The sequence below is a fragment of the Periplaneta americana genome, chromosome 10, assembly GCF_040183065.1.
Source record: "Periplaneta americana isolate PAMFEO1 chromosome 10, P.americana_PAMFEO1_priV1, whole genome shotgun sequence".
Classification (NCBI taxonomy): domain Eukaryota; kingdom Metazoa; phylum Arthropoda; class Insecta; order Blattodea; family Blattidae; genus Periplaneta; species Periplaneta americana.
This window is the reverse complement of record NC_091126.1, coordinates 90793650-91903877: the sequence shown is the minus strand read 5'-3', so window position 1 is coordinate 91903877 and position 1110228 is coordinate 90793650. Positions and strand designations below refer to the sequence as shown.

Genomic DNA, 1110228 nt, shown 5'->3' with positions numbered 1-1110228 from the left:
TTAGAGTTAGAGTTAGAGTTAGAGTTAGAGTTAGAGTTAGAGTTAGAGTTAGAGTTAGAGTTAGAGTTAGAGTTAGAGTTAGAGTTAGAGTTAGAGTTAGAGTTAGAGTTAGAGTTAGAGTTAGAGTTAGAGTTAGAGTTAGAGTTAGAGTTAGAGTTAGAGTTAGAGTTAGAGTTAGAGTTAGAGTTAGAGTTAGAGTTAGAGTTAGAGTTAGAGTTAGAGTTAGAGTTAGAGTTAGAGTTAGAGTTAGAGTTAGAGTTAGAGTTAGAGTTAGAGTTAGAGTTAGAGTTAGTTTTCCATGTTAAATTTTGAGACAATCTATAATTTTGTGTTGGTTCGGTTCGTTTCAGTTCGTTGCATGGCGTCAGCTATAACAGTTATCAGCCCTTGGTACAACAGTAGATTTTGGGTACTATACTTTCCCGTTTTACAGTAAAATTTCACAGTATTGGTATTATTGAGTTAACACAATATTTCTCTCTCTCTCACTCATTAACTTTTGGTTCTGTTGGGGCCCCGATATACAATCTTTTCTCCTCATGCATACCGCATATACACACACACACATATTTCACTGTAATTTTATTCTTAAGATATGTGTTTCCGTATGGAGGGGTGTTGTTTTTTTTCCCCCTGATAAGCCTCGCGAGGGGGGAGAGCACTCGGCGGAGAACTTGCGTTTGCCACTGGTGCCGCAGTTCCTCCCACTTGCAGGGACATAATGGATGGCCGGGTTGCTGGCGCGGGACCTCGCACCAGGTTCCGCACCCAGAACATTTGCAATAATCGCCGTTGGGGCTGCCCTGACCTCCGCAATGCCTTGTAGGGCGTCCCACGGAGCGGGACCACTGGGCATCACGAAGTGTGGATCATTTCAGGAGCATCTAAAAGAAACGAACCACATCAACATCAGTACTTTTCGTGAGGAGGCGAGGATCCCTTGTGCGCTTGCACTTCCATGCTCTTTTGCTGTTCTGCTGACACATGTGGTTAGGTTCCATCTTGAACGCTGATAGCGTTCCAGCTGGGACGTGACGTCACCTGTCCATCGTGGCTCCTGTTGCTTACACTGCGGTACACGTTATGCCACCGGAGGATGTCTTGCATTTTCGAAGCCTAGAGCACATACAGTACATAAGTTCAAGTACCACAATGATTAAATTAAGATGCTTGTTTACGCACTCACGAAAGAGGTTTGGTTATGACATGTCTAACTTCAATTTTCACATCAACTGTGCTTTCCTTTTAAATCATCACTTGGGATACATTTGAATTTGACTATTTACATATATGTGTTAGGCAGAGTAACCTTCAAAACTGCACTAATTGCTATTATATCTCTGTGTCAAATTAACCCTAAGCTTAAGAACATATCTTATCTCATTGTTTAAAAAGTTTCAAAATCTATATACATGTTACATAGCAGTTAACTCGAGCAACATAATTATTTATGATATAGTTATTTCAAGTTACAACAGTAGAAATAAATTTTACAAGTGCCATTTTCAGCTTTGGCATCTTCAGGCGAGCTTCATGCTGTACTTAATATTATACAATATACTTAGAGTTTTTCCTGGAATGAGCGATATCACATCGAAGATCGCTCAGATCCGATGACACAGGCTTCCTCAATTTTCTCTGGCTAGACAGTGCGGCAATGAACCTCCACGTTCCTTAAAAGCCAGTAAGTAAGTAAGACAGTGCGGCTGAGTAGCTGAAAACATCGTTACATGTGGGGAACAGTGAGTGTAAATCTCTTTCCCATTATATTTCATTAGATCACTTCCTTACGACAACAATCACACAATCTGCTATTAAATAGGTTAATAAATGTTTCTATTTCGCAATCCATAGTGAGGTGAAGTTGGTTGGGCTCTCTGTTCGACTGTTTCATTACTCACACTGGGAGCATTAACTAAATTTGGGTCGAACTCGTGGTCTGGTTCAGTAGAACTCTGTGCCTGGGGAGGATCACGTAATCTTGCTTTCCACGAGGCAACAGGAATTTCGTCCTCGGACTCAAAGTCTTCATCCCTCCCTACTCTATCTTTTAACTCGTTCATTGGCATCTCATCTTCCGACACAGGCTGGCTGTGAAAATTATTGCTATGTTTGGCTCAACATTCATATTTGTGAGCAACTGTTTTCTATAATCAACTTTAATAAAGGCAGACATCGAACATCTGTAACTGATGTTTCATTACGATCAGTAGGCTACTGTTCCTTTCAGCTGCCAACAGCATAAAATCTCGTTTTGATGTACTGATAAATAGAAATATAACGAAATGATAGTAGCTATAGAAGTAGCTATAGAATTTCTATTATTTCTGTAAAATAAATATTTCTTTATTAATTAATAATAGTTCAAGATAGTTTTGCAAACACTGAACGGGAATTCATTTCGTAAACACTCGTACTAGTATTTCCTTTTGTGTATATTTTGTATGAGATCACCCCTTCTTCCAGTCCACCCTTATACAGAGCGCAGTTAATATCTGCATTCCGCTCATGAGCTGTGAGCCGGCTCGGAGAGCGCAAACCTTGTGCAGGCCTGATTTATCCCAATCTCTTTGGTCTTTACGCACAAAGTGAGACATCATTGCCGTGAATGTTTGATGGATATGTTCAACTAATCCATTCGCCATGGGATGATATGGACTTGTCTGTATTTTCTTTATGCGTAGCAATTTGCAAACTTTCTTGAACAATGTGAACACAAAATTTCTGCCTTGGTCAGTTAATACTTGTTTAGGGATTCCATGACGAGCAATTATTTTCGTGACGAATTCCCTAGCTACAGTTTCTGCAGATTGGTCGGGTATTGGAATGCTTCACTCCATTTCGTGAAAGCATCCATGAAAGTCAATAAATAGACGTTTCCAGAAGTGGTTTTTGGAAATGGATCAAGGATATCCATGCTAACTAATTCAAAGGGTTTCACCACTTCACTGAACTCCTGAAGAGGGGCTACAGGATGTTTTCCTGTTTTTCTTTCGCAACATGACATACAATTCGCAACATAATTTTCCACGTCTGATCTCATACCTGGCCAATAGAAACGTCGACTTAATAAGTCATAGGTCCGCCTTTGACCTTGGTGTGCACCAATTGGTGAATCATGGTATGTCTTTAGTATAGTCGATCTCAATGGCTTTGTGCTGTTGTTTTGCACATTAATATTCGAAATAAATAAATAAATTATTATTATTATTATTATTATTATTATTATTATTATTATTATTATTATTATTATTATTATTAACTATCTAGTAAATATTTTAACTGTACCACTATTTTTTTTCTAAATGTCAGGATACTGATTACACTTTCTTTAATAATGCTATTAATGGTGTCATTGATTGTGATTATTTTATACATAACACCTATCTTAGAATTCCCGTGAAAGGTTTTCGTGGTCAAAGAATTTTCTTCACTAAATTATTTAAATCCCTTTCTCCAGTAGCCAGGTGTATTAAAAGTGCTAATTTGCAAGAGCTGATTTGATTTTACTTATGCATGACATATCCTTACTTGTTATTAATATTTTTTATTATTTGTTAGATATTGCCATTTATTTTGTTGCATTTGGCGAATGATTAATGTTGACTATTATATGATTGTATTTCATCTCACTGCCATTTTCTGTAATTCATTCTCATAATCATTTGTTCTGTTTTGTTTTGTTACAAATCCACATTTCTTTTTTAATTAAAATTAACTATGTACTATATACAATCGATGATCAGCTCGCCAGTTATAAAGCTTATGTGTAAATACATTATAAGAAAATTTGTACAAGTGTTGCAATATTACGTGCTATGTTTATATTTCATAAATGTACAATAGTTCACAGTTCATAGTTATTTAGCAATACACTATTGTAATAAATAGAGTCAAATGAAATTATACCTTACAAATGCAGAATTTAAAATATGCATTACAAATCCACAATTTAAATTGTACCTTACAAATTCACAATTTAAAATATTATACATTACAAATCCACAAATTTAAGTAACATTTTCTACTCTATACAATGCATGATAAGCTAGCCAATTATAAAGCTTATGCTTAAATACATTACAAGACAACATTGTACGAGTGTTTTAATATTATATGCTATTTTTACATTACATACATGTTCACAGATCATACTTCACAGTCATTTAACAATACGCTATTGTAATAGATGGAGTCTTATTTGAATTGTACATCACAGATCCACAATTTAAAATTTTATAATTGTATGCTTATTTGGATTCATGTTTACAATGTGTTGTACTTATTTGTATTCATGTTTACAATGTGTTAAAGTCTATTGATTGTATGAATGTTTTGAATTGTTTGTAGTGTTTCGAAATGAGTTGGTCTTGAGTAACTGGCCACTTTCCATGATTCATGGCTATTTGTTGTTTAAAGATGTCCCTCTGATGCTGAAGTTTTCTACATCTGTATATTAGATGAACTACAGTTTGGGCCTCTTGAAGACAGGAACATGTGGCATCATTTATTATCCTAAATCTCTGGAGATAGGATTTTAGTATGCTGTGTCCAGTTACCACAGCTGCAATTGAAGGCATCATTATCCTATTCTGTCTTAATCTCTGTTGAACCGATGGGAAGAAGGTCCTGCAGACAGCCCCTTTGGTCGCACTAGTCCATTCCTCCTGCCATTTTGCTAGTCCCTCTTCTTTGATCCTTCCAATAATAGCAGTTTTAGGTTTTTTAGTGTATATTAATTCTCTATATTCTTCTGCTGCTGCTTCCTAGGCTAGCTTATCTGCCATCTCGTTCCCAGGAATTCCCACATGGGCTTTAATCCATCCAAAATGAATTCGCCAATGGAGATCCCCGAGTTTCTTAACTTGGTTTCTGATTAGAACTATTATATAGTTATGGTTACAGCTGTTCCTGAGTAGAGCTATAGTGATTTGGCTAGCCATGAAAACTGCCACTGTTCTTTCCTCTAGTAAGATATTTAGTCCATTTAGTTCTTCTATAGCTTTTAAGATGGCCACCTGTTCCGCCTGATTATTTGAAGTCACTGTGAAGTCTGTTCTTCATGGTAAGAATTAATGTACCCTGTTTGTAAAATGCGGCTGCTGCTCCCACTTTCTCTTGGATTTTGCTGCCATCTGTGTATATTTCCGCAGCATATGTGAAAGAATTCTTTACTTCACCTATTGTTATCCTGTCAGCTGGATGTAGCCAGTATCTTACTTGTAGTGGTCTATCATAATCTTTGGGGTCTTCATTGCTTTCATGCATTGCTAACCGGTCGAGGTGGGTTCCTCCAAGTGGTGACCGGGGGGTGCAATGGTGGCTCTCGTGCTCTTCTTTTCGGCCATTTTTCGTCCCATCACCATCCACTCCTCTTTGTTCTCTCTTCTTTTTCGTCACTATTTCTCTCTGCCGGCCGCCATTGCATGCGGAACGCCCACCACATCATCACAGCCATTTTCACCTCTCCATCCCCGCTGTTTTTGTTCTTGCCATGTCTGCCACCATGACGGGATTTGTTAACAATGCCTGATGAGGCTTTATTCTTCTTCCCCTTCTAATTCTTATATCTATTATTAGGTTAAGTTTCTTAGGTTTATAACTCCCGTCTCACCAGCGGGGATCTTTCCTATCTCCGTGGTCCTGTCCCACGGTTTCGAGCGCGACTTCCAACTTGTGTGGCCCGACAGGGCGCCCAGCAACGAAGCAATAGTGGACCATTCATACTGCCCCTATATGCAAGTCTAGGTGCGGAGCCCGGACCAGTAGTCATGTACACTCACGTAGAACCCCAATGGGGGTCCGGAGCGACTTAAACGTCCCGGTGACCGACTCTGCTCGCCGGGGCGGATATATCGCTCCGACGTGTTACCGCTGACGTATGGGTGTCGCAGTGTAATCAACCACAAGTCCCCTGAAGCTGCGTGCGGTCTCGGATTGCTCCGGCTTTGGGAGGGTCGGTCGGAGTTAGCCGCAGTAGTCTGGCACTTGTATTCGGTGTAGAGTGGGGAGCCACGGGCGGTTATTCCCGTGGTAGGGGTATAAAACTGCGACACGCCTCTGGTGTAAGACTTGCCATTAGGTGTGTAATGACCAGTTTGAAGGGTAACTTGCGTGAAGTGGGTTGCTTGGGATCGGGCTGTGGGGGGTCCCCACGGCCGGCACAGACCGCGAAGAATTTTTAGGTGTCTTTTTCTTTCGCCCCCCCCCCCGGTGGCAGGCTGACGCCGACAGTTCCGTAGGGGGGGCCAGTTCAAAATGGCCTCTTCGCGCTCCTCTTCTCCTCCCTCAGAAAAAAATAATAAAAAACAGAAGACAGGAATTGATACGACTGGTGGTCAAATTTTGACGAAAATTGCTATGGACTTGGACCCTGAGAAAGTAACTGTCAAAGTGCCGCCTCCGAAGTTTATCAGTATCACCTTGGACGGAACAGAAAAGACAATGAAAAACATTAGTCCATTTTACGTGAGACGCGCACTCGACGGACTCGTTGGGAAGGTCAAAAATGCAACTCGCCTACGCAACGGTAGTCTCCTCGTCGAGACGGTATCTCCAAAACAGAGTGAGACGCTGTTGAAAACGAAGTTGCTAGGGTCTTACCCTATTAAAGTCGAACGGCACTCCTCGCTAAACACCACGCGGGGAGTAGTGCATACGGATTCTCTGGACTATGTCTGATGAAGAGATCCAACTAGAACTGGCGGAACAGTCTGTGTCCAAGGCTTACCGTTTATTACGTAAGCGGGACGGACAGACTGTTCCGCTGAGCACTGTCTTTTTGACCTTCGAAAAGCCTGTCCTACCAGAGTACATCCTTGTCGGGTACGAGCGTGTCCCAGTTCGTGCGTATGTGCCGAACCCAATGCGGTGCTTTAGGTGCCAACGGTTCGGACATACGCAAAAACGTTGCACAAACAACATCGTATGTGCAAGGTGCGGCGGTTCTGACCATGGGGAATCCCCGTGTGCCAGCGCCGAGCACTGTGTGAATTGTGCTGGGGACCACGCCTCCAATTCTAAAAATTGCCCGAAGTATATGGTAGAGAAGGATATCCAAGAACTGAGAGTCCGAGAAAATATTACGTTTTTCGAGGCGCGTAAGCGTATTTTAGATCAACAGAAAAAGGCGACGGAAAAGTCCTTTGCAGCAGTTTTGCAAAAGGCAACACAAGCAATAGATGTATTTACGCAAACGCCACCTCTTGTTAGTATACCTGGGAAGCGTATTGAAAGCGCAACCCAGACGTATGTAGACGTTGCCACTCAGACTGCTGAGTCAGACGACTCGTGTGGCCTTGACATAAGACCTTATATTCCAAAAAAGATTATTACCGTGGCGACAGAGAAAGACTCTACGCCTGATAGATCGCCGCGACGTCGCGCTCCCTGTTCTGGTGACGGGTCGAGATCACGGTCTCGATCAAGATCGCGATCGGGCGTGCGGCGATCTGCGAGCGAATCCCCACGGTCGAAGGCCAAGCAGTCTCAGTCAACGGCACGAAATCCTAGAAAAGATAAGAAGAGAAAATCACCCGTCAAGCCACCATGATAATTTAAATCCACATAATGACTGATATCGTACAATGGAATGCGAACGGTGTACACAGCAGATATGCAGAACTACAGCAATTGATCTATCGTGAGAACCCTGCTATTTTATGTCTACAGGAGACACACCTCCGACCTGAACATTCCCTGAAAATCTCGGGATACAATGTTTACCGGTATGACCATCTTGCCGGTATTCGTGCTAACGGAGGTTGTGCCCTCCTTCTCCGCCAGAATATCTTTTCCTCTGTTCTAAACATTAACAGTCCTCATCAATGCATAGCTGCCAGAGTAACCTTACCTACCATACAGTTTTCAATAGTCTCCGTTTATATGCCCCCAGATACACCCTTTACAGTACTTCAAATTCAACATATTTTTTCACAGGTACCTGCACCATATCTCTTGGTGGGGGATTTCAATGCATCCCACCACTCTTGGGGCTCAAATTCCGATGACGACAGAGGAAATAAAATAGCAGAGGTATGTACCCGTCTAAATCTTGTTACCCTGAATTCAGGGGAAGCAACACACCTTTCCTTGGCTTATGGTACATACTCCATGATAGATATCTCCATTTGTAGCCCAGTTTTGTCCACGCATTTCGAATGGTCTGTGATTCACGACCTACATGGTAGTGACCACTACCCCATCCGAATGCGTATGTCCGCTTTACGTCCTGCGGAATCTCGATCTCCAAACTGGGTTATTAAAAAGGCGGACTGGGTCGGATTTTCGGAGTCCATATCATTCGAAGATAACGGACATGAAAGTGTGGACTCCGTAGTAGACCATTTCTCAAATATGGTTATCAAGTCAGCGGAATTATCTATCCCCCGGTCGTCCTGCAGGCCAAAACGCTTCTCTGTCCCCTGGTGGTCGGATGCCTGCAGAGATGCAATCCGAGACCGCCGATGTGCCTTACGCCAATTTGAGCGCCATCCGACCCAAGAAAATTTTGTCCAGTTTAAACGTCTTCGAGCAAGAGCTCGTCGCACTGTATGCGATGCTAAGAAGACGTCCTGGACAAACTACGTCAATTCAATGAAAAGGAATGTCCCATCTAACATCGTATGGGACAAAGTCCGTCGAATAATGGGGAAACGTAGTTCTGTAATTCCGGGAATAATAAGCAATGGATTAACGACCACCAGTCTAATAGAAATTGCAGAAATATTCGCTACCTCGTTCGCACAGATTAGCAGCTCAAATAATTATGACCCGGAATTTCTGAAAATCAAAGATGCTGCGGAAAAACGAAACCTCAATTTTATATCAGATAACACAGAGTACTACAATACACCGTTCACATCCGAGGAGCTGGAGGCGGCACTAGGCACATCCCCTGACATCTCCCCTGGTCCTGATAACATCCATAACCAAATGCTTCGCCATCTTCCGCCTGCTGGAAAATCCTTTCTTCTGGCAATGTATAACAGAATCTGGACTGAGGGAGTGTTCCCATCTGCTTGGCGTTCCGCCATTGTAATCCCCGTTCAGAAACCAGGAAAGGATCCTTCTTTGTCTGGAAGCTACAGACCAATTTCTCTCACCAGCTGCGTATGCAAGGTTATGGAAAGAATGATAAGCAAACGCCTGATGTGGGTACTCGAATCGGAAAACCGATTATCTAACATCCAATGTGGTTTTCGTAAGCACAGATCCGCCGTAGACCATCTTGTTCGGCTAGAGACCGCCATTAGAGATGCTTTCCTCAAGAAGGAACATCTTGTGGCGGTCTTCTTTGATCTAGAAAAGGCTTACGATACCACATGGCGGTATGCCATTCTGCAAACTCTGCATGACTGGGGACTTCGTGGTAGTCTACCAACGTTTATTGCGAAGTTCATGGCAGAGCGGTATTTCCGAGTTCGAGTAGGCACCACACTTTCTAACAAACACCTCCAAGAAAACGGCGTTCTGCAGGGTTCTGTATTAAGCATTCTTCTTTTCTGCATTGCGATCAATGGAATTGCCCACTGTGTGGGTAACCGAGTATCTTCTCTGTTGTACGTTGATGACTTCAGTTTATATTACAGCTCCCGATATCTTCCGTCCATCGGTCGACAATTGCAGCTGGTCATCAACGTACTATCAGAATGGGCTGTTCGCAATGGCTTTAAATTCTCCACTCAGAAGACGCAGTGTGTCCACTTTTACAACCAACGTGGACTACATCCACATCCCGAATTGCGTCTGAATGGAGTGGAATTGCAATATACAGACACTGCGAGATTCTTGGGCCTTATCTTTGATTATAAGTTAACGTGGGAGGCGCATATACGTGATTTGAGAAGGCGTTGCGAGAAATCCTTAAACATCTTACGTCTTTTGTCAGGGGTCCGATGGGGTGCAGACCGTACAGTGCTTTTACGCCTTTACCGAGCTCTTATTCGATCAAAGCTGGATTATGGGTGTTTTATTTATGGCTCAGCAAATAACTCTAAATTACGTCTTTTAGATACTGTACATCACCATGGGATACGACTCGCTACAGGGGCCTTCCGAACCAGTCAGATAGCGAGCCTGTATTGTGAAGCAGGAGAACCATCACTGTATCGGCGACGTCATATTTTGTTGTGCTCATATGCTGTTAAGCTCCGCTCGCAGCCTGAGCACAACTCTTACGACTCTTTCCATCATTCGTCTCTTTACGGCCGATAGAGTGAAAATCCACGGAGAACTCGTCCAGCAGGTGTGCGGTTTTGTGAACTGCTCTCTGAGCTGGATATACATCTACCATCAGTCCGCACACTGGAGTATACCACCACTCCACCGTGGATTATGCGACGTCCCATGTTTGATATAAGTCTGAGCCGCTGTTTTAAGAATTTGTTTATAGACTTCGTTTTAGTGAACTTTTATCCCGATATCCAAATTATTCATTAATTTTTACTGACGGATCCCGGATAAATGATTGTGTTGGTTGTTCCTTCGTTACAAATGGAGAGATATTTAAATACAGACTAAGCCAATATTCTAGTGTTTTTACTGCTGAACTCTATGCTTTATACAGAGTTTTATTGTTTTTAATTAGGCAACCTCGGGGCAGATTCCTTATCTGTTCCGACTCTTTAAGTGCCATCCAGTCCTTGCAGTCTTTTAATTGTGATGATCCGCTTGTCTTAAGAACTCAGCAGCTGTTCCATACTCTCCTTTGCTCTGATTATGAGATTGGGGTAGTGTGGATTCCTGGCCATGTAGGGATTGCAGGAAATGAGGCCGCGGATGCTGCAGCCAGGGCTGGCACACTGGATGGCTCTCTAGTATATTGGCGCGAGAGGTGGCAGGACATTCGAAACTACTTGAAATATAAAATATGGTGGCAATGAGAAGGAGAATGGTCTGCACAAGAGGGAAACAGATTACGAAATATAAAGAATACTGTTCGAGTTTGGGATTCGTCTACAAGAGCGTCGCGACACGAGGAGGTTTTACTCACCCGGTTGAGGATTGGCCATTGTCATCTGACACACGGCCATCTCCTATTTGGCGAACCTCAGCCGGAGTGCGATATGTGCCATGTTCCACTTACGGTGGAACACTTTTTATTGCGTTGCAGGAAATATGACCATGCACGGAGGCAGTATGGAATTCGGCCGACATTACGTGACGCTCTTGGAAATGATTTTAATTGTGCAAATGCAGTTCTGAGATTTTTATCAAATACAGGTTTGGATAAGGTGATTTAGTTTTTTATTGATCCGTTTTACTCATCCTCCGGACCCTTTACATCTGGAGGTTACATTTGTTGTTTTATATTTGATTTTACATTGTTGACATTTCGGACTTTGTACATCCGAATATTTTATAAAATTTTATGGTTTTAAAATATGATTGACAAGTTATCCTCGGTGGCCTTAGTTTTATTGTTTTATTTGTTCGTCTTGAATACCACCTAGTGTGGTAGAATTGCTCACTTTTATGATTCTGTAGAAATCACCTTATGTATACTGCATTTGTGTGCCTCGTTTTATCGTGACAACGCTTTTTAGTTCTTTTAGCACTCTGATTATTATATTATTTATGTATTTGTTACATTAAGAATTTTAGATAAGGGCGCAAATAGCCATAGTAGCTGACGCGCCCTTCTTAAACCCTACTACTACTACTACTGCTGCTGCTGCTGCTGCTGCTGCTACTGCATTGCTAAATAGATTTTCACAGATTCTGCTATGCTTATACCTATAGGTCTAACTGTGGCAATGACATAAGATGCTTCAAAAGACAGTGTTCTATGAGCTTTGGCTATTTTGATATGTATTATTCTGTGTACTCTTTGTAGTTTATTTAGACTCTTCTGTTTTTGCAGAGCTTCACTCCAAACTGAGCACCCATATGTCAACATCGGTATTATTGGTCCTTTATAGATAATTTGCAAAGCACAATGTCCTAAACCCCATTGCAGTTTTGCTGTTCTACTCAGCATATTTACGACCTGAGTTATTTTTTCTGTTATTTTATCAATATGTTTTCCAAAGTTGAATTTTGTGTCGAAATAAATTCCAAAATACTTTAAAATTCTGTAACTTGTTCAAGTGTCTTGTGATTTAGATATATTCTAGTCTTCTCAGAGTGATCTTTCCTCTTTTTTGATATTACTAAGACTTTCGACTTGCTATCGTTGAATTCAACTTCGTTTTGATGAGCCCAATTTTGAATTTTGTAAATATTTGAATTAGCATAATTTTCAGATTCTATGCATGTAGCTCCTTTGGTCAAGATTACAAGATCATCTGAAAATGCGACGATGTGGGAATGTTTTGATAAGTTTAGGGTAAACAAGGAATTGTACATTATGTTCCAAAAACCTGGCCCACAGCAAGATCCCTGTGGGCACCTCTTGTTTACTTGCTTTACAACTTTGTATTTGTCTGCAATGTGGCATATCTGTCACTGAAATAACTTTGTGTCAGGTTATATAGATTTTTAGGACATTTCAGTTCTTTCAGATTTTTTAGAATACTTGGCCACCAGGCTGCATCAAATGCACCTCTTACATCTAGACTGACCATAGTTACACAGTTCTTTTCTCTTATACTTTGTAAAACAAACTTTTTAACATCCATAGCATCATCTACTGTTCCTTTTTGTGGAGTAAATCCATATTGATTAGGATTCATCAAGGAATGTGAATAAATTTTATGTAGTATTCTATCAATTAAAAAGCTTTTCGAGTACTTTCCCTGCTACATTAATTAGGCTTATAGATCTATACTTAGAAACTTCTCTGCTTTGATCTTTACCTGGTTTGGTTATAGGTATTAGTAGAGATTTTTTCCAGATCTTTGGAAAGTATCCCTTCACTAAGCATTCGTTATAAGTGTTTGTTATAAAGGAAGGAAAAAATTCGAAGACCCGCAAAAGAATCTAGCTGCTAATCCCGTCCTCGCCAGGGGCTTTCTTTGGATTAAAGTTTTTGATGATAGTAAATATCTCCTCTCCAGTAAAGATTCTGTCGTCATTCTCTTCAGAAGGTTCTACAGTTTGTCTCCTTATTTCTCTTTGATGATCGCTGTCACTATTTTTGCTGTCATCAGGAACAAAATAGTCCAACATATGAGCCCCTTAGATCCAAAGTGGTGTAAGTCACACTTACATAGAGATATGAGGGCTTAAAGTTTAACAGCTGTAATCAATTCATTTTGTACAAGAATTTTTTATTCTTAAATAAACTTGTTGAAAAAGGGCTAACTTAAATTTCTATTTAGTTCCAGGGAAAAAAATAACATTTTCAGATAGTAAATTTTTTTTTTTTTCACAGCCATGTGAATTACACCACCTTTCCTGAAATGGTTTAAGGGTAGTATGTTTTAGCAAAGAACGAATAGAAAGAAAACTTTTAATACAGAAAAGTCAATTTTTATTTTTTACAAGAATTATAGCAATAGTTTACTAATGTCTAAGAATGGCTAATCTTTGATCAACAAATTTTCACAATAAACAGTCCTAAAGGTTGACATCAGGGGTTATCGGGATCCATTTTGCCATCTTCCAGCGGGCCAATATCTCTGATGTTGGATGACGTTTGAAGACTGAAAAAATCCATGGCTTACAGGAGGGATGAAGGGGAGTAGATCAAGCATGTCTTTTTTCTTTGCCGGTGTCACTGGCCGGGGTCCAGCGTAAAGGCGATCAAGAATGATATTAGACAGGTTCACTACTCTACGGCCACGTCTCGCTGTTGGTGTTATGTCCAACTTAGAAATAGGCATGTCATCCATCAGAGTTTCTTTATAGAAAATGGTGAAAGGGTCAGCTTTTGTGTATCTTAACCATTGAATCTTAAGCCAGTTCACAGGATTTTTTTCTTCATTAGTTTTTCTTCTAGTGATTTGTTTTTCCAGGTTTTTCTGTTGACAAGAAGTCTTCTGTTATTAATGACAAATGGAAAGGATTTTTCTTCCTAGATTCAAGAATTATTTTTTGCCGGTCTTCGGGGCCATAAATAATATTATGTTTCCCTTTGCTATAATTTTCAATGCTAGCAAAATCGGTGTCATTTGGCAGGTATGAGTGCCCACTCATCATAAATTTTTGGTCAATAACAGTGACCCTGCCAGCGGCTTCTGTCTGCAAAAACCTTAATAAAAGTAGGGCCATCTTAATATTTCTATTTTGGCCTGAGCATGTGTCACTATACATGACCACATGTTCTGCTGTCTGTGCTCTGCATGTAATGTGTTTTATAACACATGCTCCAATTTCTTGAGCACCTCGTGAGCCTTCAATTTCGTTCCAGACATACATGAATCCTTGCTGTGTAGAGAGCTCATGGCAACCAAGGTTGTATAAGTAGTAATTACGTTTATAATATGCTACTTGGCAGGTCAGTTTTGGAAATGGTAGTGACTTCTCAAGGTCAAATGAAAAAGCATAGTAAGTCTTATCTGCTTTAGCTTTTTCTGTGTCATTTTTCATTGAATCCCTAGCTTTTTCTGCTTTTTTGAGATGTATATTATGTTGAACTTCAAGGGCTTTTTTTTCTTCTTCATCAGCGATAACACTCATTTCCATTTTGTACATGTCACATTTGACGCATGTATCTTTGTGTGGAGCCTTAAAGTGCAAATTAAATTCAGAATTAAATGTCTTTCGGTAAATGTTTTCCTTAACAGGAATTTTACCTAGATCTGCACAAAAATCTGTGCACAAATTGTACATTAAACGAATATTTAGATGTTCATCCAAATATTTTCTATTAGGATTATGAGCCCTCGTGTAGTGGGACTCATAGGCTGGGAAACTGGTAATGTGCTGCCGCACCAAATCCAAGTCCTCTGGAGCAGTTTTGTTTGTAGGTATACGTTTACCCCTTTTGTCAGTACCAGGTGATTGACCAGTTTTTACTACCTTGAGAGCTCTGGTAACTCTACCATCAGAAACTTCGTACGTTTCAAGGAAATATTTTTTGCATACTTGTATGTTTGTCCCATTAGTGAGAATCAGATTAAAACAATTTGTACTAGTTTTTGGAGGTCTAATGCCATTGCCTCTAGGGCGATGACGCTCTGGTTCTTTTTGTTGTATTAAGCCACACAAAAATGCATTTTGTGCTGAAAATGATCCAATTTTCCAAAAGTTTTCAAAAGCATTTTGGCGGCACTCTACAGGGACCTTTTCAAGACACTTTTTATTGCAGTTGCAGTCCTTGTTTTGAAAAGATTTAGCTGGAATTTGCCTACCTTTTGCAGTCTTGTACGATTCACCTGTATTCCTTTTTCGTTTTCTCTCCTCTTTTTTGCTAAGATGCTTTTTTCTCTTGCGAGTCCTGATTTTTGCTGGACTTCCAACCTCTTCCACCCTTGTTTCATCTTTTCCTTTATCCGCTCCAAGTTCCCCAGCATCAGCTCTAAGTTCCCCTTCATCTGCTGAATCTACTTCTTCTTGATAATCATCTGAAACGAAACAGGATCATTAGGCTATCAAAAATAAAATAAACATAGGTGTACTCATACCAAGAAAGTGTGCAGTAATGTAAAAGTTACAAAAAAAGTCATAGTTTGAAGAATTAGAATTTACTTATTTAATAAACATGACTGAAAAGTCAATGTGATTCAGCAATATTAAAATATCAATTAGGCCTACTTTACAGGAAATTAATACCTAGCCTCAATACAAAGTTCAATTCTTTCTCTAACTTAACCTCAAAGTAGATTCTTATAAAACTTACTATGTTTGTTGCAATTTAAGTTTATCCTTCAAACCAACACTATATTATATTAATTCTTACGAACATCAGTAAAATATTCTAACATTGCAGAAACTGTTTTTCAAAACATCAGTGTAATAGATATAGGTTAGACTACTTACCTGATTCTTCTAATTCAGATGGAACATAATCATCACTTGAGGCATTATAGCTCAAAATGCTAGGCTCACAGCAACTGTCTTCTTCAACTTCAGACTCCATTTTATAATTTACAGCAACCAAACTGATAAAAACTTATTCAGATAGTATAACCTCACAACAACAACCTGTTGCTAATAAGTTACAGCTGATCAGTTTACTGGCAAAGTGGTGTAAGTCCACAGCTGTTTTGATTCAGTAACTGGAAAACAACAGCGATTAAGGGAAACCTGGTGTAAGTCCCAGTTACACCACTTTGGCTTGGAACAGAATAATGATTCTCTTGAGTGCTTAAACTTGTGCTGCACTCTATGAGAACTTACAAGTAAGCTAGGATTTGCTCCACTATTCCAGAAAATAGATTTTAATATGAAGAATCCATTTCTGGACTTAACTCAAAAATAAAAAAAAAATGGACTTACACCACTTTGGATCTAAGGGGCTCATATATCCTAGTGTGCTTTCCATGTCTTCAGTATATGTGCCATTGGTTTTTTGTATTGTTGAGAGTATGCATTGAGTTCGTATTTTTCCAGCTGATATTTTATATGCTGGGTTCCACGGATTTGAACTTGTTGTAGAGCAGAATTGTTTCCATGACTTTGTTTTCTCGTGTTGTATATGTGATTGATATCGTCGTTTCTCTTCTATATACTGTGTTTTCCTTTGAAGTCTTAAATTTTCGTCATTTTGCGTTCTCTGATAGCGTCTTCTCATAGAATTTACTTTTTTGCGGTGTACTGTTAGATGGTCATTCCACCATGGCACGGACCTGCCTATTTTTTTTTTTTCCTCCTAAAGAGGGGCAGATATGGCGTGGTTCACCGTATCTGCACTATCTGCAAGGCGGATGTCTTACTTTCAGCCTACGTCGAAGTTGGTCCGACAACTTTTCTTTGCACTTTATGGCAAAATACACTCTTGCATCTACATCAAGTGCGGATGCAATCATGTGTTTGCATCTGTGCTTAGATGGAAATGCACATAGGACTAAGTGGTCAGCGTAATCACTATGGGCCCTATTCATAGACATTCTTAGAGCGGGCTAAATTGCTACTTCCGGTGGATGGTCAGCGAACTAACGTTTTTCGTATTCATAAACCAGTGTTAGCGATAGTACGCGTGCTAAGCAGGGTTTGGCCGGCTAAATTTTAACCTCCGCCAGTAGGGTAGTTTAAAGGTAGGCTAAAGGCCCATTCACAATGAAAATTAAACATAACCATAACATAAACACAGAAGTTTGCGCCCAGGGTACCAAATGAGATCATTCACAATGATTCACATAAACATTGACATAAACATTACCGTAAGACGTTAACATGAAAGTTTGCAAACTCCAAACTTTCATGCTTATGCTTACGTGATTTGCAAACAGAACACAATCGTGGAGCGTTGAAGTATACGACAGAATATGAGGAAATGGCTTCGTTGTTATGTTTCCATGGTTACCAAGTATGTTTGCTGTTATGTTTATGTTCCCATCGTGAATGATGGTATGACTTCTTGATTTTACCGTAACGTTTATATTCTTAAGTTAACGCTTATAAGGCCACCAGCGTGGCTCAGTCGGTTAAGGCGCTTGCCTGCCGGTCTGAAGTTGCGTTCGGGCGTGGGTTCGATCCCCGCTTGGGCTGATTACCTGGTTGGGTTTTTCCGAGGTTTTCCCCATCCGTAATGTGAATGCAAAGTAATCTATGGCGAATCCTCGGCCTCATCTCGCCAAATATCATCTCACTATCACCAATCTCATTGACGCTGAATAACCTAGTAGTTGATACAGCGTCGTTAAATAACCAACTAAAATAAAAAATAACGCTTATATTATGTTTAATTTTCATTGTGGATGAGCCTTAAGACTGCAACATGGCTCGCTATGAAGTTTATAACGTGGCTTTTCTTCGTCGAATTCGTGAAATGAGACGAAGGAGGAAAATATACCTCACAAAATTGATGTATTTACAACGTCTCACGATGTTAATTTTAGAAACTTACCTGATTCACTACGGAAAATGCGAGATTGATAGTGTTGCTGCTTCCTAACCTATATGAAAACGATGTTTACAGTTAACAATTTCAATTGAGACGCAATTTCTAATTGCAATCCGTTATTACGCTAGATGTAGTGATAAAAAATTTAATATCGGAAGGTTTTTCTCAATATTTCCCTCATTACGCATTTTTTTAGCGTACTGTTTTGTCTGAGTTTTGTAATTGTTCTGATATAATTGGGCCTACATATTATGTCATAGTGAAAATTTAATATCGGAAGGTTCTCCTCAATATTTTCCTTTTATTAAGCATTTTTTTAGCCTACTGTTTTCTCTGAGTTTTGTAATTGTTCTGATATAATTAGGCCTATACATTATGTCGTGATGAAAATTTAATATCGGAAGGTTCTCCTCAAAATTTTGCTTTTACTAAGCTTTTTTTTTAGCCTACTGTTTCTCTGAGTTTTATAATTCTTGTGATATAATTAGGCCTATACATTATATCGTGACGAAAATATCAGAAGGTTCTCCTCAATATTTTCCTTTTATTAAGTATTTTAAAAATTGTTTTGCAATTGTTCTGATATAATTTAGGCCTATGAATTATGTCATGATGAAAATGTAATATCAGAAAGTTCTCCTAAATATTTTTCTCTTATTAAGTACATATTATTAGCGTACTGATTTTTCTAAATTCTACAATTTTTCTGATTTAATTAGGCCAATACATTTTGTTTTGGTGAAAAGTTAATATCGGAAAGTTTTCTTCAATATTTTCCTCTTATTAAGCATTTTTTAGTGTACTGATTTTTCTAAGTTTTATAATTGTTCTGGTATAATTAGGCCTATGCATTTTACTGAAAATATTTTTACCTTATCGATTTCTCTAAATTTTATAATAGACTCATCATTTAAAACTTTGCTCTTAATAAGCAATTTTTTTTACACTTGCTTTTGTTACATTCTATAACTTTACTGGTATTATCACTCACCACTTCTGATCAGCTGAAGAACTCACTAAATAGTCACCATTTACACAACACATATTTTATGTATTACACAATCGCATGAAAACTGTACATGTGTAATTAAGAACTGAACACGATTTAAAAATACATTTGATCTGGAAATTAACTACACGGGGCAGTTTTCTCAGATAACAATAAACCATATTGAATATAATGTAGAACTTTGCATTTCCAATGGGTATGAATGACTGACTGAGCTACGAATGCTTTATCAAAAAAAAAAAAAAAAAAAACTAAATCAGAGCAGAGCCCAGAGACATGATGAAGACATAGAATCATGAACCACACAACATATTGCTTTCTTCAAACAACAATAACTAAGTATTTTAAAAGGACAGGTTTACATCAGCCCCATGTGGTCGCTAGTTTTACATTCTTGGTTTGAAGAAAATTTGAAAAGAACTAATCATTTACTATATATAAATTTATATTTTTTTAGATTATTGGCATACATACCCATAAAATGCTGGGAGAGAACTTTCACAAGTATACATCAACAGAAAGGGATAGTGTTCTTTAAATATTTGGGTATTGTAAATGAAATTATAACTCATATATGGATGTAGGTTAAAACTTTGCTTAATAATTTTATTCTCATTTTGTAATATACAACACAACATCATTATTTCAAAGTACAATGTACATTCAGAGGATAAAGAGAGAAAAGTCGAACAAACTACATCAGTACATGAATGAGCAAACATCATTACAAAAGGAACGAAATCGTATGAATATATATACATTAACAATATTAAGGGAATAAGTATAGGTCCTGATATTCCTCCTCGTTCCTATGTTAATACATATCATACCACATTCATCTCTGGTTATAAGTGATGCAAATTACCAAAATGTAGTTGAGTGTCATGCAAAAGGAAGGGTTACTAGTAAAATTATCACAAGAAATGAATAAAACGTTAGAAGATTTTATCCCTGTGTTGTAAAGAAAATTTAATGACTCAAAACCCAGTGAAATCCTGCTACCAGATATTTACCCTAAGACACAACCCACCACAAATCCAAATACCATTATATAAAACACCTATCAACCAACCAACCAACGAGCCAAAATACTTAGGAATTTATCTTGGTCAGAAATTAACTTACAAAACTCATGTAAACAAAACCTGAGCATCAGCACAAAACAGATTAATGTTCATGCAAAGACTTGTTTCTACAGATCAACACTAAATACAACATACAAATAAATCTTATGTGAAACCAATTCTACATTATGCTCTGAAATTTTAATTACAGCACCACAAAATTATATAAATAATTTATAAAAAGTCAAAAACCAAGATCTAAGAATAATCACATGGGTATGTTAAAACTTTTCCAAGATAAGAATGCAAACTCTTACAAACAATAGGCCAATACAATGTGATATTAAAAACAAAGGAGAATAACATTGCATAAAAAATTATTGGAACAGTTACTTAAACTAAAACTGCAATCTAAAGAATCAGGAAGGATATATAACATACAGAAAGTTTCCTAAAACTTAAAGAAAAATATAGTCTACCACAGTTGGCAGAAAAGCTTGTATCCCCCCCATATTCACTGGAATCTGATCATTGAAACTATTCTCTATTTAATCTAATAGAAGAAATTAGTGATAAAATTCAAGTCAAGAAGTAATGAAAAAAATTGCTGTAAAAAAAATTTAAAAAAATCTACACATGGTACTCAGAACAGAATTGGCTTCAGTTTATACAGAAGGGTCGTTAGTGAAAATAATCTGTAAACTCTTCTTTCATATTTCTCTTGGAAAGCTAATCATACACAATGATGCTGATTTACAGGCAATACTTACATCTCTATAACAATTACTTTTCCATATATGTTCTATTCACAGACTGTATCTCTGCTATAGTTGCTCTAACACACAATCAGTCATTCCAAGACAAGAGAATAATAGAAATCTAATACCACTTCAGAATATTAAAGAATCTGAACAAAAATGTTGCTTTAGAATGAATTCCAGCATACTTTGCTGTGATCTACAGGATAAGGAGAAAGTTGATATTTTGACAAAAAAAGGAAAGCTAATCCAACAACAGTCATCCACAGTGACCTAGGGGTAAAGCGCTTTCCTCTAGACACAAGGGTTACGGGTACAAGCCCGGCTGGGGTCGATGGCTTTTTCAGGATGCAAAAATCCGGAGTGCAAGTCCTCCAGGAGAGACTTTAAGACATGTGTCCCATATAGGAGTTTTCCAGCACATTAAAGACTCTCAAGCCTAAATTAAAGACTCAGAACTAAATTTCTCTTCTAGTAATGTCTTAACCCAGATAAGACTGACGTCCTATATATAGGATCCAAACGTTTTATTTTTTTAACATTGCTGTGTAAGATTTTCATAGTCCACAATCATGATACCATAATCCTTATGTGTTATAAATTGTCTCCAATTTTTTTTTTCTTATATTTAGTCTGTCATAGTCATTGTTATTAACATATTTGTGTGAAACGTCCGGTGTCCTATATATAGGACGTCAGTCTTATCTGGGTTAATTGCATAGTTACAGGCATTTGAGGCACTTGTTCCTCTACTCCTGCCAGCAAATAAGTGTAACTAAATTCCTTTAGGTAGGTACTTAAACCTAGAGAACTACAGGTTCGGTGAATGATGAATCCAGCAAAAAAAAAAAAATAAATAAATAAATAAGTAGCCTGTCTTACAAATCAGCAAAACTCTTAACCGACATTAAAATAATAAAAATTAACACACACATATCTACAGAATTCACTAAACAACAATGTAAAAATAAAAAGTTGAAAACACTACTAGAGCCCAACATACAGTAATACTAATAGTCCTCAATCTGATGCAGTTGCCTCACTCAGCTTAGAAACTGGCCACACCTGTCCAGCTGCATATCTCCATCAATAAACTTGTTACACTCATCACACTGTAGCATGCAACAACACAAATATAATAATGAACAAGGAATACTTACTACTCTACACCAAACTCCAGAAAATGATTGGGACAGAAGAATTCCAAGTTCTTATATACTGCTGGGAAGCTCGCAAGGAAATGAAGTAGACAAGAATCTCAGAACATTTCACTACTATTGCTACCATTACCATCACCACCATTACCACTACTACTACATTTCTAGTTTTTTTCATTTGCCCCAAATAATTTTTAACTTTGCCTTTAATAATATTCTATTTCTAATAACCATTTTGTTTTCTGTAATTGATGGAACTCCTAATCACGTTTCATTTTTGGGCTTCGTGCTTAGAAGGAACACCTCTCCTTCATACTCTGTCATTCTCGATGACCTTGTAGCAGAATCCTATGGAAAGACAAAAAGAAAATGTTAATCCTTTGCATACTATTGTACACGAAAGACACTACTTCTTATCAAACTGTGAATTATTTTTAATTGCCTAAGTTTGAAAGTTTATCACATTGTTTGAAATTATCCATTGATCCAAACATGCAAAAAATTTAATTTTTTAAGTTACATTATGTGGACTGTCTGCAAAATGTACTATGGTTCAAATGTATCCCACTTGATATTCCAGAACTGAAAAGACTACAGTGGACTACAGTGAACTTTATGTTGTCAGTAAACAGCTGGATATATTAAGAAGATTGATTGATAATATAATAATCATAAATAGGCCTAGCAATATTCTTACATATGAATGAGATCTTAAACTTACCTGTTATTGATTACCGTACTGTAGAGACTGTTAACGCCCATTCACCTGGGAGTGTAGAGGCAGGATTTATTGTAGACATACGTGGGATTGATGATGATGGTGCAATACTGACATCCTGAAATAAACATGTATCAATATTAAATGAAAACGTAAACATAACACTTATTGCATTATATAGACCCTACATCAGATTGCAGCTTTGAGATGTGGAACAAGTAAATTAAACAGATAGCCAAAATATGTTAATTAATACACAGTAAGTATTTAAAACATAAACTGTATATCATTTTGTAGAAATGAAGATAAAGAAATTTTGTTAATTCTGTTCTGAACTTTTCCTCTTGATCCATCTTTAAGATAATTAGACAATGCATCGAAGGCTGTGATACATAACTGGTGAACTTTTTATAACAGTTGAGACTAAGAGAGGTTAAATGGAAATCTAATTTGTGTCTTGTATTATATTATGTACACAGTAGAGACCAGAAAATCACACAAGACTCACACCCGTACCCAGTTGCCATCAGGCTTGGGTTCCGGTGACGCTACAAAGCAAGTTAACTTTTAGCCTGAACCCATTGAGCCCAGGTTTTATAGGTTCAGTCCAGGCGAGACCCAAGAAAGCCTGCCTGTTTGCTCGTATTATAAGGTAGAGTGACTTGCATTCACGGAAGCCAGTCTGCGCTGGTTAAGATGAAACAGTACTAGTTTGAAATCTAAGTTCATTGGCTATTTAGTCACTTCAAAAAACCTTTATCTTATGGTCCAAAACGGTAGATATTTCTTGATTAAAGAAACACAGTTTTACGATTTATTGCACTACAGAATTCATAAAGTAATAAGACAATATTATACATTTCATATTCCTGCAAAGTGCATCTGACTCAACAAAATAGTAACATTTGGTAACTTGTGACTGGTTGAGAAGGGAAGGGAAGAGAGGAGAGGAGAGGAGTGGAAAGGAGGGGAGAGGAAAATATTTCATTTTAACTTTTTCCTTTCAACAATTAAAAACCTCATGTATACCTGTAAAATGTATAAAAGTTTTTCGTTCTACAGAATATTGATTTGCTATTTAACTTCTGAGGGACACATTTCTTTTTATTTATGAAGCTGAAAGTTTGAATGGTTTGAATTAAATTTATATTACTGCGATGAAAGGGAAAGTAAAAGTAATTTATAATAACTGTTGGCATTTAATGGATATGATGTTGACGAGAGGAGAGGAGAGGAGAGACGAGAGAGAAATATGTTGAAAAGATATTGGTAACAATTATTATGAATATCAACAACTATTATAGAAAAATATTTCATTTTAACTTTTTCCTTATCAACAATTAAAAGCTTCATGAATACCTGTAAACTGTATAAAAGTTTTTCGTTCTTCAGAATATTGATTTGCTATTTAAATTCTGAGGGACAGATTTCTTTTTATTTATGAAGCTGAAAGTTTGAATGGTTTGCATTTAATTTATATTACTACGATGAAAAGGAAAGTGCAAGTAATTTATAATAACTGTTGGCATTTAATGAATATTATGTTGACGAGATACAGTTTTCTTTGTCTTTATTAACGATACGTTTCAGAAGACAACAAATTAAGTTTTCAGTAGTTTATCTATATCTATAGGCTTCTTGTCAGGTTTGAATGACTTGGTTCATATTTATCATGCATCTGAAAGCAGCAGTCTGCTGCAGGTCGGCGGAACCCAACAAGCCTTTCGGGTCACTCTTAGGACTGTTTGGGAGTCACGTGCAACCACACTGCCTGCCTGCTTGAGAGGGAAGGTTGCAGGCGGGCGAACGATACGAAGCGTAAGCCCACTCACGGATGTAAACAGTCATGGGCAAGCCTGATCGACAGTTTGCCGGCCTCTAGTACACAGTGTATTTAATAAATCATATTATATTATTGATGTTTTGATTTCTGACATGAAACATCATGTAGGCTACTCAAAGAAAGATGAAAGAGTAATGGAACAGAGAAAAATTCTCTCCGGCGCCGGGATTTGAACCTGGGTTTTCAGCTTTACGTGCTGATGCTTTATCCACTAAGCCACACCAGATACCACCCCGGTGTCGGACAGAATCGTCTCAGTTTAAGTTCCAACTCTTGGGTTCCCTGAGATGATTCTGTCTGACGCCGGGGTGGGTATCCAGCGTGGCTTAGTGGATAAAGCATCAGCACGTAGAGCTGAAAACCCGGGTTCAAATCCCGGCGCCGGAGAGAATTTTTCTCCGTTCCATTACTCTTTCATCGTATGATGATGCAGAATATCTGCATGGAAATATCTTATGTACACTTAGTGGCAAAAAGAATGGGCCGGCCGACAATTTCTAAGTTCCAGAGACATACATTGCGCATGCTCGTCTTGTCAACGCCATAGTTCACTAGGTAACACATAATTAAACCATTTAAATTTGCTGTATTTTGTTTAAGAGGCTAAAATATGTAATAAAATAATGGCGGGTTGATTCTAGATACATCAGGGCCCTTGAAGAGTGAAATAATAATAAAATTGATGAATACAAAATCGACCGGAGCGAATATGAACAGGAAAACCATGTATTATGCCGAACTGATATAAACAGTTGCAGTAGCGTAAGTTGTTACGGCATTGGTATATTGAACACGTTAGTACTAGTAGCTCAAGGTTCGAATCTCCCCTAATTTTCTTTTTCTTTTTTTTTTTTTTTTTTTTTTTTTTTTTTTTTACAAATTTGCCATCATGTGTGTCTTGCAAAGCTATAATTATGTGGCGATATATCTTAGAATATGCCCAAACTCTAATAAATAATAAACCTCCCTCTCTCTTTCAAGCAATACTGCTTTCTGTTAATATAACGTTCTGTCTAGTCATTACGCTTGAAGATGGCACAGAAACAATAACTCATTGCCCTGGTTCCGACAGGACTTCGATTGAAGAAATGTCATTTTCTCCGACCAGGTAATTGTCTCCAGTAACATTCTGTGTATGCTACTCTGCGACAGGACTTTGATTGGAGAAATGTCATTTTCTCCAACGAGGTAATTGTCTCCAATAGCAATGATAGTACTGCCCTAGTTTATTGTATGAATGACCACCGATAAGCTTCGCGTGAGGGTCGCGTGTTGGGGGTGGATGTCATACGATGGGGCAGGACTTCTGGAACGCATCCACGGTCTGTTTACGGCATAAGTCTGCGAACACATTTTGGCAAATGTAATGATCCCTTCCGCCCGAAAATGATATCCAGAAGGAACACTTTTCTTCCAGCAGGATAATCATCCGATAGACTACACACCGCCAACCGGATTCAAAGATGGTTTACGAGGAGGCGTGATGTCGACCCAGTCGACTGGCCTCCAAATTCACCAGATATGAATCCGTTTCAAAATTTGTGGGCTGCAGTCAAAGGGATCCTACGCTCTAATTGGGCAGAACAACCACCCGTTCTGACACCTGAGGAATTGTGGGACAGAGTTCTAGATGCAAGGGAGAAGATGGCCAAGAATTTAGACCTGTTTCATAATCTTGTGGACTCCATGCCGCGCATAATGAGGGCAGATGTTGACGCAGGTGGTTTGTGGACGAGATGCTAGTCCCCACCACAGCCTTGTTTTGTTAATATATTAACAAATTGTTTGTTTTTGTTAATTTAATTATTTATTTGTGTTTGATATGCGTCGGTTTTTTTTAGGATGTGAAACAAGTATTTTTGTTTACACAGGCCAGGTCTCGCCTATTAATAGCCCACAGATGATGGGCAATAATATTTTTACAAGGCAGGCATAACGAAGTTTGTTAACAAATGTCATTTCACATTTAAACTAATAAATTAAGTAAAAGTTAAAATAAAAAAAAAATAATTTTACCGTACCAGGAGGCGAACTCACAACCTCTGGCACGGATGTCAGACTTCTTACCACTGGGCCACACACTGCTCATAAGGTTTATTACATTATAGACGGATGACTTTCAATGAAGAGACATCACAGCAATGCCATGCACTGGGTTACGTTTACACGAATGAACCGCGCGATAGAACTTAGCATTTCTATCGACCAAGAGTCGGCCCATTCTTTTTGCCGCTAAGTGTACAGTTGTCAAAAAAAAAAAAATGGCCGCACTCGTGAACAGCGAAAATTTTCTAAGTCCACTTCGGGTCACGGCGATGTTACATGTTGCATGTCCTTGCAGATGCAGTTCAGGAACTATGGAATTATTTCATATCTGCGTCTCGTAGACCCGAGCCCCTACAGCCCAGGCTGCGCAGAAGTTTAGAGTCGGGACAAATTGAAGCTTGCGCCCGCCGCCATGTTTGGGGAGAGCGCCGGCTAGCAGACATCCACATATGCAATGTTTGAGGTTTAAAATAATATGTTTTTTTTATATTTTATAAACCAATCGGAGTAACTAAATGAAACAAAATCCTGTGAGATTTAATGCGACTACGTTGTGGACATAATTCAAGTTACCGTTAGTATGACGTGAAACGAAAGATGACGGAAACAATTTGATAATTATCAAAGACGTTGTAGTTATTTGACATCATTTTAGAGCGAATAAAGAATACAAATGCATATTGTAAGCCAGTTCAGGTGAAAATAAAGTTATGTATTAGTAGTCTATTACCTGTTATTCGTAAAACACTGCCAGCTATGTGTTGTACATTACATAAAACAATATATATATATATATCCTACCATGTACATATGTTTCCTTTGATGTAGAGGAGAAACGAACAATTTGATCTGCTTTCATATTGTATAGTATAATACATCTGTAAAATAAAAACATGTACACTAATGTTCTAGTTTTAAGATATAAATACCATTCATTAGCATATTATCATAGTAATATAAAATAAACTTTAAATGCAGGAATTACTCCGTCAAATATAGGTACTTGAACACTTATATGCTATATGAATTTTAGGCCTAGTGTACAGAATAAGAGCTTACCTATTGATTCTTAATTAATAAGATGGACTTCCTTAAATTTCTTACAAATTTATGTAAATTCATGTTAGAACTCTTAGGTGTATGGTGACATCTGATCTTTATGTATATATGGTCATTATGGTCAATTTAACACGTCTAAAAATATTAATATCTCTGCTTCCATACCTGTAAAAAAATATGTAAGCCTATTGTTTTATTTTGAAAATATTGGCGTAAGTACCATTCATTAGCTTATTATCATAGCAGTAATAGGACTATAAAATATACTTTACAGGCATTAATTACTCTGTCAAACAAATTTTGAATTAGTAATTAGTAGCACTAAGTTATAAGTTTAAACAAGTTTATCAGCGATATTTTGAAAACCTAATATTCAGAACAACGCTTTTTTGTGTTAGATATTCGTCTTCGTCTGTAGCTATTATCTCGGTACATGTCCAACTAGGCTAAGGAAGCAAGAAATAAATTGTACGGTAATTATATTACTGTACTTACTTGTGCAGAGAAATTCTAGATCCTTTCTTGTACGTGTATGTACAATTAAACGCTGCACACGAATTCACCATAGTGAACGGCACACTCAAATTTACTAGTTAGGCGTAGAACTCATGAAACAATAACAAACCTACACGTTAGCAACGTGTATCTCTAACTTGTAGGAACACATTCACACTTCGAACATATTACGCATTTTTAAAATACACTAATTGTTAGAAACGACTATTAATGTACTCCATCACTGACTAAAAAACTGAACCTCCTATTAACTTTAACTTTAATGCACTATAAAAGAAATTAACACACTATTAAAAGTAAACACAAATGAACACGTGAATCTCCATGTGTTGATAAAGTGCTTCCAGATCCTTCCATGTACGTATACGTACAATTAAACGTTGTACACGATTTCACCATAAAGAATGGCACTAGTTACCCAATTAAATTCAATTAATAACATCTACACGTTAGGAACGTGCATCTCTAAGTTGTAGGAACGCATTCACACTTCGAAGATATTACGCATTTTTAAAATACACTAATTTTATTATTAGAAATGACTATTAATGCACTCCATCAATGGCTAAAAACTAAACTTGCTGTTAACTTTAACTTTAATGCACTATTAAAAGTAGACAACACAAATCAACACACTATTGAAAGTAAACAACACAAATGAACACGCGAATCTCCATGTGTTGATGCTTGATAAAGTGCTTCTGCTCCCAAGACATGGCGTCGCGCGAACCTGCGCGAGAGGTTTCAAATTTGTACACGACATCAGCGCCAATTGTGTGTCTAGATATATAACTACAACGTCTTTGCGTAGACCAGCGGTAGAGTGCTCGCTTATGATTGAAAGATTGGGAGTTCGGGTCTTGTTCAAGTTTTCATTTTATTTTTTTAATCGTTCTTTAGCGATATAAATAATATTTAAATTATAATTTGTGTTCTGTTACCGTTCTTTCGCGTTATAAATAATATTCAAGTTACCATTAATATTCTGTTATCGTTCTTTCGCGATATAAATACTCTGAATTTATATAAGAAATTATTATAGTATAAATAACCATTTTTCTTTGTAAAATAGGTAATTTTATTTAAATAATTAATTATATATTATATAATACCTTATATTAATTAAATAAACCGATATTTATAATTTATATTATGTTATCGTTCTTTAGTGATCCTGTATAAACAATATTGAAGTTATTTATATTCTGTTATCTTTCTTTAGCGACATAAATAACATAAATTTAATATTAGATTTGGAACAATAGTTGCATAATACTGGTGTTAGTTTTTTCTTTTTACATTATTACATTATATTATCTTCAAACACAATAAAATGAAAAGGAGTGACGAGGAATTGAACCTGAGACGTTTACATCAAAATTCCGACGTTCTTCCGACTGAACTACGAGGGCACAAATAAAGAAACATTTGCGGAAAAATTGGCCCAGTTCCCCTCCAAGATTTTCGGATGATTTGTAGAAGTTCGTCCAGGATGCGGGGGACAAAGGCTAATTGGGATTTCTCGGTATCTGATCGGGTCAAAAATCCTGATAGAACTAATATTTAACCCTTGCGGTGAATTTCGGTGAAGTCCGGAGGGCCCAATTAGTCAAATCCACTCTCTTCACCGCCACGCTTGGGCCCCCTAGAATTTATTAAGATTCGAAAGAGAGAGTGGTGTGCGGAAAGCAACGGGAAGTTAACGCATTTATCCTTCCCAAGAAAAACTGCAAACATGAGCAAAGGAAGCTTTTAACAGAAAAAGAAGCATCTTCTGCGACCTCTGGAAGAAGAACTAAGGAACAGACTAGTGAAGTGTTTTGTGTGGCACTGTATGGGGAAAAAACATGGCCATTACGATGAAATGAAGAGAAACATATAGAAGCATTTGAAATGTGGATGTGGAGAAAAATGGAACGTGTGAAGTGAACAGACAGAATAAGAAATGAAGTTGTGTTGGAAAAAGTGGATGAAGAAAGTATGATGGCGAAACTGATTAGAAAGAGAAAAAGGAATTGGTTGGGTCACTGATTGAGAAGAAACTGCCTACTGTCCACACCTGTGGAGTAACGGTCAGCGCGTCTGGCTGCGAAACCAGGTGGCCCGGGTTCGAATCCCTGTCGGGGCAAGTTACCTGGTTGAGGTTTTTTCCGTGGTTTTCCCTCAACCCAATACGAGCAAATGCTGGGTAACTTTCGGTGCTGGACCCTGGACTCATTTCACCGGCATTATCACCTTCATTTCATTCAGACGCTAAATAACCTAGATGTTGATACAGCGTCGTAAAATAACCCAATTTAAAAAAACTGCCTACTGAGGGATGCACTGGAAGGAATGGTGAACGGGAGAAAAGTTCGAGGCAGAAGAATATATCAATTAATAGACGACATTAAGATATGTGGATCATGTGCGGAGACTAAGAGGAAGGCAGGAGATAGGAAAGATTGGAGAATGCTTTGTTTGCAGTGAAAGACCTGCCCATGGGCAGAACGCTTATGTATGTCCAGGATGCTTGGAATATCGTTGCTGAGAATAGTAGTTAGCCTATTTGAAAAGACTCTAGTAACTTTCGGTGCTGGACTCCGGACTCATTTCACCGGCATTATTATCTTCACCTCATTCAGACCCTAAATAACCAAGATGTTGATAAAGGTCGTAAAATAATCAAATGCAAGATGTGAGCGAGATGTGGGAAAGATAGATTAAATATATTGAATCGTAGTTTTTTGTTTTGTTTTTTGAACGATTAATTGTTTGAATATTCTAAGGCAGACGCCAGTAAGTTTCTTTTGTATATGCCACGAAAGATATTTTTGTTGCGAATAAAATCTTCTTTTCTTTCCATTTGCAGCCATAATGTCATAATAAGTAATGATAAAGGCATGGCATAATACATTCGTGAACCTGATGTTAATTACTAAAATAATCATAAAAGGGAAAGGAGCAATTATGTATATTTTGTATCTCTCTCTTAAAAAAAAAAACAAAAAAAAACATAAAGAGCACGAGGTTGTATTCGAACGCAGGACCTCACGCATAAGCGGCCAGAACGCTACCATTACGCTATCAAGTAACACAAATAATACTTTAATTATAACTATAGATATCAGGCAACGTGAGACAACAACATGTAACATCGCCTGTCTCCGAACTGTAGCGAAGATACCCGAAGAGAACTTTGCTTCTGGAGAGCGGCCACTTTTTCTTTCGACAACTGTACTTCGGTACATTAAAATAATATATATATATATATATATATATATATATATATATATATATATATATATATATGTTATGCGTAAATCACTTCGTGATTTGAGACGGTGCTTATTCCGTCGGATCCCGGCCAACTAGTCACTCATAACGAGTGCACCTCAGCACATGTGTGGACTTCAGTCCTATGTTCATAGACATCTATGACGTAGTGCAGAGGGCGGCCACTAGAGGGAACCCAAGAGTTGGAACTTAAACTGAGACGATTCTGTCCGACGCCGGGGTGGGTATCCGGTGTGGCTTAGTGGATAAAGCATCAGCACGTAGAGCTGACGAGCAAATGCTGGGTAACTTTCGGTGCTGGACCCCGGATTCATTTCACCGGCATTATCACCTTCATTTCATTCAGACGCTAAATAACCTAGATGTTGATACAGCGTCGTAAAATAACCCAGTAAAGTAAAAAAAAAATAAAAACGTAGAGCTGAAAACCCGGGTTCAAATTCCGGCACCGGAGAGAATTTTTCTCGTTACATTACTCTTTCATCGTATGATGACGCAGAATATCTACATGGAAATATCATATGTACTTCGGTACATTAAAATAATATATATTTACCATGAAGTAATATCTTATAAAAACATGCCATAAGAACCAAAAACACATACCACGTATGTTAACATTCCATGTCGTTTCGTAGGCCTACGTCATCAATTTCGGGAGCAGGGTATCCTCCACCAGTTGTTTTTAGTTATTTCTTCAACTAAAAATAAATAAATATATACTGAATTAGAATAATTCATTCTTTGAAATCCAATATTTCATAATATTTACGTCTAGGCCTAACCTAAAAATATTATGTATAATATTATAACATTTGTACTTACATTTTGGACATTTTTTCTTGTGTAGTCGAATTATCCGCACGCTTCCATGTATATTTCTTGCTTTTATTAACAAAGAAGAAAAAACAAATAGTTTATTGTAGTTTAATATTGCCAATAACCTCACAAATAAACAGAAACGATCCAAAATCACTTGCGTCTGAGCATGACAAATGCCAGTCTGCACATGCGCATTTTCAGCATCGTGTAACATTTTCCAAATGTAATACGCCGGCTAACGTAGCCACTGATTAATCGGTGTCTCTGAATCCCTTAAAAGTAATCTGACAATAACCGGGGCTAGTTTAGAACGCTCGTAGCATGGGCTAGCGTGATGTCTATGAATAGGGCCCTATAAGTTGGTAACATTGCTATTGATGGGATGTGCCTATCTATCAATGATGCTTTTCTTGTGATTAAGACTAATCCTTGGTCAAGGCATTCGTGAATTTCATTCTTAGATGTTATCTTTAGTTCTCCAGTTGTGAATGCCATCATTGGGAGTTCATCTATTAGTTGTTTCGTTCCAAGATGGTCAGGAACGTATAAGATCAAGCCACTGTGATGGCGTGTCTTTACTTCCTCCTGTGTTTTCACCTCAAATTCTACGACTCCTCGAGTTTTTCTACCGTAGTAGATACTCTGATCTGAGTCATAGGCTAGGGGTGAAGGTATAATCTTGCAGTGTGTTGGTTCGCTCACGTTATAACGTGTTCCTTGAAGATATTGCTGGCTTATATCTTTAGTGCTAAGCTAATCAACTCTTCTCCTGGTTGTCTTTTTCTGCTGAAGAAATGCAACAAGACGAGGCGTCAGGAACATCTTTGCCTCCCCTTTCTTCGCGTTACCGTCATCATGCTGAACCTCAAGCTCACGCTGAACTGCGCGTCTGCGCTTCCTAGCTCGGCGGGCGAGTTTCGCTGGTGCGGCGGGGATTTCTTCCCTGGCTTCAACTCCACCACTGTCTGTGGGAGTAGCCGGTACTCCATGCCCCCTTCCAGAATCTATGAGCTCTGGGTTTTCTGCAGATGCTGTTGGGATGTGTGCCTTCAGTCTAAGCATTTCTAAAAGCTCCTGTTCTTGCGGGAGCTGTGTACATGCCATACCTTGTGAATATTTCAAGGGATTGGACGAAATGCATTGTGCCAATTTCAAATGTGGCTTTATTGCTTGCTTGGCAGTGTTCAATGCCTTCTCTTCGTCACTATCCCAAGCAATCTCGGGTTCGACACTCCACGTTACAGACGCTGCCTGATTGGGATGGGAGCAGTCGTTCTCTGGCTTAGGCGGGTGTGTTAGTCTGTGCGCACTCATGTTTATCTTCACCTAGGAGAAGCTCTCACGGGCTACCGACTGGGCTGTTATTCTTGCCTCTGGTGTGTACTCATCTTTGAGTACATCACGAATAGCAGATATTGACAAATCCTTCAGATTGTCAACAGCTTCTTCCGCTTGCGCGTATAACTCCCTGGAGCGTTGCACTATCTTCTCTAACATCTTTGTTATTCTGTCTTGCCCTCTACCGAACATAATTTCTTCCATCTCTGGCATGTCCATTGTCTCTATTATTATTATTATTATTATTATTATTATTATTATTATTATTATTATTATTGGAAGGAAGCATCTATTATTTCCATATTTAAGAGTGGTAATAAAACTATTTTAAGTAATTATAGACCTATTTCCATACTTAATAACTTCTCAAATTAAAAAAAAAATCATAAACATATTTCTTTTCACGTGAAAAACAAAATCAATTCGGCCCAACATGGTTTTACAAAAGGAAAATCTACGACTACTAATTTAGTATCTTATCTCAATTACGTTATGCCTATAGTTGAAACTCAAGGTCAAATTGATTCCATTTATTTTGACTTCAGCAAAGCATTTGATGTTGTTCCCCATAATATGTTACTGAGTAAATTAAATTCTTCTGGTCTTACCAATAATTACCTGGGCTGGTTTGAAAATTATTTAAAAGATAGAAAATCCTGTGTTAGACTTGGAAATTCTTATTCTGATCCTTATATTACTTTATGCGGAGTTCCACAGGGTTCCACTTTGGGGCCTCTACTATTTTTATTATTTATAGATGACATCTGTAAAAAATGAGTTCTAACTGCCTTTTATTTGCCGATGACCTTAAAATATTTCGCAAAATAAATAGTCTGGCAGACTGTATAACTTTTCAAAATTATATAAATGCTATTGAGCTATGGTCTGCTGATAATGGAATGAAAATTAATGAATCGAAAACTTTTGTTATTTCCTTCGCTAGAAAAATTTATACCTATAAGCCTAAATCTCTCTCTCCAGTTGTCAGATGCATGAAAACTGCCAATTTACATTATATTAATTCAGATCCGTTTAATGTATAGTTTGTTGTTTGGCTATTCTTATATTAAGCATATTCATTTTAACTTCATTCGTTTGTGTTATTTTTAGCATTTCTGTATCGTGTATTTTTGTAATTATCTTTTCATTTTGTCATTATTGTTTATTTGTATTTGTCTCTAATTTTAATAATTATTTGTATGCACTGTTTTTGTTATGTATTCATTTTGTCATTATTGTTTATTTGCATTTGTCTGTAATTTTAATAATTATTTGTATGCACTGTTTGGTTATTCCTTGTACATTGTAAATCTTGTGCTAACTCTTATGTTGTGCTGAACTGTTATTGGCCCCAGGCTGTTTACAGCACAATAAATATTAGTAAATAAATAAATAATAATAATAATAATTGTTATAATAATAATAATAATAATAATAATAATAATTATTATTATTATTATTATTATTATTATTATTATTATTATTATTATTATTATTATTATTATTATTTGGGAGTCTCTGATGAAATGCTAGACTCATGAAATAATGAATTATATAATGACTTAAAGCTAATCTCACTTGTTACTAATGCAAAATTACGCTTAAGTCATAATGTAAATACTGAATACTTCTTATAATGCTTTACAAAATTGTGACAAAAAAATTGTATGGGGATATAGTGTAAGTCCCACTTGAAAATGTAATGTCAGTCACATTAATTATTTCAGTGGCAGTATAAATAGTGGTAGTACTTTTATTTCGCCTGGCAGAGTTAAGGCCATAAGGCTTTCTCTTTCACTCAACCAGGTTTCAATAATATACATGGAATAAAAAAATTATGTGATAGATTACAAAACAACATAAAATAAGATAATTAGAAATTACATAAAATATAGTAGAAAATTACAAATAGTCAAGATCAGTTACATAATATAAGGACAATATAAAATACATTAAAGTAGAAAATTACATATAATCAAAATCAGTTACATAACATAAGGGAAAAAAATATATTTACGTATATATATACATATATACATACACACAATTTATAAGACATAAACTGCTCGAGATAAATTCGACGATTAATTCACTTGCGATATAGTATACAGTTAATTTACTAATAGGAAAATACATATGGGTAAATGGTCTGTTTGAGGAATTAGAAATTGTGTTATTTGAATGGGTATTATGGAAGACTGAAAATACATTTTTTAAATTTTAGGTATAGAATTTCGTGGAGGAATTCGGCGGAGAAACATTACTTTTTTCGACTGAGGAGTTCATATGTTGTAAGTTGTGCCACTACTGTGAGTCGCAGTGCCACTGAACAGTGAGTTAATTCTAGAAGTGTCCGTGTGAACTTTGAATAGTGCATGCTAGCGAAGTGTGAAAACATGAATAAAGTGCATTACCTATTAAAAAATCGTTTTCTTCATTAAAATTAGAAGATAACTTGAAGTTAAACGAAGTGTTACGAAGTTACTGTCACGAGTATAATGCTTCTCGTCAGAGCCCGACGAGCCTGGCCAGCCTGCCCGACGGAAGCGACAGTTGCCATGAATCAAGTCATAGAGGGACCTGCCCCAGTAGTGACACATATATTGAAAACAGTTTTCGAGAAAAATTTAGGATATACTTAACTATCTCAGATATGAGATTAGCTAGCAACTGCGGAAAATTGAAAAGGAAACAGTGACAGTGAAAACATTCAGTATTTTAAGTTTGTTCTCGTCACTTCATGTGACGTGGAAATAAGTTTTTCTCGTTTCAAATCATGTTTAACTAACAGGCAAAAAAAGTTATAGGTTCGGAAATCTTCGAATGTACGTAGTCATAAACTGTAATAAACTGTACAGAGCAGAACAATAAATTTGATATATTGCTCATGTTTATATATATATATATATATATATATATATATATATATATATATATATATATATATATATATATATTACGTGTTTCAACCTACCATAATATTATCAATTTGTTGTTACAGCCAGAAACCACTTTTCTAGCAGATCTGACAGCACCTCTGTGCTGGAAGCGGGAGTTTGTTGACATTGAAGTCCTGTTGCTTAGCCACGTGCAAAGACAAGTCCCCAAGTTCCGAGCTTTGGTCATACCTCTCCACGAATGCTTTTGATCCCCTCAATGTTCCGCGCTCCATAATCGCTTAAGTTGTCTAGTATACAACGACAGTGGCGACATCACCGCTCAGCGGTCATGTAACATGGGACGTGTATACGAGGGATGACATTCTTCTAAAGGTAAAATATTTATATTAATTTAGCAGTTATTGATGTTAATATTTATCCACCTAAACTAATATCACTCTTAACAACTGGAGCCAAGGTATATGTAGGGTGATTCACGATTAATTGCTCCCGCTTTAAGAATAAGTTCTATAGGCAATTTTGACATATGAACATGTGTCCGATTATCATTAATTTGAAAGTTATTTGTAAAAATACAAACATACTGTGAATCAGGCTCTGGAAATGCTTGCATCATAATACAAACATTGGCAAGTAAACTAAATGGAGAGTTGCACTGTGTCGTGAAGTACGGGGAGGAAGGGGAAGATAGGTCTGCTCGTATTGTGGACGCTGCTGCGCTCATCAGGGACAGTTGTGCCGAGGTACGGGAGCGCCATTCACATCCGTGCGGCTAAGTGCATTGAAGTGGAAGGAGGGATATTTGAAAATCTGCTTACAAACTGAGATATGTTTATTTTATGATTAATACAGTATTTTGAATTAATATTTCTGTGTATTTTAAGTGAATCATTCTTATTTCTACTCAAAACCATTGATACTTTCGTAGGATTCAACCAGCTATATCACATTAATGGTTGATAATCGGACCCATGTTCATGTGACATTTTATGCTCAAAATTATCTATAGAACTGATTCCTAAAGCGCGGGTTATTAGCCGTGAATCACCCTGTAGAAAATTTAATATCTCAGAAGTAAATCAGAATTGCGCTTCTTGACACAACTCTCCGGTTATTATCAACACCATTTCCGCTATTCGTGTAACTGCCATTCGAACATATAACTGTAACGCAGTTTGAAGGCAAAAGTACGTCGCAGCAAGAACACCGGAACATCTTAGATCAGCTGACATGTTTGATATCTTTCAGAAGTAAAAACTTAAGAATGAATCCATACATTACGAGCCTTTATTAATATAATTTTATATCAACCACTTTTCTAAAACGAAATTAGTTTTACAAATACAGTAAATAAACTGTCACATAGTAGATATTCTCCAGTACAAAAGAGGTTCCTAGCTTCAACTTTAGAGTCGGAGAGAACCTTGTTTGAGAATTTACGCTCAGTTTCTTATGTTTATGTGAATCACTAAAGTAAGATCTTAAAGGTTTAGAATGACAAAGAACTGATTACACACATTTAACACTTTTATCACTTAAGATTTGGTAAATTTGTTATAGAAAGAAATTTTCCTGTGTTAATTTTTGAAATTATGCTGGTGATTCATTTTCGGCTTGATTTTGGCTATCTTCATGTTACTAATTCGCTCAGAGTTGCATTACAAACCACTAATATTCTTTGATCATTTATGTCGGAATTTAATGCTGAATTTCGAAGAAAAATTGACAGTGGATTCATAAGAATGCTCTCGGTTGTGTGTTATTGTGATATATTATATTTAGATTTTTAAGAAATTGGTTGTCACTGTATTTATAAGAATTGTGAATATGATTGACAGTGAAATGTCATGTGAGTGAGAGTGAAATGTCATACAACCAATGATTCTGTAATAGCGTTATGTATTAGCCTTCTTATTTGCATGAACGGTAAGCGTGGTGACACCAACCCTTCAGATAGGCCTATCGAATCCAAAGGAAGAAAATGATTCAGATCTTCTGGAGGAACAAAACCAGTTATTCTATAAACCGCTGGAATTTTCTGTCGCTTCAGAGACGTACCGCATGCAAAACACACTTAAATTCACTTACATTTCCATTTAGTTATTCAGCTTATAAATCAATAATATGTAGCCTACTCATTTTGTATTGGTTGTAAATCTTGCTTTACCACAGTCTGTCGTCCACAGCTGTGGAGTAATGGTTAGCATGTCTGACCGTGAAATGAACGGACCTGGGTTCAAATCCTGCTTGAGGCAAGTTACCTGGTTGAGGTTTTCTCGAGGTTTTCCCTCAAACAATCGAAGCGAATTATTGGGTAAATTTCGGCGTTGGATCTCGGATTCATCTCGACATCGTAATAAAATTGTACTTCCCTTCTTTCATCATCTCCGTTTCTTTCCTAGGTTTCGGGCTTGTTCCGATGTGGAGTCGGCTGCGGACCACCACCGAAGTTGAACCGTTGTTGATGGTAGCGCTATGCACCGTGGGCTCTCTTTTTTTTTAGTTGGTTATTCAACGACGCTGTATCAATTACGAGATTATTTAGCGTCGATGAGATTGGTGATAGCGAGATGGTATTTGGCGAGATGGGGCCTAGAATTCGCTATAGATTACCTGGTATTCACCTTACCGTTGGGGAAAACCTCGGAAAAAACCCAACCAGGTAATCATCCCAAGCGGGGATCGGACCCGCGCCCGAGCGCAACTTCAGACCGGCAGGCAAGCGCCTTAACTGACTGAGCTACGCCGGTGGCTCCGTGGGCTCTCTGCTGGGGTTATAATAACTCATGGGACCGGGGTTGAGGGATAATGAAGGCTGTAGGGGAGTTCGGAGGCGGCACACATAGAAATTTGCAGCGCGGGGGCCTTAGGGCATGTAGGCTATACCATTCCATCTCGGATAGTACAATGGGCCCATCCGACCGGCCTGCGTGCGAGGAAGTTCCAGTCCTTGCCCGCTCGTGAAGGAGACAAATAGAATACCTCAGTCTATCACAGCCGTGGCGAAAATGTGACTCGCGAGCACATTGTGGCTTGCAATGATAGCTATGCATTTCTCTTGCTACCTACCTGCTTAAACCCCCACCCTCTCATTCACTGGAGTCAAAATCCGTTCCATTTTTATTTGTCTCTGACCTGCGAGTGGCGTATCGTCGCAATGTCTTTCTCAAAACCATGTATAGTTGTCAAAAAAAAAGTGGCCGCACTCGTGAACAGCAAATATTTTCGAAGTCCACTTCGGGTCGCGGCGATGTTACACGATGCATGTGCTTGTACAAGTAGTTCCGGAACTATGAAAGTGTTCCATATCTGCGCCTCATAGACCAGCGGTAGAGTGCTTGTTTAATGATTCAAAGGTTGTGGGTTCGGGCCTTCTTGAAGTTTTCATTTTATTTTTTAATCGTTCTTTAGCGATGTAAATGATTTTCAAATTATCATTTATATCCAGTTATCGTTCTTTATGGATATCACGTTATTTATATTTTGTTATCGTTCTTTAGAGATATGAATAAAATTCAAGTCATCATTTGTATTCTGTTATCGTTTTATAACGATATAATTATTATTATTGTATCTCCAATGGGGGTTAGCCCTATTTTACATATATATGTTAGGGCTATAGTTTTATACACAAAAAAGATAAGCATAAAGAGGAATGGAAAAGAAAATTAAATTAGCTTACGCGATGTAAACAAAACATAAACAATCCGTAAATTAGGCATTGCGATTGCAAAACAAATATCAGTTATCAATTTGAAACATACAAAAACATTAACAACACACATACGTAACACTTCTATAACACAAATATGCAGCTTTCCGTACCATACATAATAAATTAATACACAATAGGCACACAAACACAATCAAACTATAATTACGACATTGCGACGACATCAAGCATCCCATAACTGACTCACATACATAACAAATCAAGCATCCGTTGCAACACATACACTTCAACATAGTAACCACACTTTTAAAAGTTACAAATTTGGCTCCAAGTAGAATAAATAGGACACTGTTACTAATTACTATTCTTCTACAATTTCTTAAATAGCCTACATCTGTAATAAATGTGTGAAATTCCGATATGAATAATATTCACGTTTTTTATATTATTATCGTTCTTTAGCGATATAAATAATATTCAAGTTATCATTTATATTCTGTTTTCCTTCATTAGCATTATAAAATAATATTCAAGTTATTTATATTGTTATTGTTCTTTCGCAATATAAATAATCTGTATTTTATGCAAGTAATTATTATAACACAAATAACCATCTTTCTTTGTAAAATAGGTTATTTTATTTAGATAATTAAATACGTATTATATTATATCTTATATTAATTAAACAAACCAATATTTATCATTTATATTGTGTTATCGTTCTTTAGTGATACTGTATAAATAATATTCAAGTTATCGTTCTTTAGCGATATAAGTAACATAAATTTAATATTAGGTTTGGAAAAATCCAGTTGCATAATACTGGTATTAGTTTTTCTTTTTGTATTATTACATTATACTATCTTGAACCACAATAAAATGAAAAGGAGTAACGAGGAATTGAATCTGAGACGTTGACATCTAAAGTCCGACGTTCGTCCGCTGAGCTACGAGAGCACAAGTGTGGAAACATTTTCGGAAAAATTGGCCCAATCACACTCTAAGATTTTCTGATGATTCGTAGAAGCTAGTCCAGGATGCGGGGGGGCAAAGGCTAATTGAGATTTCCCGGTCTCTGATCGGGTCAAACATCCTGATAGAATTAATATTTAACCCTTTCCGTGACTTTTGGTGAAGTCCGGAGGGCGCAATTAGTCAAATCCACTCTCCTCATCTCCACTCGTGGGCCTCCTGGAATTTAATAAGATGCGAAAGAGATAGTGGTGTGCGGAAAACAACGGGATGTTACCGCATTTAGGCCTATCCTTCTCAAGAAAAACTGCAAACGTGGACAAAGGAAGCTTTTAATAGAAAAAGGTGCATCTTCTGCGGACCTCTGGAAAAAGAACTAAGGAAGAGACTAGTGAAGTGCTTTGTGTGGAGTGTGGCATTGTATGGGGAAGGAACATGGACATTACGACGAAATGAAGAGAAACGAATTGAAGCATTTGAAATGTGGATGTGGAGAAGAACGGTGCGTGTGAAGTGGACAGACAGAATAAGAAATAAAATTGTGTTTGAAAAAGTGAGTGAAGAAAGAATGATGCTGAAACTGATTAGAAAGAGAAAAAGGAATTGGTTGGGTCTCTGGTTGAAAAGAATAATAGACGACATTAGGATATGTGGATCATATGCGGAGACTAAGAGGAAGGCAGAAAATAGGAAAGATTGGAGATTGCTGGGTTTGCAATGAAAGACCTGCCCATGGACAGAACACTTATGTATGTATGTTCAGAATGCCTGGAATATCGTGTCTAAGAACAGGCGCTATTTGCAAAGACTAGTCGATTGCATGCCCACTCGACTGCAAGATGGTCGAGATAAGAGGAAGATAGACTAAATATTGAATTGTGGCTTTTTGTTTTGTTTTTTGAATGCTTAATTGTTTGAATGTTTTAAGGCCGACGCCAGTAATTTTTTTTTTGTTTATGCCAAGAAAGATATTTTTATTGAGAATAAAATCTTTTTTCTTTCCATTTACAGCCACAATATCATAATGATAAAGTCATGGCATAATATATTAATGAACCTGATGTTAATTACTAAAATAATCGTAAAAGAGAAAGGAGCCATTATGTATAGTTTGTCTCTCTCAAGAACAGAACAAAAAAGAACATAAAAAGCACGAGGTTGTAGTCGAACGCAGGACCTCATGAATAAGAGGCCTGAACGCTACCATTACGCTATCGAATAACACACAGAATACTTCAATTATAACTGTAGATATCAGGCAACGTGACCCAACAACATGTAACATCGCCTGTCTCCGAATTGTAGCGAAGATACCCGATGGGAACTTTGTTTCAGGAGAGCGGCCACTTTTTGTTTTGACAGCTGTACCTCTACAAAAACGAAAGTTTCAAGTAGGATGGGAGGACGCATTTTTTTCGCTGCCAATATGTTGAGAATATTAAATGTATGATTTGTTCACAAGTATTACGAGGAAAGCGGCTGTATAACAGAGAATGCATTATACTATATGTCACTCATGAAACATTAAAAGTAGCAATTCAAATACATTAGGTTGCCAGCATTTCAGTAAACAGTTATTGCCAGCACCCGACAGTCTCTGCGGACAATGACAAGTTTAACAATCTTAGAACCTCCATCTTGACGCCGGCACAGACAACAACTGACATTCTGAAAGCAGACTTGGTCAATAGCAAAGAGTTTGTAATACTTACTAGAGACACATACCCGTGAGTGGCAGGCAAAAAAAAATGTCACAAATTGAATCGGCTAGCATCCGCCATTAAAGGGAGTGTTTGCGGAGCAAATTCGAAAACAGTACCACAATACATTGATGTAGCCTGGTGATAGACACTGTTTTAAACATCTTTTACAAAGGATGAGTCGTGATGAAATAAACATGAATGGCAGAGGAGCGCTATATTTATTAAAGTATTATAATGGTTCATCTTTGGCGATATTCTAAAAAATAAATTAAATCACCCATATACACTTGGGATAAGTATGTGAAATAGTGAATAATGGCAATGTCAGCATTAATTTTCAGTATTACTAGTATTGTTTTAAGGACATAATAATGGATATTTACTGTAATATTTCAAGTGATCTATATTTCAGTCCTTTCATGCAAAGGAAGAGGAAGGTATATGGTGCTTAGAAAATATTTAGTGGTGAAATATGAGATCATAAAAATTCTGGAAACAGATTTAAAATATAATGAGAATAAATTTTATCATAAAACAATCTATTCATTGTGTAGTTGATGACCACCAAGTTAGAGGTCAGTACAGACTTTTTAATACAATTAGTAGCGATAATAGTAGGCCTAGGAGTAGTGGTAATAGTAGGCCTAGTAGTAGTGATAATAGTAGGCCTAGTAGTAGTGGTAATAATAGACCTAGTAGTACCGGTAGTGGTAGTAGTAGGCCTAGTTTTTGTGGTAATTGTAGGCCTAGTAGTAGTGGTAATAATAGGCCTAGTAGTAGTGGTAATAGTAGGCCTAGTACTAGTGGTAATAGTAGGCCTAGTAGTAGTGGTAATAATAGGCCTAGGAGTGGTGGTAATAGTAGGCCTAGTAGTAGTGGTAATAGTAGGCCTAGTAGTAATGGTAATAGTAGGTGCAGTAGTAGTAGGTCTAGTTTTTGTGGTAATAGTAGGTCTAGTTTTTGTGGCAATAGTAGGCCTAGTAGTAATGGCAATAGTAGACCTAGTAGTGGTAATAGTAGACCTAGTAGTAGTGGTAATAGTAGACCTAGTAGTAGTGGTAATAGTAGGCCTAGTATTAGTGGTAATAGTAGGCCTAGTGTTTGTGGTAATGGTAGGCCTAGTAGTAGTGGTAATAATAGGCCTAGTTTTGGTGGTATTAGTAGGCCTAGTAGTAGTGAGACCTAGTTAGTAGTAGTGGTAATAATAGACCTAGTAGTAGTGGTAATAGTAGGCCTAGTAGTAGTAGTCATAGTAGACCTAGTAGTAGTGGTAATAATAGGCGTAACTAGGGCATCAGCTATATTTTCACTAATTTCTTTGCATTTAATACAATCAAAAACTAGAAGTACATACTGTACAATACGGAAATTACATGATTAATTCATTTATTGTGAAACAAAACAGTTTTAGACAGATATAGTCTGAGGATTTTCTTATGCACTCTGCTATTATAATCCACTGTAATATGATGGCACCTAACCGTTACATACATTGTTGAAACCAACCTTGTAAACCTGATTAATTTGTTTCTGGAAAAACTTTATCCAAGAAATATTCCGACATTATGTAAACACGTTCAAAGGAGGAACTGCATTTGGAACATTCTTTCAAATATTAAGATATGCATGCTTTCCTGAGCATCCTACAATAGTAGCTATGTTCGAACAATTATTTGCGGCGCAGTATTTCACCATTTTCTTATTATTTCCCTTCAAGTGTACTTATATTTATTCGTACTCCTCAATAAGCATGAACTGCTCGCACTCCCGGCGAAGCATCAACTCCCTTTAATGGCGGCCGAACAGCGGTTCAATTTTGTACGCGAAACTAGCGCCGTTGGTGTCTCTAGTTATATATTACAAACTCTTTGGTCAATAGTAATCCTTTCGCGCTGCAGGTAGCCCATTTAAATGCCCAAAGCTTAATACCACTCTATCACGAAATGCTTTCCATCTTCGCTCCCTTGAACATCCACGCTATCCTCATTTCTGAAACGTGGTTAAAGCCTTCCCTCTCCTCCTCTCTAGTGGATTTACCTGGCTTTGTCGAAATGACAGAGTTGACAGAATTGGAAAAAGGGGAGGTGGTTGTGCTGTCTACGTGCTTTCAGACCTACAACCAAGAATTTTGCGCCAGTCACACAACCAATACGCAGCTCGTCCCGAATTTACGTTTATAGAAATTTGCGCTTCCTGAGTTTGAAACCGCATTATTGGACTTATCACCACATTATGAACACGTTCTAATCTTGGGAGATTTCAATACCAACTTGCTAGCCACCGAGTCGCCCGCCACTCGAGAAATTCTGACAATGTTCGAGTCATATAATATGACCATTTTACCACTTTTGCCCACTCATCACACTGCAACATCCGAGACGTTACTAGACCTGATTATTACTAAGAACACGGACAGGGTACTGTCATACGCACAATTACCTGCACCAGGCATATCAGTTCATGACATCATTTACCTAATATATTCACTACAATGCCCTAAAATGAAGCCAACTACAATAACATTCCGCGACTTGAAACGCATTGACGAGACTAGTTTCTATGAGGATGCTGTGCAATTGCTCTGGCACACGATCTGGACTGCACGCTCAGTGGATGACAAAGTGGACATTCTTAACAGACTTATTGTGTCACTGTACGACAAACACGCTCCACGGACAGTGGCGGCTCGTGAACTTGTGGATTGGGAGAGCTGCAGTAGATTTCGGTACATACAAATTTCACTCTTTGATACCATTACTAATAAGTATACGACAAAAATAAATGCACTACATATCGAAAAACCAAATGTTTCTGACTTAGTTGGGAGATGTCTGAGGGAACATTTGCTAATCCCTAAGAAAAACAACTACCATTGATTTCAGTCTGAATTTCAGATCGGCAGACACTCAACTTACAATCTACCAGTTCATTCTGAATTGTCTTAGAATAACCTTAAACAGTGGCATGTTCCAAATGATTTTTGAGAGGCTCGTTTAGATTACTTACGAACTGTAGCAACCCACGAAACACATCAGGGTTCTTCGAATCGTTTTTTCATCATGTCCCCTAAGGGGAAGTTATATTGGCCACAAAATTTGATACAATCAATATTTTTTAAAAATAATTTCACGATTTTTTCTCACTTCTTGATTATGTTTGAGAATGTTTGTTCTATTCGTTTCACTTAATTGCACAGCAGTATGAGTTGCGTAACATAGCCAATGAAACAACATTTTTCAGGTGAGACTGCGAAGATTCGAGCATTTTGCTTTTTAGTGGCAAATGTCCTAAATCTGTCACACCACTCCTAGTCCATGCAGCATCACCACCGAAGAGGAGGCAAGGAAAACAAAATACAGAATTTTTTTTGTTCACATCCACGTAACCACAAATGCTTCGCGTAAATTTCATTGTTATACTTCCATACATATATGCACTATTTCGGTTGGATGAAGCTTAAGTAAGATTTAAGTCGGGTAACGGACGACCCTTTAATTTAATTTCATTACATCAATATTCTCCGCAAGGGAAAGTTGAAAAAAATAAAATTAATATTCTGTAATTCACACACACTCATGCTTGCAAATTTGCACTGGTTAAGTTACGGTATTAAGACGTCACACCAAAGCAACACTCAGATATACTGATGGTCAACAATTTTCTAAAACTGGAAAAGAAGTTTCTTTCGTATTTTACGTGCTATATCAAAAGGATTCTACTCGTGCAAACATTTTGAGTTAAGGCAAATATTAGGCTCTGCTGGAGGCTGGATATATACGTAATAATAAGGCAAAAGAGAATATTAATTTCGTTATATTAACTCGATAAGATTCTACAACAGTAAGTAGCCTATGTGAAGAGAAAATACAAATTTTGTCATTAAGTTTCAAGGGAATAGAGTATCCATTTGACGCAGCATTACAATAGTGGTGTGGGAGGAGAGGAAAGATCCCTTGTGGCATGGCTCTGCAAGCCACTGCAGCGAGATATGGGTTTTAAACAGCGGCAGTTTCCCTCTGCTTCCCTTCACCTCTCTACCCCCCTGACCATGCAAGACACTCTCTATGAGCTGACCACCCCGCAGATCCCAGGACGACTTTGAATGCAGTGTCAATTCCAATACAGTCGACGCGCAAAAAGATTGTGCGTAAGATAATAGTACATATTCCCGGCCAGATGAAATATAAAGCAATTTACCAATAAAAGCTGTAACAATTTTTCTAAAAATTAAAATAAATATTTTTATTTTCCTGTCAAAGCAGGGAGTGCTGCAGCTCCGCAGCTTTTATGGACGAGCCGCCCCTGTCCACGGAAAACTAAACGTGTTAAAAGGTACCCGGCACCATGGATGACAACTAACATAAAAGACCTAATGACCGACAGGGATGCCGCTTACAGAAAATATAGACGGGATAAAACTGATGACAACCTGCGAAACTACAAACGACTAAGAAATATGACGAATCAAGAAATACGAAATACCAAACTGAAATATATGCACGGACTAATTGAGTTAAATGTAAACACTAGGGACATGTGGAAAAATATTAACTCAATGGGATTTGGAAATACAAAAGGACAGACACAACAAATCAGCATCTCATTAGAACGCTTTAATGAACACTTCACTACTCCGCCAACTAACAGTACTGACCATACCACACAGCGACAGACAATGGCAGAACCTCAGGTAGTTGACCCACTGAGAGACAGATTTTACTTTTCATACGTTACAACTATTGACGTGAGGAAAGCTCTTAAACGCAACAAATCCAAAGCGACAGGTTCTGACGACATTAGTATCGCAATGATAAACAAATTTATTGACGTAATCTTACCAACACTGACACACATTTCCAACGCTTCGCTGACGACAGCCATTTTTCCTAAAGCTTGTAAAAATGCCTTTGTGCGCCCTATACCCAAAGTTAAAACGCCGACTACCCCCAACGACTATCGACCTATTAGTATTCTACCTACCTTATCGAAGGCGTTAGAGAGGATAGTACACAGATAACTCATTGACTACCTAAACAGCTATGAAGTCTTGGACACACATCAGTCAGGTTTCAGGACTCGACACAGTACAGCGACTGCATTGTTGGAAGTAACGGAAGACATCCGAGAAGCTATGGACGAACGTAAAATTACAATACTGACACTACTAGACTTCAGTAAAGCATTTGACATTGTAAATATCGACTTACTGACGAGAAAATTACGATCACTCCAACTATCAGAAAGCACAGTTTCTTGGTTCTCCTCTTATCTCAGCGAACGTCAGCAGTGTGTTTGCATTGGAAGTCGAACTTCCTCATGGCGTATCGTTGATTCTGGAATCTCACAGGGATCTGTTCTATCACCATTACTATTCACTATTTACGTAAATGACATCCCCTCGACTCTATAACACTGTAAGCATCACCTATACGCAGACGATTTACAAATCTATATCCATACAACCCCTGACTCACTGGATGACGCAATACAATATCTTAACGAGGACCTTGGATCTATATCTGCATGGGCCAGAAAGTTTGGTTTGACTCTCAATGCAAGAAAATCACAAGCAATCCTAGTGGGACATCAACGTCTAGTATGCAATATTACTCCGCTCTTCCAGTCAAGTCAAACGACACAATAATCCCTTTTGCTTCCTATGCTAAAAACCTTGGAGTTTAATTTGATACACATTTGAACTGGAATAACCAAGTAACCCATATTACCAAAAAAAGTGGTTTCCATACTACATTCCTGAAACAGAATTCGAAAATTCCTTCCGCTATCACTCAAGAAAATACTAGTGGAAACACTAGTAATGCCCCCACTTCGATTATTGTGATTTTCTACTGGCTGATCTCAATATCAACCAGTCGCAAAAATTACAACGTGTTCTTATTCTTGTGTTCGCTTCGTCTGCGATGTCCGTCGCGCTGACCACATTACCCCATCCTTCCAAACTCTAAACTGGCTACGGCTTAACGAACGTAGAAATTTTCATTCTCTTGTTCTCCTTTTCCAAGTCCTTCACACTTCTACACCTACCTACCTTGCCTCCCGTTTCAATTACCTGTTATCATATCATAATCTCTTCACACGCAAAATAGCCGCATACTAGCCATACCAACACATAAGACATCATCGTATTCATCATCATACATAATCTCGCTCTCACGCTTTGGAATACCCTACCCAGTGACATCAGAGACTGTCGGAATTTAGTAGCGTTCAAAAGCAAACTTATTAAGCATTTTCTTACTGCGTAGAGTAGGTTTAATTTTTACTTAATCAATAAAAGAAATTCTTCTCTCTTCTTAATTTTTACAATAAACTGTCTAGCATTTATTAATCAGCTAATCTTTTAGGACTTTGATTTTTATTGTATTTGTAAATTTAATATTAATTGTAATTGTATTCTTAATATTATAGTTGTAATCCCCTGGTAGAGAGGAAGAGAAGACCTGATGACCTTATCTATACTAGGTTAAATAAATAAATAAATAAATAAATAAATAAATAAATAAATAAATAAATAAATAAAGGTGAAGTATTATTATTATTATTATTATTATTATTGTTATTATTATTATTATTATTATTATTATCTCGGTACGTCGAACTTTTTTCAGCTTTTTTCACAGATTTACAATGTGATGTTAAATGAAAACTAGATGTAAGGAGTTGACAATAAATAAATAAATAAATAAATAAATAAATAAATAAATAAATAAATAAATAAATAAATAAATAAATAAATAAATAAATAAATAAATAAATAAATAAATAAATAAAAAATGTGCAGTATTATTATTATTATTATTATTATTATTATTATTATTATTATTATTATCTCTGTACGTCGAACTTTCTTCAGCTTTTTCACAGATTTGCAATGTGATGTTAAATGAAAACTAGATGTAAGGAGTTGACAAATGTTGAACTTTTCAAATCTTTACCAAAAAATAAATATCCGAAGTTTCGTTCTTTCGCTTGCTCTGTTTTTTTTTTTAATTTGGACCGGCCAGAGGCCGTTTTCGAAAGTTATCTGTTTGTTTACCTTTGTTTCCACTTATACTAATACAATCACAACACCCATGCCCGAGGCGGGACTCGAACCCACAACCCTTCGGACCAAGCGATAGGGACATGCCGTGCCCCTACCGCTTGAGCCATCCGGGCCGGCCTCTGTTGAAGCCATGTTCGCTACAACTTACGTTTGTGAAAAATTATTTTCAACACTGAAAATAGTCAAAACCAAATTTAGATCACGACTGACACACAAATATCTTCGTGATCAACTACGACTGGCAGTAAGTGACATAATTCCTGATTTTGAAACTCTGTCTCAGAGACATTCTGAAGACAGTTAATTTTAGGTTGTGATAAAGTGTTCTATGTTTTCTTATTCATTTATTTTTTTCGTTACACGTATTGAACATAAGTTTGTAACCTTATACTGTATAAAATTAAATTTAAGTGCTTGATGTAATGAAAATGAAAATCCGTTAATAAGTCAGACGGTTGCTTCACTTCCCTTTCGGGTGTCCGCCTCCCTCCATAGGTGCTACGTACGTTGCAGGTTACACAGTGGCTCTGCGCACGATCACATTTTCGCCACGGCTGGTCTATCACATTGCGAGCAACCCCAAATTTATTTTGTTTATCGTTCACCCATATTAAAATAACTAAAGCTTTCTTTATAACATGGTTTCGTTTTTACAGCGTAGTGTTAAAACGTTCAATTTTTCTGTTGAGTTGTACTTGCGTTTGTATCAAAGGTCTGTAAAATTCGGTTTTTTCTGCGTTGTCTGTATTCACGCAGATGTTTTTTCAATTGGTTTATTTTACGACGCTTTATCAACTGCGATGATTATCTAGCGTCTGAGCGAAATGAAGGTGATAATGCCAACGAAATGAGTCCAGGGTCCAGTGTCGAAAGTTACCCAGCATTTGCCCTTAGTAAGTTGAGGGAAAACCCCGGATAAACTTCAACAAGATAACTTGTCCTAACGAGAACTTGAATCCAGAACCGTTTGTTTCACGATCAGACATGCTAACCATTACTTCATAGCGGTGGACACGCAAATGTAACGATGCTCTTTTACGAACCCTTATATTTGCCTGCTTACTTAGATCGTTGATAATATACACTCATAATCCTTACTCGACTTCTTGTTAGCTTCCATATTGCAAGTGACTGTCAATCGTCATCAATTTACATACATTATGTGTTAGTCCATTTTATATATTATTTCGTTTTATTAATACACTAGCCGTACCCGTGCGCCCCGCTGCACCCGTTAGAAATAAATATAAAGGAATTACATAATTAAAATAGGACATTTGATCCAGGGAACATTCGTGTTTGATAGAAGGATAAATCGTTTAATAAGTTACTTAATTTAAATTGCATCCAAATAATTAAAATGCGATCATTTTGGTCCAGAGACCGCTCATTGGTGCAATGACAATTCCTTTAACATGTTTCTAATTTTTATTACATGCAACCATAGTTTAATGAACATTGCTATCATTTAGATTTAATGTGTATACTTTATTTTACTTGTTATAGGTTTCCATTGAATTATGGTAATAACTTAATTTTAACCCTTGTTTTTTACGTATTCAGTAAATGGCGTTTGGCCCACTATGGTTCTGAACCCTTCAAATAACTTAAATTAATTTATATAATATTACATTACATATATTATATTATATTATATTATATTATATTATATTATATTATATTATATTATATTATATTATATTATATTATATTATATTATATTATATTATATTATATCATAATATATTATATTATATTATATTATATTATATTATATTATATTATATTATATTATATTATATTATATTATATTATATTATATCAGAAGTTACTGTAATAACACTATAGCATTATGTCCATCTAGAGAAACTACACTTTCCAATGGTGAAATAATAATTAATTATACAAATCTGTTAATTTAGCTTCCGATATTACTTTATACAAACACAGAAACATTCTCTGTAGGCTATCTTTCATAGCTTTCGATTGTTTCTGTCCAAGGCCCCTTATAGACGAAGTCATTTGTTTTTTATTTCATTATACGGTATTAGATGGCAGTTATTTTAATTTTAAAACTCATTTATCTCATTAAATATCAGTCCTATCAAAATTTTTCAAGGAATAAAACTTATCGCAAATTATTTTTAAAGAAACTTTTGTTATGCAATATTTTTCACAAACATCAATAATAAGCGAGATATTTCGATTTATTTAATTCAGGCCTCCTTATAACCCCCCTTTTAAATAATGTATTTTGAATGCCATATAGCCTAAAATCTAAGTTACAACGAACATAATTTATATTCCAATTTTCATCGAAATCCGTTCATCCATTATCGCGTGAAAAGGTAACAAACATACAAACAGACAGACAGACATAGAAACAAAAATTTCAAAAAAGCGATTTTCTGTTTCAGGGTGGTTAATTATAAATGTTAGGACCAATTATTTTTGGAAAATCGAAAATTACCAGAAAAATTTCGGCTACAGATTTATTATTAGTATAGATAAGAAGCACACTAAGATCCTCTGATTGAGATCCTGGCTGATATGTACAATAGTGGCAAAAAAACCGGACCGACCCTTGTAGCTGATTTCAGAGCCTTGTTCACTCCAGAGCACGATAGACTGGTAACTATGACTTTCGTGGTTCGAATCCTGCCTGGGAAGAAAACTTCTTTTTTGTTCCTTATTCACATTTTTTCCCAATACTTTTCGATTGCTGGTAAAATTCATGTTCTGGGAATAATAAGTTAATTAAATAGTAAAATATCGCTGCAATCGAAAACTATTTGGAATAAATTTGAATATGGAACAAAAAAAGTTTACTTCCCAAGCAGGATTCGAACCACGAACGTCTTAGTTAGCAGTCTATCTTGCTCTGGAGTGAAGAAGGCTCTGAAATCAGCTACAAGGGTCGGTCCGGTTTTTTTGCCACTGCTGTACATCTATTATCAGACAGTACGTCTCACTTGACGATATGTGTCAGAGAAAGAACAATTGTTTGTATGCATCTGAAGTCTGACTAGTTTAATATGTACAGTAGCTAGTCGGCGATGTATGCAATGGAGGGGGAAGGAAATTGGCCACCCTGTCCCATTATCTCGTGGCCTAGTTCCCTCATAAGTGGTGCCTTCCTGGTAACACTTATGAGGTTCAGACCTGTCTTCAGACAGTTGTCTAAACAACAAGCACATTAAAGGGGTCATTCTGTTTACTTTCATACTCTCCTTGCCAAAGTGGACTCATCCAATTGTTACAGATTGACTTAACTCGTTGCCGTTGCTAAGCAATAGCCCTGATCATAAATATAACAGATTGGTCAGCCTAATGCACTTCCAAGACAACAACTTTGATCAATTTCACTATGCTGCCATCTAGAGACTGGAGAAGAAGTCTCATTATAACCCTGATGGAATTGTATGGAGTAATAGCTTGCAGCATTACTTCCATCTATCGGACGTTACCAAAAAAAATCATTTTCGACAGTGGCTATCATAGTGTTGTTTTGTTTTATATGTTGTCATTTCATAACATGGGAATGACCAATCTGATATGTATGTGATCAGGAGCAATAGTATGACGTAACTCGTTTACGTTTTTAACCAATAATGTGAATATCTCGCCGTTGCTAAGTAAGTGACGTCAGAATAGTGCGACGTAACTCGTTATTGTTCTTAAGCAATAGTTTAACGTAATCCATCGCCATTCCTAAGCAAGAGATATCAGATATTGAAAGTTCCGTAACGTTTTTTTTTATTTCACTCTAAATCATAAATATTTCACGTTAAAAACACAGAAAAATTGTATTAGAAATGACTGTAATATACGTACCGCTATTTGTTGTAAATTTGTGCAAGATTAATTAAATTCATCTACTTAAACCGTAGCTACAATAGGCGCTATATAAATGACGTCAAATTTTTACGTTTATTTTTAAAACATGCCTTTTTAAATATTCAGAAAACAAGCGTTCAATTTATTTCAATGCGATAAAAGATTTCATTTACAGTATGCAACACGTATAATGAGAAAATTTGTGTCGCCTTCGTGAAATTCATTCTTTATAATACTGCCATTAATGTTACGTGAAGTATCATATTTTCACAGTCTAGTATATACAGTCACGAAGCTCAATACGTAGGTAATATGCATCCATAGTTGCTAACCACTAGGATCGCTACTATCGCCTCATTACAGACAATGCGAAATAGTACCGGCACAGCCTATTGTTCCTAGTACCCTCAACAACTCAAGCTTCGTGACTGTATGTACTAAACTGTGATATTATGGTATTCCAATCCAAACACTATTTCAAGGTATCCCGTTAAAACATGACGCATGGGAGCATGGAGTTAAGTGTCATGCTTCCATGTCCTCAGCACTAGAATAAGGTGGTGTGTTCGGCAAACCTTTACTCCTGAGAAATACCTGGTCCTAAATTTGACAGAGGCTGAGTGCACTCCAGGACCGTTCTGGAATCTTTGACAACGAGAAAATATTCGCCATCGCCCGGGATATTCCAGTGCGTAACCAGTTGCTCTTAGCTGACCTGCTCGAATGTCTGTAAGCACTCTTTTATTTTACGAAATGTAATTGAAATTTGACCTAGTAGAGAAATCCACATCCTGAATAGTATTGTAATTCTCTGGTGGGTCATCCGGATGAATTTCTCTTAACAATAACACGCGATATACGATGTCACAAAATTAAAAATTGTGTGGTTTATTAATAGACTATTCCATATTGATATTGCATTGCGTGCTAATGTTATGTTTGTATTCTAATCTTGACAGTAAAATAGGATGCGAAGCAACACTGCACTGTGAACAGCGATAAGAGAGGAAGTGACTGTTGGTTTGTGAAGGTCACGAACCTTTGCGGCAACATTCCACTTTTAATTCAGTAACACATATCCAATATTTTGTGAATAACACCTAAGAAGCGTGTCGACACGAAACGTAAGCAAATATAGGCTAGTCATATTTTCTTTCACTCTGTCACAGTTGTGAAAAAAGCCGGGAACTTAAATATATCTCACGTGAAAGAATTTACGATGTTAAGATTTTGTAGTTCTTTAAGTGGAGAGGAATATTTAACATTACATAATTCAATATAGCCTAAATGCATGCGAAACCAATCACTGTATACACTAACAAGGGAATCGTCCCAACTGGGGCGCAGCTATTTGAATAAAAAAGATTATGCAAGCTAATTTTTGTATGATAAACACTGTGGTAACAGTCGCTTATGTCGCTTTTTGTTATTAACGAATTATAAAAACTTTACAAGGACATAGATATGCCACTCATGCGCTAAATGCAAGCAAAACAACAAGCAGCAAGTTCTAAATCTACAGACTACTGGTAATCTTCATCCTTATTTCATTTAGTACCTTACAAATGTAACATATTAAGAGTAATTAGATGTTATTTTATATAATTTTATTTATGCATTTAAATTTATTATGTATCGAATCCGCTCCTGAGCGCGGAGACACTCTCTTTCAGGGGAGTGTTATAATTTTGTTAATTTACAATTTACTAATCAGCAATGTATGCAACGAAGGCATAAAAGGAACTACCCCATTATCTCCTGGCTTAGTTACCTCATGAGTGATGCCTTATTGGTATAACTTCTGAGGTTTAACCCTGTCTTTGAACAGTTGACTAAACAACAATTTACCTGAATATTGCAAACATACCACCTTACCATAATGCATGAGTCAGCTCTAATGGAGCTCATGCAATGCAATGCATTTTGAAACGTTGTTTTCCATAGTAACCCGGCTGTGATTTGCTGGAAGTGACAGAGTCATGTTTGATTGTATTCAATTTGTGGACATAGATATTTTTGAAAAACAACTCAATTTTTACATTGCGCTATACACGGTTCATACATTTTTTAAATCGGTATGAGTGTACTGAAATGTGCAGGTGATCATTCTAATGGGAAAACAGAGTTACATTCAATTTGTTTGTTTTGTGGACAAAGTACTTTTTTGTAAGTTTGCTTCTCATATACAGTACTTTTATCGATGCATTGAAGGACATCCAGTCAGTATCTTGTGATTCATCGAGAATCAAGGGTAAAGACAAAAAAAAAAAAAGCAATCGAAGAGAAGGAAGGATTTTTAAGAGAAAAAATGGCACAGTGGATCAAGATATAGTAAGATTTTAATGTGTTAAATCAGTTTCAAGTTTATTACTGATCATAAAATAATGTGAGAGCTTTAACAGTTTCCTACACAGTCTTAAAGTGAAGTGACAAAATGTTTTAACACAGAGTTTACACAATAAATTGTGTCAATTTTAACTACACCAACACCAACAAACTACTAGTTCTAATAGTTGGTTGCTAGTTCTAAGTCTGGAAAAGGTGAAGGGTAAGATTTTGTCGTAACGGAATTTAGCCGGGACTGAGTTTACATATACATATTTCTTGTATGAGACTCAGTTTACCTACACACCTTTTTGACAGGGACTGAGTTTACCGCATTTTTCATGGTAGGGCCTGAACATACCAACCCCGTTTTGGATTACAATTTGATCAACCAGTTTTGCTCCATATGCTTCCATGAAGTTAAAACAGAAAGCAAGAATCCGAATTTTGACCAGTGGAGGTGTTGTTGCATGTCAACATTTTTAAATTTAAACTTAAACATGAATTATTGAAAAAAAAAGTCAAAATATTCTTTTCTTACTCTAGCTTAGAACTAAGTGGAATTTATCCTTAACATCCGTGCTGTACTGTGAAAACCCGCAGAGATGATTTCTCAGTGCGTTGCGTCTCTTTTCGCTTCTAACCAATTTGGCATCTTTAAGACCACTTTTTCCAGAGTGTGACGTGCTGTAATTTTGCAAGCTCGTCGCTCCTCTGAACAATCACTTTAGTATCTAGAAATGAATAAACTTCTAATTCAGTCAACGAAATAGGTACCTGGCCATTTATGTCAGTCCTGTTTATTTTACAGGTTCGCTCGGGTTAAATTTCATTGTTTATAATTGAAGAGATTATTCTGTCAAAAACTGCAATGAAAATCCGAATGCTTTAGGGTAATTCGTTCTCGAGCAATCCTCTCATGAAGTTTCGTTTCACAGTGACAATGATGTCAGCTGAGCCCCATATGTGCAGTTGTATATATATATATATATATATATATATATATATATATATATATATATATTGCAGTACTGCTCGCTTATTTCCTTTATCATGCTATGTTTGTATCCACTGTTGCAATACTTATGATAATTAGTAATGTTTTCTTTGTACTAATCGTCCTGAACATTATGAGAAGAGTAATATCAGTTTTCATATAAATTTCCGAATAGAGAAACATCTCCAGAACTGTATGATACATGGCTGAAAAGGACTAATCGCAAAGATTATTCCAGGCAAATATGCAGATGCATGCTCTGTTCATTTCACTGGAGACGACTGTGAGCAATCCTGCCTCTTAAAATCCAGTTTGATTCAAACTAAATAACGGAGAATTAAAAAAAAAAAAGTAATCCCTTCTCTACATTTAGGGGACAGAGACAATTATTACATTCGTAATTAAAAGAAAAAAAGAAGACAGTACCATATAAGAAAGAAAATAACACTTGAACCAATATTGGAATGGCAAGCAAGTATGAAACTTTCGTAAAAGACATTCAGCCAATTGAATACCAGAAAGAAGAATCAAACAACGAAGAAACACAACTTTACACAAATTTGTCAGGAATTGGTGTGCAGCGGGTAAGGGGACTTGTAAAGTGTGTCCAAAAACTTAGTTTACAACGGTTCAGGGGTGATCGAGGAGGTAAAGACAAACATATTTTTTATGTGACAGAAACCTCTCAAACTTGTAATTTTGGCGTTACGAGTTAATAAGTGATGTGAAGAGACTGTGTTCAGACTGTTATCTGAATTCAGTGATGTGAAAAATTGTTGTTCAGAGATGTCGTCCAAACTGCCATCCATTTAACCAAATGTACAATTGATTTCTATGCACTACGGACTGTCTGATAGGCTACGCTAAAAATGTTAGGATTTTGTTGAATAATCGCTGCAGTTTCAACGTGAACAAACAGCTCTTCTGTCTTATTTGTCGGGGTCTCGTAAACCAGAAATTCCATATCCCACACAAAGAAATCCATATGGGTTAGGTCGGGCGATCAAGGTGGCCATGATACTGATAGCAGAAATGAAAGTTACCTTTCTTAACAATCCACTCACTGCATTTGCAACACGATTCGCCTTACGTATTGCAGGCAAAACAGTCAAAACAGAACTGACTGGTAAGTGGTTTGACGGAAATCAAATGACCTATCCGTTTAGGATATCCTAGGACACCTACTGGAAAAATGGTGCATTTGAAAGATTTTTGTCACATACAAATATGTTTATTTTTACCTCCTCTATTATCCCTGAAATGTTTTAAACGAAATTTTTTGACGCCCTGTATAGAAATTTTCAAATTGAAAGTGACAACTATAATGAAACAGCAACAATCCAGGATAAATCATTCACACTATTGGACAGTAATAGTGGTGAAACCGAAGAAAAAATGGGAAGTGATGTGTGTCGAACGTGAGGGAGTGAAACATAAAGTGATTTTTTTATGTGGGAATATCTCGGGTCCATTTTTGTTTTTTTTTTTTGTGAATTGTAGTAAACTGGTTACCACTGTAAAACCTTCAAGCAGGGGACCAAGTTTACGTATTGAAACTGAGTGTGCATGTCACAGAAATTGTGCAGTGTTCACAGAAAAACTTAGGCCTAAGTAGACAGTTTTAAATGTGCTTGAAATTAGCTTCACCATACATGTAAATGATATGGGATTTCACTTTCAAAATGTTTTTATGAGATAATAAATTTGACAACCCTGGAAGACGACACGCATTACAGATTATATAAACATTTGTCAGTCCTGGAATTAAGAGAGTGTGGGTACAAAGTGGACCAACAGCATTTGACGGAGCTTCTGTCGTGAGTGGCATAAAGAGTGGTGTTAAATGACAATTTAGAACGCACTATCTCCTTGCTCATTATGTCTATTGTTATGCGCATCAGTTGGAATGGAATGGAATTTTCGGGAGGGGACACTATGCCCAAGTACTGCTAACTTTTAGGTCTATCGCGTTAACCCTCAAGCTAGGAACATTCCCTAACCCACACCGGCTGACTACACTAAGGTTCGCTGTGTACTCAGTTCCCTAGGCCAGCATCCTCTGTACGTCGCGTCGCCAGCCGGCGTTCGGGGAATGCTATGGAATGTTGACAGAATGCTGCAGACGCCTAATATGGTGAAACGAAAGAACGCCGAGGAAAAATCCAACTATGACTCGTCCGCCACAAGTATCACTATGGATTTTTCAATGAAAAATTCCAGGCCTGACCAGGACTCGAACCCGGATCGCCAGCGTGACAGGCTGAAGGTCTGACCAGTCAGCCATCGCAGTGGACTGCGCATCAATTGAATATATTAATGGAACGATCTGCTTCCCAAAATCTGAACGCCTAGGTAGCTTTATGTAGTTTTTCCAGATTTACAGCTTTCTCTTGAGATCCCCGTAACGACTAGTTACATTAGAAGCAGCAGTAGCTAGAAGAATACCTAGTGTATCAAGGCCAAGGTTGAACTTCAAGAGTATTGAACTGTAAAGAATATTTTTATAAAAGAGACTCTAATTGATTCAAAGATTTCGGAGAATATTGGTTCAAACAGCAGTCCAAGTTCTGATAATAAATGAGTATTTATTTTCCAGTGCTGTGTGTTTCTAACCTTGTGCTGAAGTAAACCTCCATGTTTCGGAATATCCTATTGTTTCCCGTTGACACAATCTTGTAACTAAAATGCTTCATATACTTGTAAACAAAAATTTGTCGATTACTTTAGAGTTAAAATTATGCTAGCGATAAGCCATTTCTCAATTGAGAGAATTCCCAGAGAATTGAAACGATCCTGTGTTATTATGTTGCGTAAGAATGTCTTAATTCTCTTCAAACAAAAAATCGCTCTGGTTCTGCGGTTGACATAGGTGTGGGGATCAGAAGACGGAGAAGTGTGGTAATTTGACTGAAAATTCTTCTCAAATTGTTATTTACAATCGACTGCAGAAATAGACTGGCATCGCCACCGCCTGGGAATCTGAAGGCTCATACAGAACATCGTGCCAATATCTGCTTTCAGTCGAATGCATTGCAAGTGCATTGAAGTCAACCTTATCTAATTGTGTTCTGAGTAAATATTTTCACGCTTGAATATAGAAAAGTAGTTGCCAATCGAATGCACGCCCGAGGGAAACTCGAGAACAGCAGGTAAATGAGCCAGACGATGCAAATTCTGCACCAGAAACGCTCGACTGGTTAATCCCACAGGCAAATTCCGCATCAGAAGTTTTCTCTAATTATTTTGCCACAGGAAAATTCCGCACCAGTGTTTGCAACCACACCCATAATATAAGATCCGAACAACAAAAAACTACTATAATATGTATCACGTTGTACCGACATATTATATTATATTAATATACAGGGTGATTTACGAGGAAAGGTAAAAAATTTACGATGTGAATTCTGAAGTCATTCTGAGTCAAAACGTTCATATAAATATGGGTCCGTTTTCGAACGGTTACAAAGATATGGCTCTTTGATTTCACAAAAACTTCTGGGATTCCATTGTACTAACTCGCATTTAGAGACAGATAACGGACAATTTTAAAGTTTATATTCACGTATGCATACATACCTAATATTCTAGACGTCGGGGTCAATGTTTTCGCACATTTTCAAAGGTACCTCCTTCTGCTTCAATGCACTATTGCGCTCGGGCTTGAATCGCGCTCATCGCTCGAGAGAGTTGCTCGTGGCTGTTCTTTATGCGGCGTGCAACATCCAAAATACGGTCGATTAGGGCCTCTTTCGTTTCCACCTTCCTTTGGTATACCAAGTCTTTCATCCAACCCCATAGACAGTAAATACTCTTGCATATGGTACTCTTCTGTTGGGAAAGCGTCGTTCATATTCAGCGACGGCACGCAAGGGACTTCCATCGCACAAACCATAGACATACACAATATTGGCGTATTCTGCAATCGAAAATTAATAATCTTGAAAAACACAACTTAACACTTCCGCTAACTGTACCTGTACAACTACTGTACTGTAGGTAGCTGACTGAACTGCTGTGAACTGATAAGTGATAGTGTATTTGTGTCATGAGCGGGTTCTGTGTCATTACATCAGACAAGGGCAGGCGATTGAACATTTGTAATGCCCCACCACCCGGTTTGTGAGGTGAATGAACTTACCTTATCCACATCGCTCACACTGCAGATTCCAATGTTACGTCATTCATTGCGATCCGTGACCTTGTCTCACATCTCACGTCAGCAGCATTTGGTAACGTCTGATTCACATTGAGGCGAGACGTTTTACCAAAAAAAAAAATGCATCTAGCTCCGCCATCTTTCGAAAACGGACTTATGTTCATATGAACTTTTTCACTCAAAATGGCCTAAGATATCGTATCCTAAACTTTTACCTTTCCTCGTGAATCACCCTGTATTTCCCAGCATTACTTTCACGTCTCGACTCCTTCCTATATGACAATAGCTTGGATTTTCAAGAGCTGGACCCGTATCGGGTCCTTAAGGCTGGTTCACAATTAACCGGGAAAGAAAACGAAAACGAGAACGGAAATAATGTTAAAATAAATGTATTTAAATGTCTGCATTCACAATAGTTAATTGTGAATGCTCACATTTAAATACATTTATTTTAACAATATTTCCGTTCTCGTTTTCGTTGTCGTTTCCGTTCCCGGTTTATTGTGAACCAGCCTTTACATTTAGGCATATTTTCCCCTATTGTACGCCCTATGTATGCGATGATTGTCCAAGTCCAACAGTGGCCTGGGTGGCATCCGTGAATCCGACGCTAGCAGATGGGCCAACCTGCCACAGCCCCAGATAGACGAGTAACCCGATAAGCCCTAGGGGCCCGGAGCTCCAAATCTTTTTCTAAGTCAGTATCGTAAAACCGATTCGCACAGGTGGACCATTTTGTCAGCTCCCATCCGCACACTAGTAGCCCTTCCTATATCACCATCGAAAATATGTACTATCCCCAAGACTTCACCCTAGCCTATTTTTACTATTGCAGATGACATAAAATAATGGGAAATCAGTGGAATGATAGAGGAAAACGGGAGTACCCCGAGAAGAATTCTTTGAAACGTCTGTTTTGTTCACCACAAATTCTATCGCGATATAACCTGGGATCAAATCTGTATCTGTTATGAGCGCGTTAATACTTGAACCACAAACATCTGTATGCAGTTTGGAAATCAGTTTCATTAGCTTTTTATTAAAATTGTACCTGAGAGACGATTATCTATTACAGGCCTAGACAACTATGACTATGTGCTGCGAGTACAAGGCTCGTAAGTCTTCTGAGTGCATGTGTAGCTGGTTGCAGTACGATATGGGGAATTCAGTGTAAAGACATTGCATGTATTCAGTCATAAGTAGACAGTGGATGCGGGATGATTTATCGTTGAATGTAGGTGCACATTTACTATATGTTACAACTTTTTCATCCAGACCATTGGCTGAACAGGTTTTAAAAGTAAATAGACGACGTCAACATGCTACTGTATCTCCGTACAGTCAAAATGAAAAGAAAAATGACGTACTGTAGCACATACCTCGTCATCATTGATCGAATTACTAGCGTTGCAGTAAGCGATGATATAGTCTCGTAAGTTGTCAAAGCTGAATCGTCTTCGTCTATCCTGCAGGATAACACAACTGCACACATTGCGTTGCAATGTTACTATGAACGGACCGGGGTCCCTTCGTTCTGTACGCTGCTGTACACGCCAGGTACACAAAAGACGGACGACATGCCATGTGCCATATACAGTACTCTGATAGGAAACAACTTCACTTTTCCTTAAGTCATCCCGCATACACTGTCTAGTCATAAGCTTCGAAAGTAAACATAAATGTTACATTTTATTTAACGACGCTCGCAACTGCCGAGGTTATATCAGCGTCGCCGGTGTGCCAGAATTTTGTCCCGCAAGAGTTATTTTACATGCCAGTAAATCTACTGACATGAGCCTGTCGCATTTAAACACACTTAAATGCCATCGACCTGACGCGGGATCGAAACCGCAACCTCGGGCATAGAAAACCAGCGCTATACCAACTGTGGCAACCAGGCCGACTCGAAAGTAAAAATATCTTTGTGATGGCTTCTAACCAATCGGTGCCTAGTTTCTTGTCAGTATGGGAGAACGTTTTCCTTTTTGTATCGTGTGGCGAAGAGGCGAAAATGTTTAGTTTGTGGCAAGGGAATGCACCGAGTTAAAATGTTTAATCTACAATGACACTATTCTTCGTGCCACGCAAATATCAAGGAGATGAACGTGATGAGACGATAAAACAGTTAAAGGACTGGTGATCATAAAAATTAGCGAATATTCTGTTCGTTTGAGCTTCAAAATTACGGTACTCTATGTATAGCGAAAAATCTAAGGTCATTTACTGATGGAGATTTTGCTAAAGCTGTTACTGTGATGGCTGCAGAGAAAAATGCTCAAATCTGCTAAAAAGTTTTGAAAATGTACGCTTGCAATAATGAGAATTAAAAAAATCCAGACAATCATAGTAATAAAGTTCATTTGATGTATTAATGTATATACAGTACCCATATATACATGCTTGGATTTAGTTTAATAAAAGTGTCCTTCAGTTCCTTTTTAAAAAGGTCATTAATATAATATAATCCTAATTATTAGTTATCCTTTACACAACTTCAAACAGTTTTGTTACAATTAGTTTTATTTGTGCTCTGTCTGGATTAACTTGAGTACACGTTTTACAGTTCTAGTTATGATTTTAATATTCTGGATAACATTAATGCAAGTCGTAATCTCACTTATTATATTTGTGCTTCTTTAGATCCGTGACCTTTTCTTTACCGCTCCTTCAATCACCCCTACATTGCTTCATGATCTTGTCAACCCTCCCTCGACCACCATCCCTAAAATGCTCTTATCTCGTTCATAAAGCGTACCATGAAAAGTGCAAGGTATTGCAACAAGACAGAGTATTCAGCGGTTTTCATCTACATTAACAAAAGAAAAAAGTAGAAATTAAGGGTTCAGAACCTTAGTGCGCCAAACGCCATTTAGTAAAACCGTAGAAAACATGGGTTAAAATGAAGTTAGCACCATAATTTAATGGAAACATATAGCAAGTAATATAAAGTATACACATTCAAACTAAATTATATGTCAATCTTCATTAAACTATGGTATTCACTTAATTTTAACCCTTGCATTCTCCGTTTTTAATAAATGGCGTTTGGCCCACTATGGCTCTGAACCCTTCAAATCTAAAATGTAGTACAGTCTTTAGTTTTATTCAGCTTTCATTTCATCCCTAACTTATCAACCAATTGGTTTCATACATGTAAATAGTAGTATTAGGCATTCCCATTACTTTAAGTTTAATTTGATCAATATAAGAAACAATTATTATCATGAAAAAGGAGTCATCGTCGCAAGCTTCCGCTGTGCCCGCGGCAGCGAAACACGAGCGCAGCGGGCTTCAGAGCTGCCTGAGATGACGTCACAGGGCATCGAGTTGACGACCACTAATCTATTACATTGTTTCGGTCTGTTTCATGTGCCTAAAATGTTACATAAAGAAAATGTCCTTCAATCCGAATGCAATCTTTAAATCAACAAGAAGAAATTTATAGATCAGCGTTTTTCGACATGTGGCACACTAAATGTGTAATTTAAAATCCCACTGCACACTCAGTTAATCTAAACCTGTGGTTTCTAACTAGGGGGAAATTTTTAGGGCCATATTCATAGACATTCTTAGCACGGGCTTTCGGTGGATGATCAGCGAACTAAAGTTTTTCGTATTCATAAACCAGTGTCAGCGATATGATATGATATGAATCCTGTTTAGCACGCTCCTAGCGCGGGCTAACGAAATGTCTATGCATAGCACCCTTAGAGTTGAAGGAGGAATGTGTTTGCTGAATGTTGACCTGTGCCGTGTTCGCTCAATGTTGACTCTTGTAGACTCACTTTTTTATCATTATTTTCACTTTTATTTTTCAAATTTTGCTACTACAACCTTTAATATTTTCATTTTGTCGCGGGACACCGGTTGAAAATGTCTGATATACTGTATATCAACAGACTCCCTTCAACTACATAATATGTAATGAAATGGAGCAAACATTAATTTTTCGTTATATACTGTATCAACATAGTGTACGCGTGTTTTCACAGTTGTTTTGAAATATTAATTATGGCGATGATGTAGTTTATGTTTTAAATTCTCTAAAAGTATGTCGGAGCTATCTGCGAAAATGAGAGAGGATTTTGAATTTTATTGTGAGTTGAATTTACGTTAAAATCCAACTTGTGAAAAACATAACCTGTTAGATTTGAAAGCAAGCTTCCACGCACAATTGCTAGTTGAAGTAAAGGCAATACCATAGAATTTGACGCCAATAGGACTTCAACCACTGCCATATGACTTCATTTCAGAACGTGATTTCTACATTCGTAAAAAAGATGAACATGTAATATTTTTCCGGGTCCGGGTGAATTGCCACAAAACCCGAACAGGTAAAGATAGTTATAAGATCGAGATATGTTAATTGCCACAAAAGTACCTGCGGTAAATTTTGTGGTTGGTATCTGTGTCGATCAAGTTGCTTATGTTTCGTATCAGTGTCTGTTCTACCCTGCTTAGTGATGGCAGTGCATTTGGCAAACAGTGAAAAAAGTAAACAACTTTTAGTGATCAATAATTTTAAATTTTATGTTCGTTATAATGTATATCTCAAAGTAACAAATATACATGGTGGTGTGTCCAAAGAAGCTGCAGAGCGAAGGGTTAATTGAAGATATATGTGACATGGGTAAGTGTGACTTTACTCATAATCATGCGAGCATAGCCGAGGTAAAATTAACTGGACAAGAAATAAGCAATAATTGCAAAAGAAAAGCCGTACAAAACTTATCTGAAAACCCTTCAGAAATCATTCGTGTTGAATTGGCAACTCATGAGAGTGAACGTGAGTTGACAACTGCGGATCTTGAACTTATAAGGCGAAAAAATTTTGCCAGATCAGCTGTACATCCCGCATTGGCTGAAACAAGACGAGAGGTCCAAGAAGTGCTGGAATCAATGACCATAGAGATAAATAGAGGCGAAGATTTTATTCTTGAAAACGACGTAGAAAGTGAGTTAGTGATTCTTTCGCGTACCACAAATGTATCAGCTCTGAAAAATGCAGAAACTGTCTACATCAGCCGTGGCGAAAATGTGACTCGCCAGCACATTGTGGCTCGCAATGATAGCTATGCATTTCTCTTTCTTTCTACCTCCCCCAAACCCCCACTCTCTCACTCACTGGATTCAAACTCCGTTCCATTTGTATTTGTCTCTGACCTGCGAGTGGCGTCTTGTCGCAATGTCTCTCTCGAAACCATGTACCTCTACAAAAACGAAAGTTTCAAGTAGGATGGGAGGATGCATTTTTCTTTTTGCTGACAATATGCTGAGAATATTAAATGTATGATTTGTTCACAAGTATTATGAGGAAACGGTTGTATAACATAAAACGGCATTATACTACATGCTACTTATGAAACATTAAAAGGTTAAGTATTATTATTATTATTATTATTATTATCCTATTATCTCTGTACGTAGATCCTTTTTCAGCGGATGTACGAATAATGCGGTTAGTTCTTCAATTTAAACTCACAGATTTACAATGTGATGTTAAATGAAAGTTAGATGTAAGGACTTGACAAATGTCGAACTTTTCAAATCTTTACCAAAAAATAAATATCCTAAGCTTCGTTCTTTCGCTTGCTCTGTTGAATCCATGTTCGCTACAACTTAGGTTTGTGAAAAATTATTTTCAACAATTAAAATAGTAAAAACCAAATTTAGATCACGACTGACAGACAAATATCTTCGTGATCAACTACGACTGGCAGTAAGTGACATAATTCCTGATTTTGAAACTCTGTCGCAGAGACGTTCTGAAGACAGTTAATTTTAGGTTGTGATAAAATGTTCTATGTTTTCTTATTCATTTATTTTTCGTTACACGTATTGAACATTAGTTTGTAACATTATACTGTATAAAATTATATTTAAGTGCTTGACGTAAGGAAAATGAAGATGCGTTAATAAGTCAGACAGTTGCTTCACTTCTCCTTCGGGTGTCCGCCTCCCTCCATAGGTTGTTTGTATGCACGTTGCAGGTTACACAGTGGCTCGGCGCACGATCACATTTTCGCCACGGCTGGTCTACATGGATGGGACATTTCAATATTGTATCCGTCACTTTTATGAATTGTATTCCGTGCATGGCCTGTTAAATATCTACATACCTTTGTTATTCGTGCTTTTGCCAAATAAGGCACTTTGAACTTATACTAGGCTGTTAGGCGGTTTGAAAACTCTTGAAATTTCCCCTCTTAAATTTGTCATTGACTTTGAAATTTCCACAAAGAAAGCCATCGAAACAGTGTTTCCAGATAGTAAAACTGAAGTTGTATATTTTATTTGGGGCATCATAACTCCCATATATTTAAATTTATAGAAGTTCTTTCTAAAGACATTGCAGACCAACACTTACGTAAAAATGATTACATCCAGGAAAAAAACTCACTTGTTGAAAAAACACGTTTTCTTAGATAAGGTCATGCAAGAATATTCCTTTGGACAAATCACGCGATTTGAATTTATTTTTAACATTAATTCGTGACAGTAAGTCGTAATTTAAGTTTTTTTTCAATTGTATCTAACTTCTTTACCTTTTGACGAAGATAACAACATTGTGTGGTGAAGGTGATTTCTGTTTGTTGTTGGTGCATGTGGAGAGCTCTTCTTCCGTTTCCGCGAGCCTCCCCATAACACATTACCACAGTCTACTATATACAGTCACGAAGCTTGGGTTTTGAGGGTGTTAGAAACAATAGACTCTGACAGTACTATTTTGCATTGCCTGTAATGAGGCGATATTAGCGATCCTAGTGGTGAGCAACTACCTAATATTTGCATATTTACTATGTATTGAGCTTCGCGACTGTATATACTAGACTGTGACATTACCATGTCGGCTAACTCAGGAAAAGTGTAGACATCCATTCTCAATTGATGATTAGACTGAACTGAAAGGAAAAGGTATTGAACATTAAACGTAAACAAACAACAACAACCCTTCTCGTCTCTTACAAACATCTCAACAAACAAACAGGGGTGCACACATTCGCATACATTGACATACGCCCGCGCAAAAACATTTTCAACGGTAACTTCGAAACGACGCGTCAAAAGACAATTATTGTTAGATCTATCACCCCTCAGAGTTTGTTCCAGAGGTTTTGAATCACCCTGTATATTGCGAGGTTTCGAATCACCCTGTATATTGCATCTCCATTATGAAATGTCGAGAGACGCTGTTGATCATAATTAAAGGATTTGTTCAGATTCCAACAGATATTTTTTTAGGACGATAATGGAGTAATTGGATAACGATAGTGACTGAGAAAACCGAAGGGCCTGGTGTAAGTGATTTCACAATACTTTTCATTTCGCCTAATCTTTCAGGTTGTTTAAATGTCCCACTCACATTTCTGTCAGAGAAATGAGACGGGGTCCTTTCCTGAAGGTAAGGCGTCTGATGTGTCTTATGGACAAATTAATTCTATCGTCTCGGTACTGTGCATGTGCTTTGCATTTTCATAGTCTATAACAGGCAGGGGCGATTTCTCAGGGCATGCTATGCTTGCTGCGCAAGCCCAATATTTTCGTAGAATGTGTATTTCTCAAAATGGGATTACGTACATTAAAATTTCTTTTGATTTTTATAATAATGTCTAGGCATAATACCATCCGCAGGTTGCACACCGCAAGATCGCAACGCTTGCTCGTATCTCGGAGCTACAGGAAAGACGTAGAAACAGCGAGAATATGATGCTCGCGCAAGTGCCTTCCTCCTAGAACGTCCCAGTTGCACATGCTTCTGTTATATGCTGTATGAAGCTCTGGTCCGAGAGCTACACCAAACAACTATTTAACGTTACACAGATAGCAGCAGTGTTGCCAATTCAGCGGTTTTCCCGCTAGATCTAGCGTTTTTCGGCGTTAGTTTAGCGGGTAAAATTTATGAAACTTGTATTGCTGATCTAGGGAATTAGCGGTTATTTTTAGCACTCACAGCGGCAAAATAATATAATTTGACATTGACAATATAGCAATTTAGCGGTTTCTGCAAGGCTTCACAGCGGATGTTTAAGAATCGAGTTGGCAACACTGATTGGCAGCAGTTTTTACCAGTGAATGTGCTGTGATTTGCGAGTGTAATGTAATTTTATTAGCGGAATGCATATGTTAGCTGCTGCATGTATTATTAGTTCTTAAACGTTAATTTGAAGTGTTGCAATGAGTTCGGAAATGTGTGTTATTGAAACTTTATTATCAAATCCATTTTCCCGGAGGACTATTCAAGAGAAGACCGACATTATAAAGAACGGCAGACCATGTCCAGGGCTTCCAGGTTTAAAAAGACAGCATAAGGAGGAAAATAGAGAATATGTGCGCTCGTTCAGTATATCTCAATACAACAATACGCATTGGTTGGCAGGGTTGAAAAAACTGAATAAACTGTTTTGTTGGCCGTGTTTGTTATTTTCTACAGATAACGGTGTATGGTGTAAAAGTGGCTTTGACAATTTAAATACTTTAACATTGTCTATTACAAGACACGAAAAGTCTGCAAACCAGATGAATTATATCCTCCCATCTTCCCCCATCAATAAAAGAGCAAGCCTAACTTTCGTGACCAGCATTCGCCCCTGATAACAGGGATGTCGAACAGCGCTCTCAAGCTGTGAAACAATTAGTACCGTTTCCTACTGAGCTGGAACGACAGTCAGTGAGTGAGGTCAGTCCACCCTCGCTGTAGCAGTGTTCTGTATGCGGTATGTGTATCAAACTCTGGCGGCTGGTATGAATATAGAACGACGTTTCAATAGTGAGTGGATAGATAAGTATTTATTTATCTGAAAGGACGGAAAGGCACATTGTTCTATATGTAGAATGGAACTTGGATATATAAGCTATCATAATATTAAAAAACATTTTAATTCAACACATGCTGAAGCTTATGGACCAGAAAAATTGTTCGGTTCCGATCGTGAAAAGGCTGTAGAGGAATTAAAATGAAGATTGAATTTAGAAAACCTTCCATCATCATCCGCTGTTAGTAGAACAAACTTTGTTCATGCTAGTTACAAAATGTTTGAAAAAAAAATGCAACGGTTTCGAAGCCATTTACTGACAGAGAATTTGTGAAAGATTGTATCGTAGCTGTTGCGAAAGAGGGATGTCCGGAATACGTTAATGCTTTTAAATGTGCAAATAATATTGTTGCAGAGCGCATATTAGGAATAGGAGATAACGTGGAGGGATAATTGATAGCAAGAATGAAAACTTTTACTTGTTGCTCAGTAGCTCTTCATGAAAGTACCGACCTGAAAGATATGGTGCAGCTAGCTATATTCATAAGGGATGTCGATTCAGATTTAAATGTTCATGAAGATCTTGTAGCTGTCTTTTCACTAAAGGATCGAACTCGAGGAGACGATATTTTTTGATCTGTAAAAGGAACTATGACCAAATTTCAACTTCCATGGGAAAACTTTCGTGTATAGCAACAGATGGAGCACCTTCTATGACCGGAGGTGAATCAGAATTTTTGTTAAGAATACGAAAATTCTTAACTCAAAAGGGGCTCGATGTTATAAGGTTGAGATAACAATTTCATTGCCTTATTCATCGTGAAAATTTGTATGCACAGTTTATCACTTTGAACAATGCTATTCGTTCACATGCTTTACGTCATCGAAGTTCCAACAATTTCTTGAGGATATAAGTTCTGATTATTCGGATGAATCCTACCGCTGCCAAGTCAGATCGCTTAGTCGTAATAATTGCTGGAAAGGTTCTTCCACCTTTGCAATGAAATGGAGATATTCCTAGAAACTCAAAATTTGCCACATCCAGAACTAACAAGTGAGAAATGGATTCGTCATTTGACAATTTTGACGAATTTGACTTCGTATTTCAATTTCCTGAATATACACTTACAAGGTAAGGACAGACTCATCATAATTAACATGATACATGACCTGAAGTTTTTCATGGGCAAGCTTAAAATGTGTATTAACCAAATTTATAAGGAGGAATTGCATCATTTTACATGTTTACAAAAAAATGTTATTTTCGTCGCTAACGAACAACATTCATGGAATGACCCAGTAAATAAAACGCTATTATTATTATTATTATTATTATTATTATTATTATTATGATCATCATCATCATCATCATCATCATGCATCCTCATGTAGGCCTACATTCTTTGTTTATCAGAATTTATCAAGTGCAAATCTAAAATGAGCTCCTAATAAATTGGTAAGATGTATAAAAGTTACCTAAGTACCAGCCGTCGCAGTAGTGGTTTCGCTTTTGTTTACTATCATTCGCTCGGTCTGTCTGCTACCTGTGTTGAACCGTTGCACGGTAAGGGAGGAATGGAGGCTCTGCTGTTCACAGCTCGAGAGCGCTGTTCGACATCCCTGGTCTATAAGACTATTTCTTTGTGTGTGATTCAGTGTAACGTGTCTACTAGGAAAAAACACTTATGTACCGTTCGCTAATGGTTGGAAACTAAATCCATTGCACCAAACTTTAAAGAGCTGATCCGTAAATCATAATCACCAAATGCTCGCTATCAGTAAGTAGTGAATAACCTTTAAGGGTGCTATGAATAGACATTTCGCTAGCCCGCGCTACGAGCGTGCTAAACTAGCCCAGGCTATTTATTGATTACTTGTACATGATTCATATCATATCACATCGCTAGCACTGGTTTATGAATACGAAAAACGTTAGTTCGCTGATCATCTACCGGAAGCCCGCGCTAAGAATGTCTATGAATATGGCCCTAATAGTTTTACAAAAATGGTGTATACGAAATTAACTTAATTTCTCCATCGACTCCGCTTTCGAGATGGTAGACATAAAACTATCACAATACCCATGGTAAAAGTTCTTGCCTTATTCGATTTGATGCCTTATATCTAGAGTCCTGTGTTTGGTTACTTTGAATACAAGTTAGGTGTGCGTCGATCACACGTTCGGTAGAGAGAGCAAGTTGCAAGTCAATAGTTCACTCTACATCTCTTCCCGCACGCTCCGATACTGTGTGTTTGCATCTATTCGTGTACCTGTGTGTATAAGTCTGTGAACAACAGGAATAGTACTTATGTACAAAATACCACTTGGATTGAATAACAATAATAACGTATTATTTATTTAAAGGCAGCTCATAAGCAGAGATAGGAAGTTCGTACCAGAGCAGTACATTTCGGTTGAGTACAGCGAGTATAGATGTTGTATTGTTAATTTATATTCATATTTTTGGTTATTATTGTATTATTTACGTAATGTGAATATTATGCATGATTCCAAAAAAATTAAACTCATCTCTTATTAAATAATTATGCAAACAGAAGTGTGTAAAACGTTTATTTTTTCTCTCGATTATTCTACGTTAAATGTTGACGTCTCCTGTTGCTATGCATTCGGTTGCGTTACAGTCCAAGTTCAACATCGGAATTACGATACGAACTTCCTAGCTGTCATTACAATAGAAACGAAAAATTCTCTTAAACATTTATGGGTTTAATATTATGTCACATACGAGGTACACTATCATATTCACAAAGTAGTTCACCTGATGACCGTACGATAGAGGCCTACTGTAACATATTTCAGATATGCTCCAGTCTTGTGACCTAGAATGAATATTTTAAGAGTACAAATATTGTTTTTTTCTGAACCTAAAAGGAGTATTTCTTTTGATAAAATGAAAATGTTAATTATTGTTATTTGTTATACAGAGAGTTAAAAAAGTATCCAATATTTTAGGAGGTGATAGTATGCATCAAACAAGAAAAAAGTGTGTAATACACATCGGTCCTACAACACATACTTTCTGAGATCTGAACAGTTTGTTCATAGGAGATGCTCAATGTGACATCCATTTATGGCAATACATTTTTCTATCCTACAATACAGCATGCTACCAGATAACCATATCATAATTGTCACCTCTGGCATGGAATACTGAAAAGAAAAATTTGGTTTCGGATATGAGCTGGGTTCAGCAGAGATGGTGTTGTGAATTTTTGTAATCAGCATGTGTGGGCTGATGAAAATTCCCATGCACTTGAGTAAACAAGGCATCAGCACCGATTCTCAATCAACGTATGGGCAGGCGTTCTTGGCGATAGATTAAGGGCCATACGTGCTACCACAGAGATTAACTGGGGCTCGTTATCGGGAGTTTCTAATTAATGTATTGCCTATCTTGCTGGAGTATGTGTCATGTCAGCAAAGACTACAGATGAGGTTCATGCATGATGGCACACCAGCACACTTTTTCCGCAATGAGCGTGAAAACCTAATGCTGGATTTATTGGGGAGGCCCCACACCTTGGTCTGCTCGTTCCTCAAATCTAAATCCCCTAGACTTTTGGTTATCAAGAACAACCAGGTCAATTTCAAAGATTGCGTGATTTCTTACTTCGAAGGGCAGAGAAATGCATTGCCATGAATGGACTCACATTGAGCACTTCCTATGAACAAGTGTTCAGACCTCAGAAAGTATGTGTTGTAGGACCCATGTTTATTAGACATTTTTTTCTTGTTTCGATGCATATTAGTACCTCCTAAAATATTGGATACTTTTCCTTAACACCCTGTATAATGATGCTAGAATCCTATTTGTATACTTTGTACCAGAGTCGTGCATAAAGGCCCAGCCCACGATCTGCTTTATCACTGCAGCCCAATGGCACTAAACAGTGTCGCACGGAACTAGCCCGTGACGTCACCCTGCATCACCGCACGGGTAGCGGCGGACTGCTTGTGGAGCGGTTTAGTGCGGTGGACTTGTTTGTATCAAAGCATGAACCCAAGTTTCCGTTTCTATCAGTTACTTATGAATTGAGTTGGCGCGGGTTTGTGCTTGTGTGTACGGTTCGATCAACGATCAGCTACTGTTTCAAGCGTTTTCGTTTTTGATATGTTTTTCAAGATGAGTCCAAATAATGGTGCATCGCAAAGAAAATACGGTTTCTCTGAGACTGCTATTACACTATCAAAATTCTTTGACAAAGAATATTATGATAAAATATTTCATCAAAGATCTTTGATAAAAGATAGGATTTGGGGTATATTACACCACATAAAAGCTTTTAAAATATTTTAAAAGATTTTATCAAAGATAATCTAAAATTAGGAACAAGTCTCTCCTAACACTTGTTCCAAAACAATGAACATGTGTTCCGTGGATTTGTTAATACTGATATTTACGCGTTAAGTTTATGATTTGTTTATACTAATATTTACGCGTTAAGTTTACAACGCCATGAATAAAGAAGAGTATTATGCTTGTTTAGCTAAAATTAGTTCAATTATTACAATATGCATGTTACTGAGAAAGAAACGCCTTTGGGTTAAACTCCTGATCACAATACAAATATGTGGTCAGGGGTTAAACCGTGGATTGCAAAACGTGATAAGAGAGGTATACACCAGAACTTACTGAAAGAGCTACAATGAGAGGACTTGAAAAGTTATACAAATTATTATAAAATATTACTTACAAATGGCTTTTAAGGAACCCGCAGGTTCGTTACCGCCCTACATAACCCCGTCATCGGTCCCTATCCTGTGCAAGATTAATCCAGTCTCTATCATATCCCACCTCCCTCAAATTAATTTTAATATTATCCTCCCATCTACGTCTCGGCCTTCCCATTGGTCTTTTTCCCTCCGGCCTCCCAACTAACACTCTATATGCATTTCTGGATTCGGCCATATAATATTAATACTATATTATAAACATTATTTATTTACATTTCATTTCCTTCATACTCCGAAATCAGAACTTTTGTGGTAGCAACAGTCCAGTTATATTTGCGTTCTGCCATATTTATTTCACGGTATAGAAATCTTTCATCAAAGATAACAAGCTGAACTTACATTTTATAAAAGATCTTTTATGAAAGAAACGTTTATAAAAGAAAACCCATTACACTGTCATATATTGTATAATATGTATTTTATAAAACATCTTTGTCAAAGAAATTTGATAGTGTAATAGCAGCCGGAAGACCTTCATCCCAGATACCGGCCTTGAAAGCATACATGCTAAAATGCCCACACCTGTGGAGTAACGGTCAGCGCGTCTGGCTGCGAAACTAGGTGGCCCGAGTTCGATTCCCGGTCGGGGCAAGTTACCTGGTAGAGGTTTTTTTCCGGGGTTTTCCCTCAATCCAATATGAGCAAATGCTGGGTAACTTTTCGGTGTTGGACCCCGGACTCATTTCACCGGCATTATCACCTTCATCTCATTCAGACGCTAAATAACCTTAGAAGTTGATAAAGCGTCGTAAAATAACCTACTAAAATAAAAATACATGCTAAAATACAGTCCCTCTAGAGAAAAAGTAGTAAACGAGGAAATTGCTGCTAGAGAGTTTAAAACAACAGAGTCGGATAGAAATTAAAGAAGTACCATAGAGACAGTTTTTAAATCTGTGTTCAACAGCAGTGGAAAATAATTTAATTTTGTAATGTGTCCGGTATGCAAGTAACTGTCTGCTCATTCCACACGCCAAGCGAAAGCACAACCGATGTGTGCAAGCAGGAAAGCAGTAGAATGCGATCAACTGGTGCAGCGCTGCGGGCTTGGCTTGGAAGCCCAGTACGCTGGGCTAGGAAGCGGCCGCGTCAAACAGTCTTGGGTGGGCTGGGCTGCGGATGCATTAGGACTCGCAGTGCTGAGCTGTGGGCTAGTCTGCACGACTCTGCTTTGTACGTTATTTTTATATGCATGAGTAAATGAATTTGGATTGTGAGTTATGAAGTTTATGTTTACAAATTATTGTTTTGTATATTATTTTCTTTTTCTAAGGCTGTGGACGATTGGAGTATAAGTTTACTTACCACCCGGCTGTACAGTTGAAAAAAGAAAAACTGGTCGCTCTCCAGAAACAAAGCTCCCTTCGGGTATCTTCGCTACAATTCGGAGACAGGCGATGTTACATATTGTTGTACCACGTTGCCCAATATCTACAGTTATAATTAAAGTATATCGTGTGTTACTTGATGGTGTAATGGTAGCGTTCCGGCTTGGTATTCGTGAGGTCCTGCGTTCGAATACAACCTAGTGCTTTTTATATTGCTTTTGTTTTGTTTTTAAGCGAGAGAGACAAAATATACATAATTGCTCCTTTCTCTTTTATGATTATTTTAGTAATTAACATCAGGTTTATGAATGTATTATACCATGACTTTATCATTATTTATTATGACATAATGGCTGCAAATGGAAAGAAGAAAATATTTTATTCTCAACAAGAATATCTTTCGTGGCATAAACAAAACAAACTTACTGGCGTCTGCCTTAGAACATTCAAACAATTTTAAGCGTTCAAAAAACAAAAAACAAAACGCCACGATTCAATATTTAGTCTATCTTCCTTACATCTCGATCACATCTTGCAGTCGAGTGGGCATGGAATCGATTAGAATCTTTTCAAATAGCGACTGTTCTCAGCCACGACATTCAAAACATCCTGGACATACATAAGTGTTGTCTACGCCTGTGGAGTAACGGTTAGCACGTCTAGCCGCGAAACCAGGTGGCCCGGGTTCGATTCCCGGTCGGGACAAGTTACCTAGTTGAGGCTTTTTCCCGGGGGTTTCCCTCAACCCAATATGAGTAAATGCTGGGTAACTTACGGTGTTGGACCCCGGACTCATTTCACCGGCATTATCACCTTCATATCACTCAGACGCTAAGTAACCAAAGCTGTTGATAAAGCGTCGTAAAATAACCTACTAAAATAAAATAAATACATAAGTGTTCTGCCCATGGGCAGGTCTTTCATTGCAAACCCGGCATTCTCCAATATTTCCTACTTTCTGCCTTCCTGTTAGTCTCACGCACATGATCCACATATCTTAATGTCGTCTATTATTTGATATCTTCTTCTGCCCCGAACTTTTCTCCTGTTCACAATTCCTTCCAGTGCATCCTTCAGTAGGCAGTTTCTTCTCAACCGGTGACCCAACCAATTCCTTTTTCTCTTTCTAATCAATTTCAGCATCATTCTTTCTTCATCCACTTTTTGCAAGACAACTTCGTTTCTTATTCTGTCTGTCCACTTCACACGCTCAGTTCTTCTCCATATCCACATTTCAAATGCGTCTATTCGTTTCTCTTCATTTCGTCGTAATGACCATGTTTCTTCCCTATACAGAGCCACTCTCTACACAAAGCACTTCATTAGTCTCTTGCTTAGGTTCTTTACAGAGGTCCTCAGGAAACCTTTCTTTTTATATTAAAAGCTTCCTTTGCTTATGTTTGTAGTTTTTCTTGGAAAGGATAAATGCGGTAACTTCCCGTTGCTTTCCGCTCACCACTGTCTCTTTCGCAATTTAATAGATCCCAGGGGGCCCAAGCGTGGAGGTGAAGAGAGTGGATTTGACTAATTGAGCCCTCCGGACTTCACCGAAATTCACCGCGAGGGTTAAATATCAGTTCTATCAAGATTTTTGATCCGATCAGAAATCCCAATTAGCCTTTGCCCCCCGCATCCTGAACAAACTTCTACAAATCATCAGAAAATCTTAGAGGGGGATTGGGCCAATTTTTCCGCAAGTGTTTCTAAATTTGTGCCCTCGTAGTTCAGTCGGAAGAACGTCGGAACTTAGATGTCAACGTCTGAGGTTCAATTCTTCGTCACTCCTTTTCAGTTTGTTGTGTTCCAAGATAGTATAATGTAATAATATAAAAATAAAAGCAAACACTAGTATTATGCAACTGTATTTTTCCAAACCTAGTATTAAATTTGTTATTTATGTCGCTAAAGAACGATAACAGAATATAAATTATAACTTGAATATTATTTATATCGCTAAAGAAAGATACCAGAATATAAATAACTTGAATATTATTTATACAGGATCACTAAAGAACCATAACGGAATATAAATGATAAATATCGGTTTGATTAATTAATGTAAGGTATTATATAATACATAATTAATTATTTAAATAAAATAACCTATTTTACAAAGAACAATGGTTATTTATATTGCAATAATTACTGATATAAAATACAGAGTATTTATATCGCGAAAGAACAGTAACAGAATATAAGTAATTGAATATTATTTATAACGCTAAAGAATGATAACAGTATATAAATGATAACTTGAATATAATTTATATCGCTAAAGAACGATAACAGAATGTAAATGATAACTTTTCATTATTTATATTGTTAAAGAACGATAACAGAATACAAATGATAAATTGAATATTATTTATATTGCTAAAGAACGATAACAGAATATAAATGATAACTTGAATATTATTTATGTATCGCTAAAGAACGATAACATAATATAAATTATAATTTTAATGTTATTCATATCACTATAGAACGATAACAGAATATAAACGATAACTTGAATATAATTTATATCGCTAAAGAACGATAACGTAATACAAATGATGACTTGAATATTATTTATATCGCTAAAGAACTATAAAAGATTATAAAAAATTATAACTTGAATATTATTTATATTGCTAAAAGAAAGATAAAATATAAATAACTTGAATATTATTTATATCGATAAAGAACTATAAAAGAATATAAATGACAACGTAAATATTATTTATAACGTTGAAGAACGATAACAGAATATAAATTATAATTTGAATATTATTTATATCGCTAAAGAACGATTAAAAACTAAAATGATATCTTAAGCAAGATGCGAACTCATAACCTTCGAAACATTAAGCGAGCACTCTACCGCTGGTCTATGAAACATAAGTACAGAATAGTTCTATACTTTTAGAACTGCTTCTACAAGCATATGCATCGTGTAACATCGCCGTGACCCGAAGTGGACTTCGAAAATATTCGCTATTCACGAGTGCGGGCACTTTTTTTTTGACAACTGTACATGTTAGTCGTTCTGGTTCACTCGCATTGAGAGACGCTCTATTACTTTTCATTCGGTAGAGATATAGTCCAAGCTCACACAACTTAACAGTTTTGGTACCAACTTCCTAGTTTTATTTATAAGCAATAAAAGATAATTTTTTACTACGGTTAGACAAAACGAAACTTTTTCAGGAGCCACCATATTTATTTATTTATTTTTTTTTTCACATATGCATTGGAGTTACGTGAAGAGGATCTGATTCTTTATGAAGATTGCTCCATAAGAGGGATCAAATAAGATGAAACTATAAGATATTTGGGTGTATCATTCAATGAGGAAATAACATTTGATCGGGAGGGATTTATGTTAAGTCTGAAAAGTGATTTGGAAAATTTAGTATCCACCTCCATGCTCCGTCCAGATCAAAAGCTCAACATTGTTAACCAGTATATATGGCCTAAATTGATCTACCCATTACAAATGTCTCCTATCCATCAGTTACCAGGAACATCCTTAGAAGATATTGATAAGTTAATCCGTAGTTCTGTTAAACAAATGCTTATGTTGCCATCTGATTCACCTACTAGTATGTTATATGCAAGCAAAAACTACAGAGGTTTGGGACTAGTCAGAGCATCATGGGAAGCGTTCTTGCAACACTGCAACATCTGCATCAATTTAATATTAAATGAAAATCCTTATGTAAATAGTATGCGACCTTTGATGTCTGAACTTAATTCTTCCTGTCAACATCTAAGTCTCCCTTGTCCAGTTGAACTTCGTAAATCTGTGACTAGGAAATTAAGAGAGGAATTAAGAAATGCAGAATTCGAATAATGGAAAGTAATGCCTAGAAGAGGCAGAGGTGTAGAATTGTACAGCCAAGTACCTAAAGCCAACGCCTGGATTTTTAATAAGTCTGGACTATCTACATCTGAATGGGTAACCTGCCTCAAAATGAGTGCCAATTTAGCAGCAGTTAGAGTAGTACCTGGTGGTCGCACTTTGGACGGATCCCGGTGCAGACATGGCTGCCCGGAGACTGAAACCCTTGCCCACGTCCAAGGTCAGTGTAACAGAGGTTTACTTCTCCGAAATGCCAGACACCATCATGTTCGATCCTTAATTGCAACTGCTTTAAGAAAAAAGTCTTGCACAGCAGAAGAGGAAGTTTTTTGTCTTGCTACTAATGGGTCCTCTAGACGTATTGACATCATAGCGTATTCCCAGACTACCAAGAAAGGATATGTAATTGATCCTACCATAAGGATTGAAACGGGGAGTAGCCAGCCGGAGGATGTCAATCAAGAAAAGATCAACATTTATCTGCCAACAGTTGATTACTTCAAAGCAAAATACCAGCTTGAAGACATTGAGGTGATTGGTCTTCTTATTGGAGCTCGTGGTGTGATTCCCAAGTTCTTTGAACGCTTCAGGAAGACTTTTGAACTACCACAGACACTTACCGCTGACATCATAACTTCAGTTTTGAAACGCTCTTGCCAAATTCTGAGTCATCATATTCACTCTGTTTAATTTTTTTTATTCACTTTCTATTCATATATGTTTATTTTAATTTTCTTTCTACAAAATTTATCTAAACATGTAATATTGCAAAATTCATGTAGGAGAGTATACTGAGTCCTTCTAGGCTACCTCCAATGGGACGCAGTTATTACCTTACCTAAAGATACATACTGAAATATATTAAACAATATTAAACTTATATGCGATGCAAACACACTCCCTCAGAGACGCTCTGTGCTCTCCACTGAAGCTATGTAGTGACAATATCTTGAGATGCGTAGCAAATATAACAGTATTAATCTAAGAACCTCATTCGAATTTCTTCCTACAACCGCTTTTGTTAACATTATGTATTAGTGGTAGTGACGAAAAAGAAATCAGTCTTTAAAAAAATTGAACTCGATAAACAATTCAGGCACCACATAAAAATTTTTAGTCGTCATGGCTACATGCTGCTCGGAATTTGTCTACCCCTGAATTTTACAATAGGTAAAACGCATCTAGATACTTTAGATCTGATTGAAGGTTGGGGGGAAGAAAATGTCAGCACAAACTTAAAATGAAACAAATTATGAATGCGTGCTTTATGGGTCTTTACACATTACAACCAATGACTGTAAATATTTTAAGTATTTCCAATGAAAAATTTCTTTCTCTTTCTGATAAAATACATGTTCTTCTTTGTTAACGAAGTGCTGGCTATAAAATACTTTTATAAGAGCACTGATCTCCAAGCGCAGCTTTGTTTTGTTCTCTCACGTTCACTGAACAACAAACCGTAACTGTGGAGAAGGGTCGGGTGCCGGCGTTCTATACTCCATACATACCTACTCTGTTACTCGTCGCTTGGAGGCCTTAGGTAACCAACTCTATAACTGACTTGAGTTCTATTGATACAAGGTTGCCATTGAGTTTTCATGATATTCAGTATTACACTGCGGAAATTAAGTTGCAATATAACATTGCTACGATCTATTTCAAATTTGAACAATATTGTAGTAAATGTAAAATAAGTTACTAATTAATTCATTCATTGTTTTCTGCCCAAGAGCAGGTCTTTCACTGCAAACCCAGCATTTTCCAATCTTTCATATTTTCTGCCTTCCTCTTAGTCTCCGCGTATGCTCCATATACCCTAATGTCGTCTATTATCTGATATCTTATTCTGCCCCGAACCTTTCTCCCGTTCACCATTTCTTCCAATGCATCCTTCAGTAAGCAATCTCTTCTCAGCCATTGACCCAACCAATTCCTTTTTCTCTTCCTGATCAGTTTCATCATCATTCTTTCTTCACTCACTTTTTTCCAAAATAGCTTCATTTCTTATTTTGTCTGTCCACTTCACACCCTCCATTTTTCTCCATATCCACACTTTAAATGCTTCTAGTCATTTCCCTTCACTTCGTCGTAATGACCATGTTTCTGCCTCATACAGTGCCACAATCCATACAAAACACTTCATTAGTCTCTTCTTAGTTCTTTTCCGCAGAAAATGCTCCTTTTTCTATTTAAAGCATCTTTTGTCATTGCTATCCTCCTTTTGACTTCCTGGCAGCAGCTCATATTACTGCTTATAGTTACTAAAACAACGTAAAAAGGAAGTGTGTTTCGTGAGTCGTAATGGTTATTTGTCAATGACAGCCACCTCATAAAACAGATCCGATATTCACAATGACTACACAACCACCCTCACTGTTGCGGAGAATATGTCTTTCCATGTATTGTCAAGTGTTACTGAGTTTACTGCGACTTTGCAATTTTTTCTACAAAGTCTATTTCCCGCTAAAAATGTAAATAATGCAAATTGGCAAAGGGAATATCTGTTACTTACATCTTTCTATTACGTGAAGTGACTGCCATTGAACATCCAATCTGTATAATGGAAAAACTTTCGTTGGAGAGATTTTCTCTTTGCACTAATGCTTTTGTCTGCTTTCATTGTACTATTTGTCACTCTAGTAAATAACTACATCCGTTTAGAGAGAAATGGAGTTCACTTCATTGTATCATATTCTCAGGACAATAACACTACGGCGTTTCTAGGTATAACACATCAGAACAGATAATAATAAGAGTATTTTGAGTTCGTGCCATAACGTTCAGTTAGTCACGATGTTTTGAAGAAATAGAATAAAAGGAATAGATATAGGAAAAATTTCAGAATAAATATTATAAGAGAAACAGGAGAAAACAAAAGAATATTAGCATTTTAATACAGAAAAAGGAAATTCAAATTCTAAAAGTTATACTGAAGTTAAAAAGGAAATAATAGATAAAAAGCGGAATGTTATAATAAAGGAATACGGAAAGTGACAGAAGAATAGAATAATCAAATATGAAGGCAGAAAGGGGAAGAGAAAGAAGAGGAAGAAGATGCCTTTGTTGATGATAATGATGTTAAAAGACTGCATGTTGCATGATCATGTACTAAATTGGTGACTGGAAAACTGATTTGATTATTATACTTTGCACCCGATTTCAAAATGATAACACGTTTCTATAATTTATTATTATTCATTAAGCAGAAATTAATATGGTACACGTCATTTTGTAGTGAAACTCTCAACGTGTCAAATTTTAAGTTTCGGAAAATGTTATTTCTGTTGCCATTTGAAACATTTTTAAAGAATAGCAACTCCACAACATAAGTCGTTTTGCGTTCTGCAGCTTGCGAAAACAAATTCAGTAACAGTGGTACAAAAGTTGTTTCATAGACATTTCTGTATTGACCATCTACCACATCGTTGGGTTAGATAGACATGTTACCTTCGTTGATCCAGCCTACCACCCTTGGCCCTCCAAGTCACTAGACTTGACAACATGTGACTTCTTTGGATAAGTGAAGGATGGAATATATATTCCACTTTTACTCCAAGAACTTGAAGAAATAAAATATCGGATCATTGCTGCGATTGCACCCATAAACAGAGATATGTTGGAGTGTGGCAAATATTTAACTATCGTGTTGATGTACGTCGTGTAATAAGTGGTTCTTACATCAAGTACCTATAGCATGCCAATGAAACTTTGAGAGTTCCTTAAACAAATTTTATGCAACAAGTTATTTTATAATTAATATTTACTTAATCATGTTGAGGTGTTACCACAATTTTGAAACATTATTTTCTAATAAAACGTAACGAAGGGATGGAAATTAAGGAAAACGAAAAAAAAAAAAAACATAGTAGGAAAAAATTAAAAAAAAGAAAGAAATTACTGAGTAAAACAATAGAAAAGAACGGAGTAAAATAAGAAAAAGAATTTAAGAAGGGAATTAAAGATTAAGGTGCACATGAAGCAGAAAATGAAGTAGAAGCGAAAGCAGAAAATCACGAAGAAGATAAAAAATTACAAGATAACTTAATCAGAATACTATATTCCATAACATTATCCAATACACTACTCCACCGATATAGGAGAAAGCTTATGTTTACCTAATTAGATAGGGCCTATAACATGCGGAGCAAGTCCCCTGCAATTGGCAAGCATCATGTTTAGGTAGAGCTTGAAAGTCAGGGATATTATGGACAGTAAAAAATCGATCAAAAGGGAATGGCTGTTTAAGAATAGTTCTTAATTTATTATAAACGTCAAATTACAATGCTAACATAAATTAATTTTATTTCATAGAGTGTAACTATAAGATATAATAAATAAATAAATAAATAAATAAATAAATAAATAAATAAATAAATAGGCCTAAGTACGTAAGGAAATATAAGTATATGAGTTAATAAATAAATAAATAAATAAATAAATAAATAAATAAATAAATAAATAAATAAATAAATAAATAAATAATTAATTAACTGAATATTATCTTAAACTCTCCAGCAATATCCCTAATATTTATGTCGTTTTCAAGGAATTGAATAATATTTGCTTTGTCAGAAATACTCAGATGTGAACGTGTTTGTAACATGATTGCGGGAGCTTGGATTCTCGTCACAAGACACCAAGTTGTACTGTTTTGCTGCTTTCTTCCAACTCAAACGTATTGTACTAAATGGCTGAGCAGTGTATCATCGTTTTTAAAACCATAATTAACAAGAAAATATTAATTTCGTTGTTTTATTAGAACAAAGGAGGACTCGACTAATGTGAAAATATGGTGTTATTTATATTGCAAATTTTTTATTTTATCAAAGCGAAAAAATGAATTGGCGATTTCTGAAGAATTCACCTTTAAAAATGTTACCATGAGGCAAGCCACGGCTTAAGTAAATCAGAGCTGGAAGAACGCTAGAGCGAGAAGGATTCGGCGACCCGTCTCTTGATGCTGCGGCTGGTGGTTATTGATTGAATAGTGAGGGGATATATTTCTTCTACTCAGATGGCATTCGGTGGTCGGTCTCTCAGATCTGACGCAGTTCTGCCGCCCTCGTTGACTTCAGTTACAAGGCTGTGAGAGTTAATGAGTTCCGACAACGAGCTCCATGTTTTACGTCGTGCCTGTTTAGCAACGCTTTCCAACTGTTCATAATATTTCGGTTTCCCATTTTCTCATTTTTGCACTAGTTCTGAACATTTACATGTAATTTCACAGAAATACTCGGCATCTATTTTTCATATAGGGTCAAGTAGGGCTAATATAATACAGTAAAAAAAAAGTCGGGCTAGTCTGATACAGACTTCAAAATGTACCAAAATCTAAGTTTAAAAATGTTTTAAAACTGTGATTATGGAAGTATATTATATTCTCTTTAAAGAGCAATATTGAACGAAGTTAAAAAGTCATTGCTAGCCTCATAAACACATTAAAAGAAGACAGTTTTGTATGATAAAAAACTTGGAAGTGATGCTCGGTTACATTTGTTATTGCTCTTGAATTAATAGAGATAGAATAATTTTTAAATTTTCCATTTACTCAGAATAGTGTAGTTTAATTTTTTTCTAAAGAGAAACTCTGAATGTTGATAAATCTAGCAGTGAATATTGAGTCGGGTTATTGTGATACGATAGAAGGGCTATTATAATATTATGTCTACTATGAAACAAATTGACGAAGTTGATCTATTTTCTAACTTAAAATAATGTATTACCTCTTGAAGAATATTTCATAATATCTCAGCTCTTGAGGGATGTTTCAATTGATATATTGGCACCTATAGTGCTGCATAAGTTAAAAAATTGCACATACAGTATAAACTTATTTTTACATATTTATCTAATATTTTAGCTTAATAGTCATCCTTTCTTATTGATAAAATATAACGTAACTTCGAAAAATACATTCATCATATAGAAAAATATATTTTAAGAGTATTTTAGCAATGCAAAGTGTGTAATAATTTTTTCAATATATTTCGTTAGGAATATGTGTTATATGACTTTCTTGTGTTAAATTCTATCGTACCTTGTTTACATGTTTCGACCTATTATGGGTCATCCTCAGAACTGGTCGTTGTTGGTCTTGGCGCATCTTGTTTTGTTTCCTGTGAGGGTGTGTTTGTGTGTGTAATGTGGAGTCAAAGAGTGTGTGTGTTCTGAAATTGAGTTGTGTGTTGAGAATTTCATTGGGGTTTGTTTTTGTGTGTCTGTATACTTCATATTGTTCTAGTGTGTTTAGTTTCTGGCTTTTTGGTTGGATGTGTAGTATTTCCATGTCTGTGTTGGTGTCTCTGTAGGTGTCGTTAGGTCGAAACATGTAAACCAGGTACGATAGAATTTAACACAAGAAAGTCATATAACACATATTCCGAAGTGATACAGTGTTAAAAGTTGTGTAATCAAGATGTATATATTTCCTTACACATAAAAACTATTGGGACACACAGCCATTTTATAGCATTGGCAGTAAGGTGTTAAAGTTACTTTATATTGTGTAAATTTTGTGGGTAAAAGAGGTAATTACAAAACTTGCTATATCTCAGTCAGTTTTGTTGTGTTTTCAACCAAACTTTTATAGGTGATATATTAAGCATTTGTATCACAATAGCCTTACTTCATTGCTCTGTGTAATATGGCCAGGTTTATAACACTGTAACAGAATAGCTCTATAGGTGTGTCAGAATAGACCACACAGAAGGCTATATACACTGGTTTCGTTTTAATTTTTATATATTATTACAAGTAAAACATAAATTTAACTTCAAAACCTTCATGTATGTCTGAAGCAGGACATGACTCAATTTTTCAAATTTATATATGCTTTGGTAGAAAAATTACAGCAAAAGATTGATTTTTTGTATCACAATAGCTCTGCTTGACACTACGTCTGTAACTATCGATAAAAATTTTGTCTCTAACTATCGATAAACATTATTCAGCAACGAAACATAACGCTGACAGTAGTCAAATATTAGATAGATATTAGCAGAGGAAGCTGAAATGTTTATGTATACCTGCTCATCATCTACCCTGTTCACAATAAATCGTGAAGAATTTGTTGGGAAGCGAATTAATTTATGTTCCTTGCTAAAAATATATTAAGAGAGATTATGATTCACTTAATATAGGTGTTCCAACTGTCATATGTTTGCCATATGTAACGAATAAAAAAATCACAACAGAATATATTTAAGTTCACTCCAGGATAGTGAAAGTAGGGATTTATTATTATTATTATTATTATTATTATTATTATTATTATTATTATTATTATTGAATTTCTTAATGTAACGCAAGTCGATAATCGCAAAATTAATACGTCACGAAGATGAAGCATAATTTATGAATATACTGTATGTTATAACAAATAATTCAGTTTCTCTACCATGTTGCTGATGATATTACTGTTTTTAATTTTGTCTTTTGGACTACATAATTTGAAATATATACAGAAATAAAATAATTTACTCTACATAAGGAAGATGATACAATTTTGTTTATGGATTTCAACTCAAAGACATTCTTCATAATCCAAAAATTTAACAAATTTGACTGCAATTGAAGACTACAGGAGAAAAACCTGATAAGTTACGTTTTACTGTTTTTACAAGAGAGGAAGCTGGAAGTTGTAAGACCCATTATATTCTATTGTCTTTGAGTTAGTCCACACCTGTGGAGTAACGGTTAGAGAGTCTGGCCGCGAAACCAGGTGGCCCAGGTTCGATTCCCGGTCGGGGCAAGTTACCTGGTTTAGGTTTTTTCGGGGTTTTCCCTCAACCCATTACGAGCAAATGCTGGGTAACTATCGGTGCTGGACCCCGGACTCATTTCACTGGCATTATCACCTTCATCTCATTCAGACGCTAAATCTGCAGTGCTCGGGAAAAGTGACACAAGTCAGTTTCCAAAAACCTTTTTTGATAATTTATTGACAACTTACGGAACATCTGCTCGCTTAGAAAAAATACATAAGTATTTCTCCCATTACAATAATTCATACAGAAAAAAGTCAAATCGACATAAACCAGAGTAAGTTGTCAATAAATTATCAAAAAAGGTTTGTGGAAACTGACTTATGTCACTTTTCCCAACCACTGCAGAATTAACCTAAGATGTTGATAAAGCGTCGTAAAATAACCTACTAAAAACGTCTTTGGGTCATCATTCTTCAAGGGCCACTGACGTGGCTCAGTCGGTTAAGACGTTTGTCTGCCGGTCTGAAGTTGCGCTCGGGCGCGGGTTCGATTCCCGCTTGGGATGATTACCTGGTTGGGATTTTTCCGAAGTTTTCCCCAACCGTAAGGTGAATGCCAGGTAATCTATGGCGAATCCTCGGTCTCATCTCGCCAAATACCATCTCGCTATCACCAATCTCATCGACGCTAAATAACCTCGTAATTGATACAACGTCGTTAAATAACCAACTTAAAAATCATTCTTCAAATATCTTTGGACCAATGAGGTTGTTATTCTGTACAGTTAAACTACACATATCTACACTACCTGAGCTATTACATGACATTTAAAACAGAAAATCGATAGTTTTGGACTTATCACGTTTTTTTTCTCCCGTGCTCTTTATTTATAAAGTGCACAGCTTATGTGGACTTCTATGTGAAGGCATTCAGAAATAACACATTTATTAATATTAAAACTAGAGATGCACAAAAAGTTGCAGACCATTTGATGTAATTTTTCAGCGTTGTAATGACTAATTTAGGACTATGTTAAGGTGTGAGACATAAATTTTAGGTGCGTAGTTTTTTCTTTACCTACTGCTACACAGAACGTAAAACAAACTGTTTTTAAATTTGCATATGTTATTATGACCACACTTCTCCAAACAAGTTACATTAGTAAGCTGAAATTTTGTGCAGACTTTCAGAACTCAAGTACCGTGCGTTAAGGTATACATCGACTCTAGAAATGTCAGATTTCTTCAAAATTCTGGTAAATAATGTTTTCGCCTCATCTGGAAACTCATTTCTTCTATTATTGTGATGTACCGAAGTGCAGTATGTATGATATATCCATGCAGGAATTCTGCATTACCTTATGGTGAAGGATGGGTGGAGCGGAGAAAAATTGTCTCCGGCACCGGGACTCGAACCCGGGTTTTCAGCTCTACGTGCTGACGCTTTATCCACTAAGCCACACCGGATTCCAGTTCCGATGCCGGATTGAATCGTTTGAGTTTGTTCCACCTCTTAGTTTCCCTTTAGTCGCTAACCCTCATGCACTGTGTCACCGATGTCAATCCGGTATCGGAACTGGAATCCGGTGTGGCTTAGTGGATAAAGCGCCAGCACGTAAAGCTGAAAAGCCGGGTTCGAAACCCGGTGCCGGAGAGAATTTTTCTCCGCTCCACCCATCCTTCATCTTTTCTTCTAGTTTTCAAAATATATAACTTGTACCCATTATCTCAATAATTTCACAATTATTTGCGCATTTATAATATAAGCGCACTATACTTTCTATGTCTTACGCCATCTACATTGTCTGTTTTCTCGTATTTCACATTTTCAGAAATGTATTATTCTTCGGACGGACAAAAAGAGGAATTCCAATTGGGCAAAAACTTCATTGAGGTACCAAATTAAAGCTTAAACATGCGGCTATGTTGTAAACGAAAATTATTATTTTCAATCTATTATAATAATTTAAATAATAATTTTTCCCAAAAATTAACAAATATACATATATGTTTTTCTAAAGTGCTTACATAATGTGACATATGTGTTGAATGGTTCAAGATAAGAAATAACTTTATGCTACGTTTACACGGCGACAGTTTAGAGAAGAGAGCTAGAGATTATAGCTGAGTATCACCGTGTAAACGGTTGTGAGAGCAGGTATATCGTTGACTCTAATATCTAAATAGAGAGTCTAAATAGAGCGGCCTTGAAAACTGCTCTCGCCGTGTAAACACCCTGAACAGAGAACTCGCATATACTGTCAGCTCTCATTATAGCTACTCTAAATTAGTCAGCTAAGTTGAACTTTTTCATTAACTCTCGCGACTGTTGCGTACGAGATTATACAAGCCTGCGCATAACTCTTGAAATACAGGTCTAAAGTAATAATCATGCTACGTTTGATCGGCGACAGTTCAGAGCGAAGTTCTGAAGAATCATGAGAGCTCTCTAACGGAGTGTTTACACGGTGACAGAATATAGCTTCTCTAAACCCATTAGCGAGCTCTCATGAGATTTATATAATTCTAAACTCTAAGTTACTCTCCGGACCGTTTACATGGTGCAGACAGTTTAGAGTGAGAGAAAGTGATGAGAGAGAGAGAGAGCATTTAGAGAAGAATAGGCTGGTCAATGCGTTTTTATGACATCATCGCCCATCTAACTTCTGAGCAGTGTGTCAGCAGTTGTGTAACCTGACCGCTCATAGCACTTGCGTTACTAATATTGTTGGGTGAATCATTATTTATTTATTCGTATAGAATACTATAATTACACGAAGGACGAAGTTGATAGTCTTGATCAAAAATGTGCAAATTATAGCTCAAGTTGGCACACATGTAATTTACATTCTATGAATCAGAGATGAATGAAAATAGTACCAATGGTATGAGAAACTCAAAAAGGTTAGTTGCGTTAACATTGTTTCCCTACTTGATAACACGCCTCATAATAGTGCATATAAACAAATTTGTTCATTGTTGAGGTGAAATGGCTACTATAGTCGACAGAAGAGCTTAATTTTCATGTGAACCAGTCGGTTATTAATGTGCAAAAGCATTACCGAACAAAGTTTGGTGCAGATCCACCCAGTGAGCCTAAAATCCGCAAATGGTACACAGATTTAAAGGCACGATTCTTCGCAAGCGGTTGCGACTCCATCCATACCTACTACAGTTGCTGCAAGCCCTAATACCAGAGGACAAAGTGCTACGAAGAAATTTGTGCACAAGTATGTAGACTTTAATTGAAAACGATGATGAATTTATTCGTTCCGTGGTGTTTTCTGACGACGTCACTTTCCAACTTTCTGGTAAGGTGAACAGACATAACCTCAGAATCTGAAGATCGGAAAATCCGCGTACCTACGTGGAACTTGATTATAGGCTTGATGTGTGCCGTGTTACTAAGGGGAGGGGACACATTGAACATCTTTAAGTCAAGAAACTAAACGTTTGGAGTTTCTCTTTCCATTGGTACTATTTTCATGCACCTCAGATTCATAGCACGTAAATTACATGTGTTCGAAACCGGAAAGGTCTTTTGTAGGAACTCTGTATAAAGACAATTTTCAGGCTTCCTGATGAAAGAAAGGCAACGGATGCAGCTGAAGAAGTGGTTCTTGAGAAGAAGAAAAAGAAGAAGATGTGCTTTGTGCCCCCCAAAATTAAAGAGGAAAAAAAATATTCTTGCTACAAGGGCCGAAGTCCAATTTACCTCCAATGTTTAAAAAAAAGTGTGCAGAATTTGCGATGAAAATGACTGATTGCGTTTAAGCTCCTCATAAGAGACCGAGTGTTCAAAGAAAAAAAGTAATTTTTCACATTACATTATTCATCTTCTTTCATTATAATATTGTGTTTATAATGGTTCTACTAATACAGTGTAATAGTTGTGCCTATTTCGTTTTGTTAAATTATAACTATATTCTTGTTAACAGATACCGCTACAGACCCCACTGTACCAGTTATGTGATTTGTTTGTAATGTACTAGGTGAGCGTTACTTACTTACTTACTTACTTACTGGCTTTTAAGGAACCCGGAGGTTCATTGCCGCCCTCACATAAGCCCGCCATTGGTCCCTATCCTGAGCAAGATTAATCCAGTCTCTACCATCATATCCTACCTCCCTCAAATCCATTTTAATATTATCTTCCCATCTACGTCTCGGCCTCCCCAAAGGTCTTTTTCCCTCCGGCCCCCCAACTAACACTCTATATGCATTTCTGGATTCGCCCATACGTGCTACATGTCCTGCCCATCTCAAACGTCTGGATTTTATTGTCCTAATTATGTCAGGTGAAATATACAATGCGTGCAGCTCTGTGTTGTGTAACTTTCTCCATTATCCTGTAACTTCATCCCTCTTAGCCCCAAATATTTTCCTAAGAACCTTATTCTCAAACACCCTTAATCTCTGTCCCTCTTTCAAAGTGAGAGTCCAAGTTTCACAACCATACATAACAACCGGTAATATAACTGTTTTATAAATTCTAACTTTCAGATTTTTTGACAGAAGACTAGATGACAAAAGCTTCCCAACCGAATAATAACAGGCATTTCCCATATTTATTCTTCGTTTAATTTCCTCCCGAGTGTCATTTATGTTTGTTACTGTTGCTCCAAGATATTTGAATTTTTCCACCTCTTGGAAGGGTAAATCTCCAATTTTATAGTTCCATTTCGTACTATATTCTGGTCACGAGACATAATCATATACTTAGTCTTTTCGGGATTTAATTCCAACCCTATCGCTTTACTTGCTTCAACTAGAATTTCCGCGTTTCCCTAATCGTTTGTGGATTTTTCTCCTAACATATTCACGTCATCCTCATAGACAAGAAGCTGATGTAACCCATTCAACTCCAAACCCTGTCTATTATCCTGAACTTTCCTAATGGCATATTCTAGAGCGAAGTTAATAAGTAAAGGTGATAGTGCATCTCCCTGCTTTAGCCCGCAGTGAATTGGAAAAGCATCAGATAGAAAGTGGCCTATACGGACTCTGCTGTAAGTTTCACTAAGACACATTTTAATTAATCGAACTAGTTTCTTTGGAATACCAAATTCAATAAGAATATTATATAAACTTCTCTCTTAACTGAGTCATACGCCTTTTTGAAATCTATGAATAACTGATGTACTGTACCCTTATACTCCCATTTTTCTCCAATATCTGTCGAATACAAAAAATCTGATCAATAGTCGATCTATTACGCCTAAAACCACACTGATGATCCCCAATAATTTCATCTACATATGGAGTTAATCTTCTCAAAAGGATATTCGACAAAATTTTGTACGACGTCAACAAAAGTGATATTCCTCGAAAGTTACTACAGTTAGTCTTGTCCCCCTTCTTAAAAATAGGTACGATTATGGACTACTAGGTGAGCGTTATTATTATTAATATGATGCATTATCAATAGTATTAAAGGAATATAGAAAATATTCCACATCAAGTGAATGGTGATAATTGCACAGTAATAATAATAATAATAATAATAATAATAATAATAATAATAATAGTAATAATAATAATAATAAAATAGTGATGATAATAATAATAATAATAATAATAATAATAATAATATTATTATTATTATTATTATTATTATTATTATTATTATTATTATTATTATTATTACAGTTGGCACTTACTGGAGGTAATGGAGCTTTCGCTGTACCTCCTCCAGGAAATAAATAAGCAAGAATAAAACCCACAAAATAATTAACAACTAAAACAATGGACCTTGCTAAAATTACGGCCAAATTACAATAAATTAACAAACCTAAAAGCCAAATTCAGACGCCTCAACAGTCTCAACTATTTTTGACATTGCCTGATTTCTCAAGGTCCTTATTCTTGTTAAACACATTCCACAAACAACTTTCCAATTCATATGCTTCGATCAATCTTAGTGTGTTCGACACTCCATTGTTTTTGGCCGTCATTTATACTGCTTATGTCGCGAGAGTTTATGAAAAAGTTCAACTGAGTTGAATAATTTAGAGTAGCTATAATGAGAGTTGAGAGCATATGCGAGTTCTTTATCCAGGGTGTTTACACGGCGAGAGCAGTTTTCAAGGTCGCTCTATTTAGTCTCTCTAATATCTAATTAGAGTCGAGATACCTACTCTCAAAACCGTTTACACGGTGATATACGTAGCTCGAACGGAACCTGGTGAAGCTTGACCTTGATGGAGAAACCAGTTCTACGGGCGGTTAAGAGTGGAGGGGGTAACGCTTGTTCAGTCTCCCTTGCATCTCGTCACATAACATCGGTCGGTAGTCGATCCAACACCACAATACTGTTCTCTCCCTCCAAGTTTCACCAGGTTCCGCACGAGCTATACTCAGCTATAATCTCTACCCTCTCTTCTCTAAACTCTCGCCGTGTAAATGTAGAGACGCAATTCCGCCGTTCAGAGCGCTGTTCGGTTCTAGATATTTGTAGCAGAACACTTATTGACATTGGCATTTGGGGCATTTAAAGGACTCATCGTTGCGTATTAAATGCTTCGTAGAATATTTTATGGTCAATAGACGTAAGTTTAAAACTTCTACGTATCTTTTTTATTTTATTTTATTGGGTTATTTTACGACGCTGTATCAACATCTAGGTTATTTAGCGTCTGAATGATATGAAGGTGATAATGCCGGTGAAATAAGTTCGGGGTCCAGCACCGAAAGTTACCCAGCTTCTACGTATCAATTATATTAAAATAAATGGTTGTCATTTTTGGTATGAAAAGATATTACATATTAAAAAAACTCAAGCACTACCTTCCTGTTGTTCAATTCATACACCATACCTTTTCGAACATAATGACAGAAACTTAATATATTTTACATGAGCAATGTAGTCTACCATTTTCATATGTTTATTTATTATTATTATTATTATTATTATTATTATTAATTTATTCTGTTAAGAACAATAAAATAATGTGTTTAGGGTATAAACCTGTTGCTAGGAAGCGTAATGTGACCAACAGCCTTACCTTTATACTAATGACAATCCTCATATTTGTGTTTTTTTTTGCCAATTATAGGTCATATATGTAAGCTCCATGCGTGTTCCGGCGAGATAGCAGAGAATTTTACCCACGTAGATCTATTTCTCCTCTGCCTTCTTCAATTCAGAAAAATTGCACACTACAGCGGCCGAAAAACGTTGTGTTTCTGTCATAGTTGTAAACGTACTGACCAGCCTGTTCTTTTCTATATACTCGTAACACTTTCCCACACTCTAAACTGTCTGCACCATGTAAACGGTCCGGAGAGTAACATTAGAGTTTAGAGTTATATAAATATCATGAGAGCTCGCTAATGGGTTTAGAGAAGCTATATTCTGTCACAGTGTAAACACTCCATTAGAGAGCTCTCCTGATACTTTAGATCTTCTCTCGCTCTAAACTGTCGCCGTGTAAACCTAGCATTAGGATATAACATTTTACATATATAGATCATTTTGGCGAAAGAAGTTTTACCCTATGTCAGTTTGTAATGAAGTTAAGTTGATCAGAATTGTATTAATTTTTTAAACAAAAAAACTCTTTGGGCCTCCAAATTCGATTTTCAAGTTTGAATTATATAAATTGCTTAGTTTACTACCAAGAATCATGTCACCGAAGTTTGAAAGACACTGTAGAAAAATGTGGACCTTTATCCTAAGAGTTGATGTAGGCCTATACCTTAAAAATAGATTATGTTATTCATGTAAGCAGTTCAAGTATTTTTACACAAATTGAAATTAATTTTAATTAAAGGAATATATTATAATGAAATAAGGTATTACTTTCTCAACATGACTAATCACAGAATCGTTATTATTAGAGCCGTATTTTTATGGAGATAATTTTTGTAAGATTTCGCGAGTTAGTTTTTAAATTTCCTTTTTTATTTTTTTTTTTTCGAATAAAGAGTGAAACGTTCGCGATAATGTCGCAATAAAATAAATAGGCTACTATAACTGTCTACGGATATTTTATTTAGTTGCAGGACGTTACGGATGTTATGATGTAGTGATATAATTAACACATTTATTATTTTAATTTACTGTTAACACCAAATCAATGAAATGGACAAACTGCAACATAAAATTTACATTTTCGGGTTCCGTTGCAAATATCTTGTCTGTAGCAATATCATAATCACTTAAATAAGACCATGTCCACGCCATTCCATGCACTTCATTTTTTTTCGCCTCATTTTCACATCATAACTTCACTTTGTAAATTAACTGTTAAATGTACCATGTAGTGCAGGACGAAAATGGTTTCCAAAATTCCTTGATCGCGTCACTTATTTACTTATGGTTTTTAAGGAACCCGCAGGTTCATTGCCGCCCTCACATAAGCCCGCCATCGATCCCTATCCTGTGCAATATTAATCCAGTTTCTATCATCATATCCCACCTCCCTGAAATGCATTTTAATATTATCCTCCCATCTACGTCTCGGCCTCCCCAAGGGTATTTTTCCCCTTCGGCTTCCCAACTAACACTCTATGTGCATTTCTGGATTCGCCCATACGTGCTACATGTCCTGCCCATCTCAAACGTCTGGATTTAACTTTCCTAATTATGTCAGGTGAAGAATACTATGCGTGCAGTTCTGCGTTGTGTAACTTTCTTCATTCTCCTATAACTTTATCCCTCTTAGGCTGCTATTACACTATCAAAGTTCTTTGACAAAGATCTTTTATAAAACATATGACAGTGTAATGGGTTTTCTTTTATAAAAGTTTCTTTGATGAAAGATCTTTTATAAACCGTAAGTGCATCTTGTCATCTTTGATAAAAGATTTCTATACCTTAAAACAAATGTGGCGGAACGCAAATATAACTGGACTGTTGCTACCACAAAAATTCTGATATCGGAACGTGAAGGAAATTAAATGTTGTAAATAAATAATTTGCATAATACAGTACGTTCGTAGCTCGGACGGACCTTTCCGCGGCGGCCTTGGACTGGGTAAATATTGGCGCGCCTGCCGCCAGAGTTACACGTAAACGACCGGCAAGTCATGGGTACGGAACTCTACTAACATTAGGCTTACCTGCATCACAACAGATGTTGAAAGTGATGACCTTCAACTCGAACACATTCCCTATATCTCCGAAAACAATTCTGGTTCACTCGAAAAAGTTCAAGTCGACTGATTGCCTGTATTTCTCTCGTGATGTCCTTCAATTCTTGTAACGTGTGCGGATTTGATGCGTACACTTTATTCTTTAACGTTCCCCATAAATAAAAATTGCATGGAGATAGGTCAGGGGAACGAGGTGGCCACAGTCCTCAACTAATTATTCTGTCACCAAACACACTTCGCAATTCATGCATAGAATTCGCAGCAGTGTGCGCTGTAGCTGAATCCTGCTGAAACCAGCCACTCAATCGTTCATTTCTTGTTAGTTGCGGAAAAAATATTTAAAATTTAAGTTACACAAACGTGTGAATCAACTGTTGTGTCGAAAAATATGGGACGATAATTCTACTCGCACTCAGTGCACACAAAAACCTCAACCTTTGCAGCGTGGTGAGGAACTTCATGAATAATATGGGGATTTTCGGTAGCCCAGTATCTATTGTTCTGAGTGGAAACGTGACCGTGAAGATGAAACCACGCTTCATCAGTGAAGAACGTTAAAGGTGGGTCCACGTCGCCACTATGAACGGACTGCAAAAACCAGTTGCAATAATTAACTCTACTTACAGGATCTTGTGGTTGTAAAGCATGAACTACAGTTACCCTGTACGGCTTAAGTTTCAGAAGTTTCGTTGCCACAAAAGCTGACGTCTTGGAAATGTTAACCTCTTGTGCTAAACGTCGCAGTGATTTGCGGAGTGAGTGCTTTAACCTGGCCCCTACGTCATTAAGCTTCTCTTCTCTCAGTACACGGCGTTGTTGAACACGTTTCTTGTAAAAAAAAAATCCTGTACGTCTGACTTTATTGATAAGGTCATGAGTAGTTAACCTGCTAGGAATTCGAACACCTGCAAACCTATGTTCAAATTCACTTCGACATCTTGAGAAGAGTATTTCATATACGCAACATAGAGAAAAATACGTTGTTCTAAAGTTTACTCAACCATTATTAATATACACTTTATCACCACGAGACAACACAATTTTACTCACAACACGCGCACAGACGTCTTTCCCTCACGACAGATCCAACTCGACTGACTGGCGCGTCAGCGGTAGCTTCAGCGCTACTCTGGCGGCAGGCGCGCCAATCTTCACCCAGTCCAAGGCCGCCGCGGAACGGTCCGTCCGAGCTACGAACGTACTGTAGAATATTAATGTTATATGATAATAATATTTTGTAATAATTTGTATAACATTTCAAGTCCTCGCATTGTAGCTCTATCAATAAGGTCTGATGGATACCGCTCTTATCACGTTTTGCAATCCACGGTTTAACCCACAGGCGTTTCTTTTTCTGTTTCTTTTTTTCAGTAAGATGCTTATGCAATAATTGAACTAATATTTGTATGTAATTTTTCACCCTGCAAATGGGTAAATATCCGGTGGCAGTGGTAACTAATTACACTCAATGACAATTAATAATAATAATAATAATAATAATAATAATAATAATAATAATAATACTTACTTACAGTACTTACTTACTGGCTTTTAAGGAACCCGGAGGTTAAATTGCCGCCCTCACGTAAGCCTGCCATTGGTCCCTATCCTGAGCAAGATTAATCCAGTCTCTACCATGATATCCTACCTCCCTCAAATCCATTTTAATATTATCTTCCCATCTACGTCTCGGCCTCCCCAAAGGTCTTTTTCCCTCCGGCCCCCCAACTAACACTCTATATGCATTTCTGGATTCGCCCATATGTGCTACATGTCCTGGCCATCTCAAACGTCTGGATTTTATGTTCCTAATTGTCAGGTGAAGAATACATTGCGTGCAGCTCTGCGTTGTGTAACTTTCTCCATTATCCTGTAACTTCATCCCTCGTAACCCCAAATATTTTCCTAAGAACCTTATTCTCAAACACCCTTAATCTCTGTTCCTCTCTCAAAGTGAGAGTCCAAGTTTCACAACCATACATAACAACCGGTAATATAACTGTTTTATAAATTCTAACTTTCAGATTTTTTGACAGAAGACTAGATGACAAAAGCTTCCCAACCGAATAATAACACGCATTTCCCATATTTATTCTGCGTTTAATTTCCTCCCGAGTGGCATTTATATTTGTTACTGTTGCTCCAAGATATTTGAATTTTTCCACCTCTTCGAAAGAAAAATGTCCAATGTTTATAGTTCCATTTCGTAGTATATTCTGGTCACGAGACATAATCATATACTTAGTCTTTTCGGGATTTACTTCCAACCCTATCGCTTTTCTTGCTTCAACTAGAATTTCCGCGTTTTCCCTAATCGTTTGTGGATTTTCTCCTAACATATTCACGTCATCCGCATAGACAAGAAGCTGATGTAACCCATTCAACTCCAAACCCTGTCTATTATCCTGAACTTTCCTAATGGCATATTCTAGAGCGAAGTTAAAAAGTAAAGGTGATAGTGCATCTCCCTGCTTTAGCCCGCAGTGAATTGGAAAAGCATCAGATAGATAGTGGCCTATACGGACTCTGCTGTAAGTTTCACTAAGACACATTTTAATTAATCGAACTAGTTTCTTGGGAATTCCAAATTCAATAAGAATGTTATATGATACTTCTCTCTTAACCGAGCCATACGCCTTTTTGAAATCTATGAATAACTGATGTGCTGTACTCTTGTACTCCCATTTTTTCTCCAATATATTTCGAATACAAAAAATCTGATCAATAGTCGATCACCGTAAAAAAAAGCTTGTTACGAAACCTAACAATAATAATAATAATAATAATAACAACAACAATAACAAGGAGCATCCTAAATCAAATGAAGCACGATCACTTAAAATAATATTTATAGTAAGTCCAAATTGTATGTTAACCTTAAGTTCAAACTTAAACCCACGAATAGACCTACATAAGATATTTTCATACATGCAGAAGTACCTTTCAGGACTACACTCATTTAACTCTCAACTCACTCACTGCACTGGAACTACGATACATTTCACTGACACTATCCTGGTTTCACTAACACTTCAAAAACATTTCACTGTTCAAATACTTTGCACTACGACTATAAACTTAAAACTTCAATGACACAACACACTTCATCACTGATACAACACTTCAAATAACAAAACATCAATTACACCCTTATTATTCCGTAGAGTCGTACTTACTATATTAACCTCAAAATCGCTAGACTAGATTCTATTACAAGCTATTTTAGCACGTTCACTATAACTCACACCCTTTCACTGTAAGTCAATGTCGTTTCTCTGCCAATATAACTCTCGGAATTTGCTTTGACGCTCACAGCGCTTTACTACAACACACTGCATACCAGTATAAATCACTGAAGATTCACAGTGTTTTTTACTCACTATACTTGTAGAACAATAAAATAGTGTGCATACTATACTACCGTCGATTATTAAAGTACTTAAGCCTATTTCTAAATACATTTTTGGTTATTGGTAAAGTCTTTAGTAAGTCTGCAGCTAGAGTATTCCGGTCCCTGATAGTGCGATTGAGAAAAGAAAACTTTCCAGTGTCCGTCCTCTCTCTTTTTTCCCTCAATTTATGTGAGTGGTCGTTCCTTGAAGAATAATTTGGAGACTGCAACCTATTTTTAATTTCTCTCCAGGCAGGCTCACCTCTGTATGTTTTGAACATTGCGCATAATCAAATTCGCGTTCTTGTGTACTTGGGTGTGTCCCATTGTGATGTTGAATTATTACGACAATGCTTGAGAGCCCGTTTTTCTTAATCTTTCCCAATGTCTTAATATGTTCTAATCTGTAAGGATGCCAACATGCAGCACCGTATTCCATTGCTGGACGAACTAGTGGCTTATATACAATCTCTTTGGATTTATCAGAGCCTTTTCTTAGTACCTCATCACAAAATGTAACGCTCTCCATGCTTTTCCCGCTGTGTCAGTAACGTGTTCCCCCAGCCGAGATCGCTGCTAAGAGTTATTCCAAGGTATTTGCATTTGTTAACTCTTTAGAGAATTTATTTTCATTTTGTTGGCCATTGTCCAATCGTTTATTCTGTTGAAGTTATTCTGAAGAAGAGTAGTATTTTTATTTTGGTAGTTTATTTTACGACGCTGTATCAACATCTTATGTTATTTAACGTCTGAATGAGATGAAGGTCATAATGCCGGTGAAATAAGTCAGGGGTTCAACACCGAAAGTTACCCAGCATTTGCTCATATTGGGTTGAGGGAAAATCCCGGAAGAAACGTCAACCATGTAACTTGCCCCGGCCGGGAATCGAACCCGGGCCACCTGGTTTCGCGGCTAAACACGCTAACCGTTACTCCACAGGTGTGGACGAAGAGTAGTATCTTTATTACTTTTTATTTCCTTGTATACGATACAGTCATCCGAGAATAAGCGAAACCTGGACAAGTTGTTAACTGGCAGATCATTTACAAAAGCCAGGAATGGAAGGGGCCCCAAGACACTTCCATGTGGGACTCCGGAAGTAATTTCTATTGGGATCGATAATTCCTCCCCACCCGTACTCTCTGAGTGCGACAAGTTAAAAATTCCTTGATGCACTGGAGTACTCTGAAGTCGACCCCCGTTGATTGTAGTTTAACCAAAAATATGTCGTGTGGGACTACATCGAATGCTGCTCGTGAAAAATCAATAATCACTGCATCTACTTGACTATTTGAATCTATTCCGTCTGCTAAATCCTGACATAGTTACTAATTGACTCTCACATGAGTAGCCTCTCCCCCTGAAATCCATGCTGACAATTATGTAACCACTTTGAATCATACCGCCTTAGATATGCTGAAATCAAGTGTTCCATCTGTTTGCAAACCATAGAGGTGAGGCTGACTGCTCTGTAACTTTTTGTCTCTGAGCGAGACCCTGACTTATAAATTGGCACCACTATTGCATCTTTCCAATCTCGCCAGTCAATACCATTGTTTATTGATATTTCAAATATACGCACTTGATAGGAAATCATGGCTTCCCCTCCCAATTTTAACATGTCTCGGGCAATACCATCAGGTCCTACTGATTTATTGTAGCTAAACAAACCTTACACTGTTTTTCATTCATGGTGTTATTAACTTACGCGTAAATATTAGTATCAACAAATCATAAAATTAATGCGTAAATATTAGTATCAACAAATCATATACTTAACGCGTTAATATTAGTATCAAAAATCCTTGGAACACGTGTTAGCTGTTGTGGAACAAGTGTTAGGTGAGCTTTTGTTCATAATTTCAGGATATCTTTGATAAAATATTTCATAAAAGATTTTATGTAGTGTAATATACCCCAAATCCTAACTTTTTATCAAAGATCTTTCATAAAATATTTTATCATATTCTTTGTCAAAGAACTTTGATAGTATAATAGTAGTCATCGCCCCAAATATTTTCCTAAGAACCTTATTCCCAAACACCCTTAATCTCTGTTTCTGTCTCAAAGTGAGAGTCCAAGTTTCACATCCATACAGAGCAACCGGTAATATAACTGTTTTATAAACTTGACTGTAGACTAGTGATGACAAAAGCTTCTCAACCGAATAGTAACATGCATTTCGAATATTTATTCTGTGAGTATCCCGAGTATCATTTATATTTGTTACTGTTGCTCCAAGATATTTGAATTTTTCCAAATATATATGTTACCGTTAAATTCCTTCTTTTGTGCCAACATATGAGAAGTTGTTTGACAAATACTCATTGTCTGAAGTACCGTTAAAATTCCTCTTTTATATTCATAGAGGCCGAAAGCAATATTCCCAAGATGTGGTCAAGGTATTAACTGACAGGCAAAAGTACTTTTAGCCAGTCTGAACGTATCGATGGCCCAGAACCAGACTGTTCCAAGTCCATTTTACTATTTTTCCTTCCAGGAGAGCTATTTTAAGATCCTGGAATTCAAAGTTTCATGAAACAATTTGGAATAGCTTCATAGCAACCTTATGGAGAGGAATATTTACAATTTTGTTCGATTCATATATGCAGACAAGAACTGGAACACAATGAAACACAGATTTCTTTCTTATAAAAAGTTGGACTTAGAACAGTCTGGTTCTCAGCCATCGGTATATAAATACGAGAAAGTCAAAAGTTTTTAGTATGTACCAAGTATTTCCACGAAGAATTAGATATCATTTGCTTTAAAAATTTAACAAAGTGCACTATTTTAGTATTTATCGTGCAAATTAAGATTTCCGTAAGAAAACGTAAAATTCGTGAAAATTAAAGTGAAAAAAATATTGTCTTAGATGAAGTACATTTAAAAATAAATATGTTCATATCGCTAATAATAATAATAATAATAATAATAATAATAATAATAATAATAATAATAATAATGAGTCCACACCTGTGGAGTAGCACGTCTGGCCGCGAAATCAGTTGGCCCGCGTTCGATTCCCGGTCGGAGCAAGTTACCTAGTTGAGGTTCTTTCCAGGTTTTTCCCTCAATCCAATATGAGCAAATGCTGGGTAACTTTCGGTGTTGGACCCCGGACTTATTTCACAGGCATTATCACTTTCATCTCATTCAGACGCTAAATAACCTAAGATGTTGATAATGCGTTGTAAAATAACCTACTAAAATAATGATGATGATGATGATAATAATAACAATAATAATAATAATCCTTGGCCCTTTAAGGGCCCAGAGCGACCAGCCGGCTGCTGGCCTCACGTCCACATCTCGAAGCATAGTGAACGATCATCCAACAAGAATGCAGGTATCATGTGTTTAGCACGATGATCCCCCAAGCCGTTACAGCTGGTTTTTGTAAGCGGATTTTGCTACCAATCGTAGCTCCCAAGTGGATCACGAGCTGGGTGAGAGCCGGTCTCATATACTGGCCGAAATTTCATGAGAAAATTTTTCCCCCATGAGGACTCGAACCCGAGCGCATATTAGAAAAAAGGCTTTGACTATTAATAATGTAGTTTAAAGATTACTTTATTAAGAAGAACCAGTAAAAGTAAATCCACTAACATAATTTAGTTTTGTTATATTATAACATGCGATAAATTACGAACATTCATTCTATCTGAAATTAGACTGTTGGAGTTAAAATATACGAAACGATAAATGTCTCAATCATAAACATTTCACTGTAAAATAATACAGCATAATACTGGGCTATTGGCAGACATGAAATTACGATACATGGTATATGTGTCAAATTAAATTATGGTACAGTTGGCACAATTGAGGCTGACAGCAGATAAGCACTATCTACAATGCTTTTGCTGCACGTTCCTCTTGTAATGATACTGCACAGTGGGGCTAGTATTGAGGTGAGTGACCACTATCCTACCTATCGTAAGCTTACATCAGCTCTGAACAATAAGTAGCTTAGAGCAGAATATGAGAACTACGTGCATAAAGAGTGAACCGTAACTCATGTCATTAATTTCAGAGGTTTAATCTTTGAGATATCTCAAACAAAGAATTTTAATATAGTTTTACTGTTTTGCCTGCAATTCCAGAAAAAAAATGTTTTAAATGAAACATTTAGTAACGTATTTTAGGAAAGCTATTGATTTAATTTCCGATATTCTCAGTCAATTCAAGATAGCGGTGAATTCTGATCTGATAATAAATGATTGAACGAATTTTTATTTTGTCCTTTAAATTTCCAGAAATTTGAACCGAACAAATGTAAATTTTCGCTCCTCAAAGCATTTTAAATTGTACGAAACCGTGATAACCAGAGGTACAGTATATTTAAGGCCTGGAGGGCCCGGGCACTTTGATGATTTTCATATTATCGTAAAATATTGCGTGTATAAAAAGTCATATTTTATTCATATTCAAACAATTTCATAATGAGGCCTACTCCGCAGAGCGAAAAACCTATACAGGGTGATTCACGAGGATTTACCGTCCCTTACGGAACTTATTTCCGAAGACATTGAGCAAAAAATGTCATAAAATATTTGTCCTAATCTTAATATTTTCAGTGTTACACTAATTTGAAATTGTATTCTTGAGTTTTAAGGGTAAAAGAATATTGCAGATAAAGAATGAACTATTCAGGAGTATCATTTCTTTAATTAGTATTCTGAAGCTAAAAATGTGTCGTGAATTCCATTGTTACTTTGTACAGAATTTATTTTCGATTTATTAACTACAAAATTACATTTTCTTACGCTTTTATCACAACAATTATTACAAATCACGACACTCTTGTCAATTCTTTAAGACTGTACATTAGGATGCGTAATTAAACTGTAAAGAATCAAGTTCCTAAAGTCATATGATTTGTAACAATTTTTTGATAAGTGCGTAGGAATGATGTCATTTTTAGTTAAAATTGAAAAATAAAAATCTGTACAAAGCAACTGACAATATATTTTTTAGCTTCAAAACACTAGCCAACTGACTAGCCTAGTTTGACAAGTTCAAAACGGCCATTAAAATAAGCCTACAGTTTAGGAAAGTAATCTAAACTTTTCTTTTTTTGCTTCAGAGCTGAGATTCTTTTTTTTTTTTTTTTTTTTTTTGCCGTTAAATCTCGCAAACAGCGCTAGCGAAACTTCTACATGACGCGCGCGTAAATTCAAATTTGCCGACTGGAATGCTTTCGGTTAACCGATGTTTCGGTTGATCGGTATTCGGATAATCGATGCTCTACTGTACTTAAATACAGTATAGACAGACGTCTTCGTATGTTTTGTAGTCTGTGGACCGCTCTTTTGTCTTTATTGGTGTTATTATGCTTGGTAGTTTCCACCGCTGTGGAGTAACGGTTAGCATATCTGACCGTGGAATGAGAGAGCCAAGGTTAAATACTCGTTGGGGAAATTTACCTAAACGAGGTGTTTTCCGAGGTTTTCCTTCAAACAATTGATGCAGAATTGCTGGGTAACATTCGGCGTTGGACCTCGGATTCATTTCGCCATCATAATTACACTTCATCTCGTTCATCATCATCTTTTCTTTCCAAGATTTCGGGCTTGCTCCGATATAGATTCGGCTGCGGGCCGCCACTGAACTTGGACTCCGTGAATATGTGGTCATTCGTAGTTGGTGGTAGTGCACCGAGGGCTCTCCACTGGACTCGTGATAAGTCGTGGAACCGGGGATGAGGGACCGCGGCGAGACCCATGCGGAAAGTTAAGGGATCTTGTAGGCTGTAGGGGAGTTCGGTGGCGGCGCGCAGAGAGATTTGTGTATGTGTGTATGTATGTATTTATTCACACTGCAGTGGGTATATACCCGGTGGCAGTGGTAACTAATTACACTCAATAATGACAATAATAAACTTATTAATTAAAATACAATTAATAATAATACTAATAATTAATACTAACAATAATTAATAATAATAATAATAATAATAATAATAATAACCACAACAACAGGGAATATACTAAATTAAATGAAATGATCACTTAAAATAACATTTGAAATAAATCTAATTTGTATCTTAAAACTAAGATCGAACTAAAACCCACGAGTATGATATGTTCATATTTGCACAAGTACCTTTCAAATTACACTCATTTCGCTGTCAACTCACTCACTGCACTGGAACTACGACACATTTCACTGATTCTATCCTGATTTCACTAACACTTCAAAAACCATTTCACTGTTCAAATACTATGCACTGCCACTATAAACTATAAAGCTTCACTGACAGGAACACGTTTCAATTACACAGCACACTTCACTGACACGACATACTTCTTCACTGATACAACACACTTCACTGACACAATATAATTCTTCACTGATACAACACTTCAATAACAACATATCATTTACAACCTTTAAATACTGTGTAGCACGGGGAGCCTTAGGACATGCCCACCATTCCATCCCGAGTAGTAAAATTGGTCCATCCGAGCAGCTTGCGTGCGAGGACACCCCAGTGCGTGTCGTCACCTGAAGGGAGACTAGGTAGATGGTTGGTGGCAGTCGCCTTCCTGTGTCCGTGGTGAGCTTTTTGAGGTTATGTATATATTATATTGAACACAGCCTCAAGTAATCACAAGGTCCGCACATTGGCAGTATCTTCCCGCTTAAAATTATCATGGGGATTAAAAAAAACATCAATTCCTTCCACGGACCAGAAGAAATTACCTGCAGCACACTAAAACTTTCATATAATACTGAAGTGTCTTGCCGAATTTTATACACCATCACTCACACTAGAACATAGACGAAAGACCTGGAAAAAATGTCGAATTTTCCTATTTTCCAAATCGGATACAGATGCATGCTACCCAAAAATCTACCTACAGATTAGTTTAACCACTACTTTAGCCAAATTAATGGCGAAAGTGTCTAGACTGTGGGCCTACTCCTTACGGATACTCAAGCGAAATCTGATTTTAGCCACTCAGGCTGGATTCCGACCGATACAGATGCTCACCCCCATTGAAGATGCTCATACACATAGATACTACCAAATTCTGATCCCCCTAGATCAGACGTGCTCACAGTGGGCAGGAATCGGGCGTGCCCTGGGCGAGGGAGACATTTACTGGGCAGGCGAGGAGTTCAGAAGCGGCCACACAGTCGCTAATCTTCTAGTGTACGTGTTCTTAACCTGGGGTCCATGGACACACTGGAGGTCATTGGATGGGCTTCAGGTGGTCCGTGAAAGTCACATATAAAATTAGCATGTATATTCAGTGTATAATTTCAACGTAAAAAGCAGAAGCGTATGTAAAATTGTTTCTCACTTTTTTACAATTTTATAGCTTTGACCAGATTTTCGAAGGGGTCCATGACTAAAAAAAGATTAAGAACCTCTGTTCTAGTGGGATTGATAATATTATTTTAACATTTTATTTCAATGTTTTGTTTTTTTTATTAGAAAATTGTGTTTATAATATACTGTATTTACATTATCTAAGAAACAAAATGTTTTGCTTTATACATTTTATTTCATGTATTTGACAATAATATTTCATCATTTCAATTTGTCTTTTCAAATTACAGAGTTGTTTTTACAATATATTTACATTATCTGCACAACGAAATGATATTATGATTTTGCTTTATGTATTTCCTTAGCTTATATGTTTTGTTTTGTGTTTTGCAGCACGCAGGGATATGTCTGAAACAATGATTTACTTTCCTAAAACAACTTCCCTCATTCACGACGGTTTGCTTTAAGTTTTCTATTAGATGCATACGCTCATCTCAAACATACTGTCCACACCTGTGGACAACGGTCAGCGCGTCTGGCTGCGAAACCAGGTGGCCCGGATTCAATCCCGGTCGGGACAAGTTACCTGGTTGGGTTTTTTTTCGGGGTTTTCCCTCAACCCAAAACGAGCAAATGCTGGACCCCGGACTCATTTCACCGGCATTATCACCTTCATATCATTCAGACGCTAAATAACCTAGATGTTGATACAGCGTCGTAAAATAACCCAATAAAATAAAAAAATCAAACATACTGTTATATATTTCAGCATGCCTGGTGTAGTCTGGCTCAACGTTATGTTTTTTTTTTTACTACAACAGAGTGTCCACATATTAAGCATTTGCCACGTTCGCCAGTTTGAACAGAAAGAAATCGTTCCTCTCATTGGGAATCTTGAATCACTTTAATTGCAGTGCCGGTACTTGTTCTGTTCTCTTTGCAAAGAATTCTCTTATTGTAAAATAAAATGCTCCAATCTCCATTAATTTCATACCTAGATAATTATTCTACGTTTAATTCGTACTTCAGTAACTAATGCATTCTTTGTTCTTAAATTTTACAATAATTGTCCTGTCTTTATTAGTCAGGTAATGTTTTAGTAGGCCTACTTCGATTTTATTGTAACTGTAAAATTAATAATAATAATTGTAATTTTAATTTTAATTGTATTCTTGATATTGTAGTTGTAGACAAAAAAAAGAACAAATAGGCCCTAGAACTTAACAGGTGTATAAAAACTATCATGCAACAGTTACAATGACTTCTACATTGGACAGACTGGAAGATCATTTCAAACACGTTACAAGGAAAATAGCACAGCCATAACCAAACCACATAATAATTCGACCTACGCAGAACACATCACAAACTCCAACTATAACTACAGCAACATAAACACTGGTATGAAAATACTACACATCGAGCCAAAAACTAGAAAATTGAACAAAAACACACCCACAACACATCCTGAACACTCAACTGAATTTAAAAACACACAACCTTTTCGACATAATTATGAACACACCCCACTACAACAAGAAACCAGGAGTTAGCGCTGGAACTCACTAGGATTCTGAGGACGACGCAAATCACGTCGAAATTAGTCAATCAGGTAACATATCACCAAAATATATAATATTAACACAGTGATTTAGTTATAACTTGTTCATTAACGTTCATTTGTGATTATACTGTATAAGTGTTAAAAAGCGCGTATCCAAGATTTAAAAATATGAAGAACTGCCAGAACTATTTTAGATTAGTTGTCAGTATTTGAAATGGCTACATGTCGAAAGCACATAAATTTGTGATTGTGTTTCATGGAATTCTTCGTGAACTTGCAAATTTTGTATCTTATAAATTCGAGTGAATATTTACAAACTATAATTTGAGAACTGCGTCGAGGATCCCGCCTCCTCTGTCCTGCATCTGTTTATGCATTCCATCATTATCAGACCGTTACTGCGTGGCTAGCCCGGAAATGCCCCTGCTGTCGCATTGCAGCCGGAACGCGGGCCGAGCTACTGTAGAGTATACGCCATCTCATTCTTTACGTAATTTCTGCCTCAAACTGTGTATTGTTATTGATTTCATTTTCGGGACGGTTATTTTTAAATTTCGTTTTCACTTAGGTCTTACGAATACTGAATTTACATTATCTTTGTTCATGAAAGAACTTCATGATACTGTTCATTGAATTACAAAATTGTGTTAGTAAGGAGAGAATGTGATATTTAAAATTTATCTCTGTGTCATCCGGTTAATTTTGTATATGTGCTGCGTAGTGAGAGTTGACTACTATTTAGTAGCACGTCCATTTGGGTAGAAATTGTGAGAAAATCAATTTGTGGTGTTGAAAATCCATTACATTTTACCACTACGTAGAAGTTGGCACTAAGTTGCCCCCGTGGAAATTTCAAAGGTTACTTTCTGTTATAATATTTAGTTCCTATTAAGCTGTATATTGTCCAGAGACAGTGATATAAAACAGCTAGGTCTATAATGGAACAGCACTGGAATAAGAGTGAGATGAGTATAGAACTATTAGGAGAAAACTTATCTAACATTAATATTTCAATTTTCTGTACGTGATCGGAATCTCTGTTTTCAAGGAATGAAGTTAGATATTGTATAGAATTATTGAAAAACACTGTTGAAACAGTGGATCAGTGTAATAATGATTAGGTCGCCGAGAAGAAGATAGCTTTTGATAGATTTTTGATAAGAAAGAACAGTTTCAAGACAAGATGATAGTAATGGAGTGTAAGATAAAAAGAATTAATTCCATTGTTAGGCCATGAACCTATTGCGAGTATATTAAATAAGTAGTCGTGGACAGCTTGGGGGTTGGCGAAGGGCTAACGACCCATCACCGTAAAAAAAAAACAGCTTGTTACGAATCCATACAATAAGCCTCGGAATGGGACTGATTCTCTGGTACGTCCACAGTTGGGAGAACGGAGGGAAAAAAGACCTTTGAGGAGGCCGAAACGTAGATGGGAGGATAATACAGTATTAAAATGGATTTGAGGGAGGTGGGATATGATGATAGAGAGTGGATTAATCTTGCATATGATAGGGACCGATGGCGGGCTTATGTAAGGGCGGCAATGAACCTGCGGGTTCCTTAAAAGCCATTTGTAAGTAAGTTAGGCCATGAATTTAGTCATTTTGGCAATAGATTTTGCACTAAAAATTGTATACTTTTCCATGTAGCAGTAGTATAGAAGTACAGTATATTGTATATTCAGGTACATGTAGCCTGTATTACACACCGAAGTTTACGCTTATGGAATTGTAGAATTCCTTGTTTTAAATACACCTTGTCCGGTAAAAAGTGTCTTAATTTATTACACGAAGACCACGAATAGTATAACTCTCCTAAGCATGTCATATGAGGGGGTGAGAAGCAAAGGGGTACAAGTGATATTTCTAAGAACATGAGTTAAGTGCATCCAGGTCAAGTTAAAGCATTAAACATTTTAGTGGCAAAGGGATACATCTGTTAACCACAACAAACACTGAAATTTAAATAAAAAATTTCACGGAATTTACAAAATCTTTAGCACTTTCAACCACATTTTCTCACATATAACTTAACCCTTTGATGCACGCATTTGGGAGGGAAATAAAAAATTGTGTTTGCAATGAAATTAATCTTTTATTTGTCTAAGAGAAGTACCTCAAATTTTAAAAATTTGAAAAACTTCAATTTTTGACACAGAAAATGGGTGGTTTCATGGTAAAACCACTATGCCAGGGATGTCGAACAGCGCTCTCAAGCTGTGAAACAATTAGTACCGTTTCCTACTGAGCTGGAACGACAGTCAGTGAGTGAGGTCAGTCCACCCTCGCTGTAGCAGTGTTCTGTATGCGGTATGTGTATCAAACTCTGGCGGCTGGTATGAATATAGAACGACGTTTCAATAGTGAGTGGATAGATAAGTATTTATTTATCTGAAAGGACGGAAAGGCACATTGTTCTATATGTAGAATGGAACTTGGATATATAAGCCATCATAATATTAAAATACATTTTAATTCAACACATGCTGAAGCTTATGGACCAGAAAAATTATCCGGTTCCGTTCGTGAAAAGGCTGTAGAGGAATTAAAATGAAGATTGAATTTAGAAAACCTTCCATCATCATCCGGTGTTAGTAGAACAAACTTTGTTCGTGCTAGTTACAAAATGTTTGAAAAAAAAATGCAACGGTTTCGAAGCCATTTACTGACAGAGAATTTGTGAAAGACTGTATCGTAGCTGTTGCGAAAGAGGGATGTCCGAAATACGTTAATGCTTTTAAATATGCAAGTAATATTGTTGCAGAGCGCATATTAGGAATAGGAGATAACGTGGAGAGATAATTGATAGCAAGAATGAAAAATTTACTTGTTGCTCAGTAGCTCTTCATGAAAGTACCGACCTGAAAGATACGGTGCAACTATTCATAAGGGGTGTCGATTCAGATTTAAATGTTCATGAAGATCTTGTAGATGTCGTTTCACTAAAGGATCGAACTCGAGGAGACGATATTTTTTGATCTGTAAAAGGAACTATGACCAAATTTCAACTTCCATGGGAAAACTTTCGTGTATAGCAACAGATGGAGCACCTTCTATGACCGGAGGTGACTCAGAATTTTTGTTAAGAATACGAAAATTCTTAACTCAAAAGGGGCTCGATGTTATAAGGTTGAGATAACAATTTCATTGCCTTATTCATCGTGAAAAATTTGTATGCACGGTTTGTCACTTTGAACAATGCTATTCGTTCACATGCTTTACGTCATCGAAGTTCCAACAATTTCTTGAGGATATAAGTTCTGATTATTCGGATGTATCCTACCACTGCCAAGTCAGATCGCTTAGTCGTAATATTTGCTGGAAAGGTTCTTCCACCTTTGCAATGAAATGGAGATATTCCTAGAAACTCAAAATTTGCCAAATCCAGAACTAAAAAGTGAGAAATGGATTCGTCATTTGACAATTTTGACGAATTTGACTTCGTATTTCAATTTCCTGAATATAAATTTACAAGGACAGACTCATCATAATTAACATGATACATGACCTGAAGTTTTTCATGGGCAAGCTTAAAATGTGTATTAACCAAATTTATAAGGAGGAATTGCATCATTTTACATGTTTACAAAAAATGTTATTTACGTCGCTAACGAACAACATTCATGGAATGACCCAGTAAATAAAACGCTATTATTATTATTATTATTATTATTATTATTATTATTATTATTATTATTATTATTATTAATATTATTATTAATATTATTATTATTATCATCATCATCATCATCATCATCATCATGCATCCTTATGTAGGCCTACATTCTTTGTTTATCAGAGTTTATCAAGTGCAAATCTAAAATGAGCTCCTAATAAATTGGTAAGATGTATAAAAGTTACCTAAGTACCAGCCGTCGCAGTAGTGGTTTCGCTTTTGTTTACTATCATTCGCTCGGTCTGTCTGCTACCTGTGTTGAACCGTTGCACGGTAAGGGAGGAATGGAGGCTCTGCAGTTCACAGCTCGAGAGCGCTGTTCGACATCCCTGCACTATGCAATTCTGCAGAACACAATGCCTTCAGACTTATTGTGAATGATACAAAAGGAAACAAGTAAAGCAAAGTGCCACTTCACAAGTGTTGCAGGCCCATTTACTCCCGTGTGGTTGAACTTTAGTGCTACAATAAGCACCTCATCTTGAAGATCAACACACAGGCGTATGTGCCACCTTGTCGAATCTTTTCTCATATGGGACCGTTGGCTTGAAGTGGTGCACAGATTTTAGTACTGTCTTTCTCCCTCTAGGTTTTGGAATATTAGCTGCGACCAAACCATAAACAACTGCCAACCTGAAATTCTTCAGTCATTTCTCCACCTTCATCTCTCAATGAATATACCAAGAAGGCATTAGTCACACTGACATCAACAAAATACCAAAAAATACGGTACCACTATCTTCTGCATTTTCTATCAATCTCGTACAAGTACTTCAACATATCAGCTTTGTCAACCTAACCCAATGTTTACTGTAGTCCTTCACGAGTTGTGGACTAGCAATTTCAGTGGTTGTTCCATTCTTCTCTTTCCTTGAAACAGTGGCGACAATAGATGGATCGTGGTAATTAGAATGGAAAAGAATGGATCTTCTATCCTTCCACTTGAGCCAGGACACTCCAGTACAGAGGCCTCCAAAAAGCGTATAGTCATTCGTGCTCTCGATACTGCCCGCCGAACACAGTGTGATGTAAGGCTAGAGGAGGGGGAGAGACTCGTACCTCAACAGATGGGAGCGGTCAGTGGGGGATTGCGGCAACGATCTGCTTATGTTTACAAATAACAACATCGAAAGGATAAGAAATATCATACGTCTATATATTATTTTGACATATTATGAAGCTTATACTTTTGACTGGGAAATATTCGTGAGCGAATGCAAACATGGAGAATAGAATAATTCATTTCGCATAAGCTGCACTTTCCAAACATCTAGCATTGCCACAAACCATGTAACACGATTGTACATGTCGATTATATTCTGATTGTGTCCTTGCAGATGACAATTCAAATTGTTGAAATTTTCCGAAATACCAACAAGGAATGTTAAATCAGTAACAAACAGTTCATCTTCCAGCTCCTGAATGTTCTTCCCTTGTAAATTAAAGGGAACAATTAGTTTCAATTAACAATGTAGATATACTGAAACAATATATACAATAAAGCATATGCATAAAAATCTTACCTAATCTTCATATTCCTCTCTTAGGCCTAATCGCTCTAACAGCTTACGAAATTTGCGATATTTTAGGAAGGAACCATTAATTGTGTTGACCGATCGTACGACGACATCGATCATCTATTTCATATTTACAACTTTACTCCACAGTGCTTCCTGGTGAATTAAACAATGCAAATATGTTACATTTACAGGTACTCCCTTATCATTCAACCATTTGTTTAGCCTACCCACCAATCCTGACCGTTTACCAGTCATGCCTGGAGCCCCATCTGTTGCTATTGACACAAGCCGTTGCAAATTCAACCTTTCTGTTCTATGGTGTCTTTCAGTACCTGAAAAGCATCTTCTCCAGTTTTATTTTCCTCCAGAGTAATTACATCTAGAAGATATTCAGACAAAGTAAAATGTTCATTAATTCCTCGGATGAAATTGGCTAGGTGAGCTTTGTCATTTCTATATGTGCTTTGGTCCAATGCAAGTGAGTAAGCTACAAACTAGTTAATTGTTGTTTCGACTTCAGATTCAATTACATTTGCAATCTTGAAAATCCTTCTCTGAACTGTGTTTGGAGACAATTTAATTTTCTTAACTTGTGACTTTGTTCTGGACACAGTATTTTAGTAACGTCCTGTATGCACGATTTTACAAATGCTCATTCTGTAAAGGGCTTCATTGATTTTTCAATATTCCAAGTTAGAACATAGCTAGCAAGAAGTTTTTTTGTTTAAGACTGAGGATACGTGTATGATTTGTGTTTGTATTTTCTTGTTTCAAATTTATCAAAATATTTGTATTTTACCTAAAATACAACGAGAAACTATAAGTATATCATGTGAAACTGAGTGTAAACGTATTGTAATATACTGATTATTATGTATAACCAACAGTTATACAGACGTCCCAAAATAAATTATTTTTACAGTCCAGCATACCTGTTATTTTATTGTATGATATTCTTTGTGAAGAGTCGAGTAGTGTCGTCGCATGTTCAATTTTAACACGCCCTTAAGAATTTTCGAACAAATTAAACATTTCATATTCTCCCCACTAACACGCATACATACATACATACATACATACATACATACATACATACATACATACATACATATATATATATATATTTCTCTTCCCTTTCATCCATGAATGTACTACGGTCATGATTAGAAGACATTGTGAAAAGGTCGAACACTCCGACCGACACAATGATAATGGCAGTCCGCCACTGCTCTTCGTTTGCGCATAAACATTGAGTACAGTATAGGTGGGGATGTTTGAGGCGGAGCGGGCTCACCACATACTGACTTCGGTTCCGTTCAGGGGCTTACTCACGAGTACGCTTTTGGAGACGTCTGACTATGATCATCTATCATAACTTCACTACATCACTTTCGAAGATTTACTTCTTTACAATAAGCTTCAATCGATAACTATATTTATTATCTAGCCACTTTTTAATTTCCCAACTTTTTTTTAACTTCCTACCTGATCTCTATATCTATGATCCCCTAAACACATTTTCATCACACTAAAACACGAATTACGACATTAAATTACCAAACTTCCTGTTGTAATTTCATTCAGACCTTTTATTTATTTTTTACCGCTCATGCACCAACTTCTAAAATTATAACTTTTTTGGCCCTTAAATGTACCCGTCAACGATAAAATACTGCCTTGTGGTGACGCAATCACTATCTCTTCGCCCATCATACTTTTCTCATCCTGACGTCTTCTCTGAACACTAACCGCACCTTCTCTTGATCTCCCGTAAAGCACACCTGATTCCGCTTCTTGTCTTCTTCTTCTCCTCGCTGACTCACGTAGGGGAACTAGGCCTAAAATGGCATACCTTAAGGAAATCTTGAAAAAAAAATATGTATTCTTAACAAATTTGTTTTGGTCAATTATATATAACTGATACTACAACATTAACACATATATTAAGATCAACAGAAAGTGGAAAATACTGACAATCTTTAACTGAAAGGTATGTTTGAAAATAGACAAACTATGTCGTTTTAGCCAAGTTACTAGGATAAAATGACACACCTAAGTTAATTTTTACATAGTTCAAAAAAAATTTTGTTCTCGTAGATACACTTGCACATTCATTGTGTGCCCATGAGAAACATTTCTTGCACTGTAGCCATGTTTCTTCTGGTTTATGTTGGCTGTAAAATTCATTGCAGTACAGACAAGTTGCATCGTTCTCAACATCACCATCGAAATCACTCTCTTCATCTTGGTCCCCATTGCTTAGATCAAACTGAAGCTGTGTTCTTCCTCTGTTTGCTGAACGCCTTTCTTCTACCGCTCTTCTTTCAGCTTCCTTTAATTTTAATTGGTTAATAAAAGAGTTGCTCGATTTGGGACCCTTCACGTGTTCTGTTTCTTCTCGCCACAGATCTAGTGCCAGAGGGAATCGGGGAGATCTCTTGTTGTGTCACATGAGGTGAAGGCCTCGTTTGTGACGCTTCCGCAGCTGGTGCAGTTAGTGGTGATGACTCTATCATATGTTCTTTTGCATTTCTTGTTGTTGAACTGCTCTTCTGTGTTGCACTCTTTGGCCCGTCTGTAGGGACTGCATTCGTTAGAGGTCTGTCTGTGGGCGCTGCAGGACTAAATAAGTGATCAGGAAATATATCCGAATTGAGTGGACAAATTCCTGTTGAAGAAAATCCACCCAATGCATTGGTGATGGTTGCAGATTTTCCAAAGACTTCAGAAAACAAGTCCGCAATTTGAAACTGTGTAATGACCCATCCAGGATTGTTCCTCAGTCACTTTGTAACGGCCTGATCATATGTTTTCAAAGGCCCGAAGAAGGAGACATCAAGTGGCTGGAGTCGGTGGGTGCAGTGACGAGGGAAGGCTAACATGACGTGTAATCACTGTTTCCAACTTCTGTGCACTATAGAGCTGTAAATCCAAACTCATCTTACAATGTTTTCCACAAAGGCGCTTTTTGGTGAAGTAGGTGCAAGTAAACTTCAGACTCGCCAAGCCTAGCTCATTCATAAGAAGATAAATCAGAGTAACAAAATTCAGTGCATATAAATATTGAAAATATATTTATTTTAGAAACTTTAGGGTTTTATATATTTTAAAGAAATCCCCATCTCACCTATTTTTAAATCCGTTAGCTTTACGAAAAATTCAATCGAGCAATGAAAGAGATGCTACTATATATATCATAATTTCAGAGAAGTAATCACTAATCAGCCATTGTAAACAAATTTGACACCAATTTTTCAAATCGTTATCTCCCATAATATATGGCTTCTCATTTCCAGTCAGAAACATGCACTTGGGTAAAATGACATAATATGTAATTTTAGCCAAGTAGGTGGTATGTCATTTTACCCGAAATGAAGAAGAATAAGAAGTAGTGTTAGTACGACCTAACCTCTTCATGAATTTGGATATTGTAATGCTTTTTATAGAGGGAAATATTCATGTTTTCAGTCATGAACATTATTTCACTAATATCTGAAGCTTAAAAGGACAAAAAATACATAACATACCTCAACAATATTATATCGTCTTGCACTTTTTTTTTCCTTTAGTTGCACCTGCTTCACCAAAAAGCGCCTTCGCTTGCTAAAACTTGGATGTAACCACTGTGTCCAGCTTCTGTGCACTATAGAGCTGTAAATTCAAACTCAGCTTACAGTGTTTTCACAAAACACATAGTATGTCATTTTACTCAAGTATGTCATTTTAGGCCTAACTCCCCTATGCTAGACCATATGTTACTGCGATTTCCTACTCGGTCTACACTTCCACTTGGCTCAGCAGATTCCTGACTGGGTCCTGCTCGGTCGTCACGTTCGTCCATCAACTGTCTAGTCTCCGATGTTTGCTTTAATTCCGTCCATACTTCATTCTGCTGACTCGATCGTTCCTCGCCATCACGAACCAACTTATCTAAAATCTCTTCCGATTGTTCGGTATTCACTCTAGTAGGGGACGAAATATGTATTGAACTATTTTTTTTCTGGTTGGGAACTTTCTATTCTCGGATGCCTGGGATTTCTGTGATTTGAAGTTCCTCTGACAATATTCTAAGTCATATAGTTTTCCATTAAACTTTATTTTATCCTTAACTAATATCGCAAACTGACCTCTCGATCTCGCCTCTTTCATAAATGGTAGTAACATCTTTCTCTTGCTCCTTGTTTCCACACTGTAGTCCTGCTCAATTTTTAAGTTCGTGCCTTTCATCATATTCAAGTGATCCAAGATAAATAATTTAGTGCACATACTTGTAAATTTCACTATTATGGGACGATTCTTCCCTCTTCCAATTCTGAAGGCTTCTTGAATCTGATCATTGTTTAGGTTCAGGCCAAAAATTTCATTACACAGATGAGTTACTAAATTATATGTTTCTAGTCCATTTTCACGCCGTTCTTCATCCATTCCAAAAATAATTAAGTTTTTCTTCCTCAACTGAAATTCGAAATGTTTGATCTTGTTCTGCAGTTGGTCGTTTTCTTGTTGCAGTTTCTTTATGCTCTCAGTATTGTTCACAATTTCGTCCTTCAGTCTGGATATTGTACTGATCAGTTCATTGAAGTTTTGTTTGTTTTCCTCCATCATTGTCTTGAATCCCTCCTTCATCTCTTCACATATTGATAATAAAAGTGAAGTATCTTCTCCATTTGTCGGCCCAGGGTTTAACTCAACACCACCAGTTATCAGTAATATTGTCAATACTATTCCTATTGCTCGAAGTAGTTGATCGTATCCCCAGGGGTTCTGCCTTCCACACACTTCAACAATTTTTATCCTGAATCTTCCTATTCTTGCACGATATACACATAACTCAACTCCCATCTTGCTTACTCAATTCACTTGCGCAGTAATTAAAAAACTTAGTGTTCACTGTTGGTCATTGATTAGTAATACACACTATTTTCCACTATATTGTGTTCCACTTCAGGTGAATGTACTCATACCCGGAGCTATAACCTCACATTGCTGTGTCAGCGTTTGGCTCTGCGGAGCTCAGTTAAAACATGACTGTCTACGCTCGCTGTTGATTGATGACTCCTTTCTAAATAAGGAATGACTGAGTTAGAGGATAATGCTTTTATGTAAACATTTGGAATAAAAATAAATTAAATTTTATAATGCACTCTGGTACGTACAGAATACTGTGCAATGTTATTGAATACTTCATACAGTAAAATGATATGTTCCCTTTTGTAACAAACTTCATTGTCGTATATTTTATATATATATATATATATATATATATATATATATATATATATATATTCCTTTCTAATATCATTTTAAGGGAAGATGGTTGTTATGGTGTATGAAAAATTGAAAAAGAAAATGCTGAAATCAGATTTCGATAGATTTGATCTTAATGATCACAGCATTTCGAATTTGTGTACACTCATATTTTCTGGCGCCTTGTCAGCCCACGTGAATTGCGTGGATATAAAGGGAAAAATTGGGACGGTGTCGGGTGTAGTTCCTGGGTAGCTCAATCGGTAGAGCATTCGTCCGCTAAGCGACGGGTCCCGGGATCGATACCCTGCCCCGAAACAATGTTTCCCTTGAAATTATTAAATTCTGCTTCACAAGGAGCTTTACCTGAAAGCCAGATTTGCAGAGACTGCTTATGTTGTGGTAGTTTGATTCACACTGCTGAAAAATAATGAAAACTAGCTTTCGCGCTAATATAAAAGCAAAATTTTCTATTGTTGGCTTCTCATAACACTGAATGCTCTATAGAAAGCTTCGTAATATTATCACAGAACAGAGTACTTAGATGTCTCGACCAATTTCATTATTGATACTCTATGACGAAGAGACATAAGCGACTTGCGAGTCAGATACTAGGTCTTTTCATCTGATCACGCATGATTGAGCGTTTGCGAAGAAAACACGATGTTTGCTGCAAAGTAACCATTAGAGATGGATGCACGCCAGTTCTTCGGAATGTACAATACTATAATGGCAAAAAAGCCGGACCGACCCTTGTAGCTGATTTCAGAGCCTTGTTCACTCCAGAGTACGATAGACTGGTAGCTAAGACTTTCGTGGTTCGAATTCTGCCTGGGAAGGAAACTTTTTTTTTCCTTCCCAATACTTCTCGATTGCAGCGATATTTTACTACTTAATTAACTTATTATTCCCAGAACATGAATTTTACCAACAATCGTGATCTGGAGTGAACAAGGCTCTGAAATTAGCTACAAGGGTCGGTCCGGTTTTTTTGCCACTACTGTACATGAGGTCTATGAAAGTGTGCAGGCGAAGTATCTCATTTTTTCGATTTTGGCGCTTACGCCACTTCGTCAGATGAACGACGATATGTCCATGGTTCCTGAAAGAGCAGTTGTAATGTTTTCAAATGTGTGATGATCTGGAAAACAAAGGGTTTTCAATGATAAACTTTGTGAAGTCCAGGTGGAATCTATATAATAGCATATTAGGTTTAGACAAGCTACAATGCTGAAGTTTCCATATCATTGTAGTAGTCATACTTTCGAGAGATGCTGACCTGACTTCGGTTTCTTACTGCTTTACATCACAATATTTTCTGACATTCGGTGGATTTTTTTCATACCGGAAATATTGTAGGCAGGGCGTAATAGTTGGATGTACTGCCAGAAGACCAAACGTTCTACCGTACATAGTGATTCTAAATTATTTTGTGGTTATTATATTTGCAAAATATCCCTGCAATTCTTATTGATGTCTAGAATATTCTGAAAACCAAGCATTAATAAATAAACTTTGGTGAGGGCTAGACCCTACTACTGGACAGTAACATGTTTTGTTTGCACCCGTAAATTCTAGGTATTTTTTCGTTACTGAATATGTTTCAATCAGTATTTAAATCAAATAAATGTATACAGGGTGATTCACGAGGATTTACCGTCCTTTACGGAGCTTATTTCCGAAGACATTCTGAGGAAAAAATATCATATAAACATGGATCCTATTCTCAATATTTACAAAGTTACGTTTCGTTATTGGAACGCATTGCTGTGAACGCTACGAAGCAACTAAGGAGTTCACAGTATATTTTTAGCTTCATAATACTTGCCAATTGAAGAAATGATACTTATGATTGGCCCATTCTCTATTTGTATTATTCTTTTACCTTCAAACTAAAGTAAAAAACATATTTTACAAACAATTTTAAATTAGCGTGACTCTGAAAATATTGAAAATAGGAACTATGTTCATATGAAATTTTTTGCTCAAAATGTCTTCAGAAATAAGCTCCGTTAAGGATGGTAAATCCTCGTGAATCACACTGTATATAGAGTACGTGACTGTTTTTCATTCACCTATACGAATCCAGTTGTGTAGACCAATTTACCGACAGAGTCGTTGCCCAGAGTGCCTCGTACTGATCTACGCTAGACCCGCGATAAGATGAAATTATGATGGATGTTTGTTGGGATGCCACAGGGGAACCGGAGCTTCCGGAGAAAACTCTTGTGTTTTTTTAAGTTGGTTATTTAACGACGCTGTATCAACTAATAGGTTATTTAGCGTCGATGAGATTGGTGATAGCGAGATGATATTTGGCGAGATGAGGCCGAGGATTCGCCAGAGATTACCTTGCATTCACATTACGGTTGGGGAAAACCTCGGAAAACCCCAACCAGGTAATCAACCCAAGCGGGGATCGAACCCGCGCCCGAACGCAACTTCAGACCGACTGAGCCACGCCGGTGGCTAAACTCTTGTGTTACCTGGTCCACGGGCTTCTCCAACACAAGTCATAAATCGGGCTACACCGGGGATCGAACTTAGTACACAGGATTATGAGTCCAGCGCTCCAGCCATTGGATAGTGGTGGCGGTTGGGTACATTCATTTTGCACTTGTCTCATCAACTTCAGTTTTATGTACTTTTCGCTTGATCCATGTGCTGGATCATGCCAGAAAATATTATGTCCATCCGTAATACTTCCGTTTCATGTAATTTGTATTAAGTTATTAACATTTGATATGTTCCCTTCGTTGTAGTACCTCCAAACACATTATCATTTCCTAGACGCCACCTGTGAAGAACCAACTACCGGCATATAAGGATAATTTTACAAACCGCACTATTTTATTCACTATTGATAATATTCAGAGGACGTTTATTTGTAGAAAACAAATCCAGAAAAACATAAACAGAAAATGCTAAATCACAAAAAGAAAAGAACACAAATAAAATTTAAGATGATTAATATTATTTATTTTCTTCTACATTGTATTTATATTATTTAATTCTACAAATTATTTCTCATATATTCCAATAATTAAAACCTTAACTTACTTACAAATAGCTTTTAAGGAACCCGGAGGTTCATTGCCGCCCTCACATAAGCCCGCCATCGGTCCCTATCCTGAACAAGATTAATCCAGTCTCTACCATCATATCCCACCTCCCTCAAATCCATTTTAATATTATACTCCATTCTACGTTTAGGCCTCCCAAAAGGTCTTATTCCCTCCGGCCTCCCAGCTAACACTCTATATGCATTTCTGGATTCGCCCATACGTGCTACATGCTCTGCCCATCTCAAACGTCTGGATTTAATATTCCTAATTTTGTCAGGTGAAGTACGCAAAGCGTGCAGTTCTACGTTGTGTAACATTCTCCATTCTCCTGTAACTTCATCCCACTTGGTCCAAAATATTTTCCTAAGCACCTTATTCTCGAACACCCTTAGCCTCTGTTCTTTTGTGAAAGTGATCGTCCAAGTTTCACAGCCGTACATAACAACCGGTAATATAACTAGTTTCATTTTGGAGATGCCGATAAGCTTAATGTTTTACAATGTCAATTTTTTTTTTTTTCCACCTTTGCTTATCTTAATGTATTTGGATTTATATTAACGTTTTCGATACTCAGTGTGTATCATCTTCAGATATGTATGTCAATATGTGTAATATAACTGTTTTATTAATTCTAACTTTCAGTTTTTTTTAGAGCAGACTAGACGACAAAAGCTTGTCGACCGAATGATAACAGACATTTCCCATATTTATTCTGGTCGACCTGGTTGGTGAGTTGCTATAGCGCTGCCCTTCTTTGCCCAAGGTTGCGGGTTCGATCCCGGGCCAGGTCGATGGCATTTAAGTGTGCTTAAATACGACAGGCTCATGTCAGTAGATTTACTGGCATGTAAAAAAACTCCTGCAGGACAAAATTCCGGCACATCCGGCGGCGCTGATATAACCTCTGCAGTTGCGAGCGTCGTTAAATAAAACATGACATTTAACATTTATTTATTCTGCACTTAATTTCCTCCCGAGTGTCATTTGTATTTGTTACTGTTGCTCCAAGATATATGAACTTTTCCAACTTTTCAAAGGATAAATTTCCAATTTTTATATTTCCATTTCGTACTATGTTCGCGGAGGTATTCGTCACGAGTCATAATCATGTACGTTACCTTTTCGGAATTAACTTCCAAACCTATCTCTTTACTTGCTACAAATAGAAAAAAAAATATTATAAAAATTATAAATTGAAAAACATAAGTAACCTATTTTCTACAGTAATATTTCAACACAACTAAATAGTCAACCAGCAGAGTGATGAATCAGCAGGCTACTAAAGAAACGTCTGGCTGACTGGCTTATTAGCTTTTCGAGGGCAGTGCCCGGGATGGGTCTATGCACTTAGGCTTACATTGGCCCGTTGTGCGCTCTATACGGTATGTTTCAAAAGTGATGATCAATAATTTAGGTCTACAGATGAAAGATACAAACAAACCCTAGCAAAAAAAGATTCAATGCAAATTGATACGCAAATTAACTGTTGTCGAAATAATGCATATTTTCTGCTGAGGTTCCTCGCTGACTGAGGATACGTGCAGACATCCCTAACTGGATTCTATCTCGAGAAGGTGCTGAAAGTGATGTCCATGCAACTGAACGCAACGTTGTGCTCTTCTTTGTAGTGAACTGTGAATCCTCTCGGGCAATCCTCGATCATTCCTTATTTTCTGACAGGCACGTTCAATCCGAAACCGCAATTCCTGAAGTATGTTGACCTCTGAAGTTTAAACCACATATTTTACATGATTCCAAACACATAAATATAATCGGATTTAAATCCGGTGACTAGTGGGTCACGGTACAGGCCATCCTCTGCCTAACGGAATATCACATGAACGGTTAATTTTCTGACCAATGTTTATTGGAGCTTTTTTTGCTTCTTTCAAATTGTACTTTCATTTGTAAATGATTGATCATCACTTTTGAAACACTCTGTATATACGACGCTTGTTCCAGTCCGACAGATGGTCCGGGTGGCATTCCTGAATCCGATGCTGACAGGTGGGACGCCATGGCTCAACACTGACAGTCAGATCCCGAGCTCATATATGTATGTAAAAAAATATGGTTTATTTAATGACGCTTACAACTGCCGAGGTTATATCAGCGTCGCCGGTGTGTCGGAATTTTGTCCCGCATGAGTTCTTTTACATGCCAATAAATCACCGGACATGAGCCTATCGCATTTAAGCATACTTAAATGTCATCGATCTGGACCGGGATCGAACCCACATCCTCGGGCTCAGAAGGCGAGCGCTATACCGACAGCGCTACCCAGCCTGACTGTACGACTGTATGTATGTATGTATGTATGTATGTATGTATGTATGTATGTATGTATGTATGTATGTATGTATGTATATACAGATACGAAATTAAAATTTGGAGCGAGTCTTGATGGGAGTCCACCTGTATGTAGGCAACAATTTTGCACGACTCTCCACAAGTAGAATATATACAGGGGTTCTTGTTTACTGCGCATGCGCAGCAAGTGAAACTTCTACAATAAGGGCGCTCCAAATTTTATTTCCGTATTTGCATGTGTGTATTATGTGTGTATGATAACTGATAAACCCAGAATCTGGAGTCCTTATACCTTACAGCCTATATAGATATAGAAAACACACATTAACCTAACACTTCACCGCAGCGTATTTATAACTATTGCACATGATAAATGAAAAATGAGGGGGGAAGTCGAGAAGTGTTGGTGAAATGAATGCGGGTATCTGGGTATCCCGAGAAAAACCTTCTGCATCGTTTGCATTATCCACTAAATTTTCATTAAACCGAGGTCGATTAAATGGAGGAGCCACAGACGTGGCTGAAGAAAGGCAACTGAAGTTAATGCAAAAGCGATTCATGTAAGAGTCTCTGTTCCCGTTCGTACTATGTTATCTTTTATATTTAAAGCTGTTAATTTTACATTTCTTGCATAAATTATTTTGTGAGGAATAATTTTTGCTTCTGTAACTTTGTACTCTAAAACTTCCCCAACCCCTCCCTCTCTCTCTCTCTCTCTCTCTCTCTCTCTCTCTATATATATATATATATATATATATATATATATATATATCAATCCTAACAAAACGCAACAATCATTATTCTGAACTAAAGGTTTTAGAACAGCGGTCGTCAGCACTCGCTGAAATGTGCAAAAGCTAAACGGACCGTCCCGTGTGCCCCGTCGTAAAGCAGGAAGAGGTAGAGAGCATACCCGCTAGCAGCTACAAGTGCACCATAGTGCAGTGAGTTCTCCGCGGGTAACAGACGCTAGCCCCAGGATGCTCTGTGCTGATGACCGCTGTTTTAGAAATATGATCAATACAATTTCCATCGGAGTGATTTATAATTGAATCGGTCGGAGCTGAAACGCATTAAGTCAAAATTGAATATTTTTTTATTTAGCATCATGAACTATTTAAGCAAAAGCTATCGATCGACACAAGAAAGAATTAAATCAGCCTTGTTGCTACTGGTAACGTGAACGGACGAGGAAAGCATTAAGTCATAGACTTCTTCCTCTCAGCGTCGCGCCGTACCATGCGAGGTTGACCAAGCAGCCGAGCTGTTGCTTTCCGATTCCCGCCAATCCCGCGGGCTTGTGATATCAATGTTTCAGAGTAATACGAATGATAATTGGTTCTATGTTTTTTACTCTACTTCACTCTACTTCGCTTGTATTTTGTTGTCTCATAAGATATGTTGCAATTTATTGCATTCTGTTAATTTAATTTTGAAATGGCCAGCAACAAAAACTAAAGGGGAATCCTTGTAAGTTCAGCTGCCGTTGTGGCTTTGTATGTTTTACCTTACTGTACTCTACTTAGCTTGTGTTTTGCTATATCATAAGAGAAGTTGTAATTTATAACAATCTTTTTATTGACTATCCGTTGTATTTATGTTACAGGTATAACTACAATATCAAGTAATATTTTAATATGTAAAACATTTTTGAAATGTAAGTAGCAGCCATGGAGTTAAAGCATTAAGTCAATTTTCCTAAATAATTTTTGAAATGTAAATAGCAACCACGGACCTAAAATGCATTAAGTCAACTTTTATAATTAATGTTTTTAATGTGTATGAAGCATTGAATTTGTTTGTATATTGTGGCACACATTGGCTAGGGAATAATTTTACTGCTAATTATAAACATTCAATAAATGTACTTGGTTTTCTTTACGATATAATGTTATTTCCTTCTCCTCAAAAGTTGCAAAAGCTGACTGAATGCCTTTCAGCTCCGACCGATTCAATTTTAGGGAAATAATAATAAAGAATCTCTAGAGAGTGTTAGACGTAAGTAATTATTTTGGGACTATTTTTAGTGCTTCAGATAAACTCAAGTTACATTTGTAATTAAAATTCTGACTTTTAAACGACTACTCTGATAAAATGAGTCTTAAATATTGACAGATTATAAAGAACTCAGTTTTGACGTTGCTTCGTGACGATCAAGGTGAGATACAGTAGGCCTACTATCATTTGTTCGCTTTCAAAGTGGTACCACAGTCTACTATACACAGTCACGAAGCTTGAGTTTTGAGGGTGCTAGAAACAATAGACTGTGACGGTACTATTTTGCATTGCCTGTAATGAGGCGATATTAGCGATCCTAGTGGTGAGCAACTACCTAATGTTTGCATATTTACTACGTATTGAGCTTCGCGACTGTATATACTAGACTGTGGCGGTACTCTGTGTTTGTATGTCCCCATTTCGCGCTGAATCACGTCTAAGAATCTCTTTTTTCATCTTGGTATCCGAAAATAATTTAGATGTAAATGGAAATGCTACATTGGAATTCAATTTATACAAAGCTTCGTCAGTACAATTAACAAGTGTTGCACAGAATTCCTCAATATTGTTGTGACTGAATAAATTTTACACGTTACAGCTCAAATATTTCCTAAATAATTATTAGGCTACTTTATCATATTTAGATTGTAGTTTCTGTGCATCCTTTGTTATTTATAGCGCAGCAACAGGAACAAGTGATCATTCTCAGTGGTCTAGTGGTTACCATACTATCTCTAGGATTCAAGGTTCGCGTGTTCAAAGCCTGCCGAGTGCGATAGATTTTAATGACGATAAAATTCTAAATTTTATATAGGGTGACCAGATTCACATCGATAGAAAACAGGACACAAAGCTTCAGAAAGGAGGACTTTGTTCGAAAAAAAGAGGACAGAAAATATGTACAGTTGTCAAAAGAAAAATTGGCCGCTCTCTTGAAGCAAGTTCCTTTCGGGTATCTTCGCTACAATTCGGAGACAGGTGATATTACATGTTGTTGGACCACGTTGCCTGATATCTACAGTTATAATTAAAGTATTCTGAGTGTTACTTGATAGCGTAATGATAGCCCTCCGGCCTCTTATTCGTGAGGTCCTGCGTTCGAATACAACCTCGAAATTTTTATGTTCTTTTTTGTTTTGTTTTTAAGAGAGAGAGACAAAATATACATAATTGATACTTTCTCTTTTACGATTATTTTAGTAATTAATATCAGGTTCATGAATGTATTATGCCATGTCTTTATCATTATGACATGGTGGCTGCAAATGGAAAGAAAAAAGATTTTATTCTCAACAAAAACATATTTCGTGGGATAAGCAAAACAAACTTACTGTCGTCTGCCTTAGAACATTGAAACAAGCGTTCAAAAAAAAAAAACACCCACGACTCAATATTTAGTCTATCTTCCCCTTACCTCGATCACATCTCGCAGTCGAGTGGGCATGGAATCGACTAGTCTTTGCAAATAGCGACTGTTCTTAGACACGACATTCCAGGCATTCTGAACATACATACATAAGTGTTCTGCCCATGGACAGATATTTCATTGCAAACCCAGCATTCTCTAATCTTTCCTATTTTCTGCCTTCCTCTTAGTCTCCGCATATGATCCACATATCCTAATGTCGTCTGTTATTCTTCTCAACCAGATACCCAACCAATTCCTTTTTCTCTTTCTAATCAATTTTAGCATCATTCTTTCTTCACCCACTTTTTCCACACAACTTAATTTCTTATTCTGTCTGTCCACATCACACGCTCCGTTCTTCTTCGCATCCACATTTCAAACGCTTCTATTCGTTTCTCTTCATTTCGTCGTAATGTCCATGTTTCTTCCTCATACAATGCCACACTCAACAAAAAGCACTTCACTAGTCTCTTCCTTAGTTCTTTTTTCAGAGGTCCGCTGAAGACGCACCTTTTTCTATTAAAAGCTTCCTTTGCTCATGTTTGCAGTTTTTCTTGGGAAGGATAATTGCGGTAACTTCCCGTTGCTTTCCGCACACCACTGCCTCTTTCGCAACTTATTAGATCCCAGGGGGCCCAAAAGTAGAGATGAGGAGAGTGGATTTGACTAATTAGGCCCTCCGGACTTCACCGAAATTCACCGCAAGGGTTAAATATTAGTTCTATCAAGATGTTTGACCCGATCAGAGACCGGGAAATCCCAATTAAGCTTTGCCCCCCGCATCCTGGACTAGCTTCTACAAATCATCAGAAAATCTTGGAGGGGGATTGTGCCAATTTTTCCGCAAATGTTTCCACACTTGTGCCCTCGTAGCTCAGCGGAAGAACGTCGGAATTTAGATGTCAACGTCTCAGGTTCAATTCCTTGTCACTTCTTTTCATTTTATTGTGGTTCAAGATAGTATAATGTAATAATATAAAAAGAAAAACTAACACCAGTATTATGTAAGTTGCTCCAAACCTAATATTAAATTTATATTATTTATATCGCTAAAGAACGATAACTGAATATAAATTATATATTGAATATTATTTATACAGTATCACTAAATAACGATAACAGAATATAAATGATAAATATCGGTTTGTTTAATTAACATAAGATATTATATAATATATATTTAATTATTTAAATAAAATAACCTATTTTACAAAGAAAAATGGTTATTTGTATTATAATAATTACTTACATAAAATACAGATTATTTATATCGCGAAAGAACAATAACAATATAAATAACTTGAATATTATTTATAACGATAAAGAACGAAAACAGAATATAAATGATAACTTGAGTATTATTTATATCGATAAAGAATGATAAGAGAACATAAAAAACGTGAATATTGTTCATATCGTTAAAGAACGATAACAGAATACAAATGATAACTTGAATATTATTTATATCTCTAAAGAACGATAACAGAATACAAAAAATTATAACTTGAATATTACTCATATGGCTAAAAGGACGATAACAAAATATAAGTAACTTGATATCGATAAAGAACTATAACAGAATATAAATGATAATTTGAATATTATTTATATCGCTAAAGAACGATTAAAAATAAAATGAAAACTTGAAGGCCCGAACCCACAACCTTCGAATCATTAAGCAAGCACTCTACCGCTGGTCTACGGGACGCAAATATGGAATACTTCCATAGTTCCGAAACTGCTTCTACAAGCACATGCATCGTGTAACATCGCCGTGACCCGAAGTGTACGTAGAAAATATCCGCTGTTCACGAGTGCGGCCACTTTTTTTGGCAACTGTACATAGATTTAGGCTTAGGCCTATATTATAGGCCTATTATAAATTACGTCAGTATCTATTTTCTTACAAAATATTTACAGTATAGATTTAGGCTTATATCATACTTAAATGTATGTTACTATTACGAAAATAATTATGATAAAACTTAATAATATGGCTTTTACAGTTAGCTACATATGAAAGCCTATTGAACTATAATCATTATTAAAGAGGACAGAAAATATCTACCCTATTTATATTTGGGCTTAGGCCTACGGTATATTATACTTAAAATTATGTCAATATGTATTTTGTTACAGTAACTTGTGATGACACTTAGTAATATAAAATGATTTTACAGTTAATTACATAGGCCTATGAAAGCCAAGGGAATTATAATTATTATCAAAATACATAAAAGACCTCACAAAATGCGAATTTAATATTACTTTGTATGCAAAGAGAGTTATGATCGTTGGTAAAGAGTATATTCTGTCGATGCTGCTGCCACATACAGGAAAATTACTTGAAAAGGCGTTAAATCAGATAATTTCAAAATATCAGACATGTATGTATAAAAGTTACGAAAAGGAGGACATTTCTTGATTTTTTTTAATCCGCCCAGACCCCGGACAAAGGCCTAAAAAGGAGGACATGTCCGAACAAAAGAGGACGTCTGGTCACCTTTATATATTATGTGTGTATCTTCGCTCTCGATGACTTAGTGGTTACCATGATAGCGGTTGGATCCGATGTTTAAGGGTTCAATCCGATCGAGGACGGTAGGCTTAACCTTAACATGGCTTTTTCTGAGTGGGAAGTGAAGCTCTGAGTCCCGTATTTTATATTTACGGCCTGTAAAAGTAATGCCACAGAGATAGGGCGTCAGACAAAATTTTCTCGCTCACGTTGAATTTCGATACTGAATAGTCTTTGCAGTTAGGAGCGTCTTTAAGCAAAATATTACTAAAACTAAAACACTGCATAATCCATTGTGTCGACGAAACAACGAACGAAGTCCACCGTCATGGCCTAATTGTTTTCAATAGCTATGGAAGCCTTTAATTTCAAGTAATACAAATACTTCAGTGAAATCTTGATGAACGGCTCTCGCTGTTAATAATTCTCTCTGCTCCACAATGACGTCCACAAGATAATGGAAATACAATAATCTAGATTTCAAGTGGAAGTTTGCATACATTCTCGTTTTGGAGGATTAAATCTCTCTCACCCTCAACGCAAAGTGAACCCTTGAATGAGCCCAGACGTTGGCTCCTTTCCAATGTCTGGCGGACTACATGTACATCCAGGGGTTGCTGCATAAAAACAGAACTCGGAATGGGTCTACCCATCTGCCTAACATAGGAGATAACTTTAGCAGGAATAATATCCCGTCGTTTGATCCATGTGATTTGTTCTCGGAATCCATTAATGTCTCAGTTTATATTCTCTTTATATTCTTTTGCTTCATCGTAGAATAATATTAGTGACATAGAAGATAGTCTGTCGATGTAAATATTATATTTCCAGTGTCTTGCAAATATGGAATAATTGTATTTCTCAGTGAAAGTGCTCACAATATATACCAACCGTTCAGCATGAGTTTTGGTGATTAACAAACCAAATAGTATTTTTTATAAAGTACCATCTACTGATTATGAAACTGTCTAGTTTCTACCCATCACCTCAGAATAATTCAGAAATGTTGATTTCGTTTTTTCGCATAAAGGGAACAGTGTAGATTAGACTTGTAATATATTTTGAAAAACACTGAAATGCAGAAGGCTCCATTTCTTCATTTTTATTATATTTTAGTTTCATGTGAGAGAAAAACAACTTTTTAAATTGTTTCATTGACCGCTTGCTTCATACCTGGGCGTTAAGCACTTAATCCTATTTACCTTTGTAGGGAAAAGGATAGAAGAGAGAAAGATTACCTCACTTTATTCATATCAGATTTCGCGATAAAAACTTTTTACTGCCAATTTATTACCTCTGTCTACAACAGTTCACTTCCCCACTCTGGTGAACAATATCTAACCCTGGCCCAAGTATAGGGTGACCAGACGTCCTTTTTGTCCGGACATGTCCTACTTTTTAGGACTTTGTCCCGGGTTCGAGCGGATTTTAAAAACAATGAAGAAATGTCCTTCTTTTCGTAACTTGTATGTATGCCTGATATTTTGGAATTATCTGATTTAAAGCCGTTTTCAACTAATTTGCCTGTAGGTGGCAGAGGCATAGACGGAATATATTCTTTGCCAACAATCGTAACTCTCTTTGCTCCTCCAGTTATGGTCATTGCTCACAAGTAGCTTGTAAATCGAGAGATCGTGGTGTTAATGTTAATCTAAATAGCTATTTTCTGCCCTCTTTAATAATTATAGTTCCTTGACTTTCATATGTAGGTAAATGTAAAGTCATTATTATGAAGTTTTATCATAATTATTTTTAATGAAATTGATAAATTAATATACTTTTAAGTATGGTATAAGAAGAGCCATCTTCAGTTACAAGCCGGAGCATGGTTAGGTTTGGCAACGCTGAGTGGAGGCGGTCGGAGGTGAAATAAAGGCATGACGTTTGTCGTTTTAGTGCTTTGATTTCGTTGTCACATGTACATTTTCGACATTAATTGATACAAAATTAAGTGCATATGATCAAGATTCAGTCTATTGATGTACGTAATTTATTACGGAATTCGAAATTGTATTTTATTTGAGTTTCAGAATACTTGCATACAGCCACTTATAACTTAAAAAAAAAATAGAAGCATACGTGTTTTGTATTGATGGTACAAGGGAAAATAAATACTTAAAGAAATGTTACTTGTACCAAAAATAAATAAAATAACGACGTATTTTCGCAATACCCTATTCCAATCAAATAACCATTATGTAGCTAGTAAATAGACAACGTTTTGCCGCTTTATGTTGTTTCACCTCTGACGTGAAAAGTCTAGGATATCATATACATTTTAATTTCATGTGATTATCTGTCGTGCTTTTCTATAAATATTTCAGATACCCAGGAAGCCAGTTTTAGTTTGAACCTCGTCAGTCACCGTAACAATACTGTTATCCTAAATTATTTGTTACACATTTTTTAAAATATGATTTTAAAAAGGTCAATATTAGGTTCCCTACTTTTTCTAGTGTTTATAAATTATCTTGCCCCCCTAATAAAAGATGTAGGTCATCCCATATTATTTGCATATGACAGAAGTATAGTAATTACAGCCAATAACTCCAACACATTCCAATCTTCAACAGAGGAAATTCTGTTCAAAATATGTGACTGATTCTCAGTCAATAAATTAGTATTAAATTGTAACAAAACTAACATAATTCAATTTAAATCCTGTCCAAATTCAACGTAGCAAATTTCTAGCGCAATAATGAATGATAGAGCCCTATTAGAAACAACAACAACCAAATTTCTTGGCTTAAACATCGATAATGTGTTAAATTGGAAAAATCATATTAAAGAAATTACCCCCAAACTAAATTCAGCTTGTTTTGCTATTAGATCTATGCAAAAGATAGTAAATATCAATACCTTAAAAACAATATACTTTGCATACTTCCACTCGGTAATGAGTTTTGGAATAATATTCTGGGGAAATTCCACAGATAGTAACAATATATTTCTGAATTTAAATACTATTATAGTCACAATCATGCCATGGTATGAAAGAAAAATTTCACAACCTCGAGCGGGAATAGAACCTGCGACCTTCCAGGGAGTCGCAGGTTCGATTCCCGCTCGAGGTTGTGAAATTTTTCTTTCATACCATGGCATGATTGTGACTATAATAGTATTTAAATTCATTAATATGTCACATCAACGGACGTGTATACGTCACCAAACATCGTAAGATGAAGATAATATATTTCTATTACAAAAAAAGAGTCATTAGAATAATAGTAGGTGCCAAATCTAGGGAATCGTGTAGGACTATTTTCAAAAAACTGCAAATAATGCCCATGGCTTGTCAGTATATCTTTTCATTAATAATCTTCCTTTTATGTAATCGTGAAAACTTTGTAACTAATGCAACAGTTCATAGCATAAATACACGTCAAAGAAATGACTTTCATACTCCATCGGCAAGTCTATCGTGCTATCAAAAAGGAGTGCGTTATACGGCAGTAAACATTTTTAATAACCTCCCTATCGATATAAAAAATGAAACTTAAAACATAAAGTTATTTAGGGCCAAATTAAAGAAGTACCTAATTTCTCACTCCTTCTATTCTGTAGGTGAATTCATGACATTCAATAACACTTCATGCAATTGATACTAAAACTTTGTGTTGTACTAGTAGACTATGTTGTAAATCTCGTCTGTATATATTTCATCTAGACTGTGACTATAAATTAAGATTTTATAATAATATTAAGTTTTTTGACTTGTTCCATATTCTAGCTGTAAGCATGTATGAATACCATGGAATGTTAATAAATACAATACAATACCTTCAATATAATAAGTAACAAAACACATCATTATCTATTAAGTATGTGCCAATTAGCGTAAATTTCAGTGGACTTCAAATCCTGTAAATACGAAGTGAAAAGAAACATGTTTATAACTAATTTATTACAAAAGAAATAATATTAATAAATAAACCTTGAAAACCAACAAAGTGAGTGTATGCATCTACAAATTATAGGTAGTTCTGATGTATAGCAGGCATTCCGAATCTTCAACAAAACTGCAACATTTATGGGATCATAAAACAGCTGTTTACAATGAACTTGAAAATCAACGGCGTAACTTTATTGTTAGAGCAGGCGAGACCCAACAATTTGGCTAGAATTCTGATACACCACAAACCACAAGTAAGACTATAAAAATGTAGTTTATACAGTATTTTTATTTAGGAGAATTGTCAATCACTTTGTCATTAATAACAATCATAAAAATTGCCAAAGACTGCAGCCATGTTTTCATTTATTGTCTTGTTTTTATCGCCAATACGCACTTAGTTCACAATACATCAACAATTAACGTTTGGTACGACCGCGAACATAATTCCATCGACACACACTTGTATTGTAACATTAATTTACACTGAAAATCGGCATTAGCACCAACACATGTTCTGGATAGTAGGCCTCCGTTTGACAGTTAATTACAGTGTTGCCGACGTATGGCTCCGGCTTGTAACTGAAGAAGGCTCTGGTATAAGTCTAAATCTTTACTGTACATATTTTGTAATAAAATATATATTGACGTAAATTAAATTATAATATTGGCATAAACCTAGCATACATATTTTCTGTCTTTATTTTTTCGAAAAATATTCTCCTTTTTGAAGCTTTATGTCCTCTTTTTAATCGATGTGAATCTCTTCACCCTACTCAAGTACAGGGACATCATTTTATTTTTACTAACACTTTTAATATTAACCTGGCTATACCTTTAGAGAACCGGAAACACCGTTCGCTACCTCCTTTCACTACTGGAGTTCGATGATACTGGCGTAAAACACAAACAAATCACTTTATTAGGTATAGGAGGGAAGAAAAGTAGTTCATCCATTTACGTAAACTAGGAAATATCGCGATTTTGAGTTCGATAATTTTCATTACGTTTTTGTTTAATCAAAATGCAGTACTGTATTAAGAATAAGTGTTTTTACTCACGAACTGAGTTATCCATGCGAACGTATTCATTATGCAGTGTATATTATAATGTCTACAGCACATTAGCGTACAATATAGAGAATGAAGTTAAATTGAAAAATAATCATAATATGGATATTTAAACACATTTTTGAAAATGGCGGCCGTTCATTTCTATACAGGCTTCAGTTCTTTTGTGCATATTATTGCACTATAGACTATTGCATCTAATTCCAATTACCAGTTTCGTCCTTCGTACTAGTAACTCATGTTGAAATAATTCTGTACCTACTCTATAAAAGAGTACCTTACGTACTGTAAATTCAATCTTCAATTCTGCCCGACCCGCACAGATAAAATTACTCAGACATGCTATCTACTGTCCGTCCAAGTGGTTATGCCGCAGGATCGTAGAAAGGGGGGAAATCACGTGACAGTTAATTACTTAACGAGGCCCTTTTATTTAAGTTATTTTAAACAGTTGTATAATATTACGTAAACGTCCAATTCCTAACAGAAATTAATGTTTTCAGAAAAGAGCTAAGACAGCCCAGCTTTTACAGAGGAGCGAGCAGAAGCAGGTGGGGGAAATCGGGTTGCGACGTAGGTAAACGGACAGTACCTGTGCGAAAATATGATTCAATATTGAAAGCTCTTTCGTCACTGGAAAATGTGAACATATTTCTGGAACGTACTATACTCACTAACTCAGTGCTGTTTACTATATGCGGCCTTGGTTCTGTCTGGACGACAGTTGGAACTTCATTAGTAGAAGGGGTGGGAGTGAAGTACATTCAAAAACTCAGGTACAATAAAAATTGAAGTAAAAATAAAATGATGTCCCTGTACTTAGCTACATTGTATCGCTGACACTTGTCAGTTACATTTTAAGTTAGTACTATTCGCTTGCATCTATACAGGAGAACCGTAAGTAATGTCATTATTTATGGTGGATGATTCCTTAAGTAAAGGGCAACCAAAAAAAAGTCAAATACCATTTTGCTGTGTTTTAAATAGTTTTCCAGAAAAATGTGCATTTTAAAATACATGAATTACGAGATAGTGCAACGCTGTGTAATCAGTAGGAAGTACACATAAGTCTCTCTTGCTCTGAACAACCCCTTCTCCTGGCTTGTTACGAACATGGAGGTTGAAGGCCATTGCCAAGTACATTGCTTTTAAACTTGTAAGAAAGATATAGATGATAGAGTTTAACTTTTGTGTTATACTGTGATAGAGAACGGAAAATGAACGCTGCTCACTTCACGTTAAACGAAATTTAAAAGTATTGGAAATATACTTTACAACCTAATTTTAATTAAATATTCAGAGAACACAGACAATAAGATACGCTTATTTCAAAATAAATTTAAAATATTAAGAATTATTTCTACACTCCTATTTCAATTGACTATTCTGCAGAAGTAAAACTATAATGATGCTTAGCTCAAGTTATAAAAACAAGATTTTAAAACATTTAAAACTCTACAGGCAAAAATAAAAATACGATATATGTTAAACGAACAAAATTATAAATAATATTTTTAAACTCTTTCGATTTAATTTTAATTAAATATTCGATGAACATAGGCAATACGAAAAACCTATTTTTTCGTTACACAAATCGACTTAATTATTAAAAAACTCTATTTGTCGTACTGCCAGCATTTTGTTCAGGCAATTACAAATAGTTCCCTCTCACCTTAATTTCAAAGAGGTAACCGGTAAACGTACATACAAGAAATCAAATTTCCCGAGACGTTTTTAAAATCAATCGTGTGTGTTATGTTTACATTTCTCGTTTTCTAAACCGTCGTCGTCTCGAACATGCCAACTGTTCAGGGTACTTGGCCTACGACAACGTATATCTGCCTATCTGTAGGCAATAATAACCTTTACATCATTGCCACACTGCACTGCGTTTTAAAATTCCTTTGCAGAAGGAAAACTTTTATTTGTTCGGATCAAATTTCTGCACATTTAAAGGAAAAAATTAAAATTACTGTAATCATTTATTATCATAATACACTGCTCTCTTAAATTGACTGATAATATTGGGATTTAATTCAATAACTTTCACAAAATAAGCTATGAAATAATTCATATAAAATATATATTTTTTTCTCGAAAAGGAAGCAAACAAGAGCAAAATTATATTAAACTTTTTGTTTGGAATATCTCAAAGAATGGCCCCTTGAAATTAATGATATTACTTACGGTTCACTCTGTGTAATGAAGATTAGTTTTGTTATAAAGTAGCGTGCAAATTAATTCGAACATTACAATTTTCAGCGTTTTCTTTGATTGTTGGTCTACCAGCTGCACATTACTATTTAATTGAGTTCTGTAATATACCAGACTTTCACTGTTGAAGGTCTGAGGTTTATGTATGTTTTCGATGTGTTAATTAGTTCTCATTTTTAATGTAGTTGTGTTGAAGTTTTATTACTGCATTGCTGTGTTCGTTCTGACGTTTTCAGAAACGGATATAACTCTACAAAAACGCTCTAAAATTGTAACATTACCAGAGCACACAACTTTATAACAAAAGAGATCTTCATTATAGAGATGCAAGCAAAGATGGAAGCAAATAGCTCTAACTTAAAATGTAACTGACAAGTGTCAGCGATACAATGTAGGCTACTTGGACCAAGGTTAGATAGGTATTGTTCACTAGAATGGGGAAGTGAATCTCATTTATGCAGGAATATGCAGCTGGTAGACCGACAATCAAAGAAAACGCTGAAAGTTATCATGTTCGAATTAATTTTCATGCTAATTTATAACAAAACAAATCTTCATTATATATCCGTAGTTGCAAAAAAGTATTGTAACATTAGCAGAGCATACTTCCATAATACAAAGACAAATTGCTGCAGAATGTGGTGTCGGCTTAGGTACAATTAATTCCATCCCGAAACGATACCAAGAGACTGAATCCATCACGCCCCAAAAAAAGGAAAATGTGGCGGGAAAAGGAAGATTCAGTACAAGATGACCGTTTAATTGTTAGGAAATGTAGAGTAAGTCCTAGATTATTTGCTGTAGTCTTAACCCGCAAGTTAATAGCTACAACTGGGATAAACTTTCACGTTACAACAGTGCGTCGTAGACGTTTGGAAGTTGGGCGAAAGGCTCGTACGTCATTAAAGAACTGCTAACCCCTGATATGTGCAAATCAAACGCTTATATTGACAAAATTACATAGACACTGGACATAGAATGACTAGAAGAAGTTATTTTCTTATTCGATTAATTTTATTTCGAGGTTCATGGCCACCGTGTTACTTATGTCCGTAAAGGATCCGAAAGATTTCATCACTTCATCTTCAATAAGCACTGAAACACCCCCCAAAAGTAATTTTCTGGGGTTGTTTTACACACGAAGGGCCTGGATCATAAATTCCTACCAAGGGAATGTTGAATTGTGACAAGTATATTCGCATATTGGAAGCTAGAGTCTTACCGCAGCTGCATTTCTGGATGGCAGTAGTGTGTTTCAATAAGACCTGGCAACATGTGATACATTGTACATCTCGAAAGACTACTAAGTTCTTCAGCCAGAATATTATTCAAATACTCCCCTGGCCAGGCAACTCACACGATATCAACACGATTGAGAACTTGTGATCAATTTGCAAAAGGATCACGGCAAAACTATATTGTTCTGCAAAAGATAAAGTGGTTTGTTCGCTCATTCAAGTTTGGTTTCGCGATGAGGAAATTAAGATTTGTGGAAATTTAGTGGAATTCATGTCAGATCGTGATAATGATGTAATAGCAAACAAGGGAGGCTACATAAATTGCTGAGGTACATTGAACATCCATTTTACCCTTACTTGTAGTTTAATGTCCTCATTATGGCTTGTACAGATTAATTTACAGCTATTGTATATGTGGTTACTATACAGAGGCAAAGCAAAAGCGGAAAATAAGCCTTCTTGTAATACATTCATATTTTGCGTAGTAAGCTTACTTCGGTATTATAGGTTCAAGACAATCCTTGAAGTCCATATAAGATACATAGAAATTGTGTAGAAAAATTAACGATTTGGAAGATTGGGGAAAAAAAGGCTTTTGCAATCGCCGTAAAGTGGAGATAACCAAGAAATCATGGAGAGAACTGTTACTTTTATACAGTTAACGGAACTGCAGAAAGTTGGTTATTGAAAATCATAAATGGAAAGTTTTGAGGATTTTAAAGTTATTATTTATTTACTGGGTCAACGAAGTGGGTTTTTACAAATGTCCTTGGTTTTTTGTCTATGAAGAGAAAATTAGAGCTACTTATATCTTCGCATTGGGTGAATAAGGAATAGCGAGGAGAAGTAACATTTACTTCAGGTGTGAAAAACGTGATTGAACAAACACCAATGACTCCAACTTAAATTAAGCAATTTGTGAGTTCTGAACAAAAAGAATGTATATTTGAGATAGCTTTGTGATACATTTGCTTTACTCAACTATGAACAAGTGAAAACTGGTATTTTTGTAGGTCCTCAAATAAGTATATTGATGCTACATAATGAGTTTGGAAACGTTATGATTATGAATCATTTAGAGAAAAAATTGTGAAAGTTTCAAAATGGTAGTAACTACCTCTTCGGCAATTATAAGAACCTCAAATGTAAAGAAATGATCGAAATTACGATCGACAGTTTCAGAATCCTAAGTCGCAATGTGAGTGTAAAATTCATTTTCTGCATTCCCATCTGGCTTCTTTTCCTGAAGACTTAGACTACTTTTAGTGAGAAACATAATAAAATGTTTGATCATACATAAAACAAATGGAAACTAGATACTAGGGAAAGTGGAGTGTGAATTACGATAGCCGATAATTGTTGGATACTTAAGAGAGACAGTGCTTCAGAAACTACTACTACTAGAAAGTCGAGAAAATGGAAATTTCAAACAGACTGAGCTGCGCACATGGGCAAGCTAAGGCTAATTAAGTGTAAATATTGTGCTACTAGCTTCATTGCTCATTTCTGCGGTTTTAGTTTTATCACTCACAGTCAGTCTGATAAATACTGGGTGGAAGTGAAGTAATCCTACAGATTGAAATGGACGATAGGGTATACTTAAAGGAGTACAACACTTATATTACGCTTTGTGATTGAATGTACGGTTAATTATAAAATTGAGTTTGAAGTTTCAGCAGTCTGGCAACATCGCTGCTAACACAGTCCTCCTTTTCGTGATACAGATGTAAGAGATCAACGAAATCACGTCTGTCTCGCTACGCGAACCTCCCTATCTGATTACAACGCTGCAATGTGGTTGCATCGTTCAGTGTTTTTTTTATTAAATTTACACGAAACCGTCCACGCTATTGAAATACGCCAGAGGGATAAATGATTCTTTATTAGATTTTATATATGGAACACTAGCTTACACATAGGCATAAGTATAATAAACATGTTTATCCCCTATGTAATAACTTTCTAAACTTATTCTGAACCGTCGTTAGGGTCCGACAGCTCTGATCTCGCGCGGGAGTGAATTCCAAAGTCGAGAGAGTGCAACACTAAAGATGAAGAAAATGCAGAAGTTCTACACTGATGCACTGTGCATTTGTTTGTAAGGCAGTGAAGCGGAAAGGACATAGAAGGGGGCTACAATGTTCGGTTCCACTTCCCCGTTGTGGTCAGGGCTGAGTTAGAATATAACAATTTTTACAATAGGATCTCAAGATCTAGGACAGGCCTGGACGTAAATAACTCGATTGAGTCACTGCAGATCACCCCTTAATTTCGCACTCCATCTTCCCCGGCTGAGACAGTAATGTTTCGGTTCGGTACGAGCAAACAGAAAAGTCAGTGACGAATTGTATCAGTGGACATCAAACTTTTACAAACTTTCAGCTCTCGCTGGTCGCTTAAATTTCACCACTGATGCACAGAGCCTTACTCTTTGTTTGTTTACAAGGCAGTATAAGCGAAAAAGACATGGGCGGGGATTTCACCGACCCTTTCACTTCCCCTCTTATGCCCAGGGCTTGTCTAGGAAGTAATTCTGGGCCAGTAAATGTAAGCCTGTGAATTTCAGGATGAACAACATACCAATGAAGTAGTAGTAACTTTTTCAAAAGTTTGAGTACGCAAAGTTTACATGAACATGACAATTAATTTTGTATTACACGAAAAGTTTTTAAAAGTGACTATTAGTGCAGGCGTTGCATCATCAAATACCACTAAATACCACTGGCATAAATACCTGAACCTCACAGGCCTGCTTAAAGTACTGATAGTCAAATTTTTATGAACTTACTTTGTGTTGTTAACATAGAACAAAAGTCTCGGTTAACACAAATATCTTACATCGAAGAGTACCTGAATCATTATATCTAATAATTTTGTAATGATTGTGAGCTGGTATATTATTTTCTTTATTAATTTATTGAAATGAAGTATTTTACATATTTTCACATATTGTAGAATTAATAGGGGATCTGTTAGAAAGAACAATGAATATGCATCAAGCTACTGTGCATGAAGACATTCCTAGGTCTATATACAAATAGTTTTTACTGTAGGTATTAAAATGATATTTATTGCGAACATCATCAGTATTCGTTATGGTTGGTGTTCTTTCACATTCCTGTATTTAGGTCACACCATAACTGTATTTTCCTACCATTTTATTGCTATTCAGAAGGTATGTGAAACTAATATTTCCCTAGTACTTATCTTACATTATATACTTACTTTATATTCATATATGAGGACCTCGTCGTCTTCATTGAATAATCAATGACTATATGTAGTCTTACATTCCTTTCATTACTCGCTATTAATGCAGTAATCTTAATGTTCGCGCTTTCTAAATATCACCTACAATACTGTCTAGCCACTGGTGTAGCTCGGTCGGCTAAGGCGCCTTGTCTGCCGATCCCAAGTTGCTCTCGCATGCGGGTTTGGTTCCACGCTTGGGCTGATTACCTGGTTGTGGGTTTTTCCGACGTTTTCCCCAACCGTAAGGCAAATGTCGGATAATCTATGGCGAATCCTCGGCCTCATGTTGCCAAATGCCATCTCACTATCACCAATCTCATCGACGCTAAATAACCTAGTAGTTGATACAGTGTTGTTAAATAACCAACTAAAATACTGTATACTTTATTCTGTCCTCCTTTAATTACACTGATAAACATTGCCGTATCACCTAAATCTTTTGCAAAACACCCTCATTTTATAGTTTCCGGTCTCCTCATCCGGCTTAATGATTGGTTTCAAAGAAATAGATAAGAAGCTTATACCGATCTTGCATGTTTATGAATGGCACTTGAAGGGAATATCTGGCATTGGATTAATGCCCTCTTTCTCTGTTAAAATTGTTTTGTGAATTGCCTTCTTAGCAATGCGCTAACTTTCTTTCTGATCGCTTCGCGAGTAGCCGTATTTTATGTTTGTGTATGTTCGTGAAATTGTGAATCTAAGTGTGTATTGTGAAGTGAAGTGTAAGTTATATTTTAACAAAACGATAACAGCATTCATCATAATTGTTTTTTAATTATAATAGTGTAACTCAGTTATTGAATTTGTCATGTTACGCAAATGTGCGAATAAACCGAACTTGTTTTGTTATGTTTGCGGTGAATTTACTCCGAACTCACAGAGAAATACTGTCACTCCTATAGTGAAAAAAAGCATACGAGTTGTATTTCGGAAATAAAGTAGACAAGGGAAAGTGATGAGCAGCGGGTAAAATGTGTTGTAATTGTTCGCGAACTTTACGTGGTTGGCTTAATGACACTCATAAATCAATGCCCTTCGTGAACCCTGTAATATGGATAGAACACAAAGGTCATACTACGGATTGTTATTTCTGTTTAACGAATATAGTGAGATATAGTTTTAAATCGAAACATTCTATAGTTTATTTCAATGTTCCTTCAGCCAAAAAATCTATGAGTCACGAGTTAATACTAATTCCTAAGCCTCCTGAAGAATGGACAGTAGATGAAACAGAACAGACCAATCTCTATCATTCCAGTGCAATCTAAGATATTTGAATATGTAATTTTCAATCAAATTTATGACTACTTTGAAAATTCAAATCTCTTTAGTACTAACCAATTTGGCTTTAGAGAAAGGAAATCGACAAAAAGTTATGCAATTGAGCTTTTAATAACTGAAATTTTAAGAAATTTTGAAAATAAGTCACAAGTTAATGCTGTATTTCGTGATCTCTCCAAAGCGTTCGATTGCGTTGATCATAAGTTAATTTTATCAAAATTAGAATTTTATTGTATTCGAGGGAGTACATTAATATTTTTAGAACCTATCTTCATGGCAGAAGGCAATTAGTCTCAATAGGTGAAAATTGGTCAAGTCTCACTAGTACACATTATGGTGTTCCACAAGGCTCAATAATTGTTCCACTACTACTCTTAATAGAATTCATTAAACCTATAACAATTATGTATGCTGATGACAATACATTCTTATGTTCTAGCTCTGCTCTGAATGAATTATGTACCCTAACCAACAATATTCTATCACAGATGGCTTTATGGTTTGAATCTAATGGTGTTTTGCTTAATCAGGAAGAGACTATCAACATAACTTTTAGCCTAAATCATCTAATAAAAAAGGACAACATACAAAACTATACCAAATTTCTGGGACTTTTAATAGACTCCAGTTTAACATGGGAAAACCATATCGAATATATATGCACAAAGTCATCAAAAGTTAGATATTTATTAAAGAAATTAGTGACTTGCGTTTCTCAAAATTATTTAAGATATGTCTACTTTTCGTTCTTTTAGTCGATAATCCGGTTTGCCTTAATTTTCTGGGGAAATGGTAGCAAAATTTGAAGTGTCTTGATTTTGCAAAAGAAAGCTTTTAGAATTATATGTCAATCAAACTATCGTGAACATAGTCGACAACTTTTCAAACAATCACAGATATTAACAATCATAATATAGACAATTACTCATTAGTAGCCAATATACATGATCATGAAATTAGAAATAGTGAACAAATTAATATTCAATACTGTAAATTATGTGCATCAGATACGTGTGCAACATCCGACGATATGATCACATATCACCGTCCTTCGCAAGTCTCTCGTGGCTCCGACTTAAAGAACGCAGAACTTTACACTCTTTGTCTTTACTCTTTCGAATTCTGCACACCTCAACACCAAATTACCTTTCGTCTCGTTTCTCTTATCTATACTCTAACCACGACGTAAATACCAGATCACTTATCTGTGGCACGCTAAATATACCTCTTCATAGAACATCTTGTTATTCCTCATCTTTTACAATATCCACCTCGCGTCAATGGAATTCCTTGTCACAAAGTATTAGGGGCTGCAAGACAACAAACACCTTTAAGAACAGCTTAAAAGATAACCTTATTAGCATTTCACTCCAATCATACTGATTTAAAATATTACTGACTACACTGTTGCTTTTTTTCTTTAGACATCATCCTGATTGTGCTGCATTTTCAAAATTGTCTCATAATAATCTCTTTCTATTATCTAATATAATTTGAAATATATTAACATTCTATGTATTTTAGTTTAATTCTGCTACCCAGTTTATTTCAGTGTTTAATTAATAGTTCATAGCATTTTGTTGTTTAATTCGTAAATAACCCTTGTATACATGTAACTCTCATCTAAATCAATTTGTTGAATTCTTTGTAAGTTCATGCATATGTATATACACTTTTTGCTGGTTGTGTGGAAGAGAAGGCCTTACGGCCTTAACTCTGCCAGCTAAAATAAATCATTATTATTATTATTATTATTATTATTAAATTACATAAAACTAGTACAAACGTTTCTGTCATGGGGATGAAATTATATAATAAGCTTCCCAATCAATATTAGGAGTTACCAACAAATAGTTTCAAAACTAGATTTTATAATTGGATTCTAATTAATCCTTTCTACTATGTAGATGAGTTTTTTAACAAATTCATATGACATTGTTTTTTTAATAAATAAAGTTATTTGCATTTAGTTACAAATAATACATTAAGAGTGAATTGTTTTCATTAATTTTTAGAGTTTGAAAATATTTTATGTTTTCATTCTAATTAAACATTACTGTTTTCAATTATATGTGTATTTTCAAATGTATGTTTTTTCCCCTTCTATATTTGTGACGAAGCCTATCACTGTATGTTCAATGGCTTAACAAATTGAATTGAATTGAATATGTAGGTTGATTGGCCTACATATAGGGGTAGATGGATGGATCGTTAAGAATGGATGAGTGGATGCATGGACAGATAAATGAATGTAATAGATGGTTGGGAATATGTGGTTAATTAAATATTGGTAGATGAGTAGATATATAGATACAGTACGTATGGGTAGGTAAGGATGAAACGATGAATTTCACATGCATGGATGGATACGACTGAAAGCGTATGGGATTTACACGTAATTATTGGAACAACATTTTTAATAACATGTTTACTACGACACTTAACATTACATTTCTCATCAAACCACCATTTCGAATTTGAAGCAGCAGCCATGCTAGTAGTTAACTATAACATTTGGGTTGCATTAAAAAAGTATTGATTATTCAATCTATCTTAAATAAGAAGCGGGTGAATGGAAATATAAGTATAGAATAATTTAGTACGTTTTCATGGAGTGTTCAAATCAATTTGAATACGCTTATCGTATTGAATACTATCCCCCCGAACCGATTCCTGTTTTCGACACGTATAAAAACGATTTGAACGCGGAAGCTGAAATTTCGAAAGATTTATGTTTGTTAACATGTTATCGATATGTTAGTATGTTGGTCAACCTGTGGGTCTTGGCTATAAACAACGTTGCATTTTCTAAATGAGGAGCATGATAGCTTAACATTCTGTCGGATATTGTAGACTGGTAATAATATATTTTAGGAAAACAGAAAGAATTTTGTGTTATAACACGACTTTTCAACATACAAAATTGCACTCACTCTTGATTAAACAGAAGACAGATGAAACAAATGACTATCGTTCATGCGCTTAGCTCATTGAAATCGTTTTGAATGCGATACGCGTTTTCATGCAACTCAATCCGTTATGATTATGATCTGATACTACTTTTTAGATACATATGTCGACACTGAGACAATCAGATCATTTTGAATCCTCGGTTTCATGAAGATTTCAGTACAGTAAACATATTCAAATCTATTTGAATACATACTCCTCCAAAACTTAGTAAATAAATAGGTGTGTATGGATTAATGATTGAATGGATGGATAAATGCATTCAATGTCGCGCCTATGGCTACAATGCCAGCACGCTGGCTTTCCATCCAGGCGACCCGGGTTCGATCCACGGCCAGGTCGTGATGGAATTTATGGTGGAAAGCAGACGTTGCTGAGGGTTTTTTTTCGGGCTACTCTCGTTTTCCTTTATCATTCCACCAACTCTCTCCACCTCTCCCTCATTTGAGTATCATCCGTAATAGTAAAAACAGGCTGGGTTGAGGTTTTGGGGGTAGTACGGGTTTTCGATGCTGTTATAGAAAGGGCTTGGAGCTCCGGGCCCTTGGGACTCATCAGGCTACTCGTATGTGCACGAGACCTGGCTCTAACAGGCGCTTAGGCAGGGTGGCCCACCTGTCAAAGTCGGCTAAACAGGGAGGCTCCCGGCTCCTGAGGCTTATCAGACCAGCGTATAGGGAATTACAAGTATGGACACTTCGCATCGGTACCTTTGATGTAACAGGATTGATTTTAATGACCTTCAAACCATCTTGAGCGTAGATTCTGCTTTTTTCCCAGTGTTCGCGCTGACATCACACCAGTTAGCAGTCGACACAGCGGAATATAACAGACATACAATTAATACACCTAGGTGCATTATGTACTCAAATAAAATAAATTGGACCGATGAAATAATAAATCCGTCATTATCTGTAATGTCTAGAATATAGAGTTTCTTTATAATGAGAGTTGAGACGTTGACCCCATCAACAATTGCAATATGTGATGATTTTATAGCGCTGAAAATGGAAAAACAAAACTCCTATGAGAAGTAGAACCATATGCCTATTTATTGTATACAAATATTAAACGAATTTGATACATAATTTTATAATGTATTATATTATTTATAATACAATTTATTATATATACAGGGTGTTTCAAAAATACGGGGCATAATTTCAGTTATGTATTTCCCACATGTAGACAATAAAAATAGTTAATTAAAACATGTGTCCGGAAATGCTTCATTTCAGAGTTATGGCCTTCACAACATTGCAATTCACCGGAACGTTTTTCTTTCCGCAGGTCTTTGCCGTCAAAGAGACATTAAGAGGGCACTCTGACAGTTCATTCCGAGGCGAAGGTTACATTCAGTGTTGTGTAGGCGTTAGACTGTGCGACATGTATTCAAATCAAGAGCTGGCAGAGATACACTTCATGTACGGTAAGGCGGACGGCAATGCTGCGCTGGCTCGTCGTTTGTACCAGGAGAGGTACCCACAGGGACAATGTCCAGATCGGAAGACATTTGTACGTTTCCATTACCGTCTGTGCGAGTATGGAAAATTTAACTCTCCTGGTTTGGGAAGGGGAAGACCAAGATCTACAACTCCAGAAGTACAGAAGTACACTTGATCTGAACCCTCTCGATTTCTACTTGTGGGGCCATTTAAAATCGTTGGTTTATTCGTCTCCGGTGCCTGATTTGGAATCCCTTCGGAATCGAATTGTGGCATGTTCTGAGGACATACGCAATACTCCTGGAGTTTGGGATCGTGTTCGCAGGTCAATGAGACATCGATGTGAGGTCTGTATTCAAGCAGAAGGTGGACATTTTGAACATCTTCTGTAATGACAACGACCTGCGGAAAGAAAAACGTTCCGGTGAATTTCAATGTTGTGAAGGCCATAACTCGGAAATGAAGCATTTCCGGACACATGTTGTAATGAACTATTTTGATTGTCTACATGTGGGAAATACATACCTGAAATTATGCCCCGTATTTTTTAAACACCCTGTATAAAACAAAATTATTATTACACCTAGTTTATCACTGAGAAATAAGGAGAAGCTGTTAATTTGAATTTATTTGAAGCAAAGCGTTACTGGGTTATGCAATAAGATAGGCGATGTTTGGATCCTCTGTCTCAACTCTTATATTCAATAATTGAATAGTGTAATGTAGCACACGCTAAGATAATTATTATTATCTTAGCGTGTGCTACATTACACTAACCTCTAGCCCTTGAAAGTGGAACTAAACGCCGGCACACAGAGAAACAAAACAGGTAAAAGTGTTCAGTGTTCTATATAATCTCTATTTGCTGATCAGACTACTTGACTGAGAAGCGGGACCTGAGTGTATCAGAAGCTGAGGCAGGATAGTCCACTTGTCAGCATCGGATTCACGAATGCCACACAGGCTACCTGTCGGACTTGGACAAACATGCATATAAGGACGCACAATGGGCCAAACTATGCCTTAGTGTACGGACCCATCTCGGGTCCAGCCCACGTAAACGCTAAGCCAAGCCAAATGCATTCAATGCATTGGTATTGATGGGTGGATGGATGTACAATTGGATGGGTGATTGGATGCAGGACGTATTGGTATGTACAGATGCGAATAGGTGGGTAGGTATGAATGAATGATTTTAAGGTATGGATGGGTGGATGGATTTATATGGATGCCTGGTTAAAATGGGTAAATTGTTGACTAATTACAGGTGGATGGATGAATTGATAGATGGGCAGAAGGAGAGACGCAGATGATATATACAAATGAGAAACATTACTGGATAGATCTGTGGATGGAGCTGGGTGAATACGTTGAATGGTGTGGTTGTATAGATAGATAGATAGATAGGTGGGTTGGCCGATGTGCAAGTGGACGAATAAATTAATAGTTGGGTGAATGGATGTATAAATAGAGGAGTGAATTAGCATAAATATTTGGTTAGTAGGTAGGTTAGTGAGTGAATAGATGTATTGATGATGTTGAGGATTGATGTATGGCTGGGTATGTGTTAGGTTTAGACGTGTACAGTAGTGGCAAAAAAAACGGACCGACCCTTGTAGCTGTTTTCAGAGCCTTCTTCACTCCAGAGCACGATAGACTGGCAACTAAGACTTTCGTGGTTCGAATCCTGCCTGGGAAGGAAACTTTTTTTTGTTCCTTATTCAAATTTATTCCCAGTACTTTTCGATTGCTGGTAAAATTCATGTTCTGGGATTAATAAGTTAATTAAGTAGTAAAATATCGCTGCAATCGGAAAGTATTGGGAATAAATTTGAATAAGGAACAAAAAAAAGTTTCCTTCCCAGGCAGGATTTGAACCATGAAAGTCTTAGTTACCAGTCTATCGTGCTCTGGAGTGAACAAGGCTCTGAAATCAGCTACAATTGTCGGTCCGGTTTTTTGCCACTACTGTACATACATAGGTAAATAGTTGAATAAATTAATGAATATGTGCATTATTTTGACAATTGGAGAAAACATTCCGCATATTCCTAGCATAGACTATTCTCTGAATAAGGAAGTTGGCCAGGGACGTTGAAAGTCGGAATTCCGATAATGAATCTAACTTGTAACTCTCCGAAACTTTCTGAAACTTATAGCGTGACTGGAATTCCCCTAATATTCCACTGTCATGTCAGAATGCTCATCAGTTTTTTTTTTTTCTCACATATTAGCGTAAATACTGACAAAGCACCTTCACATATAATCTGGAGTTCGATCAAGAAATGACGACAAGACCATGTGGAAGAGGATTATTGAGTAGGCTATACAATTTGGTTACGGTGAAAACTGAAGCAATTGGAGCTCGATTCGTCGCATAACCTGTGACTTTCACGGTGGCAGTAGCGGCTGTGAATAGTTTTGTCCAAGTTCTCGCATTCGGCACAAGCGATATTCAGTGTTGGGTAGACGTCTGAGTGACTTGTTTTAAGTTTTGTGTTTCCAGTGAAGTGGAGTTTTATTTGGCGAGTCTCTGGCTCAATTGCTAGCGCGCTAGCCTTGCATTCAGGATGCCCGGGTTTGATCCCCAGAGAATTCGTGATGAAATTTGTAGTGTACAAAGTAGAGGTTGCAGAGGGTTTTCTCTGAGGTACTCCCGTTTCTTTCTACCTTTCCATCAACACTACGTTCCCCTTATTCATTGCCGTGTGCAATATTTAAAAATAGGCAGGGATATGTGATATTGGGGGTAGTACGGGTTTCCGACGCTGATATAGTAAGGGCTATGGGGCTTATCAGGTACTCTTCCGAAGACGAGACCTGGCTCTACCATGGCTGAGACAGGAAGGCCCATCTGTCAGTGTCAGATTCACTAATGCCATCCAGGACACCTGTCGCATTTAGACATCGATCACATATGTAGAGAGCACAATAGACCAAAGCCAGCCTAAGTGCACTGGCCTTCTCGGGCCTGGCCCGCGGAAAGTCAAGTTAGCAGTTTTATTTTTTTATGTTACTTTACATTTTGAACAAACATCCAATATGGCTGTATTGTACCACATTAGTTTTTAGGTTTTCACGGTGAGTGTGTTCAGAAATAGAAATTTTTGGGTATTTTACTGTGCTGGAGTATCCAAAAATTTATTTCAGGTCTACTTATGTCTCCCCTGATATTTACGATTCAGTGTTAGTAAATTTTTATGTGAATGGTGAATTTGCAAAACGATTTAAGTGCCTAGAAGTAGTTTTGAGAACATTAAAGAAAACTGTTTTTAGCCTCGCTGGATCATAAATTGTTACAATATAATTTTTTATATTTAAGAGATATGTAAGCGAAATAGTTTTATTATAAAAATTCATACTTTTGTGTTCTTCTTCACGTCGTAAAAAATTTAATTATCTTCTGGACTTAAGTTGTTGTGTAAAATAACTTCAATCCTGCATCATAATTATTAGGTTACTGACACATAAACATGTTTAACTAAATGTATTTATACCAAAAGCATAAAATAACCTTATTGAAATTGTTGAACAACATTATTTTGAACAATTTGTTAATCATAAGAGCACAGACAACTGTTAGGAATGTTATAACGAGACAACAGCTTAGTTTCATCTTTCAATTCTTAGTTGTCTCCCATGCTATAATGTTTTCGTAAAATGTATGCACATCTTCATCACGAATGTACTTAAGCATTTTACGAATATCTTGAATTTTGGTGTCATTGATCGGGGATAAACCATTGTGTTGGAAAGTGTGGAGAGAGAATGATGCTGAAAATGATCAAGAAGTAGAAAGGGAATTGGTTGTGTCACTGGCTGAATAGAACTGCCTACTGAAGAATGCACTGGAAGGAATGGTAAACGTGAGATAAGTTCGGGAAAAATTACCAATGACAACAGACAAAAAACAATTTGTCAGCTGAGTGTATGATTAAAATTGCATATTATGTAAGTTTCTTCAGCACTTGAGAGAAAAAACAACTTAAGTCCAGGATTAAAGTCGTTTTACCCCTTAACCAAATATTCTGCTGCTAATAAAAACTATACAAAAGTCTTGGATTAAAGTCATTCTGATACTAAACGATCCTCCTTGCACACAGTAACATAATCATGCTCTCAACTCAAAACTCCCAAAATTTGGACTTAAGTCGTTTTGCAAATTCACTAGTCATGTATTCACCTTAGCATTAATTAATAAATCCTCTAGTTTGAAAAGGCGCAAGAAACATTTATAAGTCATGCAGGCGAAAGAATTAAAAATGCATATTTTTTCCACGTGGTCACACTTTATAACGAACTTTTACTGAGAGCAGTTATGTGTGTACAAATGATTTATAATTTGACAAAGGGACAAAATATCTTACAAACTCTGGAAATTTTGTTAATCTCACAGTTTATGTACTATTTCTCGGAAGTTGGCAGTTCGAATATAATCCGTGGCGCCACAGCCCTCGAAGGGCCCATACCGACCAGCTGGCTGCTAGCCTCACGTTCACATGCCAAAGCAGAGCTGAACAATCATCCAACCAGAATGGAGATATCGTGTGGTCAGGACGATGATCCCGCAGCCGTAGCTAGCTTTCGCAACCGGATTTCGCTACCTATCGTACCTCCTCAAGTGCATCATGATACTAGGTGGGCACCGGTCCCATACACTGGCTGAAATATCATGAAAGAATTTCTTCCTCCATGAGGACTCAAACCAGAGCGCATTCCGTAACGCGAGTCTTAGGCAGGATGCCTTATGCCACTGCGCGGGACGAAGGTTGGAATATATTTCATAGATATGAGTTTTTAGGCATTCATGGTGACTATGATTAGAATTTATTAGGGAAATATACAATAATTGAAATTTCTTATCAACATATATTATGTCCCGATAAAAAAACACATTTCCAATTCGTAATGATACTAGTTACGTTCTTATGTTTCCAAATTACATGTTATAAAGCAACTTTGTGTCCAAACTCCGCCAGAGCAGAGTGGATCGAAATAGGATTGATCAGAGCTCGTCTATTTTACTTGAGTGTGTTAAATGTTCAACTATTATATTTAAAAAATCAAGTAAATACTGCATGTGTAAGTTATCCTCAAACCATGAAAGCGATAAATTGAGTTACGGTGAGAGTGATATTCAGTTACGCATGGGCCACACGGTCCCGGGCCCAGGACGGCAAATTCGTGGGACTGGCAAAATTTTAAGAAAAAAAATTGAGCTGAAAATAAATTTTCGATCTTTTCCTACTTCGCAGATGCCTACTTTAAGTAGTAGCATGTGTTAAATTGTTATTAAATGCCGCATTTTCTACAGCTTGACTACTGAATGTTTAAAATTTTCATAAGTTAGTTCGTGAGGGGGCGCAGAATTTTTTGGACTCATGGGCACAGCCCTACCTAAATAAGAGGACTGTGATATTACTAAATATGAGCAGCTAGAACGTCTTTTACTCATTCAAATTAAGAAAGAATTTGCTAGAACTGTCTGCCTTCTTGTTCTAAGTATTTTGGCACTTTCTTAAGAAATGATGCATCACTTGATGCAGTTTTTTTTTTTAAGAATTTCATTGGATGTTACCTTTCAGTTTCTCCAGGTTGTGTGGATTACTTTACACACTTTATCTTTTAAAATACCCTAGAGATGAAAGTCACAGGGGGGGTTAGGTCGAAGATCGAGGGATTCACATGTTCCTACTGATATTTATATACTCGAATAATATGTGAAATTGATAAATAGATCGGCTGTATGTGCTGTCACAGAATCCTGTTAGAAAATGGTGAAAGTACGCCTCCTTTCTGTTAACACAAAAAATGGACGCAAAATATATTTTTTTTTTCACATACCTCTCGACGTTAACAGCTTCTTAAAATAATAGGTCTTCTTATCCTCTCACCACTCATAACACATTGCACTCCTACCTTCACATCATGGAAGGGCTGTTCATGAGTGAAACTAGGATTTTCAGAACTTTATTACATGCTGTTTTGGGTCTTTACGTACACATGTTGATGAAACGAATCTCGTCCAAAAACAGTGGGTTAGGGTCAATTTCACCGCCATGAACTCCATTTAAAAGCCGCTCATAAAATCCACGCCTGTTTTTAGGATAATCGGGTTGTAGTTCTTGCACCAATATAGGCCTACATTTGTATGATTATAACTTTTTTTAAGGGATTCGTACAGAACTGTAAGACACTCCAACTTCCTGTGAAAGGCGATGAAAAGAATTTTAGGGGAATTTTCCAAGCGGTGCCCGTTGTAATCTAAGTTTTTGTCGGGGAAGAAACTACGCAATTCTTGTCGTTTGTTATCTATAAATAACACTTCATGTCTCACGAATTTATTGACCGGTCATGGATCATTGACTGATTTGGAACATTAACAAGGGTGGTGTTTCATGATTCGTCTTCGAGCTTTACTTCGAATTTTTTACATAAGGCCTATATTACATTTATTGTACATAAAACCTCTCTCTGCAATGCTGTACCTGTGTTCTGTTTTAAGCTGAAATCATGATCAATTATCACTAACACACTAGAGTACAACTATTTTCTAATTTCACTTTATGTTCCATTCAGTCACAAGTGAGTCGTGCGTGACCTTCGGCGAGACTGCGAGTGTTTCCCGCAATGTACACTCCGCAATCGCTTGCAACTAATATTGGTACTACTTTTCGGTAGGTAGATAATTCACTCACTCAGTATTTGAGTACATGTGGAATATACCCATTCAAGCTATTTTGGACTTTGTATTGGACTAATTTCTTATGCGATACATAGTTTTAGAATTGAGTTTTGTAATAATGTCAAGGGAACTGGTGCTACTAAAATATTTCATGCCTTATTGACAAAATTATATGATGAAACATTGAATCTTGTGTAACTAATAACTTTTAATTACATTTCGTGGGAATTGAAAGTTGTTAGATTAACAGATTTCAACGTTTCATCATATTCGATGTAAGTGTTAAAAGTGTGCATCAAGTGTGAATTATAGTTCAATTTAACGCATCAGAAGTGAAGTGCACCGCTTCCTTCTCTGTTTCCGCAAGCTCTTGTACGACGTACCTGGTGTCTTCGCATTTTGACTTCCTCTACTTGCGCTCATTGAAATTTGAATACCCAAGAATTAACCGAAAAGTTAAAAACATTATTAACACTAGATTTATGCAAAATAGTTGTAAAATATAGTAAGATTTTAAATATGCTCAGTAAGATTAATTTAATATATTACAGATTTACATCAATTCTCAATGATTCTGTGCTTTGAAATGTTTGCGAAACTCGATCAATATAATTTCAAATCTTGTCCTCAGTAAGAAATACATGAATTTCAATCGAAGACCTTTCAAAATTGGAGTTTTGGAACTTCGGTAAAGGGGTCAATGCGACCGACGCTGTGAACGTACTCGCCATCGGTGCTGTTCGCGGGATCCTTGAATTTGGCATGTTTCGTGCTAGAAACGACGACGCTCGGCGTCGATCCGACTTTTCGCTCTTAGAGCCCCATTGATTGCGGCGTGGCGCTGGGGTGGAGAGGGGGACACTGCGGGAGTTGGTTGCTCAGCGCTCAGTGCTCAGTGCTCCGAGTGCCGTCGTTGCGTTCGTTCGGTGAGTTAAACATGGTCCTGGCCCAGCATCGGCTGTGACTCTAGTCTCCTTCCTTCCTTCTCTCCTCCCTACTTCCTTCCTTCACCCTCGTTTGTCAGTCGACCCATTTCGTCTTCTACAGCACCATCATCAATCGCTCTTCTGGTTCTCGTTGCTGGCCCATAGTTCCAGCAAGGTAGGCTACCTGCATTATTCTATCTTTTGCATCTTATGACGATGGAGACAACAGCCGCATTCTCCATGTGCCTGTTCGGGTCGTGCAGAGATTTCCGCGTTGTCTTCATCGTCAGATTACGTCAATTATCTGGTATGTAATCATTAGAATTGCATCTTATAGTCGCCCAAGTCTTCGGACTAATCTATGTTCGCGAAAATATTTAGATTCGACAGTCTGTTCCTGGGGTCTCTTGTAAACAATCGTAATTCTCATTCATTTCTTCAGAGCTCTGAGAATCGATTGACATTTACAGAACATGCCTCCTGTAGTAAATGACCACCTCTTGCGTATATCGGATTAGGCTCTATAGAACATGAAACGGTTTCTAATTTAAAGTTGTTTGTTCTGAAAATCTGTTTACAATTGTTATAATCTTATCTTTACTGGTAGTCGTGTAAGAAGTGCACAGTAGTGGGTGGCGTAACATGGCGTTGAAGTGAAACCCTTTAACAGTGAATGGAAAGCCATTTTATGCAAGTCACAATTCTTGATTAGTTAGTTAGTAATTACTGTTTTGAATGCAAGTTTTTACGTACATCACTCTACACGTAAGAAGTGAGTACACAATATAGAACGTCGAAAAGTAATCTGGATTAAATTTGTGTGCTTATTATGTTTCTGAACCGTTAAATTTAACCACCATAATACTCCTTCGAGTAAAGTAGGTTTCTCGTTTACATATCCCGTGTCATAAATTTCTACAAAATGTCATGCATCATTTGGAGAAGATTATTATATTTACTAGTGATTAAATTACAGACTTGACACTGTCACAAAGACAAAGAATATAAGGAAATATTGCTTTCCGTGAATCTTATCTTTTAGCTCATGGAAGCAAATTTCAGAATGTAACACTTCAATTTAAAGAAAATTGATGTTTATAACACTACTATATTTGAGTTCAATCCAGAGTTGCCAAACGGTTATTGCAAAGTTCACTACGTTATTGATTCTTGACTGTTTAAAATTGCAGCTATTCAATCAATACAAGCATTCCTAGTGTTCCATATAGACGCAACGTAGAAATCGAAATATTCCACCTCGTGTATGACAGTGTGCACTGCACAATGAATCATTGACAGGCTTACTATACAGATTCCTCTACTACTCACGCATCTCATTTCACTGCCCAGAATTCCAATTACAGGAAGTTCTTTGCATTCTATCGGACCCTCTTGCATAAGCCTACATTACTTAAGTACAATCTCATTAGTTAATGGAATCAGCCTTTGACACCGAAGTTTGATGTAGTATTAGTCTCAAAGCTCTTTGTTTGGCGTAAATATATATGTAGACTCTTTTTGGACTTACACTTGATGAAAATGCAGTGAAACGAGATGGGTAGGCACAACGCCGGGCTTCTCAGTTATTAGAACAGAACATTGACAATTAAAACACATCCATGAAACAAGTAGAATTGAGTGTTGAGTCTGTAGTTTATACGTAAGATCAAACCGGATATTAAGCCGCTGAGTGGATTATGGTTGACTCATTTCATGACATGATTTATATTTGAGTGCTATCAGAAACATACGAGTGCTTTAAACCAAGAACGCTTTTGACTTCTACATAACTTAATAATAAAACATTAACCAGTACTCTTTAAACTGGGTGAGAAATTCAACAGAAGCTTTATTTTTTACATTAGAACTCTTTTATTTGTTAATTACCACATCGAAGAACTTACACATTTCGAAGTTTCATTTTTCAGTGAAGATAATAAAAAGGATGGTATAAAATTTTAATTTCGACTTATATTCAAAATAATACGCAATTAAATAATGAAAAAAACTTTGTAGTATAAAACGTATAGCGTTAACGTCAAAGAATAGAAACAAATTTCATTCAGTATGTTTACTAAGATAAAAATATTTTCTTCTTTTTCAGAAATGTTAAAACCCATAATGGCTTATTGGAAATAAGAAGAACTTTGAAATATTATTTGCAATTCTTTGGTTCGCAAATGTGATTTGGTAAATGTGAACTGTGGGTAAAAGAAGGAAAGTTCATCATTGGTTTTTGAAATAACTATTTGCACGTCTGTTACCAAATATGTTGAACGAGGATGGTACCAACTAACTAGAAGTATATGAAAATAGAAGCGAATAGAATGTCACCGAAATAAAGAAATAAAACGGAGTGACATTCCGTAAAGATAATTGCCAATTGCAGAATACAGGCATTTTTTAGAAGGTATCTGCATTTTTTCAATTATATCGCTGATAGGAAGAAAATAAAAAAGTCGAATGCATATAAAAACATCTTAATAGATATCGACACACTCCAAGAGAAAGCGCGGAGTGCTGCGAAAATATTCCAGGGGTGTCAAAATGTAAACCATTTTTATAACAGCGCAGATTCGTGTAGAATTACACTAAATGAAAATTTCAAAACAATTGATGCTTTATTTTTTCCTAATACTGTCAGTAATTTTCCTTACTACTCTCTGGCTTCCATCTTCTGCTTGGGAACCTTGTTGTAGCTTAATGAGTCGTCTGATGACTTCCTACCAAAGGGGCCAGAGTTGAATCCCAAATGGATTCTCTGACATTATCTCATTAGTAGTGGATAAAACTTCCATTATCGCCACGTCATCTGATGTTCACCTTTGAATATATATGTTGAAATTTGAAAAGTATGCGAAACAAACAATTGCAGTTATACTCTAGAGTAAACGCTAATTCGTATGTACATAATATGATTACAACTGCCTAAAAGTTCTGCTCTGATTACCATCATCCCAAAATAATTATTCATTTAGAACCTTTTTAGAAATATATAATTTCGAATGACTAGAATATTTTGTGTCATTTTAAGAATAAGTTGATGACTTGTCGGCACAAGAAGCTATACTCACTATGTGGTGAAGAAAGTACGTGAGGCTATGGTTTTAACTTGAAGGAGGCCACCGGTGTAGCTCAGTCGGATGAGGCGTTTTCCTGCTGATTCGGAGTTGCGCTCGGGCGGGGGTTCGATTACCGCTTGGGCTGATTGGTTGATTTTTTCCGACGTTTTCTCCAATCTATGGCGAATCCTTGATCTAGTCTCGCCAAATACCATCTCACTATCACCAATCCCATCGACGCTAAATAACTTGGTAGTTGACACAATGTCGTTAAATAACGAACTAAAAGAACTTTAAGGAACGAAGGGTGAACAACATTTCTACACATAAAAGGCTTGCCTTCTGGTGAAGTGGAAAGTGATTCAATCCCATCAGACTAAGAATTTTTGCGAGTAAAGCAAATAAAGTTTATGGCAGAGTTCTTAGAGTACTTCGATCTATACTGCCACCATAATGCGGTCATTAATCTACCGCCTTTAAAGCTCATGTCTTATATCATTCAAGTAATTTCATTAGATTGACAAATAAATACTGAACTTTCACTCGGAAATTAGGACAGGTCTCACTTCGTAGAAAATTTATAATCTGTAATGAAACTTACTTGTAACTGTTTAAGAAATTCAGAGAGAACATTCATTTTATACAAAAATAGTGAATTAACTGAAGGGTTGATAGGAAAATTCAAATTTTGAGCATAGTACAGTTCTCTTCATTACATTTCAAGCGGTATCTATTGACATAAGAAGTTTCTACAAAAACCCGATTTGTGCCGTTGAAATGAGTGTTTGAAAATGTAGGGTTTCTGCAAAAAGTGGATTAGTCCAACGTCTTTCTAGCAAAAGACGGACAAGTCACAAACTTATCCGGTTCTTGATGACATTAGTGATGTCTTCTTTTCTTTCATCGCCATAATAGCTGTTATTGTCGGTGTTATTGGTTAAATATTTCGTTTTACAAATGAATGATCATCAAAATGAACCCGATTCAAATATGCAATGGCAAAAGAAGATGAAGAGAAGAGAAAATAAGGAAGACAAAATAAGAAATGCCAAAGTTAAAGGTAAAGAACATATAAATCATGTTGGGAAACTGATTCCAAGACGTGTGAAAACAGCTATAATTATAATATATTTTTTATTGAGCATAGTTTGTGTTGTTGTTAGAATAATTATTTTTCGGTACTTGATATACCTGACATGTCAAGAATTCAAACACTGAAGGACACAGACTTAGAAAGAGAAGAATATAAACATTGATAACAATATTGTTTTTCTTGTTCAGGGAATCATTCCAACATTGTTTTTTAATTTAATAAAACACTTATAAGTTATTTATGTGTATGTTGATACAATTTACAATATGAACATGATTTCATATACTTTTCTCATTTAATAGCTGTAAATGTAATTTTTTTTGTAAAAGGTTGTCCAATGGTTTTTTCCTCAAGAAACCATATAAAAGAGAATAGTGAAACTTTTTACCAAAATTGGTAGATATGAGATGCCTATATAAAATATGACAGATTATTATATTATATGAGAAACGTGAGGGACAGTTTTTTTAATTTTTCTGAAAAATTAATGTTTTGGACTTGTCCGATTTTTGCTATCAACCCTTCAATTATTTCTAAGGTGATATACCTGATGGACGAGACGAAACGCCACCGCTTAACCGAAAGTCTAGCGGCCCCCGCATGCTATAGGAGTGGTCTTCCTACCGTCAAAACGAGATAGTAATGTGCGGTACGATAAAACATAAAAAGCTTACCGCCAAAGCGATAGTAACATGCGGCACGATAAAAACATGAAAACTTACCTCATTCTTGTAAATGCTGGAAATGGTGGCCTTCTGCATTCAAACAAGCTTCACATCTTTTGAGCACATTTCCTGACACTTTTTGAAGTTCATTTTCACTAATGTTCCGCACTTCTTGTTGAATATTTTCCTTACGTTCATTCAAGGTGCGAAGGTTGTTTCTGTATGTTACACTTTTTAATGTCCCCCACAAATAAAAATCACAAAAATTTAGATCGGGGGACCTGGGGGACCACAAACCACAACTCACAATGCGATCGCCGAAAATATTAGAGATTGCTTGCATTGAAATATGTGCAGTATGCGCCGTCGTATTGTCCTGAACAAAGTATGCGTATTCTTTTTCCTCTGTGAGCTCGGCGAAGAAAGGCTGCAGAATCAGTTGCACATAACGTTCAGAATTTATAGTGTCCTCCTTCCACACACCTACTTTTCATCACGTAGCGGCAATTCTAAGCTGTTATGGGGATTTTCAGCGCTCCAACATCTATTGTTCTGACTATTTACATAACCACTGAGGCGGAACCATGCCTCAACACTGAACAAAACCAACGCGGAGTCTACTAAGCCATCATGTACTGATTGAAGATACCAATTACAAAAATGAATCCTACCTGCGTCGTCAGGGGCCAAAAGCTGTGCACCACACGGGTTTTGTATGCTTTAACTTTAAGGGCCATATTCATAGACATTCTTAGCGCAGGCTTCCGGTGGATGATCAGCGAACTAACGTTTTTCGTATTCATAAACCAGTGTTAGCGATATGATATATATGATATGATATGATATGATATGATATGATATGATATGATATGATATATATGATATGATATGATATGATATGATATGATATGATATGATATGATATGATATGATATGATATGATATGATATGATATGATATATGATATATGATATATGATATATGATATATGATATATGATATATGATATATGATATATGATATGATATGATATGATATGATATGATATGATATGATATGATATGATATGATATATAATATGATATGATATGATATATGATATGATATGATATGATATGATATGATATGATATGATATGATATGATATGATATGATATATGATATGATATGAATCCTGTACAAGTAACCAGTCGGTAGCCGGGGCTAGTTTAGCACGCTCGTAGCGCGGGCTAGCGAAATGTCTATGCATAGCACCCTAATAGTTTAGTGGCGAGTTGAACAGATGTTTCAGACACCCCTACTTGTTGTGCTAAACGGCGCAAAGAATTTGCAAGGGCTTTGCTCTAACTGAAAACCTATTTCGTCCAATTTCTCCTCTATTAATAGACGTTTATTTACACGAGGCTTCTTATTTTGTACAGATGCTGTCTCTTTGAACTTCTTTACTAGTCAGTATAATGTTTTATCCGGCACAGGGGAATAGGAAAATTGACGATGGAACTCACGGCGACAACTTCTCCACGAATACTTTTTGCGAAACTATTACAAATAAAAGTGCGTTGTTCTGTACTGTACCTCATGACACAACTTACACACTCGGCACTCAGCATAAAACTAGAAACTGCTTTCTGCAGTATTTTGTTGCTCAGGATCTGGTAGTCCGAGAATATTCTCTCGATTATTGCACACGTCTGAGTAAATTGGCGGACTCATTATTACTGCGCACAAGAATGGTAAAAAAAAATGATGAATTATTGCTACATTTCTGTTAATCATTCAGTTGGACCTTGCGAACTAATCCATCTACAGTAGTCCGAGAATAACAGGGCCATCAACCCGGGAGCAGGTAGTGGCACTCCGGTGAATAGTTTTCTGCAGCTTTTGTGGCGTTTCATCCCGTCCACCCGGTAGAACTACTCATTATTTATTTAAAAATTATGAAGCCTGTGTGCGAAATAATAAAATTAACTTAAGTTGAGATAAGACAATCAAATTTAAGGAAGTGTATTTTTTCTTAAGTGAATATAAATTTTAAACGCAATGCATATTTGGCAAGATATATATCATGGTTTACTGAAGTGGAGCCTGAGGTGTGAAGTCTCATCTGATGGCATTAGAATATGTTGTAGTATTTTATTCATATATTGCATGTATTTAACTTCAATAATTTAAAATAATAAATATAAAAATAATGTTACGTGATGTTGAAACATTGAAACTAGTGATAGCGTTAACAATTCGTATAGACTCTGTTGGGACCTCAAAGCCTTACTTTGATCACTAAGGAAATATGATATTTTACCTTTCGTATTTTTCATTTTCTCTTAAGAAAACGACAATTTAATTGTTTTAAAATAAGCACCAAAGTAAGCAAATATGTAATGTGTATGATGACTATTGTGTTGTTGTTGATATATGAATCATATAAAAGTTTGATATTCTCCTCGTGTGTAATATACAAAGAATTTAACTTTGCTGAGGTTTAATGAAAATATATTGAATGAAAAAAAAAAGTAACTGCCTTTATGTGTATGTGGACATCTGTTTTTCTTGCCTAATTACTTCACGAAAACATAGTATTTAACTTGCTTTAATCATATTGTTTCCTTTGAAATTTCAAAATCTTTACTGTAACGACACTGTTGACAATTGAGGGCTTTGCCGGAAGAAAGGCGGATAGACCTATACACCCTTCTTTGGGAAAACAGTTAAAAATGTAGTGAATAATTATAGTAGCGAAATTTTGTTTTGATTGTACTGTACATACCTACAGGACAGGGTTGCGTGCGTGTATAACATTTTATTCAGGTGCGTTTTAAAATCTTAGATTGCATGTATCTCAATTCGCCATATTGACGTATACGCCCTTTTTCCGGCAAACCCTTCAATGGACCACTGCAGCACTACGAGTACTAAATTGTTATTTATTAATGAAGGACTCTAATTCATTTTCCTGGAGTAAACAAAAATGTAGAATTTCATGCTCGTAACGCGGCGATCCGTGCACGAACAGTAATAGCTCGAATTTCCACATCGGAAACTACATTTAAGATTTTACAGTCCACGAGGAATATCCTTATTGGGTGAAGACAATGTGGGGGGTAGGCTTTTCAGAATTAATAGCTTCTCAATTCACTATCATCAGTAACACGGAGTAGATAAGCAAAGTCGTATTGTCATTCTTATGTCCCCACGGATGATTCCTACATAAATTCGACTCAGTTTATATTACTGTTACTTATATTAAACTTTGTTAAACATCTGTGTAAATTTTTATTGATTTTGTCCCTCAAATCTCACTTTGAATCATTTTTTTCTCAGCTCCCACAACCCTGCAGGAGCAATAGATCATGGGTCCTGCAGTGAGGTAAAGTGACTGGTCCTCTCTTATCAGTGACATTCTGCTCTGGACCAGTCATAAGGAGCAATATAGATTCCATATGTTGCAAGATAGCATAGCCTATCTACATCAGCGCAATTTACGCTGAGGGATTATGATTCCTCAAAGCACTGATCCAATTCTGAGAAGTAGATATATATCATGCCTCAGTAATTAAATATCAATTCACTCACTTAACAAAGAGAATTCGTTCATTTTTTCGTTTCATCCCGTCGTGACAAAATTAAATACACGGATATGTTTGCTACACTTTCATTTCAAAGGAATTAAATTGAATCACTAAATACGAAAAGGGAATAAGTCACCTTCAGTTAGTTTTGAGAAAAACACAAATAACTTCTGCACATAACGAAATATAAACAAATTGCATTGAAAGTCTCTATGAACCAATCATGACTATACAAGATATTTATGTAAAAAACATATGTATTTCTCCATTTATCCTGCCCTATAGAAACCATTTTTATGTGAGGAATTTCGTATCTAACGAAATATATTGTAAAAAATATCAAACAAAATGTATCGTTATCTCTATTGTTGAAATAAAAACCTTTATTATATGCCAATTTAGGAACAATAGTAGAGTGTAGTACACAGAAACACTGAAAGTTGTCAGTTATTACATAAACCAAAAAAGTGTGGAATTTTCCCCTTTCATATCTAACGAAATGTACTCTAAAAATATTAAATAAAATGTATCATTATCTCTATTATTGAAATCAAAAGCTTTGTTGTAGCCAGTTTGAGCAATAGTAGCGTGTAGTACATAGAAACATTGAAAACTGTTGGTTATTACATAAACCCGTCCACACCTGTGGAATAACGGTTAGCACGTCTGCCCGCGAAACCAGGTGGCCCGGGTTCGATTCCCGGTTGGGGCAAGTTACCTGGTTGAGGTTTTTCCGGGGTTTTCCCTCAACCCAATATGAGCAAATGCTAGGTAACTATCGGTGCTGGACCCCGGACTCATTTCACCGGCATTATCACCTTCATCTCATTCAGACGCTAAATAACCTAGGTTGTTGATAAAGCGTCGTAAAATAACCAAATAAAAATTACATAAACCCCTGACTTTAGCCATTTTTATTAGATTTTGCTTGTAGTGATTACAAGACATTTCTTGCGTTTTGCAGGACTTGAAGAAGCACTCCTTTCATCGTTTGACGCCATTTTGCTCATGTTATATGTTTTCCCTCTAGATGACAGGAACAACAAACTTGAATAATTTCGAGGGAAAAATTGTTCCGGGGCCGGGCATCGAACCCGGGAACTTTGGTTAAACGTACCAACGCTCTACCAACTGAGCTACCCTCTAACAGACACCGATCCAATTGTTCCCTCTATATCCACAGACCTCAAAGTGGGCTGACAACAGTCAAGCAACCAACATTGAGTGCACACTCACTCTGTGTGACTGAAGTTGTGGTTTTCTGTTAACGAACAGTGACGTGTATTATGCAAATCAAGCTTTCAGGTATAACTCCCTGTAAAGTTGATTTCAATAATTTCCAGGAAAAAATAGTTCTGGAGCCGGGCATCGAACCTGGGACCTTTGGTTTAACGTACCAACGTGGTAGAGCGTTGGTACGTTAAACCAAAGGTCCCGGGTTCGATGCCCGGCTCCAGAACTATTTTTTCCTGGAAATTATTGAAATCAACTTCACAGGGAGTTATACCTGAAAGCTTGATTTGTAACAAACTTGAACTTCTTATGAGAAGGGAACAGGTCATGGACTAATCTCTTTTCAAAGTAAACATGAAAACTAAAGTGTTCAAATTTAGACTGAGAAAACGCGGAACCTGTTCTTTTTTCATGTACAGTAGAATGAAAGAGCATAACTAACTTATTTTTGCCAAAACTGGGACTTATTTCCTTTTCATATTTAGTGATCCAATTGTCGATGAAATTTATTTAAAACGGAAATATACTAGACGGTGTATTTAATATTCCTTTCTTCTAGCAAGTAATGCATACACGTCAGATCTCGAAAAACTTTAAGAATCTCGATATTAACTTAATGTTTTGGTTACTCAGTATATAAGAACATACAACTGTATTTATTGAGACGTCGAAGTTATTACGCTCGCGATTCGCAAGCAAGCGGAGGATGATTTTGTAGTCAGCAGTCGTGTTCTGTACGAAAACTTCTTTTTTTTTCTCTGAGGAGACCAAATTAAATCATCTTAAGAAAAGCGCGAGGTTCTTTCGACTCAGGCAGAAGGAGTGAGATTTGTAGTGGCTCAGATCTAGATTTTTCCAAGTATTTTGCTTTTCTCTGCCATTATTTAATTTTTTCTCTGTATCTTCCTATCTAATACTTTCAGAATAATGTGAAGTTGAAATAGATGTTCTAGAATTGCATTGAAAAAACCTTCAATGATAGTACCCTCAGTCGAGGTTGAAATTCCGTAACTCGCTGACAAGAAGCCAGCGAAAGAGCAATTTTAACGACGTGAAATGTGACGTCTGAATGCTGAATCAGTTATTCATATTTTATTACATTTGATAGAAAGTACAATTGTAAGAGTTTTCTTAGTAACTGTTCGTCTTATGTGTTAATGTAAATATAAATTTGTACATAATCATATTATTGGAATTTTCTTTGCAACACTGAATTGGCTTATTTTCCTCTGTCTGAAGATGTAACGAAACGGTGAGAATTAATTATTCCTAATATTTAGATTCAGTTCATGGTAGACGTTCAATATTTACAATTCATATCAATTTATTCATTTGTCATTACATCGCAATGTTATCTTGACAATTACCTACAGTGGAAACTGTACAAGAAGTTTACGTTTCCTTATTTTGTTTACCGTTGTACGATCCTATAAACAGACAGTCCTATGGTGCTGCAAAAATCCATTCAAAATTTTCGCAGAAATACCCAATTTCGGCATTCATGACGCCGAGAAAATCGTAGTCAATATGTCGTTTCTCTGTCTGACTATTTCTCCTGAATTATTATTCTGTTCATATTCAACATTTATGAATGTATATATTTGTCTTTAAGCAATATACCTTTTGGTGAGGCGGCACTTCACATTATTAGCATACAGTGTCGTCTCCCCGTTTTGCAACGCCTCTCGTACAAGTAATTTAGGTCATTAAGTATTAATTTATTATTTCAATTCTTCCAATAGTCTTTTCTTGTGTCATCAATTCTTCCACACTTCACTCATCACTCATTATTATACCAGAAATACTATGCTTCTAATTCTTTACCCCCCCCTTCCTCTATGACCCATTTCCTCTCACTTCAAATCTCTGTTTGCACTTTTCACTGCTAACTTTTCTACATTGCTACTTTATTTAGGTCTTAGTTTTCTTTTCTCACGATTTATTTCCCCTCCACACCATTTGCTAAAGTCATACTGCTTTTTCACCATGTTTTTCCTCTTTCTTCATCACTGCTCCCTGAACTATCGCCTACTTCCATTACTCTACTTCTCGTCAGCCTCGATTTAGATCTTAGTTCTTTCACCCGCTTCGGAATTGCTCCCATCTGATGTCCACTACTTCTATTCGCTTGCACTGAGGTCATGTTCTGCTGTGCTTGCTGAATACCAGTTCGCGTCACTTCTGTTTCTTCTTCAGATGATGTCACTGCCTACTTTCCTGAAATTTTCGCTGAGTTTAACACGTTTGAATTTGTCTCGCTGCTTTCGCGTACACTCACAATACTCGTGTCACTAACCTCGCCTTTAGATACGATATTCTTGATTTTTTCTTTCAAAATTTTTTTCTTCCTTTCTTTTCTTCTGAGTTTACAATCGGGTCCTTTAACGTTACTAGACACTCCTCTACACTGAAGCCAAATTGTTTATCTTAATTTTGTCCTTGGTAAGTTTCGCGAATACTCAACATTTATGAGTTAATTGCTCGGGATTCATTAACATGAAATTCAATAGCAATAGTTCCAGATTAATTGGTTTATATATGAAATCCAAACACAGAATGAAGCTTTATTAGAATTCGGGTCAAAAGGTTATTTAAATTGTATTACGTTCTTAAGATGAAGTAACAAATAAAGCGCAGAATATATTATGTCGAGATGCCCGTGTGCGAGAAATTATTATTTATGAAATTATATATAATTTTCGTTGAGAATTCCTTAATATATGAAAGCTTTCACGCCATACCAATCCAGGCAGTGAAAGTTTTTTATTGCATGTGTACCTGGTTACGTCTGAATTAACTACTGAAGCAAGATCTAATATAATTTGTCAGTTACTTAACTTTTAATGTAGATTTCCTCAACCAGAAATAAAATTTGATATTAAAATGATTACAGCAAATTTCACCAGAATTGAATATGTGTCCACTTAAACCGTTTTTCTATATTCCATGCTCTGTCTTACCTCCAATTTTACGCTGTTTTGCAAGCCGCTGCCGTTTAGGATAGAGAATTTCATCTCACGACCACGAGAAAATCACATTGCTTGTCTGCCTTGCCCTAGAATCACAGGACAAACTTAAGTCATAGAACAAAGACTAACAGTAAGTTCCATCTCCGCCCACGCCGGGAATCGAATCTCGGACCTCTGGGTTGGAGATCACGTTATCACAAACCCACAGCGAGTCAAATGTCTCATTTCACGGCTATAATGAATATCTTTAATATGCAGTACAAAAAAAATGAAATTTGAACCTTTCATTCGAATGCACATTAAATGCTTCCATTTATGTGTCTGAAATAATAGCTGAAAGTAAGTTGTAAACAGTTATATAAAGTTCGAGGCATGAAAAATGAACTGAATTGTAGTTGAACGCGTAAAACGTAAACTAGAAAAACATGTACCAACTCCATAACAGTTACTTTGTTTGGTATTTTATTTTCAATAGAAGGAAGGATAATAACAATAACTAAGGTCATGGTTAGTCAAGGTTTGAAAATAATAGTTTAGTTCGAAATTATTTCTGTTTATTTCGTTTTACTAATTCCGAGCTTAGTAAAATACCACATCCAGATTATCACTGTAGAGACCTCCTGCCGTTACAGTGATCCTGGAAAATGGTGTACTGTTATGTAATTTTTTCATTGCCTTCCTTGGGTAAGTAAGATGATAATGATTAATACAGCTATGGTAGAAAGTCAGTAGGAGAAACGTGGGTACCCCTCGAAAACCTGCAACCAAACATCGTCTTTGTTCATCTCAAAAGTGCACTCAATCCCGGACTTCAGCGTAGAAGGCCGACGCTCTAACATTTTGCTAATCGCCGTTGATTTTATGAAACCTATGTGACAGCACACAATATAATTTTTCAGTAGGAAGAAAAAATTATTTTCTGTACTGTCACATAGGAAGTTTAATAAAATCAATGATGTAATGGTGCGCGCAACGTGAACACTGGTCTTCTGTAATCATAAATTCATTAGATTTTATTTCAACAGAAATATACATTGATTTTATGAAATCTCCTATATGACAGTACAGAAAATAATTTTTCAGGACGAAGAAACAATTATTTTCTGTACTGTCATATGGAAGTTTAATAAAGTCAACGATGTAATGATGCTCCGAACGTGAACACTACTAGTCTTTTTTAATCATAAATTCACTAATTTTATATCAACAGAAATGTAAATTGAAAAACACTATATTTCCTGCCCTCAGATTCTCTACATAATCTCCGAACAGATGCCTCTACTTTTAACGACTTATATTCCAGGATTTAAACCCTCAAAGCAAAAGACTTCTGCTTCACATACACGTCAGAAACGAGTGAAGACACTGATTTAAAGTAAATGGCTATGAATCAAAGATGCATAAATATTCTACTTTTTTCGCTTTTTTTTATTTTATGAGATTCGTTTTTTTCACTTGTAAGTTAATAAGAATAAAACTGTCCTTTGACTACATTATTTTAATTGTCTGGAGAGATTTGAAAGATGAATGTGATTTCAGAATGCTTGTGATGTGCAGTGGCGCAAGTAGAACTGTATGTAAAAGGGACTATTTGATATATACATTAATATGTAGTAGTTTTGCTTTCTCATTATGGAAGTGTAAAGACAAATGACAAAGTATTGTGATACAGCAAAGGATATTTTCCGATTTTTTTTAAGAAATACACTTTTCAAGCATGCATGATACTGCTAGGAATGAGGTCATTGTTGGCATCTTGTTTTTGTGCAGCGATTTATCCTAATTTGTTGGACCTATTTTGTTTTCATTACCTAAGAGGCAACTCAGTCCGAAATGGTATACTACAATATTAATTTTTACTAAAAATAAATGCATATTAAATTTTTAATTAAAAACATTATGAAGTATGCGAAAGTGCCTCTAAAAATTTTCAGTTTTCTCCTTACACAAACAGAGTAATAAATAAAATTATATGGACGCTATGTATCATATTTTTTATTAGAGAAATTAATTTTTATGTTCATAATTACCTTGAATCCAAAACTCCTCTAACTTAAGTAAAACAAAATATAGCTCAAAATATCTGTAAAATAAATTATCAATTTAGGTAAGTTATATTTTCTGTCAGAATTAGACCATTGAGATGTTGCACATGTAAAAGAAATATAAAAAATATATAACACATGATAAAAAGTAAAGGGATAATTTAATTCACACATATATAGGCTTGTAGTTCATCAGTTGAGCAGAGAGAACGGATAAGTATAAATTTTGGTAATTTTGTTGTAAACATTTTCTCTCGGCCTTTCAAAACTTGAAGATAACTAGGCAGTGCACTGAAGATTGTAATATATGAATGTGAACTTATCTTTTGTAACAATTGAGAGTAACAGAGCTCGACGCTAAATAACCTCGTAGTTGATACAGCGTCGTTAAATAACAGACTAAAAATTGTGACTAACAGAGGGTAGATAGAGATCTGATCTGTGTCTTGTATTAAAATTGTGAATTTTTCTGATTAGTACTAAAAGTGCCTTAATTCTTAATTTTAAACATTAACGAGGAAAGAATGTACTAAAAAGGTAAGGTCAAGATTTCTATATTTTGAAAAAAAATTATTACACAATGTTCTTGACTGCACGTCTCACATTATTCCTAAGGACTTCTTTGGAAAACAAAAATATGTTTAGTTCGAGTTCTAAAATATTAATCAATATTTGATTGTAGAGAGAAAGTATGCAAAGAATGTCATTGTAAGTAGACCTAGTATCTTTATATCGTGAACAGAGGACAAGTATTCTAATGCATAAGAAGTGTTCGTTTTCTATTTGATTTGAGTCCACACCTGTGGAGTAAAAGTCAGCGCGTCTGGCCGCGAAACCAGGTGGCCCGGGTTCGAATCTCGGTCGGGGCAAGTTACCTGGTTGGCGTTTTTTCCGGGGTTTTCCCCTCAACCCAATACGAGCAAATGTTGGGTAACTTTCGGTGCTGGTCCCCGGACTCATTTCACCGGCATTATCACCTTCATTTCATTCAGACGCTAAATAACCTAGATGTTGATACAGCGTCGTAAAATAACCCAATAAAATAAAATAAAAAGTTTTCTATTTGAAGTGAGTGTCTAATTTCAAACAAAGAAACTGTATCCTTGTAGGTTCTTAGAGATCAATTCCATTTAATCTAACATGTAGGAAAACTGGGCATTATTATGTGTATTATACTCGTATTTGATTATACTTGTTCTACCAGCGTTGAATGCTGGTTTATTTGCAAAAAACCAAACATTCATTAGCTTTAACACGGCGTTAAAAATGTATATAGAGTACCGGTACCATATTATTACTTTTTTGTTACAATCACACTTGTAACTTGTATCATTTGCAAATAAGATTATCTGAAATTAATTATTTATGATTGAAGCTAAATTATTAATACAATCTTAAAAAATAAGTGTCCTATGATTTATCCCTGGGGTCCACGCCTGTGGAGTAACGGTCTGCGCGTCTGGCTGCGAAACCAGGTGGCCCGGGTTCGAATCCCGGTTGGGACAAGTTACCTGGTTGAGGTTTTTTCCGGGGTTTTCCCTCAACCCAATACGAGCAAATGCTGGGTAACTTTCGGTGCTGGACCCCGGACTCATTTCACCGGCATTATCACCTTCATTTCATTCAGATGCTAAATAACCTAGATGTTGATACAGCGTCGGAAAATAACCCAATAAAATAAAATAAAAATTATCCCTGGGAAACTCAATGGTTAATTTCCTAACTTTCGACTGAATAACTCTGGGACTATTTGATATATTTATTTCTAGATTTAGTTTTCTGTTTTATACGTGAGATGCAAACTAACCTAAGGTCTCATCTTCAATATCATAATATTTTAATTTCCATATCAATATTATGATGTGTACAGTCAAATGATTTGGTAAAATTACAAAATATTTCTTTAACGTATATTTTATAACTTAAGGTTTCAGCATTTCATTCGCCAAACTAACAGCTGCATTCTCTGTTGCTTTTTATTATCTGAATCTTTTTTATTTTAGTAGGTTATTTTACGACGCTTTATCAACATTTTAGGTTATTTAGCGTCTGAATGAGATGAAGGTGATAATGCCGGTGAAATGAGTCCGGAGTCCGATAGTTACCCAGCATTTGCTCATATAGGGTTGGGGGAAAATCCCGGAAAAAACCTCAACCAGGTAACTTGTCCCAATCGGGAATCGAATCCGGGCCACCTGGTTTCGCGGCCAGACGCGCTAACCGTTACTTCACAAGTGTGGACTCTCTGAATCAAAACTGCCCCAAGATTTGTATATTGTTGGATTTCAAGTAATGTTATACCTTAGTACGTAACTCTCTGCAAGACTTAAAAATATTGTTGATAATGGTAAGGGTCTGTAATAATTAGGAGTAATATACTTATCAAGGCAAACAGACATCGGTTGAGACTGTATTTTCTACAATAGCGGAGTACGGACTCTGAATGCAAAATGAAAAAGAAAACTCTTAGCATTAGAGATGAACTATTAAAGAAGCGAAGGGTTATCAAAACTGCTAAGAAACATGGAATGAAGAAATAAGGAGACTGATAAAAGCAGAGGACAATGTTGTAGACAGAATTGAAAAAAGGAAATTACATTGGTTTGGACACCTTATGAGAATGATGAAGAGCGCAGTGGGCGACCGTCCCTCATCAATCATGATCGTGTTGAGCTGGTGCGGCAGTGCATCATGGAGAACCGTCGCTTCACGATTACGGAGCTGAGCAGCTATTTTCCGCAGATATCGCGATCCTTGTTGCATGAGATTGTCACTAAGCACCTGCTGTTCAAAAAAGTGTGTGCCAGGTGGGTGCCGAAAAACCTGACAAAATGCAACGTTTAGGAGCAGCATTGACATTTCTGCAACGGTATCACGATGACGGCGACAAGTTCCTCGACAGGATCGTCACGGGCGATGAGACTTGGATTTCGCACTTCACCCGGAAACCAAGCAGCAGTCAATGCATTGGCGGCATAGTGGATCTCCGGTCAGGACGAAATTCAAACAGATGCTGTCGGTACGGAAAGTGATGTGCACGGTGTTCTGGGACAGGAAGGGCATTCTGCTCATTGACTTCCTTCCAAGAGGTGAAACAGTGAACGCTGACCGTTACTGTGAAACACTGCGAAAATTGCGACGTGCCATTCAAAATAAGAGGCGTGGAATGCTTACTGCAGGTGTTGTGCTCCTCCATGACAATGCTCGTCCACATACGGCTCGGCGCACAGCAGCTGTTTTGAAGGAATTTGGCTGGGAGTTGTTTCATCACCCACCCTACAGTCCTGATCTTGCTCCTAGCGATTTTCACGTTTTCTTGCACCTCAAGAAATTCCTGTCCTCCGGTGAGCGTTTTGGCAACGACGAATAGCTGAAGACGTCTATCACACGCTGGTTCCATTCACAGGCGGCAGAGTTCTACGACAGAGGGATACAAAAGTTGATCCCACGATACGACAAGTGTCTCAATTCTGATGTTGGCTATGTTGAAAAATAGCTGAAACATTGCTGTACCTGTTGCCAATAAATCTTTTCTTGAAAGTGTGCGTTCTTTTAAAAAAAATAGGGAAACTTACTTTCTGGATGCGCCTCGTACTATTACCACCAGATTTATCCCCATTTTTATATTGATTTTGAGTATCTATTTCTGGGGAAATACCATATTGCACTCACACATTACATCAATAGCTTAAGTGAAGAAAATGATTTTAGAAAGGCCTTCAGATCTTTATTTGGCATTCCATCACACCTAGAGAAATTTTTTTATTTTTAGATGTTTTATCGCATAATTTCGTGTTTCCGTGGTAGGAAAGAATTTGAGACCTGAAAATTCAGCATCAAATGTTTCTGTCAAGTAACAAAATTTAAACATATGCACAGTCGTATATATTTTTGTTGAAGTGATATATAAAAGTACTGAAAACAACCTTAAATAGAAATTCGAGGCTCTATTTTATGATAATAATTTTAATAAAAGGAAAGTTTTCATTCTTTAGATATCATCAACCGATTTCATTTTTAATAATACCAGAATTTCTCTTTGTTTTATTATCTGAATGTTGTATTTTCCTACAAAGATGCATCCTTTTCGCCTCTTATTGTTAACATTTTGCTATACATTTATAGTACTTTAAAGTATGTGGATCTTTGCTATTCTCAATAAAGTTAAATTTCTATTTGTAAACATGCAACTGGTTGCAGACTGGAAAGTTCCGCGTTTAATCCCGGGTGGTTGTCGGAACTTTCTTGTTACCAAAACTTTCAAAACGGCATCGCAGCCTACTCAGTCTCTTGTTAAATTTAGTACCGTGCTTGGTTTTTTCCCAGGAAGTAAAATGCGGTCAAAGCGTTATGCCGTAACCACCACCACCTCATTCTAGTGCCAACATCATGAAAACTCTACTTTCTTGAGCACTATGCTGGGTAACTTTCGATGCTGGATTCCGGACTCATTTCACCGGCATTATCACCTTCATCTCATTTAGACGCTAAATAACCTGAGATATTGATACAGCGTCGTAAAATAACCTACTGAATATGAGCACCGTGCACCTCGTGGCATGTAAGAATTACATTATTTGCAATACATAATATTTTAATTCACTGAATTATTCACAAGTTTTGTGCTTTTGAATTTGTTACACTTTGACTGTAAAACATCCACTGAAATAATTTTTGAACGCAGTTAAAAGTCATGAAATATTCTATTAATATCATTGGAACTATACACATTTTCCCAATATTAATTTTGTTGACAGAAATTTAAATGACAGATAGAAGTAACATTCATAAACTATTATCAGATTTTACATTGATTTCTTGGAATACATTTTTCAGTGACATTGTATACAGTTAGGATTTGTGTTATCATGATCATGTTGAAAGTTCTGTCGAATAGGATTTCAATCTAGTTTTATCTATAAAAGTATTAGAAAAAACTTCCAGCTTTTATTCTGATTGCAAAACTTGTTCTATGACATTAACCTCCTGAGTCCTGAGACATTTGTTATTTTATTTTTAAAGTTCAATATAATTTCTACACTACAAAAAAGTCGCTGAAATGAAGAATAACGCTGAAAACATTCTGCAGGTTATAGTTACGGCACAAATTCATGTACATTATACTAGACTTCGGGGGTCTGCAGGTACGCATTATATTAAATCATGCATGAAGCATAGCATACTCAGGACTCAGGATGTTATGGTTATAAGTTTCAGGAAGTGAGTTTAGTTTACTTTTATAAAAACATACTGAGAGATATGCTATGTTTATGTCACAGCAAATTCCACATATTGTTTGTAAAGTACTTTTAATTATCCCCCTTGCCCTCCTATTAAATAGTACACCCTCATTGTAATGTTATTGTAATCATTTTAATGTTACGTAATTATTGTAATGTTATTATTGTATATTATATCACTGCCACCGGGTGTATATCCAATTATAGTGTTAATAAATACATACAACCATACTCTTTATCTTTCGAGTCATAATGACCCGATGTGCGGGGATCTAGAAAATGATATTAAGTAAACATTGTACATGAAATTAAACATCTGTTTGACACAAAATGGAACATTGTTATGTGGTGTAACATTATTATTGATCAAAATGCAAGCAAATATTACAACCAAATAATAGTGAATGTTTTTCTGAAAGCAAAGTATTGATAATACGTTATTTTTTACAATTTGGGCAGTAATAAAAACAGGAGCTTTACAAACATGTTTATTACAATTTGAACACATGATACGTATTTTATTGCCACAACTTGAAGGGCAAAATTTGCATCTTGCACGTTTGCAGGTTTGGTTGCAGCCACTAGACCGTGGTACAGATCGATCCCCTATTTGTATGCTGCTCACAATAGCAATTGACTGTTCATTTCTTGGCAACCCTTGTCTACCTTCTATGTACGGAGTATAAAGAAATCTTCCATGTTCCTAGAGGAATGTTCTTCTTTTAGGAAGAAGTTTTATTTTTCACTCTGGATTGATTTTTTTCCAAAGTACAAAAGCATTTTAGGTAGTAGTGTCAAGGATATTGTAAAAGACAATTACCGGCCAAAGATTAGTTTTACTCTTGCAGGTGTATGTGACAATAAACTGTTCGAGCCTGCCAACTGCCCCTTTTGTCACATTGTAGTGCACTATCATTTGTGTTTTTATCTTATCTCTGACTTGTTTCCTCATCCCTGTGCATTGTGCTCATCTGAACGACACACTTATTGTTCTTTGGAATGTATTTCTTTTTATTTTAGTAGTTTATTTTACGACGCTTTATCAATATCTTAGGTTATTTAGCGTGTTAATAAGATGAACGTGATAATGCCGGTGAAATGAGTCCGGAGGCCAGCACCGAAAGTTACCCAGCATTTGCTCCTATTGAGTTGAGGGAAAACCCCGGAAATACTTCAACCAGGTAACTTGCCCCGACCGGGAATCGAACCCGGGCCACCTGTTACTAACCATTACTCCAGAGGTGTGGGTCTTTGGAATGTAAGATACTACTATCGTATCTTTCGTAAAATAAAATTTTGAGCTGTCTTGTTTTTACTCACCGCACAGTTTGCAATTTTCCCAATCTACGTGGACAAAAATCAAATTTCGACTGTTTAGTTACGCATAGGTAAATATGAATTCGTTTTCTTTAACTTTTGAAGATTATTGTGAGTAATAGCTTTTACTGATTTACCAGCTGCAAACTATATTTAGAAGTGTATAAACTTTGAGTTCTTCCTAACACTTCTCTCTCCGGTTCAGTCGTAGAGAGAGAGGCTTAATTTGTGGGTGAAAAAGAGCGAATTGTTAGTGATTTATTGTGTTCTGAAACATGGAATTTGTTCATATAGGTACGTTCTTACTAATGTACAGTTACCCTTAAAAGGAATGAGACGACTCTTGGTCGTCGGAAGTTAAAGTTCTACAGCGCGGTTCACTCGATATCGACGTAACGATACATAACATGAGAAATACAGCAAGAATTGTTACGAGGACCACAACAAGGACAAGGACCAAAATAAGAATCACGAAGAAGACAGCCATTTAAGGTCACGATTTCACAACATAGCTAGGGTCACAAGCTATCATTGCTTCTCTGTACCGAATGGCAAATGCCTACTATGGGATCTACATTCTAGACTGCTGTTGTCACTGTCTTGTCTCGGTAGCTCATATCGTAGCGTATCGGTTCCACTGCTTAACCGAAACGTCTCGTGTTCGATCCCAGGTGAAACTATTTTTTATTGAGGTGTAATTAATTTCTTCAGAGTTCCTAGACTATCTAATTTGTCGAAAAATATGAATAATTTATGCCCAGTTTCTGGGTCTTACAAGTGGGCTGAACCTAGTTAAAAAAATAAATCTTACTTGAAAGTTAAGAGTATTTTTCCTCAAACAAAAATCACAAGAAACAAAAAGAGACCTGTCAACTTAAAATCTTGTCCACATGCCATCAGCTTCTATTACAGCTCTAAGTCGGTCCGGCATGGATGTCATGAGATTGTGGAATAAATTCTAATCCCCGGCGAGATCTTCCCAGGTTTCAACAACTTGATCCCACAATTCGTCTCGATTTCGAGGGCGTCGGTGGGCATAGGTGGCTATCGTTCTCTTTTTCAATTCCGCCCATAAATTTTTGATGACATTCAAATCAGGTGACTTCGGAGACCAATTAATGATTTCGATCTCGGGTCTACTTTGAAACCATCTTTGAATGCTTGCAGCATAGTGCACGGGATGGTTATCCTGTTGAAACAGCAATGTTCCTTCGGGAAAACGTTCTAGGGGCGGAAGGAAGGAATATATTTTCCAGAATGTGCTCGTAAGTTCCCGTATTAAACCGGCCATCGATGAGTTCTATAACGCCAGGTCCATCGTAAGACATCCACCCCAACACGATATCACAATCTACTATATACAGTCACGAAGCTTGAGTTTTGAGGTTGCTAGAAACAATAGATTGTGACGGTAATATTTTGCATTGCCCGTAATGAGGCGATATTAGCGATCCTAGTGGTGAGCAACAATCTAATGTTTGCATATTTACTACGTATTGAGCTTCGCGACTGTATATACTAGACTGTGACAATATGCTAAGGCGCCCCGATCTTTCACGTCGGTGCACATAGCGCTGATCATGTGGGAGACCATCCTCACGATAGACACGGACAGGACTTTCGTAGTCACTCGAGATGGTTGTTTCGTCGGAAAAAATTACATTTCTCCAATCGAAATCCACTGGATTGGTAACGAAGGCAAGACGGTAGACAGCTTGTGCTTCCCCCAATATTTCCATTTGCGCAGCCCTCCGGCTCCTAATACCGCGGTTCCTCAACTTGCTGATCACAGTCTGTGAAGAACCGGGAAAGTTAGATGCTGCTCTTATTTCGTTAGCAGTCCGAAAGGGGTCCTGTCGAACTTCCTCGAATAAGAGAGCATCCTATTCCAATGAAGAAATCCGGGGACGCTTAGGAATAGGGCGATTTTCGACCTCCCCTGAATTTTGGTAACGATGAACCCACCTCTCGGCTGTACTTCCAGAAACACCGACCAAACGGCCAGCAGATCTAGCCCCATATTCAGCCTCAACTAGAGCTATAACTCGCTGTCTCACGTCACGTCGGTTCGCCATTACGATGAGAAATGAGGGATTACGATAATACTTTAGTGTAGAGAATGACTATTTAACGTGATATAGAATTATTGAAATAAGGGTCATCTTGCACAGTAAGAGTTAATAAATCAACCCTAAATTAAATATTTAAATAACAGGATATAACAGGAAGTCCAATTGTTGCGAAACTAATCAAATTAAATCTAATTATATTAAGTAAACAAATCCCAAGTTATGACACCACATTGCTACAGCTAAATTGTAGGTTATTAACATAAGCATTGAATAGGTCCGTGCTTATGCGTTGGACGACAAAACCAAACATCGAAAAGTTTGAATCTTGCCGAGGAATGTAACTTCTTGCTTTTTATAATGTAAATCAGACTTATAACTACAATTATTCATATTTCTTAATATTTATTAATATTTATAGCCAACATTGAATTTGTAAAGAAAAGACTTTAGAAATCTCATATGGAATTTGTGATCTGTAGTGATATAGACATAGATTATCTCTCGGAATTTTTCCGCAAAAGTAAATTAAATTCACTCCTTGAAATTGGAAATCTTAGTCGTAGACTCATTTCCCCACCAGCATACAAGCTGAAGTAGCACAGCCATTGATAAAAGTTTTGTACACTGAATTAGACTGAATTCCTATTCGGCAGTACCTATAATCAATGGCTTGTATGAACATGATAAACAAATCCTGTTATAATGTTACTGAACAATTTCAAAATATTAATTTAAAAACTAAAAAAGGGTCGTAAATGCTGTATCTAGTGATCATTTGCATTTATGTCTACAAAATGAATCTTGGAAAAACGTATATGTTACTGGTACTACTGATATTAAGAGTAAATGTATTGTATTTTTCACTTCATTTCAGAATCACTTCAGTGGATGTTCTCCACTCAATGTTGTGAAAAAATTCAAAAGTAAAATCATGTAGATAATGCAGGGACTTACAAATCTCATGTATTAAAAAGAAGAATCTATATGTAATGAGCTGCAATGTAACTATCCTCATATTCTTAAATACTACAAGAAGTACAGTGTAATTTATCAAAATTTATGAAAGAGGGAAATAGAACACATTTGAATAGAAAAGCACAAAATCCAAATAATGCAATTAAAGCTATTCGGGATATTATTAAAGTTAAACTTGTAGATATCCTAAGAAAGAAAATATTTTTTTCATTAAAATTAGTGATTATAAAGTAGAGGATCCCAAATCTATTGCAAATTCTTTTAACGTCTTATAGTATATAGTACAGAAATATTATTGAAACTTAAACATTCAAGATTTTGCAAAAGATACTGCAATTAGTTACTTAACACATGCATTTAATAGTTAGTATTAATATATGTAATTAATCAATAACTGCAACAGTGCTTATACATTCAATCATAACATGAATTAAATTGAATGCACATTAAATTAAACACGTACGTAAAATAGTTAAAATCAACTGAAGGGGTGAGAATGAAATAATCCAAAGTCACACTTTTAACAAAAATTGTTTTGTGCAAGTGCATTTATTACACATATGGGAAAGCTTCTAATAAAATATTGTAATAATTACTCAACAAATGACATGGCCTAAGGACTCTAAACCTTTGTAATCGTTTGTCTGTGTGGCTTAGGAATATATTTTTAACTTCATTTTAATTGTTAGTTTTTAATATATATATATATATATATATATATATATATATATATATATATATATATATATGCATTTACATTGTATGTGTGTGTATAAATGCCTTCATTAGATTAACGTTTATAATATTATAACTTGTAATTTTGTAATTTCTGTGATCATTAACACTTAATCTGAGGACTTTGTAAAACTCTATTTCAACGTTATTTAGAAAAAAAATCGTTGATATAGACTAAGAATCGAACTCGCTGTCTTCTACGCAACACGCAGAGATCTTAGCGTCTGAGCTATTGCAACGACACGAAAGTTTTACTTTCTGTGCGGAGTGTCGATCTAGTCATGAAGGTCCATTGTCGATTTAACTACACGATTTACGTATATATTTATCTCTTATTTACGTAATATTATCATATTTTTTGCAGTTTTTGAAGTTAATTCCGGAACGATGCTAGTAACAAACCAAATAGCTTGAATCTAAGTAACTCAATATTCGTTATCTTGTGTATCAGTGCTCTGGTCTCTGATCATGCGCAGTGTTTTACATCTGAGACAGGAATATTCAATCGTCTCATTCCTTTTCAGGGAAACTGTACGTAACTTCAATTACAAGTTTATAAAGTATTTTCCTTCTTATAGTAGGGTTTAACTATTGCAATTGAAAAAATTATGTTTTTAAAGTTCTCGAAATATAATGTGAATTTTAGTGTAGCCGGTCACGTCTGGTTACAGCAATTCTTCTACCATTTAATACAGCACCATTTAGAGTGTTTAATCCATGTTTTAAAGTTTGTGCGTTCTTGCCCATTTATCAGTATTTTTTTTTTTTCAGTGGTGGATCATACGATAACTTTTCCATGTTTGGCTTAACAGCAGAAAATAATCATTGACATAGGAAGTTTCAATCACTTTGAGAGTGTTTTAGGCCTACAAAATAATTATTCACATCATATGGAATATAAGTTCAAAAATACATTGGACACCTTTTTATTTAACCTTAATAAACTCAAAGTGAATCAGAACGCAAAACACTAGGTGGACAGAATTAATAACTTCTCTGCAATCTAACGCATTGTTATGAAAGTTTGTAAATGCCATACAAGTGGCACATATGATTTTTGTACAAACTCTGATTTCGTTTGCACAAGAAAAACTACCCCTTTATAGCGGGTGCATTTAGACGGAATTAATAACTTCTCTCGTATCTAAAAAATTGTTATGAAGCATTGTACGGAAGTTACAGGTAGCATATAATTTTTATGCACGAACTATATTTACGGTTCCATAAGTGCAACTACTCCTTCTAGGGATATATTTAAACAAAATTAATAAATTCTCTCCTATGTAACATATTTTTATGAAACTTTATACAGAAGTTTCAGGTGGAATATATTTTTTTGCCTACAAATTCTGATTATGTTTTATAAGAGGAACTACCTTTTGATAGTGGTGCATTTAGACAAAATTAACAACTTCTCTCCTACATAATGTATTTTTATGCAACTTTGTACAACTACTAGACCTACATTTTTATGCAACTTCGTAAAACTACTGGGCCTACAGCTAGCATACAGATGTAATCAGAATTTGTACACAAAAAGTAACTTATATGCTACCTGTAACTCCTGTACAAAGTTTCACAAAATCTGTTATGTAGGAGAGAAGTTAATTTTGCGTAAATGCACCGCCTGTGAAGGGGTACTTACTCTTTTGGAACCATAAATATAGTTTGTACACAAAAACTATATCCTACCTGTAACTTCCGTACATTTTCATAAACATCTGTTAGATAGGAGAGAAGTTACTATTTTTGTCTAAAACCACCCCCGTATAAAGGGGTAGTTCCTCTTACACAATCGTAATTAGAGTTTGTACACAAAGAATATGTGCTATCTATAAGATGTGTAGAAAGTTTCATAACAATCCGTCGGAATGCAGAGAAGTTACGAATTTTGTCCAGCTAGATTTGCGTTATTGCACACTGTGCACCGTCCCCAACGTTGTAACATTACTTTTGAGAAGTGCTTGATCGAACATATACGATGTGAAAAAGTTGTTCGCACGTCAGATCCATGACAACCAGCAGACCTTGATTTTTCCCATGTGCTGCGCCAGTTGGTTTTCCTTTGTAAACTTGTGTTTTCAAAACATAAGAACTAACACTATCGCACATTGTCTATATCTTTATCCCATACTTGGCGAACTTACTCAGAATATATTATTTGAATGAACAACGTCCTCGAAAATCCACCAGTTGCTCACCAACAGTTACAATTGAGCCAGGATTGTATAATTTTGGAAATATTTTCACCTACTGTTTCCATAAATCGCTTATAGGTGCCAATTTGTCATTTTTCTCTTCTCGCCCGTCGATCAGACTTATCGTCAAAACGTAACACTCGTGAGATGCAGAAGAACCCTTTAGTGACATTGTAGCAAGAAAAACGAATCTATCTGTTTCTGGATCCAATTTGTCAGCGTATACTCTTTGACCCTCAATATTGGTCATTTTCAACACAATACTGCAAAGGGTATTGTTTATAATTATACGAAAATATGATTTTATATCGTTTACTTTGGAGGCAGCATATCTGGTTGGATCAGAAGTTAGATTACGTTTGCACTGGAGCTCTTCCGCGTTGTGGAAATGGTACTGAACTCCAACTGATGTTCTTATATTTCGACTGAACTAGTTCAGCAGTTGCATATTGTCATTTAAGTATAACTTCGTTGTCTGAATTATCTTCTTCGATTCTGACGTCGGATGAATGCTGTCATCACTTGTGTGATTTTCTTCTTCCGAAATATCTTCACCGCTGTCATATGTATTAGATTCTGTTTCCAATTCACTTTCAGATAGATATCGTTGTGCCATTATAGTCACACGTCACAATTACCACGATAACTAAACTGTCGACTTCACGGAACACGCTCTTTACAATTCGCTATTTACTTTATATCTTCAACACTCAATAGCAACACATCGCAGTTACTAAATTGGCGCCTTCACCGAACAGTCACTGAAGCGTAACTAGCTTCTTACAATTCGTTATTTGTATCTTCAACAAATAAGCAAGTAGCGAAGTGCATTGATGCGTAAGCAAGCAGCGGCGTGCATTGTTGCGTATACTGACATGCGCTAGGATTTCGTTACATGATATGTGAAAATTAAGGAAAGAAATATAGAAATGGAGATGTATAAGCAACCGGGTCATTATGACTTTCGGAACGTAAGTGTAACAATTTCAAACATTAAAAAGAATAATAAACATTTTTTTTTTAATTTTTAAGTTTTATGAGAAGTGCAGTATGTATAAAAGCAAAGTAATGAGATTTTGAACACCTAAATTAAATATAAAATATTTATGGAAATACAAATTTATTATTGGGTCATATTTACCAGAAGATATCAGCAGGTTCATCAATCTTGGTAGAGTATGGTAGCCTATAATGTTTTAAAATCATCTACTGACGCTCTATAAGCATGCAAAGTAGTAACATTCGACACACGATCTCAGTTTTGAATACCACAGATTTCAATATCCTATTCACTATAAAACTCAAACATATCAATTTTACCAAATAACAGATCATCCCCTACAAAATATCATCCTCTTTTCGAAATTCATGCCTACAGAAATTAGAACCTAATAGTTAGCCCATTGTTTCATATGATATTGTGTATACATAATTATTATGTCCTTGAGATGCTAAAGCAGTGATAAATTCATTATTTTTTGTTTTAATTCCTTATTTTTATTAATTTAAACTAAATTACCCTGTTTAGAGTATTCGGGTTTTTAAACAACATAATATTAATCATTTAGTTGAAATTTGTTTTGAACATCTCACTGGTGGAAAGTTAAACCTCAAGGAAGAGAAGCCCTACCACTTAAGACTGCAATATTACATTTCCACATCCGATGCGATGAGTAACAAGAAGTGAAAGCTCCTCCTTGCCTCTATCATTCAGATGCAATGTATGTGATGTACATTTGGCCAAAATGGAAGTGGCCGGCGTCTGAGAGACTAAGTTCGAATCGGGTATTTCCATGAGCGCTCGGAACAGCCAGGCTTTGTTAAAAAATTGCGTATATTTTTCTAGTAGTTAAAATGGAGAACACAACTATTAATCACAAAAATCTTCCGAGAAAATAATTCATATACCAGATTTAAAACAGACAGATCGTTCAGAGTGTTTAAACAGTGAAATTGTAACACAAACACTATATACTGTATAAGAGATTCTCAAGTGGCGTACGACCATTGCTCGTTACAATGCCATTCTGACTGCAGTAAAAGTCTTAGCGTAGTTTGTAGAGCGTTAGCTAAGATTTCGTGAGGTGCAAGTTATTAAACTTTTTTTGTTCCCTTTTAAATGCATCAATAAAAATATAACAGGTTTTCATCATTCTTTTATCCTTAGAATTCTTTTCGCTTTATTATTTTTTTTCGTGTTAATAGAAACTTTTGATGCTACATGGAAATAACACTAAAGACGACAATTAGGGGCTTTCATATTAAAGTGCCTTGCACTCTATTGCCTAAGGAACACTCAGTAAATATGTTGACGGTTACATAATTGGCAATAATTAATTTGCAAGTTGTGCTACAGGGAATATGATTACTATACTAAATTAAATCCGTGATCATCAGGGCCTAAACTTAGTAATTGTAAACAAGAAGAAAAACCATAATTCTGATGACAAACTATATCCTGATTTCCTGGAATTATAACCACAAATTTTCACCAATTTTGTAATTATCTGTAAGTAACATGAATTAATATAAGCAAAATTATTTGATTATATTACACTAAAAGGAGTTGTAAAAAATAAAAGAAAGGACAACACAAAAAATTCACTATGGAGATTCGAACTCGAAGTGTCTGCATAGAAGTTAAGTAGCTTAACCACTACTTCACGCCAAGCATAGTGTGGAGGTTAATTATTGTATTAATTCCTGTTGCTTTACAGTCTATTGCCTAAGGAACATTCAGTAAATATGTTGACGGTTTAATAATTGTAAATAATTAATTTGAAAGTTGTGCTACAGGGAATATGATTATTATACTAATCTAAATCCGTGATCATCAGGGCCTGAACGTAGTAATTGTAAACAAGAAGAAAAACCATAATTGTGGTGACAAAATATATCCTGATTTCCTGGAATTATAACCACAAATTTTCACCAATTTTGTAATTATCTGTAAGTAACATGAATTAACATAAGCAAAATTATTTGACTATATTACACTAACAGGAGTTGTAAAAAATAAAAGATAGGACAGAACAAAAAATCTTCTACGGAGATTCGAAGCATGCTGTGGAGGTAGCCCAAATCAGCGCCTTGTGTTATGTAGTTAACTAAAGCGGCGCACGGAGGTTTACGGTAGTGAACTGCGCGCTCACCCGAAGGGACTTAGAAAATTTTCACTGTTCAAGAGAACGGCCACTTTCATTTTGACAAAGTGTACAGCTGTCAAAAAAAAAAAAAAAAAGTGGCCGCACTCGTGAACAGCGAATATTTTCAAAGTCCACTTCGGGTCGCGGCGATGTTACACGATGCATGTGCTTGTACAAGCAGTTCCGGAACTATGGAAGTGTTCTATATCTGCTCCTCGCAGACCAGCGGTAGAGTGCTTGTTTAATGATTCAAAGGTTGTGGGTTCGCGCCTTCTTTAAGTTTTCATTTTATTTTTTAATCGTTCTTTAGCGATGTAAATGATATTCAAATTATCATTTATATCCAGTTATCGTTCTTGATGGATATCACGTTATTTATATTTTGTTATCGTTCTTTAGGGATATGAATAAAATTCAAGTCATCATTTGTATTCTGTTATCGTTTTATAACGATATGAATAATAATAATAATAATAATTATTATTATTATTATTATTATTATTATTATTATTATTATTATTATTATTATTGTATCTCCAGTGGGGGTTAGCCCTATTTTACATATGTATGTTAGGGCTATAGTTTTATACACAAAACAGATAAGCATAAAAAGAAATGGAAAAGAAAATTAAATTAGCTTACGCGATGTAAACAAAACATAAACAATCCGTAAATTAGGCATTGCGATTGCAAAACAAATATCAGTTATCAATTTGAAACATACAAAAACATTAACAACACACATACGTAACATTTCTATAACAAAAATATGCAGCTTTCCGTACCATACATCATAAATTAATACACAATAGGCACACAAACACAATCAAACTATAATTACGACATTGCGACGACATCAAGCATCCCATAACTGACTCACATACATAACAAATCAAGCATCCGTTGCAACACATACACTTCAACATAGTAACCACACTTTTAAAAGTTACAAATTTGGCTCCAAGAAGAATAAATAGGACACTGTTACTAATTACTATTCTTCTACAATTTCTTAAATACATCTGTAATAAATCTGTGAAATTCCGATATGAATAATATTCACGTTTTTTATATTGTTATCGTTCTTTAGCGATATAAATAATATTCAAGTTATTTACCCTATATTCTGTTTTCCTTCATTAGCATTATAAAATAATATTCAAGTTATTTATATTGTTATTGTTCTTTCGCAATATAAATAATCTGTATTTTATGTAGGTAATTATTATAACACAAATAAACATCTTTCTTTGTAAAATAGGTTACTTTATTTAGATAATTAAACACGTATTATATAATATCTTATATTAATTAAACAAATCGATATTTATCATTTATATTGTGTTATCGTTCTTTAGTGATACTGTATAAATAATATTCAAGTTATTTATATTGTAATCGTTTTTTAGCGATATAAATAACATAAATTTAATATTAGGTTTGCAAAAATCCAGTTGCATAATACTGGTATTAGTTTTTCTTTTTGTATTATTACATTATACTATCTTGAACCACAATAAAATGAAAAGGAGTAACGAGGAATTGAACCTGAGACGTTGACATCTAAAGTACGACGTTCGTCCACTGAGCTACGAGGGCAAAAGTGTGGAAACATTTTCGGAAAAATTGGCCCAATCACACTCTAAGATTTTCTGATGATTCGTAGAAGCTAGTCCAGGATGCGGGGGGCAAAGGCTAATTGAGATTTCCCGATCTCTGATAGGGTCAAACATCCTGATAGAATTAATATTTAACCCTTGCCGTGACTTTCGGTGAAGTCCGGAGGGCCCAATTAGTTAAATCCACTCTCCTCATCTCCACGCTTGGGCCCCCTGGAATTTAATAAGATGCGAAAGAGATAGTGGTGTGCGGAAAGCAACGGGATGTTACCGCATTTAGGCCTATCCTTCCCAAGAAAAACTGCAAACATGAACAAAGGAAGCTTTAAATAGAAGAAGAAGCATCTTCTGCGGACCTCTGGAAAAAGAACTAAGGAAGAGACTAGTGAAGTGCTTTGTGTGGAGTGTGGCATTGTATGGGGAAGGAACATGGACATTACGACGAAATGAAGAGAAACGAATTGAAGCATTTGAAATGTGGATGTGGAGAAGAACGGTGCGTGTGAAGTGGACAGATAGAATAAGAAATAAAATTGTGTTTGAAAAAGTGAGTGAAGAAAGAATGATGCTGAAACTGATTAGAAAGAGAAAAAGTGACTGGTTGGGTCTCTGGTTGAAAAGAATAATAGACGACATTAGGATATGTGGATCATATGCGGAGACTAAGAGGAAGGCAGAAAATAGGAAAGATTGGAGATTGCTGGGTTTGCAATGAAAGACCTGCCCATGGACAGAACACTTATGTATGTATGTTCAGAATGCCTGGAATATCGTGTCTAAAAACAGTCGCTATTTGCATAGACTAGTCAATTCCATGCCCACTCGACTGCAAGGTGATCGAGATAAGAGGAAGATAGACTAAATATTGAATTATGGCTTTTTGTTTTGTTTTTTGAACGCTTAATTGTTTGAATGTTTTAAGGCCGACGCCAGTAAATTTGTTTTGTTTATGCCACGAAAGATATTTTTATTGAGAATAAAATCTTTTTTCTTTCCATTTGCAGCCACGATATCATAATGATAAAGTCATGGCATAATGTATTAATGAACCTGATGTTAATTACTAAAATAATCGTAAAAGAAAAAGGAGCCATTATGTATAGTTTGTCTCTCTCAAAAACAGAACAAAAAAGAACATAAAAAGCACGTGGTTGTAGTCGAACGCAGGACCTCATGAATAAGAGGCCTGAACGCTACCATTATGCTATCGATAACACACAGAATACTTCAATTATAACTGTAGATATCAGGCAACGTGGTCCAACAACATGTAACATCGCCTGTCTCCGAATTGTAGCGAAGATACCCGAAGGGAACTTTGTTCCAGGAGAGCGGCCACTTTTTCTTTTGACAGCTGTACATACATTCACAGCTTCTTAAGGTCTGGTATCTATCAAATCAATGTATGATGCCCCAAGTCTTATCAGAACCCTCTCAAGTCGTCACACACTCTGGTGAAGATGGGGCTTGTCGTGCCTACTGATAAGATTCAGGAATCCCACATTGGTATGGTTGCTATTTTTAATTATGTTGTCGATGTATATACGTTGCAATAATAATAAATTTAGATTATGTAAATTCTCGACATTATTTCTGAGGACGCAATTGACTTTAATACACTAGATAACTCGAAGTCATCATTCAGTTATATAAAATAAGAAATGCAGAAAGAGTCGATCTTTCGGCCGTTTTGTGGAAGTCATGTTTGGAACTACATACAGGATATTTCATGAGGATTTACCATCACTTATGGAGCTTATTTCCGAAGACATTCTGAGCAAAAAATGTCATATAAACATGTGTCCTAATCTCAATATTTTCAGAGTTGCACAAATTTGAAGTTGTTAATAAAATACCTTTTTTTCATTAGTTTTAAGAGTAAAAGAATATTAAGCCTACAAATAGAGAATGAACTATTCAAAAAGTATAATTCCTTTAATTGGGTGTGTTCGGAAGCTAAAAATATGTTGTTAATTGCTTTGTACAGATTTGGTTTTTCAATTCTTAACTAAAAATTACATTATTTTTACGCATTTATCACAACAATTGTTACAAATCATACAACTTTATGAACTTGATTCTTTACAGTGCAATTTTGCATCCTAATATACAGTCTTGAAGCATTTACAAAAGTGGCGTGTAAAAATAACTATAATGAATCGTCCACTTTTAGAATTTGGTTCAGTCCACATCTCAAATATGTAGGTACTCCCTCACTATTAAAATTACTGCTCTATTTAATAGCTTTCAATAGGCTAATTTCATTCCTTTGTCCACTCAATTTCAGTTATAGAATTGTGATTCTATCCGGTTGATCACGTATATTTTTTATCACGTACACATTTTTTACAGTACCACTTAACTTTCACATTACCAAGATCAGGGTCTACAAGTGCACACGCTTTCAATAAAAGCAGAATTTACAGTTATTATAAATCAGCCCTTGAGACACAAGCCTTCTACAAGGAAATTTAAAGCACGTCTAACCGTTATGGAAACAGAACAAAATGGAGACTTCCTTCTAAAATTTGTGTGCAGAACTTTATATCCAATTGAAAACATAAAACTGTTGGAATTAATTTACAAAATCGATATAACCTGGCCTTTTTGGATATAGAGCAAATAAACTGAGGTTTAAATGGTATGGAAAGAAATTTTTGGATTTAAGGGAGCGGACAGAAAGAGTACATAATACTTTGGCTTTCTTATTTCTTTGTTGTGGTCGTTCCAGAGAATCAGTCCCATTTCATGCAATTCTGAAAATGTAGCCAGAATAATAATTTAAAACCATGGGACTAGAAGAGAAACTATTTTTAACACGGAAATACCTGGTTTTCACAGTCAGCTGTGAACATTATTTTGTATTCGAAAGGGACTTTCCACGAATTATTTTCACTCAAATGATTTTCTTTACAATTTTTTAAATTTGATTATTTAACAACGCTGATCAACTACTAAATTATTTAGAGCCGATAGAATGACGAAATTATATTAACCCTCCTGCTACCAAGGCTTTTTGCAATTTACTACTACTAAGAGGGGTAATAAAATTACCCCCATCAAAATCATAGTACCAATCTTTGTTAAACATTTGAAATATTAACAATACATATATTATTGTCTATGGACATATATAAAATATAAAAATACAAAATAATTGTCCGCTTTTTAAAAATATAGGTTGATTCAAAAGTCCCGTTCCATTTTTTTAAAAACGTGCACCAAAATTAATGACCTTCAGATATGTTATTGGTAACACTATGAGAAAACAGAGAAAACATACCAGTAAAGTTAAACTTGCCTACCTTCCATTTCAAGGCAAACTCCTCAACGCTATATAAATTTTACAGGGTGGATAACAAAGCTATAAGCAATGAAAGTCACAGTATTATAAAAGAAATTATAAATGATTTCGGTTATCTTATTTGCTGAAATTTAAATATTCAAATAAAATATATACAGCCATGAACATGTCGAAGGCATTTGTTTATAATAAAATAAAATTCTTAAAAAAATAATTAAAAATTCTAAAGCTAAATAAATAAAATGTAAATGCAAGAAAATAAATTTTAGTTTTTTTGCTGAAATTAAAATATATGAACACCGGCTATACTACAAAAAATATCTCGGAAAAAGACTTACTAATAATTATTTCTAACAAAATCACTTTCAGAATAACTGTAACATACAGAAAAAAAAATGCAAGCAAACGTCATCACACTCATGACAATATGAATAATGATATAACAGAAAATAAAATAATTTGGAAGCAGACAAGCTCAAAAATGTAGAAAATTAACATACAAATTGAATTTCATATCCTGGAATTTTCATGACACAGACTACCAAGGGTGATAACAAGATCACCCCACTTAAATAAAGCGAATTACTTATTAAATTAATTAATTATTTGTCATTCTTATTTCATAATGTTACTAGACATATGACGGACAAGTACATTGAATTTCAAAAATAAATATGGGGAGAAATGAAAATAACACTGATAAATCATCAGAGGGGTAATTCTATTACCCCCGTTGGTAGTAGGAGGGTTAACGGTATCTTTTTTGTTTATTCGTATATCTATTTTGTATGACAGTTTAAGAAGATAAATTGAAAGGGGCAATTTCATCTCTGGCATGATAAAGAACTCAAATGTTTCGAAATGTTGCACCGTACGTGTCATCTTCATGGCATGATTGCTGTTATTTCCTCATTATGTGTGGGAAAATTATTGTGATGTTGAAATTTCAAAATTTTCGCGAAAATATCTGTGTTAGCTATTCTTGATATCGGAAAGTAATTTTGGGCATACTATGCCTATACCTCTCTCTCTCTCTCTCTCTCTCTCTCTCTCTCTCTCTGTCTGTTCGCATACAACGGTTTTCCCTAAACTTTTGGTGGAATGTTTTCATATTCATTATCTACGAGCGAATGTATCCGATAACGATGCACTGAATCGTTGTAATCTTAGTAAAAATAAAATTAATGTGTTTTATTTGAAATGAGAAATGCAAAGGGCTCTCCACTTAAAGACTGAGCACACGATTTTCAGAGTGATTTCATGTACCGGTATTACATAAAATAAAATTAAAAAATGAAATTAGAAGTTACTGTCGACGAAAGGGGTTTCTATGTCGAAATTAATTGTATGTATTTCTCGTTACTAATTTTGTCAAAGTTCAGCTTCTCGGTCGAGAATCATGCAGTAGAGGGTAGTGTAGGAGACCGCCTAATTGTTCAAGGATTACACTGGTCAACATCTCATTTGGTACGGATTAGTGAACAGCTAAAACAAGGTATAATATATTTTGACACTCGTTTGAATTTAAAATTGTGATTTTGGTAGACTTAAATATAGTATTAGTCATAGTTTGCTCCGGGATTTCGTGATACCACTGCACATCAACAATTAAGAATATTGATTGACAGTATAAAGATAAAAGTTCAGAATTTTGTAAATTACTTCACAGATGCTCAATATGGCCGCCTGTCACGATACGTCAGATGTCTATCCTGTAATCTAATGCAGTCCATACACTTTGCAGCATTGCCATTTCCCACCTTTGCGATAAATGTGGTAATGCGGTCTCGCAGTTCCTTTAAGTTTCGGAGCAAGGGCGGCACTTAAACTGTGTCTTCAACACATCTCTACGGGAAAAAGTCTAAGGGAGTTAAGTCCGGTGATCGAGAAGGCCAGGCGAAAATTGGTCGATCGTTGTTAGATGAACGTCCAGTCCACCTGGTTGATTTTATTGGGCTACGTTGAAAGGCGTGTTATACTCGAGACTTTCATTTGGACGTGGTCGTCCAAGACATTTAAGCATGCACAGACACTCTGTGTTCTCGAATTTTGGTACCACTGGCGTATTATTTTGTCTGCAGGCGCATTCTTGAGAAATCTATCACGAAAATGTCGCTACACCGTGATAATGGAGTAAGCCTTGTCAGCTTCTGTTCAAATTCTGACTGTAGCACTAACTTTAATTTGTTTTGCGTTCAAAGCCGCACGAACACAATGTTGTATTAGAGTATCAGAGTATGGGGCAACAGTACTTGAAACATCATCCTTTAAACAACGCATATTGCATTGTTGTATCCATTAACATTACATTGTTACATGTGACCAAATCCCGGAGTAAGTTTTGACTAACATTGTATAAAAGTAATAAAAAATGATAGATTTTTGTATAAAGTTGTGTAGTTAATTGCATGTATTTCTTTCTAAGCTCTACATTGTATAACTGAAGTCAAATATAGTACAGTATTTTTGGAACTATGAACAATGACACTCGTGTGAAATTTTGGAAACAAAAACCACTCTACTTACTTGGTTCATGTTAAATTATTTCATTCGAATATGTCTTTTGAATAACAGTTCTAGAAAATGAACTGTAAATATTAATATCATTAGTGGAGACAGGATTTTCATGCACCTTCAAAGTGCATGCATTCATGCACTATCAAATGACAAAATATGCACAGTGAAGGAAAAAACTCTAAAAATGTGCACTATGAAAATTGTAACTTACATTTTATTATCAAATGACACAACGCACTACTAAGAGTTTTACGAATTTTCAGCAGTAAAGTTCATTAAAATGTTTTTGTGCATATAAAATTATCTTTCTACGTCACAAGAAGTGACGAATGCAAATTTTAGTGATGCAATTTGAGACAACGTGAGGCTAAATTATGTGTCTCCAACATTTTCACCACAAATTGATATATTGACTTATTTGTCAAACATCATCTATAATGTCATGGTGTACCTTCACTTTTCTGTATTTAGGTAATATCATAACTCATCATTACATTATTTGCCATTTCATTAGGCCTACTTTTTCTCCTCATCAGCTACTTTTCTCTCCTTTGATTCTATTGTTAAAATCATGACTTTCTCTACCCAACAGATCAAACACCACTTTTGTTCTTAGATATCAACTCAGTTCACAACACAACACACTATATTAAAACTATGCCCTTAATTTTTTTAGTAGGTTATTTTACGACGCTTTATCAACATCTTAGGTTATTTAGCGTCTGAATGAGATGAAGGTGATAATGCCTGTGAAATGAGTCCGAGGTCCAGCACCGAAAGTTACCCAGCATTTGATCATATTGGGTTGAGAGAAAACCCCGGAAAAACCCTCAACCAGGTAACTTGCCCCGACCGGGAATCGAACCCGGGCCACCTGGTTTCGCGGTCAGACACGCTGACCGTTACTCCACAGATGTGGACTGCCCTTAATTCTTTACTATATTAACACTATTGTCTTTCTCTTTACTACAATAACACTATTCTCCTTTTAATGTACTACATTAACACTATTTCATTTTTCCCTTTCTATATTAACACTATTCCCTTTTGCTCTTAGCTCTTTCTATATTAACACTATTCCCTTTTGCTCGTTACTATATTAATACTATTCTCCTTTATTATTTACTATATTGACACTATTCCCTTTTGCTCTTTACTATATTAACACTATTCCCTTTGTCTCTTTCTATATTAACACTATTTTCGTTTTTTATATACTATATTAACACTATTCCGTTTTGCTCTTTCTATATAACACTATTCCCTTTTGCTCTTTACTATATTAACACTATTCTTCTTTATTATTTACTACATTAACACTATTCACTTTTGCTCTTTACTATATTAACACTGTTCCCTTTTGCACTTTCTATATTAACACTATTCCATTTTGCTCTTTACTATATTATCATTATTCCCTTTTGCTCTTTACTATATTAACACTGTTCCCTTTTGCACTTTCTATATTAACACTATTCCATTTTGCTCTTTACTATATTATCATTATTCCCTTTTGCTCTTTACTATATTAACACTCTTCCCTTTTGCACTTTCTATATTAACACTATTCCATTTTGCTCTTTACTATATTATCATTATTCCCTTTTGCTCTTTACTATATTAACACTGTTCCCTTTTGCATTTTCTATATTAACACTATTCCATTTTGATCTTTACTATATTATCATTATTCCCTTTTGCTCTTTACTATATTAACACTGTTCCCTTTTGCACTTTATATATTAACACTATTCCATTTTGCTCTTTACTGTATTATCATTATTCCCTTTTGCTCTTTACTATATTAACACTGTTCCCTTTTGCACTTTCTGTATTAACACTATTCCATTTTGCTCTTTACTATATTATCATTATTCCCTTTTGCTCTTTACTATATTAACACTGTTCCCTTTTGCACTTTCTATATTAACACTATTCCATTTTGCTCTTTACTATATTATCATTATTCCCTTTTGCTCTTTACTATATTAACACTATTCTTCTTTATTATTTACTATATTAACACTATTCACTTTTGCTCTTTACTATATTAACGCTTCCCTTTTGCACTTTCTATATTAACACTTTTCCATTTTGCTCTTTACTATATTATCATTATTCCCTTTTGCTCTTTACTATATTAACACTGTTCCCTTTTGCACGTGCTATATTAACACTATTTCATTTTGCTCTTTACTATATTAACACTGTTCCCTTTTGCTCTTTACTATATTAATACTATTCTCCTTTTTATGTACTATGTTACTACTATTCCATTGTTCTCTTTACTATATTAACACTTCACCACAAATTAGATTTTATTTCTTTCTTACTGAAACAATAGGTTCACAGTCGCAATTTCCATTAATGACTTCGTCCAGTTTGCCTTAGCTGACATACCAACATCCATATAGGCGGGTCCAAAAACGTTTGAACGTCTTAAATAATTCAAAGGAAAGCGATGAGTGGCAGAGACAGATTCTCCAAATTATAAACAAACATTCTGATGGGGGCAGATAAAAATGTTATTTTTTTTCTCCCACTACGTTAATAATGTCAAAAAGAGTGTTTATATGAATTTTGACCACTCGACCGCAATGACGAGGCCGTCCAGAAAGTGATTTTCTCTGGAGCCGTTTAAAGAAAGAAAGCGCAACTGTATGGAAAGATTTATTGAAACAGATACAGCAATTGTTGCGCTATTTGTTAATATATCCTCCACTGGAATTGAGACTTTTTTCATACCATGGGATCAATTTTTGTATCTTTGTGTCGTAGAAGTCAGCCAGTGATCGGAACCAGAGTTTGACAGCCGTCTGCACTTCTCTGTCGATTCTATGATATATGACAAATGTCTCAATTCCGGTGGGACATGTATGTTGAAAAATAGTTCAACAATTTCTGTGCGTGGTCCAATAAATTTTTCCAACTTGTGTTTTCTTTCTGTTAACGGCCCCTGGGGAACTTACTTTTTACGGCCCTCGTAATTGCGGTCGAGTGGTCCAAATTTGTATAAGCACTTCTTTTGACATTATTAACATGGTGAAAGAGAAAAATTTAACTTTTTTGCTTGTTAGTTATTGCGATAGGCAATTTTGAAAATTTTGTCCACTTTACAAGGTCTCTTCTGAAACATACAATCCGAGGCATTGAAATACTTTACACTTCACAATTCACCACAGGGCACAAATATAGCAATTCACAAAGGAACTATGCATGCACTAAAAATCTACTACATGTCTAAATTAAAGGGATATTGAGAGCTCAGAAATACTTAACTCTAAATAGTAGCGACTATAAAATGCATTATTATGTGATTTAACCTAAAATACGCAGTAAACTATGAGAATAGAGGTAATATGCAAGATAAACCTCTAAATATGTTTCATTAAACCTACAATCCTAAAAAAAAAAAAAAAAAAAAAAAAATATGCATGAATTCATCTCTGAAAAGACCAAAACATACAAATTTACACAGAAAAAGTATAGTTATTTTGACTCACTAAGCCATGAAACTGTTATTTACAAAGTTTGAAAGGTGTAGCAAGCGTCTATAAAAACATACATTGAATGGAAATCCTGTCTTTATTCATTAGCAACTTTTTAAGTAAAGGGAACTCAATTCTTGCGAAATGCGTCAAACTTGCAATGAGAAATTGTGTCTTCGTGATACTCATGTTTATGTTTGTAAAATGGAGCAATTACTGATTGTAAACGTCCATCTGTGCATGTATTCAATGACAGCACGGCAACACTGGATGTATAAAATTTTAGAGATTGATTTTATGCGCGGGAGCGTGTCATGGTTCAGTACATGACGTACTTTTTTTTTTTTAAGAGTGCGTGATTTAACGCGCAAATGAACAGCGTCATGAAATCAATATGTGTATGCTATTCACATTTTTGGATACCGTATCGATTAAATTTCATTTGTTTATTTAGTGCTGTTAAAGTTATAACTATATTTTTTGTTAATTTATTTTTTGTTTTCATTACACATGTACAGTTGTACATATATAAATGTTTATTTGCAAGCAACCCCATAAATAAATATCATGTACATTCATGTATATACATTAATATCATGTATTCATGTTTATCTAGACATTTTCTTCTCTTTCGAAATTGCGCAGTAGCGCAGTGTGCGTTTTAATTCCGTTGAAATATTGTTTATGTCACGTGTTTAATTTCATGAGTTGTGCAGACTTCCAATAGAGTCCCGCATGTCTGCGCGTCTGAATCTGATTTTTCTAGAGACAGGGACAGGGGATGAGGCGAATGTGCAATGTAAAATAATCCTCTTAACTCGGCGCCGTCAGGACGCGTAGCTGAAGATTTCAATGTGATTCGATGCGGAGAGTATCTTTGTGATTCAAAACAAAATAGCAACTTCGTATAATTTTGCCATCAGACACCTTTTCATTGGTGAAGGAATTCAAACACATACTTCGAGAAAAGAATCATAATCACTAGCTAAGAAGTGATACCAGCGAATAGGGATTACAAAGAATGGACACTGAGCGAATTTTCCTGTGTTTTGTTTCCCTGTGCGCCGGCGTTTAGTTCCACTTTCAAGCGCTACAGGTTAGTGTAATCGAGCACACGCTAAGATAATAATTGAGTATAGAGTACAGAGTTGAGACACAGGATCAAAACATCTCCTTCCTTATTGCATAATCCAGTAACGCTTCGCTTCAAATAAATTCAAGTTAACAGCTTCTCCTTATTTCTCAGTGACAAACTAGTTGTAATAATAATTTTTTATATTTTATATATAATATATTATGTTATAAAATAATATAATACATTATAAAATTATGTACCAAATTCGTTTAATATGTGTATACAATATAATATAGGTATATGGTTTTACTTTACATAGGTAGGAGTTGTGTTTTCCATTTTCAGCGCTATCAAATCATTACATATTTTAATTGTTGTTGGGGTCAACGTCTCAACTCTCATTATAAAGGAACTCTAGAGTCTACACATTACAGTTAATGACGGATTTATTATTTCATCGGTCCAATTTATTTTATTTGAGTACATAATGTACCTAGATGTATTAATTTTATGTGTTATATTTCCGCTGTGTCGACTGCTAGCTGGTGTGATGTCAATGCCAACTCCTGGGAGAAAGCAGAATCTCACGCTCAAACTGGTTTGAAGGTCATTGAAATCAGTCCTGCTACATCAAAGGTACCGATGCGAAGTGTCCATACTGTATAATTATCTATACGCTGGTGATACCTTATATCTGCCAAAAAAAGACCATTTACTTCAATTACATTATTATTTAGATTAACTACATTAGTATTATTATAACCCGAATCACGCAAATTAAGTTGGTAGCATTGATACGCACATTATTATTATGTTCACAAATTTGGAAAGTTAACTAATATTTTGTCCTCTAGTAGATCATCTTGCAAAGGAGAAGGATGTGTAAAATGTTTGTCTATTTTCGGAAAGTTAATTTTAAATCAATTTTCTTATTCACCTGCAAATGCGCACATACTAATACCACTTCTTAGCCATTGATATGCTCTGATTGGTCTAATAATTGCTTGTCCTAGCTGCTCTGCTTCAACTCTTATCTTTGTAATACTAAAACAGAATTACGAAAATGGCAAGAATATTACTCAATGGATAATTTTTATCTAGTTAACCCTCGCAACTTAGCTGCTTTAGAATTGCAAGTTACTTATGTGGGGTCGTCTTTGAACCGAAGAATATTTCTTGTTAATAATTAGGATATTTTATAGCTTACTGCATTTTTGTATAGAGTGCAAGCAAATTGATGTTCTTATTGCACCTGGATTTACTCACTATGTTTAAACAATTAATTAATTTAATTAGTTTAATTGCAGACTATTTTGTATCTGTGTTTTATTTTTTCAATTATCTGAGAACACATTCACTTTCCTTGAAACAAAGCACAAAAAGGAAATTGTTTTAACATCAAGCGTTAATTATAATGTTTAAACAACTAATTAACTAATTTAGTCTCATCACCTGCTGCAGTACAAAGAAAAAGAAGCTAATTTTAAAAATATAAATAATTACTCTTGAACCTACAACATTTTACCTATAGTCTACATGGCAGTTTATGCTGTATTTGTTTAATTTGTTCACTTTTGAAAGTAAGCCTACATGTTTACTTTGCTTACAACAAAACACTATCACTGCAAAATAATTCTAACTAGAAAATAAATACGTGTTCTATACCCGGGGCTATCAACGAACCCGAGCAATAAACATGAAAAAAATCAATATATGATATTAAATAATTTTAATTGTAAAGGAAACTAAAATAACCAAGGATAGGATTTCTAGATTACTGGAACATTTCGGTGTATATGGATGTAGATATTAACAATAAAAGATGGTGTGGGGTCAGAAAAGACCCCAGGTGAGTGTCGAAGGTTTAGAAACGTAATATAAATATTTACACTTCTGTTCTATTGTAATAGAACTGTCACAAGTGCTATCATTGTTAATAATTATGCAACTGGTACTTATTACGGTTACCTACTATTGTACAGTACTCATAACTGCTGTTACTCCTACTACTGCAGATGTTCTACTGCAGCTTCTTCTGCAGCCACTACTAATACTGAAACTACTACTAATATTACTGCGATTATTGTCATTACTACTGATGTTAACCATTACTGTTGTTCCTAATGCTAGAGGAAATACTAATACTACTTACTATTGTTAATCATTTATTTGGTTATTTAACGATGCTGTATCAACTACGAGGTTATTTAGCGTCGATGGGATTGGTGATAGCGAGATGATATTTGGCGAAATGAGGCCGAGGATTCGCCATAGATTACCTGAAATTTGCCTTGTGGTTGGGGAAAACCTCGGAAAAAACCCAACCAGGTAATCAGCCCAAGTGGGAATCGAACTCGCGCCCGAGCGCAACTCCGGATCGGCAGGCAAGCGCCTTAACCGATCGAGCTACGCCGGTGGCCTACTATTGTTAATGTAATTATAAGAGTTGTTACAATTACTTATATTACAGAAGCAACAACTATTACTGTAATAATGCTGTTACTGCCATAAATACTGAAGTTACTATTACTGTTCCTACTATTGCTATATGAGCTATCATTACTATTATCACTGCTACTACCCCAATACTACAGTTACTACTGCTCCTATTTTCAATTTCGATATTATTAATACTGCTGTTACTGCCATTACTACTGTTGTTACTCAATTAATACAGTTGATACTGCTACTATTATGAATACCGATATTATTAATACTCATATTATTGGTTTACTACTGTTTTTACACCGTTAATACTGTTTCCCTGCGGTTATAAATATTGATACTATTACTATTGCTACAACGACTTGCTACTGCTGCTATTACGAACTACTGAAAAATATTCGCGCTGATACAGGTACTACATTATTAGAGTTGCTACTGCTGCTACTATAAATACCAGTTACTATTGCTGTTACATTGACTTGCTACTGTTACTAGTACTATTGTTTGTTGCTTTGTTATTGAAGTACGATGTATCAACTACTATGTTATTTAGAGTCCATGGGGTTGGTAATAGCGAGATAGTATTTGGCGAGATGAGGCCGAGAATTCGCCATAGTTTACCTGCCGTTCGTCATATGGTTGGGGAAAACCTCGGAAAAACCCAATCAGGTAACCAGCACAAGGGGAATCGAACCCAAGATCGAGCGCAAATCCGGATCCGCAGGCAAGCGCCTCATCCGACACAGCTACGACTGTGGCTAGTACTATTGTTAACCCATTACCACTGCTACTATTTTGAATATTGACATTATTACTACTCATATTACTGCTATTACTATAGCTGTTACCACATTATCAATGTTGCTACTGCCACTATTATGAATAACGGCGTCATTACTACTGGATTCATATTATTGCCATTAGTACTGCTGATAAGCATACTTACTACATTTGCTATTGCTATTATTATGAATACCGACATTATTACTACTCCTATTACTACTATTAGTACTGCTGTTACCACTTTATTAATGTTGCCACTTCTACTATTATGAATAACGACATTATTACTACCCATATTGCTGCAATTAGTACTGCTGATAGGACTACACTTAGTACAGTTGCTACTGCTACTGTTATGAATACCGACATTATTACTACTGATATTACTGTTATTAGCACTACTGTTACCACATTACTAATATTGCTACTGCTACTATTATGAATATAGACATTTTTATTTCTCACATTATTGCTAAGAGTACTGCTGTTACCAAATTACATTGTTACTACTGCTACTATTATGAATTACATTATTACTACGAGTACTCATATTACTGCTATTAGTACTGCTGTTACAATATTATTAATGTTGCTACTGCCATTATTATGATTGCCGACATTATTACTACTCATATTATTGATATTAGTACTGTTGTTACCACATTACTAATTTTTCTACTGCTACTATTATAAATACAAATATTACTACTCAAATTACTGTTATTAGTAATATTGATATATCTAATCCTTACTACATTTTCTACTGCTACTATTTTGAATACCGACACTATTACTACTTATATTACTGCTATTAGTACTGTTGTTACCACATAACTAATATTTATACTGCTACTATTATGAATAACGACATTATTGCTACTCATATTACTGCTATTACCACATTACTAATATCGCTACTGCTATTACTATGAATACAGACATTAATACTAATCACATTACTGCTATTAGCACTTCTATTACCATATTATTAATGTTGCTACTGCTACTCTTATGAATACCGACATTATTTCCACTCATATTTCTGCTATTTCAACTGCTGTTACTACATTACTAATGTTGCTATCGCTACTATTATGAATACCGACACTATTACTACTAATTACTGCTGTTAATACTGTTGTTACCACATTACTAATATTTATACTGCTACTATTATGAATGACGACAATATTATTTTGCTATTACCACATTACTAATATCGCTACTACTACTATTATGAACACAGACATTATTACTACTCACATTACTGCTATTAGTACTTCTGTTACCAGATTACCAATGTTGCTACTGCTACTGTTTTGAATACCGATATTATTTCCCCGCATTACTGCTATTGCAACTGCTGTTGCTACATTACTAATGTTGCTACTGCTAATATTATAAATATCGACATTATTACTACTCATATACTACCCTGCTCTTAGTACTGCTGTTACCACGTTACTAATATTGCTACTGCTACTATTATGAATAACATTACTACTCATTTCTGCTATTAGTACTGCTGATAGGCCTAATCTTTACTTCATTTGCTACTGCTAGTGTTATTAATTCCAACATTATTACTACTCATATTATTGCTTTTAGTACTGCTGTTACCACATCACTAATATTGATACTGCCATTATTATGAATAATGATATTATTACTCAAATTACTGATATTACTGCTGCTGTTACTACGTTACTGTAGTTGGTACTGCTACTGTTATGAATAAAGACCTCATTATTACTCATATTACTCCTATTCGTGTTGCTGTTACTACGTTACTGAAATTGGTACTGCTACTATTATGAATAAAGACATCATTATTACTCATTTTACTGGTGTTAGTGCTGTTTTTACCACGTTACTAATGTTGGTACTTCTACTTTATGAATAACGATATTATTACTACTCATATTACTACTATTAGTACTGCTGATACGCCTACACCTTACTATAATTCCTACATCTTCTATTATGAATGTCGACTTTATTACTGCTCATATTACTGCTATTAGTACTGCTCATTCTCTTTTATTACAGTTTCTATTAGTTCTATTATGCATACCAACATTATTGCTACTTATATTACCGCTGTTACTCCTTTACTACTGTTGCTACTGCTGCTATTGTAAATACTGATACTATTATTACTGCTGTTACACTGATTTTCTACTGGTGCTTTAGAAGGAATTATTACTAGTCTCATTGGTATTATTCCTCCACTACTGTTTCTAGTGCTCCTTAAGTAACTACTAGTACTATTACTACTTCCGTTACTCCATTACTGTTGTTGCTACTGTTGCTGATGGATGGATGAATGGATACGTACATGCATGGATAGATAGATACATGGATGGAAGGATACATAAACGGTGGGATGGATAAATGTGCGGTTGGGACGAGGGCGTGTAGTTAAAAACGTATGCTGATGAGTACATGTTTCGCCTACTTTTGACACATCGGTGAACTTTCTAGCAATATACCCAATCCCGTGACATTCAATGAAAAAACCTATTACGAGATTATGCTTATTACGGATTTAGACAATTTTACCCTATATACACGAACAAACGAATGGTTAGATGGATGTAGAGACAACGGTTGGGTAGACATATTTATATAGGACGGACAGACGGACCTGTACGCAGATAGATATGCTGAAAAACGGATAGTTAGATAGTTAGATTGATATAAACGGACAAACGATGAGGTATATGTATATGTATACATATATGTACATGTATATGTATGTAATGTATGTATATATGTAGGCCTATGTATGTATGTATGTATGTATGTATGTATGTATGCATGTATGGGCTATTCCATATGAAATCGATCAGTAAAAAACCTCGCATTTTTTTAATACTCTAATTTTTTCCCTATTTATACAAGTTGCTGAGGACAGTGCATTTTCAAAAATATACTATCGAAAGTCAAACGGTTTTCGTACTACTGAACAACAAATTTAGCGAATTTTATAAAAACAAGCCTCTTTCAGCGCTTAGACCTCTGGAATCATTTACTGCAGAAAATTGAACGGGAGCTCATTTTGAAGCTGACATTTGGTAGGTTATGTTAAGAAGTAATCCTTATTTTTATTGTATACAGAGAGACAGCTAATCTGATTTTACTTACTTTTAGGCTTTTTGCCCATTTGTAAAAATGTAAAAAAAAATTGAGAAAAAACCTTACATTGTTAAGAGGGATTCGGCATTGTTTGCTTAGTGACTCGGCAATAAGTTTCGAGGGAATTAAATAAATTATTTTCACACGCCTAGACTTGAACGGTGCAGTACCGGACGCACTGGCCGAGAGATGAAGATAAGCGAGCGTTGGGCGTCATTTTACTCCTATGTTTATGAAAACCTGTGATAAAGCTAGCCCAGCTATGCGCTACTAAACGAAACATCACGTGTTTGTCTCATGGCCTTGCTTGTCTCGGCTAGCTCCCGCCTCACTGTCAGCTGGTTACTTCACGCACGTACTATTTATTTTCTTTATTTGATATTTTCAGTACTGTCTTATCAACGGTGCACCAGTAAAAAATATGTGTTTATTTGTACTTTCAATGTGGAATCTAACCATATATTTTAAAAATATTTTTTCGTGGTCAAAGGCGGCTTAACGACGAAAAATCTAAATTTCTCCATTTCCATTAAAGTAAGAAAAACTGTTTACATGTCAATATAAGCTTTAATTTCTCAGCATCAAAAAAATCATGATTTTTATCATTGGGTGCAAAGGTTTCGGAGCAACAGCAGTTTAAAATTGCTAATTTGATGAAAATACGATAAATTTAAATATTTTTAATTTAAACACTATGAAGTTCTGATGCCTCAAACTTTGCACAAGCATTATATCACAGTTGTCAACGGACAGAAAAAGTTTCATTGTATTTAAAAATTGCAAGGTCAATTTTCTCTATATTTCGGTCGATTTGAGATGGAATAGCCCGTATGTATGTATGTATGTATGTATGTATGTATGTATGTATGTATGTATGTATGTATGTATGAGGCGCATCCAGAAAGTAAGTTTCCCTATTTTTAAAAAAAAAAGAACACACACTTTCAGGAAAACATTTATTGGCAACAGGTACAGCAATGTTTCAGCTATTTTTCAACATAGCCACCATCAGAATTGAGACACTTGTCGTATCGTGGGATCAACTTTTGTATCCCTCTGTCGTAGAACTCTGCCGCCTGTGAATGGAACCAGCGTGTGACAGACGTCTTCAGCTATTCGTCGTTGCCAAAACGCTCACCGGAGGACAGGAATTTCTTGAGGTACAAGAAAACGTGAAAATCCCTGGGAGCAAGATCAGGACTGTAGGGTGGATGATCAAACAACTCCCAGCCAAATTCCGTCAAAACAGCTGCTGTGCGCCGAGCCGTATGTGAACGAGCATTGTCATGGAGGAGCACAACACCTGCAGTAAGCATTCCACGCCTCTTGTTTTGAATGGCACGTCGCAATTTTCGCAATGTTTCACAGTAACGGTCAGCGTTCACTGTTTCACCTCTTGGAAGGAAGTCAATGAGCAGAATGCCCTTCCTGTCACAGAACACCGTGCATATCACTTTCCGTACCGTCAGCGTCTGTTTGAATTTCGTCCTGACCGGAGATCCACTATGCCGCCAATGCATTGACTGCTGCTTGGTTTCCGGGGTGAAGTGCGAAATCCAAGTCTCATCGCCCGTGACGATCCTGTCGAGGAACTTGTCGCTGTCATCGTGATACCGTTGCAGAAATGTCAGTGCTGCTCCTAAACGTTGCATTTTGTCAGGTTTTTCGGCACCCACCTGGCACACACTTTTTTGAACAGCAGGTGCTTAGTGACAATCTCATGCAACAAGGATCGCGATATCTGCGGAAAATGGCTGCTCAGCTCCGTAATCGTGAAGCGACGGTTCTCCATGATGCACTGCCGCACCAGCTCAACACGATCATGATTGATGAGGGACGGTCGCCCTCTGCGCTCATCATGGACACTTTGACGACCTTCGGAAAACTGCCTACACCAGCGACGCACCATCTGCTTACTCATGATGTTCGGCCCATAGACCTGACAAAGCTGCCGATGAATTTCAGTTGGCGCAATGCTTTGTGAATTAAAGAACTTTATCACCGACCGAACCTCGCAGGCGGCGGGAGAAGGAATAATAGCTTCCACTTCGGACCACTGCTGCCACGCTACTGGCACCAGGCGGGACCTGTACGGCTGGCATATGATTCATACGTCATAGTTCTGTTACGCATGCGCAATTGACACGGCTAATTACGTTTACTTTCAAGGGGAAAAAAATCGGGAAACTTACTTTCTGGATGCGCCTCGTAGTATCAGGGATTTTACAGCTTTCGACAGTTTCCCTTTCCTGATCCCCAACTCTCTCGATCTATGTAATCTTCCTCTTTCAGTACTTCGGCAAAAATTACTTCACTGATGCCCTCGTACTACGATCTCTGTCTGTCATGTACTCTTCTTCCAGCTGGCGACCATTGAAACATTCTTTAAGTCATATCGTTGTTGATCCATTCTCATAAGTTGTCCAAACCAATTTAATTTCCTTCTTTCAATTCTGTCTACAACATTGTCCTCTGCTTTTATCAGTCACCAGATAGTATACCTGTCGCACACTGACATGTCCAGCGCAGCAGCAGTAATGCGTGGTGTCATTCGTCCTTATAAACAGTGCTGCAGCAGTGTCATGTTCTCAATAATAAGTGAAAGAGGATGTAAGTTATTGGTTCCCAACGGTTTTAAATTTCGATATAGGTGATTGACTGAGAAGGAAAACAGTGTAAGTTTACAGTAAAGAACTATATTGCACGTATATTTACTGACGAGCGTGATGAATTTTTAGAATCTGTAGGGGAGCATAATCACGACAATAGTGAACATTTGCCAAGACAAGTTTTATCGAAGAGTGTTAAACATAAGGCCATGGATGATATCTCTGCTAGACCTTCAAAGCTGGTGAGAAATGAAATGTTTAATATTCTTAATGAAATTTGTAGTAAACTGACAAAAGACAATGTCGTTTGCGCACGAAAGCAGTCGGTAGAACTAGGAGAAGTGTCCTTCCTCCGTTACTTAAAACCGGAGATGAAATACATGCCGCGATCAATGAAATTTCTATTGGCACAAATAAATCCGGACAGTTTTTACTGGCGAACGATTGCACAAATAATGTTATGATATTTGGCTGTAAAACAAATCTAAGATGTTTAGTGCAAAGCAAAAGTATTTTTTATAGATGGGACATTTCAACTTTGTACCAGGAATTTCTTACAACTATTCACAATTTACGGGATTGAGAATGGTAACTACACACCGTTGATATTTTGTTTGTTGCCCGACAAAAAACAAATAACTTACGAGATTCCTTTGCGTCATGTAATTTGTGTGTCCTAGCTGGCGAAATATTAAGTCCTGAAAAATTGGTGGTTGATTTTGAAATAGCCGTGCACAATGCAGTGAAAGGAATTTGGAAAGACGCGACCATCGTTGCGTGCAGGTTCCATTTAACCCAAGCTTGGTGGAAGCACATACAGTATGTCGAATTAGCTTCGTATTACAAGGATGAAGATTCAGAATGAGGAAAATGGCTGCATTTATGTCTCGGATTGTGTTTGTTGCCTCCCAGCGAGGTACAAGATGCATTTGCAGAAGTCTTGATGTCAGAGTTACCAGAAGCGGATAATCCATTCGCCGATTATTTAATGGAGAATTATATCGACTCCGAAGGGCGTTTTCCACCGGCCATGTGGGCAACACAGGACTTATCTTCAGATCGAACAACAAACGCATGCACAGCTTTCCGCAGTATGTTAGATAAGCAGTTAGCAGTTTAAAAATTCACATCTAAATATTTTTGCCTTTTATTGACGTTTTAAAAAGTATCCAAAGAGAGCTGTATATATATATATATATATATATATATATATATATATATATATATATATATATATATATATATATCAACAGCAACAGTAGGCAACAAAGACGATCAGAAAATGGTAAACGCCTCAAAAGACAGAAATTTCTTATTAAAATTGTCCAACTCTATCAACTGGGTCAAATAACTCGCTATAATTTTCTTAAGCGGTCTACTTACCACTACAGTAAACAATGACAATGGAATCAAACATCTCAATGACGTAAAATTGTTTGTAATTTTATTTACTTTAAAATAATACATAAACAATTTTTAACGTCCGAAGTAGTATAAAAGCATATTAGCTGTATTTTCTGATATTATTTCACTAGTCCTAAGCCTAGAAATCTGAAAGTGTGAAGGGAAATTGCATTGCGTTACTCCAGTGGACTTGAGTACAAAAGCTCTACGTTTGCACTATGTTCAGAATTACCACAGGTACACTAAACGTCCAAAAATATCTGACACTACTAATCGATAGTGATCGATAATTTGTATAAGTGTGGATTCTTTTGTTATTACTTCATTAATAGAAGGCGAAGATAATAGTCACTGCTGCCAATTGTAGATAAATACAGAATAAAATTTTTCATCCAACACTGAGTTTGGCTGGAAAGCAATGAAATTATGTTTTATTTTTGTTAACAGCCCCCTGGCGAATTTATATTTTTTACGGCCCTCGTAATTGCGGTCGAGTGGCCAAAATTTTTATAAGCACTTCTTTTGACATTATTAACATGTGAAAGAAAATCATTTAACTTTTTTTATCTGCCCCCATCAAAAAGTTTGCTTGTCAGTTCTATCCCGTCTTCAGAATCTAAGAGTATTTCTCAGTTATTCATTTATTGTTAAAGGGTTTTCATGCTGTTATGTTCTGGAAATTTCAATTCATTTTTGTGATATTTTGTTACACATTATTCGTACGTAAGTGTTCAAATTATTGCTTTATTTAATTACTGCAATTGAGGTTTAGTTTGTAATCTATATCCTGCATGGGTTTAATCAATTTTAGTTCAGAGGGTTTACAGTGTTTAATTTGAGACTCCATTAAGTTTCTTATTTCAGATGAATTAGTAATATTTTGATTTATAAGATTTTTAATATAGTGCCTTTCCTCATATTTTTCAAAACAGCTTGTTTCATAGTGCTTGTAAATTAGACTATGTATAATCCTGCTGCCTTCTTTCAGATGTTTAGCCCTATTAAAGCAGTTTTGATTTTTGAAGTCTTTTAAATGTGAAATCGATTAAATATTTATAAAATTTTCATGTTACATGGTATGAACATATTAAAAAAAAACTTGGGCATCCCGTAATAAGTATCAGACCACTTAAGAACATAGTACCGGTATTCAAATGTTTATAATATGTAACAAAAAAGGCTTATTCAATTTAATTTCGGTCCAATTATTTTGAGATAAATGCTTCTAAGCTATTTGTAAATACTCACATTGTCAGTATTGTTGAATTTTAAGTCTCTCTTCCGACCTTTCTCATCGGGGTTTCCTGCATTGTTTCCAATAAATGAAATATAATGTAAATAGATCTATATGGTATTATTTTATGACGTCAGCCACATACATTTAACTTAAGTGATAGTGAACACATTTACCTAAAATAAACGTGTAACAAAAGATTCATATTTATAATTTTATGGTTTAATTCTTCAAAGTAAAATGTATATAAACATTTTAAATCTGAAATATATGAAGGCATTTCCAAAGTAGTGCACCACATTTTTAACACTATCAGTTTTTAATTCATAGCTTTGCGACTTAAATATTGTGTAGGTACATCCTTCATAGTTCTTTACCAATTTATTTCATCCTCTTTCCGCGACGCAACTGCAGTACTAGTTGAAAATAGCTGCTGCACTTAACGTCTGTCAGAAGCAACGTGCTCTAATTTGAACAGCTTGTGTGCGAGAATGAGACAGAAGAAAATATCCACAAGAGGTTACAGCAAGTGTGTGGAGAAGAGGAGCACAGTTATTCTTTGGACACAAAGAATGTTAAGGAGAAATAGATATTCTTATATTTGCGACTCATCTCGCAGTGACAGGCACGACCCGTGCAAACTGAGGCATTACTGAACGATTTAACAGGGTCTTAGCAGATAAGCTCGTCACTGTAGAGCATGGGTGTCCAAACCCTTATAGAATCAGGAGACATTGCACGTCAAGGATGCTCTGGTAAGGTCAATAACTTTCCATATAAAATAGGAAAAATTACCTTAAAGAATATGCGCTGGGGGTTGCTTACGCCAGGGATTACCTCGTACGAGTTACAATTGGACATCTATGCTATATCTGTTATTCTAAGTATCAGAGGAGTAAGTGTGCGACTTATATTGGAACAATTGATATATTCCAGGGTCCGTGTAAGATGGGCTCCGAAGAAGCTAACGGACGCACACGAAGAATGTCGCAAAATCATATACGCGGAACTTCTCGCACTATACGAGAATGCAGGCGAAGAATTCATTTAAGAAATTGTGACAGGAGACGAAACGTTGATTATCTCGAGCCGAAAGCCAAGAGACAGTCAGTGGAGTGGTAAAACATGGGGTTTCGGAGGAAGGAAACGTTCTAATTTGCACCTTCAGCAGGGAAGGTCATGGCAACCATTTTTGGTACTTGGAAAAACATTTGCTAGTGGACATAGTGCCAAAAGGTGGAACTATAAATTCTGAATTGTACGTGAACACACTGCAGGAACCTCATTGTTTTTTGTTGTTGTTCACTTTAACACTTATATTAAAACTATAAAACACTAATGTTCTTAAATGAAACGCTAAAAGTTAAGAGCAGCACCCCCCCCCCACAGACGAAAGCAATCGCCGGAATTCAAGACCAGCTGGAGCCGCAGTAGTTCGAAGGACACTGATGATGAAACCACACGGTTGCTGAAACGGGCTCGTCTGTCATTAAGGTATATTAGCTTTTTTAAATTTTTAAACACTTCTAACGTTTTAATTTAAGAAAATTAGTGTTGTATGGAAGAAACCTCGTTCTAGACTACGAAATCGGCGGATGGCAGACGTTCTTCTGTTTTAAGAGAATACCAGGCCCCACGTCAGTCAGCGCACCGGAAAGGAAGTTTCAACATTGGGATGGAAAGTTCTCCAATTATCCTCCGTACAGTCATGATTTGGCTCTGTCATATTACGACTTCTTTGGGAAGCCGAAAAATTTATTTTGGGGCAGGAAATTTGAGGGCGTTGATTCGCTTGTTGAAGCTCTAAAGAAGTTCCTGAGCTGTGCCGGTGATGACTTTTACCGAGCAGGCGTACATAATTTTGTTCATAGTTTGTGTACAGTTATTTTAAGAGACAAATTATGTAAAGAAATTGCAGCTTCTTCATAAAATGTCTACCTACACACTAGGGGTGTAGCAAAGCTGTGGATTAAATATTGTGTTAAAATGTGATGCATTACTTTCAAAGTGACCCTCATATTTATGATTTTTAAACGGTGTAAAATTGAGGTAAATTCGTTTGATAAATGGAGATGTAGTCATTACTCAAAATACTGTGTGCAGGCCACACTTTCCAAGAAAATTGGCGAAGATGTTATTCGAGGTGTTAATCTGTTTTTCGGGATCTTGCGTGGTGACCAATTTCAACCTGTCTACTTTCCTTCCTTCAGAATTAAATTATTTCCAGCCATTTGAAGGCACAAAATTGCCCACAAAGAAATTCATAACATATGAGAAAATATAGACATATAATTTCATTTTACTTTCTCGTTAGAAAAAGATTGATTTCGAGATTTTCGCGGAAGGATACATTTTCATTGCCGCTTGCGCCGAAAAATGTTTGGTGACGCCATCTATCTATTTTTGTCTGTCTGTCTGTCCGTCCGTCCTTCCTCTTCGTACTTCTTAATTGTGACGCTGCTTTTCTTCATATTTATTATTATTTATTGGTCAGTGTATCCAAGACTAATGCACATAAAATGCAGTAGACTTTATAAAATTTAAAATAAAAACACAAAATGACGGTAAACTACAAATCGATTCTAACGATTCATTTCAGTTTTATTTTTTGCATAAGATGAAGAGATTAATGAAATGAGCTATCCGTTTTGTCACCAGACTACAATGCTTCTGAGAAATAACAAGTCCCAATAGCCTCCAAAAAGAAGACTGGTACCAACTACCCTTTGTGAAAAGCACCGAATTGTTGTACGTTTAACATTCCCTATCATAAACACATTTGTTGTTTGTGAACGAAGCAACTTTATATAACTTATTTAACGATTTTAAATGTTGAATTTTTTAAATAAATTTATAACGATATTATAATAAATGCAATTTTTAAATATATTTTTTATATATAAATCGTGAAACGTTAATTCCGTTTGTCCATATAAGCGTGCATTTATATACTAAATCAAATGTCTTAATTTTCGGATTATAAAGAATTTTTTTTGTCTATAAGCAACAGAGCGAAAGTTATTCCTTTTATTTTGGTGCGTATAAAATTATCCATAACTGTTACAGTGCGTACGTAGACCAGAAATCGTAATATTACCCGCAACGCGATGAAAGAAGTGTATTGATTCGAAGTGTGTAATGAGAAAGTATACGTGTCAACTATGAATTATATTACTTCAAACTGTGTTCTGAAATAAATAATGGCACAGCTATGTTCTGAAACATTAAATTTGAAATAACCAGATAAAGGTAAGGTTCAAATTATACTTGGATATAATACTTCAACAATAATAAATAAAATCAAGGTTCTTGCTAGAGAATAGAATATACAGAGTGAACAGAAAGTAATGTCATTAATTTCAGGGGGTTATTCTTTGAGATATTTCAAATAAAAAAGTTAAATACAAGTTTGCTTGTTCCTGTTTCCTTCTCGAGATAAAAATTGTTTTATATGAAACATTTCAGCGCGTGTTTTGGGAAAGCCATTGATTTAATTCCCAATATGCTCAGTGAATTTAAGAGAGCAGTGTATTATCATAAGTCATAATAAATGATTGAAAGAATTTGTTTTGTCCTTTACATTTTCAGAAATTTGATCAGAACAAATGTAACTTTTCGTTTTGCAAAAGGAATTTTACAATGTTACATTTGTTCAGATCAAATTTCTGCACATTTAAAGTACAACACTAAAATTCTTTCAATAATTTATCATAATCAGGCCTAGGGAGTTCAGCAGTTTAAAGACAGGTTAATTATACACAAAATATATATTGATTGTTGTGTTTGTAAAGAAACTTCCTCCGCCTAGTCCCGAAAGACTGCCCATGCGACTTCATACTACATAGTGATCGGTTGTCTGATAGTTGATAGCTACCATTCCAAGAGTACAGACGAGTACAAGTCTACTGTGCCAAAATTACTATGCCGAAAGTTTCACTGAAAAAAGAAGATAAATTAAAGAAACTTGTGGAAGTATGCGGAAGTAAGTACTTTTGTACAGATAACATTAATATCAAATGTAACGTGTGCCACATTGTAATAAGGGGCGAGAGCCCCAAATACATAGAACAACATATGAAAACTCAGAGACATGAAGCTCATTTACAATTATTCGTACGTAACGAGAAGGAAGCAAATGCGCCTTCTGTTTCAAATTCTGATAGAGACAATGATTTTTTCCGGGATTTGTGTGAAATGATGATGAGCGCCAACATTCCTTTTAACAAGTTGGAAAATCCCCACTTCAAGAATTTTATAGAGAAGTATACGGGTAGAATTGCCCCAACTGAAACAACTCTACGTGAAGGATATTTAATGTCATGTTACGAAAATGTTCTGCATAGCATTCGAGAAGAAATATCTGATAACATTTGGGTTTCTGTAGATGAAACCAGTGACAGCATGTATAGGAGTGTAGCAAATGTTGTTGGAATACTCAATCCAGAAAGTCCGGGGAAAATATTTTTATTAACTTCAGAGTTACACGAAAGAGTGAACAACAAAATCGTTTCAAGTTTATTTGAAAAATCAATGTTTCTTTTATGGCCCGAAGGCATCAAACGTGGAAATGTTCTCCTCCTCGTTACCGATGGCGCGCCTTATATGATAAAAGCAGCTAAGGAAATTCGTATCCTATACTGACCCATGTGACTTGTTTGGCTCATTGCTTGCAATAGAGTTGCAGAAAAAATTCTATCCTGTTTCAGTAATGTGGATCGTTTTATTTCTTATATGAAGAAAATATTTTTGAAATCACCCTCTAGAACAAGAATCTTTAAAGAAATGGCGCCAGAAATTCCTTTACTGCCTAAGCCAGGGATGAGACGATATTAGCTCCCAATCATGGTAGAAGAGCTCGACCTTGATCATGAGCGCATAGCGCATCCACTACGTAGCGTCGTAACGTAGACAACAGGGATGTACATGCATATACACAACATCGAATAAAGGCAGCAATTATTACAATAACTTGCGTTACTAAATTTCTGGCTATATAATAGAGCTAATTACTAAGTTATTTAATATACATTTACATATATAAACAAATCGCAAGGGGAAGGGTTTTTTTAGGAACAAAAAGAGAAATAGGAAAAGTTAATTGTATGTAAAACATTTTATTGTTAAAAGCAATTATTTATTATGTAAATACTTCACTTCGTTGGTTAGGAGAAACTAATAGGGTCTACCTGCTCGACGTGTGTGATCTCTAAGTACTTTTGAGTATTTGTTGAAAAAATAATAATGGCAATATTGGTTGAAATAGAGTATATTGATTGTGTGATTGTGAAAATGTAGTCCTTACTCTCCAATCGTGATTATGTAATGAGTTTTCTTAGAGTGATTTGTAATACGAAACACGAGAAAAATAAAACAAATTGATTAAATTAAGATATTGAGAGCCATTGTAATTTTTGGGGTCAATCATTTAAGGGGATATGTATGACTTTTAAAACTTTAAGTCCACATCTGTGAAGTAACGGTCAGCGCGTCTGGCCGCGAAACCAGGTGGCCTGGGTTCGAATTCCGGTCGGGACAAGTTACCTGGTTGAGGTTTTTTCCGGGGCTTTCCCTCAACCCAATACAAGCAAATGCTGGATAACTTTCGGTGCTGGATCCCGGACTCATTTCACCGGCATTATCACCTTCACTTCATTCAGACGCTAAATAACCTAGATGTTGATCAGCGTCGTAAAATAACCCAATAAAATAAAATAAAAAATTAAAACTTCCACAATTTCGGCCAAAATTTGTGAAATTTAAACTACATAAACAGATCTATAATAATATCATCTGTACAAAATTTGGTGCAATTAGGTCTAATAGTTTTGAAATTATATCTTTAAGTATATTTTATATTGACGTTACTAAAAAGCGTCTTGCATCAAAGTTTTCAAAATGTTTGTTTCATATTTGCTCAAAATCCTGAAAATAGTTATTGGAATAAAAGTGAATTAGCATTTTGAGCTTAGTAATAGTATAAGTTAAAGTGCAATCAAAGATAAAATATTATTTCTAAATTAAAGAAACACGTAGTTTAATAAAAGTAAATATCCAGAAACAAGCAACAAATAAAACATCAACAATACATTTAAAATAAAGAAATAAAAGGAATCTAGATACAATCTACTGACCCAAATGTGAATTAATTTACCTTCGATGTCAATTCCGAAATGAATTTATTGCTCTCTTCTCCTGAATAATGCCTATATATTTTTTTCATGTTGCGTCTCATAATGCCGTTTTATGTTGCTTTTTTTTGCAAATTATATTTTTTTTTACACAACAAACGCTGGACTTCATCACCATGTTCGAAGCATAAATATTGTATTTTCCACTCTTCCTTGAAAGCTTTAAGCGCTTCCGTTCCGTCATGATGCGCTGTGTTCTAAGATCTGTACATCCTTTAGCAATGTTTACAGGTAAAAGAGCTCCGCGCGCGCAGCGGGCATAAAAGAGCTTTCGCTCGCAATTATTAGTCACCATCGCAAGACTGGCCTAAGCCTACTGTAACTAGATGGGGAAATTAGTTGGACGCTGCCGTTTACTATGGGGAAATACTACAATCGCATAGTTGAAATATTAAATGTAGGCCTACTCGATGACGAAGACAGCGCTGCAATCAGAGAAGCCAAATGTCTCGTCTCGAACTAGCTATTAATAGATTTGAAGTTCATTGCAAATAAGTTTCAAGACCTTTCCAAAACCATTACCGTGCTACAGTTAAATATGGAAATGATTGAGGCCATCAGACTCATTGAGGGATTATCTACTGCAAACAATCAAAGTGAAGATAAAAACTTGTGTGAATGCAACAAAAGTTTAAAAACATTCTCAAGAAAAACGTTGGATTTTCCAAACTTTGAGAAATTCGAAATAAAATAACAAATCCAATAGACAAAACTTTGAACAGTATTGACAGTGATTATGATAGTGTTGCATGGTTTAAGTTTGCCCCACCACATCACGTGACGTTGAAAGAACCTTTTCTCAGTTAAAAAATTGTTTGTCAGAAAATAGAAGAAGCTTTTCATTTGATAATTTAAGAATGTTTGTTGTGGCTCATTGCAACAAGTCATGTGATTCGTGTTTGTAAACAAAATAGTACGAGGAATAACTAATTTCTAACATATGAATGTGTAAACTTTGTTTTTGCAATTAATGTTATATTTCTGTACTATTTTGCAGTTCACTGTATCAAACGTAACGTAATCCTTTTGTTATTACGCTAAAGTTTGGGCGAGGAGTTATTTTTGTCGTAGTCTGTAATAACAGACTCGCGTACGTATCGAATGCTCACTGTGTGTAATGAGCGTCAGGGTTCAATAAACCTCCTTTCATACTTAACCTGTAAGCATTATTTACCTATTGAAGTCCCGGTCTTTGATCATAATACATTGCTCTCTTAAGCTCACGAAGCATATTCAGAATAAATTCAATTGCTTTCCCAAAACAGGCTCTGACATCATGAAAGATGAGTGGAACAGAGAAAAATTTTTTCCGACAACCCACCGGCGTGGCTCAGTCGATTAAGGCGCTTGCCTGCCGGTCTGAAGTAGTTGCGTTCGGGCGCGGGTTCGATCCCCTCTTGGGCTGATTATCTGGTTGGCTTTTTTCCGAGGTTTTCCCCAACTGTAATGTGAATTCAAGGTACAGTAATCTATGGCGAATCCTCGGCCTCGTCTCTCCAAATATCATCTCGCTATCACCAATCTCATCGACGCTAAATAACCTAGTAGTTGATACAGCGTCGTTAAATAACGAACTAAAATTTTTCCGGCACCGAGATTTGAACCCGGGTTTTCAGTTCTACGTGTCGATGCTCTATCCACTAAGCCACACCGCATTCCCATCCCGATGTCGGATCGAATCCTCTCAGTTTATGTTCCACCTCATGGGTTCCCTCTAGTTGCCTGCCTTCATGCACTGCGTCATAGATGTATGACAGTGGCACAATGTCCACACATGTGCAGATGTGCACTCATTATGAGTGACTAGGTGGCCGGGATCCGACGGAGTAAGCGCCGTCTAAAATCATTAAATGATTATTTTTTGTATATCATAATATTACGATGTACCGAAGTAGCCTACATATGATATTTCCGTGCAGAAATTCTTTGCCATCATATGATGAAAGATGAGTGGATCAGAGAAAAATTCTTCCCGGCACCGGGATTTGAATAATCACTTAGAGATTTAAGACGGCGCTTACTCTGTCGTTTCCCGGCCACCTAGTCACTCATAACGAGTGCACCTCTGCACATGTGTGAACATTGTGCCACTGTCATACATCTATGACGCAGTGCATGAGGGCAGGCCACTAGAGGGAACCCATGAGCTGGAAATTAAACTGAGAGGATTCGATCCGACATTAGGGTTGGGGATCCGGTGTGGCTTAGTTGATAGAGCGTCAGCACGTAGAGCTGAAAACACGGGTTCAAATCCCGATGCCGGAAAGAATTTTTCTCTGTTTCACTCATCTTTCATCATATGATGACGCAGAATTTCTGCACGGAAATATCATATGTACTTCGGTACAATCATCCTAATAACACGCTCTGAAATGTTTCAAATAAAGCAATTTCTATCCATCTTGAATCTTGCGTACACTACTTCTAACACTTAAATGATATAAATGATTGATTAAATGGCAAACTTACTAGTGTTAATTATATAAGCACGTGTGGCTTACAGCTGTTTCGGTAGTAGGCTCTGATGATGGTGTACAGTATACACCGAAACAGCTGTAAGCCACACATGCTTATACAGGGTGTTTCCGAGGCGGTGTTACAAACTTTCAGGGATGATGGCGAAGGGCACATGTATCAATTTGAGATAAGGAACCATGGCCCGGAAATGACTGAGTCGAAAGTTATAAGCAAAAATATTTGTGTGGAAATGGAATTGTAATTTGGAACCACGTGCCCTCCTTCCCTTAACCTTTTGAACAGTAGTGGAAAGATGGTATGGGCCGGATGTCTCCTACGTGGGTACTTGTCCGATACAATTTGTGAGCTTGTCTACTATTCCCATTGGCTCATCCGTATTCGAAAATCAGGTCTGCTTATTCCGCTCTCGTGTACTCCTCCATTTCACTAGGACTGATCAACTGGACACACATACACTGCTGCCTACAGACGTACATATCAGGACCGACCATGTCCGTTACACATCACAGGAGTCGTCAACTCAGTGCACAATGGTGCAGGGAGAGTTTGCTCGCTGCTCAGTTCTATCCCTTATGCCCACGTGCATCAACGTCGATTAGTGTAACCACTAGTTAAAATTGTCACCTAACCCCTGGTTAAGCATTTTTATGGTGGATCGACTTCGGTTACGACTTAAATAGAAGGTTAACCACAGTAATCTCTAACCGGCCATATTCGAGCGGTTAAAGGAGATAACCAGAGATTAGTAGAGGAAGTAAAGCAAAATGGCGGCCAGAGCCACAGATGTTTATTTCGAAGACGATTATTATTGTACAGTACTTGAATTACTTGGATAGGCCTAGAGCGTGAGTGTGAAGTTTCTATAGTGGAAAGAGAGAATTCTTACGAGACAGAAAATTTCAGGAGGATGTCGTTTAACAAAATCTACAAATGGCTCACTTGAAATAACACAAAAACAATCATATTTCTTCTATTGATCGGTTGCTTATGTTACGATTCTATGTAACTTATTTTCTATATTTTAAGAGGGAATACTTGAAAATCTCTTTCTCTATGTCACTGGCTAAACAAAGAGAAGTTATGGATGGATCTTAGGATAATGAACAGTAACCTGGTGGAAATGAGGTCCTGGATCGTACACACATTCCTACTAATCTTCTCCATCCTTTTCCTTCATGGATATTCCTTCATTTTTATGTAATATATTTAAATATAGTAAGTAAGTCTATCGATACTTTAACCTCATATTGGAATATAATCGTTTTTGGATTCAATTTTCTATTTTGTACGATTTTAACCTAACAGCACTGAAAAACAAAGAAATGCAACTCGCAAATATAACATCGCCCAAAGGCAAACAAATGCAACGCGAAAATGTAGGACATGTTCATTTCGATGTAGAACGGAGTGAGCGCAGTCGTTTTTAGACGTTGACTATTATCTTTGCAGCGGTATGGATGCTTTCCTTTTGTCATTTTGTAGAAACAGTGTATCATCATAGACTTTACTCTGGTTAAATGAGGTGTCAGTTAACCAATGTTAAGTAATCGGTGATTATGAATGATGCACAGAAATTACATTTTAACCACCGTTACTGTTTAACCGTCGTTTCGTAATCTATGATTACTGCGTTTTTAACCGATGTTGATGCACTTCGCCATTAGACATCAACTGTGCAGCAGGAGGTGGGGGGAAGGAATCAAGTGATGGCAGTGGTGTCCGTTCACTTGTTCAACCCTTTTAATTAGTCTTTAATAATTATAATAAACGCGGAAGAAGTATGTACTTAATTTATTTTAAGAGGAACTATGTAATAAGTAAACCACTTTCCAGTTTAAAACAAGAAACAATATGTATTTTGCCGTTATGTATTGTATCGGTTTTGAAAGTAAATAGTTTTTTTTTATATTAAAGTAATTGAGAACTTACTGACCCATAGGCCTAATGCATTTTCACTGTTACGAAATATTAAACAAATCGAATCCATTAGTAATATTTAAATCATGTCATCCTATTCCTTTGTTCAAGTGTCGTCAATAAAATAAAATTAATTATCCATTTTTTATCTGACACTATATATCACAAAACCAATTATTTGTTATTATGTATAACATATGAAACATGTTATCGTTTCTATTACAAGGCTAAAGTAGGCTTAAATTATTTTATTACAATGTAAATAAGAAATTATAAAATTTATTTTCGCTGTTCGTTAGCATTGGTTTTCCTGGATTTTTAAATCACTTTTAGTGTAAGACAACAAGCAAGTTGTACTTTTTCGTTATGTATTGCAGCGGTTTTGAAAACAAATAGTTCTTTTTTCATATTAAAGTAATTGAGAACTTACACACCAATAATGCATTTTCACTGTTACAAAATATTAAAGAAATCGAACCCATTACTAATATTTAAATCCTGTTATCCTATTCGTTTGTTTAAGTGTTGTCCATAAAATAAAATTAATTATCCATTTTTTATCTGACACTATATATCACAAAACCGATTATTTGTTATTTTATATAACATATGAAACATATTGTCGTTTCTGTTACAAGACTGAAGTAGGCCTAAATTATTTTATTACAATGTAAATAACAAATGATAAAATTTATTTTCGCCGATCGTTAGCATTGGTTTTCCTGGATTTTTTTTTTCGTTTTTCCCTCACTATCGGGTTTATGTTAGGTGTCAATGCTCGTGTAGAACATAATCGAAGAAGGCATTGTAAATTATGGTCAGAAAGTTGGCTTCTGTGGTGGGATGCGTTGGCTTGGCTCGACACACTGCACACTACTACCTCCTCAGTCAGTGTCTCGGCGCTCCGAACTAGTATGCAGGCCAGTTGACGATGGCTGCATACGGTATCTGCATTGCTTTAGTGTAGTTTCCTGTCCCCATCCCTCAGACAGCGCACTGAATGAAATATTGTAAGTATACAACGTAAACAACGTCAGATGAATACAGTATGTGTAAGATGTACAGATAAATACACATAAATAAGGTGTACAGAGGAATAAAATTATTTCATTTCCACACAAATATTTTTGCTTGTATCTTTCGACTCAGTCATTTCCGGACCAGGATTCCTTATCTCAAATTGATACATGTGGCCTTCGCCATCATTCCTGAAAGTTTGTAACACCACCTCGGAAACACCCTGTACAATTAACACTAGTAAGTTTGCCGTTTAATCAATTGTTTATACAATTTTTATCTCGAAAAGGAAGCAAAAACCAACAAATTTGTATTTAATTTTCTTGTTTGAAATACGTCAAAGAATAAATTAATGACATTACTTGCGGTTCACTCTGTACAATACGAAATCAGTTGTAAAGGAAATAACAAAATAAACAAATTGAAGACTCTAAGTGCCAAAAATAAAATTAAGTATTACAGAAAAACGTTATTAGCAGAATAAAGGCACTTACATGGTTTCTTACCTCACTGATATTGGAGCAGGTATTTACTTTTAACTTGAAAACTCACAATATTAAACACTTTCGTTATTCACATTACACTTAATACACTCTATGAATAACATGCTTACACCAGCTCTATAGTTCAACTGTCTGTAAAGAAATCTATTAGTCCTCATAGTTGGCTGTAACTTCAGACTCCATTTGGTGAACACACATTTCCAAATAAAACTTTCTGCGCTTATCTTCAGGCAAAAAAAGAGACCATGCTATCAAGTTCTTATTCTTTTCTTCATTTTGTCTTTTTTCACCCTTATTCTTGACACAGACAAGCGTTCATTCACGTTGTTTCAGAACTAAACAAAGCAGAGGTATCGTCGGTAATGGCAGCGGCACATTCATGGTTCTTCACTTTATTCGACGTGGTACATACACAAGCAGGTCCACTCCTGTGGAGTAACTATTAGCGCGTCTGGCAGCGAAATCAGGTGGCCCACGATTCCCGTTCGGGGCAAGTTACCTGTTTGAGTTTTTTCCATGGTTTTACTTCAACCAAATATGAGCAAATGCTGGGTAACTATCGGTGCTGGACCCCGGACTCATTTCATCGGAATTATCACCTTCATTTCATTCAGACGCTTAATAACCTAAGATGTTGATAAAGCGTCGTAAAATAACCTACTAAAAAACCTACACAAGCAGCGCATCCTGTCCACGTCTATATAAACTGAAATTATAATCTAAGGCACATTCACTGTTTACAATTTTGCTCAGCTTGGAACATACATTCAGTCGTACTATTTTTTTCCTTTTTTTGGCACTTTCATAGTTCACCATTTGAAGCCTTTAATTATAAAAATGAAAACAATTGGATCTGTGAAAATTTCGCAATGAAAACTGAAATAATAATAATAATAATAATAATAATAATAATAATAATAATAATAATATATATATTTACTATTTGGACATTGCAATTAACGACACTACTGACATAAATGTCACACTTGCCCCTGACGTTCAGATTACAGTTCTCTTAACATGATGGAAAATGGGGAAATTGTAATACGTACCTAGAAACGCGTTTGTTGTACAAAATGCAATTATTTTTCATATTCAATGCATTCTCTTTCGTCCAAGTAGTATTAGAAATTTATGACATTACTATTATTATATTAACTAATTTTATCAGTGCAAACAGTAGTCCTAATTTTTTTGCCAGATTTGCAAGTACACGTGAAATGCAATCCTTTGATAAAGTACAAAATTCAAAGTTTTGTATTAACTTTCCTAGTAACAGGTCTTGCAGCAGTTCATATAGGGTTGCCAGATTTTAAAAATATCAGAGAGACAGTTTTGCTGCAGTTGTTACACAAGCGACTTAATGTACGAGTATTAATACCATAAAGCAGCAGCGACAAAGACAAACTCGTATTGTAAATAGAGCAGTCTGCACAACAGCAACTAAGGTAAGGGAAGAGGCTAAGCTCTCTGAGAGCGGTTGTTTCCCGGCCCTGCCATAGAAGCATAGACATTAATTATCCTACACTATATTAAAGAATTACTTTTCAACATTTTAATGAATATTTTATCATTACATTTGTTACCATTTATAATACTGTGTCATTTAATGCGACAATGAAATATGAAAAAAAAAACACAAAAAATAAATTTTGTTAAGTAACACTTAGATTAACATATACGTATCAAGCCACCGGCGTGGCTCAGTCGGTTAAGGCGCTTGCCTGCCGGTCTGAAGTTGCGCTCGGGCGCGGGTTCGATCCCCGCTTGGGCTGATTACCTGGTTGGGTTTTTTCCGAGGTTTTCCCCAACCGTAAGTTGATTGCCAGATAATCTATGGCGAATACTCGCCTTATCTCATCAAATACCATCTCGCTATCACCAATTTCATCGACGCTAAATAACCTAGTAGTTGATACAGCGTCGTTAAATAACCAACTTATATATATATATATATATATATATATATATATATATATCAAAATACAAACTTGAAGTGGTAGGAGAATGTTTTCTTAAATTTACGTACGTAGTGAATAAGTTCCGCGGCGTGCGCGAATTTCAATTCCGCTTAGAATTGGGAAATACATTATAAAGCGGGAAGGGTATGAGCGGGACACGAAGCAATTTCCAGAACATTGGGAATGTCTCGCTATATCGGGATATTTGGTAACCCTATGTTCATATCAAAATATAGGGCATTTCAAAAGTCAGTTCAAATATTAAACCGCTATAAATATTATAATATTTGAGATAGGTAAAAAAACAAAAACTTCACAGAGTTGGCAAACAACGGGGTTTACAAAACATTGGGAAGATGTCCGCCGTTCTCTTGTTCAACGTATAGCATACGTTGGAATATTGGAAATTTCTTGCTAGATGGCATCTTTCAATTGCAGTAGGGTTGTTGGATGTGTCAGGAAAACTCGTTCTTTGAGGTAACTCCACAACCTAAGGTCCACCGGATTGAAATCTGGAGATCGCGGAGGCTATATTTTTGGTAAGTGCTTACTGATGACTTTGGTCGGAAAACGAACCCCAATTACGCGTGTTAACTCTACCATTAATTTTAATAGGTTATTTTACGACACTTCATCAACATCTTAAGTTATTTAGCGTCTGAATGAGATGAAGCTGATAATTCCGGTGAAATGAGTCCGGGGTCCAACACCGAAAATTACTTAGTATTTGCTCATATTGGTTTGAGGGGAAAACCCCGGAAAAAACCTCAACCAGGTAACTTGCTCCGACCGGGAATCGAACCCGGGAAATGAACCCGGGCCACCTAGTTTTCCTACCAGATGCGCTAACCGTTACTCTACAGGTGTGGACATTAATTGAATAAGACAGACTGTTACAGTAAACTGGCAGCGCTGCTACAGCATGTTACAGAATTTCGTCATCCCTAGACTGAGGAATCACGATATGGAAGACATAATCTTCATGCAAGATGTCGCTCCACTCCAAATCTTTATCCCTGAAAAACAATTAATTATGCAGATGTTTGGCGATCGTGTAATCAGTAGGCACTTTCCAACTATGTGGCCTCCGCGATCCCCAGATTTCAATCCGGCCGACTTTTGGTTGTGGGGTAACCTTAAAGGAGCAGTCCGCGATAAAATTAAGTTGGCTTTAATCAAACACGTTTTTCAATCTAAGTAGAATGTAATTTACCGCATGTCAATGCGAGGCATGGTTCTTGAGTTACTGACTCCGCACAAATACTTATGACTTCACAGCCACTGAACTGGTGTGATTGCGTAGTAGGCCGAGAACATCGGCGAGTGGAGCGCAGCGCTTTGTATTAAAATAAATAATATTCTCTCGCCGTAGTAAACGTGAACAGAATTTCGGACTTAGTTATGATTGTGTGAAGTCATGTTTTGCTTTTCATTTAATCATAAAACCAGCACATACCAATGTTGTGGTTTTATGTAGACGTATTTTCTTTTATATAAACGATTTTGAACTACAGTAGACTAAACAGAAGAAATTGTATCATAATACAGTTTAAAATGCCGTGGTGTTGTGATTTTTCGTGTTCAGAGTGAACAACAAAAACAGACCATGAAGAAGGGGTATCATTTCATGTATTTCCGAACAGAGAAAAGTTACTGCAAAGATTTAAAACATAGGTGAAGAAAATCAACATAAAAGGTTTTACACTATCGAAAACTACTGTTGTGTGTTCCAGTCATTTCCGTGAAACTGATTTTGAAGAATCGTCTTTACTAAAAAGATGTTTAATGAAAGACAATAGAACTCCTATGAAAATTAAGAAAACTTCTGTCCCTTTCCTATTTTTTAAAGTAGAATCTCCCCAAGACAGTTGTGATCTACGCGCTCCTCTGCTTATAAATGAAAGAAGGTCGTCGAAGAAGCAATAGAAAGTTGCAGTGATGCACCTATAGCTGAAAATATTGACGTGTGTGTAGTTCTCGATAAGGCTGAAAATTCACAGGAACCTAATGTAAACAAAGTTGTGTAGTGTGAGATAGGGTGCGAGACGCTAAGAAATGTGTGTGGTGAATCAGATGTGGGGGAGCAGAAACTGACTTAGAGACATATTTTCAAATAGAAGAAGAAACTTCAAATTCTAATTCATCAGGTTCCGAGGACGCTGCACATGAAACAAAGTACAGTGAATGTAAAAAGTATTCGCACGACGATATTTTTACTACAAATTGAGACCTAAATTAAGTAATATTAACCCTTGGAATGAAATAAACTGTTCACATATAATAATAATAATGCATAACATAGCAAATACACATAATACATATTCATAATTTTGCGTGTAGGTTCTGTCATAGTTCAATAAATTGAATGCCTAACAAAATTACAGCGTAAAAAGTATTCGCACACTCAACTCTGTTGACGAATAAAAGCACTTATGCGGAACGCAGTAGGCACATGGTACTAAGAAAACGCTCCTAATTCATGTTCCAAGTCAGTTTGATTCTAGAATCACAAGTAGTATATAGCTATCACGTCAAATGGGACTAAGAGGGAAAGAAACTACTGAGAAAGAAAGGGCTATATCATTCATCTACATAATCAATGTAAAACACTGAGTGAAACATCAACGATTGTGAATAGAAGTAAGTCAACCATCAAGGGAATCACAGACAGATATGGTAAAGAAATTCGAACGAAAATTTAAGGAAAAGTGGCTGGCAGAGAAAAATAAACGAATACAGTGGTAGAACAATCATACGAAAAATTAAAGAAAATCCACATATTAGTGCCGCAGAGCTTCAATGTGATCTCGGTATAAGTGTATGTAACAGTACAATCCGAAATTACCTAAGGAGCAGAGAGTACCATGGTAGAATCGCCATAGGAAATACTACATCAGTAAAGTTAATAAGAGTAAAAGATTAGACTTCGCTAAAATAAATCTTAACCGGTCCCAAGAATTTTGGAACAGAACGCTTTTCACTGATGAAAGTAAGTTCAATATATTTCAGTCTGATGGGAGAAGTTTTGTGTGGAGAAAAAAAATGCTGAACTAGAAAAGAAAAATCTTCGTCCCACAGTGAAACAAGTTGGGGGTGCATGAGTTCAAGAGGAGTGTGTTTGTTGGCTTTTATAGAGGGCAATATGGATCGCCAACGTTACATTGATATTCTGAAGGGTCATGTAGTGCCTAGTGCCCAAAAATTGGGCATCGGGGGCAATTTCATATTTATGCAAGACAACTACCCCAGACATACGGCCCACAATACTCGATTGTGGATTCTCTATAACATCCCTTCGAACCTTAAGAAACCTCCCCAGTCACCAGACATCAACCCAATCGAGACTTTTGGGATTATTTAGAAATAAGACTTAGAACCAGGCATATTACCACAAAGAGTCTCTAAAGACTGCAATCATAGAAGAGTGGAACATCATTCCAGCAAGTATTACTTCAAATTTAGTAAATTCTATCCCCAGAAGGTTAGAGGCTATTGTAAAATGCAAGGGCTACTTTACAAAGTATTGAAATTGAAAAGGAACTCTCTAAAGTGTGACCAGTATGCGAATACTTTTTGTTCGTATTTTTGTTTGGTATCATTGTGTTTTAATCAAACATAATTTTTTATTTTGAGAATTGTGCAATTAATTTTGTGTTTATATGTACATAAATAACAAAGAATGTATATACTTGTACGTAACTTGTGTTCATGTTTAAAAAGTTGGGAGTATAGGATTTGAAGCACATTTTGTTATTGCTATATATTTTTATTACCCACCGTGCGAATACTTTTTACACTCACTGTAAATGGGGAGTCAAAAAGTGTTTTTTTTATTCTGGTCAGCGTTACAAATTTTGTTTTTCTTCTGTAATATTTGTCATTCCTCTTTTACAAATATTTGGTGGAAACAATAGGACCATTCCTGAAAATTAATGCAGTGTGCCAGAATGCCCGTAATTGGGAGTGGAAGTCCAAACAGAGGTGAAGCATAGCAGTGAGTTCTGCGTTATACTTGTGCGATATAAGATACAAATTGTTTGAAAAATGTTCAAAAACTTTACAACTATGTTTCATCGGCAAGACAACATTTTATAAAATAATTTCAAAATTAGTAGAACCAACAGTCAGATGTACTTATTTTCAGATTCATGAACAACTTATCAATTCCCTAAAAGATAAAAAAGGTGTCAATCGCGGTGATGGCCAATTTGACTCACCTAGTTACAGTGCAAAATATGTGACTTACAGTGTAATGGACCTCGATTCAGATAAGATTATAGACTTCGTAGTTCTGCAAAAAAGGTATAATTGTGGGCGAAACAGCATGCGAAAAATTTCTAGATCGCCTAAAAGAAAAAATGAACATTACCCTCTTTCTATCGGACCGCCATAGAGGAATTAGGAAATTGATAAGGACAAAATATGAATGGATGGGCTATCAATTTGACATTTGGCACATGGAAAAAAGCTTAAAGCCGCCGCACAAATGTGGAAAGAGAGCATCATTAATCATCTATGTGGTCTTGTGCTACATGTGAAGGTGATTCTGACGACTTAGAAGACAGATTCTTTTCTGTATTAAATCATGTTTGTAATATACATGAATGGGGAGAAACAGAGACATAATGAAAAATGTGCACACATTCACCCATACAATGGTGAGAGGGAATGGGTCGAACCTGGATCCAGCGATTACAATGCTCTGAAAAAGGTTGTATGTAACCCTGCCCTTTTAAAAGACCTAAATCAGACTAATCAATTTTGTCACACCAGCAAATTTGAATCATACCATAACGAGAGATTGCTTTACACTCCTAAGAGAAAACACTTTCCATATGGTGGAATGGTAACAAGAACTATGATTGCGATAATGGACCATAATTACAACGTGAAAGAGAGATGTAACTGGCTCCAGACTCCAGTACTCTAAAGTCAATAAACGATGGGTAGAAGACAAAACATACAGCTGGAAGAAAAATGCGTGAAGAGAAGATACTATGCAGAAAAATGTCTTGGAAGTAGTTCTGGTTATCAACTGCCCCAATTCGATGATCCACATGTTTTAGAGGTTCCCCCAAACATATCTTCGTGCCTAAACCATGTGACTCAATAACTATGACGCAATAGAATAATATAAACCATGTACTAATTTATTGTTGACGTGAGATAAACACGTATTTGCAGTCCATTCATAACTAATATTTCACGTCTCACATATATTCACTCACTTAGTGAAGGCGTTGACTTAGGTTATAATGGATCGACATATTAAACCTTATCAGTTTGAGCCCTTACCAGACCCAAGTTGTTCTAATCACTATGAGTACGAATTCAAAATGGGTAAGTTATTATTAAATTATTATTATTACAGTATGCATGTGATAGGTCCTAAGTGTGTTAATAATAACTGACAGTAACGTATGAATATATATTTACTCGTTCTACGCTGTATGTCAAACGGAACTACAACTCAGTCTTATGAAGCGATCAGTGGTTATGACGTCAGAGCTTGCAGTAAGACCTTTAATATTTTGCAAACCAAAAGGCGTAGAGCAATGCGACAAACGCCGTTAATCCAAGGATTACTTTGGTAAACATCCTATAATATAATCGAAATATGGAATTTTATCGCGGACGGCTCCTTTAAAGAACGAGTTTTCCTGACACATCCAACAACCTTACTGCAGCTGAAAGATGCCATTTCGCAAGAAATTACCAATATTCCAAGACATTATCTGCAAAATGCTGTACATGGTGTCGCAGACAGAATGTTGTACGTTAAACAAGAGAACGACGGACATCTTCCCAGTGTTTTGTAAACCTCGTTGTTTACCCAACACTGTGTTTTTCCCCTTATCTCAAATATTATATTATTTTTAGCGGTTTAATATTTGAACTGACTTTTGAAATACCCTATATATTTCACCAGAGATAAAAATTATCTCTCCCAGTATAAAGTAATATTTTGCTTCTGGCTTCACACTAACCTCAGCGTACACTTTCCCTGCTTGACCTCGTATCATCGTATTTTCCACTTGTATTTAAATAGCGTGTTCTAATAAATGGAGAAGAATAATTTTGCACACCATGTGAATTGACATTTACAACAAGAAACCGTAACTTTAGTAGCCTTCAAGTTGTCGCTGGTTTACGAACTGGCAGCACGTCATTAACCCGAGGTTCAATGTCATACTCTGCGTGACATTTGAGATTTTCCCGTTACTCTTCGCCGAATGATCAACTCATCTTAATGAGATTTCATTATTTTATCAATGTCACTTTATTTGCCAGAAAGTGTACCAACAAATTAAGAGTTATTGTGAGTGTATTTTATTTATTACTCTTTCGCGTTTTATGAAAGAATGGATAGGGTATGTATTAAATGCTGTCATATTACTTTCTCTGATGATAAGGAATTCGTGTGCCTGTCATAGACCAACATAACCGAGCATGCATCGCGAATTACATAGGCTTCTTGCAATATGATGATAACTATAATGAGACAGAAAGAACGGTACTCGGGGAAAGATTTGACGCAAAACTCTCAAACACGTTCACCGGAAATCTAATCAGTGTTCTAGGCATAGGAAAGCGTCTTTCTAGTGATGTGAATACTTACTTACAAATGGATTTTAAGGAACCCGGAGCTTCATTGCCGACCTCACATAAGCCTGTCATCGGTCCCTATCCTGTGCAAGATTAATCTAGTCTCTATCGTCATATCCCACTTCCCTCAAATCCATTTTAATATTATCCTCCCGTCTACGTCTCGGCCTCCCCAAAGGTCTTTTCCCCTCCGGCCTCCCATCTAACAGTCTATATGCATTTCTGGATTCGCCCATACGTGCTACATACCCTGCCCATCTGAAACGTCTGGATTTAATGTTCCTAATTATGTCAAGTGAAGAATGCAATGCCTGCAGTTCTGCGTTGTGTAACTTCCTCCATTCCCCTGTAAGTAATGTGAATAGAATGATAAATTGATGATTACATATTAACAAACGAAAAATATGTGTGAGTAATTTATTTTTCCAAATGCCTTTATATACAGCGTGGAAGTGAAAGGGACGATAAGGTATACTTAAATGAAAAAAAAAACTGTATTACATTTTGTGATTAAATGCAAGGTTAATTACGAAATTAAGTTGGAAGTTTCAGCAGTCCTGCAACATCGTCGCTAACACACCTTTCTCTCTTCATGTCAGAGGTCAACGAGCTCAGGCTAAATGCCTTAAAGACGTTGTAGTTATATATCGAACTGCCTCCACCAGCTCCTTTGGCTACAGCGTTGCAATCACATCGCGTTGTTCAGTGCCTTCAAATTAAGTGATTTGTAAATTAAATTCACACGAAAACCGTCCACACTCTTGAAATATAACAGAGGGATATATTATTCTTTATTCAATTTTCTATCGATATGAATAAAAATGACGATCCTACTCGCAATGGTTACCGAACAAGAAGGTGTTAAACATTTGGGACAGAAAATTTTTTTTCTTAGAAAACTATGAAATTCCCATCAATATGGTATTATACTTTTTTTGTTAGATACAACATGAGCTATTTGCTGTAGGGTTATTTTACTTCCACCATATACAGATATATAGTGTGGAAGTGAAATAAACACACACGAAAGACTTTACCTTTGTTATTATTACTTCTCTTTTAAATTAATTTATTAGTAAATGTGTAAAATTCTTGAAATAGATTTGCGGTCATGTTTTCACCTCTAAAAAGTTATGAGAATTAATTTATACCACGAACATATTAATATATTGTATGCAGTGGAATCTCTTTATTCGAAATTCTAAGGGGAACTTGAAAATATTGAAATATAAAAAATTCGAATTAACCAGCAAATTATTATTGTTTTGGAAACTCATATCAATAGAAGAATTATATAGGATCGTTTAGGGACATCTCGACACGCTAAGGAAAAATGTTAATTTTGGGACCAATTAATGCAAATTTTATTCTAATTTTTTCCCCTAATATGTATGGACATATTTTCCGTACAATTCATATACCTGGTGCCAATGTGATCATTTCATATCACTGTACTTAAAAAAGTACAAACTGATGCCGAAGTGTCGACTTCTCCCACAATGGGGGAGATTTCGACATGGTATAACATAGGAAATACTTTAAAACTCGACATTTATTTCATAACACTCTTACTCGTGTTGGTCACATGTGAAATTTTCTTCGGTGCAATTTTCCAAACATACCTCGTGAAACCATTATTTTGTTGGGAATCTCCAACACAGTTTTCAGACGTTATTACGTCCGATTCTTGCAGTTTTATTACTCTTTTGAACCAGTTGGAAGTGTTAGCAGAGGAACTGGTGACAGTTCTTCAAAGGAAGTATCTGTAGGTGAAGAATTAGGCAATCCTAAATGTCATTGTGCAGATGGTGTCTGTGGTGTTCTTGGGGAGTGGTAATGTCTTCCTCATCGCGAATTTCACATCAATTTTCGGCTGGAACCAGATCGTACTCAAACATGTTAACCTGCAGTTCGTCAGGATGTCAGTTTTCTTACGCCATTAATTGTTAGTCCATGTAGACTTTAGAATCAAGGCGAAGAATATGCCGAACTAATGGATCTTCCATGTTTGTATCGATAGTTGTGCCTTTTCTTATTTGTCCGATATAACTGAAGATTAAAACATAATTAATTTTAACTAAGATTGATTCAATGGAAGATGAGTAGTTTCGTACATGCAGACATATACACAGAGTGGCACTGAAAAGCTCTACGAAGGATTGCGAACTCTAGTAAGAACAAACACAGAAACATTTTGATGGAGAGAGCCCTCAGGTCAACTAAGGACCCCAAGTAAAATCAGGAAGAACTTGACAAACTTCGAAATCTTCTCAAAACAGTGTTGAAATCTCCCCGAGTTACACAATCAAAACATGATGGTACACCCAAAACAAATATATCTGTTTGAGGGTAATCACTTAGGCGACTTTAATAATCTCTAAAATGCATTTACAATAATTTGTACATATACTAATATCACGCACAATCTAAAATCAATAACCGGTGCATTAAAATTACAGTCTTTCATTCCGTAGTAAAAAACTGAGGATTTAGTAAAACAATTTTTTTTTTTCGAGAAAGAAGGTAGGCGAATGAAAATTTAAAGTGTAATGTGAATGAAAATAAACGTTTAAAAAGCATAATGTACAAATACTTGAAGATATCATAATAAGTAAATTAGCAGTGTATCCTCGAGTGACTTGATCCGTGCTGGGTGTAATGTTGCAATGTTCACTCGATCATCCAGCGCCGATATATCTCCCAGCGCGCTTCAACGCTTCCCGTCCACTGCTGCTGCACCGACCGCTACACATTATTTCGTAAGTAATTAAATTTCCATTAAACTTTTGGAGATCCCATTGCGATTTTTTCTGAAATTTTAAGAATACTTCAGTGCACATAGTAGACATTTTTTAGATTATTATTACGGCTATTTCACATTGATATCTAACTTTTAAGAATTGGTCGACCTGGTTGGCGAGTTGGTATAGCGCTGGCCTTCTATGTCCAAGGTTGCGGGTTCGTTCCCGGGCCAGGTGGATGGCATTTAAGTGTGCTTAAATGCGACAGGCTCATGTCAGTAGATTTACTGGCATGTAAAAGAACTCCTGCGGGACAAAATTCCGGCACATCCGGCGACGCTGATATAACCTCTGCAGTTGCGAGCGTCGTTAAATAAAACATAACATTAACATTTTAAGAATTGAATGATAAAAAAAATATTTGTAATAATTATATTAAAATTAGTTAGTAAATATTTAACGAAAGACAGTACAGTACTTTAAGCTTTTAAATGCATTTTTCAAAACAATTTTAACATCAATATCGTCGCATTGTGCGACTTTTTAACGAATTTTAATATCCAATATTTTCAAAACATGTGGACTTAGGGGGAAATAAAATACACTTGTTGGTTTATTAGGCCCATAGAGTTGGTAAAAAAATATAAACGCAATCAGAAATGTGAAGGTCAAAATTTGTATACTGTTGTGCGATTTGACGTGGAATGACTCCATTGTGAATGCAAAGAAACCAGTAGTGCAGTAACTTCTCTACACACGATAATTAAGATTTCCACAAATTTGATCTCTTCCAAGTTATTGACTGGATAAGGTGGACAAGGACACATACATTTGCAAACAATAACATTGAACATACTGTCCATTGCGGTCAGTCCGTGGATAATGGTATGAAATCTGTTAAATCTGTGTTGTTTGGGTAAAGGAAGATAAGTAATAAAAATGAGTTTGGAGATAAATGAAAATTAAACTTAGAACCCTAATTACAAATAATTTGTACTCAAATAAAACACATCAACTGCTAGTATTCTTTTGAATATTGCGCACTCACTTGTATAATTTAATTTGTGTGTTCATCTGGGGAACAAAATTCCATCTGCACAAAGAATGACTTATCCCCCTTTACTCAAACACCAAATAAATAATAGCAACGACCATTATCTGTGCCACTAACTGTAGAACGCTATGAAGTTTAAGAACAGAATTTCAATTTTTGGAATCACCAATTGCTGAGGTTGCTACCCTCCGGGCTTTCTCTAAATCTCCAAATTGAACATTATTTTCGTTGAAAACAATGAAGTTCTGGCTTCGAATTATCCAAATATAAGCTTAGAAAATGCAAATTAAATATAACATAGGTTAAAATAAGTATTTAAAGGGGAACGCATGTTTTCATTTTTAACAGCCGTCCCTATGATCGTGTCTCCGAGTATTTCTTACAATTTATTATATTGGCTTCGTTTGAGAGAGAGACGCTCAGTCCATTCACTCTGTTTGATGTTCCTCGGTTGACACTTCCAGTATCCCCCCCGCAATCGTGATACACGTTCGCAACATAAATAACCTTCTACTATCAATACCATATCATTAAACATCTCTTTACTCTGCTTCCTACACAATATACACAGCTCGTTCCTGGAATTTCTTGTCACAGGAAATGAGGTGTAGTCGGAGTCTAAAGGCCTCTAAAGCCTAAGTCAACTCTGCTCGTAAATACCTTTATTGAAGAGAACTAGACTCTTGCAGAAATTTGCAAACAATAATTTGTTTCACATGACCAAGTTCTTCATAATAATAATGATAATAATAATAATAATAATAATAATTATTATTATTATTATTATTATTATTATTATTATTATTATTATTATTATGAAGATGATGAAGAAGAAGAAGAAGAAGAACTTGGTCATGTGAAACAAATTATTGTTTGCAAATTTCTGCAAGAGTCTAGTTCTCTTCAATAAAGGTATTTACGAGCAGAGTTGACTTATTATTATATTCCAGTTAACCATAATATATATTGTATGTCTTCACTACGCAGTCTCTTATGCCCTGTAACTCGCTTATATTCTTGTATTCGTAAATGTAACTGTATATTTTATTTCAAGTTATTCCGTTATCATCCAAATTATTTATATTCTCATTATGCTTCGTATGCGTCTATTATTGGTATAAACGTTGAATTTATCTCTAGCAATTTCCATGTCTTATAAGGACTGAAAAAATTATTGGTTATAGGCTACGCTGCATCATATGTAGAACTCTGTGCTTACAAAATGCTTCTGTGCACACTAGTCTGGTTACGGTAGCGGCTGTTTGTAGACTGTTCCGTATGAATGAATTCGTAATAGAATTTACATTTACAGAATTAAACGTGTTTCAAATTGATTAACTCTGAACAAATATATTAAATTTACAAAAATTATTATTATTATTATTATTATTATTATTATTGTTGTTGTTGTTGTTGTTGTTGTTGTTATTATTATTGTCAATTAAGTTAAACACATTTTCCCCGTGTTCTGAATTCAGTCGTCTTATTAATTATCTGTTCTTTGTTGGATTTTTGTTTCGGCATTCTGATAAAACCTCATGTCACTTACGCAGGTATACTATTGAGGAGTGTCGAATGTTAATTCCATTTGCTCCTTACTATATGTTTTTTTATTTTACTGCAAATTTTCATTATGTGAAATATTGTCTATAGTAATGTCACGAGAGGTGTGAGATTTCCCGATAAATCCACGAACGAAGCGAGTGGATTTATCTGTGAAATCTCAGACCTCTCGTGACATGTATTAGGACTATTTCGTGAATAAAATAAAAATTTAAATAATATATCCCTAAAATTCACTCACAAAGTGTTAATAATTGTACATTTGCAAATACTTAACCTATTCAGACATATTTGCTCCTTACAGATAATAGAGACACCATACAACGAGACGCATTTCATAAACAATGTAAATTAAGAAAAAAAAAAATACTACCCTGATACCAATACCTTTCTCTTGCCCTTCTTATAAGTCTTATATAATATCTTCCTTCTTTTATCTTATGTAACTGAACTTGATTGCCGGTATATGCAATTGTCAATTTCATATAATCTCTTAAGTTTCTACTTTTGTGTTGTTTTGTTCTATTTATGTATTTCATGTAGGCCTATATGATTCAAACCTAGTTGAGTGGAAGAGAAGGCCTTATGACTTTAACTCTGCCAGGCAAACTACTACTACTACTACTACTACTACTACTACTACTACTACTACTACTACTACTACTACTACTATTACTACTACTACTACCACTAACGCTACCGCTACTACACTACTGTCTGTAAAAAGTGCAACACCATGGAGGAATGTAGACAGGCATGTGAAAATTATACTAAATATAACGCAGGTTATGACAAGCAAGTGATTAGGATTTCAAAATTATTTTGCATCCCTGAATCCAGCAGTGCCCTCTGAACTGTCGTGGTAGGCACATAAATAGAGGGCTATTGTGGAGCCAGACGAGCAGTGCATTAGAGTCAACAGGCAGTAAACCTTTCTCTAAGAGTCACTATGCCTCGTCGTTCCAAAAGATCGGAGTATAAACGAACAAGAGAGTTTGAACGGGGATGAATGATTGGCCTGCGTGAAGTTGGATTTTCGTATCGCGATACTGCTGCTCGTGTGGGACATTATGCCACTACTTTGATGCGAGTGTGGAAACAGTGGACCGAAGAGAATCACATCGAAAGTCCGGCAGTGGATCACAATCTGTGACGACACCAAGGTATGACAGACATCTCGTCCACATGGTAGTGACGGATCGTTCAGCTTCATCACAAGGTTAGAACAATGGTGAAGCACTGTAGGTGTAGCATTGTCTGCTTCTACTGTTCAACGATGTATGCTTCGCAGAGTGCTGGTTGCACTCACTCCTTTGCGGCGAATTACCTTGACCCTAGATCATCGACGTCTCAGGCCACAATGGGCTCGTGAACATACACAGTGGCGTACAGATTGGCAACACTTGGTGTTTTTGGACGGATGCATTTCAACTTGGACTACAATGATGTTCATATATGCATTAGGCGATATTGTGGTCAGTGGTATCATCTAGACTACAATGTCCAGCGTCATACTGGCCGAACGCCAGACGTGATGGTGTGGGGCGGCATTGGGTATCATTCACGACCTCGGCTGCTACGTACTGAGGGTAGACTCAACAGCAACCGATACATCGAGGACGTTGTGGAAGCAGAAGTTATATCCTTCCTTCAGCGCACTCCTGACACTATATTCCAGCAATATAATGCCCGACCACATGTTGCCAGGAAAGTTCAAGCTCTCTTCAACGCACAGCACATTCACCTTGTTCTTCAATGGCCTGCCCGTTCGCCAGACATGTCGCCTATTGAACATGTATGGAATATGGTTGATCGACAAGTAGTCCGTCAACAATCTCCAGCAGCCAGCTCAATGGACTGTGGGCACGTATACAAGCAGCCTGGCAGGCAATTCCCCAGGAAGGGATCCAAAGCCTCTTTAATTCAATGCCACGACGTATAGCAGCTTTTATTGCAGTTCGTGGAAGTTTTACAAAAAACTGAAGCACTCATGTGCATCCATGTGTATTGGTCTGAAACGTTAATCATGTGTGTACATCAATACTAGTAATATGTAAACTAAATTTGATTCGTTCTCACGATTCCTTCATGCTGTTGCAATTTTCACAGACAATAGTGTACATATTTATTCGAATTATCCAATACCGAATTAACCAATCCCTACTATATTTCATTGAATGTATATTTCGCATACCTACGTTAAAATATTTGACTTGAATGGAATGGGTAGAAATTTCCATTATGAAGTACGGTAGTATCACACAGTGTAAACATATAATCCCAAATACAGTAATTTATCATGAAGCCCTCATCGTTTATTAATTGTATGCTCGGCAGAAATTTTAGTCAGATATTCAGAATAATACATTTAACAACCGTTCTCTGATTTCCACAGCCGTGAACAAGAAATTTGATGTGAAAATATAGTGTGTGTTCATCTGCTTTCATTGAAAATTTTTGTCATACTATTAGGGTACAAGTGACTTTGCTCTAATTAAATCTGCTTGAAAGGTTTTCACTAAGGGGTGGAACTCTTATCCCCGAAAATTCCTGTGAAATTTGTGTTAAACCTGCCAAATAGAGGGCAGATTTATAGACACGGGTTCTCTGGGTCCTCTTGCTTTTTCATTACACATTGCTTCATTGTCACTATTTTATCGCACCTTTATCTACGAATAACATCAGTTATTTGACAGTGACATTAGGTAAAGAAGTGTAATTCAAGAGCTTTGTTTGAACGCGAAGGGCCGCTCATTTGATTTGTTTGCCAAAACAAGTGACAGTAAAAGCATAATTACTAAGCAGTCTACTAATCAAGTCAAGGAGACTGAAGAATGCTTCTCGCACACTTATCTCCGTCCACTGACTTCATGCAGACAATTGTTGACTCGTACTGAGACACTTCAAGTCCGTAATGCACTTTCATAGAAAAGTACTGTGTGTCATTCACTGCGGAATGACATTAGCTCACTCTCTCCATGCTCACTACATGATAAAGAATTCTCCTTGTTACGAAATTTCGAAGGTGGTAATTCCCTATTTATGATTAATTCTGTAGAAATTATTCAAAGAGTATAATCATTATGACTCCCGATAAAAATTACTTGTTAACTCAAAATATTATGTAAAATTCTGTCTCACGTCTGACCGTGAAACGAGCGGGCCCGGGTGCATATTCTGGTTGGGACAAGTTACCTGCTTGGGGTTTGTTTTGGAGTTTTCCCTCAACCAACTGAAGTAGAGCAACTTTCGGCGTTAGAATTCGGTCTCATTTCGCCGTCATTAATTCACATATCATCATCATCATCATCCATACCATAACCCGGGTTGAGTTCACGGTGCGGCGTGCTGTACTTGTACAAGAATGCGTCTGTTCGGCTACCCAATCACTAACAGAATAGAATTGAGAAGCACAATGAGCTTCAGGCTGCTGTGTAAGCCTTCGGGTCCCTCCTCCGTACAAAAGAGAAAAAAAATCTGTTCCATAGTTTTTTCATCTAGTAAAATTCTCGTATCATGTTACAGCGATTGAACTCCAGCTCTTTTATTGAGAAACTCTATATTAAGTGTTGGTAAAATAATAATAATAATAATAATAATAATAATAGTAACTTTCCTACTCATCCCACAGCTAGCAAACCATATGTTGCGCGAAGCGACTGCGTGTACGTGATAGAGTAATGTACAGGCATGGCGCGTGCGCTAATGGAACTTCCCGAGTGCTCTCAGTAGCTTCGTTGCATGGGTTGAAGATGGACGCTTCTATTCCAGCTCCCGCCGCGTGTGAAGTGCGATCAGTGATAAAGTTTTTTAATGCACAGAGCATAGCGCCGATTGAAATTTATCGTCAGCTATGCCAGGTCTATGGGTCTAACATCATGAGCAAGCAGATGGTGCGTTGCTCCACAAGGTCGTCCGTGATGATGGTTGGCCTCCCACTGCGCTCCTCGTCATGCACATTTTGGCGTCCTGCTGAAAATTGTCTACAGCAGCAACGCACCATCTGCTTGCCCATAGACTTGGCACAGCTGACGATAAATTTCAATCGGCGCTAAGCCCTGTGCATTCAAAAACTTCATCACTGATCGCACGTCACACGCGGCGGGAACTGGAATAGGATCGTCCATCTTCTACCAATGCAACGAAGCTAATGAGAGCACTAGGGAAGTTCGGCTAGCGCATGCGCTATCACGTACACGCAGTCACTTCCCGCAACATATGGTGTGCTAGCTGTGGGACGAGTGGGAAAGTTACTTTATGGACGCTGCCTCGTATTAAATTATGTTCTATTTAAGGACGATCGCAACTGCAGAGTTTACATCAGCGTCGCTTGGTAAATGATGTGCATTTTAGTGAGAATGAAGTTTCCAGTCCTCTAAACAAGTGCCTAGACTAGCTTCTGTCATACGTATGTGTCTTCTTTCGGTCCACCCCTGTTGAACGAGTGGTAGACTGTATAGCTACAAATGCAGCGAAAAGGGATGCAGACTTGGATCAGTGGCCGGCATTCCTTGACTAGCGAGTCAACTCCTTAGTATACAAGCAGGACAGGGCGAAGGGCTAAGACATGATCTCTCTCCCCTTGTTCATTTAACGATAAGCAGTTTGGGTATCCTTCCTCTTTGCTGTGTATTGCGGGCTGAATTTTATGTGATACAATCTTTGCAGACCAGTGACTTACATAAATATATCTATGATGGACTTCCAATAGCAAATTATCACGAGATTCAAAGAAGTTCTGGGGATGTTTGTTTCTTAGTAACTCGACTTTCACTGTTATTTTCATCAACTGTTGCTCCATTATCACAATTCAGAATTTTCACTCCAGTTAACTGTTATAGTCGGCCTGGGTAGTGCAGTCGATATAGCGCTGGCTTTCTATGCTCGTGATTGCGTGTTCGATACTGGCCCAGGTCGATGGTATTTAAGTGTGCTTAAATGCCACAGACAAAATTCAGGCACACCGGCGACGCTGTTATAACCTCGGCCGTTCCGAGCGTCAAACCATAATTTTAACTTTTATAATTTAACTATTATTAGTAAAAACCTCATTTCTGGCCGAGTTTGTATCATGGTGACGGAATTTATTACTTATTTCCTTACCATAGAACTCTGTGTATATTCGTCAGCGTATGTTTGTTATGTGTTAGTAGATCTGTCCTTGTGTTCTTTGTTCACTTTAAATCCTAGACAATCTGCGGGAATCACATCTGGTCCCTTTGTTGAGGAGTAATCGGTGAGCTATCACTGTGTCGTCAGTAAATGATTTCTCTCTGTTTAAGGATGGTTTCGAAAAATAATCTTTCTCTCATCCCTTATCGGCAATCTGTCCGAGACATTCTGCTATCTCCAGTTCGCAACTTCACCCTTGGGACTCGCCGCGCATGAGCGGAGTTCTGACCTGGATATGCCTCACATAATGTTTTGTTCGTACCGTAACCCGTAGTGATGCAGTAGTGCGGACTAATACCATCGGATGGAGAAATAAAAATCACAGTGTACAGTATGTGTGTTACATGATCTGTCCTCTGCTGTAGCACATTGAATGTGTCTCTTGTTACATACCCGGGGGGTTCGATTCAAGATGGCTGGAATGTGAATTTATCTTTCGCATATCGGAATATTATTTTATTCCTTGTAGCTAGTTTTCTTGAGAGTGTCGCCCCCTGTGGTCTAGAGCAGTGGTTCCCAAAGTGGGGATCATATAAAGAGCTGAGGAGGAATCGCGAGATGATTTACAAAATAAAACGAGGAACGTCTTATTAACATAGACAATATTTATTTTGTACTTGGGAACATAAACATATACAACGTTGAATATAAAAATGAAAAAGTTTCAGTAATTATAAAGTAATAAATAATATAATTAATGCGACAAATGTGCCTGTTTTCCAAAAAGTAGCTTCTCAAATCTGAACTTTGTAAAAAAGAAAAAAAAACGCACGCACACATAAATATATACATACACACATTCTCTCTCTCTCTCTCTCTCTCTCTCTCTGAGATTTTTAATTTCAAGGGGATTTCATGCTTCTGTTTTGATGGTAGTCAGAGACGAGAAACTTAATTGTTATAAATAGGAGATTGCAAATGCTGTAAAAATTTGAGAGCTTCTTTTGCAAGCTCGAGGTGTTCTCGCATTTTTTTGATCCAAAACTGGATTATACCCTGCGAAAAAATGTATAGTCTCGAAATTTCATCAGTAGATATATATTTCATTGAGTCTTTTCTCGTATTTGTTGTTTTTTTTAATTTCAGCCAGTTGAATGCAACTATCTAAAACGGATTCAGTATCCTTCTGTTACTGTCATAATTGTTTTGAGTTCGAAAAATACTGTATCAGCAAAGAATGCCTGTCTAAGAAACAAAAGAGATTTGGAAAATGGGTTTGCATTGTGACTAGTTTCAGAAAATGGGGCCTAAAGTTTGATTTTTTCATTTTTTTGTTCTCTGTGGTATCAAAAAGAGGATGAAATACTGAGCATTAAAAATTCATGGTCCTAGGTGCTATAGTTTTTAATATATTACTTATTGAATGTTGATATTACATTATGTAATTTTCGAGAAAAATGCAATTAAAGTTTTCACTTGTTTTCTTAGTAACTATAAGAAAGATTTAGGTATTTAAGAAGCACTATGTAAAACTATGTCCTAGTTTAGTATGTAAAAAAACCTACAGGTAGGGCAAGACGTCAGAACATAGCAATGCAGTTTTTACACCGCAAATTCGTTATTTTGTTCTTCTGTAAAATTTCCTTTCATGATTTTAGGTCCCTTTTCGCGCAACGGGTCACATATTCCGATTTCTTGTCTTGCAGGTCTGACTGTGTCAACTGGTTTTGAGTAACATTATTGCTCTTTCCGATTTTAGAGGGATTTGTATTTTTCGAATGGAGTTAAGTACCGGTACGGTAGTGGGGAACGCAAACAAAATTCTCGCTCAAAAGTGGGTCGCGCCTTCATAAAGTTTGGGAACCACTGGTCTAAAGGTTACCATGCTAGCCGTTAGGTCCGAGGTTCGTGGATTGAAATCCGATCGTGGCGATGTATTTTAAAAAATGATACATTTCTTAGCGTGGCTTCCTCCGGGAGGGCGGTAAAGCTGGGAGGCAGATGCGGCACTTGAAAGAACCTTCTCTCTCATAAGTACTGCATAAAAATTAATTGAATGCCGCCCACTTTGAATTTCGACGGTGAATAATCTGTGCATTTGAAAGAGACATTTAATAAAATGCGGTATCCGCCAAAAAATATGGCACTGAAAAGTTTGCTCTATATTGCGCATGTCTGCCTAGAAATCAGGTATATATTTGTTTGCCAGAATCTATAGACATACAGTATATTGTAGATTCTGTGCTTGGCTTAGTGCTGCAATTATGGTTCTCACAACATAGGAAAAAGCTTTTGTTGAGTATTATTTCCGTTCATATGGACTTGAACGTGCAATGACCCAAGTTTGAACCACGTTTCTGAGGGCTTTCGTGAAATACTGTATTTCACAAGACGCCACCGAGTAACATGGTTATGTTACGGGTACGGGGAATGCAATTTTTGATTTTGAGTGTAAATTATTTACTTTTTATTTTTGCAATTTATTATTTAATTTTTCCTCTTCGAAATGATGTATCACATATGATTATTAAATTGTATAAATTTTAATTTTTAGATTTTCTGAGGAGGGTTATATAAGTTTTAAATTTAACGCATATTTAAAAAGATACTGATTTTGAGCTGAAAATTATATATTTCTTTATATTTCCAATTTATTCTTTGATTTTCCCTATTTTAAAAAATTATATTATTATACTAAAGTAATATACAGGTTATTATTTCTTTTTTTTTTTCTGAGGAGGGGGCGTAGTATATATGCACATATGTTTTATTTTAATTATCATTTTCTACAAATTTAGTTTCTTTCAACACAAAGAAACATTTTCTCAGCTTATACTCAATCTAGAAAGCTAAAATTTTAACAAATGCTTTATTTGGATATTTCACATGTACTGAAAAAATGTTTTTGAAATTTGTTACATTTTTCAGATGTTAGTGGCATTATACACTGAATATCGTTGGAGAAAATACGAATGGGAAAAAATTATTTCTCAGTAAGGAAATAAAAACCTACTGTTTCAGCATGAAGTCAAGTTATCCTGTGTGTTCATGAGCTATAAAAATTCAGTTCAACAACTTCAGCTGTTTTCGAGAGAAAGTTTCTTATGTAAGACATAATTTAACATGGGAGATAGGCAATTCCGTATCCCATCAAAATTTGTTGACAAGCTTCGCAGCAGAAGTGCCTTGGTTTTTCTGAACCGACGCATGGGAGTTGCGAAATCCGAGGCCCACACCGCACAAATCCGGACTACACAAGAGATAGTAAGTGGTTTCTCTAACTGCTCTAACTCGCTATCTCTCGTGTAGTCCGGATTTGTGCGATGCGGGCTTCGCATCTCCAACTCGCATGCGTCGATTCAGAAAAACCAAGGCTTTACTCAATGAAAGTGTTGCAAATATAGAACAGTGGCGTTGACAAACAATGAGGAATATGAATAACTCTTATCACAGGTGTTACGGTCTCCAAAAAGACGTCTCTGGCGAACGCTTCGCTCCAGGAACACTTTGGACAACGCATAATTTGTCATTTTATTTTTCCATTGCATTAACCTACCCTTAACGCCACTCGATGCCTACGTAGAAGTACGTTAAAAGAGTTCATCTTTATGGAAAACCTACGAACAATAATTTTGTTGTGAATTACGGGAAATGATAGTGTTTTTCTTTCACCAACTGCAGCAATCTCAACTTGCAAGCATGTTTGAGCATCTACATGACCGTTACGGATGTTGTGTACATAATAATGAGCATTTTGAACATATGTTTTATAATAGAAGCGTTACTGAACATGGAATTTTGTTGTAAAATAAGTTTATGTTCAAGTTAATAATTCATTATTGCGCTATACTTCACTGCATTTTACAGAGTATTAGTTATTTAAAAGCACAACATCCATTTTCAGTAGTGTTTGTTGACGCGCATATTGTAGTACAGCTACTACTGATACTATTTCTTGAAACGGGACATTGTCTCAGGCTATTGAAGTAATTTGAGAAAATTATTTTCTTAGCTTCTCGTATTAATGTATGTATGTATGTATGTATGTATGTATGTATGTATGTATGTATGTATGTATGTATGTATGTATGTATGTATGTATGTATATGCTTGAGGAAACCTGCCCCGAAACTACTTTGATCTCAACCAATCTGTCAGTTCGTTCCGAGGATCGAACTCTGACCCCTATGGCGAGAAGTCATGAGTTAACTAAGCAGGTTGAAGTATCGTAAGTAGAATAAAATGATATTTCGTTGATATATAAAGTAAACTTTGTAATCATAGAGCTAATATATTTTATGTAATAAACATTATGTCTTCCTTATCATTCATTCAACTAAATTGGATAATAACCACGGTTCGGAGAAGGTTAACTTAGGATACATACAAGTTGGAGCAACGATAAACTGTAAAAGAAACAGCGATGCTACATCAGAGAGAATTGAAGCATGCATTGTCATTGAGGTGTGCATATTGGAGTAACGATAAAAGCGAAGATGCACGATAGACGCGACGAAAAAGAAAAATTCCATTTCTTCGCTCTTGTCGTTCATATGATCTCTGGTTAAGATAATATTAATCTGTATAATGACCGGTGGTTATCAATATAACCGAATATTAAACGATTCATTATTATTTCGGCATATTAAATTAATTATCATGGATAGTGACAAAATGATCAATTGTGTATTTATTCCTGATAGGTTATGTGATCACAAGAATCAATCACATCACAAAGAATTTATACTAACTTTGGGATGAAAAATGGGTTCAATTTTGTAAGTATTTAAGTTATATTAACCTTGAACCTAACAGCTGATATTTTCTATATATCTCCTTTCATTAAGTGATGTATAGAATATCTTCTACTGATAAATCAAAATGTTCGCTTCCTGCCTCCTCATTGCTCCGATATAAACACTTGATTCTTTGATAGTACCAAAGCGTTGCTAGGTCGTTTCTTTCATCGTTTATCGTTGCTCCAACGTGTACGCAGCCTTAGGTAGCAACGAGGATTATGTAATTGCGCCGGTCCCTCACGGAATCGATTGGCAAAGCTAATTTCTGTCTGCAATGATGCGGACCTTGCTTTCATGCAGAATCCTTATTTGCATTATCGACTGAACCTTCTTCTCTCCTCTTTCCACTTATTTTCGACTTCTTTCTATAAATGCTGCATATCGTGTTAATACTTTACATAGTAAAATTTTCTCTGAAAAGAGTTCTGACATGCAATACACTTTCCTACACAAACACAATTTCTCTCCCCTGTAACTTCTACAATAAAATCCTAGCTACTTTCGTCCGCCAATATTCCTTATTTGAGGAAAAAGCAAAGAATAGGCTAATCCGATTTAAAGAAAGTTGCCATAATGTGCTAATTTTACCTATAGCGGATTCATTTGAAATGTTATCGCATGCTCATTCGGTCCTCAAATTTTGTTAATATTATTGTATCCCCTTTTTATATTGATCGTATTATTTTATTTCTATTTCTATTGTAATTTTATTCTGTAGTCTGATGTATTATTCTGTATTATATGTTCTGTTCTGAAGTATTATATAAATGTATATATAAATAAAGATAAATAAACAAATAAATAAATTATGTTTAAGGCTAAAAAAACTCATCACAAAACGAAACCATGCAATGTTTTGTGCGAATTTACTATGAAGTTATTCAGGAATTGCTAAATACTAATCTTATAGTCGAGTAGTTTTCATGAAAGTGTTGTAGAAAGAAATAAAAACTCTTTTCAGTGCATAAGAGCAATAATTGTGCTTTCGTCAAAATGTCAGCAGTGTTGTGCCTATCTACACTTTATGAAGTGAGGAAACTGAAAGGAATATTTGAAGGGTTCAGAGCCATACTGGGCCAAGCGCCATTTATTAAAAACGAAGAATGCAAGGGTTAAAGTTAAGTTAATACTATAGTTTAATGAAGATTGACATATCATTTAGTTTGAATGTGTATACTTTATATTACTTGCTATATGTTTCCATTGAATTATGGTAATAACTTCATTTTAACCCCTGTTTCTTACTGTTTTAGTAAATGGCGCTTGGCCCACTGTGGTTCTGAAACCTTCATTTCAAATGTAATGAGAACGCAGACTTCAGTGAATACAGATGCAATTACAAATTTTATGGAAATATTACTGCATCATACTTTAATGCATGTTGAAAAACATTCCGGCTATATTAGATCTGTTCAATTCTTATAGTAAAGAAAAGATATAATTTTTATACTTTGGATTGATTAAAAATTTAAGCACTGAAACGTCATCAGTCGCCGGCATAGCGCAGTCGGTTGAGGAGCTTGCTTGCCGATCCGGAGTTGCTCTTGAGCGTGGGTTCGATTCCCGCTTGGGCTGATTACCTGGTTGGGTTTTTTCCGAAGTTTTTCTCAACTGTGAGGCGAATATTAGGTAATCTATGGCGAATCCTAGGTCTTATCTCGCCAAATACTATATCGCTATCACCAATCCCATCGACGCCAAATAATCGAGTATTTGATACAGCATCGTTAAATAACCAACTACAAAAAGAATCATCATATTAAATTTTATTGAACAAAAAGCGCAGAAAACTGTAATAATAATAATAATAATAATAATAATAATAATAATAATAATAATAATAATAATAATAATAATCAGTCAAAGACGTTTTTGTCACATTTGCAAATTTTAAATTTACATGCGTAGTTCCTAGTTAGCAGTGAAATCTTGTACGATGAACCATACCACACCAGAATGTGCCGAACGGAGTTGCATTTCTAGTCACGACACTAGACTACATCAACTCATTGCTTGCAAATTAATCAAACTGCTATTCCAGAAATGAATACTGAATTGAAAAAACGTCATTTTGTTGTTTCCCGCGATCAACCATTTTGAGGGCAATAATTCAATTCGAATTCAGGTTTGAATGATGTAATTTCGGATATAATGCAGACCATCCCGAAAGTAGTCTTCGGGTTTGTGTTAAAGAATTCTGAAGAAGTCGGAGACAAGTATGTACATCTTGTAGAGCGAATTCTTTTTTTAAAACTATCTTTAGGTTTTTTACGTTCGTACAGGCCAGTTACTTTATGGTGACAGCTCTGGCCTGGCGACGCAATGGTTTGGGCGAGTTCACTGTTTGTTCGAAGGGGTGCTCATATTAGTCTTCCCCTGGATGCCTTAGCAGTCACATTTTGGGAACGTTAGTGTGGGCGTACAGTCGCGCTAAGGACGTACTACACCACCACTGTCTTGTGTATTGCAATTTAGTGTGTTTGTTACGTACAGTTACCCTTAAAAAGAATGAGACAATTCTTGGTCGTCGGAAGTTAAAGTTCTACAGCGCGGTTCACTCGATATCGACGTAACGATAAGTACCATGAAAAGTAGAACAAGAATTGTTACAAGGACCACAAGGACAAGGACCAGAATAAGGATCACGAAGAAGACAGCCATTTAAGGCCACGATTTCACAACTTAGCTCGGGTAACAAAATATCATTGCTTCTCTGTACCGAATGGCAAATGCCTGCTATCGGATCCACATTCTGGACTGCTGCTGTCACTGTCTTGTCTCGGTAGCTCATCTAGTAGCGTGTCGGTTCCACTGCTTACCCGAAACGTCTCGTGTTCGATAACAGGTGAAACTTTTTTTTATTGAGTTGTAATTAATTTGTTCAGAGTTCCTCTACTATCTAATTTGTTGAAAAATATGGAATAATTTATGTCCAATTTTTGGGTCTTACAAGTGAGCTGAACCTCGTCAAAAAAAAATATCTTACTTGGAAGTTAAAAGTATTCTTCCTCAAACAAAAATCATAAAAAAAACTAAAAGAGACCTGTTAATTTAAAATCTTGTCCACATAACATCAGCTTCTATTACAGCTCTAAGTCAATCCGGCATGAATGTCACGAGATTGTGGAATAAGTTCTGATCTCCGGCGAGATCTTCCCAGGTGTCAACAACTTGATCCCACAATTCGTCTCGATTTCGAGGGCGTCGGAGGGCATAGGTGGCTATCCTTCTCTTTTTCAATTCCGCCCATAAATTTTCGATGACATTCAAATCAGGTGACTTCGGAGGCCAATTAATGATTTCGATCTCGGGTCTCCTTTGAAACCACCTTTGAATGCTTGCGGCATAATGCACGGGATGGTTACCCTGCTGGAACAGCAATGTTCCTTCGGAAAAACGTTCTCGGACGGAAGGAAGGAAAATATTTTCCAGAATGCGCTCGTAAGTCCCCGCATTAAACCGGCCATCGATGCGTTCTATTACGCCAGGTCCAACGTAAGACATCCACCCCCAACACGATATGCTAAAGCGCCCCGATCTTTCACGTCGGTGCACATAGCGCTGATCATGTCGGAGACCATCCTCACCATAGACACGGACAGGACCTTCGTAATCACTCGAGATGGTTGTTTCTTCGGAGAAAATTACATTTCTCCAATCGAAATCCACTCGATTGGTAGCGAAGGCAAGACGGTTGACAGCTTGTGCTTCCCCCAATATTTCCATTTGCGCAGCCCTCCGGCTCCTAATACCGCCGTTCCTCAACCTGCTGATCACAGTCTGTGAAGAACCGGGAAAGTTAGATACTGCTCTTATTTCGTTAGGAGTCAGAAAGGGGTCCAGTCAAACTATCTCGAATAAGAGAGCATCCTCTTCCAATGAAGAAATCCGCGGACGCCCAGGAATAGGGCGATTTTCGAACTCCCCTAAATTTTGGTAACAATGAACCCCCTCGCGGCTGTACTTCCAGGAACACCGACCAAACGGCCAGCAGATCTAGCCGCATATCCAGCCTCAACTAGAACTGTAACTCGCTGTCTCATGTCACGTCGGTTCGTCATTAAGATGAGAAATGAGGGATGACGATAATACTTTAGTGTAGACATGACTATTTAACGTGATATAGAATTATTGAAATACGGGGCATCTTGCACAGTAAGAGTTAATAAATCAACCCTAAATTAAATATTTAAATAACAGGATATAACAGGAAGTCCAATTGTTGCCAAACTAATCAAATTAAATCTAATTACATTAAGTAAACAAATCCCAAGTTATGACACCACATTGCTACAGCTAAATTGTAGGTTATTAACATAAGCATTGAATAGGTCCGTGCTTATGCGTTGGACGACAAAACCAAACATCGAAATTTCGAATCTTGCCGAGGAATATAACTTCTTGCTTTTTATAATGTAAATCAGACTTCTAGCTACATTCATATTTCTTACATTATTTATTAATATTTATAGCCAACATTTAATTTGTAAAGAAAAGACTTTAGAAATCTCATATGGAATTTGTGATCTGTAGTGACATAAACATAGATTATCTCTCGGAACTTTTCCGTAAAAGTAAATTAAATTCACTCCTTGAAACTGGAAACATTAGTCATAGAGTCATTTTCCCACCTGCATACAAGCTGAAGTAGCACAGCCATTGATAAAAGTTTTGTACACAGAATTAGACTGACAGAACCTATTCGACAGAACCTATAATCAATGGCTTGTCTGAACATGATAAACAAATCCTAAGTGTTTCCAATGTCTCTGAACAATTTCAAAATATTAATTTAAAAACTAAAAAAGGGTCGTAAATGCTGTAGCCTATCTAGTGATTATTTACATTTATGTCTACAAAATGAATCTTGGAAAAACGTATATGTTACTGGTACTACTGATATTAAGAGTAAATGTATTGTATTTTTCACTTGATTTCAGAATCACTTCAGTGCATGTTCTCCACTCAATGTTGTAAAAAAATTCAAACGTAAAAACATGTAGATAATGCAGGGACTTAAAAATCTCATGTATTAAAAAGAAGAATCTATATGTAATGAGTTGCAATGTAATGATCCTCATGTTCTTAAATACTACAAGAAGAACAGTGCAATTTATCAAAAATTATGAAAGAGGGAAATAGAATACATTTGAATAGAAAAGTACAAAATTCAGATAATGCAATTAAAGCTATTCGGAATGTTATTAAAGTTAAACTTGTAGATATCCTAAGAAAGAAAATATTTTTTCATTAAAACCAGTGATTATAAAGTAGAGGATCCCAAATCTATTGCAAATTCTTTTAACGTCTTATAGTATATAGTAAAGAAATATTATTGACAAATTAAACATTCAAGATTTTGCAAAAGATACTGCAATTGGTAACTTAACAGATGTATTTAATAATTAGTATTAATATATGTGATTAGTCAATAACTGCAAAAGTGCTTTTTTATTCAATCATAACATGAATTAAATTGAATGCACATTAAATTAAACACTATTGCAAACACGTAGATAAGATAGTTCAAATCAACTGAAGGGGTGAGAATGAAATAATCCAAAGCCACACTTTTAACAAAAATTGTTTTTGTGCGAGTGCATTTCTTACACATGTGGAAAAGCTACTAATAAAATATTGTAATAATTACTTAACAAATGTCATAGCCTAAGGACTCTAAACCTTTATAAAAGTGTGTCTGTGTGGCTTAGGAATATTTTTTAATTTAATTTTAATTCTTAGTTTTTAATATATATGCATTTACATTGTATGTGTGTATGTATAAATGCATTCATTAGATTAACGTTTATAATATTATAACTTGTAATTTTGCATTGTCTGTGATCATTAACACTTAATCTGAGAACTTTTTAAAACTCTATTTCAACGTTATTTAGCTATTTCAAAGTTATTTAGACAAAAAAAGAATCGTTGTGTAGACGAGAAATCGAACTCGCACTCTTCTACACAACACGCAGAAGTCTTACCGTCTGAGCTATTGAAACGACACGAAAACTTTCCTTTCTGTGCGGAGTGTCGATCTAGTCATGAAGGTCCATTGTCGATTTAACTACACGATTTATATATATATATATATATATATATATATATATATATATATATATTTATCTTTTATTTACGTAATATTATCATATTTTTTGCAGTTTTTGAAGTGAATTTCGGAACGATGCTAGTAACAAACCAAATAGCCTGAATTTAAGTAACTCAATATTCGTTATCTTGTGTATCAGTGCTCTGGTCTCTGATCATGCGCAGTGTCTTACATCTGAGACTTAGGAATATTCAATCGTCTCATCCTTTTCTAGGGAAACTGTACATTTCATTTAGTTTCTTAAATAGTTGTAGTGCTTCTGTTTTGTATTGTTTAGTATGTAGTATTTATTGTCCAGATTCACTGCTATTTTCTGTTTGTGAAAATACTGCCTGTTAGAAGCAAACTGAAAGGTCGGGTATTGCATTCGCAGTCGCGAGAAGTCGTGAGCAACGTGTAGCAATTTATGAAGATACCGTCGGAAGAAAAAACATAACAAATGTTGGAAAGCTTGTAGCAGAGTTTACCGCTATGTCTGAGAGCTGTGTTAGCCAAATAATAAGGGAGACTAAAGACATTGATAATCGGCGCCGAAATCAACTGTGGACAACTTTAATGAAGCTGTGATAAGACGAACCAAAGCACGAGTTCTATATTTCACAGAAATAGCGGCCCACACTTAAAAAAAATATATATTATTGAAATTGAAAGACTATCGACTTTCAGGGAGATATCTCGACTTTAAGGAAAGTTATTTTCAAATTAGGATTTCATTGGAAAAAAAAAACACAAAATAATCGCCAAATTGTGATGGAGCATCACAGCATTAGGGCCAAAAGTTTGCAGTACTTGAGGAAAATAAAGAAGTACAGAGAAGAAGGCCGCCCCATCATTCACATGGATGATGATGATGATGATGATGATGATGATGATGATGGGAAAGGTAACAGTGAAGCACTGATGAACATTACCGGTATTTCCGCATGACTATATTTCATTGTTAATTAGTGATTAACTATTAAATATAATGATTCGATAGCTTCTCATTGTATTTCCACATTAGTGTTTATTAGTGACTATTATTCCGAAATGCTGCTCATTATATTTCCACATTACTTTACTTCTTTAGTGTTTATTATTGTTCCGAACTCCTGCTCATTGTATTTCCATTAGTTTACTACTTTAGTGTTTATTAGTGACTATTGTTCCGAACTGCTGCACATTGTATTTCCACATTAGTTTACTTCTTTAGTCTTTATTATTGTTCCGAACTCCTGCTCATTGTATTTCCATTAGTTTACTACTTTAGTGTTTATTAGTGACTATTATTCCGAAATGCTGCTCATTATATTTCCACATTACTTTACTTCTTTAGTGTTTATTATTGTTCCGAACTCCTGCTCATTGTATTTCCATTAGTTTACTACTTTAGTGTTTATTAGTGACTATTGTTCCGAACTGCTGCACATTGTATTTCCACATTAGTTTACTTCTTTAGTCTTTATTATTGTTCCGAACTCCTGCTCATTGTATTTCCATTAGTTTACTACTTTAGTGTTTATTAGTGACTATTGTTCCGAACTGCTGTTCATTGTATTTCCACATTAGTTTACTTCTTTAGTCTTTATTATTGTTCCGAACTCCTGCTCATTGTATTTCCATTAGTTTACTACTTTAGTGTTTATTAGTGACTATTGTTCCGAACTGCTGTTCATTGTATTTCCACATTACTTTACTTCTTTAGTGTTTATTATTGTTCCGAACTCCTGCTCATTGTATTTCCATTAGTTTACTACTTTAGTGTTTATTAGTGACTATTGTTCCGAACTGCTGCACATTGTATTTCCACATTAGTTTACTTCTTTAGTCTTTATTATTGTTCCGAACTCCTGCTCATTGTATTTCCATTAGTTTACTACTTTAGTGTTTATTAGTGACTATTGTTCCGAACTGCTGTTCATTGTATTTCCACATTAGTTTACTTCTTTAGTCTTTATTATTGTTCCGAACTCCTGCTCATTGTATTTCCATTAGTTTACTACTTTAGTGTTTATTAGTGACTATTGTTCCGAACTGCTGCACATTGTATTTCCACATTAGTTTACTTCTTTAGTCTTTATTATTGTTCCGAACTCCTGCTCATTGTATTTCCATTAGTTTACTACTTTAGTGTTTATTAGTGACTATTGTTCCGAACTGCTGTTCATTGTATTTCCACATTAGTTTACTTCTTTAGTCTTTATTATTGTTCCGAACTCCTGCTCATTGTATTTCCATTAGTTTACTACTTTAGTGTTTATTAGTGACTATTGTTCCGAACTGCTGTTCATTGTATTTCCACATTAGTTTACTTCTTTAGTCTTTATTATTGTTCCGAACTCCTGCTCATTGTATTTCCATTAGTTTACTACTTTAGTGTTTATTAGTGACTATTGTTCCGAACTCCTGCTCATTGTATTTCCATTAGTTTACTACTTTAGTGTTTATTAGTGACTATTGTTCTGAACTGCTGCCCATTGTATTTCCACATTAGTTTACTTCTTTAGTGTTTATTATTATTCCGAACTCCTGCTCATTGTATTTCCATCACTTTACTACTTTAGTGTTTATTAGTGACTATTGTTCCGAACTGCTTCTCATTGTATTTCCATGTTAGTTTACTTGTTTAGTGTTTAATAATGACTATTGTTCCGGAGTATGAAGTGAACACAGTGACAGGAGCTCAAAATTATGCAGACGCCGCAACATGCGACTTCATTTCTAATATGACTGTATTTCCCTCCCTCCATTCATAAGACGCTCCCTCCGTCTCGGATCGGTCTCCCTCCCACAGTCGAACCTTCTCCTCTCTCGCGTCGACGAGCTGTCACCATAAAGTAACTGGGCTGTACTTTAGTCGTTACGGTATTAGTCTCATTACATTTGAAATATCTTCACAGTATAATGAGCTACTTTGTGCATACAAGAAGTTGAAAACGCTTAACGTTGTTTCAAAAGGAAAATAGAGTTAAATAAGTGTGCAAGGTAATCATTTCTTCTGGAAATTCAGAATTTAAAATGTTCATTCTGTTTAGCTGTAATTAAAATTTCCAAAACTAATTAGGCATCTCCTACAAGTATACGAACAATCAACAATTAATGAAGGAAATAATAAAGGAAAGGGTATTTATAACATACAGAAATAACTTTCTGTTAACATTTGGTGAAAATGATACTCACAAAGGCAAAAATGGATTTGTTTTGGCTCGCCGGTTTAACTTGATCAGTATAGCGACTGGATTTTAGATCTAAAAAACGTGACAAATGCACAGCAGTTCTGGTGCCTATTAAATTCGATACAATTATGCACCAAGTACTGCAGATTATAGCCCTGCGGGTAAATTCGTTCGGATTGTAATTACTACAGACTTATTTCTAGTGAAGCTCCATTCTATTAGTTCATTTTCAGAGGGGCACGTGCTGGGAACTGTCCTCGCACGTAGGCCGCTTGGATGGACCCATTGTACTACCCGGAATGGAATGATGTGCACGCCCTACGTCCCTCACGCTAGAGATTCCTCTGCTACCCGATCCCATATTCTCCTACAGCCTGCAGAATCCCTTTTACCTTTTCACATAGGGATCACTGTCTCTGAAACACGGTCCCAGGAGCTACCATGAACCTCAGGGAAGAGTACACTGTACTGGGTGTTCATTTCAAAGTGTGTCATGACGTCACTGTTGTTGGGTCACCGATTTGAAGCGAGTTTCAGCTTATATGTTAGAGAAGTTGCCTATTATTTAAGGCGTTCTTCAATCTGAACTTGAGAACGTGTACGGTATAACTTGAACGTCGTAGCAACAGATGGCGGTCTGTACGGTCTGTGTGCTACCATAACCTCTTTCGAACTGTTTTTTGCGCCGGCAAGTCGTACGCAGGGTATTTGTTATCATCGGTTGCGTACGGTAACATTCCACAACACAAATCAAATGCTCCGTGTCCATGTTGACCGTCGAAGTTAATGTCAACAAATACGTAAGTAATCGTCATAACCCTCTCCCCATATCCCGACAGTACGTATTTCCAAACAGTTCACATTCCTGCCACTACCGGCGTTACCGTACGTATCGGTACGTACTCTTCAGAATGAACGCCGTACTTACTAGGCAACTTCTCTGCCTCATAGGTTATATACCTCTGCGGAAGTGTAGGAAGATTGAATTCTCTAGGCTCATCGGCTAGCCACATGACGGCATACAGCGAGCCATGACACACTTTGAACTGAACATCCAGTATATAGTTAACACAATCTAGTATATACAGTCACGAAGTTCAAATGTAGGGAATATGCATCCATAGATAGTTGCTAATCACTAGGATCGCTACTATCACCTCATCACAGACAATGCGAAATAGTACCGGCACAGTCTATTGTTCCTAGTACCCTCAACAACTCAAGCTTTGTGATTGTATATAATAGACTGTGGTACTACCACCAGCAAATAATGACCACGTAGAATGCGGTCCAATTTCGATGGCGGCTAGCAGCCGTCTCTACATAGCAAGTTCGAAATATAGGAAAGAAACAAAGATGATGAAAGAGAGTAAGTGTAATTATAGCGAAATGAGTCCGAGGTCTAACGCCGAAAGTTACTCAGCAATTCTGCTTCATTTTGTTAAGGAAAAAACTCGGTAACTTGTCCCAACCAGGATTTGAGCATAAGCCCGTTTGTTTCACTGTCAGATATGCTAGCCGTTATTCCACAGCGGTGAATTAGTGAAGCTTTGCTATTCTCCAGTCTGCACGCTGTTGACATTGAAAAGACAATTTTATACCTTAAATTTCTTCATTAAGCGACAGTTTGAAATGCTGAAATACTTAGTGTTTGTTGAATGACATGACATTGAGAACAGGGTATGGATAATCTATGTACAGTACTCAGACAAAAAATAAGGTTAAGTTCTGGACCATAAATGTGACACGGAACGTGGAATGAATTCCGCCTCCGATGTTAGCATTAAACTGTCGACCGATATACAAATGGCGCAACCTGCAGTGAAACTTTGTACTTGGAAGTACTTTTGTGACCTAACACTTTGTCAGCAATGACATTAGTTGCTTAGAAGGAAGCTCAATGAGATTGACTATGTACTGTACGCTTACAAATGACTTGGCAGACTTGGTATCTTATTGCAGAGCATGTTCTCAAGTTACTCGTGTGATTTACTGATTTACTGCCCACTTTGCCGAGGACTTCCGCCTTTAGAATTGCATCCTTTCAGACGAGGGCTGTTTTCTATCAAATTAACTTCCGCAAGGGAACGTTACTGCCACTTTCTTCTCTGCTGTTGTGAATATGGTGACACATAAGTCACAAGATCAAAAATAAATTTACGGTGCATCGTACCGCTTGCAGACGTTTTGGAGAGATGAGTACTAAGAGTAACATTCCTTAAGCTTACTACAGTATGTCAAAGCAAGCTCATTTTTCTGACCTTGACGACGTGCGCGGGCATCAAGCGCTAGGTATGGAAGGAGGAAGGATTATGTATATGAAGAACCAGCCTGATGGATTAAGAAAACAGTGATGTACAAACTTCAAATGGAACGTGAAATGTTGTGTCGTTATTTTTATATGGCTTCTTTCTGTTTGATATTATCTATATTATCTGTAAAACAACAGTACTAACATCAATTTCTTAATATTGCAGTTGAGTTTTAAAAGTTAATAACATAATGAAGAGTTAAGAAGGAATATTCACATTAATTCCATAGTAGTACAGCTACCTAAACTGTACTAGGTGAATGAAACACATCATTCATAAAGAAAGCGATACCCCAAAGAAAGAGATTGACTATGACATGATAAATTGGAATTGATATTGATGGTATCTTTAGCCTTATAAATGTAATCAATAAACAAATCACAACAATATTATAGTGCAAAGCAAAGTTACCTAGGTGCTGTAACTAACTGTACTGTAATTAATATTACATAACAAAACTCTTATCGCATTATGCTTTTAAGGTGATACCGGTGCGCAACTTCTATCATCAGAATATTAAATTATTTTCTCGAAATCTGCTGAAGCTATAGAGCTGACGTTTTTACAACACTTGGGCACATATCTTTTGTTAATGATGTAATAGTTGTTGCTGTGTTAATCTTATTCATTTCCTTACAAACAATTTCCATGCGGATATTTTCAAAATGTTCAATATACTATCATCAGTAATACATATTTACGATATATTACATTTACTGAAAACAGTGTTTCAATACCTGTAAAGTTACTAAACAAGGATATCTGAAAATTTCACTTTTCTGTAAAAAAGAAGTTGAGAAAATATGCCTTTTGAATAGAAGAGCAAACTTGTGAAAAAATGAACATTAAAATCAAAACTTACATTCTTATAATGCACTTATACTTCTCAGAAAAAATCTAAAAATTAACGTGGATTCAGTTTTTAATAAGTTCTTGTCCCTTTAACCATTGGATCAGTCCTGGCCATTCCTGTATATACTGTAGCTCGACCAAGCGACGTATACTACTTCTCTCGTCTGTCTCTTTCCTTTCCGCTGTAAAGCGCTTAGGATCTCCTGAGCTCTGAAGCGCGCGCTTGCGCCTATGGGCATCAGTTGACATGACTGGCTTACTAGCTTAAAACTATCAATACTCAAAACTAAATAATCTGAACTAGACAAACAGAAAAACGTTCTAACATTTGCATCAAAATTGTTTTGCTTATTATATGCCTACATTTTACAGTATGTGTATATGTATATGTATATGCATATATATATATATGAAACTTATGAACTAAGTCGCGTGAAAAGCATTACAGTAATCAAAAGTTAAATTACGGTATATCTTACGACATAATATTTGTGATGAATATGTGGTTGTGGGTAGGTAATCTCCAAGTACTTTGTTATCCTCGCGGTTTTTAATCCAGTATTCTTCCACACTGCCATAGCACCACAGTTTCGTTTCTCCCAGTAGTCTCTACGGTTTACAAGAAACAATAAATAATTTTAACTACAATCTTGTTACAAAATATATCATTCCTACCAATGGTAGGAATGATATATTTTGTTCATATCAAAGAATTAAATTTCAGGCTTTTTAAGCCTGCAATCTGGTTTTATGGCGGAAAGTTGTAGTCTCATTTCTACTGTAGTTCTGCATTTTGTCTTTTCGGTATTTCGTTTTAGTGAACACATACGCAGAGAATCCAGTGATGAAAGTGATAAGTATTATGGGTATTTTCCGTTTTAAATGTTAGTCAAACATATTGTTATTACGCATATTATTGGATTATTATTATTATTATTATTATTATTATTATTATTATTATTATTATTATTATTATTATTATTATTATTATTATTATTATTATTATTATTATTATCGGTGGTTTCATGATATTATTGATTCATATTTTCGTAATATTTATATATTTTTATAGCAACCACTAAGTATAAAATAGCCACCGGAGCAGCCCAGTTGGCTAAGATGCTTGCCTATCGATCCAGAGTTGCGCTCGGGCACGGGTTCGATTCCCGCTTGGGCTGATTACCTAGTTGGATTTCTTCCCGAGGTTTTCCGCAACCTTAAGGCGAATGTCATGTAATGTTTGGCGAATCCCTGACCTCATCTCGCCAAATACCATTTCCCTATCATCAATCCCATCGTTGCAAAATAACGTAGTAGTTGATATAATGTTGTTAAATAACCAAGTAAAAAAGTATGGAATAAAATTTAAAATCATATAGGGCTCACGGAACCCCGGAACATACTTTGAGAAATGCTGCTCTATGGAAATTCAGCAGTTGTCCAGACTGAACGAAGAGTGGCCTAGTGTGTACATACATTTTAGGAAATCGCCATCATAGATAATAGCGATAGTGGTAACCACGATTAGAGTATCCAGTATTATAAAGAGCAAAAACACCTGCACTGACATAGGATAATGTTTTCAGCACATGTAATATGCTGCCGTGCCGGTCGGAGCAGACCTAAGAGGCGTGGTTATAAGCACTAGGGAGCTCTCTGTTCAGGACGTGAGACACGGGCAGTATAGCATGTATATGATATATACTATCGATATCCTTCCTTCCTTCCTATACACGTTTACCATATACATTTTTCTCCTACATAACAGCGCGAAATATTAACTGAATGAAAAGTAAAATTAGTTATAATGAAAACCAAAGTCTCTAAAGGGCTGCACGTCCACGCACGGCTGGTCCATTTAAATTCGTCCTGAGGGGTTTTAAATTGTCATGGAGCCAAAATAAGCATAGATTTAGAAAACGGAAACATTTTACTTTTTAGATTTAAGGACCAAGTTTTCATTTTTTTAATGTTGTTTTTATTATTTTCACCAATCCATAGCCTTAAATGTTGACTTCTCGTGCTACTATGCATTCGGTTTCGTTGCAGTCCAAGATACGAACTATACGAACTTTCTAGCGTCATTGCAATATAATTTAAAATTTTCTTAAAAACAATAATGGATTTAATATTATGTGCCACATACGAGATATACTATTAGATTCACAAAGTTGTTGTTCACCTGATGATAGTAACAAATACTGTATCATATTTCAAATTTGCTCCGGTAATGTCTTGTGACGTAGAACGAACATTTTCAGAGTACAAATATTGTTTTTATTTTTTCCTGAACATAAAAGGAGTATTTCCTTTCGATAAAATGAAAATGTTCATTGTTATTTATTATATAATGATGCTAGTATCATAATTGTATACTTTGTATACTATTTTTATATGTGTGGGTAAATTATTTTAGTTTGGGAGTTACGAACTTTGTAATTACAAATTATTGCTTTTTTATATTATTCGTTTATTATTTTCTTGTTTTAAGGCTGTGGACTATTGAAGTACAAGTTTGGTTACCACCCGGCTGTACGTGTTTGTCGTTCTGTTTCACTGGTATTGAGAGATGCGCTACTGTATTACTTTTCATTCGGTAGAGATATAGTCGAAGCTCACTCAACTTAACAGTTTTGGTACCAACTTTCTAGCTCTAATCATGACCATAAAAGTAGAATTCTGACACTTTATCTGTGGACTCCAATGTCGTTAGAACGGTAGGGGATGTCTCACTACAGGTCAAAATAAAAATACCAATTCAAGTGTGCAAGCTTAGCATTGAGAATTTAATTATTTGAAGAGGAAAGTAGGATGTACAACTTATTCTTAGAATTCTTGCTTTACTCTTAGATTGGCGGGAAAGTAGCTCGGTTGTTATAGTAGCTGGCTGAGTTCTAACAGGTCCTGGGTTCGATCCCGGGTGGTGACGGGATTTTCTCGTCACCAAACTACCAGAACGTTCCCGAGGTTCACTCAGTCTCCTATAAAAATATTCAGTACTGGGTTCTTCCCCGAGGTAAACAGGCAACCGAAGCGTAGTGCCGACCACAACAACTCACTCTAGTGCTCAGGTCAAAGAATGTATGAAGCTTTACCTCCATGCTACCTATATATACCTATGGGAGTAACTTTAACTTTATCTTTACTCTTATTTTAATGTAGGCCTACTCAGTATCTGACACTTTAAAGGACTGACAATGTTCTTATTAATTTGTAACGACTGATGTTTCTGGAAATTCAATATACGATGTAAAAGTGCAGTTCTACCCATGTGCAGAGTCCTTTATACTTTTTCTTCTTCGCACAACAACGGTTTCGGAACGCACAGATGGTGTTACAGCTCTAGTTGGGCACTGTTGGATTGAGGTGAGTGGCGCACGTGCTTGGAGCTCACATTAGGATGCACTCATAGAGAGAAAACATTGTCTGCGTCGACCAGCAAGATCTAAAGCATTTTATTGTTTGTAAAAGTAGGTAAACTTGCCAGCTACTTCCAAGAATCTCTCAGGTCGTGTTATGAATTTGTATTTATTAACAGTTTCATTGTAAAAGTAACAAAGAAAATAATTAGCGTTTTCCAAATAAGTAGTAGCCTAGTGGATACCATAATTTATTTAATGAACTGAAAGTGGACGAAGTATATAAAGAGCGTTTTTTCTTCAAAAGTCGATAAACGCCTTGAAATAAATTAGTCGGAAAATGTTTTTTTTTTTGTTTGATCAAATACTATTAACCCACATATTTTATTCTTTTGCTATCATATTGTATATTCAGATACTAATGCTACTACGTAATGAATATTTTAAAATTTAGATTTATAAATAGAAAAGTGGGAGTACGAAATTTACTGTCTTTTTTTTTTTTTTTAATTCGCTAAACGCCAATGCATTCAAAATGACAAGTTTGTTCTGTATTCTTAAATCGCTCTTTGCTCATATTTTATTCTTAGTTTGTATTTAACTTATTTCAGTATATTCTAACCTATGTTTAATTACTGTATTTTGTTTGTCTTTACATAACAGTTTAACCCACGAAAGACTAGCGTCTAAATTTTCATACGAAAAATGTGTAATATTTAATTGGTATTTTCGCGCCGCATTTTTTATTTTTTTAACTTACGGATGTTGATTTGGTATGTTTAACCATTCCACCATTGGATTATAGTAGTGTCTTCCGCGTGAGTTTGTGCAAAATGGCTGCCAAAGCCTATAAACAAGATGATGTCGCAGAAAAATTACCAATATCGTGCTGTCGGTAAGTTTATTGTTTAGTTTTCCTTTTACACATTTGTTGAAGTTTTATTGATTGTTTATTCATAAAGCGTATTGATGTAGCTACATCTGTACAACAATGACTTTTATATTTATGCTAATTTTAATCTTCAAAACAGAATGTGAATGTGAGTGTCGAAAAATTCATACGTTAGGCTTTCGTAGTATCAAGTAATGAATATTCCTTCCAGGACACGCAATCTTACTGTTGAAGAAATTCTAACAACTTTAGAAGAAAAAGACGATGAAATTCAGAAGGCAGAGACTATTGACTTGGTTATTCTTCCTCCTGACAATGAAAATGACACGGACATAGATGAAATTCCTGAAGAAGATCTAGAAGTGAATGTAAACGATCCCCATTTTCTTGGACCTGGTGTCTTGGGTCGTGGCGCAGAAGTTCGGATCGTTACTCATGAAAAGGAAAAAGTTAGTTTGGAACTTAATTCTTCGTCCACTGCTGCACCACTAGAAAAGACAGCCATTGCAACACCTGAAGCCCCATCAGCAAGTGCAACAAAAAGAAAATCTTCTGATGGTGTTGCTTATTCGAAGAAAGAAAAGATAGTTATGGAGAAGCATTGGGATAGTATAACTTTAAAACCAGAGACAGGCGAAGACACCAAATTCAAAATAAAATATTCAAGTGATAATCCCCCGTAAATTCTTGAAACCATTGTTGGGAATGGCATGCAGCCTTTGCAAGTCTTTCAGCTTTTCTGGAAACCAGAGTTCATAAGTCATATCTGCAAAGAAAGCAAAAAATTTGCACAGTACAAATATGGAGACAACAGTTACACTGTTGATATTGACGAAATGTATAAGATGCTAGGCATTTTATTGCTCTCAGGATATGCTAAAGTGCCAAACAGAAAAATGTATTGGGAAACACAGAGTGACGTCAAAAATGCTGCTGTATCTAATTGCATATCAAGAGACAGATTTTTGTCTATATTGAAGTACATGAATTTCGGTGATAATTGTGAAAATGCAAATGCTGGGAGTATCCACAAAATACAGCCTTTACTTAGGTACATCAGTAAGGAGTGTGAGGAATGTGCTAAACCCCTGCCTTTTGTTTATTCCTTCGATGAGGCCATGGAACCATATTACGGACGACACCATCTAAAACAGTTTATCAGAGGAAAACCTATTAGATTTGGGTTCAAGTTCTGGTGTCTGAATAAACCCAATGGATACTGTGTTCGTTTCAAACTGTACGAAGGCCGCGAAGAAAGAGATCCAGGCATGACTCTGGGTAGTTCTACTACGAAACAAATGATCGAAGGATTTGTGCCACCTCGAAGTCAAGTATTTATTGACAATTATTTCAATTCGATTCCACTACTGGAAAACATGACTAGGAAAGAAATCAATGTGACTGGTACAATAAGAGCAGATAGGATTCAAAAAGCACCGCTAAAGGATTTGAAGAAATCTGCCAGGGGTTCCTTTCATTCTATACGAGATCCAGCCAGCAACATTACTCTCCTGCGTTGGAATGACAACAGTCAAGTAACCATGGCTACCAATAGAACTGACAGTCTTGTTACAGGACTCACCACGTGTTCAAAATATAGTGCATCTTCCAAAAACAGAATAAACATGCCTCAGCCGAGTTTGGTAAACGAGTACAACACAGGTATGGGAGGCGTGGACTTATTTGACCAATTCAGGGGTGCCTACCGTATTGGTATCCGGTCTAAAAAATGTTATTGGCCTGTTGTGCGATTCTGTCTTAACGCTGCTGTAGTAAATGGATGGCTTTTGTACAGGCATGTGGAGCGCGGGATACCTTTACTTGAATTTTTGAGAAGAATAACTATACCCTTGCTTGCAGCACCAACAGTATCACGACCCAGAATTGTGAATCCTCAGCGTAGTTCTGGTGTCCTCTCTGAAGTACGCTTTGATGGTAAAGAACACTGGCCAGGTAAAAGTCCTACTCAAAGAAGATGTGCACGCTGCCACAAAGCTGTAACACATATTTGCACAAAATGCAACGTTGCCTTACACATTGAATGCTTCATGCTCTACCACACTAAGTCATGAGTATGTTGACTCTCATGTATTTACTCTAGAGAATGTGAGTTTAGTTGTAGCATTTTTCTAGAAAGTGTGTGATATGAAAATATATTGAATAATTATTATTTTCTAATATTATAAATATAATTACAGTTATTTTTAATGACATGTAGATTACAGTACGTTACACCAAAAATATAGATTTTGTATTGTCGTTGATACATAACTTACGTATGTCAGTAAATGTAGTAAAAAAGTTTCAATAAAATCAAAGTTACTTGTATAATGTTATGTCAAATTTAGTAAAATATGGAAAAAGGTAGATTGATATGCATCAACTGATTGCAAATTACGAAAAACTGTTAAATTGACACATTTTTGTGCGTTTAATAAAATGGCAAAATATAATTTCTACTTCAAAGTCTCTCAATGTATCTTCAAGAACCTAGCGTATGAAAATTTAGACGTCTCTGAAAGTATTCCTCAGAGCCTAGCGTATGAAAATTTAGACGCCATTAAAAAATGACTTAGGACATAAATTATCAAATTTTTAGTACATAAGTGTGTTAATTATATAAACAGGATAAACATAAATCAGATTTATTAATTTTTTATTATAAATTACATATGCAGTCTCTGAGGGGACAAAGTACTTACAAAGTAAAAAAGAAACACACAATAACATTACAGTTTATATGGAAACACAAACTCTATTCACATAGCAATAATAGTAATTGAATCACTTATATAAAAAGGAATAAAATATAATTTTGCTAAAATAACGTGAAGTATAATATTTCTTTCCTGAAGTGTCCACACGTAAATTTTTGTCCAAAATATTAAGCTTCTCCAAGTAATTGTGAGAACCAAATCAAACATTCATAGCGTGAAATAAGGAAAATTGTTATGGATTTTCTCAGTACACAGGTGTCTGGACATTCCGTCTTTTCGAATCAGACATTCATTTTAATATGAATCTCTAATAATATCTTTCTAAATTCTTTAGTTCATCTTGGCATTTCAAAATACTTCATGAGGTTCAAGACCCCCTCCTTCCCCTTAGTGACCATAATCTTCTTTGGCAAAGTAGCTGTGTTAATTATTTCCTAGACCAGACCTGCAGAACTGTAGCTCCTGAGAGCGACTTCTTTCCTCCCCTTTCTTACCCCACCCACCTTCTCTACCTGTGCGATCATGGCGTTCTAGTTATGCTCGGCTGCATCAACATTCATTCTCGCGGCAGAAGTCGATCATCCCCAATAGAAGTGGAGTGAGGCTGACGTCATATTTCCCCTACTTGCGAGTTCTGCAGGCCTGTCCTAGATACAGATCTAATTTTAATATCTCAACTTCAACGTGATCTCCATTGTAGGCGTCCGCAACTGACAGCAGTAGGCCTGTATTTTTGTTTGATTTCTTTGTCATCACTCGTTAATTTGTAACTTTAGAGAGCATGAAAAGTAATAATACCAATAAATTTATCTTTAAAATATTAGTACTATTTTCATTTCTACGCATTGTTTTAATATTTTAATATCTTGGCCAGTAGAGTATATTAGTTTCATTATTACAATTGAAAAATTGGTTTCATTTTTGTAGTACAAATCGTGCCACTTCAGTTTCATTGTAGTCTCCGACCACGAGGATGTTTACCAGATTGCTGCGCTATAAATAGCTAGTAACTTATTCTTCTACAAATATACAAGGTGGAAGCGATATACAGTAACCCTCCGCATTGGAAAGGTCTGGGATTTTTCATTGAAAAGTCCGTAGTGACACTTGTGGCGGACAAGGTCGCAGTTGGGGTTTTTCTCGGGGTTCTCCCGTTTTTCCACATATTAGGCATTTACATCATTCCGTCACCATTTCTCCATTTCGTTATCATTCCGTAGCATTCCCCGATCGCCGGCTGGCGACGCACGGAGGGTGCTGGCCTGCTCGAAATCTGGGTATACAGAGAACCTTAGTGTGGTCAGCCGGTGTGGGTTTGGGAATGCACCACTAGAAGGTTAGAGCAATAGAACTTAACAGGTCGCAGTGCTGGGCCATAGTGTCCCCTCCGTAAATTCCATTTAATTCCATTCCAATCCTCCGCATTGAAAGGAGGAATATATTAGATGAAAATAAACAAAAATCTATTATACCTTTTGAGATTAAGTATATGGTTAATTAAATAATTGCATCGAAAGTTTAAGCACGCTGGCAACATCGCAATGCCCAAGATTCCGCACGGAGGCATTGAACTCATCCAACGTGAGATGTAAACAAAAAGATACGTATTGCAAAATGAAGCGACTGCTTTGGCCCGGGTTTTTCTCGACCAAATTGAAAATATCCTCTTTCCTGTCAACAATTTTGTCAGTCGTTATCGACCCCGTGTGCGAAATGTTGGAATTACGCTGCCCGTGTCACGGATCAGCTGGCAGACATCTATGATTACCATATTGAAAATTCCTTGAAAAAGGGATTCAAAACGATCTGAGTCTCAAGGTCGATACACCTAGAAATTGGGATCGTATCGACTGGATCGTATTCAAAGTTCCATGAAAACGCGTATCGTATTCAAAACGATCTCAATATGCTTTGCGCGTGACCGATCGTCATTTGTTTGATGTGTTGCGAGCTCAATTACGTTTGTTGAAAAGGCATGTTGTAACACAAAATATTTTGTATTTGTTGAAAGCCATTATTACCATTCTTCGTTAACAGCCAGAATATTAAGTTGTCATGCGCCTTGTTAAGAAAACTCATTAGGGCCATATTCATAGACATTCTTAGCGCGGGCTTCCGGTGGATGATCAGCGAACTAACGTTTTTCGTATTCATAAACCAGTGTTAGCAATAAGATATGATATGAATCCTATACAAGTAACCAGTCGATAGTCGGGGCTAGTTTAACACGCTCGAAGCGCAGGCTAGCGAAGTGTCTATGAATAGCACCCCCAATGTGTATAGCGTTAGGGTAGTCAGCTATGCCACAGCAAAAAATTTAATTGTGAAAAGTACATTTCCCATAAGGATATACATAAATATACTTGGACGTCTCCAGATGGATAGACACACAACCAGATAGATCACATTTTGATAGATAAACAAAGACATACTAGTATAGTAGACATTCCAAACTTCAGGGGGGTAGACTGTAATTCTGATCATTATTTGGTAATTGGACAATTAAGAAAAAGACTATCAGTAGCCAAGCGAGTAGAGCAACAAGATAATATTAAGAGTTTCAATATTCCGAAATTAAAGGACGAGGAAACTAAGCAACATTATCAGGTCGAAATTTCAAATAGGTTTGCCGCTTTAGGAAGTTCCGACGAGATTGAGGAAGAATTAGACGTTAATGGTGTGTGGGAAAATATCAGAGATAATATCAAAATTTGCTGCCGAGCAGAGCATAGGTTATTATGAAACTAAGAAAAAGAAACGGTGGTTTGATGAAGATTGTTGTACGGTAGTAGAAAGAAGGAAACAGGCAAAACAGAAATTCCTACAGGATTCAGTTAAGGCGAATAAAGGTATTTATTTCAATGAAAAACGGGAAACAAGTCGTACACTTAGCAATGGAAAGGGAGATTACTTGAAGGAAAAACTGAATGAGATAGAAACAAATAGTAAGAATAGACACATTGGAGATTTGTGAAAGAGAATAAAGGAATTTAAGAATGGATATCAGGCAAGGGTAAATGTGGTCAAGGATGAGAAGACTGAGACTCTCAGACTCTCATTCAATCCTGAACACATGGAAAAATGTAGATAGGCCAAATAGAAATGTTCGGGATGAAATTCAAATACAAATTGCTGATCCATTTATACCCGAACCCACACTTTCTAAAGACGAAGTTACGGTAGAAAACCTGAAAAATTATAAGTCTCCAGATATCGAACAAATTCCAGCAGAATTAATACAATAGGGTGGGAGCACACTTTCTAGCGAAATTTATAAGCTTGTACTTACTATTTGCGAAAAGGAAAGAGTCCATAATTTTACCTATTTTTAAAAATGGGAACAAGACTAACTTAATAACTTTCAAGGAATATCAATTTTGTTGACGTCGTTTGTCCAATATCCTTTTGAGAAGAATTAATTCCATATGTAGGTGAAATTATTGGCGATCATCTTTGTGGTTCTAACCTCCTGAGACCTACTGTATCATATGTGATACAATAGGTTTCTATTTTTTCACGCGCTGTATTCGTAAGAGAGTGCACGAACGCCTACTGTATCTTATTCTATACACTTCGCGCTATACGACAATCATTTGTTTTTACTTCTGACTGTACACACTAGATGGCAGACACACTTGTAACTTCATCGAAATGGAGGAAGCAGCTGTGATTCCTAAGAAATCAGGTTAGTAATATTTTATATTCGTTATTTTAAACTGAATTATGCTAAAGATGTTAACTATATGCAGAAACCATATGCATTTTGAGATATTGATTCTGTAAAATGCAGTTGCATACAAGTATGCATTTATTCGATGTATTAGATATGCTACATTGGGTCATTACCCATTCTTTCCATACCGATACCGTGAATGTACAATATAAAAACGTTCCTTTGGTAAATTATATTTATCATCTGTTTAAATTAATTCTGATACATTCTATTTATGCCATCCTTCTTTCTGGCTATGTGGATAGCGATGTGGGCTTCTCAACCCAACTGTCCATGGTTCGATTCCCAGTGTGGGCAATGAAAGACTTAATCTTCCATTAACAGGACTCTGTGTTCTGTGATTCCTTTATTTTCATACTGTGGAAGCGATGTGTCACTACTGCCTAGTATACCTAGGGCGGGTCGTGGTTCACATCCCTACGGCCTTGCCTAAGGAACGTACCTGCTTTTGGGCAGAGTACCTGATTCTATATATATTCAACGTGAAATATTACTAACGGTACTTAACTTTAAAATATGCATATAATAAACGATATGTAAACCAGAATAGACCTATCTTAAATAGCTTTTGTTTCTATTTTTTTAGAGCTGTCTAATAATGAAATTAGAGAACTTCTGTACAAAATTGACCCCAACAATTCTGATGTTGAAGTTGAAAATGACGACAATGAGGCAGATATTAGGGCTCCAGAACCTAATGAATTGCTGGATGATTTGCATGAAGATGAAGACAATGATGTGCCAGAAGGTGAAATTACTCCAATTACACCTGGACAAGCCGGAAGTAGCAGAGATCCATCCCAACGTTGGCGCCATAAAAATGAGAGTTGTGAAACTTGAATTTTAATTGTTATGAGTGACTTCTGAATAACTACGCCAAGTCTAAGATTATATGCGACTGAAATCTTTGGAATAGGTTCTTGTTCCATCAGTAGTAGTTTGTTGGCTCCTACTGATCTATCTTGATTTAGAGGTTCTGTAGGCCTACATGTTTTTGGTCTAGTGAAACCTTCTTTTATGATCTAAACAATTTAGTAAACATTGTCTTATTAAATATAATTTGGTTTTAGGTTTCCTGTGTTACCAGAAATGGACCAAATCTGTAGTACTGGTTTATCTGCCGGATCTTCCGAAATTCCAGAAGTGAAGACACCATTTTCTTACTTTGAACGTTATTTAAAGGATGACTTTTTTGAGGACATGGCTGAGTTTTCAAACAGAAAATATGTTTTACTAAAGGGTAGATCCTTGAACACTAATGGACCGGAATAAGGAAGTATTGGGGTGCTAGCATTGCTGCAGCTCTGGTTGGATTCCCTAAAATCCGTATGTGCTCTGATCGTAGGACTAGGTTCCCCTTGATTGCAGATAATATTTCGAGAGATAGATTTTACACATTAAGGAATAGTCTCACAATTGTTGATGACAATGCAGTCAGTGACCTCAAAAAGGAAGACAGGTTTTGGAAAGTGAGGCCTATGTTGGAGAGGGTAAGAAATGCTTGCCTTGAAAATCCTCGACCAAAAGAGATTTCAATAGACGAACAAATGATACCATTCCATGGTCAAGTTCGAATGAAGCAGTTTGTAAGGGGTAAGCCTCAGCCTGTAGGATTGAAAAATTTCGTTATGACAACAAGTGGGCTTCCCTTAGATTTTTTAATGTATGAAGGGAAAGGCAAGGAGATTATGTCAGGAAAGGCTCCAGTACCTGAGAAACCAGATGTAGGAGGAAGAGTCGTCCTAAAATTGTGTGATTCTTTATCAGCAGGTTCTTCTATCTTCATAGATAGATACTTCACTTCAGTGCCCGTCCTTGAAACTCTCATATCACATAGGAATATTTTTTGCACTGGGACAATCATGTCAAACCGAATCCCAAGGTCTGTCGAACTGAAAAGAGATAATGAAATGAAACGGGAAGGAAGAGGCTGCCATGATCAAGTTGTGAGGCTGGATGATAAAATGTCAATCATTAAGTAGTATGACAACAGACCAATTTATCAAGGCTCAACAATCTGCGGTGTTTCACCCATTGAAGAATGCAGGCGATGGTCTAAGGAAGACAGTGCTTACATCCAAGTTCCACGCCCATATATCGTAAAAATGTACAACACAAATATGAGTGGTGTAGATCTTTGGATCGAATCTTGAGCAAGTATGCAATGAGGAACAGAACAAAAAAATGGACTGTGAGAGTATTGCACCACTTTTTTTATTTTGCTGTAGCTGCTGCATGGATTGAGTACAGATATGCTGCTCAATTAAACAAATGGCCAAGCAAAGACATATTGTCCTACTTTCTGTTCAAGATGGACATTGCAGAGAATTTGATTTATTATCAAAGGGAAAGAGAGGTTCAACAGGAACATGAGGAAGAAAGCGATGATGCTGAAGAAGAAGATGATGATGTAGAACAAGCTGGTTCCAAAAGGAAGCGAAGAGCTACTCAATCTCTACCACCTAAAGCAGCAAGAATTCAAAATGCAATTCACATGCCTGAGATGATGCACAATCAACAGAAGAGTAGATCAAGATGTAGATTTCCAGGGTGCTCATCTGTGACATATATCAGATGTACACAATGCAAAGTATTTCTTTGCTTCACTACAGAAATAAACTGTTTCCGTAATTTTCATATGAAGTAACAAAACTTTAAATCCCTCCAATTTACAACTTTGTTTTTCACACCTACTGTGTTTGTATTTTAGAAAAAGAAATTTGGCTCATGTTTATAAACAGTGTTAATTATATATCATTTAATATTATAAGATGGTGTATACACTTATTTACAGTAAATATTGCATAATGTACTCCATTTATATTCAATAAAATATTATATCCTCTTATTTCAAGTTCTGTATGGTTTGTCTTCCCACACCCAATGTATCACATATGACACATTCTTTCGCGCAAAACTGCGTAAAGGAAAAAAAAATAGTTGTTAACGAAACAATTTTCTTCGTGCCTTTAATATCAATAACATTTATATTTCACGAATATGCATAAAAAATCTCAGTCTCAGTCTCAGGGCTCAGGAGGTTAAGGATAATAGATCGACTATTGACTAATTTTTTTTATTCGACAGATTATTGGAGAAAAAAGCGAGTATAAGGGTACAGTGCATCAGTTTATTCACAGATTTCACAAAGGCATATGACTCGGTTAAGAGAGAAGTTTTATATAATATTCATATTGAATTTGGTGTTCCTAGGAAACTAGTTCGATTAATTAAAATGTGTCTCGGTGAAAAGTAAAGCGGAGTCCGTATAGGCCAGTTTCTGTCGGATTCTTTTCCAATTCACGGCGGGCTAAACCAAGGACATGCAATATCATCTTTACTTTTTAACTTTGCCCTAGAATATGCCATTAGGAAAGTTCAGGATAACAGAGAGGGTTTAGTATTAAACGGATTACAACGCGGATGACGTGATTATGTTAGGAGAAAATCCACAAACTATTAGGGAAAACACGGGAATTTTACTTGAAGCAAGTAAAGAGATAGGTTTGAAAGTAAATCCCGAAAAGACAAAGTATATCATTATGTCTCGTGACCAGAATATTGTATGAAATGGAAATATAACAATTGGAAGTTTATCCTTTGAAGAGGTGAAAAATTCAAATACCTTGGGGCAACAGTAAAAAATATAAATGACACTCGGGAGGTAATTGATATGATATGATATATATTTGTCATTAAGCACTTTCTTCCGGTGAAATGGCACTTCACATATTTGTATACAGTGCCATCCACCTTATTACATAGCAAATTTATGCAAGTCATAACTTATTAATAAGTATTTAATGAATTTCAATCTTAAGGCATATAATCTTTTTACTATTCGCCTTTATTCCTTCATTACTGCTACCTGAATCCGTTCCATTTTGCTTCACTTGCCTTGTCGTTGTTTTCCCCTGACTCTGCAACTCACGTACTCGCCTTGGAATCGCCTCAAAATGCTGATTGCAGGAATTTTGACGCGTTTGTAGATTTCTGCTACGTGTTGATATTTCCTCCTCAGATGACGTCATAGGCTTTACTCGATCGCTTGAAGTTTCTCCTTTCCGCATTCCATATCTGTCTGATGAACTCCGTGTCTTGCTTGCCTTGCTATTTTCATGAATGTTGTCCGAGCTGATATCATTTCCAATGCTCCTCGACACTAATCCCCTAATTTTCTCCTTCAGGACTCTCCTATTCCTCTCCATTTCTTCCGAACCTATTACCGGCTCCTTGATGCTTTCGAGACATTCTTCAACACTAAAGATCAAATTGTTAATCTTTAATTTATCACCACACAGTCTTGCAAATTGACCACTTTTCCTAACTTCTTTGAGGAAAGGGACCAAAACTCGTCTTCTGCTCCATACTTCATAACTCCAATCATTGTCCATTCTGATGAAAGTGTTCCCTAGCAACCTTCTGTTTCTCACTCGGGAGGTAATTAGACCCAGAATAAATGAAGGGTTCAGAACCATAGTGGGCCAAGCGCCATTTACTAAAACCGTAGAAAACAAGGGTTAAAATTAAGTTATTACCATAATTCAATGGAAACCTGTAGCAAGTAATAGAAAGTATACATATTAAAACTAAATTATATATAAATCTTCATTAAATTATGGTATTGACTTAACATTAACCCTTGCTTTCTTCTTTCTTAATAAGTGGCGCTTGGCCCACTATGGCTCTGAACCCTTCAAATATGGGAAATGCGTGTTATTATTCAGTCGAGAAGCTTTTATCATCCAGTCTGCTCTCAAAAAATCTGAAAGTTGGAATTTACAAAACAATTGTATTACAGGTTCTTTTGTATAGTTGTGAAACTTGGACTCTCACTTTGAGAGAGGAACAGAGGTTAAGGTTGCTTCAGAATAAGGTGCTTAGGAAAATATTTGGGGATAAGAGGAATGCAGTTATAGGAGAATGGAGAAAATTACACAACGCAGAACTGCATGCATTTTATTCTTCACCTGGCATAATTAGGGACATAAAGTCCAGACGCTTTAGATGGCAGGGCATGTAGCTCATATGGGTGAATCTAGAAATGCATATAAAATGTTAGTTGGGAAGCCGGAGGAAATAAGACCTTTGGGTAGGGGGAATTGGGTTATTTTACGACGCTGTATCAACATCTAGGTTATTTAGCGTCTGAATGAAATGAAGGTGATAATGCCGGTGAAATGAGTCCGGGGTCCAGCACCGAAAGTTACTCGTATTGGGTTGAGGGAAAACCCAGGAAAAAACCTCAACCAGGTATCTTGCCCCGACCAGGATTTGAACCCGGGCCACCTGGTTTTGCGGCCAGACGCGCTGACCGTTACTCCACAGGTGTGGACAAGACCTTTGGGGAGGCCGAGACGTAGATGGAAGAATAATATAAAAATGGGTTTAAGGGAGGTGGGATATGATGGATTAATCTTGCTCAGGATAGGGATCGGTGGCGGGCTTGTGTGAGGGCGGCAATGAACCTGCGGATTCCTTAAAAGCCGTAAGTAAGCAAGCTAAGACCTACAGAGAAACCAACATGCTAACATGTCGATGACAACATAACTACCTTCGAAACTTCAGCTTCCGTAGTCGTTAACCCCCGTATTCCGATTGTTTTCAGTACGTATTGAAAATTGCATGAAAACAGGGATCGGGGACATCGTATTCAATATGACAATTGTATTCACATCGATCTGAATGCTCCATGTAAGCGTAGTAATTTTAACTAGCATTTCCATAAACACTAGCTTTACTATCTACACTATTTTAATTAGCACTTTCACAAACACTGACTTTACTCTTTACAATATCTTAATTGGCATTTTCACAAAATATTACCTTTCTATTTACAATATTTTGACACGTATGTTTGGTATTTTCAACTAACACTTTCAAAATCACTGAATTTACTATCTACAATATTTGATATCCTGCCGGAAACCAAGCGTACAACCGCACTGGGACAAGTCGACCTTGACTACCAACTCATATAGAGCGAGAACAGCTGAACAGTGTTACCTCGTTTAGTTTTGTTATTCAGACAAGAAATTTGCAATATTTAATTTACACGAAAACCGTCCATTCTATCGAAATACGACACATGAAAAAATATTCTTTATTACATCCTCTATTGGTATTGAGAGAAATCAAGATCCTAAGCATTGTAATTATCAACGACGACGACGTTAAAGTTTTAAGGAAAACATTAATTGCGTTACGAAAGGAAGGCGACTATAATATATTCATACCTACCTACTGACCAATGCGTATATGCAAGACATACCAAAAGTCTGAACTAACCAAACCTAACCTGTCACTGATACTCGATGTTACGAAAACTCGCTTTCAATGTACTGCTTAGGGCAGAAAAACTTGCCGATTCAACAAATTCTATCTTCTAATCAGCATACTTCGGCTAGACAAGTATAATCGTGCTCTCAAAGTGTCAAAACAACTTCAGTGCAGGTTGAACGGACTCTGTCCTAGCTGTAGTGTCTGTATGCGATTCTTGCAGGACACAAGTTCCCTCGCGTCTGCAGTAAGTGACGGCTCGTTTTAAGTGAAAAACAATATAATCCCCTGATCATTTCCCTTTAGTGATGAGTCGAAAGAGAAAGTTTTTTTTATTAAGAAGGGAAGTAAAGCTTGTGTTATGTTCTATTACACTTTCTTACGGCTACCATTTTACGTTACAAAATAAACACAGTGAAGGTTTTAGTAAAGAAATACTGTCTAGATCTACTTTAAAACAGCTAAAGGTAAAAATGGGATATCAACATATTGAGACTGATATCAAATATCGTTAGCACGTTGTGCGTGAGAGTTACAGAATTGCACGACATATGATCGACTAGCTAAGAGCATTTATGGATAAATTTGAAATGTGGCAGTATCATGTAGAACAGAGACAACTTCACTTTCTTTGACTATAAACTATCTTGAAGAGTGATAAGAAAATCTTCTTATCAAATATAAGTTTCTACTTCAAGATTTACACCAGAATTCACTGGTAAGTTTGGAGAAACAGTGACAATTAACAAGGAATCGAGATTTTTCTGAAATCCTTTTGGCTTACAGCCGATAGAAGATCCTGGAAGTCTATAGCTTGAATTGATAAATCTACAGAACAGCACGCTACTCAGATTCCAATGAAATCAGGAATCTAACTGTTCGTAATGGTGCCTAAGTCAGAATTTCCAAATATATTCTTTGCTTCCATATATACTGTATGTGCTTGAGGCAGAGTTTAATACAAGAAAGAAGTGTAAAAGCTCTCAATGTGCAGAAAGAGCTCAGAAGTAAGTTTATTTCATTTGTCGTGACATGTAAAAAAGTACTTCCTTAAATTTCTGATTGTTTGCGAATACAGACTATTACCTTTCTGAGAACAGAGGAATACTCTTTAATGTATAAAGACTTGTAAATTCTTGCGTTCTATGTTTCACATAAGACATATAATAAGAAATATTAACAAATAGTGTAATAATAAGTATTGCAGCTATATTTGTTGTATCTTGAAAAAGTTGTATTCAGTTTGTGTTTCTTTATTTCAAGGAGTGCAGTTCGGTGGCTCCTTTGAACAACCATTTACAGATTTATGACTTCCTACACAAACAACTCTGACAATTCCATCCTGTCCCCTAGTTCCAACATTGCACAGTTGTCACAATCCTGATGACCTTCGAAATTATGCAGTGAAACTGACGGAATTCTTGGAATTCGGAAAAGATGCGGCAACTCTGCCTCCACGTGGATTTGACGGGCACCTGTCAATTCTTCTGAACGAGGGTTGTGATTGGTTACTAACAAGAAAGACAAGATTTCCGTCACAGTAAGGAAGACATTTATTTATGACAACCAATTAGTAGGGGGCAGTAGGTCTGTCGGCAAAGTCCTTTCTATGAAACAGCACTCCATTAAAAAATAGAGTATACTAAACTAATAATTTACAGAGCTAGGAAATAATATAATTTGTTTTGATATTTGGTTAGGTACAGTCTGTGTGAAATTACTATAATTACCGTGCGTCATTCTCAAATTCAAATAATGGAGTAGGTATCACGACCACCTGCATGAGCCGCCAAAGCACACCGTGGCAGAGATGGATGGATAGATAGATAGATAGATAGATAGATAGATAGATAGATAGATAGATAGATAGATAGATAGATAGATAGATAGATAGATAGATAGATAGATAGATAGATAGATAGATAGATGGATGGATGGATGGATGGATGGATGGATGGATGGATGGATGGATGGATGGATGGATGGATGGATGGATGGATGGATGGATGGATGGGTGGATGGGTGGATGGGTGGATGGGTGGATAGGTAGATAGATAGATAGATAGATAGATAGATAGATAGATAGATAGATAGATAGATAGATAGATAGATAGATAGATAGATAGATAGATAGATGGGCGGGCGGGCGGGCGGGCGGGCGGGCGGGCGGGCGGGCGGACGGACGGACGGACGGACGGACGGACGGACGGACGGACGGACGGACGGACGGACGGACGGACGGACGGACGGACGGACGGACGGACGGACGGACGGACGGACGGACGGACGGACGGACGGACGGACGGACGGACGGACGGACGGACGGACGGACGGACGGACGGACAGACAGACAGACAGACAGACAGATGGGTGGATGGGTAGATAGGTAGATTGATTGATTGATTGACACATAGATTTATTCGTTCCATAGTATTCTTACATTTGCTTTATAGCATAGTCACAGCCGCGGCGAAAATGCGACTCACGAGCACATTGTGGCTCGCAGTGATACCTGTGCATTTGTATCTCCCACAACCCCCACCCTCTCACTTACTGGAGTCAAACTCCGTTCCATTTGTATTTGCCTCTGATCTGCGAGTGGCGTATCGTCGCAATGTCTCTCTCCAATACATGTACTGTACATCTACAAAAATGAAAGTTTCAAGTAAGATAGGAGGACGCATTTTTTTGCTGCCAATTTGGTGAGAATATTAAATGTATGATTTGTTCACAAGTATTATGAGGAAACGGTTGTATAACATAAAACGGCATTATACTACATACATGTCACCCACATTATGAAACATTGAAAGGTTATTATTGTTATTATTATTATTATTATTATTATTATTATTATTATTATCATTATCATTATCATCATCATCATCATCATCTCTGTACGTCGAACCTTTTTCAGTAGATATACGAATGATGCGGTTAGATCTTCAATTTGAACTCATAGATTTACAATGTGATGTTGCAATGAAAGCCAGATGTAAGGACTTGACAGATGTTGAACTTTTCAAATCTTTGTCAAAAAATAAGTATCCGAAGCTTCGTTCTTTCCCTTGCTCTGTTGAAGCCATGTTCGCTACAACTTACGTTTGTGAAAAATTATTTTCAATAATGAAAATAGTTAAAACCAAATGTAGATCACGACTGACAGACAAACACTTTCGTGATCATCTACGTCTGGCAGTAAATGACATATTTCCTGATTTTGAAACTCTGTCGCAGAGACATTCTGAAGACGGTTAATTTCAGGTCGTGATAATGTGGCCTATGTTTTCTTGTACATTTCTCTTTTCGTTGTACGTACGAAACATTAGTTTGTAGCCTTGTACTATATAAAATTATATTTAAATGCTGGACGTAAGGAAAATGAAAATCCGTTACTGAGACAGACAGTTGCTTCATTTCCCCTTCGGGTGTCCGCCTCCCTCCACAGGTGCTATGCACGTTGCAGGTTACACAGTGGCTCGGCGCACGAACTCTTCTTCGCCACGGCTGGCATAGAATGAAGAACATGTCCAATTCTTACGTTTAAATATAAATGCAATACATATAAAATGCAAATATGAAATATGTACAGAATTAATACCTTAATAACAATAATATTTTATAAAATGTAATATGTTTACCATTTAATAGTATTAAAATATTTACACAGTACTGTGAAATGTCAAGAATTCATCTACAGAATAGAAAGTGTGAGATATTAAGTAACTTTTTAGTTTTTCCTTAAATAATGCAGGGTTTTGACTATGATTCTTAATGTCTTCAGGAAGACTATTGAACATTTTTACCGCCATGTAACGTACTCCCCTTTGATAGCATGATAAATTTGATGATGGCGTATGAAAATCATTCTTTCTGCGGGTATTTATACTATATATGGCTGAGTTAGTTGGAAAATTTTCTTTATTACATAAGAGGAAATATATTATAGAGTATATGTATTGATTTGTTAAGGTTAGAATCTCTAATTTTTTTTTTTAATCTACATGATTCTCTAGCCTTTGTTCCAACTATTTTTGTAATGGCTCTTTTTTGTAATAAGAATATATTTTTACTATCTGCGGAATTTCCCCAAAATATTATTCCGTAGGACATAATGGAATGAAAATAGGCAAAATATATTGTCTTTAAGATACTGCTGTTTAGGAATTGTTGTAACGACCTAATTTCGAAGCATGCTGAGCTAAGTTTGGGGATTATTTCTTTGATATGATTTTTCCAATTTATTGTATTATTAAAATGCAAACCAAGAAATTTGTTTGTTGATGTTTCTAGTAGAGGTATATTGTTGATAGTTGTGTCCAATGTTTCAGAGATTAAATTTGAAGTGGTTTTAAATTGAATTATGTTAGTTTTATTAATGTTTAATGCTAGTTTATTGCTTGTAAACCAGTCATAAATTTTAAGGAGAATTATTTCTGTTTTATATTTGAATGTGGCAAAATTCTTGTCTGTAATTATGATACTTGTGTCATCTGCAAATAGTATAGGATAACCTATTCCTTTTATTATGGGGCCAAGGTCATTTATAAAAATTAGAAAAAGAAGAGGCCCTAATATAGATCCTTGTGAGACCCCTGTATGAACGTTTTCCCACGTTGAAGTAGATTTAAAGGAGTTATTAAATGCGTTGATTTCAACTTTTTGTTTTCCGTTTAGGAGATATGACTCAAACCACTGGTATGCTATGTCTTTAATACCATAGTATTCTAATTTTTGTAGTAGAATTTTATGGTTAATACAATCAAAAGCTTTGGAGAGATCACAGAATATCCCTCCTACTTGTAATTTTTTATTAATAGCTTCCAGAATTTTATCAGTTAAATTAAACGTCGCTTGCTCAGTTGATTTATTCTTTCTGAATCCAAATTGTTCCGGAATGAGAATGTTGTATCTATCAAGATGATGATATACTCTCTTATATATAACTTTTTCGAAGACCTTTGAGAAGACTGGTAGAAGGGATATGGGCCTGTAGTTTTCGGGCGAGGTTCTGTCCCCTTTCTTGAATAAAGGAATAACAACTGAATATTTCAGTCGCTCTGGAAATACATCATTAAACATTGAAAAGTTACATAAATAAGACAGGGGCTTGGCTGTTATTTGTGAACTGGCTTTTAATATTTTACTAGTAATTTCATCATATCCCGAGGAATTTTTAGACTTTAATTACTTTAGAATTGTAATTATTTCTCGTGGATTTGTTGGAAAAATTTGAATATTTGGGAAAGTTACAGGAATAGATATTTTCAAACAATCGATGGCAATATTATTATTATTATTCTGTGGGATGTTTAGGTTATCAGTTATTGAGAGAAAATGCTTGTTGAATATGTTCGCAACTTCTGTTGTATCTGATGTTTTTCTATTATCTGTTACAAGAGTGTAACCTTGTTCCTTACTTCTAAACTTTCCGCTTTCTTTTTTTATTATGTTCCAAGTTTTTTTGATTTTATTATTCGAGTTTAGAATAATTCCGTTATAGTAAAGTTCTTTGGCTTTTAAGATTACTTTGTGTAATATTTTAGAGTACTTTTTAAAGTGAGCTATTAATTTGGGGTCATTACTATTTCTACTTTGAATATAGAGAGACCTCTTAGTTTTGCATGAGATTTTTATGCCTTGTGTAATCCAATTGTTTTTAGATGTTTGAGAATTTTTGTACTTTACAGGAAAACTGGATTCAAAGATATTTAAGAATGTATTATGAAACACATTGAATTTACTATTCATATCACCATTATCATATACTGATTCCCATGTTTCATTTTTTAGTTTAGCTTCGAAGTCCTTTGAAGATTCTTCATTTATGATCCTTAACCTAAATTTATTCGGGTGTTTTGATGCAGGAATGCTATCGTTTATGCTTATTAGTTGAGCATCATGGTCTGAAAGAACTGTCCGGTAACTATCTAATCTATCTTCCCTTATAAATATATTATCAATTGCAGAAATCGATCCTTTTTGTATTCTAGTTGGAAAGTTGACCGCATGCATTAAATTGAAGGTTGCTAATAATGTGTTAAATTCTTCTTTTGTAGTATTCTCAGTGAGATAGTCAATATTTAAGTCTCCGAAAAACATGTATTCGTGATTTTTCATGTATGTGTTGTAATGTATTTTCTAGTAGATGAAGAAAATGTTTGAAATCTCCAGAGGGCGACCTGTATAAACCTATAACTATAATATTACCAGATTTTAATTCTAATTCTACCGCACACTGCTCTAAATCTTTTTCTCTGCTAAATTTTGAAAGGCTGATATTTTTAAAATGTATATCGTTTCGAACAAATATGCACACACCTCCTTTCTGTAGATTCTGTCTACAATAGCTATCTCCTAGTTTGTATCCTTCCAGTGAAAGTGCCGATAATTCCTGTTGTTTCATATGGTGTTCAGTGACGCATATTATATATGGGTTTATTTGTTCTATTTCTAAGAATGTTAATAACTCTGGTGACTTGTTTCTAAGGCTTTGTATGTTTTGATGAAATAAACTGAACTGATTTCCGGTGTCTTTTGTTTCTGAATTTGAATTAACCCTGCAAAATTTATGTTTTACATTTACTTCACAGTTCTGATTACCTGTAGGCCTACTTTCTTTTTCTAATTTATATTTTACCCTAAAAAAGGAGATGCCCTATGATGAACAGCAGGAATTATATTGGTAATCACTGGAATCCTACCCTTTATTCTATTAGCGATCACTGCTTTTGCAGCGAAAGTATAAACAACTTGTAACTGCTGCGACTGGCTCCGTCTGTCTTTCTCTCTTCAAGGTTTCTTAGCACTTTGTGAGCAAGAGTTGTCCAGCCTTGGTTATAGTCAACTTTAACCCGTAAGGCAGCCGTGGCGAAAATGTGATCGTGCGCCGAGCTACTGTGTAACCTGCAACGTGCATAGCACCTATGGAGGGAGGCGGACACCCGAAGGGGAAGTGAAGCAACTGTCTGACTTATTGACGGATTTTCATTTTCCTTACGTCAAGCACTTAAATATAATTTTATACAGTTTAAGGTTACAAACTTATGTTTAGTACGTGTAACGAATAAAGCAATGAATAAGAAAACAGATCACATTATCACAACCTAAAATTAACTGTCTTCAGAATGTCTCTGCGATAGAGTTTCAAAATTAGGGATTATGTCACTTACTGCCAGTCGTAGTTGATCAAGAAAGTATTTGTCTATCAGTCGTAATCTAAATTTGGTTTTTACTATTTTCATAGTTGAAAATAATGTTTCGCAAACGTAACTTGTAGCGAACATGGCTTCAACAGAGCAAGCGAAAGAACGAAGCTTCGGATATTTATTTTTTTGGCAAAGATTTGAAAAGTTCAACATTTGTCAAGTCCTTACATCTAGCTTTCATTTAACATCACATTGTAAATCCGTGAGTTTAAATTGAAGAGCTAACCGCATTATTCGTACATCTGCTGAAAAAGGATCAACATACAGAGATGATGATGATGATGATGATGATAATAGTTAACCTTTTAATGTTTCAAGAGTAACATGTAGTATAATGCCGCTTTATGTTATACAACCGTTTTCCTCGTAATACTTGTGAACAAATCATACATTTAATATTCTCCTAATATTGGCAGCAAAACAATGCGTCCTCCCATCCTACTTGAAACTTTCGTTTTTGCAGAGGTACATGGTTTCGAGAGAGACATTGCGACGTTACGCCACTCGCAGGTGAGAGACAAATACAAATGGAGCGGAGTTTGACTCCAGTGAGTGAGAGGGTGGGGGTTGTGGGAGGTAGGAAGCAAGAGAAATGCACCAGCTATCATTGCGAGACACAATGTGCTCGTGAGTCACATTTTCGCCACGGCTGCTCTAAGAGAAAATCATCAGAAATTTGTTCTGACGCTAGTACAACAGTCTCGTTTGATTCTTCATTATCGTGATCAACGTCATGTACTTTAACCCATGTAAGTGGAAAAACATTATTCATAGCGATCTCTTGAAGAGTTGCATACCACTGTTGTACAATTTCTGAGGTAGTTTTCTTTTTACTCAGCCAACAACATACAGTAGTCCTTCTGTCGCTAAGTACCAGTAGATTGGTTACCGAGGATTACAGTTTCAGAGCATTATTCTAAACACTACTACTTGAAAGACATTTGTGGTATACTTAGGTATAACAACATAACGGTATTTGTTGCATTATTGTACAAGCAATTTTCGTCATATAAAATATAAACTAGTATTTAGTATTAGTATTTATTTATTTAACCTGGTAGAGATAAGGCCGTCAGGCCTTCTCTGCCCCTCTACCAGGAGATTCCAACTACAATATCAACAATAAAATTACAATTAAGTTAGTATTAAATTTACAATTACAATTACAAATAATATTACAATTAGTATTAAATTTACAATTACAATAAAATCAAAGTACGAAAAGATTACCTGAATAATTAAAGCTAGATAATTTATCATAGAGAAACAAAGAATATTTTATATTTACTGAATTACAAATTAAATCTAGAATAACAAAATTGTATAGTGATGAAATTACTGAATATTGAAATATTTTGTGATAGATTAAAGAAACTATTTACAAGTAATCAATTACTGACCAAGAGCCTAGTAAGTTTTCGTTTGAATTCAATTTTATTTCGACAGTCCCTGATGCTAGCAGGTAGCGAATTCCAGAGTCTTGGCAGGGCTATTGTGAAAGAAGATGAGTATGAGGAGGTGCGATGGGATGGTATTGTTAGTATTGTTTCATGACGAGAGCGTGTGTTCAGATTATGGTGGGAAGAAAGGTAAGTGAAGCGAGACGACAGGTACGAAGGAATAGAAGAGTTCAAGATTTCGAAGAGAAAGAGAAGTGAATGTAAATTTCTTTTCTTATCTAGTTTAAGCCAACCTATTGCTTCCAGGGATGGGGTAATATGATCATATTTACGAACATTGCTTACAAAACGTACACACAAATTATGAGCACGTTGAAGTTTCATTTTGTTGTCGCTGGAGAGGTCAGTCAGTAAAATGTCCGCATAGTCAAAATAGGGAAATGCAAGTGTCTGCACACTACTTGGATATCACGTGTAAGTTTCCATTGTTACTTATTTTTATTTCCATTTTAACGAACAGTTTTCTTGTTGCATAATTTTACATTAATAATAGCCCAGTACAAGGTTGTAACCAGCAAATACGAAATTCTTCAAAAATGGGGGAAAACACATTGTACTCTACATACTTTAGTTTGTACAGCAAGGTTGGCAATCAGACATTTGTGCTGATCTTAATACGAGTACGAGCATTACACACAGCGCATCATTAACAACTATTTATTATTCACGAAAAAGTCAACTTATGACAAATGAGGGATATTTTTCAGGAATTCACTTCGGAATATACAGGGTGTTTCAAAAATACGGGGCATAATTTCAGGTATGTATTTCCCACATGTAGACAATCAAAATAGTTCATTACAACATGTGTCCGGAAATGCTTTATTTCCGAATTATGGCCTTCACAACATTTCAAGTCACCGGAACGTTTTTCTTTCCGCAGGTCGTTGCCGTCAAAGGAGACATTAAGAGGGCACTCTGACAGTTCATTCCGAAGCGAAGGTTACATTCAGTGTTGTGTAGTTCGTTAGACTGTGCGATATGTATTCAAATCAAGAGCTGGCAGAGATACACTTCATGTACGGTAAGGCGGACAGCAATGCTGCGCTGGCTCGTCGTTTGTACCAGGAGAGGTACCCACAGGGACAATGTCCAGATCGGAAGACATTTGTACGTTTCCATTACCGTCTGTGCGAGTATGGAAAATTTAACTCTCCTGGTCTGGGAAGGGGACCACCAAGATCTACAAATCCAGAAGTACAGGAGGAGATTCTGGAGGCTGTGAACATGACTCCTTCTATCAGCACACGAAGGGTAGCGTTGCAAGTCAATGTTCCTCATACGACTGTCTGGAGACTGTTGAAGAAGTATCAATTGTATCCTTATCATTTGCAACGTGTACAGGCCCTGTGGATTACCCTGCACGAGTTAGGTTCTGTCAGTCGTTCTTGCAGCAGTATGGTGTAAATCCAAACTTTCCTGCCTTAGTATTATTTACAGATGAAGCACAGTTCACACGAGATGGCATAACAAATTTCCACAATCAGCATGTATGGGCGTATGAAAACCCACGTGCAACTGTTCCATCTCATCACCAGGTGCGGTTCTCCCTCGACATGTGGGCCGTATCATTGGTGATCGATTAGTTGGACCCCATGTACTTGTAAACAGACTTACGGAGCAGGCGTACACAAACTTCCTGGAAAACACCATACCTCATGTTTTAGAAGACACTCCACTGATCAATCGTCAACACATTCACTTCTTGCATGATGGTGCTCCTGCACACTTCAGTCGTACGGCTCGCCGGTACTTGGATCGAAGGTTTCCTGATCGATGGATAACTTGGGTAGAGGTGGCCCAGTTGCTTGGCCTCCACGCTCACCTGATCTGAACCCTCCCGATTTCTACTTGTGGGGCCATTTAAAATCATTGGTTTATTCGTCTCCGGTGCCTGATTTGGAATCCCTTCGGAATCGAATTGTGGCAATACTGGAGTTTGGGATCGTGTTCGCAGGTCAATGAGACATCGATGTGAGGTCTGTATTCAAGCAGGAGGTGGACATTTTGAACATGTTCTGTAATGACAACGACCTACGGAAAGAAAAACGTTCCGGTGAATTTCAATGTTGTGAAGGCCATAACTCGGAAATGAAGCATTTCCGGACACATGTTGTAATGAACTATTTTGATTGTCTACACGTGGGAAATACATACCTGAAATTATGCCCCGTATTTTTTAAACACCCTGTATGTTTCAAATCCTATCACTGGTAAACATTTTATATGTTAATTTATTGTCTCGCATTGCAATCCGCCTGATTCTATTGCCTTTCCATTTATTAATAATAGTTTTATTCATGCAAGGTGAATCGTTACGAGTAAATAGACGGCATACTGTACAGGCACAAAACTGCTATTTATGCACTAAATGAACTACAGTGTTTTCTGTATTTATTCTGAAGCAGCATTTTAGAGGAAAGTTTCAAGTATTTACGAGTATAAATGTTACATTTAAATTCTTCTGTAATCCTAAGAGACTTCAACTTTGAAGTAGTTGAGAACTTTACACCTCATATAAATTGCCCACAGTAGTTCAGCGACAACCGTGCTTGCCTATAAATCCAAGTTTCGGGATTGGAAACTATACGATGGCGCTGTCATTTTAAGAGCGATAAAACCCTTAGCGTGGTTTCATTCAGAATTAAGGAACATCGGGAGACTCACAGCTAAGTTTACGGAACCTGTTCCTAAATGAGAAGGTTTCAGTCACAATTTATACAGGGTGTAAGGGGTATAAGTGCCGTCCTTTTCACAGTCGTCGGGGACGGTCTACAGGATCAAAAAATGTCCATACAATATAGGATTAAAACTTGGTACCTTTCCCAGAAAAAGAATATTTCTTCTCTTATTTTATTCGCGTTATACTGTTTATATCATTAGTAAATTTACGAAAACAATTACATCAGTAGGTATATCTAGCAAAGAGTTAATATTAGTTTGAATACATATTTGTGTTTTCTATTACGTTTCCGTGAAATTAAATAAAATTGCAGTGTTAATATTCCGGCGTGAAAGACGTGGCAACGTGTTCAGCAGGCAGTACTCTGCACAGATGTATGTACATGTCAACTGACAAACAAGCGTTCTGTTGGGGGCAGATAAAAAAGTTATTTTTTTTTCCACCATGTTAATAATGTCAAAAGAAGTGCTCATACAAATTTCGGCCACTCGGCCGCAATTATGAGGCCGTCCAGAAAGTGATTTTCCCTGGAGCCGTTTATAGAAAACAGCACAATTGCATGGAAATATTTATTGAAATAGATACAGCAATTGTTGCGTTATTTGTCAACATATCCCCCACTGAAATTGAGACATTTGTCATACAATGGGATCAATTTTTGTGTCGTAGAAGTCAGCTGCCTCAGATCGGAACCAGCGTTTGACTGCGTCTGCACCTCTCTCTGTCGATCCCATGATCTGAGAAGTGTCTCAATTCCGATGGAAAATATGTTAAAAAATAGCGCAACAATTTCTGTGTCCGTTACAATAAATTTGTCCAATTAAATTGTGTTTTTTTTCTGTTAGCGGCCCTCGTAATTGCGGTCGAGTGGCCAAAACTTGTATAAGCACTTCTTTTGACATTATTAACATGGTGAAAGAAAAAAAAATAACTTTTTTATCTGCCTCCATTAGAATGTTTGCTAGTGAGTTCAAGCTCCCTGTCCATAGGTGTACTGCCGAGCGGATGAGAGTTCGGTACCAGATATTCGATAAACAACTTACAATGTCATTCACAGTTTAGGCATATCATGTTATTAATTTATGGAGAAAGTCGTCGTAATTAAAGTGAGGCAAGAAGATGTGCCATGTTTTCCGCAATGAAGGTTACCTAATTGGCGAATCTTTGTAGCGGTTTGTCAACGATTATTAGAAATAGGAGTCTCTTACCTCTTTTCGAAAATCACACAATCAAAAAAGTTCTTTAAAAATGGTACTGCTTTATGGAAGCGGGAGAGATTAAAATATTGCATTTAAAATAAAGTTCGTGTGATTTTGTGCAGTAAACCATTATTGTTTATTTTTTAGATGTACAATAAAAAAATGGACCATTGTGGTTAAATAAAACGGAAATTTACCATAAAGTACTATTAATGAGATTGAAAGTTGTTATTTGCTGTTCATTTTATGTAAACAACGGTCCGCCCCTGCATTAAAACAGAGCATCTGTTCTGCACCGATAGATCTGCATCCACTTCAGCTGTACTGTGTACCTGTAAACTCCCTCCTCCCCATCCAGCAACGTTGTCAAACTCCTAATATTTTAAATTTAAATAATTAATTAAATATTGCAATTAGAAAAAATTGTGAGGACATTTTTTCTTCCTTATGACATGAATAATCATCAGTTAAAATAATGGCACTTATACCTCTTACAACCTGTATAAACGAAGTTTGGAAATAGTGCAGTGGGCACATGTGACTAGCCGAAATGTGCGTTTGTTTGTTCTAACCTACACCAACCATCCATTTATACCAAATATTCACTGCCAGACATATGTTTAAGTGTACTGTGTGTGTGTGTGCTGTAATTCGGTACGTAATTCTTTTATAGGACTTTTTTGACTGGTCGTACTTCACAATTTTAAGAAAGGCCTAGTAAATAAGAAAATTACACTACAGGGGAAAGTTAGGTATAGCAGCTTCGAAACGTGTTGTTACGATGATAACAATTAGAACTAAGTGCACGATGTTGCCAACATATGAACACGACGTTTAGCTGTAGCGTCGTCAACCAGGATACATTTTTTTCTCTCTCCTTCCGTTTTTCTTAACATTTCTGAGAGATAGCGTCACTGTTAGCGACAAGGTTTGGTAATGTTTGGTGAGATATACAGAGTGATTCACGAGGATTTAGCGGCACTCACGGAGCTTATTTCCGAAGACATTCTGAGAAAAATAGTCATATAAACATGTGTCCTAATCTCAATATTTTCAGAGTTACAGTAATTTGAAGTTTTAAGTAAAATACCTTTTTTTCATTAGTTTTAAAGGTAAAAGAATATTACAAATAGAGAACGCACTACTTAGAAGTATCACTTCTTTAATAGGCTAGTGTCCTGAAGCTAAAAATGTGGTGTTAGTTGCTTTGTACAGATTTTGTTTTTCAATTTTTAACTAAAAATGTTATTATTCTTACGTACTTATAACAAAAATTGTTAATCACACGACTTTAGGAACTTGATTTGTTACAGTTTAATTATACATCCTAATGTACAGTAGTGGCAAAAAAAAAACCGGACCGATGGAATAATCAAAGTCCCCGAAATGAGCCACTGCGCATGCCACGCCCGCATTCACAAGATAGCGAGTAATCTATTGAAATTGTAGTTTCGACTGCTGACGTAGCCCATTTCGAAAGCCATTATAAAATAAACTGGTAAAATTCATGTTCTGGGAATAATAAGTTAATTAAATAGTAAAAATATCGCTGCAATCAAAAAGTATTGGGAATAAATTTGAATAAGAAACAAATAAAAGTTTCCTTCCCAGGCAGGATTCGAACCACAAAGTCTTAGTTACCAGTCTATCGTGCTCTGGAGTGAACAAGGCTTTGAAATCAGCTACAAGGGTCGGTCCGGTTTTTTTGCCACTACTGTACAGTCTTGAATAATTTACAAGAGTGCCGTGATTTGTAACAATTGTTGTGATAAACACGTAAGGGAAATGTAATTTTGTACGTAAAAATAAAAAGAAAAAAATTCTGTACGAAGCAACTATGAAATTCACAACACATTTTTAGCTTCAGATTACTAGCTAATTAAAGGAATGATACTCCTGAATAATTCATTCTTTATTTGTAATATTCTTTCACTCTTAAAACTAAAGAAAGGATAAATATTGGTATTTTACAAACAACTTCAAATTAATGTAACTCTGAAAATATTGAGATTAGGACACAGGTTTATATGACATTTTTTGCTCAGAATATCTTCGTAAGTGGCGGTAAATCCTTGTGAATCACCGTGTATTAGTGTCAATTAGACGTGCTGTTACAGATGTGTCATTATATCTCTGCCGGTCAGTGATCGTTAAGTTTCAAGTGGCGTCAGCGTATTAAAAATAATTGTAACCTATCTCCTTTCCTCCCCGCCGCAAATACGACGTTGCACAGAGGGAGGGAAAATATATTATCTGTAGTGATAAGGTCAGATAGGGTTTGATGAGGAGATAGATTAGTGACAAGTAGGCCCACTGTCACTGAAAAGGTTAGGCAGGGTTTGGTGAGGCAATATATTAGTGGCAATTGTTTCGCGCAAAAAGGGCACAAGTGAATATTAGGTCCGTGAACTCTTTGATATAATATTTTTGTTTCCCAAATCAGTCCATTTCAACGATATTTTCTGGACCTCAATATTTCTCCTACATTTCGCTGTGATAACGTTATGATATATTAAAAAAACGTGCGTTTTCTTTTAGTACACTGAGCCGATACGAAATTATATCGTTTTCCGAGGACTTCAGCAAACATGACGCGGTAGAAAGCTATTTTTCTGGGATTCATTTTCCTAAAAACATGTAATTACGCCTTTTATAACATGTTCACGTTATTACTTAATAGGAATTGATTTTAAATTATTCTAATACTTTTTTAAAACATTAATAAGAATACTGCATGAAAATAGTGAAACTGTAGATTATACAGAGACATCACTTTATTTTTACCAACATTTTTAATATTAACCTGGCTATACTCGGAAACACTGTTGCCCCCTTCCATTACAGGAGTTTGGTGTTACTAGTGCAATATGTAAACAAATCATTTTACTGGGTATAGGAGGAGAGAAAAGTAGTGTATCCATTTATGTTGTAGGGAAATACGATATTACGATTTTCAGTTTGATCATCACTTTTACGGAATTTATCAAAATACAGTAGAGTAGTAACATTTTTTTTTTCAAAAACAACTTTTCAGGCGGCTATGTTCGTTATGTAATGTTTACTTTATTTAGCATATTAATTATTGGTGTTAATATACCATAATAATAATAATAATAATAATAATAATAATAATAATAATAATAATAATAATAATAATAATGGCTTTATTTAACCTGGCAGAGTTAAGGCCTTAAGGCCTTCTCTTACACTCAACCAGAATTAAAACTTGCTTACACAGTTGATCATAAAACTTGATCAGAATTAAGTAATTACATACTGATTACATAACGAGATCAAAAGAGGTAGTTACATAAAATTTACCTCATAAAATAAAAATAAACATAGTGAAATACGTATTAATTTGTTAGAATCAAATGCGAATCACATAAAAACAGAAGCCGATAATTCAATAAAAAAAGAAAAATGTATACAGTAAAAATAAAAATAAACACATTAGAGAGTGCATTTAAATTGAGGGGCTCATAAGTAAAGGGCTGTAAGTGCACTTAAGTTACTTTTGAGAAAATGGGGTTTAAATATTTAAGCTTTCGTAAAATCGGTGAAATTTTTATTTAAATTTTAATGTGTGATGCGATTAAAATATCCCTTTGCCACTAAAATTTTAGATACTTTTTCTTACATTGGATGCACTTAACTCATGTTATTACAAATGTCACTAGCATTCCTGCTTCTAGCCACCTCAATTCAAAAAAAGCTAATCTGAATTTTTAAACAAGTTGCTGAAAATGGCTGCCGTTCATTACAATGCAGGCTTCAATTCAGTACGCATATTATTAAAAACATTTTGAAGCATATTCTATGAAATTGAATTTATCGTTTCTTGAATATAATTTTTTAGTACGATATTATTACTACAGGTTCTTTCTTTTATAGAAAACGCAATCATATTTATGAAACACACTATACACTGCAGTGTTTACTTCACTGCTTGAAGACTTCGAATGCAACAGCGGCCGTAAGTTTGTATGTCTGACGGGAGCAAGGACATTAGTGAAGGGGGTGGGAGTGAAGTACATTCAGAAATGCAGGTACAATAAAAATGCAAGTAAAAATAAAATGATGTCCCTGTATATTTCACAGCCTTTCTTATTATCCATGGGCGCTGTCATTGTTACAATCGATATATACGACCAGTTATGTTGATATTGTATTAACAAATATGTATCAGTTTTATTATAGATAGAAGTATAAATATAAATATAATTTATTGAAGACATACACGAACAAGCTGAATGATGTAACGATAACAGAGCAATAATAGAGTATATATGCAAATTCCTCGTAACACGATAATATTTCAAATCCATACAGACTTCGACTCGCATTTCGTCTGCAGCTCAGTGTACAGTAGTGGCAAAAAAAACCGGACCGACCCTTGTAGCTGATTTCAGAGTCACAGATTCAAATTTTGCTAGTCACAAAACACATCCATCTTGTATAATTAATTGTAACAAAGAAATTTATTGCATTTGTTCGAGTCTTACCATCTTTTGTTTCCTTCAATGCCTCAAACTTACAGACGAAAAAGCTTTGAGAGTTTTATTTTCATCTGGCATCAATATTACATTTCTACCTCTATTCGGCAAAGATAACTGCGTATTTTTACATTAAATAGCAGTACATACCTCTGGCTTCACTATCCATATTGAAATTACCACAGTTTGGCACAATACACAGCACAGGATTCTTTTGTATCAGCTACAAGGCTCGGTCCGGTCTTTTTACCACTACTGTACATTAAAAAATCCTCCGTTATACTCTGCAAATCTTGTACTTGACTGGTTCAATGAATTTTAAAGAACATAGTCAATAATTTTACTAGCAACATTTCGGTACTCATTTGTTTGACATGGCTTGGTACGGTCAGGTGATTAGTGGCAAGCGTAGTTGCCACTGCTATAGAAGTCCGCATTATCCGCTTGTTTTGTTCTTTTTTTACTTGTTTATTTAACGACGCTGTTTCAACTATGAGGTTATTTAGCGTCGATGAGATTGGTGATATCGAAATAATTTTTGGGCGAGATGAGACCGAGGATTCGTAATAGATCACTTCACATTTTCCTTACGGTTGGGAAAAACCTCGGAAAAATCCCAATCAGGCAATCAGCCCAAACGGAAATCGAACCCGCGCCCGAACGCAATCCCGGATCGGTAGGCACGCGCCTTTGCCGACTGAGCTACACTGGTGGCTATCCACGGTAACGCGTTTGCCTGCTGATCCGGAGTTGCGCTCGGCCGTGACTTGGGCTGATTCTTTGGTTGGGTTCTTTCCGCGGTTTTTACCAACCATCAGGCGAATTTCAGGTAATATATGGCGAATCCTTGGCCTTTTCTCACTATTAACAATTTCATCGACGCTAAATAACCCAGTAGTTTATACATCTTCTTTAAATAACGAAGTAAAAAAATAGTACTTCCTGAATTCGGAGAGGAGTCATAGCTAATAAACTTTGGTCTTTCTTTCGTTACAATGAATCCAGTAATTGTGTGCTGAAAATGTTTAAAGGAAATGTTTGCAAATGAAATACTGTATGTACGTTTTTAATCACCAAGAAAATCAGTCTATCTTTTTCGCTTTTAAGCGTTTGTTCATACGTTGCATTGTAGGGAGAGAATTAAATGTCTAAAAATATATTTCCTGCAGGGACTTAATATTCTAGCAGTAATAAATAATCCTCTTCTCTCTGCACGTAAGCAGCTTAATGAACGGTAATAACTGTCTAACACTTAATATGATGTCATTCATATGCTAAGTAACTTATAAAACCTCAGCATCAAAAAGCAGCAGTGGTAATAATAATAATAATAATAATAATAATAATAATAATAATAATAATAATAAATTTAGTCCTTCACATGCTATGAAAGGGCAGAGGCAGCACGGAGGTAGAGTTGCATGCTTCCATGAACTCGGCACTAGAATACTGTACCAAAAATTAAATTATGGTTTATTTAACGACGCTCGCAACAGGAGAGGTTATATCAGCGTCGCAGGTGCGCCGAAATTTTGTCCCGCAGAAGTTCTTTCACATGACAGTGAATCTGTTGCCATGAGCATGTCACATTTAAACACACTTACATGCCATCGATCTGGGATCAAACCCGCAACCTCGAGCATAAAAGGCCAGCGCTATACCAAGTACGCTACCGACGCCGACTACCGTACCAATGTAGAATAAGATGATGTGGTAGGCACCACGCTCCAACGGTATTTTTACCCAGGGAAAGACACGGTACTGCATTGGAATGGAGACTGTGGACCTCGGGGCCGTTGTGGAAGTTTGGCAACGAGAAAAATTCGGCTACCAAACTGGATCGAGCCCGGAACCTCAAGTTCATAAGCAGTTACTCTAATACTACTACTACTACTACTACTATCAATAATGCTAGTTATAATAATAATAATAATAATCATAATAATAATAATAATAATAACAACAATAAAATATTATCTAGTGAAATTTATAAGTTTGTACTTGCTATATAAAAAAAACAAATTGTACCAGAACAATGGAAGGAGTCCAGAATCGTACCTATCTTCAAGAAGAGAGAAAAGACTAACTGTAGTAACTTTCAAGGAATATCATTATTATTGACGTACAAAATGTTTGTCCAATATTCTTTTGAGATGATTATCTTATGTAGATGAAATTATTAGGAATCAGGCGAAATACAATGCGATCAGTTTGGCTTTCCGCCGGAGTGTTTTACCTATTGGCGAGGCGACGCTCGTTTACCGGCTAGCCAGTTAGCCGGGTCTCTGTGATTAGAAGGAGAGTAAAACAATAAAACAAATTTATGTCGCTCGTTAGCCGGTTAGCCAGTTAGCCGGGTCTCGGTGATTAGAGGAAGGGTAAAACAATAAAACAAACCTGCCATGCAACAATACACAAAGACATTTACGCCGTTCTTTAGTGGGTTAGCCAGTTAGCCGTATCTCGGTGTTTAGCGAGAGGGTAAAAAAATAAAACAAACCAATCATACAACAATACATAAACAAATTTACGTCGCTTGTTAGCCGGTTAGCCAGTTAGCGGGTCTCGGTGATTAGCGGGAGGGTAAAACAATAAAACAAGCCAACCATATTACAATACACAAATAAATTTACGCCGCTGGTTAGCCGGTTAGCCAGTTAGCCGTGTATCGGTGATTGGCGACAGGGTAAAACTATAAAACAAACCAACGATACAACAATACACAAACAAATTTAAGAGGCTCATTACTTAACAAATTATCAAATGAGTTGTTGAAACTGTCCGCCTTCATTCTCCACACATTTTTGGCATCTCTCTAGGAAATTATTCGTCACTCGCTGTAGTTCATTTTGAGAAATCCGGACAATTTCCTGACGAATATTATCTTTGAGTTCTTGTATGGTGTGCAGGTTCGTCTTGTACACGGCATTTGGAATGTACCCCAGAGATAATAATCGCAGGATGTTATATCGGGGGACCGATGGGGCCACAAATCCCTGCTAATAACTCTTTCTTGTGAAAGCACATTGTGAATTTCTCTCATGGAAATATTAGCAGTGTGAGCAGTGGCAGAGTCCTGTTGAAAAAATGCATGATCTCGCTCCCTGTCAGTTAATTCTCTGAAAAAAAAAAATGGTCCTATGATTCTTTCACCACTGATGGCGCACCATACACTGATTTTGTCATCATGGAGGGGCACTTCATGTACGAAGTCAGGTTTATCAGTACTCCAGTAACGATTGTTTTATAGGTCTATTCATACATAACCATGCCGATGGAACCAGGCGTCGTCCGAGAAGAATATTAAATGTGGGTCTATTTGCCCATTGTACACATTTTCCAGAATCTACTCACAAAATGTGCCCCTACGTATGGGGCCATCTGGCTGAAGACCGTGTGTCACAGTTATTGTATAAGGCTTGAAGTGCAATAATTTAGTAACCTTTTGCACAGATCCATATGAAAGTCCCAGTTGTGCAAGAAGACTGAGATTTTCTAGGAGAATTTTCTAAATGATTACGAATGTCATGTAATCTTTCTTCGGTGAGAACCCTGCGCTGCTTTTTTGGTTTCTTAGGCTGGACACTTCCAGTTTCCTGAAATTTATGGTAAAGATTATGTACTGTTTTATTATCTGGAGCGTCTACGATCTGGGAGACTTTCTTGAAACCGTCTTCGAACTTCACGAGCTGACTGAATTAACACATATGACGCTGTGCCGTTGTAAACTCACGAGGCATAATGCACTTTATGCCATCCTAGCATTATAAACAATTTGTTACTACATCGAATATCTTTCATAATTGAATTATTATGGCACACGTGCCGGTAATAATGACGTATTCGCTATATGACGTAATACAGGAACGCTTGGATCGGGATGCATGCATCTCGTCTGAATACTGTATCTTCTAAGCGCCGTGTAACAAGAAATGAAATGCAGGACACAAGGTAACGTATCATTTATTTCCAATCTATGACTTTTGTAATATCACATAAAACAGTTTTGTGGTTCAGAGAAACAATATTAACAAAATAAAGGAACATTTTTTTTGTAACATAACCTGCAAGGTCATCCATTTCTCTTCACTAAATGTCAGTGCCAGGCGCAACTAATCGATACGAACATATGAAAACAATTTGTCACCTATAAATCCCGAATTTCTTTCATAGTTTATTTCCTACAATTTATAATGCTAAGATGTCATAAAGTGTTGTATTCAAACTCGTGGACATTCTCATTATGACACTCGTGAAAATTGCCACACTCACTATCGTTCGTGCGAGAAATATTCACTCATACCATAATCATCAAGGTTATCCAATTGTTGCATAAATAACTATTATGTATACTGTCGAATTAAGAAACGAACAACACAACACACACTCGGGAACAGCTGCGCTACGACTTGCACCCTTGCTACTCCCTCCAGTGCGCGGCAAACAAATGGGCTCATAGGAAAACCCTGCGCCGCGATGGAATTGATCGCACTGTAGATGGACTATTGTTCAAATTTTTTTGTGTTCGACAGGTATTGCAGGAAGAATGGGAATATAAGAGCACAGTACATCAGTTATTCATAGATTTCAGAAAGGCATATGACTCGGTTAAGAGAGACGTTTTAGATAATATTCTTATTGTATTTGGTATTTCCAAGAAGCTAGTTCGATCAATTAAAATGTGTTTCAGTGAAACATACAGCAAAGTCCGCATAGGCCAGTTCTGTCTGACGCTTTTCCAATTCACTGCGGGCTAAAGCAAGGAGATGCAAATTTTGCTCTAGATTATGCCATTAGAAAAGTCCAGGAAAACAGAGGGGGTTTGAAATTGAACGGCTTACATAAGCTGCTTATTTATGCGGATGATATTAATATGTTAGAAGAAAATCTACGGGTATTTTACTTGAAACAAATAAAGAGATATGTTTGAAAGTAAATCCCGAAAAAACTAAGTTTATGATTTATATCTCGTGAGCAGAGCATAGTACGAAATAGAAATATAGAAATTGGAAATGCATCTTTTGAAGAGGTGGAAAAATTCAAATACTTTGGAGCAATAGTAATAAATATAAATGGCACTTGGGAGGAAATTAAACGCAGAATAAATAGGGAAGTGCCTGTCATTATTCTGTTGAGAAGTTCTTGTTATCCAGTCTGCTTAAAAAATTAATGTTAGAATTTATAAAACAAGTATATTATCACTTGTTCTATATGATCGTGTACTCTCACTTTCAGAGAGGAATAGAGGTTATGGTTGTTCGAGAATAAGTTGCTTAGGGATATATTTGGGGCTAAGAGGAATGAGAGAGAATGGTGAAAGTTACACAACGTAGGACTGCATGCTTTGTATTCTACACCTAACATAATTAGGAACATTAAATCGAAACGTTTGAGATGGGCAGGAAATGTAGCACATATAGGTGAATCCAGAAATGCGTACAGAATGTTAGTTGGAAGACCTGAAGGAAAAAGACCTTTGTGGAGACCGAGACGTAGATGAGAGAATAATATTAAAATGGATTTGAGGGAGGTGGGATATGATGCTAAGGACTGTATTAACTTTGCTTAGAATGGGGTTTATATTATTGGGGCGGGAGTGAATCTGCGGGTTCCTTAAAAGCCATTTTTAAATAAGTAAATATGTAACTGGGATGACTATCGACGAAAATTTTGACTTAGGTTATCGAAATTAGCAGAAACAATAAATGTTGAATTATAATTTTTGCAGAAATATTATTCGTCTTACAAGGTAAATATTCACGGTTATCCAGCATAATAAGAAGTGTCCTTAGAATGAGAGAGAAGCCATTGATGAATTATTCACTTTAGTTTTTCCAATTCCTGGTGATGTGTACAAAGTGGAAGTAGGTGTTTTAATTTTAGGAGCATTTTCTTTAACGTATAGGTAACAAGAAGGATTTGGCCTAAAGAAAATTATTTGTTTAATATGTTCGTCTTATTTGACAGGATTAAGGAATTTAGTTTATGGACACGTTTTCACAAGGGAATATGTAAGAGAAGTGCAATGCGGACAAATGAATTCCTTTATAATTTTCCCACAAATCACTCCATTTTAATATAATTTTGTTTTATGGTAAGTGATTAATAATAATAATAATAATAATAATAATAATAATGTTTTATTTTCGCTGGCAGAGTTAAGGCCATGAGGCCTTCTCTTCCACTCAACCAGCCTTAATCAATACAATACATAAATTTAAATTACAAATATTTACTCTACACTTAAAAGGTTCTCCAGCAATATTCTTCACTACACATTTATTTAAATTTAGATAAATCTATAAGGTAAAGTAGTAACTTAATTTATGAGCTAATTTAATTCAATGAATTATAATTAATTTAATATAATTTAATAATAAATGTACGTAGGGTGACTGGACCCCGGGTTAATCTGACAACTACGTAAATGTTTCTTGGCTAGTAGATCAGTTCAGTTGTAGGCAGGCAATAACGAAGTCAGTAATGCCAATGTTTTCTAAGAACACATTATGTCTCAATGAAGGACAATGTTATAGTTTTCGACGTGAATTTGGACACGCGTATTATTTGTGGATAATGAAGACAGAATTCCCATGAAATAATAAGGATCTATAGGGACCGATTTCTTACCAAAATGCTCTTTAATCTAAAAAGTTTGTTGCTGCGTAAACGTGAGCCTTAGAAAATTAAAATTATGGTTTATTTAACGACGCTCGCAACTGCCGAGGTTATATCAGCGTAGCCAGTGTGCCGGAATTTTATCTGGCAGAAGTTCTTTTACATACCAGTAAATCTACTGACATAAGCCTGTCGCATTTAAGCGAATCGAGCCCGTAACCTCGAGCACAGAAGGCCAGCGCTATACCGACTACGCTACCCAAGCCGACGAGTCTTAGAATCAAAGAGTTTTTTATAGTACTGTATCACAATGTGTCCCTATTCATAAATGAACTTTCGTAATATACGTACCTGATACGTTAACTCATGTTACCTGCACTCATATTTGGGAATGTAAAATATTTACTCTATTAAATCATAACTGCTCGAGAGAGCAGAAATATCATGAGATGATTTAACGATGTACTAGGTGACCATTTTGTATATGGAACGTAAACAGCAGCGCTGCGATCTTATGTTGTGACCCCGTGAGAAAGAGAAAGACGTAGTCTGTGACTGGAATAAGAGGGCGATCGTACTGCACAGGGGACGTAACATCTGCGCGCTGTGTATTAATACAAGCAACTGTCGTTCTACAGACAGAATGGTCGGGTAATACAAACAAACGGTTGTAGGCTACATGCCTGTCCCTCATTGCTGTAAACAAACCACTGATGCCTTGCAAGATTTGCAAATCCATTCGTTAGAACAACTTAAATTATTGCAGTATCCCTTATAGAAGGGAAAATGTTTATTTGGAATTTTTATTAGTTTTATTTTACCAATTATTACCAGTTGAAATTAATACACTTAACACTTACATGTCCACACCTGTGGAGTAACGGTCAGCGCGTCTGGCCGCGAAACCAGGTGGCCCGGGTTCGAATCCCGGTCGGGGCAAGATACTTGGTTGAGGTTTTTTCCGAGGTTTTCCCTCAACCCAATAGGAGCAAATGCTGGGTAACTTTCAGTGCTGGACCCCGGACTCATTTCACCGGCATTATCACCTTCATATCATTCAGACGCTAAATAACCTAGATGTTGATACAGCATTGTAAAATAACACAATAATAAACAACACTTACATTTCTTCCACTCTGTAAGGAATTCGCGATGTTCAGAAGATTGGCAGTACGTTCATTTCAGATGAACAAGTAAGAGGGGGCGAAAATCCAATTGACTGAAAGAAGTTGAAATTCCACGGCATACTTCTTATGAATAAGAATAACTATGGCAAATAGTTGAATTCAATTTAATTGTATAATATTATTTTAGTATGAGTTATAAATTAATTCGTCCAATAAAAATGTTGGACATTGTGTAAAAATATTTACTGACAAGGTGCCAAATTCTCTGAAATGTTCATGAGAAGAAATAAAATGGATTATGAATAACTTGAATTTTGTAGTTAAATTTTTTTCCATTGGGTAACATTTATCTATGAGTTCTATTAGTGGCATAATACTTTTCACATAATGTATTCACGAAAACATTTATATTTGTATTTATATTTATTCTGTCTTTATATTTAGCGGGCGTGAGCGTGCATACATGCGAGCGTGTGTGCGTGCATACATAAATGCGTGCATGCATGTATGCGTGTATGAGTACATTCGTGCATGCATACATAACTACATGTGTGCGTGCATGCATACATACATACATGCGTACATATATGGTACATGCGTATCTACATACCTTCGGATATTCTTACATTTGTACATACATGCGTTATACGCATGCGTACTTAAACTCGTACGTATGCAGGTCTGACTTACATCTTAATTTCTTCGAAGTATTTATTCTTTATTCACTGAAGTTTTATCGAACACTCCTTTTTGATGTTGGATTTATGATGGAACTATTTTTCAAGCTCGATAAATGATTTACATATTTTGGGTTCTACGCATTTAGAAAACAATCTACAAAGCCGAGACGTGCGTAATAAGTTACGCAAAGAAACCGTACTGTCGCAGCTGATCACTCGTGAGCTCTTCTTTTTCTGCCTCACCGTTTTATTTCTTATGCACATTTTCCTGCATGGTGTCTGTAAAGTGGCTTTTCTCAAGAATGAATTGAGTTAATTTTCACAACATTTTCTTAGATTTTCAACGATCAGAATATATTATTCTCCGCCATAGAAATATGTGGTGAAATGAATAGCATTACCATATATATTTCTATCTAGAAGAATAATGAATTCTGTCAGTTGAAATTAGAGTTTCATATCTGCAAATATGTGCAAATCAACGTGTTTACTGCCTCTTGGGATATGTTTTACAAATACTGTTGCAATTCTCAATGAAAAATATGTTTACATTAGTGGTATTGTAGGACGCATTATTTGTCTGTCACGTTATAATGAGCAGTGAAGATCGACTCTGTCATTACGTGCAAAAGCATACTCTTACAGCATTTATTATTTACCTTGTTGCTTTTGAGGCAAAGGCAAACAAATTCCCTTTCTATTACAATCTGTGTATTTCTATTTTCATCGGACCGCTGGGACATCAATGACCTCACTGTGCATCGGAAAAGTAACAGAACAGTGGCGGCTGTGAGAGAAGGTGGGCTTACATGAAACATTTTCACATGAAATTTACATTAGAAAAATTTTAACTTATTTTTTAATTAATCCTATATGATGAACATTAGCAGCTATTAAATTTTGTGGAAAATATTTGAATTATTTATTTCCTAATTTATTCAATATTAATATTAAGAAATTGGTTTGGCTTTGTCGGGCACAATATAGTGGATTTTAAGTGAATATAGTGGATTTTAATTGAATACGTCCGGCTTAAATGCACATATATAGACTAGATCTTTGGTTTGGCACCAGAATCCGTGCGCTAGTAATGTGTGTCGCGAGGTATACTGTCCGGAAATTTTCGCCCGCAAAAAATGGCCGCTAGTCGCCGCTAAGCCATTTCCAATGAAATGCGTTGCTTGTATTTCCCCTGGAATTTTGGGTGAGTATGGGCCGACAGCTCAAATTTTGAATTCATCTTCTATTAATTTTTTTGTGAACAACATATGTTTTACAAAGTTCACTTGTTATGTCTTAAATGGATATAGACATGATCTTCGCTCAAAATTACCGCCAGTCGCCGGGGCTCCCACCCGGGCCTCGCGCATGCGCTGTGTCAACTCAAGGTCATGCTCGTGTCGTAGTCATATACCCGATTGAACGAGAGCACATTTATTTCAAGCGTGTTATTTATCACGAAGTTATAGTGTCGGAATTGATCACCCTGGGAAAATTACGTCGACTTAAATGTTACGTAGAATTTTCCGTCCTGGAGCCCCATATTTAACCCTAATTTTAAAGACATTCACGTCAAAAATTATTACAATCGTTAGATCGTATAAAATTTCACTCACTAATCAAACATTTTAAAATGAAATATCCGTAACTAAACCCAATATCAACTGATACGTCCCTCGTTCTGTTATCACTTTCACTGTAAAGTTTTGGAAGCCATTATTTAACAGTTCTAATTTCGTAAGTGGTGCTGATGAAATAAACGAGCAGAATAACACACAGCACAACAGAATGCAAACCGTCTGCCAGTTCCTGCCCTTTGCGAGAACAAATCACATTCATACGAAACAATGGAACCCATGTACAAGCGCTGGAACATTAATGATTTCATCAATGAAATTCCGAACATTCTGATGCCATCTGATTGCTCAGCGCTGAGAATCGGATAAGAGTCATCATGAGTTATTCATTATAGTATTAACCTTAAATTTCATCACGATTTTGTTGATAAAACTAAACTTCAAATGCACTCAAATTAAGATTAAGAATCACTGATTGGATTATGAAAGTATGTCCATTCACCTATGTTTTGAGAAAACTAAGAAAAACTTATTAGCATTTACAATATTGGATAATTTTAAGGGAAAAATTGTTCCGGGGCCGGGTATCGATCCCGGGACCCTTCGCTTAGTGCACGAATGCTCTACCGACTGAGCTTCCCCAGGAACTATACACGACACCGTCACAATTCTTCCCTTTATATCCACACAACTCAAATGGGCTGATAATACGCCAGAAACCCTACTTTGTGGATAGCGAAGAGTCCCGGGATCGATACCAGACCCAGGAACAATTTTTCCCTTAAAATTATTCAAGCCTGCTTCAGAGGGAGCTTCTACCTGAAAGTCAGATTTGCGTACTTACAATATTGTTCCTACAGTTTTGTGATACATTACAAACTTTGGAACTAAGTTACCTGTACTGTATGAGGAGTTGTTTCAGCGCATTCAATAAATATTTTTGAATCCATCCTCTTTTGAAGTTGGTGAACATTTTTTCTTTTTTCAAGAAATTATCAATTCTCATGAGTTTTTGCAAAGAAACTCGTATAAACACAGGTTTAATCTGCTATTTATTGTTAATTAAATTTCTATCGTTAACACAATATGAAAAATATTTAATTTCAGTCAAATATCTTAAGAATTTAATAAATTGTAATGTTGATTTATAAAAATAATTTTAATCAACAATTTAGCTACTAATCTTCTTCACTAGATTGGGCAGTATTTCTTGTGGGCCATTAATATTATAAAACTCCTAATACTGTGATGGAATATATTTAATTATTTTGTTAACGTCTTGCAGCTTCTTGGGATGTATAGGAACTTTGGATTCGTATGCCAATTTCTAGAGCAAATGGTGTTTCTATTCTCTTAATGTGTCTGTATGTCTTGCAAGCCAATCCATTCCGAAGAAACGACATAGCTTGAGGTTTCCTGTTTATAAGTCAAATGCCTACAGTTAGCAAGTGAAAACTTTTCCTTCATGCGACTATTTAGTGCAATTTGGTCTTCATCTTTAAAATTTTCAAAACACTTTCTGAAACAACTGCAATAAAATAAACATCAAACTGCAGTATATATTATATGTTCACAGAATTATTTAGTAGTAGAAATACATCCAAATAAGACAAAAAACGTAACGGATCTTACCTGCATGATGGGCTAGGCCGTTTTGCTAACACAACTCCTCCTTTTGAAGTTACAGTACGTATTCTTTTTCTAAAGATCTAGCTAGCTCTCTTACGTTCTTTCTTTTACATATTCATCAATATTTCTTACTTCCTTTCTTATCCGGTGTATTTGTTCATTATCTGAATTAATTTCTCTCATGTTGCTATGGATGATTTTTCAGATAACTTACAACCACACTGAAAGCAATGAGACAATTTTAAATTTATATGGTAATGAGGAATATTGTTGTAAGAGTATTTTTAGCAAATTTAAACGAGAGACAGACTTCCTACCTGATATCTGGTGGTGATGCTTACAATAGTGATTTGAAAAAAGAAGAAATTCCTGACATTCTTCCTTATTCCAATATTTGAAAACTTTAACGGGCTGTTACTTCATTGTTATTGCTGTTAGATTCTTCCTTTTTCCACTAATCGATGGGTGGATGGCTCAAGAAAGAAATGCATATCTCAGCTTATTTTTTTTTTAAGAAAAAAATGGACTTTCTTCCTTATTCCAATCATTGATTTCGCCTTGTCGTCCGAACTAATATTTTTATAGCGGGTATTGAATTAAATTTCGTTCAAGTGTTACCTTCTACGAAGAACACGTCACGGTTAATTGTGGACTATTTGTTGCAAAGCGTTAACCTTTGTGCACCGTGGAAGGTGGACTGCAGATCACCGTTATGATGATTATGATTATTAATTGAAAAGTGGTGGAATGCCGATAGGGAAAATTTAATTTCCACGCGAAAATCTACCACCCGACATAGTTCTTGTTCACAAATTCCACTTGCATTCACCGGAATTCGAATGGAACTTAGCAGCATAGAAAACCGCTTTCCGTGCGAAACAACACAAAAATAATACATTATAATTTTATCGGTAGATTGCCTTCTTGACGAGATTGAAGTATGGCGATAACTGGATTTCTCTTTACGTACATTCAATAGATGCGGCAGTTGGAATATTTTAATATAAAATAAATATCATTGAGGTTTCTTCCGTGGCGGTTACGAAACTTCTGCACGTGCTGCAACTGGAGAAAACTGTTCAGGCCCGGATGCAAGTGCAGAGGTCGCACTTTTATTAGGAAAGAAGGTTAACAGCCAACTCAAAGCACGAGATTTACTTCTCGTAACTAATGTTGCCTATCTTATTTTTACAAATGTAAACGACATAAATTTATCTTCTAAATTAACGGTAACAATTCCCTCGTTAAAACATGGTAGTCGTCAAGATAGGTGTCATTGCACGAGAGTATATATAGATGTACAAGGCGCTCTTTTGAACAACGCACCTTACTGAGCACGAGATTAATGCATGTGCGTCATAGAAGTTAAATAGAATTACTGTCCATCTAAATGCAACGGCTCTGAATGTTTAATGGTTTACACGTCAGAGAATGTGCTCTTTAATGTAGGTGCTAATGTATTTACTGCGTCTCTTTACAACAGGCTTATAGTCAGTACTCATAAAGTAAATAATGTTAGAATCAGCGTGCTAGGATATTTAAAGAAATTCTCAGTAAAAGCTCACTCAGTGAAAGGCGCAGTAATGATACGTATGAAACTCAGAATCTCTGTCATAATAATCCTCTTATTGTACACAAATGACTGTATGAATTAATAATACTATGCCTCTATTGAAAATCCGAACAAAATAATCACTGTGCGGAAAAAGGAAAGATCACTTCGTTCCTGGAAACATGAAAGGTATTTCAACATAATATCGCTATAATTATTTTCTAATGAATTAGTTATTTCTTTTGTGCGGTATTTCTGAGTATTAGAGACCCTTTGAAATGTCGTTGTGTTCGTTGTTTATGATGTTATTTTTATGTAAAGTTATTCATGGATATAGTATAAGCGCTACGAAAATAACTTGAATTTTTCTGCACAAGCGATACAACAAATAACTCGGAATTCTGCACATTGGAAGGACTGCAATTCAGAAAAGGCGAAAATTGTGATGACCAGAGACTGGAGCTTTGGCAGAATGCCTTTTTAAATGTGTTTAATCTATCTTCATTTTGAAAGTAAATCTTTACGAATTATACCTTTGTGATTGAAACGTCACAGTTTTATGTTGCCCTTTTCTGCATTTTTTAATATAAATGCCTAATTTAGAAAATAAATGCTTTTTTGCCTTTATTTGATTATTTATCTATTATTTATTAATTTATTATTAAAAATTGCCTACAGGTATAGTTTAATTTATTTCTATAGCCGCTACAATGAAAGTGACTTCACCCAATGTATATTATTGTCTTTCAGTCAGTTCATATTCTCTTTGCAACAATGAGTGCTGCCGTGCAAAAATGTATAACAGTAAGCGTTTTAATATCGCTTGTGTTTATTTGACACGGCAACAATGAGTGCGAGTCTGTTATTTTTCTTTCAGTTTTCGTTGCGACATTGTTGTAACTAGCTAAATATTTCATATCACAACATGTCAGTACAACCAAACACAAAAATGCACTTTCCAAGGCTACTGGGAAGAAGATTTCTTTGCTTCCAACAGTGATTGCAACATCGAGTCGAAAATCTCAATTTGCATTCGACTTATGTAAAGCTTTTCTTGCTGTCGAAATCCCTTTGTGGAAAGTGCAAGGTCGTGGATCTAATGCAAGGTTTTTGTAATTGCCTTTTATTGCGTATTTTAGCTATTTATAATGCCTTTTTGCCTGGCTATTTTAGCTATTTATGATGCCTTTTTGCCTGCCTATATTAATGATTCATAATGCCTAAACTTCCGGTCTCTGATGATGACAGTTCTTGTACAGTCTTACGTGTTTCAATGGACCTCCTGAGCAGAACACCACTGATATTATAAAGTTACATCAATTCATGTATTTTATTTATTTATAATAATGTAAAAAAGAGAAATGTCTATTTTTTCACACTATGGAAGACTTGAAATAAATAAGGATCTAGGTGTCATTTTTAAAATTTCGGGGAAAATGAGTCATAATATACGTTGAAGCTATTGGCAGTTGACACAAATTCCGTCATCTATGAACGCCTAATAATACGATAAAGGAACGAGTCTGAGTGTGGATAATTGATTCGTATTCATGTTATAGTGCCAAGTATATACAGTAAATTGTTATTCCAGTAAAAACATAAATTTTACAAATATGGCACTTAGACATTTATTTACTTCAAGTTTTCAGTTTACTTTAATATTTATTTGAATGTAATTAATTGTGAAGTGTGACACTTGTGAGTTCATTGCAAAAAGAAATTGATCTTAGAGAAAATCATTGATTTAATTTTTTTCTGCCAGTGGAAGTGAACATATTTTAACCGTCTCAAAGGTGATATAACTTAGAAATTAGATTAAAGAAAATGTAATCAATAACCAATAACAATTGTATTAAAGTTTTCGTTATCCACATTTCAATTGTTTCTAGTCGTTTCTGTTCACTTCGTCGTAATATATATGTTTCTGCCCCATACAATTGGGTGATATACATAAGTAAGAGAAATGTCTCTCTTCTCCCGATTCTGGAGAAACTTCTCACATTCACATACATAAAGCTTGCTCACTCTGTGAGCAAAAACTTGCCGCAGAGCAATTACTCTGACTTTGGTATACATAAACAAGAGCAAGAAGAGAAACTTCTAGCAATTTGTGGAGTAACCTAAATAGGTGACTCGAGTTTAGTTGAGTAAAGTGTTGTAAGTGCGACGGACGAGTATAATGCGTTTGATGAACCGACAATTGTTTATAAACCTCGCAGAGATTTTTCATCAGTTGATTATAATGACCTTCACAGATTTCAGAAGGAAAATGTCACTTGGGTAGAGCAATATTTTCTAGGGGAATCTAACTAAACTTGGAGCTTTACTTGGTGAAAAAAAAAAATGAACAGACTTTCTTAAGTTACGTCGGTGATCCTGATTTCCAGACCGAAGTGGCAGAATATATCTGCGTGACTCAAGCCACTCTGTCATCTACCGCCGATTAGCATGTCTGACCGTGAAACGAGCGGGACCAGGTTCAAATCCTGGTTGGGACAAATTACCATATTGAGGTTTCTCCCGAGGTTATTCCTAAGCCACCAGAATTGCTGGGCAACTATCAGATTTGGGTCTCGGACTCATTTCGCCATCTTAATTAGACTTCGCCTCATTGATCATCATTATCTCATCTTTCCCATATTTTGTAATTGCCCCGATGTACAGTAGGCTGCGGGCCATACCATTTCATTTCGGGTAGTACGATGAGTCCACACAAGCAGCCTATGTACGAATTGCATAGTCTATTATTCCTCCAAAAAAGACGGTGTTTCTTGCTTTGGGATCTCTCTTCCAGGACGTTTCCTCTTGATGTCATACACTTCTACAACCCCATGAAGGTACAAATCTTGTTCATTTTTGCTTTCAAATGACACGGTTTTGTTAAAAATATCTATTCTATCTGGTACAGGTATTTTCATAGAACACTGTTGCTTGCACCTTAAAGATAACAAAACCGACAATATTAATGTCTATGCCATGTTCCTGACAATAACCCTATTTAATTTCACATAAATGCTTCTCGCTGACTGGACTAACAACAATTTCATTGTGACAATGTAACATATATTCCAATCAAAAATTCATTCCGATAACATAAAATAAGCAATTATATTTTACTTACATGCCGGGACCTTCTTGCTTCCCTGCAGCTATATTCTTCCCTCTGTGATTAATATGTGGGAGACTCTTCTCTTTGCATTGTTTTATCCTCTCTTCTATATACATCTTTGTTAATGACACCTTTTTGCGTATTTTTACTTTTACAGAACTCTTGGAACTACACTCACTGTCCAACAACTTGTTAAAGAAGTGCATGGTAGCAAATGTATCATGGGTACATCATGGCGTTAAGCATTGAAACCACGTGAGTTCGGTACTGATGTGGTTTTGAAAGGAACTCAATATTTTAAGATTTTATAGGCTGCTTAGTAATGATCGGACTCCTGTTGTTTCGACTGGAAATGATGCGTCTACCCTTAGTGCCTGCTGTAGAACCAATAACTCATTTTCGTAAAAATGTGGACTCATATGGTTTTACAAATGACCGATTCAAATGGAAGCCACTCTGTCTCGTAGAATTTACAAAGCAATGAATGCAATAATAAAGAAGTCTATATGTGGTACAAATTTCCTTCAACTTTCAGCACAACTGAAGCTGCTAAAGCTGAATAGCAGGAACGGTACAGGTCTCTTGATTGCACACATGTGTTGATTAAAAAATTAACAAGCATTTACGAAGACAACTATATTAAAAGAAATGGAGCGTGAAGAATAATGTGCATTCTACACGTAATTCTAAAGAAGAGTTCACATGTGTAGATGTGAGGTATCCTGGATGCGTACATGTTTCACGAATATGGAGGAATTATGTTCACGGAGTAATGAGTAAAATTAGGGTGAATGCACTACTTTTTGATCATATTGAATACTGAATTGCTCCTAGGCTCGTGACACCATACCAAAATGTTGTAACTCAAGAACAGAGATCGTACAATAAGTGCATAACTGAAGAACGAATTGTTATAGAAAGATGTTTTGGCTAGGTAAAGTAACGCTTTCATGTTTACAAAATAAAATAAGAATGTATGGAGAAACGGTGCTTTGAACTATCTTGTGTTGTTTTATTCTACATAATATGGCTCAACATCTTCTTGAGGATGCTTATGCTATCTCACAAAATGAGGAAGAAGAGAGCTCTCAAGAAAATGAAATTGCACGTATTAGAGATATAGGATGGCAAGAACAGATTAAATTACTCGAAAAAACATGGCTTTCAAAATTAAATGAAGAGACCACTGCAAGAATGATGGATGTCACTTTCTTGTCGAAAATGAACCAAGACTGTCAATGCATAGCTTAAGACATATAGAATGTACATAGAGAGTTATATGACATTAACACTGATAGTCATTGTCCAGTAATGATCGGAAAATCACAGTTAAGCTTTGAGCGCTAAGCATTTCAAACTTTCAATTGCTTCTCCTGCAAAATGTATTCCAAATGACATCCATCCTTCTTGCAGTGGACTCTTCAAATAGTAACTCATATTTATAACTAGGTCAAAGTACCCAATATAGTCCCTCTCTTTATAAGAATTGTTCTGTAAAGATATCCACCGACCTATACCAAATTTTTGACACCCTTCAAAATACTGACATTCTTTAATATTTAATATAATAATATTAGTATTATTGTTATTAATACACGGATTTAGATATTAAATTTCATGGTACTTGCATTTAAAATGTTTGTTCAAATTGTAATTTTTAAATTTTGTAATTCATCTATAAAACACATTCCAAAATAACGATATATAGAATCAATTTCAATGTAGTTTATATTTTCCTATCCTATTTCTTAAAATATGAAAAACATTACACTACACAACACTAGAATAGACTACAGCATACTATAACATTTGCCTCAAATATAATAAAAAATTATATATAGCATATTTTTCCAACAATAATATTTCTTAACTTCAATAATAAATATTTACAAATATTGCATATAATTTTTTTTATTGGTAAGTTTAATAACCTTACTTCTCAGCGTGGTTACTATGGAGTTTTCTCACCCATTAGGTCAAGCAGGATCTTCTCCCAATATTTCAGGACTATCCATTTATTTCCGATCATCTTCAATCTCTCTTCCTCCCTCCCTCCCTTCCTACTTGCCTCTCTCTCTCTTTGTTTGTTTGTTTGTTTGTTTGTCTTTTTTGTTTAAATCGACTTTTCGTATTGGTTCATTTTGTTATCTGTGCCTCTTTGCAGTCAGAACCAAATTTGTTTTGTACATACTGTACTTAATTGTATATATTTGAACTATTGCGTTTATTACTGTGATATTTTTGTTTCGTGTCCGGTAAATTAGATTTTCGAAAAAATATCGGGTACTGTTTTATGATTTCCACGAACCCTGCTTATTCTCTCATGTTGAATTGAAATATGACGATTGCATTATGGCCCTCAAATTTAACTCTTTACCTCATCATCATCACCAGAAATTTGTTTAGCCTGGAGTAGACTTTTGTTTATACAGCTGCAAGAGATAACGAATGAAAGCGGAGTAAATTCTGAGAGCCGAGAGCAACGTCGATTCGGCCGCATGCGTGTTTTATGTATTTATTTTTTTTATTTTATTAGGTTATTTTACGACGCTTTATCAACATCTAAGGTTATTTAGCGTCTGAATGAGATGAAGGTGATAATGCCGGTGAAATGAGTCCGGGGTCCAACACCGAAAGTTACCCAGCATTTGCTCATATTGGGTTGAGGTAAAACCCCGGAAAAAACCTCAACCAGGTAACTTGCCCCGACCGGGAATCGAACCCGGGCACCTGGTTTCGCGGCCAGACGCGCTGACCGTTACTCCACAGGTGTGGACTGTTTTATGTATATGAAACAGAGAATTTATTTTATTAGGTTATTTTAAGACGCTTTATCAACATCTTAGGTTATTTAGCATCTGAATGAGTTGAAGGTGATAATGCCGGTGAAATGAGTCCGGGGTCCCACACCGAAAGTTACCCAGCATTTGCTCATATTGGGTTGAGGGAAAGCCCTGGAAAAAAGCTCAACCATGTAACTTGCCCCGATCGGGAATCGACGCGCTAGCCGTTACTCCACAGGTTTGGACGAAACAGAGAAAATTCTCTTACGTCACGTCATGTATTGCTCAAGAGAGACTTCTCCCGAGAATTTTATCTTTTTATGTATATCACCTAATGTCACACTCCATACGAAACACTTCACTAATCTCTTCCTTAGTCCTTTTTCCAGAAGCCCGCAGAAAATGCATTTTTTCCTATTAAACGGTTCCTTTGCCATTGGTGTCCTCAGCAGCTCATGTTACTACTTATAGTACACCCAAAGTATTTCAAGTAATAATTGCTGGCCGCTTGAAAATACTCTTATACATGGCATGCCAACATTTGTAAGAACAGAGGATAGGGCCTATTTGAAATTTTACGAATACGTTTTCCTATTACCCAAACAAAGGAATAATTTCGTTCATTGATGGCATAGCAAATGTAAATTCATGATGAATTAAGAAAGAAAATCATTACTAGGCCACATTTCCTAGCTACCCTTTTCTAACTGGAATAGCCTATGGATTCTCTTAATAATTTGTATACTACTTTAAACAATTATTATTCGAGATATTTTTTAATGTCAACAGTTTTATTAAAATTCTGAAATTTGAAAATAAAATTACAGATTTTCTCAGTATTATGATGTACTTTTCTATTAAAAATAACACACTAGACTTCCGTATTTTAATAATATTGTAACTAATTTTAGGAGAATGAGTTTCTTTAACTAGTACGCACTTATGAAAACTGACTATTACTTCTTTGTTTAGATGTTTCTTTTGTTTTTTAACGTTAATTTGAGAGTCCGTTTTTCTTTTCAGTTTTGACGTACTGCAGCATTAAAGACCTGCACTTAAATTTACTTTTAAAGTGTCAGATTGCTTATGTCGTCTCATTGGGAACTTTGAACTTCAAAATAAATTTTACATGGAAGCTTTAAGAGGAGGATCCTTTAAAAGAATTATTATCCATATACTTAAATTTATATTAACATTTAATACTGTTTTGTAATTTATACGAATGGAAATATTAAAAAAGTTTCGACTGTACGCTTCTCCAAAAATGTGGAAAATATAGTAATTTTGATTCATGAAATCGTATATCATTGTTTTTTTGGAGAGCGAACGTTTCTCTCATGCTAATTATATTTTAGTGCGTTAGTAAGAGTTCATTCGCGTGACAAATATAATATTTTTCGTGTCAAATGAAAGCTAAGAGGAAAATATTTTTAGGTTATCAAGGCGTATAATAATAAGGAAATTTGAACTTTGTCTTGAGATATTTTATTCTGAACGTTTCGAAACTGCTTACAACACATTATCGGGACATATTAACCAAGTGAGAAGCGTTGCCTTCTAATTATTAAATCCGTAATCTCTGATTAAACCAAACAAGATTAACAGTCATTCGGTCAAGCAGGGATAACGAACCCAACAGAAAAGAGGACCGTTCATGTTCATGTCTTGTGTCATACAACGATGGACTTAATTTTAAATGTTGAAATAGGTGATGAAAATGTTTATATTCTAAAATAAAAACTACCATAAGCAAATTAAGAAAAAAAACCTATGCCTAATCATGTCGCGATAATCTTTAACGCTGGTAGAATCAGTGGACGTTAAAATTAAAGTAAGAACGGACACTGGTATGCGGAAAACTACAAACATTGGTCACATATCTCATGTGATACAATACTGATGTATTGTATCTACTATGTAGAAATCAGTGCAACGTGCTCAGTACCTACATACCATTTCAAATCTAACAGTCGCTATCGCTCAAAATACATAGCGCGATGTATAGAATATGAATTATTTCTGAAATACAGTAATTCAAGTCATTCTCTCTCAGATATGAAAGTTCTGAAAATGTAGTTACATCCTTATATAATTCTAAGTAACAGGCACTGAGCCTAAAGAATAAATGAGCAATGATAAACATTTGATTGTTTGAAATTAGCACCGACACAATTACTCGTAGAATAATTATTATTATAATGTAGAAACACTTACATGTTCCACTTTGACCCTATGTAGGCCTATAAGTCTTTCATTATCTCGTGAAACCAAATGCTTGTGTGTGCCGTAACATAATAAAAACCTTATGGTGGGGGTAAGCGAGCTCGATAGCTAAAAGTAAGAGCGTAGGAAGGGAGGGAAGCTTGTCAGTTCACTTTCTTTTTCCCCTCCTGACGCGTAGAAAAGTTTCATGAGATAACGAATGGCCTATAGCTAAATTCAGGATCTAACGATAAGCTTTCTGGGTACTAATCGCGTTAAACTTCTTCGGTTTCTGAACAAAAATAAAGAACATTTCAATTATAGATCATTCCCTTGCTGTTTTTAATGCTTCAATTGTGATATAATGTAATCTTTCTAATTTATAGGCCAGCAATGCGGAACATGTACTCACACTGAGTACGTTCCCCTCTTTTTCTCCCTCACCCCAGTCCAATGCCAGTGCCGAGCACGTAGTCTTGATCCCTCTCTGCTGTGATCACTGGCGTTGACCCATTACCCTTTACTACTACCGAGTAAATAAAGAAGATGGCTTCGAAACGAAGGTTTAATTTCTACGATGAATGGGAGGAAAACTATTTTTTCTCCCTTCAAGATGGAAAAGCGGAATGTTTGCTTAGGATCAAAAGTAAGAAACTACCGTCATATTCAATGCTAAGAACTCCCCACTGCAATATTGACATTGAGTCAATATTCCTCGCCGCTATTTCATAAACAAACAAACGGTGCTAAACTTCTGAAGGGGTTGAAATGGACTTTTTACCCATGATGCTCAGTTCCCCATCGCTGTTATAGGCAATACTAAGCGGTTCCATTCTAAGAAAATTTGGTTTTGATATGTCACAAACACTGCAGCCTTAAGTCAGTAATTGTGAAATGTACATAACAATTTTGTGTTCGTTATAAAGAGATGAACTGACATTGTTAGGGTCTGTATCCCAGCAGACGGAAGAGGCATAAAAAATAGCACAGCACCGTATAAAATGCATTCATCTTCTAGAAATCTCTTTCAAAGAATCTAGTCTTTTGTCCGGTTGTTCCACAGCTAGTCTCCAATTTCCTCCCCATTATTATTATTATTATTATTATTATTATTATTATTATTATTATTATTATTATTATTATTATTATTGCCTATTATAATTCCGTTGTCTGTGAACAAAGTATGCAATTTAAATTGTCTGTTAATTTATGTTTTATAGTTTAAAACGCAGTATTACTTTTCATTGAGTACGTGGAGTATTTCAGAACAACAGAAGTAATTGTTCATCAAGAGAATATTCTGATGATAACGATTAGTATTTTGGGAAAGCAATACTTGTTCATTTATTGCGACTTAAATCCCATATTTCAATTCCAAGATAGATATTTGAGTCCATTTGTTTTGCAAGGACATCGGTCACTAATTTGTATCATATGGATATTAAGAAAATTAATAAAAATAAATCATTAATGCATTACAAATTCTCCTCAAAATATCACGAACTCTATTAAGAAACAGAAAAATACCTTTGTTTTCCTAAAATTTACGTCAGTTGTCAGTTTAAGAGAAAATTCATTCATGAACTTATTGGCAAATAAATCTTTAAATTAAGGCTTGGGTTTTCTCTCATGAGGCACTTAGAAGAATGTCACATTTTCTGAATGGATATTAGAATTAGTTTTCTTTTTTAATTGTTGTACTTAGGTGCAAGAAACTAAAAACCATAGTAATGACCACAGTATTCGGACTGACTGAAATTTTATTGTAATATTATCTAGTTTCTTTTTTAAGTTTCCAAAAACTTGCTACAAGATAACTTGGTATGTAGAATCAAGGACCCGGGTTCGATCCCTGGCGCCGGAGCGAATTTTTCTCCTCTAATAACCATTGTCACCATAATTCTGTAGGACCAAAACATTAATCTTTACGTAGATTCTTCGCCCAACAGTGCATATACTGTGGAATCCCGGCCACCAAGTCACTCAATTGAGTGCACTCCTTGTATAATGGCAGTTGGTTTAATATGTCAACATGTATTTCGAACATGGAGTAAGGGAGAAATAATAGAGGAGAGGGATTTGATTCAGTGCTGTGGATTGAACTTTGGCATAGCTCAGTGGTAAAAATGCTTGGTACGTAGAACCAAGGAGCCGGGTTCGATCCCCGGTGCCGGAGCATATTTTTCTGCTCTAATAACCATTGTCAAAATAAAGAAACGAATCACTAAAGGAAAATAATTACATAAAGCGAAACAGAGTTCAGAGTAATTAACACAGATTAGCCGAAAGTTTTTCACGAATGGCAAATTTTATGTGGAGTTGCAAGAAAAATATGACATAACTCCGCATTGAATTTATCTATTATCATAAAACAAGTCCTGGGTCTATTGTTTGTGTATATTGTCGTAATAAATGCGCAAAATACAAAATAAATTAGTATAGTAATTAATACATTTACAAAATTAACAAAACAAGTCCCACATTGCGATGCATCTATCTGCCCCGTCAACATCCAGGCATTCCGTACCACCGTTTATTTTACCTGGGCCCTCCCCGCCCTAACCCACAGGCAGTAGTGTACCGCAACGGGCCTCATTGGCCTCTACGGACGAGTCCCCGGCCATGGAACAAGATGTCATCCTGGTGTAGAGACTAACTTACCTCGAACCGATTTCAAGTGTCTTATACAGGGTGGAAGTGAAATAGCCTTGCAGATTTTCAGAACGAATAGCTCATATTGTATGTAACAAAACACTATAATATCATGTTGCTGGAAAGTTCAAAGTTTTTTTTCTTAATTTAATATATTTAACAACCTCTTATTCGGTAACTATTGCGAGTAGGATCGTGATTTTTGTCCATATCGATAGGAAATCTGATAGAGAATAAATTTATCCTTCCGGCGTATTTAAATAGCGTGAACGGTTTTCGTCTAAATTTATTTTTTTTTTAACTCTGATTTCAAGCAACTGCACGATTCGAACTGGTGGCAACGTCGAAGCAGTGAGCAGCTCACCTACCGAGGCACACACAGTCCGTTGATCTCTTACATCTGTATTTTTTTATTGGGTTATTTTACGACGCTTTATCAACATCTAGGTTATTTAGCGTCTGAATGATATGAAGGTGATAATGCCGGTGAAATGAGTCCGGGGTCCAGCACCGAAAGTTGCCCAGCATATGCTCCTATTGGGTTGAGGGAAAACCCCGGAAAAACCTCAACCAGGTAACTTGTCCCGACCGGGATTCGAACCCGGGCCACCTGGTTTCGCAGCCAGAAGCGCTGACCGTTACTCCACAGGTGTGGACTTACATCTGTATCACGAGTAGAGTATGTTAACAGCAATGTTGCCGGACTGCTGAAACTTCGAACTTAATTATTATCTAATTAACCCTGCATTTAATGACAAAACGTAATATAGGTTTTCTATCCATTTATGTGTACTCTATCGTTCCTTTCAATCTGCAAGGTTATTTCACTTCCATCCCGTATATAGGCCTAGGACGGTAGGCTAATCTGAAGCCGCATCGTGGCCCAAGTGCTATAGGCATCCAACAAGGAAAACGCAGTGCCCAGAAACCAGCGGGAGTGACTGTCTCGCGCAGATGACGTATTCTCCCGTTCCCAACATGCTCTCACGCCTACTGCAGGGGAGTACGAGGTGTATAGCATGCACTCCGCGAGGAATCCGAGCTGAGTTTTGCTTGTAGGATACCTAAGGTGCTCTTGTCTTCCAGTCAGATCGTGATGGAATTTTTGGTAGACAAATGAGACGCTGTAGAGACTTTTACTTGGGGTAGTCGTGTTTATTTTTTCATTCCACCAATACCTTCCACTTCCTCTCTTTCATCTATCATCTCCAATAGTAAAGTTAGGCTGTGGCGAAGTCTTGGGCATAGTACGGATTTCCGATGTTTATATCAGAAGCACTTGGGACTCCAGGTCCCTGGGGCTTATCAGGCTACGTCTGTGTAAGATACCTGGTTCTATCAGGGCAGACGTGCTCAAAACGATAAGCTGGGGAAATTAAAAAAAATGCATTCTCCATCACACAGGTTACGTGCGTGAGTTATGTTCCTCATCCTCATCAGAGGATGGACCTCGCATTCCTAGTCCTCTAGGAATCCCAGTCGACTCAGCGTCGCCATTAGGGGGTACAAAGTACCAATTCTAACATTGGCAAACCCAGTGTGTTTACCCTCTAATGACGATCAATAGGGTCCGGACTTTGTCAGGCCGCCTAACGGCTTGACCTTTGTAGTCACTAATGACTTTGGACTTTGATAAGGAATTTTTGGTAGGCTTGACCTTTGTAGTCACTAATGACGTTGGACTTTGATAAGGAATTTTTGGTTATGTAAAGCTATATAAGCGGTCTCGAGCTCTGCAGAAAGGTAATCTTCATCTTTTGTACATCTAAATAGAATAATGTAAGCTGAGACGAGACCATCTTTGGTGAAAAGAAAATACTTCGAAACATCTACGCTTGTGTTCTTCATTGAATAGAGTCAAAGAACTTAACTGGGAGCTCAGCCGGGATAGGCAAGTCGTCCTTCGTGAATAATCAGTGACAGACTCGATTTCTTCACCAATTAGGAAGTCTTAAGTCGTCCAACGATTAAACATCAGGACACAGAGTGGTTGGTGACCAGCGACAACTTTTTCACCATTAAGAAGCCTTCGCTGCCCACCGAATCGCCAGCTGCCTATCAACTCTATTCAGCGGGACCTCAACGCACAACTGAGCACCACGAACCAGAGGATGCTGCTGCTGCTGATCATCTTTTCTAACCTGTGAATGTAAACAAAAAGTACACTTCATCTATCAGTGAGAAGTGATATACTTTTGTGGTTGTTCAGTGCCAAGTGTAGCCTTCGAAGGTTTGCTTATTTTCACCTTCTTACACTCTTGTAAACCCAAGTTCAAGATAATTTGGTTAATTTCATTATTCAAGGTTTCTGTCTATCTTCTATTTCTTATTTTAAATCTTGTTAGCTATACATTAAATTTTAGATTATCACTTTCCCAGGCAGAACTATTTTCATTTCTTTTGCCGTAGATATTCAACAATGTCTGAAACAGAATTGCTTTCTAAGTTTGAGTATGCCCATATTCAGCTCTTGCCTGAATTTGATGGCACCCCCTCTTGCAGTTTAGATTACTTTATCGCACGATGTGAGTCCTTTCTAACTAATTTTAAGAGGGATGCAGCAGTTCCTAATGCAAATTTGATTAACGATTTTTTATTCAACGTAGTGAAATCTAAGTTGAAAGAGGAAGCCCGTAGCATCTTAGACATAGAGGCGAATGCCAGCTACGATAGTTTTAAAGAAAAACTAGTTAGGAAATACGGCGATGTTAAAGATGAAAGAATTTTGCTGAAAGACATTGCCAATTGTTACCAAAACCATGGTGAATCTTATACTGAATACTATGAACGTCTAAACTCCCTTGTACTACGGTACAAAAGCCTTTGCAAGATAAATTATAGGGAGCAAGTTTTAGATTTAAAATTGAGAGAGAGAGAGAGAGAGAGAGAGAGAGAGAGAGAGAGAGAGAGAGAGAGAGAGAGAGAGAGAGAGAGAGAAGAGCTCAGTCTGCACACATTTAGAGCAGGTATCTTTGAACCGTATCGTGTATTCTTGCGTTATGCACAGATTGGTGAGCTGGGTCAGGCACTTAGGATCTGCCGTTCTTACGACAGTGACAGGGCTTATGAAGATTATATGGACCAATTAAGGAGAACGCATAAACAGCCACGCCCAACCGTAAACAATGGTATTAGGCTCCCTCCCTTCTAACGGATCCAGAAATCCAACTTCCAACCCTCTTGTTTTTTCTAACGTTCCACAACCCTTAACTTACTACCGACCTGCTACGAACCAACCACCCATACACAGAACAATGGCTCAACTCCCATTCAGCAATCAGGCTCGAACCACTCAACCACAAAATTCCTCTGTGTCTCCATACCACAACCTGGCCAGGAATACCCAGCACGGTGCAATTCCACGGAATGCTCCCACGCATCCGAATTTCGGTCCGCCGGAACAAAAAACTCCAGCGCTATCAAGACGTTCCTATCCTAACCCTGGAAATATAGGAAGACGCTGCTCTCAGACTCACCCCAGCTTTCCGAAAGCAGTGTCGGGCGTTTCAACGATAAGAGGCAATTTGAATTCCCATTTCGAAACAGAGGAAAACCTTCACCACGATTCAGAACAAACTTACCTAATCGAGGAAGTCTGCGACTCAAGGGCTTACTTCTTGGAACAACCCGAGGGCAACGATGACGAGAACAACCATTGGGATTTTTCAATTGGCCCCGTCATCACCAGCGAAGACCTGAATAGCATTTACAATGCCCCGCAATTACCCTTCATCACTCTGTTTGGCTTAAAAATCCTTATAGACAGCGGCGCCTGTAACTCCATGATGAATCCTGGAATAGCGTACTCTCTTTTTGCCGACTATATGTTTAAAGAACCCTTTTGTATTCAATCGGTTCACGCGCAAACGATAGGAAGTGACAATGTGCAATTCCCCATCTTTGCAGAATATAATTTGGATTGTCCAGTAGATTTCAGAGTAATGCAATGGCACAAATATTTCGATGCGTTAATTGGTACTGCCGATTTCATAAAGTTAGGAGCTAGGATCGACTATGGAAAAAGTGTAATTACCTTGGGGAACAAAGAAATACCATTTTTTCTTCACTCCCCTCACAAACAAAGAGATTTCCAAAGTTCGCAAGATCTGGAATTTATCTCCATCCCAGTTAATATCAAACAAGAGGATGTGTATGTCCCTCAGTTTGAACATGAAGGTTTATATTTTACGGATTCGATTTTACATGCTGAAAATTATCAGGTACTCTACCCCACCGAGACTGCATTGGAATTAGATTTTGAGAAGCCAATATTGGTAGAGCCTCTCGAGAACATGACCATTAATAACCTAGAAATAAACTCTCTCACAGACTCGGGTATAAAAGAATACCTCCAGACTCAATACCTGAATGATCTAGAGGAGGAAAAACTTTCCAAAGTTTGTTCCCAGTATTCTGACGTGTTCTATTACCCAGGTTGCGACCTGTCATTTTCTGACACAGTAAAACATTACATCAGAATTACTGACGAAGAACCTGTATACCGCAAAAACTATAGGTATCCACCCCAACTGAAGGACATAATAAGTAAGGAAGTAGAGAAACTTCTAGATCAGGGCATAATAACTCACAGCGAGTCACCGTATTGTAATCCGGTTTGGATAGTCCCAAAGAAGCCAGACCCTTCGGGCGAAAATCGTTGGAGGTTAGTAATTGACTTCAGACAATTAAATCAGAAAACCATAGAAGACAAATACCCTATTCCGAAGATCGAAGAGTTCGGCTTCGACATTCAATATGTAACCGGAAAAACGAACTATGTGGCTGACGCCTTATCCCGCATAGAAGTAAATGCGAATGATGATTCAGACTCCATCAGACCTTCCGTCGGGGATGACGAATACTTACAGGAAGTGGACGATCAAACCATTCATTCCAGTCAGGAAAACCCTATTTTTACTTTGAAGACCTCAGAAAGAAATTTGAACCAGAACAGCAACCAGATAATTGTCAAATATGGAAACTCATGCAAGTTACTTGAGAAAAAATTGTTTAAGAAGAATGTGAGGCATGTGATGATAGTCACTAAGGACAATTTAGCCCAAGATTTACAAACCCTCTTACTTAGGATAATTGTCCCATCAAATAAGTACGCGGTGTATTTTGACGATTGGACCATAGAGATTCCTTTCATTAGATGTTGCCAGAAACTATTTACCTCGGCGCTTGTGATGATTCGATCTACGAAATTTCTGGAGGACATAGAAAATCTCGAGAAGCAAAGACAGTTAATTTCACAATACCATGCTATTAACCATAATGGAATTGTAGAGACCATAGAACACCTGCACACGAAGTATTACTGGCCCCATTTGAGAGAGCAAGTCAGGAGTATTATAAATCAGTTGGCTTGATTTAGTCTTATAGATTTTACTTCTGTTCCAAATAATTGAATTCCAGAGAAACAAATACGAAAGACATCCCAACCAGGTAGAAAGTCAAGGTCCAATTAATGCACCTCACCCCTTTGCTCAAATACACATAGATACCTTTCATTTTGAGCAAACCCGTCTGCTAACAATCTGTGACGTATTCTCAAAATATGGACAGGCTTATATTTTACCTAACGGTGCGGCATTAACCGTATTAAACCAACTTCAGCTGTACTTTTCTCATCATGGTCTGCCCGAGAAAATCACCCATGATAAGGGCGGAGAATTCGACAATAATATAATTAAAGACTACTGTAAAGGGCTGAACATTGAATATCATGCCACTACGCCATTGAATTCTTCCTCGAATTCTCCGGTCGAAAGGTTCAATTCTACGTTGCTCGAGAAGTTACGTATATTACGTGACTCAGACAAGTTTACTCCCTTGGCGCAGCTAATTACGACAGTTATCATAAACTACAACTCTTCAATCCATTCTGCAACGAAAAAACCGCCCTTCAATGTACTCTATGACGCGTTGGACCACATCTTCACTCCTTCCATTCCAATCCACGAATATATCCAGAGACAAAGCGATCAGTTTCGCATATTACGAGAAAAACACCCCGAAACCAACACCTCTACCTTTAACCACCCTTATAAAGTTGGCAAGACTGTCACAAACCCTCTCACTAGGAACAAAAAGTCAAAAAACTTGTATAATGAGGGAACGGTTACCAAGATAGAAGGTAACAAAATCCACTGTAAAATGAAAAACGGAAGAATACACATAAGAAATTTTAGAGACGTAAAACCTAAGAGGAAAATATCTTCTCTTTCAGGATCCTCTCAGGACGAGGCTCAATCAACGTCCAAAGAATAGAAACGCGAGGGTTTTATGCTGACTCTCTGGGACCAGCCGTTATAATCAATAACTACCACAAGCTTTTGTTTCACCTTAACCTTACCAGTTTAAGTCACTCATTCGATAATATTCAGAGTACCACTGCTTCCCTCCTTAGGCAATCCAACAATACGTTTCCGTATCTGTTCCACGAGTTGACGGATGCTTTACAGAATACGAAGGAACACCTATATAAATTATTGCCCTCTAAAATAGAAATAAAAGAGGATCAGTTAACGGCTTGGGAAGTGTAATCAAATTTATCTCAGGCAATTTAGATCAGGATGATTTGGATACTATACAAAAACAACTAGACTCTTTAAAAAGGAGTCGTACTGAGGAAATAAGACATGTTAATAAGCTAATATCCTTCAGTAATTCCATCGTCCAGAAATTCTATGATGAAATAAACCGAGTAAATTTGAACATTGGTATAGTAAAAATTATGTTAGAAAAAGAAGGGTTTGAAATAAGCATATTGGAACACCTGCAATACGTGTCGATGTGTTTAAAGAAACTATACAAGGTGATACAGACAATAGAAACACTATCAGTTTCTCATTCGATGATGCAACCAATGTGGACTTATTTTCTCCATCTGATTTGGAAAATATTGTGAATCTCCTACGCTCCATCTACCCTGAGAAATCAATAATACATACAGACCCCTATCATCTATATGAAAACCTTAAATTTAGTAAAACTCAGGTAGCCATAGTGGAGAATGAGTTAGTGGTAATCCTATCAATACCTATAACAAATAATAACATTTACCAACTATACACAATATATCCTGTTCCCACAACCGACAACGTTATACTTGTCCCTTCCGAACGTTACTACCTACAAGGTTCCATTCCCGTATGGTCCAGTGTATCTTGTGCCAAAGGCATCCAATACTATATATGTATTGATCATAGCACGCACGCAACCACCTGCAATCTAACTAAGTCCAGTGGATGTGACTTCGCATCCGTCAAAAATAACGCACGGATATTTCAACTACTAAACAACAAACACATCCTTTTCTTCAGCACTAACACAGAGATGTTAGTACAAACGTGCCCAGGGGCACAGAACATCCTGCAGATCTCAGGACCACATATTGTATACATTAATGAGACCTGTCCTATCACAACCATGGTTATTACCTTGGAGCCAAAACCGACTAACCTTGTCCATAAAATCCCTCTCTTCCATCTAAGTTTCGAACCTTACATAACTCATCAAGTGAAATTCCATAATTCTCATGTGGATGTAAATAAACTGAAATGGGACTTACAACCCATTGTTCCCAATAAAACCATCCTTAAAGACTTTAACCCTATCAATATTATTATTATAAGTGTAATATTAATCATAATATTAATGTACAGGAAACAATTGTATTTACTATATTTGTTTTCCAAGCATAAATTTTTTAAGCCAAGCGGCTCGACGTGTCCTGAGGACAGCAATGCTCAGCTCAGGGGGAAGGAGTTATGTTCCTCATCCTCATCAGAGGATGGACCTCGCATTCCTAGTCCTCTAGGAATCCCAGTCGACTCAGCGTCGCCATTAGGGGGTACAAAGTACCAATTCTAACATTGGCAAACCCAGTGTGTTTACCCTCTAATGACGATCAATAGGGTCCGGACTTTGTCAGGCCGCCTAACGGCTTGACCTTTGTAGTCACTAATGACTTTGGACTTTGATAAGGAATTTTTGGTAGGCTTGACCTTTGTAGTCACTAATGACTTTGGACTTTGATAAGGAATGTTTGGTTATGTAAAGCTATATAAGCGGTCTCGAGCTCGGCAGAAAGGTAATCTTCATCTTTTGTACATCTAAATAGAATAATGTAAGCTGAGACGAGACCATCTTTGGTGAAAAGAAAATACTTCGAAACATCTACGCTTGTGTTCTTCATTGAATAGAGTCAAAGAACTTAACTCGTGTAGAGTCGGAGGCGATTTCAAGAAAGAACTGAAGCAGCGGCGGATTATAGTGTTTTGCTGATGAGAGTTTATGTATCTAGTTACTAAGATGGCCATAAGTGGAACAAAGTTATACTATGAAACATATCATTGCATTAGTGTTAAGATATATTAAAAAAGGTAGGCCTATTGCTTGTTCGAAAATCGTGAATTGAGTTACAAACCTTTATGAAATCCATAACCATATGACATATATACTTTTAAAGCACTATTTACAAAAACAAAAACTATTCATTTTTGCATTCAAACATTTTAAATACCTGCATGAAAATAATACAGGCCAACTTTATTCTTCAATACAAACCCACTAAATAGTTAACCTAAACAAAAGAAACAAATTAATAATTAGATTTATGAACCGTTCACTAACTTGTAAACTCATTAACATAATTAATAATTATAACCATGTGATAAGTTAGTTTCTGAAAGTGAACATGTTTGAGGGCCCAAAATTTCGTTTTTATTTTCAGTTTATTCTTTTTAATTTTTACTGTCATTTTGTTTCTTTTTCATTGTCGTGTTTTCTTCTTCACTTTCTTTCGCGCAGCTTCTGTGACTAGAAATTATGGATTCAAAATCAGGTGTTTTGTCGGTTACAGCAATACGCAGTTATGCAGGAAATAATTTGGAGCTTAACTTCTAATTGTGAATATATAAAATGATCGGCCATGTAATGTCGCTCTTATATACATTCCACGTATAATTTTAGAACAAATGAGGAATTGAATGTTGCCCTCGTGCTAGCGACAAAAGAACGTTTCTCCTCACTCAGAAATAAATTTCCTTTTTCTGGACACCGCACAGTGTGCAATTTTCCCGATCTAGGTGGACAAAAATCAAATTTCGACTTGTTTATTTATGCATAGGTGGATTTGAATTCATGTCCTTTAATTTCTGAAGAATGTTGTAATAGCTTTTACTGATTTATCAGCGGAAAACTAAGTATATTTAGAAGGGTACAGGTAGCATACAGATGTAATCAGAATTTGTACACAAAAAACATATGTTGCCTGTAACTCTTGTACAATGTTTCATAAAATCTGTTATGTAGGGGGGAAGTTACTCTTGTGTAAATGCACCCCCTGTAAAGTGGTACTTCCTCTTTTGGAACTGTAAATATAGTTCATACACAAATAAATATATCCTACCTGTAACTTCCGTAAAGTTGTTCATAAAATCTATTAGATAGGAGCGAAGTTACTATTTTTGTCTAAAACCATCCCGTATAAGGGGGTAGTTCCTCTTATACAATCGTAGTCAGAGTTTGCACACAAAGAATATGTGCTATCTCTAAGGTCTGTACAAAGTTTCAAAACAATCCGTTGGAATGCAGAGAAGTATGAATTTTGTCCAGCTAGATTTGCGTTATTGCATACTGTGCTCCGGTCAAGAAGAACACGCCATCGACACAGATATTGCTAACAACAATAAGGTAAATGGCACCACTGTCTCGAGTAGCCTGCCCGTACGTACTATTTCAGTATTACGCAGTATAACTCTTTCTCCTCTTTCCAGGGGTTTGAATTAAAACTCTACTTTTGAACGCGTCTGCATCAGGGGCTGAGACAATATGGTTCACCGGTCAGTGTTGAAATAAAAAAAATGTCACCTAGGCCACCTTTCGAACTCGGACAATAATCTTATATACAGTGCGTATAATGTGCCAAAGCATGCTTAGATATGAGGACCCGTTCAACTCACGAAAAGCTAAGCCAATCATTTAATGCAAATAGAGTTAATGAATGAAAGTCATTTTCTAAATGCGTTTCTTGGACCTTCCTGCAATGACAAGTAGATGAAATATATGGTGTATGGAACTGCAAGAGTTTCCCAACATTTCAAATACTGTATTTGTATTCATTTTTGTATAAATTGATGCTAATATTTATTCTAGAAAACTATGTAACTGTATTTATGTAATTCATTTCATCATACTGGTCTTCCAGGAAGTTAAGAGTTACAGTATATAGATGTGACTGTTACTATGTGACAATATTTTTATTACGGAGGAGGCCCGAGGACTTAGACCAGAACCTGAGGCTTATTGTACCTCCTTTGACAGGGATGATTGTTTTAAGTCTGTGGGAACGCATTTCTACTGGGTGTTCAGTTCAAAGTGTGTCATGGCTCGCTGTATGCCGTCATGTGGCTAGCCGATGAGCCTAGAGAATTCAATCTTCCTACACTTCTGCAGAGGTATATAACCTATGAGGCAGAGAAGTTGCCTAGTAAGTACGGCGTTCATTCTGAAGAGTACGTACCGATACGTACGGTAACGCCGGTAGTGGCAGGAATGTGAACTGTTTGGAAATACGTACTGTCGGGATATGGGGAGAGGGTTATGACGATTACTTACGTATTTGTTGACATTAACTTCGACGGTCAACATGGACACGGAGCATTTGATTTGTGTTGTGGAATGTTACCGTACGCAACCGATGATAACAAATACCCTGCGTACGACTTGCCGGCGCAAAAAACAGTTCGAAAGAGGTTATGGTAGCACACAGACCGTACAGACCGCCATCTGTTGCTACGACGTTCAAGTTATACCGTACACGTTCTCAAGTTCAGATTGAAGAACGCCTTAAATAATAGGCAACTTCTCTAACATATAAGCTGAAACTCGCTTCAAATCGGTGACCCAACAACAGTGACGTCATGACACACTTTGAAATGAACATCCAGTATAAGTATCGTGATTCTCCTCTTTGGTGCTATCTATCAATGATGCACACCACTCATTTCCGTTAAGATGTCCCTCCGTCCCTCTGGTTCTTTTGAAGCTTCCTCAGATCGATGTCATCTGCATGCAAGTCACGATACTACATCCTGCTTCATCCTATATTCACCTGAAAACAGCGTTCCTGTGGGTAACGTGATACACTATTTGGTGCCCGAATTAGACCGCTACGAGTTTTCCTCAGTCTCCTGGGATTACTGCAGCTTCCTCAGATCGATGCCATGGTACTATATCCTGTTGCATCCTCTGTTGACCTGAAAATGTTGCAAGATGATAGAATACATATGTAGTTGAAATTAATGAAGGGGAAATTAGGTCCATTGCCGAAAGTTACTCAGCAATATTCCTTGAGTTTGTTGAGTGGGAAGAAGTGACTGTTGGTGTATTTGTATTAATTTCATCTATTGAAAGTCGTAAAGATGGCACTGCAATAAATAGGGTACTGCTGGGGCAATAGTTCGTATTTGTTCAGTTATTTGAATTTGTAGTAGGAATCGATTTATGTATTTACTGAAAATGTTTGCAATTATTATATGAGGCGCTCAGCGCACAAATTTCCGAACTCACAAAGTTATATTTTCCACCTTACCTCTTTGTAACAGTGCGCGGAATGCGATACGCAAACGAAACTTGTGCTAAAATCTCATGGAAAAACTGGGAATGATGATTAGGCCGATTTGCACTTTGAGGAGAATATGAGGATCGCTTTAAAGCAATAAGCTCAATATGCAAATTTTGTGGGTTGGGGTATTTGTGTGCTAAGCGCCTCGTATATGATATAATTATTATAATTCTAATAGTAGTAAGAGTATGATCATAATTTATTAACTCGTTAACTCGTGTTGTCATTTTTAATTTATATATATATATATATATATATATAATTACTTTAAAATTTCATTGGAAGAACTCCAAACAGGTAACTTGTCCCAATCAGGATTTGAACCCAAGTCAGCTCATTTCACAGTCAGACATTCTAACCGTTACTCCAGAGTGGTGAACTTCTATTTAATATTAAAATTTACTAAGCTTAGAAAAAGATTCCTACTCAATTTATGATAGCACGACGTTTCTTTTAATCTTATTTTTAAACTAGCCGTACCTGCGCGCTTCGCTGTACTTGTTATAAATAAATATTTCAATTGTGTAATTACTTCATAATTTAATCTGTTATTGCATGACGTTATGACTGAAATACCCATGTTGTTAATTGATTTTATTGTAACATTCGGCAATAACTGGCCGAGTATATAAGATCTCGCGCCCAGAGGGGTGGAGTTTGGGGTTTGAGATGGCCTACAAACCACAAGTCATGCTAAAGATGTTGATTTGATAATTATTCAATATGAAGTATTGTGCACTCTTTAGAACTGTTACCTCCTATACATTACCCTAGCTCACCCAAATACGTAATTAAGCAATAGGTACTATTATGTTACATAATAATTAATACTTAATATATGCCTCGTGTATATTTATAAAATTATTCCATCTCTGACTTTCATTCTTTCATAAAAAACGCAACGCAAATGACACATCAAATTTCAGTACGGTGCCTCCAAATAGCATTAAATTTAACATCAGTACATATAGCTAATTATTAGTTTCAACAATATAAAGTTTTCTGTGTGTAAGGTTCTGTTTAGTCCTACCTTATATGCATTTGTCCTCAGTCCTAGATTCACTCATGAGCTTCTGTAATTACATAGAGCCTACGTCCATCTAAAGGAGCTACACTTTCCAATGATGAAAGAATTATTTAAATATATTAAATAGTTTCCTGAGATTGCCTCATACAAACACACATTCTCTCTTTATAACATAATAATATTTAGTATATTATAAACACATCATATCATCCGTATATTAATCGGATTGTTGTCCAAGGACTCCAAGGCCGCGTAATAAATAAATCCTTAGTAATTTGCTTTATCTTTACTACTCGTATTTTAATCTGCCTGGCCGTGATATAAAAAGCATTGTTATTTTAAAACAGGAATTTATCTCGCATTTATGGTAATGCAGAATTCCTGCCCGGAAATATTACGTACTTAGGTACATCATAGTAATATTAGTCATATCAAAATTTTGAGTAGAATGAAACTTATCGGAAATCGATTTTAAAGAAACTTTTGTTATGTAATATTTTTCATAAAAATCAATAATAAGCGAGATATTTCGATTTATTTCATTAAGGCCCCCTTATAACCCCACCTTTAAATACATTATTTTGAATGCCATATAGCCTATAATCTAATTTATATTCCAATTTTCATATAAATCGGTTTACCCATTATCGCGTGAAAAGGTAACAAACAAACAGACAGACAGACATACAAACAAAAATTTCAAAAAATCGATTCTTGGTTTCAGGACGATTAATTATACATGTTGAAACCATTTATTTTTGGAAAATCGAAAATTACCAGAAAAATGTCGGTTACAGATTTATTATTAGTACAGATTAATTTAACACTCGCAGTAATAAAAGACTTGTCTTAAATTGCTTGTAGCTGCAATGTTGTCACGACTTGCTCTAGTGAATTGAATATTCTCTACTGAATATCAGATACCACAGAGGAGTGCGTGTAATCTGTTATACAAATTTTCCGGGAATTTCATTTTATTGCACGTTATCAGAATCTTTGTACAATTCTGTAGGGTAGTGTATGAAATAATTTACCAATTTAGTGCTTTCGTATGTTACCATTCAGAAAATAAAAAGGAATTGTTTTATGAAGGCAGTAGAAGCATTGTCAGGAAATGATGGAAAGAACGGAATTTAATGAAGAGTAACTGAAATCCTTGTGTGCAAGCTTATTAAAAAACACCCAGTGGAAATTTGCAGAATTATACGAAGGTTCTTTAAAAATTAAAGTTCCCTACGATGTATAGTAGTGGCAAAAAAAAACCGGACCGACCCTTGTAGCTGATTTCAGAGCCTTGTTCACTCCAGAGCACGATAGACTGGTAACTAAGACTTTCGTGGTTCGAATCCTGCCTGGGAAGGAAACTTTTTGTTCCTTATTCAAATGTATTCCCAATACTTTTCCATTGCTGGTAAAATTCATGTTTTGGGAATAATAAGTTAATTAAGTAGTAAAATATCGCTGCAATTGAAAAGTATTGGAAATAAATTTGAATAAAGAACAAAAAAAAAAGTTTCCTCCCCAAGCAGGATTCGAACCACGAAAGACTTAGCTACCAGTCTATCGTGCTCTGGAGTTAATAAGGCTCTGAAATCAGCTAGAATGGTCGGTCCGGTTTTTTTTTGCCACTACTGTACATACTTAGAGGATGTGAATTGTTATGTGCGTTGAAATGTATTGTAGACTAAGAGTATGAATACATTATTTCCTGGAATAAGCGGTTGTCTATCCGACATCTGGTTTAAGAAAGACGCAACTTAAAACGAGGTCCGGTATATGAATTTGCAGTGTGAATAATGTTCCATGCAGGACACTTTTCTCTCACCGAAATTCGCAGAAAATTGATGAAGCTGTATCCTAATGAAAGGACAGTAATTATGCAACGCGTGAGACAATGGAAGGAAGAACTAACTTTTTTGTTGAGCATCGCAGCGGTAGAGCTGTCACTGCCACAATTGCCGAGAACCAAGCAAGAACTGGACGCTTGACTATTTATGACAAAATGACGAACAACGAGATAGAATGCAACATACAGAGTGGAAGTGAAATAATCTTGCAGATTGAAAGTGACGATGGGGTACACGTAAATGAATAGGAAACCTATATTATGTTTTGTTATTAAATGTACGGTTAATTACGAAATTAAGTTTGAAGTTTCAGCAGTCTGGCAACGTATTCGGTAATACGCTCTACTCGAGTAGAGATGTAAGAGGTCAACGAACTCGATGAGCCTCCGTACGTAAGTTGCTGTCTCCGAGACGTTACCACAAGCTCACTTCGTGCAATGCCTTGAATTTAGAGGGGTTTTCATTAAATTTACATGAAAACCGTGCACGCTATTGAAATACGCCAGAGGGATAAATTGTTTTTTTTTTATCGATATGGATAAAAATCATGATTCTACTCGCAATAACTACAGAGTAAGAATTGTCAAACATTTTTCTGAAAAATCTATGAACTTTCCACCAATGTGATGATAGAGTTTCTTGCTACATGCAACATGAGCTCATCGCTCTGAAAATCTGCAAGGCTATTTCACTTCTACCCTGTTTTTAAGAATTTCATCAAGAATCATGAATTACTACTGCATTGATGAGGAACTTCTTTGCAACAGTGTATGCATGGTGGATACCAAATGTTACACGCATGAGCATAAACGGATTTGTTTAGTATATCTTCTTGACGTAGGAAATAACGATTTTATGAACGCCATCGAAACCATCAATGAGAGATGGAGTGCACAATTACATGACTGAAACCAAATTTTCATCACTGGAATGGAAACATTCGAAGTTGCTACGAATAAGTTCAAAGAGCCATTTTTTGCCGACAAATTTCAGACCACTGTGCTTTTGATGCACAAGACCAGTGACGGGGAACTGAGCATCATGGGTAAAAAGTCCAATTCAACCCCTTCCAAGGTTAGCACCGTGTTTTTATGAAGTAGCGGCGAGGAACATCGACTCAACGTCAATATTGCAGTGGCGTGTACTTAGCATTGAATATGACGGAAATTTCTTACGTTTGATCCTAAGTAAACATTCCGCTTTTTCATCTTGAAGGGAAAAAAATAATTTTCTTCCCATTCATCGCAAAAATTAAACCTTCGTTTCGAAGCCTCTTCTTTATTTACTCGATAAGTAAACGCAAGGTTCATAGAGAGTAATGGGTCAACGCCAGTGATCACAGCAGAGGGATCAAGACCACGTTCTCGGCATTGGCATGGGACTGGGATGAAGGAGAAAAAGAGGGGAACGTACTCAGTCAGTACATGTTCCGCATTCTTGCATCCTTGAGTTCTTGAAGATTGGAACAATAATAACAGCAAACAATTGTTGAGAAACGTTTCTACAGTTGAGGAAAAAGGTCTGCTATTGTCTCTAGATGTGTGCATTTTCTTCACACACCATACATTCAGCGCAAGGAACGTTTACAATATATTTCACATACAGTCCAGATCTTACCCTCTTCGTTTCCCATGTGCTTGGACAACTAAGAAACGCTTTCGAGAACGACGGTTTACAATTGATATGGAGGAATAGAATGCTGTTACAATGTGTTGATAATACGAAAGTTCAGCTTTATGTACATTTCATGGAAAGGATGAATTTAGCTCTTTTACACGACTATTTATTTACATATTAGACAAAAAATATATATTAAACTATATGAAAATTACTATTGTTTAGTTAACTGTCCAAAGACAGGTCTGAACCTCGCAAGTGATACCAACATGGCACCACTTAAGAGGCCACTAGGTCAGGAAATAATGAGGTAGGGTGGCCAGTTTCTTTCCTCCTCCTCTACATACATCACCAATTAACTACATATTACATTAAGCAGACTTCAGATACATACAAAAAATTGTTCTTCCTCTGACACATATCGCCAAGTAAGATGTACTGCCTGATAATTGACGTACGTATCAGCCGGAGAGGGAGTAAAGACTGATATGGGTTTCTCGGTCTCTGATCGGGTCAAAAACCCTGATAGAACTTATATTTAACCCTTGCGATGACTTCCAGTGAAGTCCGGAGGGCCCGATTAGTCAAATCCACTCTCCTCACCTCCACGCTGGGGTCCCCTGGGATCTTTCAAGATGCGAAAGAGAGAGTGGTATGCGGAAAGCAACGGGAAGTTAACGCATTTATCCTTCCCAAGAAAAACTGCAAACATGAAGCTATGCTGAAAAGAGTGGGTGAAGAAAGAATGATGCTGAAACTGATCAGAAAGAGAAAAAGGAGATGTACAGTGTTTGGTGTGGGTCATCGTGAAGAAAGTCACGCCTTTGGAGAGAGTAGCAGACCTTTTCCTTGTAATTTCATTTTCTTACTTACAAATGGTTTTTAAGGAACCCGCAGGTTCATTGCCGCCCTCACATAAGCCCGCCATCGGTCCCTATCCTGTGCAAGATTAATCCAGTCTCTATCATCATATCTCACCGCCCTCAAATCGATTTTAATATTATCCTCCCATCTACATCTCAGCCTCCCCAAAGGTATTTTTCCCTCCGGTCTCCAACTAACACTCTATATGCATTTCTGAATTTGCTCATACGTGCTACATGCCCTGCCCATCTCAAACGTCTGGATTTAATGTTCCTAATTATGTCAGGTGAAGAATACAATGCGTGCAGTTCTGTGTTGTGTAACTTTCTCCATTCTCCTGTAACTTCATCCCCCTTAGCCCCAAATATTTTCCTAAGAACCTTATTCTCAAACACTATTAATCTCTGTTCCTCTCTCAAAATGAGAGTCCAAGTTTCACAACCATACAGAACAACTGGTAATATAACTGTTTTATAAATTTTAACTTTCAGATTTTTTGACAGCAGACTTGATGACAAAAGCTTCTCAACCGAATAATAACAGGCATTTCCCATATTTATTCTGCGTTTAATTTCCTTTCGAGTGTCATTTATATTTGTTACTGTTGCTCCAAAATATTTTAATTTTTCCACCTCTTCGAAGAATAAATCTTCAATTTTTATGTTTCCATTTTGTACAATATTCTGGTCACTAGACAAACATATACTTTGTCTTTTGTAATTTTATTGCTTTCATTAAATATTAAAAGGTTTAGCAGTAGCTGTCTGCTGTTATTATTGTTTCACGCTCCAAAAACTAAAAAATAAATAAATAAATAAATAAATAAATAAATAAATAAATAAATAAATAAATAATAAATAAGCACAGTGGCTACATCTTTGCCAGCCAAGGGAACTGCTTTGAACTTACTTGCGGCGATTTTCAGTCTTCCCATTCCAGTGATGGCCATTCGATTTCAGATATGGATTATTGTAGACATCTCATGGTTTCCTAAAAATCGTTACTTTTCACGCTAAACTGATAAATAAGCTGAAAAAGCTCTTTTATTTTGTTTATCGGTATTATATTTCAGTAGTCACTGTGCACAGTGTATCCTGTAATGATTTTCTAATCTCTATTAGAATCCATGTCTTCGGACGAAATGTCTAATTACGTGAATTTGTCTCCTTCATGTCAGCCATTCCTTGTGTCAACGGCACTTGTGGCAGTGATCGCTTTGCCTTTGTGATGCTCAACACAAACTTCTGTAATTCCTTCAAATAACTTTCTGGATCTTTCTCTCTGTATTACGCATTTACTCTCTTTTGTCATAAACATCTATTCTTGTATATTATTGCTCGTGCTCAATAACGTGACATCAGTAGGATCAATAAATTTATACAGACTAAGTAGGATGGAGCTTAACTAATAGCGAAGAGTGATCTGGGCAGTGCTGCCTTCTGTATGAGTTCAAGATTGGCTTTTCCGGATTAACTCTAAGAGTAAGAGCTAACAAGTAGGATGATATCCAGTACACTTTCAGAAATGAAAATTTCTTTCAAGTAAATTGCAAGCAGTAATACGTCAGTATTTTAATAATGAAGTTTATTCAAAATTTAATTCATAATGTTGAAATTTGACATTTTTTCTGGACAAGGAGAACATGTAGAATAACATCATTCTATAGAATCACTATTATAATCATTTGAAATAAAATATTTGAGTCGATTATTGTAGAAAAGACTGAAGTCCAGAAAACCTACTGTTGAGGAAACTGAAAAAAAAAGTGTTTAGCATTTTATGGGTCACATTAAAATAACTTAGTTGTTATTTCTTTAAAAGTAGGCTATACTTAAATGCTAAGTGATTAAATATTAAATAAATCAAAGTTCACTTGTAGTTTGTGTGTCATTAATTTTAAAACTGTTTCTGCAATCTATAAACACTAATGGACTTACTAATAAACCGTGTATAGTTTTTATACGAGACTTACGCAGCGTTGAGACAGAAAATGTTACTAATAAACCATGCATAACCGATGGATGTATAAACAATCTGTAACTATATAATGGGAATTGCTTTGCAGTAGTTATATATACGAAACCCCTTGTTTAAGCGTTGTATATAGAGAAAAAATGGCTGCCCCTCTAACAGCTGTTCGTATCGACTGTCATTTTATGATGATGGATGCCTTGTAACCACAGAAGAACACACCAAAGAGCACAGAATAAGTAGAATATTATTGCTGTAACTTGTTCTCTTTGACCAGAATGTAGTGTGGTAATTGATCAGAGCCAGTTGTACTATCGATTCTTAACACGGCACACTAGAGCGCTCTGCCGGATGCAATAGAGAACTTCAGATATTCTATTACCTTTCGTAATGAAGTAATGACGAAACTATGACGTAGCTGTATAACAGTTATACCGTTATACACGACGTATGTAGTGATTGTTAGTAACGAATTTACACACGACTTATAAACGAGCTACTCATTGTATAAGTATAAGAGAGTTAAACGTCTGTATATAGAGTTTTTATTAGTAAGACCGTAACAGTTTTAACTGGTTAGTTAATTATGTTAGTAAAAGTACAAGAAATATGGAATAACAAGTACAGGGACATCATTTTATTTTTACTTCAATTTTTATTGTACCTGCGTTTCTAAATGTACTTGACTCCCATCCCTTTCACTAATGTCATTGCTAACGTCAGTCACACAAACTTACGGCAGCTGTTGCTAGCAGTGAAATAAACAGTACAGAGTACAGTGCGTTTCAGAAATATGTTTCATTTTCTATAGAAGAAAAAGCTTATATTATTGAAGTTTATTTTCACACAGGTATGGTGTGTAGCATAACTGAATTTATCTGTGTGGACTGAGCACAAGTGAAGGTCAGAGTTACCGAAAGTACGGTACCCTATAATATGGTACGGTACTTAACAGCATTATTTAAACAAGAGTTTGGTTTTACTGTTTGTAGGTATGAAGGACGATGATGGAAACTGGAATTACAATATAACCGAATGTGAACAGTTTTTTTTTTTTTTACAATTTCCTGATTATATCATTACGGAATATTTTCGTAGAAATGTCATTAATCTGGTAGATATATTTAGAGCAACAGAGTGTACAGAAAGGAAGAAAAGTGTAAGATGGCCAACAAAGGCAGAAGATGCTGTAGAGTGTAGAAGATGCTAGAGAAAGGATGCAGCGAGGTCCTAATAAGTCGGTCAAGAAGTTAGCTGTAGAAATTGGGGTTTCTTACGGAAGTGCTCACAAAATTCTCAGGAATAAATTAGGTTAGTACTATGCTGAAAAAAAAAAGTTATGTTTTATTTAACGACGCTCGCAACTGCAGAGGTTATATCAGCGTCGCCGGATGTGCCGGAATTTTGTCCCGCAGGAGTTCTTTTACATGCCAGTAAATCTACTGACATGAGCCTGTCGCATTTAAGCACACTTAAATGCCATCGACCTGGCCCGGGATCGAACCCGCAACCTTGGGCGTAGAAGGCCAACTATGCTGAATAATGTAGACATTACATAATGTGTATAACCGCCTGAAGAGTTGAGTTTGTGAAAAAAAAAAATGCTACTATTCTACTGTTTTTTTTTATAAAATACTGTAAAAGTAACGACCAAACTGAAAATCGTAATACTGTATTTCCCTGTAACACAAATGGATATACTACTTTTCTCTCCTCCTATAGCTAGTAAAATGATTTGTTTACATATTGCACTAGCAACTCCAAACTCCTGTAATGGAAGGGGGGTAACAGTGTTTCCGAGTATAGCCAGGTTAATGTTAAAAATGTTGGTAAAAATAAAGTGATGTCCCTGTATATTCAAGTACGTTCTTTAACATGAAATCTATTATTTTAACATAGTTTTTAAAACATTTTTAGGCCACCGGGGTGGCTCAGTCGGTTAAGGCGCTTGCCTGCCGGTCTGAAGTTGCGTTCGGGCGCGGGTTCGATCCCCACTTGGGCTGATTACCTGATTGGGTTTTTTTCGAGGTTTTCCCCAATCGTAATGTGAATGCAAGGTATTCTATGGCGAATCCTCGGCCAAATATCATCTCGCTATCACCAATTTCATCGACGCTAAATAACCTAGTAGTTGATAGAGCGTCGTTAAATAACCAACTAAAATAAAATAATAGTACATTATGCAACGAGCCTACAATGATAGTAATTAAGACGCAAGTATTGATGTTTATGAAACGAGCGCAAGCGAGTTTCATAATATTCATACGAGCGTCTTGATTACCATTATAGGCAAGTTTCATACGACTTCTTATGCTCGACCATATTTCTAATTTGAAATTATTCAGATGTATACATTTGAATTGTATCTGACAAGATCGGAAGTGACCTTGTTCTAGGTCGTGAATTGTGAGATGTGCGCAGACGCGAAAGTATTGATTTTTTTCGAGGAACAATAATGTCATTGACCTTGATGTAATCCCGTTAAACTTGATATAGGCCTAACCTTGATTATTGAATTCGACATTGAAAAACGAGATGACAAATTGAATTTATTTGAATATTATTTACAATTAACGCTAATTATTATAGTAACAGAACATAACCTTCTGCGACAGTGTTGGATTTCCAGCCTCCGTGACTTTTCGCTAATTCTCTTTCGATTGCATATCCGAGAATATTCGATACTTGCGGTTTTATAACGGTACAAAGCAGACTTGTCATTGGCTGAACACCTGTAAGCTGATTTGTCATTGGCTGAACATCTGTACTTTAATGAGTAGGTGTACTTTAATGACGTGCATTAAAGGACTGCTACCAGGTGTATAATTACTACATTTCGGCATGGTCGAGCATAAACATTTTTAAAACAATTCAATCAACAATTACATGACTCATCAACGGTCTTAGCAGGCACTGCTTTACCTGCATAGTTCGTATATTATCTTTTTTATTTCATATTCAGATGCATTATAGATGCCTCTTTTACGATTTTTCACTTCTGCCACTTCGTTACTATCACTACTAAATGCCATGTTTGCACTTGTAGGCTGCACTGATCGGCTACTGAAATAGAAGGAAAGTTAAATTACAAAAATATCAACAATGAAACAGAATATTAATTCCAAGAAAATGATTCTTTGTTCTTAATATTACACTGTATGTATTCATGTTTGCTAACCTCTGCTTGCAGAAAAGTACCCCAGTCCTGGACTGCAGATCTTTCTGCGCTCAATGGGAAAAAGAGAGTAGAATTTCACACATTAGAAATGCTGGACTCAGTTTACTCTCTGTGCTCATCGATGGGTCTATTTCAGGGCTTATGAAACTGGTCTTAACTTGGTTTCATAAAAAAGTGGACTTACGCCCTTTCTACAATAATCGATTCATTTATTTTAAAATTATATTAAGTCCAAATTCTTGAAATTGAGACTTATTAAAAACTAGTGAATGTGCCCTGAAACGGCTATATCGCGAGAATGTTATTACTCCTCTAATTACCTACTAACTGAAGATTATTTCAATTCATTTCTTCTCGTCACGAAGCTGACATGACACGAAGCTGACATAAGTAGATATATAAATGATTTTAACTACATATTACAATCTGTAAATAAATTCACTAGTTATGTAGACGTTTATTTCTAGGAAAAGAAATTTTGAGGATATTTGCACTTGATTAATACGTCTTCAATGAAAAATCAATCCTGAACGTAAGCGTTTAAAAATTGAGGCAGCAGAAGACGTTAACATTGCTACCTTTAAGTGGTTTAATGTCTCTAGTATACCAGCGGAGTATCTGATTGTGCTTGAAGCAATAAGAAATACATTTGTTGTTGAAAAACTCAAAACCAGAAGGGAGTGCAATTACTGATTTCTTAAACATGTCTGAATATTAAAGTGAATTTTTATGTGAAGTAAGATAGTCAAATAGTGAGTACGGTAAATGTTATTTTATAGTGAGTAATGTTTTATAATTATTCCTGTTATATTCTCTTTCAGAACATGAATATGGGTACAATTTCATAATCACTCAATGAAAAAGTAACCCTGACATAACAATACAATTTTCCTAGTCCCCAGAAAATTGTTGTATCTAGCTTCGACTGTAGTAGCATCAACAGCAGCAGCAGCAGTTCGACGTAACCAGTTGCAGAGATAATGCAGTCAAAATCTAATGTTGTCCAGAAATGGCTCATAAATTTACTTTTAATTCTTTGTTCCCTTCATCTCTATTGTTATTTTCCTACTCATTCTTCCCTTCGCCTTTTATTTCTCTCGTATTTCATTTTTCAACCATCCTTTTTTCAAGCAACTCTTTAAGCCTTTCTTTTCTTGATATTTCTCTCTTTTTCACTCTTCTTTTTCTTACTTCAACTCCTTTTATTTCTCCATTTTTATCTTCAGCACTAAATTTCTTAACTCATCCTTCCTGTCACTACCACTTATTGCACGGAATTTTTATTTTCTTTTAAGTCTACTTTCATATTTATTGTATTTTTTGCTTCCTTCAGTCTCCAGTTTCGTTTCTTCTTGATCACTTTCTTTCCTTCTTTCTTGCGTTTTCGTATTTCTCGATTTTTCTATATCTTTCAATCACCTTATACTCTTGATGACTCTGTTTCTTGTCTCATTCTTTGTTTCTCCCTAAACGCATTTCTCCTTACATATTTTTCTCCTTGCTTTATTTCTTCTGTCGTGCTTTCTTTCTCCCTTCACTTTCCTCTTAGCTTGTAGGCTGTCAGATACAGTGTTCCAAATTTTTTAAGTAGGAGGTAGTCAAGACGTATTAATCAAGTGCAAATATCCTCAACATTTCTTTTCCTAGAAATAAACGTCTACATAACTAGTGAATTTATTTACAGATTGTAATATGTAGTTAAAATCATTTATATATCTACTTATGTCAGCTTCGTGACGAGAAGAAATGAATTGAAATAATCTTCAGTTAGTAGGTAATAAGAGGAGTAATAACTGTCCTCAATTTCCCTGCGTTTCTTTATGAATGTCGCGATTATTGACTGCGCAAACCCACATCTTTTAGCCTTTCCATTGTACTTCAATCGTCATTTGCAGCTAATTTATTCTCCATGCTGATTTGTTTTCCTGTTACAACTGCCATCAGCAAGTAACACTCGAACGTGAAAGGTGCCAGGCGGTCAAAAAGACAGTGACAGGAAACATAAAGGCAAATACTGTTATACTTCGCACGAAAACGACCTTCCCTCATCCCCTTCACCAGTAATAACTGCAGGCACGCGCAAGGGATAAACTCTTAGCCGAGTTGCCAATTCTTGAAGTCATTGTGATTTGCGAACGTTTTTGAAACTGTGTTCCGTGAAACCGCGATTTTCAGCGAGACTATATTATCTTTGTAAATATACCTTAATTTATGATTACTAAAACAAAATTGGTATAAAAATGAACACTTTATATTTATATTTTCATCAACATGTTTTGCCTAAATAAACAAAGAAATGCAGAATTATATAATAAGTGTTAAATTCTCATGTTATTGGAGTTCCAGAATTTTATACTTAATTAAGGATGTAAAATTTTCGGAAACTGTGATCATTGAATAGCAATTTACAGTACAAGAGAGTAAAATTAGATTTTACCCGCTTCGCCTTGGATGATAATTTCCACGAGAGCATAAAATCTATTTACTCTAGTGTGCCATACAATATTTTATTCATTACTGGTATGTAAATTTAATTTTAATTTTAAATTGTAGGTCTTTTCTTTGTAATATGTTGTTGGCGAAGAAGTTCATATATATTCATTTTATTATTGCTATATGTTGGTTGTTTTGTAGAGTGTGATTTAAAAACATTTAATTCACTGCTGTAAGTTAGAAAACTTTTAAGCACTGTTGTGAATAATGTCATTATTTAGGTTGCTAGGGACAGTGAAATAAAGACCAGTTTAGATACCAGTCATGGATAAATGTATTCCTTTTACATAATTTTTTCATAACACGAAACTCATATTAAAGCACAAAAGAATTTTGTTTCTCTGCCAGTTTAGTTGCTGATTCGATGCACATTTTCTGTAGGCCTAAGTAACGTTATAAGATACGAAATATGATTTAATTAATTAAGGGGGCATATACACTTCTTATACCTTAAAATTCTGTTATGTAAAATGGAGGCCTAATATAAAATTTAAATTTCATTCAGGTAAAAGAACCTGTATTAGTTTTTTTAGTTACTTAACGACACTGTACCAATTACTAGGTTATTTAGTGTCAATGGGATTGGCGATAGCAAAATAGTATTTGGCGAGATGAGGCCGAGGATTCGATATAGATTACCTGACATTCGCCTTACTGTTAGGAAAAACCTCGGAAAAATCCCAATCAGATAAATCAGCCAAAGCGGTAACTGAACCCACGCCCGAGTGCAACTTCGGATCGGCAGTCAACTCAGCCAACTGAGCTACGCCAGTGGCTCTGTATTAGTTCTGAAGTTATGATTTTTAATGTAAAGTGCGGCATTGGTTACAATAGCTGTTAAGTGGAAAACGGCATGAGCTTTTTTTTTCTTCGCAAACCACTTTCTTTAAAATCCCTTTTCCTGGTAATTCCGAAAGTGCTGGATAGAAGCGAATGAAATTTTTTCTGCATTCTTAAACATAATGTACAAATCAGGCCAGAATATTTCCGCAAGTTTATTTGCTCTGTTCACATGCTGTTCGACGAAGTAAATAACGCATAAAATCATTTATCTTACCGAATTCTGTTTTAGTTTGTTTTCTCTTTAGTTGGTGAACCGTAATTCTTAATGTCTATGCCCCATATATATATTTTTTTTACCAACTCCGCCGGTTGCGTCCGATGTCAAGTGATTAAGATTTGTACTTATCAAACTGTCTCAACTTTCGATTACTCTATGGATAGAATTTCTAACGTTAGACACAATTTTAACACTTTGTTTTCTTAGCTACGCTCCTCTGCAAATAAGATATTCTGTTTTCTTCGACGGTGTTATGTGTTCTTGTCGTGATGGTCCTGAATCTTCAGGAGAATCAGGAGGCCTGACTGCGGATCATCTGCTCATTAATCATGGCCGGAATAAATTAGACATATTGAAGCGAACAACAGTATAAAACAACACGTCGACAAATGTATAAAAATACACAGAACGGGTGAAAGGTGAAAGCCATCAGGTAGAGGCAATGACCACTAGATTTGGCAATGCTGGGATCTATTGTATCTCTGCCACTCGGCTAGGGGTTGAGTAGAGGATGAGGGTTTATGAGGGATTACCAATTCCAAGAAGAGAGGCCGTCATGTTTTCGAGGCAAGTATAAGGGTCATACGTCCTTGAAGCAGGTAGAGTTCTAATGTAACAACACACTTCTTGCACAGAATGCCAAGATTGGTTAGCAAAAGTATGAAAGAGGGTAGACGAATGAACATCTTGAAGAGGGCGATGGCAAGCTGAAAGCGAAATACTGAACATGAAAACCAAGTAAATTAAATATTATTTTCAAGTTTATCATTGAATTATTTTATTATTAATTGTAATTATTGTGTTAAATTATATTGTGTATTCATATTGTATTGTGTATATAATTGTATTGTGTATTGTAATTTTATTGTGTATTGTTTATATTGTGTATACCACTGCCACCGGGTACTTGCCCACTTGCAGTGTAAATAAATACATACATAAGTACATACATTGAATTGGGGTTTCTCCAATATTTGACCATCGCTGTAATGATGGATGTATCATATCGAAAATATATTAAATACGCCGGAACCGATGAAATACATCATTACAACAGGGTTTATCATTATATCGGTTTTCGTTTTACGGATGCTACCACTATTACTACTATTACTACTGCTACTACAGATTTGTCGTTGGTTTGCTTTACACTACTACGGCTATCTCTGATTGAAGTTCTGCCTGATATGTATATCAATTATCAAGCAGTACATCTCACGTGACGATGTGTGTCAGAGGAAGAACAATTGTTTCTATGCATCTGATGTCTGATTAGTGGAATATGTAGCTAATCGGCGATGTATGCATTGGAGGGGGAAAGGAACTGGCCACCCTACCCCATTATCTCCTGGCCTAGGTGCCTCACGAGTAATGTCTTGTTGGTGTTAATTATGAGGTGCAAACCTGTCTTCGGACAGTTGACTAAACAGCAGTACTACGGCATGTCGATCGGCCGGCGCTAGTCTGCCGTCTGCAGCCCACTCTGCCCGCAATTCTCCTTCACGTTGGTCACGCGCAAGCGTTTTGTATAATCGTGAGATTGTTGCGAGTGTAGTTTCGTGCGAGATACCGCATAGATTGGCTCGCTGTTTGTCCCGAGAAGAAAGAGTGTTTGTGTGCAAGACATACTATAATTATGAATCGGTTTGCCGTGTCTGTACGGACTTCATTGCAAAATTTCCGAATACTTGACCGCCAATGAGGCAGGCAGTACATAAGTTTGTGAATAAACTTGGGAGCATGGAGCCGATGTTAAAAGAAAAAACACCCTAGAATCAAACTAGTTTTAACAGAGGCGAGATTAGACGACACTGGCGCTATTCTCGAATATTCGCCGCAAAAATTGATAAAAAACTCTGAAAACTGATTTGCATCAACTGCAAGAAACGCAAAATGTTTATTACATCTTAAGCCTTCTTATCATTATAACTCAGTGCATGCTCTGGAAGGTGATTCACGTTTGCGGTGAATTACTGCAATTGGTTTCAGGAGTTGAAAGATAACATTAAGTTACAAATTTCAAGAATTTCAGTGGAAGAACTGGGGAGAGTGAACGAGAGCATATTTAGGCGAGACTCCACTTGCGTGGGACAAGAGGGTCGATACAGGCCGTAACCGCACTCCTCTCCGAGGATCTGTACGCAGGTACTTCGGTAAACCTAACCGGTAACAACTCTATTAGTATTGGATGGAAGTCGTGAGTCAATTACAGCAATGTGTGAATAGTTAAGTAGGCTATTCCTACGCTGCTTTGATTTCAGTAGACATCTTGGTTGCAAGGTGTTTACAGCAGTTCAATAATTATCAGCATATGAAAGTGCAGTCTATACTGAAAGTTACATCCTGTGGATATAGCCCTTTTCTCTGAATTTATCAATGTCTCTCCAAGATAAATGTAATGAAAATCAAGATATGTAAAAACAGTCACTTTCTCTAGTGTTTACCTTGGCGGCCTTTGAATTATAATCTCGAGAGACCAAATTCGATCGAAAGCAAAGAATTTTCAGGTGCGAAAAAGTTCTTATGTCTTTCTCAAGGAGAGACATAAATTTGGGATTTTTATGTCGTAGATTTATGACGTGTAAAAGAACTATGTCTCTTCAGAGGGCTGCAGGCAAATTTTGTTGCCCATTTCTTGCTTACGTTAAATATCAAATCTAAAAAATAACGTCTGGAGTTGAAAGAATTATTTAAGTACTACTACTGCTACTAATACTGACAATAATGCATTTCATACAGTAAGCAAACTTCACTTCGGGTATAAATATGTAATCATTTAATTTCCATGTTAGACTATCACAATATTGCACACAGTTATTTCCGAATTAAATATAGTCTTACATAATTATATAAACAACTTATGTTTCTGTAATATATATTTTTTGTAGTTCGTTGTTTAACGACGCTGTATCAACTACGAGGTTATTTAGCGTCGATGAGATTGGTGATAGCGAGATGATATTTGGCGAGATGAAGCCAAGAATTCGCCATAGATTAGCTGGCATTCACATTACGGTTGGGGAAAACTCGGAAAAAACCCAACCAGGTAATCAGCCCAAACGGGGATCGAACCCGCGCCCGAGCGCAACTTCAGACTGGCAGGTAAGCGCCTTAACAGACTGAGCCACGCCGGTGGCTTTCTGTAATTATATATTTTTCATTCTGCTTTTCTCATTCTCGTGAGAGGGATCGGTTTAAAATAAGATTTGGTTCTGCCTATTTAACGTTCAATCAACAGCGCAAATGATAAAGCGCAAAAGGCTAAATGATAGCATGTGAAATTGATCGGTCAATCATCCGTGATAATGCTGATGAAGCCACTCCGATGAAACTCTGGACCCCATAATTATATTAGAGCCACGACTCCGCCTCACCACAGATGCGACATCGGAATTAGAGAGTGAGAAGAGTTAAACTACTTAAATTTCTAGAGGTGATTTTTAGACTGAAGTGAAAAGAAGGGGAATTCTAATAATAATTGTAGTTGATTTCCTGGCAATGATTTAATATAAAGAGTTCCCATCATTAGTGTAACTAGTTTTGTATTTTTATTGTTGGGAATGTGATAATAATGTAGCCCAGTAAAAAATCATATTATGAAAGAACTTTTAATAAAAATATCTGATTCAAGCATTTCAATATAATTGTATACTTACACGTTCGTATATTAGTAGTGTTTACTTTCTGAGATACTTGCATGTTGTATTTTTCATTTGTTATTATTATTATTATTATTATTATTATTATTATTATTATTATTATTATTATTGACAGACGCATCTTTACCTCAGTTGGCAGAACACTGGTTTAAGATAACTGTGGATCCGAGTTCGAATCCTGGTGATTGTGGAGTCGTACTAGTGATGGACAAAGCCAAGAGTCCTAATGGATTTTTTCGGAGTTCTTCCGTTTCCCTTAATCTTTGCACCATCACCATCCGTTTCGATATTCGTTATCTTCATTACAAAAGCACTAACCGAAACTGTGTCGGCGTGATATAACAGAGCTCGGGCACGGGACCCCTCTTCAGTATTGTTACGTGAACACGTACCGATCTTCTCTGTTGAAAGAGTGGGCTGGTGAGGGAAAGAAGCCGTTCCACGGTGGTTGACGCATGGCCTTGAATGCGTTGTGGACGAAAAAGCGTTCTCTCCGTAAGATTTTCACGTGCTGCCGCCGCGAAATGACTAGATCATGCTTGAATTACGGTGGATCGGCTTGTAGTTGCTTACGCGCACCTTAGACCTGGCATGTTGCTGCAAAATGTGGAAACACTGCCGAGCGGAAAATGAGTACACAGTAAATACAGTCTCGTCCACCCCTGTGGTCTCGTGGTAGCGTCTTCGCTCCCGAACCCAGCGGGCCGGGGTTCGATTCTCCGTTTAGGACAAGTTGCCTGACTGAGGTTCTTTCGGGGATTTTCCCTCACCACTATGGATGAATATCAGGTAACTTTATCAGGCGCTTGGAACCCCATTCATTCTCGCCACTTTCTTTCCTCCTTTATCATTATTTCATCTTCATTCCTGGTTGTCCCACTTGGTTTTTAGATCGCGCCTGCGGCAGTCCTCCGAAGCTGCTGACTCTCTTGGCCGAACTCCATGGATATGTCAAGAAGTGGTAGTTGGTGGCCAGCAGCGGAATCCACTCTCCTCCCGACGGGAGAGGAAATTTAGACCATAGACCATTGAGGAGACGGTAGATGGCGCTTAGAACTCAGACCGTTGAGGGGGAAAAACGTGGGGGGACTGTTGGCGTAGAATGGTACACGGGTTTAGAAGGATAGCGGGAACTGGTCGTCAGGGTGATAGCGGTTAGATCGGTGCGGTGTTGGAGGGGTCGGTGGGCATGCAACTCATCCCATGGTGCGCACAATAGATCTCAGGTCGCGGTGCATGGGATGTTCCCCTCCCGCCCTCATAGAGAGAGAGAGAGAGGGGGGAAAAAAACGCAATCACAATATATGTACCATAGCCTGATCGAATCATAATGTTTCCGTCGAGCACGAAGACTCATATACAGTTTGTCCTATAAATCAGCGGTTTAATTTCAACAATATGTCCCTCATAAGTAAATAATGAAAATAGTTAATATGTACAGTTACCCTGAAAAAGAATGAGACGATTCTTGGTCGTCGGAAGTTAAAGTTCTACAGCGCGGTTCAATCGATATCGACGTAACGATATATAACATGAGAAATAGTAAAATAATTATTACAAGGACCACAACAAGGACAAGGACCAGAATAAGGATCACGAAGAAGACTGCCATTTAAGGCCAGGATTTCACAACATAGCTCGAGTCACAAAATATCATTGCTTCACTGTACCGAATGGCAAATGCCTGCTAAGGGATCTACATTCTGGACTGCTGCTGTCACTGTCTTGTCTCGGTAGCTCATATAGTAGCGTGTCGGTTCCACTGTATAACCGAAACGTCTCATGTTCGATCCTGGGTAAAACTTTCTTTTTATTGCGGTGTAATTAATTTGTTCAGAGTTCCTCGACTGTCTAATTTGTCGAAAAATATGGAATAATTTATGCCCAATTTCTGGGTTTTACAAGTGGGCTGAACCTCGTAAAAAAAATAAATCTTACTTGGAAGTTAAAAGTAATCTTCCTCAAACAAAAATCGTAAGAAACAAAAAGAGACCTGTTAACTTAAAATCTTGTCCACATGTCATCAGCTTCTATTACAGATCTAAGTCGATCCGGCATGGATGTCACGAGATTGTGGAAGAAGTTCTGATCCCCGGCGAAATCTTCCCAGGTGTCAAAAACTTGATCCCACAATTCGTCTCGATTTCGAGGGCGTCGGTGGGCATAGGTGGCTATCCTTCTCTGTTTCAATTCCGCCCATAAATTATCGATGACATTCAAATCAGGTGACTTCGGAGGCCAATTAATGATTTCGATCTCGGGTCTCCTTTGAAACCGTCCTTGAATGCTTGCAGCATAGTCCACGGGATGGTTACCCTGCTGGAACAGCAATGTTCCTTCGTGAAACGTTCTCGGGCGGAGGGAAGGAATATATTTTCCAGAATGTGCTCGTAAGTTCCCGCATTAAACCGGCCATCGATGCGTTCTATAACGCCAGGTCCATCGTAAGACATCCACCCCCAACACGATATGCTAAAGCGCCCCGATCTTTCACGTCGGTGCACTTAGCGCTGGTCATGTCGGAGACCATCCTCACGATAGACACGGACAGGACCTTCGTATTCACTCGAGATGGTTGTTTCGTCGGAGAAAATCACATTTCTCCAATCGAAATCCACTCGATTGGTAGCGAAGGCAAGACGGTCGACAGCTTGTGCTTCCCCCAATATTTCCATTTGCGCAGCCCTCCGGCTCCTAATACCGCGGTTCCTCAACCTGCTGATCACAGTCTGTGAAGAGCCGGGAAAGTTAGATGCTGCTCTTATTTCGTTAGCAGTCAGAAAGGGGTCCTGTCGAACTGTCTCGAATAAGAGAGCATCCTCTTCCAATGAAGAAATCCGCGGACGCCCAGGAATAGGGCGATTTTCGACCTCCCCTAAATTTTGGTAACGATGAACCCAACTCGCGGCTGTACTTCCAGGAACACCGACCAAACGGCCAGCAGATCTAGCCCCATATCCAACCTCGACTAGCGCTATAACTCGCTGTCTCATGTCACGTCGGTTCGCCATTACGATGAGAAATGAGGGATGACGATAATACTTTATTGTAGACAATGACTATTTAACGTGATATAGAATTATAGAAATAACAAGCAACTTGCATAGTAAGAGTTAATAAATCAACCCTAAATTAAATATCTAAATAACAGGATATAACAGGAAGTCCAATTGTTGCGAAGCTAATTAAATTAAATCTAATTACAGTAAGTAAACAAACCCCAAGTTATGACACCACATTGCTACAGCTAAATTGTAGGTTATTAACATAAGCATTGAATAAGTCCGTGGTTGTGCGTTGGACGACAAAACCATCATCGAAATTTCGAATCTTGCGGAAGAATGTAACTTCTTGGTTTTTATAATGTAAATCAGACTTCTAACTACAATCATTCATATTTCTTACATTATTTATTAATATTTATAACCAACATTGAATTTGTAAAGAAAAGACTTTAGAAATCTCATATGGAATTTGTGATCTGTAGTGACATAAACATAGATTATCTCTCGGAACATTTCCTTAAAAGTAAATTAAATTCACTCCTTGAAACTGGAAACCTTAGTCGCAGAGTCATTTTTCCACAGCATACAAGCTGAAGTAGCACAGCCATTGATAAATATTTTGTACACAGAATTAGACTGAATTCCTATTCGACAGAACCTATAATCAATGGCTTGTCTGAACATGATAAACAAATCCTAAGTGTTTCCAATATCATTGAACAATTTCAAAATATTAATTTAAAAACTAAGAGAGGATCGTAATGCTGTATCTAGTGATTATTTACATTTATGTCTACAAAATGAACCTTGGAAAAACGTATATGATACTGGTACTGCTGATATTAAGAGTAAATGTATTGAATTTTTCACTTAATTTCATAATCACTTCAGTGGATGTTCTCCACTCAATGTTGTGAACAAATTCAAAAGTAAAAACATGTAGATAACGCAGGGACTTCAAAATCTCATGTATTAAAAAGAAGAATCTATATGTAATGAGTTGCAATGTAATGATCCTCATGTTCTTAAATACATGCAAGAATAACAGTGTAATTTATAAAAAATTATGAAAGAGGGAAATAGAATATATTTGAATAGAAAAGTACAAAATTCAGATAATGCAATTAAACCTATTCGGAATATTATTAAATTTAAACTTGTAGATATCCTAAGAAAGAAAATATTTTTTCGTTAAAACCAGTGATTATAAAGTAGAGGATCCCAAATCTATTCAAATTCTTTTAACGTATTATAGTATATAGTACAGAAATATTATTGACAACTTAAACATTCAAGATTTTGCAAAAGATACTGCAATTGATAACTTAACAGATGCATTTAATAATTATTATTAATATATGTAATTAGTCAATAACTGCAACAGTGCTTATACATTCAATCATAACATGAATAAAATTGAATGCACATTAAATTAAACACTATTGCAAACACGTAGACAAAATAGTTAAAATTAACTGAAGGGGTGAGAATGAAATAATCCAAAGCCATACTTTTAACAAAAATTGTTTTTTCGAGTGCATTTCGTACACATATGGGAAAGCTATTAATAAAATATTGTAATAATTACTCAACAAATGTCATAGCCTAAGGACTCTAAACCTTTGTAAAAGTTTGTCTATTATTATATATATTTTTTTAATTTCATTTTAATTGTTAGTTTTTAATATATATGCATTTACATTGTATATGTGTGTATAAATGCATTCATTAGATTAACGTTTATAATATTATAACTTGTAATTTTGTATTGTTTGCGATCATTAACACTTAATCTCAGGACTTTGTAAAACTCTATTTCAACGTTACTTAGCTATTTCAACGTTATTTAGAAAAAAAAATCGTTGTGTAGACTAAGAATCGAACTCGCACTCTTCTACACAATACGCAGAAGTTTTACCGTCTGAGCTATTGAAACGACATGAAAGCTTTCTTTTCTGTGCAGAGTGTTATTTAGTCACGAAGGTCCATTGTCGATTTAACTACACGATTTATGTATATATTTATCTTTTATTTACGTAATATTATCATATTTTTTGCAGTTTTTGAAGTGAATTTCGGAACGATGGAAGTAACAAACTAAATAGCCTGAATTTAAGTAACTCAATATTCGTTATCTCGTGTATCAGTGCTCTGGTCTCCGATCATGCGCAGTGTCTTACATCTGAGACTTGGGAATATTCAATCGCCTCATCCTTTTCCAGGGAAACTGCACATAGATCCGGGAATGAAATACGTTCCATGACCGGATAATAGACTGTAATTAAATTATGACCACTGAATTTCCCTGATCTTTACCTTTAGATGTGAGATTTTATGGATGGAATTATCTTTAGAATAAGGTGTAAGAAACAGTCTTTCGAAAAACATAGCACAGGAAAACAATAGCATATCCTGAAAACATTCAGACTAATTACAAGTAGACCTATTGTTTAACACAGTCTGGTACGTTTCTAGTTATTGGTACGTTTTGATTGGTCCCTAACGGTCACTGGATATATAGAACGCTTCCGGACACCAGGAGGGCACCTCTTACGCAGCCCCCATCCAGCGTCATCATTCCACAGATACTAAAGAGGGAGACAGCAAATGACCCCCGTTAAAATTCGACACCAATCGTCCCTCTCCTAGAGATGTCACGCAAAGCAAAGGGATGTAATTGCACTTTAGTTACTCTCGAGAAAATGTGATTAAAAGTTACTAAGCTTTCGTAAATTCCGTGAAGTTTTAATTTTTAAATATTAATATGTGATCTGGTTAAAATATATAGGGTATTTCAAAAGTCAGTTCATATATTAAACCGCTATAAATATTATAATATTTGAGATAGAGAAAAAACAAAAAATCACAGTGTTGGGCAAACAACGGGTGTTTACAAAACATTATTCTCTTGTTCAACGTACAGCATTATCTGCGACACCGTGCACAGCATTTTGCAGATAATGACTTGGAATATTGGCAATTTCTTGCGAGATGGCATGTTTCAGTTACAGTAGGGTTGAGTCAGGAAAACTCGTTCTTTAAAGTAACTCCACAACCATAAGTCGGCCGGATTGAAATCTGGAGATCACGGAGGTCACATTTTTGGAAAGTGCCTACTGATGACACCATCGCCAAACATCTGCGTAATTAATTGTTTTGCAGGGATAAAGCTGTGGGGTGGAACGCCATCTTGCAAGAAGATTATGTATTCCATATCGTGATTCCTCAGACTAAGGATAACGAATTTCAGTAACATATTATAGTAGCGCTCCCCGTTTGCTGTAACAGCCTGTCTTATTCCATTATTGTCCATGCCTGTGGAGTACGGGTAGCGGGTCTGGTCGGGAAACCAGGTGGCCCGGGTTCGATTCCCGGTCGAGCCAAGTTACCTGGTTAAGGTTTTTCCGGAGTTTTCCCTCAATCCAATATGAGCAAATGCTGGGTAACTTTCGGTGCTGGACCCCGGAAACATTTCAGCGGCATTACCACCTTCATCTCATTCAGACGCTAAATAACCTAAGATGTCGATAAAGCATTGTAAAATAACCTACTAAATTTAATGGAGTTAACACGTGTAATTGAGGTTCGTTTTCCGACCAAAGTCATTAGTAGGCACTTTCCAATAATGTGGCCTCAGCGATCTCCAGATTTCAATCCGGCCGACTTTTGGTTGTGGGGTTACCTTAAAGAACGAGTTTTGTTGACACATACACCAACCCTAATGCAACTGAAAGATGCCATCTCGCAAGAAATTGCCAATATTCCATGATATTATCTGCAAAATGCTGTGCATGGTGTCGCAAACAGCAAGCTGTACGTTGTACTAGAGAACGGCGGACATCTTCCCAATGTTTTGTAAACCCCGTTGTTTACCCAACACTGTGATGTTCTTGTTTTTTCCCCTATCTGAAATATTATAATATTTATAGCGGTTTAATGTTTGAACTGACTTTTGAAATACCTATACATCTCTTTACCATTGAAATTTTAAATGATTTAGTTTACCTTGGATGCACTTAAATGACTCTCTTTTAGAAATGTCACTTACACCCCTTTGCTTCTAACAGCCTTGATTGAGTTTTAAGAGAAAATGCGCCATAATCATCCGTGTGTAGAGCCTCATTCCTTAGGTGAGAAATATATAGCCGATTTATCTAAGTCTAGGCCAGAATTCGAACTGTTGACTAGGACACATTTCTGAACGCTGTCAACCTCTGAGCTGTTCTGTATCTCTGTCTGTGTAATATTTTGGCTTCAGATAATTAACTTGAAAGCCGAGCAAGCCGACCAATGACCTAGTTCCACGCCAGCCTGTCTCGTGTTCCGAACTCCAAGAGAAGTTACCTAGACAATGGGTTGAATTCCGTTCACTGAAAATGAATTGACACTGATAAACCCTATCTGAATAGTGACGCGGTAGCGAGAGTTTGACACGGATATTAATGCGGTGACGTGACGTTCTGTACTCCAAGACGAGTGTCACACTCAACCCAACAGGCAGTTAATATTCTCAGAATTCTGCAGACAAACGCGACGCGAACGGTGGCTGCTTACTATAGTGAGGGTCACATAAGAACAGTTCGTAAACGGCAATATCGCCGTCTTGTCAGTGTTGCCAACTGTTACCAGATATCACACCATCCTATGTACTAAATGACTTATTTACTTACCGTACTTTATGTTGGAAGGTTAATCTAAATAATTCAATAATTTGTAACATATTTTCGTAGGCAAACTATACGGGAAAGGGATCAACATGTCAAGTATTTTGTCTGGCAATACGAAATCCATTGGTTTGACTAAACAACTGACTCACGAGACCTAACCTAAAAATGTGTTTTGTTTGACCACATGAAATTATTAGTACTAACTCGGAAAACTTACCTGACTATAGTCTTGAATTATAACCACAACGTAACACACAAAATAACTATTATGTATTAGTATTAATACTGATATTAATTAATTATTAGTATGTTCAAATTTCACTAGCTTCCAGTAACCGGCTCAGAAATTTAGTACAATATTTGTCTCAGCTGCCAACATACCACTTACAAAATCACTACCATTTGTAGTATTTGTCAGTATCGAAATTCGAAACGAAGTTGGCAAAAGACAATTCAACCTGCAAACTAGAAAATCACCACAATCCACTAGCATATGTAGTAATAGGGGGGGGGGGGAATGGTTAAGTTTACCCTTAGGGTATGAAGTAAGCTTACCCGGATTATAATGGAGGGATTGTATTGGTACATTGAAGACGTACCGCGAAAACACCTTACGATCATCCTCATAAAATACTAATCTTACAGTTTCAGATTCCACGCGAGTTTTGCTAGAAAAGTCAGCTGCTGTTTGTTTTATACTTGTAGAACTCTTCTTAATCTTGCACTGTAAGACGCAGTCATTAAAGCTTATCCTCATTGCTACACTATCTCAACGTCGTTCAATTTATTCATTATGAAATTAGAAGCACAATAATTTTATTGGAAAAAGTTTTAATATATCAGATATTATTTCTGTATTTAATGAACTGCTTTCTATTAGTAACCACTAAATGATCATTTTACTATGAAAAGACAGATGGTTACATGTAGGACATTTTCGTTTTCAGCCATAAATTGTGGATACTTAGGCTACTTGCATTTCCAGGACCGATATTACTATGAGTCATCCAACCATTACGATCAACACAAATAACGTCACATGTAACTTTAGGCCTAATGTAATTGCTAATGCTGTAACCATACTTTTTAAAAATGTGACGTGGGTGCTTTTCTAAAAGATTTTTCCAATTGAATCTTCGTCCCTATTTTTTTTCACGAATGTTAAAATCTATTTGTTAATATACAGGGCTTTCATTACAAACGTTTCTAGTCTAAATAACTATTTATTCAAATTGAATTCAATTTAAACAAAAAAACACCTCAATTTAGATATTGAGGGGGAAGTCTGAAATTAGGCTTAATTGCATTTCAGATTTCACCCCCATCCATAGCCACCCAATTTAGAAATTTCAAATGTCACCACTATATTTTTATACTTAAATATGAAAGAGCATTCAATTGTTTATACACCTCATTCATTTATTTCGAATCTTTTGTTTTATATCATTGCCTGGCAACCGCCATTGTTGTTACTGTTGAATAGAGCTGAAGCGACAAGTATCATTCAACATTACTTGTAATAGTTGTGTTCGTGTATTAAATTATTGTAAAATGGTTTTCTTCAATGAAAACCGGTCCAACAATATCATCCCCAAAAATTCCAGCCCACACATTGATCTTCTGAGGAAACTAGGTATTATATTCACGAAACATACGAGGATTTTCAATGTCCCAGTTCCTAAATTGCGTTTGTTAACAAACCCATTTAAAAAAAAGTCGCTTCGTCACTAAAGCAAATATTTTTGTCAAATTTGGATCATCTTCAATTCTCTGAGACATCTGTTCACAAAATTCTACTCTTCTATGAAAATCGTCTTCGCTGAGCTGTTGGTGACTTCCTATTTTGTAGAGGAAAAATGTGTTCATTTTCAGCCCTTTACGTATGGAACCAACCGAAATGTTTTTTACAGCAGCTACTTTTGGAATGGAGGTGGTGGGTTCATCAACAAAATTAATGACCTAGGATTTCAATCTGCAAAATTTAATTGAGTTTTATAGGTTGGCCATTTCTTTTATTGCACACACAACCAGTTTCTTCAAATTTCCATGCTAGATCTTTGACATATCGCTGACTTAAGTTTTTTTTTCAGGATGCCTCTCGTTGAACGCTGTAGCAGTTCTACCAGCACAACGATGTTCAGCTCCTTAAATAAATATGATTTCTGTTCTCTCTTGAAAGGGTATACTCCTTTTTAAAATAATTTAATATACGAACACAACTATTACAAGAAATGTTCAATGGTATTTGTAGCTTCAGTTCTAATCAACAGGAACAACAATCGAACTTTGCCAGGCAACGATATAAAACAAAAGATGTGAAATAAATAACTAAGGTGTATAAACAATTGAATGACCTTTCATATTTAAGTATAAAAAATATAGGGGTGATATTTGAAATTTCTAAAGGGGGTGGTGGGTGAAATCTAAAATGCAATTAAGGCTAGTTTCAGATTTCACCCTCAATATCTAAATTGAGGTGTTTTTTGTTTAAATTTAATTCAATTTAAATAATTAGTTATTTAGACTGGAATGTTTTGAAATGGTAGCTCTGTATAATCTAACAGCATACATTATTTCGCTACCAATTTTATTGTCCCTTTACTCTTAAATCATCTGACAACTTCAAACAGAGAACACCGGAATTAATCTCCTACAAGATTGTTGCTTTTACGTTGAATAAATAACCGTCGGTCCTCTAAAAACTGGCGCATAGGAAAACATTCAGAGATATAGAGTACTGTACCATATTGTAAGCACCAATAAAACATAGTAGTAGTAGTAGTAGTAGTAGTAGTAGTAGTAGTAGTAATAATAATAATAATAATAATAATAATAATAATAATAATAATAATGAAACAATACAATCAGAAACATCACCATCACTACTACATACATTGTTTGTATCATTTACAGTTACTGTATATTCACAGTGTCCAAATATGGAAATTTTGTCAAGTAGTGAATAAGAAAACTATTCAATAATTTTGATTTTGTTTTTGTAGCGCTTTTGTAAAATAAGGCAAAATGTTTCAAGAACAGAAAAAAAGCCAATTTTGCTCTGCCTTATTAACTCACACTGGCTTACGATGAGTGCGGGCCTGGAATCAGTACCGGTTCTCTGTTCATTTTTAATGCAGGAGTTGTTATGTTTTGAGAAATATATTTTTTTCCAGAAATTAAAGTAATTAGTTTTTTATAAATAATATTCCACATTTATAGCCACTAGTGAAATCGTTACCATCAATTCCTTCATATACGGCATTTCTCAGTTATTGACGCCCATTCACGCAAGCCAGCTATAAACGATCCATGTCTGATCTCTTGTTGATGACTAGTCTATTTTTGAGGGACGAGGGAAGTGGTAGGCGTTGCCATGCAACTGGTAGCATAGACAGAGTATTCATTTCATGTCGACAACGAGCTTGAAGTAGGAATATAATTACATTTAGCTCGTTGCGTGTCAACTAGCTTGCAGTGTTGTCAACCATAGCGGAATTCTGCTGTGCGTAGTGAAATTGGAATCTATCGGCGAAAGAGCAAAGAAGTATTAAAATATAGCGAATTTCGTATAATTTTTTATGCATTTTTGTTGTCCTTTAGAAAAACATGACATTATCAACTATTACTCAACGCATTTCTAACTGGTGGATCAAGGTCAAGCAATGGACTGCATTTGTCACATGTGCTCACCCTAAATTTTGGACCATTCTCCTCAACTAAAGTCAGCTGGGACAGCCGGGATTAGAAGTCTTGCCACCATAATTGAAGCATGGCCTTTTCATCTCTCGCACGTTACGTGGGCGGTAGCACGTGAAAGTCTTACGAATAGACGCATTTTCGCCTACAACGCATCCAAGGTCATGCTTCAACCACCGTGAAATAGGTTCTACCATTCTTCAGTTCACAATTCAGTTCAGTGTTTCGTGCGAGGTTTGTACGTTTCTACGTGACTTTTATCCGCCAGTTCGAAATGCAATGATTATAATTGAAATTTCTCATTGTTGCGGAATGCAAATATAGATGATGAAAATTGGTCAACGTCAACAGTACGCTTTATGAAAGTATTGCGGCCACATTTTCATAGTACACATGCGGCATCTCAGTTTGCATGATTGACTTAAAAACAGACATCTATTTCGTTTTAAATATTTACTCTACGTAGTCACATCTTGTCTTCCTCTCTTTCTAATAAAATAATAGTTGTAAATTTTAGTATTACATTATTAATAATTGTAAGAAGTATCGGCAATATCAAATCACTGAAATCCACTCAACGTGAAGTTCAAAACCTGTCATTAATATAACAAACCTCTAATTAGTTGGGCCGAGATTCTTATTGCCTAAATTACTACATGGCGTCTGTTTCAAAGATTCAGACATTCGGTATGCTTTGAACAATTAAAAAATAAAATTATACTATACAAAACAATTTTCTGAAACAAAAATACTCAAATAATGACAGTTGAGGGAGGAGGGAAAATTTAAAATAGCAAAAAATGTTCCACATAACGTTTGTGGGAAAATTTTCTCAGAATTCTTTGTTTCTTCATCTTTTAACATTCCGTCTTACCTTCATTTAGCATGTCATTCATTTCGTAATATTATTCAGCCTTCTAGTTCCGAAACGATGTTCAGAAAAGTAATGTCTTTATTTTGTTTTAACACAGTGGTTACTTACGTTAACCTCTTCCCTTACTATATATTTTACCAGTTTTTTAAAAAAGTGTCATATTTTTTTATTTTCGTATAGAGGTCATTTAATATTGCAGAATCACTGTACATCACTAATTTTCTTACATACCTAAAAAATCACTATGAAATAGACATACATCCATACCTGAATTATTATCCCGAGTTATCTCGTGCACCTTGATTCTAGCTCTGGTAGTTGTTCCACTTTGATTTTCTCCTGAACTAATTACCAACTTATGTTTTTTATGGATTAATTTATGAGGTATAATACCAGTCCTGTTATCAAGGTGTTAAATGTTGCTTGTCGTGTGATAGACTCGAAAGCAGGGTATTACGCACAGTGGCATATTGCATTCCGGACAGTAGTATCTGCTCTTGTGTCGAATTTGATTGTATTTTGAGTCTCTCGCAATACCACACATGAAACACTGTCTGGTTGGTTGTTCTTCTTCAGAGTTCGTGGAATAACTTCTGGAGAATGTCTACCTGTAAGCCAAAGTGGGTTGGGCGATTTTCCTGGCCATCCTGCCTTGAGTGATAGGACATTCGGGGTGTATTTTTCGAAAATCTTACGAATTACTACCATTCGATAGTCCAAAGGTGTCTTCCTGCCTTCAGATATCGTACACAAAACGTAGGAATTCCACAGGGCCAACTCGAGAAGATGAAAGAAAATCTTGTTCTATAATATCGCTTTCCACTATTTCGCGGGACAGGATAAGCTGCCAAGTGCTGGTCTACCTTGTCGACTCCTCCCATTGAGTTGTTATAGTTGACCACCATTTTCGGCTTCGAATCATCCTTGATGACGACCATCTCAGCACTGTGCATTGTGCTAAGAAGCACCATATCTTTTTTATCCTTCAACCTGAGGGTAATGTTCTTACCCCTCTGGAAGGGAAGGCCGCAGTTTCACCCTTCTTCAGCTTTGTTCTCTTCATTCCTGGTGACATCTCTTTCCTACTCATTCTCACAGCCCCGTAAGTGTCTGTAGTGTGTGAAATGCATGTTGGATAACTGGAGTGACGTGTAAAATTGTCAGTTGTAAGACAATAGTTCCGGCCAAGTAAAGACTTTATGAGTGTCATGACTACTTGGCTAGACATTGGAAAATCCTTGCAGTCGTTGTCAAGAACAGTTCCTTTTCCAGTGTAAATTATACTTGACTAAATGTACCCGGTCTTAGATTCACAGAGCATATATGTCATCACTAACCTGGCTCGTTTTAGTGATATTTTTTAATTTTATTTTAGTAGGTTATTTTACGACGCTTTATCAACAGCTTAGGTTATTTAGCGTCTGAATGAGATGAAGGTGATAATGCTGGTGAAATGAGTCCGGGGTCCAGCACCGAAAGTTACCCAGCATTTGCTCATATTGGGTTGAGGGAAAACTTTTAGTGATATACAGGGTGTTTCAAAAATACAGGGCATAATTTCAGGTATGTATTTCCCACATGTAGACAATCAAAATAGTTCATTACAACATGTGTCCGGAAATGCTTCATTTCCGAGTTGTGGCCTTCACAACATTGAAATTCACCGGAACGTTTTTCTTTCCGCAGGTCGTTGTCATTACAGAACATGTTCAAAATGTCCACCTCCTGCTTGAATACAGACCTCACATCGATGTCTCATTGACCTGCGAACACGATTCCAAACTCCAGGAGTATTGCGTATGTCCTCAGAACATGCCACAATTCGATTCCGAAGGGATTCCAAATCAGGCACCGGAGACGAATAAACCAATGATTTTAAATGTCCCCACAAGTAAAAATCGAGAGGGTTCAGATCAGGTGAGCGTGGAGGCCAAGCAATTGGGCCACCTCTACCTATCCATCGATCAGGAAACCTTCGATCCAAGTACCGGCGAGCCGTACGACTGAAGTGTGCAGGAGCGCCATCATGCAAGAAGTGAATGTGTTGACGATTGATCAGCGGAGTGTCTTCTAAAACATGAGGTATGGTGTTTTCCAGGAAGTTTGTGTACGCCTGCCCCGTAAGTCTGTTTACAAGTACATGGGGTCCAACTAATCGATCACCAATGATACTGGCCCACATGTCGAGGGAGAACCGCACATGGTGATGAGATGGAACAGTTGCACGTGGGTTTTCATACGCCCATACATGCAGATTGTGGAAATTTGTTATGCCATCTCGTGTGAACTGTGCTTCATCTGTAAATAATACTAAGGCAGGAAAGTTCGGATTTACAGCACACTGCTGCAAGAACCACTGACAGTACCTAACTCGTGCAGGGTAATCTGCTGGTGACAGGGCCTGTACAAGTTGCAATTGATACTCTTTCAACAGTCTCCAGACAGTCGTATGAGGAACATTGACTTGCAACGCTACCCTTCGTGTGCTGATAGAAGGAGTCATGTTCACAGCCTCCAAAATCTCCTCCTGTACTTCTGGAGTTGTAGATCTTGGTCGTCCCCTTCCCAAACCAGGAGAGTTAAATTTTCCATACTCGCACAGACGGTAATGGAGACGTACAAATGTATTCCGATCTGGACATTGTCGCTGTGGGTACCTCTTCTGGTACAAACGACGAGCCAGCGCAGCATTGCCGTCCGCCTTACCGTGCATGAAGTGTAACTCTGCCAGCTCTTGATTTGAATACATGTCGCACAGTCTAACGCCTACACAACACTGAATGTAATCTTCACCTCGGAATGAACTGTCAGAGTGCCCTCTTAATGTGTCCTTTGACGGCAACGACCTGCGGAAAAAAAAAACGTTCCGGTGAATTTCAATGTTGTGAAGGCCATAACTCGGAAATGAAGCATTTCCGGACACATGTTGTAATGAACTATTTTGATTGTCTACATGTGGGAAATACATACCTGAAATTATGTCCCGTATTTTTTAAACACCCTGTATACTGTACACACCCTAGTTGCCCCTTATAAATCAACAGGCTCTCTTCGATGGTGACACCTCTGTTGGGAGTGTATTTGTTTTCAAGATTCCGAAAAATAGACCAGACTTCATTCAATTTAAAATTTGGGTGGATTTCTGGGTCGTAGTCCTCATTGTTGGCGAAGTGCAGGAATTTTTGAATTCAACAAATATCCTATATGAGAGCGTTTTGGGAAGAATGGTGTAGCAGTCATTGAATATTTGTACCAGTACATCTGTTCTTCAGGTTTGTGAATAATGTTTTGCAGTATCACTATGCCAAAAAGTACCGGTACACGTATTTCAGAGTCTGTAGTAGGCCGCCACGAATTATTTTCAGCATTCTGTGAACAATTATTGGCATGCCGAATCGTCTCCTCGAATATAATGTTGATGACGTTATTATCAAAGAATAATTTAAATATTGAGAATTATCGTTATCAGAAACAATGTTAAAATTTCAGGGAATGGGGACGTCGGAGGTGCAGAAGAAATGGTGCCAGATGTCTTCTATTCAAACCACTGTCGAAAAGACACGACATCAACTGATCTGAATTTGTTTTTTGGTCTATAACTTCGTCTTCTGATACCGATGTTTCATTTGCTAATCTTCTACAGGAATGTATTCCTGATAAAACGTTTCGGAATCACTAACTTGATTCACCTTTAAACAAAACAGCACAAAAAACACTAAACACAAACAGAAACCGCCAAAACTAACTAGCATCTACTCACTACTGTGTGTGAATGCTATATGAGCATAGAATTCCATTCGCAAGGAAGAAGTACAAAAAAAAACACCAGATATAACAATATCACTAACTTCTGTAGCCATCTAGTGAGGAAACGGTTAATAGAAGGATGGAAACGTATATTTTCGAGATATATTCCTTAGCAGCGAAAATGGGACTCAAACGAGTTAACTACGGTTAATAAATTTTGACACAAGTTAGCAACCCGAGTTAACTCGGGTTAATCAGGGAAGTGGTTAAAGCAAATCAAATGAATTTTTTCGAGAATTTCTCGTATTGTGTAGAATAAATCTGTAAAATGGATAGCGAAATTAATATAACTTAGACTAAAACATTTTCTAAGAGAAATTAATTTTTACTCAAAGACTTATTTCCGCTTTTCCTTGAAAAATTGCATAAGGCAGCAGCGCAAATGTCTCTTGTAACTCCCAGAATCCAAAAATGCAAAGGCTACAAATCTCGAAGAATTTTCCCCGAATTAAAAATTCCGAAGAATACAAAGCCCAGAAAACATCATGAACTAACAATTCATTCTGTAGCTAGGCTACGAAGGTTGAACGTGAGGCTGAAGCAGATACCTGCACAACGGCCCAGCCCATGAGCTGCTTCCGCGCTGTACTGAACTGGGCTTCACAGTCTCGCACGGACCAAGGCCATGACGTCACGCACTCGCCGGCCCGGGCTGCTTGCGAAGCGGTTTTGTGCGGTGGGCTGCTAACAAGGCATCGAGCCCAATTCTCCTCTACTGTTGGGTACTTAATAATTGAGTTTGCGCTGGCTTGTACTTGCGAGTGCGTTTTGATCAACAATCAGCAAATGTTTCAAACGTTTTTGTTTTAGTTTTTGATTTCTGTTTTTCAAGATGAGTCCAAATAATGGTGCATCGCAAAGAAAATACAGTCCTTGTGATGAATGTTTTCCGGGCTGAGATGCCGTGGTATACTCTTAGAATGGTAGACCACGGCATCTCAGTCCAGAAAACCTTCATCACAGACACCGGCCGTGAAAGCACACATTCTAAAATACAGTCTCTCTCTAGAGAAAAAATTGTGAGGAATGCTAGAGAGTTTAAAACAGAGTCGGATGGAAATAAAAAAGTAACATTGGGACAGTTTTTAAATCTGTGTTCGACAGTAGTGTAAATTAATTTAATTTTGTATGTTGTCTGGTATGCGGGGAACTGTATGTTCATGCCACACGCGAAGCGAAAGCACAACCAATGCGCACAAGTGGAAAAGCAGTAGAATGCAACCAACTGGTGGGTTTATGTCAATGCAGTGCTGAGCAGTGCGGTAGGCTACGGTGCGCTACGAAGCTCAGTGCGACGGGCTAGGAAGCGGCCGCGTCAGGCAATGTTGGTCTTGAGTGGGCTGGGGTGCTGACGCGTGCGGGCCGACAGTGCTGAGCTGTGGGCTACCGTGCATTACTCTGGTCTGAAAACGTTGATGAGACCAACTAGGAAATTCTCAACCATTATCCTATCTGTAACAAGTTTCTGAATGTTACACATGGACTTCTCAAGGGGAACATTTATTGTTGTATAACTCCAGCGAAAGTGAATCGGTTTTTTTTTAGAAAAACTTAAATCACGAAATAAAATTTTTGGGAAAACACAAAAAAGAACTGTTTGAAAGAAATGCATGAGTTAATAATTAGAATATTTAAAATGGGAATTGTTGGTAGAAACATAACGAATATTCCTGTATGCAAAAGAATATTTCTAAATAGAATATGACTCAATTTTTGTGTTTGAAAATGTTTGACTTACCGGGTTTCTCAAAATCTAGTAAATATTTAACAAAATGATCTCTTTATTTCATAAAATAATTGAAAATTTGGATAAAAAATAATACGAATCTTATTGTTAAAATCAGAATTTAGAAGCTGGCTTCATAATTTTTGCTTAATGTGAACATATTTTACTCTGACCTGTATGAAATGTCACTAAATATATAAATAATAAAGTTCTGCATGAAGTAATGTAATACAATAATACATTACACAAACGACAACAACATTATTCTAACATATCCAAAATTCAGAGACAAAATAATTAATTAACCAAACACAACCGCTTAGGCTACAGTTTTGTTCATTCTATGTCAGCTTTATCACTGATTTATGGGCCTTCTCCACGAAACCTAATTTTCGAGCGCACGCCACAACAGAGATACCATTTGACTTGTGGTATTTTTCTACAAAATGGTATATCTATCCGTATAGAATAGGAATTGGCAATAAACTCAATTTTGTTAAAATTTGACTTACGAGGTTTCTAAAAATACCTATTCAAATGTAGAGCCAGAACCTCTTGTGATTCTGTTTACCATGTTTGAAAATTTAGATTGGTAATGAAAGGTCGCGCTTGGTATCTCGAAGATACAGTCAAAGCTTGTTCCACTTTATTCACTGTCATTAGTATAGCGCGAAAACAGAATCCGAATATGGAGGACGAATTAGTCGCCGTGTCAGTCGTGTACGCACTTCTTCCAAGCAAAAACCAAACTGTGTATGCAATTGTCTTGTAATAAATTTTTAACTCTACCAGAAGATTGAGGAGAGTTGTCGTGTATCGCGAAATAGTTATGTGCACCTTTGAAATGGCGATCATATATAGTGCTACAGAGACGTTTCCCAACAAAGACGTTGTAGTTATATATCTAGACACACAATTGGCGCTGATGTCGTGTACAAATTTGAAACCTCTCGCGCAGGTTCGCGCGACGCCATGTCCTGGGAGCAGAAGCACTTTATCAAGCATCAACACATGGAGATTCGCGTGTTCATTTGTGTTGTTTACTTTCAATAGTGTGTTGATTTGTGTTGTCTACTTTTAATAGTGCATTAAAGTTAAAGTTAACAGCAAGTTTAGTTTTTAGCCATTGATGGAGTGCATTAATAGTCATTTCTAATAATAAAATTAGTGTATTTTAAAAATGCGTAATATCTTCGAAGTGTGAATGCGTTCCTACAACTTAGAGATGCACGTTCCTAACGTGTAGATGTTATTAATTGAATTTAATTGGGTAACTAGTGCCATTCTTTATGGTGAATTCGTGTACAACGTTTAATTGTACGTATACGTACATGGAAGGATCTGGAAGCACTTTATCAACACATGGAGATTCACGTGTTCATTTGTGTTTACTTTTAATAGTGTGTTAATTTTTTATAGTTAATAGGAGGTTCAGTTTTTTAGTCAGTGATGGAGTACATTAATAGTCGTTTCTAACAATTAGTGTATTTTAAAAATGCGTAATATGTTCGAAGTGTGAATGTGTTCCTACAAGTTAGAGATACACGTTGCTAACGTCTAAGTTTGTTATTGTTTCATGAGTTCTACGCCTAAGTAGTAAATTTGAGTGTGCCGTTCACTATGGTGAATTCGTGTGCAGCGTTTAATTGTACATACACGTACAAGAAAGGATCTAGAATTTCTCTGCACAAGTAAGTACAGTAATATAATTACCGTACAATTTATTTCTTGCTTGCTTAGCCTAGTTGGACATGTACCGAGATAATAGCTACAGACGAAGACGAATATCTAACACAAAAAAGCGTTGTTCTGAATATTAGGTTTTCAAAATATCGCTGATAAACTTGTTTAAACTTATAACTTAGTGCTACTAATTACTAATTCAAAATTTGTTTGACAGAGTAATTAATGCCTGTAAAGTATATTTTATAGTCCTATTACTGCTATGATAATAAGCTAATGAATGGTACTTACGCCAATATTTTCAAAATAAAACAATAGGCTTACATATTTTTTTACAGGTATGGAAGCAGAGATATTAATATTTTTAGACGTGTTAAATTGACCATAATGACCATATATACATAAAGATCAGATGTCACCACACACCTAAGAGTTCTAACATGAATTTACATAAATTTGTAAGAAATTTAAGGAAGTCCATCTTATTAATTAAGAATCAATAGGTAAGCTCTTATTCTGTACACTAGGCCTAAAATTCATATAGCCTATAAGTGTTCAAGTACCTATATTTGACGGAGTAATTCCTGCATTTAAAGTTTATTTTATATTACTATGATAATATGCTAATGAATGGTATTTATATCTTAAAACTAGAACATTAGTGTACATGTTTTTATTTTACAGATGTATTGTACTATACAATACGAAAGCAGATCAAATTGTTCGTTTCTCCTCTACATCAAAGGAAACATATGTACATAGTAGGATATATATATATATATATTGTTTTATGTAATGTACAACACATAGCTGGCAGTGTTTTACGAATAACAGGTAATAGACTACTAATACATAACTTTATTTTCACCTGAACTGGCTTACAATATGCATTTGTATTCTTTATTCGCTCTAAAATGATGTCAAATAACTACAACGTCTTTGATAATTATCAAATTGTTTCCGTCATCTTTCGTTTCACGTCATACTAACGGTAACTTGAATTATGTCCACAACGTAGTCGCATTAAATCTCAACAGGATTTTGTTTCATTTAGTTACTCCGATTGGTTTATAAAATATAAAAAAAAACATATTATTTTAAACCTTAAACATTGCATATGTGGATGTCTGCTAGCCGGCGCTCTCCCCAAACATGGCGGCGGGCGCAAGCTTCAATTTGTCCCGACTCTAAACTTCTGCGCAGCCTGGGCTGTAGGGGCTCGTTTCCCAACAGCCGAATATCCTGCTGATTTTTTCACTTGACCAAAGCGTGTACAGACGTGTACAGTCAGAGGGCCTGCAGGAGGCATACAATGATAAAGTGGCTCGAGAAGTAATGGTACACATTGGCATTTGTTTCTTGCGATCATGTTAGAGAAATTTATGAGGATCATCGAGAGGTAGCACCAGACAATGTGTTAACCATTTTACACTGCGTCGACCTGAATTATGTTACAGGTCAGTGGGAAAGTAGTAGGAGCAGGGCCGTATTTAGACGTTATGTCGTCCGGTGAAATTTATATTTTGCCGCCCATTTCTATGCAAACAATCAACAGGGTTATTACTTCGAAAATTCTAGCATTCATAAATCATGTGTATTTCTACTCAGTTTCAAATAGAGGGGTTCTGTTCTTTGACAGTTATACAGCATAATTGAAAAAAGTTTTTAAAAATATTTAAATGGCTATTCACTAAGTTTTAAAATAATAGTTATCTAATATATTTCATAAATTAATTTGACGTATCTTTTATTACTTTGTACTTATCAGAGGAAGTAAAATGTCACTATCATTTACCAGTGAAGAATTATTGTCCGTGCTATCTACTACATCTGTATGATTTGATTCAACAATAAGGATATTCAGTATTCCGAAATTGAAAGATGAGGTAAAAGCATTATGAGGTCGAAATTTCAAATAAGTTTGCCACTTTAGGAAGTTCCGGCGTGGTTGAGGATGAATTAGATATTAATAGGGTGTAGGAAAATATCAGAGATAATATAAAAACTGCAGCAGAGCATATGCTATTACGAAACTAACAAAAAGAAACCGTGGTTTGATGAAGATTGTTGCATGGTACTAGAAAGAAGGAAATAGGCAAAATTGAAATTCTTACAGGATCCATTTTAGGCGAATGAAGATAATTATTTCAATGAAAGAAGGAAAGCAAGTAGTACACTTGGTAACAAAAGGAGAGATTACTTGAAAGAAAAACTGAATGAGGTAGAAACAAATATTAAGAATAAAAACATTAGAGATTTATATAAAGGCATAAAGGAATTTAAGAAAAAATATCACGCAAGGGTAAACGTGATCAAAGATGAGAATGGTGACTTGCTTGCAGATTCTCATTCCATCTTGAACAGATGGAATAACTATTTTGAGCAACTAATAGAACTACATAGACCAAATAGAAACGATCGGGACGAAATTCAAATACAAGCTCCTGAGCTATATTTTGTACCCGAACCCACACTTTCTGAAGTCTAAATTGCGAAAGAAAAGCTGAAAAAGTTCAAGTCTCCAGGTATCGATCAAATTCCAACAGAATGAATACAAGAGGGTGGAAGCGCATTATCTAGTGAAATTTATAAGCTTGTACTTGCAATTTGGGAAAAGGAAATTGTACCAGAACAATGGAAGGAGTCCATAATTGTACTTAGTTTTAAGAAGAGGAAGAGACTACTAACTGTAATAACGTTCGAGGAATATCACTTTTATTGACATCATACAAAATTTTGTTCAATATTCTTTTGAGAAGATTGTCTCCTTACGTAGATTAAATTATTGGAGATCATCAATGTGGTTTTAGGCGTAATAGATTGACTACTGATCCGATTTTTGTATTCGACAAGTATTGGAGAAAAAAATGAGAGTATAAGAGGGCAGTGTATATCAGTTATTCGTAGAGTTCAAAAAGGCATATGACTCGGTTAACTCTCGCAACATATCTGGGGTTTTTTCTGACCTCATACTTTATATATGCGCATGTAAGTTGGCAGAATTTAGTTCTATTCATTCAGTATTTTAGATAATATGCTTCTGTTGCACTCCCTAAGTTAGTTTCTATATGTATTTGTTTTTTTTTTCCATATTTATTTGTAATTGAATTTCGAATATTTAAACTTGGGATCACAAAAGACCCCGAACTAGATTGTGCGCTACTTCCCATTTTATTTCGTTTTGTTCATCTGAAGTTATTTAATTTAAATGCTGTTACGACTTTGTACCAGCTCCAGGTGTTGCTAAATATGCAGCTAGTATGTAGTCACTCACTGACCAGATCATTTATCGTTTCTAATGATTTTTAAAATGTCTGGAGAAGTATCACATTTCTTAACATCATCTGTTAAAGTTAACTTATATACTATTCATTTTTAAATAACTTGGGATTGTGTTTTATTAGTAAAGTTTCCCTTAATTGAGCAAGTTTGAGTTCTCCAAGTAGAGTAAAAAAGTCTGTTGGGATTTTGGCTCAGTTTATTAATATTTGTGGACTGTGATTTTTTGTTCTAGAGAACCATATTATCTGCAAATGATGAGATTATCATAAGATCTATTTCTTTAGTTAGACCATCGACATTAATATTGGAAAATGTATTCCTGAAAACAACAATGTGGGAAGCCCAGATGAATCTATCTCTATTTACATATTTGTGACAATGAATCAAATAATCAAGTCACAGGCCCAGTGTAACACTTTATCATGGACACCCTAAGTTTGCAATTTCTTAAGTGATTTATATCTACAGAGCCATATGATCCTTGAAAATAAATTAAAATTGTTAAGGTGTTTTGTTTTCTGTTTAAAATATCTTTAATATCTTGACTAAAATTTAAAATCTGTCCATTTGTTGAATGCAATTCTCTAAAGTCAACTCAATAAGATGAAAGTTAGTTACTAGATTCCAGGAACCAATTCAATCTATGAAATCATCTCTTCCATAATTTTGGCTATCATACTAGTAAGTGGTATCTGTCGATAACTGGAAAAGATATTAGTTGAATAATTGCTTTTCAAAATTGATGTTATGATAGATTTTCTCCAGACAGATATTGTATTTCAGATGAGATTACAAGATAAAGGTAGTGAGTTTGCTTGTTTGCCAACATGTTTAAGAAAATCAGCATGTGTATTGTCTGGACTTGGAGATGTTTTGGGTCTTATGTTATTAAATTAATAGTAATATTCAGTTCTTGATTAAATATTGTTATATAAAGTAGATTGTAGATTTAATATTTCTTTCAGTTTTTCCTTAATAGTCTGACGTACACAGATAAAATTAACACCCACACCACCAACTAATCTAATAGAAATTAAAATATAATTAAATGTAGAAAAAGTAATTAAAATTATAAATACACGTAATAAACCATAACCCCCTAATTTCAACAATATACTATTTTATTCCAATTTACAGCTTGTAGATAATTATTAATTATAGTTATTACTTATTATCATAATATTTATTGAACTTATTGGCTATTTCACTTCGTTTGAAAGATGTTATTGTGTACAAAAAGCATTTTTTGATGATCGTTTCATGCTGTATGTTGTGTATAAATCTATGATTTCTGGCCATCTGTTCTGTGTAATCCATCTTTTGTATAGAATTAATAAAATACTCTTTTGGTACTAATTGTTTTATTAATTGAGTATTTAATTTTCACCAGCTCACATTTCTTGAATCATTTGTTTTTCCTTATTTAAATTTAGGACACAAGAGCCAAAAAGAGACTTCACAGTTATGTATCATACATTTTTTCAATGACAGACGTGGAGTTGCAGAAATAATAAGTGTAAGTGTAACATTATTAAGCAATTTACAAACAAATGAAATCTTTAAAAAGGTATCTAGAAGTGAAATTACTTATGGCTTTTAAGGACCAAAATTATTTTTGTAAGTTGATTTATTATTATTATTTCAGTTTTAGCCTAGTTGTATTATCCATTTCCTTACTAATTTCAAAAGATAATCAGAAGTTCATTCGAATTCCAACCAAAAGTCAATTGGTTATTAATTTATCTACCTTTAGGAAGTACAGTATATGTACGCTGGAATCTTTGAAGTGAAGTGACAATAATTTAATTGGTCTTGGAACAGATTTGATTCTTGAATATTATATACTATACTTTGTTGTATATTTAGGTATAGTAACCTATTAATGCTAATACTAATAATAATGTAAAGGAATAAAAGAATAGAACATAGCAATACATTTCTCATTATTATTATTATTACTATTATTATTCTCATTATTATTGGAACTATTTAGAATAACCTTCCAACATTAAGGTAAAGTACGGTGAGTAAAGAAGTCATTCAGTACATAGGATCGTGATTTTATTACATGTGGTGATATCTGGTAACAGTTGGCAACACTGACAAGGCGGAAATATTTGCTGTTTGGGAACTGAACTTACGTGATCCTCACTATACTTAAGTCCACTTTTGTAACGAACGCTGCTTCAATTATGTTTTGTATTTGATACAGTTTCAGTCATAACGAATACCTGATTGTAGTAAGTTGTGTTCTGTGCTACACAATACATTGTACGGTACTATGGTTATATATCTACTAATGTTCATAAAATCGAAAGCATACGCTTTGAAAAGGGTTACAGTGAGCAGCAAGCCTTGCATAATATTGATAATTACTTTGATGTCGGTAGTGATGAAAGCGATAGCTATTTTAATGAATGCTATATGTTTATTGTTGCTTTGAGAATGAGAACGACACCGCGCGCTGTTTCACAGGTGTGTGTCTATATATATATATATATATATATATATATATATATATATATATATATATAATGGAAAGAATTAAATGATAATATCTTTCTGGTAATAAGCATATTAATGTCAAAATCTGGCAAGAAATTTTTGATTGGAAAAGGGTTTTCGGGAAAGGCAATTCAGGAAATCGGGTTAGGTGAAATGTCTGTTCCGATGAGTGGCTTCGGGTGTATGTCCTGCAATCCGGCGAGTCAGGTAGCCCGGGCACCCCATTGTTTGATTCGACCCTTCTGTAAAAATATATTTTATGCATAAATAAACCACTGAAGCAAAGTATAGAATAGGCCCTAATTTTATATCCAAGCACTTTCAAATGCCTATTTTCATAAACATTAAATAACATTATTAATTAGCACTATATGCATATAGTGTTTTAATATAAATTTGAGAAGTTTTAATGACGTATCCCTGTACATTTTTACTCAAACCGTATAATGTATAAATAAAATCAAATATCTCATTTTGAAATTACAATGAATGTCCTTCCTCTACACTGTATAAAACGAAATTTCACTGTCTTATCTTGGTGTATATTAAATTATATTTTTTTCTGTAACTTTCGAATAACACGAGTAGTTCAGGGGAATACATAAAATATTTGCCATTCGCAATATGAATTATAAACTGATTTTTCAAAACTACGTAAAATGTATGCGTATCTTCCTACCACCCATTTTTAGATATGAGTAACTATGCCACAGGTGATCAAAACTCGAACGGCAGTGATTACACGCGAGAGACAGTCTAAGAAGTAAGGAGACGGGGGAGAGGTACATGGCATGAAAACTACAACTAGTGGTGGTTCGTGCACTAACATTGAGTTCTTCATCAATCCCGCGAATAAAAATCGCAAACTTTGCTGTATCAGTAATGTTATTACTGTCATCAAGAACCAATTTAAAATATGTACAAATTTTCTTGCTTTTTTTAAATGTTCCTCATGAACACAATCAGAAAATTCCCGAATTCTCTTCTAGGTATTTAGTCGAGAAATGCGCAGTTTTTCAAAATTAATTAACATCTTTCATTGGACAAATTATTTCAACCACCTTCATCATTAAGCTTTTATAAAACTCTCCTTCGTTGGAAGGCATAAGAGAACGAGCTATTTCGTTCGCCACTAGATAGCTGGCTTCCTTTCATTTATTTATGTCATCTTTCTCTTGATGACGATGATTTATGGCTGATTTCAGTTCTTGGAGTTTAATAGCTCGTTCCATTACTACACTAGCACGTAATATTCAATCAGTTTCTCTATATTATTATTAGACTATTATTATTATTATTATTATTATTATTACTCCTACTGCTACTGATAAATATATCAGTATTATTATTATTATTATTATTATTATTATTATTATTATTATTATTATTATTACTCAATCAATAACTAGTAAATACCCGATAATAGTCATCAAAAGATTAAAAAAGAAATTAAAATGGAGATACAGCGTAGTAATTATTTTATCATTCAAGGGAGGATGGTGTAGGCTTATATATTGAGGCATATATATAAGAATTATGGTAACACTTCCTGATAAATAATAATAATAATAATTATAATAATAATACTACCTGCTATGCCTGTGTATTCAGCCTAATGCCCTGTAATGTCGCTTCTATATACTACTACTAATTGAACTGTTGAGCAAAGCAACATATTACATTTTCTCTGACAGAACAGGGAAAAAATTCCTCTTCCCATTCTGTACGAAACTTTCTGTTCCTGCTTGTAGAGACAGAGGGTTTGTAGAGCGACATAGCGACATGTCGCTCTACAAACCTTACCTTCAGTATGTGAGCGAGACAGAGAGCAATGTACTGGAAACTCTTACCAGTATGAATGTCTTTGATTACACGATGTAATCATGATACCCAGTTTGGTCACCGCTGAACTATGCACATAATCATACTGATAGAAATTAAGTTTTAAATTACGTGAAATGACAGTCAGGTAATAAGTGTTAGGAGCTGCTTTTGGAATGTAGACCTATATAATTTGCAAATTCTCTGACCCAATAGATTATGGTGATAAATTGCGATTTGTTTAATGGGATGCTTCCTTTGCAATCAGTCCTGTAAATCGTATTCGTGTAATAATCATTTTTACATTACAGAAACTCTTGCGTTGCGACGATTGCCGCAACATTGCAGAGATTTTTTTTCATGTTCAGAGATTTGAAATGAATGGTCATCGGCCCACTTGAGATATATTCGGAATGTAATGCTTATGCATGTCGTTCTATGTGGTGCTATAATCATAAAAAGATATATGAGAGCAACCAAAAAAGACTGTTATTTCGTCATAAACTGTAACTTTGCAGGCAATGTGACGTGGTACGAAAGGTCAGTGTGATGCTAAAATGCGTACTTGGTGATCTGAAAACATAGAATCGCACATGGAAGAATCGAAGCAGGTCACGTGTACGTAACTGAGCTTACAAAGGTAGGGCGCGACATGGGAAAGCGATGTTTTAATAAGGGCCCATGCAAAGGTGTAAGGTTTGAAGTGCAGTCTGCCACCGGCGTATCTAGGTCGGCTGAAGCACTTGCCTGCCGACCCGAAGTTGCGCTCGAGCGCTGGTTCGATTACCGCAGTGTGCGATTTTCCCAATCTAGGTGGACAAAAATCAAATTTCGACTTGTTTACTTAGACATAGATGAATATTAATTCATGTTTTTAATATTTGTAGAATGTTATGAGGAATGGCTTCTACTCTTTTATCAGCGGCAAGTTAGTTTTAGAAGGATATGACCGTTGAGTTGTTTCTAACATTTCTCGCTTCTGTTCCGTCGTAGTCAGAGAGGCTTACTATGTGGGTGAAAACAGCCAAGTGTTAGTGATTTATCGTGTTGTGAGACCAGGAATCTGTTCAGATAGGTACGTTCTTACTAATGTACCTTCAATTTTTTGTTCGTACAATACGGTTTAAATATTACAATGGAAAAAATATATATATTTTTTAAAGTCCTTCAAATATGATGTAAGTTTTAGTGTAGCCGGTCACGTCCGGTTACAACAATTCTTTTACCATTTAAAACAGAATAATTTAGAGTGTTGAATCCTTGTTTTAAAGTTTGCGCGTTCTTCTGCATTTATGAGTAATTATTTTTTCTTTTCTCAGTGGTGGGGCATACGGTAATGAAGCGGCAACTGCCCCATGTTTGGCTTAACAGCAGAAAAGAATCGTGGAATAAGGAAGTTTCTAATCACTATGAAAGTGTTTTAGGCATGCAAAATTATTCCCTTAACATCGAATATCAGGGTAAAAATATATTGGACACATTTTTATCTAACTTTAACAAACATACCGTGGATCAGAAAGCAAATCTAGTAGCAAGACAAAATTAATAACTTCTCTGCATTCTAACGGATTGTTATGAAACTTCGTGCAGCCCTTACAGGCGACACATATTGTTTGTGTACAAACTCTAATTACGTTTGCACAAGACCTCCTTTATAGTGGGTGCATTTAGACAAAATTAATAACTTCTCTCCTGTCTAACAAATTTTTCTTAAACATTGTACGAAAGTTAGAGGTAGAATATATTTTTGCCTACAAGGTCTGATAATGTTTCTATGAGAGAAACTGTCCATTTAGGAGTGGTGCATTTAGAAAAAATTAATAACTCCTCTTCTATATAACATGTTTTTATGAAACTTTGCACATACAACAATTAGTCTACAGGTAGCATACAGATGTAACCAGAGTTTATACACAAAACATATATGCTACTGGAATTCCTGTACAAAGTCTCATAAAAATCTCTTATGTAGGAGAGAAGTTAATTTTGTGTAAATGTACCCCTTATAAATGGGTAGTTCCTCTTATGGAACCGTAAATATAGTTTGTACACAAAAATATAATATGCTACCTATAACTTTCGTATAATTTTTAATAAAAATCTGTTACATAGGAGAGAAGTTATTAATTTTGTCTAACATTACCCCTTATAAAGGAGTAGTTCCTGTTACACAAACGCAATCAGAGTTTGTACATAAAAAATATGTGCTACCTATAAGGTCTGTACAAAGTTTCATAATAATCCGTTAAAATGCAGAGTTGTTAATTTTGTCCAGCTAGATTTACGTTTTTGCACACTGTATACCGGTTGGACTAATTACTTGGTTGGTTTTACTTCCGAGGTTTTCACCAACCGTAAGACGAATGTCGGGTAATATATGGCGACTCCTCAGCCCCATCTCACTATCACCAATCTCACCGACGCTAAATAACCGAATAGTTGATACAGCGTCGTTAAATAACCAATTAAAAAAATAGTAATACATCTAAGTCGTACTTACAAGTATAAACTATTAATTTCTTTAAGAAATATATGTTTTAAACTTTGCCATACATCTCTTCAATTCATCAACCCAATATCTAACAAATGTTGTTAGAAATTACGGAACAAAAAATAAGAAAAAGAACTTGACAGGTATAATAAAAGTATTCTTCTGGTCATTGAGTGTCATGACTGTAGTCCATTCGGAGTTTAGAAAATGCCATTGGGTACAGACATCCTCTCTCTTTGTAATATAAATAAATAAATAAATAATAAGTTATTTAGTTTATTATAACGTGTATAAAGTATCGCAGTAAATCTGTTCCATTTATACGGTTATTAAAAATGCAACATCATATATATATATATATATATATATATATATATATATATATATAAAGCGTTTTTATTTGAAGTAATGGTTAGATTTATTTCTGTTATATTATACACGCTAGAAATTTAGAAATTACCTAAGTAACTTATTAATGAAATTTTAAGTTATTTAAATTAAATAAATAACGTCTTCGCTGTGTTAACATTTTGAATTATGATTTTATTTTATCTGATGGACTAGTTTCGATGTTATTTCCATCATCTTATGAATTCTAGTGAGTTCCAGCGCTATCTTCTGGTTTCCTGTTATGGTGGAGTGTGTTAATGATTATACCGAAAAGAGTGTGTACTTTGAAATTCAATTGAGTGTTGAGGATGTGTTTTTGTGTGGTTATAAATTTCGTATTATTCTAGAGTAGTGGTTCTCAAACTTTCTAAGTCCGGGACCTACCTTGAAGTATATTAAATTTCACGCGACCCATAAGTTAAATTAGTACACTTTAATCACTGATAAAAAAAAGTAAATATTATATGATTGTATGATAAGAAATATCTATATTAGTATAATTCAGCAAATGTTGAAATGTTGTTAAAATATTTTGTACTCACCGAACAAATGTGATGGATGGGCCTGTCATGTCTGCATAAGCTGGTGTATGTTGGGTTCAAGTGCAGTTAACTTGAGTCGTAAATCAGAGCGTGCATCAAGTCTATTTCTGTACTTGCTTTTCACTTGAACTGAAGAGGAAAATCCCTTTTCACAAAGATGTGATATTGCGAACGGCATGAGCAACTTTAATGCCCCATTCGAAAATTCAGGATATTCACACCTTAATGATATCCAAAAAGTTGTTATATCTGAGTATAAAAATTTAGTTTTAATGTCAGAATCACAGCTAATATCACACAACTGTTCTCTTAGTTTGACTGACAAGTTTGATCTTTCGAAATATAGGAATGGGTCTCGAATCCAATTGAATTCACTGTAATTTTTTGTAAAATAACTTTCAATCTAATTATTGAAAGCAGGGAGATGGGATACTACAGAATCACAAATATCAGAAGGTAAGGAGAAATTATTCTTACTTAGAAAATAATGTAAGGTTGGAAAGCCAGAAAAATTATTAGTACTCTAACCACACATTGAGTCCGCCGTTGCGGCTGAGGGGTTAGCGAGTCTAACTCTGAACCCAGCGGTTCCGTGTTCGATTCCCGGTCAGGACAAGTAGCCTGTGTGAGGTTTTTTTTGGGGGTTTCCCTCACTCCTATGAATGAATATAAGGTAACTTTACAAGGCGATTGGAACCCCACTCATCTTCGCCACTTCCTTTCCTCCCCCATCATCCTTTCCTCATAATCCCGATTCTGGTTCTTCAGATCAATCTACCGGCGGCCTCCCGAAGTTGCTGACTCTCTCGACCGGCCTCCGTGGATTGTAGTTCAGCGATGTTGGATGGCTTCTGCAATGGCACCCGAGGCGGACCTACTCGGGGGAGGAGTTTCGCCTCGGACCGACAAGGGGGGCCTTGAGGAAATTTGCCGAACCAGGAATAGTATATGGATTCTGTTGGCTGTAGGGACCGGTCGTTAAGGGAGTCATGTAGTTAGGGCGGTGCGCGTAGGGGATTTGTGGCATGCAACTCATTATATATCAAGGCTTAGCGCAGTGTTGGGCCATCCGTGCCCCTCTCAGTTACATTCCATTCCATTCCAACCATAGATTGATCTTTTTCTGGAATGATTTGACTTTATCATAAGCTTTGATCACAGTTATGGTTGTGGGGACTTGATGGGACAAATTGGGTTAATTTAGTTTGAAAAAAATGTCTGCCATATAAGCCAATGTGGCCAGAATGCTGTTATCTAAAACAAAGCAAATTACTCATTCTTATAATCATTCAAAAATAATAAAACTTCTTCCCTAAGCTCGAAAAGTCTTACAAGGACTCTACCCCTTGAAAGCCAACGCGCTTTTGTGTGAAGCAGAAGGTGCTTATGTTCACTACCAATTTCGTCGCAAAGCACAGAAAAAGTCTCGCATTCAATCGGGGAGTTTTATGAAGTTTATCACTTTAACTGCAGCGTCGAAAACTGTTTTCATATCATTCGACATGCGTCCGTGTGATTAAAGCAGTGCCAGTGTACCCAAATCATATCTGGTGCCACTTTACGAACACGCGCAAAAACACCACTGTGCAGTCCACACATCTCCCGACGCCAATCGGAAATTAGCCCAACACATTTTTTCCAGTCAGTGCTGTGCTTAATCACACATGAATTAAGAATTTCGAAAATACATTCTGCTGTTTTATGTGTGGGTAAATTTCCACAGAAAATAAAATCTTCATTGACGGTGTCCTGATACTCATAGCCTACCTAATGAAACAAATGAGATGAGATGAAGTTAACTATGTCCGTTGTTTTAGAAATTTGTAATTTTAATTCTCATAATCAATCGATATTCTACGTCACTAACCATTTCATTGATACGGCGATGCACTGTATCGATAGACGTGGGAATTAAATCTAACTGCTTTGCTTACTTTTCAACGAACATAACTTTAACAATATCTTTAACAACAAAAGGAATCAGTTCTCTAACTATAGAATGAGGTTTTCCAGCTTTAGCAATACGCAACTAATCAAATATGATAATTGCAAAGCCTTTGAATTCAGTGCCCCTACTTTAGATACAACAGATTTTTCCCCTTTAAATTATTACATTAATGCGCGAGCGAAATATTCTTCAGTTTTATTTTTAACATCAGAACGTTTTGTTTCCAAGTGCTTTCGTAATTTATTTGGTTTCATGAAAGTATTTTAGAGAACTTCGTAACATAATACACACTGTGGTTTGAGTTCCTCTTTATCACCACACCACGTAAATCCCGGCTCCAAATAGTACAAGTCATCGGTGGCTAAGGATGAAAGCTTCGTATTTCACGAAAATCAGACTTTAGAGGAGGAACAAAAAACTTTCTGCAGACTTCATTTTTATATTTTTAAACCCACTTAAACAAAGTTAACTTTAAAATCTCTGTCTGATTTCGGTGTATATAGCAGTTTGTCTATAGGTTACCCTACTGTACTTCTTTATTTAGATTTTAACGTTTTCAAATTGAAGCAGATATGTAAATATTTATTATTAATTTTCTTTCATAAGGACAAGGAAAATTTCAACATATATTGGCATAATAACAATACGAGAAAAAACATATTATTTAATTTTACAGAATCCAAAAACTCAACGGCTGCTGGTATGAAACATGGATTCAATTATGGCTATGGCTATACAACAAATTAATTCCTCAGTACCTTGTTTTAGCTAACATGGGTATGATTAAATTTAAACTGAATATTAACGAAATTATTAAGGGATCTTAACATGGGGTTAGATAAATAATTGCTAATATTAGTCTTATATTGGTCATAAACGTCTTCAATTCTGATTCTTCTTTATCATATAGACTCTTGTTTTGTAATCTGTGCTATTTTATTGCTTGTATTATTTATTTTGATTTCTTTTTCTTTCTGCTTATCTGCAGTTTTGAACTTCCGATCACGAGCGTTTGCTCATACGCGGTGAATTCTTTAATTTATATTTCTGTTTTACTTAAATATTTGACATGTTTATTCTTGTTTTATGTATAGGGTATTTCAAAAGTCAGTTCAAATATTAAACCGCTATAAATATTATAATATTTGAGATAGGGGGAAAAAAAAAAACAAAAACATCAGTGTTGCGCAAACAACGGGGTTTACAAACCATTGGGAAGATGTCAGCCGTTCTTTTGTTCAACGTGCAGCATTCTGTTTGCGACACCATGCACAGCATTTTCCAAATAATGTCTTGGAATATTGGCAATTTCTTGCGAGATGGCATCTTTCAGTTGCAGTAAGGTTGTTGGATGTGTCAGAAAAACTCGTTCTTCAAGGTTACCCCACAACCAAATGTCGGTTGGATTGAAATCTGGAGATCGTGGAGGACACATTGTTGGAAAGTGTCTACTGTTGACTTTGTTCGGAAAACGAATCTCAATTACGCGTGTTAACACCATCATTACTTTTTAGTAGAGTATTTTACGACGCTTTATCAATATCTTAGGTTATTTAGCGTCTGAATGAGATGAAGGTGATAATGCCGGTGAAATGAGTCCGGGGCCAAGCACCGAAAATTACCCAGCATTTGCGTATATTGGGTTGAGGGGAAAACCCCGGAAGAAACTTCAAGCAGGTAGCTTTCTCCGACCGGGAATCGAACCCGGGCCAACTGGTTTCCCAGCCATACGCGCTAACCATTTCTCCTCATGTGTGGACAATAATGGAATAAGACATAATGTTACAGTAAACGGGGAGGGCTACTACAGTATATTACAGAACTTCGTCATCCTTAGACTGAGGAATCACGATATGGAAAACATCTTCATGCAAGATGACGCTCCACCCCACATCTTTATTTCTACAAAACAATTAAATACGCAGATATTTGGCGATCGTGTTATCAGTAGGCACTTTTCAACAATGTGGCCTCCGCGATCTCCAGATTTCAATCCGGCCACCTTTTGGTTGTGGGGTAACTTTAAAGAACTATTTTTTTCTTACACATCCAACAACCCTGCAGCTGAAAGATGCCATCTCGCAATAAATAGCAATATTCCAAAACATTATCTGCAAAATGCTGTGCATGGTGTCGCAGACAGAATGCTGTACGTTGAACAAGAGAACGGTGGACATCTTCCCATTGTTTTGTAAACTCCGTTGTTTGCCTAACACTGTTTTTGTTTTTTCCCTATCTCAAATATCATAATATTTATAGCGGTTTAATGTTTAAACTGACTTTTGAAATAGCCTATATACTTAAAGTTTTTAAATGTATCTTTTTTCTATTACATTTATGTATTTTTGTGGCTTTCCTGATTGTAATAATTGAAGAGTCCACTTCAAGAGTGATGGATGTCATTTGGAATACATTTTTCAGGAGAAGCAATTCCAAGTTTGAAATGCTTAGCGCTCAAAGCTTAACTGTGATTTTCCGATCATTACTGGACAATGACTATCAGTGTTAATGCATAGCTAAAGACATATAGCATGTACATTCTATATGTCTTTAGCTATGCATTGACAGTCTTGTTTCATTTTCGACAAGAAAGTGACATCCATCATTCTTGCAGTGGACTCTTTAATTGTAATTGTAATAAAACAATTATAACTTACGAGATTTTCATACTTTGCCCTGGTGACCTACAAGTTTTTCGTTCTTATATTCGTTTTGACTAGCACTTGTTTATCTTCATATTCAAGGTTTTCACATTATTTTTAAATTTAACACTTTTACTTTTGAGTATTTTAATGCGGATGAACTACATTGAAAACAAAACTATTAATCAGTTGAATATTATAAAATAATGTAAATGCGAAGAAAATAAGTATAAATTAGTCAATATTATTGGTACTATTTGTAGAGAAACATGAAATATGATGCAAAAGAGTAATATTTAAAACAAAATAAAGTTCCAAACTAAACTTTCACTACAGAAAACAAATAAAAAATGCAGAAAGTTCAGATTCAGGAGAAAGTTAATACATACTAGACGTAATACAAAACATAAATGAAACATACATATCAGTTTCAAACAAAACTTTTACTATACTTTACTTGTAACCTATTCAAAAGAGATATCAATGGAATGCATAGTTTTACATTTTACATACTCTATCCTTGACATCATTTAGTTTCATGTGATAAAAATTTTACTAGTACGACGAGATTAATCAGCTTCTATCCTTCTTTGGCTTACATTGAATGAATGAATTTAGCCATTATGTGCCGTGAAAGGCAAAGGCCTCCTATAAAAGGGGTGGCTCGTTCTTACTCGCTTGGTGAGCCATTCCAGGCGAGATTTCACTTTGTCGGTCTGTATACCTTTAAAACTAATGTATACTATCTAGCACTAGTCGTCATTGTAACCTATTAACACTATACGCTAGTAACTATTTCTAGTTCGTATTAATCCTAGTTTTTTCCACTGAGATCTGTCCCTTGCTTTTCTTGCCCATCGTTTGCCTGTCGTCTTCACAAACATATCCGCCTATTTGAGTCGTGGTCTTCTCTGGTTCCTTCTTCCGATGTATGGGTCCCACATGATGGTCGCGTACGTCCATCTTGAGTGCTCCATTCTCGTCACGTGGCCCCCCTCCCACTACCACTACGTCATCACGACACGTTCTGCTGCATCGGATGTGTTGGCCAGTTTTTGTAGATTGTAGTTAGGGAGCTTACATTACTTCAACTAAAACGATACTGTATTAGTAACTTCCTTTCACTCGCTTCATTTTCCAAAAGCTAGCAAAGTCCAAGCCATGTTTGAATTACGAGGTTATTACATAAAAGAAAACAATACTGAAACCTACATACAAGGTTTTCATCTTATTATCTGATTTTTATAAACGAATTACCCTGACAAATTAAACAAAAAACATAATTTTATTAGTCGAGCTGGTGGGCGAATTGGTATAGCGCTGGCCTTCTATGCCCAAGGTTGCGGGTTCGATCCCGGGCCAGGTCGATGGCATTTAAGTGTGCTTAAATGCGACAGGCTCATGTCAGTAGATTTATTGGCATGTAAAAGAACTCCTGCGGGACAAAATTCCGGCGACGCTGATATAACCTCTGCAGTTGCGAGCGTCGTTGATTAAAACATAACATTTATAACATGATTTTATTCCTCAAACTAGGTCAACACTTACCGGTAGGCCTACTTCAGGAGTTCTCAAACATTTTGAGACCGCCACTCTTCATATGTCGGATTTTCCGTGCGACATTCTTGTACCAAAAATTCTTTTTTAAGAAAATAGTCATTTAGTCTACCTTATAAGCTTGTACTTACTTACAAATGGCTTTTAAGAAACCCGAAGGTTCATTGCCGCCCTCACATAAGCCCGCCATCGGTCCCTATCCTGTGCAAGATTAATCCAATCTCTATCATCATACCCCACCTCCCTCAAATCCATTTTAATATTATCCTCCCATCTACGTCTCCTCCTCCCTAAAGGTCTTTTTCCCTCCGGTCTCCCAACTAACACTCTATATGCATTTCTGGATTCGCCCATAAGTGTTACATGCCCTGCCCATCTCAAACGTCTGGATTTTAAGTTCCTAATTATATCAGGTGAAGAATACAATGCGTGCAGTTCTGTGTTGTGTAACTTTCTCCATTCTCCTGCAACTTCATCCCGCTTAGCCCCAAATATTTTCCTAAGCACCTTATTCTCAAACATCCTTAACCTATGTTCCTCTCTCAGAGTGAGAGTCCAAGTTTCACAACCATACAGAAGAACCGGTAATATAACTGTTTTATAAATTTTAACTTTCAGATTTTTGGACAGCAGACTGGATGATAAGAGTTTCTCAACCGAATAATAAAACGCACTTCCCATATCTATTCTGCGTTTAATTTCCACCCGAGTGTCATTTATATTTGTTACTGTTGCTCCAAGATATTTGAATTTTTCCACCTCTTCGAAGGATAAATCTCCAATTTTTATATTTCCATTTCGTGCAATATTCCCGTCACGAGACATAATCATATACTTTGTCTTTTCGGGATTTACTTCCAAACCGATCGCTTTACTTGCTTCAAGTAAAATTTCCGTGTTTTCCCTAACCGTTTGTGTATTTTCTCCTAACATATTCACGTCATCTGCATAGACAAGAAGCTGATGTAACCCGTTCAATTCCAAACCCTGCCTGTTATCCTGAACTTTCCTAATGGCATATTCTAGAGCGAAGTTAAAAAGTAAAGGCGATAGTGCATCTCCCTGCTTTAGACCGCAGTGAATTGGAAAAGGATCAGATAGAAACTGACCTATACGGACTCTGCTGTATGTTTCACTGAGACACATTTTAATTAATCGAACTAGTTTCTTGGGAATACCAAATTCAATAAGAATATCATACAATACTTCCCTCTTAACCGAGTCATATGCCTTTTTGAAATCTATGAATAACTGAAGTACTGTACCCTTATACTCCCATTTTTTCTTCATTATCTGTCGAATACAAAAAATCTGATCAATAGTCGATCTATTACGCCGAAAACCGCACTGATGATCCCCAATAATTTCATCTACGTACGGAGTTAATCTTCTCAAAAGAATATTGGACATAATTTTGTACAACGTCAACAAAAGTGATATTCCTCGAAAGTTACCACAGTTGGTTTTGTCCCCCTTTTTAAAAATAGGTACAATTATGGACTCTTTCCATTGTTCTGGTACAATTTCCTTTTCCCAAATAGCAAGTACAAGTTTATAAATTTCGCTATATAATGCACTTCCACCCTCTTGTATTAATTCTGCTGGAATTTGATCGCTACCTGGAGACTTGTACTTTATCAGATTTTCTGTCGCAATTTCGACTTCTAAAAGCGTGGGTTCGGGTATAAATGGCTCAGCAGTTTGTATTTCAATTTCGTCCCGATCATTTATATTTGGCCTATGTACATTTAGTAGTTGCGCAAAATAGTTTTTCCATCTGTTTAGGATTGATGGAGAGTCTGCAAGCAAGTCACCATTCTCATCCTTGATCACGTTTACCCTTGGCTGATATCCGTTCTCAAATTCCTTTATACCCGTATATAAATCTCGAATGTTTTTGTTCTTACTATTTGTTTCTACCTCATTCAGTTTTTCCTTCAAGTAATCTCTCTTTTTATTCTTAAGTGTACGACTTGCTTCCCGTCTTTCATTGAAATAATTATCTCTCTTCTCAACTGGATCCTGTAAGAATTTCAATTTTGCCTGTTTCCTTCTTTCTACTACCATGCAACAATCTTCATCAAACCACGGTTTCTTTTTCTTAGTTTCATAATAACCTATGCTCTGCTCAGCTGCAATTTTGATACTATCTCTGATATTTTCCCACACGCTATTAACATCTAATTCTTTCTCAACTTCGCCGGAACTTTCTAAAGTGGCAAACCTATTCGAAATTTCGACCTGATAATTTTGCTTAGCTTCCTCGTCCTTTAGTTTCAAAATATTGAATTTAGTAATATTAACTTGTTGCTCTACTCGCTTGGCTACTGATAATCTTTCTCTTAATTCTCCATCACCAAATAATGGTCAGAATTACAGTCTGCACCACTGAAAGTTCGAATATCTACTAAACTAGTATGTCTCCGTTTATCTATCAAGATGTGATCTATTTGGTTGTGTGTCAATCCATCTGGAGAAGTCCAAGTATATTTATGTATATCCTTATGGGGGAATGTTGTACTTTTGACAATTAAATTTTTTGATGTGGCAAAGTTCACTAATCTAACTCCATTGTCACTACTAATTGCGTGTAGGCTCTCTTTTCCAATAGTTGGTCTAAAAATATCCTCCCGTCCTACTTTAGCGTTGAAATCCCCCAATAAAATTTTCATGTGCTATCTAGGGAACTGATCAAAAGTATGTTCCAATTCCTCATAAAAGCAGTCCTTTATATGGTCGTCTTTCTCTTCTGTAGGGGCGTGAGCATTTATAACTATGATGTCGCACCATCTACCCTTAAGTACTAAATATGATAACCTGTCACTGATAAATTCGACCTTTTTTACTGCTGATTTTATTCTTTTATGAAGAAAGAATCCTGTTCCTAATTGGTGATTATTGTTTCCTGCCCCATAATACAACAAGTAATCTCCTATTTGTGATATGCCATTCCCATCAAACCTAACCTCTTGTACTCCCACAAAGTCTATTCTATATCTAGCTAGTTCTTTTGCTACTAATGTTACCCCTTCTGTTCTATAAAGACTAGTTACGTTCCAAGTGCCAAATCTCAAAACCTTATTCCTTTGCTGTGGTCGTGCCAGAGAATCAGTCCTATTCCGAGGCTTATTGTAGGGATTCGTAACAAGCTGTTTTTTACGGTGATGGGTTGTTAGTCCTTCGCCCAACCCCCAAGCTGGAGGACCACCCCTTATCGGCTGTCCACGACTGCTTATTCAATATATTCGCAGCTACCCTCCATATCTGGAGGCCGTCTCCTCTATCCGCAACCTGAGGACGCGCCAACCTTATAAGCTTGTAAAAATATAAAATTGGAATAAAAGAAATATATCTACACGTAGTGAAAATTTGCATATCATGTTTTACTATATAAATTATTTTAGTTTTGTCTTACAGTGCGACGCCCCAAACATAGACCGACGACGCACAATTTGAAAACAACTAACTTACTTGAAATTACATCCAGTTACAATATCTTCTTTGTAAATTAGAAATTGTTAGCAAAAATTCCAGTTGAAATAGCTTTCACGTACGTGGTTTTCACATTGAGCATGGCAACACCACAACATACGAAATTTGATATTTTGCTAGTAAAGTGCAGCACATTAAGGGGTTAGGTACAGCTTACAGCAATACAATTTTGGAAATATTCAACATATTTCTCTCCATTACTGTATATTGTACAATAATGAAAATTAGTATGTGTAAAACACTGTCTTTCTGCTATATGAAAAAAATTCACTATTTAAGAAAGTTATTTTTTTTTCAAAATTCAGTTCACTGTGCAATGATAAAGCTTTTCCCAAATAACTAAAAAATTATCCAACATTCTGTGACGAAATTTTTTGTGTGTATTAATGCATATCATATCTATAATAGGATGCAAGATCACTTATCTGTCTTTGCTAGATTGTCTGATAAGAAATAAATTCGTTTTACAAAATAGTCAAATAACAGTATTTTCGTCTAACACAAAATAAAAAAAAAATATTATTTATTAAGGAATGTAGTTGAAAGAGTATGATATTGTAAACATGAGTTTCAGCAATAAAATAAAAGAGAGAGAACATGAAAAAGTTAACAAGTTTATGAGTTATGAGGGAAACCTTCATCACTGCACAGTGAACTGCACATTTTGAATTTTGGGGGAATATAATATATATATATATACATATTAAATCGTAAAAATATTTTTTCATGGGACAGTGCTTCACACATACCAATTTCCATTATTGTACAAGATACAATAATGGAGGAAAAAAATGTTGAATATTTCCAAAATTTTTACTGCTGTAAGCTGTACCTAACCCCTAAAAGAAACAGTTGTTTTCAGATTTTTACGGACGAGTTACAAGATTATCTTCCAACAATTTAGCAAAAAAAAAAAAAAAAAAAAAAAAAAAAAAAAAAAAAAAAAAAAAAAAAAAAAAACTTTTTCGAAAAGAATTGAGATACGAAGTTTTCATTCTTAGTCTACGTCATACGTATTTACACTGATATTGCTTCTTTTTTTCGCTTCAATCGCCGAACTAGTCGCACTTACGTCAGAGCTCGAAGCAAGAACACTTGATTCAATATCGCTTCCGTGATTGTTAGTTTCATTCGAGTGTACTGTCCTTTTTAATGTTCCCGATTTTAACTACGCATCCATCGTTGGGTATTGAGATGGAAACACGCTCACTAAACGATGAAAGAGTAATGGAACGGAGAAAAATTCTCTCCGGCACCGGGATTTGAACCCGGGTTTTCAGCTCTAAGTGCTGATGCTTTATCCACTAAGGTCCACACCAGTGGGGTAACGGTCAGCGCGTCTGGCCGCGAAACCAGGTGGCCCGGGTTCGAATCCCGGTCGGGGCAAGTTACCTGGTTGAGGTTTTTTCCGGGGTTTTTCCTCAACCCAATATGAGCAAATGCTGGGTAACTTTCGGTGCTGGACCCCGGACTCATTTCACCGGCATTATCACCTTCATTTCATTCAGACGCTAAATAACCTAGATGTTGATACAGCGTCGTAAAATAACCCAATGAAATAAAAAAATGTACCCACTAAGCCGCACCGGATACCCATCCCGGTGTCGGACAGAATCGTCTCAGTTTAAGTTCCAACTCTTGGGTTCCCTCTAGTGCCCGCCCTCTGCACTACGTCATAGATGTCTATGAACGTAGGACCGAAGTCCACACATGTGCTGAGGTGCACTCGTTATGAGTGACTAGTTGGCCGGGATCCGACGGAATAAGCGCCGTCTTAAATCAAGAAGTGATTTACGCATATCATATATATTATTTTAATGTACCGAAGTACATACTGTCTTCCTCCGACGAGTTTAGTGCTGGGACATGAGGTATTCTTGCCATCGGTGCGGGGGGATTGCAGGTAGATTCTTTTGTTGCTACAGCTAAGCCGAGCCGAGCGGAGTGGGAAGTATTAATCGTGCAAAAATATGCAGTCTTCAGTTTGTAGTAGTGTGTGAATATTTCATATACATATTGTTTACCTAGGCCTATGTGATTTTGTTATAAATATATTAAATATATTGTTGCAATTTTTGCACAAACATCTCCCTGATGTTAGCTATGTTAATATTATATGAATTACTCATATTAAATATTTCACCGTTACAAGTCATTTTTAAGGAAACATTCTGTGGAAAATGGGTCAACGAGACGAGTAGATATTTTAGCGTACAATGCTGACACTAAACAGGGCATCATTGTGGACCCCACGATACGTTTTGAAGTAGAATGTCATCAGTCAGCCGTGGTCTACCTTGAGAAGAAGTCGATCTATGAGCCTACAGTCAACTATTTCAAGCTGAAATATGCCTTAATTCACGTTGAGGTATTCGGCTTGCTCATAGGTGCTCGAGGAACTATACCAGCTTTTTTCGAAGAATTTCGACGGCAGTTTGCTCTGCCAACATCTCTGAGGGATGACATTGTGATAATTGTGTAAAAAAATTCTGCCAAATCCTAATTAATCACATGGTGCCACATTAATAGCAATTGCAATTTTTCACGCCCTTTTCTTTGTTTCCCTTTTTTAAAACTTAATATCTATGTTTACATATGTATAATAATTGTTTTGAGGATATGCTGAGTCCTTAAGTGCTACCCTCAATGGGGGGCAGTTTAATATTATTATTACTTTTTTAAATTGATTACTTTACAAATTTAATTCAATTCTACTAATCACTAAATTTTATAGTATGATTCTTCTTTTCATTTATATTATTGTAGCTTTATTATGATTTTTATGTTTATTTATTTTATTGTATTTGTATTTCTGATGGTGTGATGGTCTTAACTTCACCAGAATAAATAAATAATAGACTAAATAAATAAATAAATAAATAGATAAATAAATAAATAAATAAATAAATAAATAAATAAATAAATAAATAAATAAATAAATAAATAAATAAATAAATAAAATGTTCTACAATACGTTCCTTCTCTGAACACGTAAGTACGAAAGGTTGTATCTCTATCTCGTCAAAAAAATACCTTAGAAAACTAATAGGCATACTACTCTCTTAAATTGGGCGAATGTTTTCAGTATGATTGTACTTCCTTCCAGACTGGCGATGTCACTGTTCCCTCCCACTCCAGTACCGCGCTAGACTAGTCGGAACCGCATTCCTCTCAGCCCTAAACTCCTCAGAGGATGAGAGTACGATATTTCCATGCAGATATTCTGCGTCATCATACGATGAAAGAGTAATGGAACGGAGAAAAATTCTCTCCGGCACCGGGATTTGAACCCGGTTTTCAGCTCTACGTGCTGATGCTTTATCCACTAAGCCACACCGGATACCCATCCCGGCGTCGGACAGAATCGTCTCAGTTTAAGTGCCAACTCTTGGGTTCCCTCTAGTGGCCGCCCTCTGCACTACGTCATAGATGTCTATGAACGTAGGACCGAAGTCCACACATGTGCTGAGGTCCACTCGTTATGATTGACTAGTTGGCCGGGATCCGACGGAATAAGCGCCGTCTTAAATCACGAAGTGATTTACACATATCATATATATTATTTTAATGTAACGAAGTACATATGACATCCCTGCCATCTAGTCACTCATAACGAGTGCACCTCAGCACATGTGTGGACTTCGGTCCTACGTTCATAGACATCTATGAAATAGTGCAGATGGCGGCCACTAGAGGGAACCCAAGAGTTGGAACTTAAACTGAGACGATTCTGTCCGACACCGGGATGGGTATCCGGTGTGGCTTAGTGGATAAAGCATCAGCACGTAGAGCTGAAAACCCGGGTTCAAATCCCGGTGCCGGAGAGAATTTTTCTCCGTTCCATTACTCTTTCATCGTATGATGACGCAGAATATCTGCATGGAAATATCGTATGTACTTCGGTACATCAAAATAATATATATGATATGCGTAAATCTCTTCGTGATTTAAGACGGCGCTTATTCCGTCGGATCCCGGCCAAATAGTCACTCAAAACGAGTGCACCTCAGCACATGTGTGGACTTCGGTCCTACGTTCATAGACATCTATGACGTAGTGCAGAGGGCGGCCACTGGAGGCAACCCAAGAGTTGGAACTTAAACTGAGACGATTCTGTCCGACACCGGGATAGGTATTCGGTGCGGCTTAGTGGATAAAGCATCAGCACGTAGAGCTGAAAACCCGGGTTCAAATCCCGGTGCCGGAGAGAATTTTTCTCCGTTCCATTACTCTTTCATCGTATGATGACGCAGAATATCTGCATGGAAATATCATATGTACTTCGGTACATTAAAATAATATATACGCTCACTAAATCTTCAACGAAGGCTGATCGAAACTGAGTGTGAATAATAGCAAAATTATTATTATTAACGGTCGGAAACAGAGGAGACTGGCTCGAAGGCATTATTTTGATATCTGTCCTGGCAAAAATCACTTATTCACAAGTCTGATTGTCGGCAAAACATGACTCCATCACCACATGTCAACTTCTTTGCGATAGCGTCAAAGGCTGCCGCTTATCAGCCATCATAGCGGTTTTGTTTTGTTGCGAAAACTAATTTTATAAAAAGTCACAAGCCCAAGAAGAAAGACAAACAGGGGACTACTGAGGAAAATTTTAATTTTATTAGAATTAACTTTTTATTCACCATTATTAAATTTAAATTTCAAGCTGATTAAATTTGATTCTTGAATTTTGTCAATTAGAATTACATAATACAAATACACTGCTAGAGGAAGCCCAAGAAAAGCCTGTCGCGGAAAGCTGCGCAGACTTTCGGCAACATTCGGGTGGAATCGGCTCCACTACGTTCGGTTCGCTGCCGACAGTTCTATGTGAACCGACTGCTGGCTGGGCTCAGGATTGTGATAAGTGATAACATTTCGAGTGAGTTTTATGAAGTTCTCACAGCGCGTATAACGTATTGTAACGTAAATCTCGCCGCAGAGTAACCAATAACATAACGTTGTTGGAAATGAAGATGTACGTTGTTTTACGTATGAGAACACAAAATGTAAGAACAAAAAATTGTAAATATATAGAGTGTGGAAGTGAAATAAACCTTGCAGATTGAAAGGGACGATAGGGTACACATAAATGGATAGAAAACCTATATTACGTTCGTGATTAAATGCACTCTTAGTTAGAAAATTAAATTTGAAGTTTCAACAGTCCGGCAACATCGCCGTTAACACTCTACTCACGGTACACATGTAAGAGGTCAAGGAACTCGGTGTGTCTCGGTAGATGAGCTGGTCTCTGCTGAGGCGTTTCCACTTGGTCGCTTTGTGCAATGGCTTGAATTTAGAGATTTTTTAAGTTATATTTACACGAAAACCGTGCACACTATTGAAAACGCCTGAGGAATTATTCTTTATTAGATTACCTATCGATATGGACAAAAATCACGATACTACTCGCAATAGTCACCGAATAAGAGATTGTTAAACATTTTGGGGGACATTTTTTTAGACTATGAACTTTCCACCAATATGATATTACAGTTTTTTTTTTACATACAACATGAGCTATTCGCTCTGGAAATCAGCAAGGCTATTTCACTTCTACCGTGTAGGCCTATATGTGATCGTATAATAATTATTGATAAGTGGCATTGTAATAAAACACTAATTTATACTTTACTGTGTAATTTTATTGAGATATTCCGATTACCAGGGTAATATGACCGGGTTATTTTAATCTGTCATATGAAATCATTCTTGTCCTTTGACATCGATATTGTCCATCGACATAATGTTATGCAACTAATAGCAGTTTAGTGCTGAAATTCTCTAATGTGGTATAATGATGGGACATACATTTAATGTAATGTCTAACTACAAATTACAGCCATGGAAATGTATGAAGATAAATAGAGTAACAACATTGAGGTCTCACATCGAACTGTGGTTTCTAGTCAGGAATTACATTAAGTGTACGTCATTTAATATACAGTGCGTTCGTAGCTCGTCCGGACCGTTCCGCGGCGGCCTTGGACTGGGTGAAGATTGGCGCGCCTGCCGCCAGAGTAGCGCTGTAGCTACCGCTGACGCGCCAGTCAGTCGAGTTGGATCTGTCGTGAGGGAAAGACGTCTGTGCGCGTGTTGTGAGTAAAATTGTGTTGTCTCGTGGTGATAAAGTCTCTATTAATAATGGCTGAGTACGCTTTAGAACAACGTATTTTTTCTCTGTGATGCGTATGTGAAATACTCTTCTCAAGATGTCGAAGTGAATTTGAACATAGGTTTGCAGGTGTTCGAATTCCTAGCAGGTTAACTATTCATGACCTTGTCAATAAAGTCAGACGTACAGGATCTTTTTTGAACAAGAAACGTGTTCAACAACGCCGTGTACTGAGAGAAGAGAAGCTTGATGAAGTAGGGGCCCGGTTAGAGCACTCACCCCGCAAATCACTGCGACGTTTAGCACAAGAGGTTAACATTTCCAAGACTTCAGCTTTTGTGGCAACGAAACTTCTGGAACTTAAGCCGTACAGGGTCACTGTAGTTCATGCTTTACAACCACAAGATCCTGTAAGTAGGGTTAATTAATGCAATTGGTCCTTGGAGTCCGTTTATAATGGCGACGTGGACCCACTTTTAACGTTCTTCATTGATGAAGCGTGGTTTCATCTTCACGGTCACGTTTCCACTCAGAACAATAGATACTGGGCTACCGAAAATCCCCATATTACTCATGAAGTTCCTCACCACGCTGCAAAGGTTGGGGTTTGGTGTGCAGTGAGTGCGAGTAGAATTATCGGTCCCATATTTTTCGACACAACAGTTGATTCACATGTTTATGTAACTTCAATTTTAAATAATTTTTCCGCAACTAACAAGAAATGAACGATTGAATGGCTGGTTTCAGCAGGACTCAGCTACAGCGCACACCGCTGCGAATTCTATACATGAATTGCGAAGTGTGTTTGGTGGCAGAATAATTAGTCGAGAATTGTAGCCACCTCGTTCCCCTGACGTATCTCCATGCGATTTTTATTTGTGGGGAACGTTAAAGAATAAAGTGTACGCAGCAAATCCGCACACGTTACAAGAATTGAAGAACAACATTACGAGAGTATCGTATCAAACTGAGTACCCAGTCGATCCCGGAGGTTAAAGGCAATAGCAGTGGTATGAATATCCCTTATGTTTCGTCTTTCATGAATTTATACATATTATAAATCAATTCTCTAGTTTGACTGCGTATTGTTTCAGCACTTCCTAATTTTTAACGAAATGGGAGTATTGTTAAGTACACAGAATATACATAATTCGAAGGCTTCAGTTAGCCAACAAACATACTTTCAACTACGTAAAATACATAAAGATATTAATAGACAAGCTGGCTGCTATCGGCTCTTCACAGTTCGCTGCATGATCCGTGCACTTCAAGACCGCGCTTTCGAATGCGCCCTGTAATCAGAATTAGGTGATTCACAACAGCCGCGTAACGAGCATGGCTGCATGAGGAACGAATATCGTTCTCTGCGCATCAGTGAAATTGGGAAGCATATTATGCGTTACCTCTACCAATCTCAATTAAATTAAAAGAGCGAATGTATTCATATCTCCTTTTGTTGCAGGTGTGCTGTATTAGTTTTGTTTTCAGTCTCGCGTTCACTGAAAGACAAGATTACTACTTCTATGTTCACTGCAATCTGAGAAGTTAAATTTGATATTGATAATGATAACCTTTAAAAAATGTTTTTAAAAAGATTTGTAGGCTTGACGGGTTATTCCGTGACCCCTGAGTGGGTCACGGCCCATAGTTTGAGAAACGCTGTTTTAGAGTATCGAGTTTCTGGTTTTTTTGTTGCATGTGTAGTATTTTCATGCCAGTGTCTATGTTGCTGTAATTATGGTTGGATTTGTGATGTGTTCTGCATAGGTTGAATTGTGTGGTTTGGTAATAACTGTGATACTCGTATGTTCCTTGTAACGTGTTTCAAAAGATCTTTCGGTCTGCCCAGTGTAAAAATCATTGCAACTATTGCGTGGTAGTTTGTATACACCTCTTTGGTTGTATTTGTTTCTGGTCTTGTTTGTATGTTGAGATGTTTCTGTAGCATATTCTGTATGCAACGTAGTCAATCAGTCAAAATAACACCATAATTTAAAGTGTTTACACAATGAAGTCATTATTTATTTAATTTATATAACTTAATAGCTCATCAGTGGTTATATAAGTGTTAAAATGTTGTATTCAAGAATGAAGTAAATAATTTATTTTAGTTTCATTACAAAGAGGGGGAATATCCTCTAAGAAGACGCCTATATACCCAATGGTCTTTTCTAAACTCCGACCGCTCTTTATTTTAGTTATGTTACAAGGAGGGGGGATGTCCGCTAAGAAGACGCCCAGAACCCAATAGTATTTTCCTAACTTCGAACGCTCTATAGCAGGGATGCAGAACTCCGCTCCAATTGAAGCACGCGTCATAACTCGGAACACGTAACTCATCCATTCCCTTCAACTCTCGCGTCAGTGTACGGTAGGCGGAGAGGAGAAGAGAGAAAAGTCTGTATACCTAACGTCACACAAACGTCATTGGAAGCTCCGGCCTTGTGGATGGGGTAACGAACTTTTTCCCCATGTTTCCACCCCTCTCTTCCCCAGTTCTGCAACCCTACTCTATAGGTTTCAGTTGTAGCTTGTACGTTAATAGCGTGCTTACTTGTTAGACGAGTTCGTAATGCCGTAGACTAGTGAAACTGATGTCCTGTGTCCAAATTTCTTTACGTTTTTATTTCAACTTTCATTTACTAGCCATATCGCTGCGTTATACAGTACACTGAGATGCAAAAAAAAAAAAAAAGTGGAACGCTTTGATAAAATATAATTTTCCAATCAAAACATTACAATTTTATAAGTTATCTTAAATGTACACATGTTTACACAATTAGGAGATACTGTTTAATATAATAGAAGATTTCCATCACCCCTCACGTCTATAAAGAATTCTTAACACTGCGTTAGTTGTATTGCTGTAATTTTTTGAACAGAGAAATAAAATTTTACAGCTAGGGAATTCCAGTATTTTGAATGTGTAATGTTTCTATGATTTCCATGGTTGCCATGTTTTATTTATTGTGTGACATGTAATCTGCCACAATTTCAAGATGTCTTTAATTACGGGAAACTCAGTAAGATCGGGAGCTTTAATTGACGATGGCCGAAGTTACAGATATGTCGCAAATAGTCTTGGAGCTTCAATAGTAAGCATTCACAGAGCTGTTGGGCGATTTCAGGACAACACGTTCTCTCGGAGACCAGGTTCTGATCGAACGAGAGATACAACCGCAAAGGATGACACATTCATGACATTACAAGTATTGAGGGACCGGCATACAACTGCAGTTCAGGTTCAAAAGCGCCTTTGTCAATTCCATCAGGTGAATATGAGCGTGTGGACAATCTGAAGACATCTACAGAAATCAAAATTCAAATGCAAGAGACCAGCTACATATCAGCTGTTGACATGTCAACATCGTATCGCCCAACTTTACTTTGCTCGTCAACATATTAATTGGACTGAAGAACAGTGGATGAAGTTCTCTTTACAGAAGAGTCCAGGTTCTCTTTGCGGACTCCTGATGTAAGATAAAGAGTGAGAGAGCGCTACTACTCTTGTACGTTCTACAAAAGAACACCATTCGGAGGAGGGTTGATAATGGTATGGGGTGGAATAACCAGAGAGGCAAGAACAGAGCTGGTCCCAATTGCGAATGGAGCTCTTAATGTTGACCGCTATGTGAAGGAGGTACTAATGGAACGTGTTGTTCCATTTGGTTATGGAGTCGAAGAAAACTTCAGCCTAAAGCTCGACAGTGCTTGTCCGCATGTAGCGGGATGCGTTTCAATTTATGGACACTGTGGGTGTTCAACGCATGGTCTGATCAGCTTGTAGCCCTGATCTCAATCCCACTGAACACCTGTGGGAAACCTTGAGGAAAAAATTTCGAGCTCGAGCTCTTCTGCCAGAGACTCTGCGAAAGCCTCAAAGAGCCCTTCACGAATGGTGAGAATTTGACCAACAGGTGATCGAAAACCTCATTCAGATATACCGAGAAGGATGCAGGCAGTAATTGTCGCCAGAGGAGGCAATACACGGTACTAGGCAGTAATTGACGCTAGAGGAGGAAATACACAGTACTAAATGCTGTATTGTTCCACACAGTTCACAGTTCATGTTTCTGTTGTTGCAATGGTAGTACCAAAGTTTTATTTTCCCCATTTTGGAGATTTTAACAGGTCTGAAAACTTTTCAATAGTAATTGAGATTGTAAAGAGTGTAAAATAATTGATTATTGTAATATAAAATAATTTACTAAGATTCTAATTAAAATTGATAAAAAATAATTCAGCATTCCACTTTTTTTGCACCTCAGTGTATTTGAGTTCCCTTGTTGACTTAAATGCACTGAAACGTATTCTTCATGTGCACCGAATTATCAGTCTCATATAAATGTGTAATGTATGTGTAAAGCAACAATAAAAAGAAGGTGTAAAGTATGGAAAATAATGAACGTAATGATACTAATCCGCGACGACGTCATTAAATTGGTCTCACCCATTGTTGACATACTGATGTGTAGGGCCTACTCAATAAACCTAGTGTCAGTAGCCTGTTCTTTTAGAAGTTTTTTACTTCGTTAATATGCGAAATATAAAGGCAAATCAATGCGATTCTGCAAAATAAATCAGATTAAATTTTAACGTAATTATATGTGTTTAGCACTCATACATGAAGTAATTAATTTATAATTTCTGCCTCTTTAGAGCAATTTCTCGTAAAATATTCGATTTTTTTTTCTTTCATATTCAGCCAATTCACAAAGCACATAAAATGTAAGAACTTTTACTGGACAATTAATGAATATTTATCTGGAAAAAAAGGTGGACACGAAATTTCTATCCACTCGAAACTGGCTCCAATGTTTTTTACTTTGAAACTGTTTCTTACCTAAATTATATATTAAGTAGGATAGTGTAGGTATTGCGTCCCTAAACCTCACTATTTCGGATGAATTAATTTTTGTTATTTCTGTAATTATACCTTGAGTTGCAAAATTTTGAACTTTAAGACATCCAAAACTAATTGCTTTGCCAAATTGGTACAATCCTAGCCTTCACGAAAAAATTGAAAAGATGGAAGCTGATGTGAAAAATATTAGTCAAATTTATATTATACGAGTATCTCCAATTCAAAATTTATTCTAATACGTTTTAGGAGTCGTGTATACGTACACGAATTAATTTCTTAAATTAACAGAACTGTAGTCGTTGCATCAATATAGAAAATTAAGGAATTCAATTTCTATAAAACTGACAAGTTAGAATATGTACCAACGCTCATTTTATTAAGACTAACTTTGCAGTTTTTGCTTTGTGAATTGGGTTGACAATGAAAAAGATTTCTTCGCTCCAATAGCTGAAAATAAAATTGATCTCATACTGCAATAAATGTATAGGCGGAATCAGCGAGTAACAGTGACGTTCATTACACTGTGATCGGCAGAATTCCTAGTGTATTTTACAAATATATGTTTTCCAATGAATAAAAATGTTATATGTGTATTAAAGTACACATTTTTGTGATACAATAGTAAAGTGGAACCAAGAGATTTGGTCCCTAAATTTCAACAGCTGGAATATATCCTCCCATATTGTACTAGTATTCCTTCAGCGTTCCACGTGTTTACGTACAGAAATACCACATTTATTACAAAATGACTTTCAGTATTTTCAGAATACCATAGTTCCAAGTAGCACGTATTAAAACCTACCTTTGTGATACAATAGTGAAACAACATTTCATGGATATTATTACCGAAATATTAAACATCTGCAGAACCTTTCTCAGTATATACTTTACAATGCTCTAGTGACAACTTTGTTTCAGCGCAGCGTTTTGTGTTATCTGCTTTTGCATATTGCGCATAGCATTGACATATTCGTTAATGATGTTATATTGCATCATTAATTTTGTAGTGGAAAATTTTTCTCACAAATAGTTTCCTGTCAAAAATAATTGAAAGGCAGGTTCGACGAAAAGGATAATCGGAACACTTTTTAATAAAGAATTAGCCGATTTCTGTGTTCAACAGGTCTGGATGTTCACGAAGGCAAATATCTTATAGAATGTTCCCTTAAATGGTATGCATTCACAATTCTACTAGTTTGACTACCAATCTAATTGTAAATAGTTAATCTTATTCTTTTAAAATTGACCATTTTTTTTAATTTCAATTATCATGATAACAAAATAATATTAAAATTTATTGGAATATATGGATCACTTTATGAAAATTTGTGCAATATTAACGACCTTCATCTTAAATTTAAACCAAGTAACGAAGTGAAATATCTCACGCTTTAAAAATTTTCGGTTGTGTTATAATTAGACATCGGATGTTTAGGAAAATGCCTCTTTTATTTGAATGTTCATATTTAAAGACTTTTAGTAAATGAGCAGGAATCATGAGAAATGAAGCATTCTGATGAAGTTTGATCTTGCCTCTTTTGCCGTTAACGCCTATTTTTGCTTTAATATGTACTTTTTTTTTGCCTTTTCTTTGCTTTTATATGTACCTTTTTGTCTTTTTCTTTATATGACTATTCACTCAACAATACTGCATTTAATTCTGCGTTCGAAACTAAGGAAATCGCAGTTCTTATAGTAGGGATAAATATGGGACACATGCAATGCAGTGTTGTTGTTTCGCTTACTCCGGAATCGACCTTGTTCTTCTGTTTCCAGCACTGTGTTGAGAACACGAAGTACGCAGTCAGTTTAGGATTGTCTTTGTGAGGGTACTGTTGTATGGTGAAAAATGCCAAAATTGATAACACCCAAAGCTTCTTTATATCGTCACTGGGTAGCAGAATTTCCTGCTTTCACTACTAATGGAACGATTATTATGTAGCCAGGATGGCACTGTTTAAGTATGCTCCAGTCACATCAGTATACCTTGAGAGATCTTTTTCAGCTTATAAACTGATTTTGTTAAATAAACAGAAGTTTTTGTTTTAATCTTGAAAAATTGCTTGTTGTTTATTGTAACTCAAATTATGAACGTGAAGTTTTGGATTCATAAGTACAAGTGAAACAAGCCCATAGAACAGAGAAACTACTTTTCCTGTACACTTATACTTATGGTCTTATGTATGTTTACTTTATGAATTATGAGTAATTCAATATAATTTCAATGCCTTTCAGTGCCCTATTTTTGTTCTTTTTAGAGTCTTTTAGGCGCTTAAAATACCATTTTAGTGCCTTAACTTCCTATGGCTAGTTATAATACATAACACGAAAATCTGTTCCCTTATTTCGATGCATAGTAAACAGCTTCTTTCATATCCGTATTTGAATTATAGTTCGAGAAAGGAATTTATAAACGGACATGTCGTTGAAAATATAATAAAATAATTGAATTGTTTCTAGATTCGTAAAACGTGTGAAGAGAGCAAGTATGTGTCAGTAGTGACACAGAGTTTGCATAAATAACTGATTGTCCCGGTCTTTAAACTAATTCTACTTTTCAAACCTTACAGCGTAGCATGGGTTTAACTCAAATAGGCCTATCACGTTTCTAAGGTCGCAAACTCAGTGCTAAGCATGGATGCTGCATGGTAGCCACAGTGGCGTATTTGAATCCCCTCAGAGTCGTGGATATTTATACATTGTCAATAGGATGTCGTGTGTTGGCTTAGGTGGAGAGCCAGCGTCGATCCGACAGTCTCACCGAATATCCGCCTAGAGCGAGGTCGATAAAAGCCCGGATATAGCTTCAGGGTAAAACCCGACAGCTACGTGACAACTTTGATAAACCCATTAGAGGTAGGGTAGTTCAATCCGTTTCCATGATTTTCTCGACTTGTCACTTTTGTCTTGTGTCTTGTACCACATCTCTAGGTCTACCGAATAAAACCTGCTAGTGTCCCTCGCGGATTGGTATTGTGGGCCGTTATATTCTTCGGAACATCATGTAATCCTCGATGGAATATTACTCATCATGCTTGTCATTGTATTAGAGTTTCACAAATTCAAACCCAGACGAAGATAACATTTGTACAGAGACATCATTTTATTTTTACTAACATTTCTAATATTAAACTGGATATACCTTTGGATTAACGGTTGAGAATCGGAAACACATTTTTCTACCCACTTCCACAACTTGAGTTCGATGATACTGACGTAAAATACAAACAAATCACTATACTAAGTATAGGAGGGAAGAAAAGTAGTTCATCTATTTACGTAAACTAGGAAATATCGCGATTTTGAGTTTGATAATTTTCATTAGTTTTTTTGATTAATCAAAATACAATACTGTATTAACAGTAAGTGTTTTTACTCACGAACTGAGCTATCCATTCGGACGTATTCATTATGCAGTGTATATCATACTGTCTACAGCACATTGGAGTACAATTGAGGAGCGTTTTTGCAAAAGTCGATATATGCAGAAATCAAGATTTTACAGAAATTACATTTTTTAATTTAAACATACGAATATTTATTTTAAAACAACAATTTTCACAGGAAGCATTCTTTGTTCTGAGACAATGAATGTAGGTTTGAAAAATATAAGCACTTTTTTATTATTTGTCAGTTTTAGGCGCAAAAAAATAAGAATTTTTGCAAAAGTCGATAGATGCGTCTATCTTCATATGAATCTCATTACAACACAATAAAATTGAAGAAAACTATTAGTGTCAACACAAAATTACAATTTTATCACAAACGTCTGATGGGACACATCTGCTAGAACTGTTGTGTACAAGTTCTTTGCCTCGCCTCTTACTTCGAAATACTGCAGGAGTTTCTTAACGTCATTCTTTTTAACTTTTGACACCATGTTGACTTCTGGAAGAACAGGGGAGTTTAACACACTACCGCACGTTTTAATTCTTGGTTTTAGCAACCACACTGCCACTGGACACGCTGTATATATGTTCTGCACTGTAACAGAAACATTGCGATGTTTTCCCAAAGTTTTACTGTAAGTGATCACTCGCTGCGGAGCCACGTTAAATGTCAGTGTCAATCTTAACACCTTTTGAGCACTCGAGTTTAAGTCCTTGATTTTCCAGTCCTCGTTGGGATTCTGGACTGTGCAATGATTTTCTAGCATCTTGTGCTAGTCAATGGGGTCAATATGTCTTCCATTCTCCTATAGTCTTTTCCTATTCTTCCGAAAACACGATCTGGAGCTATGACGGCGTATCGGAAAGAAAGAAGAATGCGAGTAAAAATATTGCTTTGCTCCAAAAAAGTCATGAGAGTTGCCACATAATGCTATTCTTGTTCTGACTGGCACAAGAATAAGAAAACTGATGAATGGTGGAAGGAGCATTAATTGTGGATTTTTTTTCTAGATTAAATAAAAAATCTAGCAATGTAGATGCGACTTAGTTACATCCCCTTGATGACTGGGTTTCAAATCAAGTATAGAATGAATTATCCTTAATTTCTTGTGTTTCTGAATATATCACAACACAGAGGTTGTAGAGCCATACTTGTCTTGCGTAGAACACTTCGCCCACCTATAATTTCGGTAGAGGTTGATTTTGTTGTAAGTCGAAACATGTCTTTATTACTTCTGGATTATCATCTTTTATAATTTTGTAAAACTTGTCTGCACGGAGTTTTTGTAGCCCATATTGGGTCCTGAGTTCATTTTTTTACCAAGTCTGTGTCTGCCTTTATTTGGAATAGACCTATCTTACAGGTTGAGCAGGAATCAGTATGGGGAGTTTTAAATGACAGGTTGAAATAACTGTGAAATATACGTTTATACTTTGAGAGTAAGTCTCAAGTAGTCCCAAGTATTTTTCTTTTTTCATGGAAATTTGTCCACATCTTTTAATAGAGAGATCTGGAGGCAGGTATTTCCTACTAGATTTTCCCCCAGTATAGTGGCTCTCTCTGCATTTATACACCTTTATGTCATTTTAACTCTTATTGCAAGATTTTCATGCTTCTTACTTGCAGTAGTTCCTCCTCTATTTTCCCTTGGTGACTGTCCTGTAGAGGATTGGAGGAAGAGTTTGCAAGTCCATGAGATCATTTTATATTCGATTCATGCTCCTTTGTTTTACGCTTCCCTGTACGAGGACTCTTTAGTTCTGGATTTCCTACCACCCAATAATTTTTTAATCATGATCATTTCGTCTCATGGATTCATTATTCACACACTATCTAGAAACTATCTAGAATATCACAACATTGGAAAACGCTCTTAAAACTTGCCTGAAGTCACTCGTGAATGAATATTGTTTTGAAAAATATTTCACTTCATATTCGCCACTTCACTGTCAAGTTGAGTGGGAGAAATCCTAAACGGTGAAACTTTAGTTTGGAGAGAGAGAGGGAGGGAGGAAGATCAAATAGCTTCCGTCTCAGCGATTTACCGCTAGGCGACAAAATAATAGCATTCCACTTCTGCCGGCAACCCTAATCAAATTAAATTATCTGAAATACTATGCTGAAAACTATTTTATTTGACCCTGCATATATTTCAAATAAGGACTCGAGCATCTATCGAGTTTTGCTTTAACTAAGTGACAGCATCTATCGAGTTTTGAAAAAACCTGGAAGGTTTGGTAGTCTCTACACACGGTATAAATCAAGTTTTGCTAAATCTGAGTTCATAGATCGATTCCATAGCTAGAAAACATACGATATCCATATATAACTCATTTTCGAAAATTTCTGCATCTATCGACTTTTGCAAAAACGCTCCTCAATTTAGAGAATAAAGTTAAATTGAAAAATAGTTATAATATGGATATTTAAGCACAATTTTGAAAATGGTGACAGTTCATTTCGATACAGGCTTCAGTTCTTTTGTGCATATTATCGCACTAAAGACTATTGTACAGTAATGGCAAAAAAACCAGACCGACCCTTGTAGCTGATTTCAGAGCCTTGTTCACTCAGAGCACGATAGACTGGTAACTAAGACTTTCGTGGTTCGAATCCTGCCTTGGAAGGAAACTTTTTTTTGTTCCTTATTCCAATTTATTCCCAATACTTTTCGATTGCTGGTAAAATTCATGTTCTGGAAATAATAAGTTAATTAAGTAGTAAAATATCGCTGCAATTACCAAATTCGGCCTTCGTACTAGTAACTTATGTTGAAATAATTCTGTACTTTATAAAAGAGTACCTTACGTACTATAAATTCAATCTTCACTTCTGCCCGATCCGAAAAGATAAAATTACTCAGACATGCTATATACTGTCCGTCCAAGTGGTTTTATCGCAGGGTCGTAGAAGGGGGGGGGAAATCACGTGACAGTTAATTACTTAACGCGGCCCTTTTATTTAATTCATTTTAAACAGTTGTGTAATATTACGTAGACTTCCAATTTCTAACAGAAATTAATGTTTTCAGAAAAGAGCTAAGACAGCCCAGCCACTAGCCTTTACAGAGGGGCGAGCATAAGCGGGTGGGGGAAACTGAGATCCGACGTAGCCAAACGGACGACAGTAGCGAAAATATGATTCAATATTGAAAGCTCTTTCGTCACTGGAAAACGCGAACATATTTCTGGAACGTACTATACTCACTAACTCAGTACTGTATATTATGACCGTAAGGCGACTTTGACTGCATCGCGACCTTGGTTTTCTGTGGAGGACGATTGGACGTTTACTAGTAGAAAGGGTGGGAGTGAAGTACATTCAAAAACTCAGGTACAATAACAATTGAAGTAAAAATAAAATGATATCCTTGTATAAGACCCATACAAATACCTAGCGAGGCTTCCTTCATAAGAAAAGTTAAGTTGTGAGTGTTCCGCGTCGTATACAGAACGATTCAGAAATGTGCTCAAACTGAAAGAGCTTACAGAAGGGTTGGAATATGTGAGTTTCATAATAAGAACTCGTGGTCAAGGAAATAATACGAATATTAAGTCAGTATAAACTTGTGAATATCAGGCACTACATGATGGATAGCATACCAATGAGGTAATAATAATTTGTACAAAAATTTAAGTACGCACATATTAAATTTAATTGACAATTGATTTTGTATTACACCAATTGTTGTTCGAACTGGCGACCATCACGTTCAGTGCAACGTTGCGGCGTCGAAGGAAACTCTAGTGTACACTTTAAATACCTGAACCATATGATATCCTGAAAGTGTTCTGGCTAAATGAGTTTGAGTCTTACACCGATGTCTCGTAAACGAGGCTTTAGATGTCTCCAAAACGAGTAGTTAATATACATCAAATCAGGGGAACGGACTGGCCATTTAATCGGCCCTCCTCTTCCGATCAACGGCCGGGATGTGTGATGTTTAGAAAGTCTCGTACAGCAAGAGTAAAGTGTGCTGGTGCTCCGTCCTATTGCATCGCTGACGCACAATAAGTGGCACGTTTCCTAATAACTCTGGATCATCTTGTTGCGAAGTATTATTCTAAATCTCCATGTTGAAACGTGGTGGTAGTAGGTAAGGTTTTAAGTACGATTTCATCCGCTATGTAGGTCGTCACATTACGAGCTTGTACTGACTGAGGGTTAATTGAGACATCATAGGTTCCTGTCCGATAAATATATTTCAATCCCTCTATAAGTTGTTACAGTTTCAGCACAACTTAAAAAAAGGGAATGCGTCTGATTGATGGCTACAGTTTTTGTATTATTTGTCGGCCACATCAAAATTTAGAGTCGGCATTAGCCATGCCAGCAATCTAAGTTTTTACTTGGTTATTTAACGACGCTGTCTAATTACTCGATTACTTAGTGTCGATAGGATTGGTGATAACGAAAAGTAATTGACGAGATGAGACCGAGGATTCGTCATAGATTACCTGAAATTCGTCTTACAGCTCGGAAAAACCTCGGAAAAAACCCAACCAGGTACTCAGCCCAAGGGGAATCGAACAAAACTTCGGATCGGCAGGAAGCGCCTCAGTCTACTGAGCTACGCCGCGCCGTTGGGTCAGCCTAAGTTCAAGCGGGTTTGTCCTACTCTACAACTGTAGGACTAACTTATCACGGTGATATTATGGTTTTTCTTCGGAGATTTTTCGTTTCCTTAGCAGGATTTCTCCTACGAGAAAACATTTTACTTCATCATTATACCAAGTGTAAATAAATGTTATGATGTTGCAAAAGTCCATTTCCAATAAATTTACTGAAGTACCGTTTTCAGCCATTCCCGTAATAGAAGAAGTAATTCTGAACATGATGTCCATCTACATGCTTGTACGTTAATATGTAGGGATTTATTCCGATATATTTTACGAAATCTGTTCATATTTAATATTTACAAGCGAATTTACCTGACATTATTAAAATTAAATATCATAATTTCCGCCACAAAGTTGGATATTTTTTTAAAATAAAGATAGGCCTATTTATCCAAATAAAAATATTATTTTCCCATGACTTTTGTATTACTGTTACGTATAAACTTGTAAAATTAATAATTTTCGTTGAAGGAACATGATTATTTAAGAGAAATAAATTAAGTAATTGATTAACTAGCGGATTTACTCGTGTTAATTATGTAAGTCTGTGCAGCTTACAGCTGTTTTGGTGCTTCACATACCATCCTCAGAGCCTACTAGATCTCGGCGTCATCTTGAACTTCTCTGCCTGTTGTGTGGGTGCGTTTGATTGTTGAAAAGTGTTGAAGAGTGGAGTCAAATAGTGTGTGTGTACTGAAATTGATCTGTGTGTTGAGAATTTGATCGGGGTGTGTTTTAGTGGGTTTGTATATTTCGTATTGTTCTAGTGTGTTGAGTTTTTGGTTCTTGGGTTGTATGTGTAGGATTTCTATGTCCGCATTTATGTTATTGTATGTATGGTTAGCATTGGTTATGTGATCGACGTATGTAGATGTATTGTGTCCTTCTGGTTATTGCTTTAATGTGTTCTTTGTAGCGTGTTTGGAATGATCTGCCCGTCTGTCCAATGTAGAACTTGTCGCAGCTATTACATGTGAGTTTGTATACACCTGTGTGGTCGTATTTATTTGTTTGTTTTTTTTTTGTGTGTTGAGATGTCTTTGTAGTGTTGAATAATTTCGAGGGAAAAATTGTTCCGGAGCCGGGTATCGAACCCGGGACCTTTGGTTTAACGTACCAACGCTCTACCACTGAGCTACTCGGGAACTCTAACCGACACCGATCCAATTTTTCCCTCTATATCCACAGACCTCAAAGTTGGCTGACAACCGTCAAGCAACCAACTTCTTTGTAGTGTTTTCTGTTCTGAATGTTATGTTGTATTTCTGCTTTCTGAATGAAGATGCGATCTTATGTGTGCTTTTGTTTTCATATGTTAGTGTGATGTATTTCTTGTGTTCTTGTGTTTGTGTTGTGTTTTGCGTGTTTCTGTGTTTGTTAAGTTTTTGTTTTGTCTTTCTTATAATGTTGTCTATTATGTTTGGATTGTAACCGTTTTCTTGTGCTATGCATTTGACTGTGTTCACTTCTTCATTGTAGTGTTGTTGGCTCATGGGTATGCTGAGTAATCTGTGTACCATTGTCCTGAATGCAGCATGTTTGTGTTGTATGGGGTGGCTAGATGTGTTGTGTATGTGTGTGGTGGTGGTGGTGGTGGTGGTGGTGGTGGTGGTGGTTGGTTTTCTGTTTATTTTGAAGGTGTGTTTGTTGTCAATTTTTGTTATAGCTTTGTCTAGGAAATTTATGGAGTTGTTGTTTTCAAGTTCCAGTGTGTATTGAAGTTTTAGGTGTAATTTGTTTATATATTGGTGTAGTTTGTGTATTTATGTTTTGTTTCCATGTATAGTATGAGTATGTCGTCTACGTATCTGTGCCAGTATATTATGTTGTCTGCATATTTGTTGTGCTCATTGTTGAGTATGTATGTTTATTATATGTTGTGTAAAAATATCTCTGCTTGTATGCTAGATATGGGTGATTCCATTGGCAATCCTTCTGTTTGGGTGTAGTATTTGTTGTTGTGTGTGAAATAGTTTTGCTTTGTTATGATGACTGTGATTTGAATGATTTCTTCGATGCGTTCTTGTGGTGCGTTTTTGTCTATGAGCATTTGTTTTAGTATCTGTAATGTGTCTTGTATTGATATGTTACTGTATAAGTTAGTGATATCGAAAGATGCTAGTGTTGCACTGTGTGGTATGTGTTGTTGTTTTGTTTTGTTGACTAGGTCTATAGTGTTTTTATTGTTGTCTGTTTTCTGAATTTTATGTTGTTTCTGATGATTTTGTCCATGTCCACACACACCACACAGTTCTACTTGCAGACCAAGCATCTTACATGTTATTAACTATGCCAATCTGAACCCTATGTATTCTAATCTAAAATATGTGACCTGCATTGCACGTACATTGCATCGAGTTCGTGAGGCACAAAAAGATTCACAGTGGGCTGTTCTGATGGATGTGAAGGAAGCACTGGAGGATATTGGAAAGCAGAAGCTGGGACAGAGTTTAGCTAAAAACACTTATGTTGAAGATGTTGCAACAAACAAGAATTTAAATTACAGAATACAGACACCACTTGTGTCTGTTGACGTTGAATGTTCCTTTTCTACGTATAAGTATTTAGTGATCGGAGATGCAGCCTCACTGAAAAAAAAAAACATTGAAATGTTAAATAGTATCTGATTAACAGTTTCCTGGGTTTGCATCTTTAATAACATTGTGTTATGGGACTTTTCTGGGCAGACGTTTTAATAAAAAGTGAATTTTGTGTCCTTACGTGTTTGGTAGAGTTTTGGTACGGTGTGTATGAATATTTATATATTTAAAGTTTGCACCTTTTTGCACCAATTCCAGCTAAATTAAAGCACCTTTTCTGTACCTTTTTACCTAAATTTTGTATCTAATATTCCTAGCTCTAATAATGAGTTATATCCTAGATCATATATAAAACAGATCAGCCAAGCTTATATTAAATTTGGACGCAACTGGAAAATAACGGACGCTATGCGTCGCTAGTGTCGAGAAATGAGCTTGCGATAACAAACACTAGATGGCAGAGTACCTGAAAAGTACATACAGTAATACGACTGTGGGATGACTTTTTTACGTCATGCCACCTCCAAATTTCTTTCTCATTTTAATGTGAGGTTATGTTACAATAAGACTTTGATGTGTCGCTAAATTGTAGCATACAGAAGCTTGTTTTACCCAAATTCATCAACACACATAGATGACATTTTGGTGCATGGCTGATATAATGTTGTTTGCGTTCAATATATAATCTGTCATCATTTGATGTACGAAATCTAATTGTTTTTAATTTTCAGTATACAATACCTCCCTAGCAACAATTATCACAAAATACTAAAAAGAGCAGATTTGTCTGCGTTTGTTGAATGCACATCATGATGCTCACGAAAAGGCACTAATTTATTTTGTGTGAACAAGATTACAGTTTTTGAATATGAAGGAAAAGCAGGTATCCCTCTTCTGAAATTTATCCGAAAGGGGAAGAATTACAACTCCCTCCCCCCAAACATGTTTCCTCTTTTCTAGGCCTATATGTTTTCATTTTACAGGTGTATTATATGATGCGATATGGAAGCAGATAAATAATAACTGTACGTTTCTCGTCCACATTAAATTCAACGTGTTCATAACGCAGACCTGATATATTGCTTCATGTAGGCTACACAGCTGGCAGTGTTCTTTTTACGAATAAGCGGTCGTACTAATCATTTTCTTTTCATCTGAATTATTGGTTGAATATGCGTTTGTGTTTTTATTTGCTCTGTATGTTGTTAAATAACTACTGAACATCGTCTTTGGTTAACAAATTGTTCTAGTATTCGTTTTATATCAGTCTTACGGTATTGAATTATGTCCATAACGTGGGCGAGATATTATCAGGCTGGAAAATTCGCTCGGAATGCATTTTTTACACAATTTTCTAATTTTCAGCAGATTTACGATACCCTGTGCGGTTTCTCTGCCAATGCAGAGTTAATTGCAATATACGGTAATTCTGTTATTTTTCTAACACTTTTACATCCGTTCTTATAAACGTACTGATTTAGATTCTTTACCCTACTGTAGGTATTTTGCTCTCTACAAATCATCGTTAGTCTAATGAAATAGCCTATAATAGTTGCTTGTAACGAATTAGTAGACAACCTCAATCCCTCCTGACCGCCTCCCTTACGAATTTCTTTCTCACTTTAATCAAATTTACTTTATACTGGTCCTTAATTTACTGAAACTAGTGCTGAGGTAGTTACGGTGATTTCTGAAGTGAAAATCGTTCAATTTATAAGGGTGAAATCAAAAATAATTTTTGTAGCCTTTCCTTGTCCTTAATTGGAAATTTGAGTAACTTCATATGACGACAATATTTCTTCCTTCTTCTACAGTTAACATAATCGCAGATGGACATTTCTAAATGAAGTTTGTTACACAGAAACCTTTGAGACAATATTGACACTTGAAGTTCTTTATATAGTTCAACTATAAGAGTTAAACTAGCGCTGAGGTAGTTTCCTTCATACTCAGCTTATTCACCTTGCATACGTGAGTCTGTAACAGGTTAGGTTTGGACAGTGCTGTCTTGGTAATTTTTTTCTTGGCCATACACCCCACCCCTTGTTTTCTCCCTTGAAATATATTTTACTCTCCTCTCTCTATCTCTCCAATTGTCATTTAATTATTTTTTTTAATATTAAAGACGAAGTAAAGAAATTGTTTTTCTTTACAATTTAATTGTACAAGTTTGATTTAAAGAATACACCATGTAGCACCACCATAGATGCACACTTGTCTCGATGAATCTTGGAGTGTATATTTGCAGCACTTCTTGTTTTTCAACCATTATTTTATATAATTCTGGATTCCAGTGCTGAAGAGGTGGATAATTTTTGTTTATGAACATCAAACAAATTAGGCGGTAGGTACAGTAGGAACAGGAAGAGATGATCTAAGATCTGTATAGATCTCCACATACAAAACTTAGGCACCCATATGCCGTATGGCTCCTTACAGACAAAATTTTCATTTCCCCATACGATTAATTAAAAAAAAAAATTGTAGGTTCCATACGATATATGGCCTCGTGTGGCCTCCATGACAGCACTTGGGGTCAGTTAGTTTAGGCACTTTTACACCTTGCATATACAATCAAATGCATCTCCACAAAAAAATTCCTTATAAATTGAACGGTTTTCACTTCAGAAATCACAGGAACCGCTTCACCCAGGTAAGTAGTTAGCAGTTAATCATTTCAAAGCTCTTGTTATATTATGAAATAGCATCACACAATGCTGCCAAAATAAATGTTCCCAGTGTTAAAATTACAGAGTGTAAATTTCGCTTAGGACAGTTTTTGCTCTTAAAATTTAAAGGAAACAAACAGTATATCAAACCAGCAGCTGAGACACAAAGCACCTGAAATTCGAAAGTGGTTAAAAATTTTTATATTTCGTTCTTTCTTATTTACCAGCAACAGAAGTACCGGTATCAAATTTTTTGCAGAGCTAATATCAGAGGCCCCTCCTATTAGAGAATGTTTTGAATATTATTATATTCTGGAACACTACATTGGCACATCAACCTCCCCTCCCCCCGCCTGAATTCTGGGCTGAAGCACGAACATTTCGAAATGTACAAACTACAGATGCGGCAGAATATTACCACAATGGTCTTCAGCAAGAATTTTGTAAGACATATCCAAATATCTTCATGGTCATTATATGTATTAAAATAAAACATATACTACATGTGAAGTACCTACTAAAAATGAGAGAAATAGAAATGGGAAGGACAATAAAAAAAGTGGAATGGACAAACACTAAGAAACTATTCATCTTGAATCAGCATGAACAATAGGACAATTTTTTTTGTGTTAGTGGTATAGAATATGAAATTAAGTTGCATCAATAAGTTTTTCGAGTTTAGCATTACTTTAAGTATGTATTGTTCCCCTGTTGGAAAGATGAAATTACTTTGTTTGAAACTTGATGAAATTTTATTGTACCTTAACTCAATTTATTAAGGTACAATAAAATTCAAAATAATAACTGCAGGCCATTTTAAAATAAATCTGTTGGATGTAAATTATTTCTGAATTTATTTGGACCATAAAGGTATTGTTACAAGCGATATATTGAATCATATTTATCTTAATAATTTAATGTAGGATGATTATTTCGGGAATTGTTATGCTCTAAATTGTGAGGATATTTTAATACTTTTTTAAAATATAAATTTGGAATATGCTTCCAGTTAGTAAAGAGTAATTCAGAGAGACAGACGTCTCAAGCATATTTATTGACACAAATGCCAGAATTATTAAATATGAAAAAAAGAGTTCTTGCACTAACATACTGTTTATAAAGTAACCAAATCTTAAGAAATACAGTATATGTACTGGTATTCTATATAAAGGCATAGGAGTGAATATAAATCTGTTTTAAGGAATTCATATTTAATATTCCTGCTATAGGAACATGACAAAAGTCCACACCTGTGGAGTAACGGTTAGCACGTCTGGCCGCGAAACCAGGTGGCCCGGGTTACCTGGCAAGTTACCTGGTTGAGGTTTTTTCCGGGGTTTTCCCTCAACCCAATACGATCAAATGCTGGGTAACTTTCGGTGCTGGACACCGGACTCATTTCACCGGCATTATCACCTTCATTTCATTCAGACGCTAAATAACCTAGATGTTGATAAAGCGTCGTAAAATAACCCAGTAAAAAAACATGACAAAATAAATACAACGCAGCATGGAAGCTAATTCAACTCTTATCGAGTATTGTTGATGAGATGTGTTATGAAGGTAGACCGAATCATTCAATATAAATGTATAAATAGGACGAATAATAATAGATTAATTTCAATGTATGTAGTATCAAAACTGAAAGTGGTAACTAGTCTATGAATGATGTCTTAACAAGTATAAATAAAATGGACTCTTGACAATAGACACACATTTGGCTTCAGTAATAACTAGGACTTCAAGGAATTTATGGTAGCTCACCTGTCAGGCAAAACTCTGAATACTCAGCATTGTCGAACTATAGAAGCGCGATTAAAAAGTATTTTTTTTCCCACCCATTACATATGATTGCTTTTTCCAAGTCCCGGTAATAACATTATTAAATTAATTATCCCACATATTTGGGTGGTGCCTTTCTTTGTTTCTGACATAATTTATGAGAGTTTCTCTTTTACACTTCAACAGAGAAATACAACTTTCAGTGGACAATGAACGTGTAACTCTAATGGAACTCTAAGAACCACAGCATTAATGTTTTCTTCTTTTCTTTCATGCTCTTTAGTTTTTGTTGCAGATAATATCATGCTATTGGATAATTATACATGCACCTTTCTAATAAAATTGGCATATATTTCACTGGTCTCAGAAGTAAAATTAAATGTATAATAGCTTCTCGGTGCAAAATATTTACTGAAAATTATTGTAGGATTTGAATAGAAATGTCACTTCTCAGGCAAGGTTATTCGTGGAAGACTGTATAATATATAGAAAAAATTAGTGATAAATCTTATATCACCGCCTTGCAAAACTAGCTTGACGTTATTGAAAACTGGACTACAACAAATAAAATTAAAATCAATGTGAGCAAAAGTAAATCAATATGTATCCTTCTGTAAAACACAAAATTAAATTCGTCTCATATACCAATTAAATGGATCACCAGTGCCACAAGTAAACACTTAGGTACTGTATATACAGGATTTTAATAACAAACTGGTTGAAATAAGTCACTAATATTACAAGGATTAAGAAAGCTAACCGAAAGTCAAAAGAATTAATGTACATAACCCATGTTCAGTCCACTGCTGTGGAGTAATGGTAGGCACATCTGACCGTGAAATGAGTGGGCCCGGGTTCAAATCCTGATTGGGGCAAGTTACCTGGTTGAGGTTTTTTCCGAGGTTTTCCCCAATTGTAAGGCGAATGCCATGTAATCTATGGCGAATCCTCAACCTCATCTCGCCAAATATCATTTCACTATCATCAATCCCATCGAGGCTAAATAACCTAGTAGTTGATACAACATCGTTAAATAATCAATTTAAAAAAAGACGTCAGATAAGCAGAGGAAGTTACAAAAGCTTGTGGTGGCGAAGAATTTAAAGCGTCTGTGTTGTTAAAAAAAGGGAAGTACTACAAATGGCAGAAAAATTGGATAGCCTATATTGATGTATTTGTTACGTGACATTACATAGGAGATATCACCACATATAGTTGTAAACAACCGTGGATATTTTAAAACTGAAAGTGTACTTTAGTGTAATCAAGTGTTGCTTTGTATAATAAGAACTGTAGGCACAGTGTATACGGTAAATCTCTATATGCATTTGAAAAGATTAGTAATCAACTTGACAGAAATGTTCGTGTGTCACAATATAATTTGTAATATTTTGTTTGTTAATGGCACTGTTATTTTTATTAAAGTATGCTATTTAGCAGTTACATGTACTACACAAATGTCTTAATTGTTTCGAAAACAACTAAATACATTTATGACATTTGGCACAATAATATGAACATTTTCCATTTTGATAATAAATTAAGTGGCAAGAAAATGTTCATGTGTCACACCATATAATATTTAATATTTTTTACATGATTAATTATTCCTTTTCATTATGATTTTCTGTTTATATTTCGGAATGCTTACGTTAAAAAACAGTGATGTGTCTTTCATGAACTCTTAAGAATTTTATTAAATATACTGTGAAGATCATAGTTACTTCGAAAATGTTACGTGTGTGACTATGGAATGGCCCATCAGTATTGTTAGTATTGTTACAAATTACAAAACCTGAAACTGTTAGAATGGGATCAGGAGTAGTGACAAAAAAATGTAATGTTGTAGGCCTACATCAACATGACTATTTTAATCCAGTTTCTAATAGTTTCTAAGGTTTGAAGGCCTTTTGAGGTAAACAGTATTGAACATGTGAGGGAAGGGCTATTTCTTGGTAATGGATTAGGCCTGTATATTTTATAATATTATTAACTATATATTGTTAAAGTACCTAGTAAATATCGTAATATGTATATTATATAATACTGTAAACGAGACAATATCACAGGCTGCAAACTAGATTATTCTTGTTTTTGTATAATTATACGAACATGTATGAAATAACAAGACTACCATTGGTTAGGTTAGGATAGGATTACTTATATATTGTAATCAGGTTATATGCACAAATTTTCCAATATACTACTATCATAACTAAATAGGTAATGTTAACATTAATTTTCATACGTTTTTGTGGTGCAAGTTAAAATAATTCAAAGTAAAGTATAACAAAACTCCGACAACATTATAATTATGAACGTCAAATTCTCTTATTTTATTTATTTTTCAGTGTTTAGTCTCCCTTATTTCCCATTGTTCTTTGGATTTATCATTAGTGAAATATCAATTAACGGATAAATTATGTTATACACTCAGTTGATAATATAAATAATATTCACGACAAATATATAAAAACAGAAGAGATAACGAATCATAATGTAGCCGACCGATAACTTTATAACATGGTCTACATATTCTAGGTAGATTGGCTTTGCGCGAGACTCTGTATTGTATTCTATTCAATACAAAGGCGTACTTTATCTTATCTCTTCGCTTCGCCCAAGTGACAACTATAATTAGAACTCCCTCGTTCCGAACTTGCCAAGGTCATATAGGCCAATAATATTTATCCATGGTCATCAGTTGTCGACAGTACATACCGTTGCTTACGAGATTATCTCGTAAGCAAGAAATAATCGATTTAGACCGACCAGACCGGTTCAGAGTTCGTGTCTCGTGATGGTATTGGTCATTGTGCCATCTGTTGACGATTATTGAACTACATCAAGCCGGCCTCGACTGCAAACTCTAAAGCCTATATAAGAGAGCTATCTGTTAGTATATATGATCTAGGGTTATATGTAAGTTGTTCAAATACATGTTGCCGGTGAATGATAAGTTTTATATACACTGTGCAACATGTTACCCGACTTCTGCACGATATCAAATTTCAAGATTCGTTTTATGCATGCCATTAACTAGGATTAAGAATTATTGAGGTACACGGAAAAACCATCCTGGTTTCAGGTCGTGTGACATTATTCAAAATTCCTGGCAGTTACTAAAAGCTTGTAGCATTGAATGCAATGTGAATTCCGTACCGTAGAATTGCTTTTATATTTGCGAATTTATCATGTACAGTTAATTTTTATGGAAATAGGTTACCCTGGCTTTCAAAAGTAATGGAAACAAACGTAGCAGTTTTCATCTATTCTTGTCATTAATATAATTTTATATAAAATAAATTATCTGCTCTCTGTGCGTGAAATTCTACATCACGCTGTTATGTGTTAATGCATGGTGGTTGAGAGAACTGTCCTTTTTTAGAAATGTTTTATTTAATTGTTTGTGATACCAAATATGTTTTGATGCTGCAAAAAAAAAAAAGGAAATGATTTCGAGATTTTAGTATAAATACTAATTTTTAGCATCCTAACACAGAAAAAATGACTTGGGCATAGTTCCCGCTTAAATGTCTGTCTGTCTGTGTAGACTGTAGAGCGTCTTCTCATAAACTATTGGATGAATTTCGCACACGTTTAGAATCCACAAGTTTACTTTATCCTTTATCCGGGAACGATGTTCATTAAAATAATATAAACATGTTTTTTTATATGACTCACTCTTTAATTGAAATCATAAACGTACAATGTAGTTTCATTTGAAGGATTAGAACAGTGGTCACAGAATATATCCGCTTTTGACGACTGTTACAATAACGATTTTGATTCCCGGAAGCGGACTTGCGGGAGAAAGAGACGGGTGTGGAGAGATTATCAGTATGAAATCAAATCTTTTACAGTGTTGAAATGAAAAACATTCTCTCACTGTCACTGTCAGATCGTTTACTACATTGGATTACAAAACCAATATAGAGAACGATGAGTAGTTGTTTTCGGTTTTAACATACAGTATACGCATAGCAATGCGCCCTACATAATCACATGTTTGTTTCTCCTTATCTCGCCCTCCTTCCTCTGTGACGTAGGGCAGACTCGGAGATATTTTGCGTCCTCTGTAAACGAATCTCTATGTGATGTTTTTGAACTACGTAAAATAAACAGACAAATAAAACGGTGAAATTGATATCGACGAAAAACGCACTGCTAAGAGAAGTTAATTATTACGTACAGAAATTTTTTTCTTCGTGAAGTTTATTAAAGTTCTATTCCCTCCAGCATTGCGCAGGTAAGAGATAACCAGAGAATGCCTTATTTTTAGACATTGTAAGATTACTATCCATGATCTTAATAGCTTGAAATCAGAGGTAAGGAATATGTTGAGATTATCATTGTAACCTTGTAATGTATTTTTAACTTGTATGAGATTTTAATTTTTGGTTTTACATAGAATAAAGTAACAATATAAGAGATTGTAACATAATAAAATTATAATTATCTCGTGTAAATTTGTGAAAAATGAATAGCCGTCTATTTAAAACGTATAGTAGTGGCAAAAAAAACTGGACCGACCCTTGTAGCTGATTTCAGAGCCTTGTTCACTCCAGAACACGATAGACTGGTAACTAAGACTTCCGTGGTTCGAATCCTGCCTGGGAAGGAAACTTTTTTTGTTCCTAATTCAAATGTATTCCCAATACTTTTCGATTTCAGTGATAGTTTACTGTTTGATTAACGTATTATTCCCAGAACATGAATTTTACCAGCAATCGAAAAGTATTGGGAATAAATTTGAATAAGGAACAAAACAAATGTCCTTCCCAGGCAGGATTTGAACCACGAAAGTCTTAGTTTCCAGTCTATCGTGCTCTGGAGTAAACAAGGCTCTGAAATCAGCTACAAGGGTCGGTCCGGAATTTTTTGCCACTACTGTACGATGTATAAATAAATTCTGATATCTAGGGACCTTACTTTGTCGCACGAAGCTACAAGATGAATTATTACTGGGGTTTTTAAGTGGGGGAAGCACCTGCAACTAGCAAGAGAAGTACTTGACTGAATGTTCACGCGACGCTCTATGGTCAAGTTGAACAAAACAAAACATGGACCACTTTAACAATTGCACTAACATTTACAATTTAAATTATTTACATTATATACACTAGAATGCGCTATTTTTACTACTTACACTATCATAAAAAGCTTAGGCCTACAGTGATCAAACATTATTTATACTGTTATGTGCAATATTTTGTATTGCAGTGCAAGGTACTATATTTTAACTATTTAATAATAATATAGCCTACTTATTTTGTAAATAGTGTATATACAGTGGCTCTCACAATTGAGCATACATCTCGTTTATTAGTATAAAAATATACAGATATGTTTATGTAATTTCATTACGTTAATAATTAACTTTAAATATAATTCCATGTGTATATTATTAACATAACATAATTCATTTCTTTTTGTATGACGCTATATACAACACAAACAAAATTAAGAAACAAAAGTGTCACTTTAGGCAGTCATAAAATTCAGCGTACACTCGTATCTGTTGCTGCACATTTTCAAGTTCAATATCCGGTGGAACCTCCTTTCGCTTTTCTCACAGTAGCTAATCGTCTGGGCATGGATTACGTATATTTTCTGGTCACTGAATTAGGCCTACCCATCTGTAGCCAATCTTGTTGAACTCGTTTCAATTCTGACTTGCTGGTAACTTTGGGTTTCTGTTTTTTCCTCCAAATCCCACTACAGATTCACAGTGTGGTTTAAGTCCGGCGACTGAGGTGGCGTCTGGAGTCGTTTTGGAGTGTTATATAACAACCACATCTGCAAAATGTGGGCAGTGTGCTTGGAGTCATTATCTTGCTGGAAGTAATAGGATAGCCCCAAGCCTAGTTTCACTGCACTTTCTTTCATGTTGTTCTTTAGAATTAATAAATAAGCATAATTGTCCATGGTGGTATCAATAAATTGCAGATTACCCATGCCTGCAGCAGACATAGAGTCCCACAACATGACGGATTCCCCTCGATGTTTTACAGTGTTCAAAACATGTTTTTCTTCTAGGGCTGTATTGGGTTTCCGCCACACATAAAACTCTCAATCTGACCAGAAGAGATTGATCTTACTTTCGTCAGTGAACATAACCGAATCCCAGAATTCAGGAGCACAGTTTATATGAAGGGTTCAGAGGCATAGTGGGCCAAGCGCCATTTATTAAAAACGGAGAAAGCAAGGGTTAAAGTTAAGTGAATACTTATTTACTTACTTACTTATTGGCTTTTAAGGAACCCGGAGGTTCATTGCCGCCCTCACATAAGCCCGCCATTGATCCCGATCTTGAGCAAGATTAATCCAGTCTCTACCATCATATCCCACCTCAGTCCACACCTGTGGAGTAACGGTCAGCGCGTCTGGTCGCGAAACCAGGTGGCCCGGGTTCCATTCCCGTCGGGGCAAGTTACCTGGTTGAGGTTTTTTCCCGGGTTTTCCCTCAACCCAATATGAGCAAATGCTGGGTAACTTTCGGTGTTGGACCCCTGCCTCATTTCACCGGCATTATCACCTTCATCTCATTTAGACGCTTAATAACCTTAGATGTTGATAAAGCGTCGTAAAAAATAACCTAATATCCCACCTCCCTCAAATCCATTTTAATATTATCTTCCCATCTACGTCTCGGCCTCCCCAAAGGTCTTTTTCCCACCGGCCTCCCAACTAACACTCTATATGCATTTCTGGATTCGCCCATACGTGCTACATGCCCTGCCCATCTCAAACGTCTGGATTTAATGTTCCTAATTATGTCAGGTGAAGAATACAATGCGTGCACCTCTGCGTTGTGTAACTTTCTCCATTCTCCTGTAACTTCATCCCTCTTAGCCCCAAATATTTTCCTAAGAACATTATTCTCAAACACTCTTAATCTCTGTTCCTCTCTAAAAGTGAGAGTCCAAGCTTCACAACCATACAGAACAACCGGTAATATAACTGTTTTATAAATTCTAACTTTCAGATTTTTTGACAGCAGACTAGGTGACAAAAGCTTCTCAACCGCATAATAACAGGCATTTCCCATATTTATTCTGCGTTTAATTTCCTCCCGAGTGTCATTTATATCTCTTACTGTTGCTCTAAGATATTTGAATTTTTCCACCTCTTTGAAGGATAAATCTCCAATTTTTATAGTTCCATTTCGTACATTATTCTGGGCACGAGACATAATCATATAGGCCTACTTATTCTTTTCCGGATTTATTTCCAACCCTATCGCTTTACTTGCTTCAAGTTGAAATTCCGTGTTTTCCCTAATAGTTTGTGGATTTTCTGCTAGCATATTCACGTCATCCGCACAGACAAGAAGCTGATGTAACCCGTTCAAATCCAAACCCTCTGTGTTATCCTGAACTTTCCTAATGGCATATTCTAGAGCAAAGTTAAAAAGTAGAGGTGACAATGCATCTCCCTGCTTTAGCCCGCAGTGAATTGGAAAAGCATCAGACAAAACCTGGCCTATACGGACTCTGCTGTAAGTTTCACTGAGGCACATTTTAATTAATTGAACTAGTTTCTTGGGAATGCCAAATTCAATAAGAATATTATATAAAACTTCTCTCTTAACCGAGACATACGCCTTTTTGAAATCTATGAATAATTGATATACTGTACCCTTATTCTCCCATTTTTTCTCCAATATCTGCCGAATAAAAAAAATCTGATCAATAGTCGATCTATTACGCCTAAACCCACACTGATGATCCCCAATAATTTCATCTACATATGGCGTTAATCTTCTCAAAAGGATATTCGATAAAATTTTATACGACGTCAACAAAAGTGATATTCCTCGAAAGTTACTACAATTAGTCTTGTCCCCCTTCCTAAAAATAGGTACGATTATGGACTCCTTCCATTGTTCTGGTACAATTTCCTTTTCCCAAATTGCAAGTACAAATTTATAAATTTCGCTAGATAATGCGCTTCCCCCCTCTTGTATTAATTCTGCTGGAATTTGATCGATACCTGGAGACATGTACTTTTTCAGATTTTCTGTTGCAATTCCGACTTCAGAAAGTGTGGGTTCCGGTATAAATGGCTCAGCAGTTTGTATTTCAATTTCGTCCCGATCATTTCTATTTGGCCTATGTATATTTAGTAGTTGCCCAAAATAGTTTTTCCATATGTTCAGGATTGAATGAGAGTCTGCAAGCAAGTCACCATTCTCATCCTTAATCACGTTTACCCTTGCCTGATATCCGTTTTTAAATTCCTTTATACCCTTATATAAATCTCGAATGTTTTTATTCTTACTATTTGTTTCTACCTCATTCAGTTTTTCCTTCAAGTAATCTCTCTTTTTATTCTTAAGTGTACGACTTGCTTCTCGTCTTTCATTGAAATAATTATCTCTATTCTCCTCAATTGGATCCTGTAAGAATTTCAATTTTGCCTGTTTCCTTCTATCTACTACAATGGAACAATCTTCATCAAACCATGGTTTCTTTTTCTTAGTTTCATGATAGCCTATGCTCTGCTCAGCTGCAATTTTGATATTATCTCGGATATTGTCCCACACGCTATTAATATCTAACTCTTCCTCAGCTTCGTCGGAAGTTGCTAAAGCAGCAAACCTATTTGAAATTTCAACCTGACAACGTTGCTTAGTTTCGTCCTTTAATTTCAGAATATTGAATCTACTAATATTAGCTTGTTGCTCTACTCGCTTGGCTAATGATAGTCTTTCCCTTAATTCTGCAATTACCAAATAATGGTTAGAATTACAGTCTGCCCCCCTGAAAGTTCGAATGTCTATTATACTAGTATGTCTCCGTTTATCTATCAAGATGTGATCTATTTGGTTGTGTGTCATTCCATCTGGAGAAGTCCAAGTATATAATTTAAGTGAATAGCATAGTTTAATGAAGACTGACGTGTCATTTAGTTTGAATTTGTATACTTTATATTACTTGCTATATGATTCCATTGAATTATGGTGATAACTTCATTTTAACCCTTGTTTTCTACGGTTTTAGTAAATGGCGCTTGGCCCACTATGGTTCTGAACTCTTCATATATTGTTTAGCAAATCTCAAACTCTAACGTTTGTTCACTTCGGTTATATAGGGCTTCTTTCTACATCTTCGTCTATTCAAACCAGCTTTTTGCAATGTTCTACGAATAGTCTCGCTGGAAACAGACTTTCCGATATCGGATGCTACTTTTGCAGTTTTGTCGTGGCTGTCTTCTCACTTGTAGCACAATATTTCGTGCTTCTCTCTCAGAGAGGATGGGTTTTCGCCTTCTCCTTTCTTTATTTTCTACAGTATTCTCATATTTGAATTTATCCACAATTTTTTTCGAATCGTAGAATGTGTTCTTCCTACAGTCTGTCCGATAATTCTCTACCTTCTAGAGCTAAATTCACTATTAAATTTCGTTCTGCTATAGCCATTTGTTTGCGTCCACTCATTTTTCCATCTGTACTATCACAGCACTCCTAGAGTAAGGACAAGGCTGCAGTGGCAGACCTGATTCGAGTCCCCTACTCTCACCATGAACGTGAAACGTAAACAATCATTACAGTGTACACTCAATTCTGTGTTTCTGTTTTGTATACTCTGCGAAACTAAAATAGGTGTACACATCATATAAAGAGATAGATTGCATTTTTTTTTTGGATACGGGATAAAAAATGTCAAAGTATACTGGTGTCTATTTCCGTAAGTAAAATCCACCCAGCTGTAATAATTACAGTATATTTTAACATAAAATATCATATGTACGCTCAATTGTGAGAGCCACTGTATGTTTGATTAATGTAACCCTTCATTCCTTATGTTAGTGTAAATAGTAAAAATTTCGTATTGTAGTGTACATAATGTAAAGGGGCTGCCAGACATTTACTACTTTCTAAAGTCGATTGTCAAGAAGACTGCTTTTCGTATCCAGAATATGATTTTTATTTTTAATATATAAATTTTCCTTCATTATGTTAACCATTTCTTCGGTCCGTTTTATTTATTTTATTGGGTTATTTTACGACGCTATATCAACATTTAGGTTATTTAGCGTCGGAATGAAATGAAGGTGATAATGCCGGTGAAATGAGTCCGGGGTCCAGCACCGAAAGTTACCCAGCATTTGCTCGTATTGGGTTGAGGGAAAACCCCGGAAAAAACCTCAACCAGGTAACTTGCCCCGACCGGGATTCGAACCCGGGGCACCTGGTTTCGCGGCCAGACGCGCTGACCGTTACTCCACAGGTGTGGAATCTTCGGTCCAAATTATCTTATTTAACACTAAATTGTAATTGCTTAACTCTTAGAATTACATGTAACTAAACACATCTACATTTTGTTCATTATTATTATTATTATTATTATTATTATTATTATTATTATTATTATTATTATTATTATTGTTGTTGTTGTTGTTTTCTGTATTACTGTTGAGTATTTATATTCGCAATGCATTTTTATACTTGTTAAGTGTAAGAGGAGGACTTGTGGCCTTAACTCTGCCAGTAAATCAAATCAATTAAATAAATGAATAACTCAATAAAATTGTAGGAAAAGTCATCGTAGTATCAGTCTTTATCATTGTAATGCATTGTGAACAGTCTGCGGGATCTAGTTTTGAATCATGAATAGGACGTCAACTGATGCACAAACAAAATGGGCCAACATGACGTCACGTTAAGGGGAGGTAGAGGTGAAATTTTCGAACAAAACTGAAGAAAAAATGAAAATTTGGTTTTTTCCATTTTTATTATCTTTATTTTTATATTCCGATATTAGTTTTTGATTTTGTGCCCTTAAAAGTATGAAATTAAAACCAAGATAACTGTATTACTATATTATTCCCATAATAAACTAATACTTATCATTATTTATATACCTTCTCTGAAAATATAAATAAAAAGAAATATTGAAAATTTCTTACAATATGGTGCATGGAGCATTTTATATCAAACGATAAAAAGTTTTATAAAATTATTAATATTTACAGAACTATTGTACTTAGAAAATTGAAACTTGGTATGTCCATTACTAATAACATACTTAGTATCCATGATCAATTTCAAACAAATCGGATAAATTTTGTGGATTTTCAAATATTCACTTCTGCCTTCCCTTAATGTAGTCTATAAACGGCTGACCTTATTTCCGTACGTCTGGGGCCAGAATAGTGTCTCTATTAATGTCTTTCTGTTTGGATTATAATGTAGAGGTGCTATTCATAGACATTTCGCAGTACGCGCTACGAGAGTACTAATGTAGCCCCGGCTATCCACTGGTTACTAGTACCGAATTCAAATCATATCATATCGCTAACACTGGATTGTGAATACGAAAAACGCTGATCATCCACCGGAAGCCCACGCTAAAAATGTCTATGAATACGGCCCTAGATGTTTTATGTGCAATCCAGGTAATGAAATTTCATGAAATTTGGAACCATTTTTGAAACATTTAATTAGTGAATACTTTTAAGTACCATAAGTAAAACAAATTATGAACATTAATATGATTAGCAACGTAAAAAGTAACTTTATTACCACGAAAATCTTGAAACATATTATGAGGAACTATGTGTCATCTTCGTGACATTAATTTTCATTTATTAGATAAGTGAATACTTTTCACTTATTTTAATCTTGTGATAATAAAGTAAGATTGTTAACAATTTCAAAGTAAGGAAATAAATTTAGTAGACTGTTTTAGTAATAGAAGGAAATATTTAACATAAAACAGGTTACTTTTATTCAATGGGTTTTGTAATTATACATACTTTTTCTAGAACAAAACTGATTTTTACGGAAAGCTCATTTCTAATTACTCCTGCTCACTGGAATAGTAGAATCCATTAGACGAAATTAGTGGCCACATACTTGTCTAAAATTTGTTCAAAGGTACAAAATTGACAAGTTAGATTTTCTTGCCCTTTCTTTTCCTTCTTGTCACTCGTATTGTCAATAATAAGACTCTCTCGATTTCTCCAAAGGACTCTGTTTTTAAATCATTATATTAAAGACACTGTAATTAATTTCTCATCACAGATTTCTGCAAATAAAAATTGCTGAAACTGGAAATGAGCATTGTTTCTAATAATATTTGCTTCGCCTCTGCAACTTTTGCTAACATTCGAAGTATGTAATACTCTGATAGGGAAACTTGCATTCGATAGTCCGGGCCAGTATGCACCAGGAAGCCTCACATTGTTCACCGTCGTCTCTAAAATAAGAGAAATTTCGGAGCTAGTATGTGTGGACTATGATCGAAATGCAGAATATCTGTTTCACTTTGGTTACATGCAAAGTTTTCCAGTCGGATGTTTTTTTCTGTCCTAATTGTACTTTGAAAGACTTCACAAGTTTATGTAAGTAAATCAACGTATACATACCCAGTCTGTTCTGAGCGCCCTAAAATTGCAGTTGAAGATTATAGAGGCATCATGAACTATCAGGGCTTAATAAAATCTAATTTGTGTGGGTTTCTGGACGCACTGCTGACTCAGGTAATGATAGGCTTGTCTTCTAGCCAAGGAAGTGTCCCTAACTGCTCCTATTGCATCAGAACTATATTTCATAATAAATATGAAGGGGTTTCAGTGAAGAGTTTGCCATGAGACAAGCTAAATACCACATTGAGAGACTACGGTCTGACTTGAGTGAATCCCTTCTACCACTAACAGGAGGAATATAGGAATGGTGACAGATATGATGAATGGTTACTCAAGCTTGAAAAGACCTACAAATCATGGTCTGAGTAATGACGTTGAAGTAAGAAAGAAGAAACGTCTTGTCACAGTTTCAAAAATAGAATGCAGCGGAGCACAAATACTTTGAAAACAATTTCTTAATTCTCGAGGATATGAAGGGCATTAAATCAATCATCCTATGCAATTTGATACTACATGTCTGTGGACTGCTTACGTAATCCCTGTTCTTGTACCTGCTGTGGCTCAGTCGTCTATACCAGGGATGTCAAAGTGCCTGCACTGCGTGCTCTAAAGAATCCGCACATTTCCTTAAGAGCGATTATTGTACTTTATCTGGCTGAAAAGTGAATTTTGTTGGATTTGTATTGCTTGCAGTATGAGCACGCAGTGCAGGCACTTTGACATACCTGGTCTAGACAATCGGCCTATCTCACAGGCGGTACGGATTGGAGTACCGATGAGGCCTGGCACTTTTCATTGAGAAAAGAATTCAGAGTGACACTTGTGAAGGACATGGCCACAATTGAGGGTTTTCTGGGGTTTTCACAAGTTGGGCATCAACATCATTCTAGCCACCGGCGTAGCCCAGGAGGCAGGAACATTTTCAACTAATCAGGAGCTGCGCTAGGGCATGGGTACCGTTCCCGTTTGGTCTGATTATTTGTTGCGTTTTTTCAGAGGCTTTCCCCAACTATAAGTCGAATATCAGGTAATTAATCTCATCTCACCAAAACATAATCATACCATCTCGTTTTCACAAAGTCCACCGACGCTAGTTAACAGCTTAGTTGACAGAGTGTCCTTAAATAAGTGATTAAGAACAGATCCGAACAAGGAAGATAAAAGTTCTTAGCTGGGGTCTCTTACATTTATGATATGTAGAAGGCTACAATAGAAATTTTGTCGACTAATATTCGCCCACGTTCAAAAGTAGGATGTAACATAGTGGGGCCCATATCAGGGAAGTAAATACATGGGCCTGCCCCCACTCCAATCCATAATCTATAACATACCATCATTCCTCATCAAGGTTTCTCAACTTAAATTTGGCATTGAAAAGTAGTGGAGCTTTTGGTCATCTGCTCAGCGTGGCACGCCACCACCGCTTTCAAATAAAACATAAGGGATAGGCCTACACACCTGGTACCCTTCGCAAGAACCTCTTTTTTCTGCAGTCAATAGAATTCTAGTCTTTTACATTTATGATGGCTAACGACGCTCTAACTAGAGCCACAACGGAGCACTTCGTATCTTTTGAACGCCCTTTTGCTCATATCAGCATATATGGAGAACTGTGTGCAGTGACTTGGTACGAAGCGTTTTGTTTGCATGATGACATGTGTTGATTAATGCTATATCAATTTTCCATTGATGTTTTATTTATTATGCTAGTTTCATGCATTTATTCCGTGTATGTATGTTGGAGCGTTGTTAGTGTTCGCTACCACAGTACCAGTTATAATATAGTTTCACTTTATTTATCAATAAGAGTAATGTCCTCTTCACTGTTAAGTACTTGTCTGTTATGAAGCTATATCAAATGCGGTTTATGCTTCATTGTCCAATACCGAGATGCCAGGCTATGTTTGAATCCAAATTTGAGTTATCTGCGTCGGATATTTTCTCGTGAAGTATATTTTAAACTTAATTGTATCTGCAAAGTCAATCAGTCGGACTGATTTTCAGAATTCTGTGTTAGGATTGTTATATTTTTGGTGGTAATGTTTTGCATATATGATATTCAATTATTTCTTGTATTGCATTATATAGTTTTTGTAACCTCTAGTGTCTACGACTTGGTATTATTGAGTTACCGCGAATCCTTTCGTTTCAACAATATGTTCCTTTTATAATCACATTAGTTTTAATTATTTTTTATCAATGTAAGCTTATACCAGATATAGGTAATAAGTGTCTCTATTAAGTTCATTTTGGATCCGGTCTTGTTTAATTTTTGTCGTATTCTTCTTATTTCTTACGGTTTAGACAATTTGATCTGTTCCGCTTTCATGATAATTTTCTCATTTGAGGACAATTTATGTGTCTGTCCCATTTCTTGTTTAAAATTGTTTCTGGAAACCTAGATTCAAAATAAATCGTAAAATGCTGAGAACAATATTTACTTGCTGTTTATACAGAATGAGTCAGGAGGAAAGGTACATAGTGTGAGGGATGATAATATTGGTGATTCTGAACAAAAAAAAAAAGTTTATATGAACTCACATGTGGAAGCAACGAAAACGACATTAGGTTGTATTAGGATCAATGAAACGTATCCTGAGTGTTGAATCGGGTGCAGTGGAGTCATTTCTTGGCCACCGAGGTCACCCGACCTTACTCCATTGGATTACTGTGTGTGGGGTTGGTTTAAGAGCGAAGTCTACAAGCGCAAAGTGGAAACAAGAGAGGAACTATTCGCTCGCATTTTACATACTTGTGCTCAAGTAAAGGAATATCCTAATCAGCTCAGATCAGCAGCACAGCAGCTGTCTACAAGAACTGCAAAGTGCATTGAAGTTGCCAGTGGACTTTTTTGAACATGTTCTGTAAAAAAAGTACACAATTATACAGAACTTAAGGTAACAATGTTTTAATTTACTATCACCTGAACTTTTCATGTTCCTCATTGTTTCCATTATTTTTCTCCAAAACCGTTCAGAACAGGACACATGTTCATATAAACTTTTTTGCTCAGAATCACCAATATTGTCACTCCTCAAACCACATATGTTTCCTCCTGACTCGCTCTGTATATTTCCATTTAGGAAAAAGTATTTACAGCTCGTCTTTTTATTATTTATAGTAATCTCAGACCTCGAGTGACATTTATTAGGACTATTTTGTGAATGAAATAAAAATGTAAATAATATATCCCTAAAATTCGCTCCAAAATGTTAATAATTGTATATTTATGAATACTTAACCTATTCAGACATTGTGAAGTCGAAATAGATGAATAACGATTACTGCAATAAAGAAATTGTATGTTATTCAGTAATGACAATTGAGAAAAAACAAAATACAGGTTTAAAAATGTTAATTATATGCGCTGCGCTTTTCTCTTGTTATTATAACTGAAATACGTTTTCTTTATCTGCTGAAATCATAATTTAATTTAAACATTTTATAGTATAGTTACAAATAACCTAATTAATACAATAATTAAATGAACAGTTGTTACGAAGGAGCGTCATTTTCTTTAGATACAATGGATATGGAATTAGAAGATGAAGATGTAGATGTGGAAGTAGGATTTCGCATTTTATTTAGTACGATGGATTCATTCTCATCGATTTACATGGAAACATTTGGCGACACTGACTAAACAAAACAACGGCCATGCGATAAATTGATAGCGATAAATCTAGCTGCAGAAATTATCGCGATGTTTGACTGTGATTGGATGGAATTCAAAATTTCATTATACTTCATTGGTCGAAAATGGAATGACGTCGTATAAACGAAATAGTCTGTAATAAATTTTTTATCCACAACATTGTCCCTCCTGAGTAGTTTAGCGTATAACTTACTGGTAGTTGAATCCGTGATTCGCGCGTCCAAACCCAGTCGAGGCAATATATTTTAAACTACGATGAAGTTCTTATCAAGACTTCACTAAAAATAAAAACTTTCAATGGTAAAATTGTTCAGAAATTTGAAAAAATAATAGATAAAATATTGTTTTTTGCAAGAAAAATTTCATTATTGCTCCTGAAACAGTATTGCCTGGATATGACCATAAAATTTCTATACATTTACGGTATATAAAGGAATTCTGTTGCTGATAGAGGTGCCCAGGAAATATACTTGTATGAGATTTCTCTCACATATTCAATATCAATCTTAATATTGAATAGCCTTTCCAATTGAAAGAATTATTAAATAAAATGCTAATAATTTTACTCCATAATAGTGTAAACTCAAATTTAATGGAGAAATCTAATCTCTGATATTTTAATATTATTTGTTTCAAAAGTTTAATTATTACAAGTTGTAGATACAGTAATTGAAGCGGTGAGATCAATAACCATTGAAGTCCACTTCTGGACGTTCATTTTTTGGAAATTTAAAATTAAATTTTGGATATTTCCACAAGTGTTACGACTTTAAAAGTTGGTATACTACTTTGTCTTGATCTCTAAAATAACCAGAAATATTACGTGCAAAAAATAATAATTAGGTAAGGAATAAAAAAAGTTTTTTTTTTCATTTTTCTCGAAACTTGTGTAAATGAACTTGAATGGTTGTTGATCTCACCGCTTCAATTACTTTATACTATAATTCAAGCTGTGTGGATTACAGTTTCTTTCTTTTCTTTGTTGGTCTCATTTCTCACATGTTTTGTAATTAATTTACAGTATGTTAATAATATTGTCGTGGTCATTAAATATTTATTGCCAAGTTTCATTAAGTTCAATGCGGTAAGTTTGTATTTTGGCATATTTCTTTATGGGAATTGAAATTACAGCTGCCTTGTGTGGGAAAGTCAGTGAAGAGATTTCAGTTTTCAACATTGTACACTGTCAAAACTGATTATTTACCTCGTCTTCTTTCTGGTCACCACAAATGGTTTTGGACAACATTAAATGCTCCGGTAAGAACTGAACGTCTCGTTCCGTGTAATTCTTCTTAATCTGTTCATGTCCTCTGCATTTTTTCTAATTAATATTGTGTACAGGTAAGTACTGGTTTGGCGTTTGGCAGGTCACTAAACCTTCATAATGAGATTAGCCATGATATGCTTAACGCTAATCGATACAAGATACTGAATGTCCCAAATTGATGTACACACTTTTTGAAATAATATTTCACAGTAAAGACATGAGATAGAAATACAATTTTTGTGGTTTATGATTCAGAAGGCAGTGGAAAACATGGAAACATATTCATCTGTTTATAAACAAACATGGCGGTGCAATTATCGTTCGATGAAGAAATAGAAGTTCCAACAATAACGAGAGTGTTGATGCAGTCGTGCAGGCTTTTGCACAGTCTCCAAAGAAGTCAATGAGGCAATGTTCTCGTGAGATTGGTATCAGCAAATCCAGTGTTCATCGAATTTTGCGAGCTCAAAAATGGAAGCCTTACATTCCGAGACTTGTCCACGCACTAAATGATGACGACCCAGATAGGCGACTGCAATTTTGTAAATGGTTCTTGAACAAGTGTGATGAAAGGGAAGATTTGCAATACTTAATTGTTTGGTCAAATGAAGTCACATTTAAACTTAATGGCACAATTAACCGGCACAATTGTATGTACTGGGCTAACGAAACCCCACACATCTTTCAAGAAAAGGCCGCCAATCTTCGAGGAGAAACAGTATGGTGTGGTCTTTCTTCCAGAGGAATAATTGGGCCGAACTTCTTCGAAGGGACTGTCACGGGTGAGAAATACTTGCAAATGTTGCAAACTACGATTCCACGTCTTAATGACCTCTTTGAGAATGAAAATGGGTTTTACTTTCAACAAGACGGGGTTCCAGCTCACCTTCATGTCAATGTGAGAAATTTTCTAGATCGCACACTCAATCAGAGATGGATAGGACGAAGAGGAAGTGCTGCGGAGTTCCCTCCTCGATCTCTGGATTTAACCCCTCCAGACTTCTACCTATGGGGAGTTCCAGAGGACACAGTGTATGCCACAAAACCACAAACACTGGAGGAACTGAGAGTTCAGATTGAACATGCCTATAATGATATTCCACTAGCAACAATCCAATTAGTATGTCGCTCTGTTGTACGTCGTTGTTGGGAATGTACTGTGGCGGAAGGGTGGTATTTTTAACATCTACGGGCTTAAGGAATACAAAATCGTAAAAATAGTATTTCTGTCTCATCTCGTTGCTGAGAAATAGTGTTTGAAAATGTGTATACATCAATGTGGGGCACTCTGTATATACAAAGAGTACTAGGTGGGATAATTTGATTGCCCAATTCCAGTGCACATTTTTGAAGAAGATTGGAAGTATTTTAATCAAGAATGAGAATTCTTTGTAGAAACGGAAGGCTTCGTTAAAGCTATACAAGACCAATGACATTTTCCTTTGTTTCGGTTGAAGTACAGTATTCACTGAAAACCAACTACGTATTAGTGTTAGATGTCTTTCACTTCATCTTCTATTGATCTTGTTTGGTTAGCAACTAAGTATTTATAGACATCTGTACGTTGTGCAGCTGAGTTGTTTTCCTTATATTTTTCTGAGACTGTTTGCCGTTTGTATTTGCAAAGTCTTGTGTTTACCAACTTAAAATTCATTGCGTAACTTAAGTCTTTCAGAATTATTCTACAACATTAAGGGATTACTGCAGTTATATTGACGTAAAAATAGATTTGTGATTGAACAGTGAATTTTCCAGGCTAAAAATAGTTTGCCTTACAACCGTATTTGAATGTACTTAGAGTCCATTTGACAAATTCAGTGATAGGCAGATTATGTAACTTACTTCCTACACAATACACATGGTGATAGCATTTTATACAAATAGGAATATGTGCAATAAATTAACTGTATATTATTTTCTGATTTAAAGAATTACAACATTTATAAAGAATTTTATATATTTTTGGGTTATAAGCTGTATGTCCCCCTATTCATTAATGGAGACATAATTATGACCCGCCTGTAAGAAAAAAAAATGTATTTTCCCCAAGTTAATTGAAGTCAGGCTTTGTTAATTTTATGTCATATGTGCTTTATCTTTAGTAACATCTGTGTAGCCTGGGTTCAAATCCTGGTTGGGACAAGTTGCCTGGTTGAGTTATTTTCCGGGCTTTTTCCCCTCAACATATTAAGAGCAAATGCTGGGTAATTTTCTGCCATGGATCCTGACTCATTTCGCTGGCATTATCACCTTCATCTCATTGAGACGCTAGATGACCAGAGCAGTTGATAAAGCGTCGTAAAATAATCAATTTAAAAATCTGTGTAATTCGTGAGCCTGCCTGCATTGCCCATGGCTTGTCAGTATATCTTTTCATTAATAGTCTTCCTCGTATGTAATCGTGAAAACTTTGTAACTAATTCAACAGTTCATAGCATAAATACGCGTCAAAAAATGACTTTCATACTCCATCAGCAAGTCTATCGTGCTATCAAAAAGGAGTGCGTTATATGGCAGTAAAAATTTTTAATAGCCTCCCTATCGATATAAAAAATGAAACTCAAAACATAAGGTTATTTAGGGCCAAATTAAAGAAGTACCTAATTTCTCACGCCTTCTATTCTGTAGGTGAATTCATGACACTCAATAACACTTCATGAAATTGATACTAAAACTATGTGTTGTACTAGTAGATTATATTGTAAATCTCGTCTGTATATATATTTCATCTAGACTGTGACTATAAATTAAGACTTTATAATAATATTAAGTTTTTTACTTGTTCCATATTCTAGCTGTAAAGCAATGTATGAATACCATGGAATGTGAATAAATACAATACAATACAATACAATACAATGCAATACTTCTTGCATAATTCAGTTTGTTCTATCTTTCTGGCTAACTACCGTGAATTAGAGCGTTAACCAGTATTCAGTGAGTTCAATAAGTCATGTACACTTTTACTTGTATGTGTAATATTTTAAAATCTGTTTTGTTTTATTACGTTTCAAACTTCTCAAATTACGAACTATTTCTTGTTACTGGGTCTGTTTCCTGTACATTAGACTTATGCTTATCATAAGTGTATAATAAGTTTTTTTTCTGGATCATGTTCGACTTAAACTAATAGAAAACAATTGAAGAATTTGGTGGAAAAGAATTTCGACTTCGATTGGTATGTATAAATATGTATGTACACTATGTATGTATGTATGTATGTATGTATGTATGTATGTATGTATGTATGTATGTAAACAAACTACTTAAAAGAGATTACTTATTATCCATGAAGTTTGCAATAATATAAAACAAATTGTTATTCAGATGTGCGGGATAGTCTCATGTGCTTACACCAGTTAGTTAATAATTGTGTGTGTGGTTCGAAAACAACTCTTTACTTGTCCTCTTAATAGCATATTTTTAATGCATTATTATTATTATTATTATTATTATTATTATTATTATTATTATTATTATTATTATTATTATTACTGTAAAATTGGCGTTTATTCATATCTTTCTTAATTCCGTTCATTTCACATATTAAATCTTACATCAAATTATATTTATCCTAATTCCATTACCCTTATTCCTGTATACAAGTTATACGCTATTGTAGGAATATCCTCAAATCTGTCACTTTTGTTTTTACTTCTCCATTATACGAAATTCTACGTAAGTTGCTAATGATTGTCTTACTAATAGATCTACAAAGTTTCGTTCATGAAAAGATCCTTATTTGCTGAGATATGTTGGAACGCCTTACGGTATCTGCTACCAGCGAAACACTCTTGGCGGAGAAGTTGCCGCAGCAGCAAGGCACTTCTGTTACGGATGCACACTTTGGAATAGCTCCCTGTTGAGTGACATTAAAACCTTTTTCTTTGCATTTTTAAGTATGTCCTTATTGTACCTATGCAGTGTCACTTCCTAGCATAGCGAATACTGTCCATCTGCGCTACACACGACTCGCGGTAATTACTATACAGATAGAGAATGCGGCCGTGCGTCTGATTCTAGTATAGAATAAGCAAAAGTTATGTCGCTGATATTAGAATAAAAATGCAGTGATGCAGTGAGTCATTAAGAAATCAACAAAACACATTTTATGTTATGTTAGCAAAATCCACAAACACTTAAGTCTGGAGAAACTGAAAAATCGATGTGCCTGAAACCGACATGTGGGTAAAAATATTAAAGTTTAACATATTATTACATAAATAAACAAAATGAATCTCTAGAGATTACAAATTTAAGAATTAAGAATTAATTTAAGAATTCTGTAAGAAATGTCCGTGTCTGCAGCCAATCTCTTTAAGGACTTACGAGGACTCTTTTGCATTTTTTCTTTTATATTTTCAACTATGAGTAAATCTTCTGTTAGTTTTGTGGCCTCTCCAACATACCTTTTCCGTTCTGTACATCCGATTTCTCTAAATTTACTAACCAAATTATTAAGATTTCTGCGGAAGTTTTCAGTGATTACATAATCAAGAAAACGAGAAACAAACTGTTCTTCACAGTCTTCAATATTATACTTCCAGTTTCCATCTCCATCCTTCAAGTATACTTCAATAAGAAAAGCTCTCTGCTGCACAGAAAAAGCAACCATGTCTTCGAAACACACTATACCACTCTATGTTACGTCGGCGACAGACACACAGCAACTAAATGTTGTGCCCCTTCAGAGTGCACACAGCACAGCGAGAGCGTTCCGACGGTGACCTCGGTCCAATCATTCATGAAGCGTATAAGTTTATTTTAAATTTCACTAAAAAGTCTTCACGTATCCCCAGAGGTGCTCCTACCAGCGGTTGAATATTACTGAACTAATGGACCCTTTATTAACTTTAAATCAACTGTTATGCATTACATTCCGTTATCGAAATAATTTCAGGTTTATTAACTCGTAACACACTCCCAAGATTTTAGCTGCATGTTATTTATGAAAAATCTGTTCACAAATTTCTAATATTGTGCTACCTCCAATTGAAATTAAAATCCAGCATAGCTCAAGCGCATTTTCGTATTGAAACAGAGCTACGCCCGGGCGTGCGTTCGATTCCTGCTTTGGCTGATTACATAGTTGGGTTTCTTTTCGGCGTTTACACCAACTCTGGATGGAATGTCAGGTAAACACATGATGCATAGTGGGCTTCATCTCACAAATACTATGTCCAATTCCATCGACGCTAAATAACCTGGTACAGAAGCAGGCTTCTGTGTATTCCGTCGGTTCTTGAAATTTTCATTTCTAAAGTTTCGGAACAAAAAGAAAACAGTACTATTATCAAGGAAAGTAAGTACGACTAAAGGCGTTAACTACTCTATTGAGTTGGTTGTCTGTCTCACTGAGTGAGACTCTTACTCTGCTTATTTCTTATATAACTACTGTGTTCAAATGATACATACAAAGATGCTGAAAATATATGTTATATAAATGTATGTAAATAATTTATTTCAGATTAATAAAACTAGTTGATAACATTTTTAGCGAAGATAAAAAAAAATGTCAATCATAAAATCTCAGAAATTAGTAGCCGTATGATAATCTTAGTGGTACCATGAATCAATCATTAACCCGAGCACAGTAAAAACCAATATGGTGGATAATATTGGGTCGTTATAGTAACAATGATGAAGACAAATTGGTATTAATGGCATTGCGGTTAAACAAAATGTATTTTGAATAGTTTGAGAATATTAAGTTGTTTTTTGAGTTGGTAATTAACGACGCTGTATCAACTACTAGGTTATTTAGTGGCGATGAAATTGGTGATAGCGAGATAGTATTTCGCGAGATGATGCCAAGAATTCGTCATAGATCTGATATTCACTTTACGACTCGAGGAAACCTCGGAAAAAATCCAACAAGGTAATCAGCCCAAGCTTTAATCGAACCCAAGCCCGAGCACAACTCCGGATCAGAGGGCAAGTGCCTCTGCCGACTGACCTACGCCGGTGGCTTGTTAAGTTATTACAATTTAGTAATTATTTAAAATTCATATAATGTTTTTCTTCTCTTTACTTTAAGATAATTTGAAATCTGTTTCAGTGCTTTGATATGGGTATCCCATTTGAGTCCAGTAGTTGTTAGCGGCACTGTGTAAGGAATAAGGGGATTAATATTCTCCTTAATTTGTTTGCAGTATTCAGACATAACGATGCAAACAGAGTGGGTGACTCCTATGGTCGCACTTATCTGTCTTAACAATGGAACCTGTGTGTACAGCTCATGCATTTTGTCAAGACACTCGCGATGTGCAGTACGGGAACAACATTTCTTTGGAGGGAGTAGGAGTAGAAGGGAAGGTCGGGCGTGTGTCTACCGAGTTCAAGGAAAAGAGTGACCCATTCCCCTATAATTAGTAAGTAGACTCATCCGATCTCGTGCGCAGCTCCGTAGGAAGAATGGCGGGGTGTCTTGACAAATTGCATGAGCTGTAGTTCCGAGATATTGGAAATATAAAGTTCCTGGACACAGTGGAATACCCAATTATATTTCTGAACACATTCACCTAGTAGGTGACAAAAACTAAGTAGCAAGTATGAGATTAGAGGAATAACACAAATTTGGCGAATGAAGAAATCTTTGACTGAACGTGATCGTGTTGCAGCATTTATACTTAAGAAACAACAAGTGCTGTCGGGAACATCCCGAGTAGTGTTTGATCAGTTGCCCTATGACTGATGTATTTGGTATGACTACAGAAAATATTAACAATAAATGTTACCCCGACAAGAAGGTACGCCAAGCGCAATCAGATGTAACGTGACGATGTTGACTGTGACGAGATTCTAAACCCGTAAATTTATTTTTAACATTTTATGATAACAGTTAATCAAACAAAATTAGTAAGTTCTGCCGTTAAACGTAATCCATGTTGTTCACGTATTAAATTTCCCACTAACCACACCTCTTCGCTATTTTCTTGTAGAATCATTAATTTTATTAATGCATGGCAATAAGGCTGCCAATGGTCAAAGCTAAATCTTTCGGTTCTCTTTGGTGGGTCATGAAAATATGAACTTCTACAAGAATGTTAACCCTTCCATTTTCTCAAACGTTGCTCGAAGCATTGAAACCTTGGCGTCTCGAACAGAAAAGTAACAGCCGCATTTATTGACAACGTCTGGGTAGAAACATTAAATTTTAAATGTTTGGTTTAACGACACTCTGAATGGCATCTCACATTTCAGAGTAAGCAACGGGCTCCATTGATGTTTGTAACGAAACTGGAGCAGAATTCTATATGTAGTCGATCTTTCTACAGTTCTTATGGACAAAGCGGCCTCTAGGCAGGTTTTATCGGAGAATATCAATTCTTATCATCATTATTATTTACTATATTATTATGATGATGTACCGAAGTACATATGATATTTCCGTGCATAAATTCTGCGTCATCATATGATGGATGAGTAGAACAGAGAAAAATTCTTTGCGGCACCGGAATTTTTGTTCCACTCATCCTTCATCATATGATGACGCAGAATTTCTGTACGGAAATATCATATGTACTTCGATACATCATAACAATATATAATATGCGAAAAATAATTACTTTGTGATTTAAGAAGGCGCTTACTCCGTCGGATCCCGGCCACTTAGTCACTCATAACGAGTGCACCTCTGCACATGTAAGGACATTGTGCCACTATCATACATCTATGATTACGCAGTGCATGAGGATAGGCCACTAGAGGAAACCCAAGAGATGGAACTTGAACTGAAAGGATTCAATCCGACATTGGGATGGGAATCCGGTGTGGCTTAGTTGATAGAGCGTCAGCACGTAGAACAGAAAACCCGGGTTCAAATCCCGGTGCCGGAGAGAATTTTTCTGTTCCACTCATCCTTCATCATTATAATTTACGTTTTGCAGCATTATCTCAGTAAAGAAGATATCACCGTTTCTTAAATAGTACTGCATCTGCTGTAATTTGCTACTGAATCATAATAATGAATAGAATTGGTATGTTTAAGACAAAATACTAGTTTTTATTTGAAAGAACGTGTGGCATATGATATTAGGAAAAGAAACATAACTTATTGATTTAAGTCTAAGTCTCTCTTGTCTAAGTCTGAGTCATTTTCTATTTTCTCAATTAAATAATGCAACATTTAAGCGAAGAAAAAAAGAATATAACACGGTATTTGTATTCATTTGCGTTGACTAGCCGAAAGAATCGATAAATTGTGTTCAGCATTTTTTGCTAGTGATCATAAATTCGTTCATTGTGTTACTCGCAAATTCCTCCAATTTGCTAAATCATTCTATTTTCAGACTCTTTGTAAGAACAATTTGCACTCTTTTGATTAGTTTTGTTGTAAGAAAAGAAGTAAAACAATGAAAGTTTGGATTTCATGTAAAATATAAAATACTACTGGAATCTAATATAATTATGTTACCAAATTGGAGTCTGATATGTTTCATATGAACAGAAAGCTTGATATTGCTTTAATTACTAATTATATATACACAGAATGTCCCAGAAACTCCGTCCACTTTATTCAAATAGGCAACCCAAATCACGCCCTAAGGAATAGGCAAATGTATGTTATTTAGCAGTTCGAAAACTGGTTGTAACCTCATAACTTCATAAGTGACACCAATAAAAATCACTCATGAGGCAAATAAGCCAGGAGATAATGGGGTAAGTTGACTAGTTCCTTTCTTCTTCCATTTCAAACATCGCTGACTGTTAACATAGTTCACTTAAAAGAAAACAAACATTAATTGCATCCAACGTGATGCATGAGCTATGCGAGTATACTACAGTATAACTTGAAATGCATATAGTGTATCACTGGCTATACACTACTTCAGTGAGTAGGAAAAGAAATCTTTTAGTGTGATACTTTTCTCTCAGTATAGGAGTATGATTGAATAACATTCTAGCTGATAGAGGAAATAACTTCTAATAATAAATTGTTTAGTCGACATGTTAAAAGTGCTAAAATTGAAATAGGTTATGTACCTTAGACATGTCTAAGGAACATAACCTATTTTAAATTTTAACACTTTTAACGTGTCGACTAAACAATTTTAATTTTTTAAACAAAGTGTTAACGTGAACTAGAACCATGTAATAATAAATATTCAAAACCTTATCTTTTCATTCGATCACAACCCATCGGAATTTACTTTTCAAACAGTCTTAGTACATATGCCAACAAGACATAAGTCTACACACGTACATAAATCTATTTTATTAAATGATGTCTCTGTTACCGAGATAAATTAAATTTTGGTTACGGAACGACGTGTACCAGCGCCAAAACTGCTGAGTTGTGACTTTCCTGTGCAATCGTCCGAGAGTTCCTGTTCATGACTCACGGGGCGCTGAGAGGGAAATGATCTAGTTTCTGGATTTACTTCACAGACGTCTGTCTCATGGTTGAATGGAGGAAACCAAATTTCTCCTCAGGAGTGAACGTTCTCGTTGCCAGTGGCACCCAGCTCGAAGACTACTGAATTAAGATACATCAGTTTTCCACCTCCTTAAAGTAGCTGTTGTCTGTATAATGAGTTCAAACCCTAAGAATACGACCACTATTTCCTCCGAAATTTTGTAGGACATTCCAAATTGTAACGGCGGTATGTTAGTTTCAACTAATTTTTAAATATGCTAATATTTCACATTATAATTAAATTACAACGCTTAATAGTTTCTTTTTAATATCCTTTTGTAAGAATATCGTGAAATACCACGTAACTCTTGAAATCAGTGGAGGTTTCTGTTTCAGTTAGTAACACATTATAATGCCAACACTTAGAACTTGTGAGAACTTGCTGGCAGAAAAAATAAGGACGAAGGAAGGATCATTTAGGTGTGTCTTTCTTGGAACAAACCGTTATGCAGGTAGGGCTATTTATATGAATTTCAGCATTTAATTCTCGCGTCTCTCTATACGTTGTGCCTAGCAGAATCTCAGTTAACTGATGGTTGGGTTCTAATTCCGCCACAGAATAATACTGTGTGAGATTTATGATAAATGAGGCAACTGTATAGCAGATCTACTCCTATTATATCGGTTTATTATTTCATGCAACATTATCTCTATTAAGGAATTATTGACTATTCTTCGTGCATTCCTATGAAGGTTGATTAGTCTTATTGTTAGAATACAGTGACGGCACCGATATTTTGATTCGTAAAATGTATGTTTATAAGCAAGGAATTACATATATCAGTAATTTGTTAATTAAAAATGTTAAATAAATAAAACAAAATATATTGTACGTGAATAATTAATTTTCTTTAACGAAGTGTATTGAGACAAAAAACAATCTAGAGTCAAATGTTTTGTTGAAATATGAAACAATCTTAATATTGAATAAAATGTAAGTAGTTTTATTTTCAATGGCATACTGTTACGAAAATATAACGTATTTAATTGACTATAAAATTATCAAGTAAATACATTCTGCTATCTAGGAAGTGTAATTCCATGTGAAAATGACAAAGATATAGATAGTAAAATTTCAAAACTTATCAGAGATTATTAATAATTGTTTGTTATTTTTAAATCCAACGAATACGAAATAGTGCCAGAACAAAATTATGCCACACTCTAGCCCTTTCTGTGCTATTACATGTCAATTCGGATTATTAGTCAGAGATTAATTTAGATGTAGTCCTACGAGATTAAATTTCTCCGAGGAACCGCAGGATTTAATTGGATTTCAGACAAAATGACGCAATTTTACAGAAACAGAAAGAAACTCCCATTAAAAAATATAGCAACATACAAATTAATTGAATTGAAGTTATCAATCTTATATCCAAATCAATATTACAAAAAAGGATTACCGTAATTAAATATATGTACTACAATTTGAAGAAGAGAGCAGGGCCTAAGAATGTAAAACTGATGCGTAAATTCTGAGGTCGGAAAAAGTAAGCGATTGCCTATATTGTTTGAAGGATGATGATGATGATGATGATGATGATGATGATGATGATGATGATGATGGTAATGCTGACATGTTCTTCTGCTACTATATTACCACACAAAATAACTGTAATAGAATTACCACGAAATGGAATAGAAACTACTAACAATAAAAGAATTACGGAAGAAAATTGATCTCTTCAAAGAAGTTATAAAAACTATTAGATTGGGTGCCATAATGCCGTTGTGGAAAACATTTTAATTGTGTGAAATATATCCCCTCAAGTAAACATTTCGAGTTAACCACTTGTTCTGTACATTTCCTTTTACATACAAATAAATACTTCGAGAGAGAACAGTCGCCACTTACGCGTAATGAATGTACTTGGTTCCTTTCATATGTTGAGAATATCTATCATAGTACTTATCGCTACAGTCATTGCTGTCTTCGGAACAGCCTCAACTCGAACTGTTGCCGTTGCAATGGCCACTCGAACTGTTGCCGTTGCAATGGCCACTCGAACTGTTGCCATTGATTACAATACCCACTCAAATTGTCATTGATTACAATGCCCACTCAAACTGTTGCCATTGATTACAATGCCCACTCAACTGTTGCCATTGATTACAATACCCACTCAAACTGTTCCCCTTGATTACAATGCCCACTCAAACTGTTGACATTGATTACAATGCCCACTCAAACTGTTCCCCTTGATTACAATGTCCTCTCAAACTGTTGCCATTGATTACAATGCCCACTCAAACTGTTGCCATTGATTACAATGCCCACTCAAACTGTTCCCCTTGATTACAATGCCCACTCAAACTGTTCCCCTTTATTACAATGTCCTCTCAAACTGTTGCCATTGATTACACTGCCCACTCAAACTGTTGCCATTGATTACAATGTCTACTCAAACTGTTGCCATTGATTACAATGCCTACTCAAACTGTTCCCTTTGATTACAATGCCCACTCAAACTGTTGCCATTGATTACAGTGCCCACTCAAACTGTTCCCTTTGATAACAATGACCACTCAAACTGTTGCCATTGATTACAATGCCCACTCAAGCTGTTGCCATTGATTACAATGGTCACTCATACTGTTGCCATTGCTTACAATACCCATTCAAATTGTTGTCATTGATTACACTGCCCACTCAAACTGATGTCATTGATTACAATGTCCCTCAAACTTTTTCCCTTCCAATGCACTTCTTAGTAAGCCCATTTGTGCGGAACTGACCCCTGCTCGAAATGAACTGAGATGAAAATAATTGCACTAAGTTATTATTCATTTGAATTTTCAAGTTCTTAAGTGAAATTGAGTCCGGTTTCAGAAGAACGACACATACGCATGAAGTGCCTTTTGAGATAATGACCTGGAAAGTTGTTGTGTTGGCAGTAAACCTTTCAAACACAATTTTGATTCACTCTCTTATATTTTGTAAATTAATCGTTTGTTACTATGCTAAAATGAATGTATTACATTTGTAAACCTAACGATATTTTTTTTGTCACATTAGTAAGTACAGTAGGTGCGGCCTATGTGCCCTTTTTCAAAAGACACCACTACCCTTATTTATTTTAAATAAATGTAAGGAGTGATACAAACGAAAGAATAAACAAAGGTAAATTTGCTAAATAATTTCAAATATAAAAAATTATGAACATAAAAACAATGTTCACAATCTCATTGTATTTTAGTGAATAATATGGCAATAATAATTATAATAATAAAAACTCATTAATCAACTTATTTTACAAAACATTCATTGCCTGTGCATAGGCATAATACTAATTTGTCTTGCTATACGTTATGAGATTCTTTGAGGACAAATTCTAGCCATTTCACGTCGTCCTTTTCTAAGTGTTTAAATAAAGATCTTATGTCGTCAACCTCGGCTTGGCTGATTATTGGGAATGGAACAATCGTATGTTTGATGTCACTATATCTATTTATATTCAGTCCGATGATATAGTTTAAGAAAATCCATAAGGGGTTGTAAGCACAGAAAATTACCAATCACTTTGTATTTCACCATAACCTACTTCAAAATCGTAGATTTGCGTCTAGGAGATGAAGTAGTCTTCATGAAATAGGACATTAAAGCTGTATCCCACTCTTTATAATAGTACGTCCATTACAACATCAAAGTTACTGGGATGATTTCTGCATTTTGCTATACCTTCCAACCATGGTTTTACAGTTTCAATGGTTTCTTTATTTTTCATAGCATATCTCACGAGTTCAAAGTGTCTGTCACATTGTGTAAATCAGTGGCCGCGAATAGGAAAATATGGATTATTTCAACCTGATATACTTTGCCAAACAAAGCAGAAAACTTCAGAAGCGCCGAATTTCTAATTTGTCTTCCTGGGGCATCAGACATCATTATGACAATATACACGTATATCTTACGTTTCTTCTTTCCTTCAGAATTACTCCAAACATCTTCCATTATTTAATAATAATTGCAAGATAAGTTTTTAAAATGTTACAAATAAAAACACTATCACCAGTAAGTATATACTCTGTAGGCCTCTAATATGTAAACGCTCGAACACGACACCGTACGGACGGAATTATACTACCTATGAGTAGTGAACGGTCGATACACACTAGATGCATGATCCTGATCCCTAGCATCGTTGCATAAACAACTCTCCTGCCCCATTGTTGCATACTCAAGAAACTAAAAGTGGTAGGTATATTCCTGTGAACTCGAGCGGTCAATTAATGCAGTCTTTGGAAAAAGGGCACATAAGTCTATGTGTCCATATTCCGGAACCCGCCTCAATTTTACTTCGCTGAATTTCATGATAAATTACACCAAGTACTGTACATAGATCAATATATCTGGCAAGAATTTGCAACGAATTCTCTCGATATTTGCACAGTTGGGTCAATTTTCTTTCTTAACTTCAACTTTAAAGTCATTTTTTTACTTTAAATATATTACAGTGTGACTTTAATGTTGCAAATAATTAATCTTGTTTCCTAAGTACAGGGATTGAGCCGTAGCAAAATTATTTATTCCCAGAGATTGGACGAGACGTCGGGCTGTATACGCATTGCTTTTTCTTAATTTATCACTATTTAAGCCAGTTCCAATACTCTGAAAAATGTTTAGCTCCTCTGGAATATATAAAGTACACAAGATGATTTGCAATTAGTTAGTTGTTGTTACTGTACCAGTATATGGAAACTTGATTATAAAATTATACTGTAATGACTAGATGTAAATCATATTGTGATGGATTTTGGTGCTCTATGCTTCATATATACTGCAGAATTGTAGTTTATAATATATTATTAGGATGTACCGAAGTGTATATGGTATTTCCATGCAGAAATTCTGCGTCATCATATGATGAAGGATGAGTGGAACAGAGAAAAATTCTCTCCGGCACCGAGATTTGAACCCGGGTTTTCAGTTCTACGTGCTGACGCTCTATTCACTAAGCCACACCGGATTCCCATTCCGATGTCGGATTGAATCCCCTCAGTTTAAGTTCCACCTCTTGCGTTCCCTCTAGTGGCGTATCCTCATGCACTGCGTCATAGATGTATGACAGTGGCACAATGTCCATACATATGGAGAAGTGCACTCGTTATGAGTGACATAGTCACTCATAACGAGAGCTGAAAGTCCGGGTTCAAATCCCGTGCCGGAGAGAATTTTCTCTGTTCCACTCATCCTTCATCATATGATGACCCAGAATTTCTGCACGGAAATATCATATGTACTTCGGTACATCGTAATAACATATGATATGCGAAAAATAATCACTTAGTAATTTAAGACAGCGCCTACTCCGTCGGATCCCGGCCACATAGTCACTCATAAAGAGTGCACCTCTGCACATGTATGGACATTGTGCCACTGTCGTACATTTATGACGCAGTGCATGAGGGTAGGCCACTAGATGGAACCCAAGAGGTGGAACTTAAACTGAGAGGATTCAACCCGACATAGGGATGGGAATCCGGTGTGGCATAGTGAATAGAGCGTCAGCAAGTAGACCTGAAAATCCGGGTTCAAATCCCTGTGCCGGAGAGAAATTTTATGTTTCACGCATCCTTCATCATATGTAGTTTATAAGCTAAGAGATGAGAGGATTTCTGTTGTTCGCTAGCTTCTTGATTGTTACAGAATACAGATGCATTCTTGAGTAGAATAATTGCAATGGAAAATTTATTCCGGGGCCGACAATCGATCCCGGGACCCTTCGCTTAGCTCACGAATGCTCTACCGACTGAGCTACTCCAGGAACCATACACGACACCGTTACAGTTCTTCCCTTTGTATCCACATAACTCAAATGTATTTATTTATTTATTTATTTATTTATTTATTTATTTATTTATTTATTATTTTGCTAATAATTGTAACATAAATTATAAAATATACAGAGAAACTTTAGCTCGCCCCTGAAAGAGTAGAACTCGTGCTCAGGGGCGGATTCCTGAATTGAAATTAATAATTATACAATACAATTATAATTAATAATTATACAATACAATTTGCAATTATAGTATATAAATTTAAATTTACAATTTTTCAATTTTTATAAAATCCATACATAACTTTTTAAATGTAGTACTAGAACTATTAGAATTGACAAGATTAGGATATTTAAATATAAATTTGTTATATATTCTTGGGCCTAAATTACTACTATGATTAAATACTGTAACAGTGTTGCATTTTGGTTCAAACAATCTTAAAGAATTCATACCTTTTGTTTCATAACTATGAGAATACAATTAAAAATTATTTCGATTTTTATGTATGATTTTTATTAATACAATATAATAAATTTGTCTTACGTTAAGTACATTAAAGTCTGTAAACAAATTTTGAGATGGAAAATCAATAGGTTTATGAAGACATATTTTAATTATTTTCAAGGGGCGATTTCTCCGGGCATGCTATGCTTGCTGCGCAAGCCCAATATTTTCGTAGAATGTGTATTTCTCAAAATGGGATTACGTACATTAAAATTTCTTTTGATTTTTGTAATAATGTCTAGGCATAATACCATCCGCAGGTTGCACACCGCAAGATCGCAACGCTTGCTCGTTTCTCGGAGCTACAGGAAAGAAGTAGAAACAGCGAGAATATGATGCGCGCGCAGGTGCCTTCCTCCTAATCCGTCCCAGTCGCACATGCTTCTGTTATATGCTGTATGAAGCTCTGGTCCGAGAGCAAGAGGAGTAGAAATAGAAGAGAGGAGGTCAATCGTATCTATTCCCTGTTAATCGCTGTTAATTCTATGGCACTGCCACGATGAGCGCTAACATCGCCTCTTACCAACATTCCGTCACTGATTTTAGACTCTTGGAAATGGAGAATGAACTTGCGTGCTCTTGGTTTAAGTTGTTAGTCCTGGAACAATTTCTTGCCGTATTTCAAGAACTGAAGAAGAAGACATTAAATTTTCTTGCCTAGGCGAGGGAAGGATGGCCGGACGAATTAAATGCGAATATCCATACTGCGGAAGTAAGAAGAGTAGTCACCACTCGAAATGTTTCTTCAAAATACCTGGGATAGTGAGAGGTGAGTTTTCATTTACAATATATAGCAATGTTATCACTTATAACTAATTTGATATACTTGTAAATTTTGCTAGCCACGTGCATCATTTTAAATTATATAGGTTAGGTTATCAGATATTAATTCATACACACATATACAGAATTTGTAACATCTAGTTACATATTAACAGACTTTTATTATTATTTCTATTAATAGAATATATATATAGAAGATGCATTTTTTGTTTTTATTTTCGAAGCTTTTTATACAGTGCAGGAGAAACTTTGCTGTTTTGCGCACCACACACGGGAGAAAAAAAGTTATTTCAAACACTGAATATAACCAATAAAATTGCAGCAAACCACGTCGTGTCGTGTGCAGCTTGGTACCGGAGTTTCAATATTCCAATAGAAAAAAAAATAGAGTAACAGACCCTTTCCTTGAATATTCCCCGCGTGGTATTATTACTTGAGACTTTTACATATTTATAACATTTATTATAAAAATAATAGTAATATTTATAATAATAAATTGCAATAATAATAATAATAATAATAATAATTAATAATAATAATAATAATAATAATAATAATACAAGTCTACTTATGATATAATTAAATGTTATATAGGCTATACTGTATATGTGTATGAAATTACCGTAAGCACAGGAACGTGACTTCGTGGCACTTTATAAAATCACTCTAATAGCCTATAAAGAGAAAGGGAACAGCTGCAGTGAGCTATGATGATGTAGCTTATACTTTAACCATTTTATGACATATTTTATCCACCTATATTTTATTTTATTTTTTGTTTCGCCTACATTGTATTTTTACAAATGTCTTTAAATACGATTTTTTTCCTGGACCAAAATTTGGCCTACAATAGAAATGATGAGATAATTAGTATTTTAACGTGAAGCTGACTGGAGGAGTTTATTTTAATTTTTCTTGGTTATCAAAGTGATTTTATTAAGTGCCATGAAATGGTTTTCCTGTGCTCATAATTTATATTTATTTTACATTTTATTTCAATTTTTTTCAGATGCAAGGCATGCCTAGAAGCATTGGGCATATAAGATCTGATGGTTAAAGAGCCCAACAAACTGCACAACAGCTTTCGGGAGCCATACCTTGCAAAGTTGAAGCTATCTCCAATGGTCAAGGTAACTTACTTAAGTAACTGCAAGCCTTTTATATTATGCAATTTCAGTGCTTCATATCTATACCTATAAATTCTGTCGTAATTGCAAATTGTGAATGAATACATAAAGAAAAGCCATTCACACAAATAGTGAAATATCAGGCTAAGTAGATCCCATAATTAAAGCTTTGGGGCGAATAATGGTCTGTATTGCAATCTGCTAACTGGGCAGGAGGAACGAAAATGTTACATCGTCATTCCACTCATAAATAATTTACTATTGGACGGGCAACATACACCGTTATTCCATCAATATGTTTTGTACACTAAGCAAAGTATAGATTGTATGTTACTGAAAGTCATATTACACATCAGAGAAGTTTGTAACATTATGAACAGAATAATAATGAAGACAATGACAAACACAGTTTTTAAATGTTGGCTATAAGAGAGTAACACATTTTAAACAGTTCCTCTCTGACATCAAGAGCAAGCTGTGAGCACATCTTGAAAGAATTTCCGCAAATCTGTTCCTGAAACGAAATAACTTGATAACATTCTAAGATAAAGTATAATGGCAAAAATTGTAACATAAACCATTATTCGGCCCAACGCTTCAATTGTAACCTCTATCCTTGGTGGTACAGGACTACTTACTCTTGCTGTCAGTTCATAATTGTAACCTTTTGGTTGTTTTATTTTGTACGGGAAGAAACAGAAGACCCCCGCCAGAGAGGCTGGTGACCCCCCCAAGAGAGGAGAGGCAATGAGAAGAGGCTGGGGAGCCCCCAAGAATGCAAACCACGGCCACACCGATAGTAACACTGAAGAGGAGGAAAATTTGCAGTCTTCGAGTACAACTGCATCATCTGAGAGGAAGAGTCCTCAAGACCACACAGAGAGATCTGAAGATTGACATTGCCCTTGCAACTTTAAGGAAGAAGGTTCCTGGGCCATTATATGAATTGGTAAAAAATTGTCTCTCCTCAAATGCAAGGTATGTACAGAGAGTTCGGTGGTCACCGGAATTGAAACCAAAGGCTCTTAATATTTATTTACAGAGCCCAAGTGCCTATAGAATGATTAGGAAGTTATTAAATTTCCCTTCTAAGGCTACATTGCTTATAGTTTTGCGAAAGTATACCACTGATGTTGGTTTTAGTGACAAATTATTCGACATATTAAGGAATGCCTGTAGTAAGATGACTCACACTGACAAAGTAGGTTGCCTTATGTGGGATGAAATATCTTTAAAAGCAGTGTTGACAAGCAATAAATGTCTGCAGCAACTAAATGGCTTAATGTTCGTGTTGCACTATTGAACATATACCAGGAGTAGCAGAATTTGCTAAGAAGTAATTCATTACCTGCTTGTAATAAAGACATAGACCACTCACCATAGGCACAAGCATCTGATTTGCAGGTTTACCTGACAAGTGTTTTTCAAATCTTTGAAACCCATCTACAAAATCATCATTATTGTTACAAGCCAAGCTGATTTTAGTGGTATTTCATCGCATATGAGACAGCACAGCTCATCTATGTCACTCATTTTGTCACAAGCATATTTTAGCTTATCCAGTATTTTCTCACAAAACCAAACATCATTTGTATATAAGGCAAACTTTCGTAGAAGAGTGGCTTTACAAGGAATACTCAATAATTTTCTAACAATTCTGTTTCACTTGTACTGTGTAAGTAGATGTTAAGGGCTTTACATTTGAATTCTGTTAACCAGGGACATTCCTGTACAAATCATGAACCAGAGGATTGTCTGCAGGATTGTATATGTAAAATAATATTAACATTACTTTTCAAATACAACTTTATCTTCGCTGGCACTCCTCTTCTTCATGTCAACGAGAACTGCAGATGTGAGAAGTTTTGCACCTAATGTGCTTGTGAAACTGGATGCAGAAAAGTGATGTGCACATTTACTGATACTGTGATATTGTGGCCAAATGAGTATGTTTTCTTTGTGTATTTCTGATTTAAGATTTTACATGTTTAATTTTAGTTGCTATTTATTGCTATTTTGTATTGTTCTTGTATTTTTGTTACATTATGTTTCTTGTTATGATTTGGTATTTTTCTCAAACAAAAGGAACCTAAATTAACTACAATGCGAAGTAACTCAAGGCAATAATAATTTTTTTTTCTTGAAATAACATCATAATATCAAACACAGGACCGATGTTGTTGGCATATTTCAACAAAGCCTGTGAAATGTACTGTAGACTCTATTTACCATAATCGCAATGTTGGAACATAAAGTTTTTGTATTCTGCACTAGCATTTAGAATATTTTCATATTAAATGACAAATTATGCCATTGAGGAAATAAATACAGTAGTAGGTGCTACATATACGTTGGAATTCTTAAACCTGTACAACTTAACTGAAATCAACAAATGCTGAGTTTTTGGCAATAAACCCATTAACTCTCTTACTCTACTCTCTAATATTCCCCACAGGCAGCTTAAAATTTCATGTTGAAGTTTACAGACAAACTGGCATAATGCCATTAAATATTAATTTTTATTGTTTTAATTTTATGTTTATCATGTACTGTGTATGATTTTATTTCTTCAGTTTGTTATATTTGTGTTTCTCAGAGAAATGGAACTTAAATTAACTAACTACAACACTAATGTTCGTAATGTTTGAACACAAAGTTACACTAGTGAATACAATATTTTCCAATATTCCCCACATATAGTCCAAAATGTAATGTAGAAGTTCATGAACAAACTGACATAATGTCATTAAGTGTTAATCTTAAAAAAATATTTGTGCATGATTGCCTTCAATGTAACCAGAAATCTGGTTTCTGGCTTAAAAAAAAAAAAGGAATTGTAATAGGGATGGTTACATTTCAAACATTCATTATAGCTACTTATTTGGAGACAATAAGAACACAGCATTGTAGACTCCAATTTCTACTAAGGGTGATTTGAAATTATTTTCCTTACAACACAATAATAACTAATGGCAGTATATCTGAAAATATCAGAAAATTAAGCTGTTAGCTGACTTCAAAGAGCAGAGATTACTTCATTAATAAATATGTAGAGTGTTAAGAATGTTTAGGTATGATTTTTTTCTTTGTGTAACATTTACTACTATGTTGTTAATAGATATATATATATATATATATATATATATATATATATATATATATATATATAGTACCAATCGTGAGCTCACGATCTTTTCTCTATTACAGTAAAACATCAAACAGTTAATTTCAATAAAGATCTTTGTGTTTATGTACAAAATGAAATATTGTTAATAAATAAATCTGATACATTCCAACATAACAGATTTTCTTGGTCATGTCTAAAATCATTTCCAATTTCACAGTCCATTTCCTACATCTACTACTCTACTTCATGAGATATCTCGTTCTGAAAACACTTATGGTATTGTAATTTACAAAAAAAAGGTTTCTGGCTAAAGATCTTAAAAAAAAGACAAACAAAAAAGGAATTGTAATAGGGATGGTTACATTTCAAACATTCATGTTAATATGAATGTAATGGGGATGTGCAAAGAAGTATTTTGAAATTCCCGCTATTTCCGGTGCAGGAAGTCGTTTGAAAATACCGCCATTTTTGTGCATGTGGCGCTCCACTGCTGGTAAAAAGAAGCTTCTTGACAGATTACACTTAATCCGCCTCTTGAGCCCCTCTCTTCTATTCTACTCCTCTTGTCCGAGAGCTACAAACAACGACTATTTAACGTTGCCAATTCAGCGGTTTTCCCGCTAGATCTAGCGTTTTTCGGCGTTAGTTTAGCGGGTAAAATTTATGAAACTTGTATTGCTGATCTAGGGATTTAGCGGGCATTTTTAGCACTCACAGCGGCAAAATAATATAATTTTACATTGACAATATAGCAATTTAGCGGTTTCTGCAAGGCTTCACAACGGATGTTCAAGAATCGAGTTGGCAACACTGATTGGCAGCAGTTTTTACCAGTGAATGTGCTGTGATTTGCGACTGTAATGTAATTTTATGAGCGGAATGCATATGTTAGCTGCTGCATGTATTATTAGTTCTTAAACGTTAATTTGAAGTGTTGCAATGAGTTCGGAAATGTGTGTTATTGAAACTTCATTATTAAATCCATTTTCCCGGAGGACTATTCAAGTGAAGACCGACATTATAAAGAACGGCAGACCATGTCCAGGGCTCCCAGATTTAAAAAGACTGCATAAGGAGAAAAATAGAGAATATGTGCGCACGTTCAGTGCATCTCAATACAACAATACGCATTGGTTGGCAGGGTCGAAAAAACTGAATAAACTGTTTTGTTGGCCGTATTTGTTATTTTCTACAGATAACGGTGTATGGTGTAAAAGTGGCTTTGACAATTTAAATACTCTAACATTGTCTATTACAAGACACGAACATCTGCAAACCAGATGAATTATATCCTCTCATCTTCCCCCATCAATAAAAGAGCAAGCCTAACTTTCGTGACCAGCATTCGCATTCTGTAATAAATAAAGTGGATTAAAATTGAATTTAAATGAGCTACCCCATCCTATAATTCCATACATAATTACCGATTGAAATAAAGTTAAATATATTGTACGTAATAAACTTATTGACAAGTAATACCTCAATAAAACAAAATAATATACTATTTACGTAATTTATGACAAACGTAATTAATGTGTTGGTTCCATTTTAAATGATTATCGAAAATTATGCCTAAATACTTCACTTCAGAGGACTCTTTAATAATCGGACATTTACACTGTATACGACACCAATCAGAATTATGTAATTTAATACTTAATATAGATGTAGGAGGTTTTTTACATTTTTCAGATAATGAGAATGGAATAATGATGGTTTTATTTTCATTGATAGAAAGATAATTTATGTCAAACCATTTTTTTTATTAATTTAAGTCCATTATTTGAATTATTATATGCATCATGCCAGGTTTTTCCACCAAAAAGTAAAATGTGTCATCTGCATAAGAATAGTGAACACAATTGTATTGTTGTAAGTCAATTTTTAATAAGTCATTAATATATATTAAAAATAGAATAGGGCCTAGAACTGTGCCTTGGGGAACACCTATATTAATAATTAAAGGTTCACTTGAATAATTATCAATTTTCGTTATTTGAATTCTCTCGCTAAGATACGATTTTATTAAGTTTAAAGCATTACCTTTGATTCCTAATAAGTTTAATTTCTCAATTAAGATGTCATGTTTCACTGTATCAAATGCTTTTCTTATGTCCAGGAAAATACCAATACATTTGTTACCTTGATCAAATTCTCTAACAATTTTTTTGGTAACTTGATATATTGCATTATCTGTACTGAATTTTTTTCGAAAACCAAATTGATTATCACTTATTCATTCATTCATTCATTCATTCATTCATTCATTCATTTTATTCCATAGATCTTACATGAGCAATGAAGCTTTAAGATGTGGAACATGTCAACATTTTACAATATTACAATTACAATTTTTACAAATTTTTATAGTTTTACAATTTAGTAATTTTCTACAATTTTTACAATTTTGTACAATTTTTTTACATTTTTTTTACATTTTGGCGAGATGTAGTGAGATGAGATGAGGTCCGAGGATTCGCCAAAATATTACCCGGCATTTGCCTTTTCGGTGGGGGAAACCTCGGAAAAACCCAACCAAGTAATCAAATCAAAGGGGTTGATGCCAAGGACTCGCCATAGACCATCCGGCTTCAGTCCCACGGCTGGGGAAAACCTCCGAAGAAACCAAAGTCCAAAGGGGGATCCAACCCAAGCCCGAACGCAGCTCCGGATCAGCAGCCCAGCGAGTCTGCCGACTGAGCTACATCGATGGCTCTACTAAAAGTATACAATACATAGCCAATCAGATTATTAAATTTACAAACGCAAACGATCATTCATAAGTTGAGCTATATTATAATACAAAACAATTTAATTAAATTTAAGGCATAAACAATTCAACCAGTTGTGATATACAGAAATTGATAATACATATCATGCAAACTACAGTACTTAACAAAAGTTTAAGACCATGAGCAAATTTCATATAATTATTTCCTGGTCCTATATTTTTGTTTCTATTTCCCTCATGAATATTTTGTCAATTATTTGGACTGTGAGACATCTATCGACGCAAAGAAAGTAAAATTATGACATTTAGTTTTCGAGTTATGATTTTAATGAAATATTTTGTTACTGTAAAAAATGCTACATTTATAATTACGGAATAATTTATTCATGCTAAACCAACATGTTTATTGTAGTGATGATTTTTTTCAAGCAATTTGAGAAGTGTGAGAACACATTGGTACCAGAAAGAAAAATTTAAAAAAATTTATTTTCGTTTTATAATTTTTTGCATATTTTTCCAAAATAGGGAAAATAATAGTAGAAATAACGTTAAGTAAAGGCATTCATAGCTTCACTGTGGAATAAGCTAACGTAACCGGACCTACGCCAATCGAAAGTACGTGATTTCGTACTTTCGATTGGCGGAGGTCCGGTTACGTTAGCTTATTCCACAGTGAAACTATGAATGCCTTTACTTAACGTTATTTCTACTATTATTTTCCTTATTTTGGAAAAATATGCAAAAAATTATAAAACGAAAATAAAATTTTTTAAATTTTTCTTTCTGGTACCAATGTGTTCTCACACTTCTCAAATTGCTTGAAAAAAATCATCACTACAATAAACATGTTGGTTTAGCATGAATAAATTATTCCGTAATTATAAATGTAACATTTTTTACAGTAACAAAATATTTCATTAAAATCATAACTCGAAAACTAAATGTCATAATATTACTTTCTTTGCGTCGATAGATATCCCACAGTCCAAATAATTGACAAAATATTCATGAGGGAAATAGAAACAAAAATATAGGACCAGAAAATAATTATATGAAATTTGCTCATGGTCTTAAACTTTTGTTAAGTACTGTACTTCAAATTACAAACACAAACAATTTATCAGTAGAGCTATATAGATTACTATTCAATTTAAAGCATATACAATTCATCGGCCAAAACTATACAAATATATACAATACAAAGTAGCATACTTTCATTAAGCTATACAAATTTGTGCAATTAATATCAAGTAGATTAATTCAATTTATAATCATAAACAATTCATCAGTTGAGCTATACATATTACCATTCAATTTACAGTAGGTCTATATACAATTCATCAGTAGAGCTACACAGACTAGTAATCATTTTAAGAACATATACAATTCATCAGCCAAACTATACAAACATATACAATCTAATTATTTCAATTTACAAACTTATTTTCGTTAAGCTATACAATTCATATGAAGTAGATTAATTCAATTTATAAGCTTAAACAATTCATCGGTTGACCTATACAGTATACTATTCAATTTACAGTACATACAATTCATCAGTTATGCTAAACAAATATACAATACATAGTAAACAGATTAAGTCAATATAAAAACATATTTTAGTTGAGCTATATAAAATTGTACATGTCATTTAAGTAGAATAATTCAATTCACAAGCATAAACAATTCATCAATTGTGTAGAAGGTATGAGTATGTGGAAATTTGGTTAATTCTTTTCTGAACCTTTTCTCGTTGTTCTTCAAATCTTTAAGATAATTAGGTAGTGCATTGAAGACTGTTATACATGAATAGTGAACTCCTTTTTTAAAACAGCTTAGACTAACAGAGGGTAGATGAAGATCTGATTTATGTCTTGTATTAAAATGATGAATGTCTTGATTAGTACTGAATTTATCTTGGTTCTTAATATACAGCATCATTAGGGAAAGAATGTATTCACAAGGTAAAGTCAAGATTTCTAAGTTTCGGAAAATATTTTTACATGAGGCCCTTTTATGCACACCGGCCATTATTCTTATAGCTTTCTTTTGTAAAACAAAAACGTGTTTAGCTTCAGACGAGTTACCCCAGAATATTAATCCATATTTCATTACAGAGTGAAAATATGCAAAGTATGACATTTTAAGTAAGTTTATATCACCAATAGTAGATAAGGATCTTAATGCATAACAGGCAGAGCTCAATTTACGAGTAATACATTCTATATGCGTTTTCCAGTTCAAGTGATTATCCAATTCTAAACCAAGAAACTTTGTGCTTATAGATTCTTTGAGATGAGTTCCATTTAATCGAATACTGTAGGAAACCTGAGCACTATTGTGTGTACTAAATTTGACTGCACTGGTTTTCTCAACATCAAGTGCTAGTCTATTTGCATGGAACCATTCATTCATTAGATTCAGCACTGTATTAGAAGTGTTTATAAAATGATCGTATTGTTTGCTTGAAATAATTACACTTGTATCATCTGCAAATAAAATTACATGGGATGAATTGTTTATGGTCAAGGCTAAATCATTAATATAAGCTAGAAACAACAATGGACCTAAAATTGACCCCTGCGGAACACCATGTTTAATATTTCTAAATTCTGAATAAGTAACTTTATGACTATTTGGTACATTTATTTCTACTTTTTGTTTTCTATTTGATAAGTACGATGTAAACCAACCCAACATCTCATCTTTAATACCATAAAACTTCAATTTTTTTACTAATATACTATGGTCTACACAATCAAATGCTTTAGCCAAGTCACAAAAAATCCCATCTACATGTAGTTTCGAATTTAATGAATTTAGTATTTCATCCACCAAACTAAAAGCAGCATTCTCTGTTGATTTTTGTTTTCTAAATCCAAACTGTACTTAATATATTATGTTTATCAAGATAGTTCATTAATCGAACTTTAATACTTTTTCTAGTAATTTTGAAATATATGAAAGTAATGATATTGGTCTATAATTGTTCATATTTCTTTTGTCTCCTGTTTTAAAAATAGGTTTCACAATTGCATTTTTTAATTTATTTGGGAATTTGCCATTTAGAAAACATAAATTAAAAATATGAGTTAGAGGTTTGGCAATATAATTTATAACCATCTTAAGTATTTTAGCACTTATGTTACCAGGACCAGGTGATACATTGTTTTTTAAAGTTTTGGCTATATTGATTATTTCGTCATCTGTTACGGGGTAACAGTCGCTGACAAGTCGTCAGAAACCCAACTTTGAGTGCACACAATTCTGTGCGACTTAAATTGTGGCTTTCTGTTAACGTACCTACAGTAACGAATATATCGTGCGCTAAACGAAGGGTCCCGGGAGGGTCCCGGGATCGATACCAGGCCCCAAAACAATTTTTCCCTTGAAATTATTCAAGCCTGCTTCACAGGAAGCTTCTACCTGAAAGCCAGATTCGCATAACATTCTTGAGTAGTTCACTAAAGTGTGGTACTTCCAGATCTTCATGTAATGTAGCGTCTTACTAAACCTATCACTGCCGCAAATCATGCGAAGTGCCCTGTTTTGAACTTCTTGTAAGGGAATAAGTGTTGTGCATGACGAAGTTGTGAGTTGTTATAGATTACTCCATAATCAGAAAATTAGTCACTACCAAAGCCACTTCCACGATCCGACACATACCTCCAGGTTGTATACAACAAGTATGGGAAGAATCAGTTGAGAATAAAGATTGATTTTTCCTCTTTAATTGAGAACAACAGGTCTAATAGATCATATAACAGTTGTTACAAAGAAAAGTCCACCCTCCATCGATGTAGAATGAATCAACAGTCGCCGATCCTAAATAAATTACATTAGTTATTGTGTTGAACGGTAGCTTCATAATTTATAATTTAGACTCCCCAAAATATAGGCCTATATAAGGCACTTACAATATTGGTTTCTATGTTAGGGAATGAGTTCACTGCTGAAAGAAGTCAAGAAATATTTTTCTTTTAAAAATGTCATGGTGCACTTAAATCACAATTTAAGGGGAGTTGGTCGTTATCGCATGCAAAGTAATGGGAAAAGTAGCCTATCTTCAGGCAGTCGTAAATATAATACAATTTATCATAGCTCTTTCATTTTTAGTGATATATGTATACACATTAAGCTTTAAAATGAAAAAAAGAATGCTTGCTCTGGATTAAATCTTTACCCTTAAAATAATGTTTGAATTTAAACATAATTTTTTTATAAATTCACTATATGTCTGTGATTAGGTGCACTCCATTCACTTATTATAGCACATATTGAATTGAAATTTTAACCACTTACTGGTAATAGATACTAATTAATACCCTACTAAAATTATTAATTTATCTGCAATATTATGGGCATAGGGCTTACACCAATCTTCATCGTTAATTTTTTTTAATTTATTGACGGTGAAGATTGATATTAGCTTTCTGCCATTAATATTACAGAAATATATTAATAATTTTAGTAGAGTTGGTGTGTTTTAGTATCTGTTAGCAGTAAGTGGCCAAATTTTCAATTGAGTGTGTGCCATGATAAGTGAATAGGGTGTACCTAATCACAAACATGTAGTGAGTTTATAAAAAAATTATGTTTAAATTAAAAAATTAATTTAAGGGTAAAGATTTACTCTAGAGCAGCGGTGACCAAACTGGGAATCATGATTACATTGTGTAATCAAAGACATTCATACAAGCAAGGGGATTTTCCTGTACATTGCTCTCTGTCTCGCTCACGTACTGATGATAAGCAGTGTCGGTACCATGTCGCTCTACAAACCCTCTGTCTGTACGAGCAGGAACAGAAGGTTTCGTACAGAATGGGAAGAGGAATTTATTCGCTGTTCTGTCGGAGAAAATGTAATATGTTGCTTGCTCAACGGTTCAATTAGTAGTAGTATATAGAAGCGACATTACAGGGCATTACGTTGAATACACAGGCATAACAGGTATTATTATTATTGTTATTATTATTATTGTTATTACTATTACTATTGTTATTATTATTAATATTATTATTTTTATTTTTATTGTTATTGTTATTACTATTATTATTATTATTATTATTATTATTATTATTATTATTGTTGTTGTTATTATTTATCAGGAAGTGTTACCATAATTCTTATATACGTCCCTCAATATATAGACCTACATCTTCCCTTGAATGATAAAGTAATTATTACGCTATATCTCCATTTTAATTTCTTTTCTTAATCTTTTGATGACTATTATCAGTTATTTACTAAATAATAATAATAATAATAATAATAATAATAATAATATAAACAATAATAATAGTAATAATAATAATAATAATAATAACAATAATAATAACAATAATAATATAATATAGAGAAACTGATTGAATATTACGTGCTAGTGTAGTAATGAAGTGAGCTATTAAATTCCAAGAACTGAAATCAACCTTCAAACATCGCCATGAACAGAAAGATTACAAATAAAAGTAAGGAACCCAGCTATCTAGTGGCGAACGAAATAGCTCGTTCTCTTAAGCCTTCCAACGAAGTAGGTTTATAAAAGCGTAATAATGAAGGTGGCTGAAATAATTTGTCAATGAAAGTTGTTAATTAATTTGAAAAACTTCGCATTTGTCGACTAAATATCCAGAAGAGAATTTAGGACATATCTGATTGTGTTCATTGAGGAGTATTTAAAAAGCAATAAAATTTGTATATATTGTTAATTGGTTCTTGATGGCAGTAGTGACATCACTCATACAGCAAAGCATGCTATTTTTATTCGCGTGGTTGATGAAGAACTCAATGTTAGTGTACGAACCACCACTGGTTGTAGTTTTCATGCCATGTACCTTTCCCCCGTCTCCTTACTTCTTAGACTCTCTCTCGCGTGTAATCTAATCACTGCCGTTCGAGTTTGTCGCCGCTGCTCTAGAGTAACCATTTTTTTTTTCATTTTAAAGCTTAATATCTACACACATCACTAAAAATTGAAAGAGCTTTGATAAATAGTATTATATTTATGACGGCTTGAAGATAGGCTATTTTTTCAATTATTTTGCATGCGATAACTACCAACTCCCCATAAATTAAATGGAAGGCAGGAATCACACTCAAATGAAGTTGAATACCTAGGCGGACAGCACGATTCGGATGTCACCTCGTTATCTGTATACTTCGGTAACTTTGTGGAAAGACTTGTTGGAATGTCCACACTGGAAACATAATAGAAGATGAGGCCCAGAATCGAACTGTATATTGTGATTTGAGCGATTTTGATCTTGTTGGAATGTCATTCATCACTGCGTGCACGTGTTGGAGAGTTAATTAACGTTGCGTTAAGAGCTACTGAAACAACTCTCCACTCGATGCTGCTACTAATTGTAGTGATATGTTTATCTTCACTTGTCACATCACCAATATGAAAAACCACGCCTGCTTCTCTCTTACTCTTATTTGGAACCGAAAATAAATTTCCGGCCGTTTTCATTGTTTATCCATGTGAATATTGGCTTTACAGAACTTATTCTGTTTTTGCTGCATTTTAATTAACAATTTTAGCGACACAAAGACATAAAATACTAACAAGTTCCACGCATGTACGCATCCGGACTTCATTCGCTTTTCGAGCTACATTACTTGTTTGTTCTACACACATATAAGTATCAAAATCAACGACAACTACTTATATTTTGAGCTAGATTATTTTCCTCTTCTATGTCCATCTAGGAATCAAATAAGTTGTAATTACATCACGTTCTTTGTGTATCGAAATAGGAATTACGTTTAATGCTTACAATTTCTAGATACATGGACTATTTTAGTTCTGTTATTCCCTTATACATATACTTGTAAAACTTCCAGCTGTAATTCTTTTCAATTATTCTATACATTCACACGAATCGAAGGTAAGTCATTTAAATTAATATAACGCTAACCCTTTCAGATATATTATTTTCTTATTATTCTATACAGTCCTAGTAATGAAGAAATAAGGAGCTTGGTATCAAAGTTGGACAACACCACTTTTGATTTTTTTTACAGAAGAGGGGAAAAACTAGATCCTTGGAAACCAATGTCACCGTTAGGCCTATATGTACATTTTTTAATATTCTCATGGGTCATAGAAATGTTTCTTCAGTCTCAAAATGTGATTAAAATTAGCATTCAGGTCGAAATTTAAGTTTAAAATGTGGAGTTGTCCATCTTTGAAACTAAGTCATAGAGTTGTCTGTTTTTGAAACCAAATGAAGCCATATTTAAAATGGAGTTGTCTGTTTTTGAAACCAAACGAAGCTATATTTAAAGTGAAATTGTCTACTTTTGAATCTAAATCACTTCTAACTCGGTTTCAAAGCAAACTTACGTAAAACAGTACTTATTCATCCACAAACCAATTAAATAATCGAACAGCCATGTTTAATTCGCAATGCGTGATGGGAAAATGTGGTACGAATATGGGCTTCTCATTAGCTACTGAAGGAATTGTCCCAATTTGAAACCAAGCAACAGCGGAATTGTCTACATCTTGATTCTAAAGCGCACAATTAAGTGCTATTTTCTCTCTGTTCTGTCCGTTTTTTAACCTAAACAGTTCCAGAATCGCATTCAGCACACACATTTCTATGAGAAACAATCAATATCTTGAAATCGCAAAAAATGGAGTTGTTTAATTTTGATACTATGCTCCTCAAATAATCTCCAGAAATGACGCTAATTTGAACTACTGTCAGGTTTATTGTTTCCATATTATTCTATAAGGACCTAGGAATCAAAGTTAATGTCTATAAATAGGCCTAAAGACAACGCGAACTACTTTCAGATATTGTTTTCTCATTATTCCATACACACCCAAGAATCACAGTTAATATATTTAAATGACAATGCGAACTAACTTCAGAAGTATTGTTTCCTAACTTTTTATAGGAAATATAAATCATAGTTAATGGCTAGAAATGAAGACAACGCGAAATACTTTTAGATGTACTGTTCCCGTATTATTTGAGTCAATCTGTGAGTTCGCAGCAATAGAGAGGATCAGAAATGGAAAATTATGAATTCCTCAAAGTACTTGAAACACTTCAGTTTAAGTGAACTGGTTTATTGCACACACTTTTTATACTTATCAAATCATTTAATTGAAATGTTAATATGGTTGGTGTTACCCAGTCACTTTGGTTCCTATTTTATGGTAACACAAAGGACAGTAACCCAGAGGACATCTGATTATACTTAGATTTTTCATTCAAAAAATGCCTGTTTCAAGTTGAAGTTATGTTATATAAACAAAGGAATAAGTCGCACATTTACTCAAAATAATTGACATTTTATTATTATTATGACTGTCAAAATATTAAGTAACTCAAACGACATACAATTAACCTAACCTACCTTTATATATGTAACACTTAAAGCACAATTACACACTGTAAAGCAATTCTCCTTTTTTCCACCTAGATCTACATGTATGGGAGGATAATGCTCTGATAATAGTACACACTACAGTAGAGTCTAGAAACAAATTCCAGATACAGTATATAAGTATTACCACAGATATATTCGGTAACACCAAGGACATCAATATTCTATGACGCATTTGAAAATCACTTTATAAGTTTAAGTTTCATAGAGTGAGCATGTAAATTGCCTAGGTTTGGTACTAATTAAGTAGGAGTTAGTTTTCAAACAAGAGCATCTGAATCTTCCCACCATCTGTGAAGTAATAAAGCGATTTTTTTTTTCAATTTTGAGGTTCTGGACAATTTATATTCACAAGTACTTCAACTAGCTTAAGGAAATCATTTAAATATATAATAATTTGAAGCACAATTAACATGTTGTCCCAATATTATTCTTTGTGTTCTACTGATCATTTTAAAATTTAATTTATATTGTATATATGAAACATAGTAGTAATATTTGCCATGGACAGGAATTGCTGCAAAACTCGAGAATGACTCATTTCATACACACATAGGAATTAAAGTAAAGTCCACACCTGTGCAGTAATGGTTAGCGCGTTTGGCCGCGAAACCAAGTTGCCCGGGTTCGATTCCCGGTTGGGGCAAGTTACCTGGTTGAGGTTTCTTCCGGTATTTTCCCCCATCCCAATATGATAAAATGCTGGGTAACTTTCGGTGCTGGACCCCGGACTCATTTTACCGGCATTATCACCTTCATCTCATTCAGACGCTAAACAACCTAAGATGTTGATAAAGCGTCGCAAAATAACCCACTAAAATAAAAAATAAAATCAAAGTTAATGTCTAGAAAAGCCACCGGAGTGGCTCAGTCGCTTAAGGCGCTTGCCTGCCGGTCTGAATTTGCGCTCGGGCGCGGGTTCGATCCCTGCTTGGGCTGATTACCTGGTTGGGTTTTTTCCGAGGTTTTCCCCAACCGTAAGGTGAATGCCAGGTAATCTATGGCGAATCCTCGGCCTCGCCAAATACCATCTCGCTATCACCAATTTCATCGACGCTAACTAACCTAGTAGTTGATACAGCGTCGTTAAATAACCAACTAAAAAAATCTAGAAATGGTATGGAAATGCGAACTAATTTGAGATGGATTCTTTCCTTATTATTTTGTAAGTACATAGGATTCAGAATAAATGTCTAGCAATGAAGACAGCGGAACTTCTTTCGAATAAATTTTCTCAATATTCTGTACTGACCTATGAGTTAAATCAGTGTCTAGGGATGCATTGTTTCCGCATTATTCTCTACGTAGCTATGAATCAGAATTTAGGCCTATCTAGAAGCTGTTCCATGGCAGTTGAAACATAGCCTTGGATGCGCTGTGGACGAAAATGCGTCTACTCCGTAAGAATTCCACGTGTTGCCACCCTACCTGCGTGGGATAACAAGGCCATGCTTCAAACTACGGTGGAACTTTTATTATGAGAGTGAACACCTTGCAGACACATTTTTCTCTATTGTTCCACAGGCACATAAGATTAAAAGTTAACGTTTATTAGGACTACTTCAAGACAGAGTACCTTGCCGTTCCTTTTATACCCATCTATAAATAAAAATAACCCTATGTTAATATTCCTGTTTCCTAGTCTATACGTACATAGGAATAGAATCTTATTATTTTAACCCACGTTGTATTCCTATCGCTTTACTTGCTCTTGGAAATGAAGATGAGATAACGTAATTTCTGATCTACTGTATGCGTTGTATTCTATGCCTTCTAAGCTTTTATAATTAATGATTACTCCTTGAAGAGAGATTGTTTTTGCTTTATTTTATATTTGCTATTTTCAAGTTCATTATTGTCACATTGTGCTAAAGTTAATATTTCCTACACTAGGTTACAGTAGACGCAACTGGAGTACATTACATTTGGGGCGAGTGGTAGGCTTCTATGTGCATTGCATCAACTTGTTGGATTTTTGTACGCCCCGGGATAACTAATGCTATTAACCTAGTTCTACACGTTACTTAAGTCGAAATAAACCGATTTCTGCCTAGGAGTCCGATTCTGTAAGCGCTTCGGGGAAAAGAAATGTCGCAATATAGAGCTGTGTAAAGGTGTTTTATACTCGTGTAATCAAACTTCCCAGACGATTAACTTCTTTAACAAATGTTTCGTTGATATAAACTTTGTTGAACCAAAGATTTCTCGCTTCAGATCGCTCCGATCGCGGTGTATATCACTTTACGAGCCCGCGGTGCACTATGTGAAAATGTATATATGTCCCAGTAAAGGAGTTGACGGTGGAGATTATTATTATTATTATTATTATTATTATTATTATTATTATTATTATTATTATTATTGAGCTGGCAGGTGAAATAGTGCACTCGGAGAAATTTGCTTCGAAAACAATTACCCCATAAAAACGTAACTTGGTTTCGTGGTTTCAAAACGACGAATGAATATTGGAATTTATTTACGAGAATAGGTTTATCATGTGTCAGAAATTTCATTTAAATAACTTAATTCGATTTTTTTGTCTAGTACTATATATATCTGCAAGCTTGTTCAAATAGTTATCTTTCCTTTATATATGTAGTTTGCCGTTCCCTAAATGGAACTATTAGACCCTGTTAAGCAACTGAGGCAGACATATGGCAGAAAATTCATAAATATTCTAATTTTATAAGATTACAATTTTTGTTTTGAAGATGTATTCAAATGTGTTCTATAGTATTTTAAGCATTTATTTTTGTTAATGCTTGAGGACATAAAATTAAGCTTTGGGTCCACTTACTGCACGTAAGTGAGGAACTGTATTAATTCGTAAATGGAAAACTACTGTGCTTTCTAAGGGTAGTTGATTTCACCTGATGATAAATCCTGAAATTGCCACACACGAAAGAAAAATGAGTCCAATTAAACCAGATTACAGGACTCATCACCAGAGAGATGAACGAGCTCAAGATAGGGAACTCGATCGATATATAGAGTGTCAAAAAAGTATCTAATATTTTAGGAGGTGCTAGTATGCATCAAAACAAGAAAAAATGTCTAATAAACATGGGTCCTACAACATATACTTTCTGAAGTCTGAACACTTGTTCATAGGAGGTGCTCAATGTGACGTCCATTTATGACAATGCATTTCTCTGCCCTACAATACAGCAGGCTATCAGATAATCATACCGTAGTTCACACCCCTGGCATGGAATACTGATGCGTCGCAATGAATACTGAAAAGAAAAGTTTGGTTGCGGAAATGAACGGGGTTCAGCAGATATGGTGTTGTGAATATTCGTAATCAGCATGTGTGGGCTGATGAAAATTCACATGCACTAGAAGAAACAAGGCATCAGCACCGATTCTCAATCAACATATGGGCAGGCGTTCTTGGCGATAGATTAAGGGTCATACGTGCTACCACAGAGATTAACTGGGGCTCGTTATCAGGACTTTCTTATTAACGTATTGCCTACCTTGCTGGAGTATGTGCCATATCAGCAAAGACTACAGATGTGGTTCATGCATGATGGCACACCAGCACATTTTTTTCGCAATGAGCCAACCTGTCGCTGAAATTTCAGGACCGCTGGAGTGATTGGGGAGGCCCCATACCTTTGTCTGCTCGTTCCTCAAATCTAAATCCCCTAGACCAGCGGTGACCAAAGCAGGTGTCGTGATTACATCGTGTAATCACAAACATTCAAATGGGTACGAGGAGTTTCCTGTACATTGCTGTGTTTTTCAATCACGTACTGAAGGCAAGCAGTGGCGGTATCATTTCGCTCTACAAACTCTGTCTCTACAAGCAGCAAGAGGTGGTTTCGTAAAGAATGAGGAGGAGAACTTTTTTGTTGTTCTGTCGGATAAAATGTAATATGTTTACTTTGCTCGACGGTTCAATTAGAAATGTATGGAAACATTAATTGGCACGTTGAATAATATATTGTTATTGTTATTGTTGTTGTTATTATTATTATTATTATTATTATTATTATTATTATTATTATTATTATTATTGACCACTAAGTCTGTGTTTCTATAATTTTTCTGTACGTTGATGAATATTTATAATTTTAGATCTTCTCCCTAGAAGGATGAAATTATTAGGTTTTATCTCAATTTTAATATTCTTAATCTTTAGATGTGGGTAACTATTTATTAGTTATTCATTTAATAATAATAATATTGTAGAAAAACTTATTCAATATTATGTACCCAACGAACTGTTAAACGCCAGCAATTGACATGTCTTAAATCATAGCCAGGAAGAGAAATATGAGATAAAAAAATGTTGGAAAGTCAGCTACCTAATAGGGTTTGAAATATCTCGCGCTCTAAAGCCATTTAATAGAACAGAATTTCCCAAAAGAGTAATGATTAAAATAGCTTAAGTAACTTGTCCATAAGAAGTTTTTAATTTTGAAAAACTACGAATTTGTCGACCAAGTATCGAGAGAGGAATTGAGAAAATTCCTGATTATATTCAAGAGGAAGGTTAAAAAAACAAGGAAGAAAAAACTTATATTATTCACTGGCTCTTGATGACAGCAGTTACATTACTAATACAGCAAAGCTTGAGATTTTATCCGCGGGATTGATGAAAATGTCCAAACCTTGGAGTAACGGTCAGCGCGTTTGGCCGCGAAACCAGTTGGCCCGGGTTCGAATCCCGGTCGGGACAAGTTACCTGGTTGAGGTTTTTTCCTGGGTTTTCCCTCAACCCAATATGAGCAAATGCTGGATAACTTATGGTGTTGGACCCCGGACTCATTTCACCGGCATTATCACCTTCATTTCATTCAGACGCTAAATAACCTAGATGTTGATACAGCGTCGTAAAATAACCCAATAAATAAAAAAAATTGATCAAGATGTTAGTACAGGAATACAATTGGTTGTAATTTTCATGCCAACTACCTTTCCCCCGTCTCCTTACTTCATAGGCTGTCTGTCGCATGTAATCACTGCAGCTCGAGTTTTGGTCACCGTTGCACTAGACTTTTGGTTATCAAGAACAACCAGGTCGATTTCAAAGAATGCGTGACTCCTAACGCCGAATAGCAGAGGAATGCATTGTAATGAATGGACGTCACATTGAGCACCTCCTATGAACAAGTGTTCAGATCTCAGAAAGTATGTGTTGTAGGATCCATGTTTATTAGACATAGTTTTTCTTGTTTTGATGCATAGTAGAACCTCCTAAAATATTGGATACATTTTTAACACCCTGTATTTTGAAAGAAATTGTCTCCGTGACTGTCCATTGCACACACATTGATCAATATCTGCGCTGTCACCATGTGCACAGTTGGTAAGATTGATTGTATTGCAGTAAGCAAACCCACATATAATATCCTTAAGTAAAGCAGGAGACAATATGCATAGTAGAATAAACAAAATAATATGCTTCCACAGCCATATGCATAGGGCCTCTTTGGTTGAAATGAAGTGGTTGACTTCATTGTGTCGAAACAACTAAGCATCTGTGTTACTCTACTAACAGTGAACATAAGTGTCAATTTATGGAGCAATAATACATGTTTATAAACAATGTGTAAAAAAAAAACGCCCAGAGGAGAAATTTTTGTTTTGACTCTGTGTGATACTTATATATCCAATGTTTCAGAACTACTTGTAGACATTCTATCATCAGAGTAAACAGTGCAATATCTTAGCAGTCGCCTACGCTGCTAAATGAATTTCATTTAAGTAATTCAAACACTATCATAGTACAGTAGTCTTGTTTATCGAATTTTTCTGATAATGAAACTCGTTTGATTCAATTTACTAATATTAGGAAATATATTTATTAAATGTTCTAGTTTCCTCTACCAAATGTCTCCCAGCTGTCATTCAACTCTAAAAGTTTGGCAAATTAAATTATAAATGTGAATATTATTTTCTAAAAACCGTTTGTGTTCCTTCAAAATATGTTCTGATTTATTTTACGAAGCACGATTGAATGAAACCCGTTTTCCTCGTCTCACGTGGTTTGCTGTAGCGTAGGCTTGATAGTTACCTTGCGCTTAGCGTAAAGCAATAATTGAGAAGAGTTTGGGTCTATATACAGTGTCGGTATAAAGTTTAAGGACACCCATTCAAGAGATAATGAGCTATAGGCCTTAAACTTTGTGCTAACATATATATTTTACTGCTGGACCTGAAAGTATAGTAGAAATGCTACTTTTCAGTAAAAAACCAGGGGTCTCTAGCCCTTATCCATTCAAATTGTATGACATTATTTATAATTTATGGCACCTCTAAAAACGTCATTTATATACTGTATGTATAACAAAAAATTATAACTTGAAAATAGTTTGGGCTAGATTTCTGAATTTTTTTTTTTTTTGTGCAATCAAGTCTACCAAGTTGCAATCAGAACTTTATAAAACAAAATGTGTTAAAATTTTGTAGGGTTGAATATTTGCTAAATTTAGTGAAAAAGAGATAAAATGTAGCAAGAAGAAACATTGTTTTGAATTTCCCATAAGCAACCATGTGACCAAAGAATCCTAGTATCCTGCTCTGACACAAGGAAAGATGTTATAAGGATCTAGGCAGCACTGGAGAGAAATTAAAAGCAATATTTCTTCTTGCTATATATTGGATGGGTGTTCTTTAACATTTGTCGACACTGTACAGGAAATTGGTAAATGTCAGACGTCTAATAACTTGGCTAGTTTTATTTTAAAGTCTTCCAAATATGATTTGCTTTGGGCCATTTGGTTTACTTCTCGACGTGTCACCATAATAAATTTAATTTTTTGGACACTTAAACAAAGCCTCAAAGGGATATAGATTCCACATAGATGTTGAAGTAAATATCGGAGTACTGAAATTGTTCAAGAAGCAGCCAACATCTTTATCCGCTGACGGTATACAACACCGTCAAGCGCAATAATTAACAATAGATCCTTATTAGAAACAACAACCAAATTTCTTGGCTTAAAAATCGATAATGTGTTAAATTGGAAAAATCATATTAAATAAATTACACCCAGACTAAATTCAGCATGTTTCGCTATTAGAGTTAACACCTGTGGAGTAGTGGTCACCGCGTCTGGCCGCGAAACCAGGTGGTCCGGGTTCGAATCCTGGTCGGGGCAAGTTACCTGGTTGAGGTTTTCTCCGGGGTTTTCCCTCAACCCAATACGAGCAAATGCTGGGTAACTTTCGGTGCTGGACCCTGGACTCATTTCACCGGCATTATCACCTTCATTTCATTCAGACGCTAAATAAACTGAGATGTTGATACAGCGTCGTAAAATAACCCAATAAAATGAAAAAATTGCTATTAGATCTATGCAAAAGATAGTAGATATCAATACCTTAAAAACAATATACTTTGCATACTTCCACTCGGTAATAAGTTTTGGAAAAATATTCTGGAATAATTGCACAGATAGTAACAGTATATTCATACTACAAAAAAGATAATTAGAATATTAGTAGGTGCCAAATCTAGGGAAACGTGTAGGACTATTTAAAAAAACTACAAATAATGCTCATGGCTTGTCAGCATATTTTTTCATTAATAGTCTTCATCGTATGTAATCGTGGAAACTTTGTAACTAATTCAATAGTTCATAGCATAAACACCCGTCAAAAAATGACTTTCATACTCCAGTTGCAAGTCTATCTATCGTTCTATCAAAACAGAGTGCGTTATATGGCAGTAAAATTTTTTAATAGCCTCCCTTTCGATATAAAAAATGAAACTCAAAACATAAGATTTTTAGGGCCAAATTAAAGAAATACTTAATTTCTCACGCCTTCTATTCTGTAGGTGAATTCATGACATTCGTCCACACCTGTGGAGTAACGGCTAGCGCGTCTGGCCGCGAAACCAGGTGGCCCGGGTTCGATTCCCGGTCGGGCAAGTTACTTGTTTAAGGTTTTTTCCGCGATTTTCCCTCAACCCAATCTGAGGTACTGACGCTAAATAACCTGGGATGTTGATAAAACGTCGTAAAATAAATAACCTACTAAAATAAAAATAAATTCGTGACATTCAGTAACGCTTCATAAAATTGATACTAAGATTTTGTGTTGTACTAGTAGACTATATTGCAAACCTCTTCTGTATATGAGCCGCTCAGAGCAGAAGAGGTGTAAGTAAAAAATGGTAAGGAGAGTTAATGTAAACATTCTGTAAAATACAGCGCAAAGTAGCAATTAATATTGAATTTATTTAAACTATTAGTAGTCAGTGGATAGCACGAAGGACATTTTAATTGCTACTTTGCGCTGTACTTTACAGAATTTTTACTTTAAAGATCATTACCCAATTTTGACTGACACCACTTCTGCTCTGAAAGGCTCATATATTTCAACTAGACTATGACTATAAATTAAGACTTTACAGTAGTATTAAGTTTTTTGACTTGTTCCATATTCTAGCTGTGAAGCAATGTACGAATACCATGGAATGTTAATAAATGCAATACAATATCTCCCCTTAAAATGGGATGCCTATGAGAATGTCTATAGAGAACTCCTGAGGAAACCTACTGCATTCATGTGTCCAGGACGGTATCAGACTTCCCCACACAGTCGGATGTCTGTGTGTAAGCCTATGCAGACTTTAAGGAAATCTATGGCATGCATGTATCTTTAAACATTGATCGAAGGGTTTCATCTGAACACGTCTCCAACTACTCTACTGTAAATTATCGACACTATTTTTTTCTGAACGTTATTCTTTTTCCTTTACTAAGAGAGCACCATTTACTGGAATATTTTCATTCTCTTTTGGCACGAATTCTGTTGTGTAGTAAAGCTGCAGAAATATAATTTATCTCTCGTCAAAATATTAAACAACGTTATGACGAATATCGTGTTTCTTCAATATAAATTGCTTTTAAAGTAACTTGTATGACTTCCATGAGGAACTTGGAACTTTACTACATCACACAAAACTTAAGAGTTCTGCAATTCTTACGACGGTATTCCAGCATTGTGATGTAATGAGTTTCGTGTTCGGGTACCATGACAAACAGAAGACATTCAAGATAATTTGTATTCCGATTAACAGATTTCTGCTGTAACTTAAAGCCTTGAAAATAAATCTTAGTAGTTGTTCATTTACCATATTCTATCACAGATGGCTTTTGTGGTTTGAATGTAATGGCTTCTTGCGTTATCAAAAAAAAAAAAAACTATCAACATAACTTTTAGTCTAAATCATCTTATAAATAAGGACAACAGACAAAACTATGGAACTTTTCTCGGACCTTTTATAGACTCTTTTCTCAAAACTATTTAAGACGTGCTTACTTTTCTTTCTTTCAATTGATAATAATGTGCTATGCCTTAATTTTCTGAGGAAATGGTGCCAAAATTGAGTGTCTCAAAAGAAAGCTACTAGAATATTATGTAAATGAAACTAGCTTGTCCACACCTGTGGAGTAACGGTCAGCGCGTCTGGCCACGAAACCAGGTGCCCCGGGTTTGATTCCCGGTCGGGGCAAGTTACCTGGTTGAGGTTTTTTCTGAGGTTTTCCCTCAACCCAATATGAGAAAATGCTGGGTAACTTTCGGTGCTGGACCCCGGACTCATTTCACCGGCATTATCACCTTCATCTCTTTCAAACGCTAAATAATCTAAGCTGTTGATAAAGCGTCGTAAAATAACGTACTAAAATAAAAAATCAAACTATCTTCAACATTATTGACTACTTTTCATACAATCACAGATTTAACTCTCTCTCTCTCACGCGCGAAGTGAAATAGCATTGCAGATTTTCAGAGCGAATAGCTCATGTTGTATGTAACAAAAAACTATAATATCAGAGAAACATGTTTTTCTTTCCATATGTTTAACATTCTCTTACTCGTTAACTATTGCGAGTAGGTTCATGATTTTTGTCCATACCGATAGGAAATCTAATAAAGAATAATTGAGGGTTTAGGGGAAAAACCAGGCAGTTCTAATTCAGTACTTTTCGAGATAATGAAGAAAAATTTACCGCCAAATAATAAGCATGTACAGAAGAGGCAGGTCCAAAATGCATTATAACTGTGAAAGTAATTCTTAGAACTACTTGGTTCTTCCACCAAACGATGGAGCGTATTTTTTTGTCCTCTGTGCATAAATAACTCAAATATGAAAAAAATTGGAGCTGCCTGGTTTTTCCCCCAAAGCCCTCAATTTATCCATCTGGCGTATTTCAATAGCGTGCACGGTTTTCGTGTAAATTTAATAAAAAAAAAAAGAACAAATTCAAACCATTGCACGAAACGAACGCTTGGCAACGTCTTGGCAGTTTGACAGCTTACGGAGAGTCACAGAGTTCGTTGACCTCTTAAATCTGTAGCTATACGAGTAGAGTGTTTTAGCGACGATGTTGCCGGACTGCTGAAACTTCAAACTTAATTTTCTAATTAACCGTGCATTTAATCACAAAATGTAATATAGGTTTTCTATTCATTTACGTGTACCCTATCGTCTCTTTCAATCTGCAGGGTTATTTCACTTCCACCATGTGTACACACACACACACACACACGATCTAGTCCTTTACACTCGACATATTATTGACAATTACTCATTAGTGGCCAATATACAGAATCATGAAATTATAAATAGTGAACAAATTAATATTCCATAGTGTAGAGTACACAAGACTAACACAAATATTATTGTTATGGTGATAAAATTATATAATAAGCTGCCGAGTACATATTATAAGTTACCAATCAAAATCTTCAAAACTAGATTTTACAATTGGCTATTAAAAGTCTTCTTTACTCTCTCTTGGCGAGTTTTTTTAACATAAATTCGCATGAAATTGTTTTTTAATAAATAGTAAGGAAACAAGTAAATAAATGAGTAAATAAATAAATAATGCATTTTGTTACTATTAATACATTAACTCTGAATTGTTTTAATTAATTTTTGTACTTACAAAATATTTCGTACTTCATTTGCCGAATCCTGTTGTTTTAAAAAATGGATTTAGTTAATTTTAGTTAGTATTAATATATCCTGCGTGAATTGCTTCAATTAATTTTTAAAGTTTCAATTAATTATTTTATTTATAGTTGTGTTTTTCAAAATGTATTATATATGTTCTTTAAATGTATGTAACTAAGCTCATTACTTGCATGTTTAATGGAAATGAATTAAATTGCGGTCTTTCTTGAAATTAAACTCGAAGAACAGTTATTATTATTATTATTATTATTATTATTATTATTTTTATTATTATTATTATTATTATTATTATTATTATTATTATAGTAGGTCTAAAGCCTATTATTACAGTTAACAGCATTATCATTGCAGTGGTTAGTCTTGTATTGGTAGATATGAAATTGCGTTGGTAATATCACAGTCTACTATATACAGTCGCGAAGCTCAATATGTACTAAAAATGCAAACATAGGTAGTTACCCACCACTAGTATCGCTACTATCGCCTCATCATCGCAGATCTCTCTCCTAGTAGACGACAAAATATGTTACACTTTCGTTGTGTTCTTTTAGAAATGTTAACACCTTCCTTCCATTATTGAAATATTAAATGCATAAAGTTAATTTATTATTTTAATGAAGTATATTAAATTCCACCATAAACTCGAAGATACCTGCAAGAAATAGGTTAATATTATTTTGGTTTGTGCAAAACGAACTGAAATTTACTATAATCTCTTCACTCATTCAAGATTACAGCGATAATTAACTATGAAACCAATAAATATTAATTTGCATTTCCCTTTACAACAATAATAATGGAAATATGAATTAATGGAGTAACTTACGTGTACCGGTACTTGTAGTGTAGGCTTACGTAGTTAACAAAGTGGGATGAGGTTAAGCAATAATAATCACACCAGAATTGGAAATAAAACGTGATCAATACATTTTATTGTAACAGACTTTTTCTACGTCTCTAGTAAAGTAACAAATAAAAATAACAACAAAATTAACAGCTATAATTAAAAACATATCCTTTGAAAAACAAAAGTAGGCCTAAGCAATAATAATCCCACCAGAATTGAAAATAAAACGTGATCAATAAATTTCATTAAAACAAATTTAATTTTTCTACGTCTCCAGTAAAATATTATTCCAATTATTGTATTTTAGCCATTAACATTTTCATTACAACCAATAACGAACATTTCACAAGCATCAATGTGAAATACGCAACGAGCTGGCACTCGATGGAAATACGACACAGTCCAAACTCCAAAGTCGACCGTGGACAGTCTATTGTTTCTAGTTGCTAACCGCTTGGAGCGCTTTATCAGGAGATTTGCAAAAAATCGCCTCAAGCTTCGCGACTGTATATAGTAGACTGTGGTAATATGTAGTAGTGACTGTGATAGAGAACAAGTAGGCTATTTCCTTTCTCCCTTCGACATAAAATGAGGGTAAGAACTTCCGCTCGATGGAGCAGTGACGCCGAGGAGCGAGTCAACTTGTTTAATCACAAAATAGCAAAACAAAATAAAAGTTTCAGTACTAAGTTTTATGATACATACTTAGTTACTTCACATGACAACGGGTGGCAGTACTGCTCTAAATTACTGGAGCGGAAAGCGTCCGTCCATTCTGAAATCGGGACGCAGACGCCGGCGAAGATCTGCCGTGGACCTCGGCATGCTGGTCGCCAGACAATCAATACGCCACACTGGAGCCGAGACTTGGTGCGAATGTCTACATCTCCTTCATCTGCGAGTGTGTCGGGGCCACTGATTGCAATATAGTCCACGTCAGTTTACAATCTTGAACAGTTATTTCGGCATAACAGATGCTTTTACAATTTGAGTCGTGTTCCACTTCCGTTACGCCTTTTCTCAATCCTGAAAAGAAGTCAAGTACCAGAATGGAATCCTACACTCACCGTAACACGCATGAAATTCACATGTACCAATTGCCCTTCTAATACAATGGTGAGCGCTGTTTTCAAATGTTTCATTCGTGCTAATTAAACCTGCCAATTTCCAACCATATCTATGAGACAAACTGAACCACGGCGAAAATTTTATTGTAGATCAAGGACATGCGTTTGAGAATATTGTTCCATTGTTGCTATGGAAGAAAGTGAATGCCGTCAACTTCTTTAATAAAGTTTAGTTGGTGCAAAAAACTTGCGTACATCGGTGATCACCGATCATACTAATACTCTGTATAAGTTTGTTAAAAATGATATTACGTGATGAAGCTATATTAAAGGATTTGTAGTAGCCTACTTACCGTACTAGAGAAATTAACATTCTAATAAAAATATGTTATTCTTTGTTGGGGATGCTATGTATATTATGATTTTTCTAAACAATTAGCGTGAAATTTCAACTGAGTGCTAACAATATAGCTCTGAACCATTAATCCGCGATCTTTTGTTCATGGGAAACTCGAGAACATTGATAATGGAGGTTATATATTAATAAAAGAGAACAGTCTTTAGAAATAATCGTGCTACATTGTTTGAAAAGAAACAAATAGTACTTTTCTACCGACAATGAGACAGACTAATGTCCGTCCGAGTGGCTATGGCGTAGGGCCTTCGAAAGAGGGGAAATCACGTGACTGTTACTTAATGGGGCTCTTTTCATTAAATTAATTTAACAGTTTTATAGTAGATTACTACATAGACATCGAACTCCGAACAACTGATGACGTCCATACCTGTGGAGTAACGGTTAGCGCATCTGGCCGCGAAACCAGGTGGCCTGGGTTCGATTCCCGATTGGGACAAGTTACCTGGTTGAGGTTTTTTCCGGGGTTTTCCCTCAACCCAATAGAGCAAATGCTGGGTAACTTTTGGTGCTGGACCCCGGACTCATTTCACCGGCATTATCACCTTCATCTCATTCAGACGCTAAATAACCTAAGATGTTGATAAAGCGTCGTAAAATAACCTACTAAAATATAAAAATAACAACTGATGTTTGCAGGAAAGCGCTAATACTGACCTAACAACCCAGCCACTAGCCTTTGCCAGCTGAAACGGGTGGGAGAAACCGGGATGCGACATAACCAAATGGATGCAGAGCACGTAACTGCAACTGTATGATACAGTGATATATAATTTATTGCATTTAGAGGTTTGATGTGTATGTTTATTAGTATCTGAATGTGTGGGTTTACTTCTCTCAACAAGCAGACACACAAATATGTACATAACCAAAGTAGTAATACATTCCTCATAAAAGGTTTGGAATATTGTGAGATTAGGCAATATATGTGACTGGAATCATACAATTCTGGCTTAAATAAGAGGCCACAGAATGCATCAAAATGAAGCTATTTCTTATTTACAATACATCAAATGTCGCTGACCAGGATCTGTTTAGGACTTAGGTTGAACTCTGCCAATTACTGTTGAGAGATATACTTTACTTCAGTAGTCTACAACTGATCTGTACTGTATATCTATTTAGCTCGCTCGCTTGCCCCGAACAACCGAGTATGTGGTAACAGAGAAGAAGTTCCGTGCAGTGGCGGTGTGTCTGTTTTTAATGAGCAAGACGTTGGACATGATTTGAATAAATGAACATTAACTTTATTATTTCATTAGAATATACAGGATGTTTAAAAAATACGGGGCATAATTTCAGGTATGTATTTCCCACATGTAGACAATAAAAATAGTTCATTACAACATGTGTCCGGAAATGCTTTATTTCCGAGTTATGGCTTTCACAACATTGAAATTCGCCGGAACGTTTTTCTTTCCGCAGGTCGTTGCCGTCAAAGGAGACATTAAGAGGGCATTCTGACAGTTCATTCCGAGGCGAAGGTTACATTCAGTGTTGTGTAGGCGTTAGACTGTGCGACATGTATTCAAATCAAGAGCTGGCAGAGATACACTTCATGTACAGTAAGGCGGACGGAAATGCTGCGCTGGCTCGTCGTTTGTACCAGGAGAGGTACCCACAGCGACAATGTCCAGATCGGAATACATTTGTACGTCTCCATTACCGTCTGTGCGAGTATGGAAAATTTAACTCTCCTGGTTTGGGAAGGGGACGACCAAGATCTACAACTCCAGAAGTACAGGAGGAGATTCTAGAGGCTGTGAACATGACTCCTTCTATCAGCACACGAAGGGTAGCGTTGCAAGTCAATGTTCCTCATACGACTGTCTGGAGACTGTTGAAGAAGTATCAATTATATCCTTATCATTTGCAACGTGTACAGGCCCTGTCACCAGCAGATTACCCTGCACGAGTTAGGTTCTGTCAGTGGTTCTTGCAGCAGTGTGGTGTAAATCCGAACTTTCCTGCCTTAGTATTATTTACAGATGAAGCACAGTTCACACGAGATGGCATAACAAATTTCCACAATCAGCATGTATGGGCGTATGAAAACCCACGTGCAACTGTTCCATCTCATCACCAGGTGCGGTTCTCCCTCAACATGTGGGCCGGTATAATTGGTGATCGACTAGTTGGACCCCATGTAGGCTACTTGTAAACAGACTTAAGGGGTAGGCGTACATAAACTTCCTGGAAAACACCATACCTCATGTTTTAGAAGACACTCCACTGATCAATCGTCAACACATTCACTTCTTGCATGATGGCGCTCCTGCACACTTCAGTCGTACGGCTCGCCGGTACTTGGATCGAAGGTTTCCTGATCGATGGATAGGTAGAGGTGGCCCAATTGCTTGGCCTCCACGCTCACCTGATCTGAACCCTCTCGATTTCTACTTGTGGGGCCATTTAAAATCATTGGTTTATTCGTATCCGGTGCCTGATTTGGAATCCCTTCGGAATCGAATTGTGGCATGTTCTGAGGACATACGCAATACTCCTGGAGTTTGGGATCGTGTTCGCAGGTCAATGAGACATCGATTTTTTTATTTTATTGGGTTATTTTACGACGCTGTATCAACATCTAGGTTATTTAGCGTCTGAATGATATGAAGGTGATAATGCCGGTGAAATGAGTCCGGAGTCCAGCACCGAAAGTTACCCAGCATTTGCTCATATTGGGTTGAGGGAAAACCCCGGAAAAAACCTCAACCAGGTAACTTGCCCCAACCGGGATTCGAACCCGGGCCACCTGGTTTCGCAGCCAGACGCGCTGACCGTTATTCCACAGGTGTGGACTGAGACATCGATGTGAGGTCTGTATTCAAGCAGGAGGTGGACATTTTGAACATCTTCTGTTATGACAACGACCTGCGGAAAGAAAAACGTTCCGGTGAATTTCAATGTTGTGAAGGCCATAACTAGGAAATGAAGCATTTCCGGACACATGTTGTAATGAACTATTTTGATTGTCTACATGTGGGAAATACATACCTGAAATGATGCCCCGTATTTTTGAAACACCCTATATATAATATACGCAAACAGAATAAGGCATGAAATAGCAGCAGCACAATTGTTACATATTACTGGCACAATTTCAATTAAATACTTAATATCCAAATTAATAAAACTTTGTATGTATTTCTAAATTAAACACTGATTGCCACTACATGCATAAATATGCATTAATCAAACCATGAACATAATGAATTGCTATTGTAGATTTGAAAGGAGATAAATAATTGAAATGAGAAACAATAATCTTTTATGAAAGTAACAGAGTAAAAATAAATATTGACACTATTTGTGAAACACGAATAGAAGTTTACTCAACAATGGCAGCGATTTTTCGGGATTTTTGATCCTCTTTTCACCTACCAACCATAAAAGTTCCAGCCAAAGTGTTGTCCTTGAGTGTACAGTAGTTCCTTAACAGCTGAGTATGATGGGGGAGCGCGAAATTTTTAACTCCAATGAATTTGCAGGGCGCGTTTCATTATTAAACATTCATTATGAGTGGCTAATCAGCTTCATTTACATTGTTTGTTATTAATATAGCAACAAGAATAAATGAAATTTCAAATTATTAGATTGTGTCTATTATTATTTTTTCAAAATGATTGTCTTATTTTATCCATATAACCCTCCTGCTACCAAGGTTTTTCACAACTTACTGCTACCAAGAGGGGTAATAATAATCAAAATAACTTACACCAATATTCGTTAAGAATTTGGAATATAAACAATTTATGTATTATTGATTATACACTTTCAAATAATGTAAAAATAAAAAAATAATCATCCTACTTTTAAAAACACAGGGTGGTTCAAATGTTCTGTTAAATTTTGTTGAGAACGTATACCAAAATTAATGACCTTGAGATATGTTACTGGTGACATTATAAGGTAACACATAGAGTAAATTTAAATTTATCTCTCTATCATTTCAAGACAAACTCCTTAATGCTACATAATTTTGACTTCGTGGAAAACACATTTACAAGTAATGAAAGTTACAGTATTATAACATAAATTGGAAATCATTTCATTTAGTTATTGAAAATTAAATGTTATAATACCATATATATATATATATATATATATATATATATATATATATATATATATATATATATAACAATGTACAACTCAAAAACATTTGTTTATAATAAAACAAAATAAAAATACATTTCTAAAAGTAAATAAAAAACATAAAAACAATAAATCGCCACCGGCGAAGCTCAGGCGCTTGCCTGACGACCCAGAGTTACACTCGGGCGTGGGTTCGGTTGTCGCTTGGGCTGATTATTCGGTTTTATCCGAGGTTTTCCCCAACAGTAAAACAAATGTCAGGTAATCTATGGCGAAACTTCGGCCACATCTCGCCAAATACTATTTCGCTATCACCAATCTCATCGACGCTAAATAACCTAGTAGTTGATACAGCATCGTTAAATAACGAAGTAAAAACTAATAAATATAATTTTAGTTATTTGTTGAAATTCAAATATTGTATTCGAACACCACCTATACTACAATAAGCATCTCGAAAAAAGGTTAAACTAATAATTATTTCTAACAAAATCACTTTCAGAAAAATCTTAACACACAAAAATGAAAAAAATAAACAATTAAAACAAAATATCATGATAATATTAATAACAATATAAAATTGTTATAAATAATTTGGAGGCAGAACAAACATACAGTAGTTATGAAGAAAAATAAACTACAGATTGAATTTTATATCCTGGAATTGTCATGATACAGACTACCAAGGATGGTAACAAGATCACTCCACATAAATGTGATTTAAATCTTAATAGAGTACCGTAATTTCCCATAACTATGGCCCAGGCACCTAACTATGGTCCAAAACGCATTATGTACTACTTAGTCCCCCAAGAGTTCGGTGTTTGCCATTTAAGGCGCCACTGTGATGGAATTATGTTCCCCATAGATGCTTCTATCTACCATTACACGTGGCAATGATATAGATGGTTAGCAAGGTCAGTGTGCATCGTTCTATTGAATGTGTGAAGACACGAAATCATTCAGTTTGTGTTTGTTTTATTAAACTCTCCTCTGCAGAACTAGTAAATTATAGATATATGATTGTTTGTACAATTAAACCTGGCTGTATAATGTTTACTTTCACGTAATAATTAGACTGGCAGAGGTTAAGGATTCTGCGTGAAAAATGTTTAATCTCAAGGCTAGAAGTCAGTCCTCAACTGTCTACCACAATTTTTCGTGGACCATAGTTATATTTCATTTTGAAATATTTGTTTGAATGAAATGTGAACAATTTGATTATTTACTTCTGCAAATACGGTATCTCAGTATATTCTAAAACACCGTTTAACATTATAGTCCAGTAAATAAAGAAACAGGCTGTTCCAGCATCAATGGTACTATCACGAGTGATGGTCCGGTAAAACGAAAACTTCAGGTAGAAGGATCACAACCGTCCCTGTAAGTGACTATGAGAGCGATGAAATTGAATTTGATACAGATTATGATGTTTCCGGTGTACTCTCCACATATACAGTGAGTCTGATATGGAAAAGAAGATGAAATCTGTTAAAATAATGCTAAAGGCACATAGTTATATGGTAGTTACTTATGAAGAAAAATTGTGGCCAGGGAAAGTTTTGAAAATGAAGAACAATGGAGCTGTTGTTTCATGTACAGTAAGAAGCGGCAATTGCTGAGGTGGCGAGAAATGGAAGACATTTTATTCTATAGAAAGGAAAACATAATAAAACAAATTGAAGACCCCATATGCGTCTCGAAAAAGAGAGATCTATTTTCAATTTCAGAATTACAAGAGAAGTGGAGATTCAAAGGATAGAAATAAGCCTACTGACTCAGTATGGTAAATAAACATTTTATTTGCATAATATTTTGCTAAGAATGTGTTAGTTTATTTTGATACCGTACTTTTGTTCTTAATATACACTCACCGCCAAAAAAACCGGGCCAACTACATTTTATTTAAAATTTTTGAAAATTGTAGGATTTTTTAAATAATTGTAGGTGTGTTGAGGTTCATTTAGTTATTCATTTATTTTGTGATACGTAACAATGTAATATTGAATACATAATAGCCAACAATGATCTGAAAAGGAGATTCGTTCTTCTTGCAACATTGTGTCTAAACTTCTCGGACTCATTTCAAGCTATGCTGAAGAACTACAGATTGGTAAGCTCTCTTGAGGCAGTATTGGAGTACTTCATTGTATACAAATGTCACTAAGTCCTACCGATTCAGCAAAATGGTTGCATCGATAGAAGATGGGAATAGTCAGCGTTATGTGGCTGCAGTTCTTAGGACCAGAAGAGCCTTCCAGAAAATAACGTGAGTGAGAGAACTATAAGCAGACGTCTGGATGAATGTGGGCTGAATTCCAGAAGACCATCTAAAGGCCTAGAATTGCTCCAGCAACATCGTGTTGAACGATTACGTTTTGCTCACAATCACATCAAAAATTATATCCATTGTTTGGCATTGAAAATAATAGCGCAAGTGATAATAAAAAAGAGTTTTTTTTTTCTGGGAAGCAATGTTTTCCTCATTTCATAATGGGTTTTCTGATTCTGACCTCATAAAAAACTTGAGAAAATTTATGTGGCCTGGTATTTTTACTGGTGAGTGTAGTTGTTCATTATTGCAGGAAAATGACTTTCAGATTTCACTTTTTTATTGTGCGTTTATGCAATGTGTACTAATAAAAAGAATCCATGTACTTTTCATTTATTTTTAATATTTCTGTGCTAGATTATGTTTCTACCCTTAAATTAGAAACTCAATGTATTGATTACGAATAATTACAGCTCCAACTATAGTCCATTCATACTTTCAAGCATGAATATATGAATGGACCATAGTTGGGCAACTCAGAATACAACTATGTACCAATGCTTATTATTTTTTAACACTTGTAATTAAATAATTTCAAACACATATGTAAATATTTATTTAATATACACTTACAAGAGTCCGAAGCCAAAATTTCACTTAATCTGGATGAATAGTGTTGAATATACAAAGAAAAATGTGACATGTGGACCATAGTTAGGGGAAACTACGGTACTGTAATTATTACATCGTTAATTCAAATTGTTAGTAAAGGTTACACATAACAGACAAATACATAGAATATCAAAAAGAAATATGGAGAAAAATAAAAACAATATTGAAAATTCGTCAGTGAGGTAATCCCATTCCCCCTCTCGGTAGGAGGAGGGTTGAGAAAGAATTAGGGCCTATACAATTTTATATAGCGTATTGTATTGTGTTATAAAATTTGTATATGGTAACATAACAGTGCAAATGTAGCCCAAATAACCTCAATGTTTATTAAAAATAAAATAGTGAAGCTTTAATTGAGATTAACGTCACGTAGTAGTAATATCCTTTATTTAGCAGAAGGCATGATCAAACCATTGTGATGTTTTATAGTATGTATAAATTACTGCACTTACACCTGACTATAACAGTTGCCGTGATTCGAATTGCATTATGATCTAAGATTTTTGGAAAAATAACTAGTTCCGAAACAATGTAATATTTTGGTGATTATTACGTTGTCAGACGCTTGATGTTATTTCGGAACTGTTCTTTGTAACTAATACTTTCTTGAAACCGGAGCACTCGGAAAAGTTCCGAAAAGAGAACGACTTTTCCCAACACTATGCTATGAAAATCTTAAAATCTGACTCCATACGTTCAAGTCTTGGAAATCGTGAATGAAATTCCTCCCGAAAGAGACGAAGACCGTTGAGACATATTACAATACTTCTATTCAACATTGCAGCTAGCTTCTGCCACGAGACGCTACTGAACGGGAGATAGGGTTGCATAATGCCGAGGATGAGGTAATGCCCGCTTGCCCTGCACGGGAGCAGTGTTGAGCGCTCATGCTCGCTTTCGACTGAGTTGATGATCATTGCTCTACGTATTTCTATATACAGTGCAGTAGTGATGGGCACAAAGTAATATTTTTCACTATCGAACGCATATAGGTAGCTGAAATTTACTCATTCGATAATTTCATTCGTTTTCGGTAAAGTTGTTTATTTATTTTTAGTGGGTTATTTTACGACGGTGTACCAACTGCTGTGGTTATCTAGCTTCTGAGTGAGATGAAGGTGATAATGTTAACGAGATTAGTCTGAGGTCAACGCCGACATTTAAGCAACAGTTGCTCTTAATGGGTTGAGTGGAAAAAAAAAAACGGAAAAAACCTCAACCATGTAACTTGTTCCAACCAGGAATTGAACCCGGGCCTGCTAGTTTCACACCCAGACGTGCTAACCGTTATTCCATAGCGGTTGTTTTTTACTCAAATAGGAAACATATTTGCATTATTGTAGTATGCACTTGCCTTTTATTTTATTGCTATTAAAGTCAAATAATTTAATTAGTGGTGGATTTACACGTGCATGGATTCACTGGCGCCAATAGCTATTGGCGCGCAAGTAAAAACAACTTTCACGTGTGAACCTTTACTGGCGTGCAAGTTTAAACATTGCATGCAATGTTTCGAAAAGTTAGTGGCATTCTAACTTTTCAATGCGCCAGTGGCGACGCTTGCGCAAGCGGACATTTCTGTTGCACGTGTAAACATGAAGTTGCTCATCGACACGCCAGTATTGTACAGTACATAGTCCGCTGATGTCTTTGCATCAAGTTTTATAAATTTGACTTATAAGAATGAGTAAGTGCAATTCTGAGATAGTCACAGAGCTTCTTTACGTATATGAAAACACAAGCGTTTTGTGGGATCTGAACTCTATTCTTTATATAAAAAAATAGAGATGCCAGAATAAAGGGTTACGAAAATATGGCAAGGACAATGAAAATTGATGGATTCGGAATTGCCCAGGTGAAAGCAAAAATAAAATTCATACGAGATGCCCACACTCTGTAGGTAAGGAAAGTAACAAGAAGCATGAAATCTGACGGTGGTTCAGATGACATCAACAAACCTAAAGTAACATGATTTCCAGTTTCTGATAGGATTTTGTACCAAGTGGTGCAAATAAGAGAAATACAGTCGTCAGAAATTTTGAGAACTCTGTATAAGAAGATTACAATCTTAATTTATATACAATTTAAGACTGGAAATTCAAAAGGGGCTAAGTGTCATCTACTGAAAAATGAGATTTCGACGTGTGTGCGTGCTATTTACCTATACAAATACTATACTCATTCATTTATTCATAGTTTTCTATCTAAGGGTCCACACCTGTGGAGTAACGGTCAGCGCGTCTGGCCGCGAAACCAGGTGGCCCGGGTTCGAATCCCGGTCGGGGCAAGTTACCTGGTTGAGGTTTTTTCCGGGGTTTTCCCTCAACCCAATACGAGCAAATGCTGGGTAACTTTCGGTGCTGGACCCCGGACTCATTTCACCGGCATTATCACCTTCATATCATTCAGACGCTAAATAACCTAGATGTTGATACAGCGTCGTAAAATAACCAAATAAAATTAAAAAATCTATCTAAGGGTAGGTCTTTCACTGCAAACCCAGCAATCTCCAGTCTTCCCTATTTTCAGCCTTCCTCTTAGTCTCCGCATATGTCCCATTCATCTTAATGATGTCTATCACGTGATATCTTCTTCTGCCCGGAACTCTTCTCCCGTTTACCATTCCTTCCAGTGCATCTTTCAGTATGCAATTTTTTTCTTAGCCAGTGACAAAGCCAAATTCTTTTTCTCTTCCTCATCAGTTTCAGGATTATTCTTTGGCACACGCTCCATTCTTCTTCATATACACATTTCAAATGTTTCCAGCGGTTTCTCTTCATTTCGACGTAATTTCCATGTTTCTGCCCCATACAATGTCGCACTCCACACAGGGAACTTCACTAGTGTCTTCCGTAGTTCTTTTTCCGAGGTCAGCAAAAGATACTCAATTTTCTGCCAAAATTTTCCTTTGCCTTTTGACTTCTTGGCAGCAGCTCATGTTACTACTCACAGCACTTTGGGAGTTACGATAGGTAGCGAAATCCGGTTGCGAAAGTCAACTATAACGGGTAGGGGATTGTCGTGCTAACCACACGATACCTGCATTCTGGTTGGATGATCGTCCATCTTTGCTTCGGCATGTGGTGAGCGTGGGGCCAGCAGCCGGCTGGTGGTCTGGACCCTTCATGGGCTGTCGTCATGGATTATTATTATTATTATTATTATTATTATTATTATTATATTATTATTATTATTATTATTATTATTATTATTATTATTATTATTATTATTATTATTATTATTACATGTTGTAATAGATTATCAGAATTGTCTGTTGTCATATGTAACATTACTAGGTATCTGTTGTTGAAAGTTCTTTTAGAATTCTCGCAGATGTATTTAAATTCTCCCTCCGAACAATCCATTTTTTCACCCATAATATGCAATTTTCGTTTATGTCTTGTCTTTATTCCAAGTTATAAATCATCTCCTCAACCAACAAAGTTATGAGTATTAGGCAAGCTCCATGAACAAGTTTTGTTTCAGTTGACATGTTATGTCCTCGTGCAACATTCAGGTAGCAGCCTCAGTTGAAAATGGCACTGGTGAGGTAAAATAAAGAAACCCGTGTAAACCTTTACTGGCGCAAAAGTACGACTGGCGTGTTAACTGGCGCCAGTATATCCATGCACGTGTAAACCCACCATTATGGTAACATTTTACAAACTGCTAATTTCGGTTAATTTATAAAAATTTGTAAGTTACTGGTTCTTCTCGATTGATAATTTCAATAATTGCTTCTACAGAATGACTGGACTGTTTTTCGTTTCAAATGATCACATAAATTTGATGCATGATTTTAATGTTTAAAGCCTCTATCGTAGGACTGTAGGCTACACGAATTGTACTCACTGAGCAGACTCTCTACTCGCGAGCGGAAAAGATTGCTTAGAATGCTCGGCAGCCCTATGGAAAAGGGGTGAGAGGGGATAAGAAGTAAAAGAAGGGTTGACAGTTTGCAGGCGACTGAAAATGTATACACATACACAGAAGAAAGACCTTCTTCATATGAAGTTAGAATTAATTGATTTTCTTTGTATTTATTTTGAGAGTATATTGGTCAGAGTCCTACATATTGAAAGAAATGAAAAGAAATAAAGTTTTCTACCTACGCAGTTTTAAATTTAAGCTCATTAATTTTATTGTCATTCCGGATGGAAAAATGTTTTTTTTTCAATGTATTTTACGTTTAATACTGCGATCCTGTTTCATTATTATTATTATTATTATTATTATTATTATTATTATTATTATTATTATTATTATTATGTATTGTTGTCTACTTGCAATTATTGAATTTCTGATGTAAATAATTGTTATGAACTGTAGAAATTTTTTTTCAATGTATTTTACGTTCAATACTGCGAACCTGTTTCATTTTTTAGTGGTTTATTTAACGACGCTGTATCAACTACGAGGTTATTTAGTGTCGATGAGATGGGTGATAACGAGATGGTATTTGGCGAGATGAGGCGGAGGATTCGCCATAGATTACCTGACATTCACTGTTGATAGTGTTTCGTCCGTCGAAAGGGTACTTAAAGCTTGGCGGACCCCTTGGTGATATTCGGCATTATGTTATGGGAAAGCTGTTTTTTTTAGCAGCTGGAGAACAAAATTCACTTTACGGTTGGGGAAAACCTCGGAAAAACCCAACCATGTAATCAGCCCAAACGGGGATCGAACCCGCGCCCGAATGCAACTTTAGACCAGCAGGCAAGCTCTTTAACCGACATAATATAACGCGTCAAAATTCTCAGTGCCTGTATGCCACAAAATTATGAGTCACGATTATAAACCAATAACAGTAAATACAGTGAGTGACATATGCCTTCTGATTATATGCACTGCGGAGAGATTTGGGATTTAACCCAGGCGTAGTGGTGCACAATCTAATGTTTAGAAGTTGTGCACCGCCACCTCTCCTAGTCCCGAGGTAAAAATTTTACATGAACATTTATGAACCCGTCGAGAATCGAACCCAGGGCGGCTAGTCTAGAAGTAGACACGCTACCACAGGGCTCGAGCTGACTCGGCGGACCTGGAGGCAAGACCTGGCATGTGAGCTACGCGAGAGGGAAAAGCATGTGAGGACAGAAACGAAGTTTGTTCCGGTTTGGTTGATGTTAGACGAATCTACCGACACGGAAATTCACTTAAGACTAAAACCATATTTCCCCCTTCCATAACCACTAATGATATAACCACTGCGCGTGATAAGGTCACGGGACAGGTCTTGACTCCTCTACTATATCTAAACAAGCTGTACGAAGTCGGCTTCATACCACCAAATTAAGATAATGTAGGGAGAAACTAATGTGATGTGTTCCACTAGATCATCTTAATGAAAGCCGTAATGTTATGTTTTCATATAAATAAATGGATAGCAGTTAGCCAGATACGTGACAACGAAGGATGTAAAGACTTGAGAGACGCGGTGGGGAGCACCAACAAGCTCAAGAAGTTCATGCATTTCGAGTTGGTGAAGTGATGATTTGGGCTGGAATAATTTATAGACTCCTTACATTTTTGTCATCTATTCGAGGAAGATTTAATTGCCGAAGGGATACTGATGAAGTTATTGAGGCATTTGTACAATTATTTTGAGATCAATATGGTGCTGGATTTGTTTTGTAGACAATAAGCTCGTCCGCATCGTGGAGAAACAGTAAGAGAATTCATGAGAGAGGGTGACATCAACCGTATGATTTAGGCAACTAAGTCACCAGACATTGAGTATGCCTACACGTGAAAGCTGTTGAAAATGGCTCTTTTTAATCATTTTTAACCTTGAACAACAATTCAAAATCTCATTAGAGCTGCCCAATAGAATGGGAAATTCTTTCTTAGGACGAACCGATATCCAATGATCACAAGAATGCAACAACGTGTTAGGGAACTGAAAATACCAAAGAAGCCCATGTATGGTACTAAGGGACAGTAGTAGAAGGAAAACTTTCAACAACCAGAGAATCCAAAAATGAACATTTTTATTTATTGTGGATTATTTTATTTTTATTTCTTGATTATTTATTTATTCATTCATAGTTTTCTGCCCAAGGACAGGTCTTTTACATCAAATCTACCATTATCCAATCTTTCCTATTTTCTTCCTTCCTCTCAGTCTCCGCATATAAGATGCACATATCACAATGTCGTCTATCATCTGATATCTTCTACTGCCCCGAACTATTCTCCCATTCACTATTTCTTCCAGCGCATCCTTCACTAGGCATCCTTCTTCTCAGCCAGCAGCTTTCCCTTTTTTCTTCCTGATCAGTTTCACCATCATTCTTTCTTCACCCACTCTTTCCAACATCGCTTCATTTCTCATTCTGTGCCACCGGCGTGGCTCAGTCAGCTAAGGTGCTTGCCTGTCGGTCTGGAGTTTCTTCCGGGCGCGTGTTCGATTCCCGCTTGGGCTGATTCCTTTTTTGGTGTTTTTCCGCGGTTTTCCCCAACCGTAAGGCGAATGTCAGGTAATCTACGGCGAATCCTTCGCATCATCTCGCCAAATACCATCTTGCTATAGAAGCTAAATAACCAAGTAGTTGATGCAGCGTCGTTAAATGAACTAAATATTCTTATTCTGTCTGTCCATTTAACAAGCTCCATTCTTGTCCATATTCACATTCCAAATGTTTCTAGTCGCTTCTCTTCACTTCGTCGTTATGTCCATGTTTCTGTCCCGTACAATATCACACACCACACAAAGCACTTTACTAGTGTTTTATGTTTTTATATTGAAATAAAAAGAAATCTTAGTTCTTAAGAGTTCACGTTTTCGGGTTATATGTGTTTGAGATGAAATAAATTTTGTACTAATACTGCATTGATATTTTCTTGATATGGCATACTTTTTTGTGAGAATCGCATTTCTAGGAAACACGCTCATCGCTAGGCAAAAGAAAAGTGATCAAACAAGTATTACCATTAAACTAAAATTGATAAAACAAAACTAATTTAAAGTAATCCAAAGTAATGATAGCTATATAACCAGAGACACAGTGAAATAACTCTTTCGGGGACTACAGAAATCTGATGTCATGTAAAATGCAATAACAAATTTATGTGTACCACGAAGGAAGCATTCCAAGGTGTGAATGATCCCCTGCAGGTGCATTTTCAGACCAAGACACACACAAAACTTGATGAGTACCGTAGCAGTCTTCAGATGGAAGTACAACGGCTCAGGAATTGGGTCTCATCCTAGGTGTCTCCGACCTCGTTCCCCGATGCAGTGAGCAATACAGATTACAGGGATAAATTTGTCTTCCTTATCATCGCCGGCTATTGTCAACCACTCAGTATTTCGATGAGATACATTTTCCTGAAATAGGGGAATGAAATGTTGGAAAGAAAATGTTGGTGGAATGAGATTTCTGAAGTTGAAAAAAAGAGTGCATGATGGGAAAAACCTTCATCCTCTTGTCTTGTTTATTCAGGACAACCTCATCGAACCTGGGTTAGCGAAATAAACCCGCGTCCTAGATTTGTTCTAGCTCTGGGCTACTAGAGGTACTGACCAATTTCTCTATTTATTATATTTTCCAGCTACTGGAAGAGCTGACCGAGCTTTAACTTTGCACTAGAATCGAGCTACACGACAGAGTTTGGAGTAAAAAACATATCACTCTCTGTAATGAACTGCCAAGCATTTCCTTGACAATTCTGCATCCTGCTATGCAACCGGTACATGATGGACGTATTTCACAGTGACAGTTTTAATGACAGCTGTTTCAGCCGTGAGGAAGGTCATATTTCTTTCCTCTTTTTTTTTTTAGTTCTCATGCATTTTTTTTTACTCGACGTGAACCCAATCATAGCTCTATTAGCTGGAGACTTTCCACCGAAACAAACACTTCTGTTTCAGTGCCCGTTTCCTACATTATGTTTCTGCCATTGTACAGGGACATCATTTTATTTTTACTTCAATTTTTATTGTACCTGAGTTTTTGAATGTACTTCACTCCCACCTCTTCTACTAATGAAGTTAAACCGTCCTCCACACAGATACAAGACTGCATATACAGTCATAGTAGCCTTACGGTCATAGTAAACAGTACGTTCCAAAAATATGTTCGCGTTTTCCAGTGACGAAAGAGCTTTCAATATTGAATCATTTTCGCACAAGTACTGTCGTCCATTTGCCTACGTCGTATCCCGGTTTCCCCCACCAGCTTTTATTCGCCAGTTAGTGGCTGGGCTGTCTTAGCTCCTTTCTCAGAACATTAATTTCTGTTAGGAATTGGACGTTTACGTAATATTATACAACTGTTTAAAATAACTTAAATAAAAGGGCCTTGTTAAGTAATTAACTGTCACGTGATTTCCTCCCTTTCTACGACCCTACGACATAACCACTTGGACGGACAGTAGATAGTATGTCTGAGTAATATTATCTGTGCGGGTCGGGAAGAAGTGAAGATTGAATTTACAGTACCTAAGGTACCCTTTTATAGAGTAGGTACGGAATTATTTCAACATGAGTTACTAGTACGAAGGACGAAACTGGTAATTGGAATTACTTACAATAGTCTATAGTGCGATAATATGCACAATAGAACTGAAGCCTGTATCGAAATGAACGGCCACCATTTAAAAAAAAATGTGTTTAAATATCCATATTATGATTATTTTTCAAATTTAACTTCATTCTCTATATTGTACGCTAATGTGCTGTAGACAGTATAATACTTATACACTGCATAATGAATAGGTCCACATGGACAGCTCAGTTCGTGAGTAACATTGTTAATACTGTACTGTATTTTGATTAAACAAAAACCTAATGAAAATGATCAAACTCAAAAGCGCGATATTTCCTACTTTACGTAAATGGATGAACTACTTTTCTTCCATCCTATACCTAGTAAAGTGATTTGTTTGTATATTACGCCAGTATCATCGAACTCCAGTCGTGGAACGGGGTAGCAAACGGCGTTGATCCAGAGGTATAGGCAAGTTAATATTAAAAATGTTAGTAAAAATAAAACGATGTCCTTGTATAATCAGCTCCCATAGTTGCGAGTGTATGCTAAATAATCACACTTAAGATTCTAAGCACTTGAAGATGTTGGTGTAAGTAAAGAAAATGCAGTTGGGCACTGTTATGCCGTCATATTTATTTACTAATGATTTAAATGTAGTAAAAATAAAATAACGTATTTTCTGATGAATATTTACAGAATCGCATTTCCAAGTCGAAGAAGAGTCAAACTTCCTAGATGTAGGCTATAATGTATGGCGAATGAAGTCTGGAGTTCTGTTTTCGGATATGATAAAACAGTCACCGATCTCGCCACGGGCAGTCTCGTGATCTTTATGTAATGTACTCTCGCCGCGTCTGTGACTCAAGTACTAGCGCCCTGCTCTTCCATCCAAACGACCCGGGTTCGATCCACTTCATAATGGAATTTATGTTGGACAAAGCAGACATTTTTAGGGTTACTCTCGGGATACTCCCGTTCTCCTCTATCATTCCACCAACACACTCAAACGCCCCCTCATTTCGTCTATCATTTAAAACAGTAAAAAATAGACTGTATTGAATTTTTTGGGGGTGACAGTAAGGGAAGAGTATGAACTTCGAGGCCCCTGGGCCTTATCAGCCTGCTAGTGTGCGAAAGAGGCCTGGTCCTATTAGGGGCTAGGACAGGATGGTCCAGTTGTGAGTCGACGAAAACAGGAATGACTTAGGGCTCCAATTTCCTGGGGCTAATCAGGTTACCCGACCGCGAAATGGGACCTGGCTCTGACAGGGGCCGAGACAAGATGGTCCACCTGTCAGCATCGGATTCACGAATGCCACCCAGGTCACCTCTCGGATATGGACAATCATCGCATATATGGACTAGTGTACGGATCCGTCCCGAGATCAGCCCATTACTAAATATTCAAAAATATCCAAATTCACAACGTCCAATCATAATTGAATTTTTTCTAGTGCAGATGGTGTCATCAAATCCGTTGACACTATTTTTCCTTAATTTTATTTGTGCGCCTTTTGTAATTTAAATTGTTATCGCGTTTGTATGCAATATAATTACTATACTCTTTTTCTGTATTTTGCTTTAGCGCTAAGTATTCAAGTGTGACGTCACACGAATGGAACTTTGAAGAGTCGCGTGGTATTCGATTATTGGGTTGCGTGTGATTTATTTTGTAAATGGGTATAGTTGATACAAATCTAGCTTTCAGTTATAGCTTCCCGTAAAGCTGACGTGAATAATTGAATAATTTCAAGGAAATAAATGTTCCGGACTATAAGCAGTAACATGAGCTGCTGCCAGGAAGTCAAAACGAGGACAGCAATGGCAATGGAAGCGTTTTATATAAAAATAAGCTTCTTCTGTAGACCTCTGGAAAAAGAGCTAAGGAAGAGACTAGTGAAGTGCTTTGTGTGGAATGTGGCATTGTATGGGGCATAAACATGGACATTACGACGAAATGAAGGGAAGCGATTAGAAGCATTTGACATGTGGATATAGGGAATAATGACACGTGTGAAGTGGACAGACAGAATAAGGAATGAAGCTGTGTTGGAAAGAGTGGGCGAAGAAAAAACAATGCTGAGACTGATCAGGAAGAGGAAAATGAATTGATTTTGTTACTGGCGAGAAGAGAATAGCACTAGACATGTATATTTTGTTTTTTATGTAATTTACATTTGAAGATTATGTTGTAAAGTGCTTCCAAACAAACATTTCTCCCCTTTATTAGATGATAATGCTTGTATATAGAAAACTCCATTCAACCTCAATAAGTTACTTGAACAAACTGAAAATATGTGGAATATCAGAGATGTGTATATCGCCATACTATTAGATGACAATATTCCGCGATAACATGACCTACAAATCTCCCAGTTACATCTGTTGTTTCATATGGAAAAAACCATAATTCCTTCTCTCGTATAACGTCTCTTAAGAGAGTTAAAACATTTCCATAGCAGAGTCCAAAATGTTGTTTATGCAATGTTATTGCATAAGGAAGTTTATTTTACTGTGTACTTTCTATAAATATCTTAAAATGACGGTTTCAGAATTTTTCAAACGAAATATTAGTTAAGAACAACATATTATACATGTCCTTATAGGACAGTGAAAGTGATGTTGATACAGTGTCATAAAAAAACAAAAAAAAATAGTGAAAGTATAGCAGTAAATAAATTTAAAGATAAGAAAGGTGTATAGTGAGTCTCCTTCAGAAATACTATATTTCTGTTTGGATTTTTCAGTGACTATTACACTTTTACTACGTCATACTACTTTTAACCAATAAAACTGTACGAAAGGACGTCTTTCAACCAATCATGGCTGCTTATCGCACAATTTTATCGCGTCCCTAGCATTTATTTAATGTTATAGCTTCCCTAGCATTTGTTTATTTTTATTACTACCCTAGCATTTGTTTCTTTGTTTGCCAACATTTCACACTGCACTGGTCTGGACGTCAAAAAAAAAAAAAAAAAAAAACAGAAAATTACAAACCACTCCAATCGCTGCACAGCAGTCTCAAATATGACTCGCATTGGCATTCAAGAACAAGAATTAATAAAGGTCACTGGTCATAGCTATGCGTCTTCTCTGAAATCCTATTTACAAATAAATGAAGAGCATCACTCGGAAATCCTGAATAAGTTGAAGAATACACCATGTACATCAACGAGTTCCACTTCTTATACGCACACGTCCAATATAACATCAACTGAACTACCAACCACTAAAACATTCAAATTTGAAAATTGTACTTTCAATAATTGTTCCTTTTAAAATTATTCATGTTTATTTTTTATTTCATCATCGTTAATTAAAACGTTTCTTGTTTATTTCGTCATCCCTAATTAAAACTTTTCAAACATCTGTTTACATTATATAGGTAAGTTATAGCTTCTGCTATATGATATTATGAATAGTCACGTAGCAGAGATTGTTTAATACTAAGATTTATTGAAAATCATCTGTCAAGTGATATTGAATACTGGGATCCGGATAATTGAAGTGGAATGCAACTGTTTTCATAAAAATGAAACTGAATCAACAAAGCCTTCTTGACCAGTAACCGTCCACAGAGTTCAATGAAGATTTCATAGTTGGCACAACTGATAATAAGAAAACAGCTAATCACAACACACTTCTGCCATCTAGCGTAATATTTGTAATGTTGAGATGGTAAATACTGTAATACATTTGAAGACAGTTGTATTTTCGTAAGTCAATTAATATTTTATTGTATTGGAGTACTTCGTTACTTCTAATCTTTATATACTTTCTTCTAATCGTGTAATAGTCAATTAAATCCCACTCGAGTTTTAATTTTCTCTAGATAAATCAAAATCTCTAGTGACATTACTGTTGATAATATATGAAATATCGTTTTTCTGCTCTGATTTCAGAATTGCATAACAGCTGATATTTACCCCATTCGAAAATATTCACTCCAAACTATTCCAGTGGAGAAACGGTTAGCGCGTCTGGCCGAGAAACCAGGCGGCTCGGGTTCGATTCTCGGTCGGGGCAAGTTGCCTGGTTGAGGTTTTTCCGGGGTTTCCCTCAACCCAATATGAGCAAATGTTGGGTAACCTTCGGTGCTGGACCCGGCCTCATTTCACCGGCATTATCACCTTCATCTCATTCAGACGCTAAGTAACCTAAAATGTTGATTTTTATTTTAGTAGGTTATTTTACGACGCTTTATCAACAGCTTAGGTTATTTAGCGTCTGACTGAGATGAAGGTGATAATGCCGGTGAAATGGATCCGGGGTCCAACACCGAAAGTTACCCAGCATTTACTCATATTGGGTTGAGGGAAAACCCCGGAAAAAACCTCAACCAGGTAACTTTCCCCGACCGGGAATCGAACCCGGGCCACCTGGTTTCGCGGCTAGACGTGCTAACCGTTACTCCACAGGCGTGGACTAAAATGTTAATAAATCGTCGTAAATAACCTACTAAAATTTAAAAAATCTACTCCATGAGTAAGTTAACTTCACAACGCTTAGGATTCCTTTCTATCCGAATAGCCACTAACCTGTTTGCTGATATGAAGTCCTGAATTAATCGTGAGAAAGCCGGGGTGGGTGGAGAGTTGTTTATGAAGTAATGGTACGATTAAATTTGTCGTAGAAGTCGACAGCTTCAATCAGCCTAAGAATAGGTTAGCTTTAGCATAAAGGAAACGCACTGAAACCGCAACTTTGCTATCAAGATACTCTCATACTTCACTATAGTAATCATAATTTGAATGTACCAACTCTGTTGCCTGGTTTTGAGCTATACTATGCACACAGCTAATCTGATTCCAGTGGGTTGGTGACCAAACGATGGGCTCTACTGATAGCTAATAATCAGATTACTTTAAGAGGAAAATTGGCGACTGGAGTTAGAATAATTTTCTGTTTTACTTGCATTATGGACTCTCTAAGATGAAATGCTGTACAATTTTAATCCCTTAATATCAGGTTTAATGTTCATAAATACTTCTTTCATATGCAAGAAACTATTGCCTTAAAATGTAAAAAAAGTCTAAATTCTTACACAAAATCGTAAAATTTAGCATTGCGTGCCTGTGCACTTAGTAATACATTTATTTTTGAGAACTTAGTACGCTTGGATTCACATCTAAAATAAGGGATGAATTAAAATTCACAAGCATTGTCTGTTGTTTACTCTTCAAGGAAAACTTGTGGCTTTTCTCTCTCAAGTTAATCCCGTTACCCAATTGAACATGACAGAATGTTACTGATGCATATTTAAGACACGATTATTGTTCCACAGAAAAGGGTCAATCTTCAGCTAAACCTGTCTCTGAAGAGAAAGTAGAAGTGCGGTACGTATTAGAAATGTGAACGCATAGAGAAAATTGATATTACATCGCTTATTATAGTGCTCTAACTTCAATCTTAATGTCAGTTGACCGAAGCAGTTAATTTTAAAGCTGTTTTCAAAATTTCGTTCAGTTTTACAAGGCCAATGTTACAATATGTTCTATTATAATGCGTTCATGAAATTATTGCACAGTTTTTACTAGTTTTTTTTTCAAACAAGACAAATGTGAGGTAATCTATGGCGAATGCTCGCCATCATCTCGCTAACACCAATCCCATTGATACTAAAAACTTCATAGTTGATGCAGCGTCGTTATATAACCAAGCAAAAAAATGTTTGAAATAATACATGAATGCATTAACTTTTTACAGTAGCGTAGCCAAGAATTTAAGTTTTGCGAACATCACTTGGCAAATTAGCCTATAACTTCGTACAACATATTTAAAAGACAATACACTGAACAACAGGAATTTTGCTCCGAATTAAAACCATGTCCCTTAGGGCTATACTACACGAACGTTAAAAATGTTGCGTTGACAGGCGTTGGTAACGTGTGAAAAATGTGTAAACTACACGTTGCGTAGTTGCGTTGACAGGCGTTGGCAACGCATGAAACATGTATAAACTACACGTTGCGTTAGGGACGCTGTGTTTGGTTTCCGAACTGCAATGGATGTTATAAAAGTTGCATATGTAGCTCTGCTATGTGTTCAATTTGTAAGTCTGTCTCAAAAAGAGAGGAAAAGGAGAAACCGCAAACATTAAGAGACTCGGCAGGAAAGTTTTATACAGTACTGCATTTGAAAATCACAGACAGTATCCCGACAAGCTTTTTCTCTGTTGCAGAATGTCAATAAAAACTTTTGATGATCTTTTGAATTTAATTTCTCATAAAATTAGGAAAACTGATACTGTAATGAGGAAATCAGTTCATCCTGTCGAAAAGCTGCTTGTAACATTAAGGTAAGTAATAAAATTTGCCTTAATTTGTAATGATTATATTTTTATTTTATGCATAATATGTTGAAAATTAAGAACATTACAAGCTGCAGAAATCAGTACTGACTGAAATTAACAATGAATTCAGAATCATTTGAACCATCGGCATTAACACTCAATGACGACATATCTGACAATTGGGACATTCTTGATGTTGCCCGTTGCTCGACAAGCAGGTTTCTGAACACTTCAGAAACTTTGAAACGGGCTTCAATTGCAAGCTCTGGAGGTAAATTGTCCATGATTTTGACAAATGATAATAGGAAAGCTTTGATTCCATCCTTGTCATTCTCTCTGTCTTGTCTTTGTATGGCCACGCTCTCTGATAATATATTTGTAATATCCCTTGTTACAGTTACTAGAATATTTTCAGATTTTTCTTTTCTTCCTGTCCCTGTCGAGCGAAGAGATGGTCCCGATTTTGTTTCGGTATCGTTTACATTACTCTCATGACCCGAAGTAGCCTGAGAAATAATACCATCCGGTATGTCTTCTTGTTTAGGTGGAGGTATATTCGAAATGGTTTCATTCTCACCAAGAGTAGGTAGTAAAAACTGCATTTGCTTGACAAGATCCAGTCTGTTGTTAACGTTGCGTTGGTGACGCACATGTAGTGTGAATACGTTTGCAAAAGATGGCGTTGCCAACGCAGACCTCTGCGTTGAAACTTCTCAACGTCGAAGGAACGCAACCAAACGCAGCATTTTTAACGCTTGTGTAGTATAGTCATGCAGTTATACAAGCGATTATATTACCAAAAATTAAGTTCCTATAAAAGAGCGTTGTCAACGCAGCGTTTTTAACGTTCGTGTAATATAGTCCTTATGGTTTTGTGTGCGCTGAATCCGAAAATGCATCGCTTTTCTTCGTATCACGTGAGGTTTAAAGATATATAATGATTTTACTTTTCGATAAGCTCACCCAGGAAACATCTGCGTGAGTTGGGAGTTGTAAACCAAAACAAAAGCTAATGCATTTTATTAGTTTATGACTTATTTCCGGTTTCTTATGGTTGTTGGAATGTTCTTCTGTACTTCTAATAAATAAACATATATTGGACCCTTCTATTCAGTCAATTTAGTAACAGTTCAAAGTGAGGTCTACGCAATGAACAAACAAGGGTGTGATTTTCAGTATTTAAAAGAATAGTTTATCATTTTGAGTGAAGGCAAATTAAAAGAGGCATTTTCATCGGTCCACAAATTCACAAAGTTATATCTGACTCTTTGTTTGAGGAAAAACTTTCCGTTAGAGAAAAAAAAAGGCATGGCGCGCTTTCAAAGATGTTTGCTCAAATTACCTTGGAAATCTAGGGCAGACAATTACCATAGAACTTGTTGTGGAAACCATGTCGAGCATATGAGAAAATGAGGTGTAATATGTCTCTCAAAATACACTTTTTACATTCTCATTTTGATTTCTTTCATCCTAACCTTGGAGCGGTAAGCGGCGAGCACGAGTAAAGATTTCATCAAGAAATATCTGAAGTGGAAAGGCGATATAAAGGAAGATCATCATTCAGCATGCTTGGAGACTATTGTTGGTTCCTTGTAAAAGACAGTCTCGGATTTATTTATAAACAGAAGCCATGCAGAAAATTCTTTTCAATCTAAGTTCAAATTCCGAGATTTTTCTCATTATACGCATGAAATATATTTATTGTTGTGTTTTAAACTATGTAACATCATTTTTGTATCCAGTACACATTTTTCAAGCATTGAATCCCTAGTGTGTTGTAATTTTACCACTAGCAGTAAAAATTTAAAAAATAATAATAAGTTTTCCATTAAAAAATTCAATTAATTTTTCCCGGAAAATGGTACGTGATTGGGCAATTTGAATTTTAAATTCAGATTTAGGGCACACATATTAGTAATATTCTCCTATTTTTATTTCGGAGCAAGACAAATGTAAAAATTTGTTATTCAGTGTAATTAGGCCTAGTGTTTAATATTATGAAATTTAAAATCAATTTAGACTCCCCAAAGTTGTTATAAAGCAAAATCTCTTCTCCGTTGCTGCAGAGTGAATCGACAGACGTAGACCCTAAATAAATTACTTGACCTAGTTATTATGTTGAGAACCGTAGCTTCATAATTTATTTGAAAATCACTGGTCAATTTAAAACAATTTGTCAGCAGAAATATAAAGGATTAGATATTTTTACTTGGTTATTTAACGACGCTGTAACAAATACTAAGTTACTTAGCGTCGATGGGAGTGGTGATAGCGAGATGGTATTTGGCGAGATGATGCCAAGGATTCGCCATAGCTTACCTTATATTCGCCTTACAGTTTGAGAAAACGTCGGGAAGTAACCCCAATCGGGCAATCAGCCCAAGCGGAAATCGAACTCGTGTCCGAGCACAACTCCTGATCGGCAGCCAAGGGCCGTAAGGCACGGTTTGTTTACGGCGATCATCGCTGGGCGCACATCGCCAGCGATTGTCGCCGGAGTTGCTAGCAGTTGAAATGAATGGGCACGGTTTCTTTACAGCGAAAATCGCCAGCGCAGTTCGTTGGACGCGACGCAGATCGCTGGAGGTTGCTTCTGAAGCAAATTCAGGACGCACATCGCCGCATTCGTGTTCAATAATCGATATTTAGACAAGGTCATGTTGTAATATCGAATATCTAATCTGTACATGTCTGTACGTTTTGGCTGCAAAACAAATCAAGACGTTTTGTAAATTTTTCGCGGTCTGAAGACGAAATTATTATTGAATATGTGTCACAACATAATGCTCTTTTTAATATGAGCTTGTGAATTAATAAACAAATTAAACAATAAACCCTTACATTAAATATTACATTTTTATCACGCCCGAGCCCCAGAGAATTTCGTTCAGTGTTGTGTAAGGGGGAAATTCTCTCTTCTGTAAGTTTTCTGTGACTAGGCCTACCTAAGTACTTACGCGGTATTCTGAAATATAGCGGTTTTTTTTTTGTAGAGATGTAGCGGTTTTTTTTTTTTTGTAGATCGTATATACAAGGCATAATAAAAGCCCAAACGAACTAAACCTAACCTATCACATGTTCGTACATGTAAAGTGTATAAGCGGATTACGAAGGGAACTACCTCAGCGGTAGTTTAGCCATTTTTTTTTTTTTAATTTTAGTTTGGAATACACCATGTAATGTAATACAGTATAATAATAATAATAATAATAATAATAATAATAATAATAATAATAATAATAATCAGTTCATAACCTGAGTTACTGCCGATCTTTCAACTGGAGTTACGGGGGTCTTGACAAAATTTGTAGGTAATTTAACATTGTCATTTTCAATTAGACTCAAAACATAATCAAACTGGTCAGGTGAGAGTCTGAAATAGTCCTTAAATTTTGTAGCGTTTTTATAAAGATGTCTCATTATCGATGTGTTAAAACAGAATTCTGTGAACCTATTCCTAAATATTTCATTAGTCCGTAGCTTGTTCCTTTTATAATACGCATGCGAGATTTTGATATCGTCATCTCCCTCTTCTAGAATAAATAGCAACTTCATTATCTTGGATTTATTCATTATAATTTTTAGGTTATGTCCGTGGCCTACAGTAATTTACTTGACCATATGTAGTAGATGAAGGAATAAACAAATGAGAATCTACAGCGATGTGCGTCAATAAAGAAACCACTTCTCGGCGATCATCGCCAGCGTTTATAATCGCCGGCGATGTGCGTCCGACGATGATCGCCATAAACAAACCGTACCTTTAGCCGACTGAGCTACGCCGGTGACTAGTATTTTTTTATTCCAAATATTGGTTATTTTCGGTATAAACAGTCGAACATTTTTTGCTTTCATTGTCGCACCCGCAACGCCAATGATGGATTGTTTCTTCATTATTAAAATATAATATAGTTTTAAAATAGTTCTTTGAAAATGGGGGACTTCAACTCAGTGAGCCCTTTCCCCAGCCAACGCCACTGATTCCTTACATATCTAGTGAAGTGAGAAATCAAGTGGAGTTGCACCCTGATTACGAGACCGTCGCGTCGTAGAACGCGCTCGGCACCAACACAGTTCCGCTGCTTTCATAAAGACGAGGCGAGGGAAGGGGGCAGGTTAGGGGGGCGTCATGTAAACTCTTATCTACACTGAAACTGCTTGCATCACAGCAGTTCGAGCTCGCTGCTGCTGTTGGCGGTGTGTGGTGGCAGTTGTTCTACTTCTAAGGTGATATATTTGGGCGTGAGATGTCGGTACATGCTCAGTGTTGCATGATTCAGGGAACGTATGATTGAGGAAAGCTGTTAGACAGTTTGTGAGTGCTTAAACACAGCGTGATAAACTATAGTTTTACACTTGCTATGAAGAGAGTGAAGAATCGTTACATTATTTAATTTTCGTATACCACATTCAAGCCATTGTTAATAAATCTGAAGAAATATAATATGTTTATATGAGATGAAATTTTACATTTCACTGGATAGTATTTGACAAGCAACGACAGTCGCTAAAGGTACGTACCTATCAAACCTTCCTTTCGTCTTAAAGTCTAAATAAATGTGTCTAGCATTATTAGCTGTAACTGTCACCAGTTTTCGTAACCCGTATTATCTGGACTACTTACCGGCAGGAGGCATAAGGGGCCGTACGCCGTATGGAAACCTACAGTTTTAATTAGTCGTACGGGGAAGGGAAAATATTGCCCATAAGGAGCCATACGGCGTATGGGGCTTAAGTCATGGAGGTCTACATTTTGTACATGAAAACCATCTCTTGTTCCTAATGTATCTTCTTCGATATTCATAAAAATAAATGTTTCACCTCTACAGCGCTAGAATCCAGGACCATAATTAAATATAAAATAATGGTTAAAAAACACGAAGTGCTGCAGATAAACACTCCAAGATTCATCAAGACAAGTGTGCCACTACCGTTAGAATTACATCGGGTATTCTTCAAATCAAGCTTGTTTTACAATTGAAGACTTCTCCGCAATAAGGATGTAGCCAACAAAACTGTAATTTATGTTTCAGGAGAAAGGAAAATAATTTCAGGGGCAAGTTACATTGTTATTTAGTAAACAGTCCGAAGACAGGTCTGAACTTCACAAGTGATACCAACATGACATCACGTATGAGGCAACTAGGCCAGGAGATACTGGGGTAAGATGGCCAGTTCTCCTCCCCCTCCATTGCATACATCGATTAGTTACATATTATACTAATTTCAGATGTACAGTATATAAACAATTGTTCTTCCTCTGACACACATTGCCAAGTGAAATGTATTGCCTGATAATACATGTACATATCAGCCAGAACCTCAATCAGAGGTAGCATATTGCATTAGGCCTATATTTATCACTAGCTGTACCCGTGCGCTCCGCTGCACTTATTAGAAATAAATATAAAGTAATTACATAATTAAAATAGAACATTGGGTCCAGGGAACATTCGTGTTTGATAGAAGAATAAATCGTTTAATATGGTACTTAATTTAAATTGTATTTAAATAATTAAAATGCTATCATTTTGGTCCAGAGGCCACTCATTTGGTGCAAATATAATTCGTTTAACATTTTTCTAAACTAGTCTTAAATGCATCCTTTAATAAATCACTCCAAATTAATAGAGTTGATTGTGTACGAAGATCATTTTTATGTTAACCTTACTGTGCATCTTTTTTTTTTAAGTTTATTTTATTCACGCCTTAACATCTGTGGTCATGTCGCGTGTTTAGAATGTGTGGGTATATTAGCAGGCCGTTTTTACTCTTGAGTTCCTGTTTCTGTTGTGTGTTGTAGATGGCTTGTGTTCATGTAACTGATTATAGATTTGATTAATGTTTTTGGTATTGGTAACTGAGGCAGTGATGAATAATGGCATGTATCTTTCCAATCCGGCATTTGCCTTTATGACTAAGGGAAATCATGAAAAACCTCAGTCAGATTGGTCGGCCACGGGGTTTGAACCCGGGACCCCCGAATGCGTGTCTCAAATGCTACCGCCTGAGCCAACTCGTTCGGTTGTATATCATTGTTTATGAAAATAAAAAAATGAGGTACCCTACATAAATATTATTTTAAGAAACACAGGAAACGAATATGGGTAAATTATGAGCGCAGGAACGCCATTTCATGACACCTTTTAAAATAACTCAGCTCCAGTGATCTCTGTGGTAAAATGAGTGTATAAAATTAGAGTATTTTATGTGGACCAAATAAAGTTGTAATAATCAAGTTATACAATATTTCGACAGAATATCAAGTTTTCTGTGAGTACAGATTTCTTTTCATCTTGCCTTAGTCCTCATTTGTAGCATTACATCCATCTAGAGAAACTACAAATTTCAAATAGTGGAGGTTAATTAGCTTCTGAGATAACTTCATACAAAACACACAAAATATTCTGTGTATATTAATATTGATAAACGTCAAGGCCGCCTTAAATAGACGGAGTCATTTGTTTGGATTTCATTGTAGCCATCGTCGTCGTTCCTGCAATAAATCCTATGTCACATATCGATTTTCAGATTTTTGCTCTACTAAATAACTTAATGATGCAGCAAATAATACAATCTACTATATATAAATTAATTATATTTCTTTCTTTCGAAAATGTAAGAACTCACGATATCCTATGCACTACTGCCATAGAATGAATAAATTTGTTTTTCTTCCTACTAAAAAATTTAATATTTTTCACCTAGAAGTTACGGAACAACGACACTATGCGGCGGTGGAAATGTATTGTATTGTTATTTTAAAACTTTTGTATATCCTTAAATATCAGCCCTATCAAACTTTTGCCTGGAATAAAACTTATCGGAAATCATTTTTAAAGAAACTTTTGTCATGTAACATTTTTCACAAAAATCAATAATAAGCGAGATATTTCGGTTTATTTAATTCAGGCCCCCTTATAACCCCCCCTTTTAAATAAAGTATTTTGAATGCTATATAGCCTAAAATCTAAGTTACAATGAACTTAATTTATATTCCAATTTTCATCGAAATCTGTTAGCCATTATCACGTGAAAAGGTAACAAACATCCAGACAGACAGACAACTATCAGTCCTATCAAAATTTTGCCTGGGATAAGACTTATCGGAAATCATTTTTAAAGAAACTTTTGTTATGTAACCTTTTTCACAAAAATCAATAATAAGCGAGATATTTCGGTTTATTTAATTCAGGCCCCCTTATAACCCCCCTTTTAAATAAAGTATTTTGAATGCCATATAGACTAAAATCTAAGTTACAACGAACTTAATTTATGTCCCAATTTTCATCGAAATCCGTTCAGCCATTATCGCGTGAAAAGGTAACAAACATCCAGGCAGACAAACAGACACAAACAAAAATTTCAGAAAAGCGATTTTCGGTTTCAGGATGATTAATTATATATGTTAACACCAATTATTTTTGGAAAAGCAAAAATTACCAAAAAAATTTCGCTTACAGATTTATTATTAGTATAGATCACAACCATTTAACTGACCAAGGATACAAGTTTATTTTAACCATTGAATGCGATAATTTATTGTTATAAATAAATGCTTCAAAATTACTTTTCCCACCTACATCACATATTTCAATAACTTGATATCACATCCTTCTTCCTTGGAGGTCTTCAATATAAAAGTAAAACAAAAACATTTTTTTTTTACTTCTTATTTAATACTAGCCGTACCCGTGCGCTCCGCTGCACCTGTTAGAAATAAATATAAAGTAATTACATAATTAAAATGGGACATTTGATCCAGGGAACATTCGTGTTTGATAGAAGGATAAATCGTTTAATATGTTACTTAATTGAAATTGTATTTAAATAATTAAAATGCGGTCATTTTGGTCCAGAGAGCAATCATTTGGTGCAAAGACAATTCCTTTAACATGTTTCTTAATTGTTATTACACGCAACCATAGTTTAATGAAGATTGACATGTCATTCAGTTTTAATGTGTATACTTTATATTACTTGCTATATGTTTCAGACGTTACTGTAATAACATTGTAGAATTATGTCCATCTAGAGAAACTGCACTTTCGAATGGTGAAATAATAATTAAACAATTACTTAGCTTCCGATATTACTTCATACAAACACAGGAACATTCTATGTAGGCTATGTTTAATAGCTTTCGATTGTTGTTGTCTAAGGCCCCTTATAGACGAAGTCATTTGTTTTTATTTCAGTACAGCGCTTAGATAGCGTTGTTATTGTAATTTTAAAACTCATTATCTCATTAAATATCAGTCCTATCAAAATTTTTTATAGAATAAAACTTATCGGAAATTATTTGTAAAGAAACTTTTGTTATGTAACATTTTTCATTAAAATCAATAATAAGTGAGATATTTCGATTTATTTAATTTAGGCCCCCTTATAACCCCCCTTTTAAATAAAGTATTTTGAATGCCATATAGCTAAAATCTAAGTTACAACGAACTTAATTTATATTCCAATTTTCATACAAATCGGTTCAGCCATTATCGCGTGAAAAGGTAACAAACATCCAGACAGACATACAAACAAAAATTTCAAAAAAGCGATTTTCGGTTTCAGGATGGTTAATTATACATGTTAACACCAATTATTTTTGGAAAATCGAAAATTACCAGAAAAATTTTGGCTACAGATTTATTATTAGTATAGATTTAAATAAAAACATTAATGACGAAGGAGTGACAGAGAGGGGAGAGTAAAATATTATATTTCAAGGGAATAAAATAGGAAGTGGGACGTAGGGCCAAGAAAAAATTTACCGTACCATGACAGCACTGTTTATCGGGTATTTACTCTGACACTGATCGCACGAACGGTGGGGCTCCTATGTCGTGGGGTCATTATGGCACCGGCTAAGTATATAAGACAGCACAAATATCGTATTGATAATGAATAAACTTTCTTAAGCGCGATATAACGATACAACCATGAATTCACTGGATGTCAACGCTGAGCTGTAAAACTTTTTTTTGTACAAATTTTAGGCTACAAGAAGCGAAGGGGCTTCAGTGTTTCATATGAGCAGGCAAGTGATACCGAAGGTAGGAGAAGCTAAGATGTTACTAAGTAGGCACACATAGAATTTTATTATACATCTTGATTAAACACAATTTTTAACACTATATAACTTCGCAATATGAACTGTATCTTTTTCACGTGTTAAAATTAGGTACCTTGTTGTTGACAAATTTCAACCTGTTGTAGGTTATCTTCAGAACTGGGTGTTCCTGGTTTTTGCGCCTTCTGATTGTGCTTCCTGTGGGGGTGTGTTTATGTAGTGTAATATGGAGTCAAATAGTGTGTGTATTCTGAAATTGAGTTGTGTGTTGACAATATTATGAGGGTGTTTTTTTGTGTGACTGTATATTTCGTATTGTTCTAGTGTGTTTAGTTTCTGTTTTTTTGTTGAATGTGTGGAATTTCCATGTCTGTATTCATGTTGCTGTACATGTGGTTAGCATTCGTGATGTGTTCTGCATATGTGGAAGTGTTTTGTGATTTTGTTATGGCTGTGACGTGTTTTTTGTAACGTGTTTCAAATGATCTGCCTGTCTGTCCTATGTAGAAGTTGTTGCAGGTGTTGCATTTGAATTTTTGTACGCCTATGTGGTTGTATTTTTGTTTGTGTTGTTAGTGTGTTGAGATGCTTTTGTAGAGTGTTTTTTGTTCAGTATGCAAGGTTGTTTTTTAATTTATTAAATGAGGTTACATTTCTGTTTGTGTTTTTGTTTTCGTATGTTAGCGTGATGTATTTTTTGTGTTCTTGTGTTTGTGTTGCATTTCTATGTTTTTCTGTAATTCTGTTTTTTCTTATTATGTTAGGGTTGTATCAGTTTCTTGTACTGTCTATTTGATTGTGTTTAACTCTTTTTTGTAATCTTGTTGGCTCATTAGTATTTTGAGTAGTACAATAGTACACAGACTACTTAGTATTTTTCACAAAGTAAATATTATTCAACGCCTTCAAAACGGCGCAAATATTAAGGATATTTTTGGAGAGTTTAATGTAATATTTATTTATTTAGCCATTGATTGATTCATTCATTGATTCCTTAATTTGATGCTTTATTTATTTATTTCTTTGTTTATTTATTTATTTATTTATTTATTTATTTATTTATTTATTTATTTATTTGTTTGTTTATTTATTTGTTTGTTTATTCATTTATTTATTTATTTACTTTGTGGATTGCACATATTTATGATCACTGAATGTACGATAATCAAGAAATTAAACTTATTTATTTCTTATATTTGTATTTAGTTATTGCTTATATTTTATTCATTTATTTATTCTAGGAAATAAAATTAATTTGTATTAACATATCAGATTCAATTTTTATAATGAATTAACAAGTCTTAAATACTCATTCACGTATGATTGATTTTTATTGTCCATAATATTCTTGGGTTTTCATGCTGTATCTAACAACGATGCTTGTCGATTGCAGAGGACTTGCTCTGCGTGTTATATCTAAGTAGGTAGACATTGGCTTTCTCCTATATCGACGGAGCAGTGTAGTTCAAGAAACTGTAGCCTTCTTGAAATAACAGTATCATCTAAAAATCTAAAGCCTAGCCCTATATTGTTAATGAGAAAACTCCTGTTATTTTTGTCAGCGTGTTTTTTTACCTATTTCCACATCAAGTGGTTGGTGGGATATTAAGTCGCTATTGTATGACGAAGGATAATGCACATGATAAAACTGACAAGGCCGTATTCTAAGGTCATACACTAACTCATGCGGCGATGAGGTAATGAGGAGTCGGTAGTGAAGAATTACTGTAATGGTGAAAGCGGAAACATCGAGAAAAGCGAGTGGCGTGGTGCAGGCGATAAGTACGTTGTCGTACTCGTACTGTACTGACATATGGTTCGGCAACATATGTACAGTAGTGGCAAAAAAACCGAACCGACCTTTGTAGCTGATTTCAGAGCCTTGTTCACTCCAAAGAACGATAGACTGGTAACTAAGTCTTTCGTGGTTCGAATCCTGCCTGGGAAGAAAACTTTTTTTTGTCCCTTATTCAAATTTATTCCCAATACTTTACGATTGCAGCGATATTTTCCTACTTAATTAACTTCTTATTCCCAGAACATGAATTTTACCAGCAATCGATAAGTATTGGGAATAAATTTGAATAAGGAACAAGAAAAAAGTTTCCTTCCCAGGCAGGATTCGAACCACGAAAGTCTTTGTTACCAGTCTATCGTGCTCTGGAGTGAACAAGGCTCTGAAATCAGCTACAAGGGTCGGTCCCGGTTTTTTTGCCACTACTGTATATTTCAAAGTGTGCAGAAACCAGATGCTCCTACCGGTCAGACTGGAGTGGGGATTAAAGGAGGAGATGGGTAAAATTTTTAACTTTTGTATTTTTTGAGCTAGTTGGTTCATTTTTGGCACACACATTTCACATATGATATGGATAATATAGTACAAATGTACATGCATATCACCCAGACATTTTCTGAGTTATGCTCTTTTCTGGAAAAAATTTCTAAAAAACAAAATGTAGATGAGCATGCAAAGTATGTTATAACTGGAACTTGGAAAATTCAGGTGCCTAATTTTGTTTCTGGATCTGTACAAAAGCTACATTCTACAAGAACAAATCGAACTACCATAGTCTTATCTGGTTTTTAAATTTCTTGTGACCAAAAGCAATGAAGAATTGTGAGAATATATTTTAGATTTCTTCTACAGAAAAGTATATTTTACAGAATAATAGCACCATTTTGCCCTATTTTCGTAATGGCTACAATCACGATAATTCTACAAATTCATGTATATTTTTTAGTCCTTTGTCCTGGTTCAAGGAGTTTTAAACTGAATATACGATTATGATAATAATTAATTTCTGTGCAGACAGAGGTATTTTAAGACATACTTTCGACCTACTGTATGTTCCATGCCATTTACGATTTTATCTTATTTGAGAAAAATCTGTTCAGAAATCACTATAGGAAGTCTTGAATATATTGTTATATTTATCATTTTTTCCAATCAAGACGCATTACATTTTTAATAGGCCTAACATGATTATATTTCATGCGCATCATTTCCCATTGAATTGACTCCTGCATGTTGGATATGAACAAAATTCGTCTAATATCTTAGTAGAAATCCCATATGGAGACGAGGACTGATATAGAGACAGCATAATAATTCTTTTTTCGGCATCTGTTATGTAAAAATTGCATTTCAATGAAAAACTGGAAATTGATTTTTACAGCATAATTAAATATTTTTATTCTGTTTAATGATAAACTACATAGATAGAAAAACATAAATGAGATATTGTTTTCAAATTTGATTGCCTCGCATTAAAGGACACTGTCAGCGGCATGGTATTTAGCACAGATTTCGTGTCCAAAAACGCGCGTTAACCATTGAACTCGATGGTGGAGGCCCTTGCCACAGGTGTAGACAGATATTTGGGGGTGGCGAGTGCATTGATTACCGTGGCAGACATACTGTAGCTCCTTAGTAGGCCGCACAACACATATCGATTTCCTCACTGGCCTCGCTACTCGCGCTCCATTCACCAATCACATGGCTGTCTGAAGTTTCGATCACTGATATTTTTTATGCACTTGGTATAACGGAGTGTCAATCCCTGTTGGAGTCCTTCGAAACACCGGCTTCTTCAGGATTGTTATATTGGGTGTTTTTAGAATGCGTAAGAAATCTGAGATCAATTTGAAATCATCACAATTCAGACATGAGCCGATTTCGTCTTCGCACATCGTCTTGAGGTATGGTTATTTATCAACAGTAATCTCACTAGACGTTTTGATTTATCTAGAGAAAATCAAAACTCGAGTGGGATTTAATTGACTATTACACGATTAGAAGATAGTATATAAAGATTAGAAGTAACGAAGTACTCCAATACAATAAAATATTAATTGACTTACGAAAATACAACTGTCTTCAAATGTATTATTGTACCATCTCAACATTACAAATATTACGCTAGATGCATGCTAGATTGCAGTAGTGAGTTATGATTACTAGCAATGCCTTCTCGTCGATAAGTTCTCGATCTATACACGATGGCAATGTTACTAGTCAAGAAGGCTTTGATGATTCAGTTTCATTTTTATTAAAACAGTTGCATTCCACTTCAATTATCCGAATCCCAGTAATCAACGTCACTTTACAGATGATTTTCAATAAATCTTAATATTAAACAATCTCTGATACGTGACTATCCATAATATTATATAGCAGAGCTATAACATAACCTAACTAATATACACAAGTGTTAGAAAAGTTTTTATTAACGACGATGACATAAAAAATAAACATGAATAATTTTAAAAGGAATAATTATTGAATGTACAATTTTCAAATTTGAATGTGGTTGGTAGTTCAATTGATGTTATATTGGACGTGTGCGTAATAGAAGTGGAACACGTTGATTTATGCCTACATGGTGTATTCAACTTATTCAGGATTTCCTAATGGTGCTCTTCATTTATTTGTAAATAGGATTTTATAAGATGCATAGGTATGATCAGTAATTTTTATTAATTCTTGTTCTTGAATGCCAATGCGAGTCATATTTGAAACTGCTATGCATCGACTGGAGTGGTTTGTAATTTTATATATATATATATATATATATATATATATATATATATTTGACGTCCAGACCAGCGCAGTTTCAAATGTTGGCAAACAAAGAAACAAATGCTAGGGACGCGATAAAATTAAACAAATGCTAGGGACGCGATAAAATTAAACAAATGCTAGGGACGCGATAAAATTGTGCGATAAGCAGCCATGATTGGTTGAAATACGTCCTTTCGTACCGTTTTATTGGTCAAAAGTAGTATGACGTAGTAAGAGTGTAATAGTCAATTAAAAACCAAGTTTAGACAATTATGCAGTGCACAGTCAATGAACGCTTGTAGTGCTAATTGAAACGTTGGGCCGAATAACAGTTTGTTAGAATTTTTCAAAATCGAATTTTTAATGGAATAATGCTCTGTATAATCTTACACAGCTGTCACAAAAATTGTTTCTCATTATCTGTATCAGAGGCGTTTCTACACTAATTACAACCATGAATTTCTTGGTTGGAACAACAGTCTGTTACTAGTCACTTCTAGAGTATCCAGTTGTTTACATCGTACTATCGGGAGTTACTTCACGAGAGTTTGTTCTCTTTACGAATACTGGGTACTTGAACTCTGTGTATTAGGTTTCGGTTGATCTAGTACGTAAAATGGACGACTGCAAGACAGTGACGATTTCCACGATGGATATTGACCGGCTAAATAAATCTAAAAAAAAATGATTCAGATAAATTAATATTAAAAGGTGGAAAGATGTGTCACGAATGTCGCTGATAGACAGTGGCCTTGAGTATACAACAAGGAAGACGAAGTCGCAAGTTGGTGCGAAAGATCCCCCAAGTAATGTAAGTTCCTGTCTGTTATTTTTGTAGTATTTTATTAGTTGTATTTTAATTTACACTTTACCTAGTGTTAATTGGAGTATGTTGTGTTTTGCCACTACAGTTTATCTTAGAATTTTATCAAGGTATTTCGTTTCAACAACGGATTTCTGGAAATTCTTGTCAGGAGATGTGCTCACAGCTTGCTCCTGATGTCAGAAAGGAGCTGTTTAAAATGTATTACTCTCTTATAGTCAGCATTTAAAAACTGTGATTGTTATTGTGTTAATTATTAATAAAATTTATACTTAACAGATAAGCCGAATGTGTGTGATGGATACTGAATGTTCGGAACATGGGTTCAAATTCCACCCCACCAACAATTTCTGAACTGTAAAAATTAATTTTCTTTATTCATTTGTTATTGTTACAAATTTCATTAACTAATTTAATGGTATCTCTACATCTTAATACTGCAGTTATTTTCTAATTATAGTGTTATTATTTGATCAGTAGTTTATGTTTATTCATAATATGACAATTAAGTGTAACTTTAATAAATTGAATGGTGTTCATTCATTTCATTTAATGTTCTGCCCAAGGGCAGGTCTTTCACTGTAAACACAGCTTTCGCCAGTCATTCCTATTTTCTGCTTCCCTCTTCGCTTTCTCATATGATCCATATATCTTATCGTCTACGATACGATATTTTCTTCTACCACGAACTCTTCTCCCGTTCACCATTCTTTCCAGTGCATCGTTCAGTAGGTAGTTTCTTCTCAGTCAGTGACCCATCCAATTCCTTTTCCTCTTCCTGATCAGTTTCAGCATCATTCTTTCTTCATTCACTCTTTCCAACATAGCTTCATTTCTTTTTCTGTCTGTCCGCTTCACATGTTCCATTCTTCTCCATATTCGATATTTTCTTCTACCACGAACACTTCTCCCGTTCACCATTCCTTCCAGTGCATAGTTCAGTAGGTAGTTTCTTCTCAGCCAATGACCCATCCAATTCCTTTTCCTCTTCCTGATCAGTTTCAGCGTCATTCTTTCTTCATTCACTCTTTCCAACATAGCTTCATTTCTTATTCTGTCTGTCCACTTCACATGTTCCATTCTTCTCCATATTCGCATTTAAAATGCTTCTATTTGCTTCTCTTCACTTCGTCGTAATGTACATGTTTCTGCCTCATACATTGCCACACTATATACAAAGCACTTCACTACTCCCTTCCTTAGTTCTTTTTCCAGAGGTCCGCAAAAAGTGCTCCTTTTTCTATTAAAAGCTTCCTTGGCCATTGCTAGCCTCCTTTTGACTTCCTGGCAGCAGCTCATGTTACTGCTTATAGTACACCCGAAGTATTTGAAGCTGTCCACTTGCTCTACTGCCTCATTTAGAATTCGCAAGTTTATTTTCTGTATTTTTCTTCCTATGACCATGCGCTTCGTCTTATTTGCATTTGTCTTCATCCTGTACTGCTGACAAGTGTCATTTAGCTCCAGTAGCGTATCTTTTAGTATCATTTCCTCTTCTGCTAACAACGCCATATCATCAGCAAATCTTATGCACTTTATTCTTCTTCCTCCCACAATCTGAACAGGGTAGATGATAAAGGACATCCTTGACGTACTCCTCTCCCAATTTCACTTCTTCTGACATTTCTTCTCCTATCCTGACTTTAACTCGTTTCATATAAAGATTACTGAACAGTCCTCTCTCTTTCCAATCCACACCAATTTTCTTCAGAATCCCAATCAGTTTATTCCAATACAATCTGACAGAAGCTTTTACCAAGTCCACAAATACTACATACATTCCTTTATTCTTCTCCAGAGTGTTAATTCATTTTAATATGTGACACTTAAAAATAAATGTCATAATAATTTTGTTCATAATTTAACCTTTTTATTGATTTTGTATATTTCATAATATTCTGATTGTATAAAACTATTTATTGCCTGTATTCCCTAGTAGCATTTCTGTGGTATTAAAAATGTTACAAATTTCTATGATGTGTATTATGACTTTTAATAACATACAAGGCCACCGGCGTGGCTCAGTCGGTTAAGGCGCTGCCGGTCTGAAGTTGCGCTCGGGCGCGGGTTCGATCCCCGCTTGGGCTGATTACCTGGTTGGGTTTTTCCGAGGTTTTTCCCAACCGTAAGGTGAATGCCAGGTAATTTATGGCGAATCCTTGGCCTCATCTCGCCAAATACCATCTCGATATCACCAATCTCACCGACGCTAAATAACCTCGTAGTTGATACAGCGTCGTTAAATAACCAACTAAAAAAATAACATACAATCATATATTTCGCTTAGTGTACAAAATATATTGATGGAATAACGTTATATGTTGCCCCACCAAAAGTAAATTTATGAACGGAATTACGATGTATCATTTTTGGTTCTCCTGCACAGTTAGAAGATTGTAACATAGACCGTTATTCGGCCCAATTCTTCAATTGTGAAATATTACATTGTGAAAATAAGACTTAATGAATACTGTCGTTGAGATAATGAAATATTTACTGCTTACATTATTACTTCAATTCATAACAAATAATGCTGTTTTATTAAGTTAATAGCACTATACTAGCTTATTATATTTTCGATTAAAAAATAAGATAAAGCTTACGAAATATGACTGCAAATATATCAAGTGAAATTAAAATTTACTTTGAAAGTGTTCTATTATAAGCGAACAGAAAAAAAAACTTGCTCTTCCATGGAGAATACATTTATACTGTCTGCAGATTTTTTCAAAGTCTTATTTCGTATTCTCAGACGTTTTTAAGTCCTCTTGCTTGTGGCGGTATGGCATAGTTGCACCTCCCGGTCAATTCGGAGACCTAGGCATGGCATAGTTGCGCCCCGAAGAAATCTGGTAGCAGAATGGACATGGCATTGTTGCGTCCTGAAGAAATCAGATAGCAGAATGGACATGGCATAGTTGCGCCCCGATGGGCATAGTACACACGAAAGTGATTGTCATAAAATAAATAAATTACTTAAAATATTATATTGGTAGCTGCATTTTTAAAGAACATCTGTCTATTTTACCGCCTCTGAATTCCTCGATCACGTGGTTTAAAAAATGGAGCCTATCGATATTGGTAGGCTATCGATAATCACTGCATAAACAGTAGAAAAAGAGTTAATAAAGTACTGCCAACTTCATGGTGTTCATTTTAACGGTATCGATAATGAATATTAAATCGAATAAAAAATCAATAAGGTTGGTTGATTACGAGGCTCGAGTTCCAGTAATATCTTTTTCTCTACCTATTTCATTACTATGCCATGCCCCTTTTTTATACCTGATGGGAACGGGGCGCAAGTATGCTCACAAAACAGGGATCCTTTTTTATCTGCTGCATTTTGCCTGACCCTGGGGCGCAACCATGCCCTGTCCGCTTGTGGATACCATGGCCGCGAGGGCACCAGCGTAGGTTAGATAGTAACGCGTTTGCCTGCTGATCCGGAGTTGCACTCGCCGTGGATTCGATTCCCGCTTGGACTGATTACCTTGTTGGGATTTTCCGAGGTTTTCCTCAACCGTAAGGCGAATGTTAGGTAACCACGTAAGACATCATAGAGGCAAGTAATAAAGAAAACATGACATATTGGAGATTCAAACCGACGACCGTGACATCAGTACTCTCTCATATGATATGATACGCTTGTTGGGTTTTTGACGAAATGTGGAACGCCCATCCATCATCATATCCGAACCGTTCTCAAACTTCTACGACCCACGAAAAATATCCTGAAGTTGCTTCATCTATCTTGGCATGTGATGATGCAACTTCGAAAAAAACTCATGCTGCAGTTACATCACCTCGCAAGAGGTTTCAGCTCTTGTCATACAATCCAATTATTGTCTTGGAGGCTCTGGCATTCTGAAGGGCTTCAGAGAACAGTGTGTTAAACTGACACACTCTCATGTTAATTAGTTGACACTGGCCGTTTTAGTTCCATATTTGTCATGAGGTTTTCTTCGTTCGTCGACACTGTCTTATGAACGCATCCATCCTATGAATATATGTACAACTGTATTAGCAACATCTCTTACAATCGAAGCTAAATTTACCATTTGAAACATCACCACCTCACACACACTCACTCACTCACTCACTCAATCACTAAACTCACTCACTCTCTTTCACACACTACATACACGATTTTAAGCCTTCCCAATAATTTATTCAATTGTGGAATACTCAAGCATAAATGACCCAATAAAATGACGAACCTTCAGGTTTTTCATGATACAACCGGTTGGAGAAACGTCTTAATTTGTTCTTAACGTAGAAGATAAATATTAAGTTTGAGCTTAACTTTGGGAACCTTAATTTCTCATGGTCACTCTCTGTTTAGCCTAGCGTATTGAGGAAGAACACAGCTATTCACTAGGATTTCTCGTGGAAAATGTCGTCTGCAAGCGATGAATTCGGAACTTGTTTGCGGATACAATGTAGAAAAATTTAACTTCCCAGACCAGGTGAAGTGAATAAGGCTTTGCGGACCAGCAATGGATTCATGTATTCTATTTTTTCCGCTATTAATATTAAATTATGTCCAACCGTCCATAATGCACTTTCTTTTTAACATAGCCTACATGGGTCAACCTTAAGGGGACCCGGTAATAGCAATAAATCATGAACAAACTGACTTTTGTTAACATAAACACTGATTTCTCGCCAACCCCTGTGTGATTTTCATGAAATATATACGCCCTGATTTTAAAGGGAATTCACATATTTCTAACTTTAATGTGGCCACAAATTATGAATTCTCATTCTTTCACGGTGACTGTAATCAGGTTTAGGCGTTTGGGTATCCACCGTGTCCTGACAATTGAATAATACAAAACATAATTCTTACAACATTTTTTTCAATATTTAAAATGCAAAATATATTAAAAATTGACCACATATTGCACCTTTTTCCCAGAAACTAGCAAAACTTCAGAATCACATTTTGTATACACCTCTTATTGATCTTACCTTGTCTAGCTTAAGTGGTTTTAATACAAAAATAATATCTACAACATTATTATTGTTTATTCAACTGCTCGAAGATAGATTTAAAACTCAAAAGTGACGCCAATAAGGCATCACTCATGAAACAACTAAGCCAGGAGATAATGGAGTATGGTGGCCAGTTCCTTTCCCTTTCCATTGCATACATAACTGACTAGTAACATATTATACTAATCAGACTTAAGACTTATACAGGGACATCATTTTATTTTTATTTCAATTTTTAATGTACCCGAGTTTTTTAATGTACTTCACTCCCACCCCCTCTACTAATAAATTTCCAATCGATTTCCACACAGAACCAAGCCTATACAGTCAGTCGCTTTACGGTCATAGTAAACAAGTAGTACTGAGTTAGTGAGTATAATACGTTCCAGAAATATGTTCGCGTTTTCCAGTGACGAAAGAGCTTTCAATATTGAATCATATTCTCGCACAGGTACTGTCGTCCGTTTGCCTATGTCGCATTCCGGTTTCCCCATCCGCTTCTGCTCGCCCATCTGTAAAGGCCAGTGGCTGAGCTGTCTTGGCTCTTTTCTGAAAACATTAATTTCTGTTAGGAATTGGACGGCTATGTAATATTATACAACTGTTTAAAAAACTTAAATAAAAGGGCCTCGTTAAGTAATTGACTGTCACGTGATTTCCCCACTTTCTACGATTCTGCAACATAGCCGCATGGACGGACAGTAGATAGCATGTCTGAGTAATTTTAACTTTTCGAATCGGGCAGAAGTGAAGATTGAATTTACAGTATGTAATGTACTCTTTTATAGAGTAGGTACAAAATTATTTCAACATGAGTTACTAGTACGAAGGACGAAACTGGTAATTGTAATTAGATGCAACAGTCTATAGTGCGTTAATATGCACAAACGAAATGAAGTCTGTATCGAAATGAACGGCCACCATTTTCAAAAATGTGTTTAAATATTCATATTATGATTATTTTTTCAATTTAACTTCATTCTCTATAGTGTACGCTAATGTGCTGTAGACAGTATAATATACACTGCATAATGAATACGTTCGCATGGATAACTCAGTTCGTGAGCAAAAACACTTATTGTTAATACCGTACTGTATTTTGGTTAAACAAAAACCTAATGAAAATTATCAAACTAATAATTGCTATATTTCCTAGTTTACGTAAATGGATGAACTACTTTTCTTCCTTCCTATACCTAGTAAAGTGATTTGTTTGTATTTTGCTCCAGTATCACCGAACTCCAGTCGTGGAAGGAGATAGGAAACGGTGTTTCCGGTTCTCAACCGTAAATCCAAATGTATAGCCAGGTTACTATTAAAAATGTTATTAAAAATAAAATGATGTATCTGTACATACATAGAGTATATACAGGCTGGAAGTGAAATAAACTTGGAGATTTCCAGAGCGAATAGCTCACGTTGTGTGTACCGAAAAACTATAATATCATATTGGTGAAAGTTCATAGTTTTTTTTTTCAGAAAAAAAAAGTCCTCCCCCCACCAAATGTTTAACAATCTCTTATTCGGTAACTATTGCGAGTAGGATCGTGATGTTCGGCCATATCGATAGGAAATCTAATAAAGGATAATTTATCTCTCTGGCGTATTTCAATAGCGCGCACGGTTTTCGTGTAAATTCAATTTTTAAATTCTCTAAATTCAAACCATTGCACGAAGCGAACGCGTGGCAACCTCTTGGCACCTTGACAGCTTACGTACGGAGACTCATCGAGTTCGTTGACCTCTTACATCTGTATATGAGTAAAGTTGCCAGTTGACGATGTTGTCAGACTGCTGAAATTTTAAATTTAATTTTCCAATTAACCGTGCATTTAATCACAAAACGTAATATATTATTATGTTTGGGCCATCTGTCATTATTTCCAAAGCATGTTTTTTTTTTTACAAAACAACGCCAATTATTGTCTAAACGGTTGTGTTAATGTGCACGTCACTTGAAAACTCGCTAGTCTTTAGACGGGTGGATAAAAAAACTAGCCCTGTCCTATCATAAAAATTGACTTAACGCGATTTGGGATCACACATTTCAATTATTCTTCCTCTGACACATATCGTCAAGGAGGTGTATTGCCTGGTAATAGATGTACAGTTTCCCTGGAAAAGGATGAGACGAATTAATATTCCTAAGTCTCAGATGTAAGACACTGCGCATGATCGGAGACCAGAGCACCGATACACAAGATAACGAATATTGAGTTACTTAAATTCAGGCTATTTGGTTTGTTACTAGCATCGTTCCGAAATTCAATTAAAAAACTGCAAAAATATGATAATATTACGTAAATAAAAGATAAATATATACATAAATCGTGTAGTTAAATCGACAATGGACCTTCATGACTAGATCGACACTCCGCACAGAAAGGAAAGCTTTCATGTCGTTTCCATAGCTCAGACGGTAAGATTTCTGCGTGTTGTGTAGAAGAGTGCGAGTTCGATTTTTAGTCTACACAACAATTTTTTTTGTCTAAATAACGTTGAAATAGCTTAGTCACGTTGAAATATAGTTTTACAAAGTCCTGAGATTAAGTGTTAATGATCGCAAACAATACAAAATTACAAGTTATAATATTATAAACGTTAATCTAATGAATGCATTTATACACACACATATATACAATGTAAATGCATATATATTAAAAACTAACAATTAAAATGAAATTTAAAAAATATATAATAATAGACAAACTTTTACAAAGGTTTAGAGTACTTAGGCTATGTCATTTGTTGAGTAATTATTACAATAATTTATTAATAGCTTTCCCATATGTGTAAGAAATGCACTCGCAAAAAACAATTTTTGTTAAAAGTATGGCTTTGGATTATTTCATTCTCACCCCTGCAGTTAATTTTAACTATTTTATCTACGTGTTTGCATTCAATTTTATTCATGTTATGATTGAATGTATAAGCACTGTTGCAGTTATTGACTAATTACATATATTAATAATAATTATTAAATACATCTGTTAAGTAACCAATTGCAGTATCTTTTGCAAAATCTTGAATGTTTAAGTTGTCAATAATATTTCTGTACTATATACTATAATACGTTAAAAGAATTTGCAATAGATTTGGGATCCTCTACTTTATAATCATTGGTTTTAATGAAAAAATATTTTCTTTCTTAGGATATCTACAAGTTTAAATTTAATAATATTACGAATAGGTTTAATTGCATTATCTGAATTTTGTACTTTTCTACTCAAATATATTCTATTTCCCTCTTTCATAATTTTTGATAAATTACACTGTACTTCTTGCAGTATTTAAGAACATGAAGATCATTACATTGCAACTCATTACATATAGATTCTTCTTTTTAATACATGAGATTTTGAAGTCCCTGCGTTATCTACATGTTTTAACTTTTGAATTTTTTCACAACATTGAGTGGAGAACATCCACTGAAGTGATTATGAAATTAAGTGAAAAATTCAATATATTTACTCTTAATATCAGTAGTACCAGTATCATATATGTTTTTCCAAGATTCATTTTGTAGACATAAATGTAAATAATCACTAGATACAGCAATTACGATCCTTTCTTAGTTTTTAAATTAATATTTTGAAATTGTTCAGTGACATTGGAAACACATAGGATTTGTTTATCATGGTCAGACAAGCCATTGATTATAGGTTCTTTCGAATAGGAAGTCAGTCTAATTCTGTGTACAAAACGTTTATCAATGGCTGTGTTACTTCAGCTTGTATGCTATGGGAAAATGACCCTACGAATAAGGTTTCCAGTTTCAAGGAGTGAATTTAATTTACTTTTACGGAAAAGTTCCGACAGATAATCTATGTTTATGTCACTACAGATCACAAATTCCATATGAGATTTCTAAAGTCTTTTCTTTACAAATTCAATGTTGGCTATAAATATTAATAAATAATGTAAGAAATATGAATGATTGTAGTTATAAATCTGATTTACATTATAAAAAGCAAGAAGTTACATTCCTCGGAAAGATTCGAACTTTCGATGTTTGGTTTTGTCGTCCAACGCACAACCACGGACCTATTCAATGCTTATGTTAATAACATACAATTTAGCTGTAGCAATGTGGTGTCATAACTTGGGGTTTGTTTATTTAATGTAATTAGATTTAATTTGATTAGTTTCGCAAACAATTGGACTTCCTGTTATAGCCTGTTATTTAGATATTTAATTTAGGGTTGATTTATTAACTCTTACTATGCAAGATGCCTCTTATTTCAATAATTCTATATCATGTTAAATAGTCATTGTCTACACTAAAGTATTATCGTCATCTCTCATTTCTCATCGTAATGGCGAACCGACGTGACATGAGACAGCGAGTTATAGCTCTAGTTGAGGCTGGATATGGGGCTAGATCTGCTGGCCGTTTGGTCGGTGTTCCTGGAAGTACAGCCGCGAGATGGGTTCATCGTTACCAAAATTTAGGGGAGGTCGAAAATCGCCCTATTCCTGGGCGTCCGCGGATTTCTTCATTGGAAGAGGATGCTCTTTTATTCGAGACAGTTCGACAGGACCCCTTTCTGACTGCTAACGAAATAAGAGCAGCATCTAACTTTCCCGGCTCTTCACAGACTGTGATCAGCAGGTTGAGGAACCGCGGTATTAGGAGCCGGAGGGCTGCGCAAATGGAAATATTGGGGGAAGCACAAGCTGTCGACCGTCTTGCCTTCGCTACCAATCGAGTGGATTTCGATTGGAGAAATGTAATTTTCTCCGACGAAACAACCATCTCGAGTGATTACGAAGGTCCTGTCCGTGTCTATCGTGAGGATGGTCTCCGACATGATCAGCGCTATGTGCACCGACGTGAAAGATCGGGGCGCTTTAGCATATCGTGTTAGGGGTGGATGTCTTACGATGGACCTGGCGTTATAGAACGCATCGATGGCCGGTTTAATGCGGAAACTTACGAGCACATTCTGGAAAATATATTCCTTCCCTCCGCCCGAGAACGTTTTCCCGAAGGAACATTGCTGTTCCAGCAGGATAACCATCCCGTGCACTATGCTGCAAGCATTCAAAGATGGTTTCAAAGGAGACCCGAGATCGAAATCATTAATTGGCCTCCGAAGTCACCTGATTTGAATGTCATCGAAAATTTATGGGCGGAATTGAAAAAGAGAAGGATAGCCACCTATGCCCACCGACGCCCTCGAAATCGAGACGAATTGTGGGATCAAGTTGTTGACACCTGGGAAGATCTCGCCGGGGATCAGAACTTATTCCACAATCTCGTGACATCCATGCCGTATCGACTTAGAGCTGTAATAGAAGCTGATGGCATGTGGACAAGATTTTAAGTTAACAGGTCTCTTTTTGTTTCTTATGATTTTTGTTTGAGGAAGAATACTTTTAACTTCCAAGTAAGATTTATTTTTTTTGACGAGGTTCAGCCCACTTGTAAGACCCAGAAATTGGGCATAAATTATTCCATATTTTTCGACAAATTAGACAGTCGAGGAACTCTGAACAAATTAATTACACCTCAATAAAAAAAGTTTTACCTGAGATCGAACACGAGACGTTTCGGTTATACAATGGAACCGGCACGCTACTATATGAGCTACCGAGACAAGACAGTGATAGCAGCAGTCCAGAATGTAGATCCCTTAGCAGACATTTGCCATTCGGTACAGTGAAGCAATGATATTTTGTGACTCGAGCTATGTTGTGAAGTCCTGGCCTTAAATGGCAGTCTTCTTCGTGATCCTTATTCTGGTCCTTGTCCTTGTTGTGGTCCTTGTAACAATTCTTGTACTATCTGTCATGTTATGTATCCCTACGTCGATATCGAGTGAACCGCGCTGTAGAACTTTAACTTCCGACGACCAAGAATCGTCTCATTCTTTTTCAGGGTAACTGTACATATCAGCCAAAACCTCAAGCAGAGGTACTCTACCACATAAAGAATAAAACTGCCATTTTTTTTGCATACTAGCTAAATCACAAATGAATAAATATTTTGCCATAGATCTATATTAATGAAAACTCGTACATAATTATGTACTGTAGAACTTAGTAAAGTAATCCGTGGCGACTCTTAGCCTCTATGCACATACCTCAGTAGAGGTGATCGACCATCCAACCAGTACGGGGGTAAATTGTGGTCAGCACGGTGATCTCCCCAGTCATTACAGCGGGTTTTCGAAACTGGTTTGCGCTACATATCATAGCTCCCTAAATTCATCACCATGCTGGGTGGACACCGGTCCCATACACTGGCCGAAATTTCATGAGAAAATTTCTTTTCCTATGAGGAATCGAACCAGCGTTTATTCCGTAACGCGAGTCCAGACATAATGCCTTCTTAGTCCACGACGCTACGGTATACAAAATAAAACATTGTACAGTTGTCAAAAAAAAAGTGGCCGCACTCGTGAACAGCGAATATTTTCAAAGTCCACTTCGGGTCGCGGCGATGTTACACGATGCATGTGCTTGTACAAGCAGTTCCGGAACTATGAAAGTTTTCCATATCTGCGCCTCGTAGACCAGCGGTAGAGTGCTTGTTTAATGATTCAAAGGTTGTGGGTTTGGGCCTTCTTCAAGTTTTCAGTTTATTTTTTAATCGTTCTTTAGCGATGTAAAAGACTGGCCCCAAGGTTCACTCAGCCTTCTATAAAATTGACTACCGGGTCTTTCCCGGGGGTAAAAGGCGGTCAGAGCGTGGTGCCGACCACACCACCTCATTCTAGTGCCGAGGTCATGGAAAGCATGGGGCTCTACCTTCATGCCCCCCAAGTGCCTTCATGGCATGTTACGGGGATACCTTTACCTTTACCTTTTTTGCCTTTTTAGCGATGTAAATGATATTCAAATTATCATTTATATCCAGTTATCGTTCTTTATGGATATCACGTTATTTATATTTTGTTATCGTTCTTTAGAGATATGAATAAAATTCAAGTCATCATTTGTATTCTGTTATCGTTTTATAATGATATGAATAATAATTATTATTATTGTATCTCCAATGGGGGTTAGTCATATTTTACATATGTATGTTAGGGCTATAGTTTTATACACAAAAAAGATAAGCATAAAAAGAAATGAAAAAGAAAATTAAATTAGCTTACACGATGTAAACAAAGCATAAACAATCCGTAAATTAGGCATTGCGATTGCAAAACAAATATCAGTTATCAATTTTAAACATACAAAAACATTAACAACACACGTACGTAACACTTCTATAACACAAATATGCAGCTTTCCGTACCATACATCATAAATTAATACACAATAGTCACACAGACACAATCAAACTATAATTACGACATTGCGACGACATCAAGCATCCCATAACTGACTCACATACATAACAAATCAAGCATCCGTTGCAACATATACACTTCAACATAGTAACCACACTTTTAAAAGTTACAAATTTGGCTCCAAGAAGAATAAATAGGACACTGTTACTAATTACTATTCTTCTACAATTTCTTAAATACATCTGTAATAAATCTGTGAAATTCCGATATGAATAATATTCACGGTTTTTTTATATTGTTATCGTTCTTCAGCGATATAAATAATATTCAAGTTATCATTTACATTCTGTTTTCCTTATTAGCATTATAAAATAATATTCAAGTTATTTATATTGTTATTGTTATTTCGCAATATAAATAATCTGTATTTTATGTAATTTTTATAAAACAAATAACCATCTTTCTTTGTAAAATAGGTTATTTTATTTAGATAATTAAATACGTATTATATAATATCTTATATTAAATAAACAAACCGATATTTATCATTTATATTCTGTTATCGTTCTTTAGTGATACTGTAGGCCTATAAATAATATTCAAGTTATTCATATTGTAATCGTTCTTTAGCGACATAAATAATATTCAAGTTATTTATATTGTAATCGTTCTTTAGCGATATAAATAACATAAATTTAATATTAGGTTTGGAAAAATCCAGTCGCATAATACTGGTAATAGTTTTTCTTTTTGTATTATTACATTATAGGCCTACTATCTTGAACCACAATAAAATGAAAAGGAGTAACGAGGAATTGAACCTGAGACGTTGACATCTAAATTCCGACGTTCGTCTGAACTACGAGGGCAAAAGTGTGGAAACATTTTCGAAAAAATTGGCCCAATCACACTCTAATACTTTCTGATGGTTCGTAGAAGCTAGTTCAGGATGCGGGGGGCAAAGGCTAATTGAGATTTCCCGGTCTCTGATCGGGTCAAACATCCTGATAGAATTAATATTTAACCCTTGCCGTGACTTTCGGTGAAGTCCGGAGGGCCCAATTAGTCAAATCCACTCTCCTCATCTCCACGCTTGGGCCCCCTGGAATTTAATAAGATGCGAAAGAGATAGTGGTGTGCGGAAAGCAACGGGATGTTACCGCATTTAGGCCTATCCTTCCCAAGAAAAACTGCAAACATGAACAAAGGAAGCTTTTAATAGAAGAAGAAGGATCTTCTGCGGACCTCTGGAGAAAGAACTAAGGAAGAGACTAGTGAAGTGCTTTGTGTGGAGTGTGGCATTGTATGGGGAAGGAACATGGACATTACGACGAAATGACGAGAAATGAATTGAAGCATTTGAAATGTGGATGTGGAGAAGAACGGTGCGTGTGAAGTGGACAGACAGAATAAGAAATAAAATTGTGTTTGAAAAAGTGAGTGAAGAAAAAATGACGTTGAAACTGACTAGAAAGAGAAAAAGGAATTGGTTGGGTCTCTGGTTGAAAAGAATAATAGACGACATTAGGATATGTGGATCATATGCGGAGATTAAGAGGAAGGCAGAAAATAGGAAAGATTGGTGATTGCTGGGTTTGCAATTAAAGATCTGCCCATGGACAGAACACTTATGTATGTATGTTCAGAATGCCTGGAATATCGTGTCTAAGAACAGTCGCTATTTGCAAAGACTAGTCAATTCCATGCCCACTCGACTGCAAGATGATCGAGATAAGAGGAAGATAGACTAAATATTGAATTGTGGCTTTTTGTTTTGTTTTTTGAACGCTTAACTGTTTGAATGTTTTAAGGCCGACGCCAGTAAATTTGTTTTGTTTATGCCACGAAAGATATTTTTATTGAGAATAAAATATTTTTTCTTTCCATTTGCAGCCACGATATCATAATGATAAAGTCATGGCATAATATATTAATGAACCTGATGTTAATTACTAAAATAATCGTAAAAGAGAAAGGAGCCATTATGTATAGTTTGTCTCTCCCAAAAACAGAACAAAAAAGAACATAAAATGCACGAGGTTGTAGTCGAATGCAGGACCTCATGAATAAGAGGCCTGAACGCTACCATTACGCTATCTAATAACACACAAAATACTTCAATTATAACTGTAGATATCAGGCAACGTGGTCCAACAACATGTAACATCGCCTGTCTCAGAATTGTAGCGAAGATACCCGAAGGGAACTTTGTTTCAGGAGAGCGGCCACTTTTTCTCTTGACAGCTGTACATGTGTGCAAATTTTTAAAACTGTAACTCAATTTCTCAGAACACAGTATGTATGTTGGCTTTTCCATAGCACACGACACTGAAACTTCCAATTTGAACTTTTATAAGTTTTTCGGTGCAGCTTAATTTTGGTTTTCCGTATGCCTTGTTTATACGAATCTGTGACTGGTTAGGTTAAGTCAGTTTAAGCTAGTTTAAGCTTATCTGTGTCTTGAATGTACTAAGTGAAGTGAAATGTGCGTTTCACGATATATTTTGAAGTGTTCTATCTCCTTATTTCAGTTGTTAAATATCACTTTTAGCTTATCTTCACCGATAAATTCTTTCCAATTTTTACCTATTTTCTGACAGATCTATGTTTTCAAGTCAAGTGACGTCCTATACGAATTCTTCACATTCCAAAATACTTTATCTCTGAAAATTATACCACTTTTACATTTTTTTCGTCCAAAAAAACCTTCAGTGTTGGGTGCTATAGAAATCCTGTAGGCTATGTTTATTAAACTCTTAACTAAAAAATTCAATTAAAATTTTCATACTTAGCATGTAAATGAACGCGCGATCTACGAAGAAGACGATTTTCGGACCTAAAAACCTAGTAAAAATATAAACCTATATATCTATACACAGTGAATTTGGATTCAACCGACAAACTGCCAGGAGTTGTAGAGGGCATCCAAGTGAACAATTTAAGGTAAGAAACCAGTGGTCAGGAACCAGTTGTTCACAAGATACAGAGTGTTCATGTTTTTTTATTTGGAAACTATTTACGCTTTATCACTTTACTTTTTACTTTACTCATAACACAATTCTATAATTTAATAAACCATAATTAGTTAACAAAAATCCAATTAATAATGTACACTTGTACATAAAAAGGCAAGAATTAGCACACAGGTGAAATTACACAATTATCTAACAAAAACAAATTAAAGTAGATTTCGTTCAAAGTTTGATCCTCCTGATTCGATACAGGCTCTGTATCTCATAATCATTGACCTCCTGATCATCGAAAACATATCAGGAATTTCTCAGAATTCGTGAGCTGCAACAACAACCTGTACCACAAGATCATCGACTAAAGCAACTGAAATACGATAGACTTCGGTCCTCACACGAAAACGTCTAACGGACTTAGATCAGGTGACCTAGCAATCGAGGATACTAGACCACCACATCCAATCCTCCTATCACGAAAAGCATTGTCAAGGTATTCTAAGCCATTGCAATGTTTGGGTAGGCGCTTTGTAAACAGATTGCCTTACGTCGTTGACTGAGTTTGTCTAATTGGCTACTTTCCGATGCTTTATCAACTGCTCTGGTTATCTAGCGTCTGAATGAAATGAAGGTGACAATGCCAGCGAAATGAGCCCACAGTTCAACGCAGAAAGTTACCCAGCATTTGATCTTAATGGTTGAGGGAAACTCACGGAAAAACTTCGAACAGGTAGCTTCTCCCAACCAGGATTTGAGCCCGAGTCAGCTCATTTCACGGTCAGGCGGGCTAACCGTTACTCCATAGATTGGACTGGACTGAATTGAGGTACAGTGCGAGCGCATACGTCCTGCTGGAAGTAATTTTATTATTGGATTCTTCCCTGAACACTATCGCGCCGTGTTGCTAAGAATCAAAAGTTTTCCGGTACGTAGTTTACTACCTCAAAATAATTCAAATGTCGTCTCCTATCAGTCAACAAAGTTTGTCAGTTGAATTTAAATTCACTCTGTATTTTTATCAAAGAATATCTGCATTTGTAAGACAAAGCTCAGAAATATAAATAGGTCTACCGGTAATAATTTTGAATTTTGAGTCGCTATAATATGGCAAGATTGAGCTATAGGCTGCAATACGTTGCTTTTTGTTCACTTTTTCAGACTGAAAAAGTGTAGTTCTGAAAACGCGAAGCACAGCAGAGTACAGTCCAATATTTTCCTCAGATTGTATTTCTGAAATATCGAGACAGTTTAAAAACAAGTGATACGTTGAAGATAGTGTAGGATAGCGTACAAAATACAAGAATCAAAAATGAACCTTTCGGCCACCGACGTGATTTAGGGGCAGTGAGCGGTAATCCTGCGCCGATGCTACTGTCAGGCGTGAGTTCGAATCTCGCTTGGCTGATTATCTGGTTACTTTTCTTTCCAAAGATTTCCAAAACTTCTAGTCGAATGTCGAATAATCCCATGGCTACAGTATTCCTCGAAATACCATCTATCCGTTTCCAATTCCATTGACTGTGGATAACAGCGAAGTTGATGCATATCTTTGCATAACTGATTGGAAAATTGACGATACATCCTTGTCGCTGTACTTTACACATACGTTTCGTCTTTTGGATTCAGGTTTGCGGCTTCGAAATCAACGGAAAGCAATGGATTTTAAAGGGCGATGTAACTGAAGGGTGTGATCTCAAAACTCGCTCAATCCATTTGGTAATTTTTATGGCTTACATATATATATATATATATATATGATTATGTTTGGGACTTCTGTCATATTTCAAGCTAGTTTTCTTCCGAACCAACGCCAATCTTTTTTCTAAAAGTTTGTGTTATTGTGCATTTCACTTGAAAACTCGTTCAATCCGCAGACCGATGGATAAAAAAATACTAGTCCAGTCCTTTCATAAAAATGGATTTAACGCGTTTTCGGAACACACTCTTCAATTGAGGGGCTTAGAACAAAAAGCAGGTAAGTGACATTATTAAAAAATGAGATAAGTGCGTGTTGTGATAGCCCAAAAGGATGTTTCTTTGGGATAAAATCAGGTAAGTGATCACACTGTGCAGTGCTGCTATATGGGCATCATTTCACCAAACTAGTGTATAATATTCCATTGCATGTAGAACTTTAACTGTAATTTCCTCAAAGCTAGGTTTCCGTCACTTGCCTGCTTTTTGTTCTAAGCCCCTCAATTGATATTAGGGCTTAGTCTGAGAGAGAAGTAAAACTGGAAATTTCGCGTCTTACATTTTACAGGCTCTAAACAAAATTTGTACTTTTTAATTAACTTTTTTTGTATCCCATTTTTCGACTTGTGTCACCCTAATACCAAATGGGAAGACAGCACACTACATAAGAATCGTTGCAGAAAACGTCAAAAACATTTTTTTTAACCATTCTGTTTTATGTGGTGTTCAATCTGGATTTTGTCAACATAAACTCCCAAATAATTTAAATTTATCTACATATTTTAAAGAGCTGTATGTTAAAGGAGCAGTCAGCGATAAAATTAAGTTGGCTTTAATGAAACACGTTTTTCAATCTAAGTAGAATGTAATTTGCCGCATGTCAATGCGAGGCATGGTTTTTGAGCTACTGACTCCGCACAAATACTTATGACATCATAGCCACTGTACCGGTGTGATTGCGTAGTAGACCGAGAACATCCGCGTGTGCAGCGCTTTGTATTAAATAATCTTCTCGCGCCGTAGTACACGTAAACAGAATTTCGGACTTAGTTGTGATTGAGTGAAGTCATATTTTGCTTTTCAATTAATCATAAAATAGTACATAGCAACGTTGTGGTTTTATGTAGGGCTATTTTCTTTTATATGAACGATTTTGAACTACAGTAGACTAAACAGAAAAAAATTGTGTCTTAATACAGTTTAAAATGCCGTGGTGTTGTGATTGTTCATGTTCAGAGGGAAGAACAAAAGCAGAACATGGAAAAGGGGTATCACTTCATGTATTTCCGAACAGAGAAAAGTCACCGCAAATATTTAAAACATGGGTGAAGAAAATCAACAGAAAAGGTTTTACATCATCGAAAACTGTTGTTGTGTGTTCTAATCATTTCCATGAAATTAATATTGAAGAATCGTCTCTATTAAAAAGAGGTTTAATGAAAGACAATAGAACTCCTATGAAAATGAAGGAAACTGCTGTCCCTTATTTTTGAAAGGAGAATCTCCCCAAGACAGTTCTAATACTAAGCGCTCCTCTGCTTATAAATGAAAAAAAGGTCGTCGAAGAAGTAATAGCAAGTTGCAATGATGCACCTATAGCTGAAAATATTGACGTATGTGTAGTTCTCGATGAGGCTGAAAATTCACAGAAATATAAACAAAGCTGTGCAGTGTGAGATAGGGTGCGAGACGCTAAGAAATGTATGTGGTGAATCATATGTGAGTGAGCCATAAACTGTCTTAGACAGATCTTTTAAAATACAAGAAGAAACTTCAAATTCTAATTCATCAGGTATAAGGTACAAATTATTTGAAAATTTTTCAAAAACTTTACAACTATATTTCATCGGCAAGACAACATTATATAAAATAATTTCAAAATTCGTAGAACCAACAGTAGTTGTAGTTATTTTCAGATTCATGAACAACTTATCAATTCTGTAAAAGATAAAAACGTGCGAATCGCGGTGATGACCATTTTGACTCACCTGGTTACAGTGCAAAATATGTCACTTACAGTGTAATGGACCTCGATTCAGATAATCTTATAGACTTCGTAGTTCTGCAAAAGGGTCTAATTGTAGGCAATCTTGAAAAAGCAGCATGCGAAAAAGTTCTAGATCGCCTAAAAGAAAAAAATGAACATTACCCTCTCTCTGTCGGACCGCAATAGAAGAATTAGGAAATTCATGAGGACCAAATATGAATGGTGGACCATCATTTGACATTTGGCACATTGCAAAAAGCTTATCTAAAAACCTTAAAGCCGCCGCAAAAACATGTGAGAAAATACAAATGTGGAAGGACAGCATCATAAATCACTCGTGGTGGTTATGTGCTACATGTGAAGGTGATTCTGACGACTTAGAAGACAGATTCATTTCTGTATTAAATCATATTTGTAATATACACGAACAGAGGCATATAAAAATGTGCAAACATTCACCCATACAATAGCGAGAGGGAATGGACCGAACCTGGATCCGAACCAACAATGCTCTGAAAAATGTTGTATGCAACCCTGTCCTTTAAAAGACTTAAAGCAGACTAATCAGTTTTGTCACACCAGCAAACTTGAATCATATCATAACGAGAGATTGGTTTACACTCCTAAGAGAAAACATTTTCCATATGGTGGAATGGTAACAAGAACTATGATTGCGATAATGGACCATAATTACAACGTGAAAATAGATGTAACTGGCTCCAGACTCCAGTACTCTAAAGCCACTAAACGATTGGTGGAAAAGAAAACATACAGTACAGCAGGAAGGAAAAAGCATGGAGAGAAGATATACAGAGAAACGTGTTGGAAGTAGCTCGTGGTTATCAACTACTGCAATTCGATGATCCACATGTTTTAGAGGTTCTCTCAAACATAGCCCCGGTGCCTAAACCGTGTGACTCAACAACTATGGTGCAATAGAATAATATAAACCATGTACTAATTTATTGCTGATGTGAGATAAACACGTATCTGTAGTCCCTACATAACGAATATTTCACGTCTCACATACATTCACTCACTCAGTGAAGACGTTGACTTAGGTTATAATTGATCAAAATATTAAACATTTTCAGTTTGAACCTTTATCAGACCCAAGTCGTTCTAATCACAGAATGGAACAGAATGCACTGTTTAAAGTGGGATAGAGTTTGGGTAAGTTATTACTAGTATTATTATTATTGTTTATTATTATTATTATTATTATTATTATTATTATTATTATTATTATTATTATTATTATTATTATTATTACTATTACAGTATATGCATGTGATAGGTCCTAAGTGAGTTAATAATAACTGACTGTAACATATGAATATGTATTTACTCGTTCTACACCACTGTATGTCAAACGGAACTACAATGCAGTCTTATGAAGCGATCGGTGGTTATGTCAGAGCTTGCAGTAAGACCTTTAATATTTCACAAACTAAAAGGCGTAGAGAGATGAGACAAACGCCGTTAATCTAAGGATTACTTAGGTAAACATCCTATAATATAATCAAAATTTCGAATTTTATCGCGGACTGCTCCTTTAATTTTCGTGTTAAACATGTCCGTATACAGCTAGGCCTTACATACAATTTGTAATCGTTACTATTAATACTCAAGTAGATGTATTCTCTCTTCTTAACATTAACTTTGTTTGCTGTTAATACACCACTATTTTTTTAGGTCTTCATTGGCCTTTTGTACTAATCCGTGTTATTGTTGTCTACAATTAAATACATAACATTCTAAATGTGCTAAGTGCAAGTTTTTCAAATTTAATTTTATGCAATATAAGGGAGGAACACACACATGAGAATATCATGCTAAATTGTCTTTGTTGTAGCTCTACTGTAAGTAACTCATTCGTGCGCCAGAAGACGGTATTGTAGGTATCTATGCATTTCACAATGTGTTTTTCATCAATATCTCAGAAAGTTGTTTTTGGCACTTAGCACATTTATAATGTTAGGTCCTCAATCATTACGTACATGCCATCTGCATACAAGAGGATTTTTATTGAATTGTTGGTCATTAGAGAAGAGAGGATTTCCTCTATAAATGGGGTATGAACCCATTAGCTTATTTAGCTTACTTTTCTAATATAATTTTTAATTATTATACATTTTAGTGTATTTACCGTTTAAGAGTAAACTATGATGAAATAATGATGAAAAATTAAGAAAATCAATATTTTTTGTTTTTATATTCGTAATTAGACCTATATTTGATCATTCTAGTTTCATAATATGGTTTCATTTCCTATTTGAGAGCCCTTCAAACTGTGTCACGTGACTTCCGCATATTGTAATAGAGAGGAAAGAAACTGCAAAAAATTACAAAATGCTCCCTGTGGCTATACAGACGAACCATGTTCTAATCCAAAATTCTTACCCTTCCAAGGTACCATCCCATATAATCAAATGTGGCCAAACATACTCTGCGTGATTGAATAGAGGAAGTATCTTTCTTTTAATGCTGTTTTCTCGACTTTTAAATTTTAAACAGTACCTTGAATGAAAAAACTTCTTGCACAACAGTTATTGCCAAATTGATCTGAAACTTCTTACAGAGGACAATTAAATGTTGATAAATAAAATGTAATTAGTATTTGGTATGAAATATTAAGTTCCTTCGAGGTATATTCATATTGCACTTAGATTGTATGCTATAATGGTAAATTCATTAAATTAAAAAAAAAAATGTGACTCTTTATTTAGACTGGCTTAGAGAGGTAATTATTTTTTTATTCCCATGACTATTTTCAAGCTTTTAAACAAATACGAACTAAAAGTTTTGAAAAGTTTGTCGCAAACAGCCTTTTTAGTGGCATCAAAATAATGTATGTTTAAAAAATATTAGCTCTAATGGCACCAAATTTTGTACAGATGATAGTGTTGTAGTTAATACATTTTGGATGAAAATTGTAGAAGTTTTAAAAATCACATAAGCGTCCTCTTAAGGAGTTAGGTACAGCTTACAGCAGTAAAAAGTTTCGAAATATGCAACATTTTTTTTGTTCTATTACTGTATCTTGTACAATATTGAATATTTCCAAAATTTTACTGCTGTAAGCTGTACCTAACCTCGTAAGTGCAGACGAGAGCCGCCGTTAATATAGATGTTAAAAAGTAGGGATGCCAGACAAGAACCTTGACGTACGTCATATGCTATTTCACGCTGCTTAGAAAGCTTGTCATCCAATTTTGTTTTAGAGCGATATTGCCGAAACAATTTTAATTCAGGTCTTCTAACACCGATATCCCTTAAGCTGGGTCCACACTATATAACAAAACACGTTATATAATAAAGTTATGTAACTTGTTGCAGAAACGGGAAGAAAATGTTATGTAACATGATTTTTTTTTTGTGTTATGTAGCAAGTTAGATGTTATCCATCGGGTGACGGTAAAGATCAAAGGATGATATAAAACATCGTTATATAACATGTTTGCGCATCATGTAACTTGTTATAAAACACACCCGCTGCACAAAAAGGTACGAGCTGAGTCTTGCTGGAATCATCACGTCATGTGTTTTGCATTATTGCGTAGTATCTTGTATGCATTCTCTGTGCGCTTGGCGTGATTATTAATCTGTGTTCAGAAGTCAACTTGGCATAATGTAGTGAAACAATACTGCAACTTATGAGTCAATTGAGCTGTACAGAGAAAAACGGGTATTATGGGATCCGCGACTGATGTGGACTACAAAGACAAATAAAAATCACGACGCATGGGCTGAATTGGGTGTTAATATGAAAATGGATGTGCAAGAGGTTGAAAAGAAAATGAGAATTCTTATTTTTTATTTTTTTTTTGTTGAATAATAATAATTATTATTTATTTATTTAATCTGGCAAAGCTAAGGCCACTACCGGATGGCTAAAGCGGTAGAGGCACGGCATGTCCCTATCGCTTGGTCCGAAGGGTTGTGGGTTCGAGTCCCGCCTCGGGCATGGGCGTTGTGATTGTAGTAGTGTAAGTAAAACAAAGGAAACAAAAACAAAGGTAAACAAACAGAAAGCAAAAATGGATAACTTTGGAAAACGGCCTCTGGCCGGTCGAAATTAAAAAAAAAGTAGGCCTTCTCTTCCGCCCAGCCAGACTCTAATTCTAATAGAATACAATTGGTCAGTTCCAGATAGAATTAAAGAAAGGGAAAAGTGGATATGGAGCAAACACTCACTACAAATCAAAATGGGTGTACTTCAAGATGCTCTTATTTTTAAGAGACAAAATGAGTCAGTGATAGCTTCACATACTCTGGCACAATCTTGGATATGGTCTGCTTGGAGAATTTGAACAAATAGCTTAAAATTTTGTAGGAAACTCCACTTGGAAGAAATCTTAAAGTAACGGTTTCTCTCGCCAGTATTTCATCTCGAAATGAAGTGTCTTTCTTACTTATCTTATGTCCCATTACGTTTTTTAAGATAATCAAAATCAGAAATGATCACTCTGGCAAAGATTTTGAAACTTCCATCACATTCAAGTTCTTCTGCCAAAGAATCACTAGCATCTCTCTTAAGATCTGCTAAAAGGTTACTTCTACTTTATTGTTTTATAGCTTGTAAAGATGGTCGCACCCAACATTTTCGTTTACAAGACTTACTACTTCCTGCCAGAATCACACAAGCAGCAGCAGCAAGAACTACATCATCTGCCCTCGACGCCATTTTCAAACGTGACATTTATTTCATTTATCGAGTTATATAATTTGTTACAAGAATGTTATTTTGATACCAACACAAATATAACATATAGCAAGTTAAAGAAACATGTTGCATACAAAGTTTGTTATATAACGTGTTTTGTTATATAGTGTAGACCCAGCTTGACACGTTCAATATCAATGCTTAATAGCCTATCCATTTGGAAACTTTGTTAAATAAATTATACTATAGTCACAAATATCTCACTATCGGCCAAGAATTGAATCCACGATTCTTTAGTGAGAATCCGGATGTATCGACTTCTCGGATATTAATGGAGTAAGCCTTGTACTCTTTTATGACATGCCATACGAATTTATTAAAATAAATCTTACTTATTCGTGATTCATCTATATCTCATATATGAATTTTTCATCAGTTCGAGATGGAACAAGACTTGATGACCGCCTAACGAAAGCAGATTATTGATCTGCATCCACAATACGCACTCACGCACCTGAGCTGTGACGTGTCGAGTAGGGTTTGTGCAGCTGCTACACGGACCTCCCACGTATACCAACTGTTACATATGTCGAACACTCACAACGTAAAACAATGTGCAGTATAGGCCTACTGTATGTCAGTCTGTCATCTGTCTAATATTAATGCGAATATGGGGAAGACCTTCCACTCAAAAAGAAGGTTTATATTAGAGGGTTCAAGGGCACAGACTGTCAGAACATGATGTAATTATTTTCAGTGCCGGATCAAAATTGAAGTAAAGTAATTTTTTGAAAATGCTTTTAAATATTTAAAAAAATATATGGAACGCTCATATCGATTAGGAAGCAATGGAGGGATGGAAATGATAGGAACAAAAATACTCGTAGAAAACACACTACGCAGATCGATCCCCGTCTCTGTGTTGAAAAACTTCAGACTAAACTAGAGCAGCCCTTGAGATGCGATCACGTTCAAGTTATTTATATACACACTGTATTAATTTCCGCTTGATTTTTGTGACAGTTGCATGGCATGAATTTATGGAACGATAACAAAGGAAACTTTAATGACACGAGGCAGCCAGAACTGCAACATCTTTCGGAACTCATCAATTCAAATGGGAATCGCAGTTACTTGTGTAAAAAAACTGATGCACTATACATTGTTTTTATTATGTCTAGACTGTGTAGGATACGATTAAACGATCGTGCATGGAAAGCATTCTTTCCGATGTACAACAAATCATATATGCAATACGTGCACACTGGGATCCACGCATGCACACACTGATATCCAGTCATACGTAATAATCATATTTATAATGTTTATACAAATTATACATACATGCATATATATTACGTACATACATACATACATACATACATACATACATACATACATACATACATACATACATACATACATACATACATACAGGCATGCATATGTGTGAATGTGCATGGTACGTACATGCATACATATTGGGAGATATTAATAATGTTGAGTTGTTAGTTACAACTCGACAATTCCGAGTTATAACTCGCATGTGTATTAATAAACATACTTATCTCTCAATCAGTCTGGCACTGACCTTTGATCCTTGACTAACAACTCTCGATGACGCAACAGACGAGAGACAAGTCACTATTCTATATTAATAAACGTTATAACTCACTCATATAATTGAGTTTATACTATCAACTTTCTGAGTTAACTGAATAGGTGACAAAGCGGTTGAGTGAAGTTAAAAAACCGTAATGACGAGGTATATTATTGTTGTATAACGCAGAAGAAAAGGTATAAACATCGCAGAGAAACTTGTAAACATAGTTACAAAGATTTGTACAAATTTAAGAAGGAGAACGTACGGTACAGTGACTAGCGCGGAATTTCTTGCAAGATTCAAATGGGAGAAGAGGAACAGCTCTCGATAATGAACTGCAAATGAGAATTTTCTTATGTGGGCGATCCAGGTTTTCAAATGGGCGTTCCAGAGGATATGGATATTTCCCATGGTACCCTGTCACTTTTCATTTCATTGTATTCCATAGATCTTGTGTTAGCATTAAAGCTTCAAGATACGAAACAAGAGTGAAACAATTTTTTGGTGAGATGAAGTGAGGCCGAGGATTCGCTATAGATTACTTGGCACTTGCCTTACGTTTGGGGAAACCTCGGAAAACAACTCAACCAGGTAGTCAGTCCAAGGAAAAATCTAACCCAAGCCCGAGTGCAGCTCCTGATCAGCAGCTAGCGAGTCTGCCGACTAACGTAAGTTACCATGGAGTAGGTTATTTTACGACGCTGTATCAACATCTCAGGTTATTTAGCGTCCGAATGAGATGAAGGTGATAATGCCAGTGAAATGAGTCCGGGGTCTAGCATCGAATGTTACCCAGCTTTTGCTCAAATTGGGTTGAGGGAAAACCTCGGAAAAATCCTCAACCAGGTAACTTACCCCGACCGAGATTCGAACCCGGGCCACCTGGTTTCGCGGCCGGACGCGCTAGCCATTATCCTTACAGCTTTCTTTTATAAAACAAATTCTAACTGCTGGGAAGTTGCAGATTATTTGAAATTAAAAGCATTTAATTGCGTTCAATTTCCAACAACTGTCCAAGAGTTACAGAATTCAAAAAGGAAGTATTCATTTCCTGACGCCATTGAAGCTGTGAATTATACCAATATTTTTATTTTAAAAAATGAACATGCCGATGAGTATTTTAGCAAAGCATAAAAGGTGTTGCGAGCCTTAATGTACGAGCAACCTGCAATGTCAAGGAAGAATTCACAAGCGTGGATAATTATTTCTATATTAGGCCTATATGGAGAAATTAGGATGTTTCTAGAGTAATGATTGGCAATAATGCCAATGCTCTTCTTCTAGGTGATAAGGACTATGGAATTCTGTGGTTCCATGATATTTAATTTTTTTTTTGAAAATGAGATTTTGCGATATGTTGTGCATCCTGCTGGTATCTTTATTGTGGCAAAAGATAACATGTATATCTCTATTATTTTTTTGTCTAATCCATTGTTATGAAACATGATTCCTACGATTTTATAAGGTTGTTCAAATTATATCTGTATATCATCTCTCTTGAAAAGTGAAAGAAATGACATAGAGGCCTAACACATTTTGCCTTGGAGCCACAGAATTGCTCCTTGGCTTATTACTTTACCATCACTCCACAGCAAAGAGCCTACAAAATATATATATCGGTAACGAAAGAACGTGCGATTATAGAGATGTTTCGGCCAAGTGAAGCAACAATTTCCAATTCTCCGAAGCAAAATAAGAGTTACAATGGAAAATGTCTTTGATCATATTGTGTTGCGTTATATCGCACAATGTAACTAAACACCTACTTGAAGATTATGAAGTTTCATTACTGTAGGACGAAGTGGAGGAAGATAGAGTAGAATTACCGAACAGGTTGTATGTATCACTCAGACGAGTCATTAGAAATGAAATGCTAATAATATACAGCGTACACATATAGGTAAGTTTATCATCACATTATATTGTTACATATTCATAAAGTTTTTTTTTGTGCTTCAGTGAATATCATGTTGCAAATTTTCCTTTGCATTTGTCTTCAAGTCTTCAATGACAGGAAAATACTTCCTACTTCTCATTTCCGGTAACTGATTTAGTGAATAATATGTGGTGTTGAAACTGCACACTTTCCTCCTCTATGATCGAAACAAAAGTGTATTTACAAACCGAATGTGACGAAGACTTGCCTCTGCAAGGAGCTCTAGTCTAAACATTGATAACTTACACAGCTATGTCTAGGCGATAAAATGTGAGTAACAACTCAGAGTCACGAGTGAGATATGTCCAGGAGGGGAAAATATTTATTAATACGAAATTCAGACTAATCACTCACTCGACCCTTTACCACTCACTGAGTTGTCCGATACATCTCACTCACTCTCAAGCAGTTTTATTAATATCTGCCAGTACATATGCAGAGTGGAGTCGGCCTAGGTGGCGCAGTCGGTAGAGTATTGGCTTTCTGTGCCCGAGGTTGCGGATTCGATCTCGTGCCAGGTCGATGACATTTAGGTGTGCTTAAATGTGATAGGTTCATGTCAGTAGATTTACTGGCATGTAAAAGAACTCTTGCGGCACACCGGCGACGCTGATATAACCTTGGCAGTTGCGAGCGTCGTTAAATACCGGTAAAATATAATAAAAATATATACAGAGTGGAAGTAAATAATCCTGCAGATTTGGAGAGCGAATTGGTCATATTGAGGATAAAAAGGTCTAATACCATATCCGTGGAAAGTTCATAATTTTCGATTTCCCCCCTCCCCGAAAATTATTTAACTTCGTCTTTGTGAATAATTTCTATGCATACAATTTTGATTTCTATCAATGCTAATAGAGAATTTAATACAGAATATTTTTTTTTCCTTTGTCTTATTTCGATAGAGTGGACGGTGTTTCCTGAATAACAAGACGACGTGGCAACACTGATCAGCTGTTCTCGACTTTCTTTCGAAAGGGGATAACTGATAGGCAAGGTTGTCTTGTCTCAGTATTACGTGAATATCCAGTGGAAGTGTGTGTTTGAGTCTTCCGATCTTAAGTGACGTTTGTGCCCAAAATTTGTATTAGCACTTCTATTGACATTATTAACATGCTAAAAGAAAAATTTAACTTTTTTATTTGCGCCCATCATAATGTTTGCTGTTAGTGTATCGCAGTGCCGAGATTTTCTAATTCGGAATGTCTGAACATGATTTTAATTTACGGAGAGACGATATGCAACACGCGTGCCGTTCAACGCTTGTATGCAGAAAGGTTTCCGGTAGGATATTAAATATTGTAAATAGTAAACTAGGTGATTTTGAAAGTGCTAATTGAAAATGGCAAACATACGTGTCAATTGAACGCGTCGATGTTAAAAGGGCATTCGTTTTTTCACTGTATTGAAATCTTTGAAGGTAGGTCTATCAATCTATGTTAAAGAAGCATATGTGTCAGTACCCAATACGCAGTTAGACACACATTAGTTTTTAGGTTTCATGTGGAATGTGCTTAAGTCTGGCTTTTCTGCCCTTTTAACAAAGAAACCTAGTGCTGTTGTGGATGCTATCGCTAGTTCCGGTATCGTAATCTCTTTGGATGTCAGTTATTTGGTGATTGAGGATTATTTGATTCCAACATTTTAATTTCTTTGGATGTCAGCTACATAACTTTCGTTAATTTGGTGATTGCTGCTGGCAAAGCTCGGATGGGATTAATTCCAGAGGCGAAAAAGCAAGAAAATCCACCCCCGCCACAAGCCTCGCCACCGAAATGATACAAATTAATCCCATCCGAACTTTATTAGTCTCATTAGGTACACAGAAGATGTCTTTCTTAGAAATAACGAAACCCGTTTTTTGCAGGCTTCTTTAATTTTCACTAAACTGTACTTGGTATTGGAAAGGGTCGCAATGTACCCTTTTCAAAAGGCTCGATTTTCTTGACCATTGCTGCTGTGAGACACCGTGCACTCTGATTATGAAATCTCTCACTACAGGTCTGTCACCTCTCACCACAGCTGTCGTGTGACTCCTGATGCATATGACGTCATTCGAAATTCGTTTCCAGAGATCGGAAACAACCCTCTGTATAACACAGCTTCCTGTTCATGGACACATATACCATGCGATAGGGATTTTGCATTGATCAAAAGAACCTACGGAGGCATGATAGGTTTTACCTATTCACCAGTTAACTGAACTGATCATAACAAGCACCTCACAACAAAAGTTCACCTGTATTGAACTGGAAACACCTGAGATTGTGTTCATTTCAAAAACTGGTGGCCTCCACTTTACAAGAAATGCTCCGTATCCCAAGAAACTGCAAACAAATCGAAGGGAGAAAGGTTGTTTTTTGGAATAAGTAGCCTGTATCATTTTCATTAGAATTCAGATAACCATGGAGTACGCATAGCTTCCACGCATATCAACGGGGTAGTGCAACATACGTTCATCCTGAAGCAAACATCAAGGCAGTTCGTTTAAGCCGTATCCGTTCCTAATCCTGCATATAAAAACAGAATAGCAATAGCTAAGGCAAAGCTTGAGGACATTGCCAAGGCTCTCCAGTATGTTCCAGACGACATAAGGCTTTCTATGAAGAGTTTAGGGAATGGCCTGTGTCCGCAAAAACGTAAATCAATGGAAAATGACCCAGGAGCGGATATGGAACCAGGAGGGACAGTAAACAAGGAAGGAGAGCTAGAAGAAATCATATAAACATTATTAGTAATAAATAGTTAGGAGTTTGAAATACAAATTTTGTATTTTATGTTGTTTTCAGTTCTTTGATTTATTTTTTTGTTAAAAGGATATAATTTAGTAGATTTTGGAATATAATTACTCTTAATACAATATAATTAATTAAAGATTGTTTGATGAAGTTCTTGTGTCTTAAACAATTCTATGTAACCTACATGAGATCTTATAAATTTGTCTCTTGGTTTAGATGTGAATATGTTTTTTGTGCTTTTCCACAAATATTGTTTAATGGAAATATGCCCTTTTAAAAACGACACTGTTGTGGCACGGTTATTAGCCCTGTTAAACTTTACTAGAACGTATCTAAAACTCGCCTGAATTGGCTCAACAAGCGATTACCCATGAGCCACCCTTGTAAAGGGGTTCTACCCCCAGGACAGGAGGCCTTTGCCTAACATGGGACCTCATGGCTATTATCATTCATCGCTGTCTCCTAGTTGATCCGTGACACGGGCAGCGTGATTGCAACATTTCGCAATAAGGATCGGTAACAACTTGATGAAATTGTTGACAGGAAAGAGGGCGGTTTAAATTTGGTCGAGAAAAACCAAAGCCGAAGCAGTCGCTTTTGTTTACATCTCACGTGGAATGATTTTTTTTTTTAAATTTAGACCGGCCAGAGGCCGTTTACCAAAGTTATCTCTGTTTTCTGTTTTCGTTTTCATTTGTTTCCTTTTATTTTACTTACACTAATACAAACGCAACACCCATTCCCGAGGCGGGACTCGAACCCACAACCCTTCGGACCAAGCGAAGGGAGACATGCCGTGCCCCTACCACTTGAGCCATTTCAATGCCTCTGTGTGGAATTTTGGACACTGCGACGTTACCAACGAGTCTAAAATGTCGATGTAATTATTTAATTAACTATATACTTAATCTCAAAACGTATAATATATTTTTGTTTGTAATATATCCCTCCTTTGAATGTGCAGGGTTCTAGCGCGTCAACTCTGTATACATACCGTACATGCATACACAGAGAGTAAAGCCTGATTTTTCTGAACCGACGCATGCGACGTGCGAGGCCCACACAAATCCGGACTACACGAGAGATAGTGGTTTCTATGGATGCGAGGTGCGCAGACCTCGCATCTCGCAGTTCTAGAAACCATTACTATTTCTCTGTAGTCGAGATTTGTGCAAGGCAGGCCTCGCAACTCGCATGTCGCATACGTCGGTTCAGAAAAAACCAAGGCTTTAAGGAGGCTTGGCTTTTACGTGAGCAGGAAACAGAAGAAGTCCGTACACTAAGGCATGGTTTGGCCCATTGTGCACCCTTACATGCGATGGTTGCCAAGTCCGACAAATGTCCCGGGTGGCATTCGTATATCCGACGCCGACAAGTGAATCATCCTGTCTCAGCCTCTGTTAGAGTCGGATTCCGTTTCGCAGACGTGTAGCCTGATAAACAGCAGGAGTCCGGAGACTCAAGTCCTTCCTGATCAACCGACGCTGGCAGGTGGGCCATCCAGCCTCACCCTCTGGTAGAGCCAGGTCCCGTCCACCCACGAATAGCCTGATGAACCACAAGCCCTTCCTATATCAGCATTGGAAACCTGTACTACCCCCAAAATTTCACCCCAACCTATTTTTACTATTGAGAATGATAGATGAAATTAGTGGGATGGAAAGTATTGGGGGAATGATAGAGGGAAACGGGATTATCCCGGGAAAACCCCTCTACAATGTCTGTTCTGACCAAAACAAATTCCATCACGACGTAGCCGGAGATCGAACTCGGGCAATCTGGATAGAATGTCAGGGCGCAAGCACTGTAGCCACAGACGCGGCAGTAAAGGAGGCAAGACCTGTCATGCGTAATCTGAGCTGAACTTCCGTGTCTGTACAGATTCGTGTAATATTACTAACCTCTCCTCATGCACTAAACTCTCTTTCTGATCGCTCATACTTTCCCCTTTCACGTCAGGTCTCGCCTTCTGATGTGTATACAGGGTGATTCACGAGAATTTACCGTCCTTTACGGTGCTTAATTCCGAACACATTCTGAGCAAGAAATGTCATATAAACATGAGTCCTATTCTCAATATTTATAGAGTTACGTTTCATTATTGGAATGCATTGCTGTGAACTCGTGATCTTGGTCAGCGTGCAGTCAGCATCCAGTGCGAGCGCTACGGAAATCAAAGAGCGTATTCCGAATCTCAGCGCTGAGCCATCTGATGGCATCACAGTGTTCCGAATTTCAACGATGACGTCACTGATGCTCCACCGGTGTCGCACCGGTTACATCAGCTTGCAGAGGTGGTGGCAGTATCTATCAGCGGCCATCAGTCAATCTGATTGTTTCTTGTATAGGGCCGGAATTAGCAGACGAATGACATCGTGCACTGTTATGTCATGGCGGTATGTTCTGCTGTATTGTTTGTAATGAGCACAACGTAAAAAATATGTTAATGGCTTATAAGCGAACATGTCAACGGACCAGTTATTACTACCGGTTTAAGAAAAAAATTCTTTATGTTCTCTTTTCTTTGAACGAGATGACAGTATGGAAATTTTGCAAAATCTTGCTACCGTAGCACAGACAACAACTTGTACAGCCGCCATGATAGCTATTGAACTTTCCAGTAGTTTTGTTCCTATTTCGCTGCAGCGTGACGTCATTGTTGTCCACCGGTCTGGTGAGATTCGGAATATGCTGAAAGATAGCCGTATGCAGTTACGTAGAGCGTCGAGTGCCGTTCACAAGTGTGAGGCCAAGTGTACTCAAGCGGACGGCGACATTTTTTAAATGTGTTGTAAACTCTCCAAGACTAAATTAGGATGCAAAATTGAACTGCAAATAATTAAGTCGGTGGAAGTGGTGTGTTTTGTAATAATTGTTGTGGTAAGTGCGTAAGAATAATGTAATTTTCTAGTTAGAAATAGGAAAAGATATCTCTACGAAGCAAGTAAGGAGTTCACAACTCATTTTTAGCTTCGTAATACTTGCCAATTAAAGAAATGATACTTCTGTATGGTTCATTCTCTATTTGTATTATTCTTTTACCTTCAAACTAAAGAAAAAACGTATTTTACAAACAACTTTAAATTAGTGAAACTCTGAAAATATTGAGAGTAGGAATTATGTTTATATGACACTTTTTGCTCAAAATGTTTTCAGAAATAAGCTCCGTAAAGGACGGTAAACCTTCTTGAATCACCCTGTATATGCATGTTTCAACAGTCATTGGGTTTGGGAAATGGAATATATAATGCTATCTTTGATCTACATTACAGCGAGTTTGTTTTTCCGTCGCCTTCTAAAATAGGTCCGCCAATCTGTCTAATTTATTCGGAACAAATTTCTTGATATAGATTGCAACAAATATTCGTAATCTTCTGTTTCTGATGCTCTCAGCTTTTGTCTTCCTACTAATCTTTCGATCGTTGAATTATTATATTAGTTGTCTCAGTCTAACACGGGCCGCGCGTTGGGTTTCTCGGTACCGCACCGGTTAATTCCTAGCTTTTAAAGGTGTGTGTTTATCCAGACTTCAGCATTTATTCAAAATGTATATAATCCTATGAGGCTTGGTTCCATATCCAGCGGTACAGGAATTAAAAGAAATACCGATACTAGTGAATAATGTCTTCTCGGTGTACGAGGTCCCGCTACATGGCGATAAAGTTGGTTTATAGTGTACTATGAGTTGGGAAATAATTTTCCGATCATTTCTTTTCAATCTTATCATCATCATCATCATCATCACCATCATCATCATCATGGCTTGGGTACAATTGGCCCATTCCAGTTCCAAACTAATTATTGAACTGGTTGCTCCATCGCTTTATTGGGCATCTACTCCTTTTTCCTCTTCTTGGGTTGTAATGGAATATGACATGTGACAACCTAGATTTATCGATCGTTAAAACATGATTTAAATATTCTTCTTGTTTCTTTAAATTCTTTCATTCAGATTGAAAACGTTAAGTTCTGACCGTATATTTTCGTTACGGATTTTGTCTGTGAGGTTTTTTACCTGCAACTGAAGGTAAAAGTTTCATTTTGGAAACCTGTGTTCTTTCTTTCAGTTTCTTGTTAAGGTCCAATATTCGGATCCATATAACAGCATTGGGACTGCTATTACTTTATAAAATTTTAGTAATGTCTCCTTCCTTGTTTTATGAAGAAGAGTTCTTTTTAAATTACCACAGTCCTTGAAACGATGATATTTTTATGATGAAAGATGAGTGGAACGGAGAAAATTCTCTCCGGCACCGTGATTTGAACCCGGATTTTCAGCTCTGCGTGCCTCTGTCATACATCTATGACGCAGTGCATGAGGGTAGGCCACTAGAGGGAACCCAAGAGGTGGAACTTACACTGAGAGGATTCAATCCGACATCGGGATAGGAATCCGGTGTGACTTAGTGGATAGAGCGTCAGCACGTAGAGCTGAAAACCCGGGTTCAAATCCCGGTGCCGGAGATTTTTCTCCGTTCCATTCATCCTTCATCATAAGATAACGCAGAATTTCTGAACGGAAATATCGTATGTACTTCGGTACATCGTAATAATAGATGATATTTTTGTTTCTGTGTCTGAGCGTCCTCATATTATAGCCTAGATATTTAAAATTTAAAACTTGGTATACAGCAAATTTATTGAACATTATTTTAGTTCTTATCGTTTTCTTCCCGCAAAATGGAATTATTTTAGATTTCTCTTTTGATATATTTATATTATATTTCTTCATTGTTTTAGATAATATTGTATATTAAGATTTGAATATTATCTTCATTGTAGGCTAGTATTTCTTGATCATCTGCGAAAAGTAAATTCAACAAATGTCTCCCCTTGTCAAAAGGTAAATTATCCTGCCAATCTCTGATGACATGGTCTAAATATGTATTAAATAAAATGGGAGACATAGGGCAACCTTGTCTAACTCCTTGATTTATAACATTTTCATTTTTACTTCTTCTTTCCCAGTCGATACAATAATATTGGTTTCTTTATATACATAGACTCTGAATGGCTCTTACAAGATCATGTGGGAAGCCTTTACTATGTAAAATTTTCCATAAAAGGTTTCTTCTGACCACGTCAAACGCTTTAATATAACCAATAAAACAGATGTAAGTAGGAAAATTGAACTCTTTCCTCTTTTCTATTAACTGCTGCATTCAAAATATACAATCTGTACATGAGTGTATGTTTTGTGCTTTTAATAAATATGGTTCAGTTATACATCTCACCCGATTAGTTATGATCTTAACATATATCTTATATACGGTAAGTAGTACTTAGAAGACTTGAGCCTTTCAGTAAAAAAGTGGGCCATGTCCACTTTTGGTGCATTTCAAGACATGCACATCTTCTGAAAGCTCAAGAGCATATGTATCAGTAAAAAAATGGATTATGTCCAGAAATGTGAATTTCCCTGCTATCTGCTGCCATACTTGTGTACTTCTAAGAAGTAGAAACATTTTGTTTAGTAATATAGTTGGCTGTGTCCAACAGCTGATTGAAATGGCGGATTCTGAAGTATATTTTACTGATTTAAGTGATTCTGGAAGTGATAAGAGTAAGTATACAGTGCTATAATATAACACATATTTGTGTACAATGTTTACGTGGCATGAAGCAATGGCTTCAAGCGGACAAGATGAAATTGGTTCATGTGTCATGAAGTATTGTCAGGAAAGGTTAAAGAATGGTGTGAAAGTTATTGTAACATATTCTGACAGTTGCGGAGGCCAAAATCGCAAACTTCAAGATGGCTATGGTAGAATGTTTTTTTTATCAGCAAAGGAGTTAGAAGTTTTGAATAAAGATTTATGAGAACAGGTCACAGTTTTCTCTCAAATGATGCCGATTTTGGTGTGATTGAAAGAGCTCGCCACAAGCATTACTTATACATTCCTCACCATTGGATAGCATTGGCATCAAAGGCAAAGAAAAAGAAACCATTCAACATTATGAAAATGCAGAAAAACGATTTTCTGTCACTTGCTGATAGGACGAAAGACGTTGCTGTTAACAGACATAAGACTGGTGATGGACAACAGGTTAAATGGATACACATTCAGTGTCTGCGTATAGAATATAGAGACTCAATTATGATGAAATTCAACTACTCATTAAATGACTTAGAAAGTTGGAAGATTGTGAACTTTTCAATAGGAAAGAAAGGTCGCCTTTCATCCACAAGTAGTGTTGGTTCAGTTATTTTGTATCCAGGAGGAAGAGAACTCACTGAAGCTAAATTGAAGGATCTCAAGCAACTTCTTCCTTATATACCATCAGTGCACCACAGCTTTTTCCATAATCTTACATCCCTAGAATGGAGATAATGAAAATGAGATTTTTATTTCTGAAGAGCAGCAGGAGGATGATGAAACCAATTCCTAAAGTGTTCAGTGCAAAGGAAATGTGATTTAGTTAGTGTTGTGCCATGTTATGTCATGAACGTTGTATGCTGTGAACAGTGGATGAATTAATTTTTTTTTTAATTTTAGTAGGTTATTATACGACGATTTATCAACATCTTAGGTTATTTAGCGTCTGAATGAGATGGTGATAATGCCGGTGAAATGAATCCGGGGTCCAGCACCGAAAGTTACCCAGCATTTGCTCATATTGGGTTCAGGGAAAACCTTGGGGGAAAAACCTCAACCAGGTAACTTGCCCCGACCGAGATTCGAACCCGGGCCACCTGGTTTCACGGCCAGACGCGCTAACTGTTACTACACAGGTGTGGAGTTAGACATGTACCAATGTTCTCCTGAAGTTTTGCCATTTAGCAATTAGAAGAACAGTAAATTTGTACCACTACGAACAATCAAAAGCATTTTTATTTACAATTACATTTTTCTTATGTTACTCCTCTCTTTTCCAATTAATAAGTACTTATAGTACGTATGCTAATTTATAATTATGATATAAAACAATTTATGTAAACAAATGCAGTTTTCTCGAAACGTGACATTATGGACATGGCCCACTATTTTACTGAAGGGCTCACTTATCCCTCTATAATTCTCACATTTTTTTCGGTCTTCGTTTTTGAAGATGGGCACTTTTCCAGAAACAATAAATTTCGGCACGTATGTAATTCTGGATTTGAAACGAGACTACCAATTCTTCCAATAGGATACCGCCACCGCACATACTGCGAACATTTCCATTACTTGATAAAATGTTTCAGGACAGAGTCTTTAGTGTTAATCTCTGGCCCTTCAATCATCCGACTTTACACCCTGTGAATTTTAACTTCGGGGTTCATTGAAAGATGAAGTGCATGGCCAAATCCACAAAACGTAGCACAATATCTCTCAGGATCTCGTATCCATTTGTAGACTGTAAATTGACGAGTGATGGAGAACAAGTTAAGCAGATACCAAAAATGTGCAGAAAAGTATAGCAGGTAGTATCAGCGTGTTCTTTGGTTAATTAAATTACGTGAGTACATAACATATTACTGAACGCTAGCCGCTGCGTAGCTCATTCGGCTAAGGCGGTTGCCTGCCGATTCCGAGTGTGCTCGGGCATGTGTTGGATTCCCGCTTGGACTGATCTGGTTGGATTTTTTCCTAGGTTTTTCCTCCAACCGTAAAGCGAATATCAGATAATTTGTGGCGAATTCTCGGTCTCATGTCACCAAATACAATCTCGTTATCGGGTCATTCCATATCAAATCAACAAGGCGCTCAACCTGACCGACTCAGATTTCTTTCAAAATTTGAGCGTTTGTTTTACCTGCCGAGCTAACTAAAACTGCCGAGTTTCATATGTCCTGTACTTTTCGTTTTCTGTCAGTGGCGTTTCAAACATGAAGAAAAATCATATTTTTGTAAGCACACCGTTTCAATTAAAATTATATATCTCAACAACGTCTCCAGATAAATTTACAAAAATTGGGTGATACATTCTTAATATGTGATAGCTTTTATTGCTTATATTGTTTTCTGCATGTATTCAATTACACTAAAAAGCATGGTGAAACAATTTTCATATATTCATATTTAAAAATGCGGGGGTTCTATTTTCAGGAAAGATATATAGTACTCCTCAATTAGTGATATAATGAACTGATAAGTTTCAACTTGGAATCCCCATTGATTACAAAGATTATGTCACTGCAAGCGTAAGCTAACCGTATAAGTCGCGATAATTATGTCCCACACATTCGTTGTATTTAATTATATTTGATCATATTCTTGAATGTGGGTATGCAATTTAACATGTAGTACATAATTCGAATTTTTAAAATTATTACCTCAAATCAATTATTATCACATGGATTTTGTTACGCCTGAAGTTCTGTAAGAAATGATTGCCTTTCATTGCTGAGATGAAATAGCTTGATCATCTTTCCAGACAGGATGCTGCGTTGTTTCAGCTGCATTTTAAAACTGCTTAGCAAGTATAATACCAACCCTAAACAGCAGGACTGTATGAAACTTGTGTTCCAGGCAATGCGGTGGATTTTGCAAATCGAAAAGCAAGCATTTTTTCCTCTTCAGTATAGCATTTTTCAGTCACATAAACGGTATTAATGTTTGGGAGATGATCCCTTGTCCAGTCGTACAATTCCCTAGGTGTAGTTATTTGTTTATCGGATGGTCTCTGCAAACTAGCACGAGCCGCAAACCCTTTAAGTGTCCCACCTACAACGTCGCATGCTCTTTTGCCATGCGATATGCAAAAATAATGCAATTCTGCTGGAAATACAAAATCTTCTTCATGTAATGTGAGGTTCAGGAAATTTTTTCCTATTTTTATACTGAGCAGAGAATCCATCGGAGAAATACATAATTTTTGTGGTGAACTACAGATGTTTGCTTTAATGACTCCGTTAGATATTTTTGAAACAGATGTACAGCTGTAGTGTCATATTTCGGGCAGTGTGAAATTATTACCAGATATTTAATAGAGACTGTATTGGATGACGATTCGTTGTAATATATTACGAAAGTATGAATGGTTGTCTGCACATTAGTCCTGTGATATGACTGAATTTCATCTTAGAATACGAAATAATAGTTTTCAGCGAAGTCGCATAACACAACAAGCAGGCATGGCTGTAGAAATGATTTCATATCACGTAGAAACTTACTTTGTTCAGATGATATAAATGAATGAGTCAGTAAATCACCAAGTTTCTCCAAGAGACAGTCGAAAAATTTGTCTGTGGGTTTCATTATGGTCTCAAGCGTTGATCGGTAAGTCGTCATCCACTGCTTGTAGGTCACTGATTCACTGAAGTTTATTCGAAACATTTCTCTAAACCCTCTCTTATTTTGAATGGTTCAGGACATTCTGTACATTTCCTGAACAAGCAATTTATATGAGGAGGATTGCACACCATAGTAGCCAAGAAATGTTGATAAGTTGGAAGGTATAAAGAAAAATTTTCTAGAAATCCACGTAGACCTGAAACTTTAATAAATTGCTTCCGGCATAAGTTTTACATTCTGATAAGGACACAAACTTAGACAGTATAGTTCCACTAACTCCAGTTAGAATACAATTTCTTGATCTAAGAGCTGATAATTTGGAGAATATTACCTTCATTTCAGGGTTAGAATTTTTAAACACTGCATATAACTCATTTCTGCTCATGTGATTTACTCCCTGATTCTTTAATCACAACAAATATTTCTTACCAGCCATCATTCTGCTTATCTCGTCAGAACAACAGAATTCTTTAACTTTACCAGCAACAGCCGCGAGCAAGGGTTTTCCAGGTTTCGCATTTGGTGAACACAAAATTGCCTTTCCCTTTGCCAGGACTTTGGCTTTCCGAATTATGTATTCGAAAGCTGAAAGAAACTCTTTTTTTATATTATTTACACTCCAGCTTTTAGGTAGTAGTGTTAAAATGGTGATTTTCTCACTTTTACCTGAATTTTGAAAATTTTCCTGCAACTGAGACAAAATTTCAGAATCAGAAAGGTCCTGGTTCCTCGGCGTCTTTAATATCGAAGACTTTATCTTTTACAATATTTTCAAATTTCTGTCTCTTATATTTATCTTGTTGTAGCCTTTTTTATTTAATAAGGAACACACGTTGGTCAAAAAGACTTGTATTTAATTAACCTTCATTTGCTGTAGAGTTGACGTATTCTTCATTACTAGAGTCATTCTGAGGATTCTGCGTAATAGCATCATATTATATTTTTATTTCTTTGCGACACATAGCGCACACATTTTGTTCCTGTTTTAAATCAGGAAATACATTAAGCATCCACGATATAACACTTCTTAAATTTTTCCTCTAATTACAATGCCCTGATTTCTCGAAGGGATTGCAGCAAACATAGACCTGTAACTTAAAACGCGACTCCATTACATCGCACAAAACTACCACATGCTACAAAAACTAACGACACTGCACTTGAAACAGATCGCACATTTTGTATAAATTGAAGACTGTATAAACTACCACTCATGACGGCCTGACAGATCGGCGACGCAGATAATCAGACTAGTACGAATTCGCGCGCATGCAGTGTTGGTGTAAGATGGGTTTAAGTGCTACAAACCAATACATTGATGTATTTTTTTTACTGATATTCCTGAAACGTTTCCAAAATGAAACTTACACCAAGGGGAGAATACTCTTACCTCTATAACATACATTTTTCGCGAAAGAATTTATGTCCCGCATTTATAGATATTCAATGTTAAATTGTCTTTCACGTGACCATTCAATAAAGAATTCATTACTTTGATGCAAACCTATTTTTATTGAAACGTATGATACCTTAGCTTTAAAATAAGCCCAAGTTTAAGATTCTACCTCAATTAGAAGAGAAGTTATGAATTATTTTTGTTGACATAGTATGTGACATTTTTACATTTTTTCTCGTAGTGACAGAATTGCTGTATGGATATCGTGCATTATTGAGGGCTAAAATTTTACATAAGTAATTAACTTAAGGTTCTTTACCATCCCACCAAATTTAATGAAAATCTGAGGTGGTCGGGTTGAAAAGTCCACTTTTTTGTGTTGATTTGACATGGAATGACCCTATCACCAATTTCATCGACGCTGAAGAATCCAGTAGTTGATAAAGCGTCGTTAAATAACCAACTATAGGTTATAGGTGTACCGTGTTTGGGTATAGGAAAGCCTCTACACGGTGGATCACGTTTCACCAAAACTGAGTTAAGTCACACTTAGCAAATTCGTCATCAAATGTAAGTCCTCTTTTAGATCGTTCCGCGTTTTACCGTGTCAAATTAAGAGCTATTTTGATAATGATGACTTATTATTGCAATAAAGCCAATAGAACACATTTTGAGGAAGAATGAAGCAGTTTTCACGTTTTTATATCATAGATGAACATGCAGAACCGGTGTCGATTTCAAAAGATCTTGAAAAAAATGACGATCAGAAAAACGTAAGACCATTGTTATTGATTAAATATGAGTGCAAAAAGGGGGAAGAGAATAAGAGGGTGCAATTTTTTGGGCGATAAAATACTGCATAAAATACAAAAGACAACAGCGAGATTTCTAGAAATGTAATACAAATCTAATTAATGTGCTTTACAACCAGTAGGTAGTATTTTAGTGAATTTTCATAGCATATCATGTTTGAATTGAAGGGTTCAGAGCCATAGTGGGCCAAGCGCCATTTATTAAAAACGGAGAAAGCAACGTTTAAAGTTAAGTGAATACCATAGTTTAATGAAGATTGATATGTTATATAGTTTTAATATGCATACTTTATATTACTTGATATATGTTTCATTATATTATAATAATCACTTAATTTTTAGTCTTTGTTTCCTTCGATTTTTATTTATGGCGCTTGGCCCACTATGGCTCTGAACCCTTCAATTGAGAATTATTATGTCGCTGAATATAGCTATGGCAAAGAAGTCCGTAACAAGTCAGCAGGAAATTAGTTTCCAGTGAGTTGTGATTTTCGGATATAGGCCTAAAAGTAAGGTCGAAAACTTTACGTTCTGCAGCAATTATGTACGGTAATTAATTGTGCACACTGCAGTTAGTGTTATGAAGCGTCAACATTTTATATAAATAATTAACACGCTTGAATTTTAAAATGTATGCCAAAACGTGGAAAATATATTTACCTTTCTGTCTGTGTTTCCAGTCTATGTTGAATCTTCTGCAGGATTTCAAGACCTGAAGTTTCACCCAAGCGAAAACGGAGAGTAAACTAGTCGTCAAGTTCAGTAAAGAAGTAATTTCGTTTTATAATACAGTTTTGTTTTTTATTTTGCACAGGAAAGTCATAACTATCCACTCCTTTGCTATCAACTACAGTATTCATTGCCAGTTTCACCGATATTTTTCATAGACTTAAATTAGCTAAATGCCCAAAATCGGGTCCGTAAAGCTAACAAGGAAAGCTCACTAAGTGGTAATGGATTTTCACGTCCGAAAAGGGCCTAGTTTTCGAGATATGATTTTTCAAATTTTTCAATCTAGAGCTGTAACAATTGATGCAAACAGTGCTATCAGATAGACATAACAGGCAATAAATCTCATCTAGTTGCATAACGTACTGTCAAAATATCATTAAATAATATAAATTATGAAAATGACGTCAGATATATAATATTCATGAAATCTGTTGTAGAACAGTCCATGAAGAAATGATAAGGAAATAAAAGCATACCTGAAATTGCTCATTGCACTGATCACAGTATTAGAAATAATTGTAAAAATGCTGAAAACATAGTGGAGCTTTGCATCACGAACATTTCAGAAAAGTAAATTTCTCCCAGTCATCTTTAGAGCAGTTCTGCACATCAATGTGAAAACAGAATTCTACAGGAGTGACGAATTTATCAGGTACTCGGCTTTATATCAGTAGTAAGTTATTTAAACATATTCATATATCTAGGAGTTGAAAACTCATTGTGTTAAGGACTGCAATTTTATCACATTACCTCTCCGATGCAATATAATATTCGTGCCAAGTAAGAAAACACTATCAGATAACTTCCGAATGAATTTTTTCCAAGGCCTAAAGCCATAAAAGTCAAGAGGCTAAACAAACGGAGTTGTGTGCTTTGGAATTCTTAACACTTACACCGTTTTAAATTCTGAAGTTATTCTTTCTATAGCCTTTGTATCTCGGTAACTGGTCTACGAGTCTACGAAAAGAATGCTATGATCACTGTCAGATGGAAAGTATACTTCTTGAAACAACTTGAAGAGGTGAGTTTTCATAATCTGATTTTCAGAGCAATGCATAAACATTTGGAGCCTTAAACATTTTCTTCTACACGATGGCAATGGAGATATGAGACTTATATGAATGTCGAGCCATTACAGGGCGTCCGGGAAAGATCTGACGAAAAACAAGCAATTATATATCTGAAACTACGAGGCGCATCCGGAAAGTAAGTTTCCCGATTTTCCCCCTTGAAAGTAAACGTAATTATCCGTGTCAATTGCGCATGCGTAACAGATCTATGACGTATAAATCATATGCCAGCCGGACAGGTCCCGCCTGGTGCCAGTAGCGTGGCAGCAGTGGTCCGAAATGGAAGCTCTTATTCCTTCTCCCGCCGCCTGCGAGATTCGGTCGGTGATAAAGTTCTTTAATGCACAAAGCATTGCGCCAATTGAAATTCATCGGCAGCTCTGTCAGGTCTATGGGCCGAATATCATGAGTAAACAGATGGTGCGTCGCTGGTGTAGGCAGTTTTCCGAAGGTCGTCAAAGTGTCCATGATGAAGAGCGCAGTGGGCGACCGTCCCTAATGAATGATGATCGTGTTGAGCTGGTGCTGCAGTGCATCATGGAGAACCGTCGCTTCACGATTACGGAGTTGAGCAGCCATTTTCCGCAGATATCGCGATCCTTGTTGCATGAGATTGTCACTAAGCACCTGCTGTTCAAAAAAGTGTGTGCCAGGTAGGTGCCGAAAAACCTGACACCCGAACACAAAATGCAACGTTTAGGAGCAGCACTGACATTTCTGCAACGGTATCACGATGACGGCGACGAGTTCCTCGACAGGATCGTCACGGGCGATGAGACTTGGATTTCGCACTTCACCCCGGAAACCAAACAGCAGTCAATGCATTGGCGGCATAGTGGATCTCCGGTCAGGACGAAATTCAAACAGACGCTGTCGGTACAGAAAGTGATGTGCACGGTGTTCTGGGACAGGAAGGGCATTCTGCTCATTGACTTCCTTCCAAGAGGTGAAACAGTGAACGCTGAACGTTACTGTGAAACACTGCGAAAATTGCGACGTGCCATTCAAAACAAGAGGCGTGGAATGCTTACTGCAGGTTTTGTGCTCCTCCATGACAATGCTCGTCCACATACGGCTCGGCTCACAGCAGCCGTTTTGACGGAATTTGGCTGGGAGTTGTTTGATCACCCACCCTACAGTCCCGATCTTGCTCCCAGCGATTTTCACGTTTTCTTGCACTTCAAGAAATTCCTGTCCTCCGGTGAGCCTTTTGGCAACGACGAAGAGCTGAAGACGTCTGTCACACGCTGGTTCCATTCACAGGCGGCAGAGTTCTACGACAGAGGGATACAAAAGTTGATCCCAGGATACGACAAGTGTCTCAATTCTGATGGTGGCTATGTTGAAAAATAGCTGAAACATTGCTGTACCTGTTGACAATAAATGTTTTCATGAAAGTGTGTTCTTTTTTTTTAAATAGGGAAACTTACTTTCTGGATGCACGTCGTATTACAGTTATTACCTCAATGTTTTCACAATTAGAAAGAGAAACTCAATAAGTTTTGTTACCTAGCAGCATGTTACGCGCGTGCGCATACCAATGCGCTAGGAGAAAACACTATGCTAACTATGTGCGCTCTTTCCTCGAAGACACCCTCCCTGACCGTTGGATTGGGAGAGGCGGACCTATACCATGGTCACCACGGTCGCCGTACATGATCCAATTGGATTTATTTCTGTTGGGTTTTGTGAAAGTCAAAGTGTATCGCACTCCTGTGACTGATTGCAGAATTATGTGATCGAATCTACGAAGCAATAGGACTAGTCACACCGGAGATACTTTCGCGTGTGAGTCATTCCACGTCAAATCGCACAAAATTATACAAATTTTGACCTTCTTATTTCTGATTTCGTTTATATTTTTTTTACCAACTCTATGGGTCTAATAAACCAACAAGTGTAGTTTTATTTCCTCCTAAGTCCACATGTTTTTAAAATATTACATGTTAAAATTCGTTAAAAATGTCGGACAATGCAACATTTAAAGCGTCATATTTCTGACGATATTAATGTTAAAAATTTTTTGAAAAATGCATTTAAAAGCTTAAAGAACTGTATTTTATTAAATATTTACTAATTAATTTTAATATAATTATTACAAATATTCTTTTATATTTCAATTTTTAAAACATATATATCAATGTGAAATAGCCCTATTAAAAATCTAAAAAAAAATGCCTACTATGTGCACTGAAGTATTCTTAATAATTCCAGAAAAAATCAGAATGGGATCTCCAATAGTTTAATGGACATTTAATTACTTACGACACAATGTGTAGCGGTCGGCGCAGCAGCAGTGGACGGGAAGCGTTAAAGCGCGCTGGGAGGTTTATCGGCGCTGTATGATTGACTGAACTTTGCAACATTTCACCCAGTACGGATCAAGTTACTCGAGGAAACACTGCTAATTTAGTTATTATGATATCTTCGAAAAATTGTACATTATGCTTTTTAAATGTTTCTTTTCATTCACACTTTAAATTTTCATTCGCCTACCTTCTTTCTTGAAAGAAAATTGTTTTACTAAATCTTCAGTTTTTGACAACGGAATGAAAAAATGTCATTTTAATGTACCACTTATTGGTTTTAGATTATGGTATCTGGCCTGCTAATTTTCAGTGTGGTTTTTGTGCTTATTGAATGGACAAAATATAAATGACACGTTAGAAATGTTTTTTGTGACCAATCAAACAATTTTTTTGGTGTTGTTATAGGATCTTGTATGGGCTAACTCTCGTAGCAAGTCTTTTAACAGTATCTCCAATGCCATCACATATACCTTTACCATGCGACGTTGCAAAGAAGTGTCATTCAGCACTAATTCCATAATCGTCTTCATGTAAGCAATTATTTTTAAATTTTTTTTTTTTTTTTTTTTTTTTTTTTTTTTTTTTTTTTTTTTTTTTTTTGTGAACTTGATCCATTGGAACAGTAGATGATTTTTTTCATATCATTGAATTCTTGCTTTAAGAAATTGATTGCTTCGGATTGAAAAAAGTGAAAGGGATCGGTGTCATGTTTCATGGTTTCTGGGATGACAATACTTTTGTAACGAATTTCTGTATCTCCTTTGAAATATACTACGAAAGGATTTATTTATTTATTTATTTATTTAAATATAGAGAATAAAGAATATAATTACAAACAAGAGAAATAGAAATAAAATAATACAATCAATATAAAAAAGGAGATACAGTAGTATTAACAAAATTTGAGACCGAATGAGCAGCGCTCGTGTTCGGTCGCAGTTCAGATATAATATTAATAGGCCTGTAAGGGAATATAAAATAAAATAAAGTAGGAAGTAAAATTAAAATTGTATTTTATTGTGGCTTGGCATATGTTCCAATGCACACCTTGTATTGAATCTTGTATTACAAATGAATAATTTTCAGAAAAGTCTGCAATAAGTATGTAATTTTCAGGTTGTACATTTCTTTGCATTCCGTCAAAAATAAAATATGGCTGACTTTTGAAGAGATAACGATGCATCTTCTACATGAAAAACTTTACATGCTAGGGAGCCTTTTACTTTTTGAAACTTTTCACGGGGTTATCGTTTTTGTTGTAGATTTCTTTTCTTGGTAGAGGATTCTATTCACTTCAAAGTCTTGTTTAATTCCTCAATAGGCCTATTAGTGATTTCTGGCGCTGTATCCATAGAACTGCTAGAAGAAGAACTGGGATAATCACTTTCCCTATCCGCACTTTCATTTGATTCATGTTTATTAATATCAGAAGAACTACAGGCTTCACATATAATTTCACCTGACCTATCCGGAAAGTGATTGATTTTTACGGAACGAATAACATATTTGCACATTCAAAGACTCCTTTAAATTGAGCTTTATCAATAAGTCGCGACTTACGCGTCTTAGTGTACTTTTCTTTTTAAAAGCGTGATTAGGAAGGTAAATGGATTTAAACACTTGTTATATATTACGCGATCTTTACCATCACTCATGTTGTATAGAAGTCACGTCACTCTGTGAAATTCAAACCCAAACTGATTATTTTTCTCTTCTATATTTTGTCTCCTGCCATCTGTTTACTGTCATAAAGTTTACTGCCTTACCCAGCCTTGCTATCATCAACCACTTGGCTATATTACAGTATAAACATAGAGCACTGTGAAGGGCTTCCCCTCTTAGCTGAGCTGACAATAATAATATAATTTTAGATAAGATATTTACTGTTCCTTAAGATATTAATCATTTGATGATTAGTATGGTGACATCAGATGCAACGGGGAATTTCGTAAAACTAGCCACGGGCAGCCTTCTAGCCTATGGCTGCAAGCAGTTAATTAGCTGGGCATCGCGAGCGCGTGCATGCCTCCGGAAAATAAATTGTTACAAATGTATGAGTGCCGATCCCATATTTATAAATGCAGTAGTTTCCAGATAGCCTAATACATCAGCGAACAAGTCTATATATATATATATATATATATATATATATTTCAGATTTTTAACTTGGCTATTTAATATAGTAATTTTGCTTTGAAAAAGAAATGATTAAAAAAATGGGCCAAATTTTAAATTTATTTGTGATAGGCCTAAAGTAATAAAAAGTGTTGTATTTAGTCTTTCAAATGCGCCTAACCGCAAATCTCAATTATATGTAGACACAGAGTTCCAAGTGTGTTTATGTAACAGTGCGCGCATAATTTGCGTAACTTCAAATATTCATAACTACACAAATAATTAATAATTGTGAAAATAAAACAATATGGGTCTCCTTATTTGATGTCTGGAATTCATGAAAAAAAATTCTACCATTTCCGAGAAGGTCGTGTTTTATTGCTGTGCGATTTGACGTGGAATGACTCGTGTGTGGCAGGAGATTGAGTATCGCCTGGATATAGCCCGGGCCACAAATGGTGCTCATATAGAGGTACATAAAAATTTATTGTGATTCTCTTTGTAACTGTGAAAACATCACAACAATAAATGCAATAGTTTCAGAGATATAGTTATTTGCTTTTCGTCAGGTCTTTCCCGGACACCCTGTATTTTCAAAAATCATATCTCGAAGCCTAGGCCTTCTCCAGATGTAGAAATTTAAAGACAGATTTCTCATTTCATATGGAACGTACGGGGAAAAATTGTGAAAATCCATTATCGCTTGGTGAGCCTTCCTTGTAAGTTTCACTTAGAGCGCTAATCTGTTCTTAAATGTGTTGTGAAATGCAAATTTGGCTCGACCAAGATTTAAATTTAAGTATGGATAGTAAAATCGACCCTAAGACACCGAGCAGAAATAAATATATAGTTACGATGTAGCAGGAGCTTTTTCTTCCACCATGCAATTCTGGTGAAAACGCTGCATAAGAGTTATACCCCCACGCTATACTCACGTGTACGTGTAAACAGTGTAATTGTCACAAATAAATAATTATAATTAGAGCTAAATAACGATATTTCTTTATAGAAAAAGCAACATTACGCTACTTACTTACATCGACGATACACACAACAAAATATCGTAAGAATGATATTTTAACCTTGTAAATCAAAGGTCCAGCCGTAAAACAGTCCGTTATCTTACAACTGCTCTGAAAATGGGCTCGATAGGTAACCTGTCAGAATTGTGAGCTTTCTTTTCAAAACTCACTATCTCCAAAATTTTAAGTTTTCAACTAAGAGTGAATTCATATAATATTTGAGGTTAGGTATCCACTGGTGACATTATTTTATGCGAAATAATACTAAATCCCAGTGAATTCGCAATGAACAGAATGCAATTTTCCATAAATAATTAAATTCAGAGGAAAAAAAATGACATACTTTCTTTCCGTGAAACACTATATCCACAAGACCGCAACAGAAATTATTTAAGAGGAGCAAAATTACGTGAACAATAATGTAAGTATATATTCATATTTGATTTTTGCCTGTAGCAATGACAGCAGAAATTCACATTTCCTCTAAAAATAAGTTTTTGGAGATAGTGAGTTTTGGAAAGAAAGCTCACAATTGTGGTTTTCCTTACTTTCTCGGAATACTGTGATTTCCCTTAATATTCTATTTGTATATCTCTTCATTTTCGCCTTGCCATCATTACATGATCTCTGATAAGTCCTTTGAGTTGAATAAGAAAGGTAAATAATTATTAAGTTATTACTTTCAGTTACTGCAGTCCATAGAATACAGTAAATAAAAACATCGTGTAACCGTGGTGACGCTCCAATGGATGTGATTACAGCCAACACAATACCTCTTCCTGAGACGTATGTACGCATCCCTGTTCCATGAATTTCCATTAAATCACGCTTTTTATATGCTGATAGAGAGAAAAAAAAGCTTCTGCAGACTCATTTCAAGCGGATATATGGAAATAATTTCTATAACAGAATCTTATAGAGAAAATCACCAAACTCATTCGGAAATTATCTCAGCTGTAGCTCAATCACTGAATATCTCTCGAAAGGATGGTTCTGTCTGCTGCTGATGTATGTCATTCCATTTTGTTAAATTCTTTCTTACGTTTTCCATATTAACTATTTGTTCTAAATGAGTTGCTTTTATTAAATTCCAGTGTATTTTACTTCATTTTTTTCTATTATGGTATTATTTTCATGTTGTTTAGTGTCGATTTTATTGTGCTATTATTATTATTATTATTATTATTATTATTATTATTATTATTATTTTGTAATATATTAGTATTTTTGTTAAATTGTCACTGCTTGTATACTTTGTGACCTGATAGAGTGTAAGAGAAGGTCCTATCGCCTTTACTCTGCCAGTATAAATAAAGAATTATGAGTATTATTATTATTATTATTAGTAGTAGTAGTAGTAGTAGTAGTAGTAGTAGTATCATAGAGTGTTAGTTGGGAGACCGGAGGGGAAAAAGACCTTTGGGGAGGCCGAGACGTAGATGGGAGGATAATATTAAAATGGATTTGAGGGAGGTGGGATATGATGATAGAGACTGCATTAATCTTGCTCAGAATAGGGACCAATGGCAGGCTTATGTGGGGGTGGCAATGAACCTGTGGGTTTCTTAAAAGCCATTTGTAAGTAATTATAATTAAAATTATTATTATTATTATTATTATTATTATTATTATTATTATTATTATTATTATTATTGTGGTGGTTTTATTCCAGCAGAAATACATGAGGTGCAAGTTATGTAGTGTGTTGGGAAATAACTAAGGCACTAAAACCCTTCACGGATGGTGAACTTGTAAAGAGACGTATGGTGCCTGATCAAAATATAGTTAATTATATCTCTGTAGCCTACTGGAACAGCTCAAATGTGAATTCACAGAACGTAGATTTAGTGATTTTAGACGTATGGAGAGTGATATTAATATTTTTGTTAATCCATTCATAGTAAATTTGGTAGAATCCATGAGAGTGCAGTTCCAGGACGAGTTAATTGATTTACAGAATAACGTAGAATTCAGAACTAAATGCAGAGAGTATGACTTGACAAGCATAGAATTATTTAAAAAAATGAACAAAACGAAATGTCTCAAGATGAACTTATTGGCTAAATCGAAATATAGATCCCGATTAATAGATGAGCATCTTTTGAGCCAGTTGCGCACTGCAGTAAATTCGTTGGAAATAGATTTCCGAATACTTGCAGAAAAGAATGTACAGGTTGAAAAGACCGCAATGTATGCCTATGGTGGAATATGAAAATAAAATTATCTGTGATATAATATCATAACTATATTAAATATAATAAATAATGTAATAACTGAATATTACAGCGTACACTCCTTCCTTTTTCAAATTCAGTTTATTATCCGTATTTGTAAGAGTATAAGAACTATCCCACGGGCTGTGCTGCAATGTAGTTGCGGAGCCCAGTCCGTACGTACAGTGTGTGTGTTATGCAGTGCAGCATCATCCGTGTAATCGGTGCTTTTACAATTTTGAGCATACCTGTCTTAAAGATTTCTAATTAAAATAGTAATCTTTAACTCGGTCGATAGCGGGCACGGGCACTCAACACTCAACACTGCTCCCGGGCAGGACAAGCGGACATAAGCTCATTCTCGGCATTATGCAACTCTATCTCCGTTCAGTAGCGACTCTTGGTAGAGGCTAGCTGTAGTGTTGAATAAAAGTATACCCTAGTATGTTTCAACGGTCGTCTTCGGGAGGAATTTCATTCACGATTTCAAAACTCGAACGTATGGGGTCAGATTTCAAGATTTTCATAGTTCAGTTGTGGGAAAAACGTTCTTTTTCCGGAACTATTCCGAGAGTACTGATTTCAAAGAACAATCCCGAAGTAACAGCAAGCGTCTGACACAACGTAATAATCGCCAAAATATTATAAAATCTCTATTATTTTCACAATTTCATTTGTAAAGCATTGAGGTTTGTTGGGCAACTTTTTCACTGTTATCTTACAATATATATAAAATTTATAACATAATGCAATACGGAATATAAATTTATATAACTTTTTCTTCATTGGATGTAATAAAACAATGACTTTGGAATAGACACAACCTTAGAATTAGATTTCTTTATTCTTGTTGCTATATTTAGCAAACAATGTAATTGAAGCTGATTGGCCAATCATACTGATAGTTTAATATTGAAAAGCGCCCTGCAAATTCATTGGAGTTAAAAGTTTCGCGCTCCCACATCACATCATCTGTGAAGAAACTAGTGTACATCCAAGGACAATATTTTGGCTGGAACTGTTATGGTCTCTTCTGAGAAAGTGTCTGAAGTGTCCCAGAGAAGATGGTTGCACGGTATGTTGTACAGTACTTCAGTTCCTATGAGGAATAACCTGTCAGAAACTCCTAAGCACTGTTATTTTGGAACAGAGTGTTCCGGCTTACAGTTATGTTTATGGAACTGTTATTTTTCTCGGAACTGTTCTGAAAGTACTGTTATGTTTTTTTTCCCCTACCTCTATCATAGACCCATTCACTTTGGATGTAAATGGAGCTCCTGCTGAGCTTCAGCTAGAAATTACAGACGTATAGTGTGATAGTGAACTGAAGGTGAAATATAAAAGTAGGAAAAAGTTTGATTGATTTTTATTCACATTTTCCATAAGTCTGAGTTTTCATTTTTAATCACACATTCGACATACTGTGCATGTTCGGATCCACATACATATGAGAACATTGTTTTCGTTAATGAAAACAAGTAAATGTCACTACAGAAGTAACTAATTCATCTGACTACAATCCACAAATATTCCTAAGTTCTTGCACTGCTCAGACGTAGTGCATAATGTTGAAAATTTAGTGCACAATAAAGAGGCCTAAAAATCCTGTAAAATTATCATTATCATTAGAGAAGATCAAGAAATATTTTCTATAACGGTCCATTAATGTAAACAAAATGTAAAGAAAAAGTAGAAATATAAAATGCAGTATTTAGTTTTATTCAGCTTTCATTTTGTCCATCCCTAACCTAGCAATCAATTGGTTTCACACACATAAATACCAGTATTAGGCGTTCACATTTCTTCAAGCTTATTTCGATCAATACCAGGAACAATTATCACAAAAAAGGTGCTACCACCGCAAGCCTCCGCTGTGCCCGCGGCAAGCGAAACATGAGAGCAGCGGGAGGCGGGCAGGGTGAGATGTCGTCATAGAATAGAGCATTGCTGAATTAAAAGGAAAGACTCCCACTACATCACTAAAATAATTAAAATTATATGTTATTTAAATGACGAATTGTATACATTTTAAATAACATTAGAAATAATGGTGAAAACATGCGTATAATTCATTTATATAAATTTGTGAGAGCACTAGTACATGTAACTACTTAGAACGTATAACTGTGAATTAATTGAAAATAATAGCCTGTCATAATTTTGAGATTGTAGACAATGTTTTTTTTACATGTAATCCAGAAAATGAAACCTTTTTTCCTTATTATTTGGGCAAGCATTAAATGCTTTCATTTGTGTATGTATTTTAATAGCAATTGAAGAAAAACTACAAGCTGCATTATTAGTCGCCCCATGATAAGGGGACAGAATTGTTACGAATAACTTAAATCATACATTGTCACATTCTTCACCTCAGTTCTCCCAGTCAAAAGGTTAATCGTTTAAACACATCTTATGCAGTTTTAAGATGACTTCAAATTTACGTGGTTATTTAACGACGCTGTATCTACTACTAGGTTGTTTAACGTCGATGCGATTTGTCATAGGGAGATGGTATATTTGGCGAGATAAGGCCGAGGATTCGCTAAAAATTACCAGACATTCGCCTTACGGTTGGGGAAAACCTCAGAGAGAAACCCAACTAGGTAATCAGCCCAAGCGGGGACCGAACCCGCGTCCGAGGGCAACCCCGGATCAGCAGGCATGCGCCTTAGACGACTGAGCTACGCCGGTAGCTAGGATATTCTATTAGAACGCCTTATTATGACTGGTTTTGCTCCAAAATGTTCAACTGTAGGACAATCTTGTCTATGAAAGAGGCAAGAGATTTTCCAAGTGACGTACAAATGCCAGTTACGTCAAGAACATTGCAGCGTTGATGAACACGTCATGAACACTAGCAGTTGTGTGGTGTAGGTCTAATATAGAGGCTTAATGTGGCGTGTAGCGAAACGATTATTCCGTCTTGTTTTTGACGAGGAGCACGGGACCGCCGTGCATAGTGATCGCGTGACAAACGCTACCAATTTGTGATCTGAGTCTGTTCTCAAGAATCGACAAACGAAGATGAACACAATATTAACCTTGTAAAAATATATCTTCAAGTTATTGTAATCTCTGTATCCTGATCAATCTACATAAATCTATTTTTTAATGTTCATAAGTCATGAGTCATGACTAAGGAACGAAATTGAGAAGTTGAGACACCCAAACATTGCCTGCAGGCGGCTACAGGTTTAAGGAACACAGGATAAAGAATGATGTTAGCTGTTTACTTTACTGATGTACCTTCAGGTTCGCATGCAAAATGAAAGACGTCATGTGAAGGGAGCTCTGTTTATTCGGAGATTAATGGGTGCGGGTTTTATATTGTTCACTGCATTCTAATAGGTAGTTTCGATACAGCATGCCTATTTTCTGTTTAAAAAGTAAACCTTTCGTCCGGAGTAGTTTAGTTGTAATCTAGTGAAAGTAGGTACTGTGAAGATACAGGATGAGTCAGGAGTTGTATCTAGTGAAAGTAGGTACTGTGAAGATACAGGGTGAGTCAGGAGTTGTAATCTAGTGAATGTAGATACTGTGAAGATACAGGGTGAGTCAGGAGGATTTTTTATTTTTATTTTTTATTTTAGTTGGTTATTTTACGACGCTTTATCAACATCTTTGGTTATTTAGCGTCTGAATGAGATGAAGGTGATAATGCCGGTGAAATGAGTCCGGGGTCCTGCACCGAAAGTTACCCAGCATTTACTCATATTGGGTTGAGGGAAAACCCCGGAAAAAACCTCAACCGGGTAACTTGTCCCGACCGGGAATCTAACCCGGACCACCTGGTTTCGCAGCCAGACGTGCTGACCGTTACTCCACAGGTGTGGACTGAGTCAGGAGGAAAGGTACATGGTTTGAAGGGTGATAATATTGGTGATTCTGAACAAGAAGGTTTATATGGACATATGTCCTGTTCTTAAAGGTTTCGGAGAAAACTAAAGGAAACAATGAGGAACATTGAAAAGTGCGGGTGATAGTAAATTAAAACATTTTTACATTATCTTCTGTTTAATTGTGTACTTTTCTTTAAAGAACATGTTCAAAAAGTCCACCGGCAACTTCAGTGCACTTTGCAGTTCTTGTAGACAGTAGCTGTGTTGCTGATCTGAGCTGATTCCGACATTCCTTTACTTGAGCACAATCATGTAAAATGTGAGCGCGAAGTTCCTCCCTTGTTTCCACTTTGCCCTTGTAGACTTCGCTCTTAAGCCATCCCCACAAACAGTAATCCAATAGAGTAAGGTCGCGTGACCTCGGTGGGCAAGAAACGACTCCACCGCGACCGATCCAACGCCCATTGCGCATTGAAATGGCCAATAAAGACAATACTACAACCTAATATTGTTTTGGTTGTGTCCGCATGTGAGTGCTGATGAAGGACATGAGACTGACGCCCGTGACTTTCAAGCAGATATATATGTCAGATACTGTACTGTTAAGAACAGGCCATATGTTCATATAAACTTTTTAGTTCAGGATCACCAATGTTATCACCCCTCACACCATGTACCTACCTTTCCTCCTGACTCACTCTGTATATTGAAATTCCGCCAATAAAATCTGTGACTTTGCTTGTGCTTGTACTAAAAGAATCCGGATGTGATTATTTTTCAGTCAAGAACGAAAATATATTATGGTTTAAAGTGTGTAAGTTGGACATAAAAGTAAAAATCGTGGTGATTTACAAAAACATTGTGATTGTAAAACACACATCGATCATCTGAAATTATTTAGTGATTCGATTTCGGATCAGTCCACTTTTTATTATGACTTGTGTATGATGCTGATACGTGCAAATATTCCGTTCCATAAATTTGAGAATCCACATTGTAAACACTTGATTAAAAAATAAACGTCTAGAAAATTTCCGACTCCAACAAGCATGCGTACACAATACTTACTCTCATGTTGTGTAAGAATTTTAAATACTATACGATCAGTTGTTGGTAACAATAAAAGGGTTAAACTAAAACTGAAGAGTGTTACTGGAAAAAATCCTACATATTCGAAACACTTTGATGTTGTTGTTGTTGTTGTTTATTGATATTTCTGGCTTTGAGCCAGAGGCCGATTTAGGGTCTTATACGCGCAGGACGCCCTCTCCAGCCATTGTACATAAATAACCATATAAATATATTTACACATTTAAAACTATTTCTGGCATAAGTGCCCGTAGGTGTGTGAGTGCAGTGACTGATTCGTTTTATTTTGTGTAGGCCTAATTTGTTGATTTGCTATATTTGTAGGGGACTAGTTAGTATTAATATAATATACATATGGTACATATCAGGAATGGTGAACGGGAGAAGAGTTCGGGGTAAAAATATCACCTGATAGACAACGTTAATGTATAATTATGGGGAGATTAAGAGGAAAGAAAGAATTTGGAAAGAATGAAAAATGCTGGGTTTGCAGTTAAAGACTTGCTCTTAGGCAGAACACTATGTATGTATGCATGCATGCATATTTACGTACATATATATTTTTTGTTGAGATTTTAAAGTTTCCCCTTCCGGTGGCAGAAGCGTCTGAATGGTTATGGAGACTTTCATGGGGTAGAGTTATTTTATTGATCTGTCTCTCTGTTGCTGTCGTGTGTCCTCTCAGACAGTATTCAAATTTCCAACACGTGTTTGCGGTTTTTTTGTGTGTTTTAGTTTGGTGGTTGGGGCTGGTGGTAATTGTAAAGGAGTTTCTCAGTGTTGTTATGTTGTTTGTGTTCGGTGGATTTGCGAAGATGTGTTGTGTATGTACGCGAATGCCGAATGTGTGTATTTCCTGTTTATGTTGTTCAGATGTGTGAAGAGTGGCTTTGTTTTTGTCCTAGTGTAATCTGTGTTGTTTCTGGTGCGTCTGTGCAGGTGGAAGATTTGGCGGAGAATTTTTCTTTCGCGGGCTTCGAATTGAAGGGTACACGGGAAAAACGATCAAGGTCCATCAAAAATCGAAATTGAGTTAATAGTGCTATCTTATAGTGGAAAGGAAGTACTATCATGTGGTCTAGCTAGTAATAAGAAATAATCGTTCTTGACATTCCACTATGTCAATTTCTGTTAAACACACACATAACAAAGTATTAAGTGCTTAAACTTTAAAATTCGTTATTCTCGAAACTTTCTAAAATGGACCTTGATCGTTATTCCCGTGTACCCTTCAATTTTGATCGGGTCGTTGGAGGGGCTTGTGTGAGGAAAATGGAGGGATGTATGCATAGGGATCGAACCAATGCTTTGTATAGGTGGAGGAGTGTTTCGGTTATACAGCCAGGTCGATTGATGCCACTTAGGTAGCTTATTGCTCTGGTGGCTGCGTTATATTTCCTCCAGGTTTCTTTAGCTACTTCGATCCAGGAGAGTTTGGAGGTGAAGGTTATTTCTAGATATGTGAGAGTTCGCTGGAGTGGAAGTTGAGTGTTGGCTATTGTGATTGTGTTGTTCTGGAGGACACGAGTGCGGAGTTTTGGGCGGAAGACGCATATCTGTGTTTTGTCTGTGTTGACTGTGATCCGCCACGTATTGGTCCAGTTTAGATACTGCATGAGTGTTGCGTTTAGTAACTTCCTAGCGGAGGGGAGTCGGAGGTGTGTAGCCCAATATGCGACGTCGTCTGCATATTGTGCCAGTCCTACTAACGGATTATTAGGGAGGGGAATATCTGCCAATGAGCAGCAGTTCGGAACAATAGTCACTAATAAACACTAAAGTAGTAAACTAATGGAAATACAATGAGCAGGAGTTCGGAACAATAATAAACACTAAAGAAGTAAACTAATGTGGAAATACAATGTGCAGCAGCTCGGAACAATACTCACTAATAAACACTAATGTGGAAATACAAAGAGCAGCAATCGAATCACTATATTTAACAGTGAATCACTAATTAACAATGAAATATACTCATGCGGAAATACCGGTAATATTCATCACTGCTTCACTGTTACCTTTCCCATCATCATCATCCATGTAAAAGATGGAGCGGCCTTCTTCTCTGTACTTCTTTATTTTCCTCAAATACTGCAAACTTTCGGCCCTAAAGCTGTGATGCTCCATAACAATTTGGCGATTATTTTTTTTCCAATGAAATCCTAATTTAAAAATAACTTTCCTCAAAGCCGAGATACCTCCCTGAAAATCGATAGTCTTTCAATTTCAATAATATATATATTTTTTAAGTGTGGGCCGCTATTTCTGTGAAATATAGAACTCGTGCTTTGGTTTGTCTTATGACAGCTTCATTAAAGTTGTCCACAGTTGATTTTGGCGCCGATTATCAATGTCTTTAGTCTCCCTTATTATTTGGCTAACACAGCTCTCAGACACAGCGGTAAACTCTGCTACAAGTTTTCCAACATTCGTTAGGTTTTTTCTTCCGACGCTATCTTCATAAAGCGCTACATGTTGCTCACGACTTCTCGCGACTGCGAATGCAATACCCGACCTTTCAGTTTGCTTCTAACAGGCAGCATTTTCACAAACAGAAAATAGCAGTGAATCTAGACAATAAATACTACATACTAAACAATACAAAACAGAAGCACTACAACTATTTAAGTAACTAAATGAAATGTACGTAACAAACACACTAAATTGCAATATACAAGACAGTGGTGGTGTAGAAAGATCTTAGCGCGACTGTACGCCCACACTAACGCTCCCGAGATGTCACCGCTAAAGCAGCCAGGGGAAGACTAAAATGAACACCCCTTCGAACAAACAATGAACTCGCCCAAATCACTGCGTCGCCAGGCCAGAGCTGTCACCATAAAGTAACTGGCTTGTACGTCACAGTTATAGAAATCACTATCTCTCGTGTAGTCGGGATTTGTGCGAGGCCTCGCAACTCGTATGCGTCGGTTCAGAAAAACCAAGGCTTTACTGCAACTTGAGCGCGCTGGATCCTTTGATTACGTAGAAAAACCTACAAGCAATATAGCCGCAACGCGCCCCGGTCCGTAACGCTCAGGTTGCAAGCTCAGATTACGCGCCGAAGTTACGAAGTAGCGACCATATAGCAATGCACTCGGTTGCGTTACGAGGTTCGGTTTCAATTCAGGGGTGTGTGCTGTACTGGGGATAAGTTACGACAGTAATATAAATTTAATACTAGGCTATACATAGCCCGTCTCTTATTTAGGAAAGTTTTGTTTCGACAATCATGTTAATAAAATTCCTTTGGAGCAAGTGTTAAATGGATAACAATCGTCGTTTCTGTAAAAATTTTCCAAATCGTTTCTGCTATATTTGTGGTGAATTAACTTTGAAATCACAACGTCGATAAATAACAGACAATGTAAAAAAGACATATTACTTGTATTTTGGCTATAAAGTGGGTGAACAAGACAAAAGTTGGGCACCACACATGTGTTATGTAACATGTTACATGAAGTTAACGGAGTGGTTGCGGGGGGAAAATAACAATATGTCTTTTGCTGTTCCACTGATTTGGCGACAGCCCACCAGTCATCTGGAAGATTGTTACTTCTCCATTATCAAACCACAGGGATTTTGAAGGAAAACTAAAGATAAAATGGTGTATCCTAATTTCCCACCAGTCATAATACCCGTGCCACATTCTCCGCCTATCCCTCCGCCAAGTGGGGAAGATTATGCCATTCCAGAGGAACAAGAACTATCAGAATCCTCAGACTATCCTTCAACTTCCGCTGATCCCACCTACATTCCCGAACATCATAGAACACTACATCTCATACGATAGGCAGAACTTAATGACCTAGTTAGGGATTCAGGCCTTTCCAAGCAACACGCTGAACTATTAGGTTCTAGATTATAAGAATGGAACTTATTAGCAAAAGATACCAAGATTTCCGTGTTCAGAAAACGAAACGATAAACTGACTAGTTATTTTGTAATGGATTATTCTGTTTGTGCTTGCAAAAATGTGAATAGGCTTATGAATGAATTAGATATTCAGTATAATTCAGAAGAATGGAGACTGTTCACCGATTCATCAAAACTAAGCTTAAAAGCAGTTTCATTGCACAATGGCAATACAAAACCTTCCATCAGTGGCTCATTCAGTCACTATGAAAGAAACTTATGAAAACATGTCACTAATATTGAATGCAGTAAATTGTAATGAACGTAACTTGGCAATTTGTGGAGATTTGAAAGTAATAGCTTTGTTGTTGGATTACAATGAGGGTTTACTAAGTTACGTTTTTTATGTTTGTGGGACAGTCGAGCAACTGCACAACATTATGTGGTGAAGAACTGGCATATCACAAAGGTTATATTCCTGGTGAGCGTAATATTAAATATCCTCCGCTAGTGTAACGTGAAAAAATACTTCTTCCTCCACTGCATATAAAACTAGGGCTAATGAAAAATTTTGTGAAAGCTCTAGATAAGAGTGGAGAAGCCTTTCAACACTTAAAGACTCTGTTCTCTAAAATCAGTGATGCTAAATTAAAAGTAGGCATATTTGTCGGTCCACAAATTAGAAAACTTTTTAAGGACAGCGTTTTTGAGAAAAAATTTAACCCCAAGGAATTACTAGCATGGACATCTTTTACATCAAAGGGCTTTTAGGGAATCATAAGGCAGAAAATGATCGCCAATTAATAGAAATGTTACTAAGAAACTACAAAAAATGGCCTGCAGTATGTCACTGAAGATCCACTTCTTACATTCACATTAGGACTTCTTTCCTGAGAACTTGGGGACTGTAAGTGATGAGCAGGGAGAGCGATTTCACCAAGACATTGCTGCAATGCAGCAAGGGTATCAAGGAATATGGGATCCAGCGATTATTGGTAGTTTTTAAAAAGGAAAGATTCCAGTTCTCATAAGAGAAAAAATGAAGGTTTTTTTTTATATTTCTCTACTTTATTGCACGAAGAGTGGCTTTTATAAGTCTTAATAGCTAATCAGTTATTGTTGTAGCCTATCAGTTTTATAATATCTAAGCTGCCCTTGGAAATTTTCACACAGAAAATAAGAACAAAATAATTTTTAATAAGTAAAAAATCCTGATTTTTCAATGTATCAAGTAAGTGTCTATAACACAAAAACGTGACGTGTTACGAACTTTTCATTGTCATTTTCATGTTCAGCGCATGCAAATTAGTTAAGATAAGCCTATTTTATTATTGTTATGGAAAAAAAGTTCAAATTTGTTGAGTAGTGAATTATACAAAATTAGAAGGATCCAAAAAGGACAATAGCCATTTCTTACGGGACGGAACGGAAAGGTTCCTGAAATTCACGAACGTGACAGAGGGAATTTTGTTCGGTTTCTTCTATAGATATCGATTTAAAATTTAGAACAGTTACTTTTTACTTGGTTATTTAACAACGCCGTATCTACTACTAGTTCATTTAGCGTCGATGGAATTAGTGATAACGAGATACCATTTGGCGAGATGAGGCCGAGGATTCGCAATAGATTAGGCCTACCGTAAAAGCGGACAACTTTGCACCACATTTTAAGATTTTCTTAGAATAACTCGACAAAAATTATTTCTGTGCTTCTTAAAAAATATGTCAAAACTATGATTAGGACCTAAACATTTATTCTAAATTCAGATCTTTGGAACAATAAATACGTTAAGAAAAAAATGTTCAAAAGTGGTGCAATGTTGCGCAGCAATGTGGGACATCTTTGCACCAAAAGATTCTTCTTGCTATGTTTCCCTACTAGACTCAACTAGTGCAAAATTACAGCACTGTAGTTCAACTTCCTCATCATAGAGACCATGTTTATTAGTACAATATTATTTTACAGTAATAAATCCTATCAATAATGATACAATTAGATCATTGTTACATCACCATATTAGTTCCTGTTTTTTTAAATATTTTTGAAAGCTCTGGAACATTAAAGTATCTCCGGTTTGACACCTCTGGGTTCAGAAATAATTTGTATTACATTTCCTATGTCATACCAGAGTTCATCTTTTACATTGGGCCACTTCCAACACTTACTGGATCTATGCATTACACTAACTTGAACCCACTTCTTTTCACTGTCTGTAACAACACCAGGATACGAATTACCAAAATAATTTAAAATTACATAAACACCCTTATTAATGTTAATGGTTCAGATCTTGACACTGTTCTCTTTACAGCACCTGGTCGGCTTTAACACTTATAAGGCACAATGCTGACATCAGTTTCATCATCCAAAATGAAATCTATATCAGATTCACTATCAGAGAACTGATTTGCTGCAATAGTCTTCCTCTTTGGTGACTTTAGAGTGCCTTCTTCTTCTGCTTCTGTTTTACTTCTTCATGCCCCTCTTGTAGTTATTTGAATGAGATATGGAGTCATGCTTACAGGAATGGAATAGGCATAATGCCTTAGTAACTACTGAACATTTCACCGGCATTATCACCTTCATCTCATTCAGACGCTAAATAACCTAAGCTGTTGATAAAGCTTCGTAAAATAACCTACTGAAAAAATAACTACTGAAAAATTCGAATTCTAAAGCTATTTTATTCTAATACATACTGCAGTTGACTATTAATGTGGTTCACTGGTACAAAATATCTGTTATTCTAAATGCCATTCAGAAGATCGCCGTGCAAAGTTATACTTCAGAGTAATGTGACTGAACATTTCCGCATTCCACTCACTTAATCCACGTGAATAATTATTTTAACGTTTTGCAATATGCAAACCGAACTTACAGGTACATTAATTAATATAAATTTATTGTTAGAAACTTACCTTTTCAATATACTTACTTACTTACTTACAAATGGCTTTTAAGGAACCCGAAGGTTCATTGCCGCCCTCACATAAGCCCGCCATCGGTCCCTATCCTGTGCAAGATTAAGCCAGTCTCTATCATCATACCCCACCTCCCTCAAATCCATTTTAATATTATCCTCCCATCTACGTCTCGGCCTCCCTAAAGGTCTTTTTCCCTCCGGTCTCCCAACTAACACTCTATATGCATTTCTGGATTCGCCCATACGTGCTACATGCCCTGCCCATCTTAAACGTCTGGATTTCAAGTTCCTAATTATGCCAGGTGAAGAATACAATGCATGCAGTTCTGTGTTGTGTAACTTTCTCCATTCTCCTGTAACTTCATCCCGCTTAGCCCCAAATATTTTCCTAAGCACCTTATTCTCAAACACCCTTAACCTATGTTCCTCTCTCAGAGTGAGAGTCCAAGTTTCACAGCCATATAGAAGAACCGGTAATATAACTGTTTTATAAATTCTAACTTTCAGATTTTTGACCTTTTCAATATATGATTCGAAAGTTTCAGTAACACAACAGAAAACATTCATCACATTTCAACAACTCATTTCATATTTCATGGACAAATAAACGACTGGTAATTTAACTTGCACCAGATGGTAGCTCAAAACACAGACTTGAAAAAGAACTACCAGATAAAAGGAATACTCTGTAGGAGACATATAAAATCACATGTACAATTCAAAAAGTGTTGTTGGTGCAAAGTTGCCCAGTTTTACAGTACCTGATACTTGCCTTACAGTTGGGAAAACCCCGGAAAAAACAAACGTAATCAGCCCAAGTGGGGATCGAATCGCGGTCGAACGCAACTCCGGATCTGCAGGCAAGAGCTTTAACCGACTGAGCTACGCCGGTGGCTAGCACAGTTATTGAGAAGAATGTTGATCTATACTAATGCAATGCTCAGGATTATCACTTACTAATTTGCCACATTGACAGTTAGGCTTATTTTCTGAATATTGCAAATCCAGAATTTATAGTAGTAAAGCTTATTGAAGATTTGCATTATCGTATTCCAAGAACATCATCCTATATTTTTCAGAGAGAATATCATGAAATATCACAGTAAAATGAATTTGTTTCAATCGAAATTTGTGTTGAATATTCCAATCCACCACGATTTAAACTGTTCAGGTACTTCGCTTCAAATGGCAAGTCAGTGAAAATTTGGTGTTAGTAACAGCTTATAAGAGAGGTATTTCATTTTAATTCAGACCTTAAAGCTACTGTAACACAGTCAACAAGGAATACAATTACTTCTAAATCAGAGGAGTTTATAGGCTGTATTATTTTCCAAGTTCTCTACCATTATATCATCACTAATAATCAGTGAATGTAAAAGCTGTCTACATATTCATCCTGATATTCAAGTTTTGTATTATAATTCGGCATTGAGAGAATTTAACTTCCTCCAGTGTAATTTGAACAAGTTGGTGACTTTCACTTTTGTTTCTGATTCTATGATTTGTTGAACAGAAATGTTACAGTTACTTTCACTCATATTTCTGTAATTATCAATGTTATTAAACAAACTTTAAACAATATTGTGAAAAATATAATTTCTAGAAGTTATATCATACAAGTGATAGTACGCACAAGTTAATTATAACTTCAGTATTAATTTTTGCAAACTACGTACAGAAAGTTTATTTACCGTTCATAACAATGTTTCAGAAATAACACATTTCACAAGAGCACGTTTAACCAATAACAAAATTTTACAAAACTATGTTAACTGTTCACTGTTCCTCTCAGCGTATTTCCTTTCAACCTAACACTCTGGGAATCATTTTATCTCCCTCTAAAGGCGACTAGACTCTGGCGTGTACATTACTAACCCAGTGGTTATAAAGGAACATCATTTTATTTTTATTTCAATTTTTATTGTACCTGAGTTTTTTAATGTACTTCACTCTCACCCCCTCTACTAGTAAACTTCCAGCCGTCTTCCACACAGAACCAAGGCCGCGTATGCAGTGAAAGTCGCCTAACGCTCGTAGTAAAATAGTACTGAGTTAGTGAGTATAGTACGTTCCAGAAATATGTTCGCGTTTTCCAGTGACGAAAGAGCTTTCAATATTGAATCGTATTTTCACACAGATACTGTCGTCCGTTTGCCTACGTCGCATCCCGGTTCCCCCACACCCTTTTGCTCGCCCCTCTGTAAAGACTAGAATTTTATTTTTTTAATTGGGTTATTTTACGACGCTGTATCAACATCTAGGTTATTTAGCGTCTGAATGATATGAAGGTGATAATGCCGGTGAAATGAGTCCGGGGTACAGCACCGAAAGTTACCCAGCATTTGCTCGAATTGGGTTGAGGGAAAAACCCGGAAAAACCTCAACCAGGTAACTTGCCCCGACCGGGATTCGAACCCGGGCCACCTGGTTTTGCGGCCAGACGCGCTGACCGTTACTCCACAGGTGTGGACTAAAGGCTAGTGGCTAGGCTGTCTTAGCTCTTTTCTGAAAACATTAATTTGTGTTAGGGATTATTAAACATCTGCGTAATATTATACAATTGTTTAAAATAACTTAAATTAAAGAGCCTTGTTAAGTAATTAACTGTCACGAGATTTCCCCCTTTTCACGACCCTGCGACAAAACCACTTTGACGGACAGTAGATAGCATGTCTGAGTAATTTTATCTTTTCGGATCCGGTAGAAGTGAAGACTGAATTTACAGTACGTAAGGTACTCTATAAAAGAGTATGTACAGAGTTATTTCAATATGAGTCACTAGTACGAAGGACGAAACTGGTAATCGGAATTAGGTACACTAGTCTACAGTAGCGTGCAAATTAATCCGAACAACGTAATTACTTATGCAAAAACACTCAAACGGGATAAAAAAAGGATCTAAGACATACCTCAGTAATCTATGTGGCCTCCCTTGTTCCTAATAACAGCTCTGAGACGATTTGGCATGGATTCCACTAATTTCCAACAAATATTCTTCATTTCTTCATCGCGAAACCATACACCAATGAGGGCAGAAATCATCTTCTCCTTTGTAGAACAATCCATTTTTTGCATTCTTCTTTTGCAAATTGACCACAAGTTCTCAATGGGGTTGATGTCGGGTGAGTTGCCTGGCCAGGGGAGTACCTAAATATTCTTCTTGTTGAAGAATTTTGTAGTTTTTCGAGACGTATGGCATGGTGCCAGGTCTTGTTGGAACACACCTCTGCCATCCGGAAATGATTTTTGCAGCTGGGGTACGATTCTGGTTTCCAATAAGTGAATATATTTGTCAGAATTCATCATTCCCTTATAGGTATTAATGCTCCAGGACCTTCGTGTGTAAAACAACCCCAAAACATTACTTTAGGGGGGTTTTTGGGTGCTTGTTGGAGATGAGCTGCTGTTACTTTTTCGGATCCTTTACGTACATAAGAAACACGGTGGCCGTGGACCTCGAAATGAGACTGATTGGAGAAAAGTACATTATTCCAGTCATTCACTGTCCAGTGTTGATGTAATTTTGCCCACATTAAGCTTTTTTTTGCACATAACAGGTGTTAGCAGTTGCTTCTTAATAGGCTTATGAGCCCTTCGTCCAGCTTCCAAAAGCCTACGCCGCACTGTTGTGACGTGAATATTCGCCCCAGTGGTAGCCATTAACTCGCGGGTTACAGTAAGTCGACAGCAGTTAGTCTAGGATTTAATTTACTTTTCCTGACAATTAAACGATCATCTGCAGGTGAAGTCTTCCTTTTCCGGCTACAGTTTCCTTTTTCTGGGGTGTGATGGATCCAGTCTCCCTGTATCGTTTTATGATCGAATTAACAGTAGCCAAACCGATGTGACATTCTGCAGCAATTTGCCTCTGTGTCATAGAAGAATGCTCTGCTAATGTCATAATTTTAGACCGTTTTCGTGGAGTTGTATCCATTTGTGAAGACGACAGAATGTACACAGGATTGCAGTATTAAGTCTTCAACACAACTGAAATGCTTATAAGTACAAAACGACAGGCAAAATGTCACATAAATTATAAAAACAATAATGACAGACCTTCAACAATGGAATTACACGTACTACAGATGTCAATTAAAGCGGTTTGAGCAGCTGTGAGGCCAACAATGACAGAAAATGTAAAAATATGTCGTGTTCGGATTAATTTGCACGCTACTGTATAGTGCGATAATATGCACAAAAGAACTGAAGCTTGTATCGAAATGAACGGCCACCATTTCCAAAAATTTGTTTAAATATCCATATGATGATTATTTTTCAATTTAACTTCGTTCTCTATATTGTACGCTAACGTGCTGTAGACAGTATAATATACACTGCATAATGAATACGTCCGAAGGGATAGCTCAGTTCGTGAGTAAAACACTTATTGTTAATACAGTACTGTATTTTGATTAAACAAAAACCTAATGAAAATTATCAAACTCAAAATCGCGATCTTTCCTAGTTTACGTAAATGGATGAACTACTTTTCTGCCCTCCTATACCTACCTCCTTGTATTTTACGCCAGTATCATCGAACTCCAGTCGTGGAAAGGGGTAGCAAATTTGTTTCCGGTTCTCAACCGTTAATCCAAAGGTATAGCCAGGTTAATATTAGAAATGTTAGTAAAAATAAAAGGATGTCTCTGTGTAATAATTGTGGTACCCGTAATAATAAACTATAGCACCTAAGTAGGGCATGTATTTTCTGTACAGATGATTAAGATACGACTCACTGTTTTTGAGGAAAATGAGCTCTCGATGTCCATAATCGTTGATGTAGGAAAGTTATCTTGGGATATTTTCCTTTACCTTATCATTTTTCTGTTTTTGTTCGCTTCTTGTTAGCTATCGATATATCCGTCGTCAAACATATTTCTCTTCTTTGCCATTGTGTCCTTTTTCTTCCTTTTCATTATCACCATCAGTATTGGCAGTAGCTACAACTGCATATACTGTAATATATATTTATGTTTTTAACTCTCGGTATCGAAACTTAATTTTCTTTTACCTTCTTCTTTCTAAAATGTTCTGGTGTAATAATTTTACGAGAGACTTTTGCTCTAATATGGGTCAAGCACCCAGTGATTCTTTAATAAATTTTTCTGGTGACAGGGTACAGCAGTTCTTGGGTAAAAAAAAAAGTTATCCCCAAGACTGAAGAATCAATAATTGGGGCTAGAAGTTGAGAAACTGCGAGCACCACCCGCGCCTTCCCGACGAACAGGTCGTCGACCACTATTCGGATCACTCTCTGCTATCGCATTACGCAGCTGATAGCTGTGGACGCCACTTTCACCAGCGACACGTCAGTGCCAGCATGTTAGCGTCGACTAATGTTATTGTTATAGATGTGATGTAAGCAGCAATAAAAATTGCAAGAAATTTACATTAGTGGATAATCATCCTGTGTCCTTCGTTTGATTAGAGTGGTGATCAAAATGAAACATCTCCGATTCACTCCAACGAACCCGTAAGGCAGCAGAGAAGGGTGATCAAAGAGGGAAGGAGATACAAAGCTACAAGCAGAAATAATTCTCAACTCAATTTCAGAACACACACACTCTTTGACTCCACATTACACCACACAAACACACCCTCACAGGAAACAAAACAAGAGGCGCCAAGACCAACAACGACCAGTTCTGAGGATGACCCATAATAGGTCGAAACATGTAAACCAGGTACGATAGAATTTAACACAAGAAAGTCATATAATACATATTCCGAAATAATTCTATCAGTGACGGATATTTAAATTTCCTAAATACAGGGTTTCCGAGATGGAATAGTGGGATTATACGAATTCACTGTGAAACATGTGTTACGTGTAATGGATTGAAGGTGCCTGTAATTAGTTCAGTAACTGAAAAAGTTTGCCTTCACGTCATTGTTGTGTAATTTAACATTAGTAAATTTGCGTCGTGTGTTATGATAGAAATCGCAGTCTGCATACAATCTGTATAGAAGTGGTAATTGTTTTCTTCAAACTGTTTCTTTGTGTTATTTGAAATATTTACCGTACAAGAAAAAGCTGCATGTGTCTTATGGTCGGCGGAACACAAAAACCGTGATTGTGGTACAACTGCAATTCAGATGTGAGTGCAACAAAGATCCTCCGCACGAGAATAATATCAGGCGATGGCACAAACAATTTAAGCAGACCGGTAGTGTGCGAAAAGAAAAAACAATAGGAAGGTCCAGAACATCAGGAAAAAATGTCGAAAGAATCAGACAGTCCTGTGTTTAGAGTCCTCAAAAGTCCGTAGTCTACAGCTGTTAGTTATTCCTAAGTGCACGGCGTCATGCGGAAGAGATTGAAATTACTTCTCTATAAAATTCAACTCTTGCATGCAATAAAACCAGAGGATAAGTTGCTTAGGGCTGAATTCGCTGCTACCATGCTACATGAATCAGAATTTCTAGAGAATATCCTCTTCTCTGATGAGACCACGTTCCATGTAAATGGTTGTGTTAATCGGCACATTTGTGTAATTTGGGGCTCGGAAAATCCACATGTGATAGACGAACCATTTCAGATTCTCCTAAGGCCAATGTTTGGTGCGGCCTAACGCACAACAAGATTTTTGGTCAATTCTTATTAGTTGAAACAAACATCAACAAACATGCTACCATATAGAATTTCTTATTTCCTCAAATCGAGCAAATGAAAATGGAGTTGCAAATCATCTTTAAACAAGATTGAGCATCGTCCCATTTCGCAAACCATGTCCGAGTAGAGTTAAATAATTGATTTCCAGACCGATGGAATGGCAGAAATGGACCCATCCCATGGCCCGCTAGAAGTCCAGATCTTACTCCATTGGACTTCTAATTTTGGGGCTATGTCAAGAATGAGGTCTACAGAGAATCTTGATCACCTAAAACGAAGAATCAGACAAGTCATCACAAGCATTACTCTAGATGTTCTTGTCAGAATTTGGGCTGAAAATAAATTTCGCTTAGACGTCTGTCGTACTGGTAATCGTAATCATATTGAAATTTACTAACGTTATTTGGGAACTGTTTGAGTTACTGAACTAATTACAAACACCTTCAATCCAATTACACATAATACATGCTTCACAGTGAACTCATAAAACCCTACCATTCATTCTCGGAAACTCTGTATAATAAACATATTATTCTTACAGGCTGTGTACTCTCATCCTCAGAAATGGCCGGAAAATGTAAAAAACATCACTTGCGCTCCAAACCTACTGTTTGAGACAGAATATACCCGCTTTTATACCGATAATTAAACACGGCAGACGCAGTGGCGGACAGTAGGAAAGGAACTAATCTTTGCGTATTAAGCGAACAACGCCTCCCGATTAACTCTACATGTAAATAAATGGAGCTGGTTTCTTTACAACGTTCAGCGCTGGCTGCAGCGATCTGTGCTGGCGTTCTGGATTGACTTGGCTTCAAATTGACAGCTATGATCGTCGTTCATTTAGAAAACAAACGAATGACGATATCACAACTGCTAAACATCGCGTATTTAGCAATTTCTCACAAATAACTTACGAAACTTTAATTAAGTATATTTACAGTCATCCTGAACTGTACAATATGAGTTCAAAAAATACAGAGATACACATAAAAATGTTGTGGAAGGAAGTTGGTGAAATTGTAGGCAAGGTTTGGAAAGTATGTGTATTTCAACACAGGTTAATTCTGTGTGTATTCCAATACATTAGAGAAGGAATAATTAAATTATCATATATTTTTAAAGACAGTGTTTATAAAATAACTGAATTTAGTGTTTTTGGAGCAGGAACGTATATATAGTGTGTCAAAGGAATATCTTCCCCGAAATTCCAAACTTTAATAACGATGATTAATGTAACCAATTACTTGAGATCGTTTTAAAAACCTAATGAAGTGTGTTTTATAATTAGTTTTAAGTTGAATAGCTTGGACAAAAGCTTGAATATTGTAACCACTGTAATTTATAACGAACGATGTAATTAATTTTGATAAATAGCTCGCTCGGAAAATAATTTAAATATACGGTATGTCTTCGTTTAAAGCGACACAAATAGAACAATGTATCTCACTGATACCATTTAGCTTTTCCTTCTTTAGTAAAAAAAAAAGCCTTAAAGTTGTCTTCAACCTCAAATGCTAAATGATTCAGCAGAATTATTGCCTCCAAACTTAGTGCTGTCCAATTTTCTGATCGCACAATACTTTCGATAGGAAAGACGACGATGGTCGCTGTAAAGAAAACAGCTCAGCTGATGTTATTTGCTCGGCAATGATCGCCAACGTTGTACGCTCTGCGATGATCGCCATAACGGAACCATAGCTTAATACGCAAAGATTAGTTCCTTTCCTATTGTCCGCCACTGCGTCTGCCGTGTTTACTTATGAGCTTAACCACAGGCGTGTTCTGTCTCAAGCAGTAAGCTTGGAGCGATAGTGATCTGTTTACATTTTCCGGCCATTTCTGAGCATGAGTATACAATATGGTACAAATTGTATAGTGTCTAGAACTGTTCACAGCTATTGTCTTTTTATTAGTATTTCTCAGATTACGATAATATTAATAGGCTATCTTTTATCTTGTATACTAGGCATCATACATTATAAAATGTTAATGTATATGGGTGCTATTCACAGACATTTGGCTAGCCCGCGCTACGAGCCTGCTAAACAAGGCCTGGCTATCGACTGGTTACTTGTACAGGATTCATATCATATCATATCATATATCATATCATATCATATCATATCATATCATATCATATCATATCATATCATATCATATCATATCACTAACACTGATTTATGAATACGAAAAACGTTAGTTCGCTGACCATCCATCAGAAGCCCGCGCTAAGATTGTCTATGAATACGTTCCTAGGCTATTAATATATTTTAGTCCCTCAGAATCAATGGCCGACAATCGGACGTTATATCAGTTACTGCTGGCAGCAGTTGAATCAAAAGATGATTGTCATTCGGGATCTACATCTGGATTTTACATGTTTTCATTATACCAAAAAGTTTCTCACAAAGACACGTTGTAGCGAACACCATACCTTCATTGAAATAGGCAAAAAAAAAAAAAGATTTTGATATTTGTTTTTGCACAAATTATTGAAAACTTGAGCTCCTCTTAATTCTTTACATATAGTTTTAGTGATAGCATCATATTGCAGATCAGTAATTTCTCTTTGAAGACCTATTCTAGCCTTTTTTCTACATCTACCGAGAAATTATCCTGTCCTCACAAAATAACTGATCTTTTATAATTATTCGGTTTATTAGAAGATATGTTAGGAAGAGAATTTAAACATTGAAAATATTGTAATTATGCATTTTAAGTGTTCCAATAAGAGAATAAGTTTGTTTATGATGCCTGAATTATATCATATATTTCGACAATATTTTTCTGGCGGCCATGCATCCTAATATTTAATTGGTTTAAATGCTGAAAAAAAAAATTACAGAGAAAACTGATACTATACGCACACAAAAATAATAATTTTTTGATAAATAATAATAATAATAATAATAATAATAATAATAATAATAATAATAATAATAATAATAATAATAATAATAAAGAAAAAGGTAAAGGTAACCCCGTCACATGCCATGAAGGCACTTGGGGGGCATGGAGGTAGAGCCCCATGTTTGCCATGACCTCAGCACTAGAATGAGGTGGTGTGGTCGGCACCACGCTCTGACCGCCTTTTACTCCTGGGAAAGACCTGGTACTCAATTTTATAGGAGGTTGAGTGAACCTCTGGAGCGTTCTGAAAGTTTGGCAACGAATAAAAATCCCGTCACCACTCGGGATCGAACTCCCGATCTTCCAGTCTGTAGTCAGCTGCTCTACAAACTGAGCTACCCGGCCGACCAGTAATAGTAATAATAATAATAATAATAATAATAATAGTAATAATAATAATAATAATAGGCCTAATTTTAAGAACACATCTTGTGATTTCTCTTACTTGGCATAAATTGTAATGACGCTTTATATTGCTCTGTAATGTTCCAAGTAACACTTCTGAGGACCATCTCTGTGGTGTAGGGGTCAGCATGCTGGTCTCTTACGCAGGAGCCCCGGGTTCGATTCCCGTTCGGGTTGAATTTCCTGTTTAGGTTTTACAGGTTTTTCCCTCAACCGTAAAGCAAATGCCAGGAAATTCGGGCCACAATATCCCTGAACATCACCGGCTTCATTCATCACCGAAATCATATTCATAACAAACCAATAATACATATACAGTCGCCATCTAGTTCACAACAATAGAACTAGTCTCAACAATAGTACACAGGCCTTCGAATTTCACCCAAAAGATTAACTGGCGATATGACCGAAGATGTTAAAGCGAGTATAAATAACAGCGAGAAAAAGAACACTTTTGAGGAAATTAGACACTTTATGTTTTCGCCATATTAGAATAAAAAAACGGTTATTCCCACTGTTCATTAAATTTTCGCTTTTAGATGTGGGTAGTTTTGAAAACGACATTGTAATTCGCCACGTATACCAGCTAATAAGCAACTAGAACAGGTAAACGGATTCACTATGTATCACGATTCATGTTTTGGCCATCTATTCGGTGCACAGTGGTCCAAAACGCAAATTTAGCGAGACAAACTAATAACTTTTCAGCTACCTAACAGATTTTTATGAATCTTCACTCAGTAGTTACAGGTAGCATATTTGTTTTGTATACAAACTCTAATTACGTTGGTATAAGAGGAATTACTCCTTATTGGGGAGTGCAATTAGTCAAAATTAATAACTTTTGTCCTAACAGATTTTCATGAAATTTTATACAGTAGTTATACCACAATTTTTCTTGGAGTCATCGGAAAGGTTCTGTCTGAACACAAGGGCTTGAATTTGCGTTGAGTACTTTCTAATTTTGTCGGGTCAGTTGGAAAATAATTCCAAACTGCATATGCATATTCTAGTTTCAATCTGACACTAGAAATCATAGTATTTAGAAATGAATGAGATGTATGAAACGAATAACTTATAGACAGTGTTGATCAGACCTGGGCGTTAGTAACTCAATTGAGTCATTGAAGACTACCCCTTAACTCCCCACTCCACCTTCCCCGACAGAGACAATTGAGGCACTCAGAAGCAAAGTGATACAAGTGACATTTAGTAAGTTTTGAGATAAATGACTTTGAAGTTGAAATCGAAATTAAAAAATCTGTTACAGAACTATGTTGCTGTAAATTTACAGTTGTGTATGTTGGTACCTATATTTTTTAACTTCTAAATAGAAATTATCTATTCTAAATCATTTTAGGTAAAATAGGGTCCTAAAGTCACTTGTATTATTTTTCCACGAAAATATTTTTGTGGAGAAGTAATATAAGTGCAACAGTTTTCAGTATTTGTATATTATTTAAAACAAGAACAAGAATATTGCTTATATCATTCGAACATTCCTGTCTTAACAGCATTTGAGTTTTCTGATTATAATATTATAACACAAAATGTGTCTGTATAACCGAAAGAATCACTCAATCAATCTTCTTAACGTATCCAGCTGTTTACTAACATAAAGTCCGCTATAGTCTATTCAGTTTTTGTTTTTCATGAGAAGTGAGGGGTATTTTGAACAGTGTTCATTATAGATGCCTGTTGTTAGTAGCCACAGTAGTCAATATATACTGCAGAGCTGTGTCTTCTGCAATTGGTATTGATGATTTTAATTTACTTCTTTTGTGGTTTATGGATGGACAGTATAGAAGAATGTGTTCCAGATCTTCATCATGATTATTACACCACAGACAAGTAGGAGTATCAGAAAGGTGAAATCGGTGTAGGTAATTGTGTGACAATGTGACTTGTTCTGGCTCTTGTTAAAAATGTTGAAGATGTCTGGGCAATTTTTTGTACATTTCCAGGTTATTTGGTTTCTTTTGAACGGACTGTAAAATTTTTCCTTTTACAGAAGAGAACCAATTGATGATCCATAAGTTTAAAAAATAAGACTTTACTGAAGCAAAGGCATTGGATAGAGATATCACTTGAAGAGGTCTTGGTTGCAAATATGTTGCCTATTTCGCAACGTTATTGACTTTATCGTTTCCAGGTATACCACAATGACTAGGTACCCATTGAAATGTTATTTCCTTTTGGAGTTTTTTTTTTAGTTTATTTAGTTGCTTCAGAATTGGAATAATTCTATGTGCGTATAGGTTTGGTACATATTTAACTATATTAAATATAGCTTCCTTGTAGTCGGTAAGTATTCAAATAGATTTTTCAGAAATTTGAGTAACACACTGAAGAGCAGCATCAATAACTAGCAATTCAGTGTCAAGACGGAGGAGGATGAACATGGTATGAAGTAACTTTCTTGATATTTTGAAATATAATACCCTGCTCCTGATATCCCATCATCAGGGTATAGAGATCCATCTGTATAAATTTGAAGATGATCCTTATATGTGCTGCAGAGTAGTTCCATGGCATCTAACTTAATAATGTATGGAGAATCATTTTTGGAATGATTTCCTGGAATTTGTATGCTATGTTCTGGAATTACCCATTTCCATGGAGGAATTTCACAACTGAAGTTTTAACAATGAGTGGTGTCTGTGATATATATTGGTATTTCTTCTTTCTTTATTTTGTAGAAATTACACAGGATATTACCTGACAGTTTGAAGAACATCTGAGATCTGGATGAGACTTGCAATTTTAAATGTATTTTAGATCCTTTTTTAATACATAGTTTCTGATAGGTTGAATATTACATTCAATTTCTAGGGCAACAGTTGATGTCGTTTTTAGTACTCCGAAAGAAGAAGGTTAAGGAAATCTTTAATTTTAAATTAAATTCAGCCTTAGTCACCGTTCATTACGTCACTAGGCTCATCTGAAGAAGTCACATGTCTCTCTGCTGCAACATCTGTTTGTCATGAAGTGCATTTGTAGGACTCCACTAAGATGTTTCGAATATGTAATATGTTACCTCTCTCCATTGTGGCAAATGAATTAGGCATAAACAGAAAAAACGCAACACTATGTAAACAACGCACTTGTATTAGTTGGCCTCTCAGTCAAAACTCTGTATGCATTGTAATATAAGAGTAAGTCCAGCATGGAGCAGCACTGACTGGAACTGCAGTTATATTACTTTTTCTCTGAACAGAAGTGACGTTAAAGATTTAGAATATACACTTAACTCATTTTTTTTAATATCACTTGTATTACTTTGCTTCTGAGTGCCTCAATTATGTTTCGCACCGATACGAGCAGCCAGGAAGATAAGCATTGCTGAGTGACGGATTGTATAAGACAGGCATCATAGCTTTCGGCTGTCGCTGGTGGCTAAAATCCACCGCTGATGTATAGTGTCTTACTGTGTGTCTGTTTCTGAAGCTGTGTGAGAGAAAAGGATGGACGGGGGTACCTATCTCCTTTCCTTTTCCCTTTCTCTTTATGCCCAGGGCTACACTAAACTAAGATCATATTTTCTTCTTTATTTATGATCAAATCTAGCTAGAATTTTTCAATTCGAGTGGCTCAACTCAGTTCACCTGAAGTTAATAAAGCTTTATGTAGATAGGTAGGAGTAGATACTTTTTTGCGAGTAAAATGATGAGTCGGGTTTATTTTATTTGCATGGAGAGTAATATTTCTCGTACAGTTATGAACATAATGCTATAATGCAAGTTTATATTGAGTTGTAGGTTATTTTATATCTAGATTTACGTTTCTTTGTGTTTTTATAACACGACTTCAGGCATTTCCATTCTCTTGGAATTAGGTATAGTATATTCATTGAACTACAGTCTGCAGCGATTTCTTTTCAAACATTCTTTTGTTTGGTGGTAAAAGAATTTTTCATTCTGCATAACTCATTTATATTTCACAACATCAATAATCTCTCTTGTTCTTAATTCTTTATTTACTGCATGTTTTCCATTCTTGTTTTTGATTAGATCTATTAACAAGGCAACTTATGAATGTCGAAAAATATTTTGCAAACCAACTCACTATAAATATAATTTTCCCCGGTAAAGTGTTTCGCGCTGTTGTCACATGTAGGTTCTCTAATCCTAGTTCGGAACAAAACAAATTCACATGATCTGAGATCAATGTTATACAACATAAATAGAGATAGAACTAAATACATTATCTGTTCTTCGATATCTGTTCAACTCCAGTTAGCGGTACAGCAACCAGGACTTAATATATGAGGAAAATATATAGGTTAAAAGAAAAGCTTTCAATATTTTAAGACGTGGTAGTATTCATCAAAACAAGGAAGAAGTATGATAAACATGGGTCGTAAAATTAATATCTTCCAAATTATGACTACCTGTTCACCAAAATAGGAGATTAAGAATGTGTTTTCTATTCAAAAAGACAATTAAGTATTCTAATAGACCGTTGTAGTCATCGAAACAAGAAATAAAATTATAATAAACATGGATCCGAAGATTAATGTTCCGAAATAAGAGTACTCGTACTTGTTGTTCAACGTCATAAGAAATGCTCAATGCGATTTGTATTTTATATGTATGTATGTATGTATATATATATATATATATATATATATATATATATATATATATATATATATATATATATATATTGGGAGGTGATAGTTTTCATCAAAGCAAAAAGAATCTAATAAACACGGGTCTTAAAATTAAACTTTGTATGAAACTAGTTAGTTATTCAAACTCGTTCATATACAGAATGATTCACGAGAATTTACCGCCACTTACGGAGCTTATTTGCGAATACATTCTGAGCAAGAAAACGTCATATAAACATGTGTCCTGATCTCAATATTTTCAGAGTTACACTAATTTGAAGTTGTTAGTAAAATACCTTTTTTCTTTAGTTTTAAGTGTAAAAGAATATTACAAATAGAGAATGAACTATTCAGAAGTATAATTTATTTCTTTAATTGGTTAATATTCTGAAGCTAAAAATGTGTTGTTAATTTCTTTTTACAGGTTTTGTTTTTCAATTTTTAACTAAAAATTATATCATTCTTACGCACTCATCACAAAAATTGTTACAAATCATACGACTTTAGGATCTTGATTCTTTGCAGTTTAATTCTGCATCCTGATGTACAGTCTTAAAGAATTTACAAGAGTGGCGTGTTTTGTAACAATTATTGTGATAAATGTGTAGGAAAAATGTAATTTTGTAGTTTAAAATCGAGAAAAATATCTGTACGAAGCAGCTATGGATTTCACAACACATTTTAGCTTCAGAATACAAGCAATTTAAAGAAATGGTACTCCTGAATAGTTCATTATTTAACTGTAATACTGTTTTTACCTTTAAAACTAAAGAATAATGGTATTTTACAAACAACTTCAAATTAGTTCAACTCTGAAAATATTGAGATTAGGACAAATGTTTATATGACAATTTTTTGTTTAAAAAGTCTTCGAAAATAAGCTCCGTAAGTGGCGGTAAATCCTCGTGAGTCACCCCGTGTAACGTCTTCTGTTTTTAAATAATTTTATTGCATTTATTAAAAATGTGTAAACGAAAGTGTAAAGAGCTATTGCACCTCGAATTTGTAATAATAATTTTGTTCATTCCTTGTTTTTTTTGTCGCTGTTATGTGTATAGCAGTATATACTGCAATTAAGGAGCATGCTAAGGAATTGAAGGTTGTCCACTCGCTATTTCTTACACATCCCTCTTATACAGTGTCATATCGGAAGTGCATTAAATGAAAGGATAGTAAGGTGTGATTCCTTAAGACGTAAGACAGAAGAATTCGTTACAATGAATGAAAATTGCATTGAGAATTTTGTATGATGTTGATGAACAAGCACCCATATTTCGAAAGGTACTGAATATAGAACCAATGTGTGTTACACTTTCTTCATTGTTTTGATGAATACCACCATCTCTCAGAATATTGAATGTTTTAACACTCTGTAGGTCGTCGGTGTAATCACTGCGTACACTGGATTCTATTAATGCCGTCTCGTTCTTTAGTGGTACTCACAACGAAACTAATCTTCTACCCCACTCCTACCATGCACGGTGAGCTTGACTCGCCTGTATTGTGTATTCCAGTTTTCAGTGGTGTTCATGCTAGAGTAGCAGCTACGTCGTCATCAGAAATTAGAACTCTTTTCGGATATATGAGTACATGTAATTTTTGTTTAAATTTATTCCGGCCAGAGGCCGTTTACCAAAGTTATATTTTTTTTCTGTTTTCGTTTTTCATTTGTTTTCCTTTGTTTTACTTATACTAATACAAACACAACACCCATGCCCGAGGCGGGACTCGAACCCACAACCCTTCGGACCAAGCGATAGGGACATGCCGTGCCCCTACCGCTTGAACCATCCGGGCCGGCACAGATTCAGAGGTGCAGCGAAACGCCACTGCTATCTCTGTTTCTTGTATATATACTACTGTCCATCCGAGTTGTTATCTCGCATCTCGGTTTCCCCCACCCGTTTCTACAGATCCCTCTGCAAAGTCTTGTGGCTATTTCCTGAAAACATTTGCTGTTTGGAATTGGCTTTCTACGTAATACTATAAAAATGATTAAAATTATTTAAAGAAAAGAGCTCCGTTAAGTAACTGTCACGTAATTTCCCCCGTTTCGATGACCCAGCAACATAACCACTCGGTCAGACAGCAGCATAGCAGTGGGAGGGGGAGGGGATGAAGCACTGAATGTAAACACAACTTCAAAACGTGACGGCATTAATGGAATAGATTTTACAACTGCATCTTATGCACTTATGTATGCACGTGATGTTATACACTTTCTCATTAGTCCACACCTGTGGAGTAACGGTCAGCGCGTCTGGCCGCGAAACCAGGTGGCCCGGGTTCGAATCCCGGTCGGGACAAGTTATCTGGTTGAGGTTTCTTTCCGGGGTTTTCCCTCTGCCCAATACGAGCAAATGCTGGGTAACTTTCGGTGCTGGACCCCGGACTCATTTCACCGGCATTATCACCTTCATATCATTCAGACGATAAATAACCTAGATGTTGATACAGCGTCGTAAAATAACCCAAGAAAATAAAAACTTTCTCATTATAAGATTATGTTCTTGAGTTAGTTGCCTTTCATCTGTACAACTGCACATTATTTTTATATTTCTTAATATACACAGTTTGCATCATTTACCTGTATATAATTATGTAGCTGTAGCATGTCTCTTAGTAGTCTGTAACGATTCTTCTCACATGGAGCTGGAGTTCAAGGTCGAGTTGCCAGATTAAGTTATCGGTATTGTACTTGGCTTCAGAATGGAGAATTGGCGAGATATATTAAACTACTATACATGTTCCAGAGTTTCTGGATTTTTGCATTATATCGTAGATATACACTTCCGTGATGTCGAACACTGTTCATGTTGCGAGAGAAATAAATGAGTATCGTATATTTCAAGCTCTATGTTCGGTTGAAGTTTGTCGAGCGTGCCTGCTTGGAAGACTTGGGTCTATCCAGCTTGCTCGGACCTGCCCCTTCAAGCTCGCTGGCCTCTCCTACCCTCCCCTCCCCTCCCATCCCTTCATATTTTCAACTGCGTATGGATTTTAAAACAAATCTTGTGAAGTTTTATTTAGATGTAAATATAGGTGATTTTATCATTATCATTAAACATCCACAGAAATATACTAACATAGGCTATAGGTAAATCAAATTTTGTTTTAAAAATGTGACAGTTTTTACTACACAAATTACCGACAGAAAGTAGCTATAATTACATTCTTCACATAATATTTAAGTAAATTACAGTTACTCGGTAACAATAGATGTGTGACTATACGAATGATGAAAGTATTGAACACATAATATAAAATAAATTGTATAAGTCCATATAAAATAAACGATTTAATTTCCATGCTACACATCATTATAACTTAACCAAACTGTTAATACATAAATAAAATATATTATTTTATTTCATTTCCATCTTGCACTTAATAAACTTAGAGTAGGCCTACTCTACCTGTTAATAAATAAAAAAATATATAATTTTCATACTATACATAATTACAAATTATACTATCCACTGTGTTAATAATTGAAATAATATCCACCCTGTTAGACATGTTTTCATTTTCATAATTTTATACATAATTACAACACACTATCCAACCTGTTAAATACAATAAATTAGCTATTTTATTTTTATACTACACATTATCGTCGTGTATGACAGACATTATGTTCGGTTCATTTTGTCGAGTACGGCGAAGTTCAATATTTGCCTATGTTCTCTTTACAGGAGGAGTCTATCATGTTTGTTCGCCAATATTATGAAAATATTTGCTGTCCTCTTCCATCCCTTCATGCTTTAAACTATCGTCGTGCATTACAGGCGCTATGTTCTGTTCAAGTTTGTCAAGTATGGTGAAGTTCGACTTTCGCCGATATTCGCTCTGTCGTATTTTTTCCACCTCGTTTTAAAAAATATCGCTGTCCTCCACTTCCACCCCTTAATGTTTTAACCGCTTAAGGATTTTAGCACAGATATTGCGATTAGTTTGTCATATGAAATAAGACGAAGTACGAACATTGCAGGACAATATTTCATATGAAGTAAGACGAAGTTTTTAATGTCTTGGTTTCCTCTCTCATATTTGAACATTGCACAATACTAGTCTGTACTATGAACATATGTATTTTTTTAATATATTTTATTTGATTTATTTATATGTATATTTTTGTGAAAAATGTTAAATGTTATGTTTAATTTAACGACGCTCGCAACTGCCGAAGTTATATCAGCGTCGCCGGTCTGCCAGAATTTTGTCCCGCAGGAGTTCTTTTACATGCTAGTAAATCTACTGACATGAGCCTGTCGCAATTAAGCACACTTAAATTCCATCGACCTGGCCCGGGATCGAACCCGCAACCTCGGGCATAGAAGGCCAGCGCTATACCAATGCGCCAACCAGGCCGACTACATTTATTTTATTTTTGTGATATATGTCTGACGTCCTTATGCAGCTAAAATATAAAGGCACAGGGAGGGGAGGAACTAAGGAGAAAGGCACTGAACAAATGTAAGGAAGGGGAAAAATTGAACAAACGCAAAGGGACCTACGATTCTACAGAACCGAACATAAGGCCTCTGACCGGTTTTCAACAGACTCGGTTATTTTAGTTTACATGCTTCATTTCCGGGTACTGTTGGATGTCTAAGGAGTAGGGCGAAATTCGTAGTATCTTGATATCCCCCTCTCACGTTCCATCATTACACGACACTAAAATAAATGTCATTAGAGATCATAAATTATTGCAACAAGGGGGAAAATCTATTCCACCGCCTTCATTTTTTATTGTCCATATTTGCATTTCTGTTCTCTGAAAGCCGAAATCTACTGGACCAATTCTAAAAATGTCCATGTAACCTCCCCACAGAGAGAGGTTCAACACATTCAACTTTCAGAGACTGTCACACAAGTGTGCTACTTTTATCAGAAAATTTGTTTCCACGAAGCGTTCGACATATTAAAATTTTTTTCCTCTTCAATGCAAGTGTACATTTCCTGCTGTAATTGAAACATACGGGCTAACACATTGCTACGAGACACCCATAGAGAGATACATTATTCGGGCTCCATATCTGCACACGACTTTTTGGAAAACCTTGCTTTTACTAGTCGAGTTTTTATAAAGCTTACCATATTCACCACACATTCTAAGACCAGATTCAGTGGAGGAGTCAGATACTTTGATGCGAGTATTTTCCATTAAATGACGTAATATGGCCACAGTGCATCCGGAGAGTTGCTTGGAATAAGCGCCAGCAATCCTCCAGAGCACCCGGACATAATGACCACAATCCGTACAGACACCAACGCACTTTGTACACTGTTAATTATTTTCAAAATAACAATTCTTGAGCACTGATACTTCTACAAAAGAGAAGGTTTTCCACAGTCATTGCCATATAAGAACCGTACATAAGAAATCAAATGTCCATCCTTACTACTGTCCGTGACCTTATCCAGCTGCAGCCCAATTTCCTTACCGTTTGCTTTTGCAATTAATTGAACATGAGATTCTGGTAATGTTAGGTTGCGCGTTTGCGGCTCAAGTTCTGGTGTTCCATCCAGGCAGCCCGAGTTCGATACCCGGCCAGGTCGTGATGGAATTTGTGGTGGACAAAGCATATTTTGTAGGGAGTTTTTTCTCAGTGTAAACTCACGTCTCCATCTATTACTCCACCAACACTCCACCTCCCCCTTATTTGAACTATTATCTGCAATACTAATAGGCTGAGGTGAAGTCTTCGGGGAAGCCAGTATGTTGTATGTAGGGCTGAAGAAAGTATTGGTTATAGGCTACGCTGCATCGTACGTAGAGCTCTATGTTTACAAAATGATTGTGTGCACACTCGACTAGTTACGGTAGCGGCTGCCTGTACAGTCAGCTCCGTATGAACACGTAATAGAATTTAAATTTACAGGATCACTTGTGTTTCAAATTGATTAACTCGGAACAAATATTAAATTTACAAAAATATCATTATTATTAATTAAGGTGAAAACATTTTTCCCATGTTCTGAATCCAGTCGTCTTATTATCTGTTCTTTGTTGGATTTTTGTTTCGGCATTCTTATACAACCTCACGTCACTTAAACAGGTCTACTATTGAGGAGTGTCGAATGTTCACTCTATCCGCTCCTTACAGACAGTAGAGATACCCAGCAACGGAACGCATTTTGTAAACAATGTATATAGAAATTATTTACTACCCTGGTACCAATAGTTTTCTTCAAACATAGTTATAAGAGATCTCCGCTATGTGCTTCACAGCTGAATTACGGAAACATTGCAATACGATTCCATAGATAACGTTTGCGCTTGCATCTTGTGAAGGATGAGTTGTCGAAGGAATTGTGAGTTTGTGAAGATTTGTTGTTCATAAGCCAATTTTGGGTTCTCTGTGGAGATCATAAACCAAGTCTTCATTGCTCTAAAGTGAGCAAATTTGAATATCTCATTGCTCTAATTTAAGAAAATTTGAATTTTCAATTTCCGATTTAAAGTGTTCCCAAGAACGTCGGCCAATGCCGTGTAATTCTTTGAAATAAACGCAATAACATCTGATGCAGTCGATTATGACCGGTAAGATGGGCACCGAGAACTAAGCCTGATTTCTGTCATGTTTGGGATGTACGTAGTCACATATAAGCATCCACGACCATTTTTAATGGGCGACTCACCGATCCTCCTGCTCGAGTGGTTCATCTCAATCATATGGTCATCTAACCTTGTACCCTTGTAAAATGTCATGAATCGATTGCGAGCTATTTTTAAGTTCCTAATATAGGAAAGGATCTGCATCCCTCCCTGTTCGGGGTTGGCATGAAGATTCAGCAAAGATGGGTTGGCTTCTTTTGGGTTGGTGTTGTGATTGCTGGAGGCTTCTGTTGGTCTTGTCGGAAAACCACACTGGGCGAAGCGAGGGGAGAACCCACTGCGCCTGGCGCTGCTATTGCTATTCCGTGAACAGCTCTTGCTGCCTAGCATCTCGCTAGAACCTTTGCTGCCGCGACCAATCAATCGTACTGAAGTCCCCTCCGCTTTTCCACCTACGCCTGTTTTCGCCAAATCTCTGCTTGCCCCGTGTGGAGTCCCTAACTTGTAGAATCCCAGATTTGGTGGTGTGTGCGCTGCTACAAAGGACAGAAGTTTCTTGCTCCGCTTAATGGTTCCTGTGCAAGCTCAGTTACGCCTTGTAGATCGCTTGCTTGTTCTAGCACCAGTAGCAGTTGCTCCACTGCGGAGAGCGCCTGCTGAGTACAAAGTTCTCAATCGTCACCCTAATCAGTCAACTCGGGCTTAGGATGTGTTGAATACATCGACTATGACTTCACTATCTTGGTTTTAGTCATGCTGGTGTTCGTCTTATTCATCTTCCAGACGGGAATACTTTGCAACTGCAGGTCATTCTGGATGTCTTATTATGACAAATAAAATACAACTCTCCTCGTTAGGAAGCGTAGGGATTTCTTTTATTGAGGCGCAACAGATTGTACGCTAATAAATTTTCTTCTGCTAAGAGGCTTGCAAAAATTTGCACAATATTTCAGTTAGCAAATAGTTTTGAGAACCGTTTGGCTGCCGTAGGAAGTGCTGCTAGGTTACTGGAGAAAAACTCTATGCTGTATACCGTCGTCCTATCATTACAACCGCGAATCTTAAAAGAGTCCTTCGGAATGTAAGCATAGCCTTTAGAAGTGTGTTGAACAGTATTAAGGTCATATGACAAGAATAAACGGGTAAGGCATGTGAACACGTATGGGTGAATGCAGAAATGCATATAGAGTGTTAGTTGGAAGATGTGATGGAAAAAGGCCTTTGGGGAGGCCGAGACATAGATAGGACATTATTAAAATGAATTTGAAGGAGATGGGATGTGATGCTAGGGTCTGGATTAATCTTACTCAGGATAGGGAACGATAGCGGGTTTATGTGATGGCGACAAGGAACCTCCGAGTTTTTTAGACGTAAGGGGAAAATTGAAAGAAATTAGCCAGAAAACCCTGCCTTCGGGCAGTCACTTTAGAAACACTACCAGTGAATATGTGAAGGTTCTGAAATCGCCATGATTAATTTTTTATTTTCCTTTCATATGCAGTATTACTTTTTGACGAATTGCATTTAATCTCTGAAAGCTATTAATATTGTTTTGCCTTTCAGTTTAATATTATAATTCGTACTTACATTATTTAGCTCCTAGGCCAAAAATTCTACTTCATATGTATTTTAAGCCTGTTAAACGCAAATTAATTTTTATGTGAATTTTATCGTCCGTAAAAATCCACTACTGTGGACGAAGGTATCTTACATCTTACAAGTGTAATTTTATTATTGATTCACTTGACGTATCTGCTAACTGAACCAATGCTATTTTTGTGCTACAGGTGCTGAGTGATCCCTGAACGCGGGTACGTAAGCAGTCACCATGATTGATCCTAGTTCTTCTGAGGAGGAGAGTGAGGAGGAACAGCAGGAGGACCAGCAGCACCATCACACGCACCACCATACAGAACCCAGCAGCGGCAGCCTCGAGGTGCCGGGGAGTCTCCCCAGCCTGCCGAGGTACGATTCCAAACACTTTAATTTTGAAGATTAGCATGTTGTTTCAGTCAGAATATACCTGATGCGCTGACATTCTAACAGCAATACAACAGTGTGCGGCATATACAACTTACCGGGATTATAACCGTTCGTAACGTACATTTTTAGTGGGGAGATCCGACAGCTCTCTCGCACAGGAGAAAAATAAATCGGCGGTGAATGGTGGTGATTTATGCCTATAGTCCAATACAAATAATGCACCGGCAAGATATATTAATAAAACGTTATGTTGATCTGACCTTTTATCAAAGAATGTGTTGAAAATGATATTCGCATTTTTGGATGCAAGACTTACATCTGTATAGAAAACTCCAAAACACCTTCTCCAACTCTTTTTATTTTCACTCAGTATTCATCAGGTTTCACTCTGCAGCTCTTCAAGAGTGTGTGGATTGTTCACATACACTTTCTGTTTTAAATTTTCCCACAGATAAATGTCACAAACATTTAAAACCTAGACACGAACTGGATTAGCCTAATTACGTGATCATCAAATGCTTCTTCTAATGCTTCTAACTATATAGTGGATATATGTACAGCAGTAGCGTTATTCTACTGCGAGTAAGCATATTGTTTTAATCTGAAGTAACCGTTACAAACAAGAAAGGCCGCACACTATCTCATATTTAACCTTGCGAATCAACTGTGTCGTACGGCTTCGAAGCTGGGTACCTGGTTCAAATGAAGTGCACTGAAACATGGAGGCATGAGATAGTTACTCTGCCTGCCATTAAAATTCACTTCAATTAAATCCCCAAGGTAAAAAAAAATGTCGTAAAAGAAATCGGGGCCATTGACATTGTGCAGTAATGCCACACCACACATCCACTGTCTGATCGTGAAGAGGGATTTGATGCACTAAATGAGCATTTTCATTGTTCAGTACCTTGTATTCTTAGAATGCACATAACCGCTTAAATGGAACCAAGCTTCATCCGTGATTGAGATGGTTAAACAGTACCGTCAAGAACAGATTGCAACATCCACTCACAAAAATTCACGAGAATAGCTGGGTCCCCTTGCTATAGTCGATGAACCACTGCCACTCTATAAGGATAAAAGTACAGCATTTTAAATCTTCTTAAAGGGAAACACAACACATATATAGAAATTGAATCAATCATACATTCCAATGGTGATATTAATTACGAGACATTTAGTGAAAACGCAGCCCCCTTCGGTTCAGAAATACGCTCATAAACCAAAAAAACCGCAGCGGTCATGACGTCATTGAGCCTCCCTGCTACTTAATAGAACCCGGATTTTTATGTAATATTAAATTGAGAAATATGTACATAAATACGTAGTAAAATATAGTGTAATAAGTAAGTAAATATGTAATATTAAATAAATATGTAATTAATTGGTAATTACCAGCTTCGGCCTAGGGACACAGAGTAACCAGTATGAGGTTTAGAGTACACGGAGTATAAATGACGTCATAACCCGTGTGCAGTCACCCGACTGCAACAGCACAGGTGGGTCCGTAATGTTCATTACCGTTGTGTGTATTGCTGCTTGGCTGCGGTACGTGTAACAGGCTTCGGCGTAGGGACACCTGGTTGAAGGTTACAACTCACGTTAATACTTTAATAGTAGACATTTATTGTCTACACTAGGAATGTACTGTATACACTGCATCTGTACAGGGTGAAATATATTTTGTGCCGTAATATGACGGACTGTTTACATGTTGAGACACGAAGTAATGGCGCGCTCCATCTCCCACTCCACTCGACCAACAAACACTATTATCTGTGCGTTCTGAACATCATGCGTTTCTGTGCACAGGACCGTGTGTGTAAATACATACAAATCCTGGCCCAACAATTAATATAAATGGAAAATATTACTTAATTTCACTCACCAGTCATCCTCCTTATAATATTTATTGTTCCCATTTCTTCAAAATGTGCTCCAGAATAGTGTTATTTCCGATTATTAAACACAGTTCGATATTTTAAACACTGCACAAATTTCACTTTCATAGTTTTCATAACATTTTCTGAATATTTGAAATGTTGTTCTTAATACACCTATAATGTTGTACAAGCTGCTGTAACTTTATATACATACATACATACATACATACATACATACATACATACATACATACATACATAAACAAAACAACAAATCAGTTTCTTTATAAACTATTAAAGATATTAAGAAAGAGTAACACACACACACATTGTTTATTTCGTGGCACAATGCACTACAAGATACTTTTCCCTATTTTCTGGTGTAAATGAGAGACGTTTGTCAGATAAAATGATTTTGTATGAAGAAAATGACCTCTTGACATCGCAAGACGTCACAGGACTGTACTTCAATAGGACCATTTTTCCTGGAGATATGCCCTCTGGAGATTGTACCTCCCCACCATTCAGGATCTTGCATACAGTGAGGAAAGTAGAGTAGCCGGGGTTTCTATCAATTACTGCCTGGAACTTTCGAGAAACGTTGATTCCAACTTATCCTTTTACAGTAGACAGTTTTTGTTTCACATCTTCCATAATATGTATGGATTCCTGCAGGGAAAGTTCTGAAGATTTCAATTTTATAATCTTCTCTGGAAGCCAGCCAAAATTGCTTGTAATATAAGCAAGTGAGCACTCCATTTTAGGTTCCCTGAAAGCAGCTTGAGCTTCACGCACTGAAAGAGCAGACTGTGACGAGAACATTTCAACTGCAGACTTTATGGATTCAAAATGTTCAGTGTAGAAGTTCACGGCTCGTATCCAAGTACCCCACCTCTTAAGTACTGGCTCTGGAGGCAGAGGCACATCAGACAATTGCTGTTTGTAGCACTGAACTCTTTGAGGAGCTTTTTTGTGGATGAAATAAGTTTATTAACTTCAGGGTAGTTGGTTCTTATTTCTTCGGCCACACGTTGCTGAGCATGAGCGAGACATGTGAAGTGTATTAGGTTGGGACAGAACACTTTGAGCGCACTCGCAGCTTTCAACATATATGCTGCAGCATCGGAGAACAAAACTAGCACTTTTTCTTCTTGGACTACATTGGGCCACAATACCTTCAAACCATCGTTAACGAATCTGGCTACTGTATAATGATCGTATGTTTAGGATTGGTTAGGACTTCAGGGTATAATTTTCCCACAATGAGATTGACTATATAGCGACTCATTAAGTCCGTCGTCTCATCAACAGCGATCCATATGCACGAACCTCCTATTTCGCTTTTTATTTTTTTTTCACAGTTTCTTAGTAGCAGACATCAAGGTAGTTCTTCCGGAGTGTAGACTCGTCTAGAATTTATCGTTGACAGTATTTCTCCAAGAAAGAGCGATATTCTGATACTTGTAGTTTCTACCACGATATATCTGCAGTTACCATCACATTAAACATGTATTTTTTTTTTTCGAAGCAGTAGGCTCATGCTGCATTTGCGTCAGTAGGATTTGCTTTCTAGAAGAATGACACAGTTCCTTTGATGTAACGCACTTCGTATATGTTGTTCCAGTTGCGACTTCATAGAACAGCGTATCTTTTTCTCACATACTTGGCCTACGAGTACTACAATTTCATGGTCGGTCGTTAACCCCTCGTCCATCGTAACCCATGCTTTTAATTTTTCTGCTAGTGAAGATGCTATTGGTGTCATTATAGAATTACCTTCATTTGAAGCAGAAGTTAAGACTAAGCAATCTCTGATCTACAATGCACAACAGACATCTTCTCAGAGAAATCTAAATGAAGTAATTATTTCAGAACACAAATGCAGTCTTCCCAATGCTCAAACAAGGTGGCGCACCGGTATAATTGCGTCGCTATCATCGGCGACATTCAGCGAGCAAAAAGACCTACAGGCATTTTAAGTTCTCCTCTCCATCACATTGTTATCCAATGGTCAACGTTTAATTATGTAAAAATTTAAATTATGGTTAATTTAACGACGCTAGCAACTGCAGAGGTTATATCAGCGTCGCCGGTGTGCCGGAATTTTGTCCAACAGGAATTATTTTACATTCCAGTAAATCCACTAACATGAGCCTGTCGCATTTAACCCTTCAGTACTCGCGTGGATTACAATAGTAATCCACTGATATTTAATCCTGTATTACGTCACCGCCTTCAGCACTGCGTAGCTGAGCGTCAATGCAATTTCTCGTCACAGTCTAAGTGAGGCATTACTGGTGTTTAGACGTATTTGTCGCAACGCTTTGGAAAGTTATACGGAGTTTTATCAAGTTATACGCAGTTTTTCCGAGTGGATTACCATTGTAATCCACGCGAGTACTGACGTCAGTTTCTTGCTCAGGTAAGTGAAATAGTTTTTATATGGTTATGAGTGATGCAATGCAGGAACTTTATGAAAAAAGTGTGTGATATCGTTCCATCCTCTTTGTAGTTGGCTCCAATGGGTACGGAAAATACAAGCAATATTTGCAAGTGGCTAGATGAAGATCTGGATGTTGGCATTGAAAATGAAAGTGATGATGAAAGCAACAAAGAAGATCTTTTGAATGAAGTTCACGATTCTAATTCAGAACAAGACAATGAGGAGGAGGATGATGATTATGGTGATGGTGATGGTGATGAAAGACTAATGTCTATAAATGATGGAAACTGCTATACGGGAAGAGACAACACTACAATTTGGCAGGAAGAACCAGTATCTCTACGAGGGAGAAGAAGAGCACAAAATATAGTGATTCATTTACCGGGCCCTAAAAGAGCTGCAAAAAATGCGCGGACACACACAGAGTGTTTTGACTGCTTTATTGATCAGACAATAATCAATGTAATAGTAAGGTGTACTAATATTTATATTGAAAAAGTGAAGCGTAATTACGGACGTGACAGAGATTGAAAATTAACAAATGACGTTGAAATTCGAGCACTCTTAGGTATTTTGTATCTTGCCGGTGCTTTGAAATCGGGAAGACTGAACGTAAGAGAACTATGGGATAAAAATGGAACAGGTATAGAGTCAATTTACCTGACTATGACCTACAATAGATTCCAATTTTTGTTACGATGTCTACGCTTTGATAACATTCATGACAGGCAGGAAAGGAAAGAAATTGATAAACTGGCTGCTGTACGTGAAGTGTTCGAGTTATTTGTTCAGAATTCACAAAGGTGCTACATTCCAAGCGAATATGTAACTATAGACGAGCAGTTGGTTGCATTCAGAGGACGATGTCCCATGAAATTGTATATACCTACTAAACCAGCAAAATATGGGATCAAAATTTTTGCTATGGTGGATGTGAAAACATATTACACTCATAACTTGGAAATTTATGCTGGTATTCAACCAGATGGTCCATTTCACCAAAGTAACAGTGCACATGCAGTGGTGAAGAGGCTGGTTCATCCCATCAAAGGAACAGGAAGAAATGTGACCACCGATAACTGGTTCACGAGCATACCTCTGTGTTTAGATCTTCTAGAAAATGACAAAATTACACTTGTAGGAACCTTGAAAAAAAACAAAAGAGAAATCCCTCCTCATTTCACAACTACTCAAGACAGGGAAGTTAACAGTACATTGTTTGGATTCAATGAAAACTGCACAATTATTTCGTATGTACCAAAGAAAAACAAAACAGTGTTAGCATTATCAACCATGCATTATGATACGGCAATGGATGAGGAAACAGGAGGAAGCCAGAAACCTGAAATAATATCTTTCTATAATAGAACTAAATGTGCTGTGGATGTCCTGGACCAGTTATGCTCAGCCTATGATGTAAGCAGAAATTCACGCCGCTGGCCTCTGACTATTTTCTTTGACTTACTAAACATTGCAGGTGTCAATGCTCTTGTTGTTTATTCTGCAAACAAACAAAAAATTCTACGGAAAAACTTCCTAAAAACCCTTGCTCTGGACCTAATGAAGCCACTAATTTCCGAGCGTATCACCCAACAGACAATTCCAAGAGAAATAAAGAGAAGAGGAGAGCAACTGTTAGGCATTCCACAAACAGGTCAAGAAGAAGGAACACGGCCAGAAGGTATTGGTAGGTGCTACATGTGTGGTAGAACAAGAAACAAGAGCACAAGACAATCTTGTTCCCAGTGCTTGAAGAGAATTTGTCCTACTCATTCAGATGTAATTTGTTTGAACTGTGTAGAAGAAATGCATAGGCCTACTCAGATAATTGAATCAGATGTAGATTAGACTCACGTGTGTAAAGTGTGAAATGCAAACATAAACATGAAAGTGCATCAATATCCTTCGTACAATACACAAAAACATCTGTAAAATATTGCAAGTGAAGTGAGAATGATTGTTACATCCCTGAATTTTTTCATTGCTACACCCCTGAGTGAGGTATTCGGTTATCAAATATGACGTAAGTAAGGTCAGCAGTAGTGAACTTGCGTTTCCCGTGGGAGAGATTAAGAGAGATCAAGAGTTCAGATGACCTTCAAACATCGAGTGAGCAACAATGCTAGATAACCTACATAATTATGATGATAGTGAACTAACTCATAACTATGATGCAACAATAAATTATGACTCAAAGACACGACCAGTGTTGAAATATTATGCAAACATGTCACTTGAATGCAATTTGTGTGCTATCCATTTCATTATTAATATTTATATTTAATACGTTCCGTTATGCGTACCATATCTATTCTTATTACTGTAATAACTGAAAACAATATATTTCTTAACATTTAAATCTAATTCCAATGTTTAAACCTTGTCTGTAAACAAAAACAAATGTGGATTACCATTGTAATCCAGGTGAGTACTGGCGTTACGGAATTTAACGCGAGTAACGAAGGGTTAAACACACTTAAATGCCATCGACTTCAGCCGGGATCGAACCCGCAACCTCGAGCACAGAAGGCCAGCGCTATACCAACTACGCTACTGAGGGCGACTTAATTATGTATGTTACTGAAATTTCATTTCATCTCAACTGGCGCCCACGATAACGACGCAATTGCGACATACCAACAATGAACAGACACAGGGAGTGACTGACCTCAAAGGCCTCGAAATAGCGAAGTGGAGATCATGTTTCTTAAATTGCAAGGCACGATCATTATATCACTCGGATACTTTGGCAAAGCTTAGCGACAATAATATCAGTTAATGTCAACTAACACGTGCCAGCTATGTAATATCAACAACCTTCACTTTATTTCAATACTAAAGGGAGAAAAAGTAGGTATTTATGAATTTATAGAAAGAAAGAAAAAAAGAAAAAAAAACTGACCATAAAATGACAAAATAATTACTTTTATGTAATATTGTACGAAATATTTAATATACACTGAAATATGTAAAAATGTTTCAAATGAAACTTTAATACCGCAATCTCCATGCTTCAATTCGTGGACATTTTCTGTTTCTGTGTATCTATATATAAAGAAATAGAATATGTAATTAAGTTACATAAAAATCCGGGCTCTTTATTAATGACTGTGATGCAGGTGATTGTTGTCATGACACGTGAGACAAATTAAAATTATGGCTTTGCGTGGCATCTAACCTAATCAGTTTGAACCTGAGAAAGACAGTTCTAATACTGATAAGAGTGAAAATGATTTTCAAATCATAGTAACAGATAGGACAGGTAAAAAAACTCCTGGTGTAAATGTTCACACTGAAATGAAATGAATTCCGTTGCGGAGTGTATTTGTTGTGTGAAAGCAGATAAAGTGAGAACTTTGAAGAGCGATGCTTCTTTTTGCGTAACTTCCTTTACTAAGTTAATTTTGGATAAAGAATTTAGAAATGTCTTATCGGGAATGATACTGGATAAGCATCAGAGTATCCTTCGAGCCATGCTTCCTTTGCTTTCTCTTCTTCGGTAAGTGAATCGTGTTCACAGTACATAATTTCTCTTTCTTTCATCCACTCGTCTTCGTTTTCGGTATGGTATAGCAGTGGCGTGAATTTATCAATCGGTAAGGAATCATTTCCATTACACGACTCAGCTGTTAACCGTAAGTGATTTATTAATGCTATTCTTACATCCTTGAATTTCAGAGTACTTTTTCTCCACTCGACATATGCCATATGCAGTGAGGTTAGTTGAGGACGCTCGGGTTTTCTTTTTCGGAGCCGGCCCGGCTATTATTGTGTTGGTTAGCGAGGAACACACGCGCGTCTCCGACACTTTTAGGCCTAAAATCCTACTGTTAACAGTGCTTAAAAGTTACAGTACTTACCAAGCTCACATTCGTCGCTCAAAATGTCCTCCATTTACTGTAACATACATTTGACATCTTTTTATGAAATTTGCTGTCACTCTCGCAAGATTTTTTAGGGGTATGTTCCAATATTTCACCAATCTCTTCCGACAGAACACGGCGTTCTCTTTTCGGTTTTTCATCGTTTAACGAACCTGTCCGTATGAACTTCTTATAAAGTCTTTTTATTGTACTGCAACTGGAACAGGTGTCTCTAGAAACTGAAATTTGCGTCTTTTCGTCGCACAAGATTTTCGTTTCCGTATGTATGTATTGTATAGATAAGTACGTTCATGCAATGAATAAGTCATTACAACAGTAGCCTAAACGGAACACATTAAACTTAACTTAAACTTTTAAGATTATAACTTCCACCGCCAACTTACAACACAACTATAGTCTATACAAAACTAGAAAGGTATTGACAGTTCAGCGGCTTCAAGGCGTCACCATGGTAACCGCTCAAACCAGCCAACCACAGTCTATGGCGACAGGTCGGCGTTGCCGACTCTTTCATAGCGAGCATGTGGTAGCCAGCTGTTTTGTTCGGAAGAGTTTAATCTTCGGTACTGTGTCACAGAAATTGTTGGTTCTGCTGTGGCTATTGTTTTCGTACGTATTCTGGTGGCATGTGTAGGCCTATTTATATTACCGACTACGTTAAAAAAAGATGTAAATTTCTCTATGAGAAGCGGAATATTCCACAGCAGTGTTTCTTCTCTGAGCACTACCGTAAAGAATTTAGGTTTCATATCTCCAGTGGTCGTACAAAAGGGCTTAAGTCATTACTTTTTGTGATATAAGATTTCCTTCATTAAATCCGTTTCCTAAAAAACATCCATTTAGCTATATGATTGCGCAGGGATTAAATTATTATCCACCTTGTAGGATCGTCAGAAATGGGATCACTATTACTTTCGCCCTATTTAATTAAGTCATCGGTATAATATGAAATACGCCTAATTGATTTTGCATCATTATTACTGATACTAATATCTCAAACGCCTGGCTCAGATAAACTACACGTCCCACTATTTTCTGTATTGTTCGCTACATTATGACACTCGGATTTATGTAGCCCGACACTTTTCCACGAAATATTACAGTAGCGTGCAAATTAATCCGAACACGACATATTTTTACATTTTCTGTCATTGTTGGCCTCACAGCTGCTCATACCGCTTTAATTGACATCTGTAGTACGTGTAATTCCATTGTTGAAGGTCTGTCATTATTTTTTTATAATATGCGAGATTTTGCCTGTCGTTTTGTACTTATAAGCATTTCAGTTGTGTTGAAGACTTAATACTGCAATCCTGTGTACATTCTGTCGTCTTCACAAATGGATACAACTCCACGAAAACGGTCTAAAATTATAACATTAGCAGAGCATTCGTCTATGACACAGAGGTAAATTGCTGCAGAATGTCACATCGGTTTGGCTAGTGTTAATTTGATCATAAAACGATACAGGGAGACTGGATCCATCACACCCCAGAAAAAAGGAAACTGTGGCCGGAAAAGGAAGACTTCACCTGCAGATGATCGTTTAATTGTCAGGAAAAGTAAATTAAATCCTAGACTAACTGCTGTCGACTTACTGTAACCCGCGAGTTAATGGCTACCACTGGGGCGAATATTCACGTCACAACAGTGCGTTGTAGGCTTTTGAAAGCTGGACGAAGGGCTCGTAAACCTATTAAGAAGTAACTGCTAACACCTGTTATGTGCAAAAAACGCTTAATTTGGGCAAAATTACATCAAAACTGGACAGTGAATGACTGGAAGAAAGTACTTTTTCCGATGAGTCTCATTTCGAGGTCCACGGCCACCATGTTTCTTACATACGGAAAGGATCCGAAAAAGTAAGAGCAGGTCATCTCCAACAAGCACCCAAATACCCCCCTAAAGTAATGTTTTGGGGTTGTTTTACACATGAAGGGCCTGGAGCATTAATACCTATCAAGGGAATGATGAATTCTGACAAATACATTCACTTATTGGAAACCAGAATCGTACCCCAGCTGCAAAAATCATTTCCAGATGGCAGAGGTGTGTTCCAACAAGACCTGGCACCATGCCATACGTCTCGAAATACTACAGAATTCTTCAACAAGAAGAATATTCAGGTACTCCCCTGGCCAGGCAACTCACCCGACATTAACCCCATTGAGAACTTGTGGTCAATTTGCAAAAGAAGAATGCAAAAAATGGATTGTTCTACAAAGGAGAAGATGATTTCTGCCCTCATTGGTGTATGGTTTCGCGATGAAGAAATGAAGAATATTTGTGGGAAATTAGTGGAATCCATGCCAAATCGTCTCAGAGCTGATATTAGGAACAAGGGAGGCCACATAGATTACTGAGGTATGTCTTAGATCCTTTTTTTTTTATCCCGTTTGAGTGTTTTTGCATAAGTAATTACGTTGTTCGGATTAATTTGCACGCTACTGTATTAGCTAATGTAAGGTAGTCCATGGAATTAAAAACTGCATCTTTCCTTTGTAACTTCAGTAATTTATAGCATGAAATCTTTATTGTGGTTTATAGGTACTACATATCGTTTGCATACTGTAACATATTCATATTCACTTTTTTATTACTTTTATAATTATTATTATTATTATTATTATTATTATTATTATTATTATTATTATTATTATATTTGTCTAGGAAAAAAATGTGATACAAATTTACGAGTTTGTGTCAGCTGCTCGATTCCGACACAGAAGGCAGGAGCGCATTCAGTCACAACGCACAACTTCACAAAGTCGCTCCTTTCCCACGTGTGAGAGAGAGAACTGTCTATAACTTTCTAGTTTTGTATAGACTGCAAAGCGAAATTGTAGTCTCACTCATTGCTTGCGCGAGCCGAGAATGCGGACGCACTATTCCCGGTGATCATGCCATCTCTTGGAGGGGAACGGCTCCTGTAAAACCTGAGCGTTCCCAACTAACCTCGCTGTATCATAGGCGTGTTCTATACTACGGTACTGAGTCCTGATTAAACTTCTGACACCTCGGTGCCTGTCTGTGAGAATAGTATGCAACGAGCATATAATGAAGGTAATTAAGAAGTGAGTATGGATATTTATGAAACGAGCGCAAGCGAGTTTCATAATTTTCATACGAGCTTCTTAATTACCATTATAGGCGAGTTTCATACGACTTTTTATGCTCGACCATATTTCTAACTTGATATTATTAATTTTATTGTATCTGACCTGGAGCAATGTTCCGTATGTTGTGAGATGTGCGCAGACGCGAAAGTATTGATTTTTTCCGAGGAACAGATGTCCACATTGACCTTGCTAGGCCATAAGAACCTACAGAGATAGCATTAAAATTAAATTAGACATTGAAAAACGAGATGACAAATTGAATTTATTTGAATATTATTTACAATTAACGCTAATTATTATAGTAACAGAACATAACCTTCTGCGACAGTATTGGATTTCCAGCTTCCGTGACTTTTCGCTAATTCTCTTTCGATTGTATATCCGAGAATAATCGATACTTGCAGTTTTATAACGATAGAAAGCTGATCTGTCATTGGCTGAACAGTTGTAACCTGAGTCGTCATTGGCTGAAAGACCTGACCTTTAATGAGTAGGTGTACTTTAATGACATACATTAAAGGTCTGCTACCAGGTGTATAATTACTACTTTTCGGCATGGTCGAGCATAAATATCTTTATAGGACAGTTTTCTTTCTTCATAAACCCGTTTAGTAATTTTTCACATATAGGTCTCTCTAACCAACACAGAACTGCACGCATTGTATTCTTCACCTGACATAATTAGGAACATTAATTCCAGACGTTTGAGATGGGCAGGGCATGTAGCACGTGTGGGCGAATCCAGAAATGCATATAGAGTGTTAATTGGGAGGCCGGAGGGAAAAAGACCTTTAGGGAGACCGAGACGTAGATGGAAAGATAATATTAAAATGGATTTGAGGGAGGTGGGACATGATGATAGAGAATGGATTAATCTTGCTCAGGATAGGGACCAATGGCGGGCTTATGTGAGGGCGGCAATGAACCTCCGGGTTCCTTAAAAGCCAGTAAGTAAGTAAGGTCTCTCTAACTCGCCCTTTATCATACCCTTTTGCACTAGATGAAAGTCCACTACAGCATCTGTACGCAAATCAATGGCAGAGTATGTCATATACTTGGCAGAATACCCGGATGAGTCGTAGTGTCCAACCTCTGTTAGCCAGATATAATTCTCGGAATTCTCGATACATTCCATTTTTCTTTTCTATCATTTTCCCACAATGCTTTCATTACTGGAGCAGCAAACTTATTACAATCTGATCAAATGCTGTTCTAGAAATCATTGCCATGCTAATAGACCTACAGAGAAATCGAAATGGCGTAAAAAGAATACCAAAAAGCAGCAATATAGACGCAACGAACATAATTATTTCCTTCCGGTTGTTTGTGCTTCATGGGCTGAGATGTCCAAGCATAAATATATTGCAATTTTAATTTTCTGCTTGCATAAATACAAATCTCGAACAGTAGGCCTAGTACCAGACTAATTCAAGCCACGATAAAATAATCATACAATCCCATATTTTTATTTCTCACATCGTAATTGTCACCACTAAAGTCACAGCCACTCATTTCTTCATTACTTGGTACATATAAATCTTCATCTGAATTCGTCTCGCTTGTGTCTGAATCACTCTCAGGCACAGAGGATAGAAATTCTGCGTAATAGCACAGTCTCGTGTATGCAGCTTGGGATGATTTTTTGCATTTCTCGCGATAGTTGCTAGCCGCTTGGAGCACTGTGAGTACTAGGAACAATAGACTGTGCTACTGCCATCGTGATCTAATATAGGCCGTAAGGAAGACCATGTGACTCGCTTAACCCGATCACGAAGGGTGGCGTTTCAACCATACAAATTAGTTGGAATGCATAAAGAGTACCATGTATTTCTCTAAAATGTAGTGTAATTGCATTAATAAAATTTAAAACAATGATTATGAGACACTTCAGAAACAATTCACTTGCGAGTTCAGGTGTAATATTATTTTTGGTGTGAAAATTATGTTGTTCGTATGTGTAATACCTACCTTTATTTCGATTAAATATTGCAAAATTCTTGTACATTCATTTATGCACGATTCAATGAGTTTCAGTTGCACCGCACGGATATTTAGATATGTTGAAATTATAGGTTATGTTTACTGTACCAGTTGCCATTTTCTGTCTAATTTTAGTGGTCTCCAATGCCCTGCCATTACATATGTATGTTATGTCCTATGGAAATTAGAGGTTATGTTTACCATATTTAATTTATATTCCTATATTCGCAATTATACATTATAATTAAGCATAATGTCATGTATGATACCCCGCACATTCAATTTGTCTGTATTTTAATACTACAATTGAGTACTGAATTATTGTATTTATCTACTACCTAAGACACGAAGTAACACAATCGTACGTACACTAATTTCATAGGAGTGGTATGGTAAATTTTCTGCCTACAATTAAGAAAGGTAGATGTGCTAAATTAAAATCATAATATAAATTCTTTTTTTATTAAACCTCAAAATTGCTTCCATTCTAAACTTAAAATATTGATGCGAACAGATTATGTTAACATGTAAAATCCTTTCACATTAAAATAACACAGTTTTGTAATTATTTCTGCAACATATTATGCAAGAAAAAGTAAACGGAACTTATGGACACATTACACTAAATAAAACTTAGCAATGATACGCAATGAAGTTATAATATAATATTTCATTGAGCTCCATACACTGAAATAGAAAACCCGAGCATACATTACGGCGGTCAAGATCGAAAAGGCATTGACTGTGCCGTATTTCGCATTGTTGTGAAAAGTTATGTAAACTGTGAAATGTTCGTTATCGGTTGTAGTAACTGTAAATGGCTAAAATACAAAAATTGAATAGTAATATGGGACAAGGAAACGTTTGTAGTACTATAAATTCTAAGAAAAATAGGTCAGAGTTTTCCTTCTTCCGAAAGACCCAGGAAAGTGAGTTTATAAAACACAACATATACTTTATGAAAATAATATATAAACTTTATGTATTTCATATTTCAATAGTGGAAGGAAGGTGTTAATTTTTTTTTTCAAAAGAACACTATATCGAAAGTACAATACATTTTATCATCTGCTAGGGAAAGGGTCTGTGACGAGGCGATAGTAGCGATCCTAGTGTTTAGCAACTACATATGGATGCACATTTATTAAGTATTGTGCTTTGTGACTGTATATACTAGACTGTGGTAATAGCGAAACACTTTAAAACCCATTTCACACTGTATTTCTTCATGATGTTGGGAAGCTTCGACACACGCAGCAGAGGGTTCCTCTCTTCTGTAGTTTCTTCTCCGTTATCTAAACTCTTTTGGACTAACTCCATTCTCTGCTTTATTTTATATTTCTCAGATCGCATCTGTTCTGTCGTTGACGGCCTACCACAGCGATTTGAAGGATTGTCGCTAATACTTGGTTTGAAATTTGTGATCTTCAAATTTCACACTCTGTAGGGCTTTAGTGTGGGACTGTACAGTTTATCGTCTTTCATCAACTTAATTTTTAATATTTGGGGCTGGTCAGAGTCATTTTTAGTGAAATATGACGAACATAATCTACAGGATGTATCAAAAGGTCAGGTCAAGCCTTAAGGAGGAGATTCAGGACCTTATTTGCAACAATTTTTTTAATTGGGTTATTTTACGACGCTGTATCAACATCTCAGGTTATTTAGCGTCTGAGTGAAATGAAGGTGATAATGGCGGTGAAATGAATCCGGGGTCCAGCACCGAAAGTTACCCAGCATTTGCTCGTATTGGGTTGAGGGAAAACCCCGGAAAAAACCTCAACCAAGTAACTTGCCCCGACCGGGATTCGAACCCGGGCCACCTGGTTTCGCAGCCAGACGCGCTGACCGTTACTCCACAGGTGTGGACATTTGCAACAAAAAGCCTAATACATTTTTTTCAATATTCATCCCCGTTTCCGAGTTATACAAATATCACGTACCGTATCTATTCCCATTTGATTCCACACCTAATGGACCTGTCTGCTTGAAAGAAGATAGGCTAATTGTCAGTTGTCTAGAGCAAATATTCAGAATTCCCCCCTCTTGCACGAACACACGCTTCAGCACGCTGTCTGACCCCTCGCTGCACATTATCCAAACCGTGCTGGTGTATCTCCATTGCAGCCGTGTTAATCTTTGCAAAGAGCCCTTCCCTGCTTGCTGTCTCCGTTTGGTACACTTTCTCCTTCATGCAGACCTAGAGAAAGAAGTCCAATGGTGTTAGGTCTGGGGACTGGGCTGACCAGGCAACTATTGTATCAACTAGACGGTGCTCTAGCACATTTCAGATTTCCAGTGCGCCAGTGGTTAGATCACCATTTTCGAGATAGATGGATCGGAACGGGTAGTTCCATTGCCTGGCCAGCCCGGTTCCCAGACCTAACACCATTGGACTTCTTTCTCTGGGGCTGCATGAAGGAGAAAGTGTACCAAACGAAGATGGCAAGCAGGGAAGAGCTCGTTGCAAAGATTAACACGGCTGCAATGGAGATACACCAGCACGGATTGGATAATGTGCAGCGAGAGGTCAGACGGCGTGTGTTCGTGCGAGAGGGGGACATTTTGAGCATCTGCTCTAGACAACTAGCAATTAGCCTACCTTCTCTCAAGCAGACAGGTCCATTAGGTGTGGAATCAAATGGGGATAGATACGGTACGTGATATTCGTGTAACTCGCAAACGGGGATGAATATTGTAAAAGTGTACTAGGATTTTTTATTGCAAATAAAGTCGTGAATCACATCCTTAAGGCTTGACCTGACCTTTTGATACATTCTGTATATCCAAGTCCAGGATTAAAAGTTTTCCTTTTGCAGTATTTTACTGCAGTCTCTAAACCGTGTCGGTGAGGAATTACGATTAGGAAATAATTATATGAAGAAATATTCCCAGCTTTTGTTATCAGGGTTGTTGGTATTATTATAACAACCAAAAGCACTAAAAAGGCTTATTAAATTAATAATAATTGTTCTGAATGAAGTTAGACTCACAGTGACAAAAACATTCTAAATTGCTACACTCGAGCACGTACATATGCTTTAAAGCCGTAACGACAGATCTGGACTATCGGCTCAATGATGTCACTCAAACATTTTTACAGATTATCACAAGAGAACGCGGTGGAAGGAGAAAGAAATTGAGTCATTGTTGAATATGTATAATCGGAAACTTCCATTTAGTAATAAGTTGTTATTTTGTGTTGTGTTCGCCTTTAGTGCTGATCTTTGTGACTTGTCACATTCTTGTGCTAATCGACGTGAAGATTTCCCAGGATTTAGCTTCAGGGCGGGAAACAGCCACTCTCAGAGGGTTTAGGAACTCCAGCTACAGTTGCTGTTGTACGTAGATACTTATACTGACTGCTCTGTTTACAGTACGAGTTTCCCACCCCTGTTCTTACCTGATATCTGCAAGTATCCCTGTCTGTAGGCTACTGTTCTTCAGTATTTCTTGTCTTAAACAACGTTTCCTGCCAATTTCTAAACATTTCAGTTACGCACTGTGTTGAAGGGAATGTAGTTTCTGGGAATCGATGTAGAAATTTGCTTGCAAATATTATTGTAAGATTTCTTCTTAACAAATAGGATTCAACAATGAATATTCGTTCTTCGACGCTAGGACTCAACAATGAATATTCGTTGTTCGAAACTGTATAGTACCATTCTGATGCAACGTGCGTGCGTTCAATAAGAAGTTATAGAAATAACACCTAGGGATTCACCGCCGCTGCGCGGCAATTCGTTTTCTTCTCGTGAGGTAGCGGTCGGAGAATGAGTTCAAGCGAGTGCTGAGTGAATATTCCAAATAGCATTAGATAGTTGCCTTTGTAGGATACTCAAATAGGGCTGTAAGCTGGTTATGTGTATAATAATAATAATAATAATAATAATAATAATAATAATAATAATAATAATAATAATAAAATAATAATAATAATAATAATATTGGTGTGAATGGTAATTTGAGTGTATGTGTAAGATATCAAATAGGTATCTAACTAGAAGTTCCATTTGTGTGGAAGGAGCTTGTTTACTTCTCTTAAACAATCACAGCCATATTCTATCAATAATATTAGTGTTTTTTGGCTTCTTTCTTTTTAATGGATTTTGTATCACATAGTTCCCACACTTAAAACGCGTTCTGAGAACCTTTGCTAAACTTTACTTGAACACTGAGGCGTTCCTGCCTACAGAAATCCTTTGTATAAACTCGTTTAACTTCTAAATCTTTACGAATGAAAATATTAAATGGCCTCTTTAAGGACAAATTTCCATGCTCGGGATGACAATCGAACCCAGGATCTCATGATTTGTGGTCTGCCAGACCACAAATCCATATGTTACAGAATCTGCTTAATATATCGCCATTTTAATGGCATTGATGGATAACATCACCTGTTGTTTATGCAGCTAGCAGAGTCTTTGTGTATCTAAGGTTCTATTCTACGAATGCTACTAGGAAAACTACCTTATTCTACACTGCTATTTCGTATTCTATAGTATACCTTTTTTTTTAAGTGGCCGAGTTTGGAACTAAAGCGCTATGGAGTACCACGCTGCCAGGTCAAGGAAGCTAGCATTTGACGTTAGATGGCTGACGTTAAAACATTAACCCATTAATGCCCAGATAAAAAAAGAAATTCATAATCATATAATTTTATAATATTATAATTGTTACACCTTACTGAGTACAAACACACAAAAATTAGCATTTTTTCTCTTCTGGTATAGTAGATATGATCTGTATGATATAACATACGCTGGACAGTTACAGTATCAGTTTCATACAAATACTTAATAGGCCCCTACAATGTAAGAAAGGAATTTTGAACTAATATTTGAACAATATATCCATGTTTAATCACTTTAATTATTATTTTAGATACTTCAACATTTTTTTCGGCTTTCTTTTTTTTATATGATATTTTAGAAATCAATTATCAAGATGAAGATCAACATTACATTTGACGCAACAAAATTTAGCACATTTCCCACGGTAAGCACATCTGCGCCGAGTGCTTTACCAGACAACTAGGTGATCAAGTCTATAATAACGTATTTCATTGAGAACTTGGTTTCTCTCTTTAGGTGTTACAGTCTTAGAAATGCCCATTAGTAGTGTTGCAAGCAATGACTTTACAATTTGTCTTGTGAATTCCAGCAAAGATATTGCCTTCTGATATTGTCTGTACAGCATCCACAAGTTGACTACTGATCCGTTGATATAAAATCTGATAAGTGGCCAGTACCATTTCTTGGACCATAGTCGAAGTCAATTTGCCAAACATGTCCACACTACCTATACACGCATTATACATTTTTATAACTTTCGGTTGTTGAACAATGATTTTTCTCTTATCCTTATTTCTCCACCGTGAGCATGAGCCTAAAGAAACTACATCTAGTGTTGCTGCATTTGTTGCTATACTGACCTGAGCACTGTCATTCCATCGTCAGATTACTAGATGTGTCTTTGATGGCATGGCAAGTACCTCTAATGGATTTTTTTTTCCTTTGGAGGTGCCTTTTCAATTCCATTAGCTGTTATAATTCCAAAGCACGTGATATTTACTGCTGAAAATTTTTACAATAACCCAAAGAAAGTGAAATAATTGTCTATAAACAGTTTACTATCATCAGGTAGCAATCCAACACAAAGCATCTATGTAATAGCATTTCCTAGAGTCATCCCTGGTGCTCGTTCGACTCTTCCTGTATACGGTTCGAACTCTATAAGGTACCCTGCAGGCGTCGTCAAGCACGAAGGCTTATACCCAAATCTGATTGTTTTTCATCGTATGAATTGCTTGATACTATGATGACAAAAATGTGGTTCCATTGCTTCGTCAACTGAATATGAATTTGGAACAATGTCAACCATGTTCCGGAAAATTTCATTTAGACGATTGAAGAGTGGCCTAAGTTTGTATATTTTATCATTCTTGTCAATTGTGTTATTGTGATTGAAATGAAGGAAATGATGAACTATTTCAAATTTGTTTCTGGTCATACAGTTTGCAACTAGAATGTTATGGCTATCAGGACGAATCTCCCAGTACATTCTTCGCGAAGGCAATTAGAGATATCCAGACAAAAGCAAAATGCCAAGGTATTGATACATGTCTTCCATAGATCCTATCATATATGGATAATCTTTCACTACGGCATATTTTACAGTTTATCGAATTGTGTGAGTAATAAACAACAGTAAGCTAAATGCCATCACTGTCTCGAGTTGCCTACTCACTCACCCTGCGCGGAAGGGATAATACGTCAGTATTCCGTAGTATACACCTTTCACCTCTTTTCAGGTGTTGGAGTTAAAACTCCACTTTTGAACACATCTGCTCTAGGCTTATAGTTTGTAAGTTTTTTGCTGTCCATTTCATACATGTTCCAAGAAGAATTCATCTAACAGAATATACAGAAAATGATATCGTTACTGCTCAGCGTATGATATATCATACCATACTTAGAAATTGAAATTGCTGTGCTTCTATACAAATATACATGTACACCAAATGACCTGAATTATTCACGAATACCTAACAAGTAATATTAGCACTAGTTTCATAATTCATTATATAATTTATATTGAAAATAAGTACTTTTATTCCAATCAATGTTTTCTTCTCTTTAAGATCCAAACTCGAAACCTCATACCAACAGGAGAAATGATCACAGAGCATTCAACAATGCCTGAATCTTAAACCACATCCATGTACTGCCTACATGATAAAAATGGTTAACTTGAAGTCAAAGGGAAATGAATGAAAAAATATTTTTCACCCCGTATTTTTAATCATACGCTGGGCATTAATGGGTTAATTGAAAATTGACGCGAAGGTAAAAACAATACAAAAATCTACAAAGAATAAAAGACGAAACGTATGAATGCTAACATTGTATGCAAAATAAATGTCGCCAAGAAAGCCACGTGCCACGTGGGAACTGTAACTTTGGCAACTCAACCGTTCTTACCATAGTAACAGACCTACCACGCTATGTGACATACAGTTGTTTTTTCGATCGTAACGTTACTGTCATGTCCCATCTTAAAAGAAAAACAGGTGTAGTTTACCGCAGCTTAACAGCTGTAGTTGTACCCGACAAAAAATACGGTAAACCTGCAAAATCCATGTTGAGCATATGTTTAGATTAAGATAGGAGAATGGGGCCTGGGGTCTGTTTTATAAAAGCTAATAATTGTGCAATACTAGTGTTTCACGTGTTATCTTTTCCATTTTTACAAGATTGTGTTTCATAAAACTATTGCTGTACAGTACGTTACAACTAACAAGTTGCATCAGCTAATGTTACAAGTGTTTTCAGGCCAGTGTACAAGTGTCTTGTTTCATAAATACCAGTAACTATTACTTGTAAGAAGCAATGATAATTTTATTGTAGTAAAAACGTACTAGTCCAAAGGGCAACAAAATAGATACAAGTTTGTTTTAAATCTTCTAAATATGGTCTAGTGATCCAGAAAGCAATGAAGAGTTTAATGTTATTCGTGTGTGACATGGAAAGATATATAGGTTAAGAATAAACTTCGCATTCGATACTTATATGAATTTAATGAACGAACGATTTGTCTTATTTTGTAAAAATTTTTGACTTGAGTTATTTTCTACAACTCATGTTCTTTTATTCTGAAATTTGTTTATATAATAATAATAATAATAATAATAATAATAATAATAATAATAATAATAATAATAATAATGGTAATAAATAATAAATTGAAAATAAATCTCTCAATGTGTTTATAATCAAAGCTTAAATTTAATAAATTAATACATATAAACCATAATGTCAGTATAAAAGTTAATTTAGGCAAGTCTAGGGTAAAACATAGTCCTCTTACCTGTGATGACTCTCACTCTGTGTCGTAGGTGTACATTTGGTGCTTGAGTAGAGATATTGAAGTAGCCTCTGTATCTTGAACACCAATATTATTTTCATCATCAATAAATTCTTCCAGAGAATGAGGCAACTTCAACCCCTTGAATTGATGATGAACCTATCCCCTCAATGTCCAAAACCAAATTTTAAATGACATTCGAAGCTGTCACAATTTTCCATTCTCTTTATGCTTATATATTTGTTGTTGTAAAGTTATGTTGTTTTATTACTATTTAATACGAGAAAAATTCTTACCGGCACCGGGAATCGAACCCAGGACCTCTCAGCTCTGCGCGCTGAGCGCTCTTTACAACTGAGCTATGCCGGGACACGATCCACGGCGCCGGCCGAACCCACCTCGTAATGCTTTTACGGCCTTACTGCCTTACTACCTGCATTTGAGACGATACAAGTCATATATGCAGGAGCGCATATTTTTAAATGATTTTGTGGCCATATTCAACATCAGTTTGTGACAACTGCTAACAGTTAATACATCGCATATTCATTTTCGTATGAGGTCTCGCCCACCTCATTGAATACTACACGGCTACTATGAAGTAACAAATATTTATTATTACTATTTAATACGAGAAAAATTCGTACCGGCACCGGGAATCGAACCCGGGACCTCTCAGCTCTGCGCGCTGAGCGCTCTTTCCAACTGAGCTATGCCGGGACACGATCCACGAATTTTTCTCGTATTCAAGAAAAAATTAATTAGCCCTAGTAACAAGAAAGTGGCCACCGGCGTAGCTCAGGCAGTAGCGCGTTTGCTTGCTGGTCCGGCGTTGCGCTCCGGTGTGGGTTCGATTCCCGCTTGGACTGATTCCCAGATATTTTTTTCATCCGTAAGGCGAATATCAGGTAATCTATGGCTAATCCTCGACCTCATCTCGCCAAATGCCGTCTCATCACCAATTCCATCAACACTAAATAACCACGTTGTTGATACAGCGTCGTTAAATAACCAAAAGAAGGGGGGTTACAACAGTGCATTAGAATATACTGGAAAGCATAAAACGATTTATATTTGGAAAGTATTTGTACCTGCAAACTAAAGCCACTTGTTTATCATTATATATATATATATATATATATATATATATATATATATATATATATATATATCACAGAAGCCAGTTAAAATAAAACACATTTTGCCTCCTTAGATGTAGCTTTCCTGGAGAATTACACTAATATTTACCGTATATTGTAGTAGTTTAACCATACTATAATTGTGAGATGTGTAAATAAAAAGGGAGAGGCTAGAATTATTAAGGTTGATGTAACAATGCAGGCCTACAAATATCACTTTGTTCAGTCACACTTATCAGTTTATCACCTTTATTATACATGCAGACAGATGAAAATTACATAATACCGATATTTAAGTTAAATATTCTTATTTTTAAAATTCACAAATAATCTCAACTAACTTGTCTGATTTCACCATAATATATTTCTTCTGAGTTAGTTCTGTTTTTTCTCTGTACTGTCAATGCACCCATAATATCTCATTCCTTTCATTATTTTAACACTAATGCATCTACGATCATAATCACATTCACCAATAATTCATAACAGTTGATTTCTCGCACTTCGTAGTGAGAAATCATTCCCAATCGCCCCGACTCACTAGATCACTGCTCTACTAGTGATCAGCTGTTCCGGTTTCTCGTCATCATCACTAGACCCCGGATTTTTATGTGATATGAAAGTGCGAAGTATGTGTATAAAACGTAGTAAATATCGGGGAAATATGTAATTAAATATGTAGTATTGGTAAAATATGTAATTTAAAATCACTATTCATTAATGCATTAAATTCACAAAAATGTCGTCACAATTCAACTGGTCAGTTGAAGTGGGAGAATGCAGCCTGGAAAGTGATTTGCCATTTCCACCCCATAGTATAATTTGCAAATACAACTTGTCTCTGCAATAATTTATGATCTTTCTTGTGCCTTGAGATTTCCTAGAAAAATATCTTTCTGTGGCATGGAGGCGGCCGGGTAGCTCAGTTGGTAGAGCAGCTGGCTACGGACTGGAAGGTCCGGGGTTCGATCCCAGGTGGTGACAGGATTTTTTCTCGTTGCCAAACTTTCAGAACGGCCCCAAGGTTCACTCAGCCTTCTATAAAATTGAGTACCGGGTCTTTCCCGGGGGTAAAAGGCGGTCAGAGCGTGGTGCCGACCACACCACCTCATTCTAGTGCCGAGGTCATGGAAAGCATGGGGCTCTACCTCCATGCCCCCCAAGTGCCTTCATGGCATGTTACGGGGATACCTTTACCTTTTTTACATAATGGTATTTTGATTTACCTAACACCCGACCCAAGCTCCTCGCTAATAGCCTACTTTCAATTTGTAACAAAGTTAAATGACCTGATCATCCCAGATTCTGAGAAAGCATTAGTGCAAAGTATGGAGTTCAGGCACTCCGAACTACTATGTTTTACAAAGAGTTGGAATCCCTAGTTTTATGGTTGTTTTTTTATTTATAAAAGAACACTATTCTCTATAGCCAGCTTTAGAAATTGAAGTAGACTATTTTCTATAGTTCTGAACAAAACATAACGACGTCAGTTTCGAGCCCTCCTTTACCAGCATCGTGTACTTTAATGAGAACAAAAGACGGCCCTCCAGGCGGAGTAATGGAACAGGTACGTTAAGATATACGTCCAGATATATATGAAAAAAATCAATAATTTACTCTGAAAAAATAAAAAAAATAATAAAAAATATTGAAAACTCAATAATTGCCTAGATATGTACAAAAATGTTACAATCTTTACATAATATTTAAAATATGTAATATTGCTAAGAATATGTAAAAATATGTAAAATGAAACTCATCTATAACCAATGAGAACCACAAATCCCCGACATTTGTCATTTTCAGTAGTCTACAAGTAAAGGAATGCAATATGTAATTACATAATAATCCGGGCTCTAATCATCACTGACAACTGGAAATCACGTCTAATCACTGGATTACTGATTAAAATCACCGTGATCGGAAATGAGCTGTCACTGCTTCACCGATGAGTGAAAAATCACATTTTACTCCATCTCTACTGCTTACAAGTTAAATCAAATGACGTCACGGGAGCTGTAAGGCAGTTCTAGTCATACAAATGTCCGTGAGAATTTTTATGAAACAGGAATTACAAAAACTTGTTGCTTGTATCCCTTACACTATTAACTTGTTGCTTGTAGGCTTGTAGCTTTGTAACTTTTACGAAACAGGCCCCCTGGACATTAAGGTTTCTCACAAGTGTAATGACGCTGGTTGCTTTTCAATGGTACACCATACATCAGGCATGTCAAAACCCTGCACATTGTGCAGTCGCGCACATTGTGCATCGTCTCTGTGCGATGTGCACTTTCTATTCCCCTATCTGGAGGGAGTGAATCGCCTTGGAGGGGAACGCCAAAGGACTATACAGACCTGCAACAGCATATCAGCTTTTGTTTCAGTAACTCAGTTTCAGTACGGGTACTGATTTGGCTGTCTGTGAATGAGTTGTGATAAATAAAGTGAGGAGTTCACAGATAACGAAGAAGGGAAATTATTAATCATATAACATAATATTGTTGTAATGTTTTACTCAGCCAACAATAATTATTTTAAAATGAAAGGTTTTGATCAGCCCATGTCGAGGTAATAGTGTTGTGATAGTTTATATCAGATTAGTAAAGTTAATCAGTACTCTCACGGCAAAATGAACTTGACATTGCCGTTTTTTTAGAGTCTATACTATCAGCCATCAAAGATTAGACGACTTACGACTTTCATTTCATAAGCTGGTAAGTGATGAGAATATTGTAAGGAATACATTAAGGCTCTTGAGGTTGTAAGGAGCGAAGAAAGCAACTATTTGCAAGACGGAAAAATTTTCTGGAAAAATATATAATGGCAAATTTTCCGTCTCACGTTACTATATTATGCTAATATACTTACATTAATAAATCTTTAAACCTGACATAAATAGAATATCGTCGCTTCACTGCTTGTGAACTACACTTTTAATTTCTTTCAGTAACGCTTCCAACTTGTCGATACTTGCTCTCAACGTTTTCTAAATAAACTATATGTGAATTTAAATTCTAAGCTTAATTTATATCATTTATTAATATTAATGTTAATTTATATTGACATACAGCAAAGAAATTATTACAGTGTAAAAACTTCACAAAGTCCTACTGCATGTAATTAATTAAGAGTATATTTTCCTTAACATTTGAGTACCAATGGCCCCAATAAATAATAATGCTTGACGAACAATGAAAGAATAGGGTCTGTTATTTAAAATAATTAGTACCTACTACGTAAAATGAAATACTGTGTTCGTTTTTTGTTGTTTCGAAATTATTGCAATATTCTTTTTCTTCAAATACTATATAAAAATCATATTAATAAATTATGCTTTACAAACCACTGCCTTGTCAAGTATAACTGAGTAAGCCTAAAGTTTTTGTATTGCAATTGTCAAATATAGACACTGATAATAACCGTGTTTTTTTCCTTCTGCTAGGTGTATTTATAATGTCCAAATTCCTATTTAATCCAACCCTAGAAGCGCAGAATAGATTATTGTACACCCCTCCAGCTAAGAACTGGTAAGAGCAACCCTTGAATGATGCAGTCCGCACAGACCGGCGATCCGCGCACATAACTGCACATTCAGAGTCTGATTTCTGACATGCCTGCCATACATCTTAGTTCATCAGCCGTCGTTCTTGGCGATGAATATACTTGGAATTCATACAGACATCAGAAATGAAGTGAAACTCGCTGCGAAGTTTAGTACATATTTTCTGTCTAAATTTTATCAGCTCTTATACAATAATTAGGATATTTGTAAGTCCCAAATAACCCTGGATTCGATTATAGAGATCCAGTTATAACGTAGTCATGAATATCGATTATCAGTAAAACGACATTTTTGGTCTACAAGGCTTCTGTAGCCATATTTCCTTCGGATACTTGAGTGGAGCACTTTTATCATTTCCCCACCAATTTTACATTATGAGTTTATTTTCAAACAATTATATCTTAATGACATCCATAGCTTAGAAAGGGAGCTATATAAACTATCTCATTCAACTCCGAGGATGGGTGTGCCGTCTGCCGTTTATTTAATTTTAGGGCGTGACATCATCAAATAAGCCACGACATTCGAATTATGTATCCTTAATTTTATCTGTTAGCAGCTTCGCTTCAAAATCACTGCTGAGTATCAAGGATTAATGGACTCATTTCACGTAATTGTGTCATTAATAGGCTAGTCCTTGTGATTCGAACATTTTAAGAACTTCCAGAATTCGTACTTTTCTTAACTTCGCATTTAAAGGGCTCGAAACACACTCCAACTCTCATAAAATACTTCGTGAAAATCGTGCTTTTCTTAACTTTGCATTTGAAGGGCTCGAAAGAACAGTTACCTTTATGAGATTAGAAAAAATTATGACGATATTCTTTATTGTATGCTATAGGTAATGATGCAGACACATTTACATGTTTTATGACCTTCTGAAATTCCAATTCCTTTCATCATGTTTTCGACGTTTCGTGACGACTGCCGACTTTGCGAGTTAGGAAAGAGATGCATGTCACTATATCGCTATTGCAGGAATGAAGTAGTCTGCATTCATTGATCGATCTCGGAACCGCCAGTTCTCTCCCACGGCCTCTGACTTTTATAGCCTCCCTGCTCTCTCGACGCTACATGGACTGAAGTTGATGTGAATAAATAAAGTAATAAACAGCGAAATCTTCCCACATCGGTTTTTATTCATCAATCATAAAATTTCTATGATCTCATTTAATGCTATACACCGCTTCAGTGACGTTAAATTAGTAATAAACTGAACGCTTTCGTCGAATGAGTAGGCGCGAGAATTTTTTAACAGGGATATAGGCCTACACCATCCACCACACTTTTCAATAAGCAAAGCCAGGATTGGAAATTCACAAATTTTTGTACTTTCGTCCTGAATAAATTCTACCAGTTAACTTGAACACTTCAGTAGTAAGTGAATACACATGCACACACTTAGCAACATCTAAAATAACTACCAGCGTCATTATCCCTTTGTCAGTCATTATCACAAAATCATTGCCTGATCTTCATATCTCTTAGGTCCGTTATGCCTTCACTTCGATTAGGATTAGCTATGTCCAGTTATCGGGACCAATCTGTGCGCTTGGCATACGTCACAGCTACGTATCTGCACTAGCAGAATTACCTGAACAGAAAACGTTGGTTGTGAGTTAGCTTATCTGTTACATGTTGGTCCGTTCCGGTGGAAAGCAATTCTTGTTGTTAGAATACTATCTGCTCGCGGCCCCCCTACCTCACTCTACCCCTCATTTAACAGTAGTACAACCGACGTCAAGCGCAGAGATTGGTCCCGGTATCTGTACCAAATGTAAGGATCCACTACGATATTTTGGCTATTTGGTCAGCCATCGCAACGCAGCGATACACATGCTCAATCCTGCGGTAGGGAGGAATAATCGAATCATTTTAAATTGGGGATAGAGGAATTACGGATTATTCAGAGGAGCTCTAGTAGTTCAATTTGGGCGAGAATTAATCAACTAACTTCTCGAACCCTCTGTCAGAGGCAGGGCTCTCTTACGTGCCGTAAATATATAACATGGGACCTTCTAACTTTATTTTTCCCCCGGAGGAAGCCACGTAAAGTACTTTATCGCTCTTCAAAATTCACTGTTTTCGACCAGATTTGAACCCGTGAATCTAGGATCAAACGGCTAGGATGGTATTCTCTCGATCACCGCGGAGGACAGAAGAGGTGTAGTTTGGACGTTTCCCATTGCTGCTGATGAATATAATGCACGCCGTTTCTAATATCAGCTCTACTCCCTCTTCAAGTAAGCAGAAAGTAGGAGCGTTTATTATTTTTTTACTAATTTCGGCACCGCAGCCTGAGGCTTATTGTGCCTAGACCCACAACGCTACTGAACACACACACTGCAGGACTCCCCCGTTTACTGAGTCAGGGTACCCGGGGGCCACTGCGAGACACCACACACACACTGGGACAATGGACAGACAACCAGTCCCCGTGAAGAGGTCCGAATTATATCCCCCTGCCTTCACGACCGGGAATCGAACCCGGGCCACCTTGGTCAGGAGTTCAGCACGCTACATCAAGACCAAGGAGGCGGACAAGTAGGAGCGTTACAAATGGCTCAAGTCAATCAAGGAAAAATATAAGCCGATTTAACTTAATCCAGACAACACCTTTTCTGGAATATCCAATAATCCAGGATCAAATATGATGCACAATATTTAATGAAGTACTCGTAATTAGCCTTACGTAAGCCACGAGTCGTTGAATACCTATCTTGAGGACAGCTGACTTTCATTTGCAGAACATACCGTATGAGGAAAGTGATACTTTGACCAGAATGCAGTTTCGTCAGCCCATAGCGAGACAGAGGCCCTCATCAGCGTTCGTACGTACAAATACTGGACTTAGAGATGAAATACTGACTTATAAAGAAATTCAAAAGAGTCGGAAGGACATAAAGTTTGTAAAATCCTCTGAGACACACGTACGACGGAACCCAGTAAATTTAATGCATTCGTAGACACGATTTTAGGACGGAAAGTAACTCGAAGAATGTGATTAGGGGTGATCATCCGACGAAATTCAAATCAGTCGTATCAATACTTGTCTATACAGTGTATTTTATCAATCTTGTAATATTTTCAAAACTTCTTTATCCATTTATTTTATAATTGTTATTGAAATAATTTTTTTTAAATTTTGAATCCAAGATTCTTTTAATTGCTTTTCAACATTCTTGTTACAGTTTTACCAAAATAATACAGTTTGAAAGTGTTCGTTTAGGTATCTTATAAGCAGACTTCAGTCCTGGGCACAGAAACGCATGAAGTTCAGAACGAACGGACGATAGTGTTGTGTTGTTCGAATGGAGTGGGAGATGGAGCGCGCCATTACTTCGTGTCTCAACATGTAAACAGTCCGCCACAGTACGGCACAAAATATATTTCACCCTGTACAGATGCAGTATATACAGTACATTCCTAATGTAGACAATAAATGTCTACCATTAAAGTATTAACGTGAGTTGTAACCTTCAATCAGGTGTTCCTACGCCAAAGCCTGATACACGTACCGCAGCCAAGCATCAATAGGCCTACACACAACGGTAATGCACATTACGGACCCACCTGTGCTGTTGCAGTCGGGTGACTGCACACGGGTTATGACGTCATTTATACTCCGTGTACTCTAAACCTCATACTTGGTTACTCTGTGTCCCTAGGCCGAAGCCTGCTTATAAGTAAACTGAAAACAGAGCTATTGTTTTAACGACCTTGATTGAAAGTGTAGCATTTTAGAGAAATATTAACGAATGTCAACTTTTTAGTGATTCACTGATGGAAAAATTTGTGAGTTAACTATGGATTTCTTGAATAGCGTGTTTATGCTTGTGGTATAGTCATTGCCACAATTCACAAAGATTCAACCCACAGGAGAGTCAGGCGGGTAAGTGGGGAAAGCAGGATAAAGCTGTAGTCCGTTGTATTGATCCTCTTAAACCCGGAGTGATGGAGATATTCCCTCACGACATCAACACTCATTTCTCCAGTATGCGATCCAAAAACGCATCAGATACAGTTATCTACCAAATTGAATTTGAATATAGAAGCATGACGAACACATGTTTTAGATACCGGTACTAAATATGAAATTTCACTGTTTTCGGCTTGTGTTTGAGCTCTCGGGTATTTGCTCCGTCGCATATAGGCTGTTTTGATTTCTGGCCACAGAAAGGGGCAACCAGAATTCTGTTTCCTGCAGCGAAATTATAATTAATACTTTTTTCAGAAAATAGTGGCTGTGTGCATTGTCTTGTGATCACATGAGAGATGGAAGAAAGGCTGATTCAGTCCGCACTGGCTGCCTTCCACTCACAATTAGTAAACCAATCCTAATGCTAACACTTCTGTTAGCCAGAGTAACACTGGTTATTTTTTACATTGTTGCTAAATATTTTCTGGAATTAATTTGAATACTTTTGAATTCTGTGTTCTGCAGATTCCATTTTTAATTCCTCTAAACTTTCTTAATTTCGTTTATGACCCAGTAATGCATATTCTGCGGTTTTTTCAACTAAGCGCTCCCTTATCTGTAATAATTTTTATTGTCACTAAGAAAAGAACATATCTTTATCTTAACTACAAAAACTCTTAAGGGATTAGGTACAGCTTACAGCAGTAAAAGTTTTGGAAATATTCAACATTTTTTTCCTCTATTACTGTACTTGTACAATAATGAAAATTGGTATGTGTAAAACACTGTCTGGTATACGAAACACACACACACACACACACACACACACATATATATATATATATTTTTTTTTTTTTCAAAATTCAAAATGATGCCAATTTTGTGTGCAGTAATGAAGCGTTTCCCTCATAACTCACAAACTTGTTAACGTTCTCATGTTTTCTCTTTTATTTTATTGCTGAAACTCATGTTTACAATATCATGCTCCTTCAACTACAGTCCTTAATAAATAATATTTTTTTTTATTTTGTGTTAGAAGGAAATGCTGATATTTGATAATTTTTCAATGAATTTATTTTTTATCAGACAATCTATCAAGGGTAGAGAAGTGATCTTGCACCATATTGTAGATATGACATGCATAAAAACACAAAAAATTTCATCACAGAATGTTGGATATTTTTTAGTTATGTGGGAAACGCTCCATCACTGCACAGTGAACTGAATTTTGAAAAAAAATGAAATGTAAAAATGTAAATAGTTTTTTTAAATCGTAAAAGTAATTTTTCATATAGCAGAAGGACAGTGTTTTACACATACTAATTTTCATTATTGTACAAGATACAGTAATGGAGGAAAAAGATGTTGAATATTTCCGAAATTTTACTGCTGTAAGCCGCACCTGACCTCTTAAGTGAAGAAAACAAGATTTTACAGTGGAGAATATAAACAGTTTATGCGAGGTTGGTTTTTGTGCAACATTTTAGTCTACAATATACTTCGGAATATGTAGGCCTATTATATAGCTTTCGCGTGTTAAATATTATAGTACCTGGTTGACTAGTTTCAGCGTGTTATGGGCCATCCTCAGAACTGTTGGTGCTGGTCTTGGCGCCTTTTGTTTGCGTTTCCTGTGAGGGTGTGTTTGTGTATTGTAATGTGGAGTCAAGGGGTGTTAAAAGTTGTGTAATCAAGATGTATGCTATAATATACCTTTGTTTTAAAATATTTTGTTCTAACTTTTCTTTTGTACAATATGTTTTGGTCAGTTACGAGGTTTTGATGCCTATCTCTGTAAATTAAAGGTGAGTTACGTGTTTTTGGATTTTAATAACAGGAAGTATATTTAGAGATTATTTTATTTCACAATAACACACTGATTCTAATGTATGAAGAAGTATGACTATGATAATGTAGTTTCGTATAAACGTAAAGAATAAGGAGAGGAAGGTCGTATTTTAGCAAGCTACACTAAACTTACCAAGTCTTTATAGAAACTAAAGTTCGCCCCCCCCCCCCGTTCCTTAAAAGTGTTGTTTCTAATAGGAACAACTTCAGGCACAGTTTCACTTATGAACACTTTGTATTTCAATATTATATAAAAATGAAAACACATTGTTGAGAGACTTAAACTGAATTAACATCCTCAAGTTCAAAATTTGCTTTTGTAAGTTCAGTGCACAACCATTACAGTAAGAAGTTAATGAAAGGGAAAGATGACCATCCTTAGGAAAGATCTTTTGTAATTCCTGCAAATGTTCAAATTTAAATTTTTCATTTTCAAAGGTTGGTTGTAAAGTACAGTCAAAATACAGTCTCCTTTATTGTTCTATGGTTTCTTTCTGTGCTAGAATGGTACCCAGTCATCATTATAGTGAAGTTTGCAGTCTTGCCGTCTTGTTTGTTTCTGATGCATCTTAAATAAATTGTCTTAGGATCAACTATTTTGAAACCAGGCCTAATAGAGGCATAATAATTCAGTACACCAAAGTTTCGAAAATACGTGTAAACTAACTGGGACCACTGTAAACCACTTTATGACGAGCTGACCTACAAATTGACGCATGCCCTGGTGGAATGTGAATCTCTAGATCGTTTATCTTCCTTCCTTCCAGTGAGTGAGTGCATAGGCATAGAGTCACATTTCATCTGGGTATGACCTCTTTCTAGATATTTGTAAGCGACCGTAATTTCCTTTTGTTGAGCGACATGAAGCAAAGCACTGTTCAGCGTATTATTTCTGTTCTCGGCTGCACAACCATCACTGTATAAAATACTTGCATCTCCTGAAACAGTTGGCAGATTTGAAATGAAATTATAGAGGGTTGTGCAGAATTAACTGGAAGTTGTATGCCCATCACCTTCATACTCAATAAAACAATAACATTCCTGGGTTTTGAGGTTGTAGATGGTAAAATTGTGTACCACCAATTTCACCTTATAGTAGAGAGCTGATGCTGTCATTCTAGAACACAGGAGGACTTCCTGCAGATCCATAGTGAACACTTTTTCTGGGACCATGATATAACACAAATCAAAATGAATAAGTTATTTAAAGTAGGTAGCGTTCGAAATCCTAAAATATTATTCTTGTTACCTAACTCATTTTTGTATGAGGACAATTTTATAATTAAATTTCTTAAATATACATCTTGTATACAAAGCATTAAATAAAAACTTCTTAATTAACGATGTCATTTTAAAGGTTTTAGTGGCATTTGAGTCATGAACATCTCCTTTTATGTGTAACATATTCAGGAAACCGATTTCTACTCTGCGTATCTACAAATAATGAAGAGTTAATGACAAGAAACAATGAAACAGCTCCTTACATGCGAACAGTGTCTTCCCTCCATATATAGCAATGATTAGCAACACGCCACTGTCTTGAGTTACAAGGTTTTGAAACAAACTTACGAGAGAGAGAGAGAGAGAGAGAGAGAGAGAGAGAGAGAAGTTAAGTGGTTTCGTAATAGCCAGATATTAAAGCTAGTATGCTAAATCCAGTTTCACTACTTTGTCAGTAAATGGATCTGTGAATATACTCGTACTGTACAGCTGTCAAAAGAAAAAGTGGCCGCTCTCCTGAAACAAAGTTCCCTTCGGGTATCTTCGCTACAATTCGGAGACAGGCGATGTTACATGTTGTTGGACCACGTTGCCTGATATCTACAGTTATAATTGAAGTATTCTGTGTGTTATTCGATAGCGTAATGGTAGCGTTCAGGCCTCTTATTCATGAGGTCCTGCGTTCGACTACAACCTCGTGCTTTTTATGTTCTTTTTTGTTCTGTTTTTGAGAGAGACAAACTATACATAATGGCGCCTTTCTCTTTTACGATTATTTTAGTAATTAACATCAGGTTCATTAATACATTATGCCATGACTTTATCATTATGATATCGTGGCTGCAAGTGGAAAGAAAAAAGATTTTATTCTCAATAAAAATATCTTTCGTGGCATAAACAAAACAAATTTACTGGCGTCGGCCTTAAACATTCAAACAATTAAGCGTTCAAAAAACAAGCCACAATTCAATATTTAGTCTATCTTCCTCTTATCTCGATCATCTTGCAGTCGAGTGGGCATGGAATTGACTAGTCTTTGCAAATAGCGACTGTTCTTAGACACGATATTCCAGGCATTCTGAACATACATACATAAATGTTCTGTCCATGGGCAGGTCTTTAATTGCAAACCCAGCAATTTCCAATCTTTCCTATTTTCTGCCTTCTTCTTGGTCTCAGCATATGATCCACATATCCTAATGTCGTCTATTATTCTTTTCAACCAGAGACCCAACCAATTCCTTTTTCTCTTTCTAATCAGTTTCAGCATCATTCTTTCTTCACTCACTTTTTCAAACACAATTTTATTTCTTATTCTGTCTGTCCACTTCACACGCACCGTTCTTCTCCACATCCACATTTCAAATGCTTCAATTCGTTTCTCTTCATTTCGTCGTAATGTCCATGTTCCTTCCCCATACAATGCCACACTCCACACAAAGCACTTCACTAGTCTCTTCCTTAGTTCTTTTTCCAGAGGTCCGCAGAAGATGCACCTTTTTCTATTAAAAGCTTCCTTTGCTCATGTTTTCAGTTTTTCTTGGGAAGGAGAGGCCTAAATGCGGTAACATCCCGTTGCTTTCCGCACACCACTATCTCTTTCGCATCTTATTAAATTCCAGGGGGCCCAAGCGTGGAGATGAGGAGAGTGGATTTGATTAATTGGGCCCTCCGGACTTCACCGAAAGTCACGGCAACGGTTAAATATTAAATCTATCAGGATGTTTGACCCGATCAGAGACCGGGAAATCTCAATTAGCCTTTGCCCCCCTCATCTATGAATCATCAGAAAATCTTAGAGTGTGATTGGGCCAATTTTTCCGAAAATGTTTCCACACTTTTGCCCTCGTAGCTCAGCGGACGAACGTCGGAATTTAGATGTCAACGTCCCAGGTTCAATTCCTCGTTACTCCTTTTCATTTTATTGTGGTTCAAGATAGTATAATGTAATAATACAAAAAGAAAAACTAATACCAGTATTATGCAACTGGATTTTTCCAAACCTAATATTAAATTTATGTTATTTATATCGCTAAAGAAGGATTACAATATAAATAACTTGAATATTATTTATACAGTTTCACTAAAGAACGATAACACAATATAAATGATAAATATCGGTGTGTTTAATTAATATAAGATATTATATAATACGTATTTAATTATCTAAATAAAATAACCTATTTTACAAAGAAAGATGGTTATTTGTGTTATAATAATTACTTACATAAAATACAGATTATTTATATTGCGAAAGAACAATAACAATATAAATAACTTGAATATTATTTTGTAATGCTAATGAAGGAAAACAGAATATAAATGATAACTTGAATATTATTTATATCGCTAAAGAACGATAACAATATAAAAAACCGTGAATATTATTCATATCGGAATTTCACAGATTTATTACAGATGTATTTAAGAAATTGTAGAAGAATAGTAATTAGTAACAGTGTCCTATTTATTCTTCTTGGAGCCAAATTTGTAACTTTTAAAAGTGTGGTTACTATGTTGAAGTGTATGTGTTGCAACGGATGCTTGATTTGTTATGTATGTGAGTCAGTTATGGGATGCTTGATGTCGTCGCAATGTCGTAATTATAGTTTGATTGTGTTTGTGTGCCTATTGTGTATTCATTTATTATGTATGTTACGGAAAGCTGCATATTTGTGTTATAGAAGTGTTACGTATGTGTGTTGTTAATGTTTTTGTATGTTTCAAATTGATAACTGATATTTGTTTTGCAATCGCAATGCCTAATTTACGGATTGTTTATGTTTTGTTTACATCGCGTAAGCTAATTTAATTTTCTTTTCCATTTCTCTTTATGCTTATCTTTTTTTGTGTATAAAGCTATAGCCCTATCATACATATGTAAAATAGGGCTAACCCCCATTGGAGATACAATAATAATAATTATTATATCGTTATAAAACGATAACAGAATACAAATGATGACTTGAATTTTATTCATATCTCTAAAGAACGATAACAAAATATAAATAACGTGATATCCATAAACAACGATAACTGGATATAAATAATAATTTGAATATCATTTACATCGCTAAAGAAAGATTAAAAAATAATATGAAAACTTGAAGAAGGCCCGATCCCACAACCTTTGAATCATTAAACAAGCACTCTACCGCTGGTCTACGAGGCGCAGATGTGGAACACTTTCATTGTTCCGGAACTGCTTGTACAAGCACATGAATCGTGTAACATTGCCGCGACCCGAAGTGGACTTTGAAAATATTCGCTGTTCACGAGTGCGGCCACTTTTTTGTTTGACAACTGTACATTCAAAAACACGCAAAAAGTGAAAATCGACATTCGAGCGAGTTACGAGGTTTTGGAATTAAGGTAACGATATAAAAGATATAATCTAGGGAACAAATGAAGAAACAACAAATACGTAGAAGAAATGAAAAAAAAGAATCAAAGGCAGGCGGCTGCAAAATGTAGAAAACTCAAACGTTGCAACTTCATTATTAGCTACAGTAGAGCATCGAATATCCGAATACCGATCTACCGAAACATCGATTAACCGAAAGCGTTCCAGTCGGCAAATTCAAATTTGCGCGCGCGCCGTGTAGAAGTTCCGCTAGCGCTGTTTGCGAGATTTGACTGAAAAAAAAGTCAGCTCTGAAGCAAAAAAAAATTGAACTTCTTTTCCTAAACTGTCGGCCTACTTCAATGGCCATTTTCAACTTTTCAATCTAGACTAGTAAGTTCTCTGTGTTATTTTTAAGACGTGTGATGCAAAATATATGTACAGTTTTGTGTTTAATAGCAGTGTTTCTTTGTTTCATACTGCTCCTATGACACCGGTATAATTTGTTTTCGTAAATGATCGGTTATCCGAAAAATCAGTTATTCGAACACCCCCGTCCCCAATTTTTCCAGATAATCGATGCTCTACTGTACCAATTTTTACTGTCCTCATTATACATTCCGGTTTGCTCTTATTTCTCTGTCCAGTGTCTAGAAATCCTCTCCTTTTAAAATATCAAATATTTCTGGAAATACGGACAGTGTTCAACGGCTGCCAATATCTGATTAACATTTAATTTGTTAGTCTCATTCTTATATTATTTCACTGGTAGACACGCTTTCTCTTGACTGAAAACTGTTCATATTTTCTTATTCCTCGCCCGATGGAATTTTTAAATGTGGCTTTCATTTATGTATTTCATCGGACTACAGTTTTCCAGAGATCGGTGTGCTTTCACCATACTTCTAAAAACAAATATTTATAATTTAAAGAGATTAATTCCGATAGCTTTAAATATGTATGCAAGTTAACTAGAAAACTACATCATTAAATTTAACCCTCATGTGGAATTCACTCTGCCATTGGTCCGTGATAGTTACGTCATTTGGCGGATAATGCACGTTTCTAAGTTGCTTTAAACGTACATTTCCATCTCTTTATAAGTACTATAAATTTGAAAATCTCTACTCTCGTTTCAAATAGACACAGTACCTTTTTAACCCATTTATATTTCAATTTATTTATCCACTTTTGGAGTGTCAAACGACAGGGAAGAGGGAACTGGCACTTTCGGAGTTAGGTGCAGGCTTTCGGGGATAAAGCCCTTAAAGTCAAACAAAGCGTTCCCAATAACATCCCCATTCCAATTCCTTTTCTTATTTCCAAGATGGAATCGAATCTGTCCAGAAGTGAAGTATTTCGACAAGACGGTCTACACTTCTTTGAGTATGGTTCACTTTTTCATTTTAATTGAAGCTGTTTTAATAACGACATATCTTGAACGATTGTTTTCTTTTACATGCAGCTACACGTTTCCACATAGCTTAATTTTTTCAGTATTTCAGTTTCTTTTCTCAGACTTTCTACGTGGTCTCCGCAGAGTGGGCAGGGATTCGTTTCTATCATATTGTTTTATTTCTAAATTTGTATACATATTGATAATTGATTAGCATACTGCTAACGCTAAAGATGGGACAAGATATGCATTTAACTCTAATTTCTTAAATCTAAATAATAGTCGACAAGGTTGGCGAGTTGGTATAGCGCTGGCCTTCTATGCCCAAGATTGCGGGTTCGATCCCGGGCCAGGTCGATGGCATTTAAGTGTGCTTAAATGCGACAGGCTCATGTCAATAGATTTACTGGCATGTAAAAGAACTCCTGTGGGACAAAATTCCGGCACATCCGGCGAGGCTGATATAACCTCTGCAGTTGCGAGCTTCGTTAAATAAAACATAACATTAACATTTATAAATAATAATAATAATAATAATAATAATAATAATAATAATAATAATAATAATAATAATAATATAATAATAATGCCATTATTTTTGTAGGACTTAAGTAACAGTATAGACCTACATATACAGGGTGTTTCCGAGGTGGTGTTACAAACTTTCAGGGATGATGGCGAAGGGCACATGTATCAATTTGAGATAAGGAACCCTGGTACGGAAATGACCGAGTCGAAAGTTACAAACAAAAATAGTTCTGTGGAAATGAAATAATTTTATTCCTCTGTACATCTTATTTATATGTTTTTATCTGTAATCTTACACATACTGTATTCATCTGACGCTGTTTACGTTGTCTACTTACAGTATTCCATTCAGTGCGCTGTCTGAGGGATGGGGACAGGAAACTACACTAAAGCAATGCAGATAGCATAATGTGTAACAGACATGGTCGGTCCTGATATGCACGTCTGTAGACAGACAGCTTATGTGTACAAGTTGCAGTGTCCAGACGATCAGTCCTAGTGAAATGGAGGAATACACAAGAGCGGAATAAGCAGACCTGATTTTCGAATACGGATAAGCAAATGGGAACAGTAGACAAGCTCACAGATTGTATCGGGCCAAATACCCATGTAGGAGACATCCGGCCCATAACATCTTTCCACGACTGTTACAAAAGTTAAGGGAAGGAGGGCACGTGGTGCCAAATTAAAATTCCATTTCCACACAACTATTTTTGCTTATAATTTTCGACTCAGTCATTTCCGGACCATGGTTCTTTATCTCAAATTGATACATGTGCCCTTCGCCATCATCCCTGAAAGTTTGTAACACCACCTCGGAAACAACCTGTATTTTAAAATTAGGCGGATTTTATTAATGGTTAAAAAAATTCCCCAACTACACTGAAAAAGAAAAGAAAATAGCGAGTTCTCAGTAATTCTTTAAAAATAATTTCTATCCTATAAATTTAAGAAAAAATAAGAATAATGGAATGTAATAGGTGTCTATTTGGGCTCGGAATACTATTGAAATTTAGCTCACTGTCTATATCAGCGAAAAAAATCATTTACCAAACCATTATAAGGCCGGTAGTCGTGTATGCCAGTGCGGCTTGGGTTCTAACAACAAAAAATGGAACTATTTTAGCGGTTTCAGAAAGGAAAGTTCTCAGAAAGATATATGTACAGTTGTCATAGGAAAAAGTGGCTGCTCTCTGGAAGCAAAGTTCCCTTCGGGTATCTTCGCTACAATTCAGAGACAGGCGATGTTACATGTTGTTGGACCACGTTGCCTGATATCTACAGTTATAATGAAAGTATTCTGTATGTTGCTTTATAAGGTAATGGTAGCGTTCCGCCCTGGTATTCGTGAGGTCCTGCGTTCGAACACAACCTACTGCTTTTTGTGTTCTTTTTTTGTTTTGCTTTTAAGAGAGAGAGAAAAAATATACATAATTGTTTCTGTCTCTTTTACGATTATTTTAGTAATTAACATCAGGTTCATGAATGTATTATGCCATGACTATCATTATGTATTATGACTATGACGTTATGACTGCAAATGGAAAGAAAAAAAGATTTTATTCTCAACAAAAATATATTTTGTGGCATAAACAAAACAAACTTACTGGCGTCTGCCTTAGAACATTCAAACAATTAAGCGTTCAAAAGACAAAACAAAAAACCACAATTCAATATTTAGTCCATCTTTCCCATATCCCGATCACGTCTTGCAGTCGAGTGGGCATGGAATCGACTAATCTTTGCAAATAGCGACTGTTCTCAGACACGACATTCCAGGCATTCTGGACATACATAAGTGTCCTGCCCATGGGCATGTCTTTATTGCAAACCCAGCATTCTCCAATCTTTCCTATTTTCTGCCTTCCTCTTAGTCTCCGCATATGATTCACATATGAAGAGTCCACTGCAAGAATGATGGATGTCACTTTCTTGTCGAAAATGAACCAAGACTGTCAATGCATAGCTTAAGACATAGAATGTACATAGAGAGTTATATGGCATTAACACTGATAGTCATTGTCCAGTAATGATCGGAAAATCACAGTTAAGCTTTGAGCGCTAAGCATTTCAAACTTTCAATTGCTTCTCCTGCAAAATGTATTCCAAATGACATCCATCAATCTTGCAGTGGACTCTTCATATCTTAATGTCGTCCGGAAATCGAACCCGGGACCGGTGGCTTCGGTGCTAGACTCGCTAACCCCTCAGCCACAACGGTGGACCAGAATTAACTTACTCCTTTCGTCTATTCGAAAATTATATAGCCTATAGTATTTCATTTCCATTACATTTAAAATTCTCGAAATTTAAAATGTAATACTGTATGGCATTTAATTTGTTGGTACTTTTGAGTGATAACGCCACTTAATGTTCGAAATATGTTTATCCGTAGCATTAAATAAATATCTGAAAGCTGCAATAATTTCTTGGAAAAAATAATTCCTTCCAATACATAACATTAAGACTTGCGATTCAGCATTGATTTACCCCCGCCGTCTACTCGGAAAGTATGTAGGCCTACAGTCTTAGAAAAAAGTTTTGTAGCACATGTACTTTATAAGTCCCAGAAAGTAGACAGTGTGCATGATCAGAAGACGTGCGACCTGATATACAAGAGGAAGAGTAGTTGAGATAATAAAATTGGTTTTGTTTCGTTGTATGTTTGATCATACGTACTGCCTCATTTCTGGGACTTACAAAGTATCTGTGCGACAAAACTTTTTATAAGACTGGCAGTAGGTTCTAATCAATTTCAAATTTCTAGAATGTGAAATTTAATATAGAACGTTATTTGGTCGAACTTTTTAGTGGCATTGCTTCATGTTTGAAATATTTTTTTCGTATCATAAAAAAAAGATTTGATAGCTTCACCAAATTTTTGGAAAGTTAAAGAATTTCTTCCAACACATAGTATTGAGACTTGCGATTCACAATTAACTGGTCAATTTTTACTTTGCGTGACTTTGATTCACTTAATTTTATGTAAATTTTTCAATATTTTCAATTTTCTCCGGCTGTTGCACTCCCCAAAACTGAGATATTCTCGAATGACATCGAAAGGATTGTTCACACTTGTGGAGTAACGATTAGCGCGTCTGGGCGCGAAACCAGGTGGCCCGGGTTCGATTCCCGGTCGGGGCAAGTTACCTGGTTGAGGTTTTTCCGGGGGTTTCCCTCAACCCAATATGAGCAAATGCTGGGTAACTTTCGGTGCTGGACCCCGAACTCATTTCACCGGCATTATCACCATCTCATTCAGATGCTAAATAACCTAAGCTGTTGATAAAGCATCGTAAAATAACCTACTAAATAAAAAAATCGAAAGGCTTGTTTTCGTATAGTGTATTCGAAACACCCAGTATTCAAATCCCGTAACTTCCTATAACGACAAATTGTTACTTATTTCCTTTTTTGTCAGGAATGTCACAAGAAAAGGCACAGCTTTTCTCTTAAAAGCCAGTGACCTTCTACGAGCTCATAATTCGATTATCTGAAGAATTCCCAATTTGATACAATGCTATTGAATGACCACTGGACCACATAATTCTTTTTCGCCGTAATTGTCATCTGTTTGCAACCCACTCCTTCACACATTTTCCTTTGTGCGAAGCAAAGATTATACGTCTTTAATTGAAGAGATTAAGACAATACGGGAGATTCTGTTTTTTATAAAACAATTCCCTGTTTTATCATTTGTCAGAACTATAAATTAAAATAGTCGTGCCACTATATTTATGTTACTAACACTGTGGGATAAAATTATTTTCCCATATCCATCAACTTTTTTTAACGTTGTATTTAATTTACGAACTTTGTCAGCTTTAGAATTCAAACTGTCATTTGTGCAATTGTTTGGTTAATTGCTAACATTCTGGTAGCAGTTTTTACTAACTTTCCTTCACTGATTTGCTCAGAAAAAAAAATGTTCACTTCAGTTAAGTAATGAAGATAATGAAAAAAGTTTGAAATGTTTCATTGAGAAGGACATAATAGCAGTCCCTCTATTAGAATATTGTAACACGCCAATTGTATCACTGAAACAAATAATGACCTAAATGCCAAAACATGAGAAGTTGGGTTAATGGTGAAAATGAAATTTAAGTGCCAATGCCTATAACGTATAAACTGGGATAGCTTCAAACACCAGGAGAAGTATGTTAATATTATAACGATAGATTACAGTTTAGTTATGTACTCGGCATTGTTCCATAAAATGTGAGGTATGTACCATAATATGTTTGAACTTGTTCAGTTGGCTATAGCAGCACGTAGTGATGAAAAGCAGTTTTCAACGCAAATGTAAACAGTGTAAGTTGTTGGTAATATTAGAGTGAAATTAATATGAATGAGACCACATGAATAAAACGACGTAGGCTTAACGTGGAAGGTCGAGGTGGCAACAAGATAGCATCCTATATTTATAAGGCCTTCACATCTGGCATAACTGGGAAGAAAGTTGTGGTGGAGTGACAATTGCGCTGCACTCAACAAAAAATGCTGTTATTTGTGTGGTTGTATCTTGTTGCTAATGGTAAATTTGATGACTTTAATCATAAATACTTGATGAAGGGATATTCATATATAAGTTGTGATAGAGCTTTGCGCAAATAGAGAAAAGAAAGAGGAAAGAGAAGTGTGAAGTACCTTTGGATTTGGTTAAAAGTTATAGTAACTACAACATCGAAACCATTTCATGTCACCATTATGAAAGAAACAGACTTCTTAGACTTCAAAGCTGTTGCAGGTTCATTACTCAATACCATTAACACAGGCTAAATGGATCAAAATTACAAAGGATATTCATAGGCCAGGAATTATGCAAAGAAAACCCGCAACGATTTGAAACCCTGGAGTGACATTTGCGTGAAGAAGAATAATGTTGCACCAGAAACAATTTTGCAGACAGAGATCCCTCAACTGAAATGCGGAAGCAAACTTTCAAAGGAAAAAATAAACAATCTAAGAGCTATGTTGCCATTCCTGAAGCCTGAGAACAGAGGATTCTATGAACAGTTATTTGAACAAGAGTGATGTTTAACATTGTCCTGTGTTAAAGGGTAAAATTATTTTTTATTCTCTAATATTACTTTTGATTAATATCTCTGGTACAAACATCACATTATCCATTTTGTTCCTAGTGGACGTACCCCACTATTCATGTAAATACTTTGGTACATATGTCGTTTCACTTTTTTTAAATTTGCAATTTAAATTGCAGGAGAACTATTCAATAATATTGGAAATTATAAATAGGCATTAAAGAATTATAGCCAATAATTAAATCATAATTTTTCTGTAGATGTATTCACGATTAGGCCTATATTTAATTTAAACAGTTTTTTTCTTTGCCTGAATAAATATGATTTAGGTACTTAAATTCGTTATTTATTTCAATGCTACAATTAATATTTTGTATGTTTAGTCAACAGTCCGAAGACTGGTTGAAACCTCATGACACCAATATGGCATCACATATGAAGTAACTAAGCCAGGAGATAATGGGATAGGGTGGCCAGTTACTTTTCCCCTATATTGCATACATCGTTGACTAATGATATGGTTCACTAATCAGATTTCAAATGTATGCAACAATTGTTATTCCTCTGACATTTACATCTACTTATTATGATTTATACTCCTAAATATGTCACTTCGTCTTTGCTGATGATATGTGCTGTTCTCATCAGCATAGGCAGAAATCCGGCAGAACAATTCCACACTTCAACAAATTTTACTCCTAAGTCAATCCATTAAAGACGCATTTTATAAGAAACAAATTTACACTAGCAACCTTCGTAGATTTTAGAGCAGGATATGAAAGTTTGTGGCGTGCTAAATTAAGCTTAGGCCCACTTCAAAAAATACATAACCTTGGTGTTACAGAAAATACAGTATGCTATCCTGGATCCAAAGTTTCATCACCCATAGACTTTGTGCAGTGCAATTCTGACTATGCATATCAAAATACGAACAAACACACAAACACGACTACTTGGAGGAGCAGTTCTCGGCATAACATTCTTCAACATATATGCCAATGATCTACGAACCATTCTGACAACAACTGGAGACATCAAAATAGCCATTTTTGCAGTTAATTTAGTATTATGGATGATCACTCCAAAAGACAGTGGCGTATACTGGTTTAAGGGTCTGGGCTACCACTGACCCTATTATTACACAAAATATATTTTAAAAACCCTATAATAAAATTCCTTACCTATTTATATGTGAATTCCAGACGTCTTGATTGGGACGAAAATACTTTGATGACTTCGTCATTGAAACTACAGTTGGGCCGCTTGCGAAGTTTCTGTAGAAATGACTTTTCAATTGACATCAGTGCCAAGCCGGATAAACGTTCTTGTGTATGAGTTGATCTACAGTAGGATTTTATTCTCTTCAACAAAGAAAATGTTCTTTCTACCGATGCTGACGTAGCTGGTATTGTCACAATTAATGTTGCCAATTTAAGGACTTCAGGAATAACTTGGTTCAGCTGGTTTTCATATATGGCAGATAGTATTTCATGGATAGGTTTGTTCGAAAAATCAAAGACCTCTGCTGAATATATTACACTTAATTCATTTTTCAAACGTACTTGATCAAAGTGACTGTTATAGGACTGAAATAATTTGTTTAGTGCCTCATTCGGGAAGTTTTCTCTATAAGCAGAAAATTTTTGAGAATCTAGAAGATGTGTGAACTGAAGCTTTCCATAATCAGAAAATCTGTCAGTAATTTCCATGTGCATACGATCTAGTATGCTGTAGTACAGCTGCCTGTATTTCAATTCATCATCTCCTTTTCTTCGCTTTAATGGTGGTTCCATTGTATTGTCTGAAGAATTTTCATTTTCCATATTACTCCATATGGACGGAAACCCACTACGTCTGAACTCGGATATAGTATGTTTTAACTTTGATACCTCTTGCAAGCAGTATGCTATGTCTAGACTTTTTGTCTGAAGAATATTGTAGAGCACATCTGTATGTGCGAACACTCTAGCATAGACTTCAAGAAGAAATATATTCTGAAACTGTGTGAAAAAAATACAAATATCCTTGAGCCTGCACAATTACATCATCATCCCAGTTTTCTTCAGAGTCATTACAAATGATATTTTCAAAGAAAGCAGTCAGTTGTTCTCTGTATTACTTTACTGTATTTACAAGCCGAGATGTAAAATTGCATCTAGTTGGTGCTACTTTTGGGAGTTTCTTTTTCATAAATTCCTTGAGTTTTTCTGATCTTTTAGGAGATGATGAGAAAAATGCAGCTAAACCCGACAGTGTTTTAAAAAAAATGCGGCATTCTGGAATGGATAAAGTAGTTTGTTGCAAAACTAAATTGAGAACATGACTGTAACAATGGACAAATAGTGCTTGAGGATACTTTTCTTGAACTTTTATTTTTAAGCCATTAATATTTCCCGCCATAACTGAAGTACCATCGTATGTCTGTGCAATTAACTTATTGCCGACATTGTATTCTGCTATAACACCTTCCACATGCTGAAACAAAGCAGCAGAAGTTTTGCCCGAACTGACATTTGTGAATCCTATAAACCGTTCTTGAACATTGGCAGTACTGTCGACGTATCTTAAAACAGTGGACAATTGACTCTGATTAGAGCAGTCACTTGTTTCATCAACAACAATGGCCATAAAAGGTGCTTCTTCTATTTCAGATTTTATGTTCTTTATCATAACCCCACTTATAGCAAATATTAAGTCATTCTGAATTGCGGGAGAAGTACCACGGAATACTGTTGAACTCTCAAGATGATTGGCCAGTAAATGGTCAAATTCACTTAAGGAACTTAAATATTCAATATAATTTCCTCTATTGTCTGATTCCACACTCTCATTATGACCCCGAAAAGACAATTCTTGTTTTCCTAGAAAGCAGACTGCGTTAATAAGACGCAGTAAAATCTCCCGATTTTTTTTCACAAGAGCATTGTGTTGGTTGATGTGTAGAACTTTTTGCTTATCTAGCTGTAAATCAATTCTTGTCTTCCCAAAGTTTGCAAAGTTCATGCTACTATAAATATGAGCTTTTGATTTGTCGTGTTTTAGGACTGCCGTTCGAAGGGAGTTCATATTAGAAAACCCCTCTTTTGACCACACATTAGTTTCGCGGCTAAATAACAAACATGGCCAGCAAAATAGTTTAGACAGTTTAGAAGTACCACACAACCAATTCCACTTACCATATGATGTTGAAGTGAAATGGCGTGTGTACTCACGCTGTTTTTCTTTTACGTCCATGGACAAATTTAACTCAGGAGTTGGTCTTTCCATTTTCACAATTTCAACTTTCTCGTTGTATGTACGACGGTTAAAAGGCACTTTTAATAAACCTTCTATTACACAGTCATTTTCAACACAAACCTCTCCATAAACTTGTTCTGCCATATTTTTCACAATATCACTTAATTTGGAAATTAAAAACTTAATAATTCACAATTAATATAACTCTTAGACAGTCGAACAAATCACAAATTTAAAATACTGCACTACAAGAACACAATCACATTAATGAGCTAGCGTACTAAGCATATTGTTGCTTCGCGCCTTCCAAGAAACCGATCATGAGAGGGGCAACTCACCCACCTACAGTGCACGATGGAAACTTGAGGGAGCGGGGGGACGGGGAGTTGTGCGACGTGAGCGGAACGGTCACAGGCTATCCTTCGCGGCAGCGGTTTCTCCAGTGATGCCGCCTTGACAACTTGTTTCTTTTCGAGAGCAGAGAGCGCATATAAATCTAACAATTACTTTAATTTTAATTACTGTGGTAAAACTAATACGGTTATACAAAATTATTACATTATGTTATATTATAAACTTTTTCTTTTGTAATTTTCTTGGGCTACCGCCGGTAGCCCCGGAAGTCCGCAAAATACGCCCCTGCCAAAAGATCGAATGAAATTAAACGTAAGAACAAATCAAACCATAATTCAAGTCACACAGATTTTGTGTGCATTCAGTGTTGGGTTCTAGCGTCTTGTCAGCCCACTTGAGGTATGTGGCTATAAAGGAAAAATTGAGCCGGTATTGGTTATAGTTCCAGGGTAGTTCAGTCGGAGAGTGTTGATACGCTCAGCCAAAGGTCTCGGGCTCGATATCCGGCCCCAGATCAATTTTTCCCTTGAAGTTATTCAATGAGGAAGTTACAACAGTAAAATTCAATGGTTATAAACAAAGGGAAAAGGATTTGTTAACCAGAATTAAAGTTGACACCTCATATCATCAGCAAAGATGAGGTGACATATTTAGGAGTAGTTTCTGAAATAAATGTCACCTGGGAAAAACATACAGAAATAATAAAAGAGTTATTCTTGAAATACAGAGCAGAGAAGAGACTATGTCTTCTTAAATGACTAGCGGAAAAAAATGGAGAAGCAATAGAGAAAATCTAAACGCCACTTACAAGACATACATATGTTAAACCAACTTTAACGTATTGTCAGAATTATTAATTACTGCAGAGGCAGTGTTATATAAAAATAAGTGACACCTCTCAAAATCAGGTATTACGTCTTATACGTAATAGGAGGAATCGAATCAACCCCAGTGGCTGCAATGTAATCTCTAACACAAAATTGGTCATTAAAATACTAAATACAACAGACGACAGTAACATTACATGGAAAACTACGCAGAATTTCAAATAATGATTACGGAGGAATTGCGATAACATTAGACCACGTAATCTGAAAATTCAGTCAGACTTAATTTAGAAAATTCGTGAATTGGGCAAAAAATATGGAATGTCAACTGCATCAAGAACAATATAAAACCAAATCTATCCACCAGAAAGTCAAGCTATTAGAGCCCGCCTGGATCTCACAGAGAAAATAAGCAAAAATTAATATACTGACTAAAACTCGTCAAAAGGAATAGCACTGGAAAGAATCCGCACTAAATACCCTCCAGAAACGTGGCTGCATGTGTACACTGATGCCTCACTTGTCAACAGAGCATATGAGGCTGATGCAGGATTCACGTTTGATTTATTTTTCTTCTATAGTGCAGTCGGCACAAACACAATACACTCTGATGGAGAAGTAGAAGCAATCTTCTTCACCCTAAGGCAATTTGAATTTGCATAGGACATATGAGGGGGTCAGAAGCAAAGGGGTGTAAGTGCACTTAAGTTATTTTTTAGAAAATGTGGCTGAAAGTACTTAAACTTTCGTAAATTTCGTGAATTTTTTTATTTCAACTTTAGTGTGTGATGCGGTTATAAGATATATCCCTTTGCCAATAAAATTGTATATGATATAGCTTGCCCCGGATGCAGTAAACTCATGTTCTTAGAAATGTCACTTGTACCCCTTTGCTTCTGACCCCGTCATAAAAAAACCGGTTGAAGGTTAAAATGTCCAATGCCAAACGTCAATATGGAGAAATGTCCACATATGAAGGTGTCCACACTATATTAATGTCCAGTCGATTAAATTCTCATAGCAAAAAGTGATCAATGTATTCAATATCCACTAATTATATTACATAAATGTCCAAAGTTATAAAGACCGAATATATTTTTCATATAAACTCAACTCTTCGTCCTGTGTCTCTGGCTGTATAGGAATTTTGAGTTGCATGATATAGCACGCACGTTTGAAGGTGTATCCCAATTCAGATATCTTGGAGTTATTATTAATAATAACTGTGATGTGAGTGGTTGTGTCAACGACAGAATACAGGCTGGGAATCGGGCTTATTACGCTAATCTTCCACTGTTTAAAAATCTGTTGTTATCGAGGATGACAAAGATTAAAGTTTATAAAACATTAGTTCGTCCTGTAGTTACCTTTGGTACAGAGACATGGATATTTACAAAGAAAGACGAGAACTCCTTAAGAAGTTTTGAACGGAAGATTCTGCGTAGAATCTTTGGCCCAGTCAATGATCATCAAGAATGGAGGATACGCTCCAACAATGAACTTCTTAACCTGATAGGAGGTCAAGATGTAAAATTTATGAAAGCTCAAAGACTGAGATGGCTAGGACATGTAAACAGGATGCCTGAAACACGCACTCCTATTAAAATGTTAAAGAGTAGACTATATTACAGGAGGAGAAAGGGTAGACCAAAGTTAAGGTGGATGGACGAGATATCCAAAGATCTTGAAATTATGGGAGTGAGATGATGGACTAACATGGTAAAGGACAGAGTAAGATGGAAGGCTGTTGTTAAGGAGGCCAAAACCCACCCCGGGTTGTAGCGCTAACTGATGATGATGATGATGATGATGATGATGATGATGATGATGATATAGCACGCAAATAGCGTTTAACGTCGTTGTTTTATATTTATTATGAGACGCTTCTACTGGCTATTGCTTCTTTGGTGCCTATGAAGTATTTGTAAATACATGTTCCAAATTGTGGGGAAATAACTCTTCTGCGTTCTTGAACACGTCTGCCCCTAATACAGGGTTGTTTCCGATCTCTGATAACGAATTTTAATGGCGTCATGTGCGTCAGAATTTACACGACAACTGAACTGTGGCGCGAGGTGACAGACCAATAGTGAGTGATCTCATGGTCAAAGTGCACTGCGACTCGCAGCAGAAATCCCCAAGAAAATCAAGCCTTTTTGGGAGGGGTACATTACGACCCTTTCCAATCCCAAGTACAGTTAAGTGAAAATAAAAGAAGCCTTCAATAAACGAAGTTTCGTTATTTCCAAGAAAGGCAGCTTCTGTGTACTTAATAAGATTGGTAAAGCTCGAATGGAATTAATTTATATTATCTCGTGGGGTGCGGCGACTTGTGACGGGGGGTGAATTTACTTGCTTTTTCCACTCTGGAATTAATCTCATCCGAGCTTTGCCAGTCTTATTAGGTACACACAAGATGCCTTTCTTGGAAATAACGAAACCACGTGCCTTGCAGGCTCCTATGATTTTCACGTAACTGTACTTCGCATAGGAAAGAGTTGTTATGTACCCCTCCCAGAAAGGCTCGATTTTCTTGGGCATTGCTACTGTGATACACCGTGCACTCTGATTATGAAAACACTCACTACTGGTCTGTCACATCTCGCCGCGATTCAGCTGTCGGTGTGATTCCTGACGCACATGACGTCATTCAAATTCGTTATCAGAGATCGGAAACAACCCTGTATATGTAATTTGAATGTAGTCAGCCTGTTCGATTACGTCTTTATCGAAGTCGTATTCACAACATGAATTCTGTTTTGTTTGTTAATTACATTTGTTTCTTTCAGAAAGCCTTGCCAAAATTAATTCATCTTCAATTTTTTCCGATGTCCTCTCTTAGATTTCTGAATGGTCCTTGGTATGGCCTTTCTGCAGTCCTTTTCCTTAGCGTCGCATTAACCCGTATAACTTCAACTGCAGCAGGATCTGACTCATGCAAAAGTTGTCTTCGTTCATCTTTTAACAAAGTTATGTTATTCGGATCCGAATCGCTTATACATCTTGCGTTACAAGTTTTTCCATACAATTTATTGCCATCTCTACTTCTTGAGTGAGAGTGGTACATGCATCAGTCTTTTATTTTTTTTTTCCAACGAATGATTTAAGATATTATTTGTTTAAAGTTTTTAACAGAAAACTTAATACTTCTGATTTGTTTAACAACGGCTATAATGCAGTACAATGCATTTTAAAAGATTGAGCATTTTTGTTCATGGACATTCAGCAATGGATATGTTTCTGACTGGACAGGTGTGTACACGGACACTTTCTTTGTACATTTTGCACTGGATATTTTTGCATGTTTACATCTTTTCCTGTGGATGTTTTGGCCTGGACTTTTTAACCTGGAGACAAGAAACTAGTTGTATTATCAGATTCAAATCAGGAGCACAATAATATCAAATACACAATTAACAAACACACCCCGAATTGGGATTTCCGAGATCTCTTTATAACATTGAACGAAAAAAGTCACATTCTAGTGGATACCAGCACACTGCAGTCTAGTCTCTCAAGAAAATTAAAAAGTAGATTCCCTAGGAAAAAAGAGACTACACTATTACAAAAAAACAACAAAAGCAGCATCATATCACTCTACAAAATTAATTGTATCATTGAAATTCAAAGAAGAATATGAAAATCTCATCAAAGACTAATTAACATGCAAAAGATATTTACTGACAAGTTAGATCCGATAAGTTTTTTAATAAGGCTGTTAAACTTTTAATTAAAGCTGTCTCTGACGTATCGCTTATAAATATATCGAATTATAATACATATTTTAAATCATAATAACAGTGGCGATTGCTTTCGACTTGGTAGGTCATCATCAGGTCACTTGGACACATTATTTAATAACACTTCATTTGACATACTGTGGTAATTTACACAGCAAATGGCATGTAGTTTTCAATTGAAAATTTGTCTGAAGGGTTTAAAAGTATATGTCATAGACAAATTTAAAATATACAATATATATGAATTCACTTGTGGCAATGATTAAAATTAAAATTAAAACTGAAATTAAAATTGAGGTCCATTCATTTTTTATCTTTATTAGCGTTTTGGAGCAAGTGTGTCATAGGATTGCATGATGAATGTACATTAGGGTAGTCCAAAAAAAAGTGGAAGTTGAAAATGTATATTTCCATAAGGCTAATTTTATTTATTTATGTCAAAACAAGCACATACAAAACTTTAGCAAAAAATATTAATATCTAGAGATCGCTCCAGGCAGCAGAATTCATTTTAAAGTTACTCATAACAGCGCTATTTGCGACTGGCGCGTATGACTTTCTTATGGTAGTTTTGTTATATCTGCACTTACCCTCTGACTGTTAGGAAAACCAACCAACACAACATTTATGTACAGTTAGGGTACGCGCAAGACGGAGCCTGGTTGGTAGTTTGTAGCCTGACCGGTTACCTACCCGGAAGAATGCCCGAACGTTAAGCAATGGAGACGTGTAAGACGAGGCCTGGTCGGTAGAAGTCTACCGTTCGGGCATTCTACCGACTAGATAACCGGTCAGGCTACCAACTACCAACCAGGGTCCGTCTTTTGCGTACTCTAAGGTTGCCAAGGAGACTGGATGCACTCCGGCTTATTCAGTTTCAGCATTTAGAAAAAAGAAAACCATTGCAATTTTCTTGCAATTCACCATGTGAAAAAATAGTGACTGTGTTGAATTATACTAGGCTTCCTACTTAAATGAAAGCGAAGCGGAATACCGAACGGGCCCATTAACACCTACAGCAGTTATAAAGACACGTAAAAATATATTCTCAAAACTTCGCAAGTAGTTTCCGCGTTAGATCGAGTAAATCCAGCAGATCGTGTAATTGTGTTTATTGCTGGATCTGTTACCAAAGCTCTTGGACATAACATACCGTATCAAATATGACTATCTCTAGAAGTTCACGGAAACAAGCCCCTACACCGGAAGCTGCACAGACCATAAGGGACAGGTCAAATAGAACATTGCGGCCGACCCCATTTCTGTGGCAGCTCAAGCTAAAGCTCTTTCAGAATAAGAAGGCATATAAGGCGGAGCTAGTTCAGGCCGGTCTAGCTCGACTAGCCAGTAACAGTGAAATGATGTTGCCTAATTAAATCGTCGCGAAGTCTCGCTGAAGCGTCGCGTATTAGTTTCTTTCTTGCGCACACAATATTTATGGCTAGGAATGAATTTTAAGCTGTGCCATTCGATAGAGCTCCAAATTCTGAATTGAACTGTACAATTATTGCAATTATATGTCAACTGGCTCGCGTGTTATCGCTTTAAGACTAAACAGGGATATCCAACCTACAACATACAACATATTTTGCTCAGAAGTCCCCCTCTGTAAACGAAGATAGATTCTGTTTATTTTCAAATTCAGACGTAGACTGTTTTCTCTTGTGTGATGTGTAACTTACCGTAACAATATCTCTTGACGGAATTGCAAGTGGCTCTGTTATTTCATCTGTTATACGCAAAACGATAGTCCTACACTCACAGGCGAGGAGTATTGTATTTTCTGTATTATAATTTTCTAAAGGACTAGCTTATGATGCAGTTCGTGTCAGTTTTTCACAAACAAAGAACCTGACTGCAGAGGCGTGTGGTTTAGAAGTGCATACGTTAACTCGTATTCTCGGACAGGGCAAAGAGAGAATTCAAATAGGTGGTATTCTGTACTTGTATTTACCTCTCCTGGAAAACAACGCAAAACGTGTGAATTATTTGGACGATTTTCAGAATCGTGTATTACTTCATCGTACAATATTTTAAATAGCCTATATTAGTAGTATGTGTTAGCAGTGACATTATAGAACGTGGAAAGCAAGAAGAAAGCTGAGAATAACCACGAATGCGATTTTCACTTTTTCATTGGAATATTATACATTGTATAAGACGAAATACTGCTTAAACTTATCAGATAGTTGGTTGATATTGTACACATAAACACTCCTGCCTCTTTTTCGATGAATTATACGAAGAATATTAACAACATTCTTGCTTAAGAGCATTAAAAACTTTATAAGATGAAGCAATTTAATTACGATTCACTTTTAAAATAAATACAGGCGGTCCACACCTGTGGAGTTACGGTAAGCGCGTCTGGCCGCGAAACCAGGTAGCCTGAGTTCGATTTCAGGTCGGGGAAAGTTAACTGGTTGAGGTTTTTCCGTGGTTTTCCCTCAACCCAATATGAGCAACTGCTGGGTAACTTTCGGTGTTGAACCCCGGACTCATTTCACCGGCATTATCACCTTCATCTAATTCGGACGCTAAATAACCTAAGATGTTAATAAAGAGTCGTAAAATAACCTACTAAAAATAAAAATAAATACAGGAATGCTAGAAACGAGGGGATTTTATAATTCCAAAACTCAGTTTCTATTTTAAAAACCTTGCGTTGTATATAATATATTACATTATATACCTTTTTCTAATATACAAATTTACCTTCAATATATTAACGATATTATTGGGTTACGGTTATATTCACTTATACATAACTACCTTCACTCGTAAGCTTATACTGCTCAGGCCAGAGTGATAGAACATAGAACCCTGGACCTCTAGGTAGATATAAGCTTGAGGATTAAATGAAATGAGGTAGGCTTGATTTAACAAAGTAAAAAAGTAACCTTCAATTTCAATATGAGTACTGAATTAGGCCTACAGATATGCTTATATTCTTATAGCCGGATTCTTAGCCAGACTGTAGAACACTGGACCTCTAGATTCGTAAAAGTTAGAGAATGAAATTAAATTAGATAGACTTAGTTTAACAGAGTAATATAAAATAATCTACAGTTTCAGTATGAATACTGAATTATGTATGATCACATATAATGCTTACGTTGCACTATAACCAGATTCGTACCGGCATTATCATCTTCATTTCATTCAGACGATAAATAACCTAGATGTTGATAAAGCGTCGTAAATTAACCCAATAAAATAAAAAATAAAACAACCAGATTCGTAACGAGAATATAGAACCCTGGACCTCTAGGTAGGTATAATCTTGAGAATTAAATTAAATTATATAGGCTTCATTTAGCAGAGGAAAAATAAAATACTTTTCAACTTCAATATCAATACTAAATTACGTATCTACAGATATGTTTACGTTTTATTATCGCTAGATTCGTAGGTTGCCCCTACAAACAAACTTTATCTCATCTTTCCTCTGGAGAAATAAACAATAATAAATACAACATTGCTGTGCAAGGAAGACAACATTTGAATACATTTTCTCGCTCTCAATTTTTTAGGGGAGTATTTCCATACGTCAGATAGTGCAATATAATATGCAGCATTCTTTTTTTTAATTAAGACATTCTTTGTCTGATATTAGCATAGTAAATTTCTACATATCTATCACTTTATTTCGAAAGTTAATGACTCCAAAATCTACTGATCTGTGAAGCGAAGTAGTAATAAATATTGATATGAAAATTACTTCAGTAAGAGTAATTGAATCACTAAATATGAAAAGGGAATAAGTCACAGTTTTGGCAAAAATGAGTTAAGACTATAGTCTTACTAATTCCGGCATGCTCTCTCATTCTGCATGAAAAGGAAACAGGTCCCGCATTTCCTTAGCCTAGATTTCAACACTTTAATTTTCATGTTTACTTTGAAAAGGAGCTTAGTCCACGACTTGTCCCCTTCACATAAGGAATTCAAGTTTGTTTTTCCTGCCATATAGATGAAAAATATGTATCATGAGTAAAATGGCGTCAAACGATGAGAATAGTACTTCTTCAAGTCCTGCAAAACGAAGAAAGGTGTTTCCTCACATTCCGGTCCAAGAGATATTTTACTTTAGACAACTCTGGCGTTTTGTGTTTGGTATAAAAAATCTTAAAACAGGAAAATCCCAATTCTACTCGTATCATGAGGGTCTTGGAAGAAAAGGACCCAATGAGGTTTGCACTCTCTTGAATGACTACATTCAAAGCAATATTCCTATTAATGTGAAATATCTATATGCATTTACAGACAGTGCTCCAGAACAAAATCGCAATCACACAGTAGCTCGTTTCTTACTAACATTAGCTGGAACTGGAAGGTTCCGTAAAATAGTTAGCTAGTATTTTCCAGTACGTGGGCACTCTTTCTTACCCTGCGATAGGGATTTCGGTGTCATAAAGCGCAAGCTGCGAAGGGAAGACAGAGTGTACGTACCAATAGATTACACCAAGCTCATAGCTGAATCTAGTGCTCTGGGAAATTTTAGTCACTTACTTGAATTCGAACTTCACGACCAACTACAAAGTTTGGTGGCACGATACTTTAAGAAGAATACATTTTCAAAAGAGTCCATTGGACGAACCATCCCCACCCATAAAATGTTAAATTTTAATATTTTACATTATTTCATGTGTGTGTATGAGAGCTCATATCCTGGCAGAATTGTGGCATATGAGAACGTTGATGGTTTGATCTCTCACACATTTGAGCTCTTGTCAAGGAAAAATGTTATTCCCAATCTGGCTGTAGAAAAGGCCTATGCAACACATTGTCCGATACATTTTGTTTAATATTTGTACAATATATTTCTTTAGATATGAAAGGGGAACAAGTCCCCACACAAACAATTTTTGGTTTATGTAATAACCGAAAGCTTTCAATGTTTCTTTGTGCTACATTCTACTATTGTTCATAAATTGGTATACAATAAATCTTTTGATTTGAATAATGGAGATAACTATACATTTTGTTTAATATTTGTATAATATATTTCGTTAGATATGAAAGGGGAACAAGTCCCCACACAATTTTTTTTTTTTTTTGTTTATGTAATAACCGAAAGCTTTCAATGTTTCTATGTGCTACACTCTCTACTGTTGTTCATAAATTGGTATACAATAAAGCTTTTGATTTGAATAATGGAGAAAATTTTATTTTTTTTTACAATACATTTCGTTAGATATGAAAGGGGAACAAGTCCACACACAAAAATTGTTTCTATAGGGCAGGTTAAATTGAGAAATATACGATTTTTTTTTACATAAATATCTTGTGTGGTCATGATTGGTTCATAGAAATATTTTCGATGCAATTTGTTTATATTTCGTTTTGTGCAGAAGTTATTTGTGTTTTTCTCAGAACTAACTGAAAGTGACTTATTCCCTTTTCGAGTTTAGTGATTCAATTATATTTAAACATTACACACAAAGAAGGAACTGGTCTCGACCCGCCGCTCGCTGCAGCAAGAGAACTATGCTGCAGCCAGGAGTGACTGATAGTTTCTGTCCTTACCTGTTGTCTCTGTCTTCCACGTTTCGTGCAACGTGTGACAACGCCGTACTGCTGCTAACACTCAATTGGCGTAGGCCATATGCCTTCTTATTCTGAAACAGCTATAGCAATATGTTTCTAGCTATAAATATAAGTATCCGGACCCTTAAAATACATAAAATACAATAAACTGTGAAATTACTGTTTATCCTTACTATAATAAAAGATAAGTACACATTTATAAAACGGATACATCTGGATTGCATTGCGCCAATAAAGTTTCATACGAAGGCTTGCCTGCTGCAGTTGAGAAATAAAGTACCTACAGTATATGCTCTATAATTATATGATTTTTGTCGAAAATAACAATCCTCTTGATATTCATATATTAAATAATATACAAGTGTTATTGTGACGAACAAAGTGACAATAAAAACGGACAGGAATGAATAAAATGTAGACCTACTATTTATCCTAAAAAAAGTGAAAAGACTTTATTATGTTGAGTGCTACTAATCAATCCACTAAATCTTACTTCAAAATGGATTAAATTGGAATCCCAATAATAATAATAATAATAATAATAATAATAATAATAATAATAATAATAATAATAATAATAATAATAATAATAATGATAATAATAATAATAATAATAATAATTATTATTATTATTATTATTATTATTGTTGTTGTTGTTGTTATTATTATTGTTATTATTATTATTGTTATTATTATTGTTATTATTATTATTATTATTATTATTATTATTATTATTATTATTATTATTATTATTATTATTATTATTATTATGGGATATTGTAGCTCTCTTTATTAAATCAAGCGTCAGCTCTGAAAAATTTGCTATTTACAATGTCATGCAAATTTTCGTTAATCAGGTTGCATTTTCTTCAGTTTCTTAGTCATGCTTCTTAAGTTTGATATTATAACTGCATATCTGTCACATCTTCTGACTGATGTTCTGGCTAACATGTACGACATCTATTATCAGGCAGTACATCACATTTGACGATGTGTGTCAGAGGAAGAACAATTGTTTGTGTGCATATGAAGTCTGACTAGTGTAATATGTAGTTAGTCGGCGATGTATGCAATGGAGAAGGAAATGAACTGTACACCCTACCACATTATCTTCTGGCTTGGTTGCCTTATAAGTGGTGCCTTCTTGGTATCACTTGTGATGTTCAGATCTGTCTTCGGACAGTTGACTAAACAACAATCTGTCACATTTTCTTTTACAAGCCAATTTTCATTTTTCAAATTCCTAATCTGTTCATTCTTTTTGAATAACTCTCCTTTTCCATTAATCTCAATCTTTTCTTGGGACTGAGCATATAATTTTGTTCCGCACTAAGAGTATCAGGGACGTGTGAACAATTCGCAATAACAGTTACATTGTCTGGTTCTGAGACTCCAGTATTTCTTTTCAGAATCGTCATAGGGTGTTTTCTATTAAAGTAATATTATACCACGAAAAAAAAAATCTACAAATATACGTTTAAATGATGAAGTTCAAGCCAATGGAAATTAGGTCTATTTGAATGTAACTTGTTTCAACAATGAACCTATCCGCAAAAGATGTTTTGGAAAATTAGAGAGGGATGAAACTGCGTCACTTTCAATTTTTTTTTCATGTGATTTCCAGAAGCAATCTTCTGTGAAATGTTTAGAATAAAATTTGTGTTGTGATAAATTGTTCGAATAAAATTATCTCTTCTAATAGCAAATAACCAATCGCAACACTAGTTCTGCTTTTTCTTTAGAGGGAAAGCTAGAAATAAAACATTTTATTATAATGCGTCTATCGTATTTAAAAAAAAAATACCAGCAATATGTTTGCCGAAATAGTTTTAGTGTAATCTGGCAGAATAATTCAATCTACATTAAAATCTATTTATTGCCTGCATTAATTGAACGTTAAACTATTAGATGCACTTAAATATCGTTATTTACGCATGAAAAGTAATGCTGTAGCCTTTCCTGAAGCGATTTTTGCAGTTATAAGCCTTACAAAAATGCATAATTATGATAGATTCATGAAATGCACGCTGGATACACATGCAATTACTATCACAACCACCTGTTAAATGCCACTCTTGCCACAACGATGACGATGCGTGAAGGGTTTCAATTTTGTACAGCACAGCAGCACTCGCTGTGTGTCTAGGTAAGTAACTACAACGTCATTGCACGGAAGCATTCCAAGAAAGTAGTACGAAGAGAAGCTGCCGAGATGGAGAAGCAAGAAACTGTTTATATTTACATTGGGATGGTAAATAAATTTTGCCACGTATCGATAATTCCATGAAGAATGTTGTAACGCATTGCAATTGTTACTGGTAATGGGCAAGGAAAGCCATTTGAATTCCCAATTTGATAGAGGTATGGTAAAATGTGAGGCGAAAGCTTGTGTCGACACAGTAAGGAAGTGGAATCTTGGAAACAGAATTAAAGGACTTATATTTGATACTACTGCCAGCATTTCTTAACTTCACAGATGGGCTTCAAAAATTATGGAAGTATCTCAGGATAATGAGCTGGTTTGTATAACTTGCTGCCACCATATTATGGAAGGTATTCTATCCCACATCTTCGTCTTTGGTTCAACAAGTATTCCAGAAAATGAACTTTTTAAAAGGTTTGAGAAAGATTGTCAGTCGATGAACAAAGGCTTATGTACAATTCCTATTGAACTCTTCCAGGACCCTACTCATAAGATTACTAACAGAAAATAATATTAGATTGTCTCCCTGTAGCACTCAAAGATTAATAGCCTAGGGAAGGTGATCAAGAATTACTCGTTCTTACTTTGTGTTTATTATTCCAAAGTGGAAGTACAGGCAGTGAGTCATTTCGAGCACTTGAGTCAGCTCATTATGCTCGATGGATGGAAAAAGCTGTTCAGGTATCAGTCTAATTTGTCGACAAATGATTTTAAAAAATAACGGATTTGGCTCGTTTGTTAGTCTGGTATAATTATGTAAAAAAATGGAATGAATCACCTTTGCGTATCCGATTCCATAAAGTAATATTGAACTTACGAACATTCTGAGCATTTATCCAAGACAGTCATTGTCACTTTACAGCTAAATCAGCTCTTTGCAGAAACTTTTGATTCCTTCCCCTAGAGACTCTAGCCTTTTTTGACGACAGGGTAATGGACGGAACTTTAATGATACCGTATTTCAAGAGATGAAGCAGAAGTATCTTCGAATAAAGTTCTATGATGCTGCTGAATGTTGGATTAATTTAGAATATTATAATATTTTGAAGAAAGACGAAGAGCAGAAACAGTCCTATTGCAAATAATCGAAAGAAGTTTCCCAGTAGGTGTTATTATGACGGACATTAGCTATGGGAATGATGTTTGGACAATTCGGTTTTACCATTTAAATTATTCTGCATGTATTTTTAGACCCAGAGTGAATTATAGGAGATTCACGAAGAAAAATAATCGGATACGATATGCTTTCTTACAGTAGTTACTAAAATCGTCTAAATCGTCTAAATTCAATATTGGGGAGAAGACATATTAGAAACAGGCTTTCTTACGTACCGTAAATATACAACATGGAAATAAGCAACCTTAATTATCTCCCGTATGAAGCCATGATCAGAGTCCTCTAAAATACACCGCTCTCGACGATTTGAGCAACCAGACGTTGTATATCACAGTCAGGGAGTATTACAGCTAACTGAAAAAGAGTTATTTCATGAGCGCATGCAGTCGAGAATTTATAACCGATCGGTTGAAACGTTTGCTCGGTCAGTCGCGAACGCTCAAGGTTGTTGCACTACGGTTGCATCACCTTTTAATGCCTGTTATCCAAAACAGCCTATCTAAGAAGGCTACCATTTTGTTTTATTTCAGATAGAACGAAAATTAGGAATTATTTGAAAATTTGAACAAGGAACTATAATTTTCAAATAACAGAATTCTTTAAATGAAATAATGACTTATATTATCAATAATGTTATTCAGCATCAATGTTGTGGAACTCATTATGTCAGTACCGGTAATGAAAATGTTTAATGTAGCTTAGTAAACACGTGATTGCACAAAAAGAACAGAGATTTAGTGATGAGTCTCAAATTTCTTCAAAAACAGACATAATCTATTTCAGTCACAGTATTTAATAAAAATAAATCAAATCTACATCTTCACTTTGCTTAACATATTTACAGTAATGTAGCCTGTATTTAGAGATGCTTAATCTCAGACAATGATTGACGTTGGAGCTACTTATGGTATGGTGTATGTATATTCTGTTATTCCACATTCAACGACCATGTCACAAAATATCAAGGATGAAGCAAACAAAATTGGTGCTGAAGTTATCCCAAAATTAAAAGAATCGATGGAAAAATCGCCATTTGGTTTCAAAATAATCATTGTTCAATCTTATCTGGAATTTCCTCCTCGGTTTCTTTAATATATTTACTTTTGTCCTATGCCATTACGAATACAGAATATAAGTTAACTCTTCCATTCAGCTAGAGGATAAAGACTAACGTATTTTTCTCTTTTTTTAGTGCTGCTTATACTTTATATTTATATTCTATTAGACAACATAATTTGTTAAAATTTCATTTTAATTTATTTTTCTGACTTATTAATATATTATTATTATTATTATTATTATTATTATTATTATTATTATTATTATTATATTTATTGTAATTTTTCTTCAACCTGATAGTCTGTATACCTACAAGGTTCACTAATCATGTAATAAGGCATCAGACAGTTTAACATTTCCATAGCACATCTGTAAACACATTGATCGAAGACAGTTTTCAGTATATGATACCCTTCAAGTGATCGAGATAACCGGTCGTTCGTGATGCTTCATTGGGTGTTTTGCTTTCTGCGGAGTTAGGACACGCGGCAGCCAGCCTGCTGCGTATAGTACAGAGAGAGCTAACTGACCGCGCATATATGAGTCATTCTGGAGTTTCGCAGCAATTCCTGTCCATAGAAAATACCACTACTATGTTTCATATTTACTATATAAATTAAATTTTAAAATACTCACTAGAACACAGAGAACAATAATTGAGGCGTCCATTTCCAAAAAGATCCTTATCCATCCTGTTCAATTTTAGGGAATATGATAAAAACTTTTTATTGGTATTTTTGATTGGAAAATGTTAGTGAAACTTTTGTATTTTGTTTATCCATGATTGTAGAATGGCATTCTGAAAGAGTTAACTCCAAATTCTTATTGGTTTTGTTGAAAATAAGGTTATTTACTTGTACAAGGGTCATTTTGGAACTGTTTTATGGACAAGGGCGATTTTGGAACTGTTTGAAATGGACAGGGGTTATTTTGTTCTTGCAACATTTTATTAGTGACAGAAAGAACATAATATTTAATAATAATAATAATAATAATAATAATAATAATAATAATAATAATAATAATAATCTATGTTACTTCTTTAGTATACAAATACTGAAAAATAAAAGCAATTTAGAAGCCTAAATAACATAAATGTATACTTTGGTCATCTCCACTAAGGCAAAGAAGAAATGCCATCAATAAAATTAACACAAAATTAATGAAAAATGAATTGAACACAATTCAGAATTTTGATAAATCATGTTTATCTATTAATAGCAAAATAGCAAATAGCATATATATTGTCTCTAGCCATTGGCAGTTTCAAGGTCTTCCATGAACCCCCCCCCCCTCATTTTCATCTTCAGATGGCAACCAACTTGAATATCACTGACAGTCTTACGTTGTTTGTAAAATTTCAACTATTGCAAGTTATCCCAGGGCTCTCCAAAGTGCAGGCTCAGTAAGCGATGGATCCTTTCCCTTAAGTGAGGGTGTCACTGCACCAGATACTCGCCTAACCTCACTCTCAAAACTTGTAGACGGCTGCTGTCGTTAATCCATTTACTTGATAAAAGCTATGATGAATGGATACTTAATAATTAATGCAATGATTAAACTGAGAATATGTGAGTAAAAGTGAAGTACGGTAAGAGAAATAAAAGCCTACAATGCACCACTTACCTGAACAAAACAAAACAATTTTGAATATGTTTCACAGCTGTACTGGTTGTTCAAATTTGTGTCTTTCATTTGCTCTGTGCCTATTGAGATACTACCAACAGAAATATATTAAATTATTTTATAAATATGTTTAATTCTCTGTACAATTAAGCATTAAACCTAAGATGACAAATCCAAATGAGAAATGGACAAGGGAAATTTTGGAAGTAAATATCACATTATTCATAAGCTCCGCCAAGATTCCATTTGTTCCTGTACTGATGACTGCTGCTATGGTCAGCCATGATTGATTCTCTGTTGTGGACAAGGAGCATTTCGAATCTGTTCGTAATTTTCAAATGCTTTTTATACAGGTTTAAATGCGTTTTGGAACTGTAAGACGTGTATATTTAGATAGAGAATGATTACCTAAATCCAGGGATACCAATATCTCAATTTCGAAAATTTATGGGCAAGGGCGCATTTGGAAACGGACGGCTCAATTGGACAATATTTTAATTGTGCTTCAAAGAATTATACTGTACATATTTATTATTTCCATAAGCTATTTGAAGTACTTGTAAATAAAGATTGTCAATAACTACAAAATTGAAAAAATATCGCTTTATTACTACACAGATGATGGCAAGATTCAGATGCTTTTGTTGGAAAACTAACTCCTACTAAATTATTACCAAACCTAGGCACTCTACTTGCTCACTCTATGAAACTTAAACTTAGAAAATAATTTTTAAATAAGTCATAGAATATTGATGTTCTTGGTGTTACCGAATTATGTAATGGTAATTCATATGTTTTAAAAAAGTATGGGAAATGCCTGTTATTATTTGGTTGAGAAGCTTTTGTCATCTAGTCTGCTGTCAAAAAATCTGAAAGTTATAATTTACAAAACAGTTATATTACCGGTTGTTCTTTATGGTTGTGAAACTTGGACCCTTACTTTGAGAGAGGAACAGAGATTAAGGATGTTCGAGAAAAGGGTTCTTAGGAAAATATTTGGGGCTAAGAGCGATGAAGTTACAGGTGAATGGAGAAAGTTACACAACGCAGAACTGCACGCATTCTATTCTTCACCTGACATAATTAGGAACGTTAAATCCAGTCGTTTGAGATGGGCATGGCATTTAGCACATATGGGCGAATCCAGAAATACATTATAGAGTGTTAGTTGGGAGACCGGAGGGAAATAGACCTTTGGGGAGGCCGAGACGTAGATGGGGGAATAATATTAAAATGGATTTGAGGGAGGTGGGATATGATGATAGAGAGTGGATAAATCTTGCACAGGATAGGGACCGATGGCGACCTTATGTGAGGGCGGCAATGAACCTTCGGGTTCCTTAAAAGCCATTTGTAAGTAAGTATGATGGGTGAAGAGATAGTGATTTCGTCACCAGAAGGCAGTATTTTATCTTTGATGGGTAGGTTTAAGGGCCAAAAGAGTTACAATCTTAGAAGTTGGTGCATGAGTGGTAAGAAGTAAATAAAAGTTCTGAATGGAATTACAACAGGAAGTTTGGTGATTTAATGTCGTAAATCGCGTTTAGTGTGGTAAAAGTGTGTTTAGGAGATTATATATATAGAGATCAGTTAGGAAGTTGTAAAATTGAAAAAGATGTTGGGAAATTAAAAAGTGACTAGTTAATAAATATAGTTACCGATTGAAGTTTATTGTAAAGAAGTAAATCTTAGAAAGTGATGTAGTGAAGTTTATGAAAGATGATCTTAGTGATAATGTTAACAATTTTCTATAGTCTTTTCTGAGTGTTGATTGTGGTTAAGAAATGAATGATTAAACTAAAGTGAACTAGATACTCATATCAAGATTTAGTAAGATGATTATAATGACATGTATTAGGTAGAAAAAAAGATTCCAATGAGTATAACCGTGTGAAGTGTTAAAGGTTATTAAATAGGAATGTTAGTATACGGATTTTTATTAGGATAGTTAGTTAAAATTTAAGAACGATATTTTGATAAAGTACCAATGATCAATAGAATAATATCCTGTATAGTAGAACGAGTTAGATGTAATGTAGAAAGACGGAATTATATATAAACTTAGTTAGCAAGATTAGGATTCTGAAAGGAACGTAAGTGTGGAACGAACACATGGTGGACATTTAAGATCAATAAGAAGAAATTGACTGTTTGGAGTTAAGATAATAGCGAGAGTAGAAGAGTTATTAGTCCAACAGACTGTCGGGATTGCATGCTAATTGTAGGTATACTTCAATAGAAAGTTATGGCGAAACCCATATACATAAGTTGTGGTACACATAACCAGTAGCGGCTGGTGGTCAAAATAATGAGTGTGCTACAATCTCTATATCGGCCTACTGTATACACTTAATTGCACTTATCTTAATTTGAGACTCGCCTAGTGACGAAATATGTAGTTCCTTCCTACTGCAGAACTTGTCAATTACCCTGGTGTTAAACGTTAAACCCCTCCATCCTGGACATTATACTCTTTTCTATTGACAGTACTGCAAGAGCAGTGAGGCGATCCTGGGACATAGCGTTCCTTAAAAACGTTTTTATGCGTTTCAAGCAAGAAAAAAATCTTTCTGGCTCAGCAGTGGCCATTGGTGTTGTAACCAAAATATTTAACAACTTCGTTACTTCACAGAATGGATCCTGTGAATTGTTGGAGGCTATGTATTGTAACAATTGAACAGCTCCATCTATATTTCGGAAGTCGGGTCTTCCGTATAGAATTTCAAGTTGTGTCTTCAACACTCTTTTGTTCAGTACAGTATAGCTATTGACAGCAACTTCAAGTTCGCGTTCAGGAAAATTATGCAAAAAATTGTCAAAAAATTCGCTCTTTAACAATTTTGTTGCGTCTAGGTAGCTTAAAGATTGGAAACGATGAGTAGTTTCCTGAATTATACTGTTACATACTTCCTTGGCATCAATTTTCTGGGATTCAAATTTCCGCCGCTTGCCGATTTATTCAAGAGGTACCTCAAAAACCTGTTAGATGGCAGCAGCAGTCGAACATTTGAATTACCAAATACATTGTACATAGTTCCGAGTTCCTCCACAAACAAGCAAGCTTACTACAGCACTTCCCCGCGTAAAAATAGCCAATCAGAGCAGTTATTTCAGCTTCGCACATGCGCACTAACTGTCTACATTCTCATGTAAGTTTTGAGTAGCACAACGAACCCCCTGAGGCACCGAAGAGCGAAGACTAAACACTCTATAACGCGTCATGAACATAACAACGGGAAATTGTCAAATGGCAGATCAAGTACTATGGTATTGCAAACACTTTATTTGAGCAAAAAATATCGTTGTGCTGTAGCACTGTAGCACATAAGGACGGGCCGCCCCTGACCATAACTAATGTAAATGTTGATGACAAATATCTGTCAATTCAAATTTATATAGCTATTTACAATTTGTTTCTGGACTCTACTGTAGAGTGTGCTGTTATCAGAGCATATTCCTCCCATACATATAGGTGGAAAGAAGAAGAATTGCTTTACAGTGTGTAATTGTAATTCAAGTGTTGCTTATACAGGGTGTTTCAAAAATACGGGGCATAATTTCAGGTATGTATTTCCCACATGTAGACAATCAAAATAGTTCATTAAAACATGTGTCCGGAAATGCTTCATTTCCGAGTTATGGCCTTCACAACATTGAAATTCACCGGAACGTTTTTCTTTCCACAGGTCGTTGTCATTACAGAAGATTTTCAAAATGTCCACCTCCTGCTTGAATACAGACCTCACATCGATGTCTCATTGACCTACGAACACGATCCCAAACTCCAGGAGTATTGCGTATGTCCTCAGAACATGCCACAATTCGATTCCGAAGGGATTCCAAATCAGGCACCGGAGACGAATAAACCAATGATTTTAAATGGCCCCACAAGTAGAAATCGAGAGGATTCAGATCAGTTGAGCGTGGAGGCCAAGCAATTGGGCCACCTCTATCTATCCATCGATCAGGAAACCTTCGATCCAAGTACCGGCGAGCCGTACGACTGAAGTGTGCAGGAGCGCCATCATGCAAGAAGTGAATGTGTTGACGATTGATCAATGGAGTGGAGTGTCTTCTAAAACATGAGGTATGGTGTTTTCCAGGAAATTTGTGTACGCCTGCCCCGTAAGTCTGTTTACAAGTACATGGGGTCCAACTAATCTATCACCAATGATACCTTCCAACATGTTCAGGGAGAACCGCACCTGATGATGAGATGGAACAGTTGCACGTGGATTTTCATACGCCCATACATGCTGATTGTGGAAATTTGTTATGCCATCTCGTGTGAACTGTGCTTCATACTAAGGCAGGAAAGTTCGGATTTATACCACACTGCTGCAAGAACCACTGACAGAACCTAACTCGTGCAGGGTAATCTGCTGGTGACAGGGCCTATACACGTTGCAAATGATAAGGATACAATTGATACTCTTTCAACAGTCTCCAGACAGTCGTATGAGGAACATTGACTTGCAACGCTACCCTTCGTGTGCTGATAGAAGGAGTCATGTTCACAGCCTCCAGAATCTCCTCCTGTACTTCTGGAGTTGTAGATCTTGGTCGTCCCCTTCCCAAGCCAGGAGAGTTAAATTTTCCATACTCGCACAGACGGTAATGGAGACATACAAATGTCTTCCGATCTGGACATTGTCGCTGTGGGTACCTCTCCTGGTACAAACGATGAGCCAGCGCAGCATTGCCGTCCGCCTTACCGTACATGAAGTGTATCTCTGCCAGCTCTTGATTTGAATACATGTCGCACAGTCTAACACCTACACAACACTGAATGTAACCTTCGCCTCAGAATGAACTGTCAGAGTGCCCTCTTAATGTCTCCTTTGACGGCAACGACCTGTGGAAAGAAAAACGTTCCAGTGAATTTCAATGTTGTGAAGGCCATAACTCTGAAATAAAGCATTTCCGGACACATGTTGTAATGAACTATTTTGATTGTCTACATGTGGGAAATACATACCTGAAATTATACCCCGTATTTTTAAACACTCTGTATAAAGGTATGTTAGGTTAATTGTATGTCCTTTAAGTTAATAGTAACAATAATACTAAAAAGTCAATTATTTGTTAGTAAATCTGTGACTTGTTCCTTTGTTTATATAACATAATCTCAAATTGATACAGATATTTTTTAAATTATAAAAAATCTAAATATAATCAAATGTCCCTTGGGTTATTGTCCTTTGTATTACCATAAAATAGGAACCAAAATGACTGAGTAACACCAACCATATTAACATTTCAATTAAATACTCTGATAAGTATAAAAAAATTGTGTGCAATAAACCAGTTCACTTAAAGTGAAGTGTTTCAAGTAATCGGGAGAATTTATATTTTTCCATTTCTGATCCTCTGTATTGCTGCGAACCCACAGAATGACTCATGTCACGACTTTCAGTCGGTCGTTCTTAATGAAATGCAGACCTCTAGTTGTCTGGTCATCTTGATCTGTCTTCAGCGACGCTGGTATAGCACAGTGCCCTACATCATTCTAAATAAATTATAAGAAATGAGGAGAGCCATAAAGAGAAATAATGCGTTCTGGAGAAATAATAATTTTCTAGCTAGAAGACAAGGATAGAACGTCGAAAACCTTCTTGTTATGCTTTTTTATCACAAGTCAACACCGGAAATCGAACTCAAGTTCGCGGAACTCTAAGCAAACGTTCTAACTAGGAACTGTCTATTAGCTCAGGCACACTTGATCGAATGGTGAATGCATTTTCATACCGGATATACGAGGTTACAATCCGGCAAATCCTGCTTTTAATGAGGAGATTTTGTAAGAAAGACTTTTCGTGGAAATTTGTATTTCTAGTATTGTGACTTCAGCAATTGTACATAATAATCTCGTTATCTTATTGTGCAACTGGTAAGATACAGAGTGTAAGCGGTATAATTGCCGTCCTTCTAACAGTCGTCGAGGATAATCTACAGGACAAAAATGTCCATACAACATATGGTCAAAACTCAATAGTTTTCCCAGAAAAAAAATATTACTTTCCTTATTTTATTTGCGTTATATTGCTTATATCGTTAGTAAAATTACGAAAAAAATTACATCAGTAGATACATCTAGCAAAGAGCTGATATTAGTTTAAATAAATATTTGTGTGTTCTATTACGTTTTCGTGAAATTAAATAAAAATGCATGCTTAAATTTGTTAATATTCTGGCGTTAGAGACGTGGCAACGTGTTCAGCAGGCAGTACTCTGCACAGACGTAAGTACGAATCTGCTGAGTACAAGCTCCCTTTCCATAGCTCTACTGCCAAGTGGATGGCAGTTCAGTACAGGGCATTCAATAAACAACTTACAATGTCATTCACAATTTAGGAATATCATATATCAGCCGTGGCGAAAATGTGATCGTGCGCCAAGCCACTGTGTAACCTGCAACGTGCATAGCACCTATGGAGGGAGGCGGACACCCGAAGGGGAAGTGAAGCAACTGTCTGAGTTAACGGATTTTCATTTTCCTTACTTCAAGCACTTAAATATAATTTTATACAGTACAAGGCTACAAACTGTACGAAATGGAAATATAAAAATTGGAAATTTATCTTTTGAAGAAGTTGAGAAATTCAAATATCTGGGAGCAACAGTAACAAATATAAATGATACTCGGGAAGAAATTAAACACAGAATAAATATGGGAAATGCCTGTTATTATTCGGTTGAGAAACTTTTATCATCCAGTCTGCTGTCAAAAAATCTTAAAGTTAGAATTTATAGAACAGTTACATTACCGGTTGTTCTTTATGGTTGTGAAACTTGGACTCTCACTTTGAGAGAGGAACATAGGTTATGGGTGTTTGAGAATAAGGTGCTTAGGAAAATATTTGGGGCTAAGAGGGATGAAGTTACAGGAGAATGGAGAAAGTTACACAACGGAGAACTGCACGCATTGCATTCTTCACCTGACATAATTAGGAACATTAAATCCAGACGTTTGAGATGGGCAGGGCATGTAGTACGTATGGGCGAATCCAGAAATGCATATAAAGTGTTAGTTGGGAGGCCGGAGGGAAAAAGACCTTTGTGGAGGCCGAGACGTAGATGGGAAGATAATATTAAAATGGATTGAGGGAGGTGAGATATGATGATAGAGACTGGATTAATCTTGCTCAGGATAGGGACCAGTGGCGGGCTTATGTGAGGTTCCTTAAAAGCCAGTAAGTAAGTAACAAGGCTACAAACTAATGTTTAGTACGTGTAACGAAGAAAGAAATGAACAAGAAAACATAGGACAAATTATCACAACCTAAAATTAACTTTCTTCAGAATGTCTCTGCGACAGAGTTTCAAAATCAGGAATTATATCATTTACTGCCAGTCGCAGTTGATCACGAAGGTATTTGTCTGTCAGTCGTGATCAAAATTTGGTTTTTATTATTTTCATTGTTGAAAATACTTTTTCACGAATGTAAGTTGTAGCGAACATGGCTTCAAAAGAGAAAGCGAAAGAACGAAACTCGGATATTTATTTTTTGACAAAGATTTGAAAAGTTCAACATTTGTCAAGTCCTTACATCTAGCTTTCATTTAACATCACATTGTAAATCTGTGAGATTAAATTGAAGATCTAACCGCATTATTCGTACATCTGCTGAAAAAGGATCGACGTACAGAGATGATAATAATAATAATAATAATAATAATAATAATAATAATAATAATAATAATAATAATAATAGCAATAACACTTAACCTTTTAATGTTTCATCAGTAACATGTAGTATAATGCCGTTTTATGTTATGTTATACAACCGTTTTCCTCGTAAAACTTGTGAACAAATCATACATTCAATATTCTCATCATACTGGCGGAAAAAATACGTCCTCCCATCCTACTTGAAACTTTCATTTTTGTAGAGGTACATGGTTTCGAGAGAGACTTGCTACGATACGCCACTCACAGGTCAGAGACAAATACAAATGGAACGGAGTTTGACTCCAGTGAGTGAGAAGGTGGGGGTTCTGAGGGGTAGGAAGCAAGAGAATTGCATAGCTATCATTGCGAGCCACAATGTACTCGTGAGTCACATTTTCGCCACGGCTGTCATATGTTATTAATTTGTGGAGTAAGTCGTCGTAATTCAAGTGCGGCAAGATGGATGTACCGTCAACCTTTACCGCAAAGAAGGTTACCTAATCGGCGAACTTTTGTAACAGTTTCTCAACGATTATTAGAAACTGGGAGTTTTGAACGTGTCCTTAACAACTGGACTAGAAGATGTGATGCCTGCCTTCAGAACGACGTTGGACACGTGGAAAATCTGATATAAATCGGTATGTACAATTTTCAAATGCAATTTAACGAATTTGTATTGATACGAAAATAAATTGAACTCAGACAACCAATAATGAACGATTTATCTGTAAGAAATGATTTTTCGTTAAGTGTCATGTCCTCAAATATGACAAAATGCAAACTTTAAGTTTCTTTAAAATGTTACTAATTTACGGAAGCGGGAGAGATTAAAATTTTGCACTACAAAAAAAAACGTTCGTGTGATTTTGTGCAGCAAACGATTATTGTTTATTTTTTAGACGTACAATAAGAAATGGAGCAATATTGATAAGTAAAATGGAAATTTACCATGATTTTCTATTAATGAGATTGTATTTTCTGCGCGTTTTATGTAAACAACAGCTGGCCTGGTCCGACCCTGCATTAGAACAAAGCATCTGTTTTGTACCGGTATGTCTGTCCCCGTTTCAGCTGTACCGTGTAGCCTACCTGTAAATCTCCTCCTCCCATCCAGCAACGTTGTCAAACGTTGCATATTGTAAACTTAATTCATTAAATATTGCAATTAGAAAACAATTGTGAGGACAATTTTTATTCCTTATGACATGAATAATCATCAGTTAAAATTATGGCACTTATACCTCTTGCACTCTGTAGAGCAACGTATCGAACGAACTAGTATTCCATTCCTGTCAGGAAGTGGAAATTTACAGAAACGGGATATATGACTCCTGCCCTGAGGTTTCCATGTTTTTTCTTGAGCAGCTTACGCCGTACTCATTGAATGATCAAGAAATCCAATTACCGATGGAAGTGTAATATAAATCCTTATTTGTCCTGGCAATTGGAATGGAAAATTCTAAACAGCAATCATTGAAAGTTGGTGATAACATTATCATTTTAAATTATAATGAAATTTCATCTTACACTTCCTCTCATCCCAAGGCATTTTTTCATTTACTTTCTGGTGTATTCAGAGAGCCAAATTTAATAAAAATATTACATATCAAAATTTCAACTCAATGAAAGTATTGTAAATTTATTTCAACTCAACAATAATAATTCCTTTCTACAATTCACCTTAAACGCTCTCGTCAACAATAGGATTTTCACTCAACACAGTATTCGTTATAGCACTCCACTGACGGCAATGACAATTTACTTGGACTATTACGAACAACAATGAACTGTTAATATTAACTAATATTTACAAAGTACTATTTACAAATCAGAACTATCAGTTCTCAGTTCACAGTTCTTCTAGCTCAGTCACTCGAGTTCACAGTATCTCGAACCACAGACCTTCAGAGACAGTCCACTGCACTCGAACTCAGGTCCCTCCAACTGCGGTCCACTGCACTCGAACTCAGGCCTTCGGATGCTGACACAGTTGCGGACGCACACTCGAGTCGAACTCCGGTACACAAGACTGGCTTGCTTGCTCTGTTCACTGGCTTACTCACTGAATGGCTGAATAAACTGGAACTAATCATGAATCACACACTCAGTCCTTCGCGTCCGTAATTTATAATCACAGCAACGTAACCGAGAAACTTCGAATTCGCGATTTTTCCACTTCGACGGGCTTCTGGAAGAGTCGGGAAGGTCCGTTCCCCTTTCACTCCGTAAGTAGCAGCTGCGCGCGCAGCCTCCCCTCGCGCGTAGGCCCTTTCCCCTCTCTTCTCTCCGCCACGTGCCGTCCCTCAGTGCTTCGTGGAGCCCGCGCGATCCGCTCTCTTGCGGGACGCTGGTCGTGAGTTCGACTCTCACGTCGCTGTCGCAGTATTTAAACATCTGAGAGAGTACAGTAAATTGCAATTAATTGAACATAACCACTCAAGTAGTACTTAATACGAGTATTTTCTATGAAATTTCTTTGCGAAATTTAATATACTGTACTAGCTTGTAACCTGCTAGGTACTGATTCTATCGACATCATTGACTGTTCTCATAAGAGGATAATCATTATTACAATTTTCCTGGAATTATCTTCCTATCTCATTTCCATGTCAAAGGAAGCCACATGTTCTCATTAGCGTTCAGTTCTGTTGAGTTCTGTTGACAAGGGAAACGTATCCTTCCGGTGGGTATTTTGAAATAGTCATTCTTCAGTTATTTTTAATTAATTCCTTTAAGAATATTGACTTGATGGTAATAGTAAGTCTTGTATATGTGCAGTTTCATTGAAATTGTCCACAAATCAATGCACAATGCTGAAATGTATTTGATTTGAAAATATAAATGAAAACTATGTAAATCTGAACATGACTTTGAAAAGGTAAAGGCAAATCTGAAGTTTAAAACCGAACCACATTGAACGAAAATTTAGTACTTATTCTTAGGAATAAAATTAAAATTATGCTTAATGGGCTCACTTCTTTTCTAATCACCGTCCTATATTTATCTAAAATCTCATATATTATAGTTTCGAATATGAATTTATGAAAAAATATATATATAATAATAATAATAATAATAATAATATAATAATAATAATAAAAATAATAATAATAATAATAATAATAATAATAATAATATTGAATTGTTACCAATATGCAGAGTGATATTATAATTGAAGATTCATGTAAAGGTATGAAAGAAATAATTGATCACTTCGATACAAGTGATTATCGAAAATAAAACATTTACAGTATTCCACAAATAAACAAAAGGGTTTTAGGAAAAACGAAATATAAAAAATATGCAAGAAGTGGTTGATTTAAGGTCTAAAATGTATTCGTACCGAGTTGACAAAGAGAAACATAAATCTTATGGTGTAAAAAAATGTGTAGCTGAAAATAGAATACAATTCAGTGATTATATAGATTGCTTCTTTGATAATAGAAAGGAGTATAGAACTATGAACTTAATTATACATTGGAAGTTAATAAGAAAGCTCTTAGTCCACATGATAATATGAGGCATACTGTAGTCTAGAAATAATTTTATTTAACAGCCATTATAAAATAACCAACAGAAATATTTCCATAGCACAAGGACGTTTTTTAGTGTAAGTTTCCATTTCAAACAAAATATCAGCTAAGAACATCATGTTACACAAGTTCTTATAAATAGTGAAGATGTAGCAGCAAATAAATTTGAAGAGAAAAAAGGTCTGTTGTGAGTATCCTTGAAAAATACTATATTTTGTATAGGTTTTTCAGTGCTTCTGTATGAAATATCCATTTCCTGCTCTGATTTTAGAATGGGATAACGGACATTTACTCCATTCGAAAGTATTCACTCCAAACTATTCTACAGGGACATGATTTTAATTTTATTTCAATTTTTATTGTACCTGAGTTTTTCAATGTACTTCACTCCCACCCCTTCCACTAATGAAGTTCCAACTGCCCTCCACACAGAACCAAGGCCGCATATAGTAAACAGTACTGAGTTAGTGAGTATAGTACGTTCTAGAAATATGTTCGCGTTTTCCAGTGACGAGAGAGCTTTCAATATTGAATAATATTTTCGCGCAGGTACTGTCGTCCGTTTGCATACGTCGCATCCCAGTTTTCCCCACCCTCTTCTGCTCGCTCCTTTGTAAAGGCTAGTGGCTGGGCTGTCTTAGCTCTTTTCTGAAAACATTAATTTCTATTAGGAATTGAACGTCTACGTAATATTGTACAATTGTTTAAAATAACTTAAAAGAAAGGGCCTCGTTAAGTAATTAAATGTCACGTGATTTCCTCCCTTTCATCGACCCTGCGACATGACCACTTGGACGGACAGTATATAGCATGTCTGAGTAATTTTATCTGTGCGGGTTGGGCAGAAGTGAAGATTGAATTTACAGTACGTAATGAACTCTTTTATAGAGTAGGTACAGAATTATTTCAACAAGAGTTACTCGTACGAAGGACGAAAGTGGTAATTGGAATTAGATGCAATAGTCTATAATGCCATAATATGACGAAAGAACTGAAGCCTGTATCGAAATGAACGGCCACCATTTTCAAAAATGTGTTTAAATATCCATATTATGATTATTTTTCAATTTAATTTAATTCTCTATATTGTACGCTAATGTGCTGTAGACAGTGTAATATACACTGCATAATGAATACGTCCATATGGATAGCTCAGTTCGTGAGTAAAAACACTTATTGTTAATACTGTACTGTGTTTTTATTAAACAAAAATTTAATGAAAATTATCAAACTCAAAATTGCGATATTTCCTAGTTTACGTAAATGAATGAACTACTTTTCGTCCTTCCTATACCTAGTAAAGTGATTTGTTTGTATTTTACGCCAGTATCATTGAACTCCAGTCGTGGAAGGGGGTAGCAAATTTGTTTCCGCTTCTCAACCGTTAATCCAAAGGTAGGTTATAGCCAGGTTAATATTCAAATGTTAGTAAGACTAAAATCATGTCCCTGTATAAGTAAGTTAACTTCTAAACGGTTAGCATTCCTTTCTTTCTGAATATTCACTGCCTTGTTTACTGATAAGCTATTCTCAATTGATCGTAAGAAAGCCGGGTTGGGTGAAGAGTTTTTTATGAAGTAATGGTACTATTAAATATATTTTTTTCGTTGAGGTCGACAGCTTCAATCAGCCTAAGAATCGGTTAGCTTTAGCATATAAAGGAAACGCACTGAAAGCGCAACTCGGTTATCAAGATACTCTCATACTTCACTACATTAATCAGAAAATGGATGTACCAACTCTGCTGCCTGGCTTTGAGCTACTGCGTGTTCAGTTCAAAGTGTGTCTTGGCTCGCTGTATGCCGTCATGTGGCTAGTCGTTGAGCCTAGAGAATTCAATCTTCCTACACTTCCACAGAGGCGTATTACTTATGTGCCAGAGAAGTTGCCTAGCAAGTACGGCGTTCATTCTGAAGAGTACTTACCGATACGTACGGTAAAACCTGTAGTGGCAGGAATGTGAACTGTTTGGAAACACGTACTGAGGTGAGTTTTTTTTTTTTTGCTGTCGGGATATGTGGAGAGGGTTAAGACGATTAGTTACGTATTTGTTGACACTAACTTCGACAGTCAACATGGACACGGAGCATTTGATTTATATTGTGGAATGTTAGCATATAAAGGAATACCCTGCGTACGACTTGCCCGCGCAAAACACAGTTCGAAAGAGGTTATGGTAGCACGCAGACTTTACAGACAGTCATCTTTTGCTACGACGTTCAAGTTATACCGTACACGTTCTCAAGTTCAGATTGAACGCTTTGATTAATAGGCAACTTCTCTGACAAAAGCTGAAACTCGCATCAAATCGCTGACTCACAACAGTGACGTCATGACACACTTTGAAATGAACACCCAGTATACTCTGTACATAGCTAATCTCAATCCGGTGAGTTAGTGACCAAATGCTTCGCTTTATTAATTATTTGTAAGCTTTATTGGAAGCTGTTTCTTCTTATCCATATTTTTATATTAGTTTTTGTTACGTCTTTATTTTTGTTTGTGTTTTTCTATTTATATAAAACGATTTTCTTTAATACGAGAGAAGGAATCTTAAAAGTTGTTTTTCAGGAAACAAGAGAATGAATCTTAAAAGTTTTGTTTCAGGAAATATATTTAGAAAATCATAGAAAATTTATCGCAAGAAACACCTGTAATTTTGTTTTTGTCTAATAATTTAAATGCCTAATATTATTTTCTTCATCATTTTCTTATATTTTTGTACTACCGCACATGTTCCTTATTTTTTGTTAACACAGCGTCTTGTAGACTCAAAATTGTAGTTTGTAAATGTAAAAATTAATATTTCCATATTTTTAGTAGGCCTACTCAATGCAAACTACTCATTTCTTTCTAATGCCAAAAGTCGTAGCTCAGCTAATCGATGTCTTCCCGTGAAATGGATAAAGACTGATGTCGAATCGATTTTGAGAATATTTTTTTGAGAAAGGCGTGTGTATGAGCGATGCACGGACAGAAGGTCTACAGGAAATATGTCTAATAACATTATGTCTACTTTTTTTGCGTCTAATGATAGTAGGTCTACGGCAACATGTCTACATGAATTAGGTCTACTCTGTCTTTTAGTCTACCTGAAAAAGGGTCTACAAATGGAAATAATTGTTATATAATTCTTAAATTACATTAGTGAAGTTTTAAGGAACAAATTTATAGCACTTTATTAAGAAGAATATAAATTTATAATTGCATCTCATCTTCATAGGTTGACTTTTTAATTTCAACCTGTAGCTTAGACTTCTCAGATAAACCTTGATTTCATTCCTATCTTTATATGATAATTGTCTACCATTCTTTCTATTTGCTGCTCATTTACTTGGTATGACTTCTTTATTGGGTGTTATTACCCGTAACACATGTAGCATTTCAGGTATCACGGTGAGCACACCTCCAGTACATCTTGTTGCCATCCTGATTTACACACCTGAAATGGTAGTCAAAATTGTTGTGCACCAGAATTATCTTTTTTTTTCCGAATCTATAGTGCAAGTGTTCATTGTGAATTTTTAAAATTTCCATTTGGTTCGTTTAATTACATTACCTAGGATACATAATTTACACTATTGTGTAGTAGATATTATTATACAGAGTGTAAGGGGTATAAGTGCCGTCCTTTTCACAGTCGTCGGGGACGGTTTACAGGATAAAAAAGTCCATACAACATAGGGTCAAAACTTGATAGTTTTCCCAGAAAAATATCTATGTTGTTATTTTATTTGCGTTATACTCCTTGTATCGTTAGTAAAATTACGAAAACAATTACATCAGTAGGTATATCTAGCAAAGCGTTATTATTAGTTTAAATAAATATTTGTGTGTTCTATTACGTTTTCAGCAGGCAGTACTCTGCACAAACATAAATAGGAGTCGGCTGAGTTCAAGCTCTCTGTCCATAGCTCTACTGCCTAGCGGATGGCAGTTCAGTACAGGGTATTCGATAAACAACTTACAATGTCATTCACAGTTTAGGAATATCATATGTTATTAATTTATGGAGAAAGTCGTCGTAAGTCAAGTCATGCAAGAAGGATGTACCGTCAATGTTTTCTTCAAAGAAGGTTACCTAATCGGCGAACTTTTATAGCAGTTTCTCAACGATTATTAGCAACAAGAATTCTCTTACCCCGTTTCGACAATCACACAACGAGAAATTTGTTTAAAAATGATACTCCTTTACGGAAGCGGGAGAGATTAAACTGTTGCATTAGGGAAAAAGTTCCTGTGATTTTGTGCAAAAAACCATTATTGCTTATTCTTTAGAGCAATGGTGGGCATTCCTGCGGCATTGCCGCAGTGACGTCAGACCTCAGCGAAGCATCAAACTTACTCCCTACTTTCCCCTTCCCCCACTCCATGAAAATACTGCGCGTGTACGTGGCGGATTATACTGGCTTGCTGTATTTCGGAGCATCATTAGTGACACAATGTCTTTCGCAGAATCATATGAATCGAGAGGATATCACACTTACAAGAAAGGCTGTTCTTTCATTTCTCATGTTTAGGATAAGTTACAAATATTCAGGACGCGAACTTAAATATGTACAGGGACATCATTTTATTTTTACTAACATTTTTAATATTAATCTGGCTATACCTTTCTATTAACGATTGAAAGAGGAAACACTGTTTGCTACCCCTTCCATGACTGGAGTAGGTATAGGAGGGAAGAAAAGTAGTTCATCCATTTACGTAAACTAGGAAATATCGCAATTTTGAGTTTGATAATTTTCATTACGATTTTTGTTTAATCAAAATACAGTACAGTATCAACACTTAGTATATTATTTCAAATATTATTTCAATGTACCGAAGTACATATGATATTTCCATGCAGATATTCTGCGTCATCATACGATGGAAGAGTAATGGAACGGAGAAAAATTCTCTCCGGCGCCGGGATTTGAACCCGGGTTTTCAGCTTTACGTGCTGATGCTTTATCCACTAAGCCACACCGGATACAACCCCGACGCCGAACAGAATCGTCTCTGATTGAGTTCCAACTCTTGGGTTCCCTCTAGTGGCCGCCCTTTGCACTACGTCATAGATGTCTATGAACATCGGACCGAAGTCCACACATGTGCTCAGGTGCACTCGTTATGAGTGACTAGTTGGCCGGGATCCGACGGAATAAGCGCCGTCTTAAATCACTTCGTGATTTACGCATATCATATATTATTTCAATGTACCGAAGTACATATGATATTTCCATGCAGATATTCTGCGTCATCATACGATGGAAGAGTAATGGAACGGAGAAAAATTCTCTCCGGCGCCGGGATTTGAACCCGGGTTTTCAGCTTTACGTGCTGATGCTTTATCCACTAAGCCACACCGGATACAACCCCGACGCCGAACAGAATCGTCTCTGATTGAGTTCCAACTCTTGGGTTCCCTCTGGTGGCCGCCCTTTGCACTACGTCATAGATGTCTATGAACATCGGACCGAAGTCCACACATGTGCTCAGGTGCACTCGTTATGAGTGACTAGTTGGCCGGGATCCGTTCCATTACTCTTCCATCGTATGATGACGCAGAATATCTGCATGGAAATATCATATGTACTTCGGTACATTGAAATAATATATGATATGCGTAAATCACGAAGTGATTTAAGACGGCGCTTATTCCGTCGGATCCCGGCCAACTAGTCACTCATAACGAGTGCACCTGAGCACATGTGTGGACTTCGGTCCGATGTTCATAGACATCTATGACGTAGTGCAAAGGGCGGCCACTAGAGGGAACCCAAGAGTTGGAACTCAATCAGAGACGATTCTGTTCGGCGTCGGGGTTGTATCCGGTGTGGCTTAGTGGATAAAGCATCAGCACGTAAAGCTGAAAACCCGGGTTCAAATCCCGGCGCCGGAGAGAATTTTTCTCCGTTCCATTACTCTTCCATCGTATTATGACGCAGAATATCTGCATGGAAATATCATATGTACTTCGGTACATTGAAATAATATATGATATGCGTAAATCACGAAGTGATTTAAGACGGCGCTTATTCCGTCGGATCCCGGCCAACTAGTCACTCATAACGAGTGCACCTGAGCACATGTGTGGACTTCGGTCCGATGTTCATAGACATCTATGACGTAGTGCAAAGGGCGGCCACTAGAGGGAACCCAAGAGTTGGAACTCAATCAGAGACGATTCTGTTCGGCGTCGGGGTTGTATCCGGTGTGGCTTAGTGGATAAAGCATCAGCACGTAAAGCTGAAAACCCGGGTTCAAATCCCGGCGCCGGAGAGAATTTTTCTCCGTTCCATTACTCTTCCATCAACACTTAGTGTTTTTACTCACGAATTGAGCTATCCATGCGAACGTATTCATTATGCAGTGTATATTATACTATCTACAGTACATTAGCGTACAATATAGAGAACGAAGTTAAATTGAAAAATAATCATAATATGGATATTTAAACACATTTTTGAAAATGGTGGTCGTTCATTTCGATACAGGCTTCAGTTCTGTTGTGCATATTATCACACTATAGACTATTGTACCTAATTCCAATTACCAGTTTCGTCCTTCGTACGAGTAACTCATGTTGAAATAATTCTATACCTACTCTATAAAAGAGTACCTTACGTACTGTAAATTCAATCTTTACTTCTGCCCGATCCGAAAAGATAAAATTACTCAGAAATGCTATCTACTGTCCGTTCAAGTGGTTTTGTCGCAGGGTCGTAGAAAGGGGGGAGGGAATCACGTGACAGTTAATTACTTAACGAGATCCTTTTATTTAAGTTATTTTAAATACTTGTGTAATATTACGTAGGCGTCCAATTCCTAACAGAAATTAATGTTTTCAGAAAAGAGCTAATACAGCCCAGCTACTAGACTTTACAGAGGAGCGAACAGAAGCAGGTGGGGGAAACCGAGATGCGACGTATGCAAAAGGACGACAGTACCTGTGCGAAAATATGATTCAATATTGAAAGCTCTTTCGTCACTGGAAAACGCGAACATATTTCTGGAACGTACTGTACTCACTCAGTACTACTTACGCGCCCTCGGCTCTGTATTGTGAACGGTTGGAAGTTTACTAGTAGAAGGGTTGGGATTGAAGTGCATTCAAAAACTCAGGTACAATAAAAATTGAAGTAAAAATAAAATGATGTCCCTGTACATTCTTAAAATAGATCACCAGTTATACAAGTTCAAAGAACACAGATTCAGTGATTTTCAAAGGATGGAGAAAGATTTCAATATTTTTGCCACTCCTTTTCATGTTTAAATTGAAAATGTTATACCAGAATTGCAGTTAGAGGCACTGGATTTGCAGAATGATGGCTTCTTGAAAGCAGAATGTGAAGGTCTACTGGGGGCTAATTTTTTTTAAAAGATGTCCAGTACTACATATCCACTGCTTAGACAGTTTGCTTAAAAAATAATGAGTACCGTCATTTCCCATAACTATGGTCCTGGAACATAACTATTGCCCACGATACAACTATTCAAATTTTGTACTCCATAACATAGTATCTCGTTTATCTATATTCTTGCTGTACTGTAGTTTGAATTCAAGTCACTGCAGCTATCTAGGAACGGTTTATGTTACTTCTACAATGATCTTTGAATGGTTGTATCGTGGACGATAGTTGTGTTCCAGGACCATAGTTATGGGAAATGACGGTATGTATTCATCAACCTACCAGTGCGAGCAGCTGTTTTCTAAGATTAAATTTATAAAGTCCAGCCACAGATCCCGCTTGAGCGATGCTCATCTCCTTGCGCAACTGAAAATAGCATGCACAGATATAAATCCCATTTTCGAAGAAATTGCTTTGAAGAATAATTAATTAAATATCACGTGAATGGACTATTCTAATTACATATGGTAGGTAGGAGTGTAGTGGCGCAACTGTCTGTAAATCCGTCACTGCACTGTAGAGTGCAACCCCTCCCACAGTATGTAGTTGCCATTTATATCCTGTCTTGTGGGTTGCGTTCATTTTGTCCACCACTGCTTTAGACGTACAATTAAAAATGGAGCAATATTGTTACATAAAATGTAAATTTACCATAATGTTCTATTAATGAGATTGAAAGTTTGTATTTGCTGCTCGTTTAATATAAACAACAGTATTGACATGGTCGCTCCTGCATTAGAACAGAGCATCTGTTTTGTACCTGTATGTCTGTACCCGCTTGAGATTTACTGTGTACTTCTAAACCCCTCCTACCCGCTTGAGCTGTACTATGTACTTCTAAACCCCCTCCTCCCCCTTGAACTATACTGTGTACTTCTACAACTCTCTCCTCCCCATCCAGCAACGTTGCAAATTGTCTATTATTGTAAACTTTAATAATTAGTTAAATATTGCAATTAGAAAAAAATTGTAAGTACATTTGTTCTTCCTTATGACTTGAATAATCATCAGTTAAAATAATGGCAGTTATACCCCTTACACTCTGTATAGTAGACATTTTGTCTTTAAATTTTCACTGTAGACCTTATTGTAAATTAAACATTTCATATGTAGACTTATTTCCTGTAGACATTACTTTTTATAGATCTCTCTTCAAGTAGACTTACTTATCCATAGACTTAATGTCTGGAAAGCGTATGTGCATGTTTTCTTGGCGTACTTCAGTTTTCAGTGCCCTTTCACTGTAATGATTGTTTCTTATCACTTAATAAATTGTAGTCTCATTTTGCCTGATTAACATATATTAAATTAGTTATATAAATCCTTGAATGTGTGTACTTTCAAACTATGTAGCCTAAACAGGATTATCTTATAAGTTTCGTAAGGAGATTTTAACTAACGTGCATCCGAAACAAGGTCAATTCCACTCCCTAATCTATCCGAAACATCAAACTCTATTGTGCCGGTACACGATGTGTTATAAGTTATAACACAGTAATGCCTGAAGTCAGATCATTGCCAACTTACGACTAGTTTATTTTCAGGATCGTTCTAGGAAAAGTAGAAGTTGCTTTGAGTCCGCTCGTATTTGTTGACCGGAATTACAATTTCGTATTAGTAAAGCGTTAGTTATTGCGGAGTTTGTTCCGAACGAGGACGTAGTGAAACAATGCAGAGTGGCTACAATTTCCATAGCATCTCTATTGATCGCAGTCGTCACCCTCTGTCCCATATCAGTTTGTAGCGTCGGTTTCACTCTCCTTTCCCCACTTTCCTTCACAAAGCTTCTGTGTTCATTCTAGTTACAGTATATTTACTTTAGACCTCTGCTCCATCACTCGAGTCTTGAACGGTTCATTACCGCACTCACACAAGCTCGCATGGATCACTTCTCGCAGAAGTGGAAGACGAAATCGAGGGCTGAGTCTGGAACATACTTCTAGAAGAACTGGGTGTTATTATGCAGGCCAAACCCCTAACGCATAAGAGTTTATGTCTCTGTCATAAATACAGAGCGATCCAAAAGTCGCGCATATCTTAATAATGGGTCATTTGCAAAATGTGTATAATAAATGGACGATTGAGAACGTCAAAATTAAAGTACTATTTAGTGCATATTCTGCATGTATTAATACAGTACAATGTCTCTGCCATAGTAATCAGCCACTGTACACTCACCTTGCTTTACAGCATTCTCTACAAGTATCAATGAATCTTTGATGGCACGACTAAATGTCAGGTGTGTTATAGGACAAGACAATGGATCTTTTATAGAAATAGAATCCCTTTATTTTTATATCAGACATTCTTTAAACAGTGCATGCGTTCTAGAATAGTAACAAAACTAACTACAGATCAAAATGAACAAATATTTTAAATATCTTAATATCAGATCTGTTACCTAAGATAATATAAAGATAATATCTTCTTCAGTAACTAACAGAAAACCATTCCTTCAGTAACAATTATCTTAGTAGATTGCCCTTAAGGCAAAGATATTTGAGCCTTAGTTCCTTTAATGATAGATAATTAGAAAAAATTAAGGTACTGTTTTGAATGATGTAACAAACATGACATGGCGTAACAGATCTGACAGGTAACAGACATGACTCATGAGTGGGCAACTCGCACTCACGAGGCGCTAAAAACCTTGGCACAAAAAAGCACACATTGAGGCAGCCGCTGCAGTTACAAGCTGTGTGTAGTTTCGTTACAGAAGCAGTTCACTGCCATGGTGCGCTGTGGCGGCTCGTGCAGATAGCCGTGATATCTAAGCCTACTCCATTATTTGTATTTCAAAATGACGCATGGTAAATGATTACAATAGTCTTAGACAGGTTATAACTAAATACACAGAACTAAAATTCCATTATTGCCAAGCTTTGTAAATTATAATACGTTATTATTTAGTGCTGAAAACATAAATTAAACACAACCCTTTCAAGATACAACAAATGTATTTGCAGCACTTATTATACTGTTTATTATTATTAGTTATTATTTGTCTTAATTGAAACATAGAAAGTAATCAGAGTTTACAAGTGCATATAGATTAAAGAGATTTCAAAAAGGTATTACATTTCTTAACAATTACAAAATCAAGGAAGTAATTTCATACATATAAAAGAAAATGAAATAAATTTACATCTGAAGTCCTTCTGTAGGTTTAGACGTTTGAATCTTTTTCTTGCTGTCAGAGCATTAAAATCTGGCTCAAGTTTGGAAACACATAAGCGTAAAACAGCCACTAAATTGTCGTCTGTGATCCTGGGTTGCCAAATACTTTTGTTGTTGGTCATCGTAGTGAAAAACTGCTAACACACATATGTGGAACCAAACATGGCTGCTAGGCGGGAGGCAAACAAGCGTAGATTTGGAAATTCTGACTTAGGCAGCATTGCGAACAGTTCGAGTCCTGATTTCGCCTAAACTCTGAGTGATGTGCTGTTCAGCAGATTCATCAATTCAAGCTGCAAATTTTCAGGAGCTTCTATCGGCTGAAACCCAAAGGAAGTGCAGAATAATCTCCATAAATAATATATATTTCTTCCTTGAGCATGAAAAACCTGTGTAACATGGCACCCTTGCTAAGCCATCTTTCTTTAGTGTAATGAATGAGATCATGATAATCACTGTCAACGTTCTTAAGAAATTTGTGACGCGTAAGAAAGTGTAGAAGAACATATAGGACACACAGCTTTACCTCCCTTCTTAACAAAAAAGTACTTGTTATCCCATTCGTCACTGAAGGGAAAAGATTTGAACGGATTACACTGTGATTCACTCATGACGAGCCGCCACTCACTGTAGACGCGAGCGAACTCTGTCAAATCACAACCACTCGTCTTGCAAGGCCCACGTACACTACAGCTACCACAGAGTTCGTTCTGCCTGACTGAGTTTGTTCACAGATTGAGAGCACGAGTTGCCCACCCATGGACATGACAAAGTAAACATAAGCATGTGCTAACCAAACCTTCTTTTGCTTAAAAATCTTCAAAATAGCAACTTAACTACGGCACACGTGTACTATTATGCCCTCTTTATCTTGACTTTATATGTTGTTATTTGTGGAAAACACAAAACAAACAGATCTGACAGAGTAAAAATGCACGCTTAGACTAAAACACAAAGCAAGAGTATGACACACAAACTCGCCAAATCAAAATGAGTGAACATAGCAGTGCAATCAAGATGGTCCTTTGTGCATCATCCTGGCTTGTGCTGACATCTGCGGGATTTCATTTTCAACTGTGTATCCATAGGAAAGAAATGGTGTAACAGATCTGACTGATTTACTGGACTAGAGTAATTATGCAATCGTATTTAAGGAAATATAAACTCAAACATAACTGAAGAAGTTTTGATAATATCAAATGTTTCTTTTCTTTTTCTCTCAATTAAATTATTAAACAAACCTTTATGTGCACATAATCATGCTTCATTTTAAACATTTTAGCTGTTACTATGAGAATTTTATTTTATTCTCGTAAAATATTTCACATGAAGGAAATAATTCTTGTGACGTTTACTACATTAGTATTGAAATTACTCACTGTTAGGAATTTATAACTCTATTATTATAAATACAATAATGGGAAGGGTATGAATTGATGGACGTCATTTGTATACAAATTCTGCAAATGACCCAATAAATTCACATATTATATATTTATAAAGATTAATTTATTACGTTTACTTATATGAGTTTTCACATGAGTTACATCATTTCTCACAATATGTGCTGGGAAATGGCAGCCCCGTTCAGTAATGCGTGTACGAACACTTTTACCATGACTTCGGCCACTTTTTTGAGCACGCATACACTGATTTAATCTCCGTAATGTTCATCTTTAGTTCCTCCAGAGTGTGCGGCCTGTTCTTGTATAATCTTCATTTAAGGTAACCCCACAGGAAGAAATCTGGGGACGTCAAATCGGGGGAACGTGGGTGCCATAATCCTTGAGAAACGACACGATCACCAAAAACTCGCGAAAAAACTGCATGCTTTCATTAGATGTGTGACATGTGACACTGTCCTGCTGGAACCAACAATCACGTTCATCATTGTCAAGAAGCGCTGATCCACATTCCCTAAAACGGGCGATTAATCTCGTTAAGGTCGAATTGTTAGGCACTGTCACATCCGTATAATTCCTACGAAACTCGTCTACAACACGTGCATAAGAACGAATGGAAAAATAATGTTCAACAATGAAAACTCGTTGCCCTTGGAAAACGACATGTTTGCCGAGCAATAAACAAAGGACTACTGCAAGCGTCAGTGCATGCATGCCAGCGAGCTAGAGTTTCATAGAGTGGCTTTGCAGCCGCCATGTTTGAAGACATTTGAACATCCGTCCCTCATGTTTTTATAGTATACGGAATGGAAGGGGTGTGACAGATCTGCTAATGTGTACATCAAATATCAAGAAGAGGAATTGTTAAAGGAAAATAAACAAGTTACGCAAAGTTTATTTTTAATAATTATATAATATAAATCATTCACATTTGAAGGGTTCATGGGAAAAACGATAAATGTAGGCCTACACATTTTTTAAACTATTAGTAGTCAGTGGATAGCACGAAGGACATATTAATTGCTACTTTGCGCTGTATTTACAAAACTTTTACTTTAAACCTCATTACCCAATTTTGACTTACACCACTTTGCTCTGAACGGCTCAATTATACCCCTTGTTTTTATTGTTGTTTAGTGAACTGTCCGAAGACAGGTCTGAACCTCACAAGTGATACCAACAAGGCACCACCTATGAGGCAACTAATCCAGAAGATAATGGGTAGGGCGGCTAATTATATTGCTTAATTCTTGTATTTTTTAGAACATTGTTCATTAGCTGTTTCTTTCCAGAATTCATCAAATTGTTGAAGGATAAATTTTACAATGGGATCCTATTTTTACACAAATAGAATCTAATTTATGAGATTTATATCTTGAAATATTGTTCCTCTCCAATGAAGTGTTGCTATGAGACTATTGCATTGTACAATTACTGGAAACATAACTTTTCGGCGTGGTATTACTGCCTTGTGTTGAATTATTCTGATTTTTAATGTATATCGGAAGTAGATGAGAATTTATTGTGAAGTATTTGAGAATATGTTGAGGAAGCGACATTTTCAGACCAGTGTTTCACCTCATAAAATAGTATATTATGTTAAATCATAATATTTCAGGAAATCAGGATACATTTTATCATCAGAATTATGGTTTTTCTTTCTGTTTGCAATTACTTGATTTTGATTAGTACAGTAATCATACTCCTTATCGAACGGCTTGTAAATTAATAATGTTTGCCAATTATTTAACCTTTAACATATTTACTGAATGTTCCTTGGAATAGAGTGTAAAGCATAAAGGCTTAATAAAACAATACACATCTCTATTTTTCGGCTTTAGTTTTGCCGCCATCTAGCGTAAAAAAATTCTATTGATACGAAAACTGTAACAACACTACCATCTGGCGAGTGTAATTCTAACTACTTACTCCAGTGGAAGCTTTTGATTCTCCAGCTCGTTGATTCATACACATCACAATGATGTCTAGGTTTGTTGCTGTTAATACCCATGATGCTATCTAGCTGTAACCGATAGCACTTTCCAACTGCACTATTCAGTATAGACACTATAATTTTAATGTGCGCGACTTCTGGATCACTGTGTAAAAGTGTAACACCTATATTAATTGTGAAGTCCCTCGCCGTAGCGTGCATGTGTAAGATACCACGGTACGAAATGAGTGCTGGTTCGAGTCTTCACGAGGAAGAAATTTTCAATGTTCTCAGTGTATGAGAACAGTACCCATCCAGAATCGTAATGAATTGTTTGGGGAGCTAATAATAATAATAATAATAATAATAATAATGATAATAATATAGGACACTTCGGTCACTTCTTTTTGTCCACTCCAAATATGGTCATACAACTTTCGATCTTCGTCACATCGTCCACAACGTTTTGTCTATACACAATATGTCCAGCATCAACAAGACTCTTTCAATAATATCTATAGGCTTGTAGATAACAGACATATCGGTCACTGTGTAGCATGAACTCAATTTTTTGTCACCCAACAATACTGAACTATAAATATTTCGTTTATCGTGGAAATTAACTGTGTAATTATTTAGATACAATGGAAATTAACTTTTCAAATGCGCTTTCATATGAAAATTATGGCGTACTTAATTCCAACTACAAAAAATCGTAATCTCTTGATCCACAATTCTTTTATGTATCACTTTCATACTGACAAGAAAAGTGGTAGCAAGAAGTACTGGAGTCCACACCTGCAGAGTAACGCGTCTGGCAGCGAAACCAGGTGTCCCGGGTTCGATTCCCGGTCGGGGCAAGTTACCTGGTTGAGGTTTTTCCGGGGTTTTCCCTCAACCCAATATGAGCAAATACTGGGTAACTTTCGGTGCTGGACCCCGGACTCATTTCACCGGCATTATCACCTTCATCTCATTCAGACGCTAAATAACCTAAGATGTTGATAAAGCGTCGTAAAATAACCCACAAAAAAAGTATTGGAAATGTGAGGAGCGTGACATTTGCAATGCGAGGTGTGTAACTAATGATAATGTTGAAAATGACAAAGAAGAGAAAGTAATGCACATGAGGCTGCGAGGTCAGGACAGTTACCATTCAATTAAAACGAAGAGCAAGAGAACATCTGAACGAACCACCGCGACCGTGAGCTATTCTTAAGCAGAAGAATCTGAATTTTGAAGATGAAGGAATATTTTCAACCCTACCAGAAAGTAATATTCTTCTGCGATCTATCAACCGGGTTCAGACGCAAATAGGCCTTTATTACCTGCATCAATCCAGCAGTGCGAAATACAGTAATATCGTCATATAATACCACACTTACTAGTGAACACTTTTTGCAAGTTGATAGTGGAATTAATGATCCTAGTCGCCATATAATATTTTATACACGCCAGACATTGGAACAACAGCAGGTCTAAGAAACATTGTGAACTTATTGCGAGAAACTTCACCTTGTATTGTACGCACTCATTGTAACAAATTCCCCACTGTATTAATATCACTTGTAACAAATTCTGACCAATAAAAATGGTGTGGACTAAATGAATTGTGACCAAGAAAATGTAACGAAACCCACAGCGGACTAAGTTACAGTGACCGAAAGTGTGTGTGTATCCAATGCCTACCCACTTCACTTGCGTCATTCGGGTTCCGCATATTTCGGATAGATGGCAGAACTGTGACCCATTTTCTAGTTGTACACCACTTCGGCGGGTCACGCTGTACATGATGTGTATCTGTGAAGAGTTATGTCGTGTACTAGGGTGAGTGTATGTGTAAGTGTTCGTGTAAGTGTAGTGTCTGGAATGGGGGATGATGATGAAGATGAGGAAGGGAGAAGGGGAAACCCGGTGCCGGCACGTAGGCTATTCCTGTCGAATAGCACCAAGAGGGCCGCCAGGCTTAACGTCTCCATCCGACGGACGAATCACTATCAACAGTGACATATGCCTTCTCTTCATATGCACTGCGGAGAGATTTGGGATTTAATCCAGGCATATTGGTGCACAATCTAGTGCAGTGATGTCAAAGCAAGCGCATTTCTCTAACCTTGACGTCGTGCGCGGGCAGCAAGCGCCAAGTATGGAAAGAGGAAGGGTTGTGTATATGAATAAGCAACCTGTTGGATTAAGAAAACAGTGGTGCACAAACTTCAAACGGAACGTGAAATTTTATGTCGTTATTTTTATATGGCTTCTTTCTGTTTAATATTATCTATATTGTCTGTAAAACAAAAGTACTAACACTGATTTCTTAATATTTCACTTGTGTTTTAAATCTTAATAACATAATAGAGAGTTAAGAAGGAATATTCACTTAAATTCCATAGTAGTATAATATTATACTGTATTAAGGTAGGCCTATGTATTAACGTTTGAAATGGCGTTTTTTTGACTAAAATTTTCTTTGTAATAATGTTAGCTGCAAAATCCTAGTACAGAGCATTGTACGCATAAACAGCAATAACTCAGTGAAAGAAATTTCAAAATTGAGTAATTTTTAGAAAATATATGGCATTTTGAAGAAATAGAATAATTTTTAATTAATTATTTTTTTAAGGAATCAAAAAGTGAAATTCAAGTTTCTGATATATGGTTATGTTAGTCTACTTTCATATGTTGTCTGATAAATATCTTAAAAAGGTTGGTTAAAAAATGTAGATTTTCCTCCAAAACGTTAATACATACCTTAAGTGGATGAAACATCATTCATAAGGAACGTGATATTCCAAAGAAAGAGATTGAGTATGACATGATAAGTTGGAATTTATATTAATGGTATCTTTAGCCTTACAAAAGTAATCAGTAAACTAATCAAAACTATATTACAGTACAAAGCAAAGTTACCTAGGTACTGTATCTGTTTTAAGTGTATCTAATATTACATAACAAAACTCTTATCGCATTATGCTTTTAAGGTGATATTTGTGAGCAACTTCCTATCATCAGAATATTAAATTATTTTCTCGAAATCTGCTGAAGCTATAGAGCTGACATTTTTACAACACATGGGCACGTATCTTTTGCTTATGATGTAACAGTAGTTGCTTTGTTAATTCATTTCCTTACAAACAATTTTCATGCGAATATTTTCAAAATTTTCAATACACTATCTTCAGTAATACGTATATACGGTATATTAGATTTACGAAAACATTTTGTAAGGCTACTAAATAAATAGGCCTATACCTGAAAATTTCACGTTTCTATATGAAAAGCTGAGAAAATATTTATTTTGAATAAAAAATCAAACTTGTGAAAAATGAGCATTAAAATTAAAACTTACATTCTTATAATGCACTTATACTTCTCAGGCAAATCTAAAAATTAACATGGATACAGTTTTAATAAGTTCTCTTCCCTTTATCTATTGAATCAGTGCTGGCCATCCCTGAATATAGCTCGACCAAGCGGCATAAACCACCTCTTTCGTCTGTCTCTTTCCTTTCCGCTGTAAAGCGCTCAGGCTCTCCTGGGCTCTAAAGCGCGCTTGCTCCTGTGGGCATCAATTGACATGCCTGATCTAGTGATTAGAATTTGTGCACCGCCATCTCTCTTAGTCTCGAGGTAGAAATTTTACATGAAAAACTTCTGACCCCACCGGGAATCGAACCCGGGCCGGCTAGTCTGGAGGCAGACACGCTACCACAGAGCTAACTCGGCGGTTACAGTGACCGAAAGTGGCGTGGACAAAAAATAAAATGAACATAAATGTTAGTGGACCATATGTTGTGTGACCAAAAATATTAGTTACTCCAATGTTTGTTACCTAATTATCTGGGAATTATTATTATTATTATTATTATTATTATTATTATTATTATTATTATTATTATTATTATTACATATTTGCATTATTCGACCAAGCGTTTAGCCGTTTCGACGAAATAGTGAACTTAACGTCTTACGTCATTCTTGGCAATCTCAGAGCGCATGTAACATTTTGTCAAAATACGGTACGATAAATGAAATGCGGGAGATGGGAATTTAGTAAGAGATACCATTTAATAATGATAATGATGATGATGATGATGATAATAATAATAATAATAATAATAATAATAATAATAATAATAAGGATAAGGATAGTGATAATAGTAATAGTAATAATAGCAATGAGACAAAAACATAATATCAAACACGAAAATTATGCTATCGCGCCTAAATTCTGGAGATTATCGCGTCAATGTGGGAAAGCGAAGTAGTGAGCTGATTGCGGATGATTCGCGCATTATGCATGAAAGTTGGTAGCTCTTTAATTTAACCACAACCTGATGATAACAAACCTACAGCTGCGATAAAGCTCGTCCCTTGGCCGCAAAGTAGAAGAAAGTGTTTTTCATGTAGGTAGCGTGTGTGGTTCTTGCGAGATGCACTGGATAAAGTTCTCCTAGTTAAAAAAGAAAACTTAAAAACCGTTTATTTTGTAGTCAGGTTTTCTTCCATGAAATACGGACAGAAATTGTGATTCATTAAAGATATGAGTTCTGCCACTGATGCAACTACAAATACGTGGCAGTGATGTAACTAGTTTTGCTAGTAAAAAGGAGAGAAGAAAAAGGGGGGAAACTTAGTTCCCTTCTCAACTTGTTAGTCTCCAGAGCTGTTCAAGAGAGTGGTCTATGGCCAGAAATGAATAAAATAAAGGAAAATATTTTTTTAAGCTACGTGCAAAGTACCTAACAGATATGGAAATAATTATGATACCATTATCATAACTTTTACGAACTTCCGGCTCTCTCTGGCCGTCCGAAATCCATCACTGACGGAGAGTACCTTACTGTGCGTTTGTTTATAAGGCGGTGTAAGGAAAGGAGGGCATGGGCGGAGATTTCTCCGTTTCCATGCATTACCCCTTTGTGTCCAGGACTGGGGTATTCGTAAAGTATGTACTGGTATAATTTACATTGCACTGTTTATGTAAATTGTAATGGAGGCTTGGAATATTTACATCTTAATTCAAAATTAGCAACCCAAGTCTGGTTTCACATTCAATGAAAGACTACACATGTAGTAAATCGACTACCAGTTACCTACCATTATTAGTGTTACTCTTACTGAGTCTACTGACTAGTTGTAGGTCAGTTAGCGCTCTTTTTAATTATATATGTTTTCAGAAGCTAAGGTTCGGTTTCACCTATACGACAGATAACACATGAGAATATGTGAGGCCGAATTCCCTTAGTCTCTTTTCCACCACAGATTTCGCTGGATCTGTGGACTGCGGCTAGGCATAGTATCTTAGAGGTTAAAGAACTAAAATACTAGAGTAGTGAGAGCACAAAAAGTTTGCGTTTACTGAATTACGCATTAATATCACGCCACTGGGATCGGGGAAGACAAATATGTCATTTGCTTTGTGTCTTGTACCGTAATTCTACATTATTAACATTTGTATTCTTTGAAATTATTTTATGTAGGTCTACAGATTAAAATGGCCAGGAAGGACTCAACAGATTTCCAGCCAGAAGACTTCTTTGATTAAGTTTTTATTTTAGTAGGTTATTTTACGACGCTTTATCAACATCTTAGGTTATTTAGCGTCTGAATGAGATGAAGGTGATAATGCCGGTGAAATGAGTCCGGTCTCCAACACCGAAAGTTACCCAGCATTTGCTCATATTGGGTTGAGGGAAAACCCCGGAAAAAACCTCAACTTGGTAACTTGTCCCGACCGGGAATCGAACCCGGGCACCTGGTTTCGCGGCTAGACGTGCTAACCGTTACTCCACAAGTGTGGACTTGATTAAGTTGGTGAGAAGAATAATGCTTAGTATATTTCAAGTTATTACTCTTCCTTTTTCATCTTTGCATACTAATTTTAAATACGGTAGGTTATATAACGACTCTGTATCAGGCGAGATTATATAGCGTGGGTAAAATTGGTGTCAACGAAATGGAATTTGGCAGGAGTCCGAAAATTCCCCATGGGATTACTTGGCATTTACCTTGAAGTTGTTACCACTACTACTGTTACTACAACTACACTCTTGTTATTGGTTTGGTTTACCGGCCTAACGCATGTGGACAGGCCGACACTAGTGTAGGGTGTGCCGCCCACTCTGCTCCCCGATTCCCTTTCACTTTGGACGCTCCCATGCGTGTTGTGTAATCGTGCGATTGCTGTGAGTGCAGCTTCGTGGGGCTCGCTATTTGACTCTAGATATCTAGAAGAAAGAGTGTTTGTGTGCAAGACATATCGTAAGTATGAATCGGCTTGTCGGGTCTGTACGGAGTTTATTGCGAAATTTCCGAATACTTAACGACTCACGAGGCAGGCAGTACGTAAGTTAGGGAATAAATGAGAACACAGGATCGGTGTTAAAGAACGCTCTAAAATCAGACCAGTTTTAGCAGAGGCTGGATTAGATGACATATTTACCCGATATTCCACTTGTGGGGGACAAGATGGTCAACAATTTCAACATATATTATAAAGCAGAGATGGATCAATTCCATCGTAAAAACATATCAGCAAAAACATAACGCGAGTTAGGATATATATGACAGGGTAGGAAGGTAGTCAGTGAGTGTATAGTCTCGTTTCAGAAACCGTTCTGAAGTGCTTTCATAAGTGAACAGTGTGATAGTTACCGAGTGAAGCTACGTATCTTTTTTTTCCCGCTGTTATTTATACTCACAGTGTGTAGTGCAGTTTTATTAAGATGGAACAAGCAACATCACGTACTTTCAAGTTGAATGTGCTTATAGAAGAATTTGGAAGTCAATATTTCACAGTAAAAGGAGAAAAATACTATGTAAGTTGTCTGAGAAAGAATAAAATTTGAGGGATTAAAACGTCAAAGCCACCGGCATGGCTCAGTCAGTTAAGGCGCTTGCCTGTCGGTCTGAAGTTGCGTTCGGGCGCGGGTTCGATCTCCGTTTGGGCTGATTAGCTGGTTGGGTTTATTCCTAGGTTTTTCCCAATGTCAGGTAATCTATGGCGAATCCTCGGCCTCATCTCGCCAAATACCATCTCGCTATCACCAGTCTCATCACCGCTAAATAACCTAGTAGTTGATACAGCGTAGTTAAATAACAAAAAATAAAAATAATAAAACGTCAAGAACTAAAACGACATTATATCTCCATAAATCAGGGAAAATATTAAAAAAGTTAATGTGTCAGCAAGCAAAGAGAATGAAAAATAATTTCAGCTATACATGTTAATTTTTTCAAGAATTATGTGAAATGTAGGTACCTGCTAATATTTCATTTTCTAAAGTTGGAAATCCTCATTTCAGAAACTTTATTTAAATATACACAAATCGAAATCTTCCAAGTGGAACAGCTCTTAACAAATTCAATATTTACTTAAATGTTATGAAGTTATATGGAATCAATGAATATTTCAATGCCAGATTTCTAAAACTTGTAGGGGAAATATATGAATATATTAAAAGAATATCATCAGAACCAATTTCAGAAAAAGTGCAGCATAAGGTAATGAAAATCATCCTGGTGAGAAATGCGGGTTATTCTGCAATCTGTTGTATTAGAAATAATCATAATAATAATAATAATAATAATAATAATAATAATATGTTTTATTTAACGACGCTCGAAACTGCAGAGGATATATCAGCGTCGCCGGATGTGCCGGAATTTTGTCCCGCAGGAGTTCTTTTACATGCCAGTAAATCTACTGACATGAGCCTGTCGCATTTAAGCACACTTAAATGCCATCGACCTGGCCTGGGATCGAACCCGCAACCTTGGGCATAGAAGGCCAGCGCTATACCAACTCGCCAACCAGGTCGACTTGTATTAGAAATGTTTTTCACATCGCTATACAGGGTGAACTGTAACTAATGTCGATAATTCTGATGGGTGAGTTCTTGAGTAAAAAGCAACAAAAAAGTCAAATACCATTTTACTATATTTGAATAGTTTTCCAGAAAAACGTGCATTTTTAAAATACATGAATTATGAGAACTTGCAACGTTGCGCCCTACAACCAGCTGGGAGTTGTGTTGCTTTGAACAAACCTCTCCACCTGAATTGTTGAAGGTCAATGCCATCATGCCATGTACATTGCATTTAAACTGGTAAGAAAAATATAGATGATATACTGTTTAATTTTTGTGTTTAAACTGTGTTAGATAACGGAGAATGAACACTGCTTGTTTCAAGTTGAACAAGATCTTGGGACAATTTAAAATAAACTCTACAACCTAATTTTAATAAAAAAAATGTTGAGAGAACACAGGCAATAAGACACGCTTCTTTCAAACTAAATAGATAATATTTCTACACTCCCATTTAAATTGAATATTCTAGAGATCGTGAACAATAACGATGCATATTTCATGTTATAAAAACCAAATTTTAAAACATTGTAACTCTGAAGGAAAAAATAAAAATACGAAATGCTTATTTTACGTTGAAGTAACGAACAAAATAATTAAAATAGTAATTATTATGAAACAAGTATATAATGTTACAGTTTATTACATGAGTAAATGTTATGAAACGAACGTAATGAATGTAATAATTGTATAACATTATAAATGAGTTTTATACGCTATTTTTTGTATACAGTATTATAATAGTTAATTATTTAACAAGTGTATAATCTTGACGATTATGGCACGAGTGTCATAATAAAATTATCCATAAGTTGGATACAACATTTTATGACATCTTAGCATTATAAATTGTAGGAAATAACTATTAATGAAATAATGAAAATAGATGACAAATTGTCTTCATATGTTCGTATCGATTGGTTGCGTCTGACCTTGCAAGTTATGTTACAAAATGTTTCTTTGTTTTGTTAATACAGTTTCTCTCAACCACACAACTGTTTTTTGTGATGTTACAAAAGTGATGCAAAATTGTTAAAGATTGGAAATAAATGATACGATACCTTGTATCCTGCATTTCATTTCTTGTTACATGACGCGTAGAAGATATTCAGACGAAATACATGCATCCCGATCCAAGCGTTCCGGTATTACGTCATATAGCGAATACTTCATTGCTTTTATCGGCACGCGTGCCATAATAAGCCAATTATGAACGATATTCGATGTAGTAACAACCTGTTTATAGTGCTAGGATGGCATAAAAGAATATTAATAAAGAAATAACATCAGATTTGTAATATGTAGTTTGATATCATGGTCTATGAAAAAAGAGATTGCTGTGACAAATTTGATATCTTAAATATTATAGAACTGGTAAATCGTTTCATAATGTTAACTTTATGATGCAAGTTATGGCTTCTTAATAGAATTCATGACGTTTTAGTTGTCATGATAATATTTTATGGCACTAGTACGATAATGTGGCATATTAAGCACGATTTTCACTAACGATGAAGACTATTTATAATGCTGATGTACAAATAATTTTATTTTCAAACTCTTCGACTTTATTTTAGTTACATATTCGGTAAATACTGCCAATAAGAAAAGCTTATTTTACACAATACAAATGTAATTAATGATTTCTAAAAATCTCCTTTTTTTCGTACTACGAGCATTTTCTTCAGCCAGTTAGAAATAGTTACCTCCCACTTTAATTTTAAAGTAGTACTCGGTCACAGAGACTGTGACTCGGTCTCGTTGTCTCACCCATTGCGCGAGCTGCATCTGTCCAGGCAGCTAGTGTTGTCACAGCGCAGCAGGGTTTAAAATTGCTTTGCGGAACGAAACCTTCCATTGGTTTGGATCAAATTTATGCACACTTAAGGGACAAAACTGAAATCCTTTCAGTAATTTATTATCATAATACACTCCTCTCTTAAACTGACTGAGCATATTGGGAATTAATTCAATAGCTTTCCCAAAATACGCTATGAAATATTTCATCAAAAATTTTTTTTCTCTCTAAAAAGAAGCACAAAGGAGAAAAATTGTATTAAACAAACTTTTTGTTTTAAATAACTTAAGGAATTTAATTTGAAATTAATGGCATTACTTACGGTTCACGCTATATATCGAATCACGACGTGCAGTGTTTTAAATTTGCACGACTTACTTGTCTTAATGCGAAGTCGAGAGACGTTTTTCTCAATATAAACATTATTTCGGGGAAAGGAGGAGAAGAAGAGGTACACGTCTCCTTGGTCGTCGGGCACGAAGTCCAATGTCATGTAAACGATTAACGCCTTCCTATCCTGCTGCCAAAGCAAATTCTCTTTGAAGTAGAGAGGCGTGGACTTAACGGTTCCGGCGAACCAAAAGACCAAGGTAACGGTTATCTCTAGGTGTTGCCGATCTAGCACGACTTTGGTCAGGCCATCTTTCAACAGTTCCAGTATCCCTATATAGTCTCCATAGTCTACTGATAACGCTTTGTGAGGTGGCTACTGTTGGGCTACATCAGCGTTGCCAACCTGAACACGAGCGAGTCGGCTACAAACATCCCGAAATTCAGCTACAAAGACTGAAATTAAGCTACGCTCAAAACTTGAAGAATTTGCGTATATGTTGTTCAATGTGCTGCGTTTAACCATGATTTCATTGCCCGTTATATTAATTTAATAAAAATAATTCGAAAGATCTACGAATACATTATTATTATTATTATTATTATTATTATTATTATTATTATTATTATTATTATTAATATTATTATTATTATTATTAATGGGGTTATTAATGCTAATATTTATAATAATCATTATTATTTCTTACAAACCGAAAAATCAATACATAGGCCTAATTATCAACACACTTCTAAAGGTTTGGTAAAGCGTTGCTCAACCCAGTCTACAAAGCATGCAGAAATATAAGAAGGGAAAGTATTTATTAACTCACATAATGAAATCTAGTTGATCCTTCTGATAACACTTGCTAACACATACGTGTTTATACATATTTGTCTACTTATTTATAGGTAGATATTTACAGTTAAAATTTTGTAAACATTAACACACATTGAAGAAACCGTCAACCTCTTCTTCTCCCTGTTCGTCACTTGGTCCTGCCTTAGGATATAACACTGACTTGTCATTGATCTTAGCATGCGATGATAACAGGAGACCATTCAGTGTGTTCGTAGCAAGCTTATTAAATGGATTAATTTCTATGCGGCAGGCTTTCCTTCCTCGTGGATGATTGGCACTCACTGTCAGAACTCAAGATGAAATCACAACACACTACACTAAACTGCACACAAAAGTTACGTTTACTAAGTACGTCCCATCTTATGGAACTCGAGTGACTGGAAATAAGACACATGTAAGACTGTTTTCCTTATTTCCAGTATACTGACGGGGGAAGACACCATAAAATGAAATAAATAACAATGAAACATAAGACTCACACATTTTAAAAACTGGCCCTTCCCGGCCTTCCCACTGTAGGCCTAAACACTGTGTCATCAGAAGACCATTCGTAAAGTGCGGTATGTATGAAGATAGTTTAGATTTTAGAACTTTAGACATAGCCCTTATTCTTGAGTAGGCCTAATAAATAGAATCGACGATCAATGTTATGATGTTTACAATGTTTTGCACTAAGTGTCGCAACAAGTGGACAATGAGATAGATATGCATGGGAAGAGCCAGTTTTAATAATAACGGAAGTGCGCACAATGTGCAGGATAATATATTATTTTAGCTTTCGCTGCTGCAGAACTTGGTCAGTGAAACTAATCGGTTTTTACACTCCATCACATGGTATCTTCCACATAGTTCGTCACAAAGTAAACACATGCACTCTTCGTTCGGGTCGTGAAAGCTGGTGTTGCGGCATATTTTGAAGTGGAAGCCGTGGGTCGCGAATCTGGTCACCAGGTGTCTCTGTAGGTAGTTGGCCTCCTTCCAGTCCTCTCTGGCCATGGCGTCCGTGACGTAGAACTCCTCCCATATTTCTGCTTTCTTACGTTGGTGTTCGATGACGGTGCTCTCGTATGCTGATGTTGATGGCAGTAGAAATTGCAGCCGTAGGTCTTCGAGTAACATAGGTTCTCTGGTTAGCTCATAGACGATTCTGGATGGTGCAAATCTGGACAGGCCAAGTACCCGTTTCAGATGTGTCGCTTTCACTTTCTCGAGGTCCTTCAGGTTACTTTTAGTGAGGTATTGCCAGACGATTTCGAGGCCATATGTGATGATAGGCACTATTTTAACCGTGAAGATTTTCATCGCCGTTTCCAACGAGATCCTGGTTAGGTACTGAATGTCATTCATGGCGATCATTGCCCCTGCCACTCTGTATTTGATGTGGGCTGTGTATGTCGATCCATTTTGTTGCAGGGTTATCCCCATGTATTTAAAAGTCTTTACGTTGGTCAGTGGCTCGCCCTCCAGGTACAGCACGTCTGCTGCCGCTTGTTTTCCCCCTCTTTTGAACGTCATCGCCACTGTTCTTGTCCTGTTTAAAGTGAGGTCATTTCCTCTGGCCCATTCTACCAATTGGTCGAGTGCTCCTTGCAGCGTATTTCGTGATGTGGATGCCATGACCATATCATCTGCATACAGATAAGTCGTCAGTCCTTCTGCTTTCGTTGCCTCTACTACGTCGTGTGTCGCTATGTTGAACAACAGGGGACTGAGCGGAGCCCCTTGAAGAACTCCTGTTGTCTGGTCTATCGGTGTTGACACTGTTATTGTGTCGTCGATCCGAATACTATTCTCCATCAAGATGTCCCTTATCAGTCTGGCTATGGGGTTTCTCCTTCCTATCAGGTTCTCTAATTTGGCTATGAGTTTTGTTCTATTGATTGTGTCGAACGCTTTTGTGTAGTCCACAAACACCGTGTAGAGTTTCCCCTTCGGGTGGTGGAGCGCTTCTTTTATATTTTCTTGGAGGCATTCCACGGCTTGTATTGTGGAGCGGTTCTTTCTGAAGCCAAATTGTTCTACTGGTATATGATGGTCCACTAGTGCTGTTATTCTTTCTGCGACAAGTTTCGTCAGTATTTTCAGGAGTGTGCATTCCAGAGCGATGCCTCTGTATGTATGAGGGTCACTAGCGTTGCCTTTCCCCTTATATAGCGCTTTAATCCTCGATGTTCTCCAACGCTCTGGAATACTCCCTCTCAACAAGCATTCATTGAAGAGGTCCGTCCAGGCTTTTATGAGCATTGGGGCTGCGCTCTTTAAATGCTCGTTGAAGATGCTCCAAAGTATAATGGCGGCGGCGATGGCGACTGAGTTCTAGCGAAGGAAGAACAATTCGTAAATACATAGCATCAAACCGCGCGAATAGTCAAACGCAGCACGCCAGAAGCGTTAATGAAGCACCAGCTCAGAGGGGAAATAAGTGGAGACAACAGGAAGGTACGCGATACAATATCTGAGATATAAACAGAACGAAATAGGTTAGGAACGGCAAACACCACGCTGGGAAGAAAGCCACGCGAAATCGGCTGCAACCGGAAGTGACGTAGGACCTGTGCAAGCCAGTTTTTAAAATCTAAGAGGCTTAAGTTTCATTGTTATTTGAAGTCGGAGTACGGTTATTTTTGCGGAGTAGGCGACCCCTAATAAAAACTCTGCTGTGTGCCGGGAAGTTCACAAACAGAGGAACTGACAGGTTACTGGTTTACTTTTGTTGGGTAGGCGACCCCTAATAAACCGCCTGACAAGTGTCTGCAAATTCACGAGTACAGAAATTGTCAGTTAGGTGTAATAGGCACTATTCACATAATAGGAAAATAAAACTGAAAATAGCAATGCTATCCTTGCCATAAATGTGGGTCGCATTGTTCAGAATTCAGTCTGACAAAGTTTCTACCGGTATGTTTTCGTAATTTTAATAAGGAAGTGAGGAAATTATGGTGGGTATTAGTATGAGAAAATAAATTTGTTGAAATAAAGTGTTTACAACATAAAAGTAGAGTATTCACAGATGGTCGCTCGATCGAATCTCAATTCGGTTACATTTTGTCCCTATTTACACTTGCTATTTGTCGTTCGACTTACAGCGCGGGCGCATGCGCAGTACGGATTTCGTTCCTTTCCTTTCGACATCTGCTGAGTAGAAGCTGTTTCTATTTCTGTGCGACATTTCCTAGGTGGGCCAGCCGAATTGAAGCGACAGGACCCGAACATGGTTCGGAAAAGCAGTAGCAGACAACTTTTAATCAGCTGTTTCTCTCTTTCCGCGCGCTTTGTAGCATCATGTCAGAGTGGAACAAAAACCAAGGAATGAAATTAATCAAGCTTTACGAGGAATTTCCATACGTTTATGACATCAGAAATAAGGACTATCACAATAGGATTCGGAGGAAAAATGCACTGGAGTTTATTTGTAAAAATTTGGAGTCTGTTCGTCCCAATACTATTCCCTCCGACATCAAGACAAAAATTAAGAACATCAGAAGTCAATATGCAAGAAAAAAATTAAACTTTCAATTCATTTTAATATAATAAATATCTATTGGACAATTTTGTTCCAGTTTGAAATCTTTACTGAGAACATGGAATAACCCCTTCTCCTGCCTTCTGGACCTCCATCTCCTTTCCCAGTCTCTCTCTCTCTCTCTTTTTTTTTTTTTTTTGCTTCTCATTAGTGCAAGCTAACAAAACACTTGAAGCTGCAGAAGCTAAAACAGCTACTTTTTATTGTTAAAATCCGTTCTGTTCATTTAAAAGGCTCACCTCATCATTCACACGTTGCTCGACCTCAACAACTAGCCTCGAGTAGCAGACGAGAAATCTGCCAAGAGTGAACGGTGATACTACATTTAGCCGACAGAAAGCGCAACAACTTGCGTCGGCTTGTGGAAGAAAAATCTGCCAAGTGTAAACGGTGATGCTACATATAGCCGACAGAAAGCGCTTGATGTTGCGCGACAAATAGCAAGTGTAAATCGAGCCCCTACCACGCCGTAGCGGAGAAGTGAGAAATATGTTCCCAAATTGAAGCAGCAGAAATCCGCCATTTGTTGGTAGAAACGCGCGAGATTTCGAAACCGCTATTTGAATACGTGTATTGCGTATCGTAAAGCTAAATGTTTTTCTGTAAAGGAACAATACTTCCTTTGCGAGATACCTTTAATAACGTGTTTCTGCTGTCAGCAGAGTTGCTAGGTTTTCTGCGAGAGAAATCGGGATATCAGAAGCTAACCTAAGACATTAGTCTTATCAACACTTTACCATAAAATGTATAGCAGTTTTCTGCAAATTAGTGTTTGCGTGCTTTTTAATGCAATAGGCCTATTCGCCTCCGTGATAAACACTAAAGTATAAAGGACACACAGTACAGTGAACACTATAATTTTTTCTTTTATTAATCACGAATATGTTTTAACCACTTGCTACTAAATTAACTTTGCAACCGGTATTGCAACAGTTTCACTATCTGACGATGAATCCATGTTTAAACACAATTCACTAAATTTTTTAACACAGCAATTGTATGCGTCTGTTGTTAGTGTAAAATAAGATATTAAAACGCTATCTTTTTTGCCATTCAACGCACTCAAAGTACACAATATTTAATAATTGTGAGAGCAGCGACCAGGGACCGAAACGGATTAATCAACAATGCGGTAGAACTAGGAGAAGTAGGTATTATTTTGCGAGTTTAGTTGCCTTACGGCAATCAGCTGGGCTACCTCACAGACTTACTAAATATCCGTGTTACTTCTATGTTTACAATGTTACCATTTGAATAAATATATAGGCCTAAATAAAAATATCGAATAATAGGAAATACCGACATAATTTGTTTAAATAATAAACTGTAAAATCGGGATTTTTGTCAATCCCGACTCGCTTTAATCGGGACTCAACCAGGAAATTGGGAGAATCCCGCCTAAATTGGGATACCCGGAAACCCTGGCTGTCAGACTTGTATCATTTTCGTAGGAACTCTGAATGTGAATATTCATAACCACGATTAATAAAAGAATTAATGTCAACTTTTTAATTCAATCCATAGGTTGAACTGCTGCATGAAGTCAAAAAGCATTAATATTGTTATTATTATTATTATTATTATTATTATTATTATTATTATTATTATTAGTAGTAGTAGTAGTAGTAGTAGTAGTAGTAGTAGTAGTAGTAGCAGCAGTAGTAGCATAAGAAAATGTTTCATTAATTCGTAACTAAGATAAGAACTACTTTCAATCAGTTATATTAAAACGAAATTATAACTTATGCAGTTTCTGTAGCTTTAAATTCGGTGAATAATTATTCATATATGCACTGAAAAAAGAACTGTTCGAAGAAAATGAATGATATGGAGTGGATGAAGAACAATAACAATGTATATGGTAATAGCATAGTTTGAAAGGTAAAAACTATCTTCGAAAGGAGTTGAACGCACTGAATGATTCATTGTAGGGTAGAAAATCTCTTTGCGGATTGCACCTATCCACTTTCGGTTAAGAAAATCTTTACTCAGAGGAAACTTGAAGCATAAAGAGTCACATGACAAGTACAATAATTTGTCTTCTATAACATAATATGGAGAAAAAAAGTCTTAGAAATGAAGGATTAACTAATCATTGAAACATAACATTCCTTCCTACTTTATCTTTACATCCGTGTGCATTGCTGCAATTAAAAGCAGCACACGAAAGAACTGTGCTTATTCAGCTCTAACAAACAAATGGCCGCCCGCCGGCTGTTCAATTTGGGAGCATAACACTAGCGCCAGTGAGCGGTCTAGTGGTTATTTAGTAACTCTATGGTGTAAATAGGGACTTTGACATTCAACTACGACCATTCTGCTACAAGCTACATGACTAAAAATTAAGCTACGTTTAGCCGAATTCGGCCACGGTTGGCAACGCTGGGCTACATACTGCTGTGTCTGTCCCAACGAGTTAGAAAGAGAAAGATATAGAGCGGTCATTGCGCCGCCATGTTTGAAGAAAATTGAACGACCGTCGGTAATGAACTTATGCGCCCAAAACAAAGTGGGCGTGGTGATAACTGACATTAGAATCGTCAGCTGTCTTAATTTCGTTTGCATAAATCAGTTAAACTGAAGTGGAAAAACCTAGTATTTCGTCAAATACGTGCTAGGAACTTAATCTAAACTTATGTACGCTAAATTTAAAACACTTGAGCTATTCCTAGAAGGAATGCTTAAAAGAATAACCTAAGCAAAATTGTCATGCAGTATGACAAGAAGTCCTAGCAAATATACTGAAGAAAATGTTAATATTCCTAGGTTCTTTTAAATGCGACCTGCAAAATTGCCTATAAAATGAACGAGTATGATTCGGATGATTTTATTAAATTGTTTTCCCAGTCTCTACACGTTGCAAAACTATTTACTATACCATAAGATATAGAATGAAAGTAGGCCCTATCTGTAGTAAACAACCTTTACCTCCAAGCTTGTAACGTGGGTGAAACATGACAAAACTCGCTTTCAGTTTTTTTGTTACAGTAAAGTTTAATTATTATCGAAGTGTGAACGTGAAGCCAACAGCCGGCTGGTCTGTCTGAGCCTTTCAAGGCCTGTGGCACCACAGATAGTGTATAATTGAGCACCCACGTACTATAATGGGGTAAGTAGTTACGAAAATATATATTCATACTTACCCCATTATTGCACGTGGGTGCTCAATTATGTTCTTTCATGTCCTTCCAGTCAAAATACTAACAACAATACGACCTACCCCAGAGTTTTGCGTTATTTTGGATGCGAGTGTCGCAATACAATTTTAATATTTGATTGCTATTACTAGGTTTGAAACGGAATTGTAGCGGTTTTATCCGTATTTAGTTTAACTTTATTACTAGTGAACCATTTATTTTATTAATCCTTTGTCTTCGAAATAGGCCTACTTCTTATAAGCTACAGCTCATCGTCTTCTTGTATAAGCAGTAAGGACAGAAGGAGCAGAAATAAAGGATGCCGGTGTCGAAATACAGTTTTAATATTGTATTGCTATTTGTTTTTCACTGGGTCTGAAACGGAATTGTATTGATTTTATCCGTATCTAGTTTTAAGTACATTACCAGTGAACCATTTATTTTATTTATGCCGGGCGTTGTTACACATTTATGCATGAAAAAAATGCTGATAATTAACAAAACTATGGACTTAACTTCATAAAATTTACATGAAATATGATATATCAGTTGTCTTTATCCTTTTGACATTGCAGTTATATGCAGCACACACAACAGGCATGTTTTTTCTTCGTTTTTTTGTACTTCTTACCTCCGTTATACAACATTGTAAGCAGACGAATTTTTACAAAGGTGGGCGCTTAGCTCAGATCTGCCGTGTTTCGCGGTGGCACCGCAAAGAGCGCTGTACAGGACAACATGGCCACTCTATAGTCTTCTCTTTCTAACTCGTTGGTCTGTCTGATATTATGGTGTAAATTTTTGTGGCAAGTTTACCGCATTTTACATTACATTTCCAGTTTTCACACATAAGCTTAATTTTAACTTATCCTACCTATGTAATACGTAATTTACATGCACTTACTGTTAATATGACGTAGGTGAGAACAAATAAATGAACACACAATTTTGTTGAAAAAATTGTAACTTCAATATTAACTTCGAAAATGTAGGCCTAATTTTATTTTCAGAGCAGAAGTGGTGTAAGTCAAAAATGAGTAATGAGGGGTTAAAGTAAACATTCTGTAAATTACAGCGCAAAGTAGCAGTTAATATTGAATTTATTTAAACTATTAGTAGTCAGTGAATAGCACGAATGATATATTAATTGCTACTTTGCCCTGTATTTTACAGAATTTTTACTTTAACCCTCATTACCTAATTTTGACTTACACCACTTCTGCTCTGAACGGCTCAAATAATCACTGGGAATGTAAAATCAACACCAATAACAGTTAACAGTTATGCAAATTATTACAGAAAAGATTATTTTTTATATTAAATTTAAAAAGGCTCTTTTATTTCTTGAGAACTTAATACGTCTGCCACATGAATCTACACCAACACATCAGAAATTTTATCGACACATTCCGGATTTATTCAAGAAGTGAATATTTCGCAAAAGGATTACAATACTCCATGAATTCTTAAAAAATTAACACCATGATCCCTACTTGAATGCAATATAACGTTCAACTTCTGAAAAATATAAAGAAATAAACACGAATACAAAAATTATGGAATTACTTGCATTAAAAACTCTAGATACATTATCCAAAATCGGAATGGTTACACATTTAAACATATGATCTCTGCAAAAAAATAATATACTGTAACAGGTATCTACTTTGACATACAAATAGGTAACTGATAACTAATAAATGTTTTGTAGAACACAATACGTAGGCTACCTACAACGTGGATTATTGGTTATGACTGATTTATGATTTTCTCTTGGTCTTTAGGGAATCTGAAGAACGACAAATTCGGAGATTTAAACTTGTTGTTACTGCAATTTTCGTCATTGCACACATTGCCTTTATTCCGACGCATTATTAAAACGTTTATAACATCTCGCATCTCTTTAAAGCACGTGCTGGCTGAACGAGATTGTATCAACCCTATTACCAGTGCCTTGCCTGCCGCTTGGGCGCTAGTGTCGCGAATGTTGGCAAAGAAAGTGTTGAAGTTGCGCGACTGTAAGTATTAGACTGTGGATGTACTGTCAACACGACATGAGATTCCAAAGTAAACAGCCCCTAAACTGGAAGCGGTATTTATAACCCGTGGGGTCACCATCTTATGATCAACATTTCTATAGCTGACTGATTTAATAACGAATCTCAGTGCCACTATTTTAATTTAACGGCGTCTTTATTAACTATGTTGCTTTAAGTTTGCAGAGTTACTGTTGGGGGTCCGGATGAATTGCCACAAAACCCGAACAGGTAAAGATAGTTATAAGATCGAGATACGTTAATTGCCACAAAATTACCTGCGGTCAATTCAGAGTTGGTATCTGCGAGATATGTTAATTGCCACAAAACTACCTGCGGTAAAGTTTGTTGTTGGTACCTGTGTCAATCAAGTTGCTTATGTTTCGTTTCAGTGTCTGTCCTACCCTGCTTAGTGATGACAGTGCATTTGACTTACAGTGAAAAGAAGTAAACAACGTTTAGTGATCAACAATTTTAAGTTTTATGTTCATTGTATATCTAAAAATAACAAACATACATGGCGGTGTGTCCAAAGAAGCTGCAGAGCGAAGGTTTACATAACAGGATAAACTGAAGAAATATGTGACATGGGTAAGTGTGACTTTACTCATCATACGAGCATAGTCGAGGTAAAATTAAATCGACAAGAAATAAACAATACATTCAAAAGAAAAACAACAGAAAACTTATCTAAAAAACCTTAAAAAAAATTTCGTAATGAATTAGCAAATCATGACAATGAAGTTGAGTTGACAACAGCGGATCTTGAACTTATTAGACGAAATATACATTTTGCCAGATCAGCTGTATATCCCGCATTGCATAAAACAAGACTAGATGTCCAAGAAGTGCTGGAATCAATGACCATAAAGACAAATAGAGGCGAAGATTTTATTCTTGAAAACGATGTAGAAAGTTAATTAGTGATTTTTTTTCTTGTACCACAAATGTACCAGCTTTGAAAAATGCAGAAACTGTCTACATGGATGGGACATTTCAATATTGTAACCGTCAGTTTTATCAATTGTATTCTGTGCATGGGCTGTTAAATAATATCTACATACTTTGTTATTCGCACTTTTGCCAAATAAGGCACTTGGAACCTATACTAGGCTGTTAGGCGTTTTGAAAAATCTTGGAATTTCCCCTCTTAATTTCTCATTGACTTTGACATTCCCACAAAGATAGCCATCGAAACAGTGTTTCCACATAGTAAAATTGAAGGTTGTACATTCAATTTGGGGCAAGCGTGGCACAGAAAAATGCAACAACTCGGCGTTTCAAAACAATTTGCTGATGATGAAGGTGAAGTTGGGAAATGGTTGAATTTCGTTTATGGCCTACCATTTCTTCGTCTTGACGAAGTGAGTGATTGTTTCGTTGAGGACTTCATGCCAATAAAGCCTAATGACACTGCTGTGGATAAATATCGTGATTATTTATTAGACTCTTATATAAGTGAAGATAGCACTTTCCCGCCGGAAATGTGGTCAAGTTTATTCGTCCCATTCACTGCACACTACTAATGCCTGCGAATCTTTCTATTCGGATTTGAACTCTAACTTTTACCATCATCACCCCCATATATTTAAATTTATAGAAGTCCTAAAGACATTGCAGACCAACACTTACATAAAATTAGAATTTCTACACAACAAATTATTATACCCATGAAAAAAAAGTCACTTGAAAAAAAAATATGTTTTCTTAGATAAGGTCATGCAAGAATATTCCTGTGGACAAATCACGCGATTTGAATTTACAAAGAAAGTTTCATATAGGAACAAGGCATTAAAACGCAGAAAGTGATTGTAAGACTTTCTAACTTTTGTAACTTTTAGCATTAATTCGTGGCAATAAGACTTAATTTAAGTTTTTTCCATGGTATCCAACTTTTTTAACTTTTGACAAAGAGAACAGCATTTTAACCGCACCAACCATGCTAGTTGCCCTGTCTACAAAGTGGGAGGGAAAATGTTGTACCGGAAAGTTGTATGCCTTTGTGGTAGTTCACATATGCCTTTGTGGCAATTCACATATGGCTTTGTGGCAATTCTCCGTTCTCGACTGTTAGATGACGTTGTAATGGCTTTATCTCTTATTTTTTAGCAGTGTATTATTTGTAAATGCCTTCAATAAAACGAGAACGTAAAGACCTGGAAGTCTGGAACATAAAATTCCTTGAAAAAATTACGTGGTTTTTTCGTAACTATTTTCGGAGTCACTCAGCAGGACTCTATCCCAAAATAAAATGTACTCTCAAAAAATATACTACAATCTTTGACACTTTTAATTCTGTCAATTTAATTTTTAATTAAATTTGTTATTAAACAAAATACTTGTTTAGTGAAGGTAGGATCCGAGAACATTTACTTCAATGATTTCTCTGTAAGACCATTTTACGATAATGTATTTCTCGTTGAAAAGTTTGGCATTCAATAATAGATTTATATGGTATGAAAGAATTTCATATCGTCAGCGAATAACAGTCAGAGCTCATTCTCGTATAGATATTGTGTATCAAAATTATGAAGTTACTTAATAGAAGAGATCCTGAAGTCTGAGTCCTGTGGCAGTCCACAGTACAAATAAAATAGGTAAGGAACTAAGTTTAAACTATTCTACAAAAACTTGTCTGTCACTGAGATAAATGTTTCAACCAGTTTATGTAACTTATAGAGAGACCAATGTTTCCCAACTTATAAAGCAAGATTTTACGTGAAATGACCCCGAAATATTTGCTTAAATCGAAATATATTGATCAGATTGTCCATATAGGCCTATGTCCATGGGTGGGCAACTCGTGCTCTGAAAGTGTCAACACAACCTCAGTGCAGGTAGAAAGGATCCTGTAATAGGTGTAGTGTCTGTATGCGGTTCTTGCAACACAAGTTCGCTCGCATCTGCAGTAAGTCGCGGCTCGTTTAAGTGAAAAAAGATATAATCCCCAGATCATTTCCCTTTAGTGATGAGTCGAAAGAGAGAGAGTTTTTTTATTAGGAAGGGAGGTAAAGCTTGTATTATGTTCTATTACACTTTCTTACGCATGACATTTTATGTTACAAAGAAACACAGTGAAATTTTTAGTAAAGAAATACCGTCTAGATCTGCTTTAGAACAGCTGAAGATGAAAATGGGATAATATCACCAAGGTGAGACTGATATCAAATATCGTTAGCACGTATTGCGTGCGAGTTACAGAATACCACGAGATATGATCGACTAGCTAAGAGTATTTATGGATAAATTTTGAAATGTGGCAGTATCATGTAGAACATAGGCAACTTCACTTCCCTTGACTATAAACTATCTTGAAGAGTGGGAAGAAAATCGTCTTATCAATATAAGACTCTACTTCAAGATCTAAGCAGAATTCACTGGTAAGTTTGGAGAGACAGTGACAATTGACAAGGAATCGAGATTTTTCTGAAATCCTTTTGGCTTACAGCCGATAGAAGATCCTGAAAGTTTATAGCTCGAATTGATAAATCTACAGAACAGAACACCACTCAGATTCCAGCGAAATCAGGAATCGAACTGTTCGTAATGCTGCCTAAGTCAGATTTTTCTTATACACTTTTTGCTTCCACATTAGGCCTACGTGCTTGAGACAGAGTTTAATACAAGAAAGAAGTGTAAAAGCTCTCAATGTACAGAAACAGTTCAGAAGTAAGTTTATTTCATTTGCCGTGACATGTAAAAAATACTTCCTTGGATTTGTGATTGTTTGCGAATATAGACTATTACCTGTGTAAGAACAGAGGAATACTCTTTAATGTATAAAGACTTGTAAATTCTCGCGTTCTAAATTTCAAATAAGACATATAATAAGAAATATTACCAAATAGTGTAATAATAAATAAGTGTTGCAGCTATATTTGTTGTATCTTGAAAAGGTGTATTCAGTTTGTGTTTCCAGTAGGCCTATTACACTAATTTACAAAGCTAGGAAATAATATAATTTTGCTGTTGTGTTTAGGTACAGTCTGTCTAAAATTACTATAATTATTGTACCATGCGTCATTCTAAAATTCAAATCATGGAATAGATATCACGACCACCTGCATGAGCCGCCAGAGCGCACAGTGGCAGTGAACTGTTTTTGCAGCGAAACTACAAACAACTTGTAAGTGCTGCGGCTGGCTCCGTCTGTCTTTCTCTCTTTTAAGGTTTTCTAGAACTTTGTGAGTACGAGTTGCCCATCCATGCCTATGTCTAATTAATTAATTAATAATAATAATAATAATAATAATAATAATAATAATAATAATAATAATAATAATAATAGAAGAAGAATATTAAACTAGTAATAATGGCAACAATGGCATCAACAGCAACAACAATATGAGCAATAGCAACAGCAGAAGCAGAGGAACCCAGAACAGCATGGACGCCAAAAACAAAAGAGCTAGTAATAACAATAGCAGCAACATAACAGGCAAAGTCGCACAAAGAGGAATATAAGATGTATAGTACTATCAAAATTGTGAAAAGACATTACCGTAGGCAGCAGCAGCAGCAACGCCAGATATAAGAAAAGCAACTGTAAAACCACAGTGAAATTTTTAATATGTGGAGCATTTATTAGCTTGATTGAGAGTAATCTATCTCTTCAGGGGAGGGCATAGACTGGGACTGTCCTCGAACGCAGGCCGCTCGTGTGGGTCCTTTGTACTACCAGGAATGGAATAATGTGCATGCCTTAAGGCACCCTCGCACTACAGATCCCCTTGCACGCCGCCTCCGAACTCCACTACTGCCTACATGATCCCTTTTACCTTTCCAAGTAGGCCTCACCGCGGTCCCAAGAGTTAAGGCTTGTTCACAATAAACCGGGAACGGAAACGAGAAAGAGAACGGAAATATTGTTAAAATAGATGTATTTAAATGTGAGCATTCACAATTAACTATTGTCAATGCTCACATTTAAATACATTTATTTTAACCTTTTTCCATTCTCGTTCTCGTTGTCGTTTCCGTTCCCGGTTTGTGAATCAGCCTTTACCATGAGCCCTTTGGAGAGCCCACTGTGCATAGCGCTATCACCAACAACGAATGACCACATATCCACGGGGTCCAAGTTCGGCTCAGCTCACAGTCGGAGAGGTGATGAAAGAAGGGAAGTATAATTACGATGGCGAAATAAATTCGAGCTCCAATGTCGAAAGTTACTCACCAATTCTGCTTTCGTAGGTTGAGGGAAGACCTCGGAAAAACCTAAATCAGGTAACTTGCCCCAACCAGGGTTTGAACCCGGGCCTGCTCGTTTCATGGTCACACGTGTCATCCCTTACTGCACAGAGGTGGACGAATGAGAGTAAATGCATCGCAATGAGTTGGAGTTTCACACCGTGCCTTCCTACAAGAAACTGCACCGCGAATATTGATTCGTAAGTCAGGTAGAGCTGTACATACAAACTTAAATTATTAAAGTTCAATCATCATAAACTTTGCTTATTCAAGGAGGGTCAGACCCTCGTTACGGTAACAACCAATGACGAAGAATAACATATAGTTGTGAAACTTGTACTCGATTTGATCGTTAAATGTAAGCTAAACAAGCACAATTGTAAATATTGCATCTAGTAACCACTGGAATATAATAGAGACTACTTTGATTAGACAAAACTGCTTTGGAGATGTTATTAATCGAGAACGGTAGTAAAATAATATTAAATACTAACAACCGAAACGATTATGTGGACAAACAGACTTATGCTCTCATGACTTTATTTCTTGAAATTATTTTACATTTCACAAAAGAAACAGTTATACATTAAAGCCGCTTTGATTTGCAGAGTAGAAAAGCTTAATTTAAATTTCCTATTTTCACAGTTGTATTTCCTGCACAATTAACTGTGAAAATTTTAGACTGACCACTTGCATCCTAGAGAACCTTGGTGGTTTAATGTCCACTATGCTAGCAGCTTGATCCGACATTCACTGTTCCTGACCCGGCTGGAGAAATGAAATCTCAAGGGCATTAAAATCTTCAGAATGGCTTCCTAAGTGAGAGAAGTAAACTGTGCATTTCGTAACGTAGATTTACGACACATAAAGCAGCTCTGTCCCTGATAGATTGATGCAGGCAAAATTTTACGGTCATTTTTCTCATTCTGAATATTCTCTACAGTTAAAACGTCGTTAAATAAAGCAAACTGCTACTCCCTAATATTATTTATACTACTACTACTACTACTACTACTCCCTAATACTACTACTACTCGACTACTACTACTACTCCCTAATACTACTACTACTACTACTCCCTAATAATACTACTACTCCCTAATACTACTACTCGACTACTACTACTACTCCCTAATACTACTACTACTACTGCTACTACTACTCCCTAATACTACTACTACTACTGCTAATACTACTCCCTAATAATACTACTACTCCCTAATACTACTACTACTACTCGACTACTACTACTACTCCCTAATACTACTACTACTCCCTAATACTACTACTACTACTCCCTAATACTATTACTACTACTCCTTAATACTACTACAAATATTTCCTAGTACAACAACCTACTACTACTGCTATTCCCTGCTGCTTCTCACTAATACTTCACACCACTAATACTACTAGTATTACTACTAGTACTAATTATTGTAATGTTATTATTGTATATTATATATCACTGCCACCGGGTGTATACCGAATTGTAGTGTTAATACATACACATACATACATACATACATACATACATACATACATACATACATACATACATACATACATACATACATACCGTCGTTGTTCCTGCAATAACTCCTATGTGCAAAATATAAAATCTTTCAGTAGGGGGAAAAAACACATTTATTCATTCTATGGCTGCCGTACATAGGAGACTGTGAATTCTTACATTTTCGAAATAAAGAAATATAATTACATATAGGAGATGTTATTATTTGCTGTATCACTATTTAAGTCATTTAATAGAGCAAAAATCTGAAAATCGATAAATACGTCACATAGCAGTTATTGCAGGAACAACGACGATACATTACATACATACATACATACGTACATACATACATACATACATACATACATACATACATACATACATACATACATACATACATACATTACATATTTCTCACTACTACTAATCCCTACTATTTCTGCTGCTTCGTACTGATACTACTTCCTTCTGCTATTGTTGCCACTCCCTATTACTATTACTCTACGGGTAGTATTACTACTCCCTAATACTACTACCATTCTACTACTTCCGGCTAATAGTCACTATTACTGCTCCCTACTACTACTACTACTACTACTACTACTACTACTACTACTACTATTCCTACTACCTATTATACTGCTGCGTATTACTACTATTCCGTACTATTAACTATTATTACTACTCCCTACTACTACTTCTACTAGTACTACTACTACTCCCTATTATTACCACTACCACTCCCTGCTACTACTGCTGCTCACTACTACTATTACTACTACCTAATACTACTCAGTAAAATTATTGAGTGACCGTTTACATAATGTAGGATGTGCGGGCGGCGCCACCGGCACGAAATCCATGCAAAACGTGGCAAACCGTCTCCCGCACGCTCAGGAGTCCAGTTCTGTCTCTCTGTAGAAGTGGTTATATTGACGTTAGATTGTGTGTTTTTCTTCTTATTGTGTTAATGAAGTGTATAATGTGACTTCTATTATAACCAATCATGTCCGGTTACAATAATTCTTTTATCTTTATTGCATCGTCATTTAGAGTGTTCAAACAATTTTTTTTAAGTTTGCAGTTTCTTGCGCATTTATCAGTAAGTAATTGTTTTCAGTGACAGGTCACATGGTAATACTGCGGCAGCTGTTCCATGTTTGGCTTAGAAGCAAAACAGAATCACGAAATGAGAAAGTTTTTGATCACCCTGCAAGTTTCTTAGGCCTGCATATTTCCATAACAATGATCACTGGGTTAAAAATATTTTGGACACATTTTTATCTGACCTTAACGCAATGTGGATCAGAACGCAAAATCCAGTAGCGGGACAGAATTAATAACTTCTCTGTATTCTAACGAATTGTTATACTGTAAAACTTTGTAGAGGCCTTACAGGTAGGACATATTTTCTGTACAAAGTCTGATTACGTTTGTACAAGAGAAACTACTTTTCTATAGGGTGTTATTTAGACAATATAACTTCTCCTCTAACTAAAATATTTTTATGAAACATTGCACGGAAGTTGCAAGTAGCACGTATATTTTTTTTGTACAAACTATATTTAGATTAGATTTAGATTTATTTATTTAACCTGGTAGAGATAAGGCCGTCAGGCCTTCTCTGCCCCTCTACCAGGGGATTACAACTATAACATGAACAATAAGATTACAATTAATATTAAATTTACAATTACAATTACAATTACAATAAAAATTAAAGTACGACAAGAATACCTGATTAATGAAAGCTAGACATTTTATCATAGAAGTTAAGAACAAAGAATATTTTTGTATTTACTAAATTACAAATTAAACCTACAATAACAAAATTCTATAGTGATGAAATTACCGGATATTGAGATATTTTGTGGTAGATTAAAAGAACTATTTACAAGAAACCATGTCTGAACGAGTCTCAATTACTGACCAAGTGCCTAGTAAGTTTGCGTTTGAATTCAATTTTATTTCGACAGTCCCTGATGCTAGCAGGTAACGAATTCCAGAGTCTTGGCAGGGCTATTGTGAAAGAGGATGAGTATGAGGAGGTGCGATGGGATGGTATTGTTAGTATTGTTTCATGGCGAGAGTGTGTGTTCAGATTGTGGTGGAAAGAAAGGTAAGTGAAGCGAGACGACAGATACGAAGGAATAGAAGAGTTCAAGATTTCGAAGAGAAAGAGAAGTGAATGTAAATTTCTTTTCTTATCTAGTTTAAGCCAACCTATTGCTTCCAGGGATGGGGTAATATGATCATATTTACGAACATTGCTTACAAAACGTACACACAAATTATGAGCACGTTGAAGTTTCATTTTGTTGTCGCTGGAAAGGTCAGTCAGTAAAATGTCAGCATAGTCAAAATGGGGAAATACAAGGGTCTGCACAAGGGACTTTTTTAAGCAAGAGGGAAGATGAACATTTATCCTTTTTAGCACATGAATAATAGAATATACTTTTCTGCAGGTTTCTGTGATTTGCATATCCCAGTTGAGATTATTATCCATGTGAATGCCAAGATTTTTTACCGAAGAACTGAAAGGGATATGCACTGTACTTACTTTAACGGGGGAAATGTCGAGGTGCTTTACAGCGTCGGTTTGCCGTTTGTGTACTAATATGATTGCTTGTGTCTTTCCAGGATTGATATTAAGATGGAATTTCTTTGTCCATGTCACAATCGAGTCAATGTCTTTGTTCAATTTATCTATAGCGTCATTTATTCGATCTAAGCGGGAAGAGATGTAGCATTGAAGGTCGTCAGCATACAAGTGATAGTTACAATGCCTTACATGAGATGTAATATCACTGACATATATCGTGAACAACAATGGTCCGAGTACCGAACCCTGTGGTATACCTGATGTTATGTTAAACCAGGAAGAGCTTCGATTCCCGGATACAACACATTGTTGTCTTTCCCGTAAGTAGGATTCGAACCAACTCACAGCAGTCTCTGACAAATGCAGATTTCTCAATTTATGGGTGAGCAGGTCGAAATTTACAGAGTTGAAAGCTTTGCTAAGGTCAAGAAGTGTTAGTATTGTTACTTTATTAGAGTCGATTGCTTCACGAATGTCTTCTGTCACTTTAAGTAGAGCAGTGCTTGTGTTGTGTCCAGCTCTGAAACCTGACTGATACTTGTCGAATAGTTTGTGTTCGTTCATGTAGTTAGTAATTTGTCTGTGTACGATTCTTTCCAGTGCTTTTGATATGGCTGGCAGGATACTGATTGGTCTATAGTCGTTCGGGTCGGTGGGAACTTTGACTTTTGGAAGAGGAAGAACGAAAGCTTGCTTCCATATTTTAGGGAAAGTTGAAGTGATTAAGGAACTATTGAATATGTGTGCAATTGTAGGTATTACTATGTCTTGTATTCTCTGTATGAGTAATATGCTAATGTTGTCTGGCCCTTGAGCTTTCGTCTTGATGCGTCGGATGGCTTTCATTACGTCAATAGGAGTGACGTCAGTAAAATAGAATTTGTCTCGAGTTGGGGGAGCTGAGTCAGGCAAAACTGTGTCTTGTTTCGTTGTGTTGTTTAAGGTCGGGTCCTTTACAAAGTGTTCGTTCAATCGGTCAAGTGGGATGGGTATGTCTGCTTGTTCACTAGCCCTTCCAAGTCCAATAACCTTCAGATTTTTCCATAACTCGGAAGGGGTTGTGTTGGGCTCTATAAGTTTGTAGGAGTATTTCAGTTTAGCGTTTCTTATTAGTTGAGTCGTTCTGTTTCTTAGGTGTTTATATAAGTTAAAATATTCGTCGTTTTTATTGCGGGTGTATTTCCTATAGGCTAAGTCGCGTTCGGACATCAGGCTACGTATTTCAGTCGTCATCCAAGGGGCTGGGGTCTTTCTGGTACGTTTGGTCTTTAATGGTGCGTGTTTGTCATAAAGTTGAAGTATTAACGTATTGAATAAGTCTACTTTCTCGTCTACAGTTCGTAATGTCCAGATCATGTGCCATGGAAGTTGTGCAGCGTCTTCTTTCAGTGCAATATCATCTATTCTTTTGATATCCCTGTAAGTAATTACTCTAGGAGTCGATTTAGGACACTGCAGATTAAACGATAGATAAATGATATCATGCCCTGATAGTCCTGGTGCAGGCAACTGTCCATGCGTCAGTATTTTGTCGGCATTGTTAGTAATTATCAAGTCCAGTAATGTGTCTGTACCTTCCGTATGATGTGTGGGAGCTAGGGGTAGGATTACCATATCAAGGCACTGAAAGAATGATTTAAGTCTTTTAGTCGTACTAGAATGTAAGTCAAGTAAGTTTGAATTGAAGTCACCCATGATTATAACGTTCTCATATTGCGGCGTTACGTTTAGTAAGGCGGTTTCGAAATCATCTACGTCATATATGTGGGGGTTTATATACGACACACACTAGACATTTTGTAAATAAGGTGCAAATTTCAATGAACATGAACTCGGGTTTGGCAGAGTACTGGCTTGGAGAGTGATGAATAATTTTAGGTCGCAAATCGGATCTAATATAACCAGCCACCCCTCCGCCTCTCTTGCCCTCTCTGTCATTACGGCAAAGCGTATAGCCAGGAAGGTTTACGAGAGTGGAAGGAAGATTAGGATGTAACCAAGATTCGGAGATAAGAATAACGTGAATGTCTAAAGGTGAGAAGATAGAAGAAAATTCGTTAAAATGACACAACAGATTTTGAGCATTCACGTGAACAACATTAAGTGACAAAGGAGAGAAAGAAAGCGCAGCCTTGAGTATGTCTGCGGTACAGGGCAGTGGGCAGGTAGGATTGCTATTGTTCGTGTTAATAGAGGGGACCGGTCTCTGTACACTGACCTCAGGGACTGTCGGGTGAACATGCTGCTTTTTGTTCTCAATTGTACCAACTTATATGCAATTCAAGTTTTTAAATTATTTTCTAGCAATAATAACTTAAAATTGCAGTACTAAATGATAAAGAATGTGAAGAAGAAAAATAATTAATTAATAAATAATGTTATTATATGGTAAAAGTTAAAGTGACTTACAGTACTAAATGATAAAAATAAGAATGAAAAAGAATTAATTATTACGTAAAGTTACTGATAGAGTAAAATTTAATATAGATTGAATATTGCAGTATATTAAAATTAGTTGCCTTACTAGTTTTACGCAGCCGACTCGTTCAGATCATGTCTTCTGGGCATTTAATTCTGTGTTTGTGCTCGCCTACTTTGACAATAATGTCTCCGTCTTGTGTCCACACGTTTTTCAAGCTGTATTTAGTTATGCATTCTTTTAACAGATTATGCCTGGCTTTAGTTAGATCTTCACGGACGGTAACAAGACTACCCTTTAACAGTTTTTTGTTTCTGAATACCTCAGCTCTCTTTCTATAGCTGACGAATTTGACAATGATAGGCCGAGGCCTATCACTGTTTCTTCGCCCCACTCGGTGACTTCTGTCGATATCACTTTCAGTTAATTGTACTCCTATTTTAGAAGCCACTTCAATGGCGATAGTGTCCGTGTTCTCAGACTCACTTTCACTCACACCGAAAATCCGTAAACACTGTCGCCTCTGATATTGCTCCAGATCGTCCACCTTCATCTGGAGCTGCCTAATGTGCCTGTCCTTCTCCTCTAGAGCTGTTTTCAGGCTTTCTATCACAGCACTGTTTTCAGCAATAGTTTGTTTCAAGTCCTCCACAATGGCGGTCCTGATGGCCTGCGTCAGTACCTGCAGCATGCCGGGATCTTTCAACGCTTCCACCATGACGCGTCGGACAGCTTCTTCGGAGAACTCGCTGGGAGATGACTTCTTATTATTGCTATTTCCACCCATTTTGTCGTAGAAATCGAATGCGAAATAACACAAAATTATATACCACGACACTTTTAAACACTTTCAAATAGTAATGCACTCTAAAACCGCTGCTAATAATCACCTAAGTCGGAGCGTAATAACACGTGTCTAGCAGCTATCCGCCATATTTACGGTTCCGTAAGAGGAACTACCCCTTTATAGGGGGTGAATTTAGGCAAAATTAATAACATCTCTCCTATTTAACGGATTTGTATGAAACTTTACACAGAATGTACAGGTAGCATATATTTTTTGTCTACAAAGTCTGATTATGTTTCTATAAGAGGAATTACCCCCTTATAGTGAGGTAAATTAAGACAAAATTAATCGTAAAATAATAAAAAACAAAATTAATTTCTCTCCTATATAATATAGTTTTATGAAACACTCTACAATCGTTACTGGTAGAATACTTAATGTAATCAGAGTTTGTAAACAAAAAATATGCTGTCTGTAACTCCTGTACAAAGTTTCATAAAAATTTGTTACGTTGTGTAAATGCACCTCGTATAAATTGGTAGTTCCTCTTGTTGAATTGTAAATATAGTTTGTACACTAAAAATGTATGCTACCAGTAACTTCCATACAATGTTTCATAAAAATCTGCTATAGAGGAGTGAAATTATTACTTTTCTCTATAATCACACCTTATAAAAAGGTAATTGCTCTTACACTAACGTAACCAATGGTTCTACACAAAAGTGTAGTCTATGCTCTTTGTAATTCCTGTACAAAATTTTGTAAAAATCTGCTGTATGGGAAACAATTTGTAATCACATTGTGTATACTACCTGTAATTTCAGCACAAAGTTGCATAAAAATCTGTTATATAGGAAAGAATTTATTAATTTTGTCTAAATTCACCACTACAAAGGGATAGTGTCTCTTGCACAAACGAAATCTATACAAAAAAATACACCATGTCCGGGCTAGAGGTATCAAGAAATAAAAGAAAAAACCTGACTTAACCATAAGAGTAATTAACTGAAAATTTGTTTTAATGTTATATAAAACTCTCCAAGTTTTACATCCAGTTCAGTATATCTCAATGTCATTACCTCTTGTTGTTTTCCAAATGTCCAAACGATACTCCAATTCCCTCCAAGATGTTTTGTAACATTTGAGGCGTTATGTGCTCAATTGCTATCATGATGCGTTGTCTCAATTGTAACAAATTTTGAATTGGATTTTGTTGATATTATACGAAGTCCTTGATGAATCCCCAGGCGAATAAATCCAACGGAGTCAGATCAGGAGACCTTGGTGACCATTCTTTGGGTCCGCCTCTTCCAATCCAACGACGACGAAAATTTCCATGAAGGAATGTAATGACATCATGGTGATAATGTGGTGGAGCACCGTCTTTATGAAATGTTGATCCAAGGGGGATTTGAGGCACAACGAAATTTTCTAGTATATCAAGGTAACTGTGCCCAGTCACGATTTTCTCCAAGAAGAAGAATGTACCATAATTGTGCATTAACCCCATTCAAACATTAACTTTTCCCCCTTTTTTTTGTTCCACTACAGCACGAAGGTTCTCGGAACCCCATATGCGGCAGTTATGGCGGTTAACTTTACCGCAGAGATGGAATGTAGCTTCGTCACTGAATACCACTTCCTGAAGATATAAAGGGTTTTCGTTAATAAGTCACAGAATTTCAGTCGCAAAATACTGTAATCTTCTATCGTTCGACTGAATGCGGCGAAGAAGCTGGAGCTTGTATGCACGTAGTTTGAGTCGTTTATGAAGAACGTCATGAACAGTTGATTTGGGAATCTGTAACTGATGACTAGTCTGCCTAATGGACTTCCGTGGGCTCCGGTTGAATACATTTCGTATACAATCGATCGTTTCTTCGGTTATTTTTTCTTGGGACGTTTTTCCTGTTTGTGGAATCAAGGATCCTGCCTCTTTAAGAGTTCTATCCCACTGCAAAATTGATTTCAACGTAAGTGGATCTACGTTGAATTCTAGACGAAATCGGCGTCGAACTCTGGTAACAGATTTAAATTCAGCAAGCCAAAGCACGCACTCCACTTTTTGTTGTGGTTTCAACATTTTACGTTCAATTAGAATTATTAATGACGACTGTTAGCAATTCGTGACATAAATCGCAATGATAAAGCGTATCTTTTTTGTTTCGTTCAATTTTTTTGCTTTATTGTATAGATTTCTAGAATTGTTATAAAATAAAATCGTGGATTGTTTCTGCATCCTGTGCCAAACATATAATAACATATCCTCCTGTTAATAAATGGTGAACAATTATTTCTTGATACTTCTAGCCCTATAAAGGGGTAGTTCCTCTTACATAAATGTAATGAGAGTTTGTACGCAAAAAATAGATGCTACCCGTAAGCTCTTTACAAAGTTCATGACAATCCGTTTGAATGCAGAGAAGTTATTAATTCTGTCCAGCTAGATTTGCGTTTTTACACACTGTGCGTCCGGTCGACCTACATTATGTAAGTGAACGCTCTGCACCACCACCACTACTACTACTACTACTACTACTACTACTACTACTACTACTACTACTACTACTACTACTACTACTACTACTGTCCCGCGCCGTGGCGTCGCGGTCTAAGGCATCCTGCCTAGGACTCGCGTTACGGAATGCGCGTTGGTTCGAGTCCTCATGAAATTTCGGCCAGTGTATGGGACCGGTGCCCACCCAGCATCGTAATGCACTTGGGGAGCTATGATAGGTAGTGAAATCCGGTTGTGAATGCCAGCTATAACGGCTGGGGGGATCATCGTGCTAACCACACGATACCTCCATTCTGGTTGGATGATCGTCCACCTCTGCTTCGGCATGTGGGCGTGAGGCCAGCAGCCGGCTGGTCGGTCTAGGCCCTTCACGGGCTGTAGCGCCACGGATTATTATTATTATTATTATTATTATTATTATTATTATTATTACTACTACTACTACTACTACTACTACTACTACTAAAAATGGAATGGAATGGAATTTCGGGAGGGAGCACTACGACCCAGCACTGCGACCTTCCATTATCTATTGCATTAACCCTCAAGCTAGGCTCATTCCCAAACCCACACACCAGGTGACTACCTATAGTGAGGGTCACATAAGAACAGTTCCCAAGCAGCAAATATTGGCGTCTTGTCAGTGTTGCCAACTGTTACCAGATATCACACGATCCTTCGTACTAAATGACTTATTTACTTACCGTACTTTATGTTGGAAGGTTATTCTAAATAATTCAATAATTTGTAACATATTTTCGTAGGCAAACTATACGAGAAAGGGATCAACATATCAAGTATTTTGTCTGGCATTACGAAATTCATTGGTTTCAATGAACAATTGACTCACGAAACCTAACCTAAAAATGTATTTTGTTTGACCACATGAAATTATTAGTACTAACTCCGAAAACGTACCTGATTATAGTCTTGAATTATAACCACAACGCAACACATAAATAAGTATTATGTATTAATATTAATACTGCTATTAATTAATTATTAGTATGTTCAAATTTCACTAGCTTCCAGTAACAGACTCAGAAATCTAGTACAATTTCAATTTCATGGAACTCCAGTACCGAAAAATATTGTCGATATTTGTCTCAGCTGCCAACGTACTAGTTACAAAATCACTACCATTTGTAGTACAGTGGAACTCCACAAATAGACACAGCAATGGTCCGTGTGCGAGACGAGGTACGAACGCTGTCTTTCTACGGAGCACTGCGGACATTGGTAAACATAAGGGTGTACAATGTTTTTTATGGCGTGCGGACCGAAACATAAATAATTAACGTATATACTTTTAAATAATATATTGTAGTATATATGGCTGGGTAACTTTCGGTGTTGGACCCCGGACTCATTTCACCGGTATTATCACCATATCATTCATACGCTAAATAACCTAGATGTTGATACAGCGTCGTAAAATAACCCAATAAAATAAAAAAATAATAAATATTGTAGTATATGCAAAATATATAACAAAACAAATCCGTGATTAAGTATAATATATACGTGATACATCTGAAACATAAAACAAACTTCTAAAGGAGAAACTCTCTCTCTCTCTCTCTCTCTCTCTCTCTATATATATATATATATATATATATTATTTCAAAACTTTCCACTCTAAATAACTAGTTAATTATTGAATTCAATGTAAACCAAAAAAAAAAATCACGTAAATTTAGATATCAAGGGGGAAGTCTTAAACAAGGCTTAATTGCATTTTAGATTTCACCTCCCACTCCTAACCACTCCCACTTTGAAATTTCAAATGGCACCCCTATATTTTTATACTTGAATATGAAATAGAATTCAATTAATGAATTTAAATACATCAACGGACGTATATACGTCACCAAACATCGTAAGATGAAGATAGCATTCAATTGTTTATACACCACATTCATTTGTTTTCGCATCTTTTCTATCGTCGCCTGGTAACCTGCATTTTTGTTATTGTTGATTAGAGCCGAAGAGAATAAAGCTACAAAAACTTATTGAGCATATCTTGTAATAGTTGTGTTTGTGTATTACTTTATTTTAAAATGGTATATATCCTTCAAGAGAGAACATAAATCATCCCTATTGATTAAATTTAGGAAATACACAAAATAAGCTGTGTTTTCATCCTACAATCAACTGATAATAACAAAGCTTCTTATAATCACTACGGAATGCCTCGTAATTAGATGAATTTTGTTTTATCCTATGCACTGTTCTGATCGAAATGTCAAATTCTTGAGGGATGGCTCTGATTGATTCACCTTTTTTTAAACCGTTCCAATAGTTGTAACTTCTGCTTCAACATAAGTACACATTTTTTGTTCCCTGCCTTGATGCCAACGTGTACGAATATCTGCATACTACTGCACTATACTAAGAGCCAGGTTATGAACCGACTAAACCGGAAGCAACGTTCTGTTGGTCTCTTTCTGAGCTCTGTTGCCACATAGTGGGGCGAGATTCAAAGTGTGTTCAGCGTTTGTCACCGATATGTTTAAAATAACTGCTGTATATAGTTCTCGATAACACTATCCACAATATTAGTAATTAAAATTACTGTTTTTAAGAAAGCACGAGCTAATGACGCTGGTACGAAATGCGACTCGTAATGCACGTGGTACTGCAAATAAACTGGCTACACTGTCTCCGTGATTCCGTTGCCAGATTTTCGTTAGCAGACGACATTTTCACGCGAGGTCCAATGAAAAGTTCCGTTCCGTTCTTGTTCTCCCCTCCATCCCCACACTCAACGTGTCATCACTGCACAGGCTACCTTCTAACCCGCACTTTCCTCTCGCCCATCCAACTACTTCCTGTTTCGTCGGTTCATAACCTGGCTTTTAGTATAGTCAACTGGTTAGCCCTGTGCAGCGCGGGACAGGATGCGTTGACTTACCTTGTATCGTGAAGTATACGAGAGTGAGCGTCTATTTGTGGAGTGTCTATTTGTGGAGTTGCAATGTATTTGTCAGTATCGAAATTCGAAACGAAGTTGGCAAAATAAAATTCAACCTGCAAACTAGAAAATCATCAAAATCAACTAGCATATGTAGATTTCACCCTTAGGGTATGAAGTAAGCTGACCCGGACTTACCCAGGTTTCGAGTAGACAACCCCACTCGTCCTTAGGCCAGCACCTCCGTGCGTTGCCAGTCGGCGTTCGAGGAAATGGAGAAAAGTTGACGGAACGATGCAGATGCCTAATATGGGGAAACGGGAGAACCCCGAAGAAAACTCCAGCTGCAACCTTTTTTAATGAAAAATCCCAGGCCTGACCGGGACTCGAACCCTGACTGCCTGCGTGACAGGCTGAAGGTCTGACCACTCGGCCACCGCAGTTCCGCCATAGACCTCTAGTAATGATTCGATCCACGAACACATGACTACGAAGCTCATGATATTTTCTGCAGTGTGGATCGTTGCACTGTATTATCTTGTTGAAAGTGACTATGTGTATCTACTTTCTGACTTAATGTATTCAAAATGTTACTTACAAAACATTCTGAATTTGCCATAAAACATGAATTTGACTTTCACTGCATATGCATCAGAATAATTCTGTTACGGCATTGCTTTGTGATGCATTTATGATAGGACTTGTTTTGCAATAAATGTCTCGACAAGAAGCACGCGTTATTCAATGCTGTACCTCACCATGATCATACCACACACGAGATATGAAGGAAATAGACTGGTTGTTCTGTCTGCTATATGTTCGTAAATCGCAAACTGCAGTAAGGAAGTCAGAGGAGACAACAAAAGCGCCGCACAGTATTGTCTACTCTTCTTGGTGATAGGTATTGTATCTGACGGGAAACGAGAAAATTCACTTGTGCAAAACTTTTACATGAGACACTCGTTACTACTACAGCTGTGCTATATTGTCCCTGCTACCGTCGTTTCTGTTTCTGCTTTTCTTGCTGACGGCGTTATTATTACATGTGTTTATATAAAAAGATAACATTCTGTAAAGAGAGTTGCAAACACCGTTCGCAGTCTTTAAAAAAAATGTAATTTCCAATACGCTTTTTTATAGCTTACGTTTTATTAATATTAAGAGGAATTCTTTATCAGAGATCGTTAACGAAGGTCGCGTTCCTCTTTAACATCACTAGCTTAAGGTTTATATTTTAATTTTTTAATATGTTCATACATAAACATTTGTCTCTGTCGTAGTTTAAGAATGGATATTATTCTTGCACCTTCTTGTAAGAGCCTGTGACATATAACTTCAACCCATTGAAACGCATTACTTTCTGCCAAGGTAATTAGTTTTTCTACTTATTTAACATATTATGTTCCACAAGTAGAAAAACTGACGGCATGTCTAAATGTGCAACTTTCTCTTGTACTTTCTTTGTAGTGTTCCTCTGTCTAAACTACTGGGTACTGTCATCTTCTGTAGTACACAATTCACGGTATATCTTGAGCGCTGGGCGACGTCAGTGTACGTTATATTATTAAAGTCAGCACGGCGGCGTTCGTATGCACCAAACTACAAACTGATCAGCCGTATCGACGGAGTTTTGAACTATACGTCTTACGTCATTGTTGACAATCACAGAGTGCGTGTGTAACTCTACCCAATTACAATTCCCGATGACGAAACCAAACAGTAAACATAGTCCTAGCACATTCTAGTATATACAGTCTCAAAGCTTGAGTTGTGAGAGTGCTAGGAACAATAGACTGTGCCGGTACTATTTAGCATTGTCTATAATTAGATCATATTAGCGATCCTAGTGGTTAGAAAATATCTATGGATGCATATTTACTACGTATTGAGCTTCGTGACTGTACGTACTAGACTGTGGTCATAGGTAGAACCCGGACTTTTATGAAAAATCATGTTTTGTCTGAGTAGTCGGAGACGATACATAATAGCAAATAAATACATTCTCCAAGAAATGTATTGGATCTATGTGGTTTTTATAGGTCATCAAGTGCATTTTTTCTATGTTTTCCAGATTAAAGTCGTTCCATTTAGCGTCTCTGAATACTGCATTTCTAAATAATGCAATGTTTTCCACATATTAAGGACAGTATATCTCCTCCTCGTTCTATACAACGCTGCTCTACCTAACGTATGCATGGACAACATTTGCACCGCTACCCCTCTTTCGTTGCATTATTGTAGAGGAAGAAAGTTAACCCGCACGCAGGGCAATTTGCTCGTCGCGTGCTACAACCCGTACGGACTTGAATATGCACCGCTGGGCTAACCGATAAGTATCTGCAGTGCTCATGCGTTTACATTAGCTGCATTATATTTTATCTGTAGAAGTTTTAATCTTACTTGGCCCCAAGGCGTGAAAGAGAGAAAGAAAAATTGTCACATGAGCGGCTACGGTGCTGGTGAATGCCCATTTTATTATTGCGTAAAATTTACTTTTGCATTACATCATCTGCAGGGAAGAAATGTGATACGTTGCAGTTTAGATTTACCACTTGTGAGGTCTGTGACGATTCACGATACACATCATGCATAGTGTGGCGTGAAACTTGAAAATGGTTCACATTTCTGTCATCTATCCGCAATATGCGGAACCAGAATCACGCAAGTAAAGTGGGTAGGCATTGGATACATATACACAGTGTAATTGACGTAGCGAAACTAAAAGTGTTAACTTCGAGTCCAGTTGATATAGAGTCGTTAAATAACCAAGTAAAAAGAAAACTTTTCCCAACCACGATATGAACGCGGACCCGCTTGTTTCACAATCGGACATTCTAACCGTTAGTCCACAGCGGTGGACTACAGGGCTTTATCAAAGTCTTCAGCAAGTGTATTCATGCGCAGTAAATCACAGCTGAATTAGTCATATTGGTGAAATGAAATTAACTATGCATTCTAATTGGCTAGATTAAGCAAGCACTGTTCGAACTCTTTTCTTGTTCAGAATATAAACAAAGATCCTATATTGTCCAGAAGACATTTAAAATATAACAATTCGGGCATTATAATAATAAATATAATCACGCCTTGGTTTTTCTTAAGACATAAAAGTTTTAAGGGTATTTTGCTGATCACAGGTGAGATGAGGTTGTTGAAAATAGAAAAACCCTTTGTTTGAAGTTTGCTCCCATTATTATTATTATTATTATTATTATTATTATTATTATTGACTTTTAAGGAACCCGGAGTTTCATTGCCGCCCTCACATAAGCCCGCCATTGGTCCCTATCCTGAGTAAGATTAGTCTAGTCTCTATCATCATATTCCACTTCCCTCAAAACCATTTTAATATTATCCTCCCATCTACGTCTTGGCCTCCCCAAAGGTCTTTTTCCCCTCCGGCCTCCCAACTAACACTCTATATGCATTTCTGGATTCGCCCATACGTGCTACATGTCCTGACCATCTCAATCGTCTGATTATCGTTATTATTATTATCGTTATCATTATCATTATCATTATTATTATTATTATTATTATTATTATTATTATTATTATTCTCTGCCACGAATACAGCAAAGATGGATTTGAGGGAGGTGGGATATGATTGTAGAGACTGGATTAAACTTGCTCAGGATAGGGTCCGATGGTTGGCTTATGTGAGGGCGGCAATGAATCCCCATGTTCCTTAAAAGTCCTAAGTAAGTATTATTAATTTTTTTTTAGGCTTTTCATCATCTAAAATCATACAAGGATTAAACTACACTAAATACAAATAATTTCAATAATACTGAAATTGCACTGATGTAAATTAAGTGAACACTATAAAGCACTGTATAATATAATAAATATCTAACACTAAAAGCAGAAGATTTAGAAAACTGGCAACCACGGACTCTCACTAGGTTGTATCTCAATTTGTAAAATACATATATTTCGTTCCATAATATCTGATTGGCGACGTTAACATTGCCGCCAGAGGAAGAGATAATGATGATTGCTAATGAACCAATGGCAGAAGACTCATTCCACGCTTATCATGAAGTTTGGCAATCTGAAGCGTTCTAGCCCCTCCTACTTTAAGTCAAGCATGGACTGAGACCTCTATCATTGGTTAAATAGCAATTATACTTCTCTCCTTCTCTTCCAGCAGTGTTTACGTCGCCGGTCAGACATTATGGAGCGAAGTATAGGCAGATGGTCAGGTTCGAAGTGGTTCGGGAAGAGAACAGGTCCAAGGGAGGAAATAGTTGCAGGTAGGGAAGCGAAACCAAGCAGTTTTGTTCACATATTTTCCAGGATTTCAGATCCGCTTGTCGTATAGAAAAAAATGTATTGAATGACTGTAGGAATGCAGAAGAGAGTGGTGAGAGAGTTGTATCACCCAGAAAAAAAGAAGCATAACAAATAAAAAGGATTTGGAAAAGTTCGATCACTCTGTAGTACGACGTAAATCTCTTGTTGAATATTATGATGTTAAGCGAGAAATTTCTACACTTCACAAACTTCTGTATACAACACTGTGGAAGAAAACATGACTATACATTTTAGCTGCAAAATGAGCAGCTTTCGGAGAGTTATAATTTTAGAGTCCTGCGTTTGGTTACTTTGAATACAAGTTAGGTATACATCGAACGTACTAGCTTCGTTTGATACGGAAAGCAAGTTTCGAGTCAAGAGTTCACTCTACAGTTCAGCAATCTTCCCGCACGCTCCGGTATTGTGATTTTATACCTGGTTCGTGTATCTATATGTATAAATCGGTGAATAACAGGAATAGTACTTATGTACAAAATATCACCTGGATTTAATGATAATAATAAAAAAGTATTTATTTAAAGGCTGCTTTTGTGCAATAAGAAATAATTTTTATTAGGGATAGATAAAATTATTTTCAGGAGCCACCTCATTTTGTCCACACATATATAATCAGAAAACCATTCAAGCTAAGATAAAAAAGATAACTTTTTTGAAATATATTAAACAATATTAAATATCTATATAGGGCAAACACACGCTCCCAGAGACACTTCGAAGCGACTATATGTAGGACAATATCTTGAAATGTGCAACAAATGTAACAATATTAATTTAAAAAGACATTCCAATTTCTTTCTACAATCGCGTTTCTTAACGGTATGTATTAGTAGTGACATAAAAGAAATCGATATTTTTTAAATGTTTAAACAAGTACGAAAGTACAGAAGTGGGAAAAGGAATTCGGAATAGAGTGTGCCTGTGTAAGTGGCTACATAACTACATAATTGTGTATATTTAATGCAAGACTGACATAATCTTTTCTAAAAATAGTATTTACAGCACCACTGTAATTAAAAAAAAAAAGCATACAATTCATTTCAAATTGATAGAAAGAAATGAATCCGGCGATCTTCCTTCAATTAGTAATTCCGTGCCGACGGAAGAATTTAGCGAAATGATAGTGCATGTCAGTATTCTTTTCAACAAAGTTGAGGACAAGCACTTAAAAAAATTTGTTGTAAAGTACAGTTGTAGAGAAGGATAATACTTGTGTTGTAGTAGTACCGTACCGGTATTTTAAGTTAAATTTTACAGCAAAGATTATTGTAATATAGGATTAAACATTTCATTTAGAGCAGTATCAGTGAAACAGTCACATTTTAAGCTAAGATTTTACATCAAAGATTATTGTAACATAGGTGGTGGTGGTGGTGGTGGTGGTGGTGATGGTGGTGGTGGTGGGTGGATGGGTGGGTGGGTGGGTAAGTGAGTGACTGACTAGGGGTAGGTTAGGAACGACTCTTCAACACGTCGCATAGTGGGACAATTTCCGAATTTCCTGGCCAAAATTTCCATAACCTCCAAAATGTCAATCACCATTTCTGAAAAGCTTAAGAATGGGTGTAAAGTTGAATAGTTGCAAGGGAAATTATATTTGGTAAATATTTATAATTCTTTATTTAAAAAACTTGTAACCACATTGACATCTTTTGAAATAATGGAATTATAATCATTATATAATCCTAAGAACATAATTCACTAAAATAGACACAGTCAGTTTCTACGTAATGTAAACAAAATTTACTGTAATTCTGTTTTTCTTGTGTGAGTGTGAGTGTGAGTGTGCAATAGACCATTGGACATTTTGAAAATATAGCCGAGAACCAACACTCTGCGGCGCAGCTAAGATAGCGAACATCGCGTACGCAACTCTGTGTGGTCAGCCCAACTGTGAATATAGAGAGCTATATTTTGCGGACGTAGCGAACATCGCGCTCTGTATGGCCTCGACATTACACAGACGGAAACCACGAAAGGTTGTCGGTTCATTCAGCCGAAAAAGAATTGAATAAAATACACATACCTTTAATAATAGTAATAATAATAATAATAATAATAATAATAATAATATAATAATAATAATACATCCACGCTTATATTATATATTACTAGCGAAAGAAAATGATTTGCGGACCTACTCTTATACCTATCAGTGGCCTATGATAGGCTATCTGTCCATTAGCTCGATATGGAATGAAAAGGTGATGCTGAATTCCTGTCATTTTTAATTTCATTAACGCCGCGCTATTCGAAAACTCAACGCTACACAATACAGAATCAAATATATTACCAAATGCATGCTGCAAGAACTTTATAAATTAGCGAGAGCTTATACGAAAGATAACGCACTGCCGACAGTACCGTTGTCATTTCTAATAATTTAATTGAAAAATGTATTGAAATACCATATCTAATCCAATCATTCATTCATTCATTCATTCATTCATTCATTCATTCATTCATTCATTCATTCGTAGTTTCCTGCCCAAGGGCAGATCTTTCACTGCAAATCCAGCATTATCCAATTTTTCCTACTTTCCACCTTCCTCTTAATCTTCGCATACGATCCATATAGCTTAATGTTGTCTATTACCTGATATCTCCTTCTGTTGCGAACATTTCTCCGTTTCCAGTGCATCCTTCAGTAGGCAGTTTCTTCTTAGCAGTAACCCAGCCAATTTCTTTCTCTATTCCTGATCAATTTTAGCATTATTCTTTCTTCTCCCACTCTTTCTAACACAGCTTCATTTCTTATTCTGGCTATTCATTTTACGCGCTCCATTCTTCTCTATATCCACATTTAAAATGCTTCCAAACTTTTCACTTCGTTGTAATGTCCATATTTTGCCCATACAATGCCACACTACACACAAAGCACTGCACTAGTCTCTTCTTCGGTTCTTTTACAGAGGTCCTCAGAAGCTCCTTTTTCTATTGAAAGCTTCCTTTATCGCTGCTATACAGTAGAACCCCTATTATCCGTGGTAATGAAGGGGGTTGACTGAACGGTTAATCGAAAAAATATATATTTTCGTAAAATTATGTGAATAACACTTGAACTTTCGTCATTTTCTCTGTGGTCTTATGTTTAATACGCTTGGTAGTGAATCAGAAGTTCATTAATTTTAGTTCGGTTGTTAACGACGTGTTTTTAAGGGGTAAGAAAACTCCTTGTAATGGCTGTCATCGGAAAGATAGGAATAGTAGAGGTCTCAAGTTGTAGATATACATGCTGTATACACTTTTTTTCTTTGATTTTTATTAAATCAGTCTCGTATTGTGATGCGAGATGACCCACAGTTTGTCTTTATCCAAACCACTTAATTAGGGCCTATATGCATTTTGTTCGATACTTAACACAACACTTTTCTTTTAACTCTCATGGAATATATTTTATATAGAAGTTGTAAAGTACGGCAACTCGTACAGTAAACAAAACTGTGTAAGTGTAAATGCTTGTAATAACACTCTCTACAAAAAATACGTATACTAATATAACGTACGATAGTATCTACTTCTTATGTTTCTTTAGCAAAAAAAAAACAATAAAGAAATAAAGGGAGAGAAAGACAGTCGGATAATACGCCAATCGGTATAGGATGACGCATAATCCTGGTTCTCCTGTACTCCTTTTCACTTCCTGGAAGCAGCTCATATTATTTATTATTTACAGTACCTCTCTTCCCAAGTATTTGACGCTGTCCACTTGTTCTACAGCCTCATTTGGAATTCGCTCCTTTACCATCTTTAGTTTTCTTTCAATAACCATGGTCTTTGTTTTCGTTGCATTTTATCTTCATTCCATACTGCTAACAGCTGTCAATCATCTCCAGTAGCATATCTCTTAGTATGATCTCCTCTTCTGCTAGCAACGCCATATCAATAGAAAATCTTCTTCTTCCTCCTAATATCATTTTTTCCCATGTCTTCAAAACTTGTTTTTCACTAAATCCTCCAAGTAGCTTTAGAGAGTGTATGTGATAAAGGCCAGCCTTGTCGTAATACCAAATTAAAACGAACGAAACGGAAAATAGCCTTTTTTTACGAGACGGAACGGAATGCTTCCTGGAATTCACTAACAGGGACGCCGTTGCGGTCCGCTCCGATCTATTTCAACTCTGATGACAGTGATAATGATGATGATGATGATGATTGATGATAACCTAATAATAAATATAATTGTTAGAGAGTATTTTCTAATATAAATTGGACGAAGACCTAACATTAAATATGAACCTTATGCAGTCACCTCTAAATCTCGGAGATTATCATGTCATTGCAGGAGAGCAGTAGTCGTAAGCTGATTGGATGTGACTTGCGCATTGTGCATCAAAGTTGTCAGGTCTGAAATTTAACCCCAAACTGATGACAAATAGGGCTAAAATATTTATCAGTTCAGCATCCGTTTCGGTGAAGTGCGGATGTTAAACATTACTACATTATATTTGAACATTACTACATTAGATTTTTCTTCAGTTTATTAGATTCGCAACAAGTTTTATGAAGTTTTAATTATCTAAATACTTTCATTGTTGTCAAGTATTACGTTATTAACCAGGATGTTTTTAAGACTGAGTTAAGACACAGTAGCATTTTTAATAGGCAGAAGTGTCGTTAACCCGGTAGTGAAGTGAAGAATATTTAGGCCTAAACGCTAAAAATGTTAGAAATATTTATGCTCTATAAATCCGAAAAGTGTGCTAAAACTATAATAACTATGGAAAAAGTATTGCATTAATGTCAATTTGCATATCGTCGTTGTTCCTGCAATAACTCCTATGTGCAAAATATAAAATTTTTCAGTAGGAAGAAAAAACACATTTATTCATTCTATGGCAGCCGTACATAGGAGATTGTGAATTATTACATTTTCGAAACAAAGAAATGTAATTACATATAGGAGATTTTATTATTTGCTGTATCACTATTTAAGTTATTTAATAGAGCAAAAGTCTGAAAATCGATAAATATGTCACATAGGGGTTACTGCAGGAACAACGACGATATGTTACCTTTATATCTGCAAGTTTCAGTGCGTTACGTAGACCACTTTCAAATTTTCAGCAGCTTATGATTGACGATTCTCACGAAATAAAGTCTTTTAGCGTGAAAATGTTCGTTCCACATCACATATATATTGTGAGTTTAGCTTACTCGAATGAAGCCGATAGTTTCGCACTCAGGTTTTCAGGAAATGATATTGTCTTCACCAACCAAGGCACTGGCAATAGCAGACATAGTGTTGAATCCGGTATTTTCATTAGTGTTGTGAACTTTTCTTTGAGTGTATCTACTTTCCTACAGGACAGAATTGTTATTTTGGTGATAACGATTTTCACCTCTAGAGCTGCGTCAACGAGAGTGACATGCACGCTTTTCAGGGTGTTCACAGAATCAGTGAGGAACGCGAATTGGACATTATTAATTGGAGAAGTCTATTAGACGAAAAGTAAAGTAGAATTCGAAAATATGTAATTTATGCATTTTCATTTTTAAAATTCGATTTACTGTAAATACATTTTCATTTAAAATGTGATTTAAAGACAAATTAAACCCGAAATATTTGCTTTTTATGTATTTTCATAAAAATGTGTGGTTTTATGTTGAAACGTTCTAAATATGGATTTTTATGTAAAATAAAGCTTCACAATTCCATTTATAAGCATGCGATAAATTGTTATACGAAGATTCAGCTATGTCCAATACAGCAAAAAAATAATAGAAACATAAAAATCCGGGCTCTAATGATAACAAATATATAGCAGCGACCAGATTCCGATAGGGCTCATCCCTTGGCCGAACACTGCCTTATCTAACACAACTGATCTGTTGTAGCACCGCCATTTCAAATTCTCAAGCCATGTTCATAGATGTGGCAACACAGCACAGCTGTCAAGTGACAGTTCTATCACAGTCTAATAGATACAGTCACGCAACTCATACGTATAAAATATGCCAACATTTGACAGCTGGCGCGACAGTAGCCCTCTAGCGGCAGGCAAGTTAAAAGTGTGCACACGACATATGATAACACATCAGAAAACGGGTTTTGCGTAATTTATTTTATATGTTTATGCTATACAATAAGTGTATATGGTTCTTATTAATTCTACTTTAGAATCCTGGAAGAATTTCACACGCAGTTAATCTACAAGTTTCAGAAGCTGGGAATAAACGTAATTCTTTCTGCTCCTTACAACTGAATCATGGCCCTGATCACGTATCATGGTTTGAAATAATATAATTGTTCGTGCGTGGTCGGTTAATTGTATTCATTCCTAAATATATTTATGCATCATTGGAACTTTATATTTCCTGTGAGAAGAGTAAAAATTAGTAGCTTCAAAATTGTAGGGCATATCTCGTAGGGTATATCGCGTGGTGAACTCCTCTCCCTATTTCCCGAGAAATTAACTATTTTCCATACCGCAAATTGGAGTATACTCGGCCGCTGAGGTAAACTTGAAAATAAAAAAGGGGAAGATTTAAACCTTAATATGACAGACATTGATTTATGAAGTTCATTATTTTTCATTTCTTAAGAACCGGTATTTCCTTTATTATTTTGAGTCACAAATAGTGCTGATGTTACGGTTTAAATTTTTATGGCAAGTTTACCGCATTTTACATTACATTTCCAGTTTTCACACATAATGCCTAATTTTAACTTATCCTACCTATATAATACGTAATTTACATGCACTTACTGTTAATGTGACGTAGGTGAGAACAAATAAATTAACACACAATTTTGTTGAACATTTTGTAACTTCAATTAACTCAGAAAATGTAGGCCTAATTTTATTTCCAGAGCAGAAGTGGTGTAAGTAAAAAGTGGGTAATGACGGGTTAAAGTAAACATTCTGTAAAATACAGCGCAAAGTGGCAGTTAATATTGAATGTATTTAAACTGTTAATAGTCAGTGAATAGCACGAAGGATATATTAATTGCTACTTTGCACTGTATTTTACAGACTTTTTACTTTAAACCTCATTGCCTGATTTTGACTTACACCACTTCTGCACTGAACGTCTCAAATAATCACTGGGAATGTAAAATCAACATCAATAACAGTCATGCAAATTATTACAGAAAAGATTGCTTTTTATATTAAATTTAAAAAGGCTCTTTTATTTCTTGAGAACTTAATACGTCTGCCACATGAATCTACACCAACACATCAGAAATTTATCGACACAGTCTGGATTTATTCAAGAAGTGAATATTTTGCAAAAGGATTACTATACTCCATGAATTCTTGAAAAATTAACACCATGATACCTACTTGAATGCTATATAACATTCTTGAAAAATATAAAGAAAAAACACGAATACAAAAATTATGGAATTACTTGCATTAAAAACTGTAGATATATTATCCAAAATCGGAATGGTTACACATTAACACATATAACCTCTGCAAAAAAATAATATACTGTAACAGGTATTTACTTTGTTTTTATTTAAACTGTCCTTCCTGACATACAAATAGGTAACTGATAAGTAATAAATGTTTTATAGAACACAATACGTAGGCTACCTACAACTATTGGTTATGACTGAGTTATGATTTTCTCTTGGTCTTTAGGGAATCTGAAGAACGACAAATTCGGAGATTTAAACTTGTATTTACTGCAATTTTCGTCATTGCACACATTGCCTTTATTCCGACGCATGATTAAAACGTTATTATAACATCTCGCATCCCTTTAAAGCATGTGCTGGCTGTACCAACCCTATGACCAGTGCCTTGGCTGCCGCTTGGGCGCTAGTGTCGCGAATGTTGGCAAAAAAAGTGTTGAAGTTGCGCGACTGTATATATTAGACTGTGGTTCTATAGCAGACGACTATTCTAGTGAACAAATCAGAGGGGAAAATATTTCCACAAACAAATCTCAACATTGCAATGACATGAAAGTTTACATAAAAATAAACTGCAATGACATGAAAGTTTATATAAAAATAAACTGCAATGACATGAAAGTTTATATAAAAAATAAACTAAGTAATAGAAATTTAATGATATACATTAAAACCTCTTCTTTCTTAAGGCATTAACTAATTGGTCCTATTTACCTTCGTGCATGTGAGTGAATTTTCACACGATGTAATTTGAAAGGAAGCAAAGAAATTTACTTATAAGTTAGAATCACTATAAACCACTAAATAGGCTACATTTTTACATTTAAAGAATCACGTTTGGTTGCCGATTTACTTAAAATATATTAAAAGGGCCTAATTTAAATATATGCCTTAATACTGATATATGTTGTAGATTTGTGTAAGTAACACATAGTTAAGTATTACAATTTATAAATTAATTGAAGTAAATTTTGGCGATTAGAGACAATAACTTTTGTTATAGTCCAGAAAGCAAATTAAAACTCCATGTTTTACTTATCAACTCTCGCAACTGCCGAGGTTACATCAGCGTCGATGATGTGCCGTTTTTTGTCCCGCAGGAGTTCCTTTACATGCCAGTAAATCTACTGACATGAGCCTGTCGCGTTTAAACACACTTCAATGCCATCGACCTTGGCAGGAATCGAACCCGCAACCTTAAAGTGCGTCCAGACTTGCAATAGACCATCGTAGCGCAACCGCGCCGCGATCCTATCTGGACAGCGAACGATACTTCGCAACATCGGCGCGTAGCGTGAGCCCGCAACTTGAGCGTTTTGGACCGAGAGGCGCTGAGTTGCACAACTTGTCGTTTATTCCAAGGAAAAATCAAAGGATCCAGGGGCCCGTTTCACAATCCTTACAAATTACAAATTAACAATTTTATTTATTTATTTATTTATTTATTTATTTATTTATTTATTTATTTATTTATTTATTTATTTATTTATTTATTTATTTATTTATTTATTTATTTATTTATTTATTTATTTATTTCATCAATCATTGTTCACGTCATGGCGGATTAGATGTATTCCAGTTCTTAATCCGCCATCACTCTCAATACAAATATAATACAAACTAATACATAATGAACCTATAAGCATCTTCTGTTTACAGTACTAATAATAATAATAATAATAATAATAATAATAATAATAATAATAATAATAATAATAATAGAAATAATACTAATGGTACACAACTAATAATAAGTATAGCTCTTGTATTTAAAACTCCTACCTTAGCTTTTTCATTTTATGCTCAATCTCTTAAGAATTATTCTGTTAACTTATTGTGTGACTACTCAACATTTATAATTCCATCTCCGTTAGAGCTTTGACTTTCTCTTCCCATCTAATTTTAACTCTAAAAAGAAATTTTCCTAATTTATGCAAATTGCTGGCGTTTAGGTGACAATTCATTTTTTATAAGCTACTATAGCAAATTAACAATTTACAAATAACAAGTAAAATATTACAAATACTTGTAAACTGTGTTTCGCAATGCTATTTTATTAGTTTGTAAAGTCTGACGAACTTTACAAAATCAGCTAAAGAAATTTACAAATACGCATTATTGGTTACACAATATCGCCAACGATAGTTTAAAAAATCGCTAAGGAGCAGAGCTAAAGTCGCTGTATTTTTACTACTATCGATACATATATTTATATTTTGTACTAAAATAGATTATTCTAAGCTTGCTGATTCATATTTCACCAACAGAAATATAAAGTATTGTTAAAATAATTAAAAGTATTTAGATTTTTATATATTGGCGACAGTGGAGTTTCATGTGATGTGATTGGTCGAGTATACCAATACGCCTATTACTTAAATGACCAAAGTTAGCACAAAATTCAGTCAAATAAGTAAATAACAGATTTGGTCTACGTACAAATATGCAATTGATAAAATAATTACGATGTCTAAACACAAAATCAGGTTAATTTTTTGTGTTGATCCATCAGTATTTATTAATGTTTCATCCCTAACCTCACAAACATTAGTGATCCCATCAGCAGCATAAAAATTCTGTGCTATAGTAAATAACATTTTGGTGATCAAAAACCTGCCCCGAATTTAACTCTTTTAATATCAACTACCCTGTGCGCACTTTTGCACACTGATATCTTAGAAATTCCGTGCTTATCTGCTAACCCACGGAACTGACTGGTGACTGCATCCAATGCAAAATAATACAGTTCTCGCTTTGAAGTTAGAGCATCACTTTTCTCTTTTGAATGTTGGATATATGATGTCCCATATCTTGTAGGACAGATTCCAGCGAAACGGGACTCGAAACGACTTCAGAGTACCGCGTAAGTAGTGTCGCTATAGCATCATTGAATTATTTATTTTTGGTGCAGGGAACTTCTTTATTAAGTGCGAGTATTTATTAAATACAGTCTTTGTATATAAATACTTACGCGGTATTCTGAAGTATAGCGCGGGACTCATTCGAAACCTTTCATTAAATTTATACAATAATACGAACGTGTTATTAATTCTTGCCCGGAGAATTTTACGTATACGTCTTCGTTTGATTAGGCCTAAATTCAGTATCTTCGTCTGAGTCATTAGAACTCTTTAATAACATCAAAACTGCTTTAGTTTAATTCTTAATATTATCCAGTTACTCAAAAATTAATTTAATAACTATTTCTTTATTGTATTTATTCATAATTTGTTGCAATATCAAACTTTACACATCTCAGAGGTATTGTAGAAAATGTGCTAATTTTACAAGTAAAATTTACATGTTTGTAAAATTACTCTTCATTGTGAAACAGAATACTTGTAAAGTGAGCAAAATTTAATTTGTAAAGATTTGATTTCCTTTGTAAAGTTCAACATTACAAACAAAGATCGTGAAACAGAAGTTTACAATTTACAAAGATTGTAAACATTGTGAAACAGGCCCCAGAGCGTTGAAGTTGCAGTAAGTTTGGACGTGCATGGAAGCAGGACGTGTAACACCCATACGTGCCGCATGTGTGGCTACAGTGCTAGTGCACTGGCCTTCCATGAAGACGGTCCGGGTTCGGTCTGCGTGGAATGTATGATGGTAAAATAGACGTTGCATAAGAGTTTTCTCGGAGTACTCTGTTTCCCTCTTTCATTCCAACACTTCACTTCTCCTTCATTTCATCTCTCGGAACAACTGGATAAGGCGGACCTCACAGCAGCGCCGGCTATGCTCGCCACTAGTGACCTGGCCGTACCGAAATAAGACAATCGAAATTTCGCTAGTAAATTCGCGACTATATTCTTTAAGCATTATTTCAAATGCAAGGTTTACGGAGTATAACAGCGATCTTTTGAATGCACTAGAAGAAAATACAGATTTAGTAAGATATATCAGATTATTACAGCGAAATGAAGGAAAAATATGATGTGATTTAGGAAATATCACTGAAACCGACGAAATCAAATTTCGTGGCAATCGTCGTCAAGCGCTAGCTAGGGTACGTAATTATAACCGCATTGGCGTTGTATTTTTGGTTCAGAGAAAAGAGCTCGTCTTTACGAAAGAAACGTTCAGCTGCCATGAAATTAATTATTGCTTTCATAACATTGCTTATCACTTTTACGAAAAAATTTATCAGAACAATGGGCGACTAGAAACATCACTAGTGTCCACCGCTGTGGAGTAACGGTTAGCTTGCCTGACCGTGAAACGAGTGGGCACGGGTTCAAATCCTGGTTGAGGTTTTTTTCCGGGAGTTTACGTCAACCCATTAAGAGCAATTGCTTGGTAACTTTCGGCACTGGACCCTGGACTCATTTCACTGTCATTATCACCTTCATAGCATTCAGACGTTAGATAACCATAGATTTTGATCGTCTGACCGCGAAACCAGATGTCCCGGGTTCGAATACCGGTCGGGGCAAGTTACCTGGTTGAGGTTTTTTCCGGGTTTTTCCCTCAACCCAATACGAGGAAATTCTGGGCAAATTTCGGTGCTGGACCCGGACTCATTTCACCGGCATTATCACCTTCATTTCATTCAGACGCTAAATAATCTAGATGTTGTTACAGGGTCGCAAATAATAATAATAATAATAATAATAATAATAATAATAATAATAATAATAATAATAATGGCTTTATTTAACCTAGCAGAGTTAAAGCCGTAAGGCCTTCTCTTACACTCCACCAGGATTAAAACTTGCTTACATAGTTGAACTTACAACTGGATCGGAATTAAGTAATTACATACTGATACAATTTAGGTACATAATGAGATCAAAAGAGGTAGTTACATAAAAATTTACCTCATAAAATAAAAATAAACGTAGTGGGATACATATTAATATTGTTAGAATCTAATACGAATCACATAAAAACAGAAGCCGATAATTCAATAACAAATGTACACAGTAAAAATAAAAATAAACACATTAGTATACATATTAGTATTAGATTACAATTAAGTAGGATTCACATAATTAAACCAGAAACCGACAATTGAATAAAATGTACACAAAAAATAGATTAAGTTAATAATAAAAGAACAACACAGTGGGATACATATTGGCGTTAAGTGATAAATAAACACGGTTTACGTGATTATACAATAAAAATAAGAAACAAAAAATAAAAATAAATACAGTGGAACACATTCCATTAAATATTTGCAACGCTTTAGGTCTGGCAACTCATCATAGGATGTTTTTCTAACCTACATTTAAGGAAATTAAAGTTCTGCAGCCCTTGACTTCAGAAAATAACCCACTACAAAAATACTCGTACATCACTAGCGAAGCGAAAAGCACATTCGACCATATTGAAACAAAAGAAAATGCGAGCGGGGTTTTAGTTCCTACGTAGTATGTCTCCTCTCACATTATTTATCCCCTCATCTAATCCATTCCAAACTTGTCTCATTCCTCGGCCTTATGTCGCTCAGCTATCCCCTCATTTAACCCATGAAACCTTTTAACTCGCAATATGTACGCAAATAAGTTGCGTTGCGAAATGATTCAACCCCTATACTTATGGCAAGTACGGGTTTCCGATGTTAATCTAGGTTCTAAGGGCTTGAGGCTCCAGGTTCTATTCGGGCTCTTTAGTAGATGATGAAACCTTACCTGCAGGGTCAAGGAAAGATAGCCCACTTGTTAGCGTAGGATTAATGTCAATCAATTAGTCAATCAATCAACCATCAATCAACCAATCAATCAACACCCATTCGTCTGTGTGTGTGGGCAATGAACATGGAATGGACCGAGCAAAACACGTTGCACTTTATGAAATTATACAGAGGTAAAGAAATTTTGTGAAATGCCAAAAACCACAAGGAATTTTAACAAAAGTTTAAGGAACGATGCTTGGGAGCAGCTGGCGCGACCTTGATGTTACACGGATGTTACGACCCAGCGTTGCGGACCGATGATGCGGAGCGAACCGTCAGTAGGTCGGTATTCCTGCGTAACAGTCAAAGGATTCAGCTCTCCAGTTGCAGTATGTGTGGACGCTGACACAAATACGTTGGACTGCGCATGCTGACGTCACACTGGGATGTTAATGATTGCAATTTGAATTTTATTGTTTCCGAATTATTATTAAATTCAGCAAACCATGCTGCACCAGTACCATGTTCATGCTTTATACTTATTTATGTTTATGTTCAACTTCATTATTATTATTATTATTATTATTATTATTAGCATCATCATTATCATAATTTACATTCATACGATTATTTTATTGACTCTGATTATTTCCTGATTTATTGTAGTATTCAATGAGATCCAAAATTGTAACATTTATGTTAATTCACATTCGGAAACCAAAATCACTGTCCATATACAAAATATTACTGTCAATAATAAGAATAACAGCAAGTATGAAGTTATTGGCATGTAAAAATATCTCAATAATATATTATTATACTAGCAAGTATAAATAATAATAATTATTTGTATACATACTGCTGATGTCTACACTTCGCTCAAACACACGCCATAATGAATTACTTATCAAAAATTAAATACACGCAAACACTAAAAAGTAATTAACACTTCTTAGGAACACAAAATTGAAGTTACTCTCAATTTCTCAATTGTTAATTGAACAAAATTCAATACACCGATACGAAATGAGTTTAAATCACCGCCAATTACGGTGGTCAACTCCCTAGATTTTAACTTATTAAACAATAAAGTACTACAATAATTAGGCATATCATATTTCTTCTGTCTGTGACTTTCTATTCTAACAGTTCTGCATTACGTGTATTAAAATCATGACAATTTACTCGTAATATTTAATTATATTCAGTTTCGTCATGCGTAAACAGCATTAAACATTTATAAATAGAAGTATAGGCTATACAAAGAAAAACCAAGATTCTGTATTCCTAAAAAAAGAAAAAAATTACAAGGTTTTGTACTTTAAATAACAAAATCGTTCTAATAACTCGTTTCTGAGCTATAAAGACTCTGCTAATAATTACAGCATTTCTCCTTAAAAGGTACCATGATTAAAATGAGAATAATATATAGATATGAAAGAATGTACATTCAACGTAGACCTAAGCTGTACAAATAGCAAAATTTACGGTATTTAGATTTTTTAAAAATAAAATCAATATAGGCCTACCATTGTAAAGTGTTGTCGACAAAAAATTAAAGAAACCTAATATTATCCACAGATGTAATATAACAATTATTAAAATTGATAGATGGATGGACGGACAGGCAGACAGACAGACATATTTATTCCTTCCATAATATCTTACAGTTGCTTTAGAGTATAGAATAAAGAATATGTCAAATTCTTTCGTTTAAAATATAAAAATGCAAATATGAAATATATACAGAATTAATACCTTAATGACAATAACATATTATACAATATAATATATTTACCATTTCATAGTATTGAAATATTTACGCTACCAATATGTGAAATGTCAAGAATTCATCTACAGAATAGAAAGTGTGAGATATTAAGTACGGTAATTTTTAGTTCTACTTTAAATAATGCAGGATTTTGATTATGACTCAATGTCTTGAAGACTACTGAAAAAATTTTTATTGTCATGCAAGGTACTCCCTTTGATAGCATGATAAGTTTGATGATGGCGTTTGAAAATCATTCTTTCTGCAGGTATTTATACATGTATGGTTAAATTAGTTGGAAAATTTCTTTATTACATTAGAGGAAATTTATTGAAGAGTATAATGTACTGATTTGTTAAAGTCAGAATCTACACGATTCTATACCCTTTGCTGCAACTATTATTCTAATTTCTCTTTTTGTAATAATATATTTTTACTATCCCCAAAATATTATTTCGTAGAACATAATGAAATAAATATAGGCAAATATATTGTCTTTAAGATACTCCTATTTACGAATTGTTGTAACGACCTAATTGCGAAGCATGCTGAGCTACGTTTGGGGGTTATTTCATTAATATGATGGTTGCAGTTTAATGTAGACCTATTATTAATATGCAAACCAGTAAATTTGGTTGTTGATGTTTCTAGTAGATGTATATTGTTGATAGTTGTGTCTCATGTTTCAGAGATTAAATTTGAAGAGGTTTTAAATTGAATTATGTTGGTTTTGTTAATGTTTAAAGCTAGTTTATCGGTTGTAAACCAGTCGTAAATTTTAGGGAAAAGTGTTTCTGTTTTATATTTGAATGTGGCAAAGTTTCTGTCTGTAATTATGATACATGTGTCACCTGTAAATAGTATAGGATAATCTGTTCCTTTTATTAAGGGGCCAAGATCATTTATAAAAATTAGAAAAAGAAGAGGTCCTAATAGAGAACTTTGAGTGACTCCTGTATGAACATTTCCCCATGTTGAAGTAGGTTTAAAGGTGTCACTGAATGCGTTGATTTCAACTTTTGTTTTCTGAAATGGAGATATGATTCAAACCACTGTTATGCTATGCCTTTAATAACATAGTATTCTAATTTTTAAAGTAGAATTTTATGACTAATACAATCGAAAGCTTTGGAGAGATCACAAAATATCCCTCCCACTTGTAATTTCCTATTAATTGCTTCCAGAATTTTATCAACAGTAATCTCACTAGACGTTTTGATTTATCTAGAGAAAATCAAAACTCGAGTGGGATTTAATTGACTATTACACGATTAGAAGAAAGTATATAAAGATTAGAAGTAACGAAGTACTCCAATACAATAAAATATTAATTTACTTACGAAAATACAACTGTCTTCAAATGTATTATTGTACCATCTCAGCATTACAAATATTACGCTAGATGCATGCTAGATGGCAGTAGTGAGCAATGCCTTGTCGTCGAGAAGTTCTCGATCTATTATACACGATGGCAATGTTATTAGTCAAGAAGGATTTGTTGATTCAGTTTCATTTTTATTAAAATGCAACATTCCACATCAATTATCCGAATCCCAATAATCAACGTCACTTGACAGATGATTTTCATTAAATCTCAATATTAAACAATCTCTGATACGTGACTATCCATAATATCATATAGCAGAAGCTATAACATAACCTAACTAATATACACAAGTGTTAGAAAAGTTTTAATTAACGACGATGACATTAAAAAATAAACATGAATAATTTTAAAAGGAATAATTATTGAATGTACAATTTTCAACTTTGAATGTGGTTGGTGGTTCAATTGATGTTATATTGGACGTGTGCGTAATAGAAGTGGAACTCGTTAATTTAGGCCTACATGGTGTATTCAACTTATTCAGGATTTCCGAATGAATAATTTTAAAAGGAATAATTATTGAATGTACAATTTTCAAATTTGAATGTGGTTGGTGGTTCAATTGATGTTATATTGGACGTGTGCGTAATAGAAGTGGAACTCGTTGATTTAGGCCTACATGGTGTATTCAACTTATTCAGGATTTCCGAATGGTGCTCTTCATTTATTTGTAAATCGGATTTCAGAAGATGCATAGGTATGATCAGTGATTTTTATTAATTCTTGTTCTTGAATGCTAATGCGAGTCATATTTGAAACTGCTGTGCATCAACTGGAGTGGTTTGTAATTATATATATATATATATATATATATATATTTTACGTACAGACCAGCGCAGTTTCAAATGTTGGCAAACAAAGAAACAAATGCTAGGGACGCGATAAAATTAAACAAATGCTAGGGACGAGATAAAATTAAACAAATGCTAGGGACGCAATAAAATTGTGCGATAAGCAGCCATGATTGGTTGAAATACGTCCTTTCGTACCGTTTTATTGGTCAAAAGTAGTATGACGTAGTAAGAGTGTAATAGTCAGTTAAATTAAACGAAGCTTGCTCACTTGATGTATTCTTTCTCAATCCACATTATTGTTCTGAAATGAGAATGTTGCAGCAATTAAGATGTTGATATACTCTTTTATAAACACAGTGAACAATAAGTATGGAATATTGCTAATAACGTCTTAAATTTTACAAAAAAAAAAGCTTTATACAAAAAAAAAACTGTTGGAGATAAACCATACAATATGATACCAGCGTTCGAAAAAAGTTAGATATTCAGACATAAAGGGTGTGACAGTAGAGTTAATTTTTTTAAATGATACTCTATATTAAAATTTACATATTCCGATTCTCCATTAAATGTTATGTTTGAATGCATACAAATTTTACCCACCGAGTTAGTTCTGTGGTAGCAAGTTCTACATCCAGACTAGCCGGTCCGTGTTCGATTCCCGGCGGGGTCAGAAATTTTCATGTAAATAGTGATGGTGATTCGTCCGTCGGGTGGGGACGTTAAGCCTGGCGGCCCTCTTGGTGCTACTTGGCAGAGTAGGCTACGTGCCGGCACCGGGTTTCCCCTTCTTCCTTCCTCACCATCATCATCCTCACTCATTCCCTACACTACACTTACACATACACTCCCTCTAGTAGCCTACACGACATAATTATTCATAGATACACATCAAGCATAACGTGGCCCGCCGAAGTGGTGTGCAATTTGAAAGTGGGCCACAGTCCTGCCATCTATGTGCAGTATGCGGAACCCGAATCACGCAAGTGAAGTGAGTAAGCATTAGATACACAGATAATATTGAAATGGATTTGAGGGAGGTGGGATATGATGGTAGAGACTGGATTAATCTTGCTCAGGATGGGGAACAATGGTGGGCTTATGTGAGAGCGGCAATGAACCTCCGGGTTCCTTAAAAGTCAGTAAGTAAGTAAATAATGTTCCTAGTTGTTTTGATTTTATTAGTCAAGTTTAGAATAAATTGTTAAAATTAAGTTATTTGGCTTTTAAGATTACTTTCTGTTTCATTTAACTGATAAAATTCTGGAAGCAATTAATAAAAAATTACAAGTAGAGGGGTATTCTGTGATCTCTCCAAAGCCTTCGTTTGTATTAATCATAAAATTGTACTACAGAAATTAGACCTATTAATTTGCGGTCATTACTATTTCTACTTTAAATATATTGAGTTCTCTTTGTTTTGCATGAGATTCTTATGTCTTGTGTAATCCAATTATTTATAGATGTTTGAGAATTTTTGTGCTTTACAAGAAAACTTAGTTCAAAGATATTTAAGAATGTATTATGAAACCCATTGAATTTACTATTCATATCTTCATTGACATATACTGATTTCCAGGTTTCATTTTTTAATTTAGCTTCAAAGTCCTTTAAAGATTCTTAAACTAATGTTAGTCTTGTGTGTTGATTCAGCAATGTCATTGCATATTATGGTACGGTTGCCAGAAATCGCATCGTCACTGCCACTCTTTCTTGAAGTGAATGTGGTATCCTTCTTTGCAACATTAGGCGCCAGCAAATATTTAAAGTCTGTAGGTGACATTCTGGTAAAATTTTTATAATGTCCACCAACTGTTTTGAACTTCAAGTCAGCCAGAAAACTTGAATCACCACATTTATTTCTACTTGTATATGATATGTAACTATGTTTGCCACCATTGCCTCTGTTTCCGTTTATTTTTGCACGCAAAATGGAAATAAATATAGGCTGCTGCAACTACGTCCATGATTAAAAGTAGGAGTACCTGAACTGGCTGACGCTGGTAGGTTAGGGCCCAGTTTTACCAAACTTCGTTACAATAACGCTAAAAGCATGTTAACTAACGCGTTGTTAAAAATTAAACATCCTGTTAGTGTAATAGTGTTTCATTTGAGGTAGTTTGGTTAGGTAACATGATGTTAAGAGTAATGTAACAGGAATCAAAGAAGCAGTGATTGTATGAAAAATTTACTGAATGTGCCTTTAGTTGGTGTAGTCATTTGTTTTAGCGGGGAATTGTATTTTTTACATTATGGAAGTATTGGAGACTAACATAATTACAACGGAAATCGAGAAAAAGAAAGTGTAAGGAGCAGTAATTTTACATCATATGAGAAATATGATTATTTCAGTATATCTAGCAATTATATGAATGTAATTGAACTTAAACGTAGTGATGGAACTTTCATTAGGAAAAAAGGAACATACATGGGTCTCTTTAACCCAATATTTTCAATCGCCATTTGGATGTGAAAACGCAAACTATGAAACAAATCAATGTTATGAAAATATTAAAAGAAATGCTAAGACGGGTCATGCATAAGATACAGTGGAACATTTGAAAACTGACGGTGGTACTTTCACTCTCAAAGTTGATATTTGTACGAAGATTCTTTCAATTATCCAGGATCAAATAGAACCAAATGAAAATAATTGTGATACTGAATAAGCGTTAACATTATTTTCATATCTTATATATCTAACATATCTTCACGCGTTATTAGTCATATTACATGTGAACTCTTAAATCAGTGAAATAAAGAAATATCGTTTTGAAAATCTGCAATTATATCTGAGTATTAATACGAAATAATAACAACAGAAATGCTTACGTTAATAAACACATATCTTCTCTTTACTGTGGATGCAGTGCTAATATTAATATGAATAACTTTAGTATTTATGAACATATCTATTCTGAATAATTAAAAATGCTGAAGTGGTGATTGTAGCTAATTGTTTTCACTGCAAATATATCTCGATATAATAATGCAGCGTGTAACATATGTTCTCTGGCAGCCATGATTCACGCTGTAACAGGACGTTAAGGATTTAACTGAGGGAGTATGCTATGTTCATTTAACAGTGGGTTTAACATGATGATAGCAGTAACAACAGTTGATGAAACATCACTTCCGTTAAGTTTGCTGTTAAACTGCCTTAACGTAATGTTAAATATTTAACAAGGGTTGGTGCAACCGGGCCGTCGTGTTGCGGACTTCGGCGCGGGTTTAAAAAGTTCATCCCGCAACGTAATAGCGCAACCACCGTGCGTAGCATTGCCCAGGCGCGGGTCGTGGTTGCGCTACGGGTTTCGGCGCGCATATCTGTACGAGGCTTTAGGCACAGAAGGCCAGTACTCTACCGACTGCGTCCAGAAAGGAAAAGTGTTTCTTCTTATATGGGTGCATAGTAAATATTAAGTTTTTAGTCAAATATGCCAAGTGATAGTTGAATGTAATAAACTATAAACAGTAGCTAATATTATTCAGAACATTATCCAGAACTGAGTTGCTGAGAAATGTGTTAGACCAATAAAGAAGAAATGTGCGTCATATTGAATTCGATTCACAGTCTTTTATAGGATTAACATGATGATGGTATTTCATGAGGGAGACACTTTGTTCGAAGTTGAGTCAAGTTCAAGATGAAAATTTGATTTACAAATACCGTGTACGGCAGGTTTTCTCGGGAAAATGTTTTTACTGCCGCTAATCCAATTCTCCGTAATAATTCAATTACACTGCCCCATGAGAAATTTCTCTGTCATGTCAGTTACTGTTAACACAATATAATCCTCTAAGACACGTGGCAGAAACATAATCTGATTATCTACCTCCGATCAATAGAGAGTAAGAAATATCCATGTTTTAGTGTCATATTAGAATTATGGATAGGACTACTATTCTGAGATAATAGCCTGAAGATAAACATCGATGGTAGTGTACGGTAGTTGAAAAGGTAATTATAGATGACAAAAATGTTTTGTGGAGAAATGCTCGTACTAAAAAATCTCATACATTCGGCCTATTTTAAACACAGAATCTTTGGTGACAAACATTTTGATTATACAGAGTGTCCCAGATATAGTCCGACAAACTTTATCACAGTCAGTACCAAGCAGTCGAGTTGTGACGTCGGAGCACGCTTTTCCTTTCGGAGAAGAGGCCCGGAGAAATAGTCAGACCCGAGCTCGGAGCTGTGGCGGATCGTGGATTGTCAGAGCTATTAGCTCTGGTTGAAAGTATAGGTCTAATAGTGTGATGTAGAGAATAAGTAATATACAGAAAGTAAAGTAGATATCGGTTTCTTTGACTATTATGAAGCCGTTCTGGCAGCCGTGTTGAAACCAGGCCTGGTATAATACATACTAGTAATACAAAGAAATACAAATATGAAAAAGGATTAGGTACAGAATTAGACTTATTATACATAATAGAAAAATATATCAGTAGCAGCAGCAGCAGCAGCAGTAGTTGCATATTACCATATTATATACGGTATGCAAGGAATGCCATACTTAAACGGGCAATACTTTTGTCTCATTTTTTTTAAATTCCCATTCATTTATGAAGCAACTACAAATATGTAGAATCTACATTGGAGACCTACCAGTTCATGCCAAACATAGATTGCACATTTCATTGTAAAGTACTTGTATTACCTAATCCTACTACTGGGTGTTCAGTTCAAAGTGTGTCATGGCTCGCTGTATGCTGTCACATGGCTAGTCGATGAGCCTAGAGAATTCAATCTTCCTTCACTTCCGTAGAAGTGTATTACCTATGTGTTAGAGAAGTTGCATAGCAAGTACAGCGTTCATTCTGAAGAGTACTTACTGATATGTACGGTAACGCCGGTAGTGGCAGGAATGTGAACTGTTTGGAAACATGTACTGAGGTGGGTTTTTTTCTTACTGTCAGGATATGGGGAGAGGGTTAAGACGATTTCTTACGTATTTGTTGACACTAATTTCGACGGTCAACATGGACACGGAGCATTTGATTTGTATTGTGGAATGTTGCCGTACGCAACCGATGATAACAAATACCCTGCGTACAATTTTGCCGCGCAAAACACAGTTCGAAAGAGGTTATGGTAGCACACAGACAGTACAAACCGCCATCTGTTGCTACGACGTTCAAGTTATACCTTACACGTTCTTAAGTTCAGATTGAACGCCTTGATTAAAAGGCAACTTCTCTGACATAAAAGCTGAAACTCGCTTAAAATCGCTGACTCACAACAGTGGCGTCATGACACACTTTGAAATGAACACCCAGTATTTCATCATTCGATATGAAGTAAGAAATGACTTTCATCTGAAATTACGACAATATTTCTCTACCTCACTTAAATTACTCACTTTTAACTTTACACCAGAATATATAAATTCATTTGGGGCATGTGAGTACTGTCATTTTTCTGTCATTTGTCTTAAGCACGTTGTAGACAATTGTAGTACTGCATAAACTTACAAACATTATTACTTAGAAACATCGTTAAAGCCACAGTTTTCAGTTTTTTGAGTATCACATTCCCTTCTTGCTACGATCCCGTAAATCCACTTGAATTTTCACAATGTATGCTAAATCTTTATGGTAGTTAAAAACATATCACATAAATTTTTAATTGGTCGCTATTTCCACCCGCAAGCTGAGAATCACGACTGTTTTCTCCTACAGATGACAATGAGGATAATTTACTTTGTACATACCGTTTTTAAGTCATTTTAATTTCCTTAATCTTTCTTTCCTAGGATTGTGAGCTGATAAATCAACTTCACTTCCAACAGAAATATTTTCGAACACTTTGCAGAAATTTCAGGGTTGGTGCAATTACTTGCATTTTCATTTATATCTTCAACCTAGAAAGTAAGATATAAAATTATTTAAAGACATGTAGTTCTGATATCTAGGTTATATCAGATGACTTTCTACATAAGTAAAATATGCCTACCTACTAAATAACTGCATTTAGCTTGGGTTGACACAAAGGGTTTTTAATAAAAGGCCAAGCCGCCCAGGACTACAGTCTGAAAATACTGTAAGTCCACATGAATTTAGAGTAGCTACATTAAATATATCAGAAAGATACCGAAATTATTTAAGTATAGTAGCGTGTACCTATCTCGTTCCTAAGACATTAATATATATTATTATTGTTATTATTATTATTATTATTATTATTATTATTATTATTATTATTATGTACTGTAAACGCTAAGTTAAACTGGTTTGCCATACACCACTGCTTCCATAGGGTCTGGCGTTGCGCTCTGCTTCGAGAGTCTACCTAGATTGCTACGGAGAACGAGAGAAGCTCGCTATGACGTCACAGAGCATTGAGTTAGAAGTGACTGCTTTATCAGCACATTTGGGAGGTCAGTGAAATACAAACTAGCCACCAGTGTAGCTCAGTTGACTAAGGCGCTTGCCTGCCGACCCGGAGTTGCGCTCGGGCGTGGGTTCGATTCCCGCTTTGGCTGATTACCTGGTTGGGTTTTTCCGAGGCTTTCCCCAAACATAAGGCGAATGTCAGGTAATCTATGGCGAATCCTCGGCCTCATCTCGCTGAAACATCATTTCACTGTCACCAATTCCATCGATGCTAAATAACCTAGTAGTTGATACAGTAGTCGTTAAATAACAACTAAAAAAATACAAACTGTTCATAATATGCATGACGGGACAATTCGACTTTGATATTAATTTATTCTGAACATGAATAATGAACTAGATTTTTCTATTATTGACCATATCATTTCGCCACAGTACTCTTTCAAATATATTATTATAGTAGGTTATTTTACGACGCTTTATCAAGAGCTTAGGTTATTTGGCGCCTGAATGAGATGAAGGTGATAATGCCGGTGAAATGAGTCCAGGGTCCAGCACCGAAAGTTACCCAGCATTTGCTCATATTGGGTTGAGGGAAAACCCCGGAAAAAACCTCAACCAGGTAACTTGCCCCGACCGGGAATCGAACCCGGGCCACGTGGTTTCGCCGCCAGACGCGCTAACCGTTACTCCACAGGTGTGGACCTTTCAAATATAATTGTAATGTTTCAGCAAGCAGTGGAGCTAATGACGTCACTGTTATAGATAGTGATAACATGATCGTGAAGTTAGTGGAGCTAGGCTGTCACCTATTAAACCGCATCCAGCGATGCCAAGTTAAATGCAGGAATTTCTCATCGAACTTTTCCTCGTTGCTGGGTAGGAAAATGGGGAAAAATAACATGGCCTGCTCGGTCACCTTACCTCCCCACAATAGTGTCCTTTCTGCGGGGATGTTTAAAGTCATGGGTGTACTTAAATGACAAGCAAGAAACACGAGAACACTTGATTACAACATATAAATAACGTTGATGTTACTGTTAGGAATGAATCTGTTGGTCAGTGGATAGTGATCGCTGAAATAACGTCTAGAAACATGCTAAAAGACGCGAAGTGGATATTTTTAATATTTGAAGGGTACACGGGAAAAACGAACAATGTCACATTTCCATTAAGGGTGAGATAATGATCTATTTCAGTATATTACTGCAAAATTTATTGGTGTTTCTACTTGAAATGAAGGAAGTGATGAGTGTATCCGTGGTTTTGATTCTCCTTTACCACTTTTGGTAAAAATAACACCTAAAGCTTGTAGTAATACAGTGAATTAGATAACGATATCACCCTTATAGGAATTGTGACATTGTTCGTTTTTCCCGTGTACCCTTCATTTGTGAAAGTAATATAAATGGTAATGCTAGAAGCAATGTAATAGTACATTATGCAACGAGCCTATAATGATAGTAATTAAGAAGCGAGTATGAATGTTTATGAAACTCGCTTGCGCTCGTTTCATAATTTTCATACGAGCTTCTTAATTACCATTATAGGCGAGTTTCATACGACTTTTTATGCTCGACCATATTTCTAACTTGAAATTATTCATTTTATTTGTATCTAACTGACCTTGAGCAATACCTCGTAAATTATGAGATGTGCGCAGACGCGAAAGTATTGATTTTTTTTTCCGGGGAACAAATGTCCACATTGACCTTGATAGCCTATAAGAACCTACACAGTAAACTAAATATTAACTTTGATATAACATTGAAATTAAATTAGACATTGAAAAACGAGGTGACAAATTGAATTTATTTGAATATTATTTACAATTAACGGTAATTATTACAGTAAGAGAACATAACCTTCTGCGACAGTATTGGATTTCCAGCCTCCGTGACTTTTCGCTAATTCTCTTTCGAGTGCATATCCGAGAATAATCGATACTTGCGGTTTTATAACGGTACAAAGCTGACTTGTCATTGGCTGAGGTTTTATAACTGTACAAAGCTGACTTGTCATTGGCTGAGCACCTGTACTTTAATGAGTAGGTGTATTTTAATGACATGCATTAAATGACTGCTACCAGGTGTATAATTACTACATTTCGGCATGGTCGAGCATAAAATTAATAAAGCAACAGTACTAATAAAAATGTAGGGGAGTGAGGTAACTTTGGCCTACAATCAAACATTCACATGGGGACAAATAAAAAAAGTTATTTTTTTCTTCCACCATGTTAACAATATCAAAACAACTTCTTATACGAATTTTGGCCACTCGAACTCAAGTATGAGGGCCTAAAGAAATAAGTTTCTCTGGAGTCTTTTACAGAAAGAAAACACAATTTCAGTGGAAAAATTTATTGGTACAGATACAGCAATTGTTGAGCTATTTTTCCACATATTCCCCATTGGAATTGAGATATTTTTCACACCGTGGGATCGACAGAGAGGTACAGATGACTGTCACAGACTGGTTCCTATCCCAGGCGGCAGACTTCAACGACACAAGGATACAAAAGTTGATCACACGGTATGACAAATGTCTCAATTCCGGCGGGGAATATGTTGAAAAATAGGTCAAAAACTTTTCGTGAAATTGTGTTTCTTTCTGTAAACGGCCTCGGGGAAAATTATTTTTGCGGCCCTCGTAATTGCGCTGGAGTGGCCAGATTTTGTGTAAGCATTTGTTTTGACATTATTAACATATTGGAAGAAATAAAATAACTTTTTTATCTGCCCTTATGAGAATGTTTGCTTGTTAGTACAGAAAAAGATAAATATATCTCATTAACAGAGGGCATCAACGTTTTTCTTAGATTGCTCTCCGACACTGTAAAATTTATCCGTTTACATCTACACCACTCTGTGTATATGTGGATCAGTTTTCCGCAGAAATTAATTCCATTTGAAACACGCAGGTATTTACTTTTCCTCTACTTTATGAAATACGTTTATTTCTTGGTTATATTTATGGTTTAATGGGACTTGGTTGAAATATTTAGAAGATCTTGTAAAGCGTTTAATGATTAAAAATAGTGTTCCATTGTGCGACGGTACTCACTGCCGAAGTATAATCGCGATAGTCGTAATGGAGAGCAATAAAGCCTGTAATACCTTATTCGAGTCTATTGCATAGGAGTAGTTGCCACTTCAGATAACGGATAATTAATCGGTTAATATTGGACTAACAATGCAATATACAGGGTGAATCGAGAGGAAAGGTACATGGTTTGAGGAATAATAATATTGCTATTTCTGAACAAAAAGTTTCTATGAATATATGTCATATTCTTAACAGAATGCGACATACAGCTGTTTGAAAATCACGGGCGTCAGTCTCATGTCCCTCATCAGCACTCATATGTGGACACAACCAAAATGACATTAGGTTGAGTAGGATCAATGAAATGTATCCTGGGCGTTGTATCGGTCGCTGTGGAGTCATTTCTAGGCCACCGAGGTCACCCGACATTACTAAATGGGATGACTGTGCGTGGAGTTGGCTTAAGAGCGAAGTATACAAGCGCAAAGTGGAAACTTCTCGCTCGCATTTTACATGTTTTTGCTCAAGTAAAGGAATATCCGAATCAGCTCAGATCAGCAACACAACAGCTGTCTACAAGAGGTGCAAAGTGCACTGAAGGTGACGGTGGACTTTTTGAACATGTTCTGTAAGGAAAAGTACTCTATTAAACAGAACATAAGGTAACAATGTTTTAATTTACTGTCACCTGCATTTTTCATGTTCCTCATTGTTTCCATTAGTTTGCTCCGAAACCGTTAAGAACTAACTTTGTTACATAATTCTGTCTCATGTCGCTTAGTTATCCTTTCATTTAACCAACGTAACCCATAACTAAACGCAAATCAGACATCAGTATCATGTATGGTGGGGGGCACACAAGTAACTTTCTATATTTTCTGGTAAAAGATTACTCATTCTGTAAATTAACTTGTTTTTTTTTTGCCACCGGCGTAGCTCGGTCGGATAAGGCGCTTGCCTGCCGATCCGGAGTTGCGCTTAGGCGCGGGTTCGATTCCCGCTTGGGCTGATTACTTGGTTGGGTTTTTTCGAGGTTTTCCCCAACTGTAAGGCAAATGTCAGGTAATCTATGGCGATTCCTCGGCCTCATTTCGCCAAATATCATCTCGCTATCACGAATTCCATCAACGCTAAATAACCTCGTAATTGATATAGCGTCGTCAAACAACCAAGTAAAAAAACATGTTTTTATGATGAAAAACTCACGTAGGTCCTCCTGTAAGGCGTGAGGAGTGGCAAATTAGTATTTATTGTTAGTTATCATGAGATGTGAATTAACTCTTTGACCTGTTGTAACTGTGAAACGGTTGCAAATAAATAAAACTTACATAGGACTTTCCTGCTCTAAATGTCGCCCTAAACCATCTCCTCACCGGTTTACCTTATTTTTTTAATCACCCTGTATATACCTAGTAAACATATGTTAGCAGCATGAAGATGAACTGCCGGCACTCTCTCAGTAGCACTCCATACCAGCGCCTTACTGTAGTTTATGCTGGAGGAGAAATGGAATTTGTCCCTACTGCTTTTTAACTATAGGATTCGAGATTAAATTCTTGGGACTATTATGATGAGATGAAATTTAATAATTTTCAATATGAGATAAAGATCAATATTATATTTGCTTTGTCAAAAGACAGTACTGTATAGCCGCCCTAAATAATACCGGTGGTCGTCAGCACCCGCTGAAATGTGCAAAGGGTAAGCGGAGCCGTTCCGTGTGCCCCGTCGTGCAGCAGGAAAAGGTAGAGAGCATACCCGCTAGCAGTTATGAGTGCACCATGGTGCACTGTATTCTCCGCAGGTAAGAGACGCTAGCCCCAGGGTGCTCTGTGCTGACGACCGCTGCCCTATACTATAATAAACAGGAAAACAAGTCTAATTGAAGCAACGTACTAAGTCAGAAATACAATCCTAGCTTACCAACAATAATATTTAATAGGAATATAATTGACAAAAACTGAATTACTGTTAATAATTTTAAAGCAATATAAACGTGATCCGGCGTTTTCTATTGACAATTTACTGGAGAAAGAAGTGTTCAAAACAATACACCTCCTAACTTATCATCCAAACATAAATGTAATAGAGCTGATTTGGAGTACAAAGAAAAGTAAAATTTCAGATAACATAACGGTACTGATAGTGTTTTATTGGGTTCTTTATGACGCTGTATCAACATCTCAGGTTATTTAGCGTCTGAATGAAATGAAGGTGATAATGCGGGTGAAATGAGTCCGGGGTCCAGCACCGATAGTTACCTAGCATTTTCTCACATTGGGTTGAGGGAAAACTCCGGAGAAAACCTCAACCAGGTAACTTGCCCCGACCAGGATTCGAACCCGGGCCACCAGGTTTCGCGGTCAGACGCGCTAAATGTTACTCTACAGGTGTTGACCTGATAGTGTTCCTATAACAATATTACAACAGCTAACATTTGCCGTTGTTGAGAAAATAAGTAGACATTTAATACTTGGAAAATGCCGTTGCTCGTGTTAAAAAAAAAGTAGCAGAGTGATATTGGAAAATATGAAAATACAGATTGAAAACATAGTGATACAAATTGGCGTGTCCACACCTGTGGAGTAACGGTCAGCGCGTCTGGCTGCGAAACCAGGTGGCCCGGGTTCGAGTCCCGGTCGGGGCAAGTTACCTGGTTGAGGTTTTTTCCGGGGTTTTCCCTCAACCTAATATGAGCAAATGCTGGGTAACTTTCGGTGCTGGACCCCGGACTCATTTCACCGGCATTATCACCTTCATCTCATTCAGACGCTAAATAATCTAAGATGCTGATAAAGCGTCGTAAAATAACCAAATTGGCGTACATAGTTCCAGCAGAACTGATGAAGAAAAGTCTGAAAGGGGAAACTGAAAAAAGTGGAAATTCTGATACTGACCCAGCTAGTGAAGTTAAAAAAAATTGTAGTGTAGTAGAATGGAATGGAATTTAACTGAGGGGGGCACGGATGGCCCAGCACTGCGACATATTAAGATCTATTACGCTAATCCTGGATATGGAATGAGTTGCATGCCGCAGATCCCCTACGCGCTCCGCCTAACCACATGAATCCCTTAACGACCGGTCCCTACAGCCGACAGAATCCATATAGTTCCTGGTTCGGCAAATTCCCCCAAGGCCCCCCCTGTCGGTCCGAGGTGAAACTCCTCCCCCGAGTAGGTCCGCCTCGGGTGCCATTGCAGAAGCCATCCAACATCGCAGAACTACATTCCACGGAGGCCGGTTGAGAGAGTCAGCAGCTTCGGGAGACCGCCGGTAGAGTGATCTGAAAAACCAGAAACGGGATGATGAGGGAAGAAAGGAAGTGGCGAAGATGAGTGGGGCTCCAATCGCCTGATAAAGTTGCCTGATATTCATCCATAGGAGTGAGGGAAAAAATAAAACCTCACCTTGGCAACTCGTTCTCACCGGAGTTAGACTCGCTAACCCCTCAGCCACAACGGTGGACAAATTGTGATGTGACTACTAGAGTCCTGCGTTTGGTTACTTAGAGGAGACTCCAAGCAAGCAGCAACAGTTCAAGTACTGTATGTCGCCTATGGAGTACAGCTCGGCAGCATGTACAAATATCCCTACATACACAGTCAAATCTTCTGTTCAGTGAACATAAAAAAAACTAAACAAAACTAGGCTCTAATAGGGTAATTTTGTAGTGAGCACTTCACTAGGAAAGATGAAAATGTATTTTGTCAGAAAGAGGAGAAATGTTTCATTTGAAATAGTTAAAATGCTTACAGTCATTGATTATATTCCAAGCCTGGGCGTTAATACCTGAATTCAGGTACTGCAGACAACCTCTTAACCCCCCGGCAAAGAAAGTTATGTATGGGACAGATACGAGTAGACCAGGGATGTCAAAGCACCTGTATTACGTGCTCATACTACAAGCAATACACATCCAACAAGGTTCATTTTCTAGCAAGATAAAGTACAAGAAAATGTTGGGCGGGTTCTTGAGAGCACGCAGTGTAGGAACTTTGACATCCCTGGAGTAGAACTAATGGCAAACATTGCTGAGTGACGGATTGTATAAGGCATGCATCATAGCTTTCGGCAGACGTCTTCAAAAGCGTACTCGCGAGTAAGCCCCTGAACGGAACCGAAGCCAGTACTTAATCAGCGCGCTCCGCCTTCCCCATCCCCACCTGTACTGCACTCAATGTTTATGCGCAAACGAAGAGCAGTGGCGGACTGCCATTATCATTGTGTTGGTCGGAGTGTTCCACCGTTTCACAATGTCTTCTAATCATGGCCGTAGTACATTTAAGGATGAAAGGGAAGAGAAATATTTTTGTGTTAGTGGGGAGAATGTGAAATGCTTAATTTGTTCGAAAAATTTTAAGGATGTGTTAAAATTCAACATGCGGCGATACTACTCGACACTTTATAAAGAATATAATACAATAAAATTACAGGCATGTTGGAAATGTGAAAATTATTTATTTTCGCATGTTGGACATGTGAAAAGAATTTATTTTGGGGCTATGTGTATAACTGTTGGTTATATATAATAATCAGTGTATTACAAAACGTTTACACTCAGTTCCGCATGACAAACATAAAGTTTTTCGTTTAATTTTAGGTGAAGTGCGTAGGCCCACAATTATTTTCATAAATATAGAACAAGAAAATACAAATACTAATCACACGTGTCCTCAGTCTTAAACAATAAAAGCTTCTTGCTAGCTATGTTCTTGCTTGGAAGATTGGAAAATAAATGAAGCCCTTTACAAAAGCATCATTTGTAAAATCGTGCATACAGGACGTTACTAAAATACTGTGTCCAGAACAAAGTCAAAGTTTAAGAAAATTAAATTATTTCCAATTACAGTTCAGAGAAGGAATTTCAAGATTTTAAATGTAATTGAATCTGAAGTCGAAACCACAATTAATCAGTTTGTAGCTTACTCACTTGCATTGGACGGAAGCACAGATAGAAATGACAAAGCTCACCTAGATCCATTTTCATCCGAGGAGTTAATGAACATTTTACTGTGTCTGAATGTCTTCTAGATGTAATTACAAAATACAACTGGAGAAGATCTTTTCCAGGCACTGAAAGGCACCATAGAACAGAATATGTTTAATTTGCAATAGCTTGTGTCAATAGCAACAGACGGGGCTCCAGCTTCATATATATATATATACAAACATATGATATTTCTTATCCTTTTGATGTTATTATTTGTAAACATAAGCACACCGTTGCCGCGATCCCCCACTGATCGCTCCCAACTGTTGAGGTACGAGTCTCTCCCTCTTCTCTAGCCTTACAGCACTGTGTTCGGCGGGCAGCATCGAGAGCACGAAAGACGATACGCTTTTTGGAGACCTCTGGCTTTCGGCTTTCGCTGGTCGCCTAAAATCTACCACTGATGCACAGTGCTTTACTATGTGTTCGTTTCTAATGTGGTGAAGCGGAAAGAACATGTACGGGGGTATCTGCGTTTCTTTTTCCTTCTCCTTTACGCCCAGAGCTGTTATAGTCTAATGTGTAGAATCTCGTGAAGCACTCACTTATAATTTTATAATTTATTTCATTTCCTGTTTGAGTTGATATTTATATTTTTCATTTATTAATTCTTACTTTTATTAGATCTAAATTACGTAGATGCCTTTTACTTATTGTAAAAATCAGAGATAGACAAATAATGTTAAAATTGGTTGTAGGGAGAAATTCAAATCTGCTTCAGATTAATACTGTTAAGCCTTGGTTTTTCTGAACCGACGCATGCGACTTGCGAGGTGCGAGGCCCGCCTCACACTAATCCGGACTATACGATAGAAACCACTCACAATCTCTCGTGTAGTCCGGATTAGTGCGAGGCTCCCTCGCACCTCGCAAGTCACATGCGTCGGTTCAGAAAAGCCAAGCTTTAACTCGCAACTTGCACTCCGCACCAAGCGATGCTAGTATAATGTATGATGTACACCTAACCTGTAACTTAATCAAAGTAACCAAACACAGGACTCTACTGATTACATTATGAGGCAAATACAAACTACAAAGGCATATTTGAGTAAAGAGAGATAGTGAGAGAGAGTGTGTGTGTTTTTTTTTTTACATATTTTAACAATAAATTGTTTCGAAAGTAGATTGGTAAATTTATTACCTTGCATTATTATTCATTTTGTAGTATTTAAGATTTATTTAAAGTATGAACCGACTTGAGTTTGACAGAAATTATTTATTTACCAGCCAGATATTACATGACATTTCCCTTAATTACATGTTTGTAATAATATGCATAATCATGGAAAACGTGTCTACCATGATAAACTGGGGTGAGTGCTTCATTTGTCTTGATAGTCTGAGTATATCTTTTCACTACTTCTCTGCGTATGTAAACACAGCGACGCCTCCGAAGTCAGGAGTCTTCCGTGCTGTGTTGTATAGAGTGGGGCATTGGGATATGACGGTTTTTATAGCGCTGTTGTGGGACACTCGGGGCGAATTAAAAGAAAACACATGTACTGGAAGTAATCTAGTACAATGCAATTTATTGATGTCTGATTACTTTTTAAAAACTACATTTCAGCGCACACTGCTCATAGTTCAATGGACTGTCTGCGAAACATGTTTCCAGGACGAATAATTTCATGATTTGGAGACATTGCCTGGCCGCCAAGATCTCCTGACCTGACTGCAGCTGATTACTTCCTATGGGTTTATCTCAAAAGTAGGGTATACCGCAACAAGCCTCGCACCATCATGCAGCTGAAACAAAACATAAGGAACGAAATTAGTGCAACGAACCTCTTTTGCTGGAGCGAATTATGCAGAACTTTCATAGCAGGTTACAGGAATGTATTCGTTGCTGTGGAGGCTACTTACGAAATGTAGTTTTTAAAAAGTAATCATACATTAATAAATTGCATTGTACTAGATTAATTCCAGTATATATGTTTTCTTTTAATTCGTCGTGAGTGTCCCACAACAGGGCTATGAAAGCTGTCATGTCCCACTGCCGCACCCTTTATATGGAATGGAATGGAATTTGGGAAAGATGGCACTATGATCGAGCACTGCAACCTATGAAGATCTATTGCGCTAACCTTTAACCTAGATGCATTGCCAAACCCACACCAGCTAACTACACTAAAGTTTGCTGCGTATCCAAATTTCGAGCAGGCAACACCATTCATCTCGTCCCTAGGCTAGCCCCCTACGTGCGTCGCCAGTCGGAGGGGAATGCTATGAAATGATGAAGAAATGGGGAAATGTTGACATATTGACGGAATAATGTATATGCCTAATATAGGGAAACGGGAGAATCCCGAGAAATATCTCAACTGCGACCTTGTCCGCCACAAGTGTCACTATGGATTTTGAATGAAAAAATCCCAGGCCTGATCGAGACTCGAACCCGGACAGTTAGCGTAACAGGCTGAAAGTCTGATCACTCGGCTACCGCAGGGGGTATGCACTCGAGTGTATTAAGCAAAATTATTTTTAATGTAAAAATGAAAACAAATGGAACAGATTTTCGTAAATACAAATAATATACATTTGAAAATTGTTACAGCATACAAGTAGCCGTTTTGTCAAAATTATTACATAGCCTAATCCACTTAAAGTGTACAACTTGTTCACCGCTGTACAGTAATGGTTAGTACGCCTGATTATGAAACGAGCTGACCCGAGTTCAAGTCCTGGTTGGGACAAGGTACCTGGTTGAGATTTTTCTCGAGATTTTCCCTCAATCCAGTAAGAGTAAATGTTGTGTAACTTTCGACGCTGGACCCTGGATTCACTTCGATGATATCACCTTCATCTCATTCAGACGCTATATAACCATAGCAGTTGAAAAGCGCCGTAAAATAACCAGTAAATAAAAATAACTGTACAACTTAATGAAGTCTACTGTCCTATTTTTTGTGAAAGTAATTCCTTTTATGTGCAATCCAGAAAAAGAAAATCGTATAGCAAAAGTTTTAATTAAATGTTTTATAATTTTAAATAATATTTAAATAAATTTAAGTAGCTAATGGCAATGCCATTCGCTACATGATAAAGCAACTGAGTTATTACGAAATGAGTAAAAAGTATACGAAAGTATGTGTCACCTTTGTGCCTTTTTTACATACTCTCTTCTTACTCGTATGTTTATTAGACAAAACATTATTTGCTAATCTACTAATTAAATATCGTCATTGTTATTTTCATTGAAACTTCGATCACCTTGCACACCGCACACGGGACTGACGTCCGATTTTCGTTGCGTTATTTCATAATCAAATTAAAATCAGAGATCGAATAACTTTACAAATATACATGCGGCTTATATTAAGTTATATATACAGTCGGACACAAAAGTCTACACACACCCTAAAAATGACACTTAAATTCAAAATCAATAAAGAAAATATTATGTATTCACTTTCTGTATCATAAACAGACATTTTAGGAAATGAAAAACAACATATATACTGATATATGATTAATAACAGTTTCCTATAATAACATCTTAAGCACACAAAAGAAAAACCGTTCAGGTACAAAAGTCAACATACATTTTGATTATTTTCACTTTCAGGCACCATTTAATATTTTGTATTTCCACCTTTTGCTTCTATCACAGCTTCCAAACGTTGAGGCATAGATTCCACCAATTTTTTTGTGTCCGCTGATGTAAATTTATTCCACTCTTTCACTAAGGCAGCTTTCAAATCCTTCTTGCTTTTGCTTTTGTATTTTTTTATCCTCTGCTTTAGTTCTTCCCAAAGATGTTCAATTGGGTTGATGTCTGGTGACTGGGGAGGCAAATGCAACTGTTTTGGTACATTGTAAAGTAGCCATTCTTATACAATGGCCGTATGCTTGGGGTCATTGTCTTGCTGAAACACCCAGTCTGTTCCTAGTCCCAGTTTCTCAACAGATTGTTTCAAATTCTCTTTTAATATGGTGAGATACTTCCATTTATCCATAATGTCCTCAATAAATACTAAATTCCCAACCCCAGCTCCAGACATGCAACCCCATACAAGAATATTTCCACCACCATGCTTCACTGATGGAACATGATTTTCCATTTTCAAACTTTCATTCCTTTTTCGCCACACCTTTTGCTTTCCATCACATTGAAATATGTTGAATTTACTCTCATCCGTGAAAAGCACTGTATTCCAGTATGTGGAATCTTTACTTCGATGCAGAGTTGCAAATTCTAGGCTCTTCTGTTCATTTACAATGCTTATGAATGGTTTTTTCCTTGCTATTCCACTTTGAAACTCATGCTTTTTCAGAAGTCTTCGTACTGTGATGGGATGAACAATATTTCCACTAGTATTTGCGACATCTACCGCCAACTCCGTAGCTGTAATTTTGGGATCTGAATTCACTTTTCTAATGATGTGTCGTTGCTCCCTGTTAGATAATTTTGTTGGTCTTCCACATCTGGCTTTGTTTTGTACACTTCCTCGATCATTGTAGTTTCTTATTACGGTTTGGACACTTGCATGGCTCCTTCTAACAATTTCCCCAATTTTACGCAGTGAAAAGTCCTTTTTATTGAGCTCAATTATATTTTTTCTTACCTCCACTGATATTTCAGTTCTTTTTGGATCCATGATACGCGATCAAATTATGTATTGTAATACACATCTACTGTTTTAACAAACTGCACCAATTTCACTGTGTTCACTGCAACGTCTCTCCTACAACTGACGAAAGAATCGCAGTGTATGTTGACTTCTGTACTTCAGTAAACACAAACAGTTGCATCTAACAAGCTTGTAGTGCAAGATACTGGTCTGAATACCTTGGTTTTTGTTGTTATGGAAGTGGACGCAGACATAGAGTTTCACGTTAAGATCTGTGCATTCAGGGTTGTACAAAATATGCTAAAAATGGGGGTGTATGTAGACTTTAGTGTCCGACTGTACTTTACTTTTCCATATTTCCACTCAAGAAAGATTTAAAGGAAATTATCCGTTACATACATGTATATATCAATAGTTCTGACTATATCCGACAGAGGACTCTGGGAAATTGTATCGTTGTTGCCAATATCTGGAAAGATAAAAATTAGAGTTTTGGCCGAGGATCAGTGACATATTTGTAGGGCTGAAAAAAAAATTTTTTTGTTATAGGCTAAGCTGCATCGTATGTAGAGCTGTGTGTTTACAAAGTGCTTGTGTGCACGCTCGACTGATTACGGTAGCGGCTGTTTGTACAGTCCGCTCCGTATGAATGAACTCATAATAGAATTTACATTTACAGCATTACTTGTGTTTCAAATTGATTAACTCGGAACAAATATTAAATTTACAAAAAATACCATTCTTATCAATTAAGTCAAACACATTTTCCCCATGTTTTGAATTCAGTCGCCTTATTATCTGTTCTTTATTCTATTTTCGTTTCGGCATTCTCATACCGCCTCACGTCACTTAAGCACGTCTACTATTGAGGAGTGTCGAATGTTCATTCTCTCTGCTCCTTACAGAGAATAGAGACACCCGGCGACGGACGCATTTTGTAAACAATGTATATAGAAATTATTTGCTACCCTAAAACCTTCCAATAATTTTCTTTAGTCCTATATATTAGGTATGGTTTGTTGATGCATTTGATGTGCCTTGCATATGCGCTTTTGATAGATGGATAGATTTATCGTCGAACATAGCAAAGAAAGGAAGATTTACTCTGGACCATAGCGACGAAATAATTGCGTTATTAAGCGTAGTGCATTATCATAGTGGTACCACTGGATTACATCATCATTGTGTGTGCATATCGGAGAAAATCATCGGTCGAATATGTAAGAAAGGAAGGTATTTGGGTCGGGTTGGTTAGTGTAATACAGAGGTCTCCAAAAAGCGTATAATCATTCGTGCTCTCGATGCTGCCCGCCGAACACAGTGTGCTGTAAGGCTAGAGGAGGGGGAGAGACTCGTACCTCAACCGATGGGAGCGATCAGTGGGGGATTGCGGCAACGATCTGCTTATGTATACAAATAATAACATCAAAAGGATAAGAAATATCATACGTTTGTATATTATTTTGACATATTATGAAGCTTATACTTTTGATTGGGAAATATTCGTGAGCAAATGCAAACATGGAAAATAGAATAATTCATTTCGCATAAGTTGCATTTTCCAAATATCTAGCATTGCCACAAACCATGTAACACGATTGTACATGTCGATTATATTCTGATTGTGTCCTTGCAGATGACAATTCAAATTGTTGAAATTTTCCGAAATACCAACAAGGAATGTTAAATCAGTAACAAACAGTTCATCTTCCATCTCCTGTATGTTCTTCCCTTGTAAATTAAAGGGAACAATTAGTTTCAATGAACAATGTAGATATACTGAACAATATATACAATAAAGCATATGCATAAAAATCTTACCTAATCTTCATATTCCTCTCTTAGGATTAATTGCTCTAACAGCTTACGAAATTTCCGATATTTTAGGAAGGAACCATTAATTGTGTTGACCGATCGTACGACGACATCCATAATCTATTTCATATTTACAACTTTACTCCACAGTGCTTCCTGGTGAATTAAACAATGCAAATATGTTACATTTACAGGCACTCCCTTATCATTCAACCATTTGTTTAGCTTGCCCACCAAACCTGTCCTTTTACCAGTCATGGCTGGAGCCCCATCTGTTGCTATTGACACAAGCCGTTGCAAATCCAACCTTTCTGTTCTATGGTGTCTTTCAGTACCTGAAAAGCATCTTCTCCAGTTGTATTTTCCTCCAGAGTAATTACATCTAGAAGATATTCAGACGAAGTAAAATGTTCATTAATTCCTCGGATGAAATTGGCTAGGTAAGCTTTGTCATTTCTATATGTGCTTTGATCCAATGCAAGTGAGTAAGCTACAAACTAGTTAATTGTTGTTTCGACTTCAGATTCAATTACATTTGCAGTCTTGCAAATCCTTCTCTGAACTGTGTTTGGAGACAATTTAATTTTCTTAAACTTGTGACTTTGTTCTGGACACAGTATTTTAGTAACGTCGTGTATGCACGATTTTACAAATGCTCATTCTGTAAAGGGCTTCATTGATTTTTCAATATTCCAAGTTAGAACATAGCTAGCAAGAAGTTTTTGTTTAAGACTGAGGATACGTGTGTGATTTGTGTTTGTATTTTCTTGTTTCAAATTTATCAAAATATTTGTATTTTACCTAAAATAAAACGAGAAACTATAAGTATATCATGCGAAACTGAGTGTAAACATATTGTAATATACTGATTATTATGTTTAACCAACAGTTATACAGACGTCCCAAAATACATTATTTTTACAGTCCAGCATACCTGTTATTTTGTTGTATGATATTCTTTGTGAAGAGTTGAGTAGTGTCGTCGCATGTTCAATTTTAACACGCCCTTAAGAATTTTCGAACAAATTAAACATTTCATATTCTCCCCACTAACAAAAAATATATATATATATATATATATATATATATATATAACATTTCTCTTCCCTTTCATCTATGAATGTACTACGGTCATGATTAGAAGACATTGTGAAACGGTCGAACACTCCGATCAACACAATGATAATGTCAATCCGCCACTGCTCTTCGTTTGCGCATAAACATTGAGTACAGTACAGGTGGGGATGGGTGAGGCGGAGCGGGCTCACTACATACTGACTTCGGTTCCGTTCAAGGGCTTACTCGCGAGTACGCTTTTGGAGACGTCTGGTGTAATAGCTTTCGCAGTGATCACATCGTGACTCTAGGGTGTTTTACAATATTGATGTGATTTTCAATTATTTAAATATCGCTGGATAAGAAGTGATACATCGTAACTGCAAAAATGATCATTTAGTTTAACTACATCATTATTTATATTAACTACGTACAGTTCCCCTGGAAAAGGATGAGACGATTGAATATTCTTAAGTCTCAGATGTAAGACACTGCGCATGATCGGAGACCAGAGCACTGATACACAAGATAACGAATATTGAGTTACTTAAATTCAGGCTGTTTGGTTTGTTACTAGCATCGTTCCGAAATTCACTTCGAAAACTGCAAAAAATATGATAATATTACGTAAATAAAACATAAATATATACATAAATCGTGTAGTTAAATCGACAATGGACCTTCATGACTAGATCGACACCCGCACAGAAAGGAACGCTTTCATGTCGTTTCAATAGCTCAGACGGTAAGACTTCTGCGTGTTGTGTAGAAGAGTGCGAGTTCGATTCTTAGTCTACACAACGATTTTTTTTGTCTAAATAACGTTGAAATAGCTAAGTAACGTTGAAATAGGGTTTTACAAAGTCCTGAGATTAAGTGTTAATGATCGCAAACAATACAAAATTACAAGTTATAATATTATAAACCTTAATATAATAAATGCATTTATACACACATATACAATGTAAATGCATATGTATATTAAAAACTAACAATTAAAATTAAATTAGAAATTATATATAATAATAGACAAACTTTTACAAAGGTTTAGAGTCCTTAGGCTATGTCATTTGTTGAGTAATTATTACAATATTATATTAATATCTTTCCCATATGTGTAAGAAATGCACTCGCACAAAAGATTTTTTGTTAAAAGTATGGCTTTGGATTATTTTATTCTCACACCTTCAGTTAATTTTAACTATTTTATCTACGTGTTTGCAATAGTGTTTAATTGAATGTGCATTCAATTTTATTCATGTTATGATTGAATGAAAAAGCACTGTTGCAGTTATTGACTAATTACATATATTAATACTAATTATTAAATGCATCTGTTATGTAAACAATTGCAGTATCTTTTGCAAAATCTTGAATGTTTCAGTTGTGAATAATATTTCTGTACTGTATACTATAATACGTTAAAAGAATTTGCAATAGATTTGCGATCCTCTACTTTATAATCACTGGTTTCAATGAAAAAATATTTTCTTTCTTAGGATATCTACAAGTTTAAATTCAATAATATTTCGAATAGGTTTAATTGCATTATCTGAATTTTGTACTTTTCTATTCAAATATATTCTATTTCCCTCTTTCATAATTTTTGATAAATTACACTGTACTTCTTGCAGTATTTAAGAACATGAGGATCATTACATTGCAACTCATTACATATAGATTCTTCTTTTTAATACATGAGATTTTGAAGTCCTGCGTTATCTACATGTTTTTACTTTTGAATTTTTTCACAACATTGAGTGGAGAACATCCACTGAAGTGATTATGAAATTAAGTGAAAAATTCAATGCATTTACTTTTAATATCAGTAGTACCAATATCATATATGTTTTTTCAAGATTCATTTTGTAGACATAAATGCAAATAGTCACTAGATACAGCATTTATGATCCTTTCTTAGTTTTTAAATTAATATTTTGAAATTGTTCAGTGACATTGGAAACACTTAGGATTTGTTTATCATGTTCAGACAAGCCATTGATTATAGGTTCTGTCGAATAGAAATTCAGTCTAATTCTGTGTACAAAACATTTATCAATGGCTGTGCTATTTCAGCTTAGATTTAATTTGATTAGTTTCGCAACAATTGGACTTCCTGTTATATCCTGTTATTTAGATATTTAATTTAGGGTTGATTTATTAACTCTTACTATGCAACATGCCTCTTATTTTAATAATTCTATATCACGTTAAATAGTCATTGTCTACACTAAAGTATTATCGTCATCCCTCATTTCTCATCGTAATGGCGAACCGCCGTGACATGAGAGAGCGAGTTATAGCTCTAGTTGAGGCTGGATATGGGGCTAGATCTGCTGGCCGTTTGGTCGGTGTTCCTGGAAGTACAGCCGCGAGGTGGGTTCATCGTTACCAAAATTTAGGGGAGGTCGAAAATCGCCCTATTCCTGGGCGTCCGCGGATTTCTTCATTGGAAGAGGATGCTCTCTTATTCGAGACAGTTCGACAGGACCCCTTTCTGACTGCTAACGAAATAAGAGCAACATCTAACTTTCCCGGCTCTTCACAGACTGTGATCAGCAGGTTGAGGAACCGCGGTATTAGGAGCCGGAGGGCTGCGCAAATGGAAATATTGGGGGAAGCACAAGCTGTCGTCCGTCTTGCCTTCGCTACCAATCGAGTGGATTTCGATTGGAGAAATGTAATTTTCTCCGACGAAACAACCATCTCGAGTGATTACGAAGGTCCTGTCCGTGTCTATCGTGAGGATGGTCTCCGACATGACCAGCGCTATGTGCACCGATGTGAAATATCGGGGCTCTTTAGCATATCGTGTTGGGGGTGGATGTCTTACGATGGACCTGGCGTTATAGAACGCATCGATGGCCGGTTTAATGCGGGAACTTACGAGCACATTCTGGAAAATATATTCCTTCCCTCCGCCCGAGAACGTTTTTCCAAAGATACATTGCTGTTCCAGCAGGGTAACCAATAACCATCCCGTGCACTATGCTGCAAGCATTCAAAGATGGTTTCAAAGGAGACCCGAGATCGAAATCATTAATTGGCCTCCGAAATCACCTGATTTGAATGTCATCGAAAATTTATGAGCGGAATTGAAAAAGAGAAGGATAGCCACCTATGCCCACCGACGCCCTCGAAATCGAGACGAATTTGTGGGATCTAGTTGTTGACACCTGGGAAGATCTCGCCGGGGATCAGAACTTTTTCCACAATCTCGTGACATCCATGCCGTATCGACTTAGACCTGTAATAGAAGCTGATGACATGTGGACAAGATTTGAAGTTAGCAGGTCTCTTTTTGTTTCTTATGATTTTTGTTTGAGGAAGAATACTTTTAACTTCCAAGTAAGATTTATTATTTTTGACGAGGTTGAGCCCACTTGTAAGACCCAGAATCTGGGCATAAATTATTCCATATTTTTCGACAAATTAGACAGTCGAGGAACTCTGAACAAATTAATTACACCTCCATAAAAAAAATTACCCGGGATCGAACACGAGACGTTTCGGTTATACAGTGGAACCGACATGCTACTATATGAACTACCGAGACAAGACAGTGACAGCAGCAGTCCAGAATGTAGATCCCTTAGCAGACATTTGCCATCGGTACAGTGAAGCAATGATATTTTGTGACTCGAGCTATGTTGTGAAATCCTGGCCTTAAATGGCAGTCTTCTTCGTGATCCTTATTCTGGTCCTTGTCCTTGTTGTGGTCCTTGTAACAATTCTTGTACTATTTGTCATGGTATGTATCGTTACGTCGATATCGAGTGAACAGCGCTGTAGAAGTTTAACTTCCGACGACCAAGAATCGTCTCATTCTTTTTAAGGGTAACTGTACATTATTATTATATTCACAAAATTGGGCAGTTAGCTAATAGTTTGTCCTGGAGTAGAAGATCTTGCAAAGCAGGAACGTATGTAAATAATTTGTGCAGTTTGAGAAAAATTAATTTTTGAAACTGTTTTGTTTCGCCTGCAAATTTTGCAGATACAAGGTATCACTTCTTAGTCTCGACATGTTTTTCTCCAGTGTATGGTGTGGGAGAATATCAAAGTTTCTGCTTATTTTCAAAAGAGACGTAGCAGTGTAAACACAGATATTTGTTTTCAGGACACTCTCACCTGCAAGTGCCGTATCCGCCGAAACCTTGAGCCATAGCACCGGGTCGTCGAAAATAAACTCCTTGCCACGACCAACCAGCCCTAGCCCATCTGTTGTCAGCGAGAAGGCGGAAGCTGAGCTTCAGGTGAGTCGACTTGTCACCTCATTTCGTGTCCATAGGCATGGTTGCGCTACTCATGCGCTCAAAATATCAACAAAACCTCAGTACAGGTAGGACGAACTTCGTACTAGCTGTACTGTCTGTATGCGGTTCTTGCAAGACGGAAGTTCGCTCGCGTCTAAAGTAAGTGGAGGCTCGTTATGAGTGAAACAGTATAATCCGATCAGATCGTTTCTCTTCCATTGATGAGTGGGAAAAAGTATTTTTTTTTTTTTTGTTAAGAAGGAAAGTAAAGCTACGTGTGTTGTGTTGTGTTCTACTACACTTTCTTATGCATAATATTTAAATATCAGGAGATATTTTACAAATAGACATGGTGGAAGTTTTGGTAAAGAAATATTATCTGGACCTGCAAGATAGAAGGCTTTAGAAAAGCGAAAGGAAAAAATGGGATATCAACAAGGCGAGACTGATATCACTTATCTTCAGCGTGTTGTGCGTCTGAGTTACAGAATTGCATGATATAATTATGATCAACCGGTTTAGAGAATTTGTAGATAAATTTAAAATGTGATAATGCCAATTGGAACATAAACAATTTTCCTACTTTCCTTCACTATAAACTTTCCTGGAGAGTGCTGAAAAAATCTGCTTATCGAACATAAGACTCTTCTTCAAGACCTATAAGAGAATTCATCGGCAGGTTTGAAGAGAGAATGATAATGAACATGGAATGAAGATTTTTCTGCAATTCTTTTGGTTTGCATTCGATAGAAGTTCCTGAAAGTTTGGAGCTTAAATTGATGAATCTACAGAACAGGTCGCCACACAGAGTTACGGCCAAATCGGGAATCTAACTGCTCTGCTCGCCATGTTGCTTAATTCAAAATTTCCAAATTTTTCATTTGCCTCCTGTCTAGTAGGCCTACTGTCCGTCAGAGTGGTTATGTCGCAGAATCATCGAACCGGGGGAAATAACTTGACAGTTACTTACTTAACGAGGCCCTTTTCTTTAAGTTATTTGAAATAGTTATATAATATTATGTAAAAGTCTCAATAACAAGTAGCTAAGACAGTCCAGTCACAAGACTTTACAGATGGAAGCAGAGACGGGTGGTAGAAACCGAGATGCGACATAACCACTCACACGGACAGTAACCATGTTTGCTTCCACATATGTGCTTTCAAATTTGAACCATTATTTAAGTGTACAGAAAGGGCCCAGAAGTGAATTTATTTCATTTTCCGTGACATGTAAAATATTACGTCCTTAATTATATTCTCAATAAAATTATCTTTCGTGGCATAAACAAAACAAACTTACTGGCGTATGCCTTAGAAAATTCAAACAATTAAACGTTAAAAAAAAAAGAAAAACAAAACCATCCATTAGTCTGTGTATATTAGTCCTGCAATTTACACTAATTCTTGGCAATTATCTTTCCTCATTCTACACAATGAATTACATTTATCGTTATCCTTTGATAATTCTCCAGCTGCTACGCACAATCTGCAATTTGATGTTTCTCTCTATGTACGGATGGACCCAGAATCTCAATTTTTAGCGATTCCGAATTCGGCATAAATATATAAGTATACAATATCTTCATCGCTCGACGTCTTGTCATCAGATAAAAACCTTTGTTGTACGCTTCGTGGACAGACATTTAGTTGCTCCATGCAGTAAGCGTGACGCTACGCTTACGCGTCAACTATTCTACGCGTACCTCCAATATTTGTTGTTGGCGTTCAATCCCAAACGACTTTCCGGGTTTTCAGACGTACAATAAGTTGAGAGTTCGTGAAATAAAAAAAAAATCCTGTGAAGCTGGCACACTCTTAGTCTCTAATTAACACTCAACAAAATTCCGTGATCCACATGATATTCGAACTAATAGCCGTAAATTCCGCACAATGCAGAGCCAGTCTCTCTTTATAACTTCGGTAATAGGGCACGAGTTTGTCTTCCCGCGGACTCGATTGACTGAAATAATGCTTGCGATGATATAGTCAGAGGGTGAAGTTTTCCTACGGGTTCCTCCGTTTCTCTCAACTTCACAAATTTAATTCCACCAGCACACTCTATTTCACCCTCGATTTACTTTCACTTAATTTGATTTCATTTAATACAAAATATGACATGAGGAGGTTTAATATCTCTGTAGGATGTAGGCAACATCTAGAGACAGTCAAATATATTACAATCTTTCTGTATAACGTCAGGACCAAGTACTGTTACTAATCAGGAACGTCGATATTGCGAGAAACTCTGAAATCCCGGCCTGGTTTATACCGGGTGTATCCATGGTTACGTTATGAACTGTAAGGAATGATGAAGGTCAGAGGCATCAATTTGATATAGGAAACCCCAGACCCGAAGCGCCTCAGTTAAAATGTACAACCCAAATCTGTCGTTCGTAGGTTGCAGAAGGTGCAACAGTAGCAGAAAGGTGGGCACATCTGCCAAGATGTAGGTGTAGGATATGAAAATAAAATTTGGAACTCCCTTATTATATGAATTTCGCATACAACACACTAAGAATTTGCAGTAAACAAGAGCCCATGTATATATGCTATTTGTGGACATTGTGTGGAATTGTTGCCTACATACAGGTGGACGCCTATTAAGACTCGCTCCAAATTTTAATTCCATATCGGTACGTTAGAAGGCGTTGGGAAAGTAAACTCAATTAATGCACTGTGCATATGTGTGATTTGTAATTCTGTGTGGTTAATCCTAACATACGAGTGTTTAGAATGCATTCTCTTCTTACATGTTGGAGAGTGCAGTTGATCGATCTGAGTGAAATGTAGTATGCAACTGCGGAACTTGCAGGAACGTGATGTGTGTTTACGATGAAGCAAATGAAAACAAAGAGAAGTAGAAAAATTGTATGAGGCTAGATGTCCACTTAGGAAACATCTAGTTTATACCATGTTTTCAAGTCTTTTCCAGCGTTACGTGAAACAGGGCAATTTCGCCACAATTCCACTACCGACGAGGAAGAACAACTATACGGACTAACGAAAAAGCAGTGCTTCATCGCGTGCCCGAGGAGACTTCAGCAAACACTTGAGCACTAGAACGTGAAATGTGTCTCCTGAACACTACTGTTTGTGAAGTACTACGGGAACAGCAGCTGCATCCGTACCATCTACAGAAAGTTCCTGTCTTGATTTCTGCTGACTTCTCAACTGGCATAGTGTTCAGTCAGTGCTTATTGCAGCGCTGTATGATCGACCTTCACTTTCCTCTGATACGCTTCTCACGGATGAAGTCAGTTTCACTAGAGATAGAATATTTAATAGTAGGAGTTACATATGGACTGAAGCGATTCCCTGCGCTACAGTTGTGAGGAGCCATCAAGTAAGATTTACTGTGAATACGTGAGCGGGCAGAGTGAATGTTTACGTATCTAATTGGTCCATATGTTGTTCTTCCCTGCTTAAATGCAGGTGTGTGCAGTGTTTTTGAGATATATATATTCTCCGAAGTATTGGAACATGTTGCATTTGGTTTTGTTATCGCATGTAAGTTCAACATCACGTGACCCCAGGTACTTTGCAAATGGTGCTCGTGAATAACTTAAGGGTACACTGGTGTGAAATTTGAAATTTCTAAACTGTTCTATGTAGATCTCTGAAATTTTGTACAGTTGTCGTACTGTATACATATAGTCTGTGTACAAAGTTTCATCTCATTTGATGCAGAAATATATGAATTATTAATAATTTTGTTTTTTTAAATTGTGTAAATTTAGCTTTTCAAAAATTGGTACTCCTCCCACAAATTCAAATATTTTGGCCGGAAATTTTGTCTACATACTTGTCAGACCGTCGGAAATAAAACTTACTATACAATTTTTCCTTTTATACTACTAAAAATAAATAAATAAATAAATAAATATATATATATATATATATATATATATATATATATATATTTATATATATATTTTATGCACTAAAGTGTAAAAACGGAAAAAAAATCAACTCGAGCGTAAAGAAAAATTAATATTAAATAAAATATGAATGTTAGGTATAATCCTGATAGTAAGTTTTGTTAAGAACACATTCAGAAACCGCTACAAAAAAATCATGCATGTAGTACAAAATTTGTAGGAAGAGTAACATTTTAGCAATGCAAAATGTAGAAAAACTAAAAATGGTGAAAATCGACTTCAAAGTTTGTTATGATAATAATGAATAAGAACTGAATCTTTTTTATTTTCTAGGCATTTTGAGATATATAGGCCTTGCTTATTATACGCAGAACTTACTCTTATATACACTACCATGCAGTGCACACCTAACTGCACTAGTAAATAAAGATGACGACTGAAAAAAAAAACATGTAAACTTATGAAAACAAATCGCTATAGACTGTAGACACTATTATAACACTAACAATAAAACTGTTAGAAACTTGCAAACATTTCTTGTACAACAAAACAAAAACCAAGCATGGAAAACACGTTGTTATGGCTACTAGCAACAAATGGAATTTTTCTTTAGACAAGAGATGTGGTCTCCTTGGTAACTGAATATTTTTCAAAGGAAAGCATTTTTGAAGTGACATCTGTTGGATCCTATGAAGAAATATTTCGACAAGTCGAGAAACTACACTGTCTGAATTAGAAATCTAATGTACACAAATGTTTGTGGAAATTGCAACACCAAGAAAGATACATGTGACTGAAATGAAATTGATACCTCAGATTAGCTACATAACAATATACAAATGATTAGAATTACAGAATTGTACCTGATCTGTGACCGTGAGATTTCAGTATGGTGTGAAGCTTCCATGCGCTGCAATCAGAGCTTCTAAGCGTCGTGGAATGGAATCAAAGAGAGACTGGATATATTCCTGGGGAATCTCCCTTCACGCAGTTTGTGTGTGAAACCACAAAGAGTCAAGGGTCGGTGCTGGAGAACCATGACGAACAAATTGCCAACCATTTCCCAGACATGTTCAATGAGCGACATGTCTGGCGAACGTGCAGGCCAGGGAAGAAGAGACCTATCGTTCTTCAAAGAAGGCTTGCACAATCCTCGCCACATGTTGCTGGTCATTGTCCTGCTGAAATATGGCATATGGAGTTGCCTGAAGGAGGGGCAGTACTTCGGGCTCTAAAACCTCCCTAATGTAGCGATTGCTGTTCAGATTGCCCTGAATACGTAGAAGGCGAGATCGCATATTGTATCCAATGACACCCCAAACTATCACACTAGAGTTTCTCCGCTATGCTGCTCAACAATGCAGGCTCTCAGATTGTGTTCACCACGGTAGGGTCTAACATGTATGCAACCATCATTGTAGGACAAGTAGGACTAGCATGACTTGTCCGAAAACACTACATTTTGCTACTCAGCACGCCAGTGACACGTGCCCATTATAGTTTGAGACGTTGGTGGTTTCTGGACAATGGAAGCCGACGCAACGGCATGCGAGCCACTAGTCCAGCCCTCAAAAGACGGCGACGAACGACGGCAGATAGATCAACACACGATGCAGTACTCCAACGTCGATTCAACACTGTGGATGAAGCTGTACGGTCCGTCACGGCCAAGAGAATAAGATGGCAGTCATCCCGTGCTGTGGTCACATTACGTGGTCCAGTACCCGCTCGTCTCTATGTACGACCCTGTTCTATCCACTGGTTCCACACACGCATCACTGTCGTAGCAGCATACCCTGTACGAGCCGAAATATCACGGTATGACAAACCTGCTTACTGGAGAACAATCATTCCCCCCGAACTCATTCACGTGCTGATATTGCGGCCTTCCTCGTCGACGAGGCATACCTACACTAGATTCATGTTTCCACTTCCTTTGGAAGCTCTGCACTGACTGAGCAAGTCATAACATTGACCTTGCTGGTGAAACTAGAGATGTCACTGTTGGGCCTATGTGTACGCCATTTCTATGGAAATGTAATCAATTATTGATGGTACACTTTTCTACACATCTCGCGAGATTGGAGTCGTTCGGGCCATTCTTTCTGGGTGTTGTCTTTTCACAAACAGTAGTGTAATAAATAATATATTAAATACAGCGTAATTTTCACAATCGTCGCAGAATTCAGAGTTGAGGGCGTGGACGGGGAATTTACATTACCAGTCCGAGCGCGCAACCTTTTCGAAATGGGGCCCTAAACAGCTGATATACCGATCGTATGGTCATGAAAATTGGCAGAGGACATCTCTACACCATGAAGAATTTTTTTAAATAAAAACAAAAATCAATATTTTTGATAAAAAATGACAAAATTTCACATCAGTGTATCCTTAATACGATATTTCCTGAAAAGTGGAGAGGAAGAAGATGTCCTATTTTTTGACCAGCTCATTCGTCTTATCTCACCCCACTTGATTTTTTCTTGTGGAATCATGCAAAACAATTATTTAATTGGTTATTTTACGACATTTTATCAACTGCTGTGGTTATCTAGCTTCTGAATGAAATGAAGGTGATAATGCCATCGAAATGAATCCAGGGTCCAACGCCTGAAGTTACCCAACATTTGCTCTTAATGGGTTGAGGGAAAACCTCGAAAAACCTCAACCAGGTAACTTGTCCTAAATAGGATTTGAACCCGTACCCGCTTGTTCACAGTCAGTCATGCTAACCGTTACTCCACAGCTGTGGGCTGTAAAAACTCTTATCTACGAGATACCTGGAGAGAATGAAATGAACCTCCTTACAAGAATCCCAGCTGTCTGTGGCATCGTTAGAATGACTTCACAGATATTACAGCGGATGTAACAAAACTTATTGCGACGTTTCAGACTAGTGTGTTAGTGGGGAATGCATCCATCACGCAGGATTTTTCCTAGGGCCCCGAAGTGTTACTATGACCCTTTTCCTAATAATTGGTTCCGTATTCAATCTTCTCCTAGCAGGATGTTGATTAAAATCAACTCAAACTTCAGATCGGAATCTTTTGCCTCCACGCTTCCATAAACACGCCATTTGCAAGCCTTCAGAATCGATTAAGTTTGTCGAAGATTTCGATTGCATTCTGAGTTTGAGAATGTGTTACTCCACGGTCCAGAACATAAACTTTTGTACCTTAGGAAACTTTGAGGCCTCCACAGCTACCCGGTTAACACCTGTCCAAGATTAAATGTGGCTTTTACACCCTCAAAGCCATTCCATGGACACTTTGTCCACACACGTGATAAGAAGACATCCCCTCCACAGCTTGGTAGTCTCAAACATAGCCTGGTAGGCTTCATAACGTATCTCGATCACTTCATCTTACACAGCATCCGAGAATTCCAGGAGTTTCTCCTGAGTAAACCCCTTGTCCTGCCTGCCTCCATAGATGGCTTGTTAGAGAGGAGTAAGACAGGCCATGTATTGTGTATAGAAAACCTCGTGGCCGTTTATTGACATATGTCTCAGGTGAAGTACCAGTAATTCGCCCCCCTCCCTTTGGCACTTGTCTTTCTAATAAACTACGTGTCTGGAATCTGTGGAGTTAGTCAGCGCATTTGGGTGGATACGAAGGGACTCGAATGGGCGGAGCGTAGCAGTCTGGAAGTATGTTGCGGGCAGCATCTGCTCGCGGCCGCTGAGGAGTAAGATGCGCGTGCCAGAAAGTGATAGGTATTGTGGCATCTTAGCTGCAGTTGAGTTGAGATAGAAACGATCTCTTCTCTGCAGTGGCTCGCTCCCTTCAAGCAATGTCTTCCCTCCAGAGCTGTCATTGGACTGACCACTGTTGCAAATGACTTGTTTCGTCCCATATACTCTACAGATTTCAGACACGGAGTATAGCAGCCTAATCTACAGTGTCCTGTTTTTCAGGTTTTCAGATGTTGAAAGTTGAGGCGGAGAACCAGCAGTTGCTGAGGTAGAGGTTGCCTCCTCCTTCTGCATAGCCGTCCTCTGAAGTGTCCACCATTTTCGGTTGCAGAAAGTAGAATTCTCTTTTCCTTATTCTTGTCTTTTAGATTCGATAGGGTTTTACTGTACCTCATGATAGGGTTCAGTTGGGAGATGGTAGGCACTTGTGCAATGCTTTCAAATCCATGGAATCTTACACTGAATGAGCGGTCTTGCCGGATACAGGAGAGATTAGTCCCATTTCTGTGCCCTCATGTAGATAAACGACAAGAAGCATCGTGTAGGCTCTTCTTCGGCGACACCCAAAGGTTTATTAATGTCAGATATCGATGTTTTACGAGTATGGGGGAAATTGTGTTTATACCCACAGAACTTCCTATGTAGGTGCAATGATAAATAATCTCAGAGGTCCCCTGAGGCAACATCAGAGACGGCCTTTACCCATCCGCTATTCATCCTTCAGCATGGTACATGGTTTGGGGGTTGCCGGTCTAAGCCATTATTCAAGTATTCATGAACAGCCCGGCGCCAGACAAGCCAGCACTGGGCCTCGACTATCTACTATCTGCCGACCCGCCTGCTAGCTGTCAACCTCAGCCTCAGGGTTAATTCCGTCTACATTAACCAGTGTCCATAAGTGTGAAAACATATTCCTAATTAATTTTAACATGGCATATAGTCCCTGATCATAATATTGGACGCTCCTTGATTTTTAATAGAAATTCACCGATTGAAGGCTAAAACAAGGTAGGCTTTATTATTTTCGCATGAATAAAAGAAAACAGTCTCTTCGATCTTTGGTGACTACCAATACACAGTTTTGGTAAACAAAATCACGAACTGTAAACATTTATGTACTGTAATACGATATGTAAGCAATCAAACTGTATTACACGCTCCTTTCAATATCTAGTGAAACCACCTTTCGCAACTAGTAGAACATTGATTCACATTTTCGTAACTATTCATGCACGCTTGTACTGTCTTTTGTATCAATGGGTGATGATAGACGATGTCATTAATCCTGTCAATGATCCGAAATTTTGTTCTTAACATTTCCTTAGCCACTTCCATCTTCATGAGCTACCAAACATTTCCAATCACGTTGATATCTGACTAATTTCCTGGCCAAGGCAAAAGTGGATAAATTCTTGCTACAAAAATGATTTTATTAATCGGACAGTACGACAAGGAACTCCACATTACATAAAATAAACCTGTTCAACACCTCCTTACAGTTATCCTGCTGCATTGTCCCTTTAACTATATTCAGAGGCCCGTGTACTTGCCACTCGTAACAGACTAAATCATGACGAAGACGGGATTAAAGATAATAAAACGTATTACAGAATCTTGCTGATATTTTTCACCATGGTACCTTCGCATAAACTGAGATTTGTTGACTAAGATTTCAAATATGGACTCGTCACTAAAACAAATCTGAAATAAAATGGAGATTAATTATGTAATTCAGTTTTGAGTGGCCAAAAAAATGTGCTGTAATTAAATTTCACCGATTTCCAGAAATTCAAGAACTTTTAGCCACATGAGACTTTTTGAAACCATTCAGGGGATAATCTGGAATTCCGAGTGGACCTACGGCCCTTTAAGTCTGGTTCTCAACGTTTGCGTTTTACACTTCTTTGAGATAGAGGAATGGTATTGCTTTCGACCTTCAATTTCATAGCAAAGCGGTTTTCCCGCATATCTTCTTGAATCAACGTTCTGACATTGGTGTAAATATTGGTTGTCGGCCTCAGTTTGTTCCTTGGAGAGGCTAATTTCTGACCTGTGTCAGTTTTTTGGGGTTTAGGTGTTTTGTCACACTTTTTGACATAGGTACGTTTCATCACACTTTACAATTTCGTCACATTGTCTTTTGTCACGCATTATAGCCTACTTTTGTCACAGGCCTACGATGTCACACATTAGTTTCTGACACACTTAATTTTAAATTTCTCTACCAGAATTATAATTGCAGCAATTAGTAATTAATTACGACATATTGTTATACGTTACCAAAGTTATGGAATAAATTTTTAGGTGATAATCAAAATTTTTCCAGTTACGTCAACATAAAGTACGTTTTGAGAAAACTGAACTTAGGACGGAGAAATGAATTCATGGAGGATTTCTGTATAAATTGCACTCTAATCTTATGAACTTACTTTTTATACGGTTAAAGAGGAGGTAAATAACAGATTACAAAAACAGCCGCACTTTATATCGACTGATTACGAGGCAACCGTAACGTATTTAATTTCAAATACGTTTCCACAAGCGAAGCTGGCCGGTTGTTTATTTCGTCTCGGGCAATGTTTCTGGAGAAGACTTCAGTCTGTTAGACTCGTTGAAGAGTACAACCGGGAATAAAATGTAAATTTACGATCCACGTTCCATTCGCTAATTGCAATAGCATTTGTTCCTGAGGAAGCCGTCGTCTCCGCTTTCGAACTATTAAGAGATACTATACCAGACAACTTTGTTAATCTGTTCGACTATGTCGAACACAACTATGTAAGAGGACGAAGGCGTGGCAGAGGAAGGCAGGTGCCTATATTTCCTCCATCCACCTAAAATTGTTAAGTTCGAACGCTAGAAAATCTTCCAAGGTCCACTATACTTGTGAGGCGTGGCACCGACGCCTTAACACACTAATCGGAAAGTTCCATCCATAATTTTACCATGTTCTCGATTCGCTGCAGGCTGAAACTGCAAAAATTCGCAATGACATTGAAAAATGGGAAGGTGGTCAGTCGCCACCACGTAAAAAGGAAAAAATATATACAGATCTCAATACAAGATTGTCACGAATTGTAGAATGATATCAGGAATATAAAGCCGATGAGAATGTCCTAGGTTACCTTTGAGCAATTTGGCATGGTGTCGGTGGACACTTTAGTTAAATTGCTTATTTTGAATGTATGCACTAACTTCGGGTAAAAATGTGTATAAAAATTGATGAGTACGTATTCAATAAATAATAGTGAAAGTAATATTGTGTAGTACATTCAATATTGTGACGAAACATATTCACTGTGGCGCAAAGGTACGTATGGCGAAATGAATCTGTGACAAAACATGCCCATATAACGAAAAAGTCCGTGACAGAATGGCCGTGACGAAAAAAACCGTTGGCGAAAGCACGGGTTACGAATACGCCGGATCCCAATTTTTTTCTAGATGCGTCTCATAGATGATTCAGGCGAGCAATCTTTGAGAAATTCCTCAATAATTGAAGCGTCTGCTGGAACAACGTTGTAAGTTACAAAATTTTCATTCGGCGTGTTTCAGTGTAATAATGTTGTATGTCATGTTACCTTGCTATACTCTTTGGCTTGCAACTGTCCATCAATGCAGTACGTGAAATTTGTCCACTCAAAAGTTTCCTAACCCTATAAGAACAACATTGTACGTGTACACATTTTTGCAGCTCCTGTAAATTTTACCAAATGTAACTTATAACGTTGTTCCAGCCGACGCTTCAATTACAATAAAATTCGGTACCAAGAAATACTTTTACCTCTGCAATCTTTCGAGTTGTCATATCACTTGTTTGACTTCTCACTTTTTTTTACACAATTAATATTTTACACTCTAAACAACTGTTTGAATATACCAAAAGGTGTAATTAGAAGTATCAGTTCTCAAATAAAGCGATACCGGTGTAATTAAACCTGAATAGCACACACTGAAAGCAAATCCGCTCTGTTTACTAACACAGAGGCATTTAATGTTTGTTCAAAGACATTTTAATTATTATCACAGGAATTACATCTTATAAAACGTGTTTCTTGGCTGTAATAATATTACCATAACATTACTAAACTCATTTCAACAATGACAAATGAAGTATATATATCATATTATTAATCTGGTGCTTAGAAGTAAAATATTTGTGAAAAATTAACATGCGTCTAATAATATGGTCAGGGACTGTAAAAATACACATTTTTTTATGTTTCTGAAAGGGAGGGAAAAGGTTTCTTATTTACATCAAACTTAGCTCCAAGAAGAGAGACCATAGCTAGATTATTTTGCAACCCATCATATGTCGGTCCAACAATTGTAATACCAACTTTATTTATTAAATTGTTTTACAATGTCAGTTTTCTCGTCTGAAATTAACTGATTCACCAAAAGAAAAGTCGATCTTCCAGTCCACATTATTTCCTACATCCATTACAACAAAAGCCTATCCAGCTTCCATACAATCCCAATTTTCAACTCCGTATGGCCGGTCAATATAAGCGACAAACTGGCTTTCCATTCCAATCAATCTTTTCTTTTTAATGCACATTTCATCGAAAGTCAGAATGAAAATGACTGGAACTGATGAAAGCTAGATCTTTTCAGATATTACAGAAAATGTCTCTTTTGTAAAATCTAATTTTTCTTCAAATGAATTACACTGGCTTCTTATAGTATTTAAGTGTGACAGTGCTAAATATAACCAGTTTCTTACTTAGTTATAGGCACAGAGAAAGCAAAAATATGTTAGGGCAAGTGACTTTAAAGTATTAGAATATTCTGCAATTTTCAGTGGTTCCATTCGTCTCAATAATTGCAATGGTACGCCAGAGCAACTTTCTTTAATAAATGTGACGGTTTTGAAATTTTTTTTTTTTTTTTTTTTTTTTTTAACCAAATCCTGTCAGTTTTTTTATTTCTCTTTCTGTTTGTAAATTTTAGATTTTAAAGTAATATATTATTCTGCATTTTTCAGTTATTTCATTCGTCTAAATAGTAATGGTACGCCAGAACGACTTTCTTTAATAAATGTGGCAGTTTTCACAAATTTAATTCCACCAGCACACTCTATTTCACCCTCCATTTATTCACTTAATTTGATTTCATTTAATACGAAATATGATATGAGGAGGTTTAATATATCTGTAGGATGTAGGTAACGTCTAGAGACAGTCAAATAAATTACAACCTTTCTGTATAACGTCAGGACCAAGGACTGTTACTAATCGGGATCGTCGATATTGCGAGACACGTTGAAATCCCGTCCTGGTTTATACCGGGTGTATCCGTGGTTATGTTTTGAGTTATAAGCAATGATAGACTACAGAAGGTGCAACAGTAGCAGAAAGGTGGGCACATCTGCCAACATGTATGTGTACGATATGAAAATAAAATTGGGAGCTCCCTTATTGTATGAATTCCGCTTACAACACACTACGCCAGGCATGTCAAAACCCCGCACATTGTGCAGTCGCGCACATTGTGCAACTGTCTCTCTGCGATGTGCACTCTCTATTCCCCTACCTGGAGGGTGTGAATCGCCTTGGAGGGGAACGCGACAGGGCTATACAATACCTGCAGCAGCTTTTGTTTCAGTAACACAGTTTCAGTACGAGTGCTGATTTGGCTGTGTCTGTGAATGGGTTATGATAAATAAAGTGAGGAGTTCACAGATAACGGAGAAGAGAAATTACGAATCATATAACATAATTGTTATAATGTTTTCCTCAGCCAACAATAATAATTATTTTAAATCAGCCTATGTCGAGGTAATAGTGTTGTGAGGTGACAATTTAGATCAGATTAGTAAAGTTCTCAAAATATGATATTGCCAGCGTTCATTTCTTAATCAGTACTCTCACGGCAAAACGTTTTTGACAGTGGCGTTGTTTTGGAGTCTGTAGGCCTACTAACACAGCCATCAAAGTTTATGCTACGTTTACACGGTGACAGTTTAGAGAAGAGCTAGAGATTATAGCTGAGTATCACCGTGTAAACGGTTTTGAGAGCAGGTATCTCGTAGACTCTAATATCTAAATAGAGAGTCTAAATAGAGCGGCCTTGAAAACTGCTCTCGCCGTGTAAACACCCGGGACAGAGAACTCGGTCAACTCTCATTAGAGCTACTCTAAATTATTCAGCTAAGTTGATCTTTTTCATTAACTCTTACGTACGAGATTATAAAAGGTGGCGCATAACTCTTGAAATACAGATCTAAAGTAATAATCATGCTACGTTTACACGGCGACAGTTCAGAGCGAAGTTCTGAAGAATCAGGAGAGCTCTCTAACAGAGTGTTTACCCGGTGGCAGAATATAACTTCTCTAAACTCATTAGCGAGCTCTCATGAGATTTATATAACTCTAAACTCTAATGTTACTCTCCGGACCGTTTACATGGTGCAGACAGTTTAGAGTGAGAGAAAGTGTTGAGAGAGAGCATTTAGAGAAGTATATGCTAGTCAGTGCGTTTTTATGACACATGCACTCATCTAACTTCTGAGCAGTGTGTAACCTGACCGCGCATAGCACTTGCGTTACTAATATTGTTGGTTGAGTCATTATTTATTTATTCGTATAGAATAGGCTACTATAATCGCACGAAGGGCGGAGCTGATAGTTTCGATCAAAAATGTGCAAATTATAGCTCAAGTCGGCACACATGTAATTTACGTTCTATGAATCAGAGGGTGCATGAAAATACACCAATAGGAAGAGAAATTCAAGAAGTTTAGTTGTGGCAACACTGCCTCATAATAGCGCATCATATAAACAAATTTGTTCATTTTTGAGGGGAAATGGCTGCAATAGAGGACAGAAAAGCTTAATTTTCATCTGAACCGGGGTGTTATTAATGTGCAACGGAATTATCAAACAAATTTTGGTGCAGATTCACCCAGTGGATCCTAAAATCCATAAATGGTACACAGATTTGAAGGCACGATTCTTCGCAAACGGTTGCGATTTCATCCGTACCGACTACAGTTGCTGCAAGCCCTAAAACCAGAGAACATAGTGCTACGAAGAAATTTCTGCATAAGTATGCAAACTTTAATTGAAAACAATGATGAATTTATTCGTTCCGTGGTGTTTTCTGACGACGTCACTTTTCAACTTTCTGGTAAGGTGAACAGACATAACCTCAGTATCTGGGGGTCGCAAAATCCGCGTATCTACGTGGAACTTGACTATAGGCTTGATGTGTGCCGTGTTACCAGGGGGGGGGGGGAGAGACACATTGAACATCTTTAAGTTACGGAACTAAACCTTTGGAGTTTCTCTTTCCATTGGTACTATTTTCATGTACCTCAGATTCATAGTACGTAAATTACATGTGTTCGAAACCGGAAAGTTCTTTTGTAGGATCCTATATAAAGACAATTTTCAGGCTTCCTGATGAAAGAGAGGCAACGGAAACAGCTGAAGAAGTGTTCTTGAGAAGAAGAAGAAGAAGAAGAAGAAGATGTGCGTTGTGCCCCCCAAAATTAAAGAGGAAAAAAAATATCCTTGCTACCAGAACCAAAGTCCAATTTATCTCCAATGTTCAAAAAAAGTGTACAGAATTTGCGGTGAAAATGACTGATTACGTTTAAGCTCCTCAAAAGAGACTTAGAGTACTATTCATAGACATTTCGCAGCACGCGCTACGAGCGTACTAAGCTAGCCCCGGCTATCCACTGGTTACTAGTACAGAATTCAAATCATAACACTGGTTTATGAATACGAAAAACGCTGATCATCCACCGGAAGCCCGCGCTAAAAATGTCTATGAATACGGCTCCGATTGTTTAAAGTAAGAAAAATTATAATTTTTCATATAATATTGTTCATCTTCTTTCATTATATTGTTTATGCTCAACCATGCCGAAATGTAGTAATTATACACCTGGTAGCAGACCTTTAATGTATGTCATTAAAGTACACCTACTCATTAAAGGTCAGGTCTTTCAGCCAATGACGACTCAGTTTACAACTGTTCAGCCAATGACAGGTCAGCTTTCTACCGTTATAAAACCGCAACTATCGAATATTCTCGGATATGCAATCGAAAGAGAATTAGCGAAAAGTCACGGAGGCTGCAAATCCAATACTGTCGCAGAAGGTTATGTTCTGTTACTATAACAATTAGCGTTAATTGTAAATAATATTCAAATAAACTCAATTTGTCATCTCGTTTTTCATTGTCTAATTTAATTTTAATGTTATCTCTGTAGGTTCTTATGGCCTAGCAAGGTCAATGTGAACATCTGTTCCTCGGAAAAAATCAATACTTTCGCGTCTGCGCATATCTCACAACATACGGGACATTGGCCAAGGTCAGATACAAAGAAAATTAATAATATCAAGTTAGAAATATGGTCGAGCATAAAAAGTCGTATGAAACTCGCCTATAATGGTAATTAAGAAGCTCCTATGAAAATTATGAAACTCTCTTGCGCTCGTTGCATAATGTACTATTTTATAATGGTTCTACTAATGCAGTGTAATAGTTGTGCCTATTTCGTTTCGTTAAATTATAACTATATTTTTGTTAAAAAATACCGATACTGATCCCACTGTACCAGTTATGTGATTTGTTTGTAATATACTAGGTGAGCGTTATTATCATTAAATAAGATGCATTATCAACAGTATTAAAGGAATATAGAAAATATTCCACATCAAGTGAATTGTGGTAATTGGACAACAATAATAATAATAATAATAATAATAATAATAATAATAATAATAATAATAATAATAATAATAATGATAATAGTTCGTACTTACTGGAGGTTATGGAACTTAAGCTGTAGCTCCTCCAGCAAATAAATAAGCAAGAATAAAACCCAAAAGAAATTAACAAGTAAAACAATGGATCTTACTAAAAATTACGACCAAATTACAATAAATTAACAAAACTGAAAGCCAAATTCAGACGCCTCAACAGTCTCAGCTATTTTTAACAATTCCCGATTTCTCAGGCCCTTACTCTTGTAATTATTGTTAAACGCATTCCACAAACAACTTCCCAATTCATATGCTTCAATCAGTCTTCGTCTCTTCGACACTCCATTATTTCTTGGCCGCCATTTACACTGCTTCTCTCGGAAGAGTTTATGAAAAAGTTCAACTCAGTTGAATAATTTAGAGTAGCTATAATGAGAGTTGAGAGCATATGCGAGTTCTCTGTCAAGGGTGTTAACACGGCGAGTGCAGTTTTCAAGGCCGCTCTATTTAGACTCTCTAAAATCTAATTAGAGTCAAAGAGATACCTACTCTCAAAACCGGTGATATAGTTCGAACGTAACCTGGTGAAGCTTGACCTTGATGACGAAACCAGTTCTATGGGCGGTTAGGAGTGGAGGGGGTAACGCTTCTTCAGTCTCGCTTGCATTTCGTCACTAAACTTGGCCCATGGATAAATATATAATATTTATCCATGCATCGGCCGGTAGCCGATTCCACACCACTTTACTGCTCTCTTCCTCCAGGCTTCACCAGGTTCCGCACGAGCTATACTCAGCTATAATCTCTAGCTCTCTTCTCTAAACTTTCGCCGTGTAAACATACAGACGCCAATTCCGCCGCTCAGATCGCTGTTCTGTTTTAGATATTCGCAGCAGAACACTTACTGACATTGACATTTGGCGCATTTAAAGGACTCACCCTTGCATATTAAATGCTTCGTACAATATTTTATGGTCAATACATGCAAATTCAAAACTTCTACGTCTCAATTATATTAAAATAAATGGTTGTTATACCTCATATGAAAAGATATTATATATTATAAACTCAGCCACTACCTTCCAGTTGTTCAATTCATACACCATACCTTTCGGACATAATGAAAGAAACTTAATACATTTTACATGAGCACTGTAGTCTACACTTTTCCCGTGTTTATTTATTATTATTAGTCTATTATTATTATTATTATTATTATTATTATTATTATTATTATTATTATTCATAATTTATTCTGTTAAGAACAATACAATAATGTGTTTAGGATACAAACCTGTTGCTAGGAAGCGTAATGTGACCAACAGCCTTTCCTTTATATTAATGGCAATCCTCATAGTTATGTCTGTTTTGCCAATTGCAGGTCCGATCAAAGTTATTAATTTTTCTATTTCTGATGATGACATCCTCAGAAAATTTTTTAAGTGAATTGGATCTTCCATCCTTAACTCACTGACAAGGCACGTGTAAGCTCCATGCGTGTTGCGGCGAGATATCCAGGTTTTTCCCACGTAGATCTATTTCTCCTCTGCCTTCTTCTCTTCAGAACAATTGAAGACATTATTACAAAAACAACCCTTGTCAAAATTGCTATTTTTCAAGAGAACAATAAAAATAAATAGAACAACACATGCCAGTTGTTTCCGTCAGAGTCGTGCAGATCGGCCCAAGTCCACGGGCTGATACACCGCTGACGTCACTGGGCTAAGCAGTGACGCACGGAACTATCCCGTGACGTCACCCTGCACCACCGCACGGGTCGCGGCGGACTGCTTGTGGAGCGGTTTAGTGCGGTGAACTTGTTTGTATCAAAGCATAAGCCCAAGCTTCCGCTTCTATCAGTTACTTATGAATTGAGTTGGCGCGGGTTTGTGCTTGTGTGTGCGGTTCGATCAGCGATCAGCTACTGTTTCAAACGTTTTCGTTTTTTATTTCTGTTTTTCAAGATTAGTCCAAATAATGGTGCATCGCAAAGAAATACAGTCTCTGTGAGGCTGCTATTACACTATCAAAGTTCTTTGACAAAGAATATTATGATAAAATATTTCATCAAAGGTCTTTGATGAAAGATAGGATTTGGGGTATATTACACTACATAAAATCTTTTAAAACACGCTTTCCGTGGATTAGTTGATACTAATATTTACGCGTTAAGTTTATGATTTGTTTACACTATTATTTACGCGTTAAGTTTATAACATCATGAATAAAGAACAGTATTATGCCTGTTTAGCTGCAATTAGGCTATTACAATATGCATGTTACTGAGAAAGAAACGCCTTTGGGTTAAACTCCTGATCACAATACAAATATGTGGTCAGGGGTTAAACCATGGATTGCAAGACGTGATAAGAGAGGTATAGGGAAAACATTGGTAATTTTGTGGCAGTGGTTATTTCGTGATACTTATTCTTTGCTCTTTTGTGAACTAACCAATGGTGTTACGAGATCCAAATTTCCGCCAAGGGATTGCATAAGATGTCCGGTTTCCAGAAACATACAGCTAAGCTTTGTGTGACTATTGTAGTTGCTTCAGTGAGCTTTTATGTTTGGAGAGAGCAAGTTTGCGTCGATTTCTCAGGCGTACAAATTTTGTGGCTGTTTGTAATTACATTACAGACGTATTACTAAAGGTAAGCATACGATATTTGGTACAAAGATTTATTGTATCTTCATGAAATTTTATGAAAAGTTTTTTGGAATTTTAGATACATCTGTAGTCGCCATATAGGCTTAGCTTTACTGATAGAAATCTTAGCTGTTTGAGGCGAAATTTTGTTGAGCATTAAGTGTTACATTTTATACAATTTTAAAAATTGTATTACAATAGGAATTTTAGAAATCTGAAGACAAGATGTGATAACAAAAAATAAAACGGAGACGCAATAGGTTCAGTGTAGCTTTTGTTTCATTTGGTATCATGCTAAGTGTCAATGATAAGTGCTAGATGACTTACTTGCATGAATTGTGACAGAAGATGGAACATGGCTCCACTATTTTGAACCGGAGACAGAGTCAGACAATGGAGTGACATCATGCAAATTCACCAAAGAAATAGAAATTCAAAAGTACACCTTCGGCAGGAAACGTTATGGCTATTGTGTTTTTCGATTCAGAAGGACTCTTGCTTGTGGACATCATTCCACACGGAACCACCATTAATTCTGACGGGTATGTTGCAACTCTCAAGAAACTTCAAGTTAGACTGAGTCGTGTTCGACGACATCGGGAGAAGCAGGATGTTCTGCTATTGCACGACAACGCACCTCCATATGTCAGTGACAAGACCACAGACCAGATCAGAAAATTCGGATGGACAACACTGAAACATCCGCCTTACAGTCCTGAACTGGCACCGTGCGATTACCATGTCTTTGGTGAACTGAGGGTTCCCTTCGCGGAACGAGGTTAGAAGATGACTCCCTTGTGCACGCTGCTAAAGAGTGGCTCAGACGTGTTGGTCCAGACTTTTACCGTGCTGGTCTACAGGCCCTCGTTCCTAGGTTACGTAAGGCAGTTGAAAGGGTCGGGGATTATGAGGAAAAGTGACATTTTTTTTTTCCTTAAGGATGCATCTACATTCTGTGAAAATAGCAAAGCTGTAGGATAAAAATATAATTTTTAAACAAACGTTACGCATTACTTTTGGAGTTACCCTAGTAATATAGGCTACAGTAAAGTCCGTAATAAAAGTGTTCACCCTTTCAGGGCAAAGAAGATCCCTTTTCAGTTTCAATTTTTACTTTGGTTTCATTCTTATTATGTGTTGATATGTATTTCTATGTTTTCTTGCTACGAATATTAGACGGAATTACTATGTTTGAAGTCTTGTAACAATAAATGAGAATTTCATTTGACTTTAATGAATTTTTCCACAATTCTTCTACCTCTCACGAAATTATCAATGCAATATCACGAAATTACCAAGGTTATCACTAAATAACCAACCTTTCAGCTTAAGTTGTAAAAGTGGTTTTTGGAACATATTCAAGAACGTATCCAATCTTTTATGTCTCCAGATTTGTACAGCAAGTTATCGTCTTTTAGATAAAAAAAAATCGGAATAAGGACATATTTACACATTTGCATTTTAAATTAGTTTTCATGAAATTATCACGAAATTACCAATGTTTACCCTACATCAGAACTTATTGAAAGACCTACAATGAGAGGACTTGAAAAGTTATACAAATTATCATAAAATATTATTTACTTAAAACTGGCTTTTAACGAATCCGCAGGTTTATTGCCGCCCTACATAACCCCGCCATCCGTCCCTATCCTGTGCAAGATTAATCCAGTCTCTATCATCATATCCCACCTTCCTCAAATCCATTTTAATATTATCCTCCCTTCTATGTCTCGGCCTCCCCAAAGATCTTTTTCCCTCCGGCCTCCCAACTAACACACTATATGCATTTCCGGATTCGCCCAAATAATATTAATATTATATTATAAAAATTATTTATTTACATTTCATTTCCTTCATACTCCGATATCAGAATTTTTGTGGTATCAACAATCTCTTGCGTTCCGCCATATTTGTTTCAAGGTATAGAAATCTTTTATCAAAGATAACAAGCTGCACTTACATTTAATAAAAGATCTTTTATCAAAGGAACTTTTACAAAAGAAAACCCATTACACTATCATATATTGTATAATATATATTTTATAAAAAATCTTTACAAAAAACTTTGATAGTGTAATAGCAGCCCGGAAAAACTTCATCAAAGACACCGGCTGTAAAAGCATACTTCTTAAAATACAATCTCTCTAGAGAAAAAGTAGTGAAGGAGAAAATCGCTGCTAGAAAGTTTAAAAATACAAAGTCGGATGAAAATTTCAACAAGTACCGTAGGGACAGTTTTTAAATCTGTGTTCGACAGCAGTGGAAAATATTTTAATTTTGTACTGTGTCCTGTATGCTTATGCCACACGCCAAGCGAAAGCACAACTAATGCGCGCAAGCAGGAAAACAGTAGAATGCAATCAACTGGTGGGATGACGTCACCGCACTGAGCAGTGCGGTGGGCTAAGTTGGGCTGCGAAACCCAGCGTGATGGGCTAGGAAGCGGCCGCGTCAAGCAGTGTTGGTCTTGGGTGGGCTGGGCTGCTTAAGCATTAGGACTAACAGTGCTGCGCTGAGAGCCATAGTTGTAAACGCACTGACCAAGCTGCTCTCAACACTTTCTCTCACTCTAAACTGTCTGCACCATGTAAACGGTCCGGAGCGTAACATTAGAGTTTAGAGTTATATAAATCTCATGAGAGCTCGCTAATGGGTTTAGAGAAGCTATATTCTGTCACCGTGTAAACACTCCGTTAGATAGCTCTCCTGATACTTTAGACCAGGCCTGCACAAGGTTTGCGCTCTCCGAGCCGGCTCACAGCTCATGAGCGGAATGCAGGTGTTAGCTGCGCTCTGTATAAGGGTGGACTGGAAGAAGTGGTGATCTCGTACAAAATATACACAAAAGGAAGTACTATTACGAGGTTCATTAAATGAATTCCCGTTCAGTGTTTGCAAAACTATCTTGGACTTATTAATTAATACAGAAATATTTATTTTACAAAAATAATAGAAATTTTATACCTACTTAAATGTACAATATCATTTTCTTATATTTTTATTTATCAGTAGGGGCCTACATGAAAACGGGGTTTTGTACTGTTGGCAGCTGAAAGGAACAGTAGCTTACTGATCGTAATGAAACATCAGTTACAGATGTTCGATGCCTGCCTTTATTAATATTGATTATAGAAAACAGTTGCTCACAAATATAAATGTTGAGCCAAACATAGCAATCATTTTCACAGACAGCCTGTGTAGTCGTGGATGTTATTGCTAATGTTTAGTCTTGTAAAACTCAACCAGGCTAATAGTATTATTCAAACGATCTTTAGTCCTTAGTTCACATTGAAGATCAATAAGTCCGAGCTGTAAATCGTTAAATGTTATGTTTTATTTAACGACCCTCACAACTGCCGAGGTTATATGAGCACACTTAAATGCAATCGACCTGGCCCGGAATCGAACCCGCAACCTCGGGCATAGAAGGCCAGCGCTATACCAACTGCGCCAACCAGGCCCAGCTGTAACTTATGTGACATTGTTTCAACTGGTGTTGAAGGAATTTATTATGATAACTTTAAACTTCTTTCCAAATAAGACAAGACTTTTATGGCGAAGTGCATCAACATTGATTAAAAACGCAGTAATCATAGATTACGAAACGATGGTTAAACAGTAGCTGTGGTTAAAATGTAATTTATGTGCACCATTCATAATCACCGATTACTAAAACATGGCTAGCTGACACCTCATTTAACCAGAGTAAAGTCTATGATGGTACATTGTTTCTACAAAATGACTAAAGGAAAGCATCCATACCGCTGCAAAGATAATAGTCAACGTCTAAAAACGACTGCGCTCACTATGTTCTACATCGAAATGAACGTATCCTACATTTTCGCGTTGCATTTGTTTGCCTTTGGGCGCTGTTATACTTGTGAGTTCCATTTCTTTGTTTTTCAGTACTTTTAGGTTAAAATCGTACAAAATGGAAAATTGAATCCAAAAATGATTATATCCCAATGTTAGGTCGAAGTATCGATAGACTTAATTACTAGATTTAAATGTAGGCCTATTATATAAAAAAGATGGAATATCCATAAAGGAAGAGGATGCAGAAAATTGGTAGGAATGTGTGTACGATCTTGGACTACACCAGGGAATTGTGCATTATCCTAAGATCCATCCATAACCTCTCTTTGTTCAGCCAGTGACATAGAGAAAGAGATACGGGTATTCGAGTATTCCCTCTTAAAATACAGAAAATAATAGTTACATAGAATCGTAATATAAGCAGCCGATCCGTAGGAGAAATATGATTGTTCTTGTGTTATTTCAATTGATCCATTTGTAGATTTTGATAAACGAAATCCCTCCTGAAATTTTCTGTCACCTAATTGCTCGCAAGAATTCTCTCTTTCCACTAAAGAACCTTCACGCTCATGCTCTATCCAAGTAATTCAAGTACTGCACAATAATAATCGTCTTCGAAATAATCACCTGTGGTTATGGCCGCCATTTTGCTTTACTTGCTCTACTAATCGCTGGTTATCTCCTTTAACCGCTCATATTTGGCCGGTTAGAGATTACTGTGGTTAACTTCCTATTTAAGTCGTAACCGAGGTCGATTCACCGTAAAAATGCTTAATCGGGGATTAGGTCACAATTTTAACCGATGGTTACACTAACCGACGTTGATGCACGTGGGCATTAGTAGGTTATTTTACGACGCTTTATCAACAGCTTATGTTATTTAGCGTCTGAATGAGAAGAAGGTGATAATGCCGGTGAAATGAGTCCGGGGTCCAACACCGAAAGTTACTCAACGTTTGCTTATACAGGGTTGAGAGGAAAACCCGGAAAAACCTCAACCAGGTAACTTGTCCCGACCGGAAATCGAACCCTGGCCACCTGGTTTCGCGGCTAGACGCGTTAACCGTTACTCCACAGGTGTGGACATTAAAACAAGATCTTGGAACGTAGAATTAAATTCATTTTGAATTTCAATTAATATTTGCACATAATCGTTTAACATAGCTTCATCAGGAGCAGTTTCTATCGTTCGAAAGTAAGCCTTATTACCTTCCCGAAACTGACTTACGAAAAGTGTAAGTTTACGACTGAAATCCCGTAATTTATTCAACATATCAACACTGAGTTGGCCTTTTCCCTGAAGAGAGATATTTAAATTGTTGAAGATTAATATCTTTAGTATCTTTATGTCTGGACTCGTAATGACGCATTATGTTACGTTTCTTTCTACCTTTCAAAATGCTGTGGCAGATAAAGCACTGAGTATTTACTCCAGCAGCTATGAAAAAATAAGCATTTTCCCATGCAACATTGAAAGAATTTGCCTGATCACCACTTTTACGTCTTTTTGATTCCTTCATACTGTACTGTAGCAGTAGGTAAGCAAAGTGAAACAGTTACTGAGAATACGCATTGCACTCCACTAGATAGCTGAGTGGTCGTTTCCCTCTCCTCTACCTATAGCAAGTCTATGCCATTCTGACGTAAGGTTATATATAACCTTAATTCTGACGCATCTTCCTCTCCGATTCTGCGAGATGTAAACACAACTCGTTTAGCGCTGTTTGTGCAGGTATGCTTTAGACCTTCTCTCGCTCTAAACTGTCGCCGTGTAAACCTAGCTTTAGACGACTTACGACTTTCATAAACTGGTAAGTGATGAGAATATAGTGAGGAATACATGTGAGGCTCTTGAGGTTGTAAGGAGAGAAGAAAACAACTATTTGCAAGGCGGAAAAATTTTCTGGAAAAATATATAATGACAAATTTTCCATCTCACGTCACAATATTAATTCAATATACTTATATTAATAAATCTTTAAATCTGACAAAGGAATATCGTCGCTTCACAGCTTGTGAACTGCACTTTTAATTTCTTTGAGTAACGCTCCCAACTTTTCAATACTTGCTCTCAACGTTTTCAAATAAACTATATGTGGATTTAAATTCTAAGATTAATTTCTATTTATTAATATTAACATTAATTTATATTGACATACCGAAAAGAAATAACTTCAGTGTAAAAACTTAAAAATGTCCTACTGCATGTAATTAATTGGGAGTATAATATTTTCTTCAACATTTGTGCACCAATGGTCAAAGCAAATAATAATGCACAAATCTGGACTACATGAGAGATAGTGAGTGATTTCTATGGCTGCGAGGTGCGCGATCTGCGGAGGTTCGCAGAGAGGCCTCGCAGCGTCGTCTCGGACCGAATCGCGCGGCCGGATTTGTGCGAAGCGCGCACTGCGAGGCCTCAGCAAGTAGCTTTGGTTCTAGAGGGAAGAAACAATGGTGGGTGGTAAAGAAAAGTTGTAAATTCACATTTTTTCACCCCTTAAATTAAAGGAATTCACAACTTTTCGATGATTGGTTCTATCTTCCTATTCAGGTGAGAAAATAAGAGGTAAGAAGGGTGGCCTACTCGTCGGAGTCGTTACAGACACCTGTTCTACTTGACTAACCAACGATAGATTGCAAAGAGCGGAATATAAAATACGTTAGAGATGAAAAACGAACATGGGGGTTCACAAGAACGGATATATGAAGAAAATACTGACGTATCTAGAAAAAAATTGAAATTAGATAGCCTAGGTAGAGTAGAAAAAGACAGTCTACTGATCGCAAATACTGTGCATGTAGCAGTAAAACCGTATTAATTCACTGACAGTGTTCGTCCCAACGGCAGATCTTTCACTGCAAATCTAGCATTATTCAATCTTCCATATTTTATGCCTTCTTAGTCTCCACATACGTTTCAAATATCTTACGTTGTGTATCATCTGATAATTATTTCTGCTCCGAACTTCTTTTCCCGTTCACAATTCCTTCCAATGCATCTTTCAGTAGGTAGCTTCTTCTCAGCCAGTGACCCAACCAATCTGTTATCTGTTTACAACAGGGATGTTAAATCGCCTTTATTACGTGCTCATACTACAAGCATTACAAATCCAACAAGGTCCACTTTTCAGCAAGATAAAGTGCAATCATCGCTCTTAAGGAAATGTTTTGCAGGTTCTTGAGAGCACACAATGCAGGCGCTTCGACATCCCTGGTTTACAGCTTTTTAAAACGAGTCCAGTACTCATTATTATTTTCAGGTGTGGATTCAAATTTAGTGGCTTTCTCTTGAAAACTTGCTTCAAATTTTCTTCTTTCTCTTCGTTCTTCAGTTTATCTATATCCAATTTCGTCACAAGAAAAATATTAGAATTAGATACATATAGCGTTGACAAATAGTCTAATGAAGATATCACTGTCTTCTCCACTAACAATGCAAGATAATTTTGGCTTATTCTTTCAAAAGTAGCAAGACGGCGAAATTCATTGACATAACAAGCGCTCAGCAACTGATTCACGCGAACTCGCAGCATGAGAAACCACAAGCTTCTCAGCGTCATTGCGAAAATGGTACGCAGCGCCGGCATTGGTTTTTCTGAACCAACGCATGCGAGGTGCGAAGTGCGAGGCCCGCCTCGCACAAATCCGGACTACACTAGAGATAGTGAGTGGTTTCTACAGCTGCGAGATGCGCAGTCTGCGCAGCGTCGCAGAGAGGTCTCTCTGCGTCGCCTCGGACAGATTCGTCCGGCCGAATTTGTGCGAGGCGCGCACTGCGAGGCTTCAGCAAACAGCTTTCCATCTAGAGGGAAGAAACAATGGTGGGTTGTATAGGAGAGATGTAGATTGGATTATTTTTACATTGCTTAATTGTGAATGAATTCACAGCGTTTCGTAGAATGGTTTTATCTTCGTCATAGGTGAAAAAAGGAGTGTGAGAAGTTGAAGATCAATATGAGAGTTCACATAAACAGATAAATGAAGAAAATAATGAAGTATATAGGAAAACAATATTATTATAATTTAGATATGTTGAGTAGGGAAAACCTCCATTCACGTCCACGTCGTGGTCCCCGGGGCAGTCTGATCTGTGGTTACACTGAACAACAAATATTTACTTTTTCTCTTCCTCCGAAACAAAAATAGGTGAATATTACTAATATGTGTACCCTAAATATGAATTTAAAATACAAATTGCCCCATCACGTACCATTTACCGCGGAAAATGAATTGAAATTTTTATTAAAAACTTCTTATTTTTAATTTTTCACTGCTTCTGATAAAATGACAACTCACTTGGGATTGAAAACTTCTCATAATACTTGAAAAATGCGAACTGGATACAAACATGATGTTATATAGTTTAAAACAGAACAATAAAAATATTTCATGCATATATTGAGAACAATTTCGGAATTTAAACTTACGTTAAACGAATTTTCTGGATCACTTCTGTTTATAACTAGAACCGATACTGTCTTTTACAACGAACCAACAATAGTTCCAAACATCCTGGATGATGATCTTCCTTTATTTCGTCTTTCCATTTCAGATATTTCTAGATTAACTCTTTTCCCATGCTCGTCGCTTGCCGCTCCAAGGTTGGGAGAAAAGAAATCCAAATGAGAATGTAAAAAGGGTATTTTGAGAGACATATTACACCCCATTTTCTCATATGCACGTGACATGGCTTCCACAACAAGTTCTATGTAGTTGTCTGCCATAGAATTTCCAAGGAAATTTCAGCATACATCTTTGAAAGCGCGTCATGCCATTTTTCCTGTAACGGAAAGTTTTTCCTCAAGCAAAGAGTCAGCCATAACTTTGTGAATTTGTAGACCGATGAAAATGCCCTCTTTTAATTTGCCTTCACTGTAACGGGTAAACTTTTCTTTTAAATACTGAAAACCACACCCTTGTTTATTCATTGCGTATACCTCATGTTGAACTGTCCTGAAATTTATTGAATAAAAGGGACCAATATCTGTTTATTTATTAGGAGTACAAAACAAAATGCCAACAACCATAAGAAACCGGAAATAAGTTATAATCTCATAAAATGCATTAGCTTTAGTTTTGGTTTACAACCTCCAACCCGCGCCAGATGTTTCCTAGGACAACGCTGATCGAAAAGTGAAATCATAGTATCTCTTAAAACCCTTATGTGATACGAAGAAAAGAGATGCATTTTCAGGTTCAGCGCACACAAAACCATAAGGGACACATTGTTTTAAGTAGAAGCAAAATTCTTGTTATTCATTGTTATAACAAACGGGAGAGAATGAGAGCGTAGGTCCGTCCCTCACAAACTTTGAATCCTCTGACTGTGAGGTCATACCTAGATAGAAAAGCAGGCAGGTTTAGAGGCCTTAAGGTAATAGTCCCACCACGAAATTCACTCATTGAGGGACTAATGCCCTATTCTGAGGATATTTTCAAATACTCGAAATTTTCAGCCGAAAGGTCGGAAGCGGTGGAGAGACCAGCTTTTAACCAGCGTTCAGTCTGAAGCGGAACAGACGAGAAGGCCTAATCCAAGATAATTAATGATGAGGATAGTGATCATGATGATGATGATGGAGGAGTAGGGAAATAGTGTCTACTGGATGCAAATAACCGTAAATCTAGTAGTAGAATAGCATAGGGAAGCGTTAATCTGTAGAAAATGTGTAAAAAAAACCCGGCAATCATATCTCAGGAAGGTTTAAACTCGGTCGAAGTTTTCATATGTCCCCATCAAGCAACCGAGTTTAAATCTCCCTGACGTGTGCTGAGCTATCATACAGCAATATTAAAGCTAAATAGAAAATATTACAACGCCCTCCCACGTGATTCGTTTCGCAGCCAGAAGATTTATGTTTATTTTACGACGCTTTATCAATATCTTAGGTTATTTAGCGTTTGAATGAGATGAGGGTGATAATGCGGGTGAAATGAGTCCGGGGTCCAGCACCGACATTTACCCAGCATTTGCTCATATTTGGTTGAAGGAAAACCTCGGAAAAACCTTAACCAGGTAACTTTCCCCGACCCGGAATCGAATCTGGGCCACCTGGTTTCGTGGCCAGACGCGCTAACCGTAATCCACGGTATGGACCACAGACCATAGAGAACTACAGTAAGTACATGGGTTGATTGGAGCATGATAACTGGTTAGCAGGCAAATATGCGACTTCAATCCATGGAAAAGAATGGTCAGAAAATTGGATATGGATATAGTACATGGTTGGATTATGTACAGAGAAATACATGGATGAGACTCCCTGGACCTACTTGAATTCCGATGATACTTGGTTGTTCAATATCTCAAGATGTTTTAAAACTGCAAGAGAATGAGGCGCCCCATTTCATCACCGAGGAGTGAAATTTGATATTAAGTTTGATAATAGAGGTCATTTCATGGCAAATCGACCCTCTCAGAAACACTGCCGGATGGAATGGTGTAAATGCAGACCAATAAAATTTCGCAAGAACTGTGATGAAACTCTCTGTCAAAGATGCTTTGAGCCTTACCACACTCGGTAAAGACAGACATTACTAAAATAAGTGTGTTTCATTATTGCCGCAGCATTGTATTGTTGCATTAAATACTAAAACCGTTATAAAAATTATTTATATTGGTGTAAATGTTTCTGGTTATAAAACATTAAATATACAAAAAATATATTTACTTTATAGCAAGTGAATACTCAGATATCATAAGTGCCCAGCGGTCTATTTATAGACAGAGTGATATTCAACTACTTGGTGCACGGCAGAAGAAACAAAATATAATATTCTTGACATCTTATTGATTAATTTTATGAAATAGATACATTCTTTTAGTTTTTTAAATAAAAATAATTTGGGCTTTAATGGGTTAATTAAATACAAAATTCTATAGAAGAGGTCCCTTGAGATTCCAAAATAACTTTTGAGTTTTGTTTCACTATCAATCAGATGGCGGTTTACAAGAATATTGTAAGCACCCTCGCTTTTCCTATTCTTGAAGATATCACTGTCTTCACCAAAAAGAATGCAGGATCAGGATCATTTTCCTCTTCATCATTATCTTCCTTTTTCAGCATTAGCAAACAGGTGACGAGATCCACCATGCGCTCAGCGACTGATCCACGCGATCTCGCAGCCTGAGAAACCACAAGCCTCGCAGCGTCATTGCGAAGATGGTTCGCAGCGGCGGCCTCGCATCTCGCACGTCGCATGCGTCGGTTCAGAGAAACCAAGGCTTAAGAGTCTGATTTCCGACATGCCTGCACTACGCATTTACAGTAAACAAGAGCCCCTGCATATATGCTATTTGTGGACAGTCTTGTGGAATTGTTGCCTACATACAAGTGGACGCCTATTAAGACTCGCTCCAAATTTTAATTCCATATCGGTACGTTAGAAGGCGTTGGGAAAGTAAACTCCATTAATGCACTGTGCATATGTGTGATTTGTAATTCTGTGTGGTTAATCCTAACATACGAGTGTTTAGAATGCATTCTCTTCTTACATGTTGGAGAGTGCAGTTGATCGATCTGAGTGAAATGTAGTATGCAGCTGCGGAACTTGCAGGAACGTGATGTGTGTTTACGATGAAGCAAATGGAAACAAAGAGAAGTAGAAAAATTGTATGAGGCTAGATGTCCACTTAGGAAACATCTAGTTTATATCATGTTTTCAAGTCTTTTCCAGCGTTACGTGAAACAGGGCAATTTCGCCACAATTCCACTACCGACGAGGAAGACCAACTATATGGACTAACGAAAAAGCAGTGCTTCATCGCGTGCCCGAGGAGACTTCAGCAAACACTTGAGCACTAGAACGTGAAATGTGTCTCCTGAACACTACTGTTTGTGAAGTACTACGGGAACAGCAGCTGCATCCGTACCATCTACAGAAAGTTCCTGTCTTGATTTCTGCTGACTTCTCAACTCGCGTAGTGTTATTGCAGCGCTGGATGATCGACCTTCACTTTCCTCTTATGCGCTTCACACGGATGAAGTCAGTTTCACTAGAGATAGAATATTTAATAGTAGGAGTTACATATGGACTGAAGCGAATCCCTGCGCTACAGTTGTGAGGAGCCATCAAGTAAGATTTACTGTGAATACGTGAGTGGTCATAGTGAATGGTTACGTATCTAATTGGTCCATATGTTGTTCTTCCCTGCTTAAATGCAGGTGTGTGCAGTGTTTTTGAGATATATATTCTCCGAAGTATTGGAACATATTGCATTTGGTTTGGTTATCGCATGTGTGTTCAACATGACGCGACCCCAGCTAAGTTTGCAAACGGTGCTCGTGAATAACTTAATAAGATATTTCCTGAAAAGTGGAGAGGAAAAAGAACCTTTTTTTTTTGGCCAGCTCGTTCGTCTTCTCTCACCCACTTGATTTTTCTTGTGGAACCATGCAAAAAATCGTTTATATTTAATTGGTTATTTTACGACATTTTATCGACTGCTGTGGTTATCTAGCTTCTGAATGAAATGGATCCGGAGTCCAACTCCGAAAGTTACCCAGCATTTCCTCTTAATGAGTTGAGGGAATACCTCGGAAAAACCTCAACCAGGTAACTAGTCCTAAATAGGATTTGAACCCGTACCCGCTTGTTCACGGTCAGTCATGCTGTTACTCCACAGCGGTGGACTGTAAAAACTCTTATCTACGAGATACCTGTAGAGAATGAAAAGAACCTCCTTACAAGAATCCCAGCTGTCTGTGACATCGTTAGAATGACTTCACGGATATTACAGCGGATGTAACAAAGCTTATTGCGACATTTCAGACTAGTGTGTTAGTGGGGAATGCATCCATCACGCAGGATTTTTCCTAGGGCCCCGAAGTGTTACATGACCCTTTTCCTAATAACTGGTTCCGTATTCAATCTTCTCCTAGCAGGATGTTGATTAAAATCAACTCGCACTTCAAATCGGAATCGTTTGCCTCCATGCTTCCATAAACACGCCATTTCCAGGTCTTCAGAATCGATTAAGTTTGTCGAAGATTTCGATTGAATGTGGTGAAAAACAAACTGATATAAAAATAAACCTTGTTTGTTGCTGTCAAAGGAAAAAAAAAGTAAAAAGGAGATATAGGAAGGAAGGACTATATAACGTCTTTGGGAAGAACAGTGTGTCTATTGAGAGCTTCAGCGATCTGAAAAATATTTTCAGGAATTTCAACATATACTTCAGCTGAGCATAATATGGTTTGCTTCATCACACTCAAACAATCATTGAAACAAACTCACAGCATAACAACTTATTTTGGTGAGTGACATTATTATTTGCCATTAATAATAATAATAATAATAATAATAATAATAATAATAATAATAATAATAGTAATAGTGATATTAATAATATAACAATGATAATGAATATCATGAATAAACATTTTCTATCGGAGGCACTTGAACTAGTTACATCTGGCCTCGCAGAGGACTTCGGTCTCTGGCCGCTACTGATGGAAACATAAAATATTAATGAAAAAATACGTGTGTGCCATTCCAGTGGATAAAACTAAAGCTGCAGCTACACTGTTCAATTTTCCATGCAATCTGGGAAGAATATTTAAAGACATAAAAATCAAGTTTAAATCGCGCGTTCAATTTAAGATGCATGAAGATTTTGTGTCTACACGATGCGCCGTTTTGAACGTCATCTTCGCTACGTAAATATATTAAATATCAATCTTACATGCATTGCTTGAATGCGTAAAGTTCAAAAAAAAAAGTTGAACCACAGGTGAACCATGTCTCTAGATGCACCTTTAAGCACAACTATCTCAATGGGATGCGTCACTGTGGTTTGAGATTGATTTACACTTGATCCGGAAATTTTTCAAACCGTCAGGAAATGGTTTGATTTGCTGCAAGAACGCCTGACCATGGATGAATATATATATATATATATATATATATATATATATATATATATATCCATGGCCTGACTTTAATCAGCAAGTAGTCAGAGTTTGAACTTATCGCTGCACGAACAGTAATAAGCTGCTGAAGGAACCAAAGACGTGCAAGAACAAACCATTTTGGTAAAAAATAGGGAAGTATTTTTAGTAGCAACTAGCAAGAATTTTTTTTTGAGTTGGGAACACTGCTTATTGAAAATGAACCGCGAAACTGGCGGCATATTCATTCATGCTGACAGTATGAAAGGAAGGATTTAATGTTATTATAAAGAAAAGCCTGTTTTAGTGGAACTGGTAACCAACGAAGATATTGTGGAATGCAAGAAAAACGGTGTGAAAATGAAAACCAAGGATGACGGGTGAATGCTTGATTACGAATGAATTCAATTGCCATAGGGAAGTTATCGCAAGGGCGCAAGAACTTCTAAAACAACGTAACTTTTTGCGAGAATGAGACGAAGATTATGTTTCCACCAATTGAGAGAGAGAGAGAGAGAGAGAGAGGTGTATATTTCCGTTATGTATTCTAACCTCTCGCGAATTTCGCCAACTGTACTACAAATATTTCTTTACAATTACATTACCAAATAAAGGTAGCCTGTATATTTTATATAACTTACTTAGCTTCTAGTCTAGTCATACGTACCGCAAACAAAAGATAAATTGAGCGGCGACGTCAATTTCGTACCGAAAGAAGGGAGGAAATTTTCTGTGAGGGTGATCGTCGGCGGAGAGGTGGGATCGTATGCCTTACGAGAAGTTTTTGGCAGGCAGAAGGATAGGAAGCTTGTTTTCGTAAGTTCAAGTGTCAATGATGGTTTAGATTTGGTAGTTTAGACTTGGTATGCCTTGCATATAAGTACCTAGCTACGCATTTGGGTCTGTAGGTGAGTATGGATAGGTGTTTCCCTACCTTCCTGATAGGTGTTTCGAGAATCGTTACCTCAGTAAATATTCGTTCTGAGAGGCAAGGTAAAATTTCTAAATCATTAATACTTGCACCTCTCTCCCGACAACATACACTTAACCCTGGGATACATACAATAATTTGATAATTCGGTAGAAAACGTTGATCAGTAGGCTACGGCGGATATCATCGAGGATCAGTGACAGGTTAGGTCTGGTTTGTTCAGGCTTTTGGTATGCCTAACAAAAAACGTATATGCGGGGCATACCAAAAGCCTGAACAAGCCAAATCTAACCTGTCACGGATCCTCGATGTCATTGATGTCCGTCATACTAACAAAAGTTTTCTACCGAAGTACCAAGGAGTTTTATACTCTTACATATGAGTTTCCCGGACCTATATTGAATTAACATTGGAATTCACGTTCTAAAACATTTATAGCGACTTATTTTGGAAAGAAGGGTTCCAGAAATGCGATTAATTCTGGAGGAGAGTCTTTCCATGCATTTTAGAAGTTCTGAACATGTATAATTATTCTGTGTTAAATTGCCATCATTTATATGAGTAGATTGTTGCAGGCAGAATATGGTTTTACATGTTTTTAATTTGTAAATTTTTACCTAGTTTTGGACGGTAGCGTAATGTTATGTTCGTTGGTAGTCGATACTGCTTGGTGGCGATCTTAGAGGTTAGCTTAGCTTGGGTAGGTTAGGGTTAGTTTAGGTTGTGATAGGTAATGTTAGGTTACAGTCGAAATTATGTGTTTCCGAAATTTTTGTTGTATTACCTTTCGAAAGTCGAGCATAAAATCGTTGTTAGTGAAAAAAAAAGTCCGGAAATCGTGGAGTGGTCGTCCTCCAGAATTAGCTTACCATTTCTGTGTCTATAATGGGTGTCTGCAACAGTGTAGTATTAAGTTTGTCTCTGTCATTTTTACGTGTCACACACAAAATTAGAATGTTCTATATAAATTGCTTCAATCCTGCATATCGCATAGTAGTTTCCTGGCAGATTTTAGAAGGGGAAATGTGACGTCTCTTTTTTATTGCAGGTTCTACAGCATCTTGTTCACTTCTTCTTTCTCTCTCTGGGATGACATTGTACACTCTTGGCAATTCCAGCAAAGGGTTTTAAATTAGTGGAAAGTTGACTTTCTGTAGCATAGGTTAAGTCATCCTGGTTTCACAAGTTCCAAGTTAAGTTCTTTCTTTCAGAAAGAGTCTTCTCTTGTGAGACATTCCACTTTGGTAATGAGTGTTGTTTAGAATATAGTATTTCTGCATTCAAAGCGGCAATGTCAAGCATGTTGTAATACAAACCCAGGGGCCATCTTTAGTGATTCTTTCTGTTGTGTTTTTCGAACTTTTTGATCAATCAGGTCAGCGCATCCTTTAGCTTTGCTATACTATAGAATGATTTCTGGTTGCTTTCTGGAGTTTGAGAATCAGTGCTTTTGTTATGGTGCATTGTATTCAACAACACAACAGCTTTATTCATTTTGGGTATGTAGATAACTAGTGTGGCATCATTCTTGATTGCCAATTCAGATGGAAGTACTTCTCTTTTTTTGTTAGTAAGAAACTCTAACGATATTCCAGACTTATTCATTCACAAAATACCAACTACTCTCAATGTTTTGATAACTGTTTTGCCAGAAACAAACTTGTGAAGTAGTTGTCCATAGTTATGTTCTTTGCATATCTATATACTGTTTCTGTAAGTTTTAGGTCTGTGGTTATTGCCAGGATTTTCTGTGGAGGACATCAGCTGATTTTCCACTATAAAATACCATAAATTGCATAGCCAGTTTGTGATCCACACAACCAATAAATTTATCTTCATTCCGTACTTGAGTGGCGTCTACTACAAAGGAAAAAACTTGAATGTGGGATCTTAAAAGTATTTATTTCAGTCACTGACTTCACAGCATATGTTTAAGGTGCTACACCTTTACATTACATATTTAAAAGACTATGAACGTTTTCGTTGGTCTACGCCAACATCATCAGATACGAAGTACATTTCAGCAATATCAATGTTCTCTACATAATATCTACAAATACAAAACATACTTAGTAGCATGCAAAATGAGACATATTAAAAACCAACATTGCTGTGATACACATAGACATTCTGTATGACTGCCTTGATTGTCACTTACTTAAAATACATGTATAGATTACAAAAATTGATTTACATATACATATATATATATATATATATATGCAAGTCTTCACATATGAGATAATGAAATGACATGATTTAAAAGTGGTAAAAAAATAATAAAATATAAAACTAAGATAAAAATTATGAATGTGAAGAGTTGCAAAATTTACAGTAATTACATTTATTATATTTTATTTCTGTTTCACAATAATATATATATTTCCACCATTCAGAAACGTATGTATCATGGTTTGTGTCACGTAATTATTTGAATATTTTTTTTTCAAGTTTATATGGTTTTATAAATACCAATGTATTATACTTTGGGTTGTTTGATGTTGATTAATGATGTATATTTGATTTTGTCGGTAATGCTGTTCCTCAAATCTGGAAGTAATTGAATTCAATAAGTTGATGACCCAATTTTTAATGGATTTAACATTTGATTTGTATGATATGTTAAATGGAAGAAACTTACATGGCAATGTATTGTCGATGTCCAATACTGCAATTGTAATGAACGTGTGGTATGGCGCAAGTCAATTATCAGAATGAACTGAAAAAGATCAGATATTGAATCACTACTAATGATATTGATGAAGCAAGTATTTGACTGGCATCATATGAATTTAAATGAAGGACAAAATTCGGTGCAGTTATTTGAGTAATGAAATAGTTACGAAAATAAATATTTGTGTGCGGTTATTATGTACTAGTAGCAATTTGAAATTGTAATATAGTGAAGTGAATGTATAAATCAAACTTTTAGTTATATTATCCAAAACAGCATAAAAATATCTATATAGACTTACTCAGTGTAGACGTGCCTTCTTAGATGTTGATTATATGGTGGTTGTGTGAGGACTGTGTGACGACTACGTGTATCATGGTCTGAGGAAGATGTGGACGTCAATATATGGGCAATTTATTTTCATAATGTCCACTGATGAATCACCAAATCATTAATGCTGCCCCAAGGGAGAAAAATCTTCATGTAAATGCCTACAACGGGCCATTTATATTTTTAATGTTAAGTGTTAGTGGAATTTGTTAATGAACTTGCCCTTGTAAGTCTTCCAAACATATTACAGCTCATCATTTGTGGACTGTTATTAGACATGATCTGTCCTGTATACAAAATTAATAGTTTATTTGCTTTCTCGAAAATCAGTAGCACATCAAACATAAGTAAACAAAATTTATAGTCAGTTTTATGTGTTCACCATAGGACCTTTATAATAATAATAATAATAATAATAATAATAATAATAATAATAATAATAGCAATAATAATAATGGTAAGTTTGCAGGCTCTTATATTTCGCAAAAATTAATAATTATATGTGGTATTATTTATTTAAGTATAGCCATGCTAAACATGGGGGAAATTACAATTATATATCTTAATAAACAGAAGACTACAATAATACAGTAGTGTGCAAATTAATCCGAATGACGTAATTACTTATGTAAAAACACTCAAACGGGATAAAAAAAAGGATCTAAGACATACCTCAGTAATCTATGTGGCCTCCCTTGTTCCTAATAACAGCTCTAAGACGATTTGGCATGGATTCCACTAATTTCCCACAAATATTCTTCATTTCTTCATCGTGAAACCATACACCAATGAGGGCAGAAATCATCTTCTCCTTTGTAGAACAATCCATTTTTTGCATTCTTCTTTTGCAAATTGACCACAAGTTCTCAATGGGGTTGATGTCGGGTGAGTTGCCTGGCCAGGGGAGTACCTGAATATTCTTCTTGTTGAAGAATTCTGTAGTTTTTCGAGACGTGTGGCATGGTGCCAGGTCTTGTTGGAACACACCTCTGCCATCCGGAAATGATTTTTGCAGCTGGGGGACGATTCTGGTTTCCAATAAGTGAATATATTTGTCAGAATTCATCATTCCCTTGATAGGTATTAATTCTTCAGGCCCTTCATGTGTAAAACAACCCCAAAACATTACTTTAGGGGGGTATTTGGGTGCTTGTTGGAGATGAGCTGCTGTTACTTTTTTGGATCCTTTCCATACGTAAGAAACATGGTGGCCGTGGACCTCGAAATGAGACTCATCAGGAAAAAGTACATTCTTCCAGTCATTCACTGTCCAGTGTTGATGTAATTTTGCCCATATTAAGCGTTTTTTGCACATAACAGGGGTTAGCAGTTGCTTCTTAATAGGCTTACAAGCCCTTCGTCCAGCTTCCAAAAGCCTACGCCGCACTGTTGTGACGTGAATATTCGCCCCAGTGGTAGCCATTAACTCGCGGGTTAAGTCGACAGCAGTTAGTCTAGGATTTAATTTACTTTTCCTGACAATTAAACGATCATCTGCAGGTGAAGTCTTCCTTTTCCGGCCACAGCTTCCTTTTTTCTGGGGTGTGATGGATCCAGTCTCCCTGTATCGTTTTATGATCGAATTAATAGTAGCCAAACTGATGTGACATTCTGCAGCAATTTGCCTTTGTGTCATAGAAGAATGCTCTGCTAATGTTATAATTTTAGACCGTTTTCGTGGAGTTGTATCCATTTGTGAAGACGACAGAATGTACACAGGATTGCAGTATTAAGTCTTCAACACAACTGAAATGCTTATAAGTACAAAACGACAGGCAAAATGTCACATATTATAAAAAAAAATAATGACAGACCTTCAACAATAGAATTACACGTACTACAGATGTCAATTAAAGTGGTATGAGCAGCTGTGAGGCCAACAATGACAGAAAATGTAAAAATATGTCGTGTTCGGATTAATTTGCACACTACTGTAAAATGGAGAGAACACATAGAATGAATAGAACTATCTGGAATACCATATAAACTGCTTCATTACAAACCAGTTGAAAGGAGCAACATAGGACGCCCAAGAAAACGGTGATCAGACAAATATTAAACCACTTTGAAACCGGAACAATCTTGACTTAATCCGTGTCGTAAAAATGATGATTTTGATGATATTATTTCTACTTGTTCGTTGATAAATGTTCCAGACCAAGCCACATAGGCCTAATCACTGCCCTGTGTGTGTGGTACACCATAACTAATATAAATGTTGATGACAAATATCTATCTATATATCTATCTGTCACTGCCCTGAGTGAAGACTGTCCCATTGCAATGGGATTCTCGTCCCTTGTCATAACACATTTGTAAGAAGTGATCCTACATTATGAAAGTTGTGAAACTTTCGCAGGTGTCACGGGTGTTTTTGGACGAAAATACACTACAACACATATCACAGTAAAATAATCTTAATATGTAGCGAAATAAAAAGACGATGGTTTAATTCGGTATGTAGGCACTAATTAATTTTTGCAATATCATGACTAGCCCAAAAATGGGCTTCAAGAACCTAAGCTGCTGCAAGTATCGGACATATGTATGATGAATATGAAATATCAATATAATATGTTATATATTATTACAACATATAGCTATACTTTTTTATTATTTATGAAATTTGGCTTTCAAACATTGTCAACGCTTCTTGTGAAGAATATAGATAAACAAAACATACAGAAAGCTACGTATACTCCAATATGAACTGAAGAATGGTAAACGGTATCACTTCAGTATTGCCATTATTAAAACAAATAGAACTAAATTATTGTTTACAATGATAACATGTTTCAGTGTTGTAGTTAAATATATTTAAAAAAAATTATAAATCAGATATAAATGCAGATGGTTTTATTAACATACAGTAGTGTTGCCCAGAGGACGAGTTATGCTATTTACTAAACATTCCATCGAATTCTAGACGATGTCGCCACTTGGTATGGTAAATTTGTAATGAAAAAAATTAAGACTAACGGAGATTCGAACCTACTACAACCAATGCTATCTGTTTAGACACATGCTTAAGCCACCTACACTACAATGGCTCATACTTTAATCCGGCGTTTTACGTAGCTTTCTCATTCGTCTTTGTTGCGATAAATGTTGTACTCCGTTTCGATAGATTTAGTATTTATCAATTTTATTGCTATTTCACTCTTTAGAAGCCCTAATGCAGCTAGAATCAACCTTTCGTTCTAGTTTATAACATATTTTAGAACAAAATACAGCACATTTACGTGGTTTAATTATGTCATCTTGTGAACTGGAGCTTCAAGGAGACGGGAATGCACACTGTTCTGTTTCTGGAACTTAGATATTTGTCACCGGCCCATTCTTTTTGAACCTTATTGTACAGTGGCAACATTTCCAAAAATATTGTTGCACTCAGTAGCAAAACGACGCTTTCAGGTTTCTGCAGCATTTTTTTGACCCTTCCAAATCCGTGATCTACAAGCAAGTAACTATGTTCCATCACAGTAATGACAAACTGATCAGCAACTTTCCTAAGCATTGCTCGCATAATGTATTTTTTGTTCTGGGCACTGCATCCATCAAAAAAGAGATTCAGTTAGCCATGGCCTTGATTTACCACTATAAAATACAAAATAAGTCCCAACACTAATCCACTACCAGCTGTAAGCAGTCATGTTTCTGTGTAATATTATATCAAAACTTCAGTTTTGTACATTGCAAATAATACACATTGGAGTTAACATGGGATATAAGACATGTTGAAACTTAAACTTTTGCTATAAGATGGGGGAATGTATAAACTATTTCATGAAAGGGGAAAAAATGAAAAATCATAAATTTTGCATTTACGTCACTTTGAAAATAAAATCTTCGTTCAGTGATGGGAAGTTGGGTCTAGTGAAAGTGATGTGCAAGTAAGTTGGGTATTAATTCTGGAACCAACATGTATTCTTAATGTTGTAGTTGTAATTCCTGGGTAGAAGGGAAGAGGCCTGGTGGCCTTATCTCTACCAGGTTAAATATATATATATATATATATATATATATATATATATATATATATATATATATATATATATATATATACATACACACTAGTGTCCAAAAGTTAAGCATAATTCAATGATTAATTAATTAATTTAAATTACTTAGAGGAGCCTTCAGAGCCAACCTCAGCAAGATATTCTGTATGTGATATTCCATAATTTAACAATGGTCTGTATAGCAAGTTTGCTGGTCGACCAATAAATAAATATATAAAAAAAGCATAATTCGTAAAACAGAGAAATTAAAGGGAACACGATGAGCAACCGCTATAAAACTTTATCACAGTGTTTGCTGCATCGTACTTGTGCTCTGTGCATAAGGAGGGGGCACCTAAACCTCTGCCTCCCTCCGAATAAACACGTGTTTCGAAGGTAAGCAAACAGACCCAGTGCGACTCATTCGTTCTTGTTCTCTCATTGTGAACAGAGGGTAGTTTCTTATCACAGTGTATACAGAACAGCACCAACATGCCACAGAGATGCCAACTGGACCCTGTTTTGAAGGGTAGAATAATCGGACGTCTGGAAGCACGTCAGACACAGACCGAAGTCTCTCGAGCCCTGAATGTGGCACAAAGTGTCATTTTCAGGCTTTGGCGATGGTTCGAAGACACAGGAGATGTTCGTCGTATGCCTGCACGAGGTCGCCCACGGGTCACAGCACCGCAAGAGGATCGATATTTGACCTTAACAGCACGACGTAATCGGACGATGCCTGCAAGACAACTGTCTTCTGAGCTTGCAACTGCCTCAGGCATTCGAGTTTCCAGGCAACCTGTATTCCAGAGGCTCAGGGCAGGCGGTCTCTGTGCCAGACGACCAGCAGTGTGTGTCCAGCTCACTCGAGTACACATAAGGAACCGTTTACAGTGGAGTCGGCAACATCAACATTGGACCTTGGATGAATGGAGGAACGTGCTGTTTACAGACGAGTCCAGATTCAGTTTGACCAATGATTCCCATCGCACAACAATCTGGAGGGAACGTGGAACAAGGTTTCAGCCCACAAAAATCGTGGAAAAACGCCCATTTTGTGGCGGTGGCATACTCGTGTGGGCAGGCATAATGTTCAATGGACGTACAGATCTGCACATCTTCGCAGCTGGTACTGTGAATGCCCAGAGGTACAGAGACGAGGTTCTGGAACGACATGTGCAAATTTTCAGAGGTGCAGTTGGTCCACACTTCATCTTTATGGACGACAATGCACGTCCGCATAGAGCCAACCTGGTGGACGAGTATCACGAGGGGGAAGATATCTGGCGCATGGACTGGCCAGCGATGTCCCCGGCTCTGAACCCTATAGAGCATGCATGGGTGCATTAGGAAGACGAGTTGCAGCCCACCAGCCTCCACCGAGGACACTTTCAACCCTCCGCAATGCTCTTCGTCAGGAATGGAAACAGCTGTCTGCAGAGTTCTTGAACCACCTGATAGAGGGCATGCCACTGCGCTGCGACACCTGTGTAGCCATGAGGGGTAACCACACCCCATATTAACCGCTCAGCACCATCATTGTTGTGGAAGTGATAGTCAGATTTTGTACCGTAATTGTGTGAAATGTGTCCCTATGCCACAATAAAACAAAATTTGCTGATGTGTTACTCTGTTGCATACGAGATCCTGTGTGATTCATTTGTACTAGTTTGGTGCCATTCTGATAGGTTGGGAACAAAATATTGAATTATGCTTAACTTTTGGACACTAGTGTATATAGGGTGTTTCAAAAATACGGGGCATAATTTCAGGTATGTATTTCCCACATGTAGACAATCAAAATAGTTCATTACAACATGTGTCTGGAAATGCTTTATTTCCGAGTTATGGCCTTCACAACATTGAAATTCACCGGAACTTTTTTCTTTCCGCAGGTCGTTGCCGTCAAAGGAGACATTAAGAGGGCACTCTGACAGTTCATTCCGAGGCAAAGGTTACATTCAGTGTTGTGTAGGCATTAGACTGTGTGACATGTATTCAAATCAAGAGCTGGCAGAGATACACTTCATGTACGGTAAGGCGGACGGCAATGCTGCGCTGGCTCGTCGTTTGTACCAGGAGGGGTACCCACAGCGACAATGTCCAGATCGGAAGACATTTGTATGTCTCCATTACCGTCTGTGCGAATATGGAAAATTTAACTCTCCTGGTTTGGGAAGGGGACGACCAAGATCTACAACTCCAGAAGTACAGGAGGAGATTCTGGAGGCTGTGAACATGACTCCTTCTATCAGCACACAAAGGGTAGCGTTACAAGTCAATGTTCCTCATACGACTGTCTGGAGACTGTTGAAAGAGTATCAATTGTATCCTTATCATTTGCAACTTGTACAGGCCCTGTCACCAGCAGATTACCCTGCACGAGTTAGGTTCTGTCAGTGGTTCTTGCAGCAGTGTGGTGTATATCCGAACTTTCCTGCCTTAGTATTATTTACAGATGAAGCACAGTTCACACGAGATGGCATAACAAATTTCCACAATCAGCATGTATAGGCGTATGAAAACCCACGTGCAACTGTTCCATCTCATCACCAGGTGCGGTTCTCCCTCAACATGTGGGCCGGTATCATTGGTGATCGATTAGTTGGACCCCATGTAGGCTACTTGTAAACAGACTTACCGGGAAGGCGTACACAAACTTCCTGGAAAACACCATACCTCATGTTTTAGAAGACACTCCACTGATCAATCTTCAACATATTCACTTCTTGCATGATGGCGCTCCTGCACACTTCAGTCGTACGGCTCGCCAGTACTTGGATCGAAAGTTTCCTGATCGATGGATAGGTAGAGATGGCCCAATTGCTTGGCCTCCACGCTCACCTGATCTGAATCCTCTCGATTTCTACTTGTGGGGCCATTTAAAATCATTGGTTTATTCGTCTCTGGTGCCTGATTTGGAATCCCTTCGGAATCGAATTGTGGCATGTTTTGAGGACATACGCAATACTCCTGGAGTTTGGGATCGTGTTCGCAGGTCAATGACACATCGATGTGAGGTCTGTATTCAAGCAGGAGGTGGACATTTTGAACATCTTCTGTAATGACAACGACCTGCGGAAAGAAGCATTTCCAGACACATATTGTAATGAACTATTTTGATTATCTACATGTGGGAAATACATACCTGAAATTGTGCCCCGTATTTTTTAAACACTCTGTGTGTGTGTGTGTGTGTGTGTGTGTGTATATATATATATATATATATATACACACACAGGGTGTTTCCGAGGTGGTGTTACAAACTTTCAGGGATGATGGCGAAGATCACATGTATCAATTTGAGATAAGGAACCATGGTCCGGAAATGAGTGAGTCGAAAGTTATAAGCAAAAATAGTTGTGTGGAAATGGAATTGTAATTTGACGCCATGTGCCCTCCTTCCCTTAACCTTTGGAACAGTCGTAGAAAGATGGTATGGGCCGGATGTCTCCTACATGGGTACTTGACCCGATACATTCTGTGAGCTTGTCTACTGTTCCCATTGGCTCATCCGTATTCGAAAATCATGTCTGCATATTCTGCTCTTGTGTACTCCTCCATTTCACTAGGACTGATCGACTGGACACTGCAACGTGTACACATACACTGCTGTCTACAGACATGCATATCAGGACCGACCATGTCCGTTTCACATTACATTATCTGCATTGCTTTAGTGTAGTTTCCTGTCCCCATCCCTCAGACAGTGCACTGAATGGAATACTGTAAGTAGACAACTTATGTAGACAGTATGTGTAAGTTATACAGATAAATACACATAAATAAGGTGTACAGAGGAATAAAATTATTTCATTTCCACACAACTATTTTTGCTTGTAACTTTCGACTCAGTCATTTCCGGACCAGGGTTCCTTATCTCAAATTGATACATGTGCCCTTCACCATCACCCCTGAAAGTTTGTAACATCACCTCGGAAACACCCTGTATATATACATATACACATACACACACACACACACACACACAGGGCTGGGCAAAATACTGACATCCAAGTATTTGAAATACAAATACAAAATACTTAAAAAAAATAACCAAAATACATTTGTATTTCAAATACTCGATAAAATATATAAAGAAATAAGAATATTACTGAAAATCTAAAATATTATATGAACATAAAAAGTATTTTTATCTCGAAGTAAACAGTGTAACTGAACATTTTTCATTTTCCCAGTCAGCAATGAAATTATGCTACATCTGAAGAATTACTGTTCCCTTGAAAAAAATCAGTTTCTCAAAAAGTTCATCGCATGAGGATCCCCTTGCTGGTGAATGAATAAATTCTCCAAAAGAGAACAATCTTTCTACAGGCACAGAGGAACACAAATTTGTATTGTACTTTATAAAAGCATGTTTCACTATTGAGTAATTCTCTAGAGTGCAGAGGGTGTTCCTTTGCCATTGAAGAATTGTATGAGCTCATACGCCACAGTAGACAAGTGCTTTTCTTTTTGCTTTTCAAAGTCTGTTGTACTTTAGTTGGAAATATAAAACTTGTTTGCATCGTCTTCATCTGAATTGACCAAAGGTGTAGCAGAGAACTGTGCAGCTGATTTCACACACATATTCTGCATCCTCTTCTTATCATTTGGTGAGGCAGTGTCAGGTAGCCATCTCATCTTAAATGATGGGTGGAAGGAAGCTGCCAAAATAGCTCAATTTGTTTCTGAGGTCAGATCAAACATTGCTTTAAATCTTGATGAAAGTGAACTTATTAGGATTGGAGTTACTTGGAATAGATGGCTTAGACTGCTAGATAACAGAATATGTAATCTGTTTTTGAGGGAAATTAATGTGGGTAAAAGTTGGCTGTAATAGCACGTCTTCTCATTTTGCATTAAATCAAGAGTTACGGCAGTGGGCTTCAGAACTGCACAATATTCTTCAAGGTACTGAAAGTCAACATCTTTGAAAGTTGGCAAACTCAGTTTTTCACATATACTGTTTATATCATGTTTGAATTGAAATATTTGAGAACTGAGTCATAAAGAGAATTCCATCGAGTTGGGCAAGGAAACTTTAATGAATATTTCAAGACATCTGATATAATTTCTGAGAATTTGGGTCTCCTAGACGCATTCCATAATGCTGAACATTTAACAAGTGTTGGGTGATGGATCCTTGATGCTGTTTAAGATTTCTTTATGGCATTAAGGAAATCAGCTGTGGTAAGAAAACTAAATGTATGGCTAGCACATCTGAAATTAGTAGGCAAGTAAGACAAAAGTTCATTCTTCAAATCCAACGATGTCTATGTCACTTCACTATTTTCATCATCACCACCATCATCCTCTTCATTACTCAGGGAGTCAGTGCTTGAATTGCCTATAAATAACATTATTGGTCAATGTAAAATATGTAAATATGCAAAACCAATTCTTCGTCTTTTATACTCATATTATTAATGTTCATTGCTCAAAAGTAAACACCACCTTATAAACTTTAGCAACATAGGATACAATCAGTTTCAAATCACTGTATATGTGTAGAAACAGAAGAGGAAATACGCACGGTCACACGAAAATATTCGATAAGCAGTACTATAAACTCCTTTTGTAGCCAGAGTGAGAAACTTTAAATCCTGCAGAGTCAAAACTTGAAGGACAAGAAGAAGAAAAAAGTAATTTGAGTGTTTGAAATACAAAATACATCAATTTTATGTATTTAAATACAAAATACTTTCGAAAATCCTTACAAATTACAAAATACGAAATGCAAATGTATTTCAAATACTGCCCAGTCCTGTATATATAATGTGTATAATAGTGCTGTCGTGGTAATTTTTCTCTTAGCCATACTCCCCACCCCTAGTTTTCGTCCGTGAAATATATTTTACTCTCCTCTCTCTATCTCTCAAACTGTCATTTAATGATTTTTTTTATATCAATCCTGCATTAGTCGCGCGCTCAGAGTTACATATTTAGTCGCGCACAGAAGTTTGTTCCACAGAATAATAAAGTAAAACTGCCGTAATAATTAAAGTAACATGATTACATGTTTTATTGGTTTAAATATTACTTTTAATAAGTTTATTTCCTTTATTAAGTTTATTACAAAGTGTTCATAAAATCTAAATGTCATATTTTAATAAAATATTCATTTTTAATTAATCAGTAATAATTAGACAGAAAATCACCAACATTTTATTTGAACTATGTAACATGTCGTAATCGTCTTCTGTTCTTATTGGTGAACTAGTGTCTTACGTATAATAGTCATGAGAAACCTTTGGACATAAATCTTTATCTTCTACAATGCCTGAATGGCCCTCTTCATTAGAATTCTTAATCTCTGACAACACGTTGTGAATTCTTTGCTCTTCTCTTTCATAATCGTCCGTCTTGGAGATGTTAAACAGAAATCTATACAAATAAATTTTATAAACCCTTATAAAAATGTTATGGCCTGTAGTATTATTTTCACACCAAACAATGCAGGGATGAACCACTGGAAACATATTTACAGGCTTACATCTTGATCAGTACTGACGCTATTGTTGTGGAATAAAAGGATTTGTGTATGCACGGAAGAAAATGGCTCTAGTTGTGGATTGAAAAAATGCCAGAATAAGCCTATATAGATATCATTTAGGATTATTATAGCATATAAGCTTATATTTATTAAAAAAAATTCAGTAGATCCATAAATGGCCAATTATTTTTCGAGGAATGCAACAATAAAATATTGTTTTGTATGCGAGATAAACTATGAAATTTCAAAATCTCGATACATGTCGAAATTACGCCAACGAAATGGACAACTTTATTTAGTCATGCACGGAATTCTTCTCCGCAAATTGCACTCTTGAAATAAAATATCCAATGCTCCCTAATGGTCGGGAACAGAATGAAAATTAGTATTGTGGCGTAAAAGTGAACAATAAAAAGGCAGCTAGACACGAGATCAAAAGGCTACAGTTAAAGATAACAGAAATATTAATGGAAATAATATAATGCGGAACAGAATTCCGCACGCGATAAAGCAGGGTTAAAGAAGAAGTAAAGAAATTGTTTTGCTTTACATTTTAATTGTACAGCAAGCTTGATTTAAAGAATACACCATGTAGCTCCACTGTAGATGCACACTTGTCTCAATGAATCTTGGAATGTGTATTTGCAGCACTTCTTGTTTTTCAACCATTATTTCATATAATTCTGGATTCCAGTGCAGCAGAGGTGGAAAATTTTTGTTTATGAACATCAGACAAAATACATTAGGAATGGAAAGAGATGATCTAAGATCTGTACAGATCTCCGCTTCCAAACTTAGTCATCCATATGGCATATGGTTTCGTACAAACAAAATTTTCTTTTCCCCATACGATTAATTAAAAAATTGTAGGTTTCCATACAATGTATGGCTCAGTATGGCCTCCATGACAGCACTGTATGTGTATATAAGTGACTTCAAGTGATGAACCGGTAGCATATGAGAAATGCAGACATAGAGGCATAAAGTGCTTGCTGTACATAAAAGCCAGGCAGCATGAAAGGAAGAAGAGAGGCAGAGATGTTGAACCAGAGTACATATGGAGGAGGAATGTATTGAATAAATTGTTTATTCTGCAACAACTATTACTTTGAATTCTATTTCCTGAAACTTTACTTTTTTTTTTTTTTTCCATGCTTTTATTCCTTTATCTCAGGCGTCTCAAGGCCAACGCATAAAAATTGTTACAGAGAGCGAGTGTAGATACCGTAGTCAGCTGAAGAGATAAGCGCAGTACCCGAAGATAGCCGATCGCTGATTAATGTCATACGCATGAGCGAGCTAAGTTGTAACTGTCGCGGGAGAAATTCCACAAAGCTGCACTTTTGAGTTGTACTGTCACAATAGACGGTTGTTTTCGGAAGGAATAGAATTTCTTAAGTAGTTTGCAGTAATAATAATAATAATAATAATAATAGTAATAATAATAATAATAACTTTATTTTCTAATTAATTATATATTAATGAGTAAAAAGAAATCTGAAGCATGAACAACCATACATGTTACGTAATTATTTAAGCACAAGGAACTGGCAACCCTACCCCATTATCTCCTGGCCTAGTTGTCTCATAAGTGGTGTCTTTTGGTATCACTTGTGAGATTCAGACCTTTCTTCGGACAGTTCACTAAACAACAACAATACTTCATTTCTAGTAAATGGTTTTTGGTATGTCTTTTTTTTTAAGTTTATACTATATTTAATAAAATAAAATTCAATTAAACAGTAATAATAAAATTACAATTAAACATGTTGATTGTTAAGGTACGTATTCTTACGATACGTCAATATTAATATAGTAATTACAATAATAGTTAAATAATATGTTTCGTAATGTTTTCAATAATTATCAATAACCAAAACATCTTAGAAATTCAGAATTATTTTAAATTAGAACTATTCAAATCTTAAATCGGGTCTCAAATTCTTTTCTCAAGTCCTTCAGTACTTCATTATATTAGTTACTGGTCTTGATTCAAATTAGGTAACAATTAGATTAATGAAGTGGTCAATTGACTCCCACAATTTCACTTCTCTATGAAAGCTTTTATTTCTTCATATATTTTGCGGTAATAAGGATATTCTTTCTCGGAGATGGAGACAACATCGTAGAGGTTGCAGATGCCTATTCAAACATTGCGATCAATGACGTCATCCGGAGATACACGAACTGCTCCCCCATCTTGTTCCACTCTTACATTAAGAAAGAAAGAGAGGAGGAAGTGCTCTGAGAAGGCCCTATTGAGACGTCTGCTTTATCTTCACAACCTGCCATGATAGGACTATGAAAAGTTTATAGTCTGTGTGGTACTTGAAGACTTTATATATTTTTAGCAAGAGCTTAGCATTATTATGAGTAGAATTATTTAAATATTCTTAAAAATGCGAGAAAAATTTTAATTACATATTGTTTTTAATATAAACTTTGTTTATTCTTTTTATGGATTTAATTTGTCAATTTGTTGATAAAGAGTGTCACTTTGTACACTTACTGGTCAAAAGTTTTCGATCACCTATCACAATTATGGATTTGTGGTTAAAACAGGGATTTCGTTTTGAATATTCTATCATACCATAATGCTAGAGAGAGAAAATACTTATTTTGTTGATCTATTTAATTTTTTGGATGTGTTTGTACATTGAAATAAAGTATATAGTTGTTTTCATAGCTGATCGAAAACATTTGACCGGTAGTGTATATGTAAATTTGCATCATAAAATGAATAGTTCTTTAAAAAATGGAACATTAGTGCAAAATTAACACTGTAGAGAGTACAGTTGTCCTTGAAATATGCAATTTATAAATAAAGTCAAATATCTTTTTATCTTTTATTATAGGGAATGCCTGTCTTTTGTAATACATGGAACTGAAATTCTTTTCTATTTGAATGCAAATTTTGTGTAATGCAGAAACAAAAGGTTATTTTTTAATTTATTTTATACCAAATTATTTAATTTTGTTAGATAGTACTTTTGAATATTTAACTGTGTGAATGATGATAATTTACAACATGCTAAAGCATCTCAATTGTAGTGAAACTCATGAAAAGTATCATGAGAAAATATATGTAATTTTTCTGACACTTTCCTCTTTTCTTTTTTGCTTGGGGGAAGGATTTCCTCTCAGCAATAGACATGCATTGGACATTCTATGCAATGTATCAGTTAGTTACAGAATGTAAGTTGGTAAAAATTACACTGAAATGAAGTCATCAGTTTATTGTGTTCATTTCAAGTGCTAATAAGTGTTCATATACTTAACATTTATTTATCATTTTGCAGGACAAACAGGAAAGAGAAGAGGAGGAACGTAAACGAAGAATTCAGTTGTATGTGTTCATATCACGATGTATTGCTTACCCGTTTAATGCTAAGCAACCAACTGACATGACGCGACGTCAAACAAAAATTACTAAACAGCAACTGGAAACTATCCAGGGGCGTTTCCAGGTTAGTGGAAGCTATAATATATTGTTTCCAGTATATGTAAGATAAATTCATAATATTAAATTTCAAGCATGGGTATGTGAGAAAAATTCATAGTCTTAAGTTTCGAGCTTAGATATTCACGCTGTGATGATTAAAGCTCGTAAGTTCCGACCTTCTGTCCAGAACATGTAGCTAGGGACAGGACTTTAGTATAAACAAATGCATGCTCCCAACATGGAGGTACAACTGTCAAAAGAAAAAGTGACTGCACTCTAGAATCAAAAATTCCCTTCGCATATCTTCATTACAGTTGGGAGACAGAGGCGATGTTACATGTTGTTGGACCATGTGACCTGTTATTTACAGTTATAATTGAAGTATTCTGCATGTTACTGTTGTAGTGTAGTGGTAGCGTTTGGGCTGGTATTTATGAGGTCGTACGTTCGAGAGAGAGAGAGAAAATATAATTGTTCATGTCTCTTTTACGACTGTTTTGTAATTAACATCAGGTTCATGAATGTATTATGCCATAACTTTATCGTAATTTTATTATGATATTATGGGTACAAATGGAAATAAAGAAAGATTTTATTCTTAACAAAAATATCTTTCATGGCATAAACAAAACAAACTTGCATCTGATTTAGAAAATTCAAACAATTAAAAGTTCAAAAACAAAACAAAAAGCCACGATTCAATATTTAGTCCATCTTCCTCCCATCTCGATCACATCTTGCAGTTGAGTGGGCATGGAATCGACTAGTCTTTTCAAATAGCGACTGTTCTCAGCCATGGCATCTGAGGCATCCTGGACGAGCTTCCACAAATCATCAGGACGTTTTGAATTGGGATTGGGCCAATTTTTCCGCATATTCTTCATTATTTGTGCCCCCCGTAGCTCAATCGGAAGAATGCCAGAATTTAGATGTCAATGTCTCAGGCTCAAATTCTTGTCACTCCTTTTCATTTTATTGTGTTACAGGATAGTATATTGTAAGAAGAAAAAACTAAACACTATTATTATGCAGCTGTATTGTTCCAAACCTAACATTACATTTATATTGCTTATATCGCTAAAGAAGAATAACAGAATATAAATGATAACTTGAATATTATTTATATCGCTAATGAATGATAACAAAATAAAATGATAATGTGAACAAGATTCGAACTCACAACCTTTGAATCACTAAGCTAGCACTCTACCACTGCTCTACAAGATGCAGATATCGAATGACTCCTGCTTAAAACTATAATTCCGAAACTGCTTCAAGTACGATTCTACAAGTAGATGCATCATGTAACATCACCGTGATCCGAATTGGACTTAGAATATATTCACTGTTCACAAGTGCTGTCACTTTTTTTTTTTGACAGCTGTACAGCAGTCAGGTCTACTGAAAATGCTCAGTGGTTAGAGCGCTTGGTACATAGAACCAAAGATCCGGGTTCGATCCCTGGCACCGGAGCAAATTTTTTTTCCTCTAATAACAATTGAGGGCTTTGCCAGAAGAAAGGCAGATAGAACTATATGCCCTTCTTCGGGAAAACGGTTTAAAATGTAGTGAATAATTCGCTAATTATAGTAGCGAAATTTTGTTTTGATTGTACTGTACATACCTGCAGGACAGGGCTGCGTGTGTGTATAACATTTTATTCAGGTGCATTTTAAAATCTTAGATTGCATGTATCTCAATTCGTCATATTGACTTATACGCCCTTTTTCCGGCAAACACCTCAATTGTTACCGGTACCATAACAGATAAATTATGTAGGACCAAAAATTAATCTTTACGTAAACATATTTTTAGTCACTAAAACATTAACAGTATTATTGAATCACTTGTACCAGTACATCTGATACACTGAAGTCGATATTATGTGACTAAACCAGTCCACGGAAAGATGATTAGTCTAGACCTAAAAAAAGTATTTTAACACTCGTAAACAAACACCACTCAGAACCAACAATTGTACTGAACTGAAGGAATTTATGGCCATTGACTTGGTGCTAACATCTCGCACCCCCACTTCATTCACTTTCGTCAGCTGCCACTACTGTTTCTCGCACATTCGACTTTGAGCATAAAGGTACTTTCTGTTGCAGTGGCGGCATGTTATTTTTAAATATTCTTGATAATGATCAACAGAAATATTCATGTGATGATTATGCGGTGAACTTTTAAGATCCTAATCTGTTTATCTATAAATAAGGGTGCGACGATTATGCGATGAAATATGGTACTTACCACTGGCTTTATAGGACAATTTTACACAGAAAGATAGTTCATATTCACCATGTCTTACATGACAATATTAACATTTTTAAGTTAATGTCTGTATTAACATATTTAGTATTGTTTAAAACAAATATAAACGAATGAAAGTTCTATTTTTTCATTGACCCCATTTGTCTATGTTCCCTTTTACATAAACTGCCTCTGCTGTTAGGTAAGATCTGAATTATTGCTTTTTTGCTGTCAGTCTCACCTCCCCCCCCCCTTCTTCCGTACGTTTAGTATAAATCCCCCCAGGAGAAAAGTTCTGAATTCAACACTAGCCTGTTGCTTCAGCCAGGCACATAGAACAGAAGGTCGGAACTTCCGAGCTTTAGTGATGATACTCCTCATTCTTCGTTATGATGATCTTCACAACACACAAAGTAGGCAAGATTGCCTGTTCTGACTTCGAGAATGTTACTTATTTTATGAGTACATAATAGCGGTAAAAATTAAGTGTACCTGAACACTTAATTCATACTATTCTTGTTTGCAGCACTGTAATTAGGAAAGGAGTGTCGTATGTGTAAAATAAACTTGTCCAGAACCTTCGTTAAGTACAGATGATGAAAAGACGAAGAACTCAAAGCATGTTTAGGTATATAACATTAATCAGTCACAACGTGGTTTAGAGGTAGTGTATGAGACACATGCTCTGAGACTGTGTTAGAGCATAGGTTCAAATCCTGCTTGGGCTGTTTCTGGGTAGAATTTTGAAGGTTTTTCCAAAATTTGAGACTAAATTCAAGTAATCCCATGGTGAATCCTCGATCTCATCTCGTTATCACATTTTATCCATGCTGGATAACCACACAGTTAATATAGCACCAGTCAGCATCGGTCAATGACTGATTCCAAGAAATTAATTACATAATTATACTGTATAAGTTTACATAGGCTTCCTGATAAAGTAAAGTAAGCTCACCATTTACTAGTAACAGCATTAACAAAACCCAATGATAATTTGCACAGATCCAAGAAGTTATTCACAAAAGTTTTGGGTATCAATTCAATTTTTTGTTTTGTTTGTTCAGTGGAACAAACTTCACTCTGAGATCTGAATTTTGAGTGACAGTATCAGAAAAAGGAAACTTTTATTAGGAAGCACACGAGGGAATGGTTGCCATCCAATGCACTTGGAATATGTGCTTGAAAAAATCCAGTTTATTACCTGGAGTCGATGGCATAAACTTTGGGCTGATGCCATTACGGAGACCACAAATTTTGCTAAAGTGGTTTCTGGGGTGGGCCCACTGCCTGAAGTTGAAGTTTAATATATTTCGAAAAATATTGATATCAGTGTTATAATTGTTAAACTCTAAATGGCAATAAAGTTCTTGCTAGCTTTTAAAAAGTTTGCTTGCTAATCCGAAGTTCATTGTATACATTGGCTTAACCATAACACTGGTAGCACGCTGCGTTTGTCTGTACGTTACAGGGCTATATATAGCTTAATTATGCACATGGGAAATGAAGAGTTGACAGCATAACTTTGTTGAGCGCTGCTTGTTTATAGTACGAGATATTTCGTTTGTACTATCTGCAACGCAGCTTTATAAGTAACACACAGCTTGAAGCTTTATATATGGTAGCTGCAACTGTATGTTAAAATTATTACGATTTTTATCAACAGGAAAAAAAAACTAAAATTGAAAACAAAATTTTTGCAGTAGCGTTCTCTCTGAGGGAATCTGATGCCCTAGGAAATTTCAGCTCTCCAGGTATATGTTACCATTTTCACAGCTACTTATCTTGATGGTTTCAGAGCTTCCTGAAAGGTGACACTCAAATTATGGCAGACGAAGCTTTTCAAAATGCTGTACAAAGCTACTTTGAAGTATTTCTGAAATCTGAACGAGTAATGAAGATGGTGCAGTCAGGGGCCTGTTCACAGCATGATTTCCGAGAAGTATTCAGGAATAATATTGAAAAGCGTGTAAGGTACGTTATTCTCTTAACTGTAATGTTGACTCCTGCCTGAAGAAAATGAGTAAATCTGAAATAGGCGGCAATATTTTAGGTACATATATTGTGTAAGAAAACAAAGTTACATGACATAAACCTGGATCCTAAAATCTTTAAATTTTCTCTTACTGTCACTGTAATCTTCTAATTTCTGGAGGAATTATATAACCGAACTTCAGCAAAGCAAATTAATGTGCTCTTTATAAACTGATTCTAGCATAACTGTAATTGGATTCGTGGATGCTAGTTCCTCCTAAATGTGAACTCATAACAAAAGAGAAAAATTTCGTGTTAAATATTGAAAGTGTCTGCACTCAATGGCCATACATCCTTCTCTCCATTTCAGTTAGAAGATCATAGTAGCAATAACAGAAATTCTAAGCATTTCAGGGCCTATGTTCAAAAATATATTTTTTGTTTTCATTTCAGAATATGTACCTGTTGCCCTCGGTGATATGTTATTGATCCTACATTTGAGGTTTCAAACCTGACTGAGGGTGATGGATTTTAAATAGCGATTAAATCTTTAGCATAGCTTCCTCTGTAAGGGAAGTAAGGCTGTGTATCCCTTGTTGTAGATTTACAGCACATAAAGGAACTCTGTCTCTGATGGAGGACTACAGGCAAAATTTGTGTGCCATTTCTTGTCCACTTTGGATTTTGACGCTGAATAAGTAAAATGTTACTGCCACCAGCACAACTATACAATATTGCCATCTGTTCCAGATTCAATCTGTATGCTAGAATCTTCTAATTGTCATACATTTTAATTATACATGACTTATTCCAGCATAAGCAGCAGTGACTATTATTAACTAAAGCAATACACCAGATTGACGACTTATTTATATATATTATTCTGGGTCTCATAAGCATAAGAGCAAACATTAACTTAAATGGAAATTCATTTTTTTACCATTGGGGAAGAAGTTATGGCAACATCTGAGTGATGAAAATAGAGCATAATTTCTTGAAAAACAAAGAGCTGCTAGACCTATACTAAAAATAAGGAGATTCTGTAAATAAAATTTTGAGGAAAATTGAAAATGATTCAAATTCAATGGGTTTCTTCAAAGGAATAATATACATTAAATAGTAAAGGCATCACATATAACTGCAAATTTTGTGAAGGACCCCAAAGGAAACATGGTTAAAGACATACAGGCTATAACATATATTTGGAATGATCATTTTGATTAACTTTTAAATAATAACAATAATGACAACATTAATGTGGCAATGAGCTTACTTGAAGCACTGGAATACATACAATTGACGTTTTATTGACTAACAGTCTTAGCAGGAAATTACCAACAGCATATAAAGGTAAAAAAAAAAATAATAAAGCCCCTGAAAGTGATTCCACATCATCAGAAATATGGAAGCTTAATAACACTGGGCTTATTTACAGAATTCATAAACTTATTAGCAAAATATGAAAAGAAGACAAATTACGAACAGAATCTGTCAAATTTATAAAAGGGAAATTCATTAATCTTGTCCAACTAATGGGGATATCTTTACTTAAATCTGCATATAAGACATTAATAAGTATATTACTTACACTTGTCATATACAAAATATAAATAGGCCATCTTTCGTGATGCTTAATCTGGATTTAGATGAAATGGAGACAAAACTTCATGTCACATGTCTGTGGTGTTGAGATAATCACCGGTTTTACATGGACATGAACATTCTTTCCCCTGGCGGCCGACTTTCAAAGCAGCTTTTCGTACGACTTGGATCTTTTTTCCGTTTTGTACTTTTGACAAGTGATAGTGTTCATGCTGATCCATTAGATGGCAACATCAGCTCCTTTTGCGCTGAAAGTAGGCGTGAAGTGTTTTTCCTGCTTGGTCTTCAAATGTGAATTTTCACAAGAAGTACACATGTTATTTATTCATTTCAAGAAAGCATTCGACAATATTTATGGACAACAGTGAAAAAATTTGGAATTCCAGAGAAAGTAATTAACTTGATAAAAATGTGTATAAGCAGTGTCAAAGATAAAGTAAAAGTGAGAATTGATGTGAATACATGAGTAAAAGCAGGAGACTCAATGTAACTTATATATTATTTAATCTAATAATAGAAAAAAAAATAATTTGATCAATGAAATATTAGAATATTGAAGGGAAATTAAGAAACAAAATTAATGTGTCAATTTATACTGATGATTTAGTGTTACTGGAAGAAAGTGAAGATAAAAATAAAATTCTTACTATGAAATTCTTCAATGTTATAACTGTAAATGATTAGCAAATGAATACAGACAAGACAAAACATCTAATAGTTTCTGAAAATCCACCTTCATGGAGTTACATACTATACATTAATACAAACACATTTGAAAGGGTTGATGATTTAAAATGTCTAGGTATAAAAATAAATTTGAGCAATAATATAAAAGAAGAAATTGACATTAGAATTCAGAATGCTAATTGGTGTCCTTATAATTTATTAAAGATTTTGAAAAGTAAATTGATTTCAAGAAGAAGAAAACTTTCATATATACAAACCACCCATTTGCTTTTATAATGACTTAATAATATGCTTCTGAAACTTGGATCATTACAAAAATAAATAAACAGAATTTGAAAATCTTTGAACGAAAAATTTTGATTAATGTATTTGGTGCACTATTTCACCATTGATTTCAAAATGGATGAGATTAAGGAATTATGTTTACAGTCTCTCCAGGAAATCCAGGATAGTTGCAAAAATGAAAGCTGAAAGACTAGGGTGAATGGGATATACAGTGGTGGTCAATAATTTATAGGTGAAAAGTACTAACTGAAAGAAGCATAAAAAAGCTCCAACAAACACTGGTCCGAAAAATTAACTTTTAATGTGATATTCCCTTAGGCATAGGAGGGCCTCACCGGATTTAAATCTGATTAGATTTCTGTATTTGGGGTCGTGTAAAAAGCCTGGCTTAAACTTCTGAGGTCAACACACTTCAGGAATTGCGGTTTCGGATTGAATGTGCCTATCAGCAAATAAAAAATGATCCAGGACTGCCTGATAGGATTCACAGCTCACTACAGAGAAGAGCACAACATTGTGTTCAGATGCGTGGTCAGCATTTTGAACATCTGTAGGTAGAATTTAGTTAGGGATGTCAACAGAAAATGTGCATTATCCCGACAATGGTTAACTTGTGGATCAATGTATATTGGACCTTCTTTGCTTGTGTTAGTTTGTACTTTCCAACTGTAAATTATTTGAAACACTCTGTATACTCAGAGCTCCAGAAGGAAACAAAATTAAGAGAGCTTTTGAAAGCTACCACATGGACACAGGATACTGGGAAGAGCAAGATTTTGATATTTAGATGAATTACACAAACACATGGAGACATTAAACATATGGGAATGAAGGAAAACCTGTACAGGGAATGATGACATTGTATTTTCAGTTCAGCAGCGAAGAATTTTCATAGTCTGGAAAGCACATGATGATGATGATGATGATGATGATGATGATGATGATGATGATGATGATGATGATGATGATGATGATGATGAAGAAGAACACCCAAGAACGTCTCAAGTCTTATAATTTCAGTTGCTTTAAAAAAAGATAGTTTTAGACTTTCGTACATCAGATGTGCCTTTATGCTTCTGAAATCCCTTACTGGCTTTCTATATTTTGATTTATTCTCATTACACTTGTTTTTATGTATCTATGTATATATTTATCAGTTTCTTTGTTTATCAGTTTACAGAAACCGAAAGGAAGATACAAAGAAACAAACAAACGAAATAATATCACAGTCTATTACATACAGTCACGAAGCTTGAGGTGATTTTTTGCACATCTCGTGATACAATGCTCCAAGTGCTTATAAACTGTGAATCCTAGATCGACTATGTGTAGTAGCAATCCTAGTGGCTAGCAACTAAACTTCAACTCTCAATGGATGCATATTCCCTATGTATTGAGCTTCGTGACTATGTACTAGACTGTGATAATACTGCTTATGACATTGATTTCACAGTATTTCTTGGAACATTTTTGTTACAATATATTGTTAACATGATGCATGCTTTTGTACTGCCTTTCAGCATTAGGGAAGGTTTTCTCATTGTATTCTCATTTGGTTTGACATCATTCCACTATTTCTTCATTCACTTTCTTGTAGTATACACAGATCTGTTGATTTATTACTAACAAATATCTTTTCGTAATAAACGCTTATGAACATGCAAGAACACGCACACACGCACAGGCACAGACACACGAGGAAACAGTTGAGTAGAAATCATTTCACAATTAAATTATGTACCGGTACTTCATTTCTTTTTAATGTGCGGTCATATGTAATCATTCGAAATATTATTGTTTTATATAGTAATTTAATGAAACAATTATTGTTATGCATAAATGTGTTTTATTATAAGACAATTTACCATGCTGCTGTATTAATCATTTTATTGTTAAATTTTAAAATAATCTTTATTTATGTTATATATGTACTTGATGGCAAAATAAATATAAACACTTGTAACAAGTTTGTGTGTCCACCAGCATAGCTCAGGTGATAGCATGTTTTCCTACTGATCTGAGACTGCATTAAGGCGTGGTTTTGAATCCTGTTTCTTGCTATCACCAATAATTCCAGTGACACTAAATGACTTATAATTGATATAGCAACATTAAAAAACTGATAAAAAATTAATATAATGGGCCTATATATATATATTGCATAGGAACTCATATACAGACTTTCAGTGTTACTGAATTGTTCTCATTTTTTTACAATGTCTAAAATGTGGCACTTATCGCAGATGAAGGTAAATACAGAAGCTCACCTTATGAATATAAGTAAGACATTTGTAGCAAAACATTCTACAGTGTTGTCTTCATGCATTCTGACTGAAAAGTAATTATGCTTCTTTAAGTGATTGGAGAGTAATAACGTTACGATATTTGTTGAAGTGTATTGAATGAAAATATTTTAGGTTTTGTTAAGCATTATCCACACAGTTGATTATTTTTGTTCCTTGTATTATGTGTATCGAAGCGTAGTATTTTGTGTTAAATTAAACCAAAATATACATATATTTTGGAACAAATATATTTTAACATTAACATTATGTGTTTATAAACAGTTTTATCAAATTCTTCTTCTTTGGCTCTACAAACCTGGGTGGGTTTTGGCCACTTGGACGACAGCTTTCCATCTTGATCTATCCACCACTAATTCTATCCATCCTCTTACTCTCATAGTTTCCAAGTCCTTTTTAACTCCGTCTAACTATCTTAATTTTGGTCTTCCCACTCTCCTATTATGTATTCTCCTTTGTAGCATTCTTTTAGGGATTCTATTCTCCAGCATTCTATATAGGTGTCCTAGTAGGCCATTGCATGAGGATATAGAGAAAATTATTTTTTTTTTTAATTTCCGAGATGCACCCCTTCTATGTTGTTTCACTTGATAAAATATGAGTGTATACCATGTTTTACGTAATTTGGTCATGTCTTGACCCCCGCCCAACATGACTGACTAATAAGATATTCTTTTCTTATAGTAAAATAATGAGAAAATGTAATATTAAATGTTTCTCTTTTAACGAAGTTCATTATGCGATACTGTAAATCGACATATGTAGTAATTAACAAGTATTGTAATTAAATCTTACCCTCAGCTATATAATATCCACATCAAATCACTATATTTCCTGAATTTAAGGTTTGTTAGAGGCTGCAGTTGACATCTCTAATGTCTCTTTTTTATACTTGGAAATTTGTTTACGGTGATATTCAACCACTTGCAATAAGTACTGTTTTTGAGTTTCGTCATCGGTAACACTAGTTGAGAAGTCTTGAATCACCTTTATGGCCCGCTCAGAAAGATCATTCACCACTTTGAAATGCTGTATGTATGCCTTAGCTTCTTGATAATTGTGATGAAAATGCTGTTGGCTAACGGATTTTTCAAGCTATTGGATCTCAACGTCGATGCTGTGAAAAAAGAACCAGGATTTAGGGCCAATAAGAGATGAGAGTTTCGTACTGTGGTTCAGGATTGGAAATGTTGGAATGCCCCTCTCAAATTCTTTTAGTCGCGGAAATCGAAATAATGTCCTAGTAAATTGCTGCCATTCTCAATTAGTAACTCTGGTTGAAAATAGGGAGAACACAGCACACTCTTTGGTTAAATACCACACGTGTCTTTCCATGGCTTGTACGGCTGCATTAGCAACTTGAAGATTGTGCTTGCGGTATTTGATCAAGTCATGCCACAGATTCAGATCATTGTAGACTGCATCGGCACCATTGGATGAAGAGAACTATTTTTCAACATAGAATAGTGCATAGAATTTGCATAGTGCTTCTAATTTATCGATCATGATCTTGTCATATCCTGCTTGAGCACTGAAAGCAAACATCTTTGCTGGATACAAAATGGACGGCATCTATCGAGCATTGTGAGCTGCTCCAGGTTTCAGCCAGTGTATTCCTCATTCAGGTGTTTCTCCCAGAACTAACATTAGCTCAGCACACTCCCGATAATCAGCACGAGCTAATAAGTTATTTCTATTTGGGGTGGAAAGTATTCTCTTCAGTAATTGAATTGTATTTTCCATTATGAGTTTCAGTGACCTGTCCTTGATTTGTATGGTCTTAAATTTTTCTTCTGTATTGATAGTTTTCCAAATAGAGTCCCTGAATTGAATGAAATTGTCATTTTCAGGACCTTATGTTTCACCTGACAATGTCTTGTGAACTGAACAAAAGATTCTCTCAAGTTTTCGTCCAGTAATTTTTCGAGCTGTACACTTGCTCCGATTTTCCATCCTGAGTTTGAAGCTGTAGTGTCAGAAACGAGGAATCTCACGTTATCAGAGAGCTCCCATTCATTTGCAAGACCAAAAGTAGCTCTTGCTTGTTCTGTACCTGTTGTGTTTGTAATTACCAGAATACCAAGAAGTTTACTTTCTTCAAAGTCTGGCATACCAGATATTAGTACCGCTAGTCTTTCCATATTTTCTATTTTACTGAGTTTTTGTTTGGAATGTCCAGCTCTCATATGCATCGCAGGAATACCAAAGAGTTTCCAAAATTCTTCTATCTTCAAAATAACATATTCAATAACATCATCTCTCTTATCTTTCTGCATTGGACCACGATTAAGAAAAACAAAGAAACAAAGCACATCCACATTGGAAAGCAGTTGAGATCCTTCTTTCGGTGTCAGATCTTGTAGTAAATTCCTTATGAGCCACGCTTTTAGATCTTCTCCATCATCTTTTCTAAGTACTGGACAGTTTGGTGTGGACAAAAGGAGTCAGATCATTCCTTCAGGTGATTGCTTTTCCATATCTTCACTCATTGTTAGTTACAACTTGTAAAGGAAAAAGTAATTCAGTTTTCACCTCATAGCAAAAGCTATTATTGAGGTGGGCGGGGGTCAAAATATGACCTAAACACCTGAAAATTTGTACACAAGTATGTTTCCATAATCGTAATAACATGGCTGGGGTGCACTTAGGAAATTTAAGAAAAAAATTTTTTGCAGTGCCCTAGTGTCCTAGCCACTTCAGTCTTTGGGATTCTACAAATCTGACTATGCCTTGTCCTCCAATAGGATTATGCAGCTCTTGATTGTTTCTATCAGATTACACTACCAAAATAGCCAAAGGCATAGTGTAGGCAGTAGGTGCATTTGCATTTTCCTGCTGATCTGGAGCTAAGCACGCATGTATGTTCAATTCCTGCTTGGATTTTTTTCCGAATCTTTCCCTAACTCATAGGTGAATGTCAGGTAATCCCATGGTGTATTCTTGACCTCATTCTGCTAAATAACATCTCGCTATCACTAATTTCATTGACTCTAAATGACCTAATATAGTTCAGACAGCATCATTAAATAGCCGACTAAAAACAGTAAAAAATTTCCCTTATACCTATTAAAGTCTTCAGTAAATGGATGGTTGTAATATTGTTTTACTACCTGGCTCATATGAAATTAGTTTCCTAGGAATTAATACATAAAATAATGAAGTAATGAATCCTTATGTAGGAAATGAGACTTTTTAACATGTTTTTGGATTTTGAAGCAGTTTGTATCAAAACCTTCAAATCATCTGTATTTCTTGCCATCAGTACATATAGGGTGTACAACTGTTCCCTCTTCTGGTCACTTAACATCCTAAAAACCATTTAAACCGAACATGTTTGTTGTATATTTTGTAAGGGGTTTCATGTATACATAGTAAATATGCTTCTAATATATAAGAAATGTTACCGTATTTTCTCAAATAAGCCACGCACCTCACCTTTGGAAGGGATAAAAGAAAAAAAAATTTTCAGCAAATATATTCACGATAAATGAAAAACAAATAACTCAAATACATTTCAGTTAACAATAAATTTTATCCTCGAACAGGACACATTTCAAACACATCCTATGTGCACACACTGCATGCATGTCAGTTGTCTTGCTTAATTGGCCGTTTACACGATATCATGCAACATTAATAGCATGTGTCAGTAAATTAACTATCTTTAATTTGTATGAGACTATGTGATTTATTCTAATAAGTACCTGCTCTCACTATTAACTACTTAATTTTGTATTATTTTCGTCATCACGATCATCATCGTCTCCCGAGCATTGTCTTCACTCTCACTTCTCTATATACAGTCGTCCTCTGTTCCGTCCAGCTGAATGGAGATGCTTCACTTTTTGAAGCTCTCTTCAAGAAGAGAGAGTGATTTGCGTGCACATGCATCACGATTCCATTGAAAATATAAGACACACAAACTATACACTTATCAGATTCTGACACACGTACTGCTAATCCAAACGCCATTTAACAATGTTAACAATTGAAATACCCATGCGGGAAGATAATGGCATGTGCTGCCACCTTAGAATTTGCGTGGGAGGAAAATTGGGCAAAGTTACTAACCTCATTTTGAATAAGCCGTGCACCCATATTTTTTACTTGTATGTTTTGGGAAAAAAAGTGCTCGGGGTATTGCAGAAAATACGGTATTTAGAAGATTCAAAACTATAATAGCAACAACAAATATAAAAACTATTTGATGGAACTCTAAATGGAACTTTATTCTCCTACACTTTTTAACGTCTCTGCTGTGTAATTATGGATAGTTCTGTGCACAAATTCTATGCCTCTTCTACTTATTTCTGCTGTATAATATTGATCTATTATTTCAGATCGCTTCCAGAGATAGATGGGCTTAGCAAGGAAACTGTACTTACGTCTTGGATGGCGAAATTTGACTGCATTTTTAAAGGTATACATTAACTCTGTGCTGTTCCATGTAGGACTATATGAAGACCAAGCGGGATAAACACGGCATATCAACATTCAGTGCAAAAGGAGATGAAGCTACCATCTAATGGTTTAGCATGAACACTCTCATGTGCCTGAACTACAAAACGAAAAAAATGATGCGAGTTGTATGAAAAGCCACTTCAAAAGTTGGCTGCTATGGGAAAGAATGCTTCATGTCCACGTAAACTGGGGATTATCTCAGCAGCTCAGTTATGTGACATGAAGCGTTCTTCCTGCTTTGTCTTCATATGTAACTTCAGTATCATTATTATGATCTTTTTTACAATGGTATGGTGGATTTTCTGAAAATACTTGGAAATGCATATTTCCTCAAGTGGTGTAGAGACGAGATGATTCCTGTGACTTCAAAGGCACTAATTATATTCTTGTTCATATTAACAAGTTCATCAACGAGTTGTTTGAAAATTTTCGGGAACAAACATTTTTTTCAACAACTGAGAATTTTTTTAAACTGGCTTTTCTTTCAGCTGATGAGAAAAAGCTTGCATCAACTACCAGACACAGATGGGTTTCATGAGACAGAAGACACAGAAATTATATATTGTTCCTCTCACATATTTGAAGCCTTTCTTGAGTGAAGCAAGATCAAAATCATCATCAATAAGAGCTTTCTTTCATGGGAGATGATAAACCAATCACGGATAGTTCTGTTGTATCATGTTCATCTTGCTCAGCATGGTTTTGTGTATAATGGAGTTCCTTTTGGATCTCCTTCTCTCTAGGTAAAAGAAAAAGTGTAGATTTGTAAACATATGGCAGTAGCACAATTTCCTTTGGCAGTACACATCAAGAATGAAATAGAGATTCGTAATGTTGTCGGATATTTAACTCTCTTCTTGAATATCATAGCTTTTCTGGGGTCTTCTGAGATGTTGCTGTCGTCATAGTTAAAAATATTTTCAGCTGGTAACCTTGTTATTGTCTCAGAACTATTACCTTGAAACCTTGTCATGAGACTTTGTCAACATTTATCTGTGTAATCTTAGACAATTCGTTAACATGATGCTTTAAGGATCATTTAGCTCATCCAATGCCTCGAAATTTGTTAGTAAACCTCTATTTGTTCTCTGTCTATTCTGTCTGGTATTGTAATTAAATTAAAAACATAAAATTACTTAATCATACGTTAAAAAGTGTTGAAATTTTAAAAAAGATATATACCTTCGACAGACGGCCCATTTCGACATTGTCACGTCTTCTTCAGTGTCTCCTGAACTACTGGTGATCTTGAATTCTGCGGTGTGCATTTGTCGATGGTAGGGATGGGGGTGTGTTGCTCTTATGGCGGAGGCTGGTTGTTTGTGTGTTATGACGTATCATGACGTCGAATAATGTGTGGGTATTGAACTGTAATTGTGTGTTAAGTATATGTTGTGGGTATGTTATTGTATGTTTTTATATTTCGTATTGTTCTAGGATGTTTAACTGTGAACTTTTTGGTGTGATGTGTAAAATTTCCATATCTGTTTCTATATTATTGTAGTCATGATTATTGTTGATAATGTGGTCTGCATAATTTGATGTGATGTAGGGTTTGGTTATAGCTTTAATATGTTCATTATATCTTGTGTGAAAGGATCTTCCTGTCTGTCCTATGTAAAAATGTGGGCAACTATTGCATTTTAGTTTGTAAACTCCAGTTGAATTATATTTATTTGAATGTTTAATGTGATTATTTAGATATTTCTGTGTTGTGTTATTTGTTTTGTATGCTATCTTGTATTTTAGTTTTCTGAATGAATATAATTCAACTGGAGTTTATAAACTAAAATGCAATAGTTGCCCACGTTTTTACATAGGACAGACAGGAAGATCCTTTCACACAAGATATAATGAACATATTAAAGCTATAACCAAACCCTACATCACATCAAATTATGCAGACCACATTATCAACAATAATCATGACTACAATAATATAGAAACAGATATGGAAATTTTACACATCACACCAAAAAGTTCACAGTTAAACATCCTAGAACAATACGAAATATATAAACATATAATAACATACCCACAACATATACTTAACACACAATTACAGTTCAATACCCACACATTATTCGACGTCATGATACGTCATAACACACAAACAACCAGCCCCCACCATAAGAGCAACACACCCCTACCCCTACCATCGACAAATGCACATTGCAGAATTCAAGATCACCAGTAGTTCAGGAGACACTGAAGAAGACGTGACATAACATCGAAATGGGCCGTCTGTCGAAGGTATATATCTTCATTAAAATTTCTAACACTTTGTAACATATGACTAAGTAATTTTATGTTTTTAACAAACAAAGTGTTAACGTGAACTTTAATCAATGTAATTAAATTGTTCAGTATTTTGAAACTTATAGTTCAGTGATAAAATTATAATAAACTGGATATTAGAGTAAATTAGTAGCAATTTTCAAGAGTCCACAATAAAGTGCACAATTTTTACAGATGTATAAGTTTTGCTGAAGTCTACCAGCTTCAAATTCATTTGTGAAAATAGATTTCTCAAATAATCTTGAATTCTACAGACATAGGAATTATGAGTTCAACGTATCTAATTATATCTTTACTAGTTTCAATCAAATATCCTTTATAATTGTCTTAAATTCAGTAAAGACTATGTCTGGAAATGACAAGTATAAATGTTAAATTTGATTCTGAAAATGAATTTGTAAAAGAATATACATATAAAATGAAAATTCGTTTAGTAGTAACTGATTGCATATTGAAAGGTATACGTTTCTATGCCCCTTTTTGGTCTTGGATATCTTAAAACTCTTTGTGTGTGGTCACACAGATATATTAGACAGTTGGAAAGTAAGTACTGTACCTGCCTAAGGGAGCAAATTGTAATGATTAGTGTATGTGTATTATCTCTTCCCTGTCTCTGTATTTGAAAGTTTTTATGCAAATATATGGTGGACTGCTGTAACATCAGTTGGATAAATAGCAAAATTGGCAAAACAAGACCATTGGCCACTTCCTAAATGTTTATAAGTTGGATAAACATCAGAACTCTGTGCTTTGTCAGTTTTTCCCCTGGACTCAAGTTTCGATCTTACTTTAATCATTTTAAGGTAACTTTAACCAAGTTAGCTGAGAAAATTCACCAACTGGTAGAAGTGGAAAACGCGAATAAACAGTTCAACAGTTGCTCTTTTACTGTCTGATATTTAACATAGAGGTATTTGAACGTTTTTGTACTACTAGAAAAGTACAAACATCACATACTAGAAAGGAGAAAAGTTCCACCATATTTTTTTCGTCAAAAACTGAAGGCCTCCCCCGAAAAAGGATGTAACTTAACATCAAATTATTGAAATACATGATTTAGGTGGGAAAAATAATTTTGGTGCATTCATTTATAACAATAAATTAGTGCATACAATAACTGAATAATCTTGTATGCTTGATTAGCTAAATGGTTCTGCTAATGAATATAATGAAATATGTCCCTGAAAGTATTTTCCTTTCTTCTGAAAAATTATAGTTTTGTTAGTTATATCCTTATTCTGAGGAGGTTTTCAATTAAATTCTGCTAAATTGTTTCTAAATTAGGTATAATATATTAACTGTATTGTAGGTCATCACATTTGAATAGATATCTATGATTTTCATTTGTTTTATTTAGTTTGAGATTGTAAGAGAATGCCTAATAAATTGTAACAGAAGTTGCATACAAGTGCAAATAGTGAACATATGAAGAGCAAACTTCCAAAACCTGATATGTCCATTTTCAGAAAATACACTTCAGATCTCAAAATCTTGTATCTCTGCAATGAACAAAATATTTTCTGTGGTGAAATTTTAGAGATTATTTTTTTATATAAATTATCAAATTTCACCATAGAAAAAAATGCTTTTATTACAGAGGGACATATTTGTAGCAGTTTCTGAAAAGTGACGTCTGTAACTTATCACTTACAGTCACTGAAAACAAAAGTTAACATAGTTTCTTTACCGAGGATCTAAACCATGTCTTTCTAGTCTGTATCCAGTCATTTTATTGAATTATCTCGGTTCGCATTGTATGATAGGCTTTATATTAATTTGAAATACTTTTGTGTATTGAATCAGTTGTTGTGATGAGCCCTCTTCTAGTAGGTGACGAGGACTCGAAGAGGCCATCTAGGATGCAACAGCAGTCCCTGAACAGCGAGCTCATCTTATCAAAGGAGCAACTATATGATATGTTCCAACAAATTCTGGGAGTCAAAAAGTTTGAACATCAACTGTTGTTCAATGCCTTGCAGGTAAATTCCATACCAGTATAAATCAACGCAATCAAAGTGTTATCATACAAAAGTAGTTATAATTCGTATTAATTCCATCTAAATTATATACTACATTGAGAGACAGTGTGACAGTAATGGAGCACTAATAAGGCAAAAGAAATGAAAATATACAGAGAAAATCTGCCCAAGCCACTATATCCACCATCAATTTCAAAGAAACTGCCGGGGATAGAATGTAGGTCCTTTTTGGTTAAATTTTGTCATCTGACTGAGCTATGACTGGTTTGTTATAAAGACGCGAATAGTACCATATAGAAAATTAGATATATTTGAAAATACTTTGACAATGAAATGAAGCATAGTTGGAACAAAGATTGATTTAACAGACCCAGAAAATGTGGAAAATGCAACTCAAATTTCATCCAAGGAATCCTCCTTGGAAATTTGTGGTTGAAATCTTATTTAAATAATGGAGAGCAATTCGTGAAAATAGGGTCAGAGAAATCTGATCGTTCTCAGGTTGATTATGGGGTACCCCAACGTTTCATATTGGATCCTTTATTTTTTTATTATTTATTAATGATCTTCCATCCATTATTTGCTGATGTCACTAACATGTTTTTCGATAGCAGTATCCTAGAAAAAAAACTGAATACCAATAAACATTCACTAGATTGGCTTCAGCAAACATTAAGATATTATTTAGGTTTATATTAATAATACAGTATTCTCATTAAAGGAATAGCAGAAGGTATATTCTTTGGCATCTGGATTGGTGTAGATTTTTTTTTTGGAAAAATCGCATAAATGGTTTTGGATTCTGAGTCAGATATATTATGACATAAGGATATTAAGCAGGGTGACCAGATGTCCTGGTTTTATTGGGACACTCCCAGCTTCTACAATTGTCCCAGTGTTTCGAGAAAGTTTTTTGGACTAACAAATATCCTGTTTTTTATGAATGGTCACTTTTACTGGGAAAAAATCATTTTTCTAGAAGATTTAGATTTTTGCCGCCATATAACAAAATTTTATGTGCAATGCAAATGCCAATTTTCTACAAGAGATACTCAGTTGCAGCCTTCGAGGTTCTTGCAACAGTTTGTTACTTTCCATGGATTAAATTGGCAACTGACAGGAACAAATTTTTTTTGTAAACATTTACAATGTTTCTTTCCACCCATAAGCAGTGCTGACTAGATCAGACGCTATGGACAGTACTCTATAACAGAGTCGCCGGTATGAGAGGAGAATTTCAAGCCTTTGGCGTGAAACGAACTCGATAGCTCAGTTGGTAGAGCGCCTGACTGGAGTACAGGAAGTCGCAGGTTCGAATCCTGCTGGAGGTTGTGGAATTTTTCTTTCATACCATAGCATGATTGTGGCTATATAAGTATTTAAATATTCATTCATAAATTTTTTTTCTAGGAGTTTACTGCTTTATTCTATATCTGACACTGACCATGTGCTGACCAATTTTATTTTGTGTCCAGTGAATTGTTCGCTACTAGTGTATATTAACCTTGCACTGAGTGTAGTTTTTTACTGATTAAATTTCTGACTTGTTTACTATGTTAATATTTAGGACTTACCTTGCTTGACTAGTTTCGAAGTCTTGTGCTTCATTGTCCAAAGCCTAGTGAAGATTCCGCGCTATCTTCTGGTTTTCTCCACTAGGCTTTGGACAATGAAGCACAAGACTTCGAAACTAGTCAAGCAAGGTAAATCCTAAATATTAACACGGTAAATAAGACAGAATTTTAATCAGTGATATATAAGTGTTAAAATTGTTTATAGAAAAATGTAGATTTTTAGTTTTAAATTTATAGTGAACATATCTAAAATGTATATACAGTGATGCACTGAATTCACATTTTCTTTTTATAAAGGGAACTAATTTTAGCGGTAAGGTGGAATGTATGATTTGTCATGTAATGATTTCAATTGCATATGGAGGTCGCTCTGATATCAAAGACCATGTTAATAGAAAGAAACATAAAGATTCACTCTCAACCTTAACTTCGAGTACAAAATTGACGACGTTTTTCAAGACTGCAAAGTGAAAGTATTAGAAGTTGACTTAGCTGCCGAGGAAGGCACTTTCGTCTATCATTCTGTTTCACAATCACAGTTCTAGTCAGTGGACTGTACGTCTTCTGTTGTTCACAAACAAATTCTCCTGCACCAGAACAAAATACGAAGCAATCATTGTATATGTGTTGTTTCCACGTGCCTTGAAAATGTTTCCAGTCAAGCTCAGTTCTGTAAAGTATGTTTCATTGATGATAGATGCAAACCTTCCAAATGAAACTACAGAAAATCAAATTATTTATATTGGAAAATCTTGATTGAGTACAGTGTGATGGAGGAGTAATTGCTTTTGCAGTAGACAGCATGAACAAAAATGTTGGTGGGATTGACCGAAAAGGAAAAAAAACAGTGTTTTCATAAGACTGCAAAATAAATTTGCAAAGAGCATACTAGGATAGCCTACCGATATAGCTGGATGTGGTGCTTGTGTGCTGCATGATAGCATCCAGATGACTGCAGATTGTCTTCTGATATATGTTGAATTTATACTCTACAAAATCTACAAATGAAGCATGCAGCCGAATAAAGGTCTATATTACTCGTAAAATTTGTCTTACATTGAGTTTATAGTGGAATAGAGGTCTCTGGTTCTACTTCTCTCATTACCATATTATTACGTTTAAAAATAATCTCACCAGGTGCCAGCATATCATCATATTCTGCTATCTTAAAAGACGGAAATATTAGTCAGAATTAAGGTCTATGTTAACAGTCATACAGTGTAAAATACGTGGCCATTAGCCCTGTATCTACCTTGAGAGCTGTACTATGTTGAGAATATGAAGTCTTTAAATACCAATGACGGTTCCCTTGGGAGTAGTAATGGTGTAAACATATACTGAGTCTTTGAAAGAGTTTTGCGAATTTGCAGAGGTGCGTACCAGTACAGATCTTTAGTAAGCCACACCAAAACATGATGGATATCTTTGCTTCCTGCTCTTCAGAGAGTTATAGCTGTGTTTAATGGGTTGAAATCATACTTCCAGTCAAATGAGAAGTGTCCACGCATTCTCCGTGATTTCTTTTCAAAGTCAGCTTCTTTATTATGGCTTAAATTCCTGACTGTCCAACTAAATGTGAATATGTATATACAATAAAACTTCATTTTTACATTTCTAACTTACACATTTTTTCTGAAGTCCCGGCAAAATTCCTGTACTTTTGATGTTAATTTATTTCAGTTATACATTTTCCTCACTTACACGATTGTATTTTAAATCCAGAGAGGTACAAAACATTCATTTTTACATTCTAATTAAATTTTGCTCAAAATTAGGTTTGCTGTGTAAATGTAAAAACGCGAAAATACCGTATTTACGCCATTTTATGTAATATGCACATCAATTTTTTGTCCTAAAATCCAGAAAAAAAATCTGACGAATATACGCACCTGTGCTAAAAATCCCCAAGATTAAAATTATATTATCAAGACAAGTTATAAAGGCACTCCCTAACCTCTAGCTATACCGATACATCACATTCATCCTCACTTGTAGTATCAGAAACTGTAACTTCCGATCAACAGGTCTGGGTTGGTGTCAGGACATTGATTGACAGTGACCAACTTCATGCTATTCTTTCATCAGTAATTTGTTGCTGAATTCTTTTGGTTTAATGAAAGACTCGCAATTGTTGAGAGTTGTATTAATAAAATATCACAATAAAATAAAATAAAAAGAACCATTGTTAAGTCATTCTAGTAGTTAAAAATATTACCCTTATTAGTAATTGTTGTCAAAAATGGACGAGAAATTACGATTGAAAAGTGCGCAGGAGACAAGGAAACACGAATTCGCACTGGCTGTTTCTGTCAGTTATTTCCTACCATTATCTCGTGTAACATAAATAAAGCATTAATTTTAATTTGTTAGAGTCTGAGTGTTTGAGTGCGAATTAATATGTATCCCAGTTTTCAAGACAACATTTTGTCAAAATAAATGTGCGTATTATAATCACTTAAATATGGTTCAGTATGTGTTCATTGTTGAATTGTTAAGATGCTGCTGGCTTTGAAATTTTTGGAAATTTGAAGCTGCCCATTCTTGTTTCCGCACGTGGTAGCTTCAGTAAATCAGTTATGTGCCAGTAGGAGAATCAATTCAGAGAGGGGAGAGAAGTACGTGCAGAGGGAAGAAATAGAACATTTTAAACAATGAGAATTCAGGTCCAAAACTGTGACTGCACTGAATAGCCTACAACTATCCTAACACCCCTCCAAACTGAAAATATTTTGACAGTAGACTCAACCTGATATGACAATTAGGTTGCTGATTAGTTTTTGAATTCCAGTGAGTGGAAGAAAGAGAAAATATGAGGTGTATAGTTCCAAAACCCGACATTTGCTTTCTAAGTGGTTTAGAGAAAAAGCCAAAAAACTATCTGTAGTATTTCCAGTGTTGAGATGTGCAGGAAATTTTTATAATAGTCTTTAATAGTAAAGCTGAGGATAAAATTACATGTTTGAACTAAAAGTATGTATTTTTGTAAGAGTTATTAGATTATTAAATATGAACATGTCGTGTTTTGGAACTAACTATTGCATATGTCGGATTTTGGAACTAACAATAAAATATATGTCGGATTTTGGAACTAACAATAAAATTTGTGTCGGATTTTGGAAATTCTAATAACATTATTTCCCATAAATAATCCACATTTTATACTAAAAGCTATTAATTTTATTGAATCCATGGAATGTAATAAATCAATATTCATTAAGTATGAGGTCTCGCCCACCTCATTGAATATTACACGTCTACTATGAAGTAGCCAATGTGTATTATTACCATTTAATACGAGAAAAATTCGTACCGGCACCGGGAATCGAAAGAGAGAGGTTCGGCCGGCGCCGTGGATCGTGTCCCGGCATAGCTCAGTTGGAAAGAGCGCTCAGCGTGCAGAGCTGAGAGGTCCTGGGTTCGATTCCCGGTGCCGGTACGAATTTTTCTCGTATTAAATGGTAAGAATGTAATAAACAATTGTCATTCATTTATATATATCATCAGAATATTATATTTAAGTGTACATTTTAAATCCTGAAATTCTCTTCTCCCTGTGGTTCACAGATAGTCAATCTTCTTCATCCTCATCCTCGTTATAAATACGGTCTGTAATATTCTTGCAATATTCCAAAGTTTCCATGTCTCTCCAGTCATCTTAAACATTTCGTTAAGTAATTTGTTAACATTACTTAGTTCTTCCTTACAGATTATGCATGTTTTTGTGCAAGTATGATTTTTCCCCTTTTTCAAAATCCTTTGTACAAATTTACAATTCTTCTATAGTTTTGTTCACCCCTTATCGCAACTCAATTTTTTATTCCCTTATCTTAATTCTTTTACAGAATTTTAGTTCGAAATGCTAGCCATTTGGTGGCTTCAAAACAGTTTGTATATTCGTTTTCCACTCATAAACTGGACAGTCTATACTTAACTTGTTTATGGTGTCATTGTTGAAGATATTGCAGTAATCTTCGGATTTCATAATGTTCATCTTCTTTGCCTCCTTCTCAATTCCATAAAAAAATTCTATCCGTTGGTATGGAGGAAATGGAGTGACTCATAGTACCTAATTTTTCGATGAAGTCTTTCATAGCATATCACTTTATTTCACATTTCTTGCTACATGTACCCTCTTCTCTTCTTTTTTTACTGGCGGAAGTCCAATTTTTAAATGCCACTTAAATACAAGTCCCACCCAATTCTTTGACACTTGCAAGATTTTTAAGAAAGTTTGTCTGTAAACTGGTACAACACGATCTGCTCCCATCCCCTGATGTCTCACTGTTCTGTTAACAAAATATGCTTTAGGATAATCAGCTGTTGTGTATTCAGTATGAATTCATCTTGAACCAACTTATTGGGGATGCTGTAAAACACTTTGTAAAAGTGGTTGATATCATGCTGAGTTAGGAAACTTCATTGGTTTATGGGAAAAGTTTTGAGTTCTGAGAGAGTAGCGACCAATAATCAATACAAAAAATTATCAAATACAGGCAAGCATCGCACAATCACTGTAAAGACAAACATTACAGTTAGCATAAAACTTAACTTCCTATCCCTTTTCTATGTTTTGTCTAGTTCTTTGTATCACCGACTCTCCTTCTTCCACACCCAGGCTCTGAAGGCGAAATCTGTATGTGAGATTCTATGAAAATTTTACTTCTATAAGAAGCTCACACAACACGTCAACACGTTGTAAAAATCTGCATAGCTCTGAAGTACCAATATAATGAAGCATATTCTTATTCAGCTAAAGTTCCATTGTCAATTTTCCCAGTAAGTTCCGTGCACTGAAGAATTATGATATTCTAAAAGAAATCACACACTTTCTTTATCTTGAGCAAAGATGTCGACTTCTGGAACGTTACTGGCCTTCATAGTTCACACATTGGCAGTGTAAATGTCGGACTTTGGAATAAACTGCATATGTCGAGTTTTGGAACAATACCTTAACAAAATAAGTCGGGTTTTGGAAAAAACTCCATGTTTTAAAGCTTTATTTATGTTAGAAATATCGAGTTTTTGAGGATGAAATAGTGTTTTTCCAATGTATTTCAACCCAAAGATATAAGAAATGATCGTAACTCATTTTTCATAAAAATGGCAGATGTCGACTTTTGGAACTATACACCTCATATGTTTGTAACAGATTTTTTTTTTTTTTTTTTTTTTTTGTAAATAACCGAATGTTATTAATTGCCACTGTTCTGCATGGACTTTGTTGTTTTGAAATAAATGAGCGTTTCTGATTCACAATTTCACACTGATTGCAAAAATGAAATCCGTTTTCGCATACCACGTCAGAATTTTTTACAATTCAAAATTTTATGTTTTCAATATTTTTCGTAATATAGTAATATTACAGTGTGCTTGTTGTTTGTTAAAAAGGCACGACAGCTTATAATTTAAACTTTATTACTTAAAATGTATCATAATATATATCCGCCCTTAGGGGATGTACAAAATTGTACCCTTCTCCTTAAAATGAACCGAGGTTAAGACATCCGTTGTTTATTCTTGGACATTTTTATCTGTCTGCACCCAACGTTATCTATAAACAGGAAGTTGAAATGTTTAGTGTCTCAGGTCATAAAAAATTATGAAGGAAATATTTACTCTTAGAGATTGCTATTAAAACTAACAATGAATTAGAGAAATGACATAGGGTCCCTGTATATATATTTATTTATGGAAGTGCAATCCAGCTTATGAGGCTACAGATTTCCTTCCTGAGATAATAAACCTATCCCCTTTTAAAAGTTGTTTTAAAATTAGAGGTTCAGTTTTGTGTTGTTGGTTGTCGTGTAAAAGTGAAGTGTGTGAGTTCTCATTTTTATGCGAGAGTGTTGTTTCATAAAAGTGTCGAAACGTGGTTGTGTAAATGATCCAAATTTGTTTTACTATATATGTGGGTCATATACGTTTGTAAAACAGAGACAGAATATAACAGCTTTTGTAAAGAATATTTACTTTCAATATTTTGGCATTAAGTTAGGAGACCAGGACAAATCCTAGTGCCCCCACAAAGTATGTCGTAGTTGTGTTGAAGAGTTGAGGAGTTGGAAAAATGGCAAAAGGAAGTCATTACCCTTTGGTATCCCTATGATTTGGAGGGAACCTACAAATCATGGAGACAATTGTTATTTTTGTACAGTTAAGGTAGCTGAATATACTGCTAAAAACAAGAAAGATATTCTATATCCTAACATTCCCTCTGCCATTTGGCCCATACCTCATTGTCCTGATATTCCCGTTCTACTACCCCCTGAATCAGATACATTGCCATCTGGATCCAGAAGCACTGAAACTGAATCTCCAGTGGATCATATTTATGAACCAGACAATACTGGTGATGATAGATGTTTTAATCAAAGTGAGCTTAATGATTTAGTGAGGCATTTAAATTTGCCTAAAGAATCAGAAGAACTATTAGGTTCTAGGTTAACAGAAAAGAAAGTATTGGCTGAAGGTACAGTTTCCCTGGAAAAGGATGAGACGATTGAATATTCCTAAGTCTCAGATGTAAGACACTGCGCATGATCGGAGACCAGAGCACTGATACACAAGATAACGAATATTGAGTTACTTAAATTCAGGCTATTTGGTTTGTTACTAGCATCGTTCCGAAATTCACTTCAAAAACTGCAAAAAATATGATAATATTACGTAAATAAAAGATAAATATATACATAAATCGTGTAGTTAAATCGACAATGGACCTTCATGACTAGATCGACACTCTGCACAGAAAGGAACGCTTTCATGTCGTTTCAATAGCTCAGACGGTAAGACTTCTGCGTGTTGTGTAGAAGAGTGCGAGTTCGATCCTTAGTCTACACAACGATTTTTTTTGGTCTAAATAACGTTGAAATAGCTAAGTAACGTTGAAATAAAGTTTTACAAAGTCCTGAGATTAAGTGTTAATGATCGCAAACAATACAAAATTACAAGTTATAATATTATAAACGTTAATCTAATGAATGCATTTATATACACATATACAATGTAAATGCATATATATTAAAAACTAACAATTAAAATGAAATTAAAAAATATATGTAATAATGGACAAACTTTTACAAAGGTTTAGAGTCCTTAGGTTAAGTCATTTGTTAAGTAATTATTACAATATTTTATTAACAGCTGTAGCAATGTGGTGTCATAACTTGGGGTTTGTTTACTTAATGTAATTAGATTTAATTTGATTAGTTTCGCAACAATTGGACTTCCTGTTATATCCTGTTATTTAGATATTTAATTTAGGGTTGATTTATTAACTCTTACTATGCAAGATGCCTGTTATTTCAATAATTCTATATCACGTTAAATAGTCATTGTCTACACTAAAGTATTATCATCATCCCTCATTTCTCATCGTAATGGCGAACCGACGTGACATGAGACAGCGAGTTATAGCTCTAGTTGAGGCTGGATATGGGGCTAGATATGCTGGCCGTCTGGTCGGTGTTCCTGGAAGTACAGCCGCGAGGTGGGTTCATCGTTACCAAAATTTAGGGGAGGTCGAAAATCGCCCTATTCCTGGGCGTTCGCGGATATCTTCATTGGAAGAGGATGCTCTCTTATTCGAGACAGTTCGACAGGACCCCTTTCTGACTGCTAACGAAATAAGAGCAGCATCTAACTTTCCCGGCTCTTCACAGACTGTGATCAGCAGGTTGAGGAACCGCGGTATTAGGAGCCGGAGGGCTGCGCAAATGGAAATATTGGGGGAAGAACAAGCTGTCGACCATCTTGCCTTCGCTACCAATGGAGTGGATTTCGATTGGAGAAATGTAATTTTCTCCGACGAAACAACCATCTCGAGTGATTACGAAGGTCCTGTCCGTGTCTATCTTGAGGATGGTCTTCGACATGATCAGCGCTATGTGCACCGACGTGAAAGATCGGGGCGCTTTAGCATATCGTATTAGGGGTGGATGTCTTACGATGGACCTGGCGTTATAGAACGCATCGATGGCCGGTTTAATGTGGGAAATTACGAGCACATTCTGGAAAATATATTCCTTCCCTCCGCTCGAGAACGTTTTCCCGAAGGAACATTGCTGTTCCAGCAAGATAACCATCCCGTGCACTATGCTGCAAGCATTCAAAGATGGTTTCAAAGGAGACCCGAGATCGAAATCATTAATTGGCCTCCGAAGTCACCTGATTTGAATGTCATCGAAAATTTATGGGCGGAATTGAAAAAGAGAGGGATAGCCACCTATGCCCACCGACGCCCTCGAAATCGAGACGAATTGTGGGATCAAGTTGTTGACACCTGGGAAGATCTCGCCGGGGATCAGAACTTATTCCACAATCTCGTGACATCCATGCCGGATCGACTTAGAGCTGTAATAGAAGCTGATGGCATGTGGAAAAGATTTTAAGTTAACATGTCTCTTTTTGTTTCTTATGATTTTTGTTTGAGGAAGAATACTTTTAACTTCCAAGTAAGATTTATTTATTTTTTGATGAGGTTCAGCTCACTTGTAAGACCCAGAAATTGGGCATAAATTATTCCATATTTTTTTCGACAAATTAGACAGTCGAGGAACTCTGAACAAATTAATTACACCTCAATAAAAAAAAAGTTTTACCCGGGATCGAACACGAGCTGTTTCGGTCATACAGTAGAACCGACACGCTACTATATGAGCTAACGAGACAAGACAGTGACAGCAGCAGTCCAGAATGTAATCCCTTAGCAGGCATTTGCCATTCGGTACAGTGAAGCAATGATATTTTGTGACTCGAGCTATGTTGTAAAATCCTGGCCTTAAATGGCTGTCTATTCGTGATCCTTATTCTGGTCCTTGTCCTTGTTGTGGTCCTTGTAACAATTCTTGTACTATTTGTCATGTTATATATCGTGACGTCGATATCGAGTGAACCGCGCTGTAGAACTTTAACTTCCGGCGACCAAGAATCGTCTCATTCTTTTTCAGGGTAACTGTACATATTTTTCATCATACTGCCATCGTCAGAAGGAACTTGTCCCTTTTTTTATTATTTTTTTTTATTTTTATTTTTTTTTATTTATTTATTTTTTTTTTTTTGTGCTGAAGAAGAAGATTTAGTGTATTTCCAAGACATCCTTGACGTCTTAAAATTGTATAACATAAACTATAATTCCAAAGAGTGGAGGTTCTTCATAGATTCTTCTCAGAAAAGTCTTAAACGTGTTTTGCTTCATAATGGAAACATTGCGGGCTATTGCTGGATGTTAAAAAGGGACTCCTCTGCACAACATGCAAGGAGGTCCAGGAGGACAAAATTTGAAGTGCAATATTGAGGTAAGGTTATGAAAGTGCTTATAATTATTAATTAATATTAATTAATGATTAATTAGTGACAAATAGCAAATTGTGGCCTAGTTTTTCTCACAAAATTCTTGTTGAAAATAATTGTTATGACGTTTCACAAAGCTATAATTTCATTTCTAGTTATTCATGAATTGTCTGAAAACCTGATGTGATGGAGAAAAATGGAGATTATTTTTTAATTCAGCACAAAAAATCCGTTTAGAATCGCCTATCAGATTGAAAACAACAGAAAATAAGTTCTGAAATGCAGAACGGTGATTAATGCTGTTTCAGATATAATAAAATACCATTCAGTTATACGTTTTTCTCATTTACACTTTTTTTTTCTTCAGACCCACATAAAAACGTATAAATGAAGTTTTACTGTATATACATATCATAAGGCCAATGCAATGAGAAGAACTTTCATTGGTTGAAGTTTCCAATTTGATTGAGAGCCTTTGTGGTACCCTTATCAGCAGAAAGACAAATATATTTATCTCTTCTATCATCTTGGACGAAGATCTGAACTCCAAGTAAAAGTTCTTCGGCACTGCTGAGTTTTTCTTCGATATCTGTGTTGAATATATAAAACAACTGGTGTCGCCATAAAGATGTCATCAATAAAGTATCGTGGATCTCTTGTAAAAAAAAAAAATAAATAAAAAAAAAATAAAGAAAGTGTGATGTAAGGGATTGTGGATTCTGTAAGGGATTCTAGTATGTATACAGAGTGATTCACGAGGATTTACCGTCCCTTATGAAGCTTATTTCCGAAGTCATTCTGAGCAAAAAATGTCATATAAACATTTGTCGTAATCTCAATATTTTCAGAATTACACTAATTTGAAATTGTTTGTAACATACCATTATTCTTGAGTTATAAAGATAAAAGAATATTACAGATAAAGAATGAACTATTCAGGAGTATCATTTCTTTAATTAGCTAATATTCTGAAGCTAAAAGTGTGTTGTGAATTCCATAGTTGTTTCGTACAGATTTTTTTCTTCGATTTTTAACTTCAAAATTATATTTTCTTACGTATTTATCACAACAATTGTTACAAATCACGCCACTCTTGTATATTCTTCAAGACTGTACATTCGGATGCATAATTAAACTGTGAAGAATCTAGTTCCTAAAGTCGTATGATTTGTAACAATTTTTGTGATAAGTGCGTAAGAATGATGTCATTTTTAGTTAAAAATTGAAAAACAAAATCTGTACAAAGCAACTGACAACACATTTTTAGCTTCAGAACACTAGCCAATTAAAGAAGTGATATTCCTGAATAGTTCATTCTCTATTTGTAATATTCTTTTACCCTTAAAACTAAATAAAAAAAGTAGAATAACTCTTGAATGAAGATGGCAGAGCTAGCCATCGAAAGCTTGGAAGCAAATCTCCAACTCACCTGGCTGAGAACCCGAGAAGAGTTATTCTACATCAAACGCCGGGAAAGCCTCAAGTCATACATAAATAAAAAAGTACTTTACAAACAACTTCAAATTAGTGTAACTTTGAAAATTTTGAGAATAGGACAAATGTTTATATGGCATTTTTTGCTTAGAACTGGAACAAAGAAAACTTTGTGTTTGTCAGTGCTGGATAGCAATATTCCAGCAATGTTGACAATATCTCCAAAATGCTAGAGTTTGTTGTGTGTTCCTGAAACAACTGCATCTGTCGAGTGCATCTTCAGTCTTATTAACATGTTCTGGATTGAGGAAAAGAGTCTTCTTAATGTAGAAACAATGAAAGCTATCCAAATAGTTAAAAAACATCAATCTGTCATGTTCAGAATTGTATTACTCTCTCATAAAAATTCAGGAGCTTCTGTAGCAAACCCATACTTCTGAAGAGTACAGATAAGAATACTGAACTTACCTTGAATAATTAATTGTCCCATTTCACCTCAGAATGCCTGTATTTATTATTAGCCTAATAAGTGTATAACACTTTTTTGTAAAGAAAATTATGCTGAAATGAAAGACAAGCTGAAAAAATTGGAATACTATCATGTACAAAAAGCTGTTCTTTTTTTTTTTTCTTCATTAGAATCTGGTCACTCTGATTTTAAGTAAAACTCGTAATACCATTATTTAATTTTTAAGAACTGTCTTCATCTAAAATGTACGAAATCTTTAGATTTCAAAATGGAATTGTCGAGGTAAAAACTGAAGTCTATAGTTTTTCTCCAAGCAAGCCCATTCCTCTGAAGTTCATGCCGTCAACAGTTCCATATATTTATAATATATTTTCTTGCTCTTCTTGTGCTCTTCCACATTTTCTGGAGTATGCTACCATTGCTCAGTTTCATATGTGCTTCCTTCAGTTATATTTATAGTTACATTCAATTTTCTTAACTTCTTTGATATTTTCATTGTACAAAATTGATTGAATCTAGTAGTAGTTCTACCTTAAATGGACATACAGAGAAGACCATGTTTTTATGTAGCAACATTTGAAGTAAACAATAAAAAATAGAGGTAATGTTGAAACAAACTTTGGCAATTTCAAATTTCTTCAAATAAGAATTTTAACAAGTGCCCTACATTTGAAAGTTCCAATTTTAAGGTAACTGTAAGAGATAATGCTCACAAATATTAGTAGATTTGAGGATATGAAATCTGTTTGTCACATCATTATAATTGAAAGTTCAATATTCATGTCTTTTTAAATCATTAAGACTCTTCCTGTATGAACTTGCATTGTTACATGTATAATTGTATTCTTTTTACTTAATTCTTGGTATGGTACCTATTTCTGTTCTCTTGTCGACCTGGTTGGCGAGTTGGTATAGCGCTGGCCTTCTATGCCCAAGGTTGCGGGTTCGATCCCGGGCCAGGTCGATGGCATTTAAGTGTGCTTAAATGCGACAGGCTCATGTCAGTAGATTTACTGGCATGTAAAAGAACTCCTGCGGGACAAAATTCCGGCACATCCGGCGACGCTGATATAACCTCTGTGGTTGCGAGCGTCGTTAAGTAAAACATAACATTTTAACATTTCTGTTCTCTTAATTGACATGGTTTATATGTTCCAGTTGGATTCCGCAGATGAGCAAGCAGCCGCAATAAGAAGAGAGTTAGATGGTAGAATGCAAAAGGTTTCAGAAATGGAAAAAGTAAGTCGTCATAAGAAAGGATGGATATGAAATATCATATACCTTTACCAGAATCCAGTTATTAATGAGAATTTATTTAAACTTTGTAAAGCATCTTGCAGGTGATAATAAATTATAAGCAGGAAATTGTAATATTTTTCTGTGAAATATCAGTAAGTGGCTCGTAGGTCTTGACACATCACGAACTGTCATGCAATGCATTTTTTGTTTGTTAAAATATAAGACTATTTATGTGAGTTCATTAATAAATATGATCAGTTCTAGTAAAAGCAATGCATTTAATTTTGTTGGCTGCTGACTAAGATATATACGTAAAATGAAAACCAGTTTGTTTTCTACTACAAGGTTGAATTTGACTTATTTTAACCCTTAGAAGCCGGAAGAATTATGCCACTATTGCGCGCAAATGTCTAACTCTTAACCAAGGGTTCGTATATCTGCATAATTGGATAAATTCGTGTTGGGTTCGTTAGCCAAGCGATTTAAGGCGCACAAGATAAAACAATTTTTTTTATTGTTTTATTCAAGTGCAATTTCCTTAATGTTATATAAAATTAAATAATATCAACGTATTTTATATATAACATACAATTTATAATGTATTATATCACGTCATGACCATAATAATACTTGCTGGCCACTATAATGGACGCACGACTCCTAAGGGTTAATTATTATTAATTTTATTCTAAATTAAAATATGTTTTCACAGAAGTTCATTTCACTTGTCATATTCTGTAATATTTTTGTTCACATTAGTAATATATGCATTTATTTTCCTTATAGAACCGTAAATTGATGCCAAAATTTGTTCTAAAAGAAATGGAGTCTCTCTACATTGAAGAGCTGAAGTCATCTATCAACCTTCTAATGGCAAATTTGGAATCTCTACCTGTATCAAAAGGATCAATGGATTCCAAATACGGCTTACAGAAGTTGAAAAGATATAATCACAGGTATGTTCTTTTTCTTAAATTATTATGTCTAGTGTGATAGATTTGTTGTCTATTCGTACGTGTCTCTTTCAAAAAGCTACATGACAACTTGCAAATATAGCTCTGAATATAAACTACATATGGCTGTTTTCAGCACTTCCAGTTGCACACATACAGTGAGCTGAAATCATTAGACAGCATTATTGGTACTTAGGTATTAACACTAGTCTGGTATTTATATAAATTAAATATGGATATGGGAATTGTTCGTGGAGATGGCAATGAATTTATAAAGCTGTTTCCTATAACTGACAAAGGACATGTGCAAACATAGCTATAGATTTGCAGGATGAAACATAGTAGGCTTGACAGATTATGTAAACAAATATTTTGTGTGTCTTTTTAAGTGCACAGGATTATACAAAAAGCAATAATATCAGTAAGTGTTATGAGGAGTTTGTATGATCAGAAATGTTTCCTTTAAGTGTGCCAGAATTTCATGAAATTGCTCACGAAGTATACAGACGAATTCTATTGTTGACATCTTCCAACACCATAAAATATTCATAATTTTTCTTTCACTCATTTTCAGTTCACTGCCCCTTGCTTCATGAACATCATTAACCATGCCTTCTTTAAGCCTATGTATGCTGAAATGCATTCAAAACAAAGCCTATTTAATATTTCTTTGATTCTGCAGCTTCTATCCCAACTTATTATGTGCAAATTTAGAAAAATATATTTTTTACCGGTACTTAAATTGCTCTTCAATTGATACACTTAATACTAATTCTAAAAGTGACCCAAAACTAGTATATCACCTTCTCTATTGATACTAAAATCAAATCTGACGTCATTTAATCTAAAATTGCTCGTTTTTCTTGTGTTTTTTGTTAACTGTATATTATTTTTTAACTACCGTAAATCAGTCTCCCTGGTGTTACACTTCTCAAAATGTATCTTCAATGACATATTTTGTTCTCAACAAGTAGGCCTACACCTTATTTCATTTTTCAACTCGATTTCAACATTCGTGTATGTCTCTTGTGATAAGTTTCTTTCAATCCTCTGAAAGGCTTGCACTCTCTTCTATTTTCCATTTTCCTTATTATTCAGTAAATACTTCATACAATAATAAATTATTTGCCATTTTACCATGTTACACAACCACTGATAACACCATCTGGATAAAAGCGACACCTACTCAATAATGCAGACTTTTCAAACTCAGATCTAATAGTATTTAAAAAACCGTTTGTAGGATTCCATTTTCATATTCTTGTTATCACATCTGAACTGCTGTATTTTTTCATACAATATTTAATCATATTATCCCATGTTAATTTCACATAGCTTTATTTGCACAAGTTGACTATATTCCAAATCATATTCTGAATAAAATATTATATTACTGTATTGTATCTTGTAATAAAATTACATTCAGTTTTCCCAATTATTTCTGCTCAATCAAGCACCATACATGATTTAGACTCTGGAGCAAAATCTAGGATTCATATTTTCAAGTTACCTTCGAAAATTTTATCATTATGAAATTATACAATGTAATATTTTCTACATTGTTTTTTGCACCAGTTAAATTGATGGTGGATGAGTTACGGAGAAATAGTTCAGTATGGCAAAAGAAAGGGGATTTTCCCAAGAAAACTTGCTTTAACACCTTTCTTCTCCATCACAAATTCTACTTCACTGTACAAACCCTGTTCTTTGATGGTGAATGCTGACACTACAACCATTTACCTAAGTGTGATATGCAAGACGCAATGTGCTACATTTCCAGAATGTCTGGTTACCAAATTCAATTTGCACTTTCATCTCTTTTTCACTTTCTTTATGATGTACAGAACTATGTAGGAACTATATCTGTACACTCTGCCATCTCTACAGCAGTTCTTTTCAGTTCAGTGTAACACATTACAAATAAAACAGCCATAATACCCTGCTAAATTTTGTATTTATACAATGTTAAATCAAAATGATGTTCTCGATTTCAATAATTCATTATGCGAAATCTGTTAAGTGTATCTTGTTGTGATACATGTGCTTTGGAACCTAAATTCTCAAGAATTTATTTCCCCTATTTTGGTTCCCCACATTGGTTCCATTGTTTTCCATCAGAAAGTAGCTGAAATAAATGATGATGAGTGGAGAAATAAAGCATTTTGCGTTCTTGATTTTCATGTAAACAAGTCTGCCATGATTATTCAACAGCGTTGTTGGATAAAATTTGGGACAGACCTAACCAGTGGTAAGTAAATTCGGAAGTGGTAAGCACGATTTCAAGACAGAGGCTACATTTGCAAGCGAAAATCGACTGGATGAGCAAGGAAAGAGGAAGAAACAGTGGAGAGTGTCCTTGCAAAGTTTGTAAAGAGCCTTCAGAAATTTACCTACTGGGCAGGCCGAGAACTTGGTAACCCACAGAAAACTGTATGGCTGGTTCTGTGGAAACATTTGCAAATGATACCCTGCCATTTGCAGTTATTTCAGGCTCAAGAACACTGACTGATGCCTGCGAGTTTCTTTCTGTGCTGAACTTCATGGGCTAACAGAAGAGAACAGTCTCCCTGAAAAGTTTGTTTTTAGTGACAGCACAATTAAGGAAAGTGAACATGCATTATAATGTGAGAATTCATGGCACTAATAATCCCCATGAATTCTTGGAACATGAATGTGATTCTCCCAAACTCAATGTCTTCTATGCCATTTCTCATTAAAAGATTCATGGGCCCTTCTCCTTTAATGAAACCACTGTGACAGAAGCTACATATCTTGATATGCTGCAATAATGGTTCCTATCTCGCTGGAAGAAGACAGTACTGACTTATTCTTTTAACAGTATGACATCTCCCTGCAATACCATAATGTTCAAGGCCAGCTCAATGATCAATTGCTACAAGGCTGGATCGGCCTTGGAGCTGCAGGTGATCAAGAACTGATGCATTGTCCACCATGTTCACCAGATCTCACACTGTGTAATTTCTCCTTGTAAGGCTTTGTCAAGGATCGTGTTTGCAATGATCCTGGTTGACCTGTGCACACACATCATAGCAGCCATCACAGAGATTGACATGGACATGATACAGAGACTTCAGAGGAACTTGATTACAAGCTTGATGTTTGCCATGTTACATGTGCACATTGAGCAGTTGTACTGTCTCAAAAAAATGGTGAGTTTTCCTCTCCATTAATACTAATTGTGTTTACCTGCATTATATTAAGCTTGAGTAATAAATTATTGAAATCGAGAACATAATTTTGGCTTACTGTGTGTAATGAAAGTATTTTGGCCAGATATCTATATTTCAACACTGTCCAATTGCCAAAAAAATGATGCACAACCTACTCTAACGAGTAATTACTTTATATGTGATAAAGTGTTTATCACACTCACTTCCACCTGGTGTTTTTATGAGTCAAAAGTGCATTTGCATTAAATGGGTATCTGCAAATGTAGTGAATGTCCATTTGCGAATTATTAAATCAAACTAATCCGTTGGCATTAATGTACTGTTCATATGTGATATTGGAATGCAGTGCCAACTGCACAGTTGTGACTTATATAAAAATCATCAGTGGAAGTGCTACAAGGCAGGACATAACTGCCAGCTCCAAAAATTCAGCCCAGGAATGTTATTTCTGCTAAAGCGCAGATCATCTTAGCTTCTGAGGTTAATTAATTTTTTACATGGTGTCTACATGTGCTCCTGCCAGTTTATTGTTGTGTTATAGGATTTTGTGTGGCTGTGTCTGTGTGTTTGTCAGTGTTATTATGAATTAGTTCGAATAAAAAATATGAATGAAATAAACATGAGCTTAATTGAATGTTTCTGTAATTGGGGTTTATATGTGAGTGTTGCTTTTTTTTTTTTTCGTCTGGTCACTGTAAACTGGCAATGAGAATTGTTTGCATAGAATTTGTGCAGTTTTGAAATCATACAGAGAAAGAAGAGATCATTTAATATGTAAGTTTTTGCAAGTTGTCACTTTATTTTGCCGATGAATGTCAGTGTTTGGTAAATATTTTTGTCATATAAATGTGTGTGGCCTCCTTGCCTCTATGGAATCATTTTTATATCTGTAAATTCTCAAGGTATTTGTCACCTTTTCTCTATCGGCCTATTGTAGCTATTGCATTGAGTCTTGTTACATTTCATAGGAATATGGTATTAAGAAGTTACATGCGATAATACTAAGAGTGCTTGAATTTTTTGTTGGGAAAAGCAAAGTAATATTTGGTCTTGGAACATGGTAAATATCGAAGTCTTTCTTAAGTAATTTTTTTTTATATTTGCTTCCTTATGGAATGATACATTTTATTTGTCTTTGTAATACAAAAGTTAGGAGTGTATATTACGAATTTTATTGAACATTGTACATAAATGAAAATAATGCTTAGCATTTGAAGTGAAACAATTGGAAAATTCTTAATTAAAGATAGGATTCGTTTTCCTAACTTTATTTGTAAACAAAGATGGGAACTACTATCCATACATCGATTTCACAAAAATAAGAACAAATAGATACATAAAATATGAATAAATAAATACTTCCTAAAGAAGTTAAACTTCATTTCATTAAACTTCCATGATAAAAAAATGCATAAAATTTATTTGTAAGCAAGAGTGTTATTTTGAACATTTGAACAAGTAAATTATTAATCTTCACATATTTTTAAACTTCTGTCATTACATGACTTAAACAAAACAATTTTTAACAAAATTTCCGAAAATATAAAACCAAGGATGACAGTTTTTAGTGTTGTATTGGAAAGACTATCTAATGATACATACCGGTACTAATATGGAAGTGTGACATTTTGGTGGATATTCTTTGGTTTGTATATTAATTAAGTACAGTAAAACCCATCTGTTGGTCATTATTAGTTTCAGCAAAATCTGGCTATGGTGCACTTGTAATAATTATCACATTTGCTTAGCTGAAATTAATTAAATTCATTATGGATTTTAAAATGAAGAGTACTGGGGAAGGAAGATGAATGTCACATTGCTGTTTAGGGTGAGATAATGATCTAATTCAATGTATTAATGGAAAAATTATTCCTGTTCCTACTAAACATTAAGGAAAGGATGATTGTGCCCATGGTGATAATTGTCCTTTTTACCAGTTTTGATAAGAACAACACTAAAATTTGTAGTAACCTACTGACTTCACACTTAACAGTATTGTGACATTAATTTTTTTCCGGATTCTCTTCAAGTATTAACTCAATTTTTATTTACATGCATTTTAAAATTTAAGATTATAAAAAAAAACAATTCTAATGTCTATAGGGTGATTCAGGACCTCTGCAACAAACTCTGGAGATCGATAGATCTCGTAATAATTTTTCGTAAAACAACCCATGTTCTCTGATGCCTCGTTTAGAAGCTAAGCGACATTGAAACAAGACAGGTTTTAGTGACATTAACAATTATGAAATTAATTATTTTTCAAGTATGTTTGCTGACAAGTTACAGGTGTTCAAAGTGTCTACCCTGAAACTGATTACATTCATTACACCGTCGTAGCAGTAGTTATCAGCCTGTGTCGAATTTGATCAAAAGCAGCTAATATTCGCATAGTCGGTTCCTCTCTGGTGTCAATTCGAGTTGTGTATTACTTCACATGTCCCAAAGGAAAAAAGATTAAGGGCGTGAAGTAGATGACCACACTGGCCACGCAGTAGATCCAGCTCTCCCTATCCATTGCTCCCCATAGATGTTGTTCACATGTGCTCGTACCAACCAGGTTGAAGTGCGTTGGGATGTTATGTTGAATCACATGTTCCCTCACATTGTGAAGGGTACATCCTCCGTGAGCAGTGGAAGTGTGTTCTGAAGAGTGCTCCATTCAAACGGGGCAGCAAAATGACAGAACACTTGTAACTTGTCTGCAAGGGTACTTGAAGAAATATATGAATAATTAATTTCATAATTAACTGTAAATGTCACTAAAATCTGTTTTTTTTTTCGATGTCATGTAGGTCCTACACAATGCATCGGAGAACATGGGTTGTTTTACGAAAAATGATCCTCATTTCGAGATCTATCGATCCCCAGAGTTTGTTGCAGAGGTCCTGAATCACCCTGTATATTACATAAAGTAATGTTTTATTCACATTTTAACATACGTCATTTTTCTGAAGAAAAAGTCCTTGATATGTGTATGATGATAATTTTCTTATTTTGTACATTCATTTCTATACTAGTTTACATAAGAGAATGTCCATTAATTAAAAAAATTTGTTAAAGTACAGAAGAATAAGCTATCATTTTACCAACACAGTGACCGTATATTGAGGAATTTGTTATGCATTCATATTCCATTCTCGGATCTTCAAAATCACTATCGATTTTTTCGTCATTAACACCACACCACACTGCACTGTTCTTAATTGTCTTTGAAGATCAGTTGTAGTGTTTCTTCTGAGTTGAGGCCACATCTTTATGAACGATAATCATTACGCCATAAGGTCACTGGGAGAAATCAAGCTATCTCTTATATAGGTAAGGAGAACAGACATTAACTTTGTAAGTTCCATTGTTATTAGCCCCTAAATAAAGTCCTGTATGATGGAAACATTTTACCATTTTTTCTGTAGAGAGATGTTCCCGGACACATCTATGCTGAAGAACAATGTGCAGAATGGTCACCAACTTTAAGAAGTCGGTCATGGTGCTGCTTCCTTCTGTAACCGATACAATGAATTGCAACACCTGTTGGTGGTCCTGAGATTTCAAGACACGAATTTTCTCTTCGTCTAATGACTGTAATTCAGATATACAATTTGGGAGGAGAAATTATAAATTGTAATGTAGAAGTAATTCTACATTTTTGAGTTGCTTGATGGTAATTTGATGGCTAGTTATTTCATCTACTACCTCTGATATTCTTAGGTATTTTTTCTTCATCGAAAAATTAATTCCTGCAGGTCATTCCTCAAAAACATTTGCTATCATCCATGCCTTTTTGTCTGACTTCAATTGTACAGTTTGATTCAGGGATTTTGGCCTCTGCAAAATGTAAGTAGATAGACTAAGAACGAGTTACTCATCACTACTGGCGAGCTGGTTCACACAGATCAGGCTGCGCACTCATAACACCAAACACTTCCTTTTTATCATGTCACGGTACACTCTGCCTTAAGAACACAATATTTTTCCACATGTCCCTTTACTAACCATTACATCTGTTGACTAAACAATGTCATGATGACTTATATTTCCTTGACATGAGTGTCCCTCAGCTATGAGCGTAGATATTATTTTCATTCTTCCTTTCTCCTCTTCTCCTCCTATGCACATTTGTGATTAAATTTCTTTCTTATGACGCAACACACAGCTCGCCCACTAGCCAAACAATCAAGGACAAGGGCCAATAACGTTGAATCGAGCTGTACAGGCAAATGATTAGTTTCAATGATTTTAAAACACTACATTATGCAACATTCTCTGCTGCTAACCCGAAACTTCAACTTTTTACCTGTAGCACTGCAGCAAACAAGCACACTCTGTCTTTAGCAAATTTTACCCCTTTACATTTCTCGCATTTTTTTATTAAGCTCTCATGAATCATCTGTCTAATACAATCCCAACTCGTTTCATTAGCATTCTGTATTGCAGTATCCCTTATTATACCTGTCACAGCCTTTTAGTCTATAGGGACTACTGATTAGCACTGAGGAATTGAAAGCTTGTTATGTCTTGGCTGGAAAATTTCCTTCAAATGATATATGTCTGCTTACTGAAACGTGCATAGCATGGCATTCAAGGAAGAAGTTACACCATAAATTATTTACATTTTCATTATCTATTTTATAGAGCATCATCTTTCTTTTATTACTGTTTGTCAAGATTTCACTTTGTCTTCTCTGCTCCCTGCAGTAGACTTTGCAGTATTAAATTATGTGATGATAACATTCTTTTGCTTACAACTTTATCTAACTGAAGGATCTCTTTCTTCTTTTGATATTTAATTCTTTCTGCATTTTGAACACATCTAACTGAAATGTAGGAAGGAAAAAACTAGTCTTCTGAGAAACTTAGGGTTCCCTTATGTACTGGAAAACTTAAAATGTCCGAATTTGCTTGAAAATCTTAGAAACATCACATAATTTAAGTTATTGTTGAACTTTGTTAGAAAGCAGTAGTAACATTTTATAGTTCAGTGTTCCACAACCTTTTTCTACTCATGGCACACCCTAGATGGGCCTAGACTCAACACGGCACACCAAAATATTAATCCCGTTAGAAATATATGATGCGACTCTCTTAATATAATTACGTAATGTAATCAAATTTATTACCGTATTATTATTATTATTATTATTATTATTATTATTATTATTATTATTATTATTATTATTATTATTATTATTATTATTATTTCATCATTATTATAAAACAGAAATCGACTCTTGCATTTATTAACAATTTATGAGCTTTAATTTACTGTAGAAAATACACATTTTTCATTACTAATATTAAAGTAAATAACTCTAATCATACTTTCAATGTGATACGTGGGCCTGCTTAGTTGCACACAGATGGCTGATCCATGGCGGAATCATTAACAGTTCAAGCCACATCTCTTCATCATTGGATTTGAGTCTCTCCCTCATTGATGTTATAATTTCAGTTAACGCCGAGAAACCTATTTCACACATATATGTAGTTTAAAATGACAATAACATATTAACTGCCATCTTGGAGATAGCTAGATATTCACTCCTTAGTGACAACCAAAATATTTCCAAAGGTACTTCGAGAAGTTTTAATTTCAATGTTCTGTCTGCTTTTAAATCTGCCAGTTCCTCTTGTATGAGTATATTATTCGGAAGACATTTTGAATCCACAATAAATGGATCACGAACCCAGTCAAAATCTTGAAAACACTCCAAAATAATTCTTGAACTTCTGCTGCAAGATTACTAAATGTTCTTTCCATCAACACTTTATTACCATCGTCAAGGGGCCATACAGTTGGAAACATCTCAAACGACCAATTTTCAATAATCTGTATCCACAAATTCAACTTATTCACAAATCCTTGAATCTTATCCATACTAGTCAGAATATTTTCGTTCCTGCCTTGCATTTTTCTGTTAAGCTAATTCAAATGTACGAAAATACCGGAAAGGTATGCCAACTTAGATACCCATTCATCATCTACAAATAAGTCCGCGTACTCATGCCACTCAACAGTAAAAAATGCAAGTACCTCCTCAAGTTCAAACATTCGCGCTAACACTTTACCTCTTATAACCATTGCACTTCTGTATGTAGCAGGAGTGTAGTGTCCTCTGATTCCATTTCCCAGTACAAATTGGGAAAAAGCCGTGTATTTAGGGGCCACAATTTGATGAAGTTCACGACTTTTACTACTTCGTCCATCACAATTTTCAGAGGATATGGCAAAGACTTAGCAACAATGGCTCCGCAGTGAATGAGACAGTGGTCGCTCCATATGTTACGATTTACTTCACATACTTTAACTACGAATTCTTTTACTCAGCCTGCCATAAAAGCGGCTCCATCTGTACAAACACTAATGCAATACTTCCATGTTAATTCATTATGGACCACATATTCATTAATTATACAAAATATTTCTTCACCAGTTGCTTAATTGGGCAGTCCTTCGCAAAAAAAAAAAAAAAAAAAAAAAAAAAAGAAATTACTTGCAATTACATCCCCATCAATATACCGAATATAGGAAAGAAGTTGTGCGTGACCTCAAATATCGGTGGAGTCGTCTATCTTACTTACTTATTTACTTACTGGCTTTTAAGGAACCCGGAGGTTCATTGCCGCCCTCACATAAGCCCGCCATTGGTCCCTATCCTGAGCAATATTAATCCATTCTCTCCCACCTCCCTCAAATCCATTTTAATATCTTCTCATCTACGTCTCGGCCTCCCTAAAGGTCTTTTTCCCTCTGGCCTCCCAACTAACACTCTATATGCATTTCTAGATTCACCCATACGTGCTACATGCCCTGCCCATCTCAAACGTCTGGATTTAATGTTCCTAATTATGTCAGGTGAAGAATACAATGCGTGCAGTTCTGTGTTGTGTAACTTTCTCCATTCTCCTGTAACTTCATCTCTCTTAGCCCCAAATATTTTCCTAAGCACCTTATTCTCAAACACCCTTAACCTATCTTCCTCTCTCAAAGTGAGAGTCCAAGTTTCGCAACCATAAAGAACAACCGGTAATATGACTGTTTTATAAATTCTAACTTTCAGATTTTTTGACAGCAGACTGGATGATAGAAGCTTCTCAACCGAATAATAACAGGCATTTCCCATATTTATTCTGTGTTTAATTTCCTCCCGAGTATCATTTATATTTGTTACTGTTGCTCCAAGATATTTGAACTTCTCCACCTCTTCAAAAGATAAATCTCCAATTTTTATATTTCCATTTCGTACAATATTCTCGTCACGAGACATAGGTAATCATATACTTTGTCTTTTCGGGATTTACTTCCAAACCTATCTCTTTACTTGCTTCCAGTAAAATTCCCGTGTTTTCCCTAATCATTTGTGGATTTTCTCCTAACATATTCACATCATCTGCATAGACAAACAGCTGATGTAACCTGTTCAGTTCCAAACCCTCTCTGTTATCCTGGACTTTCCTAATGGCATACTCGTCTATCTGAAGTGAGAAATTCTGACTGCTCTTTATTTTCTTCTTCATAATGTCTTTGATGTCACTGGACATGTCACTAACTCAGTGGCTGATTGTGTCAACTGAGAGAGGAGTTTTTTTAAATTTCACTAGCAGCTTCTGAACCCAGGATTATTTTCACCATTTCTTTACAGGTAGGCATTAACAATGTTTCAGTTATTGTGTGTGTTTTTTTTTTTTTTTACGATAAGTTTGGCTACCTTATAGCTAGCATCCTGTACTTTTTGCGAAACACGTACTGACGTCATCATGCATCACTTTCTTTTTTTATTTTGTTCTGACAACTGACGAAAATAATTCACATCTTTGCTCGACAGAAAGGAATGCTTTATTAAAACAAATGTTTCAGTTTACTGGGAACTATAGCAGCATTACTGAGTTTTTCACCACACACAACACACTTGGGAACTGGGCATGTTTTGTCAACACACCATTTTAATTTTAATTTAATTTTAATTAAGTTTCGCGTCACACCTTTCACCTTGTGAAGGCACACTAGTGTGCCGTGGTACACCAGTTGCGGAACACTGTTCTAACACATTGTTTTATTGGGCAATGATCGAAAAAAAAAAAACTCCTATCTCTTTGCAGTTCAAACTGTCCTTTTCATGAAAGACTTTATATGAGTCTGTTAGCTTACCTTTTCAGTCAGACGTAATGTTTGCATCAACAGAGACAGCTTCTCGACACATACTTTTGTGGGAAAAGTTTTACCGTAAGCAAAGTTTATCTAATCACCCACCTGAAGCTTTAAATTCAGAATAAGGCAACTCTTTTGCAACTTAAAAAGTTTTTTTATCTATTCGAAGTCCCATATAATGACAATTTATTTGCTCTAGCCCAACAGCACCATTCACATGTAAAGTATCAATGGCCAACCATTTAGTTTTAGAAAAAGCTCTTTTTGTAATTACATTCATTTCCATTCTCCATGTAAGATTACGAAATTGAATTCCTGTTTTACAATTTCAGTAATTTGTGTTTTGCCAACGTTAAGCTTGGTGGCTAGCACACAGATACTTAGTTTTTTCTTCTCACTAGTCTTTATAACATCTAATTTCTCCTTTAGTGACAAGTGTTCACGTTTATTAGACATTTTTAATGTTACAATAGCTTCTCTACTTGACTGATAACACTCATATTAATAAAGAAGTCAAAGAACTGTACGTACCAATGAACAGCTGTATTAGTACTTCAGATACAGTATTGTAACTGAAGGTTGAAGCCCGCAAGCACAGGCTGAATGAACTAGAATGTACAGGAATACAATAAACGTGAGATGCAGTGAACACAGGTATAAAGTATTGAAGCTTTAAAAGAGAGAGAGTCACTTGCTTTGTCTATTCGCTATCCAGAAGGTAATTGTACCAAAAATATATTCTTATGACTGTCTGCATCCGTTATTAAGAATGTCTGCTATTGGAAATATTTTTTTTCTATACATCTCTACACTGAATATTTTTTTTCCTTAAGAATGTGTGCATTTCTGTTTTAAAGAGATGTCCGCTATTTAGAAGTGTCCATTATGTGAGGTGTCACTATATTTGTTCCAGTTATTAGTGTTATGGTAAGTGTCCAGTTTTTCAAAATTCAGATTATGGTAAGTGTCCCAGTTTCGATAATTCAAAATGTGGCAACTCTTACTTACTTACTTACTTACTTGTAAATGGCTTTTAAGGAACCTAAAGATTCATTGCCGCCCTCACATAAGCCTGCCATCGGTCCCTACCCTGAGCAAGATTAATCCAGTCTCTACCATCATATCCCACCTCCTTCAAATCCAATTTTATATTATCTTCCCATCTATGTCTCGGCCTCCCTAAAGGTCTTTTTTCCTCCTGCCTTCCAACTAACACACGCATTTCTGGATTCACCCATACGTGCTACATGCCCTACCCATCTCAAACGTCTGAATTTAGTAACATGGTAATATTTAATAATTTGGCAACTCTAGGAAAACTAATTTTTAAAATGACTAGTGACCATTTAAAAGTATTTTTCAAGCAATTGTTTAAAGAAATGAGGCAAGAGAAGGGCAAACCCGCCAAATGTACCTTTAGGGATAATCGATGTTCAAAGTATTTTACCTATAAACAAGATAAGGGCGAAACTGCCAAGGACACGTCTGTAAATAATGATAATTACTTTGTACACTGAAAAACGAATACCTTTATTGAAAATTACAATTAAATGTCCAATTTAATATTCCAACTTAATAGTGATCATTGATGACATTATGAATTCATCAATTTTATGGGAATAATTTGAAAACAGTAAATTAGAAAAAGCAAAGAGCATAGAATGAACTCAATAGTGGTAGACAATAATAATAATAATAATAATAATAATAATAATAATAATAATAATAATAATAAAAATAAATAAATAAAAACACAATCGCACTGTGAGGCAACATTTACAAAGTGTCTGCAATTATTAATAAACAAAAATAAGTAGATGCCTGTCATGTTATTACCCTTGCTATCAAAAGTGGTCTCACTTGTTCTGGGAACAGAAGTGCTAATAATCCATTACATCATCTTCATGAAGATGTTCCTCTGAGTCGAACACTGCTAGTTGCACGTTTTGGTTGCTGATCACGTCATCCAGAAATGTTCTGCGGCACATAGATAAGGAGAGCTTTCAAATCCTTTACTTTATCAGAAGTGAGCTTTATTGGCGTGACAGAGTACCTCTTTGGCAAAACCAGCTGAGAGAGGTCGGCCTGTTCTTAATGCGACATCTGTTCACATCAACACTGGTTACGAGCTTAGAAATATAGGCATTCTGGAGGTCATAATCACCCTACTCCCAGAAATTGCGAAATACAGGTTGCATTTTCTCCATACCTAATGCGTTGAAGCACCCACAAGTACATGGCAGGCCTATACCGCGAACTTGCACATGTCGAGATGTTTTCGTACTAATGTACAATTCACTTTGTTCGTTTTAATCTTTGCTTGTACATTTATCCATTTTTCGACAAGCCTGATGTTTCCTACAATAACCAGATATGCCTGGTTGATTATCATTGTCACCGTTACTCATACTAAGCTATTACAATGTTCATAAATACACGTAATTCCTCACTACGGTTGTATTCGTCTGTGTGGTTGCAACACTGAGACAATGAATGGTGCACGCCTTCAGGTGAAGTGGCGTATTCACCCTTCTCATACGGAGTAATATGAATATTATGAATCTGTCACAGACTACGCAGTTTCTCCAACATTACAAACAATGATAATTTCGATGTAGCAAGGGAGAGCCCGCCAACATCTGCCAGGCTTAAGTTGTAGATATGTGTCTTAAATATTCAGAGGAGTAAAAACAAAAATTCGACCCTTGGCGGGCTCGCTCTTCTCTTACGGAATGCCTCAAATGGAGGCAGTGTAGAGGGGTAAAATAATATTATCTCTAGAAGATAATTGTTACCTCTTCCCCTCACTAAATGATTCACACTACTTTCTATAAGTAAGGACGCAGTATTGTAATGAAATGTAAAAGTTTTTTTTATGAATGTAAAAGGGTTTAACATGAGCAAAAAATACGAATATAAGGGGAAACGGGATGGATTTTTAGCTCTGGGCTTGAATAAATAACGTCATTACAGTACTTTGAAGAACAATTTATTTTACAATGACCAAGTTAGATAAGTACAGTTAAAATTATATTATATAGCAAAACTTCTGTAACTGTGGCCAAGATAAGCAAGTGGGCTATCTTGCAGAAGAACTCATCAGTCCTTTCTAAATGCGGCCAACTAAGACATGTTGCCAGGTTATAACGGTGATCAACATCACGAATTTTACTGTACTTAAGGACAATTTATTAATAGAAAATGGTCATGTTTAAATATATATATATATATATATAATGTCTAATCCTAAAATGGATAGACAGAAAATTAGTTTGACTACTTGAATCATTATTAGTTTTTTCCTAAAACAAATGTGATACCTTCCAAAAAAGAAAAGTATTTCAGTAAGTGAAATGCACTTTAAACATTATATTTACCTCATTTTTCCTAGTTGAAATTTCATAAAAAAACTGACTACGCAAGCAAGAGATGCAATTATATAAATTTTTTATTAATTCTTGTTCTTTCATCTTACTATATTAATTTGTGTACCGGTATCCTTATTTAAAAATTAACCTTAGTCATTTGACTAACAAGCCTTATTAATGGTAACTGTTCATGATTCATTCAGCAGTTAGACCTTAAAATTTCAAAATCAATTTTATAAAAGAAGAATTTAAAACTTCGATGTAGGAGAGGCAGTTTCAAATAAAATATTACTATTGAAGAGATCTGTGTTTGTATCTAAACGATATGCAACAGCTGTTAAATTTTAATTAATCATTTCATTGTCATTATTATAAAATGCGGTTAAAATAGCATTGAAGAGAATAAAACATACTTTCTATCGTTTTGTTTACTTTTAGTAGTCAGTGTTTTCTTTCACAAAAATGCCAATGTAAAAAATTGAATTTGTTAGTGGACTCCTTTTAGCTGTATTCTAGTTGTTTCACTTGAAATGCAATATTGACTCAAGAAAGTTGTTAATTTTTTTAATGAAGTGTATGAGGGATATTCAAATGTAAACGGGATTTTTTTACATACTAATACAATAACGGAAGTGGTTGAACTCAAAGCTTGAAGGCTGCTTATTGTACCTCATTTGAGACAATGTCGGGTGTAGTTGTAGTTCCTTGGTAGCTCAGTCGGTAGAGCGTCGGTGCACTAAGCCAAAGGTCCCGGGATCAATGCCCAGCCCCGGAACAATTTTTCTCTTGAAATTATTCAAGTCTGCTTCACAGGGAACTACACCTGAAAGCCAGATTTGCGTACCTCATTTAATTTAACCAGTTCAGATACACAGCCTGTAAAGTATTACATATGTGTTAATGAAGGTTCCCAAGAACTGGATTATTTTAGGATTACCCATTCTGCATAAAACATTTTATTCGTCTTCTGTTCACATGTTTTGGAGAGGCTTAGCATGGAGAATCCTTTACATATGTGGGCCTACAAGTGCCCTGTTTTACATCAATTCACAACTACTTAGAATAGTTCAGACTCATAAATCGAACATTCTCATCAACCAACAGAGAGTTCGTACCTTGACTTTCATGTACTTAGTTATATTAAACAAAAAATTTCTAACACAGTAATGAACATGTGAAGGATCTTTTAAACTGAGTTCAAAAGCAACCAAGAAATGTTTGAGCAAGAAATAAACTTTTCAAATGATGCAAGGAAGAAATATAACAGTATCAGGAAAGAATACGGAAAAATACTCCCACATAAGTTGTTTGGTTTTCACTTTTTATTAATTAATTCCTGTTTCTATTTGAACATCCTACATATGTCTTATCATAATGAAATGGAATATGTGTACACTTAAAACACACATCATAAAACTTTAATCCCTTTCATCATAAGCACAGCTAGAAACATAATCTGTTCCAGTTTTGGGTAATGTAAATATGAATCAATATTCATAATATAACTCAAGGTATAATGATAAAGGATTAAATGTTGCCCCCATTTAATGTTCATCTAAAGTGTATAGATTATATGCTTTTTAACCACCTCTGTCTTTCTTGCATACATTAAATTATAGGTACCGGTAATTAAACCTTTTAAATACACCATTATGTACATTGCATTTTAATACCACTGAGAATGTGATACATGACACCTAGATGATTTGAACTTATTATACCAATGATATCTACTGCAATTTATGACATAGTATTTTCCCTAAACCCTGCTAGTGCCCAGTGTAGGCTCTTTTAGAAATGTACCATGGTAGAAAAAAAGATTGCCCGGCTAGAATATTTCTAAGTCAAATAAATTAAGCATGACGCATGCCCAGCATCAAAAGTGCCTGTTCGAAACACTTGTCACCACATGACATGTCCATTTGTCGGTCAAAAGTGTAAGAGATAAAGATCGGAAGGCAGTAGGCAGAATGTGCAAGAGAGTTCTTTATAATGAAATTGAATTATTACAATCTTTTTCGAAAATCGTGAAAACATGAGAAAAGACTTGACGGTACAGAGCACCACATTTTTAGAAAGACCAAAACATTGAAAGTTATAGCACGTGACTAAGTCACTGAGCGGCTATGTAAGATGGTTCATGTAAAGTCTCGGGTTAGAATCCTGACGTGGATTTTCTTTTTATTTGTTGTGTCCCCAATGTAATTTTTTCGGTGTTTTCCAAGTGTCTTACTAAATATTTCCAATATTACAATATATATGCAAATAGTCACGCGATGTATATAACATGTATAAGATATAAATATGAATCAGTTTAATCTGATTCATTCTTACCACACAAACTGTCATACAGTATCACATTCATGATATGGTTTGAAAGAAACAAATCTGTTGATTCACTGTGCTTCAGAATGACTAAGGTGAACATTCACTTGAGAGTATTTTCTTTCCTTGTCACTGGCTACAATGTTTCCGACACAAGGCACCATTATGGTGTTGGTCAATCCACAGTTAGGAGGTCAGTTAGATGTGAAAAGAGTTCATGAAGAGATTGCGAAACGACCAATTCCTGGTAGACCACGAGTTTCTTCAGGAAGATAAGATGCAGTCTTAGTCAGGGCAGCGCAGGATAATCCTTTCTTGACTGCCAAGGATTGAAAAGAATTGTCTCATTTTTGGGGCCATCCAGAACAGCTCAAAGACAATTAAGAAGCCGTGGAATCAGGTGTTGTCCTGCAATGAAGATAAAATCTTTGTCTGACAAGCAAGCCGTGGATGAACTAATGATTATGTTTGGTTGGGAAGACATCGACTGGAGAAAAGTAATTTTCTCTGATAAGGTCACACACACTACAACAGACAATGGTCCTGTTCGTGTATATCTCATCACAGGACAATGATAGAACTCACATTATGTGGACACCCGTGTTTCTAAGTGAACACACAAACGTTCATTGTTGGGCTGGATGTGTTATACAGGTGCAGAAATATTAGACCATATCCATGGCGAGTTGAATGCCGCATGCTATGAATATGTTGTGGAAAGCACATTAGTTCCTGGAGACTAATTGTGTTATCCCAAAGGAGTAATTGCATTCCAGCATTATAACCACCCAGTTCAAACTTCCGAGGGAATTCAGAAATTATTTCAGAGAAGGAGGAGAAATTATATATTAGATATTTTCCATGGCCTCCAAAGTAACCAGATCTTAATCCTGTGAAACATGTTTCGCCTCTACTTAAGGAGACACTGCTTTCAAATTGGCCTGACCCACCTCCGAGGTATTTATGCTTGTTTTGATGCTGGTGCTCCCGAATTCCAGGGATAGATAGTTGCATATATATTTTGATATTCAAAGTAAGCCATAAAGCTGTAGTACGCAAAGTGAAACATTCATCTCATCATATCTCAAAATGGAGACTTTTGACTTACTTCCTTATGGCTTCTGAGGTAAGATGTGGTCTTTGCTACATGGGAGAGAATTTACATGTGCAAGGACCTTTTCCATAGACTTGTTCTACCCATGCCTCACAGGATAAATGCAGTTAAGAAAGCAAATGGAAATTGGAGAAAGTACTAATCGCATATATCATCTTTTAATTCTTAATTATTTATTTAAGGAAGGCCAGAACACTTATCCAGCCTTCAAATCTATCTACAGTAGAACTTCTATTATCCATGGTAGTGAAGGTGGTAGAGTGAATGGTTAATCGAAAAAATCGGATAGGCCGTACCATAAAAGGTTTTCATAAATTAATTGCATAATACAGTTTTGTAACTTCCTCCATGGTCTTTTGTTTCAACAAGCTAGGTAATGGATCAGAAGTTAACTAATTTAAGTCTGATTTTCAATTACGGCTTTTTAATGGCCAAGAAAACTCCTTATGACGGCTGTCTGTAGAAAGATAGGAATAGTAGGAGTCTCATGTTGTAGATTTACATACTTCATACACTTTATATTTGTTTTCATTAAATTGTGCATAGTTGTAATTCTTATCTCGTATTTCGATACGAGATGAACCACAGTTTCTCTTTTTCCGGACAACTCAATTACTTTCACATTTTTCCGTGGAACAACATGTTTACTTTTGACACCTGTGGAAGACATTTTGCATAGAAGTTAGATGGTACGACCACTCAAAGAGTAGACCATACAAGGATAAAGATTTGTAAAAAAAAAAGAAAAAAAACACCTCGTAAAAAAATTCCTACTAATATGATGTACAGTACTTCATATTTTTTTTTCAGTAAAAATAAAAAAAAAGCGAAAGAGAGAAAGACAGTCGAATAATCCACCAGTTGATTAATAGTGTGATGGAAAATTGGGGTTCTACTGTATATATGTGTTTTCTTTGTTTTTTAAGATATATCAAATATTTTTTACGTACAAAAAAGTAAGGACTACTCAAAAGAGCCCTATTCGAGCTAAATAAAAAAATAATAATGACAGCTGTGGGATTGGAACCCAAATACACAATGTATCATTTGAGAGCTCCATGCTGTACCATGGCGCTAATAATGTATATCTTGTGGTGGTGATGAAATACTGCAGGTGGAAACTGTGCAATTTGCTGTAGCTTATGTGAACATTGCATTAGGATTTAATAATTTCAACATGGGCAGTCTTTTTGTCCACCATTGTATATGTTATATTATAATATAATACCTTATGTTTGTAGCCATTCATGATTTATATATGGGAACAGGACTTTGATTTTACCCATAAAAAAAACATGAAACTTCTGGATTTACTGTATTGTCATGAATACAGAACTATAAATGCATAATGTAATTCAATGCTTACTTTTATTCATAATATGACATAATATTATAATGAATTTTATGTTTAATGTTACAACATGGATACATATTCTCTAATAACTTTATCATGAATATAAGTTTTTCTCTCCTTGTAGGTATAAAATTTCTGAATGTATCTAAACTCGCTCATAAGAGTGTAATATGCTCTATTTTACCTTTATTTTTTACGAAGTATTAATGATATAGAATTAGGTAACTTGTTACATCACCTGAGCTGAGTCACATGCAGCATACTAATTTTGTACAATGTACACTCTTTCATTTTTGTATTTAGTTATAAGAATTTTTAGGCATAATATTTATAATAAAAGGCAAATTTATATCTTGTTCAATTTACTTTTACTATTATAATCCGTGCTATGTAGACCAGAAAATATTAGACTTTCAGGCAGGTACCGAGCTCAGTAGTAAATGGAGGAAAGATTGGTAGTTGTGATGATGGTGATGGAGGGGTGGTGTTGGTGGTTGTGATGGTGATGATTATTTAATAAACAGCATACAACTTCCAGAATGGTACGTTACAACATTTCATGATCTACAAGAACTGTATTGAGAAATGTTAACTTAAATAGTTAATGTTGACATAGGAATAGAGTTCATCAATTTCGTTTTAGTGATTCTTGAAAACACTGTTCAAAAGATAATTTAGTAGATTACATGAGAATTTATTTCATTCGAATTAACCTTCCTATAACAAATCTATTTAAAGATCATTCTCATAGTTTAACAAGAAAATGTGTGTGAATGTGTAATCGAATATGTTTATACATCTTGATTACACAACTTTTAACACTATATCACTTCGGAATATGTATTATATGTCTTTCTCCTGTTATAGACACACAAAAACACATCCAAATGAAATACTCAACACACAACTCAATTTCAGAACACACACACACACACACTTTGACTCCACATTACACTACACAAACACACTCCCACAGGAAACAAAACAAAAGGCGCCAAGACCAGCAACAACCAGTTCTGAATAAGGCCCATAATAGGCCGAAACATGTTAACTAGATACGATAGAATTTAACACGAGAAAGACATATAATACATATTCCGAACAAATATGTTTGCTTGATGTAAAAGAAGAATTGCTGTAACTAAAGCACGGACTTCATTGCCGATGGCAGTAATGTTAACAGCAGTTGAAGCAGTGGATGTACTGTTCGTGGATTCAGAGCAGTATACAGCGCAGAGAGTTGTGGGAGGGGGAGAGTTATTGACAGAGTGCCATCTGCTACATCAGTAGGTGTAGATAGAGAGATGCGTGGAAGACAAAGTAGCAAGCTGTTATATTTATAATCAGCTGAAATGAATTATTATAAATTGTATTTCAGTGTAATGGTTTTATTTGTCACTTGTTTATATCAAGTCAATTTATCTACAGTACAGTATATCTATTTTGTGTTCACAAGATTCTCAGTGTACCACTGTAGAAAAAACAGGGCTTCAATTTATAAACGAAATGGGGATATTTTCATTTCAGTATTTCTTACTTCTATTACAATAAATAACAAGAATTTTTTTTTTAACGTGTCAAAAGAAAATTTTCTTCGTCTGTCACTTAAAATCATTTTGTATTCTGAAAACCTTCTTTCCACATCACAAGAGGTGACTGGTGCAAAATGAAAATATGAGATATCACAAGAATCGATAGAACAGTAGGTCTCTTTGTTATGCAACAAATCACCTCTTATTTCACAGAATGCTGAATATCCACAGTTGTTCGTCAACACAACTCTAAATTTCTCTTGTATATCTGGCACATATCAGAGGTTGTCTTGCTTTACACACACTTTGAAATACAATGTCAATAAGTAGGAGCACATCTGACATTTCTAGAGTTGATGATTCTAACTGCTAGATAACTGTGGGTACATCTTCGAAAACATTTTTTATAATTAATAGATCTTCATAATAAGTGTGTCTGTGCATGTTTGTCAGGCAATAACACTCCTACAACAACATTACCAATAAACCTCCCTTCCATATCTGTCGATTCGTCTATAGATACCCAAATGTTCGAGTCTGCGACAGAACTTCTAATGTTGTTGAGAACACACACACAGTGTAAGTTTGTACACTGAATTCCAGTTGAAAATATTTTAGATCACCATTGACAAAATGCCCACACAGAGCATTAATGAGTGATAAATTATGGACAGTTTTCATGTCATATTATCAAGACACCTTGTCTTGTCTGCTGTATGTCTTGATGCCATTGCACTAAGAGTCATGTTTTAAAGAAATCTAAAATAATATTTTGAAGTGTTTTGAAAGAGTAGGAGGTAGTATGAACTGCTAAAGCTACATGGAATTCAAGATATCTTATCCTACTCTTGAAAGTTATGATTTAATTGTAAAATAAATAGATGAAATCAGGGTACAGAACGGAAAGTATAACTATGGAGATTAAGATTCACATTAATCAGAAGAAATCATTTGTTCAGTATATCCCATTATGCTATGTTATGGGAAGAAATTTTCAGTTACTTCCATGAAACATAAACAAACATACTGGTAGTCTATAACCCATGATGATGTTATTGGCATTAATAAGAAAGATGACCATTATAAATTATGTAATTATTTTAAAAAGAATTTTTATGATAATGGTGACCAGGAAAATTGAAAAGGAAAAAAAATGATTTACAGTGGTAATGGTGACAATAGTGAGGTGATGATTATGGCAATGATGTTAGCAGTGACGATTATTATTATTATTATTATTATTATTATTATTATTATTATTATTATTATTATTATTATTATTATATGGGCAAAGAAAGGGCTGAATAATTACAACCAAGTCGTAGTATTTCATCTTGCTTAAACATTAATTATGTGATGTTTTCATTCGACCTTGAAGCATATGTCTTACACTTGTAGACACGTTAATGAATATAAAGTCCTGTGTATGTATAAAGTGTCGGTAGAATTTAGAAAAGTCCTTAGAATCTGACATTTTCTTTTAACTTAATTTGTTCAGTCATGGAAATCCAAAAGTTTCTTCTGTATTAAAATTGTTTTGCTGTCAGGGGTTATTACGGGGTCCTGTTCTCATACCCTAACTTTGACGTTTCTCAAGACTACAGTATTTACTCTTGATACATATAAATTTTACTAAATCTCTTGAATTTACACAGACATTCCTACTGTATATTACATTACTTTCGCATTTGTCATATTGATGAAATTATATTGTGATACCTTATTTTCTTATGTCCGGAAAACAGTTCTCTATATGTCCTCCTCCATACAGTTCTAGTACTTGTAAAGTCAGATACATAAATTTGTTTCAGTGTTGAAGAAGTGATGAATTTATCACTATTTTTAACACTTAACTCATTTTTATATGCTTAAATTCTCATGATAAATGTCTTCATATGCTGCTGTCAAAGCTTTCTTTTAACTTTAACAATGAAACATTCTTACAGATTGCTTATTGTTTTAGACTGAAACAAATTCTTCCATTAACATAATGGAATTTAGTTACATAAAAATGATGCAAATTTTTATTGTAATTACTGGGTATATTTATAGAAAACATTAGTACAAGTAAATTAAAGATTCCTTTAAGTCCTTAAGTACTGTATTTCATATGAACTAATTTTGAGAAAAAAGAATGTCACACAATATTCTGTAACATAGTCATTAGTTGAAGACCACAAGATTTGATACTACATTGTTGTAAATGAGACTTACAGTTCTAGATTCTAACTTTCTTCCAATTACGTGCTCCAATAATTATATTTCGGCATTTTTTCTGTCACGTTATCTTCCTATCTGGTTCTTGGTTTTCTTTTGGATCAACTACCCTGTGGATTGGATAGAAACACTTTCTTTTCTGGTCTTGGTTCCTACACTCTTTCTAATTATTGTCCGGCTCATTGCAAATGAAGAATTTTGATGAATATGATAAATCTTGTTCCTTTAACAGATACCGGTAATATAATTAGTTATTATACACAACTTTCCTTCCATTATTCACTTCGACAGGTCCATATATGGTAATCCTTACTTTCGTTTTAAATAAGCTTAAGTCTTTTAAAACAGAACCCTTGTTTCTGATGCATGTAATACTAATACTAACATATTTAAAGTTTTGTAAATTCTAATTTTACTAAGGAGAATTACAGTAAAACACTAATGTTTAAAAGAATGTCTTGTACAGCTTAGATATTGCTAAGGAATCTAGATAGAATTAAACGACAAAAAATTATGTAGAAGTTAATTCTTGTGCCATTAATCATAAATGAAACTTTCACTCAAGTGTAGTATTATTATTTCTAGTTGGTAAACAATGTAATACACGAATCTACAGCAGGACCATTGTTGCACAAATGCTGTAGGTTTAATTTTTAACGGGTGTAACAAAACTCAGTTCAGTTTATTTGAAAATTGTCTATTACCGATACTACAAATCACATCCAGAAGATGACTTGCTGTTTGGATATAAAGAATACTCATAGCTCAATACACTATCGTTCACTTCTATGAAATCTACATAGCTTACTTAACTTCTCAACATAACCAAGTCCACACTGAAGTATTTGTTATACCACAGCACCAGTTTTCCTGTACCATTCTTATATATGTATTCCACCTGTTCCATAGGCCAATTATGAACAGCCATCTTGATCTCATCATCTTTCCCGAACCTCTTGTTCACGAAGAAATTTCTTCAGGTCCAGGAAGACATGGGAGTCACTTATTTCAAGTTACGGACTGCAGGGAAAATGATTCTATCAGTTCCTAATGGATGAATCAGAGCAGCTCCTGTGTGCGACTTGTGTCATGACATTGTGAACAATCATACAGAAATACGACCCTCTCACTGAGCAGGTGGCATTTCTTTTTGTGTATTGCACAACGAAGTTTCGTCCAGAGCCTCGCATTACCTATCTGTATTGATTGTAATTCCATTAGCAAAACTCTCTTTCAGTCTCAGAAAGCAGTAACATGACTTTTCTGATGGCAATATCTATTTGAAATTCTTGGCTTTAAAGGAGCCATTGTACTACTGTGGTATGGCGTTTTCTTTGCTTTCACTCCAAAACAACAGATACCAACTATTGTTGTTTGTGGCTATCATTCAGCTTTTTACTAGAGAACCTTCTGTTTTGACGATTTTTTTTCGTTCATTATGTGTATCGAGATCTTGAATGATTACCTTATCGTGAAAATAATGTCTCCCTTCATTGAGTTTCCTTACCTATTTTCTTACCTTTCCCATCACTCATTGTATTTTGTCCATAAATTTCATAAATCTGCCAAAGAGTACTGCTGGACAAATAATTCCCATGTTCAAAAAACTTATTATTACTGACCACATTTTGCAGTCAGTGTACCAGTTTTAACATGATTGACACGTCCTACAGTTGAGACCAAATTAAACAAATCCTTCCGAAATTGCGTCTGCAGCTTGTACTTGAGTAGGGGAAAACAATTATGCATGCACATGTCTGATATCTCAACATGTGTAAAAAAATATGCATGATCAATACATACTTTCTGGATGCACCTAGAATGTGAATTCTCTTTCCTGTTTTTTTTATTAAGTCATTACTACTATAAAAACTGAAAAACATTTTTATTTTAATATTATCTGACATAGGACTGACTCTTGTTTCTATTTGGCTTCAAATTTTAAATGTAATCTATTAAAGAGAATGTACATCTCATTTTTAAACTGAGTTTCGTAAATGGCTGATATAGACGGACATCAATATACATTTAATATATCAGTAGTTTAATCACATATGGTATACACTTTTAATCAAGTACAAATTTCGTTTTTAATTACATTTCTGTGACGGTGATGGCATGAGAAGGACTTGTACATATCAACAAACTTTCAGAAACTTTATTCCAGAAAGTATGTGTACCTAAGATTCTAATCCTGTAATGCAGCAATAAACTATTCAGTTAACATTAACACTTTAGATGTGGGTACAGGAGTGTAAAGTAGGCCTGCATATTGTAACAAAATATTATGTAAGGATACTTCAGCAAATGAAAAAGATTTTAATGTATTTCATAAAAAGCTAAAAATTTGGGTGCTATTTATAATTTTTGTTCTTACTCCTCAATAAAAGAAAAAAACTTTTAAAAGTTTCATAAAATAACATACACCATTTTAGTTAATGACATATTTCCTTACAGAAGAAAAATAGTAATTAAATTCTATAAAATTAATTTAGAGTAAAAACTAACTACTATTTTCTAAAGAAAGCCTGTTTTATACAATATTATACAAGACATTGACAATCTTTCTTATTGCTAACAATTATATCCATCTATTACTTATGTCGTACTACTTCATTTGCTCTGTGAAATCTGTTGACAGTAAGTTTCCGGTGTCTGTATGTAAAAGTGAAAACTAACAACACACTGATTAGCCATGTATGGCACTGAAACAACAAAATATAGTGACTCTACCTTACGAAATTGTTACAACCTCATTTTCAGAAATTACCATTATTATTTCTTCCATGGCATGTTTAATAGTAAGTCATCTTATAAATGAGCTTTCAGTAATGTTACAATGATTGTTGGGTGTGCTGTTAACCTCTACTTCATTCCAGGCTCCGGATGTGTGTGTGAGAGAGAAAGAGAGCATGTGAATGTGTATTTTGCAAATACTTATGTGCGGCATTGCATTCTATCCATCCCTCAAATTTTTAGTTTATTTTATGAAAATGCAATGGTAATTGCTATGCATTTGCATTGAAGTGTACCCGAGAATGCTGTATTTTATTTTGTATTGACTGCCTGATATATTCTGTTTGCTAAGTTTGTTATAGATTTGTTTCTGTTTTAGATAAACTGATTATGTTTAATAGTATGGAGCACGATTGTATGTGGCCATCAGCTATTTTCATTTCATCATTTGGAGATATTCGACGTCGGCTAAATAGTTCTGTATTCAACAAAATTGCCTTCGCAAATAATATTACTGTAATTTGGCAATTGCTCATTGCATTGTCAATACTTGAACGAAATGGTCAGATTATGGATGTTTATAGACCTACTGACAGTAAAAATTGGACATTTCCAAATTGATGTCAGTATATTTACTGGAATAGTGGAGCTAAAGTTGATGTGTATTATAAGTAATTTTAGTGAAATTGCACTTATATGAGAAATGTTGCAAAGCATTGGATGACTAGCAACATGTTTGGTTGTCTTGGTTGGTTGTCGACTAATACAGTGATACTCTCTCTTTTGCTGTCCATAGTCGAAGGAGAAGCTCTGTCTTAAGGCAGGTAGCGCTTTGGCAACATTTCTTTATTTGTTGCGTTTTTATCCATTAATTTCTACTGCAAATCACTGCAGCTTCTTACAATTGCTTTCTTTATTTTTCTGCATTCAGACTTTTAGCATAAGTCACTGTGGCAATTCCTTAGTTATTTTACAGTACAGTATTTGTTACTTTTGCATCTGTAATGATCTTTTGGAGTTGAATGAACTTGAATTACCTTATTAAACAGAAGTTGCATATGAATTCTCCAGCTTCATTTTAATTAATTTTCTTTATTGGCTGTTCAATTCATTTAAGATTTTTCTTGTTAAGAATTCAAATCTTTAATTTCCATTTACCTAGTTTGCAAGTTGGAAATTATATGTTTTGCATCATAGGGAAAAGCTTAGTTTTATTTCCACGTGTTGTCCAAAAAGGAGATACATATTCATGTGATAAGTGCATAAGTGTGAAGTGCGTGATGCTCCACGACGCTCAACCTGGCCACAGTCTAGTCTGAGACCATAGCACTGCTTCAATTAATCGCTTTATATAATGACAGATCCCAAGGCTCGCTGGCCAAGCTGGAAGGGGATTCCGCAGACAGTGACACACAGCTCACCAAATTGGACGTTGTTCTGACTTTTCAACTTGAGGTGAGTGAATCAAGCTACTGCATCAAATTAACAAAAATAGGCCTAACTTATAATTCAAATATCATAACTACTAATATTTAGAGAACTGGCTTTAGAGGTGCTATTAAGAGAGAATTTACCATATGTACATACAATATAGCCGTCCCTAATAGGGGTTACAGAAGAATGGTCTCCTTACCAATTCTGACGAAATTTGAATCTCAGAACCACTGCAGGTATGAAACTCATATCTGTACCACATGTTTATGTAATGATAAAGGGCATTTTCTGCAATTAAAAATATATTCAAAAATATTAATTAGAAAAATATAATGATAGACTAAAATTTGTTTTTAAGACCCATTCTAAAAGAGAGTGATGTTCTTAGAGCCAAAACGTAGTTAAGACTCAGTGTATGCCTATACATATCAGTATTTTGAAGAACTGTCTGGTTTACTTGAAATATTTCTTTTCTATTATTATTTTTTAAGTTTTAATTTTCGAGAGTAATCAAATTAAAATCAAATTATAAAAAAAAAAAAAATCATAAATTGATCTTTATGCTTCATACCTCAAAACAGATATACCCGGACATGCACAATAGATTGAAAAAATGACAGTTAAAAATTTCAAATCTGTAGGTTTAGGCACTGGAGATAAACTCCATTTTTAACCAAGGAAAGTGTGAGAAAAATAAATATGGAGAAAAATGGCTACAAAGTCTCAGTTCCACTGTACTCTTCCACAATAGTCTAAAGTAGCTTGCCACTGGAACAGCTGTTTGGATTGCTGCATGGTCGTAAAACTTTGCAGACATAATCATTAGGATGTGAGGTAATTTTTATTAATAAAAATTTCAATTTTTTTTTTTTTTTTGCTAAAAATTGGCAGCATATTATATACGTCACTTGCTACATCAGGCCAAATCATTTCCCACTAAAGAAAATCACGAAGCCAAAAAATTCTTAGACCCCAGAAGTAGCCTGCTATGGATTCTTAATGAGTGATTCTGATTTAGATTTACTTCTGTTTTTTTTATATACTTTAGAAAACACGTATGTAAGTAACTTTAGTTATATTACAAAGAAGGGTGATGTCCGCCAAGAAGACACCTATATACCACATTGCATTTCCTAAACTCTGAATGCTCTATATCAGGGTCCACACTGCATCTCAATATTTGTTTGTTAACAGTTCTTGGTTTGTTGTTCATTGTAAATTCAAAATTTTCAGCTTTTATTTTTAAGTGCTTAAAAATATACCGTTTCCCCGATTCTTATCTCCAGCACTCCATCCGGGAGATCACCTGCCTTTTGGAAATCAATATTTCTTTGTTGCAGTAGCTTACATAAAATGTTACTATAAAAATATTTGATTTATAACCTATAGAGTAATAACAAAATCTGCAATTTTTACTGTAAAATTTAACTGGTGTGCAGCATTTGCAGAATCTTTACCTGATTATTCAGAAATATTGTCTAAAGCCAAAATTATACCAGTCACATAACTCAAGAAATACTACAACATAATTATATCTTTCAATCCACCTAGTAGCACGAAGCTCTTTAATTTTCGGTGGCTAGAATTAATTTCTGCTTCTTCTAAACATTGTTCAAGTTACATACTGGTAAGTTACTGTCTTTTTGGGGTATGAAAAGTCGTACAATTTTTCAGTTGCATCCAAACAATTTCTAAGTGATAGAACTTCGTAAGAATTAGATACAGTTAGGTTTAAGGAATATGCAGAACAACGATCATATACTGCTTATGGAAACAATGACAGAACATGAGTGTGTACACCATAAAATTTGTTGCTCAGTATAGCTGCTATATTGTATCCTTGACTGTACAATGTGCTGTGATCTAGTCCAAGAGCTTTGAGTTTATCAATAATTGCAACTGCAATTCCTTTGCTTGTAACACCTTCAAATTATACAAGCTGCAAAAAAAAAAAAAAAACACACACTTTTGATATCTTAGAATGAATACAATGAACACAAAGTGATGTTTTCTATATAACAAGAATGTCAATAGTTTTGTCGAGGAGCACAGAAATGTACGACGAGTAAGCTATCTTTGTCACCAGTCTGTCAAGAATAAAACTTTTGCTTATTTCAATAATTTCGTTTTGTACTTTCGAACTAGTGTACAATGCATTACTTTTATTATTAGATAATGACTTGTAGACAATATTGTCTTACTTCACCCAGTACTTTAAAAGCTCTCTGAAATTTTCCACAGTCCAGTCTGCATCTTTTCTAACACTTTCATTATTTCTATGACTCTTTAAACTTAAATTCTCTCTCCTGCAAAAGAGCACATTCTCGCTAATTGGCATTAACTTATTTCTGTTTTCGAAAATTTATGTTTTTCTTTCCCTTTTTGACTTAGTTGCAAATCAATTGGATCTTGTTGTTTTGTACCAATGTTCGTTATAATAGGGGCAGTCTTAATATATTTTTTTCTCAGTGATAAGAACGTCGCTGGTGCTCACTCAAACATTCGTTTGCTTTCTTCCAGTTACTAAAATTTTCAGAACTCAGCTGCCCCATTATTTGGTGGCTTCTTTTACCAACACTGTGTTCACAAACAAGACACAAAACTTTTAAAATGCCCGTCAGCTTTCTTTGAATAGCTTAACCACTTCCATTCAATCAACCAATTTCTGTTGAAATTTTAAATTATATTTACTTGATGATGGATAAGTAAAGATTTCTGGTGGTAACCACAGTTTTGTCAAGACTTCCTTTTTCTCACTATTTATTTTGTTATCTCGCCTCAATTTGTTCAACAATCATTTTCTTTTGATGGGAGTGTAAAAATAAATGCAATAATTGAGGGGTGAGAGTGAGATAGTCCAAAGCCACACTTTTAACAAAAATTTTTTTTTTTTTTTTCGATTCATTTCTTACACATGTGGGGAAGCTACTATTAAAATTTTGTAAAAATTGCTCAACGAATGATGTAAGTATACACCAAAAAATTATGATACTGCACCTAATAGCATTGGATACTCAACCTTTAATATGCTCTCGTGTAAAATTTTGTCTGTATGGCTTAGGACTATATCATTCTCACCCCTTCAATTAGCTGTTCATTAGCCATTACTCACTAAATCATAATTTAATATTTTATTGATGTAACTATGTCTCCACAGAAGAGTCATTTGAGAAAGCCAGCATTATGTTACGTAATTACTCAATATTAGGGGAGCCAGAGTGATGTACGTTGGCAGACAGAGCATTAAATCATGTTTCCATGTTAATTTAAAATTATTGCACTCATTAGAACCAGGTACCCAGCTGCTGAAACCGTTAATCCTGATCACTTGCTGTTTATTTAATTTTTCAATGCATTATTTAACTTTGCGATATAGAGAAATAATTTTTTTAGTACTAATAATTTCATGTGGTTATGTGAAAGCAAACATGTGCAGAGCAGTTCACATTATTTAATGTATTAGCCCATATTATTACCGTGACTGAATCAATTACTGAATTTAATATCTGACACTATACTATAATATTGTACATCTAGATTACACAACTCTGCTATTAGGTGCAGAGTTCTGAAGATGGCCAATAGCAGGCCGAAACATGTTAATAAGGTAATATAAAATTTAATATGTGAAAGACACTAATACTTTTTCCGAATTATAATACTGTATTGTATATCACTACACATTATTAATTACTTGAACTAGGAACCATCCATTAGAAGTCTTGAATTCTGGTTTATATAATTTCTTTGCCAGTTCAATGGAAGTGCCACACCTGAGTTTTCCATAACTGAACTTCAACATTATTTCACATACACTTCGTTTCTAATTTTCCTTAAACTCGATAACTTTTACTTCATCACTTAATGTCAATGCTACATTTTAAGCAATTTTTTTACCAGGAAATTATTACACTTGTGCTCTGTCTAGCTACGACAGTATATGGGTGTGAAGCATTGAGAATCTGCCTAGTCAACAGGGTAATAAAATTTATGACCGATAGGCCAACACCACCCTCATACTCCCTAAAATTTTGCAATAATGACAATAATTAGTGATGAACCTAAACTTCGTTTATTTTGTTAAAAGTCAGTCTACAGTTATGTCCACAATGACGAGTCACCACGTCAGTTATTCTTCGTTTTGGTGCACTTCATGGACATTGACATAGCATGCTAAAACATGGAGCATACTCTTAATCTCTTGTGCTTATCTAAAGTTTGGTTGTAATTACCGAGGCTGGATATTAATAAGGTGTTGCTATTGTAAAAATTTACATACATAACATACATATGATATGCTTAATTAGAAATGAAGTCTTCAACTGTCCAGATTATTAACTCTGTGGATTAATTAGTTTGAGTGGCTCTTGGAAGACCATTAATGAATCGAGTTTGTTGGAACATTTTAATTTTGTTGAGGATAGTAATGGGTGCATGCTCTGAAGTAGGACAAGCATAATAATTACTGACCTAATTAATGTTTTATTACAAGGTGAGACCTGTGCATATATTTCAATTAATACTTGTGTTTAAAAAATGTGATACATGCTTCCTACATGTAACTAATCTCACAGAAAATTATTTGTTTAATTGTTGAGTAACTCGCGATAAGTGAAAAATGACAAGGAGAGGGCAACAAAACCTGTATACAGAATGATCACGAAATAAAGACGTTTAAAACTTTACACTTTATATGTAAACTTTTACAAGGGTTACACATTTATTGCCCTTGTAATATTACAACATACAAAAAATTTCATGTTGAAACGCATTTAAACACATGCCATTCCTATAATACTCGTACTAGAGATTGATCCAGGCATGTAGTGTACAAAATACCTGAGAAACCATGGTCTTTTCAAATACAAAGCCAGATTCTAGGTTGGGAAAATGTTTTGGACATTACAGGCACATAGTTATATAAATAAAGGCACTTGAAGTTTGTCCTGTCATCCTATATAGAGATAGTATCCTTGATAATTTATATTCTTGAAATGACTTAAGAACAAAAACTTATTACGTCAATATATACTGACTGGTTCCACTGCTACTTATTTCTTGCTGCATACCTTCAGGCTCACAACTGATTCCTGACTTCGATCATTTTGAAAACAAGTCTAGTAAACAAAGCTGATGTTTTGGCAGTTTTTTTTTAGTGTTGTACTGCTGCTCTAAAGTGTCGTTCAGTAGAAATGAAAGATGAAATACAGATAAAATCACCAAAAATTGTTTATAACATCCTGAACAATACAACACACAATCACAAACAATATACAAAGTACAGTGACGAAGTTTACTCGGAGATGAATTGATTTATTGAATGTTGAAACTAATGTGACAGCCACGGCGAGATTCGATCACGCGTCCCGCAAGAGGGCAGGGCGCTCGGGAGACGGGACAAGCTCCACGGAGCACTGGGGGGCAGCGCGGGGCGTAGAGAAGAGAGGAGAGACGGCGACCGCGGCAGAGAGGGGGAAGTAATGCGCCTGCGACTGAGGGGAGTAATCCAGAGAATTCGAGAGGCGCCATCTTCTCGCCATCTGCAGAACTTTCCAGCATCGTACTTTCCCGAAACTATGGTTTAGTTATAAATACGAGACGCAAGTGAGCTGAGTAGTTGCTAGCCAGTCAGTCTTGTGTAGCAGTGAAGCCAGCTTCGAGACCGGAGTTCGACTTGTGTGTGTCCGCAACTGGGGGAGTGTCCTGGAGAGTGCGGCGAATCCGGAGTCTTTGGTTCGTTGTGCAGTGGATTGCAGTTGGGGGACCTGAGTTCGAAGTTCAGTGGACTGTCTCTGGAAGACTTGGGTTCGATAGATTGTGAACTGAGAACTGACAGTTTTGTTTTTTAAATAGTGCTTTGTGAACGTTAGTTGAGATTAGCAGTACATTATTGTTTTCAATAATCCAAGTGAATTGTCATTGTCGTCTGTGGCGTGCAATAACAAATACTGAGTTGCTGTGTGGAGTGGAAATCCCATTGTTGACGGGAGCATTTAAAGTAAATTATAGAAACTGATTATTGTTGAAACAATAAAGTTACATTATTGTTTTGAAATAAAAGTTACAATATATTTGGAAACTAAAAACACTGACTGAGCAACAAGAACAACATCCTTATAAAGTACTTGAGAAAATTAAAAAAATTATCGAGGAATGGAGTGTGATGGAGAAGGATGAAGATAGTTCCGTAGTGTGTGTGAGGCTGTGGTGGAAAGACTGAGAACTACTTGCAGTGTAGGCTTTCACGGCCGGAGTCTATAGATGTAGATTCATTTTCCGGGCTGAGAGGCCGTGGTCTATTAGTTGGTTTTATACCAGACGTTTCGTCTGCAACTGCGGCAGACATCTTCAGTGGAGTGGTATCCGAGGTCGCAAGACTCTTCTCGGCGTACCTGAGGCAACTGATCCTGTGTCTGGTTGTGCGGGCGTATTTATAGTGCGGCTCGCGGGCCGAGGCCTGTTGTCGCTGCGGTCCGCGCCGCTTTGTTCGCTGCTCCCATTCTGGGTTCCGTCCTTTTGTTGTAGTGGCTTATCTGTTCTGTTTAGGACCGGGTACCAACACTTGTTTAGCTTTACGCCTTCTTCCTTGCGATTAAAGTTGTTATGTTTATGTATTTCGATCGCTTCTCTATGTAGACGGGGGAAGAAGTGCGTCGTCGTGCTCAAAATGTCCGTGTCCTTGAATCTTATGTTGTGATCGCCCTCTTGATAGGCATGTGCTGCCACTGCCGATTTGTCGATCTGTCCTAGGCGGCAATTCCTATTATGTTCTGTCAGTCTCGTCCTGACGCTCCGCTGTGTAGTACCGATGTAGACCTTCCCGCACGAACACGGAATCCTGTAAACTCCGGCGGACAGCAGCTTATCTCGTTTGTCCTTGGATGACCTCAGCATGTTCCGGATTTGCTTGGTCGGCAGGAAGGTCGTTTCCACTTCATGACGCTTCAGCACCCTGCTGATACGGTCCGTCACATTCCTTAAGTAGGGTAGGAAGACCGTGCCCTTCTTAGTCGCTCGTTCCTGTGACCGCATCGATGGTGTTACTCTGGGGCGCATGGCTCTCTTTATCTCCGGCCTTGAGTAGCCATTGGCCATGAGTGCTGTCGATACATGGCTCAGCTCCCGTTGGATGTGTCGTGGCTCGGCTACCCGCCTGGCCCTGTTGATCAGGGTTTTCATCATGGCCCGTTTCTGGCCGGGATGATGATTCGAGGTCTTATGCAGATATCTGTCTGTGTGGGTCGGCTTCCTGTAGACGTCATGACCTAGGGTGCCATCTGTCCTCCTTTGTACCATAACGTCCAGGAAGGGTAACCTGCCGTCCTTTTCCGTTTCCAATTTATATTCACTACACCTACAGCTGAGCTACATCCTGACTACAGAAGATTGGACAGATGTAGATAGGATGACACATGCCACCATGACATCCACATCACTACACATCACCGATCGTCTTAAGAAGAAATATGAGAACAGCGTGACAACCAAGGCCCCCGTGACCTTGGACCCCGCTCGGACAGTAGTGAATCTATCCGACACGATACTAACACCAGAAGAAATGGCGGTACTGGCCAAGGGCGGGAACTTCGCAGTAACACCACGTGTGTTACCGTTCGAAGACATCATTGCCAACGTGGAATCTGGGATAAGAGGAGTGAGCATGGATAAGGCTGAAGAAATTCGAAGAGAGACAGCTCGAATTCTGCAACGTGCGCAGCCTTCGAAGAGCAATTTAACCAGAGATGAGTCAAGGGCGATTAAATCCCTTAACGAAGAGAGACAGCTCGAATTCTGCAACGTGCGCAGCCTTCGAAGAGCAATTTAACCAGAGATGAGTCAAGGGCGATTAAATCCCTTAACGAGAAAGAAGACATTCTAATCCTGGCAGCAGACAAAGGGAACGCGACAGTAATCTTAAACACCAAAGATTACGAACGAAAAATTGGTGACCTCCTGGACCCCAACACATATAAGAAGCTGACACGGGATCCGACGGCAGCAATCCTGAAGAAAACTAACCAGCTGATAAATACCTCGTCAATTCCAGCGGCCGTACAACGCTCCATTAAGAAATCGGAGGCATTACCACCTAGACTATACAGCCTACCAAAAATACATAAAAAGGAGGTTCCACTCAGACCGATCGTCAATGCTATCAGCTCTCCTACCTATGAGCTGGCAAAATACCTCAGCAACCAATTGAAACAACACGTAGGAAAGAAGAGTTCTTACATCAGAGACTCGACCCACTTCATAGAAAAAATCAAGATGTTGAGAACGCGGCCTGAAGATTTACTTGTAAGCTTTGACGTGGTGTCATTGTTTACTCAAGTACCGGTCAAGGACACACTGGAGCTGCTACACAAGTTCTACCCGCAAGATGTAGTGGACCTGTTTCACCAGGTTCTGACCACAACTTATTTCCAATGGAATTATGAATTCTATGAACAGCTGGATGGTGTAGCGATGGGGAGCCCGCTAAGTCCGATGATAGCCAACTTTTATATGGAGTTTCTTGAAGAGTCGATCCTCGAAGCCGCGACACTTAAGCCTTCATGCTGGTTTAGATACGTCGATGATACGTTCGTAATCTGGCCCCATGGTGAACGATCATTGATGGATTTCCTGAGTCAGTTGAATAGCTTCCATACGCAAGTACAATTTACTATGGAAACGGAAAAGTACGGCAGGTTACCCTTCCTGGACGTTATGGTACAAAGGAGGACAGATGGCACCCTAGGTCATGACGTCTACAGGAAGCCGACCCACACAGACAGATATCTGCATAAGACCTCGAATCATCATCCCGGCCAGAAACGGGCCATGATGAAAACCCTGATCAACAGGGCCAGGCGGGTAGCCGAGCCACGACACATCCAACGGGAGCTGAGCCATGTATCGACAGCACTCATGGCCAATGGCTACTCAAGGCCGGAGATAAAGAGAGCCATGCGCCCCAGAGTAACACCATCGATGCGGTCACAGGAACGAGCGACTAAGAAGGGCACGGTCTTCCTACCCTACTTAAGGAATGTGACGGACCGTATCAGCAGGGTGCTGAAGCGTCATGAAGTGGAAACGACCTTCCTGCCGACCAAGCAAATCCGGAACATGCTGAGGTCATCCAAGGACAAACGAGATAAGCTGCTGTCCGCCGGAGTTTACAGGATTCCGTGTTCGTGCGGGAAGGTCTACATCGGTACTACACAGCGGAGCGTCAGGACGAGACTGACAGAACATAATAGGAATTGCCGCCTAGGACAGATCGACAAATCGGCAGTGGCAGCACATGCCTATCAAGAGGGCGATCACAACATAAGATTCAAGGACACGGACATTTTGAGCACGACGACGCACTTCTTCCCCCGTCTACATAGAGAAGCGATCGAAATACATAAACATAACAACTTTAATCGCAAGGAAGAAGGCGTAAAGCTAAACAAGTGTTGGTACCCGGTCCTAAACAGAACAGATAAGAAGCCACTACAACAAAAGGACGGAACCCAGAATGGGAGCAGCGAACAAAGCGGCGCGGACCGCAGCGACAACAGGCCTCGGCCCGCGAGCCGCACTATAAATACGCCCGCACAACCAGACACAGGATCAGTTGCCTCAGGTACGCCGAGAAGAGTCTTGCGACCTCGGATACCACTCCACTGAAGATGTCTGCCGCAGTTGCAGACGAAACGTCTGGTATAAAACCAACTAATAGACCACGGCCTCTCAGCCCAGAAAATGAATCTACATCTACTGAGAACTACTGTTTAAAAGGACGTGAAATTATTTCATTGTGTGGCCACTTGAGTTCAGGAATAGTCATTATTATATCGTATTGTTTGTGTGTACTTTCGTTTGGAAACTTTTGATGTTCTTACATATTTTCGAGGAGTTTACCTTCCAAACCCCCTCCCCCCTCCATGTGGATGATCCTCTCGAGACATTTGCATCACTCACCTTTCTCAGGGTTAAAATTTTTGTTGACATTTCATAGTATTTAGCTCATTATATCCAAATTTGATAGTAAAATTCCAAACTTTTCATTTAGTAGTTTTCTCAATAATCTTCGAGTGTACTCTTTTTGTCATACATTTTCCAAAATTTACGCCAGAACCCATTTATATTGTTCAGTTTTTTCACGTTTTTTCAGGAAAATTTCTAACAGAGCATTGAGATAAATTTCAAATGCTCAGACAAGCAGAGATTGTATTTGAATTGGCAGCTGATGTTAGTTGATTTTTTCTTAGAATATCTAATTTTATCATTGAAATATTCATATACGCGGAAAGAAAGTTAAAGCAAGCTATTTTGTAAGTCAGTGTAAAATAAAAAAATTCAGTAATAGTTTAAAGATAGTTTCACGACATCTATTCTCAATTACATTAACGCTTGTAAAAGTTATGTATTGTGATAACCACTGTCGTGGCATAGGCAATAGGGAGTTTGATTTGAGATCTGATGCTGTGTTGAGTTATGAGTTCGAATCATGTTTGGGCTGATTTCTTGATTGGGTTTTTCCTATATTTTCCACAATTTTAAGGCGAATGTCAGGTAATCCCACAGCTTATTCTTGGACTCGTCGTGCCAAATACCGTCTTGGTATCACCAGTTCCACTGTCAAGCATTACAAGTCTTCCGGCTGCTGTGCGTTCGGAAGATAAAATGTAATTTGATAAATTGATAACTATATACCATAATTTTATAAATCACATATTTATCTAATCATAATTCTCAGTCGAATAATTTATCCAATTCGTAGAGAATAAATGTGACTAATTTCTTAACTGTACAGGTTGAAGGGGGCAATAGAATACATTAAGATAAATGAAAAATTATGCATTTTGCAATTAAGTCTGTTGTCAATTATAAAATTATGCTGAAAGTCTGTGTAGTTTGGCAACAGTGCATCGCCAGCTGACATGAAAACATACACACACTCAGTCTGAACAACAGAGTTCCATCCCTTAGTCACCCAGTAGGTTTGCCAGGCTTTCTAATGGCAGGAAATAATGACGCGTCTAAATCTTTTTATATAATTTGCAAGAAAACCATCCATTTTATTTAAAAACTAGAGAGCGATAAATCATGCCTTATCAGTTCCTCTAATGATAATAGTAAGTCAGAACCATATGGTAACATTTAGGGAATTTTTTTTGTGAGAAAGATATTCATTTGAATTAATATGGTATTAGAATTTTCGTTGCAGTCTATCCAAGGAGTAAGCTTTTAAAATCTGCAGTTATATTACTTTCACTCTATATAATCTTCATCACCACAATTGGAGTATGTTAACTGAGATACAGACATTTTAACTATATTAAAAATATTTCGTGCTTTCTCTCTAGCTGAAACCATTCCATTTTAACAATTTTAGATAAGAATTAAGGTGCTTGATACATGCAAAAATGGCTTTTATCAAGCTGGATTCGCAAAATTGATTACTGGGATAATTTGTAAGATCGACAGATAAGAGTTCTTCTCAGTCTTCTGTTTCCCTCAACTTTACAAATTCTATTCCACCAATACGCCCCATTTCATCTTCCCTCTCACTGTACACTACTTCATTTTATAAAATAATATGGGTGTAAATGGCTTAAGAACTTATGTGGTATCATATGGAAGACAGCAAGTCAAATGCTCAACTTCTCTATGCAACACTCACGACCATGGATTTATGTTACTAATTCGGGCAAACATTTCACAGTAGCCATCAGGGATGATCAGTTGGCAAGATTTGCTCTCATTGATGATCAGTTAAACTGGCGACAGTCACGGACTTGCCTCTGATGTATGTGGGCTGCAAGACCACACATCATGTTTCAGTCATCTCATCCCTTTCTTCTCAGGGTGTTGTATGTGCAATAGATTTATTTATCAGTGTGCAGAAGGACTTCTATCTACTTTCTCCATAGACAATAAAATTAGTAGAGATAAATGCTCAAGCATTTGAAGTGTTCAGTATAGTTTTATTGAAGGACCAAAATTTAATGGAAAGTAAGTTTAGTCTCTGCTAAAAATTGGCACTTAAAATATTTTCATTCTGTGACACAGTGCATGAACTCACAAATATCATACTGCTTTCATTGTAAGAAATCTAATTTCTTCACGAAGGGGTCCAATCTATTGAAATTTTATTATTATGAAACAAGATTTTGTAAAAACATTTAGGAAGCAACACTACTACGACGCTATTATTTCTTCCAACTGGAAATGAGTAGAAAGAACATTGAATAATAAAACTGTTATGTCTTTACTTAATACATAGACTAATTTTATTTGCTAATAAATGAAATTGTTTTTTTTTTCTCTTTTAGGTAGTAGTGATGGAAGTGAAGGGTTTGAAGTCTTTGGCTCCAAACAGAATTGTGTATTGTACCATGGAAGTGGAAGGAGGAGAAAAGTTGCAGACAGATCAAGCAGAAGCTTCCAAACCAATGCAAGTATCTCAAATGTGATATTTTTTGTTGCATATGTTCCGAAGCTTCCAGATCAATGCATACAAGTGTCTCAAAGTGATATTTGTTGCATATGTTCCATGAAAAAAGTATAAAAGTCAATCATAGGTAATAGCTAACCAATTTTATTGAAATAGGTCTGCTGAGAAATTTGAAATATTAACAAACACATGTACTTACATCATTACTAGTATTCCTAGTCACAATCAACAATCATTCATATAGTTTATTATCATCAATCACTTTGTCACTGCACCAGCACTATTCATCCTGTCCTTGATCTCGTGGTGTACGCAACTAAGAATAACTACAACAGAATCAATTGCAATCAATAAAGGAAGCTTCTGGACTGCCAAGAGGCCCAATTAGAACACAATCAAATGTTAAATTAAAATAAAATGTATTAAAAAATATTCATGTGATTAAATGATGAAAATGTGAATCAGTACACATATAGAATATAGTAGCTGTCTTACTGTATTAAAATAGTGACCAGTCATTATATTACAATCATAATCATCATTAACTCAAAACACACAATGGAAAAATACAGTATCACAATTCTCAAACGATTAATTCTCTGAAAGTTCACAATGCTGAGAACTAAAGACAATATTAATTAAAATGATTGCTAAGTTACAATGTTCGGTAAGAATCACACAAGTTTCAGTTAAAACACTTTCAGAATAAGAAGGCATATAAGGCATATTAGCTTCTAGTTCAGGCTGGTCTATGTCGGCTAGCCAGTAACAGTGAAGTGGTGTTGCCTAGTTAAATCGTCGAGAAGTCTCGCTGAAGCATCGTGTATTAGTTTCTTTCTTGCACGCACAATATTTATGGCTAGGAATGAATTTTAAGCTGTGACATTTGGTAGAGCTACGAATTCTGAAATCAACCCTACAAGAATGGCAATTGTATGTCAACTGGCTGGCATGTTATCGCTTTAAGACTAAACAGAGATAGCCAATGTACAACATAAAACATATTTTGCTCTGAAGTCCCTCTCTGTAAACGAAGATAGATTCTGTTTATTTTCAAATTCAGACGTGGACTGTTTTCTCTTGTGTGATGTGTAACTTACCATAACAATGTCTCTTGAAGGGAGTGCAAGTGGCTCTGGTGTTTCATCTGTTACACGCAAAATGATAGTCCTACACTCACAGGCGAGGAGTATTGTGTTTTCTGTATATAATTTTTCTAAAGGACTAGCTTATGATTCAGTGCATGTCAGTTTTTCACAAACAAAGAATCTGACTGCAGAGGCGTGTGATTTAGAAATGCATACATTATCTCGTATTCTCGGACAGGGCAAAGACATCATTAAAATAGGTGGTATATCTGTATTTACCTCTCCTGGAAAATAACTGGACGATTTTCAGAACTGTGTAGTACTTCATCGTACAATAGTTGAAATATATTAGTAGTACCATATGTCTTAGCAGTGCCATTATAGAACATATAAAGCAAGAAAAAAGCTGAGAATAACCACAGGTATGATTTTCACTTTTCACTAGTGTAGATTAACAAACAGCAATTGTTCTCTGTCTCTCTCTTTACATTTTCTACTTCGTCGTAATTGTCCATTTTCATGCTAAACTAACTACATTTTAAGGAGACAATTTCCCCCACCAAGAAATTAACATAAATTCATGGAAGTCGAAAACTAACGAATCTTCGCCAATAAACCCGAAGTACTGTCAATAATCGATATAATCGAATACTCTTAATAGGTTATACTACTGCCGCATAGTACATACTTCGTAGTAGTAGTATTAGGTTTATGCATACAAAACGAAGTATATACTTCTACATCAATTATCTTCTACAGTCAAAGCAAAAGGTAATGCTACAACTTTATGCATATCACCCATTATGTAACATTCTTTTCTTTAATTAAGATATAGTTTGTCTGACATTAGCAAAGTAAATTTGTACATATGTCACTTTATTTCGAAAGTCAGTGACTCCAAGATCTACTGATCTGTGAAGCAAAGAAGTAATAAAAATTGGAATGAAAACTACTTCAGTAAGAGTAATTATATTTAAAGATTATACACAAAGAAGGCACACGTCTCAACCCACCCACTCGCTGCAGCGAGCAGTGACTGATATTTTATGTCCTTAGAGAAGAATGCTCAGAAAAATGAAATGAAGAAGAATACTTCTGAGATAATAAATGGTGGTAATAATCAGAATCTTGTGTTATTTATTCGTGGAATTGCTATGTCTGGAGCTCCTAATATTATCTGTTGCCTCCATCTTCCACATCTCATGCACCATGCACTGTGTGACAATGTCGTACTGCTGCTAGCACTCAATTGGCTTAGGCCATATGCCTTCTTATTCTGAAACCGCTATAGCTTAAAACTGTTTAGCCAGCTCAATATGATTAACCGAAAACCCAATCTCTAACACAAAGTAAAAGGATATGTACGACCATTACATTTAGAATTCAGAACAGGTTAAACTTAAATCATATACAAGCCAAAAGATTCTCCTTCACTTAGTTATTTCCCAATTCGAAAATCAGTCTGTCATATTGATCCAAGGTTTACTTGGCTGGTGTCTATGTTGTACCGGTACTCTGGCCTTGAAGAGGTCAGTTCCCTGTTACAGATCAAGTCTTCAACTGATCTCCAATCTAGTTTCAAGCCTAGGCAGATAAACCCTGAGTGCAAGTTATGCATGCATCCGGAACTGAAACACTATTGGACAGACTAAAATTGTCGTCATATATTCAAACCAGAGTACAAATCCACTGTAGTATCACAGTCTAGTATATACACTCACGAAGCTTGAGTTGTGAGAGTGCTAGGAACAATAGACTGTGCCGGTACTATTTCACATCACATTGTCTGTAATGAGGTGATATTAGCGATCCTAGTGGTTAGCAACTATCTATGGATGCATATTTACTATGTATTGAGCTTCGTGACTGTATATACTAGACTGTGGTAGTATTCCGTTACATCTCTTGTAAATGAATTACAGTAATTACACCCAGCACAAGGAATCAAAAACTGGTTTATAATGGTACATCAAAGAGTGGACTGTTGTATATGGGTCCACTACACAGCAGATACAGTCTGTATTATATTTCGTGTTAACTGTATATCTTATTTAATGTCTGCAAGAAACTGCTCTCAATATAATTTGTTTTGGCTATTTTTTATACATTATATTTATGCAAAACTGAAGTATTTAACAGCGAAATGCATCACTGGCATAGTTCAAGCGGCAGCACATTTACCTGCTGATCTGGAGTTGTGCTCGGGTGTGGGTTCGATTCCTGTTTGGGCTGATTACTTAGTTGAGTTTTTGTCCGAAGATTTTCCCAAACCATAAGGCGAATGTGAGGTACTCCATGGCGAATTCTGGGCTTCGCCTCGCCAAATATCATGTTGCTATCGCCAATTTCAACGACTCTAAATAATCCAGTAGTTGACACAGCATCACTAATTAACCAAGGGAAAAAACCAGTAAAATGCATGCATCATTGTTTGAAGTTTGACGGATTTCATTTTCTCTTGTTTCAACCGCAATCCAAAAATGTGACAGAATTTAATTAAGTTTTTGTTGCCATTTATGTATATTATCCCTGGAAAAAAGAAAAAGTTTTTATAAACCTATATACAGTATACTCGAAATATTAGGTCTCTAATCTAGCATGTTTAACTTGTCACTGTGTAATTATAAAATACGATTTTCATATATCCTACAATAATAAGCATTTACCTTGTTTTTTTATTTTTTTTTTTTTTCAAAATAGGTATCAACAATAAAGGCTCTTTGTTATTGTGATAATATTGGATAAACTGAGAGATCTGCAATCCTTCGTCCTCCATGTATCCCCGTTTGGTGTTATTCTCATTGATAATGCCTATCCTCACATTATCGAACAGCAGTATCGGTAATTTACTGAGAACACTGATAATAATAATCCACCATGCAGATTCCATTTGGCCCCTGTCCACTTACACCTCAGTCCTCCTTTCAAAAAGGGTTTGAAAGGTCGTCGTTTTTTTATCATTCTTAGGTACAATAGCCAAATTCATAGCCTACTTTCTTTGCAGCTGGTTTTGAAAGTTGGTATAGAGCTGGGACAAATGCTTGAGCGTTCAAGGTTATTAATTAAGAGAAGTTGATCAAGGATTTGTGTTAACATTCATTATAAGATGTCATATGTAACTAAAAGTTCGTTCAATTTTGAGACCCAGAAAACTTACTGAACAACTCTCGTATTATATGAATGACTTACATTTTCAGGTGGGATACTCAGGGTGACTTCTCAACAACACATCCATTGCCAGCTGTAAAAGTGAAACTTTATACAGAAAATCCTGGCATGCTGGCTCTGGAGGACAAGGAGTTAGGAAAAGTGATACTAAGACCAACACCGCTGTCATCAAAGGTATTGCAATAGAAAACAAACTTTCTGAACGATGGAATACTCTTCAATAAGCAGCCAATTTCATAGTCTTTCAAAATGTATATCTTTTTTAACTTTATTCTTACTTAACTCCACAAATAACTTGCAAAAAACTGTAGTCTGTTAAAGTGTATATTACCTATCAAACACTTCAACCTGCCAAAAGTAATGAAATGAATCAGATGAATAAATATGCTATTCAGGAATAGGATTATTCTTATGTTAAAAATATCTTTGCTTATGAAAAAATTTAAGAACTTGAAAACCATTTTTGTGGCAATATTAGGCTATATAATAATTTCCGCCATAGTAATTCTTAAATAAATACATAAGAAGGTGGGCAGGTAGTTCAGTTTGTAGAACAACAGGTTACGAACTGGAAGGTCCTAGGTTCAATTCCCATTGGTGGTGGATATTTTTATTGTGAAACCTTACAGAACAGCCCCAAAGTTCTTGCCTTAGCATGGTTTTCGAGGGCTAAAACAGCATTAGACTTGCTTTGGCCCATTATGCACCATATATATATATATATATATATATATATATATATATATATATGCGATGATTGTCCACGTCTGACAGGTGGCCTGTATGGCATTCGTGAATCTGATGCTGACAGGTGGGCTATCCTGCCTCAACCCTAACAGAACTACTGTTGAAGACTCTAATCTTGGAACCTGACAGGAATGCGACGTGACCCTACAGTTCACGATAGTGACCCCTATTAGTAATGCTAGCCTGCTACCAGCTGTCTAAAAATTGTGTTACCTACCTCATAGAGGAAGCTGTTGAGCAAGTCCTATGTCAGCATTACATTCAGGTGCAGTGTCATTGTTCTCACTACCCCTACTGCCATCACCATCATCCGTATTACTAATATTATCACTATCACTACCACTGTCGTAAGCTCCCTTAAATTTATAATAATTAGATTGTAATGTTGGAAACCAATAGGATACATTATGGTGGTTTCAAGTTGGCTATCCGTTCATCAGTCAGTACTCTAGCATGCATAAACAGTGTACCTGCTGAATAATAATGCCCAAGGGTGAAGATTTTCAGGCGCATATTTTTGCAGCGGAATTTGGTGAGTGTTTTGAAGTGAATGACGGGAATATTATATGTAAATTATGTAATACAAATATACGAGGTTACAAGCGATATTATATACAGAGATATTGTAGCACAAGAAAATCAAGGAGGAAATTCAAACCCACGAATAATTCTACAGTATGATTGTTCTTCTGCACATAACGAAAGGTGCGTAAAAATATATCTTTGTAATGCTTTGTAGCGTACATTTACTTTTAGAGTTGTCCAGATTTGTTTATATGCACCCTGTTATTTGAGTAATTGATTGCAGAACCAAGTCAATGTCCTCGTACTAGCTCACATCCCCAGCCTATGTACCATGTTGCAGTCAACTTGTATAATCAGTTCCCAATATTACAAGCCTAATAATTTCAATAATCACATATGTTAGGAGTTCATCTTCTTCCCAGTATTGTTTTTCTATATTTTCAATGTGTGTACAGAATCCTTCTCAGTCTTCATTTGTCACAAGAGAAAGTGCAGTTTTTGTCACTTGCATTAATTTCTGTAAATTTAAGTTGCCCATGACATTATTGTCCCTGACAATACGTTTCACTTTAGTTCAAGCCAATTCAATTGGAATCAACCTCGCACATGTAAAGCAGCAATCTAAGAACTTTGTGGTTATGTTGTTCCAAAATGTTATCAATTCTGTAATTTTTTTGCTTTGGCTTCAGAGACAGAATAAGGTTATAGAGGTCGTTCTTTCTTATACTTTCATCACAGTTAACTTCTTTCTTGCGAAGCCAAGAGGTCATGTCTGTCTTTACTGTATATACAGATGGCGGTTTGTCGATCAGGAAACAGTGATACGGAGCGTTGCTGAGAACAATAACTGATTGAGGAGGAAGATTGGATATCAACTTTTGTATTACCCATCTTTCAAAATTTTCGGCGTTCATCCGACCGTGGTAATCTCCCGTTGCACTTCCAGCTTTTATATAAGTTTTGCATTAGGAAGGAAGCCATTAATTCGTGTGGACATTTACATTCTCATTTTACCAACATTTTCGAAATGTCATATTGCTATTCACCCAGGTCACGTGTATATAAGAAACTGAATGCCCCTTGCTCCGGAATTAATTTATTTGCACCAGATATATCGATTTCGAATCTACGATGGGTGAAATTATTTTCAGAACGTCTTGTAATATTGAACACGTGCAATGATGATACACAAGCTTCAGTACGTTATCTATTGTTTTTGATTCCCTGCTTACCCTCGCTTCCTCATACCTTAAGTTCCAAGATTGGAGTCTTCAACAGTAGGTCTCATCCTCAGATGAGTAGTCTGATAATCCCCACACCCCGAAGCCCTGCTTATATCAGCATCAGAAACCTGTACTACAACTGCTTTCACCCCAGGTTATTTTTAATTATTGCAAATGGTAGATGAAATGATGGGAAGTTGGAATGTGTTGGTGGAATTATATAAGGAAATGAGAGTTCCCCGAGAAAAACCTCTGCAACATCTGCTTTGTCTACCACAAATTCCATCTCGACTTGGCCGGGGATCGAACTCCTCCCATCTGAATGAAAGACCAGGACATTAGCACTTGAGCTACAGACTCGGAGGCTCCAGAGTCCATTCAGCTTCCTATCAAATTGAGTACCTGATCTTTTCCAGGGGAAAAAGTTTGTCGGAGTGACATCTTTACCTTTTAGATACAATAAAAAATATATAAATAAAGGCCCACCATTAACGAAAGGCTAAAGTGACATCCCTCTGCAATCAAAATGAGTGTTGGAATCCTGAAGATTTCAAGTGAAATTCGTATTTGTAAAGATGGTATTGAGGTAAATTTTACTCTGCTGTCATTCCACTATAAATCATAATGATTTTTACTACTGGTGTTTCAAACCAAAAATACAGCTTTTCTCATAGACCAACTCCATGGGAATCCCTGTAGTTGCCACTGATGCATACAAGTAAGAAAGCTTGCCATTGATTGAAGATTTACGAATACAAAGAAATTGTTTATCATCTCTACATTTTTATTTTTAGAACCTAAATAGCTTCCCTTATACAGTGCATAAATGTAATATTCATGTGCTCACAGAAGTGGAGTGGAAGCAGCAATAAACGGCATAGCTGCACACAACTCCACATCATGTGTGACTGGTAAAATACAGAAAACGTGCATACCTTTTTCAAAGGCGATGTTAAAAGTGTTCCCAGTTTGCTGTGAAGCAGGCGTTGTAGCAGTAAACTCATTGTGGTTCATACGTTGCAGCTCAGTTTCCGAAATGTTGGCTATTTTTTTGTCTTATGTTGTTCTACAATGCATCCAATATTCGTACATTTGATTTATAAACCATGTATTTTAAACTGCCCCATAAGTAAAAAATCGCAGTGTATTAAGTGTGTGGATTGAGCAGGCCACAACCCTATACTAATTAATAGAGTTAAGATTTATATGTAGTAAGAGTTAAGAATGACGCCAAGTATAGTTGAGTTGATGTGATGGTGGTAAAGAAGATTTTAAGCCAGGTTGACTAGACTCGAAATGCAAGAAAAGTCACAAAGACTAGACAGTGCAGCTTTTAAATCCCCTGCTGTTTTGTAAGTAGTGGTTAAGTGGATTAACGACCCTTAGCGCTAACTAATGGAAGAACTGAGTGACAAGAATGACAAATATAAGGAGTGGGGGGCATGGGTTGCATATTTATAAACTATACCGACTAAAAATATTAGCTTTTACTACATACGGATCCTAGCTCTACTAATCACATTCTCATCAAACACATCGACAGTTGTATGTATGTATTTATTTACATTGCAATTGGGCAAGCACCCAGTGGTAGTGGCACAACAATATAAACAGTACACAATAAAATTATATATACAATACAGTAAGAATACACAATACAATTACACACAATAATTACAATTAATAATAATACATAAAATAACCTAATTAATAAGTGAATCTAATTTTACATTACAACTTACATATTGTAGCTTTATACAAAACAATAATGTAATTTTATTGTTTCAACAATAATCACCTTCTATAATTTAATTCAAACGCTCCCGTCAACAATGGGATTTGCACTCCACACAACAACACAGTATTCGTTACTGCACTCCACAGACGACAATGGCAATTCACTTCAATTAATGCGAACAACAGTGTACTGCTAATCCTGACTAATATTCACAAAGCACTATTTACAACACAGAACTGTCAGTTCTCAGTTCACAGTTCGTTTGCCTTGACTAGTTCTTCTAGCTCAGTCACTCGAGTTCACAGTATCTCGAACCCCAGACCTTCAGAGACAGTCCATTGAACTTCGAACTCAGGTCCCCCAACTGCGGTCCACTGCACTCGAACTCAGGACTTCGGATGCTCTGCTCACACAGCTGCGGACACACTCAAGTCGAACTTCGGTCTCAAAGCTGGCTTCACTGCTACACAAGACTGGCTGGCTTGCTGTCCAACGACTACAACAACAACTGCTACTAACTAACTAGCTCACTTGCGTCTCTTCTTTTAAAACCAAACCATAGTTTCGGGAAAGTACGATGCTCGAAATTTCCACTTCTACAGACTTCTGTTCTCGCTGCTTCTTCCTTGACGATTCTGTTCGAGAGGGTTTCGTCCCCCCCCTTCACCTCGCACAACGAAGCAGCCACGGCTTTGCATCCCCCTTTGCCTCAGGCCGCAGTGTACCTCCCCTTGCGTCTGTCCCCACCAGACCCGAGCAGCTGCAGTCCTCTTCGCTGCGTCACTCGCTTTCTCGTGCGCCCCGCCTTCTGTGGGACGCGATCGACTCTCGGCTGTCACATTGCTCCCTCCTTAAGGCTGTCCATCCCGGACAGTCCCTTGGTAGGCCGCTAGACGGTCCAACATTTGGGTCCTCCAACCGCTCCCTCCTTATGGTGGTGTCATCTCGTCCTGGGCTTGACTGGGCAGCGATTACTCGTACTGCAAGGGCGCCATCTTGCTCTTCCACTTGGCTCGCCAAAGAGAGCCCGCTGGCCATGGGTTGGTCTTCGGCGTCCATCAGGAATACTTCGTCCTAACCAAGGCGGAGTATATGGCATCGGACGTCCACCGTTGCATCGAATAACCGCATGGCGTCGATTCCCAGGACGACGTCCTCGGTGTTGTTGTCGACGAACACCCACATCTCCAGTTTCCTCTTTCCCAAGGTCAGATCCAGGAAGACCTCTCTCTGGATGGGCAAGCTCTCACGTGAATCAGTCCGTAGCTCGTATTGGCGCAGCGGCGTCCTCCCAGGTAGGCCACGCACGACGTCTGGTCTGGCGATAGTGAGCATCGCCCCAGTGTTCACCAGTACTCTGCATGGACGGCCTTTTATCCGTCCTTCAGCAATCAGTCCATCGTCGCATCTTCTGTTGACCGGTTTCAGGACGAGCCGAGGGGACGTTGATGATGGCGCCGACGTGCTCCTCATAGCATCGGCCCCCTCTCTCTCCTGACTGTAGCCAGGTCGGTCGCAACTCCTCCTCAAGTGCCCAGGTTCACCGCAGGACCAGCAGGTGGGCACCAGTCGTCCCTGTTGCTCAGGTGACTATTGGCTCCTCTCGGTGTCAGCCACCTCTCTCTCCTGCATGTGGCCAGATCAGTCGCAGTCCCTCCTTAGGTGTCCCGGTCTGTCGCAGGAGCAGCAGGTGGGCGCACATCGTCTCCACTGCTCCGGTGACTGTTGGCTTCCCTCGACATCGGCCGCCTCTCTCTCCCGTCGGTCGCTAGGTCGGTCGCAGTCCCCCCTCAAGTGTCCCGGTCTGCCGCAGGACCAGGTGGGCGCCCGTCGTCTCCGCCGCTCCGTTGACTGTTGGCGCTCCTCGACGTCAGCCACCTCTCTCTCCTGCCTGTGGCCGGATTGGTCGCAGTCCCTTCTCAAGTATCCCGGTCTGCCACAGGACCAGCAGGTGGGCGCTCCTCGTCTCTGCCGCTCGGGTGGCTTCGGTTGGCATCCCCCAGCATCAGCCACCATGATGCTCCTGATCCAGTGCGGTGTTGAGACCCCTGCCATCAACTTGGCTGCCTCCATCCTGAGGGCCGCCACCAGAGCTGCGTTGATGGTGCGATGCTCTGCCAAGAGTAGCTGTTGTCTGATTACGGGGTCTCGAACTCTGCTGCCGAAGGTGTAGGCCGCCTCTCCAGCAATGAAGTCAGTAGGTAGGCCCCTGAGGGCCTTATGGGCCAGTTGTTCCACCGCCATTCCAAATTCTTGTAGGGACTCGCCTGACTGTTGGACCCTCGTTTTCAGTTGGGTCCTAAATGCTGCCGCAAGTTGATGGTCACTGTAACGTCCCTCCAAGGCCGCCATTATCTCAGCGGCTGTCCCATCTTCTGGAATGCTGTGAAGAATCTCCGACGCCTGTCCCTGAAGCGCGGCCAGCAGCTGAGTAGTTTTCTCTGTCGGCGTCCACCCATTGTACTCTGCGATAGCCTCGAACTGGCGACGGAATATCGCCCAAGACGTCGTTCCGTCGAACTTCGGCGTCTTGACGTTGTAATGTCTGGCTGAAGGCGATGGTTCCACAGGGCCACTACATGAGGTCCTCAATTCTGTCGCCGATCTTTCCACGGTCCGTTGAACTTCCTCGACAATTATCTGTTTCTGTTCTCTAGCCTGGCGATCCACCAACGCGAGTATGTGCTTGTTTTCTTCAGCATGTTGGTCCATTAACACACTCGTCTTGTCCAGTAACTCACTCGTTTCCTCTTGACGACGTTCGAGAGCGCGAATTTTGCTGTCAAACTGGCCTACATCCTGTCTTAGTTCGGCCACTGTCTCGTTTATAGTTGCGAAATTCTCATTTATTCTCTCAAAATCGGCTTTAAGTTCGTCTTTCACGATGGTAACAATTCCATCTAGTTGGGCTGAAACGCTACCAATCTGCATAGCGACGTCCGTTTTCACTCCACTTATGTCACTTTTCATCTCCGTTTTCACTTCACTTATGTCACTTTTCATGTCACTGATGTGCTTGTTCATGTCGTCTTTCATTTCTGCTTTCATTTCCGCGATGGCTTGCAGGATCTGCTGTAGGTTCTCCATTATGTCTATAATATCTCGCTTCTGGCACCAGTTGTAGCTTTTTATACAAAACAATAATGTAATTTTATTGTTTCAACAATAATCACCTTCTATAATTTAATTCAAACGCTCCCGTCAACAATGGGATTTGCACTCCACACAACAACACAGTATTCGTTACTGCACTCCACAGACGACAATGGCAATTCACTTCAATTATTGCGAACAACAATGTACTGCTAATCCTAACTAATGTTCACAAAGCACTATTTACAACACAGAACTGTCAGTTCTCAGTTCACAGTTCGTTTGCCTTGACTAGTTCTTCTAGCTCAGTCACTCGAGTTCACAGTATCTCGAACCCCAGACCTTCAGAGACAGTCCACTGAACTTCGAACTCAGGTCCCCCAACTGCGGTCCACTGCACTCAACTCAGGACTTCGGATGCTCTGCTCACACAGCTGCGGACACACTCAAGTCGAACTTCGGTCTCAAAGCTGGCTTCACTGCTACACAAGACTGGCTGGCTTGCTGTCCAACGACTACAACAACAACTGCTACTAACTAACTAGCTCACTTGCGTCTCTTCTTTTAAAACCAAACCATAGTTTCGGGAAAGTACGATGCTCGAAATTTCCACTTCTACAGATTTCTGTTCTCACTGCTTCTTCCTGGACGATTCTGTTCGGGAGGGTTTCGTCCCCCCCTTCACCTCGCACAACGAAGCAGCCATGGCTTTGCATCCCCCTTTGCCTCAGGCCGCAGTGTACCTCCCCTTGCATCTGTCCCCACCAGATCCGAGCGGCTGCAGCCCTCTTCGCTGCGTCGCTCGCTTTCTCGCCTTCTATGGGACGCGATCGACTCTCGGCTGTCACAATATGTATACGCCCTACATAAGTTTCACATTGGTACAGATAATAATCTTTTACTTTACTCACATCTCACTCACTGCACTGGCACTATGACACATTTCACTGACACTTTAGAACACATTTCACTGACACTATACAACACATTTTACTGACACTATAGAGCACATTTCATTGACACTATAAATTATCACTGATCGAAACTATTCACTACACTGTAAAACCATAACTTCACTGACTCACCACGCTTCACTGATACAGCAGTTCAAATAAGACACAATTACACCCTTATTCATACTTATAAACAAAACTACATTTAAACTAAACTTACAATTCAAACCAAGGGAGTAACTCGTCAGGCTAAATAAATACGTCACCTTAAAAAATAAATGTCACCTTAATTTTAATTTACACTTTATACACAATGTCTTAAGTTATTCTTGAATCTCATTGCACACAATGAAGTTCAAACTGTATGGGCTGTAACCCCATCTTGCTGAAACACACTGTACATTCATTCTTCTTCAGTTAATTTAGGAAAAACTGATCCAAAATTAGGGTTCTTTTATCGGTCACCATAAATTGTTTCATGAAAAAAAAAATATGGCTGATTATTCGTTTTGCACTTCATGCACAATATACACTGACTTTAGGATCAAGAATGGACTTTCATGAATAAGTCTTGGAATATCTTCTAACCAGTACTGATTATTTTTAGTGTTATCTCGTCTGTGCAGGTGAAACCATACCTTGTCACTAAAAATCACAAATTGTGGGTCTAAATGGTCATCATGTACAGAATGAATAAACCAGTTGCAAAAACTGATTCTATGTGGGTCCCGAGCTCTAGGGTATGCACTTCTATAACTTTGTAAGTTTAGTAATTTTGTAGCGTTATGTGCTGATGTACGACTGACCTCAGCTTGTTGTGCTAACTTCGTGAGAGATTTTCGCGATGATTGTTCTAATCGAGCACCAATATCATCCAACTTTTCCTCAGTTGAAATATTGCCCCTTGGTCTTCTTTTCTTGTCCAACACTGATTCCTTTGTTTTGAATTTATTCACTATTGAACGAACTACTTCCACCTTTACCGCCATCATTGTAGACTTATCAGGTGAATCAACACCAGGAAAACTTTCTTGAAATTCTCTCTGACACTAAGCAGGTGATTCATATTTTAAAAAGTTATAACAAATGAAAATTCTTTCTTCCGTATACGAGTAAGATGTCTGAACAATGACTCAAGAAATGGACACAGAGAAATGAAAGTCAACACTGCACACAACACACTTACTCCACTGAAACTCGACTCATTACTGCACACAGTAAAAAGACAACTGTCCATCATTGGCTATGCATGTCCTTGAAAGATAAAATTTATGCACTGTATATTTTGAAGGACACAAGAACTCTCAGCATTTGCATTACTGTATGTCTAAACGAAACTGCTCGCACGTTTCAGTGTTTGAAGGAAATAATTCGGTTATTGTGTGTATGTTATGCTGTGCGCTGATCATAAAATAAATGTAAAATAATACTAAACGAGTATATAGGCCTACAACCTCGTTGCTTATAAGTCCTTTACTTATAATTTTCTTTGTTGTGAGCTTTCTATCCTTTGCACAGGTTCCTGAATGGCATAAAATGGTTGTTCCAAAAAATTGTGCAGATCAAGACTTACGAATAAAAATTGCTTGCAGAATGGACAAGCCATTGAACATGAAACATTGTGGGTAAGTACACTTTCATTTCACACAATATTCGTACCAGAAATGTAAGGTTCTTAATGAAACATTTTTATTTTTTAATTATTTTAATCTTGCGCACATAGCTACATCCTAAATTGAATTAGTATGCTAGAGGCGTTTGATGTGTAGAATTTTCTGCATGAAACTATTAACTTCAGCTTCTAATCATAGCAGTCATTTTAAGTGAACAATTAATATTAAACTTCTTTAATGACTAAATTGTGAAGATGTCGAAAATAATATTTGTACCTTATTTTTACCTAAAATTTAGGAATTATTCAAAGGAGGTAGAAACATAACAGGTCATTGAAGAAGAAAATATTTTTTTCTCTTCAATAATTTAGTTTCATAATTAAGAAGCTCTCACAGTCATCGCCACCACTACTGCCATTATTGTCGTCATCGTCACCATCGATATCATCAGTGTAATTGTGATAACCCCTACAACTCCCAGAATGTTGGGGGTCCCTTTCTAGAAAAGTGCCCACAATGGAAATCTTCACGTTAATAGGAGGAAGACAATGAAACTGCAAATACTAAAGTACATAGATTTTATTTTTATAGTATCTATCCATCTAATACTTTGTTGTTTCCTTCACTTTCACGACTTTATGCAATCTTGTGGGCATTGAGTCTGCCAGTTCCCCCCTCCCCCAAATATTTTTTGTCCATTTGCACCCATAACTTTTTCAGCACCTCTTGTAGCGCCTTGATATTTGATAGTAGTGCCTGTTGAACCTTGCCCTTCATGTAGTTCCAAACATTTTTGTTGGAATTCAGGTCGGGTGAGTTACCTGGTCAGTCAAGTACAGATGTAGTATTGCCTTTCAACAGCTTCTGAGCTACCTTTGAGTGTAGGGGTAGTATTACGCATGAAGGGTGACACTGATGTATAGGCCAAGGTAGTAAAGTAAACTAGAAAGAATCTTGCCACTGTGAAACCTCAAAGAAAATTAACAGCTGGCACAGTAATGACAGCTTGCAAAAGCTGAACGCTCAAGATTCTTAGCTTGGAATGCGAGCGAAAACCTGATGCAAAATTCATGCAAAGATTTCCATTGAGGGCGCTGTACAATGTTTCTGATAACTTGAAATATAATTAAAACTTCGTATTCTTTCTTGTGTTCTAAAATATTAATCTGCATATTACACATAATGAAAAGGTGACATGGATGTGTCTGCTGGTTAATGAGTCACGAAAGATTATTGTGGAATGGATCGAATTATCTGATATGCCACAGATTTTCGTCATTATCATCACCTCATCATTCTCTTTGAATGTGAAAATGTTTGAGAAACTATCGTTTTCATTCACAAAGAGTGAAATTACACTATGTTATTGAAAGTAAGTGGATTAATGACAGCGAAAATGAGTACAGCAACAAATAAATACAATCCATGGTGTAACAGTCCATGAAGAGCCACGGTTAGCTGCTGGCCTCATGTCCACATGTCTCAGCAGAGGTGAACAATCATCCAACGAGAACAGAGGCATTATGTGGTTAGCACGATGATCTCCCAGCCCTTTGTAGCTGGCTTTCGTAACTGGATTTTGCTACTTATCACAGCTTCCCAAATTCATCATGATACTGATTGGGCACTGGTCCCATATGCTGGCCGAAATTTCGTGAGGATTCGAACCATGCATTCCATAACAGTACAGCGAGAAAGCTTGTCTTAAATCTATGTTCATTCAAAATCCCGACCTCGATTCTCCGGGAATGAAGTTAGCCATTCATTCATCCATCCATCCATCATATTTCCCCAAAGTGAGATAAAAGAAAATAAGTGATAATAAGTAGTAAAGGAAGAAAAATTAGGGATGACATACACAACTGTGAAAACAGTAAGTTGAGATGATAAATAGTTTCATTATCGAGATTTTTACATGTACAGTGAAATCTGCCTTTGCAGTGACTTCATTTTAGCAGCCACCTGGCCGAAAGGCCAGTTTTTTCCTGGAAGCAATTGAATTTTCCATAAAAACAATACAAATTTTCTCTTTATTTAGTGGCCACCTCATGTGCCGGCCAGCAGCCAGGATCTATTTGGATTGGAACCTGGCTCTAATGGTCACTGTCAAACAGAAAATCTCTTTTTCTTCTCGTAGGTTAGAGAATAGGATGCAATATTAGGAAGACAATAGCTAACTGTACACAGTACATCCATCCTCTACTGTTGAAGACTCTGACCTGACAGGAATGTGACGCAACCCTACAGCTCGCGATAGTGACCCTTATTAGTAATGCTAGCAGATGTCTAAAAATTGTTCTGTTCCTACTTCACAGCAGAAGCTGTTGAGCAAGTCATGTGAGCATCACATTCAGGTGCCGTGTCACTGTTCTCACTACCCATACTGCTATCATCGTCATCCGTATTACTAATGTTATCACTATCATTACCACTGTCTTAAGCCCCCTTAAATTTATAATAATTAGACTAGTAATGTTGGGGACCGATGGTATGCATTACAGTGGTTTCAAGTTGACTATCCATTCATCAGTCAGTACTCTAGCATGCATAAACAGTGTACCGGTACCTGAAGGTTCTCAGGCACATATTTTTGGAGCGGAATTTGATGGGAGTTTTGAAGTGAATGACGGGAATATTATAAGTAAATTATGCAATACAAATATACGAGGTTACAAGCGATATTATATATAGAGCCATTGTAGCACAAGAAAATAAAGGAGGAAACTCAAACCCACGAATAATTCTGTGATACTTCTGCACGTAACGAAAGATATGTAAAAATATATATCTTTGTAATGCTATGTAGTGTATATTTACTTTTAGACTGTCCAGATTTGTTTATGTGCACCTTGTTATTCGCGTAATCGATCACAGAACCAAGTCAATGTCCTCGTACTAGCTCACATCCCCGGCCTATGTACCATACTGCAGTCAACTTGTATAATCAGTTTATAAGCTATAAGCCTAATAATTTTATTAAACATATATGATTGGAGTCCATGTTCTTCACAGTACCGTGTTCTTTTCCTATATTTTCAAAGTGTCTACAGAATTCTTCTCAGTTCGTGTGGACACTTACACTCTCATTTTGCCAACATTTTCGAAATATCATATTGCTATTCATCCAGGTCTCGTCTATATAAAAAAACTGATTGTTCCTTGCTTCGGAATTCATTTATTTGCACCAGATAGTACCTCGATCTCCAGTCTACGTTGGTGACATCTTGTAATATTGAACACGTGCAATGATGATACACAAACCTCAGTACATTATCTGTTGTTTTTGATTCCCTGCTTCAGTCCGCTACCTCACCTCGCAAGTTCCAAGATTGGAGTCTTCAACAGTACATCTTCATGCTAGTTGGTACTGTTTACTATTTTATGGCTCTTTTGTCACTTTCCATTGCGACCCTATCAAGGTTTAAATTTTTATCCATTTTTAAAGAATTAAAACAGACATTTTTCTATCCAAAATGTTACAGTATGTTTTAGGTCAATTAACCATTCTACTGTATTGTGTCGATTTTTCCTCTCTCATTCTCTGTTTGGACCAGAATTCGAAATTTTCTTCCTTTCATTCAGTTGATTCAGAGGAAATGTGAGATTAATTTGAAAGAGAAATCATGTCTAACAATTAAACTGGAGTGATGTTAAGTTTAGAGACTTAAAATGATTGAAGGAAGTGAGACAGGAACATCTCCGAGAAAATTTGTAGAAATATTCAAATGTAGAAAGACATAAATATTATACCGAAAATTAATTCCTGTCCTTACACTTGAGAAAGATGGAAGTGACCGAAAAAGAAGCTGATGACACAAGAGATTCAGTCATAAGTTTAAGACGGGGAATTCATGCTCTTCAAAATCTAAAATCTCTGTGTCAATCCATTGATAGAGGCTTTAAAATGAATGCAATGGAATCGTGAAATAAATTGTTGGACACTTAAGAGAACTGTGTAGTGAAAAGAAAATATAAAAATCTAAACAGTTAACATTGAAACACTACTATGATATACAATGAACTCCACAATGTGAAATGGCTAACGAGTGAATGTAATACTGTGCTTTAGTTGTAAGAATATTTGGTATTAACAATATGGAATAAATTATTATGCATGATTGCTGTCCTCGTGCAGTACTTCGTCCGATTCATGGAACACCTTAACCTCAATCAAGTGGCCACCTGATGAAATTGTCATTTTACAGTGTACTGGTAACTTCAGATGACCACTTTAGGCAGGTTTCACTGTAGGCCTAATGATGTTCAGTCTTGCGAGTGATATTTTATTTTAATCACATTTCTTTATTTGTTATCCAGAATAAGTTTTGTTTTGTCATTTTTATAGACTTAATTAGAATTAGATATTGTTACCAAAGCTGAAGAAAAATTGATTTACTTCTTACTGGTCAATGTTCATACAATCTGTTTTGTTGATAAAGTAGCTTTGCCATGAACTTCTTCATTAGTGAAAATATACAACAGTAACATGATGTTTCGATGATTGGATCTAAACACAAGACACTGAGGACAAGGAAGAGGATTGGTAGATGAAAATACAGGTCCATCTCTGGTAACTTTGTGTTAATGTTAACAATGGAAAAGTTCAATCCAAATCCTTTCTCTCCAATAATGATATTCTGACTGGTCGTTTCTTTTCTTCTTGTTTCTTTTTTGTTTCCTTTCTTTTATATGTTATACATTTTCTTTCTTTTCTTGTTTCTGTCTTTATTTATTTATTTTTATTTTTATAATTTTTTTTGTGCAGCTTCCTTTCTTTTTCATGTTTGTTTCTTTCATTCATTCTTTCCATCTGTAATGAAATTTATTTCATTTTTCTTCTTTTGAGATGATATTTGTCCTATTTCTTTTCACTTTATTTAACTTTGGTTCCGATTTCATTTTTATCTCTCTTTACATTTGTTTATTTTACACTAATATTAGAGTTATAAAATAAATCATTTGTTGGAAATCTTATAAAATTTGCAGCAGGAAGAAAATTATAAAAGTATACTCTTTCTTTTGCTAAATGATGCGGATTGTAAACTAGGAATCAAACATACAAATACACTTTGCAGCAAAGGTATTTTACTCAAAAACATCCATATATTAAATTTTTTCAGTTACCTTTATGCAATCGGAAAAGCTGTGTGGAAGAAATGGAAGAAGAGATACTATGTTCTGGTGCAAGTTTCGCAGTACACATTTGCAATGTGTAGTTATAAAGAAAAGAAGTCTGAGCCTTCGGAAATGATGCAACTGGATGGGTACACAGTGGATTATATTGAGCCTGCTAGTGGTGAGCTATATGATATGATTGGATTTATGAAGTGAATAGTTTCAAACTGGTATAGTTTATAAAATCTACATAGTAAGGTACACTGGGGTAAGTGGAACCCCTAAATTCATTAGTGGAACTTTAACCTATCCTATATTTTTCAAACAAATTTCTCGAAGTTTTGTGTAAGGACCCATTCAAGTATGCTGAATGAAGGATGTAATTTTGAGAACAATGGATGGAATGATCTCTTCTCAAAATCCATTCATTTTTTTACTTGTCCATGGGTTCCACTTGCCCCAGACTTGGGGTGAGTGGAATCTCCTCACTCTTTTAGTCATAAAATCATTAGGAAGTGCCCAGGGAAAGTGTAAATAAAGAAGACATTCATTCAAAATGCAGATTTTTTTACTTTTTCAAAGCAATAAGAAATTTACAAGACTGACTAGAGTAACTGTGACCTTCATTCAGCCAATGTTGTACGAAATAAATGAAGTAGAGAAAGTGAATTGGCCACGTTTTTCAAAAACAGGAGGTGATAAAAAGTTGACAATTTCATCACCTAGAATGATACTTTTGTCGTCTATGTTGGGCCATCGAAAGGAGGAGGTTGATGCTATCCTTCTAGCAAATTTAGCTTTTAGGCAAGCACCAAAATTCTGTCATCAATTAACCAACAAGCATCTTTACGATTTTGTCCTTTGTAAACTTTACAAGAACTCAGCATCTGCAACATTTTTCGTTACAACCTCCATGAAGTTTGATTCTTCCTCCATATCTTCAATTTCGTCTTGAAATCAAAATCATCTGCCTCTGAACCACTTTTTATCTCTTCAATGTCATCTTCATCACTGCTGTCATCCATTGTCACAGTCTTTCTTTTCTTTTCTTTTTTCTTCTTTTTTTTTGGGGGGGGGGGGGGGGTTCCACTTTATTATCAAAAGAACACAAAAACGGTGTCAAGGAACAGAAAAACTTACCGAAAAAAATAATATTGAAATTCGGGTTTGTTGAGCTACAAAGCCAAAAATAGAGCAGGCGTCAACAGGTTGCTGTGCACTCATAAACAAGTCTTTCAGAAACTAACCTCCTGCTACCCATGTGCGTGAAACTAGCGCTCCCAGCAGTCCGTTTCTTCGAAGATGGAGTTAGTACAAAGAAAATTCAACAGATGTCACCCTTGCCTTAGTTGATGGAGTCCCACAAATTGTGTTGGGTTCCACTTACCCTGAATTTCCACTTACCCCTGTGTACTTACATTTTTTCTTTTTTCTACGCGTGAAACAAGAATCCTTCTCATAACACGGTACAAAGAAAATTACAATAATTATTAAAAAGTAAGATAACTTATATTTAAAATACAACTAGATTTAGTATTCTCTCAACATAATGATAAGCCTGATAATCATCACTGTATATGTTTGTATTGCAGATAGTAGTATAACATATTGCTTTACTTCTGGCTTGTACAATTTTTGGCTGATCGAAATGGATGATTCTATGTAGATGATTGTTAGATGAAAAGGTCTGTCATTACTTTCCAAATTCTCTCACTGAAACATATTAATAAATTTGTATTCTTCTTTTCTATTCTTTTGTCTAATTTTCTTCTTTGCACCAAAGTCATTTCTCATGCCAATCACATAATTATCACAAAACTGTCTTGAGTTTCATCCACTCTCTCGATTTTGCCACATGAGCCTTTTCAACATAGTAAATAATTGTCTCTTTCAGAAACGTATCTTTTCTTTATATCTTAAGTGAATGGGTTATTTATGAAAGGGCCTAAGTCTTGAATTCTAAATTGTTAGCAATTAAAGAAAAACTGCTTATAAGCCCAAATTTTGAAATTAAGGCTGAAATAAAAATTGTATCATAAATTCTACAAAGCATTTAGAGTGTGAAACTTAATCCTCTTCATATCTAAATCGATGTATCTACACCCAAAGAGCAGTTATTACGTTACAAACTCATTTTCACAAAATAATGACTTAGGCCTTTTCATAAATAACCCATTCAAGTAGCCTTTTCTGTTCGTTAACTTCTGCTTCTCAAATAGGAGTCTTTTCTTCTTACACAGTCCTACGCTACATTTCACTGTCTGGATTTCCATCTGTTTATCTCTCTAGGGAAATTGTTACTCAAACTTGAGTGCATCTCTTCTCCTCACTTTCGTATGCATATCAGTCTATTACTTGCAGTGGAATTTAAATAATTAATATTTATTATTGGCCAACCTATCTGCTGCGATGATGTCTTAATCAAATTATGTATTTGTGTTTCCATGTGGTTTATATGGGTGTCTGAAAAGTCTTACTTATGTCACAGTTTGAATGCTTGATGCTGTTCTCTCTATACCTTAGTGACAGTAATAATAATAATAATAATAATAATAATAATAATAATAATAGTAATGATAATAACAACAACTTACACGCGCAACACTATTGCTCTAAACGAAAACTATGAATAAGTACTGTATGTTCAGATTAACTCAGTTGACATGGGAGAATCTCTTTAAAATTTGCTAAAATATTGAGAAAAGTTCAGCATTTTCAATTCTGCATAAATATGTTGCTTATTAGAAGTATCTGAAGGATAAAAAATAAAGGAATTTGGAAAATAATATCAGTAACCTATAAAACCATTCCTCAGGAAAATGTGCATGTCAGTACCAAGTGTACTTATCCAAGACACAAGTCTCTGAAGCGAGATCCCAACAATAATTTTAGTGCAAATCAAGATTTCAGGTATAACTCCCTGTAAAGTTGATTTGAATAATTTCGAGGGAAAAATTGTTCCGGGGCCGGGTATCGAACCCGGGACCTTTGGTTTAATGTACCAACACTCTACCAACTGAGCTACCCAAGAACTCTACCCGACACCGATTCAATTCTTCCCTCTATATCCACATACCTCAAAGTGGGCTGACAACCGTCAAGCAACCAACTTCGAGTGCACACTAACTCCGTGTGACTTACATTGTGGTTTTCTGTTAACGAACAGTGACGTGTATTATGCAAATCAAGATTTCGGGTATAACTCTCTGTAAAGTTGATTTGAACAATTTTTCCTTCGAAATTATTCAAATCAACTTTACAGGAAGTTATACCTGAAATCTTGATTTGCATAATACACGTCACTGTTCGTTCACAGAAAACCACAATGTAAGTCACACGGAGTTAGTGTGCACTCGAAGTTGGTTGCTTGATGGTTGTCAGCCCACTTTGAGGTATGTGGATATAGAGGGAAGAATTGAATTGGTGTCGGGTAGAGTTCCCGGGTAGCTCAGTTGGTAGAGCGTTGGTACGTTAAACCAAAGGTCCCGGGTTCGATACCCGGCCCCGGAACAATTTTTCCCTCGAAATTATTCAAATCAACTTTACAGGGAGTTATACCTGAAATCTTGATTTGCATAATACACGTCACTGTTCGTTAACAGAAAACCACAATGTAAGTCACATGGAGTTAGTGTGCACTCGAAGTTGGTTGCTTGACGGTTGTCAGCCCACTTTGAGGTATGTGGATATAGAGGGAAGAATTGAATCGGTGTCGGGTAGAGTTCCCGGGTAGCTCAGTTGGTAGAGCGTTGGTACGTTAAACCAAAGGTCCCGGGTTCGATACCCGGCCCCGGAACAATTTTTCCCTCGAAATTATTCAATAATTTTAGTGTTTCTGGTATGTGGCAGTCTTTGAGGAACAATATACAAAGTGATCAGATGAGGTGTGGACAGAAGCAACAGGGTTTTCATGTGCACTGCTGATGCACTGGCGGGCAATGGATATGCAGAGTCACAGTGATACAACCATACAAGTTTCTGCAACTATTTTAAAAAGTGTCTTACTTACGAACTTTATTGATGGAGGTGCTGAAACTGGCCGTCGTCATTGTCCACACATTTTTGGGGCCACAAATCCCTACTAATAATTCTACCCTGCTGGAACACGTTCAATTTCTCGCATCGAAATATTGGCTGTATGAGCTGTGGCTGAGTCTTGTTGGAAGAATGTGAAATCACATTCCCTGTCGGTTAATTCTCTAAAGAAGGGGCTCAAAATGGTATGAACATATGTAAGGGAAAGAAACTGTATTCTGAAAGAAAATGGGCCCTATAATTCTTTCTCCGCTCATCGCTTACCTTACCAATTTTGTCGTCATGGAGTGGATACTTCATGAATGATATCAGGTTTCTCAGCACTACAATAACGATTGTTTTGTGAACACACATAACCATGCTTCGCCTGAGAAAAATATTAAATGTGGGTCATACACAACATAGAACAGACACACATTCTACAGTTGCGCTCAAACCTCCTGACGTTTGCAGGTGTGTCTGCTTATCGGCGATAGCCAATAGCGGCAGTGCTGCGTTGCAACATATGGGCTACGCAGACCCGCCGCTTAGAAATCTCAAAATCAAATAAGTGCACTGGGAAAATTGGTATGTTGTTGGGACCCTGCATGTATATATGATGAATGCTTAATGTTTTCTGAACACATAGAAACAAAAATCACGTTTCCATCCCCAGTGGTTCCAATTTTATGGGTTAATATGATAAAACCCCGATAAGACGCTGTTCAAGGGACCGCATGTAAACCTCGTATTAATCGGGATGGCGTATTAGACGGGTATACTTTGTAATTTTCATTATATACAGTATCTATTAGCATTTTTCTTTATGGAAATACATGATTCATGAAAAGTAATACAGTATTACTCCATTATGTAATTACTGTATTGTACGTCAAAGACATTTACAATATGTACTGTACTCAATTCTATCTAAAAAAGTAATTTATAGTTATTTGTCGTGTGCGTGTTTCCAAGTTCTCATGTTTATCACACTTCACTCTCTTGCGCTTACATCCTTCCGACATCACAGCTGTAGAGATTTTTTATTATTGTCTTTAATGTGGATGATGGGATTTCTAATGAATCAGAGAGTTGTTTCTGACCATCGTAATTTCGTAAGATTTTTTCGTCACAGTTGCCTCTGTCTCATTGCTTTGTGCTGACTTCCAGCAATGAAGTAGTGGACGATGTTTATACAGCTGCGATGCGATAAGGAATGTTTATCATATGTAAGAATTTTGAGAACCATAAACTTACAGCTTCAAACAAAGGGTCCCTTCAGAACATAAACAGAGTTATCTGTTTGTGAGAGGAGAGAAGAGAGACTACTAAATTGAAATGTCAGTTCGATTTCTGATGGTGTTGTGTGCAGATGGCTCTGTTTAAAGTACGGTATATGAAAGTGTAATATAATATCTTTTTCGTGTGTTGGCAATTTGGCATTCTCAAAACAATTATGTCTCTTAGTGAGCCCAGTGCAAGTGGGAATGGTGGATCGAGTGGATATGGCAGTAAAATTCGGAAAATGGTGTTTAGTGTTTATAATTTCTTTAGGAAATACTCTTCTGAAGAAATGCGTAAAAATCTTAACTTTTCAAAATGTCAAGCACTGACTGCCGAGGCGTGTTCTTTAAGTGTGTCTACAGTGTCCCATGTATGCAGAGACATTAAAAGAGCGCAAACACAGGGTGCCGATAAATTGTTCCATTCTCCTAGAAAGCATATGAATGTTTCTAAAAGAGTTACAAATCTAGACAACTTCCAAAAAGACGTACGACATACAATTTTTTACTTTTACAATAATGGAAAATTTCCGACAGCTGACAAACTAACCGTACTGCTTAGAAAAAAATTTAATTACTCAGGTTCAGTTTCTTTCACTAAAAGATTATTGAATCGGTTGGGATTCCGCTACAGGAAAACCAATGATGGGCAAAAATATCTAATGGAACAGAATGATATTGTTGCTGCAAGACTGACGTTTCTGCGCAAAATGCACATGATCAGATCATCAGGTGACACTCGACCCACATTTTACCTTGATGAAACGTGGGTCAACAAAAATCATTCTCTGAAATATGTTTGGCAAGACTCAAATAGAAATGGAGGTCTTAAAGTGTCTTTAGGAAAGGGAGGTAGACTTATTGTTTGCCATGTAGGATCAGCTGAAACAGCTTTTGTTCCAGGTAGTAAATGGGTATTCAGATCAAAGAAAACCAGTGATTATCACGAAGAAATGACGGCACAATCATCAGTTCTTAAACAGATTTCTAAATCATCTAGAGGAAGGGAGTATAATTATAATGGACAATGCTCCATACCATTCCGTTAGCATTAATAGACCACCAAATACCTCCTCTAAAAAAGATGAAATCAGTGAATGGCTGAAAAGTAAAGGTGTTAGTTTTTCTCCCTCAGACACTAAGTCAGAACTTTTGGAAAAAGTGTTGCCTTTCAAAAGCAGTGAAAAAATGTATGAACTTGATCAGCTGGCCAATGAAATGGGGCATGAAGTGATAAGACTCCCACGTTATCATTGCCAATATAGTGCAATAGAACTAATTTGGGCCCAGGTGAAAAGGGAGGTCGCTAGAAACAACAAAACTTTCAAAATGTCAGATGTGGAAGAACTTGTAAATAAGGAACTTGAAAATGCGTGAAACACGCGGTGAAATTACTAGAGGAAGATTTCGCTAAAGAGTTAGGCCGGGAAAGCATTTTAGAACCAGTGGTCATTAATTTACAAGAAGACAGTGACACAGATGACAGTGACACAGATGACAGTGAAACTGATGGTGAGGGGGCTGACGATGACGATGTTGGCTCACCATTAGCTCTGCCACTGGAGTAGAAATTTGCAGCACAAAAGGTACATTTTATTAATTCATCATTTTCCTTAAACAGAACACAGGCATATAATAACCGCTATTATTGTAAGAATGTGCTCTGACTGCATGGACATAATGCTATTTAGGGCCATGTCAATTCAATCAATTCATTTGTAGGCTACAGAAAATTAGGGCCTACTACTTCAAATTAATCCTATCGTTCAATTTATTTGATCAAGCTGCGCCTTTGTGTTATTCAACAACTTCATTAACCCTAATAAAAGTAAAACTTACAAAACTGATATAAATTCAGCGAGTTACGTCTGACTCAACTAATTTTTCTATATTTTGTGACTTTTAATTTCATTCGATGCAATCTGAAGATAATAATAAATATTATTATTATTTCTTCTACATCTCCCTATCAGACCAACCTCAGGTAAAGGGTCGCGCTCCACAGTTTTAAAACTACTGCCGCTGAGTGACAGAGATGGAGAGAGTAGTTGTGACAACATCGCGCTCGCATGTTACTGGCTTTCGCGAAACGTCAGGAGGTTTGAGCGCGACTGTAAACAAGGACAACAGCAAACATGCAGACACCATCATTTACTGGCACAGATACGTAGATGACATACAAATACTATACAAAGGAAACAAAAGACAGATTGAAAACCTACACAAGCACATAAACAAAATATATTCCAAACTACACTACACACTAGAAACAGAAAACAACAAATCCACAAATTTCTTAGACATAACAATAACAAAAACAGACAACAAAGATATATTCAAAATATACAGGAAACCCACTACCACTATGATACACAGACACAACACCTCCAATCACCCCACACAACACAAACACGCAGCATTCTGATCCATGATACACAGAATCATCAACATTCCTATGAGCCAACAAGACTATAAGAAATAAATACACACTATCAAGTACATAGCACAGGAAAATGGGTACAACCTCATCATAATAAGAAAGACTAAATGCAAACAAGAAAATGCAACAGAAACGCAAAAACAAAACAAATACATCACACTAACATACGAAAACAAGAATACATACAAAATTGCATCATTATTCAAGAAAGTAAAATACAACATTGAATAGAGAACACAGAACACACTACAAAAACATCTTACAACACAGACAAGACACAAATTAATACAACTTAACAGAAATATACAAAGTATCATGCAATAGTTGCAACGATTTCTACATTTGGCAGACTGGAAGATCATTTCAAACACGTTACAAGGAACATATTACAGTCATAACCAAACTACACAACAATTCAACCCTCGCAGAACACTTCACAAACGCCAATCACAACTACAGCAACATAGATACTGACATGAAAATACTACACATCCAGCCAAAAACCCAGAAACTTGACGCTCTAGAATAATATGAAATTTACGAACATACAAAAACACACTCCAGCATATCCTGAACACTCAACTCAATTTCAAAACACACACCCTTTTCGACACAATCATGAATACACCCCACCACAACAGGAAATCAGAAGATAGCTCGGAATCTTCGCTAGGCTTTGGACAATGAAGAACAACACTTCGAAACTAGTCAGCCAGGTAATTTCCTAAAAATTAACACAGTAAAGAAGTTGAAAAAATTAATCTGTTATGCAGTTTAGTAGCTGATTCAGTTAACTTAGAGAATTATGTCATTGCTAATGCACTGTCTAATTGCATGGTATAGGAGTATTGTCTGTCATTTCTGTCTGTCTGTCAGAGAACTCGCAGCCTCCTCGATGCAAGATCTAATATGTTTCTTTGGGACCTTCGCGGTTCTTTCATTGCACTTTGATTTTTAACCGTATTTTCGGAAGAAGGAGCTGTTAAATTCTATTAAGAAGTGACTGTTCTCTTCAGTCCATTATTAAGAACAAAGTACCGTATTCAAAATTAACAGATCAATGACTGATTTGAAGCTTTGGTATACTCTCCCAATTACACTTTATTTTTACTTACCCTTAAATTATGTTTATTGAAATCCCATTATCTAAAGTTTAGTGATCTAATATATTCTGTGACTTTTGTACAGATACTTCGTCCCTCTAATTTTAAACGTTTCGTCTAGGACTCTAGGCTTTGTCTTTTACATTTATCTATGCATATGGATATAGCACACCTAAAAGACAAGCAAATAACTGTAGTAGTAGAAGCATTATAGTAGTAAAATAATAATAATAATAATAATAATAATAATAATAATAATAATAATAATAATCATCATCATCATCATTATCTTATAACAGAAAAGCAATATTCTACTGGTGTTTATATGACTACTTCTTATCTCTCTCTTTTGCAAATCTGAAGAAAGATTTGGCATCTTTTGCCAAGTGTAGTTTTTACAAAACATGGAACAAACAGTTAATTACACATTCAACTGATATTTTGTGCAACAACAATGAGAATAATCCTTACAACACCACGTGTTTGTTGAAGAACGAAACTCACATCACAGTTCACTGCACTATGTGATACGTCATCTTTGCTGCCTACAATCCTTGCCACTAAATAGCACTGACGAGCAGGGGCAGCTTTAGAGGTAGTGCCGTTGTGCCATGGCACTACCAGAACACAGAAGGAAAAGGAGAATTCATATTTTCCGCGCAAAACCTGAGAGAAACAAGTTACGCTTATACAGTCTCTACCGTCAATATGATCTTTGCAGCGAAATACGTTGTAACCAGTGTTTGGAGGATAGATCTGTGCCAGGCACTACATCCCATAAGAAATATAATGGGATGCGCGCGCAATCTTCATGTTCGCTCGTCCTTTTCAGCATCTAAAGCATGATCTAAAATGTGCCAGGCACAAATTGCCGCTTGCTTTTGAACTGCTTGTAAAACTGTATACATCCCCATTTACTACGCCAATCCCTTACTATCTCGCGCTCTGTCTGTCCTTCCGCTTTGTTGGAACAAGTTTCTTAGAGTGAAGACTGCAACAATAAGATAATAAAATCTCTCCCGGTTTCTTGAAAAATTGGCTTGATAAAGTTTTCACTTTATTATTTCTACCAACAGTACCAATTGTAGTGTGAATATGTTAAGTCGTGAGGTTGTCATCATAATAATGGTCGTGTTATCGTGTTGTGTACTGTGAAAAAATGAATTCGGTTGGCGCTTTATTGAAATCTCCGTTTTTAACATTAACATATGAAAACAAACTTCGTGTTAAATAATTAGGCAGACCTACACCGCACTTAAATATTCATCAAAAGCAGCAAAGTGCTAAAGTTAACAGATCTCGCAAATTCAACCCAGATATTTATTTAAAAAACAACTGGTTGTGTGGATGTGATGTGAAAAATGCGTTCTTCTGTTTCCCGTGTGTTCTGTTCGGAGGTGAACTTAGCTGGTCAAAAGTGGGTGTGACAGATTTAGTACATTTATGGGGTAAAATAAAAACACATCATAAGTCAAAGGTTAATATGAATAACGTCTTCAGTTTCTCTATGCTGGGTAAAACGAACATTGAAAATCAGTTAAATTCACACTACAGACTCGCGATTGCAAAACACAATGAGCAAGATGATAAAAACAGATAGGTATGTGTTAAATTTAATAAATTGCATACGATTTTGTGGGGACTAGATTTAGCACTAAGAGGGCACGATGAATCTGAGGAGTTTTGTTTGCAAAATAGACAACTTCAACAAAAAAATGATGGATTTATTTTCAAGTCAGAAGAATTGGCGAATGGGTTTTATCTATCGCGCATATTAACCTGGTCAACAAAAGTGCTCAAGTGCTCCAATTGTATAAATTTTGGTGAGTGATTATTATTATTATTATTATTATTATTATTATTATTATTATTATTACTATTACTATTATTATTATTAGAGACGAGAATTTCATGCACTATAAAATTCCAAAATATGCATGCATTCATGCACTGTCAAAGAATAAAATACGCATGATCAAGCGAAAAATACATTAAAATATGCACTTTTATTTTTGGTTCAAATGTCTTATTTCACTTCACTTTTTTTGCACAGTTAAAAACCTAACAACATTTTTAAATTGGTTTCTGTGAGGTTCAGTCAATATGTTTTTGTAGGCAGAGAATGACCTCTCTATATTGCAAGAAGTTAACGGGTTTAAACTTCAATGAACATATTTGTGACAGTGTCAGGTCAAATTCTTCATTCAAGTTTTCGCCACAAATAACCTTCACTGAACAAAAGAATCCGCAGTCCGGGTTAGCATTTATGACCCTGTCCAATTTGTTTTTCGCCGCAACATCCACTTTCCCACGGGCATAACTGAGGGATCTATGAAATTCTTTGAAGATTCTTTCTTTTGTTGCATTCTTGCAATATGTGAAACAGATGCGACATGCTGGTCGACTTGAAATTTTTTAGTACATTTCATCTGAAATTATAATAGACTTACGGTTACCTAGATACGATTTAAAAACGGACATCGTAATTTAATAATTATTTTAAACAAGTTTTGTAATTTTTTTTTACAAAGAACAAATTGTCATATAAAATATTCGGAAACAGAACAGCATTGCTTAACTCTTTACTCCAACAATCGCAAAATACGACATCCTCATCTTAACTAATAAAATCCTTTTCTTTAATCCACTGTGTAAAGAGTACACTTTCGGAATCTTTAAATTGGAAACATATTAGAACCACATTAACACGCACAAACAGAATAAATAAGCACATTAAGAACTTACGATATTCACACACTGCAAACACAGTTTAACGTTGATTCCAATTTTAGAAGAATCTAAATTGCTACTTGTACTAGAAAAGGAAGAAAATTTACAACCTCCCTGAAAGAGGATGCTTTTGAACTAAATTATTTGTCGGCAATTTCCTTGAACCCTCTATATTTCCTCTCTACTTACTATTCTCAAAATATCCAATGTAATAAATTCATTTATGACACGCAGTGTATAGAGGGTCGTCGGTAAATTGTTGTAAAAGTGGACTTCCGTCCAGGGAAAGGTCCTCTAACACCTTATATTGAAAATCTTAACATTTTATTTAATTTTTCTGTTATTTATTTTTTTTTTCTTTTTCTTCTTCAATCCTGATACCTGAAGCTAAAATATAGGACATAAAATCGAGAAACTGAGGTGTCCACACAAAACCATTAAAACATGCATTTAACCTGAATGTAATGTATATTATATGCATTATTAAGCTAAAAATTACCTAAATATGCATTATGCATGTTTTTATCCCTAAAAAGTCGAAAACATGGAAATATGCATGGGAAAAGTACATATATTTGGAACCGGAAAGTAATGAAATGGATAAGTACAAAGTTTGAGCTATGTCCTATGTTCCTATAAAACATGCATTTCCATGGAATTCTCGTCTCTCATTATTATTATTATTATTATTATTATTATTATTATTATTATTATTATTGCTTATTTCTTGTCTTTGGTTTAGACCATAGGCAGATCCAGGGAGGAAATAGTAGGAGAAAGAATTACACTCCCCCTTAGGGTATCCTGGATCTACCACTCATTTTGGCACTAGGCATTAAATATGTATGAGCAGCCACTGCTGACGAGTCATTCGCCACTTTTACCGTGAAATTTTCAGTATTATTATTGAAGAGTATTTGGTGAAAGATGCCTAAGTGATTTTCTAAGAGACTGTTCCAGTCGATAACCACTGTCATCTAATGTTTCTTTTGTGAGAACCCTATGCTGTCTGTTTTGTTTCTTAGGTTGAATACGTCCTGTTTCCTTGAAATTTATTATAATGATTATGGATTGTCGTACGTGATGGAATTTTTACACCTTGGAATTATGTTTCAAACCGCCTTCGTACGTGGCTAGCAAACTAGGTTGACACATATGAATCATAAATATATACACGTTGTTCAGCAGTAAACATTTAATTAGCCATTATGCAGTTCACACTTATTCACACTTTCACTTTAAATGCACAAGAAAACACCGTAAAATATGCCGCACTATGTACCATGTCACTCGCCACTTGGAGATTGATTTGTTAACCTTGACACAAGCAAGGACAAACACGTACATGTTTGCGTCATTGCCTCTGCCGGCCCACCATTTCTCACTGTGAGAGCATTAGAAGCACACAGTGAAAACCCCGTCGCTCCTGTCTGTACCTCTTCTGATCACTTTGTACAATGTGTGCTGATTATCGATGACAATGAAACTGCACTTGCTACAGCAACTTTTATATTCGAAAAATGCATTGTTAATATTACTTGTTGCTTAGTTGTTATTGTTACATTTTTATTATCCCTATCTATATTATTGCCAACAGTTACGCACTTGCAGGTTTTCCATAAGCAGAAGGTAACAATTCTTATTATTTTTATTATGAATACATGCAAATATATCTAACATGTTCTAGCATATTTCAGATATGTATTACGAGTTCATGATTTTAAATATCTTAGAAATTAAAGCTCTAATTAAATTTGACACTACTGAATTACAGAACATGGCATAATTTTATATGCATCACCCATGAAATTCTAACAGGGTAACTTCTTATCAGTCAAGAGATTTTGTACCACTTCCTAATTTCGTTTGAAGAAACTGGTGTTCTAGCTGCTTACTACTGCCTTCTTTCGTACAAGAGGGTTAAAGTTACAATCTTATAATTTATTGATCTTTGCTAACCAACATCTAATCAAGATAGCATATCGGTAAGCAAAGTTTAATTCTGACAGGGGTAGTAGTGACCTGGAAACGTGATATTTAATTAAAATTACATCTAGTAACAGGATTTGAAGAATACACTACAACATACATTAGTGTAGGCATAGACAATCAAGTATTTCCCTCATTCCACAGAAGTTTAAAATATTGCTGTTGTCAGGTTTCTTGATTGCTTTGCAGTTGCAGCTTGTACGCCAACAACGGGGATAGATGAGTTGGTAGCACCTCAGATCAGTATGCATAAGGTCCTCGGTTCAAATCTTTGTGCTTATACATTAGTTTTTTATTTTCTAATTACTACATTATATTTTACTAAATATATCTCAAAATATTTAGAGAGTTACTTTGAAAACTATGTGTTCTTTTGTAATGAGTTACAGTTATGTTGCAGGTTTCTTTTTTTTTTTTTCTTTTTTTTTTTTCTTTTTTTTTTTTTTTAATTGTAAAGTAAAGTCTGTGGCTTAATTCAAGAACAACCAATCTCAATTTTTCATCAAACTGAGATAAGTTGTGCAATCAGCTGAAAATACTCTGTACTTTTATGTACAAGAACAACCGAAGTTGGTAAAATCTCAAAGGGCTGCTTAAGAGCTATAGGCAGTTTAAATTACAGAATAGTTGTTTTTATAATCAACATTAATAGTGCAGAGTTTGAGCTTTCAGAGAAATAACATTGGTTATTGCATTATGCCACAAAATGAATTAATTTTATTAAATGTTTCACAATATTTAAGTAATATTTTTATCACACTACTACTAAATATTTCATATACATTACAAAGGAACAGGAAATTTTCAAAGGGGTTCCATTTTTTTTTTGTTGGTGAATTTTATTTTATTATTATTATTATTATTATTATTATTATTATTATTATAATTTTATTATTATTATTATTAATATCATTATTATTATTATGTCATTATCATTATATACACTTTGTTTAATTTCTTGTGTATGCAGACTTAAGAGACTCATAATTCAGTACATACGAGAAATGTGTGTAAATACGTATATCCGAAATTCAGTAACAATACAAATAATAGTATAAAAATATACAGCTGTATACTCACAATAATTCTTCAGGTCTTGTACTGTTTTTTTACAGGTTGAGATAACACTTTAAATTTCACTTCAGTTACCGGTATCTGTTATTATCGTCCCCTAAAAGAAATGTAAAATTTCAAAATCCTTCTGAAATTGAGGTTCGTTAAAATGAAACCTTATGAAAGTTCAGAAGATTTTGTAAAACAAAATTTGAAGACAGATGTCTTGTACACAGCCTTTGTGATTGCATTACGTTAATACATACCAGTACTGTGGGTGTACTTGCGTGTACAGTGAGATTTATTCCTAGGTCCACTGGATCAAACCCATGAGTATTTCCATGGATGAGTAATAGTTCATCTGTTGTAGAAGATTAGATCCATGACTATATCACATGGACAGTACAACATGTTGAATGATAGTGAATGGAGAAGTAATGGAACTTGAAAGGGGAATGGGAATACCCAACGATACATTGCACTTTGCACTACAAATTTGACTTTGAGATCCCAGTAGGGAAGTCAGTGTGATGGCTGAAAGTACTTCATCATATTATCTTAATGTAGTGGAAATATGAATATGAATAAGAAGTTTTCTTTATATTTTTCTATTATTTTTCTTTGTATTAAAAATAAATGAAATTTTATTAAAATATCTTTATTTTTTACAGCAAACCTCATGGTTGGAATGGGTAAGTCAGTGTTCATTTAGTTCACTTTCACCAATAAATACTGGATTGTTTATTATTGTTACAGTAACATTACTCACCTCTTTCAACGTCATTATAATTTATAATACGGAATTTTCGAAAAATAGGAAGAGTCAGTAAGTGTGAGTGGATTGGTAGGTGAATGAGTGAGTGAGTTATCAATTTCCAATAACTCTCAAAATTGAAGTGAGATACTTATATTTGAAAAATAACTGATGAAGCAATTGTTTATAATTTGAGTTGTTTTTATGAAACATTTTTAATTACAACTATGCGTCCTAATTAATAAATGGATTTCGCGCATATGAAATGTTCCAACACCACAGAATTCCAACATTCCTTTCTCTGGGTGGAGTCTTAACTCATTTCATTTATACAAAAGATATTTCAAGTTACTGTTATACATATTTGCAAATTGAAACACAATTTTATAAATTTGTCAGATTTATTTCTTCATTTCTGAACTTTTTAATAGTTATGCGATAATTTAGTTTGAAAATTAAGGAAATTCATATAATCTGTAATAAGCAGATCTCCAACATATCTTCAGTTTCTAGTGTACGAGGGTTGATCATTAAGTAAGGTTCCTTGGATAATATTTCCTTGCATGCTAGGGGAAATTATTTTTTTTATTGTGTGTACACACTGCCCAGGATCCAATGCCACTTCACCTTGAGTTCATGGAGAATGGAATTCGCAGGAAGAATCTTCTATCCAGAGTTGTTATGCTTCTTCACAATAATGCCAGACGTCACATTGCACAGCAAACACGGGAACATTTGCAATCCTTTCACTGAAACATTATAGAACTTCTTCTTACAGCCCGGATCTAGCTCCATTCAGTTTTCATTTATTTGGGCACTGAAGAAACATCTTAAAGGAAGAAGATTTCTGGATGGTGCAACTGTACAGGATGCTGTTCAAGATTGGTTGGAACATCAGAGGCTGGATTTCTACTGACAAGCAAACATTCTGATAGAGGCAGATAAAAAAAGTTAATTTTTTTTCTTTCACTATGTTAATAATGTCAAAAGAAATGCTTATATAAATTTTGGCTACTCGACCACAATTACGAGACCGTCCAAAAAGTGATTTTTACAGAAAGAAAGCACAATTGCATGGACAGATTTATTGAAACAGATACAGCAATTATGCTATTTGTCAACATATCCTCCACTGGAATTGAGATATTTGTCATACTATGGGATCAATTTTTATATCCTTGTATCATAGAAGTCAGCCGTCTGGGATTGAAACCAGCATTTGTCAGCTGTCTGCACTTCTCTGTCTATTCCATGATATGACAGATGTCTCAATTCCAGTGGAGAATATGTTGAAAAATAGCCCAACAATTGGTGTGTCTATTCCAATAATTTTTTCCAATGAAATTGTGTTTTCTTAACAGAAAGACCCTCATAATTGCGATCGAGTGGCCAAAATTTGTATAAGCACTTCTTTTGACATTATTAACATGGTGAAAGAAAAGAATAACTTTTTTATCTGCCCCCATCAGAATGTTTGCTTGTGAGGGAATCTTCAAGCTCACACCATTGTGGGATAAGTGTATAAATTGTGCAGGAGACTAGAAAAATAATAATCAATTTGCTGTTCAACATTGTAAATTTAACTTGTTATACATAAAATCCTTAGCAAACATTGACGTTTGCTTAATGATTGACCATCGTATATTAAATTACTATTTTTGTTAATTATGTAAACGAAATTGTTTTATTTCAATTCATAGTAGTAATCGTCGTCGTAGTCATTATCATCATCATCATCATCATCATCATCATCATCATCATCATCATCAAAGTGTGCTGTACATCTCTTTGGCCTTTTTCTTCTCGGACACCATTTTAATTTCAGTTTTGAAAATTGATAGGGAAATATGTAATTTTTTTTAAATTATATGTTATGAATTTCTTTGCAGACTTGGAAGGAGGTCGTTTCTTCTTCAATGCAGTCAAGGAAGGAGATAGCATATTATATGCCAGTGATGATGAGAATGAATGTCATTTGTGGGTGATGGCTATGTATCGAGCTACAGGACAGTCCCACAAACCCACACCACCTGTTACGCCTGCTGGGAAAAATTCCACTATTTCTAAAATTCAAGGAGGTAAGTGTAAGCTTTCATATAATGCAATGAAATTTTTTCAAGTGAATAAGTTGTGACTTCTGATAATGAGAAGTGGTCTCAAGAGGCATATCTAATATATAAAGCACATAGGGCAAGCGCGGAATTTGCATCCCCCCCCCCCCATACATATCGTTCCAATTCCATCTTTTCTTTTCTACTTCTTTATTAAGCACAATTTCGACTCTGAGAAAAAAGAAAGAACTCCATTATTCAAAATATTTTATTTCTTCCATAATGTACAGTCGCTCCAAAAAAGATTGAGCACCTAATATTTTCAAAGTATCTTTTGATCATATCTGCACATGCATTATACCATCTCAGTCAGTTCACACCATACAGACAATTTGCGACACGGGAGCATATTACATGTTCTGAAAACATTATTTAAACATTATCCTATGCCATTGCAGGAGTCTTTACTGTTTATAATACTAGATACTATAATTGTGGTTACCACTATCGCTGTTATCTCTGATGGCGATTTCCTAAAATGTATGTACACACTAGGCCACTAGGCAACTGCTGAATTACCATAGAGCAGCATTTCTCTAAGAATGTTCCGGGTTCCGTGAGCCCTATATGATTTTAAATTTTATTTTATACATTTTTACTTGTTATTTAACGACATTGTATCAACTACTAGGTTATTTTTCGTCGATGGGATTGATAATAGCGAAATGGTATTGGGCGAGATGAGGCCAGGGATTCGCCAAAGATTACCTGACATTCGCCTTACAGTTAGGGAAAACCTAGGAAAAAATCCAACCAGGTAATTAGCCCAAGCGGGAATCGAACCCGCGCCCGAGCGTAACTCTGGATCGATAGGCAAGCACCTTAGCCGACTGGGCTGCTCCGGTGGCTATTTTATACTTAGTGGATACTATAAAAATATATAAATGTTACGAAAATATGAATCAATAATAACATGAAACCAACGATAATGATAATAATGATAATAATAATAATAATAATAATAATAATAATAATAATAATAATAATAATAATAATAATTGGTCTTCCCAAGAAACTAGTTCGATTAATTAAAATGTGTCTCAGTGAAACGTCCAGCAGAGTCTGTATAGGTCAGTTTCTGTCAGATGTGTTTCCAATTCACTGTGGGCTAAAGCAAGGAGATGCACTATCATCTTCACTTTTTAACTTTGCTCTAGAGTATGCCATTAGGAAAGTCCAGTATAACAGAGAGGGTTTGGAATTGAAGGGTTACATCAGCTGCTTGTCTATGTGGATGACGTGAATATTTCATTTTATTTTACTTGGTTCTTTAACGACGCTGTATCATCTACGAGGTTATTTAGCGTTGATGAGATTGATGATAGCGAAATGATATTTGGCGAGATGAGACTGAAGATCCGCCATAGATTACCTTGCATTCACATTACGGTTGAGGAAAACTTCGGAAAAAACCCATCCAGGTAATCAGCCCAAGCGGGGATCGAACCCGCGCCCAAATGAAACTTCAGACTGGCAGGCAAGTGCCTTAACCGACTGAGCCACACCGGTGGCTTATGACGTGAATGTGTTAGGAGAAAATCCACAAACGATTAGGGAAAACACGGGAATTTTACTTGAAGCAAGTAAAGAGATAGGTTTGGAAGTAACTCCCGAAAAGACAAAGTATATGATTATGTCTCGTGACGAGAATATTGTACGAAATGGAAATATGAAAATTAGAAATTTATCCTTTGAAGAGGAGGAAAAATTCAAATACCTGGGAGCAACAGTAACAAATATAAATGATACTCAGGAGGAAACTAAACACAGAATAAATATGGGAAATGCCTGTTATTATACGGTTGGGAAGCTTTTATCATCCAGTCTACTGTAAAAAAATCTGAAAGTTAGAATTTATAAAACAGTTATATTACCGGTTGTTCTTTATGGTTGTGAAACTTGGACTCTCACTTTGAGAGAGGAACATAGGTTAAGAGTGTTCGAGAAGAAAGTGCTTAGGAAAATATTTGGGGCTAAGAGGGATGGAGAAAGTTACACAACGCAGAACTGCATGCATTGTATTCTTCACCTGACATAATTAGGAACATTAAATCCTGACGTTTGAGATTGGCAGGGCATGTAGCACATATGGACGAATCCAGAAATCCATACAGAATGTTAGTTGGGCGGCCGGAGGGAAAACGACCTTTGGGGAGGCCAAGACGTAGATGAGAAGATAATATTAAAATGGATTTGAGGGAGGTGGGATATGGTGATAGAGACTAGATTAATCTTGCTCAGGATAGGGACCAATGGCGGCTTATGTAAGGGCGGCAATGTACCTCCAGGTTCCTTAAAAGCCAGTGAGTAAGTAAGTAATAATAATAATAATAATAATAATAATAATAATAATAATAATAATAATAATCCAAGAATATGCGTAATAATAATATTCCAATAATATGCGTAATAATAATGTTTAATGAACATCTAAAATGAAAAATACCCATAATATTTATCACTTTCATCACTGGATTCTCTGCGTATGTGTTCACTAAAACAAAATACCGAAAAGACAAAATGCAGAAGTACAGTAGAAATGAGACTACAATTTTCCGCCATAAAACCAGACTGCAGGCTTAAAAAGCAAATACATTCGTCCCACTGAACAGAGTTATTGAGATACTAGCTTTCACTTGTCTGTTAATTATTAAATACTAATAAAATATCACAAGGATTCCGCAGTTACACTTTAGATTAAAAGGGGTTTTGCGGTGGAAAAAGTTTGAGAAACACTGCCATAGGGGAAAAGTTTACAGATGTGTACACATGACAACATGATCATGATTAGGTCGATAATTTCGAGTAGAGACTGTAGTCTACCACTGGTATTAGTGTTTAGTTACAGGAATTGATGAGTAGGACGTAATTTGTTTTGTGAGGTGATAGCCTATACATTCGCTTGTCCATGGCTGATCTTGTTCCATAACTGACGAAAGCAATCTCGAAAAGGCCAATGTGTTGAACGTAGAGTAGTAGGCACATGCGGTACCCAGGACCTCCCACTCTCCCCCTCTGCGTCTTGCCCCGCAAAGAAAAGCTCTGGAAGTGAGACATGGGCAGTAGGTAGCCTTTCTTAGGATCAGCACAGACCCAAATTTTAATACCATACTTCCCGGGCTTTAATTTTATGTAAACCCGAAATGGACAGTTACCACGAAAAGTTGCTAGTCTTTCATCAACTGTTGGGTATTCATTAGGACTATAATTATTTATGCACACATTCATAAATATATAAAAAATCTCTCTTATTGCCTGAAGCTTGTCATTCGTCTCTGTAATTGTAGTATTATGAATTCTTTTGTCATCAAATCTCAGTACTGCGGATAATATTTGGAACCTGGTATGTGGCATTACAGCTGTGAAAAATGGATTTTGGAAGGCAGGGTGTGTGGTCCATAACTCGGAAACACTAGTACGATTTTCGTGAATCTTTCCTGCAGATAACAAAATAGAAATAAATGCCAGTAATTCTAGCCTTGTCATATTTTGCCACAGTTTGGGATTCTCTGGATGGATTTTATTATATTTCTCAAAAACTTCTCGACCTTTATCATTGGTACAGTATGCTTACATATTATATCAAGCAAGTTTCCAGGGAAAAAGAGAGAAAACATTTTCAATATGGAATCTGCATCCTTACTGTGATTTATCAAGCCAGGTTTATCACGAACAATGTTATGTGCTGGTCTCCTTCCTTGACGGAGAGGTAAAGAGTACCATATTAGACCATTTTTAGATTTTAAAATACCTGTGTCAGATGATTCTTTAACGTTGTTGTCACTTTCGGGCTCCAATAAAAAAAATCTTCTGTGCCAGGCTGCTTATTCAGTTCATTCATTTCGTGTTATTCTTATTCCAGAATGTTGGTAGACATGTATTGGACAAATACATGGAATTTAAGAAATATAGTCCACACCTGTGGAGTAACGGTCAGCACGTCTGGCCGTGAAACCAGGTGGTCCGGGTTCGAATCCCAGTCGGAGCAAGTTATCTGGTTGAGGTTTTTTCCAGGGTTTTCCCTCAATCCAATACGAGCAAATGCTGGGTAACTTTCGGTGTTGGACCCCGGACTCATTTCACCGGCATTATCACCTTCATGTCATTCAGACTCTAAATAACCTAGATGTTGATACAGCGTCGTAAAATAACACAATAAAATAAAATAAAAATAAATAAAATAAAATAAAAAAGAAATATATATTGAGGAGAATGAAAATTATGTTGAAAAATCATCAGTGGATAATCTTATTACCCCCCCTTGAGTAGCAGGACGGTTAACATATAGAAGGAACTCAAGCTTTAAATTGGCATATTGCAGTGCTGTGCAAACCATTCTCTTTAAGCTTCTTTTCATTTGTGTGAGATATTCAGCAAAATATAATTTTGTTCTGCGTAATTTTAAGTGAAACTGTTATGGAACTTCTGTTTATACTCAGAACTATATCGGAAAACTTTAATAATCACTTTATGATGAAGCTCAAAATGTACCTGTTATGATTATTGGTGTCTCATAGAAACAAATACTGTTCATTTCTGAGAGATATTGACAAGTTAATGATTATTTATATTCATGTAGGTGTATATGCAGTGGTAAATTTATGTAAGTTCTATACACCTTATAATTAATTCTGTTTACATTGAATGTTCAGAATATTTAAAAGTTTTAACAGAAAAATTAACGTGAAAAAATTGGATTCACACACTTGAAAATATGTATATAACAAGCAGTGTTTTTTTTTAAATCTCTGTTAATAAATTCTTTATAAAATAATAATAAAAAATAAAATATATTGTAAAGAAATATTTTGTTCCTTATTTTTTCATCAGATTTAAAATATGCAACGTGAAAATATTTAATTTTATTTTTTTCCCTTTGTTTTTCAGATGCAGACAGGGCAAGGAAACATGGAATGGAAGAATTTATATCTGCAGATCCTTGTAAATTTGATCATGCTTCTCTCTTCAAAATGCTACAGACATTAACATTGGATTATAGACTTAACGATCCATATTGCTCTCTGGTATGGTAATGCTTCAGTGTTTCAATCAATCAATTCATCAATCAATCAGTCAATCATTTATTAATGTTATGAGCAACAGTTTGTTGCAGTAGACATCAAATATGCTAAATTACAAGCGATATAAAATAATATTTGACGTAAAATGTAAAAACACATGAATACAACGATACAAATGAAATAACAATACTGGTAATAATAATAACAATAACCAGTACTAATAATAATCGTAATAGTACAGAGCAATGCAGCTTAGAAATTTAGAATACATTTACAGTAGAGTCAAGAAATTCACTAATACTATAGAATGGATGGTTGATTAACTAGTTACACAAAACAGATTTAAATTGTATATAACTTGCACCATGTGCCTTTTGTGGTAACTTATTAAACAATGTTACAATAATAAAATTGAACCTTTTTTTTTTACTTAATCTAATTCTAGGTTCTGAAAGACAATAATTGTACCTTGTATTATAGTGGTGAACTTCTGTTTTAGGTAATAAGTGTTAAGATTTTTCTTAATTTTCATTAGACATTGGAATATATATATATATATATATATATATATATATATATATATATATATATATAAATTTATGACCGTTATAATTTTTTCTTGTATAAATAGTGGTCTACAATGAGCGTCATATGCTGACCCTGTTAAAATGCGTAAAGCTTCCCCCCCCCCCCTCCCGGAGAATGAGAATCTTGGATATGCTACTGCTATTTCCCCAAATATAAATACCATATGATAATATACTATTGAAAAAGTTTCAACTTCCTTATGTAGGACAGGTGATTTTTATTAAAAATGAGCTAAACTTATTAACATTTTGTAATTTATTATTTAATTCTGCAGTCAGTAAAATTTGGTAACATTATTAATTTCTCTTAGTGCACATTTCAAACTCAGTACGAATTTTGATTGACTACTATGTACTGACAAATTTTTGTTTGGAATATTATTTCAATTTCTGGGAGAAATTTTAGATTTTATTGTAGTTTACTTCTAAAAAATTGATAAAACTTCCGAAAATATTTGTGTGTTACATTATTTGGGTTGATTTTTTTCAGTGTGTATGATTCAAGTTAACAATAATGCTGAAGATTACCTTGATATTGTATATTATCTGTTTGATCATTCCGAGTTAGAAGATATCTAAACTGAAATATAAACTAATGTACTGGCCATACAGAAATTAATTTTATAAAAATTGCTCATGAGTGCTCAATTGAGTGACAGAGTTCTGTCTTAACTTTGAATGCTAGTTTCACGGACAGCCTGAGACAAATGTTACAACAGAATTTTATGTATTTATTTATTTTATTCTGTGTAATTTATTTATTTATTTATTCATTCATTCATTCATTCATTCATCAATCCTCTTGGTTCCACTTCCTAGTTTCCCATTGCCTCATTTTCTCGTTATAGTATCTCAGTCATAAATGACTTTCCACAGCTAAAGGTTTTTTGCATAGTGTTGATAGAAAATCTGTAAACTCATTGTAGTGATAACATGGTTTTGCCCATCCATTTCTTTCGAAAGATTGAGCTGACTGACTGCTTGGTTGGTTGATTGTTTGTCACACTAATTTGCTTGTTTGTTTATTTATTTATTCATTCATTCATTCATTTATTCATTGATGACAATGTCTATGTTGGTAATGATGGTCTTGATAGTGGTAGTGATTGTGATGATGATGATGATGGTGATGATGATGATGATGATGATGATGATGTCTAACAAGCAACATCTGTGTTTACTGAAAATGTGTATTTATATTATTAATCATTAAAATATAAGCAGCTTGCATATCATGATAAACTGTCAATAAAGAACAAGGATCATAAATCATACACAGTGTGATTCTTATGGTTGTCACGTAGTTCCCACGTACTGGCTCCTAGCAAGTGATAGTTTAAGAGTCAAGACTATTCCATGCACTCGTACAGAAAAAAGGCCCAACTATACAATGCACGTGCATGGAACAAATGAACAACTATTGTTAATAAATGGAATTAGAAAAGTAATAATCTAACTTACCACATTATAGCAGGTGCTCGAAATGTTCTGAGAAACAACAATAATGAATTGAGTTATATAAAGATTAATTTTTTGGTCCTACAGAATTAATCTTTGCGTAGATCATTCGCCAGCAGTGCATACATACTGTGGAGTCCCGGCCACTGAGTGTGCTCATTGTGTGATGACAGTTGACTTAATATGTGTGTCAATCTCATATATGTCGAACATGGAGTAAGGCTACTAAGGGAAAATACCAAAGGAGAAGGATTCGATCCAGTGCTGTTGATTAAGCCTTGGGGTAGCTCAGTGGTTAGAGCACCCAGTGCATAGGTGCATAGTATTGGCGACCCGAGTTCAATACCTGGCACTGGAGCGAATTCTTCTCCATTAATAATAAATAATAAATTGAGTGCTTAAGACATTAATTGTGCACTCTTCAAAAACATAACGCAATGCACTAATTGAATTACGTGATATTTATGCTCTAGTGATGTAGTTATTGGATCCCGAGCCCACCTCTGCTGTAAATTGACTCATGTGAGAACAGCAGGCAATTGATGGTTTATTGTGAGCGAATTGTTATTATTTTGTTATATTAGTGAGATCTGTCTTTGTTCAGGAAGCCAAGCAGTACTTCCCTTTCATCAGTTTATGTCCGTTTTTCGTAAAACATCGGTATGTGTATTCTCGTTGTGATTAATGACTTTTCGTCTAACTAATTAGCAGCGAACTTTCGTGTGTTGCAAGTTCATTAAGTACGAATCTACAGGCAGAGTTAGAAGAGTGTTTCGTGAACCGTTTCCCAGAGTGCGAGTTCCAGTGTGTTCCCAGATTCGTAAAGTAGTGAATGAATTTTAGGAAAGATCTAAAAATCCTACAGTGTTAACGTGTGAAAACTTCAATGCATTATGCTGCCTAAGTCAATAAACGTGTTCCTATATAAAAGAGGATGTCTTAGTGCTTATTTTAAATTATTCTGTTAAAATCATCTAGATACCGAGCGGGCTAGCGGAGTGGTAGAGGGCTGGCCTTGCATTCAGGAGGTCCGGGGTTCGATCCCAGGGGCCGGCAATCCTAACTGAGGTTTTTCATGGTTTCCTCAGTTATTTCCAGGCAAATGCCGGGATTGTACCTCTTGAAAGTCCGGCCATGAACGGCAATCCTTCCCTTACTCCTTTCATATGTGTGTGAGTGAATGATGTGTAATGTCTTAAATGTTTGTGCTGTATCGGAGGTGGCCCTGGCACTGAGCTGATCCCTCGTCCGGGAAGGCCCTCCATGTCCTTGTGTGGTCAAAAAAGTATGTATGTGATCCAGAGATTAATTCCTCTCCCGACAGGTCGCGGCCCTGTAAGGCCCGTGTGGCGTGGGTCATGTAAATGAACTTAAAAGGGAGAGGATAAACTACGGGAAAGAAAGAAAGAAATCATCTAGATATACAGAGCTATTATTATCATACATCCCAGAAAAGAGCAGCCAGCCAGCCAGCCATGCTCTGCGTGGTTTCTGCCAAGCGCATAACCATTTCTCCGGCACTTCTCCAATATATAACAGTACTAACAATAAATGTTCAATAACTTGGACCTACCATGGTCACAGTCGTTAAACAAAAGTCACAGGGTGTTATATCTGGGCTTCGTGGAGGCCTCAAATTATTACTGATTAGTCTCATACCGAACATACACCTCAATTCCCTCATTGACACGGCAGCTGTATGAGCAGTGGTGGAATCTTGTTGGAAATAAACTGACAATCGTTCCGCATAAGAACACTACGTTTTCTGCTTTATTTTCGATTCTTCACTGAGCCTGTTTCTTTAAATCTTTTAGCGAGTCATCTAATTGTTTTGGCAGAAGGCACAGGTCTGTTTGGAAACTTTATTCGAAATTTTCGACTTATTTTCGCACACGACCTTCTGCCTTTTTTGTATGTATTGTACATAAACACACGTTCACACAGTGAGAATTTGTTGCTAGGCATCACCTAAATGTCCCGCACCATGGTGTCCCAGTCTAAGGCATGCCGCCTAGGACTCACGCTACAGAATGCACGCTGGTTCGAGTCCTCATGGGGGAAGAAATTTTCTCATGAAATTTCGGCCAGTATATGGGACCGGTGGCCACCCAGCATCGTGATGCACTTGGGGAGCTACGATAGGTAACGGTAGCAAAAATCCAGTTTAGCAAACCAGCTATAATGACTAACCACATGATACCTCCATTCTGGTTGGATGATCGTCCACCTCTGCTTCGGCATGTGGACGTGAGGCCAGCATCCGGCTGGTCGGTCTTGGCCCTTCAATGGGCTTTAGGGCCATGGATTTACTTTTTACTTTACTTTTGCATTACCTAAATACACAATAATCACTAAAGTTCATACACTAACGTTGTACACTTGAAGAATCGAAAGTTTCATTACACGACTTCTAAGCACACTGAATAGCACATGGCTATTGGAGCTCAATTGCTTGAGAGAAATGGTTAGCGCACAGTGGAAACCATGCAGAGCGTGGCCGACCGAGTGGCCGCTCTTTTCTGGGACGTATGATAATAACAGCTCTGTATATACCACAGTGATCCGAATCATGCAAGTGAAATGGGTAGACGTTGGTTACACACATATATAGCACAGTGCTTATAATATACAAAATATTACAAAACGAATATGAACAGCTGGAACATATATTTAAACAAAGAAAAGTAATTTTCAATATTTTTCCATAGTAATGAAAGTTTGCAGTTACACAAAGGAAACCATTTTTACAGTTTTCTTCTCTAAACATATTTGGCTTCAGATATATTTTTTATACTTCCACTGATAGAGCCCAAATAAATAATCTCGTGGGATATACATTTTTACAGTTGGTTACTTTGCAGCTTAATTTTACTTTTTATTTCCAGCAAATCTTAATCCCTGCCCCACTTTGAAATGTTCAATGTTTACTTATTTGGGGCAGTGTTACCTGAATGGCTAAAGAGTTGGCAATGCTGGCAACTCAGGTTCGAGTTTTGGCAGGTTCGCTAGAATTTGTTGTGGGCAAAGACAGTGTTAGTAGTAGATTTTCGCGGGGGTACTCCCGTTTCCTCTAGCATCCGCCATTGCTCCATTAATCATCATACTATGTTATGTAGTTAACCTCTTATAGTGGACCAAGGTCAGTGTCGGCTGAAAGAACTTAAAGCTTAGATACATCGTCAACTAGATGAGGATGCTTCGGTGAATTACATAAATCAAGTGCCCGACAGTAGTAAAAAAAAATAATAAATAACATTTACTGATTTTCCTGCATTAAAAATCTCACAGATAATACAACATATTTGTTATGTGCCATTAGGCAAACAATTGTATTTTCTGAATAATTTCGAGGGAAAAATTGTTCCAGGGCCGGGTATAGAACCCGGGACCTTTGCTTAAACGTACCAATGCTCTACCAACTGAGCTACCCGGGAACTCTACCAGACACCGATCCAATTTTTCCCTCTATACCCACAGATCTCAGAGTGGGCTGACAACCGTCAAGCAACCAAAATTGAGTGCACACTAACTCTGTGTGACTTAAATTGTGGTTTTCTGTCAACGAATAGTGACGTGAATTATGCAAATCAAGCTTTCAGGTATAACTCCCTGTAAAGTTGATTTGAATAATTTCGAGGGAAAAATTGTTCCGGGGCCGGGTATTGCAATTGTATTTTCTATTATAAAGTGCAGGAATTGTGTTGACATATGATGGTGTCATTGTTCCTACAGGGCTGGTTCAGTCCAGGACAGGTGTTCGTATTGGACGAGTACTGTGCAAGATATGGAGTGCGGGGATGTTATCGCCATCTTTGTTATCTTGGTGATTTACTAGATAGAGCAGAAAAAGGCATCATGATTGATCCAACACTCATTCATTACAGTTTTGCCTTCTGTGCTAGCCATGTACACGGAAACAGGTGGGTTGCACTGCGTCTCAGCTTCGATTTGTTGGTTGGCAATTGCATAAAAGTGTATTACAGTGATTGACTATAAGTACTCGCATCTATAAAATCAATTCCATGTATTCTGTTGACGAGATACCTAGCGAAAATACAAATATAATGTAATATACTTATATAAATTATTTATAGTTCAATTCGTGCTACATAACAATCTTCATATCACTGTTCAAATAAATATACCTGTACACTGAGAATGGTTTTAATTATGACGAATTGTTCAAAATTATAAATGTGTCATTTGCAACTTTTGCTAATCTGCATTGACTGTAAGTGAATTTGGATAAACATCTGAGTGTGCAATTTAACTTTCAGGAAGTTCAGGTTCTTCTTAGACCAATTGTAGGATTTCATGTACTTTTATGATCTTTGAATGCTTATTCATTTATCATTATGTTTTTGTGTATGGGACAGCATTGCAGCTAATAATCCTATACTCCATTATGTATAAAATTTACTGCTTATATGCAAATAAATTAAATGTAGGTCAACCATAATTTTACTTTACCTCCAAGATGAAAACTTTCGATACCCCTCTTATCAGAGATTGGATTTCTGTACAGTCTAATGATAAATTATATTGAACATTTTCGAGGAGAAATAACCTACTAATATGTACTATTTCCCCTAAGAAGTACTTAAAAAACTGGAACTAGTACAAAATAATCCAGTAAGAATACTTAACCAGGAGCAGTAACAATAACACCAACTGCCGCACTGCAAAACGTGACCATAGAGTCTGGGTATGAGAGAAAACAGCTATATTTGCATAGAAATTACAGAACGTCAATAACAAGCAACAGTATTATTTCAGTATTTATCAGTAGTGAAAAACTCATTACACATGATGTTAACAGACTGTACACCATGGTTAGCCAATCCAGCAGGATACATTAATATCACTCTCAGAGTTGACAAATTAGTAAAAAAATATGCCATTCCCAATTAATGGAAGGCCATTGGACGAAAAAAGAAAAGAACCACTAATATCCAGAGAAATATTGGCTGAAAATATTTATAGGTGGCAAACAGTAGAAGTGAATTAGGCACTGGTGTTTAGTGTAGAAAGTTTAGACGGTTGGTAACTGGTACTGGAATAAAATGCTTATCATTACACTAACGAACTAAGGCTATTAAAACACATGTTCTAGAGCTTATAAGTATCTAACAAAGCAGTGAAAAGTGGTGCTACTAATTTTGGTTGGTTCATAAGTTAGTTGGTTGCTTGTTTGGTTATCTGTTTGCTTGATGGTTGGCGTATTGGTTGCATGGTTTATTGTTTGATTGCTTGCTTGGTTTAGGACACTGAATGCTTGACAACTAACCACATACTCTTTTCGACTGGTCGCAGTATAATTAATATTCATTTTAAATTTTGCTCCATATACAGTTTTGACCAAAAAAAATCACTTTCATCGACATGTCAAAGGTCTTATCTACCAGAGACCTTTAAAATCGTTATAGGAGTGACATCTCTTATCGAGAAATGAGAACGAATATTGGAGGATCTGAACAAAGAATTTTAACTTCAATTTTTATTGAACAAAGGTATTTTTTATATGTAGTAAATCTGCTACATGGGGTTAAAGACTTTACTTTCTCAACTGATGAAAACCGTACCTGGAACATCTAATTGTGATTACTAAGTATAACAAGTAAGACTTTTATTAAGCAGTAAAGCAAACACCGAGGAAGTTGTTTTGCAATGAATATCTACGCATATGAGAGTAAGTATGAAAATCATATTGCAAAAGGTGTTGCAGTAAAACTGAAATTCCCAACAAAGGCAGAACTATACAAACACGTTAATAGAATAAATCACTGTTTCATAATGATCAAAGCTGAGAAAAATTTATAAAAATGTTGAGTGTATGCTGATATTTAAGACCTAATTAACATAAAAATATTGGCAAGAAAGATGGCATTTGCTCTGTTCATGATGAAAACAGACCACCATTGCCTAGCTGAATATCTATGCAAGATAAACTTCATTCAAGAAAGTGCGTGATAGAGAAATAAAGGGATGGAGAATTGGATAAGAACGATTTCCGAAAAATGCATGATTGTATAGCAAAACACAGTTGAAATATTGGGAAGTAAAAGGAAAAATCATTCAAATCAGTTAAACCCTACTGTCACATTCCATTGCAGAATTAAGTTCTGTACCAGAACTTCATATTCTACCCACAATGCTGAAATTTATCTAAATTAAGACCAGTTTAGGGCTTATTTGATATAACCGAATTTATTATAAGTACAAACATGATAAATTCGACCATAATATTGGTGTCATAATGATTGTGAAATATTAAAATGTTTTCTTTTCGTAAATAATATTAGTAAGGGAACTATTAATGAGATCATGTCGATGCAAACATTCTTCAAATTGTGCACATTGTTACAGTTCCACAGCAGATAGACACATACAAAAAAAAATCTGCTTTACTAACTGTATGTTTGCGATATCAAAGCTTCATTAAAATATTATCGAAACATTGAGTAGCCCCAGCTGTGAGTATATAGTGCTCACTCATTTGACAAAGCATGTTGAGTGGACAAGGTCATCTTGCATATCATGTGACAGCATAGGCATTCATGGAGTTTGCCAACTTGACTACTCTGTCCAACTACGCACCATTGTTTCGTAATACAACATTCCAAATAAGTTTTCACATCCTTACAGTTAGCATGGGTAGATAATTTTTTATACTTGTCTATTTGAGTGGAGTTCGGTGTGCACATTTTTCAGAGAGTTTCGACATTAGCTCATTAACAATTTCTTTGTAAGTTAAAGATCCCCAAAAAGTCTTAACAATTGCAAAGAACTTGCTTCTGAATAGTACTAATACCACAGTCTAGTATATACAGTCACGAAACTCAATACGTAGGGAATATGCATCCATAGATAGTTGCTAACCACTAGGATTGCTACTATCGCCTCATTACAGACAATGCGAAATAGTATCAGGACAGTCTATTGTTCCTAGTACCCCCCTCAACAACTCAAGCTTCGTGACTGTATATACTAGACTGTGCTAATACTTTGTAATATTAGGTTTGGTCATATTATTTATCACCAAAACGACAAATTTATTTCTTTGAGCAATTAATTTAAAATGTCACTGTTAGACTACGGTATACAGGTATAAATTTTGAGGCAACAATAAAATGTAATACATGATATTGTATTATAATGTGGATAATATTCATTGTTCTACTTATTTTTCTCTTTGTCACGGCAAATTTCCATTGACTTCCATTTGATAATTAACTGTTAAGATTCTAATATATATTCCTAAGTGATATATTTCATTGACATAATGTTTCTGAATCTGTCAGCAGTAAGGAAATAGAAATATTAATACCAGTACTACGTTATAATGTAGATTTCTTTGTACAGTAAAATCCCTCGTAACCGGCACCCAAATAACCGGCAATACCAAAACAATGGCACTTTTGGCTGAGCCAAAAAAAAATGTTTAAATCTGTCACATTGCCAGTCTGGGCCATCAGTTTTGCCACATTAGGAAGTTCGCACAAACTTTAGTTTTTAATGAATATTCGAACCAAAAATTACTGTATTATTTTGTGTGATGTGTTTTAATAAAGAAAATCCATACAGTTTTTTGTTTATTTAGTTATGTTCGGGCCAACATTGTTGCCACATTAGGAAGTTCGCATGAACTTTCGTTTTCAGTGAGTATTCGAATCTAGAATTAGTGTATTATTGTGTTGTGTGATGTGTTTTAATAAGGAAAATCCACACAGTTTTTATCTTTATTCAGTTATGAGTAAGTGATAGAGAAATAAGCTTCACATTGCTGTAGTTTCAACATTTGGCACCATGAAATACGAACTTTTTTTTTTTGTATTTAATTATCCGGCAAAATCTCGTATCCGGAGCTAGCCTAGTCCATTTGGTGCCAGTTACGAAGGATTCTACTGTATATTCAATTGCTTTTGTTCCTTAAAATTATTTCGTTTCGCTGAATATATATCAAAAGGAAAAGTACCCATTTAATGCAAAAAAATGTATTTTACTCATATCAAAAACAAACTGTTTAATATCACATCACAATGGCAAACAAAAAATTTTTGTCTCATGTAAACGATATAAATTTAATTTGCATTGAAAATTTACATTTTCTCTCATCGAGAATAAAAATTGAAGTTGCTAATTCTCACAAATTCTATGTTCATTTTGTGTTCACTGACATGGACTTCAAATATGACAAAAATTATTTTGAAATTAGTTCAGAGAAGAAAGTAAAAGTCATTGGAGTCATTGGAAAATTTAATGAAAGATTATTGAGATCATTATTGTAATTATAGTCGATCACTGTAATGAATTCATCTGTATAAGTATAGAATTTATGCTGTTTTTTTTTTTATTATTATTAAGTAATATACTTATTGAACAACAACCAGTACACTTATATAAGATTGTAACATGATAATTAATTTATATTGTACCTTTGTTAAAATGGAATTCAACCATAGATTGGTTTTTTAATATTTTTGTGCACTAAAATCAGTGTTGAAGTTATTCACAGATTTTTTTTAGATTTGATCTGCATTTTTGCAATTCTGTGAAGACAACTAAACTGAATTGTCATTTATCTTGAAAGTAAGAATTTTACAGATTTTCTCTCTTTTTGAATTTATGCAATTAATTTATGTAGAAATTCAGAATCAGAAATTAACAGATGATATTATTTGGAAAAATTAATTTTATAAGATCTTGTTGCATCACATGACTTTTAAATAGATATCAGTTTTTATGTTTACCATAACCCACTAATGCAGATTGCTACCAACACCTGTCTGTTTACACCAATGTGTTATACTACTTTAATTGTTGTTTTCTTTCAACTGAATAACTTGAAAAACACAAACTTTATGGAATGGAACTTTGTGACAACAGATACATCAATCTAGAGGAACACAATCTCTTCAGAAACTCCTACCAACTACTGTCTTTTCCATCACATTTCAGATGCATGTTTTACGAAATTTCTATTTTTATATAAATATGCAGTACAGTAACATTTTCTTTCTTTTAACTGTTAGTATTGTGTCAGTCACTTAAAATATGACTAATATCTTTATGTAAAATTCTAAGCTGCAATGCATGGCAAACAACTGTCAGGTCCATGTTAAAAGTTTGTTAAACTATGTGTGATTATGTTATTGTAGTTATCTGAAGATGTGACTTGAATCCAAATGTGGCTTCTCTGTTTCCAAGTGCACTGTAAACCTGCAGCCAATAGCTTTGTTCCATTGTTGTGACCCTGTAATTACTTGAGGGTTGATTGGGGAATTCGTGTTTCTTTTCTTTGTATGTAACCTTGGATCCAGCATGATTTCGTATATAACCTTGGAATTTGTGTGGCATCATAGTTCAAAGCCTATTACTGACAGTTTGTTTTATTTTCTAACATATCATACTTAACCATGTCTGTAATTAGAGTCCATTATGTTTAAAGGACGTTCAAAATACCTACTCCTGTAAGCAATTGAGTTTTTACATTGGCCAGTGTGGTGCGTTCTTGTATATTTTCATTACGTTGTGAAGGAAGAAGAATTCGTTGTTTTGAAGAAACCTATTGACTGTTGATATAAGGTGTCTCAAAATGCGTGAGACTCCTGCTTTCCGAACGTGGAGAAAATATATTGCACTGTGTTCCATACCTTATGCAACTCCTTTACTGACCTACTGTCCTCAGAGGAAGATGTTGTTACGCTAAAATTAACTGTAATATATATATATATATATATATATATATATATATATATATAGGAAACTTAGTAAATTTTATGACTCATTGCATAAACTCTTCAGACGCTCCAAAGAAATTACTCTGATACAAAAATGAATGTATATTTAAATAGTTTGTGAGATATTATTTTATTATAAATGTTCTTCCTTTCATTCAACAAACATCATAATCATAAATACATTCACTAAGTGTTATAATGCACAACTATTATTTTCATTAAGTGTAAATCTGTTAGAATTATTTGGTTTCCTGGTTCAAATCCCAATTATACTGGTAGCATATATTGATACCAACATTTACATAATTTTTTAGTTAACACTGATTAATATACAGTAATATTATAAACATATTGAAATAATTTACCTCTAATTTCAAAATAATAATAATGAAAACCATGTATAATTTCAAGCACAATTTAAATGTCACTAATAATAAGAAACCTATGAATCATGAATCCATTCTGTCTCTGTCTTCAAAAACAAGAACATTTTATTAGGCAGTCACTAATATCCCTGATCACACATATATCAGATTGGCCATTCCCATGTTATAAAATGGCAAATATGAGAGAGAAAGGTCACTAGGATCTCCATTGTCGAAAATGAGCTTTTGGTAGAGAATACTAGCAAGCTCCATGGAGTAATACTTATTATTAGTCAGCTCTACTAACTTCTTTCTCACTATATGGAATGGAAAAATGATTTAATTTGAGCAAGCCAACATTAAATTCCTTTACCCAAATTACATAAAGAAAATTATCCCATTATCCTATAAATGTTATTGCATATTGCATAGCGCGATAAGTTATTGCATGCTTGGCAATGCTGCTGCCGTATCCTGATGTAGCGCCATTCAGCCATATCACATCTGTTGTCAGTCTGTGGAATTACTCCTTTTGTTGTCAAAAATCCTATATCACGGCCAATCTGTTACATGTGATGAGGGCTAATGTGTATTTATATGATGATTACTTCATAAATACACTTAAGAATTAGAGGTGAGGTTGTCAAATAAATGTGCTTTTTATATTTTTAATTGTTCAATAGGTACCATATTTTTACAAACTAGCCCTAGAATGAGATTATGTTTACTATTAAAGTTTTATTCACCAATTAAAATAACACTATTACCCTTCTGACAGAAAAAATTTATGTATGTTATATACATACAGTACTCATACAGATTGGAAATGCTTTCATCAGACTTAATATAATTTCCTTTCAAGATTTGAGGCCTATGGACCCTTCGTTACTCATTAATATTAGGGTTTAAAGCAACACTGAGTAATCACTATTAGCTGGATTCTTTGACCACGTAACCAGCAATGGTTCAAGGCCATCACTGGAGACAACACAAGACAAAAGACACATACCCATAACATGTTGGAGAGAGAGAGAAATTTCCACTTCATTACTGGGACTCAACCTTGGATCCGTTAGTTATTAAGTCAGAAATGAGCAATAATGAAAGAATATTAAATTAAAATCATGGAAGGTAGTTTCCAGCACATTTTATTACAATAAAATACCTTTCTATAATTGTATGTTATAAATAAAAATACCAGTAATTTTGCATATAAAATATTCACACATTAATGCAGAATGTTTCAGTGACTATGTTCACAAATTTATTGGACTGGTTGAGAGGTCATGAGAGAAATTTAAGAATAGGAATCAAAGTCCGAAAACATCTCGGTTGCTTTATTGTAATTATAGTAATAATAGTTTCATTAAAATAAAAATGTTAGGCACTCTCTTGTATGTTTGTATATTAGGTTGTCTATTGCACAAGGAAACTGCACCATCACATGACTGACAACTCATAAAAAATTCGGAAGGTTGTAAGTAATCTGTGGCATGACAGCCCATGGAGGTCCAAGGCCACGTCCACATGCCTCAACAGAAGTGAATGCTCATCCAAACAGTACAGGAGTATTTTGTGGTCAGCGATGATCCCCCAGCCATTATAGCTTGTTTTTGAAACCAGATTTCGTTACCTAACATACAAATTCATCACAGTGCTGGATGAACGCTAGTCCCATACACTGGCAGAAATTTCATGAAAAAATTTATTTTCCATGAGGACTCGAATTTGCACTCGTTCCATAATATGAGTCCATGCATGATGCCTTAGAGTACGAAATTACAGCACAAGATGATTGTGTAATGAGTACTGAACATAAAATGCACAAACAATAACAGCAGCAATAGATAGGCTCTGTTGCAGGTGCAGTTTGCATACTTTTTTTTTTTCTCTCTAGTGTAACCACGGGTTACATCAGCTTCTTGTCTATGCGGATGACGTGAATATGTTAGGAGAAAATCCACAAACGATTAGGGAAAACACGGAAATTTTACTTGAAGCAAGTAAAGCGATAGGTTTGGAAGTAAACCCAAAAAAAATAAATATATGATTATGTCTCGTGACCAGAATATTCTACGAAATAGAAATATAAAAATTGGAGACTTATCTTTCGAAGAGGTGGAAAAATTCAAATATCTTGAAGCAACAGTAACAAATATAAATGACACTAGGGAGGAAATTAAATGCAGAATAAATATGGGAAATGCCTGTTATTATTCGGTTGGGAAGCTTTTGTCATCTAGTCTGCTGTCAAAAAATCTGAAAATTAGAATTTATAAAACAGTTATATTACCGGTTGTTCTGTATGATTGTGAAACTTGGACTGTCACTTTGAGAGAGGAAGAGAGATGAAGGGTGTTTGAGAATAAGGTTCTTAGGAAAATATTTGGGGCTAAAAGGGATGAAGTTACAGGAGAATGGAGAAAGTTACACAATGCAGAACTGGATGCATTGTATTCTTCACCTGACCTAATTAGGAACATTAAATCCAGACGTTTGAGATGGGCAGAGCATGTAGCACGTATGGGCGAATCCAGAAATGCATGTAGAGTGTTAGTTGAGAGACTGGAGGGAAAAAGACCTTTGGGGAGGCTGAGACGTAGATGGGAGGATAATATTAAAATGGATTTGAGGGAGGTGGGATATGATGATAGAGACTGGATTAATCTTGTACAGTATAGGGACCGATGGCAGACTTATGTGAGGGTGGCAATGAACCTGCGGGTTCCTTAAAAGCCATTTGTAAGTAAGTAACCAGGTTTTTTGGTTCAACAGGAGACACTTTCCAGTAATATGAATTAATCAAAACAGTTTCACCAACATACTTATCACATAAAAATAAAATGTTTGTGTGTCCAATGTCTACCTACTTCACTTGCGTGATTCAGATTCCATGTGGATAGATGCCAGGTCTGTGACCCATTTCCATTTGCACATCACTTCGATGGGCCACGCTATGTCCTGTACTAGGGTGAGTGTATGTGTAAGTCTAGTGTAGGGAATGGGTGAGGATGGCGAAAATGAGGAAGGGAGAAGGAGAAACCCAGTGCTGGCATATAGTCTATTCCTGTCGAAAGCACCAAGGGGACTGCCAAGTTTAAAGTCCCTGTCTGAGGGGCGAATCACTATCAAAAGTGACATATTATGCCTTCTCTTTATATGCACTATGGAGAGATTTGGGATTCCACCCAGGCATATTGATACACAATCTAGTGATTAGGAGCTGTGCACTGCCACCTCTCCTAGTGCCGAGGTAGAAATTTTACACGGAGATCTTTGACCCTGAAAGGAATCAAATCCAGACCAGCTGGTCTGGAGGCAGACATGGTACCACAGAGCTAACTCGGTGGACACAAGTAAAATATTAATTCAACAAAAGTAAACTTCAGGGAACAAAATTGAATGCCAGGGACAAACATGGGGAACTTTATTCTACTGGGACAATAATTGAAATTGAGGGACTGTCCCCAGAAATAGGAGACACCTATGCTGGTGAAATTTCCCTGTGCAATGGACGTTCTTATTTTTGTGAATGTGAGCTAGATTGTCTAGCTTCCTTGTATTTTCGTTACAACTGCTCGAGTTTTAACTCGCAGGTGGGGTGTTTCTGGGCATGGGTTATTATTCTGAAATTACTTCTTATGAATTCCTCTACTAGTTTTAAAATATTTAACATGTCACTAAAAACACTCAGTATACCTATTGCAAACTTTCGTTTAATATGTCAATTCAATGGTTGCGCTGTTTTAGAATTTTTTCATTGCTAGTTTTCAAAATTGTAACACAATGTTTGGAAGAGTGGATCTCTCTTCATCGCCAGGTGAAAACCTACTGTGGGGATCGTTACAAACAGCTAGCCTGTCTGACTGATTGACTACCATCAGGTTGGTGTGAGATATAAAGACAGAACACACGATGTCATAAGCTGTTGTAACGTGATATATATAGAATGAAAAAAAGAATAATTCCGTGAATGTAACTAAACTAATTGTATGGAACAATAACACCAACAACAAGGAATAATAGACACTAATCTTGTGTCTATTAGTTTAGTTACTAACACGGAATTCTTCATTTTATTCTATATATGTCACGTTACAAAGCTCATGACATCTTGTGTTCCGTCTTTATATTTCGCACCGACCTAATGGTCGTCGATCAGTCAGGCAGACTAGCTGTTTGTAACGATCCCCACAGTAGGTTTTCACCTGATGACGAAGAGAGATCCACTCTTCGAAACGTTGTGTTACAATTTTGAAAACCAACAATGGAAAAAGTCCAAACAGCTCAACTATTGAACAATTCACTGTTGCTCTCTCCCCCTCCCCTTCATTCAGATTAATATTGAAATTCTCAGGGTTTAATTAATATTCTAGTTTTTATTAAGAGTACTTTATCAAGTTAATGCATTAATAAATTTGCTTTAAATTCATATAACCTTGCATCAGGTAATGTTTGCAACTTACAAATCATAAAATACAACTATAATAATCCTATATGAATTCCTGACAAAGCTTGATTTCTGACATTAGCCAAAACTGGTATGCTGTGTGTGTGAATATTGCCTTTACCGCTATGCTGAGGATAGTAAACCTGCCCATTCCAGTAATGAGAATTGTGAGTTTCTCTCAGATAATAGAAGTTTGCATCCGTCATTGGAAACCTAAAGATATTTAAAATGAGAAGTTGAACCCTACTTCAATTCGACACAATACATAATCTTCACATACTCTGACAAATACTGACGATCTCAGTAAGTGTTGTTAGACTGAATAATTAATTAGTGTGTTCTCTTCAAAAAGCGATATCACTTCCCTAGTGTGTGTGGCCTAGCCATGTTACCTATTACATTATACAGTGAACCTGTTTTATTTCCTTACTGCTAATGGGTATTTTCACTCTTCATAGCTGCGCTATTGACTTCCATCATTCAACCTGCAAGATAGAAATGAATTTACCATTAACTTTTATTATTTTAAGTAAAAATGAAATATGTAGACATATTTAGAACATTCTACACAAATTATTATGATATGACATGATATACAATATTTCTCAACATATTCGGTCCTGCTGGCCCTTCACATTTCTGTATTCGGGCCAGGATTCCCTTACTTGCACAATTTACAACTTTAAACACAGACGTATTTCGACATTTGAAGGCTGATCTTACTATGTCTTTCATGTCTCTTCACTTTCACTTGACCATCCTTCTAATTTAGCCACTACTATTCTACTTCCCTTCTCTTATTCTCAGTTCACTTAGAAGCCATTCCTACCCTCAACTTCATTTCCTACTTTCTCATAACTTAATACTGTCTTCTTGTAAATAACAATACATATAACTTATTTAATATATAAGACCTAACCCTTGTTGACTATTTCATTAAAAACTTGAACTGTTATTATATTCGCTGTCTAAACACTTCTCACACAACAACACACACACAAATAGACAAATTATTATATTTTTAACATTTTCTGGTCAGAACATGCAGCCTCGTTCTATGTTTTTGAAGTGGATACATCTTTAAAATTGGTCCCATGCAGGTACCCTCTAGGAAAAGTTGGGCAAACAAAAGAAAGAGGTATAGAACTTTAGTAACCCTTTCATTCACTGCATCCTTTACAGAGAACAGCAACTTCAATGCCGCTTCATGGACAATGAGTTGTTGAGAGCGAGTCCTCTCAAGTGGACAGTTCATATCTGGAAATCCAGGCATCATGCTGTCAAAATGAGACTGTGGGCAATTCACAAAAACTTAAAAGGAGTCGAGAATAAACAATTAGACTTTTCCAAACAAAATCATAATTCGTAACTGAAAGGGTTAATAGCTAAAAAAAAAACGTATAACCAATAGCCACAATATGAAAATTGACTTCGCTTCGATAACCGAAGGATACAAGTACCTAACAATCTAACAATAGAGAATTCAAAGTCACTCGCATGCGTGTGAGCATCTGCCAATTTTGCTTCTTGCATACTGAGTCACGAGTCTTCAAGTCACTATACCTCCAGACTATAACATAGTAGGACGGTGATATGATTCTCAAACAAGTCATCTGAACAAGATCTAACCAGAAAACACTAAATGATAAGCATCTAAACAGATATTGGAAAGTTATGTCAGAATCACAAAAAAATAAGTGACTAAAATTGAAATGTCGAAATATTTGCAGCAAAAGTCCAAGTCAAAATACAAGAAACGCATGTCGGGTGTAAAGAGAGCTCAAAAGGACTCAATTAAGCTCAAAATGATCCAAGCCAAATAATGCAGTACTTATAGAGTGAGGAAGATAGCTGAAGCAGCGCAATGTGGAGAGTGCCAACCGAGCACCTCTATCATGAATACATTGGGAATCAATGGATATGGACACTGAATTTGATTCAATAGAAGTAAACACACATATCAAGCCAGTAAATGTGGTTAGAGTTCAAGAAAAATATCAGAAAGTACAACACAGATGAACTAAATGAAATAACAGAGCAATAACTCTTTGCATATTCACCTGACTTATATCATATTATTACGATGTATCGAAGTACATATGATATTTCCATGCAGAAATTCTGCGTCATCATATGACGAAGGATTGGTGGAATGGAGAAAAATTCTCTCCGGCACCGGAATTTGAACCCGGGTTTTCAGCTCTATGTGCTGTTGCCCTATCCACTAATCCCAGTGCCGGAGAGAATTTTTCTCCATTCCACCCATCCTTCATCATATGATGACGCAGAATTTCTGCATGGCAATATCATATGTACTTCAGTACATCGTGATAATATGATATGCGAAAATAATCACTCAGTGATTTAAGACAGCTCTCATTCCATCGGATCCCGGCTACTTAGTCACTCTTAATGAGTGCACCTCTACACATTAGTGTGTTGGACATTGTGCCACTGTCACACATCTGTGACGCAGTGCATGAGGGTTGGCCACTAAAGGGAACCTAAGAGGTGGAACTTAAACTGAGAGGATTCAATCTGGCATCGGAATGGGAATCCGGTGTGGCTTAGTGGATAGAGCATCAGCACATAGAACTGAAAACCCGGGTTCAAATCCCGATGCCAGAGAGAATTTTTCTCTGTTTCACCCATCCTTCATCATATGACATATATCAGTTCACCACCAACGCCCTTGGGTAACACTTGTATCGCCTTAACTTTCACTCGAAACAATGATGTGAACTGTATGCCATATGTTTGTTACTACTTATACCACCGTCCTTTAATAAATAAGATTCTACTTTAGTTTTTCCTTCATTTCACAACCAACTTCTACCTCAAACCCCTTACTACTTACTTCGTGGTGCTACAACCCATGAAGAGTCTTGGCCTCCTTAACGATTTTGGTCCAAGCTGCTCTGTCTCCAGTCTTTCTTCTCCAACCTCGTATCCCTAGTTCCCTCAAATCATTCTTCACATCCATTGCCCCCTCAGTCTTCTCCTTCCTGGATTCCCCATAAACATTTTCTTCACACTTCTATCTTCCTCTATTCATTGGAGCCTTCTTGCTTTAATTACTGATAATAATCCTGATTTATGGTACAATGCTCCTAGCTCCTGGTTTGTTCTTGCTCTCCAAATACCTTGATCATTAACAGCTCTGTATATCTTTCCCAATATTTTCCTCTTAAAACTTTTACATCCTTCTTTAATAACGTCCAAGTTTCCGATCCATACAAGACCACTGGTCGTATCATTGTTTCATAAATTATTATTTTGGATTTTCTTGCTAGCAATGACGATTTCAGTAGAGGAAGGAGCAAGAAATAACATCTATTATCAGCGGTCACTCTGTGTTTGATCTCCATGTGCATATAATTCTCTGTTACTACGGATCCCAAATATTTAAACTGGTTTACCTTCTCAAAACTATCTCTACCGTTATCTCTCTTACCTCCTTAAATCTGTCTTCCCTATCCATCACCATATACTTTGTCTTCTTACCATTAACCGATAGCCCCACTTTCTTTGATTCTCTATTTAACTGTTAATACTCTGTGACAATGCTGTTTGTAAATCTACTGATTATATCAACATCATCTGCAAAAGGAAGACATTGTATAATAAAACCCCTTACTGTCCAATTTGGATCCACGTAAACAAAGCGGTGCCGGTGTATCACTGATACAGCCTACCCCAATTTTTTCTCTTATATATTTCCAGTCTCTCTAACAATATTATGCACTGTAGGATGACTAAGAACTTTGACACCAAGAAAATTCTCTGCAAACCTTTGCACTTGCCCTTACCAAGTAGAGTTACTGATTATATGAAAAAAATAGACACTCACTCAAGTACTTAACTTTCATAGGGACTAGATAAGTCAAATTATATTGTTTGCCCTATGTTATCTTAGAGTTATTTCAGACCTTGATCTTAGTTAGCATACACAACATTAAGTGTGTAAGGGAACTCATAACACAGCTGTGGGAGTAAGTGCAGCTTAGCAGTGAGGGAACAAAACAGGCACATTATGTAAAGTCTTTGACTACAAGGCAATTCAGTGTTCTTCGGTTTCACTTAACAATCTCATTTCAGCATGTCATAATTGTCACATGATGAATAAACTTCGCTTTTCAATGTGTAATTAAGTTAAATTTAATTGAAAGTAGACGGATATATTTAAAGTACTGATGCTTCTCTTATCAAACATTACAAACTATTACAGGAAACTATAACAGTCAACTCTTAAAAACTAAATACTTACTTGGTGAATAATATTATCTTAAAGAAAATCAAAATATCACACCTACCCTTAGAGAAAATTCTTTAGAAAATAGATATAGATTTTACGTAACTGCGAGTATGGGATTTGAATTCCACAACCATATTATATTATCTTATCCTTAATCATGCACAGGTCCAACTGCTTGATCACTCATTAATTCTATTTGATGTTCTATTTTTTTTCGTCAAACTTCATTCTGTACATTATAAGGGATGAATGCAGATATACAATAAGGAAATGTTAGTGTAAGACATTGTATTTAAAAATGTTGTTTCAAACGAGGAAGCTTGAGCTGCAGGTATGCATTGCAGTGTACCTAACGGCCAGTCCCCCACTCTAATGCTTAACCGTCCTTTACTTAGCACGGAGGTGCTTGAAGATACCTCTGTGGCCAGGTTTGTAAACACTTGAACACTACTCTTTTCATTCTGCACTATTTGTTTGCATGCATTTGTATGAGGAGTGTTGTGGTACTATCAAGCTTTGTATATTTATGGAATGCAGCATCACACTATCCCAGTAAGCAGCAAGCTTTAGCTTTCATGCATATATCTTTATATACATCTCACTTTCCAGCAATTTGAAGTTTAGGAAATAATAATTTACTAATGCTAATTAAGTATGATGTTCACTTTAAATGAACAACACAGTTTCTGATTTCAAGCAATTTTCAACACTTGTAACACATATCCAACTCATAGCACAAAACATATTGCATAATATAATGAAAGTATAGGAGTGCACTTTTGAACTAAAGGGAGGAAACACTGCATTTCGAAGCCCCTCTTTCGTGCAGAACTCAGCCTTAGAATTGATTTAACTAGGAAAAACCGTTCTACAGTGGCTACTTAATTCCACTAAATAATTAATACTCGGAAGTTTTTTCATTTTTGTTATAACGTTGTATTCTGTTTTAAATTATGACATTTTTTTTCTTCTGTAATTAAAATATTTTAAAAGTGTATCCATACACTTCTAAATTTAATTACAAAATGTGAAAAAAACAACCTTTAAGTTGTTTTTTTGCTTTCTTATTTATTAATTAATTTATTTTTTGTTTAAATTACTGTACTTCGTTTATTCTGTTGGCACTCTTTTCTTCTGTTTAATACATGTTTTATTGCATGTTGCAATTATTGTGCATGTATTCCACTTAATACACAAATATAATTATATACTTACTGTACATTGTTTCATCGCAAAGTAATTATAGTACAGTTTTTATGATTAATTTCTCATAAATTTAAATGGGCTCTTTTGGTATGTAAGTATCAATAATAAACTCGAATGTTTTTCTGTAAAAAAAAAAGAAATAAAATAAAAATAATGTTCTAATATAAATTGTTACTGAGCATGTTTTAATTTAACCAGATAACAATTGAAATTCACAGAAAAAGATAAATGTATCTCTTTATGAAAGAAATTGTATTATCCCTGGGGAGGTTTCTAGTGTGATACCAGTTGAGTCTAGTGATGGGGCTGTCACTTTCAGCCTTCTAGACAATAATAATGCTGTGACTCGTTTCCAAGAGCGTCATTAGCTGAAGCAATACAACTTTCAACTGGAGGCCGAAACAGACCACAAGGGTCTAAATTCGTGAAGGGTGGTGATAATGATGATGTCTAAAATAATTAATTTTTTGTTTAATGACCAAACTTTAAGTTGTATTGATATGTTTGTGTCTTCTTCTGTCTGTGCATATTTATAGTATAACACAGAAATAAATAAATTAATTATCAAAGTAGGTTTAGCATCATGCTTCAATGCTTGTCTGTGCTTTGCTCGGGTATATTTACATACAAATTGATTTTGACAAACTTTAAAATAACTCAAGCATATGTTCTTTAAGAACACTGTATTGTACTTAATTCTTTTATGTTTACTGATTTTTTGGCATGAAAGGAAATGAGATTTTTTAAATATGTTCGAATGTTAAATAGACAAATTTGCACTTAAGTGCAATATTTTTTTTGCAAGAATCTCTTCTTCAACTTTGCACTACTTTGTGATAGTAAAATTTGCTTACGTTATTCATGATGAATTTGTGTGCTTTGGAACCACAACACTCAGTATTTGATTGTAAGTTACATAGGCGAGGCATGGGGATAGAGAAGCATGTGGATTCCAGATGGGAGGACTAGGATGGTCCCTCGCACAAAACTGGAAGGTTAGATTACTCGAGTGACATAAAATATTTTGCGAGACATCTTTATGTGATAGTAAAAGGAATTCGACATCATTACACAAGTCACAAGTAATTAACTTCGTTGACTTAAGAGATTTTTCCATTTTATGAAAATTGTATGATGTATTTTGACGTATTTTCTAAGAAATTACTTTGTATATTACATGTGTCATATTAACATGAAGAATATATTAAATTTTGCAGATATATATTAAGTAGGTATTATATTTACAACACAAATCATCTATGTGTATTACATTTATGTACTTTTAACTTCGTTAACAATACATACATACATACATACATACATACATACATAGGCTTGGTTGGCACAGTTGGTATAGCGGTGACCTTCTATGCCCGAGGTTGCGGGTTCGATCCCAGGCCAGGTCGATGGCATTTAAGTGTGCTTAAATGTGACAGGCTCATGTTAGTAGAATTACTGGCATGTGAAAGAACTCCTGCGGGACAAAATTCCAGCACAGCGGCAATGCTGATATAACCTCTGCAGTCGCGAGCGTCGTTAAATAAAACATAACATTTTAACATTTACATACATTCATACATACATACATACATACAGTCGGCCTCGGTAGCGTGGTCTGTATAGCACTGGCCTTCTATGCTCGAGGTTGCTGGTTCGATCCCAGCCCAAGTCGATGGCATTTAAGTGTGTTTAAATGCGACAGGCTCATGTCAGTAGATTTACTGGCATGTAAAAGAACACCTGCGGGACCAAATTCCGACACACCGGCGACACTGAAATAACCTCTGCAGTTGTGAGCGTCGTTAAATAACCCATAATTTTTTTACATACATACATACATTACATTACATGCTACTGGTACATATTGAAATCTAGGAAATATGTGACCTGCAGCGGAACTTCTATTTCTCTTAAATAAATAATGTATCAAATCGATATTTGTAATATTTTAGTAACCTTCCAGGTTTGATTATGTGTGATAATAATGCACACTGAAGGGTTTCAAACATATTAAATTTGTGTCTTTTATCAACACCCAGATTGAAAATATTTTTCACATTACTGTCTCTGTCCTCCTGGAGAAAAATCACACTACATGCTTACAACTTGAGCAATGCACAACTTCTCTATCTTAACACACAACACATTTAATTCACATGTAAATTAACACTGTCACTTGTAATGACGTAAATTACTAGTAAATTGCATGCACAAATAGACACATACACAAACACTTTCACTTACAAATACTACACATACTATCACATCAATAAACATGGGTAAAATGTCAGGTTATTATCCTGACTGGAGAATCAGGCACACACTTAGTACTATTGTTGCATGTGTTCTTCAATAACTTATTTGTTTCAATTACAATATATCAATTAGTCAGCTCTTAAAATGAATTCATATCAGATAAAATATAGTATGTGAAATATCATGTAAGAACAATTGTTAGAACAGATTTCAACAGGAAGAATTACAATTCATTTCAAATTTTAAGTATTAAGGAATAACATTCTCCAATATGAAAGAATATTAGCACAATAGAAACAACCCAAAAAAATACTGTTCATTGGTGTTTAACAGTAAGTACTTCCATCAGGATAAAAAATAAGGCACTGCATAATCTACACATTAAGATTTTATTGTTAAAATTAGCCTGTAAATAAATGTACATTCTATAGGTATGACTTCAGGATTTCAAATGTAATCATGATATAAGTTTTTGGAGTACCAGTATTCTGATTTTTTTCAAAAGTTATTAAACTTTTAACTAAAACATTCTTCTGTAAAATAAAATCTTAAGAAGTAATAGACATTTGAACTTTTGAAGACATAGAAGGTGAAGCTACTAAAGAAGTAACAGTTAGAAAAAATATTACATCACTTTATTAAGTGCTCAAAATAACCTAAATTAACATCTAAATATCATACACGTAGCTGCATGGGTTAAAGCAGTGGTTCCCAAAGTATGGGTCACGACCCTTTGGGGTCTGTAAAGAGCTGAGAGGGAGTCGCGAGGTGATTTACAAAATAAAACAAAATCCACTTATTAACGTTTATTTTGCATTTAGAAACATAAACGTTGAACATAAAATTAAAATAAGTTTCAGTTATAAAAGTAAAAAAAAAATGCGATTTTTATGTAGCTTCTCAAATCTGGACTCTACTTGATACACACACGGTGATATCATTTTCAAGTTCAGGAGATTTCTCGCAATCATAGATGAGAAACTTATTTTGCATAAATACGAGGTCAAATATTATCAAAAATTAAAAGCGTCTTTTTCAAGCTTGAAGTGTTCTTGCATTCTTTTGATCCAAATGTGGTCTATGGTCTGCGAGAAAAAGAAGTCTAGTTTCAATATTTCATCAGTTGGTAGATACCTCAGTGAGTTTTTCCTATATATTTTTTGGAGTATCAGCTAGTTGCACGCAACTGTCTAAAAATGAATTCAGTATCCATCTGTGAGTGACGTAATTGTTTTGAGTTTTTTTAGGAAAATGCTTCAAAAGCTGTTGTTTAAAATTGTGCAGACATAATTAGATGGGACGAATTGTCGTGGTACGATTTTTCCGGGAGGAATAGTCGTAGATTCAAACTTAATTGTATGTCCGCAAAAACAAACTCACTTTTTGTTGTATCATAAATAACTAAAATTTTCCATGAGTTCTCTAATACATTGGAATGAATCAAATTTCTTTTTTGACAAGTTATGTCAACGAGAAATAAAGTTTCTTAATAAATCCGTTGATTTTATCTCTTATGTTAACAACTTGACATTTCAAACTACTATTCACTGTTTTGTAAGTGTTTGAAAATATCACCGAGGAAGGGCAGTCTAAGTCAAATAATTGGAAACTATGTACTGCATATTCCGATTTCTCGTCTTGCAGGTATGGTACATCAAATCTTTTGCCCTTAACTGGAAAACTGTTTTCAAGACGTAAATCCACGAAAATCATCTTACTGCTGTGTGATAAAGATTTTTATGTAACAACCCCATGTGTCCACTATAGCGGTAAAATATAGTTTGAAATACTAGAAATAATGTTTAACCTACTAATATTTCGTGTCATTGTTGTACTTTATGCTTCTGTTTTCGTCGTTTTTGTGTGATATCCAGTTGACCTCGGTAGCACAGTTGGTATAGCGCTGGCCATCTGTGAGGGCGTAATCGTAATCATCATTTATTGCAACCACTGATCATATACATGATGTGGGACATGTCATATTTACAAACTAATAATTAGTAGTAGTTTTCAATCGGAAGATTGGGGTTATCAAGGTAAGCTAATACTATGGCAGAAATCAGTCTACTTATTGGTTATTCTATTTAATTGATGTAAAGAATGTACTGCACTAAAAACTACTGCTGCTGCTATTATTATTATTATTATTATTATTATTATTATTATTATTATTATTACATTATGGCTCTACATTAGCAAGGCCCCTGGTTAAAAGCACTGTGCATGATATCTCTCATAATAAACAATCACACGACCTCTGTCGAGTTAATATTGGGTGAATGTGAGCGACATAGGACACAGTTGTTACATACAGCATTTACATAGCTGGGAGAATGGCTATCGGTACATAAGTATGGAAGTGTGAAAAGCATGAATCAAATCAAGAAGCCAAAAGTGAACATTGAGAATGCTGTTAATACTTTTACCACTGTAACTGTGAATTGACGAGAGATAGTGGCATCACTTTAAGTTGACCAGATTGTTTATGGTCCAGCAAGGAACATTGGCAATTTCAAGAAAAACCACAAACGCTTAGCTAGTCACTTTCCGTTGGAATATTACAGAAAATACATGTAACAATAGATACAATGATAGAACTTTGCACACTAAATTTGTAGAGTATTTTAACATTTTGAATTAAATACATAAACACACGTAACTCTTATATACAGATAATTACAGCTACTAAGAATTTAATTTCAGTACTGATGCATGCATGGAAGTCTTTCACATAATATTGTACAAACTGAACTCTAACACACACATTTTACAAGTACTTGTCTGAAGAATGTATCTTTTTAAGGATCTGTTCATTCCCATACAGCTTCACACTAAATTCTTAAAATGAGGAATGAAAGTTTATTTTCACTTGTAGGCCTAACAAAGCTTTAACTGTTTCAACTTTTTTTTTTTACTTTCATCAGTACAGATTGAATTCATTGTGGAGAAAAGTCTTTCAATTTATGAATTACTGACTGGAAGTCGATTAATGACACTATTTTGAGAAGATTTTCAAACGGAATTTTTATTATTTTTTTTTTCAAAATGTTAAAAAACATCATATCACTTTCACCTGTTGGTTTGTCACAAAATTTCTCATTTTTCGAACTACCGGTAAATACAAATGGACACTGTAGCAGTTCTAACGCTTACGTGCAATGCAAATGCAAAGATGACCAAAGACGAAAATGCTATATTCATCTCAAAGAGTGCAGAATATCTCGTACTGTGCTCACTGGTTCTTCTGTCTGATACTGAGAAGCATTCGGAAATGTGCTGAATCGCAGCAGTCCCATCATGATCATTAAATATTTATGTGTAAAATGTTATTGAAACAAAATCAAAGCTTCTGAGGACAAAATTAATTTCCGGGGACAAAAACGGGGACATTTGCTCCCCGGAAACAGCAACTCAAAACCAGGGACTGTTCCTGGAAATCGGGGATGTCTGGTCAGCCTACATCAGACACATTAATACAGTGAATTCTGAAGCATCACAAATATGCTTATCATATCTGCTTGCATCAGGAACTTGCAGAAACAGATTATCGACTTTGTATTGTGTTTTGTGAATGGCTATTGTAGAATATGGTTCATTTTTAGGAAAATATTTTAATCTGATAAAACAATATTTTTTAACACTGGGCATTTTAATAAATACAATATACATTACAGAGTATCAGAAAATCTAAAATTGATTACAACTTAACTTTTCAGCACCTGTGTTCGAAAAGTTTGTTGTAGTATTTTTGGAAACTTTGTCTTAGCCTCTCATTTTTTAAGGCACAGTTACATTTTGGGTCATATTATTTTCTCAGCTATGAATTACCTAGACTCTTGAAAAATGTCCTCTTCAATGTGAAAACAGAATCGTGGCACCAAGAGGATGGTACCCGACCTACATATGATGGATTGAATGTGCTCGATCTGTCACATTGCCAGCTCACCTGACATTATGCCTTTCGACCCTTGGACTACGTTTTATGGGGATATGTAAAACAGTGGTTCATGTCTGTAGCACCTACACCCTGAGAGAATATGAAGGGAAGAGTGCATGAAGCATGTGGCAGTATTACTGCTATATATAGTCGAGTGTTAGAGAAAGCTTCTGTAAACTAATAAGTGTTTAGATGTTAATGGATATTATTTTAAGCACTTAATAAAGTGATGTAAAGCAATAGCTTTGTAATTGTTACTTTTTTTACTGTCTTCACCTAGTACCGATTTGACTTCGAAATTTCAAATGCCCATTACTACTTAAGATTCTAGTCTATATAAACATGTTTTAGATAAAATCAGAATCAGAATATGCGAAAATGATACCTATCATTCCATTTGACATTTTGAAGGGGCATACTGAAAAGGTGTGTCATTTCTAGAAGTTCCCGTGCTGTTGTGTACGACGTTTAGAAAGAAATCAGCATTTAGTTTTATCAATTCATTTAAAGACACATTGAATTTTAATACTTTGTAAGCCAGTATGCATATAGAACTATATTTTTTTTTTTTTAAGCAGTCAGCTCTATAGATTCTCACAGTTTTGAAATAGCATATTGAAACAGACAATGTAGTTTTAACTAAGATATGTAAGTCGTTTATCTTATATTATTAGATTAAAATATAATATGAGTATATAAAATTTTAAGTTTCGGCTGTAAGATATAGTGTGAAATTTCATAAAATTGTTATTAATTCTTTGATGTGCAAATTACGCTTTCAGGAATAACTCCCTGTAAAGTTAATTTGAATAATTTCGAGGGAAAATTGTTCCAGGGCCGGGTATCGAACCCGGGACCGTTGGTTAAACGTACCAACGCTCTGTGACTTTAAAGTCACACAGAGTTAGTGTGCACTCAAATGTTGGTTGCTTGACTGTTGTCAGCCCACTTTGAGGTCTGTGGATATAGAGGAAAAATTGGATCGGTGTCGGGTAGAGTTCCTGGGTAGCTCAGTGGGAGAGCATTGGTACGTTTAATCAAAGGTCCCGGGTTCGATACCCGGCCCCGGAACAATTTTTCCCTCGAAATTATTCAATTCTTTGATGTGTTACACACCATAACTCAAAATTTTGTTTCTGTGGTTTCTGCTTTCAAAACAGGTAAATTGTAAGCTATACATTGTCCTTTGTTAAATTGTACGGTTTCTTAATAACATCTGTAATGCAACATTTTAATTCTAACTAATTTCGTTTTTAAAGTTCGATGTCACTGAAATCTATTATAGGCGCACTTATTGTAAATGTGTAGAAAAAATTATGTCCATTGAACCTCAATTTGGCTTCTCAGATTTAGCTTGTCTTCAGGGCAAGAGGACAGTTGAAACAATTGTATTACTACCTCGATGAAAAATATACATTGATTAAAGTTCTCGTTAACACTTTGTTAAAACCATAAAATTTACTTAGTCTAACGTTAAAAAAGTGTAACATTTTTAAAAAGGCATATACCTTCGACAGACGGCCCGTTTCAAGAGTGGTTCAAGAGACACTGAAGATGACGTGACATAGCATTGAAACGGGCCGTCTGTCGGAGGTATATGTCTTTTTTAACAATTTTACACTTTTTTAACGTTAGACTAAGTAAATTTCATGGAAAAATACACAATGATAAAAATTTGCATACATTGATCAAAATTTACTTCCACTCTTCACAGTATTTATTTTTATTTCATTTCAAACAGCCAGCCACAAATAATTTATCTGCATATTCTTTTGGTTGCTGTATTAATTGGTTAATGACTAACGAATAGCTTATTAGATTTCCTCACTTAACTTAGAGATTTAAATAATTTAATTTGGAAAACGTTGTGTAATCAAGATGTAGAATTTAAGTATTAATGTGAACACAAGAAATTTAGAATTTATAATCTTTCTAAATCGTATAATATGATTATGGATGAAAAGGTTGCATTGAAGGGGTTCTGATGGGCGGAAAACCATTCCAAGATATTAATTATTGCCATAATCCATAATTCTCCAGTGGGTATGAATTCCAAGTCTTTGATTTAACAAGTAAACAAATGAGAACCGTTAAAAAATAATTCATAAGAGAATGAATATGCGCGCACATATACACAAATGATTATTTCTGAGAGTTATGAGATTTTGTGATAGATAACAAACTCATATCTTTCAGATCGTGTCTGGTCTTTTCTAATTGAACAGACTCATATCTCTGTAGTCGTGCATATGCAAAATAAATTAATTCATAGCTTTATCAGTATGATTAAATAGTGACTGTTCTTGACAAAATAGGCTGCAAGGTAACTTAGTTGGTAGAGCAACTGGCTACAAACTGAAAGGTCCAGGATTCGATTCCTTGTGATTCCACTTTCAACAAGTTTTACCGTTATCTAAACAAAAATGAAATCAAAGTAAAATAAAATAAATTTTCTAATTATTTCGACAGGGAAGACTGTGCTCTAGAGTCCCCTCTCCAGTTGCTGCCACTTGCAACAACATTTGCATGCCAAAGAAAATGTGCAACTCGAACAATATTCAGTTCTCACTTGGGCTCATTATGTGGTTGGGATTTTTCCGAGATTTTTCCCAAATGTAAGTTGAATGTCAGGCAATCCCATAGCGAATCCTCGACCTCATCTCACTGTTATTAACTTCATCAACACACAAATCTAATAGTTGGTACAGGTTGTTAAATAGAATACGGGTACTAAAATATAATATACTTTTCACAATATACTTGCTGAAATTAACACAAATATGAGACCATATTATGTGGTAAGTTATTTTTTATAATGCAGTCAGGCATTTTTTAAATCTCTTGAAATGTTAACATCTTGTAATTGTAATTCTTCCTACAAACAATTCTTAACATTTGTGTAAAATGAAAATAACTCTTGAAAATCAGTCATTTATGAAATAATGAGCTTTGTAGAGTTTTAAGTAATATATTACCGTACTCCTAATAACTTTGGTTAACATATTTAAGTATGTAACTTACCTGTGGATTAAGTGTGTTCAGTGAGACTAGTGTATTAGAAGGTAATTAGCTGTAATAAGGAGCTCGTCCATTGTGCATTGTTTTGTCAGTTTTGTACTTTGAATTCACAGTGTATGCAATGCCATTTCAGACCAGATGGAGTGGGAACAGTTACTCATGAAGAAAAAGAAAAGTTCCAAGAAATCAAAGAAAGGCTGAGAATATTGTTGGAAAATCAAATCACAAATTTCAGGTAATGTAGGATGAAGCCTCTCTGGTAGACATAGAAGTTGCAGAAGAGTATAACAGTGGTACATGAACAGCTGTTGTTTTTATAAGAGCTTTCTGAAACTAGTCTTACTGATTTTTTTTTAACGTAATGTATTTGTGTTTCTTGTATCACAACATCAATACATATTTGGATTTAGAAGAATGTTGGATATTTTAAAGTCTCTGAGAATTGTGGTCACCATTGTCAAATTTATTTGTATTATATTATTATTGCAGGTACTGATAATTGGTACTTGATAGATAAAGATGTTAAACTTTTATGAACTCCTACATATTTACTTTCTCATTACGCAGAGTAAAAAGAAACAGTATTTTGAGGCTCATAAATATCTATTTTAACATTTTTTCAGCATACCTGATAGAGAAAAAGTGTTTTTCTGGTATGTCATCTGTCTGCCTCTGTTAATACCAATTTCCGTAAGTAGGAAAACAATGAAAGAAACAATATACAAACAGCTGTTTTATGTGAATTTGTAAAAGATTACTTAAATACCTCCGCTTACACCCCTGAAGTAATAAATGAAGTTGGGTAATTACTATTTCTTTGGATTTAAAAGGTATTTTGTGTGGAAATCGGAAGCATGTGTTTTTGTACAGGTGCAAAGTAAATTATTTTATTCATATATCAATTTGAATTGGTAAATCAAGAAAACAATAAAGTAAATTTATAATATGTTTAGTAATAAGTAAGGCTCGAATTTTTATCACCCAAAATCTCTGAAAATATGCATGCACATATGCTATAAAAAATGCGAAAATATGAAATAAAACTTGGAAATATGACTCAAAAGAAATTAAATATTGTCTAAAAGTTACTTCGAAAACTTTTTATTCACCATTTAGCAAAATTATTTTTGTGAATATTAAGTGTGGACCCATTAGGAATAGAATGAATTGTATACCTTTGTAAGAACTTTCAATGAAACCATCCTCTCGCAAAAATCCTTAGAAATCTCAAATGAACTGTCTGGAGATGAACTGCTTGCTGATTCCTCAAACAGCAAACACTGTCTCGTTTCTGCAGTGAATTACCTACAGTATTTAGATAGCTTTTGTGTTTAGCAGTACTGCAATGTTGTTTGACAGTAAAACGTTTCTGAGGTGTAACTTTCACGTCACAGATTTTGCAAAATAAAATTTCCCCATCAGTACTGAAATATTTTTCACTAAACTTTTAGCAAACCTGCTCAATTTCATACTATCAGAGGGCTTTAATTTAGGCATTTTAAAACTATAAACTTGTATATTGCACAACTGAATTCACACTTCACAGTAAAGAAGACGAAAGGATTCTGAGAAAAGAGGTAAGGAGGGTGAAAAATGTTCAGTTCCTCTTCTCTGCAAGACTAATGCTTTTACAAGGTTCCTGACTGTTTATGAAGTACAATCTGACATCAGTGTAGTTGGAACCTTTTAAGCATCACATGTTAGGGAGGCATGAAGGGGGTAAAGGCAAGAATGACCAGCAACAAACTGGACATGTTACTAACATTCTTTTGCTGTTTGTGTTTTGACAACTTACTGCTGACGAATCCCTTTAAACTAAATTTAACACAAAATATTCATAAGGAAAGGAAAACCAAAACAAATAACCAAATGCAAACAAAATTCCTTGTCATTATTGATACAGAACATATGAATAATACTTGGAGAAGTGTAAAGCAATTGTAATATAACCAAAAATATACTTTTATACCATTTTTATGGTCTGGTATGACTTAATGCTAAAATATGATAAACCATGCATTTTTATGGCCAATAAAAGCCGTGTCATTTTGTTCAGAAAAGCTAGGAATGTGTTTATTTTCACTTAAGTTAGTGAAAATAGACCAGGATAAAAATATGACATGTCATAGAAATCCGAGCACTAGAAGATATGAAAATAAACATTGTAATTATACATGTAAAATATGAGAAAATCAAAACTTGAGTGGGATTTAATTGACTATTACACGATTAGAAAAAAGTATATAAGGATTAGAAGAAATAAAATACTCTAATACAATAAAATATTAATTGACTTACTAAAATTCTATTTCACTAATGTTAGCTTCACCAAAATGTTTGAACAGAGCCGCCATTTTCAGTTGCATGTCTATGCAGTAAAGAAATGATCACAAAGCATGATTTATAGTACCATAAAGAATTTGCAGTTTGAAATGTTGGCAAACAAAGAAACAAATGGTAGAGAGGTGATAAAAACAGAAGAAAGTCAAATGAAAACGAGAAATACTTTTTTCTTCACAGAGGAATTTTATATCTCAAAATAATCTCCACCAGTGTTTAGGCACTTATCCCACCTGCTCACCAGATTTTTGATACCATGTTCGTAAAAGTCTTTTGCCTGCTGGTGGCACCACTGCTGCACTCTCTCAATCACGTCACGTCTGTCGCAAACTGGCGCCCTCCCAGGTCAGTTTTGAGCTTGCCGAAAATCTGGAAGTTGCAAGGTGCAAGTCTGGGCTGTAAGGGGAATGTTCGAGTACCTCCCAGCGCAGGTCCCAAATGGTGTCCATGGTGTGCTGAGCTGTGTGTGGTCGTGCATTGTCATGTAACAAAATAACACCTTCACGCAAACATCCAGGTTGCTTGTTTTTGATGGCATGACGCAATTCAGTACAGAGGATTTCGGAGTATGAGCAAAAGTGACAGATTCTCCTCTCTCCATGAAGTAGCAGAGTAATGGACTCTCTGAGTCAAAGAAGAGCATGAGCATCACCTTGCCTGTGGTTGTGAAATTTCTGAACTTTTTTGGGCGTGGTGATGTGTCGTGCTTCCACTGAATGCTGTGTTGCTTGCTCTGTGGTTCGTAGTGCTTGCACCATGTTTCATCTGCTGCCACAATATGTTCCAAGAAAGCCTCCCCCTCCTGTTCATAACGCACCAGATGTTGCAAACACTGTCTCATCCGGTGTTGTTTCTGCTCACCTGTGAGACATTTTGGCACCCACTTTGCACACGCTTTACTGTACTTCAATCGGTCGTGGATTATTGAGTATGCAGACACATGACTGATATTCAAGTTATGAGATCTTCATCCACTGTACACCTTCGATCTGCCCAGATGACATTGTCTGCTGCAACATCATTTTCTTCCGTGATGACAGAGTGGGACTGCCCAGAGCATGGGTCGTCCTCCAGTGATGTTCGCCCTTGTTGGTATCGCTTTGTCCACTCATACAGTCGGGTGCAAGACATGCAGTTGTCCACATACACCTTCTTCACAAGGCGATGAATTTCAATTGGTGGAATGCCTTCAGCGGCTAGAAACTACATCACACTACACTGCGAGAACTTGGATGCTGCCATTATTGTGAATGTCATCTTTGTCTTGCTGCTGCGCATCACTCCCTGAGCATGCAGGTTGGCCACCCTCGGGCAATCCTGCTCTCAATCAGTAGTATCAACTCCAGAATTTCCCTCATGGTGGTGCATAATCTATTGTTGGCAGCCAATTTCTCATTTTCATTTAACTGAACCTCGTATATGAAGATTAGAAGAAATGAAGTACTTCAACACAATAAAATAGATATTAATTGACTTACTAAATTCTGTTTCACTAATGTTACTTTCACTAAAACATTTGAACGGAGCTACCATTTTCAGTCGACTATCTATGTGGGAAACAAATGACGATCGCAAAGTATGTTCTATAATACTGTAAAGAATTTGCAGTTTGAAATGTTGACAAACAAAGAAACAATGCTAGGGAAGCGATAAAAATAATCAAATGCTAGGGAAGTGATAAAATTGTGCTATAAGCAGTCATGATTGGTTGAAAGACATTCTTTTGTACCGTTTTATTGGTCAAAAGTAGTATAAAGTAGTAAAAGTGTATTAGTCAATGTAAAATGTCACTTAATATGACCAGTTAAAACTCATTTACTGACCCAAATTAAGCAAGCAGATGCTACAGCTGTTTGCATGCTTGTTCAATATATTTTTTTACACCTATTTAAGAAGTAACGCTTCTCTCATTGCAGTTAACATTTTAGAAATTTAGGCAATATTTTCCCAGATCGTATTTTTTATTTCTTCCAGGGTATGAGAATTAATTTTATACACTATGTATTTCAGAGTACTTCCAAGGTAAAAGTCACAAGGATTTAGGTGGAGAGGTCGAAGAAGCCACATATTCCTACTGATAATTTTGTCCTCGAATATTCTATAGAGTCCATTCATAGATAGTCGGATGTATGTGCCCTTACAGAATCTTGTCAGAATAGACAAAAGCATACTTCCTCTCCAACATGATTCTACAACTGACTAGTCTGTGGACAAAATTTATAGAGTATTCAAGGATAGTATTATCAGTAGGAATAAGTGGCCTCTTAGATCCCCCAACCTAACTCTTCATGACTTTTATCTCTGGAGAACTCTGAAAGACAGTGTCCAAAATTAATCCATACACCCTAGAAGAACTGAATATAGCATCCCAGAAAACATCTACATTTCTTAACAGGAAATGCAGCAAATGATGTGTCACTTCTTAAAAGCTGCGACAGTATATGGAATAACAACAAAGACAGTTGCAATACCTTCTTTCTTAAACTGGATGAGTAAATGATGCTTCAACTACTTATATCTAGTAATATTTTACATTAATAGTTTTTGGCGTGTTGAAATATTATAATATTGTGCAGCATGTAATTGATAGCAAGCTTTCTGTATAATCAGTCTCTCTGAGCAGCTCAGCAGACAACCATATCACTACATTGTAGTTTTTATACAATTTATTTACCCCATATATACCAGGTGTTTCAGACCATCTGTATTAGCCTTTTTTCTCGAAAACTATATGATACTGGTTGTTCATAAAAAAAATTTGATATCCAAAACCTATGTAAAGAATTGATTGGTGATAGTACCATTTCCTGTAACAAACCTGAAGTAGGGGTACCTGTGGTCAACTTCGAAATTTCAAATAAGAACATGGGTCATTGAAGGTACCATTGGAAACTACTTTTAAAAAGAAACAACTTTTATTAAAACTTTTTTTTCTAACTTTTATTGTTTACTCACAAAGCAACAAAAATGGTATTACTCGACCAGGCCAGTGGAATCTTGCAGCCCATAGCGCCACTTGTATCTCTCCTGCATTTGTGTAGCATAATTGCGATAGTTCTCAGTATGCCCGCATCTCCACTCACCTTGGTCGAGTTATATCATCTGAAAAATGCTGTATGTTGTTTATGTACATACACTCTTCATAGTAAGTATTCAAAATGTACGCCACTCTGTGCTAAACAATGTACTGATCACCTCCTAACATCCGTGATTGCACTTCAGCACTGCTGAGAGATCCATAGGATTCACTAATTCCAGGGGCGTATTTTGCGGGCTACCGGGGCTACCGGCGGTAGCCCAAGGAAATTACAAAAGAAAAAGTTTATAATATAACATAATGTAATAATTTTGTATTATTAGTTTTACCATAGTAATTAAAATTAAAGTAATTGTTAGATATATTTTGTGTAATAATAGGGTCAGCGGTAGCCCAAACCCTTTAACCAGTATACGCCTCTGACTAATTCTTTGTTTCATGTCTTCTCTAGTTGTTAGACGCACCTGGTAAACCATATCTTTAATTCTCTCCCACAGCAAGGCTTGCCTGTGACTCAGGATTGCACCATAATACATTGTTTAGAATTCTGAAAGACAACAAATTTCATTCATACCATATTCATCTCCATCAGGAACTTGGAGGACATGACTTCCAGACTCGTATTGTTTCTGCAACTGGTTTCTAAACACGGACCGTGATTTCGACCTCAGAATTCTGTGGACTGATGAGGCAACTTTCAAAAGTAATGGTCAGATGAAATTCTACAATGCCCATTCTGGTCTGTGGTTAATCCACACTGGCTACGTGAAGTGGATTACCAGCACGTGTGACGCCCAATACATGGTGTGACCTCCTCAAACACCGAGTCATAGGACCATACTTTTTGAGGAGAACTTGAATGGCAGAACGCACGCTTCCTCCGAAACATTATGCACCAGTGCTTCATGATGTTCCCCTTGTGCTTCAGTTAATGATATGGCTTCAGCAGGATGGCTGTATGGCTCAGTTCTCACGTAGGGCTCGACGAGTTATTAACCAGTTATTTTCCCTATGGGGGATTGGACAAGGAGGACCAGTAGCTTGACCAGTCCAATCTCCTGGCTTCGCTCCAAATGACTTCTTCTTGTGGGGGAGAATTAAAGACATGGTTGTCTGGCAACTATTGAGAAATAGTTGCCAGACAACCCCTCCTTGTGTCACTTGTAAGCAATAAGAAACCATACAAATTTAAACATTAATAGTTCCATGCCTAGGAAACTTTGTGTAACTAAGCTCTGTTAACTCTTTTTCCTATGCAATTAAACGGAAATGGATCATATCACATGATATGGCACATTTGTATTGCATAAACGCTATTAGGAGAAATACAGAGTTTTATACCAGTTTCGTTTCCTGTTTCCTGCTTTCCATAGATTTTTTGCCATACAGATGTTCGTTTCACCTGCTTATCAAGCATTGCTTTGATTTTGTGTAATGTAGAAATAAGATATCTAAAACCTGCAACACAACTCATTAATTGGGAACCTGCTTCGAAGAGGTATTTTATAATACAGTAGCTGAGTAGGATGACCCAAAATTAGAAGCAGATCCGTCTTCTGTCACGAAAACGAATTGGACAATGTAGAGCAGCAAATGAACACAAGAGCTCAGGACTACAAGAAACTGACATAACGCACCTTCGAAAGAAGACAGCCACAAGTACAAAAACTGTACTAATGAGATATTTGAATGTTACTGTGTAATAGGTCCATTTGATTTACAGTAGCTCCATACGGACACAATTACGCCCTGCCTCCAAATTTTAACATTCCCCTTGTGGCAAAAGCAGACGGAGAAAGTTTTTCTCTATTAGGCGGCTGTATTATCTCAATTCATGAAATTTTTGCTCTTGTGGGACTTTTTCCCCAAGGTCTGATAACTCATCTTGCTGGACAGAACAAAATACGTCTCACATTCAAAACTATTTCCAAATAAGGCATTTTAAAATTTGATGTAGATGTATGGTAACAATTTCTATTAAGTTCGATTGAAAAATTAATTAAGTAATTTATACATATTCAGAACTGAGTACCAAGTCCCTCATGATCTTCTACTTCTCCTCACGTTCACAAAGGAAAAACCATGCCGTCCGTCATGGAAGAGACCACTTTCTTTGATGCAGTTACACAGAATTATTGGATTATTTGAGTGGTGCAGAATTTCGCATTCAAATAAGTCAATTAATTAGCTTTAAGAAGTTCTATAGGATTTAATAATGTTTGGTTAAATCATATATATAGCATCTTGTTTGTTAATGTGTATTCCGTAGGAAGATAGTTATGTTTAAACGAGAGTGAAAAAATTGGTCTTACAATTCATTAACCGTATTTTTTTTATATGGATAGGCAAACCAACATTAAAGAAATACAACCACACATGCTATTTGGTCACTTCATGCACACTAGCCAACAATGAACTCGTTCAGTTGTAGGTTTCTCATTTTGGTGTGCTCACTTATAGAAGAATTGCTGCACAGTGGTATAATGAAGTTTTGTTCACTCTGTACTTTTACAATGAGAAAAGTGAAGTCTCAGCAGATAATTTGCATCATCAAGTTAAACCTAGTCTTGGTATGAATGTCATGATTACACTTTTAATGTTAATTTTAGAAAGTAGTAAAATTGTATGAATTATTCTGTAGGATTGTATTTCTTAATTGTGATATTTCTAGATCAAATACAGCTTTTTATTTTTTTTTATTATAAAGAAAACCTCAGACTGTCTCTACGAGATGCTACCTGTACAATTACAAATATATCTAACATATTACTCCACTATAGTTTTCTCTATTTTTTCTCGGTACTCTACCTTTTGTTTTAATAAATAAGAGGAAGAAGTCGATTGGTAAGAGATTGAATATGCAAAACTACCAGTAATATACTGCAGTGCATAATATTCAATTCTGATTTGCACAAAAATTCCTAATAGCACAAAATAAAAAAATAATATTCGATTCACTTAAATAATTATTACGGTACAATACCATAGTCACTTTTAAGAATAATTACGCAAGTGATATATTTTATCTTTCTTCTTGTGCATCTCCAGTAAACAATTTTGGAATTCTAAAAGATGCTTGTGTCAAAGCATGATCTCTTGTAGTAATCAAGCAGAGATGAAGTTATTACTTTTTTATGATAATGCGCACACTACTTTTCAATAAGTAGCATATTCTTTTTGACAAATATATTCTTAGTTTTACTTCTAATGTTACACTGTATTTTTGGAATGACACAGGTGTTTTTACTGATATATGACCACTGACCTGGGGTTCCTAATGTCCCTGCTTACTAGTTTTAAGAATGAAATTGTTGTTTATGACTGTGAAATAACCTTTTGATTTCCCTAGGTACTGCTTTCCATTTGGGAGACCTGAAGGTGCTTTGAAAGCAACATTATCATTGTTAGAGAGGGTAAGAAAGAATAAATTTCAATGCAATTTTAACAAAACCTTAAAGCACATTTTTCGTTAAGTTAAGAGTTGAATGAAAAATTAAAAATATATTAATATTTTTATGTTAAATAAAATTATAAGTTAACAATGAAAAATACTCGTATAAGAAGTTTTCCCCACTCCTTTCCACAGGCGAGTTTTCTAAATTCTCTGGGAAACACTTAACATAATGACTAATGCCAATTTTCAGATAAATTATTCACAATAAAAAATGTATTGACCTGAGAATCTTAGTTGTCATCAAATTAGTATCAATGAAAACCCAAGCCTATGGTGTGTTTAGATTCTTCGATAAACCACGTGAGTTTTTCTGTCAAGAGACGTTGCAACAACATTTAATTTAAACTTTATAATAAGTACGGTATCATCTCATTAATAAATAATTGACCATTAATTGTTTCAAGATCACTAGACTGAAAAGTTACTTCCATTTCTTGCATTATATTAATAATAAGTAAAAATTTGCATAGTGACAAATTTTATTCAAAACATATGGGACATACTTAAATATGCATGTGTCACTAGAAGTTAATAAAACATGTTCAATCATAGAATTATAAATTAACACAAAAATTTATACATGCAGAAATATTTTAGGTTTTGCGATGCAGCAAACGAAATAAAGTTGGGAATGGAATCTAATACCTCTGCTACAAGGCAGAAGTGTTCAGTAGCACTGAAGTCTGGTCATTGAACTCATCGACAATTTGGTCGATGTCCAGGAATTGGCTATCTCGCAGTTAACATGAAGCACAGCTAGGTTGGCATTGACTGATAACCTACCAGACCAGTCTTCGGTTTATTTAATTTTATTGCAATAGTAAATACATAACCATACCCAAAATTATTTGTTCACTGACTGATTCACACTGTCACAATGTCATCATCACGGTTTCCAATACCACGACTATATCAACTGTCACTAATGACCAAGATCTCAAGATTTTGAATATGATAATGTTCAAGTTTCAGCTTATTAATCATTATTGTGTCTTTCATCTTTCAATCACTCGTTTCTGAAAAATTGTGAATTACACTGAGATTAACCTTCACAGTTAAGAAATTTCTTAAATATCACAGTAATCATCAGTTAACAACAGTCAACGCACAAGCCTCATCGGTATGCAGTCTTTAAATAACTACATTGGCATTCACCTAGCGGATGGCAAGTTGTATGTGTTTTTATAGTTAATATAGTAAGTCATTAATAGAAATATTATAGATATTTTTAAACAAAGTGCTTTGATAGAGATATTATTTTTAAACAGTGTGCCGCTTGGTGCAGCTGGAAACATGTTACATTTTGCTGACTGAAATAAATCGCACAGTGTGAGGAATGACGACAGCCATCACCTTTTATACTGACCTCTGATTAGCTGGCACGTATTAGTCATTGGCTAGATTGTTGTAAGTTATCAGTGTTAAAGAAATCTCGCGTCAACATATGTTTCTAGAAGAAATCATTGCAGAACTGATGGTAATGATAAAATTACTGTAAATTATAATAAAACATAGCCAGAGTGCATATAAAAAAGACTGTAAGAATTAGGCAATCCACGTTCTTTTCAAACAGAAAAGCTTTACATATTTATGTTAAAAAATAGTATTATAATGAAAGGGGACACTCTTCCAGTGGTGAGTTTCTTGGGGGAAATGCCCCTTAGTGATTTCTTTGGGGGCATGCGCCCTCTTGCCCTGTGTAGTTAGCACCTATGTTCCTTTCTTATCTCTACAACCGTTTCAGTACCTCTAATACATCTTTAACCAAATGTTAACACAATTAACATTATTGGACACACAGTAATCCAAATCTGCAATCTGCATGTGAAATTTGAAGGCTGTACAAAGAACACATGAAAATTCTCAAGATCACATATGTGATAAATTCCATAATTGAAGCGTTGGGCTGAATAACGGTCTATGTTACAATTTAAAAAAATCGAATTTTTAATGGAATAATCCTCTGTATAGTCTTACACAGCTGTCACAAAAATTGTTTTTCAATATCTGTATCAGAGGCGCTTTTACACGGATTACAACCATGAAGTTCTTGGTTGGAACAATGGTCTATGTCACTAGTCACTTTCAACATATCCAGTTGTTTACATTGTACCGGGAGTTATTGCACGGGAGTTTGTTCTCTTTACGAATACTGGGTACTTGAACTCTGTGTATGAGGATTCGGTTGATCTATTATGTAAAGTGGACGACTGCAAGACACTGACGATTTCTACGGTAAATATTGACCAGCTAAATAAATCTAAAAAAATGATCCAGACAAATTAATATTAATAAGTGGAAAGATGTGTCATGAAAGTCACTGAGAGATAGTGGTTTTGAGTATACAACAAGGAAGACAAAGTCGCGAATTCGTGTGAAAGATTCCTCAAGTAATGTAAGTTCCTGTCTGTTTTTTTTTTTTGCAGCATTTTATTAATTGTATTTTAATTTACACCTTACCTAGTGTTAGTTGGTCTATGTTGTGTTTTGCCACTATAGTTTATCTTAGAATTTTATCAAGGTATTTCGTTTCAGGAACAGATTTGTGGAAATTCTTGTTAGGAAATGTGCTCACAGCTTGCTCTTGATGTCAGAAAGGAGCTGTTTAAAATGTATTACTCTCTTACAGTCAGCATTTAAAAACTGTGATTGTCAGTGTCTTCATTATTAATAAAATTTATACAGTACTTAACAGATAAACCATCTTTGGGATGGATACTGAATATTCCGGACAGGGGTTCAAATTCCATCCCCCAACAATTTCTCAATTGTAACATTTAATTTTCTTTATTAATTTGTTATTGTTACAATTTTCATTAATTTAATGGTGTCCCTACATCTCAATACTCCAGTTATTTTCTAATAATAGTGTCCTTATTTTATCAGTGTTGTATGTTTATTCATAATATGACATTGAACGTAATTTTAATAAATTACATGGTGTTAATTCATATTAATATATAGCATTTAAAAATAAATGGCGTAATCAATTTGTTCATAATTTAGCCTTTTTATTGATTTTGTATATTTCATAATATTCTGATTGCATAAAACTGTTTATTGTCTGTATTCCCCAGTAGCATTTCTGTTACAAACTTCTATGATGTGTAATATGACTTTCAATAACATGCAGTAGTATACTTCGCTCAGTGTACAAAACATATTGATGGAATATCGGTCTATGTTGCCTGTCTGATAGTAAATTTATAAGTGGAATTACGATGTAACATTTTTGTTCCTCCTGCACAATTATCAGATAGTAACATAGACCATTATTCAACCCAACACTTCAATTATTCAAGTATACTGTGAAGTCTACTATTGCAGTCCTTCAGGTTATGTAATTGGTTCTCAAGTAGGTTTGTTATTGCCATGCACGCTACTGAAGGAAATACAGATGGTGATTTCGTAACATAGGTACCAGTTTAGGTAATAATCATTATTTTGTTACAACATTTGAAAATCGTATCACTCATATTTAGTTCAATTCTTTGTTTCACTACATTTCACATATTGATAATTCAGGAATTGACATTTCATTATAAATTTACAAAACCATGGGAGATATTTTAGATATTACCAGTAATGAGAACTATATAGATGCACAGAGTCCATGAGAAATATTATAAATGTTATGTGTACAATGAATATGTTAGTATATGTGTGGTACGAATGATTCTGTTCACATAGACATTGATCTTTGTTATTGGTATTACAAACAGGATTTCATAGGGAGTTATTTGTGTCATAGACATAAGATATTCCTATACTAGTGACTGTATTTTATTAAGGCTTGTTCAATAAGTGCTATTGTGAGTTGAGATCACATAGTTAACAGATCAGATTATAATTTAAAAAAAATGTGTTTTACCAGGTACTTATGAAGGATATAGTGACTCCGGTTCCTCCTGAGGAAGTTAGAGGAATGATCAAGAAAAGTCTTGAAACTGCAGCACTTGTAAACTATACAAGATTGTCTGCTGAAGCCAAGATTGAAGGTAATTTGCTTTAAAAGCATAGTTTACTATCTCTTGAATCACGTTCCAAACAAAGTGGAATTAAGTATATGCCTAACTTATGCAGTGCATATACAAGTACTGGTGTTATAACCTGGTCATAATGCACACGTTTAGTAAGGATATCAAACTGCTTTCTTGCATGGGATGAAAACGAATTGGTGATGAAGGCGTAATTTTGGTCTGTACTCCCATACAAATAATGTGCCAGTGAGAGGTAATAAGGAAACATTATGTTGATCATACCTTTTATCAAAGTATATGTTGAAAATGGTAGGTATCTACCTTTCTGGACACAAGAATCACATCTATGTAGAAAATTCTGAAGCATCTTCTGCAACACTTTATTTCAAATTTCACTGTTTAAATTCCTCCACAAAAATAAAATCACAAACATTTAAATTCAGGGAACAACTGTTTTCATTTTCAATCAATAACGCCAAAAAAAAAAAGCCACAGTATGTCTTATACATAACGTGAGTTGACTGTAATGTAAAACAAAATGGAGCAAATTACCTTGTGTGCTGTATTGTCATACCACACACCCACTTTCTGATTGTGAAGAGGAACTTCATTCACTAAATGAGGATTTTCAGTGTCCTAATGCCTTGTATTCTGAGACTGGACATAACCACTTTAATGGAACCAAGTTTCATCTGTCATTATTACTTATGAATCAACAGTACTTTTACAAAAATTTACGCGAATGGCTGGATCCCCTTGCTGTAATCGATGAACCACTGTCACTCTATAAGCATAAAAGTGCAGCATTTTCAGTTCTCTTAATGCTGATCATTGTGACATGTCGCATTCTTGTGCTAATCGGCATGAAGATTTCTAGGACTTTGCTATAGTCTTACCTGAATATTGCAAGTTTCTCTGATGTGTTTCTTTCATCCAGAGAAGTGGACATCATTTTCAATATATGCTTGGATGAAAGTAAGATCAACATAACGTTTTGTTTTTACTTTTACCTGAACATTATTTTTACGGAACTATAGGTCTAAATTACTGACCATGCATCCCTGATTCGTTTTCCTCCCATGTTAAAGAGCAGTCGGAGCTCCCAACTAAAAGTACAATACAACTGGTTACAATCCCCATAAGTTGTACAAGGTGGCCCAAAGATCGGGAAATTTTTAAAGGTTTAATGGTAATCCTGGGTATTAGTTAGCAATGAATAACAAATAAAATATTGTTTACAACATCTTACCATTTTCTTATTGTTATCATGGAAAATTGGAGTGGTGATCAACGTGCATTTGCAGTCAAAGCATATTACAAGAACAATGACAGTGTGGAAGCTGCATGTAGACAATTTCGATTCCACTTCAATTTAGGATGGCATGGTCGTGTTCCATCAGCAATTAACACGTGGGTACGTAATTTGGAGGAAACTGATTCAACTCTGCAAAAGAGATCAGTAGGAAGACCGCGAACTTCTTGTATATCAGACAATATCGAGGCTGTTCGAACTGCTGTCATAAGAAGCCCACAGTGTTCATTTCGACGTCATGCAGTTGCTCTACAGATGAAACGTTCGAGTGTTCATAGTATATTGTCACTGGATTTAAAGTTTCATCCATATAAACTACAGATAGTCCAGCAAATCAAACCCAACGATTACCTAATGTGTCGACAATTTATGAACAAATGATAGTAAAGCTGAACGAGGATGACAGTTTCATTGATGAACTGTGGATGTCGAATGAAGCCCACTTCCATTTTAATGGATTCGTCAATAAACAGAATTTTCGCTATTGGGCTCCGCATAAACCTCGTCAGCTACGTCAGCATCCTCTACACAGCAACAAAGTTACCATGTGGTGCACTGTGTCATCATCTCGTATCATGGGCCCTTACTTTTTTGAAAATGATGATGAGCACGCTATCACTGTCAATTCTGTTCGGTACGTTGCCATGATGGAAACCTTTATTGTGCATGAACTGCAGCATTTTCCACAAATCACCTGGTTTCAGCAAGATGGTGCAACATCACAACACGAATATCAATGTCAGCTGCACGACAGTTGTTTTCCAATCTTGTGATTTCCAAAAACGGTGACATTTCATGGCCACCAAGATCACTGGATCTAACAGCGTGCGATTTCTTCTTGTGGGATCCACTTAAGAGCAAGGTGTATCATAGTCGAACTGCTATGACAGAAGAACTGAAAGCGAAGATCCGCGAAGAAATAGCCGAAATTCCTATTGAAATGTTACGTCGAGTAATGCAAAATATTCGTAAGAGATTGCAGGAATGTTTACGCATAGATGGTGGTCACCTATTGGATGTCGTCTTCAAGACATAATTATCGGGATGAAATCCATCAATAGCATACGCTGTACTATTAATAGGCATGAATAAATGTATTTAAATTATTTATTCTCTTCCTTAAATCTCCATTTCAAAATTTCCCGATCTTTTGGGCCATCTTGTATATGCTATGTACTGTACAATTTCATATGCCAGTATGTCACATTAAAGCGATTGTATAATGAAATTTTGTTTCTTAAGTTCATAGTTTAACTAACTTAAAATCAATTGTTGGAGGCCTATTTTTAAATAAAGGAATTAATTACGTATGAAGTAATGTATGCTAAAGAATTATAAACTTTGCAGTATTGAAGTGTTAGACAAAAGACTATTTAAAGTTATATCTAAGTGACAGAACAGCAAACCAAAATCCATAGATCTCTTATGGTGTGTCATACTTATGACATCGAAACTTGTTACATAATTAAAACATTACTAATTTATCCTAAATTATTCACTTCATTTTCGCAGATAACTTGTTACAGGTACAATGAAAGAGAATGATTCTTCCCTTCAACAATTTATGCATTCAAAATTTAAAATAACTCAATAATTCTCCTAAAATTCTGTTACAATAAATAATAATCTAGGGCAGATAAGCATAGCTCTCCATACTGATGCCATAAATATTTCATTAGAAATTGCTTATACACAAAAGATTAGAAGCTTTCTTCATTTGGAAATAATTGTATATTTTCAAGAACATTCGTAGAGGTGACTGAATTTAAGGTTTTCAATTCATTAAACAATTTATATGCAGATATTTGTTAACGAATCTGAAATATGTTTCAATTAAAAGAAATGTCCTCTTATACAAAGAAAATGTTACAACAAGAAAAGTCGCTGTAAGTTATTGCTCTTATTTTTGTTAGTTATTGCTGTGAAAATATGTGTGTGCCTATATATATATATATAGGATATATGTTGTATGTGTATATAAAATTATATATATTGGCTTATTAACTACGGTATATAAGTAATTATTAAGAAACTTTGGATACTGGTAGTTACTGTTTATTAATATACATTTCCCAGAATCACAAAAATAATATTTCGTTAAGTAAAGCAGTTTTATTGGACTGCCTAGTTCAAAGTTATTTCTTCTTTCCACTGGCCCGGGCGAAGGTGGTGAAGGAACAGTTCAAGGTACGATGTTTCTACCGCAGGTGTTGAGTGTTCATGACTTGCATGCATGCACATGTGCACTAGTAGTTAGTAGCTTTATTCCTTAGAGGGATACATTGTAATTAGTCTCCTTGGATTATGTTTGGTGTTGTTATTGATACAATATGAATTGTATTGTAGACTATTTTGTGGTCAGTCCTTCATAATGTACCTTGTTATTACTTGCAGCTGCACATAGCTTGAAGCACATTGAACTTAGCATAGTAGCATAATTAAATTTTATCTTAGAAAATGACAGCATACATATAGTTCATACATTTCTTACTATTGACGTAGATACATTGTTAGTGCTAGCATTTTTAATTTTTGTCCTTAATTAATGTGGTCCTCCAACTTGGGGGTTGGACGAAGGGCTAACAACCCATTACCTTAAAAAAACAGTTTGTTACGAAATCATACAATAAAACACGGGACTTTTATGTGAAGCAAGTAAAGAGATAGGTTTGGAAGTAAATTGCGAAAAGACAAAGTATATGATTATGTCTCGTGACCAGAATATTGTACGAAATGGAACTATAAAAATTGGAAATTTATCCTTTGAAAAGGTGGAAAAATTCAAATATCTTGGAGCAACAGTAACAAATATAAATTATACTTAGGAGGAAATTGAACGCAGAATAAATATGGGAAATGCCTGTTGTTATTCGGTTGAGAAGCTTTTGGCATCCAGTCTGCTCTCAAAAAAGCTGAAAGTTAGAATTTATAAAACAGTTACATTACTGGTTGTTCTGTATGGTTCTGAAACTTGGACTCTCACTTTGAGAGAGGAACACAGGTTAAGGATGTTTGAGAATAAAGTGCTTAGGAAAATATTTGGGGCTGTGAGGGGTGAAGTTACAGGAGAATGAAGAAAGTTACACAGTGCAGAACTGGACGCATTGTATTCTTCACCTAACATAATTAGAAACATTAAATCCAGACTTTTAAGATGGGCAGGGCATGTAGCATGTATGGGCGAATCCAGAAATGCATATAGAGTGTTATTTGGGAGGCCGGAGGGAAAAAGACCTTTGGGGAGGTCGAGACGTAGATGGGAGAATAATATTAAAATGGATTTGAGGGAGGTGAGATATGATTGTAGAGACTAGATTAATCTTGCTCAGGAAAAGAACATGGGAGAATAATATTAAAATGGATTTGGGGGAGGTGAGATATGATTGTAGAGACTGGATTAATCTTACTCAGGAAAAAAACTGATGGCGGACTTAAGTGAGGGCAGCAATGAACCCCAGGTTCCTTAAGAGCCATAAGTAAGTAATAAATTAATGTAATGCAATATAATGTTCTAAAACGAAATATATTCTGGAAAACTATTCTAGCTGATTTCTTTAAAAATATATAACTTCTCCATGAAATTTCCTTACACCCTTCTACTTGCTCTTTTTTTTATCAAGTCTTAACCGTGTAATTTTCATTTCTTCTTACAGTAATAAGTTTGAATTCTAGAGTATTGGATTAATGTTATTTAATGCAAAGAAAACAGCCGGTAAATTTTGTATTCAACTTTAATTTTCGACTTCATTTTATCTATAGGCCTGGGATATCTTGGACTTGTATAAATTATAATTATACATGTTTTACAATTCAATTACCTTTACACCATTATATTGACTTTGCATTACTTTATGATATTTGTGACTGTAAGATAGTATAAACTTCTCTTAAGTTTATTTTGTAGAGTGTTCTTAAATATTCCTGTTATGTACACCTACATGAACTATAGACGAGGAGGATTCCTGCAAAGTTGGAAATATACCACTTCGTATAGAGGACAGAATGGCGGAAATAAAGGGATATTTTGCTATTAGGTGCTTTAATATTTTTATTGACAGAAATCTCATAATATTATATTAGTGTGAATTTAGCTTATATTGATTTCAGTAATGTTCTCGGATTATACCACAAAATTTATTTTCTTTTTAATATATATAATTTCGATGAAGTAATGTGAACAATTTAAAACCAGTAAAATATGCAATATAACCAGTTGATAAGAAGTAATACGTAAACCTATCATGCAAGTCCCCATACATTTCAGTAACTATGAATATCTTCGAAAAAGCCATTAATTTCTTATAGTCTGTATCCTAAAATATTCTCCTGAATCACCATTCTTACATTCCGAGTAATATTTTAATTGAATCATTTAGATACCTTTTAAAAGTATTTGGTAAGTTAGCACTAAATTTACACTCATAGTTCGGAGTCTTATAATATCCAATCCACAATAACATTACAAATTATAAATGTGCTATCTACAGTAATTTGTAACTTTGAATAAAATTTAAAAGTCAAATATACTTATGGCATTGAATTTTCACATAGTAAATTGAATTATTACAATTATCTGTATTTCATGTGCATATATTGTTGACAGATGATTTGAGTGGGGAGGTGATGGTGGCCCCAAGCAAAAAACTAGAGGATCTTATACATCTTGCAGAGCTCTGTGTCGATCTTCTGCAGCAGAATGAAGAACATTATGCAGAGGTATGGCATGAATGTGTCCAACGTACTCGTTGAGAAAAAGTTTAATAGGAAGTGTTAGCTTATATAAGATGTTATTAACATAGGACACTCAATGGTTATTTTATTAATTATTTTCACACTGCTAACTGTCCGAAGAATGAATATTTTATCATATTATTGCAATACATGAAACATGGACCTTTTTTTATTATATGTGACAGTCCATCTATTACTAACTTTTCAATTGTGTAACATTGCTGCAAATGGCTTCACAGATACTATATTTGAATTCTTGAATTTCTTAACTACATTTTTTTTTCTGTATGTGTTTTTCTATGTTGCCAGCTCGTTTTCTGTTATATGAATCCAGAACCCAAAACACACATAGGAACACACATCCTAAGTACCATAAACACGATATATGGGTTGTGGAGCATGTTTTGACCATTTTTGAATATGAAATACATGTATTTGTTGCTGTGTCTGTTCTAAATGTTGTCTTGGCCATATTTTATAGTTTTAATGTTTTCGTTTGATTTTGTGTCTGTGGCTTGTGTGTCCAGCATTGATTTGTGCATCTTTCAGATTTTTATAAGTCAGAAAATACGTTTTATATCTACTATGATTAAAAATTGTTATCTTCTGCATGAAAACTAAATTCCTATATTACTATTCGAGAAACAAGTCAGACAAATAACATAATTACTTGCTGCAAGACATGCTCCATTTGACCTTTGTTGGTTGAGTGATAATAGATACACGTGTTAGGCTTGAGACAGGATTCCCACTTACCAGAGTCTCAGTTATCCGACTTGCTCGAGCATTGTGTACTCTACAGTTTATTTGCTAGCAAGTCTGCTCATTTCTCATCATAATGCTGTGGTTTTCTAGACTAGGCACTGGTCGTTCAAATTAAAATTAATATAGAGACTCATAAATAAACGCATTTAATAGGTCTAAATACTGTTAAAAGTCCTGCTTGATAGGCCGCTGGCGTAACTGACTCGAAACTGCGCTCAGATATGGGTTCGAAACCCACTTGGGCTAATTATCTAGTTTTCTTTTCTTCCCCCCCCCCCCCGAAATTTCCATGTCGAATTATCGGGCATATCTCACCAAACATCATATCGCTGTCGACACTAGATAACCTCGTAGTTGACACAGCGTCATTAAATAACTGGTAAAATCTGCTGCTTGGATATACTTCAAAAATATTGTATGAAGGTACTGAGAAAAGAAAATGTTGCCTCATTCTTTGGTAGTTATGGAACCAAAATGTAGAGATACCGGTACTTTGTTAGCCAGCAATATCAGAGGATATCTTGGGAGACTGGGAGAGAAAATGACTCGTTAACAGACAGGTCATATTTTACGAGTTTTCCTCTATAGTTTTACGTTCATTTACATCTTTATTGAATGACATACATAGTTCCTGTCGATGTTGATATATATTTGCAGTCTGAAACCACTTGAATATTCATGAAATGACTTAACCTCAATTTCATATTTACAATTAGCAGCATTAAAAGAAATCAGGAGATGGTAAATGAAAAAGTAAAACGTGAAAATATGACATCATAAAGACTAGTTGATTAAAGCGCATTTCTTACTTCAAGTCCTTCATGCAACATTTGATAATTCAAATTGGTACAGAATAGAACTCACAAGCAGTGGTTTATTTTAAAAGTGATTAAATTATTAGATCTAGAAAATTTAACAGAAAAATAGAAGAAAATACCGTATTTACTTAAGTAATTTCCCCCCTTTTCACAAAATTCGTAGGCGAAAAATCGAGGGGAGTGGGAATTATGCGTTGTCTACAAAATGTCGAAAATAAACTGGTCATAAATATCAAAGAACTCATTAATCGTGTTAATGTTTAATACTAAATAACATCACATATAATTTATACAATTTGAATGATTATAGGCAATTTTTCGGCTTTCCTTTTTACTGCTATGCTTAAGTTATAATACTGGTAGCCAGACCTTCACTAGCTCGGATCAAGGCATTAAACTTTGCGCATAAAGTATTATAGGTATCAAAATTTACATATAAATTACGTAAAGAAAATAAACGTGTATGTATTTTATACTCTACTGCTTTCATCAAGACAACAAATCTAGATTATCTTTCTTGTCATTCGATGAATGATCGACTTTTTCATTGTAGAAGTAATGAATAATAACTTCTGGTTTTCGATGCTCATTTTTAAGATATGTTGAATCTTCATGAAATGCGCTTTTTAAAGGAAATGAGGTCCATCTTGAATCTTGCGTACACTACTTTTAACACTTAAATACAAATGATTGATAAAATGGCAAACTTACTAATGTTAAATATATAAGCACGTGTGGTGGCTTACAGCTGTTTCGGTGTATACTGTATACCGAAACAGCTGTAAGCCACACGTGCTTATATAATTAACACTAGTAAGTTTACCATTTTATCAATCATTTGGAAAAGAGGTATCTAATTCTTTAATTCGAGAAATGAAAATTACGCTAGGAAAATAAAATTACGCAAAATATGTCCCAAAAGTCTTGGGGGGGGGGGGATTATACGAGGGGGAAATTACACTAGTAAATATTGTTTATTAATAATTTCATATGCCTACATATATAATATATTATATCATAACCAGAATTTACAAACATACAAAGATGCAGCTCCCGTTTATATGTATGCATACTAGAGATAATATGCTGATTATATTGAGTTTACCCAGCAACTTGATGCAGTAACACTCATACAAAACATTATGCCTGCTGGAATGGGTTCGGATAGCTGTGGCTTGTTGACATGTTGGTCCTCACGTAGCTCAGATAACCAGCATGCTTGGTGTTGTGGGATTCTTCCAGTGTTGTACCTTGCACCATGTGAGCAGTGACAGCTGTGGTATTGCCCCTAATTCAAACGATTGCAATGAAGGGATAAGGTGGTAATGTTCATATTTCACCATCTGCTCTCAAGGAATAGATGTATTGTTACTTTCATGTTCACTCTCTTCAGAGTGTGATCCAATTCTAGATTCTATAATTATAGGCCTTCTCTTCCACATATAGGTCATTACATTACACATGTCTGCTTCTTGAAGCAACATGAAACAGCCCAAGAAAAGACGCTCCATAATTTCATTGTGACAAAGGGATAAATCTTCATTTTCCTAGCTGGGACAATTTCGTTTTTGAATAGAGTAAAGTAATATAGTCAAGGGTATGTTTGGGCTTGTCATTTATAGCCATTATATGTGATAGAGTAAAGTAATATAGTCAAGGGTATGTTTGGGCTTGTCATTTATAGCCATTATATGTGGTAGTTTTCTTAGTTGAATTATTTTTCCAACACTGCTTTATTTCCTAATAATGTTAATATTAGATGTCCAGCAGTTGTCACAGCAGTGAAATTATTCTAAATTATAAGATAACTTTATTAACAGAAAATAATACAGAATTCAACCAGTCGAACTGAGAGTGTACATGTATATACAGGACTCCCACTAAAGACCTTTTCAGTTTCTAACACATGGAACTCACGTTTAATGAAACTCAGATACATAAAACGGTTACCAATAGAAAGAAAAGCTCAAAAATGTTTAGTACTTTACCCTAGAGATGTTCAAAATGAGTCCCTCTGGTAATATGGCACATATCAAGCCTGTAGTCAAGTTTCTCCCAGCTACGTACAAACATATTGAAATAGATTAATGCAATATCTCCTGTGATGCATGCTTGTAGATCAAGCATGGTCTATGGTGAGGGTGGTATGTAGACTCCATTTTTAACATACCCATACATAAGAAAATCAGAGTGTCAGGTCTGGAGAACTTGAAGGACAATGAAGAAGTTCACAGTCATTACGACCAGCCCAATCCATCTGGTAGTCGGTTGTTGAGCTCTTCTCTGACACAGTCTACTTCGGTATTTGCAGCTCCCTGCTGGCACTGTTGGTAAATTTTTGCGGACTATGTGAGAAACTTTCACGGACAGGCTCAATTGTTTCCTCTTATTGGAGGGCATCCAATTGATTTCCTCTTACAAATGCATCCCCTTGCTTTAAAATCGGAGTACCACTTGTGAATTGTAGGCCCACTGGGTGGTTCTGCACCAAACCTTGTTCGGAAATGTTGTTGAACACTATTAACTGACAGGTTGACATGAAAATCAAGGATACAAAAAGTTTTTCTGTCCTCCATAGCGGCCATTTAGTCTCAGCAATGAACAGATATTATTACGCAGCACTCTTACCACATGTGGTGTACTAAAAAAAAACTTTATGAGTTTCTCTTTTCATTAGTACCAGTTTTATGTACCTGAGTTTCATTAAACATAAGTTACATATGTTCGAAACCGGAAAGGTCTTTTATGAGAGTCCACAGATGTATAAGTATATGTATATATGTCAGAGAATTATCACAACTGACTGAGTGTGCTCCTCTGCATTTAGAGGAAAGAGCATTAGAGGAATCTGCCGAAAAGTGGAGATGTCTAACAAAAAACCAAATGTGTATAGTAAATACTGCTAAAAATTAGAAGACCACTTTGAAATTATAAAACATATACGTTACAGTGAAAGTCGAAAGTTAGTGACTGTTGACTATCCCCTGGTGACAGTTGCCATTCACTGAAACGAATAGTGAATATATGTAGTGTTTATAATATGATTAATATTCCCTAGTGAATGTCAACCCTCACTAACACACCTTAGTAAATGTTGAATATTTTAACATATTTCTCTCCTTACTCGATTCTTCTGTACCAGCCACTGGCACAACATTGTGCCGAACTCCTCTCTCCTTGTTTGATTCTCCTGTAACCACCGCTTTTACTTAATAATTGTTAGTTCTCATAAGACTTTCATTGTGTCCGGTTGTGTTTGTGTTTCTTGATTTACAAAATGATAAATTACAAACAACTTTATGAAAAACTTACAATTGAACATGCAATCTCCAATATAAATTCTGTTTCTTTGAGCAAATCAAAATACGACAATTTTGTGAGTAAAGTTAAATTGATAGAAACAAAGATTCGAAAAGAAGGCAATCATTACAGATTTCTGAAGTGGTACGATGTACTCGAGATAAATGGAGTTACCAAGTTAATATCTCCTGTAAATGAGTCTGCCTGTGTTAAGTATTTTGTTCACAATGCGGAACTGCATGATGTTGATGCCCACATTTGCACTGAACATGGAGGTCAAGGTTATAAGATGAAAAATCTGAAAGGAAAATACATGAATGTAACACATAAGGCTGTTCAGAACTATTTCAGTTTGTATGAGCCTTGTTTGCAAAAGCAGAAGAGTCAGAAGAATAAAGCTGTTATGAATCCCATACTATTTCAAGACTTACGTTCTAGAATGAAGAATATAAATTTGTTATGTTATGTCAGGATCACTAAACTATTTTATTGTTCTTAAACCTCTTAAGTAAAAGAGGACTGAAGGAGTGTGTCACAATCGTATTGATATCTTTTCCCTTCTAGGTGCACCTTCATTTCTCCGGTTTTTTTTTTTTTAATGGGAGAGAATTTGCATACAAAATAGTGGATAATTTGAAAAAAATTATGGCCAAATTTTAAGATCGTCCACTGAAAACCAAAACATTCCCAAAGTCACGGAAGAGTTGAATGCACTACTCAAGATGTGGAAAATATATTAACCACATTGATGCAGGACAGTAAAATATGTTACTGCAGTGAAGATCTTAGGTATACCCACCTCATGAAAACTGTATCTTACATAGTGAAATTAAGAGATCACCCTATGAAACAAGCGTGGGTTATCTTCATCTGGCATGCCAGCAGAAGCTTTAGAAAATGTAACTTCAGAAGAGGCGTTTGAACAAGTAATTGTGTGTATTAATTATTTGACCTCAGAAGAAGCAACTGAGCAAATGACATAGCCAGAAATAAGTACAACTCTGTCTCAAAAAATAGAGAAAACCTATTTGAAAAGAAAAGCAGAAATAGATAGAATGAATATATCCTAACTGATCTGGATCAGTCTACAACATCAATTAGAAAAGAGGAGGAGGAAATATTCAATTGTTCATTAGACCAAGCAAAAAGAATGAAATGGACATCAGATCAATATCTTGTCAGAAGACAAAGGGAAGTAAGTGCCAAAACGTAGCTTTTTTATGTTTTGGTTGATTTATATATAGGATTTAATGCTTGTTTTAATGTTGGGTCTCCCAAATCAGGGATGGATTGTTGCATAATTTTTTTTGATATTCAAAGGAAGTAAGTCGTAAACTGTGTGCAAAATAGAACATTCATCTCACCATATCTCAAAATGAAGATTTTGCACTTACTTCCTTCTGGCTTCTGAGGTAAGATATTTTCCTCCTATCAAAAAAAGTGTCACTGTTCGCATTCCAGTTCAGGCGCAGATCGTGCTAGGGAGATGCCAGTTCCATTCTTCTTGTTGTATTGGAGGTTATGGACGAAGAATTCTGTATACTTGTACTAGAGGTGGTGTCCTCAAATGGCTATACACGAGGTCTGAGTTTGGTTACTACATCCATAATACAATAAAAGAAATCAAAGTTCCGGTTGATAAGGAAGTCGTCTTGAGAGGTGAAAATATGTTTGAATCTGTGGATTTTGGTTAGGGGTTTTTCAAGTTTACATGTCACACCAAATGCCAAATAACTAAATACCATTGCAAGAAGAACAATTCTCTATGTAATTTTAATTGTCATAATTCATTGTCATTCTGTTACAGATGAACAGACATTTAATAACAGTTAACTTTTCATAATAATAAAGTTATTGAAACTTCCCAGTATATTCGAACTTAATATGATGCACAGTTATTTAAAATAATTAGGCCTATTATCTTCTTGAAGTATTTGTGTAACAGCAGTTAAATTACAAACATCATCCTAGAATATTTTTTTTAAATAATTATCAACCTGATATTAATTAACATTTTCCTTGAATGTAATTTTAGGCGTCTACAACATTCCCCAACCCTTAGTAGCAATAGTTGGCATTCACTAGCAGTACCGTAGTCTACCTTCACTAGTGAATGTTAATTATATCAGTATTTAAAATGGATATATTCAACTTTCACTGAAAGGAGCAGTGAACATCAACAAACACTAGAAGTTAACTTAAATGGAATTTCGACTTCCACTGTTGCATATATTGTATACCAAATTCAATACTACTACTACTGCTATTAGTTAACCTTCACTGGAATTTCGACTTCCACTGTAACATATAATGTATACCCAAAACCATACTACTACTACTTAAAGGCAGTTGCGAGTGTCACTAAATAAACCATAATTTAAATTTTTTACTACTACTACTACTACTACTACTACTACTACTACTACTACTACTACTACTACTACTACTACTACTACTACTGCTGCTGCTGCTGCTGCTGCTACTGCTACTGCTACTTAAATAATAACAAATTAACAGAACAGATTGTGTTAAAAATTTTGGAACACCTGTATTGTAGTTCCACATAATGTCTTGCTTCATAAAGTGGGATACATCAGTCTTTCTGCATGTTACATGACTGGTTTAAAAACTAAGTGACAGACAATCCTGTGTATGTCTGTTCAACAAATTTTCCGATTCATATGACTTAAACTGTAGAGTGTCACACAGCTCAACTTCTGGAGTTCTTCTTTTCATAATTTTCAGAGATAATATTTGTATAAAATAATCTGATTGTTTTTTATGCGCTCATAATTTAAAAATCTTTCATGAAGTAAAACAACTATAGACTCACAAACTCTTCAACATGACATTGACGCAATTGCAAAATAGTCTGAAGAGATTGGAATGGAAATTAATGTTTACAAGACTAATGTCATAATCATAATCTTTCGAGGAAAATTACTTCACTTAAATTCAACTATAACTTAAATCATTATCAAAATAACACGACAAATTGTGTTAAAGACAGAATAGAATATAGTGAACTTTATTTTCAAAAGCGTTTATTTCATGCAATCAGAATGTTGGATCTAATGCAGTTTTCCTTTCTAATACTCTTGAGTCACTTTCAGTACTATATGTTACATTACAGATGACGAAACTCGAATATGCATAGGTGGTCGTCTAGAGTAATTCCAGTACAATAAATATTTAATTCCTTTTTTTCAGTCTAAACACTTCTCTTGAAAAAGGAAACATTATGAAATATTTATTGTATTAGATCATAACTTATCTGCAAATATGACATTAAAATTTCGGAATAATTCTGTCACATCAAGTGAGAATGTATTCAACTCAAATTCATATTGATATGTTCATATGGATTTATGTTCATTGACACTCGAAAAATAGTTATGAGAAAAAAAATTTAATTATTTCAAGTGTCACAGTTCATATTTCGGATGCAAAATCTTTATGCCCTTTTTTTTTATCTAAGTTCCTTAGATATACTACCCCTGAATATTTTATAAACATCATTAGCTTTTGTGTTCCTACGAAATCCATGAGAAGTCACAAACTTTTTAAAAACATATTCTAAATGTCTTTCTCCTGTCTCGAGTTGCATTAAAACTGCCAACTTGTGTAGCACTAGACTAAATGAATAAATGAATTTGATCTGTTTATTTCACAAAATTGAGAATTTGCATAATTGTAAATAATTTACTACTAACTACTACTACTGCTACCACCAATGCAGCCGCTTCTGCTGCTACTACTACTACTACTACCACCACCACCACCACCATCATCATCATCATCATCATCATCATCATCATCATCATCATCATCGTAACTTATATTCCATTATTCTAATCCTGTTATTAGCTGATCACTGCTGGATAGTATATTATTATTATTATTATTATTATTATTATTATTATTATTATTATTATTATTATTATTATTATTATCATTATAATTACTATTATTATTCATATTTTTGTCCCTATTATTATTATTATTATTATTATTATTATTATTATTATTATTATTATTATTATTATTATTATTATTCGGATTTCTATGACGTAATATATATTTTTTTTCAAACTTGAGTTAAATTAAACATGTTTCTAGAATTATTGAACATAATGACACAGTTGTTATTGGTCATATAAATACATATTTTATCATATAGCATTAAGTCATATTTGACCAAAGAATGGTATAAAGACATATTTTTGGTCATATTACAATATTGTTTTAACAGTTCTCCAAGTATTATTCACACATTTTGTGTCAGTAATGGCAAGACATTCTGCTTGCGTTTGGTTATTTATATTAGATTTCCTTTCCTTAGAAATATTTGTGTTTAAATAAAGTAACTGGTTTCGCCAGCAGTGAGTTGTCAGAACACAAAGGGCAAAAGAATGTTAGGAATATAGCCAGATTGTTGTTGGTCGGTCTCAACTTAACCCCGCTTCACTCCTCCCAAACATGCAACACTTAAGGTTCCAACCATGCTCTTGCCAGGTAATATTTCATATAAACATTCAGTGACCCTGTTAACAAACTGTGAAAGATTTACATAATGAAAAGTTTCTATTATATATTTATTGTGACTTGGAAAAGAAAATTAACTTGACATACTATTGATCTGTTCGAGAGTGGCTGATGTGTTGTGGATCTGTACACGTGTCCTTCATTTCATAGCCATATAGTGGAGTATAATCCTTGAAATAACTGTAAGTTAAAGAAGTACCACAGCTTGAAACTGCTTTCATTGTTTACAGACATTGTTGTGTTCAGTGGGTTTTAAAAGCAATTTGTTGTTTGTTGATTTTATTGTTGTTTCAACCGCGTAAGACTCTGTAGGACACCAACCAGAGCCTCCTTTATGTTTTCTTGTTGTTACTAATTGTGCGTCTCGTCTCTCTTCTATCCTCTCGACATGTTGGCTGTGTGATCAAAGGCTTACAGATCGGTGAGTGTTAGATGGAATGTATGCTGTTATTTTCAATTCTCCCTTCATATGGTTTTTGTTGTACAGTGCAGTTGATCTTCCTACTAAATGTAAATATCCCATCATCCCTCGCTTGCCAGTGACTATTATGTCTTTTAATTACTTGATAAACCTCTAAAATCGCTACATATGGACTATAAATGTAACTTTTTTGGATTGTAACTGATCTGGAAAAGCTATCTCAGATTGTACATATATAATGTTTTCTAGAAATAATTCAGCGAGATATTTATTCTTTCAATGATGAAATTGCATGTGACTAATGAGTTCATAAAAACAGTAGCAATTTCATCACGTTCTGTATTTCAGGAAAGTTCATTATGTAGTTTAAGTAGCAATTTTAGGCATTCATGAAGTGATACCACTTGAATGTGAGCAGTGTCTGGCCAGCAAGAAGGGAAAATGGAGTTGTTATATTTAGAAAAAAGATACACTGTACAAATTTTAACAAAAGTATCTTCTTTTCATTTCTGTCCATAGAAATCAAAGAGTTAATGCTGAAGAAGCAGAACATTCTTCCATTACAGCTGCCATATATTCAAAGTATATGAAATTTCGTGACACTAAAAATTAATTACAGATATTTTATTCATTCGTCATAATAGTGCATATCCATACACATCTTGCGCAGTATATGGAAAAAGAGGAACAGTTTTCAACGAAACAATAATTTCTAATAAAATTTAAGTTAGCTCACATTACTATTAACAGAAAACATCAACTCTTATACTTGATAGTCTAAATATTTGTGTTATAAGCTCTTCATCGCATTCTATGCAAGTCTCTCTTTAAGAGATACACCCAAACCCTACCAATACTTATCTCCTTCTGTATGAACTTTCACAGAATTTAAATGGAATAATTTTTATACACACAAATATACATCAGGAGTGAAGTGAATTAAATTTAATATTTCTGTCATTGTTAAGAGTTTATATGTATGTGTAACACTTTGTCATTTATTCACTACAATGATTGAATTAATAGTTTGTTTTCAAATTCATAATTATTTTCAAAATTTGAATGTGACTTGTGTAGTAGAAATATAGCTCAATTGTTATGTCCCAGAAATGTCATTATATATGTTCATTTTTATGATAAATCAGGATTATAAAATTATGTTGATTAAATTTTATGTTATGACAAAACGGAATTTTTTACTTTCATTCTTTGCTGTTAAATAAACACGCACTAGTATGAACAATTAGGTTAATTTCCGTTCATTGTCATTGTCCTACAAACCAAAGTGCGCCTTTCATATTTCTGGTTCATTTTGATATTTGAGAGTTGCCATTTCACCTGAAAGTTTCTAATTTGCACTCCAAACTCAAGAGGAAAATACACATATGTGTACTCACCTGTATAAATGAAATTGACAGTATTAGTAAAGGTAGCAGTTGTTACCTTCACAAGACAAATTGCTGAACGACCTTATGAAGTAACCTTTATTTCAGTGCATAAAGGAAATTACAGGAACAAATTTGCTATCTGTATTAAGTGAATTTTTGCTTGAGTTCCTATACAATGGAGTTCTTAAGTAGCTTCAGTATTGGGAGAGCTAATTTATAATTTGTAAATTGATTACTTCTCACATTTTAGTTTCAATTATCCAGTTACTATCTCGATTTAATATTTAGGGGCTGATGATAAATTTACTTCTGTGTTAAATTATTCCATTATTTTTCCCTGGTGAAAATTTTATAGGTATAACAAAGTTTTGTTCACATTGCTGAAACTCGCTATGCAATACAACAGGTTAAAAAAGAAAATGTCAATCTTAAACATTGAAATAATTAAATATTTAATTCCTAGAGTGAATTAAATTGGTGTAACTGAAGTGAATACTCTAGATGTTCGTAATATGATTATGTATTTCTAAATATTTTAATAGTACACAAAGAAACTTACTGTTTGCCAGAAAAAAACATTCCATATTGCGCGAATGTAAGTGAAATTTCATTAAGGTATCCAAAAAGGAAGATGCTTGAATATTACACAATATACCAGTAACAAGTATGAAAATTAAGTGGCAATTTAAAGCATAATTTTACACTTAAAATGGATACTTCATTTTGTGTAGTTAATATAATGGCATTTTATTGATTTTCAGAATAAATCCTGTTTTATTGTAAAGTTGTCTAATGTGAACCATGCTTTATAAAATAATTTGCACACTTGGTTCCCCATGTATACAGTAAATTTGTGCACTTTTGCATTAATTGTTGTGCTTTTTATGTCTATTTTAATGCCATGTATTTTGTAAAGTGCAATTCATGTTGTGACCCGTTATGTGTTCAAACTCTCTAAACTTCTTCTTTCTCTTCTCTTTGATTTTTGAGCAGGACAAAGTAAGTAATGTATCTTTCATTCTGCACATAAGTCACTTACACTCTTACATCTCTCATAAGCACACATGCATGTCTTTGCTTACACTTAAGAATACATACACAAACATACATACTACTTCCATAACACTGAGGCTCATGCAGCATTCTGTGGCACAGAATGGCTTGACAGGCACAGCTAGTGTATGACAGTGGTTCTCATGGGATGTAAGATTCTTAGATAGAAAGTAATTCTGGAAAGAATTTGTTTTATTTACTCATATCTTGTCCTCAAAATACAGTTGCAGGTAGAGTGGATGGTTGCAGCATTTACAATAAAATTTATCAATCTTGTTCCATGTTCAGACGGTTTTTCTTTTTTATTTTAATATTGTCCAAGGAGCATTTTGAGATTTTGTAATTACTACAGCACCATTTTGCATGCTATGAGAGTACTGGTGCTTTGAAAGAAATTATCTTTTTTTCCTTCCACTTCATACTTCATCCTCTTATCTCTTATTTGTTATGGAGAAATGTGCTTGATGTGAAATTAAGGAATTAAGCTAATTGATTAATTAAATAAGTATTTATCTCACTTATTATATGATACACGAAAACGTGAATCAGTACTAATAATCCATAATTTTAAATTTATCAATTACAAATGAGACATCTCTCTACTGTTAAAAAAATAAATAAATATGTTGAACTGCATTAATTCTTTGAAATTTGCATGTTATGTACACATACATACCTTACATAACAACATGTTTGAAGTAAATTAGAATGCTGCACTATATTTTATTATTCACGTTTTTATCTCCAAACAAACAATACCGTATTATTTAATTTCAAAACTTAATATAGTAGGCCTATGGATTTGGAAGGAAACCATCACAATTTATTTACATGTGTTATTTCAGACGAACTCCTTTAAATTATATTTTGAAGATTAAGTTACCACATTCAAGTTCTGCTAAATTATTAATGGGATATATAAGAATTTGTACTAAAGTATTTAATAATAATTGCTGATGTAATTTTAATAACATCAGTGAAATTCTCAAATTAATTTATATTTTAAAATACACTAATCAAATTGCATTAAATTAATGAAAATAACCTATTATCCTCATATAAGGGACAATGTTACATGTAACCTTAGTCATAGTGTGAGTTTCTTGGATATTAATAAATTCTCATATAGTAAGAAGAGTCCAATAATCCAATATTACGAAGTAACATCTGAACATTTTCTTTGAAATTATAAATCTTCAGGATTAGTAATTATAGAAATATGCTTCTTCCAGTGACATTATTCAAAATTATCTTTCGAAAATTTTATGTAAGTTGCTATATTAAGCACGATATTATTATTATTATTATTATAATATATATATATATATATATATATATATATATATAGAGAGAGAGAGAGAGAGAGAGAGAGAGAGAGAGAGAGAGAGTCCTCGCTCAGCTGGTCTTTGTTCCTGCTTAGTTCTCTTTATCAGCATTGAAGAAAATGGCTCACCATCAGTGTACAAGGTCTGACTTCAGCCGTAAACATGAGAGATAGGAAAATTGTGCGAAAAAAATATGAAAATAATTACGAAACAACTAAATGTAAGTAAACTCATCTGTTTATATGAATTTCTGAGTGTGTCTTCCTTCATATCGCAGGCATTCTTGGCACCTTCACAGGAAATTCGCATGAACACATTGCAATTCGTCCTCAGAAACACAGTGAATATCTCTTTGATTTGCGTGTTTCGGCTCTTCCAAATTGAGAGGATTCGAAGTACACATTCTGCTCTTCAGTGTTCCCCACAAATAAAAATCACAGGGTGTGTGTTCGGGCAATCGAAATGGCCACAGTTTCCTGCCAATTATTTTATCCCCAAAATCATCTTTCAGGGCATTTATGGACGTGAGTGCTCTGTGAGTAGTAAGAGAGTCTTACTGAAACCATGTATGCTCTCTCTCGCTCTCTCTCTCTTGATCTCGCTCTCTCCAGAAAAAAGATGATATTTGTTCCACGTACATTTCTAAATTTATTGCGTCTGTAAAAAAGATTGGTCCTTTATTAATGTTGCCAACACAGTGCACCAAACACTCTCTTTGACATTGTGTAGAGGAATTTCTCGAGTCAGACGTGGATTTTTCAAACTCCAAAATCTGTTATTTTGATAATTTACTTTACGGCAGAGTGTAATCCAGACTTCATTGGAAAATAATATCAACTGAGTAGATTTCACAATTATGAATGCATGAACAGACTGCAAAATTCACCCACAAAACTTACGCCATTGATCAGGGTCACCTGACGCAAGTTGCACAGTGCACAGATTGTTTTTTATAGGGCTAAAGGAAAAATAGTTCTTTAGCTGTATGAACAGTCGATGCAGTCACTCCAGTTTGCTGAGCAACAAGTTTCTGTGATTTTGATCGTGAACTTTCAAAACTTGTCAATTTCATCAAGTTTCTGTAAGTACAGTTGATTTACATTGCGGTTTTTGTCGGTGAAACTACCTATTTCACGCACGTTTTTCACAATTTTACGAATTATTGTTCTGTGTAGTACTTGAACATCCAGATATTTACGAACAAATCTCCTACCCACTCTTGCAAGCGAATTTGTCTTTACAAATTTATCATAAAATAATGTAAATATGCTGCTTGATAGGCATTTGCATAGATAATGTCAATTTAAAAAACAGCTGGAAAAAATTGGTAATAAAACACAGTTTTTGCTGACGACTGATTATTTGGACTTAAAAATACCAAACACATTTGTAAAATTGCAAGTTAACATCCAGTCATCAATAACAGCACTTAAAACTTGGTGTACAAATAATATGTCAGTAAATACAGACAAATCTAACTTCCAGTTTTTCTCTTTACGAAAGAAGTCAGTTGAAATAAACTGAACTGTGGAGTTCTTAAGGTAAAAAGAACAGACGCTGTAAATATCCAGATATAAATTTTGATAATAGACTTACATGGAGAAATCACGTTGAACATACAATTGTAAAGGCAACCAATAGATTTAAACTATTAAAAAGACTCAAGAATAAAATGGGGCAGTTCAAGGAGAAGTACACTAAACACTAAGTACAACATCTTTAAAAAGTCTATTCAAAAATATTCTGACAAAGAACTATAAATATTCTCAGCAACTACTAATAAACAGATACTGGAACACAAGCAAAACCAAGCTTTACATCTTGATTACACAATGTTTTACACTGTATCACTTCAACACAACACAAGAAAGTCTTATCATACATATTCCCAAGCTTTACGTCTCATCACTAATTGAAGCCATGCAAGTAATCACTTTCAGTATACAATTTGTGGTAGATCTTGGAAAAGCAAGCAAATTAACTTATGACAAATTAAGAAGACTTCCAAATTATGATAAATAGTATAGATAGAAAGACGCTGTATTTAAACATTCACGAAAGAACTCTGTTGCAATAAACCTAAATCATGAAGATGCTAAGATACAAAGGACAGACATTGCCAAATATATCATACATTTTGATAATAAGCTTACATGAAAAAATCACATTGAACATATAAGTGTAAAGGTAACCAATAGATTTTACTGTTAAAAAGATTCTCAGGAACAAAATGGAGCAGTTCAATAAGTACACTAAACACATTGTACAACATCTATATAAAGCCTATTGAAAAGATTGTGACAAAAGACTATAAATATTCTCAGCAACAAATAATGAACAGATACTGAAACATACTGTACACGAAAGCAAGCTTTACGTCTCATCATTGGTGAAATCAAAACTATTTCGATTGAAGCCATTCAAATAATCACTTCTAATAAGACTTTTTATGATAGATCTTGAGACACGAGCCCTTTTAACCTGTGAAAAATTAAGACGACTTCCAATTTCCAATAAATGGTGTCGATACAAAGATGCTATATAGACACTAAATTTTTATTTTATTTTAGTAGGTTATTTTACTACGCTTTATCAACATCTTTGATTATTTAGCATCTGAATGAGATGAAGGTGATAATGCCGGGGTCCAGCACCGAAAGTTACCCAGCATTTGCTCATATTGGGTTGAGGGAAAACCCCAGAAAAAAAACCTCAACCAGGTAACTTGCCCCAACTGGGAATATATACACTAAAGACCCAGAGTTGATTCAGTTCATACAATAAGTAGTGAAGCTGAGAGAAAATCTTAGAAATACCAGTTGAAAAAGAAAACATGATATCTGAAGTATTGATAATTTCAAAGTGAACTATTTATTGCTTTGAGCTTGGTGAAATCTTCATCAAAAGTGATATAAACCCTAAAGAAACAAAGACTATTACTCTAGAAACAATTAACAGAAGGTATCCACAAAAGATTGGCTACACATCCACATAGATGGCTCTTTCATGATTCAAAATTAAGCAGCTGAAAGTGGAGATACTTGCCTATACTTTTTCTTCTATAAAATTGTTGACAAATATAACTGCCATGGTGGTCCACCAGTGGCTAGAGCACTGGACTTATAAGCTTGTGGAACCGGGTTCGATTCCCAGTGTACCCCAGATTTATAACTTGTTTTGGGTAAGCCGTGGTCCAGGTAACACAGGTCTTCTCCAAGACCTCCAGTTCACCTGTGGGATCCCAAAAAATCTCAATCATTATCTCATCTCATCGCAGGTGTAGCATAGACCAGTCTCCTATGACACAGCCTGGGCAATGACTCTGTCAGTAAATTGATCTACACAACTGGCTTCATATGTTATTACGATGTACCGAAGTACATATGATATTTCCGTGCTGAAATTCTGCGTTATCATATGATGGAGGATAAGTGGAACGGAGAAAAATGATATGCGAAAAATAATCACTTAGTGATTTAAGACGGTGTTTATTCCGTCGGATCCCGGCAACTTAGTCACTCATAATGAGTGTACCTCTGCACATGTGTGGACATTGTGCCATTGTCATATATCTATGACGCAGTGCATGAGGGTAGGCCACTAGAGGGAACCCAAGAGGTGTAACTTAAACTGAGAGGATTCAATTCAACATTGGGATGGGAATCCGGTGTGGCTTAGTGGATAGAGCATCAGCACGTTGAGCTGAAAACCCGGATTTAAATCCTGGTGCCGGAGAAAATTTTTCTCTGTTCCACTCATCCTACATCATGGCTTCATATGGATGAATGACTAACAGTCAAGTACCCACCATTAGTTAAAAAATAATATTGGCAAATACAGAATGAATTTTGATGGCGAGTTTGAAGAAATTTACACACCAACCAAAAATATATTTATTTGGTTACACAAAGGCAAAAACATGGTTGTCCAATCTAATTTTAAAGCTACAGTCCAGGCCATCAGTTAAACTGCATCCTTAAAATGGGGAGGGGGGGGAGAAGAAGTCCATTGCATAGTAAAAAAAATGCACAATTTAAATAAGAACATAGTTTTCTAATGGATCCTAGTGCATTGTGAACTGAATAGTAATGAAAAAACTGTTGTGTTATTCAAGAAAAGAACTAAAATATTAAAAAACAAAACAAAACAAAACTACAAACTCTCATATGAATCTATAAATGGATTATCAAGATGAGAGTCAATTCCAACCAACTATCACAACAATTTAATAGCAGAACAACAAAATTCAAGATGGGAAAATTCATTGAAAGATTTAAAATTATTTTAATTCCTGATCTTCCTCGAAAATCTACTGAGGCCATGTCCAGATTTGTCACGATTGTCTCTGTGATTACCATCAAATCGATTTATTGACTTCCATTAAATACTTGTTATGCAAAATGGAAGACGACATGGACATCGAATATCTCGCAAATTGTGAGTCTCCTGATACTTTTGTGAAGCTTACCTTCAAATACTGGGAAGCAAGAAAGAAGATAACTTCATTGTTAAATGTCATTCTAAGCCTTAGACACACACACATATGAGTCATTCCATGTCAAATCGCACAAATTTAACCTCGAATTGACTTTCATGTCTCTAATTTACATAAAACAAATTTTGCACATTCTATGGATTGAAAAAGTAAATACGTGTTTTATTATTGTTGTCTGTATCGATTATTGTAATACATATGTGTTATCAAAGATTCTGAAATAGTTCACGCATCATTATTGTTAAACGTGATTATCTCCACTAATAATCATCACAGAGATTTGCTCTTTGTCTCAATTTGAAGGTGATAGCACATACTTTGTTCTTCGCATACTAATATAAAAATATAAGTTTGTTAACTTTGTTTTAAAAAACATTTAAACACATAAAAATATGTTTTAAGGGCTGCAGCTTGCTTTAAAATTACAAAAAAAAAGAAATACTTAAATACCTTGAAATTATTTTAACCACCCTTAAAAAAATCAGAACACTACTCTCAACCATTGAAGAATAATTAAATGATTCACCAAGCTGCGCGTCTTGAGTGCGCGGGCTGCATAAGTACTGTTGCAAGATGATGTGCAAGTGCAGCTCTGGATGAGAGTCGTGTGACCACTTTACACTGTTCTACGGTCAGAATATCACTCTTTCGCCTAATTTATGTAGTACTGTATTTAAATATTGTTTTTGTAAAATATACACTTGTAAGAATGATAACTACAGTTTACACAACACTGCACTTTTAAAACTAATCACCTACAACCAATTCTATTTAATGTCCACCACTTTACTCTCACTTTGAAGTGAATAGTTCTTTATTATGGCCTGAGATTGTGTCAGTGGAACAAAAGAATGAAGTTGTAAGATACCTCGTACCACTTTTGCTTCTTGGTACCTTGCGTAGAAAATATAGCTAAGTTATTTGTATTCGCTAATGGTAAACATTTAAAAGGAATATTATAAATGATATTATTAATTCCATCAAGCATTAATTTAACATTTTCATGATGAACATAGACACAAACTGAGTGCGTGCCACTTGTTCCAGGGAGTACACATTCCTTTGGTCTGAGTTTGAAAATTTTTGAAAATCCTATTTTGATATACGGATAATGCTCTTTGAAACACTGGTATCTTTTCTCTTTGTGAACTCTCTTTCCATCTTTTTTAAGTGAAACACAATTCTTTTTGCCAGCCATAACCCTCCTCACATCATCAGAATTATAAAGTTGAACAATCTTCTCTACTACAAATGTTCCCAAACTTTTTCCCGATTTAGGATTAGGAGTAACCAAAATCCCCTTTTCTGCTCCTACTTGTTTAGAAATTCATATCATTTGAGTGGTGATATTAAAATGTTGTTGAATTTTACTGTAGGACCAACTTTCAAAAATTAATATATGTATTTTGAGATTTCTGTCGTCTGTTTCATGAAATAAGTTTATCAATTTCTGTATTATATCGGAATTATTTGAATTTTCAACTGAAGTTGTGTTTTCTGTGATATGAACTATTTTATGTTTAAGTGTATATGTAACTTTCTGCATTTTTTTGTTTCGGATATTTTTTTAGATAATTTTGCCTTCTTTATTGGCGATTCTCAGTCATCACTAAGCTCTCACACACCTTCAATATATTCGAAAGCAACCTGAAATCAGCGTAGTTCTATGTAAAATATAATAGATTATACTTTCTTTTTGCATTTTTAAAGTAGCGATAAGCTGTTATAAAAAATAATTGTTTAAAAAGTGACCCTCTAAAACAACCCCATCAATAAATCAATTAATATAATATTCCATTTGTTCCCATTTCAAATGACACCAACACTCAACGTCTATGATGCATAGAATCTTAACAATGAGCATTTTCATACTGCGTTGTGCATGAATTTGTCATATAATTAAAAGAGTATAAATAGTAAAATATTAAAGTATGATCCCTGAAAATACCACAGACTTCTTATTTTGATCTGCACAACATATTTTAGAAGATTTAAGCAAATACTAAATGGTCACGTTTCGTATACAGGTGTTTGATTTGACAAGCACATAACACAACATGATACTTACTCCGAAAGACTTAGGAATTATTGTTAGATAAATTAAAGGGAAACTGCTAAGTGTTGAAGGGACATTACGTGCTTTTAGAACTAGAGGTTATCTGTTCATTTACGTAAAGTAACACCGCACCACTGATAATGTATTACTCACTCTCGCTGCGGCTATCGTAGCTGCATGTTGTGGCGCGGTCTCACTCAATCCGAGCCTTCCGACCTGAACACACCATCAGTAAATTATTTGCACAGCGACTTATTATTCGAATAGCCTTCTAAAACTAACGCAGTTCTACGTAAAACATTTCAAAGAATATAATGATATTTTTTTCCCTTTTTAGAAGTTTGTCCCTGATATATAAAAACGTATTTTAAAAATAGAACCCCCTAAAAGGGGCCCATTTTATACTTTGATTGAACACTAAAAATTAGTATATAATATTGAAATTATTGCACTTTAAAATGATATCAATACGAAATTTCTATGATTTATAGAATCTTCAGTATAAACATTTTCATAATACGTTGCATCCTAATTTACGGAAAAAGTAACATTTAATAAATGACTAAATAATTGTGTCAATCTGAAAAAATTACACATGGGTTATTTAATTTCATCAATAGAATATATAACAAAAATTGGAGCAAATATTAAGTTGTCATGTGTTCGCGTAGGCTTCCGCGGCTGGTGTACATGGTGTGTGGATAAGCTTCAGGGCTTCTACCGCGTTATCTTGGTGTTATTGGCTGACGTTTCGACCGCTGTGTTGTGGCCATCTTCAGAGCAGTTGTCGGATAGGGAAATAGTCTGCCAGTACTTATATATAGTAGTCTCGATGGGGGGGAGTACTTGCTGTGATAGATCGTAGGTTCTCCTACTGGCATCTGATTGGTCCTGCATGGTCCAATCCCCTTCATACAGACCTCAACCTGATTGGACCACGCAGGACCAATCAGATGCCAGTAGGAGAACCTACGACCTATCACAGCAAGTACTCCCTCCCATCGAGACTACTATATATATATATATATAAGTACTAGCAGACTATTTCCTTATCCAACAACTGCTCTGAAGATGGCCACAACACAGCGGTCGAAACGTCAGCCAATAACACCAAGACAATGCGGTAGAAGCCCTGAAGCTTATCCACACACCATTAAGTTATCGTGTTTCGTAGGTGTTCGATTTCACATGGAATGACTCATATTCACACAAAATAAAAATTGTTAGTTGCACATTGAGTTAATTGGTTATCTTTTATATCTTACAATACTGGTACATACTAATCAGCCATGAGTTCACGTAATTACAAATCACATTTTGTAAGAAGTGATCAAATTGTGGATAATAACATAGACCTAATTATAATAAGTCAGAAATAAGTAACTGCAGTAGCCATGATTTACTTTCATTATATTTCTAAATATAGACTTTATTTTAATTCAAATTTGTTAAATATTAACATATCATGGTCCAGTGACCTGTTTTACAAAATCATCTTATAAATTCACAACCAAATAATGTAAACATACTTTTTTTTTTTTTACTAATTTCGTCATTCACTCTATGAAGCCAGTTACATAGACCAATTTACCAACAAAGTGATTGTCCAAGGTGCGCCATAGGAGGCTGGTCTACATTACATCCGCAATGAGATGAGATGATGGAGAAGTTCTGTTGGGATGCCACAGGGGGACCAGAGCTCCCAGAGTAATCCCCTGTGTTACCTGAACCATGGACTTGCCCGACACAAATTATAAATCGGTGGTGCTCTGTTTTTTGTTATAAATGAGCGAATATAATTGCAATTCAATTTACATTTCCTGATTCATTACACTGGTTTTAAGCTCCTTTTGTTTCAAAATGCAATATAAAATATTGATCATTCTTATATAATATGTGAATGGAGGATGGTAAGGAAGTATGTTTGTACATAAGAGATATAAAAGTGAGTGAGTAAGATTTAATTATGACTTCTTGCTCATTGGTACAGTTTTCAAAAATTGCACATAAATATCTGCTTCTTTGATGAATACATTTGTTCTAACACAAAATCATTAATCCATTTGTGTAATATACAACTATAATGCAGTTAACATACCCTCGGTAGTAACACATTCTTGACACGTGCATAGAAAATTCCCGTTAATGTGCATAAGATATGATTAAAACAATTTTTCTACAAATATTTTCTTATAATTCCTCTATTATGTGAGGGTTACTCTTATGAATCTTGTCTTCCCCACAAACACAAATCACACGGACTAAGACTGGGACTATGAGGGGGCCACAATACTCTGCTAATAAATCTATCTCCAGAATTCTCTGAAATAAGATCTAGTGATTCGTAAGAAGTTTGTACAGTAGTAGAATCCTGCTGAAAGAATTATTGCTGGCATATAATGTCTGTTGTTTGAAAAATGATCTTCATATTTTTGCTCGATAACTTGCACCATACATCTTGTACTTTCATAAAAAAATATGTCCTATTATTCTGTGTGTGCTCAAACCATACACCAACATTTTCATCATGTAATGAAACTTTGTGCATAAAGGGGGGCTACTGTTTGTTTGGAGAAATGATGTCACCGTATAATAATTTGAACCGTATTTTGTTCAAAAATATGATTAATCCAGCATCCAGTCTCCTATTAGTAACACTCCAGCAGTCAATTACAAAATCAGACTCTCTTCACATGATAGTATGGTAGCAATTCCTGGACTATTGTAATTTTATATGATTTCAATTTAAACATTTTAGTGGCAATTCTTGCTGAGGATCTTGAAATGCTTGTTTCCTGAGCAAGCTGATGGAGAGTTTTCTTTGGTATATGTTCCAGTCACTCACCTATTTCATCTAATTTTTTTCCTGTAAGAACTCTGCGTCTGGTAATAGCTTTTTGTCATCAAGAAATCTCGTTTGTAATAACTTTTTAACGAATTGGCGGAAAGTTTACCTGCCTGGAACAGAATTGCCAGAACATTTTCTTACTTACCACTTTACCACTGTTTGCACGAGTTCGTTTTTACTTAATATCCACTTGTACATAGAAACCTTTTGTTCTAGATCTAGACTATACTGATTAGTATGTCTTGGCATAAGTAACAATGAACAATGTAATGTATGCACAATGATAATTTTAACACAGGACTGAGTAACACATATGTTACTAACAAATTCTAAACCAAACACACAATGATAACAATTTTAACACAGAACTGAGTAATATGTCAGTGCACTAAAAAAACTCTAAACCAAACTGATTGATGTGAATCAGTGCCTCTCGGTGCCTGTTTTAATCCACGTTTATGCCTTAAATCCTACAGTAAAGAGATGTGCTCTGATGGCTCTGAATGCTGCTAACTGTTCTGTGTAAGGAACAGTGTAACACCGATGACATCAATTTATTTCTCAAAACAAACATAGCTTTCTTTGAATTTCCAAATATTGCTCACATATTTAGAAACATCTTGAAACAAAGATTATGGATTGAGTAAAAAACTAGGCCTGAAACAAATACGAGATCTTTTTATCATTATATCATTTTGTGGACCTCGCATTTTCATGGTCTGGTTTCTTTCCACAGAATTCTTTGTATTTACCTACAGATTGTCCAGTAAATATTTAAAGACTTCTGAATAACTGAAAACGTTTATGTAAAAAACACATTAATAAGATAAGGAAAGAACGAGACATAGTTTTCTCTACTGTTTTCCTCATTCCAGTACTTTTATTTTCTTATCTTGTTCAAATTTAATATTACATGATTTAAATATTGTGATGGAGTCTTCAATATTCCATTAATACAACAGGCTAGATTCTTTACAGAAGTTCTTTTTCTGAATATCATTAATGTAACATTCCTTTCAGTTATGTCGTAATACTGCTTCTCCATATAATGATAGTGAGAGTCCATGCCTGTGGAGTAATGGTTAGCACGTCTAGCCGCAAAACCAGGTGGCCCGGGTTCGATTCCCGGTTGAGGAAAGTTACCTGGTTGAGGTTTTTTCCGGGGTTTTCCCTCAATCCAATATGAGCAAATGCTGGGTAACTTTCAGTGTTGGATCCCAGACTCATTTCACTGGCAATATCACCTTCATCTCATTCAGATGCTAAATAACCTAAGCTGTTGATAAAGCGTCGTAAAATAAAATAAAAATGATAGTGTGAGACATGAACTGTTGTGCTGTATATACTGAGGTCAGAATATTGTTGGATTTTTAGTTCTATAAAAATGAACGATTAAAACTATAAATGGCAGACTTGATTTCAAGGTTTCATTAAACGAATTTTTTTACACAAACTGAGGTACGTATATTGTTTGTACACTTCAAAGTTCTGAGTAGGCCTACATACCAAAGATTTCAGCTAAACACGACAGGAGTTTTATATAAATTCATATCCCCCTTTTTTATGTTTCCTGGAAACTTAATATTTATCAAAATAGCAGATTTTGGAATCGAGCACCTCAAAAATGCTCTCAGTTTTAAAATTCATAATAACATCTTATGTTATATTTAAACCCAACTCTTTTTTATTTCTTTTAATTTATGTTCTCCCATCATAATAATTATTATAATAAAATGAAAATTATTCCGTTTCTTTACATAGATACATAAAATTAATATTTATTCTTGATCTGCATTTTTTCTTTATGTCATTCTTTGTCTATTTATTCTTCAGGTCTCATTTTCATTTTTCTTTATTCTTCTTCTTCTTCTTCTTCTTCTTCTTCTTCTTCTTCATTACATTCTACATTAAGTATTGCTGTTGCATCTGCTCAATAATTTTGATTTATTTTTATTACATGTATATTGGTAACAAGTTCTTTTCTTTTTAGTGCTTTTAAGGTAATTGTTTAAATCGTAATATCACCCATATATGTAGAAACTTCACCAATGCTGGATTAATAGACATATATACCCATAAGAATTTGTACAAAATCAGTGATAATAGATGTTTAGTAATGAAATATTTTTTTGCTATTGTATCATAGAAACATTTTTAATTGTATATTGGAAATTTTTTTACACAAACTGAGTTACATATATTGTTTGTACACTTCAAAATTCTAAGTACATACCAAAGATTTCAGCTAAACACGACAGGAGTTTTATATAAATACATATCCCCCTTTTGTATGTTTCCTGGAAGCTTAAAATTTATCAAAATAGCAGATTTTGGACTCGAGCACCTCAAAAATGCTCTCAGTTTTAAAATTCATAATAACATTATTATGTTATATTTAAACTCATCTCTTTTTTATTTCTTTCAATTTATGTTCTCCCATCATAACAATTATAATAAAATGAAAAAAATTTAAAATAACTAATAAAACAGCATAAATACCGGCAACCCCTCCTCCTACCAAGTTTATACAGGTACTCCTGCAGAAACACGCGGTATTATCATTAATATAAAAGTTTAATCTCAGTTTACATGGATAATACTTGGATTTTCTGCATGCCAAAGTGAGAACCGCTGATATAAAAATAGTTCATTTGCTTGGAATGGAAAGCATGACATGCACCACTCAAATACTAAAACATTTAAAGAGCCATTTTAATTTCAAATACGATCAATAGAATGGGGTGACCACTTATAAATAATAACAAATAATGCAATGGAAAAGAAATGTTTTGTAGAGGCAAGATTACATATTTTTATTCAATATAGATTCCGCCAAATATCCTTCAGAATATTTATATTGTATTGGTACCATCAACTTGTTAATAACTTGTTTACGTCACACTTTATTTCGTCTGATTTACAAGAATGATTTGATTCCAGAGAACTATTCCCACAGTAATTCGTGACCAAAATCTACTGCCTTTCACAACATGTTTACTTGTAGAGGCTATTTACTGCAGTCGAAAGAGTCAGTATGTCTTTGTGTTTTCAAAATCATAGCATTTACTTTTTATCGACAATTGCATTTAAGCTAATAACGTCAACATTTAATTGTTAAATTTTTGAGAGAATAAAACGAATAAGTAAATGAATTATGCGATTCTGTAAAAACACATAAAATTATATATACATTATTTAATTTGTAACAACACAAAATCATGTAACAGTATATGATTTCACATTGACGTGCACACACTCACTCTCCCACACTCACATTCTTATATTTTTCTGTGACAAGTTGCAAGTACAAATATAATCTAAATATTGCAGTTGAATAATGTATCAGGACATTAAATTAGTTTCATTATACTGTACTTCAAGGGTATGTGGAAAAACAATTGTGACCCTCGTTTTTTAATTTTGTAGCATAAATACAACGGTGAACTTGCACCTAACTGAATTGCATTGAGATTCAACACTATGACGAAAGATAGCAGCACAATTATCGTCGAAGTCATGAAGTCTTAACTTCATTTTAGCTTGATATAAGTTTACTCTCATATTCCTGGACTTAAGTACAAAAATCTAGAAGTGAGGGTTACTGTTGTTTTTCCCCATACCCTTCATTTATGCCAGAAACTTCATATTCACAATGAGATAACACTCTGCAAATATTAAATATAGGTATTTAAAACTGTACCATAGATGTGATGTTTTGTGTCCTCATATATTACTAATTTCTCTGTGTTGTCATAATATATTGCAAGCAGTTATAGTACATAATACTGATACTTACTTACTTCTTCTTAGCTGCAATTAAACATAATATCCTAATTACTAATTGTCATATAATATAGTTGTAATGCTTTGTACTGAAGACAAATTTATGTTTCATAATACTGTACCTCATAAAATTGAAATACCGTAAGATGGTCATCCCATTGCAAGTGAGAAATAATTTAATTAATTGACTAAATAAGTAATTGATTCGTACTGCATTAGTAATTTAAACTTATATTTTTTAATAATAAAATTTATTAACTATATTTAAATAGAATTTTCTGAATTCGGTTGAATTTGATTGCTTTAATCTCGTTTCACATGGAATGTACATTACATTTGTGACACAATTTTAGGACAATTTTGAAACCTAGACACAAAGGGAAAATATTGTGTAAATGTGATTTTTTTTTTTTCATTTCGTGGGATTTTAAAATGTCTACTGTAAGGTTATTTGATATACCTGATACTGTACGTATTTCTTTAGTACTGGTATATAAAATTAATTTCACTTTAGTAATATTTTCTTGACGAAGTTGAATCATAGATAATTATTTCAGTGTCATTAAATTTTATCTCTGCCAATTTGAAAAGTTCGTTTTAATTAGTACAGTTTGTGATATTTTATATTTTATATTAGAATACAAATGCATATTTTTATATTTTTTCAATAGATGTAATGATCTGAATAGCTAAAACATTACTTTTCCATGTGACCAGTCTCGATTAAAATACCAGTTTATCAATATAGGATTTGTGGTTGATAAAGATAGTGTTGGGAAAGGGTTTGAGTATTCATAGTTACCATCAATCCACTACTTCTGCATAAATCAACAGCAGCAGCAGCAGTATCATTGTCGTCGTCGTCGTCGTCATCATCATCATCATCATCATCATCCCACATGAAGAACAGATTCATTTTAAAATAATTCAGTTTGGAAAGTGTCTAATATCGCATAGTAATTTATTGCTTCTTCTCCTCGCCTCAAGAGAAATACGAGGTTCATTGATGATCAGTATTGCTGGCATACCAAATGTTGTAACTATTAGGTGCTTTGACATTTTTATTCTCTTTTTAACTAGTATATTTAATAAATTTCAGTCTGTAAGATTGTAAATGTCCTAAATTTCGGGAACAAACAGCAATTATCCTTGTATTTGAAAGTAGTAAAAGACGTAATATTAGAAGCTATGAACCAGTTTCTATTCTAAATAACTTTTCCAAAAATTGTTTAAACTATTATTCACAAGCACATTTCATTTTATGTGAAAACAAACTAATTCCAACACACCATGGATTCACTAAATCTAAATTCACAGTAACTAATCTGGTTCCATACCTAAATAAAATTGTACTCGTAATTTAAATGCGGGGAGAAATTGATTCAATATATTTTGATTTCAGCAAAGTTCGTAGTTACAGATGAATCCTACAATATTCTTGATTGTGAAATATGGGTGGAATGGAATTTTATCAATATTTATATTTAATCCAATTGAATTATTTGACCCTGTTTGGCCTAGAAATAGTAAGTGTACATAATAATTTGCTTAATATATTGCAAAATATAGGTCTTTCTGCTAAGTTATGCAAACTTTTCTGAAATCTAAGTGACAGACTATCCTGTGTACGTCTGTGTAACAAACTCCCAGGTTCATTTAACTTACACTTCAGAGTGCCGCAGGACTCTACTTTAGGTCCTTCTATTTTTATAATCTTCACAGATGACATCTGTGCAAGAATAAGTTGACTGTGCATTATTTCCTGACAGTATAATAAACTTTCGTGCAATCAAAAGTACTGCTGGCTGCCAGTACCTTCAATGTGACATTGACGCAATTGCAAAGTAGTCTGAAGATAGTGGCATAAAAATTAATGTTTGCAAGAGTAATATCATAATCTTTAGAAGGAAAACTAATTCTCTTAAGTCCAGCTATAACTTGAATAATATTCAAATTAATATAACTGATTATGTTAAAAATTGAGTATTCCTTGGCAGTAAATTTTATTTCCACAAGCATATAGATTACCAGTACCTAATAATTGTGATTATTTCAAATATCCTATTTTATATTCCAGATGCCAAGAAGTTGATTCTCTATTTTTATTTAGGATCTTTAAAGGTGATACAATCTGTGATTCTTTCATAAATAGTGTTAGCTTTTGTGTTGCTATGGAAGGTATGAGAAGTCACAAACTTTTCTACAGCAAAAATTGTAAATCTTATTTCCTCTGTTTCCATATGTATTAAAATTGTCAGCTTGTACAGGAGTAAATTTTATTTATTTCATTTAGAGAGTTAGTTTTTGCATACTGGTACTTGTAAAATATTTTGTCATTTTCATTATTATTGTGTTACTCTTGTAACACTTGTGCTATCCTGTTATTGGTTAATCACTCTTGGCTAGCATATTAATATAAATATATATGTATATAAGTAAATACCAGTACATTGTTATATCAGTTGATATTATACTAGATTTTGTTCTGGGAAATAATACTTTCGAAATCCCCTCCCAAAACGTGATACTGAACTGCTCCATCACTAAGGATATGGCAACATATGCAAATCACCCATGACCATTATTTATACGTCGTCACAAATAATTTGTAGACCATAAATATGAGATAGACCAAGCAAGGTTATCTACTGTGGAAATCTTTGTAAGAATATTATTTATAACTTTTTGAAGACATTTTGAGATGTCACTCTTTTATGTTTGTTACTTTGTGACAACTCACGCACTTTGCATAACATGTAGGTAATACAGGGAATAAATTATCATTTCACAATTTTCATTATTATGGTTGGGAAAGGGAAAATGCAGGACAAACTATTTACGACCACAGTGCTGTTGGTGACTTGCCAAGTAAGTAATAAGAGAATCTCATTATAAACCACAAATACATTTTAATATATCTGTCAAATATAAATATTGATAATCATAAATTGCAAAATAATATTAGAAACCATTGCAATATACGAATGACTATTTTATGTGAATTTGTATGAAATTAATTACATACTTCCTCTTAAACTCTGTATCGTGTAAATTAAGTCAGATGTCTTATTTCTGAAATTACAAAAATAATACCTTTTGTCTGCAACACAGAAATCCGAAGTTTATGTTAAGAATGGCAGTTTCTGGCCTAGTTGCAAGTTTGTCCAATCACCACTTTTACCACCACATTCATTATATTCTTTTAATTGAATCGAGATTGGATTATTACTTCTTCCATTAGCATTTAAATTCTTTCTGAGTGGTGACTTGTTTAACAGTGACACAATGTTTCTTTCCATTGAGTCAAGCGAAATGTGGCAATTATTCTGCCACACCTGACTGACGATCGGAATTCTCACTCATTTCTCTTGTGCTTACATCTAGCATGGCAATTTTACAAACAGAACCATTAAATTGTGTATTGTGATTGATGGTGACAAACCGCGTGCAACCTGATCCTGTACAGAGTTATATTTTATTCGTAATTTAATTGTAAAAAGCAATCTCCTTGCTCATATTTTCTTACTTATTTCTTACTGTCTCGGTTGAATTTATGTTAATGGTTCGAAGGCTTTTTTAGAAAATAATAATTATAGATATAATTTATTGCAAACACTTATCAATTATACCACGAACTATCACTGATACGTCTTTTGAATGATAGATAAAGTAAGGAAAATATAAACAGGAATGTAATTGGTTAACTGTGAAGTGAATTCATACTATTGTATAATATAATTTTAAGGCACATTAAATATTTATTATTGGGAATTTTTGTGTCTAATGTATTTATATTGCATGTGATAAAACTATAATTTTGGTAGCATTATATGAAGAAACTAGTTAGTTTCCTGTGTAAGATGATTAAAGCAATCACTGCACGTGTCAGATGATGTCATTAATGTTAACTATTTTCAAACTCTATTGGACACTCCAGAATTAGTTTGTTTATAAATATAAAACATAATTTGTTAAAACAGTGTTTGTATAACTGAAAGTTAGGTACCGAGAAGGAACTTAATAGTTAATATTTTCCAAATAAATTTGTGTTTAATTAAGTCTTTCTTAATGTTGCATTAATTTTAAACTGCACGTTTCAAAAGGCATCATAAAGCTTAATAGCAAAAATTGCACTAATTTTCACAAAGTAGCCTATACAATGTAAAAAGAATTTTAATTGTATGTAAAAGTTATGTGCTTGAGGAAATTATCAAAGACAACTGCATAAATTACAGATTATTAAAATGACAAATTAAAAGCACAAATTTATATGACAGCACATAGAACTTACCTCATGTATGTTGAATCTGTACTCTACAAGGGATTGGAAGCTGTCTTCTCATTATTAATAATGTTTTAACCTGCCAAAACATGTTTCCATATTTTTCGCGACAAAATTCTCTTTATTTCGTTATTTATAATCTGATATAAAATTATGAAATATAATGTAATATTGTAATGCAATGCACAGTGTCTTAAGTGTAAAAAAACATGCTGTCATAAAAATTAACCTCATAGGTTAAATTACTCACATAGTGAATATGTTACGGTCAATTTTCTAAATATGGATATTCTAAAATAATGATGTTCATAAAATGAAGAAGGAGAAGTATTTCCTCTGTTAGCTTCACATAGCATTGAAGAAATTTTATTAACAGCATGCTACAAAGCACATCTTTAGCATGAAAATATCTAAGTAACGTAATTTTACTTGATTGAATATAAATAATTTCGAAGTATTTTTTCATGTTGAAAAGACTGTACAGTGCAACCTCAATATAAGAATGTCATCTGGGAAATATTTTAATGTATCGTATTTTAGATAAAATGGATACCTCTGTAGTTTGTGTGTGTGAGTATACACGAGTGTGTGAGCATTTGTCACGCTACTCTTACATTTATCCATTTGCTTTTAAATATATGGAAAGCTCGTATATTAGACAGAAAGCAAATATACAATAATGAAACATGTGGAGATCTTGAAACTCCTCAGGTTTGCAGAAACATTCCTTTCATTCGTAAAATTGTACCACTACACTTTTTCTTCAAACATGCTATCGAATTTAACAATTTTACTAATGGAGACAGCACGAAAACTCAGAGCTTCAGATTGAAACCTCAGAAGTGAAACAAATAAAGTCATCACTCATGAGGCAATTAAGCTAGAAGATAATGGGATAGGGTGGACATCTCCTTTCTCCCTCCAGTGCATACATCGCTGATTAGTACAGTAACGTATTTCGCTAATCAGATTTAAGATTTATACCAGTTGTGTCAGAGTTGTAAGCTCCAAAACCGGTTGTGGTGCTAGAGACGTCCAGTCGAAGCGTGAACTTGCTTATGTCTGTGGAAGCACTGGAGCTCGCAACAAGTTATAGCGGAGCGCTCCGCTCCATTTAGGCTGTGTCTGACAACGCTGATTTATACAAATAAGTAATTGTTCTTCCTCTAACACATATTGTCAAGTGAGATGTACTACCTGATAGTAGATGTACATATTAGCCAGAACCTTAAATAGAGGTAAACATACAAATTATGAAGCATAAATAAATAGTTTATTTCTCATAAATCGAGTACTATTTCTCTTTTAAGAAATAAATAACTCTTCATTATTCATTTAACTTTTAACACCTCTAGTACGTCTTACTTTAAAAATGTGGCCCTACTGCTCTGAATAGTTGCATTGAGTGATAATTTTTAAGGTACATGTGACAATATGATTCTGATCATTACAGTAAAGGGAGAAATTCCTCTTAAGAGACATAGGAAGATAGTGAATTTTCAAATTTCGGATATTCGATTCTGTTCTCTGCAATTGAACCTCCAGATATTAAAGTTTTTCTTTTTTTTTCCTGTAAGGACTTCTTATTGGTAGATTGTCAGTTTCCAGTTTAGTTCTAGATTTCAATCATACTGACTGTTTTGATTTGAAGCAACAGTTTTTCTCCTCTTTTCATTTTGCCTTTCTCTCCCCCTTTCTCTTTTCAACTCTCACCCCCAGTGTCACTTTCTCTTTTTCTGTTCCTCTTTATCTGCCCTTCCATCTCACCCTCTCTCTGTCTTTCATCTTCTCCCATTTTCTCTCCCTCTCTCTTTCCATTTCTGTGTATCTCGTCACTTCCTCTCCCTCTTCAGAAAAACTCTGGAATTGTTATTTTAAATAGTGCATGACTTCTCACAGTCACATTTTCTGTCACTTTATTATTATTTCGCAGACATTAAATAATCTTTCTAGTGATGAATCGTTATTAAATAAGTCACGTGCAAATATTCAGGTCATTTGAAATATATTTAAAATCGCACAATGGGCCCTGCAGTACTGAGGTTGCACTGTTAGTATTTACGTAAAAATATCACAAAATCATTAAGTAAGCATGGATATTTCCTATGCTGCTGTTGGTAGCACAAGTGCAATGAGAGTATGAGAACCTGCAGATACTCGTTGTATGCAATAGCATATTTTAAATATGTTTATTATATTAATGAATGGAATGTTATATTATGAACGTTGCACAGCATAGTGGAATTGTTATGAACACATGCTGACTTTTCAGCATTTATCTTACAGTGCTTGACATTTTATATTTAAATTATGTTCTTCAGATTATGATTCCATTAATTATTAATATGCATAATTGTACGTAATTTAAGATAAATCTTCACGCAATTAAGTGAAATTACTTTTAATAATCTAAACTTAATATGTTGCTTAAGGAAACTGTGTTCCATTTGATATACAGCATTTGAATATCTGAATGCAGGCGTTCGCATGGTTCTCCGACCTTCTTGTGGAACATGCCGAGATCTTCTGGTCACTGTTTGCTGTCGATATGGACCAAGTTCTGGCAGAGCAACCGCCTGACACGTGGGACTCCTTTCCGTTATTCCAAATAATGAATGATTATTTGAGAACAGACGGTAAGAAACAGCATGAATTTTATTTTTAAAAAAATCCTATTAATCTCTTTTCACAAGTTCTGCAAATATGTACTGGAAAGTGAAATAATTAATGTAAACTTCTAATTGTACAAACGACACAATGAAGACACCTTTGTTGTCCAAAATCTGTATTCATTATTTTAAAATGAACTGAAGTTCTTCTGTTATTTAACAATAATTTTAATTATCAAATATATTATAAGGTCACACTGTAAAGCACCTGATAGATGTTAAAGTTACGAAGTTTAGCATTTATATTCACAAAAAAAAAATACATGTGTAACTACAGATTAAATATAATTACAAATTTAGGTATCTTCATTGTATGTAGAAAGTTACTTACATTCGTTTCAGCAAGAGTTATAATTGTAAGAATAACAACTGAGTACTAGCATAGTTCAGGGATAAGGAATTTGTCTTCTGATCCGAGACTGCACTCGGTCATTTGTTCAAATTCCGCTTGGGATGATTATGTGGTTCGGTTTTCCAAGTTTTTCCCAACTGTAAATTGAATATTATATAAATCATGGTGCAGCCTTTGTCTGATCTCGCCAAAATACTATCTCATTGTCACCAATTCCACCAATACCAGATAAAACTGCAGTTGATACAGTGTCATTAAATAATCAATTAAAAAAAAAAAGAGTAGTGATAATCCAACTCCCTCTTTTTCAAAACTCAATACACTCCTTGTATGACAGCAAAGGAAGTTTAACTCGCTAATAACATAATATGCTAATTTGATATTACTACATAACACATTTTATACGAAAGCATTCTATAACATGTCTGTAATAAGTGGTGTTCCAGATATGTATTGTCAGTGCTCGAAACAGGAGAGTAGCCAGTCTGTATGCCAGTATACAATACCAAGTTTAATTTTTATTGTGACTTTCATAACAGCACTTTTTAAAAATTATATAATTATATCAGTAAACTTGCTAATGTTACTTTGGTAAAATTGAAGGTATAATAGAAATCTACTTAAAATTTGACACTAAAATATTATTAAATATCCTGCACATTTTCTAGCAATGTCATGTTAAATAGTATTACTGCAACTAGCACATTCAATTTTATTGTTAATTTGTTTAAGAAAACGAGCATCAGATAATGTACAGATTGAATGTCTCCAACTTAATTACATTGTAGTTTTTACGTTCAAGTTCATGATAATGAAACATGTACTATAAAGCAAAGTCAGCTGTTAAATGATCGCACTGCATATAAATGTAAGACAGACCTGACTAACATACATAAAGTGTATTAGAAGTTATATACATAATTTAATTTTTCGACTGCATATTCTAAATTTGCTTTTAAGAAAAATACATAAATTGTCACACAATAAAATGTCGACAACTTTAACTACCATATGTTTTCCTGCAATCATTCCGAACAGAAAAGTTCCAGTGATGATGGAATGAAACTGCTATGGTTTGTCGAGAAATTATAAAAATATTAGCCAGTAATTGATACCAAATTGCATTATAAATGTTTTAATGTCATTACTAGGGCTCGGATTTCTATGACCTAAAAGCTCTGGAAATATGTATGCACTTATGCTCTAAAAATACCAAAGTATGGCATAAAAACTTGGAAATATGGTGCAAAAGAAATTAAATATTGTCCAAAAATTACTTACAAAACTTTTCTTTTTATTCACTATTTAACAAAGTTGTTTATGTGAATATTAATTCAATTAATGTGGACTTTGTAGAATTAGGAGGAGTCATGTACCTTTGTAAGAACTTCAAGAAAATATGGATACAGTATTTACTTTATGTAAGGAATTTTCGATGAAACCATCATCTCACAAAGATTCTTAGAAAACTCAGATGCACTGTCTGGTTCCTGCAGCGAATTGTCTATTTAGATAGCTTTTGTGTTTAGAAGTATTGCAATGTTGGCTTTTAAAACACTCCTAAGCCGTAACTTTCATTTCACAAATTCTTCAAAATAAAATTTCCTCATCAGTACCGGTACTAAAATATTTTTCACTAAACTCTTTAATAAACCCACACAATTTTACACTATCAGAGTACTTTACTTTAGGCATCTTAAAATCTAGATTCGTATATTGCAGAACTGAATTCACACTTCACAGTGGAGAAGACAAAAGGATTCTGAGGAAAAGGGGAAAAGAGTGGTGAAAAATGTCCAAAACACCTGTGAGATTAATGCTTTTACATCTATGTTAACAAGATCACCCATTTTATGAATTACTACTTGGCAAGAGTGGGATTGAAACAATTGTCACATGTTTGAGAGGAGTGAAGGTGGTGAAGGCAAGACCGACGAGCAACAAGCTGGCCATATTCCTAACATTCTTTTGACTTTTGTGTTTTGATAACTGACTGCTAGCGAAACACTTTACCTTCAGACTACATAATCACAAAATATTTCTAAAGAAAGGAAATTCAGAATAAATAACCTAACACAAAATCCCTTGCCATTATTGACACGAAACATGTTAATAATTCTGAGAAAACTGTTAAAACAATTATATGACCAAAAATATGCTTTTATACCATTTTTTAGTCAAATATGATATAATGTTGAAATATGTATTTATATGACTAATAAAAACCATGTCAATGTGTTTAATTTAACTTAAGTTTTTAAAGAAAACCAGGATAAAAATATGACGTCATAGAAACCCGAACCCTAGTCATTGCACTATTTTAATTTTCAGAAATTACAGTACTACAATGTGAATGTATTTTCAGAATTGTGCTACATTTCAAATATATTATATAATATACAGTAATTCAGATAAATTACAGTATTGTTTTATTATCTGCTTTATGTTTGCAATTGTAATTGCATTACGATTATTTAGTTTCCAGGAAAAGCAACTCCACATACAGAAATTTAATTTCTTACGTAATTACTATACTCCATTAATTTCTCTATAAGTTTAGGCCTTGTTTTTGGCTTAATAAACTACATAAGAGATTTCAAGTGTCCCCAGAGGAAATAAGATAAAGGAGAATAATCTGGTGATCATGCTGGCCAAGTCACTAGATGTACCTAAGTAACACGCGTTCACTTATGAGAATTTAGTCAACATTGTTTCAAATCACGTTCTAATGTTACTCCTGTTTTACAAGGAAGGCAGTCATCATAATGTAGCTATGCTGCAATGGGTTTACTGGCAATCGACTGTCTGCAAAATCAGAACACAATAAAGGCAAATTCTCACTTTGTTGACTAACCATTGTGGATGCAATCTATGTTAATTGAAAAGTTTTTGCTCGAAATTATTTCTCGAACATGCAAATGAGTTGTCGACATCCTATCATGGGATACTATACTGAAACACCTAAATTTTCATTTTGGTCATTGTGTAACAGTATGAATTTTCATCAAGAAAAGCAACTAATAGTTACTTTAGAAAAGGAGAAACGGTCTTTGAATTCACGTAATTTACGTTATACTGTATAATGATGAGACAAAAGTACAAAGAGTTCCTATGCAGACCATTTCCACATCAGCCTCTACCTAACAAAATCTCTTATTGAGTAGTGAGTGATCATATCCCATGCACGCTTCCCTACACAGACCAGTCCCACTCCATCCCTTACCACTTGGCTTTCTCAGGAGAGGCGCTCCACATTACCATCATTATGTCGCTGGAATATTACTATATGGGACTGGTCTGCATAGAAACTCTCTGTACTGTAATACGTAGATTCTTATGTTGATTTAGCTGTAATTCATAATTTATCATTTTAAATTAACACTTATCATGAGTATGAACACTATCAATTTCTTTAGATATTAGCATAGATACGTAATTCACAGTTATATTCCACAAATTGTAGTTGCATTATATCTCTGAGCTTTATTATAGGCCAAGCTAATTTTTTAGAAACTTCATAATAATAGGCAAATATTTATACATGGAATATTTGTGTGCGATTATGTTGAAAGAGCTTAAAAATTGTTCTTATTTGATAATGTTATAATGAAAATGCAGAAGAGTTCTGTTATCTCAATTAAAATGTTAAGTTGCTGATAAAAGTCCCCGATTGCAGTATACAAGAAAATATCAATTTTAATTGATTTCGTTTCAAGTTTTCAGAATAGAGTATTTGAATTTCTGTTTATGAAATAATCTGCTTTAGATGTACATTTCATTTTTTATAATATTTCTGACTATTATTGCAGCTTACTTAGCTTAAATCTAATATGAGAACACTAACAAAACTGAAATTTTCCCCATCCCTGAACATGGTGAATATGAATAATTTCAAAGGAAAAATTGTGCCGGGGCCAGGTATAAATTTTTCCCTTGAAATTATTCAAATCTGCTTTACAGGGAGCTTTACCTGAAAGACTAGATTTGCATGGTGAATATGGTCGATTCAAAAATGGATGTGTCCCTAAAGTCCATTCATATAACATCTAATCATGTTTATATTTCCATGTTCAACGTCTATAAATGAAGAATTACATTTTTGTTTGCTACAACTCAAACCAGTTTCGTCATGTTCTTAGTGTGTAGCTTTGTATTTTACTGTACCAGTATGTGAGTGCGTTATGAGAAGGCTGAATAATGAAATGGCTATTTAATATAACCCAAAAACATTGAAGTAGAAATATGTTACAATTTTAACATACTGGTAATAGAATTCATGCTTTGACAGTGGAGTTTCATGATATCACATCTACATTAATGTCTGATTCTTTGAACCTCTTTCATTCTGTATAATGTATAAACCATAGGATTCTAAAGGATAGTAATTTCTGTATTGATTAAGAAGACGTAAGAGTTTTATTTCGATTACAAACTTGGTGATCAGAATATATATTAGTCTGGTAATAAATAGTCAGAATAAAAGTTGAGTTCGCCTAGAACAAATATTCACAATATTTAGAGATTCGTTACTTGCACGTACCGTTCAATGCCATTTACTGTCCCAATAATATGGGGAGAACCATATTTCTTACTTGTAGAGGGAAGGAGCAAGATGAGGACATTATAAAGTGGTGTATTTTTGCGATATAAATTTTTAAAATGGTATTACATAAAGTTGAAATAAATATCCACCAAATTGCAATGAAATGAATGGCCTAATTTAGTTCTAAACAACACAAAAAATATTTTGAAAATAATGACAATTCCCCATCTTGCCTCATAGTGACTTACCCTTAATTTTGCCCATCTCTTAGCAGTTGTCAAAGGGACTCCAATCTCTCTTGCTGCACTTGATGCAGAGTAATCTACGCAAATGAGAGGAATGAGTTGTTGACAGGCTATTATAGCCCTCTTGTGTCAATGCTCCCTGTGAAGAATGTAGGTAAACAAAAAACACAGAAAAATGAACTCCAATATGAACAGAAGAATGGTAAACAGTATCACTTCAGTATTGCCATTATTAAAACAAAAAAAACTAAATTCTATATTTACAATGGTAACATGTTTTAATGTTGTAGTTAAACATATTTTTAAAAGCTATAAATCAGGCATAAATGCAGACAGTTTTATTAATAAACAGGAGTGTTGCCTGGGGGAGGGGTTGTGCTATTTACTAAACATTCAATCGACTTTCAGGCGATGTCGCCACTTGGTACTTGTGTAAATGGTGTTTATAAAAACTTATTATGGTAAATTTGTAATGTAAAAAATTAGGACTAATGGAGACTTGAACATACTACAACCAATGCTATATGGTTTAGACACATGCTTAAGCCAGCTACGCTACAATGGCTCATATTTTAATCCAGCATATTATGTAGCTTTCTCGTTCATCTTCGTTTGGATAAATTTTCTACCCTGTTTCAACAGATTTAGTATTTATCAATTTTTATTGCTATTTCACTCTTCAGAGACCCTGATGCAGGTAGAATCAACCCTTCGTTTTATTTTATAACATATTTTAGAACAAAATACGGCACATTTCCATGGTTTAATTATGTCATCTTGTGAACTGGAGCTTCAAGGAGATGGGCATGCGCACTGTTCTGTTTCTGGGACTTAGACATTTGTCGCCAGCCCATTATTTTTTAACCTTGGATATTAGGGCGTATTGAAAAAAAAAATTTCCGAAATTCAGAATGTAAGGGTGTAGAAAAGTTGTCTTGTAGTCTTTACTATAAGTAATGAAAAGCAAGATCCCTAATTACATATTTTACCGAGCCGCAGTATTGTATAAGGTAAAATTTTTATTTAATTTTTTGTTTTCATAATTCTTCAGTGCATGGTCAGTGGGGCTTAAGTCACTTTTTTTTTTACAATGTTCAGTTTCTGGTAAGCTATTAAAAAGAAAAACTTCAGCTTTCATTTGGTATTACGGACTTGTGTCTGGGTGGAATACAAGTCCTCATAATACAGTAAAATGATTAATTTTCTTACATTTTCTCGGTATTAACTGTTTATGTCGACATATGCCCTTAGTATCATCACTGTATGCTGTACTAGAGAAATGTTCTGTTGTATTAACGGTTTATGTCGACATATGCTCTTAGTATCATCACTGTTCAATGTACTGTAGAAATGTTATTTTGAACACTTAAGATTTTTATGCCCCTACACAGGTGCCAACATTATATTAATGAGAAAGCTTGTAATATTTATATTTCCAGTGTTACATTCTCAAACATAAAAGAATAGTTTTAATGGGTTATTGAAAGTGTTGTAAGATATTTTGTTGTAGAAAGAAAATGGTTCTTCTAATACAAAATCAAGCTCACGTTGACAAATGTAGATAAATGTTTTTAATAGTATTTTTTTTAGGTAGTTATATTTTTAATATAAAATAGTAACATTGACTCGCTTTATAGATTACAATCAAATTAAAATCATGATTTTAGTGACTGATATTTATTTACTACATACAACTGGTTATGTATGGGTTATTTTGTGTGTATTACAACTACATTTTCTTCGAATTTCACTGCTCACAACAATAATAATAATAAAACATATATGATGGCTATTGAATGCACTGAATTCCTACGAAATTTATTATAGGTGAATGCTGTTATGATAATTGAGTATTTTCATCGCCACCAGTAAAAATAGAAAAATTGCTAGTAATATATTATTGGAAGAAAGCATCTGATAAAATACCGTACCCCAGGATGACAAAATAAAAGCAGTCTGGAGGAAATAATATATAAAACAAGAAAACAAACAGCTCTTACTAAAGTCTCCCATAATGTTTCAGATCTGCAACAAGAGCACATTTTGAAAACTGTTTTCCCAAACTGTAGTGAACACATCTCTTTCGAAAGGTGAAGTTGGGCTTTTTCCACGTTAAATGGCAATGCTGAAGCCGGTTCTTCACAACATTCTTGGGCAAAAGCAGTGTGCATAGAATGAACACTTCTTTTAAATGCTAGTAATCAAACATTAATGTTAATGGGAAAGAAGTACATGCTAGGAAAATGAAACTACTTAATGCATTCTGGTTCTGAAAAATTACATTAGAAAAAAATACTTTTTCAGAATACTGAGGATTGATACTCAAGATAAAAGGGTTGTATTTATCGCAAAACATATCATGAGTAAAGAAATAAAAATAATCAGACCTAGAAAGGAAAATGGTTTAAAAATAAAGAAATGTTATCCACAATTACAGTGGTCGGAGGATACCTGTATGAAAACACCTGTTTTCTCAGCACATTGAATAAACACGAGAAATTTGTTAGACATTTCATACCTTCAAAAATAAGAAGAATGAGAAAAAAATTAAATGAAGTGCAGTTGTGCAGTATATTTACTGAAGAGAGGCAGGCTAGATTAGCACAATTAATACAGATAAATACAAATAGAATAAAATAAAAATATATACAAGAAAAAAACTGAGTACAAAATAATGTTTAATAAATTTGAGAACTGAATGAGCAATAAGAACTCATTTTGTCTTTCCCTTCTTATGAAATTCATTATACCAGAATCTTCGACATTTAAGTACTGAACATTTGCATAATATGATGTATGATCAGGAATTTTCTGGGGGGGGGGACTTTGTTTCCCATGCCACGCACAATCTGTCAAGAGGCTAGTGAAGATGTTGTCAGCAATGCTCGAGTTACAGTTTGTGGTGAAAAAGAGAGATGCTTTTGTCAGGTCCACACTGGATGTAAGAAAGCAATTCCAATTCTGGGAGAAGAAGACAGATTATTTTTCACTGAGAGCAAAATGAAAATGGAAATACAATAAGTAAATAATAATAGGTTGGTGAGTGGTTGGAATTCGTTAGCAGCCATCTCCACGTGTTGAGTTCTAGTATGATGCAGCCTATAACATGTTTGACCTTTTATTTTGCATTTCTGTCATCTCTTGGAACTTAAAAATATTACACTTTTTCTTTTGTCCCTCAATAATAACAAATCATAGAAGTGTGCATCATGCAAAGACCTGCAAACATACTTATGTTAGAAAAAAATAAGATAATCAAAAAAAATCCCTCTGCGCTCGGTTAAAATTGCTTCTAGAAGGTCAAAAATTGTTGTGAGAAACATTGGCATCATTACGCAACTTTAGCATACCCTTAAATTTTTAATTTCGGGAAAAAAAAAATATTTCTCAGCCTTCTCCAATACGCCCTAATGTACATCTATTATCAGGCAGTACATCTCACACTTGATGATATGTATCACAGGAAGAACAATTTATAATTCTGAAGTCTGATTAGTGTAATATGTTTCTAGTAGCAATGTATGCAATGGAGGGGGAAAGGAACTGACCACACTACCCTATTATTTCTTGGCTTCGTTGCTTCATGAATGGTGCCTTATTGGTGTCCCTTATGATGTTCAAATTTTTTTTTCGGATAATTTAGTAAATAACAAGAGTATTCTTGAGGCAAACAACGCATCTACATGAACACTAGGAAGTGGCTTGTAGTGACACAATTAATGGAGTCACTGGTTTCATAAATAACCAGTAGTTGGAAATTCTGCTCAAGTGGCAGCAGCAATGAGGGAAGGAGATAGAGGACTTCATAAACTAAGACAGTCATGTCAATTGATGCTCATAGGCACAAACGCTCGCTTTAGAGCCCAGTGTGCCCTTAGCTCTCGTCAGAAGATTAGACAACAACATACTAAACGAACTGGCTAGTCTACTAATAGGGCTTAGTGGAAAGCGTAGGTCAGAGGTGTGCAATGGGTACATTGGTTACATGCAAGAGAACGTACAATATATTTACCTGGAATGGAGTAAAAAAAAAGTGGTGGGGATGTACAGTGCATAATATGCAAAAAAAAATCATCACAAAAAACATGTAACGTGGAAAGACATTACGGGAAATATCACGAAGATCCATATATCTCAACATGGTCTATTATGTGATATTTTCTTCTGCACCAAACTCTTCTTCCATTCACCATTCCTTCGAGTGCATCCGTCAGTAGATGAGGGGATAGTTTACGTCGAAATCTTTTACTGTGGAAAGACTCATCATGCCATGTTTGCAATGTTTCTTGGGAAAGATAAATGCAGTAGCTTCCCGTTGCTTTCTGCACACCACTCTCTTTTTCCCATCTTAAGAGATCCCAGGGGGGCCCAGCTTGGAGGTGAGAATGGAGTTCACTAATTAGATCCTCCAAACTTCACCGAAATTCATCGCAAGGGTTAAATATCAGTTCCATCAGGGTTTTTGACCCTATCTGAGAATGTACCAAATCTAAGTTAAGTTTTTCCACTGATTTCGAAATACAGTAATAGTTCTTCTGTAAGCACATATGTAACTGAATGTTGAACACAGTGTTACTTTAAAGTGCCTGTTATGTTATAATGTGGCATTATACTTTTTGAGAGAAATTTGTTTATTTAAGTTACTAATTTCAATCATGTCATATTCAACTATTACTTATATTTATACAAAAGTAATGTAGAAAAGAACCATGGATATCTACTTATTTTAAAATGCTGTTCATTCATTACATTTTGTCTACACGCACAATGCCCGCCTACTGTTTGTGTACCACTGATTTCCTATCCTTCTGCAATCAGCAGGTTCCTACACAATTCACCTTGTCAATCTCCTGGCTGAACGCCTGGTGCCCGCAAATGATTTCACGGTTATAAAATGTGCTTGCTTTTGACATCACTGAACTAAGAGATAGGTGAAAAGAAGACATGGGTATGAGAAGCTACATGTGCTACATGAAGAAGACAAAAGAATGATAAGATAATGACAAAAAGTATGGCATGCATTTGTAGTGATCAGTGAGAATGTCTAGAATCATTGTCCCATAAACCAACAGACCAAGAGGTGGAAGATATACTTTCCAAGTCTCTTTTCTCACTTCAAGGTCATGACAAGTTAAACATCAAACTATTTTCTATGAAGAATCCATCGTTTGCCGAAAAGTGAAAGTATCAAGAAGAGAGGGCTTAAACCACAATGAAATCACTGGGGCAATGGGTTGAAAAAATTGCTACAAACACTATTTTCATTTTGACATGTGTTTTGAATGATGATCAGTTACAATGCAATAATCCAATTATTCTCTGATTAAAACATTATGTAGCAATTCTCTCAAAACTATTTTACAATGAAGAATGGCTGAATATTGAACAAGGTCAAAGAGAGACCTTTGAGACAATTGTTAGTGCCTAGTGAAAAATTGCAAATACGAAGGGAAGTCAGTAAATAGGTCACATATAGTTATGGCATAGCTTATAATGGCAGTAGTTTTTAAGGTATCTTTAGATGGCAGCACAGTCCATCTTACTCATGACAGATTCTAGGTATTCCATGCACATGCCCAGTTCTGATTCGAAATGCTGTATTGTTTGAGGAATGTGCGACAAAAGAACATGGTCTTGTGCGATTTTTGTGGTCAAAAGGATTTCCTGCAAAGGATATTTATAAGAAAATGTTTCCTTTGTACGATGTGACTTGCTTGTCATGTAAGGCAGTGCACAATCCAGTCGATAAATTTCCTCAACAATGCTTGAAAGTTGCTGATGAAGGCTGACCTGGTCATCTTGTTCAAATTGCGACAGAAGCAACTGTGAGGTGAATGGAGGAGATGGTTTGAACTGACAAGCTAATAACGATAGACAGTACAGCAACTGCAATAGGATGTTCTCATGGTTTAGCATACATTACATCCCATGATTTTTTAATTCCCACTAAGTGTGTACACAGTGAGTGCGTAGAGAACATGCTCTGGAACACAAAATTAACTGAATGGGCCTCTCCTTGCACGTCTCTCTCGGTACGCAGATGAAGGAGAAGACATGCTTAACTCCATTGTTACTCTTGAGGAATAATGGGTGCATCACTATGAACCGAACAAAGCATACTTCTCTGCAACGGAAATATCCCTCATCATCTTAAACTAAGAAATTTCGGGCTATGCCATTATCGGACAAGATTGTGCTCATAGTGTTCTGGGATTCTCAAAGAGTGCTGTTAGCCCATTTCCAGAAGTGAGGTGAGAATCATGTTAAACTTAATACATATTGTTTATGAAAGTTTTAAAGAAGTTAGGGTACTTCTGTGTGTGTTTGATGGGAAACTTTCTTTATTGAGCAAAGCTAAACTGGACCAAATATCCACACTATCATGAAAGAACCTTTTTTCAAACTAGAATGTAATACCATAATATTGAGAAAGCAATGTGACTTACATTCAAAACTGTATGTCCAATCTTTCAGAAAAATGTTTCTGAAATATATTGAGAACAAGTGGAAGGTATAGTAAAGATTTTACAGAGCAATATGTCCCATAAATTTTACTATCTTCACTTGCACACAGATTTTTTGAATATGGTAGGAAATACGTATGATATAAGGGGATGATCTCAATGATAACACTTCATGATTATTGCTATCTTCTTGTTAAAACTATTCCTGAGTCCTTTTGCAAGTGAAAGTCTTCAAAGGTAACTTTTCACTATTTATGTATTTATTTACTCATCATCATCAACATCATCACCTTCCATTCAAGTACAAAGACCAATGACCTGTCACGGTCTCAGTGCTGAACTTTCAGCCGAGCTATCCTTTGGAGGACCTAATGAACTTTTCCCATATGGACGGAAATGAAGCCTGGCTTTTGGTGTTCTATGTGGATATAAACATTATACAGTCGTCTCAAGAAAAAATTACCGAATTTTTGTTCGGGTCAAAATCCAAGTTCGAATTTTAACTATTTAGGTTTCAGTGTATCACAAGACTACAATGAAGATATAGATATTAAACTAAACAAATTTGGAAGGATATGTGGGACTATCAGAAAACCTTCAAGAGAAAAAACACAAAGAAATACACAAATGAAATTCTATAAAGTCTTAGCAATTCCAATGCTGATGTATAGCTGCGAGAACCAGACAGTAAAACAATAAGGATAGAAGGAGAATAGAAACTACAGAATGAAATTTTTGAGAGCAGTAGCAGTTATTACCCGTTTGGACAAGAAAAGAAATTCGCAAACAGCTAATTACCCGTTTTAACTTTTCTGTTTTTAAGGAATATCTGTTAAGTTCCAGCCAAATTACCATAAGAATAATGTGATTAATTCCCGGTTTAAGGAAAATCCCCCTTTTAAGGAACACTTTTCAAGTGAATTTTGTGATAAAGATGCCTGAAATACCAACTCGACTTTCAATAATCAATAGTACCGACATATTCGATAGTGCATCTCAATCGATAGTAATGCAGCTCCAAAAGGCGGCATTATCCTTTATGGTCTTGATTTGCATTGCTTTCACAGAGTGGTTGCTTTGCTTGCTTTGTTCTCGCGAGTTTTTTTTTTTCCCCAAGCTTTTTTAAGCTCTTTATGCATCATTATAATGGTGACTAAATGGAAGAAATTAACTATTGGACAGAAAGTGAAAATAATAAGGGATGTCGAGACTAATCCTCAAATAATACTATTAAATATGGCAAAAAAGCATGATTTGCCAACTATTTCATTATGGGGAATAATGAAGAAGAAAAAATAAATTTTCAATGCCGAGTTTCAGTGTGGTTCAGGTTCAACCAAATGGAAAAACATTTGTGCCTCATCATTTGAAGAGTTAGAAAATGTTATAATGAAATTTATTATATGGGTAGGCCTAACTAAATGATTATGATGTTTGGTATATAACACACGAGTTATTCTAGCTTCTTCCCATTTTATGTAAACCCCCTTTTAAGGAAAACGCCTATTTAAGGGGGAAAAAAAAGTAATCCCTCAGAGATTCGTTAAAAAGGAGATCAACTTTAATTTAGAAGAAAATTTACACAACAAAAACACAGCTGATACAAGCATTTTACGAATGGACAATAATAGTTTACGGAAAATAGTATTAAATTACAAACTGCAAAGATACCAAGATACTAGACGAACGACCTAGAACAAGGTAGCAAGATGAATTCATCTGAAGGTGGAACAGGCCAAAGACCTAATCCGTAAAGTAGATGATGATGATGATGATGACTATTAATGTCATCATCATATCATCAACAACAATATGGAAAAAAATGTGTAATGTAATTTGCTAATTAATGTTTCTCTTGTGTTATTGAGTAATTTAAATTTAATAGGCATACAAACAGACTAAATTTATGCTTCATTTTATTGAAATTGTTACAATATAGGTCTTGTTTCACCAACATGTGTATTGCAGAGGAATCAAAAATATTTTAAGAACATCAATACAAAAATTAGTTTGTACAAGGAGTGTGAAATCAGTACACAGCATGTTCTCCTTCAGAGCAAGTGTTTCAGAAAAGATTAAATTTACTCAGTCTCTTCACTGTTACGAAATTTTAAAATCATGGAATGTAGCATTGTTAATAATTCTTCAATAATACAGGAATCAAAGAAAGAAATCAGTCATTTAAATAGCTGCGAGTATTGATAAATAAAATGTAACAACTTGTGATCATATTCCTTGTTAATCTTAAATGATTCCTTATATTTTGATGCAATTATATAGGGGATTTGTTTTAATAATTGCATTGTTATTATTATTATTATTATTATTATTATTATTATTATTATTATTATTATTATTATTATTATTATTATTATTATTATATAGCCCTATACCTTTTTAAACTACAATATCTACTTACAATCGGTATTGTGTAGGTGTGGGATTTTTTCCTAAAACCACAACTGTACCGTATCTTGCAAATAATTTATGTTGCATTTCTCATTGACCATACATCTGTGGATACATCACTGCAAGAGTACAACTTGGTTCATCTGTTTTATTTTGTGAATGATAGTGAGTGTAGAAATGGTGGAATTGTGACAAGGTAAATGGAAGAACCATTATAATTTTTCCCCAACACACCAATTCTATTCATAAAATATTTCACTTGGTGTCATCAGGAATTAAACTTGTGTCTCTGGCGGGGAAAACTGAAGTTCTGTCTGTTGAGCTAATAATATGTCTTTTATAATCAGTGAGATGGTGATGTGTTCATAATAGAGTAATTAATAAATGAAAATTTCAACAAAAAGTGAAGTATGCATTTGTTATAACTGTACCTCACTGTCATTTTTTCACCAGAAATTCTATGGGATGTACTAAGGATTGAACTCCGAATTTTTATTAAAAATCATCAGCTGACAGCTGCAGTTTTGTCTGTTTTTATTAGAAATCACAGTTTCCTTAATCTGAATCGCTTCCATGTAAGCATACTATTGTTCATTTAACTTCTGCTTTGTCCATAAAGAACACATAATAGTACTGTAGAAATGTAGACATATGTTTCTTGTTGCGGCAGAAACAATTGAGTCAGTCACTCATTCTCAGAAACAACATTAGAAAGAATAATTCTGCGTTAAATTATGATAGAATGCATTGGAGAGAATAAAAAATTCAAGAAAATTATTTTAAAACTTAGGATGAATATGTGTTTATTAAATTTTTCTCGTTTAGTTCATAACTCTTATCATTAGTCTTTAACCAGTGACATGCAGTCCATCTGTGAGCAAACATAGTGTGTTTGCTCTAGTATTTTCCCCATTTCTTGAAGCTCTTTCACTACATGTATTTCTCTCCTTTCGTTAGCCTTCAAATATCTTCGTTAGTCATCAGATCAATTGTTTGTTGTTCGTTAATTTCAAGTGGCTGCCATCTGGCTGTTAGCTCATTGTTTCTATTGTTAGCTGTGAATTTAAAATGAGTCAGGATGTCGGATCTTCAAAAACTGTTAATGTATGCAATCTAGATAATCAAAAAATAATTATAGAGTGGTTATCAGAAGACAGCAATGTACAGGATAATAATAATAATATCATACATAGTGGTCACAACATTGACACTGAGGTAGAAGATGAAAGTGAGAATCAACCCAAACACAATGAAACAGTGCGGAGACATAATTACTTTCATAGGATAAAAATGGATGTAAATGGTCAGCAGTAGAATCACAACAAACTCTTCGTACACAATGTTACAACTTTGTAAACATACTTTCCAGTTTGTAGCCTCTTGCAAAGTTGGGAAACAGTAAAAACCAATAAGAGCGTGGAACCTTATTTCCGATGACAGAGTGGTAAATTTATTAGTGCCGTGGACAAATATGGAACTTCAGTCAGTGAGAAATAATCACCAAATATCCACAGAACAAAACTTGCAAGACATTGACAAAATGAAAATAAAAATTTGGCTTGGCCTTCTTTTTTACTCAGCTGTTTTTAAGTACAAAGAAGCTAGTACAGCAATATTTGTAACTGATGAGTAATATTTCGCATGGTAATGCCAGGGCAGTAGGACATGTTATGAGAATGGATGGAAGAGAAACTCCCAAAAAACTTTTATTGAATGAAGCAGGGGAGTACAGCAAATGAGGAAAACCGAGACTTACATGGTTGGACGAAGTGACGGAAGATTTGGTAAGGATCAGAATTCGGAATTAGTGAAGGAAAACACAGGAGCGAGAGACATAGAGAAAAATTGTTGAAGATGCCAAAGCTCACCTTGGGCTGTAGTGCAAGTGATGATGATGAGTGCCAGGCCAGAAATTTTCGATGCTTCTAACCAGCTTACGGATTATAATCTACAAGATAGAGTTTAGAGGAGAGAAAATTACCCATTTGTACCCATATCTGAAATGCTGATACTCTTGATCAGAACCCATGGAGGTGTTACGAGATGCTGATTGGCTTTAGAGGTTACCATCTGTTTAAGATATTTTTCCAAAACAAACCCAAAAAAAAATGGAGTGAAACTAATGTCCCTAGCTGATGCAAAAGTTATTGTGATGATGTATAGGTCTTTGAAGAAAAAAATATGGTTTATTTAATAACGATCGCAACTGCAGAGGTTATATCTGTGTTGCCAGTGTGCCGGAATTTTTGTCTGCAGGAGTTCTTTTACATGCCAGTAAATCTACTTACATGAGCCTGTCGCATTTAAACACACTTAAATGTCATCGACCTGGGCCAGGATCGAACCCGCAACCTCGAGCATACAAGACCAGCGCTATACCAAGTACGCTACCGAGACCGACTATATAGGTCTTTGAAAGAAGTATAAAAGTATCCTAAGCAAACTCAAGCTATCATTCTATTCTCACGACCTACACACAGGGAACAAGTATAAATATCACAATGATGATTTATTGATTCACCTCTGTAGAAGTTCTTGAAGCACTAAGAACCAGAAGACTTACACAGAAACTGTGGAAAAAATGGGGAAATTCCAGTTGGTTTCTTATCTTCTGGACAAAAATGAATTTCTTTTAATTTCAAAGGTTTCATCAGTGATTTTTAGTGATTATTTTGAAGTAAAGTAGATATAGAATGAATATATGATATGTTTCACTAAGTGTTAAAAATGAAGCCATTTTAATGTATGCAACTGTATGTTATTCATCTGCTGAGACTTCAATAAAAAACAAAAAAGATACAAAAATGGTTGCTTTCATCACACCACTGAAGCAAGAAGCTCTTATGAAGATACAGAGGAAACACATACCTGTAGAAATGACACTAAAATTAAAGATTGTTAAACACTGCAAAGAAATAAAATCTCCCAGTGAATAGTCGGAACACTACAAAATGGCACTCTAATGATGGTTGCGGCAAAATTATAAGAAATTATACAGAAGGCTAACTTTCCTGCAGCCTCTGAGCATAAACAGTCGAATGGTACACCAAAGCCTGTCATAAAACTCGAAAATTACCCTTCAAAGCCTTATATACAGCTTTAACATAGTAGACAAAGAACAGCTCGATTACTATGCTAGGATGAGTGTATAAAAAATAGTTAAGGAACAACAAAGACTGTTTTAGTGAGAAGAAGAAAGACGTCTAATAGTGAAAGCCAAAAAACACTCGCCAGAGCAACCAAAATTCCCGAGAAACATATCAATGGAAGTCTGGTACAAACATTTAAGCACAGTAACATACTCCAGCATGAGACACTCGCACCACCACCAGAAACATCCATGACTTAAATAAGTTCAAGGTCGAAGAGATAGCAACAATTATCGAAAATATGAAAAACAAATTGTGTGGCCTAGATCATCTCAAAAGTACTCTCTCAGTGCTGAAGGAACCTATCATGTGCCTTTTAAATGAATGCATGTGTCAATTGACAGTAATACATAGTAATAATGATGTATAAGGGCAATGGCAGCACCATAGAACCAAATGCCTGCAAAGTAATCATACCACAATCCGCACTCATAATGCCATTGACTCTGCCTATGTTCATACTAATGGGTGACAAACTGCCTGTCACAATTTACCTTCAGAAAGAGAAGATTTACGACTCAAACAGTTTAATTCTTCCAAAATGACAGAAGAAGCTCTACTACAACCTATCAATTACTCGAAAGCATTAGACACTGTCAGCAGGAACATCCTATTGGAGAAGTTACGGAACATAACAGAACTATGGCATTACCTACCCCCACTCATCAGGATCCTACTATCCAACAGAAATAATTGAGGCATCACCAGATTAAACTAATTAGCTCAGACTATTGGTGCACTTTGGCGGGACCCTCTTAAGTCCACCACTGTTCATAATCGACATCACAGATGTAGCGGAATCAGGAAATGTTAAGATACTCATATATGACATGGTTCTGACATCAAACTCGTACACAGATCTATAGGTCGCATTTCACCGAGTAACAGTATGAGCAAGAAGGAATGAAGGCTGAATGAAGACAAGACCTTGTTTGTGACTCATGAAGTATACATTAAGTTAAAATCAATCAAACAGTATTATGTATTATATGTTTTTAATACTGTTTGATTGATTTTAACTTAATGTATATTTTATGATTCAGTGAAAAACACTGTTGCATTTAATGACTAATAAATACAACTATGTCAACTTGTCTGTGACCTTTAGGAGGAGACAGGAAATATTCCACAATGGAGAGAGATAAAATGAGTGACTAATTAAAAAACAACATATTGGAGTTACTCTCCAGACATCAGGCATTGTATATTTATGCTCGATTTTAACAAAAGACTGGATAGTGCTACAAAAGCATCATGTGATCAAACATCAAACACCCAGACAACCTCATCCTCACAACAGTCATAAAGCTATTCTAACTCAAGATTCAACACAGTAGTGACTTACAGTCTTGAAAATATATAGATATACCTAAAGAAGAGATAACTGGCAAAGATAGAGGAGTTGAAAATAGCTGTCCTACATAGAGTGCTCTGTCTATTAAAGTACACCACCTCTCGATGACTTCTATATGAACTGTCAAGAGCGACATTTTATGTGGAGGAGCTGCAACTGAAGTTCTTACTCCCAATCACACCGGCATATACACTAGCTTCTACAAAAACTCTGACAGAAGAAGGCAAGCATATGTGAAGAATTCAATGCAAGCAACGACATGACCAAATATGAGTGGTCACAAAGTGGTTACAAACCAAGACATGTAATGACCAGACCACAAAATTGTGTCAAACTATGTTCTTTCAGGAACCAGAGCCAGAATGCAGATGTATTAGGTGTGACAACCTTTGTGAGGGAGGTAACATCTACTAACTAGCAACCTATGTATAAAAACACTAACGAAATTTTGCACCAGACACTGATCATCATTATTCTGTGCACATTGTGCGCAATTCAATATTCATTCAAATGTTTGCTATCAAAATACTGTTGTCTGATTGCATGTTGGAAATGTGCTTAATTAAATATTGTTTTCTTTTCTATCTAAAGTCTCTCCCCTTAAAACATTATCAAAATCTCAGCAGTCACTGAGATTCTCACTTATATTAGGACAAAAAGTGTTACTGGTTAAAGGTTAGGGATAATTTTTCACATGAGTAAAGGATTGTTATGACATATGTAACATGTATTTTGATAGACAACTTGAAGAATGGACGGTTCCACCAACACTTACGGGATACATTTGCACCATTAGTGGTGCGCTATGTTGACCTGATGGAGTCTTCCATCGCACAGTCCATCCACAAAGGTTTTGAGAAGGAGAGATGGGAAATTAAAGGGTAAGAGCTGAGTTTTGTGAACGAAAATATTTAAAAATTATCACAAGAATATTATTCCTAATGAGTGTGTTACTTATGAAACATAATTGAAATGGCGATGTTAAGTAGACGAGGACTGCATACCCTGTTTTCACTTTCTTTTTCTGAAGGGTAGTGTTGGTTATTTCAAGATATATAAAACTGTTCTTTAAAAATTTCTTGTATGTGATATTGCAAGTAGCATTGACAAAAATAAACTTGAACTGTCAAATACTATTCTCGATTACAGTAACTATTTAAACTTCTTTGATCATATTGTATCGTCTGCAGTGGTGGTACTACTGAATATTTTGGTGATTGCGGTTCATCTGAATGCAGTGTTGCCATATTTAAGTAATTATTTTGTAATAAACAGCATACTATGGATGTTTTAAATGTGTATCTAATGCCTGCCCACTTCACTTGTGTGAATCAGGTTAGGATGTTTTAAATTATAAGTTAAATCTTAATATTGTTTATGTGACATTCACTTTAATGTAGAATGTTTAGTGAATATAGTGGTACCTGTAAGTAAAATTTTGAATTATTTAAAGTGATATCAAGAAATCATTTTACATTGTTACTAAATATTTGCACAAACGTTTCTACTGCTGATATTCTAATAATTCTCGCCAACATGAGTGAGTCAGCAAGTGAGGACCTACTAGAATTATTATTAAAAAGTCCATTTTCGTCACTGACATACGAAAAAAAGATGAATTAAAGGATAAAAGACCTTCTTTTAAACTCAGTTTGGTTTTAAATGAAACCCGAGTGCTGCTGCTAATAAGCTGTATAGTTATTTGTTCTTTCTATTTGGTGGTGAAAAGGAATGTTGTAATGAGGGCATAAGTACAGTGAAGAAGTTTGACAAGAAAAAAAGCCCAGAAGCATCAAATATCAAAACGTCACCAACAAAACAATTAATCTTTTCAGTTACTAGGAAGAAATCAAATTGAGCATGCCTTTTCAGAAGCCACCTGTCTTGTGGCAGGAAAACATAATGAAGAGGTTGCATCGAACAGGAGAGTATTAGGTGGTATTATACAAGCATTTGTGTTCCTGGGTAAACTAGCACTTGCCTTTCACGGCCATTGAGAATGTAAAACTTCTGGCAACAGAGCAACAATCTTGAATTTTTGGATTTGCTAGCCCAAGAGGAACAGTTAATCCGAAATCATTTATCACCATCTGCAGTTTTTAAAGGAATTTCGCCGGAAATTCAGAATGACCTAATAGAAATGATCTTGATAGTTAATAAAAAATTAATGCTGAAATTCAAAACTGTAATTTCATTTTGACTCAAGCTGATGAAACATTAGATATATCATGCAAGAGTCATATGAGTATATTATTCAGATACTGTATTGAAGACAGAATTGAAGAAAGATTCATTGGATTTTATTATGTATCCGGAGATAAAACTGTTGAAGGCTTGTCAACAATTATACATGTAGTATTGAAAGAATGGAATGTGGAAGGAAAAGTAATTAGTCAAACATGTGACAATGCTGCAGTAATGGCTGACAGAGAAAGAGAACTACAACAGTTAGTGAAGCAGTTTTGTCCATATGCTCTATTTATTCATTGTTGTGCACACCTGTTGAATTTGGTAATATTACATGGCTCTAAAATTATACAAGTACCAGGACGTATATTTGTATTTGTGATCTTACGGCATTTCATACTTTTTCAGCAAGTCATCAAAGAGAACTGCGTTGTTAAGTGAGAAAGGATTTAACTAGCCGCATGCAAACTAGCGTCGTACATTACAGGCACTATATTCGGTTCAAGTTTGTCAAGTATGGCAAAGTTCGATATTCGTTGATGTTTGCTCTGCAGGAGGAGCCTGTCGTATTTGATCATAAAACATATTCACTGTCCTCCACTCCCATATCTTTATGTTTTAACCACTTAAAGATTTCAGCACAGACCTTACAATTAGTTTTTCATATGACATGTTCGAACATTCCAGGACACTAATGCAAACAATACTCACTGGAACTTCCACTCCAGGGCAGTTACAAAAATAACAAATCATTTCTCATAACTAATGTGTGTTTAATGAGATCATTGATGATACAGATTCACAGGTTATCTATGGCACCCAGAGTCCTTCCACTGTGCAATGGTATTGAAAAGACAGATGCTTTGCCTATACCGAGCGTGTTTTGTTTATATTGATAATTTCTTTAATGTTCTTCAATCAAAACCAACACTCAGTATAACTGCTTGCAACAGTGAAATAAGATTTGTGTTGCGAAACATTAAAGAGTTAAGAAGTGAAACGTTTGTTGATGAACAGTGGTGGCTCGTGAAGAGTAAAATTGGAGGGTCACATAATATAGGGTCGTAAAAAAGCACAAAAACGAAGAAAAACACATCCAACATACTGTATAAGCAGAAAATAACACAAAAATATCCTAATGCACGTACCTGAAAACTTAATATTTGTAAATCAGATGAACTCGCATTTCTTTAGCTGTAGCAAATTCTTCAATTGCCTTCTTGTTGAATTCAAGAATGTCACGAATCACTTTCTTCTCCATAGAGAGCACAGCTAAAGCATTCAGTCTTTTGTTTCCATTGAATTTCTTTAAAATGTTTTAATGCGATTTAGGGTTGAAAAACAGCGCTCACTTTCAACTGTTGTCATTGGGATGGTAACTATTATTTTCAAGAACATGACGCATTCCGAGAAAGTGCACAACATGTTATTTTTCACAAGAATTGTAAAAGAGCAGCAGCACCGGCTACCCTGTGCAAATCTTGACGACTGTATAAAACCTGCAATTCGGTTTTCATTTTCTCTCCATTTAATATAGGGTAAGTTTTGATAGTATCTCTGAGATCATTTGCTGCGAAATTAATTGCATAGTCCTTGAAATTACTAACTAAAAACAATTTTGAAGCACTAAGATGGTCCGAAAATTGAAATCTGTCTTTAATATTGTTGATAATAACATCGCATACTTGAAGAGCAGCAGCACGATTTTTTCTTGGATTTGTGTATTCACTGTATCTTCCTTTGTTGTTAGGCTCATCAGCTGTCACCTTCTCTGATTCATAAGTTTTTCGAACTTTAGAAATGGCATTACTAAAGTTATCTAAAAATTCTCTAACTTTAAGAGCATCAATATTTCTTTGTTGAATGCAATGAAAGAAAATAGCTATGTGAGGCATTAGTTTATGGTAAAATTCTAACCATAAAAGGATCTGGGGCTCCTTCAAAGTACGAGCAAATCCCGCTGCCTGCCCACATGTATGTCTGTCATTTATTTCTGTGTCTCGAATATGTTGAAAACATTCTATCATACACACTATTTACAGTCCTATGGTGAAAGTACCATCTCGTCGGGGGAACAGAAGCGATCCTTCTTTGAATAAATTGTGCAAGGCAGTCCATTCTTTTAGGTGATCTAGAAAAAAATGGATCTATGCCTTGGATGTCTTCAAAAAATATTCTACTTTGACAGGATGACGGTACAGCATTTTGTAAAATCAAGTTGCCTTGATGCACATAACAATGTATGTAGTTCGCATTAGGATATTGTTTCTTGGCCAGATATTGCACACACCCCTTTTCTCCTCTCATAACAGAAGTCCCATCTTATGTCTGACAGATAAGTTTCTCGGGAACCTTGTCCACCCTAATTTCATTTAGCTACTGTAAAATTATTTCTGTTAAGCCCTGAGCACTCCTATCATGTACCTCAAAAAAGCTCCAAAATCGTTCTTTAATTTCACTTCCCAACACATCTTAAAATTATTGTTAGCTGAGATTTGTGCGAATTATCTATTGTTTCATCAGCTTGCATGATATATAATCAACTCTACTGATTTCAATTTTTATATGTTGCTGACATACTGACAACATACTAGATAACAAATCATTTTGAATAGTTTTTGAGGTACCTTTGAACACCTTTGCATTTTCTAAATGATCTCTTAGGGCACTATCGATTGTGGCAATGTAATTTATTAACCCTTTGAACACACCTGTGTTACCCGAGTCCTCAGTTTCATCATGATCTCTTAAGGCGAGTTCTAATTCACCACAAAACTTTACTGCATCAGTAATGAGTGACAAAATATATCTGTTCTTGTCCACCTCTTCATTATGCTTCCGAACAGAAATTCTACAGCCCTCATCAAGTTGCTCTAATATTAATTTGTCCTATCAATGCTAAACTTAATTCATTGTCTAAATGAGATTGCGAGAGACTATGTTTTTTAATTTTGTCAGACAAATGTTTCAAATCCGTAATACCAGTCCTTGTTCACCATTTATCGTCACCCCCAAACAGTACACACGGAAAACAAAAGAATGCATTACTAACTTCACAGCCACAAATCCATTCACACTTTTTGTGCAACGATTTGTTGAAATATCTGGTGTAAATCCTTTTTCCATCACTACACTCCTGTTTTATATTCAGAACGGGTCTTGGTGGCCCTTGTTCTTTCGCAGCAATTCTGTCCACGTGTGTTAAATGTTTCGATTGTAAATACCTAATTCTATTCATTATAAAACACTAAATAATCATTACAATATAGAATCGCAAGTTATACATATGGAAGTCTTAACTTTACTGACCAGCAATTTTTAATGTAATATATTTATTTTTATAGTGTAAATTAAAGCCAGTACATGCACTGCTGCACAGATCAAAAATATAACTCAACTAATCCCTTTTTCAGTTACAGACAAACTTTCTCTCAGTTGAAGTGAGACTGTTTTTCACCCTCGGGATCAACAAGGTTGTAAATTTTCACCCTCCAACCAATGTTACCCACCTTTTCCGTAGCCAGTCAGTGCCACTGCATCCACTTCAAGAATGAATGTATTTTTCTGACAACATGCCCAACAGTTAACTAGCAGGAGGGTATTTCTATTATATTGACAGCGCAGATGCTGGGTGCTGCGCTCTTGACCACTGAATCTCTATAAAAAGCATGCTATTAGATTGAAGCAAAGTAGAAAGTAACTTGAAAAGAAAATCTTATCAAGTAAGGAAATTCTGATTTAATAACATTAAATATAAAACATTTACTTCTAAGTTAATGGGAGGGCAGGAAAAGAGGGCATGTGACTCTGTGCCCTTTCAAAGGAGCCACACCTGTTGATGAATGCATTAAATTCAGCTTAGATCTGAATGAAAGTTTAACATTCAATGACAATTGGAAGAGACGTCTAAGAGTACTAACTTATGAGGTAATAGATTCACAAATTATTCGGATGGAAAGAAGATTTCAAGATTTTTCCAAAATTCAATTTGTTGAATTGTTGAATGGAAAACATTCCCCAGACTACCAAAAAGAAATCCCTAAGTTGAAACTACTTCAGTTATTAGAACAATGCCCTTTTTTCAACCAGGAGCAACTTAAAAATGAATTATGTAATATCTGTACTGATTACAACAAAGTTAATGCATTTGGCTTTCATGTTACCTGCAACTACAGCCAGCAGTAAAAGGGAGCATGAGCACCCTTAAATAAATAAAAAATTATTTAAGGGGAGGTTGTAAGCTGATTTGGATCAAAATTAACATTTTTTGGTTTTTAGCTGAACTAATAAATTAAGATAAAGTCGGTAGGTTAAGGAAGATCACAACTACAGGTGTGCAAATTTTCATATATGTAGATTGAATAGTTTCTGAGATAAGTGTACCTGAAGTTGCTAAATTTAACACGGCAAGGATAGGGCTTACAACCTCCCCTTAAGGAATTCATTGTTCAACATCCGACTCACGTGTATAAGCACACTAACAATTGAAAGAAAAAAAAACACATCTTGGAGAACTATACAGTGATCAAATATTTGTAGAAAGAAATATAGACCTATCGGTATTTGAGGAAAGAAGAGACAGACACATTGCACTTGTGTACAAGAAAATATAATTAATGCTAATTTCCTTGCAATTGGAGTTTTTCCTAGTCTGTCATCATTTAATACAAAGGTCAGTGCGCATAGACTGAGCCCAGAGCTTAGTTTGTCTCGTTTTTTTTTTTTTATTATCTCCCCCCCCCCCCACATATTATCTCTAGTCTCCCCAAACTTAAAACCTAATCTGTGCCACTGGTATGTGTGTATGTATGTACGTACATATAGAGTGTTTGCTTACATAATATAGTTCGGAATATGTATTACATATCTTTCGTGTGTTAAATATTACAGTATCTGGTTAACTAGTTTTAGCCTGTTATGGGCCATCTTCAGAACAGATTGGTGCTGGTCTTGGCGCTTTTTGTTAATGTTTCATGTGGGATTGAGTTGTGTGTTGAGAACTTCATTTAGATGTGTTTTTGTGTGTCTATATATTTTGTATTGTTATAGTGTGTTTAGTTTCTGGCTTTTTGGTTGTATATGTAGAATTTTCATGTCTGTGTTTATGTCTCTGTAGTGTGGTTAGCATTTGTGAGGTGTTCTGCATATGTGGAAGTGTTTTGTAGTTTTGTTATGGCTGTAATGTGTTCTTTGTAATGTGTTTGAAATGATCTGCCTGTCTGTCCTATGTAGAAGTTGTTGCAGGTGTTGCATTTGAGTTTGTATACGCCTATGTGGTGGTATTTGTTTGTTTGTGTTGTTTCTGTATTGATATACTTTTATAGAGTATTAATTGTTCTGTATGCAATGTTATAATTTAATTTCTTGAATGAGGTTGCAATCTTGTGTGTGTTTTAAAATTAACCCTTCCTTATATCTAGTTCATAATGTTGACCTAATTGAAGATCAAACACACCCATAGTACTGTACACTACCCAATACAACCCTTATTTCTTTAGTTCCGTATTGGACAATTGAATGATAAGACATGTGTGAAGTGTTTTGGAATGGCTCTCTAGAAGGTTTACGTGTATGGAGGTATGTTAAAGGTACATTTCACTAATGTATTGTGCAATTAATTGGTATGAATGTTTTAAACGTGAAATCAATTTAACCTGTCATCCATTTCTAAGCATTTGATTGCACACCGGAGATTTTGTGTTTTGTTTTTTGAGAATAATTGTTTATTTTTTATTGTACACTACTTTTATGTCTCACTTCACCATGTGCAACATTTCCATAATATTAAAATGTACAGTACATTGTGGTTGTGATTTAATTTACGCACAGCTCTAACCATAATAAAATTGTTGTTCACCATTATCGGGAAATATGATGAAAACAAAAAAGATAAAATGAGTTAAATATCACTAGAATATATTTTTAAAAATGTACTGATATGTGGAAACATGCAATACAACACTTGTCATAACAGTCAGTTTGGCAAGTCGTCATAAGATAATTTTCTAACTTGGATTTGAAAGATTTCAAGGTTCGGTAGCCCTTGACTTCAGGCAGCAGAGAGTTCCAGTGATGAGAGGTAGCAACAGTGAAAGATGAGGAATACAGAGATGATGTGTGTAGTGGAGTTTCTAGCATGTTATCGCGTTGTGATCCAGTATTAATATTGTGATAGCGAGAGAGAGTATGAAAACGGGCAAATAAATAAGAGGGGAATGAAGTGTGTATAATTCGATATAAGAGAGAAAGTGAGTGCAGATTTCTCCTCTCATGTAATCTAAGTCATGATAACTTCTCGAAAGAAGATGAGATATGATCATACTATCGAACATTACACGCGTTATGAACATGCTGTAGTTTCTGAGAGAAATCAATCCTGAGATCACTGAACAAAACATCGCAATAATCGAAGTGAGGTAGAATGAGTGTCTATGTCAGCGTCTGTTTTAATTTAGGTGGATAATGTTACAATCGTTTTAGGGAATAGGGAATAGAGAATAGAGAATCCCTTCTTACATGTAGGGGAGGAGGGGGCACAATCGGACAAAAAAATTGTTTAAAGTGATAATTGCAAAATTTATAGGAATATACCAAATTTTTTTACGGGTGCACATTATATATAATAAGAGAGAAATGCGCACGAGTGTGCATTGTTAGAGATACTAGTAAATGTCACTTTTTCCTATCTCGGTTATTGATTTGTCTGCCCTCTGACACGTCAGTATGTGATATTGCCGACATAGTTCACCACATAATTTGCACACGCAATCTCCGTCAGCAGTATGGAAGCCTGATCTGATGCACAGTCTGTGGTGGTAGCCATGGATTGATAATCTCGTCACCACGTCGCAACGGTTGGTTTGGTCCCATCCAGTTCCTGTCTATCACGGCTCCGGTGCTGTAGAACCCGTCCGGAATCTGGCGTCTTTTCTCTTCTCTTTCCGATAGAAGCTGCTCGTAGCCGCTGGTAGATGGCAGTAAGTAGTCCGTTCTGAGGTCTTCTATCAGGAAGGTTTCCCTTGAAAGTATATATATCAGCCTCGACGGTGCATATTTTGATGTTCCCAGGGCTCTTTTCAGGAAGGTGGCTTTAACACTTTCTAGCATCTCTAGATCCTTCTTCTTTAAGTACTGCCAGATTACTTGAACCCCGTACGTCAGTACTGGCATTATCTTCCCCTGAATAGGTTCATTGCTGTTTCCAACGACAGTGATTGTAGGTGCTTTATGTCGCTTATTGCCCTGATCGCGGCCACTGACCTCTCCTTTACATGCATAGTAAAACAGGTCCCTGATGTTTGGAAGATCACTCCGAGGTATCTGAACGAGTTGACTACTCCTAGTGGCTCTTGGTTATGCTGGATTATATCATTCCTCGATATCCGACCTCCTTTGCGAAATATCATAACCTTAGTCTTTTCTGTGTTTATATGAAGTCCGTTGTTATTCGCCCAGTCATTCAATCTATCGAAGCACGATTGCAGATCCTCCACATTTGCTGCTGTTAAGGCCATGTCGTCCGCATACACGTATACGTCCGTCTGTCCACCTCCGCGAACTGCTTCTATCACGTCCGCTGTCATTAGGTTGAAGAGTAGGGGGCTGACGGGATCTCCCTGCAACACACCGTTTGTTTGCGTGATGGGTCTTGATGTCCTTAGGTTGTCGCTTATGTTCACCACATTATACTCTAACATATTCCTTATTATATTAGTGAGATAATTCCGTCCAAACTTGGTCTCCAGCTTTGAAACTAATATCTGTCTATCTAGCAGATCGAAGGCCTTTTTATAGTCTATGAAAACTACGTATCGTTTCCCTTTGTCATGACGTAGAGCTTCCTCTATTACTTGTAATAATTTTGTGACAGCCTGGAGCGTTGATCTTCCTTTCCAGAAACCAAATTGCTCTTCTGGTATTATATTTCCTGCAAGTTCCGAGAGTCTTTGTGTGATGATTTTGGTGAAGATCTTGAAAGCAGCATTCTCTAGAGCGATGCCCCTATAAGCGTCCGGTAGCGTTGTATCTCCTCTCCCTTTGTAGAGGACTTTGATTGTCGACGTCCTCCATACTTCAGGCAATTTGCTTGTCTCCAAGCACTTATTGAATAGCATTGCCCATGTTTCCCTCAAGATTGGTAGAGTGTCTTTTAAATTCTCGTTGAAGATTGCGTCTGGACCTGCGGCTTTTTTGCATTTTAGATTCCGTATTGCTGCAGTGACTTCTTTTTCTGTAATTTTTGGGAAATCCTGTGCTTCTGTTATTATGGTTGTAGGGTATGCTCTCTCAGTATGCCTGTTGTTTAATGTTTTCTGGAAGTGTTCCTCCCAAGTACTCATAGATATTTCCTGTGAGAACTTCGGTTTTCTGGATTTTAGTGCTACATATGGGTCTTTCACTGCTTCTTCGACAAGTCTTCTGCCTTCTTTCTCTACATGCGCTGCTTTTTTCTCTTTTATCAGTAATTTGTATTGTCTTCTAGCCTGGCCATACTGTTGTAGTGTCTCCGGGGATTTTGTTTTCTTGGCTGCACATTATATATACTTTCACTTAAAGCATGACAAACTCACAGAATTGTAATGCAACATTTTTAGTAGAGACAGACATTTAATATTACAGTAGCATAGTGTTTTATTGTGCCCCACTAAAGGGCACTATCAGACATCATGGGTAGTGGTGGTGGTGGTGGTGGTGGTGGTGGTGGTGGTGGTGGTGGTGGTGGTGGTGGTGGTGGTGGTGGTGGTGGTGGTTTGATATCTTGTAAGCTTACAGACGATGTATCCTCTACAATTGGTTATACATATTTATTTTCCATTTTCAAGTTTTTCTGTAGCAAAGTGACTTCAAAATCACCATTGTCATGCTTTGGAGCAATAATCCTGCCAGCATAAAAAATGTTTTTCTTGTCATGAAAATGGACTAGCACATAATCCCCATCCTGAGGCTCTCTGTCTAATTCCTCGAAACCACTAGGATCTGGAACTGTCATCCAATCCATCTCATCACTTTCATCATAAACAATGTCCATCGTTTGCTCTTTGGTTTCTGGCTTCCTGTTTGTTATTTTCTTCCTTCTAAATGGTTATTTTTTATAACCATTTTGCTTTTAATTTGGTTCGATGCTCTCCTAAAGATTTTTTGATTGCAGTGTCTGTTGCAGTGCAGCTTTTTCCTTTCTTTCTTCCCTTTTTTCTGTATCTTTACATATCTGTGAAAACAGAAATAAATTATTGTTATAAATGTTTAAAATAATAAGTTTGATAAAGCATGTTCTAACCCTAGAGTTTATAGGTCTACTGACCCAAGCAAAGTTTGAAATGAAACTCCAGGAGACTGCTTTCCGAATACTCATGCCCTCCATACATAATTTTACCGCATGTTTCATCATGTCTGATGTAAAACTGCCCTTGTCAGTCTTCCTTTGTGTATTTCTGACCATCCTATAATTAGAATAACATATGTTTTATTGTCACAATTATTACTATTATCAATGTATTGTAATAATTAAACAATATTTTATAATATTTATTACTGACAGACATTGTCTGATTGTATCCCATTGTGAGTGTCTGATTGTGCCTCATAGTGCACATAATCTCATTTTGATTTGGCACTGCCATGTGGATACTCTGCTCAAATTCTGATCAATGTGTAAGTGTAGCTTAAGAACAGCTTTATAAAGTGTGCTATATTTAATTATTTAAAAATATATACACATAAAAAGAAACAACAGAATACTGAAAGGAAATTTTTTCAAAATCTTACCTGAAATATGCAAAATTCCTTCAACTCACGAGGCACAAACAAAGCAGTCTTGCAATCAACAACTCATAGCTTGGTATGGGTTCAACTTCTTGTTACTAGATGGTGATTGATGTACAACTATTCCATCTTGCAAAGAAGTCACTGTCTTATTGTGCCCCCTCCTCTCTATATTTAATATGTGTATCCCAATTGAAATTAGGTTCGAAATGCACTCCGAGGTTTTTTAGAGTAGAGCTAAATGGGATGATTGTTTTATTCAGTTACACATGGAATATCCATGTCGTTGACGTCAGGAATTAATATATGGTTCGTGAACAGAATAGCCTGTGATTTACATGCATTCAGGTTAAGTCCAACGTGTTGAGACCAGGAAGAGATGGAGTCCAGATCTTCATTAAGACTATTAAAGCTGTCATTTAGTGCATCAGGACGGGCTGAAATATACAATTGAAAGTCATCTGCATATATTTGATATCTACAGTGCTTCATTGATTTAGAAATTCCGTTTATATAAATAAAGAAGAGCAAGGGACCTAATATTGAATCCTGAGGAACTCCTGTGTCTACAGTCTTCCAGAATGAGAAACGTATTAGATATCACACTCCATTGGCGGTCAGTAATGTAGAAGTGCATCCAAGTGATAACACTATCAGAAAGATGTAGTGTTTGTAGTTTAGTCAATATTTATACCCCTTCTCCACTTCACACCTGCTTATGTCAGACCGGGTTTCTTAAATATGACTTGAAAAATGACGTCTTACAAATACTCGTACCTACATAATACTGTATATTAATTATGTCATTTTTATTTTATGTACAGAATACAGCATAATCTCGCAATAAATCATTTTTGGACTTGAAGAATAATATTTTGGGAGAAGCATATTTTAAAAATTAACATATTGTTCTTTCCAGTAGGCTTAACATACTACTGTACATTCAAGACATGATAATACAGATATCATTTAGAAATAACACATATTCGGACATGAACAACAATATTTTGAAAGACATATTTTAGAATTAATACACTGTTATTTTCAGCTTATGTATGTACATTGTGTGGTAACTTTGAGACACCATAAATAAAATACTATGGATATATTATTTATATAGTATAACCCCCTTTATGTCAAGTTAAAATAAAATAATGTAAATAAATTATCAAAATAATAAAAGAAATTAGTTAACCTCAGGTTTCAACCCGAGTCCCTCTACACCAAAGCCATTGACTCTACTACTATGCTACAGAGAGATATGTGTAGTAAATGGATTGAATTTACGTGTTATGAATACTTTCATGTTTGCTGCCTATTATGTTTGATTACTAAACAAAAATGTTTTATGCCATATTATATTGTATATTCATGCCACATGACACATTCAATCAAGAGATCGTCCCACATTTACGTAATTTTAATTACATACATACACACACATACATACATACATACATACATACGAGGCGTGTTCTTAAAGTAAGTTCCGTTTTCAATTATAGCCGTCACATCGTTGCAATTGTTATTTTGCGCATGCGTGTTTTCTTCTTCAGTCCTCAGGCAAGCTGTGCATGCAGTTTCAGAGCTTCAGTCCGTGTGTGTGGTTAGTTATGATCAGTTGAAATGTTCAAAGTGATTGAGCATCCCGCCGACTGTGAGATTCGGTCTGTTATCCATTTCTTGAATGCGAGGAACATCAAACAAGCTGACATTCATCGTCAACTTTGTGAGGTGTATGGTGATGATGCCATTAGTGAAGGAATGGTCAGGAGATGGGTTAGGAAGTTCAACGAGGGCCACGTCTCTGTGCATGACGAGCAGCGTACCGGTTGGCCATCTTTGATCAATGACGATTTGGTGCGTGCTGTCGATGAAAAAATTCATGAGGACAACAGGAGGTTCACAATTTCTTCGCTTTCCTTGAATTTTCCACAAATGTCGCGGAGTGTTCTCTACAAAATTGTGACAGATCGATTACGATATCGAAAATTGTGCTCACGATGGGTACCCAAGATGCTCACCGAAGAACACAAAACCAATCAAGCTTCCAGTGCATTGAACTTTCTCACACATTACAGTGAGCAAGGCGATGAGTTTCTTGACTATATCTTGACAGGTGACGAGACTTGGGTGTCTCACATGGCACCTGAATTGAAGCAGCAGTCCATGGAACGGAGGCACACTGCATTGCCAAGGAAAAAGAAATTCAAACAAACCACGTCAACACGCAAGATCATGTGCACTGTTTTTTGGGACAGAAAAGGAGTCCTACTCATCGAATTCTTGCCTCGGGGTGAAACCATTAATAGAGAAACCTATTGTCAGACCTTGAAGAAGCTCTGTCGCGCAATTCAGAACAAGAGACGTGGGATGCTGGCCGACAGAGTTGTGTTGCTTCATGACAATGCTCGGCCACACACAGCTCGTGACACCCAAAATCTCATCTCGAAATTTGGCTGGGAACAAATTGGCCCGGATTTGGCTTCGAGTGAGTTTCATCTCTTCCTGCACCTCAAGAAGTTCCTCGATGGTCAATGTTTTGATGACGACGATGAAGTGAAAACAGCAGTGCGGGAGTGGATCACATCGCAGGCAGGCAGGCAGGCAGGCAGGCGAATTCTACAATGAGGGGATAGAAAGACTTTTGCCACGACTCGATAAATGCCTCAGTAATGGTGGAGATTATGTTGAGTAATAATTGAAGTGTCGGGAATACACTGGAACAAAAATGGTTTGTAAATATCTTCCTGTTTACTTACTACACCCTTTTGGAACTTACTTTAAGAACTCGTCTCATACATACATACATACATACATAAATACATACATACATACATACATACATACATACATACATACATACATACATACATACATACATACATACATAGGCACATTGACTTTTATATGTAAGCTATTGTATATAGGCTATATAATTTCAAAGTTGCAAGTAATTGTATTTTGCAATTCATATTTTACAAAATAAACTGTAATTGTTAATTATAATTAACAATACAATCTAACCTTATAATTTGATAGTAATTCATATCTTTATAGGTCATGTTTTTTTATGAACATATACATGTTTAACCAATTTACATTCACTTTTATCAGACGTTAAAGATTTTTTAAGTTTTTGAATCCACATTTTCACTTATTTTTCTATATTTTCCCATGAGACACTTCATTGTTCATAAATTCTGCAGTTTTTTCAAGCTTAACTTTAAACTGAACACAAATCAACAAATACTCAGAACTGAGCCTGCTACAAACCTTACTCAGAATAACATGAGAAAGAACTTATAAAAATGTGAATTTACTAGCGTTTATTCTTACCAAATATGAATATATATTCTGTTTAAGATTGACACTTTAGTGTATTCTACTATACTTCCATGTTACGAGTATGTAGTCAAAAATTATTAGGTATTCAAATGTTTTTATTCTTACTTACAAGAGTATTTACTAAAATTAGTCTAGTATATACTAAATACTTATTTTTATTCTTATCATCCACTGAACTGGACTGCCGAGGGTGTGAGAGATGGTTTGTCGCATGTTGCATGGCTTTTGTGCTGGTCACGCTCCTCCTGGTTGACCTATATTATGTAAGCAAACGCCAGAGACCTGCACAACGTCCCAGTCCATGGGGTGCTTCCGCACTGGACTTCACAGTCTCGCAAAAAACAAGTCGGTGACATCACCACATGGGCCGGGCCAGGCTGCTTGCAGAGCAGTTTTGTGTGATGGGCTGATATCATGGCATCGAGCCCAAATCTCCTTTTCTGTCAGTTACTCATTAATTGAGTTTGCACGGGCTTGTGCCTGTGTGTGTGTGGTTCGATCAATAATCAGCTACTGTTTCAAACGTTTTTGTTTTAGTTTTTGATTTCTGTTTTTCAAGATGAGTCCAAATAATGGTATATTGCAAAGAAAATACAGTATATGTGATGAAGGTTTTCTGGGCTGAGATGCCATGGTCTATCATTGACTGGGCCTTTGTGCAGGTCTGTGGTGTTCGCTTACATAATACCAGTAGACCATGGCATCTCAGCCTGGAAAACCTTCATCACAGACACTGGCCGTGAAACCATACATTCTAAAATACAGTCTCTCTAGAGAAAAATTAGTGAAGGAGAAAATTTCCACTAGAGAGTTTAAAACAACTGTCGGATGGAAAATAAAAAAGTATCATAGAGAGAGATTTTAAATCTGTGTTCAACAGAAGTGGAAAATAATTTAATTTTGTATGTTGTCCGGTATGCCAGTAACTGTATGCTCATGCCACATGCCAAGCAAAAGCACAACCAATGTGCGAAAGCCGAAAAGCAGTAGACTGCAACCAACTGGTAGGTTGATGTCAGTGCGGTGGGCCATGGTGAGCTTAGAAGTCCAGTGCGATGGGTTAGGAAGCAGCTGCACCAGAAAGTGTTAGTCTTGTGTGGCCTGAGCTGCTGGCATGCTAGCAGTAATGAGCGGTGAGGTACCGCGCATTACTCTGGCAAATGCTATGTATGTATGTATACATACCAGTGAACCGTGAGTAATGTCATTGATTTCAGGAAATTATTCTTTGGGATATTTTGAACGAAAAAGTTTACTACAATTTTATTCATTTTTGCTTCTTTTTTCGAGATAAAAATTGTTTTATATAAAACATTCATATCGTGTTTTGGGAAAGCCATTAAATTAATTCTCAATATGCTCAGTCAATTTAAGAGAGCAGTGTATTATGATAATAAATGATTGAAAGAATTTTAGTTTTGTCCTTTAAATATGCAGAAATTTGATCTGAACAAATTAAATATTTTTAAATTCCTTTTCAGAACGAAAAATTACAAATAAATGATTAATATTAGAGGAGAAAAATTCGCTCTGGCACCAGGGACCGAACCCGGGTCCTTGGTTCTACAAACCAAGCGCTCACGCACTGACATGGAATTTAGAAAGAATTTATAACCAATTCTATGAATGTACAATCTTAGAAAAATAAAAAAGAAAAAGAATAACCTGCTGCCATATGCAAGTCCCCTTCAGAGGACTTCGGTTGATTCTGCGAGAGCTTAGGTTTACACGTAAAAGAATTTCTTATGCATGAACCTGCTCTGTTTTTCCTTTGTTTTGTTTGTTGCTTTTTCTGTCTGTTTATAGATTGAATGTTATAATTCATCTATAACAAAGACATATTCAAGGGGTAAATTAGGTGTAAAATAAAGATCATTTCACTAGTCGTGTGAACCAGGCGCTGCCTGAAGTGAACTTAGACAAATTCATGCTACAGGATATCGGTTTTTTTGTGTGTGTGTGTGTGTGTGTGTGTGTGTGTGTGTGCGTGCGTGCGCGCGTGCGCGTGCGTGTTTAACATACGAGTAACAAAAGTCAACTATTTTTTAACAAACGACAAATGTGAACAGTCAAATATAATGCGGAATAATTGGGTTAATCCACTGACAACCAGTCGAGTATGAACATTAATCTGAATAAGTCCCCTTTCCAAAAGAAACCTTTCGTATTTACTTTATTCCAGCTCAAGTAAAAAACTTCAAAATCATTATATACCTACTTAAGGTTAGGAACCTGTAGTAGGGAGTCTATCCTCGTGGTTAATTGCTTTCTACTGACAATTAGACTCTTTACCATTGGAAGTTCAGCACATTAAAAAAAACTGAACCAAAAGGAGAACAGCAGCTAATCTGATCTCTTTTCAGGAGAGTGCCTAATGCAGGTAGTCTGTAAGTACACATGCACTGAGGAATTTGAGTTGCATAATAGAAAAGCAGTCCATGCACAAATCGTAAATATCACTACCATGATAAGTATCCGTAGAGTCAATAAGATAGATGAATGAGTACATTTTGCAATTCCTCTAATGTAATGTCTAGTTGTTCTATGAAACATACATGTATACACATAAGCTATATACAGTGTATCCCATTTACCTTGCTCACCCAAAATAATTTTTTTTCTTGGGCGTCAAATCAAAAATTATTTCAAACAAAAGTTGTTTAAGTACAATGGGGAATTCATACTATGGGTATATCTTCCTTGTAAACTTAGGCCGGGTGCACACAGAATCAGACGCAGCGCGGCGCGATGCTACGTTTTGCTTTACAATGCCTCGCAACAGCTTAAAACTGTCTGCTCGTGACAACTGATTTGCTAGCTGTGTGAGTTTGGAAAACCGGCCTAGGCTAGAAAATGGCGTCAATGAAAGAAGACTGTCTGTATGAAAATTTCTATTGTATTTGATTATTTCCTAAGGACGTTTAATATGCCTAAAAATCTATACAATTGAAAGTCTTAAAATTAAATACTACTAATGTAGTGCACAAACGTCATTTTCTATGTTTATGACTGCTTCACGAATCGCAATAAAGAAAAATAATATATTAAATCAATAATGAGTGATAGTATAGAACAGAAAAGTAGGCCTACTACAAATTATTATTATCAATATTATTTTTCACCTGGTGCTTTCATCTCATTTGCAATTTCTCAAATATTTTTAGAAACCACATTATTGTCATGATATTGTTTCAAAGATTTTACAGAACGTATATTTCCTGTACTAAAACAGCTTATTCATCCGCATCGAGCTCCATTATGAATAATGTGCTATACACAACAATATAGTATTTGTAGATAGTAAAGTGTGCAATCATAGCCATTACTAACGCATGCACAGTACACTGCAGCTATCAGACAGTCTCCTTGTGACAAACATTTAACAGTCATTCAATGTTGTCTCTCCGTGTCTCCTCGTGTCTGCTCGCGACCATCATGCTGCGTCTGATTCTGTGTGCACCACATAATAATAAATCAATGGGAGACAAGTACTATGAGACAAAATGTCGCTTCGCACCACGCTGCGTCTGATTGTGTGTGCACCCGGCCTTATTCGTTAAGGCGGTAATGAGTCAGTACTCATTCCTCCTTAATGAATAAAGTTACAAGAAAGATATACCGGGACCCATAGCATAAAATCCCCATTGTACTTCAACTTTTATTTGATACAGTAATTTTTTTCATTTGGCACCTAAGAAAAAATTATATTGGACGAGCAAGATAAATGGGACACTTTGTATATAATATGAATCAATAGATCCATAGTACTTGAGTGTACAGCTCTGCACTACTTAATTCTGAAGCCACCACTGCAGTTCATATAGATAAATTATATTGTACGAGGCGCATCCAGAAAGTAAGTTTTCCGATTTTTCCCCCTTGAAAGTAAACGTAATTAGCCATGTTAATTGCGCATGCATAACAGATCTATGACGTATCAATCATATGCCAGCTGGACAGATCCCGCCTCTGCCAGTAGCGTTGCAGCAGTGGTCCGAAATGGAAGCTCTTATTCCTTCTTCTGCCGCCACATTGCGTCAATTGAAATTCATCGGCAGCTCTGTCAGGTCTATGGGCCGAACATCATGAGTAAGCAGATGGTGCGTCGCTGGTGTAGGCAGATTTCCGAAGGTCGTCAAAGTGTCCATGATGAAGAGCGCAGTGGGTGACCGTCCCTCATCAATGATGATCGTGTTGAGCTGGTGCGGCAGTGCATTATGGAGAACCGTCGCTTCACGATTACGGAGCTGAGCAGCCATTTTCCGCAGATATCGCGATCCTTGTTGCATGAGATTGTCACTAAGCACCTGCTGTTCAAAAAGTGTGTGCCAGGTGGGTGCCGAAAAACCTGACACCCGAACACAAAATGCAACGTTTAGGAGCAGCACTGACATTTCTGCAATGGTATCACGATGACGGCGACGAGTTCCTCGACAAAATCGTCATGGGCAATGAGACTTGGATTTCGCACTTCACCCCGGAAACCAAGCAGCAGTCAATGCATTGGCGGCATAGTGGATCTCTGGTCAGGACGAAATTCAAACAGACGCTGTTGGTACGGAAAGTGATGTGCACGGTGTTCTGGGACAGGAAGGGCATTCTGCTCATTGACTTCCTTCCAAGAGGTGAAACAGTGAACGCTGACCGTTACTGTGAAACACTGCGAAAATTGCGACGTGCCATTCAAAACAAGAGGTGTGGAATGCTTACTGCAGGTGTTGTGCTCCTCCATGACAATGCTTGTCCACATACGGCTCGGCGCACAGCAGCTGTTTTGACGGAATTTGGCTGGGAGTTGTTTGATCACCCACCCTACAGTCCTGATCTTGCTCCCAGCGATTTTCACGTTTTCTTGCACCTCAAGAAATTCCTGTCCTTCGGTGAGCGTTTTGGCAACGATGAAGAGCTTAAGACGTCTGTCACACGCTGGTTCCATTCGCAGGCGGCAGAGGGATACAAAAGTTGATCCCACGATACGACAAGTATCTCAATTCTGATGGTGGCTATGTAAAAAAAATAGCTGAAACATTGCTGTACCTGTTGCCAATAAATGTTTTCCTGAAAGTGTGTGTGGTTTTTTTTTTTAAAAATAGGGAAACTTACTCTCTGGATGCGCCTCGTATATTAATAATACAGTGTATTTTTAATGCATTCGGTATACATTTGTTAGTGATAAAAACCACATTTGACGTTCTCTGTTGCAGAAATGGCTGTGCAACATCCGAAGACCTTTTCTGGAAATTGGATGCATTACAATCTTTCATTCGCGACCTCCATTGGCCTGATGCTGAGTTTCGGCAGCATTTAGAACAACGTCTCAAGTTGATGGCATGTGATATGATAGAATCTTGTATTCAAAGGTACATGTTTCAAATGTTTCAAAGCAAAGTATTACAAACTTTGGGACTGATAATGTATTCAGTTCCATTGTATATGTAGATAAAAGGGCAGTAGTGAGAGATTTTTTGTTTTTGCACCGTGGAAATCATACTTCACGAGAGGAAAGATTATACATCATAACTGTTAAACTGAAACTATATTGAAAAATATTAACATATCATTTAAACACCACTGCTTCAACGGTAGACATAAAAACAACTCAGTAAGGTATAAAATTAAAGTTATCAATTACGCAATAGAACTTTGAAAAATATAGTCAATTTATTACTAATTAGAAATCAAATGTAAGCAAATCACTTGTGCAGATGTTGAGCAAGGACAAGTGTTGTTTTGCCCTTAAACTTTTTTCTTTCCTCATCTTTCTTTAACATTGAGCAATGTTCCGACTAAGATTCTCATTTCCCTCCCACCGATAATACAGACACAAATGAGCAATGTTTTGCCTAAGAGACACACAAACACACATATACTGTTTTCTCTCTCTCCCCTCCTCCCATACAGATATACCAATATTACCCTATCCACACTCCACCTCTCCAACACTCACTCTCTCGCCATCCCCCTTCTTCCCTTTCATACCCCTCGTCCTTCCCCCTCTTCTTCCCTCCCTTCCTCTACTTCTTCACCTCTGTGTCTCTCTCTCTCTCTCTCTCTCTCTCTCTCTCTCTCTCTCCCTGATATGAGTATGGATGAGTCCATCAAATACTCTCTCCCTCTCTGATGTGAGCATGGTTGTGTAATATTCTGCCTAGAACTCACTACTCTTCCTACTCTCTCTTTGATACTAGAGTAAGGACAAGAAATCCAACTATAGTAGACGAAACATATCTTCGAGCCTACCTGACATCACAGAAAAAGAGAGTGATATAAGGAGATACAAACAGTTATGCTATAGCACAGATTTTTATTTATGTTAAAACTGAAATCATTGACTATAATCTACTCACCGCTCTCTATGTTGCTCCTCTATTCCAGTGAGCAGATGTTCTTAATTTCAGCAGTGTGAAGGATTTGTTTTGATACTGATAATGTCGCCACATCCAGCCCTTCCTCTCGTGAGCCCTCTTCCAGGAATCAAAATCATTATCATAACAGTCCTCAGGCTCAAAAATATCCTGTGAGCATAGTACCATGGCTTTCTTTCTCTCCTTTTTCTCTGATATTTTGATCATCGGTGTTCATTGAAAGTGCTAATTATGCAAGTCGGTTGCTTACAGGTGCGACATCTCACAACTGGCATATCCTTCCATGAACTCATGGCACCACAACACTTCACCAGCATTCCCCTACATTCCCCTCTGTAAAGTCACGGTGTACTACACATTAAATAAATAATTTATTAATTCAGTACTCACCCTTCTCACAGAAGCCATTGAAAATGTTGCCCATTTTTGTGATGCACAATGTACATCATCTTAAGAGACTATCATTTTCACGCCTCAGTTCCTGTACACTAATGGATCTGTTCGAATGTTTCCTTTTAGTTCATGTAGAGAATGAATATTAGTTGTATACACTTTACTTTACCGATACTTTACTTTGGACTCTTAGGAAATTTACTTCCAAATGTTTGCCTTATTCTACCCCACGATTCCTTGCACTTTGTGTACGTCTTCAAAACATATAGATACGATGACGCAGTGAATATCTAACCATTGACAACACAACACACTACTGCATTGCCCCAAATGAAGAGTGACTCAAACTGATCTGCCCAAAGTTCGTGACAGCTCACTACGCTGTAACTTTATGGAGGTTATGCTGATGATGTGCTGTGGTGCCATGAGTTCACAGAAGGATATGCTAGCTGTTGGAAGTGGGTTAGGTCAGTTTGTAGCCGAGTTGTGAACTAATAGTTTTAAAAGATTGTCACTGTACAAAAATCAATTTCTTTGTTTAATTTTTCCACAGAAATTACTTGATTCTTCATTTTAATTAAATGTTTTAAGTCCATTATGTCACTCTATTTCATTCCAAAAAATGTACAAGGAAAGGAGGTAAACTAATTTCTACCATAACACCTGCAAATTCAAGTGATTTTTTCATACATATTTCTACCAAGTTTTTTCCTAAAAATGATTATATTTTCTTGAATTAGCTGTTTAATGTCCATATCAATCGTGGTAGCCCTAACATTACGATTGAATTTAACTTTGTAATTTAATTTAATTTTTTTACCATTTCATACCTTTATTCTGTCCATTGTGGAACAGAATGTATGCATAGTAGTAAAAATGTAATACATTCATACATGTTTCAAATTTCATGAGGAAATATATGTATTTTATAATTGTACAGTAGGTAATGTTCACATAAAACAGGTTTGTCCTGTACTCTTAGATTTCATATTTTATCTGATATGCAAAAGCACAAAAACTGGAAATTATTTTTGAAGTACTGTCAACTTAAGCTGCTTAAATGAAGAATGATATCTACTGTATTCAGTTTATCAAACTGCATTACAAATTACCATAAGTAATTATATATAGAACATAATTGTGACGTATTTAAAATTGCGTTAAATTTTTAAATAAGAATTCAGTTATTTTTCTTCTAAGTTACATTAAAACGAAGTCTACAGGGTCAGCTACACAAGACACAACTATAACAATGAAACGCTCCTTTCTTCATGATCATGCAGCATCAGAAACCCACATTGATTGTCCTCAAATTTCCACTCTGAGCACCACATCACATACATCACTCCTCTCATGGGCACTAAAGGAAAGTGTACCATATTTTATTTTTTATCTGTCCGAATATAATGTAATTCTGAAGGTCTACTGTTCATTGTGAAAACATTCTTGACATGAAAAATACCGAACATTGTAAATTCTAACTTCCCATGTGACTTAATTAAGATTAAGTCATTAATTAAACATTGAGGTGGATCGAAAATGGGCTATTTTTTTTTAAATTCGAAGTTGGTTAGGGCAAGAGTTATATTACGTCCCAGTACTTAAGTACAAAAATTTTCAAATATCTAAAAACATGTTTAGCTGAAGCGAAGTGGCCTTGAATTTTTTTTTTAATTTTGTATAATTATTCCCATTTACTAAATAATTATTTGACATCTTTCCACTTGACATAAACTGTAAGCTGAAGTTGTTATGGCTCATTTAATACTGTAAGAATATATAATTGTCATTAATATTATCGTTTAGTACCCAGTGTTGCATGTATGCAACGTGAAATTCATGTTTATTTCTATATTATAAATAAAAATCAGTTGTTAAATATAATAATCCTTTTTTTCTTTTAAGTTAACTAATCTTGTATTTTAGCATGATTCTTCACTCTTCCCAATGAGTCATTCCACGTCAAATCGCACAAATTTAACCTCGAATTGACTTTCTTGTCTCTGATTTAGATAAAACAAATTTTTCACATTCTATGGATTGAAAAAGTAAATACATGTTTTATTATTGTTGTCTATATCGATTATTGTAGTAGATATGTGATATCAAAGATTCTGAAATAGTTCACGCATCATTATTGTTAAACGTGATTATCTCCACTAATAATCATCACAGATATTTGCTCTTTGTCTCAATTTGAAGGTGATATTACATACTTTTTCTTCGCATAATAATATAAAAATATAAGTTTGCTAACTTTATTTTAAAAAACATTTAAACACATAAAAATATGTTTTAATGGCTGCGACTTGATTTAAAATTACAGAAAAAAAATCCTTAAATACCTTGAAATTACTTTAACCACCCTTAAAAAAGTCAGAATGCTACTCTCAACCGTTGAAGAATAATTAAATGATTCATCAAGTTGCGCGTCTTGAGTGCACGGGCTGCATAAGTACTGTTGCAGCTCTGGATGAGAGTCGTGTGACCACTTTACACTGTTCTATGGTCAGAATATCACTCTTTCGCGTAATTTATGTAATATAGTACTGTATTTAAATATTGTTTTTGTAAAATATACACTTGTAAGAATGATAACTACAGTTTACACAACACTGCACTTTTAAAACTAATCACCTACAACCAATTCTGTTTAATGTCCACCACTTTACTCTCACTTTGAAGTGAATAGTTCTTTATTATGGCCTGAGATTGTGTCAGTGGAACAAAAGAATGAAGTTGTAAGATACCTCGTACCACTTTTGCTTGTTGGTGCCTTGAGTAGAAAATATAGCTAAGTTATTATTGTATTCGTTAATGGTAAAAATTTTAAAGGAATATTATAAATTATATTATTAATTCCATCAAGCATAAATTTAACATTTTCATTATGAACATAGACACAAACTGAGTGCGTGCCACTTGTTCTAGGGAGTACACATTCCTTTGGTCTGAGTTTGAAAATTTTTTAAAATCCTATTTTGATATACGGATATTGCTCTTTGAAACACTGGTAAGTTTTCTTAAGATTACATAATATTAATCTTTTCTGTTTGTGAACTCTCTTTCCATCTTCTTTAACTGAAACACAATTCTTTTTTCCAGCCATAACCCTCCTCACATCATCAGAATTATAAAGTTGAACAACCTTCTCTACTGCAAATGTTCCCAAACTTTTTCCCGATTTAGAATTAGGAGTAACTAAAATCCCCTTTTCTGCTCCTACTTGTTTAGAAATTCATATCATGTGAGTGGTGATATTAAAATGTTGTTGAATTTTACTGTAGGACCAACTTTCAAAAATTGTTAATATATGTATTTTGAGATTTCTGTCGTCTGTTTCATGAATTATCAATTTCTGTATTATATCGGAATTATATGAATTTTCAACTGAAGTTGTGTCTTCTGTGATATGAATTATTTTATGTTTAAGTGTATCTGTAACTTTCTGCATTTTTTTGTTTTGGATATTTTTTTAGATAATTTTTTCTTCTTTATTGGCGATTCTCAATCATCACTAAGCTCTCATACATCTTCAATATATTATTTTTAAAGTTATTTCTTACTCGAAAGCAACCTGAAATCAGCTTAGTTCTATGTAAAATATAATATATTATACTTTATTTTTGCATTTTTAAAGTACCAATAACCTGTTATAAATATAATTGTTTAAAAAGTGACCCTCTAAAACAACCCCATCAATAAATCAATTAATATAATATTCCATTTGTTCCCATTTCAAATGACACCAACACTCAACGTCTATGATGCATATATCTTAACAATGAGCATTTTCATACTGTGTTGTGGATGAATTTGTCATATAATTAAAAGAGTATAAATAGTAAAATATTAAAGTATGATCCCAGAAAAAATTGCAGACCTCTTATTTTGATCTGCACAACATATTTTAGAAGATTTAAGCAAATACTAAATGGTCACGTTTCGTATACAGGTGTTTGATTTGACATGCACACAACACAACACGATACCTACTTCGAAAGACTTAGGTATTATTGTTAGATAAATTCTCGGATGTTCGTGTAAAGGGGGTTAAGTATGATTTTGCTAAACTGGGATAAGTACAAATTTCAACTCTCCACAATTACTTTTTTCTTACGTTAAAGGAGTTAAATCATTCTTCCATCCATGATGCAGTTACAATACTCCGTATTTTGTGACAAGGGGGTTTTGTTCAGTACCAAAGGAGAGAAGTTTACATACCTTACAATTTGACTTAACCCCCTTTGCACGAGCACCCGCGAATTAAAGGGAAACTGCTAAGTGTTGAAGGGACATTACGTGCTTTTAGAACTAGAGGTTATCTGTTTATTTACGTAAAGTAACACCGCACCACTGATAATGTATTATTCACTCTCGCTGCGACTACGCAGCTGCATGCTCCAGCGCGCGGTCTCACTCAATCCGAGCCTTCCAACCCGAACACACCATCAGTAAATTATTTGCACAGCGACTTCTTATTCGAATAGCGTTCTAAAACCAACGCAGTTCTACGTAAAAACATTTCAAAGAATATAATGATATTTTTTTCCCTTTTTAGAAGTATGTCCCTGATATATAAAAATGTATTTTAAAGATATAACCCCCTAAAAGGGGCCCATTTTATATTTTAATTGAACACTAAAAATTAGTATATAATACTGAAATTATTGCACTTTAAAATGATATAAATACGAAATTTCTACGATTTATAGAATCTTCAGTATAATCATTTTCATAATACGTTGCATCCTAATTTACGGAAAAAGTAATATTTAATAAATGACTAAATAATTGTGTCAGTCCGAAAAAATTACACATGGGTTATTTAATTTCATCAATAGAATATATTTAAAAAAAAAAATTGGAGCAAATATTAATTTGTCATGTTTCGTAGGTGTTCGATTTGACATGGAATGACTCCAATAAAAAAAAATAGGGCCAAATGTTGTGAGGTCGACCTGGGTGGTGCAGTCGGTAGAGTGCTGGCCTTCTGTACCCGAAGTTGCGGGTTCAATTCCAGCCCAGGTTGATGGCAAGAGTTTGTCGCATTTAAGCACACTGAAATGCGACAGGCTCATGTCAGTAGATTTAATGCATGTAAAAGAACTCCTGCAGGACAAAATTCTGGCACACCAGCGACATTGATATAACTTCGGCAGTTGCAAACATCGTTAAATAAAACATAACTTCATTTTAATTTAATTTCAGAGGGGGTGAGAAATCTCCGAAAATGTTGAAAAATAATTTTAGTATGATATAGTTAAAAATGAAGGTATGGATTCTGTATTACTAGCTACACTAATCCAGAAATTACCACGGAGATGTGGCTACCAGCAAGATACTTCTCTCCCTTCCTCTCGCCGACCCATTCACTCACTATCCCACCAAAAAATAACATTTAATTATGCTGAAATGCACTAGGCATATGCATCACTGCAAAGACCCTAAGAGGGTTTTTTAAGTTCTTGAATCACTCCTCCTATAGATCCCACATTTGTATTAGTGTCATCACAGCCTATAGTTACCAAATCTGAAAGGTCTATATGAATTATTCTATGTGAAATCAAACACTTAATAAATACTACATTTTTATAAAAGGTTCAAAGTAAGTAGCCACACTGTGTCAATTTTAATCTAACATTATTTTTTATTAGTCTATTCGTAGTCAAATTTATAGAAATTGGCCAGTTAAGGTGTTTTAAAAGCACTTATTTCTCTTAATCTGTATATTGCACAGGTTTTTTAACTCATAGCTCATTTTAAAGCTGAAAAAGTGGCTTTTAACGCTATCAATTGCAATTGAAATTAAAAAGAAAACTATTTTTTTTATGTTTTTAACATTAATTTTGAAAATAGAAACTTAAAACAATATGTTCAAAATCTGGGGGGGGGGGAAAAAAACTGTCATTTTCTTGTTATTTCTTCTAATGGCCACCAAGTTTTAAATTTGAATTCCTTTTAGAATTATATGAAATAAATGTTTATCTGAGATGCACCACTCCACACTATGAAGTAAGGTTCGACAAACTGCTTGGTGTTCATGGCCTGCCACAAAAGGGAAGGTAGAGGAAGGTTTTCTAAAATGTTTTTAGAAATTTAACTTTATGATTACACAAAGACTTTGAAGTATTTATGGCCCTTTTCTTGGAAAATCGAAGAATTCGAAGGGAATGAAAAATCGGAACTATGAAACCTCAGTCTTTCATGTATTATGTTGTTCGAGGAGAATATCTCATCCGGTCTAAATCTCACTTTGCCAGGTTCTTACGGAATAGGTCTACTCAGTGAAATAAATAAATAAATAACAATTAACGCAAATAGAAGCTGGTACTAATAATCTAATTAAATATCTTGAAGAAATGTTTGATGCGCAAGATACAGAACACATCACTTATAAACAATTGGTGACAGTCGACTGTACAAACTTGGAAATATTACAGTCATCTATTGAGGATTTCTTAGATAAATTACTACTAAATTGTTAGCCTTGCTACCTCACACATTTATAGCTCAACAGCAATCTTCGTTTCTGAAAAAACGAAAAGACCAATTGAAGTCAGAAGAATGCATTGTAATAGGTGACTTCTCTGAAAATTATGTTTTTGTGATGCAAGATTCTGTTCGGGGCGTTCACTGGATTAACAGGCAGGCCATGACTCACCTTTTTGTTATATATTACGAAGAAAATAATGTTACAGAACACAAGAGTTATGTAGTAATATCAGAGAATCTAAAGCAGAAATGCTCATGGTGGGCAGGATTCGGGCATGCCCAGGGCAAGGTGTGCATGTATCGGGCAGGCAAGGTGTTCAGTGGCGGCCACTCAGTCACTAATCTCCTAGTGAAAGGTTCTTAACCTGGGGTCCAAGAACCCCTTGGAGGTCCTTGGATGGGCTTCACGGGGTTCGTGAAAGTCACATAAAAAATTAAAATGTATATTCAATATATTATTTCAACATAAAAAGCAGAAGGATATCTAAAATTGTTTCTCAATTTTTTTTTACATTTTTCTAAGGAGGGGTCTATAGCTTTCACCAGATTTTGGAAGGGGTCCATGACTCAAAAAAGATTAAGAACCTCTGTCTTAGTGGGATTGACAAGAATATTTTATCGCTGTATTTCAGTATTGTGTTTTTAAAATTAGAAGGTTGTATTTATAATACATTTACATTAACTAAACAAAAAAAAAAGTTTTGCTTTATGTATTTTCTTTTATGTTTTTGACAACAATATTTAATTACTTCATTTCAGTTTGTCTCTTCAAATCAGATAGCAATATATTTACATTATCTACACAACGAAATGGTATTATGATTTTGTTTTATGTATTTTGTTATGTGTTTTGTTTTCTGTTTTTTGCAGTAAGCAGGGAAATGTGTGAAACAATAATTTACTTTCTTAAAACAACTTACCTCATTGATGATGGATTGCTTTAAAATTTCTATTAGTTGCATATGCTCATCTCCAACAGTATTTTTATATCTTTGAGCATGCCTGGTGTTGTAATGTGGCTCAACGTTATATGTTATATATAATATTATATTATATTTAGGGGCAAATGAACTTTTTGCCCAGTCTATATTTTTAAGTAGAAAGTACATTAATAAATTTATTTAGTTTCTTCCTCTGTTTCTTTATATGATTCTGTTTCTCTCTGCTTCTGTTTCTTATCATAATGATGATGCAGAATCTCAACAAATCAGAATTTGTTAATTGTTTATTATGTAATTCTCCTTGAGGTAAATGTAACCCACATACAGTATTACCCAGTAAATAATCAGCCTTTTTTTACGGTTCTGTGGAAGAAAGAAATATTATGTTTTAGTCTGCATGCCTATATTCATTATGTTTTACTCAACATATGAATAATAAGCAGAAATATCTATTTAAGGTATCATTAGCGAGAGGACAGAGACAAAGCAGATATTTGAGATTATCATATATACTCATTTTGTTAAAAACACAGATAAAATATAATTAAAATAGTTGTAACAATGAACCATACTGGTACCTTTCAGATAATAATGAAATATTTGTAGAAATCTGTTGAATGTTTTGTTTTATTTGTGAAAGTTTCATAATGGAATCAAAAAAAAAAAAACATGATTGCAAAAAATGAAAACTTACTCCGTCAACATAGTGCAATTCTGCTAGCTCCTTCACATTCAATCAGTGTGCAGTGTTGATTGAAGTTTCCGTATAGTAACATTCCATTGTGAATCGGATATCAACTTCTCTAGCAGCTTCTGATAAAGAAGTGGAAAAAGTTTTCATAGAAATAATGTTTTCGTTAACAATAATAACACAGTAGAACAGTCTTTAATCCAACAAACCTCTCACCATTTAATAAACGTGTTTCCTCTTTGTGTTCTTCTTAAAAGTAAATAAATAAATAAATATGATTAATAATAATGTGCTAGCCAACGGCAATTAGCCCATAATACAATAGCACAATAGTCACAGTGACACAGCAATAATTAAGAAAATTATAAAATGAGTAGTAATAATTATGGTACAGTATCGTATATAAAGGGTGCATCAGAAAGAATGGATGGATTTCAAACTATCGATACGCAGTGAGGGGAGGGATAGAGTGAGGGGGACCATGACTGTTGGGTCAGCGAGAGAATGCAGTTTCAGTTGAAAACACATAGTGGTCCGGCGTACAATGTGCATTCATCATAGAGACATTTTTTAAAAATGAAGAGTCTGTGATCGCCACTCAGGACTCATTTCGCGATCAGATGTCATGCTAGGATTCCAACTCGGAATACAATTTTGCACTGGATGGCTTCATTTCGTACCACAGGTTCAACATTGAAGAATAAATCACCTGGACGACCACGAAGCGCGTGTACACCTGCAAATGTGGAGACAGTCGGTTTTCTGATGCTACAGTAAGACGCATTTTGCATTTAGACATTAAATTCCACCCATACAAGTTGGCAATTGTGCAACAACTTAATGCAGGAGATTGGGAGAACCGTGTTGATTATTGTCGACGTATTATCATGAACGTGGCTCCTACCACCATTCTGTTGACCAGTGACGAAGCCCATTTTCACCTCTCCGGCAGTATCAATAAATAGAATTTCCGTTATTCAACAGGAACCAATCCTAATGAATTCCACGAGAAATCTCTTCGCAGTGAGAGAGTTACGGTTTGGTATGCTGTAGCAGAATTTGGTGTTTGGGGGTCTTACTCTTTTTAAGATGACGATGGCCATGCAGTAAGCATTACAGGTGCTTGTTACGTTCAAATGTTACAAACTTTCCTGCAACCAAGGTTGAACAAGCTTGCTGTTGATGCTGAGGACATTTGGTTTAAAAAAATGGGACTACTGCTCACACCGCAGATCAAACAATAATCTTCTGCAAGAGCTCTTTCCGGGGGATATCATTTCGCATCGTGGCGACATTCCTTGGCCGCATGTTCGCCAGATCTCGCCGCCCCCCCCCCCCCTGCGACTTCTTTCTTTGGGGCCATTTGAAGGTGAAAATTTATAAACCGACCACATACACTGGACGAACTGAAGACGGTGATTCATGAAGAAATCGCTGCAATCTGACCAGCTATGACTGTGAAAGTGATGGCGAACTTCAGAAAACGCCTCAATGCCTGTATCGAAAGCCAAGGACGTCATATGGATGATGTTGTATTCCATAAATAAACTGCATGTATTGGTGGGTCTGTTGATAACAATAAATTTTTTATTTGATAAATCCTTACAATTTTCTTGCCCTATGAAATCCATCCGTTCTTTCTGACGCACCCTGCATTTTATAAAAACACTAAATTTAGTCCATAAATGGATCGAATTCAACGCTGTACAAGTTGGCAATTTTAATGCATCAAGATACAGGAGAAAGAAATTTACAATTTCTGTTGTAGAAAAGTTTGTGATTTCCGATGCCTTTCATAGGAACACAAAAGATAACATTGTTTATGAAAGAATCACGAATTATTTCACTTTTAAGGACTTTGATTAGTAATATCTTCCTGAGTTCTGAGAGTACAGTATATACTATACCACACTTCATACATGATTATGATACAAGATGTATGTGCATAGACTCGAAGTATAGAATAATATATCTGCTTGTATGCCCTAACTGTAACCACAGAACTTGTTCAGCATTTTTCTTCATGTCACTGACTTCTTTTTTAATGTAGAATTATATTGAACTTTAAAAATAAAACAAAATGTGTCAGGACTCAGGAAGAATGGAATAAAGTTCTTTGCATTTTGTGATCCTCCCAATTCCTGTTCCTTTTGTAAATACACACACTGACACTCAATATCATTCAAATAGCGTCAGTATTTCTGTTTTGTGCTTGTGCTTATTGATCACATCATCCAAAAATAATTGGCTCCATGATTCGTTGTGCACTTACTGTGCACCACATGCCAACTTTCTCATTATGTAGAAAGGTTTCATGTATAATAGGTGGATTTTCTGCACTCCAGTACCTATTTTTTGGGTTATAACGTGACTGCGTAATTGAAACCATGCTTTGTCACTGAAAAATATTAATTATGGATCTACCGTCAACTATATTTTGTAGAACCAATTACAGAAATTCACTCGACTCACATTATTTCTTGGTAGCAATTCATACACTACTCTCATCCTATATGACTTAAATTTAAGAATTTAATGACTGAGTGCTGTGGTTTTGGAAACATCTGTTTCTTGTGCAAGCCTACGGAGAGATTTCTGTGGAGTATATTAAAACCTTTCGCCTATTTGCTCGAGTTTTCTTCAGTAAGTACATGCAGTTAGTTCTTGGTTCATTTACTCACTATGGAATCAGTTTCCCTAAATTTTTAACGAGATCATTCTTATGCTGAGTGCTTCTGTGCTGAACCTGAACATAAGGAAATGTTGTTGCAAATTGACTTTGCACTCTTTCACAGTCACACAGTCACTAGCATAAAAATCTTTTGCTGTAATGTGTACCGGTACCTATTTCATGTCATTTGAACAAGCTTAAACTAACACAACTATATGAATGTGAACTTAAAACTTCACTGCTGCTTCGGCCTCACAGATGAACTAATCTACCGTATACAATATCTATAAAGTGAAGTCAGCTGCAAAGTCAAGGGCGTAGATCAGGCTCACATGCTTTAAATCATCCCACCTAGTGAGTAGTGAGTTTGTCATGACATGTCAACCAGCTGTTGCGAGTGCTGTTGCAGTATCGGTTGCCTCTGGGTACCTGCACAGAATGCGAGGGAATGCTCTGTACAAATAATAGTTTATTTTAAATATTTTAGACTTAAAATATATAAAGAAAAATTGTATCATTCTTCACTTTTCTATATTTTTAAACGAATTAAAACAGAGAAAACTTTTATTACTCTGTATTTTTGTAATAAATTTGTATTTTCTTCCTAATACCATGAAAGTAATATGTTGAGTATTTATATATGCTTACTTTATTTTCATATATGTAAATAATTTATCTCAAATTAATACTAATAATATTCTTAAAATTCTTATCTACAGTGAAAACTATTTTCTGTATTTTAGGACGGAAAATGCTTTCCAGCAGTGGCTTAAGAAAGGTGTTACCTTTATCTCTACAGACTACATAATCCCATCTGAAATGTGTGCCATGGTGAATGTAATACTGGATGCCAAGAATCAGTCATTCAAACTCTGTGCCGTGGATGGAGTGGATGTGGTAATGTAGCTTCTGTGACTCATATTTATAAAATATTTACGAGTTTGTATCATTAAAAAGGATCCTCTTCCCTGAATTTAGCATTATATAATGCTGTTGTAGTTCCATGTACTAGTATTCCTTGGTGCAGGCATGCTTAAAATTGACTTCAAACCTTTCACTAAGCTTAGCTTAAAATAATAATTTTTCAGTTTTATTGTAATGCACAATAATTCCTAATTAATTTCATTTGGACACTTTTCACCGATCTACAATTAATATTTGTATTGTACTATAAAAACTGAAGAAATAGCATTCAACTTGAACACGATCCCCTTGTAATTATTGTAGATGTTCTATATACCGTATTTTAAGAATAATGAGAAATATTCTTCCTAGTACCAGTATGTTCATGTGTGAAAGAGTATGTATGTTTGCACTTAGGTTTGTGCATATAATATGAAAGTGTGTGTTTTGTTGAGTTAACAGAACAATAAATGTATAATTTTATTATTTATGTGACAATCTTCTGATAAACGGGACTAGAATATATGTATATTAAAATGAATATATACACATACATACATACATACATGTATATGCACGCGTGCACACACACACAAAATTTGACTTAAAATGATGTAAAAATATGGACTACAAATAATGAAAATAGCCCAGTTCTCCCAACACTGCTTAACAGTTTAAAAGAAAATGGAGATATAAAATTTGATTTCAGTAAATATTAAATAACTTCAGCTTTGATTTCAGTAAATATTAAGTAACTTCTGATTACATTTTTGGCTATTTACAAAATGGTGACAAAAGAGTGTCTTTAAGTTTAGACGATGAAACTTTTATTATTGTCTCTTAAAATTACTTTGTACTTACTAAAGTTCTGTTCATCACCACTAGGCCGAGGATTTCCGTGAAAATGCGTTTTATATGTCATATTCAAGAGTACTCATACATCTTTGCATTTCAAGGAATAATCAAATAAGACCAATTTTATTTTGCATATTATGCATGTTTGAAGTTCTGTTGAAAAATGCATATTTTAATTTAATATTACATATAACTTAACACTAGAACCACTGAGCTGTCATTTTGACTGCTTTCCATTTTTAAACTCGCTATTATTGTTACAGTTTTTATTGTGTACTGTTGTGAGTTTATGATATTTCCTAAGTTGTTTAGTAAATCATCTCGGCACAACAATATTTAATAATAATAATAATAATAATAATAATAATAATAATAATAATAATAATAATAATAATAATAATAATCCGTGGCACTATAGCTGTTGAAGGACCCAGACCGACCAGCTGGCTGCTGGCCTCACGTTTACATGCCGAAGCAGAGGTGGATAATCATCCAACCAGAATGGAGGTATCATGTGGTTAGCACGATGATCCTCCCAGCCGTTATAGCTGGCTTTCGTAACCGAATTTTGTTACCTATCATAGCTCCCCAAGTGCATCAAGATGCTGGGTGAGCACTGGTCCCATACACTGGCCAAAATTTCATGAGACAATTTCTTTCCTATTGAGGACTCAAACCAGTGCGCATTCCATAACGTAAGCCCTAGGCAGGATGCCTTAGACCACGATGCCATGGCGCGGGACACAACAATATTTACTTTCGCTAAATTAGTTCCATAGTTATTGGTCTTTATACTTAGAACTGCCAAGTGGCCATTTTGACCACTGTAATACAAAATGTTTTCCAACGAATGTTATAACGATTTTTGTGTTTTTAATCCAAACTCAACAATTGAAATTGAATACTTTGTAGTGAAATGAATGCCTTTGATCGCTATTTGTGTGTCAGCTAGTCTGTGGCAATTTTGTTCAGCAGTTATTTCCAGATAGTAACAATGTCTCAGCAGCAATTGCAGTATGATATACAATGGTCTCCCACAAATTAAGGATTGTTGAAGATTATGTGTAATTTTCCCGCGATAAATCAGCATGAAAGATGATCCAGACGTAGGGCAGCTGATAGAAAATATGATAATTCCTTAGGTGAAAATTGCCATTCTACAGATGATTCAGTGAGTAACAGTTCGGACAGCAAAGGTAACAGGGTAGTTGAACTTAAACCTGGATCCAGTAGTAACCCCAACCTTGCCCGTCCATGGCTCAAGTGCTAGTGCATTGGGTTTCCATCCAGGTAGCCCAGTTTCGATCCTTATCCAGCTCGTGATGGAATTTGTTTTTTAGACACGTTCCAGAGAGTTTTTATTGGAGTACTCCCATTTCCCTTTATTATTCCACCAATATTCTCATCCCCCCCTATTTCATCTATCGTCTCCAATAATACAAATAGGCTGGGATGAAGTCTTGAGGTTAGTACAGTTTTCTGATGCTGATATAGGAGGGACTTGGTGCTCTGGGCTCTGGAGCTTATCTGGTTACTCATCAGCGAAACAGGACCTGGCTTTATAAGGGACTGAGGCAGAATAGCCCATCTGTCAGCGTCGAGTTTACGATGTCATTCAGGCCACCTGTTGGTCCCCTATTCTTCAGTGAGATAATAGGAACAGGCCGGGAGATTATTCGATTCCTGCATTTTGATCTAACGTAAGAAGCACAATTTCTTGTTGCCAGGAGAGTAAGAGAAACAGTATGTATATAATTTGAACTGATGATGGAAATTACGGGAAAATGGCTGAACGGATTTTAATGAATGACCCCTCATTTTGAAGCTTGACATCCAAGGATTTGCGAAAAAATAGTAGTTTTCAGTGAAATGTCCATTTTCCTACATAATTTTCGTATTTTCCAAAATCCATCTGTCATCAGTTTTGAAAACTAATAGCTTTTTCAGAATAAAACAAAACAATAAAATAAACATTATCAAGGAGGCCATGCCTCCAAGATTGCCAACAGATTCCCTGACATCATAATGCCAATAGGTCGATTTTCATTTGTGTAATCGAATGTTATATTATCATGAATTTACAGATCTCATTGTCTTTTGTGTGATTTTTTTAATATAGCTGTGTATAGGTTATTAAAAACTACAAAACTCTGGAAGGTTTGTTGACATTATCACCATTAAAAATGAAATATTACAGGTAATTCCATGGTGTGAGTATTTGTCATTAATGATACACATTAATACTACCTATTATATTGATGATATGAAAGTGAAACCTTTTGGGGTTATGTAAGTAAATGTAGAGGATATCTTACATCAGATCTTCATTTCTATAATTTTCTGAATAACGGATAAATTTCAAAACACTGATACTACCCTTCCCCTCTGCCCCCACCACACCTACTTTGCATTCAGCTACTTCCCCTCCAGACTCCTCTCTAGCCTGTGTTCTCACACCTTATCTCGCTCCACACGAGACATGTGCCATCTCGCTTGACACGAGATTTTAACATTGTGGCGAGATTTCAACATGATGGCAGCACGATGATTCGACGTGTAGCACATAATTAACAAAAGCGGGGTGTCAGGACTCTGATGATCTGAGTGTAACACATGATGAAGAAAGCGGGGTGTCGACGCTGCAAGCCCTAACGATGCAGGGTTTCATGATGACATCCACAATAACATGCTCTGCTCTTTTCTGATTAATTGTAGATGATCTGACATGTAGCACATGATAAACAAAGTGAGGTGTCGGGGCTGCAAGCCCCGATGATCCGACGTGTAGAGCATGATGAACAAAGCGGGATGTCGGAGCTGCAAGCCCGACACAGGATGTTGGGGCAGTAAGTCCCGACACAGGATATCATGATGATATCCACAATAACATGCTCTGCTCATTTCTGATTAATTGTAGATGATCTGACGTGTAGCACATGATAAACAAAGTGGGGTGTTGGGGCTGCAAGCCCCAATGATCCGACGTGTAGCACATGATGAACAGAGTGTCGGGGCTGCAAGTCCCAATGATGATCCGACGTGTAGCACATGATGAACAAAATGGGATGTCGGAGCTGCAAGCCCTGATGCGGAATGTCGGGGCAGTAAACCCCAACGCAGGGTATCACAAAGACATCCACAATAACATGCTCTGCTCTTTTCTGATTAATTGTAGACACTGAGAAGTTACCAGTATCACTACCAAAGCTGTGCACTGCGAAAATGTTGGCGAACGACTCCATATCACTTCTCCAGCAACACAGTATCACTCGTACATCCACACCTTATGCACGCCAACACAAAGGTGATAATGACGCCCACGCCATGCTATTCCTCCTCGCCACCTGCAAATTTTTCGCACTGGCGCGAGTGTCAATTCTTTCTCTCATTGGCCTTCCAGCCACAATTGCAAAGTCACGTGATTTTGAATGTGGTTAGGTTAATGCTTTTACACCCACCAAAATCACCGAGCCACATGCATAATCGCTTCATTATAACATATATATCCTTTCACATTATTACGTGGTTACAAATATTACTTTCACGCCAATTCATCTTAAACATCATTATGTCTACATAGTAATTCATTGTTCATTGAATATTTGCATCTTGCTTATGGTACATTTTCTCTCATTTGCAACATATATACAACTTCCGAAAATTTTCCACCAAGAATACGTGTTCTCCAGAGAGACTGCTGAGGATTCAACAAAGAAGATCAACAACAAGAAGAAATACAACCACATACCACAAGGAAATTGAAGTACAGAAAACCAGTGAGTGAAGAGAGACAGATAAAGAAAGAAGAGGGAAGAGAGGAGAGAGAGAGAGAGAGAGACAGACAGACAGAGACAGAGGAGGGAAGGAGAGAGGGAAATTACCCTCAAGCAGATAATTTTTTTCCTTAATTCTTACCTTTTCTTGCCTTTCGCCCCACCCAATATTACCCCTAATTCCCCCAGTCCCAAAGTGTCTTGGAGTGGAGATAGCTGGTGGCATCCGTGTTCTGAAATTTTCCCCACATTAATACTCTTATTGATGATATGAAAGTGATACCTTTGGGGTTATGTAGAGGATGATATCTTACATTAGATCTTCATTTATATTTTTCTGAATAATGGCTTTACATATATGTTACTAAAAGCTACAAAACTTACATAAGACATACATATTGTTATTAAAAACGAAATACTTCCAGTTACAAATCAAGTGGTGTGAGTCTTTTTCAGGTATTAATAATGGTGCAATGTAGCTATTTATGTGTGATTCTCTTATTATGGTAGTAATGCAGTACTTTATTTAAGAGGCATTAATAACTGAGACATTCTTCCTATTTTAGCTGGGTCTTTAAAACTACATCAAAATTGATTCATAATTGTTTGGTCTAAGCTATCAGATCGTGATTGCTGCCAAGTACATCATTTTATTGTATGAAGAATAGCAGGCCATTTCATTTCTTGCTGACATGATGAGTTAGTTCATTTCCCGCAACCGGAAATGAATAAAATGCTGAAACAGCTAATGATTTTCTATGAATAATTTTACTTAGGATGTATATTTACGATTCTACACCTCTGCTATAGCATTCACCTTATTTTCAGTTTCTCAATAATGGATTCCCCACAACAACCTCTACTGTTGAAAATACGTGGGATAATACATAAATAATTTACATCTCTGACCTTCAGCAAGTAACAATAAAACTCATTACGAGCTTATGGTCAATAAACACGCCATTGATTGTACATATTATGCTAACATTTCAATGTGGCCAAAATGATGTCGAGCATTTACTGGTATCTAATACATTCCAAAATGTCATATTCTTGTCAACAATCCACAATGACCTGAAATAGCTACTGCTTTACTCCCACATGAAAAAAACCGCTGATCGCCTTGACATTGTTACTTGCGTTTTCGCATTGAAACTGAAAGAAATGAAGATGGATAAGTTCAAGAAAAAGCATTTGGCATAAAATCCATTCAGAGGGAAGTTTAAAAAAAAAAAAAAAAAAAAAAACAGAAAATTTTTGACAAGGTTACACTTCATTGAGTTATTACGTTACTTTCAATGTTACATCTTTCGTGGAGTATGTTTCATTATTATGGAAAATATCTGATATTCTGCCTGGAAAATAAATCTGAAAAATCTTTATTTAAACCTAATGAACTTAGTCTGGAGCATTTGCTGCAGAAGCCACTAGTATTATATGTATTGTAAAGTTGCCAGGAGAATAAGAGGAACATTTAAGTATTATTAAGTGTTGTTTATTTTGTTACTTAGCCCTGTACTATGTATAATATACTAATAGAGATGGTCTAAATGAATGCATCAGCGGTTGTAAGTATGTAAGTAGTTCTGGCGGTTCTAGTGTTAATTGACTATTTTCTCAGTTTTCACGTTTCCCACACATTTTTAAGGTGACACTTTGAAAAGTTCTTTGAAGTCAGAGAGATGATTATCACAACCACATGGGTATGGCCAAACATTCCAGTATGTTTGGTCGTTCATGCACTTGGTTTGAGCCAGCCTCCAAGAGAAAAAACGAAATAGCTTATTCACAGTTCCGAAACAGACAACTACGATTAGTTGGGTCTTAAGTTCCAGAGAATATCTCTAGAAGGAAGGGCACTGTTTGCCTGGTCTGCAGGAGAGTCTGGAACTCCTAGCACACTACCCGTTTCTGCCTAAGGGCATTGAAAAACGTCAAAATAGTGGTCTTACTCATTTGCAGAAAGTGGTATCTGTGTTGAAGGGGTAGATGAACTCTGGGCTAAGTACTTGGGATCTTACAAGGATCTCACTTTTTAAGTTTTCCCCAGTTACACCCTGTGATGTTTAACGCCCATTTTGAGCATACAAACCTGTATTAACTGAAAAAAAGTTTCCTTCTCAAAAGAATACCTGGAAAAAAAATCTTTGCTATTTAAACTACCAATATGGCAAAATCAGTTGAATTAAGACAAGTGAAATTATTTGATATTTGTTAGCAGAATTTTTTAAAAACAAAAGTATAATTGGAAATTATCTGAATCTCTTGTTGTAAGAGTTCCATAGTCATTTTGCTTTTAAATGTTTAGTGCATACTTAATTGTATTTTTCCAAGGTTTTTTAGCGCATAGTTGCATTAATATTTTGGCAGTTTATACTATGTCTGTATCACGAGAAGTTCATTTGTTTAAAATTACGAGGCGCATCCAGAAAGTAAGTTTCCCGATTGTTTCCCCTTGAAAGTAAACTTAATTAGCCATGTCAATTGCGCATGCGTAACAGATCTATGACGTATCAATCATATGCCAGCCGGACAGGTCCTGCCTGGTGTCAGTAGCGTTGCAGCAGTGGTCCGAAATGGAAGCTCTTATTCCTTCTCCTGCCGCCTGCGAGTTTCGGTCGGTGATAAAGTTCTTTAATGCACAAAGCATTGCGCCAATTGAAATTCATCGGCAGCTCTGTCAGGTCTATGGGCTGAACATCATGAGTAAGCAGATGGTGCGTCGCTGGTGTAGGCAGATTTCCGAAGGTCGTCAAAGTGTCCATGATGAAGAGCGCAGTGGGTGACCGTCCCTCATCAATGATGATCGTGTTGAGCTAGTGCGGCAGTGCATCATGGAGAACCGTCGCTTCACGATTACGGAGCTGAGCAGCCATTTTCCGCAGATATCGCGATCCTTGTTGCATGAGATTGTCACTAAGCACCTGCTGTTCAAAAAAGTGTGTGCCAGGTGGGTGCCAAAAAACCTGACACCCCAACACAAAATGTAATGTTTAGGAGCAGCACTGACATTTCTGCAACGGTATCACGATGATGGCCACGAGTTCCTTGACAGGATTGTCACGGGCGATGAGACTTGGATTTCGCACTTCACCCCGGAAACCAAGCAGCAGTCAATGCATTGGCGGCATAGTGGATCTCTGGTCAGGACGAAATTCAAACAGACGCTGTCGGTACGGAAAGTGATGTGCACGGTGTTCTGGGGCAGGAAGGGCATTCTGCTCATTGACTTCCTTCCAAGAGGTGAAACAGTGAACGCTGACCGTTACTGTGAAACACTGCGAAAATTGCGACGTGCCATTCAAAACAAGAGGCGTGGAATGCTTACTGCAGGTGTTGTGCTCCTCCATGACAATGCTCGTCCATATATGGCTCGGCGCACAGCAGCTGTTTTGACGGAATTTGGCTGGGAGTTGTTTCATCGACCACCCTACAGTCCTGATCTTGCTCCCAGCGATTTTCACGTTTTCTTGCACCTCAAGAAATTCCTATCCTCCGGTGAGCGTTTTGGCAATGACGAAGAGCTGAAGACGTCTGTTACATGTTGGTTCCATTCACAGGCAGCAGAGTTCTATGACAGAGGGATACAAAAGTTGATCCCACGATACGACAAGTGTCTCAATTCTGATGGTGGCTATGTTGAAAAATAGCTGAAACATTGCTGTACCTGTTGTCAATAAATGTTTTCCTGAAAGCGTGTGTTCTTTTTTTTTTTTTTTTAAATAGGGAAACTAACTTTCTGGATGCGCCTCGTATTTTCACGGTAACTCCATCAGTAGGCGTAAGATTGCGATATCTAATTTTCCAAATGTTTCTTCACAAAAATTCTGATCAACTTTACACTCATCAATGTAATACCACACCAAATCCTTCATTCAGTAATGTAATATTTAACATTTATTGCCTTTCAATCAGCTAACAACAGTAGTACAATAATATGCATCGTGTTTTTTTCAGACGAAATTTTGCATTGATGACAGTAAAATTCCATGAGGGAATGTGTATTTGTCATTAAATAATATTTCTAAAAATAAATGCATAATAATAATTATAATAATGTATATTAGCTGTCATAAGAATATGAGTGCAATTCCATTGAAGTATTTAGTCATATGTTGAAGAGTACCGGTATAGGGACATTTTATTAATTAGATAAATTCTTAAGCCCTCTTTAAGAATGCATGCCTGTAAGTAGCTTTAGTGGTGTTGGAATCTAAACTCATCATGTCATCACATATGCATCTTTGTCAGCAGTCCTTAGTCTGAAACTCTCAATGAAGAAATTTCCACCAAGATTCTCTGTGATACAAGTTGTAGAGGATTTACAATTTAAATGTTCGACATGCACACGGCTTTTCACATCTTATCTAACCAGTTGGGGATGAACCAGCAACACGAAGGTTACACTGATGCTGTTAAATTAACTGTGTTCAGTTTAACTCATAGATATTGTTAGAAATGTTACCCTCACTGTACCAAATAAATGTTGTATCTTTTGAAAACACAATTTTTCCATTTTTGGAGCAGTGTTTCAGTCTGGCGGTGGATACTGTCTTTTAATTTCTCCAGTTTATGGGGTTTCTTCAATATGTACTTTCAAACTATCCCACTTACGAAAGTCGCACAGCATTAGATGCGAGATTCGATCAGGACACATTATTATCAGCAATCACTGTCATCAGACACCGCACTTACTGCAGCTTTGGAATTAAGAGCTGTGTGAGCAGTAGCTAATTCCTGTTGAACCAACCATACAATCTTTCCTCTTCTGTTAGTTACTCATAAACTGGTTCAGAATCATTTCAATATACGAGTGTGAATTTTTCTCCATAAAAATATGTTAGGCTATTTATTCTCCTTTCACTTCTATAATTCGGTAGGGCTGAAGTTACAGTAATTTAACAGTAGTATGTGCTGGATTGCTACATTTAGTTTTTTCACTGTTTTGGAAGTGATTTCCTTTTGTTCATAATGCCAATCTACAAATGTAGTTTTTATCTAAAACTGATCCTATTATTTCAGACTTTTTAATTAAGAATTCAATTCTACATCTTGAGGGGGCCTAACTGCAGAATGTATTAGAATAAATTACTTCGAGAATGGCAAGTTGAAATCTTTGTGCTCGAATGACACACACAACGCAACTGATCATAACATTTTCAAGCCCTATACTCTGCCATCCCTGCCCATTTATTTCAGACAGGAAGGGCCATGTGTATGGCGAACTTTTAAACTGTAAACTCTGTACATTATTGTGATGCATTTATTTTGTACAACAAATGCGTAGCAATGTATGTGTGATATTGCTGTACTTGCTCTAATTTCTATACTCTACAGCAGATAGAACATTACACCATAGTAGATAATACTCAATATTTTGGTATAAAAAGTCTTTGAAATAGGTATGTCAATAAATAAATAAATAAATTTTCTAATTTCATTGCATACATATTGTCATATTGTATGTGACCAGTCCAAATTAGGTTTTTATCTATCCATATCTCCAGAAACTGACATTACCTTTTTTTTATAATTTCATTATTTACAGTGAAGTTTATTTCGTTGTTCATTTCTCTTAGCATGTTCAGATTTTATCAGTTTTGTTTTTCCCATGTCATGTCAAATTGATTGCTTCAGAATATTCTGTTATATTATTATCAGAATTACAACCACATTCTGCTCCCCTTTTACCCCAACAATAATTTGTTGTACCATCTCCTAGAAGATGATATCTGAACTCAATATATCATTTATACTGTATGGATCCATATACAGATCCTCAAGTTCATCATATTTCACTGCACTTTTTTTTGTAGTAGGCCTACCATTATTTTGAAAGCAAAATTATGGGACATGTTTCGTACAAACCTAGTATGAAATAGTTTCAAACATAATTTCTTCTGCAAATTCAGTTGCACTGTTGTAGAACTTTTTTTTAAAATCCATGTTGAAATTTGCATATAACATTACTACATAGGTACTCAAAAATTCCATTAACCTAACTAACAGCACTCTTTCAAATATCTTTCCATTCTCTGAAATTATTGTTATTGGCCGATAAATAATTATGTACAATGTTTCTGTATCCCTTTCACAAATCAACTTAACTATACTTACCTTAAGGCATTCTAGAAGTTTTCTTCTCTCGGAGAAGTTTATTAAATGTTCTAATGATTTTGCTAAGATACCGTATGTAGCACTGAAAACAATGTTGTGTAATTCAGTTCAAGAAAAAATATGCACTTTCATTGGAAAATATTATTTTCACCATTCATCTCATTACTCTAAATTGTTTCTTTTAACAATTGAAGACATGAGATTCTAAATGTGCTAAATGCCAATTTTTTTCAAATTTAATTTTATTCAATCTAAGGAAGGAACATCCTTATGAGAATATCGTACTAAATTGTCTTTGTCGTAGCTCAACTGTAAGTGACTCATTCGTGCACCAAAAGACGGTGTTGTATGTATCTCAATGTGCATTTCGCAGTGTGTTTTTCATCAATAGGCCTATCTCAGAAAGTTGTTTTTGACACTTAGCACATTTAGAATGTTAGGTCCTCAATTAATTATGCTACTGGAAAACCGCAACCTGTAAAATGAGAATAGAATGTGAGAAATTTAATTTCAAAACTGATTAAGGACTGAGTAAAAAAAGAAAACATAAATCAAAATGTACACTTTATAACATTTTATGTTATTTTATTAATATCGAGAGAAACTTTTTGTCTAATTTATATTTAATAATCTACTTTCTCAATATTACAATTTGGTGAAAAATTTTAGCATCAGTACCACACAAAGATTGATGATCTCATCGAGAAGACCTCGGCCAATATGACCCAAGGAATGATCAGCAAGCTTGTGTCAGTCTTGGAAACTACTCTCTCCAAGCTGTCGAGATATGACGAGGGCAGCCTGATTGGATCCATCCTCAGTTTTACAGTAAGTATCATTGTTTAAACTATATAACACAATTCATGTGTATTCTGGACCCTTGTGGTCAACTGCAGTTCAGCAGCAGACGAAAATTATTAAATTTTGTCATGCTGATAATTCTTTCAGATCATTAACACCTATTTTGAAGAAAAAAAGTTTTACATCTGAGTCCCTAACTGAAGCCCCTTTCACCGAGAACCAGAATGACAAGTCAAACGAAATGTGTTAAATTTACTATGAAAAAGATTTGGTAATGATTAGAGGAATGACAATAATTTGAAGTATTTTCGAGATACTCTAGCAACATCAGCAGTTTTTGAGAGTGAACTTGATGAAGTTGTGGGATAATGCAATGAAGGAAGGGTTTGAAATGGGCAAATCATGAAGTTCACAATCAACAAGGTTTCTGTAACAGATGTTGCAATTTTTTATTTAATTTTATTTCCATACTGTACCTTCTAAGAAAATGTATACCTTTTGACATGGAAATTAGTCGCTGTTCAAAGACTAAGTCCCACCTCGCAATAGCTCGGGAATCATCATGTATGCGTGCATTTTACATAGAGAGGTTCGAAGCTCGGTCTTTGTAGCTGTATTGCTAAGGCCTAAAGGCTCTAAGGCTTCGTAAAGAATATGTCTTTTCGTGACATATACAGTACATATGTCGCTACTATGACTTGACTTCATCCTCGGACCTCGATGCTTAATATTTCCCCGTGTGAATCTCGCATTAACCTTAACGACACTCAGACAAATTCACGTTACAGAAGAGCAATCGTTTTCCGTGTCGAAAGGTGTACATGAATAAGTAAATGTATTTAGTTTTCATTTTTCAAGCATAGAATATCAATTACCATGGCCAACAGACCAAACTGAATTAAGTCCAAGATATCCCCCTTAATTTCTATGAATTTTGATTTTAAAGTGATTTCATTTTTCATATAATCTAATTCAGGATAATGCAGTTTTAAAATTCAGGTCCTCTTTTTCATGTTTCATTCATAACTTAGGAGTATTTCATTTTTATCTCTCCTGTAAAATATGTTTTCAGCATAATATGGTTTGCAATACTGCTTCTCATGTAATCTGTCGAAGAACTTGTGAAAAGCTGTCAAGTTACAAACAAAAAACTTCACTCCTTTCATTATTTTTGCATCATATAACAATATTATATTAACGAGTGAAATCCCTAGAAATTATTTTGCACTTTATTTCAGTCTACCACACAACTGCATTCATTTTTGTCTCTTAGGAAACCTCTATCATTTCGTTTGCTTGGACAGAAACAAATTCGATTTTTTCTAGCTTATCTTTAATATTATCCATTATTCCTGCAGCACGGATTCAATTATTAAGCTATTTTCAATGCCCTTAAAAGCTGCTGTTACTTCCATACAACCTTTCATGAAATCTTCTTCCATTGCTAGTAACTTTAATGTCTCCAAGTAATTATTTCTGTTCAGCAAATCTTCATATTCGTGGTATTCGTTGAATTGTGACTTGTATTTGCCGAGGTGGTGCACAACAACTAAACATTCCAAAATCCGTCTGTTACGAGAAATATTTTCCTTATGCTATAATACCTTCAATCTGGTAGTTTCTGCTAAACAGTTTACAATTCTGTTTTTACCTTGCCTATGGATAAGTTCTGCATTTTTTGTGTATTTTACTGAATTATTTTTTAGATATTTTTTTAAACATATCAAATATCATTCCCACCTGTACTACTGTCTGTGACTCAGGAGAAGACTAGTGCGGAGTAAGGAGAAAGAGTGATTAATAGATAATGTTACGACAACACGTGCAATACTTGTACTACTAGTAAGTGGAAACATTATTTCCACTTACTAGTACTACAGGTATTGCATATTGTAGTAAACATTATCTATTAATCACTCTTTCTCCTCACTTCACACTCATCTTCTCCTGAGTCACCGACAGTAGTTATCTCCAAGTGGACGACACAAGAACCTCTTTATATAGGCTCAAGTTAGACAGAGAGCCATTTGTATTTTGCAAGCAACAATATCTGCTAGCAAATCTTGCTGCGTACTTTCATATTTCCTTTCAAATTTTCCATCCTGTTGCGTTAATTCTACTGTAAGTGTGCTGATTTTTTATTTTAGTGAGAATTTTACTCGAATGTTTCACTCTTCACGTTATTTTTTTTTAATTGAGGCTTGCTTAACTCATCAAGATTGAAGGGAGTCTTTTTTGACATTACCGAATTACTTGGAACACTTACAACTGTACTATTTCTTGAGACACTATGTATAAAAGGCATATCTACAAAACCTCAGTCATACTGCAGGCAAATTGTGATGAAGTGGCAGCATAGTTGCTGCATGCGCAAGATTTGCTAGTGGATACTGTTTCTTGCAAAATATAGTTGACTGCCTGTCTAACTTGATACTATGTATACAGAGGTTCATTGTGTCAGCCACTTGAGACTACTAACAAAGATAGGAATGATATTGTGGAACATTTCAAAATATACGCAAAAAAATAATTTCATTTATGCCATTACCATTAAAATACATTCTTTATATTTTATTTGTTTATACCGGTACACTGTACCTACCTTATCTCCTCTGACCCACACACTGATTACAACTGTGTTCATCCGAAAGCTAAGAACTTAATGCTTTCGTCCGTAGAGGACTGTTTCTACAGTTCCACTGACTTGCAGAAGAATTTAGTTTAAAATGGACGTTAAATAAATGAGTTAATACATATTCCAAACTTTTTCAGAATGTTTCCGGGTCTGGAAAGGATATGGGACAAGCATATGTAAACTTCACCCGAAACTGTATGGATCAGATACGCAGCAAAGTGAATGATGAACTGTGGATTCTAAATTTCTTTGAGGTATGTGATGAAAATTGTCAGTGATGTAGATCAGGGGTCGGCAACGCAATGCCTGCTGGTGCCATGGCACCCTCATAACACATTTTGTAATTCTGTATATATTTTTTAAACAGTTTCGTTTGAAGGTTGTCGAATATTATTTGAAATTTACTTTCCTTGTTATGTAGTCATAATTAACTGCGAAATTTGAATCTGTAAACAGTTGTAGTGCTTATGGCGTCAGTGTTGTCTTTATAATCTGTAAAGACTGACAAAAATGGAATTGGGAACACTGTAAGATAGTGCCGGCTGCGGCCGGTCCGCGATTGTCAGTGTTTTTTGTTGTGAAGTACAGGAGAGTTCTGTTTTAATGTGATGCGATTTTAACAAGGCAAAGAATTTATTAACTCTTTAATAATGAATGACAGCAGTTCTGTTTTACTCATGTAAAATATATAACAGTATTAATATATGTGTTTACTTTGTAACGCCAGTGTTTCTGTTCTCAGAAAAGCAACTCAAGGGACACTTTAATACAGTTCACAGCCCTTGTAAAGGAAGTTTCCCTGTGGATTCAGAAATTAGAAAAAGAAGTGTCAGTGATTTGAAGGCCAAGTTGAAAACGCAATTGTCAGTTTTTACCATACAAAGCAAGCAAACGACAAATGCAGCAGTTGCGTGCTTGAAAGTTTCTCATGTCTTACTAAAAGGGAATTCTTCAGATTTAAATACTTAAGCCTCAAATTTTGAGGCATGTTACAAAGGGGCCGCCTTTTAAAACTTATTAAAGAAAATATTAATGGAATCATAATAAACAACTGAAATTAGCATAAGCATCAAAACTCTGCCAATTGCGAACTTTGAGTATCTTAATGATTAATGTGAAACTTGGTAGTGCATAGCGTTAGCGAACTTGATGTAGTCAGGAATAGAACTGGAGATCGCTGTACATAAGCAGTTATGAAGATGACTTAATATGCTTCATGGTTGGGAATACCGATTCACAGTAGAAGTGGAGTTTCTAGGCAAACTTTCTCAACAATGAATGAAAGTTTTCTATCTGCCAAGTTCCAAAATTTATCACCACTGCAATGAAATTTTAAAAAGATGTCATTTTCACTTCAAGAGCATCTGAATCTTCAATTTTTAAGCTCCTTGAAATAAAAGAGTCATTGTACTAACATCAATCGTATCAAAAGGGTTAGAAAAAATTGTCACTATTGATTCCAGCACAGAGAAGTCTTTGAATCTTTCACTGAATTATTTTTGGAAAGTTTCACAGAGAGCAATGAGTTGAAAGTATTTAAATTTACTTCATCTATACTCCGCACTATTATTTTCAAGTTTGGAAAGTAGGAGAGAGATTTTCTTGCGAGCTTCACTTTCCACAAATGATATTTTTATCATTTTTGCAATTGTGATGGTCTTTACCTTATAGTAGTAGGTTAAATTTATTCAGTTTTAGCATGATGTCCGTTGGGAACCCCAGGTCCATAAGCCACATATCATTAACCATTTATGTGTACTGTTCTTTTCTTGAATTAAGAAACATTTTTATTTATTCGAGAACTCTTATAATTCTTGCTAACAGTTTCACTCTACTAAGCCACCTAAACTCTGTATGTAGGACTAAATATTTATCAGTGCCTTCGACTTCCAACAGTACCTTAAACAACCTGTGCTGCAAGAGGCAACCTTAATTTAATTAACTATCTTCACAACTGTGTTCATGATATGATTAAAATTAAAGACTTTCGCACATAATTCTTGCTGATGTGATATGCAGTGACATGATAGAAAATGAGATCATTCGTATATCATACATAAAGCTACAAATCCATTTTTACAGCCAATAAATGCAGAAGCTTCATCCTGTGTATTACCGGTAGCTGTCAATTTTTTTAGAAAAATATTACATTCCTGCACATAATTTTTAAGGGCATTATAAATGTCCTCGCCTCTAGTTCTTTCTGTGAACATACTTTAAGAAACTCTTCTTTGACAGAAAAGTCGCTAAACGCCATTACCACTATTACTAATAACTCTGTTGAATTTGAAATGTCTGTCGATTCATCTAATTGCAGAGAGTGAAATTCACAGCTTTGTAAGTCATGTTTCAATTGTAACTCCAGATATTTCATCCTCTATGTAACTGTTCTAGCCAATGATTGCACTTTGTTGATAGCAGAAATAAATTCAGTTTTATTTATGAATCCATAGAACAGTGACTCAGAAGCAGTGATCGTGGCTTCTTTAACTTAAAATTATGTCTTAAAATGATATTACAGTTTGTGTTTTGTTTAAAAGATGTACATTCCCAACTTGTCACTAATAAATAATCAAGAAGAGGAATGGAAATTCAAATATAAAAGTCAACATTTTGCTCAGTGCCCCAAGAGTAAAACACATTTTGGAAACTAGCTCTTCATGCTTAAAAGGTTGCCAACCCCTTATGCAGACGATATGGATATCTAGAAAGAAGTTAAAAAACCTGGTGGCTTTTCCATTTGCAGCAATGGTACACAGCTCAGATTCAGCTGCTTTGCAACTGGCTGTCTGAAAGACTAGACCACTCTTTACACCTATACCAGTGCACATGTCTGGCGCATGTCGTGAAGGTAAGCAGTACTGTAGTCGTAACATTTGCAGAGAGCATACACTATCAATTTTTCATAGCCACACAGTTTACACTCTAAGCCAGTGATTGGCAGGTTGTGCATTTGTGATGTCGGAGCAAGGTCAGACTAGATGAGCACCTGAAGAGAAGCACAGCATTCGCTCAGCGGCAAGCTATTACAGTTGTATAATAAGTGGTTCAGGGGAATTGGTTAAGTTCTAATTTTATTTATACGTTGTATTGTATCTATACAGGATGACCCGCATGTAATGCCATTAATTTCAGGGGCTTATTGTTTGAAATATTTCAAACAAACAAGTTAAATACAATTGTGCTCGTTTTTACTTCCTTATAGAGGTAAAAATTATTGTATATGAAATATTTCTTAGGATTTTTGCGAAAGCCATTGGTTTAATACCCAATATGCTCAGTCAATTTAAGAGAGTGGTGTATTATGATTAATAATTGATTGAAAGAATTTTAATTTTATCCTTTAAATGTGCAGAAATTTGATCTGAACAAATGTAACATTGTAAATTTCCTTTTGCTGAATGAAAAGTTACATTTCTTCAGATCAAATTTATACACATTTAAAGGATAAAACTAAAATTATTTCAATCATTTCTTATCATAATACACTGCTCTCTTAAACTGACTGAGCATATTGGGAATTAAATCAATGGCTTTCCCAAAATACGCTAAGGAATGTTACATATAAAAACCATTTTTGTCTCCCAAAAGAAAACAAAAACGAGCAAAATTGTATAAAATAATCATATGCATGAAATTACATGTAGACCTATAGGTCGTCACTGTAGAGTTCAGTATTGAAGCTTATCAGCTATTCTTCGCTCTCAGAGCTCTGAATGCAGATGTTCTTAAAAGAGAACACGATTGCTCTGAGGGATGACGTCACAGACCATTGATTATGCCGATCACTGGCTTAAAGTATTTATTTCTATATTTGCATGTTTAGAGCAGTTTCAGAGCCTCATTTATATATGTGAACACTTCTGCAGCTGTCTGTATTGTGAATTTAATTTTATTGTAAGTACAAACCAAAATATTTTGTTACATTGATTTATCACGGTTGTACAGTTTTGTTTTCATACAAATTTATTGTAATTGTGCTGTTCCCACACTGTCTCAGAAGAATGGATCACGCTCTGTCAGTGCATAGGCACTGTACCGCCACTGTTCAGTTGAACCTTCTCTCCACACTGTGCTCAGTATACAGAGTTTGCCAAGCAAAGTGTGTGGCGGATCCATGGTATGACATCACAGAGCACGGAACATGCCGGCCACTGCTCTAAGCTCTGTTAAATGGAGTAAATTAAAATCGAACCTTCATGAGACATAAAATGAAACCAAAACTATATTACCATCATTTACTAATTGGCTGTCCTCCTTGCACAGTCTGTTTCCCACATCTTCTTATGCAAACCACAATCGCGTACCAGTAGCAAATAGGAAATTAAAAATAGAACATAGTTCCGAGAACAAGAAATTTTCTGATATGAAAGTCTATCATTTTGCAGATATAATGATTGCATAACGATCTATCTGTGTGTATGTATCTAATCTTAGTTTTACAGAAATCGATCATAAAACTACTTCCAAGTGGCTGGATTTTCTTCCATTGCTGCAACACCAATAACATATAATATAAAGGTTGAATGAGACAGTACATGTGTCAATTATCTCTACCATGGCAGTTACCATGTGAATATATTATAGTTTTGTTACTATGTAAAATATAATCCTAGATCAGGGGTCACCAATTAGGATTAACCAAGGTCCACTTTAAAACATTATGGAAAGTCAGAGATACAGGCTATAAACATACGAAGTTTTGTAAAGGGAATTGATCTGAATGTGATATACAATACGTGCTTATAAATTTGTAATGTCATAAAATTAATCAGTTAAACTTAATTAAATAAATTCCACAAAACACATTTTAACATTTATTACAGAAATAAAACTGCTACCCATTCTGTCAGTGTGAGAAACGACACTTTTTATATGTAACAATTTCATTAAAATCTTGATCTAAATTAATGCAAGCTACTTTAATCAAGTCTTTTAAGTGTTCATTTTTAGTAGTGATCTGAATGTATTTTTTATAAAGTTCATTTTTGAAAATGTAGATTCAGAAAAGCATGTTGAACTGAAAAGAGTGTATAACATTAACACCAACTTCTGAAGCTCAGGATATTTATTTCCAGATACATATTTAACTCAGAATTGTTCATATGAAAACATTATTACAAAAACAATCCTTGTCAAAATTCCTATTTTTCAGGAGAAAAATAAAAATAAATAGAACAACACATGTCAGCTGTTTCCGTACAACTGGTGTTTATCCTTGTGGCTATTGCACCTGACATGAATCATTTTTGGAGTCTATAAACATTTGAAATAGTAGAAAATGTGTCCCTAAATCAGTTTCATTAAAAATAACTAGGGCTGTTTTTGTAATAATGTCTTCATATGTAATGACTGAATGTACAGTACTTTTTTAATTGTCTTTCCACATCATCTTGTAGCTCAGTGAGCTCTAAGTGAAGAGGACTTTCCTTGCTACAGCTTCTGCTTCACTGCTACATTGACCGTTGGGTTCCAAAGTAAAAGCATTTGTTATAATTTGTACTACATTTCTGTTTCCTTTTTTTAATCCTGAAATCTTTTCTCGAATGCAGCTTTTAAACATGTGATGATCATGCTGAAACGGTTGCAGCCTGTTTATTGTTGTTTCCAATGAAATCCTTCAGATTTGGAAAATGGAATGGTTCATTGCCCAAGTCACTTAAGAAAAAATCAAGTTTATTGGAGAAAATGTTGGTTCGAGGTATTCGTTTGGAATAAGATAAAATTTTATTTCTGAAAAAAGTTATAAACCTTTGCAATACAGCGCCTTTACTTAGCCATGGTACACTGGCTCGCAAAACTTTTGTCCGATATACTGTACAGTTTTTCTCGTTCTTAAGTTTGTACTCACTCTAGGACAGTAGCATAAGCGTCAGATAGTCTCCCCGCAAGTAACAAACCACCACTCCTCACAACAGAAAGGTTGGACCAAGCTACTTAGTAAACTTAGAGAGAATATGTTTGCTTAGCTGTCTAGTGATGTAGATAAATTTAATAAACATGGCATTTTGTAGCTCCTGCTCACGCCACGGTTCTTTGCGTTGTAATGCGCCTATAGCTTACTTTTCTTTCACTGTTGTAATGGTAATACTACGCTAATAAAATTACATTGATTAAAGATGGCACTAACAATCAATAGATTAATATTTAAAAAAATGGGATAAATAATTTTAAGAAAAATTTTTATGGGTATGTGTATAATTTAAAACTTGATTGTCAATTATATCCCGTAGGATACACCAGTTTAATTATTTATATTTTGCTCACATTAAAAAAAAGGTTTGCATATTACTCTCACATAGTAATGGAACGAAAATGTGGATAACGAACTAAGAAATAAGCAAAGCAAATAGAAGTAGCAAATGTCTGTGCTTTCAACACCAAACATGATATTGGAAGCATATCTGATACAACAAAGATGTGTAGATGGAGGAATTGTCCTGTTGAAAAAAATATAATTATATCAGGTTGCAACCATACAGTACCATACAGTAGACTATTTCCCAGTATGTGGATATATTGCTGGGAAGTCAAATTCTCTTCAATTTTACACAGAGTTCCTCCGCAAGCCTGGAAATCCATCCCCAAACAGCGACAGAAATACGTCCACTGCGTTGTATGGATGTTACATAATTCTGGCTGGAACCTTGTGGACTCAATAGGATGAAATACCTGAATAGGCCTATGACTAGTGTTTGAGAAAATCTTTTAGTCTGAAAATATTACATTTTCCCATGGATATTCATAATATTCTTGTCAAAATGCGATGTGATCTATTCTATGTTTGATCCAACATGGTATTTTTACGTACAAGGAAGATGAAAAATTTTCCTAGAATATTATATAATACTCAAGAGAAATAAATAACTCGTTTTAAATATTTCTGTGCAAATTAGACTCAGTGTTATATTTCCTTGATTACATATACCGTTATTGCTGTAAAAGGTTGTCTTTGGTTCGATTAGCTAGGTATATAGCCTACCTGCAACTCAGAGTTCAAATACCTCCCTTCCCAGGACGACATGTGAAGTGGGGTATGTAGACATATTGCCAACATAATATCTCACAAAGTTCACTTCCACATTATTTCATAGGACAAAAGTTTTGCGAGCCAGTGTACAATGTTATGCAACAATAAATCGTCGTATTCAGCATTCACTTCTTCAAGCAATGATTTGAAATTCCGATGATGATGATGATGATGATATAGCAGAAATAAGGTTAACTGTATTGATTAAATGTTGCGCCACTGTTTGGAGTTCGGGATTTAGTTTGCAACACAAAACACTCTGGTGGTTGAAAAATGCAATGATATGTTATCACATTTGGATTGTGAATTTTTGAGTCTCTGAACTAAGCCTTAATTATTTGTACTTATCATGGCTAGTGCATTCTCAGTTGTGTAAATCTAGTTCATGTATATATCACTCGAATAAGAGCTTTATACAAGTCCTCACCCATTGTAATCTCTTGTAAGACCGAAGCACTCAGTAACTCCTCCAAAAATTCTTCCCTTTTTGCATCGAAGTAACGCAAAAATATTAGTAACTGAGTGGTGTCTGAAATATCATAGGATTCACCCACTGCAAATGCATATGTGGTGTGACTTTTGAAGCATCCTTTATTTTAATTTAATTTTGTTTAGATAACACATGTGTATTTCTTGTGCTTCTAGAAGCTGACACTGGTACACTTTAGATAGTTCCAATAATATCTTCTTTTTGTTTTCAAGAATGTCCTTGCAACAGTAATCATACACTCTTAACTAAATCTGCATTGGTAAAAGGCTTCATATGCTTTCCCAGAATCCAAGAAATGCATATAGAAGAGACTTGGTAAACTTTTCTTGTTCCATCATAGATCATTGACTCGTAACCTGTGTAGCTGTGGAATATTTCGTAAGATATAATTCTTAGGTTTTCTAAGGCTACTACCAACAAGATACTTTTCTGCAAATGATTTATGCTTAGTGTTATAGTGCTCTTTTATATTATAACTCTTGATTGCTGCAAAAGTTTGGTGACAAGTTAAACAGTGTATAGCTCCAAGATGATTAGATAATGTGAATACTTATAAATCAGTCCATTTTGCTAAAACTGTATATTTTCACAATCTACCATTCTTCTTTTGGCATCTATAATTCACACTATATTTTACACGCTAATGACCACAAATAATAATCTAATTACTGAAATTATAGTTCCTCATAAACAACTTAAAACGTGTATGATCACAGCATTCAATTAATACCCAGCCAATGTCAAAGACGACACTTTCCTTTGAAGAGATAAGATAAGAGTTTGTTTCTTTATTAGGCATCCTCAGATGCCACTTCAATCACAAGGAGCGGTAACATACATCTACCAATGATGCTTTAGCATTTTTAATTGATGTACCGTAGTTTCCCCTAACTATGGTCCACATTTGTCACATTTTTCTTTATATATTCAGTACTATTCATCCTTGGCTTCAGACTCTTGTAAGTTTATATTAAATGAATATTGACATATGTGTTTGAAATTATTTAATTACAAGTGTTAAAAAAATAATAAGCATTGGTACATAGTTGTATTCTGAGTTGCCCAACTATGGTCCACTCATATATTCATGCTTGAAAGCATGAATGGACTATAGCTGGAGCTGTAATTATTCGTAAATCAATACATTGAGTTTCTAATTTAAGGGTTGAAACATAATCTAGCACAGAAATATTAAAAATAAATGAAAAGTACATGGATTCTTGTTATTAGTAGACATTACATAAACACTCAATAAACAAGTGAAATCTGAAAGTCATTTTTCTGCAATAATGAACAAGTACACTCACCGGCAAAAAAAGATGGGCAACCTAAAGTTTCTCAATTTTTTATGAGGCGAGAATCAGAAAATCCTTTATGAAATGAAGAAAACATTGCTTCCCAGAAAAAAGAACTTACAAATTATATCAATTTTCTTCCAAATGTTCAACTGATTTTGTGGCCACCCAGATGTTGGTAATAGCGGGTATTGCCTCCCCGTGACTGTATGACTGTTACCATTCACCAATTCAACCCTTCGATCAGATTCTGGGTGTCAGTCTGGTCGATTCTATTCCATTCTTTACTTAGAACATTTCGGAGCTGCTGTAAGTTGCTGTGAGGAGTTAGACGACTTCTAACTCGCTTCCCTAGCATGCTCCACACATGTTCAATAGGGTTTATGTCAGGACTTCTTGCTGGCCATGTCATCCTATTCAATCCAACGTCGTGAAGGAACTCATCCACGATTCTTGTAGCATGAGGGCCAGCATTGTCATGCATTAACAGGAACTTTCCAACAATGAGTGGGGCATATGGTACCACATGTTAAATTAGACCTTCTTCGATGTATCTTGGAGCAGTCAAAGCAGCTCCATTAATGAACACAAGTTCTGTGTAAGCTTCATACGAAATGCTACCCCATACCATTACTGATCCACCTTGGAAACTGACACGTGAACTGAAGTTACATGAAGAAAAACGTTCTCCTTCTCTTCTCCACACTCTTTCACGTCCATTTGTAAACTAAATCTCGATTCATCTGTGAAGAGCACTTGTCGCCGCTCTCCCAGATTCCAATTAGCATGATTGTGAGCAAAACGTAATCGTTCAACATGATGTTGCTGGAGCAATTCTGGGCCTTTAGCTGGTCTTCTGGAATCAGCCCACATTCATCCAGACGTCCTCGTACAGTTCTCTCGCTCATATTAACTTGTCTTATTCTCTGGAAGGCTCTTCTGGTCTCAATAGCTGTGGAATGGCAATTTTTTAATGTGTTTAGGACAATAAAATGGTCGTCACGAGCCGAAGTTACTCGTTTTCTCCCTGAACCGGGTCTCCTGGAATAATCTCCTGCCTCTCTAAAGCGATGGTACACTTGTTGTATGGTCGATCGAGGAATCCCAAGAACTTCAGCCACATAACACTGACTATTCCCAGCTTCTATCAATGCAACACTTTTGCTGAATTGGTAGGACTTAGTGACATTAATATACAATGAAGTACTCCAATACTGCCTCAAAAGAGCTTACCAGTCTGTAGACATCTTCAGCTTAGCTCGAAATGAGTCCGAGAAGTTTACAGACAATATTACAAGAAGAACAAATCTTCTTTTCAGATCATTGTTGGCTATTATGTATTCAGTATTACATTGTTACGTATCACAAAATAAATGAATAACTAAATGTACCTCAGCACACCTACAATTATTTAAAAAATCCTACAATTTTAAAAAATTTTAAAGAAAATGTAGTTGGCCCCAGTTTTTTCGCAGGTGAGTGTATATTAAAGAACAAAAGTATGGTATCAAAATAAACACATTCTTAGCAAAATATTATGCAAATAAATTCACTGATAATGTTTATTTATCGTACTGAGAACTACATTCATTAGGCTTATTTCGATCCTTTGAATCTCCAATTCTCTTGTAAATATGAAATTGAAAATAGATCTCTCTTTTTCGAGACGCATTTGGAGGTCTTCAATTTGTTTTATTATATTTTCCTTTCTATAGAATAAAATGTCTTCCATTTCTCGCCACCTCAGTAATTGCAGCTTCTTACTATACACGAAACAACAGCTCCATTGTTCTTCACTTCCAAAACTTTCCCTGGCCGCAATTCCTCCTCATAAGTAACTACCATATAACAATGTGCCTTTAGCATTAATTTAACAGATTTCGTCTTCTTTTCCATATCTGACTCACTGTCTGTAAATATGGAGAGTACACCGGAAACATCATAATCTGTATCCAATTCAATTTCATCACTCTCATAGTCACTTACAGGGACGGTTGTTTTCCTTCTACCCTGAAGTTTTCGTTTTACCGGACCATCATTTGTTCTAGTACCATTGATGCTGGAACAGCCTATTTCTTTGTTTACTTGACTATAATGTTAAATGGTGTTTTAGAATATACTGCGATACCGTATTTGCAGAAGTAAATAATCACATTGATCAAATTTTATTGAAACAAGTATTTCAAAATGAAATACAACTATGGTCCACGAAAAAAATGTAGTACAGTAGCGTGCAAATTAATCCAAACAACGTAATTACTTATACAAAACACTCAAACGGGATAAAAAAAAGGATCTAAGACATACCTTAGTAATCTATGTGGCCTCCCTTGTTCCTAATAACAGCTCTGAGATGATTTGGCATGGATTCCACTAATTTCCCACAAATATTCTTCATTTCTTCATCGTGAAACCATATACCATTGAGGGCAGAAATCATCTTCTCCTTTGTAGAACAATCCATTTTTTGCATTCTTCTTTTGCAAGTTCTCAATGGGGTTGATGTCGGGTGAGTTGCCTGGCCAGGGGAGTACCTGAATATTCTTCTTGTTGAAGAATTCTGTAGTTTTTCGAGACGTATGGCAAGGTGCTAGGTCTTGTTGGAACACACCTCTGCCATCCGGAAATGATTTTTGTAGCTGGGGTACGATTCTGGTTTCCAATAAGTGAATATATTTGTCAGAATTCATCATTCCCTTGATAGGTATTAATGCTCCAGGCCCTTCATGTGTAAAACAACCCCAAAACATTACTTTAGGGGGGTATTTGGTGCTTGTTGGAGATGAGCTGCTGTTACTTTTTCGGATCCTTTCCGTACGTAAGGAACACGGTAACCGTGGACCTTGAAATGAGACTCATCGGAAAAAAGTACATTCTTCCAGTCATTCACTGTCCAGTGTTGATGTAATTTTGCCCACATTAAGCGTTTTTTGCACATAACAGGGGTTAGCAGTTGCTTCTTAATAGGCTTACGAGCCCTTCGTCCAGCTTCCAAAAGCCTATGCCACACTGTTGTGACGTGAATATTCGCGCCAGTGGTAGCCATTAACTCGCGGGTTAAGTCGACAGCAGTTAGTGTAGGATTTAATTTACTTTTCCTGACAATTAAACGATCATCTGCAGGTGAAATCTTCCTTTTCCGGCCACAGTTTCCTTTTTTCTGGGGTGTGATGGATCCAGTCTCCCTGTGTCATTTTATGATCGAATTAACAGTAGCCAAACCGATGTGACATTCTGAAGCAATTTTCCTCTGTGTCATAGAAGAATGCTCTGCTAATGTTATAATTTTAGACCATTTTCATGGAGTTGTATCCATTTGTGAAGACGACAGAATGTACACAGGATTGCAGTATTAAATCTTCAACACAACTGAAATGCTTATTATAAGTACAAAACGACAGGCAAAATGTCACTTATTATAAAAAAAATAATGACAGACCTTCAACAATGGAATTACACGTACTACAGATGTCAATTAAAGCGGTATGAGCAGCTGTGAGGCCAACAATGACAGAAGATGTAAAAATATGTCATGTTCAGATTAATTTGCACGCTACTGTACATAGTTGAGGACTGACTTGTAGCCTTGAGGTTAAACATTTTTCACGCAGAGTCCTTAACCTCTGCCAGTGTAATTATTACGTGAAAGTAAACACTATATAGCCAGGTTTAATTGTACTAAGAATCATATATCTACAATGTACCAGTTCTACAGAGGAGAGCTTAATAAAACAATCACAAACTGAATGATTTCGTGTCTTCACACTTTTAGTAGAACGATGCACACTGACCTTGTTAAGCATCCATATCATTGCCACGTGTAATGGTAGATAGAAGCATCTATGCAGAACGTAATTCCATCACATTGGCGCCTTAAATGGCAAACACCGAACCCTTGGGGGACTAAGTAGTACATAATGCGTTTTGGACCATAGTTGGGTGCCTGGACCATAGTTATGGGAAATTACCGTACCAATATTTACTTCATGTGGAGTATACAGTGTGTCTAGATATAGAGTGGTCAATATCTGGCAGTAGGTGCGGCAACTTTTGCCCAGTTCAAGGTCGCCACCACTGCTACTGTCGACTCTAACTCTAGACACACTGTATAACAACATTGTCATATCTCAAGTTGATTGATGACGAGAAAGAAAGGTTAGTAATTTTAATTTCAATTTGAATTAAAAGTCATCTTACAGCTTAAAATTTATTCACTGTGGATGGTGGTGATAGCAATTGATGTACTGATGTCGGCATAAAAATAATTGTAACTAGGAATAATCTTTACAACGAAAATATGACAACACTGCTTGACATTACAAGTATTGATGTGTGCACAAAACATATATCCAACACAAAGCCTGCTGCTTGGATATTAATTGAACGATTTTATTATAATAATAGCTGCGATGTGATATGATAACTGAACTGATCATAGAGGTGTCTGCATGCTTATTTATTAAGTCATATGATCCAGCAGGCAGCACTCAGCAGATCACATGACTCTGAGTGAGCAGAGCAGTAATTGACTTCACGAGGAAAATTTTAGTTTTTACTTTTTGTTTAACCAGTCCAGAAAGACTGACTCTGCGGTTCAGATTCGGAGTGAGGTCTGCCTCTTGGTTACCCCTGTCCTTAAATCTGTTGCTCTAAATTTGCCGACATAATTAACAAGAATAAAACTAACGTTCGAAATATAACTTCTTGGAGAGTAAAGGACATACGTGAAACAGAACAGACTAATGATGGTATACTCCTTGACTACAACACCGAATATAAGAAAGCAATAAAACTATCCATTAATATATTAAGGAGAGCCACTGAAGCACAATGCTACAATACTCAAGGAATAATATTCTTCCTGTTTCAGAAACTCTATTCGGACTTCGAACTTCAAGGAGTTATGGAAGATAAACTGAACTCGAAAACATACCAGACTATCTCTCAACGCATGCAAACTGAAGAAGCCACATGTGCACTCACAATGAGCACTCGACGGGACAATGAAGACTCAGAGTAAGTCATGGTACAGGACCCACAACATCATAATATCGTATGAGGTACTTATAATGTATTCAAATTATACTCTCTTGCACAGGGGATACCCAGAAACGGGCATTGAAGATGACGGGGACCGGAGTAAACCGAAAGTTACCATTAGGGAGACCCTGGGAGAAGATGGTAACTACGTGGCCAAGATCACTAATGTCACGACCAACGTAGTGGGACGAGTGGGCAACATGTTCGGCAAGGGTATTGGAGGTCTCACCAGCAAGTTCGGAGGTGGCAGTTGGTTTTAGACTTGTAGCTGTGTAGTTGTAACAATATTGTTGATCTTATTAGGGCGCATTTTGAGTTTGTACCATGACTGAGCTCCGCCTGTGATTGGTTGCCCCAGGAAACCAAACATCCATTGTGCAGATTGCACAGCAATTCACGTCTGGGCACGCCAGTATACATATTAACATGTATATATTATAAATATATAAATAACAGAGAATAATAAGATATAGTAGTAGTAGTATCTTATTAATTATCTGAGTTAATATTTTGACAAATTCTCTTGCATAAGCATAATGTGTTTGACTGTTGGTAGACCTTTGGTAGCATTTAGCTTGCATGTGACGTGAGGATCTCACGCCAAAGGTTTACATTGTAAATATTATAAAGGCAATTCCAACACTAACATTCTTAATAGTTTTCCTGGAGAGCTCTGTACATATTTTTTTTTTTTTTTCCTTTTTACGAAACAAAACTTTAAATGAGAGAAAGTATGCATCGTTAACTATGTAAAAATGAAAAAAAAAATATTTGTTACAAGCAAATTTTACATGTTTGTGCATGATTCCATGTTCATACAATGACATCATTGGCCATTTGTTATGCATTTTACATGCAAGTTATCATTTTGACATTCATGTTTGGAATATCGGGGTGAGCCAACTAATTTTTTACCATTTTTAGCATAACTTAGGTCCAGTATTGTACATAAGCAGTTTGTCGAGTGTCTCCTTTCCATACATATTTGGTACTGGCTGGACAAATTTATCGAAGGCCATTGATACCACCATGGCCAGTTTGTTGAAGACAAAGGAACAGTGAGTCAGGTACTGGATCAATGGACGAGTTGACTCGCAGTCAGCTGGTGCGGTGCACTTCTAGTTGCTAGGCATATGTTGGTGCAGGCATACGAGTAGTGTTCGTATAGGACACCTTTATTACTCAGTTGGTAATAATTTTATTCGTAGATTACAGAAAATCTTCTGAATATTTTTTAGTTTGTTGCATTACACACATAGTGAATTTTGGGTTTATAACCCAGTAAGCAATATTTGAAATGACACAACTTCTTTCGAACGGAATTTCTATTATATGGTTTGTATTACTCTTAAACTTAATACAAAACTAAGGACAATATGCGGATACTTTATACATACATATAAGTAACCACATGTTTATCTCTACATTTCCTTCCCTAGAAAGAAAAAGAATATTAAATTTGACATGTTGCCAGTTTATTTGATTGTTGATGTCTTGTGCTGGTCACAGGACAAAAGAGATCTGAACCTAACAAGAAGTATAAATATGCTCCTGAAGTAAGAGTTGTCATAGAATAGAATAAATTGAAGGAAATTTGTGATAAATTTACTTTTATTGATGGATCCTGAGTTATGTTCACTATCTCGTTCTTGTTCATTCAGTTATGAATCACCTCAGAGATTAGAAAAGAGAGTGTTATTGGCACCTACATTTGCCAGCAATTAGGATGTATTCATGCCATAATTTCAAATGGTGACGCCTCTTTCCCATTACAAAAGGGCTGGTGGACGTCACTTTTGGACTGTGTTCGCATTGGCACATGATAACTCCAGCATCCTCGCTTAATTTGAGATCTGACGTTAACTAGGCCGTTGTATATTTGCAGTGCCGAGCCTTAAATACCTTGGTCACATATTTTAATTTAGAGCTACCTCTTCATCATCTGCCCTGCAGAACGGATGTCCCAAATGATCCTCGGTATCAGGATGGAGTGCACGTCCACCAGCTCTCTCTTCTCGTGACCGACTAGATATTTACAGAACAATAAGTTGTGTATTAAACCTACGTGATATATCTTCAGTTTAAGCAGGTTCTAGAAGTGTCCTTCTGACTCTTATTGGCATTAAAACAGTTGTTGTTACATGCTGTCTATGCCATTGTTGTTACACACATAAATATGGTAGTCACCTGTTGTAGGAATGATGTAATTATTATAACCACCACCATATATGCCAAAAGAATGGTGTTAGTGTATAAAAGTGCATACAGTCAAGTACAAACCTGTTATTAGGCTTTAAGAGTTGCCAAAGTGTGGCTTTTTTGTAGTTCTTGATCATAAGCCTACGTGAAACCGTGGACATCTCTGGGTAAAAAAAAAAATATGTGTATATGCAGTTATATCCGTTATATTTGAAACTCCTCTGTCCCACTCATCCAGCACATCAGGAGACTTGATTTTCCGGATCCAATCGTGATGGCTCGCTTTTATTTTCACAGTGAATTTCGGCCAAGTACAACTTGCCGCACATCATATTTTATAGTGCAGTGTTAGTCTGGTACATGATATATCCCCTTATTTCAGTTTTAATTTTTAGAACTCGAATTAATTGAATCCTCAAAGACATTTACAGTTACTAAACTGTCTCTGATTAACGCAAGCTTCAACAAGGGAACATGTCGATCTCATCTTCCTATCTTCAAACTGTAACTGAGTGGCCTGCATACATGAGACTAAAATTCTTGAAGAAGGCTGCCAGTAGAATATTCTTAGTTATGTAATAACATCATATTATTTCAGATTTAAGACTAATATGATGTACATTTTTAACTGCTACATAGTATTATAAATAGGAATGGGTGTTGTGATATGGTTTTCTATTGAACTGATGCCATTCGGTTCAGGGACATGTTTGGTATTAGCATCACTGAACTTTTGGATTATAATTTAATTAGTTTTTTAAATATCACAGAATAGACGGTTGGTTGTTGAAATTAATATTTGACTATGTTGATCGAATACAGAAGTCTAGTTTGCAACATGCAATTTTTGTCTCCAATAAATTTATATGATATCTAGTAAAATTTATACACATAATGAACCTATTAAAACAAGAAGCATGACTCCTTTTGACCTGTAAAGTTTTAAAACACTATACTTAGAATTTAACTAAAAACACAGTTTAATTAGGCCACTTGACAGTCTATCAAGAATACTTATTTATTTATTATATTGAGCATATGATAATATTAGTAGTTATAAGATATAGTTTTTTTCTTAAATGTTACTTTGGTTGGCAAACCTGGATACCTCGTGCCTGTCACTATGAACACCAGATGCTACCCAGATGACACCTCACTGGGTGTGGCTATGCCTGGTGATCAGACATTGAGCAGTTTCATACTCGTGAGAATTGAGAAATGAATGGTTTTATGTATTAGAATAGGAGACGTAAAAGCAATAATAACAAATTTAGCTCCTATCCCAATGCAATTTGTATAACTAAGTTCTAAGAAGGAATGACAAAGAAAGCCATTTGGAGTGTCAATAGTCACTGAAGTGTTTTGTTCAATGTTAGTGACGTCTGCAGAGAGGATTGTGGGACCATTGACGTGCAACCCCCTCTATGCAACTTTGCAGTTCGTGGATGGTTGTGGACAGTTGTGATGAGCCCACAGGAGTTCCAAATCCTAGACTAGCAGCTGTAGCTGACTTGTGTCTTCTCTCAGGGTGCAGATCATTGTTTGACGTGTGTTGTACAATAAGTCTATATTAATACTGAAGACTGTGTTCACCAACTTGCAGACTAGTTAAAAATGTGACCATGTGAAAAATAAGTGACACAAGAACATGTCTCTTACTGCACCAACCACTAAAGTTGGTCTCCCTGATCATTGTATCTATTGATTTATTAGTGAACACAGTCTTTCTTAGGATTCAGATTTCCTTGAAATTTAACATGAAGTTCAGATAACCGGTAACTCTTAGAACCATGTACCCAGCGTTCGTGATAACACATCTCAAGATGATGGTAGGAACTAGAGTCTTAAGAAATTATTATCTGTCCATGAATATTAACTAACTTGATTCAGCCTCATTACAGGAAATATAATTAACTTTTTTAATTGAGTTAAAATTCATTTCTATATCAATTTTAAAACAGTTTGTAAAGATCGTTTGCAATAAGCTTTCATCATTCTCTGCTATATTTTTCTATTTATTACTAAGTTTGAACAAAAATCTTATTCATATTAGTGTTATTTGATTTGCAACTTCTGTAAATTATTGAACTTAGTAGAATATATTGGCAAAAATATTCCTTATATTCACACTCAACTAGGTATGGGTACATGGTCCTTGAGAATGGAGTCTCCCAGCACAATATTGTATCAAATTCAAACTACTGAGTGTAGTGCAATGGTATGGAATTCGTGTATGTAACAGAAAGCGTTCATCTAATTGAATGTGCCATGGAAGTTGTACAACAGAATGATGCAAGTAATCAATATCTACTATATTAAACCTAGAATATTCAGTATCCCTCTACTGCTGTTATATAGAATAGCCACTTCTAACTTAGCAAGTGACACAAAAGTTCTAAAAGTGAAAATTTGTGATGCATATGTAAGTACACATATTAACACTACGTATACATTATACACGTATATATACATACATATTTACATATACAGACACACACACAGACATGAATGCATTCCACATAGACATGTAAATACTATTAAGGCATGCATATTCTGCCCTGTGCACGTATATGCACAAATGTTGACATGTATATGAACACATGCATTCCTTTAACTGTGCATTACTGGATCACTTACTCTTGCCATTGTATTCTCATGAGGGCAAATGCCTTTTAAATTAAACTACATTATTCTAGCAGATGTGAATTCATATAAATTTTAATTAACTTAAAATTTAAAGAATGCATACATTACTGAATAGTTTGTGTGACGTAAAATTTTTCATTCCAGTCAACTTCTTAATATAACCTATTGAATCAACTGTGAATCAGTAATCAGTAACAAAGTACATTAACCAACTCATTCATTCATTAGCTGTGATCTTTCTGCATCTGAGTAAGCAAAACAACTGTCTAGTTGTTGAATCTAAGTAACTCTAGTTGTTGGTCAGTTGTCCGTGTGAACACTTTGTCACAAATAAAATTGCTTCATCAAATTGATAAAAGGAATACCTAAATTAGGGATTCTGATATTTTCTTCAAAGACAGATTACATCGCACCAATTTTTGTTGGTGTTCTTTCCCTCTCATACCCACATATGCATACATCTGCTTCTGCGCCATTGGGCATGGAGGACTAGGACACATGCTGTGGGTGTGTGAATTTTCGTAGTACCCTTACATATCTTACTTTAAGCTCCCATTAAAATCATGCCAGTGACCCTTTGGGTGCAGTGCCCTGCCCTCATAAAAGTTCCTGTCCATACTGTAGATGATTATATGATTCAGTGAAATATTATTGTTTTATCGACTTCTTCATTTAAGTGCATACAGTTATCTTATAATGAGACACTAAATGTGGCAAAGTGATCAAGGAAAGATACCATATAGCAAACTGTTCAATTTTATCAGAAAAGTGAACTCCAATGGAGCTTCGAGAGAACATTTATGTTTTAAATTTGAGACCATGCTGCAGCAAGGCTCCAGTGTGATCACGTTAGCACTGCACCCCAGGTGTACCTTGACAAATACAGGACTGATGTAAAACAACTCTGCAAGAGAGAAATAAAGGCATATTGTGTGGTTCAAAAGTGAAAAGGTTTTTCTATCCATTTTCCCTTTTTCGAAGACAGAGTAAGAGTGTGGATATGTGTATGCATGAACTAATTTAGTTCATACTTCAAATGTGAAATCCGTAAGATTGTCATATGAGGAAATAAATGCTTACTCAATATCATCCATTTCACTTACGCATAATACATCTTTCCTAGTACCAGAATGTTCTTAACATTTTTTCTTGGGTGCTAAATTCACAGTAAAGTGGAAAATTTTGTAAAAATGTGTTTCTAATAAAATAAGAGTGTAGGAATATTTTATAAAGAGTTAAATGAAATTAAGGTAAGTACAGTAGTGAAATGTATTAATTAATTTAACCATTCTGAATTAGATGAGTTCGTGAGCTGAAGAAATGGAGATAATGGTGCAATGGAAGACTGAGAATGGTAGAATGATCTGAAGCAGTCACGGAATATTTACCTAATAGCCACAATGTTGGTCATAAATCTAGCCAAACTGCAGTTCCTTTAGTAAGAAGTAATAGGCTTACTACAAAGGAGCTGACTTATTCTTAGTTTTAGTTAGGTAATTATATTAAATATATACTAAGTAGAGAACGCATTTTAGTCGCTAAAAATTGAAAAATATTTAGTTTCACGTGTTAAAATGTTGGAAAATATTTATTAAAATGTTGAATTTTTTTCCCCTGAATGTCATGCAAACAGTCATTTGTGAGGTAACTGAATGCCGAGTACTTACCAATTACTATGTGACAAATGGATATGAAACTCTGACCCAAATAATTGAGCAATAATGTCCCTTCCTGTCCTACTCCACACCACTCGCACCCCACCCTCACTCACCTCATTAAAGAAGCCCAAAGCTCTCGACAAGGATAGCAAAAGGAATAGATGTTGCCGCATTTCATAACTTTAGATCTTCAAAATTAATCTGAGCAGTTCTTAAAATAAAATAGTTTTAACAATAATTATCATATCAGAGTGGAAGGAAACCTATTAAATTAAGCCCCAGAGGTAATAGATCAAGTCAATGCGAACAGCTATTGTCAAACAAGTTTTTTATATGTCCAATAGTTTTGAGAATACGAAATGCAACTTGTTGCAATGCTGCAAACAGTAGCAGTGCTCCTGGAGGTCATTGCTCCACAGTGGAAGTGAATGGAACTCCACTCTGCACGACTTGCAAGAGAATGTAACTAAAAACATCTCATCAGATACGTTTCGATCAAATTACTGTAAATCAATTTATTACGCGAATTGTTCAGTTTTTAATATTCTTTATTATGCTATAACCTCTTTAATTCTGAATTTAATGCCATAAAACTTATTTAACATTCACATTATCTGTTGATTTCTTCGCTTTTTACTTAATTACAAAATAGTAAAGAATGTACATTTTTATAAAACAAAACTATTTCCATTAAAGATTCCTTTACATTTTATATAAACTCAAAATAACACTTTTACGAATACACATTCTAACTCAATCTCCATTTAAGTTATTATCTTTGAAGAAATTAAAAATTCATTTGGAAAATAAATTAAGTTTACAGTAATGTGTTAAGTGTTACGTATGTACAGTACCTGATGAGACGTTTTTGTTTACATTCTCCTTTCCCAAGTCTAGCGGAGTGAAGTTCCATGGAGCAATGACCTCCAGGAGCACTGCTACTGTTTGCAGTGTTGCAGCACTTTGCATTTCGCATTCTATAAACTATTGCATATATCAAAAAACTTATTTGACAATAGTTGTTCTCATTGACTTCATCTATTACCTCTGTGAATTAATGTAATAGGTACTCTTCTACCTTGTATAGCTACGCATCACAGATTCACAAGTGCACATACACAGGCCTACATACATCATTCCAAGGTTTTATCACAATCTTTAGCAAGAGTAACTTATTCATGCACCATAAATCACATCTGGATTAATCATATTAGTCAAGTGAAATTAACCATGAATTCTAATTGGCTAGATTAAAACAAGCATTGTTCTGACACTTTTCTGTGCGGAATTTAAACGAAGTGCCTTATTCCTGTATTGTCCAGAATACATTTAGATATAACAGTATTATGTTAATAAATATTATGATGACGCCCTAGTTTTTCTTAAGACATAAATGTTTTAAGGCTATTTTGTCAACTGCAGGTGAGATGCGGTTGTTAGAAATACAAAATTCCTTTATTTCAGATTTGCGTCCATCATTATTTTTATTAGGTTTTTGGTTTTTCACACACATCAAGAGCAAATGCTTGGTAATTTTCGGTGCTGGACCCTGGACTCATTTCGCTTGCATTATCATCGTCTCATTCAGACACTGGAAAACCATAACAGTTGATAAATCGTCGTAAAATAACTAATTTAAAATATACGTCTAAGACCCGACATGGATTAAACTACACGAAATACAAATAAATTCAATAACACAGAAACTGCACTGAAGTAAACTAAATGAACATTAATATACTGCATAATATAATAAATATCTGGCATGAAAAACAGAAGATTGAGAAATATCGACAACCACGGACTCTCACTAGGTACAGTAATGCTCAAAAGTATTTTGTAGTTAAGGTTTTACGTTGTCAGTACTATTTGCATGCAGTTACAACAACGCAAAGCACAGCTGTGTCATTCTATGAGTAGCGTCATGTTGCTGTGGTCACGTATCTAGGAAACTGGCAAGTTCATAGAATAATAATATAAATGTATATTCCATTAGCTCATAAGTATTTATTTTGTGGTTTGATTTGGTGGCATGGTATACAATAAATATTGGCGTTTAGGTATTTAGACAGTGCTTGTTTATTTGCACAGACCATTGCAAGCATGCCAAAACAAAAGGAATACTCTGTGGATGTGAGACAAGCTTTCAATCTAGTGTGGCTAAAGATTTTGGTATATCACAACAACTCGTAAGTGTGTGGAGTCGACGGCAAAAACAAGAAGGGCCAGTAGACAATAAGCCAAGGTCTGGTCGTCCTCGAAAAACAAGAGTGGGTGAGAACAGTGATTCGTAAGCAGTCGGTTGCTGATCCATGAAAATCAATTCAACAAATTAGGGATGATGTAGAGCAGCACCATGGACTGAACCGTGGTGGGAATATAATGGTGTAGCAGACGGTTGACTCAAACTCGTTTTCTACTGCGCATGTCGTCACTTGGGAAGCAGCAGCGGCGCGCTAATTTGCACCGCAGTGCTCGAGGAACAAAACAAACAGCTGTTGTGTGTACGTGCACGGTGTTAATTCTTTGTTTATATATATATATATATATATATATATATATATATATATATATATATATATATATATATATATAATATTGAATGTTATTCTTGTATCAGTAATGCTATTAATGTGACACATGCTATTAGTATGCCTGGATATGCAGTATCTGGTTTTTTGATTTACAATCGAAAAACAAAAGGAACTGACGTAAAATATTATAGGCTTCCGAAGAATGAAGACTTGGCAAGACAATGGTTGCAGGCTTGTAGAAGGGAGGATGAAGTCAATTTACAGCACGATGAGTTTTCTCGCATGTTACTAAATTTTATTTGCTTTGCAACTCATTTGCAAAATATATTTTCATGTTAAACTTATTGTTTGACTTATTCCATAGATTGCTTTGAGCGAAAAGAAAAGGGCGTAAAAATCTTAAGATTTAATGTTGTTTCAGCTCGAATATGTTGACTTCATTTTGAGGAGTCAAGTTACGAAGTACCTTTAAAGCAGAAACTCCTAAATTATGAACCAAAAAGCAGTCGTAATCTGAAAGTAGACGCTGTACCCACAAAAGCTCTGGCGCAGTCTTGCTTGAAACGAAAATCAACAGATAATCTGAGATTGGACAGATGTGAAAAACGGAGAAGGAGAAAAGAAATTCATGACATCATTGCTAATAGTTCATGTCCTCTTCAGGCCACTTCCAAAACCAATTCAGACGAACATGTATCAGAGGATAGTGCATTAGACCTAAATAACGAAACGTGAGTAATTACAGCATTATAATGAGTATTAACTAGTATGTTCCTGTGTATCATATTGTTAAAATGTTTCACATATGAGTCGCTCCGCAGAAGGGAATAATTTTCTCATAGTTCTTCAAAACTTTCTAAGCTAAAAGGACTTAATTACATGTCTCATAAAATGTTAAAGCTGTGTTATCTTTTAACAACTTCCAGACAGAAAAGGCTTCAGTAAACGGAAGGATTCAATTGTCTCGAATGTCAATAGAGGAGCAAAAATGGCGTCAATCAATGGGCATAAAATAATTATTTTCTCGCTTAACCCTAGCATTATCACGGTTGGGAAAAAATTGCCCACCCTTTTTATTTTCTAATTTTTTTTTAATTAATGAAATCTGGCAGCTTTCACCTTTACTCTATTTGTCTCTAACATGATAAAGTATGCACACATGTGTTCTGTTTCAGATTTCAAATATAGCAGACTAATAATTTGAAGTATTTGTTAGTGGACAGATTTTACCCACCCTTGGCATTTCATATGACCTACACTTTTAAACATTCTCTAGTTTGAATTCTGTGATTTTTGTCCATTGTTGTAACTGTTTGTAATGCCGTTAAAGTCGTTTACTGTTTCAATTCTCCACTTTACCATTTACTTGCAGTGTAGAAACTTGAGTTGGTAAATTTGTTCTTTCTTTATTGGTGTTTATTCAAATCTAGTTGTATTCAGGGATACAGAACATAGACATGAGTTGTTTTGTGGATAATAGCAGCCTTAATGTTTTGGGTAAAAGTGATATTATAGTGCCATTGGAAATTGATTTACCGGTGGAGTTGAAGAAAGAAAGTGGTAGTGAGGAAGATAATACAGAAGTGGTTAGAGAGGGTGAATCAAGGTCTATTTCAAGTACTAGCTGCTAACAAGAAAGCCGTTCACATTACGAAAATTAATGTCAGATGTGGAAATTGTGGACTTAATTTGTGTAAAAAATATTCAGATATTAAAATTGTGTGCAGGAGCATTTTACTAAAAGAAATATGCAGAATCACTGGAATGAAAAACTGATGTGTTTTTTTTTAAGTAATGTAAAAATGTTGACGATGAAACTTTATTGAACGTATTTGAGGAGCTCGGAATCAAAACGCGTTAAGTCCACATTTTATCGAAAATGCGTTTTTTCTTTCGAATTTGCCTTCTTTTAGGGACACTTCATCATGCTACACTTGACATTTGTTGCAATTCACATTTTCAGCCTCTTTAAAGCCAGCCTGAAATCGAAGGTCTGATTCAGAACGTATTCTGCCCATCACCCTGAATGGATCAAACCGAGTTGAGTCCATGAACTTAAGATATCTTCTAACGAAAGCAGTACACCAGAATGAACGTAATTAATTCGACAACTGCCTTTAACAAATGTTCATTAAGTTATTGACTCTTTTCTAAAGTTTGCTTGTTGCTATCTTTAAGTTCATGCAGTAAGATTTAAAAGGATGGGCTTCTTGCCTGGAATCTCTATTTAAATCTCCACGCGCAGACAGTGAATTGGTGGTGTGCGGTAAGTGGCATTTAAAGGCAGGTGGAAGTCGTTTGCAATAAACATGGGTCTTTTACTACAAATTGTGATATTATACTCATAATTTGGTAACAGTTTGAACAGTATGTTAAGTTTCGAAAGACTCCAGTACAAAACATTTCTTGTGAGATTTACAAACTTTGCAGGTTCTCGCTGGCTTCTTTTTCTGTGGGTGGTAGGTATATGTCGGGAGGGGGGGAATAAGCCCAACAGTTTGCTTGTAATATTGTCGTCGTAACCCTCTATAAAATGCGTGCTTCCAGGTCAAGTTGAAGATTTGTATAGATCCTTTCCTTCCTGGGTTTGCTTCCCTTCACGGTCTTACATGCAATTACGTAGACATTGAAAAGCTGAAAAGTACCATAAACATTATATTGAAGAAACGTTTCTGTAGTTTTTTTTTTACGTATTTTCCCATAATGGAGAAGGGATATAAGACTTCATTCTGACGCTGACCTGACAGTCAACCCACAACATAACGTTATTGTACTCTATTACGCCCTTCAGTTTCACCACTGTTTATTCCCCTTCATTGTTACCCTTTTTTTCCTTTATGCTCACCATGTGAATGTTGTGCTCCGTAGACAGACCTTTTCTGTCATGTCACTTTACTGCCAATAACTCTTACAAGACCTCGATTCTGATTCCCTTTCTTAAACTTTGTTCATTCCACTTGGAATGCAGGACAGAACTTCAATGCACTTTTATTCAAACAGTTAGAATTCTGGAAAACTTTTTTATTGGGTTATTTTACGACGCTGTATCAATACCTAGGTTATTTAGCATCTGAATGATATGAAGGTGATAATGCCGGTGAAATGAGTCCGGGATCCAGCACCGAAAGTTACCCAGCATTTGCTCGTATTGGGTTGAGGGAAAACCCCGGAAAAAACCTCAACCAGGTAACTTGCCCCGACCGGGATTCGAACCCGGGCCACCTGGTTTCGCAGCCAGACGCGCTGACCGTTACACCACAGGTGTGGACTTCTGGAAAACCTTTCGCGTATATTTATAGGAAAATAACTCCTCTTCTTCACGAAAGATCGTTTTACAACATATAACAACCCTCTAAATAGACAGCTTGAAAAAAACTGCATTTGACAGCTTGAATGAAAACTGTCAATAAAAGTCGCAGGGTCACAAAGACGTCATGTCTAGATGGCTATGCTTTGGGAGCGCATCACAAGACGTTAGTAGGGAAGGGATTAGTTAATACAGCTTCTTGGTATTCATAATCAATTAACCTACCCCACTTCCAAAACCTTACGGAGCTGAGCTGAGCTAAGCTAGCAAGCTGCGAGAGACTCTGCAATGCTTCCCGCGTGACGTCATCACGTAGTAGGAGAACGGGCGAGGCTGCGCACTGCTTCACCATTATATTCCCACCACGGACTGAACCTACATGTCTCTACTATGAAACATCGCCTA

At 35.9% G+C, this 1110228-nt stretch overlaps 1 protein-coding gene, 2 long non-coding RNA genes and 5 other non-coding genes across 20 annotated transcripts; 4 read left to right on the top strand and 4 right to left on the bottom strand.

Moving 5' to 3' along the window:
- Positions 1 to 19478: 19478 nt before the first annotated feature.
- On the bottom strand, positions 19479 to 24621 carry LOC138707886 (uncharacterized). Its single transcript, XR_011334414.1, has 2 exons — positions 22600 to 24621; positions 19479 to 22226 (listed from the first exon to the last, which is right to left on the bottom strand). It is a non-coding gene; the product is annotated as an uncharacterized lncRNA (long non-coding RNA).
- Positions 24622 to 155524: 130903 nt separating this feature from the next.
- On the top strand, positions 155525 to 1098176 carry Cadps (calcium-dependent secretion activator 1). 13 transcript variants are annotated; one of them, XM_069837911.1, is made up of 34 exons: positions 155525 to 155743; positions 595338 to 595515; positions 768227 to 768362; positions 818745 to 818912; positions 822936 to 823111; positions 832329 to 832408; positions 836578 to 836726; positions 850653 to 850733; positions 851520 to 851689; positions 878466 to 878489; positions 879031 to 879124; positions 891415 to 891536; positions 895822 to 895966; positions 905590 to 905696; positions 910805 to 910980; positions 926083 to 926103; positions 928055 to 928243; positions 933164 to 933300; positions 939075 to 939262; positions 954497 to 954580; positions 964703 to 964804; positions 973296 to 973359; positions 977275 to 977399; positions 980848 to 980879; positions 983296 to 983408; positions 1016982 to 1017138; positions 1036427 to 1036568; positions 1056189 to 1056344; positions 1069284 to 1069437; positions 1080858 to 1081016; positions 1083762 to 1083878; positions 1086371 to 1086475; positions 1097310 to 1097455; positions 1097538 to 1098176. In XM_069837911.1, exons 2-34 carry the CDS (start codon positions 595379 to 595381, stop codon positions 1097737 to 1097739), a joined length of 4158 nt encoding a protein of 1385 aa, XP_069694012.1. In that variant the 5' UTR covers positions 155525 to 155743; positions 595338 to 595378; the 3' UTR covers positions 1097740 to 1098176. The 13 variants fall into 13 exon arrangements, with proteins under 13 accessions (XP_069694012.1, XP_069694017.1, XP_069694013.1 ...); XM_069837916.1 differs by having other exon boundaries at positions 836575 to 836726; positions 954548 to 954580; XM_069837912.1 differs by having other exon boundaries at positions 836575 to 836726; positions 977275 to 977398; positions 980859 to 980879.
- TRNAC-GCA (transfer RNA cysteine (anticodon GCA)) lies at positions 617353 to 617428 on the bottom strand. The gene has a single exon. It is a non-coding gene; the product is annotated as a tRNA-Cys (tRNA).
- TRNAC-GCA (transfer RNA cysteine (anticodon GCA)) lies at positions 841661 to 841736 on the top strand. Its single transcript has one exon. It is a non-coding gene; the product is annotated as a tRNA-Cys (tRNA).
- Positions 913758 to 913830, bottom strand: TRNAN-AUU (transfer RNA asparagine (anticodon AUU)). Its single transcript has one exon. It is a non-coding gene; the product is annotated as a tRNA-Asn (tRNA).
- On the top strand, positions 914237 to 914309 carry TRNAN-GUU (transfer RNA asparagine (anticodon GUU)). The gene has a single exon. It is a non-coding gene; the product is annotated as a tRNA-Asn (tRNA).
- Positions 914523 to 914595, top strand: TRNAN-GUU (transfer RNA asparagine (anticodon GUU)). Its single transcript has one exon. It is a non-coding gene; the product is annotated as a tRNA-Asn (tRNA).
- LOC138707885 (uncharacterized) lies at positions 1046639 to 1048145 on the bottom strand. Its single transcript, XR_011334413.1, has 3 exons — positions 1047640 to 1048145; positions 1047176 to 1047314; positions 1046639 to 1047082 (listed from the first exon to the last, which is right to left on the bottom strand). It is a non-coding gene; the product is annotated as an uncharacterized lncRNA (long non-coding RNA).
- Positions 1098177 to 1110228: the final 12052 nt, after the last annotated feature.

Coding starts and splice junctions, on each gene's coding strand:
- Cadps (XM_069837906.1), top strand. CDS start 595,379: ATGATTGATCCTAGTTCTTCTGAGGAGGAGAGTGAGGAGGAACAGCAG. Junction 928,244..933,163: donor TATTTCTAAAATTCAAGGAG/GTAAGTGTAAGC, acceptor TTTGTTTTTCAG/ATGCAGACAGGGCAAGGAAA. Junction 1,081,017..1,083,761: donor GATCCATCCTCAGTTTTACA/GTAAGTATCATT, acceptor AAACTTTTTCAG/AATGTTTCCGGGTCTGGAAA.